The 1029457-nt window shown below is 45.2% G+C and overlaps 20 protein-coding genes, 4 long non-coding RNA genes and 1 pseudogene across 80 annotated transcripts; 10 read left to right on the forward strand and 15 right to left on the reverse strand.

Moving 5' to 3' along the window:
* Positions 1-2225: 2225 nt before the first annotated feature.
* Positions 2226-36834, reverse strand: BRPF3 (bromodomain and PHD finger containing 3). 2 transcript variants are annotated; one of them, XM_006050393.4, is made up of 13 exons: positions 36683-36834; positions 32004-33480; positions 28519-28675; positions 26043-26174; positions 24196-24324; positions 23591-23903; positions 22573-22875; positions 20250-20759; positions 16728-16821; positions 12733-12830; positions 9557-9654; positions 5775-5929; positions 2226-4516 (listed from the first exon to the last, which is right to left on the reverse strand). In XM_006050393.4, exons 2-13 carry the CDS (start codon positions 33452-33454, stop codon positions 4333-4335), a joined length of 3624 nt encoding a protein of 1207 aa, XP_006050455.3. In that variant the 5' UTR covers positions 33455-33480; positions 36683-36834; the 3' UTR covers positions 2226-4332. The 2 variants fall into 2 exon arrangements, with proteins under 2 accessions (XP_006050455.3, XP_006050456.3); XM_006050394.4 differs by having other exon boundaries at positions 32004-33459; positions 36683-36831.
* Positions 36835-37109: 275 nt separating this feature from the next.
* LOC123330157 lies at positions 37110-87642 on the forward strand. Its single transcript, XR_006545856.2, has 3 exons — positions 37110-37642; positions 61803-61852; positions 85561-87642. It is a non-coding gene; the product is annotated as an uncharacterized LOC123330157 (long non-coding RNA).
* Positions 87643-89647: 2005 nt separating this feature from the next.
* On the reverse strand, positions 89648-98053 carry MAPK13 (mitogen-activated protein kinase 13). Of its 2 annotated transcripts, none has more exons than XM_006050392.4 (12): positions 97821-98053; positions 96840-96969; positions 95264-95322; positions 92598-92706; positions 92375-92404; positions 91944-91991; positions 91702-91816; positions 91488-91559; positions 90822-90901; positions 90501-90579; positions 90234-90410; positions 89648-89967 (listed from the first exon to the last, which is right to left on the reverse strand). In XM_006050392.4, the coding sequence occupies exons 1-12, from the start codon at positions 97937-97939 to the stop codon at positions 89885-89887; spliced, it is 1101 nt and encodes a 366-aa protein (XP_006050454.1). In that variant the 5' UTR covers positions 97940-98053; the 3' UTR covers positions 89648-89884. The 2 variants fall into 2 exon arrangements, with proteins under 2 accessions (XP_006050454.1, XP_025126748.3); XM_025270963.3 differs by lacking the exon at positions 97821-98053 and adding an exon at positions 97052-97210.
* On the forward strand, positions 97357-102748 carry LOC123330156. Its single transcript, XM_044930823.2, has 2 exons — positions 97357-97643; positions 102184-102748. The coding sequence occupies exons 1-2, from the start codon at positions 97466-97468 to the stop codon at positions 102702-102704; spliced, it is 699 nt and encodes a 232-aa protein (XP_044786758.2). The 5' UTR covers positions 97357-97465; the 3' UTR covers positions 102705-102748.
* An 8754-nt stretch (positions 102749-111502) lies between these two features.
* Positions 111503-186664, reverse strand: MAPK14 (mitogen-activated protein kinase 14). Of its 5 annotated transcripts, none has more exons than XM_006050391.4 (12): positions 186111-186656; positions 160120-160249; positions 153406-153464; positions 140928-141039; positions 140105-140134; positions 139741-139788; positions 137116-137230; positions 136484-136555; positions 122233-122312; positions 119651-119729; positions 114825-114998; positions 111503-113877 (listed from the first exon to the last, which is right to left on the reverse strand). In XM_006050391.4, exons 1-12 carry the CDS (start codon positions 186224-186226, stop codon positions 113810-113812), a joined length of 1083 nt encoding a protein of 360 aa, XP_006050453.1. In that variant the 5' UTR covers positions 186227-186656; the 3' UTR covers positions 111503-113809. The 5 variants fall into 5 exon arrangements, with proteins under 5 accessions (XP_006050453.1, XP_006050452.1, XP_044786737.1 ...); XM_006050390.4 differs by lacking the exon at positions 122233-122312 and adding an exon at positions 126042-126121 and having other exon boundaries at positions 186111-186654; XM_044930802.2 differs by lacking the exon at positions 186111-186656 and adding an exon at positions 161579-162163.
* Positions 186665-186728: 64 nt separating this feature from the next.
* Positions 186729-276440, forward strand: SLC26A8 (solute carrier family 26 member 8). Of its 6 annotated transcripts, none has more exons than XM_025270972.3 (23): positions 186729-187122; positions 189208-189393; positions 189540-189655; positions 196928-197114; positions 203071-203210; positions 213989-214105; positions 215637-215818; positions 217774-217914; positions 226195-226359; positions 227048-227197; positions 239867-239949; positions 247489-247636; positions 248570-248683; positions 253860-253937; positions 259167-259262; positions 260570-260676; positions 260758-260827; positions 261231-261323; positions 261429-261560; positions 267174-267539; positions 274099-274153; positions 274254-274438; positions 275742-276440. In XM_025270972.3, exons 3-23 carry the CDS (start codon positions 189643-189645, stop codon positions 276159-276161), a joined length of 3042 nt encoding a protein of 1013 aa, XP_025126757.3. In that variant the 5' UTR covers positions 186729-187122; positions 189208-189393; positions 189540-189642; the 3' UTR covers positions 276162-276440. The 6 variants fall into 6 exon arrangements, with proteins under 6 accessions (XP_025126757.3, XP_025126763.3, XP_006050450.3 ...); XM_025270978.3 differs by having other exon boundaries at positions 214049-214105; XM_006050388.4 differs by lacking the exon at positions 217774-217914.
* Positions 276441-296539: 20099 nt separating this feature from the next.
* Positions 296540-368865, forward strand: SRPK1 (SRSF protein kinase 1). Its single transcript, XM_006050389.4, is given in 17 exon segments — positions 296540-296587; positions 296589-296612; positions 296614-297158; positions 331898-332016; positions 332839-332947; positions 333854-333941; positions 335005-335092; positions 344830-344936; positions 345907-346072; positions 348958-348983; positions 349409-349622; positions 350003-350416; positions 351147-351247; positions 356690-356797; positions 361111-361180; positions 364848-364940; positions 366373-368865. Coding segments are annotated over 17 exon segments (2490 nt in total). The 5' UTR covers positions 296540-296554; the 3' UTR covers positions 366558-368865.
* A 3882-nt stretch (positions 368866-372747) lies between these two features.
* LHFPL5 (LHFPL tetraspan subfamily member 5) lies at positions 372748-386824 on the reverse strand. 2 transcript variants are annotated; one of them, XR_003105113.3, is made up of 5 exons: positions 386413-386824; positions 381027-381263; positions 377771-377797; positions 377030-377204; positions 372748-373209 (listed from the first exon to the last, which is right to left on the reverse strand). XR_003105113.3 is itself a non-coding variant. In XM_006050387.4 (4 exons), the coding sequence occupies exons 1-3, from the start codon at positions 386822-386824 to the stop codon at positions 377787-377789; spliced, it is 660 nt and encodes a 219-aa protein (XP_006050449.1). In that variant the 3' UTR covers positions 372748-373209; positions 377771-377786. The 2 variants fall into 2 exon arrangements, 1 of the variants encoding a protein (XP_006050449.1); XM_006050387.4 differs by lacking the exon at positions 377030-377204.
* Positions 386825-393937: 7113 nt separating this feature from the next.
* Positions 393938-396416, forward strand: CLPS (colipase). The gene is made up of 3 exons (XM_006050385.3): positions 393938-394072; positions 395618-395740; positions 396152-396416. The coding sequence occupies exons 1-3, from the start codon at positions 393989-393991 to the stop codon at positions 396281-396283; spliced, it is 339 nt and encodes a 112-aa protein (XP_006050447.1). The 5' UTR covers positions 393938-393988; the 3' UTR covers positions 396284-396416.
* Positions 396417-406039: 9623 nt separating this feature from the next.
* On the reverse strand, positions 406040-408418 carry CLPSL2 (colipase like 2). Its single transcript, XM_006050431.3, has 3 exons — positions 408332-408418; positions 407473-407595; positions 406040-406135 (listed from the first exon to the last, which is right to left on the reverse strand). The coding sequence occupies exons 1-3, from the start codon at positions 408416-408418 to the stop codon at positions 406040-406042; spliced, it is 306 nt and encodes a 101-aa protein (XP_006050493.1).
* A 17560-nt stretch (positions 408419-425978) lies between these two features.
* Positions 425979-443230, reverse strand: ARMC12 (armadillo repeat containing 12). 3 transcript variants are annotated; one of them, XM_044930852.2, is made up of 8 exons: positions 442740-443230; positions 437506-437649; positions 436012-437079; positions 435174-435319; positions 434808-434942; positions 428154-428327; positions 427947-428018; positions 425979-426322 (listed from the first exon to the last, which is right to left on the reverse strand). In XM_044930852.2, the coding sequence occupies exons 3-8, from the start codon at positions 436169-436171 to the stop codon at positions 425993-425995; spliced, it is 1017 nt and encodes a 338-aa protein (XP_044786787.1). In that variant the 5' UTR covers positions 436172-437079; positions 437506-437649; positions 442740-443230; the 3' UTR covers positions 425979-425992. The 3 variants fall into 3 exon arrangements, with proteins under 3 accessions (XP_044786787.1, XP_044786785.1, XP_006050445.1); XM_044930850.2 differs by having other exon boundaries at positions 437506-438886; XM_006050383.4 differs by lacking the exons at positions 437506-437649; positions 442740-443230 and having other exon boundaries at positions 435174-436145.
* A 33224-nt stretch (positions 443231-476454) lies between these two features.
* On the forward strand, positions 476455-593009 carry FKBP5 (FKBP prolyl isomerase 5). Of its 4 annotated transcripts, none has more exons than XM_025271122.3 (12): positions 476455-476611; positions 482200-482304; positions 527109-527237; positions 537519-537663; positions 555575-555717; positions 556656-556770; positions 575767-575923; positions 580358-580448; positions 582938-583021; positions 587403-587588; positions 589721-589960; positions 590682-593009. In XM_025271122.3, exons 3-12 carry the CDS (start codon positions 527133-527135, stop codon positions 590787-590789), a joined length of 1374 nt encoding a protein of 457 aa, XP_025126907.1. In that variant the 5' UTR covers positions 476455-476611; positions 482200-482304; positions 527109-527132; the 3' UTR covers positions 590790-593009. The 4 variants fall into 4 exon arrangements, with proteins under 4 accessions (XP_025126907.1, XP_025126900.1, XP_044786796.1 ...); XM_025271115.3 differs by having other exon boundaries at positions 527112-527237; XM_044930861.2 differs by lacking the exon at positions 482200-482304 and having other exon boundaries at positions 476494-476611; positions 527112-527237.
* On the reverse strand, positions 575968-680677 carry LOC123330160. Of its 12 annotated transcripts, none has more exons than XR_006545878.2 (9): positions 679360-680677; positions 678921-679021; positions 677686-677747; positions 652292-652870; positions 651761-651905; positions 593987-594076; positions 580985-581091; positions 579933-580019; positions 579481-579622 (listed from the first exon to the last, which is right to left on the reverse strand). It is a non-coding gene; the product is annotated as an uncharacterized LOC123330160 (long non-coding RNA). The 12 variants fall into 12 exon arrangements; XR_006640130.1 differs by having other exon boundaries at positions 651726-651905; positions 679360-680674; XR_006545870.2 differs by lacking the exons at positions 579481-579622; positions 593987-594076 and adding an exon at positions 575968-576241 and having other exon boundaries at positions 579933-580016; positions 651726-651905; positions 679360-680665.
* A 7640-nt stretch (positions 680678-688317) lies between these two features.
* TULP1 (TUB like protein 1) lies at positions 688318-702759 on the forward strand. 4 transcript variants are annotated; one of them, XM_044930885.2, is made up of 15 exons: positions 688319-688483; positions 688582-688633; positions 688998-689076; positions 689336-689503; positions 690168-690317; positions 691562-691663; positions 691751-691867; positions 692216-692334; positions 695503-695508; positions 695601-695771; positions 695935-696047; positions 697035-697146; positions 697228-697326; positions 699665-699836; positions 702626-702759. In XM_044930885.2, the coding sequence occupies exons 1-15, from the start codon at positions 688437-688439 to the stop codon at positions 702757-702759; spliced, it is 1641 nt and encodes a 546-aa protein (XP_044786820.2). In that variant the 5' UTR covers positions 688319-688436. The 4 variants fall into 4 exon arrangements, with proteins under 4 accessions (XP_044786826.2, XP_044786820.2, XP_044786823.2 ...); XM_044930880.2 differs by having other exon boundaries at positions 688320-688483; positions 691748-691867; XM_044930891.2 differs by lacking the exon at positions 689336-689503 and having other exon boundaries at positions 688318-688483.
* A 3335-nt stretch (positions 702760-706094) lies between these two features.
* TEAD3 (TEA domain transcription factor 3) lies at positions 706095-726940 on the forward strand. Its single transcript, XM_006050375.4, has 13 exons — positions 706095-706140; positions 713547-713798; positions 715686-715750; positions 720715-720777; positions 721854-721865; positions 722408-722545; positions 722653-722702; positions 723290-723351; positions 724177-724310; positions 724484-724657; positions 724835-724975; positions 725080-725232; positions 725462-726940. The coding sequence occupies exons 1-13, from the start codon at positions 706110-706112 to the stop codon at positions 725573-725575; spliced, it is 1389 nt and encodes a 462-aa protein (XP_006050437.3). The 5' UTR covers positions 706095-706109; the 3' UTR covers positions 725576-726940.
* Positions 726941-731835: 4895 nt separating this feature from the next.
* RPL10A (ribosomal protein L10a) lies at positions 731836-734368 on the reverse strand. Its single transcript, XM_006050374.4, has 6 exons — positions 734282-734368; positions 733853-733927; positions 733689-733769; positions 733193-733341; positions 732344-732516; positions 731836-732038 (listed from the first exon to the last, which is right to left on the reverse strand). Exons 1-6 carry the CDS (start codon positions 734284-734286, stop codon positions 731868-731870), a joined length of 654 nt encoding a protein of 217 aa, XP_006050436.1. The 5' UTR covers positions 734287-734368; the 3' UTR covers positions 731836-731867.
* Positions 734369-735272: 904 nt separating this feature from the next.
* FANCE (FA complementation group E) lies at positions 735273-744454 on the reverse strand. Of its 3 annotated transcripts, XM_006050371.4 has the most exons (10): positions 743993-744450; positions 742116-742746; positions 741468-741512; positions 741110-741178; positions 740677-740820; positions 739919-740042; positions 739613-739691; positions 738183-738249; positions 736930-737055; positions 735273-735813 (listed from the first exon to the last, which is right to left on the reverse strand). In XM_006050371.4, exons 1-10 carry the CDS (start codon positions 744241-744243, stop codon positions 735712-735714), a joined length of 1638 nt encoding a protein of 545 aa, XP_006050433.3. In that variant the 5' UTR covers positions 744244-744450; the 3' UTR covers positions 735273-735711. The 3 variants fall into 3 exon arrangements, 2 of the variants coding, with proteins under 2 accessions (XP_006050433.3, XP_006050434.3); XM_006050372.4 differs by lacking the exon at positions 741110-741178; XR_326813.4 differs by lacking the exon at positions 735273-735813 and having other exon boundaries at positions 736973-737055; positions 738183-738486; positions 743993-744454.
* A 2003-nt stretch (positions 744455-746457) lies between these two features.
* LOC102391272 (probable E3 ubiquitin-protein ligase makorin-1) lies at positions 746458-762837 on the reverse strand. Of its 7 annotated transcripts, none has more exons than XM_044930943.2 (8): positions 762687-762837; positions 755756-755875; positions 755120-755364; positions 752973-753067; positions 752589-752764; positions 752363-752473; positions 747089-747224; positions 746458-746843 (listed from the first exon to the last, which is right to left on the reverse strand). In XM_044930943.2, the coding sequence occupies exons 1-8, from the start codon at positions 762755-762757 to the stop codon at positions 746706-746708; spliced, it is 1092 nt and encodes a 363-aa protein (XP_044786878.1). In that variant the 5' UTR covers positions 762758-762837; the 3' UTR covers positions 746458-746705. The 7 variants fall into 7 exon arrangements, with proteins under 7 accessions (XP_044786878.1, XP_044786880.1, XP_044786877.1 ...); XM_044930945.2 differs by having other exon boundaries at positions 747089-747220; positions 752868-753067; XM_044930942.2 differs by having other exon boundaries at positions 752868-753067.
* Positions 761373-771765, forward strand: LOC123330176. 5 transcript variants are annotated; one of them, XR_006545921.1, is made up of 5 exons: positions 761385-761443; positions 767972-768016; positions 769418-769540; positions 770915-771049; positions 771630-771765. It is a non-coding gene; the product is annotated as an uncharacterized LOC123330176 (long non-coding RNA). The 5 variants fall into 5 exon arrangements; XR_006545914.1 differs by lacking the exon at positions 761385-761443 and adding an exon at positions 763068-763170; XR_006545925.1 differs by lacking the exon at positions 767972-768016 and having other exon boundaries at positions 761373-761443.
* Positions 769910-856941, reverse strand: PPARD (peroxisome proliferator activated receptor delta). Of its 5 annotated transcripts, XM_025271211.3 has the most exons (10): positions 856783-856941; positions 853137-853221; positions 833496-833690; positions 832296-832425; positions 785400-785630; positions 775643-775797; positions 774749-774887; positions 773356-773558; positions 772728-773178; positions 769910-771858 (listed from the first exon to the last, which is right to left on the reverse strand). In XM_025271211.3, the coding sequence occupies exons 5-10, from the start codon at positions 785527-785529 to the stop codon at positions 771611-771613; spliced, it is 1326 nt and encodes a 441-aa protein (XP_025126996.1). In that variant the 5' UTR covers positions 785530-785630; positions 832296-832425; positions 833496-833690; positions 853137-853221; positions 856783-856941; the 3' UTR covers positions 769910-771610. The 5 variants fall into 5 exon arrangements, with proteins under 5 accessions (XP_025126996.1, XP_044786860.1, XP_025127004.1 ...); XM_044930925.2 differs by lacking the exon at positions 833496-833690; XM_025271219.3 differs by lacking the exons at positions 832296-832425; positions 833496-833690.
* Positions 856942-862459: 5518 nt separating this feature from the next.
* On the reverse strand, positions 862460-884363 carry DEF6 (DEF6 guanine nucleotide exchange factor). 3 transcript variants are annotated; one of them, XM_044931038.1, is made up of 13 exons: positions 884233-884251; positions 883746-883873; positions 873085-873225; positions 872252-872437; positions 871676-871783; positions 870361-870597; positions 870126-870272; positions 866257-866365; positions 865765-866063; positions 864566-864732; positions 864255-864453; positions 863232-863322; positions 862460-863048 (listed from the first exon to the last, which is right to left on the reverse strand). In XM_044931038.1, exons 2-13 carry the CDS (start codon positions 883839-883841, stop codon positions 862825-862827), a joined length of 2004 nt encoding a protein of 667 aa, XP_044786973.1. In that variant the 5' UTR covers positions 883842-883873; positions 884233-884251; the 3' UTR covers positions 862460-862824. The 3 variants fall into 3 exon arrangements, with proteins under 3 accessions (XP_044786973.1, XP_044786980.1, XP_006050428.1); XM_044931045.2 differs by lacking the exons at positions 883746-883873; positions 884233-884251 and adding an exon at positions 879024-879417; XM_006050366.3 differs by lacking the exon at positions 871676-871783 and having other exon boundaries at positions 883746-884363.
* Positions 884364-885583: 1220 nt separating this feature from the next.
* On the reverse strand, positions 885584-915257 carry ZNF76 (zinc finger protein 76). 2 transcript variants are annotated; one of them, XM_006050364.4, is made up of 14 exons: positions 914962-915257; positions 900034-900201; positions 896683-896763; positions 896489-896566; positions 895073-895272; positions 893001-893117; positions 892589-892664; positions 891922-892047; positions 891631-891810; positions 890605-890838; positions 890347-890510; positions 889467-889631; positions 888602-888715; positions 885584-886446 (listed from the first exon to the last, which is right to left on the reverse strand). In XM_006050364.4, the coding sequence occupies exons 2-14, from the start codon at positions 900104-900106 to the stop codon at positions 886342-886344; spliced, it is 1713 nt and encodes a 570-aa protein (XP_006050426.1). In that variant the 5' UTR covers positions 900107-900201; positions 914962-915257; the 3' UTR covers positions 885584-886341. The 2 variants fall into 2 exon arrangements, with proteins under 2 accessions (XP_006050426.1, XP_025127025.1); XM_025271240.3 differs by having other exon boundaries at positions 915076-915240.
* A 141-nt stretch (positions 915258-915398) lies between these two features.
* Positions 915399-951374, forward strand: LOC102416294. Its single transcript, XR_326811.3, has 3 exons — positions 915399-915534; positions 942035-942197; positions 950962-951374. It is a non-coding gene; the product is annotated as an uncharacterized LOC102416294 (long non-coding RNA).
* LOC102415971 lies at positions 921931-922416 on the reverse strand (annotated as a pseudogene).
* SCUBE3 (signal peptide, CUB domain and EGF like domain containing 3) lies at positions 926492-962752 on the reverse strand. 7 transcript variants are annotated; one of them, XM_044930984.2, is made up of 23 exons: positions 962619-962752; positions 949076-949198; positions 947979-948104; positions 946235-946369; positions 945079-945201; positions 944796-944912; positions 942626-942673; positions 940219-940335; positions 938386-938508; positions 937793-937909; positions 937183-937308; positions 936782-936898; positions 936541-936645; positions 936135-936251; positions 935660-935818; positions 935199-935414; positions 934691-934852; positions 934316-934483; positions 933662-933823; positions 933044-933241; positions 932456-932608; positions 932262-932341; positions 926492-930589 (listed from the first exon to the last, which is right to left on the reverse strand). In XM_044930984.2, the coding sequence occupies exons 1-23, from the start codon at positions 962701-962703 to the stop codon at positions 930440-930442; spliced, it is 3027 nt and encodes a 1008-aa protein (XP_044786919.1). In that variant the 5' UTR covers positions 962704-962752; the 3' UTR covers positions 926492-930439. The 7 variants fall into 7 exon arrangements, with proteins under 7 accessions (XP_044786919.1, XP_006050423.1, XP_044786928.1 ...); XM_006050361.4 differs by having other exon boundaries at positions 945079-945204; XM_044930993.2 differs by lacking the exon at positions 962619-962752 and adding an exon at positions 949549-949685 and having other exon boundaries at positions 945079-945204.
* Between the last annotated feature and the right edge of the window lie 66705 nt (positions 962753-1029457).

Below are 1029457 nucleotides of genomic sequence, written 5' to 3' on the forward strand. Positions count from 1 at the left end.
TTCACACTCAAGTGTTAATGGCAACCGTGGCATTAACGAAAGCGACCAAGCTGACCAGGGTCTTGGCAAATGCCTTTAATATTTTTTAACTTGTTAGGAAAGAAGAGACTTTCTCTACCTAGTCAGAGTGCCCTCACAAGCTCCAGTATTGTATTTCAGATTTGAGGCTATGAATTTTAATCATAGCATTGATAAAAATAAATCAAGGCAACTTCTACTCACCTCAAGGGCTCTGAAAATGTGTGCATGGAGAGAGCAAAGTGCTGGGTTCTGGTCCAGCGCGGCCTTTTCCTGCTCTGTGATGCTGAGCACAGCTGACCTGCCTCTCTCCGTGAAATGAGTTGTTGGGGGGTGTGGGGTGTGTGGCTAGATGCCTCTTAGGGCTCAACACTGTCTGCGTGAGGCCCTCCCTCTTTGGGGACTGGATCCCTCTGAAGGCACTGTCTCCAACCTGTCCCCCAGCCCCAGTCTCTAGATACAAGGGGCTTTTCTGCACTCTGTCCTCCCCACCCTCTCCTTGACCATTCTCCTAACTACCCTGATGGGCTTCAGTGACCACACATTTCTGTCACCTGCTCCTATGTTCCTAGGGAACTCCAAGTCCAGTTCCACTTGTTTGCTGGGGGTTTTTCTCAGATGTCCCACAGGCAACATAAACTCATCAAAACCTACTCTTCCTTCCTCCTCACCCGCAAACCCACTGCTGGTCACTCCAGCCACACAATGACCCTGCATAACACTCCTTTTTGACTCTGATTATCAGTCTAATTAGTCACCAAGTTTTAATCAAGTTTCCTCCCTATTCAAATCTTTCAATGGCTGCTGCCACCTACCATGTACTACTGCCTCACCCGGGCTTCAGGGTCCTCTATTACATCAGTCTCAGAGAGGTCTAGCACCATGCATGAGATCACACAGCAAGTCAGTGACAAGGCTGTTAATCCCAACACAAGGCCTCACTCCCTAAGGGGATGGCAGTTATTGGAGCTGGAATACACACCAAACCTCCCAGAGGCCACCATTTGTTTAAATTGCTTCATCTGTTTACAGTGACTTCCTTTTTATCCCCCATGTTTAGATTCTACTCATCTGGTCATTTTTATTTGCATATGTTTTATAGGGTGAGCTTGTAATCTCTCTCTAAATTGCTTTTATAATTCAAAATAAAAATTTATGTATAGGTATTTTTAACCCCAATTTTCAAGGCTTGAATTAATTGTTTCATTCTTCTGGAACCATTTTGAGAGTTGTCTGCAACATTTATAAATCAGGTTGTTAAGCATCCTGCACCCTAACATGTAATACAGGAGCTATCAGTACATTATAGATATTTTGTTAATGTTATACCAGAGTGAGAACCTTTATACTTTAGTGACTTCAATGATAAGAATTTCTAAAGTCCTGTGGAGGAGGTGACTCCTGTATCCTCCAGCCACACACTGAGACACGTAACTCGCAGCTGAGCAGAGCAGCCAGGCAGAACCAGAGGGAAAAACTATCCTAGGCCCAAAAACAGAGCAGTTGGCCCCAGGGAATACTCCTGCTTCTGCTCAAGAAACTGCTTTCCAGAAATGGTGGAGCCAGAGCCACAGAGAGAGGAAGGAGGTACAGAATAGGCCAGCATAGCCAGATCCTTGTCCCAGGATTCTGCCATCGTTTCTTGGCTGGCTGATTTTGGATAAGTCTTTTAATTTTGCTGGTCTGTTTCCTTGTCTGCAAAATGAAGACTGGGTAAGCTCAAGGTTCCCTTCTAGTTGTAAAAGTTACCAGAATCATGTTCTGCCTCTCTGAGTCCTGGCTCGCCCTCTATTAAGAGGGACAGCAACAATGACACAGGAGGTGGGAACAGCCTAGAGTCTCTAATTCTGCAAGCCTGGTGAACAGGTGCCTGGTTTGTCCTGCTGAATGTGGAGCACATGCTCCTGAAGGAATGTGGCCACAGGGCAGCTGAGGTGTGGGAGGCAGGCTGGACCTTCCACAACTCCCAAAAGGCAGCACTGCTAGGGAGGAAAACATCAGAAGCCATCCTCGCACCTCTTCCAGGGGTCCGAGAGACAGACAGACAAGCAGACAGACAGAGTACTCTCCAGCTGGGAGTCTGCAATGGCTAGGCAACCCCATTCTTAATGCAACCATTGATGGCCCTGGCCTCCTGAGGAGGGAGAGGGCTGCAGAGATTAGGAGAAGGGCAGGCCCCACTGACAACCATAAACAGACACAGCGGCTGCTGCCCATTAGAACATTTATTTCTCAGAGAGAAAATAAGTTTAAGACAGTCATATTATAGTAGGTAAAATTAACTTTTGTATTCTTTACAAGCATAGATTTTTCTCTGTTTATTACCTCTCTTATACCATCTGTTATAAACAATTCTAGAAAGCAAATAAAGTTACTTTCTACAATAAATAGAGCATCGTGTGCTTCACAGCAGACGCGACTGAGACACATAGGCCCCATGCCACAGCAGGATCTGAGCCGTTTCCCGTTCTAAAAGAGCAGTTTTAAAAATGAGACTCAGAGACGGAAAGATTCAAAGAGACTAAGAAAAAGAAAAAAGGAGAGAGAGACTAAGAAAGAGAAAGTGTTGGGAGGAAGAGACACACAGAAAGAGAAAGCCCCAAGATCTTACAACACAGGTTGAGACAAAGGTCACAGAGTCCACAGCCGACCGACTACCTGGGGAGGGGGGACGTGTTGGCTCCTTTAAATAAAACACACTGTGTGCATTTAAAATACTCAGCCACACAACGGAGGACTCCTGTAATGGAAACTACAGGCCTGAATAATTTAGAACAGTATTTTACAATTATATACACTATGTCCTTCCCTAGCCATAGGCATTGTAGTTTTATTATTGTACAAAATCCAAAACCCCGTCCTTTTTTATGTTATAGAGAGTTTTGTTGGTTCCCTTTTAAACTCTGGCTCGTGTCCCAAATGTATAAGAAGTCGTGGCGGTTGGTTGGTTGTATTTTTAAAAAGTCAAGTGCGTAAAAATGGCAGTGATCTCCCCAGTGACTTCATTTTGTCCAAAACTCCCCTATGAAAAATTTAAAACAATTAAAAAGAACGTCAGGTTAAAAATCAACATGGCGATCAGTGGCCGGCAACCTGGCCCTGCAACTTTGGTGCTTAAGAGGTGAAAAGAACATCAGAGAACAGACATCGAAGCCTCTGAAAGTTGTGTTGGTTTGTCAGTCAGCATTCCCCCGTTTCACAGTTTTTTGTTTTCCCTTCTGTTTTTGAGAAGGTAAAGGTGGCGAGGGGGTTGAAGGAAAAGAGGGAAGGGGACAGAGGGTTTGAAAGAAAAGTGCTGCGTTCCCTGGAGTTTGGAGCAGCAGAGGCTGGGCAGGGCAGAGCACAGCACAGGAAGATGCTGGACTATAGGCCCCTCGCCATCCCTGGTGGTAATGAGAGCCTAGAGGCTGCAGGGACAGAAAATGAAAACCCATGAGGAGGCTAGGAGGACGAAAAGAGCAGACCCGGCCAAAGGGCACAGCTTCACAGCCTGCAGAATCCACGTGGACAGATGGCCACGGGCACCGGAAGCCTGGTCTGCTGATGGGAGCCCGCCCAGCCTGAGCCCACCTCTCTGCAAGGCAGAGGCCCGAGGCCCCGCCTCAATCCCAGGGGGCAGCTCTCACAGTCTGGCCTCTGCTGTTTGCCTGTAGCACATATAAGGGGAGGGGAGGTGTGCTGGTGAAGGGGTCACCCAAGTGGTAGCTAGCAGCTGGCCTCAAAGGGAATGAGACATAAAAAGAAAAAAAATCAGTTTGGTGATGGTTTCTGTCAGTTTGGCACAAGAGAAAGCTGGGAAAGGAACACAGGAGAAACAGAGGCTGGGCAGAAGATGGTTCAGGCAAGAGGTAGGAGGAGGGTGATGGAGGGAGAGAGGGTGAGCTCCGTGGGATTCCCGCAGGACCCGAGTGTATCCACAGCACCTCTGGGGTCAGCGTTAGAGCCTCGCTCACCCTGAGGTGTAGTTAGCTGGGAGTGGGTTGGAGGGCACCAGGCACACCCTTGAGCAAGCCCAAGACCTGTTGCTTTCCAGGGCCAGTTTATCTCCGTGGCTGGGCCCAAGCCACACAGCTGTTTCTACTTCTAACTGGTTCGTCAGTGGACCAGCCCTGGGGGAGCTCGGGTGGGAGTTTTTGGCACAGCAGGCCCACCAGGGGAAACACGCAGTTAGTCAAAACTGGGGCCTTGCCCGTGGGGAGGACACAGCCCAGTCCCTGGCCTGCCATGGGAGGGGGAAGCTGCCAGCCGTATGCCCGGCTGGGGCCGGAAGAGGCTTCTCTGTGCCCTGCAGGACGGAGGCAGGGCGGGCCCCCCTTACAGGTAGCTGGAGGTGACGAAGGAGTGGGGCCCCCGCACTCGGCTCAAGTGGATCATCGCGCGGTCGTAGGCCACCTGAACTGACTTGCGGATGCTGGTCTTGCGGCCTTCCAGCATCTTGAGCTTGTCCACAGTGTCTTCCACACCCAGGGGCAGGACTTTGTCCCTCGGAAGCCACTGCCTAAAATATAAGCATAGTAAGAGGCCTGGACCGTAGTGGGTCCCACAGGAGGCTCCTCTGGACCCACTTGCCCATGACCAGCAAAGCCAGGGGGAGGGGACAGGGAGAGGGAGGCAGACTGGGACGCTGTGGGCAGGCGGCCACAAAGGGACTTATTTTGTAGCCAGGCCCTTACTTGGGCCCCAGGACACTTGGCTTAGAAGGTTGCTGGAGGGAAGCCCATGTGCCCCTTGGGAGACTAGCTAAGCCATCTGGAGGGCTCTGAGCCTCGCCCTGCCTTGGGGAGTCAGGCAGCTATGTCGAAGAAGTGGAGCTGATGCCAGGAATCAATGAAATGATTTCTGGTGGGGCCTACACCTGTTGTTTTTAAAAGATCCCTAGGTGAGTTGAACATATGGCTGAGAGCCCAGCCTCTGGAGCCAGATCCTGGTTTATATCCCAGTTCTAGCTATAGATTCTTGGCTTTCTAAGCCTCAGCTTCCTCATCTGCAAAATGGATTGGGAGGGGATTAATGAAAATTTAAATGAGGATCAAATGAAATCACTCATGTAAAGCAATCTGCATAAGGACATGGAGTAAATGCTCGACAGATGATAGTTATTAGCTAGTCCTGCCTCCCCACTCTATAGAAGCAGGGGTGAAGGAATCCTCCTGCTGGCCTTTTTAAACCAAGAGCAGACAAGCCCCTTGAAGTACGTTCTGCACTTCCCACAACTCCTCACCCACCCAGGACTGAGACACGCATTCCCGCAGCCACTGGGAGCAGTGGCAGATTATAGGCTCTCAAGTGAGTCTCTCTCCAGGAATCACCCCCACCAGGGACAGCCAGCATTCAAGGCCTGGTTGATGTTGGGGTACAGGGGCACAGCCCCCATTTCTAACATCTCTAATGAGCTCAAACAGATCAGCTGTGGCCTCTGGCTGCACTCCTCACCCTTCATGCCCACAGCTCTTCCCAAGAAGCGTCCTAACACAAATCTCCATCTCAGAGTGCTTCTCAGAGACTGATATACCAAACCCCTCAGTTACCATTAACACTATTCATCACTGTTATTCCTAACACTAAATTACTACTATCATGGCAAATGCAGAGACTAGCTGCTGGCAGGTAACCTTTTGCTTTCAACTGAGCACAGAGGCAGAGTGGCTGAGTCCACAGCCCTGTGTACCCCCAGCACATCAGCATTAAAACAGCATCCCAGTCAGGCTCCCCAGCCTGCGTCCTGGCGCACCCTCCCAGCGGCAGCACACACTCACCAGGTGCGTTTGTTGTCAAAGAAGAGGACAAGGAAGAGCTTCTCTCCAGCCTCGGCCTGTTTCTGCTCGCCCAGCTTCAGCACATCCAGGGGGGGAACAGGGATGGGGACACCATTGTGCAGGAGGCCCTCCCGGGGCATCTTGGGGTCGATGATCTGAAAGCAGAGGGGAGAGGATTCAGCAAGGGGCGGACAGGGTGAACCGTGCAGCCTGCTGCAGGACTAAGCACTGAGCCATCCTACACCAGAGCTATGCAGCAGACTGGCCCTGCCTGACTCGGTGAGGGAGGGGCTGACCTCTTCCAATGACCCTCAGTACCCCAAACGTAAATCTCGACTCCGTTTCCCCAGACACCGTTCTAATCCTTCAGCTCCTTCCAATAAGAAAGCTTGCGCCATCAACTCTCAGGCCCCAAAGCTGAAAGAGAAGTCTGGGAAGCCAGGGTCGGGGATTATCAGAAGTGAGTGGGCTGTCTCTGACGTCCAGGTCAGATAGATAAACGCGTTCCTCCCAATGTCCCTTAAGGGAGAGGCGTCGAGGTCATTTATTTTCCTGCCAATTTCCCTTTAGAACCTGTATAATTCATTTCAAACTCTCAGGGGCCTTCCTAGACACCATGGCTGTGAAAAAGGTTTTGCCTCAGCTAGAGGGTCCACCCCCTCGGTTTCACCTAAACATATTTTCTGGTTACCCACCACCTTCCTGTCTATTATCCTTCTGGTGTGTAGACCAGATACAACTTTAACATCCCATGGTAAGATCAGAGAGAAGCCAAGAGACTGAGCTTGGACGGCTGCTGGAGAAGGGAGAATGGCTGGAAACACGGGCCAACGGAAGAATCAGTCCTTGATGCTGCATGCTCCATAGGGGCAGGGGCTCAACAAAAGGCCTGGTGGCATCAACACAACAATAACTCGCCAGTCTACGAGTACTGACACTTACTGAAGCTCCTAGTTAGTTGCATACCATCTTATTTCATTCTCTTGCTAATGCTGAGAAGTCTGCTGACAAGTATTAGCCTACAGAGGAAAATGCCAAGCACAGAAGGATGCAGCTGGCTGGGACAAAAACCAGGCACCTGGACTTGGGGCTTGACTGCCCACCACCTCTTGCACAGCCCCTGCTATGGCTGATAGTCTCTGTGCACCAAGGCCAGGGAGACTTGGAAACTTACCAAGGAAGCAGCTTTCCCCAGAGATGGAAAAATCGTAATTCCTATACCCTGTCCCAGGGGACCTCTTCTCATAATAATAAATTGCTCTATTTACTTCTGGGTGTCTGCCAGCTTCCTTACATCCGTCTCAAGATAAGCAGCTAAAAGCAGGTTCCCTGGTTAAGAGTTTACTCTAAGGAAGAACCAACCCTACCCTGCCCCCAGCTGTGTGATTTGATAAAAACTCTTAACTCCCAGCCTGTCTGTCCCTCCTGGGACTGATGCTAAAGGTCCTGATGGGAACCACCAGACAAGCTCTCCTGAGCTTCCTCAATCACCAACAGTGGGGCTAGTGCCTGGCTGGGAAACTGGGGGCAGACTGTGAAAAATGTCCCCTCCAAGGGCAGAAACAAGATGGGCAAGTCTCCCTCTTAAGGAGAGGTTGCCTCTCTTTTTAAAGAAGACAGAGGCAAATGTACTCCAAAATAATAAATAATGGGCCACACTCACTCAAATGTTTTGCAGATGTAAAGTAACATGGAAATAACGTAAATATGTAATTTTTACAGAAAAACTTTTTTTAAAGAACAAGAACCCCAGAAAATTAAAAACCATAGTCACTATATGTGCAAGTACATATTTAAGTACATAGAGGAAAATGACTGGGAGAATACAAACCAAAATAAAAACAGAGGTTGTATTCAGGTGGTGGGGTTTTCAGGTGGTGGCTGAATTTAATTGCAAAATAAAATTACAATTAAGAAGATAATTAAAAAGGAAAAAAAGAGACTAGTTTTAGACTGACTTGTTTTGGGAGATTTAAAAAGATAAAACCAAACCTGCATAGCCTTAATCTCTTCTTCAACAACTAACCTGGGGGTCTCACAGAGGGGAGCCTGTGAGGGCAGCCCCAGCCCAACCCTCCCTGGCGCTGGGTCACAGTGTGGATTTCCCTCCTGCCCCTGCTAAGGAGAGGGGAGGCTGGCAGCATGGGTTCCGATATGACTCCAGCAAGAGGTATAACCTCTGGGAGCTACAGTTTCCTCACAAGTAGAAAAAAGATCAGAGTTCTTGCACTCTTTACCTGAAGAAGCTGCTGAGACCAGAAAGAGTCATAGACACAAATGAGCAAGGAAAGGCTCAGAGCTCTGTGTGCACACACAGGCTGGCAGGGTGGTTCTCAGCTCCCACTACAGATCATTGGAGACGTTTTTTAAAAAAAAAAATTCATGCTTGGGTCTGGTTTCAGAGTCTAATATGGTACTTCTGAGATGGGGCCTCAGTATCTGCATTGTTTAAAAAATTCCCCGAGATGATTCTGCTATGTCTCAAAGGTTAGAATCAGTATTTATCAGGGCCAGATGGACATGACCTTCCCAATCAAGGTGGTAAAAATAGAACTTTTAGCTACTATTGGTGGGCATATAAACTGGAAAGTGAAAGTGTCAGTCGCTCTGCTGCTGTTGCTGCTGCTGCTAAGGCGCTTTAGTTGTGTCCAACTTTGTGAGACCCCATAGACGGCAGCCCACCAGACTGCTCTGTTCATGAGATTCTCCAGGCAAGAATACTGGAGTTGGGTAGCCATTCCCTTCTCCAGGGTATGGAACCTGGGTCCCCTACATTGCATGCAGATTCTCTGCCGAGCCACCAGGGAAGCCCCATATAAACTGGGGTTGCCCCTAACTTTCTAAGGGGCAACTTGGCAATCTGCATCAGAATTTTGCATATGCCCCAAAGAAGACATTCCTAAGAGTTCTTCACTGTAAAGAAATAATCATAGACGTGCACAAATGTTAAACTACAATGATGCTTACCGCTGGCTGTTTGTCATTGTGAAACATTCAAAATGATCTAAATGACTGACAAGAGAATGGTTAAAATAAGGTACATGCATACAACTGAAGATGACGCAGCCATGACAGTGATGCCGATAAAGAATGTTTGATGGCATGAGACACGCGCGCTCATGGTGTGCTGTTAAATGAAGGGGAGGTTAAACAGCACATGGTCTAATATTTATGCATTAAACAACAACAAAAAAACAGGGCTGAGGGTATACATCAAGAGGTAATCTCTGAACAGATGGGACTGTGGGTGATTTTGAACTCAGTGGCTCAAAACACAGGCTCAAACAGTGGCTCAAAAACAGGCTTTGACATCACCCATTGTCAAATTCCAACCCTGCCACTTAAAAGCTAGATGACCATGGGTAACAGATCTTCAGTGTTTTCCCCTACAAAATGAGAATAATCATACCTTTCTCCATATTTCAAGGACTTAGCATGACAGACGTTTAGCCAAACAGCTAAGCATTATTAGCAGATTTTATAATTCTCTACGAGCACATATAACTTTTATGCATAATAATAATTTTTCCATTTAGCAAATAAATATATTCTATTAAAACCCTGAGAGCCCTAGCCTCTGTGTGCATACTGTAACCTATTTTAAGTACCCTAAGCCTAGCTGGTGTGACCCACCCAGGCTGGGATAAAACCTCCCTCCCTTCTGCAGCTAAAGGCACCCTGACTCCCAAACACACTGCTGGCTTGATCCAATCAGATAAGCCCTCAAGGCAAGGTAGGGGCCAGAACCCCCCAGGGGAGGGAGAATGGAAGGGCAGACTCACCAAGGCAGGGTAGGAGGGGTAACCTCGGCACTTGGCCCACACCAGCTCCAGGGGCTCCAGGTCTCCGCGGTCTTCAAAGGGCATCAGGAGGCTTCTGCCTGGGGTGGGGGAGGGGAGGAGACAGGCGGGCTTGGAAGAGTGCCCAGGAGGTCTGCCTGGGGCCTCCATTTGACTGGAGCAGTCCAGGAATGAGTCAACAACATCCCCTCCACCCTTCCTCTTCCCTACCCTCTCCTGAGTTCTTAAGACTAGATTCTGAAAGAAAGTGAAGTCGCTCAGTTGTGTCCGACTCTTTGTGACCCCATGGACGGCAGCCTACCAGGCTCCACGATCCATGGGATTTTCCAGGCAAGAATACTGGAGTGGGCTGCCATTTCCTTCTCCAGGGGATCTTCCCAACCCAGGGACTGAACCCGGGTCTCCTGCGTTGCAGACAGACGCTTTACCGTCTGAGCCAAGACTAGATTAGGCGTCAGCAAACTTGGTCTTTAAAAGGTCAAATAGTACATATTTTAGGTTTTATGTGCTACATGTCTCCACTGCAGCTACTCAACTGCTGTTGTATCAGGAAAGCGGTCACAGGTAATTCCTAAATGAATGAGCATTGCTGTGTCCCCATAAAACAATTTCTGGACACTGAAATTTGAACTTTATATAAATTTTTGTATTTCAAAATATTAATATCATTCTTCTTTTGATTTTCAATCATTTGAAAAAAAATGTAAAAACCACTCTTAGCTCATGAAAGTGAAAGCGTTAGTCACTCAGTCGCGTCCAACTCTTTGTGACTCCATGAACTGTAGCCCACCAGGCTCCTCTGTCCATAGAATTCTCCAGGCAAGAATACTGGAGTGGGTTGTCATTTCCTTCTCCAGGGAATCTTCCCGACCCAGGGATGGAGCCTGGGTCTCCCATATTGCAGGCAGATTTTTACCAAGTGGGCCAACAGGCAACAGGTTACAGTTTGCTGACCTCTAAACTAGAACCCTAGGTTGATGTTCCTTGAAAAAATATAACTGCTTCATTACCAGGAATACAGACTATAAGGCAGCTTGGCAAAGCCACAGACTGCTCTCTGGGCCTCCCTGACTGGTGGGCCTCCGGATGACAGCTTCATGGTAAAAGATCCCTAGGACAAACATCCCAGAAAAACTAGCTGCTAAATGAGTTCTTTTCTGACAGGGCCACACCTGGCTACAGGTCACCTTGCTGCACAGCACTCAGCAGAGGCTCTCTCTGTGCCTGTTTTGTCAGAATCTTGCACAGGTCCTGGGGCAGGCACATGTCTTCAGGTTTCTTTGTTCTCCACCTAACGCACTAGCACACGATGGGTCCTTCACAAACATCTCTGAACACAAAGAGGAACCTCCCTTCCCCTTCCCAGCCTATAAACTAGCAATGGTGAGGGGACCACACTCGACTAAGGAAAAATGCCCAAATTCCACAGAGTAGAAATTATGTTCCTAAGGAAACAGTACCTCCCATGTTTATAATTTTTTAAAAAATGTATCACTGGTAATGAGGTCTTGTTTTTTACCTACTGAATCAATAGCAATAACCACGGAAAGATAAAATCCAGCATGATTGAAGAGTCAGGCTGCGGGGACACTGGTGCAATCATATACTGCTGAGGAAATTGGGGACCAGTCTAATCCTTTCACAATATAATCTGGTGGCAAGTCTCAAGAGCCATAAAAAAAAGTATGAACCATCTGTTCCAGTAAATGCTTTCCCTGGGAATTTGTTCTTAGAAAAATAACTTTTAAAATGACTGAGAGGCATTTGGACAAAAATATGGGTTCACTGCATTATGTATAGTGTTAAAAGTTGGAAATAACCAAATGTCTAACAATAACAAGTAAGTAAATGATACTGCATTGACTGGAAAGTTAACATTGAAAAAACAAAAATATGAAAGAGCATGAGTTCTGCTTTAGCATTGTGTTAAAAATGTGCCTGAAATAAATGGAAGGCAACGTAGAGAAATGAAGACAATGGTGTTAAGGTGATGGAACAGCAAAAGGTTGGTTTCCTTTTTAAATCTCCTTTGGCATCATTTTAATAATTACGTGGTTCTTAAAATAAGAATAAAATGTCACAGAAGCACAAAGTACATGCCAAATCCATTCCCAGTTATGCATTAGATGCTGTACAAGTTAATCCAGACATGAGCCCTGCCTTCTAGGCACTGACAGTCAGACAGCAAGGAAATATGCAGGCATGCATTCATCAACACACATATGAAAAAAGAAATGGATGCTAAGGGAAAATAAAGCAGTTAGGAATAGGAAATAGGGGAAGAGAAGCCCTGAAGCCTGTATGTTAGACGGAAGCTTCAAAGAAAGGGCATCCAGAGTGCACGCCCTCCACGGGATGGCTGGACACAGCTGTGCTCAGAGGACAGCTGGCCTGCACCCGCCCCACCTGAGCACCACCTAGTCCTCTCCTTTGGCTCCGCCCTGCCCTTCATTCCCTCAGGCCCAGGAGATGACATCCAAGTACTATACTGTTTGGACCTGCTGGAATAGACTCTCTCATGGGGAGAGGGGTGGAAGCACTGGATCACATGAAATTACAAGATTATGTGTGAAATTCAGTAACATGGAGCAGACTGGAAATATCTGTCAAGAATACAAATGCATACTTCCTTCAACACAGCAAGAGTATATCTGTAGATATACTCCCCAGGGATATGAAATGAGCTTTGTACCTGGTTGCTCACTGCAACACTGACTACGACAACTACATGAAAACAATCTAAACGTCCATCTGCAGAAGGCCGGCTGAGTACGCAACAGCACTCCTATGTAGTGGGGCATTAGGCAGCCAATGAAAAGCACAGAAGAATCTCCAACATATATTATTAACTGAAAAAAGGCATGGTTCAGAGGAATGTGCATGTTAGGCTTCCCTGCTCACTCTTGAATATATGCACAAGTTTTTGGCTTGTGTACGTGTGGATTACACCTGGAAAGACACAAAAGAAACCACTAAACACTGGCTCGTTCTGACTTTTTTCACCAAAGCATGTGTCACTTATTCAAAATAAGATGAATTATTTAAGAGGAAGGGGACATCTCCCTGCCCAGTGTCCCCGGGTCTGGAGGAGTTCAGGTCTGGCTGTGGCTCTTCGGAAGGCCTGGCTCCCCCAGATGCACCTGCACAGCACTCCTTACCTGAGCTGTTGTAGTCGGAGTCTCCATTCACACCTTCCAGGAAGGGTACTCGAGACAGGGCTGGCTTCCCTCGGCTGCGTTTGGGAGGTGTCCGACCACTGCATATAGGGAGGGAGAGGAAAGTGAAATGAGCAATTTAAATGACTAACACATCCACTTCTGCTGTCCCATCTCTGCTAGGGGCAGAGTTGCAACAACTCTTCAAGGAGAATGGTTTCTCACCTTCCCCTAAAAATTCACACAAACCCATGACATACTTCTTGACCAAAATGTTCCCACGAGGCTTAAGGAAACATTTCACCCATGTGGAAGGACTGAACTTGGAAAGCGAAGCCTGCTCCCCTGCCCAGGGACACTGGGTTTCACCCAGAGGGTAGGTCACCTCAGGCACTTGTCAATCCTTCCACAGTCTAAGCAGTCTGGCCATGAGGAGGGCCTGTTCTCATATCCGCCCAGAATCCTTTACTCTGTGGTTCACATAGCTTGTTTAAGAAACCAATTTCTTTTTGAGGTACAAAAATCTGCCTCATTCCCAAATTTTCTATAATGGACATGCCTTACTTCTTTAATTAGGAAAGACATTTTTAAATTGGAAAAACAATCCACTTCTCACTTCTACTTTATGTGTGTGAAGTTTTTCTTAGACAGAGATGGATTTTTTTTAACTAGCAAGCAGACGGGTTTTTTTTTTTTTATATGGTTATTGCAAGGAGAAAAAAAATCATATATTAGATAAAGACTAGATGGTAACAGGCAAAAATGAGACTAGTAATACAAGAATAATGATATAACTGGAGGGAACCCACATAGGCACTAGTATTTTTAAATTGCTTCCAATGCAATTTCTAATGTACACCATAGTTAGAAGCCTTTGGGCAAGAATGATGTGGCTATGGTATTTTTTTCCAATCAAACTTTAAAAACTATTACTGCTATATGCTTCTGCTGCTAAGTCGCTTCAGTTGTGTCCGACTCTGTGTGACCCCATAGATGGCAGCCCACCAGGCTCTGCCATCCCTGGGATTCTCCAGGCAAGAGCACTGGAGTGGGTTGCCATTGCCTTCTCTGGTTACTGCTATATAATTATTCCAATAACAAAAATGCTTAAAAGACAGGCCAACAACCTGTAGCAGAGCAGAACTGCTTAAGAAACCTCTAGTAGGATAAGAAGAGGTTGAGATTAAGACTGGTTGGAGAGTAGAGTGCTCTTGTTTTACTGAATCATAACTGACTTTATCACGGTCTTACACAGAAAACCCAGCACAACCAGAACCTAATCAATCATAATCCTTCACTAACTAGCAGGTTGGGAGCTTTCTTCCTGCTGGTCAGGACCTGTTGGGGAAAAAACAAAAGAACACCCAGTTCATATTCAGGATTCAGTTCCCATGCACCCTACAAAAATCTGTCACTGGGCTTAGAGAATCTGAGTCCCTATAAAAATGTAAGAAATGGCAGTTCTATTAGGAAAGCCTCTCCAAGTTTACATCATGGATCTGGGGAGACACCTCCAAATACAACAGAGGAAGTTGCAACCAAGTGGCTGTGAGAGAAACTCTGGAGCCAGACTACCTGGGTTCAGAATCTGACTCTTCTACTCATTCATTCTGTTACCCTGAGCAAGTTAGTTAACCTCTCTGAGGCTTGTGTTCCCCATGTGATAGTATGAGGATTTAATGGGTTAATGTACAGAAAGCACTCAGTGCAGCACACACTAAGTACTCAATAAATAGCAGGTATATAGTAAATATTGTTGTATGTGCAGGCTCAGCCCCTAAGTTGTATCCAACTCTTTGTGACTCCATGCACCAGGCTCCATAGGAGAGCCTTCTTCTCCAGGCAAGAATGCTGGAGTGGGTTGCCATTTCCTCCCGCAGAGGATCTTCTCTACCCAGAGATGGAACCGAAGTTTCCTGCACCTCCTGCATTGGCAGGCCGATTCTTTACTACTGGGCCATCTGGGGAGCCCAAATATTATTACATAAAAGGCACTGAATTTTAATGTCTCACTTTAATATTATAAATTACTAATGTTATACTATAGGAGGATGAGCTCTGAGAAGGATGAGCTCAATGGGATAGGATACAACACCAAAACTAGATCCCTATTTTCTTGTTTCACAGAAAAAAGCACAAGTGACTCAATCATGGCTGGCATTTCAACCCTCTCTCCAAGTTACCCAGGCCTAAGCAGACAGCCCAATCTATAAGTATTTTGTTTACTGGTTTAACATTTATCTCTCCTTTCTACAAGATAAACTCCATGAGAACAGACATCTTATCAGGGCTTAGAACAGTGCCTGGCTCAATTAATAATTGAGCAAAGGACCCACAGAAAAGAGGGCAGCTCCAACCTGCTCAGAAAATCATTAGAAAAGATAAACGCAGAGACAGGAGGGGAAGGGGATGGGATTAGTAACCAGAAAGTCTTTCAGGGTTCTTTATCCTGCAATCATATGATTCCAGTCTAATTAATAAGGAAATCTTCCTTTATGTACTTACCACCACAGTGTTAAGGAGGGAGGAGAGAAGGGAGGGAGAGAGAGAGAAAGACAGACAGAAAAAATTCTGTGGTTTATGTTCTAAATCTCCTGTTTCAAACCCTGAAATTCTACTGAGAACCACTGAGTTAAAGAGGAAATGCCTTCCAAGGACATTGTTTTCACGGTAAGCAGGAACCCAGAGATACTGGTGGCTTTGGTATGTTCTGCAGAAAGGCAAGCAGTGTGAACAGGCAGGCTAGCCAGAGCTGGCCTGGCTTGCTCCTCTGGCTCACAGCTGGGAAGAGTGCCCTTGTGGAGGGAGGAGCCCAACACACCTTCTACTTTTAGTCATGGGCTAAGCGGGGACAGCGTGATAACCCAACTCCTACCCCAATGAATTGAGTTTCCAGGCACCCTATCTTTGAAAGGAGTCAGGAATTTCAACCCAGGACCAGGCTAGCAGCACCCTGTAAGATTCTGAAACCTCTGCCTCTTCTCTATGCCTAGGAACTGTGTTTACCCATCCACTCCCCTTTTTACTCTAGGGCTGCAACAAGGAGAGAGAAAGCTAGGACATATCTGAGGCTTTGTGGGGAAAATCTCAAAAGACCCACTGAAAGCTGGGCCTTACTGTGGTGGGGGAGCAGCCCAGGCCAAAGGGGCAGCGCCAGGGTAAAGTTGAGAACCCAACAGAACCTACACCCAGCCTGCCTTGGAGGCAATTCAAACAAAGACACAGAGTTTTCTGGTGCTGTCCTGGGATCTCTTCCCCCTACTCTGAAACCAGGATCCACCCAGTCACCATGTGGAGGGACCACAAGGTCAGCCTTCAGGATAAGTCATTTTCCCTTTGTGGCACCAAGAGTCTCCCATTTCCAAGAGTTCCACACTCCCTGGTATCTTCCAGAGGACACAACACAGAGCAGAGATTCAGTAAACTCTTAGACTTGGAAGATACTTGAAGGTTCTGCTCTCAGAAATCCTTCCTTTAGGTGAAAGAATGGGAAGAGAAACCCATCCCTTCCCAGATCAAGGATGGCAGAAGAGCTAGGACCTCTGTCAGAATAAAGTCAACACAACCTTCTTATCTGCTCATTTCTTACTCCCACACCACACTTCTAAAGAGGCCATTGCTATGACACCCCAAAAAGCAAAGGACAAAACCATCTATAACTGGGTTATCTATGGGCTGGGGAGTGGGTGGGGACTGGCTCAGATGTCAGCTTCCCTGGGCAACACAGTCCTGGCTGTCCTCGCCCCCTGGAGCCCATTCAGCTCTACAAACCCTGCGAAGCGCCACTCCTCCCCTGCAGTCAGATCAGGCCTGACAGTCAAGGGTCATGGCATTCCCTAGGAGCCACCAAAATCACAGACAAATGGCCTCAGGAAATAGCAGGGGTAGGGAAAGAAAAAAACTGAGATCAGCAGGAGGAGGTTCAATCTGCAGCTGAAAGGAAATTAAATGGAGAGGTAGCACAGCTGCCGGCAAAGCTCTGGGACAAGGGCTCTTACCTGCAAGCTTCAAAGGCCAGTCCACTGCCGAGACCCAAACTACATTCTGAGTCAGATCCACTTTCGGTGTGTTTTCCAAAGCCGTTGGTCACACCTGCCAAGGACACACAGAGTGAGCCTGAGTGCAGAAACCCCCAAGCCCTGACACGCCGCAGTGTGAGGCAGCTGCCTTGGGAGGGCTCGGGGAGGAGCGGTGGAGAGGCCAGCAGGCCCCTTCTCTAGGGAAATGGGTCTCGGGTGGTGGAGAGAACCTGATGAAGTTGGGGGGAGATGGTGGGTAGCGCAAGGAGCAGACACTGCATTTTCCTTCCCAGCCTTCTGGGTATTCTTGAAGGAAAACAGCCCACAACTCATTCTAGTTACTGTCACTTGACTACAGTGGGAAATACCAAGGCTTCCTCACTCTGGCTGGCTCACGAGACCCTGAATCTGCTTCTAATTTCAAGCCTCAATTATCGGGGAGTCTCCTCTGCCTCTTGGGGAGCCCACCCACCTTGCCTCTTCAGATAAATAGTCACACACCCTATCCAGCACATGGCTGGCAACAGCTAGCTTCATTCTTTTGGGATGGTGTCAGGGGAGGTTGGGACCGGATAAGGGCTGTGTCTGCCACACCCTGAGATATCTAGCAGAGCTAGTCAAAGTTGAGGATGGGGGAAACTTTTCAGCAGGTCCAGAGAGAGGAGACCTTCCCAGGATGGGGAGTCAGATTCCCTGGGTTCTACACTGGGCTCTGAAATATGGGTCCCTTTTCCAATTTAAGCCTTGGCTTCTCCTTTCCTAAAGTGAAGGTAATATTTTTTTACTTATAGAGGATGCTATTAAGTATGAATAAGGGAAGGTCTGTTTACAGCAGGAAGCCCTTCAGAGGCAAATGAAGACTGATCATCCCAGAGACATAACTTTCATCTGCTCTGAAATCTTCAACTCTCTATCTACCTATCCAATTCCCAACCACAATCCAGAATCCTACAAGTGTTGAGCCAAGTGCTCAAGAGCTCGAAGTCACATATACCTCAGCCAGAAAACTGAAGCAAGTCACACCTGTGAGAGGGCAGGCGTCTGAGCCAACACATCCGGGCCCTAACCTGGCTCTGCCTCTAACATTACCACCTCAATTTAAATCACGAAAGCCAGCTGTGCCTCATTTGTAAAGGATCAACACCTGCTTTTGTGAGACTCCACTAAGGCTGTGCAAAAATATTCCTAGGTACCAGGTAGCTGAGACAGTGGAAGAGAAACAGACTTCAGCCCCAAGCAGTGGGCCCTCTCAGACTGCGTGAGCCTGGTATCCAGATCTATTTCCCTATGGCAGGATCTTTCATTTTTAGTGCACAGTGCTGTTTGGCTGCGCCTGATATAGCTCAACAGATGACAACAATAACTGCTACCATCTACCGCTATATGCCAAGTGCTTTATATAGGCTGCTTCCAATCCTTAAAGCCCTGCAAAGGAAGTATCACTAGCCTCATGTCAGAAATAAGGAATAGAATCAGAGAGGTTAACTGATATGCCCCAGGATACCCAGCTGGCAAGAAGATGGGATTTGAACTCGTCTGCCTAATTAACTTTGGGGCTTCCCAGGTGGCATAGTGGTAAAGAAACTGCCTGCCAATGCAGGAGACATAAAAGAGGCCAGTTCGATCCCTGGGTTGGAAGATCTGGAAAAGGGCAAGGCAACCCACTCCAGTATTTTTGCCTGGAAAATCACATGGATAGAGGAGCCTGGTGGGACACGATGACTGAAGCAACTTAGCGCACACACACAGCCTACTTCAGGCTCCAGTTCCTGACATACACACACACACCACACACACACAGCCTACTTCAAGCTCAAGTTCCCAACACACACACACACACACACACACACGCACAGCCTACTTCAGGCTCAAGTTCCTGACATACACACACAGCCTACTTCAGACTCAAGTTCCACACACACACACACACACAGCCTACTTCAGGCTCAAGTTACACACATATACATAGCCTACTTCACACACACAGCCTACTTCAGCCTCAAGTCACACACACAGACACACACACCCTACTTCAGGCTCAAGTTCCTGACTCTATATAGGCTCAAGTTCATACATACATACACACACATATACCCTATTTCATACATACATACACACACACACACCCTATTTCAGGCTCACGTTCCTGACTTTATATACCATGCTACTGCTCTAATACAGGCAAGCTTGGGCCAGGGAAGGGAAGGCACTGCTTGAAACAAAGTGTTAGGCAGGAAGCAAGCAAAACAGAGAAAAGCATATGTTAACCACACAGTCCAAACCCACCACATAACAGGACATGAGAAGCAAAACCCAGGGCAGGCCCCTCCCTGCCAAGTGAGCTGGGCTTCCATATCCCACTGGGACTAAACTGCTCTGTCTGGTAACGGAGACCCTGCACGTTCAGGCCCACCTCCTCCAGTGTGTTGGTTCCTGACGCTCCGGGAAGCCCCTCTCCAAACTGTTCCTCACAGGCACTCTGTCCTTGGTTCCACATACCAGGGGCTGAGCCCTTGGCTGCTTTTTACTGTCCTCACCCTCAGGGCCAGCTCAGGCACTGTCCCCTCATGAAGCCTTCCCAACGCTCTCAGCTCTCATTCCCTGAACACCTCTAGCAGTGCCGTCACCTGACACATAACCACACACTGTCCAGCACTGGGGCATCTCTGCACCTCAGGACACCATCTAGTCTCCCCACTGGGCCATGGACTCTTTCAGTGCTGCTCCTGAGTCTGACTTATTCCTCTCAGTGAGCAGCCTGTGCTGGACATGCGGTAAGGACTCCTTGGTGACAAGCCCTGAATACTATCTCCTATGACCCCTTGGCTCATTTTGCTGTGGCCACAGGTTCTTGTTTCTCAGACATGCAAGCATGTTTCCACATGCAGGGTCCGTGCACTCACTAGTCTATTTTTTGGGAACATCTTTTTCCCAGATACCCAAAAAGCTCATACCTCTGGCTTCTTCAGATTTTTACTCAAATGTCACCTCCTCAGAAAGCCTTCCCTCGCCACCCTCTCTAATACCACCTCAGTATCCCCTAATCCCCTTCCCTGCTGGACTTTTCTCCTCTGCTTCTAATATTAGATACAATTTACTTATTTGCTTTCAGTCTAACTCCTCTACAAGGGACTTATCTATTTTATTTAATGATTTCCCCCCCACACACAGTAGTGCCTACAATAATGCCTGATATAAATATCTGATAAATGAATGAACTAAAATGAGGGTAAGAACCATTTTATCACATATAGCTTTGTATTCCCCTAAGGGCCAAAGAGAGCCCCAGACACAAGCTGGCTCTCTCAAAACACTTGCTCAAAGCCCGCTGCCCCAGGCCACTGCTCGTGTGCCAGGCCCAACTGTGAGCTGTGGAGCCAGCCTCAATGCTACTACTGGCATCCACAGGGGCCACTACGGATACAGCTGACTGGGGAGGTGCTGGCTGCCAAGCAAAGCAGGAAAGCATAAGAGAGCAAGAGAAGTCTCAGGCGAGGTCACCTGTCTCTTCCTCCTGCTGGGGGGACCTCTCCCCTTCGCTTTGACTACAGCTCCTGCTCCTCGGCCGCTTCCGGGAGTGTCGTTCATCCTCGATGCTGGTGGGAGACACGGGGGAGTCCGCTGTGCCATGGTCCTCACCATTCTCCAGGGCCCTGTCTGGGCTCCTCTGGAGCTTAACCCCGTTCCTGGCCTTCTTGAAGAGGACTGATGTGCGGCGGCCCACACCACTGAGTGGGGCGCCAGTGGGGGATGTGTCGGGGGCCACAAGGGGCACTCTGTTGATGCCATTGTCACTGAGCAAGCGTTGCAAGGGCTCACTCCCTAGCTGCAGAGGTGATTTTTCCAAAAGCTCATCTTCTTCCGCTTTTCTGGGCTTGAGGAGTCGGCTTGGAGGTTTGCTGTCATTGATGGGTTTCAGAGTGGGGGGATCTGGAGGGGATTCTTGCTCAGACAAGGAAGGTGCAGGTCCAGTTGGTTCCAGGGTTGGTGGGGGAGGCATTTTGGAGTCATCTGTTAGAGAAAAAGAGAACCTGCTTGAACATTTTAGAAAAAGTCTGCCTCTACAAGTCAGATAATGACACTGACAACTAAGAACCCAAAGCACAGGCTGTTAGAACACTTGAGATGCATCCCAGGTCTCAGATCTGAGGTGAAGAAAAGGTAGGACTAAATTGTGTCCATGGGCTCCCAGGTGGCTCAGTGGTAAAGAATCTGCCTGCCAAGTAGGAGACGTGGGTCCAACCCCTGGGTTGGGAAGATCCCCCAGAGAAGGAAATGGCAACCCACTCCAGTATTCTTACCTGGAAAATTTCATGGACAGAGGAGCCTGGTGGGTTACAGTCCAAGGGATCGCAAAAGAGATGGACACGACTTATTGACTAAACAGAAGCAGCAGTAAGTTTTGTCTACACTAGTAGCTCTAAACCCTGGCTATGTATTAAAGTCACTTAGAAAGTTTCTTAAAAATTCCAATGCTGAGGTCCCACCTCAGACAAACTGAAACCAAATTGCTAAAGATGGAATTCTTTATTTTTTTTTAATAGCTTTTACCAGGTGAGTCTGATGAAGATAGGGTTATAAACCCCTACATCCAAGAAAGCCCAAAGCCCTCTGATTAATCAATAATTATATAAGTCTCAACCTCACAAATTAAGGGTCTACAACTCTCTAGACCCAGGTATTTTCCCATCTGTCAATGTATTTTGTTTCATATCACACAGTGAAGCAAGCAGGACAAGCACAAAGAATAAGCTTACAGATAGGAAAAATGAGAGCAAAAAATTTAAATCAGTGGCTCCCAAACATGTCTGTTCAACCTCCACCTTGAAACTTTTACAAATTGAGACTTTTAAGACAGCTCAGATTTCCCTAATCTGAGTTTCTGGAACATGAAGCCTAGAAATTTTTTAAACCTCTAGAAGGTGTTGCAACTGGTCCACTGGGCGTGACTCTGCACTGCCTCAGCCCAGAAGTGGGGATGGATACAAATGGGATGCTGACTGAAACACAGGGAGCTGGGAAAAGTCACAATGGACATGAAGCCCCCTAAGGGCTGAATCTGACCTCGGCCACGTCCACTCTCTGCCAGCCTAACACAGAATGGGCCATTCCCTGCAATTTGGCCCCTTTGCCTCTGAAGATAACTTCCAACTTTCTGGACTGTATGGATGACAGGCCCTCCTGAGTTGACAATTCTGCCCCCAGTGAAGTGGAGAAGACGGACAGCAACTCAGGTAAGGCACCTGGGTCTCTGAGAATCACTTCCCCAGCGTCTTTTTAATATGGGACCTTCCTTCTTGGGATGGGCCTGTAGATTTGGCCAGCCGGAGTCAAAGCCATGAGCCCAGACTATCTCTAAGGTTCTTCTTTTCTATTCTACTACACCATAACCTAACCGGCTCCAAGAACCTCTCTACATGATGGGTAAGTTGGGCTAATATCTAACTGGTATGTACAATACGGCCATACCAGGTGCAAAATACCAAAATACTTCTTACTGTTAGTAAACAGCCGCTGGACCTCAGTATCTGAAACTCCCTGAATCTGCTCACAATCCAGCAGCTGAAAATCCAAATCAGTGGCCCTCCGGAGCCCCCTCCAGGACAACAGCTAACATCTACTCTGACTGATGGATTTTGGTCTCAATGGATTATTAAGTATTTTGAATACCATCTCTGGGTGTGCATCAAAGTGTGACCCTTCCCAGGGCTTTTGCTTGCCCACTAGGGTCAGAATTAGGGAAGGATGCTCCCACAGTGGGATTTCAGCTTAACCTTCCCTTTCCCGGGCCCCAGCCCCTTGCCTGCCCGTGACTGTCTCTCACCTCTGTCCCCGTTGTCTTCTGGCTCCTCCTGCGGGGCCTGCTCCAGCACAGCCACATCCCCCCGGGGCCCCGCTGGCAGCTCCCCACTGGACACAGTCTTGTTCAGTGATGGTGGTTGTGGTGGTGGCGGCTGCGCCAGCTTCTGCCGAACAGCATTGATCTCCCGGCGCAGCAGGCGGACTCGGCGGGTCCGGGCCCCACTGGACCGCATGGCGCTCACCAGGTCCAATTTCTCCAGCAGTTCCTTCAGCTGCACTTCTGGAGACAAGTGGGCCCGGTTCTCTGGGATGAGGATGTTGTCCACTGCCAGGGAGAAAGGAGGACAGAAGGAGCTGAAGGACCTGCCCAGGCCAGGGCAAGGGGAAGGGGATTCCTTCAGATGCAAAATATTCTCCTGGAATGCCTGGGTCAGTGAATTCCAGCAGCGCCACTGTGGGGCCTTGGCCCCGCCACACTGCTGCCAGGAGGGCAGCCACAGGGATAAGGTCAGAATCTGGGAAACGTGCAGGAAGCAGTTCAGTCACGGTTACAGGCTTGTGGAGCAGGAACAAGGCAGCCTGGCCATCCCCCAACCTGAGTGACTGTTTGGCTGCTGCCATCAAGCAGCAGAGAACAAGGGCAGGCAGACTGGGGATTTCAGAGGCAATTCCATTTTTCTGATCCTCCACCTGCACTCTTCTAAAAAAGCCAGACACCACACTGTACTCCTGCTGCCCAGGGTCCAATGCCACACAGTGGGAGTCCAGGAGAGGAAGACCCCTTGTGAAGTTTTAGTTTTTAAACAGATAGCTAGTACCTGATTCCCGTCCTACCATTCAAGAAGGGCTTGGTGAATAAAACTTTAACTCCTGGAACAATTCTAGCCACAAGCACATGGACCTCAGCCTGTGCCTACCTCCAGTTTTGCTCCTATAGTCTACCCTGTAGTCCCCAGGACCATCCTAATCTCCAGCTCTCCAGGCTTTTATACCTGTGCCTCTCCTGGCCCCTCTCCTCCCAACCCATCCCGGCTTCTCACCGTCTTCCCAGGAGAAGCGGTAAAAGTCCTCCGATTTGGGTGACTCGGGCAGATGGGTGCCCGTCTCAGGGTCATAGCCGATGTTCTCTGCCTGCCGCCGGGCGTGCCGCAGGATGGCCCCTCCCAGGTCCCGCAGGCGGACAGCTGCTCGGTGGAAAATTGTGTCTTTAGCATTATACTTCATGCAGTTGGTAACTATAAGGTTAAAGTCCTCCTCAAACTCCTCCAAGGTGTGGTACAGGTGGGACTCCAGCTTCCGCCTCATAGTAGAAAAATCCATTGGCTTGGATATGAATTCCAGGTAATCTGGAACCTAAACATATAAAACCTGTACAATTACAACAACCATTTACTAGCCAAACAGGCGCACCCTTCACCGGCACTCTTGCCTCCCCGTTTTCTGGCTTGGCCATGCCAGACTCATTCATAGCCACCAGGCCCTGGACCACCCTGCTCTGCTGAGCCATCACCATGAGCCAGTCTACTAGCCTTGCCAGACTCCCCCAGGTTTTGTACACCCTGTGCCCCAACCCTTTCCTGGCCTACTCAGACCCTATTTCCATTTCAGGCAGGGCTCACTGCTCAGAAAGTAGTGGGGAACTTGCCTCACTCAGGTTGACGGGCTCGGCGAAAATGTGTGCGGGATCCTTCTCCTGCAGCAAGTCCAGTGTTGTCCTCAGCAGAACGTTGAATGGCATCAGCTCCAGCTCCATGGCAGCTTGCTGGATCTTGATCTGTGGGAAAGGTGGGGAGAAATCAGGACATCCCCCTCTAAAGAGGCACGGAAGTTTTTCTTGATAACTTGATTTTCATCAGTCATGTACAACAAAGTTTCACAGGACAGTAAGCTAATCAGTACTTGAGTTATCACTGTACGTAGCTTAGAAACAATGATACCAACAGCTACCATTTTGTGAACCTTTTTTATGTATGCAGCTCTGTACCAAAACTTACAGTACTAATAGTTAATACTTTTATAGTCCAAATAACATTCAAGATAGGTACAAATGAGGTATTTTACAAAGAGGAAACTGAGGCACGGAAGGACTGACTGGCCTGAGGTCACACAGCTAATAAGGGACAGAGTTGGGATTCACAGTGTGTGCTTTTGACTACTATGCACACTGCCTTTCTACTTATATTACCTCAGTTAATCATCACAACAACCTTGAAGGAGAAACTGTTACTATCTATATTTTACAAATATGGAATCTAAGGTTTGAAAGGAATACAATGAGGAGTTACTAACCCAAGGTTACCTGGCTAGAAAGAACAGGAATGGGATTTAAACCGAGGTCTGACTTAGCCCAAGGGGCACATGATATAAAACGTGCCTTGGGCCACAATTCCCACCAAATTGGCCCTTGGGACATTTAGGTTGGCCTAGCGTGACCAGGGCCTCGAAGCTCACCCCCTCAGGCAGCAAGAAGCCAGACACATTTGCAGCAGTGTGCTGTACAAATGTTATTTTCACGTGTGCCCTAATGTGAAAAGGTTGGGAAACCATCGACTAGACTATGAGACGTTCCTGACTCTTGACTACATTCAAACAGGCCTGCTTGCATCCCCTGCCTACTTCCTTTCCCCTTACATTTCTCTGGGAAGAGACGCTCAACTGGGGGACTAGGCCTGGGATGGCAGAGACAGTTTGACTATAAGGACAAGGTCCTTATGTATAGCCAAAGCTGCCCAGTCTCAGAGGTGGAAATTCAGGCTATTCAGCTCACAAGAGAACGGTTTGTGCTGGGGCTGAACAGTGAAGCGGAGTTTGGAGAAAGAGAGAAAAAACATCTTTAACTTGGGCCTCCGAAGCATGGAAGTAACAGCTGCTATTCCTGGACCAGAAAGAACACTTTTGGCTCGTCATCCATTCAATTAATAGTTTTTGCTCACTGTCATATGCAGGGTGCTGCAAGAGACACTTTAGGGAAGCAAAGAGTATCAATAATGATGCTAGCAGCTGATATTTCTATAGCCCTACTGTATGCCAGGCACTGTTCTAAGCTCTTTATATACACTAAGGCATCTAATCCTCACAACCTTATGAGGTATGTTCTATTAATATCCTCCTTTTATAGTCAAGGAAACTTGAGGTATTAAAAAAAAAAAAAGACTATAAGTGTTTAAGGGTCAAATGAGAACCCTCAAGCTCTCAGTCAAAAGTGATACCCATCGGAATGGCCTGAGAAGCTCAAAATATTCAAGGCCAGGTTCCTCCTGAGATTTCGTAAGTGAGAAACTCCAGGGATGGGCTCAGACATGTAACATTAAGCTTATGCTTGAGGCCACCAGAAGCTAAAAGCTCCCCAAGTGTGAAGCCATCAGTAGTACCACACCCAATGCCTAGTAGGCAAGACTTGGAGCCCACAGTGCTGGGCAGGAAGGCAACAAAGCTGACACTGATGGGCGCAGAAAACGATCTTGAACAAGAGCTCTGGGGGCTCCTCCTCACCTGCTCCCGCTTGAGCTTTTCTCTTTTCCGAATCAGTTCGATTAGCAGCCGTGCCCGCTCCAAATCGTGCCGGAGCTTCTGCCAGTATTTCAGCTCTTCCTTTACGGCACTTGTCTTCTCATCCTGCTCCCGCTGCAGGAGGGGAGGGAAAAGAATGAGGAGCTGTGGGCTTCCCTCCTGCCCCAAGTCCTCTCCCCGCTCAGCCTCACATGCATTCTGCAGCTAAGAGCCCCATGCCCTTCCTGGACCCTCTTCCATCACATGCCTTCCTCCTGTGCTTCCCCAGTCCTATGACAATGTCTCTTCACTACAGCACAACCACCACTGCTAGGGAGAGAGATGGGACTACCCCCTCCTACCCCCAGGGACACCAGAGAGCAGCTGTGAATCTTCAGGACTGGAAAGTATTTCAGAAGGAAACTAATAGACACCTCAGGGTGGAAAGAATTTCACCCTACGGCTTCAACTTGGCTGGAAAATACAGCAAAGTTTTTAACCATAAGCTTGTACTTACTTATTTCAACATACTTTAAAATACTACCACTACCACCATCATCAAACATGTGATTCTTGCCTAGAAAAACTACAATGCGGTTGATGCCCAGGGTTTGATACACAAGGGCACAGTAGCATAAAGACAACAAGAACTGATCTGATAAACTGAATATAAAATGCTGAGAAGATATAAAATAGAGAAGATCTCAGTGGGTGGGGCTCAGGTCAGGGATTCCTGGGGTGAGCGAGCTTACTAGGATTTCATATGTAGTGATGGACGTGGATGAACAAAGTGGTTAAGAAAGGCCTCTTTTGGAACTGAAGGGACCACAGAGCAGAAGTATGAAGGCACAATCAGTGATTCTTTGCTTGTTAAGAAAAATGGCCGGCCAGAGCAGAGGAACTGGAGAACAACACAAGCCAAGGAAGACCCAGGATCCAACTGGCAAGAAGTTTCAAATGCCAGGCAAAAAAGCTAAGCTGTAGCCTGCCTGAAGGGGGCGGTCGGGAGGGGTGAATATATTTTGGAAAAAAAGAAATGACAGGATGGAAAATAGTTAAGTGAATAAGGCACTACCAGTGGTGAAGCAAAGAAAGAATTAGAGGCTGGAGACCGCCTAGAAAGCTACTGCTGAAATTAAGGGGGCATGGGTGAGCAGAGTAGTTGTAGAATGGAGATGAAGGGCCATACACTGATTAACCCCCTGAAACTGACTGAGGGATGATTAACTGTAGCTCCTAACCCAGGGAAGAGCCAAAAGTAACTCCAAGGTGGACAAATCTGAGGTCAGGAGGAAGGAGCTTCCGTATCAAAAAAGAAATACATTTATGGAGACGAAGGAAGATACTGAATCAAGTTTCCAATATCTGACGTACAGGAAACAACATATACATGGACCCCTATAGTTCCTCTGCCCCCAGAGACTGAGGGCAAAAAAAGAGAAAGGGGACAAGACAAGAAACCTGGAGCTACAGCCATACAGTTATTGACAACTACAACAGCAGACAAGCTCTCCAAGCCAACGGGCAGACCGCAGGGCCCCTGGGAATATTACCACTAAGGAGTAAGAATTAGGATCAGCAGAGGGTGCATTCAGTGGGGTAGAGGAGGTGGGAAATGGTGTCACAAAGAAGCTTTAAGACAAAGTGACTGTGGTGTCAAATATCATCCAACAGTCTATAAGGTGAGAGAATATGAGGGAAGACTTGCCGGGCTGGAAGACACCATGTTACTGTTCTAGAAGAAGCTACAGGAGAGCAAGCAGACCATTTCAAGGAGAGAGCAAATATACACTTCTCTTTCAGGACTTTAGTTACAAAAGGCAAAAGTGAAATCAGACAGAACAGAGGGCAGTAGAGTCATGGGAAGGTTTGCTTTGTCTCTGGAGTAAAGGTGTAGGAATATTTAAAGGCAGAATTAATGGAACAAGTGAAGAGAGAGAGAGAACTAAATACACTTTTAAAAAATCTCTCAGGGTGCCTCCACCATGTTGGAAAACACTGAACATGCAGCAACTCCAGCTGCTCATGTCTACAAGGCCACCCAACTGGGCAGGCTGTGTGCTACAACTCAGACAGTTAATTTGTGTATTTCTTATGGAACATTTTTTGGCACATGGCAGTATAGTGTCTTAAGCAAAGTATGCCCTTTCCTAACTCATATATCATGGTCACCTACCTCACACTCAGCCCACTTCTTCCTTTCTATAGTATCTAAAGGGGTTTCCCCATGTACAGGGAAAGTTGGGCCTGCTCTCCACTCTCCCCTAGAACTTGCTCCAAGCCAAGCCTCTCATCTAGGAGGAGTTGCTGTCTGGTCTAAAGAGCGCTACAATGATGGAGGTCACTCCTGGGGTGGACCACCTAGAGGGGTGAGGGCTACAGGCAAAGGCTCCAGAGGGCTCAGGGAACACTGCCCCACCATCTCTCCTTCATCACTCTCCACCTCCCTCCACTGCCTTCAAATCACTACTTCACCTACCTGCTCAGCATTCCTCTGAGACTGTAAGTGGGAGTGCAGGCGCCGGATGAGGGGGACACCATTCCGTGCCTGCCGCTTCAACAGCCAGTAGTTGTGAAGCCGTTGCATGAACTGGGTTTTCCTCTGAAAGGAGAGACCACTACAGATCTTGTTCAACCTTGAGTAGAGGCACAGGGAAGTGAAAGACAGGATCAGTGGGCAGCCTGGATTACAGCCTCCTATCAAGACCCCGTGCGTGGTTCATTTCTGAACTTGGTAGAGGAAGACAGAATAAAGTGGCCAAATGCCTCACCTCAGAGAAAGGCTTGAAAAGGACGGCAAAGTTAAGCAGCTCAGATTCAGCATGAGATATTTCACTTGATTGTCCACCTCCTGCCTTGCAGGTTCCCAAAGAACCCTCCCCCAGGAACCCAGACCCTTTAGTCCTGGACTTCTAAGACATAGGTCTGTGCCCCAATACCCTCACTCTTTTCTTGATAAAGGCAGCAAAAGGGAACAGGAACTGGTATAAGCTGTGGGCAGTGTAGTCACTATTTCCTGCCCCCCTGTGGCTAAGGGTCCCATCAGACCAGGGAGTAGTCCACAGCCAAGCTGGAAGGAAAATTAGTAGGAATATAGCAGGCTACTGCCCTCTGAACCCAAATGCAACCCTTTGGAGTTGTCTGACCTCTGGTTTTTCATTAAAAAACTTAGCAGCCTAAAAATGCCTAATTTTGAACCAAATTGAAAAAAAAAAAGAATCTAAAGACATAAGAGGATGGAGAATCTGAAAATTTAGCTGGCTCCACAAAGAAAAATAAATAGTATACAATATCACTTATATGTAGAATCTAAAAACTATGAGAATATGAGAGAATTCCCTGGCGGTCTAGTGGTTAGGACTCAGTGCTTTCACTGCAAGGGCCCAGGTTCAATCCCTGGTCAGGGAACTAAGATACTGCAAGCCGTGTGGCATGGCCAAAAAATATAAATAAATACAAAATATAACAAACTAGTGAACATAAAAGAAGCAGACTCTGAGAGAACAAACTAGTGGTTCCCAGTGTATGGGGAGGTGGGCAATACAGGGCCAGGGGAGTGGGAGGTATAAAATATCAGGTATAAGATAGCTCAAGGATAGACTACTGTACAACACAGGGAATATAGTCAGTATTTTGTAATAATTGTAAGTAAAAATTAATCTTTAAATTGTATGAAAATAAAATTTTAAAATTTAGCTGGCTAACTACCCCAAAAGAGAAGTCTGGAAGTCAGGATTTAAGCCAATAACACACGAAGGGGTGGGGGGAAGCAGTAGGAAAGGCATTAATGAGAGCTCATAATTCCTACAATAATGCTTGAACTGCAAGGTGGGTCACATTATTCTCATGTTTCAAATGATGGAAAGGCAGAAGGAGAACAGCCTCTGTTCTTGGCTGAATACATTGTTGAAGCCACTAACGCAGCTAATAAAATGGTGAAGTTGGGCAGGATTTGAACCCATGATCTCTCTGCTATACCATATTGTGTTCCCAAATTGATTAAGCAAGGACTCAGTGCTCCTCTGGCTTTTCCTCTGCTTCTCTTCCTCTCACTTGCACACTTCCACTGAAAGGAAGGTAACTGTGCCTAAACAAGAAGGTGGAACCTAAAAAGTATGTTCATTTGGGCTGGACACTGCTCACCTAGGCCTTGCGCCTTTCCATGGTCAGACATCCCTACCCCAAAGCCAAGCTGACAAAATCAAGACCTAGGCCTCTCCCCAAAGAACAGATTCCCCCACCAACACCCATGCCAAGCACACCTGCCCAGATGCAGGCAGCCCCCTCCCTCTACAACCTCTTGGCCATGGAGGGTCCCAATAGCATTTGTGCAGGCGGGGAAAAGAATAATAATAAAATAGCAGTAGCAGCAGCAGCCACCATTTATTGAGCGCTTACTATTTGCCAGGCACTGTGCTGAGTGCTTTACTTATACTGTCTTACTGATTTCTCCCAATAACCCTTTAAGGTAGGCTCATTTAAAAATAAATACACTAAGGCTGAAAGAAGTTAAGCGACTTGCCAAAGATCACACTGGTGTGACAGAAGCTCAAGATTCAAATGCAGGTCTCTCTGGGTCTTAGTCAGCATGCAGTGCTGGACCCTGCAAGAAACCACCTACAAGAACAGACCTGACAACCAAAAAGTCTAGCCCCAGGGCATAACCACCAGGGGACTAAGCATGGACCCACTCACCTAACAGAAGTGGGGAGCCTAGAACAGCTCTGTGACTAGAAGGCCCATTTCCTATTGACTAAATCTAACTCTAGTCATGGTTCACAAGAGCCTCTCCCTCTGGATCTTCTGTCTTCTTGTCTTCTTTCCAGATAGACAAGTCTGGCTGCCTACTTCCCGCAAACAACTCACTCTCCTCTGCCCACCAGTACTCCTTTCTCCCTGTCCCTTACACAAAGAGAGACAGACAGACAACAGGAACAGAACCTAAAGGCGTCATGAGCCCCAACTTGTGGTCTAGGGTCTGTCACTTTCCCTTGGTTCCTTCTAGCCCTTAGAACAGGACTTGGCATATAGTAAGTGCTCAATAAACATCTCGTTGAATGAATAAAGGAGTGAACAACTTTACCTCCCGTGGCCGCAGTTTCTTCATCTGGGGGTGTGGGAGAAGGTGCAAGGACTATGTTAGATGAATAATTTCCAAGACTCCTTCCTGCTCTAACACTGTAGTCTTTTTAATGAACATCAGCAATGAGATGAGCCTCCAATGGAAAATCTTTCCTGTCTCTTGCTTCTCTGCCAAGCTCCCATCCCTCCAACAGGTCCAGATACCTCTCTGATGATTTAGAACAGGTTTGGTGGGAGCCAAAGTTTCTTAGTTATACTGCAGAACTGATCTTTCCTCTAAATCTAAAAGTTTCTTAGGAGGAAACACAACATATCTTCCCCACACAACCCTCTTATGCAATGTCCTCATCATTCCCAGGATAGAGCTTTCTGGATAGCAGATACCCATACTGACCCTTTGAAACAGAGGTTCTCAATTGGAAGTAGTTCAATCCCCATAAGGTTACTAGAAACATATGTGGGGGACATCTGAGATTGTCACAAACATGAGGCAATTAGGGAGGGGATGCGAATGGCACTCACACAGACCAGGGATGCTAAACATCAAGAAACATATGGGATGGTCCTAATAATGAATTACCTCCTATCGAAAACGCCACTGGTGCCCTGTTGAAATATTACCTTAGACATCCCGTCGCCTGGGTTTCTAAGCAACTTAAGTGTATGTCTCACCTTGAACCAAAGGAAATACATTGCTTTGAAGGGCACAATCAAAACCACAAACCGACTGGGTGAGCCCAGGGTCCAAAGGAGAAGTCTAAATTTGAGAGCACAGAAGAGAACAGGAATTCACCAACATTAGGGAAGAAGGTCTGGCTCAGGGCCAACACCAGCCCAAGAAGAAACCATGTGTCCCCAGGGAGACCTCCTGGGCAGGCTCACCTGTAAGAGGGTATCCGTGGGACAGTGACCATGGGGACAGTGGAGGTTGTGTCTCGACCCACGTCCTCTGGCTCCTTCTTGATCCTTTGCTTCAAAGTCATCTTGTTCTTCTTGGACACTCCCTTGAGGGGGCCGCCTACCCCACCCTGCCCTTCACCTTCCTCCTCCTCCTCTACCTCTTCCTTTTCTTCCTCCTCCTCACAGCCCTCCTTCAGCCCTTCCTCGTCCCCTGCCTCACTCAGGCTTCCAGGAGAGTCGCCCTTCCTCCTAGCAGTGGCAGCACCTGGCGGTGAGTGGGCCTCACAGTAGGCAGTCTTGCGCACTGTGAAGATGGTGCCATTGAGGCTGGTCTCACGCATAGGCTCAATCTTCATGAAGAGCCCAGCCCTCTGTGCACACGTCACGTGGAAGGCCGTGTAGCAGTTCACCTTATGGCACTGGATGGCTGCACCTAGCCCCTTCTGCTTGCAGATATAGCAGGTTAGTTTCCAGCGGGCAGGTGGGATGTTGTCAATGCCCTCAATGGGCTCCAGGAACACGGTGTTAGCAAAGCAGACTTCAGGGATCCAGATGGCACACACCACATGGGCCCAGTGCCCATCACTGGTCTGTTTGAAGGCGCCACCCTTGTTGGGGCAGAGGACGCAATCCACAGGCCGGGAGGGAGACTGTAGGCAGCAGCGGCATAGCCACTGGCCCTCAGGGATGTAGGGGACGCCATAGCACTCCTGGTGTACAGCCAGGTTGCAGATGTCACAGAAGAGAATGACGTTGCTGTTGTGGCACTCATCATCCAGGCACACACAGCAGAAAGCATCTTCATCAATGAGTGACTGCTGGGCCCCACTACTGCGACTTTCCAGGTACGATTCCTTCTCAAGCCGGTCCACCAGCAGCTCAAAGGTGTCTGCCGACACCAAACTATACCCATCTACTCGCCGCTTCTCGTTTACTAAGTCCAGCCAGGCGAGGTCCTCCTCATCCATGTCATACTCGACTTCTGCATCCAGATCTTCAGGTGACTTTTCAATGTAGCGGTAGTAAGCAGCAGGCAGCGGGGGTGCTTCTGGCTGACCGCCTGAGTCCACCATGCGGAAGCTGGGTTGCGGGAGGTGGAAGGAAGAGCCAGATGCATGCTTGGAGCAGGACTCCTTCTTTTTGCCCTTGGATGAGGGTTTTTTGGACTTGCCAGGGAACTGAGGCTGCTCACTGTTTTCCTTGTTACTATTGCATTCGGTGATATCCTGGGCAGTCAACTCATCCTCTGTGATGATCTTGAGTGGATCATAGATGCTAATACGATGCAGGCGTCCATCGATGTCCACCTCCACAATCCGCTGGGCCTGGGCATACGTCAGGGTCTCCCGAGTGGGTGAGCACTTCAGACTATAGGGGGATGGGGAGCGCCGGCCCTCGGCATTAGGCCGCGACTTCCGGCGAGGCTTCCTCATGGCACCTGGGAACCAACGAGAAAGACCTAAGGAGAGAAGGCCAGGAGACTGAGCTGGATGGTTAGGCACGCATGCACTCATTCACCTTTCCTTCTGATCAGGTGGTCACTGAGCAAACTGGCTATTTCCTCTACCTGAACATCCTACCCTTCAGGCATCATTTACAATGGCTTGCTCCTTCACCTCTTCCAAGTCTTTCCATAAACAGTGCTTCTCAGTGAGTCCCTCTCTGACCATTCTACCCAAAACTACAAATCCCTTTCCCCCATCAGTTATCTTTCATCTTGCTTTGTTTTTCACTGTTACTTACACTCACCAATTTTTGCTGTGCTATGTAATTTACCTATTTATCATGTATATTTTCTTCCTTCCACTAGAATGTGGGCTTTCCAGGTGGAACTAGTGGTAAAGAACCTGCCTGTCAATGCAGGAGATGTAAGATAGAAGAGATGCAGGTTCGATCCTTGGGCTGGGATCCCCTGGAGAAGGACATGGCAACCTACTCCAGTATTCTTGCCTGGAGAATCCTGTGGACTGAGGAGCCTGGCAGGGTACAGTCCATAGGTTCGCAAAGAGCCAGACACAACTGAAGTGACTTAGCACAGCACAGCACTAGAATGTAAGGTCCACGAGGAGAAGGATTTTTGCTTGTCTTGTTCCCTGTTGTATCTCCAACAAGTGTTAGCTGAATGAAACGAGAAGCCAAACACACGTGATCCCTACCCTTGAGGAGCTCTGTCTGATTGAAGGGACAGAAAAGTACAGATCACTACAGTGAAACATGGGGAGAAAGCTAACGTTCTAATCATGTACATAAGGCTGTGGGACAGCTAACTACGAAAAAAGGGGGTAGTGGTTAAGGCTTAGGAAAGGAGTAAACAAGAATAGCATCCACTTATAAGCTGTACACATAAACAGTGTAGAGCCATGAACAGTGTGGCCCCATGGGGGATCAAAAATCATAGGTCTAGAGCCCTTTCCCAATCGATCTTACCATGATCAGAAACCCTATCCCCTGATAACACTCAGGGGTGAAGGGGATGAAGGTACCTGAAATGTCTACTACATATGGTCTAAGCACTTCAAACTACAATGTGCAGTGTATTCTCTGCAAAAGGCAGCATTCATGATGCATTGGCTAGTGCATCTCTAAGCAGAAACCCTGGAAGCTCTGGGAGTGGCCTCAAGTGGCCTATATGGGACTCTCACTGGACCCAAGGCCAAGATAATGAAGGTAATATCTGACGTAAACTCTCAATGTATCTGTTACCTCAAAGTCCCTTTCTCCCAAAATACATCGTCTACCCCTGTGCGACAAGGAGAAAGCTCTAAATTTTCCTCACATCGTTTTCTGGGATGGAGAGAATTATGACAAGCTCAGAAGGAGCTGCGGTTGCAATTACTGAGGCCATCAGTGCTAGAAAAGACCTTTGAGGATATGATGCCCTGAGGTATAAGCAGAGACTTGGAAGGCTATGAACAAGGACATAATATTAAGGAGACAAAACAGAATCTGTTACTTTGGTTGCAAGATCTACCATCTTTATAAAGTGTAGATGGTGATGATAATGTAACACTTTTCTACAAAGCCCTTTTGCTTTTAATACTGTTCACAACTATTTTGGAAGGTAGAACAGATATCCTCATCCCCATTTTATAGATGAAGAAACAGAAGCTCAGAAAGGTATTATTCCACACAATGCTAGTAAACGATAAAGCTACAATTCAAACCCAGATCTTTTGATCTGCTCAATTCATCTCACCAGGACGTAAATACACCACAGAGATGTCATGGTCTGGTACAAAAAGAGGCTCTGAGACAGTCCACATTGTAATCTTGGCCCAGTGTGACCCCCAAGAAAGTCACTGAATCGTTCTGTGCCCCTCTACTTCATCAGTAAAATGAAATTAATCTCTCAAGGGTTGCTACTTGTTAATGAAGTACTGTTACCATTCTTGCACAAAATGCCTTTCAATCCCAAAGTGTGACTGAAACAAAAACAAACAAAAAACAACTTTACTGAGGCACAATGCCAGGCAAGCACAAACCATATTTGGAACCAAAGGAGAGAGAATCATCACAGCAATTCTGTGCAGGTTCCAGAGACCCTTGGCCACTCCATGTCTTACAAACGCCAACTCCCTGGGGGGCAGCCCAGGCTAACGGACCTGCTTTATTACCCTCCCTCCTTCGAGGGCGTGGAGACCCCTGCCGAGTAAAAATCTACCTCAGTACTAACTCGAAATGGCCCAGAGAGCAGATGAAGCCCCTCCTTTGTCAAAGCCACGGTATATTCCCCCTCCCTAACCCGCTATCCGCTACCTCCTGGGCAGCTCGTAGCTCGGGTCTCTCTCAGCCAGGCGGCAATATCTACAAAAACTTCTGCTGTCGGGGGGCAAACTCCAGAGGGGGAAGGGCTGCTGCTGAGGAAAAGGAGTCTCGCCCGCAAGGAGCTTACAGTCTAGTTTTTTGGCGGGAGTTTCTCATCCCACACAGCCCTTTCCACATATACAGCTTCAAATACCTCCCAACACCCTCAGAGGTCTACCTGGCACCCCCTGAGCCCCGCCTCGCCCACTCCACACAGGTCCTCCAAGAACGAGCTTCTGCAACTAGACTGTTGCCCCTGCACCCCACACGAAATACTCATGAGACAAGGGAGAACCCCAGCCAAGGCTCCCTGCCCCTTTAAAGGGGCACCTCTTCCAGAAGAATCTTGATCCTTCAGAGGAGAAAGGAGGGAAATAACATCTCCTCACCAGAGAGGAGGGGGCGAGCGCGCCACAGACAGACTGACGCGGAGTCCGACCCTCAGACAGAGAAAGCTAGCGCCTGCGAACGAGCGGGGCAGAGGCGAGAGCCCATTGGCCGCCTCACCTACCCGTCAAGAGGAACTGGGGGGCCAAGGGACGTTCAGGGGGTGGAAATCTCCTCTGGTCTGACCAATTAGAGAGTGTGGAGGGGGCGGGGCTCGGTGGCTTGGCTTCCAGGACCGGGGGGAAAACAAGATGGCGGCTGCGGGAGGGGGTCCTCGCTTTTCAGCTCCCCCCCTCACTCGCCTTCTCCTTCCCCGCCGCCACCCTGGCTCCAGGAGAGAGCTTTCGCGCCGCCTTCGTCCCTGTCGGGAAGCCCCTCGCTTCCCTCCCCCACCCCGCTCAGTCCTTGGTCTCCGTAGGCCCTGCTGCCCTCGCCCCCGCTCCGTCCGGCCCCGCTGCCGCCCCCATTACCTCAGCCGCCGGCCCGGCCCTACCGTTCGGGACCCCTGGGCGCGGGCGGGCCAGCCGTCTAGCAGGTTGGCGCGGCCCGGGGAGCGGAGCGCGGCCTCCTCCCGCGCTGGCCTCCGCGGCCACCGCCGTGCCCCCTCCCGGCCCGCGCTGGGGCCCCGGCCCAGCCACCGCCGCCGCCGCTCCCGGGGGAGGAGGGGGAATGGAGCCGCCGCCGCCGCCGCTGCCGCCACGGAGCCCGGCCGAGGGGAGGGAGGGATCAGCCCCCAGGCAGGATCCGCCCCTCCGGCCTCCCCCCCTCCCCCCGCCACCTCCACCCCTTCCCTCGCTCCCTCTATGGCTCCGCGGGCTCTCCCGCTGAACGGGATCGAGAGCGCGAAAGAGAGGGAAAACAGGGGAGGAGAAAAAAAAAATCCCCCCGCCCGTACCCGGCGCGGCGGCGGCGGCTGAGGCGGTGCGGAGCGGAGCGCGGAGCCGCTGCCGCCACAGGGCACGGTCCCCTGCTCGGCCTCACGGTGGCGATGCGGACGCAGTAGGGGCGCCGAGCAAAGGCAGGATCTGCGCTCGCCGCAGCCCCGGTTCACCCCGGCCCGGTTCGCCTCCTTCGAGGCGAGCCCGACCAGAGAGCTGGAGGATGTTCGGATCCAATTGGGAAAGACACAAGTCCCTAACTCCTCTTAGAGGGGTTGGTCATCCCCTTCCCCCAGCCCTGCGGGGGAGGAAGCTAAGGTTTGGAGCGACAGCCTCTCTCCCCGAGCTAGAGGGTCTCTAAGCCAAGAGCAGTCATTGAAGACAAAACCGGTCTGCAGTTTTTTTGTGGTGCAGGTGCCTGCACTACTTCTAGAAAGTCGTCCCCACCCCCCACCCCCGTGTTCCAGTTCAGAGGACAAAGGTCTATCGATGTCCGTACCTTCCCCCAGTGAGAACAACCGGGGAAGACCTGCCTGCCTCTCTTGTGTACAGGTGAGCGTCTTATTCCCCACAAGACATCCTTTATAAGAATCAGACCTGACTTTTCGCTGTGCCCCGTCCTCTCCCTTCTGGGTTTTAAAAAGCGTAAACATAGAAGTTTGACAGTCTTACTTAAGGACGTCTGGTAACTCATTTGTCACCATAGACACGGGAAACACTCTCCTATACCTTATACCTGTATAGGAGTCGGTTAATTTAATGCAAAAGTGGTTTTCTAATAGATGTTCGGCAAGTGGCAACTTCAGACTCGCAGGTTTCAGTAATCAGCCCAGCTTTTGGTTTCGTATATAAATTTAAGAAAAGGGCGCGTTTGCCACCCCTCTTTTGCCTATAAATTGGAAAGCTTACCGCATATGACTGAAGTCTTAAGCACCAATATTTAACTATGTTTATAATGGGTGTATGGATAGACTGCCTATAAATGTGAAGATGAATGACATGTTTTGAAAGCGATACCTCTGCCCGCGCTCGTGGTGTAGCTTGGTAAGACTCACAGTTTCTTGCTTGGTTCTGATGATCAACAACACAGATTGTAGAGTCAGAGGATGAAGAATAAAAAAGGCTTTAGGACCCAAGTCTTCCAAATGTTTGAACTGAACAAACTGCTACTTTTGAAGTGTAGATGTTTATCATTCTAAGGAATTTAAACATTGTGTTTTGAATTTGAAAGTTTGATTAAAAGTAAAGAAGCTCATTTGTATAACAAAGATAGTACCTTCTGGCAAAGTAATAGCAAAAATACTTTCTTAACCTTTTTTTTCTTTTCAAGAAAAAGGGAGTGGCTTGTGAAGCTAAGCAAGGGCAGGGCATTGTTTTGAAAGCTGTGACGGTAAAATAGTATGAATTAACTTCAGGTGTTTTAAGGCTAGGGGGAATAATCATTTGGAGGGGAAATGTGGAAAAAAGATGATTGATTGTAGAAAGGAAAGCCCCAGAGACGAGAATATTACAGTTACTTTTAGTTAAAGAATAAAGAACGCTAATAGAAGCAAGAACACTGAATTTCATTCCTTGTTCTTTTAAAATATGAAATATAACCATTTCTACATATAACTAGTAACTTTTATTTCTTGATGGATGTTCTCATTTTATTTAGTACAATTCTCATTGGTGTGATTGGGAGCTAACTTTTTCCACCAAAGTTAATGAAAAATACTTTGAGGAAAATGTATTTAAATGATTTTAAATGCTGTTGAAAATGCACTGTTAAGCTGTTACATATAATTTCCAGGTTTTTCTATTCAAAGATTTCATAGAAGACCTTATTCAGCCTAAATGTTTCTTTTCTATTTTCAACTTCCACTTTCTTAATGGTAACATTACAGTTGTCCTCACTTATATTTTTGACATTTGGAATTGGTTTCTGTTAGTATAACTGCATATGTAACTAGTTCACTGTGATGTAATTTTAAATGTAATGTGGGACAATTATGTCATTAAAAACAAATTTGGAACATGTATCAAAAATTCCAGAGGCACTAAATTTAATTCACTTTAATCTTTAGCTATTATGAAGTGTTTAAATTCACCAGCCCTTGGCCTTTCCATTAAACCATACAGCAATTAAGTTCAACAGAGGCACAGACCTTTGATTCCCAATAGCAGTTTTTAAAATCCTCCATTTTTTAAGTAGAGACTAACTTAATTTTGAGTAGGAGATTGTTTTACCACTTAGACCCAAAAAGGGAACCATGAATACAAAAAGTTTCCCTTTTAATTTTTCCTTCCAGCATCTCAGGATATCTTTGTCAACAATTTACTATTATCATTAGTTTACTGAGGCAAGAAACCTCTGAAGGGTCAGATAAAATACCTACTGGATTAATGAAATATATGTGAATAAAAGAGAATAGACTTTGATTGTTAAATTATTTTTAATACAATATTCTTTCTTTAGACCTTGGCCAAAAAGTTCTAAAACATAAGTAGGAAGAATATGAGAGGTTGGAATCATTGTGATAGTTTTATGCTGTGATGAAAATGCTTTCTAAGAATATATTCTTAGAAAAAGGAAAAAAAATAGCTGTGCTAACAACAAGCTTTAAACTGAATACCACACCCTCTAAATTTAATTCCATTCATTTATTCCTATAACAGACATTTATTGGACACCTCTTCTGGGTCCAACACTGTAAAAGTTGCTTTGGAAACTAATGACAAAATTTCAACCTGTAAAGGGCACAGTGATCATATGTAAACATAGAGTCTGTTTCCCCCCCCCCCCCCCTTAAGTAGTATGCAATCAAGATGGTAGCTAGAAATAATTAGAAGATAAATGCAGGAGAAATTAGATAAAGCAGTGAACAGTGTAGGGCTACTACTATTCAAATGAAGGATAGACTTCTTTTAGCCTGGTTCTAAATAGTGATGGATGTGACTTGGTGAAAAGAATATAGAATGACATTATTAGATTGGTGCCAGGGCAGCCCAGGCAAAGGGACAATATGCAGGAAATAATAAGGAAATTATCCTTGCTGGTCTTTATGGGGAAGATGTTAAGAGAGAAAAAGTTGAATTGGATATGAGATACAGCAAGGGTATCAGTTCAGTTCAGTCGCTCAGTCCTGTCTGACTCTTTGCGACCCCAACAGTTGCGGCACGCCAGGCTTCCCTGTCCATCATCAACTCCCGGAGTTCACCCAAACTCTTGTCCATCGAGTCGGTGACGCCATCCAGCCATCTCATCCTCCATCGTCCCTTTCTCCTCCCACCCCCAATCCCTCCCAGCATCAGAGTCTTTTCCGATGAGTCAGCTCTTTGCATGAAGTGGCCAAAGTATTGGAGTTTCAGCTTTAGCATCAGTCCTTCCAAAGAACACCCAGGACTGATCTCCTTTAGAATGGACTGGATGAATCTCCTTGCAGTCCAAGGGACTCTCAAGAGTCTTCTCCAACACCACAGTTCAAAAGCATCAATTTTTCGGCACTCAGCTTTCTTCACAGTCCAACTCTCACATCCATACATGACCACTGGAAAAACCATAGCCTTGACCAGACAGACCTTTGTTGGCAAAGTAATGTCTCTGCTTTTCAATATGCTATCTAGGTTGGTCATAACTTTCCTTCCAAGCAGTAAGCATCTTTTAATTTCATGGCTGCAGTCACCATCTGCAGTGATTTTGGAGCCCCCAAAAATAAAGTCTGACACTGTTTCCACTGTTTCATCTATTTCCCTGAAGTGATGGGACCAGATGCCATGATCTTCATTTTCTAAATGTTGAGCTTTAAGCCAACTTTTTCACCATCCTCTTTCACTTTCATCAAGAGGCTTTTTAGTTCCTTGTCACTTTCTGCCATAAGGGTGGTGTTATCTGCATATCTGAGGCGATTGATATTTCTCCTGGCAATCTTGATTCCAGCTTGTGCTTCCTCCAGTCAGCGTTTCTCATGATGTACTCTGCATATAAATTAAATAAGCAGGGTGACAGTATACAGCCTTGAAGTACTCCTTTTCCTATTTGGAACCAGTCTGTTGTTGCATGTCCAGTTCTAACTGTTGCTTCCTGACCTGCATATAGGTTTCTCAAGAAGCAGGTCAGGTGGGCTGGTATTCCCATCTCTTTCAGAGTTTTCCACAGTTTATTGTGATCCACACAGTCAAAGGCTTTGGCATAGTCAATAAAGCAGAAATAGATGTTTTTCTGGAACTCTCTTGCTTTTTCGATGATCTAGCGGATGTTGGCAATTTCATCTCTGGTTCCTCTGCCTTTTCTAGGGATAATAAAAATAATAGCTAACACTTAATTGCAAGGTACTGTGCTTAGTGCTTTACATACATATTATTTAATATCTTCATTGAACTTAGAAAACAAACTAGTTCAATTAATAAAGGAACTCTATTGATTCTCATAACCAGAAAGTCCAGGGGGCATCTGGTTTTAGGTAAGGTCAAGTCAAGAAATTCAGATTATGTCATTGGGACATAGTCTCTTGCAGTGTCTCAGCTAGCCTGAACTAATAGCTGTAGCCAAAAGGACATGATACTCTGATGAGGCTGTGGTCATTGTTCACTACCAGAACCAGAGGACCTAGGCACGAGATAATTCTCCAAAGAGATAGTGGCCACTTTTAGAAAATAGGTCCAATATGCTTGCTGTATCTCATTTATCAATCTGTAACTCTATGAAATTATTATCATGGTCCCCATTACACACAAAATAAACTAGAGCAGGCAAAGTATTAGGTAAACTAGGAGGAATTTGCTGTAGATAATTAGGTGATGTGAAAATAAAAGGACACTAACCAGAGTGGTGGAAGAGATGTAGAAAAAGAGGAGGGAAAGGAAGGGTCAAATCAGAAGACAAATCAACAGTTTTTTTGAATGATTGGACATAGGAACAAAGGAGAAGATCAAAGATGAATCTAAGAGAAAAAAGGAGGAATCTAAACTCAAATTTAGGAGGTTTTGACAATGCTGGTAGGGTCATTGCAAAGTAAGAGATGGCAAAGTGTCACTACTCAGGAGTTCCTTTTGGTCTGAGGGTCTGAGGATTGAGGAAATGATGTCAGCTCAAGTTCTCTGGAGCCTTTTTTAGTGACACTAAAATACATATTCATTCTGTAATTATCTGTGAGCTGCAGGTAAGGTTCTATTTTATGCCTGTGAAGAGTACAAAGGTGAAAAGGCTACACTCTCACACTTGAAGTCACTTAAAACCTAATCACAGGAAGAAAACAAGTATATTAATAACCAGAACATTCAATAGCATGTAAGCACCTCGGGTGAGATTCAAGCAAAGTGGCATGAGAGTTAGATATGAGAGAGAAGAGGGGAAGGCTCTATGAAAAAGGTGCCAGTTGAGCTCCACCTTAAAGCTTGGGTTCAGTGTTAACTGGGAGGATGGTAGAGGGAGTGTGATCTAGGCTAAACACCAGCATGAGCAGAGAAAGGTGAGATACCACAATATTGATTCAAGGAACAGTGGGTTATCCTGTTTGACCAAAAATGGGAGGTATGACAGTAAAGACCCCATGGAAGGATAAAACAGAATCAGAACATAGAGTCTGTTATGTAGGGAACTGGATGTGAGGGGCAGTGGTTCCTCATGATTTTTAGAACAAGGAAATGGTTTGACTAATTCATGCTTTAAGATCCAGTCAGGCAAGAGAGTATGATACAATATGGTTTAAATTATCCAGCTAGTATGGCTCACATTATCCTCTCGACTTGAATTCTGGCTGGAACATTTTACCGTATACTTAGTGAAATACTAACCCACAAACCTGAAAGTAAAAAGTATGTGGCAAGTGTAAATTGTTCAGCCTGATTTAATGTCCTTTCGTTTTAGCCTTTGATTAGCATTTCTGTTAAGTCCTAAACATTCTCTAAATTTTAACATACTTGTTTTTGGCCATGCTGGGTCTTCGTTGCTGTGTGTGGGCTTTCTGTAGTCGCGGTGAGAGTAGAGGGGCTCCTTTCTGGTTGCACTGTGTGGGCTTCTCATTGCAGCGGCTTCTCTTGTGGAGCCCGGGCCCTAGGCGTGCAGGCCCAGTAGCTGTGGCTCACGGACTTAGTTGCCCTGCAGCGTGTGGAATCTTCCTGGAGCAGGGAGCGAACCCCTGCGTTGGCAGGCGAACTCCCAACCACTGGACCACCAGGGAAGCCCAGGTCCTAAACTTTTAATCATGTGAAGTCAGGACACCATAAAATATGTTATTTCCATATTTTAACAAAAGAAAAGGGTCAGTACCCTGCAAGTAGCCACCTACTTGGTGTAATTTTACTAAAGAGAGAAAATACACAAAAATAATAGCTCTTAAATAATAATAATAACAATAACATCTACCAAACCATAATCTACATTTTAACAAAATCCCTCTGGGTGATTCATATGTGTGATGATTAATTTTGTGTGTCCACTTAATTGGGCTAAGGGATAACTGGTAAAACATTATTACTGGTTGTCTGTGAAGGTGTTTCTGGAAGAGATTAGCATTTTAATTGCTAGACTGAGTAAAGAAGATCACCCCTACTAAAGGGGATGGGCATCATCCAATCTGTTGAGGGCCTGACTAGGACCAAAAGGTAAAGGAAGGTTGCATTTGCCCTCTGGTTGAGCTGGGACATTATCTTCAGCCCTTGGACATTGGTGGTCCTAGCTCCCACGCCTTTGGACTTGGCTGAATCATACCAACAGCTGTCCTGGTTCTCCAGCTTGCAGATGACAGATCATGGAACTTCTTGGCCTCTGTAATTACTTGAACCAATTCCTATAATATCTATTAGTTCTGTTTCTCTGCAGAACTCTAACTAATACAATGTGCATATTAAAGTTAAGTAGCAGTAGATTAGAGGGCATTTGATAATCCCAGGATTAAAGTGTGTTAAGGTCCTTGCATTGTCTGGGGAAAGGGAAAAGCTCAAGGGTTAATATTTGCCTTTAATTAGTCAAGATTATCTGTTGTAATGTATGATTCCATATATTTGAAATTCTTGAAAATACAGACTGATCTGTAGTGTCAGAAAGCAGATTGGTGGCTACCTGGAGGTAGAGGAGAGGACTGACTATAAAAGGGACATGTGAAAACGTTTGGAATGTTGGAAACATTATATAAGTTGATTGTGGTGATTGAGAAACATTGGTCAGAAGTTATCAACCTCCTGGATAGCCATAATGTATTTTACATAAATTGTACCACAATTAAGTTGATTAAAAAAAAAAAAGACTACCTGTTGTAGTGTTTTTGTTGTTGTTGTTTAGTCACTAAATTGTGTCCAACTCTTTTACTACCCCATGGACTATAGTCCACCAGGCTCCATTGTCCATGAGATTTCCCAGGCAAGAATACTGGAGTGGGTTGCCATTTCCTTCTTCATGGGAATCTTCCTGACTCAGGGGTCTAATCTGCATCTCCTGCTTGTCAGACGGAAACCCTGTAATGTTTAGACTAACCATTAAAAGAATGAAAAAAAGAAGATATAACTCACAAACTAGTAGAGAGGAAAACAGGAATAATACATATTCAACCAATTTAAAGGAAGAAAAAGGAACATAAATAAGCAATAAGAACAAAAATAAGTAATAAGATGTTGGCAGATATTGTATAAACTGTAGAAGGAACCAGACTACAATGAGAGGGACATTTGGGGGAAAGTTTAATGATAGATGGTTAAAATGTGTGGATTGAGCACATGCATTTACCTCAGAGATTCACTTAATGTGTTAGTAAAGCATTAAAAAAAAACCCCAAGATAATAAAGTCCATAAAAACAAAAAGAAGAGGGGAAAGAAACAACAGATGAGAACTGTCAATAAAATCTTGGAGAATGGAAGAAGACGGTTGAAATAAGAAAGCTAAAGCATAAGTCTACAAAAAACTGGTAAAAATCAGCTGATTGACATTAGACCCACTGGAAAGGCTTAGAAGTAGGAAACTGCAGTGATTCTGAAGAACTGTGTGTGCTGGGGGAGGGAGGTGGTAGTGAGGTGTTGGTAATGGTTTGGAGAGCAGGCCCAAAAGTAGGATTGGCTGAAAAATCTATTGAAAGGGTGGTTAGATGCCACCAGATCTCCCCAGGACTTCTTGGAGATTTGTCATCTCAGAAAATTGAACTAAGGAGATCTGGACTTGGGGATTCCAGGCACCAATGAGGGCAGAGACCAAGTGCCGTTCTGAAAATGGCAGTTAGAATGGTACTCTACATACTGAATGATGAGACACCCCTCCCCACCTCCTTTCCCTTCTCAGGGCTGATAAAGAGGAAGGGGAAAGCTGATCTGGTGGTCCAGAAGGGGGCTCAGAAAAAAATCCCCTGAAAATATTTTTAGTCAGTTTATCCTTTCAAGTGAGGAATTGAAAAAAATGTTTTCATAAGATCAAAATCTTCAGTGGCCCAGCCTCTTCCCCACCTCACATTTTAGAGCACTGGGAGCCAAGTGTGTATTAGAATCTTGCGATTCAGATTCTTGTCCAAGAACCAGTAGTACTGGCATCATCCCCTGGGAGGTGGTTAGAAATACTGACTCTCAGGCCCCACTCCAGACCTACCAAACCAAAACCTGCATTTTAACTAGATTCCCCCAGGTGATTTATATGCATGTTAAAGTTTGAGAAGCAGTAGGTTAAAGGATATTAGAGAATTCCAGCATTCCTCTCTGAAAGTAAAGTCCTTTTTACTAATGTTTATGGAGGAACACAGTAATCCAAGTCTATGCCCCAACCAGTAACGCTGAAGAAGCTGAAGCGGAACGGTTCTATGAAGACCTACAAGACCTTTTAGAACTAACACCCAAAAAAGATGTCCTTTTCATTATAGGGGACTGGAATGCAAAAGTAGGAAGTCAAGAAACACCTGGAGTAACAGGCAAATTTGGCCTTGGAATATGGAATGAAGCAGGGCAAAGACTAATAGAGTTTTGCCAAGAAAATGCACTGGTCATAACAAACACCCTCTTCCAACAACACAAGAGAAGACTCTATACATGGACATCACCAGATGGTCAACACCGAAATCAGATTGATTCTATTCTTTGCAGCCAAAGATGGAGAAGCTCTATACAGTCAGCAAAAACAAGACCAGGAGCTAACTGTGGCTCAGGCCATGAACTCCTTATTGCCAAATTCAGACTTAAATTGAAGAAAGTAGGGAAAACCACTAGACCATTCAGGTATGACCTAAATCAAATCCCTTATGATTATACAGTGGAAGTGAGAAATAGATTTAAGGGCCTAGATCTGATCGATAGAGTGCCTGATAAACTATGGACTGAGATTCGTGACAATGTACAGGAGACAGGGATCAAGACCATCCCCATGGAAAAGAAATGCAAAAAAGCAAAATGGCTGTCTGGGGAGGCCTTACAAATAGCTGTGAAAAGAAGAGAAGCGAAAAGCAAAGGAGAAAAGGAAAGATATAAACATCTGAATGCAGAGTTCCAAAGAATAGCAAGAAGAGATAAGAAAGCCTTCTTCAGTGATCAATGCAAAGAAATAGAGGAAAACAACAGAATGGGAAAGACTAGAGATCTCTTCAAGAAAATCAGAGATACCAAAGGAACATTTCATGCAAAGATGGGCTCGATAAAAGACAGAAATGATATGGACCTAACAGAAGCAGAAGATATGAAGAAGAGGTGGCAAGAATACACAGAAGAACTGTACAAAAAAGATCTTCACGACCCAGATAATCACGATGGTGTGATCACTGACCTAGAGCCAGACATCCTGGAATGTGAAGTAAGTGGGCCTTAGAAAGCATCACTACAAACGAAGCTAGTGGAGGTGATAGAATCCCAGTTGAGCTATTCCAAATCCTGAAAGATGATGCTGTGAAAGTGCTGCACTCAATATGCCAGCAAATTTGGAAAACTCAACAGTGGCCACAGGACTGGAAAAGGTCAGTTTTCATTCCAATCCCAAAGAAAGGCAATGCCAAAGAATGCTCAAACTACCGCACAATTGCCCTCATCTCACACGCTAGAAAAGTAATGCTCAAAATTCTCCAAGCCAGGCTTCAGCAATATGTGAACCGTGAACTTCCTGATGTTCAAGCTGGTTTTAGAAAAGGTAGAGGAACCAGAGATCAAATTGCCAACATCCGCTGGATCATGGAAAAAGCAAGAGAGTTCCAGAAAAACATCTATTTCTGCTTTATTGACTATGCCAAAGCCTTTGACTGTGTGGATCACAATAAACTGTGGAAAATCCTGAAAGAGATGGGAATATCAGACCACCTGATCTGCCTCTTGAGAAATGTGTATGCAGGTCAGGAAGCAACAGTTAGAACTGGACATGGAACAACAGACTGGTTCCAAATAGGAAAAGGAGTTCGTCAAGGCTGTATATTGTCACCCTGTTTATTTAACTTACATGCAGAGTACATCATGAGAGACGCTGGACTGGAAGAAGCACAAGCTGGAATTAAGATTGCCGGGAGAAATATCAATAACCTCAGATATGCAGATGACACCACCCTTATGGCAGAAAGTGAAGAGGAACTCAAAAGCCTCTTGATGAAAATGCAAGAGGAGAGTGAAAAAGTTGGCTTAAAGCTCAACATTCAGAAAACGAAGATCATGGCATCCGGTCCCACCACTTCATGGGAAATAGATGGGGAAGAAGGCTGAGTGCTGAAGAATTGATGCTTTTGAACTGTGGTGTTGGAGAAGACTCTTGAGAGTCCCTTGGACTGCAAGGAGATCCAACCAGTCCATTCTGAAGGAGATCAGCCCTGGGATTTCTTTGGAAGGAATGATGCTAAAGCTGAAACTCCAATACTTTGGCCACCTCATGGGAAGAGTTGACTCATTGCAAAAGACTCTGACGCTGGGAGGGATTGGGGGCAGGAGGAGAAGGGGACGACAGAGGATGAGATGGCTGGATGGCATCACCGACTCGATGGACTTGAGTCTGAGTGAACTCCGGGAGTTGGTGATGGACAGGGAGGCCTGGCATGCTGCGATTCATGGGGTCGCAAAGAGTCGGACACGACTGAGCAACTGAACTGAACTGAACTGAACTGTTCCTCCATCAGATCAGATCAGATCTGTCGCTCAGTCGTGTCCGACTCTTTGCATCCCCATGAATCGCAGCACGCCAGGCCTCCCTGTCCATCACCAACTCCCGGAGTTCACTCAGACTCACGTCCATCGAGTAGGTGATGCCATCCAGCCATCTCATCCTCTGTCATCCCCTTCTCCTCCTGCCCCCAATCCCTCCTAACATGAGTCTTCCAATGAGTCAACTCTTCGCATGAGGTGGCCAGAGTATTGGAGTTTCAGCTTTAGCATCAGTCCTTCCAAAGAACACCCAGGACTGATCTCCTTTGGAATGGACTGGTTGGATCTCCTTGCAGTCCAAGGGACTCTCAAGAGTCTTCTCCAACACCACAGCTCAAAAGCATCAATTCTTCGGTGCTCAGCTTTCTTCACAGTCCAACTCTCACATCCATACATGACCACTGGAAGAACCATAGCCTTGAGTAGACGAACCTTTGTTGGCAAAGTAATGTCTCTGCTTTTGAATATGCTATCTAGGTTGGTCATAACTTTCCTTCCAAGGAGTAAGCGTCTTTTAATTTCATGGCTGCAGTCACCATCTGCAGTGATTTTGGAGCCCCCCAAAATAAAGTCTGACACTGTTTCCACTGTTTCCCCATCTATTTGCCATGAAGTGATGGGACCAGATGCCATGATCTTAGTTTTCTGAATGTTGAGCTTTAAGCCATCTTTTTCACTCTCCTCTTGCACTTTCATCAAGAGGCTTTTGAGTTCCTCTTCACTTTCTGCCATAAGGGTGGTGTCATCTGCATATCTGAGGTTATTGATATTTCTCCCGGCAATCTTGATTCCAGCTTGTGCTTCTTCCAGCCCATTGTTTCTCATGATGTACTCTGCATGTAAGTTAAATAAGCAGGGTGACAATATACAGCCTTGATGAAATCCTTTTCCTATTTGGAACCAGTCTGTTGTTCCATGTCCAGTTCCAACTGTTGCTTCCTGACCTGCATACACATTTCTCAAGAAGCAGATCAGGTGGTCTGGCATTCCCATCTCTTTCAGGATTTTCCACAGTTTATTGTGATCCACACAGTCAAAGGCTTTGGCATAGTCAATAAAGCAGAAATAGATGTTTTTCCGGAACTCTCTTGCTTTTTCCATGATCCAGTGGACGTTGGCAATTTGATCTCTGGTTCCTCTGTCTTTTCTAAAACCAGCTTGAACATCAGGAAGTTCATGGTTCACGTATTGCTGAAGCCTGGCTTGGAGAATTTTGAGCATTACTTTTCTAGCGTGTGAGATGAGGGCAATTGTGCGGTAGTTTGAGCATTCTTTGGCATTGCCTTTCTTTGGGATTGGAATGAAAACTGACCTTTTCCAGACCTGTGGCCACTGCTGAGTTTTCCAAATTTGCTGGCATATTGAGTGCAGCACTTTCACAGCATCATCTTTCAGGATTTGAAAGAGCTCAACTGGAATTCTATCACCTCCACTAGCTTCGTTCATAGTGATGCTTTCTAAGGCCCACTTGACTTCACATTCCAGGGTGTCTGGCTATAGGTGAGTGATCACACCATCATGATTATCTGGGTCGTGAAGATCTTTTTTGTACAGTTCTTCTGTGTATTCTTGCCACCTCTTCTTAAATATCTTCTGCTTCTGTTAGGTCCATACCATTTCTGTCCTTTATGGAGGAACAGTCCCAATTAAAAAAAAAAAAATTTGCCACCTTTTGCCTTATACTGAAGCCTACCAGCTACCAAAATACTCCCTCCCTTCCCCCAACACACGATTTTAAACAACTTTTTATTACTGCACTCAAAGTTGAGTAGACAGTCAATAAACAACAATTAGTTATATGAGGAAAATCTCATAGCATCATTACCCAAAATAAAGGAACAGAGGGGAAACAAAATCAAGTTAAACAAAAATCTCAACCTCAAGGAGTAACAGCCATGAAATGGGAACATGATAATATTTAGAAAGGAAGTGGGGGAGGGAAGAAAGGAGACTGAAAAGATGCTGTCCAAAAAAAAAAAAAAAAAAAAACCTTGAAAATTTAAAATATGAAAGATTTTCAAAGATACAATGGAAAATTTGGAAGGTGAAGTTGAAGTCTCAGAGAGTAGAGGGAAAATAGGAAAGTAAAGAGAAGAGAAAAGAGAATTTGAGGATGAATTCAGCACATATAACATCCCATTTATAGTAATTCTAGAAAGGAAATGATTGATTTTCCCAGAAATAAAGGTCTTGAGTCTCCAGAATGAACAACTTCCCCCAGTACCCTAGTACAAGGAAGGCAAAAAGATCTTAACAACACTAGTGATAGAAAAAGGGAGGATGCTAAAAACTTTCAGAGAGAAAAAGCAGGTCACCTAGAAAAGATTAGGAGTCCAAGGATACCAGGTTAGAAGGCATCAGGATAATCCCTTCAAATGCTGAAAGAACATTGTTTTCCTGTATAGAAGTCTATACCTTGCCAAAATATCTATCAAGTGTGGGAATAGTATAAAGACATTTTCAGACTTGTAAGGTCTCATTTATCTATTCTTTCTCAGGAAGCAACTGGATGACATTTTCCATAAAAATGATGGAGGGGAAAAAAAATCAAGAAAAACAAAAATCATGGTATCCATGAAATGTGTATGCTGTGTGCTAAGTCTCATCAGTCGTGTCCAACTCTGTGTGACCCTGTGGACTGTAGCTTGCCAGGCTCCTCAGTCCATGGGATTCTCCAGGCAAGAAAACTAGAGTGGGTTGCCATTTCCTTCTCCAGGGGCTCTTCCTGACTCAGGGATTGAACCCATCTCTCTTAAGTCTCCTGCATTGGTAGGCAGGTTCTTTACCACTGGCAGGTTCTTCACCACCTGGGAAGCCACCCATGATATAGGATCCCCAATTATGATGAAAGGAAAGTTGTTTGGCAGGCTTACAGTACAACCATTACAGTTGGAGAACTCCAGAAATGATTGGAATGGATAATTTACCAGATATATTTGACCGTATAAGAGGAGGCTTTCAGTACTGAGAAAGAGTTTAGAGAAATGGCAACCCACTCAAGTATTCTTAGATGGGAAATCCCATGGACAGGAGCCTGGTGGGCTACAGTCCATGGGATTGCAAAAGAGTTGGACAAGACTTAGCAACTAAACAACAACAATAATAAAATTAAAATTGTAAAATAGGCAATTATTAATTCTAGGAAAGACAACCCATGTGAGAAAGATATAATTTCAATTGGGCCTATATGGCTCATTTGCAAGCATTTATATAATCATAATAATGAGTGGCCACCTCATGCGAAGAGTTGACTCATTGGAAAAGACTCTGATGCTGGGAGGGATTGGGGGCAGGAGAAGGGGACGACAGAGAATGAGATGGCTGGATGGCATCACTGACTCGATGGATGTGAGTCTGAGTGAACTCCGGGAGATGGTGATGGACAGGGAGGCCTGGCATGCTGCGATTCATGGGGTCGCAAAGAGTCAGACACGACTGAGCGACTGAACTGAACTGAATAATGAAAAACAATAGAGATTTAACTAAAAATTATGATAAGACTTTTTTGAGACTGAGGTGAGTGGTCAGAGATATAAGTTAAATCCTCATTATCTGTAGTTGAAGTATAACTATAAAGTTGAAAACTCAAGAAATGATAGTAAATGTGTGTTTTTAGAAATGGAAGTTAAATACTGGAAGAAACTACTAAAGAGTTTGCAATTGTTGGTTGTGGATTGGGAGAGAAAGAGTTGGGCTGAAGCAGTGATCTCTGGTTTTATTTTATTTTTAACTAACTTATTTATTTATTTTTGATTGCCTTGGGTCTTTATTGCCGCACATGGACTTTCTCTAGCTGTGGCAAGCGGAGGCTTCCCTTCTCGTGGCGCGCAGGCTCTGGGCACACCGCCTTCAGTAGCTGTGGCACGTGGGCTCAATGGTTGTGGCTCGAGGGCTCTAGAGCGTGGGCCCTAGAGTAGTTGTGAGGCATGGGCTTTAGTTGCTCCACGGCGTGGAGAGTCTTCCTGGACTGGAAACAAACCGGTGTCCCTTGCATTGGCAGGTGGATTCTTATCCACGGTACCACCAGGGAAGCCCTGGTTTTATTTTTAAGCCTTAGTATTATTTGACTTTTAAAAAACTTGTAAGCTCATAAAAGTTATTATATGAAATATATTTAAATGATATTACTTCAAAAGTAAGTGGATGGATTGAAGAGTGGCTATAATAAATTAGCTTTCCAATTCAATATGTCAGAAAGAGTATGTGTTATGCAGAAAAGTTATTGGGTTGGCCAGAAAGTTTGTTCGGGTTCTTCTATAAGCTGTTACCCGAAAACCCAAAGCACCTTTTTGGCCAACCCAGGATTAACATAGCAGACCTGACTGCTCTCCTTTGACATGCCTGCTTACATGGGTGGCATCTGGGAGCTTCCTGGATTTCAGGAAGGTTCTCACCACCCTCACTGATGAGAGTGGTTCACTGTGCCTTAACTGTTTGTGCAGACAGTATGGTTTACCATAGCCGTCTGCTTTCCTTCTGGAGTACATGTCACCAGGCAGAGGGAATCTTTGTAACCAACCCCCATCAAATCTCTGTTCAGTTTCTAATGAGCTTCGCTGGTAAACAACTTTTGGCATGTGTTGTTACAACTCATTGTTGAGGGAATTAAGTGCATCCTGTGTGAGAGAGAACTCTTGGAAGCTTGGTCTTGGTTTCCTCCAGACTACGCCCCATGTGCCTTTTTTCTTTGCTGATTTTACTGATTTTGTTCTGTATCTTTTCTCTGTAAGAAATCATAACCACACATACAGCTGCATGTTGAATCCTGATTCCTCCTAACGAATCATGGAATTTGGAGGTGGTCTTGAGGACCCCAACACACGTTTTTTTTACCCCAAATACCCATTAAAATATTAATGTAAGTGCAAGATGTGTGCTTGCAAGCAATAAAACCCAATTCTAGCTGTCTCAGAGAAAAAAATAGCATTTATTGGCAGGGTTGAAGCAAGGGCTTTCAGAATTGAACGGAGACGGGAGAAGCAAGCTAGAATGTCATTGCCACCGCTGCTTATATATAAATAATATCTTAATTTTTTTTTCTGTGAAGTTACTGGTATTGGAAGTACAGTTTATTGTTGCCTGTCCACCTTGTATTTAGCCACCTTGCTAAACTTTCTTATTATTTCTAATAATGTGGTTGGTTCTTAAGGGTTTTCTCTGTAGATAATTATAGGTGATAGTTTTGATCTTCCCTTTTCAAACATCAGGTCTGACCTACCTTCCTCCCCCTTTCTTTCTTTCATCCCTTCTTCCCTTCCTTCCCTCCTTCCTTCCCTTTCTCCCCCCGACCCCCACACCCCTCTCTGTCTTACTGACCTTCAGCATGATGTTAGAGGCAGTAGACACCCCCGCCTTGTTACTCCAGTTTTAAGGAAATGCTTCTGACATTTCCCTACTAAGAATGATGTGTGCTTTCAGTGTTATGTGAGATACTCTTTAACAGACTCAGAAAGATAATTTCTCTTCTCACTTTGCTAAAAGTTGTTGTATCATGATGAGTGTTGAATTTTATCAAATACTTCTTCTGCATCTATTAACATGATAATTGGTTTTCTCCTTTACTCTTAATGTGAAGAATTGGTTCTCTAATATTAAACCATTCTTGTATCTCTGGAATTTACCTGGCTTTGTCATGATTTATTATCTCTTTTATACATCACTGATTTGGTTTGCTAACGTTTTAATTAATGTATTTGCATCTACAGTCACAAGTGAGATTGACTATAATTTGATAGTTTGGGGAATTAAGTTTTATTAATCTCATAGAATGAGTTGGAAATATTTCCTCCTTTTCAATTTTCTGGAAGAGTTTGTATATGAAATGAACTGTTCCTTGGAAAGTTGGAATATTTTTCTAAAATTTTGTTCATCTAAGTTTTGCAAAATGTTTTCTTTTAAATCTCTGCTGCACCTATAGTTATGTTCCCCTTTGCATTACGAGTATTTTTTCTTCTCTTCTTTCTTATCCCTTTTACCGCAAGTCTCCATCATCAATTTCATTAGTTTTCTCCCCCCAGATCGCTAGCTCCTGGCCTTTTTGATCATCTCTAGTTTATTTTTTCTGATTATTGCTCTAATCATTTTAATCTGCTTCCTTTCATTTTATTCTGTTATTTTTCTAACAAGTTAGGTGCCTGTTTGTTTTTTTTTTTAATTTTCAGACTTTTTTTGTTTCTAATATAAGCATCAAGATGATAAGTTTAGCTTGAATTACCATGTTGTTTGTTTCTCAAGCCTTGATATACAGTATTTTTATTATTGCTCAATTCTAAATATCTTTATGCTTCTATTATGATTTTATCTTGGATCCAAGTGTTTTAAGTGTGTGTGTTAAATTTTTAATTTTGCAATAACTGTAGATTCACAAGCACTTATAAGAAATAATAGAGAGATTCCATGTACATTTTATCCAGTTTCCTCCGATAGTAGCATCTTGCAAAACTATAGGAAATATCACAACCAGAATACTGACATTGATTGATGAGGATTCAGCTGTTAATCTTAGTGAGGATTCCTTATATGTGATTAATGATATCGGTCTTGCTGCTTTCAAGTCTCTCTTTGTCCTTGGTTTATGACAGTTTGAATGTGATGTATCTAGATATGGATCTGTTTGAGTTTATCTTACTTAGGATGTGTTGAGCTTCTTGAGTTTCATGCATTTTGGGACATTTTGGGACATTATTTACCCCCAATTTTTGTTGTTGTTGTTGTTCTTTTCTTTCCTTTTGGGACCTCCATTACACACACGTTGATACACTTCATGGTGTTTCACAGGTGTCTGAAGCTCTGTTCATTTTTCTTTATTCCTTTTTTTCTTCTCTTTCTTTTCCTTAGACTGGAGAATCTCAATTGACATCTCTTCAAGTTTTCTGATTCTTCGTTCTGCCAGCTTGAACCTATAGTCATGCTCCTTTAGTAAAAATTTTCATTTTCAGTTGTTGAACTAAGTTCTTTTTCTTTTTAGCCACACCACATGGCTTGTGGAATCCCAGTTCCCGACTAGGGATTGAGCCTAGACCACAGCAATGAAAGTGCTGAGTCCTAACCAACAGACCACCAGAGAATTCCTCTGAAGTTCTCTTTTTATATTGGGATTTATATTTATGTTGGTTCTTTTTTAAGTCTTTATTTGGTGAGACATTCTTACATTTTCCTTTAGTTCTTTAGACATGATTTCCTTTAGTTCTTTAAACAAATTTATAAAAGCTGATTTAAATTCTTTGTCTAGTGAAATCTATCCATCTAGGCTTTCTGCCAGACAGTTTCTATTAATTGCTTCCCCCCCACCCCACTCCCCACACTACCTCGTGTATGTCATATTTTCCCATTTCTTTGCATGTCTCATGTGTTTTTTGAGAACTAGGCATTTCAATAATATAATGTAGCACTCTGGATATCACATTCCCCGCTCTTCCCAGGGTTTATTGGTGTTGCTGCTTGTTGTTGTTGCTGCTGCTATTTGTTTTAGTGACTTTCCTGAACTAATTCTGTAAGTCTGTATTCTTTGTCATGCCTGGCCACTTACAGTCTCTGCTTGGTTAGTTTAGTGATCAGGTAATGAATGGTCAGCTATTCCCGTACATGCTTTGAATTGATAAGTCTCCTGGCCTTTGCCAGTGTGTGTGTGTGTGTGTGTGATATTAGGCTATAGGGGTATGTGTGTGTGTGTGATATTAGGGTATGGGTGTGTGTGTGATGTTAGGGTATGGGGGGTGTGTGTGATGTTAGGGTATAGGGGTGTGTGTGTGTGTGTTTGGGTGTGATGTTAGGGTATAGGGGTGTGTGTGTGTTTGGGTGTGATGTTAGGGTATAGGGGTGTGTATGTGTGATGTTAGGGTATGGGGGTGGTGTGTGTGTGTGATATTAGGGTATAGGGTGTGTGTGATGTTAGGGTATAGGGTGTGTGTGTGTGTGATATTAGGGTATGGGGGGTGTGTGTGATGTTAGGGTATGGGGTGTGTGTGTGTTTGGGTGTGATGTTAGGGTATAGGGGTGTGTGTGTGTTTGGGTGTGATGTTAGGGTATAGGATGTGTGTGTGTGTTTGGGTGTGATGTTAGGGTATAGGGTGTGTGTGTGATGTTAGGGTATAGGGGTGTGTGTGTTTAGGTGTGATGTTAGGGTATAGGGTGTGTGTGTGTTTGGGTGTGATGTTAGGGTATAGGGTGTGTGTGTGTGTGTGTGATGTTAGGGTATAGGGGTGTGTGTGTTTGGGTGTGATGTTAGGGTATAGGGGTGTGTGTGTGTTTGGGTGTGATGTTAGGGTATAGGGGTGTGTGTGTGTGTGTGTGATGTTAGGGTATAGGGGTGTGTGTGTGTTTGGGTGTGATGTTAGGGTATAGTGTGTGTGTGTTGGGTGTGATGTTAGGGTATAGGGTGTGTGTGTGTTTGGGTGTGATGTTAGGGTATAGGGTGTGTGTGTGTGTGTGATGTTAGGGTATAGGGGTGTGTTTGGGTGTGATGTTAGGGTATAGGGTGTGTGTGTGTTTGGGTGTGATGTTAGGGTATAGGGTGTGTGTGTGTGTGTGATGTTAGGGTATAGGGGTGTGTTTGGGTGTGATGTTAGGGTATAGGGTGTGTGTGTGTTGGGTGTGATGTTAGGGTATAGGGTGTGTGTGTGTGTGTGATGTTAGGGTATAGGGTGTGTGTGTGTTTGGGTGTGATGTTAGGGTATAGGGTGTGTGTGTGTGTGTGATGTTAGGGTATAGGGGTGTGTTTGGGTGTGATGTTAGGGTATAGGGTGTGTGTGTGTTTGGGTGTGATGTTAGGGTATAGGGTGTGTGTGTGTGTGTGATGTTAGGGTATAGGGGTGTGTTTGGGTGTGATGTTAGGGTATAGGGTGTGTGTGTGTTTGGGTGTGATGTTAGGGTATAGGGTGTGTGTGTGTGTGTGATGTTAGGGTATAGGGGTGTGTTTGGGTGTGATGTTAGGGTATAGGGTGTGTGTGTGTTTGGGTGTGATGTTAGGGTATAGGGTGTGTGTGTGTGTGTGATGTTAGGGTATAGGGGTGTGTTTGGGTGTGATGTTAGGGTATAGGGTGTGTGTGTGTTTGGGTGTGATGTTAGGGTATAGGGTGTGTGTGTGTGTGATGTTAGGGTATAGGGGTGTGTTTGGGTGTGATGTTAGGGTATAGGGTGTGTGTGTGTTTGGGTGTGATGTTAGGGTATAGGGTGTGTGTGTGTGTGTGATGTTAGGGTATAGGGGTGTGTTTGGGTGTGATGTTAGGGTATAGGGGTGTGTGTGTGTTTGGGTGTGATGTTAGGGTATAGGATGTGTGTGTGGTATTATGGTATAGCTTCAAGAATCCAGCCCACTGTTGACAGCTGTGCCTTAGTCTTGACTTCCTGCTTGTGCAGAGCCTCAAGGTCTCAGCAGTGAGTGAGATTAGGGTCATCTCAGGCCTTTCCTAGGCGTGCACACAGCCCTGCGCATACAAGTGGCCTTCTAGATATCCAAGAATATGTTGAAACTTTTCAAATATTCCTATAGATATCTTACTCCAACGTTTCTCCTTTGAAAGTTTTGGTCAGCTTCTTATTTCCCCTCCCCAGTTGCTATCACCTAAAGCACCTATGATGTTACACAGTTGCCACTAGTTATTTTCAATAAATGCTCCAGGCAAAAGGGTATTCACAGTGAATGAGCTCTGAGTCAGTTGAAATAAACACAAGCCCTACCAGTGGTGGTTTACAGGGAACTGCCAGGCAGGTCAAATGATGACAGTTATTTGGGGATGGAGCCTTTGAGAAGCTCCAAGCCTGATTTGGCCTTTAGTGACTGCTAGGCTACTAGTCTTCATATTGCTGTTCAGTCGCTAAGTCACGTTCGACTCTTTGCAACCCCATGGACTGCAGCATGCCAGGCTTCCCTATCCTCCAGACTCTCAGAGCTTACCCGAATTCGTCTCCACTGAATTGGTGATACTATCCAACCATCTCATCCTCTGCCTCTCCCTTCTTTTGCCTTCAGCCTTTCCCAGCATCAGGGTCTTTTCCAATGAGTTGGCTCTCCCCATCAGGTGGCCAAAGTATTGAAGCTTCAGCATCAGTCCTTCCAATGAATATTCAGGGTTGATTTCCTTTAGGATTGACTAGTTTGCTCTCCCTGCAGTCCAAGGGACTCTCAAGAGTCTTTTCCAGCACCACAATTCAAAAGCATCAATTCTTAACTACCAATATTTCATGATATGAGTGTACCACAGTTTGTTTAACCATTTACCCATTGAAGGACATCTGAGTTGCTTCTGATTTGGGGAAAACTGGACATCCACGTGCAAGAGAATGAAGCTAGACCACAATCTTACACCATACACAAAAATTAACTCAGAATGGATTAAAGACTTGAGACTCCTAGAAGAAAACATAGGCAGTAAGTTCTTTGACATCAGTCTTGGCAATGATTTTTTGGATTTGACACCAAAAGTAAAAGTAAGTTTGATATATATGTCAAACTAAAAAAAACTCCTGCACAACAAAGGAAACCATCAACAAAATGAAAAGGCAGACCATCTAATGGGAGAAAATATTTGCAAAGCATAGATCTGACAAGGGATTAATATCCAAAATATATAAAGAACTCAATAGCAAAGGACAAAACAATCCAGTTTTTAAATGGGCAGAGGATCTGAATGAACATTTTCCCAAAGAAGACATAACAAATAGCCAACAGGTACATGAGAAGCTACTCAACATCACTGTCAGGGGACTGCAAATCAAAAGCACAATGAGATATCACATCACACATTTTAGAATGGTTATTATTAAAAAAATCAAGAAGTAACAGGTATTGGTGGGGATATGGAGAAAAGGGAATCTTCCTGGCAGTGGGAATGTAAACTGGTACAGCCACTATGGAAAACAGCATGAAAGTTTGTCAAAAAAATCAAAACTAGAACTACCAAATGATCCAGCAGTTCCACCTCTCGGTATTTATCCAAAGGAAATGAAAACACTTGAAAAGATGTTTGCATCCCTATGTTCATTGCAGAATTATTTGCAGTAACCAAGAGATGGAAACATCTAAGTGTCTGCTGATGGATGAATGGATAAAGATGTGTTGTATAAGTCAGCTGTATAAATATGAATATTATTCAGCTATAAAAAAAGAAGGAAATCCTGCCATTTGTGACTACATGGATGAACTTTGAAGGCATTATACTAAGTGAAGTAAGCCAGACAGAAAGACAAGTGTTGCTGCTGCTAAGTTACGTCAGTCGTGTCTGACTCTGTGCGACCCCATAGACGGCAGCCCACCAGGCTCCCGTCCCTGGGATTCTCCAGGCAAGAATACTGGAGTGTGTTGCCATGTCCTTCCCCAGTGCATGAAAGTGAAAAGTGAAAGTGAAGTTGCTCAGTCACGTCCCACTCTTCGCGACCCCATGGACTGTAGCCCTGAATCCCAGGCTTCTCTGTCCATGGGATTTCCCAGGCAAGAGTACTGGAGTGGGTTGCCATTGCCTTCTCCAAGACAAGTGTTATATGATATCAATTATATTTGTAATCTCAAACAAACTCATAGAGACAGAGAGTAGATTGATGGTTGCCAGAGATGGGGTTTAGGGTAGGCAAAATGAATTAAGGGAGTCAAAAGGTACAAACTTCCAGTTACAAATAAGTCCTGGGACTATAATGTCTAGCATGTGGACTATAGTTAATAATACTGTATTGTATGCTAAAGAGAACCTAAAAGTTCTCACCATGGGACTTCCTTGGTGGTCCTGTGCCTAAGACTCCACATTCCCAATGCAGGGGCCCCAGGTTCAATTTCTGCTCAGGGAACTGGATCCCTCCCGTATGCCGTGACTAGGAGTCCTAAGAGTCGAATGCTGCAACTAAAGATCTTGCATGCTGCAACTAAGACCCATTTCAGTTCATGTTTAGTTGCTCAGTCGTGTCCGGCTCTTTGCGACCCCATGAATCGCAGCACGCCAGGCCTCCCTGTCCATCACCAACTCCCGGAGTTCACTCAGACTCACGTCCATCAAGTCAGTGATGCCATCCAGCCATCTTATCCTCTGTCGTCCCTTTCTCCTCCTGCCCCCATCCCTCCCAGCATCAGAGTCTTTTCCAATGAGTCAACTCTTCGCATGAGGTGGCCGAAGTACTGGAGTTTCAGCTTTAGCATCATTCCTTGCAAAGAAATCTCAGGGCTGATCTCCTTCACAATGGACTGGTTGGATCTCCTTGCAGTCCAAGGGACTCTCAAGAGTCTTCTCCAACACCACAGCTCAAAAGCATCAATTCCTCAGTGCTCAGCCTTCTTCACAGTCCAACTCTCACATCCATACAAGACCACAGGAAAAACCATAGCCTTGAGTAGACGAACCTTTGTTGGCAAAGTAATGTCTCTGCTTTTCAATATGCTATCTAGGTTGGTCATAACTTTCCTTCCAAGGACTAAGCGTCTTTTAATTTCACGGCTGCAGTCACCATCTGCAGTGATTTTGGAGCCCAAAAAAATAAAGTCTGACACTGTTTTCACTGTTTCCCCATCTATTTCCCATGAAGTGATGGGACCGGATGCCATGATCTTCGTTTTCTGAATGTTGAGCTTTAAGCCAACTTTTTCACTCTCCACTTTCACCTTCATCAAGAGGCTTTTGAGTTCCTCTTCACTTTCTGCCATAAGGGTGGTGTCATCTGCATATCTGAGGTTATTGATATTTCTCCCGGCAATCTTGATTCCAGCTTGTGTTTCTTCCAGTCCAGCGTTTCTTATGATGTACTCTGCATATAAGTTAAACAAACAGGGTGACAATATACAGCCTTGACGAACTCCGTTTCCTATTTGGAACCAGTCTATTGTTCCATGTCCAGTTCTAACTGTTGCTTCCTGACCTGCATACACATTTCTCAAGAGGCAGATCAGGTGGTCTGGTATTCCCATCTCTTTCAGGATTTTCCACAGTTTATTGTGATCCACACAGTCAAAGGCTTTGGTATAGTCAATAAAGCAGAAATAGATGTTTTTCTGGAACTCTCTTGCTTTTTCCATGATCCAGCGGATGTTGGCAATTTGATCTCTGGTTCCTCTTCCTTTTCTAAAACCAGCTTGAACATCAGGAAGTTCACGGTTCACATATTGCTGAAGCCTGGCTTGGAGAATTTTGAGCATTACTTTTCTAGCGTGTGAGATGAGTGCAATTATGTGGTAGTTTGAGCATTCTTTGGCATTGCCTTTCTTTGGGATTGGAATGAAAACTGACCTTTTCCAGTCCTGTGGCCACTGCTGAGTTTTCCAAATTTGCTGGCATATTGAGTGCAGCACTTTCACAGCATCATCTTTCAGGATTTGGAATAGCTCAACTGGGATTCCATCACCTTCACTAGCTTTGTTCGTAGTGATGCTTTCTAAGGCCCACTTGACTTCACATTCCAGGATGTCTGGCTCTAGGTCCGTGATCACACCATCGTGATTATCTGGGTCGTGAAGATCTTTTTTGTACAGTTCTTCTCAACCAAATAAATACTTTTTTTAAAGTTCTCACCACAAGAAAAAAAATTGTGTATGGTAATGAATGTTAACTGGACTTATTTGGTGATCATTTTGCAGTATATACAGATAACGAACCAATTGTGCACCTGAAACTAATTTATATGTCAATTATATCTCAATTTTTTTTTTTTAAGAAGAGCATTTTCTTTGTGTTACAGGACTAAGCCAGTGGCACAGAGTTATCCATGAAATCAGGTAGAAGGTACAGGTAAGCAATGAGTGGTGCATAGATAAGTCTTCCTGAATAGTATAAAAAACTTAGAACTCTTTTACTCCAACTTCCTGGCCTTTTGATTACATACTATAATTTTCTAGTATTTTAGACCTGTTCTTTTGAATTTAATCGTTGTGGCTGAGTAACAAATTCATGGTGAACTTCCCTGGTGGTTCAGCGGTAAAGAATCCGACTGCCAGTGCAGGAGACGTGGGTTTGATTCCTGGGTTGGGAAGATCCCCTGGAGAAGGAAATGGCAACCCAGTCTGGTGTTCTTCCCTGGGAAATCCCATGGACAAAGGAGTTTGGTGCGCTACAGTCCATGGGGTTGCAAAGGGTCGGATATGACTTAGCAACTAAACAGCAAACTGACCATACGGGTGAAATTTGGGTTGTTTCCGGCTTATTGCACGCAGTTCTGCCAAGAATAGCTTTATGCACATACCGTTTTGTACACATGGAAGTATATCTGTGGGATAAACCACCCAAAGTAAAATTCCTGCGTCAAAGGCTATATGCATTTGGAAATGGGATAGCTTTCCATAAGGACTCTGCCAGTTGACGCTCATATAAACCATGTGTGAGAGGGCCTGTTTTCCCACAGCTTCATTTTAGCCAGCTTTTAGATTTTTGCCGCTCTGATAGGTGAAAAAATAATATTTGGATATAGTTTTAACTTGAATTTCTATTATTATGAAGGAGCTTGAGCATTCTTTCATATGTTTAAAGCCATCAACCTGGAAATTGACTAGAGTATGAATGTATTAGTTTGTATATACATTTGTTAAAAATGGCGGAACTGTGCACTTTAAATCTGTGCATTCACTGTGTATAAATTATACTTCTGGTGCCATTTAAAAATTTTAATTTTTTGTTTGGCTGCATCAGGTCTTAGTTGCAGCACGTGGGATCTTCACTGCAGTGTGCGGGCTTCGTTGCCCCTTGCCATGTGGGATCTTAGTTCCCTGACCAGGGATCTAACCTGTGTACCCTGCATTGCAAGGTGGTTTCTTAACCACTGGACCACCAGAGAAGTCCCTCTAGGACCATTTTGAAAAAAAGATTTTTCTTTCTCTATTTAATGAGTTTGTCAAAAATAATTTGACCATATAATGTGTGGATCTATTCCTTGACTCTATTACATTGATCTATTTGTGCTTTTGCCAGTGTTACACTGTCTTGATTTTCTTTGCTTTATTATAAGCTTTGAAGGCATGTAGAATAATATCTCCAAATTTACTTTCCTTTTCTAAGGTTATTTTGAGTATTTATATCCTTTGCAGTTCCACATAAATTTTAGAATCAGCTTGTCAATTTCCATAATAAAGTTATGGAGATTTTGATTGGGATTTCATTGAGTCTCTATATCAATTTAGGGGGAATAGCTTAAACAATATGTATGAGTCTTACAATCCATTAATAGACTATTTTTTCCATGAATGTGTGTCTTTAACTCAGAAATGTTTTGTAGATTTCAGTGCAAAGGTTTTACGCATTTTTATTAACTTACCCTTAAGTATTTTCTGTGTTTTAGATGATCATATAGATGACCTTTTGCTGGCTACTCTTATTTGTTTTTCCATTAACTTTGGGGATGAAATTGGTCATAAAAAGAAGAGAGGGTGTGGAGAAAAGGGAACCCTCTTGCATTGTTGTTGGGAATGTAAATTGATATAGCCTCTATGGAAGATAGTATTGAAATTCCTTTAAAAACTAGGAGTAAAACTACCATATGACCCAGAAATCCCACTATTAGGCATATATCCTGAAGAAACCAGAATTGAAAAAGATACACATACCCCACGGTTCACTGCAGCACTATTTCCAGTAGCTAGGACATGGAAGCAACCTGATGTCCATTGACAGATGGATAAAGAAGCTGTAGTACATATATAAAATGGAATATTACCCAGCCATAAAGAGGAATACGTTTGAGTCAGTTCTAATGAGGTGGATGAATGTAGAGCCTATTATACAGAGTGAAGTAAAGTCAGAGAAAAACAAATACCATATACTAACACATATATATGGACTCTAGAAAGACAGTACTGATGAAGCTGTTTGCAGGCCAGCAGTGGAGACATAGACGTAAAGAACAGACTTACAGTCATGGGGGCTGGGGAGGAAGGAGAAGGTGGGACAAATGGAGAAAGTAACACGGAGACATATACACCGCCATACGTAAAATACATAGTCAATGGGAATTTGTTGTATGACTCAGGGAACTTGAGCAGGGGCTCTGTAACAACCTAGAGGGATGGGATGAGGTAGAAGGTAGGAGGGAGGTTCAGGAGGTAGGGGGCATGCATATACCTGTGGCTGATTCGTGTTGACGTATGGCAGAAACCAACACAATATTGTAGAGCAATTATCCTTCAATTAAAAATAAAAATTTTTAAATAAATCATTTGATATTTTTAAAGGGAAAATCAAAAACTTTTTGATATTGTCTTTTAAACTCAGTATTCAAAAAACTAAGATCATGGCATCCAGTCCCATCACTTCATGGCAAATAGCTGGGGAAACAATGGAAACAGTGACAGACTTTGTTTTCTTGGACTCCAAAAATCACTGCAGATGGTGATTGCAGCCATGAAATTAAAAGACACTTGCCCCTTGGCAGAAAAGCTATGACAGACCTAGACACCATATTAAAAAGTAGAGACATTACTTTACCAGCAAGGTCCATATAGTCAAAGCTGTGGCTTTTCTAGTAGTCATGTATGTATGGATTTGAAAGTTGGACAGCTGAGCGCTGAAGAATTGATGCTTTTGAACAGTGGTGTTGGAAAAGACCCTTGAGAGTCCCTTGGACTGCAAGGACGTCAAACCAGTCCATCCTCAAGGAAATCAGTTCTGAATATTCATTGGAAGGACTGAGGCTGAAGCTGAAGCTCCAGTACTTTGGTCACCTGATGTGAAGAACTGACTCATTGGAAAAGCCCCTGATGCTGGGAAAGATTGAAGGTGGGAGAAGGGGACGACAGAGGATGAGGTGACTGGATGGCATCACTGACTCGATGGACACGAGTTTGAGCAAGCTCTGGGAGTTGGTGATGGATGGGGAGGCCTTGTGTGTTGCAGTCCATGGGGTCTCAAAGAGTCAGACACAACTCAGCGACTGAACTGAACTTATTCAGTAATAAGGTCTATTTTCTGAAGGCTTGTGTGCTTATGTGCGTCACTCCCCAGCCACCCCACCCACCCCCATGCTTGCTAGGTCTAACCCATTTCTGTTAGTGTTATTCCTGAGTATTTTATCTTTTTGTTGCTGTAGTGAATGAGGCCTTTCCTTTCAGTGTATTTTCTGATTATTATTTGCATATGTGAAAATTACTTATGTTCTACTTTACTGGATTTTATTATTATTTGTAGTAGTTTTCAGTTGATTATCTTGCATTTTCCATGTGTATAGTCACATCATGTGCAAAGAGTAATAGACCCCCTCCTTTCCAATTTCTGTACTTCTGAACTCTTTTCAGTCTTCGCCCATTGTGTTGGCAGTATCTCTAGTATAATATTAGTAACAGTCTTGGTAGTAGACAGACTTTTCCTAATTTCAATGAAAATGCTCCTGCTGTTTCCTCATTAAGCATTATGTTTGTTTTGGGGATATAAAGAAGAATCTATCCCTATTTTTTAGAGGATTTTAAAATCAAGGATGGTTTGTTGAACATTATCAAAGCTTTCTTAGTATCTGTGAAAATTATATCCTTATATGGAACTATCTTTGTATTTTTAAAATAATCTTACTCGATTGTAACGTGTTGTCTTTAATGGATTCCTAGTTTTTGTTTTTGCTATATGTTACTTAGTGTACTTAGGCAGTATCTGTATGATCCCTTTCTCTTGAAGGTAGACATATATTTCATATATTATATATGAAATATAATAGAATGTATCACTCCCATGACTATGTTATGTTATATGGCAAAGACTAAGGGATTTTGTTGATGTAATTAAGTCCCTAATCTGTTGACTTTTGACTTGATGAAAGGGAGATTACTTTGGATAAACCTTACCTGATCAGGTAAAGGCTTTAAAAGAGAGTTTAGGGCTTTCTCTGAAGTCAGAGCTTTCCTGCTGCCTTTGAAGATGTCAACTGTTTTGAGTTTACAGCCACAAAGAAATGAATTCTGCCAACAACCATGGGAGCTTGAAAAAGGATGTGATCCCCAGATGAGAGTGCAGCCTGACTGGCACCTTGATTGTTACCTTGTGAGACCCTGAAGACCCAGCTAAGCTGTGTTCAGGCTCCTAAGCAATGGAAACTGTGAGATAATAACTGTACATTGTTTTAAGCTGCTGTATTTGTGGCAATTTATCTCATAGCAGTTGACAACTAACACTCAGTATTTTTGCATAAATACTAAGAAGTAAGAGTGGTCTGTAATTTCCTTCCTCGTCAGATTTGGATATTAATGTTATACCTACTTTATAGAAATAACTTGAAAGTTTTCTTCATTTTCAGTCCCTTGAAATAGCTTCAAAATGCATTTTCGAATTAAGCATTAGACTTCTTAAAGGCTTGGTAGCACTTCCTTGTGAAATCTGGGACTGATTTTTTTTTTTTTTTTGATAGAAGTGTTCTTTAAAAATGATCATATTTTTATTTTCTTCTTATTTTATTTATTTTGATAAATTATATAACTCCTCACAAGTGATATATTTCATATAGGTTTTCAAAATTGCTTACATAGGGTTAAACAAAAAAAAAAATTTTTTTTTGGCCAAGCAGCTTGTCCCTTGTGGCTCAGCTGGTAAAGAATCTGCCTGCAATGTGGGAGACCTGGGTTAGATCCTGGGATGGGAAGATCCCCTGGAGAAAGGAAAGGCTACCCACTCCAGTATTGAGGCCTGGAGAATTCCATGGACTGTATAGTCCATGGGATCGCAAAGATATGGACATAACTGAGCCACTTTCACTAATCACTCAGATGTTGACAGCTGTCATGAAATTAAAAGACGCTTGCTCCTTGGAAGAAAAGTTATGACCAACCTAGACAGCATATTAAAAAGCAGAGACATTACTTTGCCAACAAAGGTCCATCTAGTCAAAGCTATGGTTTTTCCAGTAGTCATGTATGGATGTGAGAGTTGGACTATAAAGAAAGCTGAGCACTGAAGAGTTGATGCTTTTGAACTGTGGTGTTGGAGAAGACTTGAGAGTCCCTTGGACTGCAAGGAGATCCAACCAGTCCATCCTAAAGGAAATCAGTCCTGAATATTCATTGGAAGGACTGATGCTGGAGCTGAAACTCCAATATTTTGGCCACCTGATGCGAAGAACTGACTCACTGGAAAAGACTTTGATGCTGGGAAAGATTGAAGGCAGGAGGAGAAGGGGACGACAGAGGATGAAATGGTTGGATGGCATCACCGACTCAATGGAAATGAGTTTGAGTAAACTCCAGGAGTTGGTGATAGACAGGGAGGCCTGGCATGCTGCAGTCCCATGGGTCACAAAGAGTCGGACACGACTGAGTGACTGAACTGAACTGAACTGTGGGATCTTAGTTCCCTGACCAGGGCCCTCGGCAGTGAAAGCATGGAGTCCTAACCACTGGACTACCAGGGAATTCCCAACAAAGTAATTTTTAAGTGATTCTCTAAACTTTTTTTTGTTTCCATGGTTATTTCTTATTTTTGTGTATTTGTGCTTTCTTGCATCTTTTCTTCATTAAGTTAGGATGTTTTCCCACACACTCACCTTTTCTGTCTTGGTTCTTTTTGTTTTCTAACTTATTAATTTCAGCTTTTCCTTTTTATTTTTAATATTCCTTCTCCTGTTTTTGTGCCATCTCTTCTTTGATTTCTTGCATTCTGCTATGAAGACTTTCTTAATTGAAGTAATTTTTGTTGTTGTTGTTGTTGTTTATAGTTAACTTTCGGTTAGATTTTTAAAATCTGTTTCTTGTCTGGTTCTTCCTCTTTTAATTTTTGCTCTTTCTTTCCACCTTTCTTCTTATAGTATCTTTGTAATAATACTGTGCCAGATCCTTTTTTTATGGCTCTTTATTCAATAAATGAGTTGGATTTTTCTGGCCCAGCAGTTTGTAAGAGATTTGTTCTGTGAGTGTATTATGTGGGCATTTTCTGAGATCTGCCACCCCTAGGTCATTCCTCTTTTCTCCCTCTATCTTCTCTGTACTTCTGTCCACACAAGCTTCTGACTAGCTGCCTTCTGCCTGGTGGTGTCCAGCGTTCTCATCTTTTGTGGTGTGTAAAGGATGTAGGTTGCTCACTTCAGGATAAGCCCGTTACCCACAGGAAATGTAGTTTTACTAATATTTTCTGACATCTGTCACCTCTGGCCTCTTTCTGTTCACTTAATCCCCATGGTATCTACTTGATCCCCGTGCGGCTTCTGTGATGCCTCTGGCAGCACTTAGGCATTTTTGACTTGTACAGATATCTGTCACTCAGCTTTCCTGAAAATGGAGTTAACAGGTTTTTAGTTCTCCATATATCTTACAGTTTTTGAAAGATATCTTAAAGAAGAGAGAAATTGCTCTCACCAACCCCTCTTTACCACAAGCCTTGACCTTTTATTAACCCTACATACTAGATATTTTCATTATCACTGTGCAAAACGTTTGCTCAGATTTGCCTACAGCTTTTTTTTTTTTTCAATGCCTTCCACTCTTTCTTGTGTCTTCTCACTGGGATCTTTTTCCCTCTGCTGTAATTATATACTTTAGAAATTCCTTCAGAGAAGGCTAGTTGGTATTTGTTTATCTGAAAATATCTTTAGTTCATGGTTTTTCTTGAAAGATAATTTTCTGGTTATCAGGTCAGGCTGAGAGCTGTTTTTCTCTTGGCACTTTGGGCTCTGCACCAATAGTCTAAATCCACTGTTGCTGCTGAAAAGTCTGCTGTTACTCGTTTTGTTGTTGCTTTGTAAGTCATCTGCCTATTCTCTTGAGTTGCTTTTGAAGCCTACTCCTTGTCTTTGATGTTCTGAATTTTACTGTATTGTCCTTAGATGTGGTTCTTTTTTATTTATCTTGCTTGGTATACATTCTACATTCTGTATCAGAGGATTCAAGTCTGAAAAACTCTCATTAATTGCTTTTCCAAACATTGCTTCTCTCCAGTCTCTTCTTCTGTGACTTATTAAATTACATTAGACCATCTTGTCCTATCCCCCATATCCTTTTAAGCCCTCTTTCAGGGCTTTTCAGCTTCTTATCTCTCTGTGTTCCAATTTGGGTCTTGTTTTTCACTCATAGTTTGATGGCATTTTTATTTCTTTAAGCATTTCATACATTTCAAGAGACTATGTCAAGTGAAAGATGCCAGACACAAAGAGGTATGTAGCGTCCAAGTCCGTATTAATGACATTCTGTAAAAGGCAAAAGCCATAGGGTCAAAATTCAGATCAGTGTTTGCCAAAGACTGGGAGTTAGGGGAGCAAATTGACTTCTAAGGGGCATGAGGGAATTTTGGAGGTAAAAGGAATATTTTATGTCTTAATTGTGGTGGTGGTTATATGACTATACTCCTGTCAAAATTCATTGAACTGCATATCTTAAAAGGATAAATTTCAGTATAGTAAATTATACCTCAATAAACCTGGTTTTTAAAAATTGTATCAGATCAGATTAGATCAGTTGCTCAGTCGTGTCTGACTCTTTGCGACCCCATGATTCACAGCACGCCAGGCCTCCCTGTCCATCACCAACTCCCGGAGTTCACTGAGACTCAAGTCCATCGAGTCAGTGATACCATCCAGCCATCTCATCCTCTGTCGTCCCCTTCTCCTCCTGCCCCCAATCCCTCCCAGCAGCAGAGTCTTTTCCAATGAGTCAACTCTTCGCATGAGGTGGCCAAAGTACTGGAGTTTCAGCTTTAGCATCATTCCTTCCAAAGAAATCCCAGGGCTGATCTCCTTCACAATGGACTGGTTGGATCTCCTTGCAGTCCAAGGGACTCTCAAGAGTCTTCTCCAACACCACAGTTCAAAAGCATCAATTCTTCGGCACTCAGCCTTCTTCACAGTCCAACTCTCACATCCATACATGACCACAGGAAAAACCATAGCCTTGACTAGACGAACCTTTGTTGGCAAAGTAATGTCTCTGCTTTTGAATATGCTATCTAGGTTGGTCATAACTTTCCTTCCAAGGAGTAAGCGTCTTTTAATTTCATGGCTGCAGTCACCATCTGCAGTGATTTTGGAGCCCAGAAAAATAAAATCTGACACTGTTTCCACTGTTTCCCCATCTATTTTCCATGAAGTGATGGGACCGGATGCCATGATCTTCGTTTTCTGAACGTTGAGCTTTAAGCCAACTTTTTCACTCTCCACTTTCACTTTCTTCAAGAGGCTTTTGAGTTCTTCTTCACTTTCTGCCATAAGGGTGGTGTCATCTGCATATCTGAGGTTATTGATATTTCTCCTGGCAATCTTGATTCCAGCTTGTGTTTCTTCCAGTCCAGCGTTTCTCATGATGTACTCTGCATATAAGTTAAATGAGCAGGGTGACAATATACAGCCTTGAAGTACTCCTTTTCCTATTTGGAACCAGTCTGTTGTGCCATGTCCAGTTCTAACTGTTGCTTCCTGACCTGCATACACATTTCTCAAGAGGCAGATCAGGTGGTCTGGTATTCCCATCTCTTTCAGAATTTTCCACAGTTTATTGTGATCCACACAGTCAAAGGCTTTGGCATAGTCAATAAAGCAGAAATAGATGTTTTTCTGGAACTCTCTTGCTTTTTCCATGATCTAGCGGATGTTGGCAATTTGATCTCTGGTTCCTCTGCCTTTTCTAAAACCAGCTTGAACATCAGGAAGTTCACGGTTCACGTATTGCTGAAGCCAGGCTTGGAGAATTTTGAGCATTACTTTACTAGCGTGTGAGATGAGTGCAGTTGTGCGGTAGTTTGAGCATTCTTTGGCATTGCCTTTCTTTGGGATTGGAATGAAAACTGACCTTTTCCAGTCCTGTGGCCACTGTTGAGTTTTCCAAATTTGCTGGCATACTGAGTGCAGCACTTTCACAGCATCATCTTTCAGGATTTGAAAGAGCTCAACTGGAATTCCATCACCTCCGCTAGCTTTGTTCGTAGTGATGCTTTCTAAGGCCCACTTGACTTCACATTCCAGGATGTCTGGCTCTAGGTCAGTGATCACACCATTGTGATTATCTGGGTCGTGAAGATCTTTTTTGTACAGTTCTTCTGTGTATTTTTGCCACCTCTTCTTCATATCTTCTGCTTCTGTTAGGTCCATACCATTTCTGTCCTTTATTGAGCCCATCTTTGCATGAAATGTTCCTTTGGTATCTCTGATTTTCTTGAAGAGATCTCTAGTCTTTCCCATTCTGTTGTTTTCCTCTATTTCTTTGCATTGATCGCTGAAGAAGGCTTTCTTATCTCTTCTTGCTATTCTTTGGAACTCTGCATTCAGATGTTTATATCTTTCTTTTCTCCTTTGCTTTTCGCTTCTCTTCTTTTCACAGCAATTTGTAAGGCCTCCCCAGACAGCCATTTTGCTTTTTTGCATTTCTTTTCCATGGGGATGGTCTTGATCCCTGTCTCCTGTACAATGTCACGAACCTCAGTCCATAGTTCATCAGGCACTCTATCGGTCACATCTAGGCCCTTAAATCTATTTCTCACTTCCACTGTATAATCATAAGGGATTTGATTTAGGTCATACCTGAATGGTCTAGTGGTTTTCCCTACTTTCTTCAATTTAAGTCTGAATTTGGCAATAAGGAGTTCATGGTCTGAGCCACAGTCAGCTCCTGGTCTCGTTTTTGCTGACTGTATAGAGCTTCTCCATCTTTGGCTGCAAAGAACATAATCAATCTGATTTCGGTGTTGACCATCTGGTGATGTCCACGTGTAGAGTCTTCTCTTGTTTTGTTGGAAGAGGGTGTTTGCTATGACCAGTGCATTTTCTTGGCAAAACTCTATTAGTCTTTGCCCTGCTTCATTCCGTATTCCAAGGCCAAATTTGCCTGTTACTCCAGGTGTTTCTTGACTTGCTACTTTTGCATTCCAGTCCCCTATAATGAAAAGGACATCTTTTTTGGGTGTTAGTTCTAAAAGGTCTTGTAGGTCTTCATAGAACCGTTCAACTTCAGCTTCTTCAGTGTTACTGGCTGGGGCATAGACTTGGATTACTGTGATATTAAATGGTTTGCCTTGGAAATGAACAGAGATCATTCTGTTGTTTTTGAGATTGCATCCAAGTACTGCATTTCGGACTCTTTTGTTGACCATGATGGCTACTCCATTTCTTCTGAGGGATTCCTGCCCGCAGTAGTAGATATAATGGTCATCTGAGTTAAATTCACCCATTCCAGTCCATTTCAGTTCACTGATTCCTAGAATGTCAACATTCACTCTTGCCATCTCTTGTTTGACCACTTCTGATTTGCCTTGATTCATGGACCTGACATTCCAGGTTCCTATGCAATATTGCTCTTTACAGCATCAGACCTTGCTTCTATCACCAGTCACATCCACAGCTGGGTATTCTTTTTGCTTTGGCTCCATGCCTTCATTCTTTCTGGAGTTATTTCTCCACTGATCTCCAGTAGCATATTGGGCACCTACTGACCTGGGGAGTTTCTCTTTCAGTATCCTATCATTTTGCCTTTTCATACTGTTCATGGGGTTCTCAAGGCAAGAATACTGAAGTGGTTTGCCATTCCCTTCTCCAGTGGACCTCATTCTGTCAGATCTCTCCACCATGACCCACCCGTCTTGGGTGGCCCCACGGGCATGGCTTAGTTTCATTGAGTTAGACAAGGCTGTGGTCCTAGTGTGATTAGATTGACTAGTTTTCTGTGAGTATGGTTTCAGTGTGTCTGCCCTCTGATGCCCTCTTGCAACACCTACCGTCTTACTTGGGTTTCTCTTACCTTGGGCGTGGGGTATCTCTTCACGTCTGCTCCAGCAAAGTGTACCCATTGCTCCTTACCTTGGACGAGGGGTATCTCCTCACCGCCGCCCTTCCTGACCTTCAACGTGGGATAGCTCCTCTAGGCCCTCCTGCGCCCGTGCAGTTACTTTCCAAATATAAATAATGGAAATAGAGAAGAGGAAGGAAAAAATTCATTAAAATGTATAAATGTATACACAGCAATGAAAGAAATATGGCTAGAGGTGATGTCTTTATTTTGTAACAGCTTATGAGGATGCAACTGGCATGTATGACTTTCTCCTTCTGTAATTTATGCCACATTTGCTTTGCCCTCACACAGGCACTCAGTGATTTGGGGTTTCATACCAAATTTACCTTCTCAAGGCATCTAGCCCTTGATAATTTTGTCCTGTGTGGGTGTGGTGGTCTTAACATTAGCTTTTTCCACTTGATTTGGTAGTATAAGTCCTGCTCTAGAACGACAGATCAGATTTAAGATTCTCTCATGCCCAACTTTGAAGCTATAACATTTTTACTTTGATTGTCAAGATTCTTCAGGATCAGTTCCCCTAGCTAAGACAATGACCCCTTTTCCACCTCGTTGTTTGTGGCATAAAAGCCCCAAATGACCAACACTGGAAACATGGTTTTTTCCCTTTATAGTATTATAAGGTGTTGGAGAAGACTCTTGAGAGTCCCTCGGACAGCAAGGAGATCCAACCAGTCCATCCTAAAGGAGATCAATCCTGAGTATTCATTGGAAAGACTGATTCTGAAGCTGAAACTCCAATACTTTGGCCACCTGATGCGAAGAACTGACTCATTTGAAAAGACCCTGATGCTGGGAAAGATTGAAGGCGGGAGGAGAAGGGGACAACAGAGGATGAGATGGTTGGATGGCATCACCGACTCAATGGACATGAGTTTGAGTAGGCTATGGGAATTGGTGATGGGACAGGGAAGCGTGGTGTGCTGCAGTCCATGGGGTCACAAAGAGTCGGACACAACTGAGCAACTGAACTGAACTGAGTAGTACAAGCTCTTGTATCCGTAGTCCCAAGTCAGCAGAGTCCCAAGTCACAGAGATAAGGAGCAATTATTTGGTAGCTCATTTCACTTAATATTGAAAGGCTATCCCACCTCCACCTCACAGTTTCCATACCTGCAATTAGAAGAAGCAATGTGTGCTGATACATTGATTTATGATTTCAAACATATAGTACACCCTGCAGGCCAGCACCCCAACCTCATGAGGTGTTGTCTCCGTTGGAGACTCACCTAGATCCTCAGTAGGCCACTCGGCTGTGCTGTACAGCACGCTGCTGGTCTAGGCATGGAGAGAGTATGAGATACCACTGCATATCCATTAGGATGGCCACTGTCATAAAATGAGAAAGCAACAAGTGTTGGTGAGGATGTGAAGAGAATGGAACCCTTTTGCACTGTTGGTGGCAATGTAAAATGGTATAGCCTCTGTGGAAAACATTATGGTAATTTCTCAAAAAATAAATTACCATATGAGTCAGCAATTCCGCATCTGGGTATATACCCAAAATAATTGAAAACAGGATCCCTAACTGATATTTGTGCACCCATATAAGCATAGCAGTATTATTCACAATAGCCAAAACATGGAAGCAACCCAAGTGTCCATCAGTAGATGAACAGATACAAAAACGTGGTATACACATATTATTCAGACTTGAATTCCACAATATGGTATAATATGGAAGAACCTTGAGGACGTTATGGTGAGTGAAAAAAAGCCAGTCTCCAAAAGATGGATATATGATTCCACTTACATGAAGTACTTAGAATAATCAAAATCATAGGGAAATGGACAGTTACCATGTAGTATGTATCTTACCACAATTAAAAAATAACCTAAGGGACTTCCCTGGTGGTCCAGTGGTTGAGAATCCACCTTCTAAATGCAGGGGTTGCTGGTTCAATCCCTGGTTTGGGGAATTAAGATCCCACATCCATGGGACAACTAAGCCCATGCGTTGCAACTACAAGCCCATGTACCCCCTCCATAGACCCAAAGCAGTCAAATAAATATATATTTTATGAAAACTGGGGGAGAAAAGGAGCAATAGAAAAATATCAGTATTAATCCCACACAAAATTATTATAATGAATCGTACGTGGCCTTATGTGGCACGATAATACAGCCAGTGCTTTCTGAGATTTGAACAAATGGTTGAGGTAAATGCCAACTAATAATATAGATGAGAAATGTTTACCAGAACACCTGATTAGCCAATAATGAAGCAAAACAAACAAAAGAAGCAAAAATTAAAGGTATAGCAAGTGTGTTGCCTTCAGTAACCTGGCTGCTGAGCAGGTATGAGACCGAGTCCATCACATCCTGCTCACGTTCAGCTGTGATTATCTTGCTGCTGCTGCTAAGTCGCTTCAGTTGTGTCCGACTCTGTGCGACCCCATAGACGGCAACCCACCAGGCTCCCCCGTCCCTGGGATTCTCCAGGCAAGAACACTGGAGTGGGTTGCCATTTCCTTCTCCAATGCATGAAAATGAAAAGTGAAGTAAAGTTGCTCAGTCGTGTCTGACTCTTAGCGACCCCATGGACTGCAGCCTACCAGGCTCCTCCGTCCGTGGGATTTTCCAGGCAAGAGTACTGGAGTGGGGTGCCATTGCCTTCTCCAGTGATTATCTTGCTTGTAACTTAAATCAGCCACTTGGATTCCTGTATAGCTCAATCGGTAAAGCATCTGCCTGCATGCAATACAGGAGACTTGGGTTCAGTTCCTGGGTTGGGAAGTTCCCCTGGACAAGGAAATGGCAACCCACTCTAGTATTCTTGCCTGGAGAATCCCATGAACAGAGGAGTCTGGCAGGCTACAGTTCACGGGATCACAAAAGTCAGACACAACTTAGTGCTATCTTCTTTCTTCTTTAGTTAATATTGGGGATCTGGGTTTTTGTTTTCCTCATTCTTTCGGGGACTGAAGTCAAGCATATTTAGACCCTGCTTCTCTGTGAAGGTTTAGAGCAGGCACTGTCTCCATCTGAAGCGGCCTTTCTTGACAGCTATAACCACACACCACACCGCCACCCCCAGTTACTCTTCCTGCAGCATGTTTTGTCCTGTGTTTTTCTTTCTTTAGCGTGTCACTTTTGGTTTTTATACCTGAGACCTCTGGCTGCACTCTGTTGTGGGTTAAAATGCGTTCCCCAAAATGATACAGTGAGGTCCTAACCCCTGATAACCTGTGAGCATGACCTTATTTGGAAGAAGATCTTTGCAGATGTAATTAGTGAGATGAGGTCATGCTGGAATAGGGTGGACCCTAAATCCTCTGGTATCCTTATAAGGAAGATGGAGATTTGGAAACATATACACACACAGGGAAGATGGTCACATGAAGATAGAAGCAGAAGCTGGAGTGATGTAGCTATAAGCCAAGGAATGGCAAAGATTGCTGGTAACCACTAGAAGCTAGAAAGAGTCTGGGGAGGAGTCTTCTTCTCCCTAAATTCTTCAGAGGGAGCATGGCTCTGCTAACATCTTGATTTCAGATTTCTGGCCTCCAGGAACCATGAGAAAATGAATCTCTTTATAAAGTCACCTGGTTTGTGGAAGTTTCTTACCACACCCCTAGGTAACTGATACACTCTCTTTGCCTAAGCTTAAGTTAAACATGTCAGACAGAAATTATGTGAATGATTTAGTAGCTTATCTTTGTGAAAGCATACTTAATCAGAAACAGCAGTCAGTTATAAAAATTAGCTAATAAGTCCATTAAATACATTTCTTACTGTTATTGTTTTCAAATCAAATAAAATATTGAACACATGATTGTTAGAACCTTTAGAAACTCAAATTACTCCATTACAAAAGGAAAAGGCAAATAGGAAGAAATTAATTTGTTTTTCATTTCTGATATAAGAGATTTTGTCAGTTTAAATTCTGTAACTGAAAATTTTTTTTTTACATTTTTCCTTAGTAAGTCTGCAAAGAAAATCAATAAAGAAGGCTGTTAATTAACAAGTGAGCACTGGTTATGAATTTAGATCAAACAGACTGGAATTACAAAGTTTGGGACGTGTTTGCTCTTTTATGTCCTGAGATTGGTTCTGGAAACTAGCAAATGCTGCCTCCTTATCTTTTGCTTTCTTTCCTTTTAGACCTCTGGCAGTGTTTTGAGGATTAAAGAATGGAGTGATGGTTGTCCAAAAGTCAGACAACACGGCTCTGAGATCAGAGACACTGGAAAACTGAAAAAGTAGTTGGCTTTTACTGACTCAGTGAGATGATTGCCTAAAAGGGACGAAAACTAGTGTCTGAGAAATCAAGTATTCAGAAATAGGGCTGCTGCAATACGGAAAACTAGAAAATAGCCCAGGGACTTCTCTGGTGGCCCAGTGGTTAAGACTTCACCTTCCAGTTGCAGGGGTCGGGGCTTGATTCCTGGTCGGGGAGCTCAGATCCCACGTGCCTCGTGGCCAAAAAAACAAAACATAAAACAGAAGCAGTATTGTAATGAATTCAATGAAGACAAAAGAAAATAGCCCAGAAACTTCTAGGATGCAGTCAGAAGAGGGTTGTGAAGAAGAATGAAAAAGGCAAGCATTTCAAGTCAGATGAGTATATAATACAGGAGAGAATCTAGGTGACCTTGGATTTGGTGATGAGTTTTTAGGTATAACACGAAAAGCAGGGTCATGAAAGCATAGATACATAAGTAGAACTTCGTTAAAACTGAAAACTTACACTCTGCAAAAGACACTGTTGGGAGAGTGAAAAGATAAGCACAGACTGGGAGAAAATATTTGCAAAACATATATCTGGTAGAAGACATGTATCCAAAATATACAAAGAACCCTTAACAGCAAGAAAACAGTTTTTTTTTTTTGGCTTGTGCTACATGGCTTGCCAGATCTTAGTTCCTGATCAGGGATTGAACCTGGGCATTCAGCAGGTAAGAAAGCACAGAGTCCTAACCACTGGACCACCAGAGAATTCCCCAAACAATCTAATCTTTTAAATGGGAAAAAATCTGAATAGACACCTTGCCAAAGAAGATGGCCAGATGGGAAATAAGCACATGAAAATATGATCTACATAATATGTCTTTAGGGAATTACAAATTAAAACAACAATGTGATACGACTACATAACTATTGGATTGGCTAAAATCCAAAAGATTGACAGCACTAAAGGCGGATAAGGATGTGAAGCAACAGGAGCTCAGTCTTGGCTGCTAGGAATGCAGCATGATGCAGCCACTTGGGAAAACAATTTGAAAGTTTCTTATGAGGTTGAACAAAGGCTTAACCATGCAATCCAGGAGTTGTGCTCTTAGGCATTTACTGAACTGAGTTAAAAACATGTGCTCACACAAAAACCTGCACACAAACTTATAGCAGCTGTATTCATACCTGCCCAGTACTGGAAGCAACCAAGATATCCTTCAAGAGGTTAACGGATGAACAAATGGTGGTGCATCCAGACAATGGAATGTTGAGTGAGACAAGTAAGTGTTATCAAGTCACAAAAAGACATGCTGCTGCTGCTAAGTCACTTCAGTCGTGTCCAACTCTGTGCGACCCCACAGACGGCAGCCCACCAGGCTCCGCCTTCCCCAGGATTCTCCAGGCAAGAACACTGGAGTGGGTTGTCATTTCTTTCTCCAATGCGTGAAAGTGAAAAGTGAAAGTGAAGTCACTCAGTCGTGTCTGACTCTTTGCGACCCCATGGACTGCAGCCCACCAGGCTCCTCCGTCCATGGGATTTTCCAGGCAAGAGTACGGGAGTGGGTTGCCATTGCCTTATGGCTAAACAAAAAACTAGTGTGAAAAGGCTGCCTACTCTATGAATCCAACTATATGGCATTCTGGAAAAGGCAAGACTATAGAAACAGTAAAAAAAAAAAAAAAAAACAAACTAGCTGCCAGGGCTTCAACAGACAGGATGTGGGATGGGGTGATTAATAGATGGATTCACTTAGGGCAGTAAAATTATTCTATGTGATACTATAATTGTGGCTACATGACACTGTGCGTTTATCAAAGCACGTGGAACTATGCAATGCACAGGCTCAGCGTTAATGTAAACAATGAACTGTAGTTAATGAGAGTATATCAGTACTGGTTCATACATTGTAACCAGTGTACCACAAGATGTTTATAATAGATATGCACCTATGTGTTGTAACCAGGAAGGATTCACCATGAGAATCTACTAGAAAACACATTAATATATTCATTATATAAACAGATGCAAAGGGGTAAACATATTTTTACAGAAAAGGCATTCAATGCAATTTAAGTCATGCAATTAAAAAAACAACTAGAAAATTAGGAAAAAAGTTTACTTCCTTAACCTGTTTAAATGTATCCACCAAAACCCAGTAAACATTCATGCTTAATTGCAACATTAAGTATTTTAGTAGCAAACTTCCTTTGAAACAAGGCAAGCTTGCCCACTATCTTATCCTTATGCAGACTAGGTATGACCTTTGCTTTTCCCCACTGTTCGTTATTAGACAAAGAAGCCAAAATAAAAAGACATCCAAGGAGCACTGCCTTCAGAAGAATATGTGTTCAAACAGATACACCAAAAGTTTAGAACAAGCATAACAGACATTAAAATAGCTAAGGAAGGGTATAAGTGATATGAAACACACAAAAAATGAGATAGATATATTGGGTTTGTTCTGTCAGTATGCATGTCCTTTGAAGCTGTTATTAGGCACAGACACATTTACGTGTTACATAAATGTTACATAATCTTAACGATTTAAGATGGTTGTGTCTTTCTGATGAAAACTGACCCTTTCGTTTTATGAATGTCCCTCTTTGTCTCCGATAAGTTTGTCCTGAAATCGTCTTGATTTGGTCTGCTCTGGTCACTCATGCTGTCTTGTGTACTGTTTTCATAGTCTATGATTTTTTATCCTTTTACTTTCAATCGACCTGTGTCTTTCTTTAAAGTACTTCTCATGTAGATAGCAAGTTGTTGGGTCTTTTCTACCCTTTTTGACAATCTCTGCCTTTGATTTGTAGTGTTTAGGTTATTTACATTAATGTAACCATAAATATGGTTGGATTTAGGTCTACTATTTGTTACTTCTGTTTTTTCTATCTACTTTTTTCTTGCCTTTGTTTGGCTTAATTTACTCATTTTGTTTTAATTCTTCTTTTGCCTTAGTTTTTAGTGGTTCTTCTGGGGATTATAATATGCATCCTAAATTTATCATAGTCTACTTGGATTTTATATTATATCCTGTCACATTAAATATGAGAATCTTGAAACAGTAAAGTTCCTTCCCCAACTTGTGCTGTTGTCTTCATATTTATTAAATGGACATATTATAAACTCTGCAATGTAGTGGTATATTCTTCACTCTAAGTATTCATGTCTCTTTTAAAGAAACTCTGAGAAAGAATGTACGGTTGACTTTTGAGCAATACAGGAGTTAGGGGTACAGATCCTCTGTGTAGTCAAAACTCTGTGTATAACTTACAGTCAGCCCTCCATCTGTGTGGTTCCTCAGTGTCCAGGGCTCTGCCACCATGGTCCTAACCTGCCACGGATCATGTAGTATGACGCCTATCTAGTGAATTTTTCATTTATGGTTTTCACTCTAGAATTTTCTATTAATAGTTTCTAGTTCTCTGATGAATTTGACCACTTGCTCATTCATTATGAGTGCATTTATTAAGGTTCTTGAACATATATATTATTGCCACTTTGAAAGCTTCACCAACTAATTAAATATCTGAGTTATTTCAGAATTGCTTCCTATTGACTGCTTTCTTCTCTTGCCTGGAAAATCCCATGGATGAAGGAGCCTCGTAGGCTGCAGTCCATGGGGTCGCGAAGAGTCGGACAGGACTGAGCGACTTCACTTTCACTTTTCACTTTCATGCATTGGAGAAGGAAATGGCAACCCACTCCAGTGTTCTTGCCTGGAGGATCCCAGGGATGGGGGAGCCTGGTAGGTTGCCGTCTATGAGGTCGCACAGAGTTGGACACTACTGAAGTAACTTAGCAGCAGCAGACTGCTTTCTTTTAGCTATGGTTCACATTTCCATGCTTATTTGCAAATTCAGCATTAAAAAAAAAATCTTCTAATACTGAGCATTGTAGCTGATACATTGTAGAAAATCTAGATTATTTTAGCTTCCTCTAGAGACTATTTTTATCAGGCAGTTAACTTGGCAGGCATAAAATTTCAAATTCTGTGTCCCTTGAGATGGGCAGCTGCTAATATTTCTGCTCAGTTCTTTTAGTTTCCAATTGTCTTTTTCTGGTTGCTTTTTGCTGGGCTCCTTGGAGTATCCCTTGTACATGCACAGGTGAGGAGTCAGCTAAGGGTTTGGTCAAATTTTATATGCATTTTAAAGAAGCCTCTGTGGCTTCTTCCTTTCTTGGATTTCCTTTCTAAACTTGATTCTCTTGACTTGTCAAACCAGTAAGACCAGCAACATCATGCTTGAATTCTGGTCATCCTATGCTAGAATTGTTCTGGGTAGTGCCTTCAGGCAAAAATCCTCATAATCACGTCTTATCCACTTGAACCTCCCTTCTATCAGCAGTTAACTCCCAGTTTTTCTTCCTTTTTTTGTTCTCTCCAGGCCCTTCAAATAATTGTATTCTTTTATTTTATCCAGCGTCCATATTTATTATAATACAATACAGGATACTCCGCAACTACTGGAAGTAGAATCTCCAGCTTCTTTTGATGTTGTTGTTAATTAATTGCCTTCCCAAATGCTAGTGGTAAAGAACCTGCCTGCCAATGCAGGAGACATAAGAGATGCGAGTTCTGTTCCTGGGTTTGGAAGATCCCTTGGAGAAGGGAATGGCAACCCACTCCAGTATTTTTGCCTGGAGAATCCCATGGACAGAGGAGCCTGGTGGGCTACAGTCCATGGGGTCACAAAGAGAGGAACACGACTGAAGCAAGTTAGCACGCACGTTAATTAATTAATTGAATTTTGGCTGTGCTGGGTCTTTGTTGCTGTGCACGGGCTTTCTCTCGAGTTGGGGTGAGTGGGGGCTGCTTTTCGTTGCAATGCACAGGCTTCTCACTGTGGTGGCTTCTTGTTGCAGAGTGCAGGCTCTAGGCGTGCAGGCTTCCGTAGTTGTGGCACACGGGCTCAGCGTTTGTGACTCATGGGAGCGATAGCACGCAGGCTTCGGCAGTTGTGGTGCACAGGCTTTGCTGTTCCACAGAATGTGGAACCTTCCCGGACCAGGGCTTGAACCCCTGCCCCTGTATAGGCAGGCAGATTCCTATCCACTGTCCCATCAGGAAGTCCAGAACCTCCAACTTTTGTTAAGATGTCTGAAATTTAAAAGAAAGATCCAAGGTAGAGGTATACATTTGGTATTCACTGACATATAGATAGTATTTAAAGCCATGAGAATAGATGAGACCATTAAGAGGTGAGCATTAATGTAAAAGGGAAACGAGTAGAGAGAGGTTTTTTAAAAAAAAAAATCCTCATTAAATTAAAAGTAATAACAGATGCTTTTATTGAGCTGTGTGCAGAAGACTTTCTATGTATCTCATTGAATTCATCCAACAGTATCGCCAGGCAAGAAATTAAGGCTCAGAGGGAAGTGGTTTGCACGGGGTCACATAGGAAGTGGCAGCAAAGAAGAGCGACTAGTGAAGGAGACTATTGAGAAGGAGCAAACCATGCGGTAGGAGAAAAACCCTGGGTGTATTTTTTAAACTCTCAGAGTCCCAGTTTCCGCATCTGTAAAATGGGACTAGCAATGACCCTGCCATTAGAGGGTTAGAAACAATGTATGCCAAGAACCCGAAACAGTGCACCTAGGAAGCATGCAACCCGAGGACAGATGTAATGCCCATGAATGTTTAATTTGTTGTATTTAGCTTTACTATTGGAGAAGGCAATGGCACCCCACTCCAGTACTCTTGCCTGGAAAATCCTCCTGGATGGAGGACCCTGGTAGGCTGCAGTCCATGGGGTCGCTAAGAGTCAGACACGACTGAGCGACTTCACTTTCATTTTTCACTTTCATACATTGGAGAAGGAAATGGCAACCCACTCCAGTCTTCTTGCCTGGAGAATCCCAGGGACGAGGGAGCCTGGTGGGCTGCCGTCTATGGGGTCGCACAGAGTCGGACACGACTGAAGTGACTTAGCAGCAGCAGCAGCAGCAGCAGCTTTACTGTTTCACGCAAATAGAATGAAGGTCCCCCAGATTCCTCACCCAGGGGTCAGTGGACATAGGGATGGAAAAGACTGAGACGATCAGTAAGGGCAAGAGGAAGAAGGGCCTTCAGGATGCCTGTCTAAAGTGGACTCTGTGGACCAACCAGCATCCAGATGGGAGAAGTGAAAACCGTTTCCACGACCCCTAGGACGCCATGTGTCTGCAGGATTGATGAGTGGACTCTCTGGGTGTGGACAGTACCTCCAGGTCCTTTCAGGGATATAGGCTCAATCCACACAAAAGGAAGAAAACCTACAAATCAAACCAAAAAGTAAAACTTTTATTGTTTTTATTTTATTATGTTATATATTTGATTATAACCCAGTGTTTAAAATAAATATCCATGAATCCACTCTGATATAAATAAATGGCTGAATAAATCTCCCATGCAGGGGAACTCCAAATAATTTCCCTTCTCAAGGAATGGCAATGTAAAGAGGGAAGAAGTAACTGAACAGTGGAGAAATCCGGCTAACACAACCTTACATAAGTAATCAAGGTTAACACTGACAGTGATCCATCACTTTGACACTAAATAACTAAACAACAACAAACTCATGCTATAATATGATCACATTTTACCCATGTGACCTTTGTCCCCAGAACACATTATCCGAGTCTAACCATGAGAACACATCAGACAAACCCTAACTGAGAGACATTTTACAAAATACCTGACCAGTACTCTTCAAAATTGTTGAAATTACTGAAAATAAGCTAAGTCTGAGAAACTGTCACGGCCGAGAGGAACCTCAGGAGACATGTAGCAAAGTGAATGGGATCCTGGAACAGCAGAGAATAGGTAAAAGTTAGGGAAATATAAAAGTATAGATTTTAGTTAATGATATCTCGATATTTATTTATTAGTTGTGATAAACGTAGCGTACTAATTTTAGATATTAATAATAGGGAAACTGGATATGGAGTGCATGGAAAGAAAAGTGTGTAGTCGCTCAGTCGTGTCCAACTCTTTGCAACCCCATGGACTGTAGCCCGCCAGGCTCCTCTGTGCATGGGATTCTCCAGGCAAGAATACTGGAGTGGGTTGTGATGCCCTCCTCTAGGGTATTTTCCAGACCCAGGGGTGAAAGCCAGGTCTCCTGCATTGCAGGCGGATTCTTTACCATCTGAGCCACCAGGGATGGCAGCTTTTATATAAATCTAAAACTATTCTAAAACTAGAAGTTTATTTTATATATTTAAACAAAGTTTAAAAGGTACAGCTTAACACTAGACACAGAGAAAGTTTTCTGGAGTCATTTTATTCCTGATTGTTAGGGAGGTGGCTGAAGTCATGGCTTCACTGTTAAAAAAAGGACAGGAAACAGGAGAGACAGGTGTGGACAATGGCAGGCAGGCTCCTGGACAGGCAGAGAAGGGTATCAGTTAGTTGGAACAATGGAAAAATCTGGGAGAGAGGCAGAGAGAGCCACATGTCATCTCACCTGTTCTTTGAAAACTCACACCTAGGCTGAACATGTTGGAAACAGTTGAACAGTGGGTTTTTAACCACTGGCCTTAAAAAGGAGTGAAGGGAAGGAAGGAAGGAGGGAAGGAAGGAAGGAGAGGAGGGAGGCAGGGAGGAAGAAGGAGGAGAGAAACAGAGTTTCCATTTCAAAAAATTCTTACTTAAAACAACTTTCTGGACTGTTAGCAGTATTTCACAATGCAGTCATCTCATTTTGGCAGCTTGATTGATTTCCTGATTTTCAGGAAAACTGAGCTGTCATCTGGTTCCTACTTGGCTGTTTTACCGACATGAATATGCAGTTTTCACAAATGTGAAATGGCTGCTGAAGAAGTGAAGTATATAATTCTTTCTGACGTGTTGCTCCAAGCCCTGCACTGTCTCAAAGATGAAGAAACGCAGTGGAGAACCTTTCCTCCTTTCCCCATAAAAAAAGAGAGGGAGGTTCACTTCTTTGGGCGTTTTTCACATGGACTGAAGGTTCTGAGCCAGCCTGTCGGGCGGGAGTGGATGGGAATGGGTGCGCCTCCACGGTTTTCCGTGATGCCCACGCAGCTCCCCGAGGCTCCAGAGCAGCGGCTGCGGCATGATCTCTGGGTCCTCTCAAGAGCATGGCTGTCATCAACACGTGTTTTTGAGCACCCCCTGGTACAAGAGCTAATTTTGACTCTCTATGCACTTTCCCCTCACCAGTCCCAAGAGGTGGTAGGCCCTTCTATACCATTTTAGAGAAAGAAAATGAGGTTCAAAGGAGTAGATACCCTGCCCCCCCAACTTACGTGGTGTGATGGTTAGTTTTATGTGTCAACTTGGATAGGCCGTATGCCCAGTGGTATCCTTAGACCCTAGTCTAGAAGATGCTGGTTTTGTAGATGTGATTAACACATCTACAATCTGACTTTATGTAAAGCATAAATGTTTGCAGACCTCATCTAATTAGTTGAAGGCCTTAAGAGCAAAAATTGAGTCTTCTTAGAAAGGACAGAATCTGCCTCAAACCTATAAGATGTTCTGCCTGAATTTCCAGTTTACTAGCCTGCCCTTCAGATTTCAGGCTTGCCAGCTACTCCCCACCCAGTTCCATGAGCCAATTCCTTAAATCCATCTCTCCCTTCTCTCTCAACCCCAGGTCTTTTCAGAAGCAAAGCCCACAACTCCACACTTCTCAACTCCACCCTCTGCTGCCTCCTAGATCCTGCCTGAGAAGCTGCAGATAGCAGGGTCGTAATATAAGCTGTACTATAAGAGACCGAGGTCAGATCTCTTGAGAACCCTCTGAGGGAAGATGTAATATGAAGGAGACCAGTTGAGTGGAGAAAACCACTGTTGAGGAGGAGGACGTGACAATGTCAGGAAGATGGGGTAATCAAGGACGGAAGAGCATGAGGCAGAGAAAACAGAAATAATGGTTAATGCTGAGTGAGCACTTCCCATGTGCCAGGTACTGTTCTGAGTGCTTCCCTTATGTTAATTTCTTAGTACAATTAGGCTCACTTTATAGATGAGGAAACTGAGGCCCAGGGTCACAGTTTCTGGTACAGGGTAAAACAGCAGGGAGTTGCCAGAGCCCAACACTTAACCCCTTAGGAAGCCACACAGGGAAAGAGGGTAAAACAGAGGTGCCGCTCTTCTGACAGGATGGAAAGGCGAGGCTGGGCTGGTCTGTCATTTCTAAAGCCAAGGCCAGATCTTGCTTGCCTAGAGGAAATCCAACCACAATCTCTGTTGGGGTTCCTCCTTGGAACTTCTGTATAAACAGAAGTTCTGGGATCTTATGAACCCCACAATAGGAGGAAAGTTCCTTCTCTTCACCAATCTGTACTTAAAAGCCCTGAGGTGCTGCGTCAGTTAAGAATGTGTAGGCTCTCCATGGTGGCTCAGCAGTCAAGAATCTGTCTGCAGTGCAGGAGACCCGGGTTTGATCCCTGGGTCGGGAAGATGCCCTGGAGGAGAGCATGGCAACCCACTCCAGTATTCTTGCCTAGAGAATCCCATGGACAGAGGAGCCTGGCGGGCTGCCGTCCAGTGACACAGAGTCGGACACAACTGAAGTGGCTAAACAGCAGCAGCAGCAGCAGCAGGCTCTCCACAAGAGAAACCCTAAATAATTTCAGCCAAGACCAGGAGACCTTGGCTTATGGTCCAGCCTCCCCGAGCATACTCAGCAGCCTCCTCCTGAGTTTTTCCAGGGTGTTGACAGGGAGCTGGACACAGTCCCAGAAGAATGTGGGCACTCATGGCCCTCTGCCTGGTTCCGGTCAGGAGAAACCACCTGCTAAGCCACACCACTTCTCAAACGCACTTCCCTTCCTCACTCCCTCACCTTCGTGCCCTCCTGGAGTCCTACTAAAATACTCTCAAGGGGGAGACCTTCGGGAAAACAAAGAGCAGCAAGTGTCTTCCTGGGAGTTTCTCCTCTTGGCCAGTTGCCACAAGCCTGTCTTCTGTGTCTGTGATGGTTGAGGGGATGGGACAGTAACGCAGGAGCGAGGAGCACACACCTGGTCTCAGTGGCTGACTGCGCCGCTGTTGCGGGGAAAGAACAGGGCGGTGCTAAACAGGAGACCTGGACCCCAGCCTCTGCTCTGGGCCAAATGTCTTCATCAGTAAAACTGTTTAGAAGGAATGCTGTGGGGGTGGGGGTGGGAGGAGTCCACCTTCTTGAAAACTAGATACAGAGGCCTCTGCAAATTGCCTAGCAAAATGCCCCAGTCAGACCCATCCCTCCCTGGATGGTAAGGTTGGGAGACACAGGAATGGCAGGAAGTATGTGTTGTGGCGTCCGGGGGGGCAGATCTTGGCATTTCCAGCCTGGCTCCATGATCATACAAGGTGAGGTGTGGGGGTACAGGTGGTGGTTAAGAAGTAGCAAAGGATCCCTAAAGTCGCATTTTTGTATCCAAGACAGAGGTTTTAACTAGGATCCCTGAACCACAGCCTGTACACTGGAATTCAGAGGTCGGTGAACTGAGATTGGAAAATATTACAACTTAACCTCCACTCACCTCCATTTTCTCAGTTTATGAATAAAGGCAAAAAACTGCAGTTGTATTGGCAGGGCCAGTAGAAAGCACTGCTTTTTCTTTTACATTTGCAGGTATCTTGAAACATTGTTTAAACTCATTTCTACTTCAAGTTGACAGTGGTTTATTGGGCTCATCCCCTCAATTCTTGTTATTCAATGTATTAAAGAAACCCATATATTACAACATCACACGCTTCGATATTTTCACAACTGTATTTCATCATAGCAAGTTTCCTTTGTGATCCCTGTATGCAAAGGAAAATATTTTGAGAAGGGATTCACGGCACAAAAGAGGTAAAGGGCCCCCAGACCAGGAGCACTCCCTATTGACACGCTGGCCCCGAGTGAGGATGGCTGCCCAGCTGAGCACAGGCTCCCACAGGAGGACCCAGGTCAGAATCCCACCAGGCACTGCTCCTGCTCCGGGAAACCTTGGCGTAGGACGCAGGGGTGAGGCATGACCGCGGCAAGTCACTGAGATCTTTAGCTCGATGGAGTGGCCTTGGGCCTCTGCTGCCCGTTGTGAAAAAGGAGATCTCCAGCCTCTTTACCTTCAGCTACATGAGGATGGAGCCCCAAGCTCACTGTGGAATAAAGGGAAGGGAGCACTCAGTTGTTGTTCTTAGGAAGTTTTTTCAGCCACCCGCCCACCCCCCCAACCCTTTGCTTTTTTGCCATGCTGTGCAGCACCCAGGATCTTAGTTCTCCGGCTAGGGATTGAACCCACGCACCCTGCAGTGAAAACACGGAGTCTTAACCATTGGACCACCAGGGAAGTCCCCAGCCCAATTTAAAGAAACAAAAGCCAAGTGTAGGGAGAAGGGACAAGAGAGATTCTTCCTCCTGCAGCTACAGTTATATTTTCTTGGCTGAGGGATGAGAGGAAAGTGTCAACCGATGAACCAATATTGGTACATTATTATTAAAAGTCCATAGCTTATTTGAGGGTTCACTGTTTGTGTTGTACAGTTCCACTGGTTTTGAAAAATGCATAATGTCGTGTATCCACCATGACATCATTCAGAATAGTTTTACTGCCCTAAAAATGCCCTGTCTGAGCCTCAGTTTTAACATCTCTAAAATGAGAAAGTGAAACTCCTCTAAATCCCCTCATCCTCCCATTGTGGGTTTCTAATTTAGGCCTCTTGACAAATTAATGTGGTACTGAAATCAACAAAATGTTGCTCTAAGTGTGACCTGATATCCATCAGAATCACTGAGCTTGGGTTGAGGTAACAGGGTCCTCATTCAAACCTTCTGGGGTCTCAACCCCAGACCCGTTAAACCCAGGGTCAGAGCCCACGAATCTGCATTTTTAATCAGACCCTGGTGCACAGGGAAGTTTGAGGCCCCAACAGAGAATTCAAGCCTGAACATGAGGATCCAATCCATTGTCAGGTTAGAGCTCAGGAGCGATGTACAATTCCCCAAAGGGGGAAGGAGCCAAACTGTTTTCCTGGAAAAAGCCCATTTCTGCCTTCCGCAGCTCCCAGTCAACAAGCCTGCCGTTGTTTCACATCTTGATTGCTGATCACTCACCCAAAATAACCTGCATGCAGTGTTTCACCAGCTGCAGCTCTCTCTGCAACTGCCTTAATTTAGCAGCCAGTCACATTTGACTCTACAACAAAGGGGCTCTGAGAAGGGGCCCCTCCCTCATGGCCATCTGTCATGGATTGAATAAAGTGCCCCCCAAATTCATGTCCCCCACCCAGAACCTCAGAATGTGACTTTATTGAAAATAAGGTATTTGCAGACGTATTTACCAAGGATTAAGATGAGATCATACTAGATTAGGGTGGGTCCTAAATTCAGTGACTGATGTTCTTATAAGATCAAAGACACAGTAGTGGAGAAGGCCATGGGAAGACAGGGGCAGAGATAGGGATGATGTAGTGACATACAGGTCAAAGAACACCAAAGGTTCCAGGAGTCACCAGAAGCTAAAAAGAGGCCAGGAGAGATTCTTCCCTAGAATCTTCAGAGGGCACATGGCCCGGCCAACACCTTGATTTCAGACTTCCAGCCTCCAGAACTGTGAGAATAAATTTCTATGATTTTAAAGCCTCCCAGTTTGTGGTAATTTGTTACAGCAGCCCTAGCAAGCTAATAAATCATTACTACCGCAGACCACCGCCCCAGTTCAGCCCCACTCCAGCCATGAAAGAAAGGACCCCACACACACAAGCAATTCTCCACATTATGTGCTTTAATGATCAGAGCTATTTTCTCCCAAGCAACACCTCTGAATTCTGCGTCTACTAGGCCTGTTTCCTACACAAGCCCTCCATCCTCTGCTTGGAAGGCTATAATCCAAGACGGGTTGAGACTTCAGTAGTGATAAATAAATATTGGTCCCAGGGGCAGTGCCTGGCAGGTGGTACCACGAGGCCATTCCTGGGCTCAGCCGAGGGTCGGGCTAGAAGGGTCACTGCAGCTTCATGCCACTCCGGCGCCGAGAGTCCTTCCGGGCAATGGGGCTGAAGTTCACGATCTCCTTGTAGATGTGCTCTGAGGAAGGCAGGGGGTTCGGGGGGTGGTGGGTGCTGAGGGCAATTGCCTGCCTCCCTCCCCCAACAGACATGGTGCAGAGCGGAAAGTCTGCTCAGCACAGGGAGAAAGAAGCGCACGCAGGAGACTGTTTGCTCAGAGAGAAAGAGGCCACAGTCTCCAGGAGAAATGCCAGGGCTGCTGAGGCCAGGCGGGGAAACGAGGCCAGCAGAGGAGACAGAGGCTACAGGCTGCCGGGGGAAGGCGCTGAGGCGCCCGGCCCTTACGCTTCCATTCATCCACTGTGAGTTTCTCGCGTTCTAAGGAATCCTCCAGTGGCTGCTGGGCCTCTGTCTCCTCCTCAGGGTCCCGGAAGGGCTCAAAGAAGGGGTGGGCGAGGGCCTGCGAGGCCGTCAGGCGCTTGTCCACGTCCAGCTCCAGCATCTTCTCCAGCAGGTCTGTGGCTGCCATCACAGAGCGTGAGCCTCCCGCCCTGGGCCTGGGAGAACCCAGCCCGCCCGCGGGGACACAGACTGCAGGCCCCTGAGACTCACCCTGGGGGCTGGCACGTGGGAAGAGCTGAGAGAAATCCTTTTTGGGGCTTTGTGGCAGGGACTGGATGTAGGATTTGGCCTGGAAGACAGAACAGCAGAGTAATCCCCAGTTGTCAGTTCCTTGGGACTCAAGCCATAGGATCTAGAGCAGGGACCCCAGAAAAGCCGCTGAGCAGGGCTGAGGGCTCAGGTCTGAATCCAAAGTGAGATAAAGGCAAGAGCCCTTGCCAGGGCAGAGGGGCAGTGGAGGTGAGCCCACCTCCCTGACCCTGGTCAGCCAAGGGCACAGCCCTGGCCAGCCTGGGCCCATCTGCCACTCACCGCCTTGTCATTCAGCTTCTGCACAAACTCTGCGCCCGGCACCCCGGTCACTTTCAGGATCTGGGTCAGCTGGTCCAGGTCTTGGCAGCAGGTTAAGGCTCGGCCTCACTCACTGGGGTGGGAGGTGGTCTGGAGCCGCCCTTTCCGCTGCCCCTCCATCAGGCCCGCCCAGCAGGGTGGACCATCCAGGCTCCAGACACTCACCTCCTCCTGTTTTCAGGAGGGGAGGTTCATCCTTCAGGACGCAGGTGAGACTTGCCACCTGCCAGGCTGGGTTAAGGGTCCCTCCCCACAAATGCTCCTGCAGGTGCCGCCTTCCCAGCCTCATCCCACTCCGTCACCTCCGTGCATTTCTTTGTCTACTCCCCCCACAGCCTTGCATTCTGAGTTTGGCAGGGAGACCCCGTCTCGTCTCCCCAGTCCCGGTATGGCACACGGAGGTGCTCAACTGGTGCGTGTGGTGCCAAAACATCAAGTACTTTTCTGCAGGATGGTGGAATCACAGGTGACTGGTTTTCATCATTTTGCTTCTCTGCACTTTAAAATTACTCCACTGAGAAGCATGTATCACTTTCACATTAAGAAAAAGAGAGATATTTAAGTAATAAAGTGTCTGTTGAAGGAATGAATCCCTGGATGAAGACTGGCTTTTCCAGCAAAGGATACAGTCTTTCCCCTTGAACAGCGTCTTCCCTGTCAGCATCTCTGCCATGATACAGCCCACAGACCAGATGTCCACTGCAGAGGGAGGAGGAGGAGGTGTCACCTGGACCGGCTGGCCAGGACCCGACAGTTGGTCAACCCAGAGTCTCCAAGACAGGCTTGAGGCAGCCATCAGAGAAGACCCTCAGTCCCCTCCCCGGGGCAGCTGACCACTGACCAGTCTGATTGTAACGCATCCAGCTGAGAATCACCTCAGGGGCCCGGTACCAGCGGGTCACCACGTAACCTGTCATCTCCACATCCGTATGCCGTGCCAACCCAAAATCCAAGATCTACAACTCAGGGCACAAAGGAAAAAGAGCTCGCTGAGGAGAGGGAGCTCCTGGAGCAGCGTCTGGGGGCTCCGGTGGAAGAGGGGCCCACCCCAAGCCCAGGCTGACTCCGCCGCAGCCCAATCACCTTCAGCTCACAGTCCTCATTCACAGCGAGGTTGCCCGGCTTCAAGTCCTAGAGGAGAGGAGAGATGGAGCGCTGGACGGAGGCAGAGACGAGGTGGCCCCACTTGGCCACCACCCAGCACGCGGCCCTGGCCCTTTCTCTGGGTGCCGGGCTCCTGTGCAGTAAGGGTTGGACCGGGTGTCCTCTAGGGTCCATCCAGCTCTAAAATGCTCCTGACTCTTGGAGCCTGAAACACCCAGCTCAGCTTCACTGGTTGACAGTTTCCCAGAAAGTTCCCCAAAACACAGCAATTCTTCTGAGCAGGCCTTCCTGGGCCAAGGCTGGTCTGAAAACTCCCTATCCCCGGCTCCCTTTGTGCCATCTCCCCCCAACTTCAAGAAGACCCCAGGGGTGGGCAGGGCCTTTGAGGATGTAGCAGAGAAATCACTCACCCTGTGGATGACTCCAGCTGAGTGGATGTACTGTGTTGGGGAGAGAGAGGGAGAAGCCTGAGTCCAGAGTCCGGCTTTCACACCAGGTGCTTTGGGCTGGCTCAGAGACCGCCTCTGCCCTGTCATGGCGTGTTCTCCCAAACCTTCGAGGCCTGGCCTCCCCCAGACCCCAGGTCTCAACACCCAGCCCCTCTCCTCTGCCCTCTGGCAGGCTCCCACCCACCTTAAGACCCTTGAGCATCTGGTACACCAGGTACTGGATCTTGTCCTCACTGAACTCCATCCCCATGATCTTCTGCAGGTCCGTCTGCATGAAGGGCATCACCAGGTAGCTGCAAGGCATGAGGGCTTCCTGAACAGTCCCTAGCCCCACCCAGCCCCAGGTCCCAGCTCAGAGGAGGGGCACGGGGCTGGGGCAGAACAGAGGCCTTAGAGATGACCTTCGTGTGCGAAAAGAGCCAGCCCCACAACAGCCAGCCAAATCCCCAGGCAGTGGGCCTCCCGGCTCCTGGCTCCCAGCCTGGCCCTGGCGGCTGCCCTGTTGGCAGAGCTCAGGGTGTTTCAGCTGGAGCTGTGCTCAGGAAAACCAAATGCAGCAGTGTTCCCGCTCTTCAAAGGTGTCCTCTCCTTGCCCTCCTCCACGCCCCACAGAAAGCCACTGCTGTGAGTTAGAAACATCTGCCAGGATTTCCTTCTGCTTCTGTACAAATATTTTCTCCCCACCTCAGAGGGTCATGAGCTGCCATGAAAATCCTCAAACATCCAAAAATGTCTTCCTTCCAAGAAGGAAACAATAAAACAGTTTCTAGGAGGGTGAAGAAGGAAGAAAGAGAGTTGAACCATCACCCTCTCTTAATGGGATTGCAAAACAGGTCAAAGTCAGCAAAATGTAACTACTACTCAAGGCAGTAACAGCAAAGTCCAGACAAAAAAGGATAAAGATCTAGAAAGGAATTAAAAAAATAAAAGAATCTGGAGGCCATCTCCATAAGCCTGTGACTTCCGGTCTTCTTCCACCTGACTGCACCCGCTCCCACGCACTGGGACCCCCTGCTCCAGGCACAGGCTCCTCTCCACCTTCATGTTTCACCTCTACGTGGAAACTGATTCTTTTCAGCTGACAAGCTCACTGACGTCTTAAGGTGCTACAGGCACCCTCCCTTAACCTTATTTCTTCGAGTACCCCACTCCTTCTCGCTGTCCCTCCTGATCAAACTTCTAGAAAGAGTGGTCCTCACCTGTCCACCCCACTGCCTTAATGTGCAGTTCCCTGACAACAGGATGTCTGTTCCTGCCCCACCAGCCCAGCGCACACACCCACGACTCCCTTTCTTTCTACTGGAACTTGTGCAAAGTTTGACACCCCCTCAGGATTCTCTGCAAATCCTACCTCGGGTCAGGCGGCCCCAGCTCTCTGCCTGCGCATTCTCGTGTACCTTCTCTCTCATGTTGGTATCTTGACCCACAGCATCGCATCATGCTCTACACTAGCCTGTCCCTGGGCTTCGGCTCTCATCTGCCAGTGATTATTCTGGCCCAAATCCACATCCCTGGCTCAGACCTTCCTAAACTCTGGGTTTATTTGCTGATTAAACACTTGAATGTTCATAGGCTTTGCAAAAATGAAGTGTCCAAAGTGGAGTTCATTATCTTTCTCCTAAGATCGGTTCTTCCTTCACCTTGTATTGCGAGTAGGAACCTGGCATCCCCTGGCTCTCCTTGCCACTGCATCCCAAGGGATACAACACTCGGACAGTGCTGCCTCTCGATGGGTCTCAAGTCAGCTCTTGGGACCCCATCACCTTGACTGCATTTAGACCAAGGTCTAGTTCTCCCAGAGCTGTGTCCCTGCTCCTTTCTTGCTGCTGCCAGAGTGCATCCCCCAAATCCGATCTGATCACCTCACCTTGCTGCTCAAAACTTCTATAGCCTTGAGGCTGCCTGTGGAATCAAGTCTGGACTCAGCCTAACTAAATCAGCCACTGCTTCACTGCACTTCTCAGGATGGCCCAGCCTCTTTCACACATGCATCATGGCTTGGTCCATGCAGTTCCTTCTCCTTGGGACGCCTTCAGCCCTTCTACCTCAGGCAAATATTGACTCATCCTTCAGCGCTGAGTTCAGAGTTACCTCCTCTGTGAAGCCCACTGAGGCAGCTGGCAGTTCCCGGCTCTACCCAGACTTAGAGCACTGACCACCACGGTCAGTATTCACCACTGTCCGTCCCGGAGGAGCTGGTCCACTTTAAATTCCCAATGCTAAGCCCAGCAGCTGGCATTGTAGGGGAAAAAAATCCATTCAAACTCACTGCATTAAACTGAAAACAAAAGCATCCTAATAAAGAGAACTGAGGCTACAGTTGAAATAAGACTAGAAAAAAAAAAAATCCACCCTGTCAAAGTTTCCTAAAATTTAGCAGGTACTGCGCTAGCAAAGCCGTGCATTTAGCAACTAAATTTTCATGTTCTGTGCAATTCTGAGAAACATCCCCATTGGCCAGGGCAGCTAAGGCTTTGTGATCCTCCCTTCATTCTAGGAAGAGTCCTGAGGTCCAGACCCACACCTGCACCAGGACATGGTGAGGGAGGCTGATGCAAATCCTGTGGGGACCGGCACCGATGTCTCTGCGGTTTTAAGGGTGGTTAAAGTAAAGCAGATGAGCAGACAGCTCTGTGTCAGCTAGGCTCCGTAAAAAGCCCTTGCCACCTTTTCAGGCCAGCTGTTCTCTCCACCCTGGGCTGGATCTCTCCCCAGCCCAAAGGCATACAGCCTCCTGGGACAGGAAGCCCCCCTTTGCCAGGAGAGATAACCTGGACACTCCCCTTACTTGCCCCCCCAGTGGCAAGTAAGGTCTGCAAATATCCTGGAATCCGGCACAGCCCAACTTACAAGTCATGGAAGTTGCGCAGGGAGGAGGCTGGGGTGAAGACATCCAGGAGCCCGATGACCTAAAGAGAAGATGGCCAGTGAGGGCCGGGCAGCCGCTGCACCCCTCTGCATCTGTCCTCTGCGGCCCCAGGCCTGCACAGGACCACCTGCCCTTTCCTAGAACAGCACCTCCAGCAGGAGGCAGGTTCCCAACCTTCTGGGAAGAAGCAGTAAAAGGGGCAGAGGCAGGAGATGGATTCCTCCACCTGGGCAGGAATTTGCAGTGCACTGCGATGGAGAGTCAGGCTGGGATAAGGGATGGTGGACATGTCTGTGCTCACTGACCCCAAGTCTGGTGCTCAGGACAAGCAGCAAAAACCCAGCCTCTGCTCAGACAGGGAACCTCGAGTGGGGAAGGGAATTGAGGAGGGGATAGAGAAGGGATCTTCCAGCCAGCAGGCTCCCTGTCCTTGACCTTGGGTCTCACCACATCCAACCCTGCCTGCCAAAGGGCTGATTCAGAGCTGGGGCCAGACTTTCCAGCTGGAGGCCATGGGGAGGAGCTGACCGAGGAGGAATGGGACTTAAAATATGCATAGTGTTTTGAACTCATTGTTTTAAATGCTTGGGTTTCCCTGGGGTGGCTTAGCAGTATAGAATCCTCCACCTGGATTCTATACTGGGGGTCAGGAGGATCCCCTGGAGGAGGAAATGGCAACCTACTCCAGTATTCTTGCCTGGAGAATTCCATGGACAGAGGAGTCTGGCGGGCCACAGTCCATGGGGTCACAGAGTCAGACACAATTGAAGCAACTTAGCACATTTTTAAAAACGCTTGTCTGCCAATACAGGTATCCTGCAGCAAAGCCTAGGGGCCAGGCTCAGCACTGGGTCACTAGTTTCCTGGCTGTCTCAATCAGACAGGACAGTCTTGAAGTCAGGCTCTGGGGCCTGGAGCCAGGCTGTCTAGGGTCAGATCCCAGCTCTGCCACTGACTAACCATATAATCTGTCTGTCTACGGCCATACCACCCTGAACGTGCCTGATCTCGTCTAATAACCTGTGAGTCTTTCTGTGCCTCAGTTTCCCTGTCTGTATAAGGGGGTAATGGTACTTATACGATACTGTGAGGATTAAACATTCTAATTTCTGCAAAGTTCTTAGAACTGTGCCTGGCACATAAGTGCTCACAGGTTTCTATTAGCCTTGTTGTAATTATGTGGAAACAACATTAACCAGGATACTGGGCACCAGGTCTCAGATCTAGAACAACTACGGAGTTCCTCGGTGCCCATTTCCTCATAACAGTGAGATACCAAGTTCATTCTGCTCCACTGCCAAAAGTTCCTTTGCACCTTACCTGGGAAGTAGGCAGGGTGGGTCCTGGCACATAGTTTTAATAATCAGGTGAGGAACAAGGATCCAGAGGAGCAGGGAGGAGGTTCCCTTTCTGCTGGCGCTGTTGGGTTATCACCTCGGGGTATCTTCCGTGTGTGCGTATGCACGTGTGCACACACACGGAGGGGCTGCTCAGGACCCTCTCTGGGGCTGCCCTCCCGTCCCTGCCTCCCCAAAGCAGCCCCCGGGTCCAGCCTACGTTCTCATGCTGCATGTGTTTCAGCAGCAGCAGCTCCCGATAAGCCCGCTTGGCAAAGATCTCGGACTGGAAGGGCCGGCTCAGCTTCTTGATAGCCACCTTCTCTCCTGACCGCTTGTCAATGGCTGAGCTGTAGGGTCAAAGGCAGGTCAGCAGGGAGTACACCGCCCCCCCCGCCCCGCCCCAACCTGGAGGCAGGCAGGGCTCCAGACCCTGGGTGGCATCTCCAGGCCATCTGGGGAGCCATGGCCATCCTCATCCCAATCCCTCTGGGCCAGTAGTCTAAGCTGGGAGGAGCTGATGCCCACCACCTGGAATGTGAGTGAGCCGCTGAAAGCACAGTGGGACTGGGAGAGTGAGGAGGGAGCAAGCAGGATCTGAGAGAGGTGCCCTGCACCAAGGTCAAACACAAGTTAATGTCAATAGGATCCCGAACAACTTGGCAAGTCACTTCTTGTTTGCGTCTCCGTGTACCCATGTGTATTAAATAACAATCAATCGGGATTCGGCCAGATGAACTCTGGGGTCCCTTGTAAGTCCTGGAGAAACAGATGCAGTCCTAATTCAACCCACAGAGACCCCCAGCAAGCAGGTGCGAAAAGCGAGCTGGCGCCTGGGGCGGCCCCATGGCCAGCCTCCGCAGCCCGAGGCTCCTACTCCACTTCAAGATCCAGTTGCTGCCTCCTCCAGTCCCAGGGCTCAGCCTGGGAAAAGCACCCGCGAAAGTCTTCCCAACCCGCAGGACTCTGGGCCTTGGGGTCCTTGATCAAAAGTGGTGGGCGCACAGCTCGGCGCGCCCAGCAGGTGAGGGGCCACCGGGTGCGGATCCGGGAAGCGGGGGGCATTGGCCGGGCTCTGGCTCTTGCGGAGGCCCCGCCCGCGTCCCGGTGCCTGGGCGCCCACCAGCGGCCTGGCTCGATGCCCCAGGCGCCCCCGACGCCCCAGTGGTCGCGCAGGCGCGGGGTAGGGGGAGGGTCTCACCACACTGAGCCGTAGGCCCCGCTGCCTATGTGCGTCAGGGACACGTAGGTCTTGGGCAGCTCCCAGGCGGTCTTGTTGACGTCCTGCTTGTAGAAGCCCTTTTTCCGGGTGAAGCTCATCCCGGGCACTCGGTGTTGGCGGCCGCAGCGCCGTGGTTGCGCTCGCGGCCCGCCGGGCTCCCAGCACCTGGCCCCCGCCCGCGGTGCCCGCGGTGCCCGCCCAGGCCTCCCGCTCCTCCCCTGCGCGAGGGCGGGTCCCCGTCCAGGCCACGCGTCCCACCTGCAGGCGCGCCCAGGTGCGCTGCGCGGCCACGCCCGGGCCTGCCCGGCCGCGGCTCCCGGGAGCCTCGGGTTTCCGCCGGGGTCCGAGTTCGGAACCCCGGCCATAGACCCGCGCGAAGCGGCAGGGGCGCGGTGGTGCAGGGGGTGGGGTGGGGGGCGCTTCCCGCCGGGTGCTGCGGTCTGCCTGGGGGCCCATTTCCCCAGGGGCCCCCAGGGAGGGCAGAAGGCAGGAAGACAGCCTCCCAGCTGCTGCCAGCAGAGGATTCTGTAGGAAGATCTCGGAGATTTTTAGGACAATTTTGGAGGAAAAAAACCCCCACAAAAGCCCATAACTTGTTGAGTATGGGAAGTTTCAAACATAAAAAAGTAGACAGTGCTTCTCACATTTGAATGTGCACACGAATCCCCGGGGTATTTCATTGAATACAGATTGTTAAGGAGATCCGGGGTGGAGCTAAGATTCTGCATTTCTCACCAGCTCCTAGGCCCAGGGATCTCTGAATCACATGTTGATAAGCAGATTCTAATGACCCTGCATAACCCCAATTGCGAACCCCACAGCTTCAATAAGTACATAAACTCTTGGTCAATTTTGTTTCCTCTACATACTTCCTCCCCCATTGTTTTGAAGCAAAACCAGGCATCCTATCATTTTATCTGAAAATATTATTTTTGTATCTTTAAAAGATAAGGATTGTTTTAAAAACACAACTACAGTATCTTTTTTCCACCTAAAATTGATAACAGTAATTCTGTGATATGAACCATCTAGTCTAGATTCACATTTCCAGTTTTGAATGTTTTTGCTGGCTTCCTATTGCCCCGTGAAGGCAATGACAAGCCTTCGGTCACCTGCGTCTGGGTGGTTTGTGTATCCTGAAGAAGATTCTGGGCTCAAATTAAATCACGGAGACCTCCCACGAACAGGGTCAGCGGCAGAGAATGGCTGCAGGAGGTCCAGATGCCTGACCTGGCTCGTCTGACCCCTTGCTGGCCTGGGAATCGGGTTGTGGAAGGGCTGGACATGCTGTGCTTCAAAGCCAGGGAGCTCCCCCGAGGGAGTCTTCAGAACCCAAACCCTGTGCCACAGCCCCACACAGGGCATCAGACCCTGGGGGGCGTGGGGGAGGGAGATGCTGGGATCCCACAGAAATGCCCAACAGGCATTGCAGGTGGGAGATCTGTCTTACGTGTGTCTGTCACACAGTAGGCTGTGAAAAACTGTATAGAGAATGAGTGGGAGAGTCAGCCCATCAGAGGCGAAAAAAATATTTATCTGATGAACACTGACTTGTGTTTGCCATGTACCAGTCATTATTCTAAGTGTTTTACGTACCCGCCTCCCTTAATCCTGGTGAGAGGCCTGTGAGTCGGTAGTACTATTATCCTCATTTTACAGATGAGGAACCTGAGGTCCAGAGAAGTCAAGTCACTTGCCCAGGGTCACAGAGCTGGGAAGGGACAGAGCTGAGCTGAAGAAGCTAAGACCATCTGGTTTGAGACTCCAAGCCTATGCAGCGTCTCTGGGTTGAGAGGCATTGCTTCTTAAAGGAGATGGCCTGTGTTTCAAATTATCTGCCTAAAGACATGCCTACTGATCAAACCGTGTCTCCCTCATACATCCTGCCCTGGGGAATCTGACAAATTCCCCACCCTCTCCCCTACCTGACCTTCTACTCCAGCCCTGAGACCCTGTAGGAGGAAAAGGGAAGGGGCTTGGGGCCTAGTGGAGGAGGGGGGCTGCAGGAGTCTGGGGGTCGGTGATGCCAGACATACGTCACCGTTGTCTGTTGGCATACGACCCTGGAAGCCAGAGTCTAGGGCTGGGTACAATCAAGAGAGAGTTATCCAGGAGACTCAGTTCTCCTTCTGGGTTGAGGATCCCATTCTCCAGGGAAGATACAGGCCTTGAGCCTCTGTGCTTGTCTCAAAAACCTGAGTGTGACAGAGGTGAGCCCAGAAAGGTGACGAATGCCAGGGAAGTAAGTGCTCATTGCCCAAGTGGGTGCAATCCTGAAAGGGCATGAGCTGGCCACTCAGGCTGTGGCTCTGGACACCTCTTAAGCAATGGTCAGGAAGTGACTCAGGCCCCAGACTGCAGACACTGACCGCCCCCCTCAGCTTCCACTGGACCTGTGTTGACTCAGTAGCCAGGCAACTTTGGAGAGATGACTTTAGGTGATCCTATCTGGGAGGTCGTGAATGGGAGAGGAAGAGGAGGGGTCACCGAGGACCTCCTGGGTGCTCCCCATTCACAGCCCCTGGGCTCTCTTCTGTTTGAGCTCCGAGGCCCCTCTGCACTTCTCCTCCCAGACACTGACCCTGTGTGGTTGGTTTCTATCCTGTTAACTTCGGGGCAGGGGGCAAGGAAACCAGCTTTGGAATGAGACCCGCACATCCATCCTGCCTCTGCAGTACCAGCTGTGTGACCTGGGCCAAGTTCCTTCCCCTCTCTGAGTTTCACTGTCCTCCTTGTAACATGGAAATGATATTAAAATGTGCTAAGTATATTAAAAGGGTCCTGGGGATGGTTCATTCTGAGTGCAATAAAACATCAACCCAGTGAGCTAGGGGCTGTCAGGATCTCCAGCCAAAGGTCCTCCCAGAAACACACGTGTGGGTGAACAAACTGGGTTTGTCAGTGGTTGCATCAATGGAGAACACACACAGGGGAACCGGGCAGGGGGGCAGGGAGTCATCTCAGCAAGGGAGTGTTGGAAAGACTTGTTGCAAGGTTAGGTCATTTGGTAGAAGGTGTGAGGAAGCCGGACCTTGTTCCGGATGAGATGAAATCAGGAAGTGGAGGTGATTTTATGGTTAGGTGTCTTAATGAGTCTTACCTGGAAGGAGGGCCAACAGAATGAGGAGGGAGCCGTAACTGGTAAAGCAGCAGCCTTCGCTCGAGAGTAGCCGGATGGGGGTGTTTGGTCATGTTTGTGGTTTGGACAACATGCTGTTTTCTCTGTGCTCAGACATGATTACAGAGTGTCTTATTTTTGTCTCGGTCCCATTGTGGTCACAGATGGCCTTGCCTGTGTTCAGCAGGAGCACATCAAGATGAGCTGCGCCAGGCCAGCTCTGAGCAACACCAGGCCCTGGCTGTTGGGCCTGGGCAGCTCCCGGGTGTCAGGATACAATGTTCCCCTCCTACAGATGGACAAACTGAGGCCCAGAGGTGTTAAGTAATTTGCCCAAAGTCACACATGACCAAGAAGGTGGTGGACATGGTCTTCTAATGTGGTATCCTGCTCCAGAATCTGCACGTTTAACCACCAGCCAGGCTGCCCAGCCAATGAGTGTCTGGGAAGGGCCTGTTCTTGGGGTGCTGTCTTTCCAGTGAGTCTGTGAAATGCTGAAGGCAGGGACATGGTGTGGGGCATCGTTGACCGCTTAGGGCTCTGCATTGCCACTGCAGGCAGCGTGGGGTCGATCCCTGGTCAGGGATCTAATAGCCCACATGCTGTGTGGTGCGGCTAAAACAGAAAAAGAAATGCAAGAGATAGAAGTCCCTGCCGCGAGGAGCTGACATTCTAGTGGGGAGGCAGACCAGAGACCAAGGACCCAAATAACATTGCTGATATTTGACAATTTTATGTGGTTCAATCACATGTAATGTCAGGTAGTGTTAAGTGCTGTGAAGAAAATGCTTCCCTCGTAGCTCATTCAGTAAAGAATCTGTCTGCAATGCAGGAGACCCTGGTTCAATCCCTAGGTGGGGAAGATCACCTGGAGAAGAGCACCCACTCCGGTATCCTTGCCTGGAGAATCTCATGGACAGAGGAGCCTGGTGGGCTGCAGTCCATGGGGTCTCAAAGAGTGCGGCACGACTGAGCGACTAGCACTTACTTACTTACTTAAGTATATATAAAGAAGGACTTGCGAGGGCTGTTTTGAGACGTGGAGAGGAGTGGGAGAGGCAGAGAAGGTCTGTCTGAGGAGGCGTCATTGGAGCAGCACCTGAACAAGCACAGGAGTGAGCCAGGAGGATCTCGGGGTGGGGGGAGCAGGTGTCTGCCTTCCAAAGGGGTCCACTCTGTTCCCCCGTCTGACCTGCCCTCCCCCTCCTCTCCCGCCCCCAACAGACTCCGTCAAATCCTCCAGCTCAGAACACCTGGGGGTAGCTTCCTGGCCTCTGGTTTACCTGGCTGTCTCCCCCCGCCCCCCACACCTCTTCCACTTCGAGGGGATTCAGGCCCGGAACGGAACGTCCGTCCCAAGAACAGAGCATCAGACGCCGTCTACTCGCCGGCGCCCCTCCTCCGTGCAGCTGCCGGCTCAGCCTCCCGGCTCCTGGCGCCGACCTCCGTCCGCTCTCCCTGCCTCGGCGTTAGCACCCCCTGGTGGACAGTGCGGGGTACGGACGGCTCTGCTAGACTGGCGGCGGCCCCCGCAGCCTTCGCGGGACCCAGACAGCAGACCGCCCTCTTCACACTACATCGGCCTGTCCCTCCCAACCTCCCTACTCCACCCCAAGACCCACCCACCTCCCTTCACCCAGCCTGCAGGATTGGCCCTCCCATCCTTGACCCAGTCCTGTGAAGACGTATCCTGGGGTCCATCTGGTGCAAGATTCCAGCCAAGTCTGGGTCTCAGCTCTCTCTGATCTCTGCATTGTCCTTTGTAGCATCTGTCACATTATTGAAGCACTTTATTTTTTTTTGGCCATGCCGGGAGGCATGCAAGATCTTACTTCCCCAGGTGTTTTTGTGCGTGCTCATCGCTTCAGTCCTGTCCAACTCTTTGAGACCCTACAGACTGTTGCCCACCAGGCTTCTCTATTTGTGGGATTCTCCCAGGCAAGAACATTGGAGTAGGTTGCCATGTCCTCCTCCAGGGGAGCTTCCCAACCCAGAGATCGGGCTCTGCTTGCAATGGCTCCTGCACTGCAAGCAGATTCTTTACTGCTGAGCCACTGGGGAAGCCCCTTATTTCCCCGACCAGAGATCAAACTTGGGCCCCCTGCAGTCGAAGAACAGAGTCCGAACCACTGAACCATCACTTTCAACTAACCTGCCTTGTCCTCCGTGAGGTGTCCACCTCCCCCACTGGAAAAATGACTCTGTGAGGGCAAGGATAATGTCTTGGTCACTGCTGAGCCCCCAGCACCATCCTGGCCCCCAGCATGTGCTCAGTACAGTAAGTCCCCTACATGCGAACCTTCAAGTTGCAATCTTTCCAAGATGGAAACGTGCATTCCATCACCTCAGGCATGAGTGAAATTGCAGCTTGCCCTGAAATTGGGTTTCCCTGGGCTCAGATGGTAAAGAGTCTGCCTGCAGTGCGGGAGACCCGGGTTCGATCCCTGGATCGGGAAGGTCTCCTGGAGAAGGAAATGGCAAACCACTCCAGTATTCTTGTCTGGAAAATCCCATGGATGGAGGAGCCTGGTCAGCTTCAGTCCATGGGGTTGCAAAGAGTCGGACATGATTGAGTGATTTCTCTTTCTTTTCTTTCTTTCTGCAATTGTGTTAGTTGAGCAGCTAGCTAACTTGGGTTGGACTCTCATAATGGAACTCATTTATATGTAGAGGACTTACCATAAAGACTTAGTGAAGGAATGAACCATATAGTTTTGTCTCTTGTGGGTACCAGAGGCAGTGAGGGGTCGTGGTGTGAAGACCCAAATGGCGGACCTGAGAGAGCAAAGTGGGGGAAGATGCTTGGTGTCTGTCTCCCAGGAGGCAGCAGGGGTGCGGGCTCTGTCGGTCAGACACCACCTGCCCTGCGAGTTCACTGTTCTGCCCTCGTTCCCTGAGGCAAGGCCCTGGCGTGTTATGCTGCGTGTGCAAGGCTGGATCCTTGTATGGTGGTGAAAGGCACTTGATTAGGAACCAGGGTGCACAACCCGAACTTGGGGACCTCTTCTCTGCCCAAGAATTTGCATGCAACTTCATTCCAAAGTGGGCCCCTTCCTGTCTACGGCCCTCACTGCTCCCACTGAGGTTCTGGATAAGCCAGACCCTCCACCCTTTGGAGTTGCTCTTCCTTCTTGGTCTTTAAAGACTGGCTTTAAACTCACCTCTTCAAAGAGGTGGTCCCCAGTGAACCACAGACCTGCTCACCCCAGGACCCCAGCTGCTCTCCCCCCACGCCCCCAGGCTTTGTGACACCCACATTCTTGGGTGGACTTGTACTCCCCTGAACCAGTGGGGAGTAGATGAGGACTGGGAGGCAGAGCTGGGTTTGAATCTCATGCCAACGCATAGAGCTGTGTGACCGTGAGCGGCTGAATGCATGTCTCTGAACTTCCTCATTAGTCCAGTGGGAGAGCAACACCGACACGGCTGGGGGGTTTAATGAGCCTGGGGATGCCGGGCTGCAGGCCTGTGCCTGGTGTTCCCTCCCATCATTCAGGGCCTCCTCTGAGAGGCCCCCCGACCCGTCACAAGCCATACCCCCTGTCTCTTCCAGCCTCAGTTTCCTTCAAGCCTCTATCTTACATGTTGTGTGAAAAGTGAAAATGTCAGTTGCTCAGTCGTGTCCAACTGTTTGTGACCCCATAAACTGTAGCCTGCCAGGCTCCTCTGTCCATGGAATTCTTGAGGCAAGAATACTGGAGGGTAAAAAAAAAAAAAAAAGAAAAAAAGAATACTGGAGTGGGTTCCCAACCCAGGGATTGAACCCGGGTCTCCCACACTGCAGGCAGAGTCTTTACTGTCTGAGCCACCAGGGAAGCCCATTATTTGTCTCATAGATATTCATCCTTATAAATGTCGGGTCTACAAGAGTCAGAATTTTGTGTTTTGTTTGTTGCTGAAGCGCAAGTTCCTAGAGCAGTGCCCTGCATACACTGAATGGCAGGTACATAGTAGGGACTTTATAACCGGGAGCTACTGTTATTACCATACGTCTCTGTCTTGTTTGTAATGGGTAAGTTGGCCAAACTCATCTTTATGCCTGGGGCAGTCCTGGTTCCAGTGACCTGCCAAACTTCGGTAATGGGGTCACTGTGCAGCCTTGGCTCTGGTGTGACCTGCCCCGGGCAGAGGCGATTGTGCACCCAGAGTACATCTTTACAACCTGCCCTTCCAGAACAGAGGTCACTGGGGCAGCCTGTTCCACCCTCTTGATGTAAATATCCAACCCCAGGACACATGGACCATCACCACGACCCTTGTCAGAGTCAAAGAAATCCAGCCAAGACTGGTCAGTCTCCCGGCTATGGCAGAGGCTTGGGCTCTAATTCCAGCTCTGCCTCTAACTTGCTGTGTGACCTTTAGTAAGTCACACTGCCTCTCTGAATACTTAGCTTTATGTTTTATGTATTTAAAAATATTTTTGCCAGAGCACTAATTATTTGCCAGAAATTGTTCAAAGAGCTTATGTACATGTAACTCATTTCTCTCAAGAACCCTATGAAATGGGATAATAATTTCCTTTATTTTACATATGACAAACATGAAGCACAGACAGGTGAAGTGACTTGCCCAAGGTCACATAGCTAGTAAATAAATAGCAGAGCCAGGATTCAAGCTCAGGAGTTTCACTGCAGAGTCAGGGCCAGTAAGTGCTGTGCTCAGCGGCATTGGATGGTGCCCGTAAAGAGTCACCCTTTGCTTGTTAGGGATCTGAATTTATTCCTCCTGATGGCGGCTCTATTATTTGGCAGACACTGATTTTCCTAAAGACTGCATTTGGCTTCCTGAAACGAGAATCTCCTGGGACTTCCCTGGCAATCCAGTGGTTAGGAATCTATGCTTCCACCACAGGAGGCAGGGGTTCAATCCCTGGTCAGGGAACTAAGATCCCACGTGCCACGCAGTGTGGTCAAAAAACAAAAGAATCTCGCTTCCTACCCTTCTCCAAATCTAATAACGGAATCCCCCGGACTTCCAGAAGGAAACAGGCCAGTGGGGTGTGGGACAACCAGCGTTGGGGGTTGGGAGCACCGATGCCTAGTGCCTGTCAATCTTGGGGGTGTAAATACCTCCTCTGTGGCCAAGTTCACACTACCAACCTGACATCACTGAACACAGAATTGAGAAGAGAGACATAAAACCAGCTCCCATGAGCCACCACGAGCAGCTCCAGCAAAGATGTGGCAACAGGGATTAGTAAGGGACCCCTGGGGGACAAACCACCAGCTGGTCCCCTATACCCTGCCTCACAGGCCCTGCCAGGCCTCCCGAGGCCACCCTTGTCCCTCCTAACCCGCAGGGGGCTGGGGATCCAGCTTTGGTCGCCTCGGGAGGGCGCACCAGCCGGACAGCCTGAAAGCCGGGCTAAGCAGGTGTAACAGGCGAACCAGCTGCGACTAATCTTCCTGGTTAGAGCAGCCTCGCCTCCTCGTCACTCCCCACCCTCTTAGCTCCCAGTTGCCTTCAGGATCAAACTTAAAGTTCTTAGCCTGTTGGACAAGGCTTGCCCCCATCAGGGCCCTGCCTTTCTTGCTAATCGGATCCTTCACAGCGTCTGTGCTAACCGTCTCACAAACATCTTAGTCATCTCTGTTGCCACACCTCTGCTTGAGCTGCTCTTCTGGAATGCCATTCCTCTGCTTTGCCAAGGATGGAGAGGACCCTCATGCCTCAAGGCCTGGCTCAGTAGCACTTCTTGGGGCTGGCCACTCCTCCCCACTGGCCTCTCCCTCTTCTGACTCCCGTAGGATCATGGTTCAGCAGGCCTAGACTTGAATTGTCGGTTATTTCAAACAAAGTTAAACTCTAAGTTTCTTGAGGGCATGAGTGTCTTGTTTCTCTGTCCTCAGTATCTACTCCGCAATGCTTTATAAAGCCTTAATCCATTCAACCAAATTTTGCTGGCTTCCCGGACTTCCCTGCAGGCTCAGACAATAAAGTGTCTGCCTACAATGCAGGAGACCAGGTTCAATCCCTGGGTTGGGAAGATCCCCTGGAGAAAGAAATGGCAACCCACTCCAGTACTCTTGCCTGGGAAATCCCATGGATGGAGAATCCTGGTAGGCTACAGTCCATGGGGTCGTAAAGAGTTAGACACAACTGAGAAACTTCACTTTATGGGCTTCCCAGACGCTAGTGGTAAAGAACCTGCCTGCAAATGCAGGAGACATAAGAGATGTGGGTTCTATCCCTGGGTCCATCCCCTGAAGGAGGGCATGGCAACCAACTCCAGTATTCTTGCCTGGAGAATCCCATAGACAGAGGAGCCTGTTGGGTTAGTCTATAGGGTCAAAAAGAGTTGGACATGACTGAAGCCACTTAGCATGCACACAGAATGCAGGCTCACAGGGATGGGTAGCTTCCACCTTTACTACATCCTGCCAGGCTGGGTGTCACCAAGTTCATTAGCCTTTGTCTTACAGCTTCTGGGCTTGGGATATGCTTCAAACACCTTTCTCCATTTAAATCTTTGATTTGCCTGGACGTGATTGTGGCTAAAGGGAGGTAAGGAGGGGGTCCAGTTGTTTCAACACCATCTGTTGACACAGATGACTGAATAATAAGCATCTGTTTTTATAAATGTTACATACATTTACAGATTCAGGAAAATTTTCTAGCAGTTACATCAACCTGCCAACAGCTATCATTTCCAGGTAGTGGGACAATAGATGTTCCATAGCTACATTCAAAACTTTTCAGCAATAAACATGTTTTATCTGTGTCATGAAAGAGCAATAACAATACGTTGTTAGAAAAAGTACCCTAGCAGGTGCCTTGACACTAGTTAAGCTTGGTGCAAGTTACAGGAACACGGTAGAGTGGGTACCTGACTCCCATGCAGGCCTGGGAGAGGCTGGGTGGAGCAGGGAGCAGGGTTGGGCCTGCGGGGGGAGGACAGCCTCCAGATGGAGACACTCCCTACCACAGGCACCTTGTCAGCAGCTATTATCAGAGAGTCACCACCTCGGTCACTGGGCAGAGCCATGAGTGTGCAATGGGTCACGTCTGAGCAATGGCGGCATGGGAATGGGCTTTCGTGCCGGGGTACAATGACGTCACACCTCAAACCGGAAACAGACGGCCATGTGGTCGGCAGCCCTGCTAGTGGAACCGGCTGATCAGGTCAAGGTAACACCTGGGGAGGACACACAGGCCCAGGACTCCCACAGGAAAATCCCACTCCCTGTCTGCTGAGTACCAGGAAGGTGTAACCAAAGGTTGCATCTGGCCCAGAAATGGCCACAAGCAACAGACACTCAGGGGTTCTGTTCTGCAATGCCAGGGAAGCAAGCGGTACAGTCATGGTTTATGACTCTTACACTCCATTAGAACCTCAACTCCAAGAGCAATCTTTTATTTTTTCCCATGTTCTCAGTGCCTGATATGTGGAACTTACCCAAAAGCTGTTTGTGGAATGGCTGAATGAGGGTGCAAGATACCCTAAGGACTTCCAATTCCCCTACTTTGCTCCTGTTATTTTTGCTTTAAAGTGGCAGATGGATGGGAAAACAAATTATCTAGATCATGGACAACAGCCATCTTCAATAACAGTTATCTTCAATAACCTTTGGATTATTGTTCCAGTTCATTAAGTTGCTCTGCATCCAACATGAATGACAAGCAAATGACGCCAAGAGAATCAGAAACTAATTCTAATACTTGTCTCTTAAACTGGGAACTTCCATACAGCACAGTTTCTTAGTGCAGATAGTCTGTATATATTTGGTTTTCTTCTTTAGATGGTCTTTGCTTCTGTGGACTGGCAGTTTTAAAAACAGGAAACAGAGGACAAGATGATTTTCAAGTGATTAAAAAATGACAGTCATTCACTGACTCAGTCAATAAAGATGAGATGCCTACTGTATGCCAGGTACCATGTGAAGTGATGGGGACACTAGTGTGTATGAGTCTGTGCCCTCAAGGACATACAGCCCTAAGCTAACATTTATTGAGCACTTACTGTATGCTAAAGGTTTTACATACTTTAACTCATTTGATCCTCACAATGACCCTGTGAGTAAGTTGAGAGAGAAAAATAATTTTCCCAGATTTGTACCACAAGGAGAGGCTGGGATTTGAACCCAGGCAGACTGATTCCAGAGCCCGTGTCCTTAAGCTTCGTGTTTTTTTCTCTTGAGCAGGTGATACAGACACCAGACAATGGCAAAGCAATGTGATCAGTGCCACCCCTGATCAAGGCAGATGAGTACCAAAAAGCATACAGAAGGCACGCCTAGTCATAGCTTGGGGATGCTCAGGGAAGGTTTACAGAGGGAGTGACAGGGAAGTTAGCCCAGAGGAGTGGGGAAGGAGAAGGCAGGGGGTCCTAGGCAAAGGGACTATCACCTACAAAGACCAGGTGACAGAGAAAGCACTGTGCCTTTAGAGCAATGCCACGGGGGCAGGGTGTGGGGGGGGAGTGGCATGAAGCTGTGGCGAGAAGCACTGAAGAGGGGAACAAAGTGGCCGCTGTAGCCCTTCACTGGCCTGCCGCTCTCCAGAGGGCGGAGGTGCCTGTCTATCCCAGATGATAAGGAAGCAGGGGAGGGGACTGGGACCTGGGCGAGGTCCAGTATGGGCTGCATGAGATAAACCAACAAGTGCCCATCCTACCCATTCTAGTCTTTTATTCGTCTCTAATTGATCATATTGTAAGCATATGACAAACAGTAAACATAATGCAGATTAATTGCAATAATTACAAATTTTGCCAATAGTGGATTTGATGAACTTGACAAATAACACTAGAAAACTACTCAAATCTCAAGCAAAGCCACTGGAAACTGTGGGATCTGGCAGACTCAGAGGGTAACAGTAAAGGGAGAGGTGATAAGGTGATCACCAAGGTGACCACTTATAAAAAAGAACAATGTGAATATCAAGAGATTGAGGTCCATAGGAAAACTGAGGAAGATCTCAATTTTTTGTTTTTTTTTGGCCTTGTTGAGCAGAATGAAGGATCTTAGTTCCCTTTCCAGCAATTGAACTTGTGCCCCCTACAGTGGGGGCGTGGAGTCTTAACCTCTGGACTGCCAGGGAACTCCCAGATCTCATGTATTTTGGAAAAAATTCCCTCTATGATTATGCTGCAAAAATGAGATGGGAAGAATATTGTAAGATGCTAAACATGGTTTTACTCAAAAAAATAATCATGTAACTCTTGAATATTTTTGAAATTACAAGCTTTTATAATTCTGTTCAGTTTTCATGATGAAAGTCCCCATTAGACTTCCTCTCCCCACCCCCCACCCCCTCACCAATCCTCAATATACAATGAAAACTCTGGTCCCCATTTTAAGTGGATTCACTTTTAGGTGAGATTTTTCTGGTGCCAGCCGTCTCCCTGAGCTAAGCAGGCCCTCTGCTCTCAGCAGCCTAGGAGGAAGGCTGCGTCACAGCACTGATTTTGTATGGAAAGGCAAAATATTTCTACAACGGTCTGCTCTTTATAGGGACTGATGTATCACATGTGAAAACGGAGGGGGGTAAGAATGAGGACAAGAGCTTGTGCCTGCTTTGCCTTCTATCCCTGTCATTCCCAGCTGCCAGTCAAGGACCAACACAGCACAGGACAAAACCCCTGGCTGCACTTTTCACATCCTCACTGGCTGGGCCTCACGACCCACCCTGGGACCCCCGTCAGCATTCCTGGGCAACTGAGAAAGGAAGCACCACAATACAGGCCCTGAGAACAGCTGTGAGACCTCGTGACTCTTTCATCTTGTGATGCAATCCAGTAGTTTTGAAGAATATGGTCAAGGGCCATGCAACAGAAGACGCATCAAATACATTTGCTCAAAAGTCTATGAACAGTGTACACATCCAAACTTCTCCCTACAATTTTAAATAAAAGCATTGGTCTGTACAGACAGTCTGAGAACGTCAGAGCTGAAAAGAACTCATACTTAAACAAACTTCATGTTTCAGATGAGGAAATTTAAATGCTAGGCCGGGGTCAGCAAACTCCCATGAAGAGTCAGCGAGTGAACAGTTTAGACTGTAGGCCATATGGTCTGTCACAACTCTTCAACTCTGTGGTAGCACAAAAGCAGTCGCAGACAACACATAAACAGATGTGGTTGTGTTCTGACACAGCTTTATTTATGGACACTGGAATTTGAGTTTTACATTATTTTTTACATGCTACAAAAATATTGTTCTTTTGACTTCAACCATTTAAAACTGTAAAAAGCCCACTTTTAGGGGGCTACACAACAGGTGGTAGGTAGACGGGATTTGGTCCCTGGGCCCCAGTATGCTGACCTCTTCTGTCCTAGGCCGCTCTGACAGCCAAGTGTAGACTGTAGTGTGATATCTTGTTTATTTGTCCTTTGCTTTTCCCACCCACATTGAAGAGTCTGATCTGCTTCACCATAAACTGCACAAGGAGCTCTATCAACGTCTTCTACATTTTAGAGGAGTCACATTAAGATCTGTCAGAAACATATGCCAGGCGGCGGCTGAAAGACCACTGATATAATGCTATATTGTGCACTGAACAAAAACAATCAAGAGGAAAATACAATAAATTTGAGCAACTCACTAAATTTGAAAAATAGGCTTTATTTTAACCAGTGGTATTGTATGACATCCTATATGGCATAACTGATTACAGCCAAGTTCATGAATACAAATAAGACAGCATTTTCCTTCATTCTCTCTTTTGTTTCCTGTTCAGAGAAATCAGGAGATGGGAGCACTGCGCTCAGAAACCAAGGAGCTCTTCTTCCACAGGCTCCTCCAGCTGAGTCCGGGCTCCTGGCACATTCAGCCTCTTAACATGTATATGGTCTCATGTGCAAAGACCTTTATGAAAAAAAATATTCAGAGCAGTATTTCTGTAGGAAATCACACTAGCATTTACAGCAAAACATGGCTGATAAAAGTTCACTTGCTGTGGATCATGAGGATTTGAACTGCATATAAAGGAGATGAGGACTTTGCGTTCGTTTTCCTTTAAAGAGGGGGCAGATCTTGGGTGAGGTGTGATCACCACCAGCTGCCTCCTTCCTTCCTGCGCCAGCTGACTTGCAGGTCCCACCCTGTCCCTCTGGACTGTAGGCAGTGCTGCGCCATGACAGAGAAAGGGAAACATCTTGGCCCAAATATGAGACTCTGCCACACAGCCAACACTGGAAGTGGATCTACACTTTCTTCTTTCATAAAAGGCTTAAATATATGGGCCTTTATGATATCACAAGATGCCTGAAATTCAGAAAATTATGAAAACAACTCTTCTCCACCCCTGAGGATATTTCATCTTTATAAAGTTGAAAATACAAAATATTAAAATAATTTGCCCTTTCTCCCCATCAAAAGGAATCACATTCTCAAAGGATTCCTGCCATATAGAAAATTCTGAAACGAAAATTTATTTCTCCCCAAACCAAGACCAGGAAGTCAATGTTAAGCTGCCAAGAAGACCCTTTTCCAAAGAAGGGTGGAAAAGATACCTCATCACTTTTTAAAAAATAATCATATTTAGACAAAGAGCAAAAGGAGTTTCTGGCCTCATGAGCTTTTATTTTTCACTTTGATTTTTAGCATGTCTTAGCATTGGTTACTGGGAGTGAAGAGAATGACTTGTTTTCCAAAGTCTAAGATATTCCTGGGACAAACCCTTATCTTTCCTGGTTGACGGCTCCCCAAAAATAGTTTGTTGAAAACCAGATGGCAAGAATGGAAATGCTATACATCCATCTGTTCCATTTCTTCATAGTTTTCACATCAAAAGCACCTGGAGTTATCACTTGTGTTCAACACAAAATAGTCCTGGGGGCTGAAGAGAGGATGATGTCACCTGCCCTTAGCATCAGCCGAGGTGACATGGGTTCTGAACTACCCATAAGGTCTTCACTGGCAAACCTGCCTGGCACCAGGGCCTCCCGAAGAGAACAGGACAAGCAGCCGTGCATGCTCAAATAGCAAGACGTGCAAAACAGATCATCACTCTGCTAGGAATAAAGAGCACACAGGAGGTACACTGATAGCAGGAACCAGCTTCTGACTACTGGGGCCAGTACTTAAGAAATCTCTGCACTGAAGGTGGGGTATGCAGAGGAATGGCAATGACACCTGGGGGTGGGGCGGGGTGAGGGAGGAAGAGAGGGACGTACATACACGCATGCTCACACATGCACACACGTTGCCTCTGAAGGCGCCCTGTCTACTCCGGGTTCACACGTGGCCGCCCGACAACCTGACTACTTGCCTGGCTCAGAACTTCATCTGCTGCACTCTCTTAACCACACTTTCTCCTCTCCTTTTAAGGCACAAACATATTTAATGGTTTCAGGTATACCTGCTGAGTTCCAAGAACCACACTAAGCAAGTTAGTCATGGCCTAGTGCACAGAAGCCAGCTGGTCCTTTTCGGCTGACACAGAATGAGGGACGGCGCCCCGTGTGAAGCAGCCAGGAGGTGTGAGCCGCCGTGGGATGTGGCCAAAGCCGACCCTCAGCATCAAGGTGGGGCCACAGGAGAGGCCAAGATGGCAAAAGCATGACCAGGGTCTGGGATGTTTAATATTTTTTTACTTTGCTTTTAAAAAACCATACAAGGTGGCAGCTCTTGCCTGCCTCGTGGCCTCTCATGAACAAGAGCAAGCAGAGGCCGCCACGGAGCATCTGTCACTCCACGTAGAGTCACTGTGATAGTTTGCTCATCATGTTTTACCCTCCCACAAAGTCAGACACACACACACACGCACGCGCACACATACACATACACACCCCTTCCACCATGGAGGAAATCTTTGCAACAAGAGGCACTTGAATGATATTTTGAGAGTTCTCATGAAAAGGCCTTCCCCTCACAGTGAAGTGGGATCAACAGAATAGAAACCAGACACTCAAGACTCCATCTCTTCTTGGTCAAGCGGTGGCGGCACAAAGCTGATGACTTCATCATAGGTCAGGCCTAGGAATCAGGAAGGAAAAGTAGGATGTGAGAGTTCAGACATTCACTTTGCTGGGAAGCCACCCTAACGTCTAAGCTCAAGTCCCTTCCCTCCCTGTCCAGGCTACTGATTCAACGGGCCTCATTGCTTGTGTGTGAACGTGTGACTTAAAGTTCAAGGATGCATATAGAAGAACAATTTTTTGGGTCATCCAGTGCCTCCTCTTTAAAAGCTCTCTGGAGAAGATGCTTAAGAGTAGCAAACCAATTATTTGGGAAATGTAAAAAGTTGTTCAGTTGTGTCTGACTCTGCGACCCCATGGACTATACAGAATACTGGAATGGGTAGCCTTTCCCTTCTTCAGGGGATGTTCCCAACCCAGGGATTGAACCCGTATCTCCTGCACTGCAGGTGGATCCTTTACCAGCTGAGCCACAAGGGGAGTCCCCCATATGCTACAGCAACAGATAATCCTGGCTTTGGGATTTAACTCAAGTTCTGGATTTGTGTTTTATGAAAAGAAGATGAGACTGGGTCTAGGAGACCTGGGTTCCATTTCTGGCTGTATCCTTAACTAGGTCTAAGCTAAGAGATAAGATATAAATGCTCTTCATTGTTTGTTAAGTTCTATTGTTTGTAAAGCTGTAAAAATTCCCTATTCCCTACTTAGCTCAAAGAGATAGTATAAATGCAGAAATTCTGAGAACCTCAAAGCTCTATGCAGATGTGAGGGGCTGTGCACAAAATCAGACCAGACAGAAGCACCTCAAAGGTCCAGAGGGGCATCATCTACAACAGAGGAACATACTCATTCCACGGAAGAGACCCTCACTGCAAGTTTTAACGAGCTGGATACAACCAGAAAAAACTCCCCCCACCTTCACAGCCTTTGGTTAGTGGCTCACCTAAGAAAGATTCTTAAATCTAGGTTCTCAAAAAGGCAGATGTTCACCCTGCTATGACTTACTTTTCCATTCGTCTATAAGGAGGTCCCTGCTTTCAAAAGACTGATCGTAAGGATCAGCCACCGGTTCGTCGTCAGGATCGTGGTACTGGGCGAAGTAGGCATGTGCAAGGGCTTGTGCTGCTGTAATTCTCTTATCTGAGTCCAATACAAGCATCTTCTCCAGCAGGTCAACAGCTGTCAGTACCACGGATGGGAAGGAAAAAAGAAGAGTTTTTAACACGTTACCAAAAATTTATGCCTTATTAAGCAAACACAGAGTTTCGATCCTTCATACCCATTCTCCAAAGTATCTGCTCTGAGATGTATTATTTATATTTTACTTACTTTATATCTTTATCTGTATATACATACATTTTTTGCTGAATCATTTTAAAATAAAATTACAGACATGCAATTTTACCTATAAATGTTTCACCATAAAGATGGCATCCTATACAATCATAAAACTGTTATTACATCTGACAAATATATAATCCCCAAACATCATCTAAAATCCAGGTCATGTTAAGCTTTCTTCAATTATCTTAAAGGTGTTTTTTATATCTAGTAACTTGTTCAAAGTGAAAGTGAAGTCGCTCAGTTGTGTCCGACTCTTCGTGACCCCATGGACTGCAGCCTACCAGGCTCCTCCGTCCATGGGATTCTCCAGGCAAGAGTACTGGAGTGGGGTGCCATTGCCTTCAGGATCCAATTAAGGACCATGCATTGCATTTTGTTGAATTTCCTTAGTCTCTTCTATTTGTAGAATAATCGCCCCCTGCCTCTAACCCCCATTTTTCCTAACTTTGACCTGAAAAGACTCCCCCACAAAACTGTCTTGTGCTATCATGTATCTGTACCCTTGTTTTCCTCTATCCCCTGTATTTTCTGAAAACCCTGGTAAATCTAAAATTTGGTAAGAATTGGGTTAAACATGTTTGGCAAGAATATTTCATAGGTGATGCTGTGTACTTAATGGTACCTTAAGGCCATCTGTCCCATTAATAATGATGCTAAATTTGATCACTGGGTTAAGCTGTTTCTTTTTTGCCTTAAGCAAGTACCCTGTCAGCACTAGGTGAGTATCAGTTTCTTTCACTTATAGCTTTCAGCATCCACTGATTTTCCTTCCCAGCAACTATTTCATTAGCTGGGGGTCACAGAATCGTGGTTTTTTTTTTTTCCCATCTAATTCCTATAAATGATGATGTTTTGAGTTTCAGAATGGTAGCACATGGGAGGACAAATAATAAAGACCACAGTTATCACTGTTGTGAAGCAAAGGCATTTGTGGCTTTGCAAATTCTTGTTTGTTCTTTAAATGTGGGAGGGGGCAGGGATGGGTAGTCAAGGGCTGGTGGGGAGTGGGGGGGTCCTTTTCCTGAAGAGATCCACGCTGTGTACACTGGAGGCTGTAAAAGACCCCCATCCTTCAGGCTCAATTCCAGAGTTGAATTTCTTCTAAAAGAGAAATGTGGATTTCAAAGGAATACAGTAACAAAGTGAATATTTATGTGTCAAGTTCATAAGCTTACACCTTAAAGCACTCAGAAAATTGCCTAGACATATATTCTCTTCTTAGAAACAATAACCTCATCAGGTGCTGTCTGGATCATATGATGAGCCTTTGCCACCCCAGGGTAAAATGACCAACACCTTGATAAATAAGATCAGGGTTAAGAAAAAGATTCCTCTAAGACCTTGACAGATACAAATACATACGCAAACAGCAACTTAAGTTTTACTTCATGTTTTGAGAATAATGGTGACACATGAAGTCAGAGACTGACAAAAGAGGGCTGTCAGTATTTACACTGTTGGTGTATTCCTGCTGGGTTAACATGCTGGGCACGAGTTCCTGGTCAGGTTACACCATGTTCTGCCTGTAAGAAGAGACTCTTTCTACGACGCCAGCATTTGGCAGTGGACTGACAGGTCTGTGTAAACACTGAGAACTGCAGTGCTGGGAAGCAGGTGGCCCAAAGCCTCCTTTTGCAGTCTACAGTGCTAAGTGGTATCCAGCTTTTTTGAAGGATTAAATGTCACGATTCCAGAGAAGGGGGATGCTTATCAGGATGGAAGTGACCCCAATAAGCTGCTGGGACACACATATCCCCCCTTCCCTGGAAGAATGAATGAACAAATAAATCGCTTTGAGCCAACCATCAGGAAATCACAGTGAGCATTGCCATGCCTAAAACATGAGCTGAGATGATGAAAAAATTCATAACAGAATGACAGACAAGGAAGCTACCAGCTTACAACATAATTTCCTAATATCCTACAGTACTTAATGACTCAAAGAGAGCTTCTCACAGACCCTTGAACTAGATAATACAGTATAAATAAATCATACAAAGGCAGTGAGAGTAAACCAGGGCAGATACAGACCCAAACCAACCCTGGCAGAATTCTGTATACCCCTGATGAGTCTGTGGATTTATTCTTAGACATGAGAGTGATCCAGCTGAGCCCTGACACATTCTCCATCTCCAAGGCCGACAAGCTCAACACTTCCGAGCATGAGCATCTCTGCTATTGTAAGAATTATCATAGGAACACTAAACCGCTCTTCAGCAATCACTGTGGGTAAAGTACTTAGAAAGGTAAAGCCACTTAGCCTTCACTCCAACTTCTGAAGAGGCTGTCGTCAGCTCTCAGAAGGATGAAACTAAACCCGAAACACAGCTGCTGGGACCCTTAAGCAGAGGAATGACCGAAACTGAGATTTAAAAACATACTACTGACATACAACTTCAGAAAAATAAGAAGGTTGATTGTTGTATTATCACAGCATTGCTCCACTCTCGTCATAGGGAGGGCCATGTCTGATTTTTCTGTTGCTGTTGTTCAGTCCCTAAGCTGTGTCCGACCGTGACGGTGGCAGGGCAGACTCCTCTGTCCTCCACTATCTCCTGGAGTTTGCTCAAGTTCATGTCCATTGAGTTGGTGATGCTATCTAGCCTTCTCATCCTCTGCTGCCCCCTTCTCCTTTGGCCTTCAACCTTTCCCAGCATCAGGGGCTTTTCTAATGAGATGGTTCTTTGCATCAGGTGGCCAGAATATTGGAGCTCCAGCATCAGTCCTTCCAATGAATATTCAGGACTGATTTCATTTAGGATGGACTGGCTAGATCTCCTTGCAGTCCAAGGGACTCTCAAGATCTTCTTCAACACCACAGTTCAAAAGCATCAATTCTTTGGCACTCAGCTTTCTTTATAGTCCAACTCTCACATCTGAACTTGACTACTGGAAAAACCACAGCTTTGACTAGATGGAACTTTGTTGGCAAAGTGACGTCTCTGCTTTTTAATACAGTGTCTAGGTTTGTCACAGCTGTCCTTCTAAGGAGTAAGCAACTTTTAGTTTCATGGCTGCAGCCACCGTCCACAGTGATTTTGGAGCCCAGGAAAATAAAATCTGCCACCGTTTCCACTCCTATCTGCCAGGAAGTGATGGGACAGGATGCCATGATCTTAGTTTTTTGAATGTTGAGTTTCAAGCCAGCTTTTTCACCCTATTCTTTCACCCTCATCAAGAGGGTCTTTAGTTCCTCTTCACTTTCTGCCATTAGAGTGGCAACATCTGCATATCTGAGGTTGTTAATTATTTCTCTGGGCAATCTTTGAATTCCAGCTTATTTTTCATCCAGCCTGGCATTCTGCATGATGTACTCTGCATGTAAGTTAAATAAGCAGGGTGACAATATACAGCCTTGTCATACCCCCTAACTTTGAACCAGTCATTTGTTCCATATCTGGTTCTAGCTGTTGCTTCTTGACTTGCATACAGGTTTCTCAGGAGACAGGTACGGTGGTCTGATATTCCCATCTCTTTAAGAATTTTCCATGGTTTGTTGAGATCCACACAGTCAAAAAGGCTTTAGCATAGTCAATGAAGTAGAAAGTACATGTTTTTCTGGAATCCTCTTGCTTTCTCCAGGATCTAATGAATGTTGGCAATTTAATCTCCGGTTCCTCTGTATTTTCTGAACCCAGCTTGTCCATCTAGAATTCTTAGTTCACGTAGTGCTGAAGCCTAGCTTGAGTGACTTTGACCATGACCTTGCTAGCATATGGAATGAGCTCAACCGTACAGTAGTTTGCATGTTCTTTGGCGTTGCCTTTCTTTGGATAGCACTGTCCCCCATCTTTTCCTAGAGTCAGGGGATTAGGACCTCAGGCAATGCCACTTTTGGGGACCAAAAGAAGTACACACCAGCCCCCAGTTTTAAGGAACAAAGCAGCTCCTTTTCAGCCAAGGCAGCACACAACTGTCAAGTCCCTTCGCCAAAGACCCTGGAAATGGTGGTGATAGGAAGGAAGATGGAGCCATTCTTCAAAGCTTCACAGAGAAGAGAGAATGGCTAGGTGTCTGAAGGCAAAAGAGGACGGGGAAGGGAAGAGGACGCGAGGGCGACAGGCTCGGCAGCACTGGGGAGCCGCAGGCAGGGTGTGCCACACTGCAGGGCGCCCGCGTGGGGCGCCAACCACCCTCTGTGCTTCAGCTGTTTCCAGCCTCAGCACAGACTCCGCCAACAACGGCAGTGGTGACCGGGTCACAGGCTTCCCTCTGCTTCTCTTCCGTGTTCCTAGGTCTCTTCTCCCAGCGTTCCCATTGCTTTCTCTCCTTTCTTCACTGTTCCCACTTACTTCCCCCATCAAATTCTGTGATCTTATATTTATACGCATGTCATGAGATAAACAGTCTGACAACACAAACATGGATAACACAGCACTATTTATCACCTTCCGAGATTTCATTAACAGTATTATATTAGTCCAGAGGATCCCTAACTATGTCATGGCCAATTCAATATCCACAAGACGAGGATACAGTCAACTTACCCAAGGGATTGGCACCAATAAATACATTTGCAAAGTTCATCTTCGGCATCTGGGTCAAAGACTGAATGTAGTTTCTTGCCTGTAAAACAAAGGGTTTTCAAAATGGCTTTGTTCAATATTTTTACTGCTCTCAAAGATTCCTGGTCCTGTCATGAGTAAGTGTTAACTGACAAAGTCTGCTAGCGTCAATGTTTATGAATGTTGTTGATATTCATCACAGACTTCTCTCTCACTGCCATCCTAACTTTCTTATTTACCATCATCATCTTTATTTATTCCTGCTATCTCCCAGTTAAAATTTCAAGTGAACTAAAGTACTAACCAGCTAAGTTCCCTTTCATTAGCATTCTGGTCACATGATCAGAAGTTTAAAATTATGAGGCCAAGATATCTAAGAAGGAGCCCTTCCTGAGACAGTCTTCCTAAAAAAGCTGAAGTTGGCATAGGGTTTAGTATTCCCAAAGAAAGTCTAAGATCAACCATCTTTTGATGAGCTGATCTCAGCAGGGACTCTCAGTATATTAAAAGGATGTCAGTATTAAACCTTGTCAACAAAATATTTTTGGTAACAAGGAAATAAACATAAGCTTTATATTATGCTAAGAGGTTCAAACACATTTTAAAAAAATATTAAACCAACTTAATAAGAGTAATAAAGAATAGTGGATTATAAGTTACACAGCTTAGGCAGAAATCTTTCCCCTACCACTTATGAGATACATCTTCTTGGGCAAGTCTTAACTAGCATATCAATGACCTCATCCGTAAAATATTAGTATTATTATTAGATATCAGTATTTGGCTTGCCTATATCATATGGTTATCCTGATACTCAAGCAAGATAAAACTAGTGGGAGAGCTTCCAAGTAAAATTTTGACACAAAAGAACATTTATATACAAATTCAGATTTTATAATGTTTGGTTCTTGGGGTGGGACAGACCTGAATTACTTACTCTCTTTTAAGTCTTGAGTTCTTCATCTATGAAGTGGGATTAACAACAGTGTTAACCCCAAAGGGCTGAAGGGAGGACTTGCGATAACAAACCAACACCCTCCTTAGCACTGTCCTTGGATTCAGAGGCAGAGCTCAAATAAACATCAGCTGCTATCACTGTTGCCTTTAGAAAGGAAAGCCTGCTCTCATTTTCTAAGGATGCTTCAACTTGATAATTTCTGGCCTTTATTCTAAGAACTCAAGGTGCTAAAATACGTTCAAGGACTGATAGCTCTTAATAAAGGCAAAAATAAAAACTGGTCTTGAGAATAATCATATAAATACAAATGGTTCATAAATGTGTGCTTCACGTATTAGCTATTAAATCTATGACCTTCCCTGTTTCATAGAAAAAAAAAAATCTCATAATCAGTCTGAATAGCTGAGATAAAACTTCTTTAAATCTAAACTACCTCCTTGAAATTCCTGTTTTTAATACAGCTCAACAGTAAAGGTATATATGTATATTTATGTATGTATGTATACACACACACATAACAAGGTTAGAAAAAGTTCTAGCTGCTAGGGCAACTTCATCTTTTAAAATTTTTAAAAATTTACATATATATATATAAATTAGATCTCTAATATTAATATATATTAGTTTCAGGTCTGTAACAGTGATTCAAACTTCTTATAAATTATATTCCATATAGAGTTATGCTGTATTTCCTATCCTTGTAGCTTTCTTTTACACATAGTAGTTTGTTCCTCTTAATAACTTCACCTTCTTAAACACCGTGTGCAGAGCAAACAGGAGAGGCCCTCTTTGAGAAGCAGCTGAGAATCTTCTCGATTTGAAAAGAAAGCTCTAGGAATTGAACTACTGACAAGCCTGTTATCCCTTCCTACTTGAGCATGCAGATAAAAGAAGGGAAAACAGAGGTGAGAGAGACCACGTCATACAGAGAACAGTCTTACCTCTAATAAGATAAATGTAAAGACTACCTGAATAAAGCCATGTGGCTAACCTGATTCCCAAAAAGATTAAGGACATCTTAAAAAGAAGTGCCCCAATCACCTCTGATGGTAAAAGGAGACTTAGATTAAATAGCCAAGCATTGGTAAAAACAAAAAAAAGGCACCTAACCCTAAGTGTTCATAGTTTTCTACATTATTTGCATATTTTATCTTAAATATAGAACTTTTCAGCATTAGATATTTTATAGGTGTTTTTAAATAAAGGCTCTTCTTTTGGTCATTAAGAAAATGGATAAATAGGAAAACATGCTAACGGCCTTCAGTTAATACACCTTCAATTAAACATTATTCAGTGGTAGCATACCCTGACTGTAGGCATAGGACCCTAGGAAAACACAAACCTCCTCTTGAGCACTAAATTCATAAATAACATCATTTTCTATGTACAAGTCTATACATTATATTCTCCATTCACAGGACTGGGTGACATTTTAATCCCAAACATCAAGTGTTGTAATAGCAGGTAGGCAGTCTTTGCCTTAGTCGCCCTAGAGGCGCATGCAAACATTCAGTGACGTTACAATCTGTGTTGGTTATACAGTGGCAGTAAAATGCGAATGTGGCCTTCTGAATTAGATACTCCTGCACAGTCAATTTGTTCTCACCTCATGGCTTGGCATCCTGTTAATGAGATAAGCAGGGGGAGTCCCCGTCAGACGCATAATCTGCTGAAGCTGGTTAATATCTTAAGATGCCTAGTCAAGGGCATTGTTAAGCATACAGTGCAAAAAATAACTTTCAACTCAAAAAGTTTTAGAAAAGGCCAAAAAGCCACCCCCAAACAAAAAATCTACTCCCACCCACCCCACCCACCCCAGGTCAGGGCCCAGGGCTGCACGTGAAAGCATGCATCTGTGAATGGCATGAGAGTTAGTAGCCATGGAGCCAGTGATGGGCCAAGTGGAGAAGAAAAACTTTTTTTTGGTTTTAGCATGATCTTTAACATTAAATATTTACGCTCCCTGGAAAGAGACTGCCCCTTGATCCGGGATGCCAGCCAGAGAACTGTTTCCGAGTACTGATGGCCACAACCTGTTTGCTTGTGGGATAAATGAAGAGGATTCAGAACATTTTGATTCAACTTCAGACAAAATAAAATGTCCAATGTAACCATTTCAGGTACAGGTTAAATTTCTGTGGCACAGGTTCTGGTGATTCTCTAAAATACCACCCCTCCTAATGTAAGACCAAGGTGGTATGTGTGTTGACACGCAAGGCCAAGCTTCAAGGACAGCAGTTAGTGATACATTTAAAATACATGCCACAAACACACAGTGGTAAGTGAAGGGGAAGTGGGGGAAAATGAGAAGCTAACAGCAGAGACAAAACAGAAGTCACAGCTGCTGCCGTATTACAGCATGCCACAGTGATTTCTCCCACAAGTCCCTTTAACAGGTGAACAGACTGACTTCGCTTAAAAAACATCCGGGAGGAAGCTGGCAAAACACTGAGTATCTGATCTGACAAAGGCAGAACTCTGAGGTTTTCCAAATGTATGCAGATGTAGATACATTGCACTCTAACCTTCTCTCTTTTAGCTGGTCCATCAATTTTAACACAACCACAAGAACTGTTTATCATGTGTTGCTGTTAAAGCAGAGTGGTGGGATTTTTAAAATCCTCAGCACAATAAAAACCTTTTCATATTCCCTTTCTTGGTATTTATTAATTCCCTCCTTCTCTTGTAGCACCATTTTCAGTAAGTACTGTAATCAAATAATTGCACTTCTTTGTGGCTTCTCTCAATGATCTTTCCAGTTGAGCTCATCCTCAGAACTTAAATTCCTTAGTGGTCAGATTACTACAAACACATGTTTAAAGCTGGCTGTTAGGAAAGAGCTGGAGCCACGGCTCCACCCTGCCTCTCACGCTCCCTGGCCCAAAGACAGGCCAGCAAATCCAAAAGACGGTGTGAAGTTCTTCTAACATTCTCAATAAATTCAGGTTTACCTCTAAACAAATTACATAACAAACAGTACTCTGCATGCTAAGAGAAAGAAACAAAAGGGGGTCACTAACTAAACCAGCAACAGTAGTATCAGCTGGGTTTTAAAATGTTAAAATCCTGCCACCTTTCTCTTTTCTATGAACAATAACTTGGTCTGTACATTTCCATGGTTTTTTTTTTTTTTTTTTTTGGTCTCCTTTAGTCAAATAGGTTATTATATCCCATTTTTGTCAGGAGTTCAGGAATAAAATATTTTCAGCAAAAATTTTGAAAGTGAGTCAGTGAAAGGGCTTTTGTCTTCTTCATATGATTTATTTTTTATTTTTGTCCTTTCACTGATTACTTTAGGTATTGGGTCATCAGCCAAAAAAATACTCTCTGGACATCCATCATGACTCATTTACCCCCTTTCTCACGGCACATGCTAACTTGTTCTCCGTCAGTCCAACTATGACTGTACTCTCTTCCTCAGAATGTCCTAGTATTTACTGACTGAATTCCATCAATCAATAATAATGGCATCACTTCACTACTTTTCAGGAGTAAGGAATATACCTATTGGCTTTCTCTGTTTACTACATTCCATCACTAATACGTTTTTCATGTTGAAAAGCTTTAAACAATTTTACTCACTTGGCTTTGCTATTTAGACATCATGTTTCACACATCATGTGCTTCTACAATAAACTGGTACTTGAGCACTATTACTAACATAAAATTAATCTTGTCTACTCTTCTCAATGTTTAAATTACTTTTTATGTACTCACTGTAACTACATAGGAGGAAAAAAAACACATTTTCTTATTCCTATACTCAATGCCATGTTATTTAACTTCTGTATTATGCTCAACTCTATGCGAGAGATGTTGAAATGTATGATGCGCCCTATTTCACATAAAGACATTTCATTATTAGGGCAGGCACTTAAAAAAAAATGGATTACAACAGGTAAATACTATCATTTTATACCCACCCTTTTTCTTCTACCAGCACATATCTCTAGGGCAGATGGCTAAGGGCGGATGAGAAGACTGAGAAAGAGCTGCTAGTGGCCATCTCCAGACAGAGAGGATGCACTTGCTATCTCAGTCTCATGAGCACTATTCAGTAATAAACTGAGCTCCTCCCTAATCCCACTCTCTCTTGCCCCGTGTCCTCTCTATTAGACAATCTTTCTAAGCAAAAGCATTTAAAACAAAAAGGCACCGTCCTCTCTAAGCATTGTCTCATCTCTTCTTTGATTCACTCCAATCCAGCTCCTGCATTTCAAAAAGCAAAAAGAAAACACTTCTGGCTGACACTCTGGTAGATAACTCTGACAATGACTTTCAAAACAGTGTGCAATCGCATGAGATTAAAGTTTAGAACATGTTATCAGAACATCTGGGATGTAAACTCAGCTCTGTCAAGTGACTCAGTGCGTGACTTGGGCAAGTCCCAGTCTTCCTGTGCTTTTGCTTCCTCATCTTAAATAAGTAAATGAAACAAATGAAAAGCCTGCCTCTGGCTACCCAGCAGTCTTTCCAACAGGGCAAAGGAATCCTTCAGTTAGAAACACTGGGAGGAGAATCCAGAAGGCACAGCTGGAACTTGGCTTCACAGCTCTTTTCCCCTTTTATCCAACTGCCTGGCAGCAGACAGATGGGAAAAGGGAGAAAGACTGGGCTTTCCTAATTTCTCTCATGCCTGTAGCCCAAGAAAATGACCAAGCAAGCCCAAGTAAGCCAGAGTCACATTCCCATGGCTTCTCTCTAAATGCCTGCTTAGAAGCAGGAAGGCTTAAGCTCCAAAGATTTTTCTCAGGGTACTCAAACTTGTAATTACACAGGCAGGCTGTGGGAGAAGGATTTACAACCCTCATCCTGTGGATCCGAGGTGTTAGGAGTGGGGATGTTACCTCTGACGGTCTGGAGACTGGGTAGATACAGACCCCCGTGGAGAACACACACCTTACCCAGGATGTGCAAGTTGTCTATTCCAAGGCAATAAAAAGCAAGTAACTCCTGGGAAAGGGCAAGGGAGTGCAGGCAACGCACTTTCCACTCTTTTAGTGAGAAAGCTAGACTGACAGAGGGTAACGCTCATGCTTTGAGGATAAATACTAACCAAAAAAGTGAAAGGAGCCCTTGAGTGAAACTCTGAGAAAGATGATGTCAGGGCTGGAGAATGGAGACAACAAATTTTCCATCTCCTGGAATGAATGAGAATCTCAAATCTCACTTACTGTGATACGACTGCCCAACACAAGCTCCCATGCTCCAGTATTGTACCCAGATAGAGAGAAAACAAAACACACTCATGCATGTGAGCAGGCAGGTACACGTACACACACACCTCATCCTGGAGTCAGCACACAGAGGGCACATGTGCTTACAAACATACCCAGGTCAAAGTACAGATTGACAGAAGGGAAGTGGCAGGGGCTCCCAACAGGGCAGATAATTACAATCAAGACATCAACTCACAGACTCTGAGGAGATTTTCTTCAAAAGCTCAGCCCCTGGGGTTCCAACGAGTCTTAAAATGAGCTTCAACTGATCAATATCTAATGGTGGACTATAAAGGAAAATGTTGGGACAAAATAAAAATGAAAAACAAACAAAACAAACAAAATACCCCAATAACAAAAACTTAAAACCCCAAACCAAGCCAAAAAGGTGAATTTATCTAGGTCAAGGTTTCTGCAGGACGGTCACTTCAAGTAGAACATGCTCCTCCTGTACAAATTTTCAAAAGCTACCACACACATACCCGACTTATATTTATTTTGTGCATCTGTCAACATCCTGTCAGTAGAGTTAAGCAGCTGTAGCTGGGTACTTAGCTGCCAAAGACAGCAGGTGAAAACATAAAAGCAGCACTCAGTCCATACACTCAGCCCACACCTACCTCCTTCCCTTCCACCAAAGCACCAGGAGCCAGTCAAGCAAGGAACACCAGTCAGCAGAGGGCCACAGAGAAGGAAGAAGCAGAGAGCACAGGAGTTAGGGAAATACACAAGCCTACCTGTGAGTATTCCTCTAAGGCTTGACCTAAGGAGCCTGTAATATGACAGGGACCTGCAAAGATCCCAGGGCCTAACCAGTTGAGATGTCCTCCCGAGAGCCTCTCCTGGCTGCGGCAGGCAGAGGACTGTGAGCGACAGTGGCCAGCAGAGGGCCCCACCAGCCCACCGCAGCACACGTCCTTCAGGAGGGCTGCAGCAACACGGGACACACGAGGCTTCGACCTTACAGAAACGTACTGACAAACCCCACACCCCCGGAGCTCTACGCAACAGGCCGCAACACCCAATCCTTTACTGTGCAGCCAACTCTTCCACGCACACTCACTATGTACATGCGTAACTAACCAGAAGTCGGAAACTTTCCACCTATGCTGACTGCTTTTAGCCTTGCCTATAAAGCTGAAAGGAGGGGAAAAAATCTTATAAAATAACTCTATTTTTTTTAATGACAATTTAAATGTTATCCATGCCATGTCTATACTGACATTCAGAGGGAAAAGGAAGAGAGGATGACTATCTCCTGACTCTTGTCATAAAAAAAACCTGTCAGGTTTTGCAGGATTAACTCGTTCTCAACTTCGGGCCTCAGCTTAACCTTCACTTCCTCAGAGAAGCTTCCCCTACGCTACACAAGAGGCACTGCCTTCCTGGTCACCCTCCATCTCAGCACAATGCTTGGGCTCCTTACGATCTGTAACTGCTTTGTTTGCTATTGACTGTCACCTCCACTGATCTGAGAGAGGGACTCTGCCTGCTCACCACTTGTCCCCAGCGCTCAGACTACCATCTGCTACATGCTGAGCACTCAAAATATTTGAGAAGGTACAGCAGGACGGAGAGGAGGGAGAACGGAAGAAAAGACTTCTGTCTAGGATTAGACATATGAAGGCAGTACAGTGCAAAAGATAATGGCCACTGTGAGCCACAGCTGCCGGAGTTACAGGAATTGGTTACGCAATAATAACTTGCCCTATTCTTTCTTCCCCTCCAGATACGAAACTGGCTTAAATGCAAGAAAATTCTAGACAAGAGTCAGCAAATCAAGCTGTACTGGAACACAACCATGCCCATTCGTTTATGGACTATCTATGGCTGCTTTCACCTTATGTGGCAAAACTGGGTGGTTACATCAGAAACTGTATGGTTCCCAAAGCCTGAAATATTTACTAGGTGGCCCTTTAAGTATAGAGTCCTATCCTAGACCCAAACAATTTATGTTTTATAAAAAAATAAATTAACAGCAAGTCCACTCACAGAAGGGCTTCTGTGGTGGCTCAGATGATAAAGAATCTGCCTGCAATGCAGGAGACACAGGTTTGATCCCTGGGTTGGGAAGATCCCCTGGAGGAGGGAATTGCTACCCACTCCAGTATTCTTGCCTGGAGAATTCCACGGACAGGGGAGCCCACTCACAGAAGTTACTTCTGAATTAAGAACAGTAGAGAATAACATTATAAATCATCTATACTCCAATATAAAATAAAAATTGAATTAGAAAAAAAGGAGAGAATTTTGTTCTTTGCAGAAGGCAAAAATCAATGTGTTCTGGAGGCTAAAATTTCAATACTGAGGAAAAAACTGAACTAGTCAAGTTTTATGCCCTCACTGAGGAAGACTCTGGGCTGTGGGTTTCTCAAGAGTCTTACCTTCACCCCAATACACCTGAAAAGTAAGCCACTCCTACTGGTTACAGTGGTCATGAGAGCAATGATTTGGGGGACCCCATGTCCTTTTCCACCTCAGCCAGTAAGAAACAATCTCAGGGCTGAAGAATAAAGCCCCGAATCCTCAACTTCAAGTTCACAGCCTTTGCTGATTTGGCATCAAGAGTTTTTCCTGCCTCTCCCCTCAAACTATTATTCCTTCATGCACTCAATGTTTCAACTCACACCAAATATTCCAGGCACTTTTAAGCTTCCAACTTCTTATTTATCCAAGTCATAAACAGCAATACCCTCCATTCTCCCCTCCTAGCAAACCTTTTCTCTTATTTACTTTTCAAAGTCCTGCTGAAACAAGAACTCTGTCTGCCATGAAGTCTTCTGCGTATCTTGAGCTTGAATTAATCTCTGCTCCTTCTCCCTAACTTATTTATACTCTATTACAGTATCTGTTCACTCTGTCTTGTTTTATAAGCAGAGAACAGACATTCATTCAAACAACTTCTGTAACTCACATTCTGCTAAGTATGATCACTCTGGTTTGGAGGACAGGTACCATCTTATCTTTAGCACCTTCCACTGAATAGCTCAATAAATATTAACTTGAAAGGTCTTCCTGTAACAGACTTTTCAAAGCAGCTCCACCCCTCTGTCTTGCCCTCAAAAATCTAGAATGACTGTTCTCTATTGGGAAGTCTATATACAAAAAAGTCAAGAAAAGTTGCTTCATTTCATATGCAAATGCTCATCTGAAATGTTTACACTCTAAAGAGTATACAAATACAGTGCGATGAGAGCATAAGGGCTACAGATAGAGAGAGCTGGTACAGCATGACAGTCGATACTTAGGAGATTAGTAAACACACAGTGCAAAATAAAAACCTACTTAGTAGCTAAAAGCACTTGCATCAGGAAAGTCAAAGCTGCAAACTTCAGAAGAAATCACCATTGGTTCTCCATGAGCTGGCAAATCCAATGAAATACAGGTCAGTCTTCCAATAATACCAGCTACAGTAAGGCCACTATAATTTGTCCAGGCAGTTAAGGCCAGAAGGAACTTCAAGTAACTATATAAGCAGAGCAAAGCAGAACTTACCACATTATGACAATTAGTTATTTCCACAGCAAGCCATCCTTCTTACCAGGTTTAACCCCGTTTTTCCCTAGATAGCAGATATTTTTACTGGTAGTTAAAAATGTGTTTTAATTGTAATAATCACAATGTCAAAATTTTAATTATAAATCTCCTGATTCTTCCTTAAACAACTTAGGCCTAAGGTTACTCTTTAGGTCCTCTGTAACAAAAGTAAGAGGTAGTCAGAATGAGTAGGTAAGGAAAAAAACCTAAGGGTAATGGGTTATTTGGAAGGAAAGTAAAAGAGGGATAGATAGTCTATTCACTTCTAAATGTTCTAGGCAACTCCCAGGAGATTTCTGTAAGCCAGAGAGTTGAAGATACTGAGAAGTAAGCTAAGCCCCATTCTAGTCCATCCTGTCTGTCACCAGAAGAATTTTCACAGGTCAGTGTCCCACCTTTGCCTCATGGATTTTTTAAAAAGTGCTGCTCATAAGCGGTATCAAAATAGATAAATAAAAGGACCATTTGCAGAACCTGAGACTATGGCTGCTTAAAAGCAGCAGTTTTAAAAAAATCCATGAGGCAAAGGTGGAACACTGACCTGTGGAAATTCTCCTGGTGACAGACAAGATGGACTAGAATGGGACTTAGCCTATTTCCTTCTCTTCTCGGTCATCAAATAATCATTTTCACTGTCATACATGGAAGATTTCTTAAGGTGCTTTAGGTTTGTGGAGAAACCTGAGAATTCCAGCCTTTTCAAATGGGGGAATACAATCTCAAGTTAGAAAAGAAAAGGCAAGAAGTAACCTAGTATTTTTCTTCTTAAACATTAGGACACTTGCTTTTAGTGTTTGAAGGAAAACTGTGTTGTTGTTTTTTTAATGAGAGACTATTTGAAACCAACGTCTGAAAGAGAGCGGTAGTTGTGACAGGAAGGGGGATATACAAAAGTTTTGGCTCTACTGGCAATATTTTATCTTGTAATCTGGGCTACATAAACACAGGTATTCATTTATTATTTCTTATCTTTTTGTATGTCTGAAGTAGTTCACAAAATGTTTGAAAAAAAATCAAAAGAAGAAATAAATGAACTAGAATTAAGGAACAAATACACAGAAAATTCATTATGGAGTAGAGCAGCAAGCTGATGGCAAGAACCCCATTATCTTAGGTAATGTCTTAAGAGTGCCATTTCTATAAAAATGAAAGAAGCAAAGAAAAGTTTTACATATGAAGGAAATTCATTTGATTACCTAGAAAAGGAAAACAATAGTAAGCCAAGGCTGAGATCTCTGGAAGGGAAAACAGTATTTGACAGGTCATAGGGTCATGAAACTCTCTCTCTTCCTTAGGCTGCAGACTGTTAAGCATGAGTAATAACATTTCCTAACTGGCTTACTCTTTTCAGAACCAGTGGCTTTCGAAATAAGTTAGCACTATACCTGAAGAACACATTCTGGGTCCTCACTCTCTTCTAATATAAAGTTCTCTCAGGTGTGTCCACTCGAGATATACATATATAGTCAACTAGACCAATGAGGAAGGGCTTCACTCTTAAATATAATTAGCTTTAAGACAAAAATTAGTGTATCTTATCTCTTTAGGGAAATGCTAAGGATTATTAACAACTAGTAACAAAGGAATCTTGGGAATTCCCTAGACTCCAGTGGTTAGGACTTGTACTTTCACTGCTGGGGCCTGGGTTCAATCCCCTAGTTGGGGAACTAAGATCCTACAAGCCATGTAACCCCAAAAGAAGATTCTATCAAGAAGACTAATCACAGAGGGGAAAAAAAAGAGAGAAAAAAAGTAGAATGGGAAGATGACTTGCAGAGATCTAAAACTGCATAAAATATCAAGTCACGTGATTAAATTTAAATGTAATCTAAATGAAATCTAATAAAATTTAAAATTCAGATCAACACTCATAAAACTATGAATAGAACTCCTTGCCATGATAAAGAGTATTTATGAAAAATGCAGAGCTAAAATTATACTTAGTGGTCAAAGACTGAAAGATAAGAACAAGACAAAGCTGCCCACTTTCACTACTGCTATTCAACCCTGTACTGGAAGTTCTCACTAGAGAAACTATATAAGAGGAAAAAAATAAAAGCATCTAAATTGGAAAAGAAGAAGTAAAACTCTCTATTTGCAGATGACATGATGTTACATGTAGAAAAACCAAAGAATCCACAAGAAAGCTACCAGAGTTCTCAGCTTTCAACTGTGCAAAGTTGCAGGGTACATGATCAACAAATAAAGATCAGTTGTGTTTTTATACACCAACAATGAACAAATCAAAAAGAAAATTAAGAAAGCAATTCCATTTAAAATAGCATCTTACAGATGTTAGGAAAATACCTAAAAATAAATTTAACTAAGGAGGTAAAACACTTGTGCACTGAAAATTATGAAACATCACTGAAAGAAATGCACCAGACAGCAACTGAGTGCACGTGTCGCCACTGTTAAGCCCGTGCTCTGCTGCCTGGGAGCCACAACGGCCAAGCCCAGGGGCAGTAACTTCTGAAGCCTGTATGCCCCAGAGCCCACGCTCTGCAATGAGAAGCCACCACAGCGGGAAGCCCCCCACACACAGAGAGTAGCCCCACCTTCAGCAACTAGAGAAAAGCCAGTGCAGCAACAAAGACCCAGCACAGTCAAAAATGATAAATAAATAAAATTCAGCCTTCTTTGTAGACATGTTTAAAGCCTATCCTCAAATTCATATAAAATTTTAAGGGAGCCCAAAGTGCCAAAAAAAAAAAAATCTTGAAAACGGGAACAAAGTTGAAGGACTTACTTACTTATTATAAAGCTACCATAATCAAAGCAGTGTGGTACTGCTATAAGGGTAGATATTCAGACCAATGGAATAGAACTGATCTTTGACAAAAGTGCCAAACCTATTCGATGGAAAAAAAAAAAAAATCTTCAAAAAATGGTCCTGGGACAACTGAATGTCCATATGCAAAAGTATAAAGCTGGACCCCAACCTCATATCACATACAAAAATTAATTCAGAATGAATTAGAAACCTAAGTATAGGAGATATACACATAAAATTCTTAGTAGAAAATGCAGTAAATCTTCACAACCTTGAATTTGGTAATACACTCTTAGAAATAACACTAAAAAACATGAACACAAAAGAAAAAATATATTGGAACTTCATTTAAAAAAATTTTTGTACATCAAACAACATTATTAAAAAAATGAATAGCCCACAAAATGGGAGAAAATATTTGCATATCGCATATCTGGTGAAGGCTTAATTTACAGAATATATAAAGAACTCCTAAAACTCAACAACAAAAAGACAACCCAAGTAAAAGGTAGGTAAAGGTCTCAAACAAGTATTTTTCCAAAGAAGACATACCAACAGTAAACACAGGAAAAGATACTCATCATCATTAGTCATTAAGGAAATGCAAATTAAAAGCACAAAGAGATTCCACTTGGTATCTCTAGGATGGCTATAATTTTAAAAAGCAGGATGGAAGGGAGGGAGGGAGGGAGGAAGAAACAGCTGTTGGTGAAGATATGGAGAAACTGCCCATTCATCACTGGTGGGCATGTAACACAGTGAAACTGCTGTGACAAACAATGACTGCTCTGCTCCTCAAGAAAGCTACACACAGAGGAACCTCATGACCCAGCAATTCCAGTCCTAGATACACAGCCAATAGAAGCCAAAGGGGAACGCAGAGAGGTACCTGCACGTTAGTGTTCACTGCAGTACTACCCACAACAGCCAAAAGGGGGAAACAACCAAGCGTCTGCAAGCACACGAATGGATAAATAAAATATGGTATAGCCACACGAGGGAATAGTATTCAGTCATAAAAAAAGAATGAAGGTCTGATCCATGCTACAATATGGATGAGCCCTGAAAACATGCTAAGTGAAATAATTCAGACACAAGAACACAAATATTGTGTGAGCCCACTTAATATTAAATTTTTAGAATAAACAAATTCTTAGAGACAGAAAGTAGAAGAGAGGTAATGAGAGGCTGTAAGAGGGAAGAGGAAGTTTTTGTTTAACGGGTACAGCTTCTGTTAGGGGTGATGAAAATGTTTTGGACATAGACAGTGCTGGCAGATGCACAGTTTTATGAATGTAATTAGTGCCACTGGATTGTCCACTTGAAAAGGATTAAGATGGTAAATTTCATGTTATGTTTATTTTACCACAATAAAAAAATAAAGTGGCAAATTATATGTGAAAACACTTGACTACAAAAATATTTTTAATTCAGCTTCTAAGTTCCACCGGCCACATTTTAAGTGTTCTACAGCCACATGTGGCTGGTAGCTACCAACCACCATACTGGACAGGACATACATAAACTACTTGTAAGACCACAGAAAGTTCTATTAGATGGTTCTTATCTAGAAGCTAAAACCACCAGTTTCAAATGCAAGATGAATAATAAATGAGGAAAACAGGGAGAGAACTGTGCACTCAAGTAAAGAGCAAACTCTAGAGGCTGCCTTGGCATTCAGCTGCATTTTAAAATCATAAATAAGCAGTAGCTGTGTGCCTTTCTGAGCAACAGAAGAGTGTGTGGGGCCAGCACATTCTGCAAAGGTTTTAAGAAAATGAGTTTTAGAAATTAGGAGAATAGGCAAAAAATAGAATATTGGAAAGAAACGGAGGCCTGAGTCGGATACATTCGTATCTATCTTTTCTGGGTTCTTATAGCTTCCTCATCTATAAAAACAGGGGGCCCGACTAGATGTTTCTTAGCATCTTTCTAGATCCCCAGGTGGATAATTCTAGATTCTTAAACTTTTATCTCATCAGTACCTAAAAAAAAGAGGAAAAACTACTAAGTAACTTTCAGCCTGAAAGATTAAAACTAAAATTCAACTTGGTTAAACTCTAGTTGTACTCAACACTGGATGCATATTAGAATCAACTGGGGACTTGAAAAAGTAACGGAAAACACTTTCCTCTCCCCTTGTCAGGCAATCAAAGCTACATCCACACAGGTAGCAACGGACAAGAAGGGAGTTATACATATTACAAATACAAATCTTCCAAATTCAAGTTTCCTGATCCAGGAGAACATCTGCCTGAAAAGGAACCAAGTAGAAAAGGAACAGTGTATTACTAAAATAAACATTTTGAAAAGAATTCTCATGTATTAAAAAAGAGAATCTCCTAGTAAAAAGCTTAACTGCTAGGTTTTCTTCCTAAAGCTCATTGAGGGAAAAGAAGTATGCATAAAAAGGAACACTTCTTACAGAGGCCAAAAGTTAGCATTTTAAAAGGGTCGATCCATCAGTGGGCACCTGTAACTGAGACAGAACCAAAGGCACACACAACTGCTTTGAAACCAGTAGCCTGTCAAGGGGATCCATCCTTTACTAGCTGTTAAAACAATTTTTAATAAAACAAAAAAACACAGCCTTTAATGATGTTTAAGTAGACAATAAAGTGAGAAGGTGAAGGGGAGAAACTCTTCCCAAAGATCACTGATGAGGATGATGGTGAACATCTACTGGCAGGCCCTGCTCCTAGTCCTTTCCAGGTCATCTCACTGAATTCTCACATGAGCTATGTACTATTCTCAGCATTTTACAGTTAAGGAAACCAAGAGACTGAGGTTACACAACTGGCTCCAAGTCAGAGCCAGAAGTAAAAGAGCTAAGTAGTATCAACCCTGCAAGTCTGATGCCAGAACATGTGCTCGTAACTAGCATGCTTTACTGTCCGTGTCTCTCCACCACTTTGTGTGTCTGTGCAGGTATGAGTGTCTGAGACCGACTGTAGATGGACATACGGAAATAAAGGAAAGGAAGGGGCAAGAGGAACAGAGGAGAACATCAGAGCAGAATGCTCAGGAAGACAGAGTAAAGAATGGGACTCAGAGGAAAAGGAAAATCACAAACTGTCCCTCATTCTCTTAGCTTAGACTATAATGTGTATGTCAAATTTCTAAGAAACAGGTATAAGGTAAATGAAACAAAGGACAAAGGGGAAACATTAGGTATTAAAATTAGAATCCAGGGATGAGAAGGAATAAGGTGAGCCATATAGGGAAATTATACTCTGTATCAATCCAGTAATATTCAGAGGGAAATTGACAGCTGAGGGAAGAGGCTTTTCAGTTCATTAGTAAAATACATTCTAGCAGAAGACAGTTAGAATACGTGGATTGGTGAAATGAACATCACAGTCACCCCAGAAGTATGATCCCAACTGTAAGCCAGTGAACTTACATTCTGGTTTATAAACTCAGTGTGTCTGCTTAGGTGAGATGCTAAAACAGCTTTTAGGTCTCTAACTGTGATAGAACACAGGAAACAGCAGCATCTCTAAATGCTCAACCAAACTGGTGGAGGGCGAGTAAATGAATTTAACAAAAATCTTCAGATCTAATTCTAGATATAAATTTAAAAATTTTTTCTTGCCTAAACATCTTCCCCAAGTGGAACTGATGAGGGTTACGACAAATCACATTTTGATGATATTATTACTAAACTGTGAAATGGGCATGCAGCAGATAGAAAAGGGACTAAAATAAAGGGGTTGTGATAAACCATAAACTAGACAATAAATCTGGAAGTAAATTAAAGTTTGGTTACAATCTGGGATAAAAACAAAGTCATGCTGAAGGGAGATAAAGGTACACGACAGGGTGACCTTATCTTCTTGCGTTTATTTGTTTTTAAGCAACAAATATAAGAAGTCAGCAAGTGTATCATTACAAGGACCAAATACAGCCTTTTTAATATATAAACCAAATATAAAAGCAAGATATCCCTGATTTATAAATGGTTATCTTGTGCTCACTGAGTGTTGGTACAAACAGACTTAAACCAGTCATTGAGGTCTAGAACTTCTCACCAACATACTCAGTCGCAGAATGGCTGTGGGAAGATTAATAAGGAACCTGCAGCAAAAAAGGTGACATATGAAAGATTTTAAAGGTTTGCCAGATTATGAGGAACTTTTCCAAATCATAAAGGTAAACTGCACCCTCTTTCTTGGCAAGGCAAGATACTCCGCAGGAGGGCAGATCTCACCATGGACGATAGAAACAAGTAACTTTAAGTCCTTCCAAGAGACAGGTAAAAGCGATACACTTCCATGGACACTAAAATACAGACAAGAAACAAGAACCCAAAACTTTTTAAAGGATACGGTCTGTACCAGGAAACAATGTTCTTCCAGTCAACAGCTCGGCCATTATGCATCCCACTGACCAAATATCAACTGGCAAAATTAAAGAGAAATAAAAGTATATACAAAGTCACTCTTATCAAACTTGGCTACAAATGGAACTACAGCTGGGGCTGAAATACTCTAATTAATATTTAAGGCATCTGAAGTTCAACACTCATACTCAATGTTTTTATACAAATAAATAAGCTAAAACCTTCACCAAAATTAAAGGGCTTCATAGGTGGGCTAGGTCAAAACACAGTTACGGCAAGAGAAATAAGCTGTTCACAAAGGGGCAAAGGTTTCCTACTGGTAGAAATGGTGGATTCTCCCAAGTAATATTGAAAGTTAATATTATGAACCCAATGTCTTCAGGCAGAATATGAATATGAAAGAATATGTTCAAAATAAGTAAAAAGCCAATTAAATCACAGAGTCTGAAAAACCCTACTTTCTTTGAGCAACTGAAATATCCTCTTTTTGTAGACTTAAATGTTTCCTGAGGGAAGAAAAAGAATGTTTCCTCCTACTCCCCCATATCCACTTCTGGGAACCCCAAATATACCTAACATGGGATCAATAAGGCCCTAAGTAACCAGTTCAAGGAGTACCTGTCTGGTTGTAATGCATCCAGTTCAGCATGATCTCAGGAGCCCTGTACCACCTGGTGGCCACATAGCCTGTCATTTCATCATCTGTATGTCGAGCCAGTCCGAAATCCAAGATCTAATGAGAAAAGAACAATCAGGCACTGAATAGTCCAACTCTTAAGGCTTGTAAAGCAGGAGGGAAAAAACTGTAGTGCATATTAAAAAGCAAGAACAACAAAGCATTTGCATAACATATTTCCTGGTCTGTGCTTAGAATGCATAGGAACACAGCAAGAACTAAAAAAAGAAAAAAAAAAAAAAAATACAAAAAAACGAAACAAAAATGCTCTGCTTTTGCACTTATCCAAGAGCAATTAAAATATATGTTCCACACGAACATGAACATTCACAGCAGCTTTACACAGCTCTGAGGGGAAACTGAAGCACTTGTGTCTATCAGTTGTCCTGTTTACTTGCCAAGTTGTTTCTGCCTCTTTTGCAATCCCATGGACTGCAGCCCGCCAGGCTCCTCAGTCCATGGTGTTTCCCAGATAAGAATACCGGACTGGGTTGTCATTTCCTTCTCCAGGGGATCTTCCCGACCCAGACCAAGGAATCGAACCCGTGTCTCCTGCACTGACAGGTGGGTTATTTATGGCTGAGCACCAAGGAAGCCCTGTCTATAAATAGGTGATAGATAAACAAACTGTAGTACAGTCATAAATTGGATTTACTTGGCAACAAAAAGGAATAAACTACTGATACACACAATACAGATGGATCTCAATAATACTGCACTAAGCGAAAGTCAGACACACACAGAAAAATACTGTATGATTCCACTTGTATAAAACTCCAGAAAAGATAAATCTACAGTGTCAGAAAGCAGATCAGAGGTCGTCTGAAGTAGGCGTAGAGGGGTGGGGACTAGCTAGGAAGGGGCACAAGGGAACTTTCTGGAGTGATGGACATGTTCTTTATCATAATTGTGTTGGTTACAGAGCTATAACAATTTTCATATGTACATTTAAAATGTTGCATTTTATTGTAAATTTTGTTTCCAAATAATTGAGTAAAATGAGAAATGAAACAAAGAAAAAAATTCCAGGGCTGCTTGCTCTTTATAGATTATCTCTTGTTTGAATTATTTTGAAAGAGTGGGTTTCTGCCTTTTCTCTTCAGATCAGTCGCTCAGTCGTGTCTGACTCTTTGCAACCCCATGAATCGCAGCACGCCAGGCCTCCCTGTCCATCACCAACTCCCGGAGTTCACCCAGACTCACGTCCATTGAGTCAGTGATGCCATCCAGCCATCTCATCCTCTGTCGTCCCCTTCTCCTCCTGCCCCCAATCCCTCCCAGCATCAGAGTCTTTTCCAATGAGTCAACTCTTCGCATGAGGTGGCCAAAGTACTGGAGTTTCAGCTTCAGCATCATTCCTTCCAAAGAAATCCCAGGGCTGATCTCCTTCAGAATGGACTGGTTGGATCTCCTTGCAGTCCAAGGGACTCTCAAGAGTCTTCTCCAACATCAAAGTTCAAAAGCAGCAATTCTTCGGCGCTCAGCCTTCTTCACAGTCCAACTCTCACATCCATACAAGACCACAGGAAAAACCATAGCCTTGACTAGACGGACCTTTGTTGGCAAAGTAATGTCTCTGCTTTTGAATATGCTATCTAGGTTGGTCATAACTTTCTTTCCAAGGACTAAGCGTCTTTTAATTTCATGGCTGCAGTCACCATCTGTAGTGATTTTGGAGCCCAAAAAAATAAAGTCTGACACTGTTTCCACTGTTTTCCCATCTATTTCCCATGAAGTGATGGGACCGGATGCCATGATCTTCGTTTTCTGAATGTTAAGCTTTAAGCCAACTTTTTCACTCTCCACTTTCACTTTCAAGGGTGGTGTCATCTGCATATCTGAGGTTATTGATATTTCTCCTGGCAATCTTGATTCCAGCTTGTGTTTCTTTCAGTCCAGCATTTCTCATGATGTACTCTGCATATAAGCTAAGTAAACAGGGTGACAATATACAGCCTTGATGTACTCCTTTTCCTATTTGGAACCAGTCTGTTATTCCATGTCCAGTTCTAACTGTTGCTTCCTGACCTGCATACAAATTTCTCAAGAGGCAAGTCAGGTGGTCTGGTATTCCCATCTCTTGAAGAATTTCCCACAGTTTATTGTGATCCACACAGTCAAAGGCTTTGGCATAGTCAATAAAGCAGAAATAGATGTTTTTCTGGAACTCTCTTGCTTTTTCCATGATCTAGCGGATGCTGGCAATTTGATCTCTGGTTCCTCTGCCTTTTCTAAAACCAGCTTTATCTCAAGAGGACTGCTTTCTTGATATTCATACTATAATTCTCCTTTTTTATCACTAATATATTAAATTTCTAATTTAACTTCATTTTAGAATGAAAACAAGGTACCTGATACTACCTTCAATATCACTCAAACTAAAGCTTACTAAATAAATCCCCAGTTTAAATTTCAAAGTCTAATGATATTCCTAAGGACAATACAATATGAATTTCCAGATAAAAAGTCATGGCTTTATAAATTCATTCCCTTTATAAATTTGCCTGGCTAGTCAAACATATAATTACAAAGCGAAACAAACAATTACCAGTGTCACTTCATCCTACCTTCAGCTCACAGTCTTCATTCACAGCTAGATTACTAGGTTTTAGGTCCTAGGAAGCAAGAGAGGACAGGATCAACTTTATGATGCTTGATAAATTCTCTCCCTAAAGATAATGATGAAGAGCTAAACATAAAAGACTTGATCCAGCTACAATTTCCATTCTATAGTCACTACCTAGTTCTAATTAGCCTTAACTAGGTAAAACAAAACAAAACAAAAAACCTATACATCCTCTTTCTTTAATTAGTTTAAACCTAGAGTAAAGTTGCAATCAGTCAATATTTCAATGGCTAAAATACTTAGACTAGGATCTTGCTATCTCCCCACCGACCATCCCAATAACGTAATCAAAATACAATACCTACCCTGTGAATTATGTCGGCTGAATGTATATACTGTGAAAAAGCACACACACACAGAAAAATAATCAGTGAAAGAAAAAGTTATCTCCAACCTCGTATCATATTATATGACATATCTGAAGTGCATTTTTACTTTTTTATGAGTCAATAAGAAATGCTAGGATTAAGAGCAGGATTAGAAATCAGAACAAGTAATTATCAGTAGTCTATACTCTGACCATAACTATGATTTCTATACCATCAACTCTATTCATAGAGCTGGAGTATGACTGAAATAGAGCTTTCAACCTATTTTCTGGTGGGTGCTCTAGAGCACAATAAGGACTCAAAGTTGCTAAATATTAAAGGTGGTTTAATTTAAAACCATTGTTTATCTGCCCCTTCCACGGGGGCAGATAACCCCTTTGAGGATATTCCCCCCCACTTTTAACCCCCAAATTAACCCCTTTGAGGATATTTTCAAAGTTTCAACATGACACTCAACAGATATCAGATTATATCGAGAAATTATTATTATTGTTTAGATGTAATGAAGAGACCTTAACTCTCAGACATACCTATACAGAAGTATCAAGGGGGTGGAACGATATGAGGTCTAGACTTGCCTTAAAATAATCCAGGGTTTAGGGGAATAGGAAAGGAACAAGATTAGCTGTATGTTGGTAATTGTGGTTGCTGAGTAAACACAGGGGTTCATTATACTACGATTGTACCTGTGATTATCGTATTTGAAATCTTCCATGAGAAAAGTCTTGTTTGTTTTCCCTTAAGCCCTAAATAGAAGAGAAAGAGGGAGAATTCATTTCTGAAAATTATTAGTCTGTACCTTGAGACCTCTGAGAATCTGGTAGATAAGGAACTGAACGTGGTCATCTGTAAGCTTCTGACATTTCACGATGTTGTTCAGATCTGCCCCCATGAGATGGGTCACCAGGTACCTAAAAATTAATGGAGAGTTACACAATAATCCAGAACCTTAAGAAAGCTCTGATCTTCATAAGACTATGAGAAGTCCACTCAATAAGTACCACTGCTGCGGCTGCTAAGTAGCTTCAGTCGTGTCCAACTCTGTGCGACCCCATGGACTGCAGCCTACCAGGCTTCTCCGTCCATGGGATTCTCCAGGCAAGAACACTGGAGTGGGTTGCCATTTCCTTCTCCAATAAGTACCACAGTGACAGCTAAAAGCTTAGTAACTATTGATGGAGGGCTCATTTTCAACATCACTGTTCTAACTTCACTGCCTGTCGTCTATTTTTCTAAAAATTTTTATACTTGTTCCAACTTGCCATCTTTTCCTAGGTTCTCTAAAGACAAGAGAAAAAAACAAAACAAAACAGGGACTTCCGTGGTGGTGGGGGCTTCTCTGGTGGCTCAGTTGGTAAAGAATCTGCCTGCAATGCAGGAGACCTGGGTTCGATCCCTGGGTTGGGAAGATCCCCTGGAGAAGGGCGTGGCAAAATGGCATGACAACCTACTCCAGTATTTTTATGTGGAGAATACCATGGACAGAGGAGCCTGGCGGGCAACTGTCCATAGGGTCACAAAGAGTCAGACACGACTGAATGACTAACACTTTCACACTTTCTGTGGTGGTAGAGTGGATGAAAATCTGCCTGCCAATGCAGGGGACACGAGTTGGATCCTTGGCCCAGGAAGATCCCACATCCTATGGGCAACTAAAGCCTGTGAGCCGTAACTACCAGAGCCTGCGTGCCTGGAGGCTGTGCTCCACACCAAGAGAAGCCGCTACAATGAGAAGCCTGGGTATCACCACGAAGAACAGCACCTGCTCACCACAAGTAGAGAAAGTCCTAGTGTAGCAACAAAGACCCAGTGCAACCAAAAATAAATGTAATTATTAAAGAAAAAAAGAAAAGATGGAGATTAGAATGATATCCTGTTGCATCAGTTTTCTTAAAAACGGTATTACTGCACGAGAAATGTACGCTATAACTAAATGCATGGCCATATTTTTAAATCCACTGTTAGATTTTCCACTTCATATCGCAGGGTCTAAAATAGGAGTATCTTCAAATAAACTTATTTACAAAACAGAAACAGACTCACAGACATAGAAAACACACTTATGATTACCAAAGGCAGGGGGGGAGGGATAAATTAGGAGTTTTTGGATTAGCCGATACAAACTACTATATATATGTGAATCACTTTGCTGTATACCAGAAACTAACACAACATTGTAAATCAACTACACTTTGGTTAAAAAAAATAAAAATATCTTTACATTTTCAAATTATAACTCTTCTTTTTTAGGAATGACTGCAAAAAGGATGCTGGCCACTGACAATATTCCTGCACTTACTTTAATGAAATATTTTATCTACAAGTCAGTCAGGTATTCTAGAGCTTCTCCTCACAGGTGTGGTGCTGCGTATTTTTTATCCTGTCCTCATGTCACAGGATTAGGGAATGATGACATTCAAGCCCAACAGGTTTACCACAGATATTCTAGATGCAGTGCCCCACCCACTCATTACTGTATCACACTGCTGTGGGAACATAAAAACCACAGTTAGTACTAAACAAGTGGAATTTTTAAAAATTCAGTTAGGTTTTATCTACTAGAAGAATCGTTACCCATTCCTGAGGCGGAATGTATATCAGCTGAGCTATTAAACAAGAGTCTGATTTCATTTCTCTTCAATTACTATTTTTTTTAATATGTTATTTTTGTCTGTTTGTTTTAGGCCACCACATGGCTTACAGGATCTCAGTTTCCCAGCCAAGGACTGAACCCAGGGCCTTGGTAATGAAAGCGTGGAGTCCTAACCACTGGATCACCAGCAAATTCCATTTCTATTTTTGATAAATTTGGAAGAAAAGAAACCAAGCCAGCAATTTAAATATACTATAATGCCTCACATGGCTATATATGTGTATGACCTGTCTTCACACACAGCCCACTATATTTATTACTTTCTTTCCTCAAACAAGAATTTTTTTTTTCTATTTCTTAATTTCACTGTTCGGCTATTATGGTCAGTTCACAATTTCATGAAGAGCAATAGGACTTAGCATAGATGTAACCTTAAGTAAGATTTTAGCACTTCATATATATATATTTAAAGATTTTTAATTATTTATTTATTGCATTTCTGGCTGCACTGGATCTCTGTTGCTGTGCCTGGGCTTTCTCTCGCTGTAGCAAGCGAGGGCTACCCTCTTTAGTTGCAGTGTGCAGGCTTCTCACTGTGGTGGCTTCTCTTGCAGAACACGGCCCCAGAGCACAGGTTTAGTAGTTGTGGTGCACAGGCTTAGCTGCTCCGAGGCATGTGGAATCTTCCGGACCAGGGATCGAACCTGTGTCCCCTGCACTGCAAAGCAGATTCTTAACCACTGGACCACCAGGGAAGTCCAGCACTTCATATTTTTAAAACTTGCATGTTTGTTTATATTGCCTTGAGGAAAGATAACTCTAAACGTTATTTAAACTATGCTGGATGTTTTGAAATGTTTTCATAAAGGTTGTTCTGACTTAAGAGATGTTCCAAGCTCAACATAACATAACCAAAGGCATTAGTGCTTATTCCATGCCAACCACTATTTATTATGCCTGTGTCTCATACACTCTTCTCAACAACTCTGTAAGTTTTATTAGTATTACCATTTTGCAGAGGAAGAAACACAGACAGAACAAGTATATATTATCTGTTCAAGGTTAAAAGAGAGGTCATGTCAGGGGCTGAATCCAAAACTGGTCTGATCTCAAAGACCATGATCTTAAATCACAGCCCATACAGCCTCCAAGTTCTTCTAGATGACACAGAATTTAAGTCAAGAGAATGATGTAAGTTTTACAAATATTGCAATAGTCTATCCTAATCAATCACTGTATTTTTAATCCCAGATTGATACACAATCCAGCAAATATGAGAACACTGTGAAAAACTGGTTAATACTGTGGAATCAAGACTTCCCTCAGAAAATCTGGGATAATAGTTGCCATACCCATAATACCAATTATAAAAATTTGCAAGGCTTAGGTTAAGGAAAAGGGAATCCAACTTTTGTTTTATAAGACTGTTTTGCAAATAATTACATTTTATGACACTGAATAGTGAGAGGGTTATTCTTTCAACTTTCAAAAATATTTTATTTTTGAGGAGAAAAGGTAAACAGAAGAAATGCTGTTCTGTGTGATTCTAACTAGAGTCTATCTTAATTTGTCTTGAAATAAAACCTAAAGATCTTAAGTCTATAATGGCAGTGCTAGTTCAGAAAGGTGTTAAGCAGTATTACCAAAGCAAACAGTAATTTTAAGTCTAAGTATTGTGTTTAAATAGTTACCAACAACTCAAGAAATTCTATACAGTCAGAAGACCACTGACTGCACAGCCTGAGAGAGAGTATGCTTTTGGTTGGAATATTCCACCACTATGTAATTCCCTTTAAATGCCCTCCCATCAGAGACCGCATCCATTTTATCACTAAAATTTCCAGACAGCAAGAGACTGTCAAGACATTATGTAAGTACATAAGGTTAATCAGTCTATAAAGTAATAATTGTCAAACATTGCTCCTAGGCTCCAGTCAAACCAACTGAACCACATTATTCATGGCAGACCTGTCTGGCAGGAACTAACCTAATCACTACATGTTGTTTCCATGAAGCCCAGAAGACCAATCTGAGACAACCAATTGTCAAATTCCAACTCATCACATACAGCAAGGTTTTCGAAATAAATTTTGCAACAGTGGACAAAGGCAAGTGTCATGAAAAGTTACGCTTATGGAAGACACGTCAACTTTTAAAAGCAGTGAACAAGGGAGTGTGGCGAAAATGTAGGTAGGCACATTTTAAATAAGTCAATCCCAAAGGAGCATTAATAGATGCCACATAATTTCTACACTATTAGTCCCTGGGAAGCAAATTTAATTACATTTTAGTCAAGATGTGCCTATTATTGTTGGTGTTCATGCACGTGTGCATGCTAAGTGGCTTCAGTCATGTCTGACTCTTTGCGACCCTATGAATTGTAGCCCACCAGGCTCCTCTGTCCATGGGAATTTTCCAGGCAGAATGCTGGAGTGGGTTGCCATGCCTTCCTTCAGGGGATCTTCCCAACCCCTGTGTCTCTTACATCTCCTGCGTTGGCAGGCAAGTGCCACCTGGGAAGCCCCATTGGTGTTCATACACTTCCAATAATTAAATCCAACCAACAGCTGGAAAGCTATCTAGTTCCCCCACATTTAAAAAGGAATTAAGTAAGTAGGACTTTATTAGGCTTAAGGCTGAAAATATGATTTCACAGCCCGATGATACAAATTCTGCTTGCCACTTTTCTTGGGAAGATAGTCTCCTTTAAACTTAAAACTACAAAAAGCATAAATGATCATTTCTCAAAGTAAAATGTACTATAACAACAAAAAGGAAGTGGTTTCCAGTACTCTAGACAGCACCCTTTGCAGAGCTTCATTTATTAATCACTTCTTGGAAAACATACAACTGTCAAGACTCCTACCCTACTGCCCCCACTCCCCCGCCTTTAAAGCATAATACAATTAGAAAGAACCTATGCAGAAAAAAATCTACAGTTTGGCATTTCTACTTCTGTCGGCCCTATTTGACAAAGAAATTATCAGAAAGGGAAAGAAGCATATCCGTATTAAAACAAAGTATTTAAAATAATCATAAAGATTGACAATTTGTAATGACATGCTTCTGAAATACATCCAATGATTCTTGGATGAAAAGAGCAGATAGAGTGATTCTATAAAAATGAAAAATAGATCATTTCACTCTTCTCAAAAGGCTTCTCTTTCACTTAAAGACAAAATTCCTTTCAGCGGCAGATAAACCCGTACATGAACCAGGATCGTGTTCCCAATAATCTTTCTCCTTTCTTCATCTGCTTCTCTCCCCTGCTCTCACTTAGTTCCACACTGGCCTCCTTACCCCAGCCATGCAGGTCCCCTTGCTGCAACTCCAATACAGCATGCAGTCTTCTGCCTCAGGACCTTTGCTGGCTCATCCCTCTGCCTGGAATGCTCTTCTCCCATATATATACCAGTCTAATTTTTATACTTCTTCAAATTTTTCCTTAAAGTTCACCTTCTCAATGAGGTCTATCCTTACCATCCCTTTGAAAATTGTCTCTGTCCCCCTCACATGCCCAATAATTCCTCTTCCCTGTTCTACTTTTCTTCTTGTCCATAGCATTACTGCCTGCTAAATGCTATCTAATTTCCTCTTTTACATGCTCATTGTTTATTGCTATCTATCTGTACAATGTTCAAGGAGGACAGGGCTCTTTTTTGTTTGTGTAGTATCTAAAGTACCTAAAAACATTGTCTAGCAGATATCAGGCACTCAATTACCACTGAACTGAATGACCCAGAACAACTCATATAGCATTACTAGTAAGACCAGGAAAGGGTATATCTTATTGAGATACTCATGCCAAAGATCTTATCTGGTAAACAGACCAGACTGTTCTAATGTAAGGGGTAAAAGCACCAGCAGCCAGGTAGGCAGCTTAGCCAGTTTATTTCACAACATACTACCCTCCTCATTTGAAATGGAGATTACTGAAAGGTGCCCCCTACATTACCTGCAACAAACAAACCAGAATCAAAATATTACCGTATGGTCTATATTCCAGGATAAAACAAAAAAGTTAGTCAAAAGAGAATGCACTGGGCATGCATTCAGACAACTAGATTGCCAACGAGTCATAAACTAGAAAGCACAAGGTTATTCATTCATTCAACTGCTCCATCCACAAATCCTTATTGTCGAGCACTGGGAGTACAACAGTGGAAAAGATACAGAATTTAGATGGGAGGAAGGCATGTATACACATGTAATGGAGCATGATTAGAGCTATATAAGGGGGCATCAAGGAGCTGGAGAACACACAGGGGAGGGCTACAACCCAGGATTATGAAGCAATTAATTAGGGAAAGTTTTCTTGAGAGTCTCAAACTAAAAGCCAGACCTTGAAGCTGCTTTACCTTTTTACAACAGCTAATCTGAGAAAAAGAGGGCATCTTACTGATTGTATCAGACAAAAATGGAACGGTATTTTCTTAAAGGATGTATAATTTGTTTAGATTTCAAAGGTGAGTCCGTGACGACACCTACTCTTTTACCAGCTCTCTATGCTCATTTTAGCAGACCTCTCTGATAAGGATATAAATTTCAAATACAACTGTCAATACAGATAACTCATTCATCTTTCTCCCAGGTTGCTTCTGTTCTTGTATTACGTATCTTGAGCACTCAACCTATTTTCAAAGAATAAGTATTTCTGTAAGTTCAAGCCACTGGGCTAGGAATTTCTTTCAGTGATGGAGGAAAGCACTATTTCCAAGCAGACAATGCCAATTAGTCAAATTAGGAAAACAACTCTTCTCTGCTACACACATACAAAATCAGAATTTAGTATCACAATTTTTATCCAAGTACAAAAGAAAAATTAAGGGTTATCTACTCCTTTAATTGTCTCCATTTCACAGTTCTGTATAATTTATACATTTCCTTCTTTGACTATCTGGAATATATTTCAAGCTCTACACACAATCCTTACTCATCTGTTTCTTCAAATACAGTTACTACCTTCTTTAGAGGTTTTCCTCCACTAAGGTTCTCTCACAGTCTGAGATCACTTAATACCCTGTACACTGCTATGACATGGCCAATTTGACTTTGTCCTTTTAAGTTATTGTAGGTAAGCATTTAATGCTTCATCTTATTAATGAGACCATATGCAACTAAAGGCCTTTAGTTTTGACATTGTGTCTATTCAAGAAGGGTCAGCAAATATCCAAATAATAGAGCTCTGATCAATAAAAATGTAGTTAGAGCCAAAAAGAATTAAGATATGTACAATTTTATTTGTGGTATTAAATAATTCAGTTCATCTCTCTCAACTTCTGAAAATGTATAACTACTAAAGACGAACAAGAAAGAAAATAAACTCCGTGCTCTAATAATAGAGCTTACAAGCTAGAGGGAGAAGACAGAGAATAACAAACACATGATGATAAAATTTGCTAAGAACAAGCAGCATAAGGAGTAGGCCCCGACAGTGTAGTATTTCAGCTAGGATGGTGAGGGGGAAAAAAGCTTCTGATGAAATGACCTTTCATAGAGTCTTGAAGGAAATGAAGGAGCCAGTCATGTGGATATGTGGGGAGAGTGTTTCAAGTCAACACTAGAAAGCCGGGCAAAGGTCCTACTGAGAATGTGGATGTCTGTATTCAGGGAATAGAGAAGCCAGAGTGGCTGGAATGGAGAGAGTGAGTGGGGAAAGTACTGGGTGAGGTCAGAGAGTGTATGGGAGCAAAAATTATGCAGGATCTTTCAGAACCTCCACCCTCTATTTTGTTTGGTCATTTAAACTGCTCTTCTCTCCAATTAACAAGAGTCTCAATCTATCATCAAGGATCATTTCTATTTTATTTGCTACATTCTCCAGAGAATGAATACTTAAATATAAATCTAGAAATGTCCTTTACCTATTCAGTATAATCAGCAATTTTTACACTGATATAAAAGGCTGCACCTAGTAGTTGAACAGTCATTTTTAGTTAGTGGAAGGCTAAATAAACTAGGTAATTATCTGTCCATTGGCTTTCACTAAAACAATGGCTGCTGACTGACCCTGTTATAGGTCTTCTGCTAAATCACAGTAGAATCGAAAATCTCACTTCCACACCTCTTTTCACCAAGAGAGATAAGGAACTGTAACAAGGGGAGTAACAAACCCTGGATGGGAAGCTGTAAAATAAGGGGGGGAATGGCAGAAAATAGTATGCAAAGACTTGGCTATTTCAAGATTCTGGATTTCTATTGGCAAGTAAATATTTGCAGAATGCATAATGCACATACAGGGCTTCCCTTGTGGCTCAGACGGTAAAGAGTCTGCCTACAATGCGAGAGACCCGGGTTCAATCTCTGGGTCAGGAAGATCCCCTGGAGAAGGAAATGGCTAAACCCACTCCAGCATTCTTGCCTAGAAAATCCCATGGATGGAGGAGCCTGGTGGGCTACAGTCCATAAGGTCATAAAGAGTTGGACACAACTGAGTGACTTCACTAAGGCATATGCATGCCACCTCCTGCCAAATATTACCATCAAGAAGCAAACAGAAATGTCCAAATGGTATCTAATCATTAAAAATATCTAGCTATATCTTATAAAATTTTGTAATCTGTACAACCACATCACGTGGCAGTCAAGAACAACTTGGTGGACTCATCTTCTAACTCCACATTTTCCAAACACCAGGTCTATCAGATTCCGTGACTGAACATCGCTTCTAACGATCAGAACTCACCACCTATTTATTATTCCCTTCTCAAAAGTATAGTCTTACAGATGAAGGTATGTAGGGTGCCTAAATAACTAGAAATTTAAAATTCAGTAAAAAGTTGAATATGCAGATGACACCACCCTTATGGCAGAAAGTGAAGAGGAACTAAAAAGCCTCTTGATGAAAGTGCAAGAGGAGAGTGAAAAAGTTGGCTTAAAGCTCAACATTCAGAAAATGAAGATCATGGCATCTGGTCCTATCACTTTGTGGGAAATAGATGGGGAAACAGTGGAAACAGTGTCAGACTTTATTTTGGGGGGCTCCAAAATCACTGCAGATGGTGACTGCAGCCATGAAATTAAAAGACGCTTACTCCTTGGAAGAAAAGTTATGACCAACCTAGATAGCATATTCAAAAGCAGAGACATTGCTTTGCCAACAAAGGTCCGTCTAGTCAAGGCTATGGTTTTTCCAGTGGTCATGTATGGATGTGAGAGTTGGACTGTGAAGAAGGCTGAGCGCCGAAGAATTGATGCTTTTGAACTGTGGTGTTGGAGAAGACTCTTGAGAGTCCCTTGGACTGCAAGGAGATCCAACCAGTCCATTCTGAAGGAGATCAGCCCTGGGATTTCTTTGGAAGGAATGATGCTAAAGCTGAAACTCCGTACTTTGGCCATCTCATGCGAAGAGTTGACTCACTGGAAAAGACTCTGATGCTGGGAGGGATTGGGGGCAACAGGAAAAGGGGACGACAGAGGATGCGATGGCTGAATGGCATCACCGACTCGATGTACTTGAGTTTGAGTGAACTCTGGGAGATGGTGATGGACAGGGAGGCCTGGCGTGCTGCGATTCATGGGGTCGCAAAGAGTCGGACACGACTGAGTGACTGAACTGAACTGAACTGAAAAAGTTGAAGTGTATGATAAATGAAAAGTGCTAACTGAAATGTAAAGGGACAAATACACATAAGACATGATTTAAAGCCAACTATAAATATGCAAAATAGAGATTTTAATTAGCACAGAAAATTCTTGTTCAAAATTACTGTCTGCTCTAAACATGGCAGCCTGCAGAATCATTTAGGCCTCAGTCTTCGTTTACGCTATTTTAATGTGCATTTGAATGCGTTTAGGAAGTGCAGGTATTGTGTTGCATAACACTGAGCCTACGTTATACCAGTTTTCTCAAAGTATTTAAATTTGCACACTCTGCAACTGTCAGTGAAGATGTTTGACCTCCTGTGCAAATTCCAAAATGACTTTGGAAAACACTGAAATAACCACAGTCTTAAAAGAGCACTGATTTTTTTCTCAGTGATACATACATCATAAAAAGATAACAATGAAACATTTCCCAAAAGATATCCTTTAGGTTCATCATTATATTTTCACGGATTTTCTGGGATTAAAACACTTCAGAAGTGAACCCCCCCAATTTCCATCCTTTTACAGACATTAACTGGGACCCAAAGAGGCAAAGTGACCTGTCCAAGGTCTTATAGCCAACTGTTAAACTGGTTCCAAAAGTGTCTTTAACTTATTTCCCCAACAAGATTGTGATTTCATCAGGGAAAAGACCAGTGTTTCTGATTATCCTGAGCCCTGTTCTAACACTCTGCTCAGCAAGTATTCAACACACAGTACTGAGATTTGCCCCCCACAGGTGAACTAAGATCTTGTTTATAAAGAATCATGACCCAAATCACACAGTGTTGTATTGCAGTTATATCTCAATAAAGCTGGAAATTAATAAGTAAATAGAACCTAGCTCCCATTAAGTAGAAAGAATAGATTCCTGCTTGGTGTTTATTGAATGAATGAAGAAATAAATGCAACTTCTGTTCAATGGGTATGCTTGTAGTCAATGGGCCTTCAAATGGATAAAAGAGCCAACAGGCCCTACAATGGATAAAACTTAACCTCTCAAAGACACAAGCCTTATATGCTTGTTGACACAGGGAAAACAGGCTCATAATCCAATTTCATATGCCTGAGAGAGGCAAAATACAGCATTAGCCCAGGTCAACAAATCAATTCCTTTCTTAAAAAAAGAAAAAAATCAATCCTCATCACACCTAACATTTTGAGCTAGAGCTCAATCCTGATTCAAATGTTTTCCAAGTATATTATTAATACTTGAGCAATTTTTCCACACGTAGAATATAAAAAAAATCATCATTCCTAGGGCAGTGAGAATACACTGTAACATATTATAATGGTATGACATTATACATTTGTCTAAATCCATAGAACGTACAATACTAAGAGTGACTCCTACAATAAACTATGAATTCTGGGTAATTATGATGTGTCAAATAGCTTCATTCTTGGTAAAAAAAAATATATATATATACATATATCATTCTTGTTGAGTGATGCTGATAATGGGGAAAGCTCTTAATTTTGTGGTAAACTTAAAGCTGCTCTAAAAAATTAATTCCTCAAAAAAGTAAAAATTAATTAATGTTAAAAAAAAAAAAAAGCAGTTGCAATATTCTCTTCTCCAAGCAGTCTACAGCAGGACTCAACAACTTGCAACACACGTGCCCCTGCCGGGGTAGCATCCAGTAAGGAGGCTTAATAGTAATGTCAAGCAGGGCTCAGGAAGCACAGATGTCCTTAGTTATTATCTTTTTTTCCCCTCCTTTGCTCGAGTCTCAAACTTTCATCAGCAGGATCAAGGTTAATGTGGAGTTCTTGCACTTAGACCAGATTCCCCTTTTCTCACCGTCTACTCTCAGTCATATCACATTCCTTAAACCAACCTCAAGTGGTGGGAAATTTTTTGTTACATTTCCTCCTTCTCTATTTAATATTCTACATTTCTTCTCCCCTTTCATTAGACAGAACACACAAGCTCAAACATAGTATATCTCTCCCACCCACCAAGCTTGCTCTCTGGGAAATGGGCACTTGGCCTAGGATAAGGGAAGGAGAAACTGAACTCAGGATGGGTGGAGTTAAGTTCATCCTTGGCGTCAACAGAGAGTAGAGGCTGTGGAAGGGCAGCCAGGATCTGCAATTTCTCACAACAGTCATCCTTTCCAGTAATACCAAAATTTCAATAGGACAAAATGTGTAACTCTGAATTCAAGGTGTTCCTTCTCTCGTATGGTATAGCCTATCTGTGAATTGGGGACCAGAGGGAGGTATGCTAATTCAGATTTCGGGAAAGGAACAACAGAGAACTCACACAGGGGCAACTCCCACAACACCTTCTGGAATCTATTGTGAACTCACACATATGCAACCTGGGCATGTGAGAGCACTATTGCCCCATGTGAGGGCACTCTTGCCAGTGGAGTCAGGAGCCAGTAAGTAAACGCTCCCATCTGAGCCGCATTCCATACAGCTTTCTACAAGACCTTGGTAATTTTCATCCCAGTTGCCCACAACGGTGACCAACTTAATAACGTATCCTCACAGCAGCTTTCTCTCCTTCCCTGTTTCATTTTCCCTAGACCCTGATTACTGGTTCCCAAGAATCTCAGGCCCTGCTTTCCAGGTGTTCCAGGCTAAAGCAACAGAGATGGTCACAAAACTGGGGCAATCAGCACTATCTATCAGCTGTCTAGACTCGTGACGCTGGCCCCTTGTCCCTGAACAGAAATCCAATACTTCAAAGATCAGCATGTATTTCCCACAGGATAAAAGAAATGGAAGAAACCATATGGAATGGGGCTCCACTACATTTCCTGATGTAAACATGCCCTTTTAAAAGCTAGGACAGACGATTTGAGAATAAACATCATGCTCAAAACTCCCTATACTCTTCTCCATGGAACTCTTGCCAGAACCCACCACTGTCTCTCCAAACAGGGAACAAAGTGCCTGAGATGGTGAAAATACGAATATATACCACCCAAATGCACTCTTCTGTATCCATCCCCCATCCCCCAGAAGAGTTAGGTGACAGGAATAAAGAATCTAAATCTAATACTGCAAAGTGGTTCAAGAGTAAAAATGGGCTGGTAATCGTCAAACTCTAGCTGAGGAAGGCAAATACAGAAGATTTACTCACACATCATTGAATTCCTCCAGAGACCTTGCAGGTGTGAAAACATCCAACAGACCAATCACCTGTAAGAAAACATAAAAATCAAACAGCAAATAAATATTGAACTTATCCACCATTTATTTTAATAGGAAATAATTCCTATTAAATCCTGCTCCTAGTTCAGTAAAGTCACATCCTCATATACTTAATGACTCCAATTCATTTTTTACCCAAATTATACTTTTGCCTCTTATTTGTCAAACATCACTTTTCATAATAAACCATTAAAATCTTCATGTCTTTAGAATTTAATCACATATAGCCATTAGCTTATCAGGGAACAAAAAGATTTAGGACTCAACTTACGCAGGCACTAATAGTTTAACGATTAACAGAAAAAGTTGTGCTTTTACAGCTGTTGCTATAGTATCATTTTTCTTTTTAAAATATTATTATTCAATGAAAATTACTATATAATCTTCAAAACTGACATTTTAAAGCCCCAATATATCCTCTCAGCATATTCTTGGTACTATTCTTATAACAGTCTAAATATTAAGATCTTTTTTTTATTTTTTAAAAATTTATTTATTGGGACTTCCCTGATGGTCCAGTGGTTAAGAATCTGCCCTCCAATGCAGGGGACTCGAGTTCGTTCCCTGCTTGGGGAACTAAAATTCCATGTGCTGTGGGGCAACTGAGCCCTGGAGCCACAGCAAAAGATCCCGCATGCCTCAGTGAAGATCCTGCCTCAACTAAGGCCCAATGCAGCCAAATAAATAAATATATGTATTTTAAATTAATGTATTTACTTTGGCTGCCCTGGGTCTTCGTTGCTGCAGGTGGGCTTTCTCCAGCTGCAGCAAGCGGGGGCTACTCTTCATGGCAGTGCCTGGGCTTCTCCCTGCAGCGGATTCTCCTGTTGCAGACCAACAAGAAGCCCTTGAGCTCTCAGGCTGCAGCAGCTGTGGCTCGCGGGCTGCAGATCAAGGACTCAGAAGTTGCGATGCATGCGCGTTGTTGCCTCGCGGCATGTGGAATCTTCCCTGCTCAGGGATGAAACCCATGTCCTTGGCATCAGCAGCCAGATTCTTAACTACTGGACCACCAGGGGAAGTCCCAAGGTAATTCCCTTAATCAGTATCAGGTATTTAGATCAGACTATAAAAATGGAAGGAAAAAAAAAAGCTAACCTTACACCAATAAAAAACAAAGAGCTACTTAATACTCAGTAACCCACTGTCTTTGAGCAGTTTTTCTGGTCATGGATTTATTCTGATTAATCCGCTGGAGATGGAACAGGCTACCCACCCCAGTATTCTTGGGATTCCCTGGTAGCTCAGCAGGTAAAGAATCCGCCTGCAATGCAGGAGACCTGGGTTCGATCCCTGGGTTGGGAAGATCCCCTGGAGAAGGGAACGGCTACCCACTCCGGTATTCTGGCCTGGAGAATTCCATGGACTATAGTCCATGGGGTCACAAAGAGCTGGACACGACTGAGTGACTTTCACTCATTCAATCCACACTTACCATACCCCTCTTCCCTAGTTCCTCCTGAAACCCAGACGACTCATTTCTACAAAGCTATACACTAAGAAGGCAAGCAAGACACACAATTCATGTGTAATATGCCCAGCAAGATTTAAGAGTATCTGGAAGTGAAACAAACAAAAGCTAAATGGCCTTCATGAAAACTGACCCATAACAGCTCTAAAAGTAAAATATGCTAACACTCAAAATATTATCATGAAAAAGAGCCTTCTAATCAGAAAGTTATGCCATTCAACCAAATACCAATTTTTAAAACTAAGTTCAATTACAAACTGAACCCAAAAGGGAAACAAACCAAAAAATTGCCCTGGAAAGCCTTTGCATCTTTTTCCAAAGGAAAGATAGTTATCAATCATCTTCTTATTCAGACAACCGTACATAAGAAAACCAAAATTATCTACAATAGTACTATCCATTATCACTAACACTAATATTTTGAGATACTTCGATTTTTCTGATGTACATAAATTAAACTGGAGTAATACTATGTATAATTTTATACCCTGCCTTGTCATCTAACATATGACTATTCTCATGTCCTCCATTGTTTTTCAATTGGGTTTCCCTGGTGGCTCAGTGATAAAGAATCCACCTGCCAGTGTCAGAAACATGGGTTTGATCCTTCATCCAGCACAATCCCACATACTGTGGAACAACTAAAACCATCAATTGTTCAATACTCAGCCTTCTTTATGGTCCAACTCTCACACTCGTTGTGGGCTTTCCTGGTGGTTCAGTGGTAAAGAATCCGACCTCCTATGCAGGAGATGCAGGTTCGATTCCTGGGTCAGGAAGATCTCCTGGAGAAGAAAATGGCAACCTACTCCAGTATTCTTGCCCAGGAAATCCCATGGACAGAGGAGCCTGATGGGCTGCAGTCTATGGTGTCGCAAAAGAGTCAGACAAAACTTAGCAACTAGACTCACACCCTTACATGACTACGGGAAAAATCATAGCTTTGATGATACAAACCTTTGTCTGCAAAGTTATATCTCTGCTTTTTAATATGCTGTCTAAGTTTGTCTAATGAGCAAGTGTCTTTTAATTTCATGGCTGCAGTCACCATCTGCAGTGATTTTGGAGCCCAAGAAAATAAAATCTGACATTTTTTCCACAACTATTTGCCATAAAGTGATGGGACTAGATGCCATGATCTTGGTTTTTTGAAAGCTGAGTTTTAAGCCAGCTTTTTCACTCTCCTCTTTCACCCTAATCAAGAGGCTCTTTAGTTCCTCTTCGTTTTGTGTCATTAGAGTGGCGTATCATTTGCATATCTGAAGTTGTTGATATTTCTCCTGGCAATCTTGATTTCAGCTTGTGATTCATCCAGCCTGGCATTTCACATGATGTACTCTGCATATAAGTTAAATAAGCACGGTGACAATATACAGCCTTGACGTACTCCTATCCCAATTTTGAACCAGTCTGTTGCTCCATGTCCGGTTCTAACTGTTGCTTCTTGACCTGCATACAGGTTTCTCAGAAAACAGGTAAGGTGGTTTAGTACCCCTATTTCTTTAAGAATTTTCCAGAGCTTGTTGTGATCCACACAGTCAAAGGCTTTAGTGTAGTCAATGAAGCAGATGTTTTTTCTGGAATTCCCTTGCTTTTCTATGATCCAATGGCTGTTGGTAACTTGATCTCTGGTTCCTCTGCCTTTTCTAAATCCAGCTTGTACATCTGGAAGTTCTTGATTCATACACTGCTGAAGCCTACTTGAAGGATTTTGAACATTACTTTGCCAGTATGTGAAATGAGCACAATTGTGCAGTAGTTTGAACATTCTTTGGCATTGCCCTTCTTTTGGATTGTATGAAAACTGACCTTTTCCAGTTCTGTGGCCACTGTTGAGTTTTCCATATTTGTTGGCATACTCAGTGCAGCACTTTAACAGCATCATCTTTTAGGATTTTAAATAGCTCAGCTGGGATTCCATCACCTCCACTTGTTTTGTTCATAGTAATGTTTCCCAAGGCCCACCTGACTTCAAGCCCAGGATGTCTGGGTCTAGGTGAGTGACCACACCATCATGATTATCCATCATTAAGACCTTTTCTTAATAGTTCTTCTGTGTATTCTTGCCACCTCTTTTTAATCTCTTCTGCTTCTGGTAGGTCCTTGCCATTTCTTTTACTGTGCCCATCTTTCTGTGAAATGTTCATCATATTTATGGAGTATTAATCATAAGAAAATACTATAAAACAAAAGTTTCCCAGCATTAAAGTAGATCAGGGGAACATTCCATAGTCAATTCATTTCTCATTTTTTAAATGGAAATTTGCTTGTAATTCAAGTTATATTTTAGTACTCTTTCTGCCACTATATGCTTTCAGACACTTTAAAAAAGTAACTTAGGAATTAAATACTTTAAAAAGACATTTATAATGCAAATAATCAGCAAATATCTCTGATGACAGAGATATGTGAATCACTGTTCTATAATGATCCAAAAGTTAACAGACAGAAGTTATACATCTTTATTAAACTGACACAACTCAAAAATCACTTTAACTCAGTCACCGAAGACAATTATTTAATGTATTTAACACAAAACACAAAAACCACTTGTTCTATCACAGTAAGATTAAATCTAAGACTCCCAAATAAAATTTATAATAGGATTCCCTTAATCATTTTTAAATTTTAAAATGCACAGATCTCCAGGCCCTTAACCAGGCAATAACAACTTAGCAAAAGGATGCAGCCAGTAGGCTGCTTCCCTTTAATCTGCCTTAGACCAAGTGTTAATGAGATCAAGGTCAAAAGTTCAGTCAAGAATGGGCCAGGTTAAGTTTGTCACAAATAACTCTTACCAGTCACAGAGGACATCCCCTAGCTCTTGTAAATCCATATGAAAATTGTGTATGTCATTCATTATCCGGAGAAGGCAATGGCACCCCACTCCAGTACTCTTGCCTGGAAAATCCCATGGACGGAGGAGCCTGGTAGGCTGCAGTCCATGGGGTCGCTAAGAGTTGGACACGACTGAGCGACTTCACTTTCACTTTTCAATTTTCATGCATTGGAGAAGGAAATGGCAACCCACTCCAGTGTTCTTGCCTGGAGAATCCCAGGGACAGGGGAGCCTGGTGGGCTGCCGTCTATGGGGTCACACAGAGTTGGACACGATTGAAGTGACTTAGCAGCAGCATTCATTATCACTAATAGTATAAATAACTTAAGATAAACTATGAATTTTAAGTCAGAGGCATTTTTGTGTAAAAGATCACTTGTATTACCTGGCACCTAAAAATCCTATTTGGTAGCAATACTTAAATTTTTCAAGAGTTTTAAGTTGCTGTTGCTGCTGCTGTCGTTGGAGGCCTAACAGTGAGCTAAAGCTTGGGACAGTGGCCCAGAAGAGTTATTTTTAAAAAATGAAAGAAAAAGGAAGAAGATGATAAAGGAATTCCTCTTAAAATCCTCAATTAAACTTGTAATTGCATCTCACCACCATGGCCTCTTCATTTCTACAAACACAGAATGGGCCAAATGTAACCAGCCCAATATCATATAAGACACATTTCAAAGGATCTCAGAACAGAAAATTAAAATAGAAAATACTAAATAAGGTTGTTTTAGTGATCATTAGAAAAGCCAAGGCATGGATTCAGATAACCCAAAATAATTTTTTGCCATAAACACTGGCTTAAAATGACCATGAAATAAAGCAGAACAATAAATTATAGTGCTGGTAATCTTCTAAAACTAGACGTTCTTAAATTAGCATAGGCAACATCAGTGGGATCCTGGGGCCTCTTGGAGGTGCTTTGGGGTTCCATAAATGTTTGGCTTGCATTCCATTTTCAAAGTATTCTTTATATTTAAAAAGCTATGACAGTGTCTCTGTCACATTTATTAACGTGTAATGAAAAACAGCATGCATAATCAACTGTGTTAAAAACCATATGTAAACCCATCAGTTAAGCTGCCAGGCCACCTTGATTTTATGCAGACTTCGGAATGAAGCTTCTCCAGCCAGCTCTTTCCACATATTTCAACTTCTTATAAACATGTCACTGATTAGGAAGGCTGCAGCTCTGCACTGAACTTTTTAACAATTCAAGTTTGCACATGAATGCCCATATAAAATTACACCAAGGAAAGGAAGTTGTCTGTGGAAAACTGGACTTTCTCAATAGCATGCAATTAAAACATGAAAATAAATAAGAAGAATCCATAACCCAACTCCAAATTTAAATCACCATGCTCTCAATTTAGAATAAATCTGCACTTTGTGAAACAAATGTATTTTGATACATTTTTCTTACTCTGAAGACAAAAAAATTCAGTAACTGAAATAGAAAAAAAGTCTGAATAGCCAGGTAATTTCTAGATTGTGATTTTTTTTCTACACAGTAACCATCAATTGGGTCAAATGATTCTAAAATCTCTAAGGCCATTGTTTCTATAATGCTACAAATTTTACAATTCCTTTCATACGGCAATCACATAAATCTTTTTAAACTTGATTTTGAAATGGAAAATAAGTGTCCTCAGTCAATTGTTTTTTTTCCACTTTTCTCTAATAATCCAATTGCATTCATTTATTTATGCTATTAGGATTTATAAACCCTCCTATGCAGGATGGCATTGTTCTCAAATTTCCAAACTGACAGCAAAGAAAACATTATATTTAACTTAAACAATGTCTGTGTCACATTTATTAAAATACCTGAATCTGGAAAGGCTGTCTTTTGAAGATTCAGAGGAAAAATTATAATATTAAATTATCTAGAAAATAATACCCATTCAGTGAACCTAAGGCACTCTTCCTCAAATTCTCCACTGAAAACACCCACAACAGCACAAAATACCATGGATTCCCATATTCTGATAATATAGTCTTAAGTAAAACAAGAATACAAAACTTCTTTGTAGTACTTTCTCTTTAAAATCCTTATGAATTTTGCTTTATCTCATAATACTCATTTTTATTAAAAAAATTTTTTTATAGGCTTTCCCTGTAAAAATCTTTAAGTAATACTCAAACTCCAGGAAGATGTACCAATTTCATCCCAAGTCTTTCAGTAGCTACGTGACATAATGCAGTGGCCTCTAACACCCCAGTACAAGGATGGTCCAAAGTTTAATGTACTCTAATGCATTTCCATTTGTAGTAATTAAAACACAACTCTTCTAGTCTATTAAACAGCAGATTTATTCTGCCTTGAATTAATAACTTACATTTTCATGCTTCATATGTTTAAGTAACCGCAGTTCTCTGTAGGTTCTTTTGGCATGAATAATGGACTGAAATGGTCTGGATAGCTTCTTCACTGCGACACGTAACCCAGTTTTTGTGTCAAAAGCAGCACTAAGGGAAAAAAAACCAAAAAATTCATCATTAAATGTTCTCTAAATATATCAAAATTAGTATTTATAAGGCTATTTGATTTCTAAATTAAATGAGCTTATAATAAAATACAAAATAACTATAAAAATAAAACTTAAAATGACCTATAATCCCACTATGCAAAGTAATGTTAATCATTTTAGGTGTTTCCTTTTTTTCTACGCATCTAAATCAAGGATCAGCAGACTTTTTCCGTGAAGGGCTAGAGAGTATTTTAAACTTTGTGAGGCATAGGGTCTCTGTCTCAACAACTCAACTCCATGGTTGGAACTGGAAAGCAGCCGATAATAAATTTTTAAATGGATGTGGCTGTGTCCCAATAACACAAAAATAGGCAGCCACCTGATCTAGATGAGCCAACAGATTGGGACAAAGAGCTGGATTCTGTCCATCTCCTTGGCCGAGGCCTCACTGTCTCTTTGCCACCAAATGCTGCCTGATCAGAGAGAGACCTTGGAAACCACCATGTTTTCAGGACAGTGAGTTGGCATAAAAATTTCTTTATGAAATACAAAGTATTTGTCACTTTCTAGAAGCTCAGGTAACAGTCGGGAATAAGTTAACATATCTCTGACCTCAGGGAATAGGGGGAGAGGGGAAGAGCAGAATAATAAAATAAATTTCAAATAGTGATGAATGCTATGATTAAAACAGAATAACGGGATAAAGAGTGACAGAAAGCTGGTGGAGCTAGGCTGCATTAGCTATGATGTTGGAGGAAGTACATTTGAGCTGAGGGAAGTGAATGATAAGTAGCAACCGTGTAAAGATATAGGGGAAAAGAGCCTCAAGCAGAAAAATATTATTAACATTTACTGAGTCTTTATTATCATTCCCCCCATTTACAGATAAGGAAACTGAAGCACAGAGAGGTTAAACAACTTGCCCACAATCACAAATCTAGAAAGTAACAGTGCAGGAAGTCTGGGCTCAGAGCTCACGCTAACCACCTCACGCTAACCACCACTTTGCTACACTGCCTCTCAGAAGAGCAAAGTCATGCTGGAGTGACAGGAGAAACAGCCTGTGCAGGCAGAGCATAGGGAGTATGGGGAGCTTAGAAAAGAGTAAGGTCAGAGATACAGGCAAAGGCTAGACCACACAGGACAGCTACAGCAAGAAACATGTGTGTATTTTAATTATTTTTAGAGACTGTACAGGCTAATTCCATCATGTCTCACTCTCCTATTTATCTCAATCTTTAATCCGCACATTCAAGACTTTCTGATAATCTATTCTCACCAAACTCTGACTCCAGAAGTTCCCCTCCCTTTACTCCCAAATGCTTACACTATGTCCCTGCCTTTCAATTCCCAGTGTGTAATAAACTCCAGTAAATCTTCAACTTCTGAACTTTTCCTCCATCTCCTTGCTTTAACTGGAGCTAGGCTGTCCCTTGAAGGCACTGCTCCTCTGACAGCCATGCCTTAGAGTGGACGCTCTTGTATCCCAGGTGCCTCACGGCTAGCAGGTGGGGTAGGTGTTCTCCTTGCCAGCTGTTTCCACTTCCAGACCATAATTTTCCCCTTGATTTACAAAAGCTCCTGCTCACCACCATCCTTCCCTCTCGGTTGCTGTTATCCACTGACTTGGAATTTTCCATCACTCACCGAAAAGTTAGTTCCTATCTCAAAGTCTCTCTCCCCTCCCAACTTCTGTCATGATTCTTGGCAACTTCAGCATCCAGGTGGAGGGTACAGGCAACTTCCTGGCCTCTCGGTTTCCTGGCCTCTCCAGGAAACTCCACCCTGTCCAAGGTCATCCGAACTCCACCTCCACGGTCACACCCTGGGCCTCTATCACCAGCAAAAGCTGCCTGCCTACAAAATGGTGAATGATATCGCAAACTTCCTATGCCTTTTACTTTGCTCCTATTAGCTTATTTGTATCCTGACTACAAGAATTCATTGACTGTTTCTACCCTTCAGCCCTCCCGTCTTCATTTCCCTTCTTGCCTGCCTTAGACTATATTCTCTTATAAAACTCCCTACCCCGTCTGATATACTCACCCAGATAGACTCTAACTTTGGATGATCTTAACTATTTATTCTCCTTGTCGAGAATCCAAAAACTGTGGTTGGAGAAAAAAGAATGCACAATCATACAGAATGGTTTCGTTCTTAATTTCCAATCTTAATCCCAAGTAAGGCTCCCAATGCGGCCACTTTTTTACTAAGTCCATTTTCTGCTCAAACTCCATCTGACACTCTCTCTCTCTCTCCTCAAACCTCCACTTACCCTCCTCCCTCAGGAGCTGCTCTTGTCTTCACTGAGAAAACAGAAAACATCAGAAGAGACCTCCACCTGTCTACCAGTAAAGCTACCTACACACCCTTCTACACTGGGACCCATCTTCTCTGCTTTTTCTCTTTCTGTGACTAAGGACACCCTCCCTTTCTTACAAAATCCAAGACCTCAATACACGCCTTGGTGCCATCCTCCTCATATTCTCAAGGAATTCACTCCTTCGTCCCCTTTTTCTCTTTATTCTCATCTTCACCTGGATCATTCTCATCAGTTAAGTATGTGCTGGTTATTTTTCATCCTCAACAAACAAAAAATTTCCCTTGAAACCTCCCCATTACAGTTAAAATTCCCTAGCGGTTCTCCAAGTGTGATTTCTAAACCAGCAGCATCAATGTCACCCAGAAACTTATAAAAAATGCAAATGCTCAGGTGACATCCCAGAACTACTGAGTCAGAAACTCTGAACCCTATTTTTTTATCAAGCTGACCACATAATTCTAACACACAGTGAACTCTGAGGACCACTAATCTGGACCAGCAGCATTGCATTATCTGGCGGGTCTTTAGAAATGAAGATTCTCAGGCCCCAAAGTAGACAAGATCTCCAAGTAATTCACACACATCTTATGGTTTGTGAAGCACTATTTCCTCTGCTTCCATTCTTTCCTCAATCCACCCAACTGAAACCTCTCTTCTCAGGTCGTTAATGACCTCTATTACCAAATGGCCACTTTTCTGGATTAGCAACTGACATGACACTTTTCCCTTCTCTAAACAACTCCAACCTACGGTTCCTGTCAGCACATTCTTTTGGTTTTTTCTTTATAATATTTATTTATTAATTTTTAAATATTTATGTTTTATCTATCTGGCTACTCCAGGTCTTAGTTGGGGCACCTGGGATCTTTAGTTGTGGCATAAGAACTCTTAGTTATAGGATGTGGGATCTAGTTCCCTGACCAGGGATCAAACAGGCCCCCCCTGCATTGAAAGTGTGAAGCCTTAGCCACTGGACCAGTCGCTCTCCTGGTCTTCTCTGACTTCCACAGTAGCACCTCTGTATGGTTCCTCTACTCAAACTCTGAATGCTGGGGTTCTTTAGGACACAGCACCAGGCCCTCTTCTGTGTTCTCCTGGGGGTTCTCATCTACACCCATGACTTTAAATTAAATGCCATCTACATATTGAAAATTCCCAAATTTATGTTTCCCACTGAAATCTCTTCCCAGAACCTGACTACCTTCCTGGACAACTTAAATTTAGCCAAGTTCAGAACACCCAGAACTGTTCTTCTCCCTGCCTCCTTTATCTCAGACTTTCCATTCAGTTGCTCAAGCTAGACATTTAAAGTGTCATCCTTTATTTCTCCTTTTCCTCCAGTCTCCTGGCCCCAACCAAATCCATCAGAAAGTCTTGTGGTTTCCACCTCCAAGATACATCTCAAATTCAACTGCTCTTCATTTTCAGTGCTTCCATCCTAGTCCAGGTCACACTCACCAGCAGTTTGTCTTCCAATACTCATCTCCCTGCCTCCTGTTTTATTCCCTTCTAAAGTACTCTCCAGCTTCCCAGGTGGCTCAGTGGTTAAAAAAAAAAAAAATTCACCTGCTAATGCAGGAGACACAAGAGGCGTGCCTTTGATCCCTGGGTCTGGAAGATCCCTTGGAGAAGGAAAAGGCAACCCACTCCAGTATTCTTGCCCAGGAAGTCCCATGGACTGAGGAGCCTGGCAGGCTACTGTCCACAGGGTCACAGTCAGACACGACTGAGCATGACACACAAGATGTACTCTCCACCCCACCCCACCTAATACAATCTTTTAAAAATATAAATTAGATGACACCACTCCCCTGCTTTGAATCCTTCAAGGAATCTCCTGGGCATATAAAATAAAACGCACATTTCCTGTCACAACCTACGAGGCTCAGGCGACCTGACCACCAACAACCACTCCGGCCTGTTCCTATGCAACTCCTTCCTTCCCCTCACCATGTTCTGAACATGCTGACTCCCTTCAGTTCCTTAAACCTCTCACACAGGCTGTCCCTGGGCCCTGAGATGCTCTTCTCCCCCACTTTCAACTCTACGACCCGCCCCCGCCACAGCTGAATCCTTATCCTTCAAGCCCTGCCTTAAATGTGTTTAAGAGACGTTTCTACGAGTCATCATAACTCCTCCAGCAGTCATGCTCTGTCTCAACAGCCTCCTTGTTTCCTTCCTTACCCTACATGAAGGAACAGGGGTCCTTTCTTCTCCCACTCCCCTTGTTCCTACAAAGCCAGCAAACAGGACCTTCTTCCTTCTTGGAAGTACCAACTAAGTTACATTCCTCTCGGAAGCCCTCTCAGGTGCTCCTGAGACTGGGAAAATGGCCACTGCTCCTGTGTGACCCATCCTCCTCAGCTCTCCACCTCAAAGTCTTGCCTGCCTACCTGCAGGCTGAGAGCTTTCTCCCTCTCCTCTGCTGGGCAGCCTGTTGGTGCCTCCAGGAGCAAGCAATGCCACAGGTTTCGAACTGACCTGCCTGTGCCTGAGTGTGCAAATTCAATTCACTGGGGAAGAAAGAAGACGCCCGTTTGAGCTGCCTGTCCAGATCATTCTCTGTATCAGCTGTTCAATAATAAAGTACATATTTTTATCTCTATTTGTATCTCTATTTGACTTCTGTATCTATTCAGCAAAAACAAGGCTAGAGTTAATCAGTACCCTGCAAACTTCAATAATCACAATTTATTACTGTATGTTTATCTACCATCCAACAGAGTGGTTAAATAAGGACTGGGGCTTTGGTATTAAGACTACCTGAATTTTAATTCCAGTTCTGCCAGTTAGAAGCTATATAACCTTGAGGAAGTTAATTAAATTCTCTCAGCCTCATATATAAAATGAGGATAATATTTACATCTCATCTGTGGGATGTTTGTTATGATTAAATGTGATAACTTTTCTAATAGGTTTAGAAAAGGGCCTGGTCCATGGTAAAGTTCAAATATCAGACATAATGATGTTTGCCTTTCCCCTCATCATAAGCACCTTGCAGGCAGAAAGGGTCTTCTGCTTTATTCAGTTCTATATTACATAAGACTTAGAGTAATGCCTGGCTCATAGTCCAGTCTGAATAAATGCTTAGTGAAAATATAAAATGAAATATAAAAGAAAAAACTTCATCATTTGGCCCTCAATTCTTATAAGTTCAATAGCATTCAACAAGAAATTGATATTAATGTTAAAAGGTTACATTTGTATTGTTTATTACTGCTAGGCACCGGTTTTAATTTTTACATGAATGAACACCTGCATCACAACTTTATAAGAAGACATTATTATTCTTTCCATTTTACAGATGAGAGGCTGACTAAAGTGCCTGCACAGACAGAAAATGGCAGAGCTGGGATTCAAATCCATGTGTGAGTTTCAAGCATGAACTCTTTGGTCACTACACCATAACAGAAAAGCAAGTTCAACTTAACTAACAGTTCAGTTCACTTAAAATATATTCTAATTGTATGGACTCTGTTTCTTTTCTAAAATGTGTCCTACTATTATTTATTGCATCTCATATGGAAAAAGTTTTCCCGGTGTTCTTACATTGAACTTAGAATAATATTAATGAAAAGTATTTCATAAGAAATAACTTTTACTCAATATACATTACTTTATAAAGGGGAAGTTTTTAATCTCTATAAGTTATACTACTTCCTGTGACTCTAAAACACTAGTCAGTGATTGGTATCTCATAATTACCAAAATATCACTTCCTAGGTATTTACTGAAATTTCTCCTTCATGAGATTTTTTGTGGATACAAAAGAAACATTAAACATAGTATACATAGTACACATTGATATCACAGAACTTAACCATCTAACTACTAGGATGATGAAACAGACATGAACGCAAAGAATGCCCAATAATATAGTGTAACTATTACACTTTTTAAAAAGTGGGGTTTAAAAATATATACGTTGGGTTTAAAAATATAAATATGTAACAAAAATAAAAACTAAAAATATAAATATGTAAGTTGGATTCAAAATACATAAATGTTTAATGCAGCTTGTTCACAAGAACAAAACTACAAACTACCATAATATCCAATACAGGTGAGTTTATAAACTGTGGTATATATTACAGGTACCATACACTGTAGCCATTAACAAGACTCTTGTTATACTGATGATGGGAAAGAGAACAAGTTTAGAAGTAAAGGACTATCCTATCTGTAGGGGAAAAATGTAACTCATTCAGGTATATACACACAAGCAGAGAAGCAGTGTCTAATTTACTCAAGATTTTAACACTTTTACTTTTTAATATACATTTTTCTATCCTCTTTTTTTAAAAAATGAGCTTGTATCTTTTAATAAGGCTGTTACTAAAGTTAGAAGCATAAGTCATCTGTACTTTTCTGTTACCCTAAAACAAACAAAAAGAGGCAAGCTTTCTAAATTTCATAAAACCACTACTGACAACTATATTTCCTTCAAATGATACTTATAGGGCTATCCTCAAAGTATGTGAACAAGTTTTACCCTCCTTATCTAAGCCATAACCATTGTCCATTTTACCAATCATTTACCATAATTTCAAAAATATGTGAACCACAATCTACTCATTGTCTTATTGATGGGCATTATAGCTATTTCATTGGAGAAGGGGATGGCACCTCACTCCAGTACTCTTGCCTGGGAATCCCAGGGAGAGGGGAGCCTGGTGGGCTGCCGTCTATGGGGTTGCACAGAGTCAGACATGACTGAAGCAGCTTAGCAGCAGCAGCATAGCTATTTCATACACACTAATAATATAAACAATACTACAATAGACATCTTCACTCACATTGCTTCTTCCATAATTGCATGATTTCCTTACAACAGACTAATAATTTTTATTTCAAAGGACATACACTCCCACCTTTTAAAACATATTTTACCTACAAAAGAGAACAAACAGGAATTCTTCAGAGAAACTGCTCTCAGATTATTAGTAATCCCATAGCCAAAACTGCTAAAGCAAATACATGTTCCATCCCTTCCTTCATCTCTTTAAGCATTTAATTTGCTCTGACCTAACCTGTTCTATCACTAATCAAAGCAATATTCAAAGAAAGAGGAAACCACAGTTTTCATCCTAAATTGAACACTGTACCCAAAGAAGAAATTCCTAATAATTTTTTTTAAATCACCTGATAAAAATCAATTGAATACTCAGAGAAGAAGAAATCCAAATTATTGAATAGCTGATCATGCCACATATTATTTGGGAAATATTTCATTTAATCCTTATATTAACTTTGTGAGATCATTTACTTCCAAAATAAGAAACTAATCGTCATAAATATTAACAACTCACCAAAGGGTATATAACTCATTTGCAGTGGGATTCAAATTCAGATCTAATTTCAATGCTCACTATTTTTTCCAGGATGCCAAGCTTTCTGAGATAAGGACAACCCCAGCTACTGGCTTTGCCTTTATCTTATACTTACTCATATTATAGTTGGGAAGGTTCCTCTTAATCACATTTTAAAAACTGTAACTACAAATAAAACCATGTTTTCATGAACATCACCATAAAATGGAATTATCTTTATGAAGATCAGGTTCTCCAAACTAAAATCCAGGACACATTGCTCAATAAGTCTTCCCCCCAATTGTAAAGTCATAAGGTCCTAAAATTAATTCACACTTTATAAAAAAGGCATTGCTACAGTAAAAAAAAAAAAAATTAAAGGGAGAAATATAAAATTCATTGCAAACTGTTATTATATTGTGAAAACATCATTGTCACTTATCTACTGTTGACTATGAATCTACTGCCTAAGACACAATAATATTCATTAAATAAAATTAAATGTTTTGTTATCCATTCATACTAGCCTCCCCCTCCCTGAAAAAAAAATTGGCTTACTAGATTCTTAATATCCTAATTTTTTTTAATTTCTAAATTTACTTACATATATCCTGTTTTATTTTACAAGGGATTTAAAGTAGCCCAGAATGATATATATACAATTTGACATAGGAGTACATGATTAGGGGAAAATAAACAAGATAAATAAGAAATAATGTATGGGTAAGGTTAATGCAAATGCTTATCATGAAGTCCTTTCTAAACACCCGTTAGAGGTGGGCCCCAAATTTGGCTCTGAGCCCACTAAAGCCATCACAACGAGAATACAACCAATTAAAACATGAATCATAGGAACCATATAATAAAAACAATCCAGGTACTTGGAGAACTGAGGAGAGGCATAATTATTCCTGTAATAAAACCAGAGAAGAGTTCCTCCTGTGTATGTTTATGAAGGAGACACTGTATAATGCGGTAACAATGTCCTAATCAACATCCTTACACAATTCTAATAGTGGGTTTCAGATGGTTCTTCACTTAAGAGTATCCATCAGCAGAGACTGTCTCATAAGGTCAAAACACAGTTCATGAGCAAAGGCAGGGAGGAGAGGACAAAGCAGCATGCCATACTGCTCTCTGACAGACTCAATGCAAGAAGAAATCTTAAGTGTTTCTAGAAAAATAAATAATAAGCTCCATATTCCTCAGACAATCTTCCAAAGATGACTTCCGTCAACTGAGCTCTTAATAGGTAAAGAGGCACAGGAACTTTGTGTTTATGCTCTATGACTGGAGCCTGGCTTTAAGAGTGTCTGCATTACAAGGTAAAGGCAGATCAATATGCTGAGTCAACTGGTTCTTAAAGGGAGAGAGACAACCTCTTAGAAGATGAGATGCTGTCTAAGCAGGACAACTGCCCACATCCACAGGGCATGACAGCACAAACAACTGTACCAAGATTTTCTCAAAAAACAATTTGGTTTTTCCCCAACAGAATGAAGAATGAGCAATACCTGCCAAGTATCTGAGTAATTTGTGGGAAGAACCATAAGTGATTTAACAATTTCTCTTAATGGTCATAGAGAACTTCTCTAATCCTTGAATGATGTTAAGGAAAAAGGAACTTTCAACAATGGTTAAGAAGACAACACAATTTTACTCATTCTTGGAAGTAAAGATAAATACTTAAATATATTAAAATCTGTTGTTGTTTAGTCACTAAGTTGTGTCCGACTCTTCTGCGACCCCATAGACTGCAGGCCACCAGTCTCCTCCTCCCTCCATGGGATTTCCAAGGCAAGAATACTGGAGTGGGTTGCCATTTCCTTCTCCAATTAAAATCTGTAGTCACACTGAATTAATGAATTCTCATTAATACACTAAATTAATTAAAATACCTACTTGAGGAGAAATAATGTGCAAAGAGATAACATCTCCATAAAATTTGAGGCTCTTTTCCAACTGAATCCAGGTTAATGAGTTTTCAAAATGCGTCTTCTAAATAACTAAGTAATTCAGATGACTAACTTTGAACTTTCTCTTTACCTGTTATACTTGACACAAATTTCAACAAACACCATACTGGAAATACTTCTTTTTGACACATCTCTCTCTACTACACACATATCCCTTGATGGCTCAGACGATAAAGCATCTACCTACAGTGCGGGAGACCTAAGTTTGATCCCTGCGGCAGGAGGATTCCCCTGGAGAAGGAAATGGCAACCCACTCCAGTGTTCTTGCCCGGAAAATCCCATGGACAGAGGAGCCTGGCAGGCTACAGTCCATGGGGTCGCAAAGAGTCGGACACGACTGAGCGACTTCACTCTCTCTACTATAGAAATCTACTTGTTCTTTCTTCTAAATTCAGACAAGTGTGCAAGCATCACTGTACTTTTGATGCTTACCCTCTGACCCTCCATTTTGGAAACAATGTCATGAAACTAAAGGCTACTTTCGTGCAAAAACTGAAGTTTTTCATTTGAGAACTTCAAAAAATATTTTAAAACTTAACAACTGAAACACTGTCAGCTCTCCTTTAGTATCTATTCTCAAGTATCTTGTTTCAATGTCTTCCTAACACTCTGATTTTTTAAATAAATCACAAAATGATCTACTTGCACTATATATAGTATTTTTAAATGGATTTCAGCTTCTTACAATTACACTTTCAGATTGATTAGGAGAAAATCAGATGTTATTAATACAGTTGTTACAAGTACATGCAATATGACCAATCCCCAGCTTTTTGATTTCTAAAAACTTCCTCTCAGAGACTTAAAACACAAATGACATATGAAAAATCTTACCAATAGATATATAGCCCAGAATGGGAAAAACTTATATAAATGACCACTTACCTTGCCTTGCAGACTTTACAGTTCAAAAACTTTTAGGCAAATGCAGTATTTTCAGAAAAATCTCACTCAGGAAAATATATCTGTGATAGGATTTATTAGGGACATTAGCCATGGGGCTGGCACTCAGGGAATGGCAACATATATGCTAATACTTGCCATTTCTAATCTGGTCCAATTCCTCCTGCAAAAGCTTCTAAACTATTGGAACAAAAATTTTTTTACAATTGCTTCAGTTTCTACTAGGCTGATGAACAGAAGTGAAGTGAACTGAAAGTCGCTCAGTCGTGTCCGACTCTTTGTGACCCCATGGACTATACAGTCCACGGGACTCTCCAGGCCAGAATACTGGAGTGGGTAGCCTTTCCCTTCTCTAGAGGATCTTCCCAACCCAGGGGTCGAACCTGGGTCTCCAACATTGTAGGCGGATTCTTCACCAGGCTGATGAAAACTAACATTCAAATTATACAGAAATTCCCTTAGGCATGCAATCTAAAAATCCCAAACCATTTGCGATTAAAATGTACTTAATTTTCATTTGCTGAAAGCTCCATTTGAAAAAGAGTAATTCTATATTTCCTCACTGAAGCTTTAAAAGCTCTGTGGTGTCAATTAACATAAATCTCTCACTGCAAATGTGAAGTATATATCTGCAATAGTTATCCCACATTGAACGCAAAAATATTATACGTGGATTATTTTACTTCTTTTATTGGAGATTATTTTCCAAAGTCTTGTTAGAATGTTGCCACCATGGGTATGTATCTTCTCCACTTTTACCTGTTTGAAAGTTTCAATAATACATGTTTTATAAGTTGTCATTAAATAATTTTAACTCCTTTTGAGAAAATCTGAAATATTAAACAGATATCATATATTATATTGTAATTATTAGGTATTACCATCAATCAACTTTGCCTTGCTGCTACAATTAAAAGCCTTGTGCAGTAACAGTGTCCATAGGTTTCACATCCAGAAAAACACCCTACAAATATATGCTATGAACACAACTAGAGATGCACAAAGGAGGCATTAACATGACTTCACAACTTTCAGGTTTTGCTATTTCTGTGACTCTCATACTAAATATATATTTTTACAGTAACACTTTAGAGTATTAATTATCCATCACTAGATAATAAATTATCCCAAATTTTGGTGGCTTAAACAAGATTAGTATTTCAGTTTCTGTGAGTCAGGAATTCAGGAGCAGCTCAGTGAGGTAGTTCTGGCTCATGGTCCCACCTGAAGCTGCTGTCAAGATGCGGGCCACTGAAAGAGCCATCTGACAGCCTGCCTGAGGCTGGAGTATCCACTCCCAAGATGGTTCACTCAGTACTAGCAGGCCTTAGTTCTTTGCAATGTGGACCTCTCCATAGGGCTGCTCCAGTGTCTTCTCAACAGAGCAGCCGGCTTCCCGAAAGCAGTGGCTCTCAATAGAGGTCCCTCAGAAGACATCTCAGTGTTTAAGACAACCAGGGATGTCTGGTGGGGATGAGAGGGCGATGCTATTAGAATGCAGAGGGTGGAAGCCAGGGATACTGTTACATATCCTTCACAACAAAGAATTATCTGACCCCAAATACCAATAAATTAAAAGACGCTTATTCCTTGGAAGGAAAGTTATGACCAACCTAGACAGCATATTAAAAAGTAGAGACATTACTTTGTCAACAAAGGTCCGTCTAGTTAAGGCTATGGTTTTTCCAGTGGTCAGGTATGGATGTGAGAGTTGGACTATAAAGAAAGCTGAGTGCCGAAGAATTGATGCTTTTGAACTGTGGTGTTGGAGAAGGCTCTTGAGAGTCCCTTGGACTGCAAGGAGATCCAACCAGTCCATCCTAAAGGAAATCAGTCCTGGGTGTTCATTGGAAGGACTGATGTTGAAGCTGAAACTCCCAATGCTTTGTCCACCTGATGTGAAGAGCTGACTCATTTGAAAAGACCCTGATGCTGGGAAAGATTGAGGGCAGGAGGAGAAGGGGATGACAGAGGGTGAGATGGTTGGATGGCATCACCGACTCAATGGAAATGGGTTTGAGTGGACTCCGGGAGTTGGTGATGGACAGGGAGGCCTGGTGTGCTCAGTTCATGGGGTCACAAAGAGTCGGACACAACTGAGCAGCTGAACTAAACTGAAATACCAATAGTACTGAGGTTGAGAAACTGCCCCAGAGCAGATGATCTCAAAGAAGACCAAGGCAGCAGTCACAATGTCTTTTATGATCTACCCTCAGAAGTCACACTCCATCATTTCTACCACATTCTATACTTTAGAAACGTGAGTCACTAAATAACCGCCTTCACACAAGGGGAGGAGATTTAAGTACCACTCCTTTGAAACAGGAGTATCAAATATTTTTACATCATTACACTTAGCAACTTGATTTTTTAAGTAAAAATACTAGAAAATACCTTGCTTACTTTTGCTAATACCATGTAAGTACTTTTTATTGTTCCAGAAAAAAAAAATCATCAAAATTCCACTTAACAAAGCTATGTTTGCATCTGAGTGAATGGTCTCTGTAGTCTTTCAATGATTTGATCTAAAAAAATTCTAAGCATAAACATAGGCAGTCTGATATAGAGAAAAGTAAACTAGTAGTAAAAAGATTTCAGTTCTAGTTTTGGTTCTGGAACTTCCTAGCAGATGATCGTGGCCAAAGCGTCTATGAGTCTGCTTCCAAGTCAATAAAATGGGGGTGTCACTAGCCCTGCTTATCTTACAATGCTGTTTTGAGGCTCACATAAGATAATTATGTATGAACTATAACTTTATGAACAATAAAGGACAGGCAGTAAGTGTTCCAAATGGATATGAATGTGTTACTATATAAGAGTTTCATGATCAGCTTCCAGCATGGGGTTTATCACATAGCAAATTTTCAATATGTATTTTTAGATCTCTTACTCTGAAATTTGAGGTTGAGTATGTTTCTGAAGTAACAGTAAGATAGAGCAGTTATTAAAACATAACCAAAGGTTCAAATCCTTGATCATTTGTTATTATGTTATGGAAAACTAAAATATCATTTCTACAAGTTAAAATGCACATTTACTCAGCAGTTAACAGATAGAATCTAAGAGTTACTACAATCAGCAATATAATGCAGCCAATTCTTTGGAGTCTGAACTGAAAAAAAACCAAGGTATTACTTTATATATTTGTTTCCCAATTTAGACTTTAAAGGAGAGCAGAAGCTATAATGTATTTATCTATTTATCCTTTAGAACATAATGCAAGATAAGTAAATAAATACCAAAGATTCTGGCCTCAAGGAATTAAGAAGTCCAACTGGGGAGTCAGGTTGAACAGAAACGCACATAAATTACTAAAGACTTTTACAAAGCAACATATTTGCTTCTTGCAATCCATTCTGTAACACTCCAATCAGATCAATTTTAAAATACTTCCCCTCCTACTTTACAACTCAAGAAACTATAGCTAGCTCTCCACTGCCCAGAAAAACGCAATTGCTTTAGTCCTACTCCCCCTAATTATTTCTGGAGGTAGGACCCAAGCACCTGTATGTTTAAAGGCTCCACAAGTGATTCTGAAGCACACGCAGAATGAAAACCAGAAGTGGGTTCACCCTATCTGAGATATTCCTCCTGTCAGGCTAGTCCATCTCATATCTAATTTTCTTAGTTACGTTTTCTCCTGTTACCTAAAAATGTTCCCTTTCTAGAAATGTTTCAAATACTACCCATCCTTCAAAATAATCCTCAAATCCTTCTTCCTCCATGAAACATTCTAGCTACTATAGCCCACTGGACCTCCAAATTTCTGTATACATCAATACTTAAAAAAAAAATCTTATTCATTTATGTATTCGTCTGTGCTGGATGTTCACTGCTGCTCGGGCTTTTTCTCTAGTTGCAGCTGGTGGGGGCTACTCTCTAGTTGCGGTGCATGAGCTTCAGAAGCTGCAGCCACGGGCTGAGTATTTACGGCTTCCAGGCTCTAGAGCACCGGCTCAGTAGTTGCGGCACATGGGCTTAGTTGCTCCACAGCACGTAGAGGATCAAACCTGTGTCTCTTGCATTGGCAGGCAGATTTTTTACCACTGAGACACCAGGAAAGACACACACACACACCTTCCAGTGTATAAAAGAAACAGATACAACACATTAGTGAACATATATATATATAAAGTGAAGTCGCTTAGTCGTGTCCGACTCTTTGTGACCCCATGGACTGTACCCTACCAGGCTCCTCCATCCATAGAATTTTCCAGGCAAGAGTACTGGAGTGGGTTGCCATTTCCTTCTCCAGGGGATCTTCCCGACCCAGGGATTGAACCTGGGTCTTCCGCATTGCAGGAAGACACTTTACCATCTGAGCCACCTGGCAAGCCCTATATATATATATAACATATTCACTAATCTGTTATATCTGTTTCTTTTATACACTGGAAGCCATTTAACACTGTCAGATGAATGCCGAACAGATTTTTTTCACTAAAACAAACCTATAACATAAATACAAAAATACACATATTTCAAACTTCCAAAATTATGTTGCCTTAATACCTAGAGTTACAGAAATCTTTAGGAAACTGGCTCATTTCCTGATTGTAATTTTCACAGCCACTGTCATTCAACAGTGTTAATGAAAAGCTTCCTTCAAGTATCCGCTCCACATATCTAAGGCTGAACCATACAAGTTTATAACCTGAGTCTAATCCTAAGGTAGTTAATATCTCAGAGACTGTCCTCAAGAAATATGTAGAAAAATAATCAGGGGGAGGCATGAAACATTACTTTTCAATAGCCTCAAAATCCAAAGGGTTAGACATTCTTGACATTAGGTTTGGAACTATAAACTTGGATGTACAGTATATGAACAAGGCCATTGTTGAGACTGTATTGGACAACGAATTCAAAAGGAATACGCACAGAAAATATAGTGTAGTGTTTCCTTTTGTAGGTGGAAAATTCAACTTACCCTATCAAGTTTTCACTCAGGGCCAATCAATCCAAACATACAGGGTTTATAAACAGTTCTCAACGAAAGGTGATTTTGCCCCCAGATTACATGTGGCAATGTCGAGAAACATTTTTGGTTGTCACACCGGGGGTTCCAACTGGCATCTAGTGGGTAGGGATACAGGGATGCTGTTAAATACCCTACAACACACAAGACAGTCCCCACAACAACAACAAAATATCGACCCAAGATGTCAACCGGATGAGTAATCCTACTGCTGCTGCTGCTGCTGAGTCACTTCAGTCGTGTCCGACTCTGTGCGACCCCATAGACAGCAGCCCACCAGGCTCCCCCGTCCCTGGGATTCTCCAGGCAAGAACACTGGAGTGGGTTGCCATTTCCTTCTCCAATGCATGAAACTGAAAAGTGCAAGTGAAGTCGCTCAGTCGTGTCTGACCCTCAGTGACCCCATGGACTGCAGCCTACCAGGCTCCTCCGTCCATGGGATTTTCCAGGCAAGAGTATTGGAGTGGGGTGCCATTGCCCTCTCCTGAGTAATCCTAGTGTTACACTATATTTGGGAATGTAAACACAGCTTGACAGATGCTCATAATAGTTATTGTCTATTCTCTTAACTTGCTATTTTTTCCCCTTTTGCATCAGTTCAGTTCGGTCGCTCAGTCGTGTCCGACTCTTTGCGACCCCATGAACTGCAGCACGCCAGGCCTCCCTGTCCATCACCAACTCCCAGAGTCCACCAAAACCCATGTCCCTTGAGTCGGTGATGCCATCCAACCATCTCATCCTCTGTCATCCCCTTCTCCTCCTGCCCTCAATCTTTCCCAGCATCAGGGGTTTTTTCCAAATGAGTCAGCTCTTCACATCAAGTGGCCAAAGTATTGGAGTTTCAGCTTCAACATCAGTCCTTCCAATGAACACCCAGGACTGATTTCCTTTAGGATGGACTGGTTGGATCTCCTTGCAGTCCAAGGGACTCTCAAGAGTCTTCTCCAGCACCACAGTTCAAATGCATCAATTCTTCAGCGCTCAGCTTTTTTTATAGTCCAACTCTCACATCCATACATGACCATTGGAAAAACCACAGCCTTGACTAGACGTACCTTTGTTGACAAAGTAATGTTTCTGCTTTTGAATATGCTATCTAGGTTGGTCATAACTTTCCTTCCAAGGAGTAAGCATCTTTTAATTTCATGGCTGCAATCACCATCTGCAGTGATTTTGGAGCCCAGAAAAATAAAGTCAGCCACCGTTTCCACTGTTTCCTCATCTATTCGCCATGAAATGATGGCATCAATATCATTTAACTTATTGAGATTGCTAATTTCAAAGTAGATGATTCAAAGCATAAGGCATTTAGGACACTAACCTAGGAATCAGAAACTGAAGCAAGTCAAACTTGTAATGTCAGGTGAGGAAATTATTAAACTTCTAGCAATATAAGATACCAACACCAATATTTCACTTCAATTTAATACTAAGATCACTGAGAAGTCATATTTTACTATAACAAATGAGAAAGATAACTAAGATTTTCACCAGCATGTGGTAGCCCGGAGAAGAAAACATAAACAGAAACTTATTATTCAAAAGTCTAAGTTCAAGAAGAAGGAGAAGGCAATGGCACCCCACTCCAGTACTCTTGCCTGGAAAATCCCATGGACAGAGGAGCCTGGTAGGCTGCAGTCCATGGGGTCGCTAAGAGTCGGACACGACTGAGCGACTTCACTTTCACTTTCACGCATTGGAGAAGGAGATGGCAACCCACTCCAGTGTTCTTGCCTGGAGAATTCCCAGGGACGGGGGAGCCTGGTGGGCTGCCGTCTATGGGGTCGCACAGAGTCGGACACAACTGAAGCGACTTAGCAGCACCAAGTTCAAGAAGGTTCAAGCTACCTAACAATCCTATATGAGGGATTTGACAGAAGAGGGGAAAAAGAAATTGCTACTAGGGATATTAAGGATAAAGCAATTATTTATGAGAATAAAGTTATATTTACCACAAGGATAAGGAAATATAAGAATGAAGAGTTCAGAAAATACTGCATAAACCAGACACTTCAACTTAAGTGTCACTGGACAGACTTGGGGCATCGCATCTGGTCCCATCACTTCATGGCAAATAGAAAGAGAAAAAGTGGAAGCAGTGACAGATTTTATTTTCTTGGGCTCCAAAATCAGCATGGACAGTGACTGCAGCCGTGAAATTAAAAGACGCTTGCTCTCTGGTACGAAAGCTAAGATAAACCTAGATAGCGTATTAAAAAGCAGAGAGATCACTTTGTCAGCAAAGGTCCATAAAGTCAAAGTTATCGTTTTCCCAGGAGTCATGTACAGATGAGAGAGCTGGACCATAAAGAAGGCTGAGCGCTGAAGAATTGATGCTTTCGAACGGTAGTGCTGGAGAAGACTCTTGAGAGTCCCTTGGACTGCAAGGAGATGCAACCAGTCCATCCTAAAGAAATCAACCCTGAATATTCATTGGAAGGACTGATGCTGAAGCTGAGGCTCCCATACTTTGGCCACCTGATGTGAAGAGCCAACGCACTGGAAAAGATCCTGATGCTGGGAAAGACTGAAGGTAAAAGGAGAAGGGGGTGACATAGGATGAGATGGTTAGACGGCATCATCAACTTAATGGACATGATTTTGAGCAAACTCTGGGCAACAGCAGAGGACAGGGGAGCCTGGTGTGCTGCAGTCCATGGGGTCGCAAAGAGTTGGACACGACTTAGCGACTGAACAACAGCAAACAATTTGCGGGTGAGAAGGTCAGAGACACTACCCCATGTGGAATTACAGAGCTGCATTAAGTATCTAGACCCTGGAGAAGGAAATGGCAACCTACTCCAGTATTCTTGCCAGGAAAATCCCAAGGACAGAGAAGCCTGGTGGGCTGCAGTCTATGGCGTCACAAAGAGTTGGACACGCCTGAATGACTGGGCATGCACGCACCTGAGTGTCTAGAGGACTCTTACCCTCATTGTCCCTTTCTTCCCCTAAGACACAGCCTCCCTGAGCCCTCGGCAGATCAAAAGAAGAAGTTCTGACCTCTTGTGGGCACATGCTGATGTCATCACTTTCTAGTTCTGAATCAGATGGAAAGGTCTCTCTGACAGAGATTTCAAACACATACCCTTGCAACAAAGTTGCCCTTGATGTACAAAAGTTATCAGTATGTCACTAGATTCAAGACAGACACTGAAAAATCCAAAAGAAGATTTCAAGATAAGCATTAGAAATAGAAAAGTAGATTTGAGATGGCAACTAAAGCAGAAAGAATGCAGAAAAGAAAAGCTACAAAGGCCTTCCAAAAATAATCTCTGAGAAAGCAACACAAATGTGCCCCTTCTAGACTGCTGTTTTCAAAAGCAAGAACCCTTTCTGCTTTTTTGTTTTTTTCAATCTTTATAAACAAAACACCTCCAACAGCGCTTTAGCACTGGCCAAACTAAATTAATGAAGTTAAGAAAGCAAAGAAGAAATTGGTGTGGGTTTTTTCATGATTTTTTTTTTGGTATAATAACGTGTGATGCCTGTACCCTGGCCCTTAAGCTTGGGAAAGCAACAGACGCATACTTGTGGGCAGACTGACAGTAAGCCACACACACTCACGAGTCTTCCTTTGTGTCCCAGGCACAGTGACAATGTCACCAAGGCCTAAGAGGAGAAGGTTTTGAGGAAAACAAGGAAATCTGTAACATCATTCAAAGCAACAGGAGCCAACATGCTCAGGGTATAAAGTTACTCAGACAGCAGGCTTAGACAAAATAAACATTTGTTCTATTACCTTTTTGTTATGTTGTCATGGGAATCTGTGTTTAGGAATACTTATTTTCTGCAACTAGATGATAGAGCAGTAAAAGGGGGATGGTTTTCATATGAGAAAGAAACTTTTATCTGTAAAGGCAGAAAAGAAAAGAAATAAATCCTACGGGTTTTTAATGGGGCCACATGTGTAGAACCTTTCAATCCATAAGATTTATTCAAGTTAACGGAGAAGGTCACTGGGGGCTCGGAGCCAAAACACTGTTAACAGGTAATAATAATCCAACAGCTACTAAAATTACTGTAATAGGGCAAAGGCAGAGGAATGTACAGCAGATACACGGCCAAGTAAAGCAGAAAATAAATGAGATCTTAAGAGCTGAAAGAAGGTAAAAATGACTTTTTTAAAATAACCCAATAGTAAGAAAAAACCTAGAAGCCCAAACAAGTTAGAAACATTCCACCTGCCAGCAGGCTAATCTTTTGTCACCAGAAGTCTAGAGCTAATCTCTCTGCTCCCTTCCTTTTGGCAACAGAAACCCGAAAAGTGAAGTAAGCTTCACATGTTATTTAAAGAGCTGGACCAGAGTACCCTGAATTTCTAGGGCCCACCAAAAGTACTGGCTCAGGGACACTGAGCCTTCTGGAAGGAGCATGGGTCACGGCTGGGCACCAATTCATCTGACTCCTCCACTCTGCCCCAAAGTACGATTAGCACCTCTGAATGGGTAAGAAACAGAAATGAAAAAGCAGGGACCCCAGTGCAGAGTGAGCTCGGAGAATAGGACCTTTGCATGTGGTGATCCCTCAGCATGGAATGTTCTCCCTTCCCACTCAAGTCCAACCAGTGTCCATCACTTCCTTCAGGTCTTTGCTCAGCTGTCACTCTATCACGGAGGCCTACCCCGTCTACCCTGCTTAAAGGCGCAACAGCTATCCCAGTACTCCCTCCCCTTTCCTTACTTTATTTTCCTCATAGTGCTTATCACCCGACATGCTATAACTCTTACTTATTTACTGTCTACCTCTGTTTGCCTTCCCCTTAGCCTATAGGCTCTTACAGGCAGAACTTCTCATGTTTTGCTCACACTCCATCTCTAGCACCTAAAAAGTGACCCCCCACCACACACACACACAACAGGTGTATAAGTATCAGTGTAACACACAAGAGTCCTATCCTCAGGGAGATGAACATGAACCCATCCTCCTCTATCTTTAACTCCACGACCATACACCCTATAAGACCCCAAATTTGAGACCTATCCATCGGTCCAAGGCCAAAACTTAGGCGTCATTCTGGACTCCTCTCTCTTCTGTACTTTTTTCTCCCCAACATTCAGCCTAGGAGCCAAGTATGTCGGAACCCAGGATCCATCGTCAAAAGTGCAGAATTTACTAACCACCACCTACTTCCCTCCCTAGAACAAATTATTTAAAGGCTAAAATGCTGGGCATTTGGTTAACTTTATAAAATCTTAACGCACACGTACTAACTTTACGGAAACACTACGCAAAGACAACTACCTCTAATACTAAAAGCTTCATTTACTTAAGCAAACTAACAAAAACTTCAGGTTTAGAAGTTCTGTTTTCATTTGTCCTGAAGAAACAAATGAATCACTTCCAAGTACCTGCAAACCATGAAAAGATTTCTAGGTTTCAGAGCCAAGGAACCCACTTCACAACAAGGTGTGTTTTTTTTGTTTGTTTTTTGTTTTGAGCTCTACAGTAATTATACCTCTTGGATAGGAAAAAATCAATACCAAATTTCACAGCAAAGAGCAAAAATCCAAGGTATCTTCAAAGGCCTAGAGAAGCAGTTATTTCTATTTATATCCTATACTTACATAACAGAAACATGTACAGATAGTCTCAACTTTCCAAAATGTGCACAGAAGAATTTCAAACCAAAGGGATTCATAAATTCAGGAATTAATTATTTGCACTGATAATTCTTCGGGAACTGGTCCATCAATTCTGAGGAAGAGATGTGACTTTAATAAGTCATTACCTCAGGTTAGCCAGGCTTACACTGGTGGGATTGGTTAGTCATAGCTCTACTATTTCAAATGACCCAGCAACGCCTTTCTTCTCAAAAGGAGGGTGGGGAGAGGCAAACAGCACCAGAGAAGGTGCCACTAATCTTAGCAGCCTAAAGCACGGGAAAGGAGAATTCTGAAGTACTGAAATCACAGAACCAAATCCAAAGTAGTATACGATTCCTTTAATGAGTCCAGCTCCTCATCCATAAAACTAGGTTAATACTGGCCTTCCAGAGCCAGTGAAAACTGAATAATGCTTTGAATGCAAATACATTATAAAGTATAAAATCCCTTAAGAATGTTTGTTAATACTAAAGTGAGATATTAATAGATTTTTGAGGCTAAAGCAGAGGGAAATCAAAGGCAGAGTAGTCCTCAGTATCAAGGAATTAAACTGGCAGAACTGAAATTCGAGAGGTTCAGGATACCCTTATTTTCAAATGGGAGCCCGTGGAAAATGGGAATCTGACAAATAATGACTTTATAGCCAACTTAAACGAACTCTTTCTTAAAAGTCTTTACATATCAATAATACAAATATTTTGCCATTGTGTTTAAATATTTATTGGTTGGTACTGGTAACATGCAGCCGATCACCTTGCTTTTGGTTACAAAGACAAGCAAATAGAAAGAAAGATCAGCATGGGCTTACTATCGCCACTAGAAAAATAAAAGACTGCCCCTCTCACTCCAGTACTCTTGCCTGGAAAATTTCATGAATAGAGGAGCCTGGTAGGCTACAGTCCATGGGGTTGCAAAGAGTCGGACACAACTGAGTGACTTCACCTTCTTTCTTTCTGTAGTTCCTTTCGGAGAAGGAAATGGCAACCCACTCCAGTGTTCTTGCCTGGAGAATGCCATGGATGGAGGGGCCTGATGGGCTACAGTTTATGGGATTGCAAAGAGTCAGACACGACTAAGCAACTAACACACACACATACACCCCTCTCACTGATTAGGAGTCAGGAAAGTCACCTCTGCACAGTCTTTTATTTATTTGTGCCCTAGCTCATGCTTTAAAAAAAAAAAAAAGATTTAAAATGATGAGTGGCTATTAATACTAAAAAATTTAGCTTCACTTATCTTTACTACATTTATTTTCACAAAGCATTTAAGATGTTGGATTTGACCTCTTAGTAAATTCTGCCATTATTTTACCAAAGTTTTGGTATATACTTTATATACTGATGATAAATATAAACAGCACAGAATAATGCCCAGAACATAGAAAGCAATCCATAAAACGTAGTTATTATTCACATCACACTATAAACCCTACCAGGGAATGAACTGTCTTTGTCTTGTTTAACAGTTTAGCTCAAGAAACCTAGCCCGCTATCTGGTCTGTGAGTGTGCTAAGTCATTTCAGTCATGTCCGACTCTTTGCAACCCTATGGACGGTAGCCCACCAGGCTCTTCTGTCCAGGGGGAGTCTCCAGGCAAGAATACTGGAGTGGTTTACCATTTCCTCCTCCACAGGATCTTCCCCACCCAGGGATCAAACTTGTGTCTCTTGCATTGGCAGGCGGGTGGGTTCCTTACCACTAGCACCACCTGGGACGCCCCTAAAGATGTGTGCGTGTTGAGGTGCTGGTCCACAGTTGGTACTCAATAAATATTATTTAATAAGTGATTAAATATGATTTAAGAATAATTCTGATCTCTCACCTGTTTTATGGTTAACACTGTCGCACCTCCTGTAATCAAAGGCAAGAGTCTGGAAAACCCATACACCAGAGGAAGGGCATTTAAGTTCCTGTTTATATTTCCTTAAACTCACCACAAAGATCCTCCCCCACCCCTTTTGTCCCCAAACCACAAAATCAATGCTTTGCAACACCGTATTCTTGAACAATTTTGCTTCATTTCCCCTCACTGACAGTGCACAAAGTTCCTTAAAGTTGCAAGCTTTAGTTTAGTTCCCTTTACCCCTTAAAGAAGGAAAGGCATATTTGTAAAACTCTAATACTCAAATTTCTATTTTGATTCCTTGATCTTTCATTCACAATTAGTTATCACACTTGCTTTACTAGATACTTAGTACAAATGAAAACACTGAAAATTGGCTTAATGTTTTTTTTAACTTTTAAAGTTAACACATCAAAGTGTATCACACTTCAGAGCAATCAAATTAGGAAACTGACACATTATTTCAGTGATGTTGCATTCCTTGAAATACTTTCAGAGATTCTTTTTTGGAACAGACTTCAATCCAGTTCTACAAGTCACACAGGAAATTCTGTGTCATTACTTTATGGTTACAACTCCTATTTGACCTCAAACAGTATCACCAGCCTGGCTGCCTAATCTTTTTCACCTGAGTTGAGTCCAACTTCTCTAAATTATTTGGATTCAATCTAACTTCGTTATTTCCTAAAATCAAATCTGCTCAAAAAAAAAAAAAAAAAAATGAAGATAGTGAAAAATAACACAGGCTCCAAAGTGGATTCTAAGTTTAAAAAACAATTTTTTTTTTTCTCCCACACCTAAAAGCTGCTGACTGAAAGAACAACTTGAAATAACTACTCTGAATGAGATAACACATGTGAATGTAAATTCTGGTATTTTCAATCCAAAATCAACTACACTTGTTTACAGTCAATTGTCACATAATATCGGTTATTTTTCTCCACCAATATGTTATAGGTTACACCTTAAATACCCTTGGCAGAACTGCCTCCACAGAAAGACACACAAGAAACTTAACAGGGGTTGTTTCTTGAGAAAAGAACTAGTACAACTGGACAAAGAGAAAGGAAAACTTTTCACTGTCTTTCTATGCCTTTTACATTTTATACAATGTGAATGCATCACCTACTTTTAAAAACCTGTTTAACAAAATTACTTCCAAGTGTCAGTTTCAATGGCTTCTATAAACCAGAGAAATAAAGCACTAAAAAATGTGTTTGTGTTTTATCAGCACTTCACTGGATCTCCAGTGCCAGGGCTGACTGATTCACATCAATTGTAGGGAAAACTTGCAAGCAGTTCACTGAACTCCCCACAGTTAAGTCGTATCACTCCACTAAAGTTTAAACAATGATGATTGGAAACAAAAATTCAGTACCACAAAAATTAATGTGTCAATTCCAGAATGAAAACTGGCCGTAAACAAGTGAGCTATTAAAGAAGCAATGATCCAAACACATCTTCGAAAATTAGCAAATCAACAGCACGCTATAAAAATGGAAAAAAGATGTCAAGCACAGGGCCATCAGCGACATCATTCAAGCAGCCTGAACTAGAAAACGCAATATGATCTGTTGCTGGACACAATTGCACAATCTCATTACCCAGAAGATTCTACCAAACAGGAAATTCATGCTGGGGCTTTAAGAAACACAGGAATTATATTCAAAGATTAACAAGTCTAAAAGCCTGGAATCTGCCGCGAAACAAAAAACTAATTTTGTAGACCTCTTTGCAAATAATGCATGCACAGGAATTACATGAAATAGTTTCAGGTCAGCCCTCAAATTACACAAAATCTAAAATACAGTGTATAAAACCTTAGAAGTTAGAAAAGTTAGCAAACTGAGGTCTGGAAATTTTACAGTAGCGTTTAATTTAAAAGACATTCATAGTGTGAATTAAAGCTGAAAAGTGTCTGTTCCTTCCTTTGCTATATACTCCATAGCTCATGAAAACCATTATGTACCCCTCAGTCTGTAAGTGCAGATTAAGTTCTCTGCAAACCTTCTAAAGGACTTTAGAAACACAGTGTTTCACAAGAATTATCACGATTAAAAAATATTTATAATACATCGCAGCATTGTTAATAACTTTTTGATCTTGAGGGCGTCCAACGGATCTGAACCTAACTTGCTCCAAAGGAGAAAATTGTTTTGTCAAACAATACTTAAATGAGCAGTGGTATGTGACTAATCAGCGAGGCCGCCAGCTTCTCAAGCTGCAGTGTGTTTGCAGGCGCTACCACCACCCCCCACTCTGCGAAAAGGAAATTACGCTTTCAACAGAATCGGAAACACACCACTCAAGCTGGCACAGGGCTCACCAAGATAAAGTCGGTATTTTAAGCTCCCTGGATAGCTGCTAATTCAAGTGCGAATTCAAAAAGAACCCTTCTCAAAATGCAATTTCGACAGAGGTTTGCAAAAAAGCCCGAACTCAACGCCCTTCGTCCTCAGTTTTGTTCAGATGACCGCAGTCGAGCTTTGCCCTTCTGCTTCTCCGGGCAGCTCCCGGGCTTGTCTGCTCCGAGAGCAGGCACATCTCGAGAGAGTCCTTCTGCTCGATGCCAGCAGGGAGAGACCTCCGAAGAGGGACCCGTGTTCCTGCCCCCGTAGCAGCAGCTCCCCCCCACCTCCAAGGGAACGCGCAGGGTGCGAGTCAGGGCCTGGCTCCAACACCATCACCCACCGCCCACCGCGGACCTGCGTCCTACACATAGCTGACCATCTACGTGGGCGTGTAGGGTGGGGGTGCAAGGGGGACAGGGAGTGCAGGTCAGGGGTCGAAGAGGGCTGGGATGCCCTCCCCCCAAGGAAAATTCCTGCCGCTGGGTGCATTGCTGAGCCGTGGGGCAGGCCCGACTCTGGGGCATACGGAGACACCCGGCCCAGCGAGGCCCCCGGCCCGGTGACACTCACCACACGGAGCCATAGGCGCCGGAGCCCACCGGGGACAGGTTCTGGTAACGCTCGGGCACCTCCCAGATGGTCTTGTTCAGCTCCTGCCGGTAGAACGTGGGCCTTTCCTGAGACATTTTCCAGCGGTGGCCGCGGGGCGAGGAGGTGGCCCTTGCGGGGCCCCGCCTGCACCCGCACCCGCTTCCCCTGACCTCGTAGCCCGCCCGGCCGGGCGGGGAACCCTGCGCTGGCCGCCCGCGCAGGTGCGGCTGCGGCGACCCTGAAGACTCCCGCGCGCGCGCGGCCCCTGTCAGCCGCAGCGGCTGGACGCGCCTCACCGACGGCGGGGGAAGCCCTGCGAAGGGCCGGGGCACGCTCCGGGGCCCTGGGCTGGCGCCCCGCCCAGCTCTCCCTGCACTCTCTCCACACCCAGCCGACTCCCGGCCGCGCGGCGGGGTCACAGCTCCAGCTGCAGCGCCCGCGGAGCTTCCAGTGGTCGCCTTTCCCAGAGCCAGCGATCAAGAGGCTCCCGCCGTGCTCTCGCGAGAACAGCTCCCGGACCTCTCCTCAAGCCGAGATTTTACCCAATATGGAACCTGCCCGCGGGAGGGGGGGTTGATGAAGGGAGAGCTCAGGAGAAGTAATTCTCGCGAGAAGAGAGCAACAGCTGGCCCCCAGAGGCAGGAACTCCCAGGGATTGATCTTCTTTAGCGCGCGCGAAGGCGGACCCGGGAAGGAGCGGAGAAGCAGCGGACACAGGCCGTGCGCGCCCCTCCGTGGTCGGCGGGGCAAGTGCTTGGCTCCCTGTTGGAAAGAGACAGTGACAAATCAATCGGGTGTCTGGGAAAAGAGCCAGAAGACCTTTGAACGGTGGGTAGTCACCAGCAGCTGAGCACCTGCTCGGCGGAAAACCCCCAATTTCCAAGAAGTACTTGGAGAAAGTACCAAGAGAAAGATTCCGGCCAGAAAGCCGTTGCAGTCCCATCTGCTCAAGGACATACTCTTCGGAATGCTGACGAAATCTGTCTCAAAGGTAAATATTAGCCCTGAATTAAGGTTGAGGTTTTTCCACCCAAACACTTCTAGTAGTTCTCAAACTTTTACGTGCAGAAGAAGCACCTTGGGCGCTTAAAAATGCACAGCGAGTTTGATTAGATGGGTCCCAGAGGGACCCCAAGACTGTGCATTTTTACAATATGCGCCAGGTTCGGGTAAGTCCTTGGTATCTCCCTTGGAGAAACACTTTTAAAACCTTTACCCTGAAGGTTTGAAACTGATTTCTACCTTGAAGAACTTCCAGCAAAGAGGGTTTTAAGAATTGTAATCATGCCTCTCAGAGTAAGAACAGTGCAGACGGTGGTTTTCTGGCAGTATCCTGTAGGGCAAGTCAATTGACCTTTCTTAGACCTTAGTTCCAGTTTATGCAAAAAAGAATTGCTGCCCTACTTTCCCACCTGAAAGCTGAACAAGATAATAAATGTGAATGGGCAAGGTATAACCCCATACCTTCACCTCACTATTAACTTATTTCTACCCTAAAACTTGTTTCAATAAGCAGAATTGGACCCTATCTTATTCTTGGTCATTTCTTTTAGAAATAACTGGGTTCAAGCCAGGACACTTCCCATCACTATCCATGACTATTCTCTTTTGTGTTATGCATCCCTTGAAGTGCTCAAATTTTGCCTGTCTTGTCCCAGCATCTAGCTCAGGGCCTCGAACATAGAAGTTACTCCATAAATATTTGTTGAGCAAATTATGAACAAGGACATGATCTCAACTTAGGAGGCAGCGCAGGATCCTCAGTTCTCAAGGAAAAATAAAATAAAACCCAAAACAAGGGTCATGGGTGATTTGCAGAAAGCTTTCTTTGGATTCAATGTGACAGCCTAGATTCTCTTGCCTTAGAAGACATGTTGCTTAAAAATGTTCCAAGCCAAACTGCAGATAGTGAGCTTTCTAAGAAGTATTGGAGGTAGAAGGAGGAAGCAAGAGCAAAAATGCAGCTGTAAAGATATAAGAGGTAAGAGTGGGGGATCAAGGTGACTGCATGGATAAAAGGGAGAAAACTTGGAAGCTGGAATTCTAAGAAATTCATGTATTTATCCAACAAATTGGAATGATGACATGAGAGTGACCAAAAAGTTAAAGATGAGCAATACACTCACTCACTCAGCAAATATATATTGAATGCCTACTAGGTACCAGGCACTTCTAATGGAAAGTTGGTTAAAAGGCAGATAGCAGCTGCCTAGGTGGAGCCTCAGAGAAGGCGATGGCACCCCACTCCAGTACTCTTGCCTGGAAAACCCCATGGACGGAGGAGCCTGGTGGGCTGCAGTCCATGGGGTCGCTGAGGGTCGGACACGACTGAGCGACTTCACTTTCACTTTTCAGTTTCATGCATTGGAGAAGGAAATGGCAACCCACTCCAGTGATCTTGCCTAGAGAATCCCAGGAACGGCGGAGCCTGGTGGGCTGCCTTCTTTGGGGTCGCACAGAGTCGCACACGACTGAAGCGACTTAGCAACAGCAGCAGCAGGTGGAGCCTACAGTGAATAGTGGCGCAATCATTCAATTCTTCAACACAAATTTATTGAGCACTTACTAGATCTACCACATTGCTTTGGCACCAATGATACAGCAATTAAAGACATAAAAATCTCTGCCCTTCTGGGGATGAGACAGATTACAAAACGGTATAGGTAGAGACTTCCTGTTAGTCCAGTGGCTCAGACTCCATGCTCCTGAAGCAGAGCGCCTGGGTTGATCCCTGGTCGGGGAACTAGATCCCACTTGCAGCTAGGAAGATGGAAGGTCCACGTGCTGCAACTAAATCCTGATGCAGCTAAATAAAGACGTAAATATATTTTTTAAAGCCATAGGTAAAGTGAATAATATATTAGACATTACTACAGTAATCAAGCAAGTGGAAAACTGCAACTGGGCAAAGAGGGCATGCAAGGCACAGGGAGAGACAGTGACAGGGTGTGAGCTTCAGAAGGAGGTTAAGGGGTCTTGGGGAAGGAGCTGGGCAGGAGAGCGTCCTTCAGCCGGGGTTGGAGATATCGGCGACCCTCTTAGCCTCCAGTTTCCTCCTGCGTCTTCTGTTCCCAAGAGTCGTCTGGAGACAGAGTGAATCACTTAAGCCAAGTGCGGCGCGCGAGGCCTGGCATCAAGGAGTCCCGCGGGTTCGGCCGCAACGGCTCGGGAACCGCCGGCGTCCGCGTCCACAGCACCGCCCGCCCAGCCGGAGCTGCCTAAGGCTCCAGCGCCAGACCTCCCGCGGTAACCCGGGAACCAGGTGAGCCGAGGGACCCGGGGTGCCGTCCAGGGCCGGGGCTGCAGGTGGTGGCGGCGGCGGGGCCCGGGCTCCGGCGTTGGGTGCGGGGACCACTCCTCCCCACCCCCGCATTATACTTGGAAGTCCCCGGGCCACTGTCACCGCAGGGTCAAGCTCGTCGAGGGCACTCAGTCAGTGTTTGTGGAATGAATGAATGACGGTCGTCCCTGGGAGCTTCTCTCTCCGTGCGGTCCCTGCTTTTGAAAGTCCATGAGGAAAGACGGTGCGTGCGTTTGGCAGGCTGACTCCTTCCACACTCGTTGGTCTGAGTCGCCATAAGCCCCAGAACTGGTCTGCTGCCGGAGTCTCCCCCTGATCAACACACCCTGCCGCCATCCTCCTCCTCCCGAGGCTTGACTGCCCAGTTGCGCGTCTTCTGCTTTTTAGACCTCACTGATGCTGTTCTTCAGAGAAGGCAATGGCAACCCACTCCAGTACTCTTGCCTGGAAGAATCCCATGGACGGAGGAGCCTGGTAGGTTGCAGTCCATGGGGTCAAGAAGAGTCGGACACGACTGAGAGACTTCACTTTCACGTTTCACTTTCATGCATTGGAGAGGGAAATGGCAACCCACTCCAGCGTTCTTGCCTGGAGAATCCCAGGGACGGCAGAGCCTGGTGGGCCTGCCGTCTATGGGGTGGCACAGAGTCGGACACGACTTAATCGACTTAGCAGCAGCAGCAGCAGGAGCTGCTGTTCTTGTTGTTCCTTATAACTGAGCCCCCACTCCCACCTCTCTTAGCCCTTTCTCTTCCTTTCAGGTTCTGTTGATGGATCGCAGCAACCCCTTCTCCAACATCCCCACCCCTACAATGAGTTTCTCTCCAACCAGCCCATTGGCAATACTCTCACCAGGTCGCATTAAAGGCAGTTGTCTGTGTGTCGGATGGTCAGCTCCTTGAGGGCTGTCCTCTGATCATTCATCCCCAGCCACTAGACCAAGTGATGGAAAGTTACTGAAAGCAATGCCCTTTGCTTGTGACTTTCTTTTTCACATACATTCCACCATAAAAGCGTAGTTACAATGGGCAAAGGCCTGTTTTTTCCTGATGGAATTACAAATATTTATTTTGAAATTCTGAAAGTGAATTTTACTTTCCCACGATTATAGAGAACATGTGAAAGTTGACCATATGAAAGGATAATCTTGAAACTAAGTTTCAAGATTTCACATCATTTGGGGTAATAGAAAATTGGGTTGAATTGGGTTGTATTTAAATATTTTACTCTTGGCTTTTAAAATACTTTTAGCACCTTATGTAAAAGAATCAGTGGATGGCTGGATGGATAGGGGTAGTATGGGGATGAAGGAGCTAGGTCAAAAGTGCCTATATTAACAGTGCCCCAAATTTAATCCTGATTGTCCGACTGAATAAAGATAATTAGCTACATTTACAGTGGTCTTCATACTTCACTGTGTACCAGAATCATCTGGAGGGCTTCTTAAAACAGACTGCTGGTCCGTCCTCAGTTTCTGATTAATTGTGTTTTGTTAGGTGGGGCCTGAGAATTAGCATTTCCAACAAATTCCCAGATGATACTGTTGTTTGTAAGACCAAGTATGGGCTATAGAGATTCAGTTCAGTTCAGTCACTCAGTCATGTCCGACTCTTTGCAACCCCATGAATTGCAGCACACCAGGCCTCCCTGTCCATCATCAACTCCCAGAGTTCACTCAGACCACGTGCATCGGGTCAGTGATGCCATCCAGCCATCTCATCCTCTGTCGTCCCCTTCTCCTCCTGCACCCAATCCCTCCCAGCATCAGAGTCTTTTCCAATGAGTCAACTCATTGCATGAGGTGGCCAAAGTACTGGAGTTTCAGCTATAGAGATTAATTTCTATTAATTAGTAGTGAATCCAGATGCCCCAAATTATGTCACATTTGTAGAATATGAAAATGAAACCTTAAGTTGTTCAGATCATGGCCCACCCGCCTGAATGTTTTGTCTGGTGGCAGGAAGCATTAGGGAATTTTAGGAATCAGTAAGAGACAGTCCCTCTTGTGTTGTGTCTCAGCTGAAGGGTCGTTATCCCATCTTGGATGACCTTCTTCTGAAATGCATCATCTTCTCCACGTTAAAGTGCATCTGCCACTTGTCCGTAATAGCTTCTGATCATCATACCTTAAAGAGAAGGGTCGTGTTAGTGAAGAAAACAAGCCAGTAGGTTATCTGTGAAGTCGAGAAAGACTAGTGGAACTGAAGAAATTCCAGAGATGACTAGTGGAAACAAAACAATAACTGAAAAATGTTTTCCCTTGCTGCCTTTAGCCAGTTATATAAGCCCCTTGAAAACAGCTTTCCACCTGCCCCTCCTAGCCACTCAGACTGTGGTCCCTGAGTTGTGACTTGATTGCCTCTCTGTCAGGCTACCATAATAGTAAAGGGCTCTCACGGGTCTTTTTGCCTCAGTCTCTCCTGTCTCCAGTGCTATCCAGTAGAACTTTCTGTGAGGATAGAAGTGTTTAATCCCTGCCCTGTCTAGTTGCTAGTCCCTGCCACACATGGCTATTGAGCCCTTGAAATGTAGCTATTGTGACTAAGGAATTGGCCATGCCACAGAGCGTGAGGCATTGCCACACGTTTTCCTGACCAGGAATTGAATCTGGGGCTATAGCAGTGAAACAGCTGAGTCCTAACCACTGGACTGCCAAGGAATTCCCTCATTTTATTTTAATTAAGTTAAATTTAAGTTTTCACAGGTAGCAGTGACCGCTGTACTTGTCAGCACAGCTCTAGACTCTACCACTGACATGATTCTTCCGAAAGCGCATCTGTGCATGTTACTACTTGAACATTTTAGATTGCTGAAAAGTCCAGGTTCAACCCAGCATTCAGGACACTCCAGAAATAGGCCTCAACCTTTTGGGTTTGACACTGACTTTACTTAGACCTGTTGAATGAGTTGCCTTATATTATCTCTGTAATTTTATCCTGTTCTCTTCCTGAAATACCTTATTCTCTTACCTGCCTCCAGTTTAGCCAGAGCAGTTTAGCCATATCTCCCCAGGGAGGCCTTCACCTAACTGGGGTTATTAATCTCATTCTATAGGACATCATGTGGCATTAGATGTGGCATCTATTTTAGAATCAAAAAGACAAGGTTCAGATTCTGGCTCTGCTGTTTAATGGTTGTATGACTGAGGAACTCACTAAAGTCACCAGTAAAATGAGGATAATTATTATCAGGAAAATAATATCTATCTTTTGAGATGATGTGTGTGAAGAAACTGGCTATGGCAGGCCAGCAATACATGTTAATTTCTGCCTTTCACACCTCTAAATTCTGATAACACCATATTTTGGTGTTTTTATTCTACTAAATTCAAGAGTCTTTGTCCTTTTGTATCCTTTGAGCACTTAGCATTCAGCAAATGTTTGTGGGACACTAAGTTAATTGACCAGGGCCTCCCTGGTGGCTCAGTGGTAAAGAATCTACCTGCCAGTGCAGAGACGTGGGTTTGATCCCTGGATTGGGAAGATCCCCTGGAGAAGGAAATGGCAACCCACTCCAGTATTCTTACCTGGAAAAATTCCATGGACTATGAAAAAAATTCCAGTGGGCTATAGTACATGGGGTCACAAAAGAGTCAGACTTGACTTGGCGACTAAATAGCAACAACCATAAATTAATTGACCACAGGTGGAAAAGCATTCTTCAGTCAGAAATAAATGAAGGCCAAGACTGTATGTGGTAGAAATTTATAAGATTGTGAAAAGTATAGCAGGCAAACTTACCAAATCCTAGTCTAGTAGAACATGGCTACCTTTTGAAATATAACAGATGTAGGTTGAAGACAATAATGAGAAATGCTTCTTTCCATAAGTCAATTGATGAGATACAATACCTCCCAAGGGTGTGACAACAGAAAACATAAATGCTTTAGCTTTGAGAGAGAGAGAAATTCTTGAGGGATAAGTTATAATTTGTGATGGGAGGAGATGAGAATAGTTTGTTTTTTTTAACAAGGCTCTGGATCAGAGGTCACATGCTTCTGGGTCAGACTGCATCTGGCCTGCAGAGGTGTTTTGTTAGATGCAGACTCTGTTTTTAAAAATAGGTAAGGTGATTGACAACATTTCAAAGTCAGAAGATGTCACATAAAAATCTGGAATTATGGCTTCCCTGGGGAAAGATCAGATCTGGCCATCCTGAGCCCCATATCCCCCGTGACAATAATTGCTAGAACGGAGTGGCCGCAGCCACCTTTCCCTGGCCCACTGTTTCCATTATGCTTGTCCATACGTTGCCTGCTTCCTGCCTGCTTCGTGACATTTCAGAAACAAAGTGCTGGATTCTAGACTCTCCATCTAGCCCAGGATGGCAGTTTTTTTACATTTTATTTTTATTTACTTATTGGGCACACTGGGTCTTCGTTGCCACCCACGGGCTTGCTCTAGTTGAGGCGAGCAGGGGCTGCTCTCTAGTTGTGGTGCACGGGCTTCTCATTGTGGTCGCTTCTCTTTTGGCAAAGCACAGGGTCTAGGGCGTGCAGGCTCAACAGCTGTGGTGCACAGGCCCAGCTGCCCCACGGCGTGTGGAATCTTCCCAGACCAGGGATGGAACCCACGTCCCCTGCATTGGCAGGTGGATTCTTTTTTAATTTTATTTTATTTTTAATTGGAGGATAATTACTCCACCGTATCATGATGGTCTCTGCCACACATCAACATGAATCAGCCACAGGTAGACATATATTCCCTGTCTCTTGAACCTCCCTCCCCATCCCACCCCTCTAGGTTGTCACAGAGCACCAGCTTTGGGTTCCCTGGGTCACACAGCAAATGCCCACTGGCTGTCTGTTTTACATATGGTAATGTATATGTTTCAGTGCTACTCACTCACATCATCCCACCCTCTCCTTCCCCGACTGGGTCCAAAAGTTTGTCATTTATGTCTGTGTCTCCTTTGCTGCCCTGCAAATAGTATCATCAGTACCATCTTTCTAGATTCCATGTATTTTCATTAATATATATAGTATTTGTCTTTCTTTTTCTGACCTACTTCACTCTGTATAATAGGCTCTAGGTTCATCCACCTCATTAGAACTGACTTGAATGTGTTCCTTTTTTATAGCTGAGTGATATTCCATTGTGTATATGTACCACAACTGCTTTATGCACTTACTCATCGACGGGCATCTAGGTTGCTTCCGTGTCCTAGCTATTGTAAATAGTGCTGTCAGGAGGATTCTTTACCACTGGACCACGAGGAAAGTCCCAGGATGGCAGTTTTTATAATCTCAATGTAATAAGCAGGTTAATTAGGCTCTTTTAGTTGCCAGGAACAGATAGATTCTAGTCATGGAAGTTTATTGTAAGATTACATAGGAAAGTAAGGAAGGATGGGTCAGTATTCCTATGGGCGGTGTAAACAAAGGCAAAAATGTTACTTACGTTTTAGTGTATAGTTCTGTTTTTTTCTGGAAGACACAGAGTACTAATTCTCTCAAGTAATACATTGTAAAGCAGCTCTTCCATCCCCTTCTGTATTCCCTAACTATACTCTCACTTCTTTATTGGATTTGTGATCATTGGTTCATAGTGTTATACAGTACATGCCTGCTACCCTATGTTTTGAGAGTAAAAATACATTGTATAACTATGGCTGAGTTACCTAACATTTCCAAAACCTCAGTTTTGTCACCTGTATTCTCGGGCTTCCCTGGTGGTTCAGCTGGTAAAGAATCCACCTGCAATGTGGGAGACCTGAGTTCAATCCCTGGGTTGGGAAGAGCCCCTGGAGAAGGGAACAGCTACCCACTCCAGTATTCTGGCCTGGAGAATTCCAGGGACTGTATAGTCCATGGGGTCGAAAAGAGTCAGACACGACTGAGTGACTTTCACTTTCACTTTCAAAAGTAGTATTAGGATTGTTGTGGGAATTAAAAGAAATATTTCATCTAGTGCAATGCTTGGTATATATTAAGTGCTCTATGATTGTTGTATGTGATGTTGATGATAAATATAGATCTACTTTTTTACATTTATGTGGAAGAATATTAGCTGTGTGCCCTTTTTATTATTCAAAAACACAGACGATCAAGAACAGTTACACTTTCTCCAAGAGATGGAACTATATTCATCCTCATTAACTGTTTCTTCTCATTCTTTTTAAAAAAGCAAGATAATAGTACATATTTTTAAGGTTTGATATAACCCTTAGGAGGCTTCTCTGGTGGCTCAGACAGTGAAGCGTCTGCCTGCATTGAGGGAGATCTCGGTTTGATCCCTGGGTCAAGAAGATCTCCTGGAGAAGGAAATGGCTACCCACTCCAGTGCTCTTGCCTGGAAAATCCCATGGACAGAGGAGCCAGGTAGGCTACGGCCCATGGGGTCGCAGAGAGTTGGACATGACTGAGCGACTTCACTGTCTTTCACTTTTCATGACCCTTAGAGATCATACGGTTGAACCATGTCATTTTATGGACAGGGAAACTGAAACTCAGTTTCTGAGAAACTTGCCCCCAGTCATACAGCTAGTTGTTTTTAAAAAAAAAAGAAAAAGCCAGAGTTAGAACTCCAGAATCCTGATATCCTGTGCCATGCTTTTTCTGCTACGTTATAATGCCACTAACTAGATACTTGACCATCATTCAAAAAATATTTGTTGAGGGCCTACTAAATGTCACACAGTATTTGGGCCTGGAACAAAGTCCTGCCTCTTGGAATTCTATTTTAGTGTGGGAAACAGACAATGAACAAACAAATACTGAGTCAGGCACTATTAAGTTTGGTGAAGAAAAGGAAAAGATAAAGGGATAATGATGGATGCTATTTAGATAAGAAGGGAGTTAGAAAACCCCATGTTGATCCCTTAACCTTTAGCATTTTCAATGAAAATTAGTGGTTATACTTTTGCCTCTTAATCTTTTCCCTGCAACAGAACAACATATGAATAAAACTAAGCTTTCTAGCTGGACATTTGGGTTCTAGTCCTGAGTAAATATTCAACAGCCAAAGCTGTTTATACTTTCAAGCTTTGGTTTCTCCATTTGGAAAATGAGAATATACACCTGGCTTTTTTTTTTTTTAATTTATTTACTTTAATTGGAGGCTAATTACTTTACAATATTGTAGTGGTTTTTGCCATACATTGTACACCTGCTTTTTTTATAGGGTTGTTTTAGGTATAAAATTATACACTAAATGAGAAAGTTTTCTAAAACTGTGATGCATTATGTAGGTATACTTAGTCACTCAGTCGTGTCCGACTCTTTGTGACCCCATGGACTATAGCCCACCAGGCCTCTCTGTCCATGAGATTTTCCAGGCAAGAATACTGGAGTGGGTTCAGATGCCTCCTCCAGGGCATTTTCCCAAGTCAGGGATGGAACTTGCGTCTCCTGTGTCTCCTGCATTGCCTGTGGATTCTTTCCCATGTTTTGTAGATATGCTACCATTATATGGAAATTTTATCTCCATAAAAGCGTGTCAAGGATCTAGATTTTTTTTTTAAATGTCATTTGTTCAATTTCTTTCCACTCTTCCAGGAACAATGCAGCCAGATAGGAGCTTCCAGAGTTTTTCCTCTAGGTACAGGCAAAGTTCTTTCACATACGATGTGAAGCGAGACGTGTACAATGAGGAAAACTTTCAACAGGAGCACAGAAAGAAGACCGCGTCCTCTGGGAACGTGGACATCGACATCAGCACCGTCAGTCACCACGTGCAGTGCAGGTGCGTGCGTGCGGTCATTCAGCCGCGGCCACGCTGGCAGCCCCAAAACTACTTGCTGCCTTTGGTGCCTGCTTCTGTTTTCCTCTTCTGAATTCCTGTCATCAGAACCCCTAGCATAATTTCTCTTCAGTTGTTTTTTGTGGGTTTATTTTTGTGTGTGTGGTTTGTCCTCTATCGCCTTCTTTTGAAATTTTTATTTAATTTCTTGTTTATGGCTGTGCCGGATATTTGTCGGTGCACAAGGGCTTCCTCTAGTTGCGGCCAGTGGGGACTGCTCTCTAGTTGTGGTGCGTGGGCTTCTCCCGGCGGTGGCTTCTCTTGGTGTGGAACAGAGGCTCTACGGTTCTTGGGCTCAGTAGCGTGGTGCATGGATTTAGCTGCTCCGAGGCATGTGGAATCTTCCCCTACCAGGGATCAATCCCATGTCCCAGCATTGGCAGGCAGATTCTTAACCACTGGACCAACAGGGAAGTTTCTTGTATCACCTTCTTGATTGTAAACTTGGCATAAAGACCTTAGTTGTCCCCCACAGCATCCAGGGATGATATTTAAAAATACATTGTTTGATTAACCACCGTTGCCAGTCTCCTAACAATAACAACAAAAAGCAACCATGGTGGACTAATTAATGATGCAAGAACAACTATGTAAGTTCCATAGTTCAGGGGCTTGTAACCTGCTTTTGTGTTTGAACCTTTTAGCTATCTATCAGACCTAATGAACCTCTTTTCAGAATAATTTTTTTAACATTTTTTTTTGTAGTAAAATATATACAACATAAAGTTGGTCATTGTAACCATTTTAAAGTGTACAAATCAGCAGTATTAATGACATTCATGATGTTGTGCAACCCTTACCGCTATCTATTTCCAAAACTTTTTCACCACTACAAACAGACATTTTGTACCCATTAGGCAATAACTCCCCATGTGCCCCACCCCCGCTCCAGTCTCTGCTAACCTTTCTTCTACTTTCTGTCTCTCTGAATTGCCTATTATAGATACTTCATTTAAGTGAAGTCATACAATATTTGTCTTTCACGTCTGGTTTATTTCACTTAGCATGATGTTGTAGTGTGGATCAGTACTTCATTTTATGGCTGATGATATTCCATTGTAAGTATAGACCTTGTGTTGTTTACCCATTCATCTGTTAATGGACACTTGGATTGTTTCCACTTTGGGGCTGTCATGAATAATCCCACCATGAGTATTAGGCATAGGAGTATCTGTTTGAGTCCCTGCTTGTAATTATTCTAGGTATACACCTAAGAGGGGAATTGTTGGATCAAATGACAATTTTACGTTTAATTTTTTGAGAAATATTTTTTCACAGTTGCTGCACCACATTAGCATTAGCAAGTATTCCAATTTCTTCAAATCCTCTCCAATAATTGTTATTTTCCTTTTTAAAAAATTATTGTTATAGCCATACTAGTAGGTGTAAAATGGTATCACATTGTAGGGTGTTTTTGTTTTTTTTTTTTGCATTTCCCTAATAACTAAATATGATGAGCGTCTTTTCATGTGCTTATTGGTCTCTTGTATATCTTTTTTGGAGAAATGTCTATTCCTTTACCCTTTTAAAAACTAGACTTTTTTTTTTCCTTTTTGTTGTTGAATTGTAGGAGTTCTTTATTTATTCTGGATATTAAACCCTTATCAGACATGTGATTTGCAAATATTTCCTCCCATTCTGTGGGTTGCCTGTTGATAGTGTCTTTTGGTGTACAACAGTTTTAATTTTAATGAAATTAGATTTAATCTATTTTTTTTCTTTTCTTGCTTGTGACTTCGGTGTCTTATTTAAGAAACTGTAGTGAAATCCAAGATAATGAAGATTTTCCCCTATGTTTTCTTCTAAGAGTTTTATAGTTTTAGTTCTTAAATTTAGATCTTTGATGCATTCCGAGTAAACTTTGTAAGTGATATAAAGTAAGAGTCTGACTTCACTTTTCCCCAAGTGGCTATCTCATTTTCCCAGCACTATATGTTGATGAGTCCATTCTTTCCCCATTAAGTGCTCTTGGCCAGAATATTTAAAAATGCATAAAATACATAGCATTATGAAGTATAGTTATCAACATATAAAAAAATACAAAAATCATGATACTTAATAATTGGGGGTAATAACTGTAATTTCTAAGTAGTGATGAGTATAAATTATATCTTAAGCTATCTGCAGCAGTTTTAGTGAAATGTGAAAATATTTGTGATTCAGTTGGTGACAAAGTCAAAACTCTGCTGATAACAGCTGTAGTTTGTTGTCAGCATTCATAACTGAAGGAAATACTACATTTCAGTTAGGAGGTTAGTGAAAATAAAGATATCATTTTTCCTAAAGTCACATACCCCCCGAATTTCCTCCAGAGACCCCTTGGTTAAAAACCCCTTGTGACCTGCATCATTACATTAACCCTAACTACTCAGACGGTCCTCACTCACACTGCACATTTGTTAGCCCCTGTCATCCCTTGGTTTCATCACCCACAGTTGGCATGTGTCAGGTGATAAGAGAGGAAGGCCTCCACGCAGCCCTATTGCAGACCTACCTCCCTCTGAACCTCCTCGTTTGCCCATATCCTGCCTTTTGCAAGTTGTGGTCTTGGATGTCCCTTCCCTGTCCTGTATTGCAACTCTCATTTTTTCTGCTCCAGGATGGGTCAGAGGTCATATGACAAAGAGAGCACTTGGGAGCCGCATTGGCTTTGCTCTGTGAAAGCATGAAAAGTGAAAGTGAAGTCGCTCAGTTGTGTCTGACTCTTTGCGACCCTGTGGACTGTAGCCCACCAGGCTCTTCCGTCCATGGGATTCTCCAGGCAAGAGTACTGGAGTGGGTTGCCATTTCCTTCTCCCGGGGATCTTCCCGACCCAGGGATCAAACCCTGGTCTCCAGAATTCCAGGCAGACGCTTTAACCTCTGAGCCACCAGGGAAGCCCCTGTGAAAGCATAATCTTTTCCTAATTTATACTTCATCATAAACAGGCACTACCAAAGAAGTTTCAGCCTTATTCTCCTCCAGCTGCCCTATCCTTAGACATTTAAATCTGACCTGCACTGCCTCCCATGGGCTTTTATAACAGTTCTTATTCCTTACTTCTAAAGCACACAGTTATGTCTATTTCTGAATTTTAACCTGAAAGGTAGCCCAGCGCTGTGGCTAAGGGCAAGGGTCTGAAGCCAGATTGCCTGGTTTTGAATCCCAGTCCTGCTGCTTCCCAACTGTGTGACCTTAAGCAAGCTATCCAACCCAACTGAGCCTCAGTATTCTCATCTATAAAATGGGGATGATAATAGCACCTACCTTACAAGGTGATTGTGAGGATTAGAGAGTATTTGTAAAGCAGCTAGAAAATAGTAAAGAAAAAAAAAATTATAATCTTTAACTTCATCTCTTCCTTTCTTCAAGAAACGTCACCTCTCCCTTCATTTTTTCCCTTTTGGTTAGCAATTGAAATACTCTTTCTTTTAGAGTGCTCCGTTGTGCTTTTACATCAACTCTCACATCCCTCACTTTTAAGATGCCTTAACTAAGACCTAGATTCATGTTGAAGTGCTTTTACTCTTCCTCCACCAACTTCAATTTCTATTCCTCCAGCTCCTTCCTTGATTCCCATCCATCTTAGGTCCTCATTATTCCAAGTCCATTTTATTTTTCTGGCATGCTAAAGAGTTCTGATGGTTCTCCGTAGGGTGGCGGGTCTTCGGTCAAGTGGCACATGGAAAGGAAGGAACCCTGGACAAGATACGAAACAAATTGTCCCAATGCTGTGGTCTGCTCCCCCCGCCACCCACAGAGAGGGCCATAATTGGAAAGCACACTCTCTACACCTGCCTAACACCCCGGGGTTCTCATAAGAATCACAACACGGGATTCTTTCCAGGGGCTTTTTCCAGGTGGCGCAGTGGTAAAGAATCTGCCTGCCAGTGCAGGCGGTGCAAGAGACACAGGTTTGATCCCTGGGTCAGGAAGATCCCCTGTAGTAGGAAATGGCACCCTACTCCAGTATTCTTGCCTGGAGAACCCCATAGACAGAGCAGCCTGGTGGGCTACAGTCCATGGGGTCACAAAGAGTTGGACACGACTGAGCACCTACTAATGCACATTCTCTGAAAACCTATGGTCTTGCATTTGACCACTGTCAATAGGAACTGTAGTGGTAACAGAGTGGATAGAACACTGATTAAAAATCAGGAGATCTGGTTTCTAGCCCCAGTTCTGCCCACACTTATTACTGTGACCTTGGCAAAAACATTTGCACTTATTTGACCTTAACTTCCTTGTGGGACAGTAATGCTCATCGTTGTGAGAGACAAGCATGTTGAAATTTCTTCTTTTCTGAGCACACATTTTAGCCTTGCATACACTAAAGTTACATTTGTTGCTATGGTCAAATCCCAGTTATTCAGCTATAGCTCATACATGAAAAATCTCCATACTCTTTGTTTTCAGCCCATCCTAAGATATAAATAGCAAAAAGCAATTTAAAACTGTACAAGTTTTACTGATGGATTGACTGATTAACTGATTGATTGATTTACAGTGATTCTGCTGTTTTAGATGATCTGAAGGTTAAAGTAGGTTTTCTTAATCTCAGGATCATTGACATTTTAGACCATAAAATCATTTCTTACGGAGGGCTGTCCTGTACACTGTGGGATGTTTGATCCCTGACCTCTATCCACTAGATGCCAGTTGTGATAATCAAAAATGTCTCCAGACATTACCAGGTGTCCCTTGGGAAACAAAATGCCCTCTAGTTGTTATCCACTGAGCTAAAAGATAATAAGGCCTTGTTGTAAAAAAGGTAAAAAAAAAAAAAAAAAAAAGATAAAAGGCCTTTTCTTTGCATGGCTAATGCCATAAGCACAAGACTCCATATTATATATTTTCCATAAATTTCTACATGAAAGTGAAAGTGATAGTCGCTCAGTCATGTCTGACTCTTTGCGACCTCGTGGACTGTAGCCTGACAGGCTCCTCTGTCCATGGAATTCTCCAGGTAAGAATACTGGAGTGGGTTGCCTTCTCTGGGGGATCTTTCCAACCCAGGGACCAAACCTGAGTCTCTTGCACCTGCATTACTGGCAGATTCTTTATTACAGGTCAAAGCCATGGAGAGTTAATGCTTGGTAAAAATTTTAGTATACAGGAATGATATGAATATGTTAATTCCCTGCCACCCACCAATATCACGTGTCAGAAAACTGTCCTTACCAAGAGAAAGCCATAAAAGTCAATTTTTCTACTGGTAAATTTTGGCACCTTGAATTTTCTTCAAACATTCTATAAAACTGCACACCTGATTTGTATACCAGACTTACAAGGCTTTTGCTGGCATGCTGCAATTCATGGGGTCGCAAAGAGTGGGACACGACTGAGCAACTGAACTGAACTGAGTTGCTAAATCATGTCTGACTCTTTTGTGACCCAGTGGACTATTGCCCACCAGGTTCCTCTGTCTATGGGATTTCCCAGGGAAGGATACTGGAGTGGCTTGCCATTTCCTTCTCCAGGGGATCTTCCTGACCCATCGATCTTTCTGACCCAGAAATCGAACCCATGTTTCCTGCATTGGCAGGCAGATTCTTTACCACTGTGCCACCAGGGAAGCCCTTATAAGGCTTAGTTCTTATCATGTATGGCACTGATCCTCAACTGGAGGTGATACCATCCCCCAGGGAATATTTGGCAGTGCCTGGAGACATTTTTGGTTATTAAGACTAAGGGAGGGGATGCTGGTGGCATCTAATGGATACAGACCAGAGATGCTGCTAGACATCCTACAGTGCACAGGACAGCCTCACAACAAAGACTTAGCCAGTCCAATATGTCCACATGTCAGTGGTATTAACAAAAAACTCTGTTGTGTGGGAGGAAGAAAGTATTGGGTGTGGCTTTTCTTGGTCCTGTGGACTTTTTCTTCGGAGAACTTAAGTCTGTTCTTTCTCGCAGATGCTCATGGCACAAGTTCCGAAGATGCCTGCTTACAGTGTTTCCCTTCCTAGAGTGGATGTGTTTCTATCGATTCAAAGATTGGCTTCTTGGAGACTTACTTGCTGGTATAAGTGTTGGTCTTGTGCAAATTCCCCAAGGTAAGAAAGATACAAAGGCTTTTCACCCACAGACAATATATCACTTATCCAGAGTAAACAAGTTACTTGTGCTAGATAAATAGAAAAAAAAAAAGTGATTTCCATTCACATCATTACCATTTGTTTCCTTACCTGCCAAATTTCTAACTCTTCGAGGGTGGTTCCAAAAGTCTCAGTTTAGTTTAGAACCCTGAATTCTTGTAATGCCTGCTCATGGTCATTTTTTCCTTAACTAGTCATTTTATACTCACAGGACTCCAATAGACCTCACTTGGCGTTGATTTTACTTAGAAAAGTGAAGAATAAGAAACCCAGCATGCTAACTTCTCTTTAGCAAGTCACACACAGCAGCCCAGGGGCCCACTCTTTGGTCTTACAAGTGGCAGTTCAGATATAAGACAAGATCACTTAGATAAGTAGGGGAGCTATCTGGGCTTTAGAAGTCCTGTTTCCCAAGTAGGAACCAACACCTCTTATAACTCCCATAGCTGATGCCTCCAGGGATCCCATAGTGACATGTCCAGTGGCAAGTGTCATTGTGCTCTGAGAAGCTCAGAGTTAGGGCTTCCCACCAGATACTAATCTTTCATTCAGCCTTGGTCCAGCTAGAATATACTAATCAGATTCTTTTTACCATAACTCGTATTGCTTGGTGACACAGTTGACATTCCACCATTATCAGGTTTCCAAAGAAACAGCTAGAAAGCTAACCCAAGATCAGCTTTATCAGCGAGAGGATTTTGTGTTAACGCTTTACTCAGTGAATGCTAAGTTGCTTCTGTCATGTCCGACTCTTTGGAATCCTATGGACTGTAGCCCATCAGGCTCCTCTGTCCGTGGGATTCTCTAGACAAGAATACTGGAGTGGGTTGCCTTGCCTTCCTACAGGGCATCTTCCCAATCCAGGGATCGAACCCACGTCTCCTGTGGCTCCTGTATTGCAGGCCGATTCTTTACTGCTGACCCACCAGGGAAGCCCCTCCTTTATTCAGTTCACAATTCCCTCCATAGTCTTTAAACACTTCCATTTCTCTATTCTTGTGGGGGCAAACCAAGCAAGATTGAAATTTATGATCACAAATGTAGTGAAAGGGGCCAATGGTAGCTGAAATCCAACTCTGGCAAAAGGGCTGTTAGTGGGGAAAAGGGATCCCTTTAAAATAATTATCTTACAGTAAAATTTACTTACCTCTTACAGTTCTGTGAATGAAAACACAGGTATAAATTTGTATAACCACTGCCACCGCCAGGCTACATAGCAGTTCCATCAGCCCCCAAACTCTCTTGTACCATCACTTCTTAGTCACGTTGTCTGCTGACCTCTGACCCCTGGCAACCACTGATCTCTTCTCCATCACCATAGCTCTGTCTTTTTCAGAATGTCGTATACATGGACTCATATAATATATAACTTCTGAAGGATGACATCCTTAATTCAGCATTATGAAATCAATGCAAACTGCTGTGTGCGTCAATAGTTTATTCCTTTTTGTTGAAGAACAATATTCCATTATATGACTGTATCACAGTTTGCTTATCCATTCATTTATTGATGGACATTTTGTTTCCAGTTTGGGTCCATCGCAGAGTTGCTGTGAACACTCATGTACAGGTTTTTGTGTGAACATAATTGTCATTTCTCCAAGGTGAATACCCCAGGAGTGATATTATTGGTTATATGGGAAGTATATGTTTAACTTTACAAGAAACTGCCAAACTGTTTATGCAGAGTGGCTGAACCTACCATTTTATATTCCCACCAGCAATATATGAGAATTCTAGTTCCTCCACACCCTTGTTAGCACTTGATATTGTCAGTATCTTTAAATTAAACTTTCTATTTTGAGTTAACTATAGATTCACATTAATTTGTAAAAAAAAATAGATCCCTTGCACCTTTTTTTATTTAAAGGTTTTTTAGGGACTTCCCTGGTGGTTCAGTGGTTAAGAATCTACCTTGCAATGCAGGCATTTTGGGTTCGATCCCTGATCAGGGAACTGGGATCCCATATGCCATGGAGTGACTAAGCTCACACACGCTAACTACTGAGCCTGCACGCCACAACCAAGGCCCAATGCAGCCAATTTTTGTTTTTTAAAAGAGTAAAGATTTTTAAATTAATTATTTTTGGCTGTGCTGGGTCTTTGTTGCTGTGCATGGACTTTCTCTAGTTACAGTGAGTGGGGACTGCTCTCTAGTTGTGGTGGGTGGGCTCCTCATAGCAGTGACTTCTCTTGTTGCAAAGCATGGGCTCCATGGATTACATTAATTTCCATGTGGCAGGGACTTCACATAGTCCAGTGGCTAAGACCACCAATTCAGGGAGCCCAGGTTTGATCCCTGGTCAGCGCACTAGATTCCACGTGTCACAACTAAAGATCCCAGGTGTCGAAACTAAGACTCGGTGCAGCCAACTAAGTAACTAGGTTTTGTTTTTTTTTTTTATTTCCATACGGCAGACACAAACCAAAACGGTCCATTTGTATAAGTGTATTCACTTCCAGGAAAGTATCAGAACGTCTTTAGAGCATTCCTGTGGTTCTGGAATGAGAGACCTGAACTCTTGTACCTTGACCTGTGAGTCCACTACTGAACCCCACTTATCAAAGATCCTTCACTTTGGTCAAGGTTTGAGGACATTTCTCTGCTAAATTTCCAAGTCATCAGTATAATTTCATACCAAAATAAGAGTAACATTAGGGTGTATAACTATACCTAACATCTAGCACAGTATTTGGCACATAATTGGTACTCAAGATATTTGTTGAATAATGATTACATAACTGTGAAAGTGAAGGTGAAGTCGTGTCTGACTCTTTGTGACCCCATGGCCTGTAGCCTACCAGGCTTCTTGGTCCATGGGATTTTCCAGGCAAGAATACTGGAGTGGGTTACCATTTCCTTCTCCAGGAGATCTTCCTGACCCAGGGATTGAACCCGCGTCTCCAGCATTGTAGGCAGACGCTTTACTGTCTGAGCCACGAGGGAAGTATCCTGAATGAGTAAATCCAAGCAACTCTTGCTGACTAAGGGACTGTGTGTTATTTTAAGTAGTATGAATAATGAAATAATTTGTAGTGTAAACAGTTAGAAAGTTTTACTTGCATTTAAACAAGTAGGACCAAACAATAATTTTCTTCAAACGAAACAAAAGTACTGCACAGTGGGACTTCCCTGGCCATCCAGGGGTTAAGACTTCACCTTCCAATGCAGGGAGTGTGAGTTCAGTCCCTGGTTGGGGAGCTAAGATCCCCATGCCTCACTGCCAAAAAATGTAAACATGAAACAGAAGCAATACTGGAACTTGCCCCCTTCTTCTCTTGCCCTCAATCTTTCCCAGCATCAGGGTCTTTTCCAATGAGTTGGCTCTTCGCATTAGGTGGCCAAAGTATTGGAGTTTCAGCTTCAGCATCAGTCTTTCCAATGAATATTCAGGATTGATTTCCTTTAGAATTGACTGGTTTGAGTCATACTTCAGTTAAGATTTTTTAAAAAAATCTTTAAAAATACTGCACAGTGAAAACCTTATTTGAAACATGCTAGCTCTTCCTTACAGTAGAACCCAATTTATAAATGTAAAAGAAAATAGAAAATCACCATTAATAAAAGACTATAGTAATACTTGTTGGAGGTAAAATCCACTAAGAGAGGTTAAAGTCAGTGGGTAAAAGTTGGCAAACTGTAACAGGACTTGAAAAGTGAAAGGGTTAGTTGCTCGGTTGTTTCCGACTCTGTGTGATGCCATGGACTGTAGTCCTCCAGGCTCCTCTGTCCATGGGATTCTCCAGGCAGAATACCGGAGTGGTTGCCATTTCCTCTCCAGGGGATCTTCCCGACCCAAGGATCTAATGCAGGTCTCCCACATTGCAGGCAGCTTCTTTACCATCTGAGCCACCAGGGAAGCCAGGACTTGTATAGTTCCAAATATCTTCCTCAAGATATTTATTAACTCCTTCACTACTTTACAATAGAGAACCTGGGAGCAACCACCTTTACCAAGTAATCAATACTGTCATCACCAATAGTAAGACATTTGGAGATCATGAATTCTGTGATATAATGCACTAAGAAGGACGTAATATCATTTCTGTAGTGTTCGCATCCAAAACATTTAACCTTGGTATGGTCATGAGGAGCCTATGCTGTGCTGTGCTTAGTCTCTCAGTCATGTCCGACTCTTTGGGACCCCATGGACTATAGCCCGCCAGGCTCCTCTGTTCATAGGGATTCTCCAGGGAAGAATACTGAGAGGGTTGCCATGGCCTCCTCCAGGAGATCTTCCCAACCCAGGGATCAAACCCAGGTCTCCAACATTTCAGGCAGATTCTTTACCAGCCTAGCTACCAGGGAAGCCCAACCCCAAACTGAGGGGCATTTAGCAAAATAGCTCAATACTCGTCCAAAGTGACAAAATCAAGAAAGACAAGTAACAACTGAGGAACTATAACAGATATTAGCATTAAGGAGAAATAACAGCTAAATGAAATAGGGAACTCTGGATGGAATTATGAAACAGAAAAAGGAAATTAGGGGGAAAGCTGTTGAAGTTGAAGCAAAGTATTTATTAATAGTTATTTTCTAATGTTAATTTCCTGATACCAACAATTATACTATGATTATGTACAGTATTCACATTAGAGGGATCTAGGTAAGGCATATATTGCTGTTGTTCAGTTGCTCAGTCGTGTCTGACTCTTTGCAACCCCATGGACTGCAGCACACCAGTCCTTCACCATCTCCCAGAATTTCCTCAAACTCATGTCCACTGAGTCGATGATGCCATCCAACCATCTTATCCTTTGTTGCCCCTTTCTTCTCTTGCCCTCAGTCTTTCCCAGCATCAGGGTCTTTTCCAATGAGTTGGCTCTTCACATTAGGTGGCCAAAGTATTGGAGTTTCAGCTTCAGCATCAGTCTTTCCAATGAATATTCAGGATTGATTTCCTTTAAAATTGACTGGTTTGAGCTCCTCGCTGACCAAGGGACTCTCAAGAGTCTTCTCTAACACCACAGTCCCAAAGCATCAGTTCTTCGGCGCTGAGCTTTCTTTATGGTCCAACTCTCACATCCATACATGACTACTAGAAAAATCATAGCTTTGCTAGACGGACCTTTGTCAGCAAAATGGTGTCTCTGCTTTTTAATACACTCTCTAGGTTTGTCGTAGCTTTTCTTCCAAGGAGCAAGTGTTTTTTAATTTCATGGCTACAGTCACCATCCGCAGTGATTTTGGAGCTCAAGAAAATAAAATCTGTCACTGTTTCCACTTTCTCCCCATCTATTTTCCATGAAGTGATGGGACCAAATGCCATGATCTTCATTTTATGAATTTTGAGTACTAAGCCAGCTTTTTCACTCTAGTCTTTTACCTTCATCAAGAGGCTCTTTAATTCCTCTTTGCTTTCTGCCATTAAAGTGATGTCACCTGCATATCTGAGGTTATTATTTTTCCCAGCAATCTTGATTTCAGCTTGTGAGTCATCTAGCCCAGCATTCCACATGATAACAATATATAGTCTTGACGTACTTCTTTCCCATTATATGGAAATGTGCTATTATCTTTGTAGCTTTTCTATAAGTCTAAACTTAGTTCAAAATTTAAAAAATTTTTAAGGTTTTGGAAAGTTTAGAGACTTGGTTTCCCTCTATTTCTCCACAGCCTAACCTTAACTAAGACTTAGACAATTTGGTTCTCGGGCTGTTGCCAAGAAATTCTCTTATCTTCCCTGTATTGGTTTGAAACCCTACATTTCAAAAGACTCAGTCTTCACACCACATGTTGGTTGTAAACAGTAAATAGGGTGGGCTTCCCTGTGGTCCAGTAGTAGAGAGTCTGCCTGCAAAGCAGGGGACAAGGGGCTCAGTCCCTGGTCCTGGAAGATCCCACATGCCACGGGGCAGCTAAGCCTGTGTGCCACAACTACCGAAGCCCAGGCACCTAGAGCCCATACTCCACAACTGGAGAAGCCACCACAGTGAGGAGCACTCACACCAACTAGAGAAAGCCCACGGGCAGCATGAAGACCCAGTGCAGCCACAGATAAAATTAAATTTTTAAAAATTGCCTTAAAAAGAGTAAATAGAGCTTCTCAACATTATACTGAATTCAGAGGCAGTGTATTCAAGCAAGATAAAGGGTAAAAAATTAATAGCAATTTCAAAGAAATAAAACTTTATCATTCATAGATGATTTTTTTAATGTAGAGAATTCAAAAGAATCTACAGATAAATTGATATAATTAATAAGATTTTGTTAAGGTTGCTGGGTACAAGATGTGTAAATAAAAATCAATTATATTCTTTCATACCTGCAAGAAATGAAATGTGGAAAAAAAATTTAAATATCATTCACCAAAGCATAGTGAATATGAAATAAGTTGTAATGAAACTAAGAAATGATGTACAAGACCTCTACAGAGAAATTATTAATGTACAACTTTACTGAGAAATATTAATAAGGGCCTAAATTAATTGAAAGATAACATTTTCTAAGAACAGGCAAGTTCTCTTAAAGTATGACATAGGAGGACTTGCATCTCCAGCTATCAAGACTGAATATAAAGTAACAATGTTTAAGATGATGTCAATTAAAAGTAGCATGAATGAATAAGCATTCATATATACATATATTGGAATACACAGAAGGAACAGGAGTGCTCTCAAGCAACTCATGACAACATGGAAGATGCTTATATATATAATAATGAGAAAAATAAGCAGAAATAAAAATTGTATGCATTATAATCCCACTAATATAAACTTCAATAGTGGGACCAACTAAACTATATTGTTTAGAGGTTTGTACAGTAGTGGTAAAACTATAAAGAAAAGTAAAGAAGTTATTATCACGAAAGTCAAAATAATGAATACTTCTGTGGGGAGGGATGGGGTTGGGATGAAAGATCTGAGTAGGTGGTAACATCAGTGTTTGTTTTATAGATATTTATTAAACTCAACATCTATTTTAATGTACTTTCTATGTATATATTTCACAATAAAATGGGGATTATTAAATTTATTACAAAATATTACTAATTACTAAAAAAAAGTAATTAAACAGTGTGGTATTATAGAAATGGACAATTAGGGCAGCGGAACAGAAGAGTCACACATGTATACACTGCATGGTTTGTATCAGATGTGTCACTATAGAAACAGGCTTTTGAAAAATGATGTGAAACAGAATATTTCATATAAATTAAATATTTATATGAAAACAATTTTTTAGACCCCTACCTCACCCATACACAAAAATCTATTCCTGGTAGATTAAAGACCCAAATATGAAAGACAAAACTATAAATACTTTTTTGAATAATAGAGGAGGATATCTTTATGGACCTGAGGTAGAAAATGTTTCTTAAACAAGGCACAAAAAGCACTAGCCTAAAAGGAAATAATTGCAAGTTTAAATTAAATAAAGCTTAAGAACTTCTGTTTATTCAGAGACATGATAGGGACTTCCTTGATAGTCCAGTGGTTAAGAATCCACCTTCCAATGCAGGGGATGTGGGTTTGATCCCTGGTTGGGGAACTAAGATCCTATAAGCTGTGGGGCTGCAATGAAGACCCAGTGCAGCCAAAATTAAAAAAAAAAAGAATACACAATGAAGATTGAAAAACAAACCATAGATTACCCAACAAAGGACTTAAATCTATAATATATATATATATATAAGTATGTGTGTGTGTGTGTATATATATATATATATATTCCTACAAATCTATAAGAAACTACGCAATAAGATTGACCAACATTATTGGTAATACAAGAAGTGGAAGTGGAAATTAACTAGCTCATACCCACTGAAATAAAAATTCTGATAATATCATGTGATAATACAGATGTAAATAATGAGAATTTTCATAGTTTTGGTGGGAATGTAAATTGTACAACCATTTGGAAAACAGTTTCGCATATTCTGTTAAATGCCCCAGCAGTTATGCTTCAGGGTGTATCATCTCGAGGGAATTTACCCACTTATGCACCTAGAGTCATGTACAAGAATATACATAGAAGTCTTGTTCATCGAGGCCCTCAAACTGGGAACAAAACAGGAGACTATAAGCCTGTAGACAAAGAGAATGGGGAAACAGCTGCCTGGATCCTGATGGCTATTTAGTTCTGCTTCCAGCCTCTGATGAGGTCCAACTGACCTTTGTCCTCTTTTAATATATTCCCTATTTTGGAAATTCCCTGGTGGTCCAGTGGTTAGGACTCAGTGCTTTCAATGCCATGAGCCTCGGGTCCAGCTCAGGTCAGAGAACTAAGATCCAGCAAACCGTGCTGTTCAGCAAAAATTTTTTTTCCTATTTTGCTCAAGCTGATTTGAACTGGTTTTCTGTTACTTGCAGTCAATAGAGACTTGCTTAGGGAAAAAATGTGGAAGGGGAACCATAAATTACAAAAGACTTAAGAGATGTGTCAACTAATGTGAGGACTTCATTTGATGTAAACACAAAGTTTGTTAAAAAAAAAAAAAAAGTATAATAACCACAAAAGAAAGCACATGTAATAGCAAATAACTTTTTTTTAAAGATCACCCCAAACCTGCCATACCTCTGGCTCAAGGTCTCTCATAAGGTGGCAGTCAAACTGTCATTCATCTCAAGGCTCTACTGAGGCTGCTGGATCAGCTTCCAGGCTACTCATGTTTGCTGGCAGGTTTGGGTTTTCCACCATATCGGCCTCTATATGGCTGCTTGAGTATCCTCACAACATGGCCTCTGGCAGGAACAACTGATGTGTGAGGCCCAGTGCAAGATGCAAATGCAGATTCCCTAGTTCAAAAATTATCCAGTATTTTTCAAGATGATCAGAGTAGGGCATTAATTCAAGCACGGAGCCTTCTAAGCCCAAGATACTCTGTGACTGCGTAGGTAGCACACCCTTGAGGTCAACTTTGGCAGCTGGTGACCTAAATGAAAGAGAGAGCGAGAGCCAGAGAGCAGTGAAGACAGAAAACACTGTCTTTTTGCAACCCAATCTCAAAAGTGACATCTTATCATTTTTGTTGTAGCCTATTTATTTTTAATAGAAGTAAGTTATTCCCATATGACCTAGCAATCCCACTGCTGGGCATACACACCAAGGAAACCAGAATTGAAAGAGACATGTGTATCCCAATGCTCATCGCAGCACTGTTTCAAATAGCCAGGACATGGAAGCAACCTAGATGTCCATCGGCAGATGAATGGATAAGAAAGCTGTGGTACATATACACAATGGAATATTACTCAGGCATTAAAAAGAATCCTTTTGAATCAGTTCTGATGAGGTGGATGAAACCGGAGCCTATTATACAGAGCAAAGAAAGTCAGAAAGAAAAACACCAATACAGTATATTAATACATATATATGGAATTTAGAAAGATGATAATGATGACCCTATATGCGAGACAGCAAAAGAGACACAGATGTAAAGAACAGACTTTTGGACACTGTGGGAGAGGGCGAGGGTGGGATGATTTGAGAGAATAGCATTGAATCATGTATATTATCATATGTGAAATAGATAGTCAGTCCAGGTTCGATGCATGAGACAGGGTGCTCAGGGCTGGTGCACTGGGATGACCCTGAGGGATGGGATGGGGAGGGAGGTGGGAGGAGGGTTCAGGATGGAAAACACATGTATACCCATTGCTGATTCATGTCAGTGTATGGCAAAAACCATTACAACATTGTAAAGTATATTAACCTCCATTAAAATAAATAAATTTTAAAAAGAGAAGTAAGTTATTTCACACTTAAGGGGTGAAACTCACTCAAGGACCTGATTACCAATTAGTCATTGTAGATTATCTTACAGGTGGTCTACAAGCACAACTATATATGAGAAGTCAGGGAAATTTGAATATTGGATGTTTGATAATGGTAAAGAACCATTATTAGTTTCTTAGGTATGATGATGATATTGTACTTAAAAGAGGCCCTTTTCCTAAAACACATATACTAAAAATATCTACAGATGAAATGACTTAATGTTTTGGATTTGCCTCAAAATAATTATGGGATGGGAGAGGAATGAAGACATTGATGAAACAAGATTGGCCATGAGTTGACCATTGTTGAAGTGGGTCAACAAAGCATTGCTTGTTTAAGACAATAAATTTGGCTCACTAGACTCATAATTGATTTCTGATGAGCACACTGGTATGATGTAAATTGAAGAGAGTTGCTCAGGGCAGGAGTTGTGGACTTGAGACATCAAATGATGACACCATGTAGGTCAGTCCATTTGCCTCAAAATTTCCAAAATCTCATAGTGCTTCTTAGAAAAGAAATTAAATACTGAAGAAGGAGCTGAAGGAAGATGCTGGAGTGATTGGCATATGAAAGAAAGACAACACATACCAACTTGGAGTCAAGTCAGTTAAGTGTGACAATTTTTGCTTTGCCGTCTAGCTTTATCTCCAACCCTGGAGGATTCCTAGGGCCTTCTTATACTAGACTGAGGATGAGAATGGGCTGCTTCTGAGCTGTTGAGATTAAAGGTCCTATTGCTTTGATGTTTGCTTTCCATGATTCACATGAAAGGTATTTAAGCCTATGATTTAGAATTCAAGTGTAAAAACATGTGATAAAATAGGAAGAGAAGCTAGAAATCAAAGCCGATCATAAAAAGTACTAATTAAGGGCTGTATGCCAAATGATACTGTTACCATATTCAGCTGTGTACATGGGTTACTTTTATTTTAAGTATTCTTTACAGTTTTTATTTCAGGTGACTTTAAAAAGCCAGGCTACCTTTGCTTACTTAAATTATCTTGCTTTTCAGTCCTGATGCTTGGTTTGCTGGCAAGGCATCTGATTCCTCCTCTCAATGTCTCTTATGCAGCTTTCTGTGCTTCAGTTATTTATGGAATTTTTGGATCATGTCATCAAATGTCCATTGGTGAGTTCAGTGCTAGAATCACAGGAGGTATATGAAGTCTCCATCTCGGTTATTTACTTATTGCTAAGGAACTGAAGTTAAATCTATGTTTAACATATAAAGAAAAGAGGCAGAAGATGGATATTCTTCTTTTATAATTTATTTATTTGAATTGGAGGCTCATTACTTTACAATATTGTGGTGGTTTTTGCCATACATCGACATGAATCAGTCACAGGGATATTCTATTCACAGAGTTAGTGTTCAGATTTTAGAAACTGAACACTTTCATGCTATTATTAATGTCCCCACCAGACAAACAGGCCCATAAGTTATTAAAGGAATGAAAGGACAAGAGGCGTCTTCCTTGCTGAAATTTCCACACTTTGTGATCTGATTATCCGTGACTGAAAAGATCCAGAAATGATTTTGCCAAAACTCCTAGAATGGATCCACTTTTCAGCTGAACCCATAATAACCATCCTCCATGAACCTAATTTATAATAATCATATCAAATTATTAATTTACATTGAGAAAATATTGTCATAGTAATCAAAACACTGAAACCCACAGGGTAAGCACTTTTCTTCCCTGAGTCAAATGTCCATCTACTAATTTATAATTCGAAATGACTGTTGCAGAGACCAGACCCAACGGAAGGTCCTATGATCAGCACAATTACTTCCCCTAGGTGAACCTGTATAGAAATCAAACCACACAATGCCCTGACGGTCTCAGAAGGGCATCGCCAACGTTCACGAGTCAAGTACCTTTTTCTGAGCTTCCACACTGAACAACTGACCAGGCAACCAACACTGACCATTCTGACTGGCACACTTTTTTCTCCAGATGTGTTTGTATATTCAGTCCAGTTGCCATCCCATTCTGTGGTGTGCACCTGTGCCTTTTTAAGGACACTATTCCACATCTTTACTAAAATTTACTATCTGTTGATTTTAAACACTAAAACAGCTATTTTATTCCAATTACTCCAGGTTCTCAGAGCGCATTACAGTCACCTCCAGATACTGATAACAAGGGCTACTAGAGTTTTGCTTCTGTTAGGTAATTTAAAGGTAAAATTTGCCTTTGCCTCCTGCATTCATGTTAATATGAGAAGTAAATAAAATTCTGTTTGAAACAGGTTTAGCTCCATGTCATTTTGCACCTATTACATCCTTCTTAAGTGTTTAGGTATTGTTTTTCTTCTTATTATTATTGATTAGCTTTGTTTTCTGATCCTTTTTCCACCATCTCATTTTTCACCATTTCTAAGAACAGGCACAGTAGCTGAGCCAGATATACATTTCCAGTCAGTTTCTCTTTCTTCCTACTCCATATGCCCATTGATATAAAGAGGTTGTTACCTAGGCCAAAAAGATCTAAAATTTTGGAGTTGGTTACAGTATGTGAAACCAGAGAGCTTTTTCCTGCTCTTTCTTACTTCTCAGTGGCCACTTTCAGGTAAGAAAAGTGCTTTGCTTTTGTCAACATCTGTCAGTTCACCTGGACTTAAAACCTCACCCTCTGCCTAACCGTTTTCTTTCGTAGGTACATTCTTCCTTGTGAGTGCTCTGGCAATCAATGTCCTGAGGACAGAGCCATTCAACAGGGGCCACTTATTACTGGGAACTTTCATCCAGGATGACTTTTCTAACATGTCCTTCTATGAGAACTATAACAGATCCTTGAGTTCTGTGGCATCTGTAACTTTGCTGACTGGGATTATTCAGGTAGGTCCTGAGTCTCTGAATCCCTGAAGGAAAAAGAAATAAATAAAGGGGCTGCACATGAACCCTTTCCTTGAATTGCTTCTGTTATCCATTGTGATATATCTGGAATTTAAGTGATTTTCATTTTTTTCCAAAACTTATGGGACATATGGATAGACTGACTCCTCAGTGACAAAACTTCTCCCTCCCCAGAAATCTACCGCCCCTGGTTTAGGATGAGATACTCAACATTCTCCTCAATCTCTAATACTATAAGACTAAAGAAGGGTCCAAATAGGACTTCCCTGGTGGTCCAACGGTTAGGACTTCACCTTCCAATGCAGGAGGTGGCGAGTTCAATCCCTGGTGAGGGAGCTAGGATCCTGCATGCCTCGTGGTCAAAAAACCAAAACCTGAAACAGAAGAAATATTGTAACAAATTCAATAAGGACTTTGAAAATTGTCTATATCCAAAAAATCTAAGAGAAGGGTCTCAGGGAATGTGGCCTAGAGTTCTACTCATGATTTCATATTTTAAAAAATTCTTTTATATTCTTTCAACAAAAATAGCACTCGTGGGCTCACACACTGTATTTTTGGTTAGTGGGCATTAGAGTCAGATGTAAAATCCTTTCTCTACAATGACAGGACACAGCTAATGGACGATGATATCAATGATTTATTAAAATATCCAACCTTATTTTGGGCAGTGTCTTTGATTTCTTCTGAGAGTCTACCATCTAAAGCATCACCGACTGAACTAAAGTCACATATTTCAGCTTTATTTCTCTGTCTTCTCAGCTAACCCAAACTCTAGCTAACTGTCTCTGATTTCCCTGAACCCATCCTTTATTAGGTAAAGACTTATTGGGAGCCTACAAAGGCAGGCTGCCCTGGTGGGCTGACCCCAGCCCTGACTCTTAGCCAATAGTATGACTTATTTGCAGGCCTCAGTTTCTTCATGTTTAAAATGGGAATAATAATATTTGTATTGCAGAGTTCTTGTAAGGATTAAGTGAGAAAATGCATGTAAAGCATTCAGCCTAGAGCCTGTCACATAGTAAGCATTAATAAGTTATAATTACAGAGTACGGAGAAATGAAGTTGGTACTTTAATAGGGACCAAAAAGATTTTTTTAAGATATAATACCCATGTTTTAAAAAGTCAGTCTTGCAGCAGAAGACAAAATAACAGGCAGCAAGTCAGCAATCTATTAATTATAAGTAGCCTTGGCATGTTCTTTTTCCTTGTTTGAGGATCACTTTTTTCATATAACAAAGGAGAAGATATTCCATTTACAGGAAGATAGAATATATGTACTTTTCCCTATTCCTCCTCCTAAGAACAACTGAAAATTTTGGAAAGTTATATACAAACCAAATATAAAAAGGCTCTGAAAGGTGGAGAGAAGACAACAAACTGGTTCAGACCCAAGGAACAACACAGTGGAGAGTTCCTTGGGTTTTCTTTTTGCCCCATACATCTTAAACTTGGTGCTAAAGAAGCCAGAAAGCCAAAATGCCAATGCGGCAGACCAAAAGAAAAAGTCCCAACAAAAGTCTGTTCTATATAGCCACAGGACTAGGAAAGACTAGCAATTCTGAAAACATTTACCCAATAACTGCTCTACTCCAGACAAACACCAAGGGAAAAAAAACAACAACAACTCTGTGGTGTCATCCCTACTCATGCGAGTGGTGGCCAAGTGGGGAGCCCAGACTTCCACCCTCACCCAGCTGTAATGAGGTAGCTACCCGGGGTGTTGTCAGAGAAAGCCAAATAGGGAGTCGAGACTTTCATCTCCACTGGGTAGTAATGAGCCTCTCTTCCTGCTCCTTATTGGGGTGTGTCCGAGAAAGCCTAGTGAAGAGTCAGTTCTTTCACCACAACACAGCATTAATGATGACGAGCCCCTCTGTAGCAGTGTCAGTGGAGACCATGCAGGGAGAAATAAAGGCGTTTCTGTCTCTCCCAGTCAGGATGGTATCAGTGCAGGCCTAGTGGGGAGCCAGAACTTCCATCTCCTCCCGGTAAAAATGAAGAGTCCCTACTGCCTCAGGTGTCAGCGGATTTTAAGAGGAGAACCTGGACTTCTACCTGGCCAGGCAGTAACAAGGTAACACCTTCCCCTCTCAGCACTTTATCAAAATAAGGTGGCTAAAACAGAACATTTCAGTAAGATCCAGAATCTTATAGCATAGTACATGCAATGTCAATAGCTGAACTGAAAATAACTTGTCATATCAAGAACCAAGAACATTTCAACTTTAATGAAAAAAGGCAATAAAAAGATGCCAGCACTGAGATGAGAGGTGTTAGAATTATCTGGTATAAATTATAAAGCAGCCATCCTAAAAATGCTTCAGCAACCAATTATGAATATGCTTGAAACAAAGTAAAAAAAATAGAAAGTCTCAAAAAATAAATAGAAGATGTAAAGAAGAACCAAATAGAAATTTTACAGCTGAAAAATACGCTAACAAAAATTAAAAATTCAAAGAATGCACTCGATAGCAAAATGGAGGAGACAGAGTAAAGAATCAATGAACTTGTAGAAAGAACAACAGAAATTACTCAGTCTGAACAACAGAAAATAGACTGGAAAAAGTTTAACGGAATCTCAGGGTCAAGTGGGACTATAACAGAAGCTCTAACATTTGTGTCTTATAAGCATCCCAGAAAGGGAGGGGAAAAAAGATGGGACTGAATTACTTGAAGAACTAATAGCTGAAAATGCCCCAAATTTGACAAAAGATATACTTCTACAGTTTTAAGAACCTTGGAAAATCCAAAACAAGATAAATCCATAGGAATCTACACCAAGACAAATCATAGTCTGTGTCTGAAAACTAAAAACAATGAAAAAAAATCCTGAAAGCAGTGAGAGAAACACTTTACCTTCAGGGAGAAAATAATTTAAATGACAGCAGATTTCTTATCCGAAACCATGGAGACCAGAAGGAAATTGCACAATATTCTTTCATTTGCTGAAAGAACTATTAATCCAAAAATCATTGTTGTTGTTCAGTTGTGTCTGACTGCAGCACACCAGACTTCCCTGTCCTTCACCACCTCCCAGAGCTGCTCAAACTCATATCCATTGAGTCAGTGATGCCATCCAACCATCTTGTCGTCTGTCATCCCCTTCTCCTGCCTTCAATCTTTCCCAGCATCAGGGTCTTTTCTAACGAGTTGGCCCTTTGCATCAGGTGGCCAAGGTATTGGAGCTTCAGCTTCAGCATCAGTTCTTCCAATGAATATGCAGGATTAATTTCCTTTAGGATGGACTGGTTTGATCTCCTTGCAGTCCTAGGCACTCTCAAGAGTCTTCTCCAACACCAAAGTTCAAAAGCATCAACTCTTCGACACTGAAGTCTTCTATATGGTCCAACTCTCACATCCATACATGCCTACTGGAAAAACCATAGCTTTGACTAGATGGACCTTTGTTGGCAAAGTAATGTCTCTGCTTTTTAATCGTTACCTAAGTTTGTCATAGCTTTTCTTCCAAGGAGCAAGTGTCATGGCTGCAGTCACCATCTGCAGTGATTTTAGAGCCCAAGAAAGTAAAGTCTGTCACTGTTTCCATTGTTTGCCCATCTATTTACCATGAAGTGATGGGACTGGATGCCATTATCTTATTTTATTTGAATTTTGAGTTTTAAGCCAGCTTTTTCACTCTTGTCTTTCACCTTCATCAAGAGGTTCTTTAGTTCCTCTTCGCTTTCTGCCATAAGAGTGGTGTCATCTGCATATCTGAGGTTATTGATATTTTTCCTGGCAATCTTGATTCCAGCTTGTGCTTCATCCAGCCCAGCATTTCTGAAAATAGCCTTCAAGAATGAAGGAGAAATCAAGATATATGAAGGAAAACTAAGAGAATTTATCACCAGCAAGACCTACCCTAAAAGAATGGCTAAAAGAAGTTCTCTAAACAGAAAGGAAATGATAAAAGAAGGCATCTTGGAACATCGAGTAGGAAGAAAGAACAATGGAAAAGGGAAAACATGGATATATATGGTAGTTTTCTTTGTCTTCTTAAGTTTTCTAAATTATGTTCAATGGTTGAAGCAAAAATTACACCACTGATGTGGTTCAAAATGCATATGGAAGAAATATTTAAAACAATTCTTTTATAAACAAACATATTGGGAAGTAAATTTTCTATAATTTGTTCAAACTGGTAAAATGTTTACACCAGTAGACTGTGATAAGTTATGTATATATAATGTAATACCTAGGACAACCACTTCAAAACCTATACACTCAAAATGCTATAGATAAAATGAAATTCTAAAAAAGTTCAAGTAATGTGTGAAATCAGAAAAAATAAAAGATGAAAAATAGAGCAAACAGAAATGGCACACTTAACCCTTAACATATCAACATTTACATTAAAGACATCAACTAAATATTTAGAAATATGCTGTCTGCAAGAAACAACAAAAATAATAATTAGGTTGAAAATTTAAAAAAGGGAAAGTATAGCAGGATTGACTATATTAATAACAGATAAAGTAGACTTCAGAGCCAAGAAAATTACCAGAGGTGGAGAAGGACAGCACATAATAATAAAAGGCTTGCTCTTCCAAGAAGATGTAGCAGACCTACATATGTATGCAACAAACAACAGAGCCCCAAAATATGTGAAGCAAAAACAGATATAACTGGAATGGAGAAACAGACAGATCAGTTCAGTTCAGTCGCTCAGTCGTGCCCGACTCTTTGCAACCCCATGAATCACATCACACCAGGCCTCCCTGTCCATCACCAACTCCCGGAGTTCACCCAGACTCACCATCCATCAATTAAGTGATGCCATCCAGCCATCTCATCCTCTGTCGTCCCCTTCTCCTCCTGCCCCCAATCCCTCCCAGCATCAGAGTCTTTTCCAATGAGTCAGCTCTTCGCATGAGGTGGCCAAAGTACTGGAGTTTCAGCTTTAGCATCATTCCTTCCAAAGAAATCCCAGGGCTGATCTCCTTCACAATGGACTGGTTGGATCTCCTTGCAGTCCAAGGGACTCTCAAGAGTCTTCTCCAACACCACAGTTCAAAAGCATCAATTCTTCGGCGCTCAGCCTTCTTCACAGTCCAACTCTCACATCCATACATGACCACAGGAAAAACCATAGCCTTGACTAGACGAACCTTTGTTGGCAAAGTAATGTCTCTCCTTTTGAATATGCTGTCTAGGTTGGTCATAACTTTTCTTCCAAGGAGTAAGCGTCTTTTAATTTCATGGCTGCAGTCACCATCTGCAGTGATTTTGGAGCCCCCCAAAATAAAGTCTGACACTGTTTCCACTGTTTCCCCATCTATTTCCCATGAAGTGATGGGACTGGATGCCATGATCTTTGTTTTCTGAATGTTGAGCTTTAAGCCAACTTTTTCACTCTCCTCTTTCACTTTCATCAGGAGGCTTTTTAGTTCCTCTTCACTTTCTGCCATAAGGGTGGTGTCATCTGCATATCTGAGGTTATTGATATTTCTCCCGGCAATCTTGATTCCATCTCTCCTCTCCCAACAATTGATAGAACAACTGGACAGAAAATCAACAAGGATATAGTAACATTCAAAACATCAACAACACCAATAGGACTCGAGACATTTATAGAACACTCCAACTAGTAACAGCAGAATGCACATTCTTTTCAACAACCCATGGAACATACAGCAAGGTAGACCACATCCTGGGCTATAAAACAAACATCAATAAGTTTAAAAGAATTGAAGTCAAACGGTGTGTTCTCTGACCACAGTGGAATCAAACTAGAACTCGATAACAAAAAGTTAACAGGAAAGTCTCCAAATTCCTGGACACTGAACAACACACTTCTAAACAATCCATAAGTCAGAGAGGAAGTTTCAAGGAAAACAAATACACTGAAGTAAATGAAAATAAAATGTACCGAAATTTCTGGGACACAGCTAAAGTGGTGCTGAAAAGGAAATTTATAGCAATGAAACGTATATAGTAGAATGAAGAAAAAGTCTCAGATTAATAATATAAGCTCCCTCCACAAGAATCTAGAAACATAAGAGCAAATTATACCCAAAATAAGCAGAAGGAAGGAAATAATAAAGAGGAAAAGTGAATGAGACTAAAAACTGAAAAGTTCACATGCTGATGATTCCATATATGTAAAATTCTTGAAGTGACAAAATTATAGAAATGGAGAACAGATTCGTTGTTGCCAGGGATTAAAGATGAGTAGAGCTCAGAGGATGGAGGTTGGAGGCAGAGCTGGGAGGTGAGAGGCTGTAACAGGACAACAGGAGAGATCCTTGTGCTGACGGAATTATTTTTTATCTTGTCTATATTTGATGTCACTATCCTAGTTGTGGCGTGTAGTATAGTTGTGCAAGATGGGGAAAACAGGATCTCTGCATTGCTTTTTTACAACTGCATGTCAACCTACAATTATTTACAATAAAAAGTTTTAGAAAAGTCTGAACTAAATAATAACATCTAACGATTATTGCTGTGTGCTGTCAATGTTCAAAGCACTTTACATGTCTTATCCTCATTTGGTCCTCACAACACCCCCCTGTATGAGAGCAGGTATTACTCTGTACTTATTTTAAGGAAACAAAGGTATAGAGAGGTTAAGTGAATTGCTGACGATAATGTAACCAGTAAGATCCCAAACTGGGATTCAGGATGTTTGTCTGCCTCTAGAACCTGTACACTGCTGCTGCTGCTGCTAAGTCGCTTCAGTCGTGTCCAAGTCTGTGCGACCCCATAGACGGCAGCCCACCAGGCTCCCCCGTCCCTGGGATTCTCTGGGCAAGAATACTGGAGTAGGTTGCCATTTCCTTCTCCAATGCATGAAAGTGAAAAGTGAAGGTGAAGTCACTCAGTCGTGTCCGACTCTTAGCTAGATAATCTTAAAGTGCACACTAGTATTAACAAAAATGAAGAGTTCACGGTCAAAAGAATATGAAGTGGGGACTTTTCCTGACAGTCCAGTGGTTAAGAATCCATGCTTCCACCGCAGAGGGCATGGGTTCAATCCCTGGTCAGGAAACTAAGATCCTGCATACCATGTAGCATGTCCAAAAATAATTTTAAAAATATGAAGTAAAGGAATAGTTTTTAGTTGGGATGGAGTTGTCTGGGAAGGAAACAACCATTTATTAAACCTTTCCTTCATTCGCCAAACATTTAGTACAGAACTTCCTCGACCTATGATGGGGTTACATACTGATAAACCCATGGTAATTTGAGAATACTGTAAGTTGAAAATACATTTAGTAAACCTAGCTTACCAAATATCATAGCCTAGCCTGGCTTACCTTAAACGTGCTCAGAACACTTACATTAGGCTGTATTGGGCAAAATCATGTAACACAAAGCCTATTTTATAATAAAGTATTGGATATCTCGTGTAGTTTGTTGAATATAGTACTGAAAGCGATAAACAGAATGGCTGTCTGAGTACAGGATAGTTCTTAGTGTATCTGTTGTTTCCCCTCATGTCTGTGTGGCTGAGTGGGAGCTCTGGCTCACTGCCCCTGCCCAGCATCACAAAAGAGCATCATGCTGCACCCTAGCCCAGAAAAAAAAAATCAAAATTCAAAATACCATTTTTACTGATTGTGTAGTGCTTTTACACCATTGTAAAGTTGAAATTAAAACTATTCGAACCATTGTAATTTGGGAAATGTCTCTACCTGTTTTCAATAAGGATGACAGAGATAGGTTTCATGTCACAGACCAGTTCTGACTGATTGACAGTGATGTCTAGAAAATTATGTTAACACCAGATTCTGAGGCCACATCACAGTTGGGCAAGGAAGAGTTCTATGGTTCATTATAGATATTTGCCATTTACAAGGTTGAAGGAAGGGATAGCATGAAGAATGAGTGATATAGGGACTTCCCTGGTAGCACAGGTGGTTAAGAATCCATCTTGCAATGCAGGGGACACAGGTTTGGACCTCTGGTCAAGGAACTAAGACTCCCACATGCCGTGGAGCAACTAAGCCCTCAGCCACAACAACTGAGCCTGCACGCCACGAATAGAGTCCTTGCGCCTCAACAAAAGATCCTCCATGACACAAGGAAGGTCCTGAGCGCCGCAAGGAAGACCCAAGGCAGCCCCTCCAAAAAAGAGAATGAGTGATACATATGTTTGCGTCTGTCACTGTTTTCAGATTTGAGCTAAGAGTTTTACATGTATTCTGTCATGTAATCCATACAAAACACTCACGTTGGGTATTGTTCATTTCATAGACAAGGGAACTGAGGTTCGGAGAGTTTAAGAAACTTGTCCAAACGCACTCAGTACCACACTTTCTGAAGGAGAGAAGTTTTATTGAGCTCTTTTTACAATTTGTATTTGTTTATTGACTGCACTGGGTCTTCGTTGCAGCCCGCAGGCTTTCTCTAATTGTGCAAAGCAGGGGGGGCTACTCTAGTTGCAGTGTGTGGGCTTCTCATTCTGGTGGCTTCTCTTGTTGCAGAGCAGAGGCTCCAGGGACCGCCACTCAGTGGATGAGGCACACAGGTCCAGCTGTGGAGCTCTCCTGGAGCAGGGATCAAACCTGTGTCCCCTGCATTGGCAGGCAGATTCTCAGCACTGGACCACCAGGGAAGTCCTATTGAGCGCTCGAAAGAGATGATAAACCTGGGCTGGCAGAGAGGGAAGAGGGGTTTGGGCATAAGCACAGAAGAAGTTAGTCAATCACACAAAAGACAGGAAACAGATTGGCCTGACTAGAGTCAAGGAGCACTCTGGGCAGTAATGACCGGAGATCAAGGGAGACAAAGTGCTCAACTAACTGAAAGCTTTGAAACAAAACGCTCTTAAAGCTAATAGATTTGTTCCTCCAAGTTTGTTTTCTGAGAGTTCCTAGTGCAGCGGAATATGAAGCGGTGACAAGAGAGGGTTTCAAGACTTGCTTTTGTCTCCCTGTCTTCTTCATTGGGCTGCCAATTTTCTTAACCTCCCCTCTGAAGAGGATTGGAGCTCGCCCTCTAGCCATAAGTTTCCACTTTTTTTTTTATTATAAAAGATGAACAAGTATATTGCAAAAATCTCTAATAATAAAAGAGTATATAAATTACAAAATAGTGCCCGTAACCTTTAATCAACCATTCCCCAAAGGCAACTTCTATTGATAACTTGGCATCTATCCTTTTAAATCCTTTGCTTGTGTATTACATAGCATTTAAAAAATACATTTACATACATATGCTGTATTTTACGTGTATTTATATTTAATCCTAAAGACATAAATTCAGTTTAATTGTTCTTCATAAACATCAAAGGCCCAAATATTTAAGCTGGAGCCCAGGTTGTTTTAATATTTTTTTTGCGAAAAGCTGCATTCCTCACAGGGATGTTAACATGTCATGGGGAGGACTATCAGAGGTTCCACTGGGGTTTCCCTGCTGGCTCAGTGATGAAGAATCTGCCTGCCATTGCAGGAGACACAGGTTCAATCCCTGACCCAGGAAGATCCCACATGCTGCAGAGCAGCTGAGCCCGTGCACCACAACTGTTGAGTCTGTGCTCTAGAGCCCAGGAGCTGCAACTGCTGAGGCCCAGGCACCCTAGAGCCTGTAATTGGCAGCAAGAGAAGCCGTCTCAGTGAGAAGCCCTCGCACCACAGCTAGAGAAAAGCCCACGCAGCAACTAAGACCCAGCACACGCAAAAATAAATAAATAAACAAAAAGTATTTGTAAAGAAGATTTCAGTGAAAAGGACTTTAAAAAAGCCAAGTCTTCTTCTGATCACTTTGTCACTGATTACCGCACATCCACAAGATCAGTAGATTCTAGGGTAAGAACGTTGGCTTACATACTCATGAAGAAAGAAAGGAGTGTAGTCTTATGTTTGTAAGGGAGCCTCTGAATCAATACCAAGGATCTGCTTTTAGCTCATCAATTTCATTTGATTAGGGAAAGAGAAATGAGTCATCAAAGGGGATTTCCCTGGTGGCCCTCTGGTAAATAATCCGCCTGCCGATGCAAGGGACACAGATTTGATCCCCGATCCGAGAAGATTCCACATGCCATGGGGCAGCTAAACCTGTGCACCAATGACTACTGAGCCCGACTGCTGTGGGCCTGTGTGCCACAACTGCCGAAGCCCGTGCACGCAGAACCCGTGCTCCACACCGAGAGAAGACACTGCAGTGAGAAGCCCACGCACCGCAACTGTAGAGTGACCTCCACTCGCCACACCTAGAGAAAGCCTGTGCACAGCAGCAAAGATCCAGCACAGCTCCCCCCGCCTCCAGTTTTTTATGTTAAAAGAAAATTATTAAAGGGGCCTAAGCTCACTTTTTTTGTTGGAACCTTTGGAGATGGCCTAATGGGGTACCATTGCTGGTTTGATGACATTCCTCTCACTCTGGTTTTCTTTTCCATCTGAACCCCCCACAGCTGTCTATGGGCATGTTAGGTTTTGGCTTCATTGCCACTTACATTCCGGAGGCTGCAATCAGTGCTTACCTGGCTGCCACAGCCCTGCACGTTATGCTGTCCCAGTTGACCTGCATCTTCGGAATTATGATCAGTTACAATTCTGGTCCCATCGCCTTCTTCTACGTGAGTAATTTCTGCCCTCACCCAGAGTAACAGATGCTCCTTCCCTTGCCTCCAAAAAGAAGTAGGCCCAAGTGGAGAGACTCTTGCATAGACGGCTGGGTCAAGAGGGTCCTAGAAGTAATTTCACCTCTTCTAGATTTACAGTCTTGATTAATTGCAGGTGCCAGTTGGACCATGTTCTCAGTTCCATTAATCATTTCACCCCCAGCCTTTTAAACTAACACGATTTATGTTAAAATTTGGTCTTTTAGATAACTATCTATCATAATTCTTCCCATCATGTAACTCATAACAGACATGTATCCTAAAACATCTTAAGAATATAAAATGCAAAGTTATCCCTGAATACAATAACGGCCCAGAAGTCAAGCGAAACACACATCGTCTGGGCAAATTGATAAAGAGTAGGCTAATAACAGAACTCCTGGGTCCTTTCCATTACACTGAAACACTGAAAGTGTATTCTCCTCTTGTTGGACATTATTGTCTTCTAATGTATCTTTTCCAACTTAAAAACTTATATATCCACCTACTTGCTCTCCCTGTTCTAGTCATGCTCATAAAGATCTCTATGCACAGCAACCTTGCCCAGGGACTTCTGTTTGAACTGATTTAGAAAGGGTCATTTTCTAGGTTAAGGCAATTATTACATCCTTTCCTAAGCCTCTGTAATTTTGTTTTCTTTCAGAACATAATTAACTACTGTTTAGGTCTCCCTAAAGCTAATTCCACCAGCATCTTACTATTTCTAACCGCTATGGTTGCTCTGAGAATCAACAAATGTATCAGAATTTCCTTCAATCAGTACCCCATTGAATTTCCCATGGAAGTGTTTCTGGTAGGTGTCTTTTTGCTTTTGTTTTGTTAAGTTAATTTCTATTGGAGTATAGTTGCTTTACAGTGTTCTGTTAGTTTCTGCTGTACAGCAAAGTGAATCAGTTATACATATGCATATTAATATATTCCCTCTTTTTAAGATTTCCTTCCCATTTAGGTCACCACAGGGTACTGAGTAGAATTCCCTGTGCAATACAGTAGGTTCTTATTACTGGCCTGCTGTATCCATGGTAGTGTATATAAGTCAATCCCAATACCCAAAATCATCCCACCCTTTTCCCCTCTTGGTATCCCTATGTTTGTTCTCTACATGTGTGTCTCTATTTCTGCTTTGCAAACAAGTTCATCTGTACCATTTTTCTAGATTCCAATATAAGCGATATTATATGATATTTGGTTTTCTTTTTCTGATTTACTTTACTCTGTATGACAATCTCTAGATCCATCCATGTCTTTGCAAATGGCACTATTTTGTTCCTTTTTATGGCTGGGTAATATTCCATTGTATATATTGTTCTTCATTCACTCAGTCATGTCCAATCTTTGCGACCCCATGGACTGCAGCACACCAGGCTTCCCTGTCCTTCACCATCTCCCAGAGCTTGCTCAAACTCATGTCCATTAAATCAGTGATGCCATCCAACCATCTCGTCCTCTGTCATTCCCTTCTCCTCCTGCCTTCAATCTTTCCCAGCATCAAGGTCTTTTCTAATGACTCAACTCTTCGAATCAGGTGGGCAAAGCATTGGAACTTCAGCTTCAGCATTGGTACTTCCAATGAATTTTCAGAATTGATTTCCTTTAGAATTGACTGGTTTGATCTCTTTGCAGTCCAAGGGACTCTTAAGAGTCTTCTCCAACACCAGAGTTCAAAAGCATCAGTTCTTTGGTGCTCAGGCTTCTATACGGTCCAACTCTCACATCCATACATGCCTACTGGAAAAGCCATAGCTTTGACTATACAGACCTTTGTTGGCAAAGTGATGTCTCTGATTTTTAATATGCTGTCTAGTTTTGTCACCGCTTTTCTTCCAAGGAGCAAGTGTCTTTTAATTTCATGGCTGCAGTCACCATCTGCAGTGATTTTGGAACCCAAGAAAATAGAATCTGTCCCTGTTTCCATTGTTTCCCCATCTATTTGCCATGAAGTGATGGGACCGGATGCCATGATCTTAGTTTTTGAATGTTGAGTTGTAAGCCAGCTTTTTCACTCTCCTTTTCCACCTTTATCAAGAGGCTCTTTAGCTCCTCTTCACTTTCTGCCATAAGGGTGGTGTCATCTGCATATCTGAGATTATTGATATTTCTCCTGGAAGTCTTGATTCCTGGTTGTGCTTCATCCAGCCCAGCATTTCTCATGGTGTACTCTGCATATAAAGTTAAATAAGCAGGATGACAGTATACAGCCTTGATGTACTCCTTTCCCAATTTTGAACCAGTCTGTTGTTCCACATCTGGTTCTAACTGCTGCTTCTTGACCTGCATATAGGTTTCTCAGGAGGCAGGTAGGGTCGTCTGGTATTCCCATCTCTTAAAGAGTTTTCCACAGTTTGTTGTGATCCACATAGTCCAAAGCTTTAGTGTAGTAAATGAGCAGAAGTAGATGTTTTTCTAGAATCCTCTTGCTTTTTTTATGATCCAGCAGATGTTGGCAATTTGATCTCTGGTTCCTCTGCCTTTTCTAAATCCAGCTTGAACATCTGGAAGTTCTCGGTTCATGTACTGTTGAAGCCTGGCTTGGAGAATTTTGAGCATTACTTTGGTAGCGTGTGAAATGAGCGCAATTGTGGGGTAGTTTGAACATTCTTTGGCATTGCCTTTCTTTGGGATTGGAATGAAAACTGACCTTTTCCAGTCCTGTGGCCACTGCTGACTGAGTTTTCCAAATTTGCTGGCATATTGAATGCAGCACTTTCACAGCATCATCGTTTAGGATTTGAAATAGCCCAGCTGGAATTCCATCACCTCCACCAGCTTTGTTTGTAGTGATGCTTCCTAAGGCCCACTTGACTTCACACTCCAGGATGTCTGACTTTAGGTGAGTGATCACACCATTGTGGTTATCTGGTTCATTAAGATCTCTTTTGTATAGTTCTTCTGTGTATTCTTGCCGCCTCTTCATATCTTCTGCTTCTTTTAGGTCCATACCATTTCTGTCCTTTTTTGTGCCCATCTTTGCATGAAATGTCCCCTTTGTATCCTTCATTTTCTTGAAGAGATCTCTAATCTTTCCCATTCTATTGTTTTCCTCTATTTCTTTGCATTGATCACTGAGGGAGGCTTTCTTATCTCTGCTTGCAGAATATTCTTTGAAACTTTGCATTCAGATGAGTATATCTTACATGTATCACATTTTCTTTCTCTGTTCCTTTGTTGATGGACATTTAGGTTACTTACGTGTCCTGGCTATTGTAAATAGTGCTGCAGTGAACATTGGAATGCAAGTGTCTTTTTGAATTATAGTTTTCTCTGGGTATTTGCCCAGAAATGGGGTTTCTGGGTCATATGCTACCCAATAGAATGGTAGTTCTAGTTTTTTGAGGAACCTCCATACTGTTTTCCATAGTGGTTGTACCAGTTTACATTCCCATCAGCAGTGTAGGAGGGTTCCCTTTCTCCACATTCTCTCCAGCATGTACTGTTTATAGATTTTTTGATGATGTCCATTCTGACCAGATGAGGTGATGCTTCATTGTAGTGTTGACTTGCATTTCTCTAATAATTAGTCGTGTTCAGCATCTTTTCATGTGCCTTTTGACCATCTGTATGTCTTTGGAGAAGTGTCCATTTAGGTTTTCCTCCCATTCTTTCATTGGATTATTTGTTTTTTCAATACTGAGCTGCATTAGTTGTTAGTTTATTTTGGAGATTAATCTCTTGTCAGTTACTTCATTTGCAAATATTTTCTCCCATGCTGAGGGTTGCCTTTTTGTTTTGTTTATGGTTTCCTTTGTTGTGCAAAAGCTTTTAAGTTTAATTAAGTCTCATTTATTTTTGTTTTTATTTTCATTACTCTAGGATGTGAGTCAAAAAAGATCTTGCTGCAATTTGTGCCAAAAAGTGTTTTCTGCCTATGCTTTTTCTCTAAGAGTTTTATAGTGTCCAGCCTTACGCTATAGTGTACAGCCTTATAGTTCTTTAATTCATTTTGAGTTTATTTTTGTGTATGGTATTAGAGAGTGTTCTAATTTCATTCTTTTACATGTAGCTGTCCAGTTTTCCCAGTGCTACTTGTTAAAGAGGCTGGCTCTTGGGGGAGAATGAATATATGTATAAGTATGGCTGAATCCCGTTGCTGTTCACCTGAAACTATAAAATAACAAGTTTTTTAAAAAGAGGCTGTCTTTTCTCCATTGTATATTCTTGCTTCCTTTGTCATAGATTAGGTGACCATAGGTACTTGGGTTTACCTCTGGGCTTTCTATCCTGTTCCATGTATCTGTATTTCTGTCTTTATGCCAGTACCACACTGTCGTGATTACTGTAGCTTTGTAGTACAGTCTGAAGTCAGGGAGTCTGATTCCTCCACCTCCATTTTTTCTTTCTCAAAATTGCTTTGACTGGTTGTAGTCTTTTATGTTTCCATACAAATTAATAGGGATTGCATTGAATCTGTAGGTTGCTTCAGTTGTCTAGTCATTTTCACAATATTGATTCTTCCAATCCAAGAATAGGGTATGTCTCTCAATCTGTTTGTGTTGTCTTTGATTTCTTTCATCAGTACCCTATAGTTTTCTGAATACAAGTCTTTTTGTCTCCTTAGGTAGATTTATTCCTAGGTATTTTATTCTTTTGTTGCAGTGATAAGTAGGATTGTTTTCTTAATTTCTTTTTCCGATCTTTCCTTTTTAGTGTATAGGAATACAACAGATTTCTGTGTATTGATTTTGTGTCCTACAACTTTACCAAATGCATTGATAAGCTCTGGTAGTTCTCTGGAGGCCTCTTTAGGATTTTATATGTATAGTATTATGTCATCTGCAAAACAGTGACAGGTTTACCTCTTTTCCAATCTGGATTCCTTTTATTTCTTTTTCTTCTCTGATTGCCATGACTAGGACTTCCAAAACTATGTTGAGTTCTTACTTAGTGATGGTGATGAGAGTGGATATCCTTTTCTTGTTCCTAATCATAGAGGAAATGCTTTCAGTTTTTCACCAGAGAGAACAATATTTCCTGTGGGTTGTCATATATGGATATATTGAAGTAGGTTCCCTCTTGGAGAAGGCAATGGCACCCCACTCCAGCACTCTTGCCTGGAAAATCCCATGGATGGAGGAGCCTGGTGGGCTGCAGTCCATGGGGTCGCAAAGAGTCGGACACGACTGAGAGACTTCATTTTCACTTTTTACTTTCCTGCATTGGAGAAGGAAATGGCAACCCACTCCAGTGTTCTTGCCTGGAGAACCCCAGGGATGGTGGAGCCTGGTGGGCTGCCGTCTATGGGGTCGCACAGAGTCGGACACGACTGAAGCGACTTAGCAGCAGTAGCAGCAGGTTCCCTCTATATCCACTTTCTGGACAGTTTTTTATCATAAATGGGTGTTGAATTTTGTCAAAAGCTTTTTCTGCATCTATTGGGTTGATCATATGGTTTTTATTCTTCAGTCTGTTAATATGGTGTGTCACATTGATTGATTTGCATATATTGAAGAATCCTTGCATCCCTGGGATAAATCCCACTTGATCATGGTGTATGGTCATTTTAATATTTTGTGGGATTCTGCTTGCTAGTATTTTGTTGAGGATTTTTGCATCTGTGTTCATGAGTGATTTGTTGTTGTTGTTCAGTCGCTCAGTAGTGTCCAACTCTTTGCGATCCCCATGGACTGCAGCACACCAGGCTTCCCTGTCCTTCACCATCTCCCAGAGCTTGCTCAAACTCATGTCCATTGAATCAGTGATGCCATACAACCATCTCATCCTCTGTCATTCCCTTCTCCTCCTGTCTTCAATCTTTCCCAGCATCAAGGTCTTTTCTAATGATTCAACTCTTCCTTCGAATCAGGTGGCCAAAGTATTGGAACTTCAGCTTCAGCATCAGCCCTTCCAATGACTGTTTACGATTGATTTCCTTTAGGACTGACTGGTTTGATCTCCTCACAGTCCTAGGGACTCTCAAGAGTCTTCTCCAACACCACAGTTCAAAAGCATCAATTCCTTGGTGCTCAGCCTTCTATATGGTCCAACTCTCACATCCATACATGACTACTGGAAAACGCATAGCTTTGACTAGACGGACCTTTGTTGGCAAAGTAATGTCTCTGGTTTTGAATATGCTTTCTAGGTTTGTCATAGCTTTTCTTCCAAGGACAAAGCATCTTTTAATTTCATGGCTGCAGTCACCATCTGCAGTGATTTTGGAGCCCAAGAAAATAGAATCTGTCACTGTTTCCATTGTTTCCCCATCTATTTGCCATGAAATGATGGGACCAGATGCCCTGATCTTAGTTTTCTGAATGTTGAGTTTTAAGCCAACTTTTTCACTCTCCTCTTTCACTTTCATCAAGAGGCTCTTTAGCTCTTCACTTTCTGCCATAAGGGTGGTGTCATCTGCATATCTGAGGTTATTGATATTTCTCCCGGCAATTTTGATTCCAGCTTGTGCTTCATCCAGCCCAGTGTTTCTCATGATGTACTCATGATGTAAGTTAAATAAGCAGGGTGAAAATATACAGCCTTGACATACTCCTTTCCCAATTTTGAACCAGTCTGTTGTTCCATATCTGGTTCTAAGTGTTGCTTCTTTACCTGCATACAGGTTTCTCAGGAGGCAGGTAAGGTCGTCTGGTATTCCCATTTCTTGAAGACTTTTCCACAGTTTGTTGTGATCCACACAATCAAAGGCTTTAGTGTAGTCAATGAAGCAGAAGTAGATGTTTTTCTGAAATTCTCTTGCTTTTTCCACGATCATCAGTAATATTGCATAATATTGTGTGTGAGATATCTGTGTTTGGTTTTTATATCAGAGTGATGGTGGCCTCATAGAATGAGCTTGGCAATGTTCCTCCCTCTGCATTTTTTTGAAAGGATAAGTGTTAACTCTTCTCTAAATGCTTGGTAGAATTATGAAACTGTATGGTCCTGAACTTTTGTTTGTTGAAAGATTTTTTTCTTGGCTGCACTGGGTCTTCATTGCTTTTGCATGGGCTTTCTCTGGTTGCAGTGAGCAGGGACGGCTTTTCTTTGCAGTGTGTGGGGTTTTTCATTGTGGTGACTTCTCTTGTTGCAGAGCACGGGCTAGGCCCACAGCCTCCAGTGGTTGCAGCACCTGGGCCCACTAGCTGTGGCACCTGGGAGCAGTCATTGCAGTGCATGGGCTTCGTTGTTCCACGGCATGCGAAACCTTACCAGAACAGGGATCAAACCCGTGGCCGGCCCCTGCGTTGCCAGGTGGATTTTTATCCATTGCACCACCAGGGAAGTTCTGCTTGAAGATTTTTAATCAGTTTCAATTTCATCACTTGTGATTGGTCTGTTCACATTTTCTGTTTCTTCCTGGTTCAGTCTTTGAAGTTTGTTCTTTTCTAAGAATTTGTCCATTTCTTCTAGATTGTCCATTTTATTGGCATATAGTTGCTTGTAGTAGTCTCTTATGATCCTTTGTATTTCTGTGGTGTCAGTTGTAACTTCTCTTTTTCATTTATAATTGTATTGATTTGAGCCATTTCTGTTTTTTGTCTTGATAAGTCTGGCCAAAGGTTTTGTTTAACTCTTCGAGAACTTTTAGTTTCATTGATGTTTTCTTCATCTCTATTTCATTGATTTCTGCTCTAATCTTTATGACTTCTTCCTTTCTATCAACTTTGGGTTTTCTTTGGGTTTTCTTCTTTCTCTAGTTGCTTTAGGTGTCCGATTTTGTTGCATCCCTTAGGTTTTGAATCATTGTGTTTCTATTATCATTTGTTTCTAGGTATTTTTATTTCCTCTTTGCTTTCTTCAGTGATTAATTGGTTATTTAGTAGCATATTGTGTAGCCTCCATGTGTTCCTGTTCTTTACAGTTTTTTCCCCCTGTGATTAATTTCTAATCTCATAGTGTTGTGATGAGAAGATGCTTGATATGATTTCAGTTTTCTTAAATTACCAAGGCTTGATTTGTGACCCAAAATGTGGTCTATCCTGGAGAATGTTCTGTGTGCACTTCAGAAGAACATGTATACTGCTGCTTTCAGATGGAATGTCCTGTAAATATCAATTAAATCTATCTGGTCTAAGGCTATGGTTTTTCCAGTGGTCATGTATGGATGTGAGAGTTGGACTGTGAAGAAAGCTGAGCACCGAAGAATTGATGCTTTTGAACTGTGGTGTTGGAGAAGACTCTTGAGAGTCCCTTAGACTGCAAGGAGATCCAACCAGTCCATTCTGAAGGAGATCAGTCCTGAGTGTTCTTTGGAAGGAATGATGCTAAAGCTGAAACTCCAGTACTTTGGCCACTTCATGCGAAGAGTTGACTCATTGGAAAAGACTCTGATGCTGGGAGGGATTGGGAGCAGGAGGTGAAGGGGATGACAGAGGATGAGATGGCTGGATGGCATCACTGACTCAATGAACGTGAGTCTGAGTGAACTCCGGGAGTTGGTGATGGACAGGGAGACCTGGCGTGCTGCGATTCATCGGGTTGCAAAGAGTCGGACACAACTGAGCAACTGAACTGAACTGAACTGAATGTGTCATTTAAGGGTTGTATTTCCTTATTAATTTTCTGTCTAGATGATCTGTCCATTGGTGTAAGTGGGGTTTTTTTTGGTAGGTGTTTTATACTCCTAACTCATGGCTCAGGTCATTTAAAATAAAACAAAAAGCAAGCAACCTAGGAAGGAAAATGTTCATAGGAGAAGTGTAAAAATAATATTTTTAAAACATATGCTGATTCATAACAAAGCTGAATATATACATTTAATTTTAAATGCTAGCTTATATTTTTTAAACATGCTTACTTTTTAAAGGATTTTTATCTGTTACATCTTTTTCATACTATTTGAAAAATAGGTTTTTATTCCCTCTTGTGATAGTAATACAGGCTCATTCTATCCATTTTGGGGGGGCCCTGCTACACAGCTTGTGGGATCTTAGTTCCCCTGTGGCTGCTGCTGCTGCTGCTAGGTCGCTTCAGTCGTGTCCGACTCTGTGCGACCCCATAGACGGCAGCCCACCAGGCTCCCCCGTCCCTGGGATTCTCCAGGCAAGAACACTGGAGTGGGTTGCCATTTCCTTCTCCAATGCATGAAAGTGAAAAGTGAAAGTGGAGTCTCTCAGTCGTGTCTGACTCTTCGAGACCCCAAGGACTGCAGCCTGCCAGGCTCCTCCGTCCATGGGATTTTCCAGGCAAGAGTACTGGAGTGCCCCTACCAGGGGTCAAACGTGGGCCCCTAGGAGTGGAAGCATATAGTCCTAACCACTGGATGGACTATCAGGGAATCCTAGCAATTTTTTTTTTTTTTAAATAAAGAAGAAACAAATGGAGGAAAAGAAATTCCTATAGCTGCACTATCCAAAGTCAACTACAATCGATATTTCTGTACTTTCAGTTATTCACATCTTCTTCTTTCAAACAAATATGTAACAGACCTATGCTCAGGTGAATTTCTGTGTTCTTCTAGGTAGAGGTTTCATTTCTATTTTAATATAGTAGCAATCACACTCTTATTCAGCCTCCTTTCACTCTTATTCTGCTACAATAAAGAAATTGAGGGAGATGAGATGTTAAGTGAATCCATGTCACTAAGTGGCAGAGCTGGATTCAGGGAGGAAGCATTCCTGGTGGAGGTGTGTGCTTATGCATATGTACTAGGTTTTTTGGACATCTTTTGTTTTTTTAGATCAGGTTGGTTGTGTTAGTCACTCAGTCGTGTCCAATTCTTTTGCAGCCCCATGGACAGTAGCCCACCAGGCTTCTCTGTCCATGGGATTTCTCATGCAAGAACACTGGAGTAGGTTGCCATTCCCTTCTCTAGGGGATCTTCCCTACACAGGCATCAAACCCAGGTCTCCCGCATTGCAGGCAGATTCTTTACTGCCTGAGCCACCAGGGGAGCCCAAAATGTGCACTATGAGCTGGCCAGGAGTCAAACCTGGAATCTTCTGATCCGTCCGTAGTGAGACACATTATCCATTGCAGCACTGGATAAATATGGCTCTTTTTTCTTTTTGAGAATATTTTTTTAAATGTTGTCTAAATGATAACATTTCTTATTTCTTTTAAGAAATCTCGGGGATTTCCCTGGCAGTTTGCTGATCAGGACTCCTTGCTCTCACTATGGATGATGGTGGTTCAATCCCTGGTCCGGGGAACTAAGATCCCACAAGCCATGTAGCATGGCCAAAAAAAGAAAAATTTTCTTTTTAAAATTTATCTTGTGCAGTTATATTTAACATTTTCACAATAGTAAAGCCATTTTCATAAATAAAGCTCAGGTTTGTAAAGTCAGCATTTCTTAACAAGGATTGCCGAATCTTTGGGCATCCATGAGAATTATTTTCCCTTTAAGAAGTGTTCTGTGACAGAGATATTTAGAATTCTCCGTGCGCTCCCCTGTATTTTCCAGCTGCCCTCGTAGTTAGGCAGGACCATGTGACTTTGGGGCCAAAGCATACGAAAACAGGCACGAGTCCCCAGTGTTCTTTCTTCCCCTACAGTAGTGATCGTAGGGGCTATACATTGAGATGATAGAGTCTCCAAGTGGAATTAGCCTGGATGTCCAAGGCACTGTTTGCAAAGAAGTTGCCCTGAAGAGACACTGACCCACAATAGACTTCTCATGGGCGAAAAAATAACTTTCACGTGTTAGGGCACTAAGATCCCGTGGTCTGTGTATTGCCACAGTATAACCTATTCTATGCTAACTAATCCAGATCCACGTTCTCCATGATTGAAAGAGTATGGGAATTGCTTTGGAAACTGACACAAGCTCTGTCTCATAACTGTTGTCTACTTCTTGTAGGTGTACATTCTTTCTTCCTTGGAATAGTTAAAAAGCTATCAGTTAATAAAGGCCAAAGGTGAATGGCTGCTTTTACAGAAGACCTTCCAAAACACTGTACACAAATAGTGGAGCCCTAGAACCCAGGGACAGTGTGCAGGTGGAGTTTGGGGAGTGGAGTCAGGGGCAACCTCTCCTTCTCATGGAACCCAGACCAGCTCCTGCGTCTTGGGAAGCTGAGGCTTTGGAGTGACCAGCAGATGGCATCTGTGACACAGGCATCAGTGCACTCTCTCTGTCTCTGTTTCTAGGTCCTTCTTTCTCTCCAGCTTTATTCAGGCATAAAATTGTAAGATATTTGACGTGTAAATCATGATGATTTGATATACATATACATTGTGAAAGGATCTCTTCCATCTAGTGAATTAACACATCCATACCTCATGTATTGATCCTTTCCCCGCCCACCCCCCCACCCCGTGAGAATATTCTCTCTTAGCAAATTTTAAGTATATAACGATGTTATCAACAATAGTCACCATGTTTTATGTCAGATCCTTAGATCTTATTCATCCTATAGCTGAAAGTTTGCACTGTTTCTTCAACTTTCTTAATGCCCTCACCCCCAAGTCGCTGGCAACCATTTTTCTGCTCTTTGTTGGTATGAGTCCAACTGTTTTCTTTTTCTTTTTTTTTAGATTGCACATATAAGTGATTCCATGCAGTATTTGTCTCTCTCCATCATAATGCCCTTAAGGTCTATCCACATTTTCCCAAATCAACCCTCTTTTAAGAGACATCAGCAGCAGGGATCATAGTGATGTCCCTTTAAGCAAGCTCAAAGGCTTTAATGTTAACATTAACCAGGGTTATTAGGAAAGGAGAGAAGTGAGTGGGTAGAGGATTGGTTTGTGAGCCACAGTTAAGATGTTTCTTTGGGGAATGCTATAAATAATTAGGATGCACCATGAAGTGAAGTGGGGGAATAAACTGAGCTCCAGCCATAAATGTTGGTGGACACTTTGAATTATTGCAATTTAGGCATCAAACTTTGTCGTGACCTGATTTGTACTTGAAGGTTATTGAAGCCTGCAATACATTACTATGCTTCCCTGATGGCTCAGTGGTAAAGGATCTGCCTGCCAGTGCAGGACACGTGGGTTCAATCCCTGGGTGGGGAAGATCTCCTGGAGAAGGGAATGGCAGCCCACTCCAGTATTCTTACATGGGAAATCCCATGGACAGAGGAGCCTGGCGGGCTACAGTCCATGGGGTCGCAAAAGAGTTGGACACAACTTAGCGACTAAACAACATTACTTACACACGTGTCAAGTCAAATGACAGGGAACATTGTCTGCTATATAGAAGAGATTTAAAATTGGAGAAAGACAAGACCTCCATGTTTCCCCTGGAAATGAGGGAAGTACAGGACAGAGGATGAGAGCTGCTGTGGTGTAGGTGGTGAAAAGCTCACAGCACCCCCTCAGAAACTGCTCAGATGTGCTGGAGGAAACTGTACATACCCAGCAATCTGTCCTTCAGATGGTAGTCTCAAATATTAAGGGAAAATTTCAAGGCAATATATGAGATCCAGGCTAAAAAAGATAACAAAACCTGACAACTCAAGAGTTCCACAGATATGAGAAATTGTATATACTGTATATTCATAATTAATGTATATGTGTGCATTTGTATATGTGTATATTTAAGCTGTATAGCAAACACCAAAAACAGCATCACTGGTAGTTGTCTTTGGGTGATTTATTTCTGTTTTTAAACTTTTCATATTTTCTCTGTTTTCCTTTATGAGAAATAGTAACCTTTACCCTGGGAATAAAAGAGTTTCTTGGCCACTTGCCACACTTATCCCTTAGCTATATAAAGATCACAGAGCTTCTCTGTTGGTTCAGATCTTCCTTCCATTCTGATCTGTAGACTTCCTAGGGGTCATCATCTGATCAGAGTATCACAAGTAAACCAACTGCTATCCTGCTCAGTATCTGGCTGAACTCTTAGAGTAGATGCTGGGAAAAGATTTATGTGTTAGCAGGGGGAACAAGGTAAAGCAACTATATAATTATTATTTTAAAACTGGGGCATTGACTTCTTTTGTCTCTGCTTTAATTTGCCCTGGTGTGAGATCTTTATAAGGTGTAACAGCTTCTAGGTGATCTGTTTTCATTCTAGATGAAAAGGAAGGGACACTTGGCATTTCAGAAGGAAATGAACAGAAAGGAAAAAGCAAGCAAGTAATGGCTTTGCTAAAGCAATTTTTTTTGTATGTGCTATCAAATGCTGCTACCTTATCGACAGTTATTAATGATTATCAATACATGTCAACAATCCCCCAAAGGACTTATTTATATTAAGACAGTGTACCTATATTTTAGAACTTTTAAATTGAAGCCTTGGTACAGCTAATACCTGAAAGCATGTTTATACTTGGTCCAGATGTTTAAAGTTGGTGAGGAAAGAGAAGTCCAGGCCATCCATTTGTTCCTATTACTAATAATATGTCAAACGTGCAGTTGCTTTTCATTCTGGTTATGTTGCTAAAAAGAGCTCAGGGAACCAAAAGAGTTAGGAAGGACTTTTGCATTTGTTGCTCCACTGAACTGGCTCTGCCTTTCTCCAGCCTTCATGCACAGGCACTGCCATATATTGCCCTGTCCTGCCAGAGACTATGGGCACCTCTGCTTGACATAATATTTAGATGATCACATGCCTTTTCTTTTTAAACTCCTACAGGTTCTTGGCTTCGCTGCATTTTCAAACAAGGTAAACATGGCCACAGAAAACAGCCTGATGCTCATGGAGATGATACCTTATAGGTTGGTAATTCCACTTTTCAAGACTACTTTCTCCTTCCTGTTACCTCCTCTTAGCCTCTGACCACATAGCCTGATTTATGTTGTTGACCAAAATCAATAGCATGCCAGTTATTTCTCCAGCAGAGATGGGTTTACTTGAGATCAGCAGAGAATTGCAGTTTGGTGTGTGCAAGCATGGCAAGTCACATGCAAGTCCTCCTACAGCAGGGGAAGAAGTTTTTATAGAGGGAAAAATAAAACTGGGGAGGGAGAGTTGGCCATGGTAAACAGAATCTATGGCTTTTCATTAGCTGAGACCTTTGCCGGCAAGGAGTCTTTCTTCTTCCTGCTGGACTCTGCAATGGTCACAGGGTGTGAGTGCTCCCCCTGCTGGTCTCCAACTCTACTTAATTAGTTTCTATGTATTAACTTGAACATCAGGAAGTTCACGGTTCACATATTGCTGAAGCCTGGCTTGGAGAATTTTGAGCATTACTTTACTAGCGTGTGAGATGAGTGCCTGGAGAATCCCAGGGACGGGAAGCCTGGTGGGCTGCCGTCTATGGGTCGCACAGAGTCGAACACGACTGAAGCAACTTAGCAGCAGAGATGAGTGCAATTGTGTGGTAGTTTGAGCATTCTTTGGCATTGCCTTTCTTTGGGATTGGAATGAAAACTGACCTTTTCCAGTCCTGTGGCCACTGCTGAGTTTTCCAAATTTGCTGGCATATCGAGTGCAGCACTTTCACAGCATCATCTTTCAGGATTTGAAATAGCTCAACTGGAATTCCATCACCTCCACTAGCTTTGTTCGTAGTGATGCTTCCTAAGGGCCACTTGACTTCACATTCCAGGATGTCTGGCTCTAGGTCAGTGATCACACCATCGTGATTATCTGGGTCGTGAAGATCTTTTTTGTACAGTTCTTCTGTGTATTCTTGCCATCTCTTCTTAATATCTTCTGCTTCTGTTAGGTCCATACCATTTCTGTCCTTTATTGAGCCCATCTTTGCATGAAATGTTCCTTTGGTATCTCTGATTTTTTGAAGAGATCCCTAGTCTTTCCCATTCTGTTGTTTTCCTCTATTTCTTTGCATTGATCGCTGAAGAAGGCTTTCTTATCTCTTCTTGCTATTCTTTGAAACTCTGCATTCAGATGTTTATATCTTTCCCTTTCTCCTTTGCTTTTCGCTTCTCTTCTTTTCACAGCTATTTGTAAGGCCTCCCCAGACAGCCATTTTGCTTTTTTGCATTTCTTCTCCATGGGGATGGTCTTGATCCCTGTCTCCTGTACAATGTCACGATTCTCATTCCATAGTTCATCAGGCACTCTATCTATCAGATCTAGGCCCTTAAATCTATTTCTCCCTTCCATTATAATCATAAGGGATTTGATTTAGGTCATACCTGAATGGTCTAGTGGTTTTCCCTACTTTCTTCAATTTAAGTCTGAATTTGGCAATAAGGAGTTCATGGTCTGAGCCACAGTCAGCTCCTGGTCGCTGGATCATGGAAAAAGCAAGAGAGTTCCAGAAAAGCATCTATTTCTACTTTATTGACTATGCTAAAGCCTTTGACTGTGTGGATCACACTAAACTATGGAAAATTCTGAAAGAGATGGGAATACCAGACCACCTCATCTGTCTCTTGAGAAATTTGTATGCAGGTCAGGAAGCAACAGTTAGAACTGGACATGGAACAACAGACTGGTTCCAAATAGGAAAAGGAGTACGTCAAGGCTGTATATTGTCACCCTGCTTATTTAACTTATATGCAGAGTACATCATGAGAAACGCTGGGCTGGAAGAAACACAAGCTGGAATCAAGATTTCTGGGAGAAATATCAATAACCTCAGATATGCAGATGATACAACCCTTATGGCAGAAAGTGAAGAGGAACTAAAAAGCCTCTTGATGAAAGTGAAAGTGGAGAGTGAAAAAGTTGGCTTAAAGCTCAACATTCAGAAAAGGAAGATCATGGCATCTGGTCCCATCACTTCATGGGAAATAGATGGGGAAACAGTGGAAACAGTGTCAGACTTTATTTTTTGGGGCTCCAAAATCACTGCAGATGGTGACTGCAGCCATGAAATTAAAAGACACTTACTCCTTGGAAGGAAAGTTATGACCAACCTAGATAGCATATTCAAAAGCAGAGACATTACTTTGCCAACAAAGGTCCATCTAGTCAAGGCTATGGTTTTTCCACTGGTCAGATATGGATGTGAGAGTTGGACTGTGAAGAGGGCTGAGTGCCGAAGAATTGATGCTTTGAACTGTGATGTTGGAGAAGACTCTTGAGAGTCCCTTGGACTGCAAGGAGATCCAACCAGTCCATTCTGAAGGAGATCAGCCCTGGGATTTCTTTGTAAGGAATGATACTAAAGCTAAAGCTCCAGTACTTGGCCACCTCATGCAAAGAGTTGACTCATTGGAAAAGACTCTGATGCTGGGAGGGATGGGGGCAGGAGGAGAAGGGGACGACAGAGGATGAGATGGCTGGATGGCATCACTGACTCGATGGATGTGAGTCTGAGTGAACTCCGGGAGTTGGTGATGGACTGGGAGGTCTGGCGTGCTGCGATTCATGGGGTTGCAAAGAGTCGGACACGACTGAGCAACTGATCTGATCTGATCTGATGTATTAACTTAAAAAAAAAATTCTCAGGTAACAAACAATCTCTGGCCACAGGCAAATTTGGGTCAGGGACTCAAGTTCATTTTAGAACATAGGTTCTAAGGGACAATGGCTAAGACAAGCCTGTGTTTCTTCTCTGGTCAGCCTTTGACTCTCTTCCCATGGTTGAGCCAATCCCCTAACCCAAGTAAACTTGAAAACCAGGGAGACTCATGTATTTTTCTCGCAGCACATGATGAACCTTCTCAACCTCCAGACCTGTCTGATTAACCCTCAGGGATGGGACAAGACATAGCTCTGTTTTCCAAGCCTCTCTCCTGGGGTTCAGTGTTCAGCATCCCTTCTGTCTTCACCTACTTAGACTGACTCAGTGTCCCTGGGCTACATCACTTCATCACTTTCAGTGGAAAGCTTTCTCCAAGCAGTCTGGCATTACAGAGTTCTTAAGGACTTGCAATTAATTTGCATTATAGTTCCTACCAGTGACTATGGGGCCTCACTCTTGCTTCTGTTAGGGAATTATTTCTTTAACCTTGACCAGATGAATCATTTTAGCTAAGAAAGGCAACATAACACAGTTTCTTGGCTCATGAGAAGGTTTTTGAGGAGCATTGTTCACTTCCTCATTCTCTTTAACAGAGAATATAGCAACGAGTCAGTGATACTGCTTAACCTTCAGCATACAAAACAGAGGCTACTTTGATGCAGCCAGATAATCTCATATACTACTACTTCTCAGTGAAATCTGGTGATGATTAAATACATTTAAAATATTGTTCAGTTTGTTAAAACTGTAAGCAGACAACCTAGGTACCAGGAAATGCTGTGGTAAGTAAGTCTCTGCCCTATGGGAAAAAATGACAAGGGAAACAATGAGATTGTTGCTTTACATAATTATTTTATTGCATTTGTTCCTTGTAGTATTACTACAAGATATTCTTTTTTTGGCTGAGGAAACTAAGAGTTACCAAGTTTAAATTACTCATCTACGCTCACACAGCTGGTCAGCATCAGAGCTACTTTCTGAACCCATTTCTATTTAATTCCAAAATTAAATAAGCAGCATTGCTTATCTATCCAAGGTTGCTAGAGATTGCTGCTACTGCTGCTAGGTCGCTTCAGTCGTGTCTGACTCTGCGACCCCATAGACGGCGGCCCACCAGGCTCCCCCGTCCCTGGGATTCTCCAGGCAAGAACACTGGAGTGGATTGCCATTTCCTTCTCCAGTGCATGAAAGTGAAAAGTGAAAAGCGAAATTGAAGTCGCTCAGTCGTGTCCGACTCTTAGCGACCCCATGGACTGCAGCCTACCAGGCTCCTCCATCCATGGGGTTTTCCAGGCAAGAGTACTGCAGTGGGGTGCCATTGCCATCTCCGTGCTAGAGATTAGGAAAATTGAATAATTTATGTTAGTTCCTTCCAGATCCACATCCCTCTTTAACTAAATGGCTAACAAAGAACTGAATGTACACAGAACACCAGGAAGGAAAAAGCAGTAGGTTTGTACTATTAATGTTATCATACTAAATATTTAAGGTTTACTGACACAGACTTGGGCAATAAATTCATGAAAATTAAAATCTCTTGTGTATCAAGAGACACTATCAACAGAGAAAAAAGACAACTCATAGAATGGGAGAAAATATTTGCAAATTATGTATGATAAGGAATTCATATCCAAAATACATAGAGAACTCCTAAAACATAACAGAAAACAAACAACCTGACTCAAAAAGTGCAGAAAGAATTTGAATACACATTTTTCCAAGGATAATATACAAATGGCCAATGAGCACATAAGATGCTCAACATCACTAATCATTTGGGGAATGCAAATCAAAACTACAGTGAGATACCACCCCATACTCATTAGGATGGCTACTGTTTTTAAAAAGACAGAAAATAACAAATATTTGATGAGGATGTGGAGAGAATGGAACCCGTGTGCACTGTTAGTGGAAGTGTGAAATGTACAGCCACTGTGGAAAGTAGTATGCTGATTCCTCAAAAAATTAAAAATAGAATTGCCATCAGTTCAGTTCAGTCACTCAGTCATGTCCGACTCTTTGCAACCCCATGAATCGCAGCACGCCAGGCCTCCCTGTCTATCACCAACTCCCGGAGTTCACTCAAACTCACATCCATCGAGTCGGTGATGCCATCCAGCCATCTCATCCTCTGTCGTCCCCTTCTCCTCCTGCCCCCAATCCCTCCCAGCATCAGAATCTTTTCCAATGAGTCAACTCTTCACATGAAGTGGCCAAAGTACTGGAGTTTCAGCTTTAGCATCATTCCTTCCAAAGAATACCCAGGGCTGATCTCCTTTAGAATGGACTGGATGAATCTCCTTGCAGTCCAAGGGACTCTCAAGAGTCTTCTCCAACACACAGTTCAAAAGCATCAATTCTTTGGTGCTCAGCCTTCTTCACAGTCCAACTCTCACATCCATACCTGACCAGTGGAAAAACCATAGCCTTGACCAGACGGACCTTTCTTGGCAAAGTAATGTCTCTGCTTTTCAATATGCTGTCTAGGTTGGTCATAACTTTTCTTCCAAGGAGTAAGTGTCTTTTAATTTCATGGCTGCAGTCACCATCTGCAGTGATTTTGGAGCCCCAAAAAAAAAGTCTGACACTGTTTCCCCATCTATTTCCCATGAAGTGATGGGACCACATGCCATGATCTTTGTTTTCTGAATGTTGAGCTTTAAGCCAACTTTTTCACTCCCCTCTTTCACTTTCATCAAGAGGCTTTTTAGTTCCTCTTCACTTTCTGCCATAAGGGTGGTGTCATCTGCATATCTGAGGTTATTGATTTTTCTCCTGGCAATCTTGATTCCAGCTTGTGCTTCTTCCAGCCCAGCGTTTCTCATAATGTACTCTGCATATAAGTTAAATAAGCAGGGTGACAATATACAGCCTTGACGTACTCCTTTTCCTATTTGGAACCAGTCTGTTGTTCCATGTCCAGTTCCAACTGTTGCTTCCTGACCTGCATATGACCCAGCAATTCTACTTCTGGAAATATACTTCCCCCAAATTATACTCCCCACAAGAGCAGTATCTTGAAGAGATATTTTTGCACCTATATTCATAACAGCGCTACTCACAATGGCTGAAATGTGGAAGAAACAGTAAGTGTCCATCAATGGATGAATGAATGAACAGAGTGTGTTAAATCCATCCAATAGAATATTATTGAACCTTGAAAAGGAAGGAAATTCTGGCTCTAACTACAAAATAGATGAATGTCAAGGGCATTATTCTAAGTGAAATAAGCCAATCACAAAAAGACAATTACTATTTGAGCCCACTTATCTGGGGTACTTAGTAGTCAAAATCATAAAGACAGAAAGTCAGATGATTTTTGTCAGGGCTGTAGGGAGGGGGGAAATGGAGAGTTATTGATTAATAAGTATAGAGTTTCAGTTTTACAAGATGAAAGAACTATGGAGTAGATGGTGGTAATGGTTGCATATTATGAATGTATTTAAAAACCACTGAACTGTACATTTAAAAGTGGGTAAAATGGTAAATTTTATGTTATGTGGATTTTACCCAGTTTTTAAAAAACGGAATAAGAACCAGAACAATTTTTATAAAGGACAATGACTAAAATTATAATCGGAAAGATTTGAGTCTGACTAGAAGGGAATACATTGAGGCTTTAGCTCTAAACCATCTTAGATATGATATCTGCCTATTGCTTACCCACTGGTATGATCTCAAATAGTGTAAATAAACCATTTTTCATCAAGTTTTGTAGTTTTGCCTGCTCTATTTGTTTCCACTGGCACTTAGCAGAAACCTCAGACTAGAAGATAAACACATCATGTTCTCTTAATGGCCTTTGTAACTTGGCTTGATTTGCTGGCAGTTTTGGCAAGCTGCTGCCTCAGTTTCTTTTCTTATCTCTTAATTTTTTGAAAAAAAGGTCAGGCCTGGGACTTCCCTGGTGGTCCGCCTGCAAGCCTGGATGGGAGGGCAGTTTGGGGGAGAAGTGCGTGAGTACTCATTCATGTCCAACTCGGCGATCCCACGGACTGTAGCCCACCAGGCTCCTCTGTCCATGGGATTTGCCAGGCAGGAATACTGGAGTGGGTTGTCATTTCTTATTCCAGGGGATCTTCTCAACCTAGAGGTCGAATCCTCATCTCCTGCATTGGCAGGCGGATTTGTTACCACTGAGCCATCTGGGAATCCTTGTATGACTGAGTCCCTTCGCTGTTCACCTGAATCTATGACGACATTCGTAACTGGCTGTTTGCTGTTCTTTAGTCGCTCAGTCGTGTCCAACTCTTTGCCACTCCATGGGCTGTAGCCTGGCAGGCTCCTCTGTCCATGGGATTTCCCAGACAAGAATACTGGAGTGGGCTGCCATTTCCTACTCCAGGGGAACTTCCCCATCCAGAAACCCAACCCAAATCTCTTGCTTGGCAGGCAGATTCTTTACCATTGAGCCACCAGGGAAGCCCCTAATTGGCTATACCTCAATATAAAATAAAAAGTTAAAAAAAAAATCCACTTGCCAATGCAGGGGATACCGTTTCGATCCCTGGTCCAGGAAGATCCCACCTGTGGCAGGCCGACTATGCCCATGGGCCACAACTACCAAACCAGTGCTCTAGAGCCAGAGAGCCGCAACTACGAAAGCTCCTACGCCTAGAGCCTGAGTTCTGCAACGAGGGAAGCCGCACAGTGAGAAGCCCATGCACCACACTAGAGAGCAGCTCCCGCTTGCTGCAACTAGAGAAAGCCTGCGTGCAGCAATGATAACCTAGAGCAGCCAAAAATCAATCAATAAATATGTTTGAAAAGTGTCAGGCCTTTTGATATGGATGATAAAGTTATGATAAGAATAGAGTGGGGGAGGTGCCTATAATGACTGCTGCTATCTAGGAATAATTCCACCATTTTATTCCAGCTTCCTGTTTCCTGTAACGCCAGATATGAGCAATCTTACTGAAGTTCTTATAGAATCGTTCTCCTTAGCTTTAGTGAGCTCCTCTTTGCTCGTATTTCTGGGCAAGAAGATTGCCAGTTTCCATAACTATGACGTCAATTCCAACCAGGTGAGAGGACAAGCCTTTCTATTACTTTCTCGGACCCTTTAATCTTTGTTCTCTAACCTGAGCCTTCTGCTAAAATGAAGACTGTAACCAGAGAGTCACTTGGACCACTATTTGAGCTATAATTAAAGGTTTTTGAGAAGTGTGACATCCTTACCTCTGAAGCTACCTGAATTACTATGCATGTTGTTACCCTAGAACAGATACGGGGTAGGGAGGCATATGTTGTTAAGTTGGCAGGGTTCCTCTCCTCTTCTTTTATCTTCCTTCCCACCAAGTCCTTAGAAGTCAACCACACACCAAGGCAGAACAAGAAATACAGTGGACTGTCAAAACTAGGCTAATAACATAATTCAGTTGGTCTCCCAGAAATAGTCATTGTCACTTTTTAAAAAACGTCTCCAACCATTCTGAGTTTGGCCCCTTCCCTAGAAATCGAAAAGGAAACATGGGGACTTCCCTGGAGGTTCAGTGGTTAGGACTTGGTGCTTTCACTGTGTGGCCCAAGGTTCAATCCCTGGTCAGGGAACTAAGATCACACAAGCCCCTTGGCGTGGGCTGGTGCCTCGTGGTTAGGATCCCAGGTTTTCACTCTGAGGCCCAGGTTCAACTGGTGTCCCACTTTGACTTTAGGATAGTATAAAAGCAAGCAAGAAAATAGTGCTTTGTGTCTCTCTGTGATCCTAGTGATCATGTGAAAGAGAATAATAAGGCAAAAGTCTCATTTTCTCACTTTGAGGGCTTTCCTTGTGATCTTTAGCTAAAGTGAAGAAATCAGATTTGCCATCCTTCAGTTCTTTCCAATAATCTTTCAGTGTTATTTGAAGTGATATAAACAACCCTGTCTTCATATACAAGCGTAACTTTAGTGCAAACTCAGGTCAGCCTTCTTCTTCGACAAATGGCGGGCCTAAAGCATTTGCCGTTTCTTTACAGGATTTAATAGCCATTGGCCTTTGCAATGTCGTCAGTTCATTTTTCAGATCTTACGTGTTTACTGGTGCTGTTGCCAGGACCATTATCCAGGATAAAACTGGAGGAAGACAACAGGTGTGTGCAATAGAATTTGATCTCTAATATACAGAGATAATTATATCTATTTATATGTATATTCACAGAAGGGGATTATATATTAGTTTAACCGTACTGCTGTTTTACAGTTATGCTTGTTGGGAGGGATTTGTATTATGCTTGTTGGATCTCATGCTTGGCTTAATTTTTGTTTAGCTTTTGTCTTAAAAGCTATCTGTCAATGAGGAATTTGAAGATCATTTTCGGTAAAAATATCATTGTTAAAGGCTTCTATATATTAGCCCACAAGAAGCTAGTTTCCATGTAGCAAAGCTAAAAGATAATATTTCAGGTAAACCAACTATCACCTATTAACGTTTTTTTCTATGAGGAGATATATTCTCAGTCCTAGTCTGTGAAAGGAATAAGACAACTCTGCCTTCCTGACAGCAGGACTAGAAACTTTTCCAACTCCTAAAGGACATGACAGGAGGCTCTAGTCTTTGTCTAGATGAGCTTATGGAATTTGCGTTCATTCTACCTTTGTGGAAGAGAAAAATGTCTGGGTCAGATCCTCTTCAGGTATCCTGAATTAGTAAACTAAATATACGGGTATATGGAAGGGAAGAGGGAAAGAAGAATGGTGGCAAAGTTTTAAAGGCAAGCTCTCTGTCCAGTTTTCTGGCATGAGATTTTCTAAGTCCAATATTCATGCGTTTTAGACTGACTAGATAATTCAGTTTACAACATGAGAGGTATCCCATCTCAGTTACATAGCATGAATAAGTGTCAAAGAACTATCAGAACTGAACCTAGAATAAGCCCACGGACTGAGTCAGGGTTCAGGAGGCAGAGAAGCAGAAGCCAAAGACAAACCGGAGCCACAGCAGCACAGTAGGGGAGGCATCGCTGTGGTCAGAAAGGAAAGTGTCAGGGGCTTCCCTGATGGTCCAGTGGCTGAGACCTTGCCTTCCAGTGCAGCGGGCATGGGATCAGTCTCTGGCTGGGAAGCTAAAATCCCACACATATCTTGGGCCAAAAAACCAAAACATAAAGCAGAAGCAACATTGTAACAAATTCAATAAAGACTTTAAAAATGGACCACATTTAAAAAAAAATCTTAGAGTGTCAGAAGAATGGACACAAAACTCGAATGGGGAAAGAGAGAGTGGCTTATGGGTGAAATATCAGGTGAAAGCTAATAAAAGAAGACTGGGCAGTGGTGAGAGCATGGGTCTAGAGTAAGACTGTATAATTTTATGTGGACTGAGTTTTGTTGTCAGAGAGCTTCTACTGAACACACTGGCCTTTAAGGGGTAGCTCTTCTGTGCTACTGTCTGATCAGAGAAGGAAGATGAGTTTTGTTAAAAAACAATGATGTTCTATGCAAGTGAAGTCAAAATAAGAGGATTTTATGATAAGAAGAAATGGAAATAGCTTTTCCAGACATCAGTTCCCTTTAACTTGTGACCACACACTTTGTTTATTTAGTATGCAAGCATAACAAATTTGGGGAGAAAAGATGCACATGTCAGAAAAAAACCAATCATAATGTAAGTAAAATTAAGTGCAGAATAAATACAATAAATGTTAAAGTGCCGTAAATACTTCAGGAAGGAGAACGATGGAGGAAGTGGGGCTTTTCTGGATCCCCATAAGAGGTTTAGAATATGTGATGTGTAGATGGAGGGAAGGAAGATGGGCTTCAGTCCAGCTTTGGAGTTGCCTTTAGCCTGTTGGGCAAAGTGACTCTCGTCCTGTTTTCTGCTGTGGCTTCGTTCTCCCCTTCGTTCTCCCCAAAGACATCTCTCTTTGTGGTGCAGTGACCCTTCACAGGGAAGCATGTCCCTCAGGATGCTGGTAAACTCTTCCCCAATACCCCGACTTGCCCAGGGCAAATTGCCAGTTCAAGCAGAGAACGCCCCTGGCCCCTGACCCTCCACATTTGAGCTTCCCCACCTCCAATCTGAGTTTCTGATCTGGACTCACTCAGCCTTCTTCATCCCCTAGCAGGGGTTCTTCTCTCTCCCCTTCTCCTCTGGGAACTTTTAAATTCAGCCTGCCTGAGAACACCCTCATTTTTTCTGAGTTCCCCAGGACTGCAGGAAAGAGAAGCTCGGGAGCTGGCTCTGAACATATTTGACATGACTGGCCACCAACAGCCACTTACGTGTGTGTATGTATGTCTGACATACATAAACACTGTGTAAAATGCGTCTGGATTTCACTTTAATTTCTCCCTGTCTAGAAACTTGTCTTCACTTGTTGCAACAAAACCTATCAGCCCTTCCAGCCCTGGCCTGAACCTTAAGTGATGCAGGCCAGCCGAACTGCCCTCCCTCTTCTAGCTGATCCAGTTCTGATCCTGTGCTTCTCTCTTCTCTATGATTGTGTTCCTTTCCTTGTTCCCTGCTTTCCAAAGATGAGCCTTCTTGCCTTGTCCCCAGGCTCCCAGAACTGCTTTACCCTATTTTTTTTTTTAAGTTGGAGCTTTACAATATTGTGTTCGTTTCTGCTGTACTGTCATGAGTCTGTTTTATGTATACACATAACCCCAGCCTCTTGGATCGTCCCCAACCCCCTGCCCAACCCCAGGTCATCACAAAGCACCGAGCCAAGCTCCCTGTGCTACAGAGCAGCTCCCCAGTAACTATTTTTCATCCAGTATGTATATATCATATGTCAGTCCTACTCTCCCAATTCATCCCACCCTCCTTTTCTGGGTCTGTGTCCATTCTCTACGTCTGTGTCTTTATTCCTGCCCTGCAAATAGGCTCATCTGTACCATTTTTCTAGATTCCACATTTATGCATGTATGCATTTGTTTTTCTCTTTCTGACTTATTTCACTCCCAGAACTGCTTTTAAAAATGAGTTATTATTTTTAAAAAAGAAAAGAAATCATCACAAAAGGAAATGAGTTGCATTGTCTTTAGAGAAAGCAAATGGGGCAGTGGAGAGAGCCTGGATTTTGGAGTCAGTTGGTCAGGTGGATTGAAACCTGACTCTGTAGTTCCTAGACGTGTGACCTTGGGAAGTTACCTTCACTTTCTGGGGCTCTAGTTCTCATCTGTAAGATGGAGATAAGGATAACCTTTCAGTTGTGAGAATTAAACTGGATGACAACAGAGCTTCTACCCCAGGCCCCTAGTGTGCTGGTTGGTGTATGGTAATGTTCTATCCACTGCTTGTGCAGCAGTTGTCTGAGGCTCTTCATGTCACTCCTGGCTGTGCTTTATGAGAACTCGCATTGCGTTGAGTCCCCGGGAAGAAGGTAGGGTCAGTCTTGGTTCAAGAAAGCCTGAAAAAGTGATGAAAAATCAGAGTGGAAAACCAAAACATGTGTGAGATGTCAAGTTGTATTAGTATATGCTTGCTGCCTCTAGGCCCTGTTCATGCCCTGAGTCTGAGATTCTGAGACTCACCATGCATCCTCCTAGGGCACACCACCACCAAAGATGGCCCTCTCGTCCCAAAGCCCACTCCTCTCGTGTGCAGCCATGAGAGTGAAAGTCACTCAGTCGTGTCTGACTCTTTGCAACCCCATGGACTATGCAGTCCATGGAATTCTCCAGGCCAGAATACTGGAGTGGGTAGCCTTTCCCTTCTCCAGAGGATCTTCCCAACCCAGGATCGAACCCAGGTCTCCTGCATTGCAGGCAGATTCTTACCAGCTGAGCTATAAGGGAAGCAGCCATGGGCGACAGACAATTATTGGCAGGCCTCCCTGAGCAGCCAGATTTATGGGATTTCAGTGTTTGGTTGATCGTCATTTTAAACTAGGTTTTTATACAGCTAATTTTGGTGTTTGTATGTCTTTGTTCCCCTAAAAGTAATCCAAAGAACTTTGGAGGAAAGGAGTAGTAGGAGGAGAAGTCCTGATATGTTTTCCTGTGCTAAGCAAAGCAGTTTCTTCTATAGTGTGAGACCACCTGAAGCTAGACCCTAAAATCCAGTGTGGCAGAGGCTGAGATGCACACTGGCTGGAGGAGCTTATGGCTTCAGTTACCCTTTTCAGTTGCCCAGTGTATAAAATGTTTGCCACGAGAACTTCCTGAGTTTCAGTTACAGTGATCCATTTTCCTGAATCCTTCTGCCTACATTCTTCTCTCAGGGTTCAACTTTTCCACCTTGGGTTGGTCCCATAGCTGTGTATCAGTTGGGGTGGCAAAAAAAGGAAGCAGAACATTGATTTCATTGCAGTTATTTTCAGTGACATGTTTCTATGGCAAATAGCAGTGAGCAGTGAGAGAGAACCCAGTAGGAAGTCTTTTTCACACCTAATAAAACAGAGGAAAAAAATTAGACAATCATCGCCGCATGGTCATTTAATGGTTTAGATTTAAAGGTGCTAGTATATGCTATTGTTTTGATTTGTGGCTACAGTTTTATCCCCCCCTCCACCCTTATCACCATGGGAAATTACACTGCTTTGTATGATTTTAATGGAAGTTTATCAACAGAGGATATAATGAGTTCAAGATTATGTCCTGAGAGCCTTAAGATTATAAAGGGAACTATGTTTTTTTAGCTTTCTACCTGTATTTAACGATCTGAATCACTGCTTCCCAAGTAATACGAACCCAGAGGAGTCAACCCAGCTGGAACAGGATCCAGAGCTGCTATCAACAGCCCTGACTCATGTTCGTTACCTTTCTTTTCTTTTTTTTTTTTAATGGCATTGAGGCAGAGAGAAGCAAAAGTAGGAAAATCTAAAGTGAGTATCACGGTATTAAGATGAAGTACCACTGAAGCTGTTAGATGGGAAGCTATCCAAACCCCAAAAGAGCAAGGTGGAACAGTTGGGATTTTAGGGCTGGCAGTGATGAGTCTACCAGGGCTTTTCAAAACTATTCAAAGAAGGTTAAAGTTCGGAGGAAATGAAGGCCGGATTGTAGGAGACTTCAGATTCCGCAGCACAAAGCAATGGCAAGAAATATGCAGATATGCAAGCCCATCTGTAACTTTTCAGGAAACCTTGATACGTGCAGTCATTGAGTATTTATTGAGTACCTGGTGTGTGTTGAGCATTTTGACAAGAACTGACAGTGTCAGCTTACCGAAAACGCACTGATGTTAGCTGGTTATACATACTCAACCCCTTTTAAGAAAAAGACAAAAAACAGACATGCTTGTCACCAAGCAGAAGGCCTCAGTTGCAGACAGGGACCAGTCCATTCCTGATGGTCTCTCTCCAACTGGCTCTGTCTCCTCAGTTTGCATCTCTGGTAGGCGCAGGCATCATGCTGCTCCTGATGATGAAGATGGCACGCTTTTTCTACAGACTGCCAAACGTAAGTAGACCTGATCAGATGCCTGAGTCAGATCACATCTTGGTGGGGGCATCTCTGAGGGGAACTGCATTCTGCTTATCTCCAGTGGTTGCCCCAGGCTATTTCTGGTTCCTTTCCTTTAAAATAACTGCCTCTACCATACAAGATTTCCCTGGTGGCTCAGACGGTAAAGAATCCACCTGCAATGCAGGAGACCTAGGTTTGATCTGTGAGTTAGGAAGATCCCTGTGGGAGGGCATGGCAATCCACTCCAGTATTCTTTTTTTTATTTATTTATTTTTTAAGTGAAGGATAATTGCTTTACAGATTTTTGTTGTTTTCTGTCAAACCTCAACACTCCAGTATTCTTGCCTGAAGAATCCCCATGGACAGGATCACAAAGAGTTGGACACAACTGAGTGACCAAGCACCTCACAGAACTAGGAGTTAAACACAATAATATGTATAAGGTAGAGAGAACAGTTTTCAGCTAAGAATAAGCGCTCAAGAAACAGTTGTGATTCTTCTCATCCTCATTAATCTTTTTTTAAAAATTGCTTTAGCTATAAAGTAAGCTTTTAGAAGTAAGGATTCAGTTAAATATGACCAAAATAGACTTCAGATGCCAGAACGCCCATTCCCAACACAGGCTTGGAAACTCATTGTGCATTCATGCCATCTGTTTTCCTAAACAGTTTCCAGAAGTCCTTGTTCTGCATTCCTGTGAACTCAATCCCCCCACCGCTGCCACCCTGCCTTTTGGTCAGTTCACAACACTAAAAGTTGAGTTTTAATCCTGTATTCGGCTAGAATGCCTCTATGTACTATGTACCATTTCTTCCCTTTGTGTGAAATGAATGATGACTTTACATTTAGAGATGCCAGTTGCATTAATTACTGACTATAATCAATTTGTTCTAAGTTACAGTATAGGTCAATGCCCAGTGTCTGTGATTTCTTTTTAAATTTCCTCCCTGTTCCCTTTAGTCATTTTTAGACAGTACTAAGATGGGGAGGTAGGACTTCCGTGGTAGCTCAGTGGTAAAGAATCTGCCTGCAATGCAGGAGACCTGGGTTCAATCACTGGCTTGGGAAGATCCCCTGAAAGAAGGGCATGGCAACCCACTCCAGTACTCTTGCCTGGAGAATCCCATGGACAGAGGAACCTGGCGGGCTACAGTCCATAGCATCGCACAGAGCTGGACATGACTGAAGCAACTAAGCAGCAGCAGCAAGGGAGGAGATTTTATTCCTGGTGCAGCAGCTTGGTTACCCACTGATGTAGCAGTCCCTAAGCTGGAGTGGTTGTAAATATTATACCCATCCTTTTAAATATGTTTGGGACTTCCCTGGTGGTTCAGTGGTAAAGAATTCGCCTGCCAAGTAGGAGACGCAGGTTCAATCCCTGGGTCAGGAAGATGCCCTGGAGAAGGAAACGACAACCCACTCCAGCCCAGTATTCTTGCCTGAGAAATCCCATGGACAGAGGAGCCTGGCAAGCTACAGTCCATGGGATTACGAAAGAGTTGGACACGACTTAGCAACTAAACAACACTTCCACCTGGTAAATATCACATTTCAGTAGAACAGGACCATCTTAAGTCTGTTGCTGCCTTTGGTTCTTGTGATTCAGGGATCTTGGAAACCAGCCATACAATATATGCATGGTGGGTGGGATTAAGCTTGTGTTTACCACACAAGCTGTCCTCTGATTCCCAGCAGAAGTCATCTCCAGAATGGAGCTTATGCAGCATCTTTGGAGCTATACCTCTTGGGAGTCTATTTTTGGTGGGATACTCACTAATTTACTTTGGACAGTGATATTTTTCCTTTATAGCCTGAAGAATCAGAATAAAAAAAAAATCTCAAATAAAAATCTGTCCAAATTCACTGCCAAGTAGTGATAAAAGTGAGGCTTCCCAGATGGTTCAGTGGTAAAGAATCTTCCTGCCAAGGCAGGAGATGCAGGAGACATGGGTTCGATCCCTGGGTTGGGAAGATCCCCTGGAGAAAGAGATTGCAACCCACTCTGGTATTCTTGCCTCAAAAATCCCATGGACAGAGGTGGGTTACAGTCCACCTTACAGAGGTGGGTTACAGTGGGGTTCCAAAGAGTCAGACATGACTGAGCACACATGCATGCATGCACAGTGATAAAAGCGGGGAAGCCCCTCCTTACTATAAATATGCTGGGGATAGAACAGCCCTTGCTTTTGGCTAATCATGTTCTGGCACGTTATTTTTACATCATCTAGTTTGGATGTTGCTGGGTGAGAAAATGCGAACACAATCTGATCAGTGGAATAACTGAATTTCTATAACTGTGGCTCTCTGGGATTAGACTATGAATGATTCCTTCCTGTTTTTATTGGAGTATAATTGCTTTACAATGTTCTGTTAGTTTCTGCAGTATAACATTGTGAATCAGCCATAGGTATACATATGTCCCCTCCCTGTTGAGCTTCCCTCTAGGAAGCACCTATCCTTCCTTCTTTGAATGACTATGGATAGTTTGTTGCAAAATTCTTGGGAGAGTAATTGGTAGACCATCCTGGCAAGGATCTCAACTAGTGAGCAAGGGACCCAATATACATATTTTTAATGTAATACAAATAGTTTATTCAATATTGTTCCAATTTTGTGGGGGAAAAAAATACATAGGCTATATCAAAATGTTATCTCTTGTATGATGGAAAATATATATAAATTCAATTCTTCTTTGCACATGAGCATATTTTATCTTAATATTCAGAAAGGTAAAAATTTTATCATATATTTCATGAAAAAGATTTGTTTCCCTGTCATACTCCGTGTGTGTGCTCAGTCTTTCAGTCGTGACCAACTCTTTGTGACCCCATGAACTGTAGCCCACCAGGCTCCTCTGTCCATGGAACTCCCCAGGCAAGAATACTGGAAAGGTTGCCATTTCCTCCTCCAGGGAATCTTCCTGACCCAGGTATCAAACTCACGTCTCCAGTGTCTCCTGTATTGGCAGGTGGATTCTTTACTACTGAGATACCTCGGGAGCCCTCATACTTCATATCTCAAGCCAAAAGTCTTGTAAAAACCCTATGAAGTTAAATTTCTTATCTTTCCTACCACATCTCCCTGCTAATTGCAGAAATTTGGGGAGATTCTTGGCTGGTAAGAAGATGAAGCTGGAAAACAAGTAATTTCTGCTGACTTCATTTTTGTTCCTCCCCCCTCTACTGACTTGTTGCCTCCAACTGGTTACTGAGTAACCTCAGAAAACCAGAGTAAGCCTGGATCCAAGCCACTTCCGAGAGTGGGATCAGTTCTAATTGGCTAGATGGCTAGGAAAAGGATGAGAAATGTTTCTTAAAGTATGTTAGATTCTACTTTGAGGCCCTGATGATTTTATACCCCCATGAATATTGATCTTCATTTTCTTATATTTAAGACACTGTCTTTCCATTAGAAAAGGAGACGTACTTGCTTTTTAAACTTTGGAAAATTCATAATAGATAAAAACCTATTTTTTAGGTAGATTGGTCACACACTGAGGTGGCAGTCCCTGAAGCCACAATCACAAATAAACCACTATTAACATTTTGGCATATACCTAACCAATATTATTCTCCATGAACAGATAGTATTTACTTTGTATGCTGTTGTTGTTTAGTCACTAAATCGTGTCTGACTCTTTGCAACCCGTGAACTGTAGCCCGCCAGGCTCCTCTGTCCATGGGATTTCCCAGACAAGAATACTGGAGTGGGTTGCCATTTCCTTCTCCAGGGGATCTTCCCAACCACAAGGATCGAACCCACGTATCCTGCATTGGCAGGCAGATTCTTTACCACTGAGCCACCAGGGAAGCAGCCTTTACTTTGTGTAATTGTGATCTAACTGTACACACAATCTGGTATTCTTATTAATTTCATATATAACATGATACTCTTACTATCACTTATTAATCAGTTTAAATTAGTTTATCTGAGTTTTTTTTATTATAAATAACACAACAGTGAGCAATTTTGTACATCTGCCCTTTTCTATATTTAGGATAGATTTTTAAGGGGAAAACAAAAGTTCTGTATGAAAGCATATCAATCACTATTTCTTACTCAGTTGCTTCAGTCATGTCCAAGTCTTTGCGACCCTATGAACTGTAGCCTGCCAGACTCCTCTGTCCATGGGCTTCTCCAGGCATATACTGGAGTGGGATACCATGCCCTTCTCCAGGGGATCTTCCCAACCCAGGGATCAAATCTGCATATTTTAAGTCTCCTGCATTGACAGGCAGGTTCTTTACCACTAATGCCTCCCCCCTCCCCCGGGAAGCCCTAGTATTTCTTAATATATGGCCAAATTATTTTTCAAAAGGGCAATACCCATTTTTAGTGGAATGTCCTCAGTGTTTTAGATTTGCTAATTTAATTTGATGGACCAAAACAGTGGTATCTCACTGTTGAAATAATCGTAGTACATCATGATTAGGCTTGGGATAAAAAAAACACACCAAATTGAAACTATTTCAGAATTTCTGTGAGTGGAAATTCTCTTAATTTGTCATCCCGTCTGAGAATGGTTTCTAAGCAACATCAGTCACATAGGTTATGTCAAGCAAACTAGACAAAGCAAAGTCAAATAGGCACAGAATAGGACAAATGGCCAAAGGCGCCATTTGTCTTGCCTCATCCTTCCACCAAAAGTGGCAACATGGAAACAGAAGGGACTAGATGATCATGACTTGTGGCTACTCTTCCTCTCACTGTCTGTGTAAGTAACCAGTGATCTGACTCTAAAAAGAGTATGTGGGAACTTCCCTTGTGGTCCAGGGGTTAAAACTTCGCCTTCCAATCCAGTGGGGTTATGAGTTCAATCCCTGGTCGGGGAGCTAAGATTCCACATGTCTTGCAGCCGTAAAAAACCAAAACATAAAACAGAAGCAATATTGTAACAAATTCAATAAAGATTTTAAAAGTGTTCCACATTCAAAAAACTCTAAAATAAAAGGGGCTTTTGAGAGCTGTTACTGGCCAAATGAGTCACATGGCCTTGCTGTGTCTTGTGTGCTTGACAAATTATAAAGGTGAGCAGAGACAAATGTGGAGAATACCTATTTGATTGGACAGTGAGTGGCAGCACAGACCTGGTATTTGTATGAAATATTAGTGCAGAATACCTCTGTGTGTCAAGGCTGACCAAGTCTCTGTGGTTCCTTTGTGGAAATTTGGAAGCTTTACCCCTGAAGGGAAAATGAAGCAGGGTTTATTTTTTCCCCACAGGCTATAGTGGCTGGTATTATCCTGAGTAACGTCCTACCCTACCTTGAAGCTGTTTACACCCTACCCAGTCTGTGGAGGCAGAACCAGTATGACTGTGTGAGTGGAGATGCACTGGGGAGGTTGGGAAGGACGGAGGGGAAGCCTGCAGAGAGAGGAAGAGAACAAACGAAAGTGATCAACATGAACCCACCATCTGATGCGTCTCTGCTGTTGCTCAAAAGACGGGAGTCAAGGTTATTTGGTGCACAGAAATACTGAGACCACATTCCAACTATATGAAGTTGGATAAAACAGAAGTCATTAAGCAGCTGCCGTTACACACAGATCTAATAAAAAGGGTTCATCATACATGGCATATTTGAATGCCTTTTAATCCAGTTAATAGAACTACATTCCAGGAGAGGGGAAACAAATCCTAACGAGAAGAGGGCGTCTTGCCAGGAAGAGTAACTGATGGAGTGCTCCCCTTTTCTCTAGAGAAGAAAACTAGAGGACATATAGGGGAAATAGCAAGAAATGAAAGATAAGGGATGATGATGCAATGAGAGGAGAGGGACCCGGAAGAGGAAAGAGATCATTTTTGGATCCAGGTCCCTGAGAAGTCAAGAGGGGAATATGGTCCAGTGTGCAGTTAGAGCTTCTGGTCTTTGGAGTGGAGACAGCACTTCCAACAGCCCTGGAGAGAACAAGGGAAGGTTGAGTGCAGAGACTAGCAAATGGCAGGTGGAGTAAACAGTTAAGGGACTTTCAACCCATCTTCTTTTAAAAAAAAAAAATTTTTTTATTGGGGTATAGTTGCTTCAACGTTGTGCTGGTTTCAGGTGTACAGCAAAGTGAATCAATTATACATAAACATATATCTACTCCTTTAAAAAAAATTCTTTCCCCATATACACAGTTGCGTATAAATGTCAGTCCCAACCTTCCAATGTATCCCTCCCTCTCAACCTATCTTCTTCATGAAAATGAAAGTCAAATCACCTGCTGGGAGATGCAGTAGGTGGTGGGACAGGGGCTTGAAAAGGATATTAAAGATTCCTAATGACTATCATGGGTCTTAAAATAGCGACCAGTAATTTGGTGAGTCTTCTGGGTTGCTTTCCAAACAGTATTTCTAATCTCAATAAATTGTATAAAGCAAATATTATTACCCCAATTTTTCACAAGCAGAAACTGATGTTTTAAGAGAAAACTAAAGAGAGATGTGACCACGAATGCATAAAAGAATTGCTAGGCAGCCTGGGGGCCCAATCATTTGTGACAACATCAGTCCACGTGGCTGTGGAATTTGTTCTCTAAATCCTAGGTGTTGGGAGAGAAAGAGTAAAGGTGAAGACTTGTGATTTTCTCAGTTCTGCTTGTTGTCATGGTCTCCCTTTCTCCTCCTCCCTCTTTTCCATAAGCTCATTTGGATGGTGACGTTCATGTCTGCAATTTTACTGGGACTGGATATTGGACTAGTTGTTGCAGTAACTTTTGCCTTCTTCATCATCACTGTTCAGTCACACAGGTACTTTGTCTGGGGTAATAGGAGGTGGGCCATGTCAAGGTGAGGCAACTGTGACCTAAAGGCAAATGCATTTCCTTACAGAACTAAGATTCTCCTCCTGGGTCAGATCCCTAACACCAATATTTATAGAAGCTTCCAAGACTATCGGGAGGTAAGAATCCAAATGAGTCCCACTCCTTTGCCCAAAGGATGGGATGGACCAGGCCTGCTGCTTAGTATTTCTACCAAAAAAAAAAAAAAAAAGCAAAACTAAGCTCCTTTGTTCCTCTCTGCTGCACTGCAGATACGCATTTACACTTACAAAGTGATGCAGCCAGTTAAGGATAATTTTAAATGTACTTCAGAGGGAGGAGGGCCAAGAAAAAGAGAGGTGTGAAGAAATAAGAGGGGAAAAGAAGAAAGCAGGGGGTGAAAACCAGAGGGAGGAATTTGTTAGTTCTTGATGCTTATAAAGAACACAGATTCTCCAGGATGTTCTAAGGATTTTTTTTTCCCCCTTACTCCATAAAAGAGCTGAAAAATTGCCCTCAAGTGTGCGTTTATTTGTCTTGCAGGTTGCAAACATTCCAGGGGTGAAGATCTTCCAGTGCTGCAATGCCATCACATTTGTCAATGTTCACTACCTCAAGCGCAAGGTGTTAGAGGAGGTGAGGGCTGTCCTCTGCTTCTCCCCACCTGCTTCCCTCTCAGTCCCAGAGTGTTCTCCCCTCCCCTACTCACCACTTGAATTAGACCCAGCATATGTCTTTCAGATTGAAATGGTAAAGATGCCTCTTACAGAAGAGGAGATTTATACCCTGTTCAGTGAAAATGAAGAGGCTGCACAGCGAGGAAAGATCTGTCGGTGCCACTGCAGCTGTGATGAGCCAGAGCCATCGCCCAGGGTCAGAGACACCTCTTCTTTTCTCCTACATTTTATAAAGAAATGCACTAGTAGAATTTTCCAAATTATTTATTTGTTTATTTGTATGGTTGCACTGGGTCTTCGTTGCTGTGAGCGGACTTTCTCTAGTCGCAGCACGCAGCTACTCTCCGGCGCACAGGCTTCTCGTTGATTTCCTCTGTTGCGGAGCGCAGACTCGAGTGTTCTTGCCTGGAGAATCCCTGGTGGACTACAGTCCATGGGATCGCAAGAGTCGGACGCTACTTAGTGACTAAACCACCAACCACCACAGACTTTAGGGTACACGGGCTTCAGCAGATGTGGTACATGGGCTTCCTGCCCTGTGGCAGGTGGGATCTTCCCGGACCAGTGATCGAACCAGTGACCCCTCCATTGGCAGGCGGATTCTTATCCACTGTACCACCAGGGAAGCCCTGCACTAATAGTTTTCTAAAAAAAGAAAGAAAAGAAAATCTAAACCCCTCCAGGGATTTTAACTCATAGATGAACCATGAATAATCAGAAATATCCGTTTCTACTCAGAAATGGAGACAGAGGTTCCCTTTCAGGATCTTGCCCTGAGAGTAGGAGGCGGGAGGAGATGTCTCAAGTTCTGACTCCCTTCTCAATGACTAGTGACTTATCTGAGCTCAGAGCAGGCTGCTTGTTGAGATTGTCACTAGTTCCCTGGTTGTCCCTGTTTTCCTTGACTTGAATCTTAGCTCCCTGGCTGTAGATTTCTGAGAACAAGTGACTGAAAGATTGTTTCCTAATTTGCAGCAGGGTCAAGGGCAGGGTCAAGCTGGCTGGGGTTCCCAAGGGTCTGTCAGGGTCTCCTGATATCACCCTGTGACCTGGGAAATGATGATGTGATGGGGAGGGCGGAGAAGAAGACATGCTTCAGAAGATTATTCTAGCGGCTAAGTTAAAGTACTCATTCATTTCCAACTCAGACTTGGTCTAAATATTCCTTTTCCCCAGAGCAGGGCTGTTCATTTCCATCTTTGAGGACTTCATGTGTACCTACATCTTGGAGTGGCATCTGTATCTACACACACACACATACATGCACACACACACATTTCCAATCCCCCTCCTCACATGGGCACCGACAAATACTGAGTATGCTCTTGTGTGTGTGTGTGTGTGTCTGTGTGTGTCTGTGACGCAGCATGGACTGTAGCCCATCAGGCTCCTCTGTCCATTGGATTTTCTAGGCAAGAATGGAGGAGGAAATGGCAACCCACTCCAGTGTTCTTGCCTGGAGAATCCCAGGGACAGGGGAGCCTGGTGGGCTGCCAGCACAGAGTTGGACACGACTGAAGTGACTCAGCAGCAGCAGCAGCAGCAGGCAAGAATACTGGAGTGGGTTGCCATTTCCTTCTCCAGGGGATCTTCCCATTCCAGAAATTGAACCCACATCTCCTGCATCTCCTGCTTTGGCAGGTAGATACTGAGCCACCCGGGGAAGCCCATTTGCATTCCCATGCAGCTGAATGGAGCATACTTCTCCTGAGCTCCTGGAAAATACCAACTTCTCTGCCAAGAGGACTAACTCTACTAGTAGAATTAACACTGTCTCTGATTTTTATTTTGCATCCACATTGCACTGAATATGGTAGAGAGTGTTGATAGGGCATCAGAGAATATATTTTAGAGTAGGGTACAATCATCTAGTATTTGTTGGGCTTATACTAGGGTACGCAGAACTATGACACTATGGAAAAGCAAACCAAATGTTTAGAGGCCTCTGCCTCCAGGTCTTTCTTCTTAATTGTGGTGTAAAGCAGATAACATAAAATCTGGCATCTGAACCATTTTTCAGTGTACAGTTCAGTAGTGTTAAATACATTCACATTGTTGGGCAATCATTACCACCATATATCTCCTGAACCTTTTCATCTCGAAAAACTGGAACTCTGACCCATTCTACAACTTGGCATTTCCTCTCCTTTCCAGCCCCTGGCAACCACCATTAGACTTTCTGCTTCTATGAATTTGACTATTCCAGATACCTCATATAAGTGGAATCATACAGTATTTGTCTTTTTGCAACTGGCTTATTCCATTTAGCATAATGTCCTCAAGGTTCATTTGGGTTGTCCTTTATTTTAAAAGTTTTTCATGGAAAAATCTGAACAGATACAAAAGTAGAAACAAGTATAATGAGCCTCTATGTACCCACCAACCACTTTAAGATATATTACATCATATTCAATCATGTCATCAATACTCCTACCCACCTATAACCCATCAAAATCACAGGATTATTTTGAAGCAATTCATGGAATTTTAAGTCAACTGAGGGAATTCCCTGGCAGTCCAGTGGTTAGGACTCTGCTTTCACTGCTGTGGGCCCAGGTTCAATCCCTGATCAGGGATCTCAGATTCCACAAGCTGTGCTGTCTGGCCAAAAAAAGAAACAAACTGGAGAGACAACACTCTATTAATGTGACATTTAAGGTTATTATTGTATGTTATCTGTCCAAAAATATACATTATTTCCCATCTCTGAAATTTAGATGTATTATATAATCAATGGCAATATTATAGTTTAATTTGCAGTGTTTTATTTCTTTCTTGATAGCACAAAAAGTAGTGGTGACGAAAATAGGGTGGTGAAGCACACCACGCAGCATATTGCTATGTTCTAAATTGTGTGTCTATATTCTCACAACTCTGAGACTTCAGGTGAAGAAAGATGGGCCTGAACTCAAAAAGGCAGGGAAACATCACGGTAGTAATGGACTTAAGCCGGGCAGGAGAGAGAAAATTGGATTTACGTCAGGTAGGAAAAAAGAGGACTCCCAGTCCATAAATAGGCTTGGGCAGAGACACTGAGGTAAAAATGAGCACGGGGTTGTCAGAGTAAGGGCTTCCCCAAAGGCTCAGCAGTAAAGAATCCTCCTGAAATGCAGGAGACATGGGTTCGATCCCTGGGTCGGGAAGATGCCCAAACACTCCAGTTTTTTGGGGGTTTTTTTTGGGTTTTTTTTGGCCTGAAAAATCCCATGGACAAAGCCACCTGGCAGGCTACAGTCCAAAGAATCACAAAGAGTCAGACACAACTGAACTACTGATCACAAGCACATCAGAGTAAGAGGCTTGGCCTGGGCAGTAAGTTCAGGCAGACCCAGAGGGAGCGGATTGTGAAAGCTCTTGAAAGAGTGTAGAACAGATGGGGAGAAGTGGGGAAGCTCTCGGAGGTTTACTTTTTTAGTATTTATGTATTTATTTGGCTGCACTGGGTCTTCATTGCAGCACATGAACTCTTAGTTGCAGCGTGTAGGATCTAGTTCCCTGACCAAGGATAGAACCCAGGGCCCCTGCATTGGGAGAGTGGAGTCTTAGCCACTGGACCACCCAGGAAGTCCCTCAGAGGTTTATTCTGCCTGGAGAACCTTGAATCTCCCCACCACTGAACCCCACCATCAGCTGTCCCCCGCCAAGGCCTGGCCTCAGTGACTGTCAAGACTTGGGGAACATCTCTCTTCTTTGAACTGTATTATTATCACTTGTCCACACCATTTTTAGCAATACAATATATACTATCATATATTGTTATCTTTACATTTTTCCCTATTTTTAAAGTTTGTTTCACAAGCAGCATTATTAGAACAGATTTTTCTTGAAGAAACATCATCCCAACGTATACTTCTGTAGCAAACAAATTCTTCATTTTCCCACATGCCTTCCAGTTCTTGTCCATATAGGTTGCTGTTTTTCTCAGTCGCCAAGTTCTGTCCAACTCTTCGAGATCCCATGGACTGCAGCACACCAGGCTTCCGTGTTCCTCACCATCTCCTGGAGTTGGCCCAAGTTCATGTCCATTGCATTGGTGATGCCATCCAACCATCCCATCTTCTGTTGCCCTCTTTTCCTTCTGCCTTCAATCTTTCCAAGCATCAGGGTTTTTTTTCCCCTGTTTGCAGGGAAAGTCAGCTGTTTGCATCAGGTGGGCCAAAGTATTGGAGCTTCAGCTTCAGCATCAGTCCTTCCAATGAGTATTCAGGGTTGATTTCCTTTAAGATTTCCTTTATAGGTTTTTACTCATCCTTTAAATGGACATGTGCCCTCTCCTCAGGTAGAATCTGGCCACCATGACCTCAGAGTCAACATTCACCTCTTTCTTACCATTGTATTCCTGAGGCTTGGTTCTGTCCTTAAGCAATGCCAAGGCCCGTTAGGAGGGTAAGAGGCTGCTGCTGCTGCTAAGTCGCTTCAGTCGTGTCCGACTCTGTGCGACTCCATAGATGGCAGCCCACCAGGCCCCACCGTCCCTGGGATTCTCCAGGCAAGAACACTGGAGTGGGTTGCCATTTCCTCCTCCAATGCATGAAAGTGAAAAGTGAAAGTCGCTCAGTCGTGTTTGGAGTGGAAGGTAAATACAGCCATGCTTTAGGAACTTCTGTCTTCTTGAGGAAGTTTGACAGACAACAGTTTCACTGATAAGGAGGGTTGAGAAAAGGGACTGATGGAAGAAATACTGGCTTGGCCAAAAAGTTTGTTCAACTTTTCCATAAGCAGTTATAATCCAATACTTCAAAGTTATAGTAGGTGCTGGAGACTAATTAGAACCCAGGGATGAGGGAAAAGAATAAATCAAAGATGATTTAAAGTCTGGCTCACTAGGACACGGAGAAGGCAATGGCACCCCACTCCAGTACTCTTGCCTGGAAAATCCCATGGACAGAGGAGCCTGGTGGGCTGCAGTCCGTGGGGTCGCTAAGAGTCGGACATGACTGAAGGACTTCGCTTTCACTTTTCACTTTCATGTATTGGAGAAGGAAATGGCAACCCACTCCAGTGTTCTTGCCTGAAGAGTCCCAGGGACAGTGGAGCCTGGTGGGCTGCCGCCTATGGGGTCGCGCAGAGTCGGACACGACTGAAGTGACTTAGCATCACTAGGACAATGATAATGTCGCTGATGCATGTGGGGAAGTTGGTGGGGGGAGGGGGATGCTGTGAGTGGTGAGGATCAGGGAAGATGAATGTGGCTTTATATACATTGTTGTTTAGTAGCTTGTGTCCGAATCTTGTGACCCCATAGATTGTAGCCCATCAGGCTCCTCTGTCCATGGGGTTTCCCAGGCAAGAATACCGGAGTGGGTAGCCATTCCCTTCTCCAGGGGATCTTCCCAAGCCAGGGATCGAACTTGCATCTCCTGCTTGGCAGGAAGATTCTTTACCAGTAAGCCACCAGGAAAGCCCATGCGTAAACAGATGGCTAATGGGAAGCTGCTGGATAGCACGGGGAGCTCAACACTGTGCTGTGTGACAACCTAGAGGGATGGGATGGACTGAGGGAGGGAGAGTCAAGAGGGAGGGGATGTGTATACTACTTGTGGCTGATTCACGTTGTTGTATGGAAGAAGCCAATATAATATTGTAAAGCAATTATCCTCCAATTAAGAAAAAGATCAATATGGTTTTAGTCACAAGCTAGAAGTGACAATGAAATATCTAAGGAGAAAGGTATAGTGCGTGGTCTGTGTTTTCTAAGAGTTTTCCAAGAGCAAGGGAAGTGAATTAGTAGATAGAAACAGCATAGTTGCAAATACTTCCAGCCTTATTGGAGTCTTATCATAGTCCTCCCCTAACTCTGTTGTCCCAGGTTATTTACACAGAACGATATGAAGTTCAACGGGGCCGAGAGTCCTCCTTCATTAACCTGGTCCGCTGCTCACGTTTTGAGGGCATGAACACAGCCCAAACTATGTCTGAAGACCAAGTACCGTACATAACATCTTCCTCATCTCAGAGAAACCCAAACTATGAGGAGGTGGAGAAAGTTTGGCTTTCTGATGACCCCCCCAGGAGCATGATGATCACACTCCCTGAGGCTTCTGATACTCAGGTCAGGGCTACAAAACTCCTGCCTTACTCGACTTCAACTATTCTACCCAGCATCCACACCATCATCTTGGACTTCTCCATGGTACATCTTGTGGACGCACGGGCTTTGGTCGTATTAAGACAGGTAAGTACTAAGGAGGTGTTCACAAGAGCTCTGATCCCTGCCTGAGTCCTGTTAGTCACTGATCAGCTGCTCTGTGACTCCTAGGCCACTAGAAACTTGCATACCAAAGACAGTTTAAGGTCAACCAGAATAAAAAGAAAATGAAGCAACTCTGATTTACTAAACAAGGGTTGGTTCCCTAAGCATGGCATGTTGTTTCTCAAGGACTAAAAATCAGAAAACTCTTAACACCACTGAAACAACGATCTGTGCCATGCCCAGCAACTCCTGGCACATCCTGGGAGTTAGCTACAAAAAACTTCAAGGAATAGGTTCCAATGCTACAGAAAAGAGTGCACACAGAATTCTCTACTATTCAGCTGCTCTAAAAGGTACTCAGGAGGTTTGAAGAAGTTGTGATGAAGTGACACATCAAGTGTGAGGTTGCCCAGTCCAGTACCCAAGTCCAGACCCATAAGGATCTTCCCCAGTTCCCTCTTCATTGCCTACCTCTTTGGGTGAAAAAGGCAGGAAAGATTTTTCCTTCAAAAGCAGTGTTCCCTGAGTCCTGATTTCTCTCCCACCGTCTCGTTTCTCAGACAGTTTTCATTTCTCTCCTTCTTGTACAAATACGGACAGTTTAGGGGCACAACCAACCATACTGTTTTTATTGTTTAATGTCTCATAAGCACAAAATGGGCTTTCCTGGTTGCTCAGATGGTAAACAATCCACCTGCAGTGCAGGATACCTGGGTTTGATCCCTGGGTTGGGAAGATCCCCTGGAGAAGGGCATGGCCACCCACTCCAGTATTCTTGCCTGGAGGATCCCCATGGATAGAGGAGCCTGGCGGGCTACAGTCCACAGGGTCGCAAAGAGTCGGACACAACTGAACAACTAAGCACAGCACACGGCAAGCACAAAATAGTGCTGTGGGAAGCTGCTAGTGGGAACCTGCCAATAAAGCACAGGGAGCTCAGCTCCGTGCTCTGTCATGACCTAGAGGGGTGGGTGCAGGGAGAGTAGAAGGGAGGTCCAAGACAGAGGGGATGTATTACACATATGGATGATTCACTTCATTGTACAGAAGAAAACTAATGCAACATTGTAAAGCAATCATATTCCAATTCTAAAATCTCATAAGTATCTTTTTCTCAGGCAGCTTTTCTCTTTTCTTTCTCTCTCGCTATTGCTCCTGCTGGCTCAGTTTCACGTATCCTGAACCCACTCGCTTCCCAGCTCTGGCTGCACCCACCTTTTTTTTTTTTTTTTTTTTTTGAGAGCTGCTCCTTCAGCTGACTTTCCTTCTTTTATGCTCAAATTCTATGTAACAAAATATTTATATATTTTATCCTATTTCTTATTCCCAAGCAAATATGATTCTGTTTTAAGTCAATCCAGCTCCTCTTTGGTCTAAGGCAATAGGAAGCTTGTCATAGCAGAAAGTGGTCTGTGGATGTGTGCTCTGTCCTGGCTTGACTGCCACCCCCTGTCCACTGGACCCAAGGTAACTTATTAAATTGTATTGGGTCTTGGTTTCCTCATCTATGAAATGAGAGGCTGAGAAGAGGTTTACATTAAGAGTTTTCCCATCCATGAGACCCTCTCCCCTCCACCCCCAAACTCCATTTGTAGACTCAGATATACTTGATTATATCTTATCTTTGGGAGTGCCCCATTTTCAGTTCAGTTCAGCCGCTCAGTCGTGTCCAACTCTTTGTGACCCCATGAATCACAGCACGCCAGGCCTCCCTTTCCATCACCAACTCCCGGAGTTCACTCAGACTCACATCCATCGAGTCAGTGATGCCATCCAGCCATCTCATCCTCTGTCATCCCCTTCTCCTCCTGCCCCTAATCCCTCCCAGCATCAGAGTCTTTTCCAATGAGTTAACTCTTTGCATGAGGTGGCCAAAGTACTGGAGTTTCAGCTTTAGCATCATTCCTTCCAAAGAAATCCCAGGGCTGATCTCCTTCAGAATGGACTGGTTGGATCTCCTTGCAGTCCAAGGGACTCTCAAGAGTCTTCTCCAACACCAAAGTTCAAAAGCGTCAATTCTTCGGTGCTCAGCCTTCTTCACAGTCCAACTCTCACAACCATACATGACCACTGGAAAAACCACAGCCTTGACTAGACGGACCTTTGTTGGCAAAGTAATGTCTCTGCTTTTGAATATGCTATCTAGGTTGATCATAACTTTCCTTCCAAAGAGTAAGCGTCTTTTAATTTCATGGCTGCAGTCACCATCTGCAGTGATTTTGGAGCCCCAAAAAATAAAGTCTGACACTGTTTCCACTGTTTCCCCATCTATTTCCCATGAAGTGATGGGACTGGATGCCATGATCTTCGTTTTCTGAATGTTGAGCTTTAAGCCAACTTTTTCACTCTCCACTTTCACTTTCATCAAGAGGCTTTTTAGTTCCTCTTCACTTTCTGCCATAAGGGTGGTGTCATCTGCATATCTGAGGTTATTGATATTTCTCCCAGCCATCTTAATTCCAGCTTGTGCTTCTTCCAGCCCAGTGTTTCTCATGATGTACTCTGCATATAAGTTAAATAAGCAGGGTGACAATATACAGTCTTGACGTACTCCTTTTCCTATTTGGAACCAGTCTGTTGTTCCATGTCCAGTTCTAACTGTTGCTTCCTGACCTGCATACAAATTTCTCAAGAGGCAGGTCAGGTGGTCTGGTATTCCCATCTCTTGAAGAATTTTCCACAGTTTATTGTGATCCACACAGTCAAAGGCTTTGGCGTAGTCAATAAAGAAGAATAGATGTTTTTCTGGAACTCTCTTGCTTTTTCCATGATCCAGCGGATGTTGGCAATTTGATCTCTGGTTCGTCTTCCTTTTCTAAAACCAGCTTGAACATCAGGAAGTTCACAGTTCATGTATTGCTGAAGCCTGGCTTGGAGAATTTTGAACATTACTAGCGTGTGAGATGAGTGCAATTGTGCAGTAGTTTGAGCATTCTTTGGCATTGCCTTTCTTTGGGATTGGAATGAAAACTGACCTTTTCTAGTCCTGTGACCATTGCTGAGTTTTCCAAATTTACTGGCATATCGAGCGCAGCACTTTCACAGCATCATCTTTCAGGATTTGAAAGAGCTCAACTGGAATTCCATCACCTCCACTAGATTTGTTCGTAGTGATGCTTTCTAAGGCCCACTTGACTTCACATTCCAGGATGTCTGGCTATTTAGGTGAGTGATCACACCATCGTGATTATCTGGGACGAGAAGATCTTTTTTGTACAGTTCTTCTGTGTATTCTTGCCATCTCTTCTTAATATCTTCTGCTTCTGTTAGGTCCATACCATTTCTGTCCTTTATCAAGCCCATCTTTGCATGAAATGTTCCCTTGGTATCTCTAATTTTCTTGAAGAGATCTCTAGTCTTTCCCATTCTGTTGTTTTCCTCTATTTCTTTGCATTGATCGCTGAAGAAGGCTTTCTTATCCCTTCTTGCTATTCTTTGGAACTCTGCATTCAGATGCTTATATCTTTCCTTTGCTCCTTTGCTTTTCGCTTCTCTTCTTTTCACAGCTATTTATAAGGCCTCCCCAGACAGCCATTTTGCTTTTTTGCATTTCTTTTCCATGGGGATGGTCTTGATCCCTGTCTCCTGTACAATGTCACGAACCTCAGTCCATAGTTCATCAGGCACTCTATCGATCACATCTAGGCCCTTAAATCTATTTCTCACTTCCACTGTATAATCATAAGGGATTTGATTTAGGTCATACCTGAATGGTCTAGTGGTTTTCCCTACTTTCTTCCATTTCAGTCTGAATTTGGCAATAAGGAGTTCATGATCTGAGCCACAGTCCATTCCTGGTCTTGTTTTTGTTGACTGTATAGAGCTTCTCCATCTTTGGCTGCAAAGAATATAATCGATCTGATTTCAGTGTTGACCATCTGGTGATGTCCATATGTAGAGTCTTCTCTTGTGTTTTTGGAAGAGGGTGTTTGCTATGACCAGTGCATTTTCTTGGCAAAACTCTATTAGTCTTTTCCCTGCTTCATTCCATATTCCAAGGCCAAATTTGCCTGTTACTCCAGGTGTTTCTTGACTTCCTACTTTTGCATTCCAGTCCCCTATAATGAAAAGGACATCTTTTTTGGGTGTTAGTTCTAAAACGTCTTGTAGGTCTTCATAGAACCATTCAACTTCAGCTTCTTCAGCGTTACTGAAGAAGCTTAGACTTGGATATCTGTGATATTGAATGGTTTGCTTTGGAAACGAACAGAGATCATTCTGTCGTTTTTGAGGTTATAGTAAATTTGGGCTGTGTTCTCTTCTCCAGCTCTTACACTGTAGTTGTAACTTTAGATTTCATTGACCTTACATTATTGAATGTCTCTTACATGCCAGACTGAGCTGAGCACATTTATATACACTGTTTCATTTAGTTCTCACAACAGCCCTGAGAGACAAGCTATATTTCCCCTTAAGAGTCCTGGGCTCACAGCCAGGAAGGGACCTGTCCAGCACTGGAACTTAAAGCCTCTGACTTGATATCACTCTTCCCCCTGTTCTGTAGCTGTGCCATCCTCTCCTCCCCCTCTCTCTCATCTTTCATTTTTGTGGAGGCACCATATGTTCTGGTCCTTGGCATGACCCTTCCACACCTGGCCTATGTTGATAGCTCTTTGCCCCAGGTCACGTCTGGCACCTTAACTTTGCAGCTGTCAGAGACTCACCGCGCAGTCTCACACTTTAAAAAATTGCAAGTTACTCCCCAGAGGTCTGACCCTGTGTTTGTTTCTGGTTTGGTTTGTAGCTTCTTTAGTCAGGGCATTTGAGAGGAGTGATTTCTTTGATGCTAGCATCATCAAGGAGAAGGCAATGGCACCCCACTCCAGTACTCTTGCCTGGAAAATCCCATGGACGGAGGAGCCTGGTAGGCTGCAGTCCCTGGGGTCACTAAGAGTCGGACACAACTGAGCGACTTCACTTTCACTTTTCACTTTCATGCATTGGAGAAGGCAATGGCAACCCACTCCAGTGTTCTTGCCTGGAGAATCCCAGGGACGGGGGAGCCTGGTGGGCTGCCATCTATGGAGTCGCACAGAGTCGGACACGACTGAAGGGACTTAGCAGCAGCAGCAGCATCACCAAGGCCCAGCAGTTCTTTGTCCTCCCTGATTCTGTGCTGTTTGTCTTGCTCTATACTGCTTTGTTGGAGGAAATCATTGCTTTCTTTACTTCATAATTGATAACTAAAACTCATTAGGAAAAATCCCAGTGGTTGGTCTTATTAGAGATAATTACTCCATTTAAGCTTCTTTTTTAAAAAACTTTTATTTATTTGTTTACTTTTGGCTGCACTGAGTCTTCACTGCTGAGCGTAGGCTTTCTTCAGTTGTGATGAGCAGGGGCTACTCTTCATTGAGGTGCAAGGGCCTCAACAAGTGCGAAGAACTTTCAGTGCTGGAACTTAAAAGCTATTGCAGGGGCTTTTCTCATTGCAGAGCATGGATGGGCTCTAGGCAATGGGCTTCAGTAGTTGTGGCTCACAGGCTCCGGAGCTTGGGCTCAGTACTTGTGGCACATGGGCTTAGTTGCCCCACAGCACGTAGGATCTTCCTGAACCAAGGATCAAACCCATGTCCCCTGCATTGCAAGGCAGATTCTTAATCACTGGATCACCAGGGAATTCCTCAGCTACATTCATGAGATTTGAGTCTCCCACTGCTTGTCATCTAGAGTCTGTCTACAGTGGCTCTTTACCAAATCACTTTGTGATTTACCATTTGATCAAGAATGACTTTCTTATTTCTTCCTGGTAGTGAAAGAAGTAGAGTCTGTCTGTTTTGTTTCTTTTGACACTTCAACTTAGACCCCAGGGTTAGAACCTGTTGAGTCTTAGAGTATTAAGGTTCGTGGTGACTGGTTTTGAGTTGAGCATTAAGATCTATAGTCCCAGAGCATATGTATGTGTGTATGTATGTGTGTGTTTGTGTGTGTGCATGGGCTGAAATGTATACTTGAGGTCAGTATTTGATGTTTATTAATCTGTTAAATATCTAATGTTTTACTAAATTCAAATACAGCTTTGCAGAGCAGTTCTGAATTTGACCCTGAGGGTCCCTGAATACCGTTCCCAACTATGTCGCTTGACCATCTCTGGGCCACAACTTGCCACCTCTGTCCAGTGAACTCCAGAGAGAAGGAGTCACGTGCAAACACTAAGCAATAATACCAAGTTGTGGTTGTTTGTGAGGACCGTCCAGTGTGTCCCTGTGACGCCTGTGCCCAGGTCTAGCCTAGCACCATCTTCACTTGAACACTGTCTCTTTATGTGAACTGTTTCCCCACTGCAGATCACGGACAACCCTGCCTCTCACTCCCCACCCTGCACGAAACCATCTGATTCTCTTCTGTGTTCCTGGCACTTTGGCTATTTCCTGGCCTATAGCAGTTTGCTCATCAGATGTTTACAGAGCTGAATGGGTATGAGGTACATATACCCCAGACAAGTAAATGACCAAAGAGATTGGAAAATTCAGCGAATTCAAAGGCCCTGTCCTCTCCTGAGTGTGAAGACCTCTATCACTGGTTTACTCTTTCCCCACAGATGTTCAGCGCTTTCCAAAATGCCAACATCTTGGTGCTCATTGCAGGGTGTCACTGTGAGTATCCCTCCTCCCAGGCAGAGGGCTGCGTTTTGAATCCTGGATCCTCACCTCCCCAGGTGTCTGACCCTGTGTATATTCCTGGTTTGGTTTGTAGCTTTTGTGGTCAGGTCACTTGAGAAGAATGATTTCTTTGACGCTGGCATCACTAAGGCCCAGCTGTTCCTCACCCTCCATGATGCTGTGCTATTTGCTTTGTCAAGGAAGTTGCCAGAGTCCTCCGAGTTAAGTGTGGATGAATCAGAGACCGTCATACAGGAAACCTTCTCAGAGACAGACAAGGTTGGATGATGCGAGGCAATGGGAGTTGGGGGGAGGTAGGGGGAACGTCTAATTAGAGAGAGATGAGCAATGTGCAGGGCAGGTTTGAGTGTGGCTGTTCCAGAATGTGAGATGCTGAAGGGTTCCCTTACCAATTGGTAAAGAGCAGTCAACCTGGTCCCCAGGTTCCCACACTGCCATGACATCTGCATGTCATTCAGGATCCTTTCCCAACCAAAGAAGGGTTACCCCACCCAGAAGGGGCCTCGAGAATCCTTTCACAGCAAGCTCGGTTACTGCCAGTGCCATACCGATTAATACCTATTTTAAATATCTCCCTTAGCTATGCCCCTACCCTACCCTTGGGATGAATAATAAAACTGACAAACTTCCAGACGTAAAGATCTGTCAGTCTATTTATGACTAGAGCAAAAGGTAGGGATTATGGACAGACGCAAAGCTGAAGAAGACAGCAAGGGTCTAGGACATGAAGGGCCTTACACGCAGTGCCAGGGATTATACTAAGTCCCTACATGAGTTCTGCTTCAAGAGTGCGTTCATAAGTCCAACAAAGCTAGTCTAGGTACCCAAGTAACACAACTGGCTGTATAGTACTGTACTGTAATAGGTTTATAATACTTTTCACACAAATAACACATAAAAACAAACACAAAAAAATAAACATTTCAAGTCTTACAATACAGTACCTTGCAAAGTACAATAGTACAGGACAACAGCTGGCATCCAGGAGCTGCCATCGAGTGAACAGGTAAGAAGAGTTACTGACTGGAGGCGAGGAAAAGAGGTGGGAGATGGTAGAGCTGAAGGATCGTCAGCAATAGGAGATGGAGGGCAAGCTGCAATGTCACTCACGCCTGACATTGACAGGCAGAGATTCTGGTTCCTTGCTGGAACCAGATGCGCGTTCACATCTTTGGAAGCTCGCAACTTGAAGGTTTGTATGTAGGGGACATACTATACATTAGGGGGTTGGAAAGACAAGTAAAATCAAGAAGACAAGACATTCGGGAATGCTGACAAGACCACAGTTGTTTAACTGGATGATCATGAAATCCAGGCTGGCTTAGAAAAACTAGAGAAGTTGCAGGTTATGGATTAATGGAGCCTGAAGCATAGTAAGTAACTGGGAAACTAGAGAGTGCCAAGAAGATGAAAAGCAAATTTAGGCCAGAAATATTTTCTACTTTGCCAGGAACCCATGCTTTCTGGTACATTAAGTCCTACTATATTCTGAAATTCCTTGGCTGTTCAAAAATTAAATGCACTTGGGAAGTTTTAACCCATCTAACTGTGTGTATTTCAGAAAGAAGAATCAAGACATAAAACAAGCAGAAGTCTTATAGAAGCCCCCAGAAGTAAAAGTCCAGGCTTCTCCTTACTCCCAGACCCAGAGATGGAGGAGGAATCAGACGTGGATCTGTATTCCACGATACAGATGTCTAAAGACCATGGGCTGGATCTGGACCTAGACCTGGATCGTGAGGTGGAGCCTGAGTCAGAGCTGGAGCCTGAATCTGAGCTGGATCAAGAGACAGAGCTCGAGCCTGAGCCAGAGGCCAGTCCCAAGCCGAATAGGCAGAAGTACTGGTCTCTGTTTAGGGCTATAATTCCCAAATCCCCAACTCAGACTCAGGCTAGGACACAGTCAGTAGACAGGAGACATCAAAATGTGAAACCATATACATCCAAGGCTGACACCAGTGAGGATACCTTGGAGATCTAGGAGTAAGGCATCACATTTCCTTGGCAAATCCTCCCCACCCAAATGGGGCCACTTGGCCCGGAGATGCAGGCTACTTACAAACTAGCAGTACTTGCTTGGTGACTCCTCCACCTGCTGGCCTCCTTCCGTGCTCAGCACTGGGATCGCACTCCCAGATCACAATGCTAACCAACCAAGAATTATCTCTGAATTCCTTATCCAGGCTCACTTCATCTCACCTTCACCAGATGTTCCACTGAGGACTTCCTTCTTCATACCCCTCACCCTTGAGATTTTTTTTCAGACCACCTCTAACTTATTCCCCTCATCTCTGTTCCCCTTCCTCCAAAGAGATGAGGCTCAAATAAAATACATAACTCTAGTTATATCTGGACCCTTCCTGCATCTTCTCTCTTCTCTGAATTCTATATGCCGAAGAAAATGTCAGGGGGAAGAAATTCCAGAAGTAGGTAGATGGGAAGAAAGGAGCAATAGAAAGAAAAACTGCATAGCATCTGTACTTTATATGTAAGTTATCTCCACTGTGGCTTCCCTGGTGGCTCAGATGTGAAAGAATCCACCTGCAATGCAGGAGACTCAGGTTCTAATCCCTGGGTTGGGAAGATCCCTTGGAGTAGGAAATGGCAATCCACTCCAGTATTCTTGCCTGGAAAATTCCACGGACAGAGAATCGGACACAACTGAGCAACTGACACTCTACTATCTCCAATGTACTGGGGAAGATAGGCAGGTTAAGTCAGGCCAGCCTGTGAAGGCCTGCAGTGCAAAGAACTGTTAAGCTGAAAGCAGTTTTGCCATCACTCCAAGGTCAGGATCTTGACAGTTTCAGAAGGCCAATAAACTGGACCACCTGATGTGAATGTTAGCTCTATACAACTCCCCGTGGTCTTCAGATTACCTTCACCATTACTTCTTTCTTACAGGTTTTTAAGATACAGGCAATCTAGAATCTGTACTGTCAGTGGGCCAAATTTAGTTAAAATCTGTGACAGACACAAACTCCTTAGGAATGGGGAAAGTCAATCAAGTCACTAGTTTGGTCCAAATTCAGTAAAGAAAATTTCCCCTCCTCCATTAAAAAAGTCTAGTATTAAGGTACAACCTGAAGAGAAATATAATCTCCTGGGCAAAGGCATATGGAATACTGAATTTTATTTCCCACTCAGTAAACAAGATTCCTCTTGCTTAGATAATCAACTTCTCTCACCTGTTAGATGAAAGAAATACTTTTTAAAGTGTGTCTCTTATCACAGAGCTAGCAGGTGCATTTACTCATTCTGCAGACATTAAGCATCTGCTACAGCACCCCAAACTGTGGGCTAAGTAAAATAGTAATATCCCTCCCTACCTGACACATATAGTGAGACATAAGTTTTGTAACTAGCCCAAGGTCATATACAATCATAGACAACCTTAAAAGAGGTGGGAACCCAAGTCACAAGCTTCGTTTGTTCCTATTTACTCAGCACATTTACTGAACTCCTACTATGTGCCAACCATGGTCCCAAGTGCTGAAGACACAAAACAAGCAGGATAGATGACAAAAATAATTATAAATTGTGATAAGTACCTTGAAGATAAAATATCAGAAACCCAGAGGGCATAACATCAGGAGGACCTGTACCTATATTGGGTGCAGGTCCTCTCAAAGAGGTCCTCTCAAAGCACCTATCACAGAAGTTCTTCCTATGGTGATGGCGTATGGCCTTGCATCGGATGCACAAGAGAGAGACTTAAAGCAGGGCCCAGTGACTGCTAGGAAAGCAGAGCCAGACGGGTGACCAAGAGTGGTGACCGTGGTTAAGTACAGAAGTTGGGCGCTCAGGGACACCCACAGGTGGAGCCTCACAGTGATTACCACAGCCCCAAGGGTTCAACCAGAAACTGGGTCAGACCAGGAATGAACTGTCAGAAACATTGAAGTGTGGCAGGAACAGGCACAGAAACGTTTCAAAACCAAGAAAACATTTCACATTTAAAACAGCAGACTAGGAAGTGCATGGAGAGCCCAGTTTCTGTGAATGGCTGCCCTCTCATTCCAGCTCCCTTTCATGCCCACATTTCCATCAGCGGAAGGTCTTTCAACACAGAACCAATGGCTTCTGACATTGGTAGAGTTTAGACTTTGGTTCTTTCTGTTATAACTGCAACATAGCTAAAAATTGACTTTCATGCATGACCTCAGAATGACCAACCTGATGCTTGGACTACAGTTTATCTTTAAAGAAACATTCTCTATAAACCCATAGCATCCATCCCCACCCAAAATAAGAATAAAAATGGTCAACTGATTGTAAATAATTCAGCATCAAAGAAAGAATGAAGTGAGCAACAATTCAAAGGCTGAGTCTTCTTCCAAAATGCAGGTCACCTGAAATTCTGACATTTCAAACTTTACAAAATGCCATGGTTTGGGTTGGTTGGCTCATTTTCATTGCATGGTCATCATTGCAGATTTTATATCTCTCATGGGAAATTGGAGAAAAATTCTAAAGCCCAAAAAACTAGTATAGGCCAGATCTGAAAGTATAATTATTTTAGCACAAATCCCTGATGGATTAGTTGGTAAAGAATCTGCCTGCAATGCAGGAGACCCCGATTTGATCCCTGGGTTGGGAAGATCCCCTGGAGAAGGGAAAGGCTACCCACACCAGTATTCTGGCCTGGAGAATTCCATAGACTGTATAGTCCATGAGGTCGCAAAGAGTTGGACACGACTGAGTGACTTTTTCACTTTCACTGAAAAAAAAAGACCTCAAAGTGGCTATGTTCTACAGTAAATGGATTATAGGGGTATGATTTATATTAATGCATATTAAAAATTAAGTTAAATCAATAGAACTGTAGAAAAGTAGGTTTGGAAAAAAATTGGTCAAAATAGGTGGCCCTAGGTGGCTGTCTTTAAATCCATTAAACATCACAAAGCCCAATGGATTGTAACTTGATCTTACCCATATCTTATTTAGATGATATTTAGATGACACTTTGCACTTAGACCTTTGAGTTGCTGCTATGTGAGAAGGTCATGAAGTTTGGGGAGCCAGAGATGGAATGCTATGGTCTAAATGTGTTGTCCCAAATTCATATGTTGAAATCCTAATCCCCAAGATAATGGTATTAGGAGATGGGGCCTTTGGGAGGTAATTAGGTCACCCTTATAATTATTAATGGGATTACTGGCCTTATATAAGAGGCCTCAGAGAGATCCCTCCTTCCACTCTATGATAACACAGCAAGGAAACAGCCATCTATGAGCTAGGAAGTGGGTTCCCACCAGACACCTAACCTGCCAGCACTTTGATCTTGGACTTCCCAGCCTCCAAAACTGTGAGAAATAAATTTCTGTTATTTATAAGCCACTCATTCTATTGTATTTTGTTATAACAGCCCAAATGGACTAACATGCCCAAGGACTTAACTATACTGCATCTAGATTCAATGCTCATTTATCACTAGAAATACAGGAAGTAATGGCAAACTCCATAATCCATGATGGCATAATAATCTGGAGATCATAGAATCTCAGTGCTAAAAAGGACCGTGAGGGTCATCTAGACTAAGTTTACCCATCCAGGCTCCTACAATTAAATTTAATTAAACACATACTTATTGGAAGACTCACTGTATCCCAAATACTCCATGTTTCCATAATCTATTACTGCGTAACAATGGACCCAAAATTTAGTGGCTTAAACAATAGTCATATATTTGCTCACAATCCTCAATCTGGGCTGGGTTTACCTGGGCCCATTCATGAGGCTGTAGTCGTCTAGAGATCCGCCTGGGGCTAGAAATTGAAGATGGCTTTGCTCACCAGTCGTGGGGTCTCTGCTGAGATGGCGGGAAGAGCTGGAGACTGGCCCGGCAGTGATCTCTCTCTCTGCAAGATTTCTCCAGAAGGGTACCTAGACTTCACATGGCAGCTCAAGGCAGCGTGTCGCCCGCCACATACTGCTGATGAAAGTAAAGTGACAAGGCCAGCCTTGATTCAGTGTGAGGGCAAATAACCTCTACTAATTTTTTAACAAGTCTTCATTACAATATCACTTCTGTTTTGTTTTGGTTTTTTGGCTGAAAGGCATGTGGGATCCTAGCTCCCCAACCAGGGATCAAATCCACACCTCCTTCATTGGAAGGCAAAATCTTAACCACTGGACTGCCAGGGAAGTCCCATATACTCCACTTCTTGTAGGGGAAATAATTTATGGCCATTTTTAAACCACCGCGCTATGAGAAGCATGAGGATAAAAGAATGAATAAAATATGATGTCTCCCCTCAGGAAGCTCCAAGCTTACAAATAGGCCACGTGGGGAGGGAGTGTCATGCCTCCTAAATGAAAAGATGATGATAATGAGAAGTATGGAAATATAGACGACAGGAAGGATTAGAAAGAAAATGAGTCAGAGAAGCGAAGAAATGACGCCTGAGCCGGGCTCAGTTGAGACTAAGTGGGATAAACCCGAGGTTCTCGATGGGCCAAGGATGAGCAGGGGCGCTACATCTGCTGTGGAGCAAGTGTCCAGTTGGGGTGGGCACCAAGAAAAATCTTAAGTTTTGTTCTGGGAAACAGTTTGATCACTTCACGTATGACTTGTATGCATTGTTAGGTGAGACTAGAGGATCATTTGTATAGGGCTAAATTATTCCCCCAAATTGGGACAAAGTCTTTCTAAAAACTCTCTGAATATTGGAATTAACAAAATCAAAGGAACCTCATGCTTGAATTAGTTTTGCCTTATCTTAAAAATCTGCTGATGGAGACATTTTTGAGCTTGTGATATAGTTTTGAAGTGAAAGTGAAAGTCACTCAGTTGTGTCCGACTCTTTGTGAAATATAGCTTTTTGTGTTTTTTTCTGGCCGCTTCAGACAACATACAGGATCTTAATTCCCACCCAGGGAATGAACCCCGGCCCCAGTGATGGAAACGTGGAATCCTAACCAATGGACCTCCAGGGAAGTCCTCAAAATACAGTTTTTCATTGTAAGAATAATACTCTTTAATGAAAATCTATAAAATACAGAAAAGCAGGGAGTAGAGGGGAAAAATTTTTGAACTGTGCTTTTGAACTGTGGTGCTGGAGAAGACTTGAGAGTCCCTTGCACTGCAAGGAGATCCAACCAGTCCATCCTAAAGGAAATCAGTCCTGCATATTCATTGGAAGGACTGATGCTGAAGCTGAAACTCCAATACTTTGGCCACCTGATGAGAAGAGCTGACTCATTGGAAAAGACCCTGATGCGGGGAAAGATTGAAGGCAGGAGGAGAAGGGGACAATAGAGGATGAGATGGCTGGATGGCATCACCAACTCAACGGACATGAGTCTGAGTAAACTCCGGGAGTTGGTGATGCACAGGAAGGCCTGGCGTGCTGCAGTCTGTGGGGTCGCAAAGAGTCGGACACGACTGAGTCACTGAACTGAACTGAGGGGAAGAAATCTGTACTTTCATTCCCTAGCGATAAATCCTGTGAACATTCTGGACTGTTTCTCTTGCTTTACTAGAAAGCACAGAGTTGTCATATAATAAAGGGATTCTTCCCTCCCAAAGTTCAGTTCAGTTCAGTTGCTCAGTCGTGTCCGACTCTTTGCGATCCCATGAATCACAGCACACCAGACCTCCCTGTCCATCACCAGCTCCTGGAGTCCACTCAAACCCATGTCCACTGAGTCAGTGTTGCCATCCAACCAGCATTCAGTCTTCAGTTCAGTTCAGTCACTCAGTTGTGTCCGACTCTTTGCGACCCCATGAATTGCAGCACGCCAGGCCTCCCTGTCCATCACCAACTCCCGGAGTTCACTCAGACTCACATCCATCGAGTCAGCGATGCCATCCAGCCATCTCACCCTCTGTCATCCCCTTCTTCTCCTGCCCCCAATCCCTCCCAGCATGAGTCTTTTCCAATGAGTCAACTCTTCGCATGAGGTGGCCAAAGTACTGGAGTTTCAGCTTCAGCATCATTCCTTCCAAAGAAATCCCAGGGCTGATCGCCTTCAGAATGGACTGGTTGGATCTCCTTGCAGTCCAAGGGACTCTCAAGAGTCTTCTCCAACACCAAAGTTCAAAAGCATCAATTCTTCGGCGCTCAGCCTTCTTCACAGTCCAACTCTCACATCCATACATGACCACAGGAAAAACCATAGCCTTGACTAGATGAACCTTTGTTGGCAAAGTAATGTCTCTGCTTTTGAATATGCTATCTAGGTTGGTCATAACTTTCCTTCCAAGGAGTAAGTGTCTTTTAATTTCATGGCTGCAATCACCATCTGCAGTGAATTTGGAGCCCCCCAAAATAAAGTCTGACACTGTTTCCACTGTTTCCCCATCTATTTCCCATGAAGTGATGGGACTGGATGCCATGATCTTCGTTTTCTGAATGTTGAGCTTTAAGCCAATTTTTTCACTCTCCACTTTCACTTTGATCAAGAGGCTTTTGAGTTCCTCTTCACTTTCTGCCATAAGGGTGGTGTCATCTGCATATCTGAGGTTATTGATATTTCTCCCGGCAATCTTGATTCCAGCTTGTGCGTCTTCCAGCCCAGCGTTTCTCATGATGTACTCTGCATATGAGTTAAATAAGCAGGGTGACAATATACAGTCTTGACGTACTCCTTTTCCTATTTGGAACCAGTCTGTTGTTCCATGTCCAGTTCTAACTGTTGCTTCCTGACCTGCATACAAATTTCTCAAGAGGCAGATCAGGTGGTCTGGTATTCCCATCTCTTGAAGAATTTTCCACAGTTTATTGTGATCCACACAGTCAAAGGCTTTGGCATAGTCAATGAAGCAGAAATAGATGTTTTTCTGGAACTCTCTTGCTTTTTCGATGATCTAGCGGATGTTGGCAATTTGATCTCTGGTTCGTCTTCCTTTTCTAAAACCAGCTTGAACATCAGGAAGTTCACGGTTCACATATTGCTGAAGCCTGGCTTGGAGAATTTTGAGCATTACTTTACTAGCGTGTGAGATGAGTGCAATTGTGCGGTAGTTTAGAACTGCCAAAGTTATAGAACTCTAAAACTTTACCAAATTCGTGGGTGTTCTGATTAAATCTAAAATGCCCTCATCCCAGCATGCATTTCTTGTTCTCAAGGACTAAGATGAACAACCTGGAACTCTGCCGGATGCTCCCACCTGGCCTCAGCCCTCTAGGCAGCTCCAGGCCCACAAGTTTGTTTCCAGTGTCCTGTATTCAATGTCATAAATTTAAGGAAACGCTACGGAGTTGACAGAAATCTGGTTTACTTAACACTAACTTTTATGAAAGCGACTAGGAGACTGAGTATTAACTACAGCAACACTTAAATGCACTATGCCCTTGTGCCAGAAATTAGCATTTTTTTTCCTAAAAGGAAAGCAGTCTTTATTTTGGGGGGCTTCTAAAGCTTGATTTAAAGTAACTACAAACATTGCTACTTTTGAAAGTTTATAGAAAGATTCTTAGAAAAATTTCAAACATTAGTCACACTGCTGTAATATTCATCCAGTGTTAATAACTGGTTCTTCAGTAAGAATGGAATTCTTCATAGCAAAGGCCCCAGAGCAGCCATTAAAAACTTGCATGCATGGGTGCTAAATTGCTTCAGTTGTGTTCAACTCTTTGTGACCCCATGGACTATATAGCCCACCAGGTTCCTCTGTCCATGGGATTCCCCAGGCAAGAATACTGGAGGAGGTTGCCATGCCTTCCTCCAGAGGATCTTCCTGACCCAGGGATTGATCCCAGGTCTCTCGAGTCTCCTGCATTGGCAGGCAGGTTCTTTACTACTAGTGCCACCTGGGAAGCCTATTAAAAACTGACTGTTAACTAAATCAGCTAAATGTTAGTAAAGCCTTCCTGAACACCTGTAGCTCTATCCTCTGTCATCTCCATAGGCACCACGTTTATCTAAGTAACAGCCAATCATGTCCAACAGGTACTAACACTAAGCTCTTTTACTGTACAAAAGAAGCCTAACACGGATATGTGTGCTTGCATAGCTGTACTGTTCGATGCTTGTAAAAGTAGATCTAACTAATGCTTCCCTGGTGGCTAAGACGGTAAAGCATCTGCCTGTAGTGCGGGAGACCGGGGTTTGATCCCTGGGTTGGGAAGATCCCCTGGAGAAGGAAATGGCAACCCACTCCAGTACTCTTGCCTGTAAATTCCATGGACGGAGGAGCCTGGTAGGCTACAGTCCATGGGGTCGCAAAGAGTCGGACACGACTGATCGACTTGACTTCACTTCACTTGTGGATGAGAGAGTTTACTTGGCCTTGACTGTTTCTCATTCTAGCCAGCGAACTCTTTGTTTATAATAACACTTAAAAAAAAAACCCTGTAGGGGACTTTCCTGGTGGTCCACTGGCTAAGACTCTGCACTCCTAATACAGAGCACCTGGTCAGGAAACTAGATCCCACACGCCACAACTAAAGATCCTACATGCCATGAAGGTCCCACATGCTGCAACTAAGACCTGGCTCAGCCAAATAAACATAAATATAAATAAATAAGTAAATAAAAACCCTGTAACACTGAGGACAAGTAAAGGGAGCCCATCAGTTCCATGATTTGTGGGGCACCTGCAGATGACTGCATGGCAGATACATTGCAGCCTTAAAGAAAATGTCCTGTATGCTGATATAGTAAGCAACGGTTCAAAAACCATGCAAGAACTGGGATCTTCATCAAAAGTCCTGTTACAGTGAATCATGTAAGGGTCGTGAGCGTTAAAACTAAAGTTGGGATTCCACTGTTCAATTCAAGCAGGCAGGGATCTGTTGTCACGATGGAGGCTCACAGAGAAGAGAACTCTTCATTGAGCCCCTGAGCACAAATGGGCCTTCGGTTTCTCTTCAGAAATAGCTTCTGCTTCGAAATGGTCCATCACTCACTAGTGACAGGGACTGCCTGTAATCTAAAGCAAATCAGGCATGAAGTGAAGTCTCTCAGTCGTGTCCGACTCTTGGCAACCCTATGGACTGTGGCCTACCAGGCTCCTCTAACCATAGGATTTTCCAGGCAAGAATACTGGAGTGGGTCGCCATTTCCTTCTCCAGGGGATCTTCCCAACCCAGGGATTGAACCCGGGTCTCCTGCATTGCAGGCAGATGCTTTACCATCTGAGCCATCAGGGAAGGCTAATCAGGCATGAGAGCAGTGTAAATAATCAGCCTGTTTATTGGTGTAATCAACTCTGTTTATCCCAAGCTCCTTGACTGCAAACATGGGCATGGCTGTCTCCAGACACTAATACCTGACATTGCCTCTGCCTACGTGTCTGTAAACACTGGGTGGTTGTATCCTCTTCTGAGTCACAATTAGCTTGTGAAATTGCAGAATCGTTCTGATTTAATTCAGTCATTCCAGGAGCTGGCTTTGGGTCCCATTTATATAACAAATTAACCTGTGAAAGGTCTTAAAATGCATGTATTTGTGCATTGGGAAGGGGATCAACCTCTTTTTCAATACTAAGCTGCCTTCTCTCTCTAAGCTCATCCTCTTGATCTTCTGTAGAAGCCAAGGATGGAGCAAATGTATCAAAAAATGCTGAATATGGGCTCACAGGAAAATGCTGCGTTTTCTATTTTAAAATTAATTAATTTGTTTATTTGGCTGCACTGGGTCTCAGCTGCAGCATGTGGGATCTAGTTCCCCAAACAGGGGTCTAACCTGGACCCCCTGCATTGGGAACCCAGAGTCTTAGTCACTGGACCACCAGGGAAGTTCCAGGAATGTGTTGTTTACTCAAAGTCCATTTTGGGGTTTAACCTGAGCCAGCAGGAAAAGGACATTTCTCAAGCATTAATCTAGAAAGGTGTGTTTTGTTTTGTTTTGTTTTGATTAGAAAAGAGGAGATTCAACTGTTAGTAAGTCTTCATGGGAAAACCCCAGCCCACAGTATCCTGCAACTTCTGTCTCAGAGTGACTTTCTATAGTGCTGCTGGAAATGATGTTAATATCATGTACAGAGCTTATGCCATTTTGCCCCTCTCTCTTTTGAAGTCCACTTTGAGTACCACCAAACCTTTTTATTTATTTTTGCCATGAGAATTGTGGGATCTTAGTTCACCAACCAAGGACTGACCCCAGGCCCTGGCCATGAGAACACCAAGTCCTAACCACTGGACACCAGGAAATTCCTGCCACCAAGCTTTCTGCAGAACATATCCTGTGGAGCATGCCAGTAGCAGAAATCTCCTCTTGCAAGTCTTATTCCTGGCATGACACATGAATTATTATCGATTTCAATGCTTATTTCAACAACCTGAGGAGTTTCAGTGGCACAGTTTTGGTTTCTCCTTGAAGAATTCTTTGAAGGGCTTAATCCCTATTGTAAGGTAACATTTCCTCTTCTGGGACTGCTCTGTGGCTGAGAAGTGTCTCCTATACTGATTTTTTTCTCTTTGACAGGCAAGCATCTCTTGGAGCTCAGGCCCACATTTTCACTACAGCTTCCTCTTTCATGGCTGAAGAGATTCTGACACCTGGACTGGAAGTTATTCCATATTTCCCCCACTTTACCCATTGATTATAAGATTGTGACCAATAGCAGGCAAGGCTTTGGAGCAGTGGGAGCCTTAAAGGAAGTATGCTGTTCTTGTGGCCACAGATATGCATGGTGCCCTTAACCTGCTATACTCACTGAAACTCGCCCCACTGGTGTTCATTCCTCCATAGAACCTGCCTCTGAAACATTCTGATTAACAGTGTGTGGGAGGGACTTGCCTGGTGGTTCAGTGGCTAAGACTCGGGACTCTCAACACAGGGGGCCTGGGTTTGATCCCTGATCATGGAAATAGATCCCCTCATGCCGAAGTAAGAGTTGGTGTGCCACAGTTAAAATCAAAGATCCCAAATGCCACAGCGAAGACCCACTGTGGCCAAATAAAATATCAAAATTAAAGAAATAAAGACAGGGCAACTCAGATGGTCCCCGCTCTTCCACTCTGCTATGATCAAGGTGTACCTTCTCTCCCAGGTAGCACTCATTTGTTAACTATTGTGTGTCAAGTTCTGTTCTAAGCACTTTGCAAAAGTTAACACATTATTCTGCACAACAACCCTATGAGGCAGGGCTGTTATGACCCCCGTTTCCTAGATGAGGAAACAGCACAGGAGTCCCCCTGCCCTGGACTCCAGCTGAAGCCTCAACTCTACCATCTTGTATTGCTTAACATCTGCGGCAGTGAAGGTTCAGAACAAGTCCAAATGAAGGAAGATGCCTGTTGACTGAGTGCATGCAATGCGGCAGGTACTTGACGGGTAATACCATATTTAATTGTCATTTCCTCCAATGCCTCTCCTTGAGCGGAACAGTTATCCTTTTTATCCAGGGTAAGACTCTAAAAGTCAAAGCTATTCAATGTCAAAGCTGAAATTCAACCCCAAGTGAGATACCAAAGATGAGGTGTGTTTTTTTTTTTTTGGTGGTGGTGTTGCATCATTTGGCTTTTAAGATCTTAGTTCCCCGACCAGGGATCAAACACAGGCCATGAAGGCACCAAGTCCCAACCACTGAATCGCCGAGGCTTTCTCTTTACTCAGTGCTGCTTCCATTTGGAGAAAGGTAGCTTCTTGATGGCTTTAAATTGAAAAATGCAAATCAGTAGACTGAGTGCCTCTGTGTCTCTGCCTCTTCTCCCTGTCCCCACCTACCCCCTACCCCCGCCCACCATACACACACCAACACCGTGGTTTTTACATTCTTTCGTGTTGTTGTTGTTGTTCAGTCACCAAGTCACGTCCAACTCTTCGAGACCCCATAGACTGCAGCATGCCAGGCCTCCTTGTCCCTCACACTTTCCCAGAGCTTGCTCAAACTCACGCCCATTGAATCAGTGATGCCATCCAACCATCTTGCCCTCTGTCACCCTCTTCTCCCACCCTCAATCTTTCCCAGCATCAGGGTCTTTTCCAGTGAGTCAGTGGTTCACATCAGGTGGCCCAAGTATTGAAACTTCAGCTTCAGCATCAGTCCTTCTAATGCATATTCAGGCTTGATTTTCTTTAGGATTAACTGGTTTGATCTCCTTGCTATTCAAGGGACTCTCAAGAGTCTTCTCCAACACCACAATTCAAAAACACCAACTCTTCGGTGCTCAACTTTCTTTAGGGTCCAATTCTCACATCCATACATGATTACTAGAGGAGGGAATGGCAAACCGCTCCAGTACTCTTTCCGTGAGAAGCCCATGAACTGTATGAAAAGATATTTTTTTCATAACATTCCTGAAGATAATTTACTGAGCACCTACTATGTATCTGACACTTTTCTTTTAGGCCCTGGAGATAGAGCAGTGAACAAAAGTCACTGTCCTTCCAAGGAGCAGTGAGGCAATCAAGCAAAAAGTCCTCTCCCTCCACCAAAAAATGCTCAGGTACACTGGCTGAGGGTGTAAAACCTCTCAAGGGTCCAAACGAAGGCATACGTTGAAATACTGCCGTTTGGATTGAGATAGTAAATAACTTTAATGACTGGATAACACATCTTTTTGCAAGTCAGATGGTTTCCAATTACCTGCTTTCAACGAAATTGAATAAGGACCTCTTGGAATTGTCTGTTGATGGCCACGAATATAAATTTTGATGATTACCATGTGATTTTTGGCACATTTGGAAGGAAATGTTTTAAATTATATTGCTGTGCCAAACCCTATTCCCATATATAAAAATTTTTATTTTATGTGACCAAGTTTTCTCACCCATTACCAAAAAAATGAATAGAATAATGCAGGCCTCATTAAGAAACATCATCTACCTTTGTACTGATGTATATTTGCAACAAAATTTCATCTATCACAAAATGATCCTGTATGTTATTTTGATTCATCATGCTGTGATATTCATGATAGGTAAGAGAGTTTTTAGAGGACCATGATCTTAGGAAATGTCTTTGCAAACTAAATTACAATGTTAATGCACATTTATGTGGTGAGGGATGACAGGATGAGCAAGACTTTTTCTTAAAATTTATTTGACTTTGCCAGGTCTTAGTTGTGGCATTTTAATCTTTGTTGCGGCATCCAGGATCTTTTTTTCTTTTTGGTTGTGGAATTTAACCTTTTAGTTGCAGCATGTGGGATCTAGTTTCTTTACCAGGGATTGAACTCAGGGCCCTGCATTGGGAACCTGGAGTCTTAGCCACAGGACCACCAGGGAAGTCCCAATACAAGGCTTTTAAGCGTAAAATTGTATTACCTGAGGATGAACTTCTGTGAGAGTAAAATGAAATAGAAATACAAGTTCAAGGAGAAAAGGAGGTAATGTAAAATTTCTTATAATTAACAAAATGATTTTATTTTTTTACATATAAAAGTGTATGACTACTGCTGCTGCTAAGTCACTTCAGTCGTATCCGACTCTGTGCGACCCCATAGACGGCAGCCCACCAGGCTCCCCCGTCCCTGGGATTCTCCAGGCAAGAACACTGGAGTGGGTTGCCATTTCCTTCTCCAATGCAGGAAAGTGAAAAGTGAAAGTGAAGTCGCTCAGTCATGTCCGACTCTTAGCGACCCCATGGACTGCAGCCTACCAGACTCCTCCATCCATGGGATTTTCCAGGCAAGAGTACTGGAGTGGGGTGCCATTGCCTTCTCCGAAAGTGTATGACAATGGGCATCAAATTGCCATTGTATTTAAATTCCACAGAATGGCATTCAAAACTGTGATGTAACACTATTTTGAATTGTCAATTTCCTTTCCAGTTTGTATGCCTTTTATGTAATTTTCTTGTCTAGTGACCTTGGCTAAAACCTTCAGCATGTGACTGAATACCAGTGCTGAAAGTGGACATCCTTTTCTTGTTCCTGATCTTAGGGAGAAAGCTTTCAATCTTTCATCATTAAATATGCTGATAGCTGTGGGTTTTTCCTCAGCCTTTATCAGGTTGAGGAAGTTCTATTTCTAGTTTGTTGAGTGCGTTGCACAGGGATAATTTCAAAAAGTTATTTTAGTGAGGAAGGAGACAAAGTGTTTTTGTGTTTTGGGCTGTGCTGGGTCTTTGATGCTGTGCACAGGCTTATTCTAGTTGCGGCGAGCAGAAGCTCCTCTCCAGTTGCGGGGCTTCTCATTGCAGGGGCTTCTCTCATTGTGAAGCATGGGCTCTAGGGCTCGTGGGGTCAGTAGCTGTGGCACGAGCTTAGTTTCTCTGAGGTATGTGGAATCCTTCTGGACCAGGGATCAAACATGAGTCCCCTGCATTGGTAGGTGGGTTCTTTACCACTGAGTCACCAGGGAAGTCCAAGGAAGGAAAGCTCAAGTTCAAGTTCCTTAGAAGCTTTAAGCTCCCTGCTATACCCCCCAGCACCAAACACAGTGCCTACATAAAGAAAGGGCCCGATCAGCATTTGTGGAGCAAACTACCTCCCACCTTCCCCCTTGCACTTTATACTCCAGTGATGCTAAGCTGTTTATGGTTCCCCCACATACCACGTGAGGCTTCATCCCTGCCTTCTGTTCCCAGCTGACATTTATTCGATGCTCTCCAATGCTGCAGAGTGTCATCTCAGGGCCTCTTTTTTTTTTTTTTTGTGCTCCTGTGGTACTTCCTGCATCTACTATATTTATAATATGGTATGTGGTAAAGAGTAGGAATTTGAGAGCCTGGCTGCTCCGATTCAAAACTCTACCTCTTACTATATAGTTTGTGTTTCTTTGGTTGTACCTCAGCTTCCTCATCTGTCAAACACAGATGATAATAATAGTGTTGACCGCATAGAGTTGTTTGAAGGATGAGGGCCAACAGTGTCCAGGAAACAATCATTACTATATGAAGATTAGCAGATATCTGTATAGGTATAAACGGCTCACTTGGCTATACACCTGAAACTAACACAGCATTGTAAGTCAACTATATCCCCCTCACCAAATTTTTTTTTTTTAATAATTAACTATTAAGTCCTACTGGGCAAGGTCTATGTTTTTTTCTTCTCTGCTTCTTGAAACCCTTAGTCTCATGCCTGGGCTGCAGCAGGTACTTGATAAATGCTTGTCCTGAGGGTGGGCCTGGTGGAAAGGATTTGAAAGAAGGAAAAGAAAAACAGATCTGATATTGCATAGCAGGTAGAAATCAGAACTCAAATGTCTAAACCATGTTGCCCATTTTTATGTGTTTCTCAAACTGTCTTTATTTTGGCCCCGAGATTGCCAAACTTTAGAAATTAAACTTGCAGTCAGAGCCTCCAAAAGGGCAGAGACCTCAAAGAACATACACAGGTCATAGGAGCTGTTCTGTGCCTGCCTGCCAGTGAAGGTTAACAAATGTGTGTGGCAGATTTTAGTCAAAACTCGCTTTCTTTATATCCCAGGAGTGAGGATGTGGGGCAGACAAGTCCTCATCACTCAGACTTGTCTGGTAGAAGTTCATTACCAAGGATAAACTCATTAGAGTTGGACCCGATCAGCTTAGGTCAGTTTTTAACACCCTACTGCCTCACCAGCACACCTCCAGGGAGCAGAGAAGGGGCTCCACCTGCCTCCAGAACCGCCAGTCTCTGCAACCTCCTCATTGCTAGAGAACCCGCACCCCCAACCTTCATGCTGTGGCCAGAGGAGGCCAGAGTTTCCCACCCCACCAAGCCAAGGCTTTTATTCTTATATCTCCTCTACCTACTCCCCTCAACTCTTCAGTCCAGCACAATTTCCTTGTGAAGTTTAAGATTTATTTTTTTTTTTAATTTTTTGGTTGTACCACACAAGCCTCTTAGTTACCCAGGCAGGGATCAAACCTGTGTTGCTTGCATTGGCAGCACAGTCTTAACCACTGGACTGCCAGGGAAGTCTCGAAAGTGAAAGTTGCTTGGTCCTGTCCAACTCTTGGCAACCCCAAAGGCTGTACAGTCCATGGAATTCTCCAGGCCAGAATACTGGGATGGGTAGCCTTTCCCTTCTCCAGGGGATCTTCCCAACCCAGGGATCGAGCCCAGGTCTCCTGCATTGTGGACAGACTCTTTACTAGCTGAGCCACCAGGGAAGCTTTTATAGAACAAAGCCAGAAAGGGGTTTATATCTCCAAGCAACTTCATTTCTCAAGCCTCTCCAGGGACCAGGGAGCCCAAGAGGCTGACTTACTCACTTGGAAACTGAGGTCTGCTTTGGGTGGAGCCTGCTGACTGCCCAGACAGGCTTTGCTGGATATTCTGTTTGCCCCTCCAGACTCACCCTCTGCTCTCTCCACCCTGCTCTGTGCCTTGGGAGGCTGGCTGGACTGTATCACCCAGGCACCCCTGTCTTCTAACTTCCAGTTGGGTTTTGTGAATGGGAGGCAGTAGCCAGAGAGGATTAGATAAAGAAGCTGGGTATTAATTTCCCTGCTAGGTGACAGCTGGAGCTTCCCCGGTGGCCCCAATATACAAGCATCTGCCTGTCAATGCAGGAGACATAAGAGACGCATGTTCAATGTTCAGTCCCTGGGTTGGGAAGATCCTCTGGAGAAGGGCATGGCAACCTACTCCAGTATTCTTCCCTGGAGAATCCCATGGACAGAGGAGCCTGGTGGGCTACAATCCATAGGGTCACACAGTCAGACACAACTGAAGTGACTTAGCACACACACACGTGATGGTTTTATCCCTTTATCAAAGGGCACAGCTGTATTCAGGCAGTGCTTTCTTACCACTACAGCTCTGTTATGGGTTGAATTGTACCCCCTCCCCAAAGACGTATTGTATCCTATCCCCCAGGACTTCAGAAGGCGACCTTTCGGAGATAGGGTCTTTACAGAGGATTAAAATGAGCTCTTGAGAATGGGTCCTAATCCAATATGGCTGATGCCCTTATGAAAAGGGGAAATCTGGACATAAATCAAGACACACATAAAGAGAAGATGATCTGAAGAGACATGGAACAGGAAGCCACCCACAAGCCAAGGAAAGAGGACAAATCCTTCCCTCATAATTTTCAGAAGTAACCAACCTTGCTGACACCTTGATTTCAGACTTCTAGGCTCTAGAGTTGTGAGACAATACATATCTGTTGTTGAAGCCACCTGGTCTGTGATACCTTTTTTATGGCCTCATGGCATGTGGGTCTTAGTTCCCCTACTAGAGATGGAACCTGTGCCCCCTGCATAGGAAGTGCAGAGTCTTAACCACTGGACCAGCAGGGAAGTCCCTATGGTACTTCGTTAAGGTAACCCTAGCAAACTAATACAAGCCCTCATTGGGTTCTGGTAACATCTCCACCCTTGTTTCTTCAGGCCTGGGGTGGTAAACACTCCCTCTGTTGCTAGTCCCTGGATGCCTCGCCCTCCCTAGCTGGTTTACCTTAAGCCCCTCAATCCCTTTCTTCAGTTCTCTCCAATTATTCTATTGACTGTGCCATGTTTCCTGATATTCAAGCCTACAATGTAATTACATTTTCCCAATATACTTCACAAAATTATCACAAAGGCAAGAGAAAGTTCTGTGGGGGTTCTCCAATCATGCAGATGTCTACTGGGAATATTATTCAAATAAAGCATCCGTTTTATTCTCACTTTCTTCTTCTCTTGTCTACTTCCCCAGGACACAGGGAAATCCATAAGGGGAAGCAATACTTTGGATTTAATTCAAATCAAAACTTTGAGAGTTTGTGGTAATCAAGCCAGGGAATGTTGGGTGTGATGAAATAAGTATGGTACACTTAGGTGCTCATATTTCAAAATTCCAAAGAAGCATTAGGGAAGATCCAGGAGGGTCTTAAAAAATAAATTAGCTCATAAGGAATGGGATCTTTGCAGAAATCAAATTCTCACACTGCCCATAAGCAACAAAACCACAACGATTTATATTCTCTGAATTCTACTTTTAAAAGAACTTGCAGAAAAACAGTTGTGGGAGAGGAGTATGCATGTAATTGAGAATACCAAAGAATGGCCACCACTTTTAAGAATAACTTCTGGAAGGGTAAAATCCAAAATAGATTATTAAGCCTTGTGAAATGGGGGGGGGGGGGTGATTTTTAAGGTTACATTTAAAGCAAGAAGCATAAAAAATGATATAGGCTTTAGAATAGGGGGAAACCCAAGCAAGCTAGCTTATGTGAACAATTATAGAAATTGTAGAAAAAGTGTGAAGAACTGAAGCATGCTGGGAGAATGGGGGAAAACAGAAGAAAGAAAAAGAAGAAATGGTCAATTCTGGGAACTCAGTCCAATAAACTTGACAGTGACTCTGGAAAAATTCTCAAATGAGTTATTAAACAGAGGACGGATAAGCTCTTGAGAGAGAGAAGCAACAGTCACCCAGGGTCAGAATAGGTGCGACTGATTCATGCCAAGCTACACATTCCTTTTTGATGGATTGGCACTAACCTATTTGGGTTTTAGCACAGCTCTCCAATTGTCCCTGTCAGTGTTTTCTCTCCCTCATCCAGACCTTTCTCATAAACTGCACATCATTTGTTTTTTTAGCCACACCTTGTGGCGTCTGGGATTTTTTAGTTCTCTGACCTGGGATTGAACCTGGGTCCTTGGCAGTGAGAGCTTGGGGTCTTCTCCGCTGGACAACCAGGGAATTCCCACATCATTTATTCTTTGATTAGACAAATATTTGAGCACCTAGTAAGTGTCAGACACCCTAATAAGTGCTTGTTAGTGAGGATACACCAAGGAAAACCCAAGCAGCACTCCAATTCCCATGGAGTTTACTTTCTGTGGGAAGTAATTTCCCCATTCTGGGACTCTCCTGAACCACCAGCACTCTCCTGTCTTTTCTAAATCCTGAGCAGGCAGAATCCTGACTCCAGGGTTTCAATGTCTGCCCCAAATCTCCTTTTGTTTTCAAGGACAGAACTCAGAGGAAACTGGGTTGTAGATTTCCTGGACAACAGGCGCTGTCCTCTTTTGCAATCTGCCTAGAAATGCTACCGTTCAGGTTCCCTGCAACAGATATTAATTATCTAAATTTCAAATTTGGCAAACCTACATTTCCAGCCTCACATTCTACTTCATCTTTTCAGTCATGACCAGCCTCAGTCCCCGCCTGTAGGAGTCCAAGCCTGTGTCTCTTTGCTCAATTGATTTTCTCATTCAGGAATGTGTGACATCTCCTCCACCTCTGGAAATCCTACACATTTCCCAAGACCCAGCACAAATGCTGTCCCCTCCCTGGCTGGACTTAGTGACCTACTTTGCTCAATAAAATCCTGCCCAAGCCCCCATGCTTGACCTGTGCAGCTTTATTGTACTTTCATCTTCCCGTCTCGGTTAATTAATTACTTCTCGGTCTTCCCCACTACAGTAACTTTTAGAAGAGCAAGGATCTGCAGGCTTCCACCTGTCCTGCCGTAGTACTTTACAAAGGGGTTGATAAACAAAGGCCCGAACCAAGAATGGTTGAAATCATGGGAAAAGATCAACAGAAAAATAGTATTTCATGATACTGGAAAATTACATGAAATTCAAGTTTCAGGGACCATAAATAAGGCTTGTTTTGAGCACTGAGAAGCTTTTGAGCTCTAGTGGCAGAGCTGAATAGTTAACAGATCTTATGATCCCCAAGCCTTTTAAGTTTACTACATGGCCCTTTACAGAAAAACTTTTTTAACCCTGCTATACAAGTATTTGATGACTGATCACTGTGTCAGGACACCAAGGTTCTGAGTACATATCCCCTCCGAGTCAGCTTATTTGTGTAGTGGAAGTAATAACTATCTTGCCTTTAGGCGGTCATGAACATCAAATGAGACAGAGCACTTAGAAAAGTATAAAACTAACTTCTATAAAGACAACTGCGTGTATCTGTACTGAAAAGTTGATAAAGTGGTAAAATAAGAAAACACTAAGTTTTATTCTCCCGCTTCCTTCCTTTAACAGTCTTCATTTGACTTTGAAATTATACGAGAAAACTCACTTTTAAAGTCTTTGCTTTTCAGTAACGATAAAATCACAGGTTCCTTCCTTCCAGTCCTTATATTGCTCCTACTCCTTTTTCTTACTTGTAATTTCTCCCTCAATTTTCCTCACAGAGTTTCTCAACTGGCCCTCACAATAGAGCCGCAGAGGGACTGGGACACACCTGATTACTCCCTTTTACAGACCAGGAAACCAAGGCAGGCTACAGTCGGCTACGGAGCTCTGACTCAGCACGCAGGGAACCCTCTATGCCACTCTGTTCGCCATTCCTCAGGGGGCGACCGCCCGGCGAACGGAATAAACCTCGTACTGCGAGGCTTCCAGGCTCGCTTCTCAAACACCGCGCGCGCGCTCACGCTCGGCATTCTTCCCATCCCCTCCTCTCCCGTTCTTCACGCCCTCCCCTCCTCGCGAGCAGGTGGTAGGCTCCGCGCTCAGCGCGCAGGCGCGCGCCGTCGTGGGCGGGGCGGGGCAGGCGCCGGGGGGCGGGGCGCGCGCGGGCTGGGTTTGGGGCCGCGGCGGGAGCGGGAGTCAGCGCCACTCGAGTGCGCAGGCGCCTGGCGGTTACCGGTCTCGCCATGGAGCGGAAAGGTGAGCGGTGGAGCGGCCTCCCGCCACGAGGGGCAACGGCCGCCGCGGGCGAGGCCCGGGTCACCGCCGGGATCTTCGCCTAACCGCCGCCGTCCGGTCCCCGGGCGTGCGGCACCCCTCCACTGAGGTGGCGCCGCCCCTCACCCCCCGCTTCTGGGCTGCGGGTCCGCGCCCCTCAGCTCGGGCGTCCTTCCGCGCCGGCAGTCATCGCCCCTTGTTCCCCGCCAGGCCCGCCCGCGACTTGGGGCCGCTCCAGGGCCCGGCCCTCGCCCGGCGAGGCCGACCACTGCTCGCCAGCTCCCTGACCCGGCCCGAGCCCCCTCCGGCGCGCCCCGCCTGGGCGCTGCTTTGCGCCCCGTGGGCCGCCAGCCCCCCGAGCGGCCGCCCAGCAAACGCCGCGGCCCTCAGCCCGGAGCCGCCCCTCAGGCAGGCCCAGCGCCAGGGCCTCGCACCCCTGCTGGGTCTCCACCCTCACCTTGGTCGCCTCCTTTTCTCCCCATTCGCCCTTCATCCATCCCTCTCTCCTGCAGTGCTTGCGCTCCAGGCCCGAAAGAAAAGGACCAAGGCCAAGAAGGACAAAGCCCAGAGGAAGTGAGTTTCGCACCCCAACATTCCGTTCTCTGGGTCTATCCCCGCACTTCCTCTCCTCCGGTTTCACGCCTGGAACGTTCACGGGGTCAGGGGCACCCGGGCGGCTCCGGCCACATGGCCTCGGGGCGGCCGTGGAGGGTTGCGCCCCTGGAACCATGTGGGAGGGAGCTTCGGTTGCTGAAGGTCTGGTTCTGAGCAGCCCGGCGCCTGCTGGAAAAGGGCTATTGGTGGAGGACCGGAGCAGCTCGGGCCATTACCTTCCCAGCTACAGGATGAGGCACCGGCTCCCCGAGTTTGGGCCTTCGCACCGAGCTGTTGGATCATGATCAGTTTGTGAACTGTTCTCTTTCCATACCTGCGTCTCAGCGTCTTAACTTGCCTCCTACGTGTGCAGGGTAGGCAGCCAGGGAATTCTTGAATGAATTTTCCGTCTTTCGGTCTGCCAGCCTACACGCTCCCTTTTATAGAGGAGGGCAGGAGCTTCCCCCCTGGGTTAGGCAACTTCCTGAGTCTGCAGGCGTCTCTCCTTCCTCGCGGTGTGCAGGCAGCCCCCTGGTCTGGAACCGGTTTCGGTTGCTGCTTGTCTTGCGCTGAATGCAGAGGCCTTCTGGAGTGGGCATCGCAGCAGTGGCGGGAGAGTTGTCTAGCCAACGACGCCGTTGGATTCTGGCATGGTTTGTTCAGTGCCACAGGCCCGTTTTTATCAGCAGGATGCATAATCGTGGTTTAGCGCTATTGAGGGAAACACAAAAGTTGGTCAGAGCTTCATAAAAGCGCCCAGTAGAGGGCTTCGCAAGTGAGTCTTAGTCTGAAGAACTTTTATCTTATATTCACGTTTAATTGCAGAGGGCCTTGGGAAAAAAAGGCATTTTCTGAACACTTTTCCATTTACTTGGGTCTTCCTGGAGTTGTACACCATCTACGTCTTTCTGAGCTGATGAAACTCATTTCCGAGGCTTCCCTAGGTTTCCTTTCTGAGTGATAATACAAGATCCGGGTATGTGTGCGTGTGTACGTATGTGTATTGTTTTTGGCGGCTACCTAATGTTTCAGGAGTGCAAATAATGACTTCTATCAATAGAGCTAAAGTAGACGAACTCAACTCTTGCTTCGTTTCAGTCAACTGTTCTATGAAATTTTTTATTTTGTGAAGTGCTTGGTAACCAGTGTATTTAAATTGTACGTATTTGGTTTGCCCCTTGATTATCCATATATGGATGATTCAAAAACCAGTTTTTACTCAGATAGGTTTAATAGAAGCCACAAGGAGCTAACCTGGTTCTTCTGTGCAGTGGGAATTTAAATGTTTGTGTGTGTGTTCTCTGTGGTTCTCCTGTATGTGTGTGTGTGTGTGTGTGTTTTGTTACTCTCTGTGGTTCTCCTGTGCAGTGGGAATTTAAATATTACTCTGTGTGTGTGTGTGTGTGTGTTTTGTTACTGTCTCTGGAGCTGATATGAATGTGTTATAAACCAGTATGTTTTCTGCTGATGTAAGGAGGTGGTGATTTTATTACTCACTGTATTATTTAGAATTCTTCTGTCTTTGTTCTCTCCATAAGGAAATTAACCTTGATATTAGCCTGAATCAGCCTATATATAATTTGGGAAGTAAATATAGTAGGGGTGATCATATACTTTATTTTTAACCAAATATTCATTACTTTGGATTATCTATTTAGACTATATGTTTTATTTGTAAAGCTGAGTATATGTATTTTGGATTATCTGTTACTCCATTCACCACCGTGGGTAACTTAGAGTTACTTGCACAAAAACAAGTGAATACTACATATAATTAGCAGTTACTGTACAACCTTGATTCTTTGAACCACCCTCATTTACTTGTAGTTTCAGAGGTGCTTTTTTTTAAATTTTAATTAATATTTTGATTTGGGGGGACAGGTTTCTCCAGCCTCCTTTTAAGTGCCTGAGATGTCTAATTAATTAGCTTGGTGAGAGAACCGTGTCAGAAGTTCAAGCCCATTTGACTCAGGTAACCTGACTCTACTCCATAACTTCCGACTGCACTCCTGATTTCCAGTCATTTTGCAAAAGCAGGCTGCTAGTTACCAGATTAGTCAAGGAGAAAGTCTGAGAAAAAGCATGTCATAGTTTAGTCTTTGGACTTTGGATTACTTAGTTAGGGAAACAGTCTTATATGTTACGACTGGTAGCTCAGTCATAATGAAAACTGATCAGGACTTGTTTTAAAAAAAGCAAGCATTTAATAATTTTAGAAAATTTTCATGTAAAACAGTAAATGACATCCTAGTAATTTAGTCCTGGTGTGGTACAGGTAGAAAGGATTTTTAGTCTCTATTTTGTGGGTCTTAATACTGGAATTGACACACTTTAGAGAATATGCCCGGGGAGCTGCACCTGTTTGTAGCAGTGTCAAACTGGAATCCAGTGTTCCTGTCTTCCAGTTCAGTGCTCTTTAGGATTTGTTTCCTTTCTGTTCTTTTAACTCTGCTGAAAGATCTGACTTGGGGATCTTTAGTTGTCTTACTTGGGGAATTCCTTCTCCATTTCACTTTTTCACACACTGTACTCTCATTTACTAATGTTAGTTAACTAGTTGGTGACAGTCTCTATTTTATTTACAGATAAGGAAATTTGAGATTCACCAGATTACCCACCTAGAAAATTTGAAGCTAGGATTCTAACCCAGATCTTACACGCCCCAAAGTCCTGGTATATCTCCCAGTGACAATTCCTTTTGGTGTATCTAAGGACAATTATGGTAGAAGCCTAGTGAACAGAGGCTTCTGAATAAGGGACCTCAGGATGCCTTGGTGTTGAGGTATACATTCATCGCCCCCTGGATATGTCTGTTTCTAAAGGATAGTGTTCTATCTCCCTTTGAGTGTTCAGTTTTCAATGTGTATATCAAAAGCTGTGTGCCTTTATTTGTTTATTATAATTTTATAATTTAATGCAGTTTACATCTGCATTTGAAATTGTATGGAATAGAAACATATATATGTACATATATATTATATAGAAATATATGTGTCTATTCCACAGAATCATATAATTCCAGAATAGATTTCATAACTGATTTTTACGTAGCTTAGGAAGTTAGTTTCGACAGTAATTTACACTGTATTTGCAGTTAAAGAACTTTATGAAGTTAGTATAAATTTTGTAGTAAAATTTTTTGAGCTGGAGAAGTGCTTTTGCTCATTTTAGCACTCATATATGAAATCAGAGGGGAGGAGGTTTTATTTCTTAATTTTGCAATGTAATTGAAAACTCAGAAGGGACAATACTTTGAAAAAAAATTTCAACATTTTTATCCAGTAAAGGGTAAAGTACATAAACTTGAAGCAATTTTTAATTAAATGGTATTAGATGTGTTTTATGTTTAACAACATACCTTGAAAATTGGTTCTGCCCCAGTTCCATATAGTGCAGGATTACCGTTTTTTTAAAGGTCTGCCTTTTTCATCATCTTAGGAATGGTTCCATATCAAGATGCCAGACAGTAGCTTCATTTAGCATTCCATCAAATGGATGGACCATAATTTATTTTAGTTCCTATTAATAAACATGCATATACTTTTTAAGACAAAAATAGAATTATTGAATATATTTTTCAGTAGTAGACATTACCAGGAACATTTTTTACAACTTAAGTATTGCACGTCGTTTTAAACATTCCACTATACGCTATTAATTCACAGCTAAGATGAATAGTCTTTTGGATTACTATTGCTCCCATCAGTGATTATTTCTTTAGGATAAATTCTTAGAAGTGATATTACTAGTGTGTACATTTAAAAAATTTTAAGTTCATATTGTCAAAGTTTTCTCCAGAAAAAGTTAACCAGCTCCTATTCATTAAATACTTCAGATCAGTTCAGTCGCTCAGTCGTGTCCGACTCTTTGCGACCCCATGAGCCGCAACACGCCAGACCTCCCTGTCCATCACCAACTCCCGGAGTTTACTTAAACTCATGTCCATCGAGTCAGTGATGCCATCCAGCCATCTCATCCTCTGTCGTCCCCTTGTCCTCCTGCCCACAATCCCTCCCAGCATCAGAGTCTTTTCCAGTGAGTCAACTCTTCACATGAAGTGGCCAAAGTATTGGAGTTTCAGCTTTAGCATCAGTCCCGCCAATGAACACCCAGGACTGATCTCCTTTAGGATGGACTGGTTGGATCTCCTTGCAGTCCAAGGGACTCTCAAGAGTCTTCTCCAACACCACAGTTCAAAAACATCAATTCTTCAGCGCTCAGCCTTCTTTACAGTCCAACTCTCACATCCATACATGACCACTGGAAAAACCATAGCCTTGACTAGACGGACCTTTGTTGGCAAAGTAATGTCTCTCCTTTTGAATATGCTGTCTAGGTTGGTCATAACTTTCCTTCCAAGGAGTAAGCGTCTTTTAATTTCATGGCTGCAGTCACCATCTGCAGTGATTTTGGAGCCCCAAAAAATAAAGTCTGACACTGTTTCCCCATCTGTTTCCCATGAAGTGATGGGACCGGATGCCATGATCTTAGTTTTCTGAATGTTGAGCTTTAGGCCAACTTTTTCACTCTCTTCTTTCTCTTTCATCAAGAAGCTTTTTAGTTCCTCTTCACTTTCTGCCATAAGGGTGGTGTCATCTGCATATCTGAGGTTATTGATATTTCTCCCGGCAATATTGATTCCAGCTTGTGCTTCTTCCAGCCCAGCGTTTCTCATGATGTACTCTGCATATAAGTTAAATAAGCAGGGTGACAATATACAGCCTTGATGTACTCCTTTTCCTATTTGGAACCAGTCTGTTGTTCCATGTCCAGTTCTAACTGTTGCTTCCTGACCTGCATACACATTTCTCAAGAGGCAGGTCAGGTGGTCTGGTATTCCCATCTCTTTCAGGATTTTCCACAGTTGATTGTGATCCACACAGTCAAAGGCTTTGGCATAGTCAATAAAGCAGAAATAAATGTTTTTCTGGAACTCTCTTGCTTTTTCCATGATCCAGTGGATGTTGGCAATTTGATCTCTGGTTCCTCTTCCTTTTCTAAAACCAGCTTGAACATCTGGAAGTTCACGGTTCATTGCTGAAGCCTGGCTTGGAGAATTTTGAGCATTACTTTACCAGCATGTGAGATGAGTGCAATTGTGCGGTAGTTTGAGCATTCTTTGGCATTGCCTTTCTTTGGGATTGGAATGAAAACTGACTTTTTCCAGTCCTGTGGCCACTGCTGAGTTTTCCAAATTTGCTGGCATATCGAGTGCAGCACTTTCACAGCATCATCTTTCAGGATTTGAAATAGCTCAACTGGGATTCCATCACCTCCACTAGCTTTGTTCGTAGTGATGCTTCCTAAGGGCCACTTGACTTCACATTCCAGGATGTCTGGCTCTAGGTGAGTGATCCACACCATCGTGATTATCTGGGTCGTGAAGATCCTTTTTGTATAGTTCTTCTGCGTATTCTTGCCACCTCTTAATATCTTCTGCTTCTGTTAGGTCCATACCATTTCTGTCCTTTATTGAGCCCATCTTTGCATGAAATGTTTGTTCCCTTGGTATCTCTAATTTTCTTGAAGAGATCTTTCCCATTCTGTTGTTTTCCTCTATTTCTTTGCATTGATAGCTGAGGAAGGCTTTATCTCTCCTTGCTATTCTTTGGAGCTCTGCATTCAGATGCTTATATCTTTCCTTTTCTCCTTTGCTTTTCGCTTTTCTAGAAGCAGTTTATTTTAATGAGAGGATACAAAGAATAAACAACAGACATCATAAGTAAATTACGTAGTATGTTAAGTGATAAGGTGGAAAATAGAGGAAGATAAGAGCGATTGAGAAGCTGGGATGGGGGTGCAGTTTTAAATAGGGTGAAGGAAGCCACATTACTAAGGTGACACTTGAAGGAGGATGGCTGCAGGCAGAGTGTTAGGAATAGGGATGTTCTTCCAGCTCCTGCTTAGCCTTCAGGACTGGGCAGTATTACTTGAAAAAGCTTCTCAAAAATGGTAATCTACAAGATATCTTAATTTCTTTTATTACTAACAAAGTTGACCATTTGGAGGATATTATTGGCCAGCTACTATCTTTTGCCCATTTTTATGTTGGATGTTGATTCTTTTCTAAATCTTAAGAGCTACTTGATAAGAATATAGCTTTTGTTAAGTGGCAGGTTTGTATTTCTCTCAACTTCATAGCCTTTCAAATTGCATTTATAGTGTGTTTTTGACATAAATTGACTTTTTAAAATGTGGCTAATCTATCTTTTTCTTTACTTTTTGACATTTTCAAAGGTAATTGTCAACTGTCCGATGTATAAAAAACAGTGGCATTTTTAATTTTGTGTGATTCCATTAAAATATGTACTTGGAAAATTATATACTACTAAAATTTCACGTTTAGAATTGCTGTTATCAGAAATGTTTTCTTGTCTTCTTTCTCAGTAAGTTTATATATGTTACTAAACTTTATTTCTGTTAGTGTTTCTTCTATAGCAAGACCCAGAGGCTTTACCGTATTCCTTTAGATTGCTTGAAACCAGCAACTTGTTGAAATGCTAAAAGTGACTGTTGCTTAGGAACTCCTTTGTTAAAAATGAAGAAAAGACAGGCTGGTCAACAAAAATTCATTTTTACCATATTTTTTAGACCTGGTAGAATAACGATAGCAAACATATTTTTCCTCCCACCTTATATAGACTTTTGCCCAGTATTTCCCAGATCCTGTCTACCACCAATGCTGGTTTAGGGACTAAGTTCATTTTTATATTGACTAAAGTACTTTTATGCTTCTCTCACTGTATCTGAAGTAATCCAAGCATATAAAAAAATTCAGGTAGCTAGTAGTTTTAATGATTTAGCTGAAGAGGTATAGGTATCTAAATATATTTTATACAGTTTTTCTTTGAATTTAAGATGCTATTAGTTTTTAATTCACCATTTTATTAAATACTTCCAGTTAACCTGATAGCACCATTCAATATAAGATGTGTCTTTATTTCAGAGATGTGAATTGGTGGGAAACATTTTCATGTTTGAATTTGTGAAATGCAGTAATTCCGAGGTTGTGCAGAATTGACAGCTTGATTGTCAAGAGAAAATGGCAAAATTCACCTAAACTTCAACAGTTATCAACTATGGCTGATGTTATTTCATCTATATCTTCTGCTTCCTTCCATCTTAATTTAAAGCAAACCCCAGACGTATCATTTGGTAAGATTGGGACTCTTCTTTTTTTTTTTAAGCCACATCATGTGGCATGAGATATCTTAGTTCCCTGATCAGGGATTGAACATATACCCCCTGTGCTGGGACCACAGGAGTCTTAACTACTGAACTGCCAGGGAAATCCTGGACTTTTCCTTTTTAAATGCATAACTACAGTACTATTATCACACCTAAAATTTCCTGTCACACTTGGGCTCTTTTATTAGGTTGGTGCAAATGTAATGGCCATTTCAGACTGTGGATTTTAAGTCATTATAATTAGGCTCAAACATCTTCATTACTCAAAATAGGAACCACTGTAATCAACCTATTTTTGCCAACAAGAATTAAGTTTGTTTATTCCTGTAGTGTACAAATCCATGCTTTGGGGTTTGACGAACTCTTGGAAAGCATTTTCTGCCTTCTGGTTGTGGAAGTGTTTTCCCTGCAAAAAGTTTTCTAGATGCTTGAAGAAGTGGTAGTCGGTTAGGGGGGAGGTCAGGTGAATATGGCAGATGAGGTAAAACTTTGTAGCCCAATTTGTTCAGCCTTTGAAGCGGTCAGGTGTTGTGGTGGAGAAGCATTGGGCCCTTTCTGTTCATCAGTGCCGGCTGCAGGCATTGCAGTTTTCGGTGCCTCTCATCAATTTGTTGAGCATACTTCTCACATGTAATGGTTTCACCGGGATTCAGAAAGCTGTAGTGGATCAGGTGGGCAGCCGACCACCAAACAGTGACCATGACCTGTGCTTTGGAGCTGCTTCTTGGTCCAGCTGTTGAGCTGGTCATTGCCATTTGTCATATAAAATCCACTTTTGGTCACACATCATGATCTGATTGAGGAATGATTCATTGTTGTATAGAGTAAGAGAAGACGACACTTCAAAATAATGATTTTTTTTATTTTCAGTCAGCTCAGCTTACTGAGCTTTTTCATCTTTCCAATTTGCTTGAAATGCCAAACAGTTGTAGAATGGTTGACCCAGAGTTCTTCAGCAACTTCTTGTGTAGTTGTAGGAAGATCAGCTTCAATGACGGCTCTCAGTTAGTCATTGTAACTTCCGCTGGCCAGCCACTATGCTGCTCATCGTGCAGACTCTTAATCTCCTTTGCAAAACCTCTTGAGGCAGCCCCGCACTGTTAGCAGTTCCTGAGCCAAATGCATTGTTGATGTTGTGAGTTCTCTCTGCTGCTTTATGACTCATTTTGAACTCAAAATCGCTTGAGGGTCTCCTCTGGTGATAACAGTGGATAAGAATACGCTTGCCAATGCTGGGAACATGGGTTCAGTCCCTGGTCTAGGAGGATTCCACATGCCTCGGAGCAACTAAGTCCCTGCATAACAACTACTGAGCCGAGGCTCTAGAGCCTGTGAGCCGCAACTGCTAGGCCCATACTCGTAGAGCCTGTGCTCCACGACGAGAGAAGCCTGAGCACCACAACGAAGAGTAGCCCCCGCTCGCAACAACTGAGAAAAGCCTGTGAGTAGCCGTGAAGACCCAGGGCAACCAAAAATAATAAATAGAAGTATAGAAAGATAAGAAAATTATTCAGATTTGTTTTTTGTCTAACATCATTTCAATAATCCAAAATAAATATAAAACAAATAATGTCATTAACAGCAAGTAGTAAATCATTAGCAAAAAAAAAAAAACCATAAAGTGAGAAATGCACATTGAAATGATCTATGACATAACCACATTTATTTAAGAATGTATTCCAACATCAAATGGCAAATTTCAACAGTGCAAAAACTGCAGTTACTTTTGCACCAGCCTGTTAGTTGTGGCTTGGAAGTCGTGGCATGGGGGACCTAGCTTCCCAACCAGGAATGAAACCTTGGCTCCCTGTGTGGGAAGTGCAGAGTCTTAGCCACTGGACCACTAGGGAAGTCCCTGTTTTGTGCAGCTTTATGGAGGTATAGTTTATATACCATAAAATTCACCTGTGTAAAATGTATAGTTCAGTGGTTTTCAGTATGTTCACAGTCTTGCAAGCACCACCACTATCTGGTAAGTTTGAAATATTTCCATCACCTCAAAAAGAAATGCTGTACCCATTTACAGCCACTCCTCATTACCTCCCAATCTATCTGACCTCCAGCCATCGGCAACCACTAATTTACTTTCTTTCTCCATAGATTTGCCTAGGCTGGACATTGTGTATAAATAGAATCAACTATATGTGGGTCTTTTGTGACTGACTTCTTTCATTTAGCATGTTTTTAATGTTCATGCATTTTGTAGCGTGTATAGTTGTTATTTCTATTGATTGTCCTATTTTTGGCCAATTGGAGTCCCTTCATGATGGCTTCTGAGTAGTTTTGACTCAACCTGAGGCATTTTTTATAGTTTTTGGTGTCTGGTGTGACAGTTTGTTCAGACTTCTGCATTTTCTGCCCCAGACTAGGAAGTAGCCCTTTCTCTAAGAATACTCTTTTAGTGAAAAATGACGTTTAGAAATCACAATCAGTGCACTTATTTCTACTAAATTTAGTCATTGTTTCTAGGACTTGTCTGTGGTTAGGAAATAAGTTGTGTTTTTTCTCTTAAAAAAAATAATGAGATTATGTTATACTTAAAAATCAAATTGAATGACCCAGGGATTTTCCTTAGATCTTACATCTCTATCTCCTTTCTCTCAAATTGAAAACCCCAGTTCTCAACAGCAGCAACATGATTATTCGTTTTCTTTCCTCACAGCATGAATACAAAATAGTCTGAGAATGACAATGTCAATACTACCACCAGTAATATGATTACTGAAGAAAGCTGATGACTTCTTCAGATTGTTGTTCTTAGGGCATAGTTTTTCACTAAGGGTGTAGAGTCAAATTCCTGAGTTTTAAAGTTATGTGAGCTAGTTCTTGCTGTGTGATTATGTTACCACCTGGTACACAGATTCATTTGTTTAATTTTTGTTTCATTTTACATCATCTTTGGCTTTTTAAAAATCTTCTTGTAGAGTTTGGGTCATCTGTGTTCTTAGTTTAGAATGAATATTGTATGTACAATAATTTGTGATTGTGTTGATTTATTTTTAGAATATGGTTTCTGAAGCATATGATTAATAAGCACAAAGGGAATGGTGATTATTAGAATATGGGGTGGGCTTTCTCATTTGTTCTGTGAGAAGATGAGTCATGTTACCAGGTCTTCTAATTTTTGGAGAGACCCTGGAAATTTTTGTTTTAATGTGACTTTTAATTTTTAAAAAACTATTGTAAAAGTTAGAGGCAGGATTTTACAGCCTGCAGTTTGTTCAGTTCAGTCGCTCAGTCAATTATGTCCGACTCTTTGCGACCCCATGAACCGCAACATGCCAGGCCTCCCTGTCCATCACCAACTCCGGAATCCACCCATACTCATATCCATTGAGTCGGTGATGCCATCCAACCATCTCATCCTCTGTTGTCCCCTTCTCCTCCTGCCCTCAATCTTTCCCAGCATCAGGGTCTTTTCAAATGAGTCAGCTCTTCGCATCAGGTGGCCAGAGTACTGGAGTTTCAGCTTCAACATCAGTCCTTCCAATGAACACCCAGGACTGATCTCCTTTAGGATGGACTGGTTGGATCTCCTTGCAGCCCAAGGGACTCTCAAGAGTCTTCTCCAACACCACAGTTCAAAAGCATCAATTTTTTGGCACTCAGCTTTCTTTATAGTCCAACTCTCACATCCATACATGACCACTGGAAAAACCATAGCCTTGACTAGACGGACCTTTGTTGACAAAGTAATGTCTCTGCTTTTTAATATGCTATCTAGATTGGTTATGGGCTTTCCTGGTGGCTCAGAGGTTAAAGCGCCTGCCTGCAATGCGGGAGACCTGGGTTCGATCCTTGGAGAAGGAAATGGCAACCCACTCCAGTATTCTTGCCTGGAGAATCCCATGGATGGAGGAGCCTGGTAGGCTATAGTCCATGGGGTCACAAAGAGTCGGACACAACTGAACAACTTCACTTCACTTCACTTCTAGATTGGTCATAACTTTCCTTCCAAGGAGTAACCATCTTTTAATTTCATGGCTGCAGTCACCATCTGAAGTGGTTTTGGAGCCCAGAAAAATAAAGTCAGCCACTGTTTCCCCATCTATTTGCTGTGAAGTGATGGGACCAGATGCCATGATGTTAGTTTTCTGAATGTTGAGCTTTAGGCCAACTTTTTCTTCACTCTCCTCTTTCACTTTCATCAAGAGGCTCTTTAGTTCTTCTTCACTTTCTGCCATAAGGGTGGTGTCATTGCATATCTGAGGTTATTGATATTTCTCCTGGCAATCTTGATTCCAGCTTGTGCTTCATCCAGCCCAGCATTTCTCATGATGTACTCTGTATATAAGGTAACTAAGCAGGGTGACAATATACAGCCTTGACATACTCCTTTTCCTATTTGGAACCAGTCTGTTGTTCCATGTCCAGTTCTAACTGTTGCTTCCTAATCTGCATACTGGTTTCTCAAGAGGCAGGTCAGGTGGTGTGGTATACCCATCTCTTTCAGAATTTTCCAGTTTGTAATCTCTGCCGTAGAGTCTTCAGGGTGAGAGTTAGTCATTAATTGGCCTAATCATTAGGCCTAATACTGTCTTTAGTGCTTCTCCCTAAAGTTATAGTAAGCACAGTTGTGGAAAAGCCCTGTGGTTCTTTGTGCCTCTTACTAGAGGATTAACTTGGAATTTGAAAAAGATCCATGAGATTAGCTATGAAGACCACAGTATCTAGTTTTTTCAACTCCCTAAATGATTAGTTTCAGAAAGTTGTCAGAAACCACAAAATAAGTGGTTTATACACAAAATACACAAAAAATAAGTGAAATATACTTCATTTTCAGAAAAGTATAGTAGCACTGGACAGAGAAGTTAGCTGGCAGGAGGTAGAGAAATAAAAATCATACTCATTTGTACAATGATGAGCCTGTGGTTTTATAGATGAAGGTTAAGGTCAGATGTAATTCATTGCTATTGGGTAATTTATGGTGGCTTAAATGCTTTGTACAGTAGATATTTAAAGATTGCCTATCAAAAAGTTTGAGAACATTTGATATATATTTTAACTAGGATGTAAGAATTGCCACCAGTAGTGGTGAACAGTCGTCAGTGACATGAAGTTTGGTGGTGGTATCGTGAGTCATGTTGATGACCCTTATATATTGTTTAATTTACTCAAATTCTAAATTCTTTGTTTTGAGTGACTAGGCATTTTGAACAATGCTACCTGTCCTTTTGGGGGTAGACTTATGGAGAACCCAAAATACTAAAGTAGTCTTATTTTGTAACTAATAATAAAGGTAATTTTGGGGCAACTGTATCTTCTTATTCACTTTGCTCTTGATTGTGGTGCTGCCCTTCGTCATGTGAAGGATCTTGAATGTCTTTTCAACCAAGTTGTTTTAACCACAGATGTCGGGTCCTTTCTATACAGAGCTTAGTGGCAAGATCCCTTGATATTCTTTTTCTCTTCCATGACTACCTTTGCTTTTGAGAATAGATTTTGCAAGAATTGTATGTTGCATATTTCTTTGCTAGTGTTAAGAATATAATGACATAAATTAGGTAACTTATGCTTGTGTTGCTTCCCTTCCCTGGTGGCTCAGCGGTAAAGAATCTTGCCTGCAGTGCAGGAGGCCCCATTTCAGTCCCTTTGTTGGGAAGATCCCCTGGAGGAGGGCATGGCAACCCACTCCAGTATTCTTGCCCTGAGAATCCTATGGACAGAGGAGCCTGGTGGGCTGCGGTCAATGGGGTTGTACAGAGTCGGACACGACTGAAGCAACTAAGCAGCAGCAGCATGCTTGTGTTGTAGGTAGAAAGATAGTAGAGGCATATGCTCTCCTGTGCGCGTGCACGCGCGCTGAGTTGTGTCTGACTCTTTGCGACCCCGTGGATTATAGCCCGCTAAGCTCCTCTGACCATGGAAATTTCCAGGCAAGTATGCAGGAGTGGCTTGCCATTTCCTGCTCCAGGGGATCTTCCTGACCCAGGGATTGAACCCACGTCTCTTAAGTCCCCTGCAATGGCAGATGAATTCTTTACCACTGTACCATTTGGGAAACTCATGTTCAGGTACTGTTTACCAAAAAGAGCTTGTCTTTTCGAATCCCATAGTCCTAGGTTCCAACTTGCCTCTAACGTGGTTGTTGGGTGAACTTGGACAATATCATTTGACTTCCTTGAGTCTGAGTTCCTTATCAGCTGATGGTGAGATTCTGATGATGAAATTGTACGTGCATGCCTTGCTCAGTGCTCAGCTGGAGTAAAGTGCTTTGGGGACTACTCCCATGTTCATGTTTTCTTCCTTACCTTAAATGGGTTTACTTTTGACTGTTATGTAACATTTCTTACTACTGTTCATGTGTTGAGCTAATGCTTTTAACTCATCTGTTGGTATTTCTCACATGTACATGTATGAATCAAGTCTAGATTGGAGTAGAATTGCCAAAGATCAGGGATGCTGCTGCTGCTAAGTCGCTTCAATCGTGTCCGACTCTGTGCAACCCCATAGATGGCAGCCCACCAGGCTCCTCTGTCCCTGGGATTCTCCAGGCAAGAACACTGGAGTGGGTTGCCATTTCCTCCTCCAATGCATGAAAGTGAAAAGTCAAAGTGAAGTTGCTCAGTCGTGTCTGACTCCTAGCGACCAAATGGACTGCAGCCCACCAGGCTCCTCCATCCATGGGATTTTCCAGGCAAGAGTACTGGAGTGGGGTGCCATTGTCTTCTCCAAAAGATCAGGGATGGTTTGTTTAATTTTGTGTACATATTATCTGATAAACTTAGGCACTCAGATTTTTGTTTCATTGTTGCCAAACCCTTTTTAGAGGGGGATACATACAGTTGAACCCATAACGTGGTTCCTTGATGATAGTTCTCCACCATAGGAGCTCCTGCAATTATTCATTCCCCAAAGCAGAAAGAAATAGAAGACTAAAGTTTGCATGTAAGTAAACTAGTTTCTAAGGTGCTTTTTCCAGTCAGCTTTCAGTTTGTCTTTTGAAGCCAGAGCTAAATAATTTCTGAGACCCCAAATACATCATCTTCAAATCAGTTCTTTCTTCTGACTTTTGTTTTTTTTTTTTGAATCTTTCCAGGTGAAACTCGAGCATCTCTCACCTCTTTACTCAAATGTCACAACCTTATTTAAAATAATGTTAGCATACTCTTGTCTCCTTACCCTACTTAAGTTTTCTTTATAGCCCTTCTCATAGCCTGACATAATAGCACATGTATCTCCTTGAGAGACATTAAGAGAGAAGACTTTGATGGGACTTCTGTCCTCCCAAGTTTAGCAGTTCACCAGCTGAAACTCAAAAACCAGACAGTTGAGATAAATTGGGGCTCTTTTTGTCTCCTTGTGCTAGCGTGTAAACATAACGAAGACCCAGAATGCTTCTTTCCTCACAGCTGCGTTTCCAGTGCCTAGGAAGGTACCTGACCTACCTGTTGGCACTCAGTAAGAGTGAGTTAAATGAACACATGTTTGCTTGCTTCTGTTCCCTTATTTCATATATGTAATGCTAAAATTTATGGATCAGCCACTGATATAGGATAAAAAGAACCACTGTGCTCCTCAGGAGCTAGGTATTTTTCTGCCTTCATTGTAGGTACTGGGCGACTGAAGCACAGAGAGCTTCTTGAATTAGCAGTGCATCCAAAGTTGTGGGGCTCTGGCAGACTGTAGAACCAGGATCAAACCTAAGTCTCCTAACACCACAGACCTTGACTGTGTCTCCTGCATCTTTGGTTTCCAGCCCTCATACACTTTTACCATCTTCTTGTCAGAAGAATTTTTCTAAAGCACCGCTTCTGCTGCTTAAGTTTCTTGATTTCCTTCCACATAAACACTTGAATATTTGACATTTAATAACTCTTCACAGTCTGATTTCATTAGGTGATTGCTGGGGTTGGGGTGGGGTGTAATGGTTTTCAGTTGAGTGATGAGTAACAGCTAAAAAGGAGAGAAGATACTTGCCTTGTATATATACCTTTTCTAGGTATTTATATCAGAGAAGGCAATGGCACCCCACTCCAGTACTCTTGCCTGGAAAATCCCATGGACGGAGGGGCCTGGTGGGCTGCAGTCCATTTGGTTGCAAAGAGTCAGACATGACTGAGTGACTTCACTTTCACTTTTCACTTTCATGCATTGGAGAAGGAAATGGCAACCCACTCCAGTGTTCTTGCCTGGAGAATCCCAGGGACGGGGGAGCCTGGTGGGCTGCCATCTATGGGGTCGCACAGAGTCGGACACGACTGAAGCGACTTAGCAGCAGCAGCAGGTATTTATATCCCATTTTACAGGAATGAGCAAAATAAAGTCTGTCCTCATGAAACTCATGAAACTGGGAGTGTGTAGGAAAAAACATCAATCACTGAAGAAAAATGAAGTGGGGTAAAAGGGCAGCGGAGGTAGTGCCCCTAACTACTGTTTTATGTAGGAGTGTCGAGGAAGTTTTCTGAAACGGCAACCTGTTAACATGGATCTAAAGAGATATATGGTCAGTAAGGTGGGTTTGCAGGGGCAGAGCTGGACAGCGAAAAGATTATGTAAGGCCTTGTATAAGCCATTATGAAAACATCTATTTTGAGTGTTCAGTTCAGTTCAGTTGCTCCAGTCGTGTCCAACTCTTTGCGACCCCATGAATCGCAGCACGCCAGGCATCCCTGTCCATCACCAACTCCCAGAGTTCGCCCAGACTCACCATCCATCAATTAAGTGATGCCATCCAGCCATCTCATCCTCTGTCGTCCCCTTCTCCTCCTGCCCCCAATCCCTCCCAGCATCAGAATCTTTTCCATGAGTCAGCTCTTCACATGAGGTGGCCAGAGTACTGGAGTTTCAGCTTTAGCATCATTCCTTCCAAAGAAATCCCAGGGCTGATCGCCTTCGGAATGGACTGGTTGGATCTCCTTGCAGTCCAAGGGACTCTCAAGAGTCTTCTCCAACACCACAGTTCAAAAGCATCAATTCTTCGGCGCTCAGCTGTCTTCACAGTCCAACTCTCACATCCATACATGACCACTGGAAAAACTATAGCCTTGACTAGACGAACCTTTGTTGGCAAAGTAATGTCTCTGCTTTTGAATGTGCTATCTAGGTTGGTCATAACTTTTCTTCCAAGGAGTAAGCGTCTTTTAATTTCATGGCTGCAGTCACCATCGGCAGTGATTTTGGAGCCCAAAAAAATAAAGTGTGACACTGTTTCCCCATCTATTTCCCATAAAGTGATGGGACCAGAAGCCATGATCTTCGTTTTTTGAATGTTGGGTTTTAAGCCAACTTTTTCACTCTCTTTCACTTTCATCAAGAGGCTGTTTAGTTCCTCTTCACTTTCTGCCATAAGGGTGGTGTCATCTGCATATCTGAGGTTATTGATATTTCTCCTGGCCATCTTGATTCCAGCTTGTGCTTCTTCCAGCCCAGCGTTTCTCATGATGTACTCTGCATATAAGTTAAATAGCAGGGTGACAATATACAGCCTTGATGTACTCCTTTTCCTATTTGGAACCGGTCTGTTGTTCCATGTCCAGTTCTAACTGTTGCTTCCTGACCTGCATACACATTTCTCAAGAGGCAGGTCAGGTGGTCTGGTATTCCCATCTCTTTCAGAATTTCCCACAGTTGATTGTGATCCACACAGTCAAAGGCTTTGGCATAGTCAATAAAGCAGAAATAGATGTTTTTCTGGAACTCTCTTGCTTTTTCCATGATCCAGCGGATGTTGGCAATTTGATCTCTGGTTTCTCTGCCTTATCTAACACCAGCTTGAACATCTGGAAGTTCACGGTTCACATATTGCTGAAGCCTGACTTGAAGAATTTTGAGCATTACTTTACTAGCGTGTGAGATGAGTGCAATTGTGCGGTAGTTAGAGCATTCTTTGGCATTGCCTTTCTTTGGGATTGGAATGAAAACGGACCTTTTCCAGTCCTGTGGCCACTGCTGAGTTTTACAAATTTGTTAGCATATGGAGTGCAGCGCTTTGACAGCATCGTCTTTTAGGATTTGAAATAGCTCAACTGGAATTCCATCACCTCCACTAGCTTTGTTCTTAGTGATGCTTCCTAAGGCCCACTTGACTTCACATTCCAGGATGTCTGGCTCTAGGTCAGTGATCACACCATCGTGATTATCTGGGTCGTGAAGTTCTTTTTTGTACAGTTCTTCTGTGTATTCTTGCCACCTCTTCTTCATATCTTCTGCTTCTGTTAGGTCCATACCATTTCTGTCCTTTATTGAGCCCATATTTGCATGAAACGTTCCCTTGGTATCTCTAATTTTCTTGAAGAGATCTCTAGTCTTTCCCATTCTGTTGTTTTCCTCTATTTCTTTGCATTGGAGCTGAGGAAGGCTTTCTTATCTCTTCTTGCTATTCTTTGGAACTCTGCATTCAGATGCTTATATCTTTCCTTTGCTCCTTTGCTTTTCGCTTCTCTTCTTTTCACAGCTATTTGTAAGGCCTCCCCAGACAGCCATTTTGCTTTTTTGCATTTCTTTTCCATGGGGATGGTCTTGATCCCTGTCTCCTGTACAATGTCACGAACCTCAGTCCATAGTTCATCAGGCACTCTATCTATCAGATCTAGACCCTTAAATCTATTTCTCACTTCCACTGTATGATCATCAGGGATTTGATTTAGGTCATACCTGAATGGTCTAGTGGTTTTCCCTACTTTCTTCAGTTTAAGTCTGAATTTGGCAATAAGGAGTTCACGATCTGAACCACAGTCAGCTCCTGGTCTTGTTTTTGCTGACTGTGTAGAGCTTCTCCATCTTTGGCTGCAAAGAATATAATCAATCTGATTTTGGTGTTGACCATCTGGTGAGTCCATGTGTAGAGTCTTGTCTTGTGTTGTTGGAAGAGGGTGTTTGCTATGACCAGTGCATTTTCTTGGCAAAACTCTATTAGTCTTTGCCCTGCTTCATTCTGTATTCCAAGGGTAAATTTGCCTGTTACTCCAGGTGTTTCTTGACTTCCTACTTTTGCATTCAAATCTCTATAATGAAAAGGACATCTTTTTTGGGTGTTAGTTCTAAAAGGTCTTGTAGGTCTTCATAGAACCGTTCAACTTCAGCTTCTTCAGCGTTACTGTTTGGGGCATAGACTTGGATTACTGTAATATTGAATGGTTTGCCTTGGAAACAAACAGAGATCATTCTGTCGTTTTTGAGATTGCATCCAAGTACTGCATTTCGGACTCTTGCTGACCATGATGGCCAGTCCATTTCTTCTGAGGGATTCCTGCCCGCAGTAGTAGGTATAATGGTCATCTGAGTTAAATTCACCCATTCCAGTCCATTTGAGTTTGCTGATTCCTAGAATGTCGACATTCACTCTTGCCATCTCTTGTTTGACCACTTCCAATTTGCCTTGATTTGTGGACCTGACATTCCAGGTTCCTATGCTATATTGCTCTTTACAGCATCGGACTTGCTTCTATCACCAGTCACATCCACAGCTGGGTATTGTTTTTGCTTTGGCTTCATCTCTTCATTCTTTCTGGAATTATTTCTCCACTGATCTCCAGTAGCATATTGGGCACCTACTGACCTGGGGAGTTCCTCTTTCAGTATCCTATCATTTTGCCTTTTCATACTGTTCATGGGGTTCTCAAGGCAAGAATACTGAAGTGGTTTGCCATTCCCTTCTCCAGTGGACCATTCTGTCAGACCTCTCCACATGACCCGCCCGTCTTGGGTGGCCCCACGGGCATGACTTAGTTTCATTGAGTTAGACAAGGCTATGGTCCTAGTGTGATTAGATTGACTAGTTTTCTGTGAGTATGGTTTCAGTGTGTCTGCCCTCTGATGCCCTCTTGCAACACCTACCGTCTTACTTGGGTTTCTCTTATCTTGGACGTGGGGTATCTCTTCACGGCTGTTCCAGCAAAGTGCAGCCGCTGCTCCTTACCTTGGACGAGGGGTATCTCCTCACCGCCTGCCCCCTCCTCTAGGCCCTCCTGTGCCCGCGCAGCCACGGCTCCTTGGAGGTGGGGTTGCTTCTCCCGGCCGCCACCCCTGGCCTCGGGCGGGGGGTAGGTCCTCCTGGCCGCCGCCCCTGACCTCGGCCGTTCCTGCGCCATCGCAGCCTGGCACTCTCAGCTGCCTCCCCTCAGGCGTGGGGTCCTTGCGGCTTCTGCCCCTGACCTCGGATGTGGGGTAGCTCCTCTTGGCCGCGCTAAGGGTAGTGGTTACCTAATACGTAATATGTTATTATATATTATATATATTATTATATATTAGTGCTTTATTAAAGATTGCCAATTGTTTTTTGGTTTTGTTTTTTAAGTATAATAAGTCCAAAATGCTCCCTGTAGAAGCCTAGGCTGCTGAGATTAAGAGATCACAGATTGCCATCTAGTGGCTATGTAATCATAAATGTGGGTAAACCTTCCAGAAAATAAGCAGGCTCTACAGAAGTTTGTGGAGAAGGCAATGGCACCCCACTCCAGTACTCTTGCCTGGAAAATCCCATGGGCGGAGGAGCCTGGTAGGCTGCAGTCCATGGGGTCACCAAGAGTTGGACACGACTGAGCGACTTCACTTTCACTTTTTACTTTCATGCATTGGAGAAGGAAATGGCAACCCACTCCAGTGTTCTTGCCTGGAGAATCCCAGGGACGGGGGAGCCTGGTGGGCTGCCGTCTATGGGGTTGCACAGAGTCGGACACGACTGAAGTAACTTAGCAGCAGCAGCACAGAAGTTTGTGTTGCCATCTTAGGTGTATCAGTGCAAAATGTGGATGCCTGAGGGGGGGAAAAAAAAAACCCTTTATATATGAACTATTGTGTACCTCTACCCTCAAACACTTTATATATATAGTCCCTTTGAACAAAGACATTCATTTGTATATTCACAATTTAATTATCAAGATAGGAAATAAAGTGTTAATAACAGTAATTTAGATCTTATTCAATTTTTGAATTTTTGTCAATTGTCTAAATGTCTTTTGTAGAAAAAGGGTTTTTTTTTTCTGGTGTATCTAACCCAGGATCATGCACTGCATTTAGTTTTTGTGTCTCCTAAATCTACAGCAGTTCCTTGCCTGCCTTTGTGTTTCCCGACATTCGTGCTTTTTAAGAATATAGGCCATTTGTTTCTGAAATTTCTCTCAGTTTGCTTTTTTCTGTTTCCTTGTGATTCGGCTTATATGTGTTGGCACTGCCTAAGTGAAATGTATCTTCCTTGGGGCATCACATCAGGAGACAATTGATACCTGTCTCAGTATTGGTGATATTATCTTTGCTGAGTTAACATAGTGACTACCACGTTTCTTTACCATAAAATTACGATTTTTTCCTCTTTGCAATTCATAAATTATTTCTGGGGAGATATTTTGACCACCTGTATGTATAATTTTTTCCTTATCAAAATTTCACTGTTTCAGCATTCATTATTGATCCTCACCTAAAGCAGTTATTGATATGATGGTTACAAAATGGTAATTAATTCTACGATTTCCTTCTATGTAGTTAATTGGTCAGCATTGTGTTACTAGAAAACTTTCCCTTTACTCCATTCATTTGTTTATCATTCTAGCCATCAACATTAGCATAAATTTATGGGGTCTCTTTCATTCAGTAAAGTTTAATCAATTGCATTCATTATTATGATGCTCATATTTCATATTTGGCCATTGAGACCCCTTCACACTGGCTTTTGGTTCTTTGACATGTCTCCTTTATTCTTTGAGCACTTCTCTACTTTCTGGTACAAGATAATTCTATGTTTATCTTGTGCTTTTTCTGCCCCAACCCTGGAATCAGTCATTTCTTTGAGGAGCCCTGGTTTCTTTTAGTGAGGACTGGTGTTTAGAAGCCAAAATTTGGGTATGTTTTTAACTAAACTTTTAAAGTATGATTTTAACACTTCTGTATCGCAATATGTTGGAATAGTAGGTTTCTGTGATATCACAGTTCTTTATTTCTGATGAAAAACCTAGGTGGTAGAAGCTGTAATAACTCTTGGGCCCATTCTTTGACATTGCTCCAGTAACCTACTTTAGTGTAAGGCAATGATAATTAATGCTGTAATGTTGTAATTGAAGCTCCATATTTCCATTTTGAAATAATACCACTGTACACTGTGTAACTAAGTAAAGTACTGAATGCATGAAGACATGTAAATTTCCTATCCCTGTAATAATCTGTAAAGTCAGTTCTAAACTTTATGTAAAATACGAGCATAATAATCTAAAAAATTTCCAGAAAAGTATACTCCATTTTGAGGCTTTTTTGTTATATGGTGTGAGAAAATGTTCTAATTTGATTTTTTTACATGTAGCTGTCCTGTTTTTCCAGCACCACTTTTTTTTAATTGACCCATGTCCCCTAGCGTACACATAGGCTATTATTTCTCTTATTTTATATATACATAATTGTATTTGTTTATTTATTTTTGGCTGTGCTGGGTCTTTGTTGCTGGGCGGGCTTTTCTCTAGTTGTGGTGAGTGGGGGCTACTCTGTAGTTGTAGTGTGCAGGCTCTCGCCGTGGAGGCTTTTCTTGTTGCAGAGCGTGGGCTCCAGGGCACATGGGCTTCAGTAGTTTTGGCATGTGGGCTCAGTAGTTGCAGCTCCCAGGCTCTAGAGCACCAGCTCAGTAGTTGTGGCATATGGGCTTAGTTGCTCTGCAGCATCTGGGATCTTCCAAGATCAAGGATCAAACCCACGTTTCCTGTGTTGGCAGGCAGATTCTGTACCACTGAACCACAAGGGTAGCCCCAGCACCACTTATTGAAGATACTGTCTTTTCCCCATTGTATATTCTTGCCTCCTTTGTCATAGGTTAATTACATAAGTGCATGAGTTTATTTCTGGGCTCCCAGTTCTATTCCATTTATCTATGTTGCCATTTTTGTTCCATTACCATACTGTTTTGATAATTGTAGCTTTGTAGTATAATTTAAAATCGGCACCTGATACCTCCAGCTCTTTTATTCTTTTTCAAGATTGTTTTGGCGCTTCAGAATCTTTTGTGTTCCCATACAGACTTTAGAATTACTAGTTCTATGGAAAATGCTATTGGTATTTTTAACAGGAACTGCATTGAATCTATAGATTACCTTGAGTAGCATGGTCATTTTAACAGTATTCTTCCACTTTGTGAACACAGCTAATTTTTCCATCTGTGTTGTTTTCAGTTTCTTTCATCTGTGTATTATAGTTTTCTGAGTACAGATCTTTTTCTTTAGTTAGATTTATTCCTAAGTATTTTATTCTTTTAGATGTGATGGTAATTTGGGTTGTTTTTAAATTTCTCTTTCTGATAGTTAATTAGTATATAGAAATGCAACAAAGTTTTGTGTATTAATTTTGTATCCTGCAATTTTACCTATTCATTGATGACATCCAGTAGTATTTGGGTGTTATCTCTAGGATTTTCTATGAATAGTATCATGTTATCTGGAGACAATGACAGTTTTACTTCTTCCTTTCCAATTTGGACTCCTTTTATTTATTAGTCCTAGTGGGTTTTTGATGCATTTTTTAGGATTTCTAGATGTAGTGTCATGTCATCTGCAAATAACAACAGTTACATTTTTTCCTTTCTAATTTGGATGCCTTTTATTTCTCTTTCTTGCCTAATTGTGCTGGCTGGGACTTCAGTCCTATATTGAATACAAGTGGTGAGAGTGGGCATCCCTGTCTTGTTCCTGATCTTAGGGGAAAAGCTTCCAGCTTTTCACCATTGAGCATGATGGTCATTGTGGGCTTGTCACATCTGGCCTTAATGATACTGAGATATATTTCCCCTATAGCTGCTTTGTTGAGAGTTTTTAATCATAAATGGATGCTGAATTTTGTCAAATGCTTTTTCTGCATCTGTTGAGAAGATCATGTGATTTTTATCCTTCATTTTTTAATGTGGTATATCATGTTGACTGATTTGCAGATGTTGAACCATTCTTCATCCTTGGAGTAAACCTTACTTGATCATGATATAGGAGAAGGCACTGGCACCCCACTCCAGTACTCTTGCCTGGCAAATCCCATGGACGGAGGAGCCTGGTAGGCTACAGTCCATGGGGTCCCTAAGAGTCAGACACAACTGAGTGACTTCACTTTCACTTTCCACTTTCATGCATTGGAGAAGGAAATGGCAACCCACTCCAGTGTTCTTGCCTGGAAAATCCCATGGACAGAGAAGCCTGGTAGGCTGCAGTCCGTGGGGTCACACAGAGTCTGACACGACTGAAGCGACTTGGCTGTGGCGGATCATGATATATGATCTTTTCAATGTATTATTTAATTTGGTTTACTAATGTTTTGTTGAGGATTTTTGCATGTATGTTCATCAGTGATACTGGCCTATAATTTTCTTTTCTTGTGGCATACTTGTCTAGTTTTGGGATTGGGGTATTTATCCTCAAAATGAATTTGAAAGAGTTCCCTTCTCTACTGTTTTTTGGAAGAGTTTGTGAAGGATTGGTATTAATTCTTATTTGAATATTTATTAGAATTCACCAGTGAAACTGATCCTGCTTGTTAAGAGGTTTTTGACTGCTGATTTAATCTCCTTACTAGTAATCAGCCTGTGTTCAGATTTTGTATTTCACCATGATTCAGTATTGATAAATTGTATGTTTCTAGAAATTTATCCATTTCTTATAGGTTGTCAAATTTGTTGGCATGTAATTGTTCATAATATCAGTTACGATCCTTTGTATTTCTCTTGCATCAGCTGTAACATCTCTTTCATTTCTGATATTGAGTCTTCTCTTTTTGGTGAGTCTAGCTAAAGGCTTGTCAGTTTTGTTTACCTTTTCAAAGAACTAGCTCTTAGTTCCATTGATCTCCTCTCTTGTCTTTTCAATCTATTTCATTTGTTTCTGCTCTCATCATTATTTCCTTTCTTCTAGTAATTTTGGGCTTTGTTTGTTCTTTTTCTCGTTCTTTGAGGTGGAAAGGTAGGATGTTTACTTGGGACTTATTTCTTCAGGTAGGCATTTATCACTCTCCACTTCCCTCTTGGAATTGCTTTTACTTCATCCCACAAATTTTGGTATGTTACTCTTCCATTTTCATTTGTCTCAAGGTATTTATTTTTCTTTTGATTTTTTTCCTAAAGAAACAGCCCATTTGTTGTTCAGTAGCATATTGCTTTTTGTTTTTAATTTATTTTTGGTTCGCTGGGTCGTCATTGTAGTGCATGGGCTCCTCATTTCTGTGGCTTGTCGTTGTGGAGCACAGGCTCTAGGCGCACAGGCTTCAGCAGCTGCAGCATGTGGACTCAGGCGTTGTGACTCGCAGGCCTAGTTGCTCCTTGTTATGTGGGATCTTCCTGCACCAGGGATTGAACCCGTGTCCCCTGTGTTGGCAGGTGGATTTTTATCTTCTGTACCACCAGGAAAGTCCAACATGTTATTTTATCTCCACATACTTGTGAAATTTTTCAGTTTTCTCCAGGTACTTAATTTTTAGTTTCATATCATATGGTCAGAAAAGATGCCTGATATAATTTCAGTCCTCTTAAATTTATTAAGGCTTATTTTGTGGCCTATCATATGATCTGTCTTGGAAAATCTTCCATGTATACTTTAGAAGAATGTGCTTTCTGTTGGTTTGGATGGAATGTATCTGTTAAGTCCATCTGGTCTAATGTATTATGCAGTGCTTATTTTTCCTAATTGATTGTCTGGTTGGTGTCTCCATTGACTTTTAGGTTACTAAAAGGTTACTAAAATCCCCTACTGTTATTGTATTGCTGTCTGTTTCTTTAATAATACGTTTGCTTTATATATTCAGGTGTTCCTCTGTTGGGTACATGCGTGCATGCTGCATGTTTAGTTGCTCAGTCATTCTGACTCTTTATGACCCTTTGAACTACAGCCTGCCAGGCTCCTCTGTCCATGGAATTGTTTAGGCAAGAATACTGGAATGGGTTGCCATTTCCTTTTCTAAAGGATCTTCCTAATCCAGGGATTGAATGCATGTCTCCTCTGTCTCCTTTATTTCAGGCAGATTCTTTACCCACTTAGCCATCGAGGAAGCCTGTTGGGTGCATAAATACTTATAAATATTATATTTCATATTGGATTGTCTTCTTTCTCCTTAGGTAATACCCATATTTGTCTGTTTAATACAGTCTGAGGTTTAAAGCCTCTTTTGTCTGATACAGTTATAGCTGCTCCAGCTTTATTTTGGTTTCCATTTGGATGGAATATCTTTTTATCCCTTTACTTTGAATCTGTCTGCATTGTTTCATCTGAAGTGAGCCTAGTTGCTTGAGATGGGTCTTGTTTTTTTCTTTTTTTTATTTTTAAATTTACTCAGCCATTCTGTTGACTTTTGATTGGAACATTAGTCTGTTTACATTTAAAGTAATTATTGGTAAGTATGTGCTTATTGCCATTTTGTTCATTGTTTACTGTCTGTTTTTGTAGTTCCTCTCTTAATTTCTTTTCTTGTGCTCTTCCTTTGTGGTTTGATGACTTCTTTTAGTGGGTTATTTACATTTTTTTCTCTTTATCTTTTTTAATTTTCTGGGTTTTGCTTTGTGGTTACTGTGAGGCTTACATATTTAACAGTCTATTTTATAAAGTTAGTAGCAACTAAGTTTGATCCTTTTTGAAGCTCAGCATTTTTATTCTTTCCTTCCCTCATTTTATGTTTTTGATCTCACATTTTACTTGTGTATCCCTTAATTATTGTTACCATAATTATTTTCACAACTTTTGTCTTTTAACCCTCATACTGCTAATAGCTATAATAGTGATTAGTCCATTTTATATTTACTTTTCCAGTGAAATTTCTTCTTTCATGTTTTTTCTTATTACCAATTAGCACTCTTTCTTTCCAGCTTAAAGAAATCCCTGTAAAATTTCTTGTTAAGGCCAGTTTGGTAGTGGTGAACAATTTTAGATTTTGTTTGTCTGGAAGACGCTTATCTCCTTGAATTCTGAATCACTTTCCGAGGTAGAGTATTCTCGGTTAGAAGGTTTTGTCCTTTTGTTTTTGCTTTTAGCAGTTTGATATATTGGCCATTTCCTTCTAACCTGCCAAGTTTTTGCTGAAGAATCTACTGATAATCTTACGGGGGTTCCCTTGCCACATAACAAGTTGTTTTCTTCTTGCTGCTTTTAGTATTTTCTCCTTGTCCTTAACTTTTGAGATTTCAGCTAGAATGTTTTGGTGTGCATCTCTTTGGGTCTGTCTTCTTTGGAACCTTCTGGGATTCCTGGATCTGGATGTCTGCTGTGTGGAGTGTCAACTTTATTATACAGACTTTCAGTTAACCTCCCTCTTTACCATCCCTCTTCTCAACCTGCATTCCTGTCCCCCTTCTCCACTTTAGGTCACCTTACACTTTTCTTTTCCCCTAGATTGCCAGAGCATTTCTCTCTCTCCCTGTCTCTACATTGTAGTAGATGTATCATTTTATTTTAGTTTTATTGGCTTTGAGTGAACAGATGATATAAATGTAATTGTGCAGTCTGTTATAGTTTCTGTTTCTTGCTTTTTGCTTTAATAAATGCTGTGATAGCCATTGTTATACCTAAATCTTTGTGTATGTGTTAATTTTTCTATAATAAAACAGATTCACAGGAAGTTGCAAAGACAGGACAGGGAGGTCCCAGGGAGGCTTTGTCCAGTTTTCCCCAGTGGTTGCTTCTTAACAATATGTAAGAAATTGACCTTGGTATAAAGTGTGTGTGGTGTGTGTGCTTATCTTAATTTTTAGGATAAATATAAGTGAAATCATTCAAAATTATTGTGGCTATTACCTAATTATGCAAATGACCTATTTAAAATGCTTCTTGTTGTAAGTAACCAAATTCAAACTCACTTCCCAGGCTGTATCTAGAGGGGTTAATGGAGCTTCCCTGATGACTCAGTGGTAAAGAATCCACCTGCAATGCAGGAGACATGGGTTCAATCCCTGGGTTGGGAAGATTCCCTGGGGAAGGAAATGGCAACCTACTCCAGTATTCTTGCCTGAAAAATTCCACAGACAGAGCAGCCTGGTGGGCTATAGTCCATGGGGTTGCAAAAGAGTCAGACACGACTTAACAACTAAACAACAAAGAGCGGTTAATCTGTGAGGCTGGACTCTGAGTATATCTCCATGGATCTGCCTGTTTTCTCCACTCCTAGCCAGTAAATGGCTTAACTTAGTTTTTCTGTATTTTAACATCATTTTCAGACATTTGCCTCCTTTTTGGTGGTAGTACTCCCCTCTGATAATTGCTTGGTTCTTATTGCTTAAAATTTCAGAAGTAGAACTTTCAACATCCATTCTTTCCTTCCCTAAAGATTTCTAGATCTTGCTTGGATCATGCAAGGGAGGTGTTTACCTATGGGAAGGAAGGGTAGTTAGGGCTAGGTGATTGGCAGCCTTGCCAAGTTGTGGAGGGTTATTTCCTAAAAGTAAATGATACCAGACAGAAGCAGCAGCAGAGCATGAGAGAAGTCCAGTCTCCCTGCACTCTTCCCAACCTAACAGTAAGTTGAATTTTTTTTTTAAATTTTGCCTATTTTGAAATGATGTGGCTGTTTCCTGAGTAATTCTCATAGGAAAAGATGCCAACAATTCAGAATTGTCCTATATAAGACAAAATTTTTTATTCACTCTTTTCCAAGAGGGGAACCAACCTATTAACAATTGTCTGTATCCTTGCAATTCTTAGTTTGTTTACTAATATATGTACCTGTATACATTTTTAAAAAATTAAAGCACACACACACATATATATATATTATCCAGTTACTTGCTTTTTTCATCGTAATGGTGTGTCTTAACTTTCCTTGAATAGTACCTCTCCAGTTACTTGAATGTGCTGTAAATTACTAAATTGTTAATATTGATTATAAATTATATTCTTTTTTTTTACAGTAACAATAAAGTGATGACTTTTTTTGCTTTAGTCTTTATTTCCTGCTTAGTTAAAAGATCTAGGAGTCTAGATATTGTTGTGACATCACAGCATCATGCTAAGGCACTGTTACAAGTTCTGTTATAATGTTTTGGGATTGCTTTTTTCCTATGTTGATATTTTTAATCCCCAAATTGTGGTAAAATACACATAACAAAATCTACCACCTTAGCCATTTTCACTGTACAGCTCAGTCATGTTATACATTCACACTGGTGCACAGCTATCACCACCATCCACCCCATAACACTTCTCACCTCATAGAACCCAAACTCTGTATCCATTAAACATTTTGAGTCTTTGCTTTCAACTCTTTAGGTATATACCCAGAGTAGAATTGTTGAATTATATAGTGATTCTGTTTTTAATCTGGGGGTGGGGAGGGGAGGACCCACCATACTGCTTTTCATAGCACCTGCAGCATTTTTACATTCTCAGCAGCAAAGCACAAAGGTTCCAGTTTCTCCATACTCTTGTCAACATAGTTATTTTAAAATATGTACCCGTACTTTAAAATGCATTAATAATAAGTAATATATATTAATCACTACCTATGTACAAGGTGACTCAGTGGTCAGGAATCCACCTGCCAATGCAGGAGACATGGGTTTGATCCCTGATTCTTGAAGATCCCCTAGAGGAGAAAATGACAACCCGCTCCAGTATTCTTGCCTGAAAAATCCCATAGATGGATGAGCCTGGTGAGCTACAGTCCATAGGATCACAAAGAGTTAGATACAACTGAGCACACACACATACATAATAAGATTATGTTAATTATTATGTTAAATGTCAGGTTCTCACAGCAGCTAGTATCCTCATTCTGTAGATGAGTTGCTTTCGACTACTTTGGATGTCAGGGTTTCTGCTTTGAATGTCAGTTTATGCTAGTGCTCTCAAATTAACTGGAGAGCTTTTCTAGCTCTTAGAGATACACTGGTACACTTTATTTTAAAGAATTTTTAAAAAAGAATTACTCAATTAACTCTTCATTGAAAACGTAGTAGCACTTGACCTTACTGTCTGGACTTGTTGCTTTTTAGGAGTGGTTCTTCAATTTTTTAATCTACATGATTGTTATATCCATGTAGGTGTTTTGTTATTTTGTTCAGTAAAACTGAGCATATCATAGATTTTAACATGTGATGCACTCATATCTAAATACTTTGAAATTTTATATTTCATTTCCTCTTTAAATCAAGATCTACCAAGATATTTTCATTTTATTCTATAGTATGCCAGGTTTTTTTTAATGGATATAAAGTTATGTATATGAATGTATCAATTTAAATCAAGCTTGTTTGTTATTTAAATTCTCTGTGTACACTTTTCATTTATTTGAATTTTTTATTCTCCATAAAAAACAAAAACTATAGAAAAATTTTTTTCACGTACTTTTTTCTCCCCCATGAATTAGGCATGCAATTGAATCTCTCCCCATTGCCTCCATTTGTATTTTGTGATAAAAACATGATTAACCTCAGGCCGGAGAAGGCAATGGCACCCCACTCCAGTACTCTTGCCTGGAAAATCCCATGGATGGAGGAGCCTGGTAGGCTGCAGTGCATGGGGTCGACAAGAGTTGGACACGACTGAGCGACTTCACTTTCACGCATTGGAGAAGGAAATGGCGACCCACTCCAGTGTTGTTGCCTGGAGAATCCCAGGGATGGCGGAGCCTGGTGGGCTGCCGTCTATGGGGTCGCACAGAGTCGGACATGACGAGGTGACTTAGCAGCAGCAGCAGCAGCAGCAACCTCAGGCAGTGTAAAGGCACTTTTGGGGGTAGTTTATGGGTAAGGTCAATAAGATTTCCAAATGTATGATAATGATTTAGCCAAATGGCATTAAGCCAGCCATGTGTTGGGGTCATACTTAAAAGCAATCAGAGCCAATTTTTTTTTAATAAAACATTTGAAGTATAAACAAAAATAAAATAACAAATAAATAATAGTAGCTCCTACTCAGCCTAAGAAAATCTCATTGTTGTATATGATGCCATGTGTACTCCTCCTTGATCATATCTCTATATTAGTAGTTCACTTGTGGAATATAGCTATCCTGAATTTGTCTTGTATTTCTTTTGTGTTGTTACTTTATTCTTTCTTTTTACTCAGCTTTTTAAAAACTGAGATATGATTGGCATATAATATTGTGTACGTTTAATGCGTACAACATATTTGATGAATTTATATCACATTGTGATTGACATTGTAGTGTTAACTAACATCTGTTATATCTTATTATTTCTTCCAGTGGTAGGAGCAGTTAAGATCTAGCCTCTTAGAAATTTTGATGTTTGTAGTATAGTTTTATTGTCTATAATGACCATACTGTGTGTCAGAGCTCCAGCAATTATTTACTGACTAGTTGCAGTTGTGCAATTATTTATATTTTAACTACATATTGGCTGTTTTGTATGTTTTTAAACTTTGAAGGTGGGATACGTTGTATATATTCTACAGCTTGCTGTTTGCACTCCATCTTATGTTTGTGCAATTCATTCATGCTGATGGATGTAACTTCTTCATTTTTCAGTTCAGTTCAGTTCAGTCGCTCAGTAGTGTCCAACTCTTTGCGACCCCATGAATCGCAGCACACCAGGCATCCCTGTCCATCACCAACTCCCGGAGTTCACCCAGACTCACGTCCATCGAGTCAGTGATGCCATCCAGCCATCTCATCCTCTGTCGTCCCCTTCTCCTCCTGCCCCCAATCCCTCCCAGCATCAGAGTCTTTTCCAATGAGTCAACTCTTCGCACGAGGTGGCCAAAGTACTGGAGTTTCAGCTTTAGCATCTTTCCTTCCAAAGAAATCCCAAGGCTGATCTCCTTCAGAATGGACTGGTTGGATCTCCTTGCAGTCTAAGGGACTCTCAAGAGTCTTCTCCAATACCACAGTTCAAAAGCATCAATTCTTCAGTGCTCAGCCTTCTTCACAGTCCAACTCTCACATCCATACATGACCACAGGAAAAACCATAGCCTTGACTGGACGGACCTTTGTTGGCAAAGTAATGTCTCTGCTTTTGAATATGCTATCTAAAGTTGGTCATAACTTTCCTTCCAAGGAGTAAGCATCTTTTAATTTCATGGCTGCAGTCACCATCTGCAGTGATTTTGGAGCCCCCAAAAATAAAGTCTGACACTGTTTCCACTGTTTCCCCATCTATTTCCCATGAAGTGATGGGACCGGATGCCATGATCTTTGTTTTTACTGTTGGATATATTTTATCAAAATACTATAACTTACCTGTCTCTCCTCTTGGTGGACATTTAGTTGTTTTCTGCTTTTCCTTATTTCAGACAGTGCTGCTGTGAACACGACTGCATATGCTTCTTCTGGAGCATTCATAGCAGCAAGACTCATAATAGCTAAATAATAGAAACAGTAGAGATGTCCATCAACTGATTAATGGGTAAATTACAGTCTGGCCTATCTATATAATGGAATATTATTCAGCCATAAAAAGTAATGAAGTACTGATAACACCCTATGGCATGGATAAACCTTGAAAACGTTAACTGAAAATAGTCACAAAGGCCACATAGTGTGTGATTTTCTTTATCTGAAATATACAGAATAGGCAAATTCATAGACACATAAAGTAGACCAGTGTTTTCCAGAGTCTGGGGGCAGAGTGTAATAGTGAGTAGCTGTTGATGGGTTGGGGCTTTTTTTGGAGGGAGGGGGATAAAAATGTCCTAAATTTAAATTGTAATGAGATTACACAACTCTGAATATACTTTAACTAGTGAAGTGTACACTTTAGATTGGTGAACTTATGACATGTGAATTACATCTTTGGTGGCTCAGATGGTAAAGAATTTGCCTGCAATGTGGGAGACCCAGGTTTGATCCCTGGGTTGGGAAGATCCCCTGGAGAAGGAAATGGCAACCCACTCCAGTACTCTTGCCTGGAGAATCCTGTGGACGAAGGAGCCTGGTGGGCTACAGTCCATGGGGTCACAAAGAGTTGGACACAACTGAGCTACTAACACACACACAAAGAAGTTAAAGTAACTTTCAGGAAAGTGTTTTCAAATCCAACCCACTAGTAGGTTATAGACCAATTTAGTGAGTCAGAATGGACTTAACAGTTTCTTTGGTTTTACTTTCTGTTTTAAACTACAGGAATTTCTTCATCATTTATTCTTTAGAAAATGTAGGAATGTGGAGTTTGTGTGGCTAATTTGAATATATGAATTCATGAAATGTGTAAGTGAACATTCATAAATAGCATATTCTTTATGATGATTATGAATATATAGTATTTGACTACAAAAGACTCAGTAAATTTTCATTTAGTACTTTGGTTTTGCTATTGAGTGATTGGTGATGATTATACCAATGGAATCTTGAGTTGAAAGGATCCTTCGAAATCAGAGAAAACATTCTAACTTGGCTTTTATTTACCTCTTGATTCACACTCCAGACTTTGTGTCAGAACAAGCTTGGAAGTATAAGGAGAGCAAAACTTTCAAGCTTTTCCACTGCTTTCAGCTTTCTTCCCAAATTTTTGCCTTGATTCTGTTCTATACCACAGCCAAGTATATTCCTATTTCTAATATTACTGGTGTTTTAATTGGGTTATAGATTATTTGACTTCTTTGGAAGCATACTGCTATTAAATTTTGATCTGTTCATTTCAGTTTATATTGGAGATTTTGTAGATATACTGGGTTAAATTTTGTATGCTTTGAGAGCTTTAAACTACTGATAACAATGGTTTTTCTTCTAAATATAAATAGCATATACTTGTGACATGAAATATTGATAGGTATGAAAAATTTTAAAGCACAGACTGAAACTATTTTAGAACTCTACCTTTTTGTTCTAGGAAGACTGGTTTTTAGTTTCAAGTGTTAATAAGCTGAAATTCTTTCTGTAATATTTCTTCAGAAATTTTATACTGTTATAACAACCATCAATCAAAGTTACAGAGATTTTGAACTCTTTAATCATGTTATCATCTTTTCCTCACTGTCTAATAGTAACTGTCTATGTTTTCTCAAATTTTCTTTCTTTTTTGGATTTTTGTCTTTTTCTGGCAGAGGCTTTTATTGAGTTGTCTGATGTTCATTGATTGACATCGTGTGTAAAAGCATGGCTTAGTAAAACATGGGTGGTTTGAGAAAGCCAAGATAATACAAGGATCTAAAGGAAACTTAGAGACTATAAATCCTATCCTAAAGATGAAAGAAGGCAGTACATCATTGAAACAATACAAGAGTCTGTAGAAAAGGAACATTCAAGAGAAAAAAGTGGGAATTTCATGTCCGTTTTTCACAACTTAATATTTCACTGCTTTTCAAAAATTTCTCAATTATAGTTCTTAAAATAAAAATTGTAAGACAACAAGTTTGAAATCAGAGAATTTGTTTTAGAAACCTGTCTTAATAAATTTGGAAGTGTTCATTCAGACTCATTCCCACTTAGGAAAGTAGGCCAGGTAAGTTTCCCAAAGACATGCTTTCACTAAGAATTGAATCATGCAGTTTTGTAACTACTTTTGTATCCTCTGAGGGACAGAAAGTACCAAGAGTGAGGCAGGTTGGAATGTCATGGTTGCCATGGTCTAGTCATGCTTGCCAATATAGTTATGTCTCAGCAGCCCATTAATTTTGCTATTCATTTTTTTCTGTTGAATCTTTTGGGAAAAAAAAAAACAATCTGATGAAAAAGGTTTGAAAATGCAAATAAAATACTGGGAAATGGGAATTAAAATTCCTTTTCTTGCAACTGCTGAAAAGAGTGATGTGAACACTGCTTCTTTTGCTCAAAGCTTCATGAAGCAGGCAGCTTGTAAGTGTCAGAGCCTGAATGCACATCCAAGTCTTTCTGCCTCCTGAACTACTTACTCAGTGCTTAAAAGTTTTAATATAAGTAATTGATGGCATGTAGAGAAAGGAATCAGTTTAAGTGTTTAGTACATTATAAAATAACATTTTAACCTGTCAAATAAACCAAGTTTTTGAAATTTAGTAATACTTGACTACTTGGAACCCATGTGTGACTGGAGATGTAATTCATTACAGCTCTTTCAGAAAAGTCGTACTATATAAAAAACATTTGTTGGCACAGACTGGGAAGAGATAATCCAGAGTGTTAATATGTTCAAAATAGAGATGTTTTAGAACAAAATAATTATTTTTCAAATTTCCTATATTTAACATGTTATTTTTATAAACAGGGAAAATGTTTCTATCTTTATCTGGTAGTTTAGGGGAATAATTCTAAATGCAGAGTAAAAATTGTCTAAAAATACTCAACAGCTTTAATTTTTAGTACTGACAGAATGTACCAGAGTAGATAGTGATACCACTAAAGGAAGTAGATTTAAGAGATTGTGTAGGAATGAGGGGGAACGTTAACAATATAATAGGAAAAGCAGGATACAAATTTGTTTATAAAGTATGTTTTTTAATAAAAATAACAGCAAATTACTGGAGGAAGATCTAGTTTTACCAGCAGTTTTGAGTATTGAGATTCAAGTAATTTTTCCCCTTTGTACTTTTATATATTTTCCAGATTTTATTTAATCATGTACTGACTGACTTTTTAAAACTAGGCTTTTCCTAACACGAGGTAAAGTGATAGGTAATGTTTTCCTAGGCTGCCACTGCGTAACATTCTGTTTGTGTTGTCTGTTCATGGGTCCTGTTTTCTTCTACTCACATGGAATGAACATGTTGGTATTATTTCTTAGATCTGAAACTCAGCCCCGAGGCTCTGCTCCGCACTCTGAGAGTGACCCACCCGAGCAGGAAGAGGAGATCCTGGGATCTGATGATGATGAGCAGGAAGATCCCAATGATTACTGCAAAGGTAAGGTTTTCTGTGAGGAGATATCAAGTAAGATATAATTCATGTGTATACTCTTTCATTTGAATATTTGATCTATCAGCATAAATGGTGTTAATGCTTTTTGCTTATTGCATCCTTTTCTCTAAGTATAGGAATTAGTATTTCCTTTTAGTTTGACTTAATTAAAGCTTAGTTTAAATTAAATGTATCTACTCTGTTTTTCCTTAAAAAATGATAGTGCATATTTTCCTTAGAAAATATCAGAAATATATTAAACAAAAAGAAAACAAAAGTTATCTATAATGCTATCATCCGGAAGTGAACAGTGATAAGATTTGGTATGTAGACTTTTGAAAAACACATTTTCACTACTCTTTTCTCAAAGTGATGATTGCTAAGCTACATTATATTAGAATTACGGATACTTAAAAACCATGGCATAAAATTGCCTGATGTATTTTGTTTCTTTTACAAAACATTCCAGGATTCTTGGGTAGGATCGGGGGATCTTATAACAGAATGTATCTTACCATTGAGAAGAACTTGGTTCTTCTCAGCAGGCAGAGATAGGTGTTTAAATCCTTTGATTCCTGCCACTGTTATCAGCCTTTTCTGGTCTTCTGGTTTGTTTTGTTGTGCTGTGTTTTGGAAAAGTAATTTTTTTTTTTCAAGTTAACATGAGCTCAATAATACTGTGTTGCTGACTTGATTTAAAATTTTCTTTTGTTGAATTGATTGTATTAAAAGAAACCATTTTTATTTGCTAAAGATGTATAAATGTTGGAAAATGTGAGATTTTTTTTTCCTAAGTAAGTGATTCTTTCCCTCTGTTGTTTCTTCCAGGAGGTTACCATCTTGTGAAAATTGGAGATCTGTTCAATGGGAGATATCATGTGATCCGAAAGTTGGGCTGGGGACACTTTTCAACTGTGTGGCTATCATGGGATATTCAGTAAGTTTTAGTACAAGAGGATTAGGTGATTCCTAAATGTTTGTGTTTAATTTTCCACTTTTAGTCTAGCTCTAGACTGATTTCTTAATAAAAATCTTATAGTTGATAATCTTTATATTCTTGGGCAAATGACTTTCCTCTGGTGAAGCAGCACCTTAGAGGAGACACAAGATTGAATTATTATCAGTAAAGCTCTTGAAACTCCCAAATTCAAAACATTACAGATAACTCAAAGAAAGTATAGTGTATTAGTTCATAGTTTTTCCCACTGGAATAGAGCTAAATTTTTAGATGGTATCCTAGACCAATCTGTGTGAAATTATTTTCTTGTGTTTTGTTTCTATAACAGATTTGCTCAGCCATACAGTCTAAAACCTCTACATAAAAATCACAGGCAGTTAACATTGGATGTTTACCTTAAAGTGTATCTTCTATCTTTGATGAGACAGCAGTTGCTATCTATGCACTATTTTTATCAGTTTTTCACCCATGTATTTCTTCTGGCTTCTTAGAGGAAAGTATAATATTATAGCTTTTAACCTATTAGGTTTTACTATATAAGTATACAGAATACTTCTGATTTGGTGAAGTTTCCCCCCTTACTTACCTCCATTTCATGGTTTTACATGGGTTCATGGAGCATTCAGAAAGTAGATTTTAACTCAGAGAAAATGTTTGATGACTGACATTATCTAGGAACAGATTTTCTTCTTCTTATAAGTTCAGCATGGCCAGTTAGTGCTATTAACAGGTGCAGATGATCCTACAGAAGTAGTTCTTTGTGTTTGAGTACCAGGGAAACATGAAATCAATATTCATTCTATTACTGTCTCCCAGTTATGGTTAAATCTTAGCGAAACTGAAAGGTAAGACATTTAGTCTTAATTGCCTGTATTTGTTTCTTAGGGGAAAGAAGTTTGTGGCAATGAAAGTAGTTAAAAGTGCTGAACATTATACTGAAACTGCACTTGATGAAATCCGGTTGCTGAAATCAGTAAGTATTAGATTGTATATGTGAGCTACGTTATAAATAAATAAAGTTTTATTCAAGTTAAGACATACCAAATACATACTTTTTGATATGGCTAAGTTTTACTGTAAAGTTCCAGTATCCTTAAAGAGGTAGAAGAAGACAGTATTTACACATTCTGTGTATTTGGTAGGGAACTGGTAGAATATGCTGTGATGGCAACTCTCCCTGTACATGCACACTGAAAAAAACCTTGCAAATAAAAATGTTTATTGAGCATGTTTTATGTGCCAGGTTTTCTTTCCTGCCATGGTTAAAAGAAAAGGAGTGTGAATAAATAGATAACTTCTATTTTGTTTTAAAATCTTTAAAAATATTTAATATAAAAATAAGCACTGTAGTTATTAATTCCCTTATGTTACTTGGAAACTTAGGTAAATATTTTCAAAAACTTATTTTCAGTTTTCTTAAAAATTGGAAAATGTCAGTGAGGTAGAAGAAGCTTGAATCCCAAGTGAGAAGACATGAGTTTTTAGGACCGGCTCTATCTGAATATATCCTCAACTCATCTTTTTATTTCCTCTGAGCCTTAGATTTTTCATTCAGAAAAGCGAGGATGCTAAACCAAGAGAGCTTCAGGAAAGTACTTTCAGTGTGCTAGTCTGTAACAAGATGAGCTCATGCCCCAAAGTAAATCAGGGTACTGCTTCCTTCCCTGAGAGGTTTTTCTATGAAAAAAATGAAGGCTGAATAAGCAGTATGGTTAGTGCTGTGGTTGATTTGCATCATGCAAAAGCTCCTGAATTCTTCCTGGCCTGGTAACTAGCAGTTAATTTGGGAGTAAGTAGCAAAATGTTATAATTAGAACAGTAACTATATAATACAATCTTTGTTGATTGTATTTTCTTTTGTGAACTGTTTTTATTAAGTTCTTTGAGCTATTAAAATTTTATGTTTGTCTTACAGATTTGTATAAGCTCTTTTCTGAAATAATCCTTTGTTACATATGCTGCTGGTATCCCCTCCCTCACCATTTGGTTTATTTCTGTGCTTTCCCTTTTTTTAAATATTGTCTTCCCTATTACAGGTTCGTAATTCAGATCCTAATGATCCAAATAGAGAAATGGTTGTTCAACTACTAGATGACTTTAAAATATCGGGAGTTAATGGAACACGTATCCTTTTTAGAACCTATTTTGAAAACAAATCATGAAATAACTTTATTTCAAAGAAAAAAATGAGATTTGCATTGGTCTCTTTTCTCAAACTATAATCAAAATGTTTTTATTTTATTGTAAACTTTTGAACACATTGTGAATCATGTCTATCTTTTGTATGGTGTGTTTTTTAAAGCTATTGCTTTACACTTTTTCCTTTTTTCAGGCAAATTAAAACTGAAGTCAAAAGAAACTTTAAAAAGAAAGACTTGTAGTACTAATACTAAGTAAAGTTTCTATTTTATCAATTAACACAGATTTTAATGAATTATTGAGAAATAGTAGGTTAAGAATTCAGTGCACTTTATTATCTCAGTATTTAAGAGGCTGTATATGTAGATTATGCTTAAAATCTAAATGTAATTGTTCATATTTTGTCATAATGAAAAAAACTACTAGTTTTATGGGTTTTTTTGTTTTTTTTTGTTTTTTTTTTTAGTTTTATGTTTTGATCTGAAATTTTAGAATTTTAAAGTTGGAAGGAATGTTAGCTGTTTTTTTTTTCCCCCGTAAGTTCATATCAGTGTGACATGCAAAGAGCTGATTGAAAGATTGTTGCAACAGCTATGCTTGTAAAGGCCTAGCAAATTTTTCAGAATAAAAGATGAATTTCACTTGGATTGGAGAGTCTAAAACTGTTTTTAAAAGTGTTTAAAAATGTGTAAGGAAAGATTTCATGAATGATTCTACTTTCCCTGCATGTTCAGCTTCTCTTAACACACACTGTAGCCAGTGATTTGTTAAAGGAAATGGGCTACATAGGGCTCTGTAGTATCTTGTGGACTGTGGTTTAAGAGATTTGAACTAAAACACATGGAGAAAGGATAAGAAAGGAGAGAGAACAAGTGATAACATGAAGATTTTATCTGTCATTCTGAAGTTAGTTTTCAGTTATTTCCTTGGAGAAGTATAAATCATAGCCCCCTGCCCTCCATCTCTAAGGAATACAGATACAAGAATCATACCATATGAATCATCAGTTTATGTCGTGTGGTCATTTCATAGGTGACTTACTGTGTGTGTGTGCGCACACATTTTTTCAAAGAATTAGAGAGGCAAACCAAGAAATAGGATATTGTGATGGCTGTTAGATTCTGTTTTCCTATTACTTGACCTTGTAATGTTTGTCATTGTGCCAAATTTCTCTCTTAATTTGGGAACATTATAGTAAAACTGTAGAAATAGTCTGTATAATCTCCTTAGTAATGCAGAGTACCTTTTTTTGGCCCTAAGCAAGAAGAGTTTTTTTTTTTTAATTATTGAAATATCTTAATAGATTTTGAATTTCAAGTTATAAGATGTTTTCCAAACATCACCGTATGGTTTCTCTGTAGTTTCTGTCCACTGAGTTCCTATTTTACTCATTTCTCCCTTTATCCTTAGCCATTTCTCTCTGCCTTTCCTCCTACTTGTCTCCCAACTGTCTCAGTTAAGGCATTATTTGCTGCTTCTAGAGGTTGAAAAGGATAAAACGCAGAGCACTGAGTTAAGGTTTAATGAATTATGTCATTCTCCCTCTCATCTCTTTTCACAACATAGGTATAACTGTATGGAGCTACATATCTGTGATTTTCTTTGTATCTGGGTATACTGCTTTTTCTCTGGAACACTGTCCTTTCTCATTTTGAAGTATCACAAGGACTCTGAACTAGAAGTTAGTCATAGACTTCAGTATAAATGCGTTCGTTCTACTTCCATGGGTGGTGAGGGGAGAAGAGTGATTAAGAAGTAACAGCTGATCTTTACGTAATATTAACATGGGTCAGTGTCATTTTTTGGCCACCTATGTGACCTACTATGTTTTAGGGTACTTTTTTTTCTGGTGTGTATTTTACCTCTTTTGCTAGCTCTTCTTGTTCATAAGACACTCTAAATGTGGCTCTTAATTAATTTTCAGCCTTTTTTCTTTACACCATCTCCCACAAAATTTTTTTTTCACATATTCTTTTGCTGTTTCACCCAGTTCTTTTTGTTTTTAAGCTATTAAATGTTTGATCATTTTTATATCACTACTTGCAAATTAAAACGTTGTTGTTGTTAAGTTGTAATGCTTCTCTCAAAGGGAAGTTAATAATAAAGCTGCTGCTGCTAAGTCACTTCAGTCGTGTCCGACTCTGTGTGACCCCATAGACGGCAGCCCACCAGGCTCCCCCGTCCCTGGGATTCTCCAGGCAAGAACACTGGAGTGCGTTGCCATTTCCTTCTCCAATGCATGAAAGTGAAAAGTGAAAGTGAAGTCGCTCAGTCGTGTCCGACCCTCAGTGACCCCATGGACTGCAGCCTTCCAGGCTCCTCCATCCATGGGATTTTCCTGGCAGGAGTACTGGAGTGGGGTGCCATTGCCTTCTCCGATAATAAAGCTAGGAACTTAAAATTCTCTTTTCTGGTTTGTTTGTTTAAGCAATCTGCATTCTAAAATATCTTATTTTGGTATATTTCATACATACAGAAATAGAATAGTTTGAATCCTCAGAGATCCATTACCCATTCTCAAATTTATCAACTCATAACCAATGTTGTTTTGTCTGTATCTCCTGATAATTTTGTCACCGGTCTTAAATATATTATTTCATGCATAATTATTTTAGAAAGTATTTCCAAAAGATAGAGACTCTTGAAATATAACCCCAACATAGTTATTATTCCTAAAAAAATTGGGGACCAGTTTCTTAGTCCCTTTATGTAGTCAGTGTTTCAGTGTCTCTAGATGTCTCTTTTTCTTTTTTTAATTCTTAACTTCAGTCAAGAGTCACATAAAGTTTTTAACAGTTCCTTTATTATTTGGCACATCAAAATGTTGCAGGCTCATTTTGTATATTTACTATCCCAGACCTGGGGTCAGCCGTTTATCTGCAAAGCCCTAATTCCTTTTAGTGGGAAATGGACAGAATCGAAGCACAGCACACAGTTTGCTACTGGGTTGGTTACGGCCGTCACTTGTATGATTTGTCAATCCTCTGCAGAGAGCAGGTACCTTCATTCTCTTCCTCCCCTCCCTTTTTTTGTGTCACTTGGAAGTTGCCCTTACAGCTTACTCTTGTGGGTCTGTGGGTTTGTTTGAATTATTTTTTCTTTGTGTGTTTCATTTTGGATAGTTTCTATTGCTGTACTTTTGAGTTTACTAATCTCATTCTGCAGTGCCTGATCTGCCATTTATCCCATCCACGGTATTTTTCATCTCTCACTTGCTGCTTTTCATCTCAGAAGTTCAATTTGGGTCTCTCTTTTTCTTCCAGTTTTATTGAAATATAATTTGATAATTATCACACACACTGTGATAGGTCTACTAAGGTTATATTATCATAGAGATATTAAAAGTTGACTATGTTCTCCACACTGTACATTTCACACCCATGACTCACTTATTTTGCAACTGGAAGTGTGTTCTTAATCTGTCTCACCTTTTTTTTTCCTCCTCCAACCATCCTCCCTCTGGCAACCACCTGTTTGTTCTCTGTATCTATAACTCTGTTTTCTGATGTTTGTTTATTTGTTTTTGTCTTTGATGTTCCACATTATTAAGTGAAATTGTACAGTGTTTGTCTGTCTCATTTATTTCATTTAGAAGCATACCCTTTAGGTTCATGTATTTCACAGATGGCAAGGTTTCATTGTTTTTATATTAATATGTATATACCACTTCTTCTCTGGGTTTCTCTCTTTTTTTAAATCTTTTGTATCTCTTCAACATATGGAATGACTATGACTGTTTAATTTCCTTGTTTGCTAATTCTAACAAGTGGGCCAGTTCTGGGTCAGTTCTAAATTATTGATAATTCTAATTTTCAGATACAATTTCCTGCATATTTGTTGCCTGGTAGTCTTTCATTGAGACATTGTGATTTTTACCTTGTTGGCTATTGGATATTTTGTGTTCCTCTAAATCTTGAGCTTTGTTCTGCAATGCAATTATTGCCAGGAAACAGTTTGATCCTTTTCAGATTTTACCTTTATGATTTGTTAGATGGCTAGGACTAATCATCATTTGATACTAAAGCTGAAACTCCAGTACTCTGGCCACCTCATGCAAAGAGTTGACTCACTGGAAAAGACTCTGATGCTGGGAGGGATTGGGGGCAGGAGGAAGAGGGGACGACAGAGGATGAGATGGCTGGATGGCGTCACCGACTCGATGGACATGAGTTTGAGTGAACTCCGGGAGTTGGTGATGGACAGGGAGGCCTGGCATGCTGTGATTCATGGGGTCGCAGAGAGTCGGACACAACTGAGCGACTGAACTGAACTGAGGACTAATCATTCCTTCCACTGAGGCAAGGTCTTCCTAAATATTCTGCCAAATGCCCCATAACTATGAATTTTTCCAGGTTTTTTTTTTTTTTTTTTTTTTAATTGACTTTCCTGTTGGCTTATATGGTAAAGACTCTGCCCGCGATGTAGGAGACCTGGGTTCGATCCTTGGGTCGGGAGAAGGGAATGGCTACCCACTCCAGTTTCTTGCCTGGAAAATCCCATGGACAGAGGAACCTCGTGGGCTATGGTCCATGGGGTTTCAGAGCTGACAAGACTGAGTGACTTTCACTTTCTGTTCATAATTGATACACAACATTGTATTAGTTTTTGGTATACAGCATAATGATTTAATAGATGTATACATTGCAAAATGATTACCATAGTAAGTTAACAGCCATCACCACACATAGTTACATGTTTTTCTTATGTTGAGAACTCGTAGCAACTCTCAAATATACAATATTATATTATTAAGTACAATCACCATCCTGTACCTTACATACTCAGTACTTACTCATCTTAGAACCAGAAGTTTGTACCTTCTGACCACCATCACCCATTTCCCCCACCTCCCACCTTTGGCAACCACTGGTCTGTTTACTGTGTCTGAGTTTGTTGTCTTATTTTGGTTTTAGATTCCACATATAAGTGAGATCATACAATTGTCTTATTTCATTTGGCATAACAACCTCAAGGTCCATCCATGTTGTCACAAATGGCAGGGTTTCCATCTTATGGCTGAATAATATTCCATTGTCTATGTAGACCACATTTTCTTTATATTCATCCATCAGTGGACACTTAGGTTGCTTCTGTGTCTTGCTATTTGTTTTGCATTTCCCTGGTGATTAGTGATGTCAAACTCTTTTTCATGTACCTGTTGGCCATCTGTATGTCTTCTCCGGAAAAATGTGTTCAGATTCTTGTTTTAATCAGACTGAGATCTTTTCCCCCTGTTGAGTCATACGAGTTTTTTTATATTTTTTATTTACTCCTTGTCAGATCTTTGATTTTTAAGTATTTTTCCCATTCCATAGGTGGCCTATTCATTTTCATTTTGTTTCCTTTTTTTCTGCAGAAGATTTTTAGTTTGAAATAGTTCTTGTTCATTTTTGCTTTTGTTGACTTTGTTTTTGGTGTCAGATCCAAAATATCATCGCCAAGACCAATGTCAAGGAGCTTACCACCTGTGTATTCTTTTAACAGTTTTGTTTCAGGTCCTATGTTCAGGTCTTGAATACATTTTGAGTTGATTTTGGGATATAGTATAAGATAATGGTCTAGTTTCATCCTTTTTCAGGTGGCTGTTCAGTTTTCCCAGCATGACTTATTGAAGTTACTGTCCCCGTTGTATATTCTTGGCTCCTTTGTTGTAAGTTAATTGATCACATATGTGTGGGTTTATTTCTCGCCTGTAACTGAAGTTGCCTAGTCCTCCTGGCTGGAGCCCTGTGGGGATGCTGGGCACTGTTCCCTCTAGTCCTTTCAGATGGCTCCCCCCCAGTAGTTTCCTCATATGCCTGTGCTGATTACCGCTCTGCTGAATGTGTGAGGCGGACCGCATTGCAGATCTTCAGGGCTCTCTTTCTCTACAGCTCTCTCCTCTCTAGTACCTTGTTCTGTGAACCATAGCTGCTGCCTTGATCTGCCAAGACTAGTTCCATCTGTTTAACTCAAGGGGTTTGTCTGAAAAGTCTCAAGGCAGTAAGAAGACAGTAATCTGTCAGAGATCACTGTCTTCTTTGCCTGATATCCAAGGTTGTTAAATCTGTTGTTTTATGTATTTTGCTTGATTTTGTTGTTGTCGCTTAAAGCAAGAGGGTAAACCCAGTCCCTGTTACTCTATCTTGACTAAAGAACTTCCTAGACACATGTTTAACTCTTAAGAAATTACCAACCAGTTTTCCAAAGCAGTTGTACCATTTTACACTTTTGTTAGTGCAGCATGGGAGCTCCAGTTGCTCCATATCCTCCCCTACATTTAATCGTGTTTTTCACTCTGCTGGATCTTCTTTGCTACACAGGTGTTTGTGTAGCTGGTGGCAAGCAGGGGCTCCTCTTTGTTGCAGTGTCCAGGCTTCTCACTGCAGTGGCCTCTTATTGCAGAGAACAGGTTCTGGGGCATGCAGGCTTCAGCAGTTGTGGTTCCCAGGCTGCAGAGTACAGGCTGAATAGTTGTGACGCTTGGGCTCAGTTGCTCCACAGCGTGTGGGATCTTCCTCGACCAGGGACTGAGCTCATGTCTCCTGCATTGGAAGGCACATTCTTTACCACTGAGCCACCAGAGAAACCCTAATCTTTTTTAATTTAGTCATTCTGGTGAGTTTGAAATGATATCTCACTATAATTTTGATTGTATTTTCTAAGGTACTCAAAAGACACAAGTTTGAGTAAACTCTGGGAGTTGATGATGGACAGGGAGGCCTGGCGTGTGCCGTTCATGGGGTCGCAAAGAGTCAGACACGACTGAGCGACTAAACTGAACTGAACATGTCCATTTTTAAATCTTTAATTGAGAACAGTTTCTTTCATGCATTCACCACCACCACCCCCTACTGACCTCAAAGAATCCAGGCCAGTTGTATTGTTCCTTAATTTGGATTTGACTGATTGTTTGCTCATGATTAAGTTCATTAATCATTTCTGTCAGGTATATCCTGGAATGTGAAGTCAAGTGGGCCTTAGAAAGCATCACTACGAACAAAGCTAGTGGAGGTGATGGAATTCCAGTTGAGCTATTCCAAATTCTGAAAGATGATGCTGTGAAAGTGCTGCACTCAATATGCCAGCAAATTTGGAAAACTCGGCAGTGGCCACAGGACTGGAAAAGGTCAGTTTTCATTCCAATTCTAAAGAAAGGCAATGCCAAAGAATGCTCAAACTGCTGCACAATTGCACTCATCTCACATGCTAGTAAAGTAATGCTCAAAATTCTCCAAGCCAAGCTTCAGCAATACATGAACCATGAACTTGCAGATGTTCAAGCTGGTTTTAGAAAAGGCAGAGGAACCAGAGATCAAATTGCCAACATCCACTGGATCATGGAAAAAGCAAGAGAGTTCCAGAAAAGCATCTATTTCTGCTTTATTGACTATGCCAAAGCCTTTGACTGTGTGGATCACAATCAACTGTGGAAAATCCTGAAAGAGATGGGAATACCAGACCACCTGATCTGCCTCTTGAGAAATGTGTATGCAGGTCAGGAAGCAACAGTTGGAACTGGACATGGAACAACAGACTGGTTCCAAATAGGGAAAGGAGTACGTCAAGGCTGTATATTGTCACCCTGCTTATTTAACTTATATGCAGAGTACATCATGAGAAATGCTGGACTGGAAGAAACACAAGCTGGAATCAAGATTGCAGGGAGAAATATCAATAACCTCAGATATGCAGATGACACCACCCTTATGGCAGAAAGTGCAGAGGAACTCAAAAGCCTCTTGATGAAAGTGAAAGTGGAGAGTGAAAAAGTTGGCTTAAAGCTCAGCATTCAGAAAATGAAGATCATGGCATCCGGTCCCATCACTTCATGGGAAATAGATGGGGAAACAGTGGAAACAGTGTCAGACTTTATTTTTCTGGGCTAAATCACTACAGATGGTGACTGCAGCCATGAAATTAAAAGACGCTTACTCCTTGGAAGGAAAGTTATGACCAGCCTAGATAGTATATTCAAAAACAGAGACATTACTTTGCCAACAAAGGTCCGTCTAGTCAAGGCTATGGTTTTTCCTGTGGTCATGTATGGTTGTGAGAGTTGGACTGTGAAGAAGGCTGAGCGCTGAAGAATTGATGGTTTTGAACTGTGGTGTTGAAGAAGACTCTTGAGAGTCCCTTGGACTGCAAGGAGATCCAGCCAGTCCATTCTGAAGGCGATCAGCCCTGGGATTTATTTGGAAGGAATGATGCTAAAGCTGAAACTCCAGTACTTTGGCCACCTCATGCGAAGAGTTGATTCATTGGAAAAGACTCTGATGCTGGGAGGGATTGGGGGCAGGAGGAGAAGGGGACGACAGAGGATGAGATGGCTGGATGGCATCACTGACTCGATGGACGTGAGTCTTAGTGAACTCCGGGAGTTGATGATGGACAGGGAGGCCTGGCGTGCTGCGATTTATGGGTTCGCAAAGAGTCGGACACAACTGAGCGACTGATCTGATCTGATACTACATTCTTTCTCATTGTATCACATCGGAGGGTACATGATGTGAATTTGTGTTTATCGTTGGTGATAATATGTTTGATCACTTGGTTAAGGCAGAGTCTTCTGGATTTCCCTGTTTAAAAGTACCTTTTTCCTTTTATAATTAGTAAGCAGTCTGTGGGGTGATAGGCTAACTCCATGAGAATTCTTTCTCCCAGCAGACTTTATCAATAGTTTTAGTATTCATTGATTCTTACCTGAAACAGTTCAGTTATTACTGTAGTGATTGTAAAATGGCAACTTTTTTTTCTGTCATACTTTATATATTTATTAAATGACTTTTTCTCTAAAGAAGACATTTTGAACACACCCTTATTTTAGTATCTTGTTTGGATTCATTTTGTTTTTAGTTTAAGCGAATTCATAACTTCACTCTGCAAAATGTTCTCAACTTTGACCCGTGGTTTCTTCAAGCTGGTTTCTATTTTCTCTTGATGTGTTCCCTTACTGTAGGCACAGCAAGGTATTCCAGGTTGCCAAAAGGCCCTGGATTTGGCCTTTTTAAGGAGTCCAGGTTTTCCTTTAGTGGAGAATCTTATTTAAAATAGAAGTCTATTTTAAAACACTGGATCATTATTACATACAAATGTCTTGACTTTCCAACTCATATACAACATCTTCCTGCTAAAATCCCCGCAGTGCCCTGGCCCCAGCACTGCAGGTCCGCAGAGTATCCGTGCCATGCAGTGGGCTTCTGGGTGCTCACACAGCACACGCGGCGGTGGCAGCAAGGTCGGGCTTGTGCACTGCAGAGGATAAAGCAAGTCAGCTTCTTGTTCTTTAAAAATGCTGACATTTACATTTTTTAGGTTGTTCTGGTATATTGTTTTCTGTAGCTAAAGCAGAATTTATTTTTCCTTGCTCTGATACTAGGAGAGTTGGAGTTGTTACCCTGGACATTAGTTCTGACATTAGGGAAGAAGCTGATCAACACCTTAAGCCTAGTGCTCTCACTAGCTTTATGTACATATTTCACTCTTATTTTAATCACTGTTTAGATGCATAGTTTTACTGATAAACCAGCTCCCCCCCCCCCCAAGTTTTCCATATTTTGGGTATTTTTGGTGACAAAACATTAACCTTTGAAATTTCATAATATTGACAGCTAGATTTTTTTTCAGGTAAAGCGCTGTAACTTTTTATACTGAAAGAATACAATAATAATTTCCTTGGGGTGGAGCACAGCTTGTCTTGCCCTTTTCTTCTGTCTCCGTTTTCCTCCTTAACAAACTCCTAGATATCTGCATGGTATTTGAAGTTCTGGGGCATCATCTACTCAAGTGGATCATCAAGTCCAATTATCAAGGGCTTCCTCTGCCTTGTGTCAAAAAAATTATTCAGCAAGTATGTATCCTACTATTTTCTATTTTTTCAAGGTTGTACTCCATTTATAGTTATTATAAAATATTTGCTATATTCCCTGTGTTGTACAATATATCCTTGTAGCTTATTTATTTTATACATAATAGTTTGCATGTGGTAATTTTTTTAGTTTCTTAAAGTGTCTGGAGTTTGCTATTTCCAATAGAATTTTTACTTCTAAAACTAAGTTTTTTAAATTGCTGAAATTGTTTATTCAGCCTCTAGGGTTTATTGGTTTATTGTGTTTGTTTTTAAATGTTTTAGCACAACCATTTCCCCCAGGTTCATCTTCCGTATTAATTATTAGATGGAGAGTTGTGTTTAATGCCTGATTTTAGAATTTTGGACTGTTATCTAGAAGTTCTGGTTGCAAAAACGGATTGTATATTGATAAAGAATACTTTGTCAAATTACTTCCAGCTCTTTACATTATTCATGGGCATTTCTCATAAACAGCTTTCAATATACAGTAAAGGAGTTTTATCATCAGGAAAGTAGTAATACTTCAATGGCAAACAGTTTGTTTAACTAATGTGTTTTGTTGGACAGAGCACCAAACTGGGAAGCACAAGACCTCAGTTCTTCATAAGGAAATTTAAATTTAAACATACTTAAATCTCTTTCATCATCACCTACATTTCAGTAGTTAAAGGACATGTCAACCATTTATTCTCAGTCTCTATAATGTACTTAAAGAATATCTTCAAATAAAATGAACTCTGTAAAACTTGAAAGAACATCTCATTGCAAATAAACTCTTTCCTTTGTTTATAGTTTAAAATTAATCTTTCTGGGGAAGTTCTTTAAAAAAAAGAAAAAGCTTTCTTCTCTGTAGGAAACTACCATATCATTTTTATATCTTTATTTTTCACAATGTTGTATTGTAGCTTTTTTCTTCTCCAGGAAGACTTGTATTCAGTGTTTGCAAGTCTACTGCTCTGTTCCCATTCAGGTGTTACAGGGTCTGGATTATTTACACACCAAGTGCCGTATCATCCACACTGACATTAAACCAGAAAACATCCTGTTGTCAGTGAATGAACAATACATCCGGAGGCTGGCTGCAGAAGCAACAGAGTGGCAGCGCTCTGGAGCTCCTCCACCTTCCGGATCTGCAGGTATATTTTCTTTGGGGACTTGGTTTTCATTAGAAGTTAAAAGTTCCTGTTTTTATTCTATTACCTGGCAGTTAAGGAAAGCACCACTAATTCACTTAATAGTAAGGTATGGTAAGTACTTAAGTAAGAAATAGTTCCAGCCTTCAAAAGACTTTTTTATGCTGAGTATTATTTCCATAGGGGAAGAAGACTATGCCTTTTAGGTTCAAATATGTTGTGTATTATAAAAGCTAATTCATGTTAAAATGTTTTCTCTTGTGATTTGATGGTCTTTTTTTCTGATGTTCATATATGCTGACCTATGTGAATCAGTGATCCTTGTGCAGGGACATGATAGCATTGCTGTTAAAAGTATGGGTTTGAGCACTGGAGTGGACATACCTGTTTTGAATCCTTGCTTCATTGGTTAATAACCTTGGGCAAGGGATTTGACTGCATTTTTCCTCATGCATAACTTATTGGGATTAAATTTCACATGAAGCAATTAGTAGTATGCCACACAGTATTATGTATAAAATAAATGGTGGCTACTATGATTACGATTGATCTTTTTTTTTTCTGTTCATGGTACAGATTTTAATTTTAATAATTTAATTATATTTGAGGAACTCTCTTGATCCTCAAGGTGAAGTATCAGTTGTCCATACACATCCCTTAAAAAAAAGAATATCTCCACAGGGGCAAGGGGCAGCTGTTCAGTGGGCATAGAGTTTTCATTTTTACAAAATGAAAAAGTTCTAGAAATGTTGTGCAACTGTGTGAAATGAACACTGCTGAACTGTATGCATTACAATGGTTAAAAGGGAAATTTTTTGAGTTTCAGTTCAGTTCAGTTCAGTCGCTCAGTCATGTCCAACTCTTTGCGACCCCATGAATCACAGCACGCCAGGCCTCCCTGTCCATCACCAACTCCCAGAGTTTACTCGAACCCATGTCCATCGAGTCGGTAATGCCATCCAGCCATCTCATCCTCTGTCATCCCCTTGTCCTCCTGCCCCCAATCCCTCCCAGCATCAGAGTCTTTTCCAATGAGTCAATTCTTCGCATGAGGTGGCCAAAGTATTGGAGTTTCAGCTTCAGCATTAGTCCCTCCAGTGAATACCCAGGACTGATCTCCTTTAGGATGGACTGGTTGGATCTCCTTGCAGTCCAAGAGACTCTCAAGAGTCTTCTCCAACACCACCGTTCAAAAGCATCAATTCTTCAGTGCTCAGCCTTCTTCACAGTCCAACTCTCACATCCATACATGACCACTGGAAAAACCATAGCCTTGACTAGATGAACCTTTGTTGGCAAAGTAATGTCTCTGCTTTTGAATATGCTATCTAGGTTGGTCATAACTTTCCTTCCAAGGAGTAAGCATCTTTTAATTTCATGGCTGCAGTGATTTTGGAGCCCCCAAAAATAAAGTCTGACACTGTTTCCCCATCTGTTTCCCATGAAGTGATGGGACCGGATGCCATGATCTTAGTTTTCTGAATGTTGAGCTTTAGGCCAACTTTCTCTTTCACTTTCACTTTCATCAAGAGGCTTTTGAGTTCCTCTTCACTTTCTGCCATAAGGGTGGTGTCATCTGCATATCTGAGGTTATTGATATTTCTCCCAGCCATCTTGATTCCAGCTTGTGCTTCTTCCAGCCCAGCGTTTCTCATAATGTACTCTGCCTATAAGTTAAATAAGCAGGGTGACAATATACAGCCTTGATGTACTCCTTTTCCTATTTGGAACCAGTGTGTTGTTGCATGTCCAGTTCCAACTGTTGCTTCCTGACCTGCATATAGGTTTCTCAAGAGGCAGGTCAGGTGGTCTGGTATTCCCATCTCTTTCAGAATTTTCCACAGTTTATTGTGATCCACACAGTCAAAGGCTTTGGCATAGTCAATAAAGCAGAAATAGATGTTTTTCTGGAACTCGCTTGCTTTTTCCATGATCCATTGGATGTTGACAATTTGATCTCTGGTTCCTCTGCCTTTTCTAAAACCAGCTTGAACATCTGGAATTTTGCAGTTCACAGATTGCTGAAGCCTGTCTTGAAGAATTTTGAGCATTACTTTACTAGCATGTGAGATGAGTGCAATTGTGTGGTAGTTTGTGCATTCTTTGGCATTGCCTTTCTTTGGGATTGGAATGAAAACTGACCTTTTCCAGTCCTTTGGCCACTGCTGAGTTTTCCATATTTATGAGTTTATTTTACCACAATTAAAAAAAAATTATTTTTTTAAGGAAGACTGAAGAGTCTACCTTCCAGCTAAACTAAATTAATATCTATAGCATACTACGTAATAAATTACCGTAACTGTTGATACCACTTTCCTTTTAAAACTGACAAGTGCCAAGAGGAACTAGTCTTAGGTAAGAGATGAAATGGTTGTTGCCTATCATATTCCATTCTAAGCACTACATGGGAAGGGGATTTTAGCAACATTAATAGTGTGAGTTGGGCTACCCTGTGGATCAGTGGTGAAGAATCCGCTTGCCAGTGAAGGAGAGGCGGGCTCTGGGTCGGGAAGATCCACCAGAGAAGGAAATGGCAACCCACTCCAATATTTTTGCCTGGGAAATCCCATAGACAGAGGAGCCTGGTGGGCTGCAGTCCATGGGGTCACAAAAGAGTCAAACACGACAGCGACTAAACAATAATATAAATCAGAAACGGGCGCTTGGTTCTTTGCATATACTGATGCTATCTGGAGAAGAGTTTATTTAAATTTATTTTAATGGGTCACCTTTTCTATGCATTGTTCTTTAAATGTTATTTTTTTTTAATGTTGTTTCTAACAGTTGCTTAACACACTGTACAAAAAAGACTTCATTCTGGTAGAGTGTCTTAGTTTATATTGCCTGCTGAATGCCAAGATTCTGACTTGGTTTTCTTTTCTTTTCAGTCAGTACTGCACCCCAACCTAAACCAGTAAGTATAAGGTGTTTCTACATTTAATTCTGATCTACGGGCAATGGGCAGGGGTTCTTCTGTTATGGATCACAGTTTAGAGTTTAGAAAACAAAGAAAAAATGTTCCTGCGCTTCTGTAATTTTCTCCAGTAAATTCCTGTGTGTCTTCAGCAAGTTTGTACTGGTGAGGCCTCCATAAATTTGAGCGTGTTTGAGCGTGAACCAGCCCCACAGACTGTTCTGAGGACCAAGATTTGTTGTGTATTTTGTTTTAATTTGGTTTCATAAGAGTATCTGCATTTTTTTAGTTAATGAAAAACTTAAGTGTTGTGTTAGGGAAATAGTGGAATTTAATCAGGAAGTAATTAAAATTAATAGTTATCTCCAACTAGGGGTAATGGATTAGCCACCTGAAGGCTTTATCTGTTTGTAATCTCCGCCCAGGCTGACAAAATGTCAAAGAATAAGAAGAAGAAATTGAAGAAGAAGCAGAAGCGCCAGGCAGAATTACTAGAGAAGCGAATGCAGGAGATTGAGGAAATGGAGAAAGAGTCGGGCCCCGGGCAAAAAAGACCAAACCAGCAAGAAGAATCAGAGAGGCCTGTTGAAAGACCTTTGAAAGAGAACCCACCTAATAAAATGACCCAAGAAAAACTTGGTATAAATAGAGCATCACAAATTACTTTATAGCAAACTTTAATTTATCATTGTTATATAATGTAGTGGTTTCATGCATACACAGCATCTCTGGGGGTGTCCTTACACAGTAAGAATACAGAACTTGTCATAAATGTTAGGGAGGTAATATTCAAATGTAATTTCTAAGTTTTCTCAGGAAACGCAACATAGACCTTTTTCAGCAATTGGGTAAGAATTAGAAGATCTTTGTCCTTCCATGAGTAGGCTTTCGATGTGCAGTCATGTTTTTATGTCACTCTGTGTAAGTTCTGGAAAATGTTCTAATCTTATAGAGAGATTTTTTTTTTGCTTTCATGCATACGCATACATGTGCATCCTTTTTGTCTGTTTGTTCCTTAGAAGAGTCAAGTACCATTCACCAGGATCAGACACTTACAGGACGTGGTATAGAGGGTGGTGCAGCAGAAATTAATTGCAATGGAGTAATTGAAATCATTAATTTTACTGAGAACAGTAATAAAGAAACATTGAGGCTTAAAGAGGATCTACGTAATGCTAATGACTGTGATATCCAAAATTTGAAGCAGGAACCTAGTTTACTAAGTTCCCAAAATGGAGACAGCAGCACATCTCAAGAAACAGACTCTTGTACACCTGTAACCTCTGAGGTGTCCAATACCATGATGTGCCAGTCTTCATCAAACGTAGACCAGTCATTCAGTGAACAGGACATCAGCCAACTTCAAGAAAGCATTCGGGCAGAGTGTGAAGATGAGCAAGAGCAAGAACATAATGGACCACTAGACAACAAAGGTAGTTTCCCATTACTCCTTCCCTCCATAAGATATTCATGAATTTCTAATACGTCAAAGGCAAAGACAAATAATGTATGTTATCACTTACATGTGGAACCCAAAAAATAAATGAATTAGCAAAACAGAAATTGACTTGCAGGTATACATACAAATGAGAAGAGAGAGAAGGGGAAGGAAAGTTGGAGGTGGGGACTGAGAAGAACAAGCTACTATGTATAATAAAATAGACAGGCTAAGGGATATATTTTACAGTCCAGGGAAATACAGCATTATTTGTGGTGACTTTAAATGGAGTATAATCTATAAAAATGCTGAGTTGCTATGTTGTATACTGAAACTAATATGTTGTAAATCAACTATACAATTTTTTTTTAATTACCACATAGAAAAAATTTTTTCATGAGTTTCTAAAATAAAAGTATTCCTTTCTTGTCATAAATACAGCTTTACAGCAGGTATCCGAGTTACCTTCAATGTATAGATGGGTAGTTCAGTTTGGTCTTTATTGGTCATATAGTGAGCACACAGCATTTTTACTTGTCGCTTTGAAGGCAGAGGTTTTATTTCTGGAAACTTGAGGTGTTGCTTTTACTTGTTTTCAGTCTTAGAAAATGTATTAATAGGTGGCCAGCTGGGGCCCCGGGTGTGTTACCTCACAGAGTTTTGTTAACCTTTGGATATTTCTCTGTTCATTGAACAGTCTTATTGATGATACCTGTTGTCTATAGGAAAATCCACTGCTGGAAATTTTCTTGTTAACCCCCTTGAGCCAAAAAATGCAGAAAAGCTCCAAGTGAAGATCGCTGATCTTGGAAATGCCTGTTGGGTGGTAAGTTAAGCTTGTCTCAGGGTTCTGAAGAGATTAGGGATAAAGAAGAATTTGGACTTCGTCGTGCGAAAAGAAGAAAACATGCAGTCCTCAACCTAGATTGCCAGTGACCATTTTAACTTTCTCTTAACCTTTGCATGAGTAGAGAGAATGGTATGCTGGAACAGTCCCCTCCTGCCCCTGCACAAGGTACCTGTCACCAACATTCAGTGATATCCACTCTTGGCTGGTTTTATCTGTATCCTCATTGACTTTCATAGTCCAAATGCCCACGTTCAGACTTTCCCTTCTGTTTTTTAAATCAGCATCTAACCAACTTATTAATTGTAACCTTTTAATTCATGTAATATATTTTGGAGACTTTTGTCAACCACAAATTTATATCAAATTCAGTTTTATGTGATACTTGCTAATATACTACAACCTTCACATATTGTTGACAGTTCTTTGTGATGAACAGTCTTTGCTCATGAGTCTTCTGTAGTTGACCTAGAGCATGCCCTAGACATGAAATTGCTAAGTCAGAAGCTGAGTGCTTTTTTTAAAGGGGGGTTTTGATATATAGTATCTTATTAATACTGTTGTTGACCAAGTTAGTGCTTTTATGTTATTTTTAATGAATATCTTTTTAAAAATCTACAAGGAGTTGCACATAAACAGTACTATTCAAAGAGCCATATGCTTTATAAACAGGGATGCTGGAGACTATTTAAGTGAAATCCACTTTTAATAGATCCTGTTCATTTTTATATTTCACATTCCCTATTCCACATGACATCCTGTATCTAATGGTTCATAACCAAGTAGGAACTCAATTTCAGTATTGATTCCAGAATATTGTGGTAACATTTTAGTAAACATCAAGTCAGTACTTAGCACTACCTGATAGGAATATGGAAAAGCTTTTTAGGTGATTGGAATTACCTCACCAGGCCACCATATTTTTACCTGCATGACTGCAGTGGCTCCTCACTTCTCTTGGTTGCCCTTTCCTCTTACTGTTCTCCACACAACTATCAGAGTGATCCTTTTAACTGCATGTCAGATCTTCTCAAAACTTTGTGGTGGCTTCCTTTAGAATGAATAGAAGATCCTTACTGTGGCCCACATACCACCACACCAAGCAAAAAACTTAGTTTCAGAAAGAGTGGATTTTCTTCAAGTTCCTGTTCAGATGGCATCTTACCAGGGGGTCTTTGCCTGAATACCTGCCTAACATAAACCACCCACACACCTTCTATATTCACTCACGTGTTTCCTTTTTTTCCTCTCACCCTCTCCCCTAAGTTTTCTTTCTCCACGGCACTTAACCCAATCTGATTCTACATATTTGTTTAATATCCCTTTTACTATCATGTATGTCCCATCACAGCAGAGATTTTTTTTCATTCATTGCTGTATCTATAGTGCTTAGAACAGTACCTGGTACATAGGAGCTGCTTATTAAGTATTTAAAACAATTATAGAGGAAAACATTGACTCTAACAAAAATCATGTGGTATAAACGTCAAACGTTTGTCAGTTTTTTGCTCATGTCATTTCAAGTTCCTTTGCCTTTGTGTTTGGAACACCTTCCGTCACACCTGTCTTGTGCATTTGGCATACTCTGCCTTATTTGGGTAGTCTTTCCTGTCATTTTTCTACACAGAATTAATCTCTTTTCTTTAGTTGTCGCATACATTTCTTTTTTTAATGAGTCTCTATGCTAAAGTGACTTTGTGTGGGCGCAGGCTTGACCTGGGCACTAGCACCGTGGTGACTAGACGTGGCGCCTGTCCTGCCAGGTTCTGGTCTGACCCCACATCTTGCCGGTCTCTTAAGCACAGCAGCATCTGGCATTCTCTAATGGAATTTTATATTATTTTCAAAGAGCTTGGTTTTTTAAAATATACTTTTCGCTCATCACTTATGCACATACATATATAGCTTAGGTTCACTTACATAGATTTTAGTTCAAAAATCGATGCTCTTCCTTTGCCAGTTTTTCACTCCCTGCGTAATGGTATTTACCTTCATTATTGTTAATAAATAACTTAGGTACATTGCTTCCAATTCTTTTCAGTTTTAGCTATTTCTTCCTTTCCAATAGGACTTATCTGCCATTATATCTATCCCCTATCTTGTCAATTTAATACAACTTTGGGCTAAATAATTTCATGTTTATATTATTAGGACTCTAATGCTATCTTCAGCTGAACTAAGTATATATTGTATTATGATTCCTTTTCCCTTTTTGCCTAACACTGTTGCTTCATTTATTTAGGCATTTTGTTGTTGTTTTTAACTCTTATCATTTAATTCCACCCCATACTTTGACCCATTGCTTTGAATACATACCCTTTAATACACATGGATACCTTGGGTATTGGTCAACTTTTTCTTCCTAAAGAGCTCTATCCTGGAACTTGTCTTCTAATCTATGTTCATCTCTTTGGTTACCCTGTGGGCCTGCTGCGTCACGGCCATTTGAGGTTTCCTTTCAGAGTCATCCTCGAGATTATTGTTAATTCTTTCTATATATCCATTTTGTGTCTCTCTGATCTTCTTTCCTGGTTTACTCCATCATGGTTTTTGTTTGAAATATATACAGCTTTTAGTGGCTTCCTAAAGGAGTGAGCATCCTTGCACAGCTAATAATGTCTTCATTCTGTTTTTATACTCAGTTGACTGCATGTAAAATTCTAGGATGAAAATCATTTTCCCTCAGAATGTTTGTCATTGCTTCATGTTTTTCTAGTTTCTTGTCATTGCTGCTAAAAGACTAGAGTCATTCTGATTTTTGGACCTTTGTATGAGATCTTTTCCACTGAGGAAGTCTGTGGAATCATTTAACAGCCATGTGCCTCATGACATCTATTTTCATCCATTAGCTAAGAACCCAGTGTGTGCTGTCAGTATTGAAACGCTGGTTCTTTGGTTTTGTTTCTTGATTTTTTTTTTTTTTTTTTTTTCTTTAATTCTCTTCTCTTCTAGCTCTGGTACCTCATTATTCAAATGTTAGATTTTATTCAGGTTCTCTAATTTTCTTGCATATCTCTTCCATTTTCTAACACTTGCTTTTCCAGGAGATTTCTCAGCTTGTGCTTTTAAGCCTTATATTTTCTTATTTCTCTTATTATATTCTTACTTTTTAAGAGTTCCTTGGTTCCATGATTATCTCTGAGAGGATATTATTTTTCCATTTTCTTCTTTATATGGTGTCTTCCTTGCTTTCTTTGTTTAGGGTCATTAAAAAAAAGACTGACTGACCATTTGAATGGAGTGCCAGAAAGCTGTTTAGAAGCTTTGTGCCTGGTGGATCTTGTTGAATTATTCACTATAAAATGATCTGTCTAAGCTGTTTCATTTCATCCTCAGATGTCAAGGTCTTAGATTGGTCGTATTTCCCACAGAAAATTTAAGTCTTCCTCAAATCTCTTAACCAGAGAGTAAACGCCTGACTGCTAGTGTTTTGAAAACTGAGTTAAGCTAGAAAACTGGGGGTTCGGCATACAATTACATATAGTCACTTAACTGCCCTGTATTCAGAATAGTACTCTCCCCTCAACCATGCCGAGCATCCTCCAGGAGCTGTTTTACCTGCTTCAGACAAAACCGCTGTGTTGGGTCAGGGAAGGGCTGTTACACTGCATCATGCCTATGTTCTGAGCTCTGTTTCTTTAAAAGGTGTTCTAAAGCAGTGTTCATTTGTTCAATCCCAGTTACCCACCTACTTCCAGAAATAACGTAATACCTCTAAATCCTTATCCTTGGGAGGAGGAATACTGTGGTATTTATCACTGTGCTTCTCAGCTTTCACTAGTGGCTTATTATTCAGCTTCCTTGGATCCATTAAGACATTTAATAATGATCTCTCTGCTTTCCAGCTCCTAAATTGTATTGCTGTGACTTCTTTGAAATTCTCTGTCTTTGTCAGTTTATTCTTTATTTATTTTTAAAAATGTATTTATTTATTTGAATGTGCGGAGTCTGAGTTGCAGCATGTGGGATCTAGTTCCCTGACCAGGCCCCCTGCATTGGGAGCACATGTCTTAACTGCAACCTACAGGGAAGTCCCTGTCAGTTTATTCTTTAAAAATTTAACACTGGATTCTCCACAGAAGTGGAATTTCAGGAATAAGTGGATGTGTGTGTTTCCAGTTCAACTTCTTTTGATGACTCTTGGCCTCATTTATCATTTACAGTCTTTGTAAGGCAGTAGTAAGGCACCATGAGTAAAGATAGCTCCCTTGAAAACAGCATGTCCATTTTTCTAAGTATATCACCTATAGTACATTTCCACTTCAGACTCAGTATCTGAACCCATTGTTTTCCTGTAAAACCACATCCCTCTCTAAGTCTTTGCACCCCTGTTTTTGTTGACAGCTTCTACCACAGAGTTCCTTTTGACCCTTCTTCCTGTCTCCCGCTTCTAGCCATTGAATTTTTAAATTGTGCTTATTCTTCCTGTGAATGTCCTTGGTTTTAACTCTTCTCTCTCCTGTTTTCATCGCCATTGTTCAGATGTTCATTACTAAGCCTAAATCTGGCCATAAACCAGAAGAAGATTACCGGAGTGGTGTTCTCAGAGGTCCTGTCAGTATTCTTACAGGACGCTCTCCTGTTTCCTAACATGCAGTGGTGTTCTTTTGTTGCCAGATGAAATCTGAACTCTTCAACCTAGCAGTTAGCTGTGTTTGGCTTTTGCAAATGTCTTTCCATGCCTTTGTGATGTCCCCTCTACCTGAAGTACTTCTGGTCAAACTTGTTCCTTTGGAGCTCCTCTCAGTGTTGGTTTTCTGCCTGAAGCTTACTCTGCCTAAATTCTGCTGTTCACAAATTGCTGTTTTCTTTATTTTTAGATGTTTTCCCTTTTTCCCCATACATGTGTTAAAGAAACTGGTTGTTTTGATCATTGCATCTCCATAGTGGTTAACATGGTCCCCAGATAAATGTTTTGTATTTTTGGAGGGGTGAGGTAGCAAAAGGAGACTGAAGGCAAGAAGTCTTTTTATGGGTGGTGTTTGTAAGGCTCTTAAAACTTGAAACCTACATCTTTTATTTTTTTCATAATGAGAACACAGCAAGGAAAAGTTTGAATGGAACCTAAATTGGGAACATTTATATGTTGAAATGCAAATTATTTTAGACAAACAAACAACTTTTGTTTGGGGTAAAAGTTTTCCATTTCTTAAAAAACAATTTGTTATTGCCTAACCGGTGTTGTCTGTATGTAAGCTCAGGCTCATGTTTGCAGAAATAATTTGGAGCAGATGGCATGTAAAGAAAAGTGCTATTTAAAGCCAATAGCATAAAAATGATACTTAAGAAATGAGCCACATGAGAACTTTGGTTTAGGGAAAACTTTGGTGAATTTATCTTAATCTCCGTTATTAAGCAATTATGACTTGTTACCTTTTAGAATAAATGAATTTTAAAATACTGTTTCCTTCTTTTACTCAGCACAAACATTTCACCGAAGATATTCAAACAAGGCAGTATCGATCCTTGGAAGTTTTGATAGGATCTGGCTATAATACCCCTGCTGACATTTGGAGCACAGCATGCATGGTAATGTTTTTCCTGTTGACTTTAACTTGTTATGTGGTAATTTGCTAATTTCAGTAGACCAGCAAATTAAAAAAAATAGGATAGGAATTTTTTTCTGACTTACTACTGGCACTCTAAATCCCATGTCTAGAGAGGTCTGAATTCAAAACCTTAGGTATAAACATCTGGCATTCCATTCAGTTCCTGCCCAGTTCCTGTTAGGTGAAGGAACCAAATGTTTCTTATTACAGAAGGAGCTGGGGGTGGGCATTAAAAACAACTGCTCAGAAGTGGTATTGCTTTTGCAGGTTACAGGTACCCCTTGCCCTTTCAGCTCTATTGTCAGATAGGAAAAACCCTGGAAATTGATTCATTCTGTACAGTTCTATTGGAGAAGGAAATGGCAGCCCACTCCAGTGTTCTTGCCTGGAAAATCCCAGGGACAGAGGAGCCTAGTGGGCTGCTGTCTATGGGGTCGCACAGAGTTGGACACAACTGACACAACTTAGCAGCATACAGTTCTATACATTCAGCAGTTCTTCAGACATGAAGCTCAGTCATCCACATATTCTTAAGTTGCTGTTTTCTCCTTGTCAAGCAACTACTCAAGTGATCAGATTTAGTTGCTACTAAATGACTTCCCACAAATAGCTTCATGTTGGAACATATTAAATTGTTTCCTGAAATGGAGGTATTCTGATTTGTGATTGTGTGTTTTACTTTTTTCTCTCCTACTTGTTGTAAGTGCTGCGCTGGCAGGAGCCAAGTCTATTATTATGTCTAGCTAATTGTCTGGTTCAGGGCCTGAGACTTTTTGAGGGGGTGCTTACAGTGCATTTCTAATGCTCACTACCCAGAGTCATCACAGACTTCACAGGTTAAAGGCATAATTTCCCACAAGACTATTCTCACTTCAGACACCAGCTGCAAGCTCTGGGGTCCACAGGCCACCTACACTCCTGACCATCTGGCTACGAATTGGGGATTTCCACTATCCTTTCAGATTCAGTAATTTGCTAGAATCATTCACAGAACTCAAGAAAGTGCTAAAATATTACAGTTCTGATATAAAGGATATAAATCAGGACCACCCAAATGAAAACATGCATATATTGAGACCTGAGAGATACCAAAGATGAAGAAACTTATGTGTCCTTAGCATACCTGACTTTCCTGACAAATCAATGTGTATCACCAACCAGGGAAGTTCACCCAAGCTTTGAGTGCCCCAGAGTTTTTATTGAGATTTCATTACAGTCTCTAGCCTCCTTATCCTTCTGGGAGATTAGGAGGTCAGGTATGACAACATTCAGTTCAACACCTCGACTTTCTGATTGTACTATTGGTCTTACCCACGCTGGGGGCATGTCCATCCCCGCTCTTGAAACTGTGTCTAGGGGCCCACTATGAGTCACCTTATTAGTATAAACTGAAGAGCGGTCCTAAGGGGCCCACCATGAATAAGAGTCACTTTTATGACTTGGAAATCCCAAGAGTTTAGAGGCGCCCTCCCAGTAAACAAGAACAAGATCAAACAAATTCATTAGTATACAATAATACTTAATAAATATTTGTGGGCCATCAAATGACTGAACTAAACCAAAAACAAACTATAATTTCAGTTATTATTTTGTTCTGACACATCAGTGGTCTTTTAAGCAGGGGGCTACCCGAAATGAAGATGGTTTGGTATTGTGTGCACAAGATGAAAAACATTGGGAAAAAAACTTCTTTCTTGCCATACTTTAAAGCTTTGTATTGAGGGATTTGATGTGGTAGAGGAAATAACTGATAGAGATGCCCCCATACAAAATATAGCTGGTGTGTAGGTGGCCTTTGATTTACTATGATGTGGTTTTTAGTAGTTTAGTTGAGGGCAGTAAGTCCTGCTTGCTGTTTAAAATAGTACTCACAATGTCAGGCTTAAGAAGTAAGGCAAAAAAGATGAAAGGAGGGGTTGGTTAACCTAGGCCCCTCTTTGGACCAGCTCACATACAGGAATTTTGTTGACTAAGGGAAGGAAGGCACTTAACTGACTTGAGACAGTATCATGAAAACTTGAGCCCCATTTATTACCCCAGATTTCTCTCATTTGCTAATAGATGTAGAAATATTGCTTTAAATATCACCATACTCAGAGAATAAAAATAAATCTTAGAATATCAGAGGTGTCCTCTCCAGGACATGGATCCTCCTTCATCCAGTGCAATTAATTGATGGAAAGATTGGGACCCTTTCTGAGAAGTAAAAAGGCAAGTTGTGAGATTGCCTACCACTTTAGTGATTGATACTACAAAGTTAGAAGCAGTTATAAGAAGGGAATGTTCTGTGAAGAGCATTAAGAATGAATAAAGAATAGATATCGTCTGCACAGTTCTATCTTTCCCAGAATATCATACAGTTGAAATCAAACAGCATGATTCGTTAGCTTTTTTTTTTACTTTGTAATACTCATTTATGGTTCCTCTGTGTCTTTTTATGACTTGATAGTTCATTCCTTTTTAGCACTGAATAATATTCCATTATCTGGAGGTACCAGCACACTTTTTGCCTGTGTCTGTTAGCATGACCCTGACTGGCATAGAATAGGCCCTTTGGTCAGCGTGAGACAAGGACAGGAGTGTAGCACCAGAGCCCTGGATTCTGGGATGGACTTGGCCTTTCCATTCTGGTCAGTTTGCTCATCTGTAAAGGAAAGATGTTCAGCTAGGTGTTTTGTAATCAAGTTTCTAGGGGTTTTTAGTTCTGTTGTGATCTTTTGGTTTGGGTTGGGTTTTTTGTACTGTTAATTATAAAATTGTAACTAATAAGCAACTACCTTATGTTCCAAAAATAAAGTTCTTTTAGAGAACTTTACCTTTCTAGGTGGAAAGTTTTAGTTTTTTTGATCTGTTTTTGTTTTGCCACACCACATGGCATGTGGAAGGAACTTTAGTTCCCCAACCAGGAATTGAACCTATGCCTCCTGCATTGGAAGAGTGGAGACTTAACCACTGGACTTCCAGGAAAGTGCCTAGAGTATTTTAAATTTTTAGAAAACTATCTTCTTTTTTAACTTGTAATATTTTCACTGAATCCCAACATGAGGAAAAATTAAAGTACTGATTTTAGGAGAGATTGACAAATTTTGATGAACAAGAATCCGTTTGTTTCTGTTCTGCTTTGAGGGTGTAACAAGTATCTGCTTTATCAGTGTAGTTCAGTAACGAACTGCTAGCATGTAAAACCAGCTATGCTGAGCAAGGAGCCACACAGCATTGCTGACATTTTAGAGACAGTCCTGAAACTTCTGGTTTTGTGGTCTTGTTCTGGGCAGTAGTACAGCCCAGGTGATACATTTTTGAGAAAGACTCTGCTTTTGTGACAATGGCAGACCACCAAGACCTAGACCTGGATCTAAATTGAGAATGTGCCCCAACTAAATCCACCCCACATTCCTGAGATTGTCTGGGATACTTGGCACCATTGAGTCAGTCAAAATTAACCCGTGGTTACTAGCACTTGACTGATAACTGTACTTTTTATATCAATAAGGTCCTTTTTAAAACTGCTGTTAAATTACTTGCTCTCTTGTTAATCATTGAAAAATTAATACAGCCCCATCACTCAGATGCTGTCCTCTGTACTGACACTTACTCCTAAGGAAATCACTTTTTCAGACCCTCTTAAACTCTGTTTACAAGTTTTCTTGTTATAGGAGGTATGCCTCTCTTTTTCTGATTGTTGAATGCATACCTGCTGATCAGTATTAGTGGCTCCTGATTCCGTTTATACTTCATCTTTTTCTGATTCTCTATAGACCAAGGAATTGGGAACTCTCTATCTGGGACAGTTTAACAAGTGCTTTCCAAAGCAAAACTTACTTTAAAAGTGCTTTCTACCAAATTCTAAAGAGTCCTAAGTAGAAAAGTTTCTGAATTTTTTTTGGTTTTGATTTTAAGTACAAAATCTTAATTTCTAGCTGTGTGAATTTATTAAACAATACTCACCTCATGAATAATTTAATAACTTAGAATCACCTTAGATATGTCCCTCTGTGAGCAAAAAGAGAAACACAAGAGAGTTGAATTAATGATTAAGAGATTGGGACACAGGGGGCTTGGAATAATCCACATATTGATATTAACTGAGCTTTTGCAGTTTTCCTGCTCCACTTTATTAAGGTGCAGGTGTGAAAGAAAAGTTCTTTAAGAATAATTTTAGACAATGTTTTAAATGATCATTTGCAGGTTTTTCCAAGAAAAAAAATTATTAAAATTGAGCCAAATAGCAGTAAACTTCCCAGGGGTCTTTTTTTTTTTAATGCTTTTATAAGCTTTTCCTCTTTTTCTTAGGCCTTTGAACTGGCCACAGGCGACTATTTATTTGAACCTCATTCGGGGGAGGAGTACACTCGAGATGAAGGTAGGTCCTCTCACCTGAGGCTGTCTGTGCATGGTGGCTGTCATCTGTTAGTACTAAAGAGCCTTAGTCTTCTTAGTGTGCTAAGTATATATAAATCCCAGAAAAGAATATATTTTATATTAAGTATTAGATATAGTAGATATTTTATGATAGATATTAAAGAATTCTATGTAAAGATTAGAGAAAAGGCCACAGTTGGTTGAACTGAAACTTGTATTTGCCAGATTTCTTCTAAAGCATCTAGTTGTCTTCCTTCCTGTATATTAGTAAATCAGTGATTCATTCTTTACCCAGTTTGGAGCTACCTGTTCATCAATTTGTTGCCTAGTTATGCTTCCAACGTTATCTGGAAGTCAATTTCAACATACATACACTCCTTGAATGCAGAGAATATATCCTCTTTGTCTATATAAATTATACAGCATTTAGCGTTCTTTTTTTTTTTCCTTTCTGAAAATGAAAGCTATATTTTTTTTCTTTTTAAATGATACTAACATTTAGAATTCCATTTTAAAAGAAAATATTACAGGTTTATATTTTACAATACCAGTAGGAAAAGCCTAAGCTGTCAGTTGCTCTATCTGAGAGGCTATGAAACCAGATAACTAAATGTGTGATTATTTTTTTAATCATGGTGACATTCAAGTAACTAGATGATAGCATGAATTTAAGAACTTTATTAAAGGAATGTTTTACCTTCTTTATTATATGATTTTGGCACTTTTGTTTTCAGAATCAGTGGGGATTACTTTGAGAGAGTACTGCCACTGTACCCACCCAGGGTGGAAAATAGGTCTTTTACTTTGTGTGCTTTCCTTGATCCTTTAAGAAAACAGGTCTGTGCTGTATGGAACTGACAGTGCTCTTTTCTCAAACTGGGGTGTCAATAGGCAGTGTTAGTAAAACCTCCTAATAAGTATTGTTTGGAAAATGCTCTGCTAACTAATCTCCATAGCCATATACCTATTTTAATGGGTACAATTTGGACATAATTTCTATACATAAGCCCCTTTTAAGAATATACTGTAATTACTACCTCTGTACACACTTGATTTTCCCTATTATCTGCTTGCTTCTTTTTTGGATTATAAGTTTGGGGGCATAGACATAACACTGTTTTATTTATTTTTTTTTTAATTTTATTTTATTTTTAAACTTTACATAACTGTATTAGTTTTGCCAAATATCAAAATGAATCCGCCACAGGTATACATGTGTTCCCCATCCTGAACCCTCCTCCCTCCTCCCTCCCCATTCCATCCCTCTGGGTCGTCCCAGTGCACCAGCCCCAAGCATCCGGTATCGTGCATCGAACCTGGACTGGCAACTCGTTTCATACATGATATTTTACATTAACACTGTTTTAGAAATGCGCTACTAGGGACTTCCCTGGTAGTCCAGTGGTTAAGATTTCATGCTCCCAATGCAGGGGGCCCAGGTTCAATCCCTGGTCAAGGTATTAAGATCCCACATGTTGCACTGCACAGCACAGCAAAAAAAAGAAAGCCCTACTGTATCTGTTTTGTAAGGGTAATTAATTTTTTTTCTTTCCCTAGATTCCCTATAAATAGTCTGTGGTACAGAACTCATATAGTGGCTAGAATTATATTGTATGGGGTATTATGCTATCAAACCTGAAAAGTGAAATGTAAATGAAAGTCTCAAGAGACATGAGAGAACCAGTTACCCTAGATATTTAGATCATAACTTACTCCCTTCTGTTCCAGTCAATACTAATAGTCCTGAGATAAAACCTCAGAGTACTATAGGAGCAGGAAAAAGTAAACACTTACCCCTTGCTAGTGTAGGCATAGGGTTAGGAGTCATGGTAGGACTGGGGCCTAAGTAGCATGTCTTCTGCTATTAGTGACATTCCACAGCCCTAAACCTTAGAATAATACTTAATAATTTTGCCTGTCAGGTATATTAATCCTATGATTAATTGATAAACGAGAGGCAGGTTACTGCAACTAAAAGTAATGTTACGATTTCAAGGGGAAAATAATTCCTTAGCATAAGAAAAATACTAAAAGAACCAGTATTTTACTTGGAAGTTTACAGTAAAGACAAATTATAGTCTCACTTATAATTAATGTATAAAAAGATACTTATTTGCAGATCCTGCCTAAAATTGGCAAAAATTTCGTGTCAGTGAAATACTTGTTACCAGATCATAAATTCAGTCAGACTGCCCAAAGGTTATAGTGAGTTCATGAATATAAAGCTGCTTTTAAATGACACCAGTGAGTCCTTTACATGAAAAATAGGAAGCACCTGAAACCGTCCCAAATTCCCAGATATGTGAATGTCCCTAGCATATTATTCTCCTCTGAGATACATTATTAGAAGTTTTCAGTGATTCCTTTTGACCTTGATTCTATAACTGCAGAATTAAAGTCATTTTTAAAACTGTTTTGTGGCTAGAAGCCATCGCTTTTTAAATCTCTTCACATGTTTCCTTTCTGCCACCTGCAGGGAAAGGTAGTAGGGCTGTCTGTAGGTGTGGATGCAGGCTAGTCCAAGCTCACCTCCTGGAGACAGACTGCACGTCTCCCTAGCAGCGCTCACAGTCCGTAGTCCTGCTGGGACAGTTACAAGGCACTGCATGACTTAAACACTTTAGAGCCAAATGTGGTCAAGTATAATAGCTGTGCTTTAAATGTTGTTGCTAATTTTTTCTTTAAAAATATGATTTATTAAATTACAAAAAAACCCTCTGGACAAGACATGATGATATAGGGGCTTTTATCTGAGCTCTAGCTCTTATTAGCTGTGTAGCTCAAGAAGTCCACTCGCCTTGAGGTTTTATTTTCTCACCTTTAAAATGGGGTATTTTTGGCCTGTTCTACAAGGTGATTGTGAAAACTTAATCATATGTGAGTGCTTTGTCATGAACGTTCTTAAATAAAGTGATATTATTTCCCACAGAGCCCTATTGAGCACTGTTAGAAATATCTGTTATCAGTATCTATCCTAGAATGTCTGAAGCATATTAGTACACTTTTTACTTACTTGTAAAACCCACCTGAACCTAGACATATAGACAAAATAGAAATAAAATAGATAAGCCTCCAAACTTTAGAATGGGACTTGCCCACTACAGGTGATCAATCACCTGAAATAATTCTTGGCCTTCCCAGTCTTCCCTTGAGTATCCTGGGTTTTATTTGTCGTTCCTTTTAAGTAGCTAGTTCTTGAAAAAGCTATTCATAGAAAAACCTCTTTTACAGCTTATCCTTGATCCTGTTCTTCTTACCCTTCTATTTTAGACCACATTGCGCACATTATAGAGCTGATAGGCAGAATTCCGAGACGCTTTGCCCTCAGTGGGAAATATTCACAGGACTTCTTCAATCGCAGAGGTAGTATTGTTAACATGAGTTTTCATCTAGGTCCCAGGGATGCAGCTTCAGGAAGCAGAGCATTCACACCAAGATGGTTTTTAGTTACCACTCAAGTCCCACTGGAGTGGTTATCTGATTTGTAATGGTTTTCTGGATTCTCCATTAGATGGATAGAGTCCTCTTCTCATTTAGGACAGAAAGCAAGCTGAAATGCTTTACAAAGAGGTGTGCATGCTACTCTTTCTGCCAGTGTTTAGAATTACGTTCGTTATTCCTATTATGTATGTCTTTTTCCCCCCTCTTGAAATGTTTGAAACATACAGATCACATTGCATTGATCATAGAACTTCTGGGGAAGGTGCCTCGCAAGCTCATTGTGGCAGGAAAATATTCCAAGGAATTTTTCACCAAAAAAGGTAAAAGAAGTGTGTTTGTTCCCAGACATTGAGGGGACAAAAGTGTTTGACAATGAACAGGTAAGTACTGCTGGGTACAGTGTCCTCAACACCTCAAGGAGGATGCTTCTTCCTTGAATGCGGAGCTGTGACTTAGCAGAGACTGGAGCCAGACCATCTGGGTTCAGATTCCACCTGCTGTACCACTGGTACGGTCTTTGACCCAAACGCAGTCTCCTGATTTCTAAATGGGGATCACTTCATATGAAATTAGTTAGTAGTTGGCACATAGTTCGTTGATTACTCCTACTATAGCACTTCTGAAAAATGGGCAGATTTTGCTGAGGCAGTTCTATCAAAAGACAAGTAGAATTAATTAACTTTTATACTTTGAATTTCATAAGTTTATGTTATCATTTGTTAGTAAGGAAAACAAAGATAAAATTCACCTTAAATTTTTTACTGCATAATATTATGTTGACATATTTAAATATGTATTTCTTAAGCATTCCAAATACTGAAATGTGAAAACCTGATCCTACAAGGGGCTAGAAAACTGTCTAACCTTTTTTCCCTTTTTGTCATGGTTCCCTTTTTCCTCAAAATCTCTACACTTGTGCTGAGAAAAATCTTTGTCAGCACTTGAGAGCAAGCAAGCATTTCTTAATGTTTCTATTTGGGGCAAGAAGATGGTGAAGTGCTTCCTGAGAGTTCTTCCTTTTGTGCAAAGTCAGGTTAATGGCATGCATGTACCAAGTAGGTAATCAGGCACTCACTGCCCACAGAAGAGACTTGAAATAAGTGTTATATAAGAAAAAAAAATTCAAAGCAGCATTAACCTTAACAAGTCACTGATAATTGACTATCTTTTAAAAAAAAAAAAAATTTTGTTTTAAGGAGGCAAAAGGAGATTGATGTTCCAAAATGGTACAGTGTGATTCAGCTGTATCTGAAAATTTGTTTGGTTTGTTTTGTTTTGTTACTTTTATACATGTTGGACGTGGTTTTTAGCTCATTATTTTTTAATTACTGCCTTATTTTGAAGCAACATTTACTAGATTATTGAGCCAAAAATAGAGTACAAGCAAATTATTCTTCGTATGTGGTAATAAATTGCCTCTGAATATCATAAGACCATGCTGAGTATGTCGGCTTTTAATTTTCAGTTTAGTGAATACCTAGTTCCTGACAGGCCTACCCAACTTGCTCAGGACAAAAAATCCTAGAATGGTGGATCGAAATACTGTTTTAAATTTTTAGGCCTATTGAAAAAAGGAGACACTTCTTTCCAAGGAATGCAGTAGATAAGAGAGGTGCTTTATGAATAGAGAAGGATTAGATTCTGGTGGCAGTTTTGATTTCTTGATAGACTGCCTGGATTAGTTCCTGGATTTCCACAGAACAATGTCACTTAGCAATGTTGGTCAGTTTCTTTGTACTGTCTTTACCATAGGTGACCTGAAACACATCACGAAGCTGAAACCCTGGGGCCTTTTTGAGGTTCTAGTGGAGAAGTATGAGTGGCCTCAGGAAGAGGCAGCCGGCTTCACAGATTTCTTACTGCCCATGTTGGAGCTGATCCCCGAGAAGAGGGCCACTGCCGCCGATTGTCTCCGGCACCCTTGGCTCAACTCGTAAGCCCAGTCCAGCACCGCAGCAGAGATCACAGGCTGGCCCTCCACCCCTCCCCTCCAAGCATTTCCCCCTTCCCTTTTCAGGGTGAAGCTCTGTCTTCAAGGGTTTCTAGGGTGTTTGTGTCTTTTGTTTAATCCAACATGTTCATTTGGGTTTGCTTACTTGACCCTGTGGAGATCCTCCCACAGCCATTGGGCATCCTAGGTGAATTTGGCCTTGATTGGGCTCTGCCAAAGACTAATGGACTAAAATGTGAAACAGCCTCACACCTTGTACCCTTGTCTTTCCATCAGGACATCCTTTAAATTATAAGCATCCTTTTAAAAAGAGCTATGAAGATGTATGAGCTCATCCTTTTATTCACTGACTCTAAGAGTCAAATATTCTAGTGCATATCCTGTTGCCAGCATGAGGATGAGAAGGGGAAAGGGTGTTACTTCTGTGTACAGCAGAGACATTAAACTTGCTGTATCCAGGCTGCATCATCTTCCTGGATTGTTTCTGTTGTTCTCTTTTCTTCACATTTTTTTCTGCGACTTTTAAGCTACTGTGTTTTTAAATGAGCTGTATAAACACCAAATTTAGGTAACGTTTATCACTGTTCAAAGCACTGTCATTCCTTTCATTCTTTAATAACCCTAAGGTCCTCGAATCTTCAGTCTGATTTTTGATGGAAACAAAACTGGAACCATTGACTAGTAATTTCTTCAGAACCACATATGTTCTGCAAACAGTCCTTTCCTTTGTCTTTTCTGTACCCTAATAGCAGAATTACTTTGATTGGCTATTTATTTTTTTGTTTGTTTTTTTTTAATCCCTGGCTGGCACTTTACTCATTGCACTTGAGTTTATTGCCCCATAATTAAAGAATTCAGGATGACTCTGGGAAAGAGAACTAAGTTTCAGAGATTTTCCCATCTAAGAAGAAACTATCCTAGAGTTCTTGGGTGTTTTTTTTTTGTTTTTTTTTTTTTTTACAAACAGTCCCCAATTTTATTTAGGGCCTTTGCTTTACCTCATCCAGAATTCAGCCGTGAAGCAGTTTCCCCTTATGGCTTTGCCCTTCTCATTTTCTCAGAGGCTTCAGGTCTTAAACGAAATCCCAGGATACAAGAACCAAGGGGAGGGTGTGGGATGGCACTTTTTTCATTGTTGTTTATTTTGAGGGTTGTGTTTGTTTTTATTATTTTTCTTTCTCAATTGGTTTAAGATTAGCCATTCTCTGCTGCTATTTCCTTGTATAATGTAAGTTTTAAATTTTGAGATGATTGAAATGTACTTGAGGCTTTTTTTTTTTTTAATGGGAAAAGGAATTTGTGAATCTTACTTTAGGATGAGCCTCTCCTAGACTCGCCCTAGACATTACATATATTCCTCGGGTCATATTGAAAAGCAAAAGGGGCAAGATTGGGGTCACAGCTGCTTGTTCTGCACGGACCAAGTGGGCCTTGGGGATTCAGCATTCTCCAGAAGTGGCTACGGGACTGATTTACAGAAAGCCAAGGAGGTGTAACTCGAGGCTCCGCTAACAAAGCAGCGATGAGACTGCTGGGTGGCCAACTTTCTGTACAGAAAATTGGAATCTAGATTCTGTCATTTACCAACAAAGGCAAAGGAAAAAGTGGTGCAATTATGCAATCCATTTAACTCACAAACTTATTACCCTGAATAACTGGCCAGCTGTTTCATCGGATCCTTGATGGTAATCCTGAAATCAGACATGTTCCTGTAGAAAGAATTTTAAATGAGGCTGTCTATGCACCTATCAAGAATAAAGAAAATAGATTGTATCAAACAACGGCAGGGAAAATCCTTCAGCAGTTCTAATCCACTTTTGGTTTTCAGCGATATATACATGTAAAGCAATACCAGACTAGAACTGAATTCTTTCCTACACTGTAAAATCACAATTGTGGAATGATAGGAATTCTGGTGATGACATTAAGGTGAACTAAGCAAAACATACACAAATAGAAGGCCCTGTTTTAACAACTAACATGAAGAGAAATGTAATGAGAGAACCTGTAACTTCATTTTGGAAATGTTTTCCCACCAAATAAGGGCTTTCCCCCCATCTCTTAAAGAGCCAGATGAATTCAAAGCCGTAGAAAGAGGCAGCTGCAGAATTTGATCTTCCAAGTAACCCATGTACCTTTATTGAACTTATTGTCAAATTGCCAGGAGCTCACTAAAGGATTTCTATTTGCTCTCAGTAAAAAAATAAAACCCCAAACACATTTTTATTCTTTCTACTGGGTGCATTGTCTGTTTTCTTTGTAAATGCAGTACAATAAAATTATTTAATAACCTACATGTTTCCAGAAGATTTCTGTTTGTTGCCCAAGTTAATCTGACCTAGCTTCAGAATGGAGGAACGGATTGGTTGAGTTGCTTTTTGGACTTAAGTACCATTAAACTGTATAACTTAAACACATATCATTTTGTATGGTTGGTAGCTTTGTTTCTATCTTTAAGTTGGAGGTGAAGTGGGATTAACAAAGTACATTTTGGAAAATTCTAAGAAAATTGTTATTCCTATAACTCAGCACCATTTTTCCTGAATATTTGTGGGTTGTCTTTTTTTTTTTTTTTTTTTCTCTAAAGATCACAAAGTGCAAAATATCAAAATTTTGTGAACCTCAAGGCACTGGAATACACAGTCTTTCATATATTTGTCTCATTCACCCCTCAGTACAAATTCTTAGAAATGGGATTGGCTGGGGCAGAGAGTAAAGCAAGCACATTTTAAAGGCATTTAGTAAATGTTGCCTAAGTTAAGTGGAGAACAGTTGGACTGGTTTGTGGTGACCAACAGTGTTTGAATGAGCCTGGTGTAATCTCTCTCATTTTATTCCTAGTAGCCAGTTTGATTGCCCCAAAAGGGGAGTGTCTTGTTTTAATTTGCATATTGGATGACTAGTATGGTCAGAAGCTTGTTTCATAGGTTTTATTGGCCTTTTTTTGGTCATTTGCCTACATTACCCAACTTTTCTTTTGGCATGCTTCCCTGTTTGATGATTTGGTAACATTTTTGCCATTTTTCTGTCATATTTTCCTTTTTTTTTAATTTGCCTTTCATTTTTGTGATAATGTTTATTCATAAAGCCCTTCTCTAGCCCTGAACTGTATGTAAACTGCTTAATTATTTTGTTTTAATTGAACTGTGCTTTAAGGTATACACAGTGTGTTCGTATTGTAGTATTGACCAGAGTGTAACCTGTTTAAAAAACAACCAAAAATTAAATTGGAATTCTTCAAACCAGCATGTTCATCAGACTGACAATTCTAGGCAGTCCCTCTAAGTCTTGTGTTAAGCTATCTCAAAAGAACCATCAAACTGAGTTGGAGTTACAACCCTGAGTATACACAGGGAAACCATTAAGCTGTTCCAGAGGTGAAATTCAAAAACTACTTAGATGATATGTATTTGTCCTTTAAGTCGTTGCACAAATATTAACCCACACCACCTCCTTAGGATATCAGAAACATCTCAGTTTAAAAAACCAGAAAACTTGAGATCATGTGTTTAGAAGCTCTAACTAAGCAAGTTTACATTAGTACCTACTTCTGTTACTGACTTGAGGGTTTTCCATACATAGATTATCTGGGTTTATATCCTACCAAGTTCAGATTATCTGGGTTTATATCCTGCCAAGTTCACTCTTTTATCATAATTTTCTCTTTTGTCCTTAATTCACATCTAGTTATTGCCCATTTTAATACTGTAACAATAACAAGCCTTGCTCTCCATTTGGCAGAACTGGACCGTGTTATGAAAGTATCAGCTGCCTGCAATTTGAGCTGTGCCCTTAAGACATTTCACTGGTTGCTTTGGATTTATTAAATACAGAGGAAAGTATGGCCAGTGTTGGAAATTAGAGGACTTTTTAAAGGACCCCAATGATTCTTACCTGGTATTCAAGCACTTACACAGTTCCCTCACCTTTAACATGGGCTGGACTTTGTGACTGTTCAAAAGTAACAGGACGTCACTTTTTGGTTACAAAGGGGCGGTGGCTTCTGTCTGTGCTCTGTGTAGGAACCCTTGCTCTGGGGAAGCAAGCTGCCAGGTGAATAAGCCTTTGGAGAGGCCTTCAGCTAGCAAGCAACTTGGGCCCTAGGCCCAACTACCTGTAGAAGCTGAGTCCTACACCCCTGAGCTTGGGAGCAGATCCAACACCTTAGTTGCAACCCTGTGAGAAACCTTGGTGCAAAGTCACTTGGCTAATCCTTGCCAATTCTTAACCTGACGAAGGGCTTCCCTGATAGCTCAGTTGGTAAAGAATCCACCTGCACTGCAGCAGATCCCAGTTTGATTGCTGGGTCCAGAAGAACCCCTGGAGAAAGGATAGGTTACCCACTCTAGTATTCTTGGGCTTGCCTGGTGACTCAACTGGTAAAGAATCTACCTGCAATGTGGGTAGACCTGGGTTCGACCCCTGGGTTGGGAAGATCCCGTGGAGAAGAGAAAGGCTACCCACGCCGGTATTCTCGCCTGGAGAGTTTGCAGGGTTGGACACAACAGCAACTTTCAACCTGCAGAAACTGAAATGTTTTAAGCCACTGAGTCCTGGGCTAATTTGTTACTCAGCAACAGGTAGCTAATACAGAGATGTAAGATAGTGAAAGCATCTAGGAAGGACATACTTCTGGTTCACATTTCAGATGTAAATCATAAGGCCTTCCTCTGTTGACCTGCTCAGTGCTAGTCACTGTTCAAGCTTGGGCATCACAACCATTCCTGGGTCCCAGCCAAAGGCAGAGGAAGGAGTATAGTAAGCTTGGTTAGAGGAGTGCTAATTTTATTGATTTTTCTGTATACTTTCAAAGATGAAATCTGAATTTGAAGATCAAACCACTTGAGAAAGGCTGATGATGCATTACTGTCAACAAAAATCATCACTTTATTGGAGAGGTTGAATTCTGAGTTTTCTTGAAGATAAAGCAAAAAGTGAAATGCTGACTTATGTGACTCAGATTTGCAGATCTCCAGGTTGGTAAACATCCAGTCCTCCTTTGGTGAAACTCACTGTTCTTGAGGGCAAGGTGAAGGCTTTTGGCAGATGTACCTGAAGCCCCCCCAGAAGCTTCTCTGGACCTTCATAGTTGCCATTCTAGTGAGAAATCTTTTAAAGACAAGGAGGCCTTAGAAATTTTTCTTTTGCCTTTTATAAAAAGTTATAAGAAATAACAAACCTAGCTAGAAACCACTAAACTGCAGAATTGGCCAAATTCTGTCACTTGTGGGTGGTCCAGTGGTTAAGATTGCTTTCATAGCTGTGGGCCAGGGTGTGATCCCTGGTTGGAGAACTAAGATCCCACAGGCTGTGTGGCCAAAAAAAAAAAAAAAAAAAGCTTGCATAAAGTAGATGCCTGACAAATAATTTTATCAGCACAAGAAAACATGAATGTGATCACTCATAAGTCCCATCCCAGTGGTTCCCATCATCAACAACTGGGACGATGCTGAGATACTCATACTTAGCCTATCTGAGCTAGAGGAGAAACTGCACTGACCAGGCCGGTGTCCGAGTACATTGGTTAAAAAGCACACCCTGCAGCCCAGAATAAGACTGTTTTCCATGTTACTGCTGGTTGATCAAGATCCATTACAGTTTTGTTCAGCATTTACCCCCTTTCTACCTGTGAAAGAACAGCACGCATACGTTACTGAGGAAATGTACTAAGGTCAGAAAAAGAACACTTGTTCTTCCTGGATCACTCACTGCAGATAATCAGCAAAACCCTGCTTTAACATACCATCCTGAGGACAGGGAACAGCCTAAAGAGCCTGTCTTTGTCTTGGCATCTGCTACAATGAGGTATTACCTAAATTGAGTTCCCCTCTTGGACACTGGTAAGATTCACCAATTAACGTACCAAACTTAAAGTTTGTTTTCTTTTTTTTTAATAAGAGAGGGTCATCTATACTGTAACAAATTACTTGGCTACTAGTAACTTTCTAAAACTGTTAGCCCATTCTCTTTGGGTCAGTGTGGGCACCGAAGAAATAAGATTTTTGGTTCCCAAAGGGAAAAAGTCAGTTTAGTCTTGAAAGTTTTTACATCCTAAAGTCACCCAGTCTTTATGAGACTTCCTGATGGATTCAGGTTCCCGTAACCCCTCTAGTCGTTTCCTCTGTGCATCAATTACAAAAAAAACAAACCTGAGGAAAAAAGCAAAGGACTCCCTAAACCTCAACCTGAAACAGTCCAGCATGGTTACAGCCACCTCTTTTTAATTGCCCTCTAAAAGCTGGATGGCAATTTCTGGGTGCTTTCAAACAAGTATCCTCAGTGATTTAGACTGTCGGGGACTCACCCTACACACAGATTCATTCTGCTGTCATTTTACAGAGAGGCCTCGAGATGGTAAAGTGACTTGCTGGGGTAAAGGGATAGGAAGAGAAGGTGGGTTCCTAGTCAGGAGAGTTAAACCATTACTCTGAACATCTTGGATGTGGTCACTGCATTTCTGCCTCACTGGAGTTTTCCAAATGTAGTAAGTGGTCTTATCTTGAAACTCTTGTCAGTTTCTAACCCTATAATGAAAGGCTTCAGGGCTTCAGGCCTAGACTAGCAGACACGGAAGCATGGAACAAGTTTTCGGAAGAATTTGATTTGCTCATTTTTCCGTTGTCAGGGAAATAGATGATCTGTCATATTAAAAAAAAAGAAAGCAAGATTATAGAATTTGACATTGTTAAGCAAATAAAAATGCAATACTCACATTTTAATTCAGTTCTACTCCAGACAGCAAACTTTCTCATTAGTATATACTATCAGTGTCCCTCAAGTAAAAATTCATAAATGTCTTTTAAGATGTAAAAAAATATATAGGGCAAGAAAAAAGACAGCTAGTTTAGCTTTGATTCAGTAATGCCACCCCAGAATTTATCAACAGAAGCAAAAAAGTTTTCTATAATAGCAGTCCTAAATAGCTAACTAAGGTCTGGTTTAGCAATGAAATGGTACAACAGTGCTGTGGAGTTCTGGGCTTTAAAAAAATAAGGAACATTGCAAAGACATGAGAAAATATTTATACTCTAACAGTTTGCTACTCAAAGTGTAACCCCTAACCAGCAGCTTATCACTGGGGGGCTGGTTAGAAACACAGTGCTTGGATTTCTGAACTTCAGCTAAATTAGTCTGAATTTTAACAAGGTTCCTGAGGTAATTTATGCATATTAAAATTTGTTGTTCAGTCTTGTCTGACTCTTTGAGACCCCATGGACTGCAAGCATGCCAGGCTTCCCTGTACTTCACAATCTGCTAGAGCTTGCTCAAACTCAGGTCCATTGAGTCGGTGATGCCATCCAACCATCTCATCCTCTGTTGTCCCCTTCTCCTCCTGCCCACGATTTTTCCCAGCACCAGGGTCTTTTCCAATGAGTCAGCTCTTCACATCATGTGGCCAAAGTATTGGAGCTTCAAGTTCAGCATCAGTCCTTTCAATGAATAATCAGGGTTGATTTCCTTTAGGATGGACTGATTTTATTTCTTTGCTGTCCAAGGGACTCTCAGGAGTCTTCTCCAACACCACAGTTCAAAAGCATCAATTCTTCGGCGCTCAGCCTCCTTTATGGTCCAACTCTCATCCATATATGACTACTGGAAAAACCATAGCTTTGACTACATGGACCTTTGTTGACAAAGTAATGTCTGCTTTTTAATAGTCTGTCTAGGTTTGTCGTAGCTTTTCTTCCAAAGAGCAAGTCTTTTAATTTCATGGCTGCAGTCCTGTCTGCTGTGATTCTGGAGCCCAAGAAAATAGACCCTCTCTGTTTCCATTGTTTCCCCACCTATTTGCCTTGAAGTGATGGGACCTGATGCCGTGATCTCAGTTTTTTGAATGTTGAGTTTTAAGCCAGCCTTTTCACTCTTCTCTTTCACCTTTAGTTCCTCTTCGCTTTCTGCCATGAGGGTGGTGTCATCTGCATATCTGAGGTTATTGATATTTCTCCTGGCAATCTTGATTCCAGCTTGTGCTTCATCCAGACCAGCACTTCCCATGAGGTACTCTGTGTATAAGTTTTAAAAGTAGGGTGACAATACACAACTTTGACATGCTCCTTTCCCAATTTTGAACTAGTCTGTTGTTCCATGTACACTACTAACTTGCTTCTTGACCTGCATACAGGTTTCTCAGGAGGCAGGTAAGGTGGTCTTGTATTCCCATCTCTTTAAGACTTTTCCACAGTTTGTTGTGATCCACACAGTCAAGGGCTTTAGCATAGTCAAAGAAGCAGAAGTGGATGTTTTTCTGGAATTCTCTTGATTTTTCTGTGATCCAACAGATGTTGGCAATTTGATCTCTGGTTCCTCTGCCTTTTCTAAATCCAGCTTGAACATCTGGAAGTTCACAGTTCACATACTGTTGAAACCAAGCTTGGAGAATTTTGAGCATTACTTTACTAGCATGTGAAATGAGTGCAATTGTGTAGTAGTTTGAACATTCTTTGGCATTGCCCTTCCTTGGGATTGGAATGAAAATTGACCATTTCCAGTCTTGTGGCCACTGCTGAATTTTCCAAATTTGCTGGCATATATAGTGCAACACTTTCACAGCTTCATCTTTTAGGATTTGAAATAGCTCAGCTGGAATTCCATCACGTCCACTAGCTTTGTTCTTACCTGGGTCATTAAGATCTTTTTTGGTATAGTTCTTGTGTATTTTTGTATAGATTTTGTGTATTCTTGCCACCTCTTTTTAATATCTTCTGCTTCTGCTAGATCCATACCATTTCTGTCTTTTATTGTGTCCATCTTTGCATGAAATGTTCCCTTGGTATCTCTAATTTTCTTGAAGAGATCTCTAGTCTTTCCCATTCTCTCGTTTTCCTCTGTTTCTTTGCGTTGTTCACTGAGGAAGGCTTTCTTGTCTCTCCTTGCTATTCTCTGGAAGTCTGCGTTGAGATGGACGTATCTTTCCTTTTCTCCTTTACCTGTCACTTCTCTTCTTTTCTCAGCTATTTGTAAGGCCTCCTCAGATAACCATTTTGCCTTTTTGCATTTCTTTTTCTTGGGGATGGTCTTGACTATGTTGACTATGAGGGCTACTCCATTTCTTCTAAGGGATTTTTGCCCACAGGAGTAGATATAATGGTTATCTGAATTAAATTCGCCCATTCCGGTCCAGTTTAGTTCACTGATTCCTAAAATGTTGATGTTCACTCTTGCCATCTCCTGTTTGACCACTTCCAATTTACCTTGATTCAGGGACCTAACATTCCAGGTTCTTATGCAATATTCTTTACAGCATCAGACTTTACTTTCACCACCAGAGACATTCACAATGGGGCATTGTTTCCCTTTTGGCTCAGCCTCTTGATTCCTTCTGGAGCTATTTCTCTGCTCTTCTCCAGTAGCGTATTGGGCACTACCAGCCTGGGGAGTTCATCTTTCAATGTCATATCTTTTCGCCTTTTTATACTGTTCATGGGGTTCTCAAGGCAAGAAGACTGACGTGGTTTGCCATTCCCTTCTTCAGTGGACCACGTTTTGTCAGAACTCTCCACCATGACCTGTCTGTCTTGGGTGGTCTTACACGTAATGGCTCATGGTTTCATTGAGTTAGATGAGGCTGTGATCCATGTGATCAGTCTGGGTAGTTTCCTGTGATTGTGGTTTTCATTCTTTCCACCCTTGAGGGATGACTACAGGCTCGTGGAAACTTTCTGATGCAAGGGACTGGCTGTGGGGGAAACTGGGTCTTGCCCTCATGGGCAGTGCCATGCTCAGTAAGTCTTTAATCCAATTTTCTGCTGATGGTTGGGGCTGTGTTCCCTCCTATAGTTTGGCCTGAGGTCAAACTATGGTAGGGATAGTGGCAGTAATGGTGACCTCCTTCCAAAGGACTCATGTCAGCATAGCACGGCTCCCAGGACTGTTGTATTCAGTGCCCCGACCCTGCAGCAGGTGGCTGTCGACTCACGCCTCTGCCGGAGACTCCTGGACACTCACAGGCAAGTCTGGCTCACTCTCTTCTGGGGTCACTGCTCCTTTTTCCTGGGTCCTGATGCACACAAGGTTTTGTTGTGTCCTCCCAGAGTCTGTTTCCGCAGTCCTGGGGAAGTTCTATAATCAAATCCCATTGGTCTTCAAAGTCAGATTCCCTGGGGGTTCTCCCTTTGCTTGATCCCCAGGTTTGGAAATCTGTTGTGGGCCCTAGAATGTCTGCAACAGTGCAAGAACTTCTCTGGTATAATTGTGCTCCAGTTTGTGGGTCGTCTGTGGCAGCTCTGTTGTGGGGCTAACGGTGACTTCCTCCAAGAGGACTTCTGCCACACACCATGCCTCCCAGGTCTGCTGCAGCCAGAGCCCCTGTCCCCGTGGCAGGTTACATCATCTGGTAAATTTGTGGGGGTGGGGGGCAGTACTGATTTACTGTTTTTCAAAAAAGTATGTTTATGTGGTCGGGGATTGGAAAGTTATTAGAACAAATTAAAATAGTTAAACTGGAGATATCTCTCCTACCCACAAACAGTGCCTGAGCAGCTCTGAGTCCTCAGTAAGTGACAGCTGTCAGGAATATGATGCCACTGTGGGCTGTTCCTTCCCTTCCTTCCTCTCTCCGTCCTTCCTTCCCCTCTCCTTTCTTTCTTTTTAAAAGGTGTTCCTTCATGTTCTCGTTAATTCACATCTTAGAAACCTAAAAGACAACAAGGGAATTAACATGTTTCCTTTTCAACCAGATATTAAAATTGATTAAGTCATGTTTTGCTTTTTGCTTCAGCTATCAGGAAGCAGGGAACTAAATTTAATACCTAGTACACTAATGCTATCAGCCCAGATTTCTGTAATATTTGTTTTCCTTTCTATGTCTTTTATGTTTCATTAGGTTTTCCACTATGTCTCTTATAAATCTTCTGAAAATAAGGGTCCAAATTACAATAATGACTTCTAAAAACAGTCTGTTCTTATTGGCCAGGCTCCACAAAAAGAAGAGTTTATGAAACCACCTGCCTGTTTTAAATTATTTCTTCTCTCCCTTTGTTTTTCCTGCTTCTCAAGACACAAGTAAAACTAGAGGATTCTTGTTTGCCCCTTAGTGACGGTCTCCTTTGCCAGCTAGCCCATGCCCCCTCCCACCCCACACTCCACACTCATCCCTCTGCCCCTCTTTCCCTAGGTCCTACAGCCCAGCCTCATGAGTCATTCTGCGAGGCTACAGCACTTGCAAAGACACACAGACCACCCTCCAGTGCAATTACTCACCAGTGCTCCAGCGGCTTCAGACTTCCTCTGCAACGAAAGAGAACAAACAGGATGTGTTTACAAGCAAGCCTTGTTTCCAGGCTCATTGCCTGCACACTATTCCCTCTTTTATTCACTATCAGGAAAGCTTGCCCTTTTTGTTCATAATGTTTATCAGCTTGTGCTTCCATACTGTGTGATTGTCTCCCTTAATAGACTTGAGGTCCAGATGTAGACTTCCTCCCTCGCTGGACCTCTGGGCCAGAAGGTGTCGGGGGGGATGGCAGATGGATGAGATAACGAGTGGAGGTACTAGAAAGACAGAACGTGGAGAGAACTAACATTCAGCCATCACCTACAATATGCAGGCATTGCTGGTGCTTTATACACACGATCTAATCCTCAGCACAAGTTTTTTTTAAGATCTATTTTATTTTTGGCTGTGTTGTGTCTTCCTAGCTGCACATGGGCCTTCTCTAGTTGTGGCGAGTGGGGGCTACTCTTCCCTACAGGATGCGGGCTTCTCACAGAGGTGGTTTCAGAGCATGGGCTGTAGGTGCACGGGCTTCAGTACTGGCGGCTTTCGGGCCTTAGAGTGTGGGCTCAGTAACTGGCACAGGGGCTTAGTTAGTTAGTTGCTCCACAGCACATGGGATCTTCCTGGATCAGGGATCGAACCCATGTCCTCTGCATTGGCAGGTGGCTTCTTAATCACTAGGCCACCAGCGAAGCCCTTTTATTTTTTTTATTGAGATATGATTTACTAACATAAACTTTACTCATTTTAAGTGTACAAAACGGTGGGTTTTGGTGTATTCACTACATGATGCCACTATCACCTCTGATTCTAGAAATTTTCATCACCCCCCAAAAAAACCGTGACTTTTAATGATAACTCCCAATTCCCCCCTCTTCCCAGCCCCAAGAAATTACTAAAATTTGCTTTCTGTCTCTTTGGATTTGCCTATTCTGAACATTTTATGTAAATCGGATCATACAATATCTAGTCATTTTTCATCTGGCTTCTCTCACTTAACAGTGTTTTCTTCCACATTGCAGCAGTCACCAGTGCTTCATTTCCTTTTACGGCTGAAGAGTAACCCGTGTATGGATACACACATTCTGTCATTCAGTCATCAGTAGATACATGACTCTGAAAACTACTATGAACATTTGCACACACGTTTTGGGGGGCACATATGTTTTCAGTTTCCTTGAATATTTGCCTAGGAGTGGAATCGCTGGGTCACATGGCAACTCTGCTTAATCATTTGAAGAGCTGTCATTCCGCTCTCCACAGCAACCGCACCATTCTACATTTTCTCTAGCAATGTGTGAGGATTCCAACTTCTTCACATGCTCATCAGTACTCGATATTATTCACCTTTTCTGTGGCAGACATCCTAATGGGTATAAAGTGATATCTCATTGTTGTTTTGACTTGCATTTTCCTAATGGTTAATGATGTTAACTATTTTTTCATACGCTTTTTAGCCATGTGTATATCTTATTTGATGAAAAGTCTATTCAAATCCTTTGCCTATTTAAAAAATTGGTTTATTTTTATTGTTATTGTTGAGTTACAAGAGTTCTTAATATATTCTGGATACTAGAATTATGATTATGACTTACAAATATTTTCTCCCTATCCATGGGTTGCCTTGTCACTTTCATTATGGTATCCTTTGAAGCACCGAGTTTTCAATTTTGAGGAAATCCAGTTTATTTATTTATTTTTCCTTTTGGTACTTGTGCATTAGATGTCAAATATAAGAAATCATTACCTAATCCAAGGTCTTCTCTAGGAGTTTTATAATTTTATATCTTACATTTAGGTCTTTGATACATTTTGAGTTAATTTCTGTATATGATGTGTGGTAGCTGGCCCAACTTTATTCTTTTGCATATAAATATCTGGTTATCCCAGCACCATTTATTGAGAAGAGTATTCTTTTCCCCATTAAATGTTCTTGGCACCCGCGTTGAAAATCAATCAGTCATAGATGCTTGATTTTCTTTCTGGACTCTCTGTTTCATTCCACTGTCTACCCCATGCCAGCACCACACTGACATGACCATTGTAACTTTCCAGTAAGTTTTGAAATCAGGGCATGTGTGCCCTCCAACTCTGTTTTTCTTCAAGATTATTTTGGCTATTCTGGGTCTCTCACATTTCCAAATGACAAGCTGATCCTAAAATCAAGCCAGCTGGGATTCTGATAAAAACTGCATTAAGTCTGTAGACCAGTTTGTGGAGTATTGCCATCTCAACAACATTAAGTCCTCTGATCCATGAACATGGATATTCCCATTTATTTAGGCCTTTAAACATGTTTTTTTGATTTTCACATACAAGTTTTACTTTTTTATTAAATTTATTCCTAAGTGTTCTTTTTCTTGCCATCATAAATGAAATTGTTTTTTAATGTTGTTTTCACATTGTTCATTGTTAGTATATACAAACACAGTATATTTTTGTATATTGTTCTTATATTCTGCAACCTTGCTGAAGTTGTGTATTATTAGCTTTAATAGTTTTTTAGTGGATTATTTAGGATTTTCCATATACAAAATCACATCATCTGCTAACAGAGATGGTTTTACTTCCTCTCCAAACTAGATTTCACTTCTTTTTCTTGTCCAGTTTCCCTGGCTATAATCTCTGGTACAATCTTCAGTAGAAGAGCAGACAGCCTTATCTTGTTCCTGAGTTCTATCTTGTAAAGTAGGTATTTTTTACAAATGAGGAAAAATCTGCCTCCTACCCCCTAATGAGGGGAAATGAAGCTCAGATCAGAAAATGGAGAATCCCAAGGTGACTCTAATCTGAGGGAGCTAGGCTCCCATCACCTGGAGTCCAGGAGCCATCACATCTGTGCCCTCACCTGCCTCTCCTCCTTCCAGAGCAACTCATCCCTCTGCTCCCCACTGCTCCTCTCTCCACCAGCAGACTCCCCTGTTATTGCAAGACCCAGCCTCAGTGCTGCCTTCCACGGGAAGGCCACACCTAGCTCCCCAGGCTGGAGCAGGGCTCTCTCCCCTGGAGACCCTGAGAGTGCAGGGGGACGAGGACACCCTTCTATCAATCACAGGCAGCCTCTGCCACGTAGGTCTGTCCATGCCTCACCACGGGCCAGCCTGCAGCCCTCCACTGACCCTTGGGCTCTGGAACAAGAGCTGTGTTTGATTGGTCTTGGTGTCCCCACCCTTAGCCAGGGGACACACCTCAGGCAACTGGCAGAGAGGAAGCCTCAGCTCCCCGGGTGGAGAGAATTACCTTTTCCATCAGCCTTATAGTCATCAGGGAGCAGCTTGTCCTGGCGGTAGCCCAGCACAAAGGCCAAGAAGGAGAGGATGAGAGCGTCTCCAATGCTGAGGATGGCAAGCATGAAGGCCCAGCGGATGGTGCAGTGACCCAGCGTGTATTTGCCTGTCTGCTCCCCACACATGCGCCGTACCTCACTTGAGTCCCAGCCGTCTGGGTAGACCAGGCAGCCGATCATCAGGCCTGTGGCTGAAGGGGCAGGGGAGGTGCAGATGGCGTCAGGCTGGGGAAGCGCGTCTGCTCCCTCCCACCGTGCACTGCCGTCACCGTGCCACCTCCCTTCCTGTGTTAACAGCCTTGAGAGGCACAAGAAGCAAGCTGCTGCCACCCTTCTTGCAGAACAAAGAGGAGAAAACTGAGGCTCCAAGAGCTAAAGCCATGTGCCCCGGGAGCCACTGGTCAGGGGTGAAGGCTCAGAGCAGGACTTCTCAGCCCGGGAGGTTCTGCCAGGGCACCAGGTAGCCCTGCCAGGCCCTCAGCTGTGCCCCTCACTTTGAACTTGATGAGGCACCAGCTTCAAAGTCCTCCCAAAATCCAATTCCAGCCCAGAGAACTCATCACTCCTAAGATGTACTTTTGTTCAGACCTCAGCATCTCTGGAATAAGTGTAATAATAAAACTTTAGGCTATAACTTGATTAGAAGCTTTTTTTCCTTTTTACACCACATCAAATAATTATGTCTCCTACAACTCAGGTATTTTAGATTGAGTACAGGAAGTTTTCCAGCCCCATCTCTGGCTGCTTCCTTCATGAACCTTGCATTTAAGCAAATAGGATCTCCACACCTTTACCCACTACAGCACAGGGCAGTTGTCCACACCTCCCTGAATGTGTTTAAAATGTTGATTCCTAGGTCAGGGTTGGGCTCAGGAATCCCTTCTTTAAAAGCACTCTTCTGGGTGACTCTCTCAACAGGAAAAGCTGGGGAACACTAGGGTAAACTACCTGGATCTCAAGCCCAGCTCTTCGCTAACCGGCTGTGTGACTTCGAGCTAGGTACATAAGCTTTTGTGCCTCGGTTTTTTCATCTGTGAAATGAGGATAATAGTATCTGCCTGTCTGGATTGCAATGAGGCTCAAATCAGCTAATACTGGAGAAGTGCTCAGAAGAGCGCCTGACACACAGTTGGCATTTCCCGAGTGACAGCTCGTATGCCACACTGTGCTTTCATTGATTCAGTATTGACAGCCAAACATTTCTTCTTCCCCACCTTCCCTCCACTTTCCCCACCAAACTTCCACCCCACCTTAGCCACCCAGGAAGGTACATATTCTTGGGAGGTGACCGGGGCAACCTCCGGGACCACCATCAGGCAGACACAGGACACCTCCCCTTATCTGTGCCACAGTCCCAACCCTGGCCCTCCTTTCACAGGACCCGAGGCTCTTTAGCCCCAAAGCTGTGCCCTACCCGGGAGCCCCATGGAGAAGCACCTCACAGGACCCAAAATCACCGCCTGGGGCTCAGCTTGTTCTTGCAAGGAAGGTCAGCAGATCAAACAAAAGCACAACAAAGTATAAAGATCAATATACCAGATCCCACCTTCCCACCTAGATGAACGCCTCCTTTGTTTTTTTTCTAGGAGGAGCTAATTTATTAATACAGACTTCTCTTACAGATCACAAAATACTTCATATACCATTTTTCTGTCAATCCTTACAACAGTTCTGTGAAGTAGGCCATGTGTTAATATCCCATTTTACAGACTAGAAAACTGAGGTCCCAGAGAAACCAAGTGAGTTACCCAGTCCTTCAGCTATGGCAGAGCCAAGACCTGCACCCACAACTCCTGACTTTCTTGGCTTCAAAGTTAATTGCCCCAGACTCCCAGACAAACATCTCTCCAAAGAGCTGAATGTATTTAGCGGTGACATTTCAGACTCAGTGACAAACAGGAAGATACTTAGGGTGGTTACCCTAGGGGCTACCCTCCCTGAACCCTTTGGTAAAACCTGTGGCCTCCCCCACTTGGGGTGTGATGAGTCCTCTGGTACCTGGCGTGGCCCTTTTCTCCTATAGCACCTCCCTATAGCGGTTTCAGAAAAGAGCCCAGGGTCTCTGGCTTGGAAACAGGTTGTTTCTATGGGCGCCACAGTTCTGTATGAGCGCCCCACCCACCCACCTGTTAGGGAGATCCACCCCACTGTGGTGTCTCAGGGCTCTAAGCAGAGGCCAGCGTGGTATTCTCAAGCAAGTTTACTTACCATTTCTGACTTCCAGTCTCTTGCTGGAAAAATAAGAATAATAATACCTGACTCAGAGCAGGGTTATGAGGATTAAATGTGATTAAGTGTTTACTGCAGTGTCTGGTCACGACTGAGCAACTTCACTTTCACGTTTCACTTTCATGCATTGGAGAAGGAAATGGCAACCCACTCCAGTGTTCTTGCCTGGAGAATCCCAGGGACGGGGGAGCCTGGTGGGCTGCCGTCTATGGGGTTGCACAGAGTCGGACACGACTGAAGCGACTTAGCAGCAGCAGCGTCTGGTATATGCTAAGTGGCCAGTTAATGTTAGTTGTTGCTACTATTATTGGCACTAAAGTCAGATGGAAGCACCCTCAATGGATGTCTCTGTCATCAGAGCTGTTCACGAATATTCAAGGTACATAACAGGATTATACTTCCTTGCCTCCCTCCCTTGAAGTTGTGTGCATGCATGCGTGCATTCTCAGTTGCTCAGTCCAACTCTTGGTGACCCCATGGAGTATAGCCTACCAGGCTCCTCCGCCCAAGGAATTTTCCAGTCAAGAATACTGGTGCAGGTTGCCATTTCCTGCTCCAGAGGATCTTCCTGACCCAGGAATCAAACTCGTGTCTCCTGCATCTCCTGCATCGGTAAGCAGATTCTTAACTACTGAGCAACCTAGGAAGTCCCCCTTGAAGTTAGGCTAGGTCATAAAGATTCCTTCAGCCAATAAGTGAGCAGAGATGCTGTGTGCTTTTCCAGGCCAGAGCATTTAACTGCTGTTGGAGACTTTCCAGAGCTCTCCTTCTCTTTGCAGTGATCACAGCCAGATGACAGCTGATGCTCCATCAGACTGGGCTCTGGAAGAGAACAGTGAGAGCAAAACCCTTCACTGATCCTCAATGAGTGTGTACCGTGATCAAGAAATAAACCTTTGTCCTAACCCATGAAGATTTGGGAATTTTTACTATGGCATCATCCCATCCATCCCTGACTGAAAAAGCTGTTTTGGGTTTTTCACATTTACCGAGCACCTACCACATGTCAGGCCTTGTGCAAGATGCATTATAACATCCCATTCCTGCAAGAGCCCTGTATTTCTGCCGTCTTCGACAGATGAAGTTACCAGAACTCAGAGAGACGTGTAACGTGCTCTACTTGTGTTTTTAGGAGCCGGGATCACCCTCGGCCTGCACCTGGCATCCAGAAGCTCAATTAACTTTAAGCAGCAGCTCCTCACTGCCTCACTCATCAGTCCTCTTTCCCTTCTCCTGCGCCCTTCTCTGGTCCTTAATCTTGTCAAGATTAAGCTAACTGGTTTAGGGCTTCTCTAATGGAGGAAGCTCTCAGTGGCTGTGGGACACATCTCCTCCTCATCCCTCCTTTTGCCGCCCCCCTCCTTTCCCCAGCACCAAAGAATGGAACACGACACCACCTTTGTTCTCTCCCAACATAAATGTTTCATGGGATGGCACCCGGCCACCTCTGCTATCAGTGTCTTCAGCTCCATGACCCAGACAAGGATCTGACTCAAATGGCCTGGTGATCCCTCCCCCACCCAGGCCCTCCCAGCACTGCCTGTTCAGCAAATGGCACCTGTTGCAGGAGGTTGGGGGAGTGGGACAGTGCAGAGAATGAGAGAGGGAGGGTGGTGTTTCCAGCATCCCATTGCTCTGGAGGACCAGCTGGCAAGCATGCCAGGGTTCATTCTGCTCCTCTTTGTCACAAAACTGCTAAATCTTCATTCTCCCTTCTCTCTCCCCACTGCCCACCAAGACTTGCCTCATTTGCCCCAGGCTCTCCCTCACCATTTAGAGAGACTACAGAGAAAGGGAAGTGGCAGGGGGATTGGGAAGGCAGCTGTAGAACCAGACTACAGAGAAGGGGAGGTGGCAGGGGGATTGGGAAGGCAGCTGTGGAACCAGGTCAGTAGCCTGAGTACAAGATTCAGAGTTTGAAGGTTCTGTCTCTCATGACCTGTGTGCTAAAATACAAGTTACCTGCTAGGAGCCTCATCTATCAGATGGGAGGAAAACCCACCTAATTGGGTCATGATGAGGCTCCTCATCTAGTTCTTGGGACTCACTGCCATAATTCTCCTATTTCCTTGGTTGCCAGGTGATCTATTACAGGCTTGGCTAAGTCTTGTCTTCTCTCAGCCCCAGATCCTTCATTTATAGTTGGGGGGAGGACACTCTAGCTCTCTAGAGTCTTGACTAAGTCTTGTCTTCTCTCAGCCCCAGATCCCTCATTTATAGTTGGGGGGAGGACGCTCTAGCTCTCTAGAGTCTTGGCTAAGTCTTGTCTTCTCTTAGCCCCAGAACCCTCATTTATAGTTGGGGGGAGGACGCTCTAGCTCTCTAGAGCCCCCTCCAGCTCTGACTGTCCTGAGTTTATGTGTTTGGTTGTCTGGGATTCAGTTCCCTGTTCCATTCCCCCTGCTAAGGATAACGCTGCTTCTCATTCTAATCAATGATGTCAAGATGATTTCACTCTAGTCTGCAGTCCCCAACAAGGCTCCTGGACACCTCCCTCACATGGACAGTCTGTGTGTGGTGCTTGGAGTGAGGAGGGACCAAGGGCTGCAGGACAAGGCCTTAGGTAAGCATCCCTTCCTGGGCTCTAGAGGATAGCAGGACCAGCTGACCCCCAGGACCCAGATGCCTGTCTGTAGCCAGAAGCAGGAAAAGAGGGCAGAGAAGGCCTGCCTCTGAGCACCACAAGTAGCCACCCATCTCACATAGTTCTAAAAGACCCTACTTCTCTCCCCCACCACAAAATATCACCTCCATTCACTGCCTCAAGTGCTCACACTTGCTCTATCAAGGATGGAATCCTGGAATTAGGGAATAAAGACCTTCACTCTACCATGAGTGATTTGCTCCTGGGCAAGCCACTTCCCCTCTCTGGACCTCAGTTCCTGATCTATAAGATGAGAGAGTTGGACCATTTGATATTTAAAGTCATTTTGATCTCAGCCATCCTGAGACTTGTTACTCTTCAGAAGCATCTGAAGAGCACACAGAGCTATACAGGACAACAGCTGAGTTGGAGACTCAGCAACTCCAGGGAAGGTAGGATGCTGCACCTGCGCCTGTGGCCTTGGGGTGGGGCGAGGGGCTCCCTGCCCTCCCACTATCCCTGCTCACCCGCAGCCAGCTGCATCCACGCACAGATCTTGTAGACAGTGGCCGTGTTGCAGACAAAGAACAGGCTGAAGCAGATGATGGAGCCAATGATGAGGAACATGGCCAAGGCCACAAAGAACATGGCAGTCTTGAAGGCTCTAGAAGGGATAGAGGAGAAGTCCAGCGGGCCACCCTTGCAGATAAGCTCAGAAGACAGCACGTTGCCCACGCAGTAGGAGAAAAGGCCAAAGTAGCCCGCCTGGGGCGTGTTGACGCTGTCACCGATCCAGTAGGGCTGGATGAAGAGCGCCATGACCAGCACGGAGAAGCAGATGGTGAGCGTGCCCCACATCACGCCCACGGCCCTCGAGTTACGCACGTAGTTGGTGTGGTAGATCTTGGCTGCCTCCTGGGCAGGCAGCAACTTCACCATCGTGAGGGCGCTGGGTCCTAGGATGGGGACTTGGGGGCTGGAAGTGGCTTTGCGAACGGACGGAGGCCCAAAAGTGGGTCACCCCCTCAGCCGGGTGTAGGGAGGAGGCTGAGGTCAGGGAGGATGACCTTGGCTTCTCCTGGGGAAGCTTGTCCAGTGGCTGTGTTCGCTCTGCTCGAGCCGGCCTGCCTCGGGTCTCCTGCCTTACCTCAAACCCGCCAGTGTCCCGGGCCTGCGGGCGTCGCCCTGCCCCGCCCCCTTCCAGCGGAGAGCCCCAGGGAGCTCCGCCCCCTTCGCTCGTCCCGGCTCCGCCCCGCTCCCTCCACCGCGCGCGCAGCTTTCAGCACCGTGGCCAGCGCCTCGGGCCCCGCGGCAGAGGAGCGTGCCGAGCGGCCGCCCCACCCACTCCAAAAGCCCGCGCCTGGGAATTAAGGCCTCTCTTCACCCTCCGGAGCCGGGCTGGCAAGGACCGAAAGGGCGGGGCTGTGGTTGTCACCTTCCTCTCGTTCGGTGTCCTGCCGCCAAACCATTTCTGGAGCGCAGTCCCCAGCCCAGCCCATCCTTCCCTGGTTCCCTGTATGTCCTCCTGGAACCTCCAATCCCTCGGAGGCCGGCAAAGTCTTCCGGGTCACTGGTTTCTCCTCCCTATATCATTCAGGGCTCAATTACTAAGAGCCTTCTGCGTACTGAGCCCTGTGTTGGAGGCAAGAACCATATACTAAAAAGGACAGGGCCCCTGCTCTCAAGGACAGTGAGGTATTTACATATATGTAAATATATATTTGAAATGCAGACTGATAGTGTGATAATAGAACCCACTACACAAAGAACGGTCCTTACAAGCCTTCTCAGACATTAACATATGCTTTTTGTTCAACACAATGTCTTTCACTTCTTGTGTATGTTTTTGTTGCATATTTCTTTTTTTATTTACTTTTATAAGTATAGTTGATTTACAATGTTGTGTTAATTTCTGCTGTCACTCAAGGTACTTATGTACATTCTTTTTTATAGTCTTTTCCATTATGGTTTATGTCTGTATATATATATATTTTTTAATTTACTTATTTGGCTGTACCGGGTCTTAGTTGAGACACATGGGATCTTTTCGGTGTGGCACACAGAATCTTTAGTTGCAGCATTCAAACACTTTGTTTTGGCATGCAGGAGCGGAGATCCAACCCAGGCCCCCTGCATTCAGAGAATGGCGTCTTAGCCACTGGGACCACCAGGAAAGTCCCTATCCCAGGATACTGAATGTAGTTTCCTGTTCTGTACAGTAGGGCCTTCTTGTTTATCCATTCTATAGAAATAGTTTGCTTCTGCTGCTGCTGCTGCTGCTGCTGCTGCTAAGTCACTTGAGTCGTGTCCGACTCTGTGCGACCCCATAGACGGAAGCCCAGCAGGCTCCCCCGTCCCTGGGATTCTCCAGGCAAGAACACTGGAGTGGGCTGCCATTTCCTTCTCCAATGCATGAAAGGGAAGAGTGAAAGGAAAGTCGCTCAGTCGTGTCTGACTCCCAGCGACCCCACGGACTACAGCCCACCAGGCTCCTCCATCCATGGGATTTTCCAGGCAAGTTTGCTTCTAGTAACTCCAAATTCCCAGTCCATCCCTCCTCCTCCACACCCTTGCTTATTCCTTTCCCCCCTCTTTTTGAAAATACCTGTATTTTTCCTAAATGTATAGGCAAATTCATGATTAATATACATACATAGGAAAATTCAAGAAAGTTACATAAAAGAATAAAAATCACTCATAACCCAAAAATGGGAGCTAAGGACAAACAAAATCATTTCACAAACATTCACTTCAGCTTTAGATAGATCTGAATTTGAGTCAGCCACTTGTTAGCTGACTCAAGTTAGATGGTCAATTACGAAATCAGATTGATTATATTCTTTGCAGCCAAAATGGAGAAGCTCTATATAGTCAGCAAAAACAAAACCAGGAGCTGACTATAGCTCAGGTCAGGAACTCCTTATTTCAAAATTCAGACTTAAATTGAAGAAAGTAGGGAAAACCACTAGATCATTCAGGTATGACCTACATCAAATCCCTTACAATTATACAAATAGATTCAAATGGAAGTGACAAATAGATTCAAGGGATTAGATCTGATAGAGTGTTCGAAGAACTATGGACAGAGGTTCGTGACATTGTACAGGAGGAACTGATCACGACCATACCCATGAAAAAGAAATGCAAAAAGACAAAATGGTTGTCTAAAGAGGCCTTACAAATAGCTGAGAAAAGAAGAGAAGCTAAAGGCAAAGGAGAAAAGGAAAGAAATACCTATTTGAATGCAAAGTTCCAAAGAATAGCAAGAAGAGATAAGAAAGCCTTCCTCAGTGATCAGTGCAAAGAAATAGAGGAAAACAATAGAATGGGAAAGAACTACATATCTCTTCAAGAAAATCAGAGATACCAAGGGAACATTTCAGGCAAAGATGGGCACAATAAAGGACAGAAATGGTATGGACCTAACAGAAGCAGAAGATATTAAGAAGAGATGACAAGAATACACAGAAGAACTATACTTCTTCATGACCCAGATAACCACCACGATGTGATCACTCACCTAGAGACAGACATCCTGGAATGTAAAGTCAAGTGGGCCTTAGGAAGCATCACTATGAACAAAGCTAGTGGAGGTGATGGAATTCCAGCTGAGCTATTTCAAATCCTAAAAGATGATGCTGTGAAAGTGCTGCACTCAATATGCCAGCAAATTTGGAAAACTCAGCAGTGACCACAGGAGACTGGAAAAGGTCAATTTTTATTCTAATCCCAAAGAAAGGCAGTGCCAAAGAATGTTCAAACTACCACACAATTGTACTCATCTCACATGCCAGTAAAGTAATTCTCAAAATTCTCCAACCAGTCTTCAACAGTACGTGAACCATGGACTTCCAGATGTTCAAGCTGGATTTAGAAAAGGCAGAGGAACCAGAGATCAAATTGCCAACATCCACGGGGTCATCAAAAAAGCAAGGAAGTTCCAGAAAAACATCTATTTCTGCTTTATTAACTACACCAAAGCCTTTGACTATGTGGATCACAACAAACTGGAAAATTCTTCAAGAGATGAGAATACCAGACCACCTTACCTGCCTCCTGAGAAACCTATATGCAGGTCAAGAAGCAACAGTTGGAACTGGACATGGAACAACAGACTTGTTCCAAATTGTGAAAGCAGTACATCAAGGCTGTATATTGTCACCCTGCTTATTTAACTTATATGCAGAGTACATCAAGTGAAATGCCAGGCTGCATGAAGCACAAGCTGGAATCAAGATTGCTGGGAGAAATAGCAATAACCTCAGATACACAGATGATACCACCCTTATGGCAGAAATCAAAGAAGAACTAAAGAGGCTCTTGATGCAGGTGAAAGAGGAAAGGAAAACATCTGGCTTAAAACTCAACATTCAAAAAATGAAGATCATGGTATCCAGACCCATCACTTCATGCAAATAGATGGGGAAACAATGGAAACAGTGAGAGACTTTATTTTTGGGGGCTCCAAGATCACTGCAGATGGTAATTGCAGCCATGAAATTAAAAGACACTTGCTCCTTGGAGGAAAAGCAATGACCAACCTAGACAGCATATTAAAAAGCAGAGACATTATTTTGCCAACAAAGGTCTGTCTAGTCAAAGCTATGGTTTTTCCAGTAGTCATGTATGGATGTGAGAGTTTGACTACAAAGAAAGCTGAGTGGTGAAGAATTGATGCTTTTGAACTGTGGTATTGGAAAAGATTCTTGACAGTCCCTTGGACTGTAAGGAGATCAAACCAGTTAATCCTAAAGGATATCAGGCCTGAATATTCATTGGAAGGAGTGATGCTGAAGCTGAACCTCCGATACTTGAGCCACGTGATGCGAAGAGCTGACTCATTGGAAAAGACCCTGATGCTGGGAAAGATTGAAGGCAGGAGAAGAAGGGGATGACAGAGGATGAGGTGGTTGTATGGCATCACTGGCTCGAAGGACATGAGCTTGAGAAGCTCAGGGAGTTGGTGATGGACAAGGAAGCCTGGCATTCTGCCAGGGGGTCCATGGGGTCACAAAGAGTCAGACACAACTGAGTGACTGAACAGAACTTGAACTTGTTAACTGAGGGTTTAGCTTCCTGAGCCTCAGTTTATTCATCTATAAGATGAGTATGATAATAGTATCTATCACATATGGGTTAGGTAAAATAACATATGGAAAATGTTTAACCCAGGGCCTCACATATAAAAATGCTCAAAAATGTTTATTATTATTATTATCTCTGTTAACATTTTGGTGTATTCCCCTCCTTCTGGACATATTGCGTTATACAGTTGTATAATAATGTATATACATTTGTGCTCAGTCGTGTTCAACTTTTTGCGACCCCATGAACTATATAGCCTGTGAGGTTCCTCTGTTCATGGGATTTTCCAGACAAGAATACTGGAGTGGGTTGCCATTTCCTTCTGCAGTTTACATTTAGTATCCAATTATTTTCACTTAGCATTTCACCATCAGTGTTTTCTCACATTACTAGTTTTTCAAAAATGTGATCTTTAATCTTTATGTAATTGTTTAATTATTCCCCTCCTTGGGGGTATTTCAACAGTTTCCCATTTTTCACTATTAAAAAGAATCCTGCCTTAAGCATATTGTGCTGTTAACCTGTGTTTCCTCTTAAATTTCTTCAGTTTTGTGATCGGTCGTCGCCATCAGATTGAAAGCTCAACAAGGCATGACCTGTATCTACACCATTGGGCTGGGAGCTTCTCCAAAGTGGGGGCTGTAGAAGAGGCCCTAACCTGAGCCCAGGCTCTTCGGGACTAGCATACACCTTTTGTTTGGCCTGATCAGCAGAACTTCCTCTGCCTTTCAGAGAAGCCTCTTCTGCTTTCTGAGGTTCTGGTGAGACAGCCATCTCATGTAGATGGAATCAAACCGTCTGTGTTCTTTTGTCCACGGGTTTTCTCATTCAATATTATGGGGGATTTCTTTTTTAAAACTGATTTACTTATTTGGCTGTGCTGGGTCTTAGTAGCAGCATGTGGAATCTTTTAGCTGTGGCATGTGGGATCTAGTTCCCTGAGCAGGGATGGAACACGGGCCCCCTGCATTGGGAGTGCAGAGTCTTACCCACTGGACCACCAGGGAAGTCCCTCGTTCAACATTATATATGTGAGAGAAACACATATGATCGCACGTGGGAATCAGAAATCGATTCTTTTTTGAGGGGGGGAAAAGCCAAAGCAAATCACTCTTTTAGATTGGGGAAGGGGTGGTTAGACCATATGAGGTTTGGGTACAAAAAAGTCCTTAATTACTTCTTGCTTGTATTTTGGAAGCACAAACATTATCAAAGTTCTTTTCGCTATATTCTTTGTTTGGGATGGAAAAATCTGCACTCGTTCACGTCTGGAAAGGTGGCCATGGCCTGCTGGCAATACTAGGCCTGATGCATTTTGATAGAAAGAGCTCTTGGGTCCAGTTCCTTCCCCAGCCTCCTCATCTTGACTCGGGAGAAGGAACAGTGTGGTGGGGAAGGGCCAGGATAAGCTCATGGGGAAAAGTGGTTGAAAACACTGAGCCCCATAAAAAAAAAAAAAAAAGAGAGAGAAGACTGTTTCTTTCATCAAGGGCATTTTCAGGTCTCTGGAATTGGGTGGGCTTCTCTCATTTTGAGGATGTCCTGGCTGGTTCCTTCAGCTGCTCCTCTCTAGGCCACCCTCAGTGCAATAAGGATGAAGGGTTGCTATGTTGCCTGAACACCCACCATGTGTCAGGCACTTCCGTGGGGTTTCACATACACTGTCTTATTCAATCCTGACCTTCCTAAAAGCCATTGACCTCTTTGCCTCAATAAGAAAACAGGTTCACGGAGATTACAAATTTAAATAACCCGTCCAAGTTCATGCAGCTAGTTATGGTTGAGTTTTGAAGCCAGGTCTATCTGGATAAAGGCAACCCAGCCTGGGGCCTCCCCAAGTTGGCCGTCTTCCACTTCCTGGGGTAGGGAAGGGGTGCTCTGCTACAATGGCCAGCCCTCCAGGGAAAGCCGCTCTGTCCCACACCTGAGCACACTCAGGCAGCTGTGCCCTTCCCAGCCTTCACCCCAGGCCAGCAGAGGCCAAAGGGACCTTTTCATCTTCAGCCAGGACTAACAACTGCTCAGGCACACACGTGGCCTTGGGTAGGGGACAGGGCGAGTAGACGAGTGGAAGCTTTATCGAAAGGGGCGAGTCTTTGAGGCTGGCTGCAGATATTAAGTGAAGTGGAAAGGAAGCTGGAGAGAGTTGTTGGAGAAGGACCTCCTGAGGGTCCTGGAATCACTCCTGCAGGCGTCCCCCGGTGGGAGGTTGGGAAGGCGGGACACCCAGAGCAGGACGCCCAGAGCAAGGCGGTACCCCCCTGCCAGCGGCCACAGAGCCGGTCAGCCCCAGGTGCCTGGGCCTGCCAGAAAAGCCCAAGGGGGCCTGGGACCCCTCCTCCCCTGAGCCTGATACTGCCACATACCTGGGTTTGGCTGGGATCAAAAGCAGGACCCAGACTCCGGTGAGGCAAGAGAGGGGTCTAGGAGGGAAAGTTAAAGGAGGTGCTCATACCCTAGGTATCTCTGTTGCCTCACTCAAGTCCCAGCCCTGCCAGGGAGCTCAAGGCACCAGAGGTGAATAACAGCAGTGAGCAGGTACTGAAGCTAACATGTACTGCTCATATGTGGAGCCCTGTTCCAGGCTATAGGTATTTTGTGTATAACATGTTAAATCACTTAACGCTCACAACTCTTATCAGTTGACAGGTAAGGAGACTGAAACAGAACTGGTAACTTGCCCAGCTAATACCTCCTACAGGCAAAGGTGCCCCTGAGTCCCCTCTCTTAGCCAGGCCACCACGTCACACCACCCCCAACACACACACACACACACACACACACACACACACACACACAAAAGGTACGGGTGCCAGGTGGCACCCAGTAGCTTATCAGGACCCCACCCCAGCAGGCTGGCCACAGCTGGGCCTCTGCCCATGGCAGGCCCTGTGGGACTGGGAAGGTGGGTCACGTGTGCACGAGGCCTCTTTTATAGCCCCACCACCCTCTGGCTCCGTCTTTTGCCACCTGACCTGACCTGCCGGCTGCGACCTACACCAGCTGTGCCTGCTCATTATGGAGAAGGTCCTTGTCCTTCTGCTCGTTGCCTTCGCGGTAGCTTATGCAGTTCCCGACCCCCGGGGAATCATAATCAACCTGGTAAGAAGGTCTTCCAGGCAGGAGGCATCTGGGGCCCCATGTGGGATATTTTTTAAGCTTGGCTTTTTGACCCCTGGTTGGTCAGCTGCCCAAGAGCTGGGAGGTAAAACATCTCTTCCTTGACTGCCCACCTCCTGTCTCCCTTGCCCCTTCCCCAGGGCCCCAGAGAAGGCCGATCAGCGTGGAGCGTCCTCAGAGCATGGTTCAACCCGGTTGAGGGAACTTGATAAGAATCCAGAGCGGAGCTCCCTGGAGGTCCAGTGGTTAGGACTCCACACTTTCACTCCCGGGGGCACAGGTTCAATCTCTGGTTGGGAACCTAAGATCCCACAAGCCATGAAGCAAGGCAAGAAAAAAGAAAAATCCAGAGTCCTGGAAACCCTGACTCAGAAGATCCAGTAGTTTAAAAAGCTTCCCCAGTGATTCTGGCTTCTGACCTACACTGACCAGTCCAGCTCTAAATGCCTCAGGATTGCTTACTTATTTAGTCCTTGTAAGAACCACATGGGGCTTCCCAGGTGGTGCCAGTGGTAAAGAACCCGCCTGCCAATGCAGATGTATGAGACGCAGGTTTGATCCTTGGGTCGGGAAGATGCCAATGCAGATGTATGAGACACAGGTTCGATCCCTGTGTCGGGAAGATCCCCTGGAGGAGGGCATGGCAACCCACTCCAGTATCCTTGCCTGGAGAATCCCAGGGACACCGGAGCCTAGTGGGCTACAGTCCAGAGGGGTCGCAAAGAGTCAGACACGACGGAAGCGACACCGCATGTGCATGTGCACACATGCGCGTGCACACACGCACACACACACACACACACGAGCCATGTGAGATAGGTACTATCATGATCAATCTCGTCTTCACATGGAAAGCTGACTTAGAGGAAGGTTAAGTCTCCTGCCTGAGGTCACACAGCTGGAAAGCCTTGATCAGGGACTGGCGACCAGCTGGCAGGCTCCAGAGCCAGGCTCTCCCCACTGTCCACATGGCCTTTCCACAAGAGGGCACTGCAAGAGCCCTTTGGATTAGGAACCCAGTTTTCAGGTCCTTAACTCAGGGCCAGGCATGGGTTCAGAGGGGCCGGGATGCCCCTGCCATTACCTGTAAGAGTCTGTGGAGGGAGGAGTTTCCCGGGAGATGGTCCTCAACTTTCACAGGCTCCTCGAAGGACTGCGGGACCCAGAGAGATTTGGAGACCCCGTTTGGGGGCCACAGGCGACCATTCCAGATGGGAACACTGAGGCATAGAGAGGGGCAGAGACTGGCCCAGGGTCACCCAGGGACCTGGTAGCACAGCCAGTCTGAGGAGTTGGGCGTCCTGTCCCCACCCAGGGCTACTTTCACGATGCCACACTGCCTGCGTCTCATGCGGGTGGGTCAAGGGGTCGGGGTGGGCAGAGGCCTCCAGCCCCGGGGGTTGGATTCCTTCATACCAGCCCGCCATGGTGTGAGGCCCTGTCGGCAGTAGTGGGTGGTGAGTTGGGGGTCTGCATGGACAGGGGACCAAAGGGAGGGGCCTGGGCTGACCGGCTGCCCCCCGGCAGGATGAGGGTGAGCTCTGCCTGAACAGTGCCCAGTGCATCAGCAAGTGCTGCCACCGGGAAGACGGCCTGAGCCTGGCCCGCTGCGCACCCAAGGCCAGCGAGAACAGCGAGTGCTCCGCCCTTGTGAGTGCCGGGGGGCAGGGTGTGGGGGGCGGTGGAGACAGCTGGGGAGGTACAGCTCAGCGCGGGGAGGGCCCTCGAGGCTTGGGTGTGGGCTCAGGGAAGAGGGTCAGTCTGGACACCTAATGCTGGAGGTCAGCACACTTCAAAGCCCTTTCCCATCCCATCCGCTCTCTTGAGCCTCACAACTGACTGGTGATGTGGGCGGGGCAGCGAGGTGTTACCCATCCTATTTCATGGGTGGGTAAACAGAGGTTCCTCAGAGAGATCAAGTTAGTAAGGGCCACACAGTGGAGAGCAGAACCCAGGCCCTCCAGGCCCACAGCACCCCCCGCACCCCCCGAGGAGGCACGAAGGAGAAGCGCCATCTGGGGCAGCTGGCCTGCACAGTCTGTGACCGCCCTGTCTCTGCAGACGCTCTATGGGACTTACTACAAGTGTCCCTGTGAGCGGGGCCTGACCTGCAACGTCGACAAAACCATTGTGGGCTCCATCACCAACACCAACTTCGGCGTCTGCCTTGATCTCGGACGTGCCACAGAGTAAGCGAGCTCACCCGGGCCGGCACACCCCAGGACGCTCCTCCACCAGGACCCGCCCCTGGCCGGCCACCGCCTCGACCGGCATCTCCGCCTTCTAACTGGGTTCTTGGCAATTAAAGCCCCTCTTGCAAACCTTCCCCAGTCACCTGGATACTCTTGCTGAGTCAGCGTCTTCCTTGCTGTTACATCAAGCTTCTTGCACATCAGGCAGGTGTCATCTGAAAAGGAGGAACAGGTCGGGGGGGCCAGACAGAACAAGGCTGACAGGCTGGAGACAAGGTTGTGAAACAATACCAGTCAGGCTGGGAACCTCTCCGTTTCGAAGGAGCATCTCAGCTCCCTGGGAGGCCCTCCTTGCTCCCCAAGTTCTCAGGCAGGCAGGCAGACACGCATGCACACACACACACACACACATGCACATACACACACATCTCTGGTGGGGAGTTATAATGGCCCATATTCTTTGCCCTGCATCAAAACTTACCAGTCCCTTCTCCTGGTCTCTCACCCCTTTCCTGGGCCAAACTTTCAGAGGTGACAGCTAGCTGACACAATCTATGTTAAAGAGATCACAAACAATCGCTGCAGGCTTACTCTGTGGCCAGCAAATTCTCACAACGGCCTTGGGAAGGAGAACTCATTGTCTCCCCTTTATAGATAAAAGAAACTAAGGTTCAGCGTTGTTAAGTAACTTGCTCAATGCTATGTAATTAGAAAAAGTTGGCACTAAATCCACCCAACTCCACCCTCAACCCTTTTAACAATTTCCTGTTCTTTCCCAGTTACTCACACTAAGACAAATGGGTGGAATTAAAAGGAAAGGGCTTCTCTGGTGGCTCAGACAGTAAAGAATCTGCCTGCAAATGCAGGAGACCGGGGTTTGATCCTTTGGTCAGGAAGATCCCCTGGAGAAGGGAATGGCAACCTACTCCAGTGTTCTTGCCTGGAGAATCCCATGGACAGAGGAGCCTGGTGGGCCACAGTCCATGGGGTCGCAAAGCATGACTGAGCGACTATCACTTTCACTTTCAAAAGGAATTTAGTTTTGACTTAATATAAAAACCTTATACCCACTGGAGCCATCAAACCTGGGCTTCCTTAGAGAGTCTTGGGATGCTAGGCACTCAGATGTGCAAGTGGAAGTTCAGTGACCCTCGGTGGCGATGCTGGAGAGGAGATTCACATAAATGGGAGAGGGTGAGCTGAATGAAACAGGTGCTCTGCCCGCCCCGGGATTCTGTAGTTCTGGGATAATGAATCCTCAAGAGTAACCATTAGGTTTATGAGATAAGTCTGGATTCAGCTGTGAGTAACAAAAACCCAAGTAATTATGGCACAAACAAAAGGGGCATATATTTCTCAGGCATGAAGAAGTCTGGAGATGGAAGTGTTGGCATGTGTTTGGGTGCCAGCTCCTCTCAGCAGATGCCTTCACAGGGGCTCCTAACATCAGATCCTCTCACCATCTAAGTTAGAAAGCCTGGGGACAGAGGCTGGGTTGGGGAAGGGGGTAAGGACAGAGTGCCTCTCCCGGGGTACCTTCTTATCTTCCCCTAATATTTCCAGGCTGACGTCTCCATATCTACACAGCTACAGCTGGGTCACCTGACCACCGCTAGCTGCAAGGGAGGCTGGAAAAGCAAGTATTGGGCAAAGAGAATGGGATTGCCACAACTGGCTTAGGCTAATTACAATCCTGCTCCAGGGCTGGGAATGTGGCCTGCCCAAACAATATTGGGGTTTTGCAGGGAAGGGGGGCAATGGCTGCCAGCAACATTGCAAGCTTTTTATCTCAGTGATAGTGCATCATCTCTCCCTCCTTGCCCCTCCCCCTTGGGGGAGGCTCTGGGAACCGGGGAAAGGAACACACGGTTCTGGGTGGCACAGGAGTAGGTGGAGAAGTGGGAGGAGGCAACGAAGAGCGATCATTAAAAGAAAGCTTTCTTAGCTGGCTTCTTTTTTTCAATTTTCTTACAATGGCTGTAGATAATTTTAAACTATTCCTGATTCTTTGGAAATACACAAGTCAGGTCCAGCTGGCAGGGCTACCTGTTATCCAGGCCAAGGAATGCCAGGGAGAGGCGACACTTTGACTTCAGCTTTGAAGGCTGCTCTGGGGGCAGCCCCCACCTTCAGCACAATCCAGCTCAGGGGCCCTCAACTTGTGTACAGCAGAGGAGCCTGGGTATAAAGGACCTTCTCGCCCAGCTGCTCTGAGTCTGTGCCTCTGGTCACCTCCTCCAGGCTGACCTCTAGGGTTGCATAGTGCCCTCCTCACTCTGCCCCTGGCATTGGCTTTCTCCTGTTATCCCACCTGCCAGTCCTAAGTGGATGAACACTGAGAGGGGGCCCCATCTTCTCTCCTTAAATCTTCTCATGGGTCAATCAACTCCCCTCTCCAGCACACTCAGTTCCTCTCTCAGCCCACTTCCTCCCAGGAAGCCACAGCAGAACTCCTGGGGCTTGGGATGAGGGTGGTTAAGGCAGAGGAAGACCCAGGATTAGGGCCAGACCTAAACTGGGCCATTGACTGTGCTTCTTCAGGGTCTGCTGAGAAGACCCCCGGAGACAGGAACCCATGTTAGAAAAAGAAACATCGCCGGGCCCCATCCCTGCCCCACCATCCAGGATTCCAAGCCCCTGGGGGCAGGAACCCACCTTGGGTCTGTCCAAAGTCTCCCCCAGACAGAGAATTCCCGGGTCATTTCCGCCCACCTACCCCTCCCTCCTTCCCCTGGCCCCTGGGTGCGCTCCAGTTCCGCCTTCCATGGGTCTCTCACCCTCAGCTCCCCCGAGGCCCCGACACCCACCCCTGGGTACACGTCCTGCCCTCGGACCCCCTTACGGTGCAGTACAACTCGCAGTTCTCAGCAGACCGGCGGCAGCACCCGCTCTTGCACCCCTTCTTCTGGAAGCAAATCTCCCCCGTGTCCTGCGGGAGACGGCCTGGCCTGCCTCCTTCTCCCACACCGCCCCCTCCACCTGCCAGGCTGGGCAGTCTCTCAGGCCCCAGGGGCATCTGTGTGGATGGGGTTCAGGGGACACAAGGTGTCTGTGGGACCTGACTTGTGCCTAGAGGGGACTAAGCAGTTTTGGAAGATTTGCCCACAGTGTCCCCCAAATAGGTAACTTCTCCCCTGGTACACAGGAGAGTAGGCCAGACCCACCTGCCTGCCGCACAAAATTGTCATCTGCAGCCCCCAGACGTGCACACGCTCACACGTCAACGGTCCCCAGGGCTGGGGCTTATGACATTATCACTGCCATCCATCAGCCCTCTGTCCGACAATGTCAGTAGTCTTTCAAGGAGCAAATACTGAACGCCTACTATGTGCAGGCCCTGGGGCTCCAGCTGGGAACAAAACCAACAACTGCCTGCCCTGCTCCGCGTGCCCCGCTCCAGGAGCCCTGTCTGGCTGCCTCCCTCTCCTGCCCCAGGCTACGGCCCTCTCGGACACCCAGCCGGAGCAGGCCCATCACCTGGGTTTGCCGTGTTCACAACATATATGACTCTCTGAATTTATCTTCTTTATCCTGTTTTTAAATTTTTCTATCCCCCCTCAACTCCAGGAGGGCAGTGATTTTTGCACTCATGATCACAGTTCTATTTCTTAAGTCCTCACATACAGTAGGTGCTGAGAGCAGAACTGCTGAATAAAGGAGAATACTGTAATATTCCTTCAACCTCTCTAACCTCTTCTAACATTTCCATTTTCTCTCACTCCTCTTTGCTGTTCCTGAATATGCCAGGCAAGGTCCCTCCTCTAGACTTTTGCCCTGGCTGTTCCTCCACCTGGGCAACTCCTTCTCCTGCCTGCCTGGCTCCCTTTAGGAAAGGCCTGGTGGTTCAGATGGTAAAGAATTTGCCTGCAGTGTGGGTTCGATCCCTGGGTTGGGAAGATTCCCCTGGAGAAGGAAATGGCTACCCACTTCAGTATTCTTGCCTGGAGAATCCCACGGAGAAAGGAGCCTGGCAGGCTGCAGTCCATGGAGTCGCAGAGAGTAGGACACGACTGAGTGACTAATCCTCATTCACTCCCTTTAGATCTTTGCTTAAATTTCCCATTGTTAGTAATGTCTTCCCTGAATACCTTCTCCTCACACAACTCCTGAAGCCCTTTTCTTATTTTTTTTTTTGTCCTCAGATGTTGATCACGTGGAATATATTAATATTTTACTTATTTACCCCCTACAATAGAATGTCAGCTCTCCCAGGGCAAGGATTTTTGTGTCTTGTTCACAGACCTATCGCTAGCACCTAGCAAAATCCTTTATATGTACTAAGTGCTCAATAAAACGTGAGGGCAGACGAACGTCTGTGACTCTTACCAGACGTGAGCGAGCTTGGAAAGGAGTGCTCAGTTGTGTTCACCTCTGCAAGACCATCAGCGGTGCCCCAGCAGGGCTCCCATGATCCAGATGAGCTTTCTTTGTCCCCCCAAACACCCAGCACTCCCTGCTGCCCCCCAACTTCCGGCTTTCACCCACAGAAGCCTCTGGGTTCACCCACTCTTCCCAAACAGAGTCTTAGGATAGTGGTAGATAGTGTACCCTCTAGGTTCCCTCCCAAACTTTTGATTTCCTCCCCGGTGAGGAGGAAGAAAAAGGAGAGGAGGAAGTGGAGGACCAGGAGCAGCCGCCTCTGTGTTCCAGCTAAAAACCCTGCATCTTCCACGTGACTGAAGCATGGTGGGTAGGTAATGAGGTATGAATGCCCAGTCCTGGGCTTGAGAGGGAGAGGCCAACAGTGCCAGCTCCCAGACCAAAGGGACAGAGGACCAAGCAATAGGGATGAAGCAGATGTTCCCCAAGCTGCTTCCTGGACCGTCCACTGTGCTTGTCTTGCTGCTGGCAGAGTAGCCAGTCCATGTGCTTGGGCTCTGGTACCAGCAAGATAGATCTGGATTCAGATAGCTCTGCTATCTACTGGCTGTGTGCTTTTGGCAGACTTCTTAACCTCTTTGAACCTAGTTTCCCCATCTGCAAAATAGGACATAATAACAGTACATCACAGGAGTGACGCAATGCTTAAATAGCAGGTATTTTACTATGAGTAGGCACCCAATCAATAGAGGCTGTTGTCATTATCTATACAGTTAGAAGGTCTCAGAATGATTTCAAAAGACTCTCTCATCCTATCTGATTATATATTACTGTTAACAAATAGCATTGTGAATATTTGTTTCACAGATGAGGTGACTAAGGCCCAGAGAAGTTGCCAAACCTCCCAAAGTCACAAAGCTATCAAATAACAGAAGATTAGACTCTGGTTTTTACCTTTCCACTCCCTACCTCCAGAGACCTTCAATGAGAATTTCAGTAACTCCCCCTCCTGTGAAAGTGCGGTCACCTGAACACATTTCTGTAGGCCTTCTCGGTGAGCACGAGGATTACAAGCTCAGAACACACGAACTGGGAGTAGGTCTGGCGGCGGATAATCAGAACAAAGTGCCTGAGTCTTGAGAATGGAAACAGGTGGTAATGCTGCGGGTAGAGAGGCAAGACATTCTAACATACAATAATCATGGCAGGAAAGGAAACGCTGCGGAAACAGACCACCCAGGAGGCATAGAGGCTTAACACAACACAAGTGGGTGTCTTGCTTGTGCAAAGTCAGCTGTGAATCAGGACATTCTTCAGGGCCACCATCCTCCATGTGGTGACTGAGCCATTCAGGCCTCTCCCAGCCACAGAGCTTCCCCTGGTCACCCAGCCATGGCAGGGAACGAGAACTGGACAACATGAAGTCATAGTTTCTGAAAAGCAATTCAGCAATCCAGGTTTTCTGGGTGCCTCTTGGAGGATGAAATCAACCCCCACCCAGAACTGGTTTGGATGTTGGAGTGGATGATGTCACATATATCAAAACAGTATGAAAAGGTTTACTACTCAAATGATGGACCTTTCCGGAGACAGCAGGGCAGGCGCAAGGGGGTCTGAGTGGTAAGGATGAAGGGGTGGGCGGCTTTGACTTTTACTGCAGCTAGGAGATGGGGCCAGGGTGAGGGTTCCCCCAAGCAGGCTGGGGTTTGTGTAGTTTGCATCTCCCACCAGCACCAAGGAAGGGAGGGGGGCTATTATCAGCTGGCCTAGATGTGGGGCAAAAGGGGTGTGAAGGCTCAAAAGATATCATTGTCCAATCAAAAATGGAGTCTTCCTTGGGACTTCCCTAGCCATCTATCAGTTAGGACTCCATGTCTCCCCTGTAAGGGGCGTGAGTTCCTTTCCTGGTCAGGGAACTAAGATCCTGCAAGCCACGCAGCATGCCCCTCCCCCAAAGAAGTCTCCCTACCTGAAACCATAAAATTCTAGAAGAAAATATAGACAAGTGTTTGCACTGGTCTTTGCAGTATCTTTCTATTAATAGTTGTGACTCTTCAGGCAAGGGAAACAAAAGCAAAAATAAACAAATGGGACTATAGCAGATAAAAACTTATGCACAGCAAAGGAAATCTTCAAAAAAAAATGAAAAGACAATGTACTGAAAATGGGAGAAGATATTTGCAAATGATATATCCAATAAGGAGTGACTATCCAAAATATATGAAGAACTACAAATCAAGAACAAAACAACCTGATTAGAGCTGCCTAAGGCAATGGCACCCCACTCCAGTACTCTTGCCTGGCAAATCCCATGGATGGAGGAGCCTGATAGGTTGCAGTCCATGGGGTCGCTAGGAGGTGGACACAACTGAGCGACTTCCCTTTCACTTTTCACTTTCATGCATTGGAGAAGGAAATGGCAACCCACTCCAGTGTTCTTGCCTGGAGAATCCCAGGGACGGGGGAATCTGGTGGGCTTCCGTCTATGGGGTCGCACAGAGTTGGACACGACTGAAGCGACTTGGCAGCAGCAGTAGCAGCAGCAACAGTCATTAGCTCTGGGTCCTGGGAGCCAAGCTCTCCTGGCTTATTAAAATAATAATAAAGGGTTTTGTGACAGCAAATTGCTCCCACATTTTGTCCTTTTGTCCTTTAATAACAGAACTCCCCAAGCTTTAGCTGGGCACACGGATGTCCAGATGAAAACTACATTTCCCAGCCTCCCTTGCAGCTAGCTGCAGCCATGTGACTAACTTTTGCCTGAAAGTGAACGTGCTAGTCGCTCAGTCTTGTCTCACTCTTTGTGACTCCATGGACTGTAGTCAGCCAGGCTCCTCTGCCCATGGAGTTTTCCAGGCAAGAATACTGGAGTGGATTGCCATTTCCTTCTCCAGGGCATCTTCCTGACCCAGAGATCGAACCCAGGTCTCCCACACTGCAGGCAGATTCTTTACCATCTGACTAGTGGCTCACCAACTTTTGCCTAGTGGGGTGTAAGTGAAAGTAATTCCTGCTGCCCTTTTAGGAAGGGTGAGCTGCCTGCTGCCCCCCTACCCCTTTCATCTAACTGGAGGGTGGGCCCAGCAGGTATGGTAGTGCACTATCTCTGACTATAGAAGGAAAGAAACAGTCTGAGGCAGAGCTTCCCAACTAGTGTGTCTGGAGATGTGGATGCCTTCTGCCCTCAGGAGAGCCTCTTTAGGGCCCCGAGACCCTTCTACTCTTATGCCAAGGTGCTATATCAATATGATGTTGCTATGTGTGCCGTGTTGTAAACAATTAAGGGGAAAAATGGAAGGAAACAGAGCAGCAGATGACCGAGCAAGAAGGTGGAAGGAGACGGGGGCGTGCATGACCTCTCCCAGCAGAGCCTCAGCCAGCCTCCCCCGCAACCACCAGGTGAGAGACAAAGCATCCGGCTTGCTGAAGCCATCATTAGAACAGGATTTTGCTTTTGCAGCCATGAAGTTGTGTCCTACAGAACACAGATGGTTTGGACTTGGAAATGATCTTATTGTCTACTCATAGGGAAACAGTTAGGCAGATATGGTCCACATATAAAATAAAATTAGGCAGTCACTACTGCTTTTTTTGTTTTTAAATTTTTATTGGAGAATAATTGCTTTACAATTTGTGTTAGTTTCTACTATGCAGCAAAGTGAATCAGCTATATGTATGTGTGTATATATATACATATATAATATCCCCTCCTTTTTGGATTTCCTTTCTATTGAGGTCACCACAGAGCATTGAGTAGAGTTCCTTGTGTTATACAGTAGGTCCTCCTTGGTTATCTATTTTATACATAGTAGCAGGTCATTGCTGTTTTTAAAAATATTTTGGTGACATGAGGGAAATGATTGAGATATAATGAGATAGGAGAAAAAGAAATTTATGATCTCGGGGTGATCCAAAGGATCTCTGAATTACACTGTGTTTATGTCAAATGAGGAGTGGTGAGTGGGTCCAGGGCAAGGTGACCCCGAGGCAGACTGAACTGGGGTTGAGGTAGAGACTCAGCGTTCCAGTCTGACCCAGGAGAGTGGGTCAGGGTTGAGTATGCAGACTAAGCAGACTAATCCAACTAAAATCAGTCTTAGGATGTTTGCTGAGAATTGTGACACAGATGTTTCCTTTCTCTGGGGAGCCTGATTTCTCCATATGTGAGGTGGATTTGTGGTTAAGACCCTGCCCTGTGGAGCAAGACAGCCTGGGGTCCAACCCCAGCCCCACCCCTACTGGGAAACTTGAAGGATACTTTGAGCCTCAAGGCCTATTCTTAAACTAGGGATAATTATAGTACCTACTACAACTTTGTTGTAACAATAAGATGAGTTGATACAGATAAGAAAACACATTGCACAGTATCTGGAACATAGTAAGTGCTTGATAAATCTTAACTGTTATTATTACGTGACACCTGGAACTTTTACAGCTACTGGGAAGGAATCCAGCCAGAGGGCCATGGAGCTACTGGATTCAACCCGACCCAAGGCCAACCTGCTACTGCACTTCCAGTTCTGACCACCAATGAATTCCCTCAGCATCCAGACCGGTTGCAATTGTTTTATTTTTTTGGATACTTGCAGCAGAAAATACACCATGGTGAGACTTGGGTAAGTCATGTAGCTCTGTGAGCCTCAGTTTCTTTATTTTTAAACATTTATTTGATTGAAGTATAGTTGATGTACAATGCTGTGTTAATTTCTGCCGCACAGCAAATGTGATGCAGCTATACATCATGTATATTCTTTTTTCATATTCTTTTCCATTATGGTTTATCACAGGATAGAGTTCCCTGAGCTATATAGTAGGACCTTGTTGCTTATTCATTCTATACATAATAGTTTGCATCTGCTGCTGCTACTGCTGCTAAGTCGCTTCAGTCGTGTCCGACTCTGTGCGACCCCATAGACGGCAGCCCACCAGGCTACCCCATCCCTGGGATTCTCCAGGCAAGAACACTGGAGTGGGTTGCCATTTCCTTCTCCAATGCATGAAAGTGAAAAGTGAAAGTGAAGTCGCTCAGTCGTGTCCAACTCTTCGTGACCCCATGGACTGCAGCCTACCAGGCTCCTCTGTCCATGGGATTTTCCAGGCAAGAGTACTGGAGTGGGGTGCCATTGCCTTCTCCGAGTTTTCATCTACTAATCCCCAAATTCCAATCCATCCCTTTGCCTTCCTCTAGCACCTACACCCCCACAAGCCCACGCCCTTCCCACAGTTTCCCCCTGAGACCACCAGGCTTCCAGGCAGGGCCAAACCATGGGAAGCTCTATCATGTCTCTTCTTTCACAACAATCCCTATCCGGTTCCCTCTCCCAGGAAGCACAGACAGAGACCAGAGCCAGGAAATGACTTTAATGTCTTTTGAGCAAGATGAGGCTCCTCAAGGAGGGGTGGGAGGAGGGTGTTAGTGACCAGACTGCATCCTCTTCTAAATCAAATGGCACCTACGGCTACAGTCTGGGTCCTTTTGTATGCATTTCAGGCCTACTCGGCAGGGACATACGATGTTGATGGCGCTCCTGGTCTGCAGAAAATGGGTGAGAGAGTTGAAAGCCACCAAGGAGCAGGGAAGAAGGAGGCTTAAACTTCTTGGGGAGCAGAAGCAAGAGCCCAAGTGATGGAATGAGACAGACTTGAGGTCTGACAGCTCTACAGCTCATAACACTGTGGCCTCAGGCAAGCTTCTTTGTCTTAGTTCCCTCATCTGTCAAATGGGAATACTAAGGGACTTCCCTGGCGGTCTAGTGGCTAAGACTCTGAGCTCCCAATGCCGGGCCCAGATCCCTGGTCAGGGAACTAGATCCCAAATGCCGCAGCTAAGAGTTCACACGCCAGAACTAAAGATTCCCCCATGCCGGGATCTTTAGACCTAGTGCAGTCAAACAAATAATTTTTTTAAGGAAATAATAGTAACCCCATTTGTCATTGAGGGAATTAAATCAAAACGAAGTAGATTAAGTGCCCATAATGAAAAGACCCTCTGGCTACTTCAGCTGTAGAGTTAGGCCACAGGAGGGACCTGGCTGTCTTCCTGAGCACTGGCAGTTCTCCAGACAGAGAGATGGAGACTGAGCCCAGCCTCCCTAGAAAGGTTTGGGCCCAGGGCCAGAAAAAAGGCAAGAACAAGACGCACTGTGCGTTCTGCTCCCTGCATTTCCACCAGCTGATAACAACCATGTTCACTGAGCACCGTCATTGCCAGGATCACATACTTTTTTCAACAAGCTGGTCGGGTCGGTACCTTAGTCCCATTTTACAGATGAGGAAACTAAGGCTCAGAGAGAGAAATGATCTGTCTAAGGTCACAAAGACAGGGGTTGGTAAAGCCAGGGTTTAAATTCAAATCCAATCCCAAAACCGTCAACCTGCCTGGGCAGCTCCTCTCAAGAGATTCAGTCATTGCGGCAGCGTGGTAGGGATGGATTGGGAGGTCTTTTCCCACCTGCTCTTCGGCAGTGATGTTAGAGTAGAGATGCTCATTCATGCAATAAACGTTTGTTGAGCAACTACTATGTGCAGGCACTAAGCTGGGGGGTAGGGGGTTCCAAAGTGAATATGCTTTAATCCTGCTCTTGCAGAGCTCTGACCAGTGGTGGAGGCAGACAGAAGGCAGGCAAATCAGGGAGATACATGCTCTGCTGAGGGTGTGGGTCCCGAGGGTATGCGAGTTCCAAGGAGGGAAGGATTCTTGGAGGAGGCGCCTGGAGTTGCATTGCAGGATGATCAGGAGTTTGCCAGGTGGAGAGGGGGGAAAGGATGCTTCAAGCAAAGGGTGAAAAAAAAGGTGCAGCCATGCGGGGTTTTTGAACCATCCCCACCCTACGTACCAGCAGGGGCTGCCCCACGGGGGCAGGGTCTCACCTGGGGCAAGCACGTCATGGTTATTCTGGCCCGAGGGGCACAGAAGGCGCCACCAGAGTCCAAGTTGATGAGACAGCAGTCACTGAAACACTCAGAGTGGTGGGAGCACCTAGCCCCGTTTGCCTGTGGGGACAACCCCTAAGTCACCAGCTCTCTGGCCATGTGTGTGTGGGGGGAGTCCCCTGACACTGCCAAAGCCCCATGGATCCAGAAAGAGAAGTCCTAAAGAAGTTCACCCCCACGTCCCAACCCCCACTGCACTCAGAGGAGCAGGGGAGAGGAAGGGGGAAGTTAGGACTTTTCCCTCTGCTTCTTCTTTCCTGGGGGACCCCCTCACCTCTGTGGGTCCCAAAGGGTCAACTGTGTTGAAGGACCAAATACTCCCCATCACACTTTAGTGGGGGATGCGGAAGGGACAGAGAATGGGGTGGAGAGAAAGACGAGGAAGGAAAAGGAGGAAAGAGCTGCGTGCTTACAAGGGCACGGAGAGGGGCAGACGCTAGGGCAGGTGTGCAAGGCATGACTTGAGGCAGGACTGAGTGTCCCAGAGAGGGGAGGGGAGGGGGCTAGACAGGGGAGGGGAGGGGGAGGATGCTGCTGGTTATAAGGCCACTTTCTTTTACCTCCAGAGCCACTAGGGAGGTGAAGCAAGGGCTTTGAAGTCCTTTGGGAGCACACCAAGCTTCCAGCCTGAGAAGAAATCCCCAGTAGGGGGTGGTCCCCTCCCCCCCTCTCCCCCCTACCTCGCCCCGTCCCCCACTTCTCTCTCCAAACCCAACTGGCCCCTTCTAGATGGAGAGTGATGCCCCGGCCACCACCCTCGGCTAGAACGGAAGGTTCAAAATGTTTCTTGTCTCACCTTTGTAGACCCCTTTTTAAAGAGTGCGAACTCTCCCCAGCAGGGGAGCAGAACCCCCGAGAGGAGGAGCGCGATGGCCAAGGCCATAGGCTTGGGAGGCAGAGGTGCGGCGGCTCCGCGAAGCCCGAGTGGCGGTGGGGAGAAACCCTTTGGCAGCCTCGTGACCGGTGCCCCCGCGGCCGCCCTGGGCTGGAGGCGGAGGGTGAGGGAGTTAATGGTCACAGGGCGCTCGGGAGCCAAGGCCAAACCCCGAGGAAACACTTTCTAGCTCCCAGGAAGCTCCTGGCCCGCGAAAAAGAATGAGACCCTGATTCAGGCTTTGACAGGCCAGATGATTGGATTTTTGGGGCCCTGGGGCCTTCCGTGTGTAATACTTAACAAGTAAAAACTTAAAACTGTAAACTAAGACTTTATCTTGCAAAATTATGCAAATTTATATGCTGAAATGAAAACAGCTGGCTTCTTGATATTCGGACTCTCTCTCTGCCTTTGCCGCACCTACCTACCTCCTGGCCTACCCTATGATTTGAACAAGCCAGCCTGGACCTCTGGTGTTTCCCATACCCTCTCCAGGCCCAGACATGTGGTCTGTAGAATCAGGAGCCAAGAGAAGATGACCTCTAAGACCTAGAGGTCTCCCAGTTCTAAGAAGTCGATGAAGTGTCTAAGAATCTGTGAATCGTATGTGACTCAGCCATCTTGGTATGAGAGCAGGATGGAGGACTGGAAGACTGGGAAGGAAAAGGAGGGTTCTTTGGGGAGAGCTGCAGGCAGCAATCATGGGCCCTGGGGGAGGCAAACTTGCTTCATCTCTTCCTTCTGGATGAAACTCCCACCTCATCTCACCCTGGGCTGCTTCTCTGCTTTTAAAATTTGGCTCCTGGATTTCCCCAGTGGTCCAGTGGTTAAGAATCCACCTACCAATGCCGGGTCACAGGTTCGATCCCCACTTGGAGAAGATCCCACATGCCGCAGGGCAACTACTAAGCCGGGGCACCACAAACACTGAGCCGGCTCCCTAGAGTGTGTGCTCTGCAACAAGAGAAGTCACCACAGTGAGAAGCCCATGCACCACCACTAGAGAGCAGCCCCCACTCTCTGCAACCAGAGAACGCCTGTGCGCAGCAAGGAAGACTCAGCACAGACAAAAGTAAATAAATATAATACAATTTAAAAAATATATGTAAAATTTGGCCCTTAAGATCTGAGGAGCCCTGACTTGATGGGGTGCCATAGACTGAGTTGTTCCCCCCTCCCCCAAGTTCGTAAGTTGACACCCTATCCCCCAGTGTGATGAGATTTGGGGTGGGGCCTTTGGGACATAATCAGGGTTAGATGAAGCCATGAGGGTCCCCTCAGGATGGGATTAGCACCCTCATGAGAAGGGACCCCAGAGAGCTTACTGTCTCTTTCTCTCTGCCATGTGAGGACCCCGTGAGAAGGCAGCTGTCTGCCAGCCAGAAAGAGAATTCTCACCAGACCAGACCATCCTTAACCTGGATTTTTAGCCTCCAGAGGGTGAGAGATAAACGTCTGTCGTCTAGGCCAGACTACGGTGTTTTGCTGTGGCAATGTGAGCTGACTATTATAGAGGGTTTAGGTCTTTTCTTTAAGAAGAGCGGCCCCCACTGTCCTCAGAGGGGTTTGTGTCCAAGATCTCCGTCAGCCCTCCCTGCATCAGTCATGGTAATTACCACAGTCTGTCATAACAGAGAACTCTTGAAATTTCAGTGGCTGGGCACAATCATGCATTACTTGTCAGGCATGTAAGTTTTGATATGGGGCAGGAAGACTCTTCCATCTCATAGCCGCATCATCTGGAAGACTGGCCCCCAAGGTCCTTATGGAGGAAGCGAGAGCGAGGAGGAGGAGGTACATGGACACCTCAATGCCTCTGCCAGGCCTGACAGCTGCCTCTTCCACGCACACCATTGGCCACAACAAGTCACGTGACCCCGACCTTCTGCAAGGGAGGCTGGGAAATCCAAGTCCCAGAAGCGTTAGCGTCTACTATCGTTTCTGCTGCAGGTTTTACAGGTGAAGAACCCAAAGGCTCAAGGTAAAATAATTTGCCCAAATAACAGTTAAGTCACAGGATGAGATATCAACCCAGGGCGTTCTAGCTCGAGGTCAAGCTCTCCCCATGCCCCACTGCTGTGGACAGCCAGAAGTCTTTGTCCCCTAAAGGAATTTCTGCCATCCTTTGTTTCCTGTCGGTAAAGCACATTGTGAACCCAAGAGGCGCCCCAGGGTATAATAATTCTTCGTGTGGAGTCACCTACTTCCCTGAGGTATTTGGCCCTTCCTTCTGTGTTTGATAATGGGTAAATAGTGTTTCTTCTCAGGAAAGGGACTGATGTGGGGGCAAGAGACCAGTGATATGTCAGGATTGGCAGGTTGGAATTCTTGATCCGAGGCCCAGGAACCTCAGAGAGGCTTAATGAAGGCCCCGAGGGGGAGGTAAGCCCCTGAAATTCTAAATTCTCTACAAAAAAAAAGAAAAATTTTTTTTAAGGCACACAGGACTGCATTAGCCTCAGAGACTGGTTCAGAAACTTCGGGGTTTTTTTTTCTTTTTTAATTTTTTTGAAGTCTAGTTGATAGAGCCTTCATTTTTAAAAATTATTATTTTGTTTGACCATGCCTCACAGCATGTGGGATCTTAGTTCCCCGACCAGGGATTGAACCTGCACCCCCTGCAGTGGAATCTGAGCCACTAGGGAAGTCCCACTAGTGCCTCCATTTTAAGGTGAAGAAACTGAGGCCCAGAGACAGCAGGGACTTCCCCAGGTGACTCAGCAGAGCCAGGGCTGGACCCGGGCTCCTGACTCCAAGTCCTGTGCTCTTTCTTTTGCACCAATGGCTTGTTTCCCACATCCAGCCGGCACTGGTCACAAGCACAAATCCAAGACACATGCGCAGTGTGAGGGGGTAGGCATCAGATTACTAGGGTCCCTGAGACACCTGACGTGTGAGAGCGACTCCAGCTCTGCCCTTTGGCCAGGACCCAAACCTGGGCAGCCCAGTCTCATACGAGGAGAAGGGGGCAGGAAGGGCCTGGCTGGTGGTCCTCTGTTCTCCCACCCCCGCAACCAGCCCCCATCTCCCTCCCCATCCATTCCCCCATCCTCAGACGCCCTCCAGCGTCTTCTCCTTCCCTGCATCTTTCTGTTGGTTTCCATAACAATATTCTCACTGATCTACAGCAAAATGGGAAAATATTAGGGCAATGTGGTTTTTGTTCTTGTCGTTAAACATATTTAAAGAACCATTCTTTATTCTGAAATTGCATCCTTCCTACTTTCTTGGCCTTCCAATGCGTTTTTATGAAACAATGGAAAATAAGACAATACCGGTAGTTTTATTTGGTTTTCCATGTTGTTTCTTGGCCAATATATTATACACACACACACACACACACACACACACAAATTCTGTCAGTTTCTTAAAACTTTTGGAGCTTTTAATCAATCTGGGAAATCCAAAATAGAAATCTGGTGAAAACTGCCCTAGGTAAAAAAATCACCATTTCTCTACTCATTCCTGAAGGAATGCTCAAGGGAGTCTGAGGAGAATGACGAGCAGAGGCTGGAAAGAGCCTGGGAAGTAGAGGCTTCCTGGGGAAGAGGACAGGCGGTGTCCGTGGGTAGGGCGCCGGGGTCCTTCTGGTGCCCAGGACAGGCAGGGAAGCCTGCAGCCAGGGACAGTGCTCTTCCATGAGGGCTTGAAAGGGGACTACGATTTGAGCAGGCTGAGAGTAAAGGCTTGCAAGCAGGGGTCCGATTCCCTGGTGGTCCAGTGGCTAGGACTTGGTATTTTCATGGCTGGGGCCCTGAGTTCAATCCCTGATTGGGGAACTAAGATCCCACAAGCTGCAAGATTTGGCCAAACTAAACATACAAGCAGGAGTCCAGAGGGACAGAGGTTTGGAGGTGAGAATGAGTAGGGGACAGGCTGGCTCTCTGCCTACAGAGAATGCAGGGTGGAGTCGGGGTGGTCAGTGCTCCAGGGAACTTGGGGGACCTTGGGAGTAACCCCAGTTGTGGTGACTCCTTAGTGGAAAGCTGTGCCGGAGTGGGACCGAGCCTGGGGTCCAGGCGTTTCCTGGGATGGGGCTTCTCTGCTGCTCTGTGAAGACAGGAGGGGTCTCCTGAGAGAGGAAGAGGCCCAGTCCTAAGAGAGGTTACCTCATATCCATCCTCAGGTCATCTCTCTCTCTCTCTCTCTCTCTCACACACACACACAGCTCCCATCTTATTTCTTCTCAGGACAGACTGGTCCTGGGGAGGGCTGTCAGCTAAACGGGGGAGGAAGACAGGCTTGGAGGGAGAGGACAGAGCTGACCACAGCCTCGCCTGCTCCAGAGGTAGCCAGCTCTTGGACCCCGAGGCGTCTACCTGGAGGACAGAAGTGGGTGGTCACACCTGGTGGCCTGTGTGCTACTGCGTTGCTCTCCACCCACAAGAGCATCTCGACAGGTTAGCCTATGATGGAGGCTTCCTCAGAGGGGCCACAGAGGGCTCACCACAGCCTCTGAGTTCGGGGGAAATGTTCATGACGAGGTTCCTCAGAGATCTCCATGCAGCTTCAGGTGACAGAGGGGTGGCCCGACCTGGCGCCCGGCCCGCACTGCCCATGTGGATGGGAGCTTCATCCTTCTCTGACTCAGTGGAGCCTCTGAGCCACAACCGTACTTAGTCTCTTGGACAAAGAGTGTTTCTGGCCTCCTCAAGGAGCCATGATGTAATCACAACCCCTTTAGATACACGTCAAAGAAATGCAAGACTAACTTGTTTTAAAAATAAAAGCCAAAGAAACAGCATTGGGCCAGCAGCTGTGTGAGGCTGGCCTCAGGGGCCCAGGGGCACACTCCCTGATATTAGGTGTCTCCTCCTTGGCATTAGCCTTTGTGGGGGCCTCAGTCTGTCTGTCTCTTGGGAGGGTGGCTGCCTCTCTGGACAGTGGCAGGGCGGTGGGCAAAGCTGTGTAAAGCCCCAAGCCCCTCCCCTCAGCACCCATTATACAAAACCCTAGAAGACTCGACTGGCCCCAGTTGGGTCAAGCAGTGTGGCCAGGGGGCCAGGGACTGTTACTGGTGGGACTTTGTGAAGCCTGGTCAGAGCAGGTTCCCAGAGGCAGGGACATGGGGGGTTGGGATGGGAATGGATGCCGGTGGGCAGGAGGATTGCTGTGCCTCCAGATGCAGAAATCCATCATGGTTAAGTTTCTCTAGCCTGGGCAGTGCCTACGGAAGGGTCCTCAGAAACATGTGCCCACTGCCTCCTAGCCCCGCAAAAGCTGTAAGGTATGTTCCATAGACCACTGGGTTTCAATCTTTTTTTTTTTTTTTACTACAAAGATACTTTTTATACTGGTATTCAGAGAACTAGTAGATATTGTTGGCATCCATTCCAACTGACTGACTCTGTCATGTTGGTTGTTGAATATTTGGATTACTATCACTGCAAACGTGTGTGTGTGTGTGTGTGTGTACACACATATGTAACATGTATATGTGTATGAAACAAGTTTCACAAAAGAATACTAACATTTACTATATGTGATCTGCTCTGAGATTTTCTATTCTATTTCATCTTTTCAGAATGTTGATTAGAAACTTATCGTTGCTGGGGGGAAAGATGGGAGAAGTGACAGTTAGGGAGTTTGAGATGGACAAGTACACACTGCTATATTTAAAATAGATAACCAACAAGGACCATAGCACATGGAACTGCTCAGTTATGTGGGAGCCTGGATGGAAGGGGAGTTTGGGGGAGAATGGGTATATGCATATGTATGGCTGAGTCCCTTAACTGTTCATCTGAAACTGAAAATATAAAAATATTGTTTGTTAATTGGCTATACCCCAATACAAAATAAGAAGCTTAAAAAATAAAAAAAAATTAAAAATATCGATCAGAATTCCAAATTGATTTCACTGCTCACTTATGTCCATATTGAGTCCAACTAGTTTGACTGCCCAACCCACTGTAGATACCTTGGCAGCCTCCACTGCCCATTCATTCACTCATTCAACAAACATTTTAGCGACACTTACTCTGTTTGGCACTTCATCATCAGAGTCCATTTGCAGATAACAGACACCACTGTGCCTATTTTAAGCAAAAAGGGATATAATATAGTAACTGAGGGCTTATAAAGTCTTCAAAAGGGTTGAGGGGTAGAATCTAGGCTGAACTTCCTGGAATAAAATCTATTTAAAAACTGAGCTGCCAAGGAAGCTACCAACTCTGCCACCATTAGCAGCCTGGGAGTCAGGAGGCCACCGCTGTGACTATGGGCCCCAGGAAACACACACCTTAGCTGTGCTCTCAGAATCAGGAAGCTGCCATCAGAAAGTATTGCCTGTATTTGCTCTATCTGTCAGGGGTCTAAAAGAAGAAAAAAGTCTCCCACATTTCCAGCCCTAAGGTCCAGGGAGGAGGTGGAACAAAGGCCGAAACAAGTCAATCTACAGCAGCCGCCTCCGGGACGAAAGGTCTGGATGTGGCACGGGTTACCTGAATGGGGTGGAGGTCGATTTCTCTCTATAGGAAAACTTTTCAATGTTTACAGCTACAGATCACTTTGAATGTCAGCCTATGCTTTTTATTCCTGTGCTTCTCTGTCTCTCTCTTTTTCTGGCCATGTCATGCAGCTTAGATTACATTAGTTCCCTGACCAGGGATTGAACCCATGCCTTTGGCAGTGAAAGCACAGAGTTCTAACCACTGGACCACCAGGGAACTCCCTGCTTCTCTTTCATACATATTTAACATGTCTTTTTTTTTTTAATCACATCTTCATTGATCAGGGGTTTTGCCCACCGCCCCCACCCCCACCTCGGGAATTTGTTAGGGAAATCCCATGCTTCACAACCTTCTCCCTTACCAACTTGCACACCCACCCTGGTACACTCTCAGAAAGGTGAGCTTCCACTTCCTGCTCCCTTGTCATTTCCTTCCAGCTGCAGTCCAGAGAGAGTGCTCCCTCTGCTCTGTGCCATTGTCAGTCTTTACTGAACTAATGCCCAGGGTCCAGGAGCTGCTGATGAGGAGCTCTGTCCTCTTTCAGTCATTGGCCACTTGAACTTGCTCACCCCCTTCTCAGTTGCTACGGCAATCATAGTTCCCCCCTCTAAAAACAGTTGCTTCACAGACAGATGATGGTAACTGCCATTTGTGGAAACCAAGGCAAAAAATGGTCCTGGGAGAGAATTTCCTGGTACTCCAGTGGTTCAATCCCTGGTCAGGGAACTAAGATCCCATATGCCACATGTTTTGGCCAAAAAAAAAATTTTTTTTTTTAAAAGATGGTCCTAGGAAAGATGGGCGGATAGATGAGTTTACTCTTTGATGGATCCAACTCGCTCCTGTCCCGGGTACCCAGCTCTGTGCTCACCTGCCAGCTCCTACTTAAGAGGATACAGAAAGAGCACTCAAAGCTTGAAAAATATTTGTTTAATAAGAAAATTATGAAACAAGTAAATTACTAATAGCAGAATTTCATTTACCAAGACAGAGCTGTAGGATATACAAATAGGTTTGGCTGCAGCAAAAGAAACCATGGAACCAATGGCTTACTATAAGACAGAAGTTTATTTCTCTTTCCCATAACATCCCAAGGATATGCAGTCCAAGGCAAAAATGGGGTCTCATGGTCTCAGGGGTCCAGGCTGCTTTAGTTTCACTGCTCTGGCATCTATAGTCATTCTCTTCATCAGCCTGGTCAAAGATTGCCTTATTGCCTGTTCGTATTTCAGGTATGAAGTGAAGGATGAGGGTGGGTGTGGGAGGGCCTGACTGTTTGCTTTAATACTCTCCACTCCATCAGTCAGTCATGTTCGCAAGAAAAACTGGGAAATGCAGTGTCTACTGTAGGAAGCCATGTGCCCAGGTAAAAATCAGACATGGGCCACAGTCTAAAGTATGTGTGTGTATATGTATGTATTTGCCAGGTGGTATGCTTTTTAATTCCATATGTTATACTCACAAAGCCCTGTCTAATCTTCTTAACCATGCCATCTCCATTCTATGTCCTGTCTCCTGGACTCCAGCACCCTCCCCCTCCCAGAATACAAGTACCCAGAGTGATATGAGAGTAGAGAGGCCCTCCAATAAGGATTCATTTCCCTTTGTCAATCTAGACCAACAGGGTTGGGCCACAGTGGCTCTCAATTTACATACAACCCTTGGAAATAAAAAAAGTTTGCCAGCCATGTGCCCAGAGTATGACCCTGGAGCTGGGCAGTTAACCTTGATGGTTTCTAGTCTTAGGAGACAGGATCTGTTACATAGCACCTCCTACCCCCTTTCCAATGATGGTGCCCCCAACCTTGGGGAATTTTCCCTGAGGTTCCATCCAGAGGTCAGATCTTGGGAACCAGATCACTGCCTTGGAAGTAGCTGAGGTTCCCACACTCGCTCTGGCAGCCTCGATACTCTGGTGCCTTCAGTGCTCTGATAGAACACCAGGAAATGCCAGAGATGGGACCCAAGTTCATGAACTCGGCTCTCTTTCTCTGCCTTCCTTCCCTCCTTTTACTCTATTGTATGTATCTAGGTCACTGTATCTTGAACAATGACTTGTAAACTATTTTAAGAAAATCACATTTCTATGTTTTTCTATTACTATTTGTTTGCTCCTTGCTCATTCATTTTGAAATCTGTTACTTGTTGGCAGATAAGCTATAGCAGATGCCAAACATTTAGGTGAAAAAATACCTTTTCACTAAGACAGGCACTGCTTAGTTTCAGCTACGGGAGTCCTCGGCCCAGCTCAAGGAAACGAGGTGTTGTAAGATGCCAGTGACTGAGAATCTCTGGGGTTAGGAAAGGGTTAGGAGGAAGGGAGGACAGCTGAGAAGAAAAAAGGGACCTTCCAGGGTGGCATTTGGGTTCACCCTTTGGCTCCATGGAAGCAGGTATCATGGAGGGTAAAAGCTCTCTCTACTGACTTCTTTTTTCTCTCAAAGGAAACTGTGTTGTGTTCCAGGACATTTGAATGGCCATAGTTACTTGTGGGCAGTGGTCATGGGCATTAAAAGTCTCACACTTGAGTGTGGTATTGGTGATTTTTGTTCTCATCCTTGAGTGGAAGGAATGAACCAGTGGCAAGGCTCTTGGAAGAGTGCTTGTTGCATTCGTTACTTACTGTTGCATGATGAATTACCCCAAAAGTTGGTGGCTTAACACATCATTTGTTGCTTCACAGATTCCCGTGTGTCAGGCATGCAGTCACAGCTTGGCGGGGTCCCCTGGCTCTGGGTCTCTTCACAGGTTGCCATCAAGGTGTCGGTGGGGGATGCAGTCACCTTCAGACTCCACTGGGAGTGGAGCTACTTCCAAGTTTACACAGATGGTGGTTGGCAGATTTCAGTTCCTTGCAGGTTGCTGGACCGACAGCTTCAGTTCTTCACAGGCTGTTGGCTGTCCTTTCCATAGGATAGCTCACAACACATCAGCACAAACCAGGGAAAGAAAAAGGAGAATGGAAGCAAGATGGAAGTCACAGTGTTTTGTAATCGAATATTTTTTTTTGGCTGTGGCATGTGGGATCTTCAACCTTTGTTGTGACGCACAGGATCTTCAGTGCGGCATGCAAATTCTTAGTTTCGGCATGTGGGATCTAGTTCCCTGATTAGGGATTGAACCCAGGCCCCCTACATTGGGAGCACGGAGTTTCAGTCACTATACCACCAGGGAAGTCCCTGTAATCTGATCTTTAAAGTAACAGTTCCTCACTTGGCCATTGCATGATCAGGCCACTCAAGATGGCTGTTCTCTTGCTCTTTGTACATCTCCTGCTCAGCCAGACCCTGTTTCACCTGCACCCTACTTGCATGAACGTGCTTGCCCCCTACCCCAGCTATTGGCTGATCTAATCCCTCAGCCAGAGGGGCTCCACCTGCTAGTTTATTAAGGGAAATACTTCCTTGTGATGGTCGTTAATCTGAGCGGCTGTGAGGGTCATGCCCCAGTTGATGGTTTCCCTGGTAACTAACTGATGAGTCAACCTGATGTCAATCCCCCTATAACCAGTTGCCTCATTCTTCCCCAAGTAGTGAAGATGGCTGTCGTGTTCTGCCTGGTCTCTGCTGTATTGGTGGGATGTTGCTCCAGGACCTTTTGTTTCACACATGTAAGATGTCCTATCTCTGTTACTGTCTCCAAGCTCTTTCTTCACCCGTGAGGCTAGGCAATCACAAGACTTGCAGGCCTGCAAGGTGCAGCCTGACAGCCATATCCTATCGGTAAGAAGCAAGTCACCAGGTCCAGTTCACATTCAAGGGGAGACAATTACACAAGAGCAGTGGTAACACATGAGTTTAGAGAAGAGAGGCTCTGTTTTAAGTCTTAAGATAAAGCCGAGGGCTCCAGCCCTGTTTGCTTGAGACCCTGTGTTGGGATCCTGCTGGAAGCAATCCAGTGGGGTTTGGCGTTACCTCATCTCTGTCACACGCCTCCTTCAGGAAATCAGTTACAGGAGTAATTGGCAGTCTGCCTGGCCAAATACCATCTACCAGCACCCCAGCCCATCTCATAATCCCATCAGAGGAAACTCTGATTTCCCTTTTGGTAAAATTTGAAGTATAATTGTTTCCCACCCTGGAAAGCTCTTCCCTCTCTCCAGATCTCATTCAAGCCCATCTCTTCTCTGAAGTCTACTTAGAATCAATTGAAAAGATGGAAAGAGATGCTTCTTTGGATAAATAATTGCCCAAAGATAAAATAACTCTGCAGGTAAGGAAACAAGCTAACCAGCTGGAAGTCAGACTGAGGGATGGGATAGATAGGGTGGCAACCATTGGTGTGAACTTTCTCTTCTCTTTGGCAGAGAACCTCCCAGAGAGAAAACAGGCGCATCTAGCTGCTGAGTGCAGATTAGTCCTTTTGATTTTTGTTTTGTCTTTTTTTGTGGCACCTCGCAGCTTGTGGGACCTTACTTCTCAGATCTCAGGGATTGAACCCAGGCCATGGCAGTGAACTCAGATGGCTCAGACGATAAAGAATCTGCCTGCAATGGAGGAGATCTGGGTTTGATTCCTGGGTCTGGAAGATCCCCTGGAGAAGAGAATGGCAACCCACTCCAGTATTCTTGCCTGGAGAATCCCATGGATAGAGGAGCCTGGCAGGCTATAGTCCATGGGGTCGCAAAGAGTCAGACATGACTAAGCAACTAACATATTTACTTTCATGGCAATGAAAGCACAACATCCTAACCATTGGACTTCCAGGGGATTCCCTGGTCCTTGTTGATGGATGCCACCTGTGGCAGGTTTTTTCTTTTTTTTTTCATTGGCATATAGTTGCTTAATAATGTATTAGTTTCTGCTGTACAGCAAAGTGAATCAGCTATACATATACATATATGCACTCTTTTTGGATTTCCTTCTGTTAGGTCACCCTGTGATGGCTTTTAAATACTCAAAAAGTGTTTGACACTCTTCAAAAGGTAGCACCTAACTCCCCTTGTCTTGAATGTGAACTGGACCTAGAGACTCACTTCTAACAAATAGAAGATGGTGAAAGTGATAATGTATGACTTCTGAAGTTAGGCCAGAAAAGGCACAGCAGCTTTTGCCCTGTTCTGTCTTGGATGATTCACTCTAGAAGAAGCCAGCTTCTATGTCACGAAGATGCTCAAGCATCCTTGTGAAGATGCCCATGTGTAGACAAACTGAGGCCTCATGCTAGCTGCCAGCACCAACTTGCCAGCCACATGAGTGGGCCTCTTGGAAGTCACCCTCCAGCCCCAGTCAACTCTTCAGATGACTGCAATCCGGCCAATGTAACTTGACCTCAAGAACAACTTGACTGAATCAGAAGCACCAAGTCAAGATGGCTCCCAAATTCCTCCAAGAGATAAGAAGCTCTTATCGATGTTTTAAATTGTTAAGAGGAAAAGAACTGGAGAGACAGGGCAGGAAGAAAAGATTTCTGCTTCCCTGTTCTAGCATATTTGATTGGCAGATTCCTTTAGTGCAAACGGCTTCACCAGTGCCCAGGTCCTGGAGCGGCCAGCAAAACCCAGCAGGTCCTCCTGGCACTGCCTCTCGGGCAGCAGTGTCTGCAGAGTGCCTCCATATCCTGCAGCTTCTCCAGCACCCGGTACCTGCTGTGCACGTGGCTTCTCCAGCCGGAGGTTCCTGCCGCACTGATGGGTTCTCCAGCACCAGGCTCCTGCGGTACACGGGGGCTCCTGGACCCTGCCCTGGCGGTTTTGTTGTGGGTTGAACACCTTTGGCTCGACACATCCCTGAGAAGAGCTCTCCCTGGCATCTAAGGAGGCAGACTTCTGCAAGTGCCCCTGGCATTACACCAATGTGACCTTTCTACTCTCTGGCAAGCCACAGACTGTTCTCTTCAACAGGATATAGATTACAACCTTGAGGTAAGAGGCAGATATCACTTCCTGAAATGCTCTGTTTCAGCCTTAGTCTTGGGCACAAGGGCTGCTGCTGTGTCTGCTGTTCACGTATTTAGAGTTCTCTTTACTCCTTACTGGGCTTTCCTGGTGGCTCAGATGGTAAAGAATCCACCTGGGATGTAGGAGACGGGGGTTTGATCCCTGGGTTGGGAAGGTCTCCTGGAGAAGGGCATGACTACCCACTCCAGTATTCTTGCTTGGAGAATTCCATGGACAGAGGAATCTGGGGGGCTATAGTCCATGGGGTCACAAAGAATCAGAAACAACTGAGCGACCAACGCTTTCACTTTACTCCTAAGTGTTAGTCACTCAGTCATGGCCGACCCCATGGACTGCAGCCCACCAGACTCCTCTGTCCATGAGATTTTCCAGGCAAGGATACTGGAGTGGGTTGCCATTTCCTTCTCCAGGGGATTTTCCCAACCCAGGGATCGAACCTGGGTCTCCTGTGCTGCAGGCAGATTCTTTACCGACTGAGCTACAAGGGAAGCCCGTTTACTCCTCACTAACCAATTCTTTCGGAGAAGGCAATGGCACCCTACTCCAGTACTCTTGCCTGGAAAATCCCATGGATGGAGGAGCCTGGTGGGCTGAAGTCCATGGGGTCGCTAAGAGTCGGATACAACTGAGTGACTTCACTTTCACTTTTCACTGTCATGCATTGAAGAAGGAAATGGCAACCCACTCCAGTGTTCTTGCCTGGAGAATCCCAGGGATGGGGGAGCCTGGTTGGCTGCCATCTATGGGGTCGCACAGAGTCGGACACGACTGAAGCGACTTAGCAGCAGTAGCAGCAGCAACCAATTCTTTATTTCTTATTACAGAGGATTGGACTAACAATTATTTTTAAATCTCCCTGTTCAAATTATGGTGTGGTTTCTCTCTCTCGATTGGACCCAGACTGATACCCATAATTTGTTACACAGCAACCAATAACCAACACAGTGCACCCCACGTCACTGCCCACTGCCAGCTCTCCTTTCATTACCATCGGCCAATTGTGTGCCTGCCCAGAGCAGGCTTTGCCTTCAAGACTTTTATAAGCAGTCTGATAGGACCTACTGCAAAAAGAACAAAATGTATAAGACCTGAGCTTTAATTTGCCAAATGCCACATGAGAGACTCAGATGAGAGGTGCTGCTGGAAGCCCCAAAAGCGGGTATAGTTGAAGAAAACTCTAGACTACCACAGGTCATGGGGAACACAGCCCATGGGAAAGCAGGAAGACAAGCCCTGTAGGCAGGGAGAAGTTTGCATCAAAACCTCAAGGGCAAGACTAAACATGACGGATTAGGTCAGCTGTGACTTGTTTGCTCCAGTTTGACTAGTGAAGAGTGTTGACACGTTGACATGTCAACACGCTTGGCTAGTGGCAGGCAGGATGAACAGATGCTGAAGGGCCTTAAATGCAAACTGAATTCATTTGGTGCTATTATGTGGCAAAGGGCTCCAGTGACCATACCTTCCAGGACAAAATCCCGTCTGCTTTTCATGTAGGTACGCTTGCACTTGTCAGATCAGGTGACTTAGCTTTGGGGCTGAGCAGAGTTCACTTTGGTGGTGGGGAACCTCTGGAGGTTTTTGAGGATGGTGCAATGTGGGGTTTTGATCTTTTTTTTTAATTTTTTGGCCATGCCACATCGCATGTGGGATCTTAGTTCCCTGACCAGGGATCAAACCCATGCCCCCTGCAGTGGAAGCACAGAGTCTTAACCACTGCACTGCCAGGTAAGTCCCAATGTGGGATTCAAAGATTAGCTTGCAGTGTGTAGGGCTGGAGGATGGAGGACAGAAATAGGAGAATGACTTTCCAGAAGTCCTGACGTGGGGGAGAGTAAAGCAGTGGGAAATGGAGCAGGTGATGGGGAAGAGAATTTAAGGTGACTCCCCATACCTTGCTGGTGACATGGGAACATGGGGGAGCTGGCAGAGAGGTGGGTAGGATGATGCTGGCATTTGACACGTCCCACTGGGCTGACTGCACTGTAGCCAAGTAGCAGGGAGGAGCAGCCTAAGTCCTGAGCTCAGGAGAAAGCGAGAGCTGGTGATTCAGAGCTGGTAGTGACTGTTCACCCACAGATGGTGATCAAACTTGGGGAGATGGCGATAAGGATGGTCCCTGAGTAAGAACTGGCTCTCTTGGTGAAAAAGTAGGTGGATAAAATGAAATCAATCTTGCATCAGTGGTTGCTGAGCCTGGATGAGTGTCCACAAAGGTTTCTACTTTCCCACATGTTTTGCAAGTTTTCATAATAAAACATTAAAAAAAAACCCTGACTCTCTGATCAGCATATCCTAACCTATACCCTTCCACCCACCATCCATCCACTCAAGTGATGGGGTCTTGGGTCAGGGAAACAGTGGGGACAGATTTGCTCATAGTTCAGTCCTAAACTGGCCTCTAAAATCCAGAAGCATTGAGGTCTTTCTCAACTGCCACAGACTCTGGCTTAGAATCCATGGTCTCCTCTCACGGGGCTCAAGCCAAGGAAAATAAAAGAAAAAGTCCAGTAAAAATTAGGAGGTTCTATTCCTATTTCTGTCCCAGACCAGTCATGTGACCTTGAGCAAGTCACTTTTCCTGCCCCTCCACCCCCTCAGCTGACTTCTCAGGAGCATGTGTTAAGGAAAAGAAATAACCGTGGCCATTTTTAAGCACTGAGATTTGGCAGTTGCTGTTACTGTTGTGTAGCCCAGTTCGTTCCGAGTAACCTGGTGCTATACTGTCCGCACTGCCACAGTCTCTCTCACTGATTATCTTTGGCCTCAGTCCCCAAACCCACCTTCTCCCTGAAACTCCCTGAAAGCACTGGCTCCACATTCAAATTTAAAAGCAGCAAGAGACAGGGGGGGATACATTGGGAGACTGGGATTGGAACATAGACACACACTACTATATATACAATAGATAACTAATAAGAACCTATTGTATAGCAGAGATCTCTACTCGGTACTCTGTAATGACTTACCTGGGGATAGACTCTAAAAGAGAGTGGGAATAGCACTCAAAAAATGGGCAGAAGACCTAAATAGATATTTCTCCAAAGAAGACATACAGATGGCCAATAGGTACTTGAAAAAATGTTCAACACTGCTAATTATTAGAGAAGTACAAATCAAAACCACAATGAGATATCACCTCACACCAGTCAGAATGGCTATCATCAAAAAGTCCACAAACAGTAAATGCTGGAAAGGGTGTGGAGATAAGGAAACGCTCCTGCACCGTTGGTGGGAATGTAAATTGGTATAGCCACCATGGAGAACAGTATGCTATGCTATATGGAGGTTCCTTAAAACAAAACTAAAAACAGCGCTGCTTTCAGTTCAGTCGCTCAGTCGTGTCCGACTCTTTGCGACCCCATGAATCGCAGCACGCCAGGCCTCCCTGTCCAACACCAACTCCCGGAGTTCACCCAAACTCATGTCCATCGAGTCGGTGATGCCATCCAGCCATCTCATCCTCTGTCGTCCCCTTCTCCTCCTGCCCCCAATCCCTCCCAGCATCAGAGTCTTTTCCAATGAGTCAACTCTTCGCATGAGGTGGTCAAAGTACTGGAGTTTCAGCTTCAGCATCATTCCTTCCAAAGAAATTCCAGGGCTGATCTCCTTCAGAATGGACTGGTTGGCTCTCCTTGCAGTCCAAGGGACTCTCAAGAGCCTTCTCCAACACCACAGTTCAAAAGCATCAATTCTTCAGCACTCAGCCTTCTTCACAGTCCAACTCTCACATCCATACATGACCACAGGAAAAACCATAGCCTTGACTAGACGGACCTTTGTTGGCAAAGTAATGTCTCTGCTTTTGAATATGTTATCTAGATTGGTCATAACTTTCCTTCCAAGGAGTAAGTGTCTTTTAATTTCATGGCTGCAGTCACCATCTGCAGTGATTTTGGAGCCCCCAAAAATAAAAGTCTGGCACTGTTTCCACTGTTTCCCCATCTATTTCCCATGAAGTGATGGGACCAGATGCCATGATCTTTGTTTTCTGAATGTTGAGCTTTAAGCCAACTTTTTCACTCTCCTCTTTCACTTTCATCAAGAGGGTTTTTAGTTCCTCTTCACTTTCTGCCATAAGGGTGGTGTCATCTGCATATCTGAGGTTATTAATATTTTTCCCGGCCATCTTGATTCCAGCTTGTGCTTCTTCCAGCCCAGCGTTTCTCATGATGTACTCTGCATAGAAGTTAAATAAGCAATCCTGCAGTTCCACTCCTGAGTATATATTGGCAGAAAAGCATGATCTGAAAGGATCCATGCACCCCAGTGTTCACTGCAGCACTGTTGCCAATAGCCAAGACATGGAAGCAACCTAAATGTCCATCGACAGAGGAATGGATACAGATGTGGTACATATATACAATGGAATATTACTCGGTCATTAAAAAGAATGAAATAATGCCATTTGCAGCAACATGGACAGACCCAGAGAGTGTCATACTGAGTGGAGTAAATCAGAGAAGGAGAAATATCATATGACATCACTTATATGTGGAGTCTAAAAAGAAATTATACAAATGAACTTACAAAGCAGAAACAGATTCACAGACTTCAAGAACAAGCTTATGGTTGCCAGGGGAAGGATGAGAGGAAGGGATAGTTATGGATGCACGTGTACACACTGCTGTGTTGAAGATGGATAACCAACAAGGATCTACCGTATAGTACATGGAACTCTGCTCAGTGTCACATGGCAGCCTGGATGGGAGGGAAGTTTGGGGGAGAATGGATACACGTATATGTGTGGCCGAGTCCCTTCGTTGTTCACCTGAAACTATCACAACATTGTTTGTTAATCGGCTGTACCCCAATACAAAATAAAAATTTTAAAGAGTAGGTATATGTGTAACTGACTCACTTTGCTGTATCGCAGAAACGAATACAACACTATAAATCAACTATACACCAATAAAAAATTATCGCTCAAAAAAAAAATTAATAAGGGACTTCTCTGGCTGTCCAGCTGTTAAGAGCCCACACTTCCATGGCAGGGGGTGCAGGCTTAGATCCCACATGTTGCATGGTCTGGTCACAATAAATGAATTTTAAAAACCAGCAAGACAAGGGAGTCTGACCAACTAAACAGGCAAGTGGGAATACGTTTGAGGAGACAAGCCCACGCTTTGACAGGCAGTTACGCTGGCTAAAGTCTCCACCCACCCCAAAGGCCCAGGACAGACACAGTCCCCAGCCTCCTCTCCCATACTCATTCATTGGCTCTCCGTAATTTTATTCCCCGTTATTAAAGCAGGAATGACTGGGTGGGCAGGAAGGCCGGATTCCCACATCCTGGGGGCACTGCAGGCTGACTATGACTTTGCAGGCCTGGATCTGAACATCCTCCTCGGGGTGGATGACCAAGGCGAGCAGCCGGTCTGCCAGTCGTGAGTCGTCCCCAAAGAGAGCTTCATGTAAAGACTGTTCGTTGTAATGCCACTTCACGGCGCGGTAGTGGGGTGAACTCCGGCCTTCACTCAACCGCTCTGCAAACACCAGGACCTCAAACAGCAGACTCCCAGGCTGTGTGGACTGGAACAGGTTCAGGAAGTTGCAGTGCACCTGTGAGCAGGATTCAGTAAGGAATCAAGTCGATGGCAAGTTCTAAAGTTCTTCCATCCTCCTATTGCCTCAGCTCCCCAATATACCTGAGTTTCAGATGCGACTGTGTAGCAATCTTTTGGTTTTCAATATCATTCTCTGACATAATTCCATTGTGGTCATAAAACATGAGTGATATGATAATATTGATTCAGGGAAGTTTGTTGAGCTTCCTTTTAAAGCTTAGCGTGTGGTTAATGTTTGTAAATATTTTGTGAACTTGAGAGGAATGTGGATGTACTAATTGTCGAGTGTTCTGGATATATCTAATGGCTTAAGCTTATTTACTTGCAGCAAGTGTAACCTAGTTTTAGATATTTATCTATTAATTGCTGAAACAATAGTTAAAACCTTCCAAATCTTCCACTGTGGTGGTAAACATGTCCTTTTTTCTTTATAATTATTCAGCTGTAAGAAGGAAATCCTGCTATTTGTGACAATATGGATGGGCTCAGGGAACATTATGCTAAGTGAGATAAGCCAGACAGAGAAAGACAAATACTGCATGGTATCACTTACATGTGGAATATTAAACACACACAAAAAAATCAAACTCATATAAACAGTAGAAAAGTAGTTGCTGGGGGCTGGGGTGGGGTGTGGGAAAATAGGGAAAGGTTAGTAAAAGGGTATATATGCTGTGCTTAGTCGTGTCCAACTCTTTGCGACCCCAGGCTCCTCTGTCCATGGGGATTCTCCAGGTAAAAACACTGGAGTGGGTTGCCATGCCCGCCTCCAGGAGATCTTCCCGACCCAGGGATTGAACCCGGGTCTCCTGCATTGCAGGTGGATTCTTTACCATCTGAGCCACCAGGGAAGCCCAAAAGGGTACATACTTTTAGCTAAAAGATGAAAAAGATCTGAGGATCTAATACAAAACATGGTGACTATAGTTGATATTAATAATACTGTATTATATAATTGAAATTAGCTAAGAGAATGGATGGAGAAGGCAATGGCAACCCACTCCAGTACTCTTGCCTGGAAAATCCCATGGACAGAGGAGCCTGGTGGGCTGCAGTCCATGGGATCACGAAGTCGGACACGACTGAGCAACTTCACTTTCACTTTTCACTTTCATGCATTGGAGAAGGAAATGGCAACCCACTCCAGTGTTCTTGCCTGGAGAATCCCAGGGACGGCGGAGCCTGGTGGGTTGCCATCTATGGGGTTGCACAGAGTCGGACACGACTGAAGCGACTTAGCAGCAGCAGCAGCAAGAGAATGGAACTTAAATGTTCTCACCAAAAACAAATATGTGAGGTGAGGGGATAGTTGTGTTAATTAATTAGATGGTAGGAATCTTTTCACAATGTTGTAAGTGATTTTTCCCTGTTACTAAGATACCTAGACTAATTTGTGTCACCTGTGTTCCTGACTCTCAGAGTTCAGAAAGTCCCTCAAAGGAAAATCTGATTCTGTTGAGAGGACAGGAGGGGGGCGGTTTGCAGTATGTATCTAGTGCGGGGGCAGAAAGAGGAACAAGATGATCCTGTCAGGGCTGAGTCTGTCTGAAGAACCCACGATTCCGCCTTTCCCAATATCTGTTAGCACCCGTCGGCCCGCCCCTCAGATCCTCTCTCACCTGGCAGTTGAGAATGTCGTAGAGAAGGTCGTTCTTCTGTGCCAGGCTGCTCAGCAGTCGTATGGCTTGCACCTGAACAAAGCAAAGGGCCACGCATGAGAAGGCAGGTGGGCCTGAGCAGGGATGACACGAATCTCTGCTCTTCCCTCTAGGCGTTGTGCCAGGGCTGGGCAGGGGGTCGGGGCCTGGGCCCCCGTCCTCAGGCACCTGTGCCAGGATATAGTCCGACTGCAGGATCTCCATCAAGGCAGGCATCACCCGTCGCAGCTGTGGATGCACAAAGTCAGGCAGTGGGAAGTTGTTGAGGAGTCTGAGGCCTGCAATGTGCAGCTCTGAGTCCCAGATGGTGGAGATCAGTTCCAGCACCTTGATGGAGTGTTCCTGGGGAGGGCCGGGGGAGAAGAGAAGGGTTTCCTGCTTTCACAGGATGGCCCTCAACATTAGCCCGCCCTCTGCCTTCACTCAGGACAACTGAGCCGACCCCACAGACAGTTCCCCACTTAAACTCTCCCTGTGGTTTGACCACCCCTCCCACCGCCTTGAAAATCTGTCTTCACTGGGCTTCTCTGTCACAAGCATCTTTCCCCGGTTCTTTCGCCAACCTCCTCTTCTGTCTTCCTCCCTGCCTTAGTAACACGGTGTTAAAGACTCACAGACTCAGTGTTAAAGACTATCCATATGCTGATGCCTTTCAAGTTCCTGTTTCCTGCCCAGACCTCTCCCTGAACTCCAGACTCACAGATGCAAGTGCCAATTCCACTTCTTTCCCAGAATCTTACTAAACCTCTGAGTTGACACATTCCCATCCCCACACCTGCTCTCTCTACCACCCTTCCTGTCTCCGCTGTTGTTTACACCTGCCTCCGTTACTCAGACCAAAACTCCCTGGTCTTCCTTGACTCCTTTCTTTCTCTCACACCCCTTTCTAACCCTTCAGAACATCCTGAGGGCTCTGCCTTCAAAACCTGCCAACAGTCAAGCCACTGCTCACCATGCCCCTTCCGCCACCCTGTTCCAAGCCACCAGCATCTCTCCCCCAGGCTTCTGCAATAGCCTCCTCCTCTCTACTTCCAGCCTTGTCCCCTGCATCTATTCTCAGAGCAGCAGACAGGCTGGACATTCACACCCCTGCTCCAGAGTCGCTGGTTCATTCAGGATAAAGGCTAAAATCCTTACAGTGGCTTACAAGATCTTCCCCTGTTCCCCCCATTATTTCTTTGCCTCATCGCCTATTCTCTCCTCTGCTCCCACGGATTCCCTGAAAACGCCGGGTACACACCTATCTTAGGGTCTTTGCACAGGCTGGTCCCTCTGCTTAGAATGCTCTACCTCCGATATTCGTAGCTCACTCTGACTCTTAGCTCCTTCAAGACTTTGCTATTTAATGTCATCTTCTCCAGAGTGGGGGCTTCCCTGACCACTCTCTCCTCTAAGATGAGAACACCACTCCCATCCCCACCTTCCTTATCCACCCCCCTTTTATTTTTCCCTGTATCACTGTCACATGGAACACACTTTTTGTTTTTAAATTTTTATTTTCAAATGATTATAAGTTCACTAGAAGTTGCCAAAACAGAGAGGTCCCAAGGTGCCTTCCACCCAGTTTCCCTCCATGCTGCTGCTACTGCTAAGTCACTTCAGTCGTGTCCGACTCTGTGTGACCCCATAGACGTCAGCCCACCAGGCTCCCCCGTCCCTGAGATTCTCCAGGCAAGAACACTGGAGTGGGTTGCCATTTCCTTCTCCAATGCATGAAAGTGAAAAAGTGAAAGCGAAGTTGCTCACTCATGTCCGACTCTTAGTGACCCCATGGACTTCAGCCCACCAGGCTCCTCCATCCATGGGATTTTCCAGGCAAGAGTACTGGAGTGGGGTGCCATTGCCTTCTCCGTTTCCCTCCATAGTTACATCTTAATTACAGTATCAAAACCAGGGAACTGGTGTTGGTACAATGTGTACGTATAGTTCTGTGTCATTTTATCAGGCATGTAGATTCGTGTAAGCACCACCACAGTCAACAAATTATTCCATCAGCATCGCCACACATCACCTTTGTGGGCGATCTTACTGTCACACTTACCCTGCCCATCAAAACCAGCCCTCACCGGGGCAGGCCACCAATCTGTTTTCCACCTCTCTGATTTTGTCAATTTTGAGGTTATATAAATGGAAGCATACTTTGTAATCTTCCAAACCTGGTGTTTTCCAGTCGGTATAATGGCCTTGGGATCCATCCAAGATGTCGTGTGTATCAACAGCTCGTTCCTTTTCATTACTGAGTGATGTTCCACAGTACTAGATTACCAGTTTGCTTAGTCATGTATCTACTAAGAGCCATTTTGGTTGTTTCTCCTTTTGAGTGTTACAAATAGAGCTGCTGGGAACAGGTTTTTGTACAGATATAAGGTTTTATTTCTCCAGGATAAATGCTCAAGAGTGCAATTGCTGGTTTGCATGGTAAATGTAGAGTTTTTTGTTTTTAAACTACCATTTTCCAGAGTGGCCGCTGTACCATTTTACATTCCCACCAGCAACATATGAGAGATTCAGTTTCTCTCCATCTTCACCAGCATTTGGTACGGTCACTAATTTTTTAGTTTAGATCATCTAATAGGTATATAGTAATATTTCATTGTGAAATATTGCATTTCCCTAGTGTCTAGTTAAATGTTAAACATTTCTTCATGTGCTTATTTGCACATGAAGTTGTATATCTGCTTCAGTGATATATTGCCATATCTTGTGCCCCTTTTCTAACTGGATTTTTTAAAATATTGAGTTTTCAGAGCTCTTTTATATAAACTAGATATGTCTTATGTCAGATATGTGGTTTGCAACTATTTTCTTTCAATCTGAAGCTTATCTTTTCATCCTCTTAACAGGGTCTTTCACTAAAAAAATGTTTTTAATTTTGATGAGGTTCAATTTATCATTTTTCTTTTATAGATTGTGGTTTTAGTGGTCATTTCTATGACCTCTTTATCAAGTCCTAGACCCCAAAGATTTTCTCTTTTGAAATTGCAGCAATTACCCTGATGTCAGCCTTCTTTACCACTCTTCTTGATTTTTCTCAATAGCATTTGCCCCCATGAAACAATACATGTTTCACTTATTTTTTTTTTGTTTAATATTTTGTTGATTTTTAATTAGATTTGGCTGCACTGGGTCTTTGTTGTTGTCCTCAGACTTAGTTGCTCCATGGGATGTGGGATCTTCCCGTACCAGGGATCGAACCTGTGTCCCAGGCACTGCAAAGCAGACTCTTAACCAATGGACCACGAGGGAAGCCCTCATTTATTTGTGTGTTGCCTGCCTTGCTTTCTGCTAGAATTTAAGTTCACTTGGGGTAAGGTTCCTTCTTGCTCCATTCCCCGTTGTATCTCATATGCCTAGCACAGTGCCCAGGCATGACGGAAGTGTTCCGTATACGTCTGTTGAATGAAAAAAGGGATCTTGGCTTCTGAGCTGCAGATGCTTGGGGCTTATTACCAAAGGCAGGTACCTTACAAGCTATGCCTTTGCAAGTCAGTTAAGAAGGACGCCAGAAGCCTGGAGTGAGAAGCACAGACTTCCCATTAGTACCCTGCTCCTTCCTGCCCTCATCCCTCGCTGACCGTTGAGATCTGAAGGGCAGGTAGGAGTTAGCAAATCTGGGGTGGGCTTTCAGGCAGCAGAGCACCAGGCGCAAGAGCTGGGAGGGGAGAGAGCTTGAAACACACAGTGTAAACAGTGGGGGTGTGGGCAGGAGGTGGAGCTGGTTGTACACGTTAAAAATTTTTGTGTGTATTTTTATTTGGCTGCGCTGGGTCGTAGTTGTGGCATGCAGGATCTTTAGGTGCGGCATGTAGGATCTAGTTCCCTGACCAGGGGTCAAATCTGAGTCCCCAGGATTGGGAGCGCTGAGTCTTAGCCACTGGACCACCAGGGAAGTCCCTGGTCATATATTTTCTGATGAGAGCCTTGAGGAAGACCCAGCAGGGAACTGATGCAATCAGATCTCTCTCAAGAGGGGGGTCTGGCTCAGGGAACAGGGGCGAGCTCCATTTGGATGTTGGGTCAGAGGGTCTCCAGACTAAGTGGAGCAGCTGGCCATGGGTCTGGAGGTCAAGGGAGCCTGCAGGCTTTAGACAGAGACACAGGAGAGCACGTCTAGTTGGAAACTGAGGCTAGGGAGTGGCCGCTTTCACCCAGAGAGTTAGGTCCTCAGGATACAGACCCTGGGGGAAGAAAGGAACAGTGGTGCCCATGCCACTTGCATCGGAATCTCCTGAGGGGCTTATGAAAAACAAAGCTTCCCTGTTGAACTGGTTCTTTGGGTGTAATGCCCTGAAATCTTCATTTTTAACCAGCTTTCTTGACAATTCTGATATGCATGAGAATCACAGCCTTAGGGTTAGCTGAGAGATGAAGTAGAAGCAGCCAGTAAGTAGAGATTTTTTCTCCTCCAAAGAGAGTCTGATACAAAATATTTAAAGTGTGAAAAGACCAAGTGTTGGGGAAGAAATGATGCCACAGAAACACTCATGTGGGGCTGGTTGAAAGTGTAAACTGATTCAGCCCTTCTCAAAAAGTTGGGCATGCCTTTAACCTGACCATCCCACAACTGCATACATGCCCTAGAGAAAGTCTCCCATGTCCCAAGAGTGATGCATACGCGAAAGCTCAAGGTGCCATATGCAAATGACTCAAATACCTACCCATGAGCAGCTGGATAAATAAAACTTCAGGATAGTCATGAACTAGAATAATGCACAACAGTGGAAAAGATACAGAGCAGCCCCTATCAATAAGGATGAATCTTTCAATGTTGGAGGGAAAACACAAACCACAGAATGCAAACTGCAGACTTTCAGATCCATGAAGCATAAAAACATTCCAATTACATTTTACCTATTTTTGCCTGCTGCTGTGGCCTGCTAGAAAATGAAAACACATGTATACATGATAAAACTACAAAGAAAATCAAGAAATTGATGAACAAAATGCAGAGGAATGATTGTCTCTGGTGGGGGAGGAGGCTGGCATTAAGGAGGGGCATCCAGGGGCATCTAGCCAATTGGTCATGTTCTATTTCTTAGCCTGAGTTCTGATTATGTGTGTTCTGTTTTTGTTTTAAATATTTATTATTGATTTATTTGGCTGTGGCCGGCACAGGGATCTTTAGTTGCAGCATGTGGGATCTGGTTCCCTGATCGGGGATCGAACCTAGGCTCCCTGCATTGGGAATGTGGAGTCTCAGCCACTGGACCACAAGGGAAGTTCGTGTTTTATTGTTACCAAACATGCATAAAATGTTTGCATGTTTTGAATATTTTAGCTATTTTTAAGTAAAATATTCTGGGAGAGATCATTTGCTAGAGAGAGATTAGAGGTCATTAGAGGTCAAGGAAGATGTTTTCTAGTTTTGTCTTTTAAGATGGAAAGGATAGAGCTTTTTGAATCTAATGGGAAGGAGCCAGGGGAGGCTATACAAGACAGAGTTTAACCAAGGAGAGGGGCCCTCAGGGGAGGGGGCGGATGCAGGACTGAGAAGATCTTTGAACACAGGCAGGAAGAAAGCCTTTCTTCCATGGCACCAGCAGGAAAGCAGGAAAGGATGAGTAACAGGTAAGCCTGAAAGCCTAGCAGCAGGAAGCTGGGGAACTGACATTTGGTGGCTTCTGTTTTCTCTGCATCGTAGTACTGAAAACATTAGTGATCCAACCACCAGCCTTAGACCAACACAGCATGGGGTGTGGTCTGACAATATATCTGGTTTTTGTCCCCGATTGCAGGCACAAGTTTCCTAAAATCCTTGCAATTTCCTGCTAGGAGTGTTTTTGGTTTTTATAATGAGCCTCTTTCCATCACCCCTGAATTTATGCTAATGAGGCAGCTCTAGGCAGACCCCTAGATTCCTGCTGGATGAGGCCAGAAAGACCCAGCTAGGATTAGGGGGCTGGAACGTTCACCCCCATACCTGACCTCTGGGGAAAAGGGTGGGGCTACTGAGTTCAGTCACCAACAGCCAATGATTAATCAATTATGCCTACATAATAAAGCCTCCATAAATACACCTACATGACAGGGTTTGGAGAACCCTGGGTTGGTGAATATATCGAGGTGCTAGGAGGATGGCAGGCCTGAAGAAGACATGGAATCCCTTCCCCCACATTCTGCCCTTGCAAGTCTTCCATTTGGCTGCTCCTCAGTTGTATCTTTTTTCCCCTGTTGTATCTTTTTTCCCCTGTTAGCTCCAAAGTGTGTGGCATGAGGGATCTTAGTTCACCAACCAGGGATCAAACCTGTACTTCCTGCATTGGGAGCACGGAGTCTTAACCACTGAACCACCAGGGAAGTCCCTCCTCAGTTGTATCTTTTATAATAAACTGTAAGTAAAACATTTTCCTGCATGCTGTGACTCTTTATAGTGAATTATCAAATCTGAGGAGAGAGGTCATGGGAACCTCCAACTTTACAGCTGGGTGGTCAGAAGTGGGAGACGGTCTTATGGGACTCAGCCTTCAGTGGTGGGGTCTGTACTAACCCCAGGGAGACATGTCAGAACTGAACTATAGGACACCCAGCTGGTGTCAAGAGAGTTAGCTAGAGTCAGAAAGAACCTCGGGGGTTTCTGTTTGGGGTTCAGAGATTCTCCAAAGGACTGAGTTCAGTTTTATCCTGGGATTCAAAGACTTTTCTGCCCCTATTGGGAAAGTGATCACCATTTTCCCACCAATTCCAAGGACAAACATATTTCTGGGTTACAAATTCAGACCCAAAGAGACTTCTGGAACATGACCATTCATCCTAGGCCCACTAAAGGGCCCACGACCTGTGGACACCCCGTGCGCTCTGCCCCACCCTTATTGCTAGGCTCACCTGGATTTTGAGCCTGAATTTTCTGATGCCAGAGAAAGCTTTAAGTGTGTTCAGGGCTTGGATTTTGACACTGTTGTCCTTGTCATCCAGCATGGAGCCCACCAACGTGATGTCATCATGAGTACAAGCAGAGGCCTAGAGTGTGCCAGGAGAGACGGAAGAGGCAGGAGAAGCAGGGGTCCTGGTTCCCCCACACACACACCCTGTCACCAAGACCCCTCAACACAACCCCTCCCACCCTCAGAGCGACAGGTCTCAGGACACCGTCTGGCTAGTCAGGGGGGTTGGGGGGGGTACCAGGATACACATTGGTAGCCCCCAGGGGCCAGACTGATGGGGAGGGGTCTCCTGCCTCCCTTCCCTCACCTCGGACTCCAGCAAGTACACACAGCGCGTGATGCTGTGTAGGATCATGCTCTTGGTGTACGCATCCTGCTTGCACTCCAAAGAGTTGAGGAGCCTCCGGAGCTCACCTGAGTCCCGCCCGCGTCGCTCTCGCTCGATTGCCAGGCCTAGACAGCCACCCCAGACCGGTTCAGGCTGTGGACTCAGAGGTGATGAAAGAAGGGGATTGGGAAGTGGGGCAGAGGGGCCTGGGAGACAAGGCTGCCTTGCCTTTTCTGAAGAGAAGACTTCCTGCCGTATGCAGGACCACCATGTGCAGCTGATCAGGGTGTGCGCTGCACAAGGGCACCACATCTAATGCTGCGTCATTCAGATCATAAACAAAAACGTTCTGTACGTTTACCATAACAACTTTCTGGCATATGGCAGTCATACACGGTGTTTCATCATAACTGGTATGTGGCAATGATAGTCCAGCAGGTGGCAACACAAAGTCTTGCAGAAAGGGTTTCTTTCTCAACTTTGCACTGAGTGGTCACAGAGATTAGTGGAGGCTCTGGGCACATAGGTCCCCCAGTTTTTCCTTGGGGAGAACTGCTGATAGCAAGTTTCTATCCATCCTAGATGCCAGAGTGAATGTAGAATTTAGGAACCTGCCAGATGACTCCTGAGGATGCACCTAAGCACCATCCACTACCTGGGGACCCTGCTCCAGCATCTCTAGAGTGGGTCTGGGGAAGATGGAGTTGAGAAAGAGGCACGAGAGAGGAATGTGGAGGAGTCCCCTTGGGCCCCTCAGAGACCTGGGGAATAGGTACCTCCTGGGGCCGAGCCCTCTCCCCAGGGCGGGGACACTCACGGGCGATGCAGATGGGTGAGGCAGAGCAGAAGGGCGGCTGACATTTTATGCCGGCCTTGATGGCCTTGTAGAGGAGGTAGACGGCCCCGGCGCCTGTGGCCAGGCTCACCACACCTTTGCGGATGTCCATTTGCCTCGGGCGCTGGCGGATGCAGGACATGCCCGAGGCAGCCAGCGAAGGCCTTCCGGAACCAGAACTCCAGCAGGGCCAGGAACCAGGGCACCAGAATCAGAACATGGGCAACAAAGGGAACTGGGGAAACAGCAGGACGGAGGGTGGCGGTCTGGGAACAGGGCAGCCAGGGAGCTTCGGAGGCTGTGGGAAATCAAAGTCAAGACTCCAGGGAGACAGAAGGTCTGGGGCAGGAAGGTCCTTCATAGCCCCCATTTTTAGGGGACCCAGGTTGGTGGGGCCCCAGCAGCTAGCTCCAGAGGCTTCCTTTCCTCCATTAGAGGGCAAAGTGAAAAGTGAAAGTGAAGTCGATCAGTCGTGTCCAACTCTTTGTGGCCCCATGGACTGTACCTGCCAGGCTCCTCCATCCATGGGATTTTCCAGGCAAGATTACTGGAGTGGGTTGCCATTTCCTTCTCCAGGGGATCTTCCCAACCCAGGGATCAAACCCGGGTCTCCTGCATTGCAGGCAGACTCTTTACCGTCTGAGCCACAAGGGGGCTTCACCATTAGAGGGCAGCAGAGGTCCAATTTCTGGAAGTTTGGAAGTTTGCTGCGGGGGTCGGTTGGGGTTGGGGGTGTTGAGGGTTTGGGATTTGGCCCCTGGCAGCCCCGTTCCCTCACTTGCCTGGCCCTCCCATCTTTGATCTTTTTGCCATGGATCCACTTCTGGGCCTCGGAGTGTTTCTGTAGGCAAGGGCCCCTCTTTCCATGGGAGGATGAAAAGATGACAAGCACCTTACAAAGTTTTCCAGTCTCAAGGCAAATCTATTATCTTCCAGCGTCCACGTGTTCCCTAGTGTTAACCAAAAGCTCATAAGGGCAGTTGTCTCAGCATCTCCAACATCCAGCAGTCCTGCACTCAGGAGATGCTCAAGTTATGACTTCAGTTATTCCTTGAGGATGGGAGGACAGAAAAATGTCAGAATCTGAATACGGGGATGCCAGGCCCATTTAACCAGTGTGTCTCTGGAGGAGAAGGGGCCCTTGCCTTGATCATTTGTAACCTGAGAGGACCCAGATTTAGCATTCTAAAACTCCAGGGTTAAAATCTGGGTGGGTCTGTGCCATTAAACCTTGGAGGCCTGAATCTGGGAGTATCGCACCCCATCCCACCCCCCCACACACACACACAACATATACACACAGGGTGGGATGGGGTTGGAGGCCTCTGGAAAATGCCACCACCCTGGAGGAGGAGAACCCAACTTTGGAGGCCTCAGTCTCCACCACCTCCACCACTAGGATGGGGCAGGTGAGACCAGACCCTTCCCTTCTCCTCCTCCCCTCACCCGCAGTGTCCCCACAGCCTCTGGCCTCACCTTCTGGGGCAGAACAGGGAGGAGCCCAAGCCCGGCTCAGGCCCAGAGTCAGCCCTGAGCATGGCTGCCCCAGAACAGGGCTTCTCCTGCCTGGCCTTGAGCTCCTGTTGGAAGCCTCGGGGCCCTGGGCTGCTGCATCTGGGCCTGCAGGAGGTGTGGAAACACATCACCAAGGATGCTACAGCAGCCAGCCAAGTCTGTCCACTCAGAGCCTTCATCCATGTCACCCCAGGCTGCAGGCAACACTCCCAGGGGGGCCATTCTCTTCCATTCTCGGCACTCTTCCATTCTCGGCCCTCCTCAAGGGTCATTTCTGGTCCTCTGCACAGCAAAGAAGGCGATGGCACCCCACTCCAGTACTCTTGCCTGGAAAATCCCACGCACGGAGGAGCCTGGTAGGCTGCAGTCCATGGGGTCGCGAAGAGTCGGACACAGCCCCAAGGTGGGTATATGGTCAGGCCATTCAAGATGGCTGTTCTCTTGTTCTTTGTTCTTCCCTTGCTCTACCTGTCCCTTCTTTTAAAAACTTGGCCGTGCCACTTTTGTTGTGGCCCGAGGGATCTTCCATCTTCATTGCAGCATGAGAACTCTTAGTTGTGGCTTGTGGGATCTAGTTCCCTGACCAGGAATTGAACCCCGGGCCCCCTGCGTTAGGCGCTCAGAGTCTCAGCCACTGGACAACTGGGGAAGTCCCTTGACCAGTCCCGATTTTGCCTGCACCCTACGCACGTGACCAGGTTTGCCCCCTGCCCCAGCTAATGGCTGATCTCACCTGCTAATTTATTAAAGGAAACATCTGCCCTCGTGATGGTTCTTAACTGAGGGGCTGTGAGGGATGTGCCCCAGCTGGTTTCCTTGGTAACTGACCAGCCAACCTGACCTCAATTCCCCCTATAAATAGTAGTCTCCTTCTAGCCTGAGTGGGGAAGATTGCTGTTATGGCCTGCCCGCTGTAATCCACAGGTTGTTGCTCCAGGACCTTTTGCTTAAGACCAGCGCCAACCCTGTCCCCAAAACTCCTGTCCAAAAAACCACTGAGGTCTCCATCATTGTCTCCAGACTCTTTCTTTGGTCTTGAGGTGGGGCAACCACAAGGCTTTCAGGACTGCGGGGTGCAGTCCAATGATTGGTCAGCCAGCCGAGAGGCCAAAGAAACACCCAAGAGGTCGAGAAGTCAAGGGTGGGGAACGGAAGATCGCAGGCATGATCTCAAGGTGGCTGTCCACCAGCAGGTGGGGCCCTGTGGCAGCCGACTGCCATGAGAGAGGTCTTTCTCTTGCATTAAATTGATTCTCTTCCACTCTGGTAACCTCGGAGTCTCTGTTTTCAGTTTAAAAGCAGCAGCCCTATGCTTGTGGCTCATCTGACTGCACGAGGATGGCTGGTGAATACAGATAAAATGCAAGGAAGTGGATGATCTGCAAAGGACAAGCATACATACCTCCAACCTCTCACCACTAAACTATTACAGACACAGGCTTTAGGGGATCTTAATTCAGGGACAGGCTGGTGAATTGGACATGGCCAAAAAGTCTGGTTGGGGCCTGTGACAACAACAAAGAGTACTTCTGGGCTTCTGGTCCCAGCTGTGGAAGGGGGCAAAGCAATGATACCGACCGCGAAGGGGCAACAGCCATGAGCAGCTTACACTAAAAAGGCTTACCTGGGTCTAGCAATGCAAAAATCCACTATTTGGGGTCTAGAATAGCTGTGTGTGAAATACAGGACCCCCATGGACATTGATAATGACCAAAGACTCCACTTAACCAGGCATGAAGTTCAGGAACGGGCTGATAAAAATGACCCACATTGGCCTTTCCACTTGCCTTACGGACATCCCTCCCCCCACTTCGACCAGGCTAATGGAAAGGATCAAAGAACAACTTAACAACTGAAATGGAAACCTGTTATTTCCACGGGTGGACCAGAGGCTAACTTAAGCTCTAAGAATTCAAACTGAGCATCCCAGGGGCAATGAGCCCAGGGCTATGTTAACCCAGAAGTGACTAGTCAATACAGTCTGAGCTTAACAGTTGACCGCCTAAAGACGAATGCCTACTATCGGGACAACAACTTACTTTTGCTCTCACCCCAGGATCTTATCCCCAGAGGAACACATTACCAAGTGACCCAGGGACTGGCAGGTAGTCCCTGGTGCTTTGGGTTTGCTGCCTCGTGGGGAGTGGGATTGGCAAGGGAATTACGGATTTCACCTGGATTTATACTAGACCCACCTAAGACTAGTAAATTAATCCAGCTCCTAATGGAGAAACCTGTATGCAGGTCAGGAAGCAACAGTTAGAACTGGACATGGAACAACAGACTGGTTCCAAATAGGAAAAGGAGTACGTCAAGACTGTATACTTATTTATCTTATATGCAGAGTACATCATGAGAAACGCCAGGCTGGAAGAAGCACAAGCTGGAATCAAGATTGCCAGGAGAAATATCAATAACCTCAGATATGCAGATGACACCACCCTTATGGCAGAAAGTGAAGAGGAACTGAAAAGCCTCTTGATGAGAGTGAAAGAGGAGAGTGAGAAAGTTGGCTTAAAGCTCAACATTCAGAAAACGAAGATCATGGCATCTGGTCCCATCACTTCATGAGAGATAGATGGGGAAACAGTGGAAACAGTGTCAGACTTTATTTTTTGGGGCTCCAAAATCACTGCAGATGGTGACTGCAGCCATGAAATTAAGACGCTTACTCCTTGGAAGGAAAGTTATGACCAACCTAGATAGCATATTCAAAAGCAGAGACATTACTTTGCCAACAAAGGTCCATCTAGTCAAGGCTATGGTTTTTCCAGTGGTCATGTATGGATGTGAGAGTTGGACTGTGAAGAAAGCTGAGCGCCAAAGAATTGATGCTTTTGAACTGTGGTGTTGGAGAAGACTCTTGAGAGTCCCTTGGATTGCAAGGAGATCCAACCAGTCCATTCTGAAGGAGATCAGCCCTGGGATTTCTTTGGAAGGAATGATGCTGAGCTGAAACTCCAGTACTTTGGCCACCTCATGCAAAGAGTTGACTCATTGGAAAAGACTCTGATGCTGGGAGGGATTGGGGGCAGGAGGAGAAGGGGACGACAGAGGATGAGATGGCTGGATGGCATCACTGACTCGATGGACGTGGGTCTGGGTGAACTCTGGGAGTTGGTGATGGACAGGGAGGCCTGGCGTGCTGTGATTCATGGGGTCGCAAAGAGTCGGACACGACTGAGTGACTGAACTGACTGACCTGACTAACTGAATGGAGAAAAAGTGCCACTATACCCTGTAGGCTGAGGTTATACCACCACCAGCCTTCAGCACTATGAGTGTCTTTGTTGCTGTCCTAGGCTCTTTCTTCGTCTCAAGGTTGGGCAACTCTGAGGCTTACAGGTCTGCGGGGTGCAGCCCACCAGTGGGTGACTACATGGACTCCCCACAGTGAAAGGTGACAGAAGCCGCTGGAGGCCCCCTTCCTCCACTGCCATGGGACCACCTATCAGGCTCCATGAACTCTGGGCAGGAAATGGCTGCCTGATGGAACTGTTCTAGGTTCCGACTCCCCTGATGGCTCCGAGGAGAGGTCCTTCAGAACAAAGTTCCAGCCCTCTTCTGAGGGGGACCCAGGGCTACTGGCCTCCTCAGTCTATGGAGCTGACCCCAAGACCCTCACATCCTAAACAAATGCAGTGCTCACCTGCTCTTTAAAGCTCTCCAAAGATGTGGAGTTCTTTCCTGGCTCTAAGCTAATTCCTTCCTGCTATATCTAAGCCTATTTTTTTTTTTTTTTTTTTTTTTTGGTTCTGCTCTCAAATGATTCAGAGGGATCAGAGGCAGCCGCCCCATTATACGTTTTTGCTAATCCACAGCACAATATAGAAGAAAAAAAAAATGTGTATTTGTTGGTGGAAAGTCAAGGGCTGTTCTTTCTTGGGAGTAACTGCTTTTGATTCAGATGAAGTCTGTCTTCTTTTGAGAATTAAAATATATTTGCTTTTGTGAAATGATGGCGACAGCACACGACAGTGAATGTTCTTGGGGAGCATAAGCGAAGGCTGCAGCTCTCGGTGAGAACTTGGGTTTTGGTTCTTTTCCCCTGTCAAATCCCCAACTTTGGAATATCAGCTAGAGAGAAGTCTGAGACGCCATACACGCACAAAGCCAACCCCAGGTTTCTTACCTGCCCTCTCCAAGGCAAAAGGGCACGGGCTGCCCTAGCACAGCTCTCTGCCATCAGCACCAGCTTTCCACCTTGAAGGCTGCTGATGTTCCCATCATGCTGCTGAAGTTCCCATCACACTGCTGTTCAGTCGCTCAGTCATGTCTGACTCTTTGCAACCCCATGGCCTGCAGCACCCCTGTCCTTGACCATCTCTGGAAGCTTGCTCAAACTCATGTCCATTAAGTCAGTGATACCATCCAACCATCTCATCCTGTCGTCCCCTTCTCCTCCTGCCTTCTATCTTTCCCAGCATCAGGGTCTTTTCTTCGGATCAGGTGACCGAAGTTATTGGAGCTTCAGCATCAGTCCTTCCAATGAATATTCAGGGTTGATTTCCCAACATGTTAGGTGCAATTTATTTAGTGAGTGTGGGTTCAACCCAGACTTCCTGCTCAGTTACTGAGTTAGCTTTGTAATCGTTTTGTGCCTCATTTTCCACACCTATAAAATGGGTAAAATAGTAATATCCACTTCTTGGGTTTATCAGAACAGTGCTCAGCACACACAGTTCACCAAATGTGACTATGATCATTTCGATTATAAGCAGGCTTCCCCCTGGACAGAAATGTCAAGGGTGGGAAGGAAGTGAGCACTCAGAGGGTTGGCCTCTATGAGGCCTAAAAGGTACATTATTCAGCCTCTTCCCTTATCCTCTATCCCTCCCACTCTGGTCGTCTCCAGGCTAATCCATCTCAACTCCTGTAGCGCATTTACTTTCTTTGCCAGTTTTGGAGTCCTCCTTGAACCCTTCAACCCCACCAAATACCTAACCCTGGAGAGCTAGGGGCACCCGGCCCATTCCTGGGCTACTCAGTTCCTAAAAACCATCCTTCCGCGTGTAAAACCCCAAGACTACCTGCTTACTCTATCAGGACTCTAGGCATGGGTATTTCAGCCTAGTTAATTAGAGGAGACTGACACGCTATGAGGGACCTGCTGTGCAAGTAGGCCATAAGAAGTATGACCCAGGAGGGGTCCCGCACTTGCATGCCCAGGAGACGCTAAGGGGAAATCAGCTTACTCTATAATGAAAAGAGCGTTGGAGTCCTTCGAGCTTCGGTTTGGGCAAGTTCCATAATCTGAGTCTCAGTTTCCTCCTCCGGAAAACGGGTCTATCAATACCCGCCTACTACACGGAAGTCCGCCGTCAGAACTGAATGCGACGCTGTACGCCCGTGACTCCAGGTGAACTGGGGAAGCTCTGCACGTGCGAGCTGCCCCCGCAGAGAGAGGAGAGGTGCACGTCTGGGGACAGCCCGCGCCCTGACGTGGACCCCACGCGCTCCAAGACCGTGCCGTCCAAGCTCGCGCATACCCCGGGCCAGGGACCAGGCTGGCGGGCCTCTTGAGTAGCTCGTGACGCCGGCGAAGGCGTGGGGACGCGGGAAAAAGGCGGCGAAAACTCAGGGAAGCGAAGGGGGCGGTGCCCCCCGCAGAAGGAGGACTGGGCGTGGGGCGGAGGCCGAGGCTCCTCCCGCCCCCGGCCTCCCCCGTCTTCCCCCCCTCCTCCGATTGCTCCCCGCTCCTCCCCCGCCCCGCGCGCATCCGGCGGCGGGCACAGGATGTTCTTTCGCTCTGGCCCCCCCACCCCCGCCCCCGCTCTCACTTTCCCTCCGCTCCCATCCCCCACTCCCGCCGCCGGCACCTTGTTTAACTCTTTCCCTCCCGCGCTTCGCGGCGCCCAGCGCGCCCTGGCGGGGGAGGGGGGTCCCACCCTTCCCGCCCACCCCCAGGACCGGGAGCTCGGTCCAGGGCGGCACGGGAAGGGCCCCAGCCGAGCACTGGGCCTCGGTTCTCCGGATCCACTGGCCCGTCGGGGGTGGGAGGGGAAGGGATGAAGAGAGATCCTAGGGCCTGAAGCCGGCCTTCTCCGGATCCCCCAGGCCAGCTCACCACCGGTGCCGGGTGGGCTAGGGGTGGGGGTGCCCGCAAATCCGGCGAGTCCCGCGACCGAGGAGGGCAGGCAGATGGGCGGAGTTAGCGCCAGGCCAGGCGTAGGGTCAGCAAGGTCGAGGACCCCAACCTCATCCTCTCCCCGGTTGGGATGAGAAGGGGGCCCCCGGGTCTCCGGGAGAGGATGGAGAGAGGTCACGCCCTTCGCGTACACGTCACTGTTTCCAAGGCAACCAGGGGCGGAGACGCGGGCTTGGGAAGGAGAGAGCTTAGCGAAACAAGGTTGCTAGAGACACTGGGACCCGGGAGTGCGGGGTGCGTTGGGGTGGGGAGGCGGCGTGGGCGGCCTTTTCAATCTTTGCTTTTCGCTCGCTGGTGCTCAAAAAGCTGAGGGCCGGACAGGTTCCGTTCATTCGACAGACGTTCGTTGAGCTTGGACCGTGCTTGGCATCAGGCTTAGGCACTGCGTTCTGGCGGCGCTGGATCCGAACCCTGCCCTCGCTGATTATTTTGAGTCAGGGTAGAGTGGCTATGCATCCTGGGTTACCTCCGTGGAACTGGTGTTAATTGTTAACAGTGTACTTTTACTCGCTTAGAAATGTCTCAGTGGGGGGTTAGAGGACAGCAGTTAAGGGACCGCATCCCCCAATTCAAGAAAAGCTCCCGCAGAGCAGGCTGCTGTCTGCTCACTTTGCAGCCAGCACTTTGAGTTCTCTGTAATCTTTGCCTCTCATTCTGCAAGGTAAGCATCTCTCTCACCTTTTACAGATGAAGCAGGCTCAGAAAGGTGAAGAGGCTTGCCCAAGGCCATACAGCTAAGTGTTGGACCTAGGTCACTGTGGCCTTCAAAATCCAAGAGCCCAATCTTGGTCTTTCTTTTCAAGACAGATGATATTAAATAAGTAAATAAATAACCCTGTCCCTGCCGCGAAGGAGCTTATAATATTTGAGGCTGAAAATATTACAGGACATAATGAAGCAATAAAATCTAGGAAAGATTAAAGGCCAGCCATAAGGCTTAGAGGGAACTTCATGACAAAATGATCCAAGCGGGGTAGAGATTATCAGTGCCTTTGAGCTGGGTTATGAGGTGGTGATGGGATCAAGCTCACTGGGTCTGTGTGTTTGTGTGTTTGTGTGTGATGTGGTGCCAAGAAAGAGAACAACTTAAGGGCATCAGACCAGCGACCCAGAGCTAGGCAGGCTGGACTCGCCAATGGCAAGATCCCTCTGTAAACCCCAAAGCCACTGCTTGCACTCTTTTCTGCCCTCCACCCTCCTCAGTGGTTTTTCTGTTCCTTGCTGGAGCACAGGCTCCAGGCAGGCAGCTAGAATCATTCCATTCAGCACTCCAGTACTTTAGAGCTGGTATTTGGCACAACCTTGATAGCTCAGACGGTAAAGCATCTGCCTGCAGTGCGGGAGACCCGGGTTCGATCCCTGGGTGGGGAAGATCCCCTGGAGAAGGAAATAGCAACCCACTCCAGTGTTCTTGCCTGGAAAATTCCATGGATGGAGGAGCCTGGTAGTTCATGGGGTCGCAAAGAGTCAGACAGGACTGAGCGACTTCACTCACTCTGTTAATTTGGATGTCAGCTTCTCTCTTCTCATTCCCCACCCTTACCCCCAAAGATTCTGGGAAATTTAAAAACCAGGGCTGCTCAAAACAAAAGGGCCTATGAACATCAGGAAAGCAAAAGGCTTGATGCTAACAAGGAGACCAAGCCAGGAAAGAGAACTGTGAGGAGAAAAGAGGCACAACCCAATGGACTGGACACTCGGGGAACACTGGATGCCTTCCAACCACGCACCAGGCCTTGTGCTGGACTCTGTGGTTTGGGCACACCATGAATGAGTGTGGGCCCCTTCGTATGGAACACACAGATTAGTAGCTGGTGTACCCAGTATGCTTGAAGAGTCTGAAGTTGATAACATACACAATAAACAGTGTTTGAGAAAGATTATTCCAGCAGGGTGTGTAGGAGGAAGGGAAAACCTGGGTCAGAAAGGACAGTGTGGCAGTGACTGTGGGAATTTGGGCCAAAGGTGGAATCTATGGTATTGGAAAGGAAGGCATGAGGAAAGTAACAAACAATACACCTTGTAATAAAAGCAGGAGTGGGAAGAATTTGGTAATAGATGGTGAAGGAGAGAAAACAGTTAAGATTTTTTTAAGTTAATTTTTTTTTAGATTTTTATTTTTGCCTGCACTGGGTTAGTGTTGCTGAACACAGGCTTTCTCGAGATGCAGCCAGTGGGGGCTGCTCTCTAGTTGCAGTGCACGGGTTTCTCATTGCAGTGGCTTCTCTTGCTATAGAGCACATGGGCTCTGGGTGCACGGGCTTTAGTAGTTGTGGCTCAAGGGCTCTTAAGTGTGGGGTCAGCAGTTGTGGTACACAGACTTTGTTGCTCCATTGCATGTGGGATCTTTCTGGACCAGGGATTGAACTGGCATCCCTTGGACTGCAAGACAGATTCGTAACCACTGGTCCACCAGGGAAGGCCCAAGAGTTAATTAATCCTCCTTCACGGTGAGTTTGGGCAGTAGGAAGGTCACTGCAGGCAAGGAGGAGGAGCTGGTGTGAGGGACCTGAGGGTGAGTTCCGTCCCTCCTGGGCCATGTGAGGGCAGGTATCCTCTAGGCGATTGGACTTGGACACAGGGACATCCTGAAGAGTTGTGGCTGCCTTGTAAAAGAGTGTCCTCGTCACTGTGGGTATGCAAACAGTTTCAGAACATTGGCCTGGGATACTGTGGAAAGATTTTATCCATCAGGTAGAAGGCTGGAGTCGACACAGTGAAAGTGGCTCCTGACTGAGGGATTTGGTGAGCGTTGGCTGGGTAAGCACATGTGTGGGAAGGACGCCTGTATGTGTGGGAAGATGGTTGGCACCCATCGTCTCAACTTTGGCTACAAAAGGTGCCCGAGATGCCTGGGAAGTGGGGGTTGAGGCCCAGGTGAGGCATGTCGGCAGCCTAGGATCCCGCCCCACCCACCCCCCGCCCCACCTTGGAAGGCCCTGGAGCCCAGGACTGTGCTGACTGCCAGGGCATTTCCTGGAACTTGGCAGAGGATGGAGCCCCTCCCTGCCTGCCCTGGCACACTCCAGGTACACTGTGTCCCGGGATGTGGGGTGGGGGTGGGGGGTGGAAACGTTGCAGACACCCCAGGAGACTGGGGTGTAGGAAAGGTCCCCACCCCCCAGGAAGAGTCCTGGTTTGGGCAGACATCTGAGGTCCCGCCCTGCGGCTGTCATCCTCACAATGGCCCCACCAGACCCCAGGGGACAGCAGGCCCAGAGGAGGAAGGAGAAGCCTTGTGGCTGGGTGGCAGGATTCGTGGGTCTTTGTTGTGGCTTTGGGTGGGAGGGTGGGTAAGGCAGAAAAGCGGGGTCTCAGGCTTCAAAGCACCTCCCCACCTGCTTCTTCCTGCGGGGTAATCTTCAGGGGCCTAGTGGTTTTGAGGGGAGGGGACAGGAAGAGACTCTGAACTCTGGGTCAACCGAGGACAGAGATGGAGAAGATTTCCTTGCCCTGCATCCATCCCATCTCTCCCAGCGTCGTCTTCTGCTCCCCTCCACCCTAGACCAAATTTCTACTTCCATCTGCAACTAACAGTTACGACCCCCCACCATGCCAAGACCTCCAGAGGCCTCCCAGAGTGGTGGGAGAAGGGGACGATCAACTTGTCTGGCGAGCCACACCTGCCGGGCTGGGTGAGGTGAATGCCTCTCCCGAGTGGGCAGAGCCCATTCAGGTCCGGCCGGGGCGTGGGGGGCGGCGCGAAACGCCAGAATGGAGGGGCGAGAAGGCAGAGGGCTGCGCGAACCGGCCACGTGGAGGTCCAGCGCGACAGGCAGGGAAGGGAGCCGCGAGCAGGCCGTAAGCTCGCTCCTCCCGCTCGAGGGAGCCTCCGAGAGAGTTGAGTCGTCGCTGACCGCAGGCTGCAAGAGCGGTTGATCTGGTGAGCGAGCACACCCACTTACCCAGCTGCTGAGTCAGGCTGTTCTCGCTCCCCGTTCGCCCGCCCGCCCGCTCGGGACATTGTGTTCCAGCCCCGGCGCGCTGGCACCCGGCCCAGGCGCTCACACCAGCCTCCTCGCCCTGTTTGTGCTCGCGGCTTGCGCTCGGCGCGCAGCCTCCCCGCCGCCGCCGCCGCCGCCGCCGCCGCCGCGGTCCCGCGAGTGCACGCTGGGGCCGGGCCCGCCGCAGACACCGGGGACGGTCGGGGGCTGGTGCGCAACTCTAGCACCCATCCCCCTATCCCCTCCCCCCTCCGCCGGCCCAGGGGTCCCTGAGGCTCTGCCCGATCACCGGCCTTAGCAAACCCAGATCACTCCATCCCCCACCTGAGTCCCGGTTCGGATCCCTGGGCGAGTGGGGGGCCTGGGGCAGCACAGTTGGGAAGGGGCGGGGGGCAGATATTGGTAGCTAAACGCGAGAGAAGAAGCCACCCAGGCTGCCACCCCAGCCCCACGGGTGCTCAGTCCAGGAGTCTGGAGGAGGAAAGCAAGGAACGCGCCAGCCCCATACTTGCGAGACCTGGGATGCGGTCACGTGACAACGGAAGCCCGCTAGAGGGGGCCAGTTCAAGCCATCTCCCCGGAGCCTCCCGGTTCCTCCGACCCCTTCCCTGATTGATCCTTTCTTCACACAAGCCTGGAGACTCCAGTGATTTCCCAGGGGCTGGCAAACCAAACCCAACTTTCGGCTAGCTTGGGAACCCCCTGGCTGGACGCCAGGAGTAAGTAGGAAGAGCCTGGACACTAGCGGGTGGGAGTGGGCGGCGGGGTGGAAGACGACGACCCCAAACCCGAGCCTGACCCCTCCCTTCGTCCAACCCAAACCTGGGTGTATTCAGGGCCACGTCTTCTTACCCATCCTTCTGCAGAAAGAGGTCCCTGAGCCCTTGGCCTAAAGGTTCCTGGACCAAGGAGGGGACAAAGGACTTAGATACCGAGCACCTACCATCTGTAAGGATGAGTTCGCTCCTGCTAAGGAGATCATTAAAAAAGTTTACAACGCAATTCGGAAAGTCCTTTCTTCTCCCTTCTTCCAACCTCCACAGTCTGCTGTGCCATTTCCCCCATGCTGGGAGGGCCCATCTTCCAAGGTCTACCCACCTCTCAAGCTCAAGCTCATAAAGCCTGTTTGGAACAGTGCCAGCCAAATCTGATTCCTCTCTCCTCTGAAAGCCCAGCACACTCAGTCTGTACCTTTCTCAGGGCACAGCGTGTGGCCTGTCTCATATTCTAGTGATCTGTTTACTAATCCTGTTCTTCTAACCAGATTAGAAAGTCCTTGAGGCAGAAACAAAGTCTGCTTCTCTGAGCCTTCTCCCATGGCTTGAGCTCATCCCACACAGGCCAAGCTTGGCCCTGGAGTTGATGTTCAATAAATGTTAGGTGTATTGAAATGATTTCCTGCCCTTGGGCAGTTTGCAGGCCAGTTGAAGAGACAAACACAAGGCATGTGAGGTTAAATAATAACCCAAGCCAGCAGGTGGTGAGTACCAAATGTGTGAGAGCTATAGGGAATCAGTGGGAAGGAGACGGTGATATGGGAGAAAGATCCCAGGAGGCTCTAGGCTTTGAGCTGTGTATGTGGAGGAGGAGAGAGAAGGTGTGGAGGTGACTCAGTCTGGTTTACATCACCGCAGACCCGCCTACACACTAGGCACTTCACCATGCATTATCTCTAATATTTAAGAGAGCAGGCTGGGTTTGGGGAAAGTGGAGGGGACCCAAGCCAGACATGCCCAGAGCCAACCAGAGCTCAGAGGCAGCCTTGAATCTGGGCTTCCCACTCTCACTCCCCAGGCACTGCCTGTTCCCTGGCCTGCCACTCCTACATACTACACCCAAGAGAGCTGCCCAGCACTGCCCAGCTCTGGATGCCCTCTGGTCCCTCCCTGGTGCACAATTGGCTGTGCGACCTTGGGCCAGGCACTTCCTTCCCCACACCTCTCCGTCGTCGTCGTCTGTGCCTCCATTGCAGCATTTCCAGGCTGTGACTCTGTGAGTCAGTGTCCCAGGGATGCTTGCCACCTCCCCTGATGTGACCTGGGCTGCTGTGGCTCCCTCCTCCCCTAGCCCCTACCCTCCTTGTTGCTTCCTCCCAGTCTGGAGCTGCTGAGAGGAACACTGGGTACAGAGTGTGAGCAGGGATAGGAGGTTTCCTGTGGTTGCAAAAGGAACATCGGGACTTTCCCTGCTGTGGGAGAAGTGGGGGAGGAGGAGGCAGGGCCAACCTCGAAGGAACCTCTGCTCTCTTCCCTCCCCTCAGTGCTCCCAGCTCTGAAAAAGGCTGGTACAGTTTGTTACGCTGGGGCCGGAATGTACCGTGTGTTTCATATGGCCTCTGTCCAGTCCTACACTGGCTGCTTTATATTTATACTTCCTTCTTCAGCCGTGGCATCCTGCTGCCTGTCACCCCTGCTCTCATCTGCCCACCTCCCACCTGGGCTCCCCCATTCACCAGGGGTTCTGCACTCCTCTGGGTGGTAAGGGTGGGGGGCTGAGCAAGCCCTGGAGGAAAGTTGGACTCTGGGAGGTTGAAGCCGTCAGTCCCCTTCTCCCTCCATCAGCCAGCCCGAAACAGCCTCCAAGGCCATGGACACTCCAAGCTGGGTCTGAATTTTCTCTGGGCCTTTGAGGTTGACCCCCCTCCACCACTCCTTGCCACCCTTATTTTTCTGAGCACTTCAGCAGTGTGCTTGAGCCCAGCTAGAGAGGTGAACTGAAGGCTCTATTTAAGTTGCCACCCCCCACCCCAAAACCTTGGCAGACTTGTTAATCCTTGATCCTCCAGGCATCCGTTACAGAACAAGGCAGAGGTGGGAGTGGGGGAGGGGGATTCTACCCCCACTCCCCCTACCCTAGGAGTCAAGCATACCTAACAGAAGCTGCAAAATGGAATTTGACACTTGGTGACAAAATGATTTTTGAGTTGTGACCACTTTAATCTCCTCAAAGTGGGTTTGACATTCAGAGATCGATACATTTATGATCTAGCCTTCCTCCCCCAAGAGCACATGATGTTATTATTCACAATAAGAACTAATGTCCATTGCCTCCTAGGGACCAAGCATTGGGTTCAGGGGTTTATGTACACAAGCTCATTTACTCTTCACAGTGACTCTAGGAGGTGGGTGTTTCTGTACCCGCCTTTGACAGTTAAGGAAACTGAGGCTCAGAGAAGTAAGAGAGCTGGGATCCACATTTGGGTCTGCCTCACAGCAAAGCCAGCACTTCTGAGTGTCCTGCTAGATGACTTAGGTCTGTATCTAAATCACAAACCCTCCATTTCTCAAGCCTCAGAGTCCTATTCCGCCCACCCTTCAAATGATTCCAGGAACTCTGCATCCTGAGAGCCTATATATGCCTGGAGGTATAGTATGACAGCGGGAAAAACATTTTCAGCCCATTGGAAAGGCTGAAATGCAGAGGCCCCAGGGGACACTCAGTGGTGGAGGTAAGTGGTCAGACCTGCTGGCTATGGGCAGCCTCAGTCATTTCTCAGCTGGCATGCCAGCTCCCACTCAGCCCCTCACCTAGGAGTAAACTTTTTCTCACTGTACCACTCTGGGAACTAAGAACCAGACCTTGGATCCAGGACTCTGAACTCAGAACTTCTGTGGTACTTGGTGACATGGTGGCATGGCCTCTCCAAGGACCCATTTACATTTACAGCAGGGCTTTGGCAGAAATCACCACCATTATGGCAGATCCCTGGCCATATCGGGGTGTGTCCATTTCACTTATATTTCCTAACTCGCTATGCTCACTATGATCTTCATGATCCTCTAAAGGAAGGAGAATAGTGCCCATTTTCCTAATGGGAAAACTGAGGCATGAACAGCTCAGTTGCTTACTCAAGGGCAAGAAATTAGATTTGTGACTCTGATATCTGGGGTGCATTGTTTCATAACACTGAGCCTGTCCTAAGACACAAAGAGTTTCCCAAGATGTCTCCAAGCCTGGTGACATGTGACCTTTCATCCAGCCCTTTCACCCTAGGATGCTGCCCATGCCACCCTTATCTACCCCAGGGCTGAAGCAAGGGCCCCAGACATCCTGTAGTCAGCTGGCCTGGCCTGGGCTCTGGCTTCCTGTCCTCTGCGGCTCTCACAGGCACATTTTGTCCCCTCTGAGGCCGGTTCTTTCTTCCTCTTTTATCCTTCCTTCTTTGTCGCTCTTTGCTCACGGAGAGTCCTTTTTAAATGCCTCCATCCATCTGTGTTTGCTTTTTACCTTTGCATTCTGTATGTCCCTTCTCCTGGGAAGTTTCCTAAGGTCCTCCATGCCCTCTGCCCTTGACACCATCTTGTTTTTAAGGAAGCATCTTCCATTTCTACCCCCACCCCCACTCCTCACTTTGCTTCCAACTTGAGAAGAGGGGTCAGATTACTCTGGTTCATGCCTTCAGTGTGCACTTAATGAATGCCTACTCTGTGGCCCAGGAATTGTGTTAGTGCCTAGGATCTAAAGTCCAAAAGCTGTGCTGGAGCATCTATTAAGCACCTACTGTGTGCTTATGCTTCAACCTAGGGACACGTAAGCTGGTCATTGTCCTCAAGGAATCTCCAGGTAAGAGAATTCCTTTGTGGTATAGTGGTTAGGACTCCAGGCTTTCATTGCTGAGAGTCTGGGTTCAGTCTCTGGTCAGGGAACTAAGATCCCCCAAGTGGTACAGTGCACTGCCCCTAAAGATCTCCAGGCTACTTGGGAAGATGCATATAAACAAGTTACTCTAATGCCCTGGGAAGTCAGAGACTGGGTGTGACCAGAAGCCTCAGGGAGGGCTCCTCTGAGGAGGCCAGTCTTCAAGCCTGAGATGAGCTGGCCAGGCAGAGAAAGGGTGCAGGGAGTGCCAAGTAGAAGGAACAGTGTGTATAAAGGCACATGGCGTGAAGCTGCCCTAGGTTCTCTGGAGGACACTTTGAGTTGTTTGGTCTGGCCTGAACCTGGAGTGCAGGTTGGGGAACCTGAGCAGATGTGGCCAGAGGCAGGCAGCCCCAGATGGTACAGAACCTCCTGTTCAGCCAGAGTTGACCTTTATCCTGGAGCAGCCGGAAACCAAAGCAGCCTGACGGCTCCCTACAGCCTAGGAGCCCCAGGGTTGAGCTGGGGCCAGGCCTGAAATACTCTCAAGTCGCCATTAACCCACATTTACTGCCCTTTGGCTCCGTAAGACCTGAGAGAGAGGCAGACACTTCAGTATAATGCTGTTTCCAAAGCATAATCATTCATTCATTCATAAATGTTTCACAAGTTCTCCTGTTCGCCACCTGCGGCTCTGAGCACTGGGAAGGGATCATTGATCACCCCCCCCCCCCCCCACTGAGGTCCCAGCTCACAAGAAATTTTACCTCTTTGGCAGCTGGGGAGGGAAGATAGGCCACAAACAAACAAAACAAAAGAAGTAAATGAAAAAGATAATCTCAGATCGTGCTGAGTGCAAAGAACAAAGCACAGTGGTGCAACTGCAAGTGATGGGCTGGGTTGGGTGGTCAGTGGAGGCTGCTGTAAGGACAGTTACCTTTGAGCTGAGACCGAGATGGCAAGAACAAACCAGTATGTGAACGTGCGGGGCCTTAAGGTTCTAGGCCTAGGCAAAAATCACTTGCGAAGGGCCTGAAACATGACGGAGCTTGGTGTCTTTCAGGTTTAGAAAAATGTTGGGTTCATTACTCTCCAGCAATTCTAGGCAAGGATCATTGTACTCATTTTGTAGAGATGGAAACTGGGGATCAGAATGGTTAAGTTCCTTGGCCAATATCCTAACTGGTAGTCCAAATTTGGGCTCTAAATCCACTGCTCTTTTTTTTCTACCAAAGTATCATGTTGCTGTACAACCAGTGTCCTAAATTATTTAGAATCATCCAGTTTCCAAAATTCTGCCTCACTGTTCTCTGGACATTCACCCGGGACCTTCTCTGTGTCCCAAATCATGACTTCAAGCCCTGTCTCTGCCACGTTCTACCAGCAGCAGCCGAGAATGGGCGTATCATCCCCCTAAGCCTCAGTTTCATCATCAGCAAATAGGGAGAGTAAGAATCCCAATGGCATAGGCTTGCCAATTGAGGATTGAATGAGGTCATCTATGTACGGTCAGTACAGTGCCTGGAGCAGGGTACACATTCCACTTGTGGTTGTTCTTAAAACTGGGGTCGCAGGAGAATGGTTCTGTCACCACATGCAGGCCTCTGACGCATGTGCAGGGCCTGGGCGCTGCGGGGGCAGAGGGCAGCCGGGAGGGCCTCTTCCCTTTGCCCAGCCGCCGGCTTCTCGTGCCGGGATCCCATACTGACACATCTTGTACTTCCCGTTTCCAGGGAAATTCCTCGCCTCTGGACCGCACCCGCCCTTGAACACCTCCCGGTCTCTGGGCAGAGCGCAAGCCAGACAGAGCTGGGGACAGTGAAGTGGCCATCCTCAGCCCTGTGTGTGCCAGGAGCCCCCCCTCCCGGGGGGTGGGGGGAGAGTGGCCCCGCTGCAGGAGGGCAGGGGCGGCAGAGGGAGCCTGGTGTGGGCGGCTGGGACAGAGTCCTTCTTGAAGGAGGTGGGGACCCCGTGGAGTACGTGACTTCTGACCCTTCAGCCTGCATGCTCCAGTTAGCAGGACAGAGACCCCTCCCCACGCATCCCCAGCCTTCTCGGGCTTTCTGCCCTGCGGGGAGGCCCTGTCACCCCGCCCCCCGCAACACCCCTCCCAGGCATCCTTGAGAGGACCAGCTGGAGCTGGGGGCTGGGAGCAGGCAGAGTCCTGCCAGGGCTTTCAGACCCCTAGCCTGTCTCCCCCTACCCCTCCCTCGACCCGACTGCTGCGCCGCTTCCAGGTTTAAAGCAAAACCTGGTTCCATCCTTTCTGCTGCTCGGTGGTGCTGGCACTGCTGCCTGGGGTTACTTTTAGCAGGGATGCGGGAACGCACATTTCTCCCGGACTTTCACTGGGGACACCCCCACCCCGCCAGCCAAGACTCCCCCTAGGGAGGCTGTTTCGGAAACCCCCCCTCCCAGAAAGGGGAAACGGGTGTGCTTTCTGTTCCTCCAACTCACCAGAACAGGAGCTGCAGTCAAGCCTGGGGCTACCCTGGTGGGAAATTCTAGGTTCCAAAGCCCATGGGCTGCCCTCATCCCTGGTCTCTCTGTTCCCTTAAATCTGGGGGGCCTGATGCCCAGTGTGTGGGAGTTGGGGTCCAAGGAGAGCCAGCATTATGGACTCCATGGGGGCACCAGTTATTCTGGGTGGTGTTTATGTGGATACTTGCTTTATAATTCATTAAACTGATCTTGCCTGGTCTGTGTATTTCTCTGTATGGGTGTCTTTTCTGCTAGCAGTAGTTTATTGAGGTATAACCAATACCCAGTAAAATGCACAAATCTTAACTGCACAGCTCAGTGAATTTTGACAAATATGTATACCTGTGTAACCATCACCTAGATCAAGACTTTGAACGTTTTGAGTAACCCTAAGTTCCCTTTCTTGACTAAGAAACCTATATGCAGGTCAGGAAGCAACAGTTAGAACTGGACATGGAACAACAGACTTTCCAAATAGGAAAAGGAGTACGTCAAGGCTGTATATTGTCACCCTGCTTATTTAACATCTATGCAGAGTACATCATGAGAAACGCTGGGCTGGAAGAAGCACAAGCTGGAATCAAGATTGCCGGGAGAAATATCAATAACCTCAGATATGCAGATGACACCACCCTTATGGCAGAAAGTGAAGAGGAACTAAAAAGCCTCTTGATGAAAGTGAAAGAGGAGAGTGAAAAAGTTGGCTTAAAGCTCAACATTCAGAAAACTAAGATCATGGCATAATCAATAAAGCAGAAATAGATGTTTTTCTAGAACTCTTTTGCTTTTTCCATAATCCAGCGGATGTTGGCAATTTGATCTCTGGTTCCTCTACCTTTTCTAAAACCAGCTTGAACATCTGGAAGTTCATGGTTCACGTATTGCCGAAGCCTGGCTTGGAGAATTTTGAGCATTACTTTACTAGCGTGTGAGATGAGTGCAATTGTGCGGTAGTTTGAGCATTCTTTGGCATTGCCTTTCTTTGGGATTGGAATGAAAATGGACCTTTTGCAGTCCTGTGGCCACTGCTGAGTTTTCCAAATTTGCTGGCATATTGAGTGCAGCACTTTCACAGCATCATCTTTCAGGATTTGAAATAGCTCAACTGGAATTCCATCACCTCCACTAGCTTTGTTCATAGTGATACTTTCTAAGGCCCAGTTGACTTCACATTCCAGGATGTCTGGCTCTAGCTGAGTGATCACACCATCATGATTATATGGGTCTTTTTTGTACAGTTCTTCTGTGTATTCTTGCCACCTCTTCTTAATATCTTCTGCTTCTGTTAGGTCCATACCATTTCTGTCCTTTATCGAGCCCATCTTTGCATGAAATGTTCCCTTGGTATCTCTAATTTTCTTGAAGAGATCTCTAGTCTTTCCCATTCTATTGTTTTCCTCTATTTCTTTGCATTGATCGCTGAGGAAGGCTTTCTTATCTCTTCTTGCTACTCTTTGGAACTCTGCATTCAGATGTTTATATCTTTCCTTTTCTCCTTTGCTTTTCGCTTCTCTTCTTTTCACAGCTATTTGGAAGGAAAGTTATGACCAACCTAGATAGCATATTGAAAAGCAGAGATATTACTTTGCCAACAAAGGTCCATCTAGTTAAGGCCATGGTTTTTCCAGTGGTCGTGTACGGATGTGAAAGTTGGACTGTGAAAAAAGCTGAGCACCAAAGAATTGATACTTTTGAACTGTGGTGTTGGAGAAGACTCTTGAGAGTCCCTTGGACTGCAAGGAGATCCAACCAGTCCATCCTAAAGGAGATCAGTCCTGGGTGTTCATCGGAAGGACTGATGCTGAAGCTGAAACTCCAATACTTTGGCCACCTCATGCGAAGAGCTGACTCATTTGAAAAGACCCTGATGCTGGGAGGGATTGGGGGCAAGAGGAAAAGGGGGCAACAGAGGATGAGATGGCTGGATGGCATCACTGACTCATGGACATGAGTTTGGGTGAACTCTGGGAGTTGGTGATGGACAGGGAGGCCTGGTGTGTTGTGATTCATGGGGTCGCAAAGAGTCGGACACGACTGAGCGACTGAACTGCACTGAAGTTCCCTCGTGCCTGCTCCTAGTCAGGCCCCACCCTTGAGATGACCAAGATCTGATTTCTATCCCCATATTCATTGGAAGGACTGATGACTGATGCTGAAGCTTAAACTCTAGTACTTTGGCCATCTGATGCGAAGAACTAACTCATTAGAAAAGACCCTGATGCTGGGAAAGATAGAAGGTGGGAGGAGAAGGGGACAACAGAGGATGAGATGATTGGATGGCATCACCGACTCAATGGGCATGAGTTTGAGTAAGCTCCAGGAGTTAGTGATGGACAGGGAGGCCTGGCGTGCTGCAGTCCATGGGGTCACAAAGAGTTGGATACAACTGAGTGAGTGAACTGAACTGAAGACTGGTTTCGTGTATGTGTGTGTGTTTTACAGGTTAGAAGAAGTATAGCTGCTGTCATAAAAGAAAGAAATGGGCAATAAAAAATTTAACATGAAAGGGAGCCTGAAAAAAGGAGGGTAATTGGAATTTGAAAAAAACTAAGGAAAAATTGGCATGGAAATGGGAGGTTCCAAACTAGCTCAACCCCTCAGCTTTGGGACTGGAGGGCTTGGGATATTCCCCTGAGCAGAGAGGCAGTGAGCAGGGCTCACTCCTGGGCTCACTCCTGCCAGGGCTCCTCCTGGGTCCAGCTGCCCCCATTTTCTGCTAGAGATCCAGGCCCTTCCTCCAGCCCCCTCACCACAGCAGGGTTCAGCAAGGCCAAGGCTGCAAGGAAATGGCACTCTCAAAGGGATTCACCTAGAGACAGGGAGAAGTCAAAGCCTCTGTTCAGTCAAAGTTGTTAGTCTTTTCTGCCTTCCCTTTCAAGATCTTTGTGATTCTGGGCCTCCTTCACCCTACATGAAGGGGAGGGGAAAGGCTGAGGCTCTCAAAGGAGGGTAGGAGAGGAAGAGTCAAGGAGCCCATCATTCCTTCTTTCCTTTATTTTAAAACACTTATTTGGGACTTGCCTGGTGGTCCGGCGGTTGAGACTTTGCCTTCCAATGCAGAAGGTGCTGGTTCGATCTCACATGCCTCACAGCCAAAAAACCAAAACATAAAAAACAGAAACAATATTGTAACAAATTCCATAAAGACTTTAAAAATAGTCCATATCAAAACAAGCCTTAAGAGAAAAACACTTCTTTGAGCACAAGATACAGCACCCACGTTGCTGTATCTTCTGCTCCTGCTGGAGACTGGAGAATGACCATGACAGACTTCAGCTCCCTAGGGAGTCAAAGATAGCATTCCCAGGCGGGCCAAGGCCTTATGCCCACTTCCTGATGGAGAGGAGGGGCTCAGAGAGGTACAGTGACTTGGTCAGTGCCACACAGCTGGCTGCTGGCGGAGGGAGGGGGTCCCCGACTCAGCCTAGCTGGGGATGAGAAAGCAAAGGAAGCGAAACCAGCAGCCTGGCTCCTCGGCTTCCTTCCTCGCAGGCTCTCAGGAACAGCAGAGTGAACGCGGACCTGGAGGGCAGGAGCCTAGTTGCGTCTAGGGCTCAGAAGCACGTCCTCTCTATGGGCCTCGGTTTTCTCCCAAGTCCGTTGAGGAGACAGCCTCAAGAGGAGCTTTAAGCTTCCTTTAGCTCTAAGTCTTTCAGGCGAACTGGGCATCTTCCTGCCTCAGGGCCTTTGCTCAGGTTTTTCTCCTACTGGAAGCCCCTTTTCCCTCCAGCTTCCTTCCTCTGACAGCCTCCCAATCTTTTGCCATCTAATCCCAGGGCTACCCCCTGAGGCCCTTGCAGTCCAGGGCATTTTTTGAGGGGGTATCCCCCAGGTCTCCACTACCAGGACAGGCAGAGCCTCCCTCCCTTTGTGCCATCCACCTCCCACCTTGGGATGGGGCCTCCTGTGGGGTGAGAAGGTGTTTGTTCTGTCAGCCACACCGGAGGCAAAGTGAATTTTTGCTCCCACCCCACATTTCCATGTGCTCCTTTCAACTTGCTGAGAATGAGCTCATCCTTCCTCGGGGCCTGCAAGAGGTTGTGCCTTCCTGCTGGGCAGCCAGCCCTGCCCAGGGCATCAAACTGGGGCCCTTTTGGCAAAGGTGGCTGCCCTGGGAGGCGAGCATAGGAAGGATGGGAAGGATGGGCAGGGTTTCAGGCAGAAGGATGGCTGCTCTGCCTCACCTGACCCATTCTCATTCACAGACACCTGGGCAGAAATCTTTGCTACCACAAACATATGGCTCCTGTTCCCATCGCCACACCCAAACCTACGCCTACCCACTTGCTCACAAACAGACCGGCAACTTTGTAAACATGCACCCCATTGCTCCCTCTGCCCCTCCCCCAGACAGGCATTGCGCACATGATCATCACACATAGACACGTGGGCACACACAGACACAAGGGCACACATGTGGGTGCATCACAGGCAACAGTCATGCCCACAAGGACCTTGCGGCAGGGAACACTCACATGCATGTGCACACAGGCATGCATGTTTGCACACATGCACATACTCTCCTCTCCACCCTCAGCTCTCAGATGAAGGGGCCCAGCTTGTACTTGGAATGAGGAGAGTGCTCCATCAATGGGGTCTGGTGTCTCTGGATTTATATCAAACTGGAGAATTTTGTTCCCCAACTTTCCATAGGGATGGCCCTATGGGAAGCAGGGAAAGCCCTAAGAGCTGTGAGCTCAATCCAGGGCGGCAGCTGGGGTGGGTGACAGACAGGAATGGGGGCAGGAGGGTGGGGGGGAGGACTCTGTCGCTCTTGGGGACGATGTCTCCAAGGAGGCTCGTTTTGCTAGGCTGATCTCTCCGCTTTCACTCTCATGCTCTTCACTCCTTTCCATCCATTCATGGGCCTCAGGCCCATGTTCTCTTCCTATGTGGGTGTGTGGAGGGGGGTGGGTGGAAGTCTTTGAAGAGGGCCCAGTCCCAAGCTTGATATGGCATCTCTGAGGCTAACAGCAGGGTGCCAGGCAGGTTGGCCCCCCTCAAGTGGAAGTGGGGGCTTCGCTTGGATTCCTCCAGGGCAGCACAGCAGTAGTCCAGAGAACAGGAGGTGGAATGGTTGTGTTTGTGACGTAGTTACCTGATCTAGAGGGTCGGGCAGGGAGCAAGCTTGGATTCTATTAAACCCAGTTTAGCTGCAGTCAGAGTGCGCCTGATGTGGTGTGGGGGTGGGTGGGGAGAAGGGGGGGTGGATTCAGAAATGAGTAAGACACAGTAACTATTTTCTTAGAGTGAGTGAGTGTGTGTGTGTGTGCGTGCGTGCGTGCATGCGTGTGTGTGTGTGTGTGTGTGTATGTGTTTTGGGTGGTAGCCCATGAAACCCCACACAGGCAGAACAACCCCTGGGAGGAGAATTTAAACACAATGTGCTCCGCACGGAAGCCATCACCTCTGCCCGTCCCTGCCCAGAGCATCACAAACGCGCCCTCTGCCTGACCCTCCTGCTGGGCTTCCTGTGTGGGTTTATTGTTAATATAAGGCCATGTCGTCCCAGGGCGACACCTGGGGGGCTGCCCCAGCCCTGCCCTCTCCTACCCCAGCCGTCAGCCCCAATCCTGTGGGTTTTCTCGTCCCATCTCTTCCATCTGCTGTCTCCTTTCAGGGTTCATGGTCTGGGCATCTCTCACCACCTCCCTCCTGGACTTTGAAGGGATGGAGGAAGTCTCACATCCAGGTGTATATCATCCCATACACTGTTGCCACGAGCACCTGCCTCAGACAGTGGCTGTCACTTAGAGGCCTTCACTGGCTCCCTACTACCATTAGAATAAAGTCCTAAATGCCTGACACAGCGCAGGCATCCATCTGTATACAGCACGCGCAGCACCCCTGTACCACGTAGTCTGCCCCCAACTCCCAGTTCCCCCAACTGGCATTGCTGGTGGACACCTCTAAGCCTTCGTATGTGCTGTTCCTTTTGCCTGGAATGCCTTTCCCTCATTGACCTAGCAAGGACCTCCTCATCTTTCCAGACTGAGGTGGGGTCCTTCTTGGTCTCTATGAAAACACATTTTATCAGACTGCTAACAAAAGCGACTTAAAAAAGCCACATACTAGGCACTCTTCTGACTCATCACTTGATATATATTATATATACATATAAACTTGTTTAATCCTCATAACAACCCTGATAGAGATTATCATCTTTATTTATAGATTGGGAAATTTGATACCGAGAATTTAAGTGACTTATTCACCTAAGGTGATATGCCTCGTAAGTGGTGGAAGCTAGCTGAAGAGTCTATGCAGTTAATCCCTACACTACACTGCCTCACTCACTATTGTGTTTGCTAATTTATATAGCTTTTGAGCAATCAGAGTCAGTTAATGTCTGATGAATAAATAAATGAGTGACTCATTAAAATTGAATGGAATGAAGAAGTAGGGCTCCTCCTCATTTATAAGATTCTGCCATGCTAAAGCTGTTTTATAGAACATAGAACAGTTTAAAGAAAATAGATTTTGAAGAAAAATCCCATACATCGTGTTTTCATCTTATCGTCTTGCTTTTTATGTAAAATTTCCATGGATCTCTAAGCCTACGTTTTTTTCAAGTCAATGGAGACAAATGTCCTGCTTCTAATGACCTGCTTACCATGTGCTGCTGCCCCCAGGGAGACAGACCCACTGAGAAGTGGCCCAAGGCAAGGTGAATTGTGGCAGATGCTGGAAGCGCATCCCTTCTCATCACACAGGCCTGGGACAGAGTCATCCCACCCAGGGATGTCAGTGAGAGCTTTCTAGAAAGGATGAGATTTGGGTTGAGTCTTAAAGAATTGGGATAACTGTCAAGAAGGGAGACGGGCGGGGAAGGCCAGTGAATGTTTGGACTCCAGAGTTGGGTGGTAGGAAGGGCAGGGCAGGAAGACGGGAGAGGGAAAAAGCATGTGATGGAAGGTGAGACCAGGCAGGTAACAGTGTCTGGTGGTGTGGCAGGTGTGAAATCACCTTCACTTCCACGCCAGGCAGCTGTACAGTTTTGAACAAGTGGCTGATTTTAAAAGTTTCTGCAGGAATTCTTGGGTGAACCAGAGGTTAGTGCTTTTACTGCTGGGTCCCAAGTTCAATGCCTGGTTGGGGAACTAAGATCCTGCAAACCACAACACATGGTCAAAAAAAATTTTTTTTTAATTTTCTGCTCTCCTGCGGGCAAATTGATCATTTAAGCCTGGAGAAAAGCTCAGATGAGCATCCCCAGGACAGGATAGATTGCTGATCCTCCAATGCCAACAGCTCAGTTCTACACTCACCTCTGGAAGGTGGTATAGCTTAGAGGGTAAGCCATGATTCTGCCACTTGCTGTCTTGGCAGGTCATTCAACCCGTCTGTGACACAGTTTCCTTAAGTTGTCATTGAAGATTAAATTAGTTAAAGCGTTTAATTATCTAGATCATTGGAAGCATCCAGCTTCTCACAGCTGCCAGTAGACTCTAGCTAGTATGGTCACTGCAGCCAGAGGTCTTCATAATGGTGTTAAATTTCATTGAGTTATCCCTTGTCTGGGCCACAGGATTGAGCCTTTGCTGTGTGGTTCCTGTTGCCCTCCTCACTCACCAAATGCCCCAAGTCAGTGCCCCCAATTTTTGCCCCTGCCCACTTAATGCCCTTTTCATACTGTTCATGGAGTTCTTAAGGCAAGAATACTGAAATGGTTTGAGAAGGGAGTGACAGAGGATGAGATGGTTGGATGGCATCATCGACTCAATGGACATGAGTTGAGAGAACTCTGGGAGATGGTGAAGGACAGGGAAGCCTGGTGTGCTGCAGTCCATGAGGTCGCAAAGAGTCAGACACGGCTGAGCAGCTGAACAACACCCTGTACCCACTGTGCTGATACACTGGCTTCTTGCGATGAGGTTAATTTTGCTTTGTGCCCGTAGGGCTGGGAACGAGAAAGCAAAGCTGCGAAGAAACCTGAGTAAATACTTCCTGGGAGTGCTCAGGGCATGGGGCCAATTTCAGTTCGAGAGTCAGCCAGGTTCCACACATGGGAGTTAAGTCCCTGGGAGACGGCACTGGTGCCTCAGCGTCTCCTGGAGTGGGTGTGGGGTGCCGGCCACCTCGCAGCCCTGCAGCGAGCCAGGCCTGGGAAATACCTGTTGGTTCTTTGCATGGCAGGGTGAGAGCAGAATCCAGCTATGCAATTACAGGCTGAAGATCCTGAGAACCAGGCTGGGATGGGCTACAAATGTGGCCCCTCCCAGCCTAGGTTCAGGTGGCAAGGTGATTAGCTTCCAAAATAGAACCTGGGCACTTTCCTGGGGCCAGCCCAGTGGGCTGCTCCTTAGCAAACCCCCAGGGCTTTGATGATTCTCTTTGAATGATCAAGTTCACCTTCCCACCATTCTGCCCTTCTTAACCTGCTCCTAGGGCTTTCTCCTAACACCTTCCATCCTGCAAAAACTTTCTCTTAAATATTCTAAGGCAGAGTTTCTCTTTATCACTTTTTTTTTTAATAGTTTGATAATGATGTGCCTTGGTGAGATTTCCCTTGTGTTTATCCTACTTGGGGCTCATTCATCAACTTTGGAACAGTTTCTGTCATTACTTACCCTATCCCAACTATTGTGTCTCAAAGATGGTTTGCAGGGAACCACCTGGGAGCTTGTTAATGACGTCCCACCCAAATAAGAATCCCCTGGGAGTCTGTTTTGAACAAGTTCCTGGCTGAGTCTTTGGTGTACTGAAGGGAGACCACTTCAAGGAGACTGTGAGTGCTCCAAATGGAGGGCCTAGGTGTCACGCCTCTCTGTGTCCCTGAAGGGCCTCACTGTTGAATGGAACACTCAGCTGCAAGGGTTTCTCTTCATTCATTGAGTCAGCAAGATTGGTGCCATCTGCCTTCCCATGCTACTAAAGCCCGATGCTGAACGGATGACCCTTGGACTCATGAATTTCAGGCACCAGGTAGCAGAGGAAAGAGACTCCGTGGGTGCATTAAGAGGCTCCCCCAAACCCACCAAGGATGCTTCTGGGGAAAGCACGCCTGCTGACATAACCACATGACCGGGCGTGGGAGGAACTTCCTTGGTGGCGCAGTGGTAAAGAATCCGCCTGTCAGTGTAGGAGGCAGGAGTTCGATCCCTGGTCTGGGAAGATCATACTGTGGGGCAGCTAAGCCAGTGCACCACCACTTCTGAGCCTGTGCTTTAGAGCCTGGAAACTGCAACAAGAAACAACCACAGTGAGAAGCTTGTGTACCGCAACTAGAGAGTAACATCTGCTTGCTGCAACTAGAGAAAAGCCTGCACAGCAACAAACGCCCACACAGCCAAAAATAAATGAATAAATAAATATTAAAAAAAAAAAACAAGGGACCCCTGTCCTCTGTAAAATGCAGATAAGCATTTCTGTATGGAGGGTTGAGATGAATGAGTCAGACTCAACAGTTAGAAATTCTGGGTGACAGGTTTAATTCTCTTTGGAGTTAGGAGTAGAAAGAAGAACAAGTAAGGAGGTTAGAAATGATTATTTGCAAGCTACTTCCTAGAAAATACAGTGGGAAGCAGATAATGTACCAGACAAGTAAATAAGCAGGCACATGGTTGTTTTCCATCAACTTTACTGAGGCAAAAATTTACATAATAATACAGTACACCCATTGTACAGTTTGATGAGTTTTGACAAATGTGTTTGCCTGGGAAACCTCTATCACAACATAGATTATTTTCTTAAAAAATTTTCTTTGTTCCTTTTCGCAGTCAATCCCCACCTGGCCTAGCAGCCCCTAATCTGCTTTCTGTCACTTTGCATTAGGTTGGTATTTCCTAGAATTTCAAGTACATGTAATCACACGCTTTTGCAACTGGCTTCTTTTGCTCACCATAGTGATTTTGAGATTTGTTCCTGTTTTGGCATGTATTAATAGTTTTTTCCCCTTTGATTGCTGTATATTATTCCATCATGTGACTGTACCATTATTTGCTATCCCTTCTCTTGTAGTTGGAGGTTGTCCTTTTTAAAATATTTGTTTATTTGGTTGCTCCAGTTCTTAGAGGAGGCATGCGGGATCTGTGAACTCTTAGTTGCCACATGTGGGATCTAGTTCTCTGACCAGGGATGGAAGCCGAGTCCCCTGCTTTGGGAACAGAGTCTTAACCACTGGACCACCAGGAAAGTCCCTGATCATTGTTTGAGGCTGTTATGACAAAGTTGCTATGAGCACTCTTGTACAGCTCTTTCTGTGAACATACATTTTTGTTTCTCGTGGGAGCAGAATTGCTGAGTTATAGGGTAACTGTATGATTAATGTTAAAAAAAGTTACCAAACTGTATCCCCAAGTGGCTGTATGTTCCCACAGGGAAAGGACAAGAGTTCCAATTTTTCCGCAGCCTTGCCAACTCTTGGTATTGTTGGTCTTTTTCATTTTAGCAGTACTGGTTAGGTGTGCAGTGGTCTCTCACTGAAGCACACATATGCCCACTTCTCTAACCTCTTCTAGGACCGCTGCCCCCACCCCCACATTTTTCCCCAGTCTCCCTGACCGTCTTTCTGTTTCTCCCATGTTCTGGGCTTTTTTCCTGGAATTCTCATCCTCTCAAACTTTCCGTAACTCGTTCCTTTTCATGGTTCAGTTCTCAGCACAACTGTCGCCTCCTCAGAGGCCTCCTCACCACCCTCGCTATTGGTGTCCTCAACATTTTTGATCATATTACTGTTTTTTCTTCCTTTGTAGCAGTGAGTCCTATGTGAAAGAATCTTATTTGTTTGTCTACTTGTTAATTGTCTGCCCAATAATAACATCAGTTCCAGGACCAAACACACTTTGTGTTTTTTGTTTATCTAGAGCTTAATAGAGTAAATGTTCAATGTGTATCGTTGAACAGATTTGCAGTCAAAAATGGATGTTTGATATATTGATATTTGAAGTTCTAGGAATTAAAGGGTATGCATATCAACAGAGAAAAAATATTTAAAGCATAAATTACTTTTATTGCCTGGGGAAATTTGGTTTTGCATGTACATATGTTTAGAAGTCTAAAAATACAGAAAAGTAGAAAGAGGAGGAATATCAACTATAGTTCCACCAAACATTGTGGTTTTAAAATGTAAATCACTTAACATTATTAACTAGGTTTAAAATTTGATTTTTTTAAAGTTAATATTAACTTAATTAAATAATATTTCAACATGGAAAAAAAACAGTGTATCCTTCTGGAAAAGCTACTCATATACAAACATAGCTATAGCTATCTGAATTTCTTCCCAAAATAGTACCATTCTGTGTACATTGCTTCTCACCTTAGTTTTTCATTTAACAATTTATCATAGAAATCATTCTACATCAATATGTTTATTGGTTAAGATTAGGTTCAGCTACAAGTGATGAAAAATTCAAAATATCAGTGTCCTGAAAACTTAGACATTGATTTCTCTTCCACTAATGACTTCCCTGGTGGTTCAGATGGTAAAACATCTGCCTACAATGCGGGAGACCCGGGTTCAATCCCTGGGTCAGGAAGATCTCCTGGAGAAGGAAACGGCAACCCACTCCAGTATTCTTGCCTGGAGAATCCCATGGATGGAGGAGCCCGGCAGGCTACAGTCCATGGGGTCGCAAAGAATCGGACACGACTAAGCGACTTCACTCAATGAAATCCAGAGGAAAGTAGCCAGGCAATACTAGGACTACACAATTATCAAGGACCCAGATTCCTTCTGTCTTTTGCTATGCCATACTCAACATGGGGCTTCTACCTCATGGTCCAATATGGCTGTCTGAGCTCCAGGCATTACATCTGCATCTAGCCAGAAGAAAGAGGGGAAAAAAAGAGAGAGACATCCTTTCTCCCATGAAGACATTTCCTATGACATTTCTGCTTAGCTCCCATTAGTCAGAGCACAGGGACACATCTAGTTACAAAGGAGGCTGTGTTCTAGGTAGATATGCATACCAGTTCAAAAGGCAGATGGGGGAATCCCCTGGTGGTCCAGTGGTTAGGATTCTGCACTCTCATTGCTGAGGGTGAGGGTCCAATCCCCCTAGGATCTTACAGGCTGCAAAGCATGGTCAAAAAAAAAAAATAAGCAGAGGAGAAAAGGAGAATGGATATTGGGGGTGACTAACAATCTCTGCTAGAGTATACCTAGATTTGCCTCATTTTCAAAACTGGAATTTTTTTTATATCCAACTGTCCAGTGGAAAGTGGGAGCCAGTCACCAAACCTCTTGTCCTACATTTCCAAATAGAAATTTCCAAATTCTCCCTGAGGTGTGTGATTTGTAGAGCTATGATCCAGCTGCAAGGGAGGTTGGGAATTTGAGTTCTGATTTCCAGGTTGAGAGGTGAAATTTGTGATAGAAGAATTTCCCCAGATACAGAAACGCCATTTAGAATTCAGACCATTCCTCTTATCAAAGACAGCTATATACATTAGACAAATACTTTTGAATCTTAAAAGCATCAAAAATCTAGCAAGGTAGTGAGGAATTACTGGACCAAGATACACGAAAAGAATCCAGAGAGATTAGAGTTGCTAGATAAAATACAGGACTCCCACTTAATTTCAGATAAACAACAAAATATTTTTTAGCTTAAGTATGCCCATGAAATATTTGGGACATAGTGGTACTAGAAAATAATTTGCTGTTTATTTGAAATTAAAATAAACTTGATGTCCTGTGTTTTTGTTTATTAAATCTGGCAACCCTAACAGAGAAGTGAGTCCAGCACTCGGGGCTGCTTTTACCCAAGGGCATTTGCCAGTCTGAGTCATCAGAGAGGCTGAGCTGTGCTTTTGTATAGAACTGTAATTCAGGGCCTCCCGAGGTTGGAGATTCTGATAGACCACTCCTGTGGTAGGCTATTCCTTCAGTGACCCCCCAGGGAACCATAACTATGGGTATTCTCCTGACTCTGGGCTGGCCCTGTGATACACTTTCCCTGATAGAATGTAGGGCCAGTGATGTTGCGCTGGGCCTGGTTCAAGCCTTAAGAAGATGGCTTCCATATTTTGGCTCTGGGGGATGCCAGCTGCTACGTAAGAAGTCCTACTGCCTTAAAGAACTGGGACCTAACCGAGGAATGGGTGGCAGGTGCCCAACTAGACTTCAGAATTGTCATGGACCTGTGGCTGCTATAGGGTTTCTCTGGTGGCTCAGATGGTAAAGCATCTGCCTGCAAAGTGGGAGACCCGGGTTCAATCCCTGGATCGGGAAGATCTCCTGGAGAAGGAAATGGCAACCCACTCCAGTAGTCTTGCCTGGAAAATTCCATGGATGGAGGAGCCTGGTAGGCTACAGTCCATGGGGTCACAAAGAGTCGGACACGACTTCATTTCTTTCTTTCTTTGTGGCTGCTATGTGTCTGCCACTTTCTCCTTTCTGAACAGGAGTATCTATTGGAATTTTCCTTCTTCTGCCTAACCATTACCTGAAGGGAGTAGATAATTTGTCTCTAATTCAAAGTTGTCAGATTCAGAGAATTCCTTGAGAAACCTCAATCATACGTGGACCTGAATTAGATGATGAAATTACGGACCTCAAGTTCAATCTTGGTACCGTAATGGGGTGAGATGGGAAGGGGTCTTTTTTAATATTTATTTGTATTTGGCTGCTCTGGGTCTTAGTTGTGGCATACGGGATAGTCAGTCTTCATTGTGGCATCTAGGATCCTTAGTTGTGGCATGTGGGATCTAGTTCCCTGGATAGGGATTAAACCCAGGCCCTCTGCATTGGGAGCATGGAACTTAGCCATTGGACCACCAGGAAAGTCCCTGGGGAGAGAGGTCTTGAGAGGTGTATTTTGCATATGGGAGGAAGTATATCATTAGGGGACAGAGGGCAGATTGTGATAGATTATTACTTCAACGGGCCCCGGTGAACCACGTATCTCTGAAATGACATTATTATAAGTTCCCTCCCCTTGAATCTGGGCTGGCCTGTGATCTGCTTTAATGAACAGAACATAGTGGAATGACACGGTCAGTTCCAGGCCTAAACATTAAGAAGGCCTGGCAGCTTCCACACTTGCCCTTTGGAGGAAGCCAACCACCATGTTTAGAAGCCCAGTTATGCAACTCAGTGGTTTTAATGTTCTCACAGATATATGTCACCATCACCGCAGTTAACTTTAGAACATTTTCATCACCTCAAAAAGAAACCCTGTGCCATTTACCTATTATCCTCCTATCCTTTCTTCCCCTACACTCCCAGTTCTAAGCAATCTCTAATCTACTTCCTCTCTGCTGTCTCCTCTCTTATGGACATTTCATATAAATGGAATCAAACAATATGCAGTCTTTTGAGACTGGCTGCTTTTACCTAGCATAATGTTTTTGGGATTCATCCATGTTAAGAAGGCAGGGGACATGGGTTCAATCCCTGGTCCGGGATGATTCCAAATGTTGCGGATCAACTAAGCGTGTGTACCACAACTACGGAGTCCACCAGCTACAACTACTGAGCTTGTGCGCTGCAATTACCGAAGCCTGCAAGCCCTAGAGCCCATGCTCTGCAACAAAAGAAGCCACGGCAAGGAGAAGAAGCCTGTGCACCGGAACAAAGAGTAGCCCCACTTGCTGCAACTGGAGAAAGCGTATGTGCAGCAACGGAGACCCAGTGCAGCCGTAAAAAGTAAACAAATAAGATTCATCCATGTTGTAGCATCTATCAGTACTTCATTCTTTTTATGGCCAAATAATGATTCACTGTATGGATATACCACATTTTGTTTATCCATTGATAGACATTTGGGTTGTTTCACTTTTTGGCTATTATGAATTTATGCTGATACTTAAGTTGGTGTACAAGTATCTGTCTGAATCTTTGTTTTCAAATCCTTGGGGGTATATACTTAGGAGCAGAATTGCTGGGTCATACAGTAATTCTTTGTTTAACATTTTAGGAAGTGCCAAACTATTTCACATTCCCACTAGCAAAACATAAGGGCTTCGATTTCTTCCCATACTTATCAACACTAGTCGCCTTGTGGAAAATCAGCTCACCATAGATGCATGGGTTTACTTCTGGATTCTCAGTTCTTTCATTGACCTAATATATTTCATTGTCAAGGATATGTATACCCATGTGCTGTTACCAAGAGTTGATTACTGTTGTCTTGCAGTAAGTTTTAAAATCAGGAAATGTAAGTCTTCCTACTTAGACTGTCTTTTTAAAGATTGTTTTGGCTATTCTAAATCCCTTGCAATTTCATTTAGAATTTTAGAATCAGCTTGCCAATTTCTGTAAGGAAGTCAGATGGGAGTCTAATGGAATGGTACTAAATTTGTAGATCAATTTTAGAAGTATTGTCATCTTAACGATGTTAAGTTTTTTGATCCATAGGATGTTTTTCCAGTAATTTAGGTCCTTAATTTCTTACAATGTTTTATAGTTTTCAGTGTATAAATTTGGCACTGTTTTGGTTAAATTCATTCCTAAGTATTTTATTCTTTTTGATGCCATTATAAATGAAATTTTCCTTAATTTTATTTTGTGCATTGAAAGTGGATAGAAATATAATTGCTATTTTAAAATGTATCCTTTATATTTTATTATTTTAAATTTATTTATTTGACTGTGCTGGGTCTTAACTATGGCATGTGGGATCTTTAGTTGTGGCAGGAGAGCTCTTAGTGGTGGCGTGTGAGATTTAGTTCCCTGACTAGGCATTGAACCTGTGTCCCCTGCACTGGGAGCATGGAGGCTTAGTCACTGGACCACCAGGGAAGTCTCACAATTGCTATTTATTATTGATCTTGTATCCTGCAACCTTTTTGAATTTATTAGTTCCAACAGGTTTTTGGTGGATTCCTTAGGATATTCTGTACACAATACCATGCCATCTGTGAACAGTGATAGTTTTACTTTTTCCTTTCCATTTCCTTTCCTTTGTATGTGTGTGAATGTGTTTTTTATTCAAGTATAGTTGATTTACGGTATTATATTAGTTTTAGGTGTACAACAATGTGTGTGTGTGCGCTCAATCATGTCCAGCTCTTTGCAGCCCCATGGACTGTAGCCCATCAGGTTCCTCTGTCCATGGGATTTCCCAGGCAAGAATATTGGAGGGGGTTGTCATTTCCTTCTCCAGGGGATCTTCCCAACCCAGGGATCAAACCCAAGTCTCCTGCACCTCCTGCATGGGCTGGTGGATTCTTTACCACTCAGCCATCTGGGAATCCCAGGTATACAATGTAGTGATTCAATATTTTTATAGATTATATTCCATTTAAAGTTTTACAAAATAATGGCTATATTTCTCTGTGCCATATGATAAATCTTTGTTGCTTATGTATTTTTTTTTAATGTTTATTTTTGGCGGTGCTGGGTCTTCGTTGTCGCATGGGCTTTTTCTTTAGTTGCGGCCTAGCTGTGGTACGTGGGCTTCTCATTGCGGTGGCTTCTCTTGGCGCAGAGCACAGGCGCTAGGGTGCGCGGGATTCAGTGGCTGTGGCACATGGGCTTAGCTGACTCACGGCATGTGGGATCTTTCTGGACCAGGGGTCAAACCCCTGTTTCCTGCATTGGCAGGTGGATTCTTTACCACTGAGCCACCACGGAAGCCCCACTTCTGTATTTTATACATAATAGTTTGCATCTTAATCCCATACTCCTATTTTGCCACTTCCCCTTCCCTCTCCTCAAGGGTGACCCCTAGTTTGTGCTATCTTTAAGTCTGTTTCTGTTTTGTGATATACATTTGCGTGTTTTATTTTTTTAGATTCTACATATAAATGATACCATAGAAAATTTGTCTTTCTCCATCTGACTTACTCCACTAAGCATGATAAATTCTAGGTCCATCCACATTGTTACAAATGGCAGAATTTCCTTCTTTTTTGTGGTTGAGTAATATCCCATGTAGAAGTAGAAGTGAAAGTCGCTCTGTCGTGTCCAACTCTTTGCGACGCCCCGGACTATACAGTCCATGAAATCCTCCACGCTAGAGTGGGTAGCCTTTCCCTTCTCCAGGGGATCTTCCCAACCCAGGGATCGAACCCAGGTCTCCCGCATTGCGGGCGGCCTCTTTACCAGCTGAGCCACAAGGCAATATTCCATTATATATATATGTGTGTGTGTGTGACATTTTCTTTATCCACTGACCTGTTGATGGACACAGGTTGCTTCCATATGTTGCATATTGTAAATAATGCTACTATGATCAGTGGGGTGCATTTATCTTTTAGAATTAGTGTTTTCATTTTCTCAAGCTATATACCCAGGAGTAGAACTGCTGGATCATATGGTACTTCGTTGTTGTTGTTGTTGTTTTTTGAGGAACCTCCATACTGTTTTTCATAGTGGCCAAACCGTGGGTGCCTTTTAATTTCTATTTCTTGACTAACTGCTCTGGCTAGGACCTCCAAAGCAATAGTAAATAGAAGTGGCAAGAGTGGACATCCTGTTTTGTTCCTTATCTTGTTTTCTGGACTTGTCCAATTTTTCAGTATTAGGTATAATATTTCCAAGTTGTGAGCTCTTTTGCAGCTATTCTACCAGGTTGAGCACGGCTGCCTATCTTTACAAATGAAGCTTTATCATTATATAGTCAGGCCATTCATTTATGTGCTGTCTATGGGTGTTTCGTACTATAATGACAGAGTTGAGTAGTTATGACAGAGGCCATATGGCCTGCAAGCCTAAAATATTTACCATCTGGACCTTTAAGAAAAAAAAGTCTGCTGACATCTGTTTCAAACTGCTAAATCTGGGGACAGTTTGCTATGAAACAGTATATAACCTAAAAAAAAAAAAAATCCTCCCAGTTTTGAATGGGACCTCAGAGAATTGTAGCACTGCCTAAGGGAAATCCATAAATGAACAAACCCTCCTGCAGACTCTTCAAGTTATCAGAGAGGCTCAAAACCAAAAGCCCTGAAATTGGGTTGCATGCATGCTAAGTTGCTTCAGTCGTGTCTGACTCTTTGCTACCCTACGGATCATAGCCCGCAGGGCTCCTCTGTCCGTGGGATTCTCCAGGAAAGAATACTGGAGCGGGTAGCCATGCCATTCCTGAAGGGAATCTTCCTGAGCTAGGGGTTGAACACGTGTCTCTTACGTCTCCTGCATCGGCAGGCAGGCCCTTTACCACCAGCACCGCCTGGGAAGCCAAAAGTGGGTTCAGGATCCTAACTTGCTAGTGTTTCCCCAGGATGGGGACACAAACGGAGATCCTCTCTTTTTCCTTCTTTCTTTTAGAAATCATTTTACTTATTTAGCTGCACTGCGTCTTAGTTGAGGTATGCATGCAGGGTCTTTGTGGCACGTAGAATCGTTTAGTTGGGACATGTGGGCTCTAGTTTCCTGACTGGGGATCGAACTGTGGTCCCTTGCACTAGGTCCTCAGAGTCACAGCCACTGGACCACCAGGGAAGTCCCTAGAAATCCTTTCTGGAGGAAGATATCATTGCTGCCTCAAATGATTTTTTAAATACAATGTCCAAAACATAACTAGATACATGTGGAGATAAAACAGCATGAAGGAGTATCAGTAGGGAAAACTGACAATGAGACCCAGGAGAACTCCAGATTGTGCCCTGCCGCCCACCATGGGCACAGACCCTGAAACTACTATACTTACTATGTTTAAGGAGAGAAAAGCCAAACTTGAAAATTAAGTAGGGCACTAAGAGAAAATGACATAGCAGATCTGAAAAAGAACCAAATAGAAATTCTAGAACTAAAAAAAATAAGAAATAGAATAACCAAATTTGAGAGCCCAGTGGAGGAGAATTTTTTAAAAAGCTGAAGAGAGAATTAGTGAATTGAAAGAGAAGAAAAATTTTTAGAATAAAGCATTTAAGGACAAAAGACAGAAAAAAACAGAAGAAAGGGATGTAGTGAGAAGGTATAATATATATTTCAACTAGGAGCCCAGAAGGAAAGAGGAAAAGGTATAGAAACAGTATTTGAACATATAATGGCTGAGAGTTTTTCAAAACTGATGAAAAAGTATATAAAAGGTGATATCCATGAAATGACAGATACTCATCCCATGATATTGTGACTCAAAATCCTTCATTTACAAATCTGCCTTTGAGAGGATTCCAAAACCAATATGGAGGTGGCACTGTAGCGAATGGAATAGTGCCCAGGAGGGCTGAGTTCAGGTACAAACTCTGCCACCTCCTAGCTATGCCACCTGGAGAAAGTTGCCACACTTCAGTTTTCTCAACTGACAGGACCAGTAACACAAGCCTTCTCCACATTATCATTGTGAGAATGAGGGATACAGTGTATGAGAACAAACCAAGTGAATGCCAAATGTTTTTTCTTATTTTGGCTGCACTATGAAGCTTCTGGGATCTTAGTTCTCTGATCAGAGAATGAACCCACACCCTGAGCAGTGAAACTGTGGAGTTCTAACCACTGGGCCACCAGGGAGTTCCCTGTGCCAAGTGCCTTAAGTAAGATATGGCTTGAGCAGTAGCCAGGGGCATTGACAGGGACAGGTGGGACTGACAATTTGTCCAATTGCAAAATAAAAATGTGGGCCCCTTGTTAAAAACTTATTAAGAATTTCAAAACAGCGACAACAAAGCGTTAATCAGAACACGGGTCACAGGCCGGTGAGGCCTGCTGTGGTGACAGGTTTTGCAAACTGCTCTGTGCCTGAGGAGAGGGTTGCTCACCCCATACCCAGGTGTTTGTAGCTGGGGCCCATGTTATCTTCGAATTCTGAAGGGCAGCAAAGCTCAGGGAAATTGCAAAGCACGCGTGTTTCCAAGTGCTGAGGAGGGCAAGTGCAGTGACCGGAGTGGTTTTCTGAGAGAGGGTGGGGCCAGCCTGGCTGCCATCGGAACTGACTGTTCCCCCACAGACTCTGGACCAGAAAAAAAAAAAAAAAGCCTGCAGCTGTATCTACAGAGCCTGTTGTTGTTTGCTGCGGTGTGTTACAACACAGCCTGGCAGCCTCCCGCGTCTTTCTCTCTTCCTCCGCCTAGTCCCAGGCCATGTGACATGGCCACACGGCATAGCAGATTTGACCACACGGTTCCTGCTGTTCCCTCAGTTACTAGGCTCTTCCAGGTCTGCATTCTTCTTGCTCACGCTATGCCCCCTCTCTTCCACCCCGCCCCCCCACCCCGAGTTTCTTTTCTTCCTCTTCCACATCCATCAGCCTGGCAAACACCATCTCTTAATACTCTTTTACGACTCAGATCTAGCGTCACCTCTTCAATGAGGCCTTCCCTGACTCCCTTCCCCAGGAAGAGCCGATTGCCCTGCTCCTGGGAGTCCACCACTGGTCTATGCATAGCGACTCCCTATGCAGGTATCTTGTCACAATCTATGAAACATGAGGCCCATGGACATGCAATGTGGATGGCACTGTCTCTTAGGTCTGGGACAATGTCCTCTCACCTCACTATACCGTGCACATAGCACAGTGCTTAATTCCATGCTGTTAAAAAGCATGTGGGTGTATGCTAAGTCGCTTCAGTTGTGTCTGACTCTTTGAGACCCTATGGACTGTGGCCCGCCAGGCTCCTCTGTCCATGGGGATTCTCCAGGGAAGAATACTGGAATGGGTTGCCATGCCCTCCTCCAGGGGATCTTCCCAACCCAGGGACTGAACCCGTGACTCTTGAAGTTCAGGCCTTGGCAGGTGGGTTCTTTACCACTAGCATGCCACCTGAGAAGCCCCATTAAAATCACAGTAGATGCTTAAACGATTGGTGTTAGTATGCAGAACTAATGCACAAATAAACTGTTTCAGTGACACTTCTTGGCACCTGGTAAAAAGGTAAGCTTCTAGGCATTGAAGCAGGGCCTTTGCCCTCATTGAGGAGGTTTCAGTGTCAGCTCTAGTGGTTGTTTCTGCGGGTGGCACCTCTTGAAGGCAGGGATGGTTATTTGTAGAAGAAGCTCTTCATAAGTACCTAAATGACCCTAGGTGATATAGTGCTGAGGCCAGATGTGGAGTTGGAAGATGTTAGGTTTCCATAGGTAATTATTAAGCTCCACAGCTGTGGGACTTCAGGTTTCTGTTTCCTCAAAAATGAGGAGATTGAGCGAGCCACTCCCTAAGGCCCAGGAGCTGCTAGTCCAGTCCCCTCCATCTGAATCTTGGTTTGGTCATTTCACTCCAGGGGCCTGAGCCCCCTCCTCAAGTCCAGCTGCTCAGCAGACCTACCCGTTGGCAGGCGGAAGAGAATACAGACATCTTTTAAGAGAACACAGAAATCCTCTGCTGTCTCAGTCACCTGGGATCTCATGTTTGAAAGGTAGAAGACCGTGGGAAACCCTAGTCTTAACAGTCCCTGAGTGTCCAGAGGCAAGTGCTACGTGCTATGCTTCTCCAGATGTGACTTTTTTCCTCCAGTTCCAAATGGACAATACCAGTTTCCCTGGTATTGTTTCCCGGGGCTAACCTGGCTTGCTTACCTGACGCAAACAAGCCTGGCCTGCCCCTCTCCATCCCCGGATCAGGTCGGGTGGGCGGACCGGAGGGCAGAACTGTCAGAGAGAGGTCCCAATGTGAAGTCCACTAGCTTGCTTGAGCATTAGTGTCCTCGGAGGTAAGGGATGGAGTGAGGGGGCGTCGGTCAGTTTCCTCCATCTCTTCCCTACAGCGCCCACAAAGGGGCAAGGGCTAGACACGTGGGCTGGCGTGGGGGAGGCGGAGGTTACACCGAGGCGGAGGTGCAAATGACCCGGGGCGGGGCCTTATTTGCATGGACGGCGTTCGGCCGCCAATCGGGATGGGAGGAGCGACAGCCCGCGCGTCTTTTGGGGGCGGACTGACAGCCCCGGGGCCCTATGGGAGGCGGGTCCTGCGGCCCGCGGGGGCGGGACTGCGCCGGGCGCTGCCCCGGGGAACTCGGGCCGCTTCGCGGGCGCTGCCAGTCTCCGGCGGCGGCGTCCGGCGCGCGGGCGGCCTGCTGGGCGGGCTGAAGGGCCGGCGGCGCGCGGCTGAGGCAGAGCGACAGAGCGGGCGAGCCGCCACGGCGACAGGTACCGGCGCCATGGCCATGGGGGGATGAGGCGGGGTGGCCGCCCGGCCCCGGGAGCCGCGTTCCCTCCTTCGCGGTCCTGCCGCAGCTGCGCTGCTTCCTCACGCGGGGCCCCAGCCCGGGAACCGCGCTGCGGGGCTGGCGGGGCCGGGACTCCTCGGAGCGGGCGCGCTGGAGGCGCCCAGGCTCCCCCGCGGGAATCCTCTGCGTCCCGCCGGGCGAGCGGGGCCGGGGCTCCCTTCCCCTCCTGGAGGCGCGGAGCCGGGCGGCCGCGGGAACGTCTCCCCGCCCCTGCCGCGCTCTCCCTCAGGGAGACGAGGCCGGTCGCGCCCCGCTGGTCCTCACTCGGCTCTTTTTTTTTTTTTTTTTTTGGTTTCCCGCCCTGGGTAACAGGTCCCGGCTCCGGCTCCCGTCTCGGCGGCCCTCGACTCGCCCGCCGCCCGGCGCCCGAGAGCCAGGCGGCCCGTGAGCCGCCGCCGCCGCCGCCGCGAGCGGGAGAGAAACTTCGGTCTCCCGGCCCCGGGCGGCGGGAGAAGTGGGCCCGCGGTGAGCCGTGCGCCGGGACGCATCGCGGGCGCGATGGAGCCTCGCTCACCTGGCGGGCCCGCCGAGGGAGGGATAACGGAGCGTCCCGCCGCAGCCGCGGTCCCCGGCTTTCGGTCTGCGCTCCCGGGGCGGTGGGTGTGGATATGCGCGTTCGCCGCCTTTCACCTGCAGCCCCGGGAGGGGGACCAGTGACTGGGAACACGGCCTCCCCGCCCTCGACTGCCTGTAGAGGGGACCGGGGCAGCGCCGTTCCAACAGGTGATTATCCCAAGTGCCAGGTGAGAGCCACTGAAAAGTTGTTTCAGGGTTCGATAATTCAATTCACTCCCTGGGCTTTGTTAAGCCTTCTCCCATAATGATTTTTTTTCTTTTTTTAAGGTGTGCTGACCGCAATATCGGAGTCAAAAACCAGTATTGATTGGGGTGCGGGGTGGGTGGGGAAAGTGGGGAGTGTCGCCAGCGTGCAGATTGCCTTCTTTCCATTGACTTGGCCGGGAGGAACATCTTAGTTTAAAAATCGGTTTCTGCAGTGGTGGTGAAAGCATGCATAGTAAGGTACAAGTTGTAAATGGAGAATGCAGAGCTCGAGATATCCTTCGCTGTGGTTCAGGACAGAGTGTACAACGTTTGGCCGCCATTCAGTAAATTCTGCATGAAGCAGTTTGAGCTCGTGGTTTTGGATTTACTTTACAAGAGTGGAATAAGGCTAAGCTTTGAATGGGAGCTTTCTTTGCCTCTCTGAGGGCACACAGGAGTGTTTATTTTCATTGTCTTCTCGTTTTGTTAGATTGTAGACAAGCGAAAAGTTAAGGCTTATTTTGGTTCAGTATTTTTAATAGTCTATGGGAATTCTCCTTCACCCATTCCCCCCCTGCCCCGCATAAGAGTATTTATTTTAAAATTCGAGGGTAGAGTTGAACAACTTTTTATTCTTGTGGAAGTTTTTATGTTATACTTTCACTTATTTTCTGTTTCTCTCTCTCACAGCTGACCTCACTTAAAATCTACAGTTATGGCCCTGACCAATTTAGGGCATTTATAGAAAAAGTTTTAAAATAATATATAATTATTTTAAAATATATTATGAAGGTTTAGATAACTCAGATTTTTCTTATGTTTTTTTTTTAAAATGTCTGTGCTGGATATGATTTGAATAAGAGATGTAAGGAACTTCTTAAGGACAGTTACACTTTTGATTTAATTATGTTATTTTATTAGTGCTTCATTGAATGGTAATTTTAGTCACACGTTAATTAATAACACCTTTGAAAGGTGCAGTCTAACCAATAGGGTAGTTGTGACTGTTCGGGATTTTTTTTTTTTTAATCAAAGATTTTATAAAAAATTTTTTTGTTTCTCTAAAACAGGCTTATCTGCTGTGAGTTCTTTGTCTTTCAAACATGAACATTTTAAAATATTGGATTAGGCAACTAGTGAAGTCTTCAATTTTCTGTTTATTCTTGCATTGGAAAAAGAACTTATTTTGGTTGTTTTGTTTCCTAAAGTCTTAGCTTAGAACAATCAGTCTAGAGAAGGAAGAACATCCTCTTTCTATAGCTGTACAAGAAATTATTACTGTTGAAAGCTGAGTTGGCTTTTCGATGCTTAGCGAAGGTAGATTGAGCAGTGACTTGTTCAGAGTGGGTTTTATTCTGTATAAGTAGTTCTGAGGAATCTTACGAGACTAGGGTAATGGGTGATCTATATAATTGTTGTTTAAAGTGTATAGGAGTATATTAGTCTAACTATTGTGTATAATTAGAAGTTTTAAGTTTTTATCTTGTGATGCTTAAATGTGCCACATACCATAAATTAAAGCTGTATTTCATAGTTTAATTTACAAAAGCATGTTTTGGGAACTTTAACTGTAAAAGTGCCTTTTAATTAAAATACTGTTTTCAAATTCAATTTTTACATGTTTTAATTACTGATTTCTGTCCACTTTTAACTTGTGATAGACCGTATCGTAAAATGGTCAACCACGTTATAGTTTCAAAATTAAATATAAGTTGAATTCTTACATCTACATAATAAATGTTGGGAGTATTTTTAAGTCACTTACCCTCAGGTGTGGCTCCTTTTGAATTTGGGGGTGGGCAAATATTTTTGATTAAACAAAGCTACAGAAAAACAGGGACACATGTGAAACAAGCTACGTTTGAGGGTAAATCACATGATACTGTTAGATAGTAATACTTATTTATTTAACAGTAAAATGCATGCTGTATCTGTTATTAAGAATATTTTCTGTAGGCCTTTAATATAATTTTTCACAATTCCTAACCAAGAATCTATATTGTACATATTTTGGCACACTGAATTCTGTACTTATTTTATGCTGAACAGTTAAATATTTTATACTTTTTATAATTCTGAAACTTTTTGAACTTTCTAACCTAGCTGATTAAGTAATCAGGTTTTGTTTTTCATTATTTTACATTCTGAATTTTTTTTACAGTGCATTTTTAACTTCTGACATTATACCAGGAAAATTAAAAGTTTAAGGAAAATTAAATTTACAGTCAGTCATTCAAGACTAAGTGGAAGTTGGTAGGTAAATCATATAACTATTGATTTAAAAACAGTAGCCACTTAAGTGGGTTTTTTTTTTTTTTGCAAAAAGATGCTTATTTATTGTGTAAAAGATAGTTCTGCCAAATGAAACAGGTTAAAGTAATTTATAGCAGGACCTTGTGGACGTAACTAAGTTCCTAAGGATATTTCAGTAGTAGTTAAAACACTAAAATTCAAGCACTCAAATTATTTGTACTTCATTTTTGTCATGATGAGGCTTGACCTGCATTCAGCTGAAACTCAAACATGTAAGGCTATAATCCTTAAATGTGGCACGTATTTTAGTGTTCTAGCCTTTTGGAAAACAGCTAGTTAATAAGAGTGAAGGACCACCAGAGGGAGTATGGGGTCTACACATTTGATTTGATCTATTTTCTACTCTTGGTCTGGAAAAGAAACATTTTAAAAACTAGGAATAAAATTTTAGCTCTCTAAAACAGGCAAAAAGATATTGAAAGTTGGGAATTGTAGCTCTTTGGAACTGCTCTTATTTTTGTAACACTTAATCAAGTTTGTTTTTTTCTTTTTATAAAAAGGTACAGTTACTAGAAAAATAAAAATTATGTATTTTCAGAGTGCAATAATGGGTTTTTAAGTAAACAGTTCCACATCTGTGAAAGTTATGGAACATCCGAATGTTAAGAATGTTTTTTAAGATTAAAAATACAGTCCATTTGAGTTGTATGGTCTTGAAATTGCTCATTTTTTGGAAGGAGGAATAAAAGATGGAGAAAGATCAAAGACTAGAAGAGGGGTTTTTTCCCTTTTGTAGTCTGCAAACGTTTGCTAAAGCAGGCGATGGTAAATTTTTGGAACCATTTGTGATGTTCAGTTTGTAGTCTTGGCTGTTTGTGTGTGATGTTAAATGAAGAACCACTCCTAGTCCCCTGCAAATGATCATCTGATGATCAAAAACAGGGTTGGGGATTTCAAATTGATCTCATCAAAAATCCAGTTTGTGTGTATGTTTCTCAATGTTCCTGTCTCTGGAAATTAAAGATCCTTGTAGCTGCTGAAAGTTACACGTGGAATCTGAAGGTCAGAATGTCTCTGTCACAGATAGTGCTGCAGTAGGCTGCTTTTTGGAATGGAGGTCTTTTTCTGAATAAGGGTGAAATGGCCTTTACTCATGTTAAATATTAGCCAATGGAATTATTTCCATGTTTAACTTTTTAAAAAAAGCAAGACAATAAAATAAAATCTTGTAACCTTGACATATTTTGGATTTTACCCCCTAGCATTAAAAAATTACTTCATGATGGATGGTCATATTTAACGTTCTGAAATTCTAGTTTGGAAAGGGGATCTGTTGTGAAAAGATGGTATTTCACTGATGCGAAATAGAGTAGCTTACATGGAGAGAAATTTGTTTCTCTTTTGAATTATACTTAGGTTAAAATATAATATACTTATTAAGAATTGAAATGTCATCTAAATTTATTTTCATTGTGAACTTTATAAGTTCATTTAATATATCTTTGGGGTTATTCCTAGGTAGATCTCTCAGAGTCCATTTGTGTACACACACACATAAATACATACACACAGGTAGGAAGATAAATATCTATACTGTATGTATTTGCATTATATATGTAACTGTATATGTTTATTATATGTATACATATAAATCATCTATATGACTTCACAGGCTTATTTATATGTGAATTCTTTTTTTTCAAGTGAAATCTTGCTTCATCAAGAGGAACAAAGTACATGTCCACACAGAAACTGATAAAAATGTTCGTAGAATCTTTCTTCACAATAATAATAAACTAATGACTCATGGTGGCTCAGAGGTTAAAGCGTCTGCCTGCAGTGCAGGAGACCTGGGTTCAATCCCTGGGTTGGGAAGATCCCCTGGAGAAGGAAATGGCAACCCACTCCAGTATTCTTGCCTGGAGAATCCCATGGACGGAGGAGCCTGGTGGGCTACAGTCCATGGGGTCGCAAAGAATCGGACACGACTGAGAGACTTCACTTTCACTTCACTTTCAATGACTCATACAATGACATAGAAGAATCTCAGAAATATTATTCAGAGCAAGAGAAGCCAAACACATGTATGTATTGTTAGATGCCATTTATAAAAAATATAAGAACAGACAAAACTTAGGTATGGTGATAGAAATCAGGAAAGCAGTTTCTGGGTAAAGGCTGTAGATAACTGGAAAGGGACAAAGGGGAACGTTTTCTGTAAAGAAACTCTTCAGTTTTCAAAAAATTAATTAATATGACTTTGCTGGGTCTTTGTTGGTGGCATGTGGGATCTAGTTTTTTGACGAGGGATCAAACCCTGGCCCCCTGCATTGGGAGAGTGGAGTCTTAGCCATTGGACCACCAGGGAAGTCCCAAAAGGGAACTTTTGAGGGTGATAGAAATATTCTATAGCTTGGTTTGGGATTCGAGTGATTAAATTCACGTATACGGTTTCAGGGTAATTTTTAATTTTCATATATTTTTAACTTACAGAACAGTTTCAAGACCAGTACACAGAACTTCCAGATTCATCAATTGGTGTTGTATACATTTGTTCAAATTTACCAAGCCGAATATTTAAGATCCGTGCATTTTATGGTATGTAACTTTTACTTTCATAAGGAAAAAAGCTATAAATATTTGTTGAAGATGAGAATGACTTTGTTATCTGAAAAAAGTGAAATACCTCAATTTGAAATATGAAAGCAGTACTTTAATAATGTAGAAAAAGAATTACTGACATGTCTTTTGTCTCTATATGTATCTGTGTTCCTTCTCTCTGAAGTCTCATGACATCATATTTCTGTTAGAAGAAACAGAATCCTGAAAATGATTCAAGGCACAATTGCCAGCAGGGAAACTGGTTCATTTTGTTATGCTGTGTAAGGCACCTAGGGAACAAGACTGCTACCCAGTGAGAGCACCCTGGGAATTAAAGGTACTGGTAATCCCCGTTAAGAGGGTTGCACATCTTCAGTGTGCTAGGTTTTTCTCCAACATGTACAATCTTTACTGTCCTAGAATTCACCAAAGAAGAGGGAAACAAATTTGGTTGTTCTCTTTGGGTGGTATGTATAATAGGGAGGAAAGAGTGGTGTGTACTAACCATATAAACTAGTCTTGATCATAGGTAAGTGGTAAATCTAAATGGTGAATTTGGTGCTCTCTATTAGTTTTAGTGCTGCCATAGAGTGATTTGAGGTAAACCTATTTAAGTCATATCTTAAAATATGTCAGTCGTTAAGACATTCAACTTTTTTTTTCTTAACTTACTATTTTATGTAAGCTTAAATATGTTCTTCACAATTTAGTATTGGGCATTATTTATGGATATTCACTTTTCTTTTTTTTTTTTTTTTTTTTTTGCATCTCCATAAGAAATTTGTTTATTTGGTTATACTAGAGTGGAAGATGATTTGAAGTAACAGGAGAACTAACCAACAGGCTTAACAAATTAATCATTGATGACTGGGGATAAACACTTATGTTGCCTGTACTAACCAAAACTGTACATATATATTGTCTGTAAATTTTTTCCTTAACAAATATAAGTTCTTTGATGAGAAAAATGACAAACGTCGAACTTGGCCAACATGGGTAATAGGACTGACTTTCTTCATTTAGTGAACACGCTCCTGTTCCTCATGTCCTGTTCTCCCTTTTATAGACACTAAATTTCACTGATCTGTTGAGCATGAATAAAGCATTATTTGAAAAAAAATTTAAGAATTTTGTTTTGAGTTGTCAAGCCTTAACTGCAGATAGAACTTTAAAAATACTTATAGGTAGTTTTTCTTTTAGACTTTTTATTATGAAAGTTTCAAACATACACAGAACTGGAGACACTAGTATAATGAACATCTATATACCTATTCTCCAGGTTTATTAATTATCAACAGTTCAGTTAACATGCTTTTAAAACTGTTACATTCTCACAAATATTTAAAACAGTAGTATACCAGATTTTTTTTTTCCCCCAAAATTTTGTTGTACATAGAGAAACCTGAAAAGTGGTGTGTTTTAGTTCACACTTAGCTTTGGACGATCAGTAATTCTGAAACCATTCTTATTCTTAGTTTCTTTCCGTCAGTTCATAGCCTGGAAAAGAAAGATAAATTTTTTGGCTTTTTCTTTGTAGTAAATTAGTTCAAATACACTGTAGAATAAAGTACTGTTCATCTGAAAAGTTAGATTATCTTCAAAATGTAGTGTCTGAGGAATGCTGTTGTTTAAATGTTTTGCTGTTATTTTCTCTTTCTCTAAAAACTAAGTCATTGCTGTGCTTTTTTAGGCTCCAAATCTGTATCTTCTTGAGGCCTTCCAAAACTGAGGCCCAAATTTTCACCTGTGTCTTGAAACTAAATATGTTTAAATACCAACTCTGTAGCAACTGCACACCAACACCCCCTCCCTCCACCCCCAGTCGAAACACTTTCTTGACTTTCTTCTTTAGCTGTTCGTGACACGGTTATTCTTACTGGTCATTTTTTTTTCCTCTTACTCTTCCTTTACTTAAGCTCAGTGAGTCACTAAATCACTTTGTTTCTAAATTTATGCTTTTTTGTCCTTTTCATTTCCACTCTAATTGTCCTAATTTGGGTAACATGTTAGCAGGAAGTTATCCTTAATCTATAATGAACGTGATATATATCAAAATTAAGATATATTACTAAAGTAAAATAGGGCATTTTCTTCCCTTTCAGAGAAGGCTTCAGTCTTAAAAGCAAACACATAATTTTTAAGGCCTAGGAAATCATTGTGTTTGAACCAAGGTGACGTAGATGATCTCCAAACCACTCAACCTGGTGAATGATGGCCGGCAGGGGTATAGGTGGCAGACTTCCTTACCACAGAAATGGCCCAAGTGAGTTCCTTCTAGCCCAGAATATCTGCAGGTGCTTTGCAGTGGGGCAGATACTACGTGTATGTAACACATTTTCAGGACGTCTTGTGCTTCTGTGGTAAAAATAAGGGATCTATTGGTTTACCTGAAAACTCTTCTCCTGTTCCTTGTGGCAAATTTCCTGTCCAAGATAGTTCTCATCAAAAAGCCATTATGCCAAAAGTGACTTGACACTCTTATCTCATTACTTTCCCTTCTCTTTACAGGCTCCTAGAATTGAGGTTTGTCAGAAAGATAGCAACTGAGGTTAGTTGAGAGGATGTAAAATAAAAATGGGAAAGTAAGGGATGTCTGTTGCACTTCACATGAGCAGTAGCCAGCCTCCAGTGGTCTTGGGCCTGAGTCCTTTCCAGATGGATTGTAGCTTATGAACTTGGCTTGCCTTTGGTCAGCTTATGGAGATCTTTCTTCTTTCTGCTCTTCTGGGAATTGTTTGAATTTCCTCCTGGTGGAAATCAGGATGCAATTTTACATTACTGACTCGGGGATAAGAGAATAAAATTGGATACTGTTTTAGATAATCCAGTATATCTGATTATTTTCTTCTGTGGGAAGTAGGAATAATACAGGGATTCTGAGATGCTTATGCAGAAATTAATGGTTATTAAGAGTGGAAAATGGAGGAGAAAATTACACCATTTATAGGAAGGCTAGTATGGTGGGGGCTAGACCTTTGATAAGGAGTATTGCTACATGATCTTGGGCAAGTTACAGTTGTTAGGATTAGTGGGATCCTTCTCTATAGTACAGAAACTAGAGATAAGTCCTAGGGTATAGGGAGTGGGGGAGCCTGAAGGGAGAAGGAATGGGATGGAAGAGTTTCCAAGGATTATTTTGGTTTAAAATATAAGTTAAAATCTTCCTGAAGTTTTGGGGATGGCAGCTCTGCCTGTGGCATCAGAATGTGGTCCTGAGGCCCTCTTGCACTGTGAGAAGCTGTGCCTCTTATCCTGAATGCTTGGTGTTCAGAATAGTGCTGCAGAGTAAGTGAGAGTTGAGTTGAGTTGTTAGGACTGATTTTGTCTTCAGGGTGTTTTGTGGTTGGGTGGAGACTAAGAGTCTGGTTAGACCCTTAGGTAAGACTGTCACCACCGCTTTGTGATATGGGACAAGATACATAGCTTTTCTCTGAGCCTCAGTTTCCTCATCTATAATATTGGGAGGTGCATGCAGTATTAATACCTACCTAAGGGCTGTGAGGTTTAAATGAGACAATACATACAAAGTACTTAGCCCATAACCTGGCATATGTCTTCAGTAAATATTAAATACAATTATAGTTTCATTAATAAGCAGTTTTGTGTTTGGATAATAAGTTCTGTTAGGTTCTAAGTGTTGTTACAGAATAAATAAGATCCTGTCCTTAGACAAGATAGAACATGTACACAAAAGATAAGTAACAACCCAAGTCCTGTGGTAAGTGATAAATGAGTGGTGTACTTAAGAACTCGTGAGGCAGGAGTAATTGCTAAGCTGATGAGAATTTCAGGAAGGTGACGGAACTCCACCTGAGCTTTGTAGGACTAGTTAGCAAGTTAAGGGGATAGGCTCCTTGGAGCCAGACTGCCTGTGTTAGAGTCCTGACTCTGCTACTGTGTAATCTTCAGTAAGTTACTTGACCTCCTTCCTAGGATTGTTGAGAGAATTAAATGAGTTAGTACATGCCAAGTGCTTAGAACAATGCCTCAAATGTGGTTAGAAGACCCAGCACAACCCCAAAAAAACCCAGAAACAAGCCATGTAATTAGCGCATGATAAACTGTTGCTATAAATTGAGAGAAGGGAGAATGCATTTCAGGTAGAACATTGAATGACAACGAAGGGGAGGTATGGTAAGTTTGTTTGAAATGATGAAGCCGAATGGATTCAAGGGAATAACCTGTGGAAAATAGTGGGGGATTGTGTTGGGGCAGAATTATGAGTGATTAAGCCAGGGACTGTGACATCTTCTCCATATATTTCGGGGGAACTTGGGAAGATGTTTTGGGTTATTGTAAAGCATCCTTGTGTGCTTGAATAACATTTCTAAGTCGTGTCTCTTGCATTTCTCACTGTCATTCCTGATTTCAGTGTAACTTAAACTGCTGTTCATACTAATTTTGACAATGAAGTTCATGATCCTCTACTTTGAACCATTATGGCTCTTTAATCTATCCATTTCTTTTTGTAAACATGTATTTTGGCTAACTTTCCCTATTTCTCTCCTTATTCTATTTGTTTACATAATGCTTTTTCCTTTTCTTCAAAGTTTAGTGGGTTTCTGCTGTTTTCCACTCTGCCCTCAAAAATCCCAGTAGAGATCCTAAATCACCAAAGTCACAAAGTAGAAAGGGATAGGGCAAAAAAAGGTGAGGAAAGTGGGGAAATATTCTCTAGTCCAGCAGTCTTATTTTACAGATGAGGACATTGAGGTCCAGAGGAAGTTATGTGAAGATCCACAGCTAATAATTAGCAACCTATACCTTTCAGAGCTAAACAAGGGCTGTTTTTGTTTTTGTTTTTGTTTTTACACTGTTATCCTAGTATGATTCTTAACAATCTGGGTAGGAGTTAGAGTAGTATCACTAATAATATTTCTACTAACAACTATCAGACCCCAAGGTAAGAATAATTTTACTGCTAGGAATAATGTGATAATAATTCACTCTCTTCTTAATGAGAAGCCCATGATTACACCTATTAAACTAGCATTACTATTCTTTTTTTAAATATAAATTTATTTGTTTTAATTGGAGGCTAATTACAATATTGTATTGGTTTTGCCATACATCAACATGAATCCGCCACAGGTATACACGTGCTCCCCATCCTGAACCCCCCTCCCTCCTCCCTCCCCGTACCATCCCTCTGGGTCGTCCCAGTGCACCAACCCCGAGCATCCTGTATCCTGCATCAAACCTGGACTGGCGATTCGTTTCATATATGATATTATACATGTTTCAATGCCATTCTCCCTAATCATCCCACCCTCTCCCTCTCTCACAGAGTCCAAAAGACTGTTCTATACATCTGTGTCTCTTTTGCTGTAATGTTTAAAACCAAACTCCAAAGTGTGCTTTAGAAAGAAAAGGATTTCTTTTATTTTTAAAGTTTTAAGTTATAAATAGTATTATAAATAACATTCTCAAAAAAAGTGGACATTTTGTTCCTATCATAGTGGAACACAAGTTCTCTTATAGAGTGATTGATGGGCCCGTAAGGTTAGCATGAAATGTTGGGAACTATTGTACTTTCACCTCACAGCCCCCAAACGTGTACTTCTGCTCGGACAGTTGTCTCTAAGCTTACATCTTCTTCAGTGTCTTACGTAAAGGTGAGAAGCTTACTTAAGCACTGTACTCTTCTAGATCGTTTTCCTACCTAGATGTAATCTGACAGACTATATTTTATAAAGCCCTAATCTTTATTTAGTGTCTGGATACTCTAGTTGCTCAATAAATGCTTCCTTCACTTTTTACAGAGCACGTAATTTTTTCTCAGTAATGTCAGTTCCTAATCTCTAAATCACTGTCACACCACTTTTCTGCTCTTGCAGTGTCTTGTTTTAACTTTGGCAAGATGCTCCTCTTGTGTTTTGAAAACTTGTGTGATGTGCAAATACTTTTTTAGTCACTTTAAGCATAATTTTATGATAAAATTATTTCACAGCTGGTAATATTTCCATGTTCTGTATTCTTCCCCAAGATGAAAGAAAGAAGAAGTGTCATGGGTTACATAAAGACGCCCCTGACCTCTCTGCTCATCCTGCCCTATCCCTTAAAAAAAAAAGGCTTCTAACCAAATTCATTTTTACTGAAATACGTATTTTTCTTTATCATTTTCAAACGCCGTGAAGCTGAAGTGTATATACACAAAGAAGAACTGTGTCCGTGTCCTCAGTGCTTTGTATCAGATCCCTTAGTTGTATTGTCTAGGCTTTAGTTTCTTTTTCCTGTCTTCATTTTTCTGAGGATTTTTTTCTCTTATGATCTGCAACTTGTTTTGTATAGATGATTATTCTTTATAGGAAATTATAACTTCTATTTATGCTAATAGGAAAGATAAATACTTCAAAATTAAATTTTGGATTTTTTTGATAGCTGTGTGTGTGTTTAAGGATCTCTTAGCCTCTTTCTTCAAATTATAGGAGTTTCTTTTCTGTTTTTAAATTTTTTTCTTGTAAACTGTTTTATTGTTTTAAAGAAATTTGTTAAATTATATTTTATGAGTGGTTTTTAGCCTTTGTTTCTATATACATACAAATATATATATAGAAGCAAAGGCTTCTATATATATATTTATAGAATATATTCTTTATATATATAAATCATTGTGTATATAATATGTGTACTGTGTATAATACTATATTATATATGTAATATATAGCATAAATATTGTATATGTTAATATAATTTAGCTTTGGGTGTAAGCCTTCCAATTCTCGTATGATGAGAGAGAAAGGAACAATTGGTTTTTGTAACCTTTATATAAATTATTTGGCTGTCTTGCTTACTCCATTTATTATTTTCCCTTTTTTATTTGTGGCTTCTGTAAGTGGAGAGCTTTAATATTATACATTCTTATAGACTGTAGTCTTTGTTATAAAATGAATTTATTTCTTTTTCCATTTTTAATATGACTATTTAGATTTTCTGTTCAACTTATGGTATATTTTTGTTTAGTTTTTGGTTAGATTTGTCAGTTTGTAGTTCATTTTCCTATTGTTTTTGTTCATTTTATTCATATCTCCTTTAATAAACTATTTGGTATTACCATGTGCTGAATATTTTCGTGTTTGTGTATCTGTAGCTGCTAAACAGGTGTGACTGAGTTTTCCTCTTTAAGATTCCTAAGTAAATATTTTTATACCTGTTATCTGTTTTGCATCTGAAATGCTGGTAACAGTAAACAAAATTTTAGTACAGTTTATGTGAGTTAATTTTTTATGACAGTTATCTAGCTTTGCCAGGCCAATTTTGTTAGAAAATTGGAAACGTTTAAAAATTAATAATTCTCCTAATCTAGTGTCCCTAATTTAGTAATTTGTTTTGATTCTAGTCTTTTATTTTGAGAACTCAGCAATGACTTTTAAAAAAAGGAATCATGAAATGTGTGAAACAATTTTAAAAGGGGAAAGTAAAGATACATTTTAGGACCTACATTTTTTGTGAATTGGATTAACAGATTATTCAGTGATATAAAGATATGTCTTTTAAATTAAGTTTCTTCTATATTCATTGAAAAGATTTGATATCTTGTAATTAAAATTAAAAGGCAAACACTATTAAAAACCAGAATTCAAGCATCAAATAGTTGAGAAATAATGAGCAGGATGAGAGTGGAAAGAAATCTCTAAACCAATAATCTGAGGCAAGATATTTTCTGTATTTAAACATTGAATTTAGCTCTGAGCTTCCTGGCAAGCAAGAGAAAAAAGGGAATAGGATGGGTTTCATCGTTATTGTCTAATAAAGAAAGCTTATCAGTTTTTAATGAGAGAGAAACCTTTTCTGAGTTCTAAGTGTTATGTGAATTCTTAAAAAGGAATATATTTATATTTCCATTTTTATACCTTAACTATTGCTGTTGCTGTGTGTTAGCTGTCATATACCATTCATATGCACTGTAGTTCTATTTGGTCATATTAAGTTTACATCCACTGTTGTCAAAAGTGGAAATACCATGGCTAGGGTGTGTTTATATATTGCCTCTAGAATTGTAGCCACTGACGAACAGGAAACTGAAAGCTAAAAGTTCAGGAAATGTATTTAAACTTTGTGGAAAGAATGTATAGGATACTTTACTGAAATCCATGGCTGTTTGAAGACTAAAAAATTATGTGTGCATTTAGTTAGAGAATAATAATATGGATTCTTACAATGCTGTCAGATGCTTAAATATGATAATAAATACAGTATGCACATTGTGTGCCAGGAAAATTGTGCAATGCTAGAAAAAAATGCAACGGATTATTATATGTGTTCAGCTATACTCTCAAGAAATAAAACAGCTGGCACAGCAGTCGAATTCTTCAAGGATGTCTTATTTTCAGAGAATTACAGAGTGTTGGTTTTAGTTTTAGTTCCAGGGAAGGAGAGGTCCCTGTTTTACAAGATAGTCCATTTCACTCTTAGGAAATTCTAATGGTTAAGTTTTATTTTCTCATATTGGGTTGAAGTTTGTTCCCTTGTAATTTATTCATGTACTCTATAGTTTTCCTAGTTTTGAAAAGAAAATAGTTAACTGATAAAAAAAAATTAAAAAAAAAATACATTTCAAGTGTTTGGGTTTTGTTTGTTTGTTTTAGGTATTGTGGCATTTTAGGTGCCTCAGGAAATACTAAAGGTTGAGGTCTTTATTTTTGAAGTGGTTTAGAAGATTTCTGTCACGGGACGTATGATTAACGTGTATGCTGGGTAACCTATTTCTTACTGTTTCTATACTTACCTGTTTTAACAGGATGTGATCTATATGGTTTCAACATTCTTATTGTTTGAAACAACGTGAAGTTTTAGTAACTTCTTAGAAATGGGAATTTTCTAATACTGTGTTTTGTTGTTGTTGTGGTTGTATTTCAACAAAAGAGGTTGGTTATGATTCTTTCACTCCAGTTTTGTGATTTGAAGTTACAGTCACTCAGAATATTCAGGGACCACATTAAATGAGAATTCTATTTATTACAAAGTTCTTCTAGGAAATTTAGCTGTATTATATGTCAGCAATTATCATTTTAATAGCTTCATTAAAATTAGCCTTTTTCAGAATTGATTGGATTTGGATCTGTCATGTTTTTGCCTCTGAACTATTGGGATGGCCAGGGGGCTTGAAGGAGCTGACTGGTGGGACTGGGGATGGGCCTACCCCCTGGGGTGAGGAGCAGTGATTCCCTGGTGGAAAGTCCCAGAATGCTGTTTGCAGTAGAGGGTGGAATGGGCTCTAGGCTGACAAAACAAAGAGTCTTAACCAGGCCAGACCATACGGGGCCTGGTATAATGAGTTAGGGGGGTGGACTTTAGGCAGTAGCTGATCTGTTTTTGTAACAAAGGGTTCTTTTCAAGAACAGCTCTTACTTTCTCCTTATTGTATAGTACATGTTTATTGTAGAAGAATTTAGTGAGTATATATAAATCCATACAGAAAAGAAAAATTTTCTATGTTTCTTCCCTTTTGAATTTTCTTAGCTAATTTCCCTTAAATTTCGTTTACCATCTAAGTTACTTTTTAAAATTTATTTGAAATGGTGCTTGTTGAATTGTTCTTTCACAAAGTGTGTCTCTGATAACTTTTTCAGTTAATTATGAAGGAGATAGGAGTTAACCTTTAAAGCCCTTGTTTTTGTTTGATGTAATTATTCTATTAATTTCTATCTATTTTATGGGAAACTATAGGCACACAGTGAGAACACAAACCTGAAAGTCAGAGTGGTTCTTACAAGGCAAACAGGAAAAATGGAGCAGGGATGAGGTCCTTCTTGTTCACCATTATGTCAGTATCATCAGGTACAGTGCCCGACATGTAGTTAGTGTTCCATAAATAATTGTTGAATGAATGGATGAGTTTCTCATTAAGCACTTTGAGTAGCTCATAATTCCTGCACTGTAGATAATCAAGTTCAATTACATTCATCCAAAGTTAGAGTCTTTGCTGTGCTCAGTCCTGTTTTAAAAATGAAAGTTAAGATGATTTTTTAAAAAAGATAATGTATGTGCACACACACACACACATACCATACAAAAAGTAAAACTCCCTTGTTTCTTTCTCTGAATCCCTTTCTCCAGAATTTGCTACTGTTAATGACTGGTATTTTTTTCCTAGATATTTTCTTGCATTTACAAATATATGTACATTTTCTTTATACATTGTTGTATAACTTGCTTTTCCCCTTCTTAAAGGTCTTTCCATTATCAACTCATATGTAACAGCTCCATTTTTAAAGAATTTTTTAAAAATTATTTATTTATTTGACTGCAGTGGGTGTTGTGACATCTTTAGTTGCAGCATGTGGGATCCAATTCCCTGACCAGAGGTTGGATCTGGGCCCCCTACACAGGGAGTGCAGAATCCTAGCCACTGGACCACCGGGGAAGTCCTTGTAACTGCTTCTTTATTTTTAATTGCTGCATAATATTCCACTGTGGAAATGTATAATAATAGTCAAGGAAGTTTCAGTAGTGTGCCCACCTTTTTTTTTTTTTTTAAACCATTTCACCAATATTGTGTTTAATAACCTTCCACATGTAATTTTGTTTTCTTCTGTGAGACTATCGGAGAAGGCAATGGCACCCCACTCCAGTACTCTTGCCTGGAAAATCCCATGGATGGAGGAGCCTGGTGGGCTGCAGTCCATGGGGTCGCTAAGAGTCAGACACGACTGAGCGACTTCACTTTCACTTTTCACTTTCATGCATTGGAGAAGGAAAGGGCAACCCACTCCAGTGTTCTTGCCTGGAGAATCACAGGGACGGGGGAGCCTGGTGGGCTGCCATCTCTGGGGTCGCACAGAGTCGGACATGACTGAAGCGACTTAGCAGCAGCAGTGAGACTATCTACAGGATATTTCCTGGAAGTGCTATCGGAGGGCTAAAGGATATTTGCACTTATACTTTTTATCAGTTCAGTCACTCAGTGATGTCCAACTCTTTGTGACCCCATGGACTTGAGCACACCAGGCTTCCCTCTCCATCACCAACTCCCAGAACTTGCCTCAAACTCATGTCCATTGAATCAGTGATGCCATCCAACCATCTTATTCTCAGTCGTCCCTTTTTCCTCCCGCCTTCAATCTTTCCCAGCATCAGGGTCTTTTCCAGTGAGTCAGTTCTTTGCATCAGGTGGCCAAAGTATTGGAGTTTCAACTTCATCATTGGTCCTTCTAATGAATATTCAGGACTGGTTTCCTTTAGGATTGACTGGTTTGATCCCATTGCAGTCCAAGGGACTCTCAAAGAGTCTTCTCCAACACCACAGTTCAAAAGCATCAATTCTTCGGCACTCAGCTGTCTATATAGTCCAACTCTCACATCCATACATGACGAGTGGAAAAACCATAGCTTTGACTTGAGGGACCTTTGTTGGCAGAGTAATGTCTCTGCTTTTTAATGTGCTGTCTAGGTTGGTCATAACTTTTCTTCCAAGGAGCAAGTGTCTTTTAATTTCATGGCTGCAGTCACCATCTGTAGTGATTCTGGAGCCCAAGAAATAAAGTCTGTTACTGTTTCCATTGTTTCTGCATCTGTTTGCCATGAAGTGATAGGACCAGATGCCATGATCTTAGTTTTCTGAATGTTGAGTTTTAAGACTACTTTTTCACTTTCCTCTTTCACTTTCATCAAGAGGCTCTTTAGTTCTTCTTCACTTTCTGCCATAAGGGTGATGTCATCTGCATATCTGAGGTTATTGATGTTTTTCCCGGCAGTCTTGATTCCACCTTGTGCTTCATCCAGCCCAGCATTTTGCATAATGTACTCTGCATATGTTAAATAAGCAGGGTGACAATATACAGCCTTGATGTACTCCTTTCCCAATTTGGAACCAGTCTGTTGTTCCATGTCCAGTTCTAAGTGTTGCTTCTTGACCTGCATACAGATTTTCTCAAGAGGCAGGTCAGGTGGTCTGGTATTCCCATCTCTTTAAGGATTTTCCACAGTTTGTTGTGATCCACACAGTCAAAGGCTTTGGTGTAGTCAATAAAGCAGAAATAGATGTTTTTCTGGAACTCTCTTGCTTTTGTGATTGATCCAGCAGGTGTTGGCAATTTGATCTCTGGTTCCTCTGCCTTTTCTAAATCCAGCTTGCACATCTGGAAGTTCACAGTTCATGTACTGCTAAAGCCTGGCTTGGAGAATTTTGAGCATACCTTGCTAGCACGTGAGATGAGTGCAATTGTGTGGTAGTTTGAACATTCTTTGGGATTGGAATGAAAACTAACCTTTCCCAGTCCTGTGGCCACTGCTGAGTTTTCCCAATTTGCTGGCATATTGAGTGCAACACTTTTACAGCATCATCATTTAGGATTTGAAATAGCTCATCTGAAATTCTATCACCTCCACGAGTTTTGTTCATAGCAATGCTTCCTAAGGCCCACTTGACTTTGCATTCTAGGATGTCTAGCTCTAGGTGAGTGGTCACATCATCGTGGTTATCTGGGTCATGAAAATCTTTTTTGTATAGTTCTTCTGTGTGTTCTTAGCACTTTTTATAGATGTTGGAAAATTCCCCCTTAAAGATAGCATACTGCTTTGCACTCATTAAGGACATGAGTTGTTGTTTTCTAATAAGTACATGCATTCATTTTGTGGGTTAGAAGAGTTCAACTTTTGAAAATGAATCCTCCTTCTGGTAATTTGAGTGGTTCAGAAGATGGATTAAATCAAATATCCCCATTGCCTGACATAAGTAATTGAAGTCAAGTGGAAGATGGTAGCCTATACTTTCTACAGACTTAGAGTATACATTACACTGATCCAGATGTGAAAGATCAAAATGTTGGTTTTCAAAGGTTTTGTCTCCTTGGGATGTTTAAGCTCAACATTTACAAGTGACCGTCTGAAAGGATGGAAGGCCCTGAGTATTGGTTTGAGAAGTTTGGTTTCATTGTTCTCAGGAACTATTTTAAGTCCTTGAACTGGTGCGTGTACTGTATGAGAGAGGTTTACTGGTGGTATGTACTGAATGAATAGAAGGGAGTGAGTAGGCTGGAGGGCTGTGGTGACTCAGGAAGGAAAGGAAGAAAACGCAGAATGTGGTGATAGCTGTGGGATTGAAAAGCTCAGACGGTAGGAAGCAACGTGCAGTTGGCAGGCCCTGTCGATGAAGTGGGGAAAGTGAAGTGTTTGAAGTTGCGGAAGAACAGCCAGACAGTGCAGATGATGAAGTCAACAGAGAAGGGGCCAAGTTTGGAAAAGTTGATTAAAAAAAAAAAAAAAAAGTAGGGCTATAAAAGGGTTCTTAAGTATCTCTAACCAGGCAATTCAAGAGAGAATAAAAAACTGGAGAAAGGAATCGGAAGAAATTAACTAGATCTGGAAGTTATCTGCAGATGAAGTTGAAATTAAGAGTGGATGAGTTCTGGGATGAAGTGGTTGACAGGGGAAAAGCTGTTGATTGAAAACTACATTTTGAAAAGAGGTACTTGCAGTAATGGGCTTCCCAGATGGCTCAGTGGTGAAGCCTCTGCCTGACAATGCAGGAGACGTGGGTTCGATCCCTGGATGGGGAAGGTCCCCTGGAGAAGGAAATGGCAACCTACTCTTGTGTTCTTGCCTGGGAGATCCCATGGACAGAGGAGCCTGCTGGTCTACAGTCCAGGGGTTGCAAAAGAGTCGCACACGACTTAGTGACTAAACAACTTGCAGTAATAGGAGATGGGATGAAAAGAGCAATTAAGAGAAGAAGTCAGTAATCTGAGAAACAGGAAAAGAATCGGGAGAAATCTTATTGGGAACTCACCTTCGTTTTGTTTTTTTTTTAATGGCCTTATTTTTAAATTTTAATTAATTAATTTTTTGGCTGCACTACGAGCCATGTGGGATCTTAGTTCCCAGAGCAGGGATCAAACCCCAGTCCCTGCATTGGAAACATAGAGTCTTACCACTGGGCTACGTGGGGAGTCCCTCACCTTCATTATTTTTCTCTACATATGGTATTGTATTTACTGGATGTTTTCCAGGCAGCTGCCATGTTCCTCCTTTGGTGTAATACCTCAGAAAATTTTGCTGTGTGTATTTTAAAGTTGGAGTTAGTTTTATTCCTGAAGTTGACTATTACACTTGAAAAAAAGTCTTGGAAAAGTAGTTTTGGTGTCATGCTCTGTGCTCGCTCTGTGCTCCTTCTTTGTGTGGTTTCATAAAATCTTTTCATTTTGTTTTAATATCTGTGGGTCCAACACAAGAAAAAAAAAATGCCAGCTTATTATTGACTAGATACAAGTCCAGATACCTTGTGCATTTTAACTGATCATTTAAAAAATGTTTCTTGGCTTTGGAAACTCAGCTAATAACAAATGATAAGAATGAGTATCTTTTTTTTTTTTTTTTTAAGAAGAACGTAGTGTGAATTTAGAGTGTACTGTCATGGTGCTTGTCAGGATGGAGCCTAGTCACAGGAAATAATCTAGAGTCAAAGCCAGGGCCCTGTGACTTCACCAGAGTTAGTAGGTGAAATGGTTCAAATGCAGGCTCAGGAGTCATTCTGCCTGGTTCCACTGCACATGAGCAGTATTATGCCCCTGAATTTCACCATCTGGACATGCTAATAATAGTTTGTATATCAGGGTCATTAAGAGGATCCATCCTGGAAGAAAATTAAAGAGAGACGGGAAATTTTTAGATAAATACGTGTGCCAGGTGGTAAGTGGGGGAAAATAACGGTAGGCTTGATTGTCGCTGTTCCTTGCTCTTTTATACTGGGTAATAGGGAGGGTCTGCCTGATAAGAAAGTGTTTGAACAGAGACCTGCTGGAAGTGAGGAAGCAAACCAGAGACCAGTGAGGAAGCTGATTTGGGGCAAGAGTTTCAGGTGGAGGGGACAGCAAGTGCAGAAACCCTGAGGAGCGGCGTATTGAAGGTACAGCAAGAAGGCCAGAGTCACATGGGCAGAGTGAGAGGAGGAGCAACAGGAAATAATTTCAGAGATAGCCACTGACCAGCACGTGGGTTTTCCCCCCTTTATTCTTATTATTTTTAAAAATCTTCATTGGCGTTTAGCTGCTTGACCATGCTGTGTTAGTTTCTGCTGTGCAGCAAAGTCAATCAGCTGTGCATATGCATGTACCTCCTTTTTCAAATATCCTTTCCATTTAGGTCACCACAGAGTACTGAGTAGAGTTCCCTGTGCTATACAGTAGGTTCTCATTAATTACCTGTTTTATAAATAGCATCGATAGTGTACATGTAGAGTTTTAAGCATAAGAAGGATTTGGCTTTATTCTGTGTGAAATGGGAAGCCGTTGGGAGTATTACCAGAGTTCATTTTTTAAGTCAGTCTGATTGTCACTTCTTTTCTTAAAAATGCTTCAGTTCTCTACTTGCTTTGGAATAAAAGTTCAAATGCTTTCTTCTGGCACACAAGGTCCTTCATAGTCAGGCCTCTGCCCATTTAGCATCATCAGCTTCCTTCCCACATGTACCCTCCACTTTAGCCAAATTGGGTTACGTGCAGTTCCCTGCATGGGTCACAGTGATTTGTGTCTTCGTGTTTTTCTGCACGCTGATTGTCCTGGGAGACACTCTCGCCCTCAGCTCACATGGTCATGGCTCTGTTTCAGAGGGACCTCTTTGTGCTCCCAGAGCACCCTGTGCCTTGTTCTCTCACCGTCCCCTCCCCAGCCACTTTGTACTCTAGTCGCAGAGTCTTGTTATGTGCTGTGTTCTTTTACCAGCCTTGATTTGATTTCACTCTTGCCACACCCTTGCCAGTTGAAATTTTGCCCATCCTTCAAGAATCAGCTGAAACACTGCAATCTTTTCTCCCCTTTATGAATCTTTATAAACCTGCCGTCATAAATACTTTGTATCTTTGTTATACTTAATCATAATTATCCTGAGTTAAAATGCTTCTCTGCCTTACCTCACACAGAATCCTCTGCTTGACTCATTTCTAAGTTTCTGTTGTAGCCCCCAGTATAGTGTCTTGCACAGATTTCACATTAAGTAGATGCTCAGGGTATGTAGGATTTATATGATAATTAGAAAAACTGTTGGGTTTCAAGCTGATAAGCTATTGGGTTTCAAAAGCAGCACAAATGAACTGTTAAAGTGAGATGCCTATTAAGAAAACAAATTTATTGTAACATAGTGTTGATGATGGCATGGTTACTCTGATTCTCTCATATAGTTACTACTGCCAAAAATTAGTGCACCCCTTTTGATATGTGTCGGAGAAGGCAATGGCACCCCACTCCAGTACTCTTGCCTGGAAAATCCCATGGACGGAGGAGCCTGGTAGGCTGCAGTCCATGAGGTCGCTAAGAGTCGGACATGACTGAGCGACTTCACTTTCACTTTTCACTTTCATGCATTGGAGAAGGCAATGGCAACCCACTCCAGTGTTCTTGCCTGGAGAATCCCAGGGACGGGGGAGCCTGGTGGGCTGCCGTCTATGGGGCTGCACAGAGTCGGACAAGACTGAAGTGACTTACAGTTTGATATGTGTAGTTTGGCAGGATGTATTCAGACATAAATGTCCATGGTTTTTTTTTTTTTTTTTTTTGAGTTAGTGATACTCCTTCTGGAAATCATCTTCAGAAAATAATGCAGACTAGAATAACAATTACAATAGCTACCTCTACAACTAATGTTGAAAGTTTACTACGTGACAGGCACCATGTAAAGCCCTTTACACACATTACTTTATTTCTCAGAATCCAAAGACGTATCGATGCTAGTAATCTCATGTCGTGTATGGGGAAATTGAGGCACAAAGAAGTTAACTGACTTGCTGCCATGTTGTCAAGCCGAGAGTCCTACAAACAGAATTCATACCCCTAATTTTATAATGTGATAAAAGCCTAGGCACAAAACTATTCACAGCTGTGTTACATAGAGTAGATAAATTGGAAGCAATGTATATAATTAATTATGGTTCATCCATTCAATAGATTAATCTTTTAATAGCTTTATTGAAATAAAATTCACATAGTATTTATCTCTTTAAAGTCTACAAGTCAGTGGTTTCCGGTATATTCACAGTTACACAACTATTACCATTACCCCACTTCAGAACACTTTATCACCCTCGAAGAAATCTCATACCCATTAGCAGTCACCCCCTTTTCCTGATTACCCAATAACATCACCAGTCTATTTTCTGTCTCTATAGCTTTGCCTGTTCTGGACATTTTGTATAAATGGAATTGTATAAGATACAGCATTTTGTGCTTGGCTTTCATTTAGCATAATATTTCAAGGTTCATCCATATTGCAGCAGGTTATAGTACTGCATTGCTTTTCATCACTGAATAATATCCTAATGTATGGATATATGATTTTTATCTATCTCATGGACATTTCTGACTAATGTCTAATGGACATATCCGACTAATGGACATTTGGAGTGTTTCTACTCCTTAGCTATTATGAATATTCATGTCCAGGTTTTTGTGTGCACATATTTTCATTTTTCTTGGAATTGTTGATCAGATGATAACTAAATTTTAGAGGAACTCCCAGACTATTTTCCACAGCAGCTGCATCCTTCTACTTTTCTCCTAGCAGTGTATGAGTACTCCACCTTCTCTACATCTTTGACGATACTGGCTGTTATTGGTCTCTTTGCTAATAGCCATCCTCGTGGTTTTGGAGTGCTATCTCATTGTGGTTTTGATTTGCATTTCCTTGATGCCTAATGATGTTGAGCATCTTTTCGTGTGCTTATTTGCTGTTTGTAAATCTTGTCTGGAGAAATGTCTGAATCCTTTGCCCCCTTTTAACTGAGTTATTTTTTTTATTATCGAGTTAAAGGAGTTCTTAGTATATTCTAGCTACAATCTCATTATCAGATATTTGATTTGCAAAATTTTTCTTTCATCCTGTTGTGTTTTCACTTTCCTGATGGTGTCCTTTGTAGCACAGAGTTTTTAATTTTCATGAAGGCTGATGTATTTTTTTTTTTTTTTGCTTTCAGTTTCACATAAGAAAACAGTGCCTAATCCAAGGTCAGTGAAGATTTACTCCTGTGTTTTCTTCAGAGTTTGATAGTTTTAGCTCTTATGAGGAGGTCTCTGGTCCATTTTGAGTTGATTTTTTGTATGCAGTGTGAAGTAGAGTGTCCAACTTCATAACCGTTTGCATATTGAGATCCAGCACCAGTTGTTGAAAAAAGGCTGATCTTTCTCCTATTGAATTGTCTTGGCACGTTTTTCAGATATCAATGGACCATAAATGTAAGAGTTTATTTACCAGCTGTCAGTTCTGTTCCGATCTATGTGTCTGTCCTCATCTTAGTACCACACTATGTTGATTCCTGTCACGTAGTAAGTTTTGGCACCATGAAGTGTGAGTCCTCCCAACTTTGTTCTTTTCAAGGTTGTTTTGACTGTTTTGTTCAGTTTTGCTGTGAACCTATAACTGCTGTAAAAAATCTGTTTTTAAAAAAGGACTCCTAAATTGTGGTGTTGGGATTATGGTGATTTCTTTCCTCCTTCATTTCCTAAACTTGCTGTAACATATAACTATATTATATTTATAATTTAAAAAATTTTAGTTTACACGGTTTGGCTAATGGAATACTTTTTTTTTTTTTGGTAACTCAACAGGCAACTCTTAGCTTTGTAGCTAAAAACCAGAGTAACCCAACTTTCCAGGGAGAATGTATGAAGGTGAAGAGCTGGGGCATAAGGTGACGGTTAGAATGAGCCAGACTCAGATTTAACACTCGGCTCCATGGATGCGCCTTTATGTCTCCAGTCAGTTTCCATCAGTTTCTTCTTTGCCATCTCACTCTCCATTAAAAGCCTCCCCTCTCACCTTAACTAAGACTTTCCTCCAAATATTTAGGTGAATTTTTTGAATCTGGCTAGTCTGTATAATTGCCATCCATAAATGGAATGAATGATGATTGAGTAGCATTAGGGCAAGGATCCAGATGGTGCAGTCTGAGCTGCATAAGTCACTTTGATGGAAGTTGATTTTGAGAAGTGGACGGGGGAAGTCATCCAAGCAGAGCTCTTTACTGACTTCTCTGCCCTTTTGTTCCTTCAGCTCTTTGCATCTGTGTATATTGTTTTCTTAGGAAATCATGGTGAGGGTAGAGATCTGCAGGTGGTGCTAGTTAAAAGTTTAAATAGGTGCACAGAGAAGCAAGCCTGTGACCGACTCAGTGACAGACTGCTTTTCCTGTGGTGTTTGTCAGTACCACTACAGAGTGTGTGTGTGTTTTAAATAGTCTGGGGACTTTCTTTCCAGTGGAAGCAGTGTTAAAATCTCAGTATATTGAAATACTTGATAGGTTTGTGTATCATAAGTGTCCATTTGAAGTTTGTTTCAAAACAAAAGCAAGTTTTATAGACCTGCAAAAACTATTAATACCAGTGTCAACCACAAGCCAACTTTTTTGTAGTATTAAGACTTTGAAATATTAAGATGATTTGCACTGTATTTTTTAGCTGAATTAATAAAAGAAGGGGATTTTTAACCCGGATTTTTTTAAAAGCTGTGTTATATTTATTAATTGCATTTAGAAATGTAAAATCATACTTTTTTATTCTCATAAGGCTTAAACTTCTTACATATGTTAAAGAAAAACGAGATGCTGAAGTTATGCAGGTTTTCAGAAATATTTGCAAAGCCATAGTTTTGACAGTTGTCTTAAAATCAAATACCTGCCATTTTAGGAGAGAGATGTCTTATTGCCAGTTATAGGTTTTGGCTTTTGTAATATTATGGAAAAACTACATCCTTTAGATTTCAGACTGTAAAAATTAGTTCTAAATAATTCTTATTTTATAAAATACTTTCTTCCCATTTGAAGTTCCATTCATAATTCTTGTGTCTCCCTTTATCTTAAAATACTTGCTTAAAAATACACTTGCAAGCTTGTGCTTCTGTCCAACATAGGATAACAGAGATTGGATTTACTCTCTCAGCTGTAATCACATAACAAACGAACAAACAAAACCTCCATAAAAAAATATATGAAGTTTCAAACACTGAACAACTGGCAGCAAAGGATGATAATTCCCAAGAAAGCAGAAACAGAGAAGTCTACAATTATCATAGCTTACTGCCTGGAGAGAGTTTCCAGGCTGCAGCATGGGACGCAGCCTCATCCCAGCAGTCTCTCTAGTAGAGGAGACAGAGCTGGAGGTAAAGGAGGCTATAGTTCGGAGAAGAGGGCACAAAAAGGAGACAGAGGTCTGCAGAGTGTTCCCCCTTAAGCTTTCAGATGAGTAATAATCAGTGCATATGTTGTATGGAAGCTACCTAAAGCCAGGAACCATCTGAAGAGAGTAGAGGGAATAATACCTGATTCCTTTTCAAGGTTAAAGTGGTATGTATTCCCACCAGCCAAAGGGATTAAACCTCCCAAGCCACAGGACATCGGGTAGTGTATTCAGAAAGGTGTTGCCCCAGCAGTGGTGCTAAACTATAGACTGCTCTCAGCCCTTCTAACAAAGCTTAAAAATAGGCCTCAAAAGGATCAAACTGTTCTGACTTGCTTCACTCTGTGTAATAGGCTCTAGGTTCATCCCGCTCATTAGGACTGACTCAAATAGTTCTCAGAAACCAACACAAGATTGTAAAGCAATTATCTGCCAATAAAAAAATCAGTCATTGTTGACACCATTTAAAAAAAAAAAGGATCAAACTATTTCCAAGTAATTTAACTGCACCCCAGAACAAAGCTCAAAATGTATAGTTATACAAAGGCTAGCACTCTGTTGTCCAAAAGATAACAAACAACAAGTGTTGGTGAGGATGTGGAGAAAAGGGAACCCTTGTGCAGCTGTTGGTGGGAATGTAGATTGGTACAGCCATGGTGTGGAGATTCTTCTAAAAATTAAAATAGAACTACTGTGTGATCTAGCAGTTCCACTCCTGGATATTTATCCAAAGAAAACAATGCTAATTAGAAAAAATATATGTAACCATACGTGCTCATTGCAGCATTATTTACAATAGCCAAGATATGAAAGCAACTTAATTACCCATCAGCAGAGGAAAGGATATCGCAGATGTGATGTCTTTATACGGTTGTTAAGTCAGACAGAAAGATTAATAATGTGTGATTTCACTTACATGTGGAATCCAAAACACAAAACCAATGAACAATCATAACAGAAACAGCATTACAGAAACAGAGAACAAACAGGTGATTGCCAGAGGGGAGGGGGCTAAGAGAAAGAAAGAAATAGGTCAGAGAAATTAAGAAGTACAAACTTCTGGTTGCAAAAAAAAGAGTCAAGGGTCTGAAATGTACAGTGTGTGGAATATAGTCAGTAACTATGCATATCTTTGGTGACCTGTTGTGACTAGACTTTCTGTGGTGATCATTAGACTTACTGTAATTATCATTTTGAAATGTACAGAAATACTGAATCACTATGTTGTTTAACAGGAACTAACAGTGTTGTAGGTCAATTATAATTCAAAAACAAATTCATAGAAACGGAGACCAGATTTGTGGTTACCAGAGGTGGGGGCAGGAGAAGGGGAAATTGGGTGAAGGCAGTCAGAAGATACAAACTCCCAGTTATAAGGTAAATAAGTACTAGGATATAATGCATAACATGATAAATATAATTAACACTGCTGCTGCTGCTAAGTCACTTCAGTCGTGTCTGACTCTGTGCGACCCCATAGACGGCAGCCCACTAGGCTCCTCTGTCCCTGGGATTCTCCAGGCAAGAACACTGGAGTGGGTTGCCATTTCCTTCTCCAATAATTAACACTGCTCTGTGTTATATAGGAAGGTTGTTAAGAGAGTAAATCCTGAGTTCTCATTGCAAGGAAATTTCTATTTAATTTTGTATCTGTATGAGATGATGGCTCTTCACTAAAATTATTGTGATCATTTCATGATGTGTGTAAGTCAAACCATGTGCTGTACAGCTTCAACTTATATACAGTGAAAGTGAAGTCACTCAGTCGTGTCCGACTCTTTGTGACCCCATGGACTGTAGCCTGCCAAACTCCTCCATCCATGGGATTTTCCAGGCAAGAATACTGGAGTGGGTCGCCATTTCCTTCTCCAGGGGATCTTCCCGACCCAAGGATCGAACCCTGGTCTCCTGCACTGCAGGCAGACTCTTTACTGTCTGAGCCACCAGGAAAGCCCTCAACTTATACAGTGCTAGATGTCAATTATATCTCAAAAAACTAGAGGGGGAAAAAAAAATAGCACCAACGTAAAATTCACATTTGATCTCTAATCAAAAGCATCAGACTTGCAAGGAAGCAGTCCTTGAGAAGGAAAATTAAAAAATAGAAACAGATCCAGAAATGACATAGGTGGTAGAATTAGTGGACGAAAACGTTATTTTTGTTCACTAATATCTAGCACTGTATTATTTGAAGGTGTACAGCATATGGTTTGACTTACACGCATCTTAAAATGGTCACAATAAGTTTAGTGAACAGCCATCATCTCATATAACTGAACAGTAGACAAAAAAATTAGTAATGATTTAGAAGAGTTAAACTAATATCAACCAACTGACCAAACTAACGTTTATATGACATTCTACCCAATACAAGCAGAATATGTATTTTGTCCAGTTGTACAGAAGAACATTTACCAACACATTTTAGTCCATAAAATAGTATCAATAAAATTACTTAAATCATAAAAGGTATGTTATCTAACTGAAAGGGAATTAAATTTATAGTCAACAATAGAAAGATATGTGGAAAACTTTTAAACATTTAGAAACTAACTGATTTTTAAGAAGCTCATGAGTCAAAGGAAAAAAAGATGAATTTAGAAAGCATTTTGTAGTGAATGAAAACACAACATATCAAAATTTGTGGGATGTAGCTAATGTAATGCTCAGGGGAAAATTCACTAAATACCTACATTAGAGAAAGTCAAGTTGAGCAAATCATTGTCCTCAGCTTCTACCTTGAGAAACTAGAAGAGAATATCAGACCCATAGTAAGCAGAAGAAATGAGCTAAAGATCAAAGCCAAAACCATGAAATAGAAAAACAGAAAGTTAATGAAATCAAAAGCTGGTTCTTTGAGAAGACCAATAAAACTGATAAACCTCTATCCTGTTGGATCCGGAGAAAAAGACACAAGCTAGCAGTGTCAGGATGAAGGAGTCAGCAAAGCTGCAGATACTGTTGTCTTTAAAAGGCTGTGTAAACAAAGGGTATGAATGATTTGATGTCAGTACATTAGACACTTAAATGAAGTGGATACATTTTTGAAAGATACAAAATACCAGTGCTCACTCAGGAAGATATGAATAGCCTGAATAATCTTATGTCTGTTAAAGAAATTGAATTCCCCCAAAGAAAACTCTGGGCCCGGATGACTTCCCTGATGATTTCTAGCAAATATTTTTGGAGGTCATGATACAAAATTTAAACAAATTCTTCCATTAAGTTGGAGAGAATCCTTCTTAACTCATTCTATAACAATTGTATTGTCCTGATACTAAAACCAAATACACTACAAGAAAAAGTTACAGACTAGTATCCTTCATGAACACAGATGCACAACTCTTAACAAAATTTTAGCAAATACACTCCAACAACATATAAAAAGATAAAAAAATACAGTGACCAAGTGAGATTTGTCCCAGGAATTCAAGGTTGGTTTGACATTTCAAAATCAATATCATATAGTAAAGTAAAAATGGAAAACCCTGTGATCAATTCAATAGATGCAGAAAAAGCATTTAACAAAATCCATCATTAAAAACTGCCAACAAATTAGGGAAAGAAAGAAACTTCCTCAGTCTGATAAAGGACATCCATGAAAAACTAATAGCTGAAATCATACTTACCACTGAAAGACTGAATCCTTCCCTTCCAACATTAGGGACAAAGCATGATGTCCACTGTGAGTCACAACTTGGATTCAGGATTGTACTTGAACTTTTAGCCAGTGCAGTCAAATAAGAAAAGAAATAAAAGGCATTCAGATTGGAATAGAAGAAGTAAAACTTTTTATCACAGATAACATGATTGCCTATGATTTCTTTAAAAAGAAAAAAAGCTATTAGAATTAAGTGCACTTAGCAAAGTGGCCCCCTTTATGGATCACATCTTTGTGGCAAAGAGACTCGCATAATTCAGTGAAGTTATGAGCCATGCCGTACAGGGGCATCCAAGACAGATGAGTAATAGCGAAGAGTTGTGAATCAACTCCGAACATTCATTGGAAAGACTTGCTGAAGCTCCAATACTTTGTCCACCAGATGTGATGAGCTGACTCATTGAAAAAGACCCTGATGCTGGGAAAGGTTGAAGGCAGGATGAGAAGAGGGGGCAGAGGATAAGATGGTTAGGTAGCATCACTGATTCAGTGGATATGAATTTGAGCAAATTTCTGGAGATAGTAGAGGGCAGAGGAGCCTGGTGTGCTACAATCCTTGGGGTTGCAGAGTTGGACATGACTTAGCAACCGAACATCGACAAGCAAAATTGCAGGATATAAGATCAATACAGAAAAGTCAACTATATTTCTATATACTAGAAAACAAACAGCCAGAAGTTGAAATTTTAAAAGAATACCATTTGTAGTAAAATTTGAAATACTAAGTACCTAAGGATAAATTTCCTAAAAGATATGTAAGATCTCTCCACTGGAATCTATTAAATATTACTGAGAGGGATTAAGGAAAACTCAGATAAATGAAGATATACTGTACTCAAGGATTGGAAGCTCAATATTGTCTGTTTTCTCTAAAGGTATAGATTCAGTGCAACCTCAATCAGAAATTCAGCTGGCAATGTGTAGAGAGTGTCAAGTTGGTTTTAAAGTTTATATGGTAATGCAAAGGTCCTAGGATAGAAGAGGGCTTCCCTTGTGGCTCAGCTGGTAAAGAATCTGCCTGCAATGCAGGAGACCTCGGTTTGATCCCTGGGTTGGGAAGATTCCCTGGAGTAAGGAAAGGCTACCCACTCCAGTATTCTGGCCTGGAGAATTCCATGGACTGTACAGTCCACGGGGTTGCAAAGAGTCGGACATGACTGAGTGGCTTTCACTTCACTTAGAATAGAAGAATAGAGAGGACTTAAAACCATCTGATTTCTAAAACTTACTATAGCTACAATAATGAAGACAGTGATATTGATGTAAGTAGACCCATGGAACAGAAAATACGGTCAGTTTCTGAGTACAGTGCCAAATCAATTAAATAGAAAAATGGTTAGTGTTTACAACAAATGGTAGGGGAACAACTTGATATTCATATACAAAAAACTAAATCCATACCTTATTCCATACCTTATATGCTGCTGCTAAGTCGCTTCAGTCGTGTCCGACTCTGTGTGACCCCATGGACGGCAGCCCACCAGGCTCCCCCATCCCTGGGATTCTCCAGCAAGAACACTGGAGTGGGTTGCCCTTTCCTTCTCCAATGCATGAAAGTGAAAAGTGAAAGTGAAGTTGCTCAGTCGTGTCCGACTCCTAGCGATCCCATGGACTGCAGCCCACCAGGCCCCTCCGTCCATGGGATTTTCCAGGCAAGAGTACTGGAGTGGGGTGCCATTACCTTATATATAAAAGTTAATTCAAAATTGACTATAGACCTAAATGTAAGGCCCAAATCAATAAAATTTTTAGAAGAAAATATTTTTGATTTTGGGTTTGGTAAAGATTTTTAAGATACAACACCAAAAGCATGATTTATAATAGAAGAAAAAGATAAATTGTACTATATCAATTAAGAACATCTCTTTGAAAGCCACCTTTAAGAGAATAAAAGGACAAGTCACAGACTGGGAGAAAATATTAACAGATCACATCTGATTAAAGACTTATATTCAGATTATATAAGGAACTCTCAAAACTTTAGAAAATTAAGTCAAAATGGACAGTTCACCAAAGAAGATACACAGATAGCAAGTCAGCCCATGAAAAGATGATCAACACTGTTACTCATTAGGAAAATGCAGATTAAAATCACAATAAGACACCACTATGTAAATGTTAGAATGTCTTCAGTTAAAAAGGCCTACAATACTATTAGTGAGGACATGGAGCAGCTGAAACGTTTACACACTTCTGTACAAAATGGTACATCTACTTTGGAAAGCAGTTTGCCACTTTCTTAAAGACCTAAAATATACACCTGCTCTGTGATTTAGCCTTTTGCACACCTAGGCGTTTATTTAAGAGAAATGAATGCATATGACCACATCAAGATTTGTACCCAAATATTCATAGCAGCTTTATTTGTAATAGGCAAAAATTGAAAACAGTCCAAGTGTGCATCAACAGCAGACATTGTGCCCTGCCTCATGCAATGGAATACTACACAGCAACAAAAAGGAACGAACTATTGATACATGCAACAATGTATTTTATTCTCAAAGTAAGAGAAAGAATTCAGGAGGAAAAAAAGACATTCCATTTATATGAAATTCTATAAAATACTATTCAGAAAGCAAATCAGAGATTGCTCTGATGTATACCAGAAAGAAGTGAATCATAAAGAGATACAAAGAAAATTTGTGGCTGACAAATATATTCATTATGTTGATTGCAGTGATGGCTTTATGAATACGTATATGTATGTCAAAACTTACAAATTGTATATTCTTTAAATATATGCAGTTTATTGTCAACTCTTAAAAAAAATTTTGTGTGTTCTACATTTGCGGATAGCAAGCTGCTTGCATTTCAGAATCAGATAAGGGACTCAGTTTTTAAACTAATTTTTAAGTGATTAAGTTTGAGGTGAGAAAACATGCACTGTATTTATCAAGTTTACTTATAATTTTTAACTTATTACAAAATTGAGAAACTGAATAAATGTTCTAATTTGGGCTTTGTGAAAGTCTGAAGTATTTTTTATAATAATGTATCAAATGTTAGATTTAATTCTGTTGTCAGATTAGAACATGGTAAACCAACTGGATGGTAAATAAATGGAGAGAGAGGAAGGAATGTTGAAAGAATACTGAGTGTAAGATGGTGGAAGTCAACAGAATTCTAGGCTTGGGAGACACTCTTACGATCTTGTTTGGATGACTAGGTGTCTAAGGTAGATAGAAGAATAAAGATCCCTCCAAAGATGCCCACATCCTAACTCCTGGAATTTATTAATGTTACCTAACAGAGAAGAAGGGACTTTGCAGATATGATCAAGGTTAAAGGTTTGAGGTGGGGAAATTTTCCTGGATTATCTAGGTGAGCCCAACATAATCACAGGGATTCTTAAGAAAGCAGAGAAACTTTCCCATCTGTGGCCAGAGGGAGAAGGTGACCATAGCACCATCTACATTTGGGGATAGCAAGGATGACCAGAGAGAAGACGATATTGCTGGCTTTGGAAATGGAAGAAGTGCGCCATAAGCCTGCTTATATAACTTATATGCAGAGTACATCATAAAAGCCAGGCTGGATGAAGCACAGCTGCAATCAAGATTGCCAGGAGAAATATCAATAACCTCAGATATGCAGATGACACTACTCTTATGGCAGAAAGTGAAGAAGAGCTAAAGAGCCTCTTGATGAAAGTGAAAGAGGAGAGTGAAAAAGCTGGCTTAAAACTCAACATTCAAAAAACTAAGATCATGGCATCTGTTCCCATCACTCCATGTCAGATAGATGGAGAAACTATGGAAGCAGTGACAGACTTTCTTTTCTTGGGCTCTAGAATCACTGCAGATGGTGACTGCAGCCAAGAAGTTAAAAGATGCTTGCTTCTTGGAAGAAAAGCTATGATCAACCTAGATAGCATATTGAAAAACAGAGACATTACTTTGCCAACAAAGGTCCGTCCAGTCAAAGCTATGGTTTTTCCAGTGGTCATGTATGGATGTGAGAGTTGGACTGTGAAGAAAACTGAACGCTGAAGATTTGATGCTTTTGAACTGTTGTGTTGGAGAAGACTACTGAGAGTCCCTTGGACTGCAGGGAGATCACACCAGTCAGTCCTAAAGGAAATCAGTCCTGAATATCCATTGGAAGGACTGATGCTGAAGCTCCAGTTTTTTGGCCACATGATATGAAGAACTGACTCACTGGAAAAGACCCTGATGCTGGGAAAGATTGAAGGCAGGAGGAGAAGGGGATGACAGAGGATGGGATGGTTGGATGGCATCACTGACTCGATGGACATGAGATTGAGGAAGTCTGGGAGTTGATGATGGACAGGGAAGCCTGGCGTGCTGCAGTCCATGGGGGTTGCAAAGACTCAAACACAACTGAGCGACTGAATTGAGCTGATGGGCAGCCTCTAGAGTCTGGAAAAAGCAGAAGACTCTTTCCTAGAGCATCCAGGAGGAGTGCAGCCGTGCTAGCACCTTGATTTTAGGCCAATGAGACCCATTTCTATCTTCTGCGCTCCATAACTGTAAGATAAGAAGTGCATTTTGATATTTGGCAAAACTAATACAATTATGTAAAGTTTAAAAAATAAAATAAAAAAAAAAAAGTGCATATTGTTTAAGCCATTACATTGGTGAACTGTTGTGGCAGCTGTAGAAAATATCTAAGAGGATAACCCTCAGAATTAATAAAGTTTTACCAGAAGGTTGCAGTAGAAAGTGAACTCTATGATACCAGAATAACTTTTTCCATTCCTTAGAAATTGTTTTCCATTCCACATATCAAATGTCATTTTCCTATAAGGTAAAACATGCACTTATTCATTAAAAAGTAATCCTAGATATAAAACGTTAGAGTTGGAACTTCCTTGGTGGCTTACTGGATAGGAATCCGCCTGCCAAGGCAGGGGACGTTTGTTTGTCCCTGGTCCGGGACGATCCCACACACCCTGGAGCAGCTAAGCCCGTGTGCTGCAACTCCTGAGCCCAGGTGCCCTAGAGCCTGTGCTCCGCAGCCAGAGAAGCCACCACAGACACCCCTTGCTCCAACTAGAGAACGCCTGTGTGCAGGATTGAATGCTCAGTGCAACCAAAAATAAATTTTTTTAAAAATTAGGAGTTGGAATAAACCTTAGATTTATCACTCTAGTCTAACGCCATCCCCTCCACCCCCGCCCCCAAAATTTACAGATGGAGAAATGGAAAACTGAGCAAGAACCAAAGATCCTGTAGCTTAGTTACAACAGGTTTGAGGTTAAATTCAGGCACAGGGCAGTACTCTACCGTATACATGCCCTATAATTAGAAATTTGTTCTGGAAACATGGAATATATGAGTCATTCCAAAGAGGGTGTTTACTTGGGAAGATAGACAAATCTTTATCTAGCTGGCAGGTTTCACTTAGGAGGTTAACTTGTCAGCTTGGAAGGTCCTCTCTTAGGTATGGTGTCATTCTCCAGGTTAGATTTTTCAGAGTAGATCTAGAAAAGGAATATAGTCAACTGATAATTAAATTTCAGTGCTGATGCCTTACACTGTCTACTATTTTATTATCTTTACATTGATTGCTTTTGAATGTTACAGTTCATTTGTGTTCATCAAGTGCCTCTTGTATGTCCATTTACACTAGGTGGTGGGGGTTCAAAAATGAATAGGACACACTCTGCCTGTGTGATGTTTACAGCCCTTCTGCCATATGTTACCTTGTTGTCCTGTTCTTAGAAATCATCAGCAGACTTGGAATCAAACTGATCCTAATGAGTCAACTCAAGTTAATATACCTCTGTGGCACAGGTGGAAATTTAATTTTTCTATCAAAACATGAATAGAGGCTCACTCCTGTGTTTACCCTTAGCAGCGTGTAAGTTCTATGGAAATTATTTCATCTGTACTGCCACAGGGCATAGTAATCAGAAGTGAGGTTGGGACATTAAAGTTTGAAAGCCAATTTCACTTTCCTAGAAGCAATTGCAACTGTACTTTTATCTTTTTTTTTTTTTAATATTTATTTTTATTTGTTTGGCTGTGACCAGGGTCTTAGTTGCGTCTCTGATCTTTACTGAGACACGCAAGATCTTCAGCTGCGACTTATGGGATCTAGTTCCCTGATGAGATCAATCCCAGGCCCCCCTGCATTGGGAGCACTGAGTCTTAGCCACTGGACTATCAATTAGGGCGCCCCTATACTTGTATCTTAATTACCTTGTAGAATCTGATAACTCCCAAATGTATACTGTCACCCAGAGCTCTCCTGAGTGCAGGCTTCATCTCCCGACTGCCTTCTGGATCTCTTACAAGCACCCCTCACTCAACCAGAGTTTGCTTCCTCTACATAGGAGGCACTCCACCATGTTTGAATTAAATTGAACAGAAAGAATAAAAAATCCTAATGAGTGCAATGAAGTATTTTCATCATTTCATCTTTTTTAAAAAAAAACTTGTCTTAAAAATCATGAAAGAAATATATACTTAGCGTTAATATTTAAATGATAAAAAATTTTACAAATGAAAATTCCTTTTTACCCTCCTAAATCTCATTTTCCAGAGGTAACACTGTCTTAACAGTGGTTAAATATACATTTCTTGTATATATTAGTAAATGTACACCATTTTCTTCCTAAAAATAGGATCATACTAATTCTTCTGCAGCTTCCCATTCACTTCATAGTACATGTTGGACAGTGTTCCAACTTTCATGTCATTGTTAGAAGATTGCATATCTAGAATAAGGGCTTCCTTGTGGCTCAGCTGGTAAAGAATCTGCCTGCAGTGCAGGAGACCTGGGTTCAATCCCTGGGTTGGGAAGATCCCCTGGAGAAGGGAAAGGCTACCCACGTCAGTATTCTGGCCTGGAGAATTCCACGGACTGTATCATCCATGTGGTTGCAAAGAGTCGGACATGACAGAGTGACTTACACTTTATCTAGAATAGCTAAGACCTCACCTGTTTCCTACGAATATTTTTAGAGTTTAGTTGTCTTAACTCTAGGAAAGAACAATGATGAAAAAGACATTTTGGCATGTAATATTTACATAATTGTAATCCAGTGCTCTAAAATGATTGTATACACCAAATCTATACTGGGAACCATAGTTGGTTACTGCAAGTAATTGTGATATACCACATTGTCTGTACCACATATATTGTCCCTTTTGACATCATCGAGTGACTTTGGTTTTGTTTACAGCCCAGAGAACCAAATCATTGGGCACTGTGCATTCTAACAACACATTTCATTTATTACAGTGGTGTTCTTTTTTAATGGATGGACCTACAAAATCCTTTCTCAGTTCATTTGTTTTGATGTTTTTGATGTTTAGACTCTTAGCTCAGTATTCTCTTTAGATTTATCTCATCCTTTTTAAAGACTGAATAATATTCTTATGGTATGAATGTCAATTTTCATTTAAACATTCCTCTTGAGGAAAACCTTACTTTTATTTAGCCATATTAATTTAGCTGTAAGTTAAAGAAAGTGAAGTCACTCAGTCGTGTCCAACTGTTTGTGACCCCATGGTCTGTAGCCTTCCAGGCTCCTCCGTCGATGGGATTTTGCAGGCAAGAATACTGGAGTGGGTTGCCGTTTCCTTCTCCAGGAGATCTTCCTGACCTAGGGATTGAACCCAGGTCTCCCGCATTGTAGGCAGACACTACCTTCTGAGCCACCAGGGAAAATCTATGCTTGTGTTCATACTCTCAAATCATTACTTTTTTGTTTCCCTGTGACTTTTTCCCCTGTGTATTTAAGCTTGTCTAGTTATTTCTTATTCTTAAGGCTTCACTCTTCAGTTCCCTTTCAACCAAAGCATTTTACTGTTTCCCTTTGTAAGCATAATGTGAGTATCAAAATTCTCACCTGTCACTCTTGCATCTTATACATACCCTTCTACTTTACATTCACGTATGCTGCCTTTCTCTCCTTTCTGTTTAAGTGCTCAATCTTCACCACTGCCTAGTGCCTTTGGGAGATACTAGAAAATGAAGTCACTCAGTCGTGTCCGACTCTTAGCGACCCCATGGACTGTAAACTACCAGGCTCCTCCGTCCATGGAATTTTCCAGAGTACTGGAGTAGGTTGCTATTTCCTTCTCCAGGGGATCTTCCCTGACCCAGGGATTGAACCTGGGTCTCCCCCATTGTAGGCAGATGCTTTACCATCTGCACCACCAGCGAAGTCGGGAGATACTAGGGAATACATAAAATCCGCATTTTTTTTCCTTAAAAACTTTTTAGCCACATACGTATCCATGGGAGGTGTCCCATTTTATTCTAAGAATCTTCAAAAACATTTGGGAGGTAATTGCATCCATAAAGTAAGGACATGCTAAGAAAAAATGAGAAATCAGATAATAAGAGTATACAGAAATAAACATTATTTTTAAAAATTCTTTGTACAAATTAAGTGACAACAGTGGACATGGCTGACAAACAAAAGGTGATCTAGAAATTTCATCAAAAGATATCTTTTAGGATATAGAGCAAAAGGACAAAGATGGAATCTGAGAGAAAAGACCAATGTTTCTCAACCCTGTGTGCACACTAGAATCATCTGAGATGCTTTCTAAAAACACGGATATCCTGATCACAGGCCAGTTCCATCCAGACTCTCTGAAAGTGGGTCCACAGGCATCAGTGACTTTTTAAAGCTTCTTGAGTACTTCTGATGTTTATCCCAGAAACATGTTTAGGAGACCTGAAGGATATAACCAGGATATAACCAAGGATATACCCAAGTCTGTCTAATAATACTTCTGGAAGCAGAGGACAGACATTGAAGGAAAAGAAATAGTAGGAACTTCCCTGAGATCTCCAGAGACTTGTTTTCAGTATTTAAGGACTAGGATGTTAAGGCCCTTGCACGGATGAAGGAAAGAAGACAAATGCTATATATATCCTAGTGGTATAGCTGAACCTCTGGAATAAAGAAAATTTTTACCTCTTTATAGAAGAAAATGGGAGCCACCTTGTGCACTCGGGAAGGAGGGAAGCCTGCCTGTCCTAATTGATGGAACACTGCATCTGCTGTCCCCAGGCGGGGCTCTGCTTAATTTCTCTGCTCTTTGGGAGGGTGTCCAGGTTCCCTTGGGAAGAGCTGTTATAGTTGGTGTTTAGAAGGCAGTTTGTTCTTTGTTCTCTCCTTGGGACTGATCTCTTCTGCATTCTAGTTCAGGGATACATTTTTTCTTGTTTTCAAGCTCAGAGCTTTATAAGTTTTTCTGTCTCTCCAGTGCCATTTCAGAGGGAGAAAGTTGACCTTGGTCCTGTCTTTCAACATTTGCCATTTGGATGTTCTCGTGTTTTCTAGATTTTTTGTTTTGTTTTGTTTTAATACTAATTTAACTCTTTGCCTCCTACTCATTTAAGAACAGTAATTTATCCAAGTAAATGGTTAGTGACAGGAGTAACTATAAATTTGGTCTATTAACTTTGCTTTCTTCAATAATTACTGGGAAAAGTGAATTTACCAAAGCATTGTATGCATCTGAGAGAGACAATAAAGGAGGAAGCAATTTGTAGCTATCAAGCGGTAGTTCAATTTAGGATTCTCTTTCCTCTCCCATCTTTATGATTGGACATCCCGGAATCTTTGGTCTCTCCCTCCAGAATTGATGCAGAACGCTTCTGGAGGCACGACTCAGAACTGTGGGATTGCACTGGAAATGCAGAAGGTGTCCTCAATTAAGGGGAAGGTCAGAGGACTAAGGAGAGTGCAGTGGTTACGTACTTCACGTTGCTGAGCAGTTATCACCACCACTCTCTTTCAGAACCTGTATATCTCCCCCAAAAGACACTCTATATCCATTAAACCACTACTCTCTATTCTCTGCTCTCCCAGCCCCTGGTAATCTTTATTCTATTTTCTGTCTCTGTAAACTTGCCTATTCTATATACTTCATATATGTAAAATTATACAATATTTGTCCTTTTGTGTCTTATTTTACTTAGCATAACATTTTCAGGTTCCTCCATGTTGTAGTGTGTATCAGCATTTCATTCCTTTTAATGGCCAGATAATATTCATTTTCACATATATAATTCATACTGCACACATAACCATATTTTGTTTATGGACACTTGGATTTTTTTCTAAACTTTTGGCTTTTGTGCATCATGCTGCTATACCTGTTTGAGTCTCTGGTTTTACTTCTTTTGGGTACACACCCAGGAGTGGAATGGCTGAGTCCTATGGTAATTCTACGTTTAAGAGGAACCACCAAACCTTTCCACAGAAGCTGCACCATTTTACATTACTACCAGCAGTGCATGAGGGTTCCGATTTCTCTACATCTTCACCAACACTTTCCCTTTTTTGATAATAACCATCCTGATGAGTGTGAAGTGCTATCTTATTGTGATTTTGATTTGCATTTCCTTTATGAATAATGATGCTGAACATCTTTTCATGTACTTATTGGTTGTTTGCATATGTTCTTGGAGGTTTCTTTTTTAAAGGAGGAAAAGTAAATGTATGAACATGTCTTAGAGTGTTTTTTGTCATCTCTGCATTCCCCACCCCAGTGTAAAGAACTGAATAACTGGAGGGACATAGGTGACTAGATACAGTGTGCGATTTCATATAGACGTATAGTCTATACATTTGGTGTTGCTTCCTGTGCGTGCATGTATATCCTGTCTTTTATATGTATGTATTGTCTATAGATAGATAACTCCTCCTGACACTCCTCTGTGACTGGACTTGAGAATTACTGGCCTGGGATTGAAAGTAAATGAGGGCTTTCCAGTTCATCCTTTCATGAATATTCTCAAAATTAGGATGCACTTACACTGCATTCAGTCTTAAGCCCTTCCTTGTGTTTTCTTCCTTTTGTGCTTTAGTTGTAGGAGACTAAAAACCTTTATGGCTCAGACATATGTGGTACTTAAAAATGTAATTTTCTGTGCTCCTACCAAAGTAGCCAGTTTCTCTATTCTTTTCTGCCTTCTTTCTGAAAACTCTTGCTAGACAGTAGGATAATCTTTGATACAAGATACATATATTTTAACAAAGAGAACAATGAGTAGATTATGTAATATGCAAGGTTAATTTAGTGGATAAACCTTTAGAATGATTTCTCACTTGGGGGAATATGACAATATAGTTAGGTAAATTGAAGTTTTCAGTGCAGTGTTGATGAAATGCTCAGCATAGTCTCATTTTTCTGTGCTGTCTCAGGTGTTTGCTGACCAGCACTTTGGAGAATGCATGCTTATCCATAACAGAACGAACTGTGTGTTCTCTTTCTGAGGCACTGGGCAACAATTTCCCCCTTTGGACAGTTCAGAACAGTAAGCTTTATCATAGATTAATATCCATAGCTACAGAGTGATTTTAAATCCAGAATAAATGTAGGGTAGGGAACAAAGACACAGCTCTCTTATAAAAAAAGTGAAACTTTCTCAGTGTGTCCAATTGGTTTTTAGGAAGTATCTGTTCTTACAGCCTTTTTTTCATGTAACACTGGATCAGAGAAGTTTTTGTTTGTTTTGTCTGATTCAAAAATCTGTATCAGATGGCATAACTGGAATTAAGGGTAAGTACTTAGAAAGTTCAGTTTATTTATTTATTCTTCCAGATTCATCTGCCTTTGAAAGTTCAACAAAGCTTTAGTTTGGTTTTTATCTTTGTGTTTTAAGTATTTGTGCTACTTCTTTTCACGTGGACTCCATACTGGTCAAAATCATTTTCAGATCACGAAGGTTATTTGTATCCCTTCAAGTGTTAGAACCAAAACTGAAGAGCAAATTCTTTTATCAAATGAGATTTGTAAAGCTTGCAAATCAATGTATACAAGTTCCCTATTTATTTGAATTTGAGCAAGCCACTGTTTCTAAAGGGGAGGGTTAGAACCAAAAGAAAATGTTTTTTTGAATCACAGAGTTTTCATCTGAAAGTTTAGCTGATCACCAAATGACGAACATTCAGAAGAAAGGCCTTGCCTTTGGATGTGTTGCATTCGTGCTTTCTGAATGCTTTGTTTTTAGCTGTTTGTGCTCACACAGGCTGTCAATAATTTGAAAGTAAGAGGCACACATCATGGCACCTCATCCCTAAATGCTTCAGTATGTCTCCGCTAAGAATGAGGAGATTATTCTATACAGAACCACAATACTATATCACACTCTAGAAAGCTAACATTATACAATAATGGTAAGGTAATGTATAGTCTGTTTTTCCAAATTTTCCTAATTCTCCTCAAAATTTGCTTCTGTAAATTTTTGTTCCTCCTAATCCGGTATCTAGCCAAGGATCACACATTGCATTTGGTGGTTGTGTCTCTTTAGTCTTTCTAAACCCAGAGCAGGCCCCTTTCCTTTCTTTAAATGTTTTTTCTTTTATAACATTAACATTTTGAGGAGTCTAAGCCAGTTGTCTTGTAGAATGTTCCACACCCTAATTTTGTCTTTTCTTCTTGCTTAGTTTCAGGTGGAACGTTTTTGGTAGGAACCACTTGTGTACTCCCTGTTACACCACAGCAGGAGGCACAGTGGTACACCAGCCTGTGTTCAAGAAGGTGCAGAGTGTGGTCACGATGTAGGTTACTTGTGTGATCAGACCACTCCACTGGAAAGCCCTTTTCCTTTTTTTAAGTATAAGTAGTCTGTAGGGTCATGCTTTGAGACCCTCTGACTGTCCTGTTCCCTAATAACCTCTCACTTGATGGTTTTAACTTGTTTAACTTGATGTGGTTTCCCTAGGGGTTTACTGATGGATGTCAATGTATCTGTAAAGCCCGACCTCCAAAATATTTAAAAGATCTTTTCTCCCTGTTTTTGAAGCACTTTCTGCAAATTTCTATGCATGAGAGAAGTGTTTTGTGAGTGGTAGGTTACTAGAATTTGGGTACAAATCTTGTTCATCTAATTTTCCTGTCTTGCCCAGCATCACATACAACAACTAGGTACTTAGTTTTTGTTGTTTGTTTGAGAACACTTTGTTCTGACCTTTCCCTTACCCTGAGCCAAGCATTTGGATCTTTGGTGTCGGGTATAAACTGTACTAGTAAATAAAGCAAAGGGGCTTAGCCCCTGGTTTTTGGTGTTGTCTTTGAAGATTTTTGAGTACAGCAAAGTTTGATTTGTGTCTTTGTTGACATTGAAGTAAGTTTAGGTCAACTGGAAGTGAGTTAAGATACATTTAGTTGTTTAATCATCAGTTTTATCAATAAGACATTTGTCACAAGTATAAAACAGTTCTTTTTGACTGTGTAGGCAAGAGGATCCCACAGTGACTTAGGGAGCCTTAACGTCCTTTATTAGCTTAATACCGAATAACTGTGGAAGTTACTAAGTCTTGACTTTTCCTGCTCAGCCACTAGAGCTGTTAGGGAATTCGTCATGACAGCAGGCAGTGAGATGTTTTTTTGTTTTGTCTGTTGATTAGCTTTTCAGTATTTGCCTTGCATGAAAAGGTGTCTGTCATTTTAGATGACTGATGATAATAAGAGCTAGTATACTTTTAACATATACATTATACCATTTAATTCAGAAAGTCACTCTGTGAAAGGAGATGTTACTGTTACTCTGATTACACAGGTAGAGATAAAAGGCTTGGAGAAATTAAAAGTAAACAACATCACACAGCTTGTAAGAAGCTCCAAATTCCTTGCCCTTTCTGTCTTATCAGTCTAAAAGGTAGAGGTGTTCTGGAGAATCTAAATAAGGACAAACCATGACCCTGCTCTTAGGGATCTCTTAAATCTGGGCCTTCTGGTTCAAGATGGCAGACTAGAAGGATGTGTGCTCATCTGCAAGAACACCAAAATCCCAACTAGCTGTTCAACAACCATTTATAGGAGGACGATGCAACTGACCAAAAAAAGATATCCCGTGTCCAAAGACAAAGAAGAAGCTGCAGCGTGATGGTAGGACGGGTGCAATCATGATAAAATCAAATCCCATACCTGCCGGGTGGGTGAGCTGGGGATCCAACAAAGGGACTGGGGATCCCCAGGGAATCTGACCCTGAAGGCCAGCAGTATTGGATCACAAGACCTCCACAGGACTGGGGGAAACAGAGACTCCAGTCTTGGAGGGCACAAACAAAATCTTGTGCACACCAAGGTCTAGAAGAAAGGAGCAAGTGGCCCCACAGGAGGCTGAACCAAAACTACCAACTGGTGTTGGAGGGTGTCCTGTGCAGGCGTGGGTTGGCAGGGGCTCACGACAGGGACGGGGGCAATGTCCCCCTTGGTGTAAGCCCTTTTGAAGGTCCCTGTTAACTGTACTATAGAGCCCAGGGCTGATTTGTCTCAGGCCAAACAACTGCCAGGGAGGGAGTGCAACCCCACTCATCAGCAGATAGTTGGATTAAAGCTTTACTGAGTAAGGCCCTGCTCATCAGAGCAAGACTTAGTTTTTCCCACCACCAATCCCTCCCATCAGGAAGCTTACACAAGCTTCTTAGCCTCCTCCATCAGAGGTCAGACAGAAGAAGCAAGAAGAACCACAGTCCCACAGCAGCTAAAACAAAAAGCACATTACAGAAGGTTCATTAGAATGAAAAAGCAGAAAGTTATGTCCCAGATGAAGGGACTAGATAAAACCCCAGAAAAACAACTAAATGAAGTGGAGATGGCAAACTTCCAGAAAAGAATTCAGAGTAGTGATAGTGAAGATAATCCAGAATCTTGGGAAGAAAATGGAGAAGATGAAGAAATGTTTTATCAAAGACCTAGAACTAAGCTAGTAGTGGTGATAGAATTCCAGCTGAGCTACTTGAAATCCTAAAAGATGATGCTGTGAAAGTGCTGTACTCAATATGCCAGCAAATTTGGAAAACTCAGCAGTGGCCACAGGACTGGAAAGGGTCAGTTTTTATTCCAATCCCAAAGAAAGACAATGCCAAAGAATTTTCAAACTGCTGCACAATTGTACTTGGCTCACACACTAGCAAAGTAATGCTCAAAATTCTCCAAGCCAGGCTTCAACAGTATGTGAACCGAGAACTTCCAGATGTTCAAGCTGGATTTAGAAAAGGCAGAGGAACCAGAGATCAAATTGCCAACATCCATTGGATCATCGAAAAAGCAAGAGAGTTCCAGAAAAACATCTATTTCTGCTTTATTGACTATGCCAAAGCCTTTGACTGTGTGGATCACAACAAACTGTGGAAAATCCTTAAAGAGATAGGAATACCAGACCACCTGACCTGCCTCTTGAGAAATCTGTATGCAGGTCAAGAAGCAATACTTAGAACTGGACATGGAACAACAGACTGGTTCCAAATTGGGAAAGGAGTACGTCAAGGCTGTATATTGTCACCCTGCTTATTTGCAGAGTCAGTTCAGTTCAGTCGCTCAGTCGTGTCCGACTCTGCGACCCCATGAATTGCAGCATGCCAGGCCTCCCTGTCCATCACCAACTCCCGGAGTTCACCCAGACTCACATCCATTGAGTCGGTGATGCCATCCAACCATCTCATCCTCTGTCGTCCCCTTCTCCTCCTGCCCCCAATCCCTCCCAGCATCAGAGTCTTTTCCAATGAGTCAACTCTTCACATCAGGTGGCCAAAGTACTGGAGTTTCAGCTTTAGCATCATTCCTTCCAAAGAAATCCCAGGGCTGATCTCCTTCAGAATGGACTGGTTGGATCTCCTTGCAGTCCAAGGGACTGTCAAGAGTCTTCTCCAACACCACAGCTCAAAAGCATCAATTCTTCGGCGCTCAGCTTCCTTCACAGTCCAACTCTCACATCCATACATGACCACTAGAAAAACCATAGCCTTGACTAGACCGACCTTTGTTGGCAAAGTAATGTCTCTGCTTTTCATTATGCTATCTAGGTTGGTCATAACTTTCCTTCCAAGGAGTAAGCATCTTTTAATTTCATGGCTGCAGTCACCATCTGCTGTGATTTTTGAGCCCCCCCAAAATAAAGTCTGACACTGTTTCTACTGTTTCCCCATCCATTTCCCATGAAGTGATGGGACTCGATAAAGGACAGAAATGGTATGGACCTAAGAGAAGCAGAAGATATTAAGAAGAGATGGCAAGAATACACAGAAGAACTGTACAAAAAAGATCTACACGACCCAGATAATCACAATGGTGTGATCACTGACCTAGAGCCAGACATCCTGGAATGTGAAGTCAAGTGGGCCTTAGAAAGCGTCACTACGAACAAAGCTAGTGGAGGTGATGGAATTCCAGTTGAGCTCTTTCAAATCCTGAAAGATGATGCTGTGAAAGTGCTGCACTCAATATGCCAGCAAATTTGGAAAACTCAGCAGTGGCCACAGGACTGGAAAAGGTCAGTTTTCATTCCAATCCCAAAGAAAGGCAATGCCAAAGAATGCTCAGACTACCACACAATTGCACTCATCTCACATGCTAGTAAAGTAATGCTCAAAATTCTCCAAGTCAGGCTTCAGCAATATGTGAACCGTGAACTTCCCTGATGTTCAAGCTGGTTTTAGAAAAGGCAGAGGAACCAGAGATCAAATTGCCAACATCCACTGGATCATCGAAAAAGCAAGAGAGTTCCAGAAAAACATCTATTTCTGCTTTATTGACTATGCCAAAGCCTTTGACTGTGTGGATCACAATAAACTGTGGAAAATTCTGAAAGAGATGGGAATACCAGACTACCTGATCTGCCTCTTGAGAAATCTGTATGCAGGTCAGGGAAGCAACAGTTAGAACTGGACATGGAACAACAGACTGGTTCCAAATAGGAAAAGGAGTACGTCAAGGCTGTATGTTGTCACCCTGCTTATTTAACTTCTATGCAGAGTACATCATGAGACACGCTGGGCTGGAAGAAGCACAAGCTGGAATCAAGATTGCCGGGAGAAATATCAATAACCTCAGATATGCAGATGACACCACCCTTATGGCAGAAAGTGAAGAGGAACTCAAAAGCCTCTTGATGAAAGTGAAAGAGGAGAGTGAAAAAGTTGGCTTAAAGCTCAACATTCAGAAAATGAAGATCATGGCAGTATGTCATGGAAAATGCTGGTCTGGGTGAAGCATAAGCTGGAATCAAGATTGCTGGGAGAAATATCAATAACCTCAGATATGCAGATGATACCACTCTTATGGCAGAAAGTGAAGAAGAACTAAAGAGCCTCTTGGTAAAGGTGAAAGAGGAGAGAGAAAAAGCTAGCTTAAAACTCAGCATCCAAAAAATGAAGGTCATGGCATCGAGTCCCATCACTTCGTGGCAAATAGGTGGGAAAACAATGGAAACTGACAGACTTTATTTTGGGGGGCTCCAAAATCACTGCAGATGGTAACTCCAGTCATGAAATTAAAAGATGCTTGCCCCAAGTTAGAAAAACTATGACCAACCTAGACAACATATTAAAAAATAGAGACATTACTTCACTGACAAAGGCCCGTCTAGTCAAAGCTATGGTTTTTCCAGTAGTCATGTATGGATGTGAGAATTGGACCATAAAGAAAGCTGAGTGCTGAAGACTTGATACTTTTGAACTGTGGTGTTGGAGAAGACTCTTGAGAGTCTCTTGGACTGCAGGGAAATCAAACCAGTCAATCCTAAAGGAAATCAGTCCTGAATATTCATTGGAAGGACTGATGCTGAAGCTCCAATAGTTTGGCCACATGATATGAAGAACTGACTCACTGGAAAAGACCCTGATGCTGGGAAAGATTGAAGGCAGGAGGAGAAGGGATGACAGAGGATGAGATGGTTGAATGGCATCACTGACTCCATGAACATGAGTTTGAATAAGCTCCAGGAGTTGGTGATGGACAGGAAAGCCTGACATGCTACAGTCCATGGGGTCACAAAGAGGTGAACACAAAAGAGCAACTGAACTGAGAAGAACTAAAGAACAGACAAAAAAATAAATACACTAGAAGGAATCAATAGCAGAATACCTAAAGCAGAAGAAAGGATAAATGACCTGGAAGACAGAATGGTGGAATCACTGCCGCAGAACAGAATATAGGAAAAAGAATGAAAAGAATTGAAGACAGCCTAAGAGATCTCTGGGACAACATTAAATGCACCAACATTCACTTTATAGGGGTCCCAGAAGGAGAAGAGAAAGAGAAGACTTGAGAAAATATGTGAAGAGATGATAGCTGAAAACTCCTTAACATGGGGAAGGAAATAGCAGTCCAGGAAGTGGAGAGTCCCAGGCAGGATATAAATCCAAGGAGGAACACACCAAGACATAGTAATCAAACTGACAAAAATTAAAGACATAAAATATTAAAAGCAACAAGGGAAAAATGACATATAGGGGAACTCCCATCAGGCTATCAGCTGATTTTTCACCAGAAACTCTGCAAGCCAGAAGGGAATTGCACTTTAAAGTGATGAAAGAAGAAGAACCTACAACCAAGAATACTCTACCCAACAAGACTCTCCTTCAGATTTGATGGAGAAATCAAAAGCTTTCCAGACAATCAAAAGTTAAGAGAATTTAGCACCACCAAACCAGCTTTACAACAAATGCTAAAGGAACTTTTCTAGGCGGGAAACACAAGAGAAGGAAGAGACCTGCAGAAAATAAACCCAAAACTGTTAAGCAAATGGTAATGGATCTTACATATTGATAATTACCTTAAATGTAAATGGATTAAATGCACCAGACATAGATTGGCTGGGCAGATGAGAACATGTGCATGTATGCAATTCTACTTAACCACTTCACTCTGCTTGACCACCCCCCCAGATTGTATAATTATTTTATAGTGCCAGGTTAGTCATGTTTCCATTATGGCTTGCAGTTGTAATAATCTTCTATTTTTGGTCTGGCTATTGAGTGTGAAAACTGTTCTTTTTGTTTGTTTGTTTTGATTGTGAAAACTGATAAACATCTTTTACTATTGTGATTGTGCAACTCTTACTTAATACCATTGTATTATGACTGGTCAACAGAAAAACAATAGAACTCTATATCACCAAAACTACCATTTAATAGAAAAACCTGTAATCACTTTTTAAAATCCAGATGCGTATCAGAATTATTGGAATTTTTGAAAAATAAAAATGCCCAGGTATTGCTTTTTTTCTTCAGAGCTCCAGATATGTTTCTAATGAGCAGCCATGTTTGAAAACAACTGAACTACATGATGATCTTTTACTTTTATCTTGTTTGTCCCACTTTTTCTATTTCATATTCATTGCTCCCATTTCATTTAGTTTGTTTTCCAGTTTTTCCATCTCTTCTTTTTTGTTTTTTGATGTTCTTTCTCAAGCCTTTATCAACTAGTAGAAAAGTTTGTATACATATATGTAAAAACAATATGTATAGTAAATATATTTCAGAAAACTTAGAATTTTTGCCTAACTATAAATTTTATGACATTTTGATTCTACTTGTTTGACTTAGTATGAATAGAATGCTAGATTTCTAATTAAAAAAATAGATATGCAACAACAACAAAGGTTTACTGTGTAGCACAGGGAACTATATTGTCAGTTCAGTCGCTCAGTCGTGTCCGACTCTTTCCGACCCCATGAATTGCAGCACGCCAGGCCTCCCTGTCCCATCACCAACTCCCGGAGTTCACTCAGACTCACGTCCATCGAGTCCGTGATGCCATCCGCCCATCTCATCCTCTGTTGTCCCCTTTTCCTCCTGCCCCCAATGCCTTCCAGCATCAGAGTCTTTTCCAATGAGTCAACTCTTCACATCAGGTGGCCAAAGTACTGGAGTTTCAGCTTTAGCATCATTCCTTCCAAAGAACACCCAGGGCTGATCTCCTTCAGAATGGACTGGTTGGATCTCCTTGCAGTCCAAGGGACTCTCAAGAGTCTTCTCCAACACCACAGTTCAAAAGCATCAATTCTCTGGTGCTCAGCTTTCTTCACAGTCCACCTCTCATATCCATACATGACCACTAGAAAAATATGACCATAGCCTTGGCCAGACAGACCTTTGTTGGCAAAGTAATGTCTCTGCTTTTTAATATGCTGTCTAGGTTGGTCATAACAGTCAGTGTCTAGTAATAACCTATAATGGAAAATAATTTCAAAAATAATATATGTGTATATGTATAACTGAATCACCTTGTTGTGTACCTGAAACACTGTTAAGTCAACTATACTTCAGTAAAATATACATATTAATAAAAAATTTTAAAAAGATCTCTTCAATCCAATGCATGTGTCTTCTTATGAATATATTACAGAAAACAAATCAATGGAAGAGCTAAGAAAGTAAAGGGCAGACAACTGCAAAATAGAGGGTTAAAGTTGGTACAATGAAGGTAGCATTTGAGGGAAGGTACAATGAAGGGAAGAATGGGAAAGAAAAAGAATGCCCAAAGTATGGAGATGGGAAAGCACAGGACTTGTTGCAGGAGAAGCCTGGTCTGGTTTGGCTAGAGCGTGAGCCACATGTGAGAAAGTAAAGAAAGTAGTGGAGGCTCGACCTGAAACATAGGTTAGGGTCATGTTGAGGAAGGCGTTGAGTGCCATGGTAGAGAAGAACATCATTCTGTAGGAAAACTTGAGCAGGAAATGAAAAATGTGGCTCTATAAAAGAACCAATAATCATCATGATAAATGTTTACATTTTTAAGTTATGACTTTGTGCTCATCCCTTAACATTTGTTATCTCCTTAATGCCTCATAGTAACTATGAACTATGGACGTGGAACTGAGGCTCAGTGATCTTAAGTAGGTTGGCAAATATCAAACATATGGTGGGAGCTGAGGCTCAGACTGGGGTCTATCATTTTCCAAAGCCTTGTCCTATTTTCCACTGTGATAGATTGCTGTTTCTTTTATCAGATCACCTGATAAGTTCTTAATTCTCTGTCAAGAATATGGTTGTAGGAAAAGGACATTTTCAAGTTCTGAAAGGACGACTTCTCAATGTGTAATCATACTAAGGAATATAATCACTGCCAAGCCTGACTTGTGCTGCTCTCTAATTTGGGACCAGAGCTAGATGGGAAATTGAAGATTTGGATGATGTTTTATTTACATGCCTCATGACATCAGTACATGCTCATAGCAAACGTTTTTATTTTCCTTTTTGGTGTTAAACCTTATTGGCCCTATGTAAATCTTGGGTCAGGTAAAGCTGTGTTTCTAGGGGCATTTTAAGATACATAATGAAGTGATACTTCTCCTAGCTAAAATTTGTTTCTTCTCAGCAGGTTTTCTACTTTTAAAAAACAATGACTACTGATGAAGCTGCCAAGAACAATGGAGAAAGCCCTGCAGCAGCTGTTGCTGAACAGGGAGAGGATATTACCTCCAAAAAAGATAGAGGAGTATTAAAGGTGAGGCCATGACATGTAAGGAAATTTGCTATCTGGAAAGAGTGTTAATAAAAATCTTTTTTTGTTTTTGTCTGGAGGTGTAGATGGATTGGGGCTTCCCAAGTGGTGCAGTTGTAAAGAATTTGCCTGACTATGCAGGAGACGCAAGAGACGCGGGTTCCATCTCTGGGTTCGGAAGATCCCCTGGAGGGGGAAATGGCAACCCACTCCAGTATTCTTGCCTGGAGAATCCCATGGACAGAGGAGTCTGGTGGACTACAGTCCATGGGATCGCAAAGAGTCAAACATTACTGAGCATCTGAGCATTGAGATGGATTATGTTTATTGAGACTTACCAAGTACCAAATGCTACAGCTAAATTCTCATTTGGTCTTTATAACTGCAGGTTTATTTTTAATCCCAGATTATAGATAGTAAAGCTGAGGGCTAGCTATGTAAATTAACTTGCCCCAAATCATGTATCTCAGTAAATGCAGGTCTGAGGATTTATGTTATGTCTGGCTCCAAAAAGACTGTCTCTCTCTGTTCTCACCAGAGTATAAATGGGCTATTATTTTAATATTTAAGTATATTAAAGCTGCTGCTGCTAAGTCACCTCAGTTGTGTCCGACTCTGTGCGACCCCATAGACGGCTGCCCACCAGGCTCCCCCGTCCCTGGGATTCTCCAGGCAAGAACACTGGAGTAGGTTGCCATTTCCCTCTCCAATGCATGAAAGTGAAAAGTGAAAGTAAAGTCGCTCAGTTGTGTCCGACTCTTAGCGACCCCATGGACTACAGCCTACCAGGCTCCTCTGTCTGTGGGATTTTCCAGGCAAGAGTACTGGAGTGGGGTGCCATTGCCTTCTCCAATATTAAAGCTAGTTAATGACAATTTAAAAAAAAACTTTCTTAAAAGAAAAAAAAGTTAACTTGAAAAGTTCAAAAGGATTTGTTTTTTACATAGAGTTCCTGTGTGTAATGAAAACATTTTTTTGAGGTTTAATCAGAGAATGTATCTCACTTTTGAATTAGTGTTCCTCCTTAAAAACACTTTTTTCACTCTGTAATTATGTTTACAAGTGGTTTTTTTTTAAACCTCACAGAGGTCTTTTGAGACAGAGCACATTTGATTCTCCCATTTATATATGGAAGATATATGTGCTGTTATTCCATATAACAGAGAGGTTAAATGGGTTTAGTCATAGTAAGTTCTTTTTTCTCCTAACTGTTGTGATATATTCAGGTTTTGTAAGGTTAATTTTTTTGCTGAAAAGATTGAACTTTTTAAGTATTATCAATAAGCTGAGTTTTAATATAACCTATGTTATCAGTAGCAAATGAGATTTTTCTTTTAGTTTGTTTTGGCTAATCTTGCTTACGGGAAAGCTTTCTTCACATATTCACAAACATCAATCTCTTCTGAATATACATGTTTTACTATTAGCTTGGTATATGCTAAGCCAAAATTTGAAGACTTGCAAAACAAAGATTTTAGCATTATAGATGTGTACCATGCTATCTTCATTCAGAGGGCTTTCAACCCTGTAGCTCTGTGAATTCAGTTCAGTTCAGTTTAGTTGCTCAGTCGTGTCCGACTCTTTGCTGCCCCATGAATTGCAGCACGCCAGGCCTCCCTGTCCATCACCAACTCCCAGAGTTCATTCAGACTCACGTCCATCGAGTCAATGATGCCATCCGCCCATCTCATCCTCTGTCGCCCCCTTCTCCTCCTGCCCCCAATCCCTCCCAGCATCAGAGTCTTTTCCAGTGAGTCAACTCTTTGCATGAGGTGGCCAAAGTACTGGAGTTTCAGCTTCAGCACAGTTCTTTCCAAAGAAATCCCAGGGCTGATCTCCTTCAGAATGGCCTGGTTGGATCTCCTTGCAGTCCAAGGGACTCTCAAGAGTCTTCTCCAACACCACAGTTCAAAAGCATCAATTCTTTGGCGTTCAGCTTCCTTCACAGTCCAACTCTCATATCCATACATGACCACTAGAAAAACCATAGCCTTGACTAGACCGACCTTTGTTGGCAAAGTAATGTCTCTGCTTTTCACTATGCTATCTAGGTTGGTCATAACTTTCCTTCCAAGGACTAAGCATCTTTTAATTTCATGGCTGCAGTCACCATCTGCTGTGATTTTTGAGCCCCCCAAAATAAAGTCTGACACTGTTTCCACTGTTTCCCCATCTATCTCTCATGAAGTGATGGGACCAGATGCCATGATCTTTGTTTTCTGAATGTTGAGCTTTAAGCCAACTTTTTCACTCTCTACTTTCACATTCATCCAGAGGCTTTTTAGTTTCTCTTCACTTTCTGCCATAAGGGTGGTGTCATCTGCATATCTGAGGTTATTAATATTTCTCCCGGCAATCTTGATTCCAGCTTGTGCTTCTTCCAGCCCAGCGTGTCTCATGATGTACTCTGCATAGAAGTTAAATAAACAGGGTGACAATATACAGCCTTGATGTACTCCTTTTCCTATTTGGAACCAGTCTGTTGTTCCATGTCCAGTTCTAACTGTTGCTTCCTGACCTGCATACAGATTTCTCAAGAGGCAGGTCATGTGGTCTGATATTCCCATCTCTTTCAGAATTTTCCAGTTTATTGTGATCCATAGAGTCAAAGGCTTTGGCATAGTCAATAAAGCAGAAATAGATGTTTTTCTGGAGCTCTCTTGCTTTTTCGATGATCCAGTGGATGTTGGCAATTTGATCTCTGGTTCCTCTGCCTTTTCTAAAACCGGCTTGAACATCTGGAAGTTCACGGTTCACATATTGCTGAAGCCTGGCTTGGAGAATTTTGAGCATTACTTTACCAGCGTGTGAGATGAATGCAATTGTGCAGTAGTTTGAGCATTCTTTGGCATTGCCTTTGGGATTGGAATGAAAACTGACCTTTTCCAGTCCTGTGGCCACTGCTGAGTTTTCCAAATTTGCTGGCATATTGAGTGCAGCACTTTCACAGCATCATCTTTCAGGATTTGAAATAGCTCCACTGAAATTCCATCATCTCCACTAGCTTTGTTCGTAGTGATGCTTTCTAAGGCCCACCTGACTTCACATTCCAGGATGTCTGGCTCTAGGGAGTGATCACACCATCGTGATCATCTTGGTCATAAAGATCTTTTTTGTACAGTTCTTCTGTGTATTCTTGCCACCTCTTCTTAATATCTTTTGCTTCTGTTAGGTCCATACCGTTTCTGTCCTTTATTGTGGCCATCTTTGCATGAAATGTTCCCTTGGTACATTTGGTTCCCTCTAATTTTCTTAAAGAGATCTCTAGTCTTTCTCATTCTATTGTTTTCCTCTATTTCTTTGCATTGATCACTGAGGAAGGCTTTCTTATCTCTCCTTGCTATTCTTTGGAACTCTGCATTCAGATGCTTATATCTTTGCTTTTCTCCTTTGCTTTTCGGTTCTCTTCTTTTCACAGGTATTTGTAAGGCCTCCCCAGACAGCAATTTTGCTTTTTTGCATTTCTTTTCCATGGGGATGGTCTTGATCCCTGTCTCCTGTACAATGTCACGAACCTCTGTTCATAGTTCATCAGGCACTCTATCAGATCTAGGCCCTTAAATCTATTTCTCACTTCCACTATATAATCATCAGGGATTTGATTTAGGTCATACCTGAATGGTCTAGTGGTTTTCCCCACTTTCTTCCATTTCAATCTGAATTTGCCTGTAAGGAGTCATGATCTGAGCCACAGTCAGCTCCTGGTCTTGTTTTTGTTGACTGTATAGACCTTCTCTATCTTTGTCTGCAAAGAATATAATTAGTCTGATTTCGGTGTTGACCATCTGGTGATGTCCATGTGTAGAGTCTTCTCTTGTGTTGTTGGAAGAGGGTATTTGCTATGACCAGTGCATTCTCTTGGCAGAACTCTATTAGCCTTTGCCCTGCTTCATTCTGTACTCCAAGGCCAAATTTGCCTGTTACTCCAGGTGTTTCTTGACTTCCTACTTTTGCATTCCAGTCCCCTATAATGAAAAGAACATCTTTTTGGGGTGTTAGTTCTAAAAGGTCTTGTAGGTCTTCAGAGAACCGTTCAACTTCAGCTTCTTCAGTGTTACTTGTTGGGGCATAGACTTGGATTACTGTGGTATTGAATGTTTTGCCTTGGAAACGAACAGAGATCATTCTGTCGTTTTTGAAATTGCATCCAAGTACTGCATTTCGGACTCTTGTTGACCATGATGTGTGAATTACTCATCCCAAACTCCAGAATGCCTCTCAAGACAGTGGAAATTCTGCAGGTTGTTATCTTCTGCTCTTTTATCTTTTCAGAACACTGGTACAGAGAACAACTTGCCTCAGGCCCTTCTTTGTTCTAGGGAGTAAATCCAATAGGATTTTTAGGCCTGTAAGAAACATTTTGAGATTGTAAACCCTTTAAATCTTACCATTTATCACTGTCTAAAGCCTCAGGTTTCACCATAGGGCTTTTGGTTAAGATTAAATAGGTCTGTGGACTTCCCTAATAGTCCAGTGGTTAAGACACCAGACTACTGCAGGAGCACAGGTTCGATCCCTGGTCAGGGAACTAAGATCTTGCATGCTGTGCAGCACGGCCAAAAAATCAGTTTAGTTCAGTTGCTCAGTCATGTCTGACTCTTTGTGACCCCGTGGACTGCAGCGTGCCAGGCTTCCCTGTCCATCACCAGCACCCGGAGCTAACTCAAACTCATGTCCATCTAGTCAGTGATGCCATGCAGCTGTCTCATCCTCTGTCGTCACCTTCTCTGCCCGCCTTTGATCTTTCCCAGCATCAGGCTTTCTTTTCAGTGAGTCAGTTCTTCGTGTCAGGTGGCCAAAGAGTTGGAGTTTCAGCTTCAGCATCAGTCCTTCCAATGGAATATTCTGGACTGATTTCCTTTAGGATTGACTGGTTGGATCTCCTTGCAGTCCGATGGACTCGCCAGAGTATTCAGCACCATAGTTCAAAAGCATCAGTTCTTCAGTGCTCAGCTTTCTTTATAGTCCAACTCTCACATCCATACATGACTACTGGAAAAATTATAGCATTGACCATACTCACCTTTGTCGGCAAAGTAATTTCTCTGCCTTTTTAATATGCTGTCTATGTATAGACAGCATATTAAAGGAGTAAGTGTCTCTTAATTTCATGTCTACAGTCACCAAGTGCAGTGATTTTGGAGCCCCCCAAAAAAGTCTGCACTGTTTCCCCAACTATTTGTCATGAAGTGATGGGATCGGAAACCATGATCTTAGTTTTCTGAATGTTGAGTTTTAAGCCAACTTTTTCACTCTCCTCTTTTACTTGCATCCAGACTCTTTAGTTCTTCTTCGCTTTCTGCCATAAGGGTGGTGTCATCTGCATATCTGAGGTTATTGGTATTTCTCCCAGCAATCTTGATTCCAGCTTGTGCTTCATCCAGCTTAGCATTTTGCATGATGTACTCTGCATATGTTAAATAAGCAGGATGATAATGTACAACCTTGACGTACTCCTTTCCCAATTTTGAACCAGTCTGTTGTTCCATGTCCAGTTCTAAGTGTTGCTTCTTGACCTGCATACAGATTTCTCAGGAGGCAGGTCAAGTGGTCTGGTATTCCCATCTCTTTTAAGGATTTTCCACAGTTTATTGTGATCCACACAGTCAAAGGCTTTGGCGTAGTCAATAAAGCAGAAATAGATGTTTTTCTGGAACTCTCTTGCTTTTTCTAAGAAGAAGATTAAATAGGTCTATTAACTGCCATGACCTAGGGCAATTTAGTAACATATCTGTGAGAAGTTTCCTCATTTGTAAAATTTGAATAATAATACTGCCTATCTCATAGAATTAAGATTATATAAAGCATTTAATACAGTGCCATGTTTGTAATTGTCTCTTATTAACTCATATATATATATATATATATATTTTTTTTTTAAGACCAAGGCAGATCTGAGAAGTCAGTCAGAAACTAGCCCAGTAATATAAAATTTCTTTATGGAGCTTACATTTTTAAACTGAATTGAGACTAGGTTGTTTTCTTAAGACATCTCCAGATTTAGGCACTAAACTCAGCTTGTTGGGGAAACCTGAAGTAATACCACAGTATTACTGTGGATGTAAACAGCGTTGACTCCCTGGGTGCCCTTCACTCCATCAGCCCAGTTACTTGGTTATAGTCCTAGATATGCAGATGCCCTCCAGGGGCAGCCGAGGCTCCCCAGTACCGCATGCAGTTCATGAACATGAGCACTTTCAGAATATTGTGAGATTTCTCTTAGATTAACGTTTTTGGAAACATTTTTTCCTCTTGAGCCCTAGAAGGGCAGTAATGGTTCTCCTGTTTGTTTTTTTTTTTAATTAGCTTTTTAGTTTTTAAATTATAACTATTTTTTCCCAGCTGTATTGAGATGAAATATAACATGTAAGTTTAAGGTGTATAATGTGATGATTTGATACATTTAAATGTTTCGAAATGACTACCACAAAAGGGTTAGTTCGCCCCTTCATCACCTCAGATAATTATCATTTCTTTTTTGTGGCGAGAACATTTAAGATCTATTCTCTTAGCAGTTCTCAAGTATATAATACACTGTTGTTAATTACAGTCACCATTCTGTACATTAGATCTTGAGAATTTAATTCATGTTATGACTTGGAAGTTTGTACCCTTTGACCACCATCTCCTCATTTTCCACCATGCCCTTTTCCTCTGACAACCATCATTCTGCTCTTTGTTTCTGTGAATTTAGCTTTTTTAGATTTCACATACATGTAATATCACACCATTTATGTGTTTCTCTGACTTACTTCACTTAGCATAATGTCCTCAAAGTACATCCATGTTGTCACAAATGGTATGGTTTCCTTCTTTCTTGTGAGTGAACAATATTCTGTTATGCCTATGTATGGGTTTCCCTGGTGGCTCAGAAGGTAAAGCATCTGCCTGCAATGCAGGAGATCCAGGTTCGATCCCTGTGTTGGGAAGATCCCCTGGAGAAGCTAACCAGCTAACCTGCCTCAGAATTTTGGCCTGGGAAACCCATGGACAGAGGAGCCTGGAGGGCTACAGTCTGTGGGGTCAGACACAACTGAGTGACTAACACTACACAGTACATATATATACCACATCCCTATTCAGTATTTCTTTGAGATAATAATTTCATTTCCTTTGGATTTATACCCAAAAGTGGAATTGCTGGATCATATGGTAGTTCTAGTTTTAATTTTTTGAGGAAAGTTCATACCATTCTCCATAGTGGCTGTCCCAGTTTACATCCCTATCAGTAGTGCGCAAGGGTTTCCTTTTCTCCAAATCCTTATTAACAGTTGTTATTTGTTGATTTTTTTTTGTAATAACCATGAGTTCCGTATATATTTTGGATATCAAATATATGGTTTGTGGATATTTTCTCCCACCCCATAGGTTGCCTTTTCATTTTGGTGATTGTTTCTTTTGCTGTGCAGAACCTTTTTAGTTTGATATTCTACCTATTTATTTTTGTTGCTTGTGCTTTTGGTGTCATATCCAAAAAAATGGCTGCCAGGATTAATGTCAAGGAGGTTTTCCCCTTGTTTTCCTTCACATGTTTTATATAGTTTCAGATCTTATGTTTTAAGTCTGTTGTTGATTTTGAGTTAGGTTTTGTGAGTGGTGTAAGATAGGGGTCCAGTTTTATTCTTCATGGGGTTATTCAGTTTTCCTTGGCACTTTTTATTGAAGAGATTATCTGTTCCTCATTGAGTATTCTTGGCTCCCTTGTCAAATAGGAGTTAACAGTGTATGCTGAGGTTTATTTTTGGGTTCTTGATTCTGTTCCATTGGTCCATGTGTCTGTTTTTATTACTGTAGCTTTGTAATATAGTTTGAAATCAGGAAATATGATGCCTCCAGGTTTTTTCTTGGGATTGCTTTGGCTATTTTGGGTCTTTCATGGGCCTGTTCTTCTATTTCTGTGAAAAATACCATGGGAAAGTTGATATGGCTTGCATTGAGTCTGTAGTTGTCTTTCAGTGGTATGGACATTTTAGCATTTTTAATTCTCCTCATTCATGAACATAGGCTGCCTTTTCCATTTATGTGTGTCTTCTTCAGTTCTTCCATTAGAATCATGCAGTTTTCAGTGTACAAATCTTCTACCTTCTTGATTAACTTTATTCCTAACTGTTTGATAGTTTTGGATGCTATTTGAATGAGAGTTTTATTGAGGTATAATTTAACAGTTTCTTAGTTTCAGGTGTGCAACATGATGATTTGACATTGGTATATATTATGAAATGGTCACCACAGTAAGTCCAGTTAATATTTGTCACCACACGTAGTTTGAAAATTTTTTTGTGCTGAGAACTTTTTAGATCTATTTTCTTAGCAGCTTTCAAGTAGGCATTACAATATTATTAATTGTCACACCCTGCTGTACGTTACATACATGTCTTACTTATTTTGTATCTTTTGACTCCCTTTACCCATTTCTCCCACCCTCCCCTCAAACTCTGACCTCTGGCAACCACCAATCTGTTTCTGTTCTGTATATCTGTAAATTTGGTTGTTGTTTTTTTTTTCTTTTTGGATTCCATATGTGAGGTCATACGGTATTTGTTTTTTTGTGTCTGACCTATCTCACTTAGCATAATGTCCTCAAGGTCCATCCATATTAGAAACGGCAAGATTTAATTCTTTTTTATGACAGAATAATAATCCATTGTGTGTGTATACAAACATACATATATATATATATATATTTTTTTTTTTTAATATTTATTTATTTGGCTGTGCTGAGACTTAGTAGTGGCATGTGAGATCTTGTTCTCTGACCAGGGATCGAACCCCTTTTCCCTGCTTTGGGAGCATGTAGTCTTAGCCACTGGACCACCAGGGAAGTCACCATATATATGTATATATATTTTTTTCTTTATGCATTCATTTATCAGTGAACATAGGCCGTTTTCATATCTTGCCTAATGTAATGAACATGCAGTGAACATGGGGTTGCATATATCTTTTTTCAGTTAGTATTTTCATTTCTTTTGGATAAATACCCACAAGTGGAATTGTTGGATCACATGGTAGTTCTACTTTTAGTATTTTGAGGAACCTCCATACTGCTTTTCATGACATCAGTACCAGTGTATATTCCCACCAACAATGCACAAGGGTTCCCTTTTCTCCACATCCTTACCAATACTTGTTATTTCTGTCTTTTTGATAATTGCCATTCTGATTCATTTGCATTTCTGGGATTTTCTCTACAGTATTTCCTCTTCAGATATTTTGTTGTGTGTAGAAACACAACATATTTCTGTATATTGAATTTGTAATCCTGCAGCTTTACTGAATTGATGAAGTTCAGCTTTTTATGAAGTTGCAGTTTTTTTTTTTTTTCCCATTTAGAATGTCTGGGGTTTTGAACTAAGAAAGTTGTAGAATCTTAGTTCACAGTGTTTATATGATGATATGAGGGTGGAGCAAGGAGGTTATATCTCAAGAAAGAATTCAGGAGCAGATAATTCTTTCAATAAAAATTCAGACCCTTCCCCACAAAAGATGTTTAGTTACCATCCTCTGTTATCTAGCAAAAATGATTAATTTGGCATAAGTGATTGACAGAATAAATTATACACCACATGCCTGGATTTGATTTTCTTTTCCCAGAACTTGACCAACTCTATTAGTGTCTTGCTCTGCCAAGAACAAAATAAATATACTGGATTTTATGATAGTTAAATATTTTTCAACTTGGAACTTTCTGACATTTCCTTTACTAGAACACAAGTTATTCAGTATCATATCAAACTTTTTTTTTTTACACATTGCATATTCTTCAGATAGTAAGAAGTATAACCTGTTGTATCAGAAAATTGGGCTTTTTGAAATAAAACCAAACTAATGGAATCTAGTCAGAAGCTAATGTTTTTAGCAAAGGAGAGAAGTGAAAATCTTACCTTTGAAACTTTGCTTCAGACTTACTTTTAAATGTTTTTGAAAGTCCACTAATCTTTTTGGTCTAATTCAGTTTGTACATGAACTAGCTGTGTGTTTTCAGAGATTTTAGTGTCAAAACATGGGGCATTAAAGCAATAAAACAAGCTCTATTGGTTTATTATTTTGAGAGAATAGTGTGGTTAACAGTAAAATTAAATATAGTATTAAATATTTAGTGGTATAGGACAGTTTTCTAACAGTGAAGGTTATTGCAAGAACTGGGAGGGAGGCCTTTAGAAAGGACAGACAGTTGTTTACAAATCTGCCTGAGTGACGTGGCATGGACTGAGAGACATTTTTATTCTCAGATTAAAAGAAAAATGTTTAACCTCCTTTTTTCTTGACGTTTGTCTTTCCTAGATTGTCAAGAGAGTGGGAAATAGTGAGGAAACACCAATGATTGGAGACAAAGTTTATGTCCATTACAAAGGGAAATTGTCAACTGGAAAGAAGTTTGATTCCAGTCATGATAGAAATGAACCATTTGTCTTTAGTCTTGGCAAAGGTAAGAGGGTTTTTTTTTGTTTTTTTTTTTTTGAGTTGTGTTTTGCTTAGATTTATTGCTATTTATACTATGTGGGAGCTAGTAGATCTTATCCTTGCCAAAAGTGAAGATATTTTGGAGCAGTAGTTATCAAAGTGTGGTCCATGGATCCCTGTGGGGTCCCTGAGATTCTTTTGGGGGTCCATAGTGTCAAAAATGTTTTCATTATAATACTGAGATGTTACTTACTATTTCTTACTGTGTTGACATTTGCACTGATGGTACTAAGCTGCAGGGGTGAAAAACTGCTGGAGCCTTAGCGCAGATCTAGGCAGGGATATCAGATCACACCAGTAGCAGTGTGTTCTTCCTGTCCTCACTTACCGCTTAAATAAGAAAGACAAAGGAAAGCAAGTTTCACTGAAGAATGTCCTTGATGCGGTGTAAAAAAATATTCATTTTGTTAAATCCTAATCGTTGAGTTTCACATTGTTTTGGTATTTTGAGACAGATGGGAAAACACACGTAAAATACTACGCCAGCCCCCCGCCGCCCCCCCGCCCCCTACACACAGAGGTTATCTCAAGGGGAAGCACTTGTGCACTTTGGTTGAGAACTGAACTGGCTGGATTGTTTCTGTGCAGCATCATTTTTATTTGAAAGGGCAAGCTGTGATTATTCAGACTTGGCTATTCTGTATTTGGAAGATAATTTCTTGCAGATGAATGCAGTGAGCCTGTCACTTCCAGGACAACAAGTGACAGTGTTTCTACCATTGAGTTTTCAGGTGAAAAGTGCAGTATGGGAAAATTTGTATCTGCTACTCAGAGCTGGTCAGCTTCCCAGAACGTAAAAGATTTCTGAATAGATCAATGAGTATAAATGAATGTGTTTTAAGATAGTATACAATGAAATATGTTAACATTTGGAAGATTGTGTGACTCAGTGAACAGTATTTTCCCAGGGACCAATGCAGGATGTTACAAAATCACTCATGAGTAAAAGGTCCATTGGATGGATTTTAATGTAACATCATATGAAAAATTCATTGATATGATCTCAGATTCCACATTGCAACTGACCCTTATGAAACTAATACCTGTCCAATTTTGATGTAGTATCAGATGATTGTATTCATGATTATCCGAAAAGGCTGTTAAAAAACTCCTATCTTTTCTATTATCTTTGTGGGTTTGGATTTTTTCCATATACTTCAACCAAAACTTGTAGTTGCAACAGATAAATCTAAAAGTAGGTATGAGAATCAAATTGTCTTTTATTTTCAGACACATTTTACATCTTCTCACTATTTTTGTTTTGTTTTGTTTTGGGGAAATATAATTATTTTCCATAAAAATAATTTATGCTAACATATGAAGCTATTGTTACTTTAAATGAACTGGTAAAGATGTAATAAGGTCCTAAGAAAAAAAATTGAGAACCACTGTTTTAAAATCTTAAATGTGATTTGTTTTACTAATTTCTTTATAAATACTTTTAAATGTCTTCAGTTAGTTTAGTATTCTTTTTTTTTCACTCTTGGAAAAAGCATACCCCATACAAATTGAACTTCATGGACCATGTGACTTGTTGGAAGTGAGTGGCTGAATTACAAAGTCCTTTTAGCTTTGTCAGTCACAGATAGAGCAGATTTTAGTTTGTTCCCAGGCCAAGTGTAGGAGAAAGGAGGCAACCCCCCCATCCCATTCACCACCATGCCTCAGTGTTGAATAATTTCATTCTTTTTTCCGACTCTACATGTTAGTTGAGTTGCTAGCTAAGCAAAGATCTGGGAAAGGAAAAAGCAAGAAGCTAAAGAGTTAAACTCTTTCTGAGTTTCTGCTTTCCTTGTACCCATAGGCATTTGTATGTCATGGCGACTTCTGCTTCCTGTCCAACAGTCCTGTCTTCAAGCTCTAATGCTGGCTGGGTCACTGCCCCCTTCTCCTTTGGGTCCTTTGAGTTGATGGCTCATGGGAGATTAATCTTGTGTTTAGTAAGATAGCAGTCAAAATCAAGTACAGATTTTTTTCCTTAACATAGCAGAAAGTGACAACGGTGAAACATTTTTTCATTCTTGCTGATGTAGGGATGTGAACCTCCAGGGCCACCAGCATGGCTGTGGCATCATTATTTAATTGAGAGGACCCCAGAGTAAATGGCCTCATCAGACCTCTTTGTTCCTGCTGCTCCCCCTTTGAATTTCTGTCTTGGAGTTGGTAGATTTAAGATAATAGGTCTTCTGTCACCAATTATCTTTGCAAGAAGACTGAAAAATTGCTGAGAATCTATACAACCACCTTCTGTACCCAGATTTTCTCAGTAAAATGCACTATGGTGAAAGTAATGGAAATTAAAATAAACAAATGGGACCTAATTAAACTTAGCTCCCTTCATTGTGTAAAAACTTCTATCAGCAAGGTAAAAAGATAACCTTCAGAACTGGAGAAATAAATAGCAGATGAAACAATGGACAAAGAACTAATCTCCAAAATATGCAAGTAGCTAATAAAGCTCAATAACAGATAAACAACCCAATCAAAAAATAGGCAGAAGATTTAAACAGACATTTCTCTGAAGAAGACATACAGATGGCTAATAAATACATGAAAACATGCTCAACATGGCTTATTATTAGAGAAATGCAAATCAAAACTACAATGAGGTATCACCTCACACCGGTCAGAATGGCCATCATCAAAAAGTCCACAAACAGTAAATGCTGGAGAGGGTGTGGAGAAAAGGGAACCCTCTTGCACTGTGGTGGGAATGCAAATTGATACAGCTACTATGGAGAACAGTATGAAGATTCCTTTAAAAACTAGGAATAAAACTACCATACGACCCAGCAGTCCCACTACTGGGCATATACCCTGAGGAAACCATAATTGAAAAGACTCTATTTCCATAAAATAGAACCCCAGTGTTCATTGCAGCACTTTACAACACCTAGGACATGAAAGCAACATAAATGTTCCTCAATAGATGAATGGATAAAGAAGTTGTGGCACATATACACATTGGAGTATTACTCAGCTATAAAAAGCAATGCATTTGAGTCAGTTCTGATGAGGTGGATGAACCTAGAGCCTCTTATACAGAGTGAAGTAAGTCAGAAAGAAAAAGACAAATACCATGTATTAATTAACTCATATATATGGAATCTAGAAAGATGGTACTGATGAACCTATCTACAGGACAGCAGTGGAGATATAAAGAACAGACTTTTGGACACAGTTTTTAATGTTTCCTGGAATTTTGAGCTGAGAAGAGGCAGCTTTCAGTTGACGTGGTACCTTCGACACGCCTATCTAGAGGTCACATGGTCTCATGGGGAGTGCATCCGGCTGGGTGTTAGGGAGCCAGCGTTCCTGTCTTTGTTCTTCCCTGTGGTATGTTAACATGAATAGGTCACCTAACCTTCCCTACTCTTACAAAAAGAAGCGTCTGTAGAAGAGCTTTAAGATTAGTCCTGAGTCTGAGATTCCATTCTTGTATATTCTGTGAAGAGTACAGGGACAAAAACTGTAAAGGATTAAACCCAACACAAAAACAAAAACCTTTAGAGGATCCCTGAAGATGATAATTAGGAATATGAGGCTAGAGCAGTATCACTGTGGTAAAACTTCTATAACATAATGTGTTTAGTTGCCTATAAAACAAACATTGGCTAGGCAGCTTAGTTTTATACCTATATGTTATGGCAGTAACTACTTCATCATAATGAAAAATAATACAAATGGACTCCAGCATAAGTATTGTACACTGAACTTTCTTGATTCCTTATGTACTGGACTTACTGGCTGGCTTTACAATGGAGGGGAAAGAACTGTGTTACAGCAGTTTGGGTCCTCACTCCTGTTTACTGTGCTTGCATACAGACCTTTTAAAACAATGCTTACGCATCTTTTTTAGCCTCAGAAAGTAACTGGATCAATCTAAGACAGCTGGTTATTACCACTATAGAGTGTGTTACAGAAATTAGAATGAAACAATGATGGTTTCCCTCACTGAATTTTTTAAAGTAAATCTTTATTACATGTTCTGAATCCCTAGAACTGTTCCATAGCCCATCTTAAAAGAAGCTAAAATAAGAATGACTCAGGATTTTCAAGTATGCTTCCGTAATAGGGCTTTTGTTCTTTCCCTCTCCCTCCAGCAAATATGCTGTCACTAAAATTGGGAAGGGATGGATTTGGGGGCTGCAATAATTATATCTGGTCTGTTCTTATAAGTAAATCTAAGGACACTAACGCTTCACCCACCTACCCCTATGAAGATCTGGTGATTTTTGATAAAAGGCTATTTCAGTGAAGTTGTCTTTGGTGTTCTTGGTATATGACTAAACACAGTTGGGAATTATGAAGATAAAAATCTTATCTCTTATATTCTTCCCTCAATTTGAGAAGACAAACCAGTCATTTTGGATTTTTGACATTACTATTCTTCTTACTATTGAGAGTAAAGCGTAATGAAGTAAATGTGAGTGATCTGCCTTTAATCTAACCTTATTAGATGCATCATGATCCATGATTATTGTCAGTCATTAGCATACTGGGGTAAAAGGGAGAAAGTATATGTTGAAAGACTAATAGCGAATACTTTCTAGGACTTGCAGTGCAAGGCAAAGGGCTTATATGCATTATCTCATTTAATCCTCACATCAACCCTATTATTCTTTTTTTAAAGATTTTTTAAAAAATTTATTTTTGGCTGTGCTAGGTCTTTGTTGCTGCATGGACTTTTCTGTGGTTGAGCTGAGCGAGGGCTGCTCTCCAGTTGTGTTGTGCAGGCTTCTCATTGCGGTGGCTTCCCTTGTTGCAGAGCGCAGCTCTAAGGTGCGTGGGCTTCAGTAGTTGCAGCACACGGACTCGGCAGTCGAGGCTTCCAAGCTGTAGAGCACAGGCTCAGTAGTTGCGGTGCACGGGGCTTAGTTGCTCCGTGGCACATGGGATCAGGGATCAAACCCAGGTCTCCTGCATTGGCAGGCAGATTCTTTACCACTAAGCCATCAGGAAAGCCCCTACTGTTATGTTTTAGATTCTTTTTTTTTTCATTTAACAAATATTTATTGAGCTGCTACTATGTGATTGATTTTGTGCTAGGAGCTGAAAATATAACAGTGGGCAGTACAGTTATGATCCTGGTTGTCTAAAAGCTTATTTGTCAATAGAGGATACAGATACTAAAACAAATACATAATTTTAAATGTGAGGTATTTAAAATTTATACAGACAATTCAAGAATTCATAAATGTAACTTTACTTTTTTATAATTGCATTCAATTTTGCTCTGGAATGCCCTTTTTTTTCCCAATAGTGGGAAATTCCCAATCTTGCCATCTTCAAGTAACTCAGTCACTCCTGAGTATATTTTAGATTTTTGGCACAATCTATTTAGTATAGTTTAGGTGGCAGTTGACTAAATATGGATATCCATAATAACATCTGTGTCTTGATTTTTTTTAAACTGGGGTACTATTTACATATATTAAAACTCACCCTTTTAAAGGTATAGCTTGATGGGTAATAGCTATATGACCACCACCACCACAATCAAAATATAGAACCGTTTTCTCACCCTAAAAATTTGCTTATAGTTCCTGGGCCATGCAGTCACTAATCTGGTTTCTGTTACTACAGTTTTGCGTTTTCCAAAAATTCATATAAATGGAATCATATGTCATCTTTGGCGTTTGACTTCTTTCACTTACCATAATGATTTTGAGATTCATACATGTTGAATTTCAAGTAGCATTTTACAAGTATGGAAATACTACAATTTGTTCATCCATTCAAAAACTGGACATTGGAGTTTCCAGTTTGGGGCTATTGTGAATAGTGTACTGAACATTCACACACCTGTCTTTGTGTGGATATATTGGGTAAATTTATTTTGGGGTAAAGACCCAGGAGTGGACTTGTTGATCACATGGTGAACATATGTTTAGCTTTAAAAGATGCTACCCTACTGTTTTTTTTAAATTGTCTGTACCATTTTGCATTTTCACCAGCAAGGTTTGAGAGTTTGTTTTTCATATCCTTGTCATTTGTTAGTGTTGTCAGTCTTTTTAATTTTAACCATTTTAATGCACATGGAATGGTGTTTGACTTTGGTTTTCAGTTGCATTTTCCTGGTAATTAGTCACATTGAGGGTGTCCTTTCTTGTGCTTAGTGTACATTTGTATGTTTTCTTTTGTGAAGTATCTGTTCAAATCTTGTGCCCACTGAGTTGTACCCTGTAAGACAAGCACTTAATCAGATATGTATTTTGCAAGTGTGTTCTCCCAGTCTCTAACTTGCCTTTTCATTTTCTTTTATTTTTGCCTTTTCACTTTCTTAATCAGTCTTTGAAAGAACACAAATTTTCAATTTTAATGAAATCCACTTTACCAATTTTTTTAAATGTCTTGAAAGTGGAAGTGAAGTCGCTCAGTCGTGCCCGACTCTTTGCGACCCCATGGATAGTCTGCACCAAGCTCCTCCGTCCATGGGATTTTCAAGGCAAGAGTACTAGAGTGGGTTGCCATTTCCTTCTGCAGGGAATCTTCCCAACCCAGGGATTGAACCCAGGTCTCTCACATTGTAGACAGATGCTTTACCATCTGAGCCACCAGGGAAGTCCTAAAATGTCTTGCTGCTGCCAAGACGCTTCAGTCGTGTCCGACTCTGTGCGACCCCATGGACTGCAGCCTACCAGGCTTCTCCATCTGTGGGATTCTCCAGGCAAGAACACTGGAGTGGGTTTCCATTTCCTTCTCCAATGCATGAAAGTGGAAAGTGAAAGTGAAGTCACTCAGTCATGTCTGACTCTTAGCAACCCCATGGACTGCAGCCCACCAGGCTCCTCCATCCATGAGATTTTCCGGGCAACAGTACTGGAGTGGGGTGCCATTGCCTTCTCCCACAATGTCTTAGGTACCTACTGTAATTAGCTATTTTAGTTTTCTTTTAGTTGGTTTTTGTTTACATATGAGGAGGCAACAGGTAGAGTGAGAGCACAAAGTTATAATTATTACTATTATTTATAGGTCTAATAATTAGCCCAAAGTTATACAGTAAGTGGCAGAGCCAGTTACACAGTTATGGCAGAGCCATAACTCTTTCAAGTTATGTTAGATATTAAGGTTTAAAACTAGCCCCAAAACTAGGTACAGAAACAAAGTAGGTCCTGGTCCAGCAGAATTTACTGAGTGCCTGCTGTATACCAGACATTTTTCTTAAAGGAATGATGTAGTTAATGAGGTTTATCAAAAGCAAAATTATTGCTATTATATGCTTGGTATTGGTGCCTAGTTCCTAGTTTTAGTTTTAGTTTTATTTGAAATGGGTTTTTTTTTAATGTTTTATATTCATTTTTGGATATACATATATATTGTGAAATAATTACCACAATCAAGTTAATTAATACCTACATATATCCCCCTTCTCTTGAGCCTCCCTCCCACCCCACCCCTCCAGGTCATTACAGGGCACCCAGGGGAGCCCCCTGTGCTGCGCAGCAGTTTCCCACTAGGGAGCTGTTCTATACTTGGTGCTGTATGTGTCAGTTCTGCTTTCTCAGTCCGTCCCACCTTCTCCCTCTGTGTATACAAGTCTGTTCTCTACGTTTGCGTCTCTATTCCTGCCCTGTTTTGTTTTGTTTTGTTTTTTAAACATATTTTAGGCCTTGACAACATTTTACAGCGAGTAAAATACACTCACTAGTAACGGGTAACCATACAGCCAGTGTCCTGTGGGTTGTTTGTGGTTTAGCCATATGTTCCCTTTAAATTTCTATTGATACTCTTGCTCCTCTGTAAATATAGTCTTAACATCTGTTTACCTTTTTTTTTTTTTTTTTTTTTTTTAACATGCAGTTTAGGAGCATTCAGGATTTGGAGGGAAGGCTTATGGGCCAAAATATTCAATTTTTCTGTCCTTCCCAAAAATGAGAGCCAGAAAGACAACAAACTTTCAGTATTTTCTTTGGATTTACCTGGTACTTTCCAATGAAGGAAGAATGCTTCCAGTTTTGTCACTGAGCAGATATTAAGGAGAAGCTGATTTAGGCATGGGTGAGAGTAGACTAGGGGAAGCTAACATTTTTAATTCCATGTAGATATTGCAGCATGGACTGTGTTCCTTTATTAAGTGTAATATTTGGTGGTAAGTTCTTTGGGAAATAAAAAATAATTAATACATGACTGCTGACTTCAGGTATCTAGCAGTTTACTCTGGTAGCGTTGACTATGATGGCTGTCCCAAAACATTATTTTTTCTCCTTGTCTTTGAAATGATAAGTCATGAGGATGGGGAAAGATCATCCAGTGATCAGTTTTCTTAGTAATTAGAGCAATGGCAAAAACAGAATGTAACATAAGACATATGAACACTTTAAAAGAATCTTAACATATAAATTAGTTTGTTGAATTCATAATCATATCCTTTTGGTAGGGAGTGGGGATGATTTATCAGAGTTCTTTTTTATAAGACATTTAAAAAATAAGATAAAATTAATATGAGGAAAAAATATACAGGAAAAACTTTATCTAGTATGAAAAGAAGAAAGACAATGTCAATATTATCAATGATTTCACATGCAAACATACATTTAAAAGTTAGTCATTAATTTTATCAAGGATGCCAAGACCATTTATTAAGGAAAGGAAACCGTTGACGCTGGGAAAGCTAGATATTTACATGCAAAATATGAAGCTAGACCCTTGATATGTAAAATTTAAATGAATCAAAGCCCTAAATATGAGACATAAAATAGTTTTTTTTAGGAGAGAACTTGAGAAGAAAGCTTTATGACTTTAGATTTGGCAATGATTTCTTGAATAAGACACTAGAAGCAAGGCAGCAAAAGTAAAAAGTACATAAATTGGCTACCTCAGAATTAAAAACTTCTGTGCATCAAAGGATACAGTAATGGAATGGAAAGGCAGCCTAGGGGTTCCCTGGTGGCTCAGTGGTAAGGTATCTGCCTGCCAACACAGGAGATGGAGGTTTGAGCCCTGATATGGGAGGATCCCACAGGCCAGGAGCAACCAAGTCTGTGTGCTACAGCTATTGAGGCTGTGTTCCAGAGCCTGGAAGCCACAACTACGGAGTCCACATGCTGTAACTACCGAAGCCCGCACACCCTAGAGTCTGTGCTCCGCAACAAGAGAAGCCACTGTGATGAGAAGTCTGCCCACTGCAACTAGAGAGTACCCCCTCTCACTGCAGCTGGAGAAAAGCTCGTGTAGCCATGAAGACCCAGCACAACCAAAAATAAAAAATAAAAGTGAAAAAAATTAAAAACCTATTTTAAAAGGCAGCTTAAAGAATGGAAAGAAATATTTGTGAATCATGTATCTGACAAGGGGTTAATATCTTAAATACTTAAAAGAACTCCAGCAGCTAATAATCATCCAGCAGCTAAAACCCTCAAATAATCTGATTATAAAATGGACAGTGGAGATGGGATGGAGGTTCAGAAAGGAGGGGATATATGTATACCTATGGCTGATTCATGTTGAGGTTTGACAGAAAACAACAAAATTCTGTAAAGCAATTATCCTTCAATAAAAATTTTTTTAAAAATGGACTTAAATAGACATTTCCCTAAAGAAGGTATACAAATGTACTAGAAGCATATGGAAAGATGCTCTGCATCACTGAATCATTAGAGAAATACAAATCAGAACCACAATAAGATATCACCTCATATCCATCAGGTACTATAAAAAATATTACAAGTGTTGGCATGGTTTTGGAGAAATTGTGCATTGTTGGTGGGAATGTAAAATAGTGTAGCCACTATGGAAAACAGCATGGGAGTTTCTCAAAGAAAAAGCTAACCTATGATCCAGCAGTTCCATTTTTTGGTATATACCAAAAGAACTGAAAGGAGGATCCTGAAGAGATATTGTACACCCATGTTTGTAACATTATTCATTACAGCCAAAAGGCGGAAGCCACCCAAATGTTTGTGGGTGGGTAAACAAAATGCCTTAATGTACTTACAGTGGTATATGCGTGCAGTGGAGTATTATTTAACTGAGCAAAAACTGATGAAACTTGAGGACATCATACTAACTGAAATAATATAGTCACAAATAGCCAAATATTGCATGATCCCACTTACATCTAGAGAAATCGAGAGTAATCAAATTCATAAAACAGAAAGTAGAATGAAATCTTGCCAGAGACTTGGGGCAGGAGGAAGTGAGTTTTAGTGAGTGGAGTCCTAGTGTTGCAAGATGAAAAATTCTGGACATTGGTTGCACAACAGTTTGACTATACCTAATTGAACTGTACACTTAGTGGTTGAAATGGTCATTTTTATGTACGTTACCACAATTTAGTCTTTCCCTTTTTACAACACCCCCCCTCCAGGGTGGTATGCTTATTACAACTGGAACCTACATTGAACCTATAAAATTTGGTTTTGTTTTGTTTTTTAATCAGAAAAAATTATATAATACTCTGCAGAAAGAAGAAAAAAGTACAGTGCATTGTTTTTATACTGAGCTTTAAGTATATATTCTCATTTCATATTTTGTTACTAATAGAATAGGACTGCTGACACTGATAAATTGTACTTGAGGTAGTAAAATTGAAGTCCAGAACAAGTGGGAGAATAAATTGTGTTTTTATATTCTCAGTGTATCATACCTATAATTAAGACTCTAAAGAGACCAAAAGATCACCAAAATCAAGAATCTTAAAAATGTTTTTGCTTTGACCCAGTAAATCTGCTTTTAGGAATCAGTTCTAAGGAAATAGGTAGGAGCTTGCTTAACCAACTCCAGTGTAACTGGTACTCTCCATTCTGCTTGTAAAGACGCTGAGTGATACCCCTTGTTTCCTGTTCTTTGGTGTGGCCCTGCACTCGGCCTCAGCCAGCTGAGAGAGGCATCAGTGTCCTTCAGCCACAGACCACTAGAAACACAACTGTAGTGAACAGGTTGCATTTATTACTCATACAGCCTGCACACCATGAGAAGCCAGGGGTGTCCCAGTAAGGGTGTTTGAAAGGCCTGTAGGATTGGGGCTCGTATTAGGTGATTTGGAAAGAGTTTAAGGAAGGGATTTGCTCTGGATCGATATTGTGGAAATGCAGATGATTCTTTGGCTATCTTAGCAGATCTCAGCTAGGAGGAGGGCTGACTGGAGTGAGGCTTGAGCTGTACCTGTAGAGAAGTGGCAGTCACTCCTGTCACCAGGAGAGGGGGATGTTTGGTATTTTGTAGGTTGCACAGGGACCTTGTTTTTTGTCCATGCTCAGACAAAATTTTGAAGTGTTCTTCTTTTGTCTCACTTTTTCATGGTTTCAGAGTAACCCTGTCCGATACTGATGTTTTGTGAGATTGTTATGTCCAACAGGAGGATAGCATGGCTTAACTGGGTGCCCTGGGCCCATTTCAGAATCACCAAGGCCGAGCTGTGTCGGGCAGTTTCTAGACATTAGGGCCCACTTTTTTCTTTCTCAGATTCTTTCTAAGTATCCGTTTAAACTTGCTTATACCCAGTATCCTTTTTGTAATCATGCAGTTTCATTAGATAGTATATAAAACACTGAAATTATATAACATATAGATATAATGAGAAAGGGGAATTATTTCTATGAAAACTAAGTTGAACATCTTTGGAAAGATTTGTTAAAGTGAATTGCTAAAAGTCTATTTAAAATGGCTATTGAATTAGGGGTGGGTAAATGCCAGGTGAAATAAGTAGGCCATTCAGAACAAATTTTTACCAGACGGATTCTACATACTGATTACAAGTTCTTCTACTTCTTACTCCACTTTAAAGATATCCACATTGTAAATTGCAAGTGCAATACTGTAAATGTGATTTATATAGTGAAGATGAAATAGGACTCTTATTATACTCAGAGACAAGGCTTTGGCCTTCTAACACAGAATTAGTGAATTAATACACTTTTATAGGTTTTAAGTTTAAAAACTTAGGAACTTGGAATGTCAGGTCCATGAATCAAGGCAGATTGGAAGTGGTCAAACAAGAGATGGCAAGAGTGAATGTCAACATTCTAGGAATCAGCGAACTCAAATGGACTGGAATGGGTGAATTTAACTCAGATGACCATTATATCTACTACTGCGGGCAGGAATCCCTCAGAAGAAATGGAGTAGCCATCATGGTCAACAAAAGAGTCTGAAATGCAGTACTTGGATGCAGTCTCAAAAACGACAGAATGATCTCTGTTCGTTTCCAAGGCAAACCATTCAATATCACAGTAATCCAAGTCTATGCCCCAACCAGTAACGCTGAAGAAGCTGAAGTTGAACAGTTCTCTGAAGACCTACAAGACCTTTTAGAACTAACACCCAAAAAAGATGTCCTTTTCATTATAGGGGACTAGAATGCAAAAGTAAGAAGTCAAGAAACACCCGGAGTAACAGGCAAATTTGGCCTTGGAATACGGAATGAAGCAGGGCAAAGACTAATAGAGTTTTGCCAAGAAAATGCACTGGTCATAGCAAACACCCTCTTCCAACAACACAAGAGAAGACTCTACACATGGACACCACCAGATGGTCAACACCGAAATCAGACTGATTATATTATTTGCAGCCAAAGATGGAGAAGCTCTATACAGTCAACAAAAACAAGACCAGGAGCTGACTGTGGCTCAGATCATGAACTCCTTATTACCAAATTCAGACTGAAATGGAAGAAAGTAGGGAAAACCACTAGACCATTCAAGTATGACCTACATCAAATCCCTGATGATTATACAGTGGAAGTGAGAAATAGATTTAAGGGCCTAGATCTGATAGATAGAGTGCCTGATGAACTATGGACAGAGGTTCGTGATTTTGTACAGGAGACAGGGATCAAGACCATCCCCATGGAAAAGAAATGCAAAAAAGCAAAATGCTGTCTGGGGAGGCCTTACAAATAACTGTGAAAAGAAGAGAAGCGAAAAGCAAAGGAGCAAAGGAAAGATATAAGCATCTGAATGCAGAGTTCCAAAGAATAGCAAGAAGAGATAAGAAAGCCTTCCTCAGCTCCAATGCAAAGAAATAGAGGAAAACAACAGAAAGGGAAAGACTAGAGATCTCTTCAAGAAAATTAGAGATACCAAGGGAACATTTCATGCAAAGATGGGCTCGATAAAGGACAGAAATGGTATGGACCTAACAGAAGCAGAAGATATTAAGAAGAGGTGGCAAGAATACACAGAAGAACTGTACAGAAAAGATCTTCACGTCCCAGATAATCATGATGGTGTGATCACTCAGCTAGAGCCAGACATCCTGGAATGTGAAGTCAAGTGGGCCTTAGAAAGCATCACTACGAACAAAGCTAGTGGAGGTGATGGAATTCCAGTTGAGCTATTCCAAATCCTGAAAGATGATGCTGTGAAAGTGCTGCACTCAATATGCCAGCAAATTTGGAAAACTCAGCAGTGGCCACAGGACTGGAAAAGGTCAGTTTTCATTCCAATCCCAAAGAAAGGCAATGCCAAAGAATGCTCAAACTGCCGCACAATTGCACTCATCTCACACGCTAGTAAAGTAATGCTCAAAATTCTCCAAGCCAGGCTTCAGCAATATGTGAACCGTGAACTTCCCTGATGTTCAAGCTGGTTTTAGAAAAGGCAGAGGAACCAGAGATCAAATTGCCAGCATCAGCTGGATCATGGAAAAAGCAAGAGAGTTCCAGAAAAACATCTATTTCTACTTTGTTGACTATACCAAAACTTTTGACTGTGTGGATCACAATAAACTGTGGGAAATTCTGAAAGAGATGGGAATACCAGACCACCGGACCTGCCTCTTGAGAAATGTGTATGCAGGTCAGGAAGCAACAGTTAGAACTGGACATGGAACAACAGACTGGTTCCAAATAGGAAAAGGAGTATGTCAAGGCTGTAAATTGTCACCCTTCTTATTTAACTTATATGCAGAGTACATCATGAGAAACGCTGGACTGCAAGAAACACAAGCTAGATTCAAGACTGCTGGGAGAAATATCAATAACCTCAGAAATGCAGATGACACCACCCTTATGGCAGAAAGTGAAGAGGAACTCAAAAGCCTCTTGATGAAAGTGAAAGTGGAGAGTGAAAAAGTTGGCTTAAAGCTCAGCATTCAGAAAATAAAAATCATGGAATCCGGTCCCATCACTCCATGTGAAATAGATGGGGAAACAGTGTCAGACTTTATTTTTGGGGGCTCCAAAATCACTGCAGATGGTGACTGCAGCCATGAAATTAAAAGACGCTTACTCCTTGGAAGGAAAGTTATGTCCAACCTAGATAGCATATTCAAAAGCAGAGACATTACTTTGCCAACAAAGGTCTGCCTAGTCAAGGCTATGGTTTTTCCTGTGGTCGTGTATGGATGTGAGAGTTGGACTGTGAAGAAGGCTGAGCGCCAAAGAATTGATGCTTTTGAACTGTGGTGTTGGTGAAGACTCTTGAGAGTCCATTGGACTGCAAGGAGATCCAACCAGTCCATTCTGAAGATCAGTCTTGAGTGTTCTTTGGAAGGAATGATGCTAAAGCTGAAACTCCAGTACTTTGGCCACCTCATGCAAAGAGTTGACTCATTGGAAAAGACTCTGATGCTGGGAGGGATTGGGGGCAGGAGGAGAAGGGGACGACAGAGGATGAGATGGCTGGATGGCATCACTGACTCGATGGACATGAGTCTAAGTGAACTCCGGGAGTTGGTGATGGACAGGGAGGCCTGGCATGCTGTGATTCATGGGGTGGCAAAGAGTCGGACACGACCGAACAATGAACTGAACTGAACTGAAGTTTAAAAAAAGTTTGACATCATATATATGTTCTTTTTATGATTCTTCACTCGAAGCAACATTTTAAACTAACCTACCACCTTGGTCCTAATGAGTCAGGTGAGAGGCTTTTATAAAGAAGTCTAATTGTTTATTAGGAGAGTAATGAAAGCATGGCATATTCAAAAGATGAAATTGCATATAGCTATTAAAAGTCATATTTTCAGATACTGTCTTTTAACAGAAAAAAATGCCCATATAAGTGTAAAGAGTAGGCTACAAAATCAAATAAACTATGACCAGAATTTTAAGAATGTATATACAAAAATTTAATATGTGTACAAAGTAGACATACACAATTGGAAGAAAATGAACCAAGAAATTGACGTTTTATTCCAGATGCTGAAATTGCCTATATTTTTTTTTCTTATTGTATTCTCTGTGTTTTTATATACATTCCAAGTGTTCTATAATGAGTTTTTGTTTTTTTTAAATCGGGGAAGTGCTTTTTATGAAGAGGCCCAAGATGGACAGCTTTAGAAACATATCCATGTTCATATCAGGCTGGCTCTTTGCTCAACATGTTTCATTCAGTATCTGAAGTTCTGTGTAAGAGAAACTTAAATGTTCCTGAATGAGAAGAAAAGCCAAAGGCACAGACATGATTTATATAGCTTGGGGCTCCTGTGGATTTAATAGCCAGACTGCCGTTTCCAGCTTCTCAGGCCTACCATAGACATCATCTGTGAATTAAGCTTTTGCTGATTGCGCCAATCCCCAGCCCAAGGCAAAAGCCACTATTTGTGTTCTGTGTTGGTGTTCACCATATCCTTAAAAAAACAAACAGGGCATGTGTCTTTCTGCTGCACTAGCCAGACTACGTTGCATGCTTCTTAGATGGAAGAAGGGAACAGCCACTTTCAAATTTTTAGAACCTAGACAGACCTTTGCTCCTCAGTAATTGGCTAAATGTCTTGAACAAATATACAGTAGTACCCCCACAATATGATTTCCTCTTTCCAGTCAAAGAGGGTGTAAGGTATTATTGGTCTTAAAATAGCAGAGTTGAGAGTAAAAAAAGTTCTGTATGGACCACACTAAAACCAGTCATAGTCTTTGAGGAGCATCAATGACTCTGAAGCAGCCTGTCCACAGCAGACTTTACATTTCTTCCGAAGATTCTAGACTGTTCACTTTGGAACCGTGTGTGGGCATATATATTGATGTAGCCCTTTTGGAAGGGCAGTTGGGCAATATCTATCAAATAGAAAGTGCACATCACTTTCGCACTTCTAGGAATTCACTCTCCAAATATACTTGCACAAAATAGGCAAACATAAGGGACAAAAATCCTTATTAGAGTACTGTTGATGATAATGTTTCTCAAGAGTAGAGTGACTGGAATATTCTGAAGCCACTGACAATGAAGTAGGTCACTATGTATTTATGATGATGATGACGACGACTGTTCTTTATTCAGTGTATATAATAGCCAGGCACTTGAATTCTTACAACAACTATATGGCAAGTACTATTATTATCTACGTTTTGCAGACAAGGCAACTTGTACAAGGTCACACAACTAATATGGGCCAAACCTGGTATTCTAATTTATGCAGTCTGGAGTTAAAGCAGGCTGTATTGCTAACTTCTAAAATTCATATCCTCGTATCAGCTGATGAATAAAGATATAAGTGTGTGTATATATACATATATACACACATATAGAAATTATAAACATTTATATATATTTATAGCATTTTATAATGTTATATATTTATATATAATTAAAATATATGTATATATATTTTATATACATAAAAAGCAGTTCCGACCTGAATGTATAGTATGCTGTCCTTTTGTTTTAAATTTTTTAAAAAGCAGTAGTGCACACTGGAAAGATACAAAAAAGAAAATACAACAGTGGCTTCTTATAAGGAGGGGAATGAATGACTTTTCACTTATATCTTTCTCTCTTAGGTGTTTGTAAAAATAGGCATGTATACCTTACATACACTTTAAAATAAGTATATCTGATATTTTGAAAAGTTGTAATGCTTAAGAGTAAGCTGAAGTCATAAGTCACAAATGCTTTGTCCATCTCTACTTATATACGTTAGCATAGAGTTCCCCTTATTTTAATCATCCTTACTGTAATCCTACCATCAGCTCTCAGTTCAAGATAACAGCTGTCTTCAAAACTTTGCTCTTTCTGGTGTTCATTGCTCACCTGGTCTCACTTTGAATACTCAAGTCTTTGACAGAGCACCTCAAATTTGTATATCATCGCTTGAAGTTTTGTACATTCTCTGTTGTTTTCCAGAGGATTTGGGTTAAGCTTCTTCCTGGTGGTCCAGTGGTTAAGACTTCACCTTCCAGTGCAGGGCGTGCGGGTTTGATCCCTGATCGGGAGCTAAGATCCCACATGCCTGTGGCCAAAAAAGCCAGAATAATAAAACAGAAGCAGTAGTGTAACAAATTCAATAAAGACTTTAGAAATGGTCCATATCCCAAAAAAAAAAAAAAAAAAAATACAGTTTTACAGTTAAGCAGTAAACTTTTAGTTTCCTGGAAGTAAGCAAAAAAAAAAAACATTCTGAGTTCTGTAGTTCTTGTGATTTGGCAGAAGAAGACACACATCATTCTGGTTTTTTAGAAAAACAAAAACCACTTTTTTTTTTTACTCTAAATTTTGAGGAGAAATCTGTTTCATGGGCCGTTTTATGCAATTTATACTTTTCCAAATGCTTCTTGTTTGTTGTTTTTGTCTACCCAACTAAATTATAAGCTTTCTTAGGACAAATTCCATTTTCTATACTATTTTTATTCCATCTCTGCCTAGAAAACACGCACTTATTCTTACAGTTGAAATTATAAATTAAGCAACAACTGCAGCCCAGCCACATTTCAGAGATTATGTTACTGCCACTTTTCAAAGACTTAGTCTTTGAGCAGTTTAGAATCTGATACCACTTTCATGCTTCTCAACAGAGAATCTTCTCTGTTAGCTCTCAGGAAAAAAAAAATCACGATTTGTTTCTTAGTGTGTAACTTTTACTGAGTTTTTTTGTAGCCCCTGCTTCCTAGCTGAGAAGTATATAGTTTAAGGAATGGGAAATGTGTTTGATTTTTTGTTTTGTGAAAGTCTTAAAATATAGCCTATAGCTTTCAACCACTTTTTCCTTTCTCCTAGGCCAAGTTATCAAGGCATGGGACATTGGGGTGGCTACCATGAAGAAAGGGGAGATCTGTCATTTACTGTGCAAACCAGAATATGCATATGGCTCGGCTGGCAGTCTCCCCAAAATTCCCTCGAACGCAACTCTCTTTTTTGAGGCAAGTACGTGTGTGAGGTTGCCTTGCTAGCGCCTGCTCTGCCCCAGTGCTGCCTCCAAGGCGGCAGGCAGTGCCACAGGCTGAGCTCGCTATTGAGGATCGGGTCCACTTTGTTTATTTTGGGGCTTGGCGTCTTGAATTGTTTCCCACAAACCCAAGGGGTGTGTGCCAGTGCTTTCTTAGAAACGTGTCTCTGGCACAAAACGGTCATATCCAAATAAACAAAAGAAACCAGGCTTAGAAATAAAGGTTCTGGTCAGTGGTGTGAGTTGTGACATACTCAGACCTGACCAGAGGACAGGATGGGAAATGTGGGAGATAAATGTTGAAATACACCTAAACCAAGTTGTAAAGCTATTTTTATGACAGAGGTTTATGACTGTCCCAGATCTCACTTCCTCATTAGAAGCAGTAGGTGGTGATAAAATGTTATGCATCCTGTGTTGAGTCACACATATTTGGCCACACTTAATTAAAAAATTAAGAGGGAAAATGACTGAAACATTGTACCCAGGTAAAATACACCTTTAGTTGGTTGTAGGCCTGATTCATAGGGTTTAGTCTTACATTTTAAGAAGGGAATTCCATGCATCTGGGGTGAAAAAGTGGTGGCCTCTAGAGTTAAACAAAGTAGTTTTGGGCCAGAACTGTGTCACTCTGGCGTTTTGCCCACAAGGCAGTTTTCCTAGTATTTCCTGTCTGTCTTTGCAGTGTAGCCCCACAGGATGTGGTCCTAGACATTATCATTACATGAAGGTTCTTTCCAGGTATTGAAAAGTGCAGTGTTCTTTTTTCCCTGCTTTTCCAATAACTGAGAAGCAGATAAATATAAAACAGAGTTTTGTTTTGTAAAATGAAGAATAGTTGCCCTAGCATTTAAGTATGTTAAATTGAGTTTGTTTGGGCCATTCTCAGCCATATCCCTTTTTCCTTTCTAGATTGAGCTCCTTGATTTCAAAGGAGAGGATTTATTTGAAGATGGGGGCATTATTCGAAGAATCAAACGGAAAGGAGAAGGGTATTCAAACCCAAATGAGGGAGCAACAGTAGAGAGTAAGTACTGCTGTGAGAGGTCCCAGTTATGTGGACAAAATGGAGCTTTCCTTTTTAAAATCTTTAAACGAATAAATGTACTGAATATTTATCTGTAGAATAGTTTTAAATTGAACATTTATTTAATAAGGACTTCATTTAGTAAATATTCACTCAACCTACATGCGCCAACACTGTACCAGGTTCTTCAAACTCTTTAAAAAAGTGAGTAAAAGGTAAGCCCATCCAATAAGGAATTCTTAGTCTGTGGACTCCTTGGTGTGCCAATAGCCATATTAGTTACCTTACATATTTATTCATTTATTTCTCACAGTAACCTTTTGAGGTATGATTAATTATCCCTAGGCAAGAAAAGTGAGTTCAGAGAAGTTACATAAATTACCCAAGATTACGTTTACTAAATAGAGCAGTAGATGGTAATGCCCTTCAAGGCTCTCAAACTCATCTCACAGGCTGTTGTCAGGATAAAAAATGGTTCATCATATTAGACAGATCAAAACTGGGGATTAATTTATTCTGTTTGGTGTCAGGAGACCTGGGTTCAAGTTCTGCTTAGTCATTTATAGAATTACCTGAAGCTGTTTCATTTTTTTGTTTTATTTGCTAAATAGGGTGTAAGAATAGGGTGAGGACCAGGGTAGCGGAGCACCCTTCCCCCTCCCAGAGGGAGGTGTGCACATACCAGGCGCCACTGTGTACACCACTTGTCACTGTGCCCTCCGGTCAGCACCTGCCCCTCTCCAGTGCACAGTGCACGCTGGACGACAAGAACCTTTCTTCATCTTTTTGTTTCCAGCGTCACTTACAGAGCCTTACACACATTTGGTGTTCAGCAAATGCTTTCTGCATGGATAAATGTTTGTAAGATGCCATTTACTAAGCGAAAGTACTTCAAAAAGACAGTTGTGAGAAAGCATAAAGAAATAACATCCATTAAAATTTTTTTAAAAAATCAAGGGAATTCTCTGGCGGTCCAGTGGTTAGGACTTAGCACTTTCACTACCGTGGCCTGGGGTTCAGTCCCTGGTCAGGGAACTAAAGATCCTACAAGCTGTGTGGTGCAGCCAAAAAAAAGTTGTTTTTTTAAATCAGTAAGGGATTAGTCTCCAAAATTTATAAACACTTTGATCCTTAACAGCATTAAAACACACGGCCCTCTCAAAAAATGGGCAGAAAACCTAAATAGACATTTCTCCAACAAGGAGATACAGATGGCCAACAGGCACATGAAGAGATGTCCAACATTGCTAGTTATTAGAGCAGTACAAATCCAAGCCTCAATGAGATAACACCTTACACTGGTCAGAATGGCTATCATAAAAAATTCACAAACAACAGATGCTGGAGAGGGTGTGGAGAGAAGGGAACCTTCCTACACCGTTGCTGGGAATGTAAATTGGTATAACCACTATGGAGAACAATATGGAGGTCCTTAAAAAACTAAAAATAGAGCTACCATATGACCCAGCAGTCCCACTCCTGGGCATATACCCAGAGGAAAGCATGATCTGAAAGGATCCGTGCACCCCAGTATTGATTGCAGCACTGTTTGCAATAGCCAGGACATGGAAACAACCTAAATGTGTGTCAACAGAGGAATGGATACAGAAGCTGTGGTGCATATAGAGCATGGAATATTACTCAGCCATCAAAAAGAGTGAAACAGTGCCATTTGCAGCAATGTGTGCAGACCTGGAGAGTGTCCTACTGAGTGGAGTATGGCATCCCTTACATGTGGGATCTAAAAAGAAATGATACAGCTAACTTACTTGCAAAACAGAAACAAGACCAACTTACGGTTCCAGGAGGAAGGGATAGTTAGGGACTTTGGGAAGGTCGTGTACACACTACTATATTCAAAACGGATAAACAACAAGGACCTATTGTATAGCACATAGAACTCTGTTCAGTGTTATGTGCCAGCCCAGATGGGAGTGGGGTTTGGGGGAGAATGGTTACATGTATGTGTACGGGCTGAGTCCCTTTGCTGTTCACCTGAAACTACCACAACTTGTTAATTGGCTATACCCCAGTACCAAATAAAAAGTTTAAAATTTGAAAAATAAAGGTTTCATTTGAAATAGCATAATGAACTAGAATATCTAGGAATATATGTAACAAAAAATATGTAGGAAGTCCCTTACAGGGAAATTATAAACTATTGAAAGACTAAACTAAATGGATTGTGTGCCCCAAAAAAGAAATACACACATTAAAAAAATCAAGTCACTAAACAAGGATGGCCACAGGAATGAGAGTTCGTTTTTAAAATGTAAACTAGAATAGTTGATTCTCTCATCTTTAATGTTTCATATTGAACCACAACATTATTTTACCTTCTATTTTGAACCCATTTTTCATTTTCACAGGTCTGGTAAATTAGTTCAAATTTCGCTTTTGTTTAAATTGGAAACAGTTATAAATAGTATTGTTGTCCTATTGTAGTTAAAGTGTTTAGATAGTTATCATTCTTGATAAGTTTAGAATAGATGAAGAAGAGCTCAGATGTATAACGTTGGAGAAGCACCTAGACTAGGAGCTGAGAGAGAGGGTTCAGACTGTGGCCAGCTCTAACTGGATGTTGCCTCTCTAGCTTTAGCTTCTTTCGTGTACAGTGACACAAGGGAAGCTGTCTTGATTTCTAAGGTCCTATTAGCCCTAAAAATTCTATGACCAAATTCTAAATGTTTATGAAAGTTATAGAAATAATAGGAAATTCTCTTCAGTATATTAATTAGCATTTAGAAATCTTGTCTATAACATTTTTAAAATTTTTATTATGAAAATTTTCAAACATGCAAAGTAAAGGATTTTTCACCTATGCTACAGTGACTTCCCTAACTCAGCAATTTATGTTTTAAAACTAGAGGTTTTTGTCAACTAAAGTAAAAGGAAAAACTTCCCAGTTATAGGCAATACCACAAAGCTACCACTGCTAAATTAAATCAAATCTTGCTTTTGGTAATATTTTCAACGGGAGTCATTTTTTTTAATGTTTCACTGAAATAATTTTTAACTTTCAGAAAAGTTGCAAAACTAGTACAGAGAATTTCCTCTTAGCTTCCCCTTTACTTAACCACAATACATTAGCAAAATCAGGAAATTAACATGGATTCAGTGCTATTAACCATTCTGCACATCTTAACTTTAATGTCACCAGTTGCCATGTTGATGTCCTTTTCCAGCACACCATCAAATTCAGCATCCAACATTGTAATTTAGTTGTCTCCTTCAATCTGTGACAGTTTATCATCTTTCTTGTTTTTCATGACTTTAACACTTTTGAAGATAACTGGCCAATTATTGTAGAATATCCCTCAATTTGGGTTTGTCTGATGTTTTCCCCTGATCAGATTGAGGCTACACATATTTGGAAAAATACCACATAAGTGATGTTGCGCCCTTCTCAGTTATCAGGAGGTGCATGACATTGGTCTCACTGCTGGGGATATTAACTTGGATCACTTGGTTAAGGTGGGGTCTATGTTTTTCCACTATAAAGTTACTGTTTTTCTGTCCATAATTACGAAGTGTCTCATTGGGAGGGAAATATTAGGAAACTATGGAAATAACCTCTTTTATATCACACCTTCACACACTAACTTTAGCACCCTTGAATGAATGATTTTTGTATGCAACAGTTATTACTGTGGTATATAATTTGCCTAATGGTGACTTTTCTATTTCCACTGTTTCTTCTACATTTAATTAGAGTTCTGCTGTAAGGAAGAACTGCCTCTTCTCCCCTGTTTGTTTATTCACTTGTTTACACCAGTATTGACCCATGGATATTGTTTTATTCTGTAGGTTATTGTTCATTAATATTCTTGTTGCTCAGATTGTCCTAGATTTGGAGATTGAAAATTCCTTCAGCTTGGCTCCTTTGTCCTTTCAACACTGTTTCTTGAGCACATGCTTGCTTTGGACACCACTGGATGTTCAGGGTTTATTTGGTTAATTTTCCTGCCCCAGGTGTAGAATCAGCCATTTCTCTAAGGAGCTCTGATTCCTTTTCCTGGAGAATGGTATTTAGAAATGAAGATTTGGGTGCTAGGTATACTCATGCTATGGAATGTTATTGCTTCTAGAAGCTCTTAAGAGGTCCAGGAAATACATGTACTTCAATGTGCATCTGTACATATCTATGTATACTTCTGTATTAGTATGTGAATATGTATTAACTCATTATTGACTAGAAACATACTAATACATTTTCTGTTACCTGAACTTTATTGACCAGAGACTTTTCAAGATTTATTTATAAATTGCTGGCCACAGGTGTTAGTTTCTGCTGAAATCCCCTGGTCAATAATACGTTAAAAACTATGGGTACGTACTGACACTTTCAGTTTCACCCCATCACAGATTTGTTTTAGCCTTCTCTCTGCTTCTTTGAAACTGCTTTCTCCTACAGTGAGAAACCTGGCTCTCATTATCCACAGTATATTTATTTATTTGCTTAATCATAGTATACACAGAAAGCAGTTTCAGAATTGCTAACCCATACCCCTCCAATATTCTTGCCTGGGAAATCCAATGGACAGAAGAGCCTGGAGGGCTACAGTCCATCGGGTCGCAAAGAGTCGGACATGAATGAGTGACTGAATGCACACACACACACACACACACACACGCACGCACGCACGCACCGCCCCCCGCCCGCCCCCGTGAAAAACAGATTTCCTAAGTAGAATGTATCTTGAAAGTAGTTCCTTTTGTCCTGAGCCTGTCATACACTGAAAATACTACTCTCCAACTTAAGTTAGTTCTTTCATTTTCATTCCCTTCGTTGTGGTTATGTTCCTCACTTGTAATACAGTTAAGTTCATCTGTTATGTTTGCCTTCCATTGGCGTTCCCCTCACACTCTGGTTGGTTTTAATTATTTGTTTTTGGGGTATATGAAACATTACCATGATTCTAGATGATATAAAAAGACACACTCAGAAGTGTTATCCCCCTCATCCTACTAACCTGTCCCATTACCTCATTATTTCCACTCTGTTCCTAAATTTCTGCCTCTTATAAGTAGCCAGTCTCATTAATTCTTGGTTTATTCTTGTATTTTTTTTGCAGAAAAGAGCAGATATATTAATTTTTTCTTATAATCCCTTTTTGCATGAAGGATAATATTCTATCTTATTCTATCTAATATTCTATCAATATTCTATATTGATATATATTATATATTGTATAATATATTGATAGAATAGTAGAGATCAATCAGTTCAGTTCAGTTGCTCAGTCGTGTCCAACTCTTTGCGACCCCATGAATCACAGCATGCCAGGCCTCCCTGTCCATCACCAACTCCCGGAGTTCACTCAGACTCATGTACATCGAGTCGGTGATGCCATCCAGCCATCTCATCCTCTGTTGTCCCCTTTTCCTCCTGTCCCCAATCCCTCCCAGCATCAGAGTCTTTTCCAATGAGTCAACTCTTCGTATGAGGTGGCCAAAGTACTGGAGTTTCAGCTTTAGCATCATTCCTTCCAAAGAACACTCAGGACTGATCTCCTTTAGAATGGCCTGGTTGGATCTCCTTGCAGTCCAGGGGACTCTCAAGAGTCTTCTCCAACACCACAGCTCAAAAGCATCAATTCTTCAGCACTCAGCTTTCTTCACAGTCCAACTCTCCCATTCATACATGACCACAGGAAAAACCATAGCCTTGACTAGACAGACCTTTGTTGGCAAAGTAATATCTCTGCTTTTCAATATGCTATCTAAGTTGGTCATAACTTTCCTTCCAAGGAGTAAGCGTCTTTTAATTTCATGGCTGCAGTCACCATCTGCAGTGATTTTGGAACCCAGAAAAATAAAGTCTGCCACTGTTTCCCCATCTATTTGCCATGATATATATCTATATATATATAGAGAGAGATATCTATATATTAGATGTATATTATTATCTATATTATCTATAATATATATCTACATATTGATATCTAATATTCTATCAACATGCTATATTGATATATAATATTCCATATAGAATTCTATCTATTCTATAATATTCTAATATATTCTGTGAATAGAATTTTTGATATATTGGAATAATCTTTTATATAATTTTATTCTTTTCTGTCTCTAAATATATTAAGAAAAGGCAATGACTAATTTTTTTGTCTCTCTTGTTAGTCTGTATTTTCCTGGGGAATTTTAGAGTAAATGGTTTATTCTTTTTTATCCCAGAAGCCCTTTTGGGTTTTCTGGAACAAATCAATTTTATAAAAATTTGTTGTATTGTCAGTTGTCAAGGTTAAGGTGTTCCGCTCTCCCTCTGTGAAACCTATATGAAGCTCTTTGCAACTCTGTGTGGGAGGAGGACAGAAGGTTGACTCAGAAGTGGTCCCTGTCAGAAACCAAGATCACCTTGTTCCTTTTAAAGTCTTCTCAGTCTTGTCTTGACTGATGTGCCTTTTTTGCAGCATCACTATAGACTATTCAAAACCGAGTAGAAATCCTAGAACTAAGGTCAGTTGTGAAAGAAAAACTACAGACAATGATCATCCATTATAATGTGTCATTATAGATATACAAGAGGGACTGAGTTTCTGTCATTTCTGTATAAAGGTACAATGAATAGTCAGGGGAAGGGGCCCACAGGCTTCAGAAGTGATAGACACGAATTTTGAATCTCAGAACCACTACTTGATATTTTTATGACTTTAGACAAGTTCCTTAATCACCTTGAGCATCCATCTTTCTCATCTGTAAAATGAGAAGAAGAATTTTTTACCCCCACAGATTGTTGTGACAGTTAAGAAAGGTGCTTAGAATGTGGCAGACACTTAATTTCTTTATCTTCTATATTATGTTTATAGCATATGTTTTGCTGTCTTTAAATAGATTTAAGGAAATAAACCCTAGACTTCTCTTTCCCTTATACTCTCCAGCCAATCCATTAGCAAATCATTTTCCTTTACCAGGGTTGATCTGGAACCCATAATCAGTTTGTCTTTGGTAACAGTCTTTAAAATAATTATATACCTTCTTAGTAATCTTACCTAATCATATTTCTCCAGGATTTTTGTTGGTTGGTTTTTTGAAGAACAAAGTTATGGATGGAATCAAAAGGCTTATATTGAATTGTGATCTTTTGCTTCCTTTTAATGGTTTCTTTGTGGAAGACAGAATTGCACATTAATTTGACAGAACTTAATCTTTCTCAAAGAAATTGTGATATTTTACTCCCTCTGTCAGGATCCTAATGGTTGCAGATCAATAGATCCTGTTCCAGTGTGTGTTTTTATGTCAATTAAGATGACCATCTTGTAATTTTTATGCAATGCTGTCCTTTTTCCATTAAAGAAAAGTTACTGTGTTCTAAGGTCCTCTAATTGACATTATCATGATGACTGATACTTTAGTCATCATACTTTAGTTTCATTGCCAGTAGTGGCTACATTGTTACTTTTAAGCTTTATTTTCTTAGAAAAACCAATTGACTGACATACAGCTCTGAAGAGCTACCAGCTCCTCTTCCCCCACCTCCCATCTCTCACCTCTTCTGATTTGTTAACTTTGTGCTTGGAGTAGGTACATCAAAATGCTCTCTGAGTTAAACTAACTCTTGCCTCACAGTACTTTCAACCACATCTGAATGCAGAGTACAGACAGTCGGCAGTATTTTCAAATGTGGAAATTTCAACAGAGTGATCTACAGGGAGTTGAGTTGTTGGGAGTACCTTTCCCCCTCACCTTCTTTCCCTCCATGAATCCCACTGAAATGAGAGTTGGGGAAGGGAAGGGGATGGATGGAGAATGATTTCAAAAAAGAGGAAGAAATCCATGTTAGTGGTAGAAAACAGGAAAACTTCAAGAAGTACGTCAAAAATTATGAAGAATTTCTGGAATATGTAGATAAAATTGGACTGATGGAAACTAGACTCAGGAAACCCAACCCACAACAGGTGTAAAGACCTCTGCAGAGCTACATACTGTTCTTTTCCACAAACTTGGGCAGAACTCCAAGCTTGGTTAGCTGGTGCAAGGGAGCCAAAGCAGGCTATGGGGCAATCATCAGGGTTGTTATAAAACAATACTGGATGCTTGGGGCTGGTGCACTGGGACGACCCAGAGGGATGGAATAGGGAGGGAGGAGGGAGGAGGGGTCAGGATGGGGAACACATGTATACCTGTGGCGGATTCATTTTGATATTTGGCAAAACTAATACAGTTATGTAAAGTTTAAAAATAAAATAAAATTTAAAAAAATTAAAAACAAACAAACAAACAAAAAAAACAATATGGAACCGCTGGGCCAGCAAGCCTCTTATGTAGCAAGTTCTCAACTTTGGCTGAATTTAGAATTACCTGAGGAGCTTTTAAAATCCTGATGCCCAGGTCTCAGTCCAGACCAGTTAAATAAGAATATTAGATCTCAAAGGATGGAACTCCAGGCATAAGGATTTTTTTTTAAAAAACTCCCCAAGTGATTCTACTTTGCAGCCAGGGATTCAGAATTACTACTGTAGGGCTTGGCTGTGACTTTTGCTCCCAGACTAAAGTCACTAAGGCTAGATTTCTAAAATAAAATAGGGATCTGCCTCGGAAGATTCCATGTGTTAGGACTTGGACTGCAGAATAAGAACATAAAGTACCTTTGAACTTTGAAAACAGATTTGAAGGGGGGAAAAAGTGAAAGAGCGACTCTGCCCAACAGTAAATAAGCTGAAGTGTCTTGTTCCTGAAGTAAAACTTTCTCCTACATCACCAGTGGAAAAAGGTGTCCTCAGCCTTCCTGTGCACATCATCTCAGCACATAGTAAATGCTCAATAAATATTTGTGGACTCTTCACCCAGAGATCCCCATGATCAACCCACCCCTCTTGGGAAAAGGTTTACCTAATCCAAGGCCTTAGAAAACCTGTGCCAGCTAACTAAACTCACTTGATCTTTCTGAATCCTTCCTTTATAATATGGCCAAATAATACAGAATCCTCAGCAGATTCTGAAACAGAAACACTCAGATAGACTTGTCTAAGTATTCAAAATACTAAGAAATAGAAGAGAACTTTCAAAATACTAATTACTATCTTCAGAGATATTTAAAACAGGATATTGAATTCATGACTCAAGATCAGCTTCTCTGAAAATGAAGAAGATAAGAAAGTATGTGTAAATTAAGAATGTGATTATCAAAACTGGAATACCAAGGAAGGATTGAAAAGCAAAATGGACAGTCTCAGAATCCTGAATTAGTGATACAAAAGATGGTAAAGAATATCTCAGAACACAGAGAAAAAAACCCAAAGAGATGAAAAATTAATCAAGGATAGGTAATATGTATCTTCCTAGAGGAAGAGAGAAGAATCTTAAGGTTGAAAGGGCCAGTTGATAGTGGCACAGGAGTGCATTTTCACCTAGATACATCCTGATGAAATTCCTCCCTCCCTCTTTCTTTTTTCTTTTCTTTCCTTTCAGTTGAAGTATAATAGACTTAAAATACTGGTTTCAGATTGGGTTGGCCAAAAAGTTCATTCAGCAAGCTGATACTGAATGAACTTTTTGGCCAACCCAATACATTAACAAAATGATCACTATGGTAAGTGTAGTTACCATCTGTCATCATACAGGGTTATTACAGTATTACTGACTGTATTCCCTATGCTGTACATTATATCCCTGACATTTATTTTCTAACAAAGTTTGTACCTCTTTATCTCCCTCAGCTATTTCACTTATCCCCACTCCCGTCTGGCATCCCTGTTGATTTCTGTATCTGTGACTCTGCTTCTGTTTTGTTAGACTTGTTTATTTGCTTTGTTTTTTAGTTTTCACATGTACATGAAATGAGATGGTATTTGTCTTTTTCTGACTTACTTTACTTAGCATAAATACACTCTATGTCCATCCATGTTGTCATAAGTGGCAAGATTTCATTCTTTTTATGGCTGAGTAGTATTCCATTGTGTTTATATCTGCTGAAATTTCTTAATTCCATTACTTAAAATTTTGCATGCTTCCAAAACTGTGCAAAGGACTAAGAATCAGAATGACCTTGTGAAACTACATACGAAAAGACGTTTTGAGCATTGTCCATGAGTATTTTGAACCTAAAATTCTATCCCCAGCCAAATTCCCACTTAACTATAAGAACAAAATTAACTATTGGGAGTATGCAGACTTGTGCCCTTTTTGGGGGGGGGGGAAATAGGATATACTATAACATCACAAAAGATAAAGCCAAGAAGTGAAGACTCAGCCATAAGAAACATCAGTGAGCATAAAAGTAATTTCCATACCAGGACAGCTGAAGTTGGGATCCCTGAAATGGTAGAACTAATGTTAAAAATAGTAATTGTTTAACAGTCTGGGTCATTTTAACAAAATGAGATGCAGATGGGAAATGAAGGAAAATGAGAGGAAGGAAATTGGCTAAAATGATTTTCTTATTCAGATTCTGCCGATTAGTTCACTTCATTTCAGTCGTGTCCAACTCTTCGTGACCCCATGGACTGCAGCATGCCCCTGTCCATCACCAACTCCCGGAGCTTGCTCAAACTCATGTCCATCAAGTCACTGATGCCACCCAACCATCTCATCCTCTTTTGTCCTCTTTTCCTCCTGCCTTCAATCTTTCCCAGCATCAGGGTCTTTTCAAATGAGTCAGTTCTTCACATCAGGTGGCCAGAGTATTGGAGTTTCAGTTTCAGCATCAGTCCTTCCAATGAACACCAGGACTGATTCCTTTAGGATTGACTGGTTTGATCTCCTTGCAGTCCGGGGACTTTCAAGAGTCTTCTCCAACACCACAGTTCAAAAGCATCAATTCTTCGGCGCTCAGCTTTCTTCACAGTCCAGCTCTCACACCACAGCTCTGACTAGATGGGCCTTTGTCAGCAGTGTAATGTCTTTTTAATATGCTGTCTGGGCTGGTCAGAGCTTTTCTTCCAAGGAGCAAGCCTCTCTCAATTTCATGGCTGCATCATCTGCAGTGATTTTGAAGCCCCCAAAAATAAAGTCTCTCACTGTTTCCACTGTTTCCCCATCTATTTGCCATGAAGTGATGGGACTGGATGCCATAATGTTAGTTTTTTGAATGCTGAGTTTTAAGCCATCTTTTCCACTCTCTTCTTTCACTTTCATCAAGAGGCTCTTAAGTTCCTCTTCACTTTCTGCCGTAAGGGTGGTATCATCTGCATATCTGAGGTTATTGATATTTCTCCCAGCAATCTTGATTCCAGCTTGTGCTTCATCCGGCCTGGCATTTCACATGATGTACTCTGCATATAAGTTAAATGAGCAAGGTGACAATATACAGCCTTCCCAATTTGGAACCAGTTCGTTGTTCCATGTCTGGTGCTAACTCTTGACCTGCATACAGGTTTCTCAGGAAGAGGTTGAAATTAGTTCACATTGATAAATATGTGTGTGTGTGTGTGTGTGTGTGTGTTAAATGATTTGTTCAAAATTTAATTTTAGGTGCCAATAAGAATAGTATGTAGAACTTCCAAACCACCAGCATGAAGTGGACAAGTAAAGGAACAAGGAAAATTTGACTGAACTAGTAAAGGTAATAAAGGAAAAATAACAAGAAAACATTATATAGGAAATAAAAAATAAGATGGTAGGAATAAAATCAAAGTCATCTATCACAAAAAATATGAATGAGGTAAAGTCACCTATTAAAGGCAGAAATTCTCACGAGGTTAACACAAAGATGACAACAAAATATAGGTATGTGTTCCTTATAAATAATACATATGTTCTTTATAAATAGCACCAAAAACCAAAGTGAAAGAAAGTGAAGTCATGCAGTCATGTCCGACTCTTTGTGACCCTGTGGACTACCAGGCTCTTCCGTCCATGAGATTCTCCAGGCAAGAATACTGGAGTGGGTTGCCATTTCCTTCTCCAGGGAGTCTTCCCGACCCAGGGATTGAACCCAGGTCTCCCGCATTGGAGGCAGATGCTTTAACCTCTGAGCCACCAGGGAAGCCAAAAACCAAAATGGTCCAAAAATTGAAAATAGAGGAAGGATTTAATGTATGCCCGTGTTGAAATCTGATAGAGCTATCATTAAAGAAATGCAGATCAAAATTACAATGAAGTATCACCTCACACCAGTCAGAATGTCAATTATTTAAAAAATCTACAGACAATAAGTGCTGGAGAGGATGTAGAGAAAAGGGGACCCTCTTGCATGTTGGTGGGAATATAAACTAATACAACCACTATGGAGAACAGTATGGAGGTTCCTTAAAAAGCTAGGAATGGAACTACTACCATATGACTCAACAGTCCCATTGCTGGGCGTATACCCTGAGAAAACCATAACTGAAAGAGCCACACGGACCCCAGTGTTCACTGCAGAGCTTTTCACAATAGCTAGGACATGGAAGCGACTTAGATGTCCATCGACAGATGAATGGATACAGAAATGTGGTACATATATGCAATGGAATATTACTCAGCCATAAAAAAACACATTTGAGTCAGTCCTAATGAGGTGGATGAACCTAGAGCTTATTGTTCATCCACCTAGAGCCTATTGTACAGAGAGGTAAGTCTGAAAGAGAAAGACATGTAGTATATTAACACGTGTGTGTGGAATCTAGAAAGATGGTGCTGATGAACCTGTTTGCAGGGCAGCAGTGCAGACGCAGACAGAACAGACTTGCAGATGCAGCGGGCTAAGAAGAGGGTGGGACGAACGGAGAGGGAAGCATGGAAACCTGTGTATTACCATATGTAAACTAGCCAGGGGGAATCTGTGTGACACAGGGAGCTCAACCCAGTGCTCTGTGACAACCTGGTGGGGTGGGGCGGGGTGGGGCGGGGTGAGAGCTGGGAGGGAGTTTCAAGAGGGAGGGGACATGTGTATACCTGTGGCTGATTTATGTTGATGCATGGCACAAACCAGCACAATACTGTAATTACCCCCAATTAAAAATTCTTTAAAAAAAGAAATCTGATAGAACTATGAGGGTTTTTCTGGTTTTGTTTGTTTTTCACATGCTTTAATGCCCTAGCAAATTTTGTCCAATAAGAGAGAGCAGTTCTTGAAACCATTTTATTAGATATTTTCACAAAATAATGTTGTATGGTACCTGGGTCTAGAGCTTCCCTGGTAGCTCAGCTGGTAAAGAATCCGCCTGCAATGTAGGAGACCCCGGTTCAATTCCTGGGTTGGGAAGATCCCCTGGAGAAGGGATAGGCTACCCACTGCAGTATTCTTGGGCTTCCCTAGTGGCTCAGATGGTAAAGAATCCTGCAATGCAGGAGACCTGGGTTGGGAAGATCCGCTGGAGGGCATGGCAACCCACTCCAGTATTCTTGACTGGAGAATCACATGGACAGAGGAGCCTGGTAGGCTACAGTCCATGGGGTCACAAAAAGTCTGACGTGACTGAGCGACCAAGCACAGCACCTGGGTCTAAAATGGATAGTGTTTATTCTTTCAGATATTTCCATTTTACATAGCTCTAAAGGCCACCTTATGCAAAGAGTTGACTCATTGGAAAAGACTCTGATGCTGGGAGGGATTGGGGGCAGGAGGAGAAGGGGACGACAGAGGATGAGATGGCTGGATGGCATCACCGACTCTATGGACGTGAGTTTGAGTGAACTCCAGGAGTTGGTGATGGACAGGGAGGCCTGGCATGCTGCAATTCATGGGGTTGCAAAGAGTTGGACACGACTGAGAGATTGAACTGAACTGAAAGGCTGCTTAGTCACTCAGTCGTGTCTGACACTTTGTGATTTCATGGACTGTAGCCTGCCAGGTTCCTCTGTCCATGGGGATTCTCCAGGCAAGAATACTAGAGTGGGTTGCCATGCCTTCCTCCAGGGGATCCTCCCAACCCAGCGATTGAACCTAGGTCTCCCACATTGCAGGCAAATTCTTTACCGTCTAAGCCACAAGGGAAGCCCATATAGCTCTAAAAGTTATCTTCAAATCTTCAGGTAGAGTAAAATCTTAGTAGAAAATAATCTTTTTGTTATTTAAAAAATTCAGCCAATGGACCATTTATTTTAGAATAGTATTAAAAACAAAAGCTGCATATCAGTGAAGAATTTAAATAGCTCTTAAGTTTATTAAAAATAGGAGTTCTAATATATTCAAAAGGGAAAATTCCTATAAATGAGTGAAAATTACTGTTTTCCTTAATGCCCTGTTTTCAGATTAATCATTAAGTAAATATTTACTTTCTGGCCCTGAACTGTGTGTTGTACACACAGTTAGACACACTGCGAGGTACAAAAGCGTAAGAGATTGCCTTTGCCTGCTTTGAATTTTATTCACATTTTGACAGCACTCTCTGTGGAGCTATTAACTGGTTTCTCATACCAAGTTCTAATTTTTGTTTAATCTGGTATAATTTACCACTCATTGCAGGAAAATAATCATAGCTAACGTTCATTGAGTTCATCTCTGTGTAGCCGCACATAATAGTGTTTTCACATAGTAGCTGCCCTGACATATAAATGAGTAGATGTCAAGTATTGGGCTAAAAGCTTTAATTCAGTACCTAATTTAATCCTGTCAACAGTTAGCTAACATTGTTTCCCTAATGTATAGATGAGGAAACTGATCTTTGGATAATTTAAATGACCTTGCCTAAAGCCACAATTAAGTGACTGAATGGGACAGGAATCCAGCAGTGACTCAAGTGCTATACTAGTGTGAAGAGGAGAGAGTGGTGAGTTTTGTTGGTGTAGAATGTATTGCTGTGTGTATGCTTCCTGTTTAGACTAAGACATATAACCATTCTTCTGTTCAAGCAGCCAGGCTCCATGCCCGCTCTCAGCTAGCTTCTGTCCCTCAGTGCCTTGAGCAGCCTTCCAGAGGGGGGAGTTGACTGCCGTGCCTGAGGGGAGCAGTTTCTCTTCTGCTCAGTGATTAATATGCCTCTCCTGATTTGAGAAACCCATCTCTGGATCTGCCTCTTCAGGGGGTCATTAAGATCCCACTGTCTCTTGGGTGCTCTGCTCTGTTAGGCAGGAAACGCAGGCAGAGAGAAACTCCCTTAGCATGAAGTAGGCAGCAGAGAAAACCCTTGCTGAGTGGGAGTAACCTGTCACAACCTGGTTTTCTCTGGCTAAATGGCCAGTCTTGTCTAGTAGTAATGCCATTACAACATTCCCATTCAGATCCCCATGACCCAGTAATTGTTTTGGGAATGAGTGCAAAGCTATCAGACACCAACTACTATAATTAGAAAAGAGAAAAACACTCACCAGAGCTAACGTCTTTAGGCTGGAGGGATTACAGCACTTTTAAATTTTTTTTAAGGTTATGGGGCCTCTTTCTCAGTTTTGCTTCCTAAAATACAAATTATACCCAAAATGCAAGTTTTTCAATTCTTGCATTCCAGTGTTTTTTTTTTTCTTTCCTTACTGCAGTGCACTCTTTCCTTTCCCCCCCTATTTTAATCGGAGTACAAATTGCTGTCAGCACATCGAGTTCATGTGCCAGCCACATTCAGAACAGGGTGTTCTGTGCTCTTCAAAACAAAATTGCTCTAGGGCAGTAAGAGAACAATAAGTCAGAGCTCCAGTTTAAGTGATGTTTTGCAGCAGACCAGGCTCACTTGATGTGGTTACACTCGGATTTTGCAGGGAGGTTCGGGTAATTCAGTTTGGTTTGATTTCGTGGGGTTTGGAGGATCTCCCCCCTTTAAGTTACGTAGACTTGAAGTTAAGAGAAAATGTTGTCCCTTTCTAACTTGTGTATTTCTTTCTCTCCCCAAAAAAAGCCCTAAGTAGAAGCATCCTGTATGTACTTTTATTCTCTTTGGGCACGTCATAGATCATTTACTTCCCGTAAATCAGGCTGGTTGGAATTAGCAACAGACCTCCTGAGCCCTAGAGGCCGAGCTCCCAGTGAGTCATGATGGTTATTATTAAATATTTATTAAATGAGTATTTGCACTAAGTGATACAAGGTCAAAAGCAACCACAGGTCTTCCACAGCCAGAGCTGCCATGGTTTTCTTTGGTAGCAATTGTTGAGACAATTTTTTAAAAAACAGTTATGTGGGAGCCAGACATGTCTGCATCTGTCCCCATGATGGGGGACCGGGGCCCTGCTGTGGCGATCCGCAGGCATTTCTGTAGCTCCAGGATGGGGTGTGAGTTCTCATCAGCTGTCACATGAAACATGTCACACCAGTGTTCCAATTTTAGAAACCAGTTAACCTAGCGATAGGGTTTGCTAGTAGATGTAAACAATCATTGGGCTCTCTACTAGCTAAGGCTGTAACACCTCCTCTTGCATTGACATTCCAGATAATGTCAATATTAAAAGGTTTTATATACACACACAGACTGCTGTGTGTGTGCGCACATGCATATCAGTTTATCAGTTTAAGATTTTGTGGTACTATAGTGCTTGTTCAGGTTCAACCTAAAAGAGATTTAATAGAAAAAAAAGATTAGTTCCTCTATAAGGTAGTAAGTGTTTGTAAGCATTATTGCAAATGTTTCCCTATTGGGTGGCTAAAACACTGGTTCTCCCAGTATTATCTCTCTTAGACCAGCTGCGGTGAACTTTTTTTTTCCTTTCTTAATTTAATTATAATTTGACTTGAACTTTTTTTTTTTTTGCTTGCTTGCTTCACTTATCTTTCCCAACATGTTTATTAGTAGCCAGTCTTTTCTTTCCCTAACATAAAGGGTTGTCACATGTAAGGAGAATTTCTGAAATCATTTATAGAATCTTAAGATCAAGTATATGCATCAAGCTGAAAATCAGCCTAGGAAACTGACACACAGGCAGGAATCTTTCACAGAGTGTCTGGATTTCCTGTTTTGAAAACACATTCAAAGTTGATCAACCTAAAACCACAACGAATGTACTGATAGCTTCCTCCCCCACTAAATGTTCTCTCCTTCAGGGAGGAAAACACTTCTAACAATAAACCTCACACAGAAAAAGTTGTGAGCTACTAGGATCATAAATCTCAATGCCTGAGATGTGCTACAGTACGTGGGCTGAAATTCACTTTGCTCAGCAAATCTTTTTTTCATGAAAAGTGTCATCACACTAGTCTAAATTTCTTAGGCAAATTTTAAAATATATAAGAACATAAACTTTTTAGAACTCTCAAATCCTTTAGAAATACGAGCTTTTACTCTAGTAAAAAAAAAATATCTTAAAAAAAAAAAAAATATTACTTGGCTGTGCCAGGGCTTAGTTGCAGCATGCAGACAGACATTTAGTTCCCTAACCAGGGATGGAACCCAGGCTGCCTGTACTGGGCGCACGGTCTTAGCCACTGGACCACCAGGGAAGTCCCTCTAGTAAAAATATCTTAAGCTTAGAATTTCCTACAGAATCTCTCAGGTGTGTACGTATTTGAAAATAATAAAGTTGAATTTATTTGGGACTGTTTCCGAGAGAACTTTCACCGTGCTGCAAGCTAAGTTGTATTTTACATAGAACGTTCCAAAGGTGAGTTAATTGAGAGTCATCTGTATCGAACAGAACAAAATTCCTCTATTCCAGCTCCACTCTGAGAGCCAGTCTAGCTGTTGCCCCTGTTTAGAGGGTCTGACTCAAATCAGGCCTTCTCTAGTTTGGCCCAAGTGTCTGGCTCCATCCTGTATCTGTGATGGGAACAAATCAGGATGGTATTAATCCTAGTGATTAGAAAAGGGTAGAGAACTTGAAAGCACAAATGTCCATGTGACATTTTGGCCCCTAGTATCTATGCCACTGCTGTTTACTCTTCAGGGTTTCTCCCATTTCCTAGGCCTGGGCTAAAGGTAACCTGATCAAATTACAGGAATTAGCTTTGAAACTAGTTTCTGGTCTGTGTCGAGAGTTACGTTACTGGGTCATAGAACTAATAGAGTTTTAGAGTTTCAAAGGAGCTTTGAGATTCAGAAGTTGAAAAGTATACATTGGAATTGAATTTGTATTTGGAACGTAACTGTCTCATGGAACGGGTGTAACAGAACAAGTTATGTTTAGTCTCTAAAGCAAATTATTGATCTAAAGTAAAGTAGCCCAACCTCGTAGAAAAGAAGCATTTTAGGAATTCATTACATTTGAATCGAGGCCATTATATTACAGAAGCAGGAATAAAGAATTTTTTATGAAAGATAAATTATTATATTGCTTTTTGGCTGCTGTGCTGTCGTGCAAACCATCCATTTTTCTTACTGAGTCAAAGACCTAAATGGAAAGGAATGAATATCCTTAATACTAAACATAGTTGGAAAGTTTCAGAGAATTGTTTATCCCAGAAGGAAAAGTCTAACCAATCAAGAGGAAAATACATATCTATATGCATTTTTTCCTATATTATACTAACATAAAGCCACTTATCTAATATGAAATTACCCTGAAAATGAGCTGAGTTTGAGTGCAGTGGCTAAGTAGGCCCTGAGAAATTGACCTCTTAACATATCTGAGGAGGTGGCTGAGAAATTTGATTTTTCAAGTTATTGTAGACTTGATTCCATCACATTTTACATTTATTATTCTACTAAGGGATTACAGCTGTGTTAGTTATTGATGATGTTGCCTTTGGCTTTTCCATTTTATTTAAACGTTTGTGAATGAGGTTAAAGCTCTTAAAAAAGAGCTTCTGTATTCAGTTAACCCTCGTATATCACTGGAGAAATAGCCATTCAGTTGTTTTTCAACCCAGACATCTGAAGCCAAGAAGATGTTTAAGCCTTTATCTACTTGGTATTAAATTTGTGGCATTTTGATAATTACCTACTAAATAGTTTTTCTTGTGTTACAGTAGAGGATATCTCTGTCAGCTTAAGTTAGAACTGTTTCCACTTTATTATCTGCTAAACTATCTTATTCATACAGTTACAGTAATTTTTAAGTTTAAACTTAAAACAGAAATAAATATGATTGCGCTTAAATTTCCCAACTGGGTGGACTAAGCTTCAACAGGACATAATGCATATGTCTCCAGATGCAAAGAAGAAGGGACTACTTTTATACTTTTATACTCTTTTATCACGGCCCTACATTAGCCAGTCACAAGGAGCAGCTCTGCTGACTGTCCTGTCTCCCCTCTCTCAGTCCACCTGGAAGGCCGCTGTGGTGGAAGGACGTTTGATTGCAGAGATGTGGGGTTCATCGTTGGTGAAGGAGAAGACCACGACATTCCAATCGGAATCGACAAAGCCCTGGAGAAAATGCAGCGTGAGGAACAATGTATTTTATATCTTGGACCACGGTAAGCAGTGTACTGGTTCAGTACACAGTGACTGACGTTATCTAAAGAACAGGGATACACTTGTTTTTTCAATCAGCATTTTGCTATTTTCAGTGAAGTTAATGCCAAGAGTGGAAACAATTAATTAAATCAGGCTACAGTTACGGTGAGTTAATGGGGCTTATAATATTACAGAGGTTTGTAAGCCTGTTCACTTGATTGATGTGTGTTCAGGGTAGGACTGACAGGCAGTTTTGCCGGCCATGTTGCCAAGACAGGAAGCTCTTGCCCCTTCTCCCTTTTTCTCTGAATTAGGCTGGAGGCAGTAAAATGTGGGGGCTGGAAGTAGAAGCAACATTTGGATGATTTATTACCACTTGAATCTGTGCCACCTGTTCTTATACAGACTCTCTGAAAAAAGAGTGCTCTTCCTGGATCTAAAGGCAGAGGAGATGACTCATTTTTGCCTAAATTTTTCCCATCATAAGGATATCCATTAGCACTTCCAAGCTTAGAACTATCAGGCACTAACAGTCTTTCTTGTGAAAACATGTTTGGTATTATTTTTAGACCTAAAATTATACCGTGGATCTAACCCTTCTATCTTGAGAAATGGACCCTTGAGAGAAACCAGGGTGTTTTGATTCTATTTGTGTGAAAGTGCATCTGCTTATCTCGTGTCTCTTCTCTCCCTGGATCCTTGGGTTTCAGTCAGTAGGATTTTGAGTTACTGGGAATCCTGATGACCTGCACTTGCCAATAGGTATTCTTGTGCCTTTTGTACAATTGCGTGCCTTGTGTAGCCTTAGTCCTAATCCAGTGGCATATTTACCTTTGCCCTGACACTTGAGTCATAATTGTATTTCTCAAGTGATGTTCCAGTCATGCCACTAATCCACTTGAAAAGCCTTGCAAAATGCTCTACATCTCGAACCCTTTAGAGCCTTCACTGAGGCACCTTTTATTTAATACCTTCTTTTTCTCTGCCTTATTCCTTTCTGAACTAGTATATTCCCACCTTTGTGTTTTATTTGCATTTACTATGTAAATAGTAGTATGTACTTCACTCAGATGAATCTAGTTCTCTCTTCTATAAGAAACTATTTTTTAACTCAGGTGGGGCATAGACAGGCCATCTCTTCCATATCTAAGTAATATCTAAGTATTTTTAATCCAGCATCCCAAAGTTACATTAGTTCTAAGCTCATATAAAGAGAGTGGTATTTATGCACATATATTTTCAAATTTAAGTTCCTTGCAGAGGAGTTCTGCATGTATTGTAAACATATAATATTATATGAATCAGTGTATTACGTTTTGACCTAGCTGACAAGCCAGTTGTGGGAACAGATGTCTCAATTGTAATGGGCAGAGAGAAGCCAGAATTACCTTTACATTTATTAATGCAGATGGTTCCTTGTAGGTTTAAATTGTGGTTTTAAAAAAAAGAAACAAAAAAAAACATGCAGCTTACCAGCCGTGTATACTTGACTCTAAGTCTGTTTCCCTTTCTATAAAATGGGGATAGCAGTATCTGCCTCACAGAGTTGTGGAGGACTAAGTAAGAGAAGGCATGTAAGGAGCGTAGCAAAGTGCCTGACACACCCGGACCCTCAGCATATTGGCTGATATTGCTGTCCTGATGACTCTCCAATTTGACTCTCAGACCACAAGGAAAAGGAAACCCTGTTTTAACATGTGGTAGATTTTTCAGGCATAAAAGTAGGCAACAAGTTTTCATGAATTTCTAGGTCTAAAGGTTTTTCATATGTTTTGTGGAAATAGCATGGTTAGAAAGGAACACGTTATTCCTCTTTAAGATGTTGCTTAGTATGTTAAGGAGTCACGAAGTGCAATGCCTGTAACAGGAGACTGCCCACACGTGCACCATGTAAGTAAGATCTGTGTACGTAGAGAATCCGGGCGTGGGGGAGCGTGTGCAGTGAATTCGCTGGTCTTACCAGGTTCCCACTTAACAGACACACTGCAGCTGAGTGTGGCTATAAATATGGCTATTGGAAATATGTGTTTGGTATTACTCTTAGGGTCACCTGTATTTCATTCTCCAAAAGATTTCCAGGGCATATACCTTCTCTTTGATTCTGACAAGACTCCTTGACAGGATGTTTTCATAATAAAGAATTCATAAAACACATCCAGAGAATCCCATTTTCTCACCTCTCATCAGGACAATGTCTTTTAAATATGGTGACTGGTTAATCTTTCTTGTTTTAGGTAAAGTGTGGCTAGTTTTAACTTTTTTCTTCCTTGTCTTCTGTACGGCACCAACCCCAAACAAAAACAGGCTGTCAAGAGCCAGAGTATCTCATTATGAGGCAGTGTGGTTCAAAAACTAAACAATTTTCTGGGACCCACACAGTCTGAATTTAAATCCTGGCTCTACCACTGCCTCTGTGTGACTCTCAGGAAGCACTTCTGAGTCTTAGTTCCTTCATCTGTAAAAAGGGAATAATTGCATGTAAGGTACAGGTGGTTCTTGTGTGCACAGAGGGTATAATGGTCATGAGCAGTCAGTGATCCTCTGCTCTCCGCAGGCACCTGTCAGTTTAAGAACACTGATACTGGATTCCTTCTGTTACTGTAACCCAGCCTGTCTTTTGGTTAAGCCTGAAATTCCATTTGTGGTGGTCTTTCACTTGGGCTCCCCGGGTAGCACAGTGGTAAAGAATCCACCTGCCAGTGCAAGAGATAGTGGGGTCGATCCCTGTGTTGGGAAGATCCTCTGGAGAAGGAAATGGCAGCCCACTCCAATATTCTTGCCTGGAGAATCTCATGGACAGAGGAGCCTGGCAGGCTACAGTCTATGGGGTTGCAAAGAGTCGGACATGACTGAGAATGCATGTCTTTCAATCAGATGAATTTGTGGGTCCTTCCTCACCCAGCCTACTCCAGAGTAAATCAGACAAGCTTCTGTATAATTGGAAGTCAGTTTAGATGCTCCCAAAACAGTTCCCTGGGACTGTGTTCCATATACATCTTCACAGAATAGACTGTACAACTACGCTGTCAGTAAGCACAGTGCTCAGCAAGGACTCACCTGCCTACCTGCATCCCAGCAGTTAAAGAATGTCCTTTATTTACCAGATGGCAGAAACAAAATAGGAGATACAGCAGTCTGAGAGCTCAAAGTAGAAAACTAGTCACCACTTCCTACAGTTGGCCACTGGTAATTATGTCCGCTTTTATTTCTTCGCTGAAGATACCCTTTGCCCTGCTATTAAAACCGCCACACCCCATTCCCACAAGCTTTCAGTCCGTCTCTGTGCCTTCTCTGGCTCCAGCTTCCACTGTCTTGTGTGACAGTGGAGGTATGTGAGTAAACATTTTCTTCCTGAAAAATTCAGGCAGGGAGGAGAGAAGTGGTGCAGACAGCAAGAGATGAGTGTTCCCACTCCAATCCTCTTACCCCAGAGAAAACTGAAGCTATTAACACATCAATCCGGTTTTGGCATCTTTCATCCCATAGCCTGAGTGTTTGAGTTACTAAGTTTTTTGCAATGCCATTCCATATATTAAAGAGAAGTTGGCTTGAAACACATGGGAGTAGAATTATTCCAGGGAACATTTTCCTATTATGCTGGGCATTGTTCTACATGCTGGGAAACCGCTGAACCAGACAGACAAAGCTCCATCAGAATTTCCGTTCTCGTAGACGTGTGCTCCCTCGAATGGCTTGCATTTGTTAAAATCTTAAATGGTCTGAAAAAAACAGATTTCTATATCCTCAGTAATTCTATTCAGTAAGTTTGGCTAAAAAATGCAGTGTTTTGTAGTGTTACAGCCAGGGAGCTATGGGGATGCAGTGCAGCGTATTTCTCTTGATGAGGCGTTAGAGCTTGCTGGGGCTGCTTTTTTAAATTATATTTTGTGTTTTCTAAAAGTCTTGAAGAAATACTGTGAGGATATATATCTTTTCTGGTGTGTGATCCTTTCCCCCCATTTATCTGACTGGAAATGGCACTTCTGGAAGGGGACAGTATTTTAAAGTTAAAAGCTCATTAAAACATACCTCTCCCACATAGCACTGTAACAATTATAGTGTCTGTCTTCTCTAGGTCCTGATGAAGCTTCAGTCCTGATAGTCAAATAGTGGCTGCTTTTTAAAAAAGAACCAGATATAAAATCAAGCAGAGAAAAAGACAGTGACATTTACAATTATATTAAGCAAGCTGTCCCAAGGAGTCCAGGTGTTGCATCACACAGGAATGTAAGGAAGAAGACTAAATGGAGCCTGGCTTCTTAAAAAACCACAGCAGTGGTACTTGGCACTGTATGTTCTGACCAACATCTGGTTTATCTTCAGGGTCTCTGATGTGTGTAGTTTGCAAATGAGAGCTCTATGCTAATGTGATGCGTCAAGATACCGAAGGAGGTGCCTAGAAATAAACCAGTTCTTTAAAGTTGTTTGGTTTTTTTTTTCCCTTTCCATTTCAGATATGGTTTTGGAGAGGCAGGGAAGCCTAAATTTGGCATTGAACCTAATGCTGAGCTTATATATGAAGTTACACTTAAGAGCTTCGAAAAGGTGAGAAAAGACCAACTTCTCTGAAATCATGACAGATTTTCTTCTCCATCCACTTCTTGTAAATTAGTATCTTACATTACCAGATGGTATAGATAGATGGTATTTGTTTGTATGTCGTGCTTTCCATGACCGAGTTTGTCCCCCGTCTCTGATGCTGCTCCTAAAGCACAACCAAGGAGCCCAGGGCTCTTATTTTGTTCCTGTGTGTCAGCCTTTTTTTTTTTTTTTTTTTTTTATTAACTTTTTTGGGTAGAAGCCAAGACTTGTTCCCTTATTTGTTCCTAGACTTGTTCTTTTTGTACTTTTTTTCCTGGGTTGAAGACAAAAAGGTTCATGTTCTTGCCAAGCAGCTCCTTGGGGGAGTGGGGTGCAGTTTTCCAGGGCTGAACGGATTGTACCCTTCACAAGAGTTGCGAAGAGGCCGTCAGTGTGGCTCCAGGTTATTATCCAAAATACAAGGCTTCGTGCACCACCAGGCTCCATGAAAAGGGACACAAGGAACAAATCTGTTAACCTTAGACCTTTTCTTTTCATACCTGTCCAAGTAGAAAAAAGTGTTGGCCTCAGGATCCAGAAATGGCACGCCTCCTTGAGCATACTTCCATCTCAGATCCACCTCTGGAGGCTCCCGGCAGCAGCTTCCCTGGACAAACAAAACATTTGCCTGAGCTGGGTACACTGTCACATCCAGCTATGTCCCTGCCCACCAAAGTCCCCCTTCCCTGAGAGCCTTGGGAGTGCATTTTGTAGACATTTTTCATCCCCTCCCAGCGCTACCTCCATGTTCCTTACTTTAAGCTTTGGACTAGAAAATGACCATTTTTTTGTTATTAGACACAGAAAGGAAATCATTGTCCTGAGGGCCTCTTAATGTTGGGCTGAGAAAGGGGAGGACAGCTTTGGGATCCTTTCCTAATGGTGATGTTCCTAATCATAACACAAACAAACACATGCTCTTTTCACGGCTATTGCTTGTTGTCAGATAATGTCTTCTGAAGTCCTGATCCTCCAAAGTTGTCTTCATGGCACAAAGTGGTTTTAAATAGGGAAAAAGGGATCTTTTGCACATGGTTATTTAGGCCTTTGGCTTTCTTGTTTCCATTTCAGTAAAGTAACCCCCACCCCTTCCCATCGTGGCCCTGTGGCCCTGGCCCACTCAGGCGCCCTGTCACTCCTGAGTAGTACTGTGGTACACCACAGCAAGCCTGTGCTCAGTCACGGCCCCAAGGGCACATTTGAAACCACGTGATCAATCCACGAAGATACAGCAGTCCAACATAGGAGCACCTCAATATATAAGGCAGCTGTTAATAGACATAAAAGGAGAAATTGACAGTAACACAATCATAGTGGGGGACTTTAACACCCCACTTATATCAGTGAACAGATCATCCAGACAGAGAAATCAGTAAGAAAACACAGGCCTTAAATGACATATGACAGTTAAGACAAGATGGACTTAATTGATAGTTATAGAGCAGTCCGTCCAGAAGCACCAGAAGACACATTCAAGTGCACATGGAACATTCTCTAGGACAGGTCACATGCTGGGCCACAGAGCAAGCCTTGGTAAATTTAAGAAAACTGAAATTGTATCAAGCATCTTTTCTGACCACAGTGCTATGAGATTATACTTGAAACCATGTGACAGTGTGTGGTGATGTTGGTAGCAACATGATTTAATTTTCTGTTTTGTAATATTAAGAACAGATTTATAATCCACTGAAGCTTCATAATTCTTATCAGTAAATTGACAATGGCTGTGTCAGTGCTTTTCCCCTAAAGGACCTCAGATTGTTCTCGTGACTCTTTATGATCCAGCTGTTCTTAATAATAAGTGCAGTTGTCCCTGGACCCGTATCTGTAATGTGGGAAAGTAATGATACACACAAATTAGCAGGTGATCACGAAAGCGCTTGTTGATGTCTTTGCATCACCTCCGTCCTCCCACTTATGTTTTCCTTGAAATTCCCCAAGTAAACTTGTGCTAGTTTGGAGGCTCCAGGTCTGATTGTTTCACAGTGAATATAGACAATTACATGACCTGGAATTTTTAAAACTGTGTATGAGTATATAACTGTGACTTGCCTGCAGTAGTGTTCCCATTTTAGAGTTAAAAACTGAATCTTGAGAGAAACAGCTTGCCAAAATTGTAATAACAGTATAGAAGCAGAATGAGAAAAGAGGCCCCAGCTTTCATTGTGTGGCCTCACCTTGTAATTCTAAAGATGCAGTCTTTAAGAGTGCTCAGCAGTTCATGTTCCTTACAGTGTTACCACCCAAGCCTCCCTCTTGAGCAGCGTGGGTCAAGCTACACCTTTGTTCTCATGGAGGGTGAGTTGTAACCTACCAGCATCAGCAAGGGCACACAGTTTTAAAAGCCACTGTGTTTTGAGGTGTAGAAGTAGCTATAGTTTTTTCTTAGTTTTTTCAGCTGATGCTTTTTCCTTCTTAGTTCATCTAACCATCGTCACGCATTTATACAACAGGCCAAAGAATCCTGGGAGATGGATACCAAAGAAAAACTGGAGCAGGCTGCCATTGTCAAAGAGAAGGGGACTGTGTACTTCAAGGTACGTTGAGTCTTTGTACAATACTTTCCATCTCAAAGAATTTACTCAACTATGAGTGAATCGTGCTGATATCCCCTATCCTGAATTCTGTCAGTACCCTTCAGGATAACAATAAGCCTGAATTTTTACAAGTCTGTCATTTTCAGTATAAGAAATGATGAGGCAGAATGAATTAAAGTGACACAGAATACAAATGCCTCTTTTACACATTCTGATCTAGACTGTAATCATCCATAGCATCAGACCAGGTCTGGCTTGCCCACTCACCGTGTATCAGTTAAGGCCTAAAGCCCTGTGCTGGGAACATAGTGGGCCATCACCAAGTGTTTGTGCAACAAAACAAAGAATGAATAGAATAATTGTGAGCAAATAGTAGCATTCAAAGGGATAAGTTTCATATCATTTTCCCTTTCCACTGTTTTGGGGAAGTCACTTAGGTACATGATAAAAGTTCATGCACAGATTTCAAAAGGAACTGAACCCAATATAAAAAGTGCAAAGAGAATTTGTTACTAGATTTTTAAATAATAAATTGTTAGGAATCAACATAGGGTTGCCAGAAAGGCTAGTAACTCTCATTATTCACTCTAACAGTGACACCATGAGTATAACACCATCTGTCACTTTACCCGCTTAAATGAGTTGAGTGGGTACAAATCATAACTTAAAACATTTCTTACTGTGGGTGTAGATAATATATATTTATTTGTAACTCATATATACTGGATTCCTTGGTGGCTCAGAGGTAAAGAATTTGTCTGCAATGCAGGAGACATGGATTCTATCCCTCAGTTGGGAAGATTTTCTGGAGAAGGAAATGGCAACCCACTCCAGTATTCTTGCCTGGGAAGTCCCCATGGACAGAGGAGCCCGGTCGCAAAGCGTCAGACACAACTTAGTGACTAAATGACAATATCAACTCAGTGTAATAAAACAGCTTAGCTGTTCAGAAACTAATTGGTTGCTGATCACTCAGTGTTGCAAAGCCAGGTATCATATAGCTGTGTCCTGAATATATACAGAGAGATGGCCAGAATTTGTAATCAGCAGCAGAAATCAGTGCTAAAGTAGCTATACAATTATTGAACTTAGTTGTGTCTTAGCATAATAACTACAATAGTGATTTGTGTATTTCATAATGTTATGAACCCTCTTAAAATTACTGATGTTTGGATAAAACCTGGATCACACATATTATTTTTAACATGCAATTTGATAGACAAAATCTTTCAAAACATTAGTCTATTGGGGGAAAATTAATGAAAAGGTTCAGAACCACTGACCTAAGTAAGACTTTTTCTCCCAGAATGTCTCTGAACGTTTTGCACTAAAAAAAAACTTCCCTGGAGGCACCTTCACATTTATAGGTAACAGATCCTGGCGGCGATCTAGTTTTAGCTATACGACTTTAGAAATGGTAGGTGGGTTCCTATACACATTCCCTTTTCAGATGTCAGGGCAAGTTCCAGTCGGCCTAGCAGCCTTCCTGGGCCTCGACTTTTCAGGGTGTGTGACTTGGGCACAAGCGCAGGGGCCTAGTGTGGCGGCCAGAGCAGAGATGGGGCACGGTCATGCCACCCACACAGCGAGCCCTATTCTCAGTGACCTGTCGGCTTGGTTTACACCTAAGTGGGTAAGTCTCTGCTCTTAGTAGGGTAGGATTGTAGAAAGCTTTTAAATGGAAGTGATTTTGGTGTTTAGAGTGTAGACTCCTCATATGAACCTCTGAACACTAAAGAAAGGTAGGAGAGGATTGTCTTCATTTGGCTTTGAAAATAATTATTAAGCACATGTGACATGACGTTGTACCCGGCACTGTGCAGGTCAGCTAGGCAGACATGATTTGTGCCCTCATAGCTGGCAGCACTGTGTAAGACAGGAGCGTTAACTGTCACACCTGGTCAGTGTCTCTCTCCTCTGACTTGGAGGCGGAGTGGGAAGAAGGCTGAGGATACGTCTTACCAAGAGGTTCTTGCGCCCCCTTGTGCTCCTTGGGGATAAAGCATTCTTAAAGCAGCTGAGTGAAGGGTCATCTTTCAGCCACAGGACCCTTCGCAGACTCACCAGGTTTTGCTATGTTTTGACCACCATTACTGACCCAGGAAGCCAGTGCTCTGATTCAGAAACAAGTTGTCCATGACTCTTGGATTTTAGGTTAAAAACTCAAAACCCTCTTTTGCTCTAGAAGAGTGAAGGAAAGAGAAGACTTATCAACCTTGGCACAGTTGACATTTGAGGCTGTAAAATTAATTCTGTTTGGTGGGAGGTTCTGTGCATTTAGCAGTAGCCCTGGCCTCTACCCACTAGATGCCAGTAGTACACACATATTCTCATGACAACTAAAGAACATCTCTAAACATTACCAGATGGTCACCTGGGGACAGAATCACCCTAGTTGAGAACTCCAGTTTTAGTCCATCAGAAGCAGAAATTGCTCATTTTAAGTTGAGATATAAAAATTATATATACTATATATGAAAGGACTATCGAGAAAGTAAAATGCTCTTTAAGTGTAAAGAACATGTACATAAAGTCTAATACTTTGGGTGTTTTTATTTTCTTTCAGAAACTATAGCCTCTCTACCATTCTGATAGTTAGAACCTACTGAAGTGATCAGATCTGGTCTTTGTCCTCCCTGGCTCTTTCCTTCCTCTATGACAATATATTAGATAGAAAGGTAATTAGAGGAGGATGAGAGAGAGGAAGAAGAAACTAGACATAACAGGGAAAATGCCTGCCCTTCTCACTGAATCTAAACAAAGGGACAGCTTTCATTTTCACCCATATCTCCATTTTGCTCCCAGTGATTGAAAAACTTGATTCCATAGTTATATTCCTTTGACCTTACTATTTACTTAGCAAACCATCATCAAGAACCACCTCGTGTTAAACCCTGAATATTCCAAAAGGGATAGGGCATGATGCCTGTCCCCAAAAGCTTATAATCCAGCAAGAGAAAAGACAATGACAGAAAATGCCAGCCCCTGAAACTGGTAAGGACTTCACTCTTGAGTAGTGGGGCCTAAGGCTATGACAAACTACAAGGACAGCCAGCCCCCAGCTTATACCTGTGTGAAAGCAACATGCATCCGGTAGAAACCATACTTTGAATTTGGGTTTGCCTCTTCCCAGACTGGTGATGTCATCAGCAGTGAGCACAGCTCCCAGCCATGGGATCACGGGGCTGAACAACCGACACAGCGGCTCTGGACCCACACACCTTTCTGGTTTTCACTTTCAGGACAGTATTCAATAAATTACATGAGATATTCAGCACTCTGTTATAAAATAGGCTTTGTGTTAGATGATTTTGCCCAACTGTAGGCTGGATCACACTGAAGGTAGGTCAGGCTAAGCTATGCTGTTTAGTAGGTGAGGCATATGAAATGCACTTCAGTTTCCCTGGGCATACTGGGGGGTGATCCCCAGGTAAGCTGAGGAAGACTGTACCTTCAGATCCAGGCCCTCCACTTGGAACTGTGTCTACCCCATCCTCATCACAGGAAACTGACATCAGGGCTTCCTTTCTACAGTAATAGAGCATATATATCATTCATGTGAATTATACAGTTTTTATTCACAGTTGTTACTGAGTGAAAATATGATTAAGAGAAAAGTCTTTCTCATGTAGTCAGGTGACTAACACCTGTGTGACTTTTGTTTTATAGTTAGGTATGCTGGACAGCTGTTGATTGTGTATATTCCCCTGGTCTGTAGATCAGTGGTTAGCAGACCGCAGCCTGTTTCTGTAGGCAGGGCTCTCCTGGGACTCAGACCACAGCCTGTTTCTATAGGCAGGGCTCTCCTGGGACTCAGCCACCCCCTTTGTTTATATATTGTCTGTCGCTGCTTTAGTAGCCAGGACAGAGTTGCAGCAGAGACTGTTTGGTCTGCAAAGCCTAAAGTATTATCTGCCCCCTTATAGGAAAAGTTTGTCAACCCTTGGTTTAGCTAACGAAGGTCTGCTGGGTTTGGGACTAGCACTTACCAGAATACAGTATCCGCTGTCCAGGGCTGATCATCAGGAGAAGGGGAAAGTAACTTCCCTTCAAGTAAACTACTGACATAGTCTACAGCCACTCACAGGCCTTATGAAAGTTTGGTAAATACTGACACCAAAGAATGTAACTCAAAAGCCTTGATGCCCGTGTGCTGAAGAGGGTGAGATGGTAAGTGCTGGCAAAGAACATCACAGTGCCCACCTTGCAGCAGCTCAGAGGTCACTGGGGTCAAGAAGGAACAGGGAGAGGTGTCTGGAGAGCAGGACACTCGCGCACCCTGCTTGGGATGAGGGGGTGGTTCCCTTCTGAGGATCTGCTTCGCTCCCTTTGAACTCGCTCCAGAGCCAGGACAGCAAATAATTACTAGCTTCTCTCTCAGGGAGGCAAGTACATGCAGGCGGTGATCCAGTATGGGAAGATAGTGTCCTGGTTAGAGATGGAATATGGCTTATCAGAAAAGGAGTCTAAAGCTTCTGAGTCGTTTCTGCTTGCTGCCTTCCTGAACCTGGCCATGTGCTACCTGAAGCTCAGAGAGTACACCAAAGCCGTGGAGTGCTGCGACAAGGTAGAGTGTCCGCGGGTGGGATGGGTGTTACAGAGTCCGCATCTTTTTCCCTGTCTTCATGCTTAGTCATCCTCCACTTCCTCTCAGCCAGGGTTTGGTTTTTTCATTTTGTTTTGTTTGAGATTATTTCCCAGTAAGAACTGGGAAATTCAGAAAGTTTTTTTTTTTTCCTACAGTCATACTTTCCTTATGCCTAGACTGTTTATAATAATACATTATGAGTTAAAAGTTTTGATAAAATTAAGCAATATTTATCCATGACCTTAAGTCTGTGGCATTTGGTACCAGGTTACACAATTTTATAAAAACAGATTTAACTTATTAAGCCTTTTAGGTCTTTAAGAAGAGGCTGTGATGGTTCATCCAGGGATATTTACATATTTTTATTATATTTATTCACTGCCTAGGATTACACATAAATAATTTGCAAGACCCACAAAGCATCAGCATCCTCATTCCATCTGTATTGTTAACATGGTAAGCAGTGCCTAAGCACTAAAGACTGGTAGAAGTACCATATGTATGACTCTGTTCTTGTCTATACTAATGATGCTTCTGTGTCAGGAATGAGGTCCCAGAGTGAACACTGTACATTTTACTATGGGTACAAGCTAGTAACTGGATGTATCTTAAAGACAGACAAAGGGAACAAGAAAAGCAAGCAACTATTTCAGGCCTTCTTTGTAAGATTGAGTTTTAAAATTTTGAGTTTTGTGGATCAGTATGTTATATGAAATATATAACATGATATATTAAATATATTAAATGGCATTTTGCCTGAGAGAATAATGTTACTATTACATTTTTAAACCTTTGTTGTTCTTTCTTATAAAAGTAGTATAAAGTCATTCAATATTCAGACATTACAGAAACATCTAAGAACCTGAGTCCATTCATAAAATTCCCACTGACCCTCTCCCAAGGCCACGGTCATTCACGTCACACACACATTCCTCTTGTTTTTCAATTTCCATAAGTAGAGTAACATGTATGTGTACTTTTTAATGAGAATGTATAGATTTATAGTTCTATAAAATAAGGCCATCTTTCCACATCTTATCAGTTCATCATATTCCTTTTAAAGTCTGTTTAGTATCCAGTGCATGTATCTAGCAGTTTATTTAACCAACCTGTTTTGGTAGATTTCCAGGGTTTTGATATTACAAATTATATAGTGTCTCTCTGAACATGTATGGGATTATTTCTCTAGGATAAAATCCCTAGAAGTCAAAATACTGGGTCAAAAGACATTCTGTCAATATATTTAAATATGTTTAAATTTTAATACTTTATATGTTATTGAATATTATCAGTGATTCCTCAGTATTATTGACAATAGAAAATTCTTATTTTCATTTTTAGTTCTTGGTTACTAATTAAGTTGCACATCTTTTCATTACTTGTATTGAAATAACTAGTATTTCTTCTCTGAATTGCTTGTTTACATCCTAAGATTATAAAAAAAATAACCATTTGGTACTTACACCTACTCCAACTAGGTTTGCTTTTTAAAAAAATAATAACCCTATTATATTTTTATGGGGGTTTGCATGTAAATATATTTGGATTAGAATTTATTTTTGTGTTTATGAGATAAGAATCTAAATCTTATTTTCTACATAGAATCTCTTATTTTCTACATGGATAGTCATTGTTTTAGCCCCATTTATTGAAGTTAATCCTTTTTCTACATGATTTATGTTACTATCTTTGTGATTATTAAATCTTTTTTATATACATACACATGAATCTGTTTCCAAATGCTTTGTTCCACTAACCTGTTTTTTCATGGAGTACTGTTTTAATTTAGTAGTTTAATAGTATAGCTTTTTTTCTGGTAGGTCAAGTCCCCTCATTATTTTTGAGTTTACAGAAATTTTCTCAGCCACTCTTAGGCATTTACTTCTTCCATTGGCATTTAAAATGAACTTCTCAAAAGCCCTCCTCCCAACCCCCCTTGGGATATTTATAGAAACTGCATTAAAAAAAGAAATGAATTTGATTATTTTGACCTGTAGTATATAATTGCCTTGAGCCTGGTCTTTTCTAATTCCTTTGGCCAGAGACATTTCGCTCCAAATTCCCACAAGGTACATGGCATCCTTTCTAAAATATAGCCCATCTGTCCCCAGGCCCTTGGACTGGACAGTGCCAATGAGAAGGGCTTGTACAGGAGGGGTGAAGCCCAGCTGCTCATGAACGAGTTCGAGTCAGCCAAGGGCGACTTTGAGAAAGTGTTGGAAGTAAACCCCCAGAATAAGGCTGCAAGACTGCAGATCTCCATGTGCCAGAAAAAGGCTAAGGAGCACAACGAGCGGGACCGCAGAATCTATGCCAACATGTTCAAGAAGTTTGCAGAGCAGGATGCAAAGGTACGTGCAGAACCCACCCACCTTCAGGTTGGGGAAGGATGGACCAACCGCACCTCTGACTTCCATCCTAAGGAGGTTCCCGTAGGACACAGGCCCAGGAAGACAACCCAAGAGGCCACGAGGAGGGAAAAGGACTTCAGAGCCGATTGAGGCTGCTTGGATCTAGAGGACAAGCTGGGAGGGTGTGCGGTTCAGTTCACCAGAGGCACAGTCGTGAGGCCCTGGCATGTCCATGCAAGAGAAGAGGGGAATTAATTCCCTAGAAGTGCATGCACTAAGGCTTTTATTATTATTTTAAAACCCAAACACAACACTTGCTTATAGAAACTTCCGAGCTTCCTAGGAAATAACCTCTGAAGGGGAAGCCCCACCCCATGCCCTTTACTTTGAGGCTTGAGAGCCAACCTAGCAACCCAAGAGGAGCAGTCGGCCCCCCGGACCGCTCAGGTGTATTCTGGTCCTCACTGACCGTCCACTCAGACGCTCGGTCACGTGGACTTGACGGTCAAAGCTGTCCCTGGGGTGGGCTGGTCTCTTTAACCAAAGAAAAGGGAAAGCTCCCAGGCTAATCGTGGCAGCAGCGCTGGGACTGACCAGCTGTGAGTCCCAATACAGTCGTGCTCACGCCCTCTTGTGTTAGACCTGACCGTCTAGAGGAGCCAGGAAGCAACTGGACGTTTCTTTTTTCCTCTAACCCTCTTGATTCCTGTTTGTTCCTTAGGAAGAGGCCAGTAAAGCAATGAGCAAGAAGACTTTAGAAGGGGTCACCAACGAAAAAGAAATAGGAAGTCCGTCGATGGACGAGCAGAAAGCCGAAGGGCACGTATGACACCACGCCACGGAGGGAAGAGTCCTCACGAACTCGGCCCCTCCTCCATGGGCTTTCACCCAACTCAGGACTAAACAGTGTTTAATGTAAAGTTTGTTATAGTCTATGTGATTCTGGAAGCAAACAGCAAAACTAGTAGCTTCCCAAAAAACCACCACCCTGCTGCTGCCCAGAGGTCTCATCACGGGGGCGGCGTGGGACCACTCCAGGTGGAACAGAGCAGCGCCTGTCAGTGTGGAGAGTGAGCCAGCACCTTCAGTCCTGCTCATTTCAGTTGATGTCAACTTGCAATATCCAATTCCGGGTCCCTTAAGATCATTCTAACAATTGGGGGCTGTCTGTTAGGTTTTACATTTGATTGAACTTTAATAGCACTGCAGAAACCTAGAATTCAATGCTTGATGAGTTTCTTCTTTCCTATAGTTGGGCAGGGGAGAGTTGAGGGTGGGGGAGGTTTTGTTTTCCAAATGACTGAAGTGCTCTGAATGCAAGCTGTTGGCGTTTTTAATGAACAGAACCCACTGTAGAGGGGCCAGGTCCCGCTCAGGTCCACAGCAGCATCACACACTTGAAAGCCAGAACCTCAGAGGCGTCTCGCTTGCTGACTTTGCCGCCTTAATCAAGCAACCCCTCTGTGAGAGCGGTTTCTGCCCCTCAGCCTGTCCCCTGAGGGGGACCCTGTCATTCCTAAAACACTCTTCCATGATGGTGAGCAGGAGGTTCTGGATTAGCCTTCCCTGCTTTGGATGAAGTTCTGAGACACTGAAATGTGAAGAGAGCAGTCAGAATTGTGCTTTTTCTTCCCTCCTCTGTCTGTTAGGAAAGAATGCTGCCTCCAGTAATGCCTGCTCCTTGCTACCGTTCAGTTTCTTACTTCCATTCTGACCTCTCCTATCAAGAATTTCAGACTTGTTCTTATATCTTTGAGGTGGAGTGAGTTTTTATTTAACCTATCTATCTAGGATCCTTGAAGCATTTTTTTGTTGTCTTTTTAAAATTCCTGTCTCATAAACACGTGTATACTGATATATGGAAGTTTATTTACACTTTTTTTTTTTTTTTTTACTTTTTACTACTAAGTAGCTTAATTTTTAAAAACAAAATCTGTGAGGTTGAAAAATCATTGCTCTTCTACATTAACCATTTTCCTTGCAGGTTTGACAGGCTGTAGCTTTCTTTTCCTGCACTGATCGCTGCTTTGTTCTGGTATGAGTTGTGGAAAAGAGTTGAAAACAGCTTCCCATGCAGGTACATCTAGCCTAAAATATCCAGTACTTGGGCATTGAATTAGGGCAAGTCTTAAATACGAACATGTAGTTGAATTTTAGTCCTTACGGGTAAGCAAGATTAAGCATGGCTTTCTAGTCCCACAGCCTAAGAAATAAGAAACACTCATAGGAATGCATTTGGCAACCCAAAAAACATTTGTTTCAACCTAGAACATCTCACCTTTTTAAATCCTAAAAAACAGTGGCAATTATATTTTAGATTCATTTTTATTTTTATGGTGGTTATTTTAACAAAACACTTTTATTCTTGGGTTAGGACCCATGTTAAAAACATAAAAATAAAGTCATTTCCTTTTTATACCAGTTTTCGTCTCTATGGAACAAATGGAATCGAGTTTCTCCTTTAATGATAACTAGAATTCTTTTTAATTTCTCATGTACACATTTGTCTTTTTTCATGAGGTATTTCTTTAAAAAGCCCCAATCTCACCTAGAGAATATAAAGCAAAAGTTGATTTTGCTTATCTGCTTAACTGTCTAGTATTTGTAGCTCTGTTGACTAGAGCATGACTCCAATGAGGCCAAGATTGAAATTAGATCCTAAAAAGGCCAGTTAGATTTTTGCAGGTAACAAGCAAAATAGTATTCCCAAAACTAGGTTCTCTTAGCCCACTGTCTCCCTAGTGTGTGTAATAGGTCACGGGAACAGAAAAGAAAGTGTGTGGAGGGGAGAGAGGGGAAGGGGTGGGCAGGTGGTTCAGAGGAGACTATTTTAAGGTGCCCATCACCACTCAAGACAAAGAAACTTCACGTATTCTTGTATCAGATTCAGTAATTTTAAACAATGTGTGTAGAAATCAACTGTCTCTTAGACTGCATTTGGAGTGGTGAGACAGATGAATTAATAGCAGATTGGTTTTTAAAACTATACAGATGTACTTTTTTGGTGTTCCTTAAATAAATTCAGAAAAACAAATGTGATTTCCCATTATTCTTGTTGTTGTGTTGTTTTAATCACTAAGTCGTGTCTGACTCTTTTGTGACCCCATGGGCTGTAATCCACCAGACTCCTCTGTCCATAGGATTCTCCAGGCAAGAATACTGGAGTAGGCTGCCATTTTCTTCTCTAGGGGATCTTCCTGACCTTCTCCTGCATTGGTGGGCAGACTCTTTACCGCTGAACTACCTGGGAAGCACCCCACCCCCACCATTATTCTTGGTTTTGCTCAAATAGTCTTCAATAAAAAGGTTGTTTTGGTTGGGAAACTACTTTCAGGGCCCAGCTGAAAAAATGAAACCTCAGAAAACTGACAAGAGACAACACTGTCCTGCTCCTTGCTCTAAGACACAACTTGAGATTAGCATTGGGGTACAGGCAATGGAATTATGCATCTTTGTTCAAATGAACCAAATAATCAGAAAAAGAAGAGGATTCTGTGTTTGCATTAACCAGTAGACATTCCACCATTTTCATTGTAAGGTAGGTTCAGTTTGGGAAGTGAAGAGGTTTAATTGTGCCCTTTAATAAATATGTAAAATATAAGTAAGCATGTGTCAGGCGCTGTTGTGTGTTAAACAAGTATTTCCTCTTAAGTAGCATTTTTCTTGGATAGTCACACTGTGAAGGCCTAAAGAGCTGATGTCACATACATTGTGAACCCTTCCTCAGTGCAAAACAAACCAGATATTAGATCCTCACTAGAATCTGGCTGCAGCAAGAAAAGGCAAAAGGTTTTCCTCTGCACCCTGCTGCTTTAGAGCAAACACTTCAGTATCTTTCTTTGGAGGGACCCTCACCTTTTTAACATACTCAAGGGCAAGTAGTGGAACCTTCAGTGATCTGCCAGGCATTGACATGGGGAAGGTTGGTACGAATTGCTAAGAACAGTGCATAGGAAAAGCTGCCCTGCAGCCACAGGCTTAAACGGGTCATAACTACGGGGTGCGTCCCATGCGTCAGACATTTACCCCTTGACGCTTCCACATGTAAAAGGATGTAGCCGCTGCACTGTTGCCATCTTCGGAATCACACAGAAGATCATGTGGTCCTTACTGAAACTATAAGAAAGGAGTTCTGGGATATGTATTTCAAACCTGGCTTAGTTGACACATTATAACTATTCCCCAAGTGTCTAAGCCTTTCCTGAGGCATGAAATATTTCTGTCCTGGGTCTACTTGGATGATGTGCTTTCTTAAATAACTTTAAAGCCAAAAATCATAATGCCTACAGCAAGAAGTTAGCTACTTAAAAGTTTGACCAAGGAGATAAACCAGGAAGAACAAGTAGCTAATGATTAGTATTTGGCAATGCAATGACTAACTCTAGTTACTCTACTGATTTGATATCTGCTTAGAACCACGTTTCCACAGTGAGAACTTCTGCTCTTTTCAGTGTAGAAACATGAACCCACCTATATGCTCTTGCCCTCTTACAGATACCAAAGTCTTCCTAAAGGTGACACCAGCCTAAACACAGTAAACTCAAGACCGTCTGCTGAGACATCAAGGAACTTATACATTCCTTTATTCATCCCCATCTCAGCATCTAGCACACTATACCCAAACTAGTACTCAGTAGATACTCAGCAAATTGGCTTCCTCCCCTTCACATCTCTTACATCTGTGGCCCTTCATTCCTGTTACCCGCCTTGAAATGTGGAGGCCAGAACCACATGGTTTCCTAGCAACCCCTGCAACCTAATCTTGGTCCTTGAGGTGCTGGGAACCAGCCAACAACTTGACTCGGGGTGGATCAGCAAAATGCACCTATGGTCTTCAGGCCACAGTGATCTTAAATCTATTTCCACTCAAGGGTACATCAAATGTGAAGTGAACGAGGATTCTGGGAAGATTGAAGAATAGGCAGCACCAGGAATCTCCCACCGAGAACAGCTACAGCGGCAGAATCTGTCTGATACAACTATTTTGGAATTTGGGAGTTTATGAAAGCCTTACCACTTCCAGGCATGGATGGTAAATTGTAGGCAGTTTTTGTTCATTTCAGCTAGCACAATAGAAGCTACCCATCCACTACAACCAGCAACATGGCAGGCAGCTCTGCAAGTTTTCTGACACAGCCTGTGGGAGCTAGGGTGGGCAAACAGGACTCTGTTCCCTGGATATTGAGGATCTGTGCCCTGAGTGGGATTTCTGCTTGACTACTGAGATGCAAAGAGGTAGGCAGCTGTTGTCTCATCTCGCCCCATCAATGTAAGCCTCTGGCTCAAAAGTCCAGCAACGTTTTGCATCTTCCCCTCCTTTTTAGGAGCCAAACATTAAAAACTAGCACATTCAAAAACAACTGCCTATATGGGAAAAATGAGAAAGACCACCTGTGTCCAGGGAAAGGCTCACTAAGACCTGAAGACATTACGTTTATACCTCAAACTGACTCAGTACAAAGACAGCCTACAACAATCATAAAAATAAACAAAAACTCAAAACCCTGAGGATGAGAGAGAATCTGATTTCCAGAGTTAATGCCATGTTATTAGATTAAAATGGCCAGTGTTCAACAACAACCAAAAAAACTTTGCAAGACACAAAGAAACAGGAGGCCCATTTAAAGGAAAAAATAATTCAACAGAATCTTCCCTTGAAAAAGACATGACAGATACACAACCAAAATTTTAAACAACTGTCTTAAAGATGCTCGAAGAACTAAAGGTAGATATGGAGAAAGTCAGGCAAACAATGTGTAAACAAAATTGATCAATCAAGAGATTTTAAAAACCTAAAGAGAAGCCAAAAAGAAATTCTGGAGCTGAAAGGCACAACAACTGCAATGAAAAATTCACTAGATGTATTATTCCAAGGCAGATTAGAGCAGGCAGAAGAAAAAACTAATAAACATTAAGATAGGATGGTGGGAATTATTCAGACTGAAGAACAAAAAGAAAAAAAGACTGAAAAAAGTAAACAGAGCCTAAAGGACCTGTGGGACACCATCGAGTAGATATCATGAGAGTCCAGAAAAAAAGGGGCAGAAAAGTATTAGAAGACATAATGGCTGAAAGTTCCTAATTTTGATGAAACACACAAATGTAAACATCCCCAAAGCTCAACAAATTCCAAGTAAGATTAATTCAAAGGAACCAAAACCAACACATTGTAATCATACTTTCAAAAGGATAAACAATGAATCTTGAAAGCAGGAAGAGAGAAGTCAACACCCCTAAATCACATAAGTTTGCTTCCAGAGGGTGGTGTACTACTTGGCCCCTACAAGGACATCTCCTACACTGGGAACTTTAAACAACTTACCTAAGTTACAAATAACCACAGAGAATTAGGCAAAATGAGGCAACAAAGGAGTATGTTCCAAATGAAGGAACAAGACAAAAGCACAGGAGTACAACTAAGTGAAGTGGAGATAAGCAACCTATCCAATAAGGAGTTCAAAGTAATGATCATAAAGATGCTCAACATACCTGGGAGAAGAAAGGATCTCCAGCACAGGGTTGGATCCCTGGTCAAGAAACTAGATCCCACATGCCACAACTAAGAGCTGATGAAGCTAAATATTTTTTTAAATCAGTGGAATTTCATAGAACTAGAATAATTCTAAAATTTGTATGGAAACAAAAGATCCTAAATAATTGCAGCATTATTTACAGCTGCCAAAATATGGAAGCAACGTGTCTATCAATGAATGACTGGATAAAGATGTGTGTGTGGAACACTTTATAAGCCATAAAAAAGAATGAAATCTTGCCACTTGCAATGATATAGATGGGCCTAGAGATATTATTCCAAGTGAAATAAGTCAAAGAAATACTGTACAGTTTTATTTACATATGGAACCTAGAAAACAAAACAGATGAACAAATAGAATAGAGTCACAGAAGCAGCAACAAAAAGGTGCTTGCTAGAGGGGAGGGAGTGTGGGATGAGTGAAAGAGGTAAGAGAAATTAAGGTACAAACTTCCAGTTTCAAAACAAGTGAGTCATAGGGATGAAATGTACGGTGTGGGGAATATAGTTAATGTATCTTTGTATGGCACAGGCAGTAGCTAGATTTATTATAGTGATCATTTTGTAATGCACAGAAATATCTAATCACTATGTTGCAATGTTGAAGGTCAAATATACTTCAAAAAAAAAAAAAAAAAAAGACAAGAAGTCAGTGGGCCAGTATATTCAAAGTGCTCAGATCAAAAGGTCAACCAAAAGTCCTCTACCCAGCAAAACTGCCTTTCAAAAGTGAGGGAGAAGATGTTCTCAGATAAACAAAAGCTGAGGGAATTTGTTACCACCAAGACCTGCTCAAGGGAGGCCTCCAAGGTGAAATGAAAGGATCCAAGACAGTACCTCAAAGGCATATTGAGAAATAAAAATTTCGGTAACAGTAAATACATGGGTAATAATAAAAGTGATGTTATAAAAATGATTTGTAACTGTCCTTAGTTTTCTATACGACCTAAGAGACTAACATATCTAAAGAAAAAACAATTATTAATGTAAAGTTTATATTACTGTAACTTTAGTTTGTAACTCCAAATCTTGTTTTCTACATAATATAGGAAACTAATACATTTGAAAGAATGATTACTTATGTATTGGGCACACAATGTGTGAAGATGTAATTTTAATGACATCAACAACTGAAATGATTGGGGATGGAGCTGTAAAAGACCAGTTTTGTATATTATGAACCTACTATAAATTGAAATAGAATGTTATAACTTTATGTTAAATATAATCTCTATGGTAACTGAAAAAATAACTATAGAGTATACAAAGAAGAAAATAAAAAGGAATTTCAACATTTCACTAAAAAAATTAGCTAAACACAAAAGAAGACAAATGCAGCAAGTGAGGCACAAAAACACATAGAAAACAAATATAATGACAGATGTCTCTTCCTATCAGTAATTATTCTAAATATAAATGGATTCAACTCTCCATTCAACAGAGAGATGGGCAAAATGGATGAATACACATGATCCAAGTATATGCTTCCTACAAGAAATTCACATGACATCCAAAAACACAAACAGGTTGAAAGTGAAATTTAAAAAACATATATTCCATGCAAATTGTAGCCAAAATAGGGCAGGAGTGGCTATACTAACATCAGACAAAACAGGCTTTAAACCAAGAAAGTTTACAAGTCAAAGAAGAACATTACATATAAATAAATTGATGGAAAAAAAATGGAAACAGTGGCAGATTTTATTTTCTTGGGCTCCAAAATCACTGTGGATGGTGGCTGCAGCCACAAAACTAAAAGATGCTTGCTCCGTGGAAGGAAAGCTATGACAAACTTAGTGTATTGAAAAAGCAGAGACATCACTTTCCCAACAAAGTCCCATTTAGTCAAAACTATAGTTTTTTCCAGTAGTCACATACAGATGTGAGAGTTGGACCATTAAGGCTGAGTGCCGAAGAATTGATGCTTTTGAACCGTGGTGCTGGAGAAGACTCTTGAGAGTCCCTTGGACTGCAAGGAGATCAAATCAGTCAATTCTAAAGGAAATTAATCCTTAATATTCATTGGAAGGACTAATCCTGAAGCTAAAACTCCAATCCTTTGGCCACCTGATGCGAAGAGCTGACTCATTACAAAAGACCCCGATGCTGGGAAAGATTGAAGGCAGGAGAAGGGGGCAACAGAGGATGAGATGGTTGGATGGCATCACTGACTCAATGGACATGAGTTTGAGCAAGCTCTGAGAGATGGTGAAGGACAGGGAAGCTTGGCGTGCTGGTCGCAAAGAGTCAACAAGAGGTCCTCATCAGGGTTTCACAGTCTGAAGAATCCAGAGGCGCAGTGGCAAGAGTGCACAGTCAGGTCCAGCTCCATGTTGACAGGAAGTGATTTTTGTCAAGCCCCCTCTTCCTGCTTGGGACTTCAGTTTCCTCGCTTGTAAAAGAGCTGATATTTAACTTTCACATTTCAATTGTGGTTAAAAAAACATAAAATTTACCATCTTAATCATTTTTAAGTGTACAGTTGAACAGAGCTAAGCATTTTCACATTATTGTGCAACAAGTCTCTAGAATTTTTTCATTTTGCAAGAGTAAAACTCTATACCCATTAACCCAATTCCCTCTTCTCCCCTCCTGCCCAGCCCCTGGCAACAACCATTCTATTTTCTATTTCTATAAATTTGACTACTGTAGACTCCCTCATTAAAAGATGCTTTTAAAAGACACTTGCTCCTTGGAAGAAAAGCTATGACCAACCTAGACAGCATATTAAAAAGCAGAAACATTACTTTACCAACAAAGGTCTGTCTAGTCAAAGCTATGGTTTTTCCAGTAGTCATGTATGGATGTGAGAGTTGGACTATAAAGAAACCTGAGTGCCGAAGAACTGATGGTTTTGAACTGTGTTGGAAAAAACTCTTGAGAGTCTCTTGGACTGCAAGGAGATCCAACCAGTCCATCCTAAAAGAAAGCAGTCCTGAATATTCATTGGAAGGACTGATGCTGAAGCTGAAACTCAGATACTTTGGCCACCTGATGTGAAGAGTTGACTCATTTGAAAAGACCCTGATGTTGGGAAGATTGAGGGCAGGAGGAAAAAGGGATGGCAGAGGATGAGATGGTTGGATGGCATCACCAACGTGATGGACATGAGTTTGACTAGGCTCCAGGAGTTGGTGATGGACAGGGAAGCCTAGCGTGCTGCAGTCCATGGGGTTGCAAAGAGTTGGACATGACTGAGCGACTGAACTGAACTGAGACTCCCTCATATAAGCAGGATCACGCAGTATTTGTCTCTTTGTGATTGGCTTATTTCACTTAGCATAATGTCCTCAAGCTTCATCCATGCTGCAGCATACGTCAGAACTTACTTCCTTTTTAAGGCTGAATAATATTCCTTTGCATGTACATACCATATTATGTTTATCCATTCATCCATCAGTGGACACTTGAGCTGCATCCACCTTTTGGCTATTGTGAGTAACACTGTTACAAACAGAAGTGTACAAATGTCTCTTTGAGATCCTGCTTTCAAATCCCTTGGATACAGACCTAGAAGCAGGATTTGCTGGATCCAGTTCTACTTTTTGAGGAACCACCATGGTATTTTCCATAGAGGCTGCATGATTTTACATTCCCGCCAACAGTGAACAGTGGTTCCAATTTCTCTACATCCTCACCAACACTTGACATTTTCTGTTTTGCTTTTGTTTTATCAGCAGCCATCCTAATGGTTACAAGGTGATATTTCACTATGGCTTTGACTTGCACTTTCCTAATGATTAGTGATGCTGTACATATTTTCATTTGCTCGTTGGCCTTTTGTATATCATCACTGGAGAAATGTCATTTTAGTCCTTTCCCTATTTTTTTATTCTGTTTATTTGATTTTTTGGTTGTTGGGTAATAATAGCTTATATTTATAGTGTACATTTATATGTAGTGTACATTATTTCTACATTATAGTGAACAAACTATCCCCAGGACCAAACTAAGACAGGCAGTACACTGGCAGGCTATCACTCTGGTGTCATTTCAAACCCAGTCTCTTTTTTAAATGTAAATACAGTTGATTGATAATATTGTGTTAGTTTCATATATATAGCAAAGTGATTCAAGTTACATATTTTCAAATTATTTCTATTATTTCAAATTATCTTCTATTCAAGATATTGAATATTGATCTTTAAGTTATACAATAAATCCTTGTTGCTTATCTATTTAAAATACTATGCGCTCAGTCACCTCAGTCGTGTCCGACGCTTTGCAACCCCATGCATTATAGCCCTCCAGGCTCCTCTGTCCATGGGATTCTCCAGGCAAGAATACTGGAGTGAGTTGCCATGCCCTCCTCCAAGGGATCTTCCAGACCCAGGGATCAAACCCACATCTCCTGCATTGCAGGCAGATTCTTTACCGACTGAGCAACTGGGGAAGCCCCATTTAATATACTATAGTGCTATGTTAATCCCATACAACTAATTTATCCCTTCCCCTCTTTTCTCTTTTGGTAACTATAAGTCTGTTTTCTATGTCTGTGAGTCTGTTTCTGTTTTCTAAATAGATTCATTTGTATTATTTTTCAATTCCACATATAAGTGAAATCATATTTGTCTTTCTCTGACTTACTTAGTATGGTGTTTTCTAGGCCCATTCATATCGCTGCAAATGGCAACATTTCATTTTCTTATGGCTGAGTAATATTCCATTGTGTATATATGCACCTCATCTTCTTTACCACCTGAGCCACCAGGGAAATTGCCTCATGTGTACCACATCTTCTTTATCCATTCATCTGTTTATGGACACTTGGGTTGCTTCCGTGTCTTAACCACTACGAACACTGGGGTGTATGTATCTTTTCCAATTAGAGTTCAAACCCATAGTCTCTAAATATTTGCTAAATATTTACTTGGAGGGAAGAGGAATTAGGAGAAACTGATTTCCTGTTATCAAAACTTACATATATGGATATAGCATTATTCACATAGTCAAGACATGGAAACAATTTAAGTGTCCATCGAAGAATGAATAAAGATGTGGCGTATATATACAATGGAATATTATTCAGCTATGGCACCCCACTCCAGTACTCATGCCTGGAAAATCCCATGGATAGAGGAGCCTGGTAGGCTGCAGTCCATGGGGTCGCTAGAATCGGACACGACTGAACAACTTCACTTTCATTTTCACTTTCATGCATTGGAGAAGGAAAAGGCAACCCACTCCAGTGTTCTTGCCTGGAGAATCCCAGGGTCGGGGGAGCCTGGTGGGCTGCCATCTCTGGGGTCGCACAGAGTCGGACACGACTGAAGCGACTTAGCAGCAGCATAAGAAAGATATCTTGCCATTTGTGACATGTATGGATCTTGGGGGCATTATACTGAGATAAGTAAGACACAGGAAAACATACAGTATGATATGACTCATACACAGAATCCAAAAAAAGCCAAACCCATTGAAACAGAGTGGCGGTTACCAAGGGAAAATGGGGAGATGCTGTTAAAGGATACAGACTTGCAACTCGAAGAGAAATAATTTCTGGAAACCTAAGGCACAGCAGAGTGATTACATTCCATACACTGTATTATAAACGTCAAGGTCACTCAGAGAGTAGATCGCCAATGTCACCACCACAAAAAATAGCTCTGTGAAAGCAGAGGTTAGCCAGCACCAACACTGGCAGCCATGCGCGACACACAAACGCACCAAATCAAATGCAACATATAAATGCACTGAATCAAGTTGTGCACATCTTATTTACACCATGGTATAAATCAACTATATCTCAATTTTAAAATATATATATACGTAGAGAAAGATTCATTAATTCACTCCTACTGGCCACAGTCTGAACAAAAAGATTTTGGCTTGGTTCATTTTGTTTATTTCATAAAACCGTTCCAACTTTTCTGAGATTCTCCCTTCAGATTTTGGTCTCTGCTCTTTCAAGCCAGATAAGTTCTTGGGAGGCATATTAAAGGGCTGAGGATTTCGATAATGAAATGAATCACTCCTTGCCGGTAAACAGCATCAAGCCAAGCATTACTCAGTCTCCCAGTTTCAGCCGAGTGCCCTGCCAACTTGCAGGGGATGGAAACAGAGGCTCTGCAGAAGTGTTGGAAAACTGGTAAGATAGGTGGGTGCTAGCAGCAAAGCTTTCCATCTCCTCTTGAGGGTGCTGGATCAAACTGTCCTTCAGCAGTTACATAAGAAGACATCTGCAGAGACCTGAATGGCCTGACACATACTTTTGATGTACTGATTTTGAATTTTTTAACTAGGAAATATTTGTAAGAAACACATAAGCATTCAGCTTCCCTGGTGGTTCAGTAGTGAAGAATCCACCTGCCAATGCAGGAGACACAGGTTCGATCCCTAGTCCAGGAAAATCCCACATGCCAAGGAGCAATTAAGCCCGAGCACAACTGCTGAGTCTGTGCTCTAGAGCCTGAGAACCGCAACTACTGAAGTTCACATGCCTAGCCCCGCACTCCAAAACAAGCCACGCACCACAACTAGTGAATAGCCCCGGCTTGCCCCAGCTGGAGAAACAAAGACCCAGCACGGCCAATAAGTAAATACATTAAAAAAATAAATAAATAAACACCTAAGTGTAGAAAATAACGATATCCATTTATCCACCATGATGCATAAACACGTGGTAACATTTTTCATTTTTAAGAAATAAAACGTTTCAGATATAGCTCAAGTCCCACATCTTTTCCCTGACCCTCTCTCCTCAGAGGTACCTATTACCCTGAAGTTAGTGCATGTCATTCCTGTGAATGATTCTGTTTTTACTGTGTACTTATTTTCAAATCGTCTAGGCTATCGCTTTGGATGTTGGTAAGTTTCACATAAATGATAGTGATGTGGCCGTTTGCCACTATTTTGTTTGGTGTCTGAGGCCCCCTCCCAGCAGGTGGAAGAGTCCCTTCACCACAAGAGCTAAAAGGCCAGCGGGCCGCCTTCCCAGCTGGGGACAGGCCTGTGACCAAGTGAGGCTCCGCAATCGGACCACAGCACCCGACAGCAACGGCATTGCTGAGCAAAGGGCCTGGGGCTTGGCTGCAGCCGCAGAGTTTGGTCCTGGATCTCAGCTCCGCAGCTGGTGACCCTGGGAACTACCTTAACTACTTACAGTTAAGAACCTGGTTGAAAATGATACTTTTGCAACTCACTTTTTTCATTCAACTTTTTTTTTAAGATTCAAATGAATATAATTGAAGGGGAGCAGAGTATGCCACCCCAAAATGTGCCATCTTGGCATACTGAGCTTTTGAATTAAAGGTACTTGAGAAATAGGAGAAGGAAGTGGCAGAAGGAATGGAGAAGGTACTTGAGAAATGGAGAAGGAAATGGCAACCCACTCCAGTGTTCTTGCCTGGAGAATCCCAGGGACGGAGGAGCCTGGTGGGCTGCCATCTATGGGGTCGCACAGAGTTGGCCACGACTGAAGTGACTTAGCAGCAGCAGCAGCAGCACTCCATCCCAACACTGCCACCCTTGTGACCCCATAGACAGAGACGTTAAACAAAGAAGGAACCTTAGGAGTGTCTGCAGTTAGCTGGCTACAGAGCTAGTGTGAACTGATGATGATGAGAAATAGGAGAACAGGCTGATCCTTTGTTTTCTGAACTGCAGATCTCCTGTAGTACGAACTGCAGGAGATGAACTTCAGTCCATTTTTCTTCATGCTTCCCTCTTTCTGTTCCTTATACTGATCATCTCAGTGCACTGTCTAAAAGTTTGCTGGCTCTTTTGCCTGCTCAAATATTTTGTTGAGCTCCTCGAGAGAATTTTTCACTTCAATTATTGTAGTTTTCAACTCCAGAGTTTCTGTTTGGCTTTCATTATAGTTTGGATCTTTTTGGATGTTCCCTGTTTAGTGAGATATTGCTCCTAGTTTTACTTTTTTTTTTTTTTTTAACTTACACGCAGATCTTTAATGTCTGATTTGGGTAAAGCAATAGTAACAATTTTTTTTTTAAGGAATAAAATGTGTGTCTATATTCCCTCCTGAGTTTTACTTTATTCACTTAATTCTTTATTTCCAATTTTTTTAAAGTTATGTCTTTTTTAAAATTGAGGCATAATCGGCATATAATGTTACACTAGTTTCAAGTATACAACATGATTTGGTATTTGTATACATTGCAAAACCATCACCACAATAAACTTAGTTAACATCTGTAACCATTACATGGTTACAGTCAGTACAGCTGGTATAGTGGTATCATGCAAGATTCCCCCAGTTAGAATTTTTCTTGTGATTAGAACATTTAAGATTTACTCCTAGCAATTTTTAAATATGCAATATGGTATTAATTACAGTAGCCATGCTGTACATTATATCCTTACGACTTGTGTATTTTATAACTGGAAGTTTGTATCTTTTGATTCCCTTCACTCATTTCACCCACCCTTCACTTAGCTTTTTAGAAATTATTTTCTTTAGTTCCTTAAACATACTTAAAACGTTTGATTTGAAGTATTTTTCTAAGGAACTCCCTGATGGTCCAGTGGTTAGGACTCCACGCTCTCACTGCCAAAGGCACAGGTTCAATCCCTGGTCAGGGAACTAAAATTCCACAAGCCATGCAGAGCAACCAAAAAGTAGTATTTTTCTATTTTGTTCCATGTCTAAACTTCACTAGGAATGGCTTCTATTGATTATGTTTTTCTGTGTATGGGCCATATTTTTTGGTTCATGTCTCAATTTTTTGTTGAAAAATGAACATTTTAAATAATACAGTAACTCTGCAAATCAGATTCTCTCCCTCCCCAGAAACTTGTTATAATTGCTATTTTTTTGTAGTTTTTCTGTTTAGTGATGTTTCCAAACTAATCATGTCAAGTCTGTATTCCTTGTTGTATGTGGCCACTGAAGTCGCTGCTTAGCTTGATGGTCAGCTAATGATTGCACAGAGATCTCCTTAATCACCTGACATCAAGAGAACTCCAAATCTTTATCAAAAGGCTCTGCATGCACATTGGGATCAGCCTGCAAGCTGACAACTCTGAGTTAGCCTTTAATCCCTCCTTGCAAGGAGTCTCAAGGTCAGAGTGAGGTGAGAGCTTAGCACCTCCTCAGGCCTTTCCTTAGCAAGTGTACAGCTCTGGCCATGCCTACAACCTGACACATGCACGTGGCCTTCTAGAATCCTAGCAACATGCCAGTGCTTTTTAAGAGCCCTATGGACATCTCGTTTCCCACTTTTCCTTTTAAGATTTCTAGTCTATCATATGTTACAAATGTTAACCACTGCCTCAACACAGCCACAGAGGTAAACAGTTGCCCATCATATTGTTAACAAACACCTTCACCTCAACCCAAAGCAGGAAAAGGCTTTATGCATCAGATGAAGTGAGAGAGGTCAAACACAGATAGATTTCCAGGTAGAGTCTTCCAGGGCACCAGCAGACAGGTCAAACAATGATAATCCACTGAGAAAAAGACTTTGAAGTTCTAGACCTGTTATCTTATCTATACTTATTTTGGGCTGATTTTGCTTACTGAAAAATTCACTTATTGCAAAATTCAAACTTAAATTGAAGAAGGGAAAACCACTAGACCATTCAGGTAGGACCTAAATCAAATCCCTTACAATTATACAGTGGAAATGACAAACTGATTCAAGGGATTAGACATGACAGACAGAGTGCCTGAAGAACTATGGACGGAGGTTCGTGACATTGTACAGGAGGCAGTGATCAAGACCATTCCCAAGAAAAAGAAATGCAAAAAAGCAAAATGGTTGTCTGAGGAGGCCTTACAAACAGCTGAGAAAAGAAAAGAAGCTAAAGGCAAAGGAGAAAAGGAAAGATATATCCATCTGAATGTAGAGCTCCAAAGAATAGCAAGGAGAGATAAGAAAGCCTTCCTCAGCAATCAGTGTAAAGAAACAGAGGAAAACAATAGAATGGGAAAGACTAGAGATCTCTTCAAGACAGTGAGAGATATCAAGGGAACATTCCATGCAAAGATGGGCACAATAAAGGACAGAAATGGTATGGACCTAACAGAAGCAGAAGATATTAAGAAGAGGTGGCAATACACAGAAGAACTGTACAAAAAAGATCTTCATGACCCAGATAACCACGATGGTGTCATCACTCACCTAGAGCCAGACATCCTGGAATGTGAAGTCAACTGGGCCTTAGGAAGCATCACTATGAACAAAGCTAGTGGAGGTGATGAAATTCCAGTTGAGCTATTTCAAATCCTAAAAGATGATGCTGTGAAAGTGCTGTACCCAATATGCCAGCAAATTTGGAAAACTCAGCAGTGGCCACAGGACTGGAAAAGGTCAGTTTTCATTCCAATCCCAAAGAAAGGCAATGCCAAAGAATGTTCAAACTACCACACAATTGCACTCATCTCACATGCTAGCAAAGTAATGCTCAAAATTCTCCAAGCCAGGCTTCAACAGTACATGAACCATGAACTTCCAGATGTTCAAGCTGGATTTAGAAAAGGAAGAGTAACCAGAGATCAAATTGACAACATCCACTGGATCTTTGAGAAAGCAAGAGAGTTCCAGAAAACCATCTGCTTCATTGACTACGCCAAAGCCTTTGACTTTGTGGATCACAACAAACTGTGGGAAATTCTTCAAAAGATGGGACTACCAGGCCACCTTACCTGCCTCCTGAGAAATCTGTATGCAGATCAAGAAGCAACAGTTAGAACTGGACATGGAACAACAGACTAGCTTCAAATTGGGAAAGAAGTAAGTCAAAGCTGTATGTTATCACTGCTTTTTTAACTTATATGCAGAGTACATCATGCAAAATGCTGGGCTGAATGAAGCATAAGCTGGAATCAAGATTGCCTGGAGAAATATCAATAACCTCAGATATGCACATGATACCACCCTTTATGGCAGAAACTGAAGAGGAACTAAAGAGCCTCTTGATGAAAGTGAAAGAGAAGAGTGAAAAAGCTGACTTAAAAGTCAACATTGAAAAAGCTAAGATCATGGCATCCGGTCCCATCATTTCATGACAAACAGATGGGGAAACAATGGAAACAGTGACAGATTTTATTTTCTTGAGCTTCAAAATCACTGCAGACGGTGACTGCAGCCATGAAATTAAAAGACGCTTGCTCCTTGGAAGAAAAGCTATGACCAACCTAGACAACATATTAAAAAGCAGAGACATTACTTCGCCGGCAAAGGTCCATCTAGTTAAAGCTATGGTTTTTTCCAGTAGTTATGTATGATGTGAGAGTTGGATCATAAAGAAGGCTGAGCACCGAAGAATTGATGCTTTTGAACTGTGGTGTTGGAGAAGACTCTTGAGAGTCCCTTGGACTGCAAGGAGATCCAACCAGTCCAAGGATATCAACTTTGAATATTCATTGGAAGGTCTGATGCTAAAGCTGAAGCTCCAAATCTTTGGCCACCTGATGTGAAGAACTGACTCATTAGAAAACCCCCTGATGCTGGGAAAGGTTGAAGGCAGGAAGAGAAGGGGATGACAGAGGATGAGATGGTTGAATGGCATCACCAACTCGATGGACATGAGTTTGAGCAAGCTCCAGGAGTTGGTGATGGACAGGGAAGCCTGGCGTGCTGCAGTCCATGGGGTCGCAAAGAGTCGGACATGACTGAGTGACTAAACTGAACTGATGCTGCTGGTTTCCACTGTGAGTGAAGTCTGTTAGTTTTCAAAGCTAATACAGAGGAGTCCAGTAGTTAAGAATCCACCTGCCAGTGCAGGAGACATGGGTTCGATCTTTCCAGGAAGATTCCACGTGCTGTGGGGCGTCTAATTCCATGTGCCACAACTACTGGGCCCACACAGCCTAGAACCCGTGCTCTGCAACAAGAAGCCACCACAATGAGAAGCCCAAGCACCATGACCAGAGTAGCCCCTGCCAGCGGCACCTAGAGAAAGCCAGGGTGTAGCAACAGAGACCCAGCACAGGCTTTATCTATTGATTTAAAATAAATAAAAAAAATTTTAAAAAGCTAACAGAGTAGAAGAGAAGAGGATGGTACTAGGGGCAAGCTGGAACACTAAAAAGCTCAGAGGACTCTGGGAATGTGGCGTAGTAGGAAGTACCAGGAATAGGTCTCCCTACCTACACAACAATTGCGCTTGCAGAACTTAATTGAACTATTTGGGAACTCTGGAATATGCTGCAGGCTAGCAACTTACAGGAGAAGACATTAATGGTGAATGGTGGTTAACTGGTCGCTTTCAGCTCTTATCACAGCAGCAGACACACATCGCCGCTCCCAGCCATGTGGCAGGAAGCTGTGCAAGTTTTCCTGGGGCCGTTGTACACAGCCTGCAGGAGCTAGGGTGGTCAAAATGATTCCTACCTCCAAGTATTGGGTATCTGTGCCCTGACTGCCAACTGCTGCTTCTGATCACTGAGATGCAGACAAACAGGTGGGCAGCCATTGTTTCACCTTCCGCTATTGTGGCAAGGCCCTCCATCTCTGGCCAAGTGACTTCCAGGGGGATTTAAAGGGCCATGCACACCCCGCTCCCCTTTGTTGTTCACTCCTTGTTCTCCTTTGGAGAGCCAGATATTAAATATGAGGACACTCGAAAACACCTGCATGTATAAAGGAAATCAGAAAGTGATCACATATGCCCAGGGAAAGGCTCAGAAAAGACCTGAGAAGACGTTACGTTTGCACTTCAGACCGACTCTCAGCACAGAGACAGCCTACAGCAATCAAGAAACCAAATGAACAAATTAAAAAATACATGGGGAGGGAGGTTGGGAGGGGTGTTCAGGATGGGGAGCACGTGTACACCCGTGGCGGATTCATGTTGATGTATGGCAAAACCAATACAATATTGTAAAGTAAAAAAATTAAATAAAAATTAAAAATACAGCAAAACCTGGAGGAAGAAAATCTGATTTCCAGAATGAATTCCACATTATTAGATTCAAATGGTCAGAGTTAAACAACAACAACAAAAATCACAAAGCACACAAAGAAGCAGGAAAGTATGGACCAAATGATGGAAAAAATAATTCAACAGAATCTTTCCTTGATAAAGGCCTCATGGCAGATATACTACCAAAATTTTAAAACAACGATCTTAAAGATGTTCAAAGAACTAAAGAAAGATATGGAGAAAGTAAGGGAAATGACGTGTGAACAAAATGGAACTATCAATAGAGATTTTAAAAACCTAAAGAGAAACCAAAAGGAAATTCTAGGACTGAAAAGTACCATAACTGAATTGAAAAATTCACTAGACAGATTGAAAGGCAGACTGAGAAGACAGAAGAATCAGAGAACCTTAACATCAGATCAGATCAGATACTGTCGTGTCCGACTCTTTGCGACCCCATGAATCGCAGCACGCCAGGCCTCCCTGTCCATCACCAACTCCCGGAACCTTAACATAGGACAACAGAAATTACCGAGACTGAAAACGAAAGAAAAAAAGATGGAAGGAAAGTGAGCACAGGGCTTCCCTAGTGGTCCAGTGGTTAAGAATTCACCTGCCAATGCAGGGGACATGGGGTTCGATCCCTGGTCTGGGAAGATTGCACATGCTACAGAGCAACTAAGCCCAAGAGCCGTAACTACCAACGCCCACGCTCCTCGAGACCGTGTTCCACAAGGGAAGCCACAGCAAGGAGAGGCCCTTGCCCACAACAAGAGTAGCCCTTGCTCACTGCAACGAGAGAAAGCCCACATGCAGCAATGAGGACCCAGCATAGTCAAGGATAAATTAAAAACAATTTTTTTCCTGCACCCTCTGCATTGGAAGGTGAAGTCTTAACTTCCAGACCACCAGGGAAGTCCCTAAAAAAATTTTTTTTAAGTGAACAAATGGGATGGGGAGGGAGGTGGGAGGGGGATTCAGGATGGGGAACACATGTAAACCCATGGCTGATTCATGTCAAGGTATGGCAAAAACCACTACAATATTGTAAAGTAATTAGCCTCCAATTAAAATAAATAAATTTTAAATAAAAGTGAACAGAGTCTAAGGAACCTGTGGGACACCACCATATGGACATTGTGAGAGTCCAGAAGAAGAAAATGAAGTAGTGACAATATTAGAATAAAGGTTAAAAACTTCTCAAATTTGATATAAGACATAAATGAAAGTGAAAGCCACTCAGTTCTGTCTGACTCTTTGCGACCTCATGGACCTACACACTCCATGCAATTCTCCAGGCCAGAATACTGGAGTGGGTACCCTTTCCCTTCTCCAAGGGATCTTCCCAACCCAGGCATCGAACTCAGGTCTCCCACATTGCAGGCAGATTCTTTACCAGCTGAGCCACAAGGGAAGCCCAAGAATACTGGAGTGGGTAGCCTGTCCCTTCTCCAGCAAATCTTCCTGACCCAGGAATCAAACCAGGGTCTCCTGTGGATTCTTTACCAACTGAGCTATTGGGGAAGCCCAAGACATAAATATGAACATCCTAAAAGGTAAATAAACTCCAAGGTAGATTGACTCAGAAACCCAACCCAAGACAGATTATAAATAATGTACACTCTCAAAGGCCTAAGACAGAGAGCAAATCCTGAGAGTAGCAAGAAAGAAGTGAACCACCACATACAAAGGATTCTCAATAGGATGCTGAGTGGATTTCTCATTAGAATATTAGAGGCCAGAAGACAGTAGGTTGGTATATTTAGCGCTAAATGGAAAAAACTCAACCAAGAATCTCATATCCAGTCAAACTGTCCTTCAAATATGAGGGAGAAATCAAGACATTCCCAGGTAGACAAAAGTTGATAGACTTTATGACCACTAGACCAGCACTGTAAGAAATCCTCCAAAGTAAAATATAAGGACACTGGAGAGTACATTGAAGCAATACAGAGGCCCAAAGATCTCAATAAATGTATATCAGCAATTGTAAAAGCTAATACTAATGTAACAATGATTTTTAACTGCACTTGGTTTTTTACATTCTGCACGATAATAATACATTTAAAGAAAAAATTATAATGACTTCCCTGGTGGTCCAGTAGTTAAGAATTCACCTTCCAAAGCCGGGGACCCAGGTTCAATCCTTGGTCCAGGAAGATTCCACATGCCAAGGGGCAGCTAAGCCCGTGTGCCGCAACTATTGAAGCCCACACGCCTAGAGCCCGTGCTCTGCAACAAGAGCAGCCATTGCAATGAGAGACCTGCACACCGCAACCGGAGAAAGCCCGCGCTCAGCAGCAAGACCCAGCGCAGCCAAAAACAGAAAGAAATTCTACAAAAAAAGAAAACAAGTGTTACTGTAAAAGTATTATTGTAACTTTGGCTTGTCACTCCAAATCTTGTTTTCTACATAATTCAAGAAGCTAATGTAATTAAAAGAATAATTAGTTTATGTTTTTGGTCCATATGATATAAAAAGATGCAATTCAGTGACACCAAAACTGAAAGAGGTGGGCACAGAGCTGTAAAAGAGCAGGGTTTTTTATGTAATCCCCATGGTAACCATAAAGAAAATATCTACAGAATATATATACAAAAGGAAACAAGAACATTTCACTTAAAAAAAAATCAACAGAACACAAAAGATAGGAATACAAGAAATAAGGAACAAAATGCTCTAGAGCATACAGAAAACAACACAGTGACAGAAGCCCTCTGTGTATCTGTAATCACTAAATGCAAATGGATCAAACTCTTCAATCAAGATTGGCAGAATAGATGAAAGCACAGATTCAGCTATATGCTATCTGCTAGAGACTTACGTGAGATCCAAGGACTTAAAAAGTTGAAAGGGAAAGGATGGAAAAACATGTTCTATGTAAATACAAAACAAAAGACAGCGTGAATGGCTGTATTAATATCAAAAAACAGACCTTAAATCAAAACAGGTTACGAGAGACAAAGAAGGACAGTATAGGACTTCCCGGTGGTACAGTGGATAAGAATCCTCCTGCCATGCAGGGGGACCCGGGTTTGATCCCTGGTCTGGGAAGACTGCACATGCCACAGAGGAAAGCAGGCGCAAGTGCCACATCTGCTGAGCCTGTGCTCTAGACCCCACATGCTGCAACTACGGAAGCCTGAATGCTGCAGCTAGTGTGCAACTAGTGCGCCCATGTGCTAAAACGACTGAAGCTCACGTGCCTAGAGCCTGTGCTCTGCAACAGAAGCCACCACAATGAAGAGGAGCCCTCGCTCACCACAACTAGGAAAGCTCATGAGCGACAATGAAGACCCAGTGCAACCAAAACTAATGTTTTGAAAAGGACAGTTTATATTAATGAAAGGCTCAATACAGCAAGAAGAGAAACAATATAAACATGTATACACCTAAAGACAGACTCAATGGACACAAGTTTGAGCAAGCTCTGGGAGCTGGTGATGGACAGGGAAGCCAGGCGTGCTGCAGTCCATGGGGTGGCAAAGAGTTGGATACAACTGAGCAACTGAACTGAACTGAATGACAGACCATCAAAACAAATGAAGCAAAACCTAACGGAACTGAAGAGAGACACAGGTCTAAAATAGTAGTTGGAGACTTCAATACTCAACTTATAAAAATGGAGAGAATAATCAGGCAGAAGCTAATTAAGGAAACAGGACTCAAGCAATGTAACAGACGACCTAGATCTAAGATACACACGCAGAACACTCGACCCAGTAACAGCATACACATTCTTCTCAAACGCACATGAGACATTTTCCAAGGTATATCATACGTTATGCCACAAATTATGTCAATAGATTTTTAAAAGATAGATACAATCCAAAGTATACTCAGAAATCAATAATATAGAGAAAACTGGAAATGTATTTACAAGATCATGGAAATGAAACAACATACTTTGAAACAATCTATGGAACAACAAAAAAAAGAAAATCAGAAGGGAAATTAGAAAGTACTTAGAGATGAATGAAAACAAAAAATACAACATACCAAAACTTATGGTACATGGCAAAAATGGTGCTAACAGGGAAATTTTTACCTATAAACATGTTAAAAAAAAAACCAGGAATGTTTCCAATCAACAATCTAATTTTGCAACTTAAGAACCTAGAAAAAGAAAAGAGCAACTAAAACTAAAGGCAGCAGAAGAAAGGAAATAATAAAAACAAGAGCATAGATAAACAGAATAGAGAAGAGAAAACAAAGTCAGCAAAACCAAAATTGGTCTTCAAAAAGATCGACAAAATTGACAAACCTTTAGCTAGGTGGACTAAGACAAACAGAAGGAAGACGCAAATTACTAAATCAGACATGGAAGTAGGGACATTTCTAACAATGCTAAAGAAATAAAAAGGACATTGTAAGACAGTGCTACTCTATGCACAACTGTACACACACACACACACACACAGACACCCAGATGAAAGAGATAAATTCCCAGAACACAAAACCCAGCAAAAGTAAACCAAGGGACTTCCCTGCTGTCCAGTGCCTGAGACTCTGTGCTCTCAGTACAGGGGGGCCCAGGTTCGATTCCTTGTCAGGGAACCAGATCCACATGCTACAACTAAGAGTTTGCATGCCGCAATTAAGATCTGGTGTGGCCCAATAAATAAATAAAAATAAGTATCTTTAAAAAAAAAAAAGACTAATTCATTAAGAGAAAATCCAAGGAAGCCAGAGCATCAGTTGCTGGTGGTCTTGCACAGCCCAGAAATGAGGTGGGGGAGGCAGCTCTCCACCAAACAGTGATGCTGCAACAGGTCCTGCAGGGCAGCCTGGCAGCAGATGGGTGTGCGGCCACCCCAGGCTTCCACACCAACTTCGGCCACGTGTGGCTGTGCCTGCTGGGGTGCATGTGCTGCCTGGCCACACATGGTACTGATCAAGGTGCGGTGTGTCCAGGTGGCCCACGTGCCCATGGCTGTCTCACCGACTACACCTATATGAGTAGATGGAGTCTCCCATATTTTCCAGGGAAAGGATGATATCATTTTGGACCTGAAAAGAAATTCTAGAATCCGTATGAGTGGTCTGATGTACTAGTCTATGGTATACCTGACCACCTGCAGTTTGTTCCTGTTCCCTGGAGAAGCACTTACACTGGACCCTGGCTTTCCACAGATTCTTCTACTTTTTACAACACAATGGCCATAGCACACCAAAGTCAGCTTTCACTTCATCTTTCTTAAGATAAAGGAAGCAAACGCAGATGGAAAGGCCCCAGAGAAATAAGAAATCAAGGACTCCCTAAAAGTGACTATTCTTTTTTCTTTGAATACAGAGTGGATGGTCTGCAGATAAAATACTCTGTTACCTGTTACATACTCCATTTTAATTTTAACAGACCCAACTGTTTTTTAATTAGCAATGATAACTTTAAATTTTATTCAGGTTTTTTTTTCCATTCTGATCTGAAAGTATTCTCTAATTTTTAAATTTCTCTAATGTTTTTATTTCTCTAATACTTTGGTTAAAATAAAGAAGAGTGGCAAAATGATATTTTATAATCATTGCTATTTCTATTATAATATTTTAATGCAGTTGATTTAAAGAACACTTTTTTGATTGTACACATCCCCTTCTAAAATCTCAGGTTTCTCCTAAATGTTTTTGGATCAGACTACATTTTATATCAAAAATAGTCCTTTTAAAAAATTTCTATTTCTATAAAATTCAATGAAAAAGAAGATGGAATAACCAGATTTCCCCCAAATACTGTATAATAATTTATTGTTATGCTTATCCTAAAGTTCTGCAAGTACATTTTTAGTCTTTTGTGTTCTTTTATTGTGGTTTTATATATATATAGTAACATTTACAATCTTTAAATTAAATTCATTGGTATTACGTACAGTCATAGTGCTGCACCATTTTATCACCACTGATCTCTAGAACTTTTTCATTTTCTCAAACTGAAACTTGGTGCCCATTTAATCTTTCATTTGCAAGAAACAGCAAACTGCAGATTCTGGGACAACCCATATCTTATTTACATGAGGAGTTATCACAGAAAGCACATAATTTATATTTTTTATTCATTTACTCAGTTTTTAAACAGGTGTTGAGTGGGTACTGATGATAAGCCAATAGTGTGCTGAGGATGATGTTGAATAAACCAGATGAAGTCCTGCCCTCAGATCTTACAGTTTGTTCTCTTCTTATTGTGGGAGGCAGAATAAAGCCCCCCCGCCAAAGATGTCCATGTCTTGATCCCTATACCTGTGATTGTGTTACCCTGCAAGGCAGAATGGGATTTTGAGGGGTAAGTTAAGGATATTTGTTTGTGTGTATATTTCTTATGTTTATCTATGTACTTATTTTTGTATCAAAAGAGAGGAAAATCTGAGTGAGTAATCAAAATCCTCCCAAAAAACAAAAGTCTAAGACCAGATGGTTTCACTGCTGAATTCTACCAAACACTTGAAGAAAAATTAATACCAATCCTTCTCAAACTTTTCCAGAAAACTGAAGAGGTGGGAACACTACCAAACTCATTTTATGAGGCCAATATTATCTTGATACCACAACCAGACTAGGACACTACAAGAAAAGAAAATTACAGGCTAATATTCCTGATGAACATAGATGCAAAAAACCTCAACATAATATTAGCAACCCAAATTCAACAATATATTTAAAGGATTATATACCATGATCAAGGAGGATTTATCCCTGGGATGCAAGGATAGTTCAACACCCCCAAATCAATGTGATACACCACATTAACACATGAAGGATAAAAACTATATAATCATCTCAATAAATACAGAAAAAGTGTCTGACAAAATTCAACATCCATTCATGAAAAAATTCACATCAAAGTGAGTCTAGAGGAAATGTACCTCAACATAAATAAAGGCCCGATACCACAAACCCACAGCATACTCAGTGGTGAAAAGCTGAAAGTTCTTGCTTCAAGAACAAGAAAGGATGCCCACTCTCATTGCTTTTATTCAACACAGCATTGGAAGTCCTAACCACAACAATTAAGCAGGGAAAAAAATGAAAGGCAAGCAATTAGAAAGGAAGAATTAAAATTGTCACTATTTACCGCTGACAGGATGTTATATATAGAAAACTCTAAGAGTCCCGCTCAAGACGGCAGCATAGGAAGATCCTAAGTACACCTCCTCCTATATACACACTGTGTCTACAGTTACATGTGGAGCAATGTCCTCTAAAAAATGAAACCTAAGAACTGGTTCAGTGACTTATACATGAGGCAAACAAGAAAGAGATCACACCAACGTGGGTGAGAGAGGCTGAGAAACAGCCTTGCCCACCCCTGGTCCGGCAACCCACAATCAAGTGGGGACACCAGACCTGGAGCTCCTACCTGAGAGGTAAAGGGTCTGAGCCCCACATGGAGCACCCCCACTATTAAAACCTGAGAACTGAGGGAATTCCCTGGCGGTCCAGTGGTTAAGACTCCACGCTTTCACTGCCGAGAGCCCAGGTTGGATCCCTGGGCAGAGAACAAAGATCCTGCAAGCCATGTGGCAGGACCAAAAAATAAATAAAAATTTTTCAATAAAACCTGAGAACTGAGCCCCCAAAACATTGAGCTTTGAGGGCTTGCATCCACAAGAAACACAAGGCTATAAGGAACTGGGAAATGGCTCTTCAAGACCTCATGTAGGGATTTCCCTGGTGGTTCAGTGGTTAAGAGTCCACCTTCCAATGCAGGGGACACAAGTATGGTTCCTGGTCAGGGAACTAAGACCCTACAAGCTGCACGGCAACTAAGCCCGAGTGCTGCAACTCGAGTCCACGTGCTCTAGAGCGCCACGACTAGAGAAACCCACACACCACAATGAACAGCCCATGCAGTCAAAAAAAAAAAAAAAGACCTCATGCACTTGGATTCACCTACCCCAGAGATCAGCCGAATTAGAGCTGCCCACCCTTTAAGTGAAAAGGCTCATTGGTTGGTCTTGGAGCACCAGCCTGACAGGCAAGCATCCGGTACTCTCTGTCGGGGGAGGCTGACAGATGCCATGTTTGTGTTCTCTGTCTTGCTCCAGTGGGTGGGCACTGTTTCTTACAGCTCCAGGCCTTTCTTTTTTTTTTTTCCAGCAAGAGCTTTTACACACATCTGGTGGCCCAGCTTTCGCTGCTGCTGCCCAGAAGATGCCTCTTGATCACCTGGATCTGCAGGCTCTGTTGAGGTGATTATTTAATTTACTGAATAAAAAACTGACACAAAGAGCCAAGCAAAATGAAGAAAGAGAGGAATATGTTCCAAGTAAAAGAACAAGGAAAAAAGACTTCAGTAAAACAGATAATTTACCCCCCCAAAGATTTTAAAGTAATGATTATAAAGATGCTCACCAGGAAAAATTCCCTGGCAGTCTAGAACTCACACTTTCATCTGCTGTGGCCCCAGGTTCAATCCCTAATCTGGGAACTAAGATCCCACAAGTCACAAGGCACAGCCATAATTAAATAAATAAATATTGAACCAGTGACAGCAGTCTCACTTGAAAAATATTTTAAATAAGTAAATAAAATACTTAGGCATAAATCTCTCCAAAGTGGTGAAAGACTTATATGCTGAGAATTATAAAACATTAATGAAGGAAACTGAAGATGATTCAAAGAAATGGAAAGATATTCCACGCACTTGGATTAGAAGAATTAATATTGTTAAAAAGCAAAGTAATTTACAGGTTCAATGCAATACCTGTCAAAAGACTCATAACATTTTTCACAGAACTAGAACAAATAATCCTGAAATTTATATGGAACCATAAAAGACCCAGAATTACCAAAGCAGTCCTGATGAAAAAGAACAAAGCAGGAGGCATAACCCTCCTGTACTTCAGACAACACCACAAAACTAACCAAAACAGCCTGGTATTGGCACAAAGAGAGAGAGATGCAGATCAGTTGAGCAGAACAGAGAGCCCAGAAATAAACCCACACACCTATGGACACTTAGTCTTTGACAAAGGAGGCAAGAATATACAATGGGGAAAAGACAGTCCCTTCAGCAAGTGGTGCTGGGAAAGTCGGACAGATGCACATGAATCAGTGAAGCTAGAACACACCCTCACACCGCATACAGAAATAAACTCAAAATGGCTTAAAGTTGTAAATGTAAGACACAACACCATAAGAGTAGAAGAGAACATAGGCAAAACATTCTGAAATAAATCATACTAATGTTTTCTTAGGCCAGCCTCTCAAGGCAATAGAAATAAAAGCAAAAATAAACAAATGGGACCTAGTCAAATTTATAAGCTTTTGCACAGCAAAGGAAACCATAAACCAAATAAAAAGCCAAGCTATGGACTGGGAGAAAGTATTTGCAATGATGCACCCAGCAAAGGGCTTAATTTCCAAAATATGCAAACAGCTCATATAATTCAATAAAAAAACAAACAACCCAGTCAAAAAATGGGCAGAATACCTAAATAGACATTTCTCCAAAGAAGACATATGGATGGATAACAAGCAGATGAAAAGATGCTCATCATCATTCATTATCAGAGAAAAGCAAGTCAAAACAACAATGAGGTACCACCTCACAGATCAGAATGGTCATCATTTAAAAAGCCTACAAGTAATTAATGCAGGAGATAGTGTGGGGAATAAAGGGAACCCTCCCCCACTGCTGGGGGGAATGTAAACTGCTACAGCTACTATGGAAGAAAGCATGGCGGTTCCTCAAAAAACATAAAACTAGCACTGCCATATGATCCAGCAATCCCACTCCTGGGCACATAACTGAGCAAAACTATAATGCAAAAAGATACAGGCATCCCTACATTCACAGCAACGCTATTTACAACAGCCAAGACATGCTGCTGCTGCTGCTGCTGCTGCTAAGTCACTTCAGTCGTGTCCGACTCGGTGCGACCCTATAGACGGCAGCCCACCAGGCTCCCCTGTCCCTGGGATTCTCCAGGCAAGAACACTGGAGTGGGTTGCTATTTCCTTCTCCAATGCACGAAAGTGAAAAGTGAAAGGGAAGTCGCTCAGTCGTGTCTGACTCCTAGAGACCCCATGGACTGCAGCCTACCAGGCTCCTCTGTCCATGGGATTTTCCAGGCAAGAGTATTGGAGTGGGGTGCCATTGCCATGGAAACAAGCTAAATGCCCACTGATGAATGAATGGATAAAGACGTGAGACACATACACACAACTGAATAGCACTCAGTCACCAAAAGGAATGAAATAATGCCATACTGCAGCATATGAATGGACCTAGAAATTATCACACTAAGCAAAATAAATCAGAAAGAGAAAGACAAGGGCTTCCCTGGGGGTCCAGTCGTTAACAATCTTCCAAAACAGGGGATGTGGATTTGATCCCAGGGGGTCAGGAAACTAAGATCCCACACGCCACAGGGAAACTAAGCCCACATATCACAACTATTGAAGGCCACGAGCCCCAGTGAAGACCAAGCACAGCCAAAAAGAGACCAATATCATACAATATCACTCATACGTAGAATCTAAAATATGCCACAAATGAACACATCTACAAAGTGAAAACGGACTCACAGATACAGAGAACAGACTTATGGTTGCCAAGGGGGAAGGGAAGGATTGGGAGTTTGAGATTAGCAGAGGCAAACTATTATACATAGGGTGGAGAAACAACAAGGTTCTGCTGTTACAGTGCAGGAAACTGCATTCAGTATCCTGCGATAAACCACAGTGGGGAAGAATATACATATATATGTATAACTGAGGCACTTTGCTATACACACAAACAAACACAAACTTGCAAATAAACACAACATTGCAAATCAACTACACTTCATTAATTTTTTAAAGACAATGGCTAACAACAACAAATGCAGAAGAAAACAAGCATTGAGGGCATGGAGAAATTTGGAACCCTTATGTGTTGTGAGTGGGAATATAAAACTGTTTAGCTGCTTGTGGAAAACATATGACAATTTCTAAAAACTTAACCATAGAATTATCACATGACCCAGCAATTCAACAACTGGAGTATATCCCAAAGAAATGAAAGCAGGGACTCGCACAGATACCTGCACACCCATGTTCACTATAGCATTATTCACAATTGTCAAAACAGAGAAGCAAATCTACTATAATTTAAAAAAAAAATTTAAAGTAGAAGCAACCTAAGCATCTGTCATCAGGTGATGGATGAATAAAATACAGTATAATCATACAATGAAATATTGTTGCTGTTCAGTTGCTAAGTCGTGTCCAACTCTTTTCAACCCCATGGATTGTAGCATATCAGGCTCCTCTGTCCTCCACTATCTCCTGGAGTTTGCTCAAATTCATGTCCATTCAGTCAGGGATGCTATCTAACCTTCTCATCCTCTGCTGCCCCCTTCTCCTTTTGCCTTCGATCTTTCCCAGCATCAGGGTCTTTTCCAATAAATTGGTTCTTTGCATCAGGTGGTCAAAATACTGAAGCTTCAGCCTCAACGATAGTCCTTCCAATGAATATTCAGGGTTGATTTCCTTTAGGATTGACTGGTTTGATCTTCTTGCAGTCCAAGGGATTCTCAAGGGTCTTCTCCAGCACCACAATTTGAAAGTTTCAGTTCTTTGGTACTCAGATTTCTTTACGGTCCAACTCTCATATCTGTATATGACTACTAGAAAAACCATAGCTTTGACTATACGAACATTTGTCGGCAAAGTGATGTCTCTGCTTTTTAACACCCTGTCTAGGTTTGTCATACCTTTCCTTCCAAGGAGCAAGCATCTTTTAATTTCATGGCTGCAGATACCATCCACAGTGATTTTGGAGCCCCAGAAAGTCACTGTTTCCACTTTTTTCCCATTTGCCATGAAGTTATGGAACCAAATGGCATGATCTTAGTTTTCTGAATGTTGAGTTTCAAGCCAGCTTTTTCATTCTCCTCTTTCACCTTCAAGAGGATCTTTAGTTCCTCTTCACTTTCTGCCAGTAGAATGGTGTCATCTGCATGTCTGAGGTTGTTGATATTTCTCCTGCCAATCTTGATTCCAACTTGTGATTCATCCAGCCTGCCATTTTACAAGACATACTCTCCATATAAGTTAAATCAGCAGGGTGACAATATACAGGCTTGATGTACTCCTTCCCCAATTTTGAACAAGTCCATTGTTCAACGTCCAGTTCTAACAGTTGCTTCTTGACCTGCATACAGGCTTCTCAGGAGAAAACTAAGGTGGTCTGGTATTTCTATCTCTTTAAGAATTTTCCACAGTTTGTTGTTATCAACACAGTCAAAGACTTTAGTGTAGTCAATAAAGCAGAAGCAGATGTTTTTCTGGAACCCGCCCCCACGTGCTTTCTTCACAATCCAATGAATGCTGGCAATTTGATCTCTGGTTCCTCTGTCTCTTTGAAACTCAGATTGTACATCTGAAAATTCTCGGTTCAGATGCTGCTGAAGCCTAGCTTGTAGGATTTTGAGTATAACCTTGCTAGCATTGAAATGAGCGCAATTGTGCAGTAGTTTGAACATTCTTTGGCATTGCTTCTTTGGGACTGGAATGAAAACTGACCTTTACCAGTCCTGTGGCCACTGCTGAGTTTTTCAAATTTGCTGACATATTGTGGAGAAGGCAATGGCTACCCACTCCAGTATTCTTGCCTGGAAAATCCCATGGACAGAGGAGCCGGGTAGGCTGCAGTCCATGGGGTTGCACAGTCAGACACGACTGAAGCAACTTACCAGCAGCAGCAGCTGACTTATTGAGTGCAGCACTTAAACAGTATCATCTTTTAGGATTTTTAAATAGCTTGGCTGGAATTCCATCACCTCCATTAGCTTTGTTTGTAGTAACGCTTTCTAAAGCCCACTTGACTTCATACTACAGACTGTCTGAAATAAGGAATTGTTCATTTAATGGGTACAGAGCTTCAGTTGGTGATGATGATAAAGTTCTGGAGGTGGATTGGTAACAGTTATACAACAACATGAATGTTGTTGTGAATGTACCTTAATGGCATTTTACACTTAGAAATGGTAATTTTTTTAAAAAACTTTTTATTTTGTATTGATGTATGCTGCTGCTGCTAAGTCGCTTCAGTCGTGTCCGACTCTGCGACCCCAGAGACGGCAGCCCACCAGGCTCCCCCGTCCCTGGGGTTCTCCAGGCAAGAACACTGGAGTGGGTTGCCATTTCCTTCTCCAATGCATGAAAGTGAAAAGTGAAAGTGAAGTCACTTAGTCGTGTCCGACTCCCAGCGACCCCATGGACTGCAGCCCACCAGGCTCCTCCATCCATGGGATTTTCCAGGCAAGAGTACTGGAGTGGGGTGCCATTGCCTTCTCTGGTATTGGAGTATAGCTGAAGGCAAATAACACTGTGATAGTCTCAGGTGAATAGCCATATATATACATGTATCCAAACTCTTCCCATTCAGGCTGCCACATTACACTGAGAAGAGCTCCATGTGCTGTACAGTAAGTCCTTGTTGATTATCCAAAAAATGGTAAATGTTACATTATATATTTTTCCACAATAAAAAAAAAGAGTGACAGAAAATTAAAGACATTTTTAGGAAAAAAAGAGTGCCTGAATGGATTAAAAAAAACAACAACAAGACCCAGGACTTCCCTGATGGTCCACTGGTTAAGAATCCACCTGCCAATGAAGGGGACACAGGTTGAATCCCTGGTATGGGAAGATACTACATGCCACAGAGCAACTAAGCCCATGCACCACATCTGCTAAGCCTGTGCTCTGCAATAAGAGAAGCCCATGCATCATAACAAACAGTAGCCTCTGCTCGCCACAACTGGAGAAAGACTGCACACAGCAAGAAGACCCAGTGCAGCCAAGAATAAAACAAATAAATATGGGGGGGGGGGAACCAAGACTCATCGGTGTACTGCCTACAGGAGACTCCCTTCAGATGCAAGAGCACACACAGACTGAAAGTGAACTCATGGAAAAGATATTCCATACAAATGAAAATCAAAAGAAAGCTAGGGCGGCTATACTCATATCTTACAAAATTGACTTTAGGATAAAGAGAAAAAGAAGGCAATTACATAAGGATAAAGGCATCAATCCAACAAGACATTTATAAATGTTAATGCTTCCAACACAGGAGCACCCAAATATACAAAACAATTATTATCAGACCTAAAGAAAGAAATACACAGCAATACAATAATTTGTTGTTGTTCAGTCACTCAGTCATGCCTGACTCTTTGCAACCCCATAGACTTTGCAACACCAGGCTTCCTTGTCCTTCACTATCTCCCAGAGCTTGCTCAAACTCATGTCCATTGAGTCGGTTGTGCCATTCAATCATCACATTCTCTGTTGTCCCCTTTTCCTCCTGCCCTCAATCTTTCCCAGCATCAGGGTCTTTTCCAATGAGTCAGCTCTTCACATCAGGTGGCCAAAGTATTGGAACTTCAGCATCAGTCCTTCCAATGAATATTCAGGACTGATTTCCTTTAGGATTGACTGGTTTGATCTCCTTGCTGTCCAAGGGACTCTCAAGAGTCTTCTCCAACACTACAGTTCAAAAGCATCAATTCTTCAGTGATTGGCCTTCTTTATGATCCAACTCTCACATCCATACATGACTACTGGAAAAACCATAGCCTTGACTAGGCAGACTTTTGTCAGCAAAATAATGTCTCTGCTTTTTAATATGCTATCTAGGTTGGTCAGAAGCATGGCCGAGAGGAGCTACCCCTAGCCCAAGGTCAGGGGTGGCGACCGAGAGTGCCAGGCTGCATCAGCACAGGAGCGGCCGAGAGGAGCTACCACTCACCCGAGGTCAGGGCGGTGGCCGGGAGGAGCAACCCCACATCCAAGGAGCAACAGCTGCGCAAGTGCAGGAGGGCCAAGAGGAGCTACTACACGTTCAAGGTCAGGAGGGGCAGGCGTGAGGAGACACCCCTCGTCCAAGGTAAGGAGCAGCAGCTGTGCTTTGCTGGAGCAGCCATGAAGAGATACCCCACATCCAAGGTAAGAGAAACCCAAGTAAGATGGTAGGTGTTGTGAGAGGGTATCAGAGGGCAGACACACTGAAACCATAATCACAGAAAACTAGCCAATCTGATCACACAGACCACAGCCTTGTCTAACTCAATGAAACTAAGCCATGCCGTGTGGGGCCACCCAAGATGGGCGGGTCATAGTGGAGAGGTCTGACAGAATGTGGTCCACTGGAGAAGGGAATGGCAAACCACTTCAGTTTTCTTGCCATGAACAGTATAAAAAGGCAAAATGATAGGATACTGAAAGGGGAACTCTCTGGGTTGGTAGGTGCCCAATATGCTACTGGAGATTAGTGGAGAAATAACTCCAGAAAGAATGAAGGGATGGAGCCAAAGTAAAAACAATACCCAGTTGTGGATGTGACTGGTGATAGAAGCAAGGTCCAATGCTGTAAAGAGCAATATTGCATAGGAACCTGGAATGTCAGGTCCATGAATCAAGGCAAATTGGAAGATGGCAAGAGTGAACATCGACATTCTAGGAATCAGCAAACTAAAATGGACTGGAATGGGTGAATTTAATTCAGATGACCATTGTATCTACTACTGTGGGCAGGAATCCCTTAGAAGAAATGGAGTAGCCATCATGGTCAACAAGAGAGTCCGAAATGCAGTACTTGGATGCAATCTCAAAAATGACAGAATGATCTCTATTCATTTCCAAGGCAAACCAGTCAATATCACGGTAATCCAAGCCTATGCCCCAACCAGTAATGCTAAAGAGGCTGAAGTTGAATGGTTCTTTGAAGACCTACAAGACCTTTTAGAACTAACACCCAAAAGAGATGTCCTTTTCATTATAGGGGACTGGAATGCAAAAGTAGGAAGTCAAGAAACACCTGGAGTAACAGGCAAATTTGGCCTTGGAGTACTGAATGAGCAGGGCAAAGGCCAATAGAGTTTTGCCAAGAGAATGCGCTGGCCATAGCAAACACCCTCTTCCAAAAACAAAAGAGAAGACTCTATACATGGACATCACCAGATGGTCAACAACGAAATCAGATTGATTATATTTTTTGCAGCCAAAGATGGAGAAGCTCTATACAGTCAGCAAAAACAAGACAGGGAGCTGACTGTGGCTCAGATCATGAGCTCCTTATTGCCAAATTCAGACTTAAATTGATGAAAGTGGGGAAAACCACTAGACCATTCAGGTATGACCTAAATCAAATCCCTTGTGATTATACAGTGGAAGTGAGAAATAGATTTAAGGGACTAGATCTGATAGACAGAGTGCCTGATGAACTATGAACAGAGGTTCGTGACATTGTACAGGAGACAGGGATCAAGACCATCCCCATGGAAAAGAAATGCAAAAAAGCAAAATGGCTGTCTGAGGAGGCCTTACAAATAGCTGTGAAAAGAAGAGAAGAGAAAAGCAAAGGAGAAAAGGAAAGATATAAGCATCTGAATGCAGAGTTCCAAAGAATAGCAAGGAGAGAGAAGAAACCTTCCTCAGTGATCAATGCAAAGAAATAGAGGAAAATAACAAAATGGGAAAGACTAGAGATCTCTTCAAGAAAATCAGAGATACCAAGGGAATATTTCATGCAAAGATGGGCACAATAAAGGACAGAAATGGTATGGGCCTAACAGAAGCAGAAGATATTAAGAAGAGGTGGCAAGAATACACAGAAGAACTGTACAAAAAAGATCTTCATGACCCAGATAATCACGATGGTGTGATCACTGACCTAGAGCCAGACATCCTGGAATGTGAAGTCAACTGGGCCTTAGAAAGCATCACTACGAACAAAGCTAGTGGAGGTGATGGAATTCCAGTTGAGCTATTTCAAATCCTGAAAGATGATGCTGTGAAAGTGCTGCACTCAATATGCCAGCAAATTTGGAAAACTCAGCAGTGGCCACAGGACTGGAAAAGGTCAGTTTTCATTCCAATCCCAAAGAAAGGCAATGCCAAAGAATGCTCAAACTACCGCACAATAGCACCCATCTCACATGCTAGTAAAGTAATGCACAAAATTCTCCAAGCCAGGCTTCAGCAATCCGTGAATCGTGAACTTCCAGATGTTCAAGTCGGTTTTAGAAAAGGCAGAGGAACCAGAGACCAAATTGCCAACATCCGCTGGATCATGGAAAAAGCAAGAGAGTTCCAGAAAAACATCTATTTCTGCTTTATTGACTATGCCAAAGCCTTTGACTGTGTGGATCACAATAAACTGTGGAAAATTTTTAAAGAAATGGGACTACCAGACCACCTGACCTGCCTCTTGAGAAACCTATATGCAGGTCAGGAAACAACAGTTAGAACTGGACATGGAACAACAGACTGGTTCCAAATAGGAAAAGGAGTACGTCAAGGCTGTATATTGTCACCCTGCTTATTTAACTTATATGCAGAGTACATCATGAGAAACACGGGGCTGAAAGAAGCACAAGCTGGAATCAAGATTGCCGGGAGAAATATCAATAACTTCAGATATGCAGATGACACCACCCTTATGGCAGAAAGTGAAGAGGAACTCAAAAGCCTCTTCATGAAAAGGAAAGAGGAGAGTGAAAAAGTTGCCTTAAAGCTTGACATTCAGAAAATGAAGATCATGGCATCTGGTCCCATTACTACATGGGAAATAGATGGGGAAACAGTGGAAACAGTGTCAGTCTTAATTTTTGGGGGCTTCAAAATCACCGCAGATGGTGATTGCAGCCATGAAATTAAAAGGCACTTACTCCTTGGAAGGAAAGTTATGACCAACCTAGATAGCATATTGAAAAGCAGAGACATTACTTTGCCAACAAAGGTCCATCTAGTCAAGGCTATGGTTTTTCTAGTGGTCACGTATGGATATGAGAGTTGGACTGTGAAGAAAGCTGAGGACCGAAGAATTGATGCTTTTGAACTGTGGTGTTGGAGAAGACTCTTGAGAGCCTCTTGGACTGCAAGGAGATCCACCAGTCCATCCTAAAGGAGATCAGTCCTGGGTGTTCATTGGAGGGATTGATGCTGAAGCTGAAACTCCAATACTTTGGCCACCTGATGCGAAGAGCTGACTCATTTGAAAAGACCCTAATGCTGGGAGGGATTGGGGGCAGAAGGAAAAGGGGATGACAGAGGATGAAATAGCTGGATGGCATCACCAACTCGATGGACATGAGTTTGAGTGAACTCTGGGAGTTGGTGATGGACAGGGAGGCCTGGCATGCTGTGATTCATGGGGTTGCAAAGAGTTGGACATGACTGAGCGACTGAACTGAACTGAGGTTGGTCATAGCTTTTCTTCCAAAGAGCAAGTGTCTTTTAATTTCATGGCTGCAGTCACCATCTGCAGTGATTTTGGAGCCCAAGAAAACAAAGTCTGTCACTGTTTCCATTGTTTCCCCATCTATTTGCCATGAAGTGATGGGACCAGATGCCATGATCTTTGTTTTTTGAACGCTGAGTTTTAAGCCAGCTTTTTCACTCTCTTCTTTCATCTTCATCAAGAGGCTCTTTAGTTCCTCTTCACTTTCCGCCTTAAGGGTGGTATTATCTGCATATTTGCGGTTATTGATATTTCTCCCAGCAGTCTTGATTCCAGCTTGTGCTTCATCCAGCCTGGCATTTCTCATGATGTGTTCTGCATATACAGAAAGTGAACTCATGGAAAAGGTATTCCATACACATGAAAATCAAAAGAAAGTTGGGTAGCTATACTCATATCTTACAAAACTGACTTTAAGACAAAGAGAAAAAGAAGGGAATTACATAATGATAAAGGAATCCATCCAACTCATTGAGTTGGCATCATCAACTCGATGGACATGAGTTTCAACAAGCTCCAGGAGTTAGTGATTGACAGGGAAGCCTGGTATGCTGTAGTCCCTGAGGTCGCAAAGAGTTGGACACGACTGAGCAACCGAACTGAGCTCTGCATATAATTTAAATAAGCAAGGTGACAGTATACAGCCTTGATGTACTCCTTTCCCAATTTTGAACCAATCCATCGTTCCATGTTTGGTTCTAACTGTTGCTTCTTGACCTGCATACAGGTTTCACAGTAGGCAGGTAAGGTGGTCTGATAGTCCCATCTCTTGAAGAATTTTCCACAGTTCATTGTGATCCACACAGTCAAAGGCTTTAGCTTAATCAATGAAGCAGAAGTAGTTTTTCTGGAATTCTCTTGCTTTTTCTATGATCCAATGAATGTTGACAGTTTGATCTCTGGTTCCTCTGACTTTTCTAAATCCAAGTTGCACACCTGGAAGTTCTTGGTTCACATACTGTTTGAAGTCTAGCTCGGAGGATTTTGAGCATGAACTTGCTAGCATGTGAAATGACTGCAATTGTGCAGTAGTTTGAACATTCTTTGCCATTGCCCTTCTTTGGTATTGGGGTGAAAGCTGACTTTTTCTAGTCAGTTTTCATTCCAATAATACAATAATCCAATAGAATAGCAGGGGATTTCAGTGCTTCACTTTCATCAATGGATAGATCATCCAGACAATCAATAAGGAAACAACCTTAACACTTTAGACCAGATTAACAGATATATACAGAATACTCTACTCAAAAATATATAGAACACAATCTTCAAGTATACAAGGAACATTTTCCAGGATAGATCATGTTAAGCCACAAAACAAGTCCCAGTAAACTTAAGAAGATTGAAATCATATCAAGAATCTTTTCTGACTATAATGGTATGAAACTAGAAATAAATTACAGGAAGAAAACTGGAAAATTCACAAACATGTGGAGATTAAACAACATGCTACTGAACCACCAGTGGATCAAAGAAAAAAGAGATTTTAAAAATACCTGGAGAAAAATTAAAACAGAAATATGATATACACAAACTTATGAGATACAGCAAAATCAATTCTAAGAGGGAAGTTCATAAGTGATTTAAAAAACCTACATCAAGAAACAAACATCACGAAAACATCATTCTCAATGATGAAAAGCTGAAAGCTTTCCCTCTAAGATCAGGAACAAGACAAAGATGCCCACTCCCACCAGTTATTTTTTTAATTTATTTATTTTGGTTGTGCTAGGTCTTTGTTGCTCCGTGGACTTTTCTCTAACTGTAGCTAGCGGGGGCTGCTCTCTCGCAGTGGTGCATGGATTTCTCACTGCAGCGGCTTCTCTTGCTGTGGAGCCCAGTTCCAGGGCATGCAGGCTTCAGTGGTGGTGGGGCACGGGCTTAGGTGCTCCGTGGCACGTGGGATCTTCCCAGACCAGAGATCATACCCGTGTCTCCTGCATTGGCAGGTGGATTCTTTACCACTGAGCCACCAGAGAAGCCCTCGCCACTTACTAAACATGGTACTGGAAGTCCTAGACAGAGCAATTCGGAAGAAAAATAAAAGTCATCCAACTCAGAAAGGAAGAAGTAAAACTGTCATTGTTTGCCAATAAAAAGATATATATATATATATATATAACCCTAAAGACTCCACCAAAAAACTGTTAGAGCTAAGAAATGAATTCGGTAAAGTTGCAGGATACAAAATCAACATACAAAAATATGCTGCTAACATTGAACTATCAGAGAAATTTAAGCAATCCCATCAAAAAGAATAAAATATCCTGGAATAAGGAATTGAAAGACCTGTACACTACAGACACTGATAAAATAAACTGAAGACACAAATAAATGGAAAGATATTCTATGCTCATGGAATGGAAGAATATTTTTAAATGTCCATACTACCCAAAGAAATCTACAGATTCGATGCAACCTCTATCAAAATTCCAACAGCATCTTTCGACACATTTAGAATAAACAAGTCTAAAATTTGTATGGAACTACATAATACCTCGAAGAGCCAGAACAATCTTGATTAAGAAGAACAAGGCTGGAGGCACCATGCTTCCTGACTGCAAATTATACTACAGTGCTATAGTGTCAAAACAGTAACGGTACTGGCATAAAAACGGACACAGAGATCAACGGAACAGAATAGAAATCCCAGACATAAACCCACACACATACGGTCAGCTAATTTATGACAACAGTACCGGAATATACGATGGGGAAAGGACAGTCTCTTCAATAAATGGTGGGAAATGAACAGCCACATGGGGAAAACTGGAGAGCCGCAGGCAAAAGGAGGAAACTGGATCACTGTCGTACATCATACACAAAGATCAACTGAAATGGATTAACGAGTTGAATGTAGGACCACCCTGGTGGTCCAGTGGTCAAGAATCCACCTGCCAATGCAGAGGACACGGGCTCGATCCCTGGCCCAGGAAGATTCCTTATGCGGTGGGGCGACTCAGTCCATGCAGTGCGACCACGCAGCCCACGAGCTGCGACTACTGAGGCTCGTGCACGCTGAAGCCCTTGCTCCACAACAAGAGAAGCCCCCAGACTGTAACTGGACAGTAGCCTTCACTCGTTGCAACTAGAAAAAAAGGCCACGCACAGCAACGAAGACCCAGAGCAGCCAAAAATAATACAAGTTTAAAAGAGAGTTGAATGTAAGACTGAAATTAAAATTAAATTCTTAGGAGAAAAAAATGGAGTGAAACCTCCTTGACATTGGTCTTGGCAATGATTTCTTGGATTTGACACCAAAAGTAAAGGCAATAAGAGAAGGAGGACAAATAAGTGGGACTTCGTTAAACCAAAAAGCTTCTATACAGCCAAGAAAACCATCAACAAAGTGAAAAGGCAACCTATCAAATTAGAGAAAACATTTTTGCAAAGCACATGATGGATAAAGAGTTAATGTTGAAAATAACATGGAGGGGGTGGGATGAATTGGGAGATTAGGACTGACATATACACACTATTTTATACAGAGTATAAGATAGGTAATTAACGAGAACCTACATAGCTCGGGGAACTCTACTCAGTGCTCTGTGGTGACCTAAATGGGAAGGAAATCTAAAAAAAGAGGAGATACAAGTGTATGTGGGCTTTCCTGGTACTCAGACAGTCTAGAATCCATCTGCAATGCAGGAGACCCAGGTTTGATCTGCAAGCTGGGAAGATCCCCTGGAGAAGGGAATGGCTACCCACTCCAGTATTCCTGCCTAGAGAATCCCACGGACAGAGGAGCCCTGCGGGCTGCAGTCCATGGGGTCGTAAAATGTCAGGCACGACGGAGTGACTAAACGACAAACTGCAACATAAGTATATAGCTGACTGACTACTGTGCAGTACAAACTAACAACATTGTGAAACAACTATACTCCAATAAAAATTAATTTTAAAAGGATATGTCAATACTCTAAGAAGAATATTAGAAGTATATACAATAAAATCCTAACAACCGTTAGAATGAAAGTTTTGTTTTCCATAGTTGTCCTTTCCTGTGTTTCTATCTCTTTTATAGTATGTTTTATGTTTTTAAGTCAGAGGGGAAAATGGACATTTCAAAAGAGTGAAGAGAATTTAGAGTCCTTTAATACTAAAAAGTAATAAAAACCACATGTCTATTACTTAGGCATCAAAAAATAAATATTTCTTTAAAAAACAGAATATAAAAGAACTCATATACTTCAAAAGAAAAGAATAATCCAGTTAAAAGGTGGGAAGAAGAAATGAATAGACATTTTCCCAAAGATAGACAAATGGCCAACAGATACGTGAAAATGTACTCAACCTCACTGATTATCAGAAAAACACAAATCAAAACCACAATGAGACATCAATTCCTATCTGTTAGAATGGCTAGTATCAAAAAGATATGTGATAGTTAAGTGTTGGGAGGATGTTAGTATACTGTATTGGTGTTTTTCTTTCTGGCTTACTTCACTCTGTATAATAGGCTCCAGTTTCACCCACCTCATTAGAACTGATTCAAATGTATTCTTTTTAATGGCTGAGTAATACTCCATTGTGTACATGTACCTTGTGCAGTTAGTGGGTCTCTGAATTGCTATTGCCACAGCCACTATGGAAAACCATACTATTCCTCAAAAACTGAAAAACAGAACTACCATGCAATTCAGCGATTCCATTCTGAGTATTTATCCAAAGAAGACAAAAGCACTATCTCAAAAAGACGGCTGCAGCCCAATGTTCACAGCAGCATTATTTACAACAGTAAGACATGGAAACAAGTTAAATGTCCATTGATGGATGAATGAATGAAGAAGTAGTAAATAATATATATATATATATATAGATTTATATATATAATTCCATATTATATAAGTAGTGAGTTATACATATAATTATATATAATTCCATAATATAATACATATAAATATTATATGTATATTAATTCCATTATAATGGATAATCGCATATTATTCAGTTACAAAAAGGACAGCTGGCAATTTGTGACAATATGGATGGACCTTGAAGGCATTATGCTAAATAAAATTAAATTCATACAAAGAAACACAAATACTGTATGACCTCATTTATACATAGAATAAAAAAAAAAACTCTCACAGATACAGATAACAGAGATAGCAGTTGCAGAGACCAGGTGAAACAGGTGCAGGCAGGCCATCAGTAGGTATAAACTTCCAGTTATAAGATAAATAACTCCTGAGGATTAACGCACAAGATGGTGACCACTGCATCATATATTTGAAAGTCGCTAGGAGAGCAAATCTTAAGTTCTCAACAGGAGAAAAAATCATTATAACTACTATTTGTGTGGTGGTAGATGTTAATGTATATGGTCATTGTTTCAAAATACATACATATATCAAATCACTATGTCCTACACCTAAAACTAATATAATGCTATATGTCACTTGTATCTCAATCTTTTAAATATCTCCCAAGAAAAATCCTAGGGAATTCCCTGGCAGTTCAGTGGTTAGGACTCTGTGCTTCCACTTGCAGGGGGCCCAGGTTTGATGCCTGGTTGGGGAAATAAGATCCCGTGAGCTGTGCACCATGGCCAAAAAAAAGGAAAGTCCTTGATGTGACAGCTTCACTGGTAAATTCTACCAAACCTTTAAATAGGAGCGAACACCAAACCTTCTCAAACTTTCCCCAACAACTGAAGAGGAGGCAATACTTTCTAATTCATTTTCTGAGGCCAGCATAACCCTAATACCGAAGCCCGACAAAGCACTACAAGGAAACTACAGACCAAATCCTTTATGAACATTGATACAAAATCCTTGACACGTTACTAGCAAACAGAAATCAGCAGCGGGAGAAAATATTTGCAAACGAAGCAACTGACAACGGATTAATCACCAAAATATTAATATATAAACAGCTCATGCAGCTCAGTATTAAAAAAAAAAAACCAAGTAACTCAATCAAAAACCGGGCAGAAGACCAGAACAGACATTTCGCCAAAGAAGACATACAGATGGCCAACAAACACATGAAAACATGCTCAACATCACTAATTATTAGAGAAATGCAAATCAAAACTATAATAATACCAGTCAGAATGGTCATAACAAAAAATCTACAAACAATAAATGCTGGAGAGGTTGTGGAGGAAAGGGAACCCTCTTGCACTATTAGTGGAAATGTAAATTAATATAGCCACTATGGAGAACAGTATGGAGGTTCCTCAAAAAGTGAAAAAATAGGAATGCCACATGACCCAGCAACTCCACTCCTGGGCACATACCCAGAGAAAACCATAATTCAAAAAGATACACGTACCTCAGTGTTCACTATTCACAGTAGCCAGGACATGGAAGCAACCTAAATGTCCATCAACAGAGGAATGGATAAAGAAGATGTGGTGCATACATACAATGGGATATTACTCAGCCATAAAAAGGAATGAAAATAGTGCCATTTGGAGAGATGTGGATGGATCTAGAGACTGTCATACAGAGTGAGGTAAGTCAGAAAGAAAAAAATATGTCACACATTAATGCATATGTGTGGAATCTAGAAAAATGGTACAGATGATCTTATTTGTAAAGCAGAAAGAGAGACACAGAGGTAGAGATCAAACATATGGATTCCAAGGGAGGAAGGAAGGGTAGGATGAACTGGGAGATTGGGGTTGACATATACACACTGTTGATACTATGTATAAAACAGGTAACTAATGAGAACCTACCCTGTAGTACAGGGAACTCTTCTCAGTGCTCTGTGGTGATCTAAATGAATGAACTATCTGAAAAGGTTCACATGAACAATAAACTATCTGAAAAAGAAATTGAAAAAACAAGTCCATTTACAACAGCATCAAAAAGAATAAAATATTCAGCAGTTAATTTAACCAAGGTGGTAAAGACTCATACAACGAAAAGTACAAAAATCACTGAAAGAAATAAAAGACAACAGAAATAAACAGTAATATACCGCATGTTCGTGAACTGGAAGACATCATTATTTAAAATGTCAATGCTACCCAAACAACCTACAGATTCAATGCAATCTCAATCAAAATTCCAATGATTTTTTTTTTTCAGAAAAACTCATTTTAAAATTCGTATAGAAACTGAAGGGCCCTGAACAGTCAAAACAGTCTGGAAAAGGAAAAACCAGATAGCTGATTTCAAAACTTACTACAAAGCCACCATAATCAAAACAGTGTGGTTTTAACATAAAGACAGACATATAGACCAATGGTATAGAATAGAAATGGCCCAGGAATAAACCCTCACCTATATGGTCAAATAAATTTTGATAACAGTGCCAAGACCATTCAATGAGAATTTGTCTTTTCAACAAATGATGCTCAAGAAACTGAGTATCCTCATGCAAAAGAATGAAATTGGGCCCTTATCTCATACCATATACAAAACTTTTAACTCAAAATGGATCAAAAACTTAAATATAAGACCTGAATTAAAGCTCTTAGAAAAAAAATTGGACAAGAGCTTCACAACACTAAATTTGGCAATGATTTCCTGGATATGACACCAAAAGAACAAATAATAAAGAAAATTAGACTTAATGAAGATTTTTAAAATTTTGTACATCAAAAGACATTATCCACAGAGTTAAAAGGCTGGGAGAAAATATTTGTAAGTTGCCAGGAGCCGGCGAGAGGCACTCCACTCATGACAAAGGTCATGAGGAAGGAGGCTCAGCATACGCAAAGGCGGGATCGAGCCTCAGGAGTCCCCCTGGATATTCTAGAGCATCTACCCCCAAAAAACCAGAGTCTGCCTACTTTATTGCTTTGTGCTCTCACCTCTGACTTTACTGGGGGCTGTCCCCCACCACCATCTCGCTCTCTCTGACAAAGAGTTAACTTACAGCTCCAATTAATAAAGTTCCTGGGCATTAGGAGTGTTTAAATCCAAACCCCTCAGATAGCTCTCTAACTCGCCTGACAAGTTTACCTGGACTCCTACAGCTATGCATATGATTGTTTACAGTCTCCCAGCCTCCAGAGGCACAGGAAGCTTAAGATATTCAAATAGCTTAGAGCCTCTCAGAGAGTTAGAAACTGTCAGAATAAACTAGTAAAAGATTTCATTGATGAGCCAATGCTTGCTGCCAAGTTTCCACATCTCCTGTATTGTATCCTTGAACATGTATTAATTAATATAGTTGGTATGTAGAAAAAATAAGTAGTGGCCTTGGTGTTAGCAACTTTAGACCCTTAAGGTAATAAATTCTTTCCTTTGTTGTAAACCCATTACACCTCTGCCCTATAGGAATGCAATTTTATCTAACACCTTCGGAAGATGGCGCCAAACCTTAAAATAATTACTCTTAGAGAAAATAAGTCTTACGGTTGACAAACCTTTGTCAAGAGTTACAAAATGTTAATAGGCCTTCTGGCCAGAAGATGATGTAAATCACCTAAACCATTTGTATACGATAAATTTGCAGGAAAGAAACCCTGGTTTTTGATAAGGATCAAAGACTGCTGACTTTGCATGATTTCACATCCCCTATTATCCTCTATGTGTAACTAAGGGTATAAAAACCCCTGTTGAAAATAAAGCTACGGGCCTTGCTCACCAAAGCTTGGTCTCCCCATGTCATTCTTTCTTCTCAATTTCCAGCTGAGTCTCCATCTGGAGCGCGGAGGTCTTCTGTGACCATTTATTTGCCTGGGCTTCTAAGACCCACTCAAGAAGGTGTCTAAGAAGGTGCCTGCGGCCTCCGTGGTCAGAGCTAACCTGGTGTCACAGGTTATATTGATTTTCTGCGTAAACCAAGCTACTCAGCCTCTTTTCTCCCCTGAATTTTCCTACTGAGCTATCCTCATTCTATTACTCTTTATATCTCTAATTAATATTTAAATAGTCGCCGACACCGTCTCCCCTTCGAATACCCTGGATCAGCCGGGGCTGGACCTTGGCAGTAAGTCATGTATCTAAGGGCTTAATATGTAGAACAAATACAGAATTTCTAAAACTCAACCAAAAAACAACCCACTTCAAAAATGGGCAAAAGATTTGGACATTCCTCCAATGAAAATAAACAAATGGCCAATGAGCACAGGAAAAGATGCTTAACATCACTCAATCAATAAGGAAATACAAATCAAAACCAAAGTGAGATAGTATCTTACACCCATTAGGATGGCCACTATCCAAAAAACAGCAAATGTTGATGAAGAGGTGGATAAACGGGAAACCTTGAGCCCTGTATGGGCAGTTTCTCAAAAAAATCAGAAACATAGTTAATATAAATTAAAAAGTGAAGTGAAAGTGCTGGTCGCTCATTTGTATCTGACTCTTCTTTATGACCCCATAGATTGTAGCCTGCCAGGCTCCTCTGTTCATGGGATTCTTCAGGCAAGAATACCAGAGTTGAGTTGCTATTTTCTACTCCAGGGGATATTCCCAACCCAGGGATCAAATCTGTCTCTCTTGTGTCTCCTGCATTGGCAGGCAGATTCTGTGCCACATGGGCAGCCCCTCAATTTCTAGTACCAATTCTAAAAACTTACATACATATGCTTCAGTTCAGTTCAGTTGTTCAGTCATGTCCGACTCTTTGCGACCCCATGAATCGCAGCACACCAGGCCTCCCTGTCCATCACCAACTCCCAGAGTTCACCCAGACTCACGTCCATTGAGCCAGTGATGCCATCCAGCCATCTCATCCTCTGTCGTTCCCTTCTCCTCCTGCCCCCAATCCCTCCCAGCATCACAGTCTTTTCCAATGAGTCAACTCTTCGCATCAAGAGGCATCAAGTGGCCAAAGTACTGGAGTTTCAGCTTTAGCATCATTCCTTCCAAAGGAATCCCAGGGCTGATCTCCTTCAGAATGGACTGGTTGGAGCTCCTTGCAGTCCAAGGGACTCTCAAGAGTCTTCTCCAACACCACAGTTCAAAAGCATCAATTCTTTGGTGCTCAGCCTTCTACACAGTCCAACTCTCACATCCATACATGACCACTGGAAAAACCATAGCCTTGACTAGATGGACCTTTGTTGGCAAAGTAATGTCTCTGCTTTTCAATATGCTATCTAGGTTGGTCATAACTTTCCTTCCAAGGAGTAAGCATCTTTTAATTTCATGGCTGCAGTCACCATCTGCAGTGATTTTGGAGCCCCCAAAAATAAAGTCTGACACTGTTTCCACTGTTTCCCCATCTATTTCCCATGAAGTGATGGGACCAGATGCCATGATCTTCGTTTTCTGAATGTTGAGTTTAAAGCCAACTTTTTCACTCTCCTCTTTCACCTTCATCAAGAGGCTTTTTAGTTCCTCTTCACTTTCTGCCATAAGGGTGGTGTCATCTGCATATCTGAGGTTATTGATATTTCTCCCGGCAGTCTTGATTCCAGCTTGTGCTTCTTCCAGCCCAGTGCTTCTCATGATGGACTCTGCATATAAGTTAAATAAGCAGGGTGACAATATACACATGCTTACTATATTACTAAAACACCACGAAATCCTTGTATTGCCAATAGATGCTGGGAACTTCACACTGCATCCTTGAAGAGGCAGAATTCCATTTGCAAGAGGGCCATGTAGTCCTCCTAGCCTGATGGAATAGCTCCCTCCCTGCCCTCATGGTATATATCTTGGAGAACTTAAAGCAAGGCTCAAAGAGGTCTTTGTACACCCATGTTTACAGCAGCATTATTCACAACCGCTAACACACAGAAGCAACTAAGCGTCCACAACTGATGAATGGATAAGCAAAATGCCGTGGACACGTACAATGGAATATTATACAGCCTTAAAAAGAAAATTCTCCAAAATGTTACAACACGGGTAAACCTTGACAGCATTTTGATAAGTGAAATGAGCCAGTGAAATTAAAGACAAATACTGTATGATTTCACTTGTATGAGGTACTCAGAGTAGTCAAATTCATAAAGACAGAAACTAAAATGGTGGTTCTGGAGTGGGAAGAGGGAAGAATAGGGAGCTGTTATTTAAAAAGTATAGAGCAAAAAAAAAAAAAAAGTATAGAGCTTCAGTTTTACAAGATGAAAAGAAATATGGTGATGAATTGAGACAGTGGTTGCACAAGAGTGTGAGTGTATGTGATATTACTGGACTGTAAAGTTTAAGGTGTTAAATTTTATGTTACATGTATTTCACACAATAAAACACAAATTTACTAAAGACTTCACTGTTCTAAGAGTCAGCCATTTTTCTTGCATAAACACTCCCTGAATCATTGCAAGTCTTTGGTAAATTTCCAGAGTTTGGGAAAGTTAATTCTGACCATTTTAGCCAGTTTTCTCATTGCTTTTATGGAAGAAATTTTGGAGATTCTTACGTTGGTGTTTTTTTCCAATACCCATGGTTTCACATTGTGAATATCTCTGTGGCTGCCTGCTTTACCACCTGGGGAAAAGTAAAGATTATAATAACCCCAGGCCATTAGGAAAATTCCTGCTGGCCTGCAAAAGGGTCCCAGCTCTACCTGAAAAGCTCACCTCAGGCAAAGACGAATAATCAAAGAGGACCCTATGCAAAGATACTAGAAGGAAAGAAAGGAAAAAAAAAGCAGGACAAATGTGAACACCGGAAAACGCTTGTTAGGAAACTGTTACCACAAAGCAGGTGAAAAAAAATCTGACCAGATATTTCATCTTCCGTTTAAAAAAAACAACTCTTCCATGAAACCAGAGCCCAAGAATGAGACTAAGAAGATGCACGAGCATTGCATAAATAACGAGCAAAACATGAGCTGGCAAAACCCAGGAGACAAGTGAAAGAAAGAAAATTAAAGTAGCACAGAAGAGAAGATGAAAGGGTCTCAGGAAAAACAGACTGAGAAACACAGAAGAGGGTTTGGAAAACTGGACTTTTGAAGAGTGAGCAAGATAAATGGAAATACTTACACAGGCTTAAAAGGAAATAACATGCATGGCAAAGACAGAGAAAGAGAATGAGAGCGAGCGAGCGAGACAGAGAGAGATCCCTAGGGAAGAAAATCCAAAGAGACTTGAAAACAGAATCTTGACTGCTTTCGGCCATGAGAAAACACACGACGTGACACCTGGAAAGGCCGGGTCCCTGGGAAAGGGGATTACAAACAGTGAAGACGTCCAATGCTGGCCGTTACTGGACTTCAAAGATAAGAATCCTTTGAACCGACAGGCAAACAGATCACATCTGGGCTCACATGACCCTACAGCTGTATTTGGTGTTGGAGCACAGCGGAGCTAAGACAGGCTGGGACCCTTTGCTGCAGCGCCTGCACCTGGACAACACCTCTCCTCCAGCAACAAAAGGCAAAGAAATGATATGGGACTAAAAATAACTGTATGCATGAGCAGCTGGGGCAAATTCTGGACCAAAAAAAAAAAACAGAGACCAAAAAATCCACCTGCCACTTCTGAAGAGTCTGGAGCAGAAACAAGGTGTTGGAAGCAAAGGCAGGGTACTTACACATGGCCCCTGCACATACCACCGCCTGAGGGGTGGGCAAACCGCCTAAGCCACCCCTGCAGCCTGACCCCTGGACACACCTTCACTCGGTATAAAGAACAAGCTTGCCCGCTCCAGTGAGAGCAAGAAAGCAAGGGAACCTGTTGTTCTCACTCCCCCCGCCCAGTGCTGCAGCAGGGTCCCCAGCAAAGCCTTGCCTGATTTCCTGTCTGGCCTCTAGTCAGTTTCTATTGACTGGGGAAGGCTAAGAACCCTGGTTGGCATCAGATTTATGGCGCCCAAAGTGGGACAGTTGTCCCCTTCTGGGGAGATCTGGGCATCTCCAGAATCACTGAATGCAGTTTTCCCATGGGTGACAAGTGGCCACCTGAGCCTCTTGGTCCAGAGTCATCCCCTTTGCTAAGCCTGCCTTCCTGCCCCCTGGAGGCTTCAGCACCCTTATTCAGACAATGCATTCCCTTCCCCGCTGTCCTTTTCCCTTTCCTGAGATCGCTCTACTTCTCTGTCTTCTCCATCTTTGACAGTGGACGTCAGGCACCTAGAGCATCACTCCTCTCAACCTGTCACCTGATCCCTCTGGCTGGCAAGCTGACCTGGACAGGTGGTGAACAGAGGTGGGAGCAGGCTCTCCCTGATGCAAGGCTTATGAGAGTGATAGAGGTTTCAAACTCACATCATGTAGTGGCTGGAAGTCCTATCATCCCAGGAGTCTCCCCTTTATTTTCCTGCTGTCTCTTTCCCTTTTTCAGTCTTTTCTGTCCCTCCTCTCTGAACCTCTCCCTTGATCCTAATACCTTCACTGCCAGCCCCTTTATCATGAAAACTGCTTGTTTGTGTCTTTAAGATTTTGGCATTGGCATCTTTGTTTCACGTAGTCTTATCTGTCCAACTGCTCCTGCCAGTCTCCGCCAAAATCGTGGGCATGGCGGAACATTTAAATCTTGAAATATAAATGCAACCCACTTTGCTGGAGAGTCCAACCTTGGGTTGCTTGGTGGGATTTTAGAGAACACAAAGAAGAGAAGGAGCTTACATTTTTCCCTCCTCTGCTTTTGCAATGTAACTATTCTGCCTGGGCTCTCAGTAACTGACTGATTCATGTGTAGTCCTCCAGACTAAAGAAAAAAAAGGTGGGAGGCATTTTAAATTCAAACAAGAGGGCAGATTTCCCTAGTGGTCCAGAGGCTAAGACTCCACACTCCCAATGAAGGGGGCCCAGGTTCGATCCCTGGTCAGGGAACTGGATTCCACATGCCACTGCTGCTACTAAGTCGCTTCAGTCGTGTCCGACTCTGTGTGACCCCATAGACGGCAGCCCACCAGGCTCCCCCATCCGTGGGATTCTCCAGGCAAGAACACTGGAGTGTGTTGCCATTTCCTTCTCCAATGCATGAAACTGAAAAGTTAAAGTGAAGTCGCTCGGTCATGTCACACTCTTAGGGACCCCATGGACTGCAGCCTACCAGGCTCCTCCGCCTGTGGGATTTTCCAGGCAAGAGTACTGGAGTGGGGTGCCATTGCCTTCTCCGCCACATGCCACAGTGAAGATCAAAGATCCCATGCCGCAACTAAGATGCAGTGCAGCCAGATACATAAATAAGTATTTTATTTTAAAAGTGCAAATTCCAGGACTTCCCTGGAGGTCCAGTGGCTTACTCTGTGCTTCCAACGCAGGGGGTGTGGGTTCGATCTCAGGTTGGGGAACTAAGATCCCACATGCTGCGTGTTGCAGCTTAAATAAACAAATTCAAGTGAGAAAACTAGATCTCTGGTTCTACAGAAGTTAGCTTGACTGGCTTAAGCTTGTGGGTTTAATTAACACAGACCTGACTTTAGATTCATCAGAATTCAGTATAGGACTTTTCTGGCGGTCCAGTGGTAAAGAATCCACCTGCCAATGCAGGAGACACGGGTTCGATCCCTGATCTGAGAAGACCCCACATGCCACAGAGCAACTAAGTCCATGCACCACAACTATTGAGCCTGTGCTAGAGCCTGAGAGCTGCAACTCCTGGGCCCACGAGCTGCAAGTACCGAAGCCTGGGCGCCTTAGAGCCTGCGCTCTGAACCAGACAGACCAAGGCATTGAGAAGCCCGAGCACCACCGATAGATAGCCCCCACTAACACAACTACGGAAAGGCAACCACAGCGATGAAGACCCAGCATGGCCAAAAAGAAAGTAAAACAGGACCTCCTAACTTTGGTAACGTAAAACTAAATTAAGTTACATGATAGGAATTCATTGAATACAGAGGCCACTTCAAATAAAATATTGGGAACATTAATGGCTGAACAGGCCTAAATGTACCTCTTTTGACTTCTTGCAAGAAGTTTGGTGCCACCTTGAGATGTCCTCTACCAATCTATAGAATGCTAATGTAAAAGACAACTCCTGGTTGCTTAAAGAAACGATGTGTTTTTAGAAAAGAAGGTATAAGGAATGGGAATATATTTTGTTCAAGGAAAAAGGGTTGGTTTGTCCTGAAACTGATTATTTATAAATGAAAAGAATAAGAAACAAAGTCTGGCTACAGAAAAGTGCAGAAGGTTTGTGGAAGAGGAACACTGAGAAAAGAATTTTGTATGTGGTCAGGATTTTCTTTTTTTTTTTTTTATCACTTCACTGCCTTTTTTTTTTTTTTACTTTACAATATTGTACTGGTTCTGCCACACATCAACATGAATCCGCCACGGGCATACACGTGTTCCTCATCCTGAACCCCCCTCCCACCTCCCACCCTGTACCATCCCTCCGGGTCATCCCAGTACACCAGCCCCAAGCATCCTGTATCGAACCTGGACTGGTGATTCATTTCTTATATGATATTATACATGTTTCCATGCCATTCCCCCAAATCATCCCACCCTCTCCCTCTCCCACAGAGTCCAAAAGACTGTTCTATACATCTGTGTCTCTTCTGCTGTCTCAAATACAGGGTTATCGTTATCATCTTTCAGTTATCGTTACCATCTTTCTAAATTCCATATATATGCGTTAGTATACTGTATTGGTGTTTTTCTTTCTGGCTTACTTCACTCTGTATAATAGGCTCCGGTTTCACCCACCTCATTAGAACTGATTCAAATGTATTCTTTTTAATGGCTGAGTAATATAATACTCCATTGTGTATATGTACCACAGCTTTCTTATCCATGCAACTGCTGATGGACATCTAGGTTGCTTCCATGTCCTGGCTATTATAAACAGTGCTGCGATGAACATTGGGGCACATGTGTCTCTTTCAATTCTGGTTTCCTCAGTGTGTATGCCCAGCAGTGGGATTGCTGGGTCATAGGATTCTCTAAGGTTGGATTAAACTTAATTAGGTAAATGGATTTTTTTTTAAGATAGGCTGATGCAAGACTGGATTTGGCCTCTTTCTCATAAGAGAACAAACTTTCCCTGGAATGCTGCTTTTGATAACAGATTGCGTGAATTTCTGTGCCTTTAAGTGATCTGCATTTACTTTTGAAATCTTTTTTTTCACCTTAGCTCAAGGAATAATTGTTCCACAGTGACCTATGATTCTATCTGACTGGGTTATTTTAAAGCTTTATGAAATTTTTGACAGACTTTTCAAATGTCAAATTCTAATTAAAGTTCTTTTGACCTCCAGCTAGCTTTGGGGTGCTTCAAAGGGCCCCTGGACCATCCCAAAGCGAGATCCTAAACTAATTGGCTTGGTATGTTAAATTATACGGAAAACTGTCCGAACTGGCTGTTGCCTGTGTCAGATGGAAACATCAGGCTCTCCCCACCTTGACTGCAGCCACCAGACAGGGGAAGGAACTCTGGGTTCTTCTGCTGCCAAGTCTCTCACCCTACTCTATGTCCAAAAATATCCCCTGTGGGAATACTCCCACCTGTAGGCCCGCAGGTCCTGACCCCTGTGGCACTTTCTGCCCAACTTTAATTCCTCCAGGAGTTCCTTTTTGCACCCCTCGCTCCAGGCCTTGGCAGCCCATATCTTGCTACAGACTACCTATGGGGCTGGCCACCTCCAAGAGGCCCATATCCGAGGCTTTATAGCTGCTCAGTCTTGAATACAACCCGACCCAACACCAGGAAAATTGTTACAGGACATTGGCATTCTAGGCAACAGATCCCCCTTAGGAAGAGTCATGGTTTGAACCATGACTGGTGCAAACATCTGCTACCAGGGGACACCGCCGCCCCCACCCCACCGGCAGGAGGGACTGAGTACCAGAGACATCTGGATGAGTGATAGGGGAATAGAGGAAGCCCCAAATCCCATTAGGTAAGAAGGGAATTTGGAGGACACTCCAACCCTCTTCTGACAAAAGTCTCCTAGTCAATGTCTCTGGGATGCTGGACTTCGTTTCCAGGAGCACTCTCAACTGCAGGGGACTCAACATGGGAGGACCCTCTTCTGAGCGAGATGAAACACCTCTGGAATGTATCCCCCCAAAATGGAAATTTTTAAAAACAGAGGGCTGAAAAGGCAAGAACTTAAATCCTATGGTAACAATGCATGGCCTTTATATAAGTTGAGGGGGATAGAGGAATAAAGGCCTAAAATGGGTCTTAAATTACGATACTATCTTGCAATTGGCTCTTTACTGTCACAAGATGGGAAAATGGACTGAGGTTCCCTATGTTCGAGCCTTCACGGTTCTTTACCAAAACCCTGCCCTCTGCTCCTGTATTCAAGTCTGAGGAATTAAAAAACACTCCCAACATTTCTGATGATCCTCTTTTAACCTTTCCCAACTTTCAGGGAGGAAACCAAGTCTCCCCTGCTTTTCCAGAGCCACCTACTTCCCTAGAGGCACCTATTCCTTCAGATCCCTCTGCCCAATCCCACACGCCACCTCCCTATGTCCCTTTATGGTCTCTGCTACCCCAGGAGAGAGACTAGTCCCTCTGGGATAACTCATAGTGGAACTTCCTATCACCCAGGATCGGGAAAAGTATGCCCTCTGAGGAAAGTGGCAAATGGTGATGAGACAACCAGAGTACACATGTCCTTCTCTGTAACCAATTTAGCCCAATGCAGACAGAGCCTGGGCCAATTTTCTGAAGACTCTAGTATGTTTGTTGAACAGTTTTAGGGCCAAACTCCGGCCCTTGATTTAACTTGGAAGGATATCCAAATAGTCCTACCTACTTGCTGTGCCCCTGAAGAACATCAGAGAAGTATGGACAGCAGCCCAGGGGCCTGGGGACCACCTTGCCAGGGACCAACCCGGGCATTTTGTTGTGGGTGGAGATGCAGTCCCAAATCAGGAGCCCCACTGGAATTATAACTCCTGGAGGGAACAGAAGCCAAGAAGCCCACAATCCAGTGTGTGTCAGAAGGGATGAGAAAGCGCATCAAAAAGCCAGTTAACTATGGATAGTTAAAGAACTGACCCAAGAAAAAAAAGGAAATCCAACCCTCTTTCAGGGATGGTTTGTGGAGGCTTTTAGAAAATTTCCTAACACTGATCCATCCTGAGGGTCAATCCCTGCTGGGACAACATTTTACCAGCCAGTTTGCCTCTAATATTAGGCAGAAACTCCAACAGTTACAATTAGGCCTACAAACCGCAATGCCCCAATTCCTAGAGGTGGCCTTTGGGGTATTTAATAATCGAGATCAAGCTGAGTAGGAAGAGAGAAACTGGCAGGAAAACAGAAGACCAGGGCTCAGGCCAAGCTTACAGCCACAGGCGTCAGCCACGCCCTGCGACCACAGGACAACCCAAGGGGACAAAGAAGCTTAACCATCCACCTGGAGGACAGTAAACCAACAAGAGGGATGCTTCAAATGTAAGTCGACCAGCCACTGGGCCCAAAAGTGCCAAAAAGAACCCCCTGGTCCACGTCCAGTCTGCTACAAACAGGGAGACTGCAAGTGGGATTGTCCCCAGTCCTGAAAGGGAATGGGGGCTCCCGCTCCTGAGACGGCCACACTGGATGACTGAGGTGGCCTGGCAGCTCTCCTCAACGAGACATCTATCTCCACGTAGGAGTCCTGGGTTGTCCTTGACACGGTAGGCAAGAAAATCAATTATTAATCGATATGGGAGCCACTTACTCTGCCTGAGCTCTCACACTGGGCCTCTTCCCTCCAAAACCTGTACAGTGACTGGTGTGGACGGAAAGCCCATTACTTCACTAGGTGTCTCACTAGCCAATCCGAGCCGCATTTAATCTCACATGGCTTTCCAGCGGTGCCTGAGTGTCCTGTTCCACAACTGGGGAGAGACCTGCTCGGCTCCATGGGGCCATATCACGATTAACAGGCCCCAAGCAACCTTCTCTTGATTTGAAGACAAATCAGCTGGAAGAACAAGAGCCTGTTCCCAGCCATATTCTACACATAGCAAACCCTACAGTTTGGGACAAAAGAATCCCTGGGAAGGCTATCAAGTCACTTATCCTAACAAGAGACAGTACCCTATAAAGTTGGAAGCAAAAAACGGTTTGCAAACTCTCATAAATAAATTCTTAAAACACAGCCTCTTAGTGCCTGGTCAGTCTCCATGCAATACCCCTACTTTGCCAGTTGTTAAGCCAGTTGGGAATGTGGAATGGTGCAAGCCTTAGCGCAGTAAACAAGGCAGTGGTCCCCATATATCTCTTACAGCCGATCCTTATATTAGTTCAGATTCCTGGAGATGCCAAATGGTTTACTGTGCTTGACCTCAAGGATGCCTTCTTTCGCATCCCAACTCATTCCTCATCTCAGTATGTCTGCCCTCAAGTGGATGAACCCCTACTCGGGCCAAACGCAACAGTACCTGGGCAGTATTGCCTCAGGGGTCTCAAGACAGCCCACACTTGTTCGGTGGTGCTAGTGGTAAAGAATACACTTGCCAATGCAGGAGACGCAAGAAGACTCAGGTTTGATCCCTGGGTCAGGAAGATCCCTGAGGAGGAAATGGCAACCCACTCCAGTATTCTTGCCTGGAGAATCCCATGGACAGAGGAGCCTGGCGGGCTACAGTCCATGGGGTCACAAAGAGTCGGACACAACTGAGCAACTAACATTGGGGCTACAGGATCTCCCAGAAAAAAAAGCTCAAACCTCAAAGCAACAAGTTAAATACCTGGGATATATTATAAACCCTGGAAGCAGACAGTTATCTCCTTATAGAAAAGAAGCTATATTAGGCCTAAGTGCCCCCAAAACAAGCGAAAAATCATCCTTTCTTAGGTGTGGCGGGATTTTGCAGAATTTGGATTCCAGGATGCAGACTAGTGGCCAAGCCTCTGTATGAAGCCACTTAAGACCCAGATACAGAACCGTTACTCTAGACTGGTTCTTAATAACATCAAACAGATCCTCACCCAAAGCTCCTGCTCTGGGTCTCCCAGTTTCAAAAAGCCATTTATTTTGTACATAGCTGAGAAGCTAGGGGACAACTCTGGGGGGGTCCCTGTACAAAAGCTAGGAGAAGTTCCTCAGCCTATAGGCTATTTTTCCAAACAACTAGATTCTGTGGTCCATGGCTGCTTCCGGGTGGTAGCTGCCATCTCTTTATTACAGGAAGAAGCTAACAAGCTTACCTTTGGAGTGCCACTGGAAGTCTAGACCCCTCATCAAGTACAAGGGATTCGGGAGATTAAAGACCACCATGGCTTACTGGAGGCCTTCTTACTAAGCGCCAGGCTCCTTGACGCCCCAGAACTAACCCTCAACACCTGCCACACCCTCAGCCCCACGACACCAATGCCTGCAGAAAGCCCAGAACTAACACAGTCCTGCCTTGAAACCTGTGACCAGGTTTATGCCTGCAGCCCTGACCTAACAGACCAGGCAATAGACAACCCTGAGAAGAATGGTTTACTGACGGCAGTGGTTTCGTTGGAGGCGGCAGGGCAGGGTATGCTATTGTGAGAGCCTATACTGCTACAGAAGCAAAACCTTTGCCGCCTAACACTTCAGCCCAGAGGTGAGCTAATGGTCCTAACTCGAGCCTTAACCTTAGAAAAAGGAAAAACTATAAATATACGCGTGCGCTTGGTTGCTAAGTCGTGTCGGACTCTTTGTGACCCTGTGGACTGTAGCCCACCAGGCTCCTCTGTCCGTGGGATTCTCCAGGCAAGAAAACCGGAGTGGGCAGTCATTCCCCTTTCCAGGGACTCTTCTCGACCCAGGGATTGAACCCCAGTCTCCTAAACTTCTGGCAGATCCTTTACCGTCTGAGCCACCAGGGAAGCCTGGTACATGAATACGTGTACAGACTCAAAATATGCCTTGTTTTACATGCCCATGCAGCTATCTGGAAAGAAAAAGGATTTTTAAGTACAAAAAAAATCCCTGTAAAGTATGGGGCTAAGGGACCTCCCTGGTGATCCAGTGGCTAAGAAGCCACCTACCAATGTAGGAGACAATGGTTCAATCCATGGTTCAGGAAGATTCTACATTGCCGTGGGGCAACTAAGCATACGTGCTGCAGCTGCTGAGCCTGCTAGCCTACAGCCAGTGCTCCACAACAGGAGAAGCCCGCACTCTGCGACTGGAGAGAAGCGCCTGCTCACGGCAACTAGAGAGAGCCTGAGCATGGCAACAAAGACCTTGTGCTGTGCTCAGTCGCTCAGTCGTGTCTGACTCGTTGCGACCCCACGGACTGCAGCCCGCCAGGCTCCTCTGCCCATGGGATTCTCCAGGCAAGGATACCGCAGTGGGTATGCCCTCCTCCAGGGGATCTTCCCAACCCAGGGATCCAACCCAGGCCTCCCACAATGCAGGCCGATTCTTTACCGTCTGAGCCACCAGGGTAGCCCAAGAATACTGTAGTGGGTAGCCAAGACCCAGCATAGTCATAAAGAAATTAAATATATGGGGCTAAGATTTGACATCTCAAAGAAGTGACTCAAAATCCAAAATAAGGAACAGTCATTCACTGCCGTGGGCACCAAAAGGAAATTGACCTCTGAGTATCTACTGACGGAACAAGGAGGGGTGCGGCCATTGCCAGCACTGCTTGTCGCCATATGTCAATACCTCGTTCCAGGCAGAAACCACTGTTGAGAAAATCCAACAAGTCCCCTGGCTTCAGCAGACAATTAACCACCAGAGCTTGCTATTCAGTGTGGACAGGGAAACCGGAAGTTGGTTCTCTAGTTTGTTCTCTTGCATCCTACAGGATATAAAAAACTTTTTGGCAGGAGGTTTTCATTTTCTTATAACCCTTTTCTTTTCAGTCACAGACTTGGTCACAGGTTTACAACAGTACTCCGATGTCTTCCCTAGTGTTGTAAACCTGTGACTAAGACTTATTGGGCCAAGGAGGAGACCTGGAACCAACAGGTCCAGAGCCTCTATTCTAAAAATAGAGAAACATGTTCAACTTTAACCCTGAGAGTAACAAAACATATATACCAGAGCAGAATGGCTTCTTAGCAGGGGTAACAGATCCTCCTCTGTCTGGTCAACAGGTAAGGAAGCCCTCCCAAAGTTAACCTGGCTCCTTCCCTTCTGAGGCCTTTTAAAGGCTACTATTGTTGTTCTCCTTTCTGGTCCTTGTTTGATAAACCTTTTGTTGAAGTTTGGGTCTTTTAGGCTCCAACAGTTGGAAGTAAGGCTCATGATGGCTCAAGGAATTCAACCCACTCCAGGAGAGAGTGGCCCAGGTCCCTACGGGTCCTTGGAACAGTCAGCAAGGGACTTCTACACCTCTTGGGTAGGCTAGAGTCTGCTGCCTCTGTCCAGCAAGAAGCAGTTTCAGAAGATGAGACCTTCAGCCCCTTACTCCTTAAGAATAAGGAAGTCTCTCAGAGGGCATTGAGACAAGCTGGGACCTGGGACCCTTTTGCTGAAATGCTTGCACCTGGACACACCTCTTCTCCAGGAACAAAATACAAAGAAACTGTATGGGACTAAAAATAACTATGGGTATGCAAAGTTGGGGCAAATTCTGGACGAAAGAGATCAAAATACCCAACTGCCACTTCTGAAGAGCCTGGAGCAAAAAAAAGGGTGTTGGGAGCAAAAGCAGGGTACTGCACATGCCCCCTGCACCACCAAAGGGGTGGGCAAATCACCTAAACCACCCCTCCAGCCCAACCCCTGGACACACCCTACCCTCATCCCATATGAAGAACAAGCTTGTCCCTGCCCAAGAAGCAAGCAAGCAAGGGAACCTGTTTGTTCTCACCTGCCCAGCACCCCTGCTTCAGCAGGGGCCCCAGTAAAGCTTTCTCTGAGCTTCTTGTCCAGCCTCTAGTCAAATGCTATTGATTGGGGAAGGCCTAGAACCCTTGTCCATATCCTGAGCCAGCAAGGCTTCAAAAGGCAGGAAAAAGCAAACACTGCCAAGACACTTATACTCAAACAGTTCTGAACAAGCAAAATGAGGAATATTGTTCTCAGAAGGCTTCCTCAGAAAAGGCTCAAAGGTGAAACTCAGCCATGCAAGAGGGAAAGTCAAAACAGAAGACCTGGAGCCACAGGTCTCCTGGGATGACTCCTACCTCTGAGGTCACTGCTCCACGTCACACCCTGGGTGTGCTCAGCCACTCAGTCAAGTCCAGCTCTTTCCCACCCTGTGGACTGTAGCCCATCACACTCCTCTGTCCATGAAATTTTCCAGGCAAGAATACTGGAGTGAGAAGCCATTTCCTTCTCCAACGGATCTTCCCAACCCAGGGATCGAACGCCACGTTTCCTCATTACAGGCAGATTCTTTACCACTGAGCCACCTGGGAAGCCCACATTTCATACCCCAAGTGGATCTTTTTAACACCCTCTTCTCTATACACAAAATTGTTTTTTCAGTAATAATCACTTTTCTTGACTCATTCTTCAGTTTTGGCAGATTCGTTTTGATGTTTGGCAAAACTAATACAGTGTTTCAGGTTTAAAAATAAAATATTAAAAAGAGTAACTTCAAAATTTAAAAATAATCAAGTATTTTACGTATGAAAATTTGCACTGACCAAAGAATACACACACACACACCTTGCAGTTTACACTCAATTTTGCCATTTAAAATTTTAAACACAAAGTAAAAACTTTTAAGTGATCATATAAAGACAGAATTGAAATTATATCAATTCTGTGTGATAATTTTTACAACCACTGTGCCATCAATGTTTATTTCATATTCACTAATTAAATGCAGGAATATGCGGTACAGCTGGAGACACAATACAGCCAAAGTGAGCTTGGAGGATTTCATACCTCGAGGTTCCTACTTTCCTAATGAAAGCTATTGTAGATCAAGTGTGTGTGAGTGCAATGCGTCAGGGAAAGGTTTTCTATTATACAAATTGAGATTTCTCCAAATGAGCTTCCAGGTAGACTAAAAAGGATAAATAATAAAAATATGCTAATTTGAAGCACACAATGAAATTCTGTGCTTTGAAATTCAGTAATAACCAAGGCAACTGGAACCAAAGATTTGGGGAAGGGGGCATTTTACCACTAATACTGTTGAGGATTGCCAGTGCAAGGTTTTACAATAAAAAGCCAGCACGATGCTCAGTTTTATAATTGTTTTCAAAACTCTCCTACATCTGTCTCATCCATTTTACTTTCTGCAGCCTTGCTACAATCTAAGAAGTCACAGATAAAAGAGTAAACGTGGGCAGTCATTAAAGACGGAAAATAGCCCCACTTTATACTGAAGGTGGACCACCTAAAGCAACACAAGGTAACATTTCAGCAGCAAATCTCCACAGACCGCGCGCTCCCTCAGTGCCAGCACCTGCGGCTGCCATGCCTACTGCCCACCCGAGTCCAGCACCGGGCTCTCCCCAGTCCTCCTGCCCCTGTTACCTGCCCCTGGAAACTCACTGCTCCAGATCCCCAGCCAGGAGGGTACTCACGCCTGGAAGTGCTGCCCCCTCCGGTACAGACACACCTGCCGTGGAGGACGTCCCAGTGGCTGCTCCGGAGCTGCATGCAGGGGCAGGCAACAGAGCCCAGAAGACACTAGTGCATGGGGACGTGAGGGTCATGGCCAGCGGAGCAGTGACAAGACGTTGCCGGAGAAGACCGAACAAGACCTGGAAAGGATAATCCAGGAGTCCCACCTGTGAGAAGAGGCGGGCAGTTTAACAGCCCACAAGCTGAAGGACATTAGTGCTTCAGAATTTGGCCAAATTGTCCTGGCCGCCAAGGAGAGGGCAACTGTTTTTGATCTAGAACCTGTGGTTTTCACCGAGCACCTGGAAGCCTATAATTATTATTACACTTTACTGGGAATTGGTGCATTTTCCATTTTCTTGCAGGGAACTTTCTTTTCCATCAAGAGGAGAACATATCAAAGGCTTGGCAGAAATTCTTTTCTTATTAATAAAATAAGCTATTTCAAAACGTAAATTTATGAGAAAAAGAGCAAAGCAGCTATGATCTCTTCTGAAGGGAATAACGTACAAAAAGGAGAACTCACCTGAAGAGGTGCTTAGGCTTTACGATGCACTCTTCTAGAAGGCTTGAGGATCCAGACCAAATTCAAGGGGGAAAATGTTTGGCGTAAGTGGTGGAGGATGGAGGGAAGGAAAGAGAGGTGAGATTGGGGGTGGAGGTGTGGGGATGGGGGCGGTGGAGAAAAAAGACAATGTAAAGGAGATGCGGGAAGCCTGTAACGAGGAATTTGGTGAAACTTTAGGAAGGAAAAGAAAAGCCCGTAAAGAAACAAGACCGATTAGAAAGAAGATGAAGTCTGAATGCCTTCAAATTCTAAAGGAGAAAAAACACAGGATTTCAGAAGAGCTCGGAGCTCTTACTTGCAGGAAGTGTTTGGGATGAGCGAGCATTCCAAGCCTTCCGCCGACTCCCTGCAAGAGCTCCCCCAGCTGGCCACACAGCACAATCACAGGGGGGCTTTAAAGCCTCGGAACCCTGGGCCCCATCTGCTTCCAAAGAGCTTCACTGCATTGGTGTCAGGTGTAGCTTGATTGTTGGGCTTTACAGGCTTCCCGGGTGACTCTAGTGGGCAGCCAGGATTGACAACCAGAAGCTCTGACTTCTGAAAAAGAAAGAAATTGAAGTTTTTGGAACATTGCATTATACCGTTGACAATCGTTCAGTGCAGTCGCTCAGTCCTGTCCGACTCTTTGCAACCCCAGGGACTGCAGCACGCCAGGCTTCCCTGTCAATCACCAACTCCGGAAGCTTGCTCAAACTCATGTCCATCGAGTCGGTGATACCATCCAACCATCTCATCCTCTGTTGTTCCCTTCTCCTCCTACCTTCAGTCTTTCCGTTGACAATGTCAAGATGATAATGCCTTAAAGCTGGAAAAGGCCATGAATAAAATTGTAGTTAAAAAATACTGTGCTTGAGATGGAAAAACTCAAAGGTTCATCATAACCAATCTGTGCTCTATCCATATGCTAGGATACCACTCGGTGATTAAAAAAAAAAAGGAACAATCTTATTTTCAAACAGGCACCAAAGATACATCTCCAAAACATGATGCTATGCTGAGGGGAAAAAAAAATCAGACACAAAAGAGCACTTTCTAATACATGGTTTTGATTATGTGATGTCCAAGAACGGGCAAAATTAGTCTGTGATGAAATCAGAACAAGTGGTTGCCCCTGGGAAGTAGAGGTGGGAATTGACTGGGAAAAGCCACAAGATGGAATGTTCTCTACCTTACTTTGAGTAGTGGCTATACAGGTGCAAATGTTGTCAAAATTCATCAAACTGGACACTTAATATTTTTTTGCATGTAAATTATACTCAATTAAAAAAAATACCCTGCACTTTTGAAAAAGAGACCATTTCTAATCAAATGGGTGATGAGATATAAGCCTGATAATAGCTACATCCTGTCACAGAGATGGTGGGGGAGAAATGCAGAACCTTGAGGCAGAGAGCAAACCTTTAAGTACTGCATCAGCAGAGAAAGGAGCTCAGAGGAGAAGCTGGCTTGAAAAAGGATGAATGGGGGAATTCTCTGGCGGTCCAGTGGTTAGGGGGCTTCCCTGATAGCTCAGTTGGTAGAGAATCCGCCTGCAATTTAGGAAACTCTGGTTCAGTTTCTGGGTCGGGAAGATCCCCTAGAGAAGGGAAAGGCTACCCACTCCGGTATTCTGGCCTGGAGAATTCCATGGACTGAATAGTCCAAGGGGTCACAAAGAGTCGGACACGACAGCGACTTTCACTTCCCAGTGGTTAGGACTTGGTACTTTCCCTGCCCTGAGCCCAGGTTCAATTCCTGGTCACCACTCCCACCCCCACCCCCACCCAAAAAACCCTTACTATTGTCAAAAAGAAAGAGAATAAACGGGAGGAGAGCCGAAGCTCTTAGCTGAAGAGGAAGCAAAAACACTTCTAAGCACAGAATTCAAGAACAGGAAGGCAAATTTTAGGAAGGAGAGGAGGAGGAGAGAGGAGTGATCAGTCTAATAAAACCCAAATTCCTCTTCAGGATCAGAAAAATAATGACAATTCATGAGCTCCTCTTGCTACCAGGAGAGCTCTTGATGGAGAGAAGAACCAAGCTGCCAGCCTGCGACAGAAATTCACAAAAGTAAAATCAAAGACAGGATTCCCTGGTGGCTCAGTGGTCAAGAATCTGCCTGCCAAGCAGAAGATGTGGATTTGATCCCTGGCTTGGAAAGATCCCTTGGAGAAGGAAATGGCAACCCACTCCAGTATTCTTGCCTGGAAAATTCCATGGACAGAGGAGCCTGGCAGGCTACAGTTCACAGGGTCACAATAAAATCAGACACGACTTAATGACTAAACAACAACAAAAATCAAACAGCAATGCTTCAAATACCAGTAACTTCAAGTCCAATTCCAGAAAGATGGGACCATAAAATCCTACCATAGAGAGGTCCTCTAAGCCAAGCATCAGCAAACTCTTCTCAGTAACGGGCCAGACAGTTAGTATTTTAGGCCGTGCAGGCCTTAGGGTCTTTATGCATTAAACACTGCCATTATAGCATGAAAGCAGCCATAGAAAGACACAAGTGAATGGGGGTGCCTATGTTCCATAAAACTATCTACTGGGTTGGCCAAAAAGTTCATTCAGGTTTTTCTGCAAGGTGTTATGAAAAACCCAAATGAACTTTCTGGCCAACCCAATATAAAAACAGCTGTCAGATCATTGAAGACAGGCCATGATGGCTGAGTTCATTCCAGTCAAAAGGGAGTAGGAAAGGAGAAGCGGCCCGCACAACTCGGAGTTGCGCACATCACTTGCATTCACAGTCAGTGGCCAGAACTTAATCCTTGGGTCATACCAAGCTGCAGGGAATGCTGGAAGTGTGGTCTACACCGTGAGCAGCCGTATCTATCAAGAATCAGGCATCTGCCACTCCAAAATCTAGTAGACCTAATAAACAAGTTCAGCAAAGTTGCAGTCAATATGCAAAAATCATCTGTATCTCTATACACTTAACAATCAACAGTCCAAAAATGAAACGGAAATTAAGAAAACAATTCTGTTCACAAAAGCATCAAAAAGGATAAAATACTTAGGAGTAAATTTAACAAAAGAAGTGCAAGACTCATATGCTAAAACCTACAAAACATCACTGAAAAAAAATTAAAGACCTAAATAAATGGAAAGACATCCTGTGTTCAATGGAAGACTTAACTATTGTTAAGATGTCAATACTCCCCAAATTCGTCTATAAAATTCAATGCAATTCCTGTCAAAATTTCAACTGCCTTTTTTATGAAAATGGATAAGCTGATCCTAAAGTTCATAAGGAATTGCAAAGGATTCTGCCTAGCCATAATAATTATGAAAAAGAACAAAGTTGGAGGACATATTTCTGGTTTCAAAACTTACTATTAATCAAAGCAACAGTTAACCAAGACTGTGTGTGTTACTAACATAAAGATAGACATAGAGAGAAAAACAAAACTGAAAACCCAGAAACAAACCCATACATCTATGGTCAGTTGATTTTTGACAAGGGTGCCAAGACCACTCACTGAGGAAAAAGTAGTCTTTTTACCAGTGGTCCAACTGGATATTCACATGCAAAAGAATGAAGCTGGACCCTTACCTCACACCATATATAAAAAGCAACTCAAAGTGGATCAAAGATCTAAACATAAGAGCTTAAACTGTAAAACTATTAGAAGAAAACACAGGGATAAATCTTGGATTTAGCAATACACACACTTATAGTCACAGAATCTTAACACTTCTGGAAGATAATAAGAATCCACTGGTAATACTGACTACATCTAAGGAGGGAAACTGGATAACTGAGGGGTCGAAAGAAGGGGAATTACTTTCAAAGGTATATTCATTTTTACCTTTTGAATGGTCTAGGATATGTTTATAATATCTATTAAAACAATAGAATTTAATTTAAAATAAGCCAAAAACAAATGGCAGGCTGGATTTGGCCAAAGAGGTTGCCTAGAAGGCGATGGCACCCCACTCCAGTACTCTTGCCTGGAAAATCCCATGGAGGAGGAGCCTGGTGAGCTGCAGTCCATGGGGTCGCTAAGAGTCGGCACGACTGAGCGACTTCACTTTCACTTTTCATTCACTGGAGAAGGAAATGGCAACCCATTCCAGTGTTCTTGCCTGGAGAATCCCAGGGACCAGGGAGCCTGGTGGGCTGCCATCTGTGGGGTTGCACAGAGTCGGACACGACTGAAGCAACTTAGCAGACATGCTCTAAGTCAAAATGGCTCAATGTAAAGGAAAAAACTCACTTCCTCCTGTGTCTCCGTTCAGTTCAGTTCAGTCACTCAGTTGTGTCCGACTCTTTGTCACCCCATGGACTGCAGCACGCCAGGCTTCCCTGTCCATCACCAACTCCCGGAGCTTACTCAAACATCGCATCGGTGATGCCATCCAACTATCTCATCCTCTGTCATACCCTTCTCCTTCTGCCTTCAATCTTCCCCAGCATAAGGGTCTTTTCCAATGAGTCAACTCTTCACATCAGGTGGCCAAAGTATTAGAGTTTCAATTTCAGCAGAAGACCTTCCAATGATATGCAGGACTGATTTCCTTTAGGATTGACTGATTGGATCTCTTTGCAGTCCAAGGGACTCTTAAGAGTCTTCTCCAACACCACAGTTCAAAAGCATCAATTCTTCAGTGTTCAGCCTTTTCATGATCCAGCTGTCACATCATACATAACTACTAGAAAAAGCCATAGCTTTGACTAGACAGACCTTTGTTGGCAAAGTAATGTCTCTGCTTTTTAATATGTTGTCTAGGTTAGTCATAGCTTTTCTTCCAAGGAGCAAGTGTCTTTTAATTTCATGGCTGCAGTCACTATCTGCAGTGATTTTGGAGCCCTCAAAAATAAAGTCTCTCACTCTTTCCATTGTTTCCCTATCTATTTGTCATGAAGTGATGGGACCGGATGCAATGATCTTAGTTTTCTGAATGTTAAATTTTAAGCCAGGTTTTTCACTCTCCTCTTTCACCTTCATCAAGAGGCTCTTTAGTTCTTCTTCACTTTCTGCCATAAGGGTGGTGTCATCTGCATATCTGAAGTTATTGATATTTCTCCCGGCAATCTTGATTCCAGCTTGTGCTTCATCCAGCCTGGCATTTTGCATGATGTACTCTGCATATAAGTTAAATAAGCAGGGTGACAATATACAGCATTGACATACTCCTTTCCCAATTTGGAACCAGTCCATTGTTCCATGGCCAGTTCTAACTGTTGCTTCTTGACCTACATACAGATTTCTCAGGAGGCAGGTCAGGTGGTCTGGTATTCCCATCTCTTTCAGAATTTTCCACAGTTTGTTGTGATCCACACAGTTAAAGGCTTTGACATAGTCAATAAAGCAAAAGTAGATGTTTTTCTGGAACTCTCTTGCTTTCTCAAAGATCCAGCGGATGTTGGCAATTTGATCTCTGGTTCCTCTGCCTTTTCTAAATCCAGGTTGAACATCTGGAAGTTCACAGTTCACGTACTGTTGAAGCCTGGCTTGGAGCATTTTGAGCATTACTTTGCTAGTGTGTGAGATGAGTGCAATTGTACGGTAGTTTGAGCATTCTTTGGCATTGCCTTTCTTTGGGATTGGAATGAAAACTGACCTTTTCCAGTCCTGTGGCCACTGCTGAGTTTTCCAGATTTGCTGGCATATTGAGTACATCACTTTCACAGCATCATCTTTTAGGATTTGAAATAGCCCAGCTAGAATTCTATCACCTCCACTAGCTTTGTTTGTAGTGATGCTTCCTAAGGCCCACTTGACTTCTCATTCCAGCATATCTGGCTCTAGGTGAGTGATCACACCATCGTGGTCATCTGGGTCATAAAGATCTTTTCTGTACAGTTCTTCTGTGTATTGTTGCCATCTCTTCTTACTATCTTCTGCTTCTGTTAGGTCCCGACCATTTCTGTCCTTTATTGTGCTCATCTTTGCATGGAATGTTTCCTTGGTATCTCTAATTTTCTTGAAGAGATCTCTAGTCTTTCCCATTCTATTGTTTTCCTCTATTTCTTTGCATTAATCACTGAGGCAGGCTTTCTTATCTCTCCTTGCTATTCTTTGGAACTCTGCATTCAAATGGGTATATCTTTCCTTTTTGCCTTTGTGTTTAGCTTCTCTTCTTTTCTCAGCTATTTGTAAGTCCTCCCAAACAACCATTTTGCCTTTTTGCATTTCTTTTTCTTGGGAATGGTCTTGATCACTGCCTCCTGTACAATGTCATGAACCTCCATCCATAGTTCTTTAGGCACTCTGCCTATCAGATCTAATCCCCTGAATCTATTTGTCACTTCCACTGTAAGGGATTTGTTTAGGTCATACCTGAATGGTCTGGTGGTTTTCCCTACTTTCTTCAATTTAAGTCTGAATTTGGCCTGGTGGCTCAGAGGTTAAAAGCGTCTGCCTACAATGTGGGAGACCTGGGTTCGATCCCTGGGTTGGGAAGATCCCCTGGAAAAGGAAATGGCAACCCACTCCAGTACTCTTGCCTGGAGAATCCCATGGATGGAGGAGCCTGGTGGTCCACGGGGTTGCAAAGAGTCGGACACGACTGAGCAACTTCACTCTGGCAATAAGGAGTTCATGATCTGAGCCACAGTCAGCTCCCAGTCTTGTTTTTGATGACTATATAGAGCTTCTCCATCTTTGGCTGCAAAGAATATAATCAATCTGATTTCGGTGTTGACTATCTACTCCATGTGTAGTCTTCTCTTGTGTTGTTGGAAAAGGGTGTTTGCTATGACCAGCGCGTTCTCTTGGCAAAACTGTTAGCCTTTGACCCGCTTCGTTTTGTACTCCAAGGCCAAATTTGCCTGTTACTCCAGGTAGCTCTTGACTTCCTACTTTTGCATTCCAGTCCCCTATAATGAAGAGGACATCTTTTTTGGGTGTTAGTTCTAGAAGGTCTTGTAGGTCTTCATAGAACCGTTCAACTTCAGCTTCTTCAGCATTACTGGACGGGGCATAGGCTTGGATCACCATGATATTGAATGGTTTGCTTTGGAAATGAACAGAGATAATTCTGTCCTTTTTGAAATTGCATCCAAGTACTGCATTTTGGAGTCTTTTGTTGACTATGATGGCTACTCCATTTCTTTAAAAGAACACAAGGACCTAAAAAATAGTACAAGGGATTCTTGTCCTCACACTACTACAAAATCGCTTCTGACACCAGGTCTGTGTGTGCTTGGTTGTTTTTCACACGTTCAAGCAGCTCTGTGCTATCAGCTAGGTGTCCCACAGTTTAACTCAGTCTTGACACTACCTGGAGATCACGTCTGATCCCACAGGTTAAGGACTCAGTCCACAAGACACCCCTACTCCCAGTTCAGATGCCAATCAAAAGTCCAGACTGGGGACTTTCCTGGTGGTCCAGTGGTTAAGACTCCGCCTTTCAATGTGGGGGAGCACGTCTGATTCCTGGTTGGGGAACATGTCACAGGGTGTGGCCAAAAATTAAAAAAAAAAAAAAGTCCAGGTTGTTACTTGCATTTCTTTTTTAAAAAAATATTTATTTACCTCCTTATTTGGCTGCATCGAGTCTTAGTTGTGGCATGAGAGGTTGTCGTTGTAGCATGAGACCTTTGTTGCATCATGCAGGATCTTTCGTTGTGGTGCACAGAGTCTCTAGTTGTAGCACACGGATTCCCTGGTTGCAGTGCACAGGCATAGCTGCTCCAGAGCATGTGGGAGCTTAATTCCCCCACCAGGGATCAAGCCTGAGTCCCCTGCATTGAAAGGTGGATTCTTAAACCACTGGATCATCAGGGAAGTCCCTGGTACTTGCATTTCTGACCAATGAACTACAAATTTCCCTCCTCAGTTTCAATTAATTTCCTAGAGTGGCTCACAGAACTTGGGAAAACGTTTACTTACTAGATTATCAGTGTGTTATAAAAAAGATATAAGTCAGGAACAGCCAGATGGGAGAGATGCAGAGGGTAAGGAATGTGGGAAGGAGGGTGGAGTTTCCATGCCCACTCAAAGCAGGCCACTCTTCCAGCAGCAGCTCAGAAAGTCTCTGAACCCTGTCCTTCTGGGGGTTTTAAGGAAGCTATATTATGTAGGCATGACTGATTGGGTCATTGGCCGTTGATGACTGAACTCAATCTCCTCTCCCCTCCCCAGAAGTCAAGGAGGTAGGGCTGAAATTTCCAGCCCTCTAATCAGTGGTTGGTTCCCCTGGCAACCAGCCCCCATCCTTTGGGGCTTTCCAAAAGCCACCTCATTAACACAAAGCAGCTGTGATTGAAAGAAGTTTTTCGTGACTAAATACAAAAACACTCTTTTTGCCTTTATGGCTCTGAAGCTGTTTCATGAACCAAAGACAAAAGACCAAATGTTATGACCAAAAAAAAAAAAAGCTCCCATTGCTCTTATCGTTTAGGAAATTCCAAGGATTTTAGGGGCTCTGTGCCAGAAGCAGGAAGAAGACCAAATACGTATTCTTATAAGTCAAACTTCTTTCGCCCTCCACTGAAATCGGCAGGGCACTCTATCCCCAGTAAATGAGGAGTATCAGTTCAGTTCAGTTCAGTCACTCAGTCGTGTCCGACTCTCTGCGACCCCATGAATCGCAGCACACCAGGCCTCCCTGTCCATCACCAACTCCCAGAGTTCACTCAGACTCACGTCCATCGAGTCAGTGATGCCATCCAGCCATCTCATCCTCTGTCGTCCCCTTCTCCTCCTGCCCCCAATCCCTCCCAGCATCAGAGTCTTTTCCAGTGAGTCAACTCTTCACATGAGGTGGCCAAAGTACTGGACTTTCAGCTTTAGCATCATTCCTTCCAAAGAAATCCCAGGGCTGATCTCTTTCAGAATGGACTGGTTGGATCTCCTGGTAGTGGGTAGGTGAAATAAATCAGAGAGTTGAAAATAAGGGACCCCCCGCCACAACGGTGGACCCAAGCAGACAATACACTGACCCGGCTGATTAAGCCATGTGGATGTGACACCAGAAGAACTAATTTCCTTAGGAAAGCCATCTCCCAAGTCAATTTTTTAATACTTATTTTTTTATCTGGCTGCACCAGGTCTTAGTTGCAGCACATGAAATCTTTCATCTCTGTTGCAGCATGCAGGATCTTTCTGTTGCAGCATGCAGGATCTTTCTGTTGCAGCATGCAGGATCTTTCCGTTGCAGCATGTAGGATCTAGTTCCCTGACCAGGGATTGAACCTGGGCCCCTGGTATTGGGAGCTCATAGTCTTAGTCTCTGGACCACCACGGAAGTCCCTCCCATGTCAAGTTAATCCAATCCAGTATTCATGTATTACTTTCCTGTGGCTGCTGTAACAAATTATACAAACTTGATGGCTTAAAATGACAGAAATTTACTCCCTCACACTTCTAGAGGCCCTAGAGGAGATCTGCTCCATGCTGCGTCCAGTGGCTGGTTGCCAGCAGCCCTTGGGCTTATAGCCACATCACCCTCATCTTTCAGGCCAGCATCTTAAAATCTCCCTTTGCTCCATCTTCACATAACCGTTTTCTCTATCAAACTTCCTCTGCATCCCTCTTGTAAGAATATTACATGTGTGTGCTTTCAGGGACCACTTGGATAATGTAGGATAGTTACCTCATCTCAACACTCTTAATCACATCTGCAAAGATCCTCCCACCCTCACCCCCACCTCCACCCCCAGGATTAGGATGTGGATATCTTTCATGGGCACACTGATTCATTCAATACACATGACTCAACCCTTTACTGAATATTTATATAAGTCAGCATTCAGTCTTTAGTTCAGTTCAGTCGCTCAGTTGTGTCTGACTCTTTGCGACCCCATGAACCGCAGCATGCCAGGCCTCCCTGTCCATCACCAGCTCCTGGAGTCCACTCAAACCCATGTCCATTGAGTTGATGATTCTATCCAACCAGCATTCAGTCTTACGGGTATGCAAAAATTTATAAAACAGGGTCTTTGACTTCTGATTTTAATCAAGTTGATGTGTTCCCCCTTATCTGGAAATCATCTGTATCAGTCAGGGTCCAGTCAAGAAAAGAGGTTCCAGAGATCTCCCTGGTGATCCAATGGCTAAGACTCCATGCTCCCAATGTAGAGGCCCTGGGTTCAATCCCTGGTCAGGGAATTAAATCCTGCATGCTGCAACAAAGGACTAAAACTGCCAAATAAATAAATAAAAGAAAACAGGTTTCATACTAGTTATTTTAACAGAATGTGAGATAGGACACTGATTAAACAGGGGCTGGAGGACTCAAAAAACAAAAGTAGGACACTGAGGTCGGACCAAGATATATGCTACTCCAAGAAGCAACTCTCACCTGAAGCGCTGGGGGAATGATGAAAAGACGCTAAAAGGGAGGCCTCCAGGGACGGCGGAGCCTGGTGGGCTGCCGTCTATGGGGTCGCACAGAGTCCACAGACACGACTGAAGTGACTTAGCAGCAGCAGCAGCTTGGAGGTGAGTTCTGGACCTCTGAAAAGAGGTGGGATCCGGTGGCTGCTACCATCCCAACTGCTCCGAGGAAGGGATGGTACTGGGCTCCACCCCCAAGGAGAGATGCTATGTCATCATGTGAGTGTATCAAGAGACTGCGGGGAGGCTGAAGCCTGGACCCCCAAATCAAGCTGGAGGCGGAAGCCAACGCTGCCCCGGGGTGATTTGCGCCCACTGCTGGTGAAATGGAGAAGGCAATGGCACCCCACTCCAGTACTCTTGCCTGGAAAATCCCATAGACGGAGGAGCCTGGTGGGCTGCAGTCCATGGGGTCTCTAAGAGTCGGACACGACTGAACGACTTCACTTTCACTTTTCACTTTCATGCATTGGAGAAGGAAATGGCAACCCACTCCAGTGTTCTTGCCTGGAGAACCCCAGGGACGGGGGAGCCTGGTGGGCTGTCATCTCTGGGGTCGCACAGAGTCGGACACGACTGAAGCGACTTAGGAGCAGCAGCAGCTGGTGAAATACTGCGCAAGCCCAGCAAGCACCTGGCACGTCTCAGCTCCGGCCGCCTGGTCTTCCCTCTAGCTCCCTCTGCTGGCAGAAGCCCGCAGGACGCTATCTAGCAGGAGAAAGGCCGCCGAGTTCCAGCTCCAGCACATCAGAGCAGAACACAGAACGGTCGATTAGGAGCAGAAAGACAGTAACAATCCACCCAAGCCACCCCCTGGCTCCTCAGCATCCAGTTCCACCCTGCCACCTATATTTGAACTTCCATATTCCAAAAAAACAAATTGACGCTTCTGCCTAACAAGCTAGATCCAACTATCCTTCAAATAAATGAAGATATTCTCAGCCTTTCCCCAAATGGGGACACACTAAGTCTGTACAGCCATCGCTAAGTGATGTTAATGACTGCACTGATGCTGATAATATAAAGCTATATATATATATTTCTTTATATGTATATGTGTTTGTGGGGTGGGGGGCAGGAGCTTCCCAGATGGCGCTAGTGATGAAGAACCCGCCTCCAACGCAGGAGATGAAAGAGAAGTGGGTTCCATCCCTGGATCGGGAAGATCCCCTGGAGGAGGGCACGGCAATCCTCTCCAGTATTCTTGCCTAGAGAATCCCATGGACAGAGGAGCCTGGCGGGCTGTGGTCCATAGGGTCGCAAAGAGTCAGACACGACTGAAGCAACTTCACACACATGCATGTGTGTATGTGTCTTATGGGTAGAGTTGGGTCTCCCAAAAGGATGGGTTAATGTCCTAACAGTACCTCAGAATGTGACCTCATTTAGAGATAGAGTCTTTGCAGATGTAATAAAGTCTAGATGAGGTCATTAGGGTGGACCCTAATCTAATCTGACTGGTGTTCCTACAGGAAGTGGCAAAGGATATGTGAAGATATGGACCCAGAAAGAACAGCATGTTCTCAGAGGCAGAGGTTAGGGTGATGTGTCTACAAGCCAAGAAACCACCAGAAACTGAAAAAGAGGCAACAAAAAAGTATTCCCTTGAGCCATTGAAGAGAGCATGATCCTGACCACACCTTGATGTCAGACTCCACCTCCTGAACTGTCAGAGAATAAATTTCTGTTGTTTTTAAGACATTCACCCTGTGCCTTTGTTACGGCAGCACTAGGAAACTAGCTGTGTGTGTGTGTGTATGTGAGTGTGTGTGTGTGTGTGTGTGTGTGTGAGTGTGTGTGTGTGTGTGTGTGAGTGTGTGTGTGTATAGAATAAATAAAGTGTACCTAGATAGCCTATTCTCATTTCGGTAATTCACTACAAGACTGTACTTGATGTCAATAACTTCTTTCTTCCATTCCCCGTTCTGTGTTCCTTCTCCCTTCAGCTAGCACCGTAGCTGGTTGAATTACTTATGTGGTGGGGTAGCCCTTTATTTAATATGAAGGATATGAGTTCTCAGTGGTCCTGCCTTTTGTTGGTTGCTATTGTTTTCCATTCACTTTTACTTGGGAATGTGAAGCACTAAGAGGCACTCCGGAACACATCCCTGATTCTAGATGTCTGACCTCACTGTGTGAGGTCCCCTTTTCCCTTAGTTACCAGGTTCAGTCATTCCAGCAGGTAGAGTAACCCCTTCCTTTACCTGTGGGCTCAGTGACATGAGGAGCCCCAACTGACCAGGAAGCAGTCTCAGCTTCCAGGTCAATGATATCAATGTCATATCCCATGGCAGAAGAAATTTCTCTACTGGGAATCATGATCTTTAAACCAGCAGAGCTCAGAACTGCAGGAACAGGAGCCATCCATAGACAGATGTACTTATGAAAGGAACCATGTATATTTTCACTGTTTGATTTCCAGGTCTGTATATTCTGGGTGCTTCTTCAAAAGTTCATCCTATAAGACGAACCCCATATTTCAAGATGTTGTCTCTCTTGTGACTTGATGGGTCAGATGACTCCCAGTACCTAACAGGCACCTCAGAACAAACAGCCACTTGATGTCCCATCCCCAGACATTCGGTCTCCACCAGGTCCCAGCAAGTGTGCAGCTAAACCAAAAGGAAAGTAGTTCTCTGCACACCACAGCATGGAATTGCTCAGCAAACTTACATGTGTGTGCTGTGATTCCCCATCAGGGCTTCCTCGGTTGGATCGTAAAAGGCCCAAGTGATGGAGCCATTTGCACTTCAGCCTGAGCCCGCTACACAGCCTGCCTCTCCCTGGACCCCGCTCGAAACTCAGTAAATGGATCTGAGTTGTACACTCCCCGTGATGTGCATCGCCCCCTGTATTCATTTCCCAGGACTGCTGTAACAGGTTCCCACAAACACAGATGGCTTAACACTGCAGAAAGGGGACTTCCCTGGTGGTCCAGTGGGCTATGACTCTGCGGTCCCAATGCAAGGGACCTAGGTTCACTCCCTGGTCAGCAAACTTGATCCCACATGCCGCAACAAAGGTTGAAGACCTCGTGTGCTACAACTGAGACCTGGAGCAGCCAAATAAATAAACAAATAAATTTTAAAAAGACAGAAGTTAATTTTCCCATAGTTCTAGAGGCTGGAAGTCTGGTATCAAGGTGTCACGGGGCCACACTCTCTCAAAGGGTCTAGGTGAGAACTTATCACATGACATTCCACCTCTCAGCTTCCGGTTTGTTCCAAGCAGTTCTCAGTGTTCCTTGGGTTGTAGACACATCACTATAATCTCTGCCTCCACCCAAACCTGGCCTTCTCCCTGTGTGTCCGTGTCTTCATGTGACCTTGGCGTCTTCTTACAAGAACACCAGTCATGTTAGATTAGGGTCCACCCTAATGACCTCATCCTAACTTGATTACATCTACCAAAACTCTATTTCTAAATGAGGTCACCTTCTGAGACATAGGGGGTTAGAATGTCAACATATCTTCTTGGGAAATGCAATTCAAACCACAACACCTTCGAAATCCAAAGGGACCCATGAAGCATTGGGCCTCATCTTAGGTCAGAGGCAGTAGAAAGTACCACGCTCACCTTTAAGGAAATAACCCAACCTGCACCAAACCCCTGTGTATCCCCAGGAAGGTTGTTGAGATGGCAAGTCCCTGCATTTTCACGGGCTTTGTCTCCCACCCTCTGGCTTGGTTGGGCCTTACTAAGGTGTCTAAAGTCCTTGCTCCTCAGGTCCTATCAAATGAGCATCGTCAAGGCCATGATGATCTGTCAGATACTGGGATGATGAAAACCTCTGCACACTAGGTTATGAGAGAACTAGAGGGTTGACTTAGCCCTGAAGAAGACTGTAAACATATACTGTTGGGCCTGGTAAGTGATTTAAACCGCCTTTGGTACCACTTGCAAGCTGTTACAGAGAAAATATCATTTGCCAGGTCAGTAGTGCTAACCAGGGGGACATGCAGCCGTAATAATTTGTTCCAATAAAGATGATGCATCTAGAACAGCAGGTGCAGTTGGAATCACCATCTGATTATGTTTACAATGAATTACAGAAATGCTCTCTTAAAGCCATCTTTTTTTGTACAAGCCAAACAGGTAAGATAATAAATGGGGGTGTGCCAGGTAGCATCATCCATGTTGCTTCCCCATGTTGCAAAATTGCTTTTACTTTACTACCTGGTTGCTGCTGCTAAGTTGCTTCAGTCGTGTCCGACTCTGTGCGACCCTATAGACGGCAGCCCACCAGGCTCCCCCATCCCTGAGATCCTCCAGGCAAGAATACTGGAGTGAGTTGCCATTTCCTTCTCCAATGCATGAAAGTGAAAAGTGAGGTGAAGTCGCTCAGTCGTGTCCGACTCCTAGCGACCCCATGGACTGCAGCCTACCAGGCTCCTCCGTCCATGGGATTTTCCAGGCAAGAGTACTGGAGTGGGGTGCCATTGCCTTCTCCTACTACCTAGTTAGGGAAGGTTAATTCTGAGATTCTTCTTTGTGGTACTTCCTGCCAAAATAGCCTTTTTACCATGGTTCCGAGAGCTAATATGAGGATTCTACTACTGGCCAAGTATTCATTCAAGAACTAGGAAAACAGTCACAGGATGGGTCTGTGATTCTGCTTGGCTCCTTGTGATTTAGACTTTAGCCAAAATTCCATTTATCATCTGACCACCATAAGGCCCTACTGGCCTTTTTGGTTGCCAGGAATTAATGACAATTCAAAACCAGTATCTAGTGATCTCCAAAGAGGCTGAGAATGTCCCTTTACCCAAGACACAGCTACCCTAGTAAATGGCGGCAGGGTCTTTGGAGGAAAGCTTGGAAGATATATATTGCATGCTTACAGGAGCTTGCAAGATCCCATCTCAGAGGGACCCCAGCCTCAAGTCAGTCAAAGGGCTCTGAGGCTATGAACTGCTTTAGGTCCATAGACTGGGTGGGGACTGTGACCATTACTGTGGGAACTAAGGGTTCTGGCTTTGTAGATTAAGAAATATTTTATAGGTTGTTCATCTATTTTATTCCTAGGGATACCGTGGCCAATTGGGAACCCTCAAAATCCATACAGATCAAAACATTCTGACTGCCATTCTCCAATGTCCATGATGTTTCTGGTGACTAAACGCTGCCCTGTAGCCCCTCCTGCTCCAGGACTCCGGCTTTCCCATTGAAATATGGGAGCCCGTCTCAGGGGTGGGCCCCCTGGTATTCCTGGCCTATGGGAAGCAGCCAGCACAGAGCTGGCCGAGGACACTGGTACAGAATCCCTAGTGCCCTCGGAGGGATTTGTCCTCTGGGACTTCACAGGGGATGCAGTGAGGCGGAGATGTGCCCATCACACATGACAAACCCACTTCACATTTCTTCCCTCCTGCACGTTGGGACTCTTTCTACATAATTTCAGGGACGTGCTAGCACCTCAACTTCACTGAACGGAGTCAATCACTGAGTCCAGGTTTTAGTTAATCAACCAAGCAGAGACTTTTCTGGTGGTCCAGTGGTTTAGACTTCATCTTCCAAATTAGGGGGTGCGGGTTCAATCCCTGGTCAGGGAGCTAAGATCTCATATGCCTTGTAGCTAAAAATGGAAGCAATATTACAACAACTTCAATAAAGACTTTTAAAAAATGGTCCACATTTAAAAAAAAAAAAATCAACCAAGAAAACTGCTCAGTAACTCTCCCAGCTGTACCAGCTGACACACCGGGAGAGATGGCAAAATAAAATAGTGACAGTCCCTCCCCTCTCTGTGTGTAAATCCCTTCAAAGTGTGACTTGACTGCAACTCCTGTCAAGGGGACACCTACGTCTCCACCCCCTTAAATGCCACCTGGGCTTGTAATGTGCTGTGACCAACAGAATATGGCAAAGGTGATTTTTTGGGAGTTCTGAGACCAGGTCCCCAGAAGTTTTGTAGCTTGAACTAGCCCTGACTATCCACTCTCTCACTGCCCTGAGACTTCCAGGGAAAGGAGCCAGGATGGTCCTCCTGGAGAATGAGAGACCACACGGCCCCACAGACAGCCAGCACCTACAGGCTGACTGTCTTGGGGTGTTCCCCCAGCCCCAGCAGAGCCACCAGATGACTGCCGCCAGGAGAGACCAGCAGAAGAATCACCCAGCTGAGCTCAACTAAACTGCCAACCCACAAAATCACGACCAAATAAACCAGCTATTGTTTTACACCACTAAGTTATACAGCAACGGATAACCAGGGCACACAAACCCAGTGTGATCTCATATTGATGAACCGAGAAACAGAAAGACCATCTCTGAGGAAACCAGAAAATAATGAAAACTGCAAACTACAAAGCGGGCAAAGGCGGTGCCCAAAGCAACTGAGATGAAGAATCAGGGAGGGTGGGGAGTTAAATGGAGAGAGGATGCCTACAACTTGGATCTCAGGCAGGGCCAGCAAAGAGCAAGCCCAAATGAGGGGCCTGTCCTTGGTAATAGTAGAGCCTCAGGTGTGACCATACGACAGAGAGCTGAGGCCAGGTGAAGGCAAGGTCACAGGTAGAGAGGAGTCAGGGGACTGAGGGGTCAGGGGAGGAGAAGGACCATCTATGTGAACACTGAACATGTAAAGAATTATGGCTGGAACAAACAGTCCATTGAAAAATGGCCAGGGCTGGGACTTTCCTGGTAGTCCAGTGGCTAAGACAAGTGCACTTCCAAAGCAGGAGGCCCAGATTCTATCTCTGGTCAGGAAATAGATCCCAGATGCTGCAACTAAGAGTTCCCATGCCGTAACTCAAGACCCCATATGCTGCAAGAAGATCGAAAACCTGGTGCAGCCAAATAAATAAATGGGCAGGGGCTGAATAGACATTTTTCCCAAGGAAGATGTACAGATGGCCAACAGGTATATGAAAAGACATTGAACTTCACTAATTGTTGGGGAAATACAAATCAAAACCACAATGAGACATCACCTGTTGGAACAGATATCATCAAAAAGACAAAACATAACAAGTGTTAGTGGGGATGTGGAGAAAAGGGAACCCTCCTGTACTGTTGGTGAGAATGTAAACTGGTGCAACCACTATGGAATACGGTGTGAAGGGTCCTCAAAAAAGTTAACAAAAGAACTATCATACAATCCAGCAATTCCACTTCTAGGTGTTGTCTCTAGGAAAACAGAACCACCTATTGGATAAGATACATGCACCCCATGTTTGTTACAGCATTATTTACAAAAGCCAAGATATGAAAGAAACCTAAGTGCCCATCATGGACCATCACCTGCCAGACTCCTCTGTCCATGGCCTTATCCAGGCAAGAATGCCGGAGTGAGTTGCCATTCCCTTCTCCAGGAGATCTTCAAGACCCAGGGATCAAACCCGCACCTCTTGTGTCTCCTGCATTATAGGTGGATTCTTTAGCAACTGTGCCACCTGGGAAGCCCATCGATAGATGAGTGGATAAACAAGATGCAGTATATACATATGTGTGTATATGGGCTTCCCTGGTGGCTCAGAAGGTAAAGAATCTGTCTGTAATGCAGGAGACCCAGGTCTATCCTTGGGTGGGGAGGATCTCCTGGAGAAGGGAATGGCCACCAACTCCAGTATTCTTGCCTAGAGAATTCCATGGACAGAGGAGCCTGGTGAGTTACAGTCCATGGGATCACACAGAGTCAGACACTACTGAGTGACTAACTCTACTACTACTATACAACAGAATATTACTTCAGTTCAGTTCAGTTGCTCAGTCGTGTCTGACTCTTTGCGACCCCATGAATCACAGCACACCAGGGCTCCCTGTCCATCACCAACTCCCAGAGTTCACTCAGACTCATGTCCATCGAGTCGGTGATGCCATCCAGCCATCTCATCCTCTGTCATCCCCTTTTTCTCCTGCCCCAATCCCTCTCAGCATCAGAGTCTTTTCCAATGAGTCAACTCTTCGCATGAGGTGGCCAAAGTACTGGAGTTTCAGCTTTAGCATCATTCCTTCCAAAGAAATCCCAGGGCTGATCTCCTTCAGAATGGACTGGTTGGATCTCCTTGCAGTCCAAGGGACTCTCAAGAGTCTTCTCCAACACCACAGTTCAAAAGCATCAATTCTTCGGCGCTCAGCTTTCTTCACAGTCCAACTCTCACATCCATACATGACCACTGGAAAAACCATAGCCTTGACTAGAATATTACTCAACCATAAAAAAAATCATGAAATCTTGCCTTTTGAAACAACATGGATAGATCTACAGGGTATCATCACATCAGATCAGATCAGATCAGTCGCTCAGTCGTGTCTGACTCTTTGCGACCCCATCAATCACAGCACGCCAGGCCTCCCTGTCCATCACCAACTCCCGGAGTTCACTCAGACTCACAGCCATCGAGTCACTGATGCCATCCAGCCATCTCATCCTCTGTCGTCCCCTTCTCCTCCTGCCCCCAATCCCTCCCAGCATCAGAGTCTTTTCCAATGAGTCAACTCTTCGCATGAGGTGGCCAAAGTACTGGAGTTTCAGCTTTACCATCATTCCTTCCAAAGAAATCCCAGGGCTGATCTCCTTCAGAATGGACTGGTTGGATCTCCTTGTAGTCCAAGGGACTCTCAAGAGTCTTCTCCAACACCACAGTTCAAAAGCATCAATTCTTCGGCGCTCAGCTTTCTTCACAGTCCAACTCTCACATCCATACATGACCACTGGAAAAACCATAGCCTTGACTAGAATATTACTCAACCATAAAAAAAAAAAAATCATGAATTCTTGCCTTTTGAAACAACATGGATAGACCTACAGGGTATCATGCTAAGTGAACTAAGTCAGACAGAAAAAGACACTGTATTATTTTACTTACATGAGGAATCTAAAAAGCAAATGAACAAACAACAAAATAGAAACAGAGTCAGAGATACAGAGAACATATGGTTGCCAAAGGGGTGAGGGGAGAGGAATGAGTGAAATAGGAGAAGGAAATTAATACGTAGAAACTTCCAGTTTCAAAATAAATGAGTCACAGGGATGAAATGTACCACGTGGGGAACAGAGTCAATAATTATGTAATATCTTTGTACAGGTGACAGATGGGAACTTATTGTGGTGAGCCCTGTGTCATGCACAGAAATACTGAGTCACTAAGTTGTGCACCAGGAACTAATACAGTGTTGTAGGTCAATTAGACTTCAAAAAAATTATGACTGGAGTGGTATTTAAGAGAAGGTGCAGTGAATTAGGTTCACTGAATTAGGTTCCCTTCGAGGAATCAGGAGTGAGCAAGGGCCAGTAGCTCTGTAATACCAGTTCGGTTAAATAGCATGAGATTTAAAGCTGTGGGGCGGGGGGAAGAAGGAAAGGTCACATTCTGGAAGTGGAACGAGTCGATCGCCGACCCCACCTCTTCTTGGCCCCATGGCAAGAGGAGTGAGAGAAAGAAGACAGTCACCATTTGAGCTAGTGCAGGGGAAGGCCGTGTCCCCAGGGAGACTTGGTATTCCAGAAGAGCTAGGAGACAAAGGAATTGTCCACAGAAGACAAATCCCAGGGTGCTTCCCATGTCTGAATTTGGACGGGCTCATGAAGGGTTTTTAGTAAAGGAGCAGAAGACGGGACGAGAGAAGGGAAAGCCCGGCCAGACTAGGATTAGATACAGGGAGGAGGCTGAGCAGAGGCCATAAACAGGGATGAAGGGTGTAATGAGATTAGTCTGCGGCAGAGCCGTAGTGGGGCTGGGTGGCTGGCAAGGCTGTCAGGGAGAAAACTCATGCAGAGACGCATATATAACCACACCGTGCAGAAGCAATTCTGTGTATGCTGGGATTGTATATGTCTTGCCAGGTGTATCCAGTAATATGGGATGCTCACTATCTTCAAGTCCGGCTAAGGACATGGGGAAGGTGGGCTTTTCCAGAACTCTGATTCCTATTAAGACTTTTCCAAGACTGGTCAAGACAATGATGAGAAATCCAGCGTAACAGAAGAGCACACGAACAGATACCAAAATAGATTTGATTTAAAATGTGACAATGCAGGATTTCAATTTGGTGAGGGAAGAATGTACTTTAATAAGGGTTGCTGACTCACTGGGATCCCACCAGGGAGAAAATGAGTTAGCACCACCACCTCTCACCATAGCCAAATTAAAAAAAAAAAGAAATTCAGATGGTTTAACTGTGTACATGGGTTCGCTCACCCAAAACTACTCACTCAGACTCTTCAGAGGCTGAGCCACAGGATCTGGATTTTAAATAAGACACTGTGTTCTTGCCTGGAGAATCCCATGGACAGAGGAGCCTGGTGGGCTGCTGTCTATGGGGTCGCCCAGAGTCGGACACGACTGAAGCAACTTAGCAGCAGTAGCAGCAGCAAGCACCTAAAAGGGACTTCCAAAAGGGACTTCTTTTGTGGTCCAATGGTTAAGAATCTGCCTTGCAATGCAGGGGACATGAGTTTGACCCCTGGTCAGGGAATTAAGATCCCACATGCCACGAGACAGCTAAGCCTGTGCGCCATGACTAGATGGTCCATGTGTTGCAGTGAAAGATGATGCAACAAAGACCCCACATGCTGCAACTAAGACCCAACGCAACCAAGTGAACAGATGTTTTTAAAAAACAGCACTAAGGACTTCCCTGGTAATCCAGTGGTAAAGAATCTGCCTGCCAATGCAGGGAACACGTGCTCAATCCCTGCTCCGGGAAGACTCTACATGCCTTGGGGCAACTAAGCCCGAGTGCCTGTGCTCCACAACAAGGGGAGCCGCTGAAATGAGACGCCCCTGCTCCCTGCAGCTAGAGAAAGTCCATGTGCAGCAACTAAGACCCCTGCGCAGCCAAAAATAGATAATTTCTTAAAGCACTAAAAAATATAGCCATTATCTGTTGTTATTGCTGTTTTAGTCACTAAGTTGTGTCTGACTCTTTTGCAACCCCATGGACTGCAGCCTGCCAGGCTTTTCTGTCCATGGGATTTACCAGGCAAGAACACTGGAGTGGGTTGCCATTTCCTTCTCCAGGGGATCTTCCAAACCCAGGGACTGAACCCCATTTCCTGCATCAGCAGGGGGCTTCTTTACCACTGAGCCATCAAGGAAGCCCCCAACAATTATCAAGAAATAAATTCAAAGAGAAAAAATTTTAATTAACTGAATAAGTGTATGCATACATATACACATGAGTACACATGTACACACACACACACACACACACACACACACACCACATTCAAAGATTGGAAGGCAAACTTCCAGGATACAAACTTTCAGTTATAAGATTAATAAGTTCTGGGGGTATAAAATACAGCATGGTGATTATAGCTAATAATACTCTATTACATACTTGAAATTGCTAAGAGAGTAGATCTTAAATGTCCTTACCACACAAAAGAAATGGTAATTATGAGACAGGATGGAATGTTAGCTAATGCTATGGTAGCAATCATTTTGCAATTTATAAATGTATCAAATCATCACATTGTATACTTTTAACATACACTTGTTGTATGTCAATTATATCTCAATAAGCTGGAAAAAAAACACAAATTTTGTTAGGTCTTCCCCATCTTAAATCTCTTCTTAATATGTGTACATTTTTTTTTTAAAGGATTAGGAGATATGAATGCAATGCAATCAAATCAAAATCTTCATGGGTTATTTTTTCGGTAGACTGTGACAGGTTGATTCTAAAATATGTATGCAAATGAAATATGTATGTAAATGAAAAAAAAACAGCCCAACATGGGAATATTACTCAACTGGATAGCAAAACTTGATAAAGTACAGTGATTAGGAGAGGGTGATACTTGGGCCAGCATAGACAGACTGAAGAAGACTGGAGAGGGACACAGAGGACAGGAGTTACGATCTATGTGGCAATAAGAGAGCAGGCAAAGACGAGCCTTTTCAATAAACGGATTGAGTGTTCACATGGGGAGAAAGTGAAGCTTGATCCTTGCCACACACCATAAACAAATAATCTCGGGTGAGCTATCATCACATGGAGGGCAGAACACTCAAGATTATATGAGATGATAGAAGGTGAAAGAAAAGGTTGAGGATGAAAGCCTCGGGGGAGTGACAGATGACATTTCCTGACACGAAAGCACCAACCTTACGTGAAAAGCCTGACAAATTTGGTTTCATTAAAATTAATAAGTAATTCCATTTGTACAACCCTCTAAAACAGGCAGAACTGCCCCCATGGTGTTTAGGAAGGCATCCTCAGGCTGAAAAAGATGGAAGGATGCGAAGACCCGATCAGGGCAGTGGTTCCATAAGGGGCAGGAGGGGCTGAGGCTTTGAGTCTGACAGTGTTCTGCTTTGTTTTTGGGCCTCGCTGTCCGAGTTCCCTGATCAGGGATTGAACCTGCGGCCCCTGCACTGGAAGCACAGCATCGTAACCACTGGACTGTCAGGGAAGTCCCCGCTGTTGTCTTTCTAGACCTTAACGAGGTTACATGGGAGTCGGCCTTGTAATAATACATTCACTTGTATATTTATGTTTTATGCTTTTTTCTGTATCTATAAAGGTTTTAAGAAAAAAAAAATCTTCCATGTGATTCTTTTGTTTTGTTCTTTGGCTGCACCATGCTGACATGCAAGGTCTTAGTTCCCTGACTAGGGGTGAAACCCACGACCCCTGCGGTGGAAGCAGAGTCTTGATCACTGGACTGCCAGGAAAGTACCCCCTTACCCATGTGATTCTGATGAGCAACCACATCTGGGTACCCCTCGTCTAGAGCCTCAGTGGAGCAGCCCTGTAATGGCCAGGTCTGTTTCAGGTGATAGAGTCCAATCCTGACTCATGGATCTCAGACATTGACTCACATAGCCAAAAAGCCCAGGGTAGTTTCAGGAATGGCTAGTTCCAGATACTCCAACAAGACTATTAGGAACCTCCTGTCTTTGCTCAGCTTTTCTCATTATCCTACAGGCTCTTGACCCCAGGACAGCCCCGGCTAAGTCCTACCAGGTGAGCCACAGGAGCAGAAAAAAGTGTCCCCTCGGGTTGGCTCTCCCAGGGTCACCCCTGACCCAATGCTGTGGCCAAGGGTCTGAAATACGATTGAGGGTATAGTCAGCCTCATTCGCATCATATCCATATGGGAGAAAAAAATCAAGTTTCTTCCAAGGAATAAGTGAGTGTCGTTACCAACGGAAAAAAAGAAGACCAACAGGGATCAATGGGCTGGAAGCCCCAATGGGGTTAGAGGAAAGGTGTGGGGGAGGAGAGTGGGCAGGGGTCGGGGAGGAGACTGTCACTAGAGACTGGGGCGTCTGAAGTGCAATTTCAGAGGTGGAGCAGTTTTGGGTGATGACAGGGACCGGGGTGTGGTCTTGGGGGTGGGTGGCAGGGCTGTCAAGGAGCCAAGTCCCCAGGGTGTTGGAGGCTGAAGTGCTCATGCCCAAGGTCTTCATTAGCAAGGGTGGAACCCTAATAAAATGTGGCCACACATGATCCAGTCCCAGAACGGCACCAGAAACACAGCCCATCAGCCAATGTAATTAACAAGCAATTTCATTCTTTGGTCACACCTCTTGGAGGATTTAAAGGGAGTCAGGTACATAGTTCAAAGCCACACTCATTAAACCCCCTTTTCCTCTCTTCTCTTTCTTCATGCCCCGAAGCTACTCAATCTCCATCTGCCACCAAAAAAAAAAAAAAAGAGAAAGAAAGAAAGAAAAGAAAAAACGCTCCTCTTCCACATCTAGCTCAACTCAGCAACTACTTTCTCATGCGGAAGAATCACTCTTTTTCAGGAAGGGAAGGCAGGGAGGAGAAAGTGGACCTGTAATTACAGGACTCTTTTGGGGATGGGGGTGGGGAAGGGAGTGAGAACACATCTCTGTGCCCAGCCTCTCCCTGACCATTTTTACCCCATCACAAGGAGAGTGACCTGCTACATGTGAAATAGATAACTAATAGGGACCTACTGTACGGCACAGGAAACTCTCCTCAATAGTCTAAAATGGCCTATATGGGAACAGAATCTAAAAAACAATGGCTATGGGGCTTCCCTGGTAGCCTAGTGGTTAAGAATCTGCCTGCCAAGGCAGGGAACCTGGGTTCAATCCCTGCTCTGGGAAGACTCCACTTGCTGGGGAGCAACTAAGTCCACGCACCACAATTACTGAAGCCCGTGCTCTAGAGCTTTCAAGCCACAACTACTAAAGCCTGGGCACAGAGAGCCACGCTCCGCAACAAGAGAAATGCCTGCTGTGTGTATAACTGATTCACTTTGCTGTACACCTGAAACTAACACATTATAAATCAACTATACTCTGATTAAAAAAAAAAACAACTAAGGAGAATGACCTAGGAGGAACATAACAACAGCTACTAGGGGACTTCCCTGGCGGTCCAGTGGCTAAGAGTCTGCACTCCCAATGCAGGCGACCCAGGTTTAATCCCCGGTCAGGGAAGTAGATCCCACATGCCGCAACTAAAGCAGATCACACATGGAGCAGCTAGGGATCCCACGTGCTGCAAGAAAGATCGAAGATCCTGCATGCTGAGACCCGGTGCAGCCAAAATAAACAAATAAATATTTAAAAAATAATAATAATAACAGCCACTGGGAGGACTGGCAGGCGACGAAGCAAAATGAACACGAGTTTTTACATTCGTGGTCCTCAACTTCATGAGCCCTCTGCTTCAAGAGCCTCCATCTCAGAACCTGGAATTCGTACTAAATAAGCAGAAACCCTAAGGCCAAAGCTCAAGCAGGAGCCACTTTCTCTTCTCTGTTAACAGACCTAGTAGGTTTTTAAATTTACTTTAACAATAAACATGGACTTGTTTCATTTAGTATAATAAATCAAGCATTAACATTTTGAGGAAAATCATTCTGAGGCTGTCAGTGGCATTGGTCAATTCTAGACCTTCCACTTTAAATCTAACAAAAGTTAATGCAAATTTAAATAATAATAAAGTACTATCTCTCACCCATTAAATAGAAAAAAAAGGTAAAATAATAGAACCAAAAGTTGGTGAAGTTACAGGGAAAAAGGTGTATCCATACATTATTAGTGTAATCCTCTTTGAGGAAAAGAGATGATTGACAATCAACACTCATCAAATTCCACATATATTTATTCATAAATTTATTCAAAAGAAGAAAATCACACTTACCTTCTCACTCTTCACCTGTATCAACCCTCCAGGGCTGGGCACAGATCATCTTATCTTTTTTCCTAATTGTTGTATTGTAGTAAAATAAACATAATATAAAATTAACCATCTTAAACATTTTAAAGTGCACAGTTCAATGTCAGGTGCTGGTGTTTTTCAGTAGTTAGGTTGTGTCTGACTCTTTGCAACCCCATGGACTGCAGCATGCCAGGCTTCCCTGTCCTTCACTATCTCCCCGAGTTGACTCAAATTCATGTCCATTGAGTTGGTGATGCTCAATGTCAGTAGCCTTCATATTATTGTGCAACCAGCCATCTCTGGAACTATTTTTATTTAGCAAATCTGAAATTCAGTTACCATTAAACAATAACTCCCCATTGCTCCCTCCCCTCAGGCCCATTATACTTCCTGCCTCTATGAAAATAATTCGACTATTTTAGGTATATCATATAAGCAGAATCATACAGTATTTGTCTTTTTATGGATGGACTTATTTCACTGAGCCTAATGTACTCAAAGTTTATCCATGCTGTAGCATATGTCAAAATCCCCTTTCTTTTTAAGATTGAGTAATACTTAATTGTATGTTTAGACCACATTTGCTTCTGGAAAAGGAAATGGCAACCCACTCCAGTATTCTTTCCTGGAAAGGTCCGTGGACAGAGGAGACTGGAGAGCTACATACAGTCCACGGAGTCACAAAGAGTCGGACACAACTGAGCATGCACACGTGCAGGCATCACATTTGCTTACTCATTCACCTTGGAAGGACACCTGGCTGGTGTCCACCTTTCAGCAGTTAAGAATAATGCTGCCGTGAACATGGGTGTTCAAATACCTCTTCAGGATCCTGCTTCTAACTCTTTCGGGCATATACCCAGGTCATGTGCTATATACTGTCTCATCTTTGGAGGGGGTGGGTGTGGCCTGGTTTCTGAATCAGAGGGTATGAGGAGGTTGGAGGGGATTGGCTGTGTGACCTTGGGCAGGACACGCTCCCTCTCTGAGAGCAGATCACGTTTCCAAACAGGGACTTCTGTTAACCAGACACATGCCCAAGCCCGTTTTCCTGGGAAATTCTAATTCAATGCCTGTCCTGGGACCCAGGAATTTGGAATTTTTTGAAGAGCCTCAGGTGATTTTTATCATCAAACAGGTTTGGGAATCACATGGCCCGAGAATTTCTAAAGACCCTTGCAGCTGTGACATATGACTTCAGTGATGAAGAGACTAACCTGGAGTCTGACTGATTTCAGTTAAATTCCTGGTTGCCAGTCACCAGCACCACCTCAGTTTCATCCCGTAAAGGAGGGTAATGGCGCCTACCCCAGGACTCCTGCATGAAGTAAATGGAAATGAAAGAAAATAAGGCTTTAGCATTTACCTAGTACTCAAAAAAGTCCTCTAATATCTTTGTGTTATTCCCAGTCGTCCGCTCCTTCAGCCTGACTGTTCTTCTCGCAGTGGGTGGGTTCCTGTCGCCTCCTGGTGGTAAGACTAAGTCAGTGCACACACCCTGACTTCCCCGTTTCCCCATCCAGATCAGATCAGATCAGATCAGATCAGACGCTCAGTCGTGTCCGACTCTTTGCGACCCCATGAATCGCAGCACGCCAGGCCTCCCCATCCAACTCTGCCCCAACTCCCACCCGGCCCATTCCATCCCAAGCTCACCCTACTCAGAAGTCTTAGGCCCCTCCGCGAGGGTGGAAGATCAAGGCGGGAGGGGCTGGGGTCTGAGGCTCCCAGAGTCCATTCCACAGCCTCAGCCTAGGGATGGTGAGTCGTTGGCACTGACTCCCTGGATGGTCCTGCAGAAGCCACTTCTGTCCTGACTCCTCCTTGATGGTAAGAATGGAGCTGAGTGCCAGTTCTATGCTAGAGGTCTTATAGGTATCATCTCATTTGATCTTCACATAAAGAAGAGGGACTTAGAACCTTTCCCACAGACGAGGAAATTGAGACTTAGAGAAGGTAAGTGACTGGCACAAAATCACACAGCTTGGCGACAGTGAAGCCGAATCTCAAGCCCAGGTGGATATTTTAAAAAGGATTTTATTTTCTTTTTCCAGAAAGGAAGGCTACAGAGTTAGAAATTTTCACCAAAATTTAATATAATGTTTTCAAAACAGCCACAGGCTTTTCAGCTCTGGACACTCAGGTTACGCAAAAACCTTGTGAAACTGATTCAGCCAGGCAGATCTTAAACTATGGTTATTTCTATTAAGCTAGAAAGCCTACAAACTAGTGATTATCTGCCTGGGCTGGACACTGAATTCACCTGGGGAAGCTTAAAGAATATTCATGCCTGGGCTCCACCCCAGAGATTCTGGTTAATTGGCCTGGGATATGGCTTCAGCTCCCCCCTGAGTATTCTTGTGGGCAGCCCGTGTGAACCACTGCTCTAAACTCACTCCGTCTGTTTTCTGTTTCTTGGGGCTCGGGGCCCTGCTCTCTGCTCTGTGGGTAACAGCAAACTTCCCATAAACGATCTGGGCCCCGGCGTTCCACTTGCCCCAGGTTCACAGGTGCACCGGGGGAATGACCGTGCCACGTGACAGTCCCAGCCTGGAGCAGGAGACCTGGTTCTACCACTGAGCGGTAACTGGAGGGCGAACTTTTGTGCGCACCAGGACGCACTCTAGAGTGACGCCCGAGGGTGTGGGGCACCAGGTTCTGCTGCGTACTAGTTGTGTTGGCCTTGGGCAAGTGACTGCACCTGTCTGTGAAGTTGCTGGTATGGAAAGCATGTATGAAAGTAAAAATCGACGGCACAATATGGCTAAGTATTAAATGAGCTAATTGATAGGAAACCCACTTAGAACGATGCCCAGTACCCAGCAATCTCTCAATAAATGTTCCGGCTACAGCTGCTGCTATTATTATTCCTCACTCCGACAACAGCGCCGGGTGCGGACTGCTCACCGAGAGGTCAGAAGAGAAGAAATCCTCCTTCCTTTTTCAGAACTACTGTTCTCGCAAATCACAGAGAGCCCCGCCCAGAGGCGGGCACAGGTCTGAGCTGGCCAATCAGAGAACACCCAGCCTAGGACTTAGATCCAGGGGTAAGCAAGGGACCAAAGTGCAGCCAGTCAGGCCTCCGCTTGGGGGAGCTAATGAGCTCAGGGAGTCGTCTGAGGTCACCTTTCCCAGGAACGCAGAGGGGAGCAGAAAGTGAGAGGGAGGGTCTTGGGGACGCCTTTTGAGTCCCTGGGTACAGCCATGCCAGAGGTGAGACTGCCTCTAGCTCACCCAGTTGAGGGTGCAATCCTTTTGTGCTTATGCTGCTTTACACTGGGCTTCTGTTACCTGTCACTTCATAGTCCCTGTTCACCCTCAAGGATTCAGTTGAGACGATGTCCAGGAAGTGGCTTCTTATGCGGAGGTTGGGCCTGAAGGCAACTGTTAAATCAGGGTAATTACCCATAAGTGATGGAGAAGGAAATGGCAACTCACTCCAGTATTCTTGCCTGGAGAATTCCATGGACAGAGGAGCCTGGTGGGCTACAGTCCACGGGGTCACAAAGAGTGGGACACGACTAAGTGACTAATGCACACACACACACACACACACACACACCCATAAGTGAAAATCGCACAGAGCAGAATTGCCCTTGACAATTCCTCAGAGATTGAGGAGGACTAGAGAGACATCACAACCAATGCAAAGTGTTCCCCTGAACCTATAAGGGCCATTACTGGGACAGCAGGAAAAACCTATCGGTCTCTGGCCAAGGGTATTCCAGAGTTCGTCACACTATTCTTGAAACTTATGCGTCAATTTGAAATTGTTTCAAAAATAAAGAAAAAAAAAAACACCACTGGAGGGAAAAAAGTGAACATTGGAGGGGAAAAAAAGGAAAAGTTTTTGAAGAAAAAGTCTCATAAATCACCTGTCAAATAGTGTACCTGCCACAGGCATACACCACATTGGAGACACACGGACTTTGAACAACAGCCAGGCAGCTGCTCCACCAGGGGTAGAAGAAGGCCACATCTCCTCCCCTGAGCACTAGGTGCAGAGACAGGTATTTAAGGGCCCACTTGTGCCAGAAATCTGTATCTTTAAACACTAGAAACACTAGAGTCACATGTTGCAGGATCAAGACAGAATAAGAAACAGGCAGGGTCTCCCCTCCCCATTCACAGCATCCAAGATAGTTCTTTGTCTCTCTCCCCATTTAGTTACTCATCACTCACCGTGGGCCCTGGAGAGACAGCTGTGAACAGAATGGACAAAGTCCCTGGCCTCAGGGAGCTTTTCTTCATAGCTCCTGTGACATCATTTAGAGACCTGTGGGGAACTACCCAGTGGGGAAATAGTATCCTCATTTCTTGAAGGCCTCTTGGAGACGGTGCTGGGCTGAGTGGTTCTCAGAGTCAGGTGGGCATGTGAATTCCCAGAGGCTATGCTAGAATGCTGAAGGCTGGGCCCCAGCCCAGAGCTACTGATAGTCAGAGGTGAGGTCTGCGCATCCACGCTTCTAACGTGTTCCCCAGTAATGCCGAGGGAACCATTACTGTTCCCCAGTAATGCTGCTGGTCCAGGGAACCTGCTTTCAGAATCACTGCTTTACTGCAAGGAGTAATTTCAAGAGTAAGCATTTCAGAAACCCCAGTAATATTATTTGTCATGTTCTCCTTTTCTAGAGGAGACATCAGTGCCCCAGTTTTGTTCTCTGTGCCTCCCAATAACCTCATCTCACAGCCTGTGCATTCCATGAGGAGAAAACCAAGCTGGAACCCAATTTTCAGCTCCTTAGGCCAGCGCCCAACAGTCACCAGGGCTTCCTTCAGCCCAGGCTCTGAGCTCAAACAGCTGGCCTGAATCCTGCTCACTCCCGCCTGTCCTCCTGTGAGACCCTGGACAGTGGCTTAATCTTCCTAAACCTCCGTTTCCTTATCCAAGAAGCAAGGCTAAGACTAGGACCCTGGGGACTTCCCTGGTGGTCCAGTGGCTAAGACGCCAAGCTCCCAATGCATGGGCCTGGGTTTGATGCCTGATCAGAGAACTAGACCCCACACGCTGCAACTAAGAGTTCACATGCCATAGCTGAGAACCGATGCAGCCAAAAAAAAAGACTAAGACCCTGGCACTGCAAGGCTAGAGCTCACTGAGAGAAACTCCCTTCTAGAACAGTCTGCCAGGGGCTATGTGACATCAATACACCCTGATGGATAAAAGAAGCCCCAACCTTCAACAAAATAAAGCTGACAAAAATCGGCCATTTCAAAGCTCAGACCTCTTTTCTATTTTCCAAGAGCCTGAACACCGCTTCAGGCAGCTGGAGTTTCCAGGTTTCTGAAAAGCCCACCTGAATGGATCCTTTCACAATACAAATGTATTTGCCAGATTGAGAAACTGAAGCTCAGGGCAATAGGCTCTAAGCAAGGGGGATAACTTCCCTAAGGTCACCCCGCTGGGACATGGAAAAGCAGAACGCATGGGTCTGTTTCTGGGTAAAATCTCCAGCTCTTAACCACTGCTTCACACTTTCTCCAAAATCCCCTCTTTTCTCCTTTGCACCACACAGGCTGAGCCAGGGAGGGCTGGGTTTGAGTCTCTTAGGGACTGGGCCTTACTTTCCTTATACATAAAGCACCACACAGCTGACCTTGATAAGACATCGGTTCTACGCCAGGCACTGCACTAAGCACCGAACATGGATCAATCCATTTGATTTTCACAACTTCCATAAAGTCAGATACAGTTATTGTCAGCACTTTACAGGCTAGAAAATGGAGAGGTGAACTCATGTGCTCACCTGCCTTTCAAAGTTTCCATAGGGACTAGAGATAACACAAGTGAATATCGCACACCTAGTAGGCGCTTGTCCATGGAATGGCTCCACCAAGCACCAGCTGTGTGACCTTAGACAAATTACTTAGCTTCTCTGAGCCACAGACACACAAGTGTGCTATGAGAATCAGCTGAAAGCACTGGGAACAACGCCTAGCACATGGTAGGAGTCGTTATTGATCAGCATCCTAGTCATTGGTGGTAGCAAATCTTTGTCTTCTGAAAGTAGATTTAATTTTAGGAAATAGCTAAAATTCCAGTGGAATTGAGTCTGGTGACTAATGCCAATGGTCAAACAGAAATGTCATTTTTAGACCAGAACAAAGTGTAGTTACCAAGTCTCAAGCTTGTTTTTCTTTGTGGAAAGGCTTGGTGTTCTGGTGTCAGAGCAGAAGGTACCAGAAGATATCTGTGTTCTTTTAAAAAAATTTTTTTTGGTATTTATTTGAATGTTCCAGGCCTTAGTTGCAGCATTCGGGATCTTTTTTTGTTTTTTGTTTTTTTTTCTTTTAATTGCAGCATAAGAACTCTTAGTTGCGGCATGCAGGATCTAGTTCCCCGATCAGGGATCAAACCCAGGCTCCCTGTATTTGGAATGCAAAATCTTAGCCACTGGACCACCAAGCAAGTCCCTATGTGTGTTCTTGACATGAATCTTATCACTAAACTCTCATTTTCAGCAAAGTCTTGATGGCCAATCCTAAACCTACCCATCCTTGGCCCAAATCTAAACATTGACACATCTCTAAGTTTCCCACCCATGCTTACACTGTGAAAAGTGAAAGTGAAACTCACTCAGTCATGTCCAACTCTTTGCGACCCCATGGACTATGGAATTCTCCAGGCCAGAATACTGGAGTGGGTTTCCTTTCCCTTCTCCAGGGGCTCTTCCCAACCCAGGGATCAAACCCAAGTCTCCCGCATTGCAGGCAGATTCTTTACCAGCTGAGCCACCAGGGAAGGTCCCCAACAAAACTCTGAAGATTCTTTTTATTCTTTTCTGTGTTTCATTTGGCTATTTTCTGCTTCTATCATGATCTGGATCCAGACTAACTCTCCAAGGATTAAAAACATGTCACTGCATTCAAAGTGTACAAAATGTGAATACATTCTCCTCAAAGTAACTAAGTAAATGTTAAACTTTTTAATTAAAATTATTTTTCATGTATGTTTTGAAAAGTGACTTTTCTTCGAATATATTCAAAATGATATATTAAAATTTGAAGGCAAATATAGTTTACACTTAATAAATATCCCCCAATTAATCAAATTTAAATGGTTTTTAGAAGTTTTAATTTCATCTTATTTAACACTTTTAGGAAAACCGAACTGTTCTTAAAATATCATCCCATTCTTCATCCAACATGAAGAATTGCTACCATGCTTCACAAGTCATCTCCAGACTTATGCAGGTACACATTACGGTGAATTAATAGTCTATAGTGCTCCTCAGCTGCTATGTGCAACAGGTACAGAGATAATGCTGATTCACGAGACCCTTCAGAACAGGAAAAAAAGCAACTAAATGGACACTTTGTTATGTAAGTGTTGATCACACGCATGCAACCCAAGAGGATAGATCTGAGAAGTGAATTTACCTTTTCTTTCACGTTTAAGTTTCTGCTGCTCAGATCTGCCCCCCAACTCAGGAGCAGAGTCCATCTCTGGTGTCGGCCAAAGCTCAGCCCACACACCTCCTACAGGCGGGTTCAGGAATCTTTGCTTTTGAGAAGGGTGGGCAAGAGAGAAGTGTCTCTGGGACCCCAGCAGGGTTGGAACCTGGATGTTTAGGGTTACAGCCCGCTGAGCCCCAGGCTCCCCATGGTTCTCGGCTCGGACATGTTTGAGGTTAGAGATTCCCTCTGAAGGGTGGTTCTTGGGCTTAAGTCCTGGTTGAGGCGGCTGTGGCTCCCACTGCTACATTGTGCCAAGTTCTTTGTTGCTTGGAAACATGTTCTTAAGCTGTGCCCTTTACCTGGAACATTCTCTTTCCTAGTCTTTGAAATCCTTCAGGTCTCAGTTTAAAATGCCCTTCTCAAGGACTTCCCTGGTGCCCCAGTGGCTAAAGCTCTGTACTCCCAATGGAGGGGCCTGGGTTCCATCCCTGGTCTGGGAATTAGATTTCACAAGCTGCAACTAAGACCTGGCACGACCGAATATTATAAATAAATAATTTTTTTTTAATTCCCTTCTCAGCCTCATCTATCCTCTAAATCCAGACTGGTCCGCCCTGCTAGTCTCATGGAACCCAGTTCTTTCCTTTCCTGGCAGTTATTAGAATTAATAATAATGATATCATTATAACTGGGCTTCCCTGGTAATTTGCATATTCATGGCTTTGCTGTCTTCCATTTCTCACAAGAATGGAAGCTCCATGAGGGCAGGGACCACATCCTTTTGTCCATCATTGTAGAACCAGTGCTGTTTGGCACAGAGTTGGTACCCAGGAAATGCTTGCTGATGACTCTCAGCTGTGAGTTTCCTTACCTTTAATATCAAGGTGTTACTATCTGCCTCAGTGGAGAGAGAATGGGAACAATGACCTGATGCACAGTAGCTGGTCAATAAATGCTGCTCCGGTTATCACACTTTCAGAGGCAGATGAGGACTGAGGAATCTTGGCAGTGGGGACTTAAGAGCTATTTACAACTGAGCGACTTCACTTTCACTTTTCACTTTCATGCATTGGAGAAGGAAATGGCAACCCACTCCAGTGTTCTTGCCTGGAGAATCCCAGGGATGGCAGAGCCTGGTGGGCTGCCATCTGTGGGGTCGCACAGAGTCGGGACACGACTGAAGCGACTTAGCAGCAGTAGCAGCAGGGTTGGATGTGGAGAAGGAAATGGCACCCCACTCCAGTACTCTTGCCTGGAAAATCCCATGGATAGAGGAGCCTGGTAGGCTACAGTCCATGTGGTTGCAAAGATTCGGACACGACTGAGTGACTGAGCAAGGGTTGGATGAATTTCGTGGAACGGCTGCAGCAAAAGTATGGAGGAGAGGAAGCACAAAGGCAGCAAGTAAACCTACGGGGCTGGATGGAGAGTAGGGTTTGAGACAGCCCTGTAGTGAGAAAGGCAGACTGGGGCCAGGTCAGGGAGAGCCTGGAACACCAGCCCAGCGCACTTAAACCTGATCGTAGGGACACAGTGATGATTTTGGAGCGAAGGTGTGAACTGAAGCAGCAGCATTTTAGGAAAATTATGTATGGCAAATTGGGACCACGTGGACCAAGGACGTGGAGAAAAACAAAAAGACTATTTCATTCAAAATCCATCTAATCATTATGACCATATAAAACATAAAAGGGCTAAAAGCAAAAGCTCTGACAGGAGACAGTTCTGGTTACCATCTGGCCGATGCTAAGCAGGTCACTTCATTTCTCTGGGACTCAGTTTCTCCACCTATAAAATAGAAATAATAATCTCTACCTCACCTGTGTCACTGGACTGTTGTCCAGTGAAAATCAAATGAAATAGGGAATTCCCTGACAGTCCAGTGGTTAGGACTCAGCACCTTCACTTCTGTGGCCTGGGTTCAATCTCTGGTCAGAGAACTAAGATCCCACAAACCTTGTAGGCATAAAAGGAAAAAAAGTGCTAATTTACTCATGCAAAAAATGAACCCCAACCATGTGCCAAGTTGTGTTGTAAATGCTGAAAAACAGAGATGAATCCAAAGTGCTCTGAAAAGGGGCACATAATTACCAATTTTTTGTCTTTTTTTTTTTCTTCTAATTACCGGTTTTTGAGCGTTTACTGTATATGGCTTCCCACCTGTCATCTCATTTAATCTGCACAACATCCTACCAGGCCAGTGCTGTTGTTAAACCCATTTCATAAAATGAGGAAACGGAGGCTCAGAGAGGTTAAGTCAGTCACCCAAGGACGTTCAGCTCTTAAGCAGCAGAGTTTAAGGCTTGTGCTCAGGGCTGGCTGACCCATGCCAAAGATGGCTGCCTCCCTCCTAGTGCTAGATCTTTGAATACATCTGTTTCCAACCCTTAGGTCTCTACCTTGCTGTTCCTTTTCCAGCAATAAACCATCCCACCTTTTCTTTTTTCTATTTCTTTTTTTTTGACTGCCGAACTCCCCTCCCCTTTCAAGTTTTAGATCAGGTTTCAGGAAGCCTCTAGGACCCCGAGTTGGGTCCCTCTTCTGAGCTTCCTCTGCACTTAGCCAAACCTCTCCTATGATATTAATCATACCAACACTATATTTCCTTGTCTCTAAGCCTTTTAAAAAGCACCTTCCAGGACTTCCCTGGTGGTCCAGTGGTTAAGACTCTGCACTCCCAATGCAGAGAACATGAGTTCAATCCCTGCTGAGGAAACTAAGATCCCTCACTAAGATCCTGTGTGCTGCATGGCAAACAAACAAACAAACAAAAACTAGCTGAATCAACAAAACTTAAAAAAAAATTCATAAAAATTAACTAAAATATATTTTAAAAAGCATGTTCCTTATCATTAAGAAACATTTACATTTACACCCAGAATATAGGCATATTTCTTTATAAAGTATATACACATGCATGTGTCAATCCATATATATTAAATATTAGTAAATCTTGATTCTTTTTTATGAAAAATGAAGATACATACAGGATCTGATCTCATGTTTTCTGCCCATGCCCCATTTACCACCACCAAATTACAAATCAGCATCTCTAAGTCAAAGCTCAGGGCATGGGAGGACCTCGTACAGGGACGCCAACCTTCAGGCGGCTGGGGGATCTGAGATCTTGGGAGTTCAGCCTCTTCTCTTAGTAGGCCACGCCGCGCGGAGGGGGAGGGTGCTCTGGGCAGAAGCCCCTCCCACAGTCCTGCCACCCTCTGGAGCCTGCAGGAGGTGGGGGTGAGGCTGAGCCTGGATTAGCTGGGGCCGGGGGCAGGGAAGCTTCTAGAGCTGCAGGGTGGCCAGAGAAGTGGGTGCAGCCAGGCGCGGGCACCATGCCGCTGCAGGACGACACCCTCCGAGAGGTGTGGGCCTCAGACAGGTCTGGAAAGCCCCCACTTCACCCTACCTGAAGCCTGGTGGGGGGCTCAGATGGAGGGTTTGGGGAGGGAGACAGGCTGATTCCTTTGCTACCCTCAGCGGACACGAGGAGGAAGGCCGGAGCCCTGAGGTCCAGCAGCGCACCAAGCAGGTAGGTCACCCGGCTTGGGGAGGAGACAGAGAGCCCCCCACGTAGCACAGGGGATTTGGGAGCGGGGCAGCCTCTGGGGGTCCTTACTTCCCTGGAAGTTTGGGATTTATTTTGTTCTTGCAGGAAAGGGGTGTTTGGGGGGCATGGGGTGTCGCGGGGAGGAACCTGGGCTTTGGGACATTGGAGGTGTCCATGAGACGTCGGAGGGAGTCATCCATCGTGCCCCAGGAAGGGGCGCAGTTCCCCTCCCGATAATCCGCGGTTATTTCTGGCGGCTCAAGGGATTAGAAGGGTGATGGGCAGCCCTCAGAGTCCCCCCCACCTCCTTCCTTCCCCTCCCTCCTCTTGACCCCCCACTCCGCAGCGACAGAAGTTGAGGAAGAAAAAGCCAGAAGCCCCAGAGGCTCCCTGCCCCACGGGATCCAAGCCCCGGAGACCTGGAGGTGGGCTGGGGGTGGGGGAGGGAGCCCCGGGGCACCCCCAGGGTGAGGGTCCCGTGAGGGAAGGCCCGCAGGCGAGGAACGAAGGGGAGGGGGGTGAGCTGGGGGATAGGAAGAGCGGAAGGATGAATGAAAGCCGGGAGAGCGGTGTCCAAAGTGAAACAGAGCCCCGGGGAGCCCCCAGAGTGAGGAGCCCGAGGGGGCGCGGGCACCTTCGCAGGAAGGGGTGGGGGTCACTCCTGACCCGTGCATCTCGGCTCAGCCGGGCGGAAGGGGAAGCCGCGGGAGGAGCCCGCGCAGGGACCGGCTGAGGCCCGGGCAGCGCAAACAGTCTACACCAAGTTCCTCAGGGACCCCGAGGCCAAGAAGCGCGACCCCCGGGAGACCTTCTTGGTAGCCCGCGCCCCAGACGCCCCGGACACGGAGGACGGTGAGCGAACCCCGAGGGAAGGGGGCGTCTGGAGACCAGCAGGGGAGCGGGCGACTGGAGAGGAGAGGTTGGACAGAACAACAGAGGGTGAGAGGCAGACAGCTGGGGAAAACAGCGTCTGCATCCCTGGCCTTGGCTCTGAACTAGGAAACCCTTTATGCTCGTGTTCTTTCCCCCATTTTTCGGATGGGGAAACCGAGGCACAAAGGAGCGGTTAAGAGCTCTGCCTTAGACCAGGACTAGGGGCCAGCGGGAGCTCAGATGAGTCTGGCTGGGAGTTAGAAAGAGAGACAGACCAGGGTAGGGAGAAGCAGAGTGGGAGAAGCAGGCACGAGTCTCATTAGAAGGGATGGAAAAGGGGAAACTGAAAGATGCCAGGAGGGTGTGTGACAGCCAGAGAGAGAAGAAGGGCCTGCAGAGAAGCGCATTTTCCCAGAATAGGATTGCCAAGCCCCCAGCGTACCCCCGACTCCAGCTCTCGTGTGACTTGCACGCTGTGGAAGACTTTGGGGTCACCGCATTCTTTGAGAATCTTCCTTCTGTTTCTGTTCCAGAGGGGAGCCTCCTACCCCTGGCTCCTTCACTACCTCCCAGAAATCTGGAGAGACCCGCAGAGATTAGAGGACCCACCCCAACCCCCATATTGATGAATTTCTACCTACAGGGGATGAGGAGGAGGAAGAGGATGACCTGGAAGATGAAGACGAAGAGGAGGAAAAGAAAGAAAGAGTCCGCCTGCCTCCCAAGAAACCCCCCAAAGAGAAGGCTTCTACAGACATCAAGGAGAGGAAGACCAAGGCCCAGGGTCCAAAGGGTGGGTGTTGAGGGTCCAGAGGGGGCAAAAAGACACACAAAACTGGGCCCAGAAGGGCCTGGGGGTTCATGGATGTGCAGGGGTTGAGACATCAGAAAGCTACCAGGTGCCTGGACCCAAGTGTTCCATCCTTTGGTGATTTCTTCCCTCTGCATGCTGTATCGGAGAAGGCAATGGCACCCCACTCCAGTACTCTTGCCTAGAAAATCCCATGGACGGAGGAGCCTGGAAGGCTGCAGTCCATGGGGTCGCTGAGGGTCGGACACCACTGAGCGACTTCACTTTCACTTTTTACTTTCATGCATTGGAGAAGGAAATGGCAACCCACTCCAGTGTTCTTGCCTGGAGAATCCCAGGGACGGGGGAGCCTGGTGGGCTGCCGTCTGTGGGGTCGCACAGAGTCGGACACGACTGAAGCGACTTAGCAGCAGCAGCATGCTGTATGCTAAGTCACTTCAGTTGTGTCCTACTCTTTACAACCCCATGGACTGTAGCCCGCCAGACTCCTCTGTCCATGGGATTCTCCAGCCAAGAATACTGGAGTGGGTTGTCGTGTCCTCCTCCAGGGGATCTTCCCAACCCAGGGATCAAACCCATGTCTCTTGTGTCTCTGCATTGGCAGGCGGGTTCTTTAGCACTAGCACCACCTGGGAAACTTCTTCCCTCTAATGATCCTTAAATTAATATGTGCCCCCCTCACCATCACCACCATCCTCCCAGCCCCCTGCTCAGGGTGTGCTGAGCCAGGGAGGGCAGAGGATTTTCATGTTCTTGGTGAGTTTTTAGTTTTGTTTTTTTAACTCAATATGAATTATATTTATAATTTTTACAAAAGTATCCAAGTGATTATAATAAAAATCAATCAGTGAGTAAATACTGTGATGGCTTCCTGGCTGGGCACCTTGCCCTACGGGCGGGTGCTGGGGTCTGATGTAAATGTAGACACATAGCTAGGACCTTGGGCCTCTCGAAGTGGGAGGACTCTCTGTAGCTCTGACCAGAGAAGGTTTGCAGGATTTCTGATGGAGATAGGGTGGGAGCTGGGGTTCAGAGTTTCCTTAGAAGGCCTGGCATTCATTCATTCACTACTTATTATACTCCTGGTGTTCATTCAGTTCTTTCTGGACTCAGGGTTAAAAACAAGACAAGCAGAGGAGCTCTGAGCCTCCTAGGGGACTGAAGGGACAATGAGTGAGGTGGAGGGTGTGACTCGTCTTTGTCTAACCCCCACCCTCCATTTCCAGGAGATCTGGGAAGCCCTGGCCCCCCACTGAAACCTCTTCGAGTTAAGAAAAAGGAGGCTCCAGCGGGGGAAGGGACCAAGATAAGAAAGATGAAGAAGAAAGGTGAGCCTAGTCTCTGGAGGAGCAAGGGTCTCTGGGTGTGGGGCTGGTGGGGGTGGGGGTGTGACCTCTTCACTTCCACACCAGCAGGGTCCGGGGAGGCTGACAAGGACTGCTCCGTGAGCCCAGGCACAGTGAAGAAGACACCAGCAGCCATGTTTCTGGTTCCCGGGGAGTGCCCAGCGGAGAAAGCTCTGAAGAAGAAGGGTGGGTGGTGAGCTTTGGTGAGCTCTGGTTCCGGACCGGTGAGCTCTGGTTCCGGGACGTCCAGGGGCAGTCAGCTGTCAGTGTGGAGGGGCGGGTAAGGCAGAGGGGGTAAGGCGGAGGTTCTCAAGTCGGAAGACTTGGGGGCACCTTGACGCCCACTTTAATAAGCCGTGTGGCCTCAGGACAGGGTCTTCGCCTTTCTGAGGTTATTCCTTTCCGATAATAGTGAACTGGGGTTGCTCCCCTGTGGCTGTGGGAAGGGTCCAGGTGAGGCGTGGGTGTCCCTTGTAGATCGTGATGTGCCCCTGTCAGGGTAAGGGGCGAACAGGCTTCCCCTTCCATCCCCAGGAACTCCCAAAGGCTCCGAAGAGGAGAAGAAGGAGGAAGGGGAGGAGGACAATGAGGCGGCCGCTGCGATGACCAAGAACAGCAATCAGAAGGGCAAAGCCAAGGGAAAAGGCAAAAAGGTGGGAGCCTGGAAGGGAGAGGGCGAGGTCCCTGCTGGGAGCAGTGGCAGGGTTTGGGGGACCTGGGTGTGGGGCCTCGTGGGCTGGGGCCATGGAGTTCCTTGGGGTTAGAATTCTTAGCTCCCTCTTTGGTGACAGGGTACGAGGACAAAGGGAACCAGGTTTGTAGGAACAGAAGAGGCAGTTGCAGGGTCACCAGGCTGGGACTGGCCACCCGGGGGCCTTATGCTGTCTGCCCTGAGCCCTCCCCACTGCAGCCTAACCATCAGACACAGCCGGAGGTGCTTGTATGGCCCTGCCTGAAAGCACACACATTTTCTGTACCAGGAGGTGGAGCACAGTCAGACAGGCACAGACGTACATACCCCTGGGCACAGGGACTGACTGACAGCCAGCTGACTGTGATTTATTAAAATAGTTCTACCCTGCTGCTCTGAGACTGCTCAGAATGCTTCTTCCTCTCCCACCCAGGACCTCCCAACCTTCCAGCAACCAGAGGGTTAACACTGGCTCTCAAGGGCCTCCAGGACCTTCCTCTACCATGTCCATTCTGATTGGGCAGTCTCCAGGGGCAGAACATGTTGTTAAATATATTGAATGCTGCCCCTCCTCACAAACAGGACTCAGGTACCAACATGCACAGGCTGGAGTAAGCAAGAGAGAGGGGTCCAGCTGGAGAAAGTGATGAAAGCCTTTGAGAAACAGGCCAGGAATGGAGAGATCACCCCGAGGGCAGGGCCTGGGGGGTGAGCGTGGGGTCTTAGCTTTGTGGGTTTATTCCTTTGTACAAGAGTGGTCAGGTCTCGAGGGACTGATTCACATGGGCCAAGATCACCAGATACTGATGTATAGACTGAAAGCCCAGTTTATTATCTTCCAGAAAGAATATGCAGGCATGCAGAGCCTTTAATATAGTAGGCCCTTGAAATTCACCATATAGAAATGTTTAAATGAGTTCCAGCTTTCTCCATACCACATTCCAAACATAGTCCTCAGTTTCCCAAGATTCTTCTGCAGCAGCCTAGAGTGGAGAAGAGATGCCCACTCACCCGGAGGTTAAGGGCCCACTTCCCAACACCAGCCTCACTTCACACCCAGTGCAAACCTGTCTTCAGCAAAATGGGCAACCTCAGCCCACCAGGGCTTCTTGGTGGCTCCCAGAGAGCATTTACTCCTCAAATGCACATACCCAGGTGGCAGTCCCTTCTCTCCCCTGCTGAGAAAGTTGGGGTTAGAATCTTGGTTGCCCTTCATGTGAGGGACAGAACATATGAGCAAAGGGTACTAGCCTTGTAAGAACAGAGGGGCAATAATCAGGCCACCCTAGGGCCTAATGCAACCAAAGAGTTATTAAAAGTTTTCAATGAGCAAAATGAGCTCATTTATTCATTTGTTGTATTGCTATGTAACAAACCACCCCAAAACTTAAAACAACAATTCATCCTCTTAATTTCTATGAGTCAGAAATCTAGGAACAGACTCACAGACTTAGAGAACGAATTTACGGTGGCCAGGGGGATGGATAGGCAGAAGGGATAGTTAGGGGGTTTGGAACGGATATGTACACACTGCTATATTTTAAATGGATAAGCAACAAGGATCTGCTGTATAGCACAGGGAACTCTGTTCAATGTCATGTGGCAGCCTGGATGGGGGGGGAGTCTGGGGGAAAATGGATTCAGGTATAGGTATAGCTGCATCCCTTCACTGTTCACCTGAAACTATCACAATATTGTTAATCGGCTATACCCCAATACAAAACAAAAAGTTCAAAAAGAAAAGAAATCTAACAGCAGTTTAGCAAGAGTAGTTCTGGCTCAGGGTGTCCCATGAATTTGCAGTCGAGATGTCAAGTGGGGCTGCACTCATTCTCAAACCTTGACTGGAAATGGAGGATCTACTTCTAAATTGGTTTACTATCATGATTGTTGGCTGGAGGCCTCTCCAGAGGCTCCTTGAGTGTCCTTATGATGTGGTAGCCAACTTGCCTCAAGAGTTCGAGAATGGCCCAAGAGACAGAGCAAGGCAGAAGCTGTAGTATCTTTTTTGACCTAGCTTTCAAAGTTCCCGCACATCACTTCAGCCTTATTCCATTGATCACAGAGACCAATGTGGGAGGGATCTACACTAGAGTATAAATACCATCTTGGAGATTGGCTGCTACATTCATTGAGTATTTACTTTCTGTTAAACTAACAGGTGGCCCTAGTGGTAAAGAACCCACCTGCCAATGCAGGAGATGCTGGAGACACAGGTTCAACCCCTGGGTCAGGAAAACCCCCTGGAGGTGGGAACAGCAACCCACTCTAGTCTTCTTGCCTGGAGAATCCCATGGACAGAAGCCTGGTGGGCTATGGTCCATGAAAGTGAAAGTGAAGTCGTGTCCGACTCTTTTCGACCCTGTGGACTGTAGCCCACCAGGCTCCTCCGTCCATGGGATTCTCCAGGCAAGAGTACTGGAGTGGGTTGCCATTTCCTTGTCACAAAAAGTCAGACACAACTGAAGTGACTTAGCACACCTGCACATAGTAACAGTAGTAGCTAACACTTCTAACACCATGTGCCTAGAACACAGTAACCCAAACCTTCAGCCTCAGCTCAGTTCACTTCCTAAGAGCATCCATGTGATGGAAGGTCTTTCGACAGGCTGTGCATCTAACAGAAGACGGGGCAGCATTCAACATCCAGCTGCACCTCTTACTAACTGTGAATTTGGGCAAGTTATTAAGCCTTTCTGAGCCTCAGCTTCTTCACCTGTATAAAGAGACCAACCACCTCAGTAGCTATAGATAAGAAGAATGATAATATTCCAAAGAGGAATACTTGGAAAGTGCATAGAATAATTCCTGGCACATCGGTAGACTTTCTATGAGTGTCTGTTAAATACATAAACTAAGGTCTGTCCCAGATATCCACCCCCATCCTGCATACTTCTCAGGTGAAACGAACTGAGTCACAGCGTTGTTAAAAATTAACAAACATCATAGACAGTTAGTGGTGGAACCAGGATTTGAACCCAAGCTGTCTGGCTCCAGAGCCTTGGCTCTTAACCACAAGCTAAACAGAATCTTAATAAAGCACAAAGCTCCCCACAGCCTGGCGAGCTCGGGGGAGGCTGAGGGGCCCGAAGCGAGCACTGCAGCAGCCTCTGTTCTCTCCCCCAAACAGAAAGCGGTGAGTTGCCCTGCCTGCCTCCGGGCTCCGGACCTGCTGAGGGCTGGGGAAGATGGTGCTCTGGGGCTGACGCACCCTCTGCCCCGACTCAGAAGGAGGACAGGGCCCCATCCCCACCCGTGGAAGTGGACGAACCCCAGGAGTTCGTGCTTCGGCCTGCCCCCCAGGGCCGGACGGTCCGCTGCCGGCTGACCCGGGACAAGAAGGGCATGGACCGGGGCCTGTATCCCTCCTACTTCCTGCACCTGGACACCGAGAAGAAGGTGGGTCGGAGGAGGGAGGGAGAAGGGAGAGGGGAGGGGCCCGGACCCGAGTCGAGAGCCAGAATGGGGGTGGGGGCTTGGGGGCAAACGGGCCTTCCCCTCTCCGCACTCCCTTCCCGCTTGCCTCTGTCTTCCAGCGCATCTCCGCTGCCCCTCTCCCCAGGTGTTTCTCTTGGCCGGCAGGAAGCGGAAACGCAGCAAGACTGCCAACTACCTCATCTCTAGCGATCCCACCAATCTGTCCCGAGGAGGGGAGAATTTCATTGGGAAGCTGAGGTGGGGCTGCGGAGCTCGGGGGCCAGTCACCTCTGCCCCGCTGTGCAGAGTGCCCCACCTCAGACACGCTGGAATTGTCCCCCGGCCCCGGGCTTCTCTATATACATGGACACTTGTCCGCTTTGATACATGTAGATCACTTGGGGATCTTCTTCAAATGGTTCAGTGAGGCGAGTTCTCTGGTGGTCTAGAGGTTAAGATTCTGGGCTTTCACTGTGGTGGCCTGGATTCAATCCCTGGTTTGGGAAACAGATCTTGCAAGCCCCAGGGTGAGGCAAAAAAAAAAAAATTGGGTTCAGAGGGTCTGGGCTGGGAGTGAGCTTCTGCATTTCTAAGACGCACTGGGGTGATGCCCATGCTGCTGGTCCGGGAACCTCACTTGGAGTAGGGCATAAAGTCCATGAAGCCGGGATTATGCTTGTCTTGTTCATGGTTGAATTCCTAGCACCTGGCACATAGTAGCTATTCAACAAAGAGTTACTAACTGACCGAACGAAATAGTCAGCACCCACCCTGTGTTAGGTCTCCCCTTATAGCTCATCCAGTCCTCACCACAAATCTGAGAGATGAGGAGAAAGTGAGTCCCCAAGTCAGGCTTTATGTCTTTACCAAGCACATATGTAAGGCCTACCTATGTGTCAGAGGTATTTCTAGGTAACTTGCAAATATTAATCCATTCAATAATCTTATCAACCAAATTGATAGTAAATACTATTACCACGCCCATTTTACAGATGGGGAAGTTGAGGCTAAGAGTTTAAGTCACTTGCCTGGGGTCATACAGCTAGTAAGAGCTGAGGATTGAAAGCTGCCCAGTCTCCCTGTAGATCCAGGTTTTAAAAAGACTTCATGCAGAAAGCCAGGGGCAGGGTCCTAAGACACACCCATGCTTGAGGCAGAAAGCTCTTAAGCTTGGCTGTGAGGAGGGGTCTGGAAGAAGGGGTGGGGAACCCCCTCAGCCCCGCCCCCAGCTCCACCCTCTCGCAGGTCCAACCTCCTGGGAAACCGCTTTACCGTCTTTGACAATGGGCAGAACCCGCACCGCGGCGGCAGCACGGACGTGGGGAGCCTTCGGCAGGAGCTGGCGGCCGTGATCTACGTGAGAGTGCCCTCTGTCCCCTTGTGCCCTGCGGCAGGCCCCTTCCCTCGCCGAGTGGTCTAATGCGCATCTCCCTCCCAGGAAACCAATGTGCTGGGCTTCCGAGGTCCCCGGCGCATGACAGTCATCATTCCTGGCATGAATTCCGACAACGAAAGGGTGCCCATTCGGCCTCGCAACGTGAGCCCCGCACCTCCCTGACACGCCTTTCCCTGTGGGTCTTGCTCCCTAGTTACCGGCTTGTAACCCACTTCCGGGAAGCCTGTGGGGTGGGGAGGGGGTGTTCGGCCTAGCCAATACCCAACCCGGAGCACACCCATCGCCCCGTCACAAATTCATTCTGGCAACTTGCACAATAGATTCAGTTTGGAGGGTTTTCATTGAACTCACTGAAACGAGCACAATAGGGTTGGTTAGTTGTGTTTGTGTGTGTTGTTTTTTTTTTTCGTGTACATCAAAATCATTCATTCATATATTCATTCAACACACATACATTGAGTACCAAGTATTAGTCTAGGCAACTGCAGACATCAGTCAACAAAACTAAGATCTACCCTCATGAACCTGGCATTCTAGTGGAGGGAGACAGACGATAGACAAAGACTGTGATAAGTAAGTAAATTGTGTAGTGTGTTAGAAAGTGGTATTTACTGTGGGAGGGGGGGCGGGGAAGAAAAAGTTGAACAGGGAAAGGAGATGAGATGTGTGTGTGTAGGTTTTGATTTAAATTCAGTGGTCAGAGTGGGCCTCACTGAGCAGATGAAATTTGAAGGAGGTGAGGAGCAACCCTGCAGATATCTGGGGAAAGATCATGCAGGCAGGGAGAAGAGCCAGTGCAAAGGCCCTGAGGCAGGAGAGTGCCTGCTGAGTTTGAGGAGCAGTAAGGTTGCCACGGTGGCTGGAGGAAGATGAGGTCAGAGAGGTGAGAGTGAGGGGCAGGTGAGCCTGTGTATCTGGTTTTTACTCAGAGAAAAAGGAACAGCAGGGCTTTGGGCAAAGGAGTGATATGATTTGACATATTTTAAAAAGCAAAGGCTGTGTGTGTGTGTGTGTGTGATGTAGGCAAGATGGAGAGCTGGCCCAGAGAGAGGGGGCCTCCTTCAGTGTGCCAGACCCACGCTTTGCCCCTCAGCACTGCAAGCTGAGTGAGCCCGGGATTTCAGAGACGGTTGACTGGCATGTCTCATACTCACAGTGATGTCACTTTACTCATTTACAATGAAAAAGAATACTCCCGTCAGCTGATCACACATCCTTCCCTGCTGGAAAGCCACACTGGAATAATCAGAGACCTGGCCAACCCATGGGGCACAAGCCCTGGGTGGCTCCTGTCTTTAGGAGCCTGTGTGTTCCACAACTGCTCCTCCCATCCTGGAATAGACACACAGATCCTCCAAAGGCGGTGCCTGCCTTGGGCTTAGTAAGAACTGACACCCAGAGCTGCTCTGAATCTCTTCATCATCAGTTCATTCATTCTACAATCATTTATTAATGCCAGGTATTGAGGATGTAAAATCAATTCAAGAGGTACCATCAAAACAATATCTGATATTTATTGAACATTTACTCTGTGTGAGGAACTGCTCAAAACAACACTTCATGCACTATTAATCACTTAATCTTCACAACACCCTGTTATGAGGGAACTAAGGCACAGAGTTCAGTTCAGTTCAGTTCAGTCACTCAGGTGTGTCCGACTCTTTGTGACCCCATGGACTGCAGCATGCCAGGCCTCCCTGTCCATCACCAGCTCCCAGAACTTGCTCAAACTCATGTCCATTGAGTCAGTGATGTCACCCAATCATCTCATCCCCTGTCATCTGTAAGGCACAGAGCCATTAGTCAAATCCTGCGCCTGCTGTTAGGGTATCTAATTCTGTCCATAACAGTGCAGTGGGAGAACTCATAAGAGCGAGGTGTTATGGAAATTCAGAGCTAAGACATTTAAATCAGACTTGGGGTCAGGAAGGCTTCTTGGAGGACACAATCTTGAGTGGACTCATTCTAAGCCATGAACGTGAGCAGGTGACAAAGAAACCGAGAAAAGAAATACATGTCTCATACAGACCCTGCTCCTTCCTTCCAGAAACTCTTCCAGGATATTTTAACTACTCTGTACCTATACATCTCTTGAAGCTCAACTGTGAGCTCCTTGTAAATCCTAGACTATCTGGTTCATCCTTGTGATAGATGCTAGTGTGTGGCCTAAGACCTCTTGGGACCAATGGCACAGAGCCCCTCCTGTGCGGCAGATGCTACTTTTCACTTTCCAACCCTCCACTTTGGCATCCCACAGCCGAGCCCATTCTCCCAGACATACATCCTGGCCAGGTGGATGCCACAGATACTGTGGGTGTACTCAAAGAAACCCTGGCCACCATGGCCATTGACACCCAGGCTGCACACATATATAAGAGCACCACAGGTCCCCAGCCACTGCCCCACCCCATCAGTCCCAAGATATCTCAGCCAGCTCTCACTATCCTGCCCCTAATACTGCCCACCTCTCACACCCCAGGCCAGCGACGGGCTGCTGGTGCGCTGGCAGAACAAGACACTGGAGAGCCTCATCGAGCTGCACAACAAGCCCCCCATCTGGAACGAAGACAGTGGCTCCTACACCCTCAACTTCCAAGGCCGAGTCACCCAGGCCTCAGTCAAGAACTTCCAGATTGTCCACGCTGACGACCGTGAGTATCTGAGGACACAAGCCAGGCTGTTCCCCACCACCTTCAAGACCCCAAACCTCACTCAGGTCTTTCCCTCCCCTCTCCCCCTGCCATCTCCCTCTCTCTCTCACACACACACACATGCGCGTGCTGGAGTGGAGCTGGCCTTTATCCCTGGAGCCAGAACATTCAGGAAGGTCACTCTCTCCTGTGGGGGCACTCACATTGTACCCCCCAAAGAGCCTCAGATATTCCAAGCAGCTGTCTTCAGGTGCATTGTTTTCAGGGCCTCGTCCTAGCACTGACCAGAGCCTGGGCAGATGCTGGGCTGTTCTGGGTAAGACTGTGTTGAAGTGACAGTTACGCTGCTAGAGTTTAAAAACCACTGAAAGGGAGTTCCCAGGCGGTCCAGTGGTTAGGACTTGGTACTTTCACTGCCATGGCCTTGTCAGGGAAATAAGATACTGCAGTTCAGTTCAGTCGCTCAGTTGTCTCCGACTCTTTGCGACCCCATGAATCGCAGCACGCCAGGCTTCCCTGTCCATCACCAGTGCCCGGAGTTCACCCAAACTCATGTGCATCGAGTCGGTGATGCCATCCAGCCATCTCATCCTCTGTTGTCCCCTTCTCCTCCTGCCCCCAATCCCTCCCAGCATCAGAGTCTTTTCCAATGAGTCAACTCTTTGCATGAGGTGGCTAAAGTATTGGAGTTTCAGCCTCAGCATCACTCCTTCCAATGAACACCCAGGACTGGTCTCCTTTAGGATGGACTGGTTGGATCTCCTTGCAGTCCAAGGGACTCTCAAGAGTCTTCTCCAACACCACAGTTCAAAAGCATCAATTCTTTGGCGCTCAGCTTTCTTCACAGTCCAACTCTCACATCCATACATGACCACTGAAAAAAGCATAGCCTTGACTAGATGGACCTTTGTTGGCAAAGTAATATCTCTGCTTTTTAATATGCTATCTAGGTTGGTCCTAACTTTCCTTCCAAGGAGTGAGCGTCTTTTAATTTCATGGCTGCAATCACCATCTGCAGTGATTTTGGAGCCCCAAAAAATAAAGTCTGACACTGTTTCCCCATCTATTTCCCATGAAGTGATGGGACCAGATGCCATGATCTTAGTTTTCTGAATATTGAGCTTTAAGTCAACTTTTTCACTCTCCTCTTTCACTTTCATCAAGAGACTTTTTAATTCCTCTTCACTTTCTGCCATAAGGGTGGACGTGTCATCTGCATATCTGAGGTTATTGATATTACTCCCAGCAATCTTGATTCCAGCTTGTGCTTCTTCCAGCCCAGCGTTTCTCATGATGTACTCTGCATCATGTACTGAAAGTGGAGCCTAAAAGCCACGAGGCTCTGCCAAAAGTAAAAGTTAAAAAAAAACAAACTTATGGGCACTTCCCTGGTGGTCCTGTGGCTAAGACTCCATGCTCCCAGTGCAGGGGGCCCAGGTTCAGCCCCTGGTCAGGGTACTCGGTCCCACATGCAGCCACTAAGACTCAGCACAGCCAAATCAATAAATATGAAAAAAAAAACCCCAAACTTATAGCCCAACCCCTATGTGGCCAGAGAGGATGCTGAGGCTCAGAGAGGGCAGTCCCTTACCCAAGTCTCTCAGCAACTGCAGGCATTACTTACCCTGGCCCTCAAATTTTATTTCACAAACACACAGTGCTTTCTGTGGACCAGACAGTGTTCTCAGGACTTCACAGATACTGATTCATTAAATCTTTTCAACAACCCTGTGAGGAAGGTATTATTATTATCCCTATTGGAAGGACAGAGGAGGCTGGTGTGCTGCAGTCTATGGAGTCACAAAGTATCAGACATGACTTAGCGACCGAACAGCATTTGGCAGATGAGAAAACCGAGGTGCAGAGAGGTTGAGTAACTTACAGCTTGTGAAGGCAGAGCTGGGGTTAGAACCCAGGTAGTCTGTCTCCAGTGCCCCACCCCTAACCCCATCAAGATAATTGTCTTTCAGGAGTAGGAAGTATAAGTCAAGCATTTCTATTCTCTTTCCAGTGAGGTCAAAGGCCTGCCATCGTAGAATTAGGGAAAAAAAAGATATACTCAGAACACAAAAACATCCCCTGTTACAAGCCTGGGGAAGAGGTCCCCACTAGGTTGAAGGGATTTGGATACGAGCAGTATCTCCTAGGGATTTTCCAGGTTCCCAGGATTGGTTAACATTAAACGAGATCCCCACCCCCACTCCATCCTAGGGATGTGCCCCCAGTGTCATCTGTCCTGAGGTCTTAAAAACCCATCTCCAGATCACATTTCGGGTGGAGCCTGGTCTGCCTGGGTTGGGGGTATTTTTAGCAACATCCTGTCCCATGGATGCCGGGGGAAGTGTTGGGATGGGGGCTGGGAACCTGGGACAGATATGAGGTAGGGGTTGAGTGAGGGCACTGGTTGAGGCCATGAGGCTGGTGGTCTCAGGACTTGGGGTCTAGGATGAGAAGAATGGGGTAAAATCGCATTAGTTGGAAAGGAAGGATTCTAGGCATAAGCAAGTTTGACTGGTTACTACAATGCGGGCAGGTCATCTGCCTAGCCCTGGGCAGTAGAAGGTAAGGCAGGGTCCTTGCCCTCAGGGGCTTACAGTGGCGGGTACGGCTGCAGGCAGGCTTATTGGGTGAGATAAGAGGGTGCATGGATGGAGGGTGACTGAGATGGTGGCTAAGGACTGGGATCCCAGTGCAAGGGTGGGGGCCCTTCCCTCAATGATGAGGGCTTCGTCTGCCAGGACAGAGCCCGCGAGGTCTCAGGCCGCCCCCACCCGTGTCTGTGTCCATAGCCGACTACATCGTGCTGCAGTTCGGCCGCGTGGCCGAGGACGCCTTCACCCTAGACTACCGGTATCCGCTGTGCGCCCTGCAGGCGTTCGCCATCGCCCTCTCCAGTTTCGACGGGAAGCTGGCCTGCGAGTGATCCTAGTGATATCCCCAGCGCCCGCCCGCCAGGGCTGGGAAAAGGATTCGCGTTGGAGGCTTGCACGGTCCCTTCACCAGAACCTCTCGATGAAGACTTCTCCCTTGTCGGGGGGGCTGACCCCTCACCGTCTCCGGGTGACCTTCATTCACTGCCCAGCCTGGCACGGTGGGGTGGGGGGGAGGAGCTCAGACGGCGGGTCGGACGGAGATGAAGAACATCTGGAGTTGGAGCTGCACATCTGGTCGCGGAGCTAGGCTGCGCCGCTTCACCAACACCACCCCCGCCCCGCGCCCCAGTCACTTCCTGTCCAGGAGCAGTAGTCAGTGTTGTTTTAACCCCCTCTGGGACTGTACTAGGGCCCGGAGGAGCCGGCGCGGGCTCAGAGGAGGGGGCAGGTGATGAGGGACGGAGAGCCGGTACCCACACCCCCAATAAAGCCGCTTCCTAGGCCAGGACGGGCAGCGGTTCTTCAGCGCGTGCGAAGAACGAGGCGGCGGGAAGGGTCCGGGGGGCGGGCTGGAGGCCTCCGTTCCCCCACCCCCGTCCCGCTCCGGCCCCGAGGCTCTCCCGCGTCCCCTCCCACGCGCCCATCGCGGGTCCTACCGAAACTCGGCGGGCTCGCGGTGTCGAGAGGCCCCCTGCGGGGGCCCCCGGGGAGCCGGGACGAGAGGGAGGGCCCCGGAGGTCCAGGAAGAGGGGGAAAGGGAGAAATTCGAGAAACAAGCCTCTCGGGGAGAACCAGACAAACCGGGTTCGGGCAGGGCGGGCGCAGCCTCTAGGGCGGGGCCGGTTCTGGGGCCCCGGGAGTCGGGGGTGCGGGCCCCCGGGCCGGAGAGGACGCTCCGCCTCGGCCGCTCGGGACTGGGGGGGGTGGAGAGTAAGGAGCCCCGAGGCCCGTGCGCCCCGAGGCTCCGCCGGGCTCCTAGTGACGCGGCACCCGGGCCCCGGCCCCGACGGGAGTCCTGCCCTCGAGGCGGGAGCTCCGCCCTCGGCCCCGCCCAGACCGGAGCCCCAGATTCCGGCGGGGAACCGGGGAGGTGGGGGAGTAGCGCCCGGCGTTCCAGGCAGGTCAGGAGCGCCGCTCCAGGCGGGCGAGGAGCGAGGCGCCCGGGCGCGGAGAGGCCGGGCGGGCTGCTGCGGGGGTCCCGGAGCCCCAGGGTGGGCGGCCCGGGCGCCGGCGGGGGGCGGCCCCGCGCGGCCCCGCCCCTCGCGGCCGGTGCCCGCCCCGCTCCGCGCCCCGCCCCCTCCTTCCCCGCAGCCCCCACCCCCAGCCCCGGCTCCTCAACACAAACTTTCCGTGCGGCTCGCTCCCTCCTCCGCGCCCGGCGCCTCCCGCTCCGGCCCGGCTCATTCCGCACATTCCGGTCAGCCCCCTCCCCACGACCCCCCTCCCCCGGCCCCCCTCTTCGCTCCCTCGGGCCCGGCGGAGCCGCCCGGCCGGAGCGCCCCCGCGAGATCGGACCAGGTAAGCCGGGCGGACGCCGGGAGGAGGCCCCGCTGGGAGAGGTGGTGTGGTTGGTCGGTGCTTTGGGGGGTGGGGAGCAGTCAAGTGGGGGCTGGTTCCCAGAGCCATTGTCCAGCCTGAGCCTGAGCCCCGGATCTGGGTGCCGGGAAGTTTAGAGGAAAGGGGGAGAAGCTCTCCGGGAAGCCCCGCCCACCCTCCCACCAACCCCCCGCGACCCGGACGAGTTGTTCGGGGGGAGGTCGGGGAGCCGCGAGCCTGGCCCCGGTGCCAGCGCCTGTCCAGACGTCCGCATTTGGGGGTGTCGGGGTCGGGATTCGGGGGCCCGCACGGTCTGGGGTTGGGGGGCCTGCCACCGGGGAACTCGTCCCCGCAGCGCCCAGCCCCGGGCCCCGCCGCCCTTTGGACTCCCGGCTGGCGCTCTCTCGGAGCCCGCCCGGCCCCAGCTCCACGCAGGCCTCGGGCCGGGCCTCCGGGCGCCCAGGCTGGCTCCCGCGCGCGGTGCCCGCAGCCACGCCGGACTGTGGACGGTGTCTGGCAGCCAAGCTTCACGACCCCGGGCCTGTGCCCCCTGTTGGGGCAGGGGCTTAAGTTGCCTTCATTTCTGCCGCCGGCGTCAGGGTGGAGGTTTCAGAGTTCCAGCCCTGAGCTCTGTGAGCCTGGTTCCGAAGGGGACTGGATTTGGGGCCTTGTCTTGGCCACACACTTCGTCAGAGCCCGTGTTTAGACTTTAGAGGACTTGAAGGCGGCTTGTCTCCTCTAACCCTAAGCCCCACCGCACACTCACCACCCCCACCATTGTCTGTCATGCCCTCTACTCCTGCCTGGGGAAGGAGAGCTGGGAGCGCCTGTCTGCCTCTGGTTTCCAGCCTAGCGGGGCCCTGGGGCAGTGTCATTGAGACCAGACCCCACCGTGTCACCTTTCCGGGAGAGGGGCCCTCATCCAGGGCTGCAAGATTTTTTTTTTTTTTTTCTGTCAACAAGGGGGATTGAGGCCTTGGGGTAGAGCTTCTCAGGGGAGGGAAGCCGTCCCTCACAGCTCCCTCTGTGTCTTTTCTCTCTCCAGGTAGAGGCAGAACCAGGTCAGGCCTGAACTTGTAGCGGAGTAGAGCAGGGGGTGGGGGTGGGGGCTGGACACAGCTCAGAGGGGCTGGTGCCCAGGGCGGCTCTGTGTATCCCACCTCCTGCAGCCCCAGAGCAGGGGGGCCAGGACACCTCGTTGGCCAGAATGCTGGGGGCAGCCTGGGGCAAGGAGGGAAATCTGAAGTTGCCAAAAGTTAGAGTTTTGGTGAGAAATGAGGTCTTCCTCCCACCCAGATTCTGGCAGCTCTTTTTCCCCATAGAGTTGCCACCACAGACCATGGTTCTGGGGTCTTCCTGGATCCCTGCTCACCCTGTGAGCAGGCGATGGACAGATGTCTTTTCTAGGACTAGGGTATATGATGAGGGGGACTCATGGGACCCCAAATGCCCCCTCCTCAGAGAGAGGCTGGGATCCAGTGGGAGTCTCAACTTCGTGGGCCTTCCCCTACCATCACTCCCCGCCCCCCAGGGAGGGAACAGTAATTAATGCTAATTAGTGCATTTGGCTGAGTAGGATGGTCAGTGATGCCCAGGTCAGAGCTGTGTGTATGTGTGTGTGTCCTGGGCTCTGCTCCCACATTCACCCTCAGGTTTGCAGATCTTGGCACATTCTGAACAGCTGGGGAAATATTAAAATGAAAAGGAGACATCTCAAACAGAGGAGGTCAAGAACTTAAGAGATCTGGCCCCAGCTCGGCAGTGGGCCTCAGTTTCTCTGCTTGGAATCCAGGACTTCTCTGGTCCCTTTTCTCTGAGCTTCTCCAAATCTCTTTTTGGTTCCTGGTCAGTCGGCCTTCCCATCATGGAAACTGAACCTGGTGGGATCTGGAGAGGTGAGTGGGTGATCAAGTGGGTCTAAGGAAGAAACTGAGGGCTGACCGGGGGTTGACTGAAGACAGCGAAGCCAGTGAGAGGGGCTGAGAAGGTTACGGCAGCAGCCATCAGGGGGCCAGGGGGGCCAGGTGGAATCAGAGAACAGCCCTGGGAACTGGCTGTGGGGTCTGGCAATGAATGGTGTTCAGAGGCCACCTGGATGGCCAGCCCTCTCCCAGACCCCTCTGAGGGCTCAGGGTTGAAGCTGGAAGGGAGCAAAAACTGCTAGTCCTATCCACCTCTTCGTTCAGGAAGGGAGAGGAGCCAAGGGGTCCGGCTCACAGAGAGGACCGTGCGGGGTGGCGGGGGGAGCTGGTGGTGCCAGGTCCCAAGGAGCCAAGAAAGAGGGCTCCCAAGGCTGCAGCTCTCCATGGAGGTGGCCGGGAGGTCCCAGCCTCTGCTTCCCATGTGGGGTTCAAGGGGTAGCGTTGAGGATCCAGGTCTCCGTGGACCCCTGGGGCCATGGCGGGAGCTTCTCTGCTCAGAGCTGGGGTGGAGACCAGCTGATCACACTTGGCCCTGTCCCTGTGGCCTAGCCCCATCCTCCCCTTCCCCCAGTGTTGTGCCAGCCTAGGGTGGTCTGCCGGAGAGGCACTGCCCCTTGGGGCTCTGCCTGTCTGCTCAGGGTCCTGCAGGAGGCTGGGACCCACAGGCGCAGGGGACCAGAGAACCCTGTCCCTCTGTGAATCCGCAAAGCCTCAGCCCCTGAGGTTTCCTAGAGTGCTGATTGCTTCCTGTGCTCCCTGCCAGGCCCACAGGACCGGAAGTGATAGAGGGAAGCGGGAGTGCAACTGTGTGTGCGGCTGGACCTGTGTGTGTGTGTGTGTGAGGCCGAGAGGGACCCTCTGTGGGTGACACCGTAGGGGTGGTGCATGTGAGGGGAACTGGGGTGAAACCAGTTCATGTGTGTGACTTCACAGGACGGAACTGTATGTGACATTGTGACTTTGTAACATGCATGTGTGAGAGACGCTGTGACGTTCTCAGTGTGTGACGCTGCATGCATGCGTGTGTGTGTGTGTATGTAGGGGACCTCTGTGTGTGTGAGGGGCCATCACACGGGGTGGGTTTGTGAAAGAACCTGTCTGCTTGACCAGTGGTGTGAGCTCACATCCCTGTCCGGCACTGACTGGCTGGAATGCTGATGCGCCACCTATGAGGGCCAGTGCGACCGTGTGATGCTGTGTGTGTCCGAGGTAGAATGAGGCACACTGTGCCGGGTGTGCTCACATATAACACGCTAAGACGCCGTTGTGACGTGATGGACTCTACCTAGTGCAGCATGCGAGTGCTGAGAAGCCGTGGTGATGGCTGAGCGTGAAATCAGGTGTGTGGGTGAGACGGAGAAAGAAAGCCCACACGCCGAGGGTCGGTGCTGCTTGCGGGGTGAGACTGACCCTGTGGGCGGTCACCTCTGTGGTGGTTTGAGATAGTGGGGCCGTGGGGGTGACACCCTTCAGGGCTGTGGCATATATGGCGTGGGATGCCGTGTGTGTTGAATTTGAGGGCCCGTGACCCCGTGATCGTGGCAGATCACAAAAAAAAAACTGTTAGAAACAAAGGATGTAATTAATGCTGCTGAATTGTGCACTTTAAAAAGGTACTTTATCGTGTATATTTTATCACCATTTAAAAAAAAAATTAAGGGACTGCCCTGGTGGTCCAGGAGTTAAGACTTTGGTGCTTCCACTGCAGGGGGTGCAAGTTTGATCCCTGGTAGGGCTGCATGCAGCCCCCCCAAAAAATGTTTTTTTAAAAGGAAAGAAATGAGAGAGATGCAGGTGACAGTGGATGTGCGGGACAGTGGCTGTGAACAGGAGTGTGTATGTTTGAGAGAGAGGAGGGGCCCAGGGCAAGCTTCTGTGTTTATACATGACATTGACAGTGTGACTTTCCCGAGGAGGCAACAACCAACTGAGGGACGGGTCACAGCTCGGTGGGTGACCCAGAGTCCAAGGGGCCCTCTGACACAGTGAGAACTGCGAAACCCAGAGTCACCCCTTTCCTGCACCCTCGCCCTCTCCAGCCTGGATCCCTGGCCTTCCTGGACTGGGTTGGGATGAGGAGGCTGGACAGCGGCTAGGAGTGGGGGGTGAAGTCTGGGAAGTGGGCCCCTTCTCTCTGCAGGAGGTTTGAGGGCTCCGAGCCTCTTCCCTCCCTCCTACACTGCTGGAGGGGGGAGACAGTGAGGGGGAGCCTTGGAGAGAGAAGCCTGCGGGGGCTTCCCTGCCCCCTTAGCTCCCTGAGAAGCCTGTGCCCTAGGAGAGGGGGTGGGTGGGTGCAGAGGCTGGATTCCCAAATTGGAAGCACATTAATAAGCTGGGCAGCGGGGGAGCCCCCTTCACCTCCCTCCTAGTGGGCTCTGCAAATTGCTTCCTCCTGTAAAAATCTCAGCCTGGCTCTAGGGAGGCGGGTACTCCCTCCCTAGCCTGGCAGGGCGTGGTCACTTGGCAGGATCCCGGGGGTGGGGTGGGGGGTGTGGGGTCCTTGGGCTGGAGGTGGGGGCGGCGGACACCATCCGCATCCCACCCGCCCTGCGCTCCCTGTCCCAGCACAGCACAGCTACTTCTAGGGTGGGAGCCTCTGGCAGCTGGAGAACAGCTGGCCCCGCGGTGGGGGTGGGTGGGGAGGAAGGAGGGAAAGACGGATGGGGGCGGGGAGGCTCCCTGAGCCTTCCTCCACTGCCGGCCCCATCCTCAACCCCCTGGCCGGTCAGCCTTGCCCTGCCCTGCCCTGGTCTGGAGGCAGGGCATTTGGGATGAAACTGCTGATTTCCTGATCTTCCCACCCTTTGAGTGAGGTTCTCACTCAGCATGAGAGCATTTTGGGGGCTGAGTTCCTGCAGGAGCGGACAGCTGCTGCCACTACCCCCAGTGCAGACATCGGTTCAGTCTCCTCCTCGGTGGGGTTGCTACCTGGGGAGAGTGGGGGGGATTGCTGACACCTGCCTGGACTGGCCTGGCTTGCATCTCCCACGAGGCCCAGGCTCTGGGGAGGCCCAAGCTTCAAGTCTGTCCCTGCCCCCGCTTGAAAGGCAGTAGAGGGCGGGTGGTTTGGAGTTGGTGGGGTGGGAGGGGCTGGGGTGGGCGTTTAGGTCCTCTGTGGCAGCCCCGGCCTCCCTGGCTTCCACCTCTGGAGCTGTCCAGCCAGTTATTCCAGCAGGTCTGGCCCCAGGGAGGGGAGTGGGCTGCAGAGTACCCCTTATCTCCCTCAGGGCCCCGAAGCCTGCTCACCTAGCCTCCTATCTCCCACCTGGCCACCACCCAGAGGCATCTTCTGACCTCCCAAGGCCCTGGGAGAAGGGGAAGCAGGTGTGACTGGTCAGATCGAAGGTAAAGGCCATATGAGAGCACAGAGGCCCGCAGGCCCTGCAGGAACACGGAGAGGGGAGGTCCTCTGAGAGGAGGGGTGGGGAGCAGTGGGCCAGGAGGGGGCCGTCACCCTGGATGCGGCCCCAGCCCCCAGCGATGGCTCCCCTGTCACTCCTCCCTTCCCCTTTGGTCTGCTCGGGGCTCGGGGTCTTTCTGTCCTTGACTCCGTCTGTCTCTTTCTCTCTCCCCCCACCTTCTGGTTTTCCGTTTCCGCACAGCCTGACCATGTCTTGGTTTATTGATTGGCCCCTTTCAGCTGGGTCTCCTGTCTTCTCCGTCTTGGTCTCCGTCTTTCTGTGTCTCTGTTGGTCACAGTCACCCGCCCCCTCCCCGCAGTGTCCGTGGAGCCCACTCTCTCCAGCGCTCTACCTGTTCCGTCTGTCAGTCTCTCTCCGGATCTCACTCTCTCCCTCCTGTTCTCACTCCAACTTTCCCTCTCTGGGTCTCTCACCCTCTGACCGTCTCCTCTCTTTTGTCAGTTTTCTTGGCTGTCTTCTCTTCACCCACTCCCAGACTCTCCCCCATCCTGCACCCCCCATCCCTCCACCCTCTTTGCCCCTCACCTGGGTCTTTCTCCCCCTTCTCCCACCTGTCTTGAGAGCAACGCAGAGGCTCTGCACACCTGGGCCAGCGACAGTGAGCGGCTGGGGGCTGCCACCCCTGTGAGCCCCACCATGGAAAGGGCAGATCAGACCCTAAGCTGAGTGGGGACTAGCATCCCTGGGGTCAGCCCCCTTCACCATTGGCCTCAGGATTGGCCTCAGTCCAGTCCTGCAGCTGGCTGAGGGGAGCCTGTAGCCTCCTCCCTCCCCGCAGGCTGAGTCCCAGTGGTTTGGAGTCTAAGAGAAGGAGGGGGGCCCACTCTCTCTCCTCGCCCCAGGGCAGTAACTCTGGGAAGGCCAGAGCGGCTATCCAAGCTCTCCACACTGACCCCCCTCCTGAGTGACATGGAAGGACAGAGACCCTAGTTCAGCCCCCAGCCAGGCGCCACTGCCCACCTGCCAGTGCCCCCCGGGTGTGCCTCGGTCTGGGGGGGTGGTGCAGATATTCTCACTGGGTGTCAATCTGGGCACCCACACAGCAGCATAACCTGCACACACAGTGCTCCTGGGCATGGCTGTGTGGGGTGGGGAGTTACCTGCGGGCCCCTAGGTGGGTGCCTCGGGCCCCCAGGAGTGTGCCTGGAAAGTGGGTCTTGCATGTAGCCTGTGAGCCAGCGGAAGGGACGGTGGTCCTGCTTCTCTCCTTGACTTGTCCTTGCGGCCGCCCGCCCCCCGCCCCCCCGGGGCTCCCCTCCCCCTCGCCAGCTGCCAGCAGTCCCGGCCAGGGGCCGCTGCCCCGCCCCCCCCCAGTCTGTCCCAGCTCCCAAGCACTGCTGTGTTCGCCATATTTGGCCACAGTGCTCCTGCGGGGGGCGGGGCGGGGCTGACATCACCCTGAGAAGGGGGGGCCCCCCCGCCGCCTGGGTGAGGGGAGGCGGGCAGAGACTTGGGGGAGGCAGGAAAGTTGCTTTGGAAAGTCTGGGGCTGGCAGGGCCCCCCATGCGCCGGGCCCCTGCTGCTCAGAGGGAGGCCTCAGGGAAGGATTTGGGGGGAAATGGGCTGAGGAATCTGTTGGGAGGGGTCTTAGCTCATCGTAATCCCTCATCTGCCTCCCCTCTAGAGCCCACTCATCTGTGGCACTGTCAGACCTGGGGGAGGCTTTGCATCCCAACTACCCCAGTGCAGGAGCCGCTGTGGTCCCCCCACCCTGCATTGCCCTCCCCCCTTTATTACATAGACTTGGCCTCAAGGGGTTGAGGAGGGGATGGAGGTGGGGATGCAGTTCCTGGGCTGAATAGAGAAGTGTGGCCCTTGCGACCCGTCAGGAGCACGGCTTCCTCTCTCCATGGCTGCCCTCTGGTGTGTCTTGAAGGCCTTCCAAGGGAGGGTTATGGCAGTAACCTGGGGGTCCTTGAAGTTGCTCCAGCCACCTGGGTTGAGGAGATCCCCTGGCCCAGACCCCACTAGGCAGACTGAGGATGGTTGCCATGACAGCTGGGTCTCCTTTCTGTCTGCAGATGGTGGGACTTCTCATCTTGGTTAAGAGACCGAAGTTAGATTGCCTGTGTTCAGAACCAGCTTTAGTACGCACTAGCTGCGTGTCCTTGGGCAGATTGCCTAACCTCGCTGTTCCTTGGTTGTCTCATCGGTAAAGTGGAAATAATAATAGTAGCCACCTCATGGGTGACGGTGAGGATGAAGTGAGTCAGTGTGTGTCAAGTCCTAGACTAGTGCCTGCCATATGCAGGTGCTGTCGTTTGTAGTGACGTGAAGTGTAAACTCTGTGTCCACCTGACATTCAGGCAGCAGCCCCCGCCAGGCCCTCCCAGGCTGCCAGCAGCCACCTTCACGCCTTCCAGAGTAAATAGGTGGTCCCCAAAGGGAGAACCCCACCCATTTGGCAGGACCTGGAATTCTTGTTTGAAGGGAAAGAATTCTCTTCCCTGGCTTCTGTGGGGGCCTCCCACCTGGCTCCCTTCTCTCCGTTCAGCCCAGAGCACATCCCAGAGTCTAGCCATCTGGGGCTCTGCAGCTCCCTGGACCCTGAGAAAGCCCTGGACGTGCAGTTCTGAGGCTGAAGTGGGCCGGGGGTGAGCCGAAGGGCTGTGTGTGTTGGGGGACTGTCTGGGTGTGGTCTACTTTAATAACCCAGCTCGGCGTGTGCAGGGAACTCAGAGTTTATAGAGCCCCGGCCCTTCCACCATGTGGGCCAGGGCAGGGGCGGGCGTGTGGGTGGTTTATGGGCTGCTGTGGGGCCGGGAGGTGCGGGAACAGGAAGTGGGATGGAGGAACGGGTGGGGTTGAGCAAGGCTGTCAGCCTGGCACCTTCTCAGCTGCTCCCTTACCCCCTAGCATCGCTCCATTCTCCAGGATTCCTAGGGCAGTTCCTGCCCTGAGATTAGGTTCCTTGGCAGGGTTCTCATGAGTTAGCTTTTGAGGAAAGCAAAACCATACCCTCCCTGGATCAGGAACCCTCATCTATGGCAGGTCCTTGGCAGGGTTGGGTTGATGCTGGGGGAGAATAAGGGGTGAAGTGTTAGTTGCTCGGTCGTGTCCAACTCTTGCGACCCCATGGACTGTATAGCCTGCCAGGCTCCTCTGTCCGTGGAATTCTCCAGGCAAGAATACTGGAGTGGGTTGCCATGCCCTTCTCCAGGGGATCTTGCCAACCCAGGGATCGAACCTGGGTCTCCGACATTGCAGGCAGCTTCTTTACCGTCTGAGCTACCAGGGAAGCCCACGGGTGGGGGTCCCTGATCAGGGCTCCTGATGACAAGGAGGAGGAGAGGCGAGGCTAGAGGCAAGGAGCCCTTTTGAGAGCCGCAGAAATCCTTGGCCCTGCCCGTGTGGTCCTCCTCTCTTCCTCGTCATGGTGCCTTTGGCAGCTGCATGGTCTTGTGAGCCTGTTTTCCTCATCTGCATAATGGGCATCACTCTTTGCCGCCCCCCCGCCAACCCCTCCCAATGCCACCTTAGTTTTGAGGGTTGAATGAATATGAAAGTGCAGGTGGTGGTGGTTTAGTCGCTAAGTTGTGTCCGACTCTTGCGACCCCATAGACCATAAGCCCACCAGGCTCCTGTGTCTATAGGATTTTCCAGGCAAGAGTACTGGAGTGGGTTGCCATTTCCTTCTCTGAAAGTACTTTTTCCCCATGAAAGTACTTTTTCCTCACAAAAGCGCTGTGCAGGTATAAGACATTTTATTGTTGTTCTTGATCCCCACTAGTACCATGTCTTGAGTGTTAATGAAAGAATCTCATTTCATTTTAACCCTCACAATCTCAGGGAGACCCTTCCTTCCTTTTAATAAGGCTCAGAGAGGTGGAGTCACTCATCCAAGGTCACACTGACTAAACCACCCCACCCTGGAGCACTGGCCCGGCCCCGGGGTAGGAGATTGCTGTTGTCTAGAAGGGCCCTGTCCTACCTAACCCCTCTGCTTCTGCCCCCCAGGCTCAGGCTGCCCAGTGGGCTCAGGCCCAGAGCCCAGAGCAACCAGCACAATAGCGTCCAACAGCTGGAATGCCAGCAGCAGCCCCGGGGAGGCCCGGGAGGATGGGCCCGAGGGCCTGGACAAGGGGCTGGACAACGACGCAGAGGGCGTGTGGAGCCCGGACATTGAGCAGAGCTTCCAGGAGGCCCTGGCCATCTACCCGCCCTGCGGCCGCCGCAAGATCATCCTGTCGGACGAGGGCAAGATGTATGGTGCGTGCGGGGAGGCAGGGGACCCTGGGCTGGACTTGGGGAGGCGCCTGGCCCTCTCCGCCCCTCCCCCTGCTCTCTGCCCCCTCACCCAACCGGTTTGGCGAAGTCCTTGCGGGGCCTCCAGCCCTCCTAGGGCGGGCGGGCGGGCGAGTCTGGGCGTGCAAGCCTGTGTGTCTGGATCCTCCTCACAAACAGGCCAGGCTTGCCCCCTCCACCAGAGTGCAACCCACACGCGACACCCCCTGGCTGCCCCTCCTCTCCTCGCCCTTGCTGGCCTGGAGGTTTCGGGGTGACTCAGTGGGCCCCGGAAACTGGGTCAGTTCAGTGTGTTCTGGTCTGGACTTGAACACAGGTCCCTCTCCTAGGAGGATGTCGGGGAGGGTCCCTCTCCTAGGAGGATGTTGGGGAGCCCCCCGAGGGCTGAGTGTAGAGCAGGGGCTCCCCCCATCATGGGGCGGTCGGGGAGGGGGACTGCAGGGTGGTGAGAGGCCTGCTCTAGGACAGGGCCCGTGTGGGGAAGAGGGTCTCACCTCCTCCCAGGCCTCCTGCTTGCCTCCCTCTGCCACCTGGCCCACCTCCTGCCTCCAGAAGGGAGTGTCCCCCCCACCCTGTTCCTTCCTCAGAGGGCTCTCCCAGGGCTGCATTTTTGGGATAACTCAACCCTTCTGCTCCTGGCTCCTTGCCAGCATCCTCCGGCTCTCTGGAGTGGGGCAGGCCATCAGCCCGTCCGCGCCCGGTGTGCAGCGCCGTGGTGGGAGCAGAAGGGAGACAGCTGGGCTGCCTGGGTCCCCTTCTCCTCCCACGGGCACACACCCACCGCCAGCCCGGGCCCACTCGTGGGGTAGGCAGGTGTTCCCGGGTGCCTTCCCCGGGATAGGGGCCACCTGCCCCCACCACCACTTCCCAGATGGCCGGGGCAGCCCCGCAGGGTATTTTTAGACAGGGTGGAGGGAGTGGGGTGGAGGGGGCAGGCAGGAAGGGAGGGGCAGTGGGCCTGGTTCTGTCATGGAAAAGGAATTTGGAGAATGTGGCCCTTCTGCGAGGCTATGGAGTTGGGGGGCAGGGGCCTGGAGTTGGGGTAAGGGGTGTGCCCCCAGGATGCTGCATACACTGCACCGTGTGTCCAAAGCACCACCCCTCGCTTCACAGGGCCAAGCCCTCGGACACTGGCCAGCCTCTGGGTCCCCCGAGGGTCTGGGCTGCAGAGCAGAGCACCCCCATCCAAGGCTGACGGGCTGAGCCTGCTCTCACAGGGCGGAACAGACACTGGGAACCAGTGACTTGGGGGTGACAGGCTCAAGGACATGGTGATGTGCTCAGTGACACCTCTGGACCCAGGATTTTGGTGTAGGAGGCGTGCTGGGGACCGTCCGGGCCTTCCTGCCTGTTTCACCAGAGAAGGGCAGGGACTTGTCCAGGGACTTCTGGTGGCCAAGACACCAAGACAGGGACCCAGGGCCCAGAATTCTCACAGACACATAGGGATGTGTGCCCAGGAAGAGATGCCACACACACACACCTTCGTTGACAATACAAGGGGGAAGGAAGCCCTGCCCGGGGCTGGGAGTTGGGGGCCCAGCTGTCCTGCCGCCCTTCAGCCGCACCTGCCCCTGTCTGTCTCGCAGGGAAAGCCCGTCAGGCCGCCTGACATTGTTCCTCCTCCTGCTCTGCAATCCCTCCCCCAATAATCAGCCCCCCCAGGTCCTGGAGGCCATAGGGGAGCCCTGGGACTTCCCCTTCAGCTGCCCTGCTTGTGCCCCTTGGAGGGCACAGAGTGGGGTGGTTTGGAGTGGAGACAGAGATGGGGGAACAGGCGTGGTGTGGTTTCCAGCTGGGGAGGGACTCTCCTCTTTGCCCACTTCCCATTTTCCTCTTATCCCAATCTAGGTCGAAATGAGTTGATCGCACGCTATATAAAATTGAGGACGGGAAAGACTAGGACGAGAAAACAGGTAAGAGATGATTTATACTGTGCACACCCCCCACCCCAAAAGACACCCTCTTCCCTGCCTCTTTCAGCCCCTTCACAGCCGAGCTAGCCCACTTCCCTGCCCACTTCCTCGGATTCGCCCCATTACTCAGCCCTGGTTCCCCGACCTGGGATCAAACCTTAGCCACCCGCATTGGGAGCGAGGAGTCTCCTCCTCCACTGGACCTCCAGGGAAGTCGCCGCTGTCCTTTGTGACCGCCCCCCTCCCCCAGATCTTTGGTTCAGCGACCACAAATCGCTGGGCAACTGTGGCAGCTCTGTGTCCCTGCCCCGAGTGGCTCACTGACCAGGCAGGGAGACGGACGGTTGGACAGGTGAGTGCAGAGGAGGGCGGCGTGGCTGAGATTGGAGTGTGCGCTATCGGACAAGCATCTAACCCTGACCAGCCAGGGGAAGGGAGGAGGAAGGGCTGGGAAGGCTTCCTGGAGGAGACGATGCTCAAGATGCCTTTTTTTAAGAAGGAACAGATTTAGGCAGGCAGGAGGAAAGAGAGATGATTCTTCCAGGCCGAGGAAGTTGGCTGTACAAATAATAATTGTTAACGCCTCCAGAGTTGACTTTGTGTTCATGTATTTAGTCCTCATAGCAGCCTTGTGAAGTAGGTACAGTAATTATCTCCCTCTTACAGGTGAGGAGACCAAGGCGCAGGAAAGTTAAGTAACTTCCTAAGGTCACTTGGCAGGTTGGCAGTTGGATCCACTGGACAGGAAAAGAGACTTCAGTTGGTGTGGTGTGTGGAGGGAGGGGTGGAGACATTGAGCTGGCGCCCCAGGGCCAGGTTTCCCTGGGGGCAGCTGGGGGCCTGGAAGGGACTAGATCAGGGAGTGGCAGCTGTTAAGGCCTGTCGGCCCGAGCACCCGAGGCAGTGCATAGGGAGGGCCAGGCGGAGGCAAGGACCTAGGTCAGCCACCGTGGCCTGGACAACGACCGTGGGTAGCGATGGTGGACACGGAAGAAACTGGTGATCTCGGAGCTAGTCATCTAGGCTTCCAGTCCAGGGAGGAAACCTGAACGGAGCCCTTTAGGGTGGGTTGCATGTGGAGTGAGAGAGGCAGGCTGGAGTCAGGGACCTGGAGAACCAAAGTCAGCACCGCCCAAACCTCCTTGTCTGGGTGGGATTTGGGCCTTGCCACCCACCCCCCCAGATCCCCCCTGTCTCCAAGGAAGGTTCTGGGTCCACTCACCCAGTGTGGAAATTGCTCCCTCATTGTTCAGGCCTTTATTAGTCACTCTGCCTGGGCCCGCGCATGGTCGTCGTTGTTAGTTTCTTATTTATTTCATTTTACTTGGCTGCACCAGGTCTTCCTTGTGGCACACAGGATCTAGTTCCCTGAACAGGGTTTGAACCCGGGGCTCCCTGCGTTGGGAGCTCAGTGTCTTAGCCACTGGACCACCAGGGAAGTCTCTGGGCCAGCTCAGACCGTACAGCATTTACTCATTTAGCAAATCGTTGAAGCTACTACTGTGTTCTCCCAGCACTAGGGATTCCGCCAAGAACCGGACAGACAGGGCCCAGTTCCCTGAAGCCTGGGGCCATGGGAGGAATACTAGCTGTTCAGCCCCCGGCTTCAAATACTTGCTCCTCTACCTGCGGGCTGGGGATGCCTCACCTCCCAGCCTCTGTCCTCAGCTGTTCAGTTAGCTTAAATGTAAAACAGAGTGTATTTGTGTAAGAATTTGCCACTTCTATTGCTATTAGTATTCTAGTCATTACGGTGAAGGATTATGGTGAAGATCGCTCAGTTGTGTCCGACTCTTTGCGACCCCATGGACTGTAGCCTACCAGGCTCCTCTGTCCATGGGATTTTCCAGGCAGTAGTACTGGAGTGGATTGCCATTTCCTTCTCCAGGGAACTTCCCGACCCAGGGATTGAACCCGGGACTCCCACATTGTAGACAGATGCTTAACCGTCTGAGCCACCAGGGAAATCCCATTATAGTCATTACAGACCACCATCCCAGGTACAGGAAGAGGGGACTGTCTTGGGCAGGCGTGTCCTGCTTCACCCAAAAGACGTGTTTATAGGAACCTGTTGGTCAGAGTGGGAAGGGGCCCAGGGATCTTTAAATGAGACCCAGGGAGGGTAGCAGATCCTCTGAATTCTGGGTCCAGCATCACACCTGCTCCTGGCCAGATATCCCAAGAAGGCTGGCTGAACAATGACATTTTACATACTAGCTGTTGGTAAGCTCAGGATTTTAAAAACCTCTGGCTTTTGTCATTTTGCAAGGGTAACACTCCTCTTACTTTATTATTAGAGCTCTGATGTCTGATATCTCCTCAAAGAGGGACCCAACCTGTGAGAACAAGGCGTGTCTTTATGTGTCACAAAGAGCAATGCAAGGTTTTTTGGTGGTTTTCATTTTACTTTTAGCTGAAAAAAAAAAAATGCAGTTTTTAAATTTATTTTTTATAGCTACTTACACCAATTAATGGGCTTCCCTCATAGCTCAGTTGGTAAATCATCTGCCTGCAGTGCAGGAGACCTGGGTTCAATTCCTGGGTTGGGAAGATCCCTTGGAGAAGGCAATGGCAACCCACTCCAGTATTCTTGCCTGGAGCATCCCATGGACAGAGGAGCCTGACAGGCTACAGTCCATGGGATCACGAGAGTTGGACATGACTTAGCGACTAAACCACCACCACCCCAGCAGTTAATAGCAAGTGCAGGGCCTCCGTGGGCTTCCCAGGTGCTCGGTGGTAAAGAATCTGTCTGTCAAGTAGAAGATGTGGGTTTGATCCCTGGGTCAGGAAGATCCCCTAGAGAAGGAAGTGGCAACCCACTTCAGTGTTCTTGCCTGGGAAATCCCATGGACAGAGGAGCCTGGAGGGCTACAGGGCTGGGGTCACAAAACGTCAGACACGACTTAGCGACTAACTGACAGCAACAATGCCTGTGTGTTGAAAGCACAGCTAATATTACATTAGGGTTAAGTCCCATGTGACTTTCAGCTGTCACCGAGTTGGCCATCTGGAGATAAGTCCTCTGGGCTAAGGGCCTGTTGGTGGTGGCCAAGTGGGCTCTGCTGTCAGGCCACTTGGGTCCAGCGGTGTGACCTTGGATAAGTTGCTTAACCTCTCTGTGCTTTGGCATCATCATCCCAATCATATTAAATTGGGAATAATATTAGTGCCAACTTCTTAGCATTGCTGTAAAGCTCAGATGAGTTTGTACATGTAAAGTGCCGGGAACAATAGTAACTGTGTGGAACTTCCCTGGTAGTCCAGTGGCTAAGACTTCGAGCTCTCAGTGCAGGGGATCTGGGTTCAATCCCTGGTCAGGGAACTAGATCCCACATGCCACAACTAAAGATCCTGCATGTTGCAAATAAGACCAGGTGCAGCCAAATAAATAAATAAATAATACATTTAGTAACAAACAAAAAAAATACTAGCTGTGCTCGGTAAATTCTGGTTATTGTCATGATGTGAAGTGATCAAGAATCTTGCTGGATGTAGGTGTGAATCGTGGGCGCGGTGAGATGAGAAGCACTCATTTGGGTCCTCACCAGATAGCAGAGGGCCTTCCAGCAGCCCTTACTTAGTAACTTTTAATCCGTGATTAAAAAGAAAAACTGTTTCTTTGTGGTGATAAAAACAATTTGCAAGGCAAGCCAACAGCAATTGCTGATACTGAAAGTGAAGCAGCTTAGAAGATCCTCCAGTTCCTCCCAGCTTGTTTCATGGGGGAAAAAAAACAGAGACGTTTAGTTCTCTGAGGCTCAGGGTCAGATCCTTGACAATGTCAAGGGGGTGTTGTGCAAGCCCAAGGCGCACACATCCAGATGGTGGCTAGCTCAGTTTTGCCAGTTGAGGGAGGCTTCAGAAAGGAGGAGCTGGAGAAGAAATGCAGTTAAGAGGATATACTGTGTACACAGAGAGAGTACACACTGCCATGTGTTAGTCCGAGGGGAAGAAAGGCGTGCTGGGGAAGGGAGCTGCGTGAACAAAGCAGGAGCGAGACCAGGCCTGGTTCCATAGGCTGGCAAGCTGGGGTCTTCTTGGGAGGACTTAGGCAGAGGTTCAGGGGAGACCTTCTGTAAGGGATTTGGCCTTGATGGGTAATCTGGTGGCCAGCAGGGGCATTATGGCCATGGCTAGCCTCTGAGATGCCAATTGGAAAAAAAAGGGGTCCAGTGAGGAAGAAGTCACGCATTCTTGGAAGAATACAAAGATGCTCTTCCTCTGTTTTTTACCAGTCATCTTTTAATGGGTGTTAATTCTCCATTAGGATGTGAAAGGATTCAGGGCTGCCAGGCAAAGGTCATGGTCAGGAATGCAGAGTGTCCCTTCACATCGGGCCCTCTTCAGTGGTACTTGCGTGGCCACTTGTGTTTGAAGTCCTTGTAAGAATGGCAGTGGTTGAAAAGCTTGTAAGCTGCCAGCACCATGGAAAGTCCGGCAAGGCTTCCTTTCTTCACATTGACATACTTGTTGTCATACTCGTGAAATGCCCAGCAGTGCCCTTAGGGGCGAAATCCTGCGTCGGTATCCAGCTTAGCAGCTCCCCTGTTTGGATATCCAGGAGCTTCTCCAGCTGGTGGTATGACTGATGCCGTCTTGGATTCCAGGGGTCTCTCTTCCTTTGCTTTAGATGCAGTCCTGCATCAGGGCACACGGCTTGGCCAGCAGAGCTTGAGCTAGATTTTAGCCCTCACTGGTCAGGTGCTCTTACACAGTGAACAACTTGTACAACTGTACATGGTAGTCCTGGAAGCCACAGTAGGCTCATGATCAAGACAGGCCAAAAGAGAGCGGAATTGGCAGTGCCAAGGGGTGTCTGCCCACAGGGGCCCCACAGTTCCCCCCCACTTACAGTTGGTCCCAGGAATAAGGGCTGGGATGCTCCTTGCCCGTGGCCACCCCAGCTATGCCTCCTCACTGTCTGTGTTTTCCTCTCTGGCCGGGCACGGGGCGGCCCCTAGGTGTCCAGCCACATACAGGTTCTAGCTCGGAAGAAGGTGCGGGAGTACCAGGTTGGCATCAAGGTATGTCAGGCACCTGACCGGGGCCTCCAGCCCCCTTCTCACTCACGGTGCCTCCTCCACTGTCTGCGCGGCTCAGGCCTCTGCCTCGGCTGGCTCTCCGGCCCCTCTATGGCTGTTTGCTGGCTGAAGCTCTATTCTTGCCTCTCCTGTTTTTTCTGCTCTTTTTCTCTTTCCTTTCTCTCTCTACAGGTCTCTAGCCACTTGCAGGTTCTAGCCAGGCGGAAGTCTCGGGAGATTCAGTCCAAGCTGAAGGTAGGGGGTCCCCTGCCATTTGGCCTGGCCTTGCCCGGCCCTGGTGCTGCTCTCTGACCCCAACCGGGGAGAGGGAACCGGTTGTGGAGCTATAGGTGGGCAGCATAGGGGTCTCAGAAATATGAGAAGCAGAAGAAGCCCAGTGGCCGCCTCATGCTGCACAGGGCCATGGTCCCTGGAGACAGGAGGAGCCCAGGAGGACAGCCTGCCCGACAGCGAGGGAGAGGAAGACCATCTGGGGGCCACTGAGGCTCAGCTCTCTTCTCCTCCATTTTCCTTTTCTCCTTCCTCCTAATTGCTGCTTGCTAATTGCATGGGGACTTCGGGTGGGCAGGGAGGAGACACGGGGTGGGGGGGACTGGCAGGCATGGCCGTTCCTTGTCTTGGGCACTCGATCCTGGTGGCCCTGTGGCTGAGGATCTCAGAGCCTGGGCTTATGGCCCCAGCCTGGGTAAGCTGCACCTCTTTTCTGCCCATGGCTGCCCAGCAGACCAGGCCTCCTGCCCCTGCTCCTCTGCCTGAAGCACAGCCCCAGTGGGTGTGGACAGACCCAAAGGGCCCCAGCTTGGTCCTCTAACTAGATCTCCAGCCCCTCCACCCTCATCCTGCCCTTTCCAGGGCACCCTCAGCCGACACGGACTCCCTCCCGGTGGCAGGGGGCTGGGGGAAGGTCCACAACTGCCTCTGAGCTCCCCTGGGCCCCTCAGGACCCCAAGAGCCAGGTGGGCATTGAGAGGAGGGCGGTGAAATGACATGCCCTCCACCCCCCACCCCATCCGGGCTCCTCTGTGTCTCATCTAATCCATCCTCCTTCTCTTCCACAGGCCATGAACCTGGTAAGTAGCACTGCCCCTGCCCTGAGGGTGGGGGAAGGGTAGTGGGTGGGAAAGCACCTATGCAGAATTTTCAGAGTATGGATTGCGAAATCAGTGTAATAGACTGTGCAAACAGCGTTTTTTTTTTTTCCTTAATGGATGATAGTGGCTCTTAAACTTCAGCTTGTATCAGAATCACCTGGAAGGCTTAGGGAGCCAGACTTCTCGGCCTCACCCTGAGTCATTAGGTCTGAAGTGGGGCCTGAGAATTTGATTTCTAATAAGCTTCCAAGGGATGCTGGTGTTTTGTTGGTCCGCGGACCAGACTTTGAGAACTGCTGATGAAATAGAAACTATGAGTGTTTGACACACAAGCAAAATAAAAGGAAATATTTTTCACGTATACTGGGTTATGGAATAAAATAAAAGTATCTCTTACTGTGGATTGTAATCAGAGGGATGATGTACACGTAGGAGCGAGGGCCTGGTACAGGGCCCCTGAGGCAGGCCCCCATCCTGTCTCTGGCCTGGCTGAGGCCTCACAGGGCTCCTCTCCTCCCCAGGACCAGGTCTCCAAGGACAAAGCCCTCCAGAGCATGGCATCCATGTCCTCCGCCCAGATCGTCTCTGCCAGTGTCCTACAGAACAAATTCAGCCCACCCTCCCCTCTGCCCCAGGCCGTCTTCTCGGCTTCCTCACGGGTACGGGGGTCCTGGGATGTGGGACTGGGGTGAGGGAGTGCCTTTAGGGTAGGTGAGCTGGGGGTCCTGGATACTGAGGGACCCTGGCCTTTGTCCCATCTCTGCAGTTTTGGAGCAGCCCCCCTCTCCTGGGACAGCAGCCTGGACCCTCTCAGGAGTGAGTATTGGGGGATAGCCTTCCGCCACCGTCTTCCTTCCCCTGTCAGCCGCGCTGGACTTCCCTTCCCATCTGGGTTCCAGCAACAGCTGAGCAAAATCTTAAATTAAAAATAGAGGGTTGGAGAGCACCAGTTCAGAGAGCTGATGCTTCTGTCTGTTCATTCATGTGTTTGTTTATTCATCAACCACTTGTCATCCATCTTACAATTATTTTTCACTCAGTTAATCTCTGAGTCAGTCTTTCAGTCAACAAGTCGGGTAGCCAAGTACTCTCAGCTCCTTCAACTCCAGGATGAATTTCTTCCTAAGACACGCCCTCAGTTTAATGAGCAGGTCTGCAGGGTGGGGTTTGAAATGCTACATTAAATGTGCACATCAGTTGTGAGATGCAGCCAGACTTCATAAAAGTTAACACATGAAGCAAACAAAACACTTGGGAGTTAGCTGGTCGGCATGCATTTCGGGGAAGTGCACAGGAAGCCGGGTTCCTCCCTATGGGGGTCCCAGATGAGGCCCATGCGACTGGGCCAGGTGGAAGGTGGGGAAGGGGGCGACTCTCTAACCAGCCCGTGCTCCTGTCTGCAGCATCAAGCCCTTTGCACAGCCAACCTACCCTGTCCAGCCGCCCCTGCCGCCAGCGCTCAGCAGTAAGTTCCCACTACCTGTCCCTCCTTCAGGACCTGCACGTGTGCTCGGGAGAGCCTGGGTGTGTGTGTGTGGGTGTGTGTGTGTGTGTGTGTGTGTGTGTTTGGAACAGGCCAGGAATAAGCCCCTTATAGGTGTGTATATATAGAATTCCTTCTAGGAAAATACACCAAAATCTTCATGGAGTTTCACTTCTTCTAGGTATTGGGGTTCTGGGTAGTTTTTCTTTTTCCATTTTCACTTTTTTTAAAATTTTTGAACTTTTTACTTTGTATTGGGGTAGAATGGCTACCCACCCCAGAATTATTGCCTGGAGAATTCCATGGACAGAGGAGCCTAGCAGGCTACAGTCCATGGGGGTCACAAAGAGTCAGACACAACTGAGCGACTAACACTTGTGATAGTTTTAGGTGAACAGCAAGGGACTCAGCCATACATATACACGTATCCATCCTCCCCCCAACCACCCCCCACCAGTCCAGTTTGACACATAACGTTGAGCAGAGTTCCCTGTGCTGTATACAATAGGTCCTTGTTGTTTATCCGTTTTAAATATAGCAGTGTGTACATACCCATCCCTAATTATCCCTTCCTCGCAGCAACCGTAAGTTCGTTTTCTAAGTCTGCCTTTTCACTTGCCTTGTATTCTCTGTTTGGACACACATTAACAGTGACACAAGGAAAAATCCACGGGTGTACATTACTGAGGCCACAACACACGGGGGTGCAGGGTCCGTGCTGCACACAGGCCGGGTGCAGGCGGGGGGCAGCTCTGTGTGTAACCGCACAGCACCCCGTGCCGACGAGGGTCCATCTCATCCTCCCAGGTTACGAGCCCCTGGCCCCGCTCCCCTCAGCTGCTGCCTCTGTGCCCGTGTGGCAGGACCGCACCATTGCCTCCTCCCGGCTGCGGCTCCTCGAATATTCCGCCTTCATGGAGGTGCAGCGAGACCCTGACACGGTACCGTGGGGTTGGGGGCAGGGTCTGTGCGGTCCGGGGCCGCCGCTCAGGGTCATGGGGCTGGGACACCGTGGTGTGGGGGGCGGTCTGTCTCCATGCAGCCTGTCGCCCCCCCGCCCCGGGGCTTGCACACTTGTGTGCTCTCCTGACCCTGTACTGGGCCCTCCCCACAGTACAGCAAACACCTGTTTGTGCACATCGGCCAGACGAACCCCGCCTTCTCAGACCCGCCCCTGGAGGCAGTGGATGTGCGTCAGATATACGACAAGTTCCCCGAGAAGAAGGGTGGCCTGAAGGAGCTCTATGAGAAGGGGCCCCCCAACGCCTTCTTCCTCGTCAAGTTCTGGGTGAGCTGCCCTTGCCCCTCTGTCCCCGACGGCCCCCGCCAGGAGCACAGTGCCCCCTGGGCCCGCCCCTGCCCTCTCTGCCTGGGCCTGTGGGTACCATGCAGGCGATGGGTCCCCGGGCAGGATGCCTCCCTTGGCCTCGGGCAGCACCTCATGCCACCCGGCCCTCTCCTCCAGGCCGACCTCAACAGCACCATCCAGGAGGGCCCAGGCGCCTTCTATGGGGTCAGCTCCCAGTACAGCTCGGCCGATAGCATGACCATCAGCGTCTCCACCAAGGTGTGCTCCTTTGGCAAGCAGGTAGTGGAGAAAGTGGAGGTGAGTGGGGGGCCACAGCGAGGGAGGGGGCCAGGGGATGGGCTGCTGGGAGTGGGCCGGCCGAGTGACTCCTGCCCCCTGCCCACCCCCTCTGGCTCCCGCAGACTGAGTATGCCAGGCTGGAGAACGGGCGCTTTGTGTACCGCATCCACCGCTCACCCATGTGTGAGTACATGATCAACTTTATCCACAAGCTCAAGCACCTGCCAGAGAAATACATGATGAACAGCGTCCTGGAGAACTTCACCGTCCTGCAGGTGCAGAGGCGGCAGGGGGCACCCAGGCACAGGGGGAATGGGGTGGGTCAGGGGGCACCTGGGCACAGGGGGCATGGGGGTTAGGGGGCACCCAGGCACAGGGGCCTTGAAGCAGGGGTACCCAAGCCCATTCCTCAGAGGAGGAGCTTGAGCCCCTGAAAGGAGGACCCCTCCCCACACCCCAGCCCTGGGTTGCCTGACCTCCCGTCTCTTCCTACCCGACCCCCAGGTGGTCACCAGCCGGGACTCCCAGGAGACCCTGCTCGTCATTGCTTTCGTCTTTGAAGTCTCCACCAGCGAGCACGGAGCCCAGCACCACGTCTACAAACTCGTCAAAGACTAGGGTGCCCTTGGCCCCCACCACCACCGCCACCACCACCAGGATCCAGGACGAGTATCTTTCCCACACGCCTGCCTGGTCCCCCCACCCCAGGTCCAGGATGGAGGACTCATCCACCTGCCAGGCCTCAGGCCCAGGACCCGGGAGGCCTCCCCAGCCACCCCTGCACGTCCACTCCCTGCCACTGTTCTGCGCTTTCATTGAAGGAGGAGAGAGGCGGGGCTCAGCGCCGGGCCCAGCCCAGCTGGACGCTGACCACCATCACCAGCTATGCCCAGCCTCAAAAGACTGGGAGGACGCCTTCCAGCTCAGGGGTGCGTGGCTGCTGACCTTTCAGGGGACTGTGGTGGGCGAGGAGCCGGAGTGCAGAGGCCCCGGATGGGGGAGTGTTGAGCTGGGGTCGTGTTGGGAAGAGAGAGGGCCCGTGCTTTCTGTGTGCCTGTGGTGTGCCAGGCCTGGGGCAGGCCCCCGCATGCCATCCTCAGACCCTGAAGGGCAAGAGTGGGGCTCAGTGTCTCCCTTGAGGGACCCGGGGGAGAGGCGGGCAAGTTGGGAGTCCTCCCCCAGGGCAGCCTGTCCCTAAAAGCCCAGGTTTACACTACCTCCATAGGGTGAGGGCCAGCCACAGGGGTCAGAGGGAGTCTGCACTGAAGGGCCAGGGTGGCTGGGGGGTGGGTGTCTAAACAGACCCCAGGGCCCTACCAGCCTGCACATCCAGGCCCCGGGGGCTTCCTGGTCAGATCCAAGCTTCCCGGCCTGGCCTGGTCCCAGCCCCGCCTTGAGAAGCCTCCCTGTGGGCAAAGGTTCCCAGGGGCAGGCCCGGGCTCCAAAACAGGCTGGAGGGTCAGGTCCGAGGATGGAGTCCCAGCCCCCGGGGAAGACCCGTGGCCCAGGGAGAACGGGCAGCAGAAAGGTTTGACAGTTTCTCTTGCCTGAGACTTGCATCTGGTGGTGAACCCTCGGGGGACGCCATTCTCTTCTGTTCTCCCACCTCAGTCTCTCTGGCCTGGAGCGGCGGCTCCCCGTACCCAGACCTGGGACTGCTGGTTATGCCTCCCCATCACCCAGGCCCCTCCGCCTCCAGCCGCCGCCCGTGGGTATTTATGAGTTTCATATGAAGTACTGTGCCCCTTCCTTCCACCGCCCCTGAGCTTCCTGAAGGTCCTCACAGTTTGCATATTGCTCAGGCCACCTCCAAACCCAACCTAGGTTTTATAATGTATATTATATATTTTTTGTGTATTTTTTAAAATCCAGCTGTGATGGGTTATATCATACATGTGGCACAAGGCTGGGGCAGAAGGCCTGAAGGCCCGGCTCCTGCTTAAAAAAAAAAAAAAAGAATTAAAGTTATTTGTTTGTGGGCTAGTTGTGTGCCCGGGTGGTTGTGTGCCCTGTCTCCGCTGGGCGGGGGTGGGGGGGTGGGGGGGCAGTTCTATCCACACTTAAAATAGGTATGTACTGGGACTTCCTGGGTGGTCCAGTGGTTAAGATTCTGCGCTGCCAGTACAGGGGGTGCGATTCAATCCCTGGTCTGGGAACTAGATCCCACGTGCCATGGGGTGTGGCCAAAAGATTAAAAAAAAAGTATCATTAAAAGAATAGACATGATTCAAGGGTCTTGTGAAAGCTTTGCCGACTCCAACCTTTCTCCTGCCAGCCCCCCCACCCCATGAGTTGAGCACAGAAGTGTGACCAGCGCTGGCCTGAGCCCTGTGTTGCAGTGTCTCTTTAAATTCGGTGACTTGCCGCAGGTGACTTCAGTACTGAGATGGGGCCCCTGTCAAATCCACACAGTCCATAGGGGCCACTACGGGTTTTACCATCCCATCCACACTCCCCATGTGAGGAAAGAACCTCAGGGAAGTGAGTGCTCCCCAAGTGGGTGGCTGCTCACTGGGGGCAGCCAGATTCCAACCTGTTCTGTGCCTGGAAAACCTCTCCCCTTTGAGCTCTCCTGTGCTCACACAGCTGGGACCACGTGTGGGGGGAAAGGGGGTGGGGAGATGGTGAACTCAGTGGACAGCTGTTATCCAAAATTCAAATTTAGGGACTTCTCTTGAGGTCCTGTGTTCCCACTGCAGGGGGCAGGGGTTCAATCCCTGGTCAGGAAAGTAAGATCCCGTGTGCCGCATGGTGTGGCCAAAAAAAAAAAAAGATTCAAATTTAACTGGGTATCCTGTATTTTCATTTGCTAAATCTGGCAACCCTACACTGAAATCTAGTTTCTAGATCATTCTGGCCCAACTTCCAGTTTTGCAGATGGGGAAACAGAAGAGGTTAAATGTTCTCACTCAGCTGTCAGTGGCAACACCAGGACTTGAACCTGGTCTTCTGACTTCAAGCCTAGCCACCTAGTATACTATTGAATAATCAGGTGGCCTTTTGTCTTGGTCCACTGCATCGGTGGGACCCGAGACTGTTGCTCGCAAGATGGGGAGGGTGCCTGGAGCCCCAGCCAGATGGAAGGGTGTCCTGCAGACAGAAATTGGTTTATGAGAAACCTGCCTTGTGCTAGGCCTAGGGCTGGATACAAAATCCAATCTCTACTAATAGGTGAATATATCTGTTGGGTGCTTGAATCATCCTCACATGGATTATTGCCTTCACGCTCCTGGAGTAAACAGCCTCCAGGTAATTTCTATTAGAATAATGTAGGTCTCATAAAAACTCAAGAAGTGAAATTTGACTGCCCTCCTCACTTGCCACCCCCGCTCCCACATACAAATGCAACAGATTCGGGGTGGGTGAAAATTACATAGTTCTGATGTCTCAAAATATTGAAGGAACTTGATAAGAAGGTGGGTTTTATGAACCTAAAACCTAGGGCTCTCTCCTGGAGGAAGCTCTCCCTGCCCAGGGTTCTGTGGGAAGCTGTAAGGAAAGGCCAGGAGAGCAGGGACCCAGAAAGGCCAGTAGTCCTGCCCCCTGTTCCCGTTCCCATGTCCTTAGGGAAGATGGAGGTGGGGCGTCATTTTGCCAGGTCCCAAAGCCTGAGCGCTGTCATGAGGTTTCCGGGGGGCTCTCTATTTCCCTCTAGAACCAACGCTGGCTTCTCAGGTGGCTCAGTGGTAAAGAATCCAATGGCCAATGCAAGAGACACGGCTTCAGTCTCTGGTTCGGGAAGATCCCCTGGAGAAGGAAATGACAACCCTTTCCAGTATTCGTGCCTGGAGAATCCCATGGACAGAGGAGTCTGGAGGGCTACAGTCCACGGGGTCTCAAAGAGTCGGACACAACTTAGTGACTAAACAACAACAAATGCTGGAGAACTGGGCCCCCCAGATTTCTAACTCAGGCACACTAGGCTTTAGTCTAGAGTCATCCTAGAGGCTGGGCTTGGCTAAGATAGCTCAGCTGTCACTTATAATCAAATCAGTCTGCTTTCCCCTCCTGCCTCCCACTCTTTGCTCTCTACTGTGGTGCTATGGGCCTCTGGAGGGCAGGCACCATGGCTCCAAACAGCTTTTGAGCAGGCCAGCGGAAGGCAGGGAGTCACAGTAGTTTAATATAGTTTTTAAGGACTCCTGCACCAATACATAAGGCCTAATAGATCTTATAAAGTGGGGAGTGGGTTTAATTTTTAAATCCAGGTGATGTAAATCAGTAATCCAGTAAGACTCAAGTTTCCAAGAATTTCCAAAACATACCCATAGAGTTTCCAAAACTATTTTTATTAAGACCTGGCACTTCTACCACAGAGGGTTAGGGTTAGATCCCCGGTTGGGGAACTAAAATCCCACACGCGGCACAGCGAGACAGAGTGGTTGCGGGGCAGGGGCGCGAGGGTGCGACTGATTCTAAAGGCACCTAGTTCTCCCCACGCATCACCATTGATGAGACATGTGTCCTCAGGATGACCTCCATTCCATCTGTCCTACAGCCAGCTGAGCCAGATAAGCAGGTATTTATGTGCCAGGTCTAGAACACACATGTATGTAGCTATGCCTAATTACCATTTTATAACCGCTGTTTGAGTACCAAGTGCCTGGCACTGTGCAAAGCACATCATGCTTTTAGTAGGTACCTTCTTCAGCTCCACTTTCAGATGAGCTTTCTGGAAGAGGCTGGCTCAGTAGGTACCCATCGTTTCTGAGTGGTAGAACTGGGATTCACTTAGGCAATGGGGGCCTCAGCCCAGTCTGGTCTTGCACCCCACAAATTATATGCAGCTGGTCACAGGAACCTCCTCTGGGAAACCCTTGCTTTGCTGTGATGCTGCTCATGACAGCATAGCTGCTGGCACAGTCGGTCTCCCAGAAGGGATTTGCTTTCATCCCACAGGCTGTGATCATTCTCTCAGAATTGGCCACCGAAGGTGCACTTGGGGCCCGCCTTATGGGAGGCTTGCTGCTGCTGCCGCCAAGTCGCTTCAGTCATGTCCGACTCTGTGCGATCCCATAGACGGCCTCCTACCAGGCTCCTCTGTCCCTAGGATTCTCCAGAACACTGGAGTGGGTTGCCATTTCCTTCTCCAATATGGGAGGCTTGCTGGCCTTCACCTAATCCCTCTCATACCTTTTGCTATCAGTTTAGTTCAGTCGCTCCAGTCGTGTCCGACTCTTTGCGACCCCATGAATCGCAGCACGCCAGGCCTCCCTGTCCATCACCATCTCCCGGAGTTCACTCGGACTCACGTTCATCGAGTCAGTGATGCCACCCAGCCATCTCATCCTCTGTCGTCCCCTTCTCCTCCTGCCCCAAATCCCTCCCAGCATCAGGGTCTTTTCCAATGAGTCAACTCTTTGCATGAGGTGGCCAAAGTACTGGAGTTTCAGCTTTAGCATCATTCCTTCCCAAGAAATCCCAGGGCTGACCTCCTTCAGAATGGACTGGTCGGAGCTCCTTGCAGTCCAAGGGACTCTCAAGAGTCTTCTCCAACACCACAGTTCAAAAGCATCAATTCTTCGGGGCTCAGCCTTCTTCACAGTCCAACTCTCACATCCATACATGACCACAGGAAAAACCATAGCCTTGACTAGACGGACCTTAGTTGGTAAAGTAATGTCTCTGCTTTTCTATATGCTATCTACGTTGGTCATAACTTTTCTTCCAAGGAGTAAGCGTCTTTTAATTTCATGGCTGCAATCACCATCTGCAGTAATTTTGGAGCCCCCCAAAATAAAGTCTGACACTGTTTCCCCATCTATTTCCCATGAAGTGATGGGACCAGATGCCATGATCTTCGTTTTCTCCAATGTTTTCCTTTTGCTATACTCACCTTTATAAGAGGACAGAAAATGTAGTCACTTGTGTACCCTATTCCTCTGGTTACCAAATCATAAATTTTCCCCGTGTTGCCTTTTTTCTTTGGCTAACAAAAACCACACAGCTTCAGAAAATCCCCTAAATCACTTAACTCCCAGCTTTCAATGGGAGTTAACTTTACAAACTTTAGTTTGCTCCCAATCATTTTCCTTGAGTTGGCCAAAGTTTGTTCTGTTGGTCACTTTGTCCAACTCTGAAACCCCATGGACTGTAGCCTGCCAGGCTCTTCAGTCCATGGGATTTTCCAGGCAAGAATGCTGGGAGTGGGTTGCCATTTCCTTCTCCAGGGGATCTTCCTGATCCAGGCATTGCAGGAAGATTCTTTACCATCTGAGTTATAGGGAACTCCTTTTTTTACTGTGCCAGCTTACAAAACCCAGAGTGAACCTTTTGGCCAACCCTATACTAGGAATAAAACTTTTTCCTTTCAGTAAAATTGAACTCGTCAGTCGTAGCCAGCTTTCCCCCCTCCATACCTACTGGCAACACTGTTCAACAGGCCTAGGTGTTTTATCACTAACTGCATTACCAGAGGAGCAAGTCAAGACTATCACATTGAGAACCAAAATTAAATGCTCATCAGATGATTAGGTGTAATAGTTACAACCTAAGCCAAAATGACAAATCCCTTTGGTTAATACCCTGATGCTAGGAAAGACTGAGGGCAGAAGTGGGTGAGAGGAAGAGATGGTTGGATGGCATCACCAAATCAATGGCCATTAGTTTGAGCAAGCTCCAGGAGATGGTGAAGGACAGGGAAGCCTGGCATGCTGCAGTCCATGGGGTCTCAAAGGGTTTGGACACGACTTAGCCACTTAACACCTTGTACACAAGTAGATAAAGGTTGTTTTAAGAAGTTTCAGCATTACTCCATGATTTTGAGGGCAGAAAGGCCTTCTCTGGTTTGTACTAAATGGCTACCCATCACTGGCTCATCAGTGCAGGGTAGCAAAGCACCTCCCTCCCTCCCTTCCCAAAGCCACAGAAGACACGGCTGATGGTTTAGTATGGTTTATTAAGCTGTGCCTTAGTACAGACGCTGGGGCTTGCCCATGGTGCTCTTAATGTACAAGGCCCTGACGTTCTGCCAATTTTTCTTGAGCAATGACACCAGGAAGTTGACAGCTAAGTGGATGTTGTACACAAGCTCATCATCTGTCATCTTCACGTGGCCAACAGCCACTGCCAGACACAGCACCTGTGGGGAGAAGGTCAAATCAGGTTGGTGGCCTGATTCAAAGAAACCAACTGTGGAGAGTGGGCTCATCTACAAGCCAGATGGCCCATTCCACCCCCTTCCAGTGCCCTAATAAGCAGTGCTTTGCCCTCAGACCTAGAAGACCAGAGCTATTTGAAAACCTTCAATCCTGTAAGTGACTGTCACAAGTCCCAAGAATCCTCAGAAAGGCAAACCAGGGCTTCCACACCGAGAATGTGGGTAAACGGCAAGGCCCTGCCACCGTCACCACTGTTTAATCTGCGCCACCAGCCAGACCACCTCACCTTCTTCATCTGGAACTTGATCGTGGACTTCACTTCATCAACTTTGGCCACCATGTTCTCATTGTGGGTCAGCAAGGAAGGGAACTTGCCAGCCTTGTTCAGGCCTGGGCCCAGGATTCGGGGGATCTGCTTGATCAGAGACTCTGAAGCCAAAAAGGCATCATATTTCTTGGCTGGTAGAGAGAAAAAGCCATTAGGACCTGGCCCCTCAAGACAACTCTAAACAGAGCTCTGTGACCCAACCACAGAAGTGGCCTCCATCAGCACTCTACCCTTTCCACAGCTACCAAGTCTTTTGCATCCTCTCCTGAGGGCAGTATAAGCTCCATCCTCTGGACTTTTACTGGCCAAACATCCACATGAAACCAAGTGGCAGAAGTCCACGCTGACTCACAATCCATGTTGTAATGAAAAAGGCTCACTCTAATTAAGACTGCCTGGTTTCAAATCCCACCTTCCTACTTTCTAGTCACCCAACTGAAGAACCTGTTCATCTGTAATAAATACTCCAATCATAGAGCATAAAGATTAAAATGAAACAATAGGAGCTCTAAATAGAAATTCCAACCCAGAAGGCACTAGCACCTAACCTGTCAATTTGACAGAGCTCACCTGCTTAGCAAAGAACCACTACCTGGCCTTCGTCCCTTAAAAATAACCCTCAAAGCAAAAAAAAATTTTTCACATGGCTAAGTTTCAATTTCCAGTTGGCCAAGCACAGCAGATACTTGGTCGTAACTCTACCCCTTCATTTTAAAATCCGAATAGCAGAAATACCCCTATATTCTACCACTCCCAAGAGATCTGCAATCACTGTACCCCACCTATGAAACCACACCAGGCACTCACCCAGCTTCTTGACCAGTTTTTTATTCTTGTTCAGTTTTTTCAGCGCCTCGATGTCCATGTGGGGGATATCCACAGCCTTGGCCTCATCACAATGCTGCTGGTCCCCCAAGACACACACGGAGAACTTGGGGCGGGGAGTGGACTTAAGCCTGCATTTTGGGGGGGACAGGATAGGTCACATCCAGCCCTAAGCTACCGAGGCTGAAGGTGAAAGGGTCTGGGACCACTGAGCCTTACCCAGAGCCGTCCACATTCACCAACAGCTAGTCTGGCTTCTCAAACTAGCCGGCGGGCTCGGCCAAAGCCTCCCCACGCCTCCCCTCTTCTTTTAAGACCCAGGGTGGGGGTCCGTCCAGCCACGTCTGCCCGGAGCAGGGGGTCTGAACTACCCGGGCACTTCAGTGCCGCAAGCGCCCGGCCGCCACTGGAGCCACAAGGGAGGAGACGGGGCAGCGCGGGGGCACTGAGGGCTGGGTGGGATCGGAACGATGCCAACCTGACGGTGCCCGAGAAGCGTTTGTCCTTCTGAGGGTCATAGTTCTTCAGGCTGATCTGAAGCTCCACCGTCTCCAAAAACCTTAAAAAAAAAGAAGTTAACGAAGTTATAACAAGCCTCCAGCGGCTTTCCCCAAAGCGGCTCTCCCCGAGGCCGGCTCTTACTTTCTGCGCTTGCGCTGGTTCCCATGCAGGACTTCCCGCACCGCCTCGTAGAGGGTGTCGCGGGAGACTTTGCTGCTGCAAGAAACAAGCAAGACAAGCGGTCAGAGCCCGGGAGCCGGGCACCAACCCCCGGGGGTGTCAGAAGCCTCGGGCGCGGGGGTGCCTAGAGATTACTCCCCGGGGGCTTCTGGACACCCAAGTGGAGCGACTCGGGCCCAAGGACCAACCCCGGGGAAGAGGGACCCTACTGGAGACCGGCCTTGGCGCGCGAACTCGAACGCCAGGCCCGCAGGCCGAAGCCTGACAAGAAATACCCCTCAACGAAGCAGGGGCAAGAACTCCCGGGGCATCTGCCCGCAATGTTTCCTTCCCCACAGGGGCGTCCAGAGGCGCGGATGAACGTGGATAGCACGACTAAGCGACACCAACCTCATGGTTCCCCACGCCGCGATAACCGGAAAAGAGAGAAACGCCCCTCGCGCATGCGCCCAAATAGGATCCTTGTTCTCGCGAGAGATGTCTGTTCCCGCGGCTTTTCTCCTGAGTGTAGTCAGTCTGGTGGCTCAATCCCGGGGAGCGCCGCCACCTGCGGCCACTGAGGGGCGCCACCGACGTGCCTTGTACCGCTAGACTCGCTTGGGAAGACCCCAGCCGCACGCCCCGTGGCACCAGACTCTGCCAGGCCCTTAGGGAAGAGGCTAGGGCCAGGGATCGAACCGCAGTAGTCACACTGCTGGGCATCGCACCCTTGACAGCCGCTGAGAGGATGCAGACAGACCCTCACCATTTTTGTCTCTTAGACCTCCGGCGCGCACCTCCTCCTGCCTTGCGAACCTGTTTCACGTCTCAAAAGCAGGCTTTACTAAAAGTTTCTTTCTTGGCCGCTCAGAGCCTGCAGCGGGGAGGCCTCAAGGAAGGTTTTGTGATGAACTTACACCTGACAGTTGATTCAGGAACATCTATAGGTTGTTTACTGTGAGCAAGGCGCCTCGCTAAGTGCTGTGGGAATATAGAGATGTAGGACAGACAGGCCCACATACTGCACACTCTCTGCCTCTTCTGTCCAGCAGGCTGCTCACCGTAACCCCAGGAACTCTTCAGATCCCTCCATCATCTGCCCCAAAGCCTTCCCCAACTCCAGGTTGAGTCATTCCCGCCCTCAAGCCCTCTCCCGCAGTGTGGCATGCCCAGTCTCACCCACTCCACAGACCGCTCTGACAGGGCTCAGGTGCGTGGTATCACACGTGATCTGGCCCACAGAATGTGAATGAACCTCAGAACTCTACCACCTGGCCCACAAGGAGAAAGATGCCCCCTGTCACTAAGGAGGGTGGGGCAGGGGGTGGGGGGTGGTATGGGCTGGTTTCAACAAATAACAAGAGTTAGTAGGAAGACAGGCACTGCTTCTAATAAGACATTATTGAACCTCTCTCTCTTTTTTTTTAATGAAATACCATTGATAAATTATTCAAGTCAGAAACAAGAACACAGAGGATCATCACATATACACTTGAGCACAGGAGATCTGTGCTGAGCACATGTCCCTGGGGCTCCTGGAGTGTCATCGTTGTCCACTCTGGGTCTGCTATGACCCTGCGGAGGCCTATCTTAACGGTGTCTGTCCCCAGAAGTGACAAGGAGGGAGCCCAGGGTCAGGAGCCCTCGGTAATGCAGATCATCTAGCCCCAGACCCTTCCTGCCAGCCCCTCTGCAGCCTGGAGCAGGGAGGCAGTTGATCCCTGGGATGGCCAGGTTCAGCCCTGACCCCCAGGCAAGAGGCAGGGTGAGGAGCTGAGGGCAGAAGTGTCCTTCAGGAAGTCGGTGAGGGAGCTTCGGGAGGGTGGTCCTCTGGTGGACAGTCAGGGGGTCAGATGTCTCAGGGCAGCCTGCAGGGACTTCCTCAGGAAAGTGGTGTGGAGTTCCACAGCTGCAGCCAGGCCCAGCTTCTGGGGCTCAGTGATCTGGAGAGAAGGATGAATCGTATCAGGACTCCAGCAGCTGATCCCTCCTCTCCCCTATCCTGCCCCTGGGCTCTGTTAGTTAGAAGAGAGAAATCCAGGACCCAAGGACGATTGGAGATGACTCCCTGAGAAATCTAACTTCCATTAGATGCTACCATGACCAGGGGATGTGACCTTGGGCAAGTTACTGCATCTCAATTTCCTCATCTATAAAATGGAGCCAATAATAGGACCTTCTCATAGGACTAGTACTCACAGGACTAGTACCAAGTTCACATATATAAAGGGCTTAGAAGGATGCCTGGAACATAGCAGGGGCTACAAGTATCAGCTTAGTCTTTTAGCTCTCTAACCTTCTCCCCCACGACCATCCACTCTCGGGTTTTTAGGCCTCAGCTACAATGACCTACCTGCAGATCCCCTCGGACATTCAGTGCTTACACAGTTTATTTGGCTGGAACACTGTTTCCTCCACCTTGGCCTTTAACTACCACCCATCCTTTAAGAGTCAGGAAGCCTGTACCAATTCCCACGACAAACAAGGTTTAGTTGCCCCCTTTTCCTCTACCATCAGATGCCCTGTGCTTACCTTCACCTGGCTGCTACCGGATATTACAATGATCTCCCCCTCACTAGCCCAGTAGGTGCTGGTGCAGAGGTCAAGTCCAGGACAGAAACTGTGATATTGTGATTGTTGATTCCTAATGCCTCAGAAAGCATCTGGCCTAGAGCAGTGTTGGCTGGATGAACGAACTCCTAAGCAGCCTCACTCCCCTATTCTTGGACTTGAACTTGTGGTTTCCCTGGCTTATACTCAGGGTTTTCTCCCTAGTGAACATCAAACACCCTCGTGGCAGGATCAAGCAGCAGAAACTGCCCTTGTGTGTGCTTAGTTGCTCAGTTGTGTCTGACTCTGCGACCCCATGAACTGCAGCCCGCCAGGCTCCTCTGTCCATGGGATTCTCCAAGCAGGAATACTGGAGTGGGTTGCCATGCCCTGCTCCAGGGGATCTTCCCAACTCAGGGATCAAACCCAGGTCTCCCTCATTGCAGGCAGATTCTTTACCAACTGAGCCGCCAGGGAAGCCCCACACTTGTGGCCCTACCAGTACTCACGTTGGCCTGATACTTGGTCATCACTGTCAGCAGGAGCTTGGCATAGGCCATGGATGTGGTGGCCACTGGCCCCTCTTTACAGAGTTTCTCCATCAACACACTGAACTTCTCAGGGGGCATCTCCACCTGCACACATTAGGAGATGGGGCAATAGCACAAGAAAGGGCCCTGGATTCAATTCCCCAACTCTACCACTTCCTAAGCAAGTGACCCTCAACCAAACTGAACTTCAGGTCACTCAACTAGACTGAGCCTCAGCTTCCACATCTGTAAAATGGGGCTCATAATACTGAACTCTGAGGACTTTGAAAGTGATTTAATGTTATTATGCAGATAAAGCCTGGCACACAGGACTCAGAAAAGCGGTAGTCACTGCTGCACAGGCTCAGATTAGGAGCAAGGGGAGGCTGAGGATCTTTAGCCTGGCATAGTGGTTGAAGATAAAAGGAGAGAGTGGTCCCAAGGGAGTCCTGCCTGCATAACAACAACAGCTTCTCATAATCATAACTTAATAAACACTTATTAGGCACTAGGTACCGTTCCGGACATGCTACCCCAATTATACCACTTAAATCTCACCCCAGTTTTACATGGTAGGTGCCATCATCACCCCCCTTTTGCCGACGAGGAAACTGAGGCATAAAGAGGCTAACTACTTGCATTATAAACCAATGAGGCAGACTCGTGTACCGGTATACGGAAAAACTGCCAAAATTCCTGTTAGATGGAAAAAGCAAAGCACAGGGCACTCTGTTACAGCTTAGACCTTGGTGTGTTACAACCTATGTAAAAAGCAGGGGAAGAGTAAATTTCAACATGTGTCCTTGTATTTATACAGCGTCTCTGGGAGGGTTCCACTGCGACTAGTAACACTGATTAGCCCTGGGGAGGGGAATATGGGTGGCTGGGAGGAATTTTTTCACTATGTCCTTGTAAGGATACAGTTCAAAGGTGGGAACATATGACTCTATTACCTATTCAAAAATAAATTAAATTTACACATACACATCAATAAGTCCCTCCTCCAGGCCACACAGCCAGCAAGAGGCACAGCTGGGATTCACCGTGCAGTCAGCTCTCTGCTCCTGGCCTTTCAAGCCCCAGGACCCTCCTCCCAGTGTCACAGGAACCCTCCTGGAGGGCTGCCATCCTGCTTGCCCATTCTGTCACTGAAGTGGTCAGAAGCCCAGGAGCCCCACGCCCGCCCACAGCACAGCAGCGCTTCTTTGTCCATCCCAAGGCAGCCTGCTCACCTGCCGCTCCAGGAGTGACTGCAGCACCAAGAAAGCCTCCTCCTTCCAGGGCAGCTCCAAGATCTGTCTGCAAGCACAGGCCCCAGTGAGGAAAGCTCAGCCTCCCACCAAGCCTGGGGATCTACTGCTCCTACCCCAAGGCAAGGCCCCCGGGGACAGCTAAGATCCGCAGCCGCAGAGGAAGTAGTCAGGGCCCCTGATGCTGGCGGCCGGGTAGGAGCGCTGCTGCAGTGCCGGGAAAGCCATGGCCCCAGACCCCTGGGAGCTGACAGTGGAGGCTTTGGCCGAGACGTACAATGGTTCCCTGAAAAATGACCAAGAGTCGAGAGTGCATCCTGAGCAAAAAGGGGAGGGTGACCCAGGGAAGAGGATGATGACAGTGATGGGTGAGGTGACACATGTGAGGCTTCTGAGAGAAGGCAAGCCGTCCCTGCAGAGCCCAGCCCTCGGTGAGGTCCACTCCAGCTGCACCTCCTGTCCTCAGCTTGTTGGGAAAGGCAGGATGTCACGTGGAAACACTGTCCCTTCCCGGGTGCACAGACTTGGGTCTGAGGCCAGGCTTTTGCGCTCGCTGTAGCTCTGTGACCTTTGGCCACCTCCCTCAGCCTCTCTGAGCTTCAGCTTTCCCATCTCTAAGGTGGCAGCAGCACAGGACTGCACGCAGACTGAAGTAGTGAATTGAAAGCACAGAGAAAGTCCTTGGAAACAGGTGGCTAGTAGTTTTTTGGAGATTGTCCCCTTCTCATTTGATACTTAGCATTTTATATTTCATGTTGATTTCCACTGGGGTCTCACCTACTCATTATTTCTACATGTCTGTATCTTAACTCCCCAATTTGATGCCCAAACTTAACACCAATTTTATGACAGTATTTGAGCACTTCCTAGGTGCCAAATACTGTGCTGAGGTCTTCATGTGCATTATCACACTTAATATCTAGAAAAACCCTACACAGTTAATGTGTGGAAGCAGAGGCTCAGAGAGATAGAACAACCTGATTAAACTTGCACATTTAAAGACAAAGTTGAAAGATAAAAAAAATAAAAGGCAAGGCTGAGGTTTTCACCCACGTCCGTCTGACCCCAGAGCCAGTGCTCTGAACCACGATGTCATGTTCCAACTATGCTGAGAACTCAAGCACAGCAGCACCAGCCTCTTCTCCACATTCCCTGGGGCGCCTGGCACAGAAGTCCGGCCCCCTGGGCTGGGGAGGGGACATGGTGTGGCAACTTACAAGGACCCACAGTGGTAAGGCACAAAGCCAGGCTCAGGTCAGCGAGAGCGGGCGTCGGCTGTGCCACTGCCTGTATTTCAGGCACTTTTGGGCACAGGGCCTGGTGCCCAGTCAGCTCCAATTCCAGAATGCCAAGAGCAGCTTGGCCAGGGAGAGGAGGTGTGGGTGGGGCCAGCAGGGGTGCCTGTCACTTACCCCAGCATTAGAACCTGCACGTCTGGCTCCAGGGCCTTGTCCTTTGTAAGGCAACACAGTAACTCTGTTTGAGCTGGACCTGAGTGGGCGACAGCAGATAAGAGAAGTCTGGGAAAAGACGGCAGGAGAGGAGGGGGCTGGCAGGGAACAAAATGCCCAGCTCATTACAGGCGGCAGTGTCATGGAAGCAACTGGTATCTTTACTCCTTGAATACCCAACTCCTGCCAGGACCACCCAGGGGAGGTGAAGGGTGCTGCGAAGAGAGCGGGCAGAGCTACCGGGCCTGCGGCCTGTTCTAAAATTACCTATTCCTGGGGCTTGGAGCACAGGGCCAAGGAGGGCTCTGCAGACAGCATAGGGGTACTTGGTACAGAAGGAGGTCAGGGCAGTCGTGAGCAGGCGGGAGGCTGAGGAAGTCAGGGAGAGAATCTACAGCCAACGGGGAGGAAACACTTAATTAATTGCTTCTTCCCTCCAACAAATGTTTATCAGACTCATTTCAGAAGCTTATACATTACACCAGGCTTCCCCAGTGGCTCAGCGGTTAAAGAATCTGCCTGCAATGCAGGAGATGCGGCAGGAGGAGCTGCAGATTCTATCCCTGGATCAGGAAGATGCCCCGGGGAAGGAAATGGCAACCCACTCCAGTATTCTTGCCTGGAAAATCCCATGGACAGAGGAGCCTGGCGGGCTACAGTCCATGGGATCACAAAGAGTCAGACAAGACTGAGCAACTAAATGCAAACTCATACATTACAGTGACAAAAAAGTCCTTTTATCCAGGACCCACATGGATCCACCCATTGGAAAGTGCACATAGCTCCCTTCCCCGGCTCCCATATCCCTTCAGCTTCTTTAAGGATCTGGGGCCCAAGAGGGATGAGTTAGATGCCCTGTAGGTAGATGGCCTAGGGGTCTATGCCCTTCCCTTGCCCCCAGGACCCAGGACAGGCCAGATGTGTGCCAGGCTGGGAACCCCCTCTGGCATCCTGCTGAGGGCTCAGACTCTCTCCCTGTCGCCCCACCAGTCCCAGACCCTTCATGTGCGTCCCAGAGCACCTACCCGTCCAAGGAAGAGGCTCCTGGTCAGCACAGTGGCATTGCCCAGGCTGAGGTCTGGTGACAAGGCCAGCAGCCAGGTGCAGAGCTGGAGGAGACCTGTGTCCAGGAGCTGCGGGAGCTGCAGCTGGGCACACAGCAGGTCCACCTGCCAAGGACGGGGGAGGGTCCCGGGACACTCAGCCTGTCTTGGCTGAACTGTCTCAAGCCAAGCAGGCAGAACGGGCGGGGCCAGGACACCCCAGGGTAAGGTAAGATGGGAAAGCTGCCCTATGGGAACCAAGGGCTAAAAGAAACCACTGCGGGTGACCCCTGCCCCTGAGAGAACAAAAACCCAACCAAATCCCCTCTCCAAATTCCCACATGAGGCAGAGGAACAGAAATTTAAGTGGAGTCAGGGACTGTGTCCTCAGGCCAGCCAGGCTTTCTGGACTCACCTGGCCAGGACTGCACTCCTGGAAAAGCTGCAGCTCAACTGGTGGGGTGCCCTCCAGTCCTTCCAACCCCTGAGAGGGCGAATGCCATGTTAGGGCTGGCAGAGCCCTCAGTGACAAGTCAATTGGCAGAGTGGATGGGTGAGGACCTCAGAAGGTGCTACTGGAGAGCTACTTGCCAGGGGTTAGAACAACATATGTGGGCCAAGAAAAGCCTTCACACGGATGGTGAGACCTTCACTTCCCACCCCCCACCCCCACTGAACAGCTGTGCCTCGCTGCACTGGGGCTTCCCTGGGCGCCGCTGGGGTCCAGGAAAGGGTGGAAGAAGGGCTGTGGGGAGCAAGGTAGGGCAAGTCACCTTCCCAAGGGTCTTGAGCAGCTGCTGCAGCCTGGGAACCTGGTCCTGCAGAGGAGAGCCCAGTCACTGCCAAGCCCCCACCCATGCAGCACGGCCTCCGGTCATGGCCATGGCCCCAGCCGGGTCCCAGCCCCCTTTGAGAGAAGGCCCCGGGTCAGTGGGAGCTAGTGGGCAAAGATGACTCAAGAGAGCCAGAACATGAAGCCTAAACTTTACAAAGTGCTTCAGAACTCAAACTAGACAAGGGCCCATGTAAATCCACCTGAACAGACTTGTCTTCTTTGCATCCATCCTGATGGGGCTAGACCAGGCCCTGGGCTGGGAGGTCAAGCTGGATGCTGGGACATCTCCCCCATTTCCCATAAGGTGGGGTAGCAGGGGTAGCTCCAGAGCCTTTCCTATTCCCCGGTACCCCTGATCTCACAATACTGATCATTAGGTCAAGGGTTCCCATCTCCAGTCCCTCCCTTCCCTACCCTCTTCTCAGAAGCTTGTGGAGCAGAAACGACATTCCCTCAACCCCACCTCCTTCCCCTTGCTCCGCAGACTACAGTCATTCCAAAGGGGACAGTGTCCCAGCCAGCTTTTGCCCTGTATGAACCCTCCACTCCAAAAGATCACTCTAAAGCAGCCACCTCACCCTAGTACCTGGATAACTTTGGGCAACTCCAAACTCTCAGGTAGGCCCTTAGCATCCTTTAGACTCTGACCAGCCTCACTGGGCTCAGGTCCCATGACAGCCTGGTTCGTGATGGATGATGCACCTCCTCCATCAGCCAGGGATTCCAAAGATTCGTGTTCAGGTCTCTTCTCCTCATGACCTTCTTCTTCCTCTTCTTCCTTTTCCAAACACCGGAGCCTTTTGGGGGCCCTCTCCCCCTCAGGACTGACAGGCTCTTCCTCTGGCTCCTTCCTGCGTTTCCCAGGCTGCTGGGAGTCCTTGTCCTCCTCCTGCCCTCCTTCTCCTTCAGAATCTGGAGTCGGGGGCAACTTCAACTTCCTGCCCCCTTGGCCCAGCCGCCTACACAGGCCTTGGAGCTGTCTCTGGCACCTTTCAGACAGTGGGGACGTTCCATCAGTGGAGACACCAGCACTCAGATCCCTTTGCAGAAATTCTCCAAGGGCCCGGAGCCAGGGATCAGGGTCAGGACTTGGATCCTGCCTCGCAACCTGCAGCACAGGGAGGAGCCTGCTTTCGGGCAGCGATGGCCAAACAGCCATGAGCAGGGACATCAGGTTTCTCCGGCATAACGGGGGCAATCGCAGCAGCAGTGGTTTCCTGGGTGGCAAAAGGAGGGCACCGTTAGGAGCATCTTGCTGAAAGGAACACAGGGCAGGCTGGCTAGAGTTAGAGGCTACATTGCGCCGGACAGAAGTGGGTGGGGAGTGCTGGAAGGCAGCACCTGAGGGTCAGTGTGGATGGAAGTGGAGACAACATGGCAATCACTCAACAAGTGAGCATCTATTCTACACTACACTAGGCCCTGCTCTTTGACATCTTCTATTTCAGCTCAAAAATTGGAACCTACCCTGTAATCCATTACTTCATGGCAAATAGATGGGGAAACAATGAAAATAGTGACAGACTTTATTTTCTTTGGCTCCAAATCACTGCAGATGGTGACTGCAGCCATGAAATTAAGATTCTTGCTCCTTGGAAGAAAAGCTATGACCAACCTAGACAGCATATTAAAAAGCAGAGATATTACTTTGCCAACAAAAGTCCGTCTAGTCAAAGCTATGGTTTTTCCAGTAGTCATGTATGGATGTGAGAGCTGGACTGAAGAATTGATGCTTTTGAACTGTGGTGTTGGAGAAGACTCTTGAGAGTGCCTTGGACTACAGATAGATCCAACCAGTCAATCCTAAAGGAAATCAGTTCTGAACATTCACTGGAAGGACTGATACTGAAGCTGAAACTCCAATACTTTGGCCACCTGATGCGAAGAGCTGATTCATTTGAAAAGACCCTGATGTTGGGAAAGATTGAAGGTGGGAGAAGGGGACGACATAGAATGAGATGGTTGGATGGCATCACCAACTCAATGGACATGAGTTTGAGTAAACTCCTAGGAGTTGGTGATGGACAGGGAGGCCTGGCATGATGCAGTTCATGGGGTCACAAAGAGTTGGACCAACTGTGACTGAACTGAACCCTGTAATAGATCCATACCTGTTTTATGTAAACAAGAAAAAAAAAAGACCTTTCTGAAATTTTATGTAAAAATGATACTCCAGAACGCTGAGTAATGCTTAGTCTGCAGCCCTGTGCTCCCCTCGGCAGTCCCTGTAACTCACAGGGGTCACCACCCTTCACGCTTCTGAACCTCTCTACGTGACTCTGCTATTTGTCATCACACACAAAGACACTTGGGCTATGTGAGGCCGGAAAGAAACCTTTTATTTATTTGTGTGTGGGGGTTAAAAACACATCTAGAGCAGCGGGTAGCGCCAGCTCCTGCTTCACACGACCCTAGAGGATGAGGGCACCGACAGGGCCGGAGGAACGCGGGCGGACGACTTACAGCTCCAGGCGACAGTCCGGGCCCTCCACGACGGGTTCCTCCCGGCACAGCGCCTCGAGGACGCCGTCCCAGGCAAAGGGCTCCCCACCGCGGCCGCTCAGTGTCCGCAGCACCCCTAGACCACGCCGCGCCCCGTCGGGCCCGGCCTGCAGCGCCTGCAGCAGGAGGCGGCCGGGGGCCTCCAGCCGAGCCCAGGGCGCCGCCGGCTCTGCGTCCTCAGCCCGAGCGGTCTCAGCCTCCAAGGCCTCCATGCCCAGGGTCGGGGAGTCGCGCCGCCCCGCGGTCCGGCTTCGGGCCTCAGCTCCGGGGCCTGGGAAAAGGGAGGCTGAGGACAGCGCCGCTCCAGCCAAGTTCCCTCCTCAGCTCAGGGGGGGACGCCCGGCCAAGGCGCGGAAGTCGAGCGGTCAGCTAAGAAGCGGGAGGTGCGGCTAGGGGCGGGGCGCGGAGGAAAGCCGGAAGGGGCGGGGCCGGGATGCGCCGGGTCGGAAGCAGGAACCGAGCAGGGGAGGGGCAAAGGCCGACTGCCGGTCTGCTGATGGGGCGGGGCCAGAGTTGGGGCGGGGCTACAGAGAATCAGGCTTGTGGGCGGGGTCATGCAGGAGATTGGGTGGGACAGGGCTTGATGGAGGAGCGGGTCCTTACCTTTCTTCAGATAAGCGATGAGGGCGGAGGTACAGAACGAATATCAGGGTTGGTTGTACTCAATACTTCTGGATCCAGGCCTATTTAATTTAAACTGACGCCCATGTTGCTTGTAGATCTTGGGCTTTGGCATAGGATTTGATCATAAAACACCGTAACGTCACCTCTTCCACAGGCCATCAGCTGCCATCATTTGAGTTTCAGCCATCTCCAGAAATATTTGATGTATAAGTACGCCAGAGAATGGGAGTTGCAGTAAAATCTAATGTTATCTATATAGCAAAAAAGTCTTGCTACTGTAATTTCCTCTCAGAGATCAAGAAGTGGCCTTGCTGTGGTTGTTTATAAAGGACCAAAAGAGCCTCCATTTCCCAGTGTTTCAGCTTAGGGAAATCTGCTGGAGAAGGCAAGTCTTCCCGCGAAGGGAGGGATCATAGCAGAGGATGGAAATAAAGGCAGAGGGGAGAAGAGCCCCACAGGACCCCCATAAAGCCTCCTTTGGGTGCCAGCTTGTATTTCTGTCTTCCCAGCTTCTGCTGCCATGCATACATCCATTCGATCAATAAGCCTTTTACTGATCACCTAGGGCTAAGGATACAGGGAACAAAATAAAGATCCTTGCCCTTATTGTTGCTGACGCTCAAGTGAGGAAACAGACAACTGAATAAGTAAACAATAGAATGACTGTTTGTGATAGGAGGGAAAAGAGATAGAGTGAGGTAGTTTTAAATAGGTGGTCAGGCAAGCTGAACCTAAAGGAGAAAAGGAAGGAAGCCAGGTAGAGGTCTATGAGGAGACCATTCTGGGAAGAAGGTTATGGTTAGGCTTTGAGCAGAAGCCTGGCTGGAGCTGAGTGTACCTGCTGGAGAAAAATAGATGAGATTGGAAAGATAACCAGACCAGATTTTGTGAGGCCGTGAGGTCCCAGAGGGAAACTTGTCTTTTACTCTGAATAGTATGGGAAGCCATAGGCATATTTTGAGCTGTATCTGATTTCCATTAGAGTCAGTTTTATAATTTTTTCCAAAATGATTTCAAGGGAGCTATTGGATAGGACTGGACTTCCCAGTTGACTCAGTGGTAAAGAATCCACCTGCCAAGTGTCTGGGAATATCCACTGGAGGAGGAAATGGCAACCTACTCCAGTATTCGTGCCTGGGAAATCCCATAGACAGAGGAGCCTGGAGAGCTACAATGCATGGGATCACAAAGAGCTGGACACGACTGAAGCGACTGAACAATACTGGAAAGGAATAAGGAGGATTTCTTAGTACCTGATTTGCAAAGGCCAAAATAGTAGGAAAGAAATTTCTTCCAGGAACCTCTCTCTCAGGCTATCAGTTCTAACTTCATAGGAGATGTTTTTGGTCTTCTAATGATGTTGGGGGCAAGAAGTTGGGGAGGCCCTGATAAGTAGTGGGCAGGGCCAAGAATGCTAAACCACCTTCAATGCCTTGCCCACCCTCATCAAACAAAGAAAGCTTTACTTTGTAGTGGCTCTAGCTCGTGCCCTTCAAGGTCTGCATTCTAGCTGATGGGAAGGAGATGAGGGAGAAAAGCTCTTAAAAAGTGTTCTCTAAAAGTGTGATTCAAGATCCCTGAAGGAATACTCGAGATCCTTTCATGGGATCCCTGGCACCACTCTTCTTTGTAGTACTTATGTTGTTATTTGCCGTTTCTTATCTCATTCTCTTATGGGCATGAAGTGAAGTTTTCCAAAAGCCAATCACAAGTGATAGTGCAACAGATTAAGTGCAGAAGCAACCCCTTGGTTGGGATGCGGGCACGCCTGAGGTATAAGCAGACTCTTCAGACACCAAGAGTGATGGTTTAGGTACATTTTATTGGTTTCCTCCAGAATCCTTTTGCAAAAGAGCAAAGTTAAAAACCCAGTCCCTGCCAAGACACTGAGAACCCTACCCCCTCCCTTCGTTCCCCAGCTGTGTCACTGCTGCAGTTCATGAGGGTAGAAGGCTTGCTACTTTCGTCCCTTACCAAGCCCCAAAAGGGGAAATACCTACTACCTGGCAACCCCTGCCCCTCGGCCCCATGCCCCACACATTGATCCTGGTTATAGCAGGCAGTTGTAAGAACTATTGGGGTCCAGGAGGAGTTCTGAACCCCAGAAAGCCATGCCCAGGGCACAGTCCATGAAGAACACTTCCTCGTCTGGCTCGGTGCCCCCTAGGAACACTGGTGTGCCCACCACCTGGGAGTAGAAAAAGAAATAAGTGAAAACCCATCAGCTTCAGCTCTAGTTGTGCCTGGTAGCAGCGAGTCAAGGCTGACACATAGGCTGGGCAGGTTGTACATAGCACAAAGTACCACATCCACACAGGCACCGCCAATGTCATAGATATCATATGTAAGTTTTACATTTATCAGACATTTATTATAAAGCGTAACTAGCAGCCTTCCCAACCTCCATATCCCTGCTATCACCACCTCACTCACAGAGGCCAGCTGCATACTCTCAGGCCAGAGAGGATCAAAACTCGGGGCCTCATCTGGAAGCTGGTGCAAGTAAATGCAGTCTGATTTGAAAGGGCAGCGGCCATTCCCCCGCATGAAGAACCGGCATTGAATCTGGCTATGAGAGGGCAGAAAGAGAAAAGACCATTACCTTCAAGCCCAGTTGACCCAGGAACAAGGGCCAACATGTAAGCTGGGTAAGTTGTCCACAGCACAAAGACGCCACATCCATGCTGGCACCTCTGGCATCATCCTAAAGGAAATCAACCCTGAATATTCATTGGAAGGACTCATGCTGAAGCTGAAGCTCCAATACTCTGGCCACCTGATGCGAAGAGCCGACTCCTTGGAAAAGACCCTGATGCTGGGAAAGATTGAGGGCAGGAGGAGAAGCAGGCAACAGAGGATGAGATGGTTGGATGCCATCCTCAACTCAATGGACATGAGCTTGAACAAAGCACAGGAGATTGTGAAGGACAGGGAAGGCTGGCGTGCTGCAGTCCATGGGGTCGCGAAGAATCGGACACGACTTAGTGACTGGAGTGAGCGACTGAACAACTAGCATCCTAGTCACGTGTAGATGTTAATGACAGTCATTTCCCAGCAGATGGCAGTAAAGTGTCTTAAGTGGTCAGTTCAGTTCAGTGGCTCAGTTGTGTCTGACTCTTTGCGACCCCATGAATCGCAGCACGCCAGGCCTCCCTGTCCATCACCAACTCCTGGACTTCACTCAGACTCACGTCCATCGAGTCGATGAGGCCATCCAGCTACCTCATCCTGTCGTCCCCTTCTTCTCCTGCCCCCAGTCCCTCCCAGCATCAGGGTTTTTTCCAATGAGTCAACTCTTTGCATCAGGTGGCCAAAGTATTGGAGTTTCAGCTTCAGCATCAGTCCTTCCAATGAACACCCAGGACTGTTCTCCTTTAGGATGGACTGGTTGGATGTCCCTGCAGTCCAAGGGACTCTCAAGAGTCTTCTCCAACACCACAGTTCAAAAGCATCAATTCTTCAGCCATCAGCTTTCTTCACAGTCCAACTCTCACATCCATACATGACCCCTGGAAAAAACATAGCCTTGACTAGATGGACCTTTGTTGGCAAAGTAATGTCTCTGCTTTTTAATATGCCATCTAGATTGGTTAAAACTTTCCTTCCAAGGAGTAAGCATCTTTTAATTTCATGGCTGCAATTACCATCTGCAGTGATTTTGGAGCCCAAAAAAATAAAGTCTGACACTGTTACCACTGTTTCCCCATCTATTTCCCATGAAGTGATGGGACCAGATGCCATGATTTTAGTTTTCTGAATGTTGAGCTTTAAGCCAACTTTTTCACTCTCCTCTTTCACTTTCATCAAGAGACTTTTTAGTTCCTCTTCACTTTCTGCCATAAGGGTGGTGTCATCTGCATATCTGAGGTGATTGATATTTCTCCTGGCAATCTTGATGCCAGCTTGTGCTTCTTCCAGCCCAGCGTTTCTCATGATGTACTCTGCATATAAGTTAAATAAGCAGAGTGACAATATACAGCCTTGACGTACTCCTTTTCCTATTTGGAACCAGTCTGTTGTTCCATGTCCAGTTCTAACTGTTGTTTCCTGAACTGCATATAGGTTTCTCAAGAGGCAGGTCAGGTGGTCTTGTATTCCCATCTCTTTCAGAATTTTCCACAGTTTATTGTGATCTACACAGTCAAAGGCTTTGGCATAGTCAATGAAGCAGAAATAGATGTTTTTCTGGAACTCTCTTGCTTTTTCGATGATCCAGCGGATGTTGGCAATTTGATCTCTGGTTCCTCTGCCTTTTCTAAAACCAGCTTGAACATCTGGAAGTTCACAGTTCACGTATTGCTGAAGCCTGGCTTGGAGAATTTTGAGCATTACTTTACTAGCGTGTGAGATGTCCTTTTCATTATAGGGGACTAGAATGCAAAAGTAGGAAGTCAAGAAACACCTGGAGAAACAGGCAAATTTGGCTTTGGAATATGGAATGAAGCAGGGCAAAGGCTAATAGAGTTTTGCCAAGAGAATGCACTGGTCATACCAAACACCCTCTTCCAACAACACAGGGGAAGACTACACATGGACATCACCAGATGGTCAACACCAAAATCAAATTGATTATATTATTTGCAGCCAAAGATGGAGAAGCTCTATACAGTCAGCAAAAACAAGACTGGGAGCTGACTGTGGCTCAGATCATGAACTCCTTATTGCCAAATTCAGACTTAAATTGAAGAAAGTAGGGAAAACTACTAGACCATTCAGGTATGACCTAAATCAAATCCCTTATGATTATACAGTGGAAGTGAGAAATAGATTTAAGGGACTAGATCTGATAGACAGAGTGCCTAAAGAACTATGGACAGAGGTTCGTGACATTGTACAGGAGACAGGGATCAAGACCATCCCCATGGAAAAGAAATGAGAAAAAGCAAAATGGCTGTCTGAGGAGGCCTTACAAATAGCTGTGAAAAGAAGAGAAGCGAAAAGCAAAGGAGAAAAGGAAAGATATTCCCATTTGAAAACAGAGTTCCAAAGAATAGCAAGGAGAGATAAGAAAGCCTTCCTCAGCTATCAATGCAAAGAAATAGAGGAAAACAACAGAATGGGAAAGACTAGTGATCTCTTCAAGAAAATTAGAGATATCAAGGGAAACTTTCATGCAAAGATGGGCTCGATAAAGGACAGAAATGGTATGGACCTAACAGAAGCAGAAGATATTAAGAAGAGGTGGCAAGAATACACAGAAGAACTGTACAAAAAAGATCTTCATGACCCAGATAATCACGATGGTGTGATCACTCACCTGGAGCCAGACATCCTGGAATGTGAAGTCAAGTGGGCCTTAGAAAGCATCACTACAAACAAAGCTAGTGGAGGTGATGGAATTCCAGTTGAGCTATTTCAAATCCTGAAAGGTGATGCTGTGAAAGTGCTGCACTCAATATGCCAGCAAATTTGGAACACTCAGCAGTGGCCACAGGACTGGAAAATGTCAGTTTTCATCCCAATTCCAAAGAAAGGCAATGCCAAAGAATGCTCAAACTACCGCACAGTTGCACTCATCTCACATGCTAGTAAAGCAATGCTCAAAATTCTCCAAATCTTAAGTGGTACCTTTCTCTTAATTCCCAGAGTCTATTTGGGACAGGAGTGACTCTGGGAATCTCCTTTCCTTCTTTGAACTAAGTTTCAATAAAACCACCTAAGGAAGGAGAACAGATAATCCTACAATGTGTCTCTGTAACTAGTTTAGAACAATGCTGTCTTCTGAGGGGTGGTCTTAAGTTAAAAGTAAAGTGAAGTCGCTCAGTCCTACTCTTAACGACCCCATGGACTATAGCCTGCCAGGCTCCTCTGTCCATGGGGTTTTCCAGGCAAGAATACTGGAGTGGGTTTCCATTTCCTTATGATTTGGTAATTGCTAGCTAATGACATTTGATTAAGAAGTTTCCCACTTCTGAGATTTCAAATTTCACTCTGTGAAAGGTCAGATACAGGAAATGTTTGCGGGCAACTTATGATCTGCTTAAGTAGGAACAGCGTTTTCTTGCACAGAAAGATGGATGAAAGGGAGAAAAAGATAAAGTGCTTTATTTGTACCCTTTTTCCTGCATCACCAACTCTCTGCTTGACACCAGCACAGTTGAGTCTTTCCCACTTCCTACAGTCCCAGCAAGAATGCAGGGTCCCTTTGGCCACCAAGCTTGGAGCTGGGGCGTCCCTCTAATGAAATGGGGCCAGAAACTCCCAGAAACTCTAAATCACTGCCTCTCTTCCTCTTCTTACCATTTGACCAAAGCTAGCATTAGGGACCTGTCCATCCAGACAGTGGTCAAAAGACCCCCCACTCAGCCATGGGACTTCCCTGGTGGTCCAGTGGGTAAGACTTTGAGCTTCCAATGGAGGGGGGATGGATTCAACCCCTGGTCGGGGAAATAAGATCCCAAAAGCCTTGCTGCATGACCAAAAGATAAAAAGCCCTCCACTCAATCTGACCAAGTTCTCCCTTAGCCTCTCTCACTGGGTCTCACGTGACACCAGTCCTGTGGCTGCCGGTGCTGGAAGCGCTCATCTTACCGTTTCCCTTCTTCTCTCACATCAGTGTCCTCCCCCACATTCCTTCCAGTCCGCGCTAGGAGCCAGAAAGCATGGGTTCAAGCCCCGCTTCCTCACTTCAGCCTGACCGGCCTTTCCTCAGTTTCGTCTGCAACATGCGGAGAGCGAGAGCCCCGCCTCACAGTGTCTGTGACCTGCAATGTCTCGCACGCGATGGACCCTCCACGATGCTGTCTCCTATCACACCCAGGCCTGGGCGCTCCCTTCCGGCCCTCCCAGCTGGTATTCAGCCGCCAGGATTTCCCCACTTTGACCTCCCTCTGCCTGAGTGCTCCCATTTTCTCTTCCTCCTTACTCCTCCTCCATCCCCAGCTCAAACACCTCCCCCTCTGTGAGACTCTGCCCAGGTTTGTTCTCAGTAACTTTGCTGAGGTAGTTATTAGAGTTCACAGACAAAACTCAGGTAGAGACTAGGTCTTTTTATCCCACTCTCTATCCAGATATATCCAGATATCTCTATCCAGATATACATCAAGTGTAATAAACCCTTTGGGAAGGTAGAATTAAGAACTTGGAATTGTAACTAATTCTAGCTTTTAAATAAAAGTCTACCCTCCCCAAGAGATGAAAACCTACTCAACTTTACCCCGTTTCCAAGGGGTGCACTTCAGTGTCTTCAGAAACCCCATGTTTTCAAAAATTATTCAAGAAACAATAGGCATTCATATCAATTTACTTTCCTGATTTAAATGTCTTCTTTGTGTTTGGCCACACTGCATGGCTTGGGGGATCTTAGTTCCCCTACTGGGGAAAGAATCCCAGGCCCAAGCAGTGAAAACTGAGTCCTAACCACTGGGCTGCCAGCGAAATCCCATTCTTTACTGCTTAAAAAAAAAAGAAAAAAAACTAGAAATAAAAGCCAAGCCGGGTTTCTCATCGTGCTGAGAGATCCTGCATAGATCCTGAGCCAGTCTAGAGGAGGAACTTGGCCTTGACTGTCTCGGTCACTCTTGTTACCCATCGGGCTTTCTGAAATAGTGGAAAGAGCTCACATGCTTGCCTGCCATCTCCGACACTCTGCGTTCCCAGGACCGGGAGTGGGGACTCCATGCTGGGAACCCCCGGGGACTGGGAATGGATCAAGGGTTGCTTTCCTTCCTTCCTAACCTGTGTCACATTCCCCCCTGCCAGTTTCACCTGGTCCGAGCCTTGAAGTTCCTGATGAGTTGCTCCTTCTCAGGCCCCTGGCTCACCCAGAATCTGCAGGGGATGATGTAGCTGGAATGGACCCGGCACTGGGGACAGGCCCTGCGAGGTGAGGGGGTTGGGGTGGGAGAGTGGAAGGTGAAAGAGGAGTAGTGACAAGCCCACCTCTCCTGGGGGCCTTTGCCCCGCTCCCGGCTGGCTTCTCCAAGACCCTTACTTGATGACACCGGGCGGGAAGTCCCCTCGGCTCTTCCGCCAGGCACGCAGGCAGCCCAGGCAGTGGGCGTGGCTGCAGTTGGGCAGGATGCCGAAGAGCCGCTCGGCCTCCTCTGGCTTGTCCCACACCTTGTCCATGCAGATGCCACACATGACGTCCTGACTGTCCTGCACCCTCTGCAGCCACAGGCAGGGTCAGAGCACATCTCCCAACCCCGCCTTGCCAACACATAGACACATACACACAGACAGACAGACAGACACACACACACATTGCTACCCCAAATACAGCTCCAGGACCACAGGGCCCTCCTCCAGCAGGTCTGGGCATCCCAGAGGTCCAGCATGGCGTCCTTCCCCCATCCTCCTCCACTACCTGCCGCACCTCAAGGTCAAAGCTCTGAAATGGGGCCAGAAACTCCCGGACAGGATCTGACTGAGGTGGAGGCTTCAGGAAGTAGTGGTGATCACCATCAGCAGCTGTTGGGGAAAAACTGGATCCATTCATTCATTTCCTCATTCATGTGGCATCTACTGAGGGTCTGCTGCACGCAAGGCCCTGTGGGTGCATGCAGTCCTTTTGCCCAGTAGTTCTGAGTCCATCTCTAACAAAACTGTTTGGACCCATGCCATTCATTGGGCTTTCCTGGTGGCTCAGAGGGTAAAGAATCTGCCTGCAATGCAAGAGACCCTGGTTCCATCCCTGGGTGGGGAAGATCCTCTAAAGGAGGAAATGACAACCCACTCCAGTATTTGGGTGGACAGAGAATTCAGTGGACAGAGAAGCCTGGCTATAGTCCATGGGGTCTCAAGGAGTGCAACACGATAGAGTATGACAGCCACCTACCATGTGTGGCTATCAGATACTTGGAATTGAGCCAGTCTGAACTCAGATGTGTTGCAAGGGTGAAATACACATGAGATGTTGCAGCTTAATACCCCAAAGAGTCTAAAATGTTTTACTAATAATTTTATATTGGTTACAGATAGCAATGACATTGGATATGTAATTTTTGATATATTGGGTTAAAATATTAACATTAATTTCACCCATTGCTTTTTAGTTTTTTTAAAATGAGGCTACTAGAAAAATTTTAATTACATATGTGAACTGTAAAATGGTGCAACCACTTTGGAAAACAGTTTGGTGGTTCCTCAAAATATTAAACATAGGGTTAATATATGATCCAGTATACACCCAAGAGAAATGAAAAGATACATCTGCATAAAAACTTGTACATAAGTGTTCATAGCAACATTATTTATAATAGCCAAAAAGCAAAAACCACCCAAGTATCCATCAATTGGTGAATGAATAAAACAAAATGTGGTGTATATCCATACAATGGGATATTATTTGGCCATAAAAGGGAATGAAGTGTCAACCCAATCCAGTATCCTTGCCTGGGAAATCCCATGGACAGAGGAGCCTACCAGGCTGCAGTCCATAGGGTTGCAAAAGAGTCAGACATGACTAAATAATAATAGTTCTTATTACACAGGGTATAGTAAGGATTAAATGTACTGTTGCGTGAAAAAAAGGGGGGGAATGAAATACTTATATATGCTACAACCTGGATGAACCTAGAAAATATTACATACTAAATAAAAGAAACCAGACACAAAACTGGCATAAAATGTGCATGGTTCTATTTATATGAAATGTCCAGAATAGGTGAATCCTTAGAGACGAAAATCGAGTAGTGGTTGCCAGTGGCTGGGAAGGGTTGTGGACGGAGAGTGACAGCTAATGGATTTCTTTTGAGATAATGAAAATCTTCTAAAATTAAATAGTGCCACTAATAAGAACCTACTGTATATCATACAGAACTCTACTGAATCCTCTGAAATGACCTCTATGGGAGAGGAATCTAAAAAATCATGGAGATATGTACATATGTAACTGATTCACTTTGTTGTACAAAAGAAACTAACACAATACTGCAAATCAATAGACTCCAATAAGTTAATTTGAAAAACAGTGCTATTTACACAGCTCTGAACATACTGTACTGCATTAAATTGTACACTTTAAATTGGTGAAATTTTTGGTTTGTGAATTATATCTCAATAAAGCTGATTCAAAAAAATTGTATATTTCCTTTGAACAGCACTGAATTAGAGCAATAATTTTAAAAGTAGCCCCTAACATTTAGTGTTTACTCTGTGCCGTTATTGGGCTCAGCACACCACATACACGGATTTGTCACAGCCTGTGAGGAAGGGAATAACATCAGTGCCTTTCTGCAGATGAGGCAGTCGAGGCCCAGGGAGGTTAAGTGGCTTGTGCAAGGTCACACAATTCCAAAGCGGTGGACCCAGCATCTGAAATTAGGTGGTTTCACTCCACAGGCACCATGGCATTCTGTTTCTAGAACACAGAGAGCAACCAAGCTGGAGGACATTTTCCCTCTGGCTGGGAGTCTTGAGGATGGAGACTGGTGGAAGGAAATAGGAGACTTGCTTGGACAGAGAGCAGGGACCCTGGCCTCAGATCCTACTGTGCCCACCTGCAGTGCCCCAATGACTCACATGGTAGTGACAGGGACTCCCGGGAGCTGCCACCAGCGTCCTCAACCTTGCCGAACAGCCCCTCCGGGCCAAGCTCCATGTCTGGGTTGGCCCCTATGCAGCCCCAGCTGACGGCCACAGAGGGCAGGTAGGAGGGCTCAGAGCCCCTGCGAGTCAGCCCCAGCCGGGGCCCTGGCAGGGTGACGTGGGGCTCCGAACTGCGGCGGCCCCACTGGAGGTGACGGGGAGACGGCAGGTGCCGGTAGCTGTTAGAGGGTGGGGGAAGAGATGCGTGAGAAGACAGGGCTAGCCCTGCCTGGGCTCAGAGCCAGCTCCGCCCAGAACCTGGAGCTTAGAGGGTACAGCAGTCTCTAGGAAGATGCATGGACCATAAGGGACTGTTCCTCCCGAGTCCCCCAGCCCGCTCCCCACTGGAGGAGAAGAGGTGCAGGCAACTTCCCTGGTGGTCCAGTGGCTAAGACTTCATGCTCCCAAGGCAGGGGGCCCCAGGTTCGATCCCTGGTTGGGGAACTAGATCCAACGTGCTGTAAGTAAAGAGCCTGCATGACCCAAGGAAGATCAGATATCCTGCGTGCCACAATTAAGACCTAGCACAGCCAACTAACTAAATAAATAAAAATAAGAAGAGGTGCTTACCTGCATCCCTCTCCATGGAAGCAGAAGCTCCTCTGGAAATATCTGCAGACCTGGGATGCCTTCTGGTCCTGAGGGAAGCAGCGGCTGGACCTCCAGCGACAGGGCCCTTGGTCAGCTTTCCTAAGAGATCATGCCCAGCCCCGTTTTAGCCCCTGCCTTTGCAATCCTTCTTGAAAGAGGCTGTGTGACATGGGGGCTCAGGCTCCAGGCTTGGTCCTGTGTTCAAATCCTGCCTCTGCTGGATAATGATCTCTGGGTGGTAACTCAACTTCCCTAAAGCTTGATTTCCTCACCCTTAAAAACAGGCACTTCCCTGGTGGTCCAGTGAGTGAGACTCCATGTTCCCAGTGCAGGGGGCCTGGGTTTGATCCCTGGCCAGGGAACTAGATCCCACATGCTGCAACTAAGACCCAGCACAACCAAAAATGAGTAAATAAATAAATATATGTTTTTTAACAAGAGTAACAATGCCTCCTGTTACCTCAGGGTCATTGTGAGGGTTTTTTAAGATTTCATACAATGTACACAGCAGGTGCTTAGTAAATCATAGTGATCACTGTTACTTTCTCCAGGCCCAGAGTCTTGTGGGCTCTGGAGTCAGAATTCTGGGTTCAGCTTCTGGAACCAGGGCTGGCTCTATGGGCATGAACCCATGTAGTCATGCAGGGACCCCATACCTGCTTCAAAGCTCTGCTGTTACCACCTTGAAATGATTAAATTTTGGGGCAAGAGGCCTTGCTTTTCTTTTTGTGCTGGGTCCCACAAGTGACATAGCCAGTTCTGCCTGGTACCACTACTTCTTGGTTGTGTGAGCTTGTCCATGCCTCATTTTCTTCATTTATAAATTACTAGTACGTACTTCACAGGATGCGGAGAAGGCACCCCACTCCAGTACTCTTGCCTGGAAAATCCCATGGACGGAGGAGCCTGGTAGGCCTGCAGTCCATGGGGTCACTAGGAGTTGGACACAACTGAGCGACTTCACTTTCACTTTTCACTTTCCTGCATTGGAGAAGGAAATGGCAACCCACTCCAGTGTTCTTGCCTGGAGAATCCCAGGGGCGGCGGAGCCTAGTGGGCTGCCGTCTATGGGGTCGCACAGAGGTGGACACAACAGAAGTGACTTAGCAGCAGCAACTTCACAGGATGATGCAAAATGCAAGTGAGATATTGTATGTAAAATATAGCTATCCATCCCTTGGTATCCATGGAAGGTGGGTTCCAAAACCCCCACACTCATCAAAATCCACGGATGCTCAAGTTCTTTATATGAAATGGAATAGTATTTGCATATATACTTTTAAGTCATCTCTAGATCACTTATAAACCTATTACAATGTAAATACTATATACATATTGGCTGCAAATTCAAGTTTTGTTATTTGGAACTTCCTGGGTTTTTTTTTCCCCAAATATTTTCAGTCTGTGGTTGTTTTAATCCATGGGGTCAGAACTCACACGGCCAACTATACCTAGCACACAGCAAGCCCTCAATAAATATTAGCTGTTCTTATCACTCTTCTGTCATAAACATCATCGTCACCGTTACTACAGGGACACTTGAGGGTCAGGGTGTGAGGTGGGAAGGGCAGGAGAAGGCTGAGTTGGGCCAGCATCTATTGAGAATCTACTGTGTGTTCAGGCCTGCACCAGGGATCCAGGGACCTCTGCTCTTGTTGTGTGCTGCTTTGCTGGGAGTGGGAACGAGCCCACATGTGAAATGGGCAGGGCAGCAAGGGTGGGGACAGAGGCCGGACTCTTGTCCTGCGAGAAAACAGACTGCCAGTCAATGCCAGGGCTCTGCCATAGAGTGGCCCCCACCATTCCCCGGAGAATGTCCAAGAGGGGCCCTGGCAGAGGAACAGGTGGAGGGAGGAAAGGATGGGTGGCCCAGTCTTGTTGGTGAAGGTACCACGTTGTCCAGCACGTGGTGGTCCTTTGTTTATGACAATATGTGGAGCCCCCGGACGTGGAACTTGCCTGTGGAGCTCCCTGAATCGATGGAGCCGAGGATCAACAGACCAAATGAACAGGGGGAGGCAAGTGAGGCACTCACCTTGGACACAAAATTCAACAGATGCCCCAAACGCTCAGTCATAAAAGGAAATGATATTTTAGTACGATTTTTTAAAAGATATAAATTAATGCAGAAAAAAAATCCACAATGGGGCTTCCCTGGTGGCTCAGTGGTAAAGAATCCGCCTGCAATGCAGGAGACATGGGTCTGATCTCTGGTCGAGGAAGATTCTACATGCTGTGGGACGGCTAAGCCCGCGTGCCACAACTACTGAGCCTGTGCTCTAGAGCCCAGGAAAGCCACAAACACGGAAGCCTGTACATCCTAGAAACCGTGCTCTGCAACAAGAGAAGCCGCTGCAGTGAGAAGCCCACCCACCACAACCAGAGAAAAGCCAGCGCGGCAACAAAGACCCAGAACCGCCAAAAATAAAATAAAAAATCCACAATGAACAAAACAGCAAAGCTTTAAATAAAGACAGGATTCAACCCCGCAGAATTTACCATCCCTGCCTCCCCTAGTCCTGGCCTTGCAACAAGGGCAGAGATAACCAAGACAAGTGCAGACGGTAGAAAGGATTCAGGCAGAAATAAAAGGCTGGCAGGGTGGGGGCCCACTTTAGACAGGATGGTCAGGGAGGGTCTTTTAGGAGGTGCTAGGAGTAATAAACATTACTACAATGATTATTGTCATACAATATAATAGCTGTAGTTATTATGGTTGTTATTTTTGCAGAAGCTGTTGTGAGGGTAAGGAGGGTCATGTAAGATCATTAAACAGTAACTTTTGATTTTAATTCAGACCACTACATCATTTTTGGTATGTAATTCAGAAGAAATTAAAAGAATCGGGTGTCCCTACGGTAACAAATCACTTTTCATTTCCATTTGCTTATTTATGTGAACAAGACTTCTCAGTGTTTCCATTCATCAATATTAGAAATAGACATTGATGTTAATAGCACAACACTGTAGATCAACTGCTGCTGCTGCTGCTAAGTTGCTTCAGTCGTGTGCAACTCTGTGCGACCCCATAGATGGCAGTCCACCAGGCTCCCCCGTCCCTGGGATTCTCCAGGCAAGAACACCGGAGTGGGTTGCCATTTCCTTCTCCAATGCAGGAAAGTGAAAAGTGAAAGTGAAGTCGCTCAGTCATGTCCGACCCTCAGCGACCCCATGGACTGCAGCCTTCCAGGCTCCTCCGTCCATGGGATTTTCCAGGCTAGAGTACTGGAGTAGGGTGCCATTGCCTTCTCCAACTATGCCCTAATAAAAATTTTAAAAAATTGAATGACAAAAAACAAGTGATGTTGAATCCTGTCTTATTCTAGCAGTAAGTAATGTTTATCCATGGATGCATGAGCTTTTTTGACAGGGGGAAGCAACAACTTCAACTAAATTTTCTAAAGAAAATTTTCTTATTTAGTAATTAACTGTTAAAGTCTGTAGGGAATTCCCTGGCAGTCCAGTGTTTAGGACTTGGCGCTTTCATGGCTGGGGTTCAATCTGGGGTTCAATCCCTGGTGAGAGAACTAGAATCCTGCAAGCCGTGAGGCACACCCAAAAAAAAAGGGGGGGTGTATTGCATACTTCCAGTAATTAAATCTAGAAAAAAATCATATTTCTGTTTCACAAATATCTTTGTTGCAGAAGCAAATAACATTGTGATCAGTAAAAGACTTCTGAGAAAAAAAAAAATTTTATTAGGGACTTCCCTGGTCATCCAGTGGTTAGGAATCCACCTTACAATGCAGGGGACAAGGGTTCGATCCCTGGTTGGGGAACTAAGATCCTACACACCTCAGTTCTCTGCAACTAGAGAAGCCTGCATGTCACAATGAAGAACCTCTGCACCACAATCAAACCCCAACAAGGCCAAATAAATAAAAATAGTATATAAAATTCTGTGGGGGAGTACAATAGGCATTCAAGGAGAAAAAGGAATCATGTAAAACTGTAAAGAGCCTGCTTATGTATTTTTTAAATGGATGACATTATATGTTAACTCTCTGGGATTTAGATGCCACTGGATACAGGAAAAGAATAATATACTTATTCAGATCCACACTGCTCACCTGCCATTGCTCATCAGCTGCTCATTAGTAGGACCTAAAGCAAGCAGCCTGAAATAGCTCAGGTTGAAATTCTACACAGAGCCCCAGCCAGCCCCAGCCCAGTACCCCATGGTGCCTTTTAATCGTTATCACTACCTGGCTTGGAAAAATGGACAAGTTCCCCCAGGAAGATTAAAGGCAAGTTCTTGTGGGCTGAGAGCTTTGAACACCTCCCTCAAAATCTTGCCTGAGGTGCCAGCCTTGGAAAAAGAAGATTCAGAAATGGTGAAAAAGCTTTTGATTTAGTGATGCAGCTTCTCTAAAAACAACTCTTGAAACTCTTTTGGAATGAAGAAAGAATAATTGTTTTCTTTTAAAATGGGACTATTTCATGGACTTCTCTAGTGGTCCAGTGGTTAGGAATCTGCCCTGCATTGCAGGGGACACAGGACTGATCCCTGGTTGGGGAACTAAGATCCCACATGTTGCAGAGCAACTGAGCCCGAGCGCCACAACCAAAATCCTGTGTGTTGTAACTATGACGAAGTGCAGCCAAGAAAATAAATATTTTTTTTAAATGGGACTATTAAGAATACATTAGAAATTTAAACTTTGCAACAATTTACATTATGATGAAAACCATTAGATAACTTGAAGAATGAAGGGGAAACATGCTTTTTCAAATTTCTTTTAGGTTTATAGAAGATGCCAGGCCTGCTATGTTGCTGCTCCCAATTACAAGTTGGGGAACAAACAGGAAGAGGCTGGAGTAGGGGACGGACTAGGTCAGTGGTGGTCACCAAATTAGCGAGGCTGGAGGGTGGACGGAGGTTGGGTGAAGTGGTGAGGTGGAAATGACAGTCACTGGGGAAAGGGTGAGGAACCCGAGAGGAGCAGCCTCTCATCTCCTCGGGGAGGAGCCAGTGGCCCTCAAAGGAAGGTCTTGCAAGCCTCCTGTCCCAGGTCCCCAAAGCTGTGCTTTCCCTAAAGACCACAGTGAGGCTGACCTCCAGGGCTGCCTAGAGAAGCCACAACACTAGGTCCTTCACAAGCTGAGAGGTCCAGTGACAGAATTCTCCCAGCAGGTCCAGAGGGGCTCTTAGACCATCAGATGAGCTACAACAAAAGAGGCTAGGGGTTTTGTGATCAAATCAATTTGAGAAACTCCTCCTTCTGTATGTCCTTAGAGTCATGTTGTATATTGCTTATTGTCTATGAACATCTTAAAGGCTCTGATAAGTCCTGCAAAGGAATCTGTTTGATTTTACCTAGCATTGCTTAAACTTGTTTCTGTTGCTGTTTGTTTAGGTCTTCTACCCACAGAGCCTTGATATATCAATAAAATACATTTGGTTTGGAGGAAGTGGCAGATTAGTTCATTTAATCCTCAAAACAAACCTTAAAAGCCAGGAATCCTCTTTTGTTTACAAAATCTGAAGCTGAGAGAGGTCAAGTAACTGGCCTGCGACTCAGAACAAGAGTTAAGGCTATAACGCAGGTGTGGCCACTTAGCACAGTATTTAGTTTAACCAAGATTGAATTGCCAGGGGTGAAGGCTGCTGGATTTGGGGAAGTTTCTGAAGCCAACTTCTTGGGGCAGAGCAGCCAGAGGTCACAGGTAATCCAGGCCTGGGGAGGCAGCAGGAACCTCTGGGTGGCCGGGAGGCCAGAGCAGTGGACCCCTGAGCAGTGGCCCAGGGAATTGGGACTGGCCTGCTGAGCGGGAGCAGAGGGTCCGGAGGAGAGCAGGGACCAGGAGATCAGGGCTGGTGTGGTAAGGTGGGAGGCACAGCCGGCCACATCCTGACCAGGATTCTTAAAACCGGAGAGCCCTTGGGACTTCCCTGGTGGTCCAGTGGTTAAGAATCTGCCTGCCAATTCAGGGGACATGGGTTCTGTCTCTGCTCTGGGAGGATTCCACAAACCACAGGGCAATGAAGCCCATGCATCACAGCTTCTGAACCCTTGCCCTAGAGCCTGTGCTCCGCATCAAGAGAAGCCACCGCAACGAGAAGCCCGCACCCCCAACAAAGACCCAGTGCAGCCAAAAAACAAGCAAATAAAAACTTCAGAACTCAGACTTAGTCTAGCATGCCACCTTCCTTCCTGAGTTTTAGGCAGGGCCAGAAACAACTGAAATCTCCTTTAGTAAAAGTCTGTCTTCCTTTTTTTTGCCTTCCCCTTGCTATCAGATCACCTTTCTTCCCAACCTGGGGAAAGCACTTCACACCGAGACCCTAAGATCTGCAGTGATCCCTCTTTAGGGAGAATGATCCCTCCTTTACCCAAACTTCAGTTCTCTTCGGGGAACTGAGCTCTTCCAGCTGTTGGGAAAATGAATGTGTTTTAAGGTCTGAATGTTTGATGGGAGGACTAGTGAGCTAGCATACCCAAAGGAATGACTCTCTAATGGTGTAATGTTCAACCTGAAGTATTTCCATTCAAATGCTTGGGAACACCTGGCACTAGGCTGCATGCAGGGGCTACAAAGGTGACCGGGAGAACAGGTCCCACCACAGACAGCTGCATGGTGCTGCTGGGCAGAAAAACCTTTGCTGTATAGAGAGAAAAAAGACAAGTGGGGAATCTCTGCCCTGAATGGTCAGACCGGGAGCTGGCTCTGATTGAGCTGTACAGCCTTGGTATGTCTTATCCCCTCTCTGGTCTCAGTCTCCTTCTCTGGACTATGAGGAGGTGAGAGGTCATCTCTAGACCCTTCCTGCATTGGGGTGGGGGCTAGGAAGCCCCTTCTCCCACCTGATGCACCCCACTTCTTTAAGACTGAGCTTTCAGTGGCCAAAGGGAACCCGAAAGAAATTTCCCCCACTTCCCCTGTGTTCTCCCAAAACCCAGACCCCTACCTGCGTGACCACTGGGAGTAGGGGCTGCTCCCCCTACCTCGGCCACCACCATCGGGCCCGGCAGAGTCCATCCCAGCTGTGGCCCCTCATGAGAATCAGGCAGGGCTGGTGCTCCTTTATCCCTCCCTCTCTGGGCAGGACCAATGGGAGGAGGGTCTGGGAAATGCGGCCCACCCCCCACCCCCACCCCCCATGGCCCCAGGTCTGCCTGAGGTGGGATGGAGTGTAGAGCAGGATGGCTGGAAGGCTAGGGGGCTGGGGGCTCTAGCTGCCCTGTTTAGGCTGCAGGACACAGGTGGAGCAGGGCAAGAGGGCCTTGGGGGATCCCTTGAGGATTTCTGGAGGAAACTGGGGGATGGGTTAAGGACTTTGAGGGTTTCAGCAAGGGCCACAATGAGAGGTGGCCAGGTGGGGCTTGCCTGAAGCTCTAATGAGGAAGCTCCAGATTGGATGATAGCAAATCAACCCATCAGACCTCTTCTAGGTAGGTTAACTGGCTGGTGGATTCCTGGCTTGCATTCTGGAGAGCTAGGGGACCATGAGCTCTAAGAACCCCCCAGTTCCCTGTCTTAGTCCTCCAAAGCCCACGTTCTCTTCACGGGACTGCAATGCCCGACGTGGGAGACAAGTTGGGAAAGTTAAAAGGACCAAACAAGAGGCGTTCACTTAAAAGTTAAAGGAGAGATTTTTGGTTTTAGATATTTATTTATTTGTCTGGTTAGGGTCTTAGTTGTGGCATGCAGGATCTTTTCTTGTGTGTGGCACGTGGACTTCTCTTGTGGGCTCACTAGTTGCTGTGTGCAGGCTTAATTGCTCTGTGGCACGTGGGATCTTCATTCCCTGTCCAGGGATCAAACCCACGACCTCTGCACTGGAAGGCAGATTCAGAAGTCCCAAAGGAGAGATTTTTAAATTGAATTTAAACAACTTCCTCTGTTGTCTAACTAGTTTGGGAGATCAATAGGACATCATTGTTATTTCTTTAACTTTTGCTGGATCAAAATTACTTAAAATAATTCTTACAGGTGCTGCCAATCTGCCCTCTATACAGGCTGTGCCAGATTTTACTTCCACCAACAGTGTGAGATTCTGCACATAATATAATCAAACTTGTTGGTATTTGTTAATTTGTTATGTAAAACAACAGTATCTCATTGTGTTTTTTAAAATTTTTTATTTTTGGCTGTACTGGGTGGACTTTTCTCTAGTTTGGGAGAGCGGGGACTACTCTCGAGTTGCAGTGCGTGGGCTTCTCATTGTGGTGGCTTCTCTTTTTGCAGAGCACAGGCCTAGGGTGAGCAGCAGTTGAGGGACGTGGCTCAGCAGTTGTGGCTCCCAGGCTCTAGAACACAGGCTCGGTGTGGCACAGGGTTTAGTTGGTCCACGGCACATGGGATGGGATCCTCCTGGATCAGGGATCAAACTCATGTCTCCTGCATTGGCAGGTGGATTCTTTATCACTGAGCCACCAGGGAAGCCCTCATTGTAGTTTGAACTTTTATTTCTTTTACTATGAGATTAAGCACCTCTCCCTATGTTTTAGAGGCATTGTTCTTCCTGCTCAAATCCTTTGCCCATTTTTCGATTGGGTTGCTGCACTTTAACTTACCAATTTGTAAGTAGCTTTTGTCTTACTATGTCACATATTTTATTTATTTATTTATTCAATCAGCAAATGTTTATTGATTGACAATTCTGTTCCAAAGGGTACTTTTTCCCCCACTTTTTAAAATTTATTTAACTGGAGGCTAATTCTTTACAATATTGTAGTGGTTTTTGCCATACACTGACATGAATTAGCCAGGGGTGTACATGTGTTCCCCATCCTGAACCCCTCTCCTACCTCCCTCCCCATCCCATCCCTCACGGTCATCCCAGTGCACCAGCCCTGAGCACCCTGTCTCATGCATTGAACCCGGACTGGCGATCTATTTCACATGTGATAATATACATGATTCAATGCTATTCTCTCAAAGCATCCCGCCCTCACCTTCTCCCACAGAATCCAAAAGTCTCATTCTTTACATCTGTGTCTCTTTTGCTCTCTTGCATATAGGGTCATCGTTACATCTTTCTAAATTCCATATATATGTGTTAATATATTGTATTGGTGTTTTTCTTCCTGACTTCACTCTGTGTAATAGGCTCCAGTTTCATGCACCTCATTAGAACTGATTCAAATGCATTCTTTTTTTATAGCTGAATAATATTCCATTGTGTATATGTACCACAGCTTTCTTATCCATTTGTCTGCCAGTGGACATCTAGGTTGCTTCCATGTCCTGGCTATTATAAACAGTGCTGCGATGAACATTGGGGTACACGCATCTCTTTCAATTCTGGTTTCCTTGGTGTGTATGCAGTGGGATTTCTGGGTCATATGGGAGTTCTATTTCTAGTTTTTTAAGGAATCTCCACACTGTTCTCCATAGTGGCTGTACTAGTTTGCATTCCTACCAACAGTGTAAGTGGGTTCCTTTTTCTCTGCACCCTCTCAAGCATTTATTGTTTGTAGACTTTTTGATAGTAGCCATTTTGACTGGTGTGAGATGGTACCTCATTATGGTTTTGATTTGCATTTTTCTGATAATGAGTGATGTTGAGCATCTTTTCATGTGTTTGCTAGCCATCTGTATGTCTTCTTTGGAGAAATGAATGTTTAGTTCTTTGGCCCATTTTTTGATTAGGTCGTTTATTTTTTCTGGAATTGAGCTGCGGGAGCTGCTTGTATATTTTTGAGATTAATTCTTTGTCAATTGCTATTATTTTCTCCTATTCTGAAGGCTGTCTTTTCATCTTGCTTATAGTTTACTTCATTGTGCAAAAGCTTTTAAGTTTAATTAGGTCCCATTTGTTTAATTTTGCTTTTATTTCCTTTACTCTGGGAGGTGGGTCATAGAGGATCCTGCTGTGATTTATGTCAGAATGTTTTGTGTATGTTTTCCTCTAGGAGTTTTATAGTTTCTGGTCTTAAATTTAGATCTTTAACCCATTTTGAGTTTATTTTTGTGTATGGTGTTAGAAAGTGTTCTAGTTTCATTCTTTTACAAGTGGTTGACCAGTTTCCCCAGCACCACTTGTTAAAGAGATTGTCTTTTCTCCATTGTATATTCTTGCCTCCTTTGTCAAAGATAAGGTATCCATAGGTGTGTGGATTTATCTCTGGGCTTTCTATTTTGTTCCATTGATCTATTTTTCTGTCTTTGTGCCAGTACCATACTGTCTTGATGACTGTAGCTTTGTAGTATAGTCTGAAGTCAGGCAGGTTGATTCCTCCAGTTCCAGTCTTCTTTCTAAAGATTGGTTTGGCTATTCAAGGTTTTTTGTGTTTCCATACAAATTGTGAAATTATTTGTTCTAGTTCTCTGAAAAATACCGTTGGTGGCTTGACAGGGATTGCATTGAGTCTACAGATTGCTTTGGATAGTATACTCATTTTCACTATATTGATTCTTCCAATCCATGAACATGGTATATCTCTCCATTTATTTGTGTCATCTTTGATTTCTTTCATCAGTTTTATAGTTTTCTATATATAGGTCTTTTGTTTCTTTAGGTAGATTTATTCCTAAGTATTTTATTCTTTTAGTTGCAATGGTGAATGGAATTTGTTTCCTTAATTTCTCTTTCTGTTCTCTCATTGTTAGTGTATAGGAATGCAAGGGATTTCTGCGTGTTAATTTTATATCCTGCAACTTTACTATATTCATTGATTAGCTCTAGTAATTTTCTGGTGAGTCTTTAGGGTTTTCTATGTAGAGGATCATGTCATCTGCAAACATTGAGAGTTTTACTTCCTCTTTTCCAATCTGGATTCCTTTTATTTCTTTTTCTGCTCTGATTGCTGTGGCCAAAACTTCCAAAACTATGTTGAATAGTAGTGGTGAGAGTGGGCGCCCTTGTCTTGTTCCTGACTTTAGGGGAAATGCTTTCAATTTTTCACCATTGAGGATAATGTTTGCTGTGGGTTTATCATATATGGCTTTTATTATGTTGAGGTATGTTTCTTCTATGCCTGCTTTCTGGAGGGTTTTTATCATAAATGGATGTTGAATTTTGTCAAAGGCTTTCTCTGCATCTATTGAGATAATCATATGGTTTTATCTTTCAATTTGTTAATGTGGTGTATTACATTGATTGATTTGCCGATATTGAAGAATCCTTGCATCCCTGGGATAAAGCCCACTTGGTCATGATGTATGATCTTTTTAATATGTTGTTGGATTCTGTTGGCTAGAATTTTGTTAAGGATTTTTGCATCTATGTTCATCAGTGATATTGGCCTGTAGTTTTTTTTTTGTGTGGCATCTTTGTCAGGTTTTGGTATTAGGGTGATGGTGGCCTCATAGAATGAGTTTGGAAGTTTACCTTCCTCTGCAATTTTCTGGAAGAGTTTGAGTAGGATAGGTGTCAGCTCTTCTCTAAATTTTTGGTAGAATTCAGCTGTGAAGCCATCTGGTCCTGGCTTTTTGTTTGTGGGAAGATTTCTGGTTACAGTTTCGATTTCTGTGCTTGTGATGGGTCTGTTAAGATTTTCTTATATTTCTTCCTGGTTCAGTTTTGGAAAGTACACTTTTCTAAGAATTTGTCCATTTTTTCCAAGTTGTCCATTTTATTGGCATATAGCTGCTGATAGTAGTCTCTTATGATCCTTTGTATTTCTGTGTTGTCTGTTGTGATTTCTCCAGTTTCATTTCTAATTGTGTTGATTTGGTTCTTCTCCCTTTATTTCTTGATGAGTCTGGCTAATGGTTTGTCTATTTTATCTTTTCAAAGAACCAGCTTTTAGCTTTGTTGATTTTTGCTATGGTCTCCTTTGTTTGTTTTTCATTTATTTCTGCCCTAATTTTTAAGATTTATTTCCTTCTATTAACCCTGGTGTTCTTCATTTCTTCTTTTTCTAGTTGCTTTAGGTGTAGAGTTAGCTTATTTATTTGATTTTTCTCTTGTTTCTTGAGGTAAGCTTGTATTGCTATGAACCTTCCCCTTAGCACTGTTTTTACTGAATTCCATAGGTTTTGGGTAGTTGTGTTTTCATTTTTATTCGTTTTTATGCATGTTTTGATTTCTTCTGTGATTTGTTGGTTATTCAGAAGCATGTTGTTTAGTCTCCATATGTTTGTATTTTTAATAGTTTTTTCCCCTGTAGTTGACATCTAATCTTACCTCATTGTACGTCACACATTTTAAAATATGGTTGATTTAAATGTTTTCCTTTGTTTCTCCTCAATAGAATAAAAATTTTAAATGTGTATATACTAAGATCTTATCTTTTTATTTTACAGAGTCTAAGTTTTGTGTATACCCCTTGGAACTTAAGACATTTTCAGGTATACAATAAATTTCATGTTTCAAAAAATATCTGAAACGTCTATTCACCTCAAGATTATATACAGTTTTCTCCATGGGTTTCTTCTAGTTTTTTTCCCTCCTTACTCTAGTTTTTTTTTTTTTTTTAACATTGTATAAATTTATCCATTTTTCTGTTGATGGACATTTTTGTTGTTTCTGTTTTTGCTCTTGGTGTAATGAACACGTATGTGAGTCTTGGTATAATTTGGTGGTGGTGTGTCAGGCTGGTTTCCCCAGGATAGATTTGGAGTTTTACTTATAGGACTCTCACTGGGGAGTGCATTTGAGAACAACCCCTATAAGAAACTGGAAGAGGCAGGATTGGGTAGAGAGAGAAGTTAAACCATGATGTAGTCACGACAGAAGCTTCCACTCAGGAGCTGGGACGATTCTTTGCGTCGTCTCAAATTGAGGCAGTGGGGCTTGCACCGGCCCACACGCGGGCTACAAGCTGCTCCTGAGGAGATGTTCTCATCTGGGCAAGGAGGCTCCCTTCACTACAGGCCACTTCCGGAGGGACTCAGCTATGAGCCAGGCAGTCATGGACCTCAGGGATTCTGAGGGGTGGAGCCTGGGGGACACCTCACAGCTTCCATGGGTATATGTTAACGTTATGACGTTTTGCCAAATTGCTTTTCAAGTTGATTGTATCAACTTCTACTCCCTTCTGCAGTATATGAGAATTTGTATTGTTATTCTTCCTTTCCGTATTTTTGGTTTTCCTGTGCTTTTTTTATTTTTTAATGATTTCTATAGATCTTTTTTTGAGGTGCAAAAAATGATCTCTTTGGCTGTGTCTGATGTTTTTAACTGAGTTTCTTTCTCTGGAAGTTCCAAGTATTTCTTTAAAAATGTTTATTTTTTTCCCTTAAAAGGCAAACTATATCTTGTGTACAATTTTAATCTTTATATATTTTTAAATGATATAAAACTTATTTGGGGGCTTCCCTGGTGGTCCAGTGGGTAAGACTCAGCCCTCCCAATGCAGGGAACACAGGTTCAATCCCTGGTCAGGGAACAAGATCCCACAAGCCACAACTAAGACCCACCGCAGGCAAAATAAAACAAACAGAAAACAAAAAACCCCCTGTTTCCTATACTGTAACCAACAGCTGTATTTCTTGATGTCCTGGGGCTCTAATTTCACTGGTTGTCCTGTTCATTTTCATGCAGGTTGCTTCTTCCCGTTTATCATTTTGTGAAAGTTCTATATTGCCTGTGCTTGTCCTTCAGAAAGGTTTTGTGTCTGCTTCTTCCAGGCTCCCCAGGGATATTACCAGCCTGAGGCCCCATTTCTTCCTTTATTTAAAAATAAACCTTTACAAGTTTCAGAAGACAGTATCTTCTAATTCTCTCATGGTTGCTTTCTTCTTTTTTAGTCTAAACTTTGGACTCATTTGTCCTGAACCTTTGTGAAGATGGCGCCGCTGGAAGTAAAGGAGAAAGCTGGGGTGTCAGCTAAGGAGAGAAGTGTCCCGCAGTGAATGCCAGGCTTTGGCTTTGTGAGTCCCATCCCACTCGCGGTCCAGAGGGACAGTCTCCTCCCGGGCCCTCCTGAGCCCCTCCTGACCCCCACGGCCCCAAGTCTGGTTTGTGCTGTGCTTCCACACCCCTTTTCTTCCGCTCCCGCCCCAAATGCTTCCTCAGGGTGGGATGGCACCTTCTCAGTCCTCCACAAACCCTGATGGCTGATGAGCGGTGAGCTGAGCCCAGAGATGAGGGAAATGATGGGCAGCCCCACCAGCTAGAATCGACCAGCCCCACCAGAACCCCAGGCTCATTTGCCCAGTGTCTCCCCCTGCATGCACGGGCTGTGGGGGAGTCCCCTCAGCCCCCAGGAAAAAGACTATCAAGAACTGAGTTAGTCTAAATCAATTCTTAAATATTTAATTCCCATTTATTTAAAGTTCCATCAGTCTGTATACACTATTTATATTAAAAACACAGGAAGCTGGAGCTCCTAGCAAAAATATACATTTCAATTTTGGAGACTGTTCAGACACTGAGAAGAGCTGCATTCCTCAGTATCAGACCAGGTTGGGGATGAGGATGGTATGTGTGGCGGGGGAGAGAGGGCAGGGAGGGGAGAATAGGGACCAGAGGGAAGAATTTTGCCATAGAGAGTGATCAGGGGTGTGGAAGGGCCCCTGGGGAAGACCAGACAGGACCCAGGAAGCCTGGGCTCTCACCCCACATCTCCTGCCACCTTTCTCAGAGACCCCAGCCAGCCCCTCACCCCTCCAGGTCCACTTCCCTCTGGAAAGGCAGCCTGGGCGGGCTCTGCTCTCCACTGGGCCAACCTCCAAGCTGGGCCCCATCCCGAGGTGGAGGTGGCAAGTGCTCGTCACTGGGGGGATGGACAGGGCAAGGAGCGGGGCTGGGCCTGGAGGTCTTGGTCACCCAAGGCGGTGCAGGGAGAGTTCCAGGCGGCCGGCTGGGCCAAATACAAGTAAAGGGGAGCTCAGCAGAGCTGTTGCAACAAATGGGGGTCACAGATGTGCAGGATCTGTGAGCAGGTGCTGGGCTGGGTTCGCAGGACCTCACCCCCCGCCCACCCAGAGATCTGGCCCAGCCCAGGGAACTGGGGCGAAGCTCTGTGGCCATCCCTGGCTCCTCTGGGCCCTCACTTGCCTCCAGGTGAGGGAGAGGGGCGAGGAGGCCCCAGGTAAAGTGAGTTCAGTGCTCTTGGGGTGTGTGCTGGGGGGAGTGTGTGGGCAGGAGCTGCAGCTGGGCTGCAGCAGGGCCGCCTCCTGCGGGCACAGGCAGGTGTGCAGTCAGGCCCCGGCAGGGGGCGGGGCCGGGGGGGGAGAGCTGGGGTGCTGGTGGGGGACCCACCCCATCAACATCTGCCTCCCGTGAATCTCGCTTCTTTTCAGTGGAGGTGTGGGGACCCCCACCCGGAGGGAACGCCACCTCTATCCAGGCTGGAGGAGTGTACCCCAGCGGCCAGCACAGGGGGCCATCAATGACGCTGGCCTGGAAGCTCAGTGAAAAGACCAGGAGGATGGCAGGTATTGGGGGGGGGAGCCGCGGCCTCAGCAGGGCAGTGACCATCTTGGGGAGGCGGCCCCTGCCAGGGACCCAGGGACGAGGGGTTGCTCTGCAGACAACTCAGGACTGCTTGGCTTCCCCAGGAAGCCAGGCCCAGAGCGCTTAGTGTTTCTTTGGGGTCCTTGGCTGTGAAGACGGGAGAAGGTGACCATGGAACAAAGGGCAGGCCGCACCCCTCCTGCTCGGGCCCTGTTCAAGCTGCTGGTGAAGTGACACAAACTGTCTCAGAGGAAGACAAAGAGGGACAGACACAGGGAGGAGGAGAGAGAGAGAGGGAGGGGGAAAGAGAGAGGGAGGGGGAGAGGCAGGAAGCATGAGACCTACAGTGAGGAAGGAAGAGGAGCAGAGGAACGAGAGCAGACGGAGGCGCTGAGGAGGGAAGGGAGGCTGGGGTTCAGGGAGCCAGAAGCCGTGAGTCCTGCCAAGTGAGAGCGATCCCGCTGCTCGGACGCCCAGTGCTCAGGGGCTGGTCACGGGAGAAGCCCCACGTTGGGGGGGGGGGTGGGGCCCGGTCGCCACCTTCAGTACATGTCTTTGTAGATCTCCTGGAGCAGGGGGTGCAGCGAGGTCTCGGTCTCGGTCTTCTTGATTCGCTGCATCATCTGGGCGTGCTCCGTGACCAGCTGCCGCAGGTCGGCCATCTTCTGCAGCAACTTGGGGAAGAGGTACTGCGCGTCCGGGTGGTTGGCCTGCAGGTGGAACTCGAGGGCGCGCAGGATGGTGTCCTGGATGGCCTCCACCTGAGACACGTTCATGAGGCCTGGCCGGTCTGTGGGCACACAGGGCAGGGTCGTGGTGGGGAGGCCCACCTGGAGGCTCGGAGGGCGGGGCAGCCCCCTAACCCACACTGGTGTGGGCAACCTGGCCTTGGGGACAGTGGGCCTCCCGCCTGGATCCAAACCCCTTCTCTACCACAGACTACTAACAAGGCTACGGGCAGATCACTCAGCCTCTCTGGACCTCAGTTTCCTCATCTGTAAAATGGGAATAACAGAAGTGCCTCTGGCATAGAGTTGTTATGAGGATTAAAGAGTTACAATCTAGGGAAATCTGGTGACTTCCCTGATGGCACAGGGGATAGGAATCTGCCTGTCAATGCAGGGGACATGGGTCAGATCCCTGATCCAGGAAGACTCCGCATGCCGTGCAGCAATTCAACCTGTGTGCCACAACCACTGAGCCCTCGCTCTTTAGAGCTGCAACTGCTGAGCCCACACGCCTAGAGCCTGTGCTGTGCAACAAGAGCAGCCACCATGATGAGAACGAAAAATAGCCCTGGTTGATGCAACTAGAGAAAGCCCGTGCAAAGCAACAAAGACCCAGTGTAGCCAAAAATAAATAAATAAAAAGAAACTGAAGTAGCGCCCGGCATGAAGCAAGCGCTATGCCACTGTCAGCATGAGTCTGATTATATTTGGTGTGCTGGAATCTGAAAAATTCAGGCAAAACAGAAACTTTCTCTGCCACCAGAAATAACCCCCATCAACACACTGACACGTCTCCATTTCCTTCTATCTCATTCACATATACTAGATAGAGCAGGCCCTGCACACACCAGCTGGTGCCGTGCGAGTCCCGCTGCCATCGCCAGGCTGGCTCTGCGCAGGCCAGCCCCTGCCCCCTCACCGCCCCGCTTACCTCCGCACAGAATGATGGCCGCGATGAAGAGAGCCAGGTCACTGTCATCAAGTTCCAGGGCGTTGAACTTGACGGCAAACTCGAACTTGGGCTCAATGATGTCACTGAAGGGCTTTCGGAGGCTGCGCAGGAACTCCCGGGTGACAAAGCCGGTGCCGTTGGCCACCAGCAGCCCGTCCTTGTTGACGATGGAGGCCAGCATGGCAAAGATGGCCTCATGCACGCCGTACTTGAGCAGGGTCACCTGGTCGTTGAGGAAGAGGTCTCCAAAGCTGGGGATGCTCTTGGCGAACTCGGTGAGCTCACGCACGGTCTCCACCGTGGTGCACTGGCAGCGGTAGAAGACGTGCACGCTGATCTCCTTGTAGGGGGGCAGACTGTTCACCAGCTGCTTCCAGACCAGGCCCTTCTCCGCCTGCCACAGCGTCTCGATGTCGTGGATCACAAAGGGCTGCAAACCAGGCCCCGTCAGAGGCCCGGCCTCGGGGGACCCCCGCCCGTGTGTGCTCCCACACCCTCTGCCTCTACCAAGGAGTAAGCGGGGAGGAGGCCCACTTCTCCCCGCAGGCAGGCAGGCAGCTGCAGGGCCCAGAGCCTGGGGTGCCGCCGGCTGAGCTGGGACACTCACCGCCGTGTGGCTGGCCTTGCCGGTGAGGATGCCGCGGGCCTTCTTTTTGGTCATGTTGAAGTTCTTCAGGTAGGCGCTGTAGATGTGCTTGGAGAAGGCCCTCAGGTCGGCCACCTGGGGGTTGTGCTGACTCCCCTCGTTGGCTGTCAGCCCCGCCACCAGCTTCCTCTTCTCTGCCTCTGGCATCCGGCCGAAACGGATGGCTGCGCAGGGAGGGGGACTGTCATGGAGGGGCCTGGCACCTCTAAGGCACGCAGGCCAGAGACAGAGACACGCTTTCAGAAGCTCGAGAGCCAGCAAGCTGGAATGCTGGGGTACCCCTCCAGAATACAAGCTCTGGAGCGGGGCAGCTCTGCTGGCTATCTTGTTCACAGAGTCTAGCACACACGGGCCCTAACTTACAGGGCGACTGAGCCACTGTGGCTGGGAGGCCCGGAGGCCGTGCTGCGTGGTGGGCGGGAGGACAGTCGCTGGTACCAGAGGCCTGTGCTTGAGGGCCAGCTCGGCAGGTGGCCCACAGTGTGGCTGGCTTCAGGCAGGCCCCCTCACCCTCTCTTGTGAGAAAAGTGCAGCTAATAAACAGATGATCAGAATTAAGTAAGAGTATTCACATAGGAAGCACTCAAAAATAACAGACCAGGATGTGAATCTGGCTTCTCTCAGAGAAAACCTGAGAAGTGTTCAGTTACCCCTGAGATCTCCTAGAAAAGCTGCCTCTTCCCACCCAAGGGATAGGGGTCCTGGCTGATACAGACTAAGGGTAGGGATCAAACTCCAGACCTGCCACCCTCCAAGACACAAGACAGATAGGTATCTGTGGGTGGAGACAAGTATACAAGAGGGCCTCCCCATCCTCTGGAGGTCTGACCCAGAGGGGCAAAGAGGGGGCAGGTGGGCTACGCAAAATCCTACCAAGTCTGAAGACGAGACTTTGCTGGGCACCTAGTGCACAGGGCAGGGCAGGCTCTGTCTCCTGGAGCACTGGCCTCCAGGAAACTCCAGCCTGGGTCCTGGCAGCTGATACACGCGGTCCGCTACTGGCTCCTGCCTGCCCTCAACAGCCAAGGCCTGAGGGGATCCTGGGCCTTGGCAGTGGCTTTTCACACCCTGTCGGGTCATCCAGGACAGGCTCCAGGAGAGTGGTGGTTCCAACACTACTGGAGTTGGGGTCAATTCCCAGGTCCCTTCTGGGCCAGAAGAGGGTGAGACCTGGGTGCAGACAGGCGACTCCCCGGCCTGGGAGCGTGGCAGGTCCCAGGCAGTCTGGGAAGGCCGACCTCAGGCCAGCCTGTGCTGACTTTGAGACTCAAGGTCCAGATGGGCAAGGTCAAAAGCTGACCTGCACCCCCTTCTGTTTCTGGGCTCCTGGAAACCTAGTTTCAGGTCAGCTCACCATTGTGCGACATGCCCAGTGCCAGGCATTTCTGGAAGCGGCAGTACTGGCACTTGTTGCGGTTCTTCTTCTGGATTTTGCAGATCCGCTCACATTTCTCATATTCCAGCTTCATGCGGATCGTCCGGCGGAAGAAGCCCTGAGGGAGTGCAGATGCGTCAGGAAGAGAAAAACCACGAGGAAGGGAGAAAGGCTGAGGCTCCAGCCCTGCCTGCTGGGTTGCACTCAGGGGCTTGATTATACATTAAGATGAAACAATTCCTGAATTTTGGAAGTAACGGGGGAATATCACTGGAGAGGAGAGGCAGAAGGAAAGTAAAACAATTCTAAAACTTTTGAAATAATTCAAAATAAAATACCATATTTAAGTGCTTCTTTGTTCGTTTGATGACACCAAATGTACTATGGCTAACTTAATTTACTTGTAAGTGCATCTGGTTCTGCAGTTTTCTAGGCAGTTGTTTAGTAAAATCATCTGTGAAAGTTTGATGGGTGTGCAGTTAGGAGAAAGAACCCAAAAGCACCCCTGGAAAAATAATTAAAATGTTTCCTTTATTATAAAAGAGCCCCTCCTGGGGCCTTGAGGCACAGGAAGCCCTGACCTCCGGGAGGAGATGCAAGCCCAAGGCCCGCCTTCGGTCCTGCATGCCCTCTCCTGTCCGGTCCCCAGGGGGCGCAGCGGCCCAGGTGAGAGGCGGGGTCAGCACTGCTGGTGCCAGGTGAGGGGCCCCTCCTCTGCTGCAGGGCCCAGAACTCAGCCTGGGACCGGCCCAAAGGCCTGGCTGCCTCCCAGGCAGGAATTCTGCAGTGGGTCTGGTCAGGGCCTTGCCTGGCAGCGGGAAAGCTCTGTCAGGTCAACTCACCATGTGAGCACAGCCCACCCTCAGCCCATACCTTGCATCCCTCACAAGCGTGAACGCCGTAGTGGAAGCCCGACGCCTTGTCCCCGCACACCCGACACTCCATATTGAGGCTGCCACACGAGGCCCCGTCACAGCCCATCTGCAGTTGGTCCAGCAGTGAGAGTGGAGAGCAGCTCTGGGAGAGATCTGCGGATACAACACAAGGAGAGGTCTGCAAACGCACAACACGGGGCGAGGTCTGCGGACACACAACACGGGGCGAGGTCTGCGGACACACAACACGGGGCGAGGTCTGCGGACACACAACACGGGGCGAGGTCTGCAAACGCACAACACGGGGCGAGGTCTGCGGACACACAACACGGGGCGAGGTCTGCAGACACACAACACGGGGCGAGGTCTGCGGACACACAACACGGGGCAAGATCTGCAGACACAACACAAGGAGAGGTCTGCAGACATACAACACGGGGCGAGGTCTGCAGACACAAAACACGGGGCGAGGTCTGCAGACACACAACACGGGGCGAGGTCTGCGGACACACAACACGGGGCAAGATCTGCAGACACAACACAAGGAGAGGTCTGCAGACATACAACACGGGGTGAGGTCTGCAGACACACAACACGGGGCGAGGTCTTCAGACACACAACACAGGGTGAGGTCTGCAGACACGCAACACAGGGCGAGGTCTGCAGACACACAACACGGGGCGAGGTCTGCGGACACACAACACGGGGCGAGGTCTGCGGACACACAACACGGGGCGAGGTCTGCAGACACACAACACGGGGCGAGGTCTGCGGACACACAACACGGGGCAAGATCTGCAGACACAACACAAGGAGAGGTCTGCAGACATACAACACGGGGCGAGGTCTGCAGACACAGAACACGGGGCGAGGTCTGCAGACACACAACACGGGGCGAGGTCTGCGGACACACAACACGGGGCAAGATCTGCAGACACAACACAAGGAGAGGTCTGCAGACATACAACACGGGGCGAGGTCTGCAGACACAGAACACGGGGCGAGGTCTGCAGACACACAACACGGGGCGAGGTCTGCGGACACACAACACGGGGCAAGATCTGCAGACACAACACAAGGAGAGGTCTGCAGACATACAACACGGGGCGAGGTCTGCAGACACAGAACACGGGGCGAGGTCTGCAGACACACAACACGGGGCGAGGTCTTCAGACACACAACACAGGGTGAGGTCTGCAGACACGCAACACAGGGCGAGGTCTGCAGACACACAACACGGGGCGAGGTCTGCGGACACACAACACGGGGCGAGGTCTGCAGACACACAACACGGGGCAAGATCTGCAGACACAACACAAGGAGAGGTCTGCAGACATACAACACGGGGTGAGGTCTGCAGACACAACACAAGGTGAGGTCTGCAGACACGTAACACAGGGCGGTGAGGTCTGCGGACACACAACACAGGGCAAGGTCTGCAGACACACAACACAGAGCGGCGAGGTCTGCAGACACACAACACAGAGCGGCGAGGTCTGCGGACACACAACACGGGGCGAGGTCTGCAGATACACACCACAGTGGCTTCACGTCCTGCCAGGCCTAGGGACCTGGGGAGGTGACCAGAGCCCTTGGGGGAGCATAGGTGGTGAGAAGACATCTATGAATCACAATCTTGGCTCAGCCACTTAAGGGCTATGTGACCTCTGGGAGTCAACCTTTCCGAGGTTCAGTCTCTTCACCTAGAATGTGGGGTTAATGACAGCTTCTCTAGGAGGAGGGTGAATGTGTCCAAAGCCTTTCCCCCAGACCTGACACCCTGAAGGTATTCCAGAAATTCTGCTCACTATCTGGCCAAGTCTGAGCTTGCCTGGGCAGACTCACCACTGGTGGAGAGAGGGCATGGGGGATGGCTGTGTTTTGGGAGGAGGGCAGCAAGAGGGAAAAAGCAGACAGATTCTCTTAGACTGTCCTTAGGAAGTGGCTCCCTGGTTTACAAGGCTCCACGGGGTGGGCCCATGGGAGACGGTGTGCGGCATGGTTTGCGGGGGCTTCAGAAGCGCCCCCACCCCAGAAGTATGATTCCTGCATGGACTCCAGAGATGCTGTGAAGAGTCTCTCAAGAAGCTCAAGCTCATTCCCACGAAATTTCTTGCTTGACTGAGCAGAAAAAGCAGAAGTCTCAGTCACGCTGACTGGGCAGCAGGCTGAACTTCCTTGAGTGTTTTCCTATTACTAATAAAGGCACAGACGTCTGAGCCCCGGACTGAGAGTGTCAGTGAGGAAAGCAGTTGGCCATGGGGGGCTTTGGGGTATTAGTGCTGCCGGCTGACTCACTAAGGAGGGCTGGGGGCCTTCTCCTGAACACCTCCTCGGACGCTCAGAAACGAGCCCTCCCTGGCAAGGGGGCCTGACTGAGCCCCAGCACAACGCTGCTTCGTGATGCCACGGGTCGCCCGTCTCCTCTGCCAGGCTAGCCTGACAGCCTGCCGTCCTCTGCCTTCTTCCCTGATGAATGCGCACCCTCCTCAGAGGCAGGGGCCAAATCCCCAAAGCAGAGGAGCTGGGAGCAGACAGTGCTGCAGGGAGACCCCAGCCATGGTGGTCAGCCCAGACATAACGTGTTCTGGGCTGCCTTCTGCCCTCTCTACAGTATGGTCACTCTGCACAAGATCTCGACTCCTGGTGGTTAAGAATCTGCCTTTCAGTGCAGAGGATATGAGTTCAATCCCCGGCCAGGGAACTAAGACCCCACATGCCACGGGGCAACTAAAGCGGGGTGCTGCAACCACTGAGCCTGAGAGCCACAATTAGAGAGACAGCCCGAGGGCGGCCGTGAGGACCCTGCATGCTGCCACTAGACCTGATGCGCCAAATAAACAAACAAACAGGGCTCCCCAGGTGGGCCAGTGGTAAAGAAATCCGCCTGCCAGTGCAGCAGACGCAGGAGACACAGGTTCAATTCCTGGGTCGGGAAGATCCCGGGAGAAGGAAACGGCAGCCTGCAGCAGCTGCTTGCCTCCCGGCTGTGAGGGTAGGAGTGGCACAGCCCCTGCTTCCTGAAGAGCTGGACCGGTCACAGAGGCCAGGCGCCCCACGGGCTGTAGCTGTGCCGCTCAGCCTGAGGACAGGGGCGCTCACTTCGGGGGGCGGGTGGCTTGGGGGAGGGAGCCGTTCCGGTCTCAGGGACCCTTGAGTGCACTCAGAGTTGGGCGCCCCCGTCAGGACTTAAGGGCCACAAGGCAGGGCCTCCGTCTGCTGGGGCGCTGCTGCTGGACGTAGGGCAGGTGCCCCGCGACTCTGGACTGAGGGTCCTCCAGCCGCCTGGGCGCCCGGGCCTTGGTGCCCTCTGGCTGGAGGGGCTGGGCAGGACCCACCGCTCCTGGAGGGCATGGGATTCACGTCACCAGCTGCTGGGAGAAAAACGAGACAACACGTGACGAGGCTCTGTGGAGACCTGCGCAGATGCGGCAGGGAGGGTTTCTGGCACTTCCTCCCGATATGTGTGGTCTGTGTACATGTTCGCTTCTGGCACTTCTCGTAAACGGTGTTGCTTTTGTGGTTTGCACGTCTGCCTCCCCTGCTAGCCTTGGCACGTCTCTACTCACGTTCTCTTTGGATCTCGAAGGCCACCTGCTCCACCGAACCTGGGTTCACAGTGACCTATCACCCCAGGCTGTTCCCACCTCCCCATGAAGAGGGGTGCTCCCTTGTCCCCGCTGTGGCCCTGGAGGCTGGCAGGCGTCTGGTCACTTGGTTGCTGCTGGCACTGCTTGTGGCAATGTCACCCTCTCTCTTCACTCAACAGACATTTGCTGCGCACCTGCTGGGTGCAGAGCCGGAGTTGGACCCTGCCCTCCACCAGCGGAGGTGAGGAAACCAGGACCCAAGGTAGCGAGCGGCAAGGCTGGCTGGCAGCGGGGCAGGCATCGAGGTGCAGGCCTGCGGGGGAGCTGCTGCTGGGCGAGGGGGTCAGGGAACGTGACCGCTCCCCTCTCTGGGCTCAAAAGTCAGGGCTTCGGATGACCCCCAACTTGGTTCCAGGTTCTCAGAAGCAGCAGGCCTGGTGTCGGGGGTGAGAATGGACTCAAGAGTCCTGTGGGCAGTTCAGGTCGGGGTCCAAGGCTCAGACCTAAGCTCTGTGCCCTGGGCCTGTCCCCTCTGCAAATGGAGTTGACAGCAGCGTCTGTCTAGAGTCATGGTGAGGAGCACAGGAGTTAACAGAGAAGCTCCTGGACCTTGGCAGTGCTGTGTAAATCTGCTTCGGTGAGGATGGGACTTAAGGTTCTGCAGTTCTCAAGCCTGTGCCCACATGGCAGGGGCCAGGCCTTCTCCTTCCTCTGGCTGCTGGCTCCTCTTCTCCACAGCTTCACAGAAACCAAGACAGGGGTGGAGGGTCTTCTGCTTGTGAGGCCGGGAGAGCTCTGAACGAGACTGGGCGCCTCTACTCTGCCTGCTCTGCTCAGCCTGGAAGAAGCCAAGGTGCCAAGCCCTTGTACCAGCGACGCAGGCAATCTCTGGACGGCAGGGAGAAGCCCCGGTGAGTATCCCAGGGGTGGCGGGGAGCACTCAGGAGAGCTGCACACTGGACTGGGGAGAGACAGGCACAGGGTAGCGCCAGTGCCCCGGTACGTCTGCTCCCCGCCAGGTGGTGGAAGGCCACGGGGAGGCGGGGAGGCCTGGGGCAGGAGTGATGGGACAGCGCCAGCCCCCCAACCCCGCCTGTTTGAGGGGGTAAGAGAACATGGGGAGCTGACACATGGCAGAAGGGGCCGGGGAGCTGAGGGGCGGGGATGCGCGGAGTGCACGTATCCCGCAGGGGAGGTCTTGCTGTGGGGAACTGGTGTATTGTATTACTGTTGCTTCATGGTGAGCTTTCCAAAGATAAAGGTTCTGTTTCTTCCCTGTTCACCACCTGGCTTAAAAGTTTATTCTCCAATCGTCACCATATCCTACCCAAAAGTGATAATGGCAGAGTGTTCCCCACTCAAGGGACCCACTTCTGAAGGCTCCTTACCCACCCGTGATCTCCCAGCGGGAGAATCCCAGGGAGAGAGGAGCCTCGCGAACCACAGTCCATGGGGTCACAAAAGAGTCGGGAGGACTGAGCAATTGAGCATGAACATCATTTCAAACCACCCTAGGAGTCAGTAACTGCCGCCATTTAAAGATGAGGGGACCAAGGCCCAGGAAGTTACGGGTTTTGTCCAAGGTCACCTGTGCAGTACATGGCAGGACTGGGATTGGACCCTGAATCCGAAAAGCCCTGCAAGGCCCACGTGTTTGAGGCAACAACGCCCTGTCAGTGCACGCCCATGTGTCAGGACCTCCACTGGACGCTTCACACATCAGCCTCACGTGACCCACGCAACAACCCTTCACGCGGGTCTTCTTAAAGACTCTTTCATAGATGAGGAAACAGGCTCAGAAGGCTAGGTGACGTGCTGACAGTGGCTAATTCTGTGTCAGCTCGGCCAGGCTAGGTGCCCGTGAAATCCAGCTTTTGGTCAAATCCAGTCTAACATGTTACTGCGAAGGTATTTTTTGATATGACTGATATTTAAATCAGGACTCCCCACAATGTGAGAGGCCCCTGCCGGTCAGCTGAGGGCCTTAGGAAAACGAGATCAAGGCCTCCGCAAGGCAGAAGGAATGCTGCCTGCAGGCTGCTTCCCACTCGAGCGCCAGCATCACTGCCCCCAGGCCTCCAGCCTGCTGGCCTGCCTGCAGAATTTCAAGTTGCCGGTCGTCATAATTACATGATCCAATTCCTTAAAATAAATCTCTCTCTCTCTCTACAAACACACACACACACACACACACACACACACACACTCGCTCTTGGTTCTTTCTCCACAGAACCCTGACACTGTGGCAGACTAAGAATTATAACTCAGAACCCCCAGGGCTGAGCTCTGACCCCCTGCACTGGATGACCACCCAAACCTACGTGTGCGTGCGTGTGTGTACTTCTGTTCATAAGTACTAATCAATAGTTTGTGAGTAGGATCAGTGAGGAGATGAGTCCCTGATGAGTGTATTAGTGGAGTGTTTGGACTCAGCATAAGCCCCATTGCGCAGACGGTGAAGTATCAGTTGCACCATCTCTGATTACAAGTTTAGCAAACAGACACGACTGACCTTACTCACAGCACCGCTCCCCCTGCCTGCCTATCTAGTCTCCATCGCCGGAGGCATGCTGTTGTCAGAGCTTGGAGGGCAGCCCAGAGGGAACAGCCCTGTCTATTTACTTTGCTGGCAAAGCCCCCACAGCAAACAGCTTCTGAAGACAGGGCCAGTTCTGTGGAACTCTGGGGCTGGGTGACCCGGCAGTCTCCTGTTCACCTGGCCTGTGGGCTCCTCAGAGCAGGTACCCAGCGGTGCCCTCCCCTGAATGGCCAGCCCCTGCGGACCCCCGTCAGGCACTGCTGAGTGAGAGGAAGTGCCAAGGCCGGGAGGAAGGACACTCTTGTCTCCCTCAGTCCCGCGAGGAGACCCCTGACCTCCCCCTTGGGTGTGACTGGGAGGTTCATCACTGCCGCCGGAGGGGAGGGGGCGGGAGAGGTGGGTGAGGGCTGGCTCAGAGCCCCTGCCGGCCGAGGACTCCGGCACGCGTGCGTCCTCGCTGCTGAGTGCTCACGTGAGGCCCGTCCTGCCTACCTCCTGGAAGCGGGGGTGCTTGGCAGATACTGAGCTTGGTACAGAGGTGCACAGCGTCAGCACAGAATCTCTGGGGTGGTCAGAGGGAGCCAAACTATGCGGCCTGCCTGCTGTTTCAGGGCTTGAGACGGCGCCTCATTTTCTTGGGTCCCTAAGGGGACTCCAGAGGCCAAAGTCACAGACTCACGGGAGGAACAGGGAACCGGCAGGTGCTGGCACACCCGAGGCCGGTCACACGCCACCGTATCTCCTCACCCGCCGGCCCTTGAGATGGGCAGGATTTCTGGCCGCACCACGCAGCGTTCCCGACCAGGGATCGAACCTAGGCCACTATGGTGAAAGCCGGAAATTCTGACCACGAGGCCACCAGGGAAGTTCCAGGACGCAGCCTTAAAGGGTGAAAAGGGTGAAGAGTCTTAGACTGGAAGGTGAGGCCCTCTCCAGAGGCCCACGGTCCAGACTGGTAGATCTGGGGCTCCTGCCTTGGGTGCTGGGATCCCCGACACAAGAAGCTCTGTTCCCTGGGCCCCTCACCTGCTGGCTGCTTTGTTTTTTTTTTTTTAAGAAAACAACAACTAGTTTATTTCACCCTTTTAAAGGAAGCGATTCATTTGCTTTTTAAGTTTTATGAGACTGCTGCAGGCTTGCTGGGAAAAACATATAAGGGCACACATATGGCGCGTGACAGACCCCCCCTTCCCCCGCCACAATCCTACCCCTCCGAGCAGCCCCCAGTCCTCTGGTTGTTCTCTTCCAGTGCCTTCCGAGGTACGTGAGGATTTTTAAACAGTGGGATCCTCAAGCAGTTGGGAGCTTACTTCCCTGTCAGTGTATACAGACCCACCTCAGTCTTCCTACTGACCGCACGGCACCCCACTGCACGGCTCTCCCACAGTTTACATAACCAGCTCCCCACACATGGGCGCTTTCCAATTTTCTGCTATCATGAACGGCGTGGCTGTGGATGAGTGTGGAAATCTCTGTGCACCCTGAGCGAGTATTTACACTGGGTACATTGGCTCAAAGAGGAGCCGCAGGAGCGAAGCAGCACACGCTCAGAAGTGCTGGCCTGCACCGCCAAGCCGCCCTCCCCGCCTCGGGGGCTGCAAGGCCAGCCCGGTCCTCACCACCAAACTCACACGCTGAATGACATCTCATCTGAAGAGTCCTTCTTGGCTGTCTAGTAGACTGAGAAATGTTTTCTGTTTTTTGGCCATTTGTCTGTCTGTCCTACCGTCAACTGCCTGCTCCCGCTTTTCTGGTGGGGGGCTTGCCTTGTAGAATTTTATATACTATGGCTTTCACTTAAGTGATTAGGTTAAACAATCCCCTCCTGTTTCAATTACTGCACAAGTAGGTCTTTCTACTACCAAGTCATCCATTTATTGATACACAGAATCTACTAAACACCACATCGTACAGAGCACTGCGAGACCGGCTGGGCAAATTCTGCCTCAGACACCTCCCTGTGTGCCCGAAAGCCCAGCAGCTCCCCAAGACTCCATCACCTCACTTGCCTCGCCTGCTTCTGCACCAGCTACCGCATGCTGCTCTGCATGTGAACAGGCTACCACTTGGGGATACGGTCCCCCAAGGTGTGCAGGAACCATGGGACAGGACACCATGCTGGTAACTTCTCTGTGCCCGGGGAGGGTGTGGGCCAGGGTAGGCCGTGAGGCCACCGACCCGAGGCCCTCTCTTCCCCTTCTCTCTCCCCTGGTGTCCTTGGTGACAGCTCTTGCTCCTTCTTAGCCCCCAGTGGCTCCCCTCTGCCTCCTAACCCTCCGTGCCTGTCTCCAGTTCAGACAGTGTGGGCTGTTAGCTCTGCAGGACGGACGGCTGCAGGTTTAGCCAGTCCTCTCTTCTGAGGAAGGTTGTTCTGCAAAGCCATCCCAGGTACCAGCCACCCAGCAGGGAGCAGGTGACCCTGGGGGCGGGGGGACACCCTCTCTCGGAGCCTGAAGTCACAGTAGCATACTTCCCTCATGCCTGGGTGTCTGGTGGGACCGGAGGGACTGGATGATGGCTCTCCAGTCACCCTGCCCCACCCTGTGCCCCGAGGAGGAGGAACCTCTGCAAAAGCTGGGCTCCTGCTGTGCAGGTTCAGAGCAGTGTGACCCAGGGATCCAGGCCTCTTGTAGCTGCGTCTCAGGGGGGGCCAGTCCGACCTCAATAGCTCCATCTGCCCTGCCTCAACTCCAGACCCCATCCGCCTCCTTCTCCCCATGCAGACCCAGGGGGCCAGAGCCATCTCTGTGGGGCCAGCCTGCTCCTCTGCCCACGTCGCCACTTGCAGTCGGGATCCCCTTCAGCTGAAACCAGGAGCGGGGTCGGGATGCCCCTCCGGGCAGCACGTGCTCTACTGGCCCAGCTCCGTCTGCGGGAAGGGAGCAAGGGTCAGTGAATGCAGCAGCACTCGGGTGGAGGGGCGGGAGAGGGCTGGCTGAGGCGGCGAGGGAAGGGGCGGCATCAGCAGCAGGGAGAGCCAGGGGCTGAGAGCGGGCGTCCGGGAGACCTTGGCGGTGGGCCCAACATCACGGCGATGAGAGGAGGAGGACGACGGAGCGGCACAAGGTACCCGAGGAAGGCGTCTGCACTGATGCTGGCCGTAGACACCAGGGAACCAACAAGTGAGGCAAGAGAAGCTAAAATCTGCCTGGCTGCACGAAAGTACTATTAATTCCGGTCATTCTCACTAACTGCTTAGCATCTGCCAAACTACAAAGCGCCCTGATGACGTGTCACTAGCACCAGATGAACTGAGTTGTGTATTCTGTCTAATCCTAATCATCACACGTACAGGTGATCTTTCTGGATGATGCTGATGCACGTTTGTCCTGGGCCCCTTGTAGTATGAGAGGTGGAATATCAACAGCACACGCATTACAAACGCTAACTCGTTCAATTCCCACAAAAGCCTGCTTGTACACCTGCTATAACCCATGTTCTACAGGAAGAAGGGAGACAACTCGCCCAAGATCCTGCAGCTGATGAGCAGCAGAGCCGGGGTGTGGCCCCGGGCTGCCTGGCTCCGGCCCTTAGCCACCCTGCTCCCCTGCCCCCCACGATGACACTGTTTGCGGCAGGCCAGGCTCCCCGTCCTGACTCCTTCTGCGTCCCCGGCCCCTCCTCACCTGTGTAGCTGCTGGAAGGAAGTGAGTGCTCTGGTCCCCCGTTGAGCTCTGGGGCTCCTTCTGCCTTTGCCGCTTCCTCTTTCTCCTCCTCTGGCCGGGCCTCAGGGGCTTCCTCCGGGGGCTGCTCCATGGCTGACTTCCCCTGGGCGCCACGCCTGCAGGCCCGGTCATAGCTCTGGCATCATCTGGGTCTGAACGCAGATGGATCTCTACAGGGCAGTTCCCGTCAGCCTGGACGAAGGGGAAGACAGGAAGAGGTTGGGGAGGATGAGAGGGTGACAGAGTGGGAACGGGTGGGGAGGGGAGCCCCCACCCAGGAGGGGCACGTCCTGCTGCCCTTGCTGGGGCCGGAGGGCCTCAGGCCTGCAGTGAGCCAGTCTCCACTCCTGGCATCACGGGTCACTGCCCCTCCACCCTTTGCCCACCTGGCTCTTACAGCAGGTTTGTGGGCTTCAGAGCAGTCTCTGTGAGCCAGGTGTGGCAGGCGACGCGCCCCCGTGAATCCTTCCCCGCGCCCTGCTCTTTGAGCCTCCTGAGCCTGCAGGAGCCACATGGGAACGGCCTGAGGGCCTTTGTCAAATTCTCCAGCCCCTGCTGGGGGTCCTCATATGCATCAGGCCCCCCAACCCCCATCCTGTCCCCACCAGGCCCAAGAATTCTCTCTCTCCTAAGCACCCGGCTTGAAGGCAGTGGATCCCACCCTTCCTGACTCTGGGAGAAGGAAAAAGACATGCTCCCTGCCCACTAGGCCGGCAGCTGACAGGTCTGCAACCAGACCATCAGCACAGAGCCACCGGGCAAGGGGCGATGCACACTGTCCCGGAGTCTGGTGACCCCCATACGTCAGCCTGGAGGAGGCAGTTTCAACCCTCAAGCAGTCTTGTCCACAAATCACATATAAGCAAGGGGGAGTGAGACCATGAGATGTGGGGAGAGTCTGGCAGGGAACGCCTCTTGGGGATACAGCCTGAGAAGAGATGCGGCGGCAGCACACTGAGGGAACCCTGCTGGCAGGGCGAGGGGCGCCATAGGAGAGAGGGCTTGAAGGGATGGCTGGGAGGGCGGGCTGAATCCAGGCATGCGCACTTCAAGCCACAGGGCGCGGGACTAGACCATCCCGTGGCGTGCAGACCCGGGAAACTAACAGCAGGAGAGACCTGGCTCAGGGAAATTCAAGGACCTTTGGGACCGCACCCTAGATGTCCCAGGCAGCTCAAACTCAACCGATCCAAACAGAAGTCACATTCTGGTCCCGAGCTGGCCCTTCCCTCCTCTGGTAATCCCTACCTCTGTGACCCAGACGCCCACCGCCCACCTATCAAAGCTGGAAAGTGGGAGCCACTCGAGACTCACCTCTCTCACCCTGCTCTAGACTTGCAAACTTGGCTATACTAGAATCACTGGGGAGCTATCCTCATAGATTTTTATTCGACTGGTTTGGCAGCAGCTTGGCAGCGGGATTTTTTAATTCCCCTGGGGATCGTAACGCACAGCCAAGCTTGAGAAACCCTGTGCTACAGTAAAGCAACTTCCAGTTGGTGGTAAATCGTTCCCTCTTAATCACTGCTTCCCACCAGGCCTTCATCGTCCCTTGTGTGGACTGACACAACGACCTCTTAAATTGGTCTCCCAAAGGCAGCTTGGAAATTCAGTGCCAGACTCTAAGCGCCGGGGAGCTAGGAATCTGGAGTTGCGTGTGTGGGTGCAGTCACTGACAGGACAGCCGCAGGACGGAGTTCAGCTCACTGAAGACTGACGTGACACAGGAGGACGGGGTGCCAGAGCGGGGGACGAGGCGGCGGCCAGACACGGAGACGCTCGGGATGGATGCATGGCAGGGACAAGAGGGAGGGTAGTCAACCATGTCAAATGCTGCAGAGTTTAAAGGTGATAAACAGATACACGGCCACTGAATTTGGTGACTGTGAGGTTATCTCTGACCTTGTTATACAAATTTCAACCAAGTGGGTGGGACAGAAAGCAGGGCTCTGAAGACTAAGTGGCAGCAAGTAAGCTGGGACAGTGAAGGAGACTTACTGTTAAATGATCATATCAGGGGAAAAAATGATAAGAGATGTAGCTTGGAAAACTAGCAAAGTCACGAGGAGGTTTTTTGGAATAGAGAAGACTCGAGTAAGCTGTGGCTAAAGGAGAGGTCTTCTGAGAAAGACAGTCTGAAGAGTCAAGGGGGAAGCCGGGGCAGAACGACTGATGGGAGGGGAATAACTCAAGGGCACAGGATGAGGAAAACACGAAAAGCTGCAGCACTGTCTGTGTGGAGGGGTGCAAAAGCTCACAGGGAACGGCCACACTTTTTAGTTAACCTGAGTATAAGGCATAGGTGTCTACTGAGAGTAAAAGATAGGACTTGAAGAAAACAAAGAGGCTGGATGCTGCTGCTAAGTCACTTCAGTCGTGTCCGACTCTGTGTGACCCCAGAGACGGCAGCCCATCAGGCTCCCCCGTCCCTGGGTGGAGGTAGGGAATTAACTGGAGAGAAATAAAAAGAATTACATAGAAAGGCTATGGTAAATAAACCACCGAGGCACTGGCACAAGAACAGATAATCACTGAAAGAGAATATACAAAGTCCATAAACAGATACAAATGCATACGGGACAGGATTTAAATGTTATAAAGATGGCACTCCAGGGACAGACAGATTGAGAGAGTAACTCTGAAACAATACATTACCATGTGTGACACAGACAGCCGGTGGGGGTTTGCTGTGTGACACGGGGAGCTCAAACTCTGTGACAACCTAGGGGGCGGGAGGGAGGGTCAGGAGGGAGGGGACATGTGTATACCTACGGCTGATTCATGTTGCTGTTTGACAGAAACTAATACGATAGAAGGCAATGGCACCCCACTCCAGTATTCTTGCCTGGAAAATCCCATGGACGGAGGAGCCTGGTAGGCTGCAGTCCATGGGGTTGCTGAGTCAGGCACGACTGAGCGACTTCAGTTTCACTTTTCACTTTCATGCACTGGAGAAGGAAATGGCAACCCACTCCAGTGTTCTTGCCTGGAGAATCCCAGGGACGGGGGAGCCTGGTGGGCTGCAGTCTATGTGGTAGCACAGAGTCGGACACGACTGAAACGACTTAGCAGCAGCAGTAGCAGCAACACGATATTGTAAAGCAATTATCCTCCAATTAAAAATAAATACATTTATTTTTTTAAAAAGATGGCACTCCAGACCAAAAAGAAAAGACAGATTCTTCAGGAAATAATACGGGGACAAGTGAGTAGCCATCTGGATCCCTACCTTATATCTTATACCAAGACAAGGTCCAAATAAATCAAAGGTTTTAAAGTTAAAACAAAAATACATGAACTATATAAAAAGTGCTGAAAAGCTGAGTGGAGGAAAAGTGAAGACTGATACTAAAATCCACAAAATTTAATGGGTAAAAACTTATGCGTAAAAAAATTAACAAATGCTATTCCATAAAAATACAAACTTACTACAAAGTAAAAAACAAAAAACAACCAAAAAACAAACCAAAAAAAACCCCTCAGGGACTTCCCTGTTCCAGGGGCTAAGCTCCGCACTCCCAACGCAGGGGGCCTGGGTTTGATCCCTGGTCAGGGAACTAGTGCCCACATGCTGTAAACAACAGTTCCTGTGTTGCAACTAAGACCCAGCACAGCCAAACACACACACACACACACACACACACACACACACACACACACACACAACCCAGAAGAGAGAAAACAAAAACAGGTAACAGACTGGGAAATATATTTGCAATTCATCAGACAAAGGGCTAACTGCTCTAAAATCGTTTCTAAAAATTAAGTAAAAGACCAGCAATCCAACAAAAAACTGGGCCCAAGATACAAAAATCATAGAAAAAAGGTATACATTTACTCCTTAAACATATGAAAACACGCTCAACATCATTTATAAAAAGAGAAATACAAATTAAAACATCACTAAAATATACATTTTTTTTTTTGCCACACCATGGCAGCTTGTGAGAGCTTAGTTCCCTGACTAGGGACTGAACCTGGGCCCCTGGCAGTAACAGTGCAAAGGCCTAACCACTGGACTGTCAGGGAATTCCCTGAAATATGCTTTTTACAATCAGATTAAAACAAACGCTAACACTCTGGCTATGCACTTGGGGAAATACCATCTCACATGTCCCTTGTGGAAAGGTAAATTAGCACGACCTCTAAAGAGGGTAATTTGGCTACATCTCTTAAATTACTGGACACGTTCCCTCTGACCCAGAGACACCATTTCTAGGTTGTCTCTTACAGCCATCCTTCCACTGAAGCATAGTGACACAGTGTTAGCACAAGGTTACTCATTACAGAATTATTTGACTGGCATGGGTGGGGAACAAGTTAGATATCCATTAACAAGGGATAGCCATAAACAAGGATGATGATGTTTATGGACTGATATGGGAGTATCTCTAAGATATATTAATTAGAGAAGAAAGCAATTTGCAAAATGAAGTGAAGAGCTATGAAGTGAAGTTGCTCAGTTGTGTCCAACTCGTTGCGATCCCATGGACTGCAGCCTACCAGGCTCCTTTGTCCATGGGATTTTCCAGGCAATAGTACTGGAGTGGATTGCCAGTTCCTTCTCCAGGGGATCTTCTCAATCCAGGGATCAAACCAGGGTCTCCCGCATTGTAGACAGACACTTTACCATCTGAGCCACCAGGGAAGAGCTATACTTTGTGCAAAAAAGGTATACTGAAGCTGGATTTGGTCTGATAAGATAGTGCTGGAAAGCTACATAAGAACTAGGAACACTGGTTGCCTCTGGGGGGGGGGAGGGGTGGGCGGGGGGACTGAGTGTCTGGGTCAGAGATTTTTCACTATACCATTTATTTTTTTTAATTTTGTTGGGGTATAGTTGATTTACAATGTTGTGTTACTATGATACCTTTTAAATTCTGAACTTTAAATTCCTGAAAATAAATGGGAATAAAATGAAAAGACAAAACTTACAAACAATAATGTGGAAGATGAGAGGACGTGACGAGCAATAAACTGCTCAAGCCCTTTCTCAGGAGACATGAAGATGCTGATGAGCATTACGGTTCAGTCAAATGTACACAGAAAAGTTTCAAAGGTAACCACTAAGACACTGTAAACAGAATGTATGATTTCCAAATTATTACAGCAGAATGGGAGAACTTGGGAGAAGTCATGCGAAACTCTGGCTTTCTAACTGAGGAAAGTCTCACAGATGGGAGCCTTAACAACTGCATGCAGTGGAGGATGGTGGACTGGTCCTGTGACAGAAAGGCCGTGGTGGTGGGAAAAGTGGGAAGTTTCAAGTCAAGTCTGCAGTCTGCTTGATTCAGCTAGTATGAATAGTACTGTACCAGCCTTCATTTCTCAATTTTAGTAAGTGTGTCTGGTATATGGGAACTCTGTACAATCTTATCAGCATTTCTATAACCCTAGACTTTTTCAAAATACAGATTAAAAAAAAAAAAAAACCTTAAAAAAATCTGGCTTTCTTGTTTCTCTTAAAAATTAAGCAGACCAGGCCAATGCATGCACTCCTGGGCTGCTTCCCTCATTCATGAAGCATGAACTGCTTCGCTCACTTGCAGGGATGGGAGTCTGGTTAGTGTAAACTGGTTCCTCAAGGATCACTCTCTGATCATCCCTGGGCACTCAATTTGGGAATCACTGGACCTAGAGCGAGGGAAGTGCTCAGAGGTGCAGGTGCTGCCGCGTGACCCTGACTGATGAGCGAGTGGCCACCTGGGGCAGTCACCCCCAGGTGCTACCGATTCCAACTCCCCTTATTTCTCACTGAGCCCTCTCACCTTCTTGGATCAGCTATGTGCCTAGCTACACACTAAATTTCCCATGCTGTCCAGCAGTTACAGTGCTCAGGTGACGATTCTCACCAACTGTATGCAAACAGAAATCTGCTAGAAGGGTCTGCTGGAAACATGAGCCTTAGAAGACAGCTCCAGAGGGTGAGGCTCAAAATAGGAAGGAGCTGCGGATCGCCACAGCATCTCGGAGCTGTGGAACTAGCCCTGGAACATCGGTCTCCAGACCACTTATTAGGTGGAAAAATTAAATACTAATATCCCAAGGCTCTGTTTGCCAGATTTCAGTTTCATGCAGTTGAACACCACCCGAGCTGACACAGCAGCAGGACAGAAGAGGAGAGTGGGAGCGTGGGGAGGGCGGTGGCAGCACTGGAAAGGACCTCGGTGACCACCGAGAGCAGCGTGCGCCTCTCCTGGCACGTAGGAAACCCTCGACAGAAACTAGTGAGTATCCAAACAACGAGGACCGGAGACACGGATTCCTCTCGCTTCACAGAACGAAAAAGCCTGGAGGTGGTGGGGGGCAGGCCAGGTGAGGGGCGAGACCTCCGGCCGGGCTCCTGGCTGAGGCATCCAGGAGACTTCTGACGAGCAGTGTCGGGGGCTGTGACACGTGGTGACGGGGGCGGGCAACGGGACCTCCGTGAGCCCCAGGCGTGCCGGGGGCCCTGACCACACAAATGAGTGCACGAGGCCGATCGGAACAGACTGCTTTGGGATCTGTGTAGACAGGGTGTCGGTGGAGACAGGGAAATCCCATAGGGCCACGAGGACTGGGGCCCCCTTGGAGGAGGAAAACAGGAGGAAAAACCACACTTCCCCATAGAGATACTCGACACAGTATTTTCTCACACATTCCCTCGCACCCTCTGAGTGACCCAGGGCACACGACAGGTTCACTGTCAGGACCGACACTGGAGGAGGGCAGGAGCTGACCAAGGTCCCTCCGCGGGGCAGGCTTGGCCCAGTCCTCACAAGCACACTACCCCCCCACCCCTGGCCAAGGCCAGCCCCAGGGGCTCCCCTAGGCAGATGAACAAAGAGACCAAAAGCGCAGGCCCACCCGCCCTGACAAGCATCTCTCAGAGGACACGCCGGAGGATGCAGCAGAGGACCGCAGGCTGCAGACCCACAGGGCCCAAGTCCGGCCAGCCTCCCAGGAGCTGCGAGTGCGAGGCCGCCTTATGCACCCAACAGCCCTGAGCCCCGGCGTCCTGTCCGCAGACCCACTGGCAGAATGTTCTTTCACCACAACCAGAGGAGCTCTTCTCAGGTTCTCGGGAGACAAGAGGTGGCCTCCTAAAATCAGATGCGATTCTGGGCTCTGGCTAGAGTTCGGGGCTTGGGGCCGGGGTCTCTGGATTCCAGGCGGATGTCCCTGCCCAGCCTGGAGCTGTCCCTCGCCTGTGACCGCTGAGGGGGAGCTGCAGTATGGCTGTTCTAAAACCCACAAACACAGCCCTTGGGGCTGCTGCTCACTCAGATGTAACCCTAAGCTGTGGCCCATTCCTGCAATCTGCCAGAAGCCGTCCACTGTCACACAGCCCGTCTGCAGCTGAGGTCTGCCTTCTACCCAGCAGCCAAGGCCGCCCTTCCCCCTGAGCCCAGGCCCAGAAGCTGGGTTTTTGCAGGTAGCCGCCACCCCACCCACCACTCTCCCTGCAATAAACCCGGTTCCCTTCTTCCTTTCTTCGGCCCTGGGACTAAAAATAGCACCAGGCACTAGGTTTAACATTTATGTGGCTGAGAAACCTTGGTCTTTGCTATTGCACCCCCAGCACTGTGCCAGGGCCAGATACCGTCTCCCTGGGACACAGCTTGGCCCCACGTGAGAAGCTGGTGCTGCCCTCCAACAGGACACAGGTCCTGCAGCCAGAATGAGAGGGGTGCTGCTCTGCGGCCGCTGGACAGAAAATGAAGTCTCCATCAGAAGAAGCTCTCACGAAACACACGCCTGGGCTACGCATCCTGGCCTGCACACACACTCAGGCAAGTCTGCTAAGCAAGTACCCTGCCCTCTTGCCCCTTCTGGGAGCTAAGTTGGGCAGGCGGCACCACTCCATCCATTTTGCACGTGGCAGGCAGACTTCCTAGGCAGAAGGAGTGAGCAATTTAACCCAAATGGCCCAGAGCTCCAGAGAGGCCTGATCTGGAGCCTGACCAACCAAGCCACCTGGGACCCTAATCCTCCTACCAAGTCATCCCCAGGAAATGGCGCTCCCTGATGCCAGCAGCAGGCTGAATGCTTTGAGGAGGGTCAGCCCATGTGCTCGACCCACTCAGCTGTGGTGCATCCACTTCACCAAGGGCTCAGTACACGCCAGGCTGTGGGTACACTGACACATCTCACCCTCACAACAGCTCTGAGAGTCAGGTGATGTCCGCTTCAGTTCAGCTCAGTTGCTCAGTCGTGTCCGACTTTTTGTGACCCCATGGATTGCAGCATGGCAGGCCTCCCTGTCCATCACCAACTCCTGGAGTTTACTCAAACTCATGTCCATTGAGTCAGTGATGCCATCCAACCATCTCATCCTCTGTGGTTCCCTTCTCCTCCTGCCTTCAATCCTTCCCAGCATCAGGTCTTTTCCATTGTCAGTTCTTCACATCAGGTGGCCAAAGTATTGGAGCTTCAGCATCAGTCCTTCCAATGAATATTCAGGACTGATTTCCTTTAGGATTGAGTGGTTGGATCTCCCTGCAGTCCAAGGGACTCTCAAGAGTCTTCTCCAACACCACAGTTCAAAAGCATCAATTCTTCAGCACTCAGCTTTCCTTCTAGTCCAACTCTCACATCCATACCTGACTACTGGAAAAACCATAGCTTTGACTTGACAGACCTTTGTTGGCAAAGTAATGTCTCTGCTTTTTAATATGCTGTCTAGGTTGGTCATAGTTTTTCTTCCAAGGAGTAAGTGTCTTTTAATTTCATGGCTGCACTCACCATCTGCAGTGATTTTGGAGCCCCCCAAAATAAAGTCTCACTGTTTCCATTGTTTCCCCATCTATTTGCTATGAAGTGATGGGACTGGATGCCATGATCTTCACTTTCTGAATGTTGAGCTTTAAGCCAACTTTTTCACTCTCTTCTTTCACTTTCATCAAGAGACTCTTTAGTTCTTCTTTGCTTTCTGCCATAAGGGTGGTGTCATCTGCATATCTGAGGTTATTGATATTTCTCCTGGCAATCTTGATTCCAGCTTGTGCTTCATCCAGCCCAACATTTTGCATGATGTACTCTGCATATAAGTCAAATAAGCAGGGTGACAATATACAGCCTTGATGTACTCCTTTCCCGATTTGGAACCAGTCTGTTGCTCCATGTCTGATTTTAACTATTGCTTCTTGATCTGCATACAGATTTCTCAGGAGGCAGGTAAAGTGGTCTGGTATTCCCATCTCTTGAAGAATTTTCCAGTTTGTTGTGATCCACACAGTCAAAGGCTTTGGCGTAGTCAATAAAGCAGAAGTAGATGTTTTTCGAACTCTCTTGCGTTTTCGATGATCCAACGGATGTTGGCAGTTTGATCTCTGGTTCCTCTGCCTTTTCTAAATCCAGCTTAAACATTTGGAAGTTCACGGTTCACGTTGAAGACTGGCTTGGAGAATTTTAAGCATTACTCACTCTGCTAGCATGTGAGATGAGTGCAATTGTGCAGTAGTTTGAACATTCTTTGGCACTGCCCTTCTTTGGGATTGGAATGTAAACTGACCTTTTCCAGTCCTGTGGCCACTGCTGAGTTTTCCAAATTTGCTGGCATATTGAGTGCAGCACTTTCACAGCATCATCTTTTAGGATTTGAAATAGTTCAACTGGAATTCCATCACCTCCACTAGCTTTGTTCATAGTGATGCCTTGTAAGGCTCACTTGACTTCACACTTCAGGATGTCTGGCTGTAGGTGAGTGATCACACCATTGTGATTATCTGGATCATGAAGATCTTTTTTGTATAGTTCTTCTGTGTAGTCTTGCCGCTTCTTCTTAATTATCTTTTGCTTCTGTTAGGTCCGTACCATTTCTGTCTTTTATTGAGCCCATCTTTGCATGAAATGTTCCCTTGGAATCTCTAATTTTCTTGAAGAGATCTCTAGTCTTTCTCATTCTATTGTTTTCCTCTATTTCTTTGCATTGATCACTGAGGAAGGCGTTCTTCTACCTCCTTGCTATTCTTTGGAACTCTGCATTCAAATGGGTATATCTTTCCTTTTCTCCTTTGCCTTTTGCTTCTCTTCTCTTCTCAGCTATTTGTAAGGCCTCCTCAGACAGCCATTTTGCCTTTTTACATTTCTTTTTCTTGGGGATGGTCTTGATCCCTGCCTCCTGTACAATGTCATGAACCTTCGTCCATAGTTCTTCAGGCACTCTCTCAGATCTAATCCCTTGAATCTATTTGTCACTTCCACTGTAATCATAGGGGATTTGATTTAGATCATACCAACAGGTGCTGTTATTATCTCCATTTAACTGATGAGGAAACTGTGGCACAGAGAGGGAAAGTAATCGAGTCAAAGTCACAGAGTAACTGGAAAAGCAGGACTCGAGGCCAGGCAGGTTGGCTCCAGTCTTAATCATTATACTGTGTGCCGTGCATGTGGTGCTGGTTAGCCTTGGACCAGCAGCTGGCATGCTCCTGCCCCGTTAGATCCATGAGCCTCAGTCTGGAATGCCATCCCCGCCTCTAGCTAAGGGCCACTTTCCTTCCAGAGCTGCTTGCACCTCCTTCTTTAAGGAGCTCGCCTTCACTAGCCCCACGGTCGTCCTTTCTACTGCAACCCTGAGCCAGGCCCTCCAGATCTGCGATTACCGCACTGAACTGCCACATCTGTTAGCTGGTTTGTTCTCACCATGTAATCAGTCTCCCAGATAATGCCCTCCATCTATCTTGCAGAGTTAGGTCCCCAGCACTTGCCACAGTGCCTGGCACTTAATGGGTGCTCAGCATACACTCATTGAATGAATTAACAGACCAAAAACATTAACCTCAGCCACACCATGTCCAGCTGTAAGAGCTGCCACTGTATCTGTTCTCACCCATCGCTGCCCTTGAGATGCAGTGCCCCGCAGCCTTGCGTGTCAGGCCTGGGGTCAAACCCTGGCTCTGCTCCTCCCTCTCTGTGACTTGGGGGAGACACCAACCCCTCAGTTTCTCAGCCCTAAAGCTGGGGTATGCCCACTTAATCTGAGTGGCCGTTGTGCGGAGAAGACAACCACACAGCAAATGCTTAACAGGCAGCAAACGGGCTGTGGCTGCCGCTGCCTCGGGGGCTGGCACGGAGCGAGCAGTGTTCCAGTGTGGACAAGTGCTGGCCTCTGGAGTTCCAGGGACCTACACCCTGAATTTCACAATTCCCTGCCTTGCAATCAACCGTGAGAAGGGAGTGCTGACAGGGCCCGCCCTGCTCTGGGTCTGGGCTTCTTTCGGAGCCCTTGTCCCCCACCTGGCCCTTGGGAAGACCCAGTCACTGTGTTTCGTCCTTCCCTCACTGTAGGGGTGGGCAGTGGACCTCTGGGTCAGCAGTGAGACAGCCCATGGGAGCGGGGCCTGGCCGCTTGGCTCCAAGCTTCCTTCTCAATCATTAACCTGGTGCTGACCCAGTGCCCTGGTTTTCCAGACCAGCAGCTCCATGGTGCTCTCTGCTCTCATTCGTCAGCCCAGGTCACCCCACTCCCCTCCAGGCACTGTGGCCTTGGAATCCCCGGAGGCGAAGCCCAAGGAATGAGGGGTTGATCCTGTTCAGAGCCTGTGGGAACCAGAGGAGGCCAGCCAGCCACCCCTCCCCCACCATTCTAGAATTTTTCCAATTCCATCAAGAGTTAGCCCATCAGCCCTGTGGAATGGAGCTAAGCTATAATAAAACGAGACCTCAGGGAGCCACAGAGGAGGTGCTCAGATAAGAGGTCAGAGTGGGCAGGATAGCTCCGCAGGCAGGACCAGGGAGAGGCCTGGGGGCAGCCAGCTCCAGACCTCCGAGCCTGGCGTGGGTCAGGGTGCTGAGCCGCCCCGTGCATCACCGCGGAGGACCGAGGAGATGCTGCGAGTCCTGGCTTCACAGACAACAGAACCGCAAGACACAGTGGGAAGGAGGTTCAGGAGGGAGGGGACACGTGTACCGACGGCTGATCCACGATGATGTTTGGAGAAACCAAACCAAAGAAACCACAACTCTGTAAAGCAATCGTCCTTCAATTAAAATTAATAAATTTAAAAAAAAATATGAAAAATAATATCACACCAAGCAGGGGTGGGGGGGAGAAACAAACAAACATGCAAAATGCATAGAAATAAAACCAGAAAGACATGGCCAAATCGTTAATGGTGCTTTCCTCTGAGGGGTGCAGTTATGGGTGATCTTTATTTTCCTAACTATACTTTTTTGTGTTCCTCAAAGTTTTTACAACGAGCATGGGACACTTTCAATATGGGGAGGGACAAAGGGAAGATATGCTTTGAACAAAGAAAACTGAATAATATGCTTTAAGGTTCTTAGAAGGTAAAAGAAGGGTGTGCTGAGAAGCGAGCGAGACGGCTCCCTGGGAGCCTGAGAGCTGAGGACCCTCCTTGCTCAGAGGAGCTGCAGAGGTGAGCACGGGGGTGCCAGCAGGCAGAGGGCCACAGCGAGGGGCTTCCAGAACGTTCTCATTCAAGGACCGCGGGAGCTATGATGCTGCCAGCACCTCTCTTCCCTCCTCTGCTGCCAGCTGCTTTAATTTACTTGGTTAAGCACCCACCACCATGTGCCCAATGCAAACGCCTGATTCTGAAGGATGAGGAGGGCTCTGAAGGACCAACACTGCCACGTGGGCCTGGCATGGGTGCTTGGGGAGGGGGTCCCGAGGAGGACGTAGCCTCTGATTGAGAGGCAGGCAGTGAGGTGACAGGGCAAGGGGGTGACAGAGACCCCTCAGAGGGAGGAGGGTGGCAGAGACCCTCTGAGCCGGGCCTGCTGGGAGCTTGGGGCAGCTGATCTGGCTGAGCCTGGAGACCACATGGGGCCTCAAGGGGCAGGTTGAGGGCTCGGCTGTTTATCTGAAGAGCAGCAGAGTGCCTAGGAGGGCTCCGAGGGGGACGCGCAGGACCAGAGCAGTGTTCAGACACGGATTCCTCTGCTGCCATGGAGGGCGGGCTGCAGGTGCCGGCACCCCCAGGAGGGGTGTCAGTGTGAGGCAGGGTCCACCTTCCAGAGCCTAGGCGGGCTGGCTGTGGGGAGTTGCCCCCTGTCCCACTCCTGGGAGGGTCCGGGCTGAGGAGCTGAGGGACGGGGGCCTTAAGAAAAGCTGAGCGCGGCTCCGGCACTTCACCTGCATCCTCGCCCGTGCCCAACTCGGGGCTGAAGGTCAGGGCTGGACGGGACACTCCAAGACCCACTGCTGCTCTGACGGGCCCGGCTCCAGCCTCCCAGCGTGGTTCTGGTCTCACTGCTCCTCGGCTGCCACACCCACCCGCCCAGGAGCACATGTGGCACTTGGCACTGCTGGGCAGGGGGCCAGTGACCACAAACAGCCACCGCGTTCCGGGGCCTGACGGCTCCACCGCAGCCCCCGACTCCTGACACCTCGTCTCCACCAGCAAGTCCAACCAGCCTGTGCATCCGCAGCCCTGCTGCGGGGGTACGTGTTTACAGGGCGTGCACGGGACACTGCTACTCAAAACCTTTTCTTTTTAAACAATAACTAAGATCTGGACATCGGCCAGGCCTTTAAAGCTCATAAGGCACCTCCACGTACACGATCCCATTTACTCGACGCAGGCAGAGCAGGGCACAGCACTGAAGCGCGCTGAGCACCTGTGCTGGGCTGTCTCATCCTAACGCTCAGTGAGCCTCAGGGCAGCCCTGACCCCTGCTGCCACGCGAACCAACCGGGTGGGGGACGGTGGCAAGGAGAGGGGCAGTGCGCAGGGGGCACAGCCAGGCCGCGGGAGAGGGAAGGGAACTTGGATCGGCCCAGGAGATGCAGTGACTCCAGCTGGAGCGGACAAAGGCAGAAATGGGGGTCAGCAGGGAGGAGTGGCTTCTGAACCTCCCCGAGGGGAGAGGAGACGCAGAAGAGCCCTACAGCTAAGTTTTGTCCAGGAGAAACTGTGACTCCCACGTGTCAGCTTCACCTGAAAGTAATCATGTCCTTTGACCTGGTAATTCCTCTCAAAGGAAACTGTACCAGGCTGTTCAAGGCAATGTTATTCATAATAACAAAATCAATTTTTATAATAATGAAAAATAACAGAAATGACTCAGTGCCCAATAATAAAGGAATGGATAATTAAATTAGGGCACTCCCGAAAATGGAGTATTATCCAGCCATTATACTCATGCTTCCATAGACTATTTAAAAGCTTGCTAAGTGGAAAGTAGCAGAATACAAAACTATAGAGACAGCATGATTCCATAGAAATGACGAGCGAAAGAATGGAGGAAGTTTCCTTACATAAACAACGTGGCAGGTGATTTATTATTTTTGCGGTGCTCTACTTTTAAAACTTCCCGTACTGAACACGTATTACCTTCATCTTATTTGACTCAGCAGAGCACGGGGGACATGGCTGGATCCTTCCCCCTTTGTGTCTGTTCTCAACCTGGCTCCCAGGTTCTCCTCCGACCTCAGTGGCTGCTCCCAGTCAGGCCCAGTCTCCAAAGGGCTCCTTTCCTCTCCCCTCAGTCCCCGCCTGCATGGTCTCGTCGGAGCTCATGGCCTTCCATGCACTCCGCACTCCCCTATTACTCCTCCACTCCCAGCTTCTCTGTGATCTCTGTACCGGATGCCCAAGGGCATCACGACCCTAACACACCCAAAACTAAGCTCTTGGTACTTCCCCCAAAGTCTTTCTCAGCTCAGTAAGCAGCAACTCCAGCTTTCTAGATGGTAAGGCCAAAATGTCAGAGTCAGCAAATGTTGTCTCTGCCTCTAATCAACACCTTGAATCTAATCACATCTCACCACCTCCATTGCTAGGATCCCAGTCCAAGCCAACACCATCTCTTGCCTGGATTATTGTGATGGCCTCCTAACTGGCTTCTCTGCTTCTGGCTTCACCCCACGATTCTCCACTCGGCAGTCACAGTGATCCCCTTAAGTCGGATTTTGCCCCTCCTGTGATCATATCCTCCCACCTTCACACTGGCCCGGAGGAGGCCTTCTGGAACTGGGGCCCCTGCCTGTGACCTCCCCCCCAGGATACTAGGCATCACTGCCTCCTTGCTGGTGCTGAGCGCAACAGGCATAGCTCGCCTCATGGAGCTTGCAGCTCTCCCCTCCAGCTGAATATGCCCTTGCCCTAAGGCTTGCTGCCTCATCTCCTCAGGGCTTTGCTCAAAAGTGACAGTCAACCTGATCACCCTATTTAAAACCACTCCAGCCCAGCCTCGGGTACTTCCATTTCTCTTCCCTGCTTCAATTTTCTCGGTAGTTCTTACAAACATCTGGGATGTGTGTGTATGCACACGTGCATATACTCATTTATGCATATACCCACACATACATATATAACGTGAATGTCCCTATAGGGCTTCCCAGGTGGTTCAGTGGTAAAGAATCTGCCTGCCAATACAGGAGATGCAGGAGATACAGGTTTGGCCCCTGGGTCAGGAAGATCCCTGGAGAAGGAAATGGCAACACACTCCAGGATTCTTGCCTGGACAATTTCATGGACAGAGAAGCCTGGTGGGCTACAGTTCACGGGGTTGCAAAGAGTAGGACAGGACTTACCGGCTGAGCACGCCTCTACGTGTGTGTACTCATCTGTTTACTGCTCGTCTCTCCTCAGAAGAATAGAAACTCCACAAGCCAGAGATTCTTGTCTGTTAAAATCATGCTGACCCTCAAGTCTTAAGAGGAGTGACTGGCACACAGTAATGGCTAAGTTTCCATTGGGGGAAGCACACTGACCGAAACTGCCCGCCCTGGCCAGGCACCATTTGGCAACCTTTGGCGTGAATTATTTTACGACAGGAGGTCTTGGTAGGAACACGGAACTAACAAGCCACCAGCAAACAGAAGAGTTTGGGAAAGGTCAAAAGGAGACACCACATGTCCGACCACCTCCCAGAATCCTCGCTGGCATCCATCTTGGCTGAGCGATGTGGGCACCACCTGGAAGGACCCTGAGTCTTAATGATGGGCCAGAGACAACTGGAAATGAATCCTATCACCAGAAAACCTGAGACTCAGCCAGTGGCCCAGCGGCCCTCCTGGGCCTCCTCTCCCCACTGCTCTCCACCCGGGCGGCCTTCCCAATAAAGCCTCCTGCTCTGTCAGCTCGTGTGTCTCTTTGGACGATTCATTTCCAAGTGTTAGACAAGGGCCCACTCTTGGGCCCTGGGGTCCCCCTTCCTGCAACACTTTTACAACTGAAAAAAAGCCAACTCAGCCTGAAGCAGCCCGATGGATATCATTGCCTTTGGTTTCAGTTTCCCAAGGGCACTGGAACCTGCTCTCCAGATTCTTCCAAAAGAACAGCTTATCAGGGTTACGATCAATTGGTAGACATGGGTGGAGGGGAAAACATGGAGTCTAGAAGCGGCTGGTGAGGGCCTCGCTGTAGGCTGCCCAGCTCTTTTTACTAAGCTGCTAGGGGACCTTGGGGGAGGTGGCTCATTCTTCTCGGCTCCCTTGTGCCCACAGGGAAGGAGTGGTGGGCTTGTCCACCCCTTTAATTCTAAAATCCTTGCACAGAGCAGGCGCTGATAGCAGAACCCAATGGAAGGAGGCCCCAGGCCATTCACAGACCTCAGCTCCTCTCAGGGTGGGGGCAGGGAGGTAGTGACAAACCCTCAGGATCCTTCTGAGCGTTTCCACTCCAGTCCAGGAGGAAGGTAAAACCCGTACCTGCACCCACCCTGGGGAAGGCTGCACGCAAACAGGGAAGGGGAGGAGGGGGCTGAGTCCTCAGCGGGAGGAAAGGGCCTCTTGTCGGAGGCCTTGGGGAAGGGTCAAGGCCAAGGAGAGCTGGGTCATCCAGAAATGATCTTAAAAGTAAAATATGTTCATTAGACGAAACACTGAAGGGTTCCGAGAAGAAAATAAAGTCCAGGAGTGGGCAGATGACTTGTTCACAGGGACTGAGGGACAGGGTGTTCTGGGGGAGGCAACGCAGGCTCCTGGCGACTGGGTGGAGAGAGACACGCAGCAGAGCAGGGCGACAGGGGCCAGAAAAGGTGGGGAACCAGCAGCTGGTCTGCCTTCAGGCTGGGAGCTCTCAGCCACTCCAGGGTCCTGCTTCTCACTTCCATTCCTGGAAGCCCCCTAATGCCCTAGTCTCCGCCATCCTGGTAAGTAGAGCCCACGTTCAGCTGCCTGCCATTCCTGGTGCTGTTCTGTCTGACATCCGATCACCAAGGCTCTGCCGGCACTGTCTTCATCCCCAGAGCCATCTTTTCCAGACAAAGCCTCTCATCACTTTGTCCTTAGATGGCTTCCCGGCCCCTCCTCCTCTCTGGGTTGTCATGCTCTGGCTTCTGAAACCCCCAATAATCAAGGGGATGAAGCCAAGTGCAGAAGGGCAACACATTAGATCTCAGGAGTACATTCTCCTTCTTTCTTTTCTCCTAAGTCAATGAGGGTCTAAGTGAGACGCTCTTTCCTCTAGGTGTTTATTAACCTTTAGATGAGGCAATTCAACAAATGACAGCAACTGCCCAGGTCCTACCGAGATCCAGACCCCAGCACAGCTTCTATCTGGAGGTTAGATGGTAGGAGAGAACGGTGGACAGAGAGGTGCTGGACATGTGACGAGTACACTCCCAGTTCTTCACTCTGCTGTGCACCTCTGGGCAACCTTCTAACCTCTCTGTGGCTCAGCTGTGTGTGTGTGTGGCTTAGTTGCTCAGTTGTGTCCGACTCTTTGATACCCTAGTGACTATACCCTCTGTCCATGGACTTTTCTAGGCAAGAATACTGGGAGTGGGTTGTCATTTCCGACTCCAGGGGATCTTCTTGATCCAGGGATCGAACCCACGTCTCCTGCATTGGCAGACAGATTCTTTACCACTGAGCCACCAGGGAAGCCCCTTGGCTCAGTTATCCATCTGTACGATGAAACTGAAATAAGGGGCAAGGGAGCAGGGCACAACCTTTGAAAGAATGACGTATCTGGAGGATACAACGTAAATTGATTACAACTAAGTGGGTCCAAGATGGCAGACAAGTCAACTTTGACCAGGTCTAATCCTCGGTATAAATGACACAGAGAGGCACCATAACAGTTCCAAGGCTGACCATCAGAGACCAAAAAGTGGGCGGTGGCCCAAATCCTGGAAATCTCCACCCCTTCCCCTAAAAAGTGCAATAAACCTCCCACTCATTAGCTTATGAAACTACTCAGCCCATAAAAGCTAACCACATCACATTTCGAGACCACACTCACCCTCCATGACAGCCCACACTCTTGTCTGTGGAATGTGTTTCTCTTAGGCCTATTCTTGCCTTCTGAGATGGCCCACATTCTGTGGAGTATGTTTCTCTCTAAATAAATCCACTTCTTACATTTCACTCTGTCTCTCACTGAATTCTTTCTACGATGAGACGTCAAGAACTTGACCTTCATTATGTCTTGAAACTAGGTGTGTGGTCTCAGCTGGAAGACTGGGGCTTCTGGCCAGGTTTGAATCCCGGTCACACAGCTTCAAGTCCAAAGCAGCGTTTTGACTGCGTTTGAGTCCCGGTCACATGGGTTACAGTCCCAAACGGGGTTTTCGCTGGATTTGAGCCCCAGCACATGGGTTCACTCTGAGATAAATGGTTTCAAGCTTAACTGAGACATTAAATATGAAAAACATTTATATTATACAATTTATATGCCAAAATGTTAGTGACCGTTACCCTTTGGGATAATTTTTTTTTTTAATATTTACTTTTATCTATTTATTTGGTAGCTCTGGGTCTTAGCAGGGAACATTTCATGCAAAGATGGGCACAATGAAGGACAGAAATGGTATGGACTTAACAGAAGCAGAAGATATCCAGAAGACGTGTCAAGAAAACACAGAACATCATCCTGGAGTATGAAGTCAAGTGTGACTTAGGAAGCATTACTACGAACAAAGCTAGTGGAGGTGATGGAATTTCAAATTCTAAAAGATGATGCTGTTAAAGTGCTGCATTTAATATGCCAGCATATTTGGAAAACTCAGCAGTGGCCACAGGACTGAAAAGTTTTCATTCCAATCCCAAAGAAGGGCAAAGCTAAAGAATGCTCAAACTACCCACAACTGCACTTATTTCACATGCTAGCAAGGTAACACTCAAAATCCTTCAAGCTAGGCTTCAACAGTACGTGAACTGAGAACTTCCAGATGTACAAGCTGGGTTTAGAAAAGGCAGAGGAACCAGAGATCAAATTGCCAACATCTGCTGGATCATAGAAAAAGCCAGGAAATTCAGAAAAACATCTATTTCTGCTTCTTTGACTATGCTAAAGCCTTTGACTCTGAATCACAGCAAACTGTGAAAAATTCTTAAAGAGATGGGAATACCAGACCATCTTACCTATCTCCTGAGAAACCTGTATGCAGGTCAGAAAGCAACAGTTAGAACCTGACACAGAACAATGGACTGGTTCCAAACTGGGAAAGGAGTACCTGAGAGTGCATCATGTGAAATGCCGGGCTGGATGAAGCTTAAACTGGAATCAAGAGAAGTATCAATAGCCTCAGATTTGCAGATGGCACCATCCTAATGGCACAAAGCAAAGAGGAACTAAAGAGCCTCTTGATGAAGGTAAAAGAGGAGAGTGAAAAGCCTGGCTTAAAACTCAACGTTTAAAAAACTAAGATCATGGCATCCGGTCCCATCACTTTATGACAAATAGATGGGGAAACAACGGAAACAGTGACAGATTTTATTTTCTTGGGCTCCAAAATCACTGCAGACAGTGACTACAGTCATGAAATTAAAAGATCCTTGCTCCCTGGAAGAAAATCTATGACAAACCTAGACAGCATATTAAAAAGCAGAGACATCACTTTGCCGACAAGGGTCGATCTAGTCCAAGCTGTGGTTTTTCCAGTAGTCATGTATGGATGTGAGAGTTGAACAGCAAACAAGGCTGAGTGCCAAAGAAGTGATGCTTTCGAACTGCGGTGCTGGAGAAGACTCTTGAGAGTCCCTGGACTGCAAGGAGATCAAACCAGTCCATCCTAAAGGAGATCAACCCTGAATATTCATTTGAAGGACTGATACTGAAGCTGAAGCTCCTGATGCGAAGAGCCAACTCACTGGAAAAGACACTGATCCTGGGAAAGATTGAGGACAGGAGGAGAAGGGGACAACAGAGGATGAGACAGTTGGATGGCATCACCATTTCAATGGACACAAGTCTGAGCAAGCTCTGGGACATAGTGAAGGACAAGGATGCCTGGAGTGCTGCAGTCCACTGGGGTTGCAAAGAGTCGGACACGACTGAGCAACTGAACAACTAGGTCTTAGCTGTGCCGTGTGGGACCCAGCTGCTTGACCAGGGAGTGAACCCGGGCCCCCTGTATTGAGAGCATAGAGTCTCAGCCACTGGACCACCAGGGAAGTCCTGGGGTAATTTTTATTTACTCTCTTATTGCTTATCTGATTTTCCTAAATTTTCTTTGTTAAATTTTTTGGCCATGCCTCGTGGCAGGTGGAATCTTAGTTCCCCAACCAGGAATTGAACTCTGAGCCCCCTGCATTGGAAGCTCAGAGTCTTAACCACTGGACCGCCAAGGAAATCCTGAATTTTCTATGATGAATATGTGCTGTGTTTAGTAAGCAAAATTAAAAAAAAAAAAAAAAAAAAGAACTTTTAAAAGCAAGATATAAATGTGAGACTTCCATTATTTTAGAGAGTAGCTGAGGAAAGCTGAGGAAGTCTACCTCAAGATACAACACCCTGCACAGGCAGCTCATGGACTTCCCTGCCAACCCTGCAGGTGGCAGAGATATGGTGCCACAGCAGGATGGCGGAGACACATGGCTGGGCGGAAACAGCGAGTGACTGAACTGCACACCTGCCCCACGCCCGTTTTATCTGCCTGCATCGCAGAGCTGACACACGCTCACCCAACAGCATGAACGACTGTGAAGGGAACACAGTCTGGAAGGAGAGAGAGCAAAGGGTGACGGTGGGGAGACGAACTGCTTTTACATGGTTGCAGCTCTAATTGTAATTTTTGTAACGAGTCTGAGTAGAAGAGCCAGGAGTCGCCTTGAGAAATTTCTCCCTTTCTCCCTCACAAGCTGAGGGTCTCACTGAGAAATCAGCTCAGGAACTGAGGACGAGCACCGACAGCAGAAGTGAAGTGAAGCTGGCCCGGTGGAAGCTCTCAAAGGCATTTTCAGTTGCTTTCTGTTCTCTCTTTCCTTTTCGAGTACACACCTGTCTGCTTGCTTTCTAAGGTCCCAGATAAGCACCTAGTTCACAAATATTTGGAAAGCGTGCAGTCTCCCAAAGGGAGAACCAAAGGTCAGGGAAGGAAAGGACAAAAAGCAAGAGCATTCAAATCTCAGGGAGCCCAGAACAGACTTGTTTAAACCTTAAAGCACCTCGGAGAGTCAGAAGATTGGCCTGTGCCCTCTCCTTCCAATTCTCAGAACATTCTGACGGCAGCTTCTGGATTTTACACCTGCATTGATAGCGTGAAAGAGTTCTCAGGGAGAAAACTGGTCAAAACCCTGCCATCTCATGCTCAGGACTCCGGAGCCAGGAGGAGGGGTGTGCAGAAACCCCAGGGAGACCCAGAAACACCAAGACTGAGTGACTTAGTGATGACTCTTGGGGAATTTGTTCAGGGAGTGGAAGGCCTCCTGTTGGGTCATGTCCGGCTCCCAGTAAGGATTCCAGCCGTTTCTGGCAGGAGGACAGAAGGTGCTCCTCGGAAGCATCAGGTAGAGCACTGCCCAGGTCCCCGAGTGTTATCACCAGCAGAGGGGCGGGGGTCTGCTCACACTATTTCCCTCCAGGTTTCTCTCTCCAAGGCTCCCTGGCCTCTGCCTGCCTGGCTGCCCGAGCCCTGCAGGTCCCTCCAGGGGCAGGGCCCTGGGAGGCCACGAACCAGAGGCACAAGACCTTCCCAGAGCTCCCTGCAGGACCCGGATGGTGTGCTCTGCGCGGGGCTGCCTGGGCCCCGGTCCTCAACTCGGCCCCCTCCCCGAGGCCTGTGGGGATCGACAATGAGGGAGAGGCAGCTGCAGCTCGGGAAGGCCGGTTCTCCTGGATTCACAGCTCGGCAGCAACAGGAAAACATGGCCTTGACAAACCGTATCAGGACTGATCTGGAGCCACTGTTTTCCTCTAAACAAATGCTCCAGGGAAGGACACCACAGAAGCCTAAGAGAAGCTACTCCCTGGGCGTGTGGGTCCCACTTGCCTGGGGAGAGCTGCTAACAGGGAAGGGCACAGGCCAGGTTGGCCAGGGGCTGCCCGGGAGACTCCGGAACCCGCCCGGCCCTCCTCCTGGGCTGCCGGCTCCAGAACCTCCGCCCCAATCCTGGGGCGACCGGAGTAGGTAGGCAGTGTCTCCCCACCCAGGGCGACTTGCCTGGCAAGGCTCTGCTCACCTTTCCCTCATCAACACTTCCTGTTGGCCTCCTCCCCGCCCCGGGCCCCTAGGCAGGGCCTTCCCCCGTCCCTCGGGACCACCGTGGGGGTTCACAGGCCAATCTGGGGATCCTGGGCACAGATCTGAACCTGGGCCCAGGCCAGTGATGTGAGGCCCGCACCCCCGTCTGAGCAGGAGGGGCTGGTGCGGTGTTAGCAGCTCACCTGTCAAACCCGCAAGAGCCTTTATTCCAAGGGTGCTCAAGAAGCAGCCAGCAGCCCCCTGACCGGCCTGCCCGAGGTGCCCAGAGCCACCTGCCAGGTGCGGAGGGGACCTGGGCAGGACAGGTGCCCCCTCTGCCCACTCTCCCCACATTCTCCAGGCACTGGGGCTCGCCTGCTTCCGGGCCCCAGCACCTGGCGCCACCTCGACGATGACCAGCCACCTCAGAGGAGGTGGACTGGTGTGAAGGCAAGGGCAGGGCTTCAGCCCAACAACAACCTGCCACTTACTGGTTGGGTGGCCTTGGGCAAGTTGCTTCATTTCTCTGAGCAACAATTTCCTTATATGCATGATTCAGTCGCTCAGCCCAGAGAGATGACATGGCTTGTCTACAGGTCTACAGTCATGGGGAGACATGGTTAGGGAGCTGGGTCCCAAATCCCGGTTTCCTGGCTCTCAGGGCTTTTCTGACTACACCGGGATATATATATATATTTTAACATTTATTTAGTTGGCTGCTGCACCATGCCTTAAGTTGTGGCATGCAGGATCTTTAGTTGTGGCACTGAACTCTTAGTTGCAACATGTGGGATCTAGTTCCCTGACCAGGGATCAAACCCAAGTCCCTTGTGTTGGGAATGTGAAGTCTTAGCCACTGGACCACCAGGGATGTTTTTCAATAGCAGGAGTAACTGACAGAGAAATACCTCATTTCCAAAATGGCTGTCAGTTATTCCCAAAAGTCGGTGAAAAGTTCCTTTCAAAGTTATCTGCCTTAAAAAATAAATCAATAAATTAAAAAAGTAGCCTTCACAGATGCCAACTTTTCAGGTGACTACAGTCAGCATCACCTTTACTGAGGCACCTGCCACCATCTCTGTGTCTTGCCTCCTGATGTGAAGTACCAGGAACCACTCGTCTCCTCTCAGGTTCCGGAAGAAATGTTCCCGGGACCTGATCACAAGGAAACAATCCAACAAACATGGAATGTGGACCACCACCTATGACAGGATGTTAAGCAAACGCAACATTGTTACAACTGGTGAACCTCAGCGAAAGAAATCAGAAGTTTACTGCCCTATCCTTTCAACTTTTCTGTAGCTTTGGTCTTTTTTTTTTTTTTTTTAAAGAAAATAAAAAACAGAAAAAAGGCAGTTCTGCTTTCAGCTTATCACACGGCTCTAAGCCAATGAAGATTCAGCTGTGTCATGTTCGATCCTCTCCCCAGCGAGGATCCAGAATATAAAAATCCAAGCTTCTTCGAATGTTGTTGAAGGCTTGGCACAAAAGAGATCTGAGTTTTCTAAGTTCATCTTCCATGAACCTCTACAATGTGAATCATGTTTGTCAGCCAAAGCTGTTTACATGCTGCTTCCTGCCACTGGTTGCAAACGCTTTATGTTCAGCCAGCAACTTTCAAGAAGCATCCTCTACAGATCAGGCACCCACCCACCTTGGATCCGGTGCCAGGCAGGGTCCCAGAGGCTCTATGCTATACGAGACACAGCAGCTGCCCTGGGGGGCTTACCAGCCAGGAACCTATGAAGCTTGGCTTTCATCAAGTCCTGCCTTGAGACATCTCGATTAGTATTTTCCCTCTAAAAATTATTTATTTTGTAAATTATTTTTTGACTGAGCTGGGTCTTCGTTGCTGTTCAAGGGCTTTTCTTGAGTTGTGGTACACGGGCTTCTCGCTGCAGAGGTTTCTCTTGTTTCGTATCACAGACTCCAGAGCGCGGGCTTTGAGAGTTAAAGCTTGAGGGCTTAGCTGCCTGGCGACATGCGGGATCTTCCCGGACCAGGGATGGAACTTGTGTCCCCTGCACAGGCAGGTGGATTCTCAACCACTGGCCACCAGGGAAGCCCTCAGTTAGTATTTCTATGCAAGACTTTCTTCCAAACATTTCTTGGGAGATTTGTTTTTACTGAATCCTGAAGTCTGAGAGATATTAATTGAGAAACTGGGAAAAGGTATTATAATCCTCTCATGAGAATTAAAGCTTAACAACCAATCCAAGGAATCCACTGCTGTAAGTCAAATCAAGAGCAAGAACCTAACATGCAGAGTTCAAGGTTAAGGCTGATGTCTTTGGGAACCAGGACAGGCGTGCATAGGAGAGAAGTGGCAACAACCTAACCATGTCTTCCGTGAAGCCACTGCCAATGTTGTAAGTGTGTATTCGTGGTCCCTTCTGCTGCTAACAGTCATTCTTGCAAACATGTATTAATATATTTATATACAGCTTCCCAGGTGGCTCAGTGACCAAGAATCTGCCTACAATGCAGGAGAGACAGGAGACTTGGATTCAGTCCCTCGGTGGGGAAGATCTGGAGGAGGGCATGACAAGCCACTCCAGTACTCTTGCCTGGGAAATCCCATGGACCCGCAGGCTCAATCGGGTCCCAGAGAGTCAGACACAACTGAAGTGATTGAGCACGCCTACATAGTATACACAAATCCACCCAGTGATTTCCTAAGAAATAAGTTTGGAGGCAAAATAGTTTTAAGCTGGCGATTGTGACATGTGATTCTAGTACTGCTGTTAAAGTTGTTAGGAGATTCACACGTTAGATTATTAAAATAACGTGTACTGGCATTTTATAGTATTTGACTATTGGCTATATGAGAAATATGAAGAAAATATGTGAGTAGTGGAATTCAAACTACCATACAATTGCACTCATCTCACATGCTAGCAAAGTGATGCTCAAAATTCTCCAAGCCAGGCCTCAACAGTACAAGAAACATGAACTTCCAGATGTTCAAGCTGGATTTAGAAAAGTCAGAGGAGCCAGAGATCAAGTTGCCAACATCTGTCGGATCATAGAAAAAGCAAGTAAGTTCCAGAAGAACATCTACTGCTTTACTGACTAAGCTAGAAGTCTTTGACTGTGTGGATCACAACAAACTGTAGAAAATTCTTAAAGAAGTGGGAATACCAGACCACCTGACCTGCCTCCTGAGAAATCTGTATGCAGATCAAAGAAGCAACAGTTAGAACTGGACATAACACAACAAACTGGTTCCAAATCAGGAAAGCAGTATGTCAAGGCTGTTTACTGTCACCTTGCTTATTTAACTTATATGCAGAGTATATCATGAGAAATGCTGGGCTGGATTAAGCACAAGCTAGAATCAAGATTGCTGGGAGAAAAAAAAAAAGATTGCTGGGAGAATTATCAACAGCCTCAGATATGCAGATGACACCACACTTATGGCAGAAAGCAAAGAACTAAAGAGCCTCTTGATGAAAGTGAAAGAGGAGAGTGAAAAAGTTGGCTTAAAACTCTACATTCAGAAAACTAAGATCATGGCATCTGGTCCCATTATTTCATGGCAAATAGATGGGGAAACAATGAAAACAGTGAGAGGCTATTTTTTGGGGCTCCAAAATCACTGGAGATGGTGACTGCAGCCATGAAATTAAAAGACGCTTACTCCTTGGAAGAAAAGTTATGACCAACCTAGACAGCATATTATAAAGCAGAGACATTACTTTGCCAACAAAGGTCTGTCAAGTCAAAGCTATGGTTTTTCCAGTAGTCATGTATGGATGTGAGAGTTGGACTATAAAGAAATCTGAGCACCGAAGAATTGATGCTTTTGAACTGTAGTGTTGGAGAAGACTCTTGAGAGTCCCTTGGACTGCAAGGAGATCCAACCCGTCAATCCTGAAGCAAACTGGTCCTGAATATTCATTGGAAGGACTGATGCTGAAGCTGAAACTCCAATACTTTGGCCACCTGATGTGAAGAACTGACTCATTGGAAAAGGCCCTGATGCTGGGGAAGACTGAAGGCAGGAGGAGGAGGGGATGACGGAGGATGATATGGTTGGATGGCTTCACCAACTCAATGGACATGAGTCTGAGTAAACTCTGGGAGAGGGTGATGGACAAGAGGCCTGGTGTCCTGCAGTCCTTGGGGTCGCAAAGAGTTGGACATGACTGAGTGACTGAATGCAGTGGAATTCTACAACACTAAATCAGAGGCTGATCTGGAATGTGAATTAGTAAAAGCAGTATTGATTAGATAAAGCAATAGTTAAAACAGGGGCAAGCAAAGTATTTTTATCATTAAAGAAGGAATTATTTATACATGTCTCTTGATGTCCAATTTAAAGATACTTTTGGATGCTTAAAGATACTTTTGGATGCATGCATCCTTAACAAGTCAGCCACCATCAACGTAAAATGAAAACATTTTTCTACATTCGGAATAAGTCTACATCATGAAGAATTTTCCACATGATAACATCTGTCATGAAACAAAGATCAAGATTATTAGAAAGAGTAATAAATGCTTTGCATATTTTAAAATTTCATTTTAGACTCACATAAATATGACCAACTGATTCTGACAAAAGGGAACAGCGATTCAATAGTGAGAACTCAGTAAACGGTGATGAAACAGCTAAAGCAACTCAAATACAAAAAGTAAAAATAGAAAAACCTTGACTTATGTTTTATAAAAACTAAAACTGGATCATATATCTAAATAAAAGTTAAAAGACCACAAACTTTTAGAAGAGACTGTAAACTCTGTGACCTTGGGTTAAGTTTGTTTTCTTTTAATGTCTGTATTCATTTCTGTAGTTCTGCTTGTGGGGGGTCTTCGCTGCGGTGTGTGGGCCGTCTCCGGTGCGGCAAGTGGGGGCTGCTCTGTGGCGGCGTGAGGGCTCTCACTGTGTCGCCTTCTCCTGCCACAGCTCGAGGGCGCGTGGGCCTCAGCAGCTGTGGCCCAGGCCCCAGGCCCCAGGCAGTGGGGCTCCGTGCCGGCGGCGCATGGCCTCAGCTGCGCCCTGGCACGCGCAGTCCTCCCGCACCAGGCTCAAACCCACGCCCCCACATTGGCAGGCGGGTTCTCATCCACTGTGCCACCAGGAAAGTCCTTCAGTTAAGTGCTGAGATATGACATCAAAAACACAACTCATATCAGAACATTTTTTTATAAACTTCATCAAAATTAAAGACTTCTGTGCTTTAAAAGGCACCATTAAGAGAATGGAAAATCAAGCCATTCACTGAGGGAAATTTCTGCAAATCACATATCTGATAAAGAATATGTATCCAAAACAAATAATTCCCAAAACTCAGCAATAAGAAAATATACATCCCAATTAGGAAATGAGCTAAAGATTTGAGCAGATACTTCACCAAAGAAGCTACATAAATGACAAATAAGCACATGAAAAAGATGCTCAGCATCCTTAGTTATTAGGGAAAAGCAAATTAAAACCACAATGAGATATCACTACGTGCCTATTAGAATGGTCGAAACAAAGACTGAGAAGACTAAGAGCCATCAAGGCTGCGGAGAACTGGACTCTCATATGTTGCTGACAGAATGTGAAATGGTCAACTATCTTGGAAAACAGATTGGCTGTTAAACATATTCTTAGCATAGACCCAGCAGTCTCACTCCTAGGTATTTACCTAAGTGAAACGAAAACCTATGTTCAAATTAGCATATGAATCTTCACTCAAAATCATCAAATACTAAAAACAACCTCTATGTCCCTGAACTGAAGAATGGACAAACAAATTCAGGCACATCTTTACAGTGGAATACTACTCAACAGTGAAAGGAACAGACTATGGATATATGCACCAACCACGGATAAACTTCAATACATAATGCTAAGTGAAAGACGCAAAAGGCTACATACTTTATGATTCCATGTGTATGACATTCTGGAAAAGGGAAAACTATAGGAAGAGAGAACAGACCAGAAGTTAATGATATGGGCAGGTCTGACTTACAAGGAATGGCACCAAGGAATGTCATTATCTTTAGGGGGTGATGGTACAGTTCTTTATCTGGATTATGGCAGTGGTTAGTATAAATCTGCCAAAACTCACAGAACTACATACCAGAATGGGCAAATTTTAGTGTCTGGAAATTTAAAAATAAAAATTTTTAATTTCACTTTAAAAATAACTTTTAAATATTCAGTATTTGTAGTACTATCCTTAAATCATTAAATGATTTTTATTTTGTATTTTGTGTTAATGTTTTCTTCCTTTAACATTTTCCATTATCAAATATCTATGTTGGGTAGGGATCATCTTCACATGTTAATACATAATCTTGTTACAATATATTGTTCCTAGTACTAACAAACCACACATTTACTGTGATACATCTTTATTTTCTTTTATAGTAAAACCTCTGAAACTTTCATCACAGAAAATTAATTCAGTCTACTAGAGTCTCATTCCTTCTTAACGCTCATAAATTAAGTGTTAAAGATATCAAGTAATTTATGATCTGGGGAACTCCCAGGAAATTCTATTCCTTGTTTCCGAATCCTGAAAGTTAATAACTGCCAGGAATTTGGAAGCACCACTCTTGACACTTTCCCAGGCAGCCTTTACTATGATTCCCCTCTGGCACCCTTCTACCTACTTCCAGCCAGAGCCCCATCCAGTTAAAAAATCGTTTATGGGACTGGCTTGGGAACTGACTGTATACAACAGTCCTACACAGGAGATGCCAAGAGTAGGAAGACAGAGACTGCCCTTGAAGAAGCTGAGGGTACAAACAACTGTGTGATGGAGGCCACAAAGAGGAAGACACTTGGGAGGAAGAGATCTTACAATTCGGGAGAGGCAGGGATGCCTGTGGAGTAGGTGTTATGGTCCTTCTTTCAGCCCAACAGCAAGGTTGGGAAAGGCCCTCCCGGTGAAGGCCCTGGTGAGCCAGGCCAGGCGGCCGAGAGCACAGAGCGTGTCCGGGAATAGCGAACTGTCCTTTCACTGGGGCGTGCAGTTCTCTGAAGGACAGATAAGGGGTCCAGACAAGGCCAGCCTTGACGTCCTCGTTACTAAGGGTGGACTTAACTCTTGAGGCAGGAGGTGGGCAGAACCCGAGCAGAGAGGCAGAGACTCGCTGGGGGGCTTCTGAAACAACAGTGAGGGTCTGAAATCTCTCTCATCCCTTCAAAACTCTACACTCTGTTCATCCGGAACTTTCTAGCACACCAGGAGCTCCCTGCCTCTGTGCCTTGGCATAGACTGTTCCTCCCACCTGGGCCATCTCATCCCCTTAACTCTCTTTGTCCTTCAATCTCAGCTTATATCACCTCCTCAGATAAGCCTCCTGCAGTGTGCTCCTGAGATCTCTATCTCCAAGCACGTCCCTTCCCACACTTTCTTGCTATTGCATTTTACTTAGTTATTTAATCTAGAGATGTGTTATTTATTTTCTTGCTTGCTTTATAACAGGGGTATAACATATCCACTGTTAAGAGTGCGCTGTCTGCGTCAGTCTTAAGTATGCAGATCCATAAAGTCTTACATTTTTATCCTCCACAAAATCATCACTCAGTTCAAGACAGCAAACATTTCCAGCACCCCAGAAGATTCTTCATGCCTCTTCCCAGTCAATGCCCCCACGGAGAGGTAACTACTATTCTGATCTCTATCAACGTCTGTTAGTTCTGCCTGGTATGCATCCAGCATCTCCTGAGTGAGAACCCACAGGGGACAGGCACTGAGTCATTCCTGCTGCTCTCTGGACCCAGGAAGTGCTGGGCACAGGGCAGGGATTTAACTATCTGCTTACTGAACGAGCAGACCAGGCTGGGAATGGTGTCCAGGGGGCACGTTTGCATCCCTGCACCTCTGTTCGAGCTATCCTACCAGAAATGTCCTCCCTTTATCACTGGTCTCACTCTGACAGTCCTTCTCTTTCAAAGATTTGGTTCATGTTTGCTCCCCTTTCAGGAAGCTTGCCTCCAAGTATCTGCCACCCACCATGTTCACCCCACACATGCTGCTTCCCATGCTTTCTGGATATGTACGTTTAGATTCTATTCCTCAAACAATCTAAGTCTTTGAAAGGCTGCTGTTGAGTTCCTCAGTCCTGTCTGAGTCTTTGTGAGGCCACTGACTGCAGCACGCCAGGCCTGCTGTCCTTCAGCATCTCCCGGAGCTTGCCCACACTCACGTCCATCGAGTCAGTGATGCCACCCAACCATCTCATCCTCTGTCGTCCCCTTCTCCTCCTGCCTTCAATCTTTCCCAGCATCAGGGTCTTTTCAATGAGTCAACTCTTTGCATCAGGTGGCCGAAGTATTGGAGCTTCAGCTTCAGCATCAGTCATTCAATGAATATTTAGGACTGACTTCCTTTAGGATTGAGTGGATGGATCTCCTTGCAGTCCAAGGGACTCTCAAGAGTCTTCTCCAACACCACAGCTCAAAAACATCAATTCTTCGGTGCTCAGATTTCTTTATGGTCCAACTCTCACATCCATACATGACTACTGGAAAAACCACAGCTTTGACTAGACAGACCTTTGGCAGCCAAGTAATGTCTCTGCTTTTTAATATGCTGTCTAGCTTTGTCACAGCTTTTCTTCCAAGACGCAAGCATCTGTTAATTTCATGGCTGCAATCACCATCTGCAGTGATTTTGAGTCCAAGAAAATAAAATCTGTCACTGTTTCCATTGTTTCCCCATCTATTTGCCATGAAGTGATGGACTGGATGCCATGATCTTCATTTTTCTCCTTTCAAAGAAGAGACCCTGTTTTGCTCTTCATTAAATGGAGCCCCACCACTCTCACCTCCTCACTGCTCTAACCTGCAAAAGATTCTTCTTTTCTGTCTTCCCCACAGGGCTCTGAGGATCATACCAGAAAGCAGCTATGAACATGTTTTATAACCCACAGTTCACTCAACAAATCTAAAGCATTTTACTGCTCTAGTTACATGAATGCTTATTGGAAAATTATTGGTCAAACTATATACACATTATCTCTATCAAAAAAATGGTTCAAAAGAAACATTCCCAATATACAGTTAAGTGAAAAAGAAGCTAGGTATCAAAACAAACAAACAAACAATTCAGCATGTTCCCCACTACCATGGTGACAGAGGTAGGAACAGGAAATATACATGTACACAGGAGTATATGCATGGGAAAATATTGGAAGAATACACAGGATACTGGTCATCCTCACCTTTGTCCTTTGGGCATGGGGCTGGGGGTCCTACGTCTTGTCCATCAGTCTCTTTTTGTCATATAACTTTCTTGTCTATGTGTTACTTTTATATTAATTAACGTTTTACCATAAAAATAAGCTAAGCTGCCTAAAGCTCATCCTGAGGGTAAATGGAGGGCAGCCTACTGATACGTGGGCTCAGGCCCCAGAAGCCAGACAGACACTGCAACGGGCCTGGAGGCAGAACTTCAGCCCCCATCAAATATGGAGAGATGGAAACAGCATGTGAGCACACCCAGAGTGACCCGGAGCCTCACATGGAGCAACAGCTGATACAATTCCAGCTTTTATTTGGCCACAAGCTGGGAGCTGAGAGCCTAGGGCCACGGGGAGTAGGGTGTCTGGGGATCAGTGTCACCCACCCGGTCAAGTGGCCCAGATGAGCGTGGGCCTGACTTCCCTACCTCCAGACAAAGGCCGGGAGAAGCAACTGGAGGGAGAAGGCAGGACAAGGGCCTCCAGGAGGCTGCTCGTTTTCCCAGCTCTAAGACTCCACGCAGCACAGGGCAGGGCTTCCTGGGGCCAGAAACAACCATGAGCTAAACGTGGGGAGACAGACGGCAGCAACCTGTCTGCCCTGAGGCCCGATTGTCTGCCCGTCTCATCTCCAGGGCCACCCATGCCAAAGCCTCACCCTTGATCTTGAGGAGTCACAGGACCTTCAGGGTCAACCAAACACTCCAGCAGAAAGGTCGACAGGGAGGTGGATTCTGCCATCGCCTTTCTGCTTTATGTTTGGGTGGATTCTGGGCTGGGGTCTCAATCTTCAAGTCATACTCCTTGAAGCTATCCCCTCATCCCTCAATCTTTCCCAAGATCCAAATAACCCAAGCTCCAAATGAACTAAGTACTGTCATCCAAGTGCCAAATATCTCCCCACCCCACCCCATTCCTCTGTCATCTGAATTTCTCCAAAGTCTGTCAGGGGGCCCCAGCTTCCACTCTTTTGCCCTCTCCCGAGGCTGTAGTCAGGCTGTCTTTCTAGATCACAAAGCATGTCATATCTTCCCTGCTTAAGACTCGTCCAAAACTCCTCGCCACCATAAGAAACACCCCAGACTCTTGGTTGTGCTGTCCAAGGCCTTTCTTAACTTCTTTTTTTTTTTTTACAACTGGTCATACCTCGAGGCATGCGGGGCATGCATTCCCAGACCAGAAATTTAACCCACGCTCTCTGCAGTGGAAGCGCTGAGTCTTAACCACTGGACCACCAGAGAAGCCCCCCAAAACCCTTCCCGATCCAGCCTCTGCCTTCTTTCCCCTCTGCCCGGGGGTCTGAGTGCGCCGTGCTCCCCACACATGGCCCCAGGCCTTAGCCGCACCCTTCCTGCCAGCCCCCCGCTCACCTCGCCGAGGTCCTGGTGTCTGGGAGGAAGCCCCTCCACCCCCAGCCCACTGAGGGTCAGGTGAGCCCACTGGGCTTCGCTTCAGCTTCCCGGCCATCAAGTGGGGCCACACCCCTGCCTGACAGGCTGGTGAGAGGGCATGTGAACAGTGAACGCTCAGAGCAAACTGCTCCGTACTACAGAACTCGGAGTATCAGAACCACCACAGTGAGTTCGGTTCCACAGCCTTCCCAGGTTCCCCACGACCTCTCCTTGCCCTTTGCCTCCATCACACGGTACCAAGGCCCACTGACCACCACCCTGAAGCCCTCTCTTCCAGGGGCTCCGCCCTCTGCTGTGTGCTTTACTTTACCCCTGCCTGAACCTCCCTGACACACGCCTCTCCCTGCGCCTGTCTTTGGTTGGCCTCCCTGCTCACCACACAAACCACCCGCTGGGGTTTTCTGCATTGTGACTGCATCTTCCGCCTCTTCCTGGGCTGCTGTCTTGCGGATGGAGGCCTGGCAGGGCCTCCTCATGCATCCAGAATGTAACCAGTGATCGTTGCGCTGGGACCCTGGCAGCCCTGACCCTTGAGCCCAGCAGAGCGCCCGGCAGGTGGCACATGCTCAGCTTGAGTCTCCAGAACTGATCGCCACATGCTTCTTTCCTCTCCTGCCACCTTCTACCTGTGACTCCTCCAAGGCTCCTTGCGCCATCAATGGGACACCACCCCAAGTCACACAGGCTGAAACACAGCACCACCGGGTCCCTCCTCACCACTGACTTTTCAACCATCCACTGTTCCCTTCCCCAGACTCTCCTGCTGTTCCGGCTCAGGCCATGCCCACCCTGCACCTGGCCCTTCCTCTAGACCCTCCCTTGATCCACTCCAGTCTCCTGCTCATGACATTCCTAAACCCAGATGTGATCTGTCACAACCCTGCCTACAAATCTCCGCAGCTCTCTTGTGCCCAAAGAATGCAATTCAACTCCTTAAATGCAGCATCCAAGGCCTCCCACCTGCTGGCCCCAACCTGTCAGCCCAACCACAGTGGGTGGAGCAGCAAAACAACTGACGTGTACCAAGTGCTTCCCACGTGTCTCTTAATCCCATTAATAATCAGGACTACAATTTTACAGAGGAAACCAAGGACAGAAGGGCTAAGTAACTTGCCCAGGGTCACAGTCGAGGCTCATGAGCAGTGTCCTAGGTCAGAACTAACTTTTTAATCCTTCAGTCTTCCCTGAAAGATTAGATCTTTAAGGGCTGGGATGTGCCTTTTAAAAAAACCTTTGAGGCAAGCTTCACACTGCCTCCCTGACTTCCCAAAGGGAACTGAGAGAGGGGTGGAAGAGGAGAGCGTGCAACAGGTTTCTGAGATGGACATCAAAGATGCTGTGGGTCCTAGAAATTATTCTTACAATTCCATTTTAGTTCTAAGAAGGAATATCCATGTTTAACGGTTTAGAAATTTTATAGTAAATAAAAGCTGTATTTTCTTTACATACAATTAACTGCAGCATCCTGGGATTCCTAATTAACCAGTGTGCATAAAATATTTATGCCTATTTTACGGGACCTATTTTCCAGGAGAAGGATTTACTACTTCCAAAGGTTTACGCTGTGACAAGCTGCCAGGGACAGCGCAGTGCAGCCCTGCCAGGTGCCTGGCCAGAAACACCGCTCCCAATGGCGACCCCGTTCCTGGAGCAGTGTCTCCTGGCAGGGCCGCGGTGTGTCCAGGAACAGGCTGCACTCCTGCCGCCAGCCTCCAACTGTCTATGGGCCTGGAACCTGGCTCTTCGAATACATGGCTCCCAGCCCAGAAACTCCCACAAAGCTGCCAGCTGTTCCCACTTCCTCAGGTTCTGGGGGACTACTGCTGGGGTCAAAGTGAAGGGGCAAAAACCACCCCAACAGTAACAATGATGATGAAGATAAAAGGCAAAGAGCAGAGGAAAGGGCACAGGAGAACTGAGCAACAGAGAACGCTGGTATAAACCCTGGGGCCTGTCTGGGCGCCGACTAAGTTGGTAGGTAAGGGGTGATTCCTCACACCTTCCTCAACTTCAGCCTTCTTACCCCCATTCTGACCTGCATTTGTTGACTTATCTATTCTCCCCTCTGGAATGGGGACTCCTTGACTGGTCCTAGTAGCTAGCGGACAGAAGGCTCTAAATTGATGCTGAATGAATGGTGGCAGACCTTGCAAATATCAACTCTCTTCTTCTCCCGTAGTGACAGAAGCCAAATTTTCTTTCATTTGGCAATGGGTCCATCTAAAAGACTTCTCAGCCTACCTTACAGCTATGGGAGGCCAAAGACACGGGAGTCAGCAAAGCTCTGTAAGGGGAACACAGTTAGCACATGTCCTTTTTATCCTCCCCCCATATCACCTTGTGAACGACATGACGGCTGGAGCTCCAGCAGCCATCACAGACCACACGCAACCCTGGGGCTGGAAGCCGTGCACTCAGAGTGGCAAAGCAGGGAGCATGCCTAGACTGTCTCCTCTAGATTTCTTTTAAATACCTAACAGAGAATAAATTTCTAGTGGTTTAAGCCACTGCTATTTCTGGTCTCTGCTTACTAGCTGCGAAATGTAATTCAACAAATTCATGAATAAACCAATTAAACCTGGTTTTCTTAAATTAGTCATTGCTGACTTTCAGTTCAAAGGCCAGTCACCATCTTTAATCTCTGGTCTGTGTAATACAATGATAATTTTCATTAATTATGGACATCAGGAAGATGGAAGGACAAAAGCAATACAAAGATGAGCTAGTACAGGTTGAGAGGATGAAGATGATCAGGGATGATGGCAGGAGGAGAAGCAGGAAAATGAGGGGCAGACAAGAGAGGGGAAGTGGGGGGGTGGTGGGGTAAGAAGAAAGTGTAAAGGGTGACAGAGCAAAGGAAAGGGGAAGATAAGGGCAGGTGGAGACCATGGAGAGATGAGGAGGAAAGAAGGGAAAAAGAAGAGTCAATGTGTCCCGTGGCAACAGTCACCACTTAAAGAGTACTCACTGTGGGCTGGGCACAGTGCCAGACACTCTGTACCATTCTCTTTAATCCTCATCCTTCTGAGGTAAGTATTATCATGCCCATTATAATTGTGGCTCTGACATACTAAATAACTTCCCCTGAGTCACAGAAAAAAGTAGAGGCAGAAGACATTCTTAAAGTAGCCTTAATGCAGGGGAGTGGGGGGCCATCATCCTTCCCTCTCTCTTTTCTCTGTTCTGCTGCCTGGAATGTGGGTGTGATAGCTGGTCCAAGGCAGCCATTTTGGACAATGCAAACAATAGCCACACCCTAAGAACGACAATGGAGAAGGAAATGGCAGCCCACTCCAGTACTCTTGCCTGGAAAATTCCATGGACTGAGGAGCCTGGTAGGCTACAGTCCATGGGGTCGCAAAGAGTCGGACACGACTGAGCGACTTCACTTTCACTTTCAAGAATGACAAAGCAGGGAACTGGAAGGAACCTGCGTTCTTTACAACCTAGTGGAGCTTCTATAACTGCCTGGGACTCCACCTATGCCACCTGGAGTCTACCCATAAATCTAACTATAAATGTTTCAGATCTCACTTTGCTCAATTTTCTTCCAATCTTCAATAACAGATTCCAAGACTCACTCCTAGAGAGCCTGATTCAGTAGTCACTCTCCTAGAAAAATGGCATCAGACTAGAAAAGGCAAAGAAATGATCTAAGAGTCCACAAAAAAAATCTTGATGCCTCAAAACCAGCAACTGCTGGTGATCTGCCCCTAGGATTCCCTGAAGATAAGCATGTGACACTGTAAACCTGTCATTATTTAAAGACAGGGAAGAGGGGAGGAGTTCTTAAAAACACACTTGGGCCCATTTTCAGAAACAAAACAGTGGTTCTATAATCTCAGGCCAGTCTGTAATGGTGCTCACAACCACCCAAGAAAAAAAATAAACTGATGGTTAAGCTTCAGAAAGAGAAGAGCTCCTTTTGAGCAAAAGCACCAGCCTGTCCAAGGGGCAGATGTACACACAACAGCATCACGCAGAATTACTTTCTTACACGATAGGCTGCAGCTTCCTGTGCACTAGGAATTCTCTCCAACTAGACAGCAAGCTCTTCTTGTCCAGGAAGGAGCTATCTCTTAGGAACCGTGTGTATTGGCCAGGCTATCTGCCACCCCCAGCCCTGTGCCTACCTCCGAGTTGAACTGAATCCTGAAATCTCAGCCAAGAGGACTGACAGTCAGAGCTGTCGTTGTTCACCACTCCCACCAGACTACAGTCTGACGGACATCCTCTGCTGATTGTCAAAGATCAACTCCCTTCTCTTCTGACATTACTCTTGTGACAGAATCCCAAGAGTTCAGAGAACTCAGGCAGAACAGAGGAGGGATGGCACAGGCCCTGTTTAGCTCTGCCCAGGCCTATCCAATCTGCCCCTTTTAGCTGCTGAAATCTCAGAGAGGCAGAGCTTTTAACTGGGCTGGATGCAATGGGCAGGCATGGGCGACACTCAGCTCTGAGCAGCTGGCTACTGCACCTTCACATCCTGTCTCCTTCGAGGTACCCGAGTGGCTGTAGAATCACCCACTCCTAGAGCAACTGTCCCTTTCAGAAGTGTGACCTTATTCTAAAATTACAGGTTCTCAGGGTTCACTAGGGATCGTAATTAGTTTGTATTCCTTTGCCTGGTACTCAGAGAAGCCAAGTTTGGGGATGGAAAGTGGGGCATGTATTCTTAAGGCTGGAAACTAATCTGCAGGATTTAGTGGCTTTTTCTGGCCACTGGCTTGCTTTTAGTCTCTGGCACCCTCTGCTAGACTGAGAATTGCTACCTTGGGTCCCGGCCACACTTCCATCAACTTGGCACAAAACCTGCCAAAAAATCATCTTTCCTGCTGTCTTTTCCCTGCATCTGGGTCTCAAACAACTCTCAGGCTCTTGCTTCTACTCAACCAGAGAAATTCAACTCAACAGGCCACACTGAGCAGTCACCAAGCGATGGGGAGAATGCCAGGAGCTTTAAGCACCAAGAAAAGCAGGGCCCTGTTCTCAAGGGTCTTAGCACCTGGAAAAGACGGGAAATAGGTAAACCAGCAATGACCTACAGAATGATAATTACTATAGAAAGAGACTTCAAGCACAGAAAGAGCAAAAGCCACTCTGTCAAGAGGGATAAAGGAAGGCAGTCAGGGGAGACGGACACTTCCTGGGAGGAACAAAAATGTACAAAGGTGCAGAAGCCTGGGGTGTGGCCTCCTGGAGCCAGAAGCCATTTACTATATGCCAGAGGCTGCCATTCTACAGATGAGAAAACTGAGGCACAGAATCTTGTCCAAGACCACAAGTTGAAAGGATGAAGACAAGTTCCAAACCAAACAGCTGAACTCTAAACCTTGAGCTTTTAAACATTAGTTTGTGGTATGCAATAGTTCGATTTGCTTAAGTGTAAAATTTAAAGCTAAGCTTACACAGGAGAGGTAAATGGGGGCTAGATCACAAAGGGCTGCATACACTATACTAAGGACTTGGACCTGAACTTGCAGCAACACAGGGAAAGAGCTTCGCCTTCCTGCTACAGTCACAGTCATATTATTAGAAATACTAGATAAGATAAATGATATCCCTAAACATACAGCCAAATTTCAAAGAAAAATACCCCATGTGCCGGAAATGACAAGAAAAAGTGAAACACGAACAGTGAGTGGGACTGACACCAGAATGACCTGTGGACTTTTGAACCCACATATGAAGTGGCTTTAATGTCTGGCTGTGACTTTGAGTCCGGATATCAAGATGAGAGCCTCAAAGGGCTGCCCAGAGCAGGACAACAACAAGGAGCTGGCCATTGCTCCAAGGCTCTGTGGAAGGGTGAAAGGGGTGTCAAAACTGAGAAATGAACATAACAACTGAGCCAGGACCTTTAACCCTATGGGCCCACCAAATGCCAACTGTTCTAAGGGAAACTTTCACCTCCCAGGACACAAAAGTTGCCTATAAGAATCCTTCCTGAGGGACTCTGAGCTCATAACCCAAAGTTACAAATCACACAGGGAAAGAGACCACCAAGAGGGGCAGCATAGGACACAAGAAGGGAGAAAGCATCTCAAAAACCAGGAATAATAAACTAATGTGAAAGAGATGACAAAATGAGAAGATTCAGATGATGAAAGAGATAGAGCAGCACAGAAAAAACAGATAAGAGATTTGGATGGTGGAGAAGGAAATGGCAACCCACTCCAGTGTTCTTGCCTGGAGAATCCCAGGGACAGGGGAGCCTCGGGGGCTGCCGTCTCTGGGGCCGCAGAGTCGGACACGACTGAAGCGACTTAGCAGCAGCAGCAGCAGTGCGAACTGGCTATCATAGCACCGCAAGAGCTTAGAGCAGAATTCTGAGTTTGTGTACTACTCCTAATTTCCCTTCTTTCCCTGCCTCAGGAGTCTTAGAGGGCAGAGTCCTCTATCACCAGCTTTCCAGCAGCAGTTATAGTATAAAAGTATCTGTGAAGATTAATTTTAGAATTAGTGGCTTATATTATAAAAAGGTATATATGACTTTTTCTTTAACCCAAGGGGCTAATTAGAAAATGCTGTATACTTATTTGCAATTAAACATTTGTTCTTCCAACTTAATTTGTATCATTAAGAAGCTTCAATTTAAGTTTTATATACATGTACCAATATTTTTTGAACATTATTAAAGGAATTAGAACTCTGAAAAAAAAAAAAAAAAGAGAGACTTGGATGGTAGAATGGTCAACAGATATCTAAGGAATTCCAGGAGACTAGAGTACAAAAAATGGGACTCTCCAAGTCTAAATTTATCTAAAATTATTCCAAAATACAAAAACAAAAAAAAATTTTTTTAAGTGAGTCTTTGGGTAGAAGTAGCACACCAAATTCTGAGCAAGAAAAAGAGAAACAGGGCTTCCCTGGTGGCTCAGCAGTGAAGAGTTCACCTGCCAATGCAGGAGGTTCGATCCCTGGTCCAGGAAGACCTCACATGCCTCAGAGTAACTAAGCCCAGGCGCTACAACTACGGAGCCTGCACTCTGGAGCCTGGGAGCCGCAACTATCGAGCCCACGGGCCACAACGGCTGAAGCCTGCGTGCCCTAGAGCCCGTATCCTGCAATAAAAGCAGCCACCACAATGAGAAGCCATGCAATGGAGAGTAGCCCCCACTCGCCACCACTAAAGAAAAGCCCGCCCAGCAATGAAGACCCAGCACAGCCATAAATAAATAAATAAAATTATTTTTAAAAAGAAAAACAAATCCACGCTTACTTTCAAATGGTTCTAGGGACTTCCCTAGTGATCTAGTGGCTAAGACTCCAAGCCCCAGTGGAGGGGGTCCAGGTTCAATCCCTGGTCAGGGAACTAGATTCCACATACTACGACTAAGACCTGGTAGAGCCAAATAAATAAAAATAGTGTTTAAAAATGGTTCTAAACAAAAGTACAGAGATACAGAAATGCATTAACTAAGTTTAAGTAAAAAGAATACAAATATTCATTATACTATTTTCATGTTTTTTTGAAAGTAAAAAGATAGCGGGAAAGAAGAGAAAATGTAGGAGTAAGAACAGAAATAAGATGTATAATTTTCAGACTAGTAAAGAGAATTAAAAAAAAACCCAATCGGGGCTCCCCTGGTGGTTCAGTGGTAAAGAATTCACCTGCCAATGCAAAAGACATGGGTTCGATCCCTGGTCCAGGAAGATCCACATGCCGCAGGGGGGGGAAGAAAATCTCAAACAGAAGGCAGGAAAGGAGAAAAACAAGCAGAAAAGGAAGGCACATTAAAAGTACACAAAAACATGATAATATATTTAAGTCAAACCCCCAAATGTAAATAAACTCATTTAAGACAGTTTCAGATCTGACTTAAAATTTTAAATCCAGCCACATTCTGTTTATGAAAGAAACTCCTAAAACACAATGACACGAAAAGGTTGAAAATACAAGGAAAACAACCACCACGAGCTGGGGTAGCACTGGTGTCATCAGACTTGAAGGCAAAAAGCAGCAACGATACGATCTGGTGACTGATTTAAAGGGACACGGAGGGCAACCATCAGGTGACCGAGGGCATGGAGATACTCCCGGTAAGGCGGGGCGGTGGGGACAGCAGGTCTGGCAGAGAAGGGGTAGAAGCCCCCGGATGCGCGCACGCAGGCGGGGGAAAGGGAGAGGAATCTGGGCAGCACCGAGAGCAAGAGGGAAGACGGAAGCTTCATCTCCCAGAGGGCAGGGCCCATCTCTTTCTGCTGCATCTTTCCAGAGTCTAATAAGGTACGAGGCACAAAGCAGGCGCTGGTAACTGCATGAGCGATAAGAAAGCAATATACAAGTAGGTGATGACCAAACAAGAGACGTCTCAGAGCTGCAAGGAAAGAAGCTGTGCCATCTGTAAGGCCTGTGATCTCCACGGTGACCAGGGGCAGCATCTTCTTACAGGGACGGGGGTGAGGGGGAGGACTGGAGCAAGCTCCCGGGGAATGGGACACGACACCCGTGAGCGACGAACAAAGGGTAACTACTGCTAGAGAGCCGTAACTGACTCCATGCAGGGCACAGCTCTGCCCCCGACAAGCGCTGCCTTGGCCATCCAGCTCTTCCTTCGAATCCCAGTGTACTATCTGCAGACTTAGCCAAGGAACAAGCAGACAACACGACTCATCTTTGGAAAAAAGAACTGCTGTGAGACCACAGGCAAGAGGCTGCCGCTGTGACCCGGGGAGGCCTGCCTCCATGTCCCTGGCCCCTGTCCTGGGCAGGCCCTCCTGGACAGGAACTGTGTGGATGGCAGCAGGGACTGTGGCCAGTGGTGACTCAGGCAGCGTGGGTGCCCGCCGCCTCCAGAGGGGGCAGCCTGCGCCATTTGCGTCTGGCTTCCTGGAAGCATTTCTTCATTTCTCCTTTTGCAGACCCGCAACTTCCAGAGTGACATCTCTCCTGATGACTAAAGAGGGCATGTCAAGCAGCCACTGGAACCCACGTCTTCTTACACACCCCTGACCAACCCAACTTTACTCACTCCCCAACACCTCCACACTCGACAGGGGGAAGTGGCCGGAGGGTGCCCCGGGGCCTGAGGGAGACAGGAAATGATGCGGCACTGCCCGCGGCCACAGTGAGGGCCCAGGAGGTCCGAGCTCCGCTCAGCCACCACCGTTCCCCAACAGGCGGGACTTCGGTGGCCCAAGGAAAGGGGCATGTGACTAAACTAACGGGTTCCTGGGTCAGAGAGTGTCAGAGTTCAGAAGACCACAGGACTTCCTCTCTTAAGTTAACTCAGATTCAAGGGAACAGGGAGTCAGAAACTCTCTGAGACTGCTGAGACAGGGTAAATTAGTGTAACTCTCTAGAGTTAGGCAAAATTTATCAATCTCCTAACTTTTAAAAAATATTTATACATTTGGCGGCGGCGGGTCTTGGTTGCGTTTTGTGGTGAGTGAGCTCTCTAGCTGTGGCTCAGCAGTCGCTCTGCAGCAAGTGGGACCTAAGTTCCCTGACCAGGGACCAAAGCGGCATCCCCTGCACTGCAAGGTGGATTCTTAGCCACTGGGCCACCAGGGAGGTCCCAATATCCTTACTTTTGATTCATTCAGAATGATACACACACTCTCTCTCTTTTTAACTCTTCGGCTGCCCTGCACAGCACAGTCTGGGACGTTAATTCCACGACAGGGATGGAATCCGTGACCCCTGCACTGGAAGCAGGGCGACTTAACCACTGGCCTGCCAGGGAAATGCCTCTCTCTCCTTTAAAACCAAGTATCTACCAAGTGCCAGGAATTACGCCAGGTAGTGGGTTAGTTCTTACCAGGGCAGACAACGTGACTGCCCTCAAAGAACTTCTGTTCCAGTCAGGGATTCAGACAACCGGATAAGGTATCAACCAGAAAAGATACCAGGTTATCTTATTAACCAATCAGATAAGATCAATTTTGAGTATAGGAAGTAGTATATATAATAGCAAACGATGAGAACCGACCCAAATGTGCATCAGCAGAACTGGTTAAGTAAGCTCAGGTAAACTCCTAAGAAGGGACACTGCTCTGCTTAAAAATGCGTTTTTGAAAACTATATTCAAATTGCTAGTGATATGAATATTTAAAGCAGGTTTCAAAACAGCATCACAATTACGTTCAGTGCAAAAACCCAACCACACAAGACCACATATCATATGACCCCATTTATACAAAATGTCCAGAGCAGGCAAATCTGTGGAAACAGAAAACAGACTGGAGATTGCCTGGGGCAGAGGGGTGGTGCATGGAGACAGTGAACATTAATGGACGCAAGATTTCCTTCTGAGATGAGAAAAGGTTCTAAAATTAATTATGGTAATGGTTACACAACTCTGAAAATATACTGAAAACCATCAAATTGTACATTTTAAATGGATGGACTTCATGGTATATGGATTATACCCCAATAAAGCTGCTGAATAACAGTATCATGATATGACTTCAATTTGGTTTTTCAAAAAGAGGATTTTGTGGGAATTCCTTGGCTGTCCAGTGGTTAAGACCCTGCACTTCTGCCTGGGTTTGATCCCTGGTGGGAGAACCAAGATCCTACATGTTGTGTGGCTGGGCAAAAAATAAAAACAAGAAGAGGGTATATGAAGGCGTTTATGTACAGGAGAGAGAGAGAAAGTATGGAAATGCTCCAACCATCAAAATATTAACTGAGCGATTCTCTGAGAGGAAGGTTCTGGGTAATTTCTGTTTCCCTCTATATTTTCCGAATATTCTAAAATGTAAGCATTATTTTAACTGACAAAAGCAATCAGCCTGGGTTTTCAAATCTTCAAGGGGACCTTAAAGTAGATAGAAGGCACAAAACCAGAAGGATCCAACCGCTGTGCTAGCTTGGATATATCTAGTGGAGTCATGTTCTTTGCACCAAAGATAACCAGGCAGCTCAGCAAAGGGATTTTATATTCCAGATAAATGAGACCCAGTAGGCCCTGGTTAAGGATCTTCTGAGCACTGGCAGAGCTAGCTCCCTTCTGTAAACACTTTAAAATGAAACCAGCAGTCACCAGAGAGCTCAGATACTACCAAAGAAGAGGGTGAGCTGAGCAGATGCAGTCTGAAACCTGAAGGCTGTCAGAAATCACAACCACACGCCTGGATGCGATGTGTGAGGCCCTTAGGATAATCTCTCAGGTCCCACTTGAACTGCTCTGATCAGTGACTTCAAAGACGCCTTTCTGAAAAGTCAGTGGTTCTCCAACCAGGCTGCCCACTCTGGTCAATGGGGAGCTTTAAAACGCAGATCCCTGTACTTCATTCCTGGAAATTCTAATTTCCAGGAGAAATCAGACGCCTGAGACAAGGCCCAGGAAACTACATTTCTTCCAAAACTCCCTAGTGAATCTGCCAGCTGAGTCTTGTCTGGGAATCACCGGACGAGACACCCCCTGGGACGACGAGCAACAGGGCCCATCTGCACATCTGGCGGCCGTGCCGGGATCCCACGGGCCAGCGCTAAGCGCAGGAGGGGAGGCTCAGCGGGGAAATTCCGGGCGTGTTCCGCAGTCAGTGCCGAAGAGCCTGGGGGACAGCAAGCAGATCCCCAAGACAAAGACAATGCTGGAAGGTTCTCTTGAGCACAATGATCTGAGATGCTAACCTGTGAAAAAGAAGTAAGAAGTCCATCTTCTGGGCTTCCCTGGTGGCTCAGTGGCAAAGAATCTGCCTCTAATGATAGAGACATGGATTCGATCCCTGGGTTGGGACGATCCCCTGGAGGAGGAAACGGCAACCCACTGCAGTATCCTTGCCTGGAAAATCCCAAGGGCAGAGGAGCCTTGCAGCTTCAGTGCATGGGGTCACAGACGCGGCTGAGTTACTAAACAACAACCACAGTGCAACCTCTGCTTGGGAGGTCAAAAGAGAAAGTAGTTCCTTCCAACGACACACGCGAGCCAACAGCTTTGCAGGCGCCAAGGAGTAGGAAGCAGAAAGGGATGCAGTGCGGTGTGGCAGAGCGAGCCCTGGGCCTGAGTCACAGCTGTGGGTTCTAATCCCTGCTCTGCACCGTCGTCGTCAGTGGTTCAAGACGGCATCCTTGCTGCGACTCCCTCCTTGAATCTGGCTGGTCCAGGATCTGCTCTGACATGTGGCAGGGGCCCCCACTCAGACGGCTGAGGGAACGAAAACCCAGTGTTCTAACAAATAACCTTGTCACAGAACCCTCTGACCAGGAGCTCCCACTTTTAGTGCCCTTCTCGGCCAGGGGCACATCTCCATACCTCAGGTCTGGGAACTATTTACGATCTCCTGTAACCGGGAAGGACCCTGCCAGCAGGCACCCAGCGTTCCAGGATGACTCACCGTCCCTCACCACAGCCGCGTCCCCCCTGGCCTCCCTTCTTCCCGTTACAGTGTCATCTTTGTCCTGGCCACCTCAGGGCAAAACATCAACCTCGCAGGAGCCGCTGTCTCCCTTCAGCATCCAGGGAACAAGACTTGGCCTCCACACCTCTCCGCTCCACCCCGCCACCCAAAGGCACGGTCCTCACGGCAGGCAGACCTGAGAGTGCTGCTCTTCAAGTTGCTAGCTGTGCGCCATACATGAGTTTTTTGACCTCTCTGGGGCTTAGTCTCCTCAGCTGCAAACAATATACATCAGTAACACCTTCTTTTTGAGGTGGTTTCCCAGATATGAGTCAAGAAAACACAGCCAAAGTACATAATACAGAGAAGGCGCTCCATACGAAGCAACGGTTACTATAGGCCAGAAACTTTCCCCTCAGTTATTAATACAGACCTCTCCTAACCTAAGTCTCTGACTGGGTGTCACTCTTCATTTTGACCCCTCCTGTATGATCCGAGCAGGTTAATTGTCCTAGATAAGAGCCACCAGCTTACTTTCCTGCCCAAAGGCCTCCCACGGCTCGCATGTTCTCGCATCAGTCTCAGCTTCCCAGCCAGGCCTGGAAGAATGTCTGCCTTCACGGCCCTGCCCCACCCTTCGGTGCCCTCCAAGCCAATCCCACCCTCACGGCAACTTGCTACAGGAGGCAGCCTTCCAAACGACCCCCAAACACACCCGCCTCCTAGTATTCAGGCCCTCGTGTAATAGCCTGCTGACTCAGACACTGTCGGATCCTAAATGTTGTTTAAAGGTGATGCTGGGAAAGATTGAAGGCAGGAGGACAAGAGGATAAGATGGTACTCGATGGCATCACGGACTCAATGGACATTAGTTTGAGCAAACTCTGGGAGATGGTGAAGGACAAGGTGACGGGGTAGCCTGGCGTGCTGCAGTCCATGAGGTTGCAAAGAGTCAGACGTGACTGAGCGACTAAACAACAGCAACAAAGTTCTGGGGTAACCTGTTATGAAGCAATGGATAATTCTCCTGATTTCCCCAATCACATCACAGCTGTTGCTCTTTTACTCACAGCTGCCTTTCCTACAACATCTCCGCCTACCACAATCCTGCCCAGCCTACAAGGCCCACCCCAGATGCTAAATGCTCACCTGAGCCATTCTTAGTTCAATTCAGTTGCTCAATTGTGTCTGACTCTTTGCTACCCCATGGACTGCAGCACTCCAGGCTGCTTTTGTCAAACCAGCAACTGTCAAACCAGCTTCCTCTCCCATACCTCACCATGGCATCTGTCGCATTGTATCCAAATCAATCTGTTTGTTAAATTCATGTGCAAAAATAGCTGTCAGGGTTATTCACGGCAGCAAAAGACTGGAAATCACCTGCACGTCCATCAATAAACGAGAGGATGGCACACTCATGCGAGAGACGAGGGAGGAGTGAAAAAGAATGAGGAAGCTCCAGGTGTACTGACATGCAAGGGTGGACAAGACACAAGACGTGATGCGAGGAGCAGACCAGTGTGCACAGCAGACAGTCATCTGCCTGGAAAGTAATAATGTCATAACAGAAAAGAGGTAAGTACGCACCCATAAACCAAAGTGGCTAAGACAGCTGCCTCCGCAAGGGTTGCTGGACAGCTGAGATGGGGAGGGAAAGAGGGAATACCTTCTGAATTTTGCAGCATGTCAAGAATTTTCAATTCAAGGGACCTCCTGGTGGTCCGGCAGCTCAGATTCCTTGCTCCCAAGGCAGGGGCTCAGGTGTGACCCCTGACCAGGGGACTGGATCCCACACCCTGCAATAAGAGTTTGCATGCCACAACTAAGACCTAGTGCATTCAAATAAATAAATATAATAAATAAATATTTTAAAAAAGAATTCTCAATTCAAAAATAAGCAACTCCTAAGAAAAAGCTTTCCTGCTAAGATCAGGAACAAGACAAGGATCTCCACTTTCACCACTTCATTCTATATTGTACTGGAGATTCTAGGCAGCACACTTAAGTGAAAAAAAGAAAAGTTATCCGGATTGGAAAGTAAAAAGTAAAACGATCTCTATGAGCAGAAGACATGGTCTGATACATAGAAAATCCTAAGAAATCCACTTAAAAAACAGAACTAATAAATAAGTTCAGTAAGGTTGAAGTATACAAAATGAATATATAAAATTTAACTGTATTTCTATACACTAGCAATGAAGCAGTAAGTCCACAAGTCCACAGTGTCTGATAAACACGAGAAGCAGGGACTGGTGGTGCAGTCCTTAAGACTGTGCTCCCAACGCAGGGCTCAGGGTTTGATCCCTGGGCAGGGAACTAGATCCCACAGGCCGCAACTGACAGGTCGCATGCCGTGACTCAACATCCTGCATGCTACAACGAAGACTTGGCACAGCCAAATAAATAAATAATAAATAAAATAAATATTTTTTTAGAAGCAGAGGATAGAGACAATGAAGGAAAATAAACAGAAGACTTCCTGGAGACTCCAAAACATTTGTCTTTAGCAACTAAGGGCTCTACAGAAATTAAGGAAAGAAGACAAATACGTAGATATATTCTGGTGATACAGGGGCTTGCCAGGCGGCGCTAGTGGTAAAGAACATGCCTGCCAACACAGGAGACGTAAGAGAGGCGGGTTCCATCCCTGGGTTGGGAAGACCCCCTGGAGGAGGGCAACCCATTCCAGTATTCTTGTTTGGAGAATCCAATGGACAGAGGAGTCTGGTGGGCCATAGTCCACAGGGTCGCAAAGAGTTGGACACAACTAAATCGACTTAGCACACATCCTGGTGATGTATCTTGAACTCCAAGAAAAAAAAAAATTCTTACATCTTTCAGAGAAGAATAAAAACAGATTACTTACAGAGAACTTAGAATCCAACTTCATATTGGAGTCTTCTTATCCACTATTCATACTGAAACATGGAGCAGTAACCCCCAAATTCTGGTTCTATATGCAACAGTGCTATCAATCAAGAGGGCAGGCGTGGGCAGCTTTGGACAGCGCTGCTGGGTATGTAAGACGGTGCGGCCACTACGGTCAACAGCGTGGTGGTTCCTTCAAAAATTAAAAATAGACTTATCGTGTAACCCAACAATTCTACTTCTGGGTATGTACCCAGAAGAACTGAACAAGGGGACATGAACAGATATTTGTACATCCAAGTTTAGAGCAGTACATTCATGATAGCCAAAAGCAGAAAGGAACAGATGAAAGGATCATCAACAGATGATACACAAATGGATGATATACAGATGGATAAACAAAATGTGGTACATTCCTAAATGGAATATTATGCAGCCTTACAAACGAATGGAGTTCTGACGCGTGCTACAACATGGTGAACTCTGAGACGCTGTAAGTGACACTGGCATTAGTCAGTCGCTCAGTCGTGTCTGACTCTTTGTGATCCCACGGACTGCAGCATGCTAGGCTCCTCTGTCCATGAAATTCTCCAGGCAAGAATAATGGAGTGGGTTGCCATGCCCTGCTCCAGTAAGTGACATTAGCTAGTCACAAAAGGACAAATACTGTATGACTCCACTCATATGATGGATTTAGAGTAGCCAAGTTCATAGAGATAGAAGGTAGAATGGTGGCTGCCAGAGGCCTGGGGGAGGGGGGAATGGAGAGTTTATTTAGGGTACAGTTTCATTCTTGCAAGATGGTTTCCAGCTTTTTCTTTTGCCATGCTGTGCAGCTTGTGGGATCTTAGTTCCCCAATCAGGGATTGAGCCCAGGACCATAGCAGTGAAAGCTCAGAGTCCTAACCACTGGATCACCAGGGAATTCCCATTTCTGCAAGATAAAAAAGTTCTGGAGATGGATGGTGGTGAGAGTTGTCAACAATGTGAAGGTACTTAATGCCACTGAACTTACATTTGAAAAAATGGCTAAAATGACAAAATTTTTGTTACGGATGTTTCACAATTAAAAATAAATACATAGGGTGCCCCTGCTGGCTCAGTGGTAAAGAATCTGCATGCCAATGCAGGGGAAACGAGTTCGATCCCTGGTCCGGGAAGATCCCACAAGTTGTGGAGCAACTAACCCTGTGCACCACAACCACTAAACCTGTGCTCTCGAGCCCGGGAGCCCCAGCTGCTGGAAGCTGGGTGCCCTAGAGCCTACGCTGCACAACGAGAGAAGCCAGCACAACGAGAAGCACGAGAACTGTAACGAAGAGCAGCCCCCATTTGCAACAACAACCCAGCAGAGCCATAAGCAAACAAATACAAAGCCAATAAATACAAGAAACAAACGAAAATAAGTGAGGGCATGATGAAGGCACTTTGGAAAACAGTTTGGTAGTTCCTCAAAATATTAAACAGAAAGTTACCATATGATCCAGCAATTCTACTCCTATAAATAACCCCCAAAGAACTTACAACATATCCTTACACAAAGCCAGTAAACGAGTGTCCACAGAAGTCAAGAAAATGGAAATAACCCAAATGTCCATCACCCGAAGAATGGATAAACAAAAAGTGATATACATACAATGGAATATTATTCAGCCATAAAAAGGAATGAAATACCATTACATGTTAGAGCATGAATGAACCTTGAATACATTATGCCAATTGAAGAAGCTAGACACAAAAGGCCACATATTGTATGATCCCATAAATATGAAATGTCCAAAACAGGGAAACCCACAGAGAAGGACAGCAGGCTAGTGGCTGATAGGGAACTGATGAGGGGACGGTGGTATCAGGAATCAGCACTAATGTGTACAGAGTTTGCTCTAGGGCTGACAGAAATGTTATGAAATTAGATAGTGGCAATGACTGTACAACACAGTAAATCTACCCAAACCACTACAGGGCGTACATTAAAGAGGTGAATTTTATGTTATGTGAGGTGTACTTCAATTTTCAAATGCCACAGAAACGTACAGATGATAAGATAAAAGGAACTGCGCCCACTCTGCCTCGTGGCCCGGTGATTCAGAATCTCGGCCGGTCTGCGCCCTCCTGTCCTGCAGGGCCGCCTGCCCTACCCCTCTGCCCCGGGTGCCCTGTACTCGGGCTGCTCACCAGACCTTCACCTCCCCCTTGACTCCCCACTTTCCGCCTCGTGGGCAAGGCCTGCCCCTGCCCCACGGAACCCATGTCTCTCCTGGCAGGCGCCCACCATCACTCAGCCCCACCCAAGCGGGTCTGCAGGTTGAGACCGCAGCCCCCGGGGTCACCCCAGAGGAGCTGCCCAGGGCCCGGGACTGCGGTTCTGAGTGTGTGTCAGCTGAGGGATACAGTTTCATGTAGGGACTTAATTATAGCTCAGGGGTGGAGGAGGGGCGAGGAGCACCGCAGGCTCTGAGGGGCTGCACAGGAAGCTGCTCTGCTCTGCAGCCCAGGGGCCGGCCACCAGGTCTTGCCAGGACTGGGCTCCACTGGAGAACACGCATGACCCAGAGAGGCCCACAGGGACACACGGCTTACAGAAATCATCCTGTTCACAAGCGTGAAGTCCTGGCCACCCCCTCCATGAAACACCAGTCTGTGTGCTGACCAGAGTAGTTCAGAAAAAGGCTGAGATGCCAAGTGTTACCTACCCTCAGGGCTCAGAGGCCTTCTCCTCACCTAATGCCAGAGACCCCACTTTATTCGAGAGGAAGTGAAGTGGAGGGATCGTTGTTCCTCCTTGAACACCCCACCTTCAATTTCCCCCCCAGCTCTGAGCTGTCGTTTTAGAATGGAATCTGAGAGGCCGATTCTGAGGATGCCGGGGACATCTCCCCCGACTCTGAGGATGCTGGGGACATCTCCCCCAACTCTGAGGATGCTGGGGACATCTTTCCCAAGCCTGACTACGTGCTCAGATCCCCACCCACTGCCCAGGGAGGGGCCAGGGAGCAGGGTCGGTGGAGCTCTGTGGCTAGGTGTGTCAGCCCTGTCAAACTACCCAGCCTAGGCACTGCCAGGTGGGGAAAGTAGACAGGCAGAGGTTCATGGAAAGAGCAGGGCCTGGGTGGAGGAGTGTGTCCCCTCAAGATGTAATTCCTTCCCCCTTACTTCCGCCCATATCCAGGCAGCTTATATTGAACGTCAGGCTCTTCCCGGCCACCTTGGGGGCCACCCGCCAGCTGCCCCGCCCCCTCCGCTCCGCCTAGCACTCAGTCTCTTCTCTCTGCTGCAAGATGGCAGGGACCCAGGCCCTCCTGTCTGTCACTCTTCCCCAGCCCCACCCCCTGCTGGGCACGATCCTTCCCATCTTCATTCTGTGTACTTTTTTTTCTGAGCTCTTGAGAGGTTTTCCTCTGAAAGCCATGAAAAGAAACCTTCAGACTGGGGGCAGTATCCTTTCCTGGGTTTGCACAGGAGGAAAAAGAAAGGCAGAGGGGTGGGGAGGGACAGCAGACAGGGACAGATGCGGAGAGGCAGAGACACAGCTCACGCACCTCCCTGCCATCCACCCTTCAAGCAACTACTCCAACAGGTGGCTCTTCCCAAATGCCTCTCTTTGGGCAAAATACCTTTCTTTGCTCACTCATAAAAGGCAAGGAAGGTCAGAGAGCAGAGACATGATGAAACCACCTGAAAAACGGGAAAGGCAATTCATAAAACTGATAAACAACACACCATTTTTGAGAGAAAAAAAGATTAGGTATATACAATCATACTAAAACCTCAAAGAACACAGTCCTTGGCTTGTGAGAGATTGTTACCCACATTCTTCACCAAAAGATAATATTCATTAATAGATGAATGAATGAATGAACAAAGATAAAAATTTATAGCAGTCACTTGCAGATGGCATAATTATGTTTGATTTTTTTGGTCCTACCTCTTGGCTTATGAGATCTTAGTTCCTGGAAGATGGACTGAACCTGGGGCCCCGACAGTGAAAGTGCTGAGTCCTAACCACTGGACTGCCAGGGAATTCCCTAGGTATGACTTTTAAAATTTTTCTTTGAAGTATAGTTGATATGCAATATTATATTAGTTTCACGTGTACAGCATAGTAATTCAGTATTTTTGCAGATTATACCCCATTATAATTTATTAGAAGATAATGGCTATAATTCCCCATGCTACACAATATACCCTCGTTGCTCAAATAGTTTACATACAGTAGTCTGTATCTTTTAATCCCAGGCCCCTAATTTGCCCTCTCCTCCCTCCCCTCTCCTCTCTGGTGACCACAAATTTGTTATCTGTATCAGCAAGTCTGTTCTGTTTTGTGTATACATTTATTTGTATTACTTTTTAGATTCCACATATAAATCATGTCACAGAGTATTTGTCTTTGTCTGACTTATTTCATGAGGCATAATATTCTCTATGCCCATCCATGCTGCAGCAAATGGCAGAGTTTCATTCTTCTAGGGTTGAGTAATGTTCCACTGTAAATGTATACCCTTCTTCTTAATCCATGTGTCCGCTGATGGGCACTCAGGATACTTCTATACCTTGGCTATTATAAAGAGTACTGCTACGAATATTGAGGTGTAGGTATCTTTTTGAATTTGCGTTTTTGTTTTTTCTGGATCTATACTCCAGTACTCCTGCCTGGAAAATCCCATGGATGGAGGAGCCTGGAAGGCTGCAGTCCATGGGGTCGCTAAGGGTTGGACACGACTAAGCGACTTCACTTTCACTTTTCACTTTCATGCATTGGAGAAGGAAATGGCAACCCACTCCAGTGTTCTTGCCTGGAGAATCCCAGGGACGGCGGAGCCTGGTGGACTGCCATCTATGGGGTCGCACAGAGTTGGACACGACTGAAGTGACTTAGCAGCAGCATACCCAAAAGTGGAACTGCTGGATCATATGGTAGTTCTATTTTTAGTTTTTTGAGGAACCTCTATACTGTTTTAAATAGTGGCTGTGCCAATTGATACTCCCACCTACAGTGTAGGAAGGTTCCCTTTTCTCCACATCCTCTCCAACATCTATTATTTGTAGACTTTTTAAGGATAGCCATTCTGACAGGCCTGACATGATATCTCATTGTTATTTTGACTTGCATTTCTCTAATAATCAGTGATGCTGAGCATCTTCTTGTGCCTGTAAGCCATCTGTATGTCTTCTTTAGAAAAATGTCTATTCAGGTCCTCTACCCATTTTTTGATTGGGTTGTTTGTTTTTTGATATTGAGTTGTATGGTTTATATAGTCTGGGTATTAACCCTTGTTGGTCACATCATTTGCAAATATTTCCTCCCATTCTGTAGGTTATCTTTTTGTTTTGTTGATGATTTCCTTTGCTATTTAATTAGGCCCCATTTGTTTATTCTTGTTTTTATTATCATTTGCTTTTTATCTTAGGAGACTGATCCAGAAAAATACTGGTATGATTGATGTCAAAGAGTATCCTGCCTATGGTCTCTTCTAGTTTTATGGTTTCAGGTCTTACATTTAGGTCTTTAAACCATTTTGAGTTTATTTTTGTATATGATGTGAGTGAATGTTCTAACCTCACTCTTTTTACATGTGGCTTCCAGTTCTCCCAGCGCCACTTGTTGAAGAAACTGTCTTTTCTCCATCGTACAGTACAGTCTTGCTTCCTCTGTCGTAGATTAATTGATCACAGGTGTGTGCATGTATGACTTTTTTTCCTCAGTAATAATCTGTATCTTCCTATTGTCTACAATGAATAACCATTATTTACATAGTTAAAACATTTTAAAATAAATTAAAAACCACACATAGAGAAACTCTTGTGCTTGAATGCCAGCTCCACATCCAAAAAAGTTTCCCAAATTCCCACAATCCTGGCTTTTGGTTTGTGGGGACAGCCAGAAGAATCCCATGGACAGAGGAGCCTGGTGGGCTACAGTCCATGGGGTCGCAAAGAGTTGGACACGACTGAGTGACTAACATGTATATATATATGGGCTTCCCTGGTGGCTCAGATGTTAAAGAATTTTCCTGCAATGCGGGAGACCTGGATTCAATCCCTGGGTTGGGGAGATCCCCTGGAAGAGAGCATGGTAACCCACTCTAGTATTCTTGCCTGGAGAATGCCCATGGACAAAGGAGCCTGGTGGGCTACAGTCCATGGGGTCGCAAAGAGTCAGACACGACTGAGCGACTAAGCACATACATATACATACATGCACAAAAAGTGAAAGCTGCTCAGTGGTGTCCAACTCTTTGCAACCCCACTGACTGTACAGTCCATGGAATTCTCCAGGCCAGAATACTGGAGTCGGTAGCCTTTCCCTTCTCCAGGGGATCTTCCCAACCCAGGGATCGAACCCAGGTCAGCCACACTGCAGGCAGATTCTTTACCAACTGAGCCACAAGAGAAGCCCACATATATTGGTTACATCTGATTAAGTCCTAAGTCCCCAAATACAAGTTTCCAAAGGTGTCTTTCACTGTTATTAGAGAGTTCAACAGCTTGCTAGTGGCAAGCCCCTCCTCTAAAACTTCAGGCCCAACCACAAAGAACCAGCCAGCAGTGACTGCACCCATGGGACATAGGTCCCAACCCGGCCAGAGCTCACACCCCAGAGCCAGAGCCTTAGAAAACTACGAAAGGAAAAACAGGGCCCTGACATCCTCAGGCCGGACAATGCCTCACCTGACGTGGCTGCCTCCTCCAGGGCCCAGGCCGGGGAGGGTGGGGGTGACCCTCAGCCAGCTGCCATAGGCATCACCCAGCAAGGTCCCACAGGAGTCAATACCTGCTCCAGCCAACACTCAGATGCAGAGAGGAAGACCAAGAGTCTTGAAGTTCTGTTCAGTCCAACCAGTGTTTACTGGCATCCCCTAGGGTGCTGGACGCTGACTGTGCAGAGATATGCTAACAATAAAACACTCAACTGTCAGCAAGTGGGACCTTCCTGGCGATCCAGTGGTTAGGGCTCCGTGCTTTAACTGCCCAGGGACTGGGTTCAATCCCTGATCAGGAAACTAAGATCTGGTAAGCCATGTGGTACGGCCAATAAAACAAAACACTCAATGAATGTCTCTTTTGTGCCTCAACATGTAATTTTAAAAGCAATTTTAATCCTTAAGTCCTCCCTGAGGGGTAAGATCTATAGTTACCTCCCCCTGCTACAGATGGAAAGCCATCCAGGGATAAGGTGACTTGCCCAAGGCCACTAGCAGAGCCAGAATATAGTTCCAAGCAGTCTGGCTCTTAACCAGCATCTCACATTCCCTCAAAGTTCTTATCCTTAGACGCTGCCAGGGAGTGCCACATGCTACTTCCTTCCTGCTCTGCTCTAGGTGAAAGCCCATTCCCTTCTGAGAAGCCCAAGAAATGAGGAGTGTGGCGGTCCCCTCTCCAGAACCTCCGCTCCTACAGCTGGGTGGAGGAACGGCCATCAAGGCCCAGCCCCCAGGGTCCAGCCAAGGCCCCCTCAGAGGGCCCCTGAGAGATGCCCCTCAGGGCCGGTGACTCCCAAATTCCCTGCACACCAACCCCTGCCTCCAGCGAGGAAGTGGGAGCAGAAATAAATATAGCTCTCCCAAAATAAACCAGGGATGGCAAGGTACAAGAAAGGAGGAAAATGGAATGCCACTGCTGCTTTGAGCCCGAGACGTTCTCCTGGTACAGGCAGGGCCAGTGCTGCTGAGCAAGACAGGTGCCAGAAGCCCCGAGTCCCCTTCTGCCTCTGCTCCCAGCCTGCTGATGCAAACTGGCATTCATTTGTACACACCTAGAAAGCTCAGGCTAAGGGGACGTGAGCAGGGAGGACAGAGTCACTGAGCTGAGAACATGGGCTCCAAAGGGCTCAACCCCAGCTCTATCATTTGTCAGCTGTGTGACCTGAACGAGTTGCTCAGCTTCTCTGATCCTTTACCTATACCTCCTCATCCCACACACCATGTCCACAGTGTGAGAGTAGCGAGTTCCTCCGCAGGGTAACGCCTGGCCCGAGGGAGAATCTGAACAGGGACAATTTCCCTTCCTCCGTTCTCTCCATGTGTGCACACGTGGGCCCTCTTCTTTTTCCTCTTTCACTTGGCTGAAAGCGGGAGGGTTTGCACTGTAGCAGGGATTGCTTCCGGCTCCTACAAGCCCGTCCCACCCTCCATGCCTGGCCCAACAGTTGGCTGGTTATTCTTATGATTCTAGGGGGCTTGCTCACTGCCTCGGGGCAGATCCAGGGAGTCACTAAGTACAGTCATTCTCAGGGCCTCCTCTGCCCGCCGACCTGAAATGAGGCTCTGCGGGGGGCCCCAAAGCCTGCCAACGCTCTGCTTCTGCTCAGTGACCAACAAGAGGCTCTGCTGTGCTCGAAAGCAGGGAGTGTTCTCTAAGGCAACATTAGTCTGGCTGGTCAGGCAGGTACTTTCCGAAGTGGAAGAATTGGATTTGGCCAGTCACCCCTCTGAGTGGAGGCCCTGCTGTGTGGCAATCAAATAAGCAGGCTTCAATCTCCTGGGTTCAAATCTCAGCTCTGCCACTTACTAGCTGTGCTGCTTCGGGCAGCTTTCCTATCTGAGCCTTAGCATTCTTATCTGTAAAACGGTACAATGATTTCTACCTTTCAGGGAGGTGTGGATGAAACAAGGCACCATGACGGGATGTGATGAGCACAGTGCATTCAACACATATTCGACTTAGCTACCACTCAGATATCTACTGACGTCTGCTGGGGATGGAAAGGGGCTTAGACACAGGTGAGCCCAGCTCTTGACGAGGCCACAGTCAGGGTCACAGCCTAGCCTGCAGGCAGTCACCCCACCATGATATACCCCAGCAGGTGCCAAGCCAGGGGTGTGAGAAGGGAGCCTTACTAGACACCCCGTGGAGGGAGCAGGGAGAAGGAGGCAATTGAGAGAAACCGCCAAAGCCAGAAATCTCGGATGTTTCCACTGAGCCTCAACCAGAGGGAGGGGCAACAACTGGGAAAGGTTCCTAGAGAGAACACGGCAGCTTTCTGACTGCTCCCCGAGGCGCCTTGCCAGAGGGCTCTGTGGTGGGCTGGCTCCAGCGCCTCTCTGTGGGGAGAGGGCCACTTAGGCCGGCCATCCAGTCTACCGTCCATCCAGTCTCCTGTCCATCCAGCAAGTGCCCGGTGAGCCTTTTTGCACACGGCACTGGCCCTGCAAGCAGCCAGTTTCTGGGAAGACCTTTGATGGGGCTGGGAACACCCATCAGGACTGACATGACCGTGCAAGGCAGGCTGCTCCCCTGTGACTCAGTAAGGTGTCTGACTCATCCATCCATAGGATGGATGGACTGGTTCTTTCTCACAATGGAAGCAGAAAGGAAGGCAAAGTTCAGGCTGCAGTCCGCAGACAGGAAGCAGCACGCAGGCAGAAGCCCTAGGAGTACTGAAGGCAGCTCGCGAGAGGTACCCTCTGGTTATCCACGAGGTGCCCAGGGCGGGGGCACACACGAGTCCAAAGCACACGGTCCTGGTGGTGCAGAGGACAAAGCCATGGTCGGCTGGCAGGGGCAGAGGCAGGCCTGGGGGCACATATGTCCACTGGGTCAGGGAATGGGCTAGAAAACAGACAAAATGTTTTTCTAAAAGGTGACCCACTGCGAGGATTATAGGAGGCAAACTACAAGTAGGTGATGTAAATACACTGGAGTGTTAAAGAGCCAGAAAAGAATTTACAGGAATCACACGCTGTAACAGCATGTAAACAGGACTGGATTAATACACTTTTGACTGGACGCAGCCTGCAGTTTGGGAATTTATTTACCTAGTGATTTTCTCTTGGGAAAGCAAAGTTATCACTGGTCAATTTGACTTCTCATTTCTCAATGGCAATTGATTTGGTGCCATTATTTATTTATGTATTTATTTATCCTTTTCGGCTGCACCACATGACACGCAGGATCTTAGTTCCCTGACCAAGGATCGAACCCACGCTCCCAGCAGTGGAAGCGCGGAGTCTCAACCACTGGACTGCCAGCGAAGTCCCATGGTGCCATTACTCAGAACAGGTTCTACAGAGTCACCTAGGACTAACTCTAAAATCAGGGACGTAGGCGTGAAGGATTTAATCCGTGAAGACAGTCTGTACCCGACCTCCCAGTGACATCAAAGCTGTCAAAATGTCACTTTGGAAAGCTGCCGGAGCACCAGAACTGTCCTGGGTCACTATCCAGGGAGAGTGACTCTTCAGGCTGGGCATACTAGACGTTCTGGAATCTGATTCTTCGAAATCCCAGCTGCACCGGGAGGACGGAGCGGAGGCAGAGTCCTGAGGTCTGGCACGGCCACTCCCAGGAGAGGGAGACTCGGTGGCACAGGGACCTGGGGCTGTGAGGCTGGGGGCCCAGGCGACAGCCATGAACAGGCAGGGGCCCAGCTCACATGCCCCCCGCCCCGGGAGCCCCCAGGCACCCACCATGCTGCTCTGGGTGGGGGAGGGCCGGGAGGCGCGGGGTTGTTAAGAAAGCATGCGAGGTGGCCGGCTCCACACCAGGAAGGTGGTGGAGCGGGGTGGGCGGCAGCCTCGGGGCCTGGATGAGGGGAGGGAGGACCCTCAGGGGCCACCTGGACCTGCCCGGTGAGAGCAGCGGACTGCCTTCCTCGGGAGTTGCTTTTATTATTCAGAAAAAGGAAGGTGCCTTTCTCCCTCTTCTAGTATTTTAAGCTGTTTGCCTGGCTGCTGCTCCACTTCATGGGAAATAGATGGGGAAACAGTGGAAACACTGTCAGACTTTATTTTTTGGGGCTCCAAAATCACTGCAGATGGTGACTGCAGCCATGAAATTAAAAGACGCTTACTCCTTGGAATGAAAGTTATGACCAACCTAGAGAGCATATTGAAAAGCAGAGACATTACTTTGCCAACAAAGGTCCGTCTAGTCAAGGCTATGGTTTTTCCTAGTGGTCATGTATGGATGCGAGAGTTGGACTGTGAAGAAAGCTGAGTGCCGAAGAACTGATGCTTTTGAACTGTGGTGTTGGAGAAGACTCTTGAGAGTCCCTTGGACTGCAGGGAGATCCAACCAGTCCATTCTGAAGATCAGCCCTGGGATTTCTTTGGAAGGAATGATGCTAAAGCTGAAACTCCAGTACTTTGGCCAGCTCATGCAAAGAGTTGACTCACTGGAAAAGACTGATGCTGGGAGGGATTGGGGGCAGGAGGAGAAGGGGACGACAGAGGATGAGATGGCTGGATGGCATCACTGACTCGATGGATGTGAGTCTGAGTGAACTCCGGGAGTTGGTGATGGACAGGGAGGCCTGGCGTGCTGCAGTTCATGGGGTCGCAAAGAGTCGGACACAACTGAGCGACTGAACTGAACTGAACTCCACTGGTATGATGTGACAAGTGTTCTACAGAAAGGAGCTGAGGACACAGACAGAGAGGCAGAGAGGTGGGGAGGGGGCGAGGGAGGAACAGAGGAAGAGCCCACGTGGAGAAATTTTTATGGCATTTCAGGGTCGTGGCCCTGGCCCCAGGCGTGCCTCTGATCTCCTCTCCTGCTCTCTTCCTCCCGCACTGCTCTAGCCACCAGACCTCCTGGCTCCTCCTCCAGCACACCAGCCAGGTTCCTGCCTCAAGGCCTTTGCACTTCCTTTCCCTCTGCCTCTAAGACTCTTCCCCCATATGACTCACTCTCCTCTTTGGGCTCAAATATTACCTTCTCGGCAAGGCCTTCCTCAAGCCCTCTATCTGAAACTGCCATGACCTCTTTTCTACTTTATTTTTTGATACAGCATTTCTTACCATCTGACATGCTATTTACTTAATTCTGGCTCCTCCTCCTTCCCCACCACAACCACCAGGCAAGCACGAGATCTGTTTATCTGCTTTGTTCACTCCTTCATTCCCAGTGCCTGGAACAGAGCTTGGCACCTAGGAGGGAGCCAGTAAATACCGACTGAATGAATGGGAGGAAGAGCGGAGGGGAAGAGGGAACCAGGGTCAGATTTAAACTAACCCTGGATCCTCAACACTGAATGAAGGTGTGGGGTGAGTTCCAAAAGCAAGGAGCACATACTATCTGAGGCCTTCTCTTTTGCCCCCAAGAACTCCCCAAAAGGTTACCCCAGATTGTAAGTAAGTAAGTAAGTAAGTGTTAGTCATTCAGTTTGTTGTGCCCGACTCTTTGCGACCCCATGGACTGCAGCCCACCAGGCTCCTCTGTCCATGAGATTTTCCAGGCAAGGATACTGGACTGGGTTGCCATTTCCTTCTTCAGGGGATCTTCCCAACCCAGGGATTGAATCTGGGTCTCCTGTACTGCAGGCAGATTCTTTACCGACTGAGCTACAGACAGCATATTGCTTTAAATATTAGTTTGCAAAAAGGCTGGACCTAGAATCTCCAAGTGCCATAAAACGGATGCTCTACAACTGCCTCAGAATAAGAACAAGGGTCAGCCAAGTCACTACCTGTGCTTGGAGATGGATAAGCCCTGTAGCAGTTTCCTGCTGCCACTGTAACAAATCACCACAAACTCAGTGGCTTAAAACAAAATATTTATTCTCTTAGGATTCTGAAGGTCAAAAAACCAAAATTAGTTTCACTGGACCAAAATCAAGGTACTGGCGGGCTGCACTTCCTCCAGAGGTTCTAGGGGAGCATTTGTTTCCTGGCCTTTTCTAGCTTACACAGCTGCATTCCGAGCATTCCTTGGCCTCTCCCCCATCCTCGAGCCAGCAGCAGAGCATCCTGCGGCAGTCACACGCCTTTTCCCTTTGCCTCCCTCTTCGAAGGACACTGTGGTTGCACTCAGGCCCACCAGAGTAAGCCAGGGTGTGTGTGCTGTGCGCGCAGTTGCTCAGTCGTGTCCGACTCTCTGCGCCCCTATGGATGGTAGGCCACCAGACTCCTCTGTCCATGGGATTCTCGAGGCAGGAATACTGGAGTGGGTTGCCATTTCCTTCTCCAGGGGGTCTTCCTGACCCAGGGGTTGAACCAGCATCTCTTACATCTGCTGCATTGGCAGGCAGGTTCTTTACCACCTGGAAGGGAGGTAAGCCAGGATAATCGCCCCATCTCAAAATCCTTACCTGAAAAATCCATTTTGCTATATAAGGCAATGCCCACAGGGCCCAGGGCTTATGGCCTGAATATCTCTGGGGGCCATTACTCAGTCCACCACCACGGAAGGCAGGTGCCAAGAATTTGGAAGAAATTCAGACCAAAGGTCCGGAGAAGGCAATGGCACCCCACTCCAGTACTCTTGCCTGGAAAATCCCATGGACAGAGGAGCCTGGTGGGCTGCAGTCCATGGGGTCGCTAAGAGTCGGACACGACTGAGTGACTTCACTTTCACTTTTCACTTTCATGCATTGGAGAAGGAAATGGCAACCCACTCCAGTGTTCTCGCCTGGAGAATCCCAGGGACGGGGGAGCCTGGTGGGCTGCCGTCTATGGGGTTGCACAGAGTCGGACACGACTGACGCAAATTAGCAGCAGCAGCAGCAGCAGCAGACCAATGGTCTGTAGCAAAGAAGAGTCAGGTCTGGAGTCTTGGCAAGGTCCTAGATCAGGGTCCTTCTTTTGCTCTAACTGGATACTATTAATTAGGGGGATGGGGAGTTATTTTCAGACAACTGAGCACTTTGGCCTTTGAAGGGCCTTCTTAGAAGGGAAGGGTAGTTTTCTCTTCTCCAACCTGAAGTCCCCGGGGGACCACGCAGAAGTCCATCTCAGGATGCATATGCTGAGGGTCAAGGGAACCCAGCAGGGTCTCTGGACTATCCCGAAAGCCTTTACAGGAGGGGAAGAAGAAGAAGTGAAGTCGCTCAGTCGTGTCAGTCTCTTTGTGACCCCATGGACTGTAGCCTACCAGGTTCCTCTGTCCATGGGATTCTCCAGGCAAGAACACTGGAGTGGGTTGCCATTTCCTTCTCCAGGAAATCTTCCCTACCCAGGGATTGAACCCAGGTCTTCTACATTGTAGGCAGAGGCTTTACTGTCTGAGCCACCAGGAAAGTCAGGAGGAGAAGCTGCAAAGAAATGATCTGGCCAGATGAACAAGCTCGAGATTGGGATAGCAGGTAAGTTTTCTCCCATGAGACCTGCCTTGGGAGGAGGGCTGTGAGAACCCATCTGAGTCTAGAGAGAAGCTCCAGATCAGCTGGTGCTATCTGATGCCAGGAAGGGCCAGGTTAACAACAGGCCAAATGCTGCATGTTACCCACTCTGCTCCACACGGCACCTCTGGGAGTTATAGCAAGGTGGCTTCTGCCCAGACATCAAAAGACACAGAGAAGCAAAGCAAGAGAAACACAGCCGCTTCAGGATACGGCTTTACACCTGGGACACGGTCCCTCTGCTGTGTAGCGCCACACGGCTCTTGGTTGGATTGTGCTGCTCATTCCCCTCAAAGCCTTCAAGGGCTCAGGGAGGTGACTGAGGATGATAAATTTCCACTGTAAGAACGATATGCTTATCTCATGGGTTTTATTGATCCACTGGGTCACCAGTGGATCCAGCTGGCTAAAAATATTTAGTAGGGAAATGACAGAGGAGTGGTTCTTAACCAGGGGTGACTTTGTCCCAAGGGGACATGTGGCAACGTCTGGAGACATTTTAGGTTTTCACCAAGGTTGGGGGGGTAAAACTGGCCTCTGGTGGGTAGAAGCCAGGGATGATGCCTGACATCCTACAATGTGCAGACAGCCCATACAGCAAAGAGGTACCAGCCCAAAATGTCTACAGTGCTGGGGCTGAGAAATCCTAAGCCAGAGAAAACACAAGTGGAGGTGAAGAGAGCAGAGTGACGGTCACAAGCACGGAATGCTTTATGGGATTAAGGGAAACAGTAAAGGCACACCTGGCCTGCTTGTTTGGAAAAAGGGATGATCAGTGAGCTCTGGGTTCTGGCAAGTTCAAGGACGGCCTGTCTGGGAGGCAAGTGGGCCGCAGACAGCTGTGTACGCAGAGCAGCTTGCCTGGCCCCCGCTGCCGGCAGAGCTGGCTTGTGCTTCCAGCAGAGCGGTAGCCAAGAAACGCTGGGCCACTGAGGTCACAATTCTTGGATGAAGGAAATGCCAAAAGCAGTCATAAGATAAGGACCAAAGAGTTATAGCGGGTTACAAAGAAAAGCAACAAAAATCAGTTTTTAGGTCCCTAACAATACAATAATAAAGAAATGAACTTAAACATGAGGTCATTTTCCCATAACACCTGGGAGACTCTCCCTTCAGGAACAGTCCCATGGGGGAAATCTTTCAACGCTGTATCGCTATGAACTGTAGATAATTGGGGAAGGGGAGCTTCCTTCCCATCTCAGAGCTGCTGAGACGACACCAAGGCTTGGGAGAAGTCAGGCTTTGCAGATGGCATGTGAAAGGAAAAGAAGAGCAACATCCTGCCCGGAACTCCAGGAACTCCTGAGGAGCAGATGAAGACTCCTGTCAATGGGGGAGGGGCCTGGTGCAAGAAACCACTTCCTCCTGAGCTCAGGGCCCTGGAGCCTGGCTCGGAGAAACCAGCACTTACGGAGGCTCCTCAGTCTCCAAGTCACAACCCCACACCCTGAGCGCTAAGAGTCACATCCAGCTCTACCCGACACTAATGCCGCTCCAGCACTTCCCCGGGCGTCTTCTCAGACAGCAAAGAGCCACAGAGACAGGTCAAGGGCATGAGGTGCCGAACTCGGCAGCCAGGGCCCCGGGAACTGCGGGAGCAGCCAGCCCCTGCCCTAAGGCTGGAGACCCGTGAGAGCAGTCTTAGCTGGGTCTCAAGCCGTTCCTCCAGCCTCGTCCTCCGTCCCTCTGCTTGCTGCTTCCCCCCTCAACCCTCTTCCTTCCCCGTCTTCATCCCTCTCCCTCCCATCCTTTCATCTGTCCCCTTCTTCTCACTCTTTTCCTCACTTCCTCTTGGCTGGTGATACTGAAACTGTCAATGGTGTCACATGAAGCTTTATCTTTCCTGCTTCTTATTTGATAAATTATGAAGGACTTTTTAATGTGTCTTGCCAATAAAACCTAAATTCAGTTACCTTCTAACTTTAGTGAGCCCTTTAACCTCTCTGGTGTACCAGCACCCCTAAACAACACCAGTGTATCTGTGTGTGTGCGTTACTCCACCCAGGCTCTGTGTACTTAATCTGTGTGGCTGGGAGCTCAGAATCAATTAATTTCAGCAGCAACCGGAAGAACTCAGATTATACATGAGGAAGAATTTCCTCATACTTAAGACTACTGTAGTAATCGCCTACCTAACCTCTCTACCTTCATTCTATCTCCATTTAGTCAACTTCTGTGCAATATTAACATAATGACTCCTTGCTCTAAAACCATCAGCAGTCACCCATTGCCCAAAGAACATAGAGTGCAGATTTCCTCACCTGGTATTCAATGGCATCTATCAGGCTACTAGAAGTTTCCTAACAGTGGTTTCCAGAAATGGAAATTGTGAGAAAACACACTTTTCTCCTCTGAGTATTCATTTACAGGCCAGGTTACCTCACAGAAGGAATGCTAATAAAAAGCACTGCCTGGCCTGCATGGAGGCCTCTCTCCCTCCCAATGAACCACGAGTCCTGCTGCTCATACCCCTGTGCAGCCCTCTCCTGAATCTGAACCGGTCCCATGACCATGAAGACACAAAGTGACACTGTATGACTTCCAAGGTGAGGCCCTAAGAAACCTTGCCTGTATCTCTCAATACACTCAGTCTTTGTATGTTTCTGCTCAGAACAGCTGCCATACTGTGAGAGGCACAGGGCACATGGAGAGGCCCCGAGTAGGTACCCTCGTCAAAACCGAGCATCAAGTGCCATGTGAGTGAGCCAGTGAGTGAGCCAGTGTGGACACCCAACCCAGCTGGGTGTTCAGATGACTCCTGCCTTGGTCTCCACTCGACTACAGCAACATGAGAGACCCCAAGTTAGAATTACCCAGCTGAGCCCAGTCAACCCACAGAATCATGAAAAATAATAACATGCCAATTTCACTTAAGAATGTCCTAGAAGAACCAATAAAAAACTAACATTATTAAATCATGCCCCTTGAGTGCATGTTTTTTTCAGGCTGTGCCACGAGGCATGCATGGCCTTAGTTACCCAACCAGGGATTGAACCTGTGCCCCCTGCAGTGGAAGGGAGGAGTCTTAACCACTGGACCATGAGGAACAGGAACGTCCCAAGTACATGTCTTTTAAATGTCCTTTGTAACAAATCAGGAGTTCCAAGACTGTTCCAAAGAAAAGCAATTGTGCAATTGTTTGAGTTGCAAGCTAAACTAGCCACTTTTTTTTTCCTTCATAAAGTACCATTTTTACTTGAAACAAAAGAATAACAGCCAAATAAATTATGGTTATTTAGATTGGGTATTTAACAAACTTTTTCTTGAAAATGAAGTGAGCTGTCACTTCAAGAAAAGAAACTGACAGTATGTTACCAACAACAACAAATCTAGCTTTCAAGAAAAAAATCCAAATTATAGAAAGCTTGTATCCACCACTGCCAGCTTCACAGCTTCTTAATACCTGAAGGATAAAATCAGCGGTCTGAATACGATTTACTGATGTCGTAAAATGAAATATGTCAACACTTAGAAAATATATATAACTCAGTGAACCAATATTTTCCAAAGACCAAAATAAAAGATCCATTCGAAGTGCAAGATGGGCCAATGGATTATAAATGTCACAAAATATGAGAAGTTTGTTGATAAGGTTTCAGACTCCACATTCCAACTAACCTTTAAGAAACTACCACTTGTCCAGTTTTGGTACAGTATTAAAGAAGAATATCCATAATTATCTGCAAGAGCTATTAAAATACCCTTCTCCTTCTCAATTACCTATCTGTATGAGGCCAGATTTTCTTCATATTCTTCAACTGAGACTGTCCTTCAAGAGACTGAACACAGAAATAGCTGTGAGAATCCAGCTCTTTTCTATTAAACCAGACATTAGCAAAAATGTAAAACAATGTCCCTCCTCTCAACATTTTTGTTTTGGAAAATAGTTATTTTTCATTTAAAATGTCATTTGTGATAAATGTAATGGTTGTATTATTATATTAAATGAATTCATAAATTAGTAATTTTAAAAACTGCCTTGGTTTTAATTTCCAACGCAGTAAACAAAAGTTCATGACGTCCTTAACAATTTTTAAGAGCATGAAGTTGACTTCAGAATAAACCAGCTTCCTTTCAAGGTGGCCAATCTGATGCCCAGTTTCTTTAAGGACAAAGCCAACCCTCACGGATGACTCGCTCCTATCAATGAGTGTCCTTGTACGGCACATGTTTTTAGTACTCACTGGCTCTCAGTGTTCAAAAAATGTTTTTATGCATATGTCCAGGCCATGGGGACAGCCATGGACCAGGTCTGAAATCATCTGTCACAGCATCTGGCCCCCAAAAAGTGCCTTAGGTGGGAAAGACTAAGATGACAACACCAGTTTTTTTAGATTAACACTGAAAAATCCAATAAAGCTACAGCCTCATCTTCGCCAGTGGAAACTAAAGAAAGAAAACTTCCGGCTGGGGGTGGGAGCTCAAAGTTAAGAGATGAACAGGACAACTGACCCTGGACATGGACAGTAGCTGCCACTGTGGCGAGCTCCTGCCCAAACAAATGACCAAGCGAATCAGGTCAACGCAGCAGTTCTCCCTGACTCTGGGGAACTTCCCTCTCTGCCTTCTCTCAGAGAACCTCAGAAGTCCTCCCAAATCTTCCTCCTTCCACGCTCACATTTCCTTCAAAGCAAAAGACTTGGTATGGGATTAATAGGAGGGGCCCTTGCCTGAGACCTTCCTGCAAGATCCACAAACAGCCTGACCCCCACAGACTGTCAGACTCATGAGCTCAGCACCCTGTTTGGCAACAGGAAAACCCACGGGGTGTTAGAGGCAGAGAAAGGGAAGCGAAACCCATAAACAGCTATTAAAACTACTGAGCTTCAGAGATTAAAACAAATCAAACAGGAGCCCCACATTTCCCCTGGCCCCCAGCAGAGATCCCACCACGGCCAGGCTTCCCAGATAGTTGGGACAATGAACGTCGAATTCCATGGCACTCCCCTTCTGAGAGTTTATAAAACCTGCCAGGCATCCTGAGAGCCAAATAGGGAAACAGCAATGGGAAGTGCGGAGCATTGTTCTGACTCTCCTGAGGACCTGATATCCCAGCAGAGATGCTAGAAACAATTCTATGTATCACGCCCAGCTCCCACATACATGCCAGCAAACCACAGACCTATGAACAAGGACAGAATCTGATTTCTTACCATCATCATTTTCCAAGTGCCTAGTAATACACGTGGCGCACAGCAGGCACTCAAAAATGTTTGTTGCATAAATGAAAGAGAAAGGTGCACACCATCATTGTGGCCTGGCACCCGTATGGACAGAGAAGAACGTCTGTACCTTTATTCATTCAATATTTACTTAGCATTTCCTCTGTACCAGACACTGTCCTAGACACAACAGGAAATAAAATAAGACCCCGCCTTGTGGAGTTTATGTTTCAGTGAGTGTAAAGGTGAAAAGCTTAATGCTCCTCAAAAAAACCATGTTTAAGCCACAGATTCAATAATTATTTAATTAATTACTGTCACTACCAGATGCAGTGACAGGCACCTGGGATCTGCGACCCCGCGCTAGAGAAATCACATGCATCGGTTGTCAGAGGCCCCGAGGTAAGAAAGACAGGATTACCTCTTTGGTGCATCTGTCCTCATCTGTCGGTGAACGGAAGCCACTGCGTGAGTACCATGTGCATACCCCAAAACACCACACAAGGCTGCAGGAGAGAAAGAAACCGCACATCTTTAGCTGAGAGGCACCGGGGGTCAGAAAAACAGCTCTGATACATTATAATGAAACAGGAGGGCTCAGAGGTGCTCCCAGGGTGGCTCCTTCTCTGCCACTGACACATACCCTGAGATGTTGTGATTCTGAGCCTGAGTCAGCAAATATTTCCCAATCCTGGAAGTCATCTGCTCATTTCCAAGTCAGCAGACACCGGCTTTGCTGCTTCTACCAGGTGGGTGGGAGGAGCTGGCGAGGTGAGGGAGAAGCCGGAGTCCAACACTCCCCATGGGTGGCAGCTCATAAACGGAGATGCCCTGAGTCATACTTGATTCCTTGACCAGAGCCCAGTGGAGACAGCACTGGAGTCACACCCTCATCACCAGCCTCTGAGCCATGAAGGCCAAGGACCATGTGCCACGGAAGAAGACCCAGTATCTGAAACCTGATGCGAGAGGCCATCTTCTCCCTGCCAGGCTCAAGCGTGTGCCCAGCTCTCCTGACATCACCGAACTCAGCTGCTGCGAGTGGCTCCTCCCTCCGGATCCAAAGGCACAGAGGAAGGCCCTGTAGTTTGGCTTCCCAGCCTGCAGGCAGCACCCTAGGAGGTGGGCCTCAGTGACAGAAGACAGCTGAAGCCTTTAGCAGCCAAAGGGCCAGCCCCTCCTGAGAGAAGCTGCACCATCCCAGGACACGCCGGGAGCTGCAGGCCCTGGGGACAGCTTGCACAACAGCCAGGACAGCGGCATTCTGTCCAAAAAAGAGGCCTACGAGCTTCCCAGGCCAGCGCCCAACACTGGCTGTCCTCTCACCGGGCCCTGGGGAGCGGGCTCTGAGGGACCACAGGTAGGACTGGAAGGCTGAGTGGGGGCAACTCTTCCTGAGTATGTGGAGGAGGAAAGCAGAAGTGGAGAGGTGAGGAGAAAGGCAGCCGAACAAAAGAGCGGGTCACTGAACTAAGGAGCTGCTGGGCTACCCCATCTGTGGGATAATGTCAGGGGCCTGTCTGCCGAGCTCTGCAAAAATCACCGAATGGGCACTTGGCCGTGGATAATGACGACTACTTACGCAGAAGACGACGGGGTGAACAAACTGCAAGAAGCTATCTGGCCGGAGCTGCTGGTGCCCAAGCTGCTCCCCAAGGACTGGGCCTGACTTCCTCTTGGGCCCTTCTTACTGGCCACCTCAGTGGAGAGTGGTACCAGCGGGTAAGCAGACAGAGCAGCAGAAAACAGCTCAAAAGAGTTGGATGAACTCCTGAGGAGCCAGATGCTGGGCAAAAGGACTACCAAACACACAACCCCAGCTTCATCAGAAGGATTCACCAGAGGGATGTTTCCTACAGGAACAAGGGATCCCTTTTGGTCCTGTCTGCCCAAATCCTTCCCCTAGTGCTGCTTGGGAAAGGGGACTGGCTCAGCCTTCCGCAGCCCTATTCACTCTCACAGAAAAGGTTTTGTGCACAGGAGGGCTCCAAAACTTTAAAGTTTGGTCTGGCCGATTCAGTTGGCCTTCCACCACAGCTCCTGAAGGCTGCCAATTCTGTGTTCAATTCTGGCTCAAAGGCAGAGAGCACGATCCTCAAAAGAGGAGACCCAGAAACCCAGAGCCAGGTGAAACAACAGGCTTTCATTTTTGAACCTGCGAGTGGGTCACGCTTTCAGAATCCTTCAAGATCACACTGGACAGAGACAGAGGATATGTTATTTCCTGAACATCTCCTGAGTCCCTGAGAGGACTAACACCAAAGAAAGGAGCTCAAACTGAATGAACACATTTGTGACGAACTTTCACCTTGGCAAGAAGGTTAAACATCCAGATGCACCACGAACATGGTGGGTTCTCCAGCCCCAGAGAAGACGATGCCTGTGACTGGAAGCAAGGCAAGCTCCTGGCACTGTCTTCCTAATGCAGACCCACAGACTGCTCGGGCAGATACAACCTGATAGCCTCAGCTACGCCTGGGCAAGGGGAACAGAGCCTCAGTGTCAGCCTCCCTCTTAGAGCCACAGGAAACGAAGCTCCCAAGGGAAACAGAGGGAGAAAAACCTTCAGGAGAACCTGCTCAGTGATTTGACATCAGAAGCCCAGAACACATTCAGTAGGTTAAGAGATGCATGAGGGAAAAAGCAGCAGGTGGTTTGAGCCACCAATAACAAAAGGGATAGATAGCTGCCAGCCTCAGGGCTATCAGGCTGGCAATCTGTTTCAAAACTTGAACAGGAAAAAAATGTTCTGGAGCCAGTACAGAGGAAACAGGTTGAGGTCCACAGGCATTCTCTGGAGACTTCTCTTAGCTCTCTGGGATGGGCATAGGGTGGAGGGTGGGAGGAAGGGCAGAGACAGGCTGGGGTATCATGGTTTAAATGTGTATAATATGTCCAGAGTGTAAAGCCACAAAGCCCTGTTTCCTGGAAGGGGAAAAGAGTTGGATGAGGCCTCCAACTACCCCTGGCACACACCCAATTCAGCGGCTGGTCTCTCCTCAAGGGTTCCTGGAAGTCAACAAACCCATAAAGAGGAAGTACTCAGCTGAGACTGGGAGAATGGTCTATAAATTGGACATTATCCCTGACGCCAACACCGTAGTAAATTCTCCCACACAGACACACGTTATATTCACCTCAGACATTCAGAGCCTTACTTCAATCAAGGGGCTGCACAGCCTACCCCACGTGGATCTCATTTGTGGGTCATGGGAAAACAAAGTAGTGTCTGGAGCTTAATGCTTCTCCCAGAAGCAGAGGCAAGGAACTGGGAGGGAAAGGGAGGTGGATGACAGGAATGCAAGGGACAGGGCTGACTAGAAAGAAATCCTGAGAGCGGAGCAAAAAAAACAGGGCTTCTGCGGGGAACCAGGGTAGGAGAGGCTTAGGTAGACAGGGATTGAAGGCATGGGCTGAAAAAGCCAAGTAACAAGGTGAGAAAGCTGTGGGGGAGGAGTAATAGTGACGGGGTGGGAGTGGGGGGGCAGGCAATTGGAGGAAAGAGAAGACGGGGATGGGGAAATAGAGCAAAGACTGGCAGGGCAAGGATAGGAGGACGAAGACAAGGATGATGAGGCGGGGGTGGGCGCAGAAGCTCTCCAAGGAGACCCTGGGCAGAGAGGGTCAAGGCTTTGGGGACACCAAAGAAGGGATGGAGGAAGAGATGAGAGGCAAGGGTGGGAGGGGACCCAGAGCCTGAGACGCCGGCTCTCAGAACACAGAAGTGGGAAGAGGCGAAGACACGAGGCCCAGAAGGGGCCGCAGAAGTCTGGGGGTCGAGGGGAGGAGGCCCACGGTTAGGGCTCGAAAAGCGACGGGCATCCAAAGGCTGGGGGCGCAACGGCAGCCGGGCGGCGTGCCCGGAGAGCCACGGACAGCCGCGGCCCGCCCGGGCCCGAGTGACGGGAAGCGACGGCCGCCGGGTCGGCGGACCCCCTGCGCCTCTCGCCCCGCACTCCACTCCCCGCAGGGCCTCGCGCACCAGCCTCGCTGCTCGCCTCAGCCCGGGCCCGCGGGTCTCCCGCCTCCGCCGCTCCGCCGACCCACTTCCCAGGACCCGGACTGACCTGTCTCGGCTGCCCCCAGCGCCGCCGCCGCCGCCGCCGTCCCGCAGGCTCCGCAGGCGCCTCCGGCTCCTGCCAAAACTTTTCCCATTAATCCCCGGCTCCGCGCGGCGGCCGCGGCGTCACACGCTGCGCGGCCCGGCCCCGCCCCCGCCAGAGCGACGTCACCGGGCCGCTCGTCCACGCCCCCTTTTCCACTCCCCCTTCCGCTTCGACCGCGGCCAATCACCGCACGTCTGGGATCCACCCCCCTGACCCTGCCGCTCCGCCCACCACACGCGGTGACGGGCCCACCTGCAGCGCCCTCTGGTGCCCAGGGAGGAGCCGGGGCGGAAGCTCCAGGACCTAAAGACACTTCTGGCAGGTATCACAGAAGAGGATTGGAAGTTGGAAGGGAACTTAGCGATTATTTTAGCACAGTCAGTCTCCTTATCTTTCCAGGGAAGAAACAGCCCCAGAGAAGGTGTGTGACTTGCAGTGAGAGGCAATACGGAGGCTGGAACCTGGATATTCCGCTGAAGAAGACTATGCTCCCTCTGATTTTCACAAAAGGGCTTTGTCCTTCAAGTTCAGTTCGTTCAGTTCAGTCGCTCAGTCGTGTCCGACTCTTTGCGACCCCATGGACTGCAGCAATCCAGGCTTCCCTGGTTCATCGCCAATACCCGGAGCGTACTCAAACTCATGTCCATCGAGTCAGTGATGCCATCCAACCATCTTATTTCCATCAGGTGGCCAAAGTATTGGAGTTTCAGCTCCAGCATCAGTCCTTCCAATGAATATTCAGGACTAATTTCCCTTAGGATGGACTGGTTGGATCTCCTTGCAGTCCAAGGGACTCTCAAGAGTCGTCTCCAACACCACAGTTCAAAAGAATCAATTCTTCGGCCTTCAGGAGGCTTCTGTAACTAGAAATTTGGACTTCCCTGGTGATTCAGTCGGTAAAGAATCCGGGTGCAATGCGGAGACCCGGATTTGATCCCTGGGTGGGGAAGATTCCCCTAGAGAAGGAAATGGCAACCCACTCTAGTATTCTTGCCTGGGAAATCCCATGGACATAGGAGCCTGCCGAACTACAGTCCGTGGTGTTGCAAAGAGTCGGACACGACTGAGCGACTAAACCACCACAACTAGAAATCTGTGGTTCTGGATTTCTTACTTTATCTTCCTATTCATCTAATATACTTGCCCTGTAAATGGGGAACATTCTTCCTTCTGTTGTAGAAAATTCTGTTGTCCCTTTTTAATCCAGGTATTTAGAACCTGGAAGGGACTTGTCATCCCAACCTTCAGATATACCATAAAAAGGTACTTAGCAGGGACGTCCCTGGTGGTCCAGTGGCTAAGACTCTGCTCTCCCAATGTAAATGGGCTGGATTTGATTCCTGCTCTGGGAACTGTATCCTGCATGCAGCAACTAAAGATCCAGTGCAGCCATAAATGATTGTTGTTTGTTTGTTTGTTTTTAAAGTACCTAGCAGCTGGGATGCAGTCTTTAAAAAAAAAAAAAATAAATATTTATCGGCTTCTCTGAGTCTTCATTGCTGCATGCTGGCTTTCTCTAGTTCCTTTTATTTGTGGTAGCCAGGCTTCTCATTGCAATGTCTTTTCTTGTGCATCAGGGACTCTAGGGGCACAGGCTTCAGTAATTATGGCCTATGGTCTTTCGTAGTTGTGGTGCATGGGCTCCGTTGCCCTGAAGCAGGTGAAATCTTTCCAGATCAGGGATCAAACCCATGTCCCCTGCATTAGCAGGGAGATTCTTTTTTTTTTTTTTTAATTTTATTTGTATTTTAACACCAAAAACATTTTGTATTGGGGTATAGCCGATTAACAATATTGTGATAGTTTCAGGTGAACAGTGAAGGGACTCGGCCATACATATACATGTATCCATTCTCCAGGCAGATGGATTCTTGACCACTGGACCACCTGGGAAGTCCCTGGAAGACAATCTTATGAAAGAGATTGGATTTGTCATCTGGAGTTGAACAAACTCTGTAGGTATATGATCTCCTCTCCATCATCTTTAAAATAAAGATTACACTCTGCTCTCTCATATACTCCCCAGGATACACCCTCAGATATCTGGTTAATAGAACTGAGTGATTTTTTTCTCTCTGCTTCTCTCTTTCCCGACCTCACCCCCCACTTTGTGAAATGAATGTGCAATACTTTTGTAATTCAGACGTCAACCTCCTTGCCTTTGAGATGGAAGGAAGAATGGTTTGTGGAAGTCAAAGCCTTCCCTAAGATTTCTGCAAATTTCTGGGGTATTTATATTCTCATCAATCTCTCTGCCTCCAGGCTTCAGCTTCTGCGAGGCTGTTGCAGTCACAGTTCAGAAAGGTAGAGACGAAACTCAGCCCCTCCTGAGGACTGCCCAAACCTCTTCCCACACAAAACATTCATGGGTATAGATGGTATGATGCTCCGGGCCCTGGGGCAGGATCACATGATGCATTACAAATAGTTTAAACTCACACAGCTGACATTCTTCGTAAAGTTGATGTTTTCTGATTGGCTTTTTTCCCCTTAGGGCCTGGCTTTTTCCCAAATTACTACCTCTCCTCCCTGCCCCACCATTCTCCCTTCTGCCCAACTGTGTCCAGAGAAAAAAACAAATCCCTCTGGCTTTCTAGGCGCATCTCTTCATTGCTAGGGTTCTTGCCAACATTCATGCCCTGAAGATTTCACTTCCTTCCTTTAAAAGACTCATTTCCCCTAAAGACAGCTCTTTCTCTAAAAGAAATTCTGGAAACACTGTTAAGATAGTACATTTTTTATTCCTTTTTTTTTTTTTAACCTTGCCACAAGTCATGTGGGATCCTGGTTCCCCTATCAGGGATCAAACCAGTATCCCCGACATTGAAAACATGGAGTCCCAACCACTGGACCACCAGGGAAGTCCCAAAGATAGTACATTTTTTTTTTTGATAGTACATTTTAGACCTCACTTCATTTTTATACTAAAAGTATGTGTGTGTGTATATATATATATTCACCTAAATCAGTTAGCTTCTGTTGCTTGAGTCCAAAACAGACCAATACAGCTTCCCCAGATCTTCATTTTGACTAGATTTGCGCACAGGCACAGCTCACAATGGGAAAATTTGGTTCCTGCCAAGCCTTTTCAGACCAGCCAGAGAGCTCAGCTACCAAAACTTGCTGTGATGCCCAATTACAGTGTAACGGAATGGTAACTTACGGTGTGGAATAAGGCTAGACCTGCTTTGAATTATTGGATCTGGTTGCCTCCACAGCCATTTCAAGATCCAGCCAGCAGATGGAGTCCTCCTTGGCCTCCTGAAATCGGCCTCCTCAGCCCTTCTCTGTCCTTCTCAGCTACAGCAGGGGCCAGAGAGGTATCACTGAGCTGGTGCCTCTTTGGCCCGGAGTGACACTGGGCTTGAGAAATAGGCACTTTACATATCCTGACAACAGTTTGCAAAAAGCCTGTTACATTCCAGCCCTTCCAGTCCATTGCCCGACCTCCCCAACCCTCAGAGTGGTGACCTGGGGCAGCAATGAGCACTTTGCACATGGCCCCGAGTTTATAGGTATCTTTGAAGGCATCAGAGATTGGATACACTCTCCTTTGTCCAGGATATTGGTAAGGTCAAGGGCATTCTTTTCTAACCCTGAAATCAAAAGACAGCAAAATATCTTCTCCTGCTCCTAAAAATGTCCCTCAGGACTGACAGCTTCTCATGCCAGTCCCAGTTCAGGTTGGTTTTCTTTTCCCTGCCTCGCCACAACCAGCAACACCTCCCGTGTCCCGTCATAGAATGGTCAAAAGCCGGGAATGGACTCCGTTTACAGGTGAGGAGACCAAAGTTTAGAGATTGTCCTGCCACCTCAAGTCTAAACACTACCTGGCTTCCAAGAATGTCTAATCAGTTCCCGTTCTATCTTTCTAGTCACAGTCCTTCATAGTTAGTAGTCTTCAAAATTTTTGCCCCTCTACCCCTAAAAGAATATATAAGAACTAATGCAGCTCCTTGCACATTCTTAAGGTGACATCTAATGTTTTTCATATTGGTTTCAAACAGTTGCAGAGGATGGATGTAATTTCTGCTGCTGCTGTTGCTAAGTCACTTCAGTCGTGTCCGACTCTGTGTGACCCTATGGACGGCAGCCCACCAGGCTCCCCCGTCCCTGGGATTCTCCAGGCAAGAATACTGGAGTGGGTTGCCATTTCCTTCTCCAATGCATGAAAGTGAAAAGTGAAAGTGAAGTCGCTCAGTCATGTCTGACTCTTAGCGACCCCATGGACTGCAGCCTACCAGGCATCTCCGTCCATGGGCTTTTCCAGGCAAGAGTACTGGAGTGGGGTGCCATTGCCTTCTCCGGATGTAATTTCTACTAGTTTATAAACATTAACATTTTATTATAAAACTACTATGGCGGGTGTATGTACTTAGTTGTGTCTGACTCTGTCGCCCCATGGACTGCAGTCTACCAGGTTCTTCTATCCATGGAATTTTCAAGAATATTGGAGTGGGTTTCCATTTGCTACTCCAGGGGATCTTCCCAACCCAAGGATCAAACAAGTGTCTCTTGTGTCTCCTGCATTGGCAGGCGGGTTCTTTACCACTGTGCCACCTGGTATGCCCATAAAACTACTATATTACCCTTTTAAATGTGTTGAATAAGACTCAAATCCCATAGTGAATAAACAGATAAACAACAAGGACCTACGGTACAACACAGGGAACTATATTTAATATCTTAACCTATAATGTAAAAGAATATGAAAAAAAATATATATATATATAATATATCTGAGCCACTTTGCTGTACACCTGAAATTAACACAACACTGTAAATTAACTGTACTTCAATTTCTTTAAATGGTCAAGACAGTAAAAAAAAAAATACATGAACAAGCTCTTCTTTGGCAATCAAAAATTTTACATTGTCTCCTTTTCTCCTTATACTTGTATTTCCATTCCACTTCCCCATTAAAAATCTAACCTGAGGGAATTCCCTAGTGGTGCAGTGGTTAGGACTCTGCACGCTTACTGCCAAGGGCCCAGGTTCAATCCCAGGTGGAGGATACAAAGGCCTCAGCCATGGCAATAACCATGGGGTTAGAGATGGAGAGATAAATATGAAACCATGAAGGAGAGAGAATTGACTGGATTTGATGATGGATTTTTCATAAGGGGGTGTCAGGGAGGGAGCAAGTTATCCTAGATTCCCAGATCTCTGTCTTAGGTAGTAAGGTAGGTAATCAGGCAGTATGGGAAGGAAGCAAGTCTGAAAGGTTTTAGGCAAGTTACCTGACCTCTCTGAGCCTCAATTTCCCCATACGTAAAAAAGAGAATAATAATATCCATCTCTCAGGGTTGCCGTGACAAATAAGCTGAGAAATTTTCAGACACAGAATATATGTTCAATAAACACTTTGGGGCAATATCAATAGTGGTGCTTTCTCACGTGCCAAACACTTAATCCTCAGAACAACCCTATGAGGGAAGCCCTATTATTTTCCCCATTTTATCACCATGGGAACTGAAGCACAGGGAAGTGAAGAAACTTGACCAAAGTCGCCCAGTTGGTAAGTGGCAGAGTGGACTTTGCTAGCCACTGCATTATACCATATTCTTCCTGGGATCTATAACTGGACTTAAGAAGAGAGAGAATGGTAGGAGAGATAGACAACAAACCTGCTGCATAATTTATTCCAACAGCAGTTTTTATTCGGAAGTGTGCCTCCAAACTTGGTGGCAGTCTGGGGACAGGTGGTCCCTGGCTTGCTTGTTGACTCTCTTTCCCAGACCAGGGCATAAGGGCCCTTGGAGTTAAGGCACAGGGTCAAGTTCTCAAGGATCAACATCCCTGAGAGCCTCCGTGGTCCGAGGACTGGGGCTGGTACAAAAAAAAAAAAACCAGATTCCAATCCAGGCTGTTTCATGGTCCGAGGGTCTGGGCCCTGGGCACCAAGGCTGCAGCTTCTTCTTCTGCAGAGGCTGGTGTCACCCACAGGCCAGCTGTGGCCAGGTCCTGGTAGGCATGAGATTGGGGGCAAGAGGCTGGCAGAGGTTAGTTTTCCGGTGCCAGGTCCAGTTTATCTTCCTGAGAGGCAGAAGCTGAGCTGGAAGCGTCTTCCCCACCATTGAGGGACTTCTGCTGGTCACTGCTGCTGGGTGAGGGGGTCTTGTTGTCGCGGGATCCCCAGCGAGTCAGGCGCTTTAAGGAGGAGTCGCGGCGGGCAAGTAGAGGGGCCTGAAAGCCTGTGAAGGAGCTGCTGGTGGTGGGACGTTTGTCTGGCAAAGAAAAGGCAGGTATGAGGAAGCAGCAAGGTGCGCGCAAAGCAGAGAAGTTGAGGGGCTTCACTTCAGCCCTCACGGGAGAGAGCCCTGCTGGCTCTGCAGATGTGGGGGTCTCCCCTCCTCCCTCCCTTGTCCCTCTCCATTCCATGGAAAGCTCCAGGGTCTAACCCTTCTCACCTCCAGGTTTAATTGGATGCATGAGCCGGTTCATCTGGACATTCCAGTGTTTCACATTGGTACTAGCCTGGCGCAACTTCTGCTGAGCAGCCTGTGGGGACAGGACCAGTGGAGAGTGGTCAGAGCCACCATCCAAGACAGCAAGTCTCAACCTTTTCAGGTTCACAGGCCCCTTAGGATCCAAAAAAGGTTATTGATCATCTTCCCAGAAAAACTCATGTATGTTCACAAAGAGCTATGTGTATGAACAAAGTTGGCATCCAATTTCAGGGGACTCAAAGACCTTCAAATAGTCAAAAATAATCATAAGTATAGTTTCCACTTATCAAGCAGCTGAAATGTACTAATATCTTACTTAACTTCCAGAGAAGAAGCTAAAAAACAAATTCAAAAGAGATTAAGTGACTTGCCCAGGGACAAACATGGAGCTCTGAACCACTGTGTCACACCACCTGTCCAGGACCTGATGCAGAAACCTCTGCTCCAGTGTTTAGCCATTAGCAGCAGCTGTGGGGTGGGGAATCATAGAGGAATTTTCTCTTTTTATGATACTTATTTCTGTGTTTGAATTTTTTTACAATGCCCATGTATGCCAAAAAAGCAAAATAAAATAATGAATACTAATAAAACATCAAAAATTTGTCCTTTTAAAAAAATCTTCTATGGAGATTTGGGCTCCAAAGAGTGGAACCAAAGTGCAGGGTGGGAAAAGTAGGGGCTGGAAGAGTAGGAGGAAAAAATTTTTCCCAGATGAGTAACAATGATAAAAAGAGCAGTTAATGTTTCTTTAATGCTTACTGAATATTAAGTATCACGTGCTATCTTGTTTAACCTTTATAGCAATGCAATTACCAGTCCCTTTTCCCAGATGAGGGACCTGGAGCTCAGAGAGGTTAGGCCATTTGTCAGAGGCCACACAGTCAGGCGATGGTACAGCCTGAGGGACAGAGCACCAGGGAAGGTTCCAGAGCCTGTGCCATGGCTCACCCTGCCGCCTGCAATCTGTTCCATCCCAGGCCTCACCTCCACATCCTCGTCGGCCCTCTGCCGGTTCTGCCGCACCTCTTCCAGCTGCTGCTGGGCCTGCTGCAGGGAGCGGCTCTGCAGGGCCATCTCCTGCTGCAGCTCCTGCTTCTCCTGATGCGCCCGCTCGATGTAGCGCTCCTGTTCCTCCTTCAGCTCCAACAGCTGCTTCAGCTTCTCCTCCTCCTCCTCTAGCAGTCTGCGGGGTGTCCACTGTGTCACCTCCGAGGCCAAGGCACCTCACAGGTGCTTGACAGGTGGGAGGGTGGGGGCATCAGGGAGGGGAAGCAGAAGGGGCCGCCTGGTCCTACCTGGTCTGGGCGAGGCGCACGGCTTCCTCGTCCTGCCGAGCTTTCACCTCCAGCTGCAGGGCCTCCTGGAGCCTCTCCTGCATCTCCTCCAGCTCCTTGATGCGCTGCCGTTGCCGGGCAGCCTCCTCCTTCTTCAGCTCCATCTCAGCCTGCATGGAGGCCCGGGCCTGCATGGGGGACAGGGAGCCAGGTCAGCGGGGGCCCGGCGGAGGAAGGCTGCCGGTATGCTGCCCTTTCCCCAGGGCTTTGTGAGGCCAGCCCAGCTAGTTATCTCTGGATGAGGGTCTGGGGAGTTCCTTCATGTCAGGTTTTCCTGATCTGATCCCCTTCTGAAAACCTGACTAGGTCAGATAAGGATCAGTGAACCACATGGGGAAAAGGGGCTCAAGTCATCCCCTTTTTAGCACCAGCCTTAATAGTTATTATTATACATTGTAATATAATGTTTTATAATTATAATTAGGCTAGTGCTAGCAAGGGAATGACTATAATTATAATTGTTAGAGCAATTATAACTCGAAAGTATTTCCTTAGTTGATCCTCCTTTCCACACCTCTATAAACCAAGTTCTATTGGCATCAACATGTCACAGGTAACTGAGGCGCAGAAAAGCCAAGTAACTTACCTGAGATCACAGGGTTCCTAAGAGGCAGAGCTGGTATGGAACCCACAGTGTCTCGACTCCAGATCTAGATCTCTTAAATCTAATTGCCTCTACACCTCTAGTCCGTCTGCAGGTTCATCCTGTCTTCCTCCCATCCTACCTTCTCCAGACTGGCCTCATTATAAATTCAGATCAAGTCAGGTCCCACATAGTCCAGCCTCGGTCCAAATTCATCCCCAGACACAAGGTCTTTAGCAGCTCCTCTGTCAAGGTCCCGCCCCCCAGCCAGTCAAGGTCTCCCAGCCTGGCTTCACTTTACACCTATAACTCTACTCCATCCTTCCCAATTCGAAGGCTCGGGCCCCGCCCCACACCGTCTCTCCTCTCAAGCCACCTTCTGCCTGGTCCCTTACCCCATAGGCCCTGTCTCCATCCCATACCTGTCTCTGTTCCCCGCCAAAATCCCTCAAGACAAGCCCCACCTCCACGCTCATTCCTCAGTGCGTGGCTCCGCCCCCAGCCCGGCCCCCAGCGATCAGCACCTGGCGGGGCCCTCACCCCTCGGCCCACATCCTCCGCCCGGGTGCAGCCACACCTGCTCCGCCTCGCGCAGCTGGACCTCGAGCGCCTGCTGGAGCTCCCGGTGCTGGCTGCGGCGCCGCTCCTCCTCCTCCTGCATCAGGCGCTCCGCCTGCCGCTGCGCCTCCTGCAGCAGCTCCAGCTCCTGAAGCTTCCTCTCCTTCTCCTCCTGCAGCTGCTGCAGCCGCAGCATCTCCTCCTCCTTGGCAGCCCGGCGCCTCTCTCGCTGCTCCCGCTGCTCGCGCCGCTTCTGCTTCAGGTCCTTGTGCAGCGACGTCTTCCCCTCGGCCTGCAGCCGGATCGCCGTCTGGATGGCTGCGGAGGGAGCGGGAGGGGCTAGCCGGGGACAGGGGGGGCCTCCAGGGGGCCCACCGCCAGAAAGGAAGGGGCCCTTGGAGTGGCTCCTATCCAGCCTCCGGCCTCCTGCTGGGCAAAGGGCTCTCACTCCCTTTTCACCGATAAGGCGACTGGGGCCCAGCCGGGTCCAGGCCACCCCGCGAGCACTCACCAGCTGTCCACTCCTGGCGCTGGCGCGTGTCGGAGGCGCTCATCTCATAGGTGCGGGAGGCAGTCTTCACACAGAACATGCAGCGCTTCCCCTCTCGGTCGGGCAGCACCTGGGAGAAGGCCCAGACAGGCTGGCTTCACTGGGGTCAAGGGCCACACCCGCCCCAGGGGGGCTCCAGCTCCAGCCCCTACCCCTTTGGCTGACCATCATCTCCTCCTGGCACCCCTTCCACCCACTCTGCCAGGAGCCTGCGTGGCCTGGTTTGGAGGTTAGTGTCCCCACAACTCTTATAGCCTTTGCTCTTTGAAGATGGGACAGCTCTCCTATTACTATCTCTCTGTGGGGCCTACACACAGTGACCACTGAGTGTTTATCTAGATCAGGGCTCAACATCTCTCATGACAGGGTCCTCATTAATGAGACCATTCATTTCCACAGAAGCCCACCTGCTGAGAAAGTTCTCCATTCATTCATTCCACAGATATTCTGTAGTGTCTACAGGCTGCTCATTGCTCATATGGGATACTACTAAGATGTGCCTAACAGACCAAATCCCTGCCTTGCCTAAGCTTACATTCTAGTGGAAAATAATAGCTACCCACTGAGCTTCATGTGTTCTAGAGTCTGTACCAGGCATAGATTATTAGCTCCACCTTACACAGAAAGAAACTGAGGCTCTAAGAGGTCCAGGAACCTGCCTGATTCACACTGCATGTTAATGGTGGAGGTGGATTTCTGCCTAGATCTGTGCTCTTTGCACAATGATAGCTGTTTCCTTACATGACAAAGATGGACACAGCCTAGAATGGCTATAATAATGTTTTTCATGTAAAAAAAACTAGTGCTAGTGAGAAATTGGAGCTTTCATTTACTACTGGTGAGAATGTAAGATGGTGCAGCCACCATGGAAAAGAGTTTGGCTGCTCCTCAAAAATTAAACATAGAATTACTGTGTGATTCAGCAATTCTACTCCTAGGTATGTGCCTTGAGAAAAGAAAATATATATCCACCCAGAAACTTGTACATGGATATTCATAACAGCATTATGCATAATAGCAAAATGATGGAAACCACCCAATATCCACCAATGAATGAATAGATAAACAAAATATGGTCCATCCATGCAGTGAAATATTATTCAGCCATTAAAAGGAATGAAGTCCTGATTCATGCCAAAACATGCTTGAAAATGTTATACTAAGTGAAAGAAGCCAGGTACAAAAGAACAAATGGTGTATGATTCCACTTAAATGAGGCTCCTAGAATAGGCAAATTCCTAGAGATGGAAAGCAGAATAGAGGTTACCAGGGACTGGAGGGAGGGGAGAATGAGTTATTGTTTAATGGATACAGAGCTGCTATTGAGGATGATAAAAATAAAAAGCTTTGGAAATAGATAATTGGGATGGTTACATGTGAATGCACTTAATACTACTGAATTGTAACACTTAAAATGGTTAAAATAGCAAATTTCATGTTATATATATATTTTACTATAGTTTTTAAAATTGTTGCTTTAAGCCTCTAAAATAATGGACAGAGTCAAAGGAGGAAAAGGGATAGGAAAGGAGAAAGAATAGGGAAATATAGAGTGGCCAAAGTGAAAGCGTTAGTCACTCTGCCATGTCTGCCTCTTTGCAACCCATGGACTGTCGCCAACAGGGTCTTCTGTCCATGGGATTCTCTGGGAAAGAATATTGGAGTGGGTTGCCATTTCCTTCTCCAGGGGATCTTCCCAACCTAGGGATCAAACTTGGGTCTCCTGCATTGCAGGCAGCTTCTTTACCATCTGAGCCACCAGGGAAGTCCTTATCTGGTCTGTTGCCAAAGGGAATGGAATTTGGGTGAAGGAAAAAGACCTTTAAAGAGAACTTTTAGAAAATTTTGCTGGATAGAGTGAGTCATAAGTTATCGCCTCTGAAATCTTTAGCAAAGTCCACATCATTCACCAATGACTTTAGTATTGGATTTGATTTGCAGTTTTGTTTTTTAAAAAAAGTGCTGACATAAGCAATCTAAAACAACAACAACAAATGAACAGACATAATGAAACCTAAACAGAGTTACAGTTTCAGAGAAAAAAAACAGATTTGTTTGCCAGAGGGTAAGGGGTGTAGAAAGAGGGAAGAAAAAATTGAGGGAGATTAAGTGGTGTAAACTTCCAGTTGCAAAATGTGAGTCATGGGTATAAAATGAATAGTGTGGGGAATATAGTCAACAATTATGATTACATAGTTATCTTTGTATGGTGACCTACCACAAGTAGAACTATCATGGACATCAGTTTGAAATACATAGAAATATTGAATCATTATGCTGTGTAACAGGAATTAACATAGTGTTGCAGGTCAATTATACTTCAAAAACAAACAAAAATATCCATATAAGGAGAGATCAGATTTGTGGTTACCGAGAGGTGGGAAGGGGAGTTGTTGAGGGGATAGGGGAAGAGGAATTAGATGAAGGCAGTCAAAAGGTACAAACTTCCAGATATAAAATAAGAAAGTTTACTAGGGATGTAACATGCAACATGAAAAATATAATTAACACTGCATAGATTATATTAAAATATGAAGCTTCCCTGGTGGCTCAATGGTAAAGAATCTGCCTGCTAATGCAGGAGACTCAGGTTCTGTCCCTGGGTTGGGAAGATCCCCTGGAGAAGGAAGTGGCAACCCACTCCAGTATTCTTGCCTGGGAAATCCCATGGACAGAGGAGCGTGGTGGGCTACAGTCCATGGGGCCACAAAAGAGTCAGACGAAACTTAGCAACTGCATGTATGCTAAGTCGCTTCAGTCCTGTCCCACTCTGTGCGACGCTATGGACTGTAGCCTGCCAGTCTCTTCTGTCCATGGGGATTCTCAAGGCAAGAATACTGGAGTGGGTTGCCATGCCCTCCTCCAGAGGATCTTCCCAACCCAGAGATTGAACCTGCATCTCCCGTGGCTCCTGCATTGGGGGGTGAATTCTTAATGGATAAGTCACCAGGGAAGCTTAAACAACAATAAATGTTATATATAAAAGTTGTTGAGAGAGTAAATCCTAAGATTACTCATCACAGAAAAAAAATTTGTTTTCTATTTAATTTTGTACCTATATGAGGTGACAGATGTTCACTAAACTTATTGTGCTAATCAGTTTATGATATGTATAAGTCAAATCACTATGCTGTACACCTTAAATGTACACAGTGCTCTATGTCAATAATATCTCAATGAAACTGGAAGTAAAAAATATAGTGTGTTACTTTTCTAAAAGAAAAAAAAAGTGCTGACATGGCTGAGAATGGCCCTGAGGCATTCAGGTATACAGTTGACCCTTGAACAGCTCAGGGTTTAGGGGTACCAAACCTCTGCCGGGTCGAAAATCCACTTATAACTTTAAAGTCAGCCTGGTGGCTCAGACTGTAAAGAATCTGCCTGCAATGCAAGAGACCTGGGGTTGGGAAGATTCCCTGGAGAAGGGAATGGTTACCCACTCCAGTATTCTTGCCTGGAGAATTCCAGGGACAGAGGAGCCTGATGGGCTACAGTCCACAGGGTCTCAAAGAGTCAGACAGAACTGAGTGACTTTCACTTTCAGTATCCCAGTTATATCATTTGCAGATTCAACCAACTGTGGATGGTGCAGTACTGTATGTATTTATTGAAAAAAAAATCCACGTATAAGTAGACCCACCAAGTTCCAACCCATGTTGTTCAGGGGTTAGTTGTATTTGGGTTGCACTCACCTAAGCAGGAATCTTAGGTGGGGAAGTCACTGGGCTTCCCACCTTGCCCTCCTCCTGACCCCTTGCCCTCAGGCTACACCAGAGCCCTTCTGGGCCTTGCTCCAGTAGGCGTTCCACCCCTTCACCTGCCGCCCTCACCTCCACACAGCACTGCGCATCCAGCGGGATCATACCCCTCTTCTCCTTGCAGTCTTCACTCCCGAAATAGCAGAGGCAGCTGGGCTGCAGCTGGAACCAGCGTTCTGCCCAGTTCCTCCGCAGGTGCCCTCGCTTCCACAGGTAGCCCTGCCAGAGCCAGAGCGAAGTCAGATGCATCCTCGGCCCCGCCCCCACCCTCCTCGGAGTCCGCCCCTGGTCCCCAGCCAGGCCTGACCTGCTTCAGGACGTCTTGGATGAGCTCCTGGTAGACCTCGTGGATGGCCATGCTGAGCGTGTCCCGCCCCACGCCTCGCAGACAGCGGCCTGAGTTGAAGAGCTCCAGGAACTGCCAGACGCTGAGCCCCCCACTGCTCTGGGCTGCCTGGGCCTCCTGAGCCAGCAGCTCCTCCAGCTCCCCCAAGCCCACCTCCAAGCTCATGCTGCTGAGCACCTTCTTCAGTAGGTATTCCACCTGGAGGGAAGGAGGGAAGGCTTGGTGGCCGCAGTAGGTGGTGTTTCTGGTGTCGACACCAGGGGTCGCTACCATCAGGCTCCCAGAGCTAGGGCAGAAGTGACCATGGACAGGAGATGGCAGGTTGTGGGGGTGGATGCGTGTCAGAGGACTAAATGACTAAATGCAGGTGGACTCCTGAGTAGAGATTTGGGAGGGGATCCTGGGGCCCCAGCTTCAATTCAGATATCCCCTCCCCAAGCTCCAGTCCTTCCTGCCTTGAATTAAGGGCACTGTGAGGTGGGAGCTGAGGACTGGGGGCCAGGCAGAGACAGCGAGTCATAGAAAACGTCAGCGGGGGACAAGGGCCCTCTCGTTCAATCTCCTCACTCTGCAGATGACAAAACTGACGTTCAAGGGAGGGGGAAGTGACTTGTTTTGAATCGCACAGCAAGTTGGTAGCAGCCAGAGCTCAATTCAGATCAACACCCCATGAGTCTTTATTCCACGCCCCCAGCCCCAGCCCTGGGGATCCTTCCCTTGTCAGAGGGCAAGGGGATGGGTGGGAGCGAGCAGGGCAGGGACAGGAAACCTGTTGCAGAGGAACAGGAAGTGGTGGTTGGGGTACATCCTGCTGCAGTTTGTTCACACTGCGTGTTGATCACAAAAGTGAGCAGATTTCTGGCCTCAGAGAGGCCACCTCGCCTTGCTGGCAGGGGTCTGACAAAGGTACCCCGCCAGGTGTCTGTGTCTGTGAAGACAGACACATGTCCTTCTGCTGTCCCAGCAGCTTCTTGGAAAACTCTCTGCAGGACTTTCACTCTGGGGACTACTGGGTCTTGCTGGGAGTGGGGTGGGGGCACCCCCACTCTTCCCACAGACAGAAGTGAGGGCACGAACCTGAGTGCAGTTAGACAGGCCAAGACCTCTCGTAAATACAGCAGACCGCCTCCCCCACCATTGTGCCCTACTTGAAAGATCTAGATTCGCCCTGGGATCTTTACCACCACCAGAGGGCAGAAAGGGTCAGGAGAAGGCTGAGTGGACAGGGGAGTGGGGGAGTGGAGGGAGGAGGCAGGCTGGCTGCCGAAGGGGTCACCTGCCCTGGCTTCACCCATGAACTGAGAAGGTTGAAGCTGGGTTCTAGGCTGATGTTCCCAGGATGCCCTCTCTCTGGGGTCTGAGCTGAGTCCGTCCTGGCTCCCCCCTGTATTGTAGGAGACAGGAAGAGAAAATCTGGAACCAGGGCCAGACTTGGTCGCCCGCTTGGGAGTGACTGGAGAGATGTCCCTGGAAGGTCTCTATTCCCCTAAAATAGCACCCTTCTCAGTTTGCCACAGTGCCTGAAATCCTGCCATTTGCTTTTAAATGTTTTCGTTTCAAAACGCTCAGTAATGTATCAGGCATTCACACCTCTGTGTAAACAGTTTGCAGAATCATTTTCCTACTGTGAGAGTGAACAGAGCCTTGAAGGAAGTATAGTTTTGAACCTCCTGGGAGAAGGCATCATTGCTCTGACATGGGCAGTTCTAAGTGTCTGGAGATGAGTGGGTGTGACAGGTAGCCAGTGGAAAGATAAAAAAGACAGAGGATGTGGGGAAGTCGAGAGACAATTTGGCCTCCTTCATGGTTTTGTTGAGGCCTGTCCCTAAGTGATAAAGTCCCTGGGGCTCACCTCATCAGGAACCATGATCAGAGGGTACTTGTCCTCAGACAGGAAGTTGAAGAGGCACCAGAGTCGGAAGGCATCCTGATTGGAGAGCATGCTGTTCCCGTTGCTATCCACCTGGTAGTTCTTCTTCGCCGTCAGGGTCCAGCACAGCTCGTCAAAGTGCTCCTTAACAAAAGCCCCCTCTTCCACCTGCCCCCAGGCCTGCAAGTCAGCTGCGAAGGCTGCCTTGGCCCAGCTCCACCACCCAACTAGGCTCCAGCTGGCTTCTCAGGGTCATCTGTTTCCCTGCTCCCCACCCTGCCACGCTGGGACTCTCACCTGAGTAATCCCTGAGCTGATGATCAGGGAGCTGTCTGGCCAACCAGCCTGACCCCCAAACCCCCAGCCCTGCCACATGCATCACTTCCCCACATCCACATCCACCCAAGTTCCCGATCCATAGAGGAGCTCAGTCCTTTAGGCCAGGGAGAAAGAAGGGGAAGCCCAGGAGGAAATGAACAGTCAAGAAGAACTTGAGAAGACAGTGACAGCTAGGAGGAGTGGAGGGGACAGACTTAGCGGAGAGCTGGAAAGCGCTTGTAAAATGACAGCTGAAAGCTAGGCAGGGAGGGGTGAAGATTGTGGGGAAGGTGGAGGCGAGGATAGCGAGGAGGGAGCTGGAGTGAGTTTTAAGGGGGGCAAAGAAGGGGCAAGTGACGGGGATGTGAAGGGTGGAGATGGGGCCATGGGTGGACAGAGGGGACAGAGATGGGGTTCATGGAGGGAGGAGTTGGGGTGGCAAGGAATTAGGGTGCTGGCCAGGGTGGGAAGTGGAGAGAGGTGAAAGGGGCCCTCACCTTGTCCAGGATGTACTTGTTGAGGTAGGGCATGTAACCCTGGCTGGACACGGGACCATCGTCATCGTCTCGGAAGTGCTCCTCCAGGGCCACGGGGTCATGAGGGATGTGCAAGACGGTGTACAGGTTGTGAGACAGCACCTGAGACAGAGCGGGGCTTGCCTTCCTGAGCCCCGGCTGAGCTGGGCCACAGGGCTGCTCCCCTTCCCCTGTCATCCTCACCCCCATCCGGCTAAGCCTTCTACATGCATTATTTAGCTCAATCATAACTAAAACTTCTCTCTCCCTCTCTCTCTCTTTATATATATATACACACACACACACATACGCATATATACACATATACACATACAATAAATAAAAAGTCCGTCTAGTCAAGGCTATGGTTTTTCCAGTAGTCACATATGGATGTGAGAGTTGGACTATAAAGAAAGCTGAGCACCGAAGAGTTGATGCCTTTGACCTGCAGTGCTGGAGAAGACTCTTGAGAGTCCCTTGGACTGCAAGGAGATCCAACTAGTCCATCCTAAAGGAAATCAGTCCTGAATATTCATTGGAAGGACTGATGCTGAAGCTGAAACTCCAATACTTTGGCCACCTGATGTGAAGAACTGACTCATTGGAAAAGACCCAGATGCTGGGAAAGATTGAAGGCGGGTGGAGAAGGGGACAACAGAGGATGAGATGGTTGGATGGCATCACTGACTCAATGGACATGAGTTTGAGTAAACTCCAGGAGTTGGTGATGGACAGGGAAGCCTGGTGTGCTGCAGTCCATGGGGTTGCAAAGAGTCAGACACATAAGTGACTGAACTGAACTGAACACTTACAATGGAATGTAATTCAGTCATGAAAAACTGAATGAAATCTTGCCATTTGCAACAACATGGATGGACCTTGAGGGCATTATGCCAAGTGAAATAATCTGACAGAGAAAGACAAATACAGTATGATCTCATTTATATGTGGAATTTTATAAAAAGAGAAAAGTAGGGATCCACAGATACAGAGACCAGATTGGTGGTTGCAAGAGGTATCAGTGGTGAGTGAAATGGGTGAAGGTGCTCAAAAGGTACAAACTTCCAGTTTTTAAATACGTCATGGGAACATAATATATGACATGGTAACCATAATGAGTAATACCGTATGCCATCTGAAAGTAGCTAAGAGAGTAGGTCTTAAAAATTTTCATTGCAAGAAAAACAATTTTTTTAAACCATGCATGGCAATGAATGTTAACTAGGCTTCTCGTGATCATTTCACAATATATGCAAATAAAGAATCATTACACTGTACACCTGAAATTAAAATGTCAATTATACCTCAATAAAAACCAAAAAAGTAAAAACACATGCACTTGCTATGCAACAACAACTGTGCTCAGTACTTTGCATATATTTCCCTTAACGCCCAGAACAACTGTTAACATCCTCATTTGACAGATGAAAAAGATCCCTAGACTCTGAGATGTTAAGTAATTCACCCAAAGGCACAGAGCTGGCAGGGCTCGGATTCAAGCCCAGGTAGCCATGCTCTTTGGCACTCATTAGGCAGGCATGTCCTCTTTCTGCAGACGGGGACACAGAGGTTCAAGGGACTCAGTTACTTGCATAAGGACTCAGTGAACAGAAGCCTAAGATTCCAGTTCAGCTCAGCAGATCCCAAGGTTCAGGGGCAGAAACCTAACATCTACCGTCAGAGACTCGGGGTCAGGCTGAATTGTGCCTGGAGTCCAGTGAGCCTGCTCCAGGAAAGGCGTGTTCAGTTCCAGCAACTGCCCTTCTAAAGATGGAAGGGAGCTGGAGAGGGTGCCAAGAAGGGGCACAAGAAATGGTCCATGGGGTGTGGATGACAAGGCTAAAAGGGAAGACGACGGGGGAAACGGGTAGGTTGACAAACGCATCACATTAGCACAAAGAGGTTGAAGCTTGAACAAGGAGATCAGGAAAAAAATAAAACTGTCTTGGTGTAATTCTGTGATAGCACTTATCACAGAAAGTGTGAATGAGGGGAAACTGTCACCTATTCTGTGCCAGCCACTGTATGAGGTGCTTTCTATACCCCAGGTCTAATCTCAGCGACCGTGATATCCAGACATTAGTGTCCCTGTCTTCCAGATGAAGATACTCAGGCTTGGAGAAGTTAAGAATAAGTGGCAGAGGGACTTCCCTGGGGGTCCAGTGGCTAAGTCTAAGCCTCCACAGTTCCGGCACAGGGGGCCTGGGTTCGATCCCTGGTCAGGGAACTAGATCCCATATGCCACAACTAAGATCCAAGATCTCCCCAACCCCATGCCGCAACTGGGACTTGGCATGGCCAAATAAACAAATATTTTAAAAAAGTAAGTGGCAGAGCTGAGGTTGGAAACAGGTGTTCCTGACTCTGAAGGCAGCTTCCCTATTAAAATATTGACCTCACCTTCATCCCCCAATTATATAGTAAACTCTGGAGACAACACCATGTCTTCGTCTGCACACCCAAGGTAGTCAATAAATGCTGTATTCAAGGGCTGCTTCACCACCAGCAGTTCAGCTTGGAGGCAGCTCCTCGGAGGCAGGAGCTGGCAACGCCTCCCAGCTGGTGTGCCTACTGTCTTGATTTCCTTATTCTCTTTTGTGAGAGGAGAGGGACAAGGGTTTGAGACTTCTCCCCAATATTTTCCTGAGCCTCAGGTTCAACTCAGCAAAGTGGGAAGTTGGGGGGCCCAGTGAGGGGGTCAGTATTTCTCTTTTCCCTCACTTTCCCCGCCTGGGCAGTTATCTGTGGCCCCCACCCCAACCCTCATTCCCATCATCTTCAAATTATCTCATGTGCCGTCTATAGTTTTGCTTTTCTCTTATTCTAAAGGACATCTGGAGTTTCTTTCTGATGAACTCCACCTTCTTTTCTTATTTTGGTAACATAGCCTTGATTTTCCTTTGAGAAATACCTCTCCTCCATTTTCAGTATCTGTAGTATTAGCCGTTTGCACCCCTACCCTATTTGGCTGCAGGGATGGGCACTTTTGAGTCACGGTGTTTGGTCTGAGAACACACATGACCAATTCTAGACCACTGAGAAGCAGTCCTGGGATTTTTGCTTCCTCTAGTGGAGAAGAGGTATATTCTTTCCATGGGTAAACCTGGAAAGAGTTAAGGTGCTGGAAGACAGATGCAGCTAACATCTTTGTCCACCCTGAATATTCATTGGGAGGACTGACGCTGAAGCTGAAGCTCCAAAACTTTGGACATCTGATACGTAGAACCGACTCATTGGAAAACACCCTGATGCTGATAAAGATTGAAGGCATGAAGAGAAGGGGGTGGCAGAGGATGAGGTGGTTGGATGGCATCACTGACTCAATGGACATGAGTTTGAGCAAACTCCAGGAGATGGTGAAGGACAGGTAAGCCTGGCGTGCTGCAGTCCATGGGGTCACTAAGAATCGGACACCACTGAGCAACTGGACGACAACAACAAGGACAGAGAATACATCAAGTTATCAGGTCAAGGAATAAAGAGAGTCGTCATCTGAGGACCTAGATCCATCCAAGCCTGAAGCCAATACTATGCTTGGAGTTTCATTTATGTGAGCCAAGATATAACATCTCCCTTAAGCTATTTTGAGTTTGGTTTCTACCACCTGTAATCAGAGAAGACATGATTAACACATCTATGGTCATAGGATACTAATCCACACTCCAAGAGGTGCCACTGCTAAATGCTTGCTCTTAAAATCCAGAGTGACCAACACAAGAGAAATACCCACTTCTGAAGACACAGGTGTTATTCTAAGTTTCACACACTTCTACCTGCTGTCTCCTGGCCTCTTTTCAAATTAACCATGTCCTTATGTTTCTTCGAGTTTCCCAGAGCACCTCTTTGAGGAAGCTTCCTGCATAGCCCAGCCAAATGCTACACTCCAGTGAAGGGGGAACATGGAAGGCCAGGGACCTTCACTTTCTAGTTGTGAGGCCTTGAAGAAACTTCTTCACTCCCTAAGCCTCAGTTTCATTGTCAGTAAAATGGGATAATACCCACCACGCAGAGGACCCGTGAGGGCAAAGTAAGATGATATATAGAGAGAGTGCCAGAGCAAATATAAGTTCCCTCCTTGTTTAGTAAGTGTGATTTTTTTTTTAACCTAGCAAATTAACAAAGATGCAAAAGACTGATCCTATCAAGTATTGAAGAGATTGTGGAGAAATGGGGATTCAAATGCCTTACTGCCAAGGTGTGAATCGGTAGTCTTTCTAGAGCGCAAGACTCTATCAGATGTAAAATTGGGCATGACCCCAGCATTTTTAATCATCCAACCTACAGATGCTCAAGGGAACAGAGCTAACTGTACAAGAATGCCCACTGAAACGCTGTTTAGAATACAAGGCATTGGGAAATGCCTGGCAGTTCAGTGACTGGGGCTCTGAGCTTCCAGTGAGTGGGGCGCAGGTTTGATTCCTCATCAAAGAACTAAGATCTTACATGCCCTGGCACAATCTGCCACCCCCCCCCCAAAAAAAAGAGAATAGATAAAGCATTGGAGACAGCCTGAGTCTCCTTCAAGAGGGGACAGGTATACCACATCATGGACCTGTGTGTGGTTGAAAAATTTTACTTCTGCTACATGTGTGCTTTCGGGCAAGTGATTTTTAACTTCCCCAAGGTTTTAGTCTCCCCTTTGAGGAAAATAAGGGGGCCTGCTCCACGGGCTGTTTTAGAACAAAGCGTAGCACCTCGCACACAGTGCAATAAAAGGTATTGCTTAATAAAGGTAGTGAGCTATTTTTATTATTATGTTTGTGTGAACAGACATGGAAAGATATGTATACTATACTGGCAGGTGGAAAAAAGTATGCTCTAGAATGAAATATCTCTAAAATAATATGTGTGCAAATATTAGGTTGAACCATTTTAAACTGCTATTTGAGTAGGCCAAAACAATCAAATGTCAGCAATTTCATATGGTTCAATCTAATGTGTTTATTTGTACATAGAAAAAATCTAGAAGACTCAGCAACTGTTAACAACTATCACCCTACCACCCTCCCCAGGGAAGGGAGGGACTTTCACCTTCTTTAACACTATTTTTGTCTTTGAATTTTTTTTTAACAAGTAAAATATATTTTACTTTTATAACAAATTTCAACTTCTTTAAAAAGCATAATTTTCTGTGCCGGGAGCATATATTGTTTTTATGACAAAAAATTTAAACTCTAGTGATAGAAAACAAAGGGTGCCATTAACCACTGTTATTAATATACCCTGCTATTAAGTTGCTTTGTAATAATGTTCTTTTGCTGTTTCTTGTTTGTGTGAGCATTTCTGGCTGTTCTACATTCCTTGAGGGCAGCAAGGACTCTCATCTTAACCTTGACTCCAGAGCTCAGCAGCGTGTCCCCTACACGCTCAAGGTTTTTGATAAAACTCCCCTTAAGTCTAACGAAAGTGCTGCAGTGGTTTTCCAAGGTTCTCAGGGTGAAATCTTGGAGTCCTTCCAGAGATTTCACTCTATACCTTCTCTGACCTCATCCCTCTTGCTCCCTTCTGTCCAGCCACTCTGACCCCTTAGACGTTCCCCAGACATGCCAGGCATGCCCTTGTGTCAGGGCCCTGGCACTTTCTATTCCTTCAGCCTGAAACATTCTTCGTCCCGGCCACCGCACGGCTCACACCCTCTCCAACTTCTCAGGGGGTGGGGGTGGGGGGCTTCTCTGACCACCTTATTTAAATCTGTAATCCCATCCCTCTACTCCCCACACTCCCTATCCTCACTTCTGCTTTATTTTTCCTCCATGTCATGTATCATGAGTTCTGACTTATTGTGTTTATTCATCTGCGTTCTCTGACTAGAATGGTCAACCCAAGGGTGCGGGTTTTTTTGTCTGTTTTATTTTATTCACTGCTGTACCGCTGGGTCTGGCAAAATGGATACTCAATAAATATCTATTGAATGAACTTACGTGCTTCAAGAGAAGAAATGGGAGAAACACAAAAGTCAGATGGATGTGGATTGAATCTCTCTACACTAACCTCGCTGGGCTTTACTTTTCACACCTCTAAAAATGGAGTTCAAGGAGACTTTGCAGACCTCCTCTCCCCGCCAGGACAGGAGCTGCCACCCAGCAGCACACAGCTGTCTGAACCGTTCCTCTCCTGGGTTCGCTGGCCCACGCTGTCCTCTAAGACCTCTGTCACTTGTACCTTATGCCAGTGGAATTTGAGGAGCCCCAGGCAGAGGCTCTGACCCCTGTGAGCTATCAGGACAAAGAGGAATCAAAGGCTCCAGACACTGAGGGTTCAGGGCCTCTCCCTGGAGAAATCAGCTGACCTCAGATTGCCAGGCTTCCTGTGCCTGGGCGCGGAGGGGCGGGGAGGGGAGGGAAGGGGCTGGGGGCGGGCAGAGGGCGTGACCAGAGGAGGGTCCTGCAGGAAAGGAACCGGCGGCGGGAGCGTGCGCAGCAGTCACCTGCCGATTTCAATCACTCCTTAGCCCCGGAGGCGGGGACGCTCCTTATCCTGCTTTTACAGAGGAGGAAACCAATGCTCAGAGACCTGAAGTGTCTTCTTTAGAGTCCAAGTCTGACCCTAAAGCCCTACACTAGATCTTCAAGCTACGTGGGCTCAGATTAAGCATCAGAATCACCTGGGGAGCTGGTTGAAACTGAAATCTGCCAGGGCCCGCCCAGACCTACTGACTCAGAGTTTCCAGGGGTGGGGTCCAGGTGTCTGCAGTTTTCACAAGTTGGCATTCGGGCTTCCCCAGGGAGGGCTCTGTCTCCCCCACCCACCCAGGCAGCTCCTGACCTCTGGGTTGGCAGCCATTGACCTTTGAGAGGCATCATTTATTCACTGTTTCCTCTGTAGGCGTGTGGGGGAGTGGTTCTCCCCTGGGGGCATGTGGTGTGTGTTTGTGTGTGTGTGGGGGGGTGGTTCTCCCCTGGGGGCGTGTGTGTGTGTTGTGTGCAGCTCAGTCATGTCTGACTCTTTGTGACCCCATGGACTGTAGCCCACCAGGCTTCTCTGTCTATAGGATTTTCCAGGCAAGAATACTAGAGTGGGTTGCCATTTCCTTCAATCCCAACTCAGGGATCGAACTTGCGTCTCTTGAGTCTCCTGCATTGGCAGGCGGGTTCTTTACCACTGGCGCTACTTGGAAAGTTCCCTAAAAACTCAAGTGCAGCGATACAGTGGGTGCCAGGCCCATGATCCTGTAGTTCTTAGACTTCAGGAGTAGATGAAGATACAGAGCATTTGGGCATCCTTGAAAGTACCAATCACTAACTGCAAAGAGAATGACTAATTTCTCTCTTTTACATGGCCTGTAGTCTTTAAATGTATCCAGGTGCTAAGTGATTCTTTTAAAATTTATAGATTCTTTTTAAGAGTCACTGAATATATTTTCCTCAACCAGTGGGTACTAAAGCAAAACTACTATCATGAGGGAGGAGCACCAGGAATTTTAAAAGGGGAGAATCTCTGGATTGGCTGGTTGCCTGTTGAGAGCAAGAAAGGGCTGGAGGAATTGGGTGTAGGCATCACAGGAAAGATGGAGGCTCAGAGAAGGAAGCAGAGAGGAGAGGCTGTGTCAGGATCAGTTTCACCTACTTGATAAACTTTGTTAAAATTTACTTTCCTAGGCTAGCTGGAGAGCTTGGTGATCCCCAGTTCAGCCCTTGGGCTTTATAGCTCAGAGCTGGGCAGTGACTTGCCAAAGGTCACCCTGCTGGGGAGCAATATAGGTATTGGCCTGTATGGCTCTGAGTCAAGGGCTCTGTATCACTGAATCATCCTTCCCTCCTTCACACTCTAGACTGAGAAGATGACAGCAGGCAGATGTCAGGGCAAAGCTGAGGACCTGTCATCAGATTCCTGAACTGGAGTTGTTATTAACTTCCCTTCACCTAGAGGAGGGCTTCCCTGGTGGGCTCAGCAGTAGAGAATCTTGCCTGCGATGCAGGAGACCTGGGTTTGATCCCTGGGTCAGGAAGGTCCCCTGGAGAAGGCAATGGCAACCCACCCCAGTAATATTGCCTGGAGAATCCCGTGGACAGAGGAGCCTGGCAGGCTGCAGTTCATAGGGTTGCACCGAGTTGGACACGTCTAAAGCAGCAGCAGCACCTAGGGGAAGCCTGTTGTCCCTCTCCAGAGGAGGCAGAGCCCGAAACTCAGAGGCTCTCGGTGGGCACGACTCCCTCCCTGGGTCCCAGGACTGCCCTGAGTGCCAACTAGAGGCTCAGGATTCTGGGACCCCAGAGAGTCAAGCAGGAAAGGCCCCAGTTCACCCTCCCTGCCTTGCCTCTGCTCCTGCTGGTCAAGGGGAAGTGGTAGGCCTCCTAGGATCCTCATCGACACACACTGCTCTAACCATACACCCAGTCTCAGGCCCCTCAGAGAAGACAATCCTGACTCCTTGGGGGTACTTCTCAGAGGATTTGCTGTTCTTCCTCCTCCTTCTGGCCCCCTCTGGGCTCTGCCTAGGATGGCCGGTGGCAGCCTTTCTGCCAACATGTTGGAGAGAAGTGGGTGACTGTCCCAGCTTGCTCTGGGCTGGTGCAGGTCCCCCGGCCTCTTCCCAAGAGAGGGCGCCAAGGCCAGGGACAGTTTTGGTGAGGACAGGCTGACCCCAAGGTCTTTTCCCTTCTCACCCAGTCTTTCCGGGGAGGGAGTGTGCCCTGCTGGTCTCTATCTCTCATCTGCTTCTTCCTCTGCCTTCTGACCACTTCTCTATTGCTCTTTTGCCTTTCCGGCATCCCCACCCCCAGCACTATCACTACTTCCTCCCATCCCAGGCTCTAGTATCACAGGCTGGTGGGAGAACTGCCTTCCTCATCTTTCTCTCCTATGACATGGGCCCTGCAGTTTCTGGTCCACCTGCCGCTGGGCCTGAGACTCCCCCTGCTACTCGAGTTCCCAGAATAGACACGTTTTCTGTTGATGGATTGAAATCTACCACTAATCCTGTATGACCGCAGAAGCTGCTGGCAGTGGGCTCATTGTGAGCTGTGATGTAGTACAAAGACAGTGGATGGATGCTTCGATTATGCATCCTCCCCTTGCAATCTCCCTTGTAAATACTCAACGGGTGCGGGTTGGGGAACAGGCATCTGCCCAGTTAGAGGCCAAGACAGAAGCTCCAACTAAGAGGCTTACTGCCTGGTGGGCTCAGGAAATCTAAATGCAGTACCTTCCATTTATGAGGGAAATAGAGAGCCTGGAGGTGTCACAGGGGCCACAGCTAATGGAGTGGTGGAAAACAGAGACAACGAACTATGGAGGTTGGGATTGTTCCTGGAAGATATTAAAGGGGCGACATGGGAAGTGGATATAGGACATGGAGTTTCTGCAAGGATGGGTTTTGGATGACCTGCTTTTCCTCTGTCTGCCCTGCAGAGCTCACTAGACTACATAAGAATAAGAGGATTTAAGTAGAATGTGAGGAAGAACCTGCCTCTTGGGAGATTCTCTCAGATGATCAAAGGTGGTCATGGACTCTCCTTCCTGGGAGAGCCAAGAATCATTTACTAGATGCTCACAAGTCTGGCTAAGGGGTCGATTATGGGATAGGACCAGGTTGGGATATCCAAGTTCATCATGTCCAAGTTCAGCAAAGTAGAGGGAGGGGAAACAATGCCTATCCTGTCCCATTTGTCTCTCGGGTTTCCAGGCACCTGCTCAGTCATTTAGAATGGAGGTTTCCTTCAGACTATACTCCTCCTTTGTGGGGGGAGGGGAGGGCGACAGGAGAGAGACAGGAGTCTGTGGCCTAGCCTCATGCCAGGCGCATACCTGGTGCTCAATGTTTGTACAGTGAATGAATGAACCCCGAAGGCAGATCCCAGGGGGCTGAGGCCTCCCTCATCCTGTCCCCCTGTGCCCCCGGCTCCAGTGACCTAGGGCCTTGCTTCTTGCCCGTTAGTGAGCGTGAAGGCAGCACTAATCCAGGAGTGCAGGACAGAAACTTTTTGGTCTCCCAGGAATTATCTAGGACCAAGCAATGAACTTCAGGGCCATCACTGATGGGGCTCTTCCTGGACTCAGATTCTACCCCTTCCCTGCTAGAGGTCTCAAGGCCTAAGGTAAGTTTCCCAACCTAGTGGGCGTGAGGGGGTTTGTGAACAGCAGTATGATGGGGTCTTCAGTCCTTGCCTCTTCCCAGTTCTGTCCCACCTAGGCGGCAGGGTGCAGAGTACATGCTCTCCTGCCAAGGATGACTGAGCCTTGGGGCCGCGAGAGGCTCTTGAACCCTCTCTCTCAGCTCCGGGAGGAAGTGACTGACAAGTACTAGCTAACTGTCTCTCTTCAAAGCCAGGAGGAAGCACCAGGAAGGAGTAAGGTGCATGCCCAAGCTTGACTCTGGGGAGACGTGTGCTCATCACATGGAATCTGGGATGTAGCTTGGCTCATGGCCCTCAGAAACCTCAGAACCCAATGATGCCGCCTCTGCTCTCCTGAGAGTTTGGGTCTGGGCCCTGCACACACCTCACTGGGGCCTCTGGATGGTGGGCAGCAGCATCCACCAGGCCATGTCACCCCAGTTACCCAGCACCGGCCCCTCACCCTCCCGGGGCCCCTGGCTAGCTGGGGTGCCCCTGGAGGAGCCCAGGGTTCACGCCTAGCTCCCAGGAAGCAGGGGCTGCTGAGGCGCATCTGCCGGCCTCCCCTGTGCCCCGGGTGCCCCTCACCTTGAGCTGGGACTTGGAGACCTTGCCGCTCTTCTCCACGTCCAGTGCGGTGAACGCGTACCAGATGGACTTAAGCAGCTCCTTGCGCAGGGCCATGGCTGAGGCGCCCGCCCGGCCCAGGGGCGGCTCTGACACCAAGATCCGGTTTCAGGAAATGCAAACGGCAGCAGAGACCGCAGCAGGGCTGCGGCGCGGACCAAGAGCTCCACCTGCCTGCTCTCGCGGGCTCCCGCGCTGGCAGGACCCAGCCTGTTGCTCAGTGGCCCCACTCCCTGTTTGGGACTGGGGACCAAGCCCTGGGGAGCTATGGCCCCAGCTCTGTTCAACCTGGTTCCCTGGGCGTGAGGCCCTTTGGGAGCCTCCTGGGCCCCCAGAGGCAGCTTGCTGAAGGAATAGTGAGCCCGTCCTGACTTTGGAGTCAGACAGCAAGGGGCAGGTCCTGTACCAATCCCACACTTACCAGGTGGTGTACCAATCCCACACTTACCAGGTGGGAGGCTTTGGATGAACAAGTAACCTCTTCAAGCAGCTTCTCATTGGTAAAGCAGGAGAAATGCTCACCTCATAGATTGTAAAGAGGTCTGAGGATGGGTGTAAAGCTGGGTTAGGCTCTGGGTAAAGCATTTAAGGCCATCTAACACTACTGTGGTGGCGGGGCCCCTCCCACCACCACCAATATGAACTTGGAGGAGGAACTGGGCCAGAGCACCTCTCTAGGTCCGGAGGACTTGGCACGTGATTGGCTGCTTCCTTATCCCCTGGCCTTGGCTCTAACAAGGCACCCAGAGGACTGCCCCCTCTGGGGCCCAGTGGCTCTGACCCAGAGACTCTGAAGCTCATGGGGTGAGCCCCGTGGTGGGGCCCAGCTTCCAGGGCGCTGGGAGCAGGAGGGTGGGGACCCAACACCCTCCACTCAGTGCTTCTGTTTCTTTAGACTCAGTACGTGTGAGGGCTGGCGCATACTCCTGCCACTAACAGTCGCCTTGGATATTGAAGGTAACTGAAGCACCCCTACTTAGGGGCATGCCCCAGCACCTGTCCTTCCAAGGAGCAAGTGCAAAAGAGAGTTTGCTAGGCATCCTAGAAGAGGATGCCTGTGTTGGGGGAGAGGGGGCACATCTGTGACAGTGGACAAGAGAGGAAAAGAGACACCTCCACCTACGATGTCTGCAATGCTCCCAAGCAGGAGGGGTCAAAGCCACGAGTTCTCCCCACCACCTCCCTTTCCTGCATTCCGCCCTTCCCGCCAGGGCTGGTCTGGTCCTACCACATACTTTTCAGGAGACTCCAACTGTGTCTTCGACTTCCACAGCATAGTCCCAGACACCTAGGTGGGTACCCCCAGAGCTGGGTATCGAAGCTGGCACTTCAGCACCAGGGCAGCAGAGCCATCAGAGATTCTGGTGCCTTGGCAAGGGGACCCCCAGTCCCTGGGGCTTTGCTCACTTGGAGCAGTGGACTGTGCTGTGTGTAGAGAAGCGGTTGGGTCTGGAGGGGCTGTGATGATGTATCACAAGGCAAGGTAGAAGAAAACAGAGTTCCTCCAGTCTAGTCATCTTGAGGCTTGAGATCCAACCAGAGCCTGGAAGCAGTGGTCACACTGGCCTTGTTTGGCTGCCCGGAGCCCATCTGCTCAGCTGCGGGCAGGAAGCCACCGGCAACTCCTTGGGGCTTCTCACACTGGGGCTTCCTTACCCAGGACTCCTGGCAGGGCAGGCCCTCCAGTCCGACACTAAGGCTGAGTGAGGTCTGTGCCTGGGATACAGGACCAAGAGCCTGATTTGACCAGCCCTGGCACCAGGGCCCAAAGCTGAAAGGAGGGAGGAAAGACCCAGGTGGAAACTTGGAACTTTTATTAAATACTCATTCACCCATTTGCCACCACCATCCAGAGCAGGAAAAAAAATTATCAAAATGGAATTAAAAAAAATAAAACAAATTACACCCAATCTCCAGTATGTACAGGGTTGTTCCCCGCCTCTCTGCCACAGCTGTGGAGAGGCTGGGGAGCAGCTGGGGTGGGCGTGGGGCTGGGCACCTTTCTCCAGCCACAGGCCCCTGAGCGGCTCTGACTGTGGCGGCAGGAAGTCCCTGCTGCCAAGGGGCCAGACACCTCGACTGGCCTCTGCAGAGGTGTTTATTGCTGGGAGGGGCAGGGCTGGGCCCGCTCTGCCCCTACTGGGCGAAGAGCTGTCTGACTGCTCCCAGAGTGGGCAATGACCAGTTGGGAGTAGAGGACCAGTCCCAGAGCAGCCCCAATCGCCACCTGAGAAGGGGGATGGACCGAGGCCAGGACAGGTGTTTTCCAGAGAGAGAGGGTGCTCAGCTGATTCTGGGCGGAGGACACCCCAGTGCAGCCTGCTGATCAAGCTTGTCCTCCTTAGCTCCTGAGGATGACGCACTCCCCCGACTCCAGCTGCCTGGCCCTCCTTGGGGGCAGGGCTCCTGTGCCCTTCAGGCCATTTTCCTGCTGCCTTCTTGCCCCAGAGACCTTTGTGGCCACCTGCACGTCAGCCACAGCCTGGGCCCTTGGAGGCAAGGATGCCTGTGCAGCCCTGCACATCCTCCAACGTGGTGTGGGACGCAGCCCTCGGGCTCAGCAGCCGCTCTCCGATTCTGCAGTCTCCAGGGTCGCCGCCCCCCGCTGCATGGCAGCAGTGGCCACGCTGATGGCCTCCTCTAAGGTCTGCTGTGCCTCCAGCTGTGGAGAAGGAAGGAGAGAGTGAGACCCTCCCTCCCAGGTCCCAGTGGTAGGGTATGTGGTCTACTTTTTTGAATGTCCTCCGCCCACCCAGTGTCACACACACCTGAGCACTCAGTGGGGACCCAGGAAACAGGAAGTTCACTGATAGAACCCTATTAGGCTAGGCATGGTGAGGAGCCATGGAATGGTTCAGGGTCAGACTGAGCAGCTTGCTCATGGAAGGGGAATGGCAGGCTGGAATAATCATCCGACCTAACAGAAGCAGAAGATATTAAGAAGAAGTGGCAAGAATACACAGAAGAACTGTACGAAAAAGATCTTCACGACCCAGATAATCACGATGGTGTGATCACTCACCTAGAGCCAGATATCCTGGAATGTGAAGTCAAATGGGCCTTAGAAAGCATCACTACGAACAAAGCTAGGGGAGGTGATGGAATTCCAGTTGAGCTATTTCAAATCCTGAAAGATGATGCTGTGAAAGTGCTGCACTCAATATGCCAGCAAATTTGGAACACTCAGCAGTGGCCACAGGACTGGAAAATGTCAGTTTTCATCCCAATTCCAAAGAAAGGCAATGCCAAAGAATGCTCAAACTACCGCACAATTGCACTCATCTCACACGCTAGTAAAATAATGCTCAAAATTCTCCAAGCCAGGCTCCAGCAATACGTGAACCATGAACTTCCAGATGTTCAAGCTGGATTTAGAAAAGGCAGAGGAACCAGAAACCAAATTGCCAACATCCGCTGGATCATTGAAAAAGCAAGAGAATTCCAGAAAAACATCTACCTCTGCTTTATTGACTATCCCAAAGCCTTTGACTGTGTGGATCACAATAAACTGTGGAAAATTCTGAAAGAGATGGGAATACCAGACCACCTGATCTGCCTCTTGAGAAATTTGTATGCAGGTCAGGAAGCAACAGTTAGAACTGGACATGGAACAACACACTGGTTCCAAATAGGAAAAGGAGTATGTCAAGGCTGTATATTGTCACTCTGCTTATTTAACTTGTATGCAGAGTACATCATGAGAAACGCTGGGCTGGAGGAAGCACAAGCTGGAATCAAGACTGCCGGGAGAAATATCAATAACCTCAGATATGCAGATAACACCACCCTTATGGCAGAAAGTGAAGAGGAACTAAAAAAGCCTCTTGATGAAAGTGAGAGAGGAGAGTGAAAAAGTTGGCTTAAAGCTCAACATTCAGAAAACAAAGATCATGGCATCCAGTCCCATCACTTCATGGGAAACAGATGGGGAAACAGTGTCAGACTTATTTTTTTGGGCTCCAAAATCACTGCAGATGGTAATTGCAGCCATGAAATTAAAAGATGCTTACTCCTTGGAAGGAAAGTTAGGACCAACCTAGAGAGCATATTGAAAAGCAGAGACATTACTTTGCCAACAAAGGTCCGTCTAGTCAAGGCTATGGTTTTTCCAGTGGTCATGTATGGATGTGAGAGTTGGACTGTGAAGAAGGCTGAGCGCCGAAGAATTGATGCTTTTGAACTGTGGTGTTGGAGAAGACTCTTGAGAGTCCCTTGGACTGCAAGGAGATCCAATCAGTCCATTCTGAAGGAGATCAGCCCTGGGAATTCTTTGGAAGGAATGATGCTAAGGCTGAAACTCCAGTACTTTGGCCACCTCATGTGAAGAGTTGACTCATTGGAAAAGACTCTGATGCTGGGAGGGATTGGGGGCAGGAGGAGAAGGGGACGACAGAGGATGAGATGGCTGGATGGCATCACTGACTCGATGGACGTGAGTCTGAGTGAACTCTGGGAGTTGGTGATGGACAGGGAGGCCTGGCGTGCTGCGATTCATGGGGTCGCAAAGAGTCGGACACGACTGAGGGACTGAACTGAACTGACTCAGCCCTCTTATTTTCCAGATGAAGGAACAGGGACACGAAGAAATGAAGAGTTGAGACTGCAAGGCAGAATGCCATGAAAGTTACCGTGAAGGTCAGAAGGGGCTCCCCACCCTGCCTCAGTGAAGGAAGAGCCTGGGCCTGAGACAGGTGTGTGGATGCAGGCAAAAAGGGATTTGTCCTCTGAAACGGGCACCTTCAGACCCGAATGCTGTCCTCTTCCCTCCGCCGAGTCCCCCGCCCTCCGTGCTTCTCTCCAGCCACCAGCCTCCTCACCTGCACCGCAATGTGGGTCCCGCTGGCCGTGGCCAGCAGTGCCACCTGTTGATGAGGAAGGGATGCTACATTTGAGTCCTCAGCCACCACAGTCCCAGAGGTGATGATTGTGACCTGAAATATATATTAAGAACAAGGTTTTCCAACCTACTTACGTTATTCTCCCAACCCCCAATCCAAAAAAATCCCTTCAAGCAAGGTGGCTGGGAACAACTCAGAAGGAAATGAATAAAATCATTATGAGTTAGATAAATGAGCTAGCTTGGGGCTCAGAGCTAAGTGGGGGTTGTGGCGGTGGTGGTTGAGTTGCTAAGTTGTGTCCGACTTGAGACCCCATGCACTATAACCCACCAGGCTCCTCCTTCCATGGAATTTTCCAGGCAAGAACATTGGAGTGGGTTGCTATTTCCTTCTCCAGGGGATCTTCCCAACCCAGGAATTGAACCTGGGTCTCCTGCATTGCAGGATTCTTTTACTGACTGAACTACCAGGGAAGCTCTAAGTGGGGGCTGTATGTTTCTTTAACTTACAGCCAACTTAATTTATGAATTTTGAGCCACAGAAGGATAGAGCTGTAAAAGGCCCCACAGGTAATTTAATACCCTCATTTGAAAATGGACTAAAGCTCATGGAAAAGTAACATGCAACATGCCTACGGCAGCAAGCAAACTGTCTCTTGACTCTCAGATCAATGCTTGTCAACAAAGGAGAGTTGCTGATGACCCAGAGTTGTAGGGAAGACACTTTATCTGTGGGAATCTTGGTCCTCCTAAGAAGGCTGGACTAATTTAGCCCGCACTTTTTAAGGCCTGTCGCACAGAAAGGAAGGACAAGAGAGGAAAAACCCCAAGCGGCCTGGTCGTACGGGCTGTGTCTGGGTGCCGTCGGCGCTGACCATGGCGACTGTGTGGGCACCAGAGGTGGCGAGGGCGTCGTCGTGACTGGGGATGGCGAGGGTGGTGCTGCCGTGCTGGGTCACCATACTGATGGCGCTCCCCAGGGCCTGCAGGTCTTCTGGGGACAGGCTGACCTGCCAATGGGAAGGAGGAAGATGAGCCAGGAGTGGAGGGGAGGGTTGTCTGAAAGCCCCCAGGCAGATGAGCCTGCTCTCTCAGGTTTGCTTATCGGTAGACTAGAGGATCAGCTTCTTGTCACAGGGTGGAGGGATCAGGACAAGCAAGTGAAACAGGCCCTGGCTGCAAAGAGAGGCTACACTGGAAGAAATCTGCTGACCACGTCTATTCACCACCACTTTGCCTCAGGGCTCTGTTCCATGCAACTCAGGGTCTCTACCCAATTTCACCCTCGTCATCAACTCTGAAAGTTACAGGTGCGCTTGACACTGAGCGTGCAGACAGAGGCCAGGTTATGCTGCTAGCGCGAAAGCCCAGGCTTCCAAAGGCCACACTGTGCTCTGGCCCGTACACCAACATGCCTCTCTGGAGGAGGACATCCAGGTGTTTCACTCAAGCAAGCAGGACCTGTCAGCCTTCAAGTAAAAAGGGAAACTACTAGCTATGCTCCAGAAGCCCCAGAGACTGAGCTGGACACACGAGCAGGCGGCCTGTGTTACAGGGAGTTGGGAGCCTCGGCCTCAGCTCTTGAGATCCACAAGGGTGAAAAAGAGAACCTGGGTGAAGATGGCGCTGTTAGAACCTGGCGCTCCCCAGAGAGAGCTCCCCAGAGAGAGAGGGAGGGGGTACCAGCCAGAGGGGCCCACCCCACCCCTCGCCCCTGGCCTGTACCTGCTGGGCACCATCCTGAGTGATCAGAGCCACCTGGGGGGCCCCGTCCTCCTCGGTCACCATAGCCACTTGGGTAGGGAGGTCATCGCCCTCCTCCTTCACCTCTGACACGTAAGCAATGTGGGGCCGCTTGGGTGGCGGGCTCTCCTCGGCTGCAGAGGCAGCTGGGAAAGGAGAGCCGAGGCTGACACCTGCCCCCAGGTGGTCATGGGGAGGCCTGGCTTGTCCCCACTCTCACCTCCTGCCCACGCCCCTCACCCTCGAGCTGCTGCTGCTCATAAAGGGCCTGCTCGCTCTCCTCTGTGGCCTCCAGCTCGCCGTGGGCGCTGCGCTTGTGCATGGCCAGGGTGGAGGTCTGCCGGTAGGTCTTGCCGCAGGTGCTGCAGGTGTAGGGCTTGCAGTGTGTGTGCACCACGTGGTGCTTATACAGGCTTGAGTACTCGGTGAAGCGCTTCCCGCAGCCTGGCACCGTGCAAACGTATGGCTTCTCCCCTGGGGACACTGGGCTGTGAGGGGGGTGGGACCTGGGGCTGGCAAGGGGGAAACTAAGGGAGCAGGAGTGAGGGACAGGGTTGGCGAAGAGAGAGACAGAGGGAGGAAGAGGGACTGGGATCTGGGACTCTGAAGGGACAGAGCCGGGGAAGGTGACCAGCGGCAGAGACAGGAAGTGAGTGTGGGACCACGGGGCCTGCAGACAAGGGGGAGAGAAGACAGGGGGGTGGGCAAGGCTGAGGCTAGTGAAGGGGCTGGTGAGGGGCACCAGGGCCTTGTGAACAGAAGCAGCAGGAGACAGAGAGGGATGACTGACGGGGACGTGCCAGGTATGATGGCAGAGGGAGGGGACGCATGTGTCCGAGAGATGACAGAAGCTAGACAGGGACGTAACACTGGGGGAGGGTGAGGATACACGGGAGTCACATGGACAGTGGACGACGTGAGGAGCTGAAGACATTCCACTCTGCTCTCTCCCCACTGTGCCTGACCCTGGCCTTTATCTGGGAGCTCCGCTGGAGGGGGCAGATTTCAGGTGGGTGCAGATGGGGCAGGGGGCTGACAAGGCCAGCAGTGCCCATCAGATCAGCCCCAACTGGTAATGGAGGAACTGCTCGCTCACTGCAAGTGAAAGAGCGGTTCTGGGGGCACAGCTGGAACCTCGGGACCCTGTGCCCCGCCCGCGGACCAGCCTGCAACGACCCTCTGTTGAGAAGGTGTCTCAGGTCAGAAGCCTTCGGTAGAGGGGCTGGGGCCTCAGAGGGGGAGGCCCGCGCATGCCAGCTGGCCCACCTGTGTGGATGCGCACGTGATTCTTGTAGTTGGTGGCGCTGGTGAAGCCACGGCCACAGTGGGGCTCGGGGCAGGTGTAGGGCCGCTCGCCTGTGTGGGTGCGCACATGTACCTTGCGGATGTTAGATGTAGTGAAGGAGCGGCCACAGCCCTCGAAGGGGCACCGGAAGGGGCGTTCACCTGTGGAGACCCACGTGTGAGGGCGGCTCAGCAAGGGGTCCCGCAGAGCGGGGTGAGCCCCAGGCTTGGGGCCAGGCCCTAACTGGGCTGGGTGGGCAGGGCCCGGCCTACCAGTGTGGGTCCGGACGTGCTTCTGCAAGTCTCCTGAGGTCTTGAAGGCCTTGCTGCACAGCTCCTCTGGGCACTTGTATGGCTTCTCACCAGTGTGGGTGCGCATGTGGCTCTTCAGCCCATATCCTGTCCCGGGGCAGGGGGAGGGGTGAGACGAGCACTGGGAGGAGCCTCGTCTTCAGCTTCTGCCTTCCTAAGGCAGAGGCGCCGTCCCTTAAGGTGTGCCCCGTGAGGCTCCGGGCCTCCTCTGGCACAAAGCGCCCGTGTCTGCCTCCATCCCGCCGCTGTTTGGGCAGAGAAGTGGGGCTGGGGCAGCGGTCCCTGCTCCCTGCCCTGACCAGGGCCAGCTGGCGCCATTCCAGAACCCATGGAAGAGGAGACCCAGAGAACCTATGACCTCAGGGCCTCAACTGAGAGAAAATGAAGTCCAGAGGGAGGCAAGCCCTCCAACCACTGGCACCCCCGCTGGTCTGTGTCAGGGCTGCTTCTTGCCTCCATGACAGGTCTCCTGCAGTGACAGAGCCCTGCAGCTGGAGCGCTGAGACAGCAGTCTCTTCCGGAAGGCAGCCTGGTGCTTGGCTCCCTTGAAGGAACATTCAGAGCTAACCTAGGGCCCTTTACCCTCAACTGGAAGCAGTCCACCTTGGTCTCCATCCAGGTAGGTTACCTGTGGCAAAGGCCTTTCCGCAGCTGGGGAAATCACACCTGTATGGACGGTCACCGGTATGAGCTCTCTCGTGCACCTGTGAGGACAAGCAACCATGTCATTCAGAGGCGAGAGGGTATGAATAGGCTCTTCGGTTTCTTTAGGGCCCAGAATATTAGCATTGGCCACCTCCTTTACTTTGCTTCCTCTTCAGTGGCGATGCCCCTCCAGGGAGCCTTCCCTGACTCTCTTCCCTCACGCCCTCTCCACGTGTGTCACAGCCCCCGTGCTGACACTCCTGCACGCTCATCTCTTCCTTCCCGGAGGCAATGAGCAACCTGAGGTCAGGCACCAGTTCCAGTCAAAGCAGGAAGGCAGGATTGCAGCCTGCTGGGAAGACGGCAAGGCTGAGAGCTCTTTGCAGCCATCTTACCTTTAAGTGATGCGCGGTGGTATAGAGACGCCCACAGCCCTTGTAGCCACAGCGGAATGCTCTGTCCCCAACCTGTTGTCCTTTGCCATTATGAGGAGCCTGGCTCTCATGCAGAACCTGGGGGGAAAAAATCTTGGGGTCCCTATATGTATTCTCCTCAAAGAAGGAAGGGAAGAGGTGGGACACAGGGCCCAGCTGGCAGCTTAAGACCCAATAAACAGGGTTAAACCTACCAAGGGGGAGATGCGCAACCTGGGTGATGGATCTAGACGGATGGAACAGATGCTGAGCCTGCTGCAGAAGCAACAGGGCTGGCCAGTGGAGTCACCACCAGCTCCGACGGACAGAGAGACGATTAAATGTCACTGGGGCTCTGACATCTTGGGGAGAAAGGGCGTCTCTTAGATGGGCAGGTAGGGCAGGGGCAGGAGTGGTCGCAACGGCCACACTCGAGCTGGGCTGAGGGCTAGCTGCCCGTCTTCTGACCGTGGAGGCTGCTGCTCTCTGGACACGTTTATCCTCTGACGGGAAGAGATTCCTTCCTCCCTGGGGAAACCCACATTTGGAAGGGGCTCTGCCAAGGGGCTGGCTATGGGGACAAGCTCACCTCGGCTCACCAGAAGCGAGGTGGCCACAACCAACAAAGTGCACAGGTGCCCAGGGCAGGGGCCTGCGAGTCCCACCAGAAGCCCAGCTCTACCTGTAGCGCCTAGCTACTGACAAGCCCTTCCTTTCCCTCTCTCCTGCCAAAAACCATTCCACACCAGCCTCTGGCTTCAGGGAGCCTTAATGTTGTGCTTTCCTGGGCAGAGTCCTGCTGGAACTGTCCCTTAGCCTTTGTTTTTGGGACACTGTGGCCTTCCCAGGAGCTCTTGAAACTGAACTCTGGAAGGCGTGGTGAGCAGGAGTCAAAGGAGGGAGGCCAAATCCACAGTGGGTCTGTCTAGTCAGCTCCAGGTCAAGGGGTCAGGCAGCTGACAAAGTTTCCTGGACACTCGAGTAGCTGGTGGGTGGCAGGAGAGGGTCACAGGTGGCTGGGCCTGCTCGGCAGGCGAACCCAGTCAAGCGTTCAGATTTCACTCCCATGTCCCACTGGTTCTTGAGGGAATAAAAAAACTTCAGGGCTAGAAGTGACCCTCTGAGATCATCTGGCCCCAACTCATCATATGAGATGGGAACAAGTTGAGGCCTCGGAGGGGAGTGACTGAGGCAGCACACGGCAGAGGCAGAGCCTGCACAGATTTCAGGCCTTACAGTTCAAGCTTGGTTGTCTTTCCAACAGCAGTAAGCTTCTAAAATATACCTTACAGAATGCGGGTGGGAGTGGGCATAGCCCAGAGGGGCCTACTGCGAAGTTTTGTAGTGTCTTTTCAACTTCCTCTTCTCCTCTATGATACAGCCATACTAGTTTAATTATAAAAACAACTTCCCCAGTCCCCTGGGTAAAATGCGCGCTCCAGGAAGCCCTGCCACATCCACCCTGAGGTGCTGGAGTTCGGCCGGGCAGGGAGGACCCTGGTCTGGAAGGCTCTCAGATCTCTGGTTTCCCCTACAGGCAGGACCACGGCCCAGGCAGAGAGAGCCTGGACTGACTAATGTTTGGAAAGCCAAGACCCTTTTCCTTTGCAGCTGAGCTACTGTGCAAGCCCCGGGTTCCAAGAATCCCAGCTGCTCCGCTACATCTGCTCTCGTCACTGCCTACAGAGGTTATTTTCCCAAATGACTTAATGAGTCGCAGAAAAGAAATAAACACAAGAACATCTGACCTCAGAGAACTGGAAAACTAATAAAAGTCGCTGGCAAAGGTTTTCTCAGACACTGCAGCCAAAGTGAAGCTGGGCCTAAGTTCCCACCGTATGGGTATCACTGTTTCTTACAGCTGCCTTCCCTCTGAAGAGATGCATAAACAAGTGGGAGTGTACACAGCTGTTGGCGGGCCCCAGCCAGGCTGTGACTCTTGCCCAAGAAGATGACCCGTGAGAGATGAGTCGGGGGAGCCAGGCTGCGGGTCACAGGGAGTAGCCCTGGTCATGTGCAGGCACAGGACTAACCCTGTCATCGAGAGAGCTCACCTTGCTGGTGTACTGCTCCAGGGCCACTACTGTGTCCGCGCTGAAGCCCTCGTCATCCTCTGCGGCCAGGCCCTCCAGGCCCACCTCTGTCTGCACAGCCAGGATGGCGCCATCTGACGGCACGGCCACGGGGTGGTGAATGTAGGCGGTGGAGCCATCTTCCAGCTGGACGGCTTCCAGGGCACTGGGGTCATAGCCCTCTGCAGGGAACATGCGGTTAGCCCAGAAGCTGCACAAGGGCAAGAGATGCGGCTGGGACCTGGGCGTTGAGGTAAGGAGAGGTACATATACCGAGGAGGGTTTAGCCTCTGGTTTCTCCTGCTCCCTCACCTTGGTGGTCCGCTCTGGCTGGCCCTCCCTCTGGGGCCACCTGTCCTAAGGATGAGGTCTCCTATGGAGTACTGACTAGGAACACACAAGCTTGGTGAGGACCTGAAAGGACCATCATCTTGGCTGAGATGACCATGAGAACCTCCTGACTGGTGGCCCCTCACCCCATCTAGTTCCCTCCAGGCAGCACAGCATCCAGAGGGAGCTTTGCAGGACACACGTGTGGTCTTGTTACCCGACAGCCTAAGCAGTTCAACCATGTCCATCGGCCTCAGGATAAAAACACAAACCCTTATTCTGCAGCCCCAGTGCTCTGGCCCCTGTCCTTTCTGTTTGGTTTCACCTCACCCACTCTGCCCTCCCCTCCAGGACTCAAGCTCCTGGCAGTTCCATGAATGTGCCCTTCTTTCTCCCTGCCCACCTCCACCCCCGTTTCCGGGTCACACATGCTGTGCCTTCCGTCTGGAGTACTGAACCCTTCTTGCCATTGCTCTTTCCCAGCTAGGCCCACTCCATCCTCCAGCTCCCAGCCCAAGTGTCACTTTCTCAGAAAAGCCCTCCCTGAGTCTGAACCCCATCTGTAGTGATCAGTTCATGATGGTTCATTTCAAGCCCTTTCCCCCACTAGATTCTAGGAGAGCAGGGACTATGTCTGACCCTGTTCTCTTTTGTATACTCCACACCTAGTGCCTGGTATGCCGTAACTGCTCAAAAAACTACTTGTAGAAGAAATAAACCATTATTCTTCAGTACCTTAAAAGCTTCATTCTTAAAAAGTGTGACTTAAGTGTGTGGTCCTGGTTTTGGATATCACTGGATCCCATTTAAAGCCTTAACAGTTTGTGGCTGTGCTGTAGCTAGAGCCACCAGGCCCAGGCCATGGCCTCCCATGCTCAGGCTCCTGGGGGCAGAAGCAGCTCCTGCGGTCCACGCCAGGAAAGGCAGGGGTGCCTGCTAATCCAGGTGAGCGTGGGGCCCACGGCTCCATGTCTCCACCCCAGCTCCCAGGGTGCACAATGCTATCCCCCAACCACGGCCAGTTCTGCCTCCCTTCCTTCTCACCAGTCATGAGGACTGTGACCCCACCTTTGGGTGTGCGGTGTATGTAGGCCATGCTGCCATCTTCCAGCTGCACGGGTTGTCCATCCTCAAAGGAAAGAGGCTCTGTAATGAGAGCAATGCCTGCCTTTCTCTGGAGCTTGGGGTCAGGGAGCGGGGCTCCTTCAGTGGAGGCTGCCTGGCCTTGCTCGTGTGGCAGGGGCGTCCTGGGATGCCCTCACCTTTCTGCACTGTCACTTGGTGAATGTATGCAGTGGTCCCATCCTCAAGCTGGATCACTTGCCCTTCAAGAAGCTTGTCTCCTGTGGGGGCAGAAATGGAGAGAAGTGGGCCAGGCCCAGAAGAGGGCTGAGGAACACTTGCCTGCTTTAGTACAAGCCTGTTGGAGGCATAGTCTGCATGTCTAAGCACAGCTTAGACATTCTCCATGTTACCTCACTCCCTGACTCCCAGGTCTGGGCCTCAGAGGTACCGAGGTAGACATTCTGTCATGAAGAATCCTAAGCTCCCAGAAGATTCCCCTTCAGTCACTCACAGGAGGAGCAACTTCATTTATTATTCTACCCATGCCACACAAAGCAGGGACTTCCAACCTGGCAGGAAGCTGCTGAGATTGAGCTACACGGCAAAGGATTCCCTGAAATCTGGAAAGGCCCCAAATGGATCCAAATTCAGATCTGACTCAAATTAACTAAATCAAAATATGTTCCCTTGTCTCCCACTGCGGCAGTATGCCAAGACCAAGACCCTCTGATAAGGCAGTATAACTTACAGGTTAAAAGCAATGGGCTCTGGGGCTTCCCTGGTGGCTCAATGGGAAAGAATCCCTCTGCCAATGCAGGAGAAACAGGTTTGATCCCTGGTCCAGGAAGATCCCACATGTCATGGAGCAACTAAGCTCATGTGTCACAACTAATGAGCCTGTGGTGTAGAGCAAGGAGCCACAAACGAGCCCACATGCAGCAACTACTGAAGCCTGAGTGCCTTAGAGCCCTGCAACAAGAGAAGCCACTGCAACTAGAGAGGAGTCCCCACTCGCTGCAACTAGAGAAAAGCCTGTGCGGCAACAAGTGCCAGGCACAGCACCCCTGCCCACACAAAAAAGCAAAGGGCTCTACAACCAGTCCAGACCTTCTGGGTTTGAATTTCAGCTCTACCTCTTACTAGCTGTGTGATCTTAGACAACTTATTTAACTTCTCTGTGCCTCCGTTTCCTCTCCTAAGAGCAAAAGGCTCTTAGATTTAGAATTAGAATTATATAGGCCTCTCCTTATGTCCAGGGAGTTTGAGAGGGAGAAGGGATAAAAGAAGTGAGAAAGCGAAGAAGGGAGACTGAAGACTCAATGACAAGTGGTTTCTTTGTTCATTTACTTACACATTTCAAGACCAGACAGTTACTTCTGGCTCACCTCTGCTGATGTCTACCCCTGAGAAGAATTCTCAAACTTGTCCCCAAACTGAGTTTTCTTGGGTCTGTAACTAACAGTTCCACAACCCAGCCAGAGTAGGTAAGGCGGGGACAAAGGTAGGAAGTAGGAGAGAAACACAGCTGAGACGAGGGGAGAGCAACCCCTTCTTCCCTCCTGCCCAGCAAGCAGCAGGCTGCCCTGCCAAGGGCACTAGTACTTGGGGATCTGAAAGTATCAGCAGAGCTTCTGCTAGAAGAGTGGGTACTGCTGCAAGACAGGAAACAAGATGCTGAGAAGAGTTATTAAGGGAAAACTCTCAACCTAGAACTTCTTCTAACAAGCAGAGATGACAATGGGGAGAGGCGTGGGGTGCTGGTGGTGGGGAGAAGAGCTGTCAGGACCCTCATACCCCACTGCAGAGGTGACTGTAGGTTCCATTTTGCCCAGAATGGTCCCGGTGCCTTTATTCAGAGCATGTTCTTCCACTCTCCAAAGTGTCAGCTTTGAATAACACATTTCATGCTTACCCTGTTTATAGGTAAGTCTCATAACATTTTAGGGCTTCCGGCTGGCTAAGCTGGGCCCAGACAGAGCTGCCTGCTGACAGAGATGAAAGTGCACTGGTTGAGAGCATCAAAGGAGCTCACCTGCAAGAGAGCTGCCTTTCAGGACAGTGAAGTGCTGGTTCTTCAAGGCCAGCTCTACTCTAAGCAGTATGAAATCTGCTGGGTGTGAGTGTGTGTGCATGCATGTAAGGACACACTACAGCACCATGGAGGAAGAAGAGAACAGAGCCAGGAAGAGTGACAAGAGAAAGATATAAATGGGGAGGTGGGGGACGTAAAGAGATCATCCAGACATAAGAAGGAAAGACATAAGAAAAGAGAGTGGCTTTCCAAGGCCAAGCACAGCCACTTGTTTGTTTTTTCATTCATTCAACTATTAATTCGCAACAGAAGACTGAGGCAAGGGGAACAGCCGGGTCCATAGAGTAAACGCAGCCCAACTGACAGGTCCTGAATTCTTCCATCCCGCTGAGACTGCTGTGAGAGGGCAAAGACCTCCAATGGGAAGGCTGCAGGCTTCACAAGTGTTCTAGAGAAGTCCATTCTCAAGAAAACAAAGCCAGCCAGCTCCACACGTCATCATATGGAAAAAGCCTATCGATGCTATTAAGGAGCCTCTTTGTTGTCATCAGGAAGCAGCCGATTTAAAATGAAATCAACAAACAATTTATAAGCTTGGGACTTGAAATACATTTTGACAATGTGTTGAAATGAAGGAGGGCACTGTTGCAATGACAGTGGAGAAATGAGGATGGCGGTGCTCACAGAGTGCAGAAAAGGCAAAATAAAGAGAAGGAACGAGGCAGTGTTTGGCCAGTGCAGTCCAAGAAAGACACACATGCCATCTGGCGTGCCTGTAAATGCTGGCGAAAAGAAGGAGCCTGTCAGGACACTGAGTGTCCTGGCCAGAAGGCCCTGCTCTTCAACAATGCTCTGTTCTGACTCCATGCCCCCTTGAATTTAAGTTTCTTGAGAATCTGAATTTCAGGTACATCTGAATTGCAGATAAACAGTGAAGGTTTGTTTTTTTTTAGTACTTGGTATTACTATGTTATTGCTTTTAGTATTTAATTTTATGTTTATACATAGCTTTCTCATGCAGTATTTGGAACATACTTACACTACAAAATTATTCATTGTTTATCTGTAATTAAAATTTAACTATGTGCCCTGTATATTTTTTCTGGTCACCCTAGTGGGGCCCCCTACCCTGAACCTAAAGATATGTTGTACATGCTCAGAAAGATAGTTTGATTGCTTAAACTCGCTTAAATTAAAATGAACTGCTTCTAGAAAGAACTGAGAAAACTGGAAAGGGAATATTTGAAAAGCAGGAAGTCACAAGCAGCACTGTGTTCATCCGTGCCAGAAATATTTATGAACCTCTTACCACACATAAGGGAATCTTGGCTGCTGTAGCTAGGCTAATCTGATTTTCTAGCCTCCCTAGGTGGCATTATATTTTAGAGTTACTTTTTCATCAATCACCTTGAGATATTCTCATGCAGAGCAAGTTGTAGCAAGCAGGCAAGAGGGCAGGGTGGTCGTGAGACTCTTGGACCGGGACAGGGCAGGATTCTGCAGTCCACGGAAATACCTTTAACAGCTTGCTGGACATAGGCTGTCGTCCCATCACTGAGGGTCACCGTCTGCAGCCCCAAGCTCTCCATGGCAAACTCCTGCCCGTGCAGTCAGACATGAAGTTGGCTTCTTCCCAGCACCGGAGCCACAGCTGAGGTTAGAGATTTCCTTTTGCGTCACAGATCTGAGAAAATGGACAGTGTCATATTATGAGCTGCATGGCTTCCTCCTGCCACAAGGACACACAGGGACAGTGAATGAGGCCAGCCAAGAAGAAGAAGAAAAAGAAATGAATTCTTCAAAGTAGAGAACTATGTTGGCTTTTATTAAAAGAGTTCGAAATATACACATTTTAGAATTCTAAAGACTGAGAATTCAAGAGAAACATGCCAGTCAAACTGGTTGTAAAGTAAGATTTCATTAATCAAAACCCACTTTTAGGGACTTCCCTGCTAGGCCAGAGGCTAAGACTCTGTGCTCCCAAAGCACAGGGCAGGGGTTTGAACCCTGGTCAGGGAACTAGAAACCACATGCCACAACTGAAGATCCTGCATATCGCAACCAAGACCCAGTGCAGCCAAACAAATCAGTAAATAAACAAGTCACTTGTTTATAAAACCCACTTTTAAATTCACTCCCCTAGAAGGGAGACCCACTGAAGGCAGGAGGCCAACTCCGGGGTTGCTGGTTCTCTGTGACCATTCTGACATCTCTCCTGTGCTCAGATCCATCCATTCACCAAGAATCAGTGAGGTCATTCTTTTTTGGGGGGCCATGCAGCTTGCAGGATCTTAGTTGCTTGACCAGGGATTGATCCTAGCCCCTTTGCAGTAAAAGCACAGAGTCCTAACCACTGGACCACCAGGGGATTCCCAGTGGGGTCATTCTTGATTCGCCCTTTATCCTCAGAAGTCTAGGAATACCACCATCTTACACCATACACAAAATTAATTCAAATGGATTAAAGACTTGAATTTAAAACCTGAAACCATAAAGCCCCTAGAAGAAAACATAGGTGGTACGCTCTTTGACATCAGTCTTGCTAATGATTTCTTTTTGGAATTTGTCACCAAAAGCAGAGGAAACAAACAATTGGGACTAAAAAACCTAAAATGCTTCTGCACAGCAAACGAAACCATCAATAAAATGAAAAAGCAACCTATTAAATGGGAAAAATATTTGCAAATCCTGTATCTGATAAGGGGCTAATATGCAAAATACACAAAGAACTCAAATGACTCAGTAGCAAAAAGCCAAACACTCCAACTGAAAAAACAGGCAGATGATATGAATAGACAGCTTTCTATGGCCAGTAGGTATATGAAAAGATGCTCAACATCCCTAATCACCAGTGGAATGTAAATCAAAACCATAATGAGATATCACCTCATATCTATCAGAATGTTTTATTACCAAAAAGACAAGAAAAAATAAGTTTTGGCAAGGATGTGGAGAAAAGGGAACGCTGTGTGCTATTGGTGGGAATGTAAATTGGTGTAGCTACTATAGAAAACAGTATGGAGATTCCTCAAAAAATTTAAAGTAGAATTACCATTTGATCGAGCAATCCCACTTCTGTGCATTTATCCAAAGAAAACAAAAACCTTAACTTGAAAAGATATATGCATTTCCATATTCATTACAGCATTATCTACAATAGCCAAGACATGGAAACAATCTAAGTGTCCACTGACGGGTGAATGGATAAAGAAAGAGCTACACACACACACACACAGAGAGACTGGAATATTATTCAGCCACAAAAAGAATGGAATCTTGCCATTTCAACAACATGGATGCACCTTGAGGACATTACGCTAAGTGAAATAAGTCAGGCGGAGAAAAAATAAGCACCGTATGATCTCATTTATATGTGGAATCCTTAAAAAAATTAGATTCACAGATACCGAGAGCCGATTGGTGACTGCCAAAGGCAGGGGTTGGGAGTAGGTAAAATGAGTAAAGGGAGTGAAAAGGCACAAACTTCCAGTTACAAAATAAGTCCCGGGGGATGTAAGGTACAGCATGATGACTACAGTTAATAAAACTGTATTGCATATTTGAAAGCTGCTAAGAGAATAAAATTTAAAAGTTTTATCACAAGAAAAAAATTCTGTAACTGCATATGGTGCTGGATGTTAACGGACTGACTGTGGTGATCCTTTCACAATATACAGATACTGCTGCATGTTGTACACCTGAAACAAATATAATGTTGCATGTCAATTATACCTCAATTTAAATAATTAAAAGACAGACAAGAAAGTCAAGGTACCTAATTCCAGGTGAGTATCACCTCACCTGTTGACTAATGTAAGCACCTAATATGTGTCAATAAATTCTTGCCTGTTTCTCAAATTTTGTGTCAGAATGCCTTGTTTTTAAAGTACAAATCTCAACCTACTACTTCCTTGATTAAAACTCTTCAGTGGCTTCCTATCACTCTAAGAATTCATTCACCTTGCAGGCAAGGCTGGTCCCCTCAGAAGTCCCTGCAGCCCTGGCCACCACGTTTTCCTGGCACTCACAGTCCCAGGGTCACATGCCTATCTCTTCCTCTTTAACACACGTTGCCTACACAAGACTTCGGGCTCCAAACCCGGTTCCTGGCTCACTGCGGGCTCTCCACAAATCCTCGAGCTGTGATGTGCCGGTCCTTGTCCCAGCAGGGAAGCACTGACACATGCGTCTGCTGTGGGACAGAGTGTACTGGAGCCCTGCTCCAGGGCAAGGTTCTCTTTGCCGCCCAACCATAGGATTCTCCTGGACTCAAAGTCTGCACGGCCTACTGGACTCTTACTAGCTGCCGGCTCATCTTCTCAATCAGTGCTGCCCAACCTGTTATCACATCAGGGCACCCAGAGCAGAAATTTGTATGTCACACTTTGGGTGCTGGTGTTTGAAGTCATGAGCAACCAGCTAGAGCTTTGGCAGTTCCAAGGGCTGAGTGGGTAAGCACCCTGACATAACTACAGCCCATCTGTGACACACTGGTGGGGACGGTCTCTGCTAGACTCGGCATCTCCACCAGAATGATTCATACCTTCTGTCCATAACATTTACTGAATGGGCTAAGCTCTGCGGACAGCAATGCTACTACCACTGATAGTGAACGCGGCCAGGGAGCTAACCATGTACTAGGCATTTAAATTTGGTAACCTGTTTAATCCTCACAATGACCCTTTAATTAAATACTATTATTATCCTCCTTTTACAGTTGAGGGAGTTGAAGCTCTACTCAAGGTTGCACAGCTAGTAAATGAAAGAAAAGGATTTGAATCCAGCCCACCTGGCACCAGAGCAGTGCTCCTAAGCAGTCTACTCTGCTGCCTAATGCGGAGGTTTTTAGCTGGAGTTTACGAACCCCGAAGCCACCTGATAACACGTTTTTGGTGTGTGAGCTTGCACATTTTTCTGAAGAGGGGAGAGTCATGACTGTCACTGGAGTCTTACAGGGATTGAAGGAGGTAAGGAATCATTGGTCTAGGTGGGAATTCCGATACATGACTCATCTTTTCTGGTCTGCTCAGATCCTGGCAGTGACCTCAGTGTTGCCCAGAGTCCTGATGACCCCCAACATGGTCCCTACCTCATGAAATCCCTGGGCCTGGCCTCGACTGGACTGCTCCAGGACCTTCGACTTTCATTCTCTTAACCAGGGAGAGAAGTTCTTTTGGGGAACTGTTTTCATATTAACAGCACTGTATCAGAAATAATACACCTGAGAGACCCATGTCGGGATTACAAAACGGCCTCAGATCTTTATGGCTGGGCCCTGTGGCTGCTGAGGCAATGGTTGGTTTAACTTAGCTCATCTGTATTCTACTGAGATTTTCTGAGGAAAATCTGTGCCATGGTTAACAACACAGGCTCTGCTGTCAGTCTTGGTTCTAACTCAGACTTTGCCTCTTTCAAGCTGTGTGTCCTTGGAAAGTAACTGGACCTCTCTGAAATTTAGATGATACATCTTAAAAACAAAATGAGGATAACAGTGGCGTCTTTGTCATGTTACTGTCAGGATGAAATGAGGTCACATACGTCAGCATTTAGCGCAGTGAAGGCACACAGGGATTACCCGAGAAATGCTGGCTCTAGGGAAGCGGGTGAAAGGGGAACCTGAAGGCATATGCTTCTGAAGCGAGGAGTATTCCTGTAACAGCGAGGAGTACTGACAACAGCCTGGGATCTGCAGAAAGGCTCGTAACCTCAATTTCACCTCCTGTTATTGCCTCTTCATCTGTAAAATGAACTGTTGGCCCAAATGACCCTAAAATCCTTGCCACCATTCATGTAATTACATTTATTAAATATACACCCCTTAATACATGTCAGCTGCTGTTTAAAGTACTCTATCTATACTATCTTTTTAATCTTAAGAACAATCCTATGAGGAAATAAGTACACTATCCCCATTTTACAGCTGAGGTGACTGAAGCTTAGAGGTGGAGTAATTTGCTCAAGGTCCTAGAACAAGTTAGTGCTGAAGCCAGGATCTAAGCCAGGCTGGCTGGCCCCAGAGTCCATACCTCTTAATATCTGGTTTATTTCCTCCTTTTGCTAATCCACTGTAACACAACATCAGCTCTTAGAACACTTGAATACTGGTTGTTTAACTTTCATCTCACCCACTGCAACTTAATCCTGGTTCTTCTCAACCTGACCACATAGAAGGAGGGAACAGCTAGCAGCCACATTTCCCAAAATAACGCTTTTTAGACTCAAAGAAAACAAATCCCTACTCTTTTACATGTTCTCATGTCCAGGCTCCTTAAGCCTCATAACATAAACCTTTAATAAAACAGTCCCCTCTTGCTCTCTAGCCCTTCCGGATCGCTGAATCCTCCTTCCAACAGTGCCTGACTGCAGATGGTGAGAAGTTGCTTCTTGGCTGCCAGGCACATACAAGTGTCTGATTGCCATTTTTCTCCCTTTCTTTTGTTAAATAATGGTCAACTCTGAAGCCTCCTGTGCCAGTACTACCGCAGGGACATTGGCAGAGCCAAAGAAGGCTTGTCACTGCCTGAGGATGGCTGGGTCTGAGCAGTTCCTGCCTGTACAGGACACTTCAGATTTGTAACTCCCCCGGCCCTCTGACAAAGGGCAGTGGGGAGCTGGGCGGGGGGAGCAGGAGTAGCCGCTACCTTTTCTTTTTGGAGGGTGTAATTTTTACCAGCTCCCTAATGACCTGAGCTGAATGGAGAGCTAGTCTAGGGGGAGGTGTGGTGAGGAATAAGAGCCAAGACAAAAGGTAGGGATGAAAAGGGAGACTGACACACCCAGAATTAACAGCAAGTCCAGTTCCTGTTTGTTGCATTTTTAAATGAACTTAACCTATTGTTGGTTCTGGTGCAGGAAACAGCTCCATGACTTCATAATATATAAATGTGTTTCCTCTTGTAAACATAAATTATAGTTACCAGAGAGAGAACATTTACAAAAACTTTTTAGATACATTGAATCTTTCCCTGTGAAAAAAGATGGGCTTAAATTGTCTCCTCAAAGCAGAAAAATAAGAGGTATGACAGATGGGAAATGAAAGAGTAGCCACGTGCTTCTTCTCCACTATGACATGGTTCAGATCTAATCTGACCCACACCTAAGCAGGGCTTCGCCTGGACTACAGGCACCTGTTTGCTAGTCTATCATTTTCTGCTAACCTGAATTCTGGGAACATTTGAAATAGGGTTTCTGGACTCTGTCAGCCCAGAAGGTACTGAGGAGCCAAAAAAAGAAAAAAAGAAAACGTTTGCTTGGAAACAGAGAAATGTTCAACTTTGGGGAAAAAATGACAATTTTCACTCAGATAATTACTAATGTAGAAATACAGAAAACTTCTCAGAAAGGACAAAGTGACATTAGGTTGGGAGGGACAAAGACTGAGGGAGTCAAGTGGCAAACAAATGAGAAGCAGATTTGGAAGGGCTGTAGTAAAATGATTCAGTGTTTGTTATTATAGAAAAAGACTTCAATGCACACACAAAACCCGTAGTGAAACAGGCTTGGTTCTGTGGGTTTCCAAAAACTAAAGAGAAAACAGGAAATTAATAACAGAAACACATTTAAAACACCAGCTAAACATCTCTTTCCAAAAGGCACACTGATGTTAAAAGCCCAAAGTGCTTTTTAGTATGGTTCCTATTTGGCTACTGCAATTTTACAGGTTTGAATTAGTCACAGAAAAGGGAGTAATTGGGCAAAATGGATTATTTTTAATTCCAAAAAAGTCAATGAAAATACAGTCTCCTTTACTGCAAAATGGCCTTCATTTAAACTAAAACAGATAACTTAAAAATCTAATTTTCAGACAAATGTTTAAGTGAATTTAGCACCTTAGTTTGTAAACACTCAACAGAGCAATCATGGCTTAGTTTCAAACTCACCTTTAGTCCATGAAAAGAAAAGTCCAGAAAAAAAGGCAATTTGGAAGGGTTATCCTAAGGATATCATGAACAAACAAACTAATATAGATATGAGGAGGTTATATTTGAATTATTACTGGAATTCAGCTTGGGGTCACTGCGTTCTTGAGACAGGCTATTTGACAGTTTCAGAAGGGACTGGATCATCACAGTTATTTAGAAACATCATGTTATTTAAAACATCACTCTGGGACAAAAAGGCTAAATTTATATTATCAGTTAATCAAAATGGAATAATATCCAGATCTCAAACAGGAAGACAAGGTAGTTTTGGCCCTCTGAAGCATAAGAAATCTAAGTCAGAAGAGTTGGCTTTAAAAAAACCCTCAGCATTAGGGGGAAATATTAAAGAAATAATTAAAGAAATATTCTATAATAACAAACACTGAATCATTTTACTACAGCCCTTCCAAATCTGCTTCTCATTTGTTTGCCACTTGACTCCCTCAGTCTTTGTCCCTCCCAACCTAATGTCACTTTGTCCTTTCTGAGAAGTTTTCTGTATTTCTACATTAGTAATTATCTGAGTGAAAAGAAATAAAATATAAGGCATGTTATTAAAAACACATGTAACTTATAAATAACTAATAAGGACCTACTGTATAGCACAGGGAACTAAATAATCTGTAATGACCTATGTGGGAAAACAATATAAAAAAGTGCAGATATATGCACATGTGTAACTGATTCACTTTGTTGTTCGGCAGAAACTAACACAACACTGTAAATCAACTACACTCCAAAAAAAAAAAAACAAAAAACATGTAACTGAACTGTACACTTAAAAATGGTTAAGATGGTAAATTTTATGTTCTGTGTATTTTACCACAATAAAAAAAAAACCCAGGCAGAGAAAAAGCCACGTGCAGACACTTACAAACCTCCAAGAATAATACCAAATTTCCCCTGGACAATATGAATTCACACAAGCAAAAAAACACTAATATTAAGTAAACAACACACACACAAAAAGGTTCATTCTCATTAGTAATTAAAGAACAAGAAAGAATAATCATGATGATATTATACTTATTGAATTACCAAAAATCAAAGTGAAAATATTCACAGCCAATAAACAATGACATATCACCACACACCTACTACAGGAGCTGAAAATCCAGAACACTACAAACTCCAAACGCTGGTGGGAATGCAAAATGGCAGAGCAAAATGGCACTCTGGAAGACAGTTTGGCAGTTTCTTACAAAGCTAAACATATTCTTACAATAAGATCCAGAAATCCTATTCCTAGGTATTTACCCAAATGAGTTGAAAACTTATGTCTACAGAAAAACCTGCACATGGATGTTTATAGCAGCTTTATTCATAATTGCCCTAAACTGGAAGCAATCAAGACATCCTTCAATAAACAAACTGTGGTACATTCATACTATGGAACATTATTCAGCAATAAAAAGAAAAGTTATTAAGTCACGAAAAGACACAGAGGAACCTTAAAATGTACTTTGCTAAGTCAAAGAAGCCAATCTGAAAAGGTTACATACAGTATCATTCTAATGATATGATATTCTGGAAAAGAAAAAACTTAAGAGACAGTGAAGTGATCAGTGGTTGTCAAGGGTGCAGGGGAAGGAGGGGAGGGATGAATAGGCAGAGCATAACACATTTTTAGAGCAGTGAAACTATTCTGCACAAGTCTATAATGGTGGATACTTGACATTGTATACCTGTCAAAATCCAGAGTGTACAACACAAAGAGTGAGCCATAATATAAACTATAGACTTAGTTAATAATAATGCCTCCACATCAGGTCATCAATTGTAGCAGATATACCCCACCAGTGTAAGATGCTAACTGGGGGAAACTGGGAGGCTTAGGGTAGGGGGTGCGCAAAAAGGGAGTACACAGGGACTCTCTGTACTTTCTGTTTAGTTTTTCTGTAAACCTAAAACTGCTCTAAGAAATAGTCTATTAATTAAAAAAAAAAAAAAGAAATATCCAACCATCGATGTTGGCAAGGCCAGGAGAGGCGGGCGCAAGTGTGCATTGCTGATGGCACTATAGGGGCTCCAGGTTCTCCAGAGAACAATCTGTCAATGCTTAACCCCACCAGAAAAGGTTCAGGTGCTGAGGTCTAACATTCATCCCAGAAAGACAGGACAGAAAACAAGAGCTACTTGCACAAGATGCTGGTTACATACCCACTCTCATTTTGTGAGTGACCTGTTCATTGAAAGTTGAAAGTGTTAGTCGCTCAGTCGTGTCTGATTCTTTGGGACCCCATGGACTATAGCCCACCACGCTCCTCTGTCCATGGGATTCTCCAGCAGAATACTGGAGTAAGTTGCCATTCCCTTCTCCAGGGATCCTGTTCATTAAGATGGGCTATATCTTGTATTTAAAAAAGTATTATTATTTGTTGCACCACAAGGCATACAGAATGCAGGATCTTAGTTCCCTGACCAGGAATTGAACCTGTGCCCCCTGGATTGGAAGCACAGAGTCCTAACCTGTCCTAACCACTGGACTGCCAAAGAAGTCCTTATATCTTATATTCTTGTTTAGTTGGTCAGAGACTCTCCTTAAATAGAAACATAAACATCTAAATGGCACAGGATAAGATGTTTGTGCTTCCAGATGCAGTGAAGGGATTACTCTGCCAGTTATGTTATTTTTCCCTCAAACTTAACTCTTTTGGGATGAAAATAACACACTCCTACTTACTGTTAAACTGCTTATAATTCAAGTTCTTAGAGAGCAAGCATTTCGGCTTAATTAGCACCTTACAAAGAATGTGCCCACAGATACTAAATGAATAACACTACTAGGTCACTTAGCTAACTGAGCTCTTTAGCTCAAATTTGAATCCTAAATCAGCTCCACTTATTGTGAATCAGATCTGATTGAAACTTCTGAGATTGGCTTTGAAACCCTTCATTTACCGCAGAGACATAAGCTCCCTAGAAGAAGTTCCTGGCAGAAGAGGAAATGCTGAGTGAAGGAATGAAAGAGGGAAGGGACTGAATCCCACCATCCCAGCTCTTTCTCCAGCCCCAGATAGGATGCCCACTTTTTCCTCACTTGAATTACCACCTTGCCTCATCTATGACATCCACAAAGTTTTTTCCCAGAGCCAGTTCAAGAACAAGATTTCCCTGGCCAACACCACACCAGACCGTCAGACCCCAGCCATTTCTTCTGCACTCAGCAATGAAGTTACTACACCAGGCGGCTCGTCTGCAGTGTTTCATGAGGGCACGGATATATCTCCCTGTCATTGGATCCTCTGTGTCCAGAGCCCAGAACATGGCAGGCATTCACTGGGTATTGCTTTAGTGAAGGAAGGGAGAACTCAGCACCAATAACATTACCCTGTGTAGAGCTCAGCAGTTTCCGACATGCTCTCAGATATACAGATACATTATCTCACTTGCTCTAAGCTTGCTTCATCAGCTCTCACAGCGGGAGGGGCTGAGACGACAGCTCATTTCTAGTCTAAAGCAGTCATTCTGCAGATGAAGAGACAGAGGCCAGAGCTGCCAGAGGAGTCCCAAAGGATCACATGGCTACCTGGGGGCAGAGCCGAGTCCCATGCCAGAGCCGTCAGTGCTCTTCCACTCTGCTCCTTTGTCTCTGGCCCGATAACAGTGTTCTTTCAGTTCCCAGAAGGGCAGACGTTCACTAACAAGTCGGAGAGACTTGTATATGTAGCTGCCTACTCAATATTTCCATGTCCCCACACATCTCAAACTTGACATATTCAAAAGTGAATACCTTAGCTCCCTTCCTCACCGTGTGCCCTTCTTCCAGGCTCCCCCTTTTCAGTAAATGGGAACTCCATTGTTAAACTGCTCAGGCCAAAAGTGACGGAGCAATCCTCAACTTCTCTATTTCTTTTACATGCCACTTTCAATCCTTCAGCAAATCCTATTGGCTCCTTTTCCAAAACATATCCAGAATTCAAGCACTTCTCACTCTTTGGCTTTTTACTTCGGGTCCAAGCTACCCACTTTCCTTGCCTGGACCACAGTAGCAGTTCCCTAATCAGTTTCCTTCCTTCCCCTCTTGCCCACTACAACCTATTCTCAACATAGCAGCCAGGATGATCCTTTATGTCAGATCATGTCACTTATGTGCCTCGAACACTCCAATGGCTCCCATCTCACTCACAATTCACCAAAAATCCAGGGGCCTATAAGGCCTAATACGATTTACCACAAATCTACTCCCACCCACATCTCTTGCTTTCTCCTCTCTCACACTACTGCAGCCATAATGACTGGTGTCCTCACGTTTCTTGAACATATGAGGCATACTCTTGCCTCAGGGCCTTTGCACTTGCTCTCTGACAGCAGAGGGAATATACTTCCCTCAGATAAATGCCTGGCTCACCCCTTAACTTCCTTTGGGTCTTTGCTTAGATGTTACCCTTTCAGTGAGAACTTCCTTGACCACCCTAATAAAATTTAATACCCTGACTTCTGGTACTCTTTATCTTCCTTCTCTGGTTAATTTTCTCCATATATATTTCAGTTGTTTATCATATGCTTCTGCTTCATCCCAACAGGTGAGCTACTTAAATCCTAGAGCTTTGTTTTATTTACTACTCTATCCCCAGGTACTAGAAAAGTACCTGGCTTCTAGCAGATATTCAGCAAACATAAGTGGAATGAATGAATGAGTAAATGAATGAATGAACGAACATCCTTACCTTTAGAATCTCCCAGTAATCTAAAGGGTTCAGGCCAGAAGGGAAAGACCCTGGTTGAGCTCTGACCTCTCCCTCACTCCCCACACAGCTTCTCCTTCTTCTTAGGCCCAGCCCAGTCCCTTACTACAAGAAACCAGGTCTGGGCTGGGAAGCAAGGCAGGACCAGGGCAACAGGTGCTTGTTGCCAGGATGGTACAATTCTGCATAGTGCTAATTTTTGGCTTTGGCATCCTGATACCTCATAAACAGAAGAGGTCAAAAACAGGTTGGGACTAGATAGTAGTACTGACTCAGTTTAACAGCAACTAATCTGCTTTGAGATATCTTTCAAGGAACAGTGCTAAACTTGCACGTGTTCACCTAGCTGTCCTCTTCTTCTTTCTCAAACTCTTTATTATGGATTTCAAACATGCAGAATAGTAGACAGAATAGTATAATGAACTCCATGAACCCATTACCCAAATTCAACAATTACCAACATTATGTCAATTTGGTTTCTTCTATTCTCTGTCTCTGCAACCCCCACTGAATATTTCATGAAGCTGTTTCTGGAGAACTGATCTACATATGACACACTCTGGTCTTGTTAACACTGTATTCTAGCAACTATGTCAACCAATTTCTCTAGTTTTACTAGAAATACAGTTTAAAAAAAAGCACTTACACCCATTCTCTCACCAAAGCAATGACTAAAAAAGGAAGTATCTAAATTCCAGACTGTTTAAATCAACAAAACATGCCACTTATCATGTTTGGAGGGATTTGGGGAGAAGGGTTTTGTAGCTACAAAATAGATGTAGACATGAGCTGTTTTCACTTGTTTGTATCTGAGGCAGAATTTCTGAATGAACTTGTTCAATCCAGTAAGTATTTACTGACTACCTGCTACATATGAGGGACAGGATTAAGAAGACAGAAAATAAGAAAACCCAGCCTCTGTTCTTAAGGAAATCAGTGTGGGGTGGAGGATGGGTGTTGGGTGAGAAGAGGGTAGTGGGAATAGCTAACATCCAAGGCGGAATACATTCTAGCCTGAGAGATTAAACAAACCCAAGGCGAAAGTTCCTTTAAAAAAAATCAATCCACAGAATTTGCAGACCCCAAGATTTACCTCTTCCTTAACTCTAATTTTGCCCTCTGCTGAATTTATTGCTATACAGCCAATACGTATATTATATGGGGTCAGAGAATTCAGTGACCCACAGAATAGACTTTTGGAAGTGGATCTTTCATGTCACATGTTGCTACTTATCATCCAGTCTTCTGGTGGCAGAGAATTGGAAAGTCCTCCCAGGGTTTGGAAAACAATGGGGCTACCTCAGGGCCGACACTCAAAGTGTTCTACTCTTTGAGAGCATATACAGCAAGCAGCTTCATAAACAGACGAGACTGTGTCAAGGAGACATGGCTAGATGGATTCAGAAGGACTTCCAAGAACTCTCTCCTGGCTACCTAAAGGACTGTGACCTTAGTGGTCTATTACCAGAAGAGTGCAGCTCTTTGGACAAACCAATGAGGTTTGGTTGGCCAGGTTGTGTAGGAAGGAGAAAGTGCATGCTCATTCATATGCCCCTGGAATTAGGTGCACAGGAGAGTGGGAAGAAGGGCAGAATTAAGATGGAAGAAAGGTTTACATCATAATCAATGTTACCAAGATTGGTGAGGTGAGGATGCATGAGAGAGAAGGAGTAAGGTAGGAAAAAGGCACTGTGAGAATGGATGGGACACAGGAATAGGGATTAGTAAAGGGACGATTCTGGTTTGAAAAGGAGATCACTGATGGAAGTGAAAAAGATGCCATGTGACCCAAGACCTTGAGAGGCAGGATCTCACAAGATACTAACAGGATGTGAAAAGGAGGGACCTTTGAATGGGAGGGTGTACAGATTATGAAGGATGGGTTCCCACTGGAATGGAAGGGGGTCACTTCACTGAAGCTGGGTGAAGTGGTCACTAGATAAAGGTTTTGGGTAATAGGATGTAGCTATGGATGGCAGAAGGGAGGCAGCTGGAACACTCGTAAGAGATTGGAAATCTCTTATTTATATGAATTCCTGGGGGTAAGCAGACTTAGGATGAGAGGATTTAGGGTAAAGTGCCAGTGAGATGGGAGACACCTTAGGATAAGCGGGAGCTCCAAGGACTCATAGGGTGAGAGGATATTTGGACAAAGGATAAAGAGAGGTACTAAGGTGCAGGGGTCTCAGGACACTTGGGGTCAGAAGTTATGAATAATGGGTTGAGGAAGACACCAAGCCATGCGGGAAAAGTTAATATTAATAGAAACCTTGGAGGTCATGGCAAGTGTTGATGTTGGGCTTAGGAATTATTAGAAAATAAGGAACAAGGGGCTGAGGGTAATCTGGAAACCCAGGTAGGTTTAGGAGCAAGAGAAGCTATGGATCAAAAGAGTTTTGAAGATTGTGGGTTCAGATGCCAGCTCTGCCACTCATCTGTGTGAATCCAGGTTCGTCATTTGTTTAAAACTAAACCAAAACAAACAAAATATGGGAAACAGTGGTAGACATAGGAAGAATCATGTCTTGGGTTTGTGAAGGGAAAACTTAATTTACACATACAAAGCGTGGTACACAGTAGGTGCTTAGCTCTAAGTGCTAATCTTCATTAAGGAGATAACCAGAGTCAAGAGCCAAAGAAGTAAGGAGGCCATAGGAGACCTAAGAGGAGAGGGATTCCAAGAGCTCAGGGGTACAAAGATAATGCAAAGTGTGGGCCCTGCATTCATTATCTGCTGACTCCCTAGCACCCAGGATGGAGTTAAGACCCGTAAGAGCTTCTCAGCATATACTTAAGGGCTCCCTTAGGCTAGGCTTCGTGCCAAGTGTTTGAATACATTATTGACCCTGGGGTGAGGTTATAACAGTAAACTTCTAGCTAGGAATACAAAAACGATTGCAAACAAATATTATCTTGATTGAGAATTGTAGCACTTCACAGCTGGAAGGAAACTGAGGTCATTTAACCCAACCTTATCATAGATGAGAGACTGAGGTCCAGAGAGAAGAAAGGAGTCCTAGTGGCAGGGCTAGGACTTGAATCTGGGACCACATACTCAATCCAGATTCTCTGATGCCTCCAACTGCATCTACTTCATATTCATCTCTATAATTTCCTGGGCACCAGCTCCATGCTAGGGCACTTGTTAAGTCATGTGCTGGTTGACACTGGGGGGCTGAAGTGCAGACAGGGACGTCAGCGGAGGTGACTTCAGCATGGAGGGGGAACATGGAATGAGGTCATGAAATTACAGGGAAAAGAATGGATTATCAGACATTGAGGGTTACATAGAAGATGACTGGCTGAGAAACTATTTTAGACGGCTGAGTTTAGGAGTTACCAGAAAAGGTTTGAGGGGAGTCACCAAGTTTGTGTGTGTGGGGGAATACAGGGTAGAACTGGACGGGTTACCAGACTAGTGGAGTCAGTAAGGTTTGAAGGGATGTGGGGATGTCCGGTCGTCAGTCACTGTGTTGGTGGGCCCCTGGGCAGTGCTGGGGAAGTTCCTGGATTGGCAGAGTCAATGAGTAATAAGTGAGGATTACCTGGTGAGGTCTTAGGGTCAGTGGGTGGGGGGTCAGAGGTGGGGGCGGGCGCAGTCACACGGTGGGGTGTGGGAGTCACGGGGCAGGAGTCGCAGGGCAGAATTGGGAGGCAGGGATGGGAGCCGGGACCCGAGGTGCGGGAGGGCCAGGCCGCCGAGCAGCAGTCCGACCACCGAGCTACAGGGCCAGAGGAGGGTGGGCACGCCAGGCTCGGGACCTTCCCGGGACCCTGCGCCCGCCCGGCCTCCCACCTGGGCACGGTGGACCCACTCTTCCCGCAGCCACCAACCTGACAGCCCCCGAGGGCGACTCCGCCGACAGACCGCCATGCACCGGGCCCCGCCACCAGCGCCGGCCCCGCAACCCGCCTGCGCCATAGCCCGCCCGCCCGCGAGCCGCTTGCCTCGCGCGATATCCAGGTTCCAGGGCCGCCGCACTTTTCCTCTCCTCTCGGCGGGCCTCCACCGGACCCCGGAACCCGTATAGAAAATACAGGGCAGGCTCCACCCCGCACCCCGAGTGGCGGCGGCCGCCGTCTCACTTATCCCGGTTCCCGGGCCGCTGGAGCCCGGGCGGCCGGGGTCTCGAACGATGCCCCTCCGAGCCCCGCCCCGCCCCGCCCCCCGACCCGGGTGACGCACCGCCCGCCAGGCTGGGCGCCCGGGGAGGGCGTGATGACGTCACGACGCCCCGGTCAGGGCCTGGGCGCGGCTCGCGAGCCGGGTCGTCTCTATAGCAATAAGGAGCCGCCACCTGTTCCTGAAGAGGGGACTCGGTCACCTGAGGCCTGAGGCGGGCGCGGGGAGGAGTCCGAGGCCCCGCGGGCTCTGCGCCGTCTCGTCGGCCGCCTGCGGGCGAGAAGGTGCGCTCCTGGTGCTGGGGAGGGCCGGAGGGGCTGATTGTGAGGGAAGCCGTGCCTCTCCTCAGGGCTCAGAGCCGCCAGGCGGCCTCCTGCGCCTTTAGGGTCCTGAGGCGCTTTGCTGTGCGCAGTCCGCACGCACGGCCTGCGATCTTCGACCCACCCCCTGAAGGAAGCAATGCAGGTATTACTAGCACCTTATTGAAAAGGACGACGTCGAGGAGCCGTGAGGGACTCGCCTGTTTAGGGAGTGCGCCCTGACGATCCTCTCGGGTTCTCTCAGGCTCATTCCCCCGTCAGTCCCACCCCCAGCCTCGAAACCAGCTACCACTGACCCTCGTAGGTTCGTTTCGGGTGAACAAAGCCAGGCCCTTTATGGTTTCCCCCTGTCACCAGGAGGGAGTATGATTGGAGGATTTTCAAACAAAGTAAAAGAGAGTGACTTTTGGTAAAAATAAATAAAAGAGAGAAGTTAGATGAGGAACTGGTAAAGGTTGCCTCTTAGAAGAGGAATTGGGTGACTGGAGCAATGAGGTGAGAAGCTTTACCTTCTCTGTCCTTTTAGACCTTAACTCCTTTCTTTTGTCTCCTCTCTCCCCTCCCCCCCAAAAAAATTTAACTTAAAAAATTTTTTTTGAAGGGAGTGTTCCAATAAACTAGAAACGTTTACAAAGTACTGTGTTTGGGGTCTGTGGTAGCTAAAGATGCCATAGGAGGCATGGGTGATTGCTTTCCTCCCTTGTCTATACAAAGCTTAACCACAAAGCTTTAGACATTCTCTGTTCCGCATCTTCCTAGTTTGGGCACCACAGTTCCAGAGGTGGAACTGGGGCTATAGTTCTCATCAAGCTCTCAGCTTAGGGAGGCAGTGAGTGACACTTGATGGCGTATTCTTGTGGTTAATAATTAATCATTTCTATGTGCTGTGTTTTAAGTTGCTTCACTCGTATCGGACTCTCTGCGACCCTTTGGGGGTAAGAGGAGCCAGCCAGGCTCCTCTGTCCATGGGATTCTCCAGGCAAGAGTACTGGATTTGGTGGCTGTGCCCTCCTCCAGGGGATCTTCCCTTCCAGGGATCGAACACCCATCTCTTATCTCCTGCACTGGCATGCAGACTCTTTACCACTAGCACCACCTGGGAAGTCCAATCCTTTCTATACCTCCTGATACAGAAATAAGCAGCCTGACCTTTAAGGTGCCCCCTCCCTGTTCCTTTTTGGTGGAAGTTTAACAAATTATTTTATTAATACCTAGATAGAGAATATAGTAGCTTCTCCTGTAGCATAAACTTCTGGATAGACATAGAGCAGAGACTAATACTCAGGTGTCCTAATTTGTACCCCCACCACCTTTTTCCATAATAAAAAATACATCTATCCTTTCTCATATTCCTTGCAGATCCTAATCTGTTTGGTAATCACCTCTCCTCTTACACAACAAAAACTGTGGGAAACCAGTGTCAGAATTTGAAGTATTAGGATTCTGATGATGGGTAATTTCAGGTACTCAGGAGAACTGGGGAGGAATATAATTTGGAATGCAGGATCGAAGATCATTTCTAGCAGCTTCTGTTCTACCTTTGAACCCCATCTCCACAATATACCGTATAGGCTGGTGGTCTTCAGACATTTTTTGAAATGGACTCTATAAAAGAATTTTAAAGAACTATGTATCTCCTTGTTCATTCCTAAGTTGACACCTAAATTTTCTATCATATAAATTCTTGTAGAGGATATAATTTCTGACTTACTGCAAATTTTGATGTTTTAAACTATAACCATTATATCATTCTTAAATGTATCTGGTGCTGCTGCTAAGTCACTTCAGTCGTGTCCGACTCTGTGCAACCCCATAGACGGCAGCCCACTAGGCTCCCTGTGCCTGGGATTCTCCAGGCAAGAACACTGGAGTGGCTTGCCATTTCCTTCTCCAATGCATGAAAGTGAAAAGTGAAAGTGAAGTCGCTCAGTCGTGTCCGACTCTTCGTGACCCTATGGACTGCAGCCCACCAGGCTCCTCCGTCCATGGGATTTTCCAGGCAAGAGTACTGGAGTGGGGTGCCATCGCCTTCTCCGATTTAATGTATCTGCTGCTGCTGCTAAGTCGCTTCAGTCGTGTCCGACTCTGTGCGACCCCATAGACGGCAGCCCACTAGGCTCCCCCGTCCCTGGGATTCTCCAGGCAAGAACACTGGAGTGGGTTGCCATTTCCTTCTCCAGTGCATGAAAGTGAAAAGTGAAAGTGAAGTCGCTCAGTCGTGTCTGACTCTTCACGACCCCATGGACTGCAGCCTACCAGGCTCCTCTGTCCATGGGATTTTCTAGGCAAGAGTACTGGAGTGGGGTGCCATCGCCTTCTCCTAGTGGGCTCCAAATACCCTAAATATTTGATGCCCACCAGCATCCATTTCAGAGAAGGCAATCCATTTCAGAGAAGGCAATCCATTTCGGAGAAGCCCGCTAGGCTCCTCTGCCCATGGAATTTTCCAGGTGAGAAAACTGTAGTAGATTGCCATTTTCTACTCCAGGGAATTATCCTGACCCAGAGATTGAACTCATATCTCTTGTGTCCCCTGCATTGGCAAGTGGATTCCTTAGTGCTGTGCCACCAGGGAAGCCCAACAATTCTCTACCTGTTTTTTATTTTTATAGACATAAATGTTGAGGAATGTTCACATTGGGAAAGGAAGAAACTGTTAAAATGATATCCCTAAAGCCTTTGAACTACTTCTAAATTACATGCCAACAATCACAATTCCTCATAAGTGTCACATTACCAAATAGACTCCTCCTTTAATTTTATTAAAAATTTTATTTAATTAAAAGAATTCGAAAACCACAGATCTTGCAAAAGGATTTGTTAGTCGTTTGAGTATCGATTTCAGTCTTATCAAAATAATTATGTCATCTTTTCACTCAGAGGCAGCTAATCAGACTGGTTTTCATATTTCTTTGTCAATACAATTTTTTGGATAAAATTCCTTTTTTTAAAAGGTGTTCAAATAAGTCTCACGTTTTATTAAGATCCTCTATAAACATATTTATTCACTACTGAAAATTGAAATAGCACATCAAAAATTTTTATTACATTTCAACATGCTAACAATGCTCTGGCCAAGCCAACCAATGTTTTCTTTACTTTCCTTCCACAAGTTAATTTGTTTGAAATTCTTGATACTGAGTTTCATCTTACAGAACTTCAGGCTTATGAAACAGACATTACCTGAGACTTACTCAGTTCAGTTCAGTTGCTCAGCTGTGTCCGACTCTTTGCAACCCCATGAACCGCAGCACGCCAGGCCTCTCTGTCCATCACCAACTCCTGGAGTTCACCCACCCATGTCCATTGAGTCGGTGATGCCATCCAATCATCTCATCCTCTATCGTCCCCTTCTCCTCCTGCCCTCAGTATTTCCCAGCATAAGGGTCTTTTCAAAAGAGTCAGCTCTTCGCATCAGGTGGCCAAAGTATTGGAGTTTCAGCTTCAACATCAGTCCTTCCAATGAGCACCCAGGACTGATCTCCTTTAGGATGGACTGGTTGGATCTCCTTGCAGTCCAAGGGACTCTCAAGAGTCTTCTCCAACACCACAGTTCAAAAGCATAAATTCTTTGGTGCTCAGCTTTCTTTATAGTCCAACTCTCACATCCATACATGACTACTGGAAAAACCATAGCCTTGACTAGACGGACCTTTGTTGGCAAAGTAATGTCTCTGCTTTTTAATATGCTGTCTAGGTTGGTCATAACTTTTCTTCCAAGGAGTAAGCGTCTTTTAATTTCATGGCTGCAGTCACCATCTGCAGTGATTTTGGAGCCCAAAAAAATAAAGTCAGCCACTGTTTTCACGGTTTCTCTATCTATTTGCCATGAAGTGATGGGACTGTATGCCATGATCTTTGTTTTCTGAATGTTGAGCTTTAAGCCAGATTTTTCACTCTCCTCTTTCACTTTCATCAAGAGGCTCTTTATTTCTTCTTCACTTTCTGCCATAAGGGTGGTGTCATCTGCATATCTGAGGTTATTGATATTTCTCCCGGCAATCTTGATTCCAGCTTGTGCTTCCTTCAGCCCAGCATTTCTCATGATGTACTCTACATATAAGTTAAATAATCTGGGTGACAATATACAGCCTTGATGTACTCCCTTTCCTATTTGGAACCAGTCCGTTGTTCCACGTCCAGTTCTAACTGTTGCTTCCTGACCTGCATACAGGTTTCTCAAGAGGCAGGTCAGGTGGTCTGGTATTCCCATCTCTTGAAGAATTTTCCACAGTTTATTGTGATCCACACATTCAAAGGCTTTGGCAGAGTCAATAAAGCAGAAATAGATGTTTTCTGGAACTCTTGTGCTTTTTCGATGATCCATCGGATGTTGGTAATTTGATCTGTGGTTCCTTTGCCTTTTCTAAAACCAGCTTGAAGATCTGGAAGTTCACGGTTCACGTATTGCTGAAGCCTGGCTTGGAGAATTTTGAGCATTACTTTACTAGCATGTGAGATGAGTGCAATTGTGTGGTAGTTTGAGCATCCTTTGGCATTGCCTTTCAGAGGGATTGGAATGAAAACTAACCTTTTCTAGTCCTGTGGCCACTGCTCAGTTTTCCAAATTTGCTGGCATATTGAGTACAGCACTTTCACAGCATCATCTTTCAGGATTTGAAATAGCTCAACTGGAATTTCATCACCTCCACTTGCTTTGTTCATAGTGATGCTTCCTAAGGCCCACTTGACTTCACATTCCAGGATGTCTGGCTCTAGGTGAGTGATCACACCATTGTGATTATCTGGGTTGTGAAGATCATTCTTGTACAGTTCTTCTGTGTATTCTTGCCATCTCTTCTTAATATCTTCTGCTTCAGTTAGGTCCATACCATTTCTGTCCTTTATTGAGCCCATCTTTGCATGAAAAGTTCCCTTGATATCTCTAATTTTCTTGAAGAGATCTCTAGTCTTTCCCATTTTGTTATTTTCCTCTATTTCTTTGCATTGATCGCTGAGGCAAGCTTTCTTATCTCTCCTTGCTATTCTTTGAAAGTCTGCATTCAAATAGGTATATCTTTCCTTTCCTCCTTTGCTTTTCACTTCCCTTCTTTTCATAGCTATTTGTAAGGCCTCCTCAGACAGCCATTTTGCATTTTTGCATTTCTTTTTCTTAGGGATGGTCTTGATTCCTGTGTCCTGTACAATGTCACGAACCTCTGTCCATAGTTCATCAGGCATCTGTCTATCAGATCTAGTCCCTTAAATCTATCTCTCACTTCCACTGTATAATCACAAGGGATTTGATTTAAGTCATACCTGAATGGTCTAGTGGTTTTCTCCACTTTCTTCAATTTGAGTCTGAATTTGGCAGTAAGGAGTTCATGATCTGAGCCACAGTCAGCCCCTGGTCTTGTTTTTGCTGACTATGTAGAGCTTCTACATCTTTGGCTGCAAAGAATATAATCAATCTGATTTCGGTGTTGACCATCTGGTGACGTCCATGTGTAGAGTCTTCTCTTGTGTTGTTGAAAGAAGGTGTTTGCTATGACCAGTGCATTCTCTTGGCAGAAATCTATTAGCCTTTGCCCTGCTTCATTCTGTACTCCAAGGCCAAATTTGCCTGTTACTCCAGGTGTTTCTTGACTTCCTAGGTTTGCATTCCAGTCCCCTATAATGAAAAGGACATCTTTTTTGGGTGTTAGTTCTAAAAGGTCTTGTAGGTCTTCATAGAACCATTCAACTTCAGCTTCTTCAGTGTTACTGGTTGGGGCATAAACTTGGATTACTGTAATATTGAATGGTTTGCCTTGGAAACGAACAGAGATCATTCTGTCATTTTTGAGATTGCATCCAAGTACTGCATTTTGGACTCTTTTGTTGACCATGATGGCTACTGCATTTCTTCTAAGGGATTCCTGCCCGCAGTAGTAGATATGATGGTCATCTGAGTTAAATCCACCCACTCCAGTCCATCTTAGTTCGCTGATTCCGAGAATGTTAGTGTTCACTGTTGTCACCTCCTGTTTGACCACTTCCAGTTTGCCTTGATTCATGGACCTAGCATTCCAGGTTCCTGTGCAATATTGCTCTTTACAGCATCAAACCTTGCTTCTATCACCAGTCCCATTCACAACTGGGTATTGTTTTTGCTTTGGCTCCATCCCTTCATTCTTTCTGGAGTTAATGAGACTTATTAGTATTTCTTTTTGTCAAATCAAAGTGGAACTAAAGTATATTCAAATCATTTCAAGAACAAGCTACATAGATTCTTCATAACCAGATTAAGGTAGAAAAAAAAAAATGCAAGAAAAAAAGACCAAGTTATAGGTTATCAAAATACTGGTACACAGTCTTTCCCAAGCTGCTTCATAATGATCCTAAAATTACCAGCAAGAAAAAATAATACAGGAATAAGGTTTATGACTCATTCAACTCCATGGCATAATTACTGTATGTTGTATTGTGATAATTCTCATAATTTTCCTCAGAAGGATCTCTGTTAAACCTGCAGTAACTACAGGTGCATTGAAATCTTCGCACTCTTGATCCAGTCTCAATGTCCTCCTCCTGCTGTAGTTCTCTTTTGGAGTCACACCGAGGAACTCCTTTGCCATATCGAAGTCTGAGAGATTCAGTCAACCTTTGGATCCTGTATCTCTGCTCACTCTAAAGTGTCCTCATGCCTCTCATTGGGTTTTTTTCTCACCAGGAAACTTCCCAATCAGCTGAGGTGGATCTTCTGATAGATCTGCCGGTTTGATACTAGGATTGAGAGTCAAGTTACTGAGGTTCTTTGTTAACATTTCAGAGTTAAGAGGCAACTGGCATTGCTTAGGAAGCTTCATCCATCAACATTTTAAGATACTCCAGGGTCCAGGTTGGGTTATCCTCAGATGAATCCATTGGGAGTCTAGTCACAGTTTGAAGATCCTCCTAGGTCTTTGGGTTCCAGAGGAAGGCGATGCTTTGGGCTCAGACTGCTACCAAGTAACCTAAAAGAGCTATCAGTTCAGTTCAGTTCAGTTGCTCAGTCGTCTCCGACTCTTTGCAACCCCATGGACCGCAGCATGCCTGGCCTCCCTGTCCATCACCAACTCCCAGAGTTTACTCAAACTCATGTCCATTGAGTCGGTGATGCCATCCAACCATCTCATCCTCTGTCGTCCCTTTCTCCTCCTGCCCTCAATCTTTCCCAGTATCAGGGTCTTTTCAAAAGAGTCAGCTCTTCGCATCAGGTGGCCAAAGTATTAGAGTTTCAGCTTCAACATCAGTCCTTCCAATGAACACCCAAGACTGATCTCCTTTAGGATGGACTGGTTGGATCTCCTTGCAGTCCAAGGGACTCTCAAGAGTCTTCTCCAACACCACAGTTCAAAAGCATAAATTCTTCAGTGCTCAGCTTTCTTTATAGTCCAACTCTCACATCCATACATGACTACTGGAAAAACCATAACCTTGACTAGATGGACCTTTGTTGGCAAAGTAATGTCTCTGCTTTTTAATATGCTGTCTAGGTTGGTCATAACTTTTCTTCCAAGGAGTAAGCGTCTTTTAATTTCATGGCTGCAGTCACCATCTGCAGTGATTTTGGAGCCCAAAAAAATAAAGTCACCCACTGTTTCTCCATCTATTTCCCGTGAAGTGATGGGATCGGATGCCATGATCTTTGTTTTCTGAATGTTGAGCTTTAAGCCAACTTTTTCACTCTCCTCTTTCACTTTCATCAAGAGGCTCTTTATTTCTTCTTCACTTTCTGCCATAAGGGTGATATCATCTGCATATCTGAGGTTATTGATATTTCTCCCAGCAATCTTGATTCCAGCTTGTGCTTCCTCCAGCCCAGCGTTTCTCATTATGTACTCTGCATATAAGTTAAATAAGCTGGGTGACAATATACAGCCTTGATGTACTCCCTTTCCTATTTGGAACCAGTCTGTTGTTCCATGTCCAGTTCTAACTGTTGCTTCCTGACCTGCATACAGATTTCTCAAGAGGCAGGTCAGGTGGTCTGGTATTCCCATCTCTTGAAGAATTTTCCACAGTTTATTGTGATCCACACATTCAAAGGCTTTGGCAGAGTCAATAAAGCAGAAATAGATGTTTTCTGGAACTCTTGTGCTTTTTCGATGATCCAGCGGATGTTGGCAATTTGATCTCTGGTTCCTCTTTCTAAAACCAGCTTGAACATCTGGAAGTTCACAGTTCACATATTGTTGAAGCCTGGCTTGGAGAATTTTGAGCATTACTTTGCTAGTGTGTGAGATGAGTGCAATTGTCCAGTAGCTTGAGCATTCTTTGGCATTGCCTTTCTTAGGGATTGGAATGACAACTGACCTTTTCCAGAAGAACTATAGAGCTGAGAAAGAGGAATAAAAATCCAGGCTGACACGCTGTGGTGAAAGAAGAATTCACCGGTAAAATTCTTGTATCGTTACATGCTTTCAGTATCATTTTATTAAAATATTGAAGTGCAGATTCATATCCATATGGAAAATACCTACCATTTGTAGAATCAGCAAAGCCAGTCTTCATTTCAAATCAGACTTACTTTCTGTTAGGGAAAGATCTGACTTTATTCTTCAATTTAAATAATTAACTAATACTCATTTTAAAGAATATTATAAAATCACTGGGAAATAAATTATTAACTGTAGCTTATAAAATAGGTTATTAAAAGTCAGTCATGATTAAAATTATATAGATCTAATATTAATATAAAAACTGTAAAACCAAGATGGTACTTTTTCTCATTGTATAATTTGTAATAATGCTATAAAATGTATAGCTAAATCTGTTAGTTAATTTATTAAATTAAAAGTAGGATAGAAGGTGTGTTATTTAGTTCCTTGGCAAATACAGGTATCTACTTGCATTGAACTCTCATGTTTGGCTTTTGGGAACAATTAAAGAATCATGTAACGGGAGAAAGAAAGAACTCCAATAATTTTGTTATACTTCATGATCAAACTTAGGTATTTAATAAAAAAAAGCATTTTAGTAGGAAATAATGGTTTGAGCAGCTAACAATTTCATTTTTTTGTTAGCTGGTGGTAGAAAATAGGAAACATTTTCTAAGATGAAACAAGACTACTGATTATAATGGGAATATTTTGTTATGAAGGGAAAAAACAACTCCTTCCTTCTATTCCCCAGGTTTTTACACTCTGGGCCATGAGTCAAGATTCAGTGTAGGTGAGGGAAACACCTTTCTTTTGTAAAGTAAGACAAGGACTATGGTGAAAGAGGAGGTGGAATGGAGATAACATGAATATATATATGCTGGCTGGATCTCATACAGATTAGTTTTAGGGAAGATCTCTTACAGAAGTTGAGAAACTGGAGTGTTTTTGCTTAAAACTCTCCTCAGATTGATTTCCTTGTCCAGGTATCCCTTGGAAAGTCTTCACATACTTTAGGAAGATTTCCTTGGAAAGTCTTCATGTGCTTCACTTTAAAGATTGCTTGATATAGACAGACCCATACTCCACTGATCCTGACTATACATTATTCTAGGACATAATTGCAAGTGTCCTAGCGAGGAGGAGTAGGCTTGGTGTGTTTGGAATAGAAGAGGGTTAGGAAAGAAGTCAGAGAAGATGACCCCAAGTTGGTGAAGTCATTCACTATGATCCTGGATATGGTCCTCAGCTTTGCAGTTCTAAAAATGTGATTTTGTCAGTTGACACAAAGGTGTGAATCAAACTTACAGGAAGTTAATGTATGAAATAGAATGCCATTGAATTAATTTATACTCATAATTACCAAGTAGACTGGATTCTCTCGCCTGGTGGCAGATCCATGTAGAAAGGTCAGTTGTAATCAGTCTTACATGAGGAATGCAGATCTTGAGCATGGCTATTATTATCAAGCTATGATAGCCTAATACTCAATGATGAGCTCAGTAACTGCAATAGAATGCACCCATGTGCTTTATAGATGTGTTTTTTTTTAGATGCATAGTTTTTGATCAGGTTGATTTTTCCTTGTTCCTCTTAAATGGCTATATCACAGAACTGTTAAATCCAATAAACTTTCATGTCATGGAATTATATTATTGCAACAATCATCTCTGAGCCTAGAAATTGAGACTGTTCATTTTTAAGAGATTAGAGATTACTTTCAGAGAAGGTGATGGCACCCCACTCCAGTACTCTTGCCTGGAAAATCCCATGGGCGGAGGAGCCTGGTAGGCTGTAGTCCATGGGGTCGCTCAGTCGGACAGGACTGAGCGACTTCACTTTCACTTTTCACTTTCATGCATTGGAGAAGGAAATGGCAAACCACTCCAGTGTTCTTGCCTGGAGAATCCCAGGAACAGGGGAGCCTGGTGGGCTGCCGTCTATGGGGTTGCACAGAGTCGGACATGACTGAAGCGACTTAGCAGCAGCAGAGATTACTTTCCCATGACCTATGTACTAATCATTGACCCTGAATGATCTGTACTTCAGAATATTGTTTGTAACCAAGTGTGTACTGCATAAAAAGAAAACCCTGGTGACTCTGTGTTGGTGCTTTGCTAGAAATGGGACATCTAAACTAGGAAGGTGAACCATGGTTAGATTTTTGTTGTTGTTTTTAATGTGGATCATTTTTAAAGTCTTTATTGAATTTGTTACAATATTGCTTTGTTTTACATTTTGGGTTTTTGGCCCTTAGCTCCCTAACCAGGGATGGAACCTGCACCACCTGCATTGAAAGGTGAAGCCGTAAGCACTAGATAGCTAGGGAAGTCTTATGGTTAGATTTTGGGTCCTGTACTATGACGAGCAATGATACTCCAAATTTCTTGCACTCAGAATAATTCTCGATACTGCTTTTTAAAATAGACAAGCCTTTTCAGATTCTAAAATCATTATGAATAAGAAGGATAAATGAAAAATTGGGGTAAGTCCTGTCTGAAAGCCAGAAGACACATTTTTTTCTTCAAAGCTTTTTTCAGTTCTAGGGTAAACTATTGAGACAGGAAAAGATGCCAGGCTGAGGCGTTTCATTTAGTATTTTAATAATAATTATAAAAAGGACAATACAAAATCCAAACATTTCTTTTTACAAGTTCAGATACATTTTTTTTTCCCCAAGTGCAAAATACTCTATGAACTGCATCATTTATCGTTGTGTAGGAGATGCTTACTATATCGGCAGCAGTGGAAGTTAGATATAAATACAAATATTTTGAGATTTCTTCTGCATTAAAAAAAAAAGCCTCCCACATGGTAATGATTATTTTCTGAAACTTAAGTTCAGCTCACACAGAAGAATGTTTTCGGTTTGTCTAAACAGTTATAATTTGTGTTGTCTAGCTAAGCTGATAACAGAACTGGGGGTTATAGTCCCTGTTATCACACATTTTTGTAGAGGGTTCCTAGTCCAAATAATGGCCCAGGGACAGAGTATGCTACCTCTGAGACAAGTAAAATTTAAGGATATCCTTGTGTTGTTTGCTTCCACTTTTCTTTTACAATGCTTAAGAAAGAAGCCAAGCAGGTTAACATTATTTTCTGCTTATGGTCAGTTATACTTTGTCTCCCTTTCTCTAGTTTGAGCCTGTTATATTGAGGTTAAGCAGCAAATACAGAAGTTTCAGCACTCTATGTTTTCTGACATTTTTGAGATACGGCCCCGTAATCTCCAGTCACCTCAAACATGCGTATGGAGAGAACTTCTTAGATATGAAAACTTTCATTAGGGCTAAAGACCAGGGCTATACTACTGAACTTTCAACAATGAATTTGAACCTCCAGCACCTCGAACTAATCCAGTCCTGAGGGAGTCAGAGCAGTCACAGCTTGATGTCAGCCTCTGGGAATTTGCAGGCCTGGGAGGGCAGTTCAAGTCCAGGCTCTGGTCAGTTTTCCCCTGACTTTGTTCCTCTAGGTTTTGGGAATGGGCCTGGCCCAAGAATACAAAAAGATGGAGGAAGAGAAGTAAAAAGAGATTGCCATGTTGCTGAAGTCATAAGTGCCTTTCAGATATGCATCACTTGATGCTTGGAGCCCTTGCAGGAATGGCTTCCCATTCTGAGAATCAAATCAGGACAGGTTTTGTACTAAGATAAATGAGGCCTCAGTTACGTAGGGTCAATACTGTGACCCTACAAATACCTCTTGGCTTGTTCATGAAGGGTTCCCATTTACACCATCTTCCTACTTCCCTACACTGATTAAAAAAACCTCTTTTTCTGACCTGTAAAGGCCTAGAGAGTCTCTGAATGTGGACACCTACTAACTCTTAGTTTAATGCCCCTGGGCCTACAGAAGCAACTTTGCCTGGATTCTTAACTCCCAACTTGGACAACCTAAGTTAAAAATCAAATTTGGTGGACATTAGTAGGTCTTCATCTGGTCTCCAGGATCTGTCTTGACATTATTTAAGAAGCTTGGTGGTCTGTACTTTCCATACTGTGGAAATCATTTGTAAGCCCCAGAAACCATGGAATAAATGGTTAGAGGAAGTGTGTTTCTGTGTATGGGGTGACAGGAAAGGAAAGAAGAGCAAGAAGCCAGGCCCTGAAGGCATGCATTGAGAAGCACTCTGGCTTTGAGAGAGATGCAAAATGGTAGGGAGAGAGGAATCAGAAAGTTATCCTAGCTTCTAGTGGAGAATGAGGATGGTCAAAGTTGGTTAAAGCAATTTTCATGGCATTTCCTGCAAAGTGTGTATCTTTCTACTAAATGACCATTTACCTGCTTGGAAGCAACCACTTTGTATCTCTATAGCAGAGCCTTCTTTGGCCCAGAGAGACAAAGGCAGCCAGATACTCCACCCCCAGGCCATGGTGTTGGCTAATGGATGTCAGTGGATCTAGCTGTGACATTGGTTACCTACTGCCTAAGGTTGGTGAATGGTACTGACTTGGGGTGGAGTCGGGGTGGGGCAAAGGGGAGCACGTGCAGGTTCCTTTATTCACTGTTGAGCCTCTTTGAGGAACAATAGCTTGAGATAGTCATTAGAAGTGAGCCATAGGAGTCAACTGTTAGCTTTTGATTGAATAGGGGTACAGCTTTGGGGGAACTAGAAGGAGCAAATGGAAAATAATTTTACAGGCAGCACTGACTGAAGGTGGAGTGTGTGAAGGATCTGGACTTGGGCATGGACTTGATTCTTCTTCCTTTTGAAAAACAGTAGTTGAGGAAGCTAGGCTTAAAGTCAGCTCCAAGAGGAATTGGCAAACAGGGGTAGGCAGAATGGCCAAGGTCAGGCAAACAACTCCATGCCTGGATAACTGTCCTATTCTTGGCTCCCACAGCCTCCTCTCTGGCCTCAGGGCCCTGAGTCAGCCTGTCCCCAGGGGGTTTGTCCTGGTCCTCTTCTTCGTGCACATCAGGGGAAAACTGGATGAGAGCAGGGAAAAGATGGAGGCTTTCCCTACTCGGGGTGGAGGATCGCTAACCAATTCCATCGGCCTCTACAGTCTTGAGGTCCATGCTGAATCCATGGAGGCATAGGGATGGTGGGATTGGTTTAGCAAACACAGGTCCCTCTCCTTACTGCTCCACCAAGTCCCCATAGTTACTGTTCTACACATCAGGTGTCTGCTGGTGGAGCAGAGACAGATCAGATGCTCCAGCACTCAAGGCTCATGAGATTCAAAACCTTTTTTCTTCCACTCCAAACATACACTCTTCTCTCTTGGGCAGCTATAAATAGGGTTGTTCTAATAGAGGAGAAAGAAACAAAAACAAAAAACAAGACCAGAAAACAAAAACCCCTCCCTCTAGTCAACATAGAAAGACTCAAAATGATTGCACTTATTAGATGTGGACAAGGTGGGCAGAAGGCTCTCCAAGTGCACACATTCCTCTTGCTGCCCATGGCCTGGGGCCAGAGGTAGGTGGCTCTGGGCTGGCTACAGAGCGGGGTCCTCTTTGGTGGAGCCCACAAGCCATCCAGGACTGCAGGGGAAAGACAACTCTGGGGGCAAGGCCCAGACTGGCTTTTGGTCAGCAGTCATGTTTCTTTAAGGGCAACACTCAGCATGAGGAGTGGGGCTCCCCCAGGGAGCACTCAGGTGGGAGTAAGGGAATGGCTGGGCCAGGGAAGACAAGTAAGAAAAGGGATTAGTGTTTGAGGCTGGCTTCCAATTGGTCTGTAGTCTAGTCCTTTAAAGGACACATTTTCTTTTTGTTTTCTTTTTTGGGCGATGCTTGAAAACTTGGTTTCTGTCCTGCAGAGAGAGTCTTTGTCTGAGGAGCAACAGCCGCATATTCAACATGGTAATTCCTGCTGCTCTTCTTCATTCAGTTGGTGTCCACTAGCCAGTAGTGTGGGCCTTTTGTAAGCCCTCAGGGATTGGACCCCAGGCAGACACGGGCCAAGAAGGAGAGGAGCTGCACAGAGACAGGGAAGTTGGCTGTGTGGGCGGTCCAGGGCTCAAATCAGGCGTCCCAGAGGATGAGTGCTGACATTAAGCCTCTAAGTCAAAGGCTTCTTCGGCAGAGCCCTGGGCTGTTAGAATATCCCTGGGAGGGCACAGTCAGGGGACATTTTGGCTCCTGACTCGCAAGGCACAACCTCTAACAGCAGAAGCCCCTCCTCCTCTTCCCCCAGTAGACCCACTTCCTCTGTGGGCCTTGAGCACCCTTCCAAGCTGACAGGGCTGAGGATATGGGCTGGTGAACTGGGCAGTGTGGCTAGGGAGGGGAGTGGGATACCATCCCTCCACCCCTCGGGAGAACAGAGCCAGCACTGGATGGCTTTTCCAGGAGCATGTAGGAAGTGAGAAAGTACAGAGAAAGAGCGAGGCTAAAGGAGACAAGGAAAGGAAGCTAGAGGAACAGAAAGGGAGAGCGCTTAGTCTATATGGAGATTTTTTTTCCTCTCCAAAAAGAGAGATCAGAAGGAGTCCCTCATCTGAGGGAGGGGGCTGCTGGCTCTGAAGGCTAAAGAGTCTGGGGGCTTCAAAACCTGGGTCATGGGCCTAGGGGCACTATTTGTAGGGCCTCAGGAAGCTGGAAACTTTGGAGCGGAGCAGCTTGATGAAGGATTTTGGCAGCATCTCCTTGTGCTTTTCTGTGTACTTGAAGTAGTTCTGGGGGTGGGCCAACACCTCGAAGAAGGCCTTAATGAGCTTCTTGTCCTGCAGAGGATGGCAAGTGGCAATATCAGCATCAATGTCAGTGATGGGAAAGAGGACCACTGGCCTCCACCCAGCAGCAGTCCCTCTTGATGCCTAATAGGCACATCCAAAAGTGAACTATGGATCCCCTCCCACCATCTGTTGCTCCTTAGAATTCTACAACTCAAGTCAGTGGCAGCTCCATCTTTCCATTGCTTAGTCTCAGTCTTTGGAGCCATCCTTGACTCCTCTCTCTCACTCACAACCACAGCAAAACCTGTTGATTCTACCTTTAAAATATATATCCGGGGTCTGACCACTTCTCACTATCTCCACAGCTACCACCCTGTCCAGGACCATCATTTCATTTGGCAATAGCCTCCTAACTGGTCGCCATACTTCCACCTACTTTTGTCCTTCTACAGACTGTTCTCCCTCCCTATCCCCAGGAGCAGCAGAATGACTTTTGTTTTTTAATTAGATCATGCCCTTTTTCTATTCTAAAAACTTCTCTGGGTTCTTTATGACTCAGCAAAGCTGGCATGCCCCATCGATGGGATGTGATCTGTGCCCCGTTGTCTTTCCCGTATCCCCCCTTGATTCTTCCTTGCTTTGCTGAGCCACACTGGCCTCAAGGTTCTTGAACATGCTGTATGACTCCCATGCTCCTGAGTTTGGAATGATCCTCTCTTGATCTTCTAATAGGTAGCCTTTTACCTCATTCAGGTCCCTTCTCAGAGGCCTTTCCTGACCACCTGTCTGAAACAGCAGTATGATGTGTGGAGAGCCTACTGGGTGCCAAGCACTGTGCATTAGGACTCAGCTCTTCTGGCTTTTGGGCTAGTGTTCTTCACATTGCATCAGGAGATTTTTTAAAACAGGAGGTGGAGCTTCCAGCCTCTCATCTCCACTTTAATCAAAATGGTACCTCAACTTTATGCACTGGAGTTCACAGCACATTTGAAATAAGGATTCAGATGCTCTAAAAATTTTTGAGAAGCATTGCTGAGATATTCTTTGCAGTCAACCAGTTCTAGGAGATTTTTGTCATTGTGTCTTATTTTGATAATAATAAAAAATTATTTATCATAAAATAACATTTTTTGCATTGATAGTTTATGAAGGATAATACTGTGACTAGGACTATAGTTTCTTCAGTAAGACATTCTCAAACTGGGATCCATGGACCTGAGTATCCAGACCACCCTTCAATGTTGGAAACATTTCTTTTCCTTTAAAAGAGGTCTATACTGAATTAACCCTGAGAAACGCTGTACAGGAGCACTGTTTTTCTCTGGGAACTGAGGAGGGAGCTCCCTGCCAGGGAAATCCCAAAAGCATCTTTCTAAACCTTATTTTCCATATATTTCTTGGTGGAAGAGGCAGAGGACATTTCATCTCATCTTCCCGTTCTCTTCCCCCAGAGTGTAAGATAGTATGGCTGACGCTGCAGTCAGATGGGTCCGGGCTCAAATTCCAGCTTTACCCCTGGGGCGCGGTCTATAATTCTCTGTGCCTGAGCTTTCTCATTGGTAAAGATGAAAGGCTTTTTATTAGGAATGATGAAAGTACCTACTCCATAGAACTGTTGTGTATATCAAAGAGAATATTCAAGTAAGCACTTAGCATATTGCCTGCCCATTGTTACATACTCATTAAACACTGGCTATCCTTATTGTTAATATTCACTTGCCTTTAAAATTTCCTGGTGGTTTTCAGATGCATAGAGCCGGCCATCTCGAACAATGTCTTCTACCAGCTGCTCGTAGTCCTCTGCAAAGTCCATGAAGGGGAAGGGCCCGTGCATGAGAACTCTTCCTCCTCCCTTTGAGACCCCGGAACCTCCCCTTCCTCACCCACCTCCCTGGCTCTCCTGCCTTTGCTCACCATCGTAGGTAACATAGGGGATCTGGAAGCCACGGGCACTGTTGGCTTCACTTGTCTTGAAGTTGATCCAGAGCTTCCTGGAGCGGGCTGTGAAGGCGATGGGGCGCTCGTAGGTCTGGCAGGTCTCATAGGTGGTAATGGAGGATGGGGAGGCTGGGAAGGTAAGCAGCAGGTCAGGAGAGAGCCAGGCAAGCTCCCCAAGTCCTCCTAGAGCGAGGACTCAGGCTGACAGAGGCCCTCCCTCATATGCGTAGCTCCCCCAGCCCCCTCCTTACACCCATACACATAGCCTTTCTCACTGCCTTCGGCCTGTTCTTTGACACCCAGGCACTCACACAGTGTGAAAAGTTTAACATTTAAATGAATGGAGCTGTAAAAATTCTAGAATAGGAAAGTAACACATGTAACACTATTGAAATTCTACTCCCAAAGCTGGCTTTCTTAACTCTGCCCTCCATTGGACATGTAGCATTCATTGCTATTTTCCTTTGCTCCCAAGGCCTTACTCATCATTGCCCCAATTCTTCCACCACCAATTTTCTCTCTCTCTCTCCCCCACTTCCCTGGCCCAGCTCTGCAGCCACCCACAGTTCTTTCTCATGACGAGGACGTCCCCACACTCATCCTCAGATGGCAGGAAGATCTCGGGTACCACGATAAGAATCTTGCGCTTGGGTGGGGGGTTGATGTTCCACACGCACTCCACACCAGCTGGGTAGTTGCCTGGGTAGTTGGGGGACTCGATATAGCCAGTGAACTCACCCAGCTCCCCACCACACTGGCGATCTGTAGCCAAGCCCAGTGGACAAAGCAAGAAAGAAAAGGGAAGTCAGTGGGTAAACAGGTTGGGGAAATTGAAGAGTTCTGAAGTGGAATTCAGACACATGGAGTTCATCATCTCCTCCAAGTTCTGGGTTCCCCTTTCCTTCCTGCCCTTTTAGTACCTTCTTGCCTCACTTTACCTGTCCGTACCTCCCTCCTACCTGTCTCCTTCCCCTGCAGGGAGAGGGCGCTTCAGGGCCCAGCCCAACAACAGGCCTTGAGTGTAGGTGGGCTGGGGAGAGAGGGAGGGTGGGACTTGCCTGCCTAGCCAACCCCCAGCCCTGCTCCCTGCAGTTCACTACCCTGCCCACCTCCCACCTCTTCCCATGCCCACTGCTCCCAGGCCTCTCCGCCCCATTTTCCACAGCCTGGCCTGCCACATACTCTTGCACTGGGTCACACTGGTGGAGCCATCAAAGTCAGTGCTTGTGTTTCCTGGACAGCGGGTACAGAAGTTCTGACGGAAGTCAGGCTGATAGGAGCCCATGGCACAGCGGATACAGCGGTGGATGCTGGTGTTGTAGTAGTGCCCAGGGGAGCACTGGACTGCAGGCAGGGGGGAGGAGCAGGGGTTAAGATGGCAGGCCAGCAGGAATTCTGGGGCAGGGACACGTTCATCATAAAGAATAAACAAAAGACACCCGAGTTCCTTCTGGAGTCCCAACCTTCCCTAGTCACGCCAGAATTTAGGCCCAGGAGGACACAAACTAGCCAGCGCGGTTGGTCAGTGTCAGCCTGTTCTCTCGGGCGCTGAGCACCTGCAGAGAAACTCATTTGCAGCTTTGAGGAGAGGTGGCGCCACTCCCAAAGCAGAGGACTAAGTGGAGCTGTTACTCTTTCCCCAGTTCCTAGGCTTAGGACTGCTGGAGGGCCAGGATGCGTCCTGTGAGTAGGATGGTGGGGTTGGTCATGCAGCTGGGCCTTTAGTGGTTTGGGGAAGATGGTAGGGCAGCATACTTGGGTCTACTCTGGGGACCTGGAGAGAGTGTGGGAGGTAGTTGGGGCTGGGGATCCTACCAGGGTGAGCAGCCCACTCACCTTTGGTGTCACAGTCTTGGAAGGAGATGGCTCCCTCATGCTTAGTGGTGAGGCCCCCACCGCATGGGAAGCACAGGGTCCGTCCTGCTTCAGGTTGGTAGGTGCCACGTGGGCACGGCTGGCAGGGCTTGAACCCATCTGCAGAGTGTTGGCCAGGTGAGCACTGACCTGCAATGAGCCAAGGGCCCAACTCTGATGGGGGTGGTCCTGGTTATCCCCACAGGGTCACCCAGTCTCAGGGGACAGAGGCACACACAAATAGGATGTTGACGAGGAGAGTGGCCTGGAGCCTGGGCCTGCCCTTGGGAAGTCCCATGCCCATGGGCGTCCCAGTGCCCACCCTACCCCACTCTGTATTGTTTGTTCCCCTGGCACCTGCACATGTGGTGACGTTGGTGGCTCCAAGAGGCCCGTGGGCATCACTCCCAGGGCAAAGGTCGCAGGAGAGCTGCCCTTCTCTCTCCTGGAAGGTGCCCGCTGGGCATGGCACACACTGCTCCGTCTGGCCGTGGTAATACGTTCCCTGCGGGCAGCTGACTGAGGGAGAGTCGGCCGCGCTAGCCACCCACCCCCACCTATTTCCCACCACCCGGGTCTGGGGCTCCCCTTCCCTCTCCCCCAGATTCAAGGAGAACCTCTTGGTCTGGGATCAGACAGAATCCTGCTGGGGAGGCTCAGGGGCCAAAGCCATGTGCAGGAGGGTTGGTAGCTCCATATGATGGCCCTCTAGATCTCAGTCTGGGACCAAGGAGGGGAAGATGATGGGCAGGAGGGTCTTGGCTGCCTCACACCTTGAGAGATGTAAAGTGTCCTGCTCTGAACCAGACCCAAGCTGAGCCTTCCCTACTTCCCTACTCCCCTGCTCCCCAGCAAGCTCCCTTACCACACTTGGCCCCAGAGCGGTGCTGCCCAGGCCTACAGGCCTCCACTGGTTCAACTCGCTCCCCAGCTACTGGGCCTGGCTTGTGGGCCAACTCATAATCAAGGCCTGCCAGGCGCAGTAGGAAGCGGTCCTGGTTGATGGACTTTCTAAGCATCTTCAAGGATCCTTTTAGCCGCCGTTCCATCCGCTGTCGGAGGCAGGGCAGCCCACAGCCAGCTGGTGATGGATGGTGTTATGAGTTGGAGAAGAAAGAGAAAGAGAGTGGTTGTGAGCAGGAGGGCGAGGCAGCAAAGCGAGGAGCTAGGAGGGGCTTGGGGAGAGGGACCGGGTCCTCGACTTAGCTTTAGGCAGGCTCTGCCCTTTGACAGGCTCTGCCCTTTCCCTTTGCTGCCGAGACCTGCTGTTTGCCCACCTTTGCCCTCCCCTTTCCATTCTCCTCCCAACGGTGTCCCCAGTCCCACCTGTGGTCTCTTCGGCCCTGACTTCTGCCTCCAGTTCCAGAGTGAGCCGAGTGACTTCTTTGCCTGGAGGGGTCCGGGCGCGCCGGCCCTTGCCCTTCCGAGAGGAGTCACATTTGAGGTGGATGAAGGTGACCTGGCAGTCAGAGCAGGGGGCGCCACCTAGGGAAGAGGCCTAGTCAACCTCAGGGGTACCCCCTGGAGACAGTGTTCTCACTCCTGGCTTTCATTTTTCCATCCCAACCCAGACAGATCTGACCAGATCTTTGACTGTCCTTTTAGTCTAGGATAGTAATTAGTTTGTGGGGAACATCCTAGGACTTCCTTGGACCCTATGCGTGCAACCACTTCTTCCCCTGCTCTGTCCAGAATTCAGGGTGTCAGTGGGTTTTTGGAGCTCTCACTAAGCTGAGGAGTTGAGGGGTGGGAAGGGTTTGGTGGCCAGATAGCCCACTGGAGTAGGGTCCCCAGTCCAGACCTGGCCCCGTGATTCTGCTGGTCTCTTCCGTTTTGCCTTTGTTTCGCAGGTGCAAATGGCACTTGGCGTCTTTGATCTTGAAGGAAGCCCGCTGTTTAACCGTCAGCACTGCAGCCTCTAGAGGGATGGCAGAAGCTCAGCACAGCCTGGGGGCCCCGTGAGGGTGGGGGCGGCTATAGAGGGTATTGGGAAGCTGGGGCCGGGGTCTTGGCTGGAGGAGAGGGGTTACTAAAGCCAAGAGCATCAGATGTCAAGGGCAGAGGGAGCAAGGCAGCAGGGCTGGACAAATACAGAGTAAAGAAGGGGATCCAGGAAAAAGTAAGGCCAGGAGGATTAATAAGGAAGGGAAATTGGGGTTAATAAGCCAGAGAGTAGCTTGAGACAAGGCATCTGGGCTGGTGCTCACCATGGCAGTGGTTGGAGTTCGTGCTGTTCCCGGCATGGCTAGCTCGGGCTGGAGCAGCCCTGGGGCTGGGGATGCCACAGCTCACTGTGAAGCCATTCTCAGACTCTGAGAGAAGGGGGCTGTCACCACTCTGACCTGCCCCCTGCCCCTCACTGGCTGACGGAACCCAAGGGGAGCAGAGGAGCTGCCTAAACAGCCAGTCTTCCTCCCTGCCAGCCCTCCAGCAACCTCCTCTATGTACCTGGCAAAAACCGGGCCCGGGACGGGCAGGTCAGGGCACAGGTGTCCTTCTTCCCAGACCGGTTGCAGCTGAGCATGGCTTTTGAGGCACCAGGACTACTTTGACACTTCACTGGCTCTAAGAAGGGGAGAGAAGCCTGAGGAAGAGAGGCTCTTCCTCTCCTACCCGCTCTAGCCTGTCAGTCAGGTGTGTAATTGGAGGAAGAGAATGAGCTACATGCAGAATTGCAGTTATACATGGAAATGGACGAAGGAGTTATTTACCAGGAACTCCATGTCTCAAATGGCTACATTCTCCATCCCCTACTCCTTCATACCCTAACTCCACGATTTCCAGGACCCCAGCGACCCCCTACCCTGAAACTGCAGTGCAAGCTTCCGCCAGCAGAGGGCGCCGCCCACCTGTGCAGTCTTTCCCGTTCCAGTGCAGCCGGCCTTGGCCTGCGGGGCAGGTACACTGGTAGCTGCCAGGAGTGTTGATGCAGCCAAAGCGGCAGCCTCCCCGGTTGATGCTGCACTCATCCACATCTGGGGGAAGGAGGCGGGAGACACAGACAAACAATGGGGGAAGCAGGAGCCAGGACGTGGGCAGTGAGTGGGGGGCCTTTGGTTAGAGTTCCAGGTACCCTAAGATGATTCCCAGTCTGAGAAGAGTTCAAACCTAAGACCTTCTTCCCTGGTCTCTGTTCTCAGTCCAAAGAAGGATTAAGAAGGGGCCAAGCTACCAAAGTTTTTAAAGCTTTCCATGCCTACCTAGCAGAGGAGTTGTAATCTGGGGGCTGAGGATGGGAGTCAAGGGACAGTGATGGGGATGGGAGATAGAAATTTTGGAAACAGGATGCTGTTCCCTGATACCCCAGTGTCTCCACTGTCTTCACTTCTCCCATTTCCTCATGATGGATGTAGGCATGGCACATGCACCTGGGGACCACCCACAGACGCAAGCCACCTCGGGTGTGTTCAGCTGAAAGGCGAGGAGGTGAGGGGCTGAGGGTCAAAGGTGCCAGCTTACCCCCACAGTGGGTGACGCCATACAGGAGGTAGCCATGACGGCAGAGGCACTGGAAGCTCCCTGGCGTGTTCACACAGATGTGGTCACAGGTCCGATCAAAGGAACACTCATCTATATCTGGAAGAGCAAGGTTTCAAGCCACTGCATCTGTCTTGGGGCCACTTGACCCTGTGATTCCTATTCAGGTGAAGGGCCCCGGGGAGGGGCCTTGGCTCTCTTCCTCAAACTGAAGAGTTCCTACCTCTGGCCCAGCCCTAAGATCAGTGACTCAGCAATGCCTACCCACTCCCCTAGGCCCCTCCACTTGGAGTCAGGAACTTTGAGATCTGTGCCTGTGGATTAGGGCCACCATGTGTGGTTAGGCTGGTCAGATCCTGCCAAGGATGTGAACTGGGGTGAAATCCACTCTCCCTCCTTGTCGAGCCATGTGCCCCAGAAGGGCTGGTTTGCCAAGAGGAAGGAGCATGTTTGCTAGGTCACAGCATGACACTGCCTATGGAGACTCCCCTCAGACTCTGGCCCTCTGGCCTCTTTGAAGCTCTCCTATTCTAGAAACTCTCCAGAGGCTTCTCCCTTGGCCCAGGTCTGCTCACCCTGGCAGTTCCTCTCGTTGATGAGAAGCTTATAGCCCTTCTTGCAGCTGCATTCGAAGCTGCCCACTGTGTTGCGGCAAATGTGGTCACAGCCCCCGTTGTTCAAGCGGCACTCATCTATGTCTAGGGAAGCAGGACAAAACAGAACCAAAGGTAATACTGAAGACTAGGGACAAATGAGGAGACAAGACCCTCCCTCCCTCACAGAGATGGGAACATCAAGGAGAGCCCTGGGTCTGCCTCTGCTGACTCTCTTTTTTCTCTCCCATCTCTGTTTCTTCCCTCTTCAGGATATCTGTGGCCATTAGTTAACACCTTGTTTCTTGGGTCTGAGTCCTCTTAGAACAGGAGAGATGGGAACCAGTGTCAGACCCTCAGGGAGTGGCCTAGAAGTAGGTGGGCATCTGACCACAGGGCTAGTCTCTGCCCCTCATTCTGCCACTGATGGCCCCTCTCCAAAAACGCTGGTGGACAGGATTTATCCCTTTCCTGCCTGTCGTAAGAGACTTCGGGGGTGGGGGCGGCAAAGAAGTGGAGACCCAAAGGGGCAGCGCATCAGAGAGGAGGAGCTGGAAGAGAGGCCAGGCGGGAGGACCTCCAGGAAAGCCAGTGAGGCTGGGGAGCTGCTGGGGGAGGGTGGGGGCCAGGCAGGGGGCTGGACTGGGGAGGTCTGGAGAGACTCAGGCCCAAGGCAGCTTTCAGCACTGGGAAGGGAAGGGAAGGAGGGGGCGCGTGAGTGGCTTCCTTCCTGAGGTCAAGTTCCCCAAGCTGGTGGCAGACAGGACCCAGGCTACTCACCCTGACTTGGGGGAGGGGGCAGAGAGGGCAGTCTTGCACTTTACTCTCAGCATACCTGTCAGCAGTCCTTCCTAGCAGCAAACTTCTCAACTCTGGCTGTCTGACCTGCTGCCCCAGCCACATACACCCCCGCCCCAGCCCGGCCCCAGCCTCCTCCCTGGTCTGTTTGCCAGCTGCTGGGCCGAGAGGCACAAAGAGCACGCCCGGCCTTGCTCCAGTCCCTCCACCTTGCGACCGAGGGACACAGACCTGATGAATCGTATTTTCAGTAGGGCCATCCTCCCGTTTTCCTCCCCTGTTGTGCCTTTCCCCTAAAGCGGGCTCATCAAAAGGAAAGGGAAATAGAATGGACAGTGTGGGAAACTCTATCATAATAGTAGCTAACACACTGTTACCGTTTGCCAGGCACTGTCCTAAGACTTTACATATAGTTGATAGTTGATATGTAACTCGTTTAATCCTTGTAGCATTTCTGTGAGGCACTGAACCTTTACTGTGGTGAAACTGAGGCACAGAGATACTAAAGAGCTAGCCCAGGATCACAGAGCTAATAAGAGGCCGAGCTGGAATCTGGAGCCAGGGAGGCAGGCTCTAGTGTCAGTGCTCCTACCTGCTCCCCTAATCTCCCTCTGATCAGGAGAGCCTTTCCACGGGGAAGGTCTGGGGACTGTGGGCTAAGAAGGAACACACTTGTCACCTTGTGCATACATAATCAGGGCGCAAACACCCTTCTAGACTCAGGAACAAACGTGAACAGCATGTTCATTAACCAAGAGGGTTAGGGACCCGCAGGGAGAATAGGAACGAGAGGAAGGAAAACAAAGCGGGGCAGGGGCACTAAGGAACTGGCTGGACTTTGGTGCCCCTCGGACTGAGATGGGGAAGGCAGACAGGAGATAAGCCTTTGTCACAGCCTCAGTTCTTTAGAGTCAGGATAACTTGCGGGGGTTGAGGAGGTCCCGCAATGAGGTATCCTGTCTCTGGTCGCAGTCTTAGCTCCTTATCTTTACACTCCTGTCCTCTGAAAACCCTTACCTTTGCAGGTCTTCCTGTCTGGCTGCAGCATGAAGCCCACAGGGCAGCTGCAGTGGACGCCCGTCGCTGCATCGTGGCACTTGCTGTCGCAGCCCCCGTTGTTGACAGCACAGGTCTCTGTTTAGGAGGGAGGTGGGGGATGGTCACCTGGCTATCGGCATGGAGGAGTCCCAGAGGAGAGGGCAGAGGAGGGGCGCAGAGGCCCAAGAGGAGGCCCCGGCTGCCTCCCTGCGCTGCGGAAGGAGCATCAAGTGGAGGCTCCCAGCCCCCTTCCTCCCATCGCTCCCAGCCCCCAGCCCCTCACAAGTGCAGCCAAGCAGTCCACTTCCCTGCCCCCTACTTGATTGAAACAAGGTGGACAGCGGTGAGGCAGGTACAAGCCAGAGCTGTCAGGCAGGAATGTGCTGAGGGCGGAGGAGGCGGAGAGGGGAGGGTGCAGGGAGGGAAAGCTACGTAAGGGTGGTGCTCACTGCCAGGGAGCAAACAGGAAGGGGCTACAGGAGTTTCCTCCTCTTTCCCCCCACTGTCTTGTTGGCGGGTGGGGTCACGGTGGGACAGTCTTGAGGAGAGTGAGCCTGGTGATTCCTAAGACAGCTGAGAGATGACCATCAATTCATCTTCCCCTTCCTCTCTGCTCAGCTAGCTTAAGAAAGATCCCAGAGGAGACAGCTCCTACTCCATCATTCCCCAGCCCCTTCCTGGCTACCTCCAACTCCTCCCGAGTCCTCTTAGTTCCAGATAGAGATAAGCTGGCTGTTGTTATTTTACTTTCCTAATGGGGAGATACTGTCTAGGCAAGGGGAAGAGGCAAAAGGAGAAGAAGCCAGAGGGGAAGGAAGGACATAAGAAAGTAAGTGAGAGAGTTAGAGAACCTCAGAGCCTCTCTTCTGTTGCTCCCCTCTTGACTGAAGCTTTCCCTTTGCTGAGAGGTTGGAGTTGGGGGGAATATAGATGGGCCACACTTCCTATTTTCTGAATTCAGAGCAGGAGAAAAATAGGTTTAAACTGCAGCTCAGGAGAGTGAGATGAGCCCAGGAAAAAAAAAAAACAAAACAAAACATCAGCTCAAAAAGTGCAAGGCCCTGACACAGGGGCTGTGAGGGAGGTGTGGGTCATCCTCGGGGGTGGGGGGGCGGTGGGGCACGGGCTTAGAATTCTCCCATTAGAGAGATAAGAGGCTTCTGCTGTGGAAGAGAGAAGAGAGGATCTCAGAATCAAGAGAACTGAGTGAGAAAAGCACTGGAGAGCGTTGTCATTTCTAATCTCTGACTCCTGAAACTCAGGCCCAACCCACGTCACTGAGGAGAAGAGCAAAGCAAGGGCTCAGAAAAAGCCCACCTCTATCTTGGGTGGTAGATGCCCTGGTCCCAATGGGATGTCCTGTGTGCCACTCCCACCTAAGTCTCCTTAGGTTTCCAAGACCATGGGAGGAACCTGGGAGGGAACCCTGACTTCAGGTTCCAAGCCCAGCCACCCCTACAAGAGTGTTCTTAGCATTAAAGCCCTCTAAGCCCTGGAGCAGGGAGAGGGGAACAGAGATCCTGCACCAAGTCTAGTCAATTCTGGGGGGTCCCCGGTGGGGAGCAGATCATCCCAGGCTGGACAGGAAGCTGGGCAAACCTGCACGCCACCCCAGGGTAGAGCTCTCCAGAGTGGCCTCTCTGGCTGCCTCAAACCTTTGCTCCTCAGGTCGTGCATTAAAATCATGGTTTAATCTGTGCTTGTTCTGTGTCAGGCACTTAGTAGACACTCTAGTGCACTATCTCCATCATCACAGGAACACTAAGAGAGGACTCTCATTCTCCCTCTTTTATAGATGAGTAAGCTGAGGACCAGAGAGGAAAGGAGCTTGCTTAAGGAGGCACACTTAGAAGGTGGCAGAGCCAGGACTCAAGCTCTGTCTGAACTCAAATGTCGTGTACTGAACCGTTATGGTGGGAGAGAAGGACGAGAGGTGCTGGGCCTGTGAGCTAACATGGGTAAGAACCCAAGAAAGAGACCCTAAGGAGGGGATGGGGCCTAATGCTATCCCACCCTGATCTCGGGTGGCACTGTGGGCATGCTGGCTACGTGGAGCTGGCGCAGTCTTCTTGTGTAGAAGGAGGGTGGGGGCAGAGAGTTGGGAAGTGGGGAGGTGTTAGAAGCTGGGTGAGGAAGAAGGTGGGACAAAGGAACGTGAGAGGAAGGAGAGGAGAGTGGCCGCATCACAGAAAGGAAACCAACACGAAGGCTTCTGGGCCAGCTCCTGGGGACCCAGGTTCCTGTCACTCGATGGGCCCAGCGCTCAGGCTGCCGGGGAGCCCAGTCAGGCTGGGCCCAGTGGGCATGCGGTTAGTGGGAGCCCCAGCGGGTTAGCCCTTCCCCTAGCAAGCCAGTGAGAGCAAGCGGAGAGAGCAGACATATTTACCATTAGAAACGGCCTGAGGGGGGACGTGCTGCTCTAGCCGCCTTTCCCCTGTTTGACATTGTAAAAAAGCTGTTTAGATGCTGGGCAGAGCTATTGTGGCCCTCTGCGCCCCAACCCCCTCCCACCCTCCTCCTCCGCCCTGCAGGCCCAAACCACTGGCCCCGAATGATGAGCTCTGAGATTCCTACACTTCATTCCCCAGCCTCGCCCTGCCTGGTACCCTCAAAGAAGCCAGGCTCCCACCAAGCAACTGGTGGGAAACGGAGTCTCGGGGAGGGGCAGTCATGGTCCCAGTACTACACAGCATGCCAGAGGCAGAGCTGGGATGCAACCTCAAGTCTTACAAGCTGCCGAATCCCAAATCCCAGAGGGCGCCCACCCTTACTGCTAAACTACTGCCCTCTCAGTCTCCCCACTAAATCTGAACGTCCCGATGGCCTCAAATGATGGCATTTCCTCCTACCAGGGCTGGGGAGAAAAATGAGATACAGGTCAAGGTAAAATAAGTTCTTCTGGAGAAGAGGGAGAGGAACTTGAAAAAGGTACAGAACCTTAGAACAGCCTCATTTGCTCTCTTCTGCCTCACTTGGCCATGGCCCAGAGGGTGGATGGGTCTTGCATTATAGCAGAGCTCAAGCTTAATGGGAGTATGTTCAAAGCAGCCATGCCCGGGTCTCTCTAAACAGAGAGAACATCAGAGAGGGACCGGCCTCCCATCCACAGCCCCGTCGTGACACATGCAGCTTTTTTGGGGGGCTGCATGCAGTTTCTTCTGGGAGTCTCTAAGGGTATGTAAGTGCGTCCAGGGCATCGCAGGAGGTTTGAAAGCAGAAGAATTAGACTTAGGAGGGAAAAAATGAATGGAGCTGGAACAAACCAGCCTCAAGAAGGCAACATAAGGACCAGAAAATGTTCCAAGATTTAAGAGAGTTAGTTTAGAGGGAAACATGTAGTAAGAGAGAGTTTAAGGAACTTGGGAACTGTGTGTGCAAGTCTCTGGAGCAGGTACGTGAGGGAGGCCTTGAAGAGCCCCACCTGCTCAGTCCTTGTGTCTGGGGGGAAAGGAGTGCTCTCTGCAGAGACAGAGGGGTTTCTAGAGTGAGTTGGAAGACAGTCTGGTTCTGAAACAGAATGTCTTGTCTCTGATAAACACACCAAATGACTGTGTTCACACCTTCCCATCCCTAGCATGTTGCAGCCCATGAGATGAATGGCCATTCATAAACACCCATGCCCACAGGACAAGCTTGCCTCTGCCCAGCCCAAGACACAGCCTTTCCCCTGCCCAGACTCTCTACTTTCATTTCCACTTTGCCAAGGGGACACCTTGTCCCATCATCTTTCTCAGCATTCTGTAAGCACATAGTAATTGGCCTTCACACACACACACACAAAAACCCCTGAAGATTTAGGGAATTAGGAATCAAAAAACTGAACTCATCTATGGACCTAAAGATATGTGAGGTAAGGCCTAGGAATTCAGGAAAAGGGGTCCAGGTATTAAGAAAACCAAGTCAGGGTGAGAGGGTGGGATTCTAGAGTTGGGGAAGAAATGGGAGGACCCCAAGCCGAGCTCCACTGGAATATGGAGGAGAGAGGAGAACATGGGGGCCTAGTGGGGAGGACTGGAAAGGAGATTTGTAGGAGGAGAGCAAGGAGAGACAGAAGAAAGAGGAAGACACTGGAGCCAGGCAACCCCACTCATCTTGTCCCAGGAAAGGGCACTCTGTCCCACCCTTGAGTGTGGACGGTGGGCTGTGACAGCTCGCATCTCACCACACAACGCAACCAGGGCCTCTGGTCAGGCTTAATTCACCGACCGCCCCACCTTTTCTCCCCCTTCTCGAGCACAGCCTGGGGTCAGCAAGCACCTCAGCTGATAGTTCCCAACCTGTCAACACTTCATCCTGCATTAAGAGGACGGCGAGGCTCCCGGGGGGTGGGGGTGGGGGGCGCGGTGCAGAACCAAGGGGTGGGGAGAGGAGGAAGGTTGGGTGAGCCCTTCACTCTCACTAGACCTGCCACTGTCTGGGGGCTTCAGCCCCCTCCCCAGTGCGCCTGTGCTCAGCAGCTGAGCCCCACCTCGGTGCTCCCCCCTCCCCTGGTTCCCCAGGGCCCTCACCCCCGCCCCCATTGCAAGTGGACTGAGTTCTCCACTGGCCTCACCCACCAATGCACGTCTTCCCGTCGGTGTGGAGCACAAACTTGACGTGGCAGCCGCACCGGGGCCCCTGCTCCGTGTCGTCGCACGTGTGCTGGCAGCCACCGTTGCCATAGTTGCAGGTCACTGCGCAGAGAGGGCAGGCCTGTCAGCTCGCCTCCCCCGGGCACTCCGGCTCTCCGTAATGCAGAAACTGGCCCTCGAAGCTAGCTGCCTCTCCTGCGCGCCGGTCCCACTGCTGCTGCCGAGGCCCCATGCCCCTCCTCCCCCACAGCCATCCCAGTCATCTCACATTTACAGTCCCGTTGGTTCTTGGTGAGCTCGAAGCCAGGGCGGCATTCACAGGCAATACCCCCTTTGGGTGTCTCCCGGCAGATGTGAGCACAGCCATGGTTCTTGTTCATGCAGTTCATTCCTTCTAAAAGGGAAGAGGAGGGCGGGGTGAATGTGCTGTGCTCCTGGGCACCTAGGGGAGGAGAGACTAGAAGGGAAGCCTTGAGCCTCAGGAACTGGGACAGTTTCACGGAGGCTGCAGCACAGAGACTGACTCTCCCCCTCACAGGTCCCCTGTCCTGGCCACAGAGCCGGTGCTAATGAGCAGAGCTCACAGCTATTCTGAATGATACATCCAGGCCCCCTAAACTCTACATGATCACCCTCTCCTTCAAGCAACTAAAAAATAGTGTCTAATAGTTGCAAAGCACTGTGCTTATACTGGGTAGATATAGGAGGGACCCAGAAATATATAAGACATGATCTCCTTTCTCAAAGAGTTTACAGTCAAACTAGGAAGAAGATAAATAACATTTATCATGTGAGTGAGGAGTAATTGGCAAGGGTCATTATTATATATTTTATTCAACAAATATTTATTAAGCTCCTACTACAAGCAGGGCAGTATATTAGGTTTTGGGGATACAAAGATGAATTAGGCTTAGTCTTTGCCCTTGGGGGTGGGCAGGGGTGTGAGGGTGAGGGTGGAGTCACAGAAACAGACAACACGTGCCCCCATGTTCCCGCCTGACGCTCCAGTCCAGCCCAAGACTTGAGGCACAGGCAAGGACAGGTGACCTCGGTTTAGGGTTCGGCCATCTGTCGGGCTTGGCAAAAAGTTCATTCGGGTCTTTCTGTACCATCTTATGGAAAAGCCCAAGTGAACTTTCTAGTCAGTGCTCTACAGTGAGGCGCAAACCCACCTTAGATCTGGACACAGAGGATGTCCCAGGGTAGCCTCTATCCCACCGTGACCCCCAGCCCCAGATGAATTCTCCCAGACTTCACCCTAACCCAGAGTATCTGTCCACAGAACCCTCAGGATATGACTGGGTTCAGGGACAAAAGGAGCAGCAGAGGGTAGACCTGGGGGGACTGAGGGAGGGCTCCTGAGCAGATGGAGAGAGAAGCACGGGCATTCGGGGCCGGGCCCCCTGCCCCGGCCAGAGGCTGACCTTCCGGCCGCTGGATGCAGGTGTGCTGGTTGTCGCTGAGAAAGAAGCCTTCCCGGCAGTGGCACTCGTAGCTGCCCATCATGTTGACACAGCTTTGCTGACAGCCGCCGTTGCCCTCGGCACACTCGTCCACATCTGCGCGGGACAGGCAGGTGGTGAGGCGGGCGCAGCCAGGCCTTCCATGAAACCCAGCACCCAGCCGGAAGCCAGGCGGTTCTCACATCCCACCGCCACCCTCAGGGGGCGGCGAGTGGGGAGGGGACATGCGAGAATGGCTCACTCAGGGGAAGACGTGCCTCTCTTTCCCTCACCTGTTGAAACTGGGTCTGAAGGCAGAGATCAGGAAAAGAGGCAGAACGAGAGGAGCAGAGATGAAGACAAGGATGGAGGTTGGTCAGGGGCAAGACCTGTGAGCAGCGGTTGTGACAAGCAGCCAGGGACTCAGGGCTCTGTGTGCGGGGAGAGCTCTGGCAACAGTGCTGAGGTTGGAGGGGGCGGGTGGGGAAAGGTAGTGAGCCTCAACTCACTGTGGGGCAGGGGCCATTTCTGTGGAGGGACCATGGCCCTGTCCTTCCTCCCCTTCTCCCATGCCTGGGCTTGCTGCCACATTCCCTAGCCTTTCTCCTATTTTGGTTTAACAAAACAAAGTCTGGTAGCTTGGCGGAGAGGGATGGGGAAAGAGCTGCCAGGCCACACCCTAATTACCAACCCCAAATCACCATCCCCAGGCTCATCCCAGGGCTCCCGCTTCAGTGCCCTGACTCCATCTCATGCGCCTTACTACCCTCCCAAGTTCACAATCCTCCATTTTCCTTGGTGCAGGAGGCATCGGAGAGGGACCCAAATGGGCCATTCTAGCTCCAAAGAGATCCGACTCCTTAGGGCCTTCTCTTCCCCTCCTCTCTGCTGAGCCCTGAGACCCTGTCCTTCACTCTTTGGCCAAGGGCAGAGGGGCCCAGGCCTAGCAGGCTCCTGGCTGAGGAGTGCACCTGGAGGAAAAGCCAGGGAGGTGTCCTCGGTTTTGCCTTGTTCCCGTCCCATCTCCTATGCCCCTGACTTCTCCCCATCCCTGTCCTCCTACTCTTACCCTGTCCTACATTCCATCCTTCTGTTTGCTCCCTTCTAGTCCAACCTGGTCATTTTGTGACTCTAGCCAAGTTCTTTCCTACAATTTGTGGTGGAGAAACTGAGGCCCAGGGCATGGATGACTTATACAGGGTTCCCCTAAAAGATAAAGGCTAATAAGACTCGGAACCCTAACCCTAAGGTTAGGGAAGCATCATCATGGATGACATTCCTCCTGTTTTCTGAGCACTTACCAACGTCCTAAGGATGGTACAGGGCTCTTTACACACATTGTGTCATCACACTGCAGCCCTTTGGGTGGTTATTACCTTCCCTGTTGCCCAAGTCTGCACGGCGAGTAAGCAGCAGAGCCAGGATCTGCCTGGAGCCAAACCACCTTCCCACCATGCTCCACCCGCTGTGACTCAGCCACTATTGTCATCTGCTGGCCCTTCCCCTGAGAACACTTTCTAGCAGCATCTCTTTAATGTTTTTCATTCAGAAGGATTTTTTCATCCTCAGCATCTTGTCTCAAAGGGGAGGCTGACCTTGTTTTCTGTTTTGTGGGAATGCAGCTTTTCGTTTACTTTTCCTCTCCATGCCTGAGAATGGGAAATGCTGAAAACATCTCCTTCTCCACAAGACATCCCCTGCCCACATACCTTCACCCCTTGCTCACCCAGACAGTTGTGTCCGTCATGTGCCAGGTGGAATCCATCATAGCAGGTGCATCGGTAATTGCCAGGGATGTTGACACAGTCGTGCACACAACCTGCATTATCCTCCCGTTCGCACTCATCCACATCTGTGGGCAAATAGTTGAGGCAGCTGGACCCACCTGCATCCCCCTGACCGTCCATCCCTGGGCTCAGCTTTATGGTGGTTTTTTAAAAAATATAAAACCTCTGTGTATGTGTGTGTGCTTGTGTGTATCTCTGTTTCCATAGTTACTCTCATTGCCTACAAACCATTTTGCAGTTAGCTATTTTCATCTAAACTTCAGTCATAAACATTTTTACACTTCATCAGATCTTTCCAATTATCACTGTACATGGTTGCAAAATATTCCATTATGTTCCTACATCATAATTTATTAATCCCTTTTTTCTATTGTTAGATTCCTTCCATTTATTTTTCTCTCATAAATGCATCAAAAATATCTTCTCTCATGTATTGTTTCTTTGAATTTCCTTTAAATAAGTTCCTAAATATGAAATTCCTGAGTTGGAGGGTATAAATGACTTCAAGATTCCTGCTAGGTATGACAAAATCACTTTTCAATTTATAATGTCACCAGGAATTAATGAGTATACCTTGTCTATTGAAGTCTTAACCAACACAGAAGTTCATAAATTTAAAATAACATCTCAAGACTGCTTTAATTTGCATTGCTTTAATTATGAGGAGATGTGTTTGTTTATAGTATGAATTTGCCCTAGGGTAAATAGTCTGTTCTCATTCTTTTTGGGCATGGTGTAAGGGTCTAAAGACAGAAGTTCCAATAGCAGGGAACCTGAGGCCTTAGTCCCGTGATCCTGATCCCCTCACCCAGTCAGGTTGTATGGCTGTGAACTGTTCCCACCCGGGCCTGAGCGTGTATATATGGTGTCTTTGTGCAAATTAGAAAACGATACCCGAAAGAGCTGCTTTCCTCTAGCCCCGTCCCCACGCCAGCAGGGAGTGCAAGGCTTCGTGCACAGCGTGGCCAGCTGAGAGCGGGGGCACGGTCTCCCCCTCTGGCAGCTCTCCCTTCTCCAGGTGCCCTCCCAGCCTCACCTTTGCAGTGTTTACCATCCCCCGTGTAGCCAGACTTGCAGATGCACTTGTACGACCGTGGGGTGTTCTGGCAGATGGCGTCGATGTGGCAGTTGTCGGTCCCTTCCACACACTCGTCCACATCTGGCAGAGGCAGAAGGGACGTGTGAGACCCTCTCTTGGTGCCTCCCAAGGGGTGTCTTGAAGGTGGTTCCTCGGGGCGAAATCCCCTCTCCTCTACAACAGACAGCAATCCCTCCAGAAGCAGGTGGCCTCCCACACCTCTCTGATTTCAGAGTGGGCTGACCCTGTAATTTCAGGAATTCAGAAAGAACCCCCACTCCCCTCAAAAATACTTAATCCACAATGACAGCTGAAATTCCATCATTTGAAACACTCCTCTTTGATTTAAAAACAAACAAAAAACCCTTGGACTGGGTAGGTAGCACACTTAACTTGATTAGAAACTTTCAACCCAGGGTGAATTAGTTTACCTTTCTGAGGAGCAGGCTTAGAGGGAGGGGAAGAAAACGGCATGAGGACAGTGGCCTCTGGGCAAGTGGCAGTGTCCAGTGACTGCTGGTAATTAAAGGAGGAAGAAAGGGAGACGGGGCATCTGAGGAATCTTCCTCTGCCTCACAGTTCTGTTTGAGACCAGGCCTGCTCCCACTTGCCCACCATGGCGCCAAGAATCTTTAAAGGAAAGAAGCTCCATCCCGGAAGATTTGCCGAGGCCCCTGTGCTGTCAATAGCGGAGGGACTAGGAGCTGGCAGGGGCTGGCACCAGCCACCCAAAGCCTGATAAGTGCGGTCTTTGCAGCTCTCCAGCTGACTCATCCAGGCCCATCCATCCCGCCACCCTGAGTGCTTTCATCTAGCCCCAGGTGCACCTCGCTCTGACACAAGGTGCCACTCACAGAGCTACGCTGAAGAAGGGGCCACCCAAGACCTGGCAGAAAAAGATGATGTTCAGAAACGACACAGGAAAGAGAATAATTTATCACGTTTGGGCAAAAGACTGCAGCTTCTGGGGCAATGTTATGATGCCCATAAAGCTGAACTGAAATAGGGGGAAATGTTTGTTTCAGCTGAAATGCTTATAACTAAAGGCTGTGGCAGTTCAGAGATGACTCAGCCCAGCCAAGAGGAGAAACACATGAGTAACATGAAGCAGGATATGTTTGAGTGCCACGAAGGTGTTAGAATAAGGAAAGGGGGTCCTCAACCGTGGCTCATGTCAGAGTCAACCACCTAGGAGATGCCCAAGTGCCACCCCCAGAAATGCCGGTCAGCTGGTCTGGGCTGAAACGTGGTCATCAGTAGGCTTCTAAAGCTACCCAGGTGAGTCTAATATGCAGCCAGGCTTGAGAATCTCCACTACAGAGAAGATCAGAAGAGGAAGAGACCACTTCCAGCTGTGAACTGGGATAACCCAGGAAAGTGTAGCAACCTGCAAGAAAAAGAAATTGTTTTTTCTTTTATTTTCAGAAAATGATCATAACTTCCGAGTGTGATCTGTGGGCCACAGAATTGCTTAGCTTTTGTTAAAATGCAGATTCTCAGGCTTGATTGCTGACCTACTAAATCTAAATCCTTAAGGTACTTGATATATTTTTTACTGAATGAATGAATGGACCAGTAATTGCTCCAATGTATAGACACCCATGAGCCCTAGCTTGAAACAGTTATCTGTTCTTTTATTTCAAGTACTTCAGGGGCAGGACTGAGGCTTCCTAGGGCTAAGAAGAGAACTGAAATTTGGAAGAGTGCTCTCAAACACCTGCCTCAAGTCTTCTGTTCAGCTCTGCACTCTATCCTCCAACTCTCTTTGACCCCTCTGCACAGCCCACCATGCCCAGTGATTTAATTGTTGTAATTCACATTTATTTATTCTTCACCTCCCTCAGGCTCTGCAGTGATGGTGTCTGCCTGCTGGTCCACCCTAGGAAGTTACCCCAAAGTGAATGGATGGAGAGGAGGGCGGCACAGGATTCTAGTTCATGGGAGAGGGCAAGAGGGACCTCTGTAGACAGTAAGAGGCTGCATGGAGAATCAGTCTGTCCAACTGATGAAGACAAAGTGGTACTAAGAAACACCCTATCATAGAAAGAGCCTAAACTCTGGAATTAGTTCAGTCTCAAATTCAAATTCAGCTCTGCCACTTAATAGGGTTTTCCAGTTCTCTTTATTTCTTCATCTTTAATGTAGCCTTCTCATAATCTTTAATGTACATCTTTAATGTAGCCTTCTCATGAGAGGCTGTGAACAGTTGATGAGATAACTTGTATAAAGTACCTAATAAAGTATTTAGTAAATATTATGTTCCTAATGCATGGAAGCTTGAGATGATAAGTATAAAATCATTGGTTCAGACAATAGGTGCTCTAAGACTATGCTGTCTTAGATAGTAGTCACTAGGTACATGGGGGTATTTTAAATTTAAATTAATGTAAAGTTTGGCCCCAGGCCAAATGTTCAATAGCTATATGCGGCTAAAGGCTACCCTAGTGGACAGCACAGGTATGGAACGTTTCCAACAGCACAGGAGGTTCTACTGGAACCTTATTCAGCTCTAGGAGTTCTGAATGAGAAATACCCTGGGCCTAGTGAGTTTGAGTGAACTCTGGGAGTTGCTGATGGACAGGGAGGCCTGGTGTGCTGCAATTCATGGAGTCTCAAAGAGTCGGACATGACTGAGCGACTGAACTGAACTGAACTGAAGTAGGCCAAAAAAACTATTTGGAGTGGGACTCAAGTTTGAGTTTTGGAAGCTGGGTATGTGTTAGAAGGGGAAAGGAAATTTCAAGTGTAGTTAGATGCATGAAGAAAGACAAGGCACTCTGAGGTCCAAGTCCTTATTCTCTTTCCCCACATTTATTTGCACGCGCCCCCATGGTGGGGAAAATATCTTTTAACAACTAATTCCAACCTTGAAATGGAATCCAAAGTTTGAGATGTTCTTGTCAGGTCCTCTCTCTACTGTGGTAACTTGTGAGTCTCAGAGGCAGGTGCAGAGCACAGGGCAATCCCAGTGACTAATAACCATCCTGTTATCCTGCTTTGAGCCCTCTTCCCCTCGTGTGCTTCTTCACCACTTCCCCAGCAGCCAGCAGGGCACCTTGGAAACTCATTGGGAAGCTCCTCCTCTGGGGCCATCTTAGAGGTACCCGCCTGTCTCTGAATCATCTGGGGCTTTACAACAGGTCCATATCAGCTCCTTGTTCTCTCCTCTGCTGCTGATCCAGTGCTCGCAAGTACTAGAGTGGCTCCCGATGCTGACTGCAGCAAACCTGGGCCTCCTGGAAGAGCCTTTAGACCCTTTGGGCAGTTGGGCTTTTCCTGCCGTCTCAACTACCCCCACCCATTCTCGGCTCACGATACTTGCCCTCTCCAACACCAAACCCTTCAATTCCTTTCCACACATTTGCACTTCTCATTTTTTGCATTTGTGATGCAGTCCTTTATTTTTTCTTGTAGATGCACTGTTCCCAACTTTCCAAACCTAGCTCAAAAATTGTCTTCCCAAAAGCTCTTCCTAGTAAGCCCTATTCCCAGTAAGTCCCAGGTCTGAGGAGACCTGGTTTGCCTCAGCTCACTCATCTCATGTGGCATGTTCAGCTCTCCTCACTTGACGGGTTACTGACTGAAGAAGGGACCCTTCAACTGTTTGGATGGAATCTTTTGCAGCAGAACAATCCTAAAACAGAGTTCTGAAGTAGGGTCCCAAATCATATCCAGTGTCTTCCATTTGCCAGCCCATTCTTTCAAGGCTCCCTCCCCCGACATCTTGCCCACTCACAACCTGTCCTGCAGGGATCCCTTCAGCACCTGTGGGCACAGTCTCATCTTAGTTCATTCTCTCAGGGTGCAGGTGTTTATGGCTGGCCTGACAAACCAGGGGATGCTGTCGGGTGGGGATTGGTTTAGACCAGTGGCTGCACCCTGGGGTTCCCCTTTTAAAAGTGTGGTCACTCTCTTGGACCAGCTGCATCGGGATCTCCAGGATGAGGCTGGACCGATGTCTGTCTTCCTTTCCCAACTCAGATAATGTGAAAGACTATTTGCCCAAGCCAGCAAGAGACCAGGGGCAACAGCACGACAGAGTATTTGAGAAAAGGGGTTCTGGAGTGAGGCTGTGTCTGTTCAGATGCCAGCTGCATGCATGTCTGTGTGGTCCTGGGCCAGCCTCTGAACTTAGCTGTTCCTTCCTCTGTAGATGGGAATAATGATATAGCATCTGGTTATGGGGCCACCAGGAACATCAAATGAGTTAATACCTGGCAAGTACTTAGTACTGCAGTGCAGGCATACAGTAAGTGCTCAGTAAAGGCTTGTTATTTTTATTCCTTCTCTCCAACCTTCCCCACAGTATCCTTTCTGAACCCCTGTCCTCTCCCCCAGTCCCCTTAAAGCCCCATTGGAGGCCTGGTGTGGGGAGATGCGGCCCCAGGAGAACATGTGATGGAACAGGGAATCTGGAGAGACATATCCTCGGGGGCATCTGCGTCACTGCCTGCTCTGCCTGTGCTGGTTCGGGAGCAGGGCGAAGCGGGTGAGAGGCCAGTTGGGAAGCACAAAGCTGCCCTCCACAGTCCTTTGTGAAGGCAATTCTTTTGTGCCCTTACCCCAACTTCAGGCACCGGGCTGGCTCACAAGCTGAATTAGGGGAGAGTGGTGGCTGCAGAGACACCATAGATGAGCCAAGACCTCCCTGTCTCACTCTTCCCGGCATGAATGCACAGGTCTGTAATGGCAGCAGCTTTTCCTAGCACCATCTGATGTCTCTTCTGGATTTGCTTCAGCACCTAGCAGAGGAGTCCATGCTGCTGCTGCTACTAAGTCGCTTCAGTCGTGTCCAACTCTGTGCGATCCCATAGATGGCAGCCCACCAGGCTCCCCCGTCCCCAGGATTCTCCAGGCAAGAACACTGGAGTGGGTTGCCATTCCCTTCTCCAATGCATGAAAGTGAAAAGTGAAAGTGAAGTCGCTCAGTCGTGTCCGACTCTTTGAGACCCCATGGACTGCAGCCTCCCAGTCTCCTCCATCCATGGGATTTTCCAGGCAAGAGTACTAGAGCACTCCATAAATTCTGATAAATGTAGGAAGGAGGGATGGGATGAGGCAGAGAATATGAGGGTTAGAGCAGACTAGAAAAGGTGAAGTAATATGACACGGGGAGCCCTAAGATTCCCTTCTGAGGATGGAGAAGTGTACCCTAAAAGACAAGCAGGAGGACCCCCAAGGAAACACTTTGTCTGCTTAAAAATTTTGCCCAGGTCCAGCTCTGGAATAACCACCACTGAAATGAGCAGGAATGCAGGCTGCAGGTAAGCAGATGCCTGTAGGTAGCGTCCACTCCACCTTTAGGTTACTACCATGGTCACCTTACTGTACTCAGAGGGGCTGGGGGTAGTTGTGGACAAACTCACTGGGCCCAGTGAGAAGGTCCAGAGCAGCTTGCTTGACGCCCTCACGTGCTCACATGGCTGTGGCATTCTTCCTGCCCAGCCAGGATAGCCCCAGATGTGTGTGGGGTCTGCCTCGTCTCTCTATTTTCCTCTCCGGAGATGCCTTCGAACCTCACCCATCACTGAGGACCCAGTGCAGGTGCCCCTGCTGGGAAGCCACCTTTGACTGTGGTAGCCTTCTCTAATTTATCCTTTCTCTTAACTCTGGAGATTTTACTGTCAGGTCCTTGCATCCTCTGACCAATTGCTGTCTTGTACAGATATGTCCTATATGCAGCTGCTGCTGCTGCTAAGTCACTTCAATCATGTCCGACTCTATGCGACCCCATAGACGGCAGCCCACCAGGCTCCCCCGTCCTTGGGATTCTCTAGGCAAGAGTACTCGAGTGCGTTGCCATTGCCTTCTCCGTCTTATGTGCTACCACTGCAAGGAGATCCAACCAGTCCATTCTGAAGGAGATCAGCCCTGGGATTTCTTTGGAAGGAATGATGCTAAAGCTGAAACTCCAGTACTTTGGCCACCTCATGCGAAGAGTTGACTCATTGGAAAAGACTCTGATGCTGGGAGGGATTGGGGGCAGGAGGAGAAGGGGACGACGGAGGATGAGATGGCTGGATGGCATCACTGACTCGATGGACGTGAGTCTGGGTGAACTCCAGGAGTTGGTGATGGACAGGGAGGCCTGGCGTGCTGGGATTCATGGGGTTGCAAAGAGTCGGACACGACTGAGCGACTGAACTGAACTGATACCATTATTTAACTTTTGGTTTCTGTGTATTATCTTCCAAAGGAAGCTGTGAGCTCCCTGAGACCATGGCTTCTGAATCTCTGAAACCTGTACTGCAGCTAGAACAGAGCTGAGCATATTTATGCAACAATTCAACAAACAGCATTCGCAACATGCCAAGCACTGGTGCTAGGTGCTGGGGATTCAGCAGTGAGCAAGACAAACTAATATATTGAAAGCACTTAGTAAATATTTGCTCAACAGATGTGAAGATGGATGGATAGATGAACGGGTTGTGGGTGAGTGGATGAGGTCTATATTTTGGCATCTTTTCTATGTTTCTGTAGAGAAAAAATTCATTTCTTTTCTCCTCTGTAACCCTATAACTGTTCTGGGTAGAAGACAATCCCAAGGAATTTAGTCCTAAGTTAAGGGTAGGGAGACAGGAAACTCAGAGAAGGGAAGATACCCACTTAAAGGCATCTATTTGGTTGTGCTGAGGTAAGAAAAGATCGGGACCGACAAATTTAAGATAGGATTGCTAGGGAATCCTACAGAATTCACAGGGCCTCAGGGTTTTCAGATGTTACCTGGGGCTTCCCAAACATCTCTTCAGTGCACCCTTGTTAGACAGATGTTCCCTAGCCTCTGTGCTAACACCCGATGACAGGGCACCAGGGCCACGGTTCCACTGATACTCCTTGTCAGTTCTCTTACCCTCTCCTCCATGTTGCCTCCCACATCCAAGTAACATTCAAAGTAGAGCGAGCCCAGCTGTCGCCTGAGATACCTTGACCTGCGACATGTGCACATCTGCTCCACCTCTAGGTCAGCTAGAGGAACTGGGCGAACCTGGCTCCCCAGCTCTGGCTTATCAGGACGTATTCCCAATTTGGAACTGGGATGTGACCCCAGCCGGAGCCTGGGCCCATCCTCGGCCTGGACAAAGCCCAGGCAGGGGTGAGGAGGCCTGGAAAGAGCCCAGAAACTACACAGATGACCCCACGGGCAGAGAGGACAGAGCACTTTCTTGTTTTTAAAAAGTACACTTCCCTCTTATCCAAGCTTAGCCTGCTCAACTGAAGAGCCAGGAAAAGCAGTTGGTGCTTGGCAACTGGAGAGGTGCAGGGCTGAGCCTCATAGTGTCCTACCTGATCCCCAATCCAGATCCTTGCTTATTTTAATATGCCCCCAAATGGACAATAATTTTCTCCCTTTCAGTGTGGACTAAACCCACCACCCTGAGTCAGAGGTCTTTAGAGAATGGGTAGAGTAGAGGGAGTGGGAGTGGAAAGGAAAGGACAGAAAACTGGAGAGGGAGTCAGGCAGCGTGCAGAGTCCCTGCTTCATGATGACCAGTCTTATCTCTTCACATTGATGTGGAAAATAACAAGATAAACGATGATGTCAGATGATGTTTAATTCCAGTAAAGGCCTTTCACTTAGGTCATTTCATGTGATCCTTAAACAGTCCTGTCTGCCACTGACTAGATGAGAAACAAGCCCAGAGATGATATCTTGGGGAAGAGAAAACAGCCAGTGTCAGAAAACCCAGGTTTTCTGGCCCCCAGTCTGGTGTTCTCTCACTGCACACTGCCTTTTATAAACACAGGAGGGAGAGACGCATGCCTTAGCTGTCACTGTGGCCTCCCCCACCGCACACTCCAGCTCAGCACTTGGTTCAGCATGAAGCAAGCATCCACTCCAGAACCATGGAATGGCCTGGAACTGTTTCTAGGATGCTCCTGGGGGGAGTCGGCAGTAGGTGTGCAGGTCCTTCCGGGCTTTGGGCACGGGGGCAGCCGGGAGGAGGGCAGGGCTGAGTGTGGGCAGGGAGGGCACTGGCTGCACCGTGGTGGGTGCAGACGGCGTTGCCGTGAGGAGGGGTGGGCGACGTGGCCGTGGGCAGGTGTCTCCTGCCCTCAGAGTCACTAGACTGGGCCAAGCAGCTGGTTAGAAACAAAAACAAACACCAGGGATACAGGTTCCTGCTGTTAACAGCTTCAGACCGCCAGAGGAAAACTCCAAATAAATATAATTAGAAACTTGTAAAAGCGTCCTCTCTGTAAACCTGCTCCCCAGGGTCTGCACTTTAAGCACCCCGCTCCTTCCCGCTCCCCCCCAAGCCCACATATCCTGACACCCCACCTTCTTCCAGGGACCCCTCAGATCTGTTTCCTTGTTTTGGATCTCCTCCCCAGCCCAGCGGCTCCTGCACAGGTCTGTCCCCAGATGCAGACAGCCCCTGGCCCGGGGCTCTGAAACCCCAACCCCACAGGTCTCCAGGGCCCTGGTTCCAGCCACAGGGAAAGCACAGGGAAGAGTGAGGGCCACAGTACCCTAGTTCAGGGGCGTCCGTCCACCTGTAGAGCCAAAGCGCAAACCCAATGGCAGCTACAGAGCAGTGCCGTGGCCTGAAGAGGGGAGACATCTAGGCTGGAGAAGCACAGAGAGGGCTAATCTTGGAACTGAGAATACAGGGTGGGGCCAAGGACTGGGGCCGTGGGGCCTTGCCCAGCTGGTCTTCAGTTCCCAGAAGAGAAACATTTCAGCTCTACTTCCCAACGCTATGGGAGACACACACATTTACACACATAGAAGCGCACACTTGTGCTGCAGGGACTGTTTCCAAGGGGAAATACCCCACTTAAGGACACAGTAAGAACTACCAGGCACATGGGGCCCCAGGAAACTGGGGTGGAGGACTTAGACTTGGCAGGGAACCGTGAAGCGGGAATCAGGGAGAAAACGGTATGAGATTCAGGAAAGGAGCCTGGGGAGGCCCGGCTGCAGGACAGAGGCTTGCTACAGTGTCTTCTACCATCAGCAGGAAGGATTTCTCCCCCCACACCCAGCAGGAAGCATTTTGAAGAGATGCATAATCTCAGAGATGAAAAGGACCCTACTGATACTCTCATCCACTTTATATGTGAGGAGGAGAATTTCAGTTATCTCCTCAAAGGGCCCAACTCCTGGGCTCTGCATTTACCTAAACTTACTGGTACCTGCCATAGTCCCCACCCCATGCCTTGTGGGGTTGGCAGTACATGGGCATGAAATGAATAGAATGGGCATTCTGGTGACAGAGGGGGCAAAGGGGGCAAGGGGAGGGTCCACGTTCCCTCCCGGCACAAGCACCCAGTTCCCCCACCCCTCAAACAGCTCTGGGTTGGCAGCTGTATCACTTCCCCTGACAAGGATCGGCAGTCCCTCTGTTTCCAGACTCCTGTCTAATAGCCAAGCCCGAAGAAGCTGTCCCCAGGTCTGGGCCTCTTGCGGGCACTGCCAGCCTCAGAGCAGCTCCGCAGTTTCCAGCCCTGACAGGGACTCTTTCTTATTAGCGGTCATGTGCTAGGGGTATGGGCCGTCAACGGAGGCCCACACCCGGACACGAGGGGACCGGCGCCGGGGGCAGGGCCTGGGGTGAGTTCAGGCAGCAGCTCTTCACCTCCATCTTCACAGGAGGGTCTGAAGCCATCTGCTCCCTTCCCCCACACCCAGTTCAAGGCACAGGACCAAGCCATTCCACTTCTTCACTTCTCCAATGAAAACAAAATGCACACTGCCTGCTTCCTTTTTCCTCTCACCGGAGCACTGCATGCGCGCGCGCACACACACACACACACCCTGAGTCATGCACACGCACACTCACATGCCCTAGTGAGTGCACACCACGCATTCTCAAACTCACACCCAGGGCTGGCTCCTTTTACAACAGGTCCCAGCCATTCACATCTCAAACCGGTTCTCATGCTCTCAGATTCCTGAAGGTTTCAGGAAACAATCTCACTGAGGGGTTGCTGATAACTTTCTTTATCCGCCTGTAGTGATTCTGGCTTCTGTGTCTTCTTGTCCCCTCTCTCTCCCTCCACCCAGCAGAGACTTGGGAGATGAGAGGTAGGAAGGGGAAAAGTTCTCCCTTGGCTGTGGGCTTTCCCCATCCCCCTAGGGGACATGTCACTGAGAGAAGAGAGGTCAAAGGGATTCCTGAGGAATTTCTAAGCAGTCCACCCCCCTTCTCCACCCTCTGGAAAAATGAGGGGTGGGGGTCAGGCTTAAAGGGACGATCAGGCTCCAAGGGTCGGGGCTGACTCTCCCTTTTTCTCTCCCGTGTGGCCTGGATGGGGCGCGGGCAACAGCCAGCGGCCCACGGGGCCACCCTCACCCGCTGACACGGTTATAGTTTTCATTTTGTATTTTGGAGGGAGGGGCTAGGAGGAACAGTCCCCTCACTGTGAGAGCCAGCCACAGGAGCCCAGGGAAGCAGGGAGGAGAGGAAACAGCCACATTAAAGAGGAAGAGAGGGGTGGGGGGAAGAAAGAGAGAGACACACTTACACCCAGACAGAGACTTGGAGAGACGCACCGAGACAGAGAGACACTGTTTGCTGCCAGATGAACGCTCCCAGTCCCAGGGACGGTGTTACTTGGAAACTCTAAATATATGACTTTATCAAAATTCTGTCCCTAATGAGGAGAGAAAACAACCAGGTAAACTAAATGTCCAGGCTGGCGCGCCCTGCCGCCCTGGGGACAAGTCTTCCCCAGGAGACCTTTTCATTCAGCTGTAACCTGAGCCCCATGCAAGGATTAGGTCTTTTTTAACTACTGCTGCACACCACCCCCCTTAAAAAAAAAAAAAAAGGCAAAGCAAATTAATGCTTTTAAGTTAACAATTATCCTGGTTATCCAGTCTGTCTACTTTAAAATACACAGACAGGCACTTGAAAAACACTCAAAACCATGTACCCTCATGCTCACTCATTCCTAGTCACAGAAGCTTACCCACCCACTCATCCATACCAGCTCTCAAAGACACTAAAACATCTGTATACATGCTTAACAACAAAGTCACAACAGACACATACACCCAACTATGTCACCTGTGGGTAATCGTGGTAAACCTCACACGCACGCACGCACACATGCACGCACACACGTTCACCTGTACACTCAGGGCTCCCTTCTGTGTCTCTCCCCTCCTTTCCAGTCCACACCACTTTGGCTCTCCCCCTGGTGAATCTCTCAAGAATAGGGACAGAGGCCCAGATATCCCCAGTGCTATAGTAACTCTTGACAAGATACCCGCCAAGGTTATTTGTATTTTAAAGACCCACTAGAGCTTCGTTTGAAAGCATGTGGCATTCAAGGCACACCTTCTGGCACTGGTGAGATCCTGGAGGTAGGTTTGAGAGCCAGGGATGGCCACAGCTCTGCCTATGAGTAAGGCTGCCCTGCCCGCTCAGTAACTGTCCTTCCTGCAACACTGGTGTGCAGATCTGGGACCAAAGATGTCCCACTAAGCCAGCAAACCTGTCATTAGGCAACTCTAGCAGACCAGGTTGACAAATGTCCTGAATAGTAGGGTTAAAGGTGACTGGCTTGGAATCTATGCCCAGCTAGACTCTGGGGTCAGAAGGAAGGAAGATGCCAAGCTAACTGCAGTGCAGACAGAGCAAGCATGGCTGAACGTGAGCTCAGCACTGGGCAACACTAGAAGTCTGTAAGTCCCTTGAGGGCAGGGGTCTCCACTCTGGCTGCGTTTCTCACAGCAGCAGCAGCAGCAGGATAAAATGAAAGAGCCCTAAAGTACCTCGGAAAGATTCTGAGTCCCTCTGTCCCTGAAGGATAGTTGATCTCCCAGGCTTGAAAGCCTTGGCTTGAGGGCACCTGTCCCTTCTCAGACTCTCCATCTGCCCCAGGAACCCCCTTGAGGATACTGCCTGCTCCCTGTTTTGGTTCCAGTCTCACGAGGCCACTACAGACACTGGCTCCAACTTGAAAGAGGCCCTTATCTTGTCTCTAGATTACTGCATGAAATCTGTTCCTTCCTTCAGACTAAACTCCCTAGCTAATTCCATGTTATGAGTAAGTCAGCATGCACTACAAAAGCCAGCTTTGTTTATGAAAACACAAGCAAATCCACAGTGGAAGAAGGGCTGCTCCCAGGCTGGGGGTGGCAGTGGTGGTGGGCTGTCTGGAACCAGGACTAGGGAAGAGAGGTAGTTTGGGCTTGGAAGGGGTAGGGATGGGGTCTAGTATTTGACAGCAGAGGGTCTCTCGTGTTTTGTTTCTGTTAAAGAACAGGTTGGAGGAGGAAGAGGGTAGTTGAAGAGGCAGTGCCGGGGGGAAGAGGGTGCACTGATACAGCACCTTCCTTTTAACGGAGCAGGAGTCCATCCAGGACACAGAGCAGCCTAACAGCCAAGTGCTCAGGCCTCAGGATGCAGCAACCTGACTGCCAGAGACTCAGGCTTCCCCAACTCCCAAGTTCAACTTTCCCTTCTGGCCCAGCCACCTCCACACCCCAGCCCGGCTTCAAGGAGCCCCTAGGACAATAGGCAGAATCATATCCTCCTGGGTGAAGCTCTGCTAGGAGGAATTTTCTTTTTGTCCATATAAATCTCTTCCTGGGTGAGGACTCGAGGGGGGAAGGGTATAGCAGGAGGTCAAGGGGGAGGGGAGGCTGTCCCCAAGAGAACTGGAGCCCACCAGCCTGGTTTCTCCCAGCACAGCCTTGGGACTGACCAGGCAAGGAGCCTGGGGTCAGAGATGGGGGCGGGAGGGCCTCCCTCTCTCTCTCTCCCTAATTCCTAGAGTGATCTGTCAGAGCTTCCCAGCCTGGAATTTTACTTTGTTATTTTAATGCAATTCTGACCTGGATTTAAATGGAATTGGAAACCCGAGGCCCTAATAAATAAATATTATGATAAGAAATGAAAGCCATGCAAGACGAAAAAGATTTCCCCCAAAGAGGCAGAAATGTGACATTCTTGCTGGGAACCAGAATCACAGAAATTTTCTTCACTTCTTCAGCCCTCTTCCATCCAGAGGGAGACAAGTTGATTTTTTTTTTTTTTTTAAGTTTTCCATAAAAGATCCTATTTTTCCTTAATATTTTTTTTTCTGATAAGACAACTATGAAATTTCTAACTTTGAGGAGAATTGGGGGCAAGGGGAAGAAATGTATGGCATGGCTAAAAAAGTTTTCATTCTTTCAGTCTCTCCAGGCCAAAACTTAAGTTTCTGGCAATGTTTGGGAGAAGAGAAGATTCTCTCATACTTTTGGAGGGCAGGAAGTCTTTGGAAGATGCTGGGGTGGCAGTGAAGTCGGGCAGCATTCGGAGGCGCGTGGTCACTTCTGCCCGGGGCTCCCCAAACTTCTCACTCATCCGTGCTGCCCCTGTCTCCTGTAGCCTTTCGCCCGGGGCGTAGTGCCCAGAGGTCAGGTCCCCCGCCGAGGAGGGTGGGTGTACGGTGCCCGGTCCTGACAGGAGCACGCTTCCCAGCACCTGCCCTGCCCCTCGGAAATCGCGCCCCCGCCCTCGGACCCTGAAGCCCCGGCGGCCGCGCGCCCCTCCTTCCTTACCTTGCACGGCTTTGCTGTGCTGGGCGGCGCGGGCGTGGACCAGCAGGACAAGCAGGCAGAGCCCGGGCACGCGCCCCGAGCCCATGGCTGGAGCTACGGGCGGCCGGGGCCGGTCTCGGAGCCTAGGGAGGGCGGAAGCGGGCCGGGCCCCCGCGAGCCGAAGGGGAGAGGGGCGACGGCGCCCGGCCGGAGCCGGGCCGGGGTCTGTGGGCGCGGGGCGCGGACAGCGGCGCCCTCGGCGGGAGGCTCCCAATGCTGCCGGCTTCTCCCGGCGCGACGCCCGGGAGAGCGAGGCGGAGGAGGGCGCGACGGGGCTGAGGGCGCCCGGCGCCGCTGACGGAGGGGAGCCCCCGCTCTCTCCAAGGCCGGCTCCGCTAGCGGCGGCGGCGGGGCTGCTCCGTACAATCCCACCCAATTCCCAGCTCCGCCGGGAGAGAGCTGCCGCGGAGAGCGCGCTGAGCCCGGGCGAGGGACCTGGGAAAGGGGAGGAGAAACGCAGCGCCAGAAACACGCCCTTTCTGCCTCTCTTTCTTCCTCTCTCGCTCTTTCTCCGTCTCTCGGGCTCCGTCTCTTTTTCTTCGCCTCTCTCCTCCTCCTCCTCCTCTTTCTCCTCCTCTCCTCGCTCCTTTTCGTTTTCTTCCTCCTCCCCCCACCCGCCTCCTCCTCCACCTCCTTTTCCGTGCCCTTTTTTCTTTCAAATGGGGCCTCGGCGCGGCGGCCGCTCCCCCTGCGCGCCCGGGCGCGGCGGCCCCCTCCCCAGGCTGCCGGGCCGCTGCCTGCAGGAATTTACAATCCGGCGCTGGGGGAGCGGGCCCGGTCTCCATGGAGACGGCTTCCCCGGGAGCAGGGAGGTCAGGCGCAGACCGCGCACAATCAATGGATCAATGCAAGCCCCGCTCGGCTCCAGACCAAACAGCACCGGGCTCCGGCTAGTCCTGTCTACCGGCGGAAAGCGCGGGGGAGCCAGGGTGCGCCCCCGCGTTCGCACGCGACAAGGGCTGTGCGACGCAGGTTTGCACGCACACCTACAGAGCAGACAAAGAGAGGGAAGGGTGTCGGGGAGGCCGGGGCAGACCGAATCGCACCGGCACTCCGGGACGCCCGCCGACACAACCCGATACACGGGGCACAGCCACATAGAACCTCGGAAAGCTGAGAGCGGCTCCGACAGCGGCCGAGTTAATGCCCTCCTAACTCACCTCCATCACACCCCCCACGCCCTTGGGACTCAGTTCCCATTCCTAGTGCCTAGTCCTCTTTAATCGAGGACCAAAAAGAAATTAGCCTTTCCCCAGCTGAAAGTGCTAGCTCTAGGGCAGACTGTCCTGCAGTTACTGTCTCGGAGGTAGCCCGCTCAGCCTTCTCCCCGTAGAGACCTGGGCTCATGTGTAAAAAACACTCGCGCTCAGCACAGAGCAAAAGCTAACCCGCAGAAACCTGACTATGTGTATAAACACAGAGACCCCCCAAAATATGCGCAACTCTCTCCTCCAAAGCTGCCCTCCCACCTTCAAGATGTGGTCCTCACCAGAACATTCTTAAGCCCTCATCCTTCCAACTTGCAGGGGCAGAAAAGGGAAGATAAACGATATCTTAAAAAATAGGGGCAAAGTGTGTCAACGGAGCAGTGTCCCTGAAGCATGGACAACGCCACCTGATGCATGTCCCAGCTCTGCCTCTTCTCTCCTTCCATCCCAGGGGAAAGATGAAGGATTTCTTGATAGTGGTGAGAGCTTTTCTGGAGTATGGAGCTTTGTTCGGTCGGAATAAGACTGCCAGGCCCTAGGCAGTCACTTATGCATCAGAGCCAAACTTCTGGAGGAAAGAGACCTTTGGGACCCAGACTAACCTCAAAGGGTCTGTCTTCAGAGTACCCTGGATGAAGGGATAATGATCAGCATCCCCCTGAAAGTAACTCAGTTCTTAGACCCTTCACACTGGCAGCCCGTATCAGCTTGGGTGACAATTATGCTTTGTCAGAGGTTTCCTTAACCCCCAGGGAGAAGAGTGAAGGGGTTCCTCCCCTAGGGACTGAGTGGAAAAGTGGGAGGATGCGGACTCAGGCATCTGGGTTTCCTGTCCTGGCTCTATCCTGGGATGAAGATTACCTTTGGGCAAATCATACCTCAGTGTCGTCACTGAAAAGAAGAGGCTGGGTTAGCGCAGTGGTTGGAAGGAGACAGTGCCCTTAGGAAGCCTAGGGGAGGAGGCCTTGAGAACTCCCTGCATGGCATGAGAGATGGCAGTTGGGATGGGAGCGCACAGAACATGGGAATGGAGTGAAGGCCACAAACGTTTGGGTCAGATGACCTCCGAGGTCCCTTTCAGACCCGTCACTCTAGGGCTCTCTCCCTCCTTCATTCCGCTGGCAAACCCCTCCCCTTGAAACAGCTTTGCCTGCTGCCACCAATTATGTGTAGGACTAGAGGACAAGTGCAAACCTGCCATCCTCTCTGCCCTAAACAGGAGAGTGGTTTAAAAAAAAAAAGAATCAGAGGTTGCCAGAGGGTGCCTATCCATACTGGGGCACAGAGGGTTCATTAACGCCCCCCAGGCAGGGAAGGGAGATTGCACTGTGCTCGCTTTGTCTCTGCCTTGATTTGGACACTGGTGTGTTCTTGCCTGGAGAATCCCAGGGACAGCGGAGCCTGGTGGGCTGCCGTCTGTGGGGTCGCACAGAGTCGGACACGACTGAAGTGACTTAGCAGCAGCAGCAGTAAGCTCCTCTGGGTCCCTAGGGAGGAGGGCTCCCACCTACCCTCTAAAGCACAGGTGAGATGGGCATGGAGGGTTCTGTATGAGCAGATTAACAGGTTAACTCAGACCTTCTCTCCAGGGCAGCGTGATTTCCTGATCCTCTGAGTGTGGACATTGCCCTGGCTTCGCAGGGAAGGAACGGTGGGTGGCCCCACCTTAGCTGCTATATCTCTGCGAGGCTCAGTGTCTTTTACTCATTTCCTTTCCCCCCTCCTTACTTTCCTCTATTTGTTCCTCTGTTCCTCTAGGAAGGTGAGCTTTCTCCACCTCTGGGCAGAAGAGGCAGTTCCCTGCCCTGCTCCCCACCTTCCATTCTAGTCCGCGCCTACCCTCCGCCCTTCAGAGGAGTCTGTAGGAGCGGGGTGTGGCTCACATTGCCCTCTGTCCTGTCCACTTCCTCAGGGACTCATGACGGGAGAGTTACTCAGGACGGTGACAAGGAAGGAATAAGGCAAGTGCTTCTACACAGCAGCAGTGCATGCCACGCCCTCAAGGGGCAGCGGGCGGGGGGTGCGGGGTGCGGGTGGCATGGGGTGGGTAAAATGTCCCTGCATTCTCTGGGGCCTCCCACACTCACCTCAGGTGGCAGTTTGCTTTTGGGTGCCTCTCTCCTTCAGGGATACCTCTGACATTCACTTCATTATAATTTCTCTTGCAGATGTCAAGGGAAAAGGGTGGGGCTGGGGGACCCACAGCTAATACCTCTCAGTTCTCATCCTGCTTCCAGGAATACTTCTGCCAGGTCTCTGCTGCCTCCAGGGGCTTCACCCCCGCTGCCAAGTCTCTTTCCACGAGCTTTTGCTTTTTCTCTCTCTGCTCCTGAGCTACCCCATCTGTTATATGAATCCGGTGCCTCTATCTTAAAAGAAGATATAGTCTTAATGGAGAACATGCATGTACTGAAATAACGGTACCCCAAGGTCAATGTCAGGCCCTACCATTTCCCAGCCATCTACTTTGGGTAATTTATTTCATTTCACTGAGCCTCAGCTTCCTCATCTATAAAATGGATATGCACCTACAACCGCATAGCTGAGGCATATATTACACCGGCCCTAGAGTGAAATAAAACTGCAGTTCAGATCTCAGCTGTGTGACTCAGATAAGTTAATTTCAGCAAGCTTCAGTTTTATGACAAAGGGAATAGAAACCTCATCGGGTTTTATGATATGGTGTTAACTGAATGAGCTAATGAATGGGAAAACCCTGGCACACAGTAGGCATTCAATAGGTGGTGGCTATTGCTGTTATTTCGACTACTTCTCAGAAGGAACAAGGACCGCAAGTGTTTGATGGTAAAGGTATAGTAGTGCCTAGGAAGGAGCAGTCTTGGTGCAGCCAGACTCTGATGCAGCTGAGCATGACTGCAGCCAACCGGGCTCAACCTCACCACCCTCCATAGATTCCTGTCTGTCACACATTCCTTCCGAGAAGGTTCCAAAAATGCCATGCATTCCAGCACACTGCCCTTGTCAGCAGCACTTCCAAATTGGAAGGTTGGAAGGAAACTTACCTACCAGGTAGAGTAGCTCTTTCCCCACCACCTTGTACCTTCTACCCAGTCTTCAGAAGGCACAGACACTTTAATGAGAGCTCATGGTTACATCAATTCAGAGCTTTCCTGTGTGCCAGGCGTTCCACCACAAACTCATCAGGCAAGAACTGCTAGCCTCATTCTGCTGGTGGGAAAACTGAAGCGAAGAAACGTCAGCCTGCCCAGATGACTGACTAAGAACGGAGGAAGCCAGGATCTGGGATGCAGGCTTGACTCTGAAATGGGTATGGCCTCCCCATTCTCTTTTCTGCCTCCTCTGAAAACACAGCGACTCAACATCTTCTTGCCACTGTTGCAATTTAATTATTCAGGGTAGATCAGCCCCTTTACACACAAGAGGTAGCAGGGCAGTACCCTTGTCCCGGAGGATCACACAGAGGTAGGATTTCAGAAGACTGAGAGGTCATATGACTGCCCTAGGTCACACGGCACATTAAAGAGGCAAAGCTAGAAGCATGAGCCATGTCTCCCCTGACGTCTTTTTTTTTTTTTTTTAATTTATTTTTATTGTTTATTTGGCTGTGCCAGGTCTTAACTGTGGCATGGGGGATCTTTAGCTGGGGCACGTGAACTCTTAGTGGCACTTGGGATCTGGTTCCCTGACCAGGGATTGGACCAGGGCCCCCTGCTTTGGGAGCATGGAGTCTTAGTCACTGAGCCACCAAGGAAGTCCCTCCTCTGACTTCTGACTCCTGGATCAGTGCTCCTTAGTCTGTACCCTGAGAGCTGCCAATCTCCCCTCTTCCAGTTCTCAGTTTTCTTTTTCCTCATGATCTGATCGGTCACAAATCCTTCTGTCAAGTGGCATATGGTACTTATCGCAATAAGTACTGAGGGGCTTCCCAGTACACACTGTCCGAGGCCCTCTAGAATGTACCAAAGAAATAGAAAATGTGATCCCCAATCAAAGAGGTATATCAGGGGAATCCCTGGTGATCTAGTGGATGAGATTCCACCTGCCAATGCGGGGGACACAGTTTCGATCCCTGGTCTGGGAAGATCCCATGTGCCACGGAGAAACTGAGCCCGAGCCCCAACTCCTGAAACCCACATGCCCTAGAGCCTGCACACCCTGGGGAAGAGTACACCCCCACTCGCTGCAACTAGAGAAAGCCCACACTGCAGCAGTGAAGACCCAGCACCACCGAAAATCAATTCATCACCAGGGTATGCTTTCAGACCCCTTTGCACCATAAAGCAAATCCCCCAAATGCCCTGAATCTCACCAGGAAGGCAAGGTTTGTATATGCAAAATAATATCTGAATGCAACGTCAAGCAGTCCAGACAGAGAGTGCCAGAGAAAGTCAGAGGAAACAGGAGTCGATCATCCAAGTAGGTTCCGTGGACATTAGGAGGGACTTGAGGTAAATCTTAATGACACTTAGAAAGAGAGGGACAAGAGAGGAATATAAACAAAAATCAGGGACAGAGATAAAGAACAGTCAGAACAACAATAACAGTAAAAGAAATAGACGAAAGGAGTGGGGCGCACGCTAGGTCAGTGACAGGTCGACCCTGGCCAGTCCTTGTTTCCCACCTGTCCAGGATGGCTGAGCAGCCGTTTGGGCAGATAAGTGAAAGACTGGAGGTAATGGTCTCTCAAAATGTGTCCTGGCCCTGGGATTCTAGGAGTAACTTGTTCCCCAAGGCCCCTGGTCTTGTCTCTGTGCAGAGGTCTGCTGGCAGTCCTGCCAGGACCTGCTGGGGGCGGGGAGCGCCTGGTCTGAGCTGCCCACACCTCCCCATTTGGGCAGCCTCCTTAGCCTCTCATGCCAGGGTGCCTCCCCCAGCCCTTCCTCCCTGCCCACCCCCACACCTGAGTCACTTTGCCACCTGCTTCCTCCCCACCTGCTCCCTGGCTGCTTTCATGAAGGAAGCAAAAATCTCCAACCTGCCAATTGGCATGAGCACTGATGTGTGGTTCCAGACTTCTCCACATCGCAAGGCAAGTCTCCAAACTGCCCCGAGCCTTCGCCCTGTCACCTCCGACACAGCTGCTCTTCCACACTTCGGATGCCCCTCCACCAGGCTCAGCCACCTTACTTCCCCAATCAGTGCTCTCAACTCCTGTTTCCTTGAGAAGCCAGAAGCCATCTGGCATGTAGTTCCTATCTCCCTCTCCCACCACTGCTAGGAGAGGGGTTCCTCTTTTTGACCAAGGCCAGCCCCCATATGCATGCACAAGGATCCCACCCCCTCTTGCCTCGACAGGGAGCTGGTGCTGTCAGTTACCCCTTCCCTTTCCCGAATCCTTCTCCTGTGAACACAGTGTAACCTGCAGCATCCCACAGGAGCAACCGCAAGCTCCCCTCGACCTTGATGCCCCCGTCCTTCCAGTCTCCTGAACTTCTAGGAGGAGGACTCCTGCTCTCCATCTGCCCTGCTTCCTTCACCCTTTGCCCTTGTGCAATCTGGCCCAGGCCCTCTCTAACCCCTCTGCCAGGCCTCCACCGACCTCCCCACTTCCATATCTGAGGCTGCCTGCTGGTCCTTACCTATCCTGACCTCTCTGCATCATCGGAAGCCTCTGAATGGTTTCCTTTCCCTTCCTGGGTCCTTTCTTTCCCCCAATATCCTGCCAGTCACTCCCCCTTCACTGGCCTCTTAAGTGATTCTAACTTGGCTCTTTTCACTTCTCACCCTAAGTGACCTCCCTCAGGGACAGCAAGGGTGGAGGGAAGAATACCGGCTTTGAAGTCCGATGGTTCTAGGTTTCAATCCCAGTCCCAACAAAGGATGAGTTTGAGCAAGTTTCTTTACCTCTCGGAGCGTAAACTTTCTCATCTAGAAAATGGGAGGATGAAATTCTGACCTTGCTGGTTGTTGGAGGGAACAGATAGATCGCATGGAAGGTCCAGCACAAAGGGGGGCACTGTGCCCCGCTGTGGGACATTATGGTGCCAACTATCACCAATGTGATGACTCCCAAATCTATATCTCTAGCCCCCACTTTTCTTGTAACTCTAATTCTGTGTGTCCAGTTTTCAGGCCTGTAGGTCTAGCTCTCTTCTCTCTTTTCTAACTTGCCCTATATTTTTGCCTACTCAGAGATATTTCCATTGGTATTTTTCAAGATCTCAAGCTGAACCAACCCCAGCAGAACGTTGTCCCTCTCCCCACTCACCCCTGACCTGTCCTCTTCTTGACCTCCATGTAATGGCCCCATGACCACTCAGCGGCCCCAGCTGGCTTTCTCAGAGTCTGAAAAGACTCTCTCTTCCTCTCCCATCTGAGAGGTCACTGCATCCTGAGGGCGAAACGTCTGAAACCTCCCTCAATTCTACGCCTCCTCTCCACCTCCATTGCTGCTGCCTCAGCCTCCAGGCACTCAGCATGTCTCCCGTGGACACACACGGGCCTCTGTGCCAGTCCTGAGCCCTCTTCCCCAAAAACACTTCGTGTCTCTCCTCTGATCTCACCGTCGGTACACCCAGGCCACACCATGCCTGCCACATACCATGGCCTTGACAGCTGGGAAACCGCTATTGCCCTTCAAGATCCGGTTAGATGTACCTTGTTTATGAGGTCTTCTTACCGCCCCCTCAGGCGTGGTGCTCAGTGGCCCTTGAAGCCTACCCTGATGGCCCTGGGTGTGCTGCGCTGTAGTGGTTTCTCTTCAGCAGTCTGTCAGACATTTGAGGGCAGGACCATCGTATCCCCAGCCCCGAGCATATGCCTGGCACATAGTCGTGCTCAGTGAGTGTTTGCCGAGTGAATGAAGGAATGGCGAGCTCTTGGGAATCCCAAGGAGGTGGGCAGCGCACCCCTGACCTGTCTCCCTGCCTCCCAGCAGCCCCGAGTTGTGTTACCTAAAGGACTGGTGGCAGCAGAGGGTGTTAAAGGGAGGCACAGCTTGGAAGCCAGGGGTGGCGTGGAGAGGCCAGGCTGAGGACAGATCACAGAGGAGCAGGGGACCCTGGGAGGGGCTCTTCTGGCCAGAGACTCTGAGCTTCTGGAGGCACAGAATCTGAGCTGGAACCTTCCAAGCCAGAACTCAAGGTCTTCCCAGAGGTTTGGAGAACTGGATGATGGCAATCTGGGTAAAGCAGCTGGAGGCAAGAAACTGGGGCGAGAAGCAGTGATCCGAGGCCTAGGACCAAGATGGATGAGGTGGGTGGTGTCTACAGGCAGGTTCCCCAGCTGAACCCCAGGGAAGCAGACTCAGGAGGGAGAACCCTCATCGTCTCTACCCCTTCATCAGAGATCTTTCATACTGATGCCTCAAATGTCATCATTAGAAGATAACTCCTTTGAGCTAAAATTGTATTTATTGGGTCCCAAATACAAATAAAATGGCAACCCACTCCAGTGTTCTTGCCTGGAGAATCCCAGGGACGGGAGAGCCTGGTGGGCTGCCGTCGATGGGATCGCACAGAGTCGGACACGACTGAAGCGACTTAGCAGCAGCAGCAAATACAAATATCCCTGTGAGAGATTACTCCTTGTGAGTTAAAATGTTAGTTATCAGCTGAAGCTCTAACAATACCATGGCAAAGGATGGGCTACAGGGACACTGGCTGGACCTCTGGACTTGGCTGAGCCCTGGCTCGGCTTTTGCTCTGCCTGCCCTGTTTCCTCACAGCGCTGCTCCCCCAGGTCTCCCCAGGGGAGAAGCTGGAGAGATGGAGGAGGACTTTCCCCGGGCATCCTAGGTTAAAGCAGGGATGAGCGCAGGTGCAGGTATCGGGGCAAAGTTCATGGTAATCGCCAACCAACGTATAAAGTGAATTGCTGTAAAGCAAAACTCGGTTCCCCCAGTAACTTCTATTCTATTTTCCAAGAAGGGCCCTTATCAGACTGAGAATCCATTTAGAAGAAGCCGAAAACCCGGAGCGAGGAAGGGGTTAGCATCTCTGCCGCCTGTGTGCTCAAGCTGAATGTTGAGGCCCTCACAAAAGGCGCCTCCCTTGTCTAGTGACAGGTTCTCCTTTCTTCATGCCGCCACTTCTCCTCTGTCCTGGGGCATTTGGTGAGCTTGCTCGGCAAAGCTAATGGGCATCACAGCCAGGCAGGGATTCCTTGGTGTCTCACCCTGGTCCTGCAACAATCAGTGTGCAGGAGCCTGAAGAAGAAGTTGACCTTGACCTGGGCCTCAGGCTCTTGAGGAGAGAGGGGAACTCCTTCTAGTAGTCTTCTGCCCTTACCCGCCCATCCCGGCCTGGGTGGGGTCCTGCTGGGATTGACCAAGGAACTCCCTTGCATCTCTTTGCAAGACCCAAGCTGCAATGTTACCCTTCACCAGTAGGTGCCGCCGTCTAACATACCATCCTCCAGTCTTGGGCGAAGCCAAACCTTGGGGAGCCCACCCAAGGCATCCAGCGCTTCAAACAATCTGCAAATGAAATTATTATAAATGAGATACTCCCACATCGATGAAGTTAAAATGTGGAATTAATTGTGTGTTTCTGAATAACCACAGATTTCAATTTTTAATCAGTTTGACATTGATTGTGCACTTGCTGTGTGCCAGGAACTTAAAGGATATGGGCGTTCAAAGATGGCATGGTTTCTCTTTTAAAGTTCATAATTAGGTAGGAGAGAGAAATTTGCATCTAAATAATTCGAATATAAGGTAGAACATGGGACTTCCCTGGTGGTCCATTGGTTAAGAATCTCCGTCAATGGAGGGGACGTGGGTTCCATCCCTGCTCTGGGAAGATTCCACTTGCTGGCAGCTGAGCCCACGAGCTGCAACTGCCAAGCTCATGTGCTCCAACCACTGAGCCTGCACCCTGGAGCCTGAGCTCTGCAACAGGAGAAGCCACCCCAGTGAGAAGCCCCGCACTGCAGCCGCAAAGTAGCCCCCACTCCCGGCAACTAGAGAAAGCCCTCGCACAGCAACGAAGACAGGGCAGCCAACACGAAATAAATTTTTTTTAAAAAAGGCAGAACATGGTAAATACCCAAATATGGAGGTGCCAACATAAAATTCTAATGAAAGCATTAAAAGAGACAGATTAATTCCAGCTGGAAGCTTGGGGAGCGACTCAGAGGAGGAGAGGGTTTAAAGACGACCTCAAAGAATAGGTAGACTTCCTATACACGGAGTTGGGCGAAGACGGTGAGGGCTTTCCAGGTGGCGGAAACAAGGTAAGCAAGGATTTGAGGGGGAATGTCTACCAGGAATTAATAATGTGGTTTGACAAGGGTTTAAGGGGCTGGAGAGGAAGATCTGAAAGGTGGGGTGGGGGAGAGCCTGTTCCCAGCAGGTGCTAAGGAGTCGATCCTGTTGCCGAAGGACTTTAAGCAAGGCGGTAGCAGGGCTGGCTCCTGTCATGAACTGCCTTTCTATACCCTGGATGTGATGTGCTCTGTGGGACTTCTTCAACGTTTAGTGACTTTATTTCATCAAGGATGCGGGAAGAGAACAGAGAGCAGAAAGGCAGAAAGGCACAGAAAAAAGTGACAGGGAGGGAAATGATGGAGAAGGAAGAAAAGATGGAGAAGGACGGGAGGCCGCAGAGGAGGAGGAAGGCAGCGCCTGCGCTGGGAGTAGGCTCAGCCCGGTGCTGTGCTCAGGGAGCTGTCTGGGCGTTTCCAGGCCAGCGGCCTCTGGCTCCCAGCCCCGGCAACCACAGAGGACAATGTGAGGCGGGCTTGTTTGGTGATGTGTTTGCTGCTGGCCCTGTTTGTTTGTTTTCCATTATTATTATTATTATTATTTTTTTTTTTTTCCTGGCAGTGGACACATCTGGGGTAGAGAAGGAGGAGATCAGCGCCATGGCTCACAGTGACAGCGGTCCCCAAGTCAGGCTCTGGGCCGCTGGGACTCTTCAAGTGGGGGCTTGTGGGCATTGGAGCTGGACTTTGGATGTGGCCTCTATGTGGGCACCCAGAGCCAGGTGGTGGCTGGCCCAGGCACAGAGATGGTTTGCATCCAGCTCTTTGTCCTTGTCTTTCTCTACCCCAACAGGAAAGAATTAAAAGTCCTTGAGGCCTGGGCTCCTTGCCTGTGTGGCCAGGATGTCGTGCTGGGCTGGGGAGCCTGTAGGGGTACAAACAGCAGCCACTTTCAGCTCAGCACTGGGGGCTGAAGGGGGAGTCCACGCGAGCCTGCCTGCTCTCAAGCCCTGATGATGAGTCTGGCCTTCTCCCTCCTGTCCCACAGCCCTTGGAAGCCAACCTAACGAGCACTATTAAAGTTAATGAAACACAAGGAGTCCTCCGTTTGCTCAGTTATGACTCTTTACGAGATTGCTCCCTCTTGCAGAGGAGATTCATTTGAGCTGCCAGGGCTTAGCCTTTGTCCCCCTAATTTTTATTGGCCCATTAACAAGATCAGATGCCCTGGGCTGACCAGGAATATCTGGTGTGGGTTCCCAACAAGCCCCATTGGGTCCAGTCTCAGGTGGCCTTTTGATTCCAAATTAGCCTAAGAATGGCCCCTGTTTCCCTTCTTCCCTCTGTTCCTTCTCCTCCTCCAAACCCAGTTTCCTATGTCGGTACAGCAGGGATTTGGGAAGAACTCAGAAGCTAGGAAATGCCTCCCATCTGCTTTTGAATGTGTCTCAACCCACCAATGGAGCAGCTCCCCTCGTAAGAAATCCAGTGTGGCTTAAGGGCTTTACTCCCCATTAAAATGGAAATATACTGAACCTTATTAGTCATTTGCATTTTGGTGTGAATCAGTTCGTAAGGTCATGGATTGGCTGCAAAGGGATCTGGGAATCTCCTGTACTGTACATGGGTTTTTATCCCCAGTGGTCATTTTTCCAGAGAGGGGTTTTCTATAGCTTTCTTCAAAGTTTTCATAACACTCTCGCCCCCTCGCACAAGACAGAAAACCTCTCTGGAAGTGGGAGGAGTGGTTCATAACTGGGGCCCAGAAGACAAACTCTCCTACTGCTTGGCCAGTCCCACCCCTGAGGAGGAACTGCCCCCCCACCTGCCGCCCCGCTCTCTGGAGAGACTTCTTCCACAGACCTCCCACGGTCACCACTGCTCAGTCATGCCTCCCCGAAATCTTAAAATCAACCTCAAGCTGGGGGCAGGGGCAAGAGCAGAGCCCTTTAACTCTACTGATTTACATGGCAAGGCTGTAAATGATAGGTTCTCATGCCTGGTGTAAATACTCATAAACTTCACTGTAAGTGCCGGGCATCACATGTCTTGGGCGCCCAGATCCTCTGCAAACCCCATATAGGCCTGCCTGGCATTCAGGAGGTCAGGGAGGAGGGGAACACTGAGCTGGCTGCAGCTGTCATGATAAGGTCAAAGCTGTGATGACCGGGGAAGAGGGCGTGGAAGCTAGTCTCTGAGACCCCGCGTCCTCCCAGACAGAGCAGATGGCCCCTGCACAGTGATGCCTCAGAGCGGCTCCTCTCCTGCTCAGCTAAGGCTGACTGTTCTCACAGGTTACGGCATTGCCCTCAGAAAGCCCCTGTTAAAATGCAAAGGGACTTCTTGGGAAGATGAGTAGGGCTGGTTGGCTGGCCGTCACCCAACAGAAAGCAGAGTCCCCAGACCCCAGAGGATAAGGTTTGGCATACATGGAGAGAAGTTTCCAGCAGATCAGTGCAACGGCTGTATGAAGTTAAGTGGCCTTTCAAGTAGTCTCTCTAATTCCACTCTTGGGGTCTGAGAGCCCGTTCTTCACATGGCAGCCAGAGTCATCTTAAAACCAGAGTTTCACAACCTCAGCACTCTTGAGATGTGGTGGGGGGGCCGTCCTGTGCATTGTTGGACGTTCAGCAGTATCCTGGCCTCAACCCGCTGGAGCACCCCCGCCCAAGCTGTGATGACCAAAAGCGTCTCCAGATACTGTCAAGTGTCCCTCAGGAAAGGGGGGCGAGATTGCCCCTCCCCACCTCCATCCCACTGAGGATTTCTGTCATTAAGTATAAATCAGATCATGTCACTCCCTGCATAATCCTGCAGTGCCTTCCCACTGCTCTGAGGATGAAATCCAGCTACTCAGCGTGGCCCTCAAGGCCTCCGTCAGCTTGTCTTGCCTCAGGCTTGCCTCTCTGTTCTTGTCCACCATCAGTCACCCTCCAGTCAAGGGAAGCTTTTTTAAAAGATTTACTTTTATTTATAACTTTTATTTAAATATATATACACACATATGTGTGTGTGTATAGTAGAGTGAAAGAAAAACCAATTATTCTTAATTTATAAGTTAAGTTGTAAAAAGAAACTCCAATTCAAATCGCATGAACCAATCTTAAGAATCATATCGTATTTATCATATATTTTAATTTTGTACTTTTTTGGTTTCCACTAAAATGCTATTATTGTGCAAAACTGAGACTGCTTTTATATTGTCTTTGACACATGGAATTTTCTGATGTACCTAGATAAACTGAGCTTTTTCTTGGACAAAACAGAAGATGGAGAGACACTGGCAAGTATTGGCTATGTTTTGCAAGCCTTTTCATACACCCTTACGACAATTCATAAATATCTGACATACAGAGTTCCTTACTTCTGTTTGTCCTGTCTCCCTCATGAGAGCAGGGACAGTGTGTGGCTTGTTCACCGTTGTATCTGCATTACCGCCCCTGGTGCCCACCACATAGCAGGCTCTGAATAATTATCTGTAGAGTGAATAAATGAGGACGGCAGGAGCTCAGAGAGGGAGACGGACCCCTATGGAAAATCAAAGGACGTCTTCGTGGGTAGGAAGACTAGAGTGCAGGAAGAGGGAAATGTCTTCTAGGACAGGGCTTAGAGGATGGCAGAAGCAAAAGCCCAAAGAAAGCATAGTGGGCAACAGGCGCTGCAACTGACCCAAAGAACACGCAGGCCGCAGACATTCCATGAGGGGCAGAAGAACAAATGCAGTGTGAATACAACGTCCGGTCTGAATGGATCCAGGGGTGAAGTGTTTGTGTCCCTTGATGGAGAAGTCAGGAGAAAAGTCGCAGAGTAGAAGCCTAGTGAAACTGGAGACGAACCAGGGAGGATTTTGATTGCTGAGCCTGGATTCTAGACTTGGCTGAGCCTATAAAAAGTAATGATTATTCCTCTTGTGGTATCTGATGTCCATGACTCCAATGGCTTTGATCCCCTTCGACTCTGGAACCAGATCTGTGGCCCCAAAGGAAGTCGTGGGAACTGACCAGACAAGGGAGCCTAGACCAGTACAGAGAACCCTGGGATCCCAATGCAAGCGGCCTGGGGCCTGCTTCCTTTTCCCTCCCTCTCTTGATGTGTGGCCTTACTCAAGGCGTTGGACTGCAATGGACCTCAGCGTCCTCCTTTAGGAAAACAGAGTTAACAATACCTGCCCCGTTCAGAGGAGAAATGAGGTCATGTTTGTGCAGCGTTATGAGCTCACTGGAGACAATGAGTGGATTCTTCTTAACAGTAACAATAATAATCATTACTGTAAATCTAACCAGTAAATATATCTCCTCAAAGCTGGAGTGGGGCTCTCAGTAGGATAGCAATTAAAGCTTTAAAAAAAATCTCTAGATGGGGGAATTTTCTGGCCCATTTTGATTTTTGGGGTTTGCAGAGTTGATATCGTTGTGGGAGGGAGAGGGGCCTGCAGCCGTCCTTCATTTCAATTCCATTCAGTTGCACGCATTGGATCTCTCTTGTCCTTGAGTTATCCTCAGAGGGTTTTGTAACTTCTCACCCTCCTTCAGTTCAAGGAGGAAGAGGTTCCTTATGTTCCCCATCTCTGCACACGCTCAGTGCCCCATTCACTTCCAGAAATAGTCATTTGACTATGAGAGATCCTGGCCATTTGGGCATTGGACACAAACTAGCCTGCAAAGTAGGTGACCTGTCTCCAGGATTTAAGCCTCATTTCCACCCATCCCACTAAGTAGGCTGAAGCTTCCTACAGTGAGCTATGCATTCAAACCCCCAAAGAGTGGGGCCCATTGATTCTCAGGTGATTCTAATGCAACCAGCACCTGTCTGAATTTGGGAACCCCAGATTTAGGGAAGTATTAGTTATGAAATGGGTCTACAAAGAGCAAAATCATGCTGATACAAAGGCATTGTTAAAGTTTGGGTCAACCTGGCAGAAGACCTTTTCTCCTGCCCCAATCCACAGAACAACAGGAAGCTACAAAAAAAACAAACAAACTATATTATAGTGTGAGAAAACGAAAAGAGAACCCTCAGCCTATCAGACGTGTTGGGTACCAGAAAGATAAAGAACAAATAGCATCAAAGCTATGAAAGAATAAAACTGGATAATACATATGAAGGAGAAGGCCCGGAGGAGGGAAAAGTGGTTTGGGAGACAGGGGTCAGAGGGGAGCTCTAAGCCTGAGACAACAGACTCAAAACAACCGGAGGAGGTCCCAGAAGTGTCCCTTTCTGCTTCCTGACGTGTGTTTAGTAGTTCGCAGTAGAGGATTTGCCCCAGGTTGCTGGGGTTAAAGAGGCAGAGCGACGTTCCAAGCAGCTACTGACACTCTGCAAGGGAAGTAGGGAGTCCTCATTCAGAAGAAAAGCTGCTGGCAGGCCACACCTCTCTCTCCCACCCTCAATAACCGATGACAAGGCTATAGTGAACACAAACCCGGTAAACAGATATTCTCAAACACAAAAATGAGCAAAACACCAGGAATCTCTAAGGGGAAAGGAAAAATAAAACCGTGGTACAGAGAAACTGCATTGCACAGCCAGTACTGTCCAACAGAACCTGCTGTGACCATGGAAGTGTCCTGCATGTGAGTGTTGTCCAACATGAAGCTGCACACCACCTGTGGCTCGTGACCACCTGAAATGTGGCTGCTTCCACTGAGGAACCGAATTCTTTATTAAATTGTATCCTAATTTAAATTTAAATAGAAAGCAGATACTGTATTGGATAGCAAAGCCCTGAACTTAACACGTAGAAGAATTAACACCCAAAGAAATAGAGATAACAGAACAAAAAACTGTTGGTTTTGTTTCTTTAACTGTCTTTGTTAAGATCACTTGAATTGAAGAATAATTATTTTCAAGAGATGAAAAATAATAATAAAGTCCATTTAAAAAAACCAACCAGGTATTTTTGGAAATTTTAAAACTGATCGGCAGAATTTGAATCTCAGTAGATGGTCTGAGATAAATTTAATGATCTGATTATTACAAAGGCTGAGCTGAAGAAGTCTCCTTAAACACAATGAAAACCGTAAAGAGATGGAAAGTCCGAGAGAAAAGTTAAGAGCCATTTGTCTAATAGGCGTTACAAAAGGATATAACTTAAGAGAATAGAAGAGAGAAAGTAATTGAAGAACTAATAAAAGAAAATTTTCCAGTTGTTGAAGAAAGGAATTAATTACTAGATTGAATGTTCCCAAGGGGGCAGGGTGGGTGGGGAAGACTCATACCTAGACACATTTTGGTGAAATTTCAGATCACCAAAGATAAAGGCAAAAAAACTGGAAGCTTCCAGAGAGGAAAAAGCAGGTCATTAACACAATAATATTATATTGGCATGAAACTGGATGTTAAAAGACAATGGAGCACTATCTCCACGTTTCAAAGGGAAATGAAGTATTCAAGTGGGAGGGAAGTTTAAGGCATTTTTTGTTTTTTAAGGAGAAGGTTTGCCACTCTCATTTTCTTTAAAGAATTCCTAGGGGAGATGCTTCAATTACGATAAGTGGACGTAAGAAAGAGGAAGACGTGGGATGCTGAAACTGTGATGAGCAAAGAAATTAGTAAAACTTTTAGTGAAGTCTGAATTATTGAGGCATACTGTAAACATTTCAAAAATAACAATTTGGATCCATAATATACCCAGAAGATCTAAACACGGTGGAGGAAAAAGAATGTTGACGTGTATTAATGGAGAAAGAAGCTCCTAATTATCTCTAGACACTGATAGAAAATTGTGAGTTAAAGAACACAGGATTTGGGACTTCCCTGGTGGTCCAGTGGTTAAGAATCTACCTTCCAATGCAGAGGACCCAGGTTCAATCTCTGGCTGGGGAGCCCTCACGCGGCGATTACTGAGCCTGCACGCCTCAACTAAAAGGCCCCCGGGCCACAGCAAAGATGCGCACCACAACTAACACCAAAAATAATTTTTTTTTTAAGAATATAGGATTCAAATTCAAGAACAGAAAATGGGATATTGGAAAATCAACTTCCAAATCACCACAGTGAATGAAAGGGCAAAAAACTTAATCTAAGAAAAAGCATGAAGAAAAGATCTTTTAAAAAATAAAAAGAAAGCATGGTAAAGGGGAAGCATAGAAGGACAGGGTAAGTCTGCATTGATTTTACCTGAATTAATTTACCTGAATTAATTAATTAATTTACCTGAATATCATTAATATTACCTGAAAAAAGAGACAGTTCTTCTTCTGCTGCTGCTGCTAAGTCACTTCAGTCGGGTCCGACTCTGTGTGACCCCATAGACGGCAGCCCACCAGGCTCCCCCGTCCCTGGGATTCTCCAGGCAAGAACACTGGAGTGGGTTGCCATTTCCTTCTCCAATGCATGAAAGTGAAAAGTGAAAGTGAAGTCGCTCAGTCGTGTCTGACTCTTCGTGACCCCATGGACTGCAGCCTACCAGGTTCCTCCGTCCATGGGGTTCTTCTATTAAAGGGCAAAATCCGGCTATATATTGTTTACACAGATGTGTTTGAAACCAAGTGGCAGAACATTTTGAATATGAACAGATGGGGGAAATATACCAAGCAAAGGATAACAAAAGTAGAAAAAATAATATATTAACATTAGATAATTTGGAATTCAAGGCAAAAGTCTCCAAAAGAAACAAGATTCACTGAAAAAAAAGTCTTAACAAAAATTTTTAACATCTATGATTTTTAACAGTCAAGTTTAAAAATATATAAAGCAAATGTTAGTGGAAATCAAGGATAAATGAACAAATCTATTGCCATGGATGAAGTCCCCAAAAGCTGCAAGTGAAGTAGAAAAAAGTCATAATGAAAACAATAGAGGATTTGAGTGACAAAGTTAACAAGCTTTAACTAATATATGTTGTACCCTACAAACTGAGAACACTTTTTTTTCAAATACATGTTTAGAATTCACATACAATAAACTCCCCCCAAATTCTAAACCACCCTCCATTATACCAGCCATTTTCTCTGCACATCAGTTCAGTTCAGTTCAGTTCAGTCACTCAGTCGTGTCCAACTCTTTGCAACCCCATGAATCACAGCATGCCAGGCCCCCTGTCCATCACCAACTCCCGGAGTTTACCCAAACTCATGTCCATCGAGTCGGTGATGCCATCCAGCCATCTCATCCTCTGTTGTCCCCTTCTCCTCCTGCCCCCAATCCCTCCCAGCATCAGGGTCTTTTCCAATGAGTCAACTCTTCGCATGAGGTGGCCAGAGTCTTGGAGTTTCAGCTTTAGCATCAGTCCTTCCAAAGAACACCCAGGGCTGATTTCCTTTAGGATGGACTGGTTGGATCTCCTTGCAGTCCAAGGAACTCTCAAGAGTCTTCTCCAACACCACAGTTCAAAAGCATCAATTCTTCGATGCTCAGCCTTCTTCACAGTCCAACTCTCACATCCATACATGACCACTGGAAAAACCATAGCCTTGACTAGACGGACCTTTGTTGGCAAAGTAATGTCTCTGCTTTTGAATATGCTCTCTAGATTGGTCATAACTTTCCTTCCAAGGAGTAAGCATCTTTTAATTTCATGGCTGCAATCACCATCTGCAGTGATTTTGGAGCCCAAAAAAGTAAAGTCTGACACTGTTTCCACTGTTTTCCCATCTATTTCCCATAAAGTGATGGGACCAGATGCTAAGATCTTAGTTTTCTGAATGTTGAGTGTTAAACCAACATTTTCACTCTCCTCTTTCACTTTCATCAAGAGGCTCTTTATTTCTTCTTCACTTTCTGCCATAAGGGTGGTGTCATCTGTATATCTGAGGTTATTGATATTTCTCCCGGCAATCTTGATTTCAGCTTGTGCTTCTTCCAGCCCAGTGTTTCTCATGATGTACTCTGCATAGAAGTTAAATAAGCAGGGTGACAATATGCAGCCTTGATGTACTCCTTTTCCTATTTGGAACCAGTCTGTTGTTCCATGTCCAGTTCTAACTGTTGCTTCCTGACCTGCATACAGATTTCTCAAGAGGCAGGTCAGGTGGTCTGGTATTCCCATCTCTTTCAGAATTTTCCACAGTTTATTGTGATCCACAGAGTCAAAGGCTTTGGCTAGTCAATAAATCAGAAATAGATGTTTTTCTGGAATTCTCTTGCTTTTTTGATGATCCAGCGGATGTTGGCAATTTGATCTCTGGTTCCTCTGCCTTTTTCTAAAACCAGCTTGAACATCTGGAAGTTCACGGTTCATGTATTGCTGAAGCCTGGCTTGGAGAATTTTGAGCATTACTTTACTAGCGAGTGAGATGAGTGCAATTGTGCGGTAGTTTGAGCATTCTTTGGCATTGCCTTTCTTTGGGATTGGAATGAAAACTGACCTTTTCCAGTCCTGTGGCCACTACTGAGTTTTCCAAATTTGCTGGCATATTGAGTGCAGCACTTTCACAGCATCATCTTTCAGGATTTGAAATAGCTCAACTGGAATTCCATCACCTACACTAGCTTTGTTCGTAGTGATGCTTTCTTTCTAAGGCCCACTTGACTTCACATTCCAGGATGTCTTTAATACATGAAAATAAGCAATTAACATTAAAATGGTAGGGTGGGATGAGGTGGGACTTTATATCTACTTGGAAATATATACTCATTCACAGGGAATTCTTTGGAACTCAAAGTCTCCTTTATCTCTGTTACAGCCCATTCTGGTGAATACTTATAGATGTAAGTCTCACATATGAAAGTCACCTGTCATGCGATCCCAAAGCGGGGAATACTATTGTGAACCTCTGGTCCTGAGAGTAAAGTTTAAATAAAGTCAGATCAGGCTGGTATTCAAAGACTTCCAGAATCTAAACTTAGTCCACCTTTCCTCTCTCATCCTGCACTCTTCCCCAACATGCAAATGCCACAAACTCAGAATATTCACCACCTAATGAAAGCTCCCTAGTCCTCTACACTCATCCTGTTGCTCAAGTCCTGTGACTTAATTGTTCCACCTGTTTAAATCTTACTTCTTCAACCTGATTGTGCACTTTAGCGCACTGTAGCTCAGGCCATCATTTAGTAAATAGAGTTTTTTTGTTTTTTGGGGATCAGCAAGTAATTCGGACTCACTCTACCCAAGTGAAGGAAAGTGAAAGTGAAGTCGCTCAGTTGTGTCCCACTCTTTTCGACCCCATGGACTGTAGCCTACCAGGCTCCTCCGTCCATGGGATTTTCCAGGCAAGAGTACCGGAGAGGGCTACCATTTCCTTCTCCAGGGGATCTTCCGGACCCAGGGATCAAACCTGGGTCTCCCACGTTGCAGGCAGATGCTTTACCCTCTGAGCCACCAGAGAAGCCCCTAAGTGAAGGAGGGAGTGAAAATTATATTTGTCTTGTTTTTAAAAAATATTGTGATTATTTGGGTATGATGCGTCTTAGCGGTGGGATGCAGGATCTTTTAGTTACAGCTTGTGGGATCTAGTTCCCCAAGCAGGGATCAAACCCGGGCCCCCTACATTGGGAGTGTGGGGTCGTAGCCATAGGACCACCAGGGAAGTTCCTACATTTGTCTTTAAAATGCGGAAATAGGAGCAAAGGAAGATTAAAATGTTTGTCCAGTGTAGTACACTGGCAAAATCGGAATTAGTCAGCACTATCTCATGATGTATCTCCTAATTGTTGCTGTTTTTTCTTTCTCTTGGATGTCTCCTTTATTTAACAGAAGTTTATAATGTGCTTCCCACGAGTCAGGCAATCTTTCATAAACTTTTCACTCAGCTGAGTCTCAGCCCAGTCTTAGGAGTTAGATTCTGCTGTTGTTATCCAATTGTATAGGTGAGGGAACTGAGATACAGAGAGGTGAAGTAACTTGTCTGAGGACACATTCTTAGTATGTGGCTCTGGAGTCTCTACTTAACCACTGTCTTATACTGCCTTTCATCTTCAGATGTGACTTGCCTTTTTCCTCTAAGTCAAAAACCCATCAAATAATGCCTAATATGTGCACTCTGTGATCTACAGAGATTCTACTCTATTTAACATCAGATCAGTCACCAAGCAGGCTACAAATAGAGAATGTGAAGCATTCCCATTGAAACCATTTACCTCAGATCGGGACTCAAACCCAGCTAAAACCCAGTTTAGCACTCGAACCCACGTGGCAGGGACTCAAACCCAGCCCAAACGCTCCTTGGGACTTGAACCCACATGGCTGGGACTCAAACACATGTGGCTGGGACTTGAACCTGGCCAAAACCTATAGTACCTGGTTTCAGGACCTAATGAAGCTCAGGTTCTTGATGTCTCATCACAGAAAGAACTCAGTGAGAGACAAACTGATAGGTAAGAAGTGGATTTATTCAGATTCAGTGAGAAGCACACTCCACAGACAGTGTGTGGGCCATCGCAGAGGGCGAGTGGAGCCACAAAATGTGGCACAGTTAGTTTTTATAGGCTGGGTAATTTCATATGCTAATGAGTGGGAGGATTATTCCAACTATTTTGGGGAAGGGGTGGAAATTTCCAGGATTTGGGCCACTGCCCACTCCTTGGTCTTTTGACACTGCCTTGGAACTGTCATGGCACCTCTGGGTGAGTCATTCACTTGCTAACTGAGGATCAAGGTCTAGTCTTCTCTGCCATCTTGGTCCCATTTGATTCTAATCGGCTTGTGTCGTGTCCTTGGGCTATGTCATTCTTTCAAAAGTTGTGCCCTATCCCTTTCCCTCGTGTTACACCATCACCTGGAATAGTGTCTGATTCAAGAAAGTGCTCAACAAAAAAGAACAAATAAATGGTCAGATGAATAGACTGAATAGATGAATGGATGGATAAATGTATGGATTAGATATGTTTGTAAATGAAGTTTTATTGAAACACAGCAACACACATTTATTTACATGTTTGTGGCTCCCCAGAGGTCGAGTGATCTGCAAAACCTGAGGCATTCTCTATATGGCACTTCACAGAACAAATTTGCTGGACCCCCAAAGGTCCATCTAGTCAAGGCTATGGTTTTTCCAGTGGTCATGTATGGATGTGAGAGTTGGACTGTGAAGAAAGCTGAGTGCCAAAGAACTGATGCTTTTGAACTGTGGTGTTGGAGAAGACTCTTGAGAGTCCCTTGGACTGCAAAGAGATCCAACCAGTCCATTCTGAAGGAGATCAGTCCTGGGATTTCTTTGGAAGGAATGATGCTAAAGCTGAAACTCCAGTACTTTGGCCACCTCATGTGAAGAGTTGACTCATTGGAAAAGACTCTGATGCTGGGAGGGATTGGGGGCAGGAGGAGAAGGGGACGACAGAGGATGAGATGGCTGGATGGCATCACTGACTCGATGGACGTGAGTCTGAGTGAACTCCGGGAGTTGGTGATGGACAGGGAGGCCTGGTGTGCTGTGATTCATGGGGTCGCAAAGAGTCAGACACAACTGAGCAACTGAACTGAACTTAACTCAGAGTGTAAAGACACTTTCTTCCTGGAAGTTGTCATCATCGAGGCAACTTCAAGTGCTGGAGAGGAAGCCCTATCACTACTTGTTGCATGGAAAATGGTCAAGAATGGTCTGTGCAGGAAATTGCCAGGATGCTCTTCGAGCCAAAAAAATGCCCTTATGGGGAAGAGGAAGCGGTGTTAGCAGATGACTGTTACCCTTGCAGAAGTGGTTGAAAGGCAGGCTTTGGAGCCTGGGTTGACGGGTTTGATTCCTAGCTCTGCCGCTTAATAGCTGTGTGACTTTAGACAGGTTCCATGTTCTCTCTAAACTTCAATTGGCTTCTCTGTAAACTGGATGATAAGATCTGCCTCTAGGGTAGGTCAAGGCTCAAACAAGATATTGCATAGAAACTATCTAGGATCTAGGAGCCCTGACAAATGGTCATTCTGTTTCAATGTGGATACCAAATGTGATTCAGGGTTCAGTTCAGTTCAGTTGCTCAGTTGTGTCCGACTCTTTGCAACCCCATGGACTTTAGCACACCAGGCCTAACTGTCCATCACCAACTCCCGGAGCTTATTCAAACTCATGTCCATTGAGTCAGTGATGCCATCCAACCACCTCATCCTCTGTCTTCCCCTTCTCCTGCCGCCTTCAATCTTTCCCAGCATCAGGGTCTTTTCAAATGAGTCAGTTCTTTGCATCAGGTGGGCAAATTATTGGAGTTTCAGCTTCAGCATTAGACCTTCCAAATCAGGGTTGATTTCCTTAGGATGGACTGGTTGGATCCCCTTGCAGGCCAAGAGACTCTCAAGAGTCTTCTCCATCACGACAGTTCAAAAGCATCAATTCTTCAGCACTCAGCTTTCTTTATAGTCCAGCTCTCACATCCATACATGACTACTGGAAAAACCATAGCTTTGACTAGACAGACCTTTGTTGGCAAAGTAATGTCTCTGCTTTTTAATATGCTGTCTAGGCTGGTCATAACTTTTCTTCCAAGGAGCAAGCGTCTTTTAGTTTCATGGTTGCAGTCACTATCTGCAGTGATTTTGGAGCCCAAAAAAATAAAGTTTGTCACTGTTTCTATTGTTTCCCCAACTATTTGCCATGAAGTGATGGGACCAGATGCCATGATCTTAGTTTTCTGAATGTTGAGCTTTAAGCCAACTTTTTCACTCTCCTCTTTCACTCTCATCAAGAGGCTCTTTAGTTCCTCTTCACTTTCTGCCATAAGGGTGGTGTCATCTGCATATCTGAGGTTATTGATATTTCTCCCAGCAATCTTGATTTCAGCTTGTGCTTCTTCCAGCCCAGTGTTTCACATGATGTACTTTGCATATAAGTTAAATAAGCACGGTGACAATATACAGCCTTAACGTACTCCTTCTCCAATTTGGAACCAATCTGTTGCTCCATGTCCAGTTCTATCTGTTGCTTCCTGACCTGCTTACAGATTTCTTAGGAGGCAAGTCAGGTGGTCTGGTATTCCCATCTCTCGAAGAATTTTCCACAGTTTGTTGTGATCCACACAGTCATAAGGCATTGGCATAGTCAACAAAGCAGAAGTAGATGTTTCTCTGGAACTCTTTTGCTTTTTCGATGAGCCAGTGGATGTTGGCAATTTGATTCAGGGTTGGTCTCCAATTATTAATGGCCAATTTCAAATGAGGTTTTGTGCTCAGGTAGCCCTTTGTGGAGAAGACCACCACTGCCCCCACCCCCTTCTTCCTGCAGTTACCTTCTGTGGCCTTCCAAGTTCCACGCTGGTTCTCATCCTGTCCCAACCCTTGCCCCATCCCATCCCACCCTCTGCACTTACACTCTCCCTTCCTCTGTTTTTCAAGTCATTATTGTTCTCTGGGTGTTTCTTGTGAACCCAGACACCTGCCCAAATAGATCTGCCCCCACAAGGGGTCCAGTGAACCGCTGAGGGCCCGTTGGGTGATTTGACGACAGCTCTGGGTTTTGAGTGGGCACACACTGACCCGTGGGTGGCCCCTTCATTCCCAGCCATACTAGACAGCATCACATGCCTGGCATCACAGGGTTTGACATCCTGCCACCAGAGAGGCATTCCTTTGTGATTATTCTTACCCTCAGGACGTTCCTCTGTTAAAATGCAGGTAATTCCTGGGAGGAGATCACCTGTGTCCAGGTTCTTATCTTGAGTCACCGCCTCTAAGGTCTTAACTTACCAATGGTCAACTAATTCCTGAACTGTTACAGTCCCAAGTGGGATCCTGTATCTGAAAATGATTTCAACATTGTGAAGAGAAATATATAAGCAAAGGATCACTTTTAATGTTAAAAAGGGTTAGCAGCTAGCTATCCTCTCTATTTTACTGAAATGGGTGTTGCAATAAGCCCAGAGGAGTGAATCTCTAAGGGTGGAATTACAAACTACAAAATAAGTTTCAAAATATTTAAGGTGGGGACTTCCCTGGGGGTCCAGTGGCTAAGACTCCCAATGCAGAGGCCTGGGTTCGATTCCTAGTTGGGGAACTAGATCCTGGTTGCCACAGTTAAGAGTTCACCTGCCTCACACACCCTGCGACTAAAGATTTTGCATGCGCAACTAAAGATCCCGCCTGCCGCAGCTCAAATCAGAGATTCCGAGGGCTGCAACCAAGAGCTGGCGTGGCCAAATGAATAAATATTTTAAAAAACATAGTGAAGATGCCAGGGGAACATCCTTTCCCTCCCTAAGCCCATTGCCCAGGTGAACATCAACTCAGCCAAGGGGCCAGCTCCCACCCTTGGAGTCTTGGAGTAGAGAAAGTACTGTTGGTGTGACTGAGCTGTTGATGCTGAAGCTGAGAACCAGGAAGAATCTTCGAAGCCACTTAACATTGCAGGTAAGGAAGTCGAGGCCCGGAGAAGAGAAAGCTGCTCTCTCATCTAAATTGGGGAAGCCTAAGTAGAAGAGTTATGACCAACCTAGATAGCATGTTGAAAAGCAGAGACATTACTTTGCCAACAAAGGTCCATCTAGTCAAGGCTATGGTTTTTCCAGTGGTCATGTATGGATGTGAGAGTTGGACTGTGAAGAAAGCTGAGTGCCGAAGAATTGATGCTTTTGAACTGTGGTGTTGGAGAAGACTCTTGAGAGTCCCTTGGACTGCAAAGAGATCCAACCAGTCCATTCTGAAGGAGATCAGTCCTGGGATTTCTTTGGAAGGAATGATGCTAAAGCTGAAACTCCAGTACTTTGGCCACCTCATGTGAAGAGTTGACTCATTGGAAAAGACCCTGATGCTGGGAGGGATTGGGGGCAGGAGGAGAAGGGGACGAGAGAGGATGAGATGGCTGGATGGCATCACTGACTTGATGGACGTGAGTCTGAGTGAACTCCGAGAGTTGGTGATGGACAGGGAGGCCTGGTGTGCTGTGATTCATGGGGTCACAAAGAGTTGGACACAACTGAGCAACTGAACTGAACTGAACTGAAGTAGAAAAGTAAGCAAGGGCTAGTTTCTTGGGCGAGGAGAGGGGTGGCCAGGATGGGTCAAGAGGCGTAGGAAGCAAAGCTGTTTTGGGGACTCTGCCCTCCCGGCGGTGCTGACCCCTCCTGGCCTTCCCTGTGCCCACACAGCACAGAGAAACCAGTCCACTCAGCCCTGACTCCGGCCACCCCTCCTTGCCCGGGGCCAATCTGCGAAGGGGAGGCCTCCCATCCTTGCCTTGCCGGCAGAGAGAAAGTCCGAAACAATGCCACTAAACTGAAAACATCTCTGTCTTTCTCACAGAACAATAGCCATTAATAACCATGGAACTGGAGCAGAAATGGAACGTGAACCCCAGGGGCCTGGGGGCCTGGAGGGTTGCAGGGGTGCGGATGAGGGGACCGAAGGCTGGACCCAGCCTCTCCCCACCCCCTCCTCCCGCCACCCACCCGCACTCCAGTCCTTCTGAGGCACTCCTGGTGGCACCTGACTTTCCCACTTGGAACATTGATCGAACCCCCCGCCCACCCCCCACGCTCTGGTGGGGCCAAGGGGTTGCCCAGACAATCCTCCTGCCTACTCCGGCAGTGCCCTGGGTGCTCACCACACACCAGGAAACTGGGAACCACACCCAGGGGATGGCTTAAATGCCCCCTCAAACACCCCAGACTGGGCATCCCCCTGTTCCCTGCGAAGCCCTGCAAGCCGGCTGGGGAGTGGGCAGGGCTGCATGGGTGACCTGGAGGCCAGTGACCACCCTGACCCCGGCTCCTCACTGCGGGCACCCCCAGCGTGGGCTCTTTTGGGGGTGGCTGAGGCAATGAGCCCCGCTGAGAGCAGGAGATGACGCATTTTTCTGAGGCCACAAGCCTCTTCTGACGGATCCACCCCATCGGGGAGCAACCGAAACCTCATCCCACCCAGCACGGCTTTTGTCTGCACCACATATTTGTCTTGTTTGGAAGATTTTTGTGGGTTTTCCTGTCTTTCTCCAGCACTCACTGCCCTGAAGGGGATGGAGGCCGTGGTGGGGCTGAGGGAAGGCGACCTGGGGGCTCTGTCTGGTGGTCTGTGGCACAGTTGGAGGTGGGGGAGCAGTGTGGTGCCCCCCCCACAACATTCCCTGTGCCCCAAGTGGGCACTCTGGGCCCAGGCCACACGCCTCTTCCCTGTGGACATGTGCCTCTCCCGGTCTGTCCCCGGATGCGTCCTCTCTATCTTTTTTAGCCTCCTCAGTTCCAGCCCCAGCATCCCTTTTTATCCCATCACGCCCCCTTCCGCCAGCCAGCCTGACCCTCGCGATTTCCTGCCTTCTGGCAGCTGTACGTACCTTTCCTCCCCGTTTTTTCCTGCCTGTCTGAATTCTGAAGTTGCCATCTCTCCTTCTCCTTGGTGCCCACCTGGACTACCTTCCCCTTCAGCAGGTTCCCCTCCTTCTGAACTCCAGCAGTGTGTTTTCCATCCCTCTGGTGATGCAAACACCACCTCCCCACCCAGACCTCGATCCCATCTGCTCAGCCACAGGGAAGGCTGAGGCCATGTCTCTCATGCTTTGGTTTGTCCCCATCATGCCTTGTATCAAGTGATTGCTCAGTTAATATGTGTTTGTGGCTTCTCAAAGGTTGGCCATGGACTAAATTAGAGAATCTCAGTGATGGAAGAGACCGAATCCAATGACCCACTCAGAACTCGAATTCCTGCCAAAAGGTGTCTGGCTTTAGCTTACACGCCTGTAGTGACTATTTCCTGGGGTCACTCATTTCCTCTCCCGATAGCTCTGACCATAAGAAAGTTCTTTCTCATATTGAATTGATACCTGCCACCTCTGGCTTTCCCCACCCTATTCCGAGCTAGACTACAAAAACCATTCCACTCCCCTTGCCTCACAGTCACCCTTCAGACATTTGAAGGCAGGAATCCCTCTGCAGTCTTTCCCATGGGGAAACACCTTTCGTCCTAACCCCTGGGGCCCCTACGCTTCGATGACCATGGACTTCAGCCTCAGGCTGAGCCTCTCCCCAAACCCTTGCTGAATTGTCATTCTCCTGACAGAATTTCCCCTCTTCCTAGATCAAAATGGATGTCCTAACCTTTCGGATGGGGCTTGACTCTATGTGGTAATTTGAGACGTCTGAAAGGAAGGAGTCCACTTTCTTACCAAGTTAGAACGGCGATTAGAGGACGCTGACCAGTCGCTTTGTCCATTTCCCCATTTGTCTTGGCACGGCCCTACCCACTCCTGAGGAGGTAACTGGAAAGCCTGACAACTGTTTCTTAGTGAAGGACTGGTTTTCCACACACCTCAAAGGCTGTCTCTTAGGTCATTTATATGCATTTTAATATAGGCATTTCAGAGGGAATACCAAATGTTCTAAACCAGACAGGTGACTCACTGTGGCATTTCAGGCCGTTGAGATATTTTGGGACAAGCGAGCCCTGTGGTGCCTGGCCTGCCTCTCCCTGATCCTCTGCGGGTGATGGAGAATCTCCAGGGCCCAAAGACATTTGCATCAGGACCAGGCACTTCCCAAGGGGTTGCCTGCTCCACCCTCCAGCTCCCTTACCTTGCATCAATTATTAGAACTTATGCTTTGCTGCCTGTATGGTTCACATCTTTCTTAAGTATCTGTGTCTGGTAGCAAATGAAGGACTCCTTGAGGAAAACAACAGGGATCTTAACATATTTTTATCAGTGTTCCGTATCTTGATTGTAGCGATGCACACACAAATGTATGCATTTATTGAAACTCACCAAACTGTATACTTAAAATGGTTGCATCTTGTTGTTTGTGAGTTATACTTGGACAAAGGTGGTTTTTATGTTTCTATTTTGGCAGCACTGGATCTCCATGGTGGGGCGTGGGCTTTCTCTAGTGGCGGTGTGTGGGCTTCTCTTGTGCACATGGACTCTCTAGTTGCGGCTCTCAGGCTTAGTTGCCCCAAGGCATGGGGAATCTTAGTTCCCTGGCCAGGGATCGAACCCATGTCCTATTGGAATGTGGATTCTTAACAACTGCGCCACCAGGGAAGCCCCCAAAAGTGTTCATGTCCCTTACAGAGTCTAGAGTCACATCCTGTTCATACCTCTATTCATGTGCATTTGTGTAGTGATTCGCTAAGTTAAGCTGTACCTAGAGCCATAGCCGAGGGCCGTCTTAGCTTGCCTACCCAGCCACGAGCTTTATGTGTCTCCTCAAACATCGTGGCTGAAATAACACTCTGCATTCTCCGGCCTTGCTTCCAGCTGGTCCTTCTACCCAGTGACTCAGGCCCAAATTAAGGAGACACACCTGATTCCTCACCCAGCCTATCTTGCAGGATTGCTTCAATATGACTGTTACCATCACTGGTATGGCTATATTACAGGTCCCTTGTATGCCAGGTCCCTCACCAGTCTTGTCACTCACTCACTTTGAGAGTTTAAGGTTCCTCCCAGAACCCTTGAATGTGGGATCACAGTCACTCAAGGTCGATTCACCAGACCATGGCTGTTGCTCAGAGCCTCCCAGCCACCCTGTTCTGGAAGTCAGGTGGCAGTGGTCCTGCCTAATGGGTTATTGCACCTGGGCCAGGGTTCTAGTTATCTTGCCCGAGTCAGGGCTTAAGGTGTCCAGGCACCTTGGATGCTGGGCCCTGTTTCAACCAAGTGCCTGGTTTCTTTGTGTTGTCCGGAGCTCATGAGTGTTTCCTTAGAAAGGAAGATAGCAGTCACCTGTGGGGAGCAAGATGAGGTGATTTTTATTTGCCTCTTCATGTTTTCCAGTCTGTTCTAATGATTCCCAAGTGTGTCTGTCTTGCCTACCAGACTGCAAGCTCCATGAGGGCAGGGTCTGCGTCCCTCTTCGTTATCCTTCACTCTTAGCTGTGTGCCTGGAATATATCTGGTGTTCAAGAAATATTTATGGGCTGACTAATGACTTCAGTTTCATGAAAACTGTGGGGGAAGTGTTCTTCACTCATCAAACAGTATCGGGTGTTGGTTGATGAGGCTGCGGAGAGGCCAGGAGGCTTCTGTGGAACGTGACCTGATCCAGCCTTTTTGGAAGGCTATTTGGCAATATCCCACCAAGTGGAAAAAGCCCTCCAAAGTCTTCACTCTGGAGATACTGTCTGTTGCTTGTGCCTAAGAATGTTCATGGCAGTGCTGTACAGAATCACAAAAAGCTAGAGGTGACCTATATGTTCATCCACAGTGGACAGTGTGGTAGTCACACAATGGACTATATACAGCATGGAATCAAACGCAGCTTCACACAACGTCGTGGGTTACTCTCAGAAACATCAAGTAGGTCAGAAAAGAAAATTGCAAATAGATGTGTACAGTATGATACCATTTATATGGCCTTTAAATAAATGTAAAACAACACTATATGTTGTTAATTATATACAGAAGGTCTCAGGAAAGGCTGAGTGCAGACTCAGGGCCCAGTTCACCCCTCTGCAATGGGTATATATAATATAAATATAGTAAGATACAGAGATATTTGATAAACATCAAATTCAGGAGACTGGTTACTGTGGTGGCAGGCAGCAGAGAGATGTACTTGTGTCCAGTACACAGAGGGTTTCACCAGTACCGGCAAAGTGATATTTTCCAGGTTGGCTGGTGGTGGGCATATGGTGTTTGTGATGTAATTCTGTCTTTTGTGGTCATATTGTTGTTGGCTCCTTCTCTTCTGAGCACACAGTAGCTCGCACTTTCTGGTGGTCTGTGGTTGAGAGTGACCCTGTGACCCGTTCTGGCCAAGGAGTGGTGAGCTAGACCATTAAATTGCCTTTTCAAGATCCTCCAGCTCTCTCTTTTGCTCCTGACAATGTCTGAGATGTTGGCTGTTCTATCCGCCTGAATTCCCGAGTGATTTCAGTGAGCAGAGCCCTCTGCTCACCCTTGAAGGATGTGGAGCAGAAGCAGGAAGCAGCAAGTAGCAGAAGCAGAAGTGTGTTAAGCCCGTGAGATATGGGGGTTGTTTGTTACTGTAACATACTCTGTACTATTCTGACTGATACATACCTTTTACGGTGCTTGCGTATTTCAATTAAAAAATGAAAGGAGGGCAAACATCCATGCCTTTTGGGCAAGCCCCAAAATTTGACAAGGAAAGGGAGCAGAGGAGAGAAGAAGGCCTGCAAGATTTCATTTCCATTTCTGTTTCCTTAAAAAAAAAAAGTCATTTCCTCATATCCTTTTGCCCCTTGAGTGGTAGCAATGGACAAGCTCAGCAATGCAGCAAGGAGGCTTCAGGCTGGAGTGCCCCTGGCATCTCATTACACCTTCCTTAGAAACCCATTTAGCTGCCACTGTGCTTTCCCTTGGCCAGGCCTCAGCGTCAGGAAACAAGCCCAGCCGTCGCTGGGCATCAGACACCTGCAGGGCAGACTTGGCTTGGCACGTTCTCCAGGCTTCCGAGCGCCCTCCCCTCCCCAAAGCTGCAGGAACATCAGCCAGAGCAGATACCTGAGATCAGAGCAGACAGGATGTGAGGAAGTTCTCACCTTAGGAGCCTGGCAAGAGTGGGAGCCTGGGTTCCCAGGCGCGTGGGGCCAACGGCTCCGTCACACAGTCTGGAGCCCACTGACACTTCAAACGGAGCCTCCCATCTTCTGGCCTCCGCCTCCGGAGGAAGTGTTCCTGGATTACCTTCACTAGAGGGATAGGAGGAGCTGCAGGTAATACCCGGATTTCTATGGTGCTTTTCTTCCCAAAGCTTCAAAAGACTTCCCCTTCTCTGATCTCCCGTGACCTCCCCCAGCAACAGGGCAAGAAGAGGAAGATTTCCCAGTTCAGGTGGGGAAATGGGGGCGTAGGGGGCATAGAGAGGAAGTAAACGGCCTGCAGTCACGCAGCAGGACAAGGATGTGATTCTGGTGGGCGAGGGTGTCGTCTTCAGACCTCAAAACCCCAACGCTGGTCCCAGGCCCGTCCTGCTGGGCGGCTGATCTCTCTGTGTGGGCGGTGGCCTCCATGCTCGCCAGCTGCCCTTGCAGAGGGGTGAGCTGGGCCCGGGGTCCCCACTCAGCCTGTCCTGTGGTCTGAGCACAGAGGAGGAGGATCCTGGACAGGCTCAGGTCAGCCCCCCGCCCACAGAGCAGTGACGACAGGTTGGCCCTGAGCCCTGTGGTCCCGCCGCTGGGAGGTCAGGCCAGGGAGGCTGCCAGAACACCAGGGCTGAAGAAAGTCCAGATAACGCAACTGGGGCAGCCTCTGTGGGTGGAAATGACATTTCTTGGCTTTAAATAGCTCCATCTCCGGAGCCCCGGAGCCTCAGCGGGGCTATTAATTCCTGGACTCCCAGGGCTGCCCGGCCCCGTCATTCTGTTTGCACAAGTTGTGTAAGATCTCAGGCATTTTTCCTGCCACCCGTCTCCCCCACCTCCCTTCAGTTCTCCTGCGCGAATTCAACAAGGGGTTAGTTTATTTCTAGTAGCGGGCCTGGGTTTCAAGCTGACCACATACATATTTTGTCCTTCTTACAAGTGATGCGGCTCAAGTCAACAGCAAACTCTTGAGGGTTTTCTTTGTAACCTGCTGTCTCCATCATGAAAGGTAATGTGTATATACGTGAAAGGTGAAAGCAGAATCTCTATCAACGCAGGTACGCATGTGTATGTCAAGTTAATTAATCAATCATTTAATCCTTCAACCAACATATTAATCCCCCAGCTATTTGTTTGAGTGCCTACTATGTGTCAGGCACTGGGCTAGTTCTGCATACACAGGGTAAACCCGAGTCCTCCCTGATAGAACGGCTGTTACCACCTCCACGCATGTTGCCAGGGGTGACTCCTGCCTGGTTAGGCATCCCAGTCATGAGTTCTACGTGTCCCTGAATTCTCTGAATCCTGCTCACATCAGCAAACTTCTAGCCTAGAATGCATGCTGAGAAAGCTGAAAAGGAAAAGACAGATAGAGACAGCAGGTACTTGGTGTAGAAAACTGATGGGTCATGGTGGCTGACTGGCTGCAGGTGTAGGAATTGATGGCAATTCCAAAGTATTCAGCCTAAGGACAGTGGAGACTTGGTAAAAGGCACGGACAGATGCTTGGCCTTGGGAAGGGCCATTGGCCTCAGTTAGGAATTGTATTTGCTGATTAAAGTCTGTTCACAGTGGCCTAAGCACATGGAGCTTCTTCTCTCAAGTAAAAGTCCACAGCTCTGGGGCTGGTGCGGCAGCTCCAGTCACTGGGATCCTTCTATCTTTCTGCTCTGTCATCCTCACGTTCTCCTCATGGCCCAAAACAAGCTACTGGAGTTCCACTCATTACCCCTGAATTCCAGAGAGAGAAGGAAGGAGGAAAGAAAGACAAACAAGGTGTAAGCCCTTCACCTTTTTAAGGAACCTACCTAGAAATCCTCTGTCACCCTCTGCTTGCCTCTCATTAGCCAAAACGCAGTCACTTGGCTACACCAAGCATCAAGGGAGATGGAGAAATGTAATGTTTTAGCAGGCCGTGTTGCTCAGGACTCTGTTACCAGTGAAGGAGGGAAGGACTGACATTGGGAAGCACCCAGCAGTTTAAGCAATGGCACTCAACAAATATGTGTTGACTTGAAATTGAGTTGGGAGGAAAGATAAGGAATTGTATTTAGGGGCATGAAGAGTCTACTGTGAGGATGAAACATCCTATTCCAAACAGAGGACTGGAACATATATGAAGGGAGGACTGAATACGTAGGTTCTCCAGTCAGCCACAGAGAGAAAAGAAAACTGCGGCTCAGGTGAAAGCCCGCAGCTGATCCTGGGTCAGGAATATAGCATGAGGGAAAGAGAAGAAAGAGCAGCTTGCAAAAGAAAAAAAATTACAGACCATCATTTGTCCATTCTCACCGCATGACGTCATCTAGGCTCCCCCAGCGTCCCAGTCAGTCTGGAGGGTCTTTGAGGGCACAGACTGCAGTTCTGACCTTGGGGCAGCTTCAGGTACCTGTTAAAACAAATACAGCCTGGTTCTGTCCTGCGCCCAGGTTGAGCATTTCATGGACACCCACAGGGAAGACAGCTCCATCTGCTCCTCTTTTCCCAGATGCACCCTGCTCAGACCTGGCTGACATTTAGACCCCATTTGGGGAATTCTGCAACTAAAGAGTTGGGGGCTGCCCTGTGGCGAGGGAGCAGGGGAACGGGAGGGGCCTCTCCTCATGCTATGTAAACCCTCAAGAAGTTTCTCCCAGAGGATTTAGATCCGTGGTTCTCAACCACATGGGCAATTTTCGCCCTGCAGGAGACATGTGACCAGGCCTGAGAACATTTTTGATTGTTATGACTAGGGGGGTAGGATGTGCTATTGACATTTAGTGGGTAGAGGCCACAGATACTGCGAAACATTCTGCAAAGCACAGGACAGCCCCCCACAACAAAGAATTATCCTATTCTTTGTGAATAGTGATGAGGCTGCAAAACCTTCGTTTATATGTGTCTGATTACTGGGCCCACAGGAAATTTAAATAATCCCAGTTTCACCCAGGCTCACGCAATGTTGATTGACATTGAAGCTAAACCCAGGCCTCTGAAAGTCCTACTTAACCACTGGAGGAAAAATTAAAGTTATGCTTATCATAATTGACTACCATTTACTGACCATCTACTATGCCCCAGGTTCTTTACATAAATTACTGTCAAGCTTTTCAACAATTATAAAAGAATCATCATTATCTCTGTTTCACAGATGAGCTAACTGAGGCTCAGGGGGGTTAGTTGTTCAATAGCACACAGCTAGCAAGTGACCCCAAAGCCCACTCACTTTCCTTTCCCCACATGCCTCTTATATTTGTTACAGTCCTATTACTACATATATCTGCTTATGGTCACATCTTATGAAAGCTCATAATTGGATGTGACAAACAAGGGAACTATCTACTAACTAGTGCATGCATGCTCAATCGCTCAGCTTTGCTCGGTGGACTGTAGCCAACCAAGCTCCTCTGTCCATGGAATTTCTCAGGCAAGAACACCAGAGCAGGTTGCCACTGGGGATCATCCCCATCCAGCAATGGAACCCACATCTCTTGCATTGGCAGGCAGATTCTTTACCCCTGTGCCACCTGGGAAGCCCCTCTACTAACTAGACCATTCCATTAATCCTAGCACATCCTTCTCCAGCCTTTCCAGGCAAACGGGATTTTCTGTGCTTAAAGCATATCAAGATGTACCAAGCGGATGCAGTTCTTGGAAAAACAAAGCAAGTGGCCACCAAGCAGCTGAAAATATGCTCATTTTCAGCTCACTAAGGAGCTCATTAAGGAGTCAGGCAAGTAGAAATGAAAGTAACAGGCAGATACTTCAGGATGGTCCCAGGCAACTGATGGAAAGCACCAAGAGCCATCCACCTATTAGTGCTGGGTGTGGGGAAAAGGGCATCCTCATTCATTGTTGATGGGGATGCTAGGTGTTAGGCATTTTGCAAAAGCAGCCTTCTGTATCTTCTAAAATTAAAACCAGGGGCACATCATCATAGCAATCCCACTTCTGGGCACATGCAGATATATAACATTAGTTTTAACACATCACCGCTCACAGCAGCAGAAAGCAGAAAACACAGGGGATGACTGTCAGAAGGGGGTGGTTTGATACATTAATAAAGGTGAGTTTTACTGTAGGTAAATAACAATAATAATTTTTTAAAAACTGCTACAACCACTACAGTTCCTGTGATATAGAAAAATATATTCAACAAGATGCTATTTACATGCATTTGTGTATACCTAAATATATATATATATATAGAGAGAGAGAGATCTGCATAGGCTCTCTCGCTGAGGTCCAGTTGTGTCTACCACTTTGCAACCCCATGAATTGTAGCCTGCCAGGCTCCTCTGTCCATGGAATTTTCCAGGTAAGAATACTGGAGTGGGTTGCCCTCTCCTACTCCAGGGGATCGTCCCCAACCAAGGATGGAACCCAAGTCTGCTGCACTGGCAGGCAGATTCTTTACCACTGAGCCACCTGGAAAGCCCCACGCTTATATGAACAGGGAAAAGAATATAGAAAGGTCCGTTTTAGGTTCTTAATATGGGTTTCCTGGGGATGAAGATGCTTCTAGGGTGGGGACCAATGAAGAGTCAAGAAAAAAAGGAAAAGAAAAAAAGAGCAGACTTGAACATAATGTGTGATAAGACCAAACAGTATATGCAGTTAATTGCAACATTCATAAATGTAGAGGTACGCATATGTTTCAGTTCAGTTCAGTTGCTCAGTCGTGTCCGACTCTTTGCGACCCCATGAATCGCAGCACGCCAGGCCTCCCTGTCCATCACCAACTCCCGGAGTTCACTCAAACTCACATTCATCGAGTCGGTGATGCCATCCAGCCATCTCATCCTCTGTCATCCCCTTCTCCTCCTGCCCCCAATCCCTCCCAGCATCAGTCTTTTCCAATGAGTCAACTCTTCGCATGAGGTGGCCAAAGTATTGGAGTTTCAGCTTTAGCATCAGTCCTTCCAATGAACACCTAGGACTGATCTCCTTTAGAATGGACTGGTTGGATCTCCTTGCAGTCCAAGGGACTCTCAAAACTTAAAAATGTTCAATTCTCCAGCGGGCTGAGCCGCGGAGGAGGCAGTGGACTTCCCGCCGCGGAGCTCTTGGCTGGGCTCCCCGCGGGCTGGCAGCGGAGGCTGCGCGCGCCCGGGCGGCGAGCGGCTGGCGGCCCGGCGGGTCCCGGCGCCTGTGGGCGCGCTGCCCCGGCACCGCGTCGGGGACGCGGAATCCCTCACCTGGAGGGCGGCAGACACCGCCAGCCCCGGAGACCGCGCGGGGATTTTCCAGTGGGGGCGGAGGCTCCTGAAAGGCGCCTTGTCGGCCCACGAGGGGCAGAGACGGTGCGGACAGCGAGGCCCGGGGGAGGAGGACCCCGGCTGCTCCCCTCCAGGGCCGCACCTCGGACTCCTTGGCCGCTCATCAGCCCTGAAGGTTGGCAGGAGGCCGGAAGCTGAGCGCAGGGGCTAGCGGTACCTGCAAGGGGGCTGGGAGCTCACGCCCAGCTCTCCGCAGAATTTGTGCACAGAATTGTGCGTTATTGTAGAGACCAAGAGTGGCTTGGACCCGCCCTGGGAGTTGTCCGTGTTCGTGGCGCCCCCTCCCTGGGGCCTAACACTGTGCCTGGCACTTTACATGGCGTATAAAAAAGCACCATTTGTATGGTGAACTACAGTGCCTTCAGCAGGCACTGTTAGGAAGCCCCCCCACCCCTCGCCTCCCGACTCCAACAGCCACGTACTTCCTCCAGAACCCTGGGGGCTTTCCTGTTCTGGCGGCATCCTATGTAATGGGCTTGATCCTTCTGCTTCTCTGAGCCTGTGTCCTGCTCGGCTCCCCCACCCAACCCCGGGGCTGCCCTGAGCACAGGGGTGTAAGGGACAAGTTTGACTACTTGCTGTCCAACGCATAGTAGGTTATCTATCACCGAAATTTACTACAGCAGGGCAGAGGAAGAGGACATTTGAGTGACATTTGGTTCTCTCCACATCCTTTGAATGGAAAATCCGATTAGGTCTTAGATATTCTGCTGTCCTTACCAAGAGAGGAGGAGAAATATAGCCTGAGCTCTGGGCCTGGGGGCAGGATGTGATGTGACAAAACTTATAGCTTAAAAAACAAAACTAGAGCACAGAGTTTAAAGGTAGAGTCAAGGGGGCCAAGAAGCCTCTCCCATTTCCTTGCCCTGGGCTGTTTGCCAGGAGAAAGGAAAATGCTTCCAGAAAGACCAACTTGGGGTTTAGCAGCTCCAAGAGAAAAATTTTCTACCTGGAACTACAGCAAGAACTAGGCTGCAACCCAAAGTCTTCTAACTTCCACTTTGACTAGAGAATTGCAAGAGAGAAGCAACAGGGAGGTGTGTGGGAGGGTGGGGTGGGGTGGGGGTAGGGATGGGAATAACACTGGACTTGGGGTCACGGTCTGGACTGAGCCCTGGTCTCAGCTACTTGGTGGCGCAGTGGTAAAGAATCCACCTGGCAATGCAGGGGATGCAAGAGACAGGTTGAATCCTTGGGTCTGGAAGATCTCCTGGAGGAGGAAATGGCAACCCACTCCAGTATTCTTGCCTGGAGAATTCTATGGACAGAGGAGCCTGGCAGACTGCAGTCCATGGGGTCACAAAGAGTTGGACACTACTGAGCAACTGAGCACACATGTACACACACACATTCAGCCACTTAGATTAGCCCCTTAGCCTTGGGAAAGGTCCTTGACTTCTCTGAACCTCAGTTTCCTCGTCTCTGGCCTAAAAATAATAGCCCATTTGAGTCATGTGACAATCTACTATGGGATGGATGAGTACGCATCTCAGTTCTCTGTATGCAGCAGGTTCTCAGCTAAAGGCTTCAGGTCAAACAGATATTTGCATCGCAATGTTCATTGCAGCATTATTTACAGCAGTCAAAGGTGGAAACAACCCAAATGTCTATCAACAGATGAATATTCAAACAAAACGTGATATAGCCATACAATGGAATATTATTCAGTCATCAAAAGGAACAGAATTCTGATCCGTGCTACAACACGGATGAACCTTGAAAAGATTATGCCAAGTAAAAGAAGTCAGGCACAAAAGGATAAATCCCGTATGATTCCACTTGTACGAGGCACCAAGCAAATTCATAGAGACAAGAAGTATTACTAGAACAAAAGTTACCAGGGGCTGAGGGTAGGAGAAATGGAGAGTTCTGCTCATGTTCGGTTGTGTCTGACTCGCTATGGACTGTAGCCCTCCAGGCTCCTCTGTCCATGGAATTTTTGAGACAAGAATACTGGAGAGAGTTGCCATTTCCTCCTCCAGGGGATCTTCCCGACTCAGAGATCAAACCCATGTCTCTTGCGTCTCCTACATTGGCAGGTGGATTCTTTACCACTATCGCCACTTGGGAAAAGTGAAAGTGAAGGTCACTCAATCATGTCCAACTCTTTATGACCCCATGGACTATACAGTCCATGGAATTCTCCAGGCCAGAATACAAGAGTGGGTAGCTTTTCCCTTCCCCAGGGAATCTTCCTAACCCAGGGATCAAACCCAGGTCTCCTGCATTGTAGGCAGATTCTTTACCAGCTGAGCCACAAGGGAAGCCCAGTTATTGCTCTGGGTACAGATTTTCTGTTTGACATGATGAAAACCTTTGGGAAACAGATAGTGGTGATGGTTGCACAGCAGTGTGATGATACTTCGTGCCAATGAGTTATGCACTTAAAAATAGTTTAAATGGCAAATATTATATGTCTTTTACCACAGTAAAGATCTTTTTTAAAAAGGTGGGGATGAGGGGAAGCTGTTGGTGAAAATTCTGTTTTTAGCAGCACTTTTGTGATAGTTCCCAACTGGACACAGCTCAGATGTCTGTCTACAGTAGAATGGGTGAAGTATTGTCTGTTCGCGTACGGGGATGCTAGGCCGTCTTGAGAGTAAATGACAAGTACACACAACAATCTGGGTGGATCTGACAGACGTGATGTTGAGTGAAAGAAGCCAGACATGAAAGAGAACGTCCTGTATGATTCCATTTATGCAAAGTTCAAAAACAGGCAAAATGGATCTGTGGTGCTAGCGGTCCGGATAGGGTTCCCCTTGGGGAGTGATGATTGGAGAGAGCACAAGAGGGTTTCTGGGGGCTGGCAGTGTACTTGGTAACTGATCTAGATGCTGTTACCTGGTTGTGGTCACTTTGGGAAAATTCTCCAGGCTATTTTACACTTATCATGTGTGTTCTTTTCTATATGTATGTTTACTTCAACAAAACATTAAAAAAAAAAAAAATCCTTGTTCATGTCCTGAATGGTGAATGGGAATGGTGAACCAGAAAGTCAAGCCTGATTTATACGCTTAATCTGTGCCAAGCCAGGGAGACTATGAAGCCAGATTTGTAATTCTCTACACTGCTTGCAATTTGTACTGCTCCCACCTCCCCCTCCCCACCCCCAGGCCCCATGAGCTGTAACCAATTAGTTTTGAAATCTAAATAGCCGGCTTTCCACAGCTCACACTGCCGGGGACCTGGAGGGGAAGGAGGTACACCCCAGCAACAAGGAGAGGCCCTGATCCTCAAGCTCACAGCCTGTGGAGCTGAACCCACCAGCCCCACCCCCTCCCGGACTTGCAGGTATACAGTAGGCACCCAGCAAACACCTGTGGATGGGCTGTGTGTCTTCAGAATTCTTCACGTGCACCCCTGAGATCTGACTGCCCCCAATATCAGGGAAGGGCTGTTGGCAGCCCCTTGACTTGGGGCCTGGGGGGTCTAGAGAAAATGTTGCCCCTTCCTCCGGCATCGGGAGCCCACAGCCCAGCTATCCTCCCGGACGCTGTGAGGAGAGCAGATACAAACGCCTGACTTGGCCCTGGCTGACCCGAGGTGACTCCCGACGCCAAACAACCTGGCAGTTGGGGTCTGGGGGAGGGGATAATTTATATTTATGCCTGGTGACAAATTGCTAAATAATAGATCTGGCTGGGGTTTCGGTTTCTCTCCCCAGCAGCTTAACCAATGTGTTGGCCTGTTGACTCAATCAGCAAGCTATTTTGGCCCTGTGGGGACCCAGAGCTTGGTTTCTGCTCCGGGAGGCCTTCCCCATTCTCCCGTGTATTTGGGCTTCCCCCAGGTTTGTGTTTGTTTGTGTTTGTTTGTCTGCCTGTCTGGGGCCCTGAGGGTTGAAGGCAGCCTCGGCTTCTGCCAGACTCCAGGTTTTTACATGGCCTGGGGCACGTGGCCCTGGGGAAGCAGACTCCTGCTTGCACATGTATATCTCATGTGTATATGGTGAACAAAGCAGCTGCATCTCTCTTTGTCCCAGTAAATGCTGTCCTCCCGGCCCTTCCGGCCCCATCTGCCTTTCTCCCCACAGAAAACAGTCAGCTGCTCTTGGTATTAACGACAGGGACGGGGGAGCCCGGTGGGCTGCTGTCTATGGGGTTGTGCAGAGTCGGACACGACTGAAGCGACTCAGCAGCAGCAGCAGCAGCAACATAAGTCCTCATGTGGGAATAGTGTTTATGGTTTATGAAACCCTTTCACAGCATCATATCATTTGACCCTCCCATAGTCCTCGGTTTGGGGCTGAGGCTCAGGGAGGTTTGGGGGTCTACCTAAGGTCATGTACTCATAAGAGTCCATGTGGCGCAACCGGTTAGCTTGTTCGGCTGTTAACCGAAAGATTGGTGGTTTGAGCCCACTGAGGGATGACTGCCCCTGTGATCTTTTGGGCTATCCTGATAGCTCAGTTGGTAAAGAATCTGCCTGCAATGCAGGAGACCCTGTTCGATTTCTGGGTCAGGAAGATCTGCTGGAAAAGGGATAGGTATCCACTCTAGTATTCTTGGGCTTCCCTTGTGGCTCAGCTGGTTAAGAATCCACTTGCAATGTGGGAGACCTGGGTTTGAGTTTGAGTCCTGGGTTGGGAATATCCCCTGGAGAAGGGAAAGGCTACGCACTCCAGTATCTTGGCCTGGAGAATTCCATGGACTGCCTAGCCCATGGGGTCGCAAACAGTCAGACACAACTGAGCAACTTTCATTCATATACTCATAAAGGTCAGAGCATATCTTTTGATTTCTGGTCCCATCTTCTCTTCCTTGATCCAAGTGGCCCCCTTGCCTTTGGAGACTGGGGCAGAGGCTGCTAGCTGCCACCATAAATCCATTTCCCCTTCTTCCTTAGCAACAGAACCTCCATTTTATTCAAGGTAACATCGTGCTCAGGCAAAAGAAACATTCCTAGCCTCACTTGCAGCTGTGGTTTGTAGGCAGGAACTTCAGGAAAGCTCCTTAAAAAGGGGGATAAGCCCTTTTTACCGTATCTCACTGCCTGGAATTCAGTGATAATGGCTGGAGCTCAGTGGCCATTCTGGACAGTGAGGTGACCTTGAGGGTAAAAGCTATGTACTATGACAGTAAAGCAGAAATAGATGGTCCTGGGTCTTAGATCACCAAAGAACTACTATGCCAACCCAGACTTCCTACCTTCAGATTTCTCTTACACGAGAGAAATTAGCTTCTCTTTTGTTTAAGCCACTGCTGTAGGTTTTCTGTTTGCAGCCAAGTTGAATCCCTCCAGATCCAGGGACCCCATTTCTGGTGATACACGGTCTCTCCTGACCCTTTCCTGCTTACTCACTTGGAATCTAGAGGCCTCTCTCCTCACGGTTCTCAGCTCTCATAGTTTGCATATGCTGGGCCTGGGTGATGAGAGCTACCCCAGGCAGACACCTCTCTGGGTCCCTTGAACCCCCTGAGAATTCTAGAGAACAAACGCATTGCAGAGTTTCTTCTGTTAGTTCCTATGGCCAAGTGAAACCACTGAAGGAGGAGAACACATGAATATTTCAAGTGCCTGCAAATTGCCTGGACTGATTTCTTCTGAGGGCTGGTTGACAAACATGCTTCCAGCTCCCCTTCATCCCTTCAGGCTTCCAAAGGGTAGAACAGAGAGTTCATCATTTGGCCCCTACGCCTCATCTGCACCCCTGCTCCCCGAGAACTAGAGAGTGCATGCATTCATGGTCACGTGACTCTCTACCAGTAAAACCTTTTGAGCATCCACTCCTAGGAGATGCGTGTTTGTTGACTCGAGAATTACAGACTCACGCCTATTAGTCTGCACGTGCAGAGCTGCGTGTAACTGAAAGCCCAGGCAGTGATGGCTGACTCGAGCACCTTGTCTGACTGGGGAGGGTGGGCTCAGCGTGATGCATCAGATCACAGATGTCATTAAGGGCTGGGCTCTCTCTGGCTTCCTGAAGTTCCTCCATCCTTATCTTATCCTCCATCCTCCATCCTGCCTCTTCAATGTCATGTGTTAACATGGTGTCTGCCTTCTCAGTAGGACAAGAGGAGCAGGGGCAGTGCCAGCCTGCGACGCTCTGGCACCTTCCCCTCTCTAAGAAACAAAGTATCTTTTCCAGAAACCTCTGGTGAGGGTGTCCTTATGCCTCCTTGTCCAGCACTGGGTCGCATGGCTTCGTGGGTCACAGAGGAATCCGGGAAGTTATCAGGTAACAAGGGAAAAGAGAGGTGGGAATGGAATGGCTGTTGGGCGGTCACCCCATAGAGACTGCAATACATATATACTACTGGGCTAATGTATTAGGTATATAATAAGATCTACATTAAAAATAGGGATTTTAAAAGCATGAGATAGGGGCTTCCCTGGTTTTCCAGTGGTTAGGACTCTGCCTTCCACTGCAGGGTAAATGGGTTCAATCCCTGTTTGGGGAACTAAGATCCCACAAGCTATGAAGCTCAGCCAAAAACATTTAAAAAAAAAGAAGCATGAGATTTAAAAAATAGAAATTCTAACATTAATTCCCACACAATTCCTGGGGCACAAGCACCCATTTTGGAAACCATCTCTGCAACCAGAAAGACCTGAGTTAAATCCTGGCTCTGCTACTTATTAACTGCAACCTTGGCAAATTCCTTAATCTTGTCAAGCCTCACTTTACTCATTTGTAAAGTGGGGATAGTAATGGAACCCATCTGATAGGGTTTTGTAACAGTGCCGGGTACCTTTTAAGAAAACAATATTAGAATAATAAGATGTCTTCCTTCAACATCAGCTTCCCATTTATGGGCAAGGGATGGTGGTGGGGAGAGTTAAAAATTTGGAACTATTGAAAGCAACAGTGAGTCCTCAAAGAACATTTTGATTATGCCCATCATTTAAGTATCCAGGTGTTTTTCATTTCTAAAGCTTTTGAGCCACATTCTGAGGATTCCTACCTACCAGGACACAGAACCAGAGTCCTGCCAATATTTTCCTAGCACTGCCACTCCCTGCTGCAAGCCCCTGGTTTCATGATTCTGCTATCTTGGCCTCAGCTGCAGCCTGGGAAGATTGGGCTAGAAGGTGTCACGCCTGTCCCTTCTCCTTCAGTTTAGGGCATCCCCTTTGTCAGTTCTGGCTCCTGTGACGTCTCTCTGCCTGGTCTCTCCCCACTCCCACTCCAGTCCCGAAGCCCCGAGTCCTGCCTCTTGTGGCTTGCCCTCCCTTTCCCTGGCCTCTGGTAATTCTGCCCTTTTGAAAGTGCTCTCTATCCCAGCGTCCTGTAAGATTCCAAGTCCCTCTAGGGAGAAGGCAGCATGAAGGTCTGGTCTCTGCTAGAGATGAGACCCGGTTTCGAGTTATTTTCTGCCCTAGATTCAGAGCACTTTCGGTGTGCAAGGTCATGTCCTAAGGTCTTTTTATGTTTTAACATACATAATGCTCGGAGGTGGCTACTCTTATCACCATCATCATCATCAATCCCACTTTTAAAACGAGAAGAATGTGGCACAGAGAGGTTAAGCACCTTGCCCAAGGTCACACAGCTGGCAACAGGCACAGCTGCACGTTTTCCCAGGCACTCTGGGTCTAGAGCCAATGCTCTTAATCACTGTGTTAGACAGTATCTGATTTCTTTGTCTCCTGTGATTTGGGGTTAGTTATTTAACCTTGTCGTTTTTGTAAATATGGAGCCATTTGAGACTATATTACAGACGTCATGTCACTTCACCCTAAATATTCAGTGTGTCTCTACCTGGCATTTTTCAGTATAACCTCAGCACCTCATCAATTTTGGAAATTTACTGCTGATACAAAGCTATCATCTAATGTAATGTTTATCTTCAAATGTCCCTGTCCCCAGTAATGTCCTTTGTAGCTTTTCACTTTTTCAATATAGAGTCCAATCAAGACCACACACTGGGGGAATTCCCTGGCTGTCCAGGGGTTAGGACACTGTACTTTTACCGCCGAGAGCATGGGTTCAATCCCTGGCCGGGGAACTAAGATCTCACAAGTCACATGGCGCAGCCAAAACAAAACAAATCCAAAGACTACGTTGTATTTAGTTATAATTTTTTAAAAACTTTTTTTTAATTGAGATATAATTCATATGCCATACAACTCACCCTTTTTAAAAGTAATTTTATTTGTTTGGCTGTGCTGGGTCTTTGTTGCTGCACGGACCTTCTCTAGTTGTGGTGAGCAGGGGCTGTACTCTAGTTACAGGGGGCGGGTTTCTCACCGCAGTGGTTTCTCTTGCTCCAGAGCAGGGGCTCTGGGTGCACACGCTTCCATGGTTACAGTGTGTGGGCCCAGTAGGTGCAGCTCCTGGGCTCTAGGGCACAGGCTCAGTAGTCGTGGCTCACGGCTTAGTTGCTCCTTGGCATGTGGAATCTTCCTGGACCAGGGATTGAACCTGTGTCTCCTGCATTGGCAGGCGGATTCTTTACCACTGAGCCACCGGGTAAGCCCCAAAATTCACCCTTGTACAATTCAGAGGTTGTTTTTTTTTTAAAGTATATTCACAAAGTTGTGAAACTGCTACTATTTTCTAATTCCAAAAAAATTCATCATTCCCCAAAGAAACTCTGTACCCACTGGCAGTCACTCCGCATTCCCCCGTAGCAACCACTAATCTATTTTCTGTCTCTATGAATTTATCTCTTCTGGACATTTCATATGCATGGAATCATATAATCCGTAGCCTTTTGTGTCTTGTTTCTCAGCATGTTTTCAAGGTTCATTCATGTGATAGCGTGGATCAGAACTTCCTTTTAAAGGCTGAATAATATTCCCTTGTATGGATATACCATATTTTGTTTATCCATGTATTTGTTGATGGACACTTGTGTTGTTTCTTCTCATTGGCTGTTATGAATTTTTTTGGGGTCCAGGCTGTTATTGTTCAGAATGTTCCTCCATTTGGATTCTCTGATTAGTTTCAGATTCACTCTATCTGTTTTCATAACCTAACAAATGACTTTCTCTCTCTGCTGAGCTCAGCCGGGGCCTTCATCTCTGCCCAGCCATGTTGCTGGCAGGTGGAACAGCCTGTTAGAGGCAGAGTTCCTCGCTTCCCCAACAAAGCGGCGCTGTGCTCATGCCCACTGCCCACAGTCCCTGCCACTGCCCTCCCTGCCCTGTGGGCACAGAACCTCAGAGTTATTTCAGGCCCTTTCGTGGTAGACCTGGCCTGGGAAAATCTGAGGTCCTGGCGGCTGGACACAACTGCCTTCCTCAGAAGCGTGAAGGTCATTCCCTGGGCTTGGCTTCTTTGGTCTGGTGGTCCAGCCCCTTGCTTCTGGTTCCCACTGACCCCCAGCAGTCACCCCCTGGCAACCAGTGCGAGGGAGCAGAATACACATCACTGGGATGGGCTTCCTGTTGACAAACGCCGGCTTGTGGTGTCGGGTGTGGTTAAGGCTCAAAAGAGCATCTATCTAAAAATGGGCCCTTTCTGCTCAATGGACTCAGAGCACGTGTGTCTTTGAGTCATTGCTGTTTCCTTCACTTGGGCAAAAATGACCTTTCTTCCCCCACTGGTTTCCTCTGTGCAGCGCCAGCAGTCCCACAGCTATGAAAATCTGGAGTCTCTTCCCTCCTGGACCTCTTCCCCAGATTAACAGCTCAGCGTTCCTGGCAAAATCCACAGGCTAGCTAGGACTGGTGCTCCATAGCTGTTTGTTTTTCTCTTTAAGAGCAGAATGAGGCAGGACTTCTGAATCACCTCCTGACTCGCTGTGTGGCTTTGAACAAGCTGCTTGGCCACTCTGTGCTCCAGTTTTCCCAGTTGGAAATGAGAGAATGGATGATGCCATTCTTTGCAGCATGTGAGCACAGACAGGTTTATTTATGGGTGAGACCATGGAGCAAGTGACCCGGATCGGGTGAACCTCCTTCCTTGGAGATGCAGATGTTTAACAACAGGTCAGATCCCCATTTGGCCATCCTGGTAGATAAAGAGGTGGTTGTAGAAAGACCATGAGCTTTAGGGACAGATATTCCCAAGGCCAAAACTCATCTCTCAGTATCCTACTAGCTGTGTGGCCTTGAGCGAGTTAATATCTGTGACCCTTTGTATCATAGGGATAATAGTAGCTTTTCCTGGAGTTGATGGAGATATTAAGGGTGGTGACATCTGAAAAGTGCTAAGGACAGTTTCTAGTATGTTGCAGAAGCCCAATAAACCATTGATATTGAGAAAGTACAGTCAAATCGGTAGCAGTGGGGTAGTTCCTTAGGATACATCCAAATCCTTAATCCTCTCTGTTGGCCAGTTTCTTATGCTGAGTTTTAAGGCAGCTAAGTTAGTGTTGTTGGACAAATACTGGGGTATCTTCCCTGGAAATTAAGGCCCCTTATCTCTCATCCTTTTTGTTTAGCCCAGTTTTTACCTGCTTGGAAAACAGAAGCAAACAGAAATGGGTGGCAGAAGGTCCCAAGTTATCACAAGGAAAACCTTCCGGAGGGGGAGATACTGCAGGGCGAGGCTGTGAACTGAATTCCACCTGTGGGGTCCTGGCTCCCTGGGAGGCTCATGGGTTCCAGCCTCCCTGGTGGCCTAGCTCTGGGTGGACCACCCAGGGGGTGAGATTTCAGGGCAGTCCAGACGCAAATCCTCCCTGTCTTGTGGGCTAATTCTTGATAGTCCTCTAAGCCCCATGGACTTAAAGCTTTGATCCCTGCTGGAGAGAGATCCACCTGGGAAAAGATATCATTTAATCCTCTTCAGTCATGTGATCCTCAATGTATGTGACTCCAGCAGAAATTGCAGGTTGTCCTCCTGTCTCATTGCCCTCCATCTTCATTTTGTAACAGAACCCCCATGTTCTGGCCGTCCGGTCACAGCAGGGCTTCTCAGCTGCGGTGATTTTCAATATTTTGGGCTGGATGATTCTTTCTTGTTGGGTGGGGGCGGGGTATTCTGTGCTTTGTAAGACATTTAACAGCATCCATGGCCTCTACCAATGACCCCCCCTCTAGACACTGACAAGTGTCCCCCTGGGAATGGGGACAAAATCTCCCCTGTTGAGAATGCCTGAGTCATAGACTACATTTCCCAGCCTCCCTTGCAGCTAGGTGTGGCTATGTGGCACCATTCTGGCCAATGACGCGTGACTTGACGTAAGCGCTGTAGCCATGTGAGCAACTGCCAGTTTTCCTTAAAGGGCAGCGTGCTAGAGTGAGAACACAGTGTTAGAAGCTGGGAGATAAAAGCTGAAGGTCAAGGGGTGCAGAGCAGCTACAGAGAAGGAATCAGGATGCCCAGCCTGGGAGCTGCCATATCCACCCAGCTGCCTATGCTTAAACAGCCGTGTGTGAGACAGAAAAATAACCTTCTGTCTTATTGGCCATTGGAGCCACTGTGATTTTGACCTTTGTAACAGCTCCTGAAACTACATCCCAATTGACATAAGGGATTTGTCGCCTCCTTTCCTGACTGCAGAGGGTGAGAGAGGAAGTGAGAACATGAACACAGGAATAAAGGAGTGAATGACTAAACCTGCCTCTATGGAACCCCCTCTAAGTTCCAGGCGCTGTGCTAGGGGTTTTTGTGAACGCTACTCTTATTTAGTTAGTTCTCCACAGATTCTACAGGATAGGCACTGTTATCCCTGTATTTCTCACAGAGGAGGCCAAGGCTCAGAGAAGTTGAATGACTCGACCACATTACACAATCAGCCAGGGACAACAGGATTCAGCTCTGTGCCTGAAAGTCCCCCCCACGCCCACCCCGGCCACATGCTGCTCCTTTGATTGAGAAACTCTGCAGACAGGAGGCTCCAGTAAGGATGCCTCTGCCTTCAGAATAACCTTGTCACACAAAGCCTTGTTCCTGTCTCCACCCCAATACTCTGTCTACTTGTCTCACACCCATGTTCAACGTTGCTCATCTCCAAGAAGTCTTCAGGCTTGCCTGCCCTTTTCTGCTTCTCTACCTGTACTCAGGCCAAGCTTACTTAGCCCCCTTGGTCTAGGATGCTGTTAACATCCTTTCAAATCCCTACCCCCAAAATCTGCTGACTCAGAGCCCTTTGGCAGGACTCGGCTCAGACATTGCCTCCTACAAGAAGCCTTCCTTGACTACACCCTTCTCAGTCAGACGAAGTCCCTCTCTTGTGAGCTCCCTTCACACTGTACCCCTATGATGGCACATACCACTGTGAGAGGTATAGACTTCTCCGGGGCCGAACTCTGTTTCCTCTGTCTCTTCACAGATTGACATGATATCTGTGAAACTTAGTACTTGTTCAAGAATGGGGAGGAAGGGAGGCATGCTGGAACGGTGCAAAATGAGGAATCCAGCTCTCAATTTCATCCCTGTGTGTTCCACAGTAAAAACCAGTTGCTAGTTACTGTGAGGAGTTTCAGAGAGAGGACGAGTGTACTGAGAGCTCAGACTCTGAGAAGAAGCTGTGTGTATGTGTGCGCTCAGTCATGTCTGACTCTTCGTGGCCCCCTGGATGGTAGCCCACCAGCCTCCTCAGTTCATGGAATTTTCCAGGCATGAATACTGGAGCAGGTTGCCATTTCCTATTCTAGGGGAATCTTCCCAACACAGGGATTGAACCTGCGTTTCTTGCATCTCCTTCATTGGGAGGTAGATTCTCTACCACCGCGTTGAAGAAATCGGACAGAAAACATACAAAAAGGTAAACTATGGACACTGCACTTGTGTGTCATCGATGGGGCGGGTCCCTCGAGGTCCCCAGAAGGATCTTGGGCTCTCTCCACCCCATTGGTCTCTAGGAACGCCAGCTCCTTCTAACAGCAGTTAGACATCATGAGGAGGAACCATCTGCCGCCCGAGAGCTGCACACTGAGAGTCTGAGGCTGAGAAGAAAGACCGCGTCTCCCTGCCTCCTGTCCTGACTCACCCAGCTCGTGGGAATCATACCCTGTTGTCCTGTTCTGGGAGCGTGGCTGGCAGTGAGAGCTGGGGGAGCCCTTCTCCAGCCCTCGGCTCCTGAGAAGCCTCCCCAGAGACCAGGAAGTGGGGATGCGTAGGACCGGATCCCTTCCTCAGATGTTCTGAAAGCTGGGGGATTGGAGGCAGCTGGAGAGCCGGAGGACAGGCCGGACCTCTCAGAGCATGTGGCCAGGCTTCCGCCATCGCGGGGGCCACTCACCCGCTCAGGGCTCCCATGGGACGCTCTAGTGGCCTCCAGTCAGTGGGTTTGGAAGCGTGGGCCAGAAGCCCAGCTACAAGTCCAGCCTTCGCCACAGAAGCCCTCCTTTTCTCTCAGGGTGAGGGAAGAGGGACCCGACCCCACTGGGAGAATCAGCCCTGAGAGTGGATGGGAGTGACAGACGTCCTGATGGTGGTGGTGAGCTCGGTGAGCGCGTACCGGCCGGGCGCTCTTCTAAGCACCCATTTCATCCTCATAACTGCCTCATGAGATCTGAGTCTCCTAGCTCTGCCCCTGTTCATCGTCCAAGTGACCTTTAAAGCCCTTTTCCAGGGCAATATGTCCCCTCAGCAGTGCCTGCCCTGTGCGGCCTTGAGCAAGTCCCTTCCACCCGTCAGCAAGACGCCAACCCTGATGAGATGAGCGTATGAGACCAACAATGCAGCCGTGCTTTGAAGAGGCTGTGGGTGTTAACCAGGCTTAGCTGTGATTCCTTCCAATCTCGGCCCACCTGGCTGGCGTGCAGATGCCAGGGTCTGCCAGCCTTCTCCAGGGAGGGAGCCTGAGTGTTGTGTCCCTATTGTGTCGTCCTCTGCATTCTCTTTTTTGTCACTGACCACCCACCATTTTGTACAGCCCGAGGAAGGCCTGGCTGGTGTGGACAAGGGTCCCAGCACTGACCCTGCCCCTCACCAGCTGTATGACCTCAGGCAAGTCGCTTCTCCTCTCTGGGCCTCAGTTTCCCCATCTGGAAAACAAGGAGGTCAGAACTGAACTACTGCTTTGTCCGCAAGTATCTTAATGTCCTGTGATCAAAGGCCAGGGGACGGGCTGGCGGACCCAGACGAAAAGCTCAGCCGCAGCTCAGCTTCCCATGTTAATGGCTTTGCCAAAAGGAGGCCCCTGGCCATGGAAGCTGCTTTATCAAAACGTGTTCCAGCTCACTTAGATTACACTTCACTCCACTGAACTTCAAAAGGGGCACAAGGGCTGCTCTGCAGACAATTGCCGGCAGAACGTCAACACGGTCGGTCAGGCTTGAAGGGGTCACCTCGCTGGGCAGCTGGGCAGGCTTTTATGGACCCTTGATGGGAGAAAGAAAAACGGGGTGGGCTGGAGCCTCACGTGGTTGAGGCTTTGTGGTTTTCACATGGTTATCGTCTTCCCCAGTCTCCAAATCTCAGATCCAGAGAGTCCTGATGGCCAGAAAGATAGGCGGCCTCTAATAGGATGAAATATAATCTGAGGAGCCGCAAGCCTCATGCTTGGAGGCAGGGAACAAAGCAAATTTGTGAGTGACAGTTCATGGGCAAAACGTGTTAGCAGTTTTGTGTGTGAAAAGGGCACACGGGTGTTAATTGATGATGAAGGTCGTGCGATGTAGCTTCCAAAGGAACTAAAGCCTTGCTGCTTGCGTTTAGAGAAATACAGTATGGAGTTGGAGAAAAACAAGAATATTGTTATCGTTTATAAGTGCTGGCTATGCTGGACACTGGCCCTCGTCAGTTACACGGATTATCTCATCTGATCCTCACAGCTCCCAAGGAAGTAAATACTACCATGATCTCTCTGTGTTTCCAGTGAGCAAACTGAAGTTCAGAGCGGTTAAGTGACTTGCCCGTGGTCAACAGCAGGTGAAAGGCAAGAGGTGGGCTTCAGTGGTAGGTCTCTCCACCTATTTTGCCACCAAAACAACATCGTGAGAGTAAACAATCCAAACAGCAGCGGTTGTTGAGTCTTCAACTATTTTGAGAATGTGTGGGAGAAGGGGGCGTCAAACGTGCCCTGCAGTGGGTCGTTGGGAGGAACTAAGACTGAAGGGTGAAGAGAAACCATCTCCCACTCGGTGCAAAGAAGATGTTTTCAGCAGCCAGCTGTCTGGAGACAGCAGGCAATGTCAGGAGTGGTGATTTCTTTGATATTGGGGATGTTTATAACCACCGGGCAGGAAGGCAAGCAAGTGGATTCAGTAGGCGGTTGAATGAAGACCCTGCTACTAACCTTGAGTTTTGGCAGGTTCAGGGGTGGAGGGGCCAGGTCAAGCAGATACACCTTGGTCTCTGGAGTCCAACAAGTCTCATCATGTGAAGGATTTATCCAGGTGTTACTGGAAGTACCTTGCAGCAGGCAGCCTCAGGCTAAACTGAGAAAGAATCTGGCTTGAAAGAACCCTGACCTCGGGGTGAGGAGACCTGGTCTTCTGACTTCAGTTTTTAGCTCTGTGCCTTCGGGCAAGTCACTTGACTTCTCTGGCCCTTGGTTTCCCCACTGGTACAAAGGAGCTTGGATTGGATCAGTTCTGAGGTCCTGAAACATAAACAGATATTACCTGTGAACCTGGGATGACACAAACCCTCTGTGTCTGAGAGGTAAGGGCTGGAGAAACAGCAGTGCGAGGCAGGCCAAGGACGGCCCCGTGGGCTGGGCTGGGCTAGGCAGTCCTCCCGTGGAGGTCAGGACGCGGGAGCTGGGCTGGCGGCCCAAACTTGAAGCCAGCCCTTGCATTTTTATCATGGAGGAGGCGGGAGAAACGCACTCAGCAGACAAAACAAACACAGCGAGGGGGGTTGTTGGTGAAAGTGTATGTTTTGTCTGCTGGGCACTTTCCTGCCCAGAGGCCCATCAGACAGGCTCGGGGAGGCCCTGAGTGAGCGAGAGGAGCGGGTGCAGGCAGGCAGCCCCAAAAGGCTGTCTGTACTCTGCAGTCGACGCCCCAACAGTCTTTGTTATTGTGAATTGCGGGGGAGGGGGGGGGACTCACCCCCAGTGTCTGCTTTTTGAACTTAGAAAAACCTAGGTTCAAATCCCAACTCTGCCACTCACTAGCTGGGTGATTTGGAAGCAATTCATTTAACCTAGGGTGTCCATGTATGACTTGTTATCCAAATGGAGGCATCTTTGAGAATGGAGGGGAAAGCTATTATTAATTATGCTGGTTCAACTGCATAAACCGAGACTGTTTGGAGCAAAACCAGGACACCCTGCCTGACTTGCCCAGGTCCATTTCCACACTGAGAACATGGCCACTGTGCTACTCACACGCGTGTGCTTCACGTGGCTGGACTGAAGCGGCAGTGGACAGGCACAGCATTTAGTGGGCACTCAGGAAGAGAAGGCTCCACGCTGCCCTTTCCCTCTTCTCGCATTCTGTGTGTCTAAAGAGGGCTCTGAAACGGGGCTCACTGGGGTCCCGGAGAAGCTGTGCCAGGGCCTCCTTCGAATCTGTGTGTGCTTTCCTGGAGGGCCTGTGCCCAACGCCAGCTAGAACGTGGGCCTCCCTTTGGGATCTGTTTGCCTTTTCATAAACACAGACACAGGGTTTTTCTTGGCCAGGCCCCTCTGCTCACAGCTCAGGGATTGTACCTTGAAGCGTTCGCTCCCAAGTGATTTGAATCAGGATCTACCAGGAAGTTTGTTTTCCAAGGCCTTAGTCAACATGTGGGTGTGGAAACACCAACCAATTGCAAAGTAGAGTCAACTCCTTTTTAAATAGGGACTTTCACATTAGTCAGACTTTTCAAAACAACATAATGTTTAAATAAAATTCCATTTCCATCTTTCCATCACCAGGAGCAGTTGCTGAAGATATTTCTGTTCCACCCAGAGGCTTCCCCAGCCCATGTCTTAGCTGCTTCTCTTACTATGTCAGGGCCCAAGCTATGATGTCACGTGCTGGGAGTGCGAAATCATTTCTTACTTGGGCCTCGGTTTTCTCTTCTGACTCTTCACGTGGACTCGGACTGCTTGGGCCAGAATCTTATTTTGCTTCCTTCTGATTCTTTGCTTTATTATTGCCTGGACTAGCTGCAATCCAGCCCACACCTTCCAAGGTACCTCCTCCTTAAGCACCGGCACAATCCCAGGGGTTCCCAACATTTTAGCATTCGAAGCTCATAGCTCAGGCTGCCTTTGACGTACCAGGATTTGGCGTGAAATACTTTTGACAGAGTCTCATGGGTCCCAGATGTGATCACCTTGAGCAGGCTCAGACACACACCTTACCAAACCTGCAGGTTGACTGGGTGCACACATACCTAGCGTCTTCCCATAGCCCTTGGCCCCCATTAGGGTCATCTACTCTGATCCCCTCCTTCCTGGCTCCTACATTCCCAGGACCTGGCTGAGTCACAACCCCATGGAGCTCTCTGCTGGTTTGGCAAATTAGGCAGAGTCTGAGAGCTCCTCAACCTGTTGGTTGTGGACTTACCATGTGTCCAGCGCTCCGCTAAGGGTAACATGCAGTATTTCACTTCGTGATCAATGCTTTAGCCCGTGTTTGGAACTTGTGCCCCAGTTTTGTCACCTTTAGAATGGGGATGATAACAGTAGCTCCTCCCTCATGGGTTGGTGTGCAAATTCAGTAAGCTCAAGAGTATAAAGTGCTCAGAGCCTGGCTGACATGTAGCCAGTGATCCATTGCTGCTGGCTATGTTTATGATAAATCTTCACCACCATCCTGTGAGAAGGGGGACTCTCATTATCCCCATGGGCAAACGAGGAACTGAGATTTGGAAAGGTTAAGTAACTGCCCAAGCCATGTGCTAGAAAGACAGGCAGTAAGCATGCTTTGCGAAGTCTGGGGCCCTGCTCTCTGTGACATGAGAATCTGGGTTAAATCCCAGTTCAGTTGCTTTTGCATATATTTATAGACACCAACGTGCCAGGCCCCGTGCCAGGAGCCAGGAAGCCAGCAGGGAGCTCCACCCTGTTTTCAGCCCAGCCTGAGCAGGCCAGCTCTGGACTAGGCACAGTTAATCTCCAGCCATCCCCTCTGGCTTCACCTGGCTCATTAAAACCAGACACGTTACGAGTTTACTTAGCATCTGCAGAGAGCGTCTTTCATCTTCAAAGGTTTCCTGAAGCACCAACCAATTAATCCTTACAACACCCTCATCTCATGGACAAATATTTATCCTCACTTCATACCCAGGAAAACGAAGGCCCGGAGAGGAGTACAGACTGGGCGGGAGGAGGAAGAATGAGTGGCAGAGCTAAGCAGAGAATTCCGGAGCCCCAGACCCTGCTGGCTGCCCCATCCTTCCGAAGGCTGCAGGGAATTCTTCCCGTAATGCCTTTTTTTTTTTTTTTTTTAAATGGAAGCAGAACCTTTTGCAAGTTCAGAAGAATTAGATTTCTTTAATAGTAACCTGCAGGAAATACATTAAAAACACATTCTATCAGTTACAAATCTTAATGTCACCAGCCAAGGATGAGGGAATTAATGCTGGGCCCAAAAATACATATAGTCAGCAACTCCAGGGCAAGGGCAGAGACGATTTATAGAGTGCGAGGTCTGGACGTCTGGAGCAGGCAGGCTGAACTCAGTGGTGAAATTGAAACAGGGCTGTTCTCAGATGGGGTGGAGTGGGGGGAGGCTGCTGAGGGCGGCTTTGATTCAATCATTGTTCACCGTTTCTTCTCAATGTAAAAAAAATTTTTTTTTAATGCTATAAAGGCCAGGTTCTGATCTGTCATGAGAAAACTGCTTTCATTAACATAGGCTCCTGTTAAGGGCACTTTAAAAGAATCGGCTGACCCCTGCAAGGTGCCCCCAACCAGAAAAATCCCAGCTCTGATCCTCTCGCCTGTCTACCTGGGTCAGACAAAGGGGGAATCCAAGCAGTGGTTTGGCTGGAGAATCTATGCAACAAAGATAAAACCTATGTATAATTAATGTGGTTTTACTCTGTTAGCAGAGAGTATTTTTCTTTACCTTTATATTGTAAAATAAAATACCATTATAGAAACCACAGCAAGAAAAGGTGTCGCTCAGTAAACCGGGGTAAGGGAAACAGCCCTGGTCTTTTAGATTGTTTTCGTTTTTGGACTCGGTGCTCCATTTCGCCAAACTTGAATCTTAACGCGACCTTGGAGAAAGTTTGAATCTCAGGGGTATAATGTGCTAAAGTGACCTAAAGAGCTATGTAGAGCTCTCAGCTGTTAGTTTAGGGCCACCACATTCCCAGCCACGTGCTTGCTGCTCAGAGAAAGGGTATTAAAGGTCTCCTAGTGAACATCAGGAGCTGAAAGCCACAGCAGAAGTGGACATGGGCCCCTGGCACATCCCCACCGCCTGCCTCTCTTGTTGAAAACCACACAGCATCCCCTGTGGGGCTGGGCTAGTTCATGGGCAGGTGTCTGTGTCCTTCTCTCCTGGAGGAAAAGGTGAGAAGGAGTTGCATCATGTCCCTTCCCTTTACAGGTGAGGAAACTGAGGCCATAGTTCTGATCTGAGGTCGATGGTAGCAGAGCCGGGTGGTAAGATCCCAGGGCGCTTCTGCCCCGCGTGGCTGTGCCTCATTTTCCATGATACGCCACGGTGGTGTTGTTGTTCAGTCGCCCAGTCGTGTCCAACTCTTTGCGACCCCATGGACTGCAGCATGGCAGGCCTCCCTGATGAGTCTATAGCCTGGTTAGCACGCCTTAGTGAATCAATTGTCAGGAACTGGTAACCAGCACTTTCTAACCAGCCTGAGTTCCCAGTCAGATGACTGACCATCCTGGTTTGCCCAGGGTTGGGCCCAAGAGTTCCAGTGCTGAACCCGGGACAGTCCCAGGCACACCGGGCCAGCTGGACACCCAGGCTGTGTCCATGTCACCGACGCCCAATCACCTTGACTAGCTAGTGGGCACTCAACCGTAAGGGCAAATGAAAACTTAGAGAGAAGGATGGGGTTTCTTACACTGAATGAGTTGACTTGGGGTACAATTATCCAAATTACTGAGATTTTTTTAAAGTTACTGAAGGAAATGTAGAGGTTTGTCCTGAATTATAGTAGCTAACACTTTGAGTATGCTTTATAACTTTAATGCACTTTCACATTCCAAATCTTAATTATTTGGGCCCTTCAGGCAAGGTTGTCTGATTAAAATCATTTTTATGAAGTAGGAGACTAAGCTGGCCCAGGAACCTAGGCCAGCGCACCTAGCTGTGAGTGATGGAACTCAAAAAGCCCCCGTTCTCTGACCCTTGGCCGATGTTCCTCACCGCCCCCTCTCTGGTCTGGAACCCTGGCTGGAGGCCAGATCTTGAGTTCTCTCTTTATTTAATTGTTGGGAAGCAGGAAGCCAGAAACTAGGGGTTTCTAAATTCAATTCCAAGGACCTTGGATTATCACCAAAGTAATTCCCTTACTGGAGACTTGCTATTAGAAAAGAACCTTAGTGGGGGCCAAAGAATGGTCTTGGTTTGATCAAGCAAGGCTATTTGTTTACCTTTATCTCCACTGAAAGCCGAGTGCCTTCTGAGACAGTATTAAGGCTCTCCCTTCCCAAATGCCAGTCACACGCCCCCAGCCCAGGACACTGCTTCCCACTCACGCTGGAGCGGTGGACTCTGGGCTTCTGAAATTAGAGCTGAAGGTGAAATGCTTTGCTGAGCTTTGCCTTTCAATGCTTTTCTTCTCTCTTGGGTTTTAACTGCTTTTTCTGACTTCAGGGAATCCCTTGGAAGTTAATAAAACTTACTACATCAAAGGGCTCTACAACCATTACCCTATTAAAACCTCACAGCCCTCCTGCAGCAGGTAAGCATTATTAACCCCATTTTACAGATGGGGAAACTGAGGTTAATTGGTTTGCCTCGGGCTACTGAGGAAATGAGGGTCTCAGCTGGCTTTAGAACTGGGTGGTTTGTTTGGATTACTCAGGGGGCGTTGCTTCTGCCAAAATCTGTTTTTCAAAGCACCTTGATTCTTAAAGATTTCTTTCTCTTTCATGAAACTGATTCCTCACTGGCTGGACTGATGATGAAGAATTTCTCCAAAGCTGGCTTGTCAGAAAGCAGCAGCCCCTGCCTTCCACCAGGAGAGGTGCCATAAAAATAGATGAAAGCTAGGAGTTCAGTGCAGCAATTTAGGAAACAATTTGGGCCTTTCAGAAATTAATGTTATTTAAAGATGCAGATTCATCCACCCCAGGGGCCTCCTGGGAGTGCTTGCTGAACCATCTGTTCAATCAGCTCATTTTCTTTCCCCCTAATCCTCCTGGCTCTCCTATGTGTATGTACAGCAAAGGTTCCTGGGGAACTCGCAGCATGAATAAAAAGCAAAGACCTTTCTCTTTCACCAGCCACCTCTCCTCTTTTCCAAACAGCATTAAATTCCTAATCCTGTTTATTCTTAGTGGGGGTATAAAATTCATGTTCCAACAGACAATGAGGAGATCTGTGGAGGCCTCCACCCCAGGGCTCATGTCCTCTCAGCTTGGGTCCAGCCAAGATGGTTGAGGTGTCTTTACCCCATTCTCTGAGAGGAACTACGAAACCTGTTAATATTTGGGAATACATTTGCCCAGGCCTGCTGAAGGAAGAAGCCAAAAAAAAAAAAAATCTTGGGGAGGGAGTGGTGGTGGTGGTGACTGGCTAAAGCTATCCATGAACCACAGGGAAGATTTCAAAGGCTCAGGTAAGTGTTTTCAAAAGGAGGGTTTCAGCACCATCCCAACTGTGTAAGTCCCCGCTTCTTGCCGTTCAAGTCCAATTATAATCCACAAAGGCAGGATGCTGTGTTTACATAAATAATTACCAGATTTCAGATAGCCAGACGTGTTGCAGCACACAGAAGACAAGCCCATGAATTACATTTGGGGAATTAAGGGTCAGATTGATCTTCTCTCTCTAAATCCGGCCAAATTCCGGCAAGATACAGGCACATCCGGTTGACTGAACCTTGGGAGGCATAGGCCCCAGAATTCAGTGATCCTGAGGATGTCACTCCCCCCAACCTCGTCCCCCAAACCTCCCTTTTCTGCTTCTCCCTGCTCAACTTTGCTGACTGGCTCCGAGAGCTAGGGGGTGGCAGAAAGAACTGTCCCAACTTGCTCTTTTGCCCAACCTGCAAGGGAGGAAGGCAGGAGAGGGGTGTAGGCATCTCACTTCTCTCCTCTCTGTTTCCTCCTGGACCACACAGGATCTCATTCCTGAAGCAACAGCAGTGATGTAGGAGTAGCGATGGGAAACATTAAAGCGATAAGAGTAATGCAACAGGGCTCCTGCTGGAGATTTCCCTCCTGCGCAGGCAGACCTCTGTGTTCATTCATTCAGCACCTACTGCACCCCTAGGCCCACGCACTGTGCAGCGGTGAGGGGCTCTGGCTCGGAGTCACAATGCTAGATTTGAATCCTGGCTTTGCCAGCCACCCTGGGCAAGTGACCTAACCCTCCTGGCCTCAGCTTCTTTATCTAGAAAATGACATAATGATAGCACCACACCCTAAGAATCAGGTGAGGATTAACTAAGTCATTCATAAAGACGCCTTAGAACAAGGTCTGGCACATAGTCTGTTGGTTATTGCTAGTATTATTATTATTATGACTCTGCTAAGCACATATGGGCCTCTGTTCTGAAAGTGGTTACAAGCTGGTTGAGACAGAATTCCCACATAAACACAAAGGGTATGACAAGGCAGTATGGTTGATTAGGTACCAAGTGGATGGAAAAGACAATTAAGTTCTAGGGAGCAGGCTGAAGGATGAGATCGCTGTGACAGGAGAAGGCTTCATGGAAGAAGGAAGCCTAAAACTGGGCAAGATTTGGCCGAGCCACAGAAGTGCATGACAGATGTGGGGAGAGCTCAAAGCACAGTGGGGTGATGGAGCCCCAAGAATCCACAAGAATTAAACTAGTAGTCAGAGTGTTATGCAAGTTTGATGCTTCTAGGAGTTTAAGCCAAACCTATTCAATTAAGATTTCCAAATCCAAATTTGGAATCCAGATCCAAAGCCTCTCCTGTAGAGAAAGATATATTGATTTGTGTTAACTTCATCGGACAAAACAATGTTATGAAGTTGGGCAACAGAGTGTGTTGTGAAGAGACCAGAAGAGGCATGGGTAAATACAGCCTAAATTTTTTAAATGAGGGGATAGACGTATTGATAGAGTTGTTATTGAAGTAAAATAATATTGTTCGGTGAAGTAGAAAGTATTCTACACAAAACAATGTTCTATTCACTCAATCATTCTTTCAATATTGAGTGTTTACTATGTGCCACACATTCAGGGAAACTTTGGTAGTGAAAATAAATATGATTTCTGGGATCCATATGTATTGATCTCATATTTGTCATTTTCTATAAGTTATAGAATACTTTCAAATAAATAAGTAAAAGCAGGTACACAGAAAACAAGCATCTAAAAAACATTTCTATATAGTGTGTTTCTAAAAAATTTCTGATCTGCCTCCATGCAGTTACTTAAATGAATTTGGTCTTCATTTGAGTAAGAATTATAATAATTTATTATTGAACATTTAAAAAATTAACCCAATCATTGACAGTTGAATTTCTGAAAAACTTTTGCTTGGATGTCACTACTTACAAAGATGAATTAATTTAAGAAGAATTTAGTGAATGAACCAACCATGTGCCTAACATCGTTCTACCTGCAACAAAGGATAAGAAAGGATTTGAAGGGAAAGAAGGATTTTCACTTCGAGCTAAGGAGCAATAGGAACTGGGTATACTTTCTTCCATGAAACAACCAAAATGACAGACAGACAGACAGACAAAATATATGAAACAGTGGTTTTCAAACCATTTCAGGCAATGAAAGACAGTTACTGAGAGAAAGGAAAACACGAACTCTTCCATTTCCCAAGCTTTCTGCCACACAAGGGTTTCCAGGCTGTAACACAGGAAGAGAAAACCCAGGCAGAGCTCAGCCAATTCTCTGAGTGGAGAATTCTCTGCCTGAGGACAGAGTTAGAAATTTGGGGAGACCAAGGTGGCCAGAATTTGCAGGAGAGAGTACCAAAGAGGAGAGAGGCTACACACTGGATTTGGAGCTCTGCAGAAGGTCTCCCTCAAGTATGCAGCATAACTGACCCACGAGTGTGAGGAAACTAACCACGACCAGGGAAATAAACATCTGGAAAGATTAGAGGAGATAATAGGTGTTCACTCAGAGCTGGGAACAATGTCTACCACCACCAACCAGACTGGAAAACTTTGTAAGTCTTGGGGCTTTGGGTAGAATGCTCAAAAGGGTATTGTCTCAGTAATGGGGAATAATTAACCCTATATTAAACATGGTTCTGTTCCTACCTAACAATTCTTAACAGCAAGACCAAAAGGATTGAACTGTGTCCAAGTAATCTAGCTCCCATACAAATCTCAAGAATATTTGTAGAAATACCAATATATCCAGCACCCAGTGAGGTAAAATTCACAATGTCTGGCATGCAAACAAAGATTATCAGACATGTAAAATGTGACCCATAATGAGAAGGAAAATAAATCTATCAAAATTGACCCAGAACTAAAAGATACTGTAACTAGCAGCCAAGGATGTTAAACCAGCTATTATAACTGTATTTCATTTGTTCAAAAACATGTATGTTATAAAAAAGATTTAAACCAAACTCTTAGAGGTGAAAACCAAGTGAGTGAGATGAAAACCACCCTGGCTAAGATTAATAGCAAATTAGACATTACAGAAGAAAATTTTAGGAACAGGAAGACATAACAATAGAAACTATTCAAAGTTAAGCATAGAGAAAAAAAGTTTATAAACTGCAAAGAGTGTCCATGCCCTATTAGATAACATCAAGCAGCCTAGTATACACGATTGGGGTCCTTGAGAAAGAGGTAGGAGGACAGAAAATTTACTTGAAAAAGTGATGGCCAAAATTTTTCTAAATTTGATGAAAACTGTAAACTCACAGATCCAAGAAGCTCAATGAGCCCCACGTACAAGAAACCTGAAAGAGAACTACACCAATGCATGTACGACCCAAATGCTCAAAACCTGTGATAAAGAGGGCATCTTTGAAGCAGCTGGAGGGGAAAAAAAACACACATTATATAGAGAAAAAAAAAAATATAAGCATAGCTGCAGATTTCTCACTGGAAACACTACAAGTGAGAAGACAGTGGAGCAAAATAGTTTAAGTCCTGAAAGAAAACAAAACTGTCAATCTAAATCCTATACCCAGGGAAAATATCTTCAGAAATGAAGATACTATACAGATCTTTTCAGACATACAAAAACTGAAAGAAATTATCACCAACAGAAAAGAACTCAGAAATGTTAAAGGAAGTCCTTCAGGCCGAAGGAAATGATACCAGGTGGAAATACAGATCTACCCAAAGGAATGAAGAGCCCTGGAAAAGGTAAACACAGGGGTAAATACCAGTTTTTTTGGGGGGGTGAGAGGGTGGGGAGGTCACACAGCACTTGAAGCCCTTGGAGATGCCCAGCCTTTAAAAACAGTTTTTTAATTCAGTCACTATTTTTGGCTGCACTGGGTCTTGGTCGCTACCCGCGGGGTTTCTCCAGTTGTGGCGAGTGGGGGTACTCTCTAGTTGCTGCGTGCAGGCTTCTCACTGCAGTGGCTCCTTTGGCTGAAGAACTCGGGCTCTAGGATGTGTGGGTTTTGGTACTTGTGGCACATGGTCTCAGTACTTGTGCTGCATGGGCTTAGTTGCCTCGGAGCACGGAGAATCTTCCTGGAAAAAGAGTTGAACCCGTGTCCCCAGTATTGACAAGGGGACTCTTTACCACTGGACCTCTAGGGAAGTCCTAAATACATGTTTGTTTGTTTTTTTAACCAAGTACATATCTTTCAAAGATAACTGCTTAAACAACAACAACAACCATTATGTATTGTCTGGTTTATTTCACATGTATAAGTAAAAAGTGAGACAGTAAAAGCCCAAAGGCCAAGAAGGGAGAAATGGACATATTCCATAGTAGGTTTCTTGTACTACATGTGAAGTGGTATAATATTAATTAAAGGCAGACTGTGTTAAGATATATAAACCATAAACCTCAAAGCAACCACTAAAATAAAACAAAAATGTACAGCTACTAAGCCAATAAAGGAAATAAAATGGAATCATAAAGAATACTTAATCCATTGGATTTCCCTGGTGGTCCAGTGGTTATGACTTCGCTTTCCAATATAAGGGGTGCTGGTTTGATCCCTGATCAGGGAGCTGAGATCCCGCATGTCTCAGAACCAACAGAAGCAATTTATTGTAACAAATTCAGTAAAAACTTTAAAAAATTTTTTCAAAAAAACAAAAAGAGAGAAAAGGAACAAAAAAGAAATGGAACAACTGTAAAATACATTAGCAAAATGGTGGACGCACACTTAACCCTATCAACAATCCCATTAAAAGTAAATGGCCTGTGCTGCATAATTTCATTTACATGAGGTAACTAGAATAGCCAAACTCATCGAAACAGAAAGTATAATGATTGTTACCAGGGACTGGGGAGGGGGACAAGGAGTTACTGTTTATAGGAATAGGGTTTCAGTTTTGCAAGATGAAAAAAATCCCAAAGACTGTTTGTACAACAATGTGAATATGCTTAGCACTACTAAACTGTATACTTAAAATGGTTAAGATGGTGATTTTTATGCTGTGTATATTTTATCACAATTAAAACCAAACCAAACAAAAATATTCACATATTTCTTTGAGGTTAAAAATGAAAAAAAGTAAACGGTCTAAATGCTCTAGTTAGAGGGCAGAGATTGTTAGGCTGGATAAAAAAGCAAGACCAAATTATATGGTGCTTATAAGAAATACACCAGTTATTTTTTTAGTTATACATATATACATTTTTTATTTTTTATATTCTTTTCTATTATGGTTTATCATAGGATATTGAATATAGTTCTCTGTGCTGTACAGTAGCACCTTGTTATCCACTCTATATATAAAAGCTTACATCTGCTAACCCCAGACTCCCACTCCCACTCAATACCCTACCACCAGTCTGTTCTCTGTATCCATGACTCTGTTTCTGTTGCATAGATAGGTTCATTTGCATCATATTTTGGATTCCACATATAAGTGAAAGCATATGGTATTTGTCTTTCTCTTTCTGACTTACTTCACTTAGTATTATCATCTCTAGTTGCATTCATGTTGCTGCAAATGGCACTGTTTCATTCTTTTTATGGCTGAATAGTATTCCATTGCATATATGTACTACATCTTCTTTATCCACTCATCTGTCAGTGGACATTTAGGTTGCTTTCATGTCTTGGCTATTATGAATAAATGCTGCTATGAACATAGAGGTACATGTATCTTTTTGAATAATAGTTTTGTCTGGATATACACCCAGGAGTGGGATTGCTTGATTGGATGGTAATTCAATTTTTAGTTTTTTGAGGAACCTCCATACTGTTTCCCACAGTGGCTGTACCAACTTACATTCTTACCAACAGTGTAGAAGTGTTCCCTATCCTCCACATCATAAGAAATGCACTTCAAATATAAAAACACAGATATGTCAAAATAAAAAAGTTCAAAAAGATATATCATGTTAACACTAGTCAAAATAAAGATGAACCTAGGGATGTGATGTGCATAATCAATAATACTGCATTGTTTATTTGAAAGTTGATAAGAGAGTAGATCTTAAAAGTTATCATCACAAGAAAGAAAATTTATAACTATGTGTGGTAATGGATGTTAACTAGACTTATTGTGGTGATAATTTTGCCATAAATGCATGTGCATGCTAAGTCACTTCAGTCATGTCCAACTATTTGTGATGCTATAGACCATAGCCCACCAGGTTCCTCTGTCCATGGGATTTTCCAGGCAAGAATACTGAAGTGGATTGCCGTACCCTCCTCCAGGGAATCTTCCCTACTCAGGGGTTGAACTGTCATCTCTTACGTCTCCTACACTGGCAGGTACATTCTTTGCTACTACTGCCATATATTAAATTAAAATGTTGTATGCCTGAAACTAATATAATGTTATATGTCAATTACATCTTTAAAATGTCTATGTTTTGGAAAGATGTATATATTATTAGATTAAAAATAGTTATGAAACAAACAAAGAAACATGTAGTAGCTGTATTAATGTCAAAGTAAATTTCAGGGCAAAGAACGTTGTCAGGAATAAAGAAAATCATTTTATAATCATAAAGTGGCCAATTCATCAAGATGACTTAATTCTAAAAGGCTATTCACCTAGGGACTTCCCTGGTGGTCCAGTGACTCCACACTCCCAGTGCAGGGGGCCCATGTTCAATTCTTGGTCAGGGAACTAGATTCTGCATGCCACAACTAAGACCTGGAGCAGGCAAATACATAAATAAATGGAAGAATAAATAAATGAAGTCAAGTTTATGTACCTAATAACAGAGCTTCAAAATATATGACTCAAAAAACAATAGGACTGCAAGGAGAAATAGACAAGTCACAATTACAAAAGGAGACTTCAATGTTCTCTCATTAATTGATATACAAGTAAGTAGAAAATAATCAAGGGTACAGAAGACTAACACCATCAATCAACTTGATCTAATTGACATTTATAGAATATTTCATCCAACAACAGCAGACTGTTTACATTCTTTCCAAATGTACATGGAACATTTACCAAAATAGGCCATATTCTGGACTATGTAAGTCTCAATATATCTGAAAAGATTCAAGTCATAATAAAATATGTCCTCTCATCACAATGCAATTAGAAGTCAATAACAGAAAGACTCTTGGAAAATCTCCAGATATTTGGAAACTAGATAACACACTACTAAATCACCATGGGTCAAATAAAAAATACAAAAGAGAAACTAGAATGCATTTTGAATGGAATGAAAGAAACTCAACATATCAAAATTTGTTGGCTGCTACTAATCTAGTACTTGAAAAGTCTCAAATCAAAAGTCTCAGCTTCCACCTTGAGGACCTAGAAAAAGAAGAGCAATTGAAACTCATCATAAGCAGAAGAAAGGAAGTAATAAAGATCAGAGCAGAAATAAATGAAACAATACAGCAAAACAATGAAGAAAATCAATGAAGGCAAAAGGAAGATCAATAATCTTGATAGACCTTTAACCATGTCGATCTGGAAAAAAGAGAGGGGATACAAATTATTGATATCAGTAATGACGGTGGTGATCTCACTACAGATTTTTACTACAGGTAAAAAAAGATAATAAGAGAATATTACGAACAATTTTGCTAATGGCAACAATAAATAATAAATTAGACAACTTATATGTAACAGAAAGAAATCGTCAGACGAACTATCAAAACTCAGTAAGAATAGGTAACCTGAAAAACCCAGTATCTGTTAAATAAATTGGGTTTGTAGCTTAAAACCTCCCCCAAAAGAAATATCCAAGCCTAACTAGCTTCACTGGACAATTCTGCAAATATTTAAAGGAGAAAATAAATACCAATTATATACAAACTCAGAAAACTGAAGAGGAGAAAAATTTTACAACTCATTCTGAGGCCAGTATTATCCTGATACTAAAACCAGACAAAAATTTATAAGAAAATAAAACTACAGACTAATATTCGTTATGAATGTAGATGCAAAACTTCCAAACAAAATTTTAGTAAATAAAATCAACATGTAGAGAAAATGCATCATGACCAAGTGAGATTTACTCCAGAAATACAAGATTGACTTAATATTAGAAAATCAATATAATTCATATTAGTAAAGAAAGAAAGAAAAGCCATAGGATCATCTTAATGGATGCAGCGAACAATTTTGACAAAAATACAACATCCATTCCTCGTTAAAAACTCTAAGCAAACTAGTAGTAGAAAGGAGATTCCTCAACCAGGTAAAGAACATCTGTGAAAAACCTACAGCTAACATCATACTTAATGGTGAAACTGAATGCTTTCCCTCTCAGTTCAGTTGCTCAGTAGTGTCCGACTCTTTGCAACCCCATGGACCCCATGGACGGCCAGGCTTCCTTGTCCATCTCCCGGAGCTTGCTCAAACTCATGCCCATGGAGTCAGTGATGCCATCTAACCATCTTATCCTCTGTCGTCCCCTTCTCCTCCTGCTTTCAATCT

Source organism: Bubalus bubalis, chromosome 2 (assembly GCF_019923935.1).
Source record: "Bubalus bubalis isolate 160015118507 breed Murrah chromosome 2, NDDB_SH_1, whole genome shotgun sequence".
Taxonomy (NCBI): Eukaryota; Metazoa; Chordata; class Mammalia; order Artiodactyla; family Bovidae; genus Bubalus; species Bubalus bubalis.

What these genes read in the sequence shown, in the direction of transcription:
- TULP1 (XM_044930880.2), top strand. Translation starts at nt 688,437, where the DNA reads ATGCCGCTGCAGGACGACACCCTCCGAGAGGTGTGGGCCTCAGACAG. An exon ending in CGCCCCGGACACGGAGGACG is followed by an intron (nt 689,504 to 690,167) that starts GTGAGCGAACCC and finishes TTCTACCTACAG; the next exon opens with GGGATGAGGAGGAGGAAGAG. An exon ending in GATTGTCCACGCTGACGACC is followed by an intron (nt 699,837 to 702,625) that starts GTGAGTATCTGA and finishes CTGTGTCCATAG; the next exon opens with CCGACTACATCGTGCTGCAG.
- LOC102391272 (XM_044930942.2), bottom strand. Translation starts at nt 762,757, where the DNA reads ATGGACTCTGCCGGGCCCGATGGTGGTGGCCGAGGTAGGGGGAGCAGC. An exon ending in GGAGTCCCTGTCACTACCAT is followed by an intron (nt 753,068 to 755,119) that starts GTGAGTCATTGG and finishes TTTCCCCAACAG; the next exon opens with CTGCTGATGGTGATCACCAC. An exon ending in AACTTCAAGGCTCGGACCAG is followed by an intron (nt 747,225 to 752,362) that starts GTGAAACTGGCA and finishes GCCCTCTCATAG; the next exon opens with CCAGATTCAATGCCGGTTCT.
- CLPSL2 (XM_006050431.3), bottom strand. Translation starts at nt 408,418, where the DNA reads ATGGCCTTGGCCATCGCGCTCCTCCTCTCGGGGGTTCTGCTCCCCTGC. An exon ending in TTAAAAAGGGGTCTACAAAG is followed by an intron (nt 407,596 to 408,331) that starts GTGAGACAAGAA and finishes TTGTCCCCACAG; the next exon opens with GCAAACGGGGCTAGGTGCTC. An exon ending in CCATGACGTGCTTGCCCCAG is followed by an intron (nt 406,136 to 407,472) that starts GTGAGACCCTGC and finishes CATTTTCTGCAG; the next exon opens with ACCAGGAGCGCCATCAACAT.
- FANCE (XM_006050371.4), bottom strand. Translation starts at nt 744,243, where the DNA reads ATGGAGGCCTTGGAGGCTGAGACCGCTCGGGCTGAGGACGCAGAGCCG. An exon ending in GCTCCAAGCCCCAGGAATAG is followed by an intron (nt 739,692 to 739,918) that starts GTAATTTTAGAA and finishes TCGCCCACTCAG; the next exon opens with GTCCAGCTCAAACAGAGTTA. An exon ending in GTGCAGGTTCTAATGCTGGG is followed by an intron (nt 738,250 to 739,612) that starts GTAAGTGACAGG and finishes CTGTGCTTGCAG; the next exon opens with ACAGATCTTGGAGCTGCCCT.
- MAPK13 (XM_006050392.4), bottom strand. Translation starts at nt 97,939, where the DNA reads ATGAGCTTCACCCGGAAAAAGGGCTTCTACAAGCAGGACGTCAACAAG. An exon ending in ATGAGGACTGTGAGCTGAAG is followed by an intron (nt 91,817 to 91,943) that starts GTGATTGGGCTG and finishes CCTGAGTTGTAG; the next exon opens with ATCTTGGATTTTGGGTTGGC. An exon ending in CCCACGTGCCAGCCCCCAGG is followed by an intron (nt 90,411 to 90,500) that starts GTGAGTCTCAGG and finishes CTGTGATGGCAG; the next exon opens with CCACAGACCTGCTGGAGAAG.
- TEAD3 (XM_006050375.4), top strand. Translation starts at nt 706,110, where the DNA reads ATGGAAACTGAACCTGGTGGGATCTGGAGAG. An exon ending in CCTGCCGCCAGCGCTCAGCA is followed by an intron (nt 723,352 to 724,176) that starts GTAAGTTCCCAC and finishes TCATCCTCCCAG; the next exon opens with GTTACGAGCCCCTGGCCCCG. An exon ending in TCTTCCTCGTCAAGTTCTGG is followed by an intron (nt 724,658 to 724,834) that starts GTGAGCTGCCCT and finishes CCTCTCCTCCAG; the next exon opens with GCCGACCTCAACAGCACCAT.
- LHFPL5 (XM_006050387.4), bottom strand. Translation starts at nt 386,824, where the DNA reads ATGGTGAAGTTGCTGCCTGCCCAGGAGGCAGCCAAGATCTACCACACC. An exon ending in GTGGATGCAGCTGGCTGCGG is followed by an intron (nt 381,264 to 386,412) that starts GTGAGCAGGGAT and finishes CTGCCCCTTCAG; the next exon opens with CCACAGGCCTGATGATCGGC.
- SCUBE3 (XM_006050361.4), bottom strand. Translation starts at nt 962,703, where the DNA reads ATGGGCTCGGGGCGCGTGCCCGGGCTCTGCCTGCTTGTCCTGCTGGTC. An exon ending in GGATGGTAAACACTGCAAAG is followed by an intron (nt 948,105 to 949,075) that starts GTGAGGCTGGGA and finishes ATTTGCCCACAG; the next exon opens with ATGTGGATGAGTGCGAACGG. An exon ending in CGACGGGAAGACGTGCATTG is followed by an intron (nt 942,674 to 944,795) that starts GTGGGTGAGGCC and finishes AATGTCAAACAG; the next exon opens with GGGAAAGGCGGCTAGAGCAG.
- FKBP5 (XM_025271122.3), top strand. Translation starts at nt 527,133, where the DNA reads ATGACTACTGATGAAGCTGCCAAGAACAATGGAGAAAGCCCTGCAGCA. An exon ending in ACGCAACTCTCTTTTTTGAG is followed by an intron (nt 555,718 to 556,655) that starts GCAAGTACGTGT and finishes TTTCCTTTCTAG; the next exon opens with ATTGAGCTCCTTGATTTCAA. An exon ending in ATTTTATATCTTGGACCACG is followed by an intron (nt 575,924 to 580,357) that starts GTAAGCAGTGTA and finishes TTTCCATTTCAG; the next exon opens with ATATGGTTTTGGAGAGGCAG.
- BRPF3 (XM_006050393.4), bottom strand. Translation starts at nt 33,454, where the DNA reads ATGAGGAAGCCTCGCCGGAAGTCGCGGCCTAATGCCGAGGGCCGGCGC. An exon ending in CTGGCCTTTGAAGCTTGCAG is followed by an intron (nt 12,831 to 16,727) that starts GTAAGAGCCCTT and finishes CCCTATATGCAG; the next exon opens with TGGTCGGACACCTCCCAAAC. An exon ending in TTTGACAACAAACGCACCTG is followed by an intron (nt 4,517 to 5,774) that starts GTGAGTGTGTGC and finishes CTTATATTTTAG; the next exon opens with GCAGTGGCTTCCGAGGGACA.
- PPARD (XM_025271219.3), bottom strand. Translation starts at nt 785,529, where the DNA reads ATGGAGCAGCCCCCGGAGGAAGCCCCTGAGGCCCGGCCAGAGGAGGAG. An exon ending in ACTGGGCATGTCGCACAATG is followed by an intron (nt 773,559 to 774,748) that starts GTGAGCTGACCT and finishes CTCCCTGCGCAG; the next exon opens with CCATCCGTTTCGGCCGGATG. An exon ending in GCAAGGCCAGCCACACGGCG is followed by an intron (nt 773,179 to 773,355) that starts GTGAGTGTCCCA and finishes CCTGGTTTGCAG; the next exon opens with CCCTTTGTGATCCACGACAT.
- CLPS (XM_006050385.3), top strand. Translation starts at nt 393,989, where the DNA reads ATGGAGAAGGTCCTTGTCCTTCTGCTCGTTGCCTTCGCGGTAGCTTAT. An exon ending in GGGGAATCATAATCAACCTG is followed by an intron (nt 394,073 to 395,617) that starts GTAAGAAGGTCT and finishes GCCCCCCGGCAG; the next exon opens with GATGAGGGTGAGCTCTGCCT. An exon ending in ACAGCGAGTGCTCCGCCCTT is followed by an intron (nt 395,741 to 396,151) that starts GTGAGTGCCGGG and finishes CTGTCTCTGCAG; the next exon opens with ACGCTCTATGGGACTTACTA.
- ZNF76 (XM_006050364.4), bottom strand. Translation starts at nt 900,106, where the DNA reads ATGGAGAGCTTGGGGCTGCAGACGGTGACCCTCAGTGATGGGACGACA. An exon ending in CGGAAAGGCCTTTGCCACAG is followed by an intron (nt 892,048 to 892,588) that starts GTAACCTACCTG and finishes GCCCCGGGACAG; the next exon opens with GATATGGGCTGAAGAGCCAC. An exon ending in CTCAGGATGGTGCCCAGCAG is followed by an intron (nt 889,632 to 890,346) that starts GTACAGGCCAGG and finishes TCCCATTGGCAG; the next exon opens with GTCAGCCTGTCCCCAGAAGA.
- DEF6 (XM_044931038.1), bottom strand. Translation starts at nt 883,841, where the DNA reads ATGGCCCTGCGCAAGGAGCTGCTTAAGTCCATCTGGTACGCGTTCACC. An exon ending in TCTCCAAGTCCCAGCTCAAG is followed by an intron (nt 873,226 to 883,745) that starts GTGAGGGGCACC and finishes GCTCTGTCTCAG; the next exon opens with GTGCTGTCTCACAACCTGTA. An exon ending in ATGCGCAGTGCTGTGTGGAG is followed by an intron (nt 866,366 to 870,125) that starts GTGAGGGCGGCA and finishes GCCTTCTCCCAG; the next exon opens with GTGCTGCCCGACCGAGAGGG.
- ARMC12 (XM_006050383.4), bottom strand. Translation starts at nt 435,506, where the DNA reads ATGTGGTGCCCTTGTGCAGCGCACACCCTGATCAGCTGCACATGGTGG. An exon ending in TGTACTTGCTGGAGTCCGAG is followed by an intron (nt 434,943 to 435,173) that starts GTGAGGGAAGGG and finishes GGCACACTCTAG; the next exon opens with GCCTCTGCTTGTACTCATGA. An exon ending in ACGACATTCTCAACTGCCAG is followed by an intron (nt 426,323 to 427,946) that starts GTGAGAGAGGAT and finishes TCCTGCTCACAG; the next exon opens with GTGCACTGCAACTTCCTGAA.
- LOC123330156 (XM_044930823.2), top strand. Translation starts at nt 97,466, where the DNA reads ATGGCCAGCCTCCGCAGCCCGAGGCTCCTACTCCACTTCAAGATCCAG. An exon ending in CAGCTCGGCGCGCCCAGCAG is followed by an intron (nt 97,644 to 102,183) that starts GTGAGGGGCCAC and finishes CGCCCCCAACAG; the next exon opens with ACTCCGTCAAATCCTCCAGC.
- MAPK14 (XM_044930802.2), bottom strand. Translation starts at nt 161,712, where the DNA reads ATGGCTGTCAGAGGAGCAGTGCCTTCAAGGGACAGCCTAGCTCCAGTT. An exon ending in TTGAAAGGCAGGGACATAGT is followed by an intron (nt 160,250 to 161,578) that starts GTAAGCATTTGG and finishes TTTTTCCCTTAG; the next exon opens with TGCTGCTTTTGACACAAAAA. An exon ending in AGATTCTCAGAGGTCTCAAG is followed by an intron (nt 140,135 to 140,927) that starts GTACAGACTAAT and finishes GCTTTTTCACAG; the next exon opens with TATATACATTCAGCCGACAT.
- SLC26A8 (XM_025270972.3), top strand. An exon ending in CCTGGCCAGGCAGTAACAAG is followed by an intron (nt 217,915 to 226,194) that starts GTAACACCTTCC and finishes AACCCCCCACAG; the next exon opens with CTGTCTATGGGCATGTTAGG. An exon ending in GCTCATTGCAGGGTGTCACT is followed by an intron (nt 274,154 to 274,253) that starts GTGAGTATCCCT and finishes TTTGGTTTGTAG; the next exon opens with CTTTTGTGGTCAGGTCACTT.
- RPL10A (XM_006050374.4), bottom strand. An exon ending in AACCAGCGCAAGCGCAGAAA is followed by an intron (nt 733,770 to 733,852) that starts GTAAGAGCCGGC and finishes TTTTTTTTTAAG; the next exon opens with GTTTTTGGAGACGGTGGAGC. An exon ending in CGCTTCTCGGGCACCGTCAG is followed by an intron (nt 733,342 to 733,688) that starts GTTGGCATCGTT and finishes CCCAAAATGCAG; the next exon opens with GCTTAAGTCCACTCCCCGCC.